This window comes from Myotis nattereri, assembly GCF_964212035.1.
Source record: "Myotis nattereri genome assembly, chromosome: 1".
Lineage (NCBI taxonomy): Eukaryota > Metazoa > Chordata > Mammalia > Chiroptera > Vespertilionidae > Myotis > Myotis nattereri.
In genome coordinates this window covers 192,420,662-193,574,094 of record NC_138075.1, presented here as the reverse complement: position 1 = coordinate 193,574,094, position 1,153,433 = coordinate 192,420,662, and the positions used below count along the sequence as shown (strand labels likewise).

General features: G+C 37.5%; 1 protein-coding gene across 2 annotated transcripts; it reads left to right on the top strand.

Moving 5' to 3' along the window:
- Positions 1-309,963: 309,963 nt before the first annotated feature.
- ADGRL3 (adhesion G protein-coupled receptor L3) lies at positions 309,964-1,081,358 on the top strand. Of its 2 annotated transcripts, XM_081093223.1 has the most exons (28): positions 309,964-310,446; positions 474,084-474,152; positions 582,973-583,198; positions 608,282-608,485; positions 680,541-680,754; positions 748,598-748,707; positions 796,241-796,255; positions 798,375-799,175; positions 857,179-857,259; positions 939,205-939,507; positions 941,710-941,813; positions 949,052-949,237; positions 951,334-951,372; positions 971,966-972,149; positions 973,331-973,453; positions 976,926-977,134; positions 977,820-977,996; positions 993,891-994,100; positions 997,206-997,426; positions 1,011,140-1,011,206; positions 1,012,815-1,012,906; positions 1,035,629-1,035,655; positions 1,038,244-1,038,412; positions 1,046,106-1,046,231; positions 1,056,208-1,056,304; positions 1,072,693-1,072,821; positions 1,077,709-1,077,726; positions 1,079,630-1,081,358. In XM_081093223.1, the coding sequence occupies exons 3-28, from the start codon at positions 583,144-583,146 to the stop codon at positions 1,080,430-1,080,432; spliced, it is 4,764 nt and encodes a 1,587-aa protein (XP_080949349.1). In that variant the 5' UTR covers positions 309,964-310,446; positions 474,084-474,152; positions 582,973-583,143; the 3' UTR covers positions 1,080,433-1,081,358. The 2 variants fall into 2 exon arrangements, with proteins under 2 accessions (XP_080949349.1, XP_080949348.1); XM_081093222.1 differs by lacking the exons at positions 309,964-310,446; positions 474,084-474,152; positions 582,973-583,198; ... (4 more) ...; positions 1,035,629-1,035,655; positions 1,072,693-1,072,821 and having other exon boundaries at positions 798,381-799,175.
- Positions 1,081,359-1,153,433: the final 72,075 nt, after the last annotated feature.

The window sequence follows — 1,153,433 nt, the reverse complement described above, 5'->3', positions numbered from 1 at the left end:
GTAAAGAGAATAAGAAATAATATAGGCTTGGAAAAAAGGAAGGAAGGGATCTCAAGAAGAAAGGGATAAACTGTGTTAAATGTGGCAAAGAGATTAAATAAGATAAATAGACTGGAAAGTGTGAACTAGATTGAACGATGATTCATTGTTGACTTAACAAGAGCATTTTTAGAAGTAGAATATGGTGGTGGGGGGGGGGAGAAGTCCATAAAATAAAAATAATAACTGGAAAAATGAAATGAGGCAAGAAAACTAAAATAACAAGTAGGCAAATATGTACGGAACAGGAATTTCCCAATCTTTTTCCCTCTTGTTCCATCAGGATTTCTTCTACCAGTAACTTGCAGACACTTTAAAAGGAAGAGAACAACCAGGCTGGGAAATCCCTAAATTTAAAAAAAAAGAAAGAAAGAAAAAGCTTTTAATGTTCTAGAGATTCATTATTGCTATCATTGGCTTTCCCCCGCCCCCCCCCCCCTTCTATTTTCCACAGACAAGATTCCTTGTTTTAATCCCTTTATGGAACGGGTAAAATCAGGAAGACTTGCCTATTATTTCACTTTAAAGGTACTAGTATATGCCATATTTCCACTGAGATATTAGTTCATGGTATTTATTTATCTATTTATCCATGGGCAATGTTTTTACAGAACACTGGGAAACTTTTAGCCCCAGAGTAGAGCTTTATTAAGACAGGCAGAGCCATTTCTCACAGCTACACTGGGATATATATTCAGGGTCTGCATGATACTCAGAGCAAACAAATCTCAGCCCCCACCTCCCCACTTCCCCCTCCCCCTCTTACACCTCTGAAAGGCCCAGCATATTTATCTTCTTCTCTTCTCCTTCTTTTTCAGGTCATCTTTTGCTTTTGCAGTTCTTATTCAAACAGTCCTGTCCCATTTGGGGATTGGGGGCTAGGATCTAAGCAAGTAATCAGAGTATAAAATAAACAGAAATATAGATTAACATCCTGGGGATAGGTATGTCCTTTACAGGCAAGGACATTTCTTATTGAAGCAAAGGGACTTCTGGTATTTTAACATGATTCAGAACAATTAAAAGTATCTTTATGGAAAGTGAATTTCATAAAATAAATGATTTTTATGATCCAAAATTACTGTTAAAGTATTATTAACTGACAGAGTTTTATTCTGTCAGTGGACACATCAGATTGATTTGGAACATTGCTGTGAGTAGTGTAAATAATGCAGAACATTCAAGAATTCTTATAAAGTTTCTTTTCCAAGGAAAAGCAAACCTGAACATATCAATATGTTAGAAATTATGGATAGGGCATGCAGGAGCAAGTGCAGTAATTTGTAATGAGTAAAATAATACTGTTAGCTTATTCCAGGAAAAATAAAATAAGATGGCCCTGAACTGTAAAAATATATTCAAACATGTTCTGAGCCTCTGGCAAAAATGAGAAAGAAAGCCCAAAGTAAACATAAAATAACAGGAGGAAGATATAGGAGAAGCACAATACAGATATTTGACCTGCTCAGAAATGAAAAAGAAAACTAAATCCCAACAGGTCTAAATCATACTAAACGCTAGAAGTCTGTCTGGTTCGATAAGAAATGTAGATCTTGCTTAATAAAGAAAAATGCATAGTTCAAATTTGTGACAGATATATATCTATACTAGTATATAGATAGATAGAGATAGAGATAGAGATAGAGATAGAGATAGAGAGATTGAGATAGAGATAATAGAGATCAAGACAGAGACAGATTAGATGATAGATAGATAGATGATAGATAGATAGATAGATAGATGATAGATAGAGATGATAGAGCCAGAGATAGAGATGATAGAGATAGAGATAGAGATAGAGATAGAGATAGAGATAGAGATAGAGATATAAACTAAGACTAAAAAAATAATTGAAGCATTCTTTAAAAAATGTCAGTGTTGAGGAGTTACTTCTATAAGGGTCAATTAAGGGTCTCCTAAAATATGCCTTGTGAATACAGCTGCAAAATATTCAATAAAAATACTAGGAAACCTTATTTCAGTAACATAAAAAGATTATACATCATAACCAAGTAGGATTTATGTCAGGAATGCAAGGTTTGCTAAACATACAAAATGAATCATTATAAAACACTATGTGACTAAACTAATATATATCAATGGATACAGAAAAAATTATTTGAAAAAAATTCAACATTTTTTCCCAATAAAAGCACTGAACCAACTAAGATTGATTGATAAAAGCGTATTAAGGAAAAATTCACAGCTAGCATCATAGTTCATACTGCAAATTTTCTAACTACAATCGGGAAAGAGAAGTGTTTCTATTCTCACAACTTTTATTAAACACTAGAGGCCCGGTGCACAAAAATTTGTGCACTCGGGGGGAAGGGGGGGGGCCCTCAGCATGGCCTGTGCCCTCTCGCAGTCTGGGACCCCTCAGGAGATAACGCCCTGCTGGCTTAGGCCTGCTCCCGGGTGGCAGAGGGCAGGCCCAATCTCTAGGTGCAGCCCCTGGTCGGGCTCAGAGCAGGGCCAATTGGGGAGTTAGGGCGCTGCCCCCTGTCATGCACAGAGCAGGGCGGATCGGGAGGTTGCGATGCCACCCCCAGTCATGCTCAGGGTAGGGCCGATTGGGGGGTTGGGGCACAGCCCCCGTCACACTCAAGGCAGGGTTGATGGGGAGGTTGCGGCACCACCCCCTGTCATGCACAGAGCAGGGCCAATCCGGGGGTTGGGGCGCTGCCCCCTGTCATGCACAGAGCAGGGCCCATCAGGGGGTTGAGGAGCTCCCCCCTGTCACTCAGAGAGTAGGACTGATAGGGGAGTTGGGGCACCACCCCCTGTCACACACAGAGCAGGGCGGGTCAGGGGGTTGGGGCGCCGCCCTCTATCACCCACAGAGCAGGGCCAATCAGGGGGTTGGGATGCCACCACTCTCACACTCAGGGCAGGGCCGATGGGGAGGTTATGGCTCTACTCCGTCACACACAGAGCAGGGCCCGTGGGGGGGGGGGTGCGTGTTGGGGTGCCGCACCCTGTCACACACAGAGCTGCAGGGCGATCAGGGGGTTGGGGAGCTCCCCCGTATCAGGCACAGAGTAGGGCTGATCAGGAGGTTGGGGCGCCTTCCCCTGTCACGAACAGAGCAGGGCAGATAGGGAGGTTGTGGCCCCACCCCCTGTCACACACACAGCCGCAGGGTGATCAGGGGGTTTGGGCGCTGCCCCCTGTCACGCTGATCCCAGTGCCAGGAGGCCTCTCGGCTCCACTGATCCCAGTGCTGGGAGGCATATTACCCTTTTACTATATAGGATAGAGGCCTGGTGCATGGGTGGGGCTGGCTGGTTTGCCCTGAAGGGTGTTCTGGATCAGGGTAGGGGTCCCCACTGGGGTGTCTGGCCAGCCTGGGTGAGGGGCTGAGGGCTGTTTGCAGCTGGTCACACACCCTTCAGGGTTGGGGTCCCCACTGGGGTGCCTGGCCAGTCTGGGTGAGGGGCTGAGGGCTGTTTTCAGGCTGGCGGGTGACGGAAGCTCCCACCGCTCCTTTTTTTCTTTTTCTTTTTTAATTGTGGGCCAGCTTTAGCTCTGAGGCTCCAGCTCTTAGGCCTCCACTGCTGAAAGTAGGTAATCGAAACAATGTATAACTCCAGCTCTGACTCCAGCTCTGAGATCCCAGCTCACTGAAAGCTGGTTTCTGGGTTTTTTTTTAGCTTCCATATTTGTTAAAATGTTTCAAACTGCAGGCTCAGAGGCCTGCAGCGGAGGCGGGGAACGTTGGAATCCTCCGTCACTGAAGCAAGCAAGCCTCATGTTAGTTTCAAGCTGCCTGGCTGCTGGCCTCCATCTTGGCTGACAGTTAATTTGCATATCTCCCTGATTAGCCAATGGGAAGGGTAGTGGTCGTATGCCAATTACCATGTTTCTCTTTTATTAGATTAGACTAGTTTGCCCTGTGCACGGATTCATACACATTGAAAGGAACTAATTAGAAGAAATATTTTAATATTACTATTTGCCCTTTCTCTATAATAGAAGTGTCAGAGATGAAATAAAATTAGTAAAATGTATATGAAAATAATATATAAATTGATTAATAAGTAAACAATAAAACATAATATAACAATAACAGACATAATATAAAAACAATAAAACATGATATAAAAACAACAAAAACATGATATAAAAACAACATTGATAAAAACAATGACTGGTAAATTGATTAAACTTATTCTAATGTCTCCCTGTATACCACATTAAGAGTAAAAACACTTTCAGAGTGTTTTTACTTGTGATGAAGTATTTACAACTAATTTCCCTTGTGATGAAGTATTTACAACTTTAACATCACACGCTCTTCGAAATCGAGAGAAAGCAACATATAACTGACCATGTCTGAAAATGGGTTCAGGTAGGAATATTACTACTCTGTCTAGAGTTTGTCCTTGTGATTTATTAATAGTCATTGCAAATGCTGGCATCACGGGAAACTGTCTTCGAATTAATTTAAATGGGAGGCCCGTGTCAGACGGGGATAAATCAATTCTTGGAATCAGAACAACCTCTCCTCTGTAGATCCTGTTACTACTTCAGCTTCAATTATGTTAGGTCACAATCTTTTGATGATAAATCTAGTTCCATTACAAAGACCCCATTTACTATTGAGATTTCTCAGTAGCATGATGATTTCACCTACTTTCAATTTTAATTTATGACACAGCATTCCCGAAGGAGTACTACTATCAAGAAATTCAATGGGAAAATTTTCCTTTTCGGTATCATCCGTTGAATTGATGGAATCATAACCCAAACAGGTGCAAAAATCTCCATTGATTATATCCAAAATTTCTTCATTTAATTTATGAACGTGCTCATTTTTAGGACAAAGAATCACATGTTTAGATATATTTTTAATATTATCTATAAATATGCTATTTCCAAAGGTAGCTTCAATAATAGATTCATTACAAATCATTTCACGGGAGATTTCAATAATATCCACTCCAAGAGCTTTGTATGTATCATACATGCGCGAGTCAATGTTTATTTTTAAATTGCCAGTGCATGTTATATGTACCAGCCGGTCAGTCAGTCAGATGGGTCGGACGGACTCACAGTCAGTCACTTAGCCTTTTATATACAGTTCGTATTAGAGGTTCTAGCCAGGGCAATTGAGAAAAAAACATCAATAAAAGACATCTACATTGGAAACAAAGAACTAAATTATCTCTATTCAGAGATGGCATGATCTTGTATTTAGAAAATCCTAAAGAATCTGTACAAAAACTGTTAGAACTAATAAACAAGTATGATAGTGTTGCAAGATGCTAGAACAATTGTATTTTCTTACACTAGCAATTAACAATCTGAAAATAAAATTAACAAAATAATTCAATTTGCAGTAACATCAAAAGAGTTAAAAAATAGGAATAAATTCAACAAAATAAATGTAGAACTTAATCACCCAAAACTACAAAACACCATTGAAAGATAATAAAAAACTAAATAAGTAGAAAAAATATTCTGTGTACATAGATCAGAAAACCAAATATTGTTAAGTTAGTGTTATGGCTTGAACTGTGTCTGCCTAAAATTTTCATGTTGAAGTCCTGACCCCCAGCACCTCAGAATATGACGCTATTTGGAAATGGGGATGTTGCAGATATAATCAGTTAAATTAAAATGAGGTTATATTGGATGGGGTCCTAATCTAATAAATCTGGTGTCCTTATGTTTGTTTGTTTGTTTGTTTGTTTGTTTTTTAAAAAAGCTATATACAGAGAAAGAGATGCACATAGAGAAAGACATTGTGAAGACACAGGGAGGATGTCATCTACAAGGAACCTCATTGATATGAAATGTCTAGAATAGGAAATCCATAGAGACAGAAATGTAGATTAACAGTGGTGAGGAGCAGGAAGAGGTGTGAATGGAGAATGACTGCTTATATATAAGGGTGTTGTTGTTTTACTTCAGGGTGATAAAAATATTCTGGAATTAAATTGTGATGGTTGTATAATTTTGTCAATATTCTACATTTGTACACTTAAATCATACAAGTGAATTATACACTTTAAAATTAATAAATAATAAAAATAAACTATTAAAAAATTATTACCACAATGAGCACTACCCCACACCCATGTAATCAGAATTTCAAAAGCTATGCCAATTGTTAACTTTTTGGCAGCACATAAATAATTTTTTTTAAGTACAAGTAGCTCATTTCCTCATATTCAAATGTATAGAATGTCTTACTGCATAATTACTTTGAGGTATCGCCTTCCTAAATCAAAGTTATTTTTTATCTTAAGGGAAAATAGTTATAAGTGTTCAAAAATATTTATTTACTCATCATCCCACTATCACAACACAATTATTTTTATTTTAGCATCCACTTTGATCCTTATCTTTTTCCAGATATGTGTAATTATGGTAGACACATATATTTTTTTTTATTTTCATGCAATTATAGTGTCCTGAAATTAACAAATAAATTTGCTACTACTAATCAAGTTAATATTTCCATATTAAGCTAATGCTACATATGGAAAAAAAAAAAACAGATTTTCTTTCAGTTCTAGAATTTTCCTTAAAATTATCTTCCAGAAGTGAGACTTTTGAGCCAAGGGTTTCACTATTTGTATGGCACAGGACTTTCCTTTCCAGAAAGAGTGGTATTAATATATATGTCATTGGTGTTTATGCTCAAATGTTGCTACGCTTCACAAGTATATTATATTATCATGACAAAATTTTTGTAGCTTAATGGTAATAGTGTTTACAGGTCAAAGCTCTCTTATTTGTTTTGTTGTTGTTTATTCATAAGTGACAGTAGGCCCTGCTACAGGGTTGCTTACCTACTGCCAAATGATAATAGTAACCATAATAGTAGGTTAATTAAACTAGCAGCATTCCAGAATAATTTTTAATACCATCTGTTTTGAGAATCATCATAGCCAAACCTTCCAACCTACATACTATGTTCACTGAGTCTTCAATAATGGGCCATGTTAAATTTATCTGATAGTCAACCTGTGGAATTCACAGAGTAGTTCTGTGTAAAATTATGAAAACTATAAGAATCGACTTCTCCCATAAAGGATCCTTTCCCATTTAGTGGCCCCCTTTTCTCACACTCTATCTTTCATTTTCATTATTTATTACATTTCATTACAACACATACATTTTTATTACAACAAGTAAAACAATGCAAAAATATATACATTTTATAAATTTTAAAAGTCACATTTCTCTCCTTCTCCACCATCATGCCAGTCGAATCCCAGCTCCATGTGACCACTGTTAATAGCCTCGTGTGTATCCTTTAATTCTTTCCCTGATGTTCATACAAGCATATACAGAAATATTTAGCATCTTGTTTTTCAAAGACTGCTAAGACTCCCATAATCATTGCATAAGCTCCCTACTTTATAAAGTCCTCATTTTTTTTTCATTTACATGAATGACTAACCACTTAAGGCATTAATCTTCCAATAATAATTTATTGTTCATAGGCCAAAAAGCTGTAAATTAGAAATTAAATTCTAACAGCAGAATTGCAAGCATTGATCAGTGGATAAAAAAGAATTGTGGCTAGTTGGAGTCAGGGAAGGAGCAGCATATGGCCTTCCAGAACCACAAAAATATATTTGACTTCTTATTCTTTCTTATATATAAGGCAGTCTTTGAGCAATTCTTGTTCATTAAGTGTGAGTGATCTGGAAGGTTTCAGTGTACTGAAAGATTTTGGCATAACCTCACACTCACACACATACATAAATACGTACTGGGTTGCTTTTTTATCCATTTATAGACTATACTAATCCCTGCACGTTACTGAAGAGCTATACATGTTCATCAATGAAAAGTGTCTTTGTTGTTCATTCCCTGACTTTTAATATGAGGACAAACCAAGTGGAAATAACATGTAATGTATTTAACAATAAAGGTCATTATGAAATAATAGAAAATAATGAGGAAAAATGAGGTAACACAACAGCAATGTTTAGGCAACTCCTCTCACCTCACCTCACCTGCCCCAGGTAATATGTGGGAGGAAGGAATGCAGGGGATATCTAAGCTTTGCTTTATCTGCATCTTCAATGTTCACACATGCTTATTATACCATTAAACCCTGTGCTATACAGCTTAGGTGAATCAATTACTTGGGATTAGAGAAAAAAATACACCCTCACAACACTATATACAAAACATTAGCAATTTTCTATGTAATAAAACCAAAATTCTGAAATACTGTGTTTCTGGAAAGAGTAATGGAGACAATTTGAGCACTGAAATGAAATCTCACCAAATGTCATTGTTCTTAAAGCCGAACAAGAAGGATAATATTAGAAAAAAGATGACTAACATTTCATACATTCCTCTAGGAATGTTTTTACTTACATTTCTCTAGAGAAGGCACTGAAACCATTTCATGAAATAATCAACTAATTTATTGTACTATCATAAAATCAATATAAATATTTGATATTACAGGGAGCTGAGTTCAATTTGCTCATATACGTTTACATTCTAAGTACCAAAGAACACTGGGAGACTGATTTAATTTTCTGTATTATTTTTCTAAAAATGTTGCTGGTTATTGTGATCTTGCATTTATTTTCTCATCTTTCTTGCTTAATACAAACTTACTTGGGTTCAAGTAAACTAGTCAAAATTATAGTCAAAGAGGGAAGCCAATGATGTAGACAAGAGAAATATTATAGACTAAAACCCAGGTGTAAGGGATGAAATAAGATCCATGACATTAACAGTGTTCATGATATTAGCAGCCAAAGATTTTGGAGACAGGTTGGGATACAGAGCAGAAGGCAGAATAAAGTAATAGTTAATATTGGTGACCGGGTTTATTATAAAAGAAGCAGAGGATGGATTTTAATGTCTGGCAGCCAACAGCCCTGGTGGGCCTTCAAGGTTAGCATGGCTATGAAACTGGATTTCTATGTTAAATTAGGGCACTGTTTGTGAATGCCCACTATTAAGCTTACTTGACCTAATATTTTACAGTCATTAGCATATTAAAAATTGATTTATTATGTAATCTTTGGAAATGGGGCACAAAATATGTGGTAGAGGTAAAGGTTAGGGCCAGAATATAAATCATACTTAAAGTGAGATATCTAAAATGTGGTGCCTGGGAAGTCCTGGGGCAGCATAAGGCAATTGGGATCTCAAAGGACAAAACGTCAGCATGGTTACAATCTCTTTTCCTGCACAAAAAAATAGATTTTATTCAACGTGTTCATAATAATAAATTTTCTTGAATATCTTTAGAACTGAAAATAGGCTTAATAACGATATTATTAGATTACAAAAAGAAAGAACATGGGAAAAATATTTTTAAAAAACTGACAAATTTTTAAATACAAGTTTTTAAAAAGATCAAGTTTCAGAATTACAGATATCCTCAAAATCTCAATAGAAAATATTGCAAAGATTTTAATGTTATTACAAATTGTTCTCCAAACAAAACAAACCAGAAATATGCACAATATCTAGTATAATTCTAACTGAAATTAGTGAGGTCATGACCGAAGGAAGCATATACTTTAACTAGAATCTAGCTGTCCACAGCTTTCATGCACAAAAATATGTTAGCATTATGTTTCGCAGGAAAGAATTTTTTAAAAACTATTATTTCCTGATGAAATAGATGTAATTATCTAAATTTTAATTTGCTCTGATCCATGGGAGGTAAATGAACACCCAGAGGCCAATGAAGAATTATAAGAATTAGAAATGTTTAAGCTTTGACATAGTTATTAGATTTTAGACATTAATGAATGGACCACTATGATAAAAAATATGACTTGTTTAATCTCTTAAGCAAAATAAATACTAATTATGTAGAGCAATTTTTTAACCTGAAATATTTCCAATTTTGACGAGCTAAAAAGGTTAGTATGAATGGGTAGAACAGCAACTCGATGTTTCTTTCTCTCTCTCAAATCAATGGAATAAAAAAATGTTATTGAAAATATTCAGTTGTATAACTTTTAATAAAAAATAACTTAAACTAAATTGGCAAGAATTCAGTTTATTACTTTTTTAAAAAATGTATTTATCATACCAAAGAAATGATCCTTTTACTCTTACGGCATGATTATAATGAACTTACCTAAAGTTCTTAAAAGTAGTGAGGGTTTTTTGCTTGTTTTTTTTTTAATGGTGAGTTTTTTAATGAGGGTATAAATATGCTCCCTGACACTGCCTTAGGCTATTTCCTTAAGGCTAGGCCAAGTACAGGAGGTCCCAAGCGCAGAAAGCCTGGGTACCTAGCAACAGGCAAACTAAACACAAGTATTGTAGGGTGGAACCTGGTGCCCTGGGTGATCTTCCCTCCCCTAGCATCTTGATGGTCATGGGGCTTAGACCCCAGACCTTTCATATAGCGGGTTCTGAGGTTCTGACACTCCCCTGACCTTTCCTTCCCTGGCATGCTGCTAGTCATGTGGCCGGGAAGGAGGCGGCAGAGAATAGCTCTACAGGACTTCCATTTGGGCCCTTGCAGGACCACTTTCTTAAGCATGAAGCCCTAGAGAAAACATCTAGGACTCAGTTGTGTTTGAGCTCCAGGTTCAGGAAAGCAGCAAAACCAGGAGGGGTGACACCATGGCTGACATCAGGACCTGCTACAAGAACTAATGACCCCCACGCTGCTACTCACCTACCAGTAGAGACCACGACCCTAAAAGAACACACACCTGGAAAGCTGATGAATATTCCATTGAGATCTTCCCCCAAGACCCAAGACCTCCCCTAAAATCCCTGCCTTTGGAAACCAGATAAAAGCTCTTAAGATGAAGGACTTGTTCTCTCTCTCTCTCTCTCTCTCTCTCTCTCTCTCTCTCTCTCTCTCCTGTGCCTTTCCCTTCTTCTACCTCTGTTACTTCGTAAATAAACTTTGTTTGCATTTGAAAAGGAAAAACAAGAAAACTCTTCACAGTTGGTGCTATAGCAAACCCTAATTTAATCCTTGTTTTATTATTATAAACAGAAAAACCTAATGGAACAGTTGGTGCTAAGTCAGTCATGATGTAGCCCTTGTTCCCATTACTACAATTAAGAAGCTAGATGTCATAAAAAAAGGCCACTGAAAGAAAATGTGGGAGGAGCAGTCGGGCCCAAGGCATTGCTTATTGCAGTTTGCTGTAATACTTTGGTCTCGTCACCTCATAGTTGACTCTAATTGTTTTCATATATGCAGTGAGTGAATTAGATAAGAAAATTTATTGGGATTCTTCCAGCTAAATTGATAAAGTACTAATTGATGAAAAAGTATTGTAATAGGCTACTATTTGATTTAATAGTTTATTGTACACTGATGACTTAATAAATCAACCAAGACAGGTGGTAATAAATACAATGTAATGTAAAACTTATGCTTAAACTTTGATAGTTGCTTGGTATATGTTTAACTACATATTAAATTGTCAGCTCTTGTTAGTACCATATAACTGTGAGATTCTTTAAAATATTTAAGATGGAGGTTAAAAGCCAGCCGCCTATAAATTAAACCTCTTCAAGAGTTGACTTTTAGTGCCCACTGTGTTTAAAAGAAAAAATATATAAACTTTCAAATTAAGAAACAGAATTTCAAAATTATGAATTGTAACTTCTTGGGGGGAAAAATGGAAGATTTGGAAACACTAGTCCACTCATTAGTACAGAGAAACAATTAGGCGCTGGTGAGTAGCTGAGACCCTTAAATAGAGCAGGAGTTCACACCTCAGCCCCCACCCAGTCTCACTTTCTCGTTTACTCTGTAGGCTTTTGGTTTGTAAATCTTACCTTTCTATTTCAGTGATTCATCAAGAAATTAATCTGAGTTGAGAGAATAAAATACCATAAGACTTGGTCCTAGCATTTATTTAAGGGGAGCTATGTCCTTCAGTAATTCCAGCAGCAGATTTGAAATCAGAACCTTGACTCTTACCTTTTTTCTATTTGCCAACAAGAAACATATCATGCTAGTAATATGTCACCAACATTTCTTCCCCCAAATCTGTGCAGACAAAAGGGCATTATCCCATTTTTTTAAATCTGTTGGCTAGAATATACAGTGGCTGAGCTGTATAGAGTTTTGAATTGTAGCAGTAAAAAAATTAGCTGTGCGAACAGGAACCAAGAGACAGACTGTGCACTATATTTCCTGCTCATATGTTGTCTCAGCTGTTTTGCACTTTATAGTTTCAGCTGAAGAATGTCCATTTATCACGTAATGCTAATCAGTTATCATTCTACTCTACATTTTGTACAAAACATTGCTGGGAAGTCTGTTCTGGATTTGATGGATAGCCAGAATGGGACAGCACATAACCAAAAAAGGCATAAATACTCACAGATGTCTGGTCATACAGATGAGTTAAAATCAAAGAAAATTAGAGCTGGGTAAGACAGACGTGATCATAGAGCACATCAGGGGAACGTAAACTTGCTTTTTCTTCACCTTTCTCATCCAAATGGGTTTTCTTCTCATTAAAATAAATATTCAAACCAGAAGGTCTTTCATTTGTTTCCTTAAACTAGTAGAGTTTTTTCCCCCCAAAAAATGTAAACCCCACATCATGAAGACAAAAAGCAGAAATCCTGTTTATTACCAAAGACATCCAAAAAGCTGTCCAAATCCAAATTAAAGCATATGGCGCAAATCCCCCCTCTTATATCCTCCAGCATTCCCTACCTCACCCCCTCATCCCTCATCATTCTGGTTTGAGAAATCTGTTTGTATTTCTTTACTCAAGAACCACTGAATAAGTCATTTTCGCTGTACCAAAAAATAATTATGTAGCTGAAAATAAAGCAGTAATTTTACTGTTTCATATTCCATTAGTGATTTTGTATTTTTTTCAAGTGATATTTGATTGTAGTAAATGTTTCTCATATGTTATTTTTTATTGTTGAATATTATTCTTTTCATATATTGTTATCTGCTTATCAGTCTTTTGTTCAATCTATTGGTATCCTTTTCACATTGCCAACCACCCATTACTCTCATGGCCACCTATTAAAATAGTCCATCTTAACTAGACTCAGCCTGAGCTTATTTCTGTAGTTTTAATATCTTTATCTATAAAAATAATAAATTATTGCTATTTACTCTTATAGCACTTTAATGAAAATTTAAAATAAATGGATAATAGGTGGTTGTTTTCTTCTTGGGACTTGTTCTTTTACATTGTGATACTTCAAAATGCAAAATAATATATTTTATTTGCATACTCCGTCACATGATTAATTTTCAATTCACCCATAAATATAAATTTAGCCTTCTCAAAATTGTATTAATTTTGAAATTTCTTGGTAGATTTATACCATAATAATATTTAACTGTATAAAAGATAACTTTAACGTATTGGACATTTGTATAACAAATACCAAAATGTCAAGATTTCAAATAAAATGGTAATGGCAATCCAAAATAGAGAGTTGGAGATTAGGATTTTAACTCCCAACATTAGATTTTGAAAGGGCAGTCTGGCCACTGGAGCGGACTTGTGAAGACCAAGGTAAGTGTTATGTCAGAGAAGACAAAGTACTCATACACTTCAAATTTTTGTTTTCTGAAATAATTTCCCAGCATAGATTCTGGGATATAAATTTCTTTCATTTTATTTTGAGTTGGAATTGCTAGCAGGACATTGACTTTAATTTATATATTATTATGTGTTTTTTTCCAGGAAAAAAAAACCTATTATTTTTTAAATCTAGCAGCCCCTTCCTCACATATGTGACCACTAATTCTACTTTCATGCTTTAACAGAATTATACAATTCTTGTCAATATTTTTAAATGATTTAACAACTAAGGACCATCTCTTCTTCTTCAAGTTCAAATATCTCCAAAAAGATAAAGGAAAATTGTGAATTAGAAAATGTTGATGGCATATTCTACCTTGTGGATAGCAAATGATAAACACAGAAAATAAAAAGAATCATATAAACATCTAAAATAAGCAAAAACTTTTGAATTTGACTCATCTTTTCAAATTTTAAAATTTATATATAAATCTAAGACAGAGCCCACTTAGTTCATTTATTCATTTTTAAATTTTATTCAATACACAATTACTGAGTAACTCCTAAGGCATTCCACTAACATGTGAAAACATGTTATTAGACCATCAGGCTTTTAAACTCAAGGAAAATTAACTTTAGCTTGATTTAAGGGCACAGAGAATATGCCTTCTTGCTCGTCATTCCACAAAGAGTAGGTTTGGGGCAACCAATAACATAAATTTAAGATCAATGTTAATTCACTGGTTTATCGGTGTTAATTAATGGCACTAATAAAGGCTATCAATGAGCAGAGCACTATTTATTACAATATTGAAGAAAAACTAGATAACCTCAATGTTCCATAATAATGCTTTTTACTACTTTGAAACATCTTAAATGTATTAATTCATGGTCAATTTATTTTGTAAAGGTTTGTGGAGCATCTATGATGTGTCATGTTTCTGTGCTGGCTGTGGTGAATAAGCATAAAGAGTCAACAAGCCAGAGAGGAAAACAGATGAGAAAACAGGCAATTTCAATATAAGATAATTAATCAAGGAAGAGATCCCAGGAAAGATGGAGAGGAGGCCATCCCTAGGGCTTTTAGATTTTATCCTAAAGACAATAGGAAGACACTGAGGGTACAGAAGCTGTGAAGTAGCTTGATATGTTTTGTTTATTTTATTTATTTATTTTTTTCGGGCACCAGGACCAATGATCACCAGCTGCCCAGATACCAAAAAATTATGCTTTTGAAATCTCTTGATGTCGATTCAGCATGTAGAGCAATCAAGCTGCCCTACGTGTGGCACTCACAACAAAACCCTTTTTTGATATGTTTTGTATTTTAATAAGATCACTCTGAAAATTTGAAAAAATGGAAAAATATACTAGAAAAATAAGACTAGAAACAGGAAGACAAGAGGAGAATTCTTTCAGAAAATAAGATGAAAAAGAATAGTGTCTTGAATTAAAACCATTATTCTAAAGATAAAGAGAAGTAAATTGATGCAAAGTAAATCAAAAGAGATAGAAAAGAGATGATATACTGATTAATTTGATGTTGGTGTAAAGAATATTAAAGTTGACATTGAGAAATCTGCATTGCAATTCAAATTCGCTATTGTAAGATTCCTTCATTAACATGAACTCATCATTTCTATACCTGAAATTATCCTACTAATTTGACATATATATTATTCCACTCCCCAAATTCAATTCTTCATTCATGCATTTATTTAGTTATCAATTTTCAAGTATTTATTGAGAATATCCTTAGTGTTTCATACTTATTGGGATACATAAGACATAACCAGTAGAAACTGACAGACGAAAAGAAGGGAAATTGGATGTAAATGTGATAAGAGGGACCCAGCATGTACAATGAACTAAAGGAAGGTAGAAAATTAGAACTGAAATGCAAAGGATATATGATGTAAGAAAGAGTTGCTGGAGAGGCCATGCTGAGTCTTATATTCACTACTAGAGGCCTAGTGCACGAAATTCATGCATGGGTAGGGTCTCTAGGCCTGGCCGATGATTAGGGCCTCCCTTCCCCAGCTGCTGGCTCCAGCCAGGGCCTTCCTTTGTTCTGTGCCTCCCCACAGTGGTCAGCACATATTATAGGGAGCAATCATTCCCTCTGTTGAATTCCTGAGGGACAATTTGCATATTAGGCATATATGTAGATATTTATCACCATTAACGCAAGAAAAACTGGCAACTTCAAAGAATTTTAAACAGAGGAGGAAAGGTAGTACCATTAATATATTTGTGTTTTCAAAAGGTTATTCTGATTGGATTGTGAAGAAATGGAGGTTGTTAAGGAGATTAATAGGAGAGTGCTTATAGAAGCCATATTTATTGGTAATTAGGAACAGGATAGTGAAGTGAAGAATATGGAGCAAAATCAGTAAAGATATTTAGAAGATAAAAGCAATAAAGCTTATGAGTGGAATAAAAAAGAGGAGAGGAGAAGGGGACTATCAATATTTTCTGGCTTATAATAGTATATGGCTAGAACTACCTTTCACTGAAATAGGTAACATTGGAAGGAGGGAGTTTCATTTTGAGAAAGATGGGGAAAGACCATAATTTTGAGACTCCATTGAAATCTACAAGAAGAGAGATCTCATACACAGTTGGATACAGTGTGTTCCACATAGATTGGTATGTTTGACCTGAAAGAGATGAGTGCTTCTATTTTCTTAGTGATGTGGAAGATAAGGTGAGAGATGGAGAAGGAAAGAAAGAGAGTTGAAGTCTGTGAAGAATTTTTAAAAGTTTTATATAGTTGAATGAATGAATGAATTGGCCAGAGAAATATAGAAAGGCTGACAAGCAATGCAGAGGTAAGTGTCATGCATTTATAGTGAAACTTGTACTCACTGGATTTGCTCTTTCAGTGCTGGGATACAAACAAGATATAACTGGGTTCATCCATGGTTAAGGAGTTACCATACAACTATAGTAAAAGAGAGAAAGAGAGAGAGAGAATTTAGTATATTTATAAAAGCACAACTGAAATTATTATGCATGAAATTTAATGTTGATAAGCGGAAAAATAAAGGAGAAAGAAACCTAAAATATTGGGGGAAATAAAGTTATAAATGTTTTCTAATGATGCTGAGGAAGCATTGAAATGGGAATTGTAGAATAAGCAACGTGGAAGAGAGAAGAGTGAGATTTAACTCAGAGATTTTGGATAGAACAGTTATGGGTGACTGGAAGAAAGGAGCTAAAGGATTTTTTTTAAAAAAAACTGTATAAAACAGTATTGGAAGGTGGGACATTGATATGACTCTGAAATTATTCAAAATGAAGGCAAGATTTGTAGAAGGTGCTTACCTTTTTGCCAAATAAAGGAGAATAATCAGGTCAAATATCAAGAACCAAGAGAGAAACATGTTGGCAGAAGCTTAGATTTCAAATGTGTGAGAATGAGTAGGAAGATGCTGTGGGCTGAAATGCCCCCCATGCCAAAATTTATATGTTAAAATTCCAACCCCCAGTAATTCAGAATATGGCTCTCTTTGGAGATTAAGGTTAAAATAGGTCATTAGGATGGGCCTAATCCAACTGACCGAAGCCCCTATGAGAAGAAGCTATTAGGTCACAGACGCCCACAGAGGGAAGATGATGTGAAGATCTACCAAGAAGACAGCCATCTATACATGAAGAATAGAGGCCTCAGAAGAAACAGCTCTGCCAACACCCTGATCTGGAACTTCTTGCCTCCAGAATTATGAGAAGATACAGTTCTGCTTAAGTCACTCCGACTGTGGTACTTTGTTATGGCAACAAACTAATACTAGGGAATTAGAGGAAGAATGGCCTGAAGCAGCAATAGAGAATTACCAACCTCTCTTCTCCACCTTGAGGTTCATGAAATATGGTAAAAAACAACAGCAATACCTATTTAAACATACTATATGGGAAATTGTCCTCAGGGTTTCAATTATGTCAAGGAGGCAGAATAGTACTCAGTAAAATGTTTGAGGATATAGAGCAGTTCCCAACGTGGGGCACATGCCCCATAGGGGGGCAATTTGATTTTTAAGGGGGCAATTTGAGAATGAGTTATTAACAGTGATGTTTTTGCATTTCTTATGGTTCTACATGCCTCATATACAGTATATAAATATATATTGTGTCATATTTATGCATTTCAGTTCTCTATTATATTTTGAAACTGTATTTGCTATTTTTTTCATATCACTTTATATTATTTTTTTAACAATTTCTTAGTGATTTCTTCCTCAGTACTTCAACTGTCCTTTTATTCCTTTATTTTTCTCTCTCAAGGATGCCATGTCCTTTGAAAACTTGTTTAGGCCTTAATGGCCTTTTAGGCTTCCTCCATGTGAATAGGAGTTCACTTTTTGAATAATAAGAATTATATGTCATGGGGGGGAGGAGATATCAGGATTTTAGAGCTGCTTAGGTGGGGCGTGGCCAAAAAAAGGTTAAGAACCACTGATATAGAGGGTAATATGGCTAAATTGATCTCGACTCTAAGGAAAAAAGCAATCAAAGGAGATCAAACCCTCCTAGCATCTTAGGTCAAGATATAAGACAGTGGACATTAAGACTTCCAATAGGCACTCCTAAATACAATCTAAATAGTTTAATTAAGTGCACCATTTAGATCAATCCAGTTCTAGATAAGCAACTCAGATAGCAGTTGGTCTGGCATAGAACAGGGAAACCATTTCATACAGGAGGTTGAATTGACTTCCTGAGAGGGAAACAAGGTGAAGAAACATTTGAGACTCTCTCTGAAAGCATAGGAAACCATTAATAATTGGAACAATTGGGGAACTTACCTTTCATAATGAGTCAACTTAGTTAGATGATAATGTACTTGATAAACAAAAGCTAGGAAGATAAGAGGAGAATTCTACTGAAATCACTTACTTCATAGTTTCAAAGGGATTGAGTGATTGTACATAGAGAAACAGTTCTGCCCTGTGTGAAGGTTAAGGAAAGGTGGGAAGAAGATATAGGAAAGACCAAATCCACTAAAAAGAAACCAGATGAAACAATTTGTCAAAGCCTATTATAAAAGTCCATTTCCTGTACAAACACGCCTCAATCAGGAAGAGGATAATGGGCAGGTGTTTTTGTTTGTTAAACACAACAGATGCTTTGGAGTGACCTGCTACTCCTCGGCTCTTGAAGAAACGGACAAAGCAGAATATAGAAGAGTGTGTACAGGGAATAAATATTTAAACAAAGCAAAAGGAAAATAATTTAAAATCTACCAGCAATATGGTATTTTTCTTGTCAAAAACAGAAAAGAAATATTTGCAAATTCAAAGGTAGATTGGATATTTTTAAACTTAAACTTTTGGGAGGATTAGGATAAATCACTAAAAAATGGAAGTTTTGAGAAATAGAAGTTTTGCTTTAGAAGTAAAGGAAGTAGAAAGTGTTGTGTTTTTTTTTTAATGCCTCAAAAATAACTAATAAAATATATTATGGCTTGGAAAATTAAAACCCTGAAGGGAATGTGGAGCAGCAATAATCTAATTTTTTTCATCCTTTGAGTTGCTGAACATATTATAAAATTAGAAATGTCAATAACAGCACCTTAATCTGTTGAGAATGTCCCTCTAGTTAACTCAGTGACGATACCAGAAAAAAATAAAAACCTTCTTAGAAGGTAGCAGAAGTAGGCAAGAGCCAGTCATGTGTGGAATCTGGGCAATTAATGTCACTCAAGGCGTTGAATGCTACAAAGGTGAAATACACTACTCACAAGTGAAGATAAAAGCTCTGATATCAGATCTCACAATAAATCCAGTGCTAGAGTGTGAAGCAGTTGCAGAACAGTTTCGATTTCTTGTTTACCCATGGGGATTTGGGAACAGTGAAAAACAGGGAAAGTTTGGAATTAGAATATTTCCCCTTAGGAGAGAAAGAAAGTTCACTTTCTTTCACTAAGTTACTAATGTTAGCATATAATTAAGACTTCTCTATTGCCAAAAGGGGTTATTAGTATGGATAAATTCAGGGTTTATGATCTTTGAAATTATATTTCTCCAATCAGGAAGGAAATTTCATTCTGTGTTATAATTTCTCTCTGGAAATGTAATAATGAGGTGTGATTCATGTTGTTAATGGCCTCCTTTTACATGTCATAATTGGATTCATTTCTGAGCTCTCAAATCTGGGTGGAGCAAGCTGGACAGAAAGCTCTTGCTTTTTTTTCAAAAAGTTTAAATATTTAATCAAACAAGAGTTAAAATTTCTGACTAATCTACACTATGTCTTTGAATTTGTTTTAATTAATATCACATTAAGATATATTTCAAAGACACCTGAGAACAATGGAAATACCCATTTTAGTATCCCCAACTGTGTGTGTGTGTGTGTGTGTGTGTGTGTGTGTGTATGCTTTTATCAATCAGAAGCCCCAGGTGGAACTAGGACTCCCTTTAAATACTACCAGCCTCAAATATAAATAAGTAGATAGATAGATAGACAGACAGACAGATAGATAACTATTGGCTCTTCTCCACCACAAAAAAAGTACCGAATTCTGGATAACCTTTTTGACTAATCTTAATGAGCTAAGCAAGTTCAGAATGGCAGGGAATAGTGGGAAAGAATACATTCATCCTCTCATAGCCTAGCAGAAAAGCCTGACATAGCAAACTGAAACATAGTTATGATTCCAGGTTTTACAACTTTCCAACTTTTCAGCCGCACACAGGTTACTTTACTCTCCCTCTGCTTAGATTTTTCATCTTCAAAGCAGGATCAATAAGTGTCTGCACCAAATAATTATCATGAGAATTAAATGAAGGTACCAAGTGTGTGATAAGAAATCAAACAATTTTAAATACCATTGAAATTACTTTCTCATGTCCAATTAGACACACCTTGTGTCCAGCAATACCAAATTCTTTTCATCTGTTCTACCCTCATATTCTCCACTGGAGAAAAAGTAGAGCAAAATGACCAAGAGCACTGGCTCTGAAACCAGACTATCTAGATTCAGACCCCAACTCATACTGTGATTTGGGGCTGATGTCGTTATTGGACCTCAGTTATCTTCTGGGCTCTTACCTAGCAGAGTTGTTATGAGGAGTAATGAGGGGCTATATGTGAGGTGCTTAGAAGGTTGCATACAGGCGTGGTTTAGATTGCATAGCATACACTATTTAAGCATTACTTTCCTCAGTGTGATTGATGAGAACCTGGACATCTAGCGGCTCTCATTTTACACTGTGCCTTAAAGACCAAGGTCCCTGCTCCACCTTTCCTCTCAGACTTTGTGCTCACTGTGGGGGCTGTGGGGGGAAATGTGCCTAAGTCCCTGACTCAGCCTCTCTCTGGCCTGTTGTGCACTCTGGGATTTCAATAGCAGTAGGAATATGGCAAAGTAGGAGATCCCACTTAGACCTCCAGGCCTATGCCAAAGTTCTGACTCAGACTTTTCCCTAGTGACTTGCATTAGAGGATTAGGAGATTACACAGCTATTGAAGAGTCGATTCCAAATAAGTAAATAAATTCATTAAACAGTTCCTGTAGGAACTTCATGGGGTTGAGGGAGAAGTATTTGGTAGGATTCATGGTTCAGGCATTTGTGAGTTCCCAGGAATAACAGTACAACACTAAAATCTCATCCTTAACTTTAACTAACAAAGAATCTCTGATGTTGAGCACATTTTTTAATATTTGTAAAATTACGTATGCCATAGAGGAAACATTGTACAAAATGGCACATAAAGTTTAAAACTGCTAATAAAACAAACTTCCAGCCTTCATTATCTATAAAAAAATAGAATAGAAGAACCCTCCGTAACAAGATTTTAGTTAGTTTTCCTGAAGGAAAGGATATCACTTTCTCATCATAAAAGTTTCTCTCCTTTTCTCTTTAAATGAAATTATAATATTCAGTAATAATATATTCCTAAGTAACAGAGTCCAGTTATACCATTGAAACATATTCTGGATTTCAGTTCTCGGTGTAAACATAATATACTCTGGGAACAAATTCCCCCAAATGATGCTATCCTTCACTGCACATATGTTACACTTGAATCCGTAAAACCCATGCAATAGTCAAAGAACCTAGTAAACACCTGCCATACTGACAAACCCCATGGACTTCTGAACAGTTAGCAACGTGTAAAACCAAAGGTCAGTTCACCTCTCAGAGCACTGCTCCCTTGAAGTTTCTTGTCTGGAGGACACTGCTTTCATGGTAACCCTCCCTGCGTATGTACCAAATAGACTCAAGAGGTTGAAAGGGCACAGTCTTTTGTGTTCACCTGTATAAACTGCTTTTACTAATTGGTCTCAAATATCCAAGAGTTCTCAAAAGGTCTTCTGCCAAAGACCACTGAGAAATATTTTGCACATAGAAGTGGAAACAGGGAGACGCTTTCTGGAGGGAAAATCGATCACAAGTAACAAAATTAGCATTATATATTTCCTTGATTCCGTAATTCAAATTACAGGTGTTATAACTAAGTTAGTATTCAGAGAAATATGTGAAGAGATATACGGTCATCTGTAGCAGTTTTGTTGGTTTCACTACTGTTGTTAGTTGACAAAGTAAAAAATAGACTCAATACCTATTAATAGAAATTTGGTTCATTAAATCATAATGCCTTTATACACCAAAATGCTACATACTAGTTAAAAAGAACTTAGAAGATTTATATGTATTAAAATGATTCAAGATATATTAATTGAAAAGAGATACAGAGAACATATATAGTATGATTTCATTTCCATTTTGCATATAGAAAAAATTATTGAAGGGTAGACATTAAATTGTTAATAGCTGCTAACACTCGGAAAAAGAACAATGTGAAGACTTCCACTTTTTACATTTTTATTGTTTAATATCTTTTAATTATGTGATTATATATTCCAACGGAGAAGAAAATGGGCCTCTGGAGATGAGCTCCTGCAGTCTGTTCATATTCACTGCCATTCCAACGTGGATTATGTAAAATTAACTGGTCAATATTTAAGCAACTTTATAATCTCAGAAAGATGGAGGAATGTATGTGGAACAAGTCAATGCACAAAAGGTCAGGAAAACTGAATATTGGATAGTCCTTGGTGAAGAAGAAAGGAGAGATGCGCGATGGTTAGAGAATAATTTGTTGACATCCAATTTTTCACTGGTAGCTAAGCTTATTATTTAAATGCTGGGGTGTCTTACAACATGTAAAGTAACCTCTGCAAGTCAGAATTCAGAGGATGGGCTCTTCACATCAAAAGTTTAAGCTAATATAGCTCTCACCTATTTATCTCACGCTAGTTTAAAACTGTATAAATTAATATATTGTTTTTGTACCTATTAATAGAATAAGAATTCAATTCCTTGCATTTTTTTCTGATATCCAGAATTAGCACATAGCATTTCTGCAGGCAGTTTCAACAATAAAATGACATCAAGCAATGTAATTGCGGCTTGGAAAAGCCAAAAGATACAAGAAAAGAATCCCACATGCGAAATAGGGAGAGAAAAATACGCTCCCATCCAACAACCAGCTTCTCACAGTTCACGTATGTGCCCCTTCCCTGTTGTTATCCTACCATCTGAAGTTCTATGTTTGAAACTCAACCTTAAACTATATACCGGCCACTAAATGCATGCCCTTAATTTACCATGACTTCCATAGGTTAGGAATTTTCCTTTTTAACAAACGACTTTTATTTGTACTATGAAAAATTGAGTTCTCATTATTAATCACTTCAGGGATGTGTGTGTGTGTGTGTGTGTGTGTGTGTGTGTGTGTGTGTTTAATTTATTGCATAGAGTAACACCAGGCATTTACAAAAATGTCCTGTTGGTCATTAAAAGCCACTGGCTTTAGAGTAAATGGTTAATACATTTGCCTGTATGGCAAATAAACTTTGACTAGCATTAATAGCTCTTTTCAAGATCTACTTATAAACTAGTCCTTAAATCTGCTTTCCCACTGCAAACCATACAGATACGCAAACGGTTTCATATTTGGAAAAACGGAGTGCATTACCAGGCAATATTGAGCTGCCTGTGATGTAGCCAAAAAATACAAATAGCTCCACTTACCGAGACCTCTCCAGAGGATTTTAAAGATCACAATTTGCTGCCTTCTAATTCTGGATTTCTGGCATAAAAATAAGACATCTCTGGAATGGGGGAGGTTTATAATCTACCCATAAGGCTATTGCCAGAAAATAAAGAATATTTAATTTCATTTAACATTCAGAGTGGCATTGCTTTATGAGAAATTCAGCCCTACTGAAATTACATGGCCATGTTTTGTTGAGTTTAAATCCTGTAGGAAGAGCTCATTCCACTGTGCATTCGTCTAATTGAATATTTTCCACTGACAGTCAAACCAAGATTGTATTATTTGGCCAACAGCCAGATGTAAACTTTTGAAGTATTGGAAGTGTCGTGTCAGAGCACTCCAAGACTGCAGTAAATTTATGAAGCCAAGTTTGCAAGACTAACATGGGTTCAGGAAATCTATTGTTGAACCTTAATGATCTACTGTAACTTATACTCTATCCTCAAGATATGAGCTACAGGATTCTAGACAAAGCTGTTTGCTATATCAGGTGATTGTCATTAGAGGTGCATTTCAATAATTAAAGGAAAGTATGAATATTTCTCTCAGATGCATATTCCTGAAGCACAAAACCACACTCATTAGACACACACATCATACATCAATACCCATATGCACATGATTGATGGAGCATTACATGGGATGATGTCAAAATATGTTTATACAGTGTGTGTGTGTGATTCATCACATGTTTTAAAATATACATTATATATATATATATATATATGCCTATATATGCATAGGTAATTTTGAAAAGACAAACTAGAAGTCATTACATAGAAAATATTCTGGGAAATATGAATAGGCAATAGGGTATTTATGAGAGAAATATTTATTTTTACCATATGCTTTTCTGTACTGTTAATTTTGCGTAGTATTTATAATTTCATAATTTTAAAAGCTAGTCATAAATACTTATATACAGATTAAAGAAAATATGCTATGAATATTTTCACAGGATGGGAATAAAGTAGGTTTACAGTTATGAATATGGAAAACACAGTTTATTTCTATATTATTATTTATCAAGTATTATATTATTTTTCTATGAACAACTGTAAACCTACCTTTGCCCCACCCTGTATAAATAAGCAATTGATTTTTTATAAATATAACAACAAAAAATAATTCCTAAGAACAATTTCTGTCATATTTACAGATCTAAATCCACTGAAAAAAAAAGTCAGGGTCTGATTTTCTTATGTTGTATATATTCCCTCAGTACAAATTTAACTTTTATATAAAACTTTTAACTTTTTTGTTGTTGTTGTTAATCCTCAATATTCACCTAAGGATATTTTTTTCATTGATTTTTTAAGAGTGGAAAGGAGGAAGTGGGGGAGAGAGTGAGAGAGAGAGAAACATCAAATGAATTGAGACATATTGATTGGTTGCCTCCCACACACACCCAGAATGGCTGGGGATTGAACCTGAAACCCAATTAGGTGCCCTTGACCTGGAATCGAACCACGACCCTTTGGTGGGCTGACACTCTAACCATTGAGCAACACCAGTCAGGGCTAAAACTTTTAAAGGGATATTTAACCTGGTGGCACAGGTTCACACAAATAAATATTTTGTCACATTTATGACAACCTTCTACTACTCTCAGTTCATTTAGCAATATTATGTAACAGTGGAGTTGATATTCTTGGTCAACCATGGAAACTTCATCTCCTTGCAGAAGACTCACAAATGAACTAATGAAAACCAGTAATATCCTCAAGATAAAATAATTTTAATAATCTGAGGATAGTTACCATAAGAAAGTGGCACAACAAGGGGGTAAATATGGTCAGAGTTGGGCTACAGCTGCAAATTCAGGGTCTTTCAAATATTTTAATAAAATAGCCTCAAGGGCAGAGTGTACAGAGTCAAGGGGATGTGCCTCAGTTTCATGGAATATGCTCTGTGCTTTAAGAGGTCATTGTGGGACATTAAAACGATTTCCCTTCAGATAATCTTTGAAGAGAGAACCCAAAGTACAGTAACAAAAAACTGAAGAAGAGTAATATTCCATAAAGACAAGAAATCAGGCTCTATTATGATTCTTTGCAGCAAGATTATATTCCACTGAAACTCACCCTAGAGACTAACTCTTTTATCAGAGTCCAGAATATCTGTGTCAGTCCAGTGGTTAACTCTGTGATTACGTTATTTCCAACTAGCAAGAAGCTACATCAATGCACTTTTTCTTTTCCAGAAAATTCCCTTATAACCCTTTTCTCTCCTCCCTCACAGTTTCCCCTACCATTAACAATGTGTATTATTGTGGTAGTTTTGTTACCATTGATTAACCAGCATTGATCCATTATTATTAGCTAAGTCCACAGTTTAGATTAGGGTTCACTGTGTTGTACCCTCCATGGGTTATGACAAAGGCATGATGTCATTTATCCACCATTACAGTATCAGACAGAAAGTTTCACTGCTCTAAAAACCCACCCATCCATTTCCTCTTTCTCCCTTCCTTTTCCAAATCTCTGGCAATCTCTGATCTTTTAACTGCCCCTAGAGCTTTGCCTTTTTTTTAGGATGTCAGATAGTTGGAATCCTATAGCATGTAGCTTTTTCAAATGATCATATGCATTTGAGCGTCTGTGTCTTTTCACAACGTGATAATTCAGTTATTTTTATCACTGAATAATTTTCTATTATGTGGATGTCCCACAGTTTGTTTATCCCTTCAGCTTGAGAAGGACATCATGGCTGCTTGCAGACAAATGCACTTTTAAGTAAAATTACCTTTCTGTCAGTCCTTTTTTGAGCTTAACTGCTGTTTCAAGTGGGTGACTGAGAGCTGCATTCCTCTTCTTGCTGCCTTTTGTTGGAAACCCGAGTTATGGATGAGGTAGCTTTAGCTTCTCACATGCAGTATTGGCCGTGCTTTCCTTATCCTTCCTGCTTTCTGGTACCTCCCGAGTGAAAAGACCTCCGCTGGACACACTTGGACCTCTGCCTGCCCCACAGATCATTCCCTGCATCCTGACACGTTTCAATCTGTGCTTGAGAACGGGGTAAATCTTCTCTTAAAATACTCATGGAAAGAAATGTGAGAACTCCTAATATTGCCTTTGGCTTTCTGGATTTAAGTGCATTCGTCTGTGCTCACTGAAAGCATAAAGGTGAGTCTTAACCTTGGATATCTTAAAATAAGACTGTAGAGTTTGGACAAAAAAAGTTCTAGAAAAGGAAGTAAAAAATAAGTAGCATAACTTCAAGCCTCTCATATAGATTTTAAATCAAAGGAGTTTGGGGCTTACAACCCTTGAGAGAAATTGGCCTGATGACAATATTTATTTGTCACTTAATAAAGACATATGAAATGATGATATATTTTAGCATAAGTCAAGTTCTATAGTAGGTGAGATTCTATAGACAATTTTTAGTCCTGTTCTTAATGATTACCATGTAAATTAATTTATTAAGGTGTTCTGTAATTGTTTTTAATAATTAGTATGTTATATATTAATAGTAATGTCTTGATTATTATGAACACATTATTGTAACATAAGTCTTTGTATATATCCTCTTCTTAAAATTTGCCACAGTTTGATGTAAGAAAGTTCAATCAATAATATCAATGGCTTAGTTATCCTTTAGTTCCTGCATTTAAAATATGCTAAACAAGTAATGGTGCCCTATATTTGGGAATCAAAAATTTCCAAATACCAAGAAATCAGAAAAAATAATAATCTGTTCATATATTATTTTCTTATTACATGACATCCTATCTAATAAAGCTGGAATATGCAAATTGACTGTCACGCTGTCACAAAGGTGGTGCCCTCAACAGAGGCGGGGTTTCCGTAACACAAGATGGCTGCACCCACAGCAGAGGCTGAGTTCCCGTAACAAGCCTTAACTAGCAATCAGCAGGGACCTGAGGCTGCGTGGTGCTGCGCTGGGGCAAGGGACTTGAGGCAGCACCCCCTGCCTGGTGGGGCTTGACAAGGGACCTGAGGCTCTGCTCCCCCACCTTGCAGGGCTTGATGGGGGACCTGAGGCTGCACTCCCAGCCTGGCAGGGCTTGACAAGGATGGGGCCTGCCGGGTCTGGATCTCACCCAATGGGGGTGGGGCCGGCTGGGTTTGCGTCTCACATGATTTTGAGGTGCCGTGGATGAGCGGGGACTTGACTCTGGGTCCCGCGGTGCATTCCAGACTCTGACAGGAGGAAGATTTTCATATACATTTTGCTAATTTTCTTTCATCTCTGACATTTCTATTATAGAGAAAGGGCAAATAGCAATATTAAAATATTTCTTCTAATTAATCCCCTTTTAATGTGCACAAATTTTGTGCACTGGGCCACCAGTAACTCAATAATAGGCAAATAAAAGAAAACTTACAGAATTTTGAAAAGGGATATGGTAGGCAGAATATGCACCACCACTACCCCTCCAACACCCCTGCCTCAAAGTGTCACAAATTTCTAATTTCTTGAACCTGTGAATCTATTACCTTACATGGCAGAGGGACATGACAGATGTGATGAGGTTAAGGTTCTTGAAATGGGGAGAGTATCCTAGATTGTCCACGTGGGCCCAACGTAATCACATGAGTCCTAATAAGAGGGAGTCAAGACAGTCAGTTGTAAAAAAGACACATGAAGATGAAATCAGAGGCCAGAGTGGTGCAGCCATGAGACAAGGAATGCAGATGGCTTCTAGGAGCAGGGAAAGGCAAGGAATATATTCTCCTCTAAAGCCTCCAGGAAAACTCAGCTCTGCAGTCACTTTCATTTTAGCCCTATAAGACCCATTTCTGACTCTGACATCCAGAACTGTAAGACAGTAAACATATGTGATTTTAAGTCACAAGTTTATTTGTTAGAGCAACAATAAGAAACTAATACAAGGAGTAACAACACCTGCCATTGATGTGCCTGATTGCTCTCAGAGCCATCCTAGGCCTTCCTGTATGCCCAGCTCATTTTCCTCCAGTTCTAGGAAATGCAGCCAACTCAAGGGAGGGTGTGTAGCTGGAGGGTAGAAGGAAGGGAGGATCCAAAGAACCGCCCTGTCTGGTTGAGGAGAGTTCCTTCTGGGCTGTGTCCCTCCATGTTGCCAGCTCCTGATGGGTATTCTTTCCTGTCTATTTAAAACTAGAAGTGAAAATTCACATATTCCAGAGATATTAATACTTTGAATGCAGACATTTTAAGACATTTGTACATTTTTTAAATCCTCACAGAGGATATGTTTTATTTATTTTTTAGAGAGGAGAAGGATAGGAGAGAGAGGAGAGAGGGAGAGAAAAACATTGGTGTGAGAGAGAAAATCGATTAGTTGCCACCACTAGGCACCTGATGGGGGACCAACCCTGCAACCTAGAGATGTACCCAAACCAGAACCTTTTGGTGTATGGGACTATGCTCCCACCTACTGAGCCACCCAGCCAGGGCTATACATTTTTTTTTTTACTACTAGTTTACCAGCTATCAATTGTATATTGAAACAAAAGCAAATTGTGAAAACCTGCATGCTTTGTTACTTTGTTCAAAATGTCCCCTCAAATTTATCCCAGGCTTCTGCAGCCTGCTACCACACCAGACCTTTCATTACTCCAAATTCAGGTTCTTGTGCTACCTAATGTTGAAATTTTTAGAACCTGTTACTATTTTTCAGCTTGTTTTAGTTTGAAATGTCCAACAACTGTCCTTCCTAGTTGGATCTGAGCCTTCCCAATCCAGCACATTCCATCTCCTTTTCTCTTTAATGCCACCTTTTAACGGTCTGGATGTACAACTCGAATTTGACTTGGCAACACTCTCAGGCTTCCAGTCCACTGAACATTATCTCCATCTTTCATCTTGGATGCTCCACCTAGGCACTTGGCCTTAAAAGCTATAACTCATGAAATTTTAAAAAAGATATAAAGATATTTTTCATATTGTACAAGCTGTTAATGAAAGTCTAGAGCAAAACACCCACTGATCTCATAAAATTATGATAAAGTGATAAAAATGTACCCTTAAGTATTTCTTGATATGTTCACAGATAGCTATTAAGTGGGTATCTGTACAGACATTTTAGTAAAAAATAAGAACAACAAAAATAAAAGGCAGTAAGTCTGCAGATGTCAATGAGTTGTCCAGGTCCTACATTTTGGGCAGTTTACTTGCCTGGTTTCTGTATTATAACTTTTAAAAAATCTTAAAGATATCAATGATTTTGAGTAAATTTTACAGAACTCTTTAGAAATGAAATATTTTTTCATTAAGTTAAATAAAACATTTTCTACCAGATTTTTTTACTATAGGAAAAAATGTATTTAAAAAATAGTCAATTATTTTATTTTTCTACTCACAAATGACTATTAACCTTCCCAGATATAGATTAAAATTCTATATCTTTCGCCCTGGCCAGTATTTCTCAGGGGTCAAAGAGTGACCTTGCTCATCGTAGGATCGTGGGTTCGATTCTATGTCAAAGGCACGTACCTGGGTTGCAGGTTTTATCCCTGAGGCCCTGGTTGGGGCACATGTGGATGGCAACCAATCAATGTGTCTCTCTCACCTCTCTCTCTCTCTCTCTCTCTCTCTCTCTCTCTCTCTCTCTTTCTCTCTCTCTCTCTCTCTCCATCAGCCCTTCCACTCTAAAAATAAATGGAAAAAATATCTTTGGGTGATGTCTATATCTTTTTTAAAAATATTGTTATTGATTTCAGAGAGGAAAGAAAAGGGAGAGATAGAAACATCAATGATGAGAGAGAATTATTAATTTCCTGCCTCTGGCACACCCCCACTGGGGATCAAGCCCTCAATCCCAGCATGTACCCTGACTGGGAATCAAACCATGACCTCCTGGTTCATAGGTCCATGCTCAACCACTTAACCACATCAGCTGGTCAAAGAATGTATTACGGACTAAATGCATCATCAACAACCTTCCACTTCCTCTCAAAGTGATCTGAGATTTCACAGTAATAAAATCTCAAAAATTATTTTTGCCTTCATAAACCTATATGACTATATTAATTGCAGAAAATATAAAAAGTAGCATTAAGCTGTATTCCAACTGAGTCCAATTTGAAAAAAAAAAAAACTGAACAAAAAGTATTACACCATTAACATAGTGCTTTAGGAAAAGCAGTTGGATGTCCAAGTATGATTGAGATTGGTCCCTAAATCACAAAATTACATCAACTTCTGGAGCTATGGTTACTTTCAGCAGAAAGGTGAAAGTTGCCTGCGCAGTCAGATTACTTTCAGCAATATGCCATTACTTGTTGGCCATATGTTTCCAGTTGTAAGATGTCCTGTTAGAGTTATGGATGCAGTTCTGCAGTTGGGAAAATGATAGATTTCTCTCCCTTGAAGACATTAACTTTATCCCACTTTGTTCTAACACTGTGTGCAGACAATGAGAATGATATAGGAGTCCCCTGTTTTCTCAATGAGCATAATTCAAGAAGAGCCTACTGTTACATTCTCACATGGCTTCTGTCTGACCTTATGAATTCCAACTTACTCTCAGCCTTGTCTTCTACCAGTGTTGTCTCACAACACTCTCCTACTCATTACTTATCTATGCAATAATAATGAATTACTCATTCAAGAATAAAGGATCATGTATTATTATTGCATGCCAGAGAAAAATACTCATCAGTTCACCTAATCATACTAGACTTAGTGCAAAAGCTAATATGAGGTATAAACTTAAACAGATGTCCAAAATCACAATTAGTGATCACTTCCATATAGAACATTTCACATTGATAATGAAGTTTCAAAATATATAGTTGTTTTGATACCATAATTTGCATTTACATATTAATTCATGAGAGTATCTAGTCTTTCCATTCTAAATGCTGGAATGAATTTTTAATCCAAATGTACCTAACCCTTTAGCTTACATTCTAGGTCTTCCTAATTATTCATTTTCAAGCAGACATGCACTTAAGCATTTCTTGATCTCAGTCCATGCCAGCTCCCTTGTCTTTGATTCTACCTTAACATTTTCTTTCACTCTACTGCACATTTTGCTTCTTCAGTGCATGTAAATTACCCTGGGAATTTTTGTTGATTTTTTTTTTACTATACCCTAATATAAAGATTTATCTCACATCCCCACTTTTATAGAGGTATAATTGACAAAAAATGTATATCTCAATTGTACAACTTGATGTTTTGATATGTATATACTATTTTTCATTTTCTTAAATAAGGTCTTTGTATTTGTCGGTATTTGTTTTATGCATTTAAAATCATAAACAGCTGAAGAGCACAACCACAAATCAATTTTCCCCTCAGAGTCCACGTTTTAGCGGCTACTACGTAAATGGAGCATGTTTACGGTAGAAAGCAGCTTTTGAAAAGAATACTGAGTCATTATGAAGTTTCATTTATTCAACAATTACTGATCGTCTGCTATGTGTCAGGTACTGTTACAAGCATGGCACACATGGCAGAGAATATGCCCTGCCCTCACAGAGCTTGCATTCTTACATTCTAGTTGTAGAAGACTGACAATGATCAATGAATCACAAAGAGTTGTCACACACACACACACACACACACACACACACACACACACTCACACACACACAAGTTCAGATAGAACACATCCTCCTTGGTGACGATTTTTTTGATTTAACACCGAAGCAAATTCCACAAAAGTGAAAATCAACAAATGGGACTACATCAAACTAAAAACTTCTGCACAAGAGCCCTGACTGGTTTGGCTCCGTGAATAGAGCATTGGGCCATGGACTGAAAGGTTCCAGGTTCAATTCCAGTCGAGGGCATGTACCTTGGTTGCAGGTTTGATCCCCAGTAGGGGGCATGCAGGAGGCAGCTGATGAATGTTCCTCTCTCATTGATGTTTCTAACTATCTCTCTCCCTTCCTCTCTGTAAAAAATCAATAAAAATGTATTTTTAAAAATAAATAAAATAAATGAATAAAAACTTCTGCACAGGAAAAAGAAAACCATCAACAAAATGAAAATGCAGCCTACTGAATGGGAGAAATATTTACAAATTATATATTAGATAAGGGGTCAATACTATATATATAATCATTTAACTCAGTAGCAAATAAAAATGTCCAATTAAAATATGGGCAGAAGCTCTGAATATATGTTTTCCCAAAGAAGATATACAGATGGACAACAGGTACATGAAAAGGTGCTCAACAATACTAATCATAAGGAAAATGCAAATCAAATTCACTCCTATTAGAATACCTATTGTAAAAAGGATAAGAAATTAGTGGCAAGGATATGAAGAAAAGGGAACCCTTGTGCACTCTTGGTGGGAATGGAAATTGGTGCAGCCACTACAACAGACAGTATAAGGTTCCTTAAAAAATTAAAAATAGGACTATCAAATGTTCTAGAATTCTACTTCTGGGAATTAAATCCAAAAAAGATGAAAACACTCACTTGAGAAGATATATGCAACATCCATCATCAGAGGATGAATAAATAAGTAAAAATCCTCCTATATAATAAAAACCTAATATGCTAAATGTCGGGTCGTCCAGTAGGCCATTTAACCAATCAAAGCATAATATGCTAATGATATGCTAAAGCCACTCAACCATTCACTATGACATGCATTGACCACCAGGGGGCAGACACTATGACCAGTAGGTTAGCTTGCTGCTGAGGTCCAGCCAAACAGGACTGAGCAAGATGGGCCGGGCACGCCCTGGAGCCCTCCTGAGGTCCTTCCCCAGATGACCAACCTCCCGTGTGTCTCTCTCCGGCCCCAATTGTGCACCAGTGGGGTCCCTCAGCCCGGCCTATGCCCTCTTGCAATCCAAGACCCCTTGGGGGATGTTGGAGAGCTGGTTTTGGCCCGATCTGGCAGGCCAGGCCAAGGGACCTCACCAGTGCACAAACTCATGCATCGGGCCTCTAGTTTTATATATACACTAGAGGCCCGATGCATGAAATTCATGCATGGGAGGGGAAGGGTCTCTCAGCCTAGCCTGCACCCTCTTCAGTCCAGGACCCCTCAGGGGATGTCCGACTGGCAGACAGGATCAAGCCTAAACTGGCAGTCGAACATCCCTCTCACAATCCAGGACCTCTGGCTCCTAACCGCTCACCTGCCTGCCTGCCTGCCTGCCTGATCACCCCTAACCACCTCTGCCTACCAGCCTGATTGGCCCCTAACTGCTCCCCTGCCAGCCTGATCACTCTCTAACTGCTCCCCTGCCAGCCTGATCGCCCCTAACTGCCCTCTCCTGGCAGCCTGGTTGCCCCTAATTGCCTTCCCCTGCCAGCCTGATTGCCCCTAACCACCTCTGCCTTGGCCCCCACCACTGTCGCTTTGTCCGGAAGGACGTCTGGAAAATGTCTGGTCTAATTAGCATATTACCCCTTTATTAGCTCCCAGCCTCTCCTTTTTTTCTTTTTATTTTTACTCTGGGATTTATTTACCTTCTATAATTGAAACTTTGTTGCCATCAGTGGAGCTGAGAGCCGGCTCCTACTCGCTCCAGCTCTGAGGCCATGGCCTGCTGAAAGCAGGTATCTGGGGTTTGTTTAGCTTCTATAATTGAAACTTTGTTGCTTTCGGAGCTCAGAGCCGGGCCGTGGCAGGCGGGGAACCTTGGCTTCCTCCATCACTGGAGCAAGCAAGCCTCCTGCTCGCTTCAGCTGCGTGGCTGCGGCCGCCATCTTGGTTGGGTTAATTTGCATATCGCACTGATTATCCAATGGGAGGCATAGTGAAGGTATGGTCAATTACCATGTTTGTCTATTACTACATAGGATATATATATATATATATATATATATATATATATACACACATATATATGAGAATGTTATTCAGCCATAAAAAAGAAGAAAATCTTGTCATTTGCAACAACAGAAATAAAACTTGAAGGCATAATGCTAAGTGAAATAAGTCAGCAGAGAGAGAAGAACAAATACCATATGATCTCACTTATATGAAAATAAGCAAAAAACAACTAGCTCATAGACTCACAAATACAGACAGCAAACCAGATTGATAATTGCCAGGATGGGAGAGAAATAATTGAAAGGTGTCAAAGGATACAAACTTCTAGTGATAAGATAAATAGTGATATATTATACAGCATGACTATAATTAATAATTCTGTATTGAATATTTGAAAGGTGCTAAGAAAATAGATCTAAAAGTTCTTATCACAAGGGAAAAAATGTTTAACTATGTATACTGAGGGATGTTATATGGGCTTATTGTGGTGAATATATATATATATCTTACCTAATAATAGACAAACATGTAAATTAACCATCCCTCCACTATGCTCACCAGCCAATCAGGAGAGTATTCAAATTAACCCAACAAAGATAGTGGTTAATTTGCATATGTAGGGGCAAAGTGGTGGAGAGAAGACTGAAGGCTTCGTCTGGAGCCGCGAAGACTGAAGGCTCCGCATGGAGTGGCGGCCTGGGTCCTGGGTGCTGGAGGAAAACCAGTGCCAGCAGCCAGGGGAAGGGAAGGCCTATTGCACAAATCTCTTTGTGCAACAGGCCTCTAGTCTATATATATAAAAGCCTAACATGTAAAGCATCCCCTCGGGTGTTCGACTGACCAGAAGTTCAATCGCTTACTATGATGTGTGCTGACCTCCAGGGGGGCGGCACAGAACGAAGGAAGGCTGCAGCTGGAAGCCAGGGAAGGGAGGCCCCAGGTGGCAACCGGAAGCCACTAGGGACCATACCAGTGCATGAATTTTGTGCACTGGGCCTCTAGTATATATATAAAAGCCCAGCTACCAAATGACAGAACGACCAGAACAACCAGTCGACCAGTCACTATGATGCACACTGACCACAGGGGCAGACGCTCAATGTAGGAGCTGTCCCCTGGTGGTCAGTGTGCTCCCACGGCGGGAACAGCCGCTCAGAGGTCAGGTCCATAGGCACTCAGTTGACTGGGATGAGCGGCGTTCCCACAGAGGGCCAATCCCCACAGGCCATGCCCCCCCCACCAGTGCACAAATCCATGCACCGGGCCTTTAGTTTTACAATAAATACAAATATCTAATCATTATGTAGTATACTTGAAACTAATGTAGTGCTGTATGTCAATTAATACCACAGTCAATCAACTGCAGTGTCTGAGGCAGGGGAAGAGAAATACAACATTAAGACTGGAAGGATAAGTAGGTACAGCCCATAGTAAAAGTATTAGAATAGTCTAAATGTTATAAGAAGCCTTTAATAAAGTGAGGTGAGATGATTTGATTGACTTTTTTAAAAGTTTCCTTTGGAGAATGAAAGATTTGCTGGAAAGATTGAAACAAGGTCAGTGAGGAGGTGATTATAACAACCAAAAAGTTCAGTTACAGTAAGGATTGAAATAGAGTGGGAGAATATAAAATATATTTCACTGCAACACTTTTCCAAAGTTCTTAAATCCTCCACACTGGACCAAAGTACTCTCTACTTTGGAATAGTTTCATTGGTTAACCTACTGCTAAATTTTCCAAATCACAAATGAAATCTTTTCCCTTGGTTCATATATTCATCACTATTGTCATTGCTGTTTTTATTTTGTTGTTGTTGATTAGTTAAGCAAACAGTAGAATATGCATGTCATATTGATTGTATTTTAAAACTCCAATCTCCTACTTTCCTCTGACACAGGTATTTTCCTTTGTGCAGCTGTATGGAATCAGTTAATGATTCCACACACACACACACATTGGCGCACATCATGGGCCAAGTCTGACTGAAAAGAGAACGTCCTACTCGGTCGCAGTCTTCAAGTGGAAAGTGTCCACCATATTTATCCACATTTTAGAGTCATGTTCAAGACCCAATTTTCTCTATTTTTATCTAAACATTTATATATTTTATAGACAAACTATCAGAATCCTGATTCTCTCTGTGAAGCTAATGTAGTTATAGTTAAATGTTTTTTATACAGAAAATATTTTCTTACAAATTTGTGTTCTTGGAAAGAAGTGGATCTGCAAGCAAGACAGGGGAAAACTGGTTTTGTTTTGTATTAAATCTAGAACTCAAGCTGAAGATAATCATATTGGCTTAATATAATGACATCACTGTGCCTTCAAAACTCAAGATTATTCATTTATGATTTTGAGGAAAAGGAAAGTGATTATTCATATATAAATGATGCTTATGAACCTGAATTTTTTCTCAACAATTTAACTTTCTTCTGAGGTTAGTTTATTTTCTTTTATTTTCTTACGGCAGTTTGATTAATCAAGGATGAGATCTTGACACTGATGTGAAGTTTCCAACTTTTGTTCAAATCTTCCAATTTCATCTGGCACCATGGGGAAATGAGGCAAGCTTTGTATAAGGCATAACGCCAAGACTCTCCCTGACATTTACAGTGATGACTAAAGCAGAGTCAATTTCACATTCCTGTCGGAAGAGTGGAACTGAGTAGAGTGGTATACTTGGGAACGAGGGCCAGACGAAGAGGAAGGGCCTCTGTAGTGAAGGAACATGTAACTGGATTTAGTTACAAAGCTCTAATGAGGGCCAGGAGTCCAGGTGGAGGTCAGTTCTAAGGAGCAGCCATAAGTTATATCACAAGATTGCCATTGCCTTCTCTGTGCTGCTGTAATAAAGAATTCCTTGCAGCTAAAATTCAAACAAGATTGAAGTTATTTGGCCTCTTCTGAGACCCATCATCACTCTCTTTTACCGGACAGATACTCAGAGCCCAAATTCTTCCATCCGGCCCACCTAGCGCGCTGACAGATGAGGAGAGGAGACATTCCCCATCCTTAAGTCCAACAGTTTCATGCAGATCTGGAGGAAGCTACACAGAACTGCTTTCCAACGAGGCAAGCACCTCAAGTGAAGAGCTGTCAGCCCTGAATTTTAATAAACAAACACAACTAGGGGGTTTGTTCATTCACCATGTTTGGCATTTTATGTTAACTCTTTTGAAAGAAACTGAGAAGAAGGAAGACAGCTTACAGGAACAGGTTAGTTTCATTAATATGCTTTATTTAGAAGGAATGAAGGACTAGGTTGGTGACTTGATTCTGTTTTTAATTCATTCCTGAAATAAGAGTAAGAGAAACAAATGCTTCAACTATTTTTTTTCTTTTTCTCTAATTGATGTTGGTGGGAAAGGAGCCTTATAAGCTCCTACTGCAAATTAGTTGCTGAAACAGTGGTGACTAAAGTCAGTCCTGTTTTATGGTAACAAAAAATAAGTTCATAAAATTATAAAACCAATCCTTGCTCATGGGGAGATATAGTACAAAGGTGTTTACAACTTTAAGTAAACATTCTCGTCCTTCCCTATCCCCTTCACATGACCTCTACTCACATATCTAATGGTAGCCATTAGTGTGTGTTCTTCCTAGTGTGTTTTCCCAGAAATTTTCTATGCAGGTTTGACATTTTAGAGTTATTCTTTTTTGGGGGAAATAATTAAATTTAAAACAATACTTTAAACTTGCTTTTTTTCATTAATAACACTTAGAAACATAAATACTCCTATGTTTCTATTAAACTAAATGTCCAAATAAAAAGCTACATTTATTTGTGGCTCGATCAGAAAGCAATGTTAGAAATTCACGAATGTAACTGAAATAAAGGTCTTTTCAATATTTAAGACTGCCTATGATTTTTTTAAGTTAGTAAATAAGCTGAAGGGAAAAGAAAAGAAAGAGATTTGAACTTTTGGCCCAGGAAATACCAAAGAAGAAAACATAAAACTAACCCCTTGCCGTATGGCAAATGTGGATGGAGATAAGTATCAATATGGAGTTTTAAAAAATACTATTTTTACTGGGGTTGAAAAATAGTTAGCTAGACATGTTGGCTAAATGAAGTAAGGAAAAGCTAGTGACTCCACTGGTTAGATCCGCTAAGTCCATAAGTTACTCTCCAGAAATTGAAGTGATTTGACAGAAGCATAAACTCAGCATCCTGCAGCTGGAACACAGTCCCCGGAGCAAAATTTACACGCAGGATTTCTGGCTCACCATCAAGAAAACTTTTATCCAAATAAATAAAAAAAAAATTTATAGCGCTGGAAGGGACAATAAAATTCCCCCAAAGAAATAGAGACATTCCATAACTTCCAAAGGCATTTGCCTTCTCTGCTTTCCAAAATCACCAGTGTTGCTAATTCTCCAATATCTTTGCGTGATGATGCAGCCCATAACCTCACGCCCTTGTGCTTAGAATCAGATGGCTTTCTGGAAGTCTAATTGCAAGTTATTGCAGCCATAATTCAGTCGATTCCTCCTCTGTTGTTAATGAAAGAGAACTGAACACAACCTCGCAGTTCATTTAGTCTAAGAAGATTATTAGCATGTGTCAGTCTGCAACATTCCCTAGAGAAATATTTTTCCCAGTTTGCCATAATGCACCTTACAGTTTTAGCAATAGCTTCATGCAAAAGCATCAGCATTATTTGCATGTGCTGTATGCCCCTGGGTGAAAACGCAGTTTGGAGCCCTGCTCTAGCACCCCTGACATGGCAGGAAGCAGGAGAGAGCAGATAAAGGGAGAGATCTCATTCCTGCCTGAGATCTGTTTACTCCGTGCAAAGGCAGAGGTAAAAGTCATTTTGAAATGTTTGCTGCTGCCACAGAAGAAATAAGTTTGAGATAAAATAAAAACAGCTGAAGAGCTTTCGTTCTGAATGGAATCTGATTCTGTTGGTCCCAAACAAAAATTGTGCACAAGGTCCTGAAAGAGTAACCAAACAAACTCCAGGAGGAAAAAGGCCCAGTGGGATAAATATGTGCTCTGCTAAAGGAAATACGTTGAAACACAGAGTTGTAAGTGGAATAGAACCGAGGAGCAAACATAAAGTATTCATGGGTTGATTTCAGGGAATTCAAAGAAATAAACTTTTATGTGAAGTTGTAAATGAGCCATATGAAAGACCAGGGAAATGGAGAAAATGATCAAAGACCAAGAAAAAAAAAATGGTACATGGGATATTAACCTTGCAGAAACAGCCTGTTTGATTTAAAGAACACACGAAAGCAATCCAGTAAGTAAAGGCAGAAAATGAAATGGGGAATACAAAGGGCAATGAGATAGAGGATAAAAGGCTTTTCAGATAAATAAAGTGACGATAAACTTATGAGAGCCACTGTTGTCTCTTGAGAAACCAAAAAGCAACTGGGTAATGGAAAAGGGAGAGAGGATGGGATGTGTTAACCCGCTTCACTCCATCAGAAAACATGTTGAAAGTAGACTCATTTCTTCCAAAGGAAATGAGACACTGAGAAAAAAAATAAAGAAAATTGAGAGTATCTCAAAAATATGTTTAAAAAAATCATAAGCCACCTAACACTAGAAATCTGAAAGGAATACTAGTGATAGAATAAATATTTGCATGCACCAATTAGAAGAGGAAAAGAAAATATGCACTTCAAGTATATTTTTTATATGGGCTAACAAGTTTTTTTTTTGCCATTAAACATAGTAATATATTTAGGTACAGTATGAGATGGTTTGTTAGTCAAAGAAAATGAAGTTTCCTTCTATTTGAAAGAAATGGAAGTGAAGAAAAGATTGATGAAACATGTTATTGATACATTATTTTTTGAAGTTTCCTCATGATATAATTTAACTTCCTACTTAGTACAGCTCTAATTTTAACAATCTGGAAAAAATATTATCAATATAAACCTTGCAGAGATGTCATGCAGACATGCTTAGCAAAATATCTTTGTTAACTGTGTGCTAGATATTATTTCTATTACTCTAAATTGTTTAGAAAAAATCTCTATAAAGTATGTGAATACTCTTCATTCCTTAATGTTCCACTTTAAATTCATTACAAATAAAAATAAAGGTAGTCAATACTGTATGTCAGTATGGCGAACTATATAAAAATATAGTTGCTTTTATTTATTGTGCTTCATTTCAGTCAAATCTATGTAGAGGACCAGAAAGCAATTATGTAGTTAAAGCTAAATTGCAAGTTAAAAGTCAGAATATGTTGTTTATATGCACGCTCTCTAGTCCACGTCTCCACACCTCATAATTTTCTGTATCTGATAGCATCACATTTTCCCCCTCGTTTCAGAGGAATTAATTGTCTACATTGAAACCAGTGCTATGCACAAGCCTAATTTGATCCAGGCCATTGAACGCAGACATGTAAGGTTGTCTTCATCACTCTTTTTCCGCAGAAGCAAGAAAGAGATAAAAGGTTAGAAGTTTTCAAATCCTCACCACTTTTTCATATTAAAAATAATTTATTACCTCATTGTTATATCCTATAAGACCAAGAAGAATGTATTACATGGCATTCTGATACTTTAAATGGGGAATATCCATAGCATTCTCTTCATGACAGCATGAGAATACTGCAGACATATACCAAGTTAGCCGGAAACGGAAAAATAGCTCTAACCTATTCTCCAGAGAGTCACTTCAAGTATCTGTAAACCATTATCTGAAGGATGGGCTCTTTTTTAAATGATAAATGGTACATGCTATACAGAAAATGCCTTCGATTACAGCATAATTATAACAGAACCACAGATAGCAGGACATCGGTCCTTTCATCTCTCAGCCATGAATAATTTCACTAACGCTTGGAAGTGTTGCACTCAAAGAGAGGACCGCTGTTGACCATTCAGTCTTAAATTATTTCCCACCAGTAAGTGCTCTATTAAGGTAACACGATTTATACCATCTACACTGAGGCACAGTGTTGATTCTAAATTGATTCAACTGTATAATGCATACATTACCATCAAAGCAAATATCCCCGAATGGATAGACTGATATAATGCAATACTCTGTTGATATAATTAACGATATAAACAATTTACCCTGCCATGTCTTGCCATCCAGCTGGTAGATTCTGAAGGTATAAACTGATCATCTTCTGTAATGAACAATGAGCATCTGATTTCCGCCAAATATAGCACTGGTTACTGTGCCCGAATGATACATAGTGCGGATTCTTTAGTCATCTTTGTTTATCAATGAGCTTACTCTCCAGAATATAAATTGTTGAGAAAGTTGTCTTTCTTGCAGTGGATGGTGTTGTTCAGATTTCTGATTTTACTTTTCTTTTTAATCAACAAGTTTCACTCGAGCTTGTAAATCACCTATTTCTAGCCTCTGTCAGCTTAATAAGATGTGATGTAAAGCTGGCCTTGGCAAATTACACAAGAGGGAATATTTAGAAGAATACCAAGCAATTAGGAGCAGAATATTTTATCGTTTATGAAAAGAGTTGCCACCCCCGCTCTGAGGAATCCAGGCACCTGGCTATAAGGACACTCAGAGAGCCCTGCGGAGAGGCCAATACGGAAAGGAACTGAGGCCTCCCACCCACAGCCAACGCGAACTTGCTGGCCACGAGTGAGCCACTTTGAAAGTCTCCACTCCCCCTTAGGTCTTCAGAGGCCTGCAGCCTCAGCCGACAGGAGCCTGTCTCTGCTGAAAGACACTGAGCCAGAACCATGGAGCCAAGCCACTGCCTAGTAACGACCCACAGAAATGATAAAAGATCATGACTGACCCACAGAAACCAAGTGATTATTGTTTTAATAATTCCTAAAAGTAGGCAGAATATAAGCATATAAAAATCTTCATCATCACATTGTACCTGCTGATTTCTAAGCTTTGCAGTAGTTCTCATAAGATTTGAGGCATCACATTCCCATAAATGTGTACTAATCAAATTTTTTAAAAATCACTCAAAACTTAGGGAAACAAAGAAAAACAGGGGTTTCTGGGGAAAAAAAGTAGATTTTGTTTGTTAAAGCAAAAATCTGTATATATAAAAGGCTAAGTGAGCACCATCTGTCCATCTACCCATCCGGTACATATGACGCGCACTGGCAATTTAAAAAAATAAACGCTGACTCACGCATGCGTGATACATATAAAGCTCTCACTGGTGCCAATCTAGACAGTGTAGGAATATTCCTACCTGAACCTGTTTTCGGACATGGTCAGTTATATGTTGCTTTCTCTTGAGTTCAAAAACCGTGTGACATTAAACTTAAAGTTGTAAATACTTCAGCACAAGGGAAATTAGTCAAGCACTCTGAAAGTGTTTTTACTCTTGATGTGGTATATAGGGAGATATTAGAATAAGATTAATCAATTTATCAGTCATTGTTTTTATCAATGTTGTTTTTATATCATGTTTTTGTTGTTTTTATAAGTTTTTGTTGGTTTTATATCATGTTTTTGTTATTGTTTATTTATTAATCAACTTATATATTATTTTCATATACATTTTACCAATTTTCTTTCATCTCTGACACTTCTATTATAGAGAAAGGGCGAACAGCGATAAAAAAATATTTCTTCTAATCAATTTCCTTTCAATGTTCAGGAATCCGTGCACTGGGCCACTAGTATTTAATATGATAATGTGGAATACACAATTATGTCTCTTACAATGCCATTGAAAATTAAGCATATCAGAAATAATGCTATTAGCTGCGGGGGAGACAATAGAAATTATCTTATTTTTGCATCAAATTTTATCCTCTTTCGCTAGTATCTAGAATACCCTTACTAATTTTATATCTCTACTATCTTTGGACTGATGTACCCCCAAGTAAGCAAAACAAAAGTGTTTAACCAAGCATCTTTACAGTGTGAAGCAAATCCAGGGTCTGAAATATTGCAGAATCTGTCTAACTGATGGGCTTCTTGTGGTATGAGTCATGTTACCAAACATTCTATAAAGAGGCCAAATAATTATGGGTTGAACAGAAGCATATATTTTAATTCATCAGACAAATTTTAAGAAACATTTCTGTGCTATTTCAAAAATTAAAATTGTTGTTGAATGGGAACACCCTGTATTGTCTTTGACATTTCAAAGGCTGAGTTCCACATTTTGCATACTATGCTCAGCATATAAAGTTGATGAGTAGAAAAGACCAGATTAGCTTTTTAATACCAGAGGAGCAGTTATCTGGGAAACCATGGCTAGATACATAGATAAGGATAAGATAAAGGTAGAGACACATCTAGGCAGTTCAAAAAGTACATATTGAATACATAAATAGCATACACAATTTCTTTTAAGCTAAATCCATAGAAGGTGCCTGGTGATGCTATTTTTTTCTTCCTAGAGATTTGTGGTTAAAAGTATTCATTTAACATAAGTTTAACTTCCAAATGCAAACACGGAGAGTGACATTGTTTCCAGATGTAGTATTAGTAGATCATGTCCTGAGTAATTAAGCGCAGTCAGATCTGAAAAGAACAGTAATTGAAGCAGCATAGAATACAATTTATTGCCAAACAATTCCAGACACTAGGAGGAAAGTAGAATCAAAGTACTTCAAACATCAGGCCCCATGTTCTTGGAAGCTGCTTTTATGCCTTGAAGTAACAACATTCATTCTGTTTTAATACACTGACACACACATACGTATACCATAAATAAATAACAAGGAGGTTAGTTGACTTGAAAAGATAGGGGAAGTTCGGAAAAATATATCCTCTCCTGGGTATCCACTGTTTTAGTGTTACTTTGTTTTGTTTTGTTGTACATGTATATACGATACTAGTTAGTGTTGTAATTGCACGTATAATGAAAACTCTTCAGATGTCCACTTCACCCCGCCCTACTTAGTCCAAAGGACAGACAGTTTGACTCCAAACTTGAACATCAGCTCTTAGCTCTCAGCTCTGATGTGCTCAAAATAGTTTACGTCCATGTATAAACTGAACCATCAGAAATAGGGCCTCAATCCATTAAAATGTCAGAAGATTAAGTTCACAGTGAGGCAATGGCTAAATTTCCAAGCCCAGAGACTACATCATTGTCAGAGTCTCAGGATTATTTAGGTGAGTTGATTTACTAACATGGCAGCTAACAAGATCTGTGTTCTTTGAGGTTGCTTTATAAATTGAATTCATTGTGTTCCACACACTGTAAATAATACCTACTTAGAAACAAATTTTGTTTAAAAAAAGTTTATTTTAAATATATTTTAAAAACCATACAGAAGTCTCCAAATGTATTCCTTTGTTAGGGGGTAGATGTAAAAGCCAGACAAGATCTGGTTTAACACATTCTCACTGGAAGGATCAAAATGATGAAAATAGGTTTTACTATTCTTTATAACTTTTATTCTCATCTTAAAATGAGAAGAGCCTGCAATTAAAAGTCATCACAAGGAAGATATCTTTAAAACAAAACTGACCACAATAGAAAAAAATCATAAGAAATGTATTTTTCTTCTACTTTTTTAATGCTCTTAATCATTCCTATGATTTTTAGAATTAAATACTGGTATCTATGAGTTTCTGGGAAATCTAGTTTATCAATTCAATGTATCATTGCTACTTATATAAATCTAGGGAAATCAGAGAATTTCTGTTCCATCATGGAAATCCAAGCATGTCCAATAGGTGTAGAGGAAAATGAAAACTTTATCATTTGTTTGAGCCCCTGGATCCAGGCATGCCCAAATCAAATCCCTAGCTTAACTCATTAGAGTAAACAATAAATTTCAATTTTTTGCTCAGTAGATTTTGTTTGATTCTTCTTGTAACTGAAGGGATTTTGACTTATGCTGTTATTAGAATATATGTGGCATTTAAGTGGACAGTACAAAATTCCTTTGTAGTTATAGCTCTGCTCTTTGGTCAATCTATTGGGAGCTTCTTTGGTGTGTTTTTGGGATAGCATACATCACAAGACAGAAAGAATCCAGGAATGTACTCTTTTCATAATAGTTATTGATTTCTATGAGCCAAGGGAATTCCATCAACATGATCTCTTGTCTCAAAGAGTTTACATTACAGAAAGAAAGAAAGACAAATTATTTTTTTTTAAAAAAAGTAAGAAAAAAAATAATTTTGTAAGTTTTATGAAGTAAACAAGCAAGGTGTATGTGTGTGCTTAACAACAGGGAGATCAGTAAAGATCTCTCTGATATATTAATATTTAAATGGGAGCCTAAGAATGAGATAGAAGTCACCACTTGAAGAGAGAGGAGAAAGAATATTTTAAGAAGAAGGAACAGTGTATGCCAATACACTAAGGCAAAATCAAAAGTAGCTCATTGAGGAATAGAGAGAAGTCTAGCATGATTGGACATGATCAGCAAGAGAGTGAATAATAGCAAGGGATGATTTGGGGGAAGAGAATGAAAGTTCACAAATCAAGCAGGATTTTGTAGAGCATCCATCATTCTTATTTAGGAATAACTTATTCTTAGTATAGCACAAAACTATTCAAGAATTTTAAGCATAGAAAACATGATTAGACTTATGTTGAATAAAATCACTCTTGATATTGTGCGGCTGAATTTTAGTAAGTATAAAGGTAAATGAAGCAAGTCAGAAAACTGTTTCATAATATAGGGGTGTGATAATTTTCTAGAGTAAGGAAATAGCAGGTCTCTACAGGAAATATCTTGAAGATGAAATTAATGGGACGTGTTAATGGACAGGGATATTAGAAGAGAGGAAACAATAAGGACCTAAACTTCTAATTAATATAATTTTGGGGTTTCAGGTACTCAAACAGAGAATACTCAGTGAGCAAAAGATTCGGGGGACAGAATGTGTGTATGAGAGAAATGCAACAGTGGACATGTTAACTTTTGAAGTGTCTATAATTATGAATTGCTTACTATGAACCACATAATCTCAATGTTTATATTACAGTGAAGAAAACAAAAACAAGTATACAAAATTTAACTGAATTTTATAAGTCTTATGAAGAAAATAAAAATGTATGAAGTGGAAAATAGAGATATCACCTAAAAATATAAATTTGAAGGTCAATTTATGAGATTTGGCCTGAAGCTATAAATCTGAGCATATTCAGCATGAAGATTATGTTTGAATTTGTGGCACTGGATGGGCTCACATTGGAATAATGTGAACATGGAGCAGAAAACAACCATAGAAAGAAATAGAGAGATATTGACGGAAAAACTGGCATATCACACCCCCACTAAGTCTATACAATCAAGTACTTTTCCTGCCTCTATTTCTGTTTTGATAATTCTGGAAACATCAAAGAGTGAACTCTTTTGATAGAAACTCAGTGTTATTCCATAACATTTTTATAGAGAATCTTTAATCCTTGCCCAATTAAAAGATATTTTAAGTATATTTTATTTATGTATATTTGACATGTCAGGTCCACATGAGTCAGAAAGGAGTCAGAACTAAGAGTTCCCAGTCCAGGTGTGAAGTATCAAGGACCAAAACAAGAACTCTGACAATTCACTGTAATGTATTCATTGCCTAGATCCTATCTGCTTTTGAGCACCTTGTCTTGCCTCCATTAAAGAGAACCAGATAATAGAATCTAATGAGTGGAATTAAGGTTCACTAAGCTCTTTATGAGATACAATTGGTTATTTGGTATATGTATAATAATAAAAGGGTAATATGCTAATTAGACTGGACATCTTCTGGACGTCATTCCAGACGTCCTACCTGACAAAGTTGGGGTTGGAGGGAAGCCTGCTGGGTCCCCGGTGCCTGTGGGCAGCCCAGGGGAAGCCAGTCCGGGTTCTGGGTGCCTGCCGGCGGCCAGAGGAAGAAAGTCTGGGTCCTGGATGCTGGAGAGAAGCTGGTGCTGGCAGCCAGGGGAAGGAAGGCCTACTCTTGCATGAATTTGCATGCATTGGGCCTCTAGTTTATTTATAAATTATTAGGGGCCCAGTGAATGAATTTGTGCACCTTGAAAGGAACTGTGGGCCGCGAGGCTGCAGTGGGCACAGGGGCAGATCTCAGCCCATCCTCTGTGCTTCCGCCCAGCCCCTCCCACTGCAGATCCTAGTCCCTTGTCTGCTGGCAGCCCCGCTCCTGCCGCCACCGCTCCCACACTCTGATGGCGCCAGCCCTGCTGATTGTGTGGAGCAATTGAGGCCGGTGCTAGCAGCAGGTGTGAGTGGGGCCAGCGCTATCAGTGGTGCAAGTGGTGGCTGCTGCCCCAATCACCCCTCAGGAGCAAGAGGAGGTGGAGAAGCCCTCAGGGGTGATCAGGGCCAGCAGCCGCCGCTCGTACCCACTGACAGCACCGAGTTATCAGACCAGTGCCGGGAGCCAGCAGCTGGTGTGAGCGGGGCTGGCACCAGCAGTGGGTGCAAGCGGAGCCAACACCAGCAGCAGGTGCGAGCGCCGGGCGTGACCATGGCTTACAGGGGCAAATAATTTTCAGTAACCAACAGAGGCTCGCCTCAATGACAGTGACCAGTGCCCTGCCTTGGTCTGGTGCCCTCGCTCACCTGGTCCACCATCCCACTGAGGCCGACGCCCGCCATGTTCTGCACATGCCCCCTGGTGGTCAGCGCACATGATAGCGACCGGTAGTTCGGTTGTTCAGTTGTCCCACTGTTTGGTCTATTTGCATATTAGCCTTTTATTATATAGAACTAGAGGCCGAGTGCATGAAATTCATGCATGGAGAGGGGTCCCCTCAGGCCAGCCTGCACCCTCTCCAATCGGGGAATGTCCGACTGCCAGTTTAGGCCCAATCCCCCACTGGCTCCTAACTGCTCACTGCCTGCCTGCCTGATTGCCCCTAACCCCTCTGCCTGCAAGCTTGATCGCCACTAACTGCCCTCCCCTGCCAACCCAATGGCCCCTAACAACCTTCCCCTGCCAACTTGATTGCCCTTAACCCCTCTGCCTGCAAGCCCAATCGCCCCTAATTGCCCTCCCCTGCTGGCCTGATTGCCCCTAACTGCCTCTGCCTGCCTGCCTGATCACCCTTAATCCCTCTGCTTGCCAGCTTGATCGCCCCTAACTGCCTTCCCCTGCCCACCTGATTGCCCCTAAACCCTGCCTGCAAGCCTGATCATCACTAACTGCCCTCCCCTGCCGGCCTGATCTCCCCTAACCGCCTCTGCCTTGGGTCCCCCTACCGTGGCTTTGTCTGGAAGGAGGACCAGACTACTGAAAGATGTCTGGTCAACCCTGTCTAATTAGCATATTACCCTTTTATCAGTATAGATTCTGATTTTTATATTTATAAATTGACAGGTCAATAGATTGGTTTCTGAACGTATAGTAATAATTAGGGCATATTTTTAAATATGCATTATTACTAAACCACCAACTATATGTATTGCCAGTATTGATACACACTTTAAAAAGCTGTGCCTTTCCCTTCTAGCTGAGAACGCTGAGGCACAGAAACTTTGCAGACAGGTTTGAGCATGAGGTCACCTGTGGTAAGAACTATATCTAACTTTACAGTGTGTTACTGTTTAAAATGTATTTCATTCTAATGCCAAGTTTTAACATGAGCTATTTTATATATAAAACATATATAATGTGTAAGAAGCTATTTAGGAGATATTAATATGACTAGGGCTTATAGCATGCACTTTTTAAAAGATACAATTTTTTCTTCCTTTATATTTCTATATTGAGAAAGCCATTACCAAAACATCTTTAGTGTAAATAAATAAATATTAATAAATGTGGGCTAAAATACTCTAATTTTTAGAATTATGCTATAAAAGCTTGATAGTAACTTTTAAATTGGATCACACATATTATAATTAATTTGTTGATTCTTATTATTGATAAATCTATAAATATGAAGCCAAATTAAATTATGTTTTCAGAGAATTCAAAGGAAGTTTTTAGGTTTACATGATGTTGGATAAGGCTTTATAAAGAGCTAGTTCCCATTTTGAAAAGTGCAACAAAAGATATTCAGCATAATATTTTTTTAAAAATTATCCATCTTCCACTAAAAATGAAACTAGCAAATGGTAGGTAGTGCTGGCTATTGTTAAGTATACCCCTCAAAAATTGATGAATAAATAATTTTTACTCTTATAAAAAGACTAATAGAGAGCTATGATTCACTTAGGAAAGTATTAGATGTCAGCACGAATTTACTTTCATTCTAGTCTACATTCTCAGAAAGTCAACTGAGATATTCCAATCAAGACTCTGGCAATGACTATTTCGCACCAACATGTCTATGTCTTGCTTTTTGATGAGTAAAGTTCATAATTCTTTAATTCTTATTACACATCACTCTAAAAACATCAATATAGTTTAGATCTGAGTAAAACATGACAATTGAGGACACTAAGATATAACATCTATTCATCTTTAAAAATATTTTGTATTGATTTCAGAGAGAAAGGGAGAGGGAGAGAGAGACAGAAATATCAACAATGAGAGAGAATCACTGATTAGCATGTGCCCTGACAGGGAATTGAACCGTGATCTCCTGATTCATAGATGGATGTTCAACCACTGAGCCATGCTGGCCATACATAGCATCTATTCTTGATCCTGATTCTGATAAACTTGAGGTATAAAGTTATTTTCACATGCATCCTAAGTACAAGACAATATCAAAATAAGTTTCTCTTGCAAATTAGAAGTTGCCATGAACACCAATATAAAATCCATAATGCTTTAAAACATTATGACAGCATACTGTATATTGCTTTTTTGTTTTATACTTCTTAAACACGGCTCATTTTCTGAGTCAATGTTCTTTACTCCTTTCTATGCCTTTGGCAGATATATTTTTGTCATGCTACTTACAAGGTGAATTGCTGAATTTCCTTGCTTGTCTTTGAGATTCTTAGTGGTTTTGTTGTTGTTGTGTTTGTTGTTTCTGTCAGCCTTTTTTTTATTAAGAAAAAGAAATGAATATGGGTATATTTGAGCTTATATAATGAAATGTCTTAATATCTTGGTTATAAATAGACACCTAAAATAATATAGAATATATTTAATCTATGAATACATCAATATGGTACATAGGCATTTATTCTATGTAGTATATAAGGACATACTTCTATACATTTTGCCGAATTCATCTTTCTCATCACCCTCATTGACAATGTTTACTTATAATCTCTTATGCAAAATCTATTTTCTCACTTTATTCTCATCAAACTAAGCATTAATTATTTATGCTACATTAGTAATTCTACATCTTATTTATGCCGTTCCATAGCAATATTACCCCCGAGAACTTTGGCTAATAGTGCTGTGTTCACAGGGAAATGCTGAATGCTACAACATAAGAGAGTGTGTGGCGAATGTCACTTCAAAATGAGACCTAGAGACTTACCCAGAGCAGATGTTCAATAATATATTGTTATTATTTGTTATTACATCACATCTTATGTTTTATAATACTGTAACATTTATAATCTATCTTTTCCAAAAAAAATCCTTGTTATTTCATATGTTTTTTGAAATTTTTCTGAAGCACAGAGACCTATATATTCTGTCTAGATTCCTCCCCCCCCCTCATTAATTCTCCTTGAGGGTCAATATTACAGGCAAGGACATATCTCTATCACCTAAATACGTAATCAGTTTCAAGGTAGTTGAAAAATCAAGTAAATTAACTTAATTGAGGGTACCAACACAGAAAAACGGGAGTTTTGTTCAAGGTCATGCTGTTAAAAACTGAGAAAGCCGGAAGTTGATTCCAGAATTGCAGACACCCAACTTTTCTCTCCACTAGAATATATTTCCAAGATAAAGTATTTATCTGTGGGCTGGGGACTGAGGAGGGTGCTTAACATCTGAAAAAAAAAAAATAACTATCTCTCATGTCAAAATCTAAGCAAAGCAAAAACTGTGTTGTCAACCTACAGAATCTAAAGTAGAATGATTTTTAACAGTTGTGTTATCTCCTGGTGAATTAAGGGTACCTTATCAAGAACACAACTATGGTTAAGATAGTTATTTTCAGCTGATCAATCCACCCCCAGGTTGGTTGACCAGGGATCTGTCTCTAATTCTAAAGCATCTCATCAGTCTAACTCTTCAGGAGGCTAAATGGCTGTGGCTGTATTTACATTATGGTCTGTGCTGCCTCCTCTTATTGCCCATACTGGGACTGTCAAATTGTTTAGAAACTTGAGACACTAAAGAATTGCTCTATCCATCACTTTTGAAGACACAGGTGTCACTGGGACATTAGAGAAAATACAAACTTAAAACGTGTTTACTTTCTCTTCATTTTCATTGTGACTTCTCATTTAGAGAAAATTACATTATTCACTTTTTTTTTTTTGGTCAAATTATACCTTTAACTGTTATTAATTAAAATATAAAAATTGATGTTTTTAAGGGTCAAAAATATAATTTAATCTAATATATTTACCTAATGCCTGCTGATTCAATACTAAGAGTCATTTTATATGTATCATATAGCAATAGATAAGAGTGTTGAATCTGAAATTAGACCACCTGGGTTTAAATACTGAGTCTTATACTTATCTAGTGTGAATTTCAGCATATTACTAACACATACTTTATGTTTCTTCAATTTTAAAATAAAAATAATAATAGTTCTTACTTTGTAGGGTTATTTTATATGTTAAACTAGAGGCCCGGTGCACAAAAATTTGTGCACTGGCAGTCGGGGGTGGGGGAGGTGGGGGGGTGGTGTCCCTCAGCCCAATCTGTGCCCTCTCACGGTCTGAGACCCCTCAGGAGATAACCACCTACTGGCTTAGGCCCACTCCCCGGGTAGCAGATGGCAGGCCCTCTGCCACGCTGCCCCACTCTGCTGCCTGCCACACACGGCAGGACCAGCGGGCGGCGGGGCTCGGGGCAGGCACATAGCAATCCGCCATGCCCCACCCCGCCGGCTGCCGGGCCGAGCACATGGACAGCAGGCCTGGCGGGTGGTGGGGCGGGCAGCGGCTGGCAGCGGGGCAGCACAGGCAGATCGCACTGTGCTGCCCCACCTGCAGTATGCAAATTTAACAGCCATCTTTGTTGGGTTAATTTGCATACTCTTCTGATTGGCTGATGGGCGTAGTGAAGTTACGGTCAATTAACATCTTTGTCTTTTATTAGTGTAGATGTGTTAAAACTTATAAAGCAATTAGAACAATGCCAGGACTAAAAGTATTTTATATATACTGTTCGAACACCTTTGCTGTCTGCAGTTACCAAGATAAAATGTCTCCAATTTGCACAGGAACACAAGGATTAGACAGTTGAGCACTGGAAAAAAGTCATGTGGTCCAATGAGTCACTTTTCCAGTTGCATCATGCAGATGGCAGAGTGAGAATTTGGTGGAAACAGCATGAAAGCATGCACCCCACATGCATGAGTGTAACCCTTCTAGCTGGTGGGGGCAGTGTTATGGTTTGGGGCATGTTTTCCTGGCATGATTTGGGCCCTTTAATTCGTGTGGAACAACATCTGAATAGCATAACATACCTAAGTATCATTGCTGATCAAGTTCATCCTATCATGTTGATGGCATATCCCAATGGAGATGGCTTCTTCCAACAAGACAATGCGCCATGCCACGGTGCTTGTATTGTGCAGGAGTGGTTTCAAGAACATGAGGGAGACTTTACCTTGCTTAGGTGGCCCCCACAATCACCAGATCTCAATCCAATTGAGTATTCGTGGGACGAAGTTAAAAGGGCCATCAGGAAGCTGGTTCCACAACCATCAATCTCACAAAACTGGATAGTGCTATTCATCAGGCATGGTGTCAGATTCCATGCATAACTTTTCAACATCTCGTGGAGTCAATGCCAAGAAGAATTGCCGCAGTATTGAAGGCAAAAGTACTGATGGGGTGGTCATAATAATCTGGCCACTCAGTGTGTGTGTGTGTGTGTGTGTGTGTGTGTGTGTGTATCCCACGTTCAAAGGTTGTTAAATTGCGTTGTTTACTCATATCTTCAGAAAAAAATCACTTCTACTGTCATGGTAAACAACCTGCTTCCCTATTTACAATGGATGGTCTGGCCCTCTAGCAACTTCAGCACCAAATTATGGGTGATTTGCCTACAAACATCAGGTGGTCATAATAATCTGGCCATTCAGTGTATACACACACACACTAGTGGCCTAGTGCATGAAATTCATGCACAGGGCGGGTGTCCCTCAGCCCGGCCTGCATCCTCTCCAATCGGGGACCCCTCAGGGGATATCTGGCAGCCAGACATCCCTCTCACAATCCAGGACTGCTGGCTCCTAACTCAGAGCACCAGGGGGTCTTTCTTTATCTTTATTTATTTAATTTTTTTTAGGGCAAAAGTCTATGATTTTTAATTAAAACTGAAAAACTGTCAGGGACAGGAATGACAGAGGACCCATTCTAGGTGGATGGGATCCTGGGGGTGGGAGTGGGGAACATTGTTGACACAGTTGTCAGAATTCAAACGGGGTCTGTGGATTGAACCTTAATACCATTTGAATGGAGATTTCCTCGTGTGCTTGGGTGGAGAATTGTTATGTAGGAGTGTCTGCTTCTGGGAAATACACAGGGGAGTGTCCCGGCATCCTGTCATGTGTAGATCATGCTCTCCAACAGCTCAGAAAAAGATGGGGGAAATGGGCATATCTACACTAATAAAAGAGAAAAATGGTAATTGGCGTACGGTGATACCGTTTTCATTGGCTAATCAGGGCTATATGCAAATTAACTGCCAACTAAGATTGGCAGTTAACTGCCAACTAAGATTGGCAGTTAACTGCCAACAAGATGGCGGCTAATTTGCATATGTAGGCACAATGCAGGGAGGCGAAAGGGAAAGCAGGAAGAAGCCCCCTGCCACTGACAGTGATCGGAAACCCAGGGGGGAGCTAAGAGCTGGGGGGCAGGGCAAAGGCGGTCCTGGGGCCGCCTTTGCCCTGCCCCCCAGCCATGATCGGAGAATCAGGCGCCTTTGCCGCCTTGGCCAGTGATAGCAGGAAGTAGGGGTGGAGCCAGCGATGGGAGCTGGACACGGTCGAAGCTGGCAGTCCCAGGAGCTAGGGGTCCCTTGCCTGGTCCTAAAGCGAAGCCCACGATCGCGGCGCCCCCTGCTGCCACTGCAGGTCCCCGCTGCCTGGGCCGGACGCCTAGGCCAGAGGCGTTAGGCCTGGGCAGGGGCGGAGCCTGCAACCGCGGGGAGCTGGGGGTCCCCTGCCCAGGCCTGACACCTCTGCCGGAGGCCTCAGGCCTGGTCAAGGGGCCGATCCGGTGATTGGTGATCGGAGGGTGATGAGGGTCAACTCCTCTGGCTGAGGCATCAGGCCTGGGTGGGGGGCGGAGCCGGGGATTGGGGGGATATGATGGTCCCCTTGCCCAGGCCTGAAGCCTGGATCAGAGGCGTCAGGCTTGGGCGGGGGGTGGAGCAAGCGATCAGAGGGAGATGGGGGTCCCCTGCCCAGGCATGATTCCTGGGCCAGAGGCCTCAGACCTGGGCGGGGGCCAGAGCCAGTGACTGGGGGGAGATGGGGGTCCCCTGTCCAAGCCTGACACCTCTGGTGGAGGCGTCAGGCCTGGGCAAGGGGCCGATCAGGCGATCGGAGGGTGATGGGGGTCAACGCCTGAGGGCTCCCAGTATGTGAGAGGGGCAGGCTGGGCTGAGGGACACTCCCCTCCATGCACACCCAGTGCACGAATTTCGTGCACCGGGCCCCTAGTATGTGTATAAATGCACACATTCGCACACAGTCTAACCTTGCTATTTTTGACTCCACCTTTGTGCACCTGCCTACTTGCTAAGATCTGTAACTCCAGAATCAGGGCTTTCAGAGCTTCCTTGGCCACTGGGCCACGGCCAGGGTGCAGGAACCCTGCAGACGGACCCGCAGGCACAGTTCCCAGTTGAGGTCCAACAGGTGCCACTGTTTTCTTGTTTCCGCTCCAGGAGGTGAACGGGGGTCTGTATCGCTACTGGTTCTGTTGGGCTTTGGCATTTCTGTGCTTGCTGGTGGCGTCTGGCAGCGTGGGAGGGCCAAGGTGGTGCTCCAGTGGCCGCGGGTCCCTGAGCCCGAGAAGACTGTGCGGTAAAATGCGGAGAAAAGATCGCGTCATAAGCAAGTTCAGGCTGCCCCCGTTCCAACCTTAAGGAATCAACAGCACCCATCACGTACCGTGTCCTTGCAACCCAAACACAGAGAGCGCTGCCCGGAGCAGGCACGGTGCCGCCTCTCCGGGCCCACAGACCAGCAGCGATGGGCACTTGCGGGTGTCGTGGTGAAGTTGTGACGTTGAGGCGATGCCGGGGGTGAGTCCGGCTGCCAAGGCCACGTCCTGGCCCACGTCCGGGTCCATGCCCCACAGCGAACCTGCGGCCAGCACCGACAGGCAGCTCGGGGAGCTCGCAGAGCCATGTCGGTACCGCAGCCGTTTCTCTATGCACGATTAACCCGTCCGCATTCTTCCGGAAAGGGGCTTTTCCTCCCACTCTGGATGGCCATGCTGCCCCGGGGGCGCCTGAGGACCTGGCACCCCAGCCTGGCTGACCCCGCGGGCCACTGCCCTAACAGCTCCGTACCTCTGCGGCCCTCCACGCAGCGCGCCGGCGCCGTCCAGCGCGGTCCGTCCATCCGCACGGCCCCCAGGGGGCCCCCCCGGCCACATGCGCTCGGGCCGCTCCCGCCTAGACTTTGCCTGGACTTTGCTTCCCCGCGCCTGGCGGGGGCCCTGGGCCCGGTGGGCCTGCGCGGAGCTGCGCCTCGGTGACCACACTTCCAGAAGCTGCCCTTTCCATTATTTTTAAAAGATTGCAACGCACATGCCCGGCCCCCAGCTCCGCCTCGCCGGGGCGAGGGGCCGCCAGCAGTTTGCAGACCAGCAGCGCCCTGGATTGTGGCGGGGATCCCCCTGGGGCGCTGGGCGGGCCTGGGCTAGAGGCCCCAGTGGTTTGAAGGCCGGCCACGCCCCTGATCCAGGCGAGGTCCCCTCATGGTGATCGGTCGTCCATCTGGTCGTGACGGTCCTAGTCTATTATTAGTATAGATTTCATTTCTAGAGATATTAACCCCACTTTATAGATATGGTCATTGATAACTTGACCATGAATTAATCCAGTCCTTTATCAAATCTATATTGAAACTTTACGTTCTGGATACTATGGTTAATGAAAGAATTTTACAGACTAGTGGAGCAGTTAAGACATGTGTTTAAAAACAACAACCACAAACTAATTTTATGAAAAACATGAGAAAAAAGCACAGAAAAAGAGGTAATCTGAATAGCAATTCAGAAAAAAAATGTATTAAATGTTATAATTCATGTCCTTCCTATTTTCACATATTTGCCAGAATATCTGCCTGTCTACATTTATCACAGTCTAAATCAGTGGTTCTCAACCTTCTGGCCCTTTAAATACAGTTCCTCATGTTGTGACCGAACCATAAAATTATTTTCGTTGCTACTTTATAACTGTAATGTTGCTACTGTTATGAATCATAATGTAAATATCTGATATGTAGGATGGTCTTAGGCAACCCCTGTGAAAGGGTCCTTCGACCGCCACAGGGGTCGCGACCCACAGGTTGAGAACTGCTGGTCTAAATGGTTATTAAACTATGCAAAAATGTTTAAAAAAAATGGGCCTCCTGTAAAAAGGCCATTTTTGTAAACTATCTCTGAACATGAGGGCAGGATAAATGATGAGGGAAAATAATATGGCGACATCGAGTTGTACTCCTCTAGTTGTATTTTTCTATTCATTTTGTTTTCTGAAGAGAAAATAATGAATTTGAGATCTGCTGGGGGGAAAAAGACAAGAAAGCTAAATCATTAGTAGCTGTATATACATTATTTAAAACCAATGGTTCTAAAGCTTGACTCTCTCGGTTCAAGACCTAGTTTTTCCACTCACATGCTGTGTGGCTTTGAGCAAGTTAACGTACTCTTCTGTGTAGTTGTTTTCCCAATTGTTAAAGATGATGATACTGATAATAAGTTTCTTTTTCTTTGTTTGCAGAATAGTAGAGTGCCAGATATACAAGAGGTATTCAACAAATGACAAACATCACAGCTTAGTCACTAAGAGCTTAGCCTCTGAAAAAAGATTGCTTAGATTTGAATCCTGGATCCAGCAATTGCACAATATGAAAGTTCACAAATATTAGCTAAAACCCTATAACCAGCGACCAAAATATTTTTTTTAATCTACACATTTGCAAACATTATTTTAAGGATAGAGTTGAGAATGTTTATGTTGAAAGAATCATTCAGCTCCAGTTCATTAAACTACAAAAATGATTTCATATTTAGTAGCTTAAACAATGATAGACAAGCTTCTGGAAGACCATGTAGGATTGGAAATGTTGCTGAGACCATTCTGACACTATAATCTACCACAGTCTACCTCTGTTCATAACAATTCATACCCCTCTCATATGCAAAATACAATCACTCTTTCCCAAGGGTCTCCCAAAGTCTTATCCCATTATGGCATTCGCTTTAGGATGGAGGTTTAGGATCTCATCATGTAAATCAGGTCCAGTTATAGGTGAAGCACCTCAAGTGCATTTGTGTAGTGCAACTTCTACATAATAGTTCCTAATGATATGAAGAGCTGTTAACTAAACAGAAAAGTTATATGCCCCTCCCTCAACCCCAACACACCATGGTTGCTGTAGATTTTTTCTGTGAAAAAGGGAGAAAAATCTAAAAAAAAAGGAATCACAGGTCCACAGAAATTTTAAATTTCAGGTGGGTGCACATTACCATAATTGATTCTCCAGAGATGATGTCTTTGTTTTCTGGGGTTTTGGTATCATCCTCTAAGTTATTCTCCATTTGCCACAAAAAGAAAAATTGTTGGTGTTTGCAGATGAATTTGTTTGTATGTTTGTTTGTTTGTTTGTTTGTTTGTTTCAGCTTATTTCCTACCTCAGAAATTTGAGAATCCAAAGGCTTCTTTTTTATTGGACACTACCTATGTCTTTTAGTCTAAGCTGGCAGTGTTTCCACCAATATTATTCTCTTAAAGAGTCTATGGATTTCTTATAAATCTTATTGTAGTTTACTCCATTAGATAAAATTCATACTCATTGATCTCCTTGAAATAAGACTTTCTGTATTGTGATTTTTCTATAAGGGTATTTTAGGGCAATGTCCTTAGAGTCTTAGAAGCCTCATTTTTCAACAGAAAGAATCTCTGAGATACTAAAAGGAGTTTTTGTCTGATTAGTACTACTTTAAATACTTCTGAACTCTTAACAAAGTGTTATATAGTTACATTCTTGTCTTCATCTATAGATCATGTTTTTTATGACAATACTAGAGGCCCGGTGCATGAAATTTGTGCACGGAGGGTTGAGGGGGAGGGTTGTCCCTCAGCCCTGCCTGCACCCTCTCCAATCTGGGATCCCTCTCACAATCTGGGACCGCTGGCTCCTAACCACTTGCCTGCCTGCCTGTCTGATTGCCCCTAATCGCTTCTGCCTGCCAGCATGATCACCCCCTAACTGCTCCCCTGCCAGCCTGATAGCCCACCGCTGCCCTCCCCTACTGCGACTCACCTCCTCCTCCGGGACCTGCCTCCTCCACACGAGGCAGCGGAGACGCAGGACCAGCCTTCTCCACGCCGCACAGAGCCGTGGGACCCCCAGGCCTCACAGCGCAGAGTGGTCACCAGGCCCCTCCGCTGTGTGTGCCGCCATCTTGTGACGACGTGAGGCATGACGCCACCTAGGCTATTATTAGTACAGATATTGACAGACTCTTTCTTAAATTTCTTAAACTTAATACTGTTTCCATCTGGAGAGGCTGGGGGAAAGGAACAAGTTTATTTTCAAACCACCAAATACTTGTTCATTTGTATTTCTTAGCTCATATTTTTCCTCTTGAATTTAACAATAGGCAGTAAGGAAAGAAAAAAGGAGGAGGAGGAGGTGGAGGAGGAGGAGGAGTCAAGAACCTTCATCACTCTGCCAGAAATTTCCTTACTTAGGTCATCAGTTCATTAGTTATATTTTGTTTCCATATCACTGCAGGCAACTGTTGTGAAACTTTCTACCACCATACAAGTTTACCTTAGCCTCTAGCTTCCAATAACATCGAAACTTCCTTTCCTTTAAGCTGTCATCAACAGCCAACTCAAATGCCATCAGGCTTTTTGCCTTTGTTCTACCAGTTTTTGCCTGCCCCACAACCCTAAATCTACATGACTAAGTGCGAGGTTTCATTACATCAACACTTCTGGGGGGGAAAAAGTATACATATATAAGTCATAACATAATTATTATTTATAAATTATAATTTATAAGTTATAAATTATAATTTATAAGTTATTATAAATTATATATAAAATTACATATGCTTTTTATAATTATAACATATATTTATTTCTGGTTAGCTCTTGGTCCTCTATTGACCATAAGTATTTATTTTCCTGCATTTTTATGCTCTGCCATCTGGGGTCTTGCTGTCTGTCCTTGGAGGGGTTGCTAGCCAATTCCTAGAGATTTTAATAACTCACCCTTGACTGTGCTTTTCAAATGCAAATTAAGCAATCCAATGTCTACACTCCCAAACAGAGAGAGAGCCACCATCTCTCTGATCTAATCACTCTAGGGCCAGGTAACAGACAACTAAGAATGACATCTTTGCTGCAGAGCCCAAGGAATTGTTCAGATTAGCCAATCTTAAACCTGCTTACCCTACCCACTGCGTGCTGGGGGGCCACAATCAAGTCTCTTTCCCACACTTTTCTCGTTCCTTCTACCTCCTGCAGACCCTGATGCTTCGCTGTGCGGCCTTCCGTGGCATGGACTGCCCGCCGCTTGGGACTGTGTGTATGACAGTCCTTTCAGCGGCAGTCCTCTCCTGATCTTTCAGCCTTGCCATACCTAAATAGTAATAAAACCTATATTTTAGAAGCTACTTAACAAACCATACTGAGGTACTAGCTTAAAACCACACATAAATTGGCCTGATAGTTTTGTAGGGCCCATTAATTTAGCTTATAAATTACTAGGAGCAGCACAGCTTGGAAGAGTCTGTGGTGCCAGAATAGTGAGGGCGGCACTTCTGAGAAGTAATATCACCAACGTGGGTCACAGTTTGATGAAAAAGCGAACCTAAAAGATAAGCTATATTGATCTCCCTCTCCTGGTAGCTCTACAAAATAAGTCAAGTAAATGCTTACTAGTCTTTGTCAAAATAATAAGATTCTTAAACATCTGATATGTAGAATAAATTTTGAGTGAGAGCAAATTATTATGGTTCATGAGACACCACACTCCTCTTGCAACGGCCTCATCTCATCTACTTAGTGTTTCAATTCTGGGTGTTTTAACCCACCACTTTCCCCCTGTACTAACGTATTCAATAACTTGTATACAGTGGGAAAACTGCCCCTTGTCACCTATATCCATCTTAAGAGCTAGAAATAACTTTTATATATGGGTGTCCCCCAAAAAATGTATACACACATTTTTTTGTTTTGTTTGTTTGTTTGTTTGTTTTGTTTTGTTTTTAGAGAAAGGGAATAGATGGTACAGGAACATTTTGATTCTTTTTTTAAAATTATTTTATTGATTTTTTACAGAGAGGAAGGGAGAGGGATAGAGAGAGAAATATCGATCAGCTGCCTCCTGCACACCCCCTACTGGGGATGTGCCCACAACCAAGGTACATGCCCTTGAGCGGAATCGAACCTGGGACCCTTCAGTCCACAGGCCAATGCTCTCGCCACTGGGCCCAACTGGTTAGGTCCACACTTTTAATAATAATAAAGTCAGTGTTCATTAACATACAGTTCATTTTCAAAATTTAAGAGAATCAACAGAAATGAATAATTTTTTGTCAAGGCCTGTTTTCAAACTGATGACCAGTCTGGTCCAGTCACTATTGATAACATGTAGCAATGGAACTGCAAACATCAAGAATCATTTCATTTAGCCCAACCAGTGTAGCTCAGTGGTTAAGCTTTGACTCATGAACCAGGAGGTCACAGTATGATTACAGTCAGGGCACATGCCCAGGTTGTGGACTGGATTCTCAGTAGGAGTGCAGGAGGCAACTGATTGATGATTCTCTCTCATCATTGATGTTTCTGTCTCTCCCTCTCCTTTCCTCTCTGAAATAAAATATATTTAAAAAATAAAATAAAGAATGATTATGTTCAGTATTTGTGTGCCCTCAATTTGTCAACTGTTGCCAGTTTTTTACCATAAACTTTATCTTTAATGTATCACCATATACAAGTCTAGTGGATAAATTGTCTTTGTTCAAAGCTTAGTCTGGCTTGCCCCATTATTTCAAATCTGTTAAGCCTGAAAAGGAGTGAAAATTAGGTGAGTTATCAGCTGTTAAAGTGTTGATACAAAATGTGTATATATTTGGGGGACCATTGAATAATTATAAAGGCAGTGTTTGTATTTCCATGTCTAGTAGCATTTTAAGATGAATTTCCTTTCATCAAAGCTTAGTCTAGCTGAAAAGAAGAAACATCAGTTGAGCAATTAGCTGTTAAAGTGTGTACACATGTTTTTGGGATACCCTATATTTTTTTACTTAATCCTTCTAACTACCAAATTATTTTTGTGCTTCATTTTTCTCATCATCCCTCTGGATTCACAAATGCTTACTACCCAACTTTGTCTAAAAATTCTATTCCATATAACAGAATCCTCCTGATAATTAAAGTTTCAACTCAAATGCCTTCTATTCACTTATTCAACGGGTGAAAGTAACTATGTGAACAATGTTTTTCCTTATAATTTGGTACCTAGGATTATACAGATTATCATCGTTGGTTTTATTTTAATTCTGAATTCACATTTATCTATTAAACATTTTGAGACTTACAGAGGTCTGATTTCAAAAATAGTCATTTGATGCTGTATATTTTAATTAAATTTAAGTTAACTTTTCCTGAAAAACTTGTGGAAATTTTATTCCAGCTCTTGAAATAATCAAACATCTCCTGGAGTGTGGCAATAGCAATCAATTAACCATTTCTGAAATTACTATTGTGATAAAAATTTAATTAGTTTCTGTCTCTTTCTATCACCAGTGGTTGCTAGTGTGATGATCACAATAACCAGTAGATTCTAAGATTTTTATTTTTTCATATTTTCAAGAAGTATCTGGGATAAAGCAGTGTTCTGATTAGGCAAAACATACATACCTTTTTCTTGAAGAATTCTACATTTGTAAATTTTTCACTTTTAATAATGAATGCTAGAAAGATTCATTCAATTCATAAGTTTATCTTATAAATTAGAAGTGAAATAAAATGGAAAAGAATGCTTTTTGACATTATTCCTCTACTCAAGCCTGAAAAAATAACAATGAAAACCATAAATGTCGAGTTCTTATTTGGGGTAAATAAAAACACCTAAAAAGACTTGAAATCATTATAAGAACTCTAATTTAAAGCTATCTACATACAATTTCTTTAAAATGATAAAAGTGGTTGATGATTTCTTTCTGGGATTTCCTAGTGGTATATATATAGGGTTGAATCGCTATTTTTGAAGTATCTACTGAAGGGGTAAAAATGGTTTTTTAAACAATAGAAATCATTTATTTAACTTGCAGGAGAAGAATAATATAAGCAGAAGACAAAATACTGAAACAGAATGAATGGTATACTACCAGTCACATTCAAGAATTTAGCACAATGTAAGCTCCATATAAGATAATGAGTGCAAATCATGATAGCTGAGCAAGAATGTTAACATACCATGTCAATAGAAAAACCTTTCTTCCTTTTATGTGGGATCAATTTGTTTTGGGAAATTCACAGCAGAGAAATTGATAAATCAGCTTGTATTCAGGCACTGCTCTGAGCCAAATAGTTATACTTTTATTTCAGATGTGGTCCAATGTACCTAATATATTTTAAAAGAAAGAAATCTCATTTATGGATACTGAGGGAATAATAGTTTCCTGATTATTTAGAATGTTCTAGAATGACATTACTCTATTTTGAAACAAATAAACATAGTTAATGATTAAAAAATTAATTTTCTCAAATTTTTTTTCTTGAAACCTTCCTTTTCCTGGGCTTTCTTGAAACTACACTTCCCCCCTGTTGGATCTGTGGTAGCAAAGGCCTGTTCTCATTCTGTTGCCTTGTGTTTCTACAAGGAATCTCTAAGTTCACTTATTTTCAAATGATCAAATGGAGGATATTCTTGTTTTCTGTTGACATGAATGAGGAGAGCATTCACAGAAGTACAAGATAAGCCTTGTATAATCAAATATTGCATTTGAAGCAACCTACAGAGAAAATCCAACAATGTTAAATTTAGCAAAAGAGTCACAAAATCCAACTACCTTATAAATCTCTTGATTATGCCAACCACTCTTTAGACCCAAAATTAACATCAATCTGGAACTTAAATCACGTGATATTATAGAGCCATAGCATAAACACTGTTCAGACTAAAGGAGAAAATATTTCTTTAATGATTTGTGAGGAGTCTACAAAAACACCCCCAAAATCATGGATATAAAACTGAAGATATTCAGCTCAAATGTAATCATGTTACTAACCTACAGCTGCAAGGACTGGAAAGAAACCAAAATCTTACACAAGAGACTGGATGGCTTTAAAAGCAAGTGCAATGGAAGGTATTTTACTGGAATAAAACCAATTCTCCCCAATAGATAATCTACAGGAATAATCATTGAGAAAAATATCCCTACCAGGACTAGCAACAAACACCAACTTATGTAAGCCAACTATTCCAGATGTCCACCTACGGGCACAGAGCCGCAAAATCAGATGGTATGACCTGAGTGCCAATGTAAAACCTTAAAAAGCACCAGAAAAAAAGGGCAGTTGATCTTAATGCCACACAACAGATGGCAATAGAATGTAGAAACAATTATTTTTTACACCTTGTGCCAAGGTTGGAGAAAAAAAAAGGAGTCAATAAACATTCCCATTTGTGGGAAGAGAATATATTGTAGTGTCAAACCTAGAATTTTCTGCAGACCTTTGCAAAATAGAGTCAAATACGTGAGAAGTAAATCTTTATTTTAAACCAATCATATATTTTAATTAAGCAAATTTATATACATTGAGGCCACATTTCTTTGCCTACAATCAAGGCAGATATGTACAGGTTTGATGCCGCTCAGAAAACCATCTCTTAAATGTAACAACATAATGAGAGTAAAAGTGTATGGAATTTACTCTGGCCATAGGACAGATGGAATCCCTGATTCAACATTTTACTTCTTTACTTCATAATTTTTATAATTTATTTAGCACCCATGTATGCAGATCTGAGTACCAAAGTTTCTGTGATGGGTTTTTTATTGTTCACTGCAGGTGGGCGAAGCCATACCACAGGCGCAGATGGTACAAGACTACAGTGGGCCAGTTTCACACCATCTTTGTGTCATTTGGTAATATGGATTGACAGGAACATATAATTTGCTCTTAATGACCCAGATATGATGTGTCCTTGGAATCATTTAATAATGCCCAGTAATAACTTCAGCACACAGGATACTACCTTCTCTCATCTGTTGGTATCTATTCAAAGAAAGAAAAGTAATGGTGCTATTTCTCAAAGCAAAATATCAATAGACAAATGTAGGTATACTCGAGGCCCGATGCATGAAATTCATGCAAGCGTAGGCCTTTGCAGCTGCAGCGGCTGACTGGATACTGAGGCTGCAGCGGGCTTCGTCCAGAAGGTCGTCCGGAAGGATGTCCAGTCTAATTAGCATATTATGCTTTTATTGTTATAGATAACAGCTAGACAAACACGTAATGCATACCAAAACGAAAGAGCACAGCCTTTTGATTTGTCTGTTACTTTGATTATGTGCCATTGTTTTCCAGTGTGTTTTCTAATTAGTGTGTAATACCAGCAGACACAGTACAGGAAATGCTTCCTAAGTGCCACAGACATCACATTTATGCTCATAACTATTTCTTTCTAGAAGAGTAAACTGATCCTTATTAAGATTACATAAAATGACCAAAGCAAGATAACCAATAAGTCACACGGCAAGATATCTAAAATTATCCATATATCTTATTAATCTAAGGAAAACTCAGGAACCCTCTATGTATCCAATTCTGAAATAATGACTGAGACCTGTTGTGTTTATTTTATCTGCAGCAGCATGTTGTTAGAAATTATTAGGACATCCAGTGGGGATCATTAAAATTTTCCCCAAATATTATACCAGGTATCAATATTAATGATCTGTTAGGATATATATGGTTTGGAAACTGAGTTTTGCCCTTGAAGACTTAAGTAGGCCAGATGGTTGATTCAAATGGACAAAGTATTACTGGACATTATTAAATGAAAAGCAACCCATATTCTTATTATCAAAAGTATCTCTTGGGCAAAATAAACTAATAGTGATGCCCCAGAAATGACAGACTATAGGAACACTATCTGTGTACACAAATAGCTTATGAGGAATTTTATGTTGTAATATATTGCTCTATACTAGTAAATGCTATTGCTTATTTCATATTTTAACATCTTAAGTAGCTTTGCAAATTAAAGTGCCTTTTATTTACAGGCAGGAAATATTAATATGTAAATGGGCTGATATAATAAGGAGTGGCAAATATATGCATCAAGCTTAAATAATACTACTCAAGGTATTTTTATCATTATTCTTAACTAATAATGCACAAATAATAATATACTGCATTTATATGCAACACATATTATATATCCCATAGCTATTAATCTCATTTTATAGATATAATAGTTAATAACTTGGCCATAAATTAATCTACTTATTCATAAAAATTTTTAATATTTACATTCTGAATACCATTGTTTTTGAAAGCCCATCCAGAAAGATAATTATGCCTTAAATGAAGACACCACAAAAAATTTAAGGATATGGATATTTTACAAAAACTTCATTTGATTATCATTTGAGGTTTATAATATTATGCTTTCACTATATACCCATATTCGGTATAATGCCTTGAACATAAGTTTGCAATCTGTCTAATAACTTATTTAAACATTTAATTGGTCAACTACTATGGTGCGATGCTGAGGATCAATATCAAGTTATGATTTACTAACAAAAAGGTGATATGCCAGTGCCATATATTCTCTAAAATATAATTTGTTCAAAGATTTCAGTGTCAATAATTTGGTTATTGCATTCACCAGAATATATTGGAAAATACTGAATAAAAAAATCTGAATGCTAAGGAAGAAGAGAATATGATAAATTGGTCTCATCCCAGTAGGTGCTGTTTTATTAAGTATCATAACTTGTAAATAATTCAGTTCAGAATAGGCAATACAAGGTTAGAAGACTATAATCTCCCTGTTGATAGCTCTCACCAGTAATTGAAGCCTGCTTCATTCCGTACCATCTGTAGACTCCATGTGGTCCTAGAACATAGAAAGCAGAATTGGACCCTTAAGCATGGATTAATCAATGCTCCTCCATGGTTTGTCATAATTTACTGCAGGCACAAATGTTATGGCGGAAAACTGGTATTAAAATTTCTTTTTCAAATAAAACACAAAGCCAGCATTATAAAGACCAGTACTTTAAAAGCATGCCTGCAATTTCCAGCACATCTTAAGCTCTAAATTCTTGGATTTTTCTGATATGTTGATTTTGTGTTTTCATACTTTTGTTCTAATCCCTGGTATCAAAATCAGCTTTATAACAAAGGAAAAGAGAAAGGGTGACCGGGAAGTTTGGTTTTTAACCCTCTTGGGGAATGCTCTCATCTATACTTTCATTGTTTCTTATAAGAATAATCAATTCTCTGCTAAAACCCAGTACTGGTAACTCCACATGCACACCCAGAATGGAGCAGCTCATAACTACAGAATTTTACTTGGGAATCTGTGAAAAACAACTGCTCCCACTTGAGCTATTCGGAGATGACTACAATTATTAGTCAGCTTATTGGACTCCACAAGTTGCAACAATAAAAGAACGTTCCACAACAGCTCCGAAAGTGAAAATGTCATGGACACTGATTTGCTCCCTCTGCGTTTGCGTCCCTTGGGAAATTTTGGTCAAACACCCATTCCTGCCTAAAACATTCCTCCCACAGAACAATCACCTGGATAATTGCATTTCCACTCTGAAACATGCAAAAGGAAAACAACAAAAAGTAACACACAGTAATTCAGTCATTGAAAGAAACATTTCTGATTTTCGGTTTCATATTTACCATCATACTTATAAAGACCTTGGATCTTGAGTTAAACTGCATTGAAGCATGTTTTTCCTTTATTGTTGGGGGAAGAGGAGAGGGGATAATGGCGGTGTTGCCAAGACATTGAATATGATAAATTCCAGTAGGTAGACTGAAAGGAAAAAATGAGACTTTTTTTAAAATTAAATCTTTATTGTTCAGATTATTATAGTTGTTCCTCTTTTTTCCCCCTATAGCTCCCCTCCACCCGGTTCCCACCCGACCCTCTGCCCTTACCCCCTGCCACTATCCTCATCCATAGGTGTACAATTTTTGTTCAGTCTCTTCCCGCACCCCCCACACCCCTTCCTCCCTGCCCCCCCCCCCCGAGAATAGTCAGTCCACTCCCATTGTATGCCTCTGATTCTATTATATTCACCAGTTTATTCTGTTCATCAGATTATTTATTCACTTGATTTTTAGATTAACTTGTTGATAGATGTATATTTGTTGTTCATAATTTGTATCTTTACCTTTTTCTTCTTCCTCCTCTTCTTAAAGGATACCTTTCAGCATTTCATATAATACTGGTTTGGTGGTGATGAACTCCTTTAGCCTTTTCTTATCTGTGAAGCTCTTTATCTGACCTTTAATTCTGAATGATAGCTTTGCTGGATAAAGTAATCTTGGATGTAGGTTCTTGGTATTCATCACTTTGAATATTTCTTGCCACTCCCTTCTGGCCTGCATAGTTTCTGTTGAGAAATCAGCTGACAGTCATATGGATAACTGTCAAACAGGTAACTGACTGTTTTTCTCTTGCTGCTTTTAAGATTCTCTCTTTGTCTTTTGCTCTTGGCATTTAAATTATGATGTGTCTTGGTGTGATCCTCTTTGGATTCCTTTTGTTTGGGTTCTCTGCACTTCCTGGACTTGTAAGTCTATTTCTTTCACCAGGTAGGGGAAGTTTTCTGTCATTATTTCTTCAAATAGGTTTTTAATATCTTGCTCTCTCTCTTCTTCTGGCACCCCCATAATTCGGATGTTGGTATGCTTGAAGTTGTCCCAGAGGCTCCTTACACTATCTTCATATTTTTGGATTCTTTTTTCTTTTTATTTTTCCAGTTGGGTGTTTTTTGCTTCTTTGTATTTCAAATCTTTGACTTGATTCTTGCGATCCTCGAGTCTGCTTTTGGAACTCTCTATAATATTCTTTATTTCAGTCAGTGTATGCTTAATTTCTAGTTGGTCCTTTTTATATCCTCGAGGGTCTCACTAGATTTCTTGAGGGTCTCACTAAATTTATCGGCAGTTTCTAGAAAATTCTTGAAAAACCTTATAAGTGGGTTTTGAACTCTATATCCAGTAGTTTGCTTTCCTCCATTTCTGTCATTTGTGACCTGTTTCTTTGTCTCCACATTTTTTATGCTTCCCTGTGTTGATAGAGTGGCTTTCTGTGCTAGGTGTCCTATAGGGCCTATGGCTCAGCCTCCCCAATTACCTGAGGTGGACACTCTTGGTGCACCCTTTTGTGGGCTTTGTGCACAGTCTTGTTGTAGTTAAGCCTTGATTGTTGTAGGTATCACTGGGAGGAATTGACCTCCAGGCTAATTGACTGTGAGAATCAGCTGTGTCTATAGTGGGAGAACTTCTGTGCTGGAGACACCCTTCTGGGGCAAGATTTGCTTCAGTAGGGCTTTGGTGCTCACTGAGTCTGCCCCCTGAGTGTGTCCCTTATGGGTCTGAGGAGTTGTAATCTGGATGGTCCCACTCTGACCACTGGGTACACTGGCTCTTGGATCTCTAAGGAGGTGCTAATTTAGCCTCTGACTGAGGCTACCCAGCAGGAGCTATGGAGAGATCTGTAGATTTCTCTTCTTTGTTTGCGGTTTGGAGGTGCCCAGATGAGGCCCAGCTGTGAAACAATGCAAGCTGCTGTGGGGCCGTGGGCCTTCTTTTGGAAGTTCTGGGTCTCTTTGACCCAGCTGCAGTTTGTGAGGTAATTCTCAGATTGCAAAGGGCCAGGCCTTTCATTTGCAAAAACCTCTGCACACAGCTTGAGTGGGGCAGGGTCTCAGGGAATCAACAGGGCGGAGCAAACAGCTATGGCTGATCCTCAGTACTACCCTAAGAGGCCCGGCATCTCAGTGTCCAGGTAATCACTGCAAGCACCTCTGAGAGAAAGCCACCCTCGAGTTCCCACCGATGCTAGACAGTCCAGTTTCTCCCCGTATGAGTCTGGGTCTCCAGAGACTGGCCTGGAACTGGAGTTCAGAGCAGTCAGGAGCTTGAGACAGACCCACTCCCTATTGAACAAGACAGCCGCGTCCTCAGTTGCCAGCCCTTTCCGCTTGCCTCTGTACCTCTGCACTTTACTTCCGCACCTCCTCTGAGTCTCAGTGTGCTTTTCTCTTTCCTTCTAGTTGTAGAAGTTCCACTCAGCCAGCCTTACTGTGGTTCTGGATGACGTCTGTTTTGTCTTTTAGTTGTATTTTTGAAGTGGTTGTGTGAGGCAGCAATTTCCAGTGTTTACCTATGCTGCCATCTTGGTTTCTCAATGAGACTTTTTTTTTACCATTTAAGTGTTGGGTGGATCATCATGAAGGGGGAATCTCTCCTGCTCCAAGGGACATAGTAACCACAGGCCTGGTGAGGAGACAGTAAACAAGCCTCCCCCTCATAGGCTGAATTCCTCCCCAGCAAGGTCTTAGTGAATTTTTTTTTTTTTTTTTTTAGTCCAGGTGCAAGCCATTACCCTGTTTTTGACAACAAAATGTGATTTTAGCCTGAATATTTACAAACGAGTACAGGTGGCATTACAAAATAGGCTTTGGAATAGATATTAGGAAGCAGAAAAACAGCAGTCTGTCAAAGAGATTCCCTTCCATTGTTTTACTTACAATTACAATCTTTTGTTATTCAAAGACCAAACTTTCTGCCTGAAACCATCATCATTATTGACAACATTATTATTACATATAATTATTTATCTTATCATTACAAATGTGTATACCAAAGCCATCATCAGTTATTTTCATTTTGTTTATACAGATCAAGAAAAAGTTGCAATGTAATAAAATCTGAAATTTAGGCCGGTTTGAATGACTATCAGTTTTTCAAGGTTATTAATCATGAATAGAGATTTGTTTCAACATAAATTATTTGAAGATATCAAAACAAAAATAGAGGAAATAAATATCAGAAAAAGGATTTTAAAATGGAGATTAGTCATTGACCTCAATCCCTATATACTGTTTTTTACCTCTTATTTTTCATCCATTGAACCACGTCATAAATGTCTCATAAAACTACCTATCACTGTCCCAGGTGAATAGTTGTTGCACTACAGATATTAGTTCTTTGAACTCATGTCCTTTTGCCCCCAAAGGGTATTACTCACATATATCCAACTTTAATTTTTCCAAAAAATCTAGTAAAATGTTCTTCTTTTAAAAATTTAGGAAAGCCCTAACCAGTTTGGCTCAGTGGATAGAGCGTCGGCCTGTGGACTCAAGGGTCCCAGGTTCGATTCCGGTCAAGGGCATGTACCTTGGTTGCAGGCACATCCCCAGTAGGGGGTGTGCAGGAGGCAGCTGATCAGTGTTTCTCTCTCATCAATGTTTCTAACTCTCTCTATCCCTCTCCCCTTCCTCTCTGTAAAAAAAAATCAATAAAATATATTTTAAAAAATAAAATAAAATAAAAATTTAGGAAAAATAACTGACAAAAAAGAGACAAAGAATATGTCTTTGTGTTTTAGAGAATTGACTAAAGATTGTCTGGAATTAAAGGTATATTGTCCAACTTTGACCTACAAATTTTTTGAGAATCTAAATCAATATATTACACTACTAAGAATATTCATATCTAATAGTTTATAAAACTATTTATAAAATAAACGACAGTGTAAATTAGTCCCAGACTTATAAATTTTGTTTTAAATTATGTTTAATGTCTGGCTAAGATATCATAGTATTCCAAGAGCAAAAAGAAAGTTGCATTTGAGCAACTTTTTGAAAAACTATGTTTTTCTTCAAACATAAAAAAAATGACAGCTTAAAACTCTGGGTTATAAAATCTTAAGTAAGAAGAGTGCTGCACAGTTGGTGTGGGTCAATGGTTGAGCATTGATCTATGAACCCACAGGTAATATTTCATTTGCTAGTCAGGGCATAAGTGTGGGGCCTTGGTTGTGGGCTCAATTCCCAGTGGAGGGTGATCAGGAGACAGCTGATCAAGGATTCTCTCTCATCACTGATGTTTCTCTCTCTCTCTCTCTTTCCCTCTCCCTTTTTCTCTGAAATCAATACAAATATATATATATATAAACATTTAAAAAAGAATAATGCTTAGAACCTTGTAGCAAGAGTCATAAAATATAAATTTCCAAATACTGTTGTATTAAGTAAACACTTAGGAGTTGACCTCCAAAATAATTTTTTTTTCAAAATATTTTTTTAAAAAGATTGACACTATCATTTAATTTTAAAACTGCTAGAAGGGGCTATTTACTTTCTCACAATTTCTAGTTTCTATTTTTTATGACAAAAACTTTTAGAAACTTAATATTTCTCCAAATGGCATGAAAAGAAACCTTTCAAAATGCAAAGGCACTACAAATTTTGAAAATCTCCTAAATAGCTTAAAATTATAATGTGTTCATATATCTTTCTTGTAATTTTACAATATAAATATATGACTCACAACATAAATTAAAATTGAATCTAAATCAGAAGGTAAAGAGTCTAAATAAACTCAGCTAATTAGAAAGATCTCTCTTGTCTTTTTTAATGATGCAACTTTTATTTAAATACATGGAACATGTCTTACATTATACATTATCCCAACTGACTCTGATAACAAAGACATTGTGTAAAAAGCTAAACTCAGAGACTATTTTAGATATTTTATATCTAATTATAATTAGTTAGTTCATCTATCAACAAATGAAATAAATATTATCTATATTTCTATAAGGAGAAGGACCATGCCTTCCACTTAGATTTGTTCTCTTTTTGATTACATAAATGCATGTGTACCTCTACATTTATAGACAAAACTGGAGGCCCGATGCATGAATTCATGCACCAGTGGGGTCCCTTAGCCTGGCCTGAGGGATCGGGTCAAAACTGGCTCTCCGACATCCCCCAAGGGGTCCCAGATTGTAAGAGGGCACAGGCCAGGCTGAGGGATCTCACTGGTGTACAATAGGGGCCAGAAAGGGACACGGGAGGTTGGCCAGATGGGGAGAGACTGCAGGATGACTCCAGGGCATGTCTGGCCTATCTTGGTCAGTTCCAATTGGCCGGCCCCAGCCGCAAGCTAACCTACCAGTCAGAGCATCTGCCCCCTGGTGGTCAGTGCATGTCATAGTGAGCATTTGAGTGGCCTTAGCATATCATTAGCATATTACACTTTGATTGATTGAACAGCCAACCGGACAACTGGACACTTAGCATATTAGGTTTTTATTATACAGGATACCACCAACTTCTTTCCACCATGATCATTTTAAAGGCATTTTAAGAATGTATAATCTTAATAAAATTTCAACAGAAAATACCATTAGTTGAAAATATCCATATTGTCTATCATTATTTAAGGATAATGCAACCAATAGCCAATAGTATATTTACACTAACGACAGCAACAATAACAAAGATGGCATACAACCCAGCAATTCCACTCCTAGGTACTTATCTAATGAAAATGAAAACACTAACTTGAAAACATATAAACACCCTTATGATCACTGCAGCATTATTTACAATAGCAAAGATATGGAAGCAAGGTAGGTATCCATCAATAGATGAATGCATAAAGAAGATAAGATACATACACAGAGAGAGACACACACACACACACAATGAATATTACTCTGCAATTAAAAGAATGGCATTTTGTCATTTGTAACAACATGAATAGACTTAGAGAGTATTATGCTAAGTGACATGAATGAGGCAGAGAATGACAAAATATAGTGTGATTTCACTTATATGTGGAATCTAAAAAATAAACAAACAAAATAAAACTGAAACAATCTCTTAAATACAAAAACCAAACAGATGGTTGCCAAACAAACAGTGTGGCTCTGTTGGTAGGAGCATCATCCCATATACCTACAAGATTGGGGTTGGATTCCTGGTCAGGACATATACCTAGGTTGTGGGTTCTGTCCCCTGTTGGGGTGTATACAGGAGGTAACCAATTGATGTTTATTTCTCTTTATCTCTCTCGGTCCCTAATATCAATAAACATATCCTTGGGTGAGGATTAAAAAACAATAACAAAAAATTGATGGCTGCCAGAAGGTGGGAAAGATAAGTGAAAAAGGTGAAGGGAAATAAGAGGTTCAAACTTTCAGTCATACAATAAATAAGCTAATGTACAGCACAGGGAATATTGTCAATATCATAATTACTTTGTATGGTGACAAATGTTTACTAGACTTATGTTGTGATCATATCATAAGGTATATCACTATGTTGTACACTTGAAACTAATATAATATTGTTTGCCAACTACACTTTTAATAAAAAATATTAATTATATTAACCGCAGTGCACCTCACAAGGAAATTAACATAACTAACTGAATAGTTATAACAATAATATAAAGACCAATGTATAAATACATAAGTTATGAGAAATACCAGTTAGAATAAAATAAAATCAACTATTCTCTTATAATTTTAATTTGATTGTCTACAAGATTTTTTAAATATCTAAAAATATTTTTATATGTTTTTATTGATTTTATTGAGAGAGGAAGAGAGAGATAGAAATATGGATGAAAGATAATCATTGATTGGCTCCCTCCTGTATGCCCCCTACTGAGGATGAGCCGGCAACCAGGGTATCTGCCCCCACTTGGAATCAGGAATCCAACCAACAACCTCTTGGTGCATGGAATGATGCTCACCAACTGAGCCACACTGTTGGGCTACAATAAGTTTTTTTATGAAACTTACCCTTCAAATATTTATGAAGTTCAAATTCTTCTCAGCTATAAATTTTATATCGTCTGCTGTACACTACTATTGTAATAATATTGATGAATTTAAACGTTTCCATTAAAACTACTAGCTGACTGAAAGAATTTATATGAAACTATTTAACATATTTCAATTTACCTTTCACTATTTTGCCTTACTATGTCAAATTTCATTTTCTCAGAAACATGAAGATTTTCCTCAATATACAGAATTTGGCCGAAACCGGTTTGGCTCAGTGGATAGAGCGTCGGCCTGCGGACTGAGGGGTCCCAGGTTCGATTCCGGTCAAGGGCATGTACCTGGGTTGCGGGCATATCCCCAGTGGGGGATGTGCAGGAGGCAGCTGATCGATGTTTCTCTCTCATCGATGTTTCTGACTATCTCTCTCTCCCTTCCTCTCTGTAAAAAAATCAATAAAATATATTAAAAATATATATATACAGAATTTGGAAATGGGTTTAAATAGATTTTAAAAGAACTACAGTAGACAATTTTCAATTTGTCATTGAATAAAGTAAAAATAAGCCACAGTAATAATTTGACATATGTTAGCATTATTTTTTTTAAAAAGTTGGCATGGAATTTTTAATTCTACATTTTAATTAATGAATACAAGTAGAAGGTTATATAAACAGATAAATATTCCCTGATCTCTTAAACTAGAAATACAAACCCATAGCTAAGCTTATCCCAGAATTGTTGACTAGCACATTCTGTGCTCTCAGTTACATATGTAAATAGTGCGTTTTGTCCCTGTTATAATAGGAAAACTCCTTCTTGAGGTGAGAAATTCTGGAAGGAAGCAATGCTTTGTCTATATTAAACTTAATCCAAAGGAGGGGATGGGGAAGAGCTCGAATATCTATTTGCTAAGTTTTAAAATTATAACCCTAGCTGCATAAAGTAAAAACATATCAAGGAGGGTGTGTAAAACCCAGCTACAAAAGTAAAATTATCTACATTGTCTGCTCCCTGGGTAGATTGAACTATCAGTTAGCTTTCAGTGCAAAATAAACATTCCAGGAATTTGGCGGCTTAAGAGGACAACCTGTAGCTTCCATGTCTGTGGGTCAGCTAGGGCTGAACACAGCTAGACAGGTGTTTAGATTGCTGTTGGGCTCATTCACATGTCTGCAGGCAATGAGGCAGCTGTGCTCAGGAGGGTTGGATGCTGCGTGTGCGTGGTGGGGGTGGGGGGTTAGAGACAGGGTAGGCTGGGCCATGTCATTCTCAATATCCAGCAGGATTTTGATCAGCCTTGTCCCTGTGGTAACTGGACAGGTTTCCCAGAGAGACTCTTGTGTGTAAGGTCTTCCGAATCCTGTGCTGAGAACAATATTGCTTATGTCACATTCTTTTATTCAAGGCAAGTTACATTGCCAAGTCAGATTCCAGGAATGGAGAATAGAGACTCCAAAAGAATGATAGGAAAAGCTACAATGTCATATTGCAATAGGTGTGACATAATAACAAAAAAATTTCAGGCCAATTCTTTTGCAAACTACTCTGGTAGAGTACGTATGTTAACTATCGCATAAAGACTTGTTGACTGACTAAATGAGTGCATAAGTGAATGTTCAGTGATGAAGAAAAGTAATACAATTCTCAGTAATTCACTGGGAATCTTATAGATGTCAAAGTTGTTTACAATATTTTGTAGTCACTCTTTATATGAATAAACTGTGTTGACTAAATTGAGTATTTGTTTGCTTTTTCTAATTACTTTATTTACATGCCATTTTCTGAGTTTTTGTTTTTGATACTGATAATTCAATTATTACTAAGGAATATTATTGTTCAAACTCCTTTCTGAATAAAATTTTCAAACTTTTGTTTTATAGTAATTGACCTCACTGAATTAATCCTAGCCTTTAAATATTTTTTTTCAAACTAAAAACTTATAAGGAAAATAGAACTATTATTTATGTTTTAAACAAGACTAACTGCTATCAAATGTAAGAGGTCTTCCATTATAAAAACTTACTTTCAGGCAAGTTTTCCCTATATTTTCAATATCTATTCTTCCTTCTTCCACAAAATAAGAATTATTTGAATAGGACTTTTTAATCCAAACCATATCTTCATTTCTACTGGTATAGTTTTGGGGTTTTTTTACAAAATGAAGAGTACTTTAAAAACAAAACAAAACTGGAAATCATCCCAAATTAAACATCTGCCCACATGCAACACATCTCAAAGGAAAGGCACAAATCTGTGAGGGCATAAGCAATGCAAATATACTTCAATATGTCAGTAATTCTCATATTAGCTCCTGAAATTTTGCTACATAAGATAATGTAGACCTCAAAAGTGTGAGGGTAGATACTTGTTCAAATGCAAATGTGAAATGCATTAGTTTAGAATACATGCAGACTGTGAACTTGATTTGGGCTGGCATTCTACTTTGGTAGGTCCACATGTTAAATTAGGTTCAATCTCATAATTGCACCTGCAGTTAGCATAGCAGCACAAAAAGATCAATGCTAGGTTACGGTTCAAGCACAGACAAGGTACAGGGTTTTATTGTCCCTTCGTTTGCTTCACTGTGTGACGCTATTAAAATTTCCACAGAGCACAGCATTATACAGAGCTCAATCAGACAACGGGTAATGCCCTTTTGAGGGAGTTAGCTCATTTTCTTTTTATTGGTTGTAATGTGTGTGGTGCCAAGCCACTGGTTTCATTTTAATTGCTTTTAAAAAAAAGAAGCTCATCTAAGTTGACAGATAAATTAAAAATGCAACTTCACCTACTATTTTTTCTGCTTTTCATCTATGAAAAAAATTAGTTTTGTGGTATAATAACCTTCTATTTGTTTTTATTTCATTGTAATGGTACCTCATGGCTGCCTCCTATGCCCTAGAGATGGTAGGAAAACAAAATTTGAGATTAGAAAGAATCTTAAAATTCTCTATCAATGAACCCATTTGAATTTAAAACTTATTAGGAGTAACAAACTTTTTACAGAAACCTTCTAGAGAAACTATATATGCAGTCTATTAATATAATTCAGAAGTCCTCTCTGCCTATACATAGGCAATTTGTGTGTGTGTGTGTGTGTGTGTGTGTGTACAGGCAGTACTACCTATATATATGAATTGGTGTTTATATACAGCAAATGCTCATTGCTTTATTCTTTTACTATGGTTACAGACCTATGACCTCATTATTAAAAATGGAATTCTTCCCTCTAATTAAAGCTATAATATATTTCATTTACAATATGTATGCAAATGAATATATTTCTACTTGATAACCCCACTGGGGAAATTAATAATTTTAAATAAGTGAAGAAAAAAATGGTTTTACTATTAAATGGAATTCTCTGACGTACCCACACAGGAATGCCAGCCTGTGAGAAATAAATGGATATATGATTATTTTTTCAAAGAACCTGAAAACTAGACCTTTATTCGTCTATACATATGATGATTCTCTGATATGTGATTTCTCAAACCACCCAAGAATAAGTAATTAGAATTTCCTCTCCTTGTCAACTAAACTTTTCATTCGGCCTCACTGCAACAATCTGAAATATTGCTTTCTCAATGTCATCTATGCTTTGCTTTTAGCCAAAGATCCAAATTACTTCACAGCCATATTTCTTAAAATACTACATAAAATATCAACTTAATAGCTTTTTAACAACAAAGAAGTATATTTTAGACACAGTATGCATTAGTTTATATAAATTATTAAAATCTATATTTTATTGTATTTATTTTCCCCAGATTTATTGATTTATAAGTGATAAATAAAATATAACCTATATTATAAATATTAATTTTCCCAAACAGAAAATGTGCAGTGAGGCTTCATATATTATCTGCTTGAATCTCCCATTCGATCTAGGATTCCCTTATACATGATCCCTAATTTTTGCTCTTAAAAATCCTCTGGGAATAGGAGTCCATTGTTTCCTTAGGAAGACCCTGATACTTTGATATTAAGGTCTTATATTGAGTTCATCTTAATCATGTTAAAGCTGAATGTACCATTGATAGTTCTGCCTCTGAAACTAGTTAGAGTTCTTGATTCATTTGCACATGAACCTCTTTCCAAATATTTAGTGGCAATTGTGTTAACAACAATAATAGTAACTAAAATTTATTGAGTCACACATCCGAGGAAAGGTTCACTGTGCTTTGCATATATCTTTTAATGCTAACAGCAATCCTACAAAGCAGGCCCAGTTATTAATGCTGTTTTGCAGATATGGGGAAACAGGGGAAAGATATTGAAGTAATTTGCAGATAGTTAAGCAACTTATCCAATGGCACTGGATCAAACACAAAGCCTGGTTCCACGGCTCTTAAAGCTAACTATTTTGCTGTAATAATACAACTCATATACTAGGTGTACCGGTTAATAATGCAGATTTTTTTCAAAAGATGGAGTTACACATATGTTGATATATGTGCGATTTGATTTGTATGCTATTTTATTGTATTGACAGCAAGCTTCAAAACTTCATCTGTCAAATTTTCTGAAGGTGTTAACATCATAGATATTTTTACGCTTAAAAATGTCGAATTTCATGCCAAAAAAAAGAGCATTTGTGGGAAGTTTTAATTCATTACTTTATTTTGAAGAAAAGTGCTGCTTAAAGTTATCGTATACTTCGGGAAGCTTATGGTGAACATGCTCCATCTCAAGATACTTGTGAACGCTGGTTTAAACGCTTTAAAAGTGATGATTTCGATGTGAAAGACAAAGAACGTCCAGGTCAACCGAAAAAGTTTGAAGTCCAACAATTACAAGCATTATTGGATGAAGATGTGTGTCAAACTCAAAAACAACTTGCAGAAAGATTAAACGTTGCTCAGCAAACAATTTCTGATCCTTTACAAGCAATGGGAAAGACAAATGGAAAACTGAAAAGTCATCAGTAAAATGTTGCTTCAATGGCACGAAAGAAAGTCTTTTTTGCATCGAATTGTACTGGTGATGAAAAGTGGATTTGTTTTGAGAATCCCAAACGCACAAAATCATGGGTTGATCCAGCTCAACCACCAACATCAACTGCAAGGCCAAATCGCTTCAGAAAGAAGACAATGCTCTGTGTTTGGTGGGATCAGGAAGGTGTGGTGTATTATGAGCTTCTAAAACCAGGTGAAACCTTAATACTGATCGCTACCAACAACAAATAATCAATTTGAACCACGCTTTGAACATGAAACAACCAGAATGGGCCAGATGAAACAGCAAAGTAATTTTGCCTCATGATAACGCACCATCACACACTTCACAACCAGTTAAAGACACGTTAAAAGATCTTGCCTGGGAAGTATTAACCCACCCGCTGTACTCACCAGACCTTGCTCCTTCAGATGACCACTTGTTCTGATTGATGGCACACACACTTCTGAGCAGCACTTCAAAACATACGAAGAAGTGGAAAATTGGGTCTCTGAATGGTTTGCCTCAAAACAAGAAAAGTTCTATTGGGACGGTATCCATGAATTACCTGAAAGATGAGGGAAATGTGTAGCTAGTGATGGACATTACTTTGAATAGAGCATTTTTGATGTTTATCTTGAAATTATTGTGTTTTCTTTGATTACAAAATCAGCATTACTAACCGGTACTCCTAGTATAATCTTTAAGTGGTTCCTTCTCAACCAAGTGCATTTTATTCAATCGCTTTTCATATATCAAGAATCAGAGTTTATCATAAGGAAAAAAACTAACTATGCATAGCCAGAGATGTTAACTAGACTTATTGTGGCGTTCACTTCACAATAAATACAAATATGGAATCATGTCGCACACTTCACTAACACTCTGTATTTTCCTAAATAAACTGCAACTTTTCAGAATTACAAACAAAAGGTCAGATGCTATGTCTCTGTGGTACAGATCCTTGAGAATTGTTTTTCCCATTTAATGTAAGGACTTATACTAGTACTAATGTCGTTTAGGCTGCCATGAGCTTAGGTTACCAAATCAGTAACATTGTTTCAGCAACAGGGTCCAAGAATAATGGAAAACCTCAGGACTCATACAAACTTGTGTCAATCAGGTCACTAAATCTTTACTTTATGGTTATATTATTGGATCTATAAACAATACTATATATACCAGATATGGTCAATTTTACCCCATTCAATTTAACCTGTCAAAGCCTTTGAACTTGGTCCTTTCATCTTGCAATATTAGCTATCTTTTTAGCATTGTATGGTTTACCTTATTATCATTATCATCTAACAATTTCTGCTCATAAATATTTCATTCTTGAACTAAATATTTTCAGTCTAATGGTCAGCCTAAGGTTGCCCACATATCTTATGTTTTATTCTCACAAAAGCAGTCAGGCAAAACTTGTTAAAGCTTAAAACAGTTTTGAGCACTAATTTGCCTCTCAAACATTCACTTTCCATTAAAGTTGCAAAGGAATAGCTTACTTGGTCAGGATTCATTTTCTGACTTATTTACCTATTCTCTTCCAATTCATTAGATTTCTAGATGAAGAACAAACTTCTCCTAGCAGGGAATAAATGTGGTTTCATCTAAAAGTAGGAAACCCTATTCTCACATGTGCTCTTATAGAAACCAACATTAAGGAGAATAGTCACCGTGACTGAAGAAATGTTGCTGGCTTTGTTGTTACAAACTCTCCGCAGAGCTCCCATTGGCATAGTCATTTTTCTTTAAATCACTTGGAACTTTGATTACTTCTGTGGCCCCTTTCTGAGATTATTTTAAAATACATATGAGAAACAAAAAAGTAACAAAACAAAACAAATTTAATCAGTATCTTGATCAGTGAGCATTCCATTTCCAAAGTCTTTCCACAACACTTTCAAAAAACATATTCATCTTGTTCCAATGCTAATTCTTGGTATTCACCAATTAGAGAAAGAAAGATGTAAAATGCACTTTCAGAAAATACAGGATGGTGCGGGAGGACCAGATTTTTATCTGATGGGAATCTGGCACATAGCAATTCCTCATCAGATAAAGAAGCCTAAAAAATAAGTGACAATCCAAGTTTTAAATTAATGTATACCAAGAGCAATCTATTTTTTTGGTAGAAACTAACCTTGTGTAAACCCTTTAATAATATAATTAAGAATTCCACAATGCCTCTGTATGTAATTCACAGTTCCAAATGTCTACAGCTCTGACTCTGACCTTTCAAAACCCCATTAAGCTATGTAAATACAGTACAAAGAAATGTGCACTGTGCACAAACAGTATTCTAATGTCAACTAGACAAGGACACATTTCCTCGCCCTGGTTCTCAATACTTATAAGGGCACTAGAGAAGCATTAATACATTTTTGCTATTGATTTGTATATGACAGATCTACCAGGGGACTCATGTTTTGGCCTTCCTGTTCAATATGTGGTTGAAGGGTGACCTCTACTTATATTATCCTGATATATTAGGACAGATTGTGATGGTTCATTTTATGTGTCAATTTGACTGGGCTCAGGGATGTCCAGATAGCTGGGAAAACAGTATTTCTGGATGTGTCTATAAGGGTATTTCTGGAAGAGGTTAGCATCTGATTCTAATAGATTGAATGAAGAGATAGGCTCTCACAAACATGGGTGGACATCATCCAATCTGTTGAGGACCAAATACAACAGAAAGACAAAGAGAGAGCAAATATAATTTTCTTTCTGTGTTCTTGCACTGGAATGCCCATATTTCCCTGCCCTAGAACGTGGGGCTCTTGGATATGGAGCCTACAGCAGCTGCCCCTGGTTCTCCTTGTGCCTTGGACTCGGACAAAATCACACCACTAGCTTTTTTGGTTCTTCAGCTTTCAGAGGGCAGAATGTGGGACTCCTGGCCTCCATAACTGTGTGCTCTGATTCTTATAATCAAGCTCGTCTTATATACAACTATACACATTCTCTGGGCTCTGTGTCTCTGGAGAACTCTGACTTATACACAAATATTACAAACATTTAGTAGTTCATTAAAAATAGTAACAGTGAAACATTTTGGAAAGGGAAAGAATAGTAAAGGTCCAGGACCTCACATTAAATTTCATAAAATTCTGGATAATATTTGGTATTTTTGATGATTAATGAAATGTAGGGGATTTATATTTTTAAATTTCTTACAGTAAATAGTAGTTGTGTAATTGTTACTAACATCTTGGTATTTACCTTGCAAAGTATCAAAGTCTCATATGTGTATATAGTGTGGGTATGCATATATGCCCACAATAATGTAAATACATGTGTAGAATAAAAATAAATCAGCTTTGCCCGGCCAACATGGCTCAGTGGTTGAGTGTAGAACTGTGAACCAGGATGTCACCGTTAGATTCCCCGTCAGAGCACATGCCAGGGTTGCAGACTCGATTCCCACTGTGGGGCATGCAGGAAGCAGCCAATCGATGATTCTCTCTCATCATTGATATTTTCTCTCTCTCTCCCTCTCCCTTCCTCTCTGAAATCAATAAAAATATTTTTATTAAAAAAATGTAAAAAGTAATAATAAATCAGCTTTTCATGAAGATGGCTCGGAAAGCAAAGAAGGAAGCCCCTGCCCCTCCCAAAACTGAAGCCAAAGCAAAAGTTTTGAAAGCAAAGAAAGCGGTGCTGACAGGCACCCACAGCCACACAAAAAAGAGAAGATCCACATGTCACTCCCCTTCTCATGGTGGAAGACACTGAGTCTCCGAAAGCAGGCTGAATGTCCTCAGAAGAGTGCCCCCAGGAGAAACAAGCTTGGCCACTATGCCATCATCAAAGTTCCCTTGACCACAGAGTCCGCCATGACAAAGATGGAAGACAACACACTTGTGTTTATTGTGGATGGCAAAGCCAACAGCACCAGATCACACTGGCTCTATGACATTGATGTGGCCAAGGTCAACACCCTGATCTGACCTGATGGAGAGAAGAAGGCATATGTTCGACTGGCTCTTGACTATGATGCTTTGGATGTTGCCAACAAAATTGGGATCATCTAAACTGAGTCCAGCTGGCAAATGCTAAATACAAAAATTTTACACTGAAAAAAAATTAAAAAATAATAAATCAACTACTAAATATATTTAGAACCTTTTTAAAAATATATATATGTTTATATTGATTTTTAGAAAAAGAAGAAGGGAGAGAGATAGAGAAATATAATTGATCAGCTGCCTCCCACAGCCCCCTACTGGGGATTGAGCCACATCCCCAGGTATGTACCCCAACTGGGAATCAAAGTGGGGACCTCTTGGTTCATGGTTGACCCTCAACCATGAGCCACACTGGCCAGGTTAGAACCTTTTTTCAAAAAATTAACAACATATTGGAACATATTTTTAAGTCAAGAAATAGACTTCTGAAATATCATTTTGATGAATAATCCATATTACATTTTGTGTGTATCCTAAGCAAGACTCCTTTTTGTCCTGCCTTAAGGTTTACCATATTATGTGATGGATTCAAAAGAAGAAAAAAGTAGAATTTGTTAAGGACTTGGCAAAAAAATGTAAAGAAGGTACCATTTTTGCAATTGTATTAGTTTTCTATCTGTATGTAATAAATTACTCTATACGTGACAACTTCAAACAACACTAACTTTTTATCTCCTTGTTTTGATAAGTCAGGACTGTGAATTAGTAGGGTCCTTTGCTCAGGGTCTCAAAAGCTGAAATCAAATTGTCAGCCAAGCTGCATTCTCATCTGGAAGCTAGACTCAGAAAGAACCTGCTTCCAAGCTCATTGGGGTTTAGGCAGAATCCACCTCCTGACACCTAAAGAACTGAGGCCATACACTGTTCCTTGACACATGGCCCTCTTATGCAGTTGGAAACCTGGTGGTTTGTGTTCTCAAGGCCAAGGAGGAATTTATCTCTCTGACTTCCTTGTCTGCCAAATGTCAAAGAAAACTCTCTGCTCAAAATAATAATAATAATAATGATAATAATGAAAAATAATTACTTGATTAGGTAAGGCCTAATCTAGATAATCTCATTTTGGCTGCACAAATGATATAATCATGAAAGTGATATCTCATTGTATTTGCAGATTTCACACACGTTCATAAGGAAGACATTTTATAAGGATGATGGTTATTGGGAATAATCTTAGAATTCTGCCTACTACAGTATTTATTCAACTTACAAATAAGATCATATCCTATATAATAAAAGTCTAATATTTTAAGTGTCCGGTCGTGCGGTCGGGCGTTCAACCAATCAAAGCATAATATCCTAATGATATGCTAAGTCTGCTCAACTGCTCGCTATGACATGCACTGACCACCAGGGGGAAGATGCTCCCACTGGTAGGTTAGCTTACTGCTGGGGTCCGCCGATCAGGACTGAGCGAGACAGGCTGGACACTCCTTGGAACCCTCCAGTGGTCCCTCTCTGGCTGGCCCTGATTGTGCACTGGTGGGATCCCTCAGCCTGGGCTGTGCCCTCTTGCAATCCAGGATTCCTCGGGGGATGTCGGAGAGCCAGTTTCAACCCAACAGTGGAAGAACCGGTCGCTATGACACGCACTGAGCACCAGGAGACAGACGCTCAACACAAGAGCTGCCCCCTGCTGGTCAGTGCGCTCCCACAGGGGGAGCACCACTCAGCCAGAAGCTGGGTTCACAGCTGGCGAGCGCAGTGGCAGTGGCAGGAGCCTCTCCCCATGGGGAGCAGGCCTAAGATGGCAGTCAGACATCCCTGAGGGCTCCCAGACTGCAAGAGGGTGCAGGCTGGTCTGAGGGACCCCCTGAGTGCACAGATTTCATGCACCAGGCCTCTAGTACATATATAATAAACTACAGGTCCGGTGCACAAAATTTGTGTACTGGGAGGGGGTCCCTCAGCCCAGCCTGCCCCCTCTCTTAGGCCTAAGCCACAGTCTGGCCTCCCTCTGCAGGAGGCAACCAGCTGATCAGGGGAAGGCACCACCCCCATCACCCCACTGCTGCTGCCACTGCTGGCTGCCGCACACAGCCACTAAGGTGTTTTCATCAACATGGACTCCAGTCCCTTCACCACAAAAAAAATGACAACTTTCTTTAGGCATTTTCAAGATGTCTCTTTCAGAGGATATGACATTTCTTTCTTTCTTTCTTTACCTCCTCTGAGGATATTTTTCCATTGATTTTTAGAAAACATGGGAGAGGGAACTATGGAGAGAAACATCAATGTGAGGACACTCCCATTGGTTGCCTCCTACATGAGCCCTAATCTGGGCCCCGGCCAGGGAGGAGCCTGAAAACTAGGTGCATGCCTTTGATCAGAATTGAATCCGGACCCTGCGGTCCACAGGCCCAGGCTCTATCCACTGAGCCAAACCAGCAAGGGCACGATATGACATTTCTTAGCCCCTCCAGCAGCAGACTTTCATTTTTTCCTTCAGGAGTGAGGTGGAAAAACCCTAGGTCACCTTCGTGGATTCTTATTATCCAAGTTACCAAGAACACTGCGAGTGGCGTACAAGGAGCTTAGCCAATGAGCGGTAAGAAAAGGTGTTTCCTCTGCAGCTCATGCGCAGAGGCGGGACTGCTGGCGTGCTGTCTCCCAGCAGGGGCGGGCCACCCTGTGTGTTGTATCTCTGCTCTGGGCCCTCCCACAACCCCAGCCATGCCACGGCTGCTGGGGCTGGTGGCGGGCTCCCCTGTGTGTTGTGTCTCTGCTCCAGGCCCGCCCCCAGCCCCAGCCGGCATGGGACTGGGGGCGGCACGCAGTCCCCTCCCACGCATCTGTGCATGCAGCCTCTTCCTGAGCTGGTCATGACTGTTACGGCATCCTGGCTAATTTGCATATTACCTCTCTCTCTCTCTCTCTCTCTCTCTATATATATATATATATATATATATATATATATATATATATGTATATATATACAACATATACGTGTGTGTGTATAATATAATTTTACCTAAAACAAAAAATTCATATATATTCATCAACATTTTAATGTGGGGTCACATTATCTTTCTCTTTTGCGGGGAGGGGGCTTGTTAAGGTATTCATCATTTTATTGAATTTATTGGGATGCATTGGTTAACAAAATTATATAGATTTCAGGTATGCAATTTTATAATACATCACCTGTATACTCTATTGTATGTTCACCACCCCAAGTTCCCCCCTATTCCCTCTTATAATTCCCACATGCCCCCTTTACCTCTGGTTATCACCATGGTTTTCTATGTCTATACAGCACATTATCTTTTAAAATAAATTATGCACATATCAAATTCTGAATGCTTTAAAATAAAGAAAAGCTTATCTTGCAATTAAAATTAGAATTTGTAATTCCTTTTAAACCAATTTTTTTTCTTTTTTTCAAAATTAACTCATAATATAACTGTATGATACAAAGCATGACTTATACAATCTTGAATTTTTATAATTTATTGGGACTTTCTTTGTGGCCTCAGTAGAAAAAGCTTCATAAATTTTGTGCAGATGTTTAGAAGGGAAATGAAATTTAGGTTTTACAATAAAAATTGAGTTAACCTATAAAAGAGTGCTTTCCAATTACATAACAAGTTTGTTGTACGTACTACAGTATTATGACCACTGTAGTAGATTAAAATAACTATCTCTTCTATCTGGCCAAGCATTTTCAACACCCTTCATTTCATTCACTTGTCCCTCGTTCTTTGTTCCCCATTGTCTCTCCTGCTCAAACCCCTGTCCTCTGTGATAGCAGTGGAATGATTTTTAGGTGTATAATCTCTATTTTATCTTTTTAGCATTTGATCATCTGCTAAAAAAAAAAAAAAAAAAAAAAAAAAAAAAAAACAAAAACAAAAAAATTAAAAAAACACCTCTTTCTCTTGTTTGGCTTATCCTAGCAGTATCTGGTCTTCCTAGGAAAACACCACTAAGTCTGACTTGGCTACAAATATTTGAGCTCAGTCAATATCAAATGACTAATTGCTTGCTTATTTTCTAAAGAACCATCTCCATAGCCATATACGATGTAAAAAATTCTCTAAAGGAAAAAACAATATTTATTTTTTGTAGCTTTTTTCAGAGACCCATCTAGCTATATTAATGCTAATAGGACTATCATTGTATTTCAAGAATACAAGAATTCTGAAAATGACAAAATGTCTGAAAGAATTTCACATTCTTACACAGAATTCAGTGAGAACGAGCAACTTCACACTCTGCAGTATACACTGGTACATCCTTGGTAATGTTTTATACTCAGGTCCTTTGTATTATAACTCTACTAGTGGCCTGGTGCATGAAATTCATGAACATTAAAAGGGAATTAATTAGAGGAAATTATTCAATAAATATTAAATAAATATAATAATTAGAGGAAATAAATTGCTATTTGCCCTTTCTCTATAATAGAAGTGTCAGAGAAGAAAGAAAATTAGTAAAATGTATATGAAAATCTCCCTCCTGTCAGAGTCTGGGCACGCCGTGGGACCCAGAGTCAAGTCCCTGCCCACCTGTGTGCACCTCAAAATCGCATGAGACCCAGACCTGACCAGCCCCACCAACTTCAAGCCCCACAGGGTGGGGAGTGCAACCTCAGGTCCCCCATCAAGCCCTTCCAGGCAGGGGAGGTGTGCAGCCTCAGGTTCCTCGTCAAGCCCCACTGGGTGTGGCGGGGGGGGGGCATGGCTTCAGGTCCCTCTGCTCAGCCAAAGATCCCCTGGCCTGGCATCTGGGTGGGGGGCATGGACTCAGGTCCCCCACCCCAGCCTCAGGTCCCCCATCTCCGGTGCAAGGGTGCAAGGGCATGACAACCAATGCATATTAGCTCTTTATTATATAGGATAGATGAAATGGGACTTTAAAATGCTATGGCTTTTGAATCATGTGCATATTAGGAATATTACTTAATACATTATGAATGAAATACAATGCATGAAATTGTGTTACTACTTGAATGGCAAATATGAAACCTCAAAACTGACTAGTACAGAGTACAATGTGTAAACTCAAATATATTTTCCATCAAATTAAAGATGAAGCAAGAGACATATTTTACTTGTGATTTTAAGGTTAACTGTCTTTCTGCCAAGTACGCAGAAACAGACTGACTTGAGAATCTATGTGCAAATAATTTATAAGGAGTTTTCTTGGGGAAACCATTAAGTAAGTAGGGGAAGCAGGAAGAGGAAGGGTAGGCAAGCTATTTTAGTCCATGTCCCAGATTAGAAGCTTCAGCCTGCCCCCCCAGAGATAGCCGGGAGTATAAGCTCTACTTTAGAGTTGTCCTGAGCCAAGAGAAGGGGCTTGGGGCTGACTACTCCAGCCCCCATCAGTCATTAGTTAAGGAGAATCATTCAGATAGGCAAAGAGGCCTCAACATGCAAAGGCAGTCCTCCTTAAACACCTCAAGCTATTTAAAGCAAAAGCAAACAAAAGGGTGCTTTCCACACACACAAACATGAGAAAAAGGAATTTGAGGAGATATGAGTGAAGCATGCAAAATTATTCTTATTTGTATTCTGAGATGTAAATTGGGCCAATTACAACATTTTATATGACTAAAATTAGGCAGATAGAATGTGAAAGATATTGCTGAAAACCAAATACTTTCCCAGTAGCTATTTGAAATATATACCGTATGTATATAGAGTTTTGTTCTCTCTCTCTTTTTTTTAAACAAGTAACAAAACTTATGTATCTACCAAAGACTCCAAAAAGGAAAGATATGATCAGATGTAATCAAGTTGTCTGAGAAACACAAGTCAGTAATGCTCTCATGAAAAAATAAATAAATAAACACTATTAAATCACAGAATTGTTCACTGTGGTCTAGTTTTAAAACATTTCAATGATAATTTTCATTTTGAAACTGAAGGTGCCAAGTGAGACATAGCAAGACAACAGCAGAAGCATTTGTCTCAATGTTGGCCAGAGCATCATGAGCTTGACTTGCTTGCTTATGTTTAAGCTTTAAAATGAGTATGATTCATGTTATTGGTAACAACAGGGTCTTTATATCAGGCTGCTCACAGGCACCTTCCTAGTAATTTATGTTATACTCTCAGCCCTAAATGAACCAAAAGAACACCAGTTGGTCTGGCTCATTTTGACTTCCAGAGCAAATATGAAAAGGATGTAAGTTTGTGAAGGCATATTTGCAATCAGAAGGAATATACTGAGCATCGAAATGGGCAACTAACTTTAGTTCCCTGGAAAGTTTTTTCTAATTAAGTAATTTTTAAAAATAATTTTAGGATCTATTTTTCCCTTTCTTTCCTCTTTCTCTTTGATTACTCCAACTCTCCATTCTGTCACCCTGGCCATTCTGTATTCTTTCCTTCCGAGAATAGCTATAATTGCAGGTAGCAGAGAATAAGTATGTCTCTTTCTTTCTTTTATATTTCCAAAGTGTATAACTTAAGAAACCAGAAAAAGCACTTGACTGAGAAAAAGAAAAATGATCATGCAAATGATAGCATATATAAAATGTTGAATAAATAGGGGATAGATACTCAAATGCTTTTCAATATTGATTTTGATTAATAAAAGTATAGTACAGCCTGGCCAGTGTTGCTCAGTGGTTGAGGGTCGACTTATGAACCAGGAGGTCATGGTTCAATTTTCAGTCAGGGCACATGCCCAGGTTGCAAGCTCCATGGCCAACAGAGGGTGTATAGGAGATAGCAGATCAATGATTTTTACCATTGACTAGTGGCCCGGTGCATGAAATTCATGCACAGGGTGGGGGGATTCTCTCAGCCCAGCCTGCACCCTCTCCAATTGGGGATCCCTTGGGGGATGTCCGGCTGGTGGCAATCAGACAACCCTCTCGTAATTTGGGACCGCTGGCTCCTAACCGCTCACCTGCCTGCCTGCATGATTGGCCCTAACTGCCTCTGCCAACCTGATCTTGCTCCCAACTGCCCTCTCTGCTGGCCTGATCTCACCCCCAACTACCCTCACCTCCCAGCCTGATCACCCCTACCTGCCTCTGCCTCAGCCCCCACCAACATGGTTTTGTCTGGAAGTTGGATGTCTGGAAGATAGCCAGTCGACCTCGTCTAATTAGCATATTACCCTTTTATTAGTATTGATAGATTATGTAGGATAGGATTTCTTAAATAGGGAAAAAAGCCTTTTTCAGCAGGAGGAGTTGCTCTTGGCAGACAAAAATACATAATCCCTATATCTGAACTGACAGCCGGCCATATGCACTATACCGCCAAACTGGTCATTAAAAAATTGAACTGCTTTCTTACACCTTACAACAAACAGCTGTTGCCCTTAAAACCCCTCCTCAGCTCCCACCTTAGGTTCTGCCTTAGCAGTTCACCCAGATTTGGTTCTGATTGGTCAGTTTCTATTTCAGTCAGCGTCAAAAGCTCCTCCTCCTAGGCAACCATTGGCTCCTCGCACTTCACCCAGATTTGGTTCTGATTGGTTGGTTTCTATGCAAGTCAGCATCAAAAGCTCCTCCGCCTAGGCAGCCATTGGCTCCTCATAGTTCACCCAGATTTGGTTCTGATTAGTCGGTTTCTATGCCAGTCATAGGCCTATCTCTGGGCCTGATCAGAGAGGTGGGGCTGATCAGCAGCCCCTACTGAGGCCCGGAGAGAAAGAGAGGTGTGGCTGCTGGCGATGCCTGGAGAGAAAGAGAGAGGCAAGGGCTGATCAACAGCTGCCATGGAGGCTACGGATCAGACCCTGCTTTTCTCTCCAGGCTTCTCTCTGGGCCTGATCTGCAGCCCCCTCAGCAGTCAGTGCTGGGTTGTCGTGCCAGCAGTGGCAGCAGTCAATGCTGGGTTGCCACGGTGACCCAGCACTGACTGCAGGACTGACTTTTGCTAGGTCGAGTCTTCAGTCATTTTGGATGTTATGGACCCTGGGTTTTTATATATTAGGATATTTCCATCTCTCTCTCTTCCTTTACCTTTCTCTCTGAAATCAATAAAAATATTTTAAAGTAAAATGCATAATTAAGAAGTCCAGAAATCTAATATTTTTTTTTTTACTTTTGACACTATTACAGATGTCCCCCATCCTCCCCTCCTCTGCCTCTGGACATATCATTTTGTTGGTTTGAATTCTGAAGTTCCTAGCCATAATGAATTTTAGATATGACTCAAAGATGTTAATTTGCTAAAATGACTACCCTGTTTTAAACTCATGTTTATATACATACACACACAAGCACACACAGGCATACACACAAGCATATTTGAACTTTGTACCCAACAGTTAGAGAATACAAATTATTTTCAAGCCCAAGTGAAATATGACCATAAATTAGCCATAAATATATTCTCAACAAATTTTAAAGACATCAAAAAGATCACATTGTATAACCGTTTTGAAATAAGGTTGGTGTGATGATTAATTTTAGGTGTCAATTTGATTGGGCCATAGGTACCCGGACATTTGGTCAAACATTATTCTAGGTGTGTCTGAAAGATTACTCTGGAAAAGATTAACACTTGAATGGGAAGACTCAGGAAAGCAGACTGCCTTCCTTAAGGTGGGTGGGATTCATCCAATACAACAAAAGGGCTGACCCTCCCCTTAGTAAAGGAGGATTCCTCCTTCCCGAAGGCCTCCAAGCTAGGATGAGACTTTTCCTGCCATCCAACTCCACTGAAACACAGGCTCTCCTGAGTCCCTTGCTTGCTGATTCATCCTACAGATCTTGAAACTTGTCAGCCTCCAAAGTCACGTGAACTATACATACATCTTTTTTTGTTCCCTTTATGTGGAGAACCCTAATACAATTAGATATTAATAACAATAAAATATAATTTTTAAAAATTCTCATACCTTTACAAAATAAGAAATACATGACAAAATAATTCTTGAGTCAAAGAAGAAATCATAGTGGAAACTAAAATACATAGAATTAATGATATAGATGACATCATACACTAAAATTTATGAAATAATTGTGAAAAATTCTCCATTTTTCTGGGCATCAAAATTCACCAAAGTTCAAAAAGCACCAATTTTGGTTTTTATTTTAATGACCATATTTGTTGCACTTCAAAATAGCTCCTCAATAATTGAATATTTGTTTGTTTCTAATTTCCATTGCTTGCTTTAGAAAGGACATGTGCTCCCATGCTACATTTTATTCCATGTTACCAGATTTTAAACTGTCTGCTTTATGTATTTCTTACTAAGATTATGAGCTTGGAGTTAAGATTACAAATTATTTAACTTCTTTATCACAGTACCTTGCACATAGCTGAAACTAAAGTTAACTCACTTAATTGGTTATAACTATTTTAAAATTCTTAAAATATTATTTGGTCTTCTTGGAAGAGTTGAGGGAGGAGCAGACTTGTAGGATGTGGTAAAGTAAGTACCAATGTACAGCCTTACATGGTTATATTCCAAAAGGAAAAGTTAGAAAAGAAATGAAATATGTCTAATAGGAGACACCCAAGACCAAGAATAATATCTTTCTGATTAGGATGAGAGAATCAATTTTAGGATATGACTCCCCCCCCCCCACACACCAAAAAAAAAGCTATAAAGTTTACTACATATATAAAATTCAGTTTGTCAACAATACACCAAAGAATGAAAAAATAACCTACAAAGTGGAAGAAGATTCTTGTGCAACACATACTTGACAAAGATTTTAGTATCCAGAATAAAGAACGCTTACGTATCATAAGAACAAGACACATAGATTTCATTTTGTATCTACTTGCTTGGCAAAATTTTAGAAGTCTATATTTGGAAAGGATGTGGATCAATGGAAACATTTATACATTACTCATGAAATGCAATGTGGCATTTTCTGGAAAAATTGAGCGTTCACATACCCTACTACCCAGCAATTTGATTTCAAGACACATTTCAAGAAACTCATGTACAATATGGATTACAAAAAATGTGTGAAATATGAATACAAAGTAAATGTCTGTAAACAAGAGAATAAATTAATAATTACAGTATATTCACATGTGCCATATTAGATAACAGTGAAAATAAACATACTACAGTCACATTCAACATATGAACAATTAAAGCGTAATTTGGGGTTTAAAAATAAGTTTTAGCAAGTTTTGTACATACCACATATTATATGAAAAGAAGCACATACTAGGGTAAAACATAAGAAGGAGATTAAGGAGAGAGAATGGGCTCTGGTGGAAAAGAAAGTGGGGAGGAACGCAAGGGATGCTGTCCCTGGAAGGAGAACTTATAATGAAATGTCTCTCTCTTGGCTATGAAATCTATGTTGATATTGGGGAATATAGAGTTTAACTCATGAATTTTAAAAGTACAATATTCCAACCAACCACTTAAACCAAATTACAGTGCACAAACTGCTTAAGCTCTCAGTGCCTTCTTTTCCCAGGCATAAAATGAGACTGATAACCGTATTTATCTACCAAGATTGTGTTCATAATTAAATAAGGTAATATATGGAAAGCCTGAAGAACAGTGCCTGGAATATAGCAAATGTAAGATAACATTATCATTGGTAAGGTAACTATTTATATTTGTACCCATATTCATTCAACCTTTATTCTTGTTTCTGTTGCTGCTGTTATTATTAAATAGGGGTAAACAAGGGTATACGTTCTACATAAATGCTAGTTTCAACCTGAAAATAAAAGGGAGGAGACAAAGTTACTTTTGACTTCCTTCTCAATCTGGCAGAGCCCCTTTCACACAGAAAGCATCTATATGTGCCCAGCAGGTGCTAAAGGGCAAGGGGAAAGCCAGGCCAGCATGTTTCATCCTTGTCTGCTGTGTGTAGTCATCTCACTTCTGTTCATTCTTATATTTTTGGCTAAATAAATCAAGAAGTGATAGCTGGGCCCAGTTGGCATGGCTCAGTGGTTGAGCATTGACCTATGAACCAGGATGTCATGGTTCGATTCCTGGTCAAGGTACATCCCGGTCGCAGGCTTGATCCTCTGTGGGGAGCATGCAGGAGGCAGCCAATCAATTATTCTCTCTCATCATTGATGTTTCTCTCCTCTCCCTTCCTCTCTGAAAGCAATGAAAATATATGGGTAATAAAATGAAGTTGTAGCTGGTGTCTGGATGGTACCTTTCTATCATTCCATACTCTATCAGATACATAGTACATATGTAAAATATTCTTCTTAAAATAATTGATGTAGTTCCAGACTCTGTAAAGAAGTACTTTTTAAGGTGATAGCAAAATAATCTAAGTAAATATCTCTGTATTACTTAAAATCCAGGATTTACTAGGTGGAGATAGTCTTTACAATTTTACTTGCAAATATACATTATATGAAACTTTGCAGCCAAAACCGGTTTGGCTCAGTGGATAGAGTGTCGGCCTGTGGACTGAAGGGTCCCAGGTTCGATTCCGGTCAAGGGCATGTACCTCGGTTGTGGGCACATCCCCAGTAGGAGATGTGCAAGAGGCAGCTGATCGATGTTTCTCTCTCATTGATGTTTCTAACTCTCTATCTCTCTCCCTTCCACTCTGTAAGAAATCAATAAAATATATTTTTAAAAAAACTTTGCAGCTCAAGAACTCATGTAATCTCCCTAGACCTTAAAAAGATCATTTCATCATTTACAGTAAAATAATCTCGAAGAGTATATTTTGCCAAATCACAATTTCTTGAGAGAAACCACCAGCCTCAGAAAGAGTAACTCTTCTCCATTATAAAAATGGTTTGCAAAACAGGACCCTCTTTCCCCAAGACCGATATAAAAATAGTAACTCGGCGGCATCATGAGTAATTCAGTCAAATCCCCTATGTTACTAAATGGTGCTGCCTCTAGCTTTCAGAATTTGCTCGGAACCCCCAATGTCCCCTCAGCGGCCTACTTGATATTTTCTCTCCTACAATAACACTGGGAATAATTACACTGTTAAGAAGTTTCATAATGAAGCAACAAAACACAAACCAAGGCAAATAGTTTATGCTCATTTTATTTGCCTTCATTAGTATTTAAAGGTCAGAAAAACATTTACAATTTGGAAAAAAAGAATAAAACATAAATGCTAATTTCCTCTTGGTTCCACTTGGAAAAATATTAACATTGTTCTGAAGTGTAAACACAAAAGCAATTAAAAAGAAGCAATAATCTTTAGGATTAATGTATGATGTATCATTCATTTGCAGTTTTCAAAATCTTAAACCAGAGTAGCCATGATGCTAAATTAAGAGAATGGTAGATTTTAACCCTTATTCTTAAATAATCAAAGAACTTCCCTTAAGTGTTATTTAGATTTGAGGAACACATTTTTTTACATGGCTGCTAGGATTTACATTTAATATGCTAACCTCTTATTACCTTATTCAGATAAAGGCCATGCAGTCTTGGATAAAGAGCTAAAAAGCTCCAGGCAAAGTGGAAGTTCTTGGTTAAGTCAGGAAACCAATAATTCCATCACTGATTTTGAAGTCTATTTCCTGAAATTTATTTCTCCATGGGTTTATTATCCCTCAGAAGCAATTCATTTCACTTGGGAGAAATTTATCAAAGACCTATTTCAATTAATACTGCTAGACAGAAAATGAGGTCAATTTAAAATGGCTTGGTCAAAATAGCAAGCACTTTCATTCCCAAGTTATAGTGTATTTTTATACATAAGAATAAAATTCTAAACAAATTTCCAAAAATCACATCAGATGCTGCTTTTTTTCTAATTTATTCTTAATCCTTCTTTTGAGTGCCAAAAATGTTCTTTCTACTATATCTAGTATAAAATTATTCTGTGAAAAACAAGGAACAGAATTCTACTTGGGGAAAAAAATACATCCCAAAGATTAACATAAGCATGATAAATTTTATTAACACTACATCCCTTTGAATTTTCAATAATTTAGAAGGAATTTAAACTGAGGTTTATCTTAGTTTATCTACCCAATTCTTTTCAGATTCTATAAATGTATGGCATAGACAAAATAACTAGGGATTTATTTTAAAAAGCAAATCAAAGACCTATTTTCAAGAGTTTCTCTAACAATTTATATGTAGAAATGTGTTAATTAAAATATTTTTCTAGTTATCTATTAAAATAGTCCTCCAGTGGTTTGCACTCAGAAAAGTATTTTAGGCTAGTCAATTTTTTTTTTAGTTATTCCTCTGGGTAATTGTATGCCTCTAAAATTAAAATACTGTGTTTCTTTTCATTTTTGCCTAATTTAATTTTTAATTTATTAAAATGACCTTTACTACAAATCATCCTCACTGAAGAGAATTTTTATCAAAGCACTAAATAATACTTAATCTTCCTACTAGAACAGTTAAGAGTAGAAAATGTTTTGGGCCATTAAGAACACTTGAGGGTCCTATTTGTTATTATTAGATCTGTACTACAATAACTAATGCCTTCTAATTCTTGGTCTTTTTCTTTTCTTTTTTTTAAAATATATTTTTTATTGATTTCAGAGAGGAAGGAAGAGGAAGAGAGAGATAGAAACATCAGTGATGAGAGAAAATCATTGATCAGCTGCTCCTGCATGCCCCACACTGGGGATGGAGCCCACAACCTGGGCATGTGCCCTGACCAGGAATCAAACCATGACCTCCTGGTTCATAGGTCAACCACTGAGCCTTGCCAGCTGGGCGTTCTTGAACTTTTTCTCATCTCACCTTATTATGTCTCTTAGAAAGCAAGTCTAAAGTCTATTCGATTCTGGAACACAGGAAACCCACAAACAAACCTCAAACAGCCAAATTTACTGCCAGTGGCTCCGCTCAGTCTTTGTGATGGCTAGTTTCATGTGTCAACTTGGCTAGGCCACAGTACCCACATTTTTCATTTAAATGTTTCAGTGAAGGTGTTTTTTGGGTTGGATTAACATTTAAATCAGTGGCCTTGAGTAAAACTCCCTTCCATAATATGGAGTAAGTCTCATCCAAACAGTTGAAGGTCTTAAAAAAAAGACTGACTTTCACCCCATCCCACCCCCAGCAACCCTCTTCCCCCATCCAAGAGAGGGAATAATTCGTCCAACAGAATACCTTCAGACTTGAACTCAGCTCAACTTGGGTTTCCAGCCTGCAGACTTACCCTGCACCGTTTGAACTTGCTGGCCTATACCACAACCACTTGAACCAATTCCATAAAACCTCAATATCTCTCTCTCTCTCTCTCTCTCTCTCTCTCTCTCTCTCTCTCTCACACACACACACACACACACACACAAAGATATATATGATGATTGTGTACACGTCCTATTGCTTCTGTTTTTCTGGAGAATCCTGACTAATACAATCTATAAAAGTGGGAAAAACAAACAATTTAGAAGAAAGTTATTTTACTATCCTCAGATATAATTGTTTAAAGAAATTATTTGATTATATTAAATTGCATATTAAATTATATAAAAACTCTAGGCCCAGTGCACAAAATTCATGCGGGGGTTGGGGGGGGCGGGGAGCAGGGTTGTCCCTCAGCCCAGCCTGCACCCTCTCCAATCTGGGACATTCCTCTCACAATCCAGGACTGCTGGCTCCCAACCACTCACCTGCCTGCCTGCCTGCCTGATTGCCCCTAACTTCCCTCCCTTACGAGCCTGATCACCCCTAACTGCCCTCCCCTGCAGGCCCCAGTCACCCCTAACTGCCTTCCCCTGCAGGCCTGATCACCCACAACTGCCCTCCCCTGACAGCCATCTTGTGGCGGCCATTGTGTGTCCACATGGGGGTGGCCATCTTGTGTGTTGGAGTGATGGTCAATTTCATATTACTCTTTTATTAGATAAGATGTAATTATACTGATCTTTTACCATTAGTCTATAATTATTTTAAACATATTTTAGCAAAGTTAGATTTTCCTTTCACCATATGACCATGATGTGGAAAAACAGTAGACTTAAGGCTTTTTATAATTATAAAATATCAGAAATAACTAAAAAATCCAACAATAAGTGGAATGGTTAATTAAAATTTGGTCCTTCCATATGATAAAACATTACTAAATAATTAAAAGTAATATTTATCAAAAAATGTTAATGTATTACATACAAAAGAGGCATTCTAAAGTGTATATAGCCAAAACCGGTTTGGCTCAGTGGATAGAGCATCGGCTTGCGGACTGAAAGGTCCCAGGTTCGATTCCAGTCAAGGGCATGTACTTGGGTTGCGGGCACATCCCCAGTGGGAGATGTGCAGGAGGCAGCTGATCGATGTTTCTCTCTCATCGATGTTTCTAACTCTCTATCTCTCTCCCTTCCTCTCTGTAAAAAATCAATAAAATATATTTTTTTAAAAAATAAAGTGTATATAAAGTACAACCTTAACTCTGTAAAATACTGTATATAGGATATATATATATATATATATATATATATATATATATATAATTAGACATAAAGAAGAGCATGTCAAAATTTAATTAAAGGTTATATCTAGCTAACATGTGATATTATATGTGATTATCCTTCTATTCCCTTTTATATTTTCCAGATTATTTTCTTAACAAATTCTCCAATGACTTCAGATGACACTGTCTTTCCATAGTATTTGTCATATGCCAATTTATGATCATTTTTACCTAGTATACTGTAATCATCTATCTAGATATCTGTCTTCCATTATAGTCTGTGAGTTTTGCCCGTGTATGAGTTCATAATGCTTTTCATGATAGACAATACATAATGCCCACAGGTCTTTAATACTACCAACTATTAAAAATTAGTAATTGAGTCATGGCTGTCATCAACAGTATTATTTATTTTCCTAGGCAATAGGACCTTTCTTATTACCATCTGCTGTTTTATGAAAAAGTACATAAGAAAATTAATAGTGGTTGAAGTTATCCTTAAATGATCCTCCTCTTCCCACCCCATACACCCTTGATTTCCCCCCCTAATTGCCAGGAGTGGGAATGGGAACTTGATGAGATATAACGCCTGTGATTATGTTTGGTTACATGACAAAAGCAATTTTGTAGATTTAATTAAGGTTACTAATCAATTGACTTTTAGTTAATTCAAAGGGAGATTATTCCTGTGAGTGGACCAAATCGAATCACATGAATCCTTTAAAAGCAGAGTCTCCTTTAACTGGTAGCAGAAGAAGAAATCAAAGAGATTCAAAGGATGGGAAAGACATGATTTGCCCTTGCCGCTGTGAAGATAAAGGAGGCCACGTGAGAGAATGCAGGTAGCTTCCAGGAATAGAGTCGTCTTTGGATGACAGCCAGTGAGAAAACAGGTACTTCAGACCTGCAATCCACAAGGAACTGATTCTACCGCCATTTGAATGAGCTTGAGGTAGATTTTTCCCTATAACAACTAGATAAGAGCCCAGGCTAGCTGATGATTTAATTTCATCCTTGGGAGATAAAGCAAAGAACCCAGTTGAGCTTGCCCCGGCTTCTGACCTACAGAACTATGAGCTAATAAATTTAGATTGTTTTAAGCTGCTAAACTTGTGATTTGTTCTAAAGCAATTGAACTCTAATACACTAATAAACTATCCTTATTTTAATGCAGAGATTTCCAATTATGAGAATGTTTTAACCTGTGAGTTATATTTTGCTGTGGTTATAAGACCCAAATGAGTACAGAACATCCCATAAACGTGATGCCTAGAGGTACATAGAAAAAGTCAGCTCCTGTATTCTCTAAACATGGTCTAATCTTCTACCAAAGTGCGTCCCACATTGAAAAAAAAAAAACTTACTCCTGCCAAATAACAGTATGTCAGTTTCCTGGTTGTATACTTTAAAGTCCAGATCCCCCAGAGAACTGTTTTAAAGAGTGTTTTGATTTTTTTTTTACTACTAAGAATTTCTAGGTCCATATTCCATCTTTTTTTAAAATATATTTTTATTGATTTTACCGAGAGGAAGGGAGAGGGATAGAGAGTTAGAAACATCCATGAGAAACATAGATCAGCTGCCTGCTGCATGCCCCCTACTGGGGATGGAGCCCACAACCAAGGTACATGCCCTTGACTAGAATTGAACCTGGGACCCTTTAGTCTGCAGGCCAACACCCTACCCGCTGAGCCAAACCGGTCAGGGATATATTCCATCTTTACATTCTGCCCCTTTACTCTTCCTTCCTCAAAGTGGGATGTGAGTATATTAGGAGGTTCTCATTGCTTTTAGGACAACAGAGTGAGGGAGTGCTGGAATGCTCTGGGTCCTTTGACTACTCTGGGTTCTGAGGAGGTTTCTTATGTGTCTGGCTGCTGCTCTCACTGCTGGAGTCCCCGGCTGTAATTCATAGCCCGGGCTCTGCAAGGCTTCCAAGACCTAGTGGCGAGGTCTGATTCCTAAGGTCTCACCTCAGCCCATGCTAGTTCTGTGAATCTCTTTGAATTTCTTCTACATCTGCCATCCAGAATCTTAATTAGGCCTACCATCTCTAACCTCTAACAAGTGCAATGGGGTCATATTGCCTTAAAACTCCCCACTGGGAGCAGGATCATGCAAGAATATTGCATTCTACTCACATTCATAGATAATACAAGCAACTCAGGAAAGCTAAACCATATCTCTTCTTCAGCCTAAGCATGCTGAGTTCCAAAGGTTAGTTTTTAATGGCCATCTGAGCAGCTATCTTCTTTCAGAGTTTCAGAAATGAATTTAGGCAAGTACCCTTAGTCTTGGCAATTGTTTCAAGGTGTCCTTATGTCCAAGACAAAGTCTGAAAAAGGAGATTGGGGACCAGGTTTTTCACTACTTCACTTATTTGCCTTTCTCTCCCTTTATTTCTCACAATTCCTCGGGATCAAAAAGGGTAGGCTCTGGGCTATCTATCTACTGATATTACATCACATCTTCTTACCATGGGTACCAAGACATAAAGACGATCCATGAAGGTGGAAGTCATGCCCTCTCTACATTTAGAGAAAATTTTTAAGAGTTTGTGCCCTTGATGTTTGAGCATTATCAGTATGTTAAGAAAATGTATGCCCTAACCGGTTTGGTTCAATGGATAGAGCATTGGCCTGCGGACTCAAGGGTCCCAGGTTCGATTCTGGTCAAGGGCATGTACCTTGGTTGCAGGCACATACCCAGTAGGAGGTGTGCAGGAGGCAGCTGATCTTTATTTCTCTCTCATCGATGTTTCTAACTCTCTATCCCTCTCCCTTTTTCTCTGTAAAAATTAATAAAATGTAAAAAAAAAAAGAAAAAAAATTTACAACATAACTACTCCAAAGTCTTCTTTCAAACCCATATTTTTTTTGGAAAATTCTTTTTTGGTTTTCTGAAATTAAACATTAATTCTGTCTTAATCTTTGCACGCCTGCTATAAAACTCCTAATCCCACTTACCCACCCTCTGAAACCAACAAAAGGTTCAGTTTAGCTAGATAGACATTCTTATAAACAGAAGCCAAAAGACTATATCATAATAATAAAATTAAAATATCACCCCAGATATATGGAACACCAAAGTTGAGAACATAAATGATTTTTAAATTTTTTCTCATATTTGATAGACATGAACCAGTTTACAAATTTGCAGAAATAAATTTTACCTGAATCTTACTGTGTCACTGGAGGAAAACAAATGTTAATTTACTTAATAGCTACACTAAATACTGCAATGAGACATCTACCTAGTCTTCCCACGGCATTAATGACTGCATCAATAGTAACATTTAAAGAAATTTTCCATAGGATGATTTATAACTGATTCACATTATATCATCATCTATACTAATAATAGCCTAGGTCTGTCATGACCTAAATGACCAGACGGACGACCAGTCACCAGGAAGTGCATGGAGCACCTCTCGGTCCCTCCCCCGTGGCCCACAGGCTGGCAGCAGGCCGGTGGGTGTGGGAGGGCATTAGCCTTCAGCCCGGGGCTGAGTCAGAGGCCTAACGACCTTGCCACTGCCACAGTGGCTGCGGATCAGGTCCAGAGAGAGGCCTGGAGAGAGAGGCAGGTCTTGATCAGCAGCCACTGTGGCTGCTGGCGGGGCTGGAGAAAGAGAGAGACAGGGCCTAATCAGTAGCCGCCTTGGCTGCTGGCGAGGCCCGAGAGAAAGAGAGAGGCAGGACCTGATCCACAGCTGCTGCAGAGGCTGTGGGTCAGGCCTGGAGATAGGCCTGGAGGGACAGATCCCAGCGGGGCTGTTCTGGATTTCCCAGAAGAGCCAATGGCTGCCTAGGAGGCGGAACTTTTGATGCTGACTGGCATAGAAACCGACCAATCAGAACCTAATTTGGGTGAACTGCGAAGGCAAAACCTAAGGTGGGGGCTGAAGAGGGGTTTTAAGGGCAACAGCTCTTTAGTGTAAGGTGTAAGAAAGCGGTTCAATTTTTTAATAACCGTATAGTGCATATGACTGGCTATCAGTCCAGATATAGGGATTATGTATTTTTGTCTGCCAAGAGCATCTCCTCCTGCTGAAAAAGGCTCCCCCTGCCCCATTTAAGCAATCCTATCTTATATAATCTATCTATACTAATAAAAGGGTAATATGCTAATTAGACCGGGTTGACCGGCCATCTTCCAGATGTCCTACTTTTCCAGACAAAGCCATGGTGGTGGGGGCTGAGGCAGAGGCAGTTAGGGGCAATCAGGCCAGCAGGGGAGGGTAGTTGAGGGCGAGATCAAGCCGGCAAGGGGATTAGGGACAACCAGGCCGGCAGGGGAGGGACATTGGGGCGACCAGGCCAGTAGGGGAGCAGTTAGGGGTGATCAGGCAGTTGGCAGAGAGGTTAGGTGTGATCAGGCAGAGTGGTGAGGGGCGATCAGGCAGGCAGGCAGGTGAGCAGTTAGGAGCTAGCAGTCCCAGATTGCAAGAGGGATGTCCAACTGCCGGACATCCTGTGGGATCAGGCCTAAACCGGCAGTAGGGCATCCCCCAAGAGGTCCCCGATTGGAGAGGGTGCAGGCTGGGCTGAGGGAACCGCCCCTCCCCCCCTGCTGTGCACAAGTTTCGTGCACCTGGCCTCTAGTAATATATAAATGGCCACCTTGGAAAAGGCTTCCTTCTCTAATTTAAAGCAATGATAATATTTCCATATACCTGGAAGCCATTAAAACATCCAAGACTACCATTGTGGACAGAAACAGCATCATGTGGGGCAGTTCCCTGCTGATACAACTTGGATTATAACTAAACCCTGGCTTTGTGTGACATTTAAATGCTTACAAACTAAACATGTTGCTTTTACAGATGTTTCTCATACAGGTAGTGTTCATCCAGCTTTTTAAATAGAAACTTGACTTAAAATATAATGTTAAGAAACAACCTTTTCTCTACACTGCAAGGCTCTTATTGTAAAAATACAATGAAGTAATGGGTTTCCCTAATTTATTTTTAATCCACTCATGTGATTTTTTTTTTTTGTAGGACACTGGACACACCCTAGAGAGCTAGAATTCTGCACCACAGCAGATTCAACCCTGCCATTTACTCATGTAATTCTGCAATTCTAAAGTTGCAGTATCTGGTACTGCCAGGAAGTTCTCACAGTCTTACAGAGTTTGCTAAATGGAAAATCCCATTTGGTTTTTCAGCTGCAGAGAATTCCACTTTCTGTGGAGAAATGTCAGTAACAACTTAATTTCCTCCTGTTGTGTGAATATCTTTCATCAACAAAAATGTTTATAATCACATCACATTTTAGAATGCTACCTTTGGTTTAAACAGATTGAGGAGTTTAGTGAGAGAAAGAGCAAAGGGAATTGGAAAAAATTAATTGTGTGATAAAGAGAGATCAGTGACTACTAGCTGTGTATGAAAATGAAAAGTGTTTAGATGAACTGATCTGATACCATTTCTATCAGTCTCATTTATTAAAGCTGTAGCAAACTGTTTATCCTGCTGGTTAGCTCTTGCAAGAGTGACTCTGATCTCATGGATGTCAGCACTTGCCTTCCAGGTTTACCTAGCTTTAAGCCTGGGTACATATCTTGTCCAGCTCTTCAAAGCAAAGAAAAGAAGAAAGGAGAAGGAAAAAAGCATCTAGTGAGAGATTACAGCATCCTCCACAGGGAACCCCTCCTGAGATCTGCTGATTGTAACAACATATTGAGAGGAAGCTCAGTGTGCCATAATCCATTCTCAATGTGCCTGGAAGCTTCTGTGCAAGGTGAACTGAAGGTCGCTCTGATGTCAATACGGAGTTGGAAGAGAATCCATATTTTGCACCTATAATTTCTTATTGTGAGAGGCAAAGTCATTCTTTTATAAGGTTTTTCTAATTTTGCCAAATGAATTACAGCAGGAAAAATATTCACCTACAAATATTTTGGCAATAATATGTATATATATATATTTAATTTCAATATTTGTAAAACATCATCCAGCTGTAAGAATGTGTAGCTAGACTTTGGAGTAATGTTCTAAGTAATCTCAGCTCTAGAGAAATCTCTAGAAAACTTGAGCAGTTTAATAGCTACCTTAAGGCAGAATTAATGGGACCATATCTTATGCCATTCAATCTAGTTATTATAAGTCTACTTTATCTGAGCCCATTTAGAGAGGCTATTTTATTACAGAAGGTTAGTCACTCTGCTAAGAACAAATCATTTTTAGGCAAATGTATATGTACGAGACAAATGTAATTGAATGGCAAATTCTAAGTAGGATATTTATCCAACAAATTGAAATATTAAATTTTTTTCTGTTACATGTCACTTCCATGTGTTAATTTCTCTTGTTCTTTTTATAGCATGCTCAAATGAAAGCTGTGTAATCTCTCACATTTTTTCAATGGCCCACTATTGAAACTAACTTCTTCCTCTCTTCATTTCCCACACCTCCACTCTGACACCACACAGCTTTCTAAAATGTAGTTGTGATATCACTTCCCTATTGAATCTCTTATGGATTTTTGTTTCATACTAAATAAAGTCCAAATAACTCACCATTCAAATATGTTTTCGCAATCTCTTTGAACTATCTTTTCAGACTCATCTATTCTTTCACTGCCACCCTCATTTATAAACTCCACTCACAATATGCTCACTCCTTACAATGTACCAAAGACTAGCTTCTTTCAGTTACTTCACAGTTTTGCCACCAGAAGACACTGTTCATCGCTATGCCTTTGCACATATCTAGCATACCCCAAATGCCAACTACCTTCTCATAGTCTTGTTACTTTTAGCACAAATGTTTTCACATCCCTCCCTGACCACTTCATACGGGATGTATTTCTCCACTCCTATGCCCACTCGGAAGGTTATTCTTAGTTAGAGACCACACTCCACATAGACTCTGACCTCCTTAAATCTAGGGGCTTGTGTTATTCAAGTTGTTAAAATAGGAATTGTAGAAATGTTCAAAATGTTCATTGAATAAAAACATTAAAAATGTAGTAAACTAATATCTGATATTAGTCCCTATGGATCTATCCATTTCAAAGTATCAATACTAACTCATTAGCTCTAAGACAGTGTTAACTTCCATTAATACCTCTGATATAATTGCTGTGTACAGCTATATTGTTATAATCCCATGGAAATAAGTAAATTGCTATCATACCATCTGTGGTAAACAAAGACACCAGAATTGCCCTCGCCAGTATTCTTAGTGGTTAGAGCATGGGCCCTCAGAGCAAAGGTGTGGGTGCAATTCCCAGCTGCAGGATCCCCAGCCCAGGTAGGGGCACGTGTGGGAGGCAACCAATCCATGTGTCTCCTTTCTCTCCTCTCTCCTCTCTCCTCTCTCCTCTTGTTTCTCTCTCTCTCTCTCTCTCTCTCTCTCTTTCTCTCTCTCTCTCTCTCTCTCCCTCCCTCCCTCCCTTCTACTCTCTAGAAATCAATGGAAAAAACATCCTCAGGTGAGGATTAAAAAAATTTAAAATACAGCAGAACTTTACTGAGATCTTATTATTTCATTATAAATTAATTAGGCTGAGATGAAACAATACAGGATTTCTAGTTAGCAGCATATTTCCCTATTTTTGGCAACATTATGTGGCTTTGCCTGAAGAGTTTTCACAAATCTTGAAGCATTATTAAGAACACCCACATGAAACAATGAACATATTTTATGATGTTTTCACATCCAATGCTTTGCAAATATAAACCTGACCCCCTTGAGAATAAGCTTTTACAATCTCTGGTAAATTGAAGAAAAACACTTTTTTTCCTTCTATAATTGTATAGGTAACTATCTTCAGTGTACTTTCCTTTCAAAACATGGAGTCCATCCTATTAATATACAACAAAGGCAAATTAGATAGTAATAATTATTTTGTTTATTAAATAATCATATTTTGTTTGAAAATTTTATTTTATTGAATTAACTTCTAAATTTTTCAAATCATTTCAGATTTATAACTAAGGATAAAGCATAAAATCTTTTTCTGCTACTTCCTTCTAGCAAAAAATTCAGTGTCATTTCATATATAACTTTAAATATATTTGAACATCCATCTGAGAGAAGTGTTTAAGAGACTTTTATAAACATGTTTTAAAAAGCAATGTTATTGATCTTTAAAAAATGGCAAATCCATGAAATGCTTACCAAATGATAAAGGATTCAAATTCTAGGAAAGACGGTCAATATTAAGACAATTAAACATGGATTTTTTTAAAGGCAATTTACAATCCTCCTGTTTCAAATTCAAATTAAAATCAGTGACAGTGAAAAGTAGCAAAGAGCATGTTTTCATATGTCTCTTGGCCTTCTGTATGTCCTCTTTTGAAAAGTATCTATTTAGGTCCATTGCCCAATTTTTGATTGGGTTGTTTATCTTCTTTTTGTTAAGTTGCATGAGTTCCCTATAAATTTTGGAGATTAAACCCTTATTGGTGATAACATTGGCAAATATGTTCTCCCATGCTGTGGGCTTTCTTGTTGTTTTGTTGATGGTTTCTTTTCTGTGCAGAAGCTTTTTATTTTGATGTAGTCCCATTTGTTTATTTTCTCTTTAGTTTCCATTGCCCTAGGAGCTGTATCACTGAAGATACTGCTTTGGCATATGTCTGAAATTTTGCTGCCTGTGGATTCCTCTAAGATTTTTATGGTTTCCCATCTTATGCTTAAGTCCTTTATCCATTCTGAGTTTATTTTTGTGTATTGTGTAAATTGGTGGTCTAATTTCATTTTTTGCATATATCTGACCAATTTTCCCAACACCATTTATTGAAAAGGCTGTCTTGACGCCATTGTATGTTCATGCCTCCTTTGTCAAATATTAATTGAGCATGGTGGTTTGGGTTGATTTCTGGGTTCTCTATTTTATTCCATTGATCTATATGTCTGTTCTTGTGACAGTACCAGGCAGTTTTGAGAACAGTGGCTTTGAAATACAGCTTGATATCTAGTATTGAAATCCCTCCTACTTTGTTCTTCTTCCTCAGGATTGCTGCAGCTATTCGGGGTCTTTTTGTATTCCAGATAAATTTTTGGAGAGTTCGTTCTAGGTCTGTGAACTATGCTGTTGGTATTTTAATGGGTTTTGCATTGAATATATAGATTGCTTTGAGTAGTATGGACATTTTAATCATGTTAATTCTACCAATCCATGAACACAATATGTTCTTCCATCTGCTTATGTCTTCTTCTCTCTTTTTTCAGTGTCCTTTAGTTTTCTGATTACAGGTCTTTTGCCTCCTTAGTTAAGTTTATTCCTAGGTAACTTAATTTTTTTTGGTGCAATGGTAAATGAGATTGTTTTTTAAAACTCTCTTTCAGCAAGTTCACCTTTGGTGTACAAAAATGCCAAAGATTTCTGGCCATTAATTTTGTATCCTGCAACATTGCTGAATTCATTTATTAAGTCTAATAATTTTTTTGATGGAGTCTATAGGGCAGTGGTTCTCAACCTGTGGGTCACCAACCTGTGGGTCGCGACCCCTTTGGGGGTTGAATGACTCTTTCACAGGGGTCGCCTAAGACCATCGGAAAACACATATATAATTACATATTGTTTTTGTGATTAATCACTATGCTTTAATTATGTTCAATTCATAACAATGAAAATACATCCTGCATATCAGATATTTACATTACGGTTCATAACAGTAACAAAATTATAGTTATGAAGTAGCAAAGAAAATAATTTTATGTTTGGGGGTTACCACAATATGAGAAACTGTATTAAAGGGTCGCGGCATTAGGAAAGTTGAGAACCACTGCTTTAGGATTTTCTATGTACAGTATCATGTCATCCGTAAATAATGACAGTTTTACATCTTCTTTTCCAACTTGGATACCTTTTATTTCTTCTTCTTTTCTAATTCCTGGCTAACACTTCTAGTACTATGTCGAACAGGAGTGGTGAAAGTGGGCATCTCTGTCTTGTTCCTGTTCTTAGGAAAAATGGTTTTAGGAATCCACAGGCAACAAAATCTCAGACATATGCAGAAGCAATATCTTCATGGATACAGCTCCTAGGGAAATGGAAACTAAAGAGAAAATAAACAAATGAGATATAAAAAGCTTTTGCACAGCAAAAGAAACCATCAACAAAACAACAAGAAAGCCCACAGCATGGGAGAACATATTTGCCAATGTTATCTCTGATAAGGGTTTAATCTTCAACATTTACAGGGAACTCATACAACTTAACAAAAGGAAGATAAACAACCCAATCAAAAAAAAAAATGGGCAACAGACCTAAATAGATACTTTCGAAAGAGGACATACAGAAGGCCGAGAAACATATGAAAATATGCTCAAAGTCACTAATCATCTGAGAGATGCAAATCAAAGCAACAGTGAGGTACCATCTCACACCTGTCAGAATGGCTATCATCAACAAATCAACAAATGACAAGTGCTGATGAGGATGCGGAGAAAAAGGAACACTCGTGCACTGCTGGTGGGAATGCAGACTGGTGCCACCACTATGGAAGACAGTATGGAGTTTCCTCAAAAACCTAAACATGGAACTGCCATTTGAACCAGTGATCCCACTTCTAGGAATATATTCCCAAAAACTAGAAACACCAAACAGAAAGGATATATGCACCCCTATGTTCATAGCAGCACAATTTACAATAGCTAAGTGCTGGAAACAGCCTAAGTGCCCATCAGCAGATGAGTGGATTAAAAAACTGTGGTACATGTACACAATGGAATACTATGCTGCTATATAAAGGAAGGAACTCCTACCATTTGCAACAGCATGGATGGAACTGGAGAGCATTATGCTAAGTGAAATAAGTCAGTTGGAGAAAGATAAATATCATGTGATCTAACTCATTTGTGGAATATAATTAACATAAACTGATAAACAAAAACAGATCAAACCATCAAACCTCAGAGGGAAGGCTGGGGAGGGTGGGGGCAAGGGGGAGAGATCAACAAAAGGATTTGTATGCATGTATATCAGCATAACCAATGGACACAGACACTAGAGGGGTGAGGGCATGAGCGGGGGATGGGGGACAATGGGGGAATAAGGACACATATGTAATACCTTAATAAATAAAATAAAATAAAGTAGCAAAGAAAATTATTATTTTTATTTGCTACTTGATGTCATTAGCATATCTCCACCAATTTTTCAAAACAAGCTTTGTGTTACCCGTCAGGTAAAACATATTTAAATGATTATTTATTTATAACCAATCCATGGCTTCTCGTAGGATCATTATAGAGGTTGTCCCAAAAAATGTATATGCACTTTGAATGATTATAAAATCAGTGCTTATTAACATACAGTTCATATTCAAAATTTCAAAGAATCTACAGAAATGAATACCTATTTTTGTCAATGCCTGTTTTCAAACTGATGACCTTTCTGGTCCAGGCACTGCTGACAATGCAAAGCAATGGAATCATAAACATCAAGAATAATTTTGGAGAGGAAACCAAGATGGCACCATAGGTAACCACCTATACTTGCTGCCTCTCACAACAACATCAAAATTATAACTAAATGGCAGAACAACTACCACCCAGAATCACGGGAAAGCTGGCTGAGTGGAAGTTCCACAAGAGAGGTGAAGAAAGCGCATTGAGACTAGTAAGAGTTGCGGAGGCGTAGAAAGTGCTGGCACCTGGATGTGCTGTTCTTTAAACCGGGAGGGAGATACCAGCTCCTGCTTACTCTGAACTCCAAGAGTTCCAGGCGAGACTCTGGGGGACCCAGACACGTACAGGGAGAAACTGGACTGTCTGGCATCGGGACAGGGATGCGAGGGCGGCTTACTCTTAGAGGTGCTCCCAGTGATCATTGTTCCTGCACGGGGGCATGGGACGCAAAGAACCAGGGACTTCTCTGGTTCAGGGAAGCCATTGCTGTTTGCTCTGCCCTAGTGATTCCCAGAGACCCCACTCCACCCAATTTACAACCCCACTCAAGCTGTGTGAATTGGCTTTTTCATATGAATGGCCTGTCCTTTCATCTAAAACAAACTGCAGCTGGGTCAGAGAGTCCCAGAGATTCCAAAAGAAGGCCCACTACCTGGCAGCAGCAGCCTGCCTTGCTTCACAGCTGGGCCTCATCTGGGTACTTCCAAATCCCATACAAAGAAGAGGAATCTACAGATGTCTCTGTAGCTCCTGCTGGGTGCCCCAGACAGTGGCTGACTTTGCACCTCCTTAGAAATGATAATGTATTACAACTCTTCACATCCATAAGAGACACACTCAAGGGGCAGAATCAGTGAGCAACAAAGCCCCACTGAAGCAAGTCCTGCCCCATAAGGGTGTCTCCTGCACAACAGGTCTTCCAGTGTAGACACAGCTGGTCATCACAACCAATTGGCCTGGAGCTCAATTCCTCCCAGTGATACCAACAGCAACCAAGGGTTAACTACAACAAGACTGTGCACACAGCCCACAAAGGGGTGCACCAAGAGCATCCACCTCAGGTGACTGGGGAGGCTGAGCCACTGGGCCCTCTAGGACACCAACCACACAAGGCCACTCTACCAACTCAAGGAGACTTAGCAGCTACCCAGTACATAGAAACAAACACAGGGAAGCAGCCAAAATACAGAGACAAAGAAACAAGTCACAAATGAAAGAAATGGGTGAAAGCAAAATACTGGATGTAGAATTCAAAATCATGGTTATAAGGTTACTCAAGAATCTTCCGCAAACCTCCAAGAAATTTAGTGAGACCCTCAAGGATATGAAAAAGGACTAATCAGAAATTAAGCATACAATGACTGAAATAAAGAATAAAATACAGAGTTCCAACAGAAGACGAGAGGATCCCAAGAATCAAGTCAAAGACTTGAAATACGAAGAAGCAAAAAACACCCAACCGGAAAAGCAAAAAGAAAAAGAAAATCCAAAAATATGAAGATAGCGTAAGGAGCCTCTGGGACAACTTCGAGTGTACCAACATCCGAATTATGGGGGTGCCAGAAGAAGAGAGAGAGCAAGATATTGAAAACCTATTTGAAGAAATAATGAAAGAAAACTATGGAGTTAAACTTTGTGGCTGAAACTTTTAATCTCAAATCCATTTAAATTTTAAAATGCTAATAATGAAAACAGTGTCAGATACAATAGCAAACGCTCAAATACAAATGTTCAGTAACTGAAAAATGAACTACATATACTTTGTTATCAAAATCTTCCTCTTTTATGTTAACATCTTAATATAAAGAATGTTACAACATTAATCTCAAACTGTAGAAATAGGAAATGATGAAAACTGTCATATCTTATTATATGAACTGAAGAATTATTTATTAAAACAGCAAAATGAAATTCAGCTTTTAAATATAACTATATGGAATCAAGACTTGCACATTTCAACTAGGCTCTTATAAGTCTACTAAAAGCAAATACATGCTGCAGTTGAAATAATATTAAATAGGAATTAATGTTACAAATGGATAAATACATAGATTCCAAATTTACCAAGAAAGAAAGAAAGAAAGAAAGAAAGAAAGAAAGAAAGAAAGAAAGAAAGAAAGAGGGAAATTATATTCACACATTTTGAAAGAGCCTGGAGCAAGAGTGAGCATACAGGCATATTGACAGAAATCTCAACCAATTCCTAGATATTTCTATGAAAGCCATTCATGAACTTCTTGACAAAAATGAGGGGAGGATGATAAATTATCTTCTGTATGCTTTTTAACATTAAAATCCTTTTGTTTCAATTACACCTTTCAAAAACCAAAAGAATTATGTAATATTGAACATATAATTGTATATGGATAGGGTGTTCTTCATCCATATTTTAGGTGAAATCTGCCTAATATCTGACTGACTTTATGATAATTTGGGGGGGGGGGCATTGCCTATTATCAGACACTTAGGGAGTACTCTAAAGTTTTAGAAGAAAAATTAGGCTCAAATTAGGTGATTTTTAATCGAAGCCAAGAAAAAACAGAAGTAATGTTAGGAAGAAATTGAACTTTCATGTACTTCCCACTACATGACATTGTTCAGGGTATTTTATAAATGCATCTACTTTATTTTTTCATTGAATTTATTGGGGTGTCATTGGTTAATAAAATTATGTAGGTTTCAAGTGTATAATTCTACCAATATATCTAATTTAAATCTTATCATAATCATGTGAAGTTTGTACTATATTTATTGTCCCCAATTTATAGATAAGGATTTGGGCACAGAGACGTTAAGTTGGCCAACAGTACACAACTAGTGAGTAACTGATAGGTCTGACCTAGCCAGTCTGTCCCTAGAGGTCATGAGCCTCGTCAGTACAGGGTTCTGTTTTCTTGTTATGAAAAATCACAGATATCTAAGGAAAAGGAAAACTGCAGTTTGCATCTGAGTATAAACATCAAGCCACATATATTTTATTATACATCATAAAATCCACAGAGCACTTTATCTCTCCCTCTCTTAAGGCATTTATTTTACTCTATCTAGTACTATAAATACTTTTTACATATCTCCTCTCTCATAAGTTTATATCAAGACCATAAGCTCCTTGACTGAGCCTAACTTTTTATATCCTCCAAAATCCCTAGTAAATTCTTATATATTTGTTATGCCTTTATATAGCATTTTAAATGATAAAACACAAATATGTCTCCTTCATTAAAAAACAGAAGAGAAAAATAGTTAACATAATGTGCTACAGATCTGGATTAAATTTTGACTCTCCATATAATTACTTCCTGCCTCCCCCCAAAAAATAGAAATAAATACCAACTCTCCCACCAAGACCGAATGCACTTCATGAAAACTGAGCAACATTTAAAAATATAAACTTTTAACCGAGAGTGCTCTTATTTTTGTAATTTTAAAAATTCACAACCTACTATGTTTAAGATTTAGTACACTATTATTTAGTCATTAACTTCCAGTTTTCTGAATTTAACTGGTAAAAAAGGTTTTAGAAATCATAGAACTTTGGCAACATTTCTATGATTTTCAGTATTTTGGCACGCAATGATAGGGAAATGGCTAAGGCCAAAGGCAGAGAATGACCCAGATAATAGAAGTGAGAAACACTAGACAGCGGTTCTCAACCTGTAGGTCGCTACCCCTTTGGGGGTCGAACGACCCTTTCACAGGGGTCGTCTAAGACCATCGGAAAACACATATATAATTACATATTGTTTTTGTGATTAATCCCTATGCTTTAATTATGTTCAATATGTAACAATGAAATCGGGGGTCACCACAACATGAGGAGCTGTATTAAAGGGTCGCAGCATTAGGGAGGTTGAGAACCACTGCACTAGGAAGCCATGTTAATAATACGGTAGCAAACTCATCATTTGGATGGTATGTAAGGAAACAGTAGGAAGTAATAATGAAGTGCTAGAGATTAGGGATAGAGAAAGAACTGGCATTTAACCTCTTTTAATATAAAGACAGACTTTGAGTATTAATTATGCTTCAAGGGCAAGGGATATATATGCAAAGGAAAGGAAGAAATGGAAAAAGAACTCATTGGCATACTAGCTTAGTTCATTTTTTAAGAAGCAAGTTAACATGATTTTCATGAAATAGGTAACAAGAAAGATAAAGTTTCAAGTACTATAGACAGAATAATGAAAGTGAAAAGAAGTGTTCAGTTTTAGTAAATAAACATTTTTAAAGACTGTAGAACAGCTTTATTTGAATTTGGGAAGCTATATCATGGCTGGTAAAGAATGAGTATTGTATGAGAACTGAGAGAGAAAAAATATATGTACAGATTGCTTTTTAAGAAAGATAGTGATTAAGTAGTCAACCTAGAAGTATGCAAAATCATGTTCTGAGCATTAATAATCATTGTTAGAACTCCTAGCAGACGGAAAATGATTTTAACTCAAAGACTTTTAAGTATAAACATTCTTGAGGTGGAAGTCATTACAGTTTTCCAAATACCCTGCCCTATGATATATTTGAGTCTGAAATACTTTAAAAAGGCAATACCTTTAGAAATAAATCTTATACTTATATAACACTTCATATTCCCCACATAACTTTCCTAGCTTTGAAAGTATTGTGACACTCACAATAGCCATATATGTAAGGAGGAGAACTGCCCCATCTTTTCAAATGAGGAAATATGTTTCCTGAGAAGTATCATTTGACTTTGCAGAAGTAGTGGCATTGCTTGGGCTAGAACTCAGTGCATTGACTTCTAGAACTAATGGTCTTTCTGCTAAAACCAACAGCATTCAGGAACAGCTGCCATCAAAGTTTATAACCAACACTTGACTTAAAATACCTTGATAACTCAGATATGTGTAAATGCAAACAGTTAGATACCCTTTCAATATTTCAAAGCAGTCACTGGCCACTCACTTCTTCTTTTTTTTTTTTACTTATCCTCCCTCACAATACCATTACTTGAGTTGATGTAGCAAGCACTAATTTAGAGCAGAAATTTATTTGAATGAGATATTTGTGTAAGTTCACACAATAGGTCAGTGGCAAAACTGGCATCAGAATTTTAAAATCTTCATTTCTTATCCAGCTGCTCTTACTGAACAACCCTGTCCTTCATAAAACAATTCTATTTATTATAACAGGTTTATTACCTTACAATAAATATGTAAATTATTATGTGCACTGGTATATGCATATACATTTATCAAATATTTGGTTGTGTATACTTGAATTATGCAAAATTGGATTTTCAAGCAATTGGGAGGATCAAAAATTCTTTCCCTCCTAACCATACAAAAACCAAGAACTGAAACAGTTCTTCATTTTGTCCTTCATTTTGTTACTTAATGCACCCTCTTCTGATCTTGACTTTGCTGTCAATGAAGCTACATAAGCTGTCAGAAGAGCTCGTGGTATACTTACTTCAATGTGAGTGGGGGAGAGAAGTATGTAAATATGATAGATATAAGGAAATAAAAGATAATTTAAGCTTAGACATTAAGAATGATTTCAAAATATAAACAATGTGGGTTCAGATTGTCTGGCTCCTCATCATTATCTGGGGAAATAATGGCTCCCTGTGAGAATCCAGGACCCATGAAACTGTAACAAAATATTGTTCAGAGACAGCTACTGATTGTAAAATTAACTTCATGGGGGAAAAACTGAATGTCTATTGCACCAAAGCATAAAATATATCATATCACATTTACAGGGTACATAAAATCTTATTGGATCAGTGATAAATATTTGTGCTTCAACAAGTTTACTATTTTACAGGCTAGCATCCTTGAGAATATTTACAAAGTACATGGACAACTTCTTCATCAGTATTAAAACACAATTTGAAATCCTACAGCATGAAATGTGTGCAAAGCAGCCACTCTGAAAAATATTTAATTAATGGGATAAAATTCCATTCAAAAATTATTTTCTTGGGATAAAATTCTCTTTACAGAGAGACAACATTTATGAGGCACATGGAGACTGGAAGGCTCTTGTTCAGAACAGAATGTTATACAAATAAAAAGTGTTTTGCTTTTGATACTAATAACATTTTAGAATACATTGACATACACATTAAATATTGAATAAGTTTTTATTATATATGACAGTCAGCTGCATTTATTTCTTCTGATTCCTGAAAATTTAAGTACAATGTTTTACTATTCTTAGTTCTTACAATTTCTGCCAATCAGATTCTATTTTAGTGGTACTGGTTCACAGAATGTCAAGGAGCTATTTAACTCTCCATTTAATACTCATGTGGTTAATTTGGAACGATGAGAGCATGCTTGTTATTTTATAAATAAATTATTCATTACTAAAGACAATACACCCATTAATAAGCAAGTAGTGTAATCAAGAAAGAATTAGGGTCATAAAGCTCTCATAAAAATAAAAAGACAAAAAGGAAGAAAATGCAAAACTTTTAAATGCAAGTAGCTGAAAAATGGGTAAAACCCTACATATCTTGAATTCTTCCTTAACAATCATGTATAAGTCATGACATCTCAAAAATCTCATATTTCTAAGGATTTTAATTATTCTTATGCCATTAAAACAATCACCTCAGCCCATCCCAACATTCAAAACTAAATTTAGCTTCTCATGTCTAGTTTGGATTTAATAGTATTGTGACCTATGTTCTCTCCAAAGCAAATTCTTTCTAACCAAGAAGGCAGAACAATAGCTTGAAATATATTGATACCTGGTTATCTGAATACTCTTCTTCAAATTGAATAACAATGTTAAATTTTTAAGTAGCTAAACAATTTTAAAACTAATCAAAGACACTTTAGGCCACACTGTTTTTATTTGTAGCCAGGATACAATGATGATGATGATGATGGTGGTGGTGGTGGTGGTGGTGGTAATGGTGATGGTTAAAAAAGCCATGAAAACTCTGCATATATCTTTTGTCATGTAAGACCTATGAGATAAATATTATTATGTTTATTTTCCCATTGAGAAGATAATAGTTCAAAGAAAATATGTAAGCTATTTATTATAACACTATCAGTGTGAAATTGATTCAATATTTGAACCAAGATCTGTTTAACTGAACATGCTGCTTTAGTTTCTTTTTATTTTGATGACCTATTTTTAAGGGGCTGTGGTATAAGATCAAACATGGTAGATTAAATAATTACATTTATCTTTGCTCCCTCCAAAAATCCCACTAAAATTACAATAAAGAAAAAAAAAGCATAAACTCATGTAGACAAAGAGCAAAGAGGAGGGAGATAATGAGAAGGAAATATTTGGGGAATAAAAAGCAGATGGAGGGGAACTAATATGGCAGCGAGGCAAAAGGAAATTCCTCTTGGAAAACCCAGAAAATATTAAAGCTGAAGTATGGGTTTAGGTTTTGAAAAAGATAATTGATTAAATTCTTTAAAAGTTTGATAACTTTAAAATCCTTGCCTCTCCCCCCTCCCCCCGCCACCCCTGCCCACAAGTCCCTTTACCTACATTTCCCATTTAGGAAATTACTCAGTCTCAGCCTAGCAGAGGACTCTAGTTTTAGAGAAATTAAACCTGAAGAAAATCTTGTCTTGAGAATGTGAGCACAATTTAGGGTGGAAGAAAGATCCAATCCTGGCAAAAAGGGAGAGAGAGAATTCACTTCTGAAATGATGAAGTTCCTCCCTGGTGCACCTACCTGCAAGCTCTCAGAATGTTTCCTAGGAAGCTTAGACCACACCAAACCTGGACCCACCCTGTCCCAGGCAGGACCTGGAGTATTCCTCTCTTTTGGACAACTGACCAGAACCAGAAAAAAGCCCTTCAGTTACTACAATTTGTTTCTTCAGCAAAACAGTAGTTTTAGTCACTCTGTGGCCTTTCGTCTATCAATTTATTTGTTCCAAGTCTTTTTCTCTGGTTGTAGTATAATCAGTTTGTCTCTCTTATGGTTACTACTTGCATGATACATTATATCCATCCTTTTGTTTCCAGCCTATTTGTATCATTAAATCTAAAGTGTGTAGAAAGCATATAGTTTGTCTTTTTTCATTTAATCTGATAATATCTAACTTTTGATTTGATTATTTAACCCATTCCTATTTAATTTTGTTATTACTATAGTTATATTTATACTTGCCATTTTATATTTTTTCTGTGTGCTTTATATCATTTTTGTTCCTTTACTGCCCTCTTTGTATTAAATGGATGTTTTTATGGTAACATTTTAATTCCTTTAATAATTTTCATTATATTTTACATTTATTTTCTTAGTAATTGCTCTAGGAATATATGGATAATCTTAATTTTCAAAATCAACTTCAGGTTTATATTAACTTGATTCCTGTAAAATATAAAATATTTACTATTATATAGCTGCATCATCCCCCTTTTTATACTGTTGTTGAGATATATATGTGTAATACACACACACACAGACACACACACACACATATATATTACATTGATATATGTTACAAGCACTATGATACATTGGTATAATCATTACATTTTATATTCTTTATTTTAAAGAAAAGAGAGCAAATATATATTTATAGAGTTTGTTATAGTAATATTTTTATTTATCATTTAGGATTCTCTTCATTTTTGGATTCAAGCTAACATCTAGTGCCATTTCCATACTGTATTCACACACACACACCCCTTTGTTCTATTTTTGTCAAATACATTACATTTCTATATGTTATATCCTCAACAATATAATTATATACATATTGTTTTATGCAATGCTTTTAAAATGAGCTTTAAAGAAGGAGAGTAAACATGCATTACACTGTCATGTATAATTACCTACATAGCTGCCTTTACTGACACATTTTACAAGTGTGTGTGGACTTGAGTTACTGTCTGAATGTCACTTGCTTTCAGCCTGACATACTGCTTTAGTTGTTTTGTGTTTTTTTTTTAAGTAGAATTGCTAGCAAGAAATTATCTCAGTTTTTGCCTACTTGAGAATGTTTTTATTTCACTTTCATTTTTGAAAGATAGTTTTGCTACATATAAAATTCTTGGATGAAAGCTTTGTTTTATTTTGTTTTTTTACTTCATCACTTTGAATATGCTGAATGTGCTGTGCCACTGCCTCTGACCTCAATTTTTTAAGAAGAGAAGTTAGCAATTCATTTTATTGGGGTTAGCTTGTATGTAATGAGTCATTTTTCTCTTTCCAATTTCCAGGTTCTCTGGTTCTCAATATTTTGACTTTGATGAATATGAGTTGATTATCTTTGTATTTATCTTACTTGGAGTTAATTAAGCTTCTTGTATGTGTTGATTATTTCTTTCAGCAAATTTATGAAATGTAAGGAGATAGATAGCATTAGGGGCACTATTTTTAAAGGTAGTAAAGAAAGGACAATCTTTGGATGTAAAGTTTGACCAGAGACATGAACTAAGTGACAGTAAGGTTAGCCTACTCATGTACTCAGAACTTCTAATCTGCTTTGTGATTTTTCTCTCTTAAATAGAAAAAGACAAAACATGGATACCAGATGTATTAGTGTCCTATTGTTATATGAAATATTATCACAAATTTAGCAGCTTAAAACAACATCCATTTATTAGTTCTGAGTTCTCTAGGTCAGAAGTCTAGAAATGGCTCAACTGGGTTCTCTACTCAGTGTCTCAAAAGATAGGCATCAGGATGTCAGCCAGGCTGTGTCTTCATCTGTAGCTTGAGTAAGGAAGTATTCATTACTAAAATCATTAAGGTGGTGGCCAGATTTTATTTCTTATGTTTGTAGAACTGACTTTTGGTTTAAAGTTTGTTTCAGCACCTAGCCGGTGTGCTCAGTGGTTGAGCATTGACCTATGAACCAGGAGGGGGACATGCAGGAGGCAGCCAATCAATGGTTCTCTCTCATCATTGATGTTTCTCTTTCTCACTCTCTCACCTTTCCTCTCTGAAATCAATAAAAATACATTTAAAAAGAAAAAGAAAAAAAAGCAAGTCTCAGCTACATGGACTAGCCTCTGATTCTAGTCTAGCCTATGGTCCTTTCCATACAGGGAAGTTTGCCTCTTCAGGGCCAACATAAGACTCTCTCTCTATTCTGCCAAGATGGAGTCTTCTATAACATAAGTTAATTTCATGATTGACTAGCCTACCACTTTTGGCATATTATTATACTAATCAAAATGACTATCCCGTCACATTGACAGGTTTGAACACAACCGAGGGAAAAGTTTATACAAGGCATATACACTAGGGGCAAGAATTGGGGGCCATCTTAGAATTCTGCCTACAACACCAAATATTTCCAGGTATTTGAAAACAAAACAAAACACCTTATAATAAATTTAGAGGAAACAGCAATGACTAAGAAAATTTTTAAAATCAAAAGAAATATTTTCAAAACAGGTATCAAAAAAAAACTTCAAAGGAAATACCTATGGTTAATATCCCGAGAGAGATAACAGAGAGCCTTGACCTCAAGAAATAAGAATAGGCAATTCTATATAATAAAAGCATAATATGCTAAGTGTCTGACTGATCAGTTGACTGCTCGACAGTTGCTATGACACACACTGACTACCAGGGGGCAGAAGCTCTGACCAATAGGTTAGCTTGCTGTTGGGGTCCAGCCGATTGGGACTGGGCAAGATGGGCCAGCCATGCCCTGGAGCACTCCCACAGTTCCTTCCCTGGCGGGCCGGCCCCCATCAGCCCCGATAGGGACTGGGTGAGACTCCCCAATTGGCCTGCTTATCAGCCAGGCCAAGGGACCCAACCCATGCATAAATTCATGCACTGGGCCTCTAGTTAATAAATAAGATATTAAAGATATCTTAAAAACTAAAATTACATTTGAAGCATTTTTTAATTTATAAAAAGTTTGAAAAGTATAGCTAAAGAAAACTTACAAAGAAAATGAGAAAAGGGACAAAAAAATAAATGAAAAAGAAAATTAAAGGTATAAACCAGAAGCTCCAACAACTACATATTACAATTGCTATGAAGAAAATAAAAAATAAGGAAAGAAATTTAGAAAAAAAATAGTATGAGAACATTTCCCAGAATGAAGAAAATATTTTCAGATTAAAAGTCCCATCTGAAGTCCAGCTAAATAACTGAAACTATATTCTCAACATATAATATCATTGTATAAATTCTGAGACTACATAGAGCATTCAAATAAAAATAAAAATAATGTCACATGAAATAGCTGGTATCAGAATGGCATAGAACATATCAACAGCTTAGAAGATTGATCAGTCCATTGACCAGTATCTCCAACCTTCTTGGGAAAAACATATTTGCAATATAAAATCCTATATTCACCTGAAACATTAGTCATGAGAGAATAGAATAAAAAATCAGTTTATACATTCAGTATATAGGGTGTCCCTAAAAATGTATACACACACTTTGAATAATTATAAAGGTAGTGTTTATTAAAATACATTTCATTTTCAAAATTGAGCTATCAGCTTTTAAAGTGTGTATACATTTTATGAGACACCCTCTATAAAAGTTGTAACTCTCAATCACCACTTATCAAGAACTTACTGTGTACTTCACTAAAATGTGGGAGTGAACCAAAAGAGGAAGAAGTGATATCTAGGAATAAGGAAATTCAACACTGGAGAAAAGGGATTTTTCAAAATTAAGGCAGAGGGAAATATCAAAACAGCTTCTGTATTTCAGCCTAAAGAGAAATCTGTATTTATAAGTAAAGGCTTCTAAGAGAGATGTCTCCAAGGGAAGTTGGAATACCTAATGTGAATAAATGTATTGCTAGGAGCATTGTAGATTTTCCAGAAATGCTGGAATATATTAGTGACAGGTACATAAAAGACTTGCCACCCAAAAAATTAACTCAGTGGAGGTGTGCTGGGTGGCCACAATAACTATCTGAAGTATGCAAAGCTGATATCAACAAAAGAAATGAAATAAAATCTTTATTTTGATTTATAATAGAGAATATTTTCAGTTAAAAAAATCAAAACACCTATAGAAATTGCAAATTTTTCATAACATTTCAAAGTTTTGCACTGTGGGAACACTGAACATACATTATATATCTCTTTTTATTGGTGAAGAAAATGGAAGAGAAGTTGGAGTTCAAAATCTCAACAATACAAAAATTGAAAACATGAGAAGTTATATTATCATTTATGACTTGACTACAACTCTCAACTCCATTTTATTTCCCTTTGTTTGAATAAAAAGTATTTTCTTAATAAATAAATACTTAAAAAGTAATATATTAGTAATCATAGTTAACTAGCTCAGCTTAAAAATGAATACTACCACAGGGTGCACTTAAAGGAAAGTTTCCCTGTGTCCTAATAATGGATTTACAGCAATTCCTCATCAGCTTTTAAGAAGCCAAATTCCATTTATCCTCCATGCTAAAACAAGACAATTAATAAAACCCTGTTACATAAAATGCATTGATGAAATGATGGTTTTCTTCCTCTTTTCCTAAATTCTATATTAGACTGTGTTACTCCTATGCTTAAATTCCTGAATGGCTTCCCTTAATTTTTAAAACAATTTGAAAGTCTTATTTTAACATTCAAAAACTTCTGAGATTTTTACCTATTCCTACTTTGCAAGGCTCACTTCATTCTCTGCTCCCTGTCCCAGACACTCCCATCACCAGTGATATAGTGAGCTACTCATGACATTTCATATCCCTGCACCTTTGCACTTGCCATTCATTCTGCTGAAAATGTCATCACCAACTCTGCTTCTCTAAGTTTCACCCTTTCTTCAAGTCTCCACCCAAAATTCACTCATCATATTTCTTGTATAATAAGTAGCAAACAGCACCTTTTGCGCCTTTCTAGCTCATAAGCAATATTAAGATCCAGTTTCCCAAATTCTAAGACTGGATATTATTTAAGATTTCTTCCTCTCCTGTATGCCACTCATGAAATCCAGGTTTAAATTCTATCACTTCTACTGACAACATCTGTCCATCTCGTCTCTCTTTTTCCTATCTCAATTGCCTATCTCAATCTCTATTTAGAACACTATCATTGATACTCCAGACTATTACAGCTCCTGTGTCTTTATTTCCTGTCTTACATCCTGTTCCAACCCATCATCCATCCTAGAGTGTTAAAGGGATTATATGTTTCCTGTGACCCCACTTCAGAGGGAAATTTCAAACTAACATCTAGTCCTATACTGGACATTAAGCAAGTCTTACCTTTCATTTCGCCACTCCCACCAAATTGTCCAAATCTCCACTTTCTGTCCTAATAGGGGGCATGATTAAAATTGTCAGGCAATCTGCTTTTGGGTTCTTCACAGGTAATAGTATGATGGAGCTGAGGAGAAGCAAAAGCTGTGAGGCAAATGTCACTTTGAATTGATGGCCAATAGGTGACCACTGCAGATTTTAATTCTCCCTGGATAGTTACAAAAATTGTCGGTCACTGGGTCAAGTTCCAAGTAGCTTCCTAGTATTTTATACCCTTTGCTAACTCAAAGTGGGGTCCATAGACTGCTAGCAATTTCATCTCTTGGTGTCTTGGAAGACATGCATATTCTCAGGCTTCATCCCAAGCCTACTCAATTAAAATATGTTTTTTAACAGTGTATCATGTGATGTATATGTACATTAAAGTTTAAGAAGCTCCTCTCTAAAAGAAAAATTCTCTACTAAAGGACCCTGCCCCATGCTGTCCCCCTTCTGGAATTATATGACATTCCTTCTTTTTCCATTGTCATGGCTTCTCCCTCCATTCTCAATCCAAATCCTATCTAGTATCTAGATGTAGAAAAACTTGCTCTGCTAGCATGCACCTCAATCTTTCTGTCTGGAACTTTGGACAGAATCTTTTTTTAAGTCTCTGTTTGTGCTTCCAGAACCCATGAGTCATACTCATCACTGTGATCTGGCAAGGGAAAAGGCCCTCAAGCTGCTGGTGAAAGAATTCTGATTTTTCTCAGAGTAACCATACTTCTAGACTCATATAGTCTAGTATTGATAAGTAAAAAACAACATAATATAAGTGAAGTATTAAAAATCAGTAAATAAATGATGCTGAGAAACAAAAACTGTTGGGCAAATTAGCTAGCAATGAGGAAAAATTCCCAAACAGATCTTCTCCTTACCTCTTACAACAAAATAAATCCTAAATAAAGTTGGTAAATTTAAAAATTCATATGAAACCAAATGTTTACCTTCAACATAGTTAAATACATATAAATTGGGGGAAAAAAAGGTCTTTTTTTAGTAAATATTTATACAAATTATACTTTTCACTGCTGGAATATTGTGGAAACAAACACAATGATATGCTCATTATAATATACTAGATGCCCGGTGCACAAAAATTTGTGCACTGGGATGGGGGTGGGGAGAAGGTCCCTCAGCCCGGCCTGTGCCCTCTCACAGTCTGGGACCCCTCGGGGGATGACCATCTGCTGGCTGAGGCCTGCTCCCCAGGGGACTGGGCCTAAGCTGGCAATCAGACATCCCTCTGGCAGCCTGGCAGCCATCGGGGGATGTCCACTTGCCAGCAGGGAGCAGACCTAAGCTGCAGTCGGACATCCTTAGCGCTGCTGAGAAGGCAGGAGAGGCTCCCACCACCACCGCTGTACTGGCAGCCATCAGCCTGACTTGTGGCTGAGGGAGCTCCTCCATGTGGGAGCACACTGACCACCAGAGGGCAGCTCCTGCATTGAACATCTGGTCCCTGCTGGTCAGTGTGTGTCATAGTGACCAGTCATTCCCAGTCTTTCTGCTGTTAGGGTCAGTTTGCACATTACCCTTTTACTATATAGGATAGAGGCCTGGTGCACGGGTTGGGGCTGGCTGGTTTGCCCTGAATGGTGTCCCAGATCAGGGTGGGGGTCCCACTTGGGTGCCTGGCCAGCCTGGGTGAGGGGCTGATGGCTGTTTTCAGGCTGCCTGCATCCCCTTATGGGTGGGGTCCCCACTGGGGTGCCTGGCCAGCCTGGATAAGGAACTGAGGGCTGTTTTCAGGTGGGCCAAGCCTGCAACTGAAGCTCCCAGTCTCTCCTTTGTGTGTGTGTGTGTGTGTTTTTTTTTATTCTGGTATTTATTTACCTTCTGTAATTGAAACTTTGTTGCGGCTCCAGCTCTGAGGCCAGCTGGCTGAAAGCAGGTATCTAGGGTTTGTTTAGCTTCTATAATTGAAACATTGTTGCATCTGGAGCTCAGAGCTGGGCCACAGCAGGCAGGGAACCTTGGCTACCTCCACCACTGGAACAAGCAAGCCTCCTGTTCGCTTCAGCTGCCTGGCTACTGGCCGTCATCTTGGTTGGCAGTTAATTTGCATATCGCCCTGATTAGCCAATGGGAAGCGTAGCGGAGGTATGGTTAATTACTATGTTTGTCTATTATTAGATAGGATTCTCCAATGATATACAGAAAATATAAATAGTTACAGACAATTTTTTCAGAAAAGGATTTTTCAGCATGAATAAAGAGGTTCAAAAAAGTTTATACCTTTTTATACAGAAATTCGCCTTAGAGAAAACCAGAAATATGTACAAATATGCACATGAAAAAATGTCTAATCCTCTATAATTTAAAATAGATTTTTAAGTCTAAACATCCAAATATTAAAAAATTAACTTTACAAGAAGAATATAATACTTTCATTAGGACAAAAGTTATTAAAATCATAGATTTATTTGAATATTTAAGTACGTCCTAAAATTTTGATATATTTAAGTCACGCACAACTAAAATACCACCTTTTTAAAGAATGGTAATTTTGGATAGTTTAGTATAAGAGATTAAGCTTTTTGCTACACCATTTACTAGTTTGAGGACATTATACATAGTGCTTCTGCTTTCTGGGTTCTATTTTCCAGTAAGTAATGGGGCAGAGGGGAGAGCTTAACACTATAGTAGTTTTGAAGATTATATAAAATGGCTATCGTAGACCTTCACTTCACTCCCCACACACTCCTCCTGAGGTTTTCTCTAGAGTTGTATCTAATAAAAATGCGAGCGTGTGTGTGTGTTTTCCAGTTGAGTTGTACTACGTTTACAAAGCATAATATAAACGTAGACACCCAGTTTTACCTAGGAGACAGTTGAGACCAAGAAAAATGATGATTTGTTCATGTTCACACAAACACAAAGCATCTGAGATGTAGATCCAGGTCTCCTGGATGACAGTTTATTGCTACAGAGCACCCATGAAATATCAATGCTGAAACTGAGGTAGCCTGTAAAAACCTGAATGCCTAAAGGATATCCTCCCACATTGTAACAATTACCTTCTTGTTTCTGGTATCTATGATGCATCCTGACTTGGATGTGCCCCAATTTATTGTCTTGGTTCTGTTTTATTTTTAATAGGGATTCAAATGCTGGCAATAATAAAGCTCTCTGAGATTTGAAATCCAAGAGTAGACTTTTATTGACCATCTAGATTAGGTACCTTTATAAGGAGGAGAATAATAGTAATGGAGAATGTATGCAAAAAAAGACCTAAAATTTATTTTAAAAGCAGTGGGTGAATTGATACCTATCAACTAAACTAAGTTAATTTTAGAAACTGAATAACCCTAGGAATGTATTTGCTGAACATTTTAAAGGATTTTTTTTTACCATAAGATTATTACAGCATCATCATCAACTTTGTATCTGCCTACTTATGTTTTAAAAACAGGGATATAAAACTAAAATAAATTGTACTTCCTTCTGCATGATCTGTATGATTGTTTTGAGATGTGTGGGAGAGCCATGTGTGTTCTTTCTTGCATATCTTTGTAAAAATATATTACAGTGATCCTGTCGGCTGGAGGAGCGGTGGTGTAGTGCCATGTGGAGTTAGGAGTGTGCTGTGGGAAGAAAAGCTGTAGGAGTCTGGTGTGATATGTCGGGAACATGAATCGGTTATGAGTTAATGATGAGTCAAGAGAGTACCTAACAGTCAGTAAAATCTTTTACTCAAGTGGGGCAAATTTTATTCTGGGTATACCGTGAATTAGATTTGAGCCCACCCATTGAAAAATCCAGGGAATTGCTTCCAATAGTATCTTCAGAGTGAAACATGAAGCGGAGGTCGCCATAGGAGCACAGGGGGAACCAACTTTCAAAGGCATGGAAACTCTGCACTTCCATCATGTGGGAACCACGCCAGGTCCCCGGATAGTCAAGGCCGGTGGGAGCACAAAGGCCTTATTATCAATACACCAGAATAACGAAAGGCCGCTCTGAGCATGTGCCTAAACAGAACGTTCAAGGACTCTGAGCCTGGGAATCCTAATCAGGCCAATATACCATGAGCAGGTGCTAGGACACATGGTATACTGTGCCCTTCAGTAGCCAACATGATTGATGTCACTGTTGGCATGAAGCCTTCTTTGTCTAAATGGTATAAAAGTAAGTTACTGACCATCTAGTTGGCTGGAGTCGGCTGAGGATGGAGTGAGAGAAGTCTGCGGGAGAGAGCAGCTGGGCAGGAGAGACAGGAGAAGCTGCTGAGCCAGAGAGCTCAGGTACTGCTATGACATGGGGCGGTGAGTCTAGCAGGCAGCGTGCGGCTGCTCAATAATACCTGTGGGTACAGAGACTGATGCTGCTTTATGGGAAAGATATATGTTTACCAGCCAGTGTCCGGCTGCCTGCCTGTATGGACTTTGCTGAGGACTGTTCTTGTCTGATGGCTCTTTGGCCACTGGCTTCTGCAATCAAGACTCATTCCTATAAACCCACAACCTCTCATGGCTTCTCCGTCTAAGACCCGGCGTCCTAGGAGGTCCAGCCCCAGGCAGAGGGGCTCGGACCCAACACCTGTTACCAGTGAGCAGAGGATAAAGGAGGAACCTGGACTAAGTTCCCAACAGTTAGGACAGCGGGCAGGATTCAAGCAGGAACCAGCCCTGGCGTAGTCGGACAGGAGAGTTTAGAAGAATACGTGGACTCACAGCCACGCAGAGCCAGTCAGACCAGCAGAGCTGAGTGGTGTTTTTGCTGCTGGCTCCGACACATCACTACCACAGAATGAAAGCAAACTTCCTCATTTACCTCTACTTTAGAAGCAGTGCTGGGTTTTAACATGCTGGCCACAAAAGAGCCTCAGTTTTAAAAAAAAAAATAGAATATATATACAGATGTCAAAATATAATGTTGTATACCTGAAACATATATAGAGAGAGTATATCAGATAAACGCAGAAGAATTTAGTATAGAAGTGTGTCCATCTTAAACATTTAAAATTGGCTCTTAAAATTATGTCACATGACAATTAGATCAATAGAAAATATACTTTTAATTGTTCATTACTACTAATAATATTGCTCAGAATGTATTCATCAATATATTACACATTAATTGAGAGCCTTTCAATTATTACTAGGTATAGGTATATACATTGAATAACATATTCTTCAACTGTAAATAAAATACATTTTTAGTTTATATTTTTTACCACAGCCAATGGTCATCTCTATGCAAATATTTCACCCAAAATATTAAAATTTTAGTTTGCCATCTCTTTTGACAACTAAATTGCAAATTTTTGAGAGGAGGGATGATATAGTTTTGTTGGTATAACGCTCAATAAACATTGATAAATTGAGTTCAAATAAAATGAATATGTAATAATTGAGATAGGAACTATAAAATATCATGAATGTAAAGAAAATGGAATAGGTAGACAAGAAATTGTTTATTTAAACCATAGAAACCTAAGTCCTGATGAGTGAATAACAGTTTGTAGAACAAATCTTTCAACTCATTAGTCTTCCTGATGCACTATTACATTAATTCGTATACCAATCTCTAAAACATGTACTCCTATCTATAGAAAGGAGGCGTCAGGTAGTAGACCTTACAGACTCCCCCATGAAGATATTTTCTGGAAGGAAAAGTGTAGCAATGAGTCAATATTGAAGAATAATGTGAATAACTATATGACTACAACAAAAGACTCAAGTGTACAGAGATTGATTTTCTCCCATTTGCAGATGGGAAGAAGAGGCAGTGCTGGTTTTCCTTGCACTGACTACTGAACGCAGGAATTTGATCCTGGAAAGTTGCCAAGGGGATGCCAACTGTGTATGACAGCATACGGGGGTAGACAGACACATATACAGACACAGTGATTTTGAAAGCATCCTTTATAAGATACCAAACTAAAAATAAAAGGTTTCATCAAGACTATATTTTATCACATTAAAATAGCCCAATTTGCCAAACTCTGGAGAAGAGATGCATACCATTTCCGGCTGTTTGAAAAGTTGATTTAAGTGTATTAGAAGATGAATTTCTTTTACCAGATGCACTTCAGAGTCTCCTCACTGAAAAAAATTGCAGGTAGCGTAAAGAACAGAATACGAATGTTTATCACACTCTTCATTCCTACATTACTTAATGGACACACACTTCCTCCTATCAGGCTGAAGGAGACTATAATGAGGAAATGATGAATAAATCATTTAAGTCAATTATCTTTCTATATATAGTTTAAGACATGACTTTAAAACTAAGTGCTCATAGTCCTAAAGTTCTCTGGGCTGCACTCAGGATGTCAATTCTACATTAAATTCAAATAGGAGACACGGAGCTGTTTTTATAAAAGACGGACTAAGATAGCACTAAACTTTTGATGTCTTTTTACTGAAATCAATGAAGAAGCCAAAAGGAAAGAGAATACTTTGTTTTTCATTTTGTATTTTAGTTTGCACATTTCTGTTAACAAAATGCCTTTTTCTTTTACCCCTATGACACTACTGAAACATGAACATTATATATAGAATAATTCATTAGGTTAACAAAGAGAATTAACAATAATGTATTCAGGAGAACTTAATGATAAAGAAAACCAGGGCTCAAAATAATATCAGCCAATATAAGTCATCAGCCTTTTCAAAACATAAAATTTCTCTGTATTAATGGCTCTGTGTGTTCTCCAAAGCTTTGTTCTAGCAACAAAAGCTCTGCATTTTCTTTCTTCAACTTGTTTAGAAGGACCAAAACAATCACCTTTTTATTTAAAGGCAAAGCCAGATATACTATAAATCTCTAATATGTTAAGGTAAAAATGAGTCATTACTAATAAATTGGAGAATGTATCCAGGGCAAATAAAAAAGCTTACCTTTAAGTTATTGCAAAATAATACCGAATGTTCTTATAGAATAATACTGTCATTATATGATATAGTGGCAATATAACCACCAAAGGCAGGGATATATGAACAAATGAAGTCCATTTCATGGCCATCAGATGGTTATGGATAATACTACCTTACCTAGTGCCACAAGGTGGGTGCTTGGAATATTAATCAATGTACTGTCATGATGCTTCCAAAGAAGGCAACTCTCTTTAGTTTGATCCCCAAATGGAAAGTGACATTGCTTCCTACAGTGCCTGAAATAGTAATGAATGGATGGATGAATAAATGAATGGATGGGTGGATGGATGGATGGATGGATGGGTGGATCAATCAATGAATATAATCCTGATTAGTCCAAGAGCACACTGATACAGAAAATAACAATACAAATGCTGAACAGTACACTCCCATCAGAAAGCAGCCATCCGCAAGTTAAATATTCATAGGCACTTTGCAGGAAATATCTTAGGGAATAAATATCCGTGGAAAACTTGTGATAAAAACTCCGTGCCTGAAATGAAATATTATCAGAGACAAAAAATATGCTACAAAACTGAAAATAATAATCCTAAAATAATAGCATGGACAATTCAGAAAGGACCCTCAGAATTGCTGATTAATGCCTTGCTTCTCATCCTCCAGTGTTCATCAAATGCCTGGAGATGATCTTTTAAAAAATAGATTTATTAATATTTTGAAATAGAAAATAGCAGCTGAATAGGCAGCAGTGTTGTGCACCTCCTCCTGGGCCAGGCCAGAAAAGCAACTGAATCAGAGAACATCCACCCTGAATTAACAAATTAGACACAGCTGATGAGACAATTTTCAATAAGGAAGGGCAGAGGACAACTAGAGAATGCCTCTTGCCAGCCATAACCTACATGGAACCACCACTGTGCCTTGGCAGTGAGTGGTGCAGTACCTCCCGGCAGGCTTCCAGACGTGTGCAAGGAGCGCACGTGCTGCCAGAGTGAGCTACAGTACCAGGCCTCCTCACCAGCCCGCTGGAATCCGGCTCCAAGACCCCACAGTGAGTGTAAGCCAGGGGGAACCCTGTGCCCCACCCTCGCCCCAGACCCCAGAACTGTGCTGCTAGCATAACTGGGAGCCACCCAATACCCGCCCCACCCCCAGACCCAGGACCTATTGTCAGGTCAACCCAGAGCAATCTAGAGCATGCCCCACTCCGGGCAACAAAAGAGCGTGGACTGTGTGACCCAGAGCAACCAGTGAATGCTTCACCAACGTCCCCAAACAGCCCTGCTGTTGTGACTGAGGAGGGGTGACCCAGAGCAACCCAATGCAGGCCTCACTCAGGGCCACAGGGGAGCTCTGATTGTGCAACCCAGAGCAACCTGTACCCGCTCCACCCCGGCTCCCAGGACAGTCCTGACAGGGGCATCCTGAGCAACCCATCGTGCACCTCACTCTGGGAGACAGGAGAGCACGAACTAAGCGACCCAGGGCAACCTGCTCCTACTCCACACTTGGGGGGAACAAACTGGAACAACCCAACATGCCTTTCACTCCAGGTGACAAGAAAATAAGGAATGAGCAACCTGCGCCCACTCCACCCGAGCCCAGGACCTTGCTGCTGGGGCAACCTGGAGTAACCCAGCATGTGCCCCACTCAAGCCACAGGAGAGCGCTGCCCAGGCAACCCAGAGCAAGCCGGTGTGTCTAGCCAGGTGCCACAAATGCACTGCCAGAGGAACCTAGGGTGTAACCCTGGCATGGGTGCTTGGGCCACACAGAGAACTGCATGCCAGAGAGCTCTGGGTCTTCACAGGAAGTCACACACCAGAGGAACTGTGCACATACTCCCACCACCCTGAGCATCTGAAGCAGACAACTGAGGGATCAAATCTGTGGGAGAAGGGGATACAACTCAGAGCAGAGACAATAAAGGCATGAGACTCAAGGCAGACCTGGCCTCTGGGCTAATGATTTCCAGACCATTGCCATGATCAGGTGTTCAAACTCTCAAACCCCAAGCAGGGTGTCCAGGGCCAGAAAGAAAAAGCAAAAATGGAGAGAAAAAGAAACAATCCCCCAAGGAAAGAAAAGGCAGAATTGCCAGAAAAGGAACTAAATAAAACAGAGGCATACATATGTCAGAAAAACAATCCAAAATAAACTGGATGGATGAGAAAAGCAACAACTTATGTAAGAATCAAGAGGAAATAAAAATGATATAGCTACAATAAAAAAAACACACACACACACAATAGAAGGTTTCAACAGTAGACTAGAAGAAGTGGAGGACCGAACTAGTGAGTTAGAAGAGAGGTGAGTCAAACACACCCAATCTGAACAACTATTACAGAAAAAATTAGAAAGCAGGAGGAGAGCCTAAGGGAGCTTTAGGACAACATGAAACGAAGTTACATATGTATAATAGGGGTGCCAGAAGGACAAAAAGAGGAGCAAGGATTAGAAAAACTATTTGAAGAAATAATGACAGAAAACTTTCCTAATGTGGGGGCAGAAAAAAGTCATACAAGCACAGAGAGTCCCAAACAAAATGAACCCCAAAATATCCACACCAAGACAGGCCGTACTTACAATGGCAAACATTAACAAAAAAAGAGAGAATCTTAAAGGCTGCAAGAGAAAAACAGAGAGTTACCTACAAAGAATCTCCCATTAAATTATCAAATGACTTCTCAACAGAAACACATCAGGCCAGAAGGGAATGGAAATATACAAAGTGATGCAAAGCAAGAGACAGAATCCAAGAATACTCTATCCAGCAAGGTGATCAATCAAAATTGAAGATGAAAGCAGCAGCTTCAGAGATTAAAAAAAAAAAAAAAAAGACTAAGGGAAGTTATCACTACCAAGCTAGCAATGCAAAAGATGCTAAAGGGACTGTTGAAAAAAGAAGAAATAGAAATGGCTACAAAAAAATATTTTTCCATCTTTCACTTTCATTCTGTGTGAGTCCCTTGTTCTGAGGTGGGTCTCTTGTGAAGAGAATATATATGGGTCATGTTTTCTTATTCATTCAGCCACCCTCTGTCTTATTTCTTTAAATGTATTTTTATTGATTTCAGAGAGGAAATGAGAAAGAGAGAGAGATAGAAACATCAATGATGAGAGAGAATCATTGATTGGCTGCCTCCTGCATGCCCCCTACTGGGGATCAAGCCTGCAACCCAGGCATGTGCCCTTGACTGGAATCAAACCTGGGACCCTTCAGTCTGCAGGCTGATGCTCTATCCACCGAACCAAACCAGCTAGGGCCATTCTCTGTCTTTTGATTGGAGCATTAAGTCCATTTATGTTTAAGGTTAATATTGATAGATACATGTTTGTAGCTATGGCAAATTGTGCTGCTATGAACATAGGGGTGCCTATGTCCTTTCTGATTGGTGTTTCTGGTTTCTTGGAATATATTCCTAGAAGTGGGATCACTGGGTCAAATAGAAGTTCCATTTTTATTTTTTGTGGAAACTCCATACTGTTCTTCACAGTGGCTGCACCAGTCTGCATTCCCACCAGCAGTGCACGAGGGTTTTTGGCTCCACATCCTCACCTGCAAACCACCCGCAGCCCCTCGCCCAGGCCAGCCCCACCTCCCTTCACCGCGGGGCTGTCTGCCAGGTGCCAGGATAGGTTGCCACCGATGGCCCTGGGGTCTCCATCTCTGATTCAGTCCCTTCTGGGGCCTCAGTTCCAATCTTTTCCACATCACTACACGACTCCAGCTGCATCCTTTCTGGGAAAGCTTGTAAGAGAGCAAGTCAAGCACCAGCTCCTGGGTGCTCTCAGACATGTTTGTAATAGGGACGGGCTCCACCGGTTCCTGGTCCAAAACACGTGCTCACTTACTGAGTCTGGACTCTGGTTAGGGGTGGCCTTCTTGGATCCAAAGCCAAGACAAGGTTCTGAAGGGAGAGAAAGAGCTGCAAGCCCAGCGAACCATGGGGGCCACACACACACCCCCACTTCATTGGCCAGGTCGTTTCCAGATGCGAAAGGTCTTCTTGGCCAAGTTCTGTGCCCACTGACCCAGGCCAGCCTACTCGATTGATGGCCCCCTCCATCTCTTTTGAACGAGCTGGCCTCAATTTCTCCTGAAGCGACCCGAGGAACTTACAAACTCAGTCACTTCTGGTGCCACGGCACTGCGCGCAAGCCCCTGTTATTTCATTACTGTAGACAATATAATAATCACAATATAATTTAGGGTGCTGTAACAGAGATATACCAAAATGAGGTAGCAGCTTGTTTCTCTTTTAAGTAATAGCCAAAAATACAAGCTTGTACACTGGTACAGAGTCCTCTGCCATGTCTGGTATCCAGGCTTCTGTTTCCCAAATATGCAGAGGTGGTAAGCTTTCTTCTGTATACTCAAGTGAAGGGAGAAAGGGGGGAAAATGACAGGATGTACCTACCATTTAAAGCACAACCAGGAAGGTGGAACCACAATTTCTGCTCATACTTTATTTAGCTAAGATTTGTTACATGATCATATATGGCTGCAAAGAGGGCAAAGAAATCTAGTGATTATTGTGAAAAGCCCTGGCCATCCAAATCATGATTTCTATCCTATGAGAGAGTAGATAGTAATAGATATTGTTTCTTTGTTTTGGTTTCCCCCAAAATAAATGCTGATACCGAAGGTGATTTTAGATAGTGATCCCAGGAAGCAAAAATAAGGACAAGGGTAAAAGTAAGAAGAAAACCTCAAAATAACAAAGCATCAGTAAGCAGTTCACTTCTATGGACCATGGGGTTCTAGTCCTTTGGGTACACTCAGAGAAACAAAATGAAGCATGCCTCAGAGTCATCCCATCCCATATAATAAAGAGGTAATATGCAAATTGACCTTCACACCCTTGCACAAGATGGCCTACCACATGTGGTCAAAAGATGGCTGGCAGGGGAGGGCAGTTGTGGGCAAACAGGCCACAAGGGAGGGCAGTTAGAGGCGACTAGGCCTGCAGGCAAGGGCAGTTGGGGGGAACCAGGCTGGCAGGGGAGGGAAGTTGGGGACAACCAGGCTGGCAGGGGAGGGCAGTTGGGGGCAACCAGACCTGCAGGAGAGGGCAGTTGGGGGGGACCAGGCCAACAGGGGAGGGTCGTTGGGGGGACCAGGCCTGAAGGGGAGGGCAGTTGGGGAATTTTGCCGGCAGGGGAGCAGTTAGGTGTCGATCAGGCTGGCAGGGGAGTGGTTAGGGGTTATCAGGCTGGCAGGCAGAAGCTGTTAGGGGCAATCAGGCAGTCAGGCAGATGAGCAGTTCAGAGCCAGCAGTCCTGGATTGTGAGTGGAATGTCCAATTGCCAGTTTAGGCCAGATCCCACAGACATCCCTCGAGAAGTCTCACATTGTAGAGGGTGCAGGCTGGGCTGAGGGACACCCCCTCCCCCCAGTACATGAATTTCATGCACTGGGCCTCTAGTCTGAGAATAAGAGGCTGAGGCATTTATTTCCCACACCCATCCCCTTTAGATGAGTGTTGCCTGTAAGAATATTCACGTTCTCACGTGCCATGTGCCACAGAGGAAGCTTGCACCATGCCACAGAACATCCTCAGGCAAAGAGAAAAAGAATCACATACAATTAAAGTAGGAAGCCAACAGCACACTGGAAATTTTACTGCTTTTGCTGGTAATCTCAGGTGAGTCAATGAGATATGGGACTCCAACAATGTTTACAACAGGCAAAAATGATCATTTTGGGGGTTTCATTTGTATGACATTTTTTAACTTAGAAAAGTTTGTCTCTTATTAATAACTAGCATAAAATTACAATATCAAATGAATGCTCCTGCAAGATATGCATTTCATATATGTTCATGTTTAAAAACAAATGTCAAAAAACCATCAAAATATTTTAACATTTATGAGATATTTGTATGATTGGCTCGAATATATTCTGCTTAGTCAAAACCAATTTTACCTGGCAGTCACTTTTTAAGGGCAGAAACTGCATATTCTAGTACTTTTGAAAATATGACAAGTATGGTTTCAGAGTTAATATTAACTATCATGCCTTTATTACAGTTTTCCCGCATTCTGATCTGTACATATTAATACTGCAATGTATCTCCTATTATTATAAAACATTTGAGGACAAGATAGTTGTATAACCTTTCTAATACTCATGGAGAAAAATCTACCCATTGTTCTCAGTGAGTATTCAATTAAGGCTTGCAACACTGACAATGATCTACCATTTTAAAATTCACTCACAATGAATAATGAATAAAGTCGTAAATCCTATCTCTGAAAATAGAAGTCGCTGACAGTGAATAATAAAGTAACAATAACATAATGATAAAAATACTATTACTCAAACTCATAATACAAACATAGAGAAGGATATTTTAAAAGAAAGCATCTCCTGCGGAGTTTTATCATTTAGATCCTGCCCTAAAATTAGTTCCTTAATGGGATTTTGTTTACATGTGGACACGATATTCCTGGCCACCTCTGCGAGTCATTATCATCATGCAAATACCAAATAAAAGGACTAGTATTTAGTTTGGAATAAATTAGCTCTGGGAGAAACTTAGATATCCTCTATAAAATATAATGATATAATAATATCAGAATAATCCAAAAAAGACTTTACATGAAAATTCAATCACAGGTAGATCCATTTTGAGCTCTCCTCAAATTTCATTAGCTAAAATTGGAAAATGATCTTTTAGTCATGGAAATAATAGGACATCGTGGATCTGGAACAATACCATTGGTACTGAAAACTACTGTACCAATAAATATCAATTTTTTCATTTCTTTCTATTCTTAAATTGACTCTTTCTAACACTATATGTTTTCAATTAAATTCACATCTGATTAAGAAATGTTTCATACTTTATTCACAATCTGACTCTGGGCTAGTAGGTAGTGAAATATATAAACAGGTCTCATGATAAGCAGGCAAATAATGATGACAGATTATAGAATCCTATATAATAACAGCCTCATAAAAACTAAAAGCTATATAATCTTTTTTACTTTTACAATATTTTTATTGTGTATCCATATAACTCAACTAAAATGCATGCCTTTTACATGTTTTTCAATTAACTATAACATATATATACATATATATACATATATATATATATATATACATATATATATATCTCTTAGGACTAAAGGGAACTTCAGGTTCACTCCTTATTTTTATTTATTTATTTTTATTTTTATTTTATTTTTTTTAATATATTTTATTGATTTTTTACAGAGAGGAAGGGAGAGAGAGAGAGTCAGAAACATCGATGAGAGAGAAACATCGATCAGCTGCCTCCTGCACATCTCCTACTGGGGATGTGCCCACAGCCCAGGTACATGCCCTTGACCGGAATCGAACCTGGGACCCTTCAGTCCACAGGCTGACGCTCTATCCACTGAGCCAAACTGGTTTTGGCACTCCTAATTTTTAGTTAAGGGAAAAGTTAAGGATGAAAATAATGTCCTCAAGGTTACAAAGAACAGGAGTTCTCAACAAGGAGTCTCAATACACTGTTGTCATTAGAAGTTTTGAACCATAGTACAAGAAATGTGCCATTAATAATAGGAAAACATTAAAATGTGTTAATGAGTTTCAGATGTATAGAGCAAAGAATTTTTAAATTTATATCTACACATATATTTCTCTTTCACCTGAAAGTCAATATGCTATTTTGAGTATGTACAAAATATTAACTTTATGACTAAGATGCTAAAAATTGCATGTGAGAATGTAATTTTTATTTACTGTGTACATTTTGACATAACAAACAAAAATGTTGAGAACCTTTAATATAAAGAATTTATTGTAGATTTAAGCTCAGAACGGGAAGTTTCTGGGTGTCTAATCAGTCATTTTTCTACTTGGATAGTAATAGTCTATATATTTCAGTGCAGCATCTTTAGTGTATCCCTCTAATAGAATGCTAAAATTGAAGCTTTTGTTAAGACTCTAAGATAAGAAGTGTCAAATATCAAAGTAAGATGTCAATCTATATTCAAATCTCAAAGTACTTGGTGAAGAACCAGTTGGATGACTCACTGACACTGAAAATATAAAAGGGCTTCAGATTAGTATGCAAAGGAAAAGGGTTTTATTAAACAGGGTGTTTTCTTTCAAATAACTTTTGGCATACTGTGAGGGAGGGAAAAATGTCCCTGAAGTTGTCCTTTAGCGTAGAGTTTGTATCGGAACTCATCATATGTTTACAATCTGCTAATCAAGTGTGATGGAAAATCTTCCATGAGAGCCCTAAGAAAACTTTGAACTTGGATATTGCATGTTAGATTGAGGTTCTAAAGGAAGGATCTTGCCCCTCACCAAGGTAATCTAAACTGAATCAATTCTCACTATGAGCAAAGACAGCAGTGCACACAACACCAGAGTAGACCCGTATTAAATTCTTCCTGTTTGATTGTGTTATTAGATAATAAAGACTATTTTACTGACTATTCTCTCCAGCTTCATATAATACTAGAGGCCCAGTGCACAAAATTCGTGCATGGGTGCAGTCCCTATGCCTGGCTGGTGATCGAAGCGTGAGCATCTGGCATGGAAGGGCAGGTCCCAGCTGACGTCTGGTCCCTGGGCAGCATCTGGGCCCCCGCTCATATCCTCCTTGGCCTAGTGCCACCTGCTCACCTGCTCCACCATCAAGCCATGGTCCCACTCTCATTAAAACCTATCAAGGCCAGCAGTGCCTCCACTGCCAGCGCAGCATCACCGACACCCACCATGTTCTGCACTACCCCCTGGTGGTCAGCGCACGTCATAGTGAGTGGTCGAACTCCGGGTCTCCTGGTCGAACTCCCAGTCGAACAACCGCCCAAGGGGACAATTTACATATTAGACTTTTATTATATAGGATGTAATTTTGATACTCACATAATCTAGGATATTAATGATTAAGGGCACAGTTGTGTGGCATAATATAATTACATTAACAATTCCTTCCAAGCTGGCCTTCATATATTAATCAGACCCTCTAGGGAAAGCATTTCAACTACCATATTTCATTAATTCTGAGACCTATATTTTTTCACATTTTAACATATCCAAAATCAGAATTGTGGCTCATAATTATTCTTGGCTGGGCAACGATCAATGGTGTAGTTTCATTGCCAACTCTTACTAGCATCAAAATGAGCAACATGGAAAGTTTCAGAATGGGCAGCAGCTGTTTGGTAGAAAGTTCTGGAGACAATAATGAAGGGCTATTTGGTAATTACTGCACCACCAATTCTCTTAAAGCCACAGAGTACAGTATTGTGTGGAAAACTTAGATCCCACTTTCTGGGCTAACTGTGATTCTGAGAGTCAGAATGTGAAGACATTTTAGAAATAACTAAAGAAATATGGGAATTTAAATATTTTCATTAATATAAACATAAAAGTAAAATATGAAAAAATCTGTCAAAAACTAAACTAAAACAGCTTTTTCATTAAATATAATGTAACACTTCTTTGCAATAAGAAAGTACTGTGTTATATTAATTGAAAATGCTTTTATTTTCTTTCTTTGTATTATAGGATTAGGAAATATACAACTAATGAAATCTTAAATTCATAACAGATTTATAATATAAAACTATAAATACTATTTTACTATTTATTTATATGTAATGTGTAACTACATATAGTGAAGGATAAAAACTATATGATAATCTAAATAGATGCAGAAAAAGTATTTAAGAATATTTAGACCCTTTTATGATAAAAATTCTTAGCAAACTAGGAATAGGAGACCACTTCAACATAATAAAGTTACTATCTGTCAAGCCTCAACTAATATCACACACAACAGTGAAAAGCTGAAAGCTCTTTCTCTAATATGTAATGTGTAATTACATATAAATAAAATATACTATAATAATTATATTAAAAATAAATTAATTGGTAAATCATATTGTTTACATCATATATAACAAAAGCCTAATATGCAAATTGACCAAATGGCAGAATGATCAGTGGAATGACCGGTCACTATGAGGCACACTGACCACCAGGGGGAAGATGCTCAATGCAGGAGCTTCCCCTAGCCCACAGGCCCCAGGCCAGCCCAGTTAGGAACCAGCATGGGCCCCCTGATCACCCCATTGGTCACCCCACAGATTGGCCCTGATCACCAGCCAGGTGCACAAATTTCGTGCACTGGGCCTCTAATATTAAATATTATAATAAAATATTTATAAACAAATATTTATTTTATAGCTCCACAAACTAGAAAAAGAGCAAACTAAATCCAAATTAATCAGAGGGTAGTAAATAGTAAAGATTAGAGCAGAAATAAACAAAAGAAAACATTAGAAAACCAATAAGACATATTAATCAACAAAATTAAAAAACCTTTAGCTAGACTAAAATGCATGATTCAAATAAATAAAATTAGAAATGAAAGAGGAAACATTACAACTGATAATTCAGAAATGAAAAGAATTATGAGATTACTATGGCAATTACATGCCAACAAGTTGGCTAACCTAGAAGAAATGAAAAATTTTTTAGAAACATACCACCTACCAAGACTGAATCATAAAGAAATAGAAAATCTAAAGAGGAATGACTGATTTGAAACAGTAACCAAAACCTCCTGACAAAGAAAAGCCCAGGACCTAATTGCTTCACTGAAAATTTCTACCAAATATTCAAAGAATGAATTGCAATCCTTTGCATTTCTTCCAAAAAATTTAAGAGGAAGGAAAAATTCTAAACTTATTTTACAAGGTTAACACTACACCTATCCAAATCCAGACAATGACACTACAAGAAAAGAAAATTATAGGCCACTAAGTCTGATTAACATAGATGCAAATATCTTCAACAAATTATTAGCAAGTTGAATTAAACAACACATTAAAAGCATTATACACCATGATAAAGTGGAATCTATCCCTTGGATGAATGGATGATTTAACATAAAAATCAATGTGTGATATATTACATTAACAAAGTGAAGGATAAAAACCATATGATAATCTAAAGAGATGCAAAAAAGTATTTGAGAAAATTTAACACCCTTATATGATAATAATTCTCAACAAACTAGAAATAGAAAACCACTTCAACATAATAAAGTTATTATCTGACAAGCCTCAACTAATATCATACACAACAGTGAAAAGCTGAAAGCTCTTCCTCTAAGATTATAAACAAGACAAGGATGCCCCCTCTAATCCTTTCCATTCAACATAGTACTGGGAATTGCTAGCTATAGCAATAAGGTAAGAAAAAGAAATGAAAGGCATCTAAATTTGAAAGAAGGAAGAGTTAAAATTTGCAGATGACATGATATTATATGTAGAAAACCCTAAAGATTCCCTCAGAAACTACTAGAACTAATAATCAGATTCAGCAAGATGTCATGTAACAAATGAACATACAAAAATCAGTTGCCAATTTACAATAGCTAAGACCTGAAAACAGCACAAGTGCCCATCAGTAGATGAGTGAATAAAAAAGTTGTGGTACATTTATACCATGGAATACCATGCAGCAGTAAAAAAGATGGATCTCTTACCCTTTGAGACAGCATGGAGGAATCTGGAGAGCACTATGCTAAGCGAAACAACAGTCAGGGAAAGTCAAGTATAATATGATCTCACTCATATGTGGAATCTAGTGAACAAAATAAACTGATGAACAAAATAGATCCAGAGACATGGAAGCATAAAACACACTGTGGAATCTCAGAGGGAAGGTGGGGGAGGGTGGGTGGGTAGAAAGTGATCAGCCAAAGAACTTGTATGCATATATGCATAGCCCATGGACACAGACAATAGGGTGGTGAAGGCATGGGGCAAGGGGTGGGGGTAGGCTAGAAGCGGTCAATAAGGGGAAAAGGGGCACATATGTAATACTTTCAACAATAAAGATTAAAAATAAAACAAAAGTTAGTTGCATGTCTGTATACTAACAGCTAACCATCAAAAAGGAAATTAAGAAAACAATACCTATATATAAACTTAAACAAAGACAAAAGATTTATACACTAAAAACTATAAAACATTGCTGAAAGAAATGAAAGAAAATACAAAATAAAGTGAAGACAACTGTGTCTTTGAACCAAAAGATTTAATATTGTTAAAATGTTCATACTATCCAAAATGATCTATAAATTCAATGGCATCTATGTCATTATCCCAAAGGCAATTTTCAAAAAAAAAATAGAAAAAAAATCCTAAATTCATAGGTAATCACAAAGGATCTAAATAGTCAAAGCTATCTTGAGAAAGAAGAACAAAGCTGGAGGCATCACACTTCCTGATTTCAAAACATATTGCAAAGCTACTGTAACTAAAACTTTGTGATCCTGGAATAAAGACAGACATGTAGACCAATCAAACAGAATAGAGAGCTCAGCAACAAACACATACATATACCAGTAAGGTCAAATAATCTTAGACAATAGTGACAAAGGCTACATGATGGAGAAATGCTAGTCTCTTTAACAAATGATGTTGAGAAAACTGAATATCCACAAGAGGAAAAAAAAGTTGGACACATCTCATTCTACATATAAAAATCAATTCAAATTGATTAAAAATTAAATGTAAGACCTGGAAATATAAACTTCTAGAAGAAAGCAGAGGAAAAGATTTATGACATTGGCTTTAGCAATGATTTATTAGATGTGACACCAAGAATACAGGTAACAAAAAATAAAAAGTTCTATACAGCCAAAGAAAAAAACAACAAATGAAAGGCAACCAACAGAATAGGAAAAAATATTTGCAAAACTTACATCTGATAAAGAGTTATATCCAAAATGTATAAGGAACTCCTACAACTCAATTACCAAAAAAACAAATATTCTGATTAAAAAGTGGGCAAAGGAATCAAATAGACATTTCTCCAAAGAAGACACACAAATAGTTAACAGATATATGAAAAGATGCTCAACATCACTAATCATCAAGGAAATGTAAATCAAAACTACCATCAGGTTTCACCTCACCCTTGTTAGGATAGCTATCATGGAAGGAAGGAAGGAAGGAAGGAAGGAAGGAAGGAAGGAAGGAAGGAAGGAAGGAAGGAAGGAAGGAAGGAAGGAAGGATGAAGGAAGGATGAAGGAAGAGAGGGTAGAAGGGAGGGAGGGAGGGAGGGAGGGAGGGAGGAGGGAGGGAGGGAGGGAGGAAGGAAGGAAGGAAGGAAGGAAGGAAGGAAGGAAGGAAGGAAGGATGAAGGAAGAGAGGGTAGAAGGGAGGGAGGGAGGGAGGGAGGGAGGGAGGGAGGGAAGGAGGGAAAGCAAATAGCAAGTGTTGGTGGAGATGTAGATAAATTAGAATTTTTGTGCACTGTTTGTGCGAATATAAAATGGTACAGCTGTTATGAAAAACTGTATGGAGGTTCCTCAAAAAATTAAAAATAGAACTGCCATGAGATCCAACAATTCCACTTCTGAGTATTTACTCAAAAGAATTGAAAATAGATTCTCCATGAGATATTTGCATTCATTTTTCATTGCAGCATTACTCACAATAGCCAAAAGGTAGAAAATACCTGAATGTCCATCAATAGATTATTGGATAAAGAAAATGTGGTATACATGGACAATAGAATATTATTCAGCCTTTAAAAAAAAAAAAAGGAGGAAATCTTTGTCCTGGCCAGGTAGCTCAGTCGATTAGAGTATCCTCCTGGTACGCTGAGGTTGCAGGTTCCATCCCTGGTCAAGAAACCTACAAGAAGCAACCAATGAATACATAAAAAAGTGGAACAACAAAGTGATGTTTCTCTCTCTCTCCAAAATCTATAAATTAAAAAAAAATTTAAGGAGGAAATTCTGTCATATGCTATGACATGGATGAACAAAATACGCTAGTCACAAATAGACAAATAATGCATGATTCCACTTATATAAAGTGTCTGCATAGTCAAACTCATAGAAACAGAAAGTAGAACGGAGCTTTTCAGGGCTGGGGGTTGGGGGAGCGCAAATAGTGAGTTTCTATTCAATAAGTGTACAATTTCAATCAAGCAAAATGAAAATGTCATATAAATAATTATACTATAAATGCTTAATAAATATCGATAATTGACAATTATCAAGTGTTGAAGATGTCAGTAAAGCAGGTAACTGATTGTTTCTATTAATTAAACCAACAGTAACATTCCCCAGTAGGATAGTATTTTGAAAGTTGCACAATGGTATCTTGGTAACCTACTAATCTGTTGTCATTGTTAATCTTTGCCTAAAGCGCCTGGCAAAAGTTCTATTACTGTTATTTATGATTTCCTCATATACCAACATTCAATTAAAACTGTTTCTCATACCTAATATCAATTTTCTTAATGACACAAATAGTAAACTGACTATATTAATACCATGCAACTGTGTAGCATTAACTGAGATTATACATAGCTACTAAAACATGATCAAGAACGTTTGGATTCTAGTATGGATTTTCTCTCTTAGCTGTGTGACCTTGGTCAAAATACTTAACAAAATACTTATCTTATTGAGAGGATTAGGATGAAAAACTGAAGTGCCTTCCAGGGCTAGTGTTTTTTCCTAAGTAACCTGAATACAACTGGGCCTTCTGGCTTCTGCCTTATAGCATTTTCCCATACACAGCCCCATTCAACTGATACTAGGCCCACATTACAAATGCATTGAAATGTATTTTTATTCAAGCTTCTTAAAATAGATGAGACATACATTGCAGGACACAGAGCAATATGCTCTGAAGTTCCTCTTTGCTACTTTTTGTCCCCAAATATCCACAATGGCTCGCTTAGAAAATCTCATATCTCTCTTCTGACCTTATATTAATTTCCCAAAATCTTTCCTTCCAAAACTCCCTTTGGTGCATCAGCATTGGCTTTTATTGTTATACGCTCTCTCCGCACCCCTCCAGACTCAGCTGTACGTTCTGTAGATCAGTTTAGCCTTTTCAGATTTCAATCAATTCTTTTTACCCATTATTTCCATCAGTTCCATAGAGCCAAGTAGGCAAACACTTATAACTTAATTCTCTTCCTTTTATCTGTATGAACTTTTCAAATGTTGCCAAAAATTCACTGTGTCCCAATTCTGATCCAATCATGCAAAACACTGAACATAATCCCTAGGAATATCCTTATAAAGAGACTCGCAGTTTTGGCAGTACCAACAGTAGCATTACTGCCAGACACAAGATGAGTAATTAAAATGGATGACACAATGCTTTTCCTCTTAGGCAAAAATGTTGGTTGTTGAAAGAGTACATTGCCGAGCCCAGATCTTGGCTAAGAAACAGAAAATAATAAGTGAGTTAGACTTATACTTTCTTCTGTTTGCGTGGAATTCTTCAGTTGTGTTTTGGGCTCAAGATAAGATACCATCTTCTTGACAAAATTGCTTTTAAAAATAAGTTGCAACATTTGTTACCAAATATCACATTAAGCAAATTACCAGTACTTTTAAAAACCATCTTTCTCGAAATAGTCATGGGGATGTCAAGCACAGCATAGGGAATACAGTAAATAATATTGTAAATAACTGTGTATGGTGCTGGCTGGATACTGAAATATGAGGGGGAACACTTTGTAAAGTATATGATCGTCTAATCACTATGCTGTACACCTGAAACTAATACAAAGTAATATAAAATATATAAATTATATATTTTTGATTAAATGAAAAAGTTTTGAGTATTAAAATTTTTTAAATGTAAGGATAAATAATCTATCATTTGGCTTCTTTTATTTTCAGATATTATGTATTTATCAGAAAACTGTTTAACTACTGTTACCTGTACTTAGAGATACAGTCTTTAAAATAGAAATCCCAATGATACGGAAAAACGTAACTGACTAGAATCATTAATCATGTTTCACAGAGACGAGCTATGTAAAGTGTATGTTGAATGGCTAGTACCTCACATTTCCCCCTCACTGGCTAATCTGGTTAAAAAACACTACGAGGTTTAATGCAAGTTTCAAAGATATTTTCAAGACCGTTAACATTTCTAAGCATTATTAACACTAGCTTTTTTTGAATTTGAAAATTTACCAAAGTTACTTCTCAACTATCATGAACATACCTTTAATCAATTCAGCTATTCAATAGTTTGTCCTTTAACAAATTGAGGAGGAATTTACAGACTTTTCTAAACTGAAAACTATTTTCTATCCTATGCCTAGAATTTCAGACTTCTGAAACAATACGTGCTTTTCTTCAATAGTACGGCTTAATAAGCAGAAACACACATACACACACACACACACACACACACACACACACACACATCCCCATTTCCTCTTATTCCCTGGAAGGATGCCTCTTTTATGCTCAAGTATTCTGATTTTTAAAGTTTCTTAGAAGTATGTACTAATCAACCAGAGGAAAAATGCTACAGAGCTGTGCCAGCATGCCAGTTCTGATGGCCAATACTCCCAAGGCTCCAAGATGGCCTTAAATTATACAATTTGCCTTAGCTCCTTCTTGGCCGAACCAGAAGCAGATATTTAATTCAAGTACAGCAATGATCAATAAGCTCTTAGTAACCCATGAGGTTGCTGCTATTCAAGGTAAGGTCAATTAATCTGTTTTCCTCTGGCATGTCAGCTTTGAGAGAACTGAACAATAGATGAATGGACTAATGCTGAACAATTGCCTACAGCTGATCAAGAATTTATGATCGGGGCTTAGAGGTAGGGAAGTTGAATCTGGAAATGAGCATCACAGAGAGCCAAGTTCATGAGAACAATGAAGCTATGAGGTACCCGAAAGAGGAGTGGAAGAACAGAAATGAAAACGGAGTCAAAGCAAAATAAAAAAAGAACAGAAATAAGGAGAATAAGTAGAAGCCAGCTAGTGAATAACGAGATAGACGATGCATGCCCTTTCCTATTCGGGTTACTGCAGTAGCACCCTTACTGTAGCCCCGTTGCTATGCTTGCCCACTGGGATCCGCCCATTCTCCATACAACAGGCAGCATAGTCTTTTACGTCGCACATCCTACCACTTGACACCCTTGCTAGAAATCCTCCAAGAACTTCCCAGTGTATCAAGAATAAAACCTAAGGTCCCACATGAGCTTCCCTGTTCCTACTGCTTCAACCCATCTTGCACCACACTTCCCTCTTGCTGGCTTAGCAATTGTACCTGAAATGTTTTATCTCTAGATCTTTTCCTCATTTAGAGATCTAATAAAATGTCAGCTCTTCTGAGAGGATTTTCCAGATCACCTACTCTGAGGCACCCTCCATACCCCCTCAACCCCTCTCATAGTCACTCACCTGTCACCTGGTTTTATTTTCTTTTGAGCACGTGTCCCAAGCTGCAGTTCTCTTATTTGCGTGCTGGTGAAGGTCTGTGGCTTTCCCCTCCACAAGATGTAGGCAGAAACCTTGCCTGTAGCCCCAGTGCTTAGAACATGGTAAGAACTCAATAAAATATTTAAGAAATATCAATTTCTTTAAATGAAATAAGTGGAGGGAAGGAGGAAGGGAGGGAGGGAGAAAGTGAGGGAAGGTGAGTATGAGGAAGAAGGAAAGAAGTTCCTCTTGAAGAAATCCCCAGTGCTGCTTTTATTTAAAGGGAGTCTCTTTTATTGTAGATTCTGCTTTTCCTCTAAGAGTCCTTGGATTCTTCTGTAGTTCCGCAATTCCTGCTTCGTCTGGGACCTGATCGTATTTTCCTGGTTATCTGATTAACATTAAGCTTTAGAATAAACAGGTATATGAATTATCTTGTATAAGTTTCAGTTCCTTCTTAATGAAAGAAGGAAAACCCTTATAAGCATAGCAGTAATGGCAGAGAAAAACTGATCACTTAGGGGATAAAATGGTTCTAGTTATTTCTTCACTAATTAACAAGAACAAAAAAGTTCAATAATTATATATGTTTTTAGTTTCTATTATCCTGTCACACAAATTATTTCATCTAGTTAAGTTCCTCTTTAATATAAAAATATGTTCATGTTGACACTTTTGGAAAGAATAAAAAAGCACAAAGAAAAAGTCAAAACCTACCATAATCTTACCATCAAGTGAAAACTGGTAATGTTTTGGCATGCCTTTTAAATAAAAGTGAAATCATACTAGCCAGAATTATTTGTAACCTATTAAGGTATTTATAATATTCTATGTCTTTAAATATTCTTCTATACCCGCCTTTTTCATGTCTGCAGTTTATTTCACAAAAAATGAATTACGTTATACTTACCATTGTTTTAAATTTAAATTAGTTATAATTTTCACACGTATAAAGAATGCTACGATGAACTTTTATAAAATTAAGTTTTTATATGTATGCATGATTTTTCCTTAGGATAAATTCAAAGATTTATTTTTACTATATGTTATTTTATCTTCTGAGTCACAATCATATGAGTATAAAATACAAAAATTCAACAATCAAATGAAAATGAATTACTTATTGTTTAAAAAATTTAAGGGAGAAGGTATATTTGTATACATCATAAAATAGCTGTTTTCTTTTTTCTTTTTTTTTTACAATATAGTAGAACAGTGCAGATATAATGACCAAGTTAGATAGTCTGGGAGAATGATACTGTGCTAAAATATGCACACAGGAGACATTAGCAGGACCTACATAAGTATTTTTAAATTACTTGGGTTTAAAAAAAAAAACACAGTAAAGAAAGAAATATAAAGTTAAGTTGCCAATCCAATAACATATTGCAAAATTCTTGTTTACAATCATACATGCATTTAGAGTTTGTTCATCAGCATATATTACCAAGAATTGAAAAACAAATCAAACAAACAAACAAAATGCTGAATCTTTCCACTGGCCTAAGATCAGTGCCTATGTTTCTTTAAGTAAGACAAACCAGAGGAAAGAAAAAAGAGAATAGATGGGGAAAGAAGCTGTCTTTTCCATACATTTTTCAAAGAAGCTCTAGGTTTGAAATCCACTGGATGAAGAACTGCCTTGCAGTCTGAGGAGCGAATAGGCTCTCCTTAATCAGAGATGACACAAAATCAAGACTTTTCAGGGCAATACCTGCAGCAAAGGGTGAGTATTCTGACAATGTCAGTGTCTGCAAACATCTCCTAATGCCACCAGGTAAAAAATAATCACCATCAGCAGTATCCAATGCTTATTCAGCTAGTCATGGGCCTAAACGACCCTTACTCAGATTTCTGCTGCAAGATTTACAGAGATCAAGAAGCTGAAATTCAGCTAAAAAAGAAAAGAATCGAAATAGGATATGTGATCACCAATAATCAATGGTTCCAAACTGTCAAATAGCAGGCAGTAGATGGTGATCTTCAATTTACCATTTCAGATCTTGTTATGTGTTATAAAAGCATTCTACACATACATAGGTACTATATCGTTAAACCTAGTAGAGTGCAGAAGTCAGTATGACAATTGATATTGACTATCACTTTCTAACTCTGCCTCTTTAGCAACATTATGTTGGCAGCTAGAACTTGTCCATGGCAAGAGTATTTAATTTATCAGTACAGGCCTTAAAACTTAATTATATTTTTGTGAACTATATATTCAGATATATAGATTCTTCTGATGGATAAAATATAGAACAAGAAAATAATTTGTGGCAGGCGATGCTAGTTAATGATGTTAATATTAGGCCCAGAAAGCAAACTTTTAATACAAACCATGAATGTGAGCAAAAAGGCACTTGATTTTTGCTTATCTACATTGTTTGCTAGAATAGTTTATAAATGCACTTTTTATACTAATATTATTTTACATATCTTTTGCATAGAGTAAAATGCACAGGTCCTAATACAGTTCATGACTTTTAACAGGTGTGTGACCCATACAACTAACAACAAAATTAACATTCCCTTCACCTCCCCTGCACACGCTTACCCAGGCAACCACAGTTCTGATTTATAACATCATAGATTGTCTTTATCTATTGAAGAACATCATCTAAGTAGATTCATACAGTAAGCACATCTTTGTGCTTAACTTCTCTCACTCAAGATAATATTTTGAGATTTATCCTTGTGTTTTATAGCTGTTATTTTAAAAAATTCTTTATTTGGAAATAATTTCAAATTTATAGAAAGTTTACAAGAATTATAGTAAGAACATAAAAACCTGTATACCTCTTAGCCAGATTCATTTGTTGATGGCATTTATCTATTTGTTTTAACATTTGTGTGGGCTCTCTCTCTTGTTTTTATACAAACACACACATACATATAAACACATGTGCATGCATGTATAGAAACACTGTATATACATTTCATATATTTTCTCAAACATTTGAGAAGTTACACAAATCATGGTTCTTTACCAGTGTATACTCAATAACCCACCTAAAAGAGATAGTCTCTTATAACATTATATTTAATAAATTTAACATCAATAAGGTTTTTTAAAATATATTTGTATTGATTTCAAAGAGGAAGGGAGAGGGATAGAGAGAGAAAAACATCAATGTTGAGAGAGAATCATTGATCTGCTGCCTCCTGCACAACCTCAGTTGGGGATTGAGACTACAACCGGGCATGTGCCCTGACCGGGAATCAAACCATGACCTCCTGGTTCATAGGTCAATGCTCAACCACTCTGCAACACCGGCCGGGCAATAATGTTCTTTAATGAGGTGCACCATATTCTGATTTTGTTAATAGATCCATTATGTGCTCTACACTATCTTTCTCTCCTATTCAGGGTCTAGTCTAGAATGAAACTTCTTTTCTGAGAGAAGTATTCCTTTGTATGACATTGAAATTGCTCATTCTTTTGTTGAAGGACACTTGGGTTATTTCATGTCTAAGGCTGTCATGAATAAAGCTGCCATAAACATTTTGTCTACATTTTTTTAGAACATATGCTATCGTTCTCATAGATAAATAACCACCAATGAAATTGTTGAGTCAAAAGGGTAGGAGGTGTTTGACTTCATAAGAAATTATCACACACTTTTCTAAAGCAGTTGTCCAATAGGCCCCAGAAATATGCGAGCGTTCCAGGTGTTCCATACCCTCACAAACATTTGTTTTTGTCAGTCTTTAAATTTTAACAATCTAGAAAAATATGAAGTGTTGTCTTCTGTGGTCTATTAAGCATTTTTCATGGTTTATTGGCCATTTTTTTATGCTTTATTTTGTAATAATCTGCTCAAACCATTTCCTATTCTTTTATTGATGTGGCTTTCTCTTTATTAATGATTTGTAGAGTTTTTTAAAAATAATTATAAAAGTTCATTGTCAGATATATAGGTTGTATTTGGGTTCTGATTTTATTTTTGTTTGTTGGGTGTTTGGGTTTTTTTGTTTGTTTTTGTAAAGGTGTCTTTTGATTATGAAGTTTTTAAGGTTAATTAAATACACTTATTTTTTATCTAATTTTCCTAAGAATTATTTGTTTAATCTAAGGCCTAAAACTTTTTTTAGCTTAAAATGGTTAGGCCTATAATCTGTCTTTAGTTAAATATTGAAACTGGTATTCAAGAGTCAAAACCGGTTTGGCTCAGTGGATAGAGCGTCGGCCTACGGACTGAAAGGTCCCAGGTTCGATTCCAGTCAAGGGCATGTACCTGGGTTGCGGGCATATCCCCAGTAGGAGATGTGCAGGAGGCAGCTGATCGATGTTTCTCTTTCATCGATGTTTCTAACTCTCTATCTCTCTCCCTTCCTCTCTGTAAAAAATCAATAAAATATATTTAAAAAAAAAGAAAGAAAAGAAACTGGTATTCAAGAGTCAACATTCTTTTGTTTTCTTTCTTTTTTTCATAGTTATCCAGTTGTTTCAGAAACATTTGTTTTAAAAGCTTCCCTTTCCCCTTTGGATTGTATAGGTACATTTGTTTAAAATAATTCGATCCTATATAGTGGATCTATTTCTGTACTTCTACTATATTCCATTGATCTACTTGTCTGTGCTAATGCCAGTATCACATATCACACTGTCCTAATTACTGAAGCTTTAAAGTAAACATAAAAATTAGGTAATATAAGTCTTCTTGCTTGTTTTTATTTGAGATTTTTTGTTTAACCTGGGGCTTTTGCATTCTCCTATACATACTAGTATTGGCTTATTCTCTAAAGAAAAAAAATCATTTACTAGGAGATTATAGGGTTTTCCTTGAAACTATAGCTAAATTTGAGATAAATTTATACCTTATATATTCAGTCTTCTTAAAACAAATATAGTACATCTCGTTATTTATTCAGTTATTCTTTAATTTTTCTCAGTAATGTACTATACAGTACTGGGCAATGCAGCAATGTACTGTTGCTGGTATATAGAAATGCAATTATTTTTTATAAATTGATTTTACATTATGGGAAGATGCTGCATCTAATCTTTATGTTCTTCATTTTTCTTTTTGAATTATTGGGCTAGTAGAACTTTCAGAATAATGTTGAATACAATAATAAAAGCAGATATTCTTGCCCTTTTTCCTGATCTTAGGAATATGCGTTGAAAACTTCATTAAGAATTATGCAAATTGTAAATTGTTATAGATGAGTTTTATCATATTGAGGACATTTCATTCTATTCTTAAATTGCTAAGGGTTTTTATTATTAAAATATAGTGAATTTTATCAAATCTCAAGGTTTTCTGGTATAGTTTAGTTTTTTGTTTTGGATGTGGGGTTTTTTTGGTTGTTTTCTGTGGTGTTTTTGCATCTATTACAATGTCTATATGATTTTACTTCTTTCTTCTGTAAATGTGGTGAATTACATTATATGAATATACTCTGAGATATAACTTACTTTTCAAAAATCCAAAATTTAATTAGTTTGATCAGATAAACTCAAAATGTCATACAGCAGCCATTACAATAATAATATAGAACCTTCCCATGATCCCAAAAGTTGTCTTGTGCCCCCTCCACTCCTATCATCAAACTCCACCCTCACGTCATGCTCTGTTCATCACTGACTGGTTTAGAATTTTATAAATGAAATCATACAGTTTAGAATTTCGTATGTTTGGAGTCTCTTATTAAAATAATAAGAGCATCAGTGATTGAGTGTCAACCTATGAACCAGGAGGTCACGGTTCGATTCCTGGTCAGGGTACATGCCCAGGTTGCAGGCTCTGACCTCAGTGTGAGTCATGCACGAGGATGATTTTCTCTTTTCATTGATGACTCTCTCTCTCTCTCCCTCTCCCTTCCTCTCTGAAATCAATAAAAATATATTTTAAAAAATAATAATGCTTTTCAGAGAATACTTCCTTATCAAATTGAGTTGGCACATTTATTAAAAAAAAAAAAACACTTAACTATACACGTGTGGGTCTGTCCTTTTCCATTTATCTATGGTATCCTTGCACCAATGCCAAACAGCCTAGAATACTATCATTTTATTTATTTTTATTCATTTTTATTTTAGAAATAATCTTAGAATTACAGAATTTTAGTCCTCTGACTTAGTTTCCAAAAATCATTTTGCGAAGTCTAGATCCTTTGCTTTTTCACATACGTTTTAACATGTACTTATAAATTTCTATTTTTAAACTTGCTTAAATTTTTAGTGGAATTTCTTTGAATCTATAGATCAATTTGCAGAGGAATGACATGCTAATAATAGTAAATCTTCCAATTTATGAACCTAGGATATATCTCGGTTTGGTTTAGGTTTTTAAAAATATCTCTCAACTATGCTTTGTATTTTTAGTGTACAGGTACTTCTCATAGTTCTTAAAATATTTCAAAGAAATCATATTTCTATGCATACTTATTTAGTATTGTTTTCTTGATGAATTGATTTATTATACTGAAACATTCCTCTTTATCCATGGTGATATGCCTTGTCCTCTTCACCCAATATTAGTCTGAACAACTCCAGATTCCTTTTGTATATCCTCTCCTGTCATTTATTTTCATTCAGTCTTTTCCTTTTCATTCAATCTATGTCTGTATATGTAAAGTGAATTTCTTATAGCAGCAGCTAGATTTTGCTTTCTGTATCCGATCTGACAATTTCTGCCTCTTAATTGGAATCATAGATCTTTTATATTATTGTAATTATTGATATGAGTGGATTTCAATTTACCATCCTAATATTTGTTTTCTATTCATACCATTTGAACTCTGGCCTTTTTATTCTTTATGTTCTGTCTTCCTTTGGATAAATTGAGGACTTGGGTCTTATTTTTCTCTCCACTTTTCTCTTATTAGTAATACACTATTTCTTGTCTTGTTTTGCTTTGTTTTTAGTGATTGTCCTTGCATTTGTAATATATATATAATATTTTCAATTGTATGTTACATTGATTATATTATTTTGTTATAATTTTACATTATATAAATTTTATGTATGTATTATAATATTTACATAATTTACTAGTATATATCACATCTACACTAATAAAAGAGAAACATGGTAATTGGCGTACAACCGCTACCCTTCCCATTGGCTAATCAGGGCAATATGCAAATTAACTGTCAGCCAAGATGGCGGCCGGCAGCCAAGCAGCTTGAAACTAACACGAGGATTGCTTGCCTCAGTGACGGAGGAAACCAACGTTCCCCGCCTGCGACTGCAAGCCTCTGAGCGGGCAGTTTAAGAAACATTGTAACAAATACCACCGGGCTTCAGCCAGCAGATTCGCAACATTGTAAGCAAAGGCCAGAAACCTACTTTCAGGAGCTGAGGCCTAAGAGCTGGAGCCAAGCCTCAAGCTAAAGCTGGCCCAGAATAAAAAAAAAAAAGGAAAAAAGGAGCGTTTGGGAGTTCAGTCACCCCCAGCCTGAAAACAGTCCTCAGCCCCTCACCCAGACTGGCCAGGCATGCCAGTGGGGACCCCCACCCTGAAGGGTGTGTGACCAGCTGAAAACACCCATCATCCCCTCACCCAGGCTGGCCAGGCACCCCAGTGGGGACCCCCACCCTGAAGGGTGTGTTACCAGCTGCAAACAGCCATCATCCCCTCACCCAGGCTGGCCAGGCACCCCAGTGGGGACCCCCACGCTGATCCAGGACACCCTTCAGGGCAAACCAGCCGGCACCCACCCGTGCACCAGGTCTCTACCCTATATAGTAAAAGGGTAATATGCCTCCCAGCACCGGGATCAGCGGAGCCGAGAGGCCTCCCGGCACTGGCATCAGCGTGACAGGGGGCAGCACCCAAACACCCTGATCGGCCCTGCTCTGTGTGTGACAGGGGGTGGGGCCACAACCTGCCTATCTGCCCTGCTCTGTGTGTGACAGGGGGGAACTCCTCAACCCCCTGATGGGCCCTGCTCTGTGCATGACAGGGTACGGAGCCCCAACCCCCCTGATGGGCCCTGCTCTGTGTGTGACAGGGGGCAGAGCCCCAACCCCCCTGATGGGCCCTGCTCTGTGTGTGACAGGGTACGGAGCCCCAACCCCCCTGCTGGGCCCTGCTCTGTGAGTGACAGGGGGCAGCGCCCCAACCCCCTGATTGGCCCTGCTCTGTGCGTGACAGGGGGTCCTGCCGCAACCTCCCCATCGGCCCTGCCTTGAGTGTGACAGGGGGCGGTGCCCCAACCCCCCAATCGGCCCTACCCTGAGCGTGACTGAGGGTGGCATCGCAACCTCCCAATCCACCCTGCTCTGTGCATGACAGGGGGCGGTGCCCCAACTCCCCAATCGGCCCTGCTCTGAGCCTGACCAGGGACTGCACCTAGGGATTGGGCCTGCCCTCTGCCACCCGGGAGCAGGCCTAAGCCAGCAGGTCGTTATCTCCCGAGGGGTCCCAGACTGCGAGAGGGCACAGGCCAGGCTGAGGGGCCCCCCCTTCCCCCCCGAGTGCACAAATTTTTGTGCACCGGGCCTCTAGTAATATATAAATATATTTATATATTTATATATTAATATAAATATATCTATAAATAATAATTTATATATCTATAAATTATAAATATATCTATAAATAATAATTTATATATCTATAAATTATAATTAATATAAATATATCTATAAATATATTTATTTATTACAATAAATACACTTATTATAGTCTCCCTTTAAATTATACTGTAGTTCTTGAGGTTCAGTGTCAGAACCTTACATTACATTTTCATTTTCTTTTCCCATCCTTTGGCTCATATTTTCATTTTACTTCTACATATGTTATAATTCCCACAATACTTTATTGTTATTTTTCTTTAAATAGTCAACTGTCTTTTAAAGAGTCTAAAATTATATGAAGATAATTTTTATATTTACTTAAATATTTACCTTTTCCAAAGTTATTTTTTCCTATAGATTGAATTTTCCTTTCTGACGTTTTTCTTTTCAGATTGATAAACATTCTTTGGAATGTATTTCTAATCTTTAAATCTCATTTATCTGAAAAGTCTTTATCTGTAGAAGACAAAAGTTCAGTATACGTAATTTAATTTTTTATTTAGCAGTGTAAAGATGTCATTCGATTGTCTTCTGGCTTTCATTTTCTTTTTGTATGGTAAGTCAAACACGATTCTTCTCATTGCTCCCTGGTAATATGTCCTTTATCCTTCTGGCTGCTTTCAAGTGTTTCTCTGTATCTTTGGTCTTCAGTTCTCGAATCTGGCATTTCTATATGTACCTTTCTTTGTACTTATTATGCTTGAGTTTGGCTGAGTTTCTTGAATCTGTGTGTTGTTATTCTTCAAATTTGTAAAATGTTTAAAAATAATTTTCTGCTTCATTTCTATTTCTTATCTTTTTGAAATTCTGACTACGTATATATTTGACCACTTGTTACCATCCCACTGGCTACACAGGCACAGTTCATTATTTTTTATATGTTTTTCTGTGCATTTGAATTTATATAACTTAATACAACTTATGTATATGTTTATTTATATATTTTACTACATACATGTATATATAATTTATATATAAATATTATATATAACATATATAAAGTGAATAATAAACTGCAATATAATTGCATTAGCCAGTGTTCAAGTTTATTGATTCTTCCTGATGCAGAGATGTTTCCTCTGTAAATATAATTGAAAATAATATGAGATCATTTAACAAGAGATAATACTTTCAATTTGTACCTTATGAAAAGTGGACCTTCTACTCAATTACTGACACCTTTTTAACCTATACACATGGGTTCAGATATTTTCTTCAAAGCCCATTACTACACGAACCTGTGTTTACCTCATGTTTCCTTTCCCCAAACAATTCACTTTTCTTTCCTTCTTCCTGTCACTCCTGCTTTGCTCAGTCTTGCCTGTAGCGGTATTTGTTTCTCATTGTCAAAGGGGGAGACTGGAAGCCTGGAAAACTGGTAAGTACTGGATTTTGTTTTACCCCCTAGGCATGTGAGGCAACTGATTCCTTTTCTGCTGCTGGGAGTCTCTGAAGTGGGAGGCTGGCTGTTGTGTGCACTTCTGGAAACTACTGAATGCCTGTGTCTCTGGGAACTCCCTGCTGCACCCAGGGAATTGTGCAGGTCCTACCAGGAAAGCGTTCCTTTCCTTAATGATGAGTGGTTCCCTCCAAAATACATTCAGAGATCATTACTACTGGCTAGTGCTCTTCTCAGGAAATGGAGCTTTTAACAGGATACTGACTGATTTAGATTAAAAAAAAGCTGGATTTTCATAAAAGGACTCCATAGAGCTTGCAAACTTTTCTTTACTCTGAGTGATGGAAATTGTCAAGTTGCCAAATGTTCTGATTGATGAGCATATAAAGTCACTCCATTCAACTCAGCTGGTATTCATGAAATATCTGATACATGTTTAGAATCGTGTTAAGAGGCAGAAGTATTCATAATTATAAAACTGTTAAGGCCCTCGAGCCAAACTTCCTATATTTGAAATTTAACACTTCTCTTTAATACATGTGTAAATAAGCAGCTTTCTAAGCCCCAAAATAATCATCTATAAATAGAAATTATGGTGTTACCTAATTCATAGGAGTAATACATATTTTACATAGAGTTATAATTATTATCACTTAAAATGTTTTTTAATATTGAAGAATTGTATGAAAATTTTCTGCCTTCAAGAAATTTTCTGCCTGAATGAAGCAAGAAATCACAATAAAAATATAGTTTATATATTTATGATATATTTATTAAAATTGCCAGGCCCCATAAAATATATCTTGTAAATTCTAGTACTACTAATATATGTAATAAAAATATAGATAAGCACATATTAAGTACAAAGTACATGAATAAAAGCAGGATATATAAGAAGAATTAAAATAGTTGAATATTTTTATATCCAAAAAATTCTGGGTTTCCATAAGAAGATATATGTATTTTAAAAAATAAATAGTCTATCATCAATGAACTCATGAGCCCTAAATATCATCATTTTAAAAAATATATAAGTAAAGAAGAAAATGACAACGTAAATAAGTCTTGGTTCCTCCTTCTTTAGTGAAGTGGTGTCACTACCTGATAGCAGAACAAAACTCCCTGTGTATGTGGGTAAAGGTGAAAGTACACCAAATTATATATAAGCTAAGTGCTTGCAAAATGCATTGTTTTCAGCACAAAGAGTTATTACTAGTATTTATGCTCTGGTGCTCTAGACAATGTGTTTTGCTTGATTTTGTTTTATTTTTATGAACCATACAGAAATCTCTTTACTCTGAACCAATTACACTAAAACTCTTTGTTGTACACTTCCCTAAATTTTGGAGGATAGAAAGTACCCTTTCTAATTGTGGACAATTGGTAAACCAAAGTGAAATTAGAAGAAGATATGATTCATTTTTCCCACTAGTGAAATTGCCCCTCTCCTGTTGCATTATTAGTGGCTGCTGCTGGTGTTAGGTGAGCTTGGAAATGAGATAACATATACATGGATGATGCCCATTCAGAAGCAGCTCTGTCACCTGATACCTTCCTGGGGTATAGCTTCCTTTTCTCTGAAACTGCCCACTTCTTTCATGCAATTTAGGTGAGACAGTCACTCCTTTGGACAAGCACTGGCATATGCTCTATACCAGGCCAATCAGAATTTCTTGCCTGAGTGTTTGTGTCTTGAGCAAAATGACATGCGTTAAAAACATAGTTGAAGTTGTTGCTTTTTTTCTGCCACTGAGGTGTGTGTGGTTGACTCCGTTCTTCACCATGTCTTCTCATGAGACTTTCAGGAACTAGAGATTGCTGGACAACAAATAAAAGCAGAATCATCCTATTCCCCAATGAATTCAGATGAAAACTAGTAATGAAATCGCATACAACAACAAGACAAGAGGTCGGAAAAGAAGTTGCCTCTATAGGGAATTATATATAAATGGCACATTATTTATGTTGTATTAAGGTCACTAGCATCTTACCATAACAAGTTGAAAAGAACGTGAGACTTTCCTGATACTTGAAACTGCCCTAGTTTCTATTCTTCCCACAGCTTGGTTGTTACAAATTTTCTGTCAATTTTGTGAGCTTCTCTATGTATTTTCAACAAATTAATCCTTTACTTAAATTAGATGAGTAAATTTCAATGTTTAGCAACCAAAGAGCCCTAACTACACGACTATACAAAGAGTGTTTCCAAGTGTCGACAGAGAGCAAAACAATAGCAGTCAGACCTTTTTATAAATAATGTCCAATAAAATGCAAAGCTTGGACAAACAAACAAAAATAAATAAATAAATCTTATTCATGTCTAACATATAATATTTCATTGTGTAGATACACCAAATGTTGTTTATCTATAAATTAGTTGATAAACATTTTATTTGTTTCCTACTTTTTGAGTGTTATGCACAATACTACTAGGAATACTCATATTCAAGTTCTTGGGTCGCCCTATTTTCAATGCTCCTGAGCACATATCTAGGAGTGAAATGGATGTGTCAGATGGTAACTCTATGTGTAATTATTTTGAGGAGCAACCAAACTGTCTTCCAACATGGGTCTCATGTTAAATTAGAGTGGACAAATCGGTCTCTGAAATGATACTTGCAAATGCTAGCATGTCAACTCTCTCTGATCCATCTGACCCTAAAGGATTCCCAGATGACAGCTGTAGTGTTGCTTGAGTAGCTTTTTTTCTGCACCTGTCAGGGGAGGCCTTACAAATGAGAAACTCTTAATCTCTGTGATTGATCAAGTTCTCAAAAACAATTTTCTCTTCTTCCTGTTATGGGCAGTTCTGAACATTAGATAGCTTTTTTCCCCCATGTAATCAAAAAGTACCTATGTATTTATGATTGCAAATGCATAAAGCAGGAGATAGAAATCAGGCATTGGCAGTGTACCCATTTTCATTTGTTTGTGGATGGTTAATATCAATGTATAGACATAGGCATTGATGCAAGTCAAAATATTTCTGTGAAAAAGGTTCAGCAGTTCAACTTTCTGATAATTATAAATAAACCTGTTAATTTTCCTGGACAATGCCAGCATTTGGATTATTTTTTTAAGTAAATTTCCTTTTGGTGGTAATCAAATGGTGTTTATCGCAATTTTATCATATAGTAAATTTCATTCCTTCACTGTACATTTTTTTAACTGAGCTGTTCTACATGTAAGTAGATATTTTCAATGTTGTCTTTCTTCTGTGCTATTCTTGTAAGTTTGCTATTAAAATATATTTAGCTATAAAAAAAATAAATCAGGTAGTATAATTATACGTTGTGATATTTTTATGTTTTAACATTATACATTTCATTTGAGTAAGCAGAAATTTAGATTATAAATTATATAGTCCATCTACATTTTTAAGATGGACAATTTTACTGAATGACATTTAATATTCTCCCTGACTTGAAGAGACAACAAACTTTTCCAACTTCCAGTATATCTTCAAGTGCAGGTAAGTAACTCTTCTAAACATCTCATTGCTAGAATTTTACATATATGTCATATCTAAATAAACTCTAAACTCCTTGGTTGTGGAGGATGCAAAGGTAAGATTTAACACAATAAAGGGAACACAGACCTGGGTAGATAGTTGCAGAATCTGAATCCAGAGTCTGTTTCTTGCCACCTCAATAAATGTGGTCATGCACTCAAACTCTCTGATCCTCAAATTGCTCAAGGATGCAAGGTATGCAATGACACTTTCCTCAAAGGATTAAACCTAAGGTCTTAGGGCAGTTCCTCGAATGTTAAGCACTGTATTCAGAACGATATAGTATTTCTTTGTAATTTTTTAAATGTATCTTTATTGTTGAAAATATTGCAGATGTCCCCCTTTTTCCTCATTGACCCCCTCCACCCACACCTACCCCTCCCAGGCCTTCACCACGCTACTGTCTGTGTCCATGGGCTATATGTATATGAATATAAGTTTCCAGCTAATCTCTCCCTACACCCCTACCCTAATTTTCCCTCTGAGATTTGTCAGTCTGTTCCATGCTTTTATGCCTCTGGGTCTGTTTTATTCATCAGTTTATTTTATTCATTAGATTACACATATGAATGAGATCATGTGATATTTATCTTTCTCTGACAGGCTTAAATTTTCTTAGCATAATACTCTCCAGGTCCCTCCATGCTGTCTCAAAGGGTTAGAGATCCATTTTTTTGGTGTTTTTTTTTTTTACAGCTGCATAGTATTCCATGGTATAAATGTACCATAGTTTTTTTATTCGCTCATCTCTGATGGGCACTTTGGATGCTTCCAGATCTTCGCTGTGGTAAATTGTGCTGCTATGAACATAGGGGTGCATATATCCTTTCTGATTGGTGCTTCAGGTTTCTTGGGATATATTCCTAGAAGTGGGATCACTGGGTCAAATGGCAGTTCCATTTTTAATTTTTTTAGGAAACTCCATATTGTTCTCCACAGTGGCTGCACCAGTCTGCATTCCCACCAGCAATGCACAGGGTTCCTTTTTCTCCACATCCTCACCAGAACTTGTCCTTCATTGATTTGTTGATGATAGCCATTCTGACAGATGTGAGGTGATACCTCATTGTCAATTTTCTTTTTTTTTTTCTTTTTTTTTGCATATCTCTGATGATCAGTGACTTTGAGCATTTTTTCATAAGTTTCTTGGCCACTTTGGAGAAGTGTCTATTTAGGTCATTTGCCCATTGTTTAATTGGGTTGTTTGTCTTCCTTTTGTTAAGTTGTATGAGTTCTTTATATATTTTAGAAATTAACCCCTTATCAGATGTATCATTGGCAAATATGTCCTCTGATGTCCTCTGATGCAGTGAGCTCCCTTTTCATTTTGTTGATGGTTTCTTTTGCTGTGCAGAAGTTTTATTTTGAGTCCCATTTGTTTATTTTCTCCTTAGTTTCCCTTGCCCTAGGGGCTGTGTAAATTTCATTCTCACAGGTGTATTATCACTAGTTCTTTAGTAATTATTTTCTAAAATTTCTTCAAAGATCTTCAAATAGTTGCTATATTTAATGTGTCTTTCTGAAACTATTGATGATTAAAGTCAGTGATCCATTGTCAAAAATATACTATTTTTTAAGAAAAAAATATTTATCTCCTCATCAAAATGTACAATATAATTTTAGTATTTACTAGTGGGGACTCTAATATTTCTTATTCTTCTCTAGAGAACATGGTACAATTATACTTCCCTGCCTCCTGGAGTTAAATTTGGCTATGTTTTGGCCAAACAAATATAAGCAGAGGTGGTGAGAATCACTTCCGGGTAGAGTTTGAAGGACAACATGAGGTTTTCCCTGTGCTCCTTCCCTCTGTCCTGACACCAGCAGCATTTGGAGAGCAGTGGTTCTCAAACCTGCCTGTGCCACCTCAGGGGACACGGACAATACCTGAAGACACTCTTTGGTTGGCATGACTCAGGGGGGTGGGGTGGCTGTTACCTATATCCAGTGAGTAGAAGCCAGGTCTGCACTAAATATTATACTACACAGAGGACAACCCTGACTCCTCCCACGCTGGGCAACCAAAACTTATCCACCCAAATATCAATAGTGTCACTGCTGAGAAGCCCTGGCGTGGAGACAGAAGACATGAGTAGTAGTTCCTAGCTGTCCATAAATAGACAGGAATCATAAGCAAGAAATAAACCTTGGCTGTTCTGGACCATTAAGAGTTTCAGATTGTGTGTTATCACAGCATCACCTAGCTTTTCCTAACTGACACGTTTATTTTGTAACTTAAGTAAAATTGGAACAAATAGTTAAAACATCATCTGTTGAATACTGGTGCTTAGGTTCTGTGCCTATGGAGGCCAGAAATTTCGGAAACTTGGTAGGAAATATCAAAGTATCAGAGCAGTTGGCGCTTCTAAATCCTCCATAAGGTGCTGCAAAAGCACCATGCTTTGTTCTAAGGCAGGAGTTCCCAAAGTGTGGTCTGGATCCAATAGTATCAGCATCACCTGGAAACGTGTTGGAAAAGGAAATTCTCCAGCCCCACCCAGACCTACTGAGTCAGAAATCCTGGAGGTGGGGCCAAGCGGTCGGTGTTTAATAAGCCCTCCGGGTGATACTGACACCTGCTCAAGGTAGAGAACCACTGGTCTAAGGCAACAGTTCTCCACCCTAGTTGCTCATTAGAATTACCAAGGGAACTATAAAAAGTAGGGTTGCCATGGCTCCATCCTCAGAGATTTTTAGTTAATTGTTATGTTGTAGGGGCAAGTATTTTTAAAAGCTCCCCAGGTGATTCAAATGCATAAACAGAATTGAGAACCAAAACTGAGGTAATCCAAACTGAAAGCAGAAATGGAAACAGAATGGAAATGCACTACAAAGGACTTTTTTTTTTTCCTGTCTGTGATCCACAACACAAAACTGCCGAAGGTCAATTATGACTTTGGATGATGATTGGAGCTCGATTCTCCGTATCATTTCAAACTCCATGTGAGCAAGAACAAGGAAGAAGGAATTCCAACAGAAGTGAGAACTGGATCCTTGATGGTGCCAAGAAAGTGAAGATGTCTGAAGCTCCTGGCCCAGACCACAGCTCAAGGCTCCGGACAAAGCCTCCCTGAGATTCACCCTGGGATACTGTTCCACTAGACTCCTCTCCCAACTTAGCATTGCTCACTGCTCTCTGCTCTGAGGAAGAAGCCAGGGCAAAGTGTCAGGAGAGTGTCATGTGCCCAGAATCAGGAGCCACAATTCCACTGCCTTTAATTAGCCCTAGAACTTGGTGAAAGTAAGTGAATTCTTTTATGCCTCACTTTTCTATTCTAAAATGAGTATAATACTATTTTACCTACCTCGTAGGGGTGCTGAGGAGGAAGAATGAATGAATGTAAAACACGTAAAACAGTACTTAACCCCCATTTTAATAAGAAATAAGATTAAAAATAGAGCCTGTGATAGCTTGTTGCTAGAAAACCAAAAATGTAGGTCAACATTAAATGATCATGAGTTAAGCATTGGTTACTAGCTATAAAAATAATTATTCACGCATTGTATAAAGTGTATAATTGCATGCACTATAATATGTGTTATAATTATATGTGTTACGGTAGATAAAATATTTCAGACACCTCTCTAGAAAACAACGCACAAAAGAGAGAAAGCCTTATTGTGAAAGAGATTACATTCTAGCATTAGTGGGGTTACAGAAATTAAGTAAAACAAAAATGTAATATCAGGTAAATATAAGCACTATGAAAAAAAAACACAACATAAGAAATAGAGGGTGACGTTCGAGGGGCAACTAGAAAGACATAAGGAGAGTCATGTTCACAGCCTGAAACACACAGAGCCAAGGAAACAGCAGCACAAAAGCCCTGAGGCACCATGACCTTGAAGTGTTCTTTGATGAGCAGTAGGAAAAGCAATGGGGGTGGGATGGGCAGAGCCAGGTGAAGCCCACCAGAGAGAATGACGTTTCAGAGAAGGTCTTGGCTCAGACATAGAGAGTCGTGCAGGATATGGTCAGGATTTCTAATTTTGCTTTAAATAACTAGAAGACAGGCTTGTGAGACCAGGATATTGTCCTTAATCCGACAGTAGATTTTAAACAAAATCTATGTTAGCTGCTATGTAATGAAATCACTAGGACAGTGCTACGTCAGGAGCAAAGGTGGGAGGGAGGCTAGTCTGAAACTTTTGCATATGAACCTTGGATTCCAGGCAAGAACCTATACTGGCTGGAACCTGGGTGATGGTAGTGTAAAGTGGTTGTAAGGAGTAAGCTTCGGAATAAAGTTGGATTTATGGATATGACTTATGTGAGTATTCAGCCTCAGTCACAGAGCCAGATACAAAGATGTGTAAAGACCCACCGTTTTGGCCTCATTAAATTTATACTTCCCATGTGGAGGTTCTAAAAAGTTTGAAATGCAAGTCTGTTGCCCAGAGAAAACGTGTGTGCTAAAAACATTAATCAGGCCTCATAACTGTATTTAAGTCCATGAAAATACATGATATCAACTAGCAAGTAAGTGTAGATGGAGGGAGAAAATCCAATTGATTGGCAACCAATCAGTTATCTTAGTGAAATATTTGCCCCCTGGGATAGCCTGACTATCAGAGCCTCTGAAGACTTAATCCCCAAAAGCAATTTCAAAATTTCCCAAATCCATACATAAGAAAAGAACTCCCAAAGTGGCATTGTGCACAGTGGGGAATCGTCCTCATTTCCCTTTGAAGAGTCCTCATGGAGGACTTTGGGTGAGAAGGCTCTGACCCTTTTCACTTTTAGATAATAACTATGGCTGCTTTCTTGTAGAGCTCACTCTTCAGCCAGGGGAAAAATCATTTAGCGACCATTATCTACTACAATAAAATCTGTATTCTGACGTTCCTATCATCACATATTGCTTTCCATTTTTCCTGTTTCTGAAATGAAGGTCTAATTGTGTTTGTCCTTGGCTTTTATTTTGAAATGGATAAGGTGGTTTTACTTATCATTTTCCCCATAAATGGCCAGATCACAAAGTGGCACATCCAGACCTGATTAAGGAAACTTAACATTATCCAGAGATTCTAAATTCAGTAACTGAACAAGATTGTACGTGGTGTTCCAAGGGAAGAGAGTAAATGTGTTTTCAGTTACATATGAATAAATTGTCTTATCTTAGCTATGGGCATTGTTGCAAGTTTATGTATGGGTGAAAAGGTATAAATATGTCTACTTTTATTTTTACCAGTTTAGGAACTTCTCCCCTCCCCTTTCTGTCCCATCTCCATTCCTTTTGGGAACTACTCCTTTACCTCAAAGGAATTTGATAGCCCACCTTCCAGATTTAAAAGGTTGGCATATGTCCTAACCGGTTTGGCTCAGTGGATAGAGTGTTGGCCTGTGGATTCAAGTGTCCCAAGTTCAATTCCGGTCAAGGGCATGTACCTTGGTTGCGGGCACATACATACCCAGTAGGGAGTGTGCAGGAGGCAGCTGATCGATTTTTCTCTCTCATCGATGTTTCTCTCTATCCCTCTCCCTTCCTCTCTGTAAAAGAATTAATAAAATATATTTTAAGAAATTAATTAATTAATTAAAAGGTGGGCATATGCCCAGCCGGCATTGATCAGTGGTTGAGCATTGACCTATGAACCAAGAGGTCACGGTTCAATTCCCGTCAGAGCACATGCCAGGGTTCTGGGCTCGATCCTGAGTAGTGAGCATGCAGGAGGCAGCTGACCCATGGTTTTTATCATCGATGTTTCTATCTTTCTCTCCCTCTCCCTTTCTCTGAAATCAATAAAAAAATATATTTAAAAAAATAAATAAATAAAAGGTGGGCATATGAGCCAGGTCTAGATTCATTTTGTCAATTGGCCTGTCAAGAGTGGTTGATTCAGGTTTGTTATATAATCTATACAGTCCAAACAGATTTCTTTCCTGGGGTTTTGTTAGTTTGTTTAACAAGAAGAAAGGGTCCTTCCTCTTGAGATCATGGAGTTTGAAGAATGTGAATTGTGGGCTACTAGCATTCACTGCCTTTCACTCCATACAGGAAAAAGCTGTCTGAAAGAAGGGAAAACGGAGCAAAGCAGAGGCAATCCCTGATGAGAGGAAGCTGGACAGAGCACTGACAGTGTCAGGCCTCTCGTTCTGATGTCTGACATGCCCAGATTTCATCAGCTGATAAATAGCCTTGGATAAGCAAGTTTGAGCTGCTTTCCCGGAACTTATAACTAAGAATTTTAACTAATACAGGTTAGTTACTCTTAATTCTATACCTCAATCTACACAACTATCCTTAATTCTATATTTCTAGTGCTGAATATATATGTATGTATTCATTTTAAAATTAGTATAGGAATCTGCAGTGGTCATATTCACATTCATGTTGGAAGTCCTTATATGAGGGCTGGACAGGTGAAACACATTACAGAGATAGAATGTGACCTTGATTTGGAATGTAAATACCCTGACTTTATACTAAACTAGTGTTTCCCAACTAGTAGCCCCAATATCAGTGGCTTTTATGAGATTATATGATGTGCTTCCAAAAATTATTTATTGATTATTTAAATCTGAGAAACAAAGTTAAACAAAGTTTGAACAAAGATACATTTTTTTCAAAGCTTCTAATTGCACTATAATTCTTTGCTGTGGTGTAGAATAACCACAGTACCATCTATTCAAAGAAAACCATATAATTTATTAACATCTCCACAGAACACAATTTGGGAAATACTGGACCAGTCTTATGTCGTAGGGAGGGAAAACTGTCCTTAGGAATCTTATTTGTTCTGATTTAAAGTCTTATAAAGAAAGAAGAATGGAGCCAGTAGGAAAATACCATTTTCCCCCTGTGCAAAATACTCCCAGATAAGGATGCAAGCAAATTCAGCCTCCAAGCCCAACATCCAGGTTGTTAAAATGAATCACAGAGAAGCAAAGCCCTAAGCCAAATAAACAAATCTCATAGCGACTTTGAGGGGCAAATCTGGAAGTATTTACAATAAGAGAAATTTCCTAGTCCTAAAAATGACTGATAGTCCTAGATTCAGCAGTCTATGGGCCCTAACTGATAAACATCAATGCTCTGATAAATAGAAATATATCCAAGCTGTTTTAGGTGTTAAGGATCTCCTGATTGCTATATAGTTATGAAATGATAGTGATTTTGAGAGAATTGTGGTATCTTTAGCTTCTAGACTAATCCTAAAATATAAAGTAATCATTTTTAGTTTAAAGATAAACTAAAAGGAGATTAAATCCTAGGCTCTCAACCATTAGATTTAGTACTGGCCTGAAAGCATGAAGATAGACTAAGAGCCTTAAAAATCCTTATGATCAGTTTTCTAAGATAAAATGCACTGGCATTTTGCTATTGATTGATATTTAGGTCATTTATTTATTTAAACTCTGCCCAGTTTTTTATAGGGGTAGGTGGTATTTGAAAAGGGGAAAAAATGAGCTGTACACTTAGAACTTGTGCTTGAAGGTATTAAATTTGCTGTAAGATTCCAACAATAAAATCCATACAAAATAAATGTCAGTAGCTTTGGTGGAAATAAACCCAGAGACTGTCTGTCTGTGTATGTGTGTATATGTAAATGATAAAAGGAAAAACATACACACACACAACCAAGTGATATCTCAGAGAAGTTGAATTGTAATTTTCAAGTTTAAAAAGTGGGATTCAAATAAAATAGAAAAAGATTTGATGGAGAGAAATGTAACAGCAGAATATAGGAAAATTATTCCAAAACAAGACTCAAGTTTGTAGTGTTTACAAAGTTATTGTGCAAGTAAATTCCAACATTGAGTAGCTATCACTCATCAGAGTTAGCCATGGCCCAGAAGAACTATCTTCCAAATCGTTTACTGTGCTTGTTGAATCTATGCATAATAAGCCAGGTTTGGATTACCAAAATGACTTCCCACATATAGCAAGAGGTGCTGTTACCTGAATAGAAGATGAAAAACAATCCAGTGCCAGGAAATGCCTATTTTATATGGTAACGTAATACATTTCCCAGGCCCTCAACTCCTGGGTATAAAATGGGGACATATTAGCAGTACATTTTATTAATTCTTGTTCTCACCCTCACTTTCTCTAATTCTTGACAGAAACTTTTCTAGTTACATTGGGAATGCTCCAGCTGTCTTCATGTGCTCACACACAATTTTCCTCAGGAACCATGTGACAACCCCATTTGTGTGTTATTTGTTTTGGTTTGCCTCCAATCATGACTGGAGTTAACACCTCCCTCCCTGCTGAAGGCACTTCACCGCTCTCCTAGGATGTGCTCCAAAGAAGCAAAACCCAAGTTAAAGATTCTTTTTAGTGGTGTTTTGGGAGAGTACTTTTATGAGAAGTAGAATAAGAAAAACAGGACAGAGCATGAGGAAAAACTAAGCAAGGAAGTGTCTCAGCTGGAGACTAGCTTCCTTCGGTGAAGTTCTAAAGTTTGAATTGTACTACTGAGGTAGCCCTACCGTCAGGCAAGAAGCTGCCCTCTGAGCACCCATGTCCCACAGTCACTGGCCAAGGTCTACTTGCAAGATGTTGCGGGAGGTGGCTTCTGTTTAGACAATAATGATTCCTGGGAGAAAGGGAGGGCTGCGGGTTATTCTTAGCCAACATTCAGAGCAGCAGGAAGATGGGTATATGTGATAGCAAAGGGGACCGGTGAGGCACCAGCAACACCCATTCCTTTCATGACTCAGATCCACTTGTTTGTCACATTAAATGTACTCCATGTGGTCATAGCTTCTCTAGGATTCTGGTTAGTTTAATTTTCTGAGAAAACTTATAAAAGAAGGGTTACTGGAATGAACTGCCTCTCCTGCTGCTGTAGCTGACCCTGAACCCATAACTGGAATCATAACTGAACCTCGAAAGGGTGTTAGATCCAACACCATTTCCAGGTCCTCCTGCTTGTCAGCATCTCTGCTTAGCCTTGTGATGACCCTGACTACCATTCCCGAAGGCTCCGAGACCCTTGGTTGTTACACCTTTTTCAGCCCATGTTCCCTTTACTTGCCCATTTTCAGTTACAGCGATAGAGATGCCCAGTGTCTAGTAGCAACTAGGCTTCCTCGTGATCAGGATCAATGATCCCTGCAAGTAGCTTACTTCATGTGTTTGTTTATTATTTACTGTCTTGAGTTGTGAAAAGAGACCTAGTAGTATTTGTATGGTTAAGTTTGGTGGAAATCTTACTGTATCCTCTAGTACAGTGGTTCTCAACCTTGGCTGCACGTTAGAATCACCTGTGAATCTGATTTCTGGGCCTCATCCTCTGGAAATTCTGTTTCTTTGTTACTAATGTTGTGGCCCCACCCCATAACAAAGAAACAGAATTTCCGGAGGATGAGGCCCAGAAATCAGGATTTTTAAAAGATTCCCAGGTGATTCTAACGTGCAGCCAAGGTTGAGAACCACTGCTCTAGTAGAAGGGAGCCCTTCTATAAATCAGAATCTCAAGATCCATGGAGTCTAAAGTTGCAGGGATAAAAATCTCAAATCCCTAAATAAGTCACCAGGGAAAAAGGTACGCACTCATGTTTCCTGGAACCATGTATTTTAACTATTGGATATACAGTCCACACATTAGTCTTTAGATTATACCTTAATCTAAAGGTATCATCTCAAGAACTCATCTCCAAACTGATTCTGTCAGGCCAGCACCTTTTGGGGGTGTGCTCCGTGGATGCCATGGTCAGGGTCCATTGCTACAAATTCTTTATATAACACTAGAGGCCTGGTGCACTGATGCAGGGAGAGGTCCCTCAGCCCGGCCTGCACCCTCTACAATCCAGGACCCCTGCAGGATTGGGTCTAACCTTCAGTCAGACATCCCTCTCCCAACCCAGGACCACTGGCTCCTAACAGCTCACCTGCCTGCCTGCCTGATTGCCCCTAACCATTCTGCATGCCTGCCTGATCGCCTTTAACCACCTCTGCCTGCCTGCCTGCCTGATTTCCCCTAACTGCCTCTGCCTTGCCCCCTGCCACCATATCTGGAAGGATGTCCAGAAGATGTCCGGTCTAATTAGCATATTACCCTTTTATCAGTATAGATAAGTCCCTTGGTCCAAGACAGTGTTCTACAAAATCCCACATTGTTAGATCAGACACCATAAGTCCTTAAACAGTATTGTGGACAGAGGCACTACAGGAAAGAAAAGCAAATCCATATCTGGATCATGTCAATCCTAGTCAGAAACATTTCCATAGTGTGGAAGGTCTGTTATAAACCACTTGACACCAATTCACTAGCTGGTCTCTTCAAGGAATGGTACCAGCCTAGCCTGTGTGGCTCAATGGTTGAGCATCGAACCTATGAACCAGGAGGTCATAGTTCAATTCCCAGTCAGGGCACATGCCCGGGATGCAGACTTGATCCTCAGTCAGGGGCTTGCAGGAACTAGCCGATCAATGATTCTCTCACATCATTGATGTTTCTGTCTCTCTTTCCCTCTCCCTTTCTTTCTGAAATCAATAAAAATATATTTTTTAAAAAAGGAATTGTGCCATAATGAAGGCTCAGTGTTAACTGTTTTTGTGGACAGGTTGAATATTCAGCCTTCATGAGAGGTAGCCCGTGCTGTTAGGCCTATGCATAATCCCCTTCACTTCACTGCCACTGTAGTGTACCAGCACTGGCCTGGCCAAGAACAGAGGCTGGCTGATGTCTACTAGCTGAGACATTTTGTCCACTGGGTTCTTAAATGGCTCTTCTGTAGTGGATCCTTTTTGGTGGGCATTAGCATCTGCTATAAAGATGCTCACCCTTTGTATAGACTCGTATGATTTTCATCCACATGCCTCTTCCCAGGATCCATTTGGACCTAATCTTCCAATCTTCCTATTCTAAGCCACCGATCACAAGCTAAGCAATTTGAGACTGCTCGGGCACCTATATACACATTTGCCTCAGACCATGTCACTTTTCACAAAGACTGGACAGGTGCTACTCCTCAGAATCTAGTATATACTTTCAACCAATGGCAATTATGTGGTGATGTGTCCCTAGGAATTAGAATACATGGGTCTGGGAACCAAGGGGTAGAAGTTGCAGTGACACAAATGAGGAATTTGCTTCCAGAAAGCAAAAGAAAGGAGTTACCATATGGGCAATAATTTCCTGTGATTATGAACTACTGTTCATCTGCACCTGCATATTAGGAATAATGAGGAATATGTTTGGCTGAGGGCAATTCTGCAAGTAAGGGAGCATCTGTGAGCTGAAATCAGATAAGTGGGAGATGTGTGTCCTAACCAGTAAACAGAAGCTGAGAAAGGTGCCAGCAGCATCTACTACCACTGCTTCCCAGAGTTAGAGAAAAGCTGCCTTCCACCTGTTCATCCTTTTATGCCTAATACACATTCTTCCACTTGGCATTGTTACCACTTTGAGTGCATACTTACCTCCACGCTTCTTCTAGGCAATGCTCCTGCCTCTGATATATCACGACCTCCACAGGCCACTACCCATTCTGAGACCACCTCCACCTCTTCTTCTGAATCCTATACAATCACCTCACCCAAATACTGCTGCCTCTTCGTTAAATGCCATCAATATTTAAGAAAAAACTGATTCTTCAAGCATGTGTTGATGTCCCCCTTCCCAAAACTGTTGTTACCTGAGAGTCCTTGAGAAGCCAAAGCTTTATCACAATCTTTGGCTGCAAGGAATAAATGTCTCTTCCCCTTTTGTTTCACATGTTTGAATATTTGGTTCCACTTTCCTCTGGCTTGTAGAGTTTCTGTTGAGAAGTCAGATGACATTCTGATGGGTTTTCCTTTGCAGATCACTTCCTTCTTTTCCCTGGCTGCTTTGAGAAATGTTTCTTTGTCGTTAATTTTTGACAAATTTAATACCAAGTGCCTTGGAGAAGGCCTCTTTGGATTGAGGTAACTAAGTGTTCTGTTTGCTTCTTGTATTTGAGAATCTAGCTCTTTTCATAGATTTTTGGAAATTCTCACCCACTATTTGTTTGAATAGACTTTCCATTCCCTGTTCCCTCTATTCTTCTTCCAGAAGTTTATTATTCTAAGATTGCTTTTTCTGATGGAATCAGATAGTTTTGTAGGGCTCTTTCATTTTTCTTTATGCTCAGCTCTCTCTCTTCTTCCTATCTTCAATATCACTAATTCTTTGTTCCAACTGGTTGACTGTTTTCTATGTTCAGTAGTTCACTCCTAATCTCCTTAATTTCATGCTTCATGTCCAGGTTTTATAATTGATTCTTTTTTAAATTTTCAATCTCTGTGGTAAAGTACTCATTTTATTTATTGATTTACTAGAGGCCCAATGCACGAAATTCATGCAAGAGTAGGCCTTCCTTTCCCCGGCTGCCAGCACCAGCTTCCCTCTGGCATCCGGGACCCAGGCTTCCCTCCAGCCTGTGGGCTTCCCTCACAGCCCCAGCTTTGTCTGGAAGGTCATCCGGAAGGACATCTGGTCTAATTAGCATATTACAATTGTATTATTATAGATTTTCTGAGTGCATTGAATTGCCTGTCTGTATTTTTTTAACCTCAATGAGTATTTTCAGAACTACAATCTTGAAATCTCTGTCATTTATATCACATACTAGGGGCCCGGTGCACGAAATTCATGCACTGGGTGTGTGTGTGTGGGGGGGGGTATCCCTCAGCCCAGCCTGCCCCCTCTCACATACTGGGAGCCCTCAGGCGTTGACCCCCATCACCCTCCAATCGCAGGATCGGCCTCATTTCCCCCCATCACTGGTTCTGCCCCCAGCCCAGGCCTGATGCCTCTGGCCCAGGCATCAGGCCTGGGCAGGGGACCCCCAGACCCCTCCGATTACTGGCTCTGCCTCTTGCCCAGGCCTGATGCCTCGGCCAGAGGCGTAGACCCCCATCACCCTCCGATCGCCTATTCGGCCCCTTGCCCAGGCCTAACGCCTCCACCAGAGGTGTCAGGCTTGGACAGGGGACCCCCATCTCCCCCCAATCACTGGCTCTGGCCCCCGCCCAGGCCTGAGGCCTCTGGCCCAGGAATCATGCCTGGGCAGGGGACCCCCATCTCCCTCTGATCGCTTGCTCCACCCCCCTCCCAAGCCTGATGCCTCTGACCCAGGCTTCAGGCCTGGGAAAGGGGACCATCATATCCCCCCAATCCCCGGATCCGCCCCCCACCTGATGCCTCGGCCAGAGGAGTTGACTCTCATCACCCTCCGATCACCAATCACCGGATCGGCCCCTTGACCAGGCCTGAGGCCTCCAGCAGAAGTGTCAGGCCTGGGCAGGGGACCCCCAGCTCCCCGCGGTTGCAGGCTCCGCCCCTGCCCAGGCCTAATGCCTCTGGCCTAGGCGTCCGGCCCGGGCAGCAGGGACCCGCAGCTGCAGCGGCCCCGCGATCGTGGGCTACGCTTTAGGCCCAGGCAAGGGACCCCTAGCTCCTGGGACTGCCAGCTTCGACCATGCCCAGCTCCCATCGCTGGCTCCACCCCTACTTCCTGCTATCACTGGCCAGGGCGGCAAAGGCGCCTGATTCTCCGATCATGGCTGGGGGGCAGGGCAAAGGCAGCCTTTGCCCTGCCCCCCAGCTCTTAGCTTCCCCCTGGTTTTCCGATCACTGTCAGTGGCAGGGGGCTTCTTCCTGCTTTCCCTTTTGCCTCCCTGCATTGTGCCTACATATGCAAATTAGCCGCCATCTTGTTGGCAGTTAATTTGCATATAGCCCTGATTAGCCAATGAAAACGGTATCGCCATACGCCAATTACCATTTTTCTCTTTTATTAGTGTAGATTTCCATGTGTTCCAGTTTGCTTTCTGGGGATTTGTCATTTTTTTTTTTCTGAGCATCTTCATTACCATGGTTATTCATGGTATTTGGTGTTCTCCTTTATCTAGGTATATAATTATGTCTATAGAAATGGACCTTCTATAGCAGCTTTCTCTGAAGAGGTCTTTCTACTATTTTCCAGTAGATGGTACTGAATTAGAAGATTTTTACCTCTGTGATCTCCCAGACCTGACCTCCATGGCTTCCTTAAGACAGTACAGTTGCGTTGTTTGGGGGTGGGGTTTGTTTTGCCCTCATCGTAATGGTGACCCTGGACCTCCATGGTGTCCTGCCCTAAGTGCTGGACCTGGGGATCTGTCACAGCGGAAACTGGTTCTACTGTAATAGCTCTTGGTTTACAGGTAATGTGCTCCTCAACTGGACACCAAGAGCTATCTGAGATGAGTTTTGGCAGCCCCAGGGCATTAGGGCTCTGTGGTTCTGTTTCTTTGTCTGAAACACCACCACCAAATAGTTCACAGCTATGTGGCAGAAGCCCCTGTGCTCTGTCATGTGTCTGCTGGCTTAGTCGCTATGTGCTCTGCTCACCGTGCTAGACTGCACCCCCCCTCCCTACACCACCCTGCAGCTACCTGTTCCTCCTGGCTGAAGTAAACACCTTCCGCCACTGGCATCCCCCCACCCCTCCAGGCCAAACATCTAGCTCCCTACTGCAGGGCTGTGTTTGTGGGTCACCTGAGCTTTCCTCCCTTCTTGTCTCCCTGTTTATTCCCAGTTGCCCACCTTTAGAAGTTTCAATGTGTGGGTCTTTCAGGCATTCCTCCATACTGAGTAGGGAATTCTTTATTGAATTACAGTTGGTTAACTTGTTGAAATTTCAAGAGGAGAGGCCAAGGGATCTATCATGCTGCCATTCCTCTGACATCACCTGCCGGGAGCCGGTCCATGCTTGCTGTTTCAAGGGACCTGGCATATATGGCATACTGTTCTTAATATGTTTGCTCACCTTCTTGGCACTATGTGTTTTAACCAAGGTCTCTGAGAAAGGTTGTTTCCCCAGGTAGGGCTTTTCCCCTGAAGTTAGGGAGGGAATAAAACCTCTTAACTAAGTGCCAGGTGGGTAATTAATCACTTTAACTATGAACAATCATGCTTAAGCTACATAATCTTTACTCCCTGGAATGGAGATAAGAAACGCCCTAACCTTTGTAATAGAGATTGATAGGATTGAATCAACTGGTATAAATACAGATGTAACAAGACACCAAGAGACAGAGAGAGAGACAGAAATTGGCACAGAACCTACACAGAACGTTCTCTAGAGACAGAAGAACTTCGCTGGAGAGAACATGGCAAAAGATCCTGAACAGAAACTGGCCTCAGAACCTAGAGACAGAACCTAGCGAGAGAACATGGCAAAAGATCCTGGACTGAACCTGACTACAGAAATTGGCAAGAGAACCTGACTAGAACCTGGTGACTGAACCTGGCTGGAGAACCTGGACAGAACCTGGCTGGAGAACCTAGCGAGGGAACATGGCTACAGAACCTGGTTGGAGAACCTGGAGAACCTAGCAAGAGGACATGGACACAGAACCTGGCTGGAGATCCTAAGCAGAACCCCTCTGGAGATCCAGACCAGAACTTGGCTGGAGATCCTGGCTAGGCTGCTGATCAACTGAACGTTGTCTCCGTGTCCTTCCTTCTTCACCGACTCCGTCTACGCCTTTGGGGACCCCTGGACCTGCTGGGGTTGGACCCCAGCAATCACCTCTGTTCATCAATGTTATTTTTCTACTTTCTTTTTATGCAGACAAATTTGGTCTTGAATGAGGGCTCCCACAGAAAGGACATAAGCTGGGTTGCCTCTTTCCTCTACCCAGTGAAATTGATAACCGGAACGGTGGGCCGAAGTGTTTTTGCCCAGGTTCACGTCTCCAGACACTGAAGAATGAGCTCCATAAACCAGAACATTTAAGCAAAAGTGTGGAAAATGTAGTATAAGCAGATTCCGCATGGAGAGAGGGGCCCAATAATGGGCTGCCCCCCGAAGCCTTATAGTCTAGGGGTATATATTTGCTGCAAGCCTGCACTATATCTACCTGTGTCCTCACCTGATTGACTCCCTCAGTTGTTCTTGATCAGCAAGGGACCTGAACTTTCCCTGTTTCTTTGCATCCGTTCACCTTATTGTTGCAGACCCTCCCTAGTTTCACATGCCTCCCGCATTGAGTCTAAGATCATTTTGCTCTTCCTGCATGGTTGGTTTCTGTGGTTAGGCTTGCTCAAACTGCTGTGTCTGCCTCTGCCTGTGTTCCACCTGCCTGTGTTTTCCACCAGACCCCTGCCCTGCCTGCACATCAAGCTAATTCCTCTCAAAATGTGGCAAGATCTGAGACCCATGTTATGTGGAGAGAATGGGGGCAGGAGGTGTAAAATAAAGCAGGCATTATCCCATTACTTCGGTCAGAAAATATCTACCTTAGTAAAAAGTAACGTTCCAGTGATCCAGTTCAAGTTATTACAGGACAGGGCTCTGACATTAGCAAATCTGGGGCTGGCTGGTAGTGACTCGGTGCAGGAAAGATTTCACAATACAAGGCCAGGTGATCTGTTTTTATATTTTACTTTTTTTTAATTTTTTCTTACTCGCCAAAGGATATGCTTATTGATTTTAGAAAGGGGGAGGGAGGGAAAAAGAGAGAGGAACACTGATGTAAGAGAGAACATCTATTGGTTGCCTTCCTCATGTGCTTTGACTGGGAATCGAACCCGCAACCTTTCGGTATACTGGACAACTGAAAGGTTGCCGATTCGAAGCCGAGTCCACAGTATTTTTAGAGGATGTCTGTTACAGCTGGGGATAGTGAAACAAGAAAGGGCTGGGGAAATGAGCCTCGGCTGGTCTGCTTTGGCTCAGTAAGAAGTCAGAAAAAAAGGAGGATTTGGAGATAGGTTCAGGGGTCTCACCAGTATGAACTGCCGCTGACTATTTCTTCCCTGGTGGCAAGCTTCATAAGATTCTTTAGAGACTAGGAGATGCAAGCCTGTGGGCGAAGGAGACGGGGAGAGAGAAGAGGAGGGTGCAAAAGGTGCAGGTGTGTTCCTGGGAGCGCTCACACTGGAAGCTTTGTTTTGAGGGATTTTAAAGGCTTGAAGTTTGGGGGAGGTCTTAGGGGAGGACCTCAACAGAATATTCATTAGTTTTATGCTGATGTGCCGAAATGAGATGTATTCTCTTTTCATCTGTCCTTGGGTGTGGTTGGCAAATGTCATTAATAGGATTTCTGTTGTCTCCCTGAGTAGGGTGATTTAAGCTATTTACCCTCTGGTTGGGGAGGAGAAGTGCAAACCATTTACTCATTAGTGCCCTTGGTTTAGGGAAGATAGGATTTACTAGATGGCTGCAAACTGCTGTTTAGCTATGTCTCAGTTTCCCTATTCCACTTGCCAAGGAATTTTCCTAGCTTCTTACTATCCTGACTCAAAGTTAACCAACTTTCCTGCATTGGAATTTAGGGGAAAGACAAATTAGAAAATTTGTTTTTGTTATATTTCTTCCTGGGGATGGGCAGCAGGATTTGATATTTCTGGTCTCCTTGTTCATAAGGTCATCTAATCACCTAGATGCCTCCTTTCCTCTCCATAGCCCCAGAGTCTCACCAGGACTCTTTCCCTGAAGCTAATTAGAGTTGCTGGCACCTAGTGAGCAGGGAGTGTTTCTGATAACATACACTGAAGACAAGGAAGTTCTCTTTAGTCATAATAATTGGTCAAAAATATTCCTTAAGGATGCCAATCAGTTATCAAAAATAAAAAGAAGGTATTTTTAAATATATCTAGAGAGTGAAGCTTTAAATAGTTCAGAATTAAGCAAGAAAGTTGAGGGCATTTATCCAGTTTGATTTCCGAATATGAAACATTAAAAGCCTGGTGCAAGAAATTCGTGCACTTGGGGGAAGGTGTGGGGCTTCCCTCAGCCTGGCCTATGCCCTCTCACAGTCGAACATCCCTCTCCCAGTCTGGGACCTTTTGCCCCTTATTGCCTGCCTGCTCGCTGCTCCTTAGCACTGCCTCAGAAGTGGGAGAGGCTCCCGCCACCACCGCTGAGCTTGCCAGCCATGAGCCTGGCTTCTGGCTGAGCAGTGCTTCCCCTATGGGAGCGCACTGACCACCAGGGGACAGCTCCTGCGTTGAGTGTCTGCCCCCTGGTGGTCAGTGTGCATCATAGTGACCAGTCGTTCTGCTGTTCGGTCGATTTGCCTTTTATTATATAGGATAATAATTTACCAGCAAATGGATAGATCTCAAAAAGCCAGTAATTATAGCAAGTAGTTGTTTCTTAAATAACCATAACTTTACTGATTTTCTCCACTGAACAAGATTCACTTTGGTTATGTGTTCCAGATAAATACTTTCCAAAACTTGCATGGGAAGTATAGGTCTAATCAAACTGAATAACAGTATTAGGTGAGAATATCTGGAATAGATATAGCTTGCCCATTCTCTAAAAACATTAATTTTAAACACTGCCAATATTGAGGACTTATTTGTAGTACAGTTGGTCTATTCCTTATCAGAAACGATATTTCTTATCATTTTCATTAGCAATAACTAACCTCGTGGGATTCAGAAAAATCCATCAATGTATGGATCTCTGTCACAGAGAAGACTGCTTTTATTTTTTCCCTAGAAAACAAAAGTGGTGGAAGCTGGAGAGATCACATTATTTGAAAGACATGAAAAAAGTCCTGCCTAATCGAGACTGCTATATTCATGAACAGAATGAGACTGAATTAATCACTCTATGATCAGAAGGTGGTTATATAAGTACCCACTGGGCTTAATGGTATGTCGGAGTAAACCATCCTGAGGAATAATCTATAAAAGGGTGGGTTACACAGTAGGAGAAACTCAAATTCTAATAAAAGTGACCAGGAGATATTCTCAAGGGAGGATAACTAAACCAATTTCCATGTCTAAAGCTGAGAGAAGAATGTGCTAACCCCAGGGAGATGGCCTGCGTAGTTTAGAAAGGCCAACCTAAAGAAAGAGAAGTTGACATATCTATGCAGTGTTTCCCAGGGAAAGTGGAAACTAGACCTGACTAGAGAAAGAATTCATTCTAGTCAATAAAACACATGTTCAAAGAAAAGTTTTCACCCTATTTTATGTAAAACCAGTACTCAAAGAGTTAGCAAGTTCATATTACTAAAATAAAGAGGAGGGTGAGAGAAATGCAGTCTTTAATTTTACCCAAAGGCCACACCACTGCTTTGAACTGCAAGAGTCATCATATTAAAAGAAACCAAGAGCAAGAAATGACTAGAAACCAAAAGTGCATTTGGCAGCAGGAGAGTGAGACGTGTCTAACTCCAAAAAGCAGGGACTGAGGTAGAAAGCAGTATATTTTCAATACAATTGTATCAGCACCTGTCTTTACATCCTATTTCTGTTACCTGGACAGAGAAGATGTAATTCAAAGGTTATGAATAGAGTGCTATATATATAAGGACATCCCCTCACGCTCACATACTGGGTCCATACCCATGTACAGTGAAACTTCGATATGACGGACTAATTTGGGTGAGGAGGTATCTGTTAAAGCAGAAAATCCATTATAAAATACAGTAGGTTTTCCAAATGCATATGTTAAAGTAATTGACAAATTAGTGAGTTTACTTGTTTTTACTTATGTAGACACATTTTGTATAATTAAAATGATGTATGTATGAGACATTTTCTATATGCATTACTGTAATCTTAAATACATACTGAATAGGTCTAGTAAACGGGTGCATTCACCAGTCACCCTGACTAAAGAAAGGCCCACGGGTGGGGCGTGGCTTGGTGCACAGGGAAACATCGGCCTGCACACATTAAAACTGCTGCAGTGCCCTCGCCAGTTTGACTCAGTGGATAGAGCGTCTGTCTGCCTGCGGACTAAAGGGTCCTGGGTTCGAGTCCAGTTAAGGGCATGTAACTTGGTTGCAGGTTCCTCCCTGCCCCAGTCGGGGCTTGTGCAGGAGACAACCAATCAATGTGTTTCTTTCACATTGATATTTCTCTGTCTTTCCCTCTCTCTTAAAATCAATGGAAAAATATCGTCCTGTGAGAATTAAAAAACAAACGCTGCTGCAGAAAGTCATGCCATGTGACAACAGACCAATCACCGAGAGAGGCAGGGTGGGTGCAGTGTGGTCATGTGCTAATCCTCCCCGAGCATTGTTTATGAGTGGTGACTCCTGGATTTGAATGTGTAGACTATAGGTGTAGTTATGCAATATTTATTTATGTCAGCAAAATTACTACAGTGTTGTTTTTCCCCCAACATATGGCCCATTCGCTAAAATTTGTTAAAAATAACAGTGAATTAATAACAGAAAATAACCTGTTAATTTAATTATAAGCAAATCTTGGTTAAAATCATTTTAAAATTAACAAGGTGTTAATTTTAATATATAGCATATAGACTGGAAATTTTGTCCATTAAACCTGAAGTCTATTAAATCAAGGTCTGCAATATTGAGGGTTTACTGTATTAGACTATCAGAATGAGAGAGAGGAGGAGGAAGGAGAAAGGGGAGAGAGAGAGGAGAGAGTGCAGGAAAGAGAGATAATTTAATCAGTTTCTCAAGTATTCTAATAGTGAGGAATTTTGTGAGTAATGTAGTATTTGGATCTCATGATAAATTTCTTAAATATAATATTAATTGATTGATTAATGTTTGCTTTATGAGATTAGGTAGCATGGCACCCCACTCACTGGAGGGCAGGATCTGAATCCCATTCAATATTGTTTCCAGCTGTGGTAGGCAGAATAATAGCTGGAATCTATTAATATGTTATTTTACATAGCAAAAGGGAGTTTACAGGTGTGATTATTGTGGGTTAAGTAGGTGAGTCCAATTTAATTACATGAGTCCTTAAAAGTGGAGAGCCTTTCCTGATTCAGAAAGCTGTGATAGAAATATTCCAACACAAAAGGCAGCTAAGGAATGTAGGAAGACTCAAGAAGCTGAGAACGGCCCTCAACTGATAGCCAGGAAGAAAATGGCAATCTCAGTCCTACAACTTCAAGGACTGAATTCTTCCAACAACTGAAGTGAACAAGGGACATTTTCCCCAAGAGCTTCCAGCAAGGAAGGAAATATTGTCAACACCTTGATTTTAGTGTAGGGAGACCCATGTCAGGCTCTGGGCTGCAGAACTGTATGATAACAAATTTGTATGGCTTTAAACCTCTAAGTTTGTTGTCATTTGTTACGACAGCAATAGAACACTAATGTACCAGCATTTAACATTTTGTCTAGCTTGTGAGAAGCATACAAAGCAACCTTTAATTAAATGAGTCATTCATTAAAAATATAAGAAAATCCACGCAAGTCCCTTTACTTCTTAAACTTAACAAATATTTCCTTAAGTGATGTTGTTCAGAACACGATTACCAACAAATATTTTGTGGTGATGGGCAGGATTATAAAATAAACTGAAAGAGAGACAATCCCCACTGGTGATTCACAGTTTACATGAGCATAGAAAAAACTCAAAGACATCCTGCAAAAATAAACTTTATAAACACAATTTGGTTTCATCTTTCTCAAAATTATTTGAACTCAGAAGCTTCTTTTTTCCCCATGAAAAGTGTGTGTGTGTGTGTGTGTGTGTGTGTGTGTGTGTGTTTAATAGGCTCTGGAATAAAATAAGGTATTGTCATCTTAAGCAAAACACTCTCATTTGTCTAGCTTGAGTCTCTTTTTTCCATGCTAAAGAAGAATCAATAAACCTTCTTAGTAGAAAGAATCATAAAATGATCAACATACGTAGCAATTATAAAGGCCATACGGTTAGTAATAATGCCAAAAGGATAATGTGCTAAAGGAGCAGACTATAACATGGCGTGTCCGTTTGTTCTTTCAAGAATATCAAACCACAAAACCATTTATCTTTAACCTTTCCTTGGTGACAATTTCTTGTTCCTTGATATATGTCCAGAAATATTATTATAATACCAATAAGTTAAGCACTTATAAAAATCCATGTCCAGATCTCATGATAACATTTGTCACTAAAGTGTCTAATTCTAAAGGTTGAGAATTTTATAACATCTCAAAAGGTGATAATACTGAACCAAAAGCAATAGACAATATTTTCCTATTTTTGTCTCTTCCAACACGCATGACAATTTCTATTAGGAAAGGAAAGTTAAATGATATAGATTCAAAATCTTACACTATTCTTTATAGTTAAAACTTCAGCTTGTTTTTACTCTAACATTCATTCAACAAGAGAAGTTTAATTTGAACTAAATAAAACAATACATCAATCTGGTCTATTCATTAGACTATTAAATGTTAATTTTAATTTATAAAATAACTTGAAGCCCAATGCATTGAACTGGGAATCATAAAAATGAAAATCTATTCCATGATGTGCTTTTTTACAGTAGCCTTGCCTTCTTCTAAAGGAGATTAATACAATTGGAAGACAAAACTTTCAACTACAATTTCTTTCTGCCATTGGACTCATTTTACAATTCTAGATTGTATAACAAAACATTTATTGGCTGTAGTGGGGGAGCACCAGGCCCTCTCTCAAAAGTTCACTTTGACAAGTATATTGTAATTGTAAATGTTATTAAATATTGAAATTGTATTGAACTCATTATTGACAAAAGCCCCAGAATTCAAGCATTTTAATGCTACAATAATAGCATTAAAAATAGTACCAGAAAACAAAACAAAAAAAGTACCAAAAAACAATTTCAAATTAAAGACATTATAGATAGATGGATAGGTATTACATTATATTATATTCCAACAGAAATGTGACAATAGAAGAGAAAAAGGCATTCATTTCTAAATTGAAAGTTTTTTATCATGATTGCTTCAATTTTACCTTAGCCTGGAATGTTAACCCCTCTTCTGTTTACATCACTTAAAGTCCTGTCTTTACGTATGAAATAAATGAATTGCGGCAATCAATCCATTATTTCAGTCAGGATAACAGCTGATATCAACCACTGTTAGGCTGATGTAACCTACAGCAATCATGACAATGGCTAAAATGGATGGTTTTACCAGGACCTGGTCCTAATCAGCAGCTGCTGAAAGCCATGGCTGACTGTGGAGACTTGAGTGATCTAAGTAATTCCACCTCCAGCCGTGTATAAACTAAAATTAATTAAACTGTGCCTAGGAGTAGATTTGGATGATTTGGAAGGGACAGTTATTTTAAACACCTCAAAACATATTTTCTGAGAAACTGTAATTAACTCATATGAAAAAAGAATCCTTTTTACAGATATGAGAATTATCAGTCTAAGAATCACCTTTAGTCCTTGTTCTGTACAATCTTGATAAAGGTAATTTAAGGATATCGAAAGGTTATCAGGATGACCTTTCAAAAAAGAAAATTCTCTCAGAAACTTTATATTCCGAACACACAAATAATCTGAATCACATATTTGCCTGTGTCATTACGAACACGCAAGTTGAGGATGGCCATTGGACTTGCCCTTTCATCTCCAAACTTTCTGCTCTACCTAAACAAGGTTGGACTGATGAGCCCTAGCTTGGTAACCTCAGACGCATTTTCTGTTCTTACTTGCATGAGGGGTCAGGATTAAACTGCCCATTCAGCTTCAGGCAGGGCTCCCAGAGCCCCACGGAACCTAGCTCCAGCTGAGTGCCTAAACCAATTAATCCTGGTAGAATGTGGATGTGGCCTACCCGGAACTTAGTGCATGCACTAGTGCCGAAAAGCTGTGACAGGAATGCTGGAACACAGCCTCCCTGATAACATCAAGAGAGGGTCTGGGTCTCCCCCACTGCAGTGATGGAATAGGGCTGAAGACCAGGGTTTGCCATTTGTTGAGATTGCATCCCAGCCCTTGATCATGCACGCAATGGAAGGGAGTGGTGATCTCTCCTAATCAGGACATTTAACAAGCCCACCTCAGACTTCTGGCAATGACAGGTCTGGTTTGCTGTCCTTGAAGGTGATTGTCAACAGTAGACAACAGTGGCTCCGGTCTCTGTGAGTTTCCTCAAGAAAACCAGTTTCAAAGGGTCTGTTCTCTGAATGCTATCTCACCACTCACCTTGTTTGCCCGACTGGCCCGACATCTGAAGTACCCTAAGCCTGTCTTGGTTTCTTGCAAGCTGAAAGCACCCAATTTATATACTATTTTACGTGGTTCAAAATGAATGAAATTTCCAGACATTTTGGATGAAAGCAGAGCTCCTGCCAACAAAACAAATATTGGCAACAAAAAAGAAAGAGCTTCAGATTTTACTGGCAAAGTTTAATTTTTAGGAACCTGACATTTCTCTGGAGAAATGTTTAATATTTTGGGTCTTTCACCAGAAAATAGTATATATTCTCTTTTACAAAGTAGGAGGCAAAAGGATGTAGTCAAAAAAGCCCTGGATTAGAAGTCAGTAGACACAGATTGCAGACGGGCTCTGAAAACAAATCAACTGTAGTACCTGGAGCAAGTCACTTAATCTTCCTAAAACTGTTGAAAAGAGACTTTGTAAAAGAAAGCAAGGATTGGAACGGCAAATGCGTAGTATCCAGGCATCTACATTCAATGGCTTAAAATTTTGAGCCAATAGAGAGTGTATATTACACAGTCCTCTATGGTCAAAGAGGGGCATCCAGATATTTGTATTTTGAAAGACTGATCAATTCATAAATATAATGAAAACATTTATTTTATCATCGCTAGTTTAATATCTATATATCTAGTGCTGGATGAGAAAGCAGATGTTAAAACCTTCCCCTGACATATAGAGTATATCCTAAACTTCACACAACAAAATTACCTTGGGATTAATAAAATTAGTACATTTTTAAAAGCATAAAGATAAACACAACAAATAGGCACTGCCTCTTCAATTATCACCTGACATACTTTGAGAAAATATTTAGATGCAAAGAACTTCTAAAATGTGTCCACTCAAAATGTAGTTACTTATTAAGTTCATGTGCCATTTTGTTTTTCTAAAGGACTCAAAAATACTTTGTAAGATTGCATTCATTCACTTCAAAGCTTTTATTTTCCAAAAAGGAAGAGAGATACCCAGATATAAAATAGCTATCTTCAGAAAAGATAGTAGTAAGTACCACCTAAAGTCGGGATTTCCATTTTATATTTTCCAAATCCATTATTTGGAGTCCTTAGAAGTTAATGATTTTTATATTTCTTAATAATAGCAAGTACTAATTTGTTTTTGTTTTAATTTTTAAAAAATATTTATTGTTCAAAGTATTACATATGTCACTTTTTTCCCCATTGACCCCACCCCTGCCCCCTGCCCCAGGCCTTCACCACACTATTGTCTGCATCCATGGGTTACGCATATATGCATACAAGTCCTTTGGTTGATCTCTTTCGATCCTATTTTTGTTTTGTTTTAAATTAGGAGATTTGTTTAGTTTTTGTTTTTGTTTTTTATTACTCATGGGACTAATATTCTCACTAAGAAGTATATTAAGACAGTTTGTTTTATTGACCTTCTGGATTTCCTCATACTCTTTGTCTTTTTTTTTTTTTTTTTTTTACCAAGAAGGTGGAGGGTGCAATGTAGACAATGGCAGTGGTGGTAACCACCATGCAGTGAGAAGGGAGGACCCAGCTGTCTCTGAATGTATGTGTATCTTCTCGCAGGCCTTTGTGCCTGCTGGTTGTCATCTCCTTTCTCAGTTCTCCTTTATCCAAATGCCATCTCTCTGCCAGTCCTGGCACGGTCGCAGACGTTTCACAGGCTGAGAAACACTGGGAAACAGCAGTACAGAGAAACACTGGTGTAAAGAAAAACAAAAACACACCCTGAGGAGGAGGACTACTGTCTTGTCTTGACAAGATGGTGGCAGCACAGATTGGTTTGTGGATCTTAGAGTTCAGTTCTATCAGTGTTCCCGAAGGGTGCTCTGTCTCCGCATGGCATTAGCATAATATTTTCTGACAGTGTCCATGTTGGTCTTCCCACTCTGTTATTGAGTCCACTACCTGGAGTCCTTAGAAGTTAATGTTTTAAAGTACAGATTTATTGTTTTGGTTTTGTTTTAAATTAGAAGTTCTTTATCAGCTTACCAAATTAAACAGTATTCCAAAAACTTACAAAACAGTGTGAAATATATTTTCATATGTATTAAACTGAGTAGCATCTCTCCAGTGTCTTGTTTTAGTTAGCTTTTTGTCTTAATTCGAGAGTAATCATTTTATAGTGTTTTATCTTTAACAGGAGAAATATTTTACCTCAGGAGGACAACTGAGAACTGAATCACAATCTTTTATTTTGGAAGATATAAAAATCATCTTAAATAACTAATTATGTATAAATAAGTAGTAGAGTTCTCAAACATATTTATTTTTTTAGAACCCTTAATTACTCGGTGATAGATAAGCAAATCCAATTTTTTTTAAAAATCAGAGTGGCTTCAGAACACAATAATTTATTTCATTTTTATTTCTTTTTAATTTTTTTTAGTCCTGACCTGAGGAGTGAGGATATTTTTTCCATTGATTTTTAGAGAGGGTGGAAGAGAGAGGGTGAGAGAGAGTGAGGAATGAGAGAGAAACATCTATGTGAGAGAGACACATTATTTGCTTCCTGTATGTACTCCAAAGGGAGGGTGGGGTGTTGGGGGCTGGGATGGAACTCCAACCCAGTTACAGTACATGGCCTTGACCAGGAATCCAATCCATGACCCTTTGGTACACAGGCCAATGCTCTAACCACTGAGAATGCCAGCCAGGGCCACAATAGTTTATTTAAATTGAGAGTTTCTTCTCCCTATTTCTGTATTGGTCAATTTATTGGTTCATTATGAAAAATACTGAGCACATTTGTCTGTACAAAGAACTATATAAGATATCAACAGTAAGAAATACACTTTAGCTTTCAAAGACTTAGTCTCCTAGGCAGAAAGACAATAATAGGAATAACTATACCATAAGATAGAAGGCAGATGCAGGCACTAAAACATGCTTTAGGTGATAAAGAAATGATTAGAGAAGACTAATCATTTTTCATGATTCACTCAAAATATATTCATTTGGGTAGAATCACAAAAAGCTAACTGAAATGGGTTTGGAAATATTGGTATAATTATGCTATCTACAGATAAATGATTAAAAGTATTCTAAACAGAGGACTGAATGAGCCAAAGCTTAGAAGCAGTAAAGAGTTAAGCACTCTTATTCTACTGTGGGCCAGACACTAGACTTTGCACTGGCAATAAAATGAAGAATATTAAGGAATTTCTACCTTATAGAGTTCACAGTCTGATAACAACCTGTGAAGAACAAGTAGAGAAGTTTTGCCAACAAGACCAGTAACACCCAATGGAAAGGAAATTATTAAGTAAAATGCTAGGGTGTGTGTGTGTGTGTGTGTGTGTGTGTGTGTGTGTGTGTGTGTGATGTAAGAGTAAGCACTTGCACATATGCACGCAGGAGCATTGTAAGCAAGCGAGAGACATATTCATAGTTGTAACTTAGAAAGATTAATTTGGTAGAAATAAATACTGTGAAGTTGGTAGAATGGAATTAATGAGGCCAGGAAGGAGTTTACTTTTGCATCTCAAGTTCACTCTTTTTTATTTTTTAAGTAAGGTCTTAGCTCTCTCCTCTTTAATCTTTTTTTTATTTGTTTGTTTTTTGGTTTGTGATTTTTAATGGATGACGGATGAAAGTGAACATGGTCTTCTGCCTTTTCTTCACTTGCCACCTGCTTGGGTTTCTCTTATCAGATACCTTACATGAGCTGTCTGCTGCTTCTCACTGTTCATCCCTGCACCATTGTTTCTACTGTCATCTGCTGTGGCCCTGATGCCAATCCCCAGCATTCAAAAACTGGTTGAATATATTACTGCCCACTTTCAAACTCTGATCTTTAAGTTCTTACATGGATGTTTCATTGTAGTTGGCAGTTCTGTTTATAATAAGCAGAAATTATACTGACAGACTCATCTATGAAGGTCTTTTCATTTTAAAAAATATATAAAAGAAAAAAACTCTGGTGCCTCAGATAAAAGGGCTCCCCAATTACAAGGTGAAATAGGACCAGATGTATGACTGTGGAGAAAAAGGATTAGGAGTCATAGTAGATAAGATGACAATGGGTCACCAGTGTGGGACTGTAGTTAAGAAGGGGAAGATGATAGCGGGATACATGAGTAGGATCATAAAATGTAAGAACCATAAGGTACTCAGCATTAATCAGATCTGGGCTTAGCATCAAAAGAACAGTGATGACAGGGCCTGCCTAAGGCACAATTGCAAGGTAGTGAATTTGGCCTCAGCAGCTGCTGACCAAACTTTTCCACACCCAGCTTATCCCCTGAAGGTAGTTAGCACTCAGTCCTGCCACATGTGGCCCACGGCCTGGCGCTGTCCCACATTGCAATAAATACCATTCGGCTCTCTAGCTCTCTGTTAACTTTCCTCAAAATTTAAGGTTGGGACCCCAGAACTCAGAAAACTACTTCAGAAGAGAAAGAAGTTGCATTTTCAATGGAGAGCTTAAAATAATAAAACAAGCCCAATATAATAACACTGCAATGGTGCAATTTCAGACAGTGTAGTACACAGTACGGAGATATATTGGGATGGGGCGATGTAGTAAGGAAGGCTTTATATTTTCTTATTCTGTAAAACATATTTAAACCCAAACTACATTATGCATGTAACTATCTACCATAATACATAAATCTGGCATAAAATATTTTAGAATGCTTTGGGCTACTAAATGGGTAAAAAGATAACACAACTCATATATTACTAAAACATACTGCTCTATACCTTTACTTGCTGAATTTTAATCTGTTTATGATCATTTCTTCAAGATAATAAGGAAAATATATACAGGTTGGCGTAAAAGTAGGTTTACAGTTGTAAGTCCACAACACACAGAGTTTATTTTTATATTATTATTTATTAATTACTGTGTTAATTTCCATACAAACAACTGTAAACCTACTTTTGCTATACCCTGTATATGAAAGTAAATATATATAATTTAAATATGTAAATACCTTAATATATATATAATCATTAATATATTCTTCAGCTTTAAATCTGGATCATTCACTAACGTATTTTAAAACAAACTAATTCAGAGAGCAGTTGGTCTCATTCCTTTTTTCTAGGCTGCAAAATAGGACTGTATACATGGAAACTCAAAGCCAAAACTCTCAAAACTTTTCTATATATCTCAGAATACATAAAAGTCTTCAGGAGTATATTTTGGAAGGTTTTTTGATATATATATATATATATATATATATATATATATATATATATATCACTTTTTTTAAAATTTTGGAGAGGAAGAGAGAGGGGAAGAGAGATAGAAACATCAATGATGAGGGAGAATCATTGATTGGCTGCCTCCATGCACACCCCCTACTGGGAATCAAGCCTGGAACCTGGGCATGTGCGCTTGACAGACCAGCACTCTATTCACTGAGCCAAACTGACTAGGGCTGGAAGTTTTAATCAATAGGATGATTCCCATCACATCTAAGGAAAACAACTGAGAATTCCTTCTAAATCCATGATCATTACAGCATGTTCCATTTAAAGGTAACTACCAAAAATAGTGTGCTTTTATTATATTTTCTTACTAGTCAAATCTGCTCTCCAAATATCCACATTTATTCATTTAGTAGTCAAATTTTTGTTTAATGTTTCTATATGCCAGTACAAACAAGATCAACAAAGTCTTCACTTACATGAAATTTAAATTCTAATTGAAGGGGGGAAAAAATGAACAAATCCTATATAATAAAGAGGTAATATGCAAAATGACCATCATGCCCTCACACAAGATGGCCGCCCCCATGTGGTCACAAGATGGCCGGCAGGGGAGGGCAGTTGTGGGCAATTAGGCCTGCAGGGGAGGGAGGGCAGTTGAGGGGGACCAGGTCTGAAGGAGAGGGCAGTTAGGGGTTACCAGGCCTGCAGGGGAGGGCAGTTAGGGGTGACCGAGCCAGCAGGGGAGGGAAGTTGGGGGCAACTGGGTTGGCTGGGGAGCAGTTAGGTGTCGATCAGGCTGGCAGGGGAGAGGTTAGGGAGTGATCAGGCTCACAGGCAGAAGTGATTAGGGGCAATCAGGCAGGCAAGCAGGTGAGTGGTTGGGAGCCAGCAGTCCCGGATTTTGAGAGGGATGTCTGACTGCCTACTCCAGGCCTAAACCAGCAGTCAGACATCCCCCGAGGGGTCCCAGATTGGAGAGGGTGCAGGCTGGGCTGAGGGACACCCCCCACCCCCGAACAAATTTCATGTACCGGGCCTCTAGTACAATAATAAATATCATATGGGGATGGGTGCTCTGAAGAAAAGGAAGCACAGTGACAGGGCAATGAGTGGATGATGGGATGGCCCATCTCAGAGAGCAGCAAGGCCACTCCGTGGAGGTGACCTGAGAGGAGACCTGAATTTCACCAAGGATCTAGCCATGCGAGATCTGAAGGAGGAGCACTCCAGGCTCAAGGAGGAGCAAATTCCAAGTCCTCCAAGTAGGAACAAGCTTAGAAGATTTGAAGAGTTAAATGAAAGCTAATGCATCCATGGCACAGTGACCAAGGAGGTGAGCAAAAAGGTGACCAAGGAGAAACAAGAATGTGCCAAATGATGTAGGGCTTTTGGGTCTTGCTACAGAACTCAGATATGATTCTGAGTTACAGCAGAAGCTAGTGGAGAATGCTAAGATGGAGAGTGAAATTCCCTGTTTTCTTTTAAGGTTATTCTACCTTCTGCGTAAGGCATAGATTGCAGGAGGTCAGGAGTGGTAAGATGGACCAGTGAGAAGGCTATTGCCATTCTCAGGGAGCGTGTCAAGGTGGCTCAGACCACGGTAGTAGGAATTGAACTGGGATAGAGAAAAATGGAAAAAATCAGTCTACATTTGGTGGTAGAGCAAACAGACCTTGTTTTGTATTAGATGGGGGAGGGCAAAAAATCAAGTTTAACTCTAAATCCCAGTCAATTAATGGAATTTATATATCTGTCAAAAAAGTAAAAAATTTTTAAAAAAAACCTAGATCATATTAAAGTCACTTATTCAACTAGACCTATTGGAAACAAAAACTCTTTTGATTTTAATACAATAAAATTCAATTCAAAAATATGTTATGAGCCTACTATGTGCAAAGCACTTTGATAAGCCTGACAGATGACACAAAAGGTGTCATCTGTGCTCTCAGTAACCACTGAAAATAGGAGATATATAATTAACTAGAGAACTATATTTTAGATAATGCTTTCAAATCAAATAAAACATTTATTGAATGCTTACTGGTAGTGCGGTGCTGCTAAGAATAAAAGGTCGTTACACACAAATGAACAAAATGTGCCACTGGTGGCAAGTAATTTAAAATCTAAATTAAAAACACAATTTCTCCCGGAATTAGCTATCAGAGATTATAAAGTATACATCTATCCATTCTATCTTTAATAAGCTGGGAATTATCATTGTATCACTTTCCAAATCCATCTCTCTACTTGCCCAATGATACCTAGTAGCCATATTCCTTTCCACTTTTATGTGATGGTTCAGCAAAACACACTGAAGGGACTACAGCAATCAGCACATTGTTTTCTTTATAGTCAGAGTTTGCTTGCTTCATGCTGTTTAGGTAGAGAAGCTGCAGTGCTAAATTAAAAGGCTATGCACTCACAGCAAGTGGATTCTGATGACCTAAATGATCGGAGAGAGAGTAATTTGCTACGCCACCTGAACTCTGAGTGTGCAGAGCGGAGTCATGCATGGAGCACCGCTCTGCTTTTCTGCGCATTCATGCACCAGGATTTCCCATTCCACATAATTAGTCACTTTATATTAAAATAATTAATAAGGGTTTTAGTATCTCACATGTTGCTCACGGTGCGTTGCCACTAGCATAGCAATGCGTCAAATGTATCTTTGGAATGCGAAAGTGTCTCAACTCAGCATGCAGCATTTTGGGGGCTGGGTGGGAGATTAGCGACAGAGGGTTTGGGTTTTCCATGACTGAAATGACCTCATCCACTACTTACAATTGTAGGTGTTAAATGCCAATAGTCTGTTTTCATTTTGAAGGGAAGTTTTGCATTATGTCAAAGCCAAAAGTATGTTTATATTTATGAGATGTATGGCAAAGGTTGGCAGAAGTGCTTAAGGAGGGTAATTTTTTGCATACGGAAGCAATTGAAGGGCAGAACAGAATCATATAGGACAAATCTACTTCCAGGGCTTCTGAGTACAGCTGACTTTTCTGAGTTCAGATGAGTATCAAGAGGCTGGAGCTGGCCCTCATAGTGATAAAAATAACATGCTCACACACTTATAATGATTGACACCTGTTATTTACACAATTTCTACCAACAGCAGGGAAAGAAAAAAAAAAGCAAAATTCTCATTGCCAGCACTTCCCTGTTCACAGCTGCTTCTTCTCCATACTAATCACAGCAAAGCAGACACGCATCTCAAGATTGACCAGAGAATGCAAATGGAAATAAAAATCTTCAGTTACACATCTGAATATGATAACTGTCTGGCAACAGTGTTTAGGAAAAAGGGAAACATTTAAAAGAAGAAAGAGAACTAAAATGGAATCAGAAAAAGATAAAGGTTAACACAGTAAAATTGGTAAGTCTGTATTCAGATTTAAATGTCCAATACATGTATAAAAGTGAAGTTAAAGATATCTGAGCAGATATGTCTGTTTATCTTTTTCAAGATGACATTAATTTACTCACTTAACATTTAGAGAGTGCCTACCTGTCGTGACAAAACAGAATTTGTTTCTTCTTGTTAGATTGGAATGTGGAAATAACAACATGTGTCCTGGGTCTTTCAAGAAGAATATACATATTTGTGTAGGAGAAAACCAGCAGCCCTTTCCATCCCATGGACAAGTAAAAATTGATCATATTTTGGTGACCGCCTCAATCATGATTGGGGAAGCTACCTTCTAGACTCAAGATTGGTCCTTTCTCCCAATAGATCTGATCCTGACTTGCATTGGCCGATTTTCCAGCAGCACTTGCTTTTGAGTTACCTAGAGCTGTGCCTTATGGCTTAGGATTGTGCAACTCAAATTTCCATTAACATTCTCTCCTGCCTCTTCTGAAATTGTCCAAATTGAACTTAGAACAAAGCAGGTGCTCAGAGAGTCTGCTGTGCTCCACTTTTCACACGTGCCTCACCCAGCGTATGAGAATTATGAACATGGTTTCAGTGATCGCAAATTGGCTGTTCTAGGACCAAGTTGTTGTTTTCATTGATCTTGTCTTACCACTTGGTATTCACCGACGTGTAAAGAATTTGGTGTCATGGAAACAAATGATGAGCGAAAATGACTGCTTTATAGATGTTTTCCTTAATATGGGACTTACTAAAAGTACCTTGCAAACTAAAAAATTTCATACGAATGTAAAGAGTAGGTGCAGTAACATCATTATGCTGTTGAACTTCCAAAGGACAAACCTACTTCGAGTCAATTTTCTCTCTGCTCTTCAGTGATAACACAGCAGCATTAGACAAGACATGTATCTCCACATGGTGTTCATATGATACACCTCAACCCTGCCGGCCATGGGCAGAGTTCGGCTGCTGCCACTTCAAAGCACATGTGACTCACTGAGGTCTAATTTAGTAAGGCTGTAGTTGATCATAGCAGCATAGATGCTATCTTAATTGGATCGCCCTCTAGCATCAGTGAAGGGAGAAAGGCCTATGTGTTGGTTTCAGTCACCAGCTCACAGAGTGTTGAAGGGACTTGCACAGCTACACAAAGTTTCTAAACATGCTGAGAGAAACTACACTTTTTCCATAAATTAATTCTACGCATGGACACAAACATAAGTTACTTTGGTTTGCATTTGAATTACATGAATATGTGAAAAAAGAAGGTAAAAAATGATTCTTGTGTGATTTGTGATCAATTATTAGTTTAATAATTGCTTTTGAAATAACTCAAGTTACTAAATTACTAATTTTTTTTTAAAATCTCCTACATATCTCTTATTTTGCCTTTTTCCTAATCCATTCCCTATGCTGCTAACACTATGACATTTCTAAAAAAAATAATAAAAACCTGGTCAAGCGCTTCTTTATTTATACTAGTATGTCCCATTAATGATTCTCACTTGCCTAAGGGACAAAGCCCAAACTCCTTATCAGAGCAGAGGAGACATTCAGTGTCCAAGTGCCAGCCTGCCTTTTCAGCTGCATTTCTCATCTAGCTTCTCATTTCCTTCCACCCCCTCACCCACCTACACTTCCCAATCTCAGACCCTATAAAACTGCAGGACTTGCAATTCCTCAAAAAAAAAATGCCAGGAAATTTCAGCTGCCTTGCCACTGCTTCTTCTGCCAGGCAAACAAACACCTACTCGTCTTTCAAAACTCAGCTCATACAGTATCTTTTCTATGAAGCGTCTCCAGACCCCGCCCTCCTGATTGTCTACCCCAGTGGACTCTCCCATCTATGGTGTACATATCATCATGTCACAGTTAGCACCTGGCGCCCATCCTCACTTACAAGCCTGCTCTTGCACTCTCTCTCCACTTTAACCCCTTTGCCACCACCGTCTCGATTGTGCTAAGGTCAGGAAATGGATCATAATCATCTTAGGATCCCCAGTAACAGTGCCCTGCTACTCAGTGCTTGTGGAAGGAAGCAAGAAGGCAGAGAGGGGAAGATAAGGAAGCAAAGACAGAAAATCCTATCAACTGTACTCAAAAATATATTTCACACTAACACCATCTCAGCTGCCGACACCCTCACCATTGCCATTCTTGTTCTGTAATAAGCCTCTTTCTCTGGTCTTTTTGCTTCCACTTTTGCCTTGTTTGGTCCATCCTACATACAATGACCAGAGTAATCTTTCTAAAAAGCAAATAAGATCATATTGTTTCTGTCATAAAATTTTATTTCAGTCACAAGCTTCATATTAAAAAAAAAAAAAAAAAAAGATCTTCACAGGCCATCTTGCCATTTCAGTCTTACCTTGCACAGTACTTCTCCTAACCTGGTACAATGCAGCCACACTTCATATTTCTTTCTCACCAAGACATCTAAGTTTCCCTGTTCAGGGCCTTTGCACTTCATGTGTTAAGAATATCCTCCCCCAGATCTTCCTTAACATGATTCAGAGTGAAGTTCAAATATATCTCTCTAAAAGAAGTCCTTCCTGATCACTCTGGTATAGCCTCCATTCCATGCCCAGTACCCTAATCATCTAAAGCAGCGGTTCTCAACCTATGGGTCGCGACCATCGGAAAACACATATAGCATATCAGATATTTACATTATGATTCATAACAGTAGCAAAATTACAGTTATGAAGTAGCAACAAAAATAATTTTATGGTTGGGGGTCACCACAACATGAGGAACTGTATTAAAGGGCCGCGGCATTAGGAAGGTTGAGAACCACTGAAAGGAAACTTACCACCATCTAAGGTTATCATTTATTATTCACTTGGTTATTGCCCATGTCCCCCCACTGGTAGAATAAAAAGAGCTTCATGTTGTTCAACACTCAATTCAAGTCTTAATAGCTATGCTTCCCAACACAATCAAGGGCTGAAGTTCCAGTTTAAGAAAAAAATAAATATTTCAGATTTATCCTACTTACGCTTAGATGTGTTTGAAAGTCACAGTGCCACTAGCGTGTGGTCTAAAGATGGTAGTGTTTTTAAGTCTAAGAAGATAAAAGATAGGTGCTCTATTGAGGTGCTGAACCTAACAATTATTCTAAAAGGTGACCAATTTGCAACTGCTGCTCTTCATGAAGCCTTAGGGATCTCACTACAAATAGAGTTAAAAACTGCCCTTGCTTTCTGCTACTAAATAAGTAAAATAGAAGAGTAGAATACTCCCACTGAAGAGCTGAGTCAGCATCTGGTTAAATATCCTCCATAACTATTCAGGAGTGGAGCTTGAACTCAGGTACATCTTCCAACCCAGGGCTAGTCCCATTATCCCCTACTGCCTCTTCTTAGGTGCATGTCCATCTTTACATGTACAAACAGGGATTATGAACGCGGCTGTTGTTAACTGATGAGAAGCTTGTGTTTGTGTGCAATGCAACTGTGAAGAAACTGCACATTTTCTCCTTGGAAAAATAATATTATGCCTCTAGGCAAGTAATCCAATGTAAGTGTATTTACCTAGAACTCAGTCGAAGTTCAACATTAACAGTATTACAGCAACTAATCACCACTCATAAAAGTACCCCTTATGAAACAGTTCACAAGATTTTAACTCATTGAACTGAAGACACCACAGCACCAGCTCTGTATACAAACACCAAAAGGTTTCTGCTGTTTCTACGCAGAGAAGGTACATCACATACAACATAGTCCCCAGAGTGGAAAATGCAGCGTTTCCTGATAGTTGGGAAACTATGCTTTAATAGGTTTGCTGACAAGGCATTATCACTGACAGAATAATAGTTAATTATTTTCATACTTTAAGGTTTTAACATATTTTAAAAATAAAGGCCACGGTTCTCCTTAATTAGTAATATTGAGTACATAATGTACTCATTCTCTACTATTTTAGCTTTTGTATATGTGGTAGGCAGAACATTGTCCCTAACCCCCATATGTCCCAGTCTTAATTCCAAAAACTGTGAATATGTTGCCTTACATGGGAAAAGAGACTTTTCAGAGGTAGCTAAGGTTAAGGACTTTGAGAAGAGCAATCATCCAGGATTATAATCATAAACTCATTATAATCACATGAGTTCTTAAAGCGGAGACCTAGTCCCAGTTTTAGTCAGAAACAAAAAAACAAGGCTATGGAAATAGGGTCAGAACATTGAGACAGAAAAAGGACTCTACCCATTAGCGCTGGTTTTGAAAATGTTGGAAAGGGCCACCAGCCAAGGCATGCAGTTGTCCTATAGATGCTGGAAAAGGCGAGGAAACAAACTGTTCCTTAGAGCCTCAGAAAGGAACCCAGCCTGCTGACCCCTTTGTTTTAGCCCAAGGAGACCCATGTCAGGATTCTGATCTACCTACAGAACAATAAATCTGTATTGCTTTTAAGCCACTAAATATGTGGTAATTTGTTATGGTAATGATAGAAAGCAAATACAGTATTCATTTAGAAATATTTTTCTCACTAACTATGCACCAGCTATCACCTGGGATCTTCCTGCCTCTTAAAATCAAGATTATAAGTGCAGATCCCCAGTCCACTGTCTATAGGAGCTGATCTTTCCCAAGGGCACTTCTCATGGTCATCGCCATCTGTGCCTATTAAAGCAATTCAGCATAGGAACCATTTCATCATTTCACTCATATATTCCCATTTTATACATCACAGACCCAAGTGGGATGTATTTTTTGTCCTATATTTCCACTAAATTATTTTGTATAAAATTTTACTGGAGACACAAATTTTATGCTACAGAAACACAAACCAAATAAAATCAGATGTTTTTCAAAAACATTCCTTTATCTTTTCTTCAACTGAAATTTCAGAATCAAGTCATGTTTCTCTTCCATCAAATCCTATCCAGAGTAGTGTGTGGCCCTTTATCCTACTGAACCTTACAAGTCTCAAGTTTGGGCTCTCTTTTCTCCACCTTATCAAGAGTTTTCTCTAAAAAGATTTTGCACAGCAAAAGAAATCATCAACAAAATGAAAAAACAACCCACTGAATGGGGAGAACATATTTGCTAATGATACATCTGATAAGGAGTTAACATGCAAATTTTATAAAGAAGTTATACAACTCAACACCAAAGAACAAGCAGTCCAATTAAAAAATGAGCAGAGGACCTGAATAGACACTTCTCCAGAGGATTATGAAAAGCTGCTTAACATCACTAATCATCGGTGAAATGCAAATTAAAACCACAATAAGACATCACACCTGTCAGGATGGCTATCATCAGCCAATCAACAAACAAGTTTTGGCGAGGATGTGGAGAAAAGGGAACTCTGCTGCACTGTTGGTGGGAATGCAGGTTGGTGCAGCCACTGTGGAAATCAGTATGGAGATTTCTAAAAAATAAAAATAAAAATGGAACTGCCTTATGACCCAGCAATTCCAATTCTGGGTATAGATCCAAAGAAACCCAAAACACTAATTCAAAAGGATATATCTACACCTATGTTCATTTCAGCATTATTTACAATAGCCAAGATATGAAGGCAACCCAAATGCCCATCAACAGATGAGTGAATAAAAAAGCTGTGGCACATATATACAATGGAATGTTATGTGGCCAGAAAAAAAATCTTACCATTTGCAACAGCTGGATGGACTTAGAGAATATAACGCTAAGTGCAACAAGTCAGTCAGAGAAAGACAAATACCACATGATTTCACTTATATGTAGAATCTAAATAAGAGAATAAATGAACAAATAAAATTAAAACAGACTCATAGATGTAGAGAACAGACTATGATAGTTAAAGGGAAGGGAGGTTGAGGAATTGGGTGAAAGAGGGGGAGGAATTAAGAAGTACAAACTGGTAGTTACAAAATTGTCACAGAGATGTAAAGTACAGCATAGGGAATATAGTCAATAATAATAATAATGTATGGTACCAGTTGGGTACTGGAAATATCAGGGGAAACACTTTGTAAAGTATATGGTTGTCTACTATGTTGTGCACCTGAAACTAATAAATAGTATTGAATATAAATTGTAATTGGAAAAACATTTTTCAAGAAAAATAATTATTTAAAAAAGGTTATATAATAGAAAAAGTAACAGTTTTCTCTAACAGAACATTTCTTCCCCTAAGAACTGCAACTAAGATAATTATTTGTTACCCTTCTACATAAACTTTGACTATTTAATACATCCTCTTCCATAATCTATCTAAGGAAATATTCTCTCTTCCTACTTTTCCCCACCTTATATAAAATAAGACAAATATTTTATGGCCACAGCTTAAGCTAGGGAACCATTACATTCTAATGATGTCATGATCACCTTTCTCATGAAACAATGAAGAAAAATAAAATGTTTAACTCTAAGCTTTTTATTACATTGATTTCCTGTTGTTTTAACTTCACATACAAAAAACTGTTAGCTATATTAATCCCCAATATAAAATTATGCCCCACTTGATCTATAATGCAACTCATTACTGATGTATAGAAAAAAGAGGCAATTTTATTGATTATTAACTATGTTCTAAGTACTTTTCAGGAATCATCTAATGTAATCAACACAATAAATAAAAATTATCAAACAGTGTTTGATACCACAAGCCAGCACAGTATTTTCTTTTTATTAATAAATCCATATGGTCAATACTAATATCCTCATAATATAAATAAAGAATGTAAAGCATAGAAAGATTAAGTCATCTTCCCAGTAGCAAAAAGTGATGAAACCAAAATGCATGTCCTGGGATGCTTGACCCAGAAATAATCCTTCTATCCTTTAGGTTATAACATTGTACAATGGAGTACAGAAAAGCAAACTGAAATTTCAAGAATTCAAACAAGTTTCCTAGAGCCCCACAACTAATGGGCCGAAGACTAGTTTTCCAAACTCAATCCATGCAGCATACCAAACTTCATGCACTCCTTATTACTTCTTTAATCTGCACAGGGTAAGTACTTGCAACCCCAAGCAGACAAAATCTTGACTGAAAGATAATCATATTTTTTTCTCCTCAGATTTTGATGCTATGATATCTAAAACAAATATGACATGTAAAATAATATTTTGGAGAGGCATAATTTTATAGAGACAATAAAAACTTTGCAGTGAAAAAGACAGTGTCATATTTAGCACTTACACAAAGTATTTTCAGAAGGTCCACAGAACCTAAAGAAGTTTTGAGTCTAAGAAAACAAAAGTGTGTCTGAGATTAGGATATAAAATGACATTTTCACTAGAGTAGTTTATAGTTTTAGAATTTTCTACAATAGATCAATATATTAGTTACTAAAAACATTAATTTTAAAAGATATATTTAATCTGAAATATCTAGCATTGTAAATGGCACAAAGGAAGCACTTAATAAATGGGCTATCCCTTTTCTCTTTCTTTTTTTAATTTTGTTATTGTTAATCCTCACCCGAGAATACTTTTTTCCCCCACTGATTTTTTAAGAGAGTGGCAGGGAGGGGGAGAGGCAGAGAGAGACACATCCACTGGTTGCCTCCCACACCAGCCCCAGCACGGGGCCAGGGATGGAGCCTGCAGCCCAGGCAGCTGCCCCTTGACCGGAATCAAAGCCAAGGCCCTTCAGGCTGCAGGCCAACGCTCTAACGTGTAACCACTGAGAAAACCAGGTAGGGCGGCCCTTCCCTTTTCTGTTTTTTTCTTTGAAACTGCTTGTTTTTTATTAACCTGGGGTCTATTTTGTGTTTAAGAGTTTGTGGAAGAACAGCGTCTGACCACCCCGTGGTCGCTCCTACCTGTTCAGTGGGCTGAGCAGTGGGGGCTGCAGAGCCGAGCTCAGGAGCAGGCTGAGCGCCCGGCCTCCGGGTGGGAACCGCTGGGCGGGCGGGAGGGCACCTGCGCTGCAGACCAGGCTGCGACCCCAGGGCGAGCAGCGGCACATTTGGGAACTGGAGCAATCACAGCTTCTTAGTAGCGGTCATCCCTGCGTGTACAATCTCTTCAGGATCTCTGCAGAAATAGAGATCAGGTGGGACCTCTCGCAGGTGCTCACAGGAGCCGGGCCGCACATGCGCAGAGCTTCCTGGCCCTGCTTTGGCCACATCAGCGCCACTGAGTGAGCGCCCTTGCACAGCGGGGCCTTGACTTACGAGTTTAATTCCTTCAGAGACCCAGCTCGTTAAGGAGCTCGTGAACTCAAATTACTCTATCAACTCCATGCAAAAAATCGGCCGAGAGATAGCTGGTATCTCAAAAACCTCGTTAGTCGGGACACTCGTAAGTCAAGGCCCCACTGTAGTTGAAAGTGAAGGCAAGCTCCACAGAGCCGGGAGAGTCCGTGTCACACAGAGCAATGGCAGACAGGACAGGTCGGCATTAGCCGCCTGGGGGAGAGGCTGGTGCCCAGCCCTGGGAGCGGTAACCACCAGGAGTCTCGGCTCCGGCTCCGGCTCTGGCGGGGGGGGGGGGGGGGGGGGGGGGGGGGGGGGGCTGCCTGGATCTGGTTAGTGAAAGTTCCAGGAGTGAAGCCTCCAGCAGGAGGGGTGGCCCCGTGGCAGCAGCGAACTTCAGCACAGCTCGCCAGTATTGCTGGACACTATGCCACTCCCGACACCAGCAGGTTTTATTTTTATTATTCCAGTCCAGTGGTCAGCAAACTACCGCTCGCGAGCCACATGCGGCTCTTTGGCCCCTTGAGTGTGGCTCTTCCACAAAATACCACAAGTGGGCGCGCATGTACAGTGCGATTGAAACTTCGTGGCCCATGCGCAGAAGTTGGTATTTTGTGGAAGAGCCACACTCAAGGGGCCAAAGAGCCGCATGTGGCTCGTGAGCCGCAGTTTGCCAACCACTGTTCTAGTCTATTTTTTTCTTTATTGATTAAGGTATTACATATGTGTCCTTATCCCTCCCTTCCCTCCCTGCCCCCTCTCATGCCCTCACCTGCCCTGGTGTCTGTGTCCATTGGTTAGGCCTATATGCTTGCATATAAGTCCTTTGGTTGATCTCTCCCCCTTACCCGCACCCTCCCCTACCTTCCCTCTGAGGATTGACGGTCTGATCGATGCTTCTCTGTCTCTGGATCTGTTTTTGTTCATCAGTTTATGTTGTTCATTATATTCCACAAATGAGTGAGATCATGTGATATTTATCTCTCTCTGACTGGCTTATTTCGCTTAGCATAATGCTCTCCAGCTCCATCCATGCTGTTGCAAATGGTAGGAGTTCCTTCCTTTTTACCGCAGCGTAGTATTCCATTGTGTAGAGGTACCACAGTTTTTTAATCCACTCATCTGCTGATGGGTACTTAGGCTGTTTCCAAATCTTAGCTATGGTGAATTGTACCAGCAGGGTTTTCAATGGCAATCGGCATGAGCTGCCAGCAGAGGCTTCTCCCAGCTTCTCCAGATTTACGATGCGGGTGCCACCACTTTTCCCTTTGCAGATGTACTGTTCCATTTGGGAGTCAAGGTTGGTGCCACCTAAATGGGTCCCTGCTGCAAGGAATTTCAGGACCTCCTGCTCCTTCATTCGCAGAACAGCGAGGTCTCTGGACATTGTGAAAGTTTCCCTTTAAGTGCCAAGGGGAACCCAGAACAGTGTCACACCCCCCTCTGGTTATCACAGAAAGCTCCTCTTTTTACTCAAAGATGGGAAATATCTCCAATAGGATACAGAATTCCGAGAAAGAATTGTTTTAGAGCCAAATAATGCTCTCACTCCACAGATATTCCTACTCAATAAAGGTTTGCTCTTTCGTTCCATACTTTTAAAAAGAGGCAACTTCTTAGGAATAGGGGTAAGAATGTAAGAGATGAACTGATCTTTATTTAAGAAGCCATACTAAACACCCTAAAAAAGGAAAAAAGAAGAAAAAGATGCAGTTTTACTATGTCCAATTATCACTGGATTTCCCATACACACATACTGAAAAAAGGTTTTTATTGTAAGGATATTTATGAGACATTTGCTGACTTGCTTAGTTCTTAGAACAGATTTTCTCCAATCTGGTAGAAAAGAATGGTGACGATAGAAAACCAGGTCAAAAAGGTATTATTTAGCTCATTAAAATGAAAAGTCACTGCTCTACTTAAACAAAGTTGAGTTAGAGGTACATTCAGAAAAAAAAAAAAAAAACAGAAAAGATAAAATATGCTTCTTTGAAAAACAGTTCCCAAGAGACTAAATGTTCATAAAGTCCTTGAAAAAATAGAAAGAACAGCAAAGAGTTTCATATAAGTTAGCAGTCATATGGCATGTGGCCAATCACCCTAATTATGAAATAGCGGATCCATGTTGGTTCCTAAAGTGAAAGTCCTTTCAAAGACTAGGTAGCATCTAGTGTTTTTGCTTATTCAACAAGTGTTTATTGAATATTCTCTGAGTCTACGGTACTAGGATAAGTGCTTTGAGTGATAGAATAACACACCATATCTAGTCCCTGACCACCACCAACAAAATCAGAAGAATACGACATTATTTCTGCTGAAATGCAACTTAAATCCTAGTAGGACAAATAAGAGAAGTAAAATAATTATAATAAAAGGCAGTATTTCAAAACTGTCTAATGACTACAACAAATAGTCTTCAATAGATGCTCAAAAGTAGGATGTAGCTAGATGAACAGAGAAAGTGTAATGAAGAACAAGATAGGAGGCAAAGTATCAGTCCTGCCATGGGCTTCAGCAGCAGCCCTTCTTGTGATATGATAGAAAATCTTGAATTTCAGAGTATGATCTTTATTTAAGAATGCTGATTTTGTTAGTACTTGTGCGAGTGGGTAACTTTCTTAAACTCTATGGACTCACTGTATAGTTAAACAATATTCACATGCCTTTTTTAAGTTTCTTGTAGGGATACAACCTTCTTCTCTTGATCATTTCCTAGTTCTTACCAGTCTGGTTTCATCCCACATTTATAATTTTTTTATTTTTATTTTAGAGAAGGAGAGAGAGAAAAACATCTATGTGAGAGAGATACATGCATCGGTTGCTTCCTGTATGTGTCTCAACTGGGGATCAAACCCGCAACCCAGGCATGTGCCATGACCAGTAATTGAACTCACAACTTTCTGGTGCAGGAAAGGGTGCTCCAACAAACCAAGCCACACCCACCAGGTCTGGTTTCATCCCACTTTTGATCACTGGAATTAGCAATGCAATAGGCATCCCTTAATTAGCGCTTTATGACTAAATGAATCTGAGGTCTTTTGACCATTATCTTTATCTCTCTGCTTCTTTGTTGTTTTTCTGGGGCGGGGGGGGGGGGGTGGTAATTAAATATTTATTGTTGAAAGTATTACATAGGTCCCCCTTTCCCCCCACCCCCCTTGACTCTGCCACCTCTTTGACTCCCTTAATCACTCATTGAAACTCATTCATCCCAGGTCTTAATGACACTACACTTGCAGCTATTTTCCTTTGTAGAAGTATTTCCCAAAATACAGGTCAAGACTTACTAGTGAACTCAATTAGTAGATCATCGACACAAATTTATTTTTTAAATAAAATAAAATAGAATTGACTTGAAATCAGATATATCATACTAATTATAATAAAAATTGTTTGGTGACATTTATTTCAGGTATGTGGGGGGAGTATGTGCATATATGTTTGTATAGATGGGTTACTGTGTGTTTGTATATTCCTGGCCAAAATATAAAATATATTTCTCATTCAAGTCTTGTTGACAATTCTGCAAGCCATGGTTGTACAGCTATCTTTTCTCAGTTTAATTTGCTAGTTCCTATTCTTACACCCTCCTCTTTAATATTGATTTTCTCTTCTCTTCTAACTATCTATACACCCTAATTATCTCTTTGGCAGCTCTCTCTCCTGAATTTCACAACCAACTTTTCAATACTGCCACCTGGTTTTTTATAGATACCTAAACTCATTATATATTATTGATCATTTTAATTGAGTGACATGAAGAAAGTGATATGTTAGCATGCTTAATCTGACAACAGTGTGAAAGATAGTTTTGAAGAAGGGAGACTGGAAGCAGTTAGGAAGTTATTGCTGTGATCCAGATTAAAGTGATTAGGGAATAATCTAATGAAAAATCTGATAGATACCAAGTCTAAAGAATAGAATGATTAGATTATTTTCAAAGTTTGAAATCTGAAATGAAAGCAATTTCAATAATAATCACTACCAGTGGTAATATCATGTTTATTTTATTAACTATGCCACTTATGTAGAATACCACACCTAAGCAGTTAAAAGGCTAAAATCTACTCAGAACTAAGTCCAGTCCACAACTTAGTTCCATAGAAATCTTAGTATAATAAGTACTATATATCTCTAGTTAGATTTAACTTTGCACATAATAATAAAAGCGTAATATGCTATTTACACTGGACATCCTTCCAGATGTCCTTCCGGATGACCTTCCGGACAAAGCCAAAGCTGAGGCTGCGAGGGAAGCCCGGGTCCCAGGTACCAGAAGGAAGCTGGTGCTGGCAGCCGGGGTGAAGGAAGGCCTACTCTTGCATGAATTTCGTGCATTGGGCCTCTAGTAGTTAATAAAAATAAATAAATACATATTCAGCAAAACTAACTCCTCTGAAATTCTAGTTCCAGCTGAACCCTTATATCTGTATTTGTGTCATAATCAAATATATAAATAGGTCATAAGTTTTACATTTTTCCAATAGTTCTTCACTCTATAAAAATTTGACTATAAAAATGGAAAATTTTAAATATTACTTGAATTTTTACACTCTACACTTATGTGTAATGATTTTCTCCCCAGTGTGATCCCCTTTAAATCACACTAAAATGTCTCTTGCTCTTTTCTAAAAATCGTTTAACTTTCAAATTATGTGTCAACAAAAAAATCTGTGTTGCTGTTATGTCAGATAATTAATCCCTAATTTTCTCCTCCTCTTCAACTAAACTTCATAAAATGCCCTCTAACAGTACTTTAACAGGGTGATGACAATTTAATTAGATCAAGACCTCAGCAAAGAAAAATCATGATGGAATTGAAGACAGTTATGGATTACAGTTTGAGGTTTTGTTGCCATCCTTCAATGAGTCCAGCAGCTACATAAAATGATTACCTAAAAAGTCAATGAGTGCTTATAAATTCATGTTTTTACTTTCCTACCAATAAAAGAGTAAAAGAGAAAATACCCATCTATTAATGCACAATATCGTTAAAAGAGAATTGGACTTTAAATTAGAGAGTTGGTGTGTTTTTTTAAATCTGAGTTCATCTTTTGTTAGTCATTTGGCCTTAGGGAAGTCACTTAAAGCTCTCTGAAGCTCACTTATTTTTCATTCTTTAAAAAATTAATCTTTTGCAATCTAAAAAGCACTGACATAAAAAGCAGATAAATAACAATATTTCTCAATGTTTTCTGCTGAAATTCTCTATAAAACAAGCCTCAGGAAAAGGAGACAGACCAGCAAGCTAGCCATCAGTTATAAGAAAGAAAGTAAGGGAAAGAAGGTAATGTTTAGAGAAGTTTATTTAAAAATGATTCCTTGTGAGAAAGGCCAGGGGAACATAGTTCACACAGTAGCTCAAGGTACCCAAGATCAATAAATAAGACAGGTTTTTAAAAAGGATGAAAAAAGAGGAATGGAGTTCACACAAATTCTTACATTGCAGCAGGAAGCTGCATGCGAAAGTGCATATCAAGCACATTACAGTATAATTGGTTTCACACATAAGAGATGTTACCAGTGGCATTGTTTCAATGTGAATATGTAAAACTATGTAGCTTATTTGGAATCATTTAGGATTGATATGTTTGTATCCAAGAAGAATGGCATTACAACAATGGAATATTATGGAAGACTCATATAAATTATATTTACAGCTTGCTTTCTTATATTCCAGGTATGTATTGTGAAATGCAGAGTAGAGAATGCACTGGAGCATAAAACATCCCATTCTTATATAGCCCTGGTCAGTGTAGCTCAGTTGGTGGGAGCATCATCCCTTACACCTAAAGTTATTACGCAGGTTTGATTCCCAGTCAGGGCACATACCCAGGTTTTATCACCAGTCAGGGTGCATGTAGGAGGCAACTAATCAATGTATGTCTCTCTCTCTCTCTCTCTCTCTCTCTCTCGCTCTCTCTCTCTCTCTCCCTCTCAAACTGCTCAGGAAGGGGGTAAATGCACATTTGCATCATGCTCTCAAAAATAGAAATAATCAACAGTGCCATTCTCCTGAAGCACTGGTCTAGAGGGAAAGATATTTTCTGGTGGTTAGACTCCTCAAGAAAATATTTCCCCCCAAAATTTTTAACGTTAAACATCTCATTCCATAAATGATGTTGTTATCCACATAATTGGCTAGTTATCCTATATAATAAAAGGCTAATATGCAAATCGACTAACGGCAGAACGACTGGTCACTATGACACGCACTGACCACCAGGGAGCAGACGCTCAACATAGAAGCTGCCTCCTGGTGGTCAGTGTGCTCCCACAGAGGGAGTGCTGCTCAGCCGGAAGCCAGGCTCACAGCTGGCGAGCGCAGCCTCTCCCACCTCTGTGGCAGTCGGACATCTCCCGAGGGCTCCTAGAGTACAAAACAGCGACGACTGGGCTGAAGGACCCCCCTGCCGAGTGCACAAGTTTTTGTGCACCAGGCCTCTAGTTAATAATAAAAGGAAAGAAGTGAAGGGAAGTCAGACATTGTAAGCATGGTCACCAAGGAAGCTTCATGAGGAAGCTACAGCTTCATATAGCATTATCCCTCCCAGGGGATTAACACCCCTCCCTTCCCCCATTTGGTACTGGATTGTGAAGAGACAGGGAGAGAAGGGGAGATAGACACATGCACAATAGAAGTTGGGGTGATGTAGGGAAGGTGCTTGTCTGCTAGCCTAGCTGGGGAGAACAATGGATTGGCTAAGGGGTGAACCCATCATAAGCAGGAGAAATCGTGAAAAGTTCATTGGTTAAGCTCCTGATTAAAACCCAGACAAAAGAGCTTTCACTCTCATGTTTGCTCTTGCTCCCTCTTGCTCCATGACCCGCACCTGTGTGCTCACCTGTTCTCTGTCCATAGCCAAGTGGCCTTAGCGACTGCAGGGTCCATGGCCATGCAGACCCCACAGGCAATGGACTACAGCTGAGAACAGAAGCTACGTAAGCTAGCCAGATGCTAGACTGGACTGTACTTTAATATGGAGCAGAAACTATGGTCAGTGCCTTTACTCTGGCCCTGCTGAAGACAAGATTACTTCTTCCATGGTGAGATGGTGGCCTCAGGAAATTCTTTTTCTGAAGTCACCCTAAGAACTCTACTTCCATCGATAACAATATGAGGTTGCTAAGCCCTGGGGGAACTTTACAGGGAATCCTTTTACCAGTCTGTCTATAATTCAAGAACATATATTCTTCCTATGAAACTAGATGCCTTGTATCATGCATTGCATTTCTTGGAAACATAACCCAAAAATTCTTTTAACTGCATGTTGAATGAGCTTGTCCTCAAGGTAAGAATGATGAACAAGAAGCATGGCCATGGAACAAGAGTAGGAAACAAACCTATAAAAGAGAAAGAGAGGGAACTAAAAAGGAAAAAAGAAAAACCCTGACATTTCCTTAGGGCAAGGCTCTGACAAAGGGCCCAGTGTACAAAGAATAGTGTCCAAAGAGGCCATGGTTTGTATCAATAACCACAAAAACTAATGGACTCCAACCAGAAGAATAGGAACACAGAAATGGTTTAAAGAAGCAGGCAAGACCTGAAATCATGTCTATAACAGGATTCTGGTAGCAGGCTATCTAGCCATTCAAAAGATAGCAAATGGATAATGGCTATACCAGGAACAAAATATAGCTTCTTATGCTATGGCAGTACCAAAAGCTAATCAACGTGTTAGAGTTCTTTTTAGGTAAGCAGTTCTTTTTAGGTACAAAACTTAACTCCTAGAGAAATGTAGTATTTACCAGTACATGAAGGCAGAATTGAGCCAACTGATAACACCCCTATGGAAGATATTGACTGAGTAGGCAGGTAGGCCCAAGAAATTCATTGTAGACATATAAAATCCTGAATGAATAATATGAAAATATTTCTAGATCCTACCACATTGGTGAAATCAAAATAACACATGTGTTCCTGGTATTCATCAACATGAGCTCGGAAGTTACATCTTCATAAAGAGCAGAAGAAAACATAGCTGAGTAGGAATAGGAAAGGCAGAAATTGCCACCAGCCCACATTATAACAAAACCTTTTCTTGTTTGAGGTCAGAAGACCCTTCTTATCACATAAACCTACATCCAGAGGAAGAGAGAAAGTGATAGAAGAAGAGGAAAGTAAGAAATTCAAGGTGTCCATCTTCTCTGTATTTTTTCTTTTTCATTATAGATTTTTTTCCTAGGTGAACTAAGTTTAGCCAGTTGGTTCATATCCCTGGATATATCCATATCATTCCAGACTTTTACTAGTGATATTTCTAAGTTATATTATATCTGTGTCTCTTGTTAACATACTGTTTTTTAGTCAAAAATGTTAATAATCAAAAACTTTTAATTCACAGCATTTATACTAAACTAAGCAGCACAGTTCTCTTTAAAATGCAAATGAATTAAATATTATCTTTATTTTGTAAAAAAGGTTAACACATTTGGGACATCTCTGACTCTTGAGGCCTTAGCAATAGAACTTTAAGTTAGCTGGACTCACTTGTCCTCTGAAGGGGAGTATTTGTCATCAGTTGTCATCATCTTTCTGGATACTTCTCATTTCAGTCCTACTCCTTGCAATTCTTTATCTCTGATCTATTTTACTTCTATTATTTCATTCCACCCCTTAAACTTTGTCATTTGTTTTCTACATTTTGACCCTTCAAGATTTTAACAAAGATTCTCACTCCATTACTCCCCTCCATGGTTCACTCAAATACATTAGTTCATCCAATGTTGAGCTCCTCATAATTAATATGTTGAAGCCCTAACCCCCATAATGGCTATATTTGAAGTAAAAATGTATTTGAGGTGAAATGAGATCATAATGATGGGGCCCTGATCCAACAGGATCAGTGTCCTTTAAAAAGAGACAGGAGTGAGCTCTTTCTCCCTGCATACACACACAAAAGAAAGGACATTTGAGAACAAAGGGGTTGTTTTCAAGCCAGAAAGGGAGTTCTCCTCAGAAACTGACCCTGCCAGAACTTGATCCAGGATGTCTATCCTAGAAAATCATGAGAAAACAAATTCCTGGTATTTATTTCACCCAGTCTGTGGTATTGTATTATGGCAGCCTGGGCCAACTAAGGCAGTCCTGGACTTGAAACACCACACCTAGATTTCTCTCTACCACCCCATAATTTTCCCAATATGGTTCTCTTAAGCAAAATATGGAAAAGGGAAGGGGGTTCACAGACAAAACACAACTCATAATATCAGAAACCATCAAATTACATGTATTTTCTTTTTTAAAAAAGTTGTTATTTATTTATTGGGTTGTATGTATTTTCTTTGTTACTAAAGGATGCAAGATCTTTGGGAGAAAGCAATGCAAAGATCTCTAGTTAAAAAGTGAGAGTTTTCCCTCCTCCTTGCAATCAGGTCTCTGACGGTGTGACTTTTATCTTTCTAGACATATTTTTGAAAGTCAAGAATTAAGAAATCAAGTGAATTTTAATAGTTTTCTAATTTGTACATTTATAGGAGTCATCAGGAATTCTGTTTTACAACATAGATTGTTGTGATTCATCTTTAGAAATTCTAATTCAGTAGATCTGGGTGTGATCTAAAAATCTGTATTTCAAGTATCCAGTAGTTCTGATGGTCATTCCAAGACCACATTTGGTCAGGCACTAATTAAAATATCCTAGCTGTGGGTTCTATGTTTTTATTAATATTACCACATGTTTTAATATTGTTCAGTTACTACATTTCCACCCTTTCTAAAAAATGTACTCATTTTATGAGTTTTAGAATATATTATTTATGTAACAATCTCTAAACATTTATGATTCCCTTCAGAAAAACAGAAAATCATATTCTAATTGAGCTGTGAACTTGGATGCAAGCCTACTAGAGCTCATAGGAAAAGGTGTTTCTCTGTTTTATTTTCCTTTTTATTAGTTTACAGTCACCAATTACCCATTTATTCCCACGTTTTATGGTTGAACTAATTTGATCCCATAATCTCAAGGCATTCATAAAGACAGAGAGATTAGGCAAACAAAAGACAACCAAATGTGTTTTCCCCCCCGGCCCCCACCTGATGAAATTTAAACTAGAGCAACTGAAGTTTATTGTAAACTGCCAGTGTTAAAGAAAAAAAATGCACTAGAAATTCATTTTATTAAGGAGGAATAGATAAATAGGAAGCACTCCGCTCCCTTGTAGTCACCATTGATACCTTTAAAGCAATTTAAAAATGGTCTATTAACAACTACAGGTGATTTGTAATGTGAGTTGAACATTGTTGTCATTGGGGTCAGTCAAGATAGATTTTCATTCAATTATCTATGCATCTTACCTCCCCAAGGATTCTTGAAGGAGTCATCTGTACCAAATTCTTCAGTGATTTTTTTTTACTTGAAGTTTATTAGCTCAATGGCAGACTGATGTATTGCACTTAAATTACACTCAAATGTCATCTCTTTAAAAATCTAGTAACACAGCCTTACACTATGGAGTTAAATTCAATCATTCAATTTAGCTTTTGATTCTTTAGAGAAATTACTTTCCTTTATCAAATTCAAGCTACAAGGCTGCCAGAAAAGGTGTTAATCATGTCATTTGCTACCATTAATGTAAGTTTGTTTTTATCCAGTTCTCTGCTCAACTTCCTTTTGCATCATTTATTTTTTAGTAAGAGTCTTCCACTGTATAAATACTTCTGAAGAGAAACATAGGTGCATTAGGAAACATACTAAACAATCAATCAATAAATATTTATTGAATATCTATCATGTTCCTGAAGAATACCTGTGCCCTTGATCATCTTATTGGCAAAATATGATTTACATACATGAAATGATTAGAGAGCCATAAATTAATGTGTTAAATTTTGTGATTTGAAGAATTATATGCTACACAAGGAGATCAGAGAATTTAAGCTGGGCTCTAAAAGAGAAGCAAGGTTTTGGAGGAACAAGAGAAAAATGGAAACCATTACAAAAAGACGGAAAATGGAATGAGTGCAGAAGGTGGGCTCAGAAGCAAGGCATGTGGTCAATGTGACACAGAGTGATAGGCCAGCCAGCCCAGACTAGAAGCTTTATGTCAGAAACAGCAGGAAAGATAGACTGGCTAAAACAGGAATAGCATTCATTAGACTGTCCTGCTGTAAAACAGACAGAAGAAGGACTATCTCTGATCTCTAAAAGGGTACATTCCTTAGAGAAAGATAATATTATAAGAAGAATATTCCATCCTTGCTTCTTTTAAGTCATTTGCCTACAGATTTTTTTTTCTGCACTTAAATTTGATTCATTTCCCTCCATCACTTGATTGGCAAAGTACCAGAGAAGAATTTAAACTCCACATCGTTTAAGCTTGTTTCCCCTTTTTCTTTTTAGGGTAGGAAGTGATGGATTCAACTCAATATAATCAGTCACTGACTAGGCATTATAATAGCCAGACATTTGTTATGCTCCAAATTCTGCATTGTTCTGAATACAGAATAACTCCCTGTGAGAATTATAAACTGGGAATTCTAACAGAGAGAAAATTAATTAAGAATATCTCAAGCATACTGTCAATGAATTTACAATGCAAAAAGTATACTATTTTAAAATTTGGGAGATGACCATCAATTTCTCCTTACTTAGGAAGTTGGAAAAATCTCTTCCTGCCAATTCTTTTTTCACTGTCCTCTTTTTGAAAGTAAGTTTTGGTTTATTGTTCTTCCTTTCTCTGTTCTATTTTCTGTCTTGGTGCCACGTAGGAGGTTTGCAGAGACCCTTGACAATGATGCATAGTCTAGTTAATCCTGACATTTGGGCTCTGTGGCCTCCCTAAGAATCCCAGTCACCCCATCACCCCCATTCTCACGCTCCTTCACACTCTCTCTTGTACTGTTCTCATTACGTGTATGTGTTAGGTAAAAGTGTTGGTTGCCAATTTAAAGTATTTATTGTCTTCACTGATTCAGCTGCTGCTGGATTTCTGAACGTAATCTGCCAATAACTTCCATGCAGCACATGCTCACTGCAGTTTTCACTCCGGTTGCCAGTTGCTGAACTCTTTGTACACATTCGCAATTCATTGTGTTACCCCCTTCATGCTGTTCCTGGCATCTGCCCTAACTGCTGGATTTTCCTGTATGGAGAGGTTCAGCAATTCTCTTTACAAACTCTCTGCCCAGTGGGAGGTGCTATTATTTTACTTTATTTGGGGAAATTGGCTATTCCCCCAGGAAATCAAACAAAGCCCTTGTCTTTTATACTTCCTCATTTTCTCACTCTGACTAGAGTCAAAAGGTATTTCACCCAGGGGCTATGAGCATAGCAGGAACATTTATTTGTTTATTTTATTTAAGCTCCAGTCTTTCCACTAAATGTGGGTATAAAATCCAACTTCACGGAGTTTAGAGCTAGCTAATAGCTAATGTTGCCTGAGCACCTAAGTGCCAAATAATATGCTAATGATTCACATGATTTCTTTCAATTAATTTCCACAGCAAACCTATGAAATAGGTGCTATGATCCTCCTTATTTAGTAAGTAAAATGAAGTTTTAAAAGCTAAATGAATTTTACCAAGTTAACAAAATCTGACTTTAAATATAGGTAGGTATAGGTAGTAAAGAAACTACCAGATGCCAATTTATTTACTTATATCTTACATTGCCTCTCAGACTATCAATGACATGAGGAAAGAATCAGTTTAGAATGATACCATGACCCCTTCTCCATCACCATTATTATTAAAAACAAACAAATAGGCAACATTATGAGTGCCTAGGGCAAGATTAAATAATTTACTTCATATTATGCATATGTATTAATTAAAATAGGTAAAACTAGAACCAAGTTATTGTTACAAATAGGACCAAGCTTAGTTCAAATATAGAAGTTCTTTATTCACTCACTTAACAGTCCAGAGGGAAGAGTTTCGGTCAGCTACGCAGATCTCCTCAATCTGTTACTCAGGGACCCAAACTGATAGGGCTTGGTCATTTATAACAATAGGGTTTTCAATGTACCTCTACTCACCTTTGAATACCAACATTCCATAACAACAACAACGAAGATGAGAAAGGACATGAGGGGCATGTCTGGAAGCTTTTATAGCCAACCTCAGAAATGGCACACATTACTTGTACTCATACAGAAGAACAGTGGAACCATTGCAAGAGCATAGTCTCCAAACCTAAATGTAAGGAAAGTTAGGAAACACTGTGTAGCTGTATGTCCAGACCTTCAGTTTCAAGGAAAGAAAGAAGGAGTAGATTCTCAGGGACAGATAGCCATCTTCACACAGCCTACCTCTCTGACAATCAAACGTCTGTATCTAGGTGAAGTAGACTCATTCCCTCCCCAAGGAGACAATTCAAAGTCTTATCCAGTTGCTGCATCCAGTTCAAAGTCCCATATCTCTGGAATGTGAACTTTATCTGCCAGGGCTGCATTCCCCCCCATAGCACAGAAACCGGAATGAAGGTGACTCTGCTTGAGTCCCAGTCATTATATGTTGATGGAGCCAGATAACCATAATAATAAAAATTCCTGTTAAAAAGGAGAAGAATGTGTAGAGAAACAGAAACTCTTTCATTACTAGTAGGAATGCAAAGTGGTAAGGCCATTTTGAAGACAGGTTTTTTTTCCCCAAAGTAAACATCTTCCTACCATATGATCTAGCAAATGAGTTGAAAACTTATGTCTACATTAAAACCTGCACATGAATAATTCATCCTTGCCTAAACCTGAAAGCGGACAAGATGTCCTTCAAAAGGTGAATGGATAACAAACTGCCACTCATCTATACAACTGGAACGTTATCCAGTGATTTTGAAAAAAGGAACTATATAGGCATGAAAAGACATGAAGAACCCTCAAGTGCAGATTGCTAAGTGAAAGAAGCCAGTCTGAAAAGGCTACACCCCGTATGACTAACTACAACTACATGACATTCCAGAAAAGACAACCTTATAAGAAAATCAGTGGTTACCAGGCGCTGGGGCAGGGCAGGAGGTTGGGTGGTGGCCTGAGGCGAAGGGAGAGATGAATAAGTGGAGTACGGGGAATTCTTATTGTAGTGAAACTATTCTGTATTATATCATAATGATGGATATATGTCATTACAGATTTGTCAAAACCCATAGAATATATAACACAAAGAGCAAGCCCTAAGGTAAAGTATTGAATCTAGTTAATAATGTATCTATCTTGGCTCATCAATTGTAAAAGATGTACTACGCTAATGGAAGATATTAATAATAAGGGAAACTGTGGGTTTGGGAGTTGAAGTGAGGGGGAATATGGGAACTATCTACATTTTCCACTCAATTTTTCTGTAAACCTCAAATTGATGGGGGGGAAAAAAGAAATCTTATTTTTAAGGGAAGACCAGCAAAAATACAGCACTGATAATATTTGAAATGATATATTATTCCTGCTGGGAGGACATTTTGTAAGACCCTGTCCTGGTATTGGAGGGCATCCCAGACACGCATGATTCTCATTTCTGGGTGAGGCTTCAGTGTCCGACATACTCAAGGCCCCTGGGTTTGCTCTCTGAGAGGTTGCTCCTTCGCCGCCATCCTCCATGGCACATCTGTAATGAACACTGGGTGTATGCCCTTCTTACAGGTCAAGGAGTCAGAAGCTTCCTCAGGTGAGGCTTATAGTATTTTTTGGCAGTACAATTCCTGCAAAAACTATGTACATTTGCCCTGACTGGTTTAGCTCAGTGGATAGAGCATCAGCCTGCAGACTGGGGGTTCCCGGGTTCGATTCTAGTCAGGGGTACATGTCCGGGTTGTGGGCTCCATACCCAGTAGGAGGCATGCAGGAAGCAGGTAATCGATGATTCTCTCTCATCATTGGTGTTTCTATCTCTCTCTCCCTCTCCCTTCCTCTCTGAAATCAATAAAAATATATTTTAAAAAAACTAAGTAAATTTTTGGACAATTTATTTCCTGTCCCTTCCAAGTACCGGTGGTTATATTCAAAATAATTTCTTAGAAATAATTCTTTATTCTGCTCCTTTTTTAACTACCCTGAGGAGTGTGGGTGTATGTGCACGTGTGCGTGTGTGTGTGCGTGTGTGTGTGTGTGTGTGTGTGTGTGTATGCACAAGCACACTCACATACCTATGTATATATATAACGGACAACAGCTACCTTGAGTTGGGTGGGAAGAGATCAGATTTTTGCTTGAAGGTTAAGTACCTGACTTGAACTTAGACATCTTATTGGGCCTTTGCATTTGAAGCCTTTTTAAGTCTCATTTCCTGTTTGGGTTTCAGAAGCAGTTGGTTTTCCAACCCTGTGAAGCCTGTGAATTCTCTCCCTCCCCTTCCATCTCTGTGCAAGCGAGCCAATTCTTGCAATACAGTGCTTTACTTGAAGCAATGAATAGCAGCCAAAACGTATAAACATTCCAGCTCTTTTCCAACCACTACACCTAAAACTATATGAGAATGTAGTCCGCATTCCAGGTCTTAGTTGGAGATAGTTTTAATAAATGTCAATGTTTTGCCATGATATCATGTATTTCTCCAACTTTTCAGCCGGTGACACCACTGCCCAAACATTACTTTCTGGATTGGTTACAACAGGCAAATTGGTTGAAACAAACACCAAAAATTCAGTTTAAAAATATGTCTTTCTCACATAAAAGGGGTTGCAGGCCAACTCTGGCTTTTCTCCATGCAGCCATTCGGGCATTAATCTGATGCTGACTCTGCCACTTAAATGACATGCAAGTTCCAAGATCTCTCTGGTTACCATCATGCCAGTTAGGCAGAAGGAGAAAAGAGCCTGGCAAATGCTCAGGGGGCTTATAGGCCAGGCCTGTGAGTGGGTCACATCACTTCTGCTCACTTTCCACCAGATTTAACTCAGTCATATGGCAATGTCTAACTGCAAAAGTGCTGGGGAATGTAGTTAGCTGGCCACCCATTTGCCCAACACTTCAATTCCAACGCAAAAGGGGAGAATGTATGTTAACAGGCAACAATATTGCCCACATCTAACTAGGCCTTAGCTCCACCCCAGCCTACTCACATGTGATAGTGACTGACTTACACCCCATCACCCCACAGGAGGGTGCCAATCCGCTTTTACCGCTAGGCACCCACAGTCCTTCTGGCAGGGCAAGAAAAAGCAATGCCCCTTCCAATTCACTTAAAGTGAAGCATACCTGCCCTAACCGGTTTGGCTCAGTGGATAGAGCGTCAGCCTGCAGACTGAAGGGTCCCGGGTTCGATTCCGATCAAGGGCATGTACATTGGTTGCGTGCACATCCCCCAGAGGGGGTGTGCAAGAGGCAGCTGATCGATGTTTCTCTCTCATCGATGTTTCTAACTCTCTATCCCTCTCCCTTCCTCTCTGTAAAAAATCAATAAAATATATTTTAAAAAATAAAGTGAAGCATACCCATTTCCTATCACTTCACACGTGAATGCTTATATTAACCTTTGCTTCTCATGATAGTTGTAGGTGGGAAGGTTCAGAAACAGGCAAACACATCAGAGCAGAGTAGTGGAAAAGTCTAGGTCCATCCTGTGGAGAATAATCATGGAGACTCAACAGCCAGCCCCACGTTGCCCTTGCAGCCCTGTCCGTTATACCTGGCCCTCCTGCAAGCAGCAAGGATCAAACTTGGACTTCATTTTGCCATCTTCCTTCTCCAGGACCCACATCTCTGGGGAAAACAAAAATGCATTTACTGGCACAGTGTCATCTCAATCAAGAAAAAGAAATAACATATTTATTTTTAAAAGCAGTGAGATTTCAGTATATCATCATCACTAATATTAAGTCCCCTTCTAGGTGTGAGACACAAGTCAAAGAGGTTTCCTTGTACTGTGTTACGTTAATCTTCCCAGATATTATTGTCCCCATTCTCCTGAAGAGGAAACTGGGCTTGAGAGAAGATCGCTCAGCACAAGCTGAGACAAAGCCATACATTGACAAAGAGTGCACAGTCCAAAATGTTTTTACTTGGATGAACAATTACATCACATTTTTTTCTCTAAGACCAATGTATAACTCATAAGTGGTTCTTGCTTTACTTTTGTGCAACGAAAGACCCATTCAGGAGGTTTACCCAGACGGAGGAACAGTCACCTTCAAAGCAGTATTCATGTTTTTACCCATAACAGAAGTTGCCTGTAGCCTTTACCTGACAGTTTTTATAGCTTCTACCTACCCAGATTGCAGAACACACTGTTCCAAGACCTTGCAAGTGCACAGCGTTGCTCAGAAGCAATCTGAGCCTCACCCTACTTAATATTTGAGTCATATAAAGTGACTTGTTCTAATTCCACACTCACCAAGCAACTTTCTGGTTATGAATTGGCTTCCCACGTGATTCTACAACAGGGGAAAATGTGGTGATCTAAAGGACTTAGAGTATTTATGGTTGCAGTAATTCCTTATGGCAAAATTAATAAGTGGCTTAAATTATAGAGTGAGTTCTCATGCCCATTGCTAAGGGAGAAAACTGCTATGATCATGCAAACTCAGGTGCTCTCACCAAGTAATAATTAAATTTATCATTGAAAATTAATAAGTTGATATTCTTGGATCTAGAAAAGAAGATTGAACACAGAAACCAGAAGCCTTCACTGGCCATATTGTTTGGTTCAAGGATATAAGGTTAAGAATAAAATATGGAGAAAAAAAAACAGGAAAGAAAAGCAATGAGAAGGTTGGAAATTAAATTGTGCAAAATTCAAGTTTGATTCAGATGTTGATAAGGAGGAACTATAGGATTTTAAGGAAGATGGGGACTTTGCCAATCCAAGAAAGTATTTTTTATAATTTTACAGCACAAAACAAAATTTTTAGAAGATAATCCACAACAAATTAATTTGACACTTCCTGCATGATGTTATTCAGACTCAGGCTCTAAGAAGTATGAAGAATTAAATTTGACTGAAAACAATGAAAAAGTAAAAGCTCAAGAAGCAAAGGCTAATATGAGTGTTCATGTTTGAAAGCTATGGGAAATGGGTATGCTTCTAACAGGGATGGAAAAGTCAAGTGAAAAGACACAAGTTTTTGTTTTCTGCAAAGCTGGATCTCCCTCTGTTCGGATATGGAGAAAACTGATTCTGACAGATGCCTGATGAACACCCATCTATGTCTGGTGCTGTACTAGGTGCTGGATAAAATATGAAAGAAACATGTAAATGGTTCCTGTCTATATGGCACTTTAAATATTGCTGAATAGATACATCAATCGTTTCTCAACAAGACCGTGTAAACGTGTGGTAACGATTGCAAGCTCGGCTGCGTCTGGCTGGCTTTCTCACAGCCATTGTGGTACATGGAGCGCCATAGAGGCAGCATCGGGGCAAGTGCAAGTCAGATGGGCCCCGGGCGACTCTGTGGCCGCTGAGGAAAGTAAGGAGACTCGGGTACAGGAGTTGCGGAGAAGCCCAGTGGCAAGCTGTCATCATATGCTCTCTTTGTGCAAACTTGCGGGGAGGAGCACAGGAAGAAGCTCCCAGATGCTTCAGGCAACGCCCCAGGGTTTCTAAGAAGTGCTGAGAGGGGGAAGGCCCCGCTGCAAAGAGAAAAGAAGACGTGAAGACATGGCAAAAGCGGACAAGGCCCGCTTGAAAGAGAAATCAAAACTTGTGTCCCTCCTAACGGGGAAACAACAACAACAAAAAAGATATGTCAGGATCCCAAAGCACCCCAGCAGTCTTCTTTGGCCTTGTTCTGTTCTGAGTATCGCCCAGAACAAAGGAGAGCATCACCGTCTGGCCCTTGGAGATGGTGCAAAGAAGCTGGGGAGATGCGGAGTCACGGCTGCAGGTGACAAGGTGCCTAATGGGAAGAAGGCGAAGCTGAAGGAGGAATACAGACAGGCGTTTGCTGGGTATTGAGTTAAAGGAGAGCCTGATATGGGGGGGGGGGGGGCGGGGGAGCGCCAGCAAGGCTGATAAAAGCAAAAAAGAAGGAAGAGGAGGAAGACGAGGAAGTTGAAGAGGAGGAGGAGGAGGAGGATAAAGAAGATGAAGAAGATGAAAATGATGATGATGATTCTAGAGCAGTTTTTTTCTTATGTATAAAGCATTTAACCCCCACCCCCCTATACACAACTCACTCCTTTTAAAGAAAAATCTTGAACTGTCAGGCTGTGTAAGATTTGCTTTTAAACTGTACAGTGTCTTTTCTTATATAGCTAACACACTACCGAATGTGTCTTTTGATAGCCCTGTCCTGGTGGTATTTTCCATAGTCACTAACCTTGCCTGCTGCAGTACGGGGGCTGTAAATTGGCTTGGAAATTTAATGCAGGTTTTTGTTGGTGCACAGCACAAATTAGATATATATGGGGATGGCAGGGTTTTTTTTTAATCTTCAGTTGTGTCTGATGCCGCTTATACAAAATAATTGTTTTTCTATTGATTGAATACCACACTGTAATTGCAAACAAACAAACAAAAACATTGTAGCTGTTTTGTTGACATTCTGAGTGCTTCTAAGTAAATACAATTTTTTATTTAAAAAAAAAAAAAGATTGTAAGCTCATTAGATACTCAGAAGAGTGACAACAAGCCACACTAGAGTTGGGAGAAAAATTCTTGAAGGCAAGAACATTAGATATAAGGACTTCAAGGAAGCTTTTAGGCATCCACATTACAAGACAAAAAAGCCAGATTTTATAGCAGCTGCAGGGGAAAGTTTTGGGACCACAGTCTGCCCCTCTACCCCAATATTAAGAATATATAATTCTATATAAAAGTCTTATCTATATATATAAAATCCTAATATGCAAATATACCAAACGGCAACACAACCAAACAACCGAACAACCAACCACTATGACGTGCGCTGACCACCAGGGGCGCACGCAGAACATGTCAGGCGTTGGCAGCAGGTGGCAGAGCACGGAACATGGCAGGCATCGGCCACAGTGGGATGGTGGAGCAGGTGAGTGGGGGCGCCAGACCAAGGTGGGGTGCTGGTCACTGTCTTTGGATGAGCCTCTGGTGGTTACTGAAAATTCTTTGCTCCCACATGCTGAGGTCCCACCAGATGCTCACACCTGATGGTGGCACTGGCCCCACTTGCACCTTCTGCCAGTGCAGGAGTTGCTGCTCACTCCTGCTGCCAGAACCCAGCGCCAGCCCCAATCACTTGGCACCATCAGTGAGTGTGAGTGGTGCCTGCTGGCCCCAATCACCCCTCAGGGCTTCTCCACCTCCCACTGCTCCTGAGGAGCAATCAGGGCAGCAGCTGCCATTCACACCCACTGACGGCTCTGGCCCCACTCGCACCAGCTGCTGGCACTGGCCCCAATTACTCTGTGCAGTCAGCGGGTGTGAGCGGGGCCAGCGCCATCAGCTTGTGGGAGTGGCATCAATGGGAGCCGGGCTGCCGACAGAGAGGGGACCAGGGGCCATGACGGGGGTTCAGAGGATGGGCCAAGACCCACCTCTGTACCCACTGCAGCCTCGCAGCCCACAATTCCTTTCAAAGTGCACGAATTCGTGCACTGGGCCCATAGTATTTATCTATACTACTAATAAAAGAACATGCAAATTGGCTGGAACATTGTCATGTAATGACCAATCAGGATGGGGGCGGGGCCACTTATGCTGGGGGTTTGAAGGGCACAGAGAGGGAGAGCAGATAGGCAGTTAGGGGGATCAGGCCAGGAGGGGAGAGCAGATAGTCAGGGGGATCAGGCAATAAGGGGAGAGCAGTTAGAGAAATCAGGCCGACAGGGGAGCAGTTAGGGACATCAGGCAGGCAGGCAGGTGAGCAGTTAGGAGCCAGTGGTTCTGGATTGTGAGAGGGATCCCAGATTGGAGCTTGGAGCGGGTGCAGGCCGGGCTGAGGGACGCCCCCCCCCACCATGCACTAATTTTGTGCACCGGGCCTCTAGTTATAACATAATAACATACAGGGTAGGGCAAAAACAGGTTTACATTTATATGTGAAACAGTTTATTCTTGTATTATTTATTAATTATTATATTATTTTCCATATGAACAACTGCAAACCTACGTTTGCCCCACCCTGTATATACCCTCTTATGTATGTAGAAACTCCTCAAAATCATTGTGAATCAAAAATTATATCTAAGAAGTATCGCAAAGATGGCTGTGCCCACAGCCAATAAGTTTGTCATCCCCCAAGGGGTCCCAGATTGGAGAGAGTGCAGGCTGGGCCGAGGGCCACCCACCCCAGTGCATGAATTTCGTACACCAGGCCTCTATCTAATAAAGGGGCAATATGCTAATTGACCCTCACGCCATCGCAAAGATGGTGGCGCCCACAGCCAATAAGGAGGGAATATGCTAATTGACTGCCCTGCCCTCAAAGATGGCGGCGCCCACAGCCACGAGATGGCCAGCAGGGGAGGGCAGTTGTAGGCGACCAGGCCAGCAGGGGAGGGCATTTAGGGGCGACTGGGTTGTCAGGGGAGGGTAGTCGGGGGATACCAAGCTGGGAGGGAATATGCTAATTGACTGCCCCACCCTCAAACATGGCGGTGCCCACAGCCAATAAGGTGGGACTATGCTAATTGACCACCATGTCCTCAATGATGGCAGCACCCACAGCCACAAGATGGCTGCGCCTAGTCCCCTCAGCCCCACCACGCACCTGCCTCCAGAGTCCCCCAGTCCTCTCAGCCCCCCAGCCACCCAGGACCAGCCTGAGGCACAGGCAAGCCTCGGACGGCAGCTGCCCAGCCACCCAGGACCACACGAGGCCCAGGTAACTAGGGTCGGCCAAGGCTTGCGCTGCCGGCAGTGGCAGCAGCAGAGGTGTGATGGCGGTGGTGCCTTTCCCTGATCGCCAGGTCGCCTCCCACCCCTGAGTGCTCCTGGACTGTAAGAGGGGGCAGGCTGGTCTGAGGGACCCCCCTTGCCCCCCAGTACATGAATTTTCATGCACCAGGCCTCTAGTAATGAATAAAATAAAATGCAGTTTACTTGCTCTGTAAACACTTTTAATGACAAATTAAAATGATAAGCAACAATTATATCTAGCAACCTTCTGAATTTCATTGTGTACATTAAAAAATACAATAAAAAATAATGGATAAGATTTGCTTGCCACTTCTAGAAAGATTACAGAGCCTCAGATCAGATAAACAGCAGTTACTTGGGGAAAAAAAAGTCATTGTGTGCCTGAATTAAACCACTTAATACAGTTTAAAGGTAAATTGGAAACTCCCAAAGTATAGCCTACCTATGAATTTCTCATATATTATGCTAACAACATGGGTACATTTTGAACGTTTGTCAAAACAAAATAATGTTAAAGACCAGTTTACCTTTTTGATGTAGAGCCTCCCAGACTTGTTCCTATAAGAAGTAAACAAGCCTAGACCGTTCCAGAAGCCACACCTCAGTGACTAATATGACCAGTAAACCAGCTACACAAGACAAAAGCTGGAGCTTTTGTGGAAGCAATCTTGAGCATCTCTTTCTTCCCTTACCAAATCCACCTCCATATTCTGTCAGTTTATTTCCTGAGGAATCTATTCACTTCTCTCCATATCCAGAGACATCATCAATGCCCAAATTATTGTCATCTCCTACCTGAAATAGTGCAATGGTTTCTAATTTCCTCAGCTACACTCCCACCCATTAATTGCATCTCTCTGCAACTCCAGAGCCACTTTTAAAAGATCAATCTGATCATTTTATCCTGAGTTAAAAATACGCCATGGCTTTGCAAGGCTATCATATGGAAGACAATATTTCTCAGTAGAGCCTCTAAGACTTTGTGAGATCTATCCCCCAACTCTGACCCTATAGCCACATCTGAAATCGCATTCTCTTTCACTCACAATTTGCAGGTACACTGGAGGTAACTTTCAGTTAGAAGAATATGCCATACAAACTCCAACCAGATTCTGACAGGATCCTTATTCTAAAGGATATCCTTTTTATTGCCATCTTAATTGTGATATCTCAGAGTGCAGAAAATCCTCAACTTTGAATAGTTCTGATCCATGTTCAATGATGCTTTTGGAATTAATTAGGTTCAAAGCATTTGATGAAGAAAGATTTACCTTACACATTAGAATTATTCCACTTTTATCTAAGGATAAAGAATCCTAAAAGGAGCAGTACTCAAAATCACAATATCTTAGAATTCACTCCTGTTTGTTGATAAATGTTTTGTATCTGTAATAAATAAATTTAAACATATAACTTACTTTAAGATGAAAAATAGCAAAAAGCCATAAAATTGAGTAACTTACAGTACATTTTATACCACATTAAGCTTCCATGTTCTTCAATTAAAAAGAAATATTATCAATAAAATTATATTAAGGTGAATAAAAACTTGCAAAGTCTAAACACGTTAAACTCATGTTTTAAAAATACAAATATTCTGACTACAAATGAAACCAAGGTTAAAACACAAAGCAAAACACAACCTGAATGTTCTTGGAGAAAAATAGAATGCCTTTTGAAATTTGAATTTGCACACTAAGGCTAGCAATCATATACAATATTGGAAAATCAAAGCTATCAAGCAAGGGGAAAAAAAGCTTTCCATTTGGAAATAATGTAACAGACTTTAAAAGAACACATTCAAGGTTAGTTAGGCGATTTTTGTGTCCTCTCTAAAGAGTTATGTTGTGAGACTTTTTCCCAAAGAAATACAGATATTTTATTCCCAATTTATCCTTTCTCTAGTAGGAGAAGAACAGGAATGGAAGAAAAGTAAGATTGTCCTGCAGTTTTTCCCCAGAAACATGCCATTATACCTGTCTTCTAGCTCGTCTTTATAAAAGAAAAATCTAGCTGGTAAGTTGCTATTCTTCTTAAATCTGCATGGTGGGTCCTTGCAACCAAACTGCATTATTTGGGGGAAGGAATTATCACTGTCCTTAAAAAACTTATATATATATATATATATATATATATATATATATATATATATATATCTCAATGTTTGGGGCAGTTCTTTTGTTCAATGTAAATGAGACCACACCTTACTATATGTTAATGATAGATTAGATACATGAAATAAGTGCAACATGTTAGGGAATAGGATGTGAATAATATAAGTTGAATAATTAATGTGCTACTAAATCATGGCACAACATTTTCAGGCTTGCTTAGCCTAAAAATTGTTTGTACAATAGGAATGAAGGAAAAATATTCCTAACAGAGGAGTGAAAACTCAGTTCAGTCAGAACCACTTTAGTGCTAGTCCTGGATCTGCTGCTCACTGTTTAAAATCCTTACACCCTGAATCTCAGATGTCCAATGCCAAAATGATAGACTCTGATAAAATTGTATGATAATATCATAATATAGTATTTTGACAAGACTATTTTTATATGCGGCAAGGGCTTTAAATGTCTTAAAAACTAATTTAGGAAACCTGGAAATTTTAAAATATTTGTAACTAAAAAGAAGACCAATTATATGTGAAACTTCATAAAGTAATGTTTGTAGTTGTGTTTTTGACTAATTTGGAATAAAACATATGTATTTGAGGAAGGAAAACTGCCCTCTTTAATATAATATTTAATAAGCACAACACATAGTTTTATTTGCTGTGTTTGTGTTTATTTTTATTTTACTATAAACTTTTTCAGCTATTGTGACAATGGACTAATTAGTTACTTCTTTCTGTTACAGCTTTGTTGCCCCTACCACACAGTTATTCTTGTTGCTTAAATTTTCTTGTTTATTAATACATATAAATCAGACAGTAATATGGGTTTTTTCCCCTTAAAATAATAAAGTTATACCAAACAGCAGACACTATGTCCTGTAGTTCCAGAAATTTTATATAAGATATTTCTCAATCAAATGAATGCTTGGCAATATTATGTGTTTTCCACAGAGAGATAAATAGTTATTTTACAATGTGAGGATATCATAGCTATATTTCATTCATTTAGACAGTGCAGCACAATCAATTCTTTGTGTAACATAGACTGGTTTAAGATTGATTATTCCTTTCACTTTTTTCAGCAAAACAATTTGGTTCACTAGTCCAGCGAAAAGCATCTTCAGACTAGACAAAATGGATAACCCACAGATGTGAAAGGATATCAAGCCCCTGTTAAAACCTAGCGGTTCTCAACCTGTGGGTCGCGACCCCTTTGGCAGTCGAACGACCCTTTCACAGGGGTCGCCTAAGACCATCCTGCATATCAGATATTTACATTACTATTCATAACAGTAGCAACATTACAGTTATGAAGTAGCAACGAAAATAATTTTATGGTTGTGTCACAACATGAGGAACTGTATTTAAAGGGCCAGAAGGTTGAGAACCACTTATACCTATGGTGACTGTCAGCCTGCAAGATGACCCCAAAGGATTCCCAGGTTCTGGTGTCCCTGGCCTTGTCTAGCTCCTGCCACCCTGGATAGAGCTGACACATGTGTGCAATAGGTATGAAGGATATGACAGTGTGAATGTCAAGACTAGCTGACAACAGGCCTAGTGGCTTCATGAAGTAACTTATTACCTATTGCTGCCTAAAAAATTACCCCTTAAATTAGCTAATGAAAACTATACACATTTATGACCTTAAATATAAGGAACGTCTTCAAGATGTTGCACTTTGGAGTTCTTTGTGGCAAGCAGGCAAACCAGCCGAAGCAGGAAAAACAACCCACTTTTATAAATTTGTTGGTGTACTATGGGAAAGGCCTTAGCCAAGAAGCGTAATGTGTTGACGGCAAACTTACCTACATGTTTAGTGTCGGGTGCAAAGTGTTGTGTGCACTAAACTTTGACCTTTTATTTATAAAAAATATCTTGTCATTACTACCTCACCACACACACACACACACACACACACACACACACATGCACACACACATTTGTACACATACAAATGGAAAGCATATTTGAAAAATTATTTTTCTACTCCAAATGCACTCAGAAAATATTCACATTCTCTAAATAATGTCCTCTCAATTACTTTCAATACACATTAAACATTGCTAAGATATCTTAAAGCTATTGCTTTTTAAAGACAGGCGTTTATTCTACTGTCTTACACTCTCTTAGACTGCTTACCCTGTGAGAAGCGAGCTGCCACCTTGTGAGGGTGCACATGCAGCCTATGAAAAGATCTACGTTGAAAAAGATGAAACAACCTGTCAAAGGCCAGTAAGGAACTAAGATTCCCAGACAAGGGCTGTATTGGATGAACCGCCTTGGAGGTGGGTAATCCGGCCTTCAGATGACGACAACCCCAGCTGACATCTTGACTGAAACCTCCTGGGAAACCAACCCATGCCAGAGCCACCCAACTAAACTTCCCCAGATTCCTGAACCTCAGGAATCTGTGAGGTCCTAAATGTGTATAGTTTTCATTAGCTAATTTAAGGGGTAATTTTTTAGGCAGCAATAGGTAATAAGTGACTTCATGAAGTTTTCCCATATAACAGGTCCTCTTTTTAGTTATAAATATTTTAAAATTTCCAGGTTTCCTAAATTAGTATTTAAGACATTTAAAATTTAGGCAGCAAGATTAATAACCTTTGACCTTTCATTTATAAAAAATATCTTGTCATTACTACCTCACCACACACACACACACACACACACACACACACACACACATGCACACCCACATTTGTACACATACAAATGGAAAGCATATTTGAAAAATTATTTTTCTACTCCAAATGCACTCAGAAAATATTCACATTCTCTAAATAATGTCCTCTTAATTACTTTCAATACACATTAAACATTGCTAAGATATCTTAAAACTATTGCTTTTTAAAGACAAGAGTTTATTCTACTGTTTAAATATTTTTATATTATACAAAACTGAATTTAATCTAATAGTTGGCAACTACTTACCAAGAATAATAAGCCTGAACTCTATTACATAAATGTATCAATAAAAAATAAACCATTTTCACTCTCTCAGACATTAGGTGTTCCCATGACTCAGACAGTTTATGCTTCCAACAGAGACTTTCTTATTTTGACACACATAAAGGTAGTCTCAGGAACCACACAACACTTTGCACCTGACACTAAACATGTAGGTAAGTTTGCCGTCAACACATTACGCTTCTTGGCTAAGGCCTTTCCCATAGTACATCAACAAATTTATAAAAGTGGGTTGTTTTTCCTGCTTCGGCTGGTTTGCCTGCTTGCCACAAAGAACTCCAAAGTGCAACATCTTGAAAACGTTCCTTATATTTAACACCACAGGAAACCACTTTTGCACCTCCAATTTGTTGTAATTTTTTTCAAGTGGGGGCACTACCGATTGGAAAAGCATGCAAGGGTTGTTTGTTTCCCACAAACTGTCCATCTTGCTGTGAATAAAGAGAAGCTCCCATCTCGAGCTTGTGCAGAAATGCACTGATTAGCACTCTGCTGACTTGAGCTTAAGCACAGCCAGCAGAAGCCTGATTGTAATTATTCTTGCTCCTGCGCTCTGTGTAGGCATCAGGTGCAGCAGGGCTCTCAGGGATGTGCTGTTTAGTATCAAAACCCAACAGAGTTGGAGAATTCCCCTCACTCATTCACCGGTAGGCAAGAAACACATTTAACATGGCTAAGTTGTTTGCAAGCCAAGTCAAACACAGCAGCGCTCATGATCGGAGCCTCGCCAAGTGCTCAGAGTGGGTGGTCAAGGCACCTTTGTCTGATTTAATTGAATGATCACAGAGAGTTTTAAAGTCAACTGGAGCTTTAAAAAAAGTTTCCATTATAAGCACCAGCTTTTAACACTAAAATGTGGTGGCAGATTGTGATCATATTCTCAGAATGTGATTACCAGGGTCTTTCTGGAAACTTCCAGTGGTGTAGGCTATAATTAGTATCTGTGACCAGTGTGGTAACAATGGAAGCTTCCCGCCAAGGTGTTTTAGTCCTCCTAGAATGAACTATCCAGTATCCTTTCAATAAATCCATTCTCTTTTTCAATTATCCAGAGCTATTGCTGTTTCTTAGCAGTGAGAATTTTGACTGATATACAGGGCCTCTTAAAAATACATTCCAGAATTTTAACCTTTCAAGCCACTGAAAAAGAGAAAATAAAATTGCATACAATCAATGTAGATCTGGCAAACACATCATGAGATTTGAATAGGACATTTCAATGTAATATTAATTTATATGACATTATAATACTAAAAAAGTAAGAAACAAAATTCTGAATTAGAAATATCTTTACATTTATGACATTTAGCTTCATGGCAAAGATAACAATTTTTATAGTGAAAATGGTGTTCCACAAGCATTTGGGGGAAAACTGCTCTAGAACATTCAGCCAAGAGTATATTCCTAACTACCCCTCACATGCCGCTTGTAAGCTACCATTTATTTCATATTATCCCCCCACAGCTTGTCTCCTTTCACTCCTATGTAATGAAATTGTAATACTCTTAAAAAGCATATCAGTCCATGAGATAGACTAGGTTAGAAAAAAATCATTTAAAAAAAATAGATCCCAAAATTTATCTATAGAGGCAATACAACTTCTATCAAAACTGCACTGACTTTTTTTTGTAGAAATTGACAAGTTGATCCTAAAATTCAAAAGGAAATGCCAGGAACTCAGAATAACAAAAAAAAAATCTTTTGAAAGAGCAAAGTTGCAGAATTTTCCCTTCTCAATTTAACAGTTTACTGCAAAGTTACAGTAAATAACACTGTATGCTACTAACATACGTATTATACATATAGATTAATGAAATAAAATTGACAGTCAAGAAGTAAGCTCATACATTTATGGTTAATTGATTTCTACAAGGCAATTCAATGAGAAAAGAATAGGTATTTTTTTTTTTTCAATAAATGATACTGGAACAACTTTCTAGCCACATTCAAAAGAATAAATTGGAACACATATCTCACATCATATGCAAAAATTAACTCAAAATGGAGCAAAGTCCAAAGACCTAAAAGTAAGAGCTAAAATTATAAATCTCTTAAAAGAAAACGTAAGTATAAATCTTTATGACCTTGGGTTAGATAATAATGTTCTTAGGTATGACACCCAAACTAAAGGAAAAAAATAAACTGGATTTAATCAAAACATTCATGCTTCAAAGATGCTATCAAGAAAGTGAAAAGACAACACATAGAATGGAAAAAACTTTGAAAATTATGTATATGACAATGGTCTATTATCCAGAACAAGCACTGGCCAACATTCCACTGGTTATGGTTGCATGATTGCTTCCATTTCGAAAGCCTTTACAATGCTATTTGGATCGGCCCTGTGTGAATACTACTTATTGGTCAGCCTGGGACTTGAGTGGGAGTCTCTTAGTCCAGTTTTCAAAGTCATTGGTATGCTATTTAAGATCAGACCCATGCATACACACCTCAGGGGTGATTCCAAACGCTCATAACACATTTTGTGGGTTGGTTTTTCAGGTTCCTTCCTCTTCAGGATCTCCCTCATACTTGCCAGCTCCTTAGAGCTCCCCGTTTCAGTTCTCCATCCAGAAAGCTGGGGTTATATTTACCTTCCTCTGCCACACACTTCCTGTGAATGGAGGAGAGTCAATGTAGGACGGAGAGATACCCAAAGCAACAAGGATGTCCCCTCTCTCTTGAGAGCACAATTCTTTTGATCAAAGAGAAAGTTTCCCGTCCCTCTCAGTTTTAGGCATCAGTGGGCTCCTGCTATCACTACCATTACTGCAAGATCTCTTTCTTGCTCATCAACTGTGAAATAGGGTGCTTCTACATGGGACAGAAAAGATTAATATTTTATGGTTTGTATCAATAAAGAATTATTTCATTCAAGACTTATTCATTTCATTATCCATATCAATGATGAGGGACTAAGACAAAATCCATATGAAAGTAGGAGAACATAGGAGGTAACTGGACAATCTTCTTTATGATTATTTTCTACCATTATTTAAATCTACTCCTATAACAATTGTCAAAAAGCATCCCCATTACTTTACTTTTCTTTTTTTTTTTTCAAGACTATTAACCTACATTTAAAAATCCCAAACATTTTACTTGGGACTGTGTGATTTGACCCAATATTATAGAAACACCTAAGTTTTTACTAATAGCTTCCTTTCCCTTCTATTCAAACTAAGTTGCTGGGGGAAATTACTTCTTGTAGGCTTAAAATTAATTGCAAATGTCAATGTTTGTCTCAGTAATTACTGGAATCTTTTTTTTTTTAATTTAAATCTAAACTTTTTAAAAAATATTTTTTTATTGATTTTAGAGAGGAAGAGAGAGGGAGAGAAACAGAAATATCAATGATGAGAGAGGGAATCATTGATCAGCTGCCTCCTGCACACCCCCTACTGGGAATCAAGCACACAACCTGAGCATGTACCCCAATCAGGAAGGACACCATGACCTCTTGGTTCATGGGTTGACGCTCAACCACTGAGCCACGCAGGCCGGACTTAAATCTAAACTTTTTAATTAGTTCTACATGAATCCAGGATAGTAATCTATACTAATAAAAGGGTAATATTCTAATTAGACCAGTTCAACTGGGCATCTTCCAGACATCCAACTTTCTTCCAGACAAAGCCATGGTGGTGGGGGCCGAGGCAGAGGCAGTTTGGGGCAATTAGGCTGGCAGGGGAGGACAGTTGGGGGTGAGATCAGGCTGGCAGGGGTGAGCAGTTGGGAGCAACCAGACCGGCAGGGGAAGGCAGTTGGGGGTGATCAGGAAGGCAGAGGCAGTTAAGGGTGAGATCAGGCTGGCAGGGGAGGGTAGTTGGGGTGATCAGGCAGGCAGGCAGAGGCTAGGGGCAATCATGCAGGCAGGGGGGCAAGGTCAGAGCGATCAGGCAGAGGGGTTAAGGGTGACCAGGCGGGCAGGCAGGCGAGCAGTTGGGAGCCAGCAGTCTCAGATTGTGAGAGGGATGTCTGACTGCCAGTTTAGGCCCCATCCCTGTGGCAGTCAGACATTCCCCAAGGGGTCCCAGATTGGAGAGGGTGCAGGCCGGGCTGAGGAAACCCCCTTCACGCATGAATTTTCATGCCTGGGCCTCTAGTAGTTTATAAAACTAGAACCTTTAAAAGATGACACTTCCACGCTCTCTTGGACTAAAACTATCCTGAAGAACCCCAAACAAAGGCATTGTTTCATCCTACAGCTGTGTGTCCCTTGCTATAAATGAAAAAGCGAATCTCCATAATATAAACAAAAGGGAAACATGTAATAAAACTTGAGTAATGTATTAAAAAGGAAACTGCCCTTTAGAGATAATGGATCTATTCTCTACTCCATGCATGAATGCAACTCTCATTAACACTAATGGAACTTACGCATAAGTATCAAGAAAATATACCTGGTATAACGATTTTCAAAATGGGTAATGGCTTCTAATCTGTTCCTGGCATAGTTATGTCTTCATACAGCCAAACAAAAGTACTCCTGAAATTTGGGGATAGAGATAAACATTTAAGCAAAGTATTTTAAAGTACCAAGAAACTCTGAGAACACAGCAGTATCTTTGCATTTTTCTTCCCTCTTAAAATACTCCTGCCAATCACCTTGATTACCTCTCTCCTGCCATGGTAGGGATTTTAAGAGACTGCTTTCAAAGCAATTAAATAAGATAACCTATTACCCCAATGCCTGACAGAAAGTTGGAAATTCTTTAAAGAAAATTGTTATGATATTAGCTATCAACAATCTAGAAATATTTTTTTCTCTGAATACAAAGGTTCCTGGTTAAAGATTACCACTGGTGTTTTAGTAGCTTAAGTTAGCTGCCTGAAGCTTTTTTACTGCAGAATTCTTAAAAATCAGATAGTCAAACATTCACACAAATGGAAAAAAATTAATTGGCAAATTAGGGATATAATTTATCTAATTTGTTGAAAATAGTCAGGTTACATATTAACATAAATTTCCAATAAAATATATGTTAAAAATCAGCAGTTTTGTTACCCCTTCACCTAAGTATCTTCCATGATTTCGTCCCAGATGTAATGTCAGAGATAAACATCAGTCCTTATGTTCAGAAACACACCAAACAGCCTTGCTATATAGCTGGTCTGTGTCCAACCATATGACAGAAAATAGCTAATTGTTTTGAAATAAGCAACTTCACAGCAAATGAGCCTGGGTTTTGTTCAAAGAATTAATTACTCAGTTTATCTAAATGAGTTTTTATCCATTTCATGTATTGTTATTCCTACTGCAATTAAGTCTCAGAAGCTTCCCACTCACATTTCTACATTTCTTGCATCTTTTTCAATGATGGGAGCTGCTCCTGGTCAACATGTAGGTCTCTCTCTCTCTCTCTCTCTCTCTCTCTCTCTCTCTCTTCTCTGTCTCTCTTCCTCTCTCCTCTCTCTCTCTCCTCTCTCTCTCCTCTTTCTCTCTCCTCTCTCTCTTCTCTCCTTCTCTTCCTCTCTCTCTCTCTCTCTCTCTCTCTCTCTCTCTCTCTCTCTCTCTCCCTCTCTCTCCCCCTCTCCATCATCTCCAGCTCCAGCTCCATCTCCATCTCTATTTCACTTTTGCCTTTTGCTCTCCTCCCTGTCAACTCTACATATGGAGTAAGCATTTCCCCTCCCCTTCTCCCATCTAACACGGTGGAAGAAGTTAATTCTATTGAATTTTTCAAGGATAGTGTATAAGATAGAAACCAAACTGGCTTAATGCATCATCAAGTTTTACATGAATATAAATATACCATTGAAATGTTTTGAGAAAGAATGAAGCCATGCCTTTTGAGATAATAAAAAAAAATGAGAAAAGATGAAAAAATATAGATTCTGACATGACTTCTAAAACAGCAGAGATCAAACAAGTAGTGAAGGAGCTGGCAAGAAGAGAGATAGCATGATTGAAAATTTTTAATATGCCTAATGTTTGAACTATTAAGCATTACTGCTATACACTTAGTATTATCCAAAGATACTGAAGCTCAGAGATTTCGTAAATTTCCCTGAAGACTCGCATGTTGCAATTCTTGGTGGCAGAAATCCTTATATACAAGTACAGACATACAATTTTTTTAAAGTCACTTTGGAGCAAAAAAAGTAGGCAATTGTTACTATTATTATTTTTTGTAAATCAATAAAAATTACGATTCTTTTTGTCAGATCAGCAAAAATATAACATTTTTTGGTGTGCTGCAGAATTTTAGTAATTAGTTTGTGTGCTATGAGATGAAAAAGGTTGAAAATCATTGCCTTAGCCAGATGTCCCCCCATCTTTGATTAGTGTAATGGAATTCTGAGTAAGCCTGACAGAATTGCCTGCTGGTCTATTCTGAACCCACCTTGTACTAAGCCATGTTTCCTTCCAGATCTTAATAGCTAAACGTTGAAGTTGATGGTTTGAAGCAATGCTTTTTTATTAAAAACACATACTGAGAAATATAAACTTAAGGAAGAATAAAGATTGCTCTGAAAATTGAACACATAAAGCTCATAACACAAAAGAGAATGGAGTTACATTAAAATGAGTATAATTTAAAAGTCAAATTTAAATATATGCAGAAAGCATATTGAAATTATGTGTATTTTAGCCATCAAGAACAGACAATATTATTTGCCTCAAAATTCTTTAAGTTTCGGTAATGAAATAATATACTGTTTAAAATATGGGGAAAACCACTGTAAAAACTGAGTAGTGTTACTATGGCAACAGAAAAGCATTTAACTAGTCTTAGGCTATGAAAAGTGAAAATGGATTCTTGCTCTATGAGAAATAATATTAAAGAGGGACATGCAACATAGTAGTTGCACTTTACTTCATAATTATTCTAGTAATATTTAAAAGCACATTTCTTATAGAAACATTACATTCTGAGTCTTTGGAATTTTTTTATGAAGAAATCATAGCTCTAAAACTAAAGACAAAATTGATGTTTCTTGGGATAAGAATGGCACACCAAATTTTTTTTTTTCAGTTTTTGCATCATTTAACATATATTTATTAGCCTTTTATTATGTTTCGGTACTATGACCGGTACTGTGAATAAAAAGTGAAAAACACACAATCCCTATTATCTTAGAAGGAAAAATGAAGTAAAAAAAGACACTAAGCATTTAATCACATATATAATTATATATTACCATATGATATTTACGTATGTTGCTCCTGCTGATGGAAAGAAGGATAGAAAAAAAATTCCTGACATAAAGAGAATGCATGGTAAATTCTAGAAACTGTTAAAAAAATCCAATAGGGGCCCAAACATACAGGATCTTCTAAACAAGTAAAAGCTTAGGCTTTAGAAGGCAACAGAAACAATTGAAGTGCTAATTAGAGAAATTAAGTGCTTCAGTTTTCATCTCAGAGAAGATTAAATTTCAGAATACATTGCTCAGTTTTGTTGTGAAAACAAACATTAAAAGCTTATAAAACAGCCAAGTGTTTGTATGTGAATGGCTGCTGGTCACTTGTGGCTCAGTTCTGGCTGTCAGGCTACAGGCTGCTTTCCAAGAGTTCTTCATTTTTAGATCAGGCTGGAGGAGCAACTCCTATTTGGGACATGCTCTTCTGGTGGCACATCACACATAGCTCCCGGCAGCCAGTGTTCTTCAGCATCTGCAGAAAGTGAAACAAGAGCTTCCGGCTCCAATTTCATTGGCTCCCACTAGTCACACAGCCAAGAGGGGTCAAGTTTCAGAAAGTGTATGTACCTAACCAGATGACAGGTATGGCATGGGGATAGGAGGGGCGATGTATAATCCTTCACTGAAGAAGGAAGAGCATAGTTAGGAACAATTAATCTGCACAGAGGATTTTGTGAGGTACCCATGTTAAAGCACACTGTTGCAACTCTAATAAATAAAAGCAAGATTATATAGCAAGGTTATATCATTCTTCAAATCACCTTGCTTGTTACTTAGTTATAAAGATACAGGTGGTAGATTTATCATGAATTAAGCATTTAGAAGAGGTATTCAAGGATGACTACTTCAAGCAATAATTTGAAGGCATATGACAACTTTACAAAGTATGCATGTTCCAATAAAAAAAGAAAACAAAAATTTTAAAAATCTCAGCAAACAGATTTCAAAGCCTGCATTCGTGACTCATATGTATTTATACTTGTATTTCATCTACAGCAAACAATTTAGTTTTAAATATTTCATCACCAGAATATTAGGGCTTTCCTCTAATTATTTTATCCCATACAGCACTATCTCATGTAAATCAGCATTAAAACTTAGCCAACCTCTTCTAATAAAATAAATGTAGCTGATTCAAGAACATAGTGAGTGTAATCATTTGGTACTTAAAATATGAATCATATTTTATTGGAGAATTTATAGTTTAACTTCATCAGAGATAGATAATAAAAATATGTGTACTGACTAAAGTAAATAATTTCTCCATGCTGTGTACTTTTTAATGATGAGGGAATTTCTAAACCCATATACAATGATTCCTTGCCATTGAAAAATGTGCCTAGTGATCTGTCCTCCTGAGAATTTTACCAGTCTGTCTAGAAATTTGAACACCTCTTTCATCAAAGTGTCCCAAGCACATGAATTTTAATCTTTCTAAAAAAAAAAATACCTTAACCATACTAATAAATTCTAATTTTTGTAAGTTTTATTCCATGAAAGTTTGTTTTCATTAAGTATGTCCCATTAAAAATAACCCATTTGTACTGTAATCGCTTTCTATTGCTATATATAGTACTAAAAATTTAGCTATTTGCAACAATATGTATTCATTGTCTTGCATTTTCCTTGGGTCGGAAAGCTATGTACAGGTTAGCTGGCACATACACTCGGAATCTCCCTAAGCCAAAATTAAGGTGGCAGCCAGGACTGCAATCTCATTTTAGGCATAAGGTCATTCCAAATGTTGTTGGCAGAGTTCAATCCTTTGAGGCTGTGGGGACATTTTCTTGCTAGCTGGAGGTCAGAACTCCCAAAGGCTACCCTCAGGACTTTGCCACATGCCCCACCTCTTAAGCAGTTCACAACATCCTGGTTTGCTTCTTCAAGGGCAGCAGGATAATCTACTGTTTGACTCTCTGACTTCATTTAAGAGCTCAACTGATTGTATCAGGCTCACTCAGAAAAATCTCTTTGATTAGTTCAAAGTCAACTGATTAGAAAACTTATTTATATCTGCAGAATCTCTTTTGCCATATAAGGCCACATAATCAGAACAACAATAGCCCATCGCATTCACAGGTCCTTCCCACATGCAAGGTCAGGCAATGATTCTTTGGGGCCATCTTAGACCTCTTCTGACCACAAATGGTTATAATTTTTTTAACTTCTTTTTTTTTATATATAACTTGCCCTGATGATTCACTTAACATTCTAAAAGCATAAAAATACAAATTAAACTCAACACAATTAATTATAAGTTCAATTTGACAAGTGATATGCCTGGGAGATCCTTGAGGGGGAAAAAAATCACAATATATACCATATTGAGAAACCATCTACAATGAAAACCTCACTTCATATAAACCTATATTTAAAAAAAAAATTACTATAAACAGTGAGTGAAACAAAGAGGTCCAAAAGGGAACTAATATTGGCTCTTTAATCATCCCACTCCCACGAATTCCTACAATTCAGTCCTGTCCTTTCACCTAGGAACTTTTTTCTAGAAATGATCCTGCAGGAACCCAAACATGACGAATCTCCACTAGCAACCTCTGAAGACGTGGAAATTAGTAAAAACTATCATCTCAGGACACTGTAGATTTTCAATAAGCAAACAAATCAATAAAAGAGGGAGAAAGAATATGAGTTTGGCCACCCTAATCATACTCCAACCAATGTAAAATCCTGGAATTTGTGTTTTAATCTGAATGCTCAGCAAATTCCAAAGTTATATTTATTTTCTTTTGTTTTAAATTCTTAGGATAACCTTTAATATTGAAAAATATGTATATCGCTGAAACAATTTTTTCTTTCATTAGTAGAAATACATGAGGGTGAACATTGATAAATGCTAAATGATGAAGAAAATCATTATTTTTGAATATGAGTAAAAAGGTTCTAAGGCTAATAAAAAATAAAAATCTTTAGACACAGTTAGAGTTGCAATTTTTGATGAAACAATCATCTAATTTCAGCATGGTATAAATTACAGTATAAATATTTAATTGTTTATCAAAACTATTCAAGGGAGAGATGGGCTTTTAGGTGCATTCTGCAGGCAGGCATAAAGAAGTGCTGAATTATCCAATTCAATTAGAACTTGAAAGCTGCTCACTGAGATTCATTGCCCAGGTGAGCAGATTGACATTTCCTTATTTTTCTGTGATAATTTTTAGTGTTTATAAGCTTCCTTCACTTTTATATAATTTATCGTAATATGAAATATATGAATTGGAATTTAAAGAATAGAGATCTGAGTTATAAACTATAGTTTTACGGAGCTGAATAAGATGAACCTAGATATACAAGAATAGAAAAAATTAATCAAAACATAACTTAAAAATATTGAACATGCTACCCTCCACAGTGGCAGAAATATGAAAAATGGATAGCAAAATACACTGAAATCTCACTATAACGCTTTAATCCTGAAAACTCACAGAAAAAGTTTATCCTGCATTTCCCCAGAGAAGTTTGAAAGGTAAAGACAGGAAAAGAATCTGAAACCTAAAGTTATCTTTTGCTCTGATCCCTCTAGGCCTATGTTATAGGAAAATTTCACAGTACCCTTTCAGTCATCAATAAAATGAACAGATATTTAAAGATTCCTGAATTTATTCATACTTCCAAAAATATTTTCTCAACTCTTTTTACAAATCATTTAAACATTATTTTACCACTTAAAATAAGAACAAAAATTAAGACTTGGAACTAAAAATCAAATCATATTTTTAACCTTTTCTTTTACTTTGCAAATTTACTTCAGGAAATTTTTGGTGTTTATTCCAAGGCATTGTAACACACATGCAGATTCTGGTAACTATCACAGCAATCAGGGTTCAGAATAGTTCCATCGCTCCTCAAAAAACTCCTTTGAGCTACCCTCTGTAGTCACAGCATGCCCCAACCCATGCAAACACTGACTTGTTCTCACTACAGCTTTGTCTTTTGCAGAATTTCATACAAGTGAAATATGTGGTATGTAACCTTTACACGTGAAATATTGTATATTGGTACAAACAAGAGTAACCAAAACACACAAACACACACACACACACACACACACACACACAACATAGCTATAATCATATAGAATTCATTAAAGTAACTTTGTGGAAATATAGTTTAAATGTCTGCTCACAGGTGTGGAATTAAAGATACGACTAGTTCTATAATACATGAGGGCAGAATGAAAGGATGGAATGAGGGCATCTGTCACCAGACTAAGACAGGAAAATGTAAAGCTGTCCCCCAGTTCACCTCTCAGTAGTATGTATCTTTTAGATATGTCTTACAACTTCAGAATTTATTTTGAACTGGCTATCCCCACCCCCTTTGGCAGATGGGGCGACACTACATCCACATGTTAGGGTCAATTAATTTGTGAAAGAGCTCCAACAGCTTTGACCAAAGCTCCTTCCATTTATTAAGGCGTCAGGGAGCTGCCATATGTTAATTGCTAATCCATTCCCCACTTAGAATAGCAAGACAACAAAAAGGCATAATTCACATAGCATATTAATTTATTGTTCTTTTTAAATATAAGTGGATATTTCTATAACAGTAAGGACAAGCTTTCCCCTAAGAATTTATCCCTTATTTGTGAACTTGTTTTCTCTAATCCAGTTTTTAAAGGGAAAAAAATATATATATATATACATATATATACATATATATATATATATATATATATATATATATATATATATATTTACTAGTATATATCCTATATAGTAAAAGGCTAATATGCAAATTGACCGAATGGCAGAACTACCAGTTACTATGATGCACACTGACTACCAAGGGGCAGACACTCAATTCAGGAGCTGTCCCCTGATGGTCAGTGTGCTTCCACAGGGAGAACGCTGCTCAGCCAGAAGCCCTGAGCCAGGCTCATAGCTGACAAGTGTAGTGGTGGTGGCGGGAACCTCTCCTGCCTCCACAGCAATGCTAAGGATGTCTGGCTGACGAACATCCCTCGAGGGCTCCCAGACTTCGAAAGGGTGCAGGCTGGGCTGAGGGAACCCCCCAAGTGCACAGAATTCATGCACAGGTGGGGTCTGGCCGGCCCGGCCCCAATCAGGGCAGATTGGGGCCAGGCCTGTCGGGAGGAGGAGACGGCAGAAGGTTGGTCAGCCGGCCTGCCCCAGTTGGGGCAATCAGGGCCGATCAGGGCCAGCCTAGCCAGGGGGAGGGGCTACAATCCAATTGGGATAGTGGGGGCCCATTGGGGTGGGGCTAGCTGGGGGACAGACCACAGGGAGTTGGCTGGCTAGCCCCACCCCCAGATCTGGCCATTAGCTGGCCTCAGTGGGTGTCATAGTGACCAGTCATTCTGGTCCTTACGGCATTCCAGTCACTAGCTACACACACACACACACACACACACACACACACAGGAAAAAAAGGACTTTCCAATGACTTTTTTTTGAGCTATCGTAGAAAGATTTATTTCTGTGGACTTATGCCCCTGAGTTTCCAAGATCCCATTTCCTTTTGTCCCACCAATAAAAAGTGTAGCTGGGGCTTCAATGGGGCTAGAATCAGAGGCAGCATCCAGAGTTTCCTTTGCATGTTGGAGCCAGTCCCATCCAGCATCAGGCTAGCTTAGCTTGGGTTCCCGCTGCAGTCTATCAGCCCATTACAGGTGAGATGGGCTGATAGACTGTCCGCAGGGCCACATGGCTCGAAGGAAACACAGGTGTATCCAAGGAAGCAGGAACAAGAGAGCCCCGCAAGCCAAGAGCCAAAGTCACAAGAAAGTGAACTCCTTTGTTTGGGGGATTAGGTATCCCAAAATTTTCAGGGGCTTATAGTGGCCCTGCTCATTCTGGCCGATGATCTCTGTTTCCAAGTTTGACTGGCAACCACCTTCCCTAGTCACCCCAACTTCATTGACTTTTGATTCATCTTTTAAAATGGATTGAAAATCATGGGTATAATAATTTATAATATAGGACAACTCCATAAAATTAGTTTATGATGGAAAATGAATAACTTTATGCTAATTAAGAGATTGTCTTATTAGCTAAGCTATCCAGATAGTAAAGTGATGGAGTAGACAAACTAAATGAAATTATTGCAACTTGCTGGGGCTGTCACATCTAGTAAGTGATAAAGAAGGTTTCACTGGTGGGAATGCAGACTGGTGCAGCCACTGTAGAAAACAGTATGGAGATTCCTCATAAAATAAAAAATGGAACTCCCATTTGACCCAGTAATCCCCCTTCTAGCAATATATCCCAAGAAATCAGAAACACCAATCAGAAAGGATATATGCACCCCTATGTTCATAGCAGCACAATTAATAATAGCTAAGATTTGGAAACAGCCTAAGTGCCCATCAGCAGATGAGTGGATTAAAAAACTGTGGTACATCTACACAATAGAATACTATACTGCTGTAAAAAAAAAAAAAAAAAAAAGAAGGAACTCTTTCCATTTGCAACAGCATGGATGGACCTGGAGAGCATTATGCTAAGCGAAATAAGCCAGTCGGAGAAAGATAAATATCACATGATCTCACTCATTTGTGGAATATAATGAGCAACATAAACTGATGAACAAAAACAGATCCAGAGACATAGAAGCATGGAACAGACTGTCTAACTTCAGAGGGAAGGTGGTGGTGGTGGGGGGAGGGGGAGGTTTAAGAGATCAACAAAGGACTTGTATGCATGCATATAAGCATAACCCATGGACACAGACAGTAGGAGGGTGAGGGTATGTGCTGGGGGTGGGAATGGCCAGGGAGAGATCAATGGGAGAAAAAGGAGACATATGTAATACTTTAAACAATAAAGATTTTAAATTTTTAAAAAGAAGATTTCACAGTCTTATTTGAATTTATGTGTTTTATTGGTTGGATGGTTTGAATGAACACTTTGAATCTCTAACCATAAGGAACATTAGTGAGAAAACCTCCAAAGTGTTTGATTGAGATAATGATGCTTATCAATCATAAATGTACTAGAGGCCCGGTGCACAAAATTCGTGCACTGGGGGTGGGGGTCCCTCAGCTCAGCCCGCCCCTCTCACAGACCAGGAGCCCTCAGTGGATGATGTCCTACTGATAGTCACAGTCTGGAAGCAGAGGCTCGGAGCAGGTACCCCGTGTGTGTGTGTGTGTGTGTGTGTGTATGTGTGTGTGTGAGTGTGTGTGTCTGCTGGGGGCCTATCCCCAGCCGCACCACGGAGGCTTGGAGCAGGCACTCCTCTGTGTTGATCTCTCAGGCTCCTGGCCTTGCCTGCTGTTGTTCTCTCCCCTGAGCTGTGGCCAGGGCGGAGTGCTGCCTGTGGGCTGCACTTTCCTGCTCGCAGATCGCCACGGCAACCCGCAAGCAGGCCCTGCTGGGGGCTGCCTGCAGGCTGTGCTTGCCTGCTCCAGGGCCACGTGACCTGCTCACCAGTCCCTGAGGCAATGCCTGCAGGGCTCACGTTGTCAGGTGATGCCACCAGTGTCCTGCCCCGCCGCTATGGGCGCCGCCATCTTTTGTCGCAGAGTGATGGTTAATTTGCATATTACTCTTTTATTAGATAGGGTGTTTAAAAAATCAGTGATTGAAGAAAGGAATCAAAATTCAATTTATGCATCCTATTTTCTATCTGTTTCTCTTTCCTAATATAAAACTTTAAAAATCTATCAATTAGTCATCCTAGTATTTACACAGTGGTGAGACTATACTGATTCACATATACTCCACTACTCTGCAAGGTTGTAAAGTATTAACAATGAAAGTTGCTCTCATATATAATAGCAAAGCTGTGTCCTGAAACATTATGTTTTGATCCTTGCAGCTTAGAGAGCTGTCATACAAAATTTCAAAGGCTAAAATCTGGCCCACAATCTGCAAGGCCTTGGAAAATAGCTATTTCCCAAATAAATCTCAAAATAATATTTTTATTTTGTTCTTGTGTGCTACATACTCATGCTACAGCTGGTCCATTTCTCCACTAAGGACAATTAGACAATCGATGTATTTTCCTCTGTTGCGTCTTTTATTCCGTAAACTACTTGAGAAGTCATTGGCCTTGATTAACAACAATTAACATTTACTGGGCCTTAGCTATGTGTCAGGTGCTTTATTAATAACACTTTTCAAAGAAGAGAGTCCAAAGCAAACATACCCAGTTAGACATCCCTCTGAGGATTGTCATCTGTCCAACCGCTTGGAACATTCATTCACATGAAACAGAATCTGTACCTGCTCAGTTGATGAATTCTGTGCTCCTGAAAATACGATACAGAACAACCAGCATTGCATCTGCAGAGCAATCAATGTTTAGTAAACGGGGAAGGCAACAAAAAGGTCAGGAGTAAGCGCTCGTTAGGCGCTTACAAGTCAGAGGGTAACACGGGAGTGGAATGGGACTATTACAACGGAGGGCTGGGTTTGACCTGGTGAGGAGAAGAGACAAACCCATCCCATGCAAAAGCATGAAGTGGTGCATTTTTGGTGTCTGCCACTCCACGTTGCATTCTCTTTGGCTCCATGGAAACAATAATTCCTTTTCACTTACTTCACATAAGTAGCATTTCACTATCCACCCACTAAGAAAATTTGTTCTTCAAAAGAATAGAACTTCCTTCACTTTAAGGTGTAAAATATAAATCTCTTCACATTCTTCCCCATTTGTCAAGCAAATGCTGGAGCTGAATCGATGTATAATGTAAAGAACACCCTCTGATCCTACCACCTCAGGCCTGACTGCTTTTGCCTTCAAGATATAATGTTTAGCCCGGCCGTTGTGGCTCGGGGGCTATGAACCAGGAGTTCACAGTTCGATTCCTGGTCAGGGCAAATGCCCAGGTTGCAGGCTCAATCCCCAGGATGGGGCGTGCTGCAGGTAGCCGATCAATGATTCTCTCTCATCATTGATATTTCCATTTCTCTCTCCCTTTCCCTTCCTCTCCGAAATCAATGAAAATATATTTTTAAAAAATGTTTTTAAAAAAGAGGAAAAGTGTATAATCCAACTCGGAACATCTTGTTCTTTTTTGGGGAATCTGGAATCCTGGGAAGAGTAAATAAACAAGATCCAGGGAAAAAATAGCAGAGAGAAAAATATTAGACTTTTCATTATTCTTCTCTAGTGATTTCAATTTTATCCCTGACTTAATTTTGGCTCTTGGTCCTATGCAGCTAACTTTGCATCAAGTCACTGTAAGCTCATAAAAGCAAATCACAGATGACCACTAGGCAATGATGCAAGCCCTGCCTCCCTCTCCAAGAGCAGTTCCCAGCCTGCCTCATCTCACCATAGGCTCCTGGTTCCAATTCTTGATTCCTAATGGTAACTTGAATAGACGCCTCTGAACTTCACCCCTCTTGTTCTGGTTGGCTGATAAACTCTAGCATTTTGAACCCTAGTGATTCTCTACTGTTTTTGGAGTTATGTGTGGGCAGCAGGCCTACTGAGGGTTAACTCAGCAGGCCTAAGTTACTGATACCTAGGACATTCCAATGAAAGGCCTGTCTTCAGGACAGATCCTTGGCTGGTTCCTGTAAAATAATCTCTGAAACCACCTCCCCCCCACAAAAAAAAGAGGTGCTTTTGTTAAATAAAGAGAGTTTCAATGGGTAGAATGAAAATAAATACCCATAGTAGAGTGGCATTTAAAGCTTTACAGTCTAATCTATGCCCGGTTTTTGGTTGTCTCTCACAGAATTTTGCTACCAGCCCAACTTAGTATCTTTCTTTAGTAATAAAAGTTTACTGTGCACAAACATATGCTGCCCTGCCTCTAGGCCTCTGATCGTGCTATTGCCTGTGCTTGGGAAATCCTTCCTCCTCATCTTTATCTTTTGAAATTTTATTTACCTTCAACATTCAGTTCAATATAGTGTTCTTGCTGACACCCCTCATAAGGCACCAGTTAAAATCACTTCTTTGCTTTGTGCTGATTTAGGCAATCAGTTTACACTTTAATTACGAACTCACAATCTTAGAGTTAGTTGTGTGTATCTGCTGCCCACCAGCAGATTAAAGAACAGGAGAAAACCCCGGCCAGTGAGGATCCATGGATACAGCCTTCACCCACGCACTGGTTTGATCTCCTGTCAAGGGTGGGTACCTGGGTTGCAGGTTCCATTCTTGGCCCTGGTGGGAGCACATTGATGTTTCTCTCTCTCTCTTTCTCCCCACCCCCACCCCTTCCATTCTCTTCCCTTCCAATCTCTCACAAAAGAAAAAAAATCAATGGGAACAAAATATTTTTGGATGAGGATTAACAACAACAGCAAAAAGAATTGGGGGTGGGGGAAGTATTTTATTTATTTTTCTATTTACTAATTTATGGCAGTATCCACGAGTAGCTGGAATTGTAGCCCCTACAGTGATTTTTTTCACTGCTCCCCATTTGTACTCTCTCAATTTATAATCTAAGAAGAAAGCAAAATTTTTATGCAAAAACAGTATCAAGACAAAGCTTCTGGCCCTGCCTTCCCACCTGACTGCAACCAGTAAGCACAACCCATGTATATTCTAGAATCACTTCTAATTCTAGTGGTTTTTTTTATCATAATAAACAGTAAACATTTCAATTAAATTTTATTGAAGCAAAAAGCTACCAAGTTACCCTTCAAATATTCTCATTGGCCCACAACTAATCATCCTACTAGTCAGATGACAAGTTGTTTAAAATTAGGGTTTATGTAACAAGTGTTTATTTAAGATTGTAGGATGAGAGTATATGTAAGCATAGAGATAGTCTAATTTAGATACTTTATATAAAATACAGAATTAATTTATAGACAGATCAAAAGAGCAGAAAGAATTAATCATTTGTCATGAATAAATGGATTATATATTATACACAAAGCTATGACAAAGGTCGCTTTTTTTAAAACAGCATATTCATAATAAGCATAGTTAGTTCTGTGACCATACCTATTGCCGTCTTTTTCCAGAATTATGATGACTGAATCACAACCAAATTTGTCAGCTGAATTCCAGCTACAGAATTCATGTTTCTCATAACTATATGAGAGGAAAGGGAGCACAGCCTCACTGCTAAGCCATCAGCTGAGAACACAGTGTCAGTTGGAAAATGATAAGAGTTAACCTTTAAATGAGTTCCTTCTATATAAACCACTTAGAAAACATAAATAGAAAACGTTATTTTCTGATACAGTTGAAATTTCAGCCAAAGCTAGAAAGGGAACCTGTAACATAACAGAAAAATTTTTTTTGCCTACCAATGTGCATATAACTGTCGAAAATAATCTCACTAAACTGGTACATATTATGCAGTTACAGATTCTCATAATATAAATATTCAGTATACAGCAGAAAATTAGCACATCAAAATTTTAAATTTAATTATTTAAATCATTTATTTTTGCCTTTACTTTTATGCTTTTCCCCCAATGCTGAAATATATCCTATTACATAGGAAAAAAACATTTTTAATAAATATATGATGGATATTTTACTTTTATTTTTTAGGTTCAGTCCTAGATTTGAAGACTTTTTTGTGTGTGTTATAAATTTGTTTATCTTTTATAAATGTTGGCTTTTAAAAGTTAAACAATAGTAATGTTCAATTTTTAAGCATATGATGCAAAATATACCATTTATGGTCTTCAATGAGCATGCCTACTAAATCTTCCTACCTAAACTTTTCTCTACTGTTGTACAATAACAAGATGATTCCATTACATTGACCTCAGATTAATAGTCCAATGACAATGTCTTTTGTATATACTCTCATGAAAATCAGCATATTAGAATGGTTCAGACATGCAAATATCTGAGTTCAATACCAGACCCATCGCTTAGTAGTTATGTAACCATGGCAATCTACTCAAAGCTCGTTGTGCCTACTTTTCCTCCTGTATGATTTGGTGATAATAATAGTACTTAACTCACACAGTTTTTATGAGCATGAAATTAGTTAGTCTATGAAAAGTGCTAGACAACTTGCAAATGCTCAGTAACCGCTACTTGGTGTTTTTGTCCAGCTTGGTCACTAAATAATGTGGATCATCAGGCAAGTCATTGGCTCTCTCTTGTTGCCAGTATGGAGTTATAACCCCACCACTCTTTTGACATTGTTTTTGTAAATGCAGAAACTGACTAATATGTAGCTTGTAGATAAATAGCATGTTTGTATAAGAAGCCAAGGAACTAGGTTCAAAAGATACAGACTCTGACCTTCAGCCATCTCAGTTTTAGGAGAATGGCTCAACTTCAACAATAAAACCAGGATTATGAAAACCAGGGTGACGCACACCAGCCTGTCCCTTGACCAGTCTGAGATCGTTCTCCGAGTGGACTGTGCTGGCCTGCACTCAGAGAGCTTTCTACACCCCTCCCCTTGATCTCTTTGTTCTGCTTTCCCTCTCCCTCCTTACGAAAAGCTCTGCTCCTCAGAGATGCTGACATGGGCTTTGGGCAAGAGTCTCCCAGCCTCTCAGGCGGCTGACGCTTCCATAAGCCTCTTCCCAGCGTCTGTTTCACAAGTTTGGCTTTTGAAGCATCAGGCAGCTGAAACTTGGTTTCAGTTACACCATCAGAGCAAAGTTTTAAATTTTTATAATTTACATATTAAATTAAAAGTATCTTTTAAATATAAGTCATCAGTCTTAAAGGAAACAAAGGAAATAGAGTTTAAAATGTGTTAAAAGGCACTAGCTTGTTTTTCTCAGGGGTTAGAGCCTCGGCCCTTGGACCGGAGGGTCATGGGTTGGATTCCTGTTCTGGGCCACACAGGGCCTGTGTGGGAAGCAGTGGATCGATGAGAGACACATCGATGTTTCTCTCTCCCCCTCCTCCTTCCCTTCCACTCTCTGAAAGTCAATGGGAAAATATCCTCGGGTAAGGATTTTAAAAAATGGTGTTAAAAGTAGGTATAACGGCATATGAAAAATATGAGAAGAAGGAAATAAGGATGGGAGAGGATAAATAAAAACATCATCTATTCCTGAACCTGGAATTCTATAAACACTGAAACCAATGTGTGACCTATACAGACCAAAACCAATGTTAATAACTGAAACATGGAAAATATTATAAACTTGTGATAGAGCAATTGTTTTAGAAAATGCAACATGGTAAGTACTCGATAGTCGTTATTATGAAGGTATATCTTCAGATCTTACAAGGTGTTTATTTTTATCTCCAATTTACTAATTGGAAAACAGAAGTTCAGAAAATTTAAGTAAGTTACCCAAGTTTCACAGGAGAACTACAATAATGTTGGGTTGGGCTTCGAACTCAAGTCCTCTGCCAATAAATTTGTGGTTTTTTTCTAAGATAATAAACTGCCTCTCAGTTGTTACTAAAGGTAGTCGGAGTGCTGGGGAATCCTCTCCCCATTGGCCAAGATAGCGGCAGGGGCAGGTTCTTACACTGAGCGCACCAAAAGCTAAAATATGAATGGATAGGACCTGAGTGCTCCAAAAGCTATATATATGAAAGGACGGGATCAGAGCAACAGAAAGCTGGGAAGATGAATGCATACGGGCCTGAGGACCCAAAAGTTAGTAAGATAATTGGATAGAAAAAAAAAAGCCCTCCCCTCCTTAACCCTATCAGAGGGGACGGGCTTGAGCAGGATGAGGGAACTGGTCTTTGAGACTGGAGTCTACCATTCTCCCAGGTCTTGTGGCTCTTGAATAAAACCTTTTTCCTTTTGTACAAGCACCTGCAAGCAGGAGTTTGGCTTTCCTTGAGTCAGGCAGCCAAACAAAATCGGTTACATCAGTTGCATTAAATCACATCACGAAAGTTTGTCTGAGATAATGGTAATACCTAGACTGAGCTAGCCAAACACTTTAGAAAGACTATGTTTCTTTTCCATTAAAAACAAATGGGACAGCCCTGGCTGGTTTGGCTCAGTGGATAGAGCATCGGCCTGCGGACTCAGGGGTCCCAGGTTCGATTCTGGTCAAGGGCATGTGCCTTGGTTGCAGGCACATCCCCGGTGAAGAGTGTGCAGAAGGCAGCTGATCTGTGTTTCTCTCTCATCAATGTTTCTAACTCTCTGTCCCTCTCTTTTCCTCTCTATAGGGAACCAATGAAATATATTTAAAGAAAACAAAAAAAAAAAAAACAAGAAAAAAAACACAAATGGAACATATGGTTCAGGTAGCCAGACAAATTTAAGTGGTAACAGCATCATCAGGACCCTAAAGGAAGAGATTGAATAATAAATTGCCACTAGAAAAACATTAGCAATGCAGAAGTGAGGAGAATTGACATAATCTTCAATGGGTTTGTATAAGGTCAACTATGTATACTATATTTTTTATTGTATTGTGTTGTATATATCAAATTGTATAAGGAATTTTAAGAATAGTTTTGCCAGGCACAATTTCAACCTCTCATAGGGGCTTAGCACCTAACATTATACTTCCTATTCACTAGTGAGAAGCACATTCAATCTGTTCTCCCTAAGACACTCTGCTTCTTCTATTTCCCATATTTGTGAAAGTAGGCTAATTGCATAGTCCACAAATGTCAAAATTTCAGCAGCTTACCACAGTGAACATTTTTTTCTCATTCAAAATGCCTCAAATAGGTTTTCCTAATTAGTGGGTGGTTCTTTAAGCTGAGATCCAGGGACCTAGGCCTCTTACTTATTGTGAATGGGCTCTTTCATCTTCTTCACTTGGCTTCTTCGATCTAGGGACCATCTGCAACAAGGTGAACAGCATGAAAAAATATCATAAATGGGAGGCTTTATACACCTGACCTGGCAGCATTTCCACTACATATACATTCTACATTGTATACATGACAGTGTGTCTGCAATATACATCCCTTTGGCTACATGTTACACGTTCACCCCTATATACAAGAGAAGATGAGGAGAGCAATCTAACTCTGAGCACCAGAGGACCTGCGAACAGAGTCTCCAGCCTGAGACATAGATTCTCTACCTGAAGTGAATATCTCGTTCTAGAGTTCCACATATCCATGTTTTGAGGACCACTCCACATACAAGCTCCCTAAGAAGCTTTCTGGGCTTCCCCAACACAGATGTTGTTTCTGCCATATGTGAACCATTACACAAATCTCTGGGGTTTTATTTTGTTTTTACATTGCTCTTAAGGAATTTACCCTAAAGGCAAAATAGAGAGGTTAAAGATGTGATTCAGGAACCAACATCACAATTTCAAACTCCAGCAGGTTTACTTATAAACTTCATGACCTTGGAATTTTGCTTTAACTCTCTGCGACTTAGTTTCCTTATCCATAAAAAATACATATTCAAATCAAATTGGATAAAAGGTTCAGTTGGCGAGGTACACAGATATGTCTCAGTGGAGTGCCTGGCACATGATGAGTGTTCAATAAATGTTATCAATTATCTTAAGTCTGCCATTTATTACCCATTTATTTATCTCATTACCTTTACTAAACTATAAACCTCCTGAGGACCGTCATAATGCCTTACTCACTTTAGGTTTCTTTTATTATTCTTTCTATGATACCGGAGAAATATTAGGCAACGAAATATTTGTTGATGTAAGAAAATATTTTTTGTTGTTTTATAAAAAATTTATATGCATTGTCATTTTTACACGATGAAAAAGATAATACATTAAAAATATATAAGAATGCTTCATATTAAATTGAAAAATATTAAAATATACTTATGATTCTCCTTATTACTTCACACAGCTTAGTACATAAATGTCCACCTAAATATTAGGGTAGTATTTATGATTGTGTTTTACCCTATGTGCCCTTTATATTAATGTAAACTCTTGAACAGTGACCAAAAATCATTACAGCTTGATGTCTTTTCCGCAGCCAGGATGAAATGAATTGGTCTCAGTCCAATTCCTAGTGGACAAGTGTCTAAATCAAAAAACACCACCACAATTAGCATTACTTTAGTTAATAGTTTTAACCACTGAGGTCAAGGATAAAATGAATAATGAAATTTGAACTAACCTTGCAATGCAAGTTATAACTCCTTCCAATATATTGTTAGATAAGCTTAAAGGAATATCTGCTAACTAGCTAATTTGCAGAATAAAAAGAAGATAGGGACTCCAATTAATCTGACTAGGAACTTATGTAGGTTTATGAAAACTAATTTTCTATAATAATCATTTCTTTTTACAAATAGCCTTTAAATATTTCCTTCAAGAACAATTACAGTTCTGTTTGGGTACTGAAAATATTAGAGGGAATACTTTGTGAAGTATATGATTGTCTAACCACTATACTCTACACCTGAAACTAATATAAAAATAATGTTGGATGTAAACTGTAATTGAAAAAAATTAGAGAAATTTTTTAAATCTTTAATTTAAAAATCTATATGAAAAATAATTAAAGTTTTACTCAATCTAACAAGAATTTTCAACCTACTATAAAACTTGAATACAAGCAATTTTGTTTCACTTTGAAGTCACCATGTAGTAGACTCCCTGCCAAATTTCTAAAAGTTAGGAGATACACAAATATGCCCTAAGTTCCTTATAGAAAAAAAGAAGAAACTAAATGTCTGGATCCAAAGAAGTTTATCTAAGGTAGAAAAGCTAAAAGTTTTTCTGGTAGCAAAAAGGTAAAACCTGAATATTCACCCCTTCACAGAATGATGGGATTTTCTATATTTTAACAGAGTCCAGACATTTTATTTTTACATATAGGATAATTAAGATTCTTATAAATTGAGTTGATTTACCCAGTGATACATATTGGTTTCCACTCTTTATATGGTACTTAGTATCTACCCTAAAAGATTATGCATGAATAAAAATTCTTATTTATGTATACACTAGAGGCTGTTGCACAAAGAGATTCGTGCAATAGGCCTTCCCTTCCCCTGGCTGCATCACTGGTTTTCCTCCGGCACCTGGGACCCAGGCCTTCTCTGCTCTGGCCAGAGCCCTAGTCTTCACTACTCTGGCCAGAGTCTTCAGTCTTCGCATGCAAATTAACCACCATCTTTGTTGGGTTAATTTGCATACTCTCCTGATTGGCTGGTGAGCGTAGTGGAAGGATGGTCAGTTTACATGTTTGTCTATTATTAGGTAAGATGTGTGTATGTGTTTAACATTGTTCAAAGAACTGAGAAGAAACATTAATAAACAAAATAGGCAAAACTCCTTGCCTTCATGAAATTGACAATACAGTGATGGGACAAAAATAAATAAATAAGAAATATATTTAATAATTCAATAATACAAGGTCAGGGAAATCAGTTTTCAGGGGTGATTATTAGATTTCTAGGGTTGCCATAAAAAGTGCCACAAACTATGAAGCTTAAATAACAGAACTTTTTTTTTCTCATAGTTCTGCAGGCTGGAAGTCCAAAAGAAAGTGTTGGCAGAGTTGGTTTCTTCTGAGGGCCATGAGACAAGAATCTGTTCTAGGCCTCTCTCCTTGGCCTATAAATGGCCACCTACTCTTTGGGTCTTCACATTATTTCCCCCTATACATTCATTTATGTCGAAATATCCTCTTCTTTCAGGGATACCAGTCATACTGGATTAGGTCTCACCCTAATGAACTCATTTTAAATTAATTACCCCTTTGAGGATCCTATCTCTAAATACAGTCACATTCTGAGATACTAGGGTTCAGAAATTCAACATTTAAGTTTTGATGGGCTCACAATTCAGCCCATAAAGTGATATTGGAATTTGAAATGGAATGATCAAGTTGAGGTTCAATGAAAAGTAATATTTGGGTGAAGGGATGAAGGAGATAATTTACAAAACAAGCAACTTAAGTTGCAACTTTGTAATAAAAACCAAATTTGAAATTAATGAGAACCAATTATAGCTAACTAAGTAAGATAAGAACGAAGTGGAATCTCACAAAACCCAGGAAAGGGCCTTAACTCAGCGTCAGGAAGGCTAAAATCACAACCTGGAAAGCCTCCTAGAACAGGGGCAAGACTACGTCTATCCATCCTCCCCTCTGTTCCCTCCGCCCTCTGCTTTATTTCTGCCTGCAGACCTCTCTCCACATAGTTGACAAAGGCTCCCCATGGTTCGCAGTAATACATATTCTATTTTCAGATGTTTGTAGAGATTTACTAGCTATTCCTGAATGTTAATTTCAAATTCCCAGGAGAGGGAGTCCCATTGGCCCAGCTGACTGTGGACAAAGACCGAGGATCATGCAGAACAAAGATAGCTGCAGGAGCCTTCTCTGTGGAAGAAAGATGAGGGTGTGACTTGTGGGCTAAGTAAATGCTTCCAACATACTCCGTAACAGACAGTAAAGGTTTCTTTGTCTGTTAAATGGCACATTATTATTATTTTTTTAGAAACTTCATTGTTTCAATCCTTTATCCTTTTACAACTCTCACACTTTCTTCATCAAAATTTACCAATTCTCTGTCAAATTACTCTCAGCATTTCTTCTTTGGTGTGGAAAGGTAGAAAGGAGAGTCGTAAAATTAGGGGAAATCCTAAACGTCACATCACATAGCCTTATGATCTTGAACATGCTACTTTAAAACCTCTCATTTGGGAGAAACTAAGATGGCGGCATAGATAAACACCGGGAAATAGTCGCCTCCCACAACAATTGAGAAATATCCCAAAGGACGGAGCAAACACCGCCCAGAACAACCAGAAGGCTGGCTGAGTGTAATTTCTACAACTAGAAGGAAAGAAAAGCACGCTGAGAGCCAGAGGAGCTGCGGAGGCTGAGTGCAGAGGTACGGCAGCGGCTCGCGCGCGTGGAGAGGGGGTAGCACCTGAGGACGCGGCTGTCTTTTTGAATCACAAGCTCCCGACTGCTCTGAACTCCGGTTCTGGGAAGTCTCTGGGGACCCAGGACTCATACGGGGAGAGGCTGGTCTGTCAGGCGGCAGCGGGCAAACTTGAGGGCGGATTTCCCTCAGAGGTGCTTGCAGCGGTTACCGGGACACTGAGACGCGCGACTCCGGGCGCGGAGAATCAGCCATAGCGTCTTTCTCTGCTCTTTTGACTCCCTGAGACCCCGCCCCACCCAGGCTGCAGCAGAGGCTTTTGCATGTGAATGTACCTAACTATAGCCCAGCCAAGCAGACCCGGAACTTCCAAGAGAAGGCCCAAGGCCCCGCAGCGGCTTGCATTGCTTCACAGCTGAGCCTCTTCGTGGCGGCTCCGGCTGTGTGGCCTCAGGCAGGGGCTGAATTAGCACCTCCTTAGATCCAGGAGCCACTGTACCCAGTGGTCAGAGGGGGAGCATTCTCCCACTTCAGACACAGCTGCTTCCCACAGCCAATTGGCCTGGAGGTCAATTCCTCCCAGTGATCCTACAACAACCAAGGCACCTAGAGTGCACCAAGAGTGTCCACCCCAGGTAACTGGGGAGGCTGAGCCACTGGGCCCTACAGGACACCTGGCGCGCAGGGCCACTCTATCAACACAGGGAAGCAGCCAAAATGCGGAGACAAAGAAACAGGTCACAATTGGCAGAAACGGAGGAGGACAGACGACTGGATATAGAGTTCAAGGCCACATTTATAAGGTTTGTCAAGAATTTTATGGAAACCGCCGATAAATTTAATGAATCCCTCAAGGAGTATAGTGAGACCATGGAGGACATGAAAAAGGACCAACTAGAAATTAAGCATACACTGACTGAAATAAAGAATAATTTACAGAGATCCAACAGCAGACAAGAGGATCCCAAGAATCAAGTCAAAGATTTGAAATACAAAGAAACAAAAAATACCCAACTGAAAAGAAAAAAGAAAAGAGATTCAAAAAATATGAAGATAGTGTAAGGAACCTCTGGGACAACTTCAAGCGTACCAACATCAGAATTATAGGGGTACCAGAAGGAGAGAGAGGGCAAGATATTGAAAACCTTTTTGAAGAAATAATGACAGAAAACTTCCCCCACCTGGTGAAAGAAATGGATTTACAAGTCCAGGAAGCGCAGAGAACCCCAAACAAAAGGAATCCAAAGAGGACCACACCAAGACACATCATAATTAAAATGCCAAGAGCAAAAGATAAAGAGAGAATCTTAAAAGCAGCAAGAGAAAGACAGTCAGTTACCTACAAGGGAGTACCCATCCGACTGTCAGCTGATTTCTCAACAGAAACCATGCAGGCCAGAAGAGAGTGGCAAGAAATATTCAAAGAGATGAATAGCAAGAACCTGCAACCAAGATTATTTTATCCAGCAAAGCTATCATTCAGAATGGAAGGTCAGATAAAGAGCTTCACGGATAAGAAAAAGCTAAAGGAGTTCATCACCACCAAACCAGCATTATATGAAATGCTGAAAGGTATTCTTTAAGAAGAGGAAGAAGAAAAAGGAACTCTTACCATTTGCCACAGCATCGATGGAACTGGAGAGCGGATAAATACCACAAGATCTCACTTATTTGTGGAATATAATGAACAACATAAACTGATGAACAAGGACTGATCCAGAGACGGAGAGGCTTTGATTGGACTGTCGGGCCTTGGAGGGAAGGTAGGGGAGGGTGGGAGCAAGGGGGAAGGATCAACCAAAGGACTTATATGCAAGCATATAGGCCTAACCAATGGACACGGACAACGGGGGGGTGAGGGGATGAGCGGGGGGGGGGGGGGGTAGAGGGTACACATATGTAATATCTTAATCAATAAAAAAATATTAAAAAATAAATAAATAAATAAAACCTCTCATTTGGAAAAGGTATATCTTTTATCTCATTGCACTATAATTGCTTGTTTATTTGAACCCCCAACTACTTATTCAAAATTCATTAAAATATATTAACTTTTAAAAAATAATGTATTTCTTATATATAAAAATATATTTCTAATATTTATAAATTGCAGTGAAAACTATTTACTAATTTCTCACCATAGGCCAGACACTCTGATAAGACAGAGTATCCAAAAGTGGGGAGGAGGAGCTGACACATTATCAGCCCTTAGGAATTGCAATAGGCTGAATATTTGTGCCCCCCACCCCCCCAAAAAATTCATAACCCCCAAGTAATAGAACTAGTAGGTGGAGCCTTTGCAAGGTGATTAGGTCATGAGGGAAGAGTCCTCATAAATGGGATTAGTGACTTTGTAAAAGAGGCCAAGAAAGTTCACCCCCTTCCATCATGTTAGGTTACAGGGAGAATAGGGCTATGAATGAGAAAGGAGGCCCTCATCAGGCAGTGAATCTGCCAGCACCCTGATCTTGGACTCCCCGGCCTCCAGAACTGTCAGAAATAAATGTTGTTTGTAAGCCATCCGATCGTGGTATTTTCATGACATCAGCTTGAATTGACTAAGTCAGGAATAATTATTAATTGCAACTTAAAATTCCAATCTGCTTTATGATAATCCTTACTTATTTCTGTAAAGTTTGCAGCAAGACCTGCCCATTAAAGTGGAACAAAGGAAGTGGGTGGGGGGGGGTTGAAACTGTACGTTTCTAGAGTACTGGGACTGAATCTTGCCACCTTAAATACTCAGGATTTCACAGTTTGTAAAAAGACTAAATAGTGATATTTTATACACCGTGTATCCCATTCTCATATCTTGCATTTATAAGCAACCTAAGGAGGGAAATTTCTGCTAGACGGATAACAGTGAATCCATGACAGACTAGTGAGGGATAAATCAACATGAAAATAGGACTGTGAGAGAACTGTGAATAAAAGCATTTTGCTTATCATATACTATTCATTTCATAACCTCTTTTAAACCTCAAAACATGTTCAGTCTCTTTTACCTCTAGATGGATTACCAAAAATTTCACATATGGTGATGGTTTTGTTTTATTTTGACCATTTATTTTAGCCTCTAACTTCAACATTCATATCTCCCAAATGTAAGCAATCCGTGCATAGCTACATAATTTAGGGTTATTAATTAGAATAAAGTTGGTGGTTTGACTGCAGAGTTCAGCCTGTTTTCTTGTGATTCTTTAATGCAGTTGACTGCCTGCAAACATTTAAATGATTCCCCTGCCACTTATCTATGTATTTAAGCAGATAGACTATTACAAGAACAAAGACCTACTTGGTTTTCTAATTTGACGGAGGATAAAAGGCTTTTGCAGCTTTGTTTTATTTCTAAAGTCATTTAGCACCAAGTGCATATCCACTTAGACTTTTGTGAAACAGGTTCATTAGGAAAATAGTCTAATAACAAGTAGCTGGACCTCAGATTTTATCCATCCCTAAATGAGCCCAACCTTGTTTCTCATCATTTCTTTGTTTTGTAATTATGTTCTCTTTCAGCCTATTCTGTGATCTCCTTCTAAACATGCTCTCTTTTGGACTGTTTTCTTTGATTGTGAATTTCTCATTAGATGTAGTCATTTCTGTTGCAGTTCTGACTATAAATTCATCAACTTATCTCTACCTAGAGATCTCTACTTTTCTTAGATAACCCATTGACAATTTATAATACCCTAGAGGCCCATTGCAGGAAGATTCCTGCAAGAATAGGGCTTCCTCGGGCCTATTCCTGCAACAATAGGGCTTCCTGAGACTGGAGCGAAGCAGAGAAGGGAGCAAAGCCCACCGAGGCAGGCTTCGCTCCCTTCCCCACCGCCTCGGCTCCCTCCCTTCTCTGCCACTTCTCTCCCTCCCATGTCCGCTGCCTCAGCTCCGCTCCCATCCCTGCTACCTCCGATCCGTTCCTTTCTCCGCTGCTTTGCTCCCTTCTGCAGTGCTTGGCTTCCTTCTACATTGTCTTCAGTCTTCGCTGGGTCCCTGTGTATGCAAATTAACTGCTATCTTTATTGGGTTAATTTGCGTACTCTTCTGATTGGCTGGTGGGCGTAGCGAAGGCACGGTCAATTAGCATCTTTGTCTTTTATTAGTGTAGAAGTACTCACTCAAAACCTATTACTCATATTATGGAAATATAAGTAAACTAGAGGCCCAGTGCATGAAATTCGTGCAGGGGTAGGGTCCCTAGGCCTGGCTGGCCATCAGGGCCAATCAAGGCCTTCCGGCTGTAGGCCGGGGCCTTCCTTCTGGCTGCTGGCCAGGGCCTTCCATCGTTCCATGCCACCCCTGGTGGTCAGCGCAAGTCATAGCAAGCAGTAGAACTCCCAGTCAGTTGAACTCCCAAGGGAACAATTTGCATTTTTTAGCCTTTTATTATATAGGATAAGCCATTAAATGAAAAAAAAAAAAGGGATATAAAATATAAATGTTTACAAACATGAGGCTGAGCTTTGTTCAAGCCAAAGGCTTGCTTGCAGATAGTTTGTTGGGAATGTGACTCCAGGAAGCAGATCTGAGGGGCAGGGACAAGGAAACATGGAAGGAGGAAAAGTAATATAAGATTGCAGACATTTAAAAACACATCCTCCTCTACTTCTGCATAAGTAGGACCTTTTTTGTGGTGTCCTACAATTACCTTGCATGGGCTCTCAAGTGATGATTGTTAATTTAAAGGAGTTTGGGAAGTTGGTTTTCAAATCATTGGTGGTTTGAAATTGGTCATGGTAATCAGCAAACACTTCCCATTAGGGAATTAATTTTTTTTCCCTTAGGAATACCACCCTCATATTTTTATCTGCTCTCTCTGGATCCACAGTGTACAGTCACATTTTTGTCAAAAACGTTTCATTGGTACACAGCCACACCCATTCATTTATGCATTACCTGTTACTGCTTTCACACCACAAAGTTAGATTTGAGAAGTTGGGACACAAATTTTATGACCTCCAAACCTTAAAATATTTACACTATGACTTTTTACAGAACAAGTTTGTCAATCCCTGCGTTAAATTAAGCTGAGTGAATTTTCTGCCTTAATAATACAAAACTCTACCAATTGCATTTACATCATTGCTTTGTTTATCTGTGATAAGAGAAGCTACTCTTACTCTTCCCTGAATAAGGTTCATGTACATTTATCCCAATCCTTGTGCTTGGCTCCCCACTTCTTGGTTTCCTAAATTTATCTGGCAGTTTTAGAAATATTTTAATTAGTAACAGATAGTAAGCTCACAGACCCTGGTATAATGTCCCAGAAAAATAAAAAACAGTGTAACACAATTCTCCATTCTGTGGATTTCACCCCTTCTACTTCCTCCTCCCCTTCTCCCCCCCCCCCCCCCCCCCAGCACTGTATATATTTATTTTGGTGTAGCTGCTAACCTAACCTATGTCTTCATCTTAGCCTTCAGTTTTACTGGTACATGATCCAAGGTCCCCACTACTCCATCCATTGCCTCCAGTATGTCTCTGGTCCCAGAAAGCCAGGGCGAAACTTTGATCTTCGTAGCAGTGATCTTAAGCCTCTGCTCCTTTACTTTTTTTTCTAGGTCTTTGTTGAACTCAGTGCCACTTCTCCTGCTCCTTACGTCCATTATTCCGCCATGAAAACAAAATAGGCATGGCTCATACAGACCTAAACAACATATGAAGCTTTCCTTATATTCTTAGGCTTTTTCTACATTTCTTAATCCTCAAGAATTTTTTTTTTGAAATGTCATTTAGTTCCATATTTGCATACCTATATTTATTATTAAAGTATCACCATTCTTTTCCATATTTAACTTTTTCACCTCGTTACTGCCAATCCCAATACTAATCATAACAGCTGGTCAGAATTTAATAAAATTCAAAAACATGGGGAAACCCTTAAAGAATCAGATGCCAATGTAACTCATACTGTGATTAAAATCTATTATAGTTTTTCAAATATATTGAGAAATTACACTGATCGAAAATGCAGCCCTAGAAACCAAAACTAAAAACACACATTAAAAATATCCCTCCTCCTCCACCCGCTCCCCCACCGCCGCTAAGGTTCTGAATAGAAGAGTGCTTCTTCCTTACAATTACTATGAAAAGAAAAAGAGGTGGGTTAGTTCTGTTTTCATCATCAAAGCGGATTTTAGGTATTGCAGTTGTCAATAATCTTGCAAAGAATAAAATACAGCTTAAACTAAGGTTTTTTTTTTTAAAAAAAAAAAAGTGGGAATAGGTCCAGCAGTGAAATCTAAATATATTTACCTAGATCCAGGAGTTCTCTCTCTCTCTCTCTCTCTCTCTCTCTCTCTCTCTCTCTCTCTCTCCTATCTATCTCTATTTCTATCTCTGTCTCTATCTCTATCTCTTATCTCTGTTTCTTCCTCTGTTGGCTTTAGTCTCAGGCAGATTCTCTACATGAAACAAAAATGATATCCTATAACAGCTTTAAGCTTACATTTTATCTGTTAGACACCAAAGAGCAAAACAGCCCCTTGACCAATAGCTTAAGAAAATGTGTCCCAGAGGGATTTGGACTGTCCCAGCCAAAAGACATACTTGTCTTTTCCTGACCCAATCAATGTGACCGTGGAAAATGGCACATTGTGATTGGCAAGGGTTGGATCACATGTTCTTCCCTGTGGTATTTGAAATAACACCACATATAACCCTCAAATAATAGTGGATCCTGTTAAAAGGACATAAACAACAGGGGAAGGGAAATAAAGGATGTTGTACCTACCAATGTCTTCTATGGACTAAAAAAGCTGCTTGTTTCTAATGTGAAAATTCCCACTATGATGAAGGTGTGTACTGACATGAAATATAACTGAAATGTGAGCTTTGTTGCTCCTCTCTAACAGGGCTTGCTGCAGCTCAGATGAAAGAATAATAAATAAGTGCATGAATGATTGAGTGAGTGATTAAGCATGACTCATCTTCTCTGTCAAGGGTAATTCCTACATTCAAGAACTTCAAGGTCAAACTGACCATTTGTAAATTCTTAAAAGAGGTGTGGTCCACTGGGGGTTAAAGTCATACGTCCAGTCCTGTATCCACACCCTGGGACAGAGTCAGAGAAGCCAATAGAGGTAGCTTGGGCCTGGGGAAGTGGCCAGGTTTGAACTCAACAGCAAAGTTCTCAAGAACATGAACTTTAAAGTCTTACTTCAAATATCCCTTTACAGAACAAAAGAGCTATCATCTGACTCATCCTGGATTTTTTAAATTATCTCACTTTTCGATGACTTAAAAATCTCAATCACAATAAACTTTCAACAATAAAATTCCTTATTTAATTTAATCAGCACAGAACATTCAATCACTAATTCATTCATCCATTTTTTTTTTGCCATGTTACTTTAAGCAAGTTATGAGTCACCTCTTTTTATTGGTATTTTTAAGGGCCCAAGATATTGTTTGCTATGATTTCAAATTCAGAATAGCCCTGACCAGTTTGGCTCAGTGGATAGAGCGTCGGCCTGTGGACTGAGGGTCCCAGGTTCGATTCCAGTCAAGGGCATGTACCTTGGCTGCAGACATATCCCCAGTGGGGGCTGTGCAGGAGGCAGCTGATCGATGTTCCTCTCTCATCGATGTTTCTAACTTTCTATCCCTCTCCCTTCCTCCCTTAAAAAAATCAATAAAATATACGTTTTTTAAAAAAACAAATAAACAGAATAGTAAGACTTCTCTTTCTTGACATGGGTAAGAAACCATTTTCTCTTTCTTTTTCACTAAGACATAAAAGGAACTAGTATATTCTGTGGATAAAGGGAAGAATAGAAAATGAGGCAGAAATATTTTACATTTGATGAATATTTACATATTATTTTGTAGTCAATTTGATTCCATATGAAGCAAGAAGAAAATATAGTGTTTACTTAGGAATCAGAAACTAGAAAATTAGAAAGTTAAGGAATTTAGGGCAAGTTCATGAATCAAGTTCAAACATGAGTCCAGCCTGTCAGATGAAGCAGGATTATAATTACAGAAAAGTTTTCCAGTCTCCTTCACTTATTATTACATTGCATTTAGCCAGAAACATCACTCTTTTAAGCATCTTTTTTTTTCATTTTGAAGTAAAGATTAAATGGCACCTACCTATTAAAGTAATAGCAAGAAAAAGGAAATCATTCATGGAAAGCCTGCTCAATACAAAAGTATTTGTTGTGTAGCCAGGATTCTCTGACCTCACCATGCCATCCAGCCTCATGTAAGAAAAACGTTTGCCTAACATAGTAAGTGCTCAGTGAACTATAATGGTTAATTTTCATCTGAGCCAAATTCACATTGTACCCCTCTCTTTATGCAGATTTATGATAGTGCTTTAGTTTGACCTGAAGGTCAATTCTACTTTGCCATAGAGTTTTAGAAGTGTTGACTTAAAATAAGAATTTAACTTGGTGTACTTTAATGTATAGCTGGTGGCTTGGTTTGAAAATAAAATGCTACATTGGTTTTCTATTCCTAAATTATTTTATATTTCTAGCAGATTGACATAAATTAGTTGGGTGTTATATTTGTAGGCTATCTACTAACAAATCAATTTCAGACAACAATGAAGAGTTTCTACCCTATTTAAATATAAAATCAAAACCAAGAGATGTGTAAACATCCCCATATTGATTTTTGTTATCAGAAGTGAATTTTGAAAGGGGCCAAAAAAGGTCTTTTCCAACCTCTGCTGGACCAGAGGCTTCTTTTGGGAAACCATTCATTCTGTCTTCTGATAAATAATACTTGCTCTATTACTAGTAAAATACCCATCTGAATCAGTGCTCTCTAAAAACCAATGAAGCCTGGGCTTCTAGGAGCCTTAATCTCATCTATTATTATTATTATACAGTATGGTTGGTGTTTTTCTTCCTTTATATATAGACTGAGTTTTCGATAATGTTTTTTGAACTCAATCTAACTCAATACTATAGAAGGCACTAATAAAGTACACTTCCTTATGTGCAAATAAAGACAGACATTCCCCTGTCTTTCACCTGTCCACCCATTTACTGGATTTAGTATAGGAGCTGAGCTTGTGGCCATCTGGAACCACAATGATAGAATCCATTTTTGTGTGGGATGGCTCTGGGGGTGCAGATTTCAAACAGTTATGGGAGGTGTGCAAAAACGTGTTCACACAGCAGGCCTAAGACTGCCACCCTTACAAAGGCCTGTGGGCAAGGCCATCGGCTGTCATCTAGGAGCTCGGTATTTCCACCACTCGTTAATTGATTCGAGTGGCTCGCTGTTCGAAAGGATTTGTGCTGAGTTCTTTCTTTCTTCCTGGGAATCTGGAAATTTGTTTTTTGGTACATGCTAGGCAAAGGGTGCCGTTGTGACTAACCCTCAATAAAAATCAGAGGCTGGGTTGCTAATGAGCTTCTCTTGTGGACAGCACTTTCTATGTTTTGTCACAATCAGATGCTGGAGAAATTAAGTGCATCCTGTGTGACTGCTTGGAGAGAGGACTCTTGGAAGTATGCTCTTCATTTCTTGTGGACTTTGCCCTGTGCTCCTTTTCCCTTTGCTGATATTGTTTTGTGACCTTCAGGGTAATAAATCTGAACTGTGGGTATGATTTAAAAAAAGAAAGTTTCCCCAGAAAAAGGTCCAGGAAAAGTGAAAAATAACATATGTTGGCATTGCTGAGATAGAAGAAGAAACACTAGAAAAATCTGCCTGACAATTCAGTCTGCAGACCAACAAGAAGCGTTACTGGCTGAGACTGGCTTGGTTGCCATAGGAGAAAGGGACTTGTGGCTGAAGATGCTGAAGTAACCTCAGGGTAAGTTGATCAGGAACAGAATGCATGAATACTGAAGGCCACTTAACCCTGAGACACTTGCAAAGAGGATGATTGAAAAAGTAGCTAGGTCCCATGCTGGCCAATGCAAGGACATTTTTGCAACCTCAAAAATTTGAATATAAAAATTAGCATTTTTATATTCAAATGCTAATTTTAAGGACTAAAACATTAAAGCACAGATTCTACAAAATAAGGTTCTGGTACTATTGGTGCCCTTTTAACGTTCAAGTTGCTTGATATTTACAAACCTTTAACATTTGAAACCAAAAAGTTGCTGCAGACGCTTGTATGAGTGTGAGGAGAAAGTGTAAACTAAGTATCTTAAGGTCTGGGTTTGCAATTTGGACAATTTTTCAGAGTCCTCCAAGCTTATAAGTAGTACAACTATCTATTTCATTTAATATTCAATGAATATTAACTTTAGATTCATCTTAGCTCTCATGAATTAACATTTCTTCCATTTTAGAAAGAGAATATAGGCATTTTAATTGTTTCTCAGAGTTTGTTCACATGATATTCTTGCTGTAACTAGAAAAAAATTAATATAATAAATGAAACATCATCTTAACATTTGTATTTTGATAACAAGTAAACAAACTATTTACCTAAACATAAGTACCTATCTCTGAACTAAAAAGTTAGACTTAGAACATCTCAAAATGTTCTCTAAAATCAAAGATAGTCTTCTGGAAGAAAATATTATCGAAGAACAGAAACATTTATAATCTGATATAATCCTATAAAATAAAAGCCTAATATGCAGACCGACCAAACGGTGGAATGACAGGTGAAACAACCAGTCGCTATGACGCACACTGATCACAAGGGGACAGACACTTAACACAGGAGCTGCCCCCAGCCTGCAGGCCCCAGGCCAGCCAAGATGGGTGCCAGCAGTGCCCCCCCATCACCTCGCTGGTGGCCCCACAGAGGGAGGCAACTGGCAGTGATAGTGAGGGGCGGGTGCCGGCGGGGGCCCCCCCGATTGCCCCACTGGTCACCCCACAGATAGGCCCTGATCGCCAGCCAGGCCTAGGGACCCTACCCATGCACAAATTTTGTGCATCGGGCCTCTAGTTACTAATAGAAACTGTTGGTTTTCTCTTCATGTAATTCTTGATTTTATAATAAATTCCAAAATTAATAATATATAAATGGTCCAGCATCTTATACACATCAAGTCCCATCCACCACAAATAATGTTGCATAATCCATCACTTTTGAGCTGTAGAATCTCACACTGTGCTGATGGGACAAGAAAAACTTGCCACAAAAAACCAAGTAGATGCATACAGGATGTGGCTAAAGTAGGTTTACAGTAGTAGGTACATGTAACACAGAGTTTATTCTTGTATAATTGTTTATTAATTACTAGAGGCCCGGTGCACAAAAATTTGTGCACTCGGGGGGGAGAGGGGGTCCCTCAGCCCAGCCTGTGCCCTCTAGAAGTCTGGGATCCCTCGGGAGATAACGACCTGCTGGCTTAGGCCTGCTCCCAGGTGGCAGAGGGCAGGCCCAATCCCTAGGTGCAGCCCCTGGTCGGGCTCAGAGCAGGGCCAATTGGGGAGTTGGGGCGCCACCCCATCATGCACAGAGCAGGGCGGTCAGGAGGTTGTGATGCCACCCTCAGTCACGCTCAGGGTAGGGCCGATTGGGGGGTTGGGGCACCGCCCCCTGTCACACTCAAGGCAGGGTCGATGGGGAGGTTGCAGCGCCACCCCCTGTCACGCACAGAGAGTAGGTAGACTATGGCCTAGGAGCCAAATCTGGCTCCTACATGTTCTCTTACCACTCATAGAATGGTTCTCATTTTTTCAGTAGTTGGAAAAAATACCAGAAAACGGAATTACATTTTGTGACATGTGAAAATTATGCAAAATTCAAATTACAATGTCTGTAGTAAACTTTAGTTGTGACATCATACTCATTCATTTATGTATTGTCTATGGCTACTCTCACACTACAGGCCAGAGATTATATATAGCCTGTACGGCCTACAATTTTTACTCTCTAGCCCTTTACAGAAAAAGTTTGCCAACCACAGCACTAGAGCAAAAATATAACAGAACAGAAGACCCCTCTGCCTCCGTGAGTTCCATGGGTGAACATTAAAACCAGGGGAAATGTGTTCAGTCTCATGGACAGGCTGTATAACTTTGGTGGGCAGTTCCACAAGAGACAGCAGAGAATGGCATGGAAGCGCAGATTAAGTTAAAATGGAAGTGATTTGGAGTAACGAATTCCTAAATTCAACTAGAATTCATGACTCTTTCAAAATCTCTCAAATTCTCATTGTCGGTAAAAGCAGAGCAGAAGAGGATCATGGGAACAAATTCAAAGCTATCAGGAAATTGAGTCAACTAAAAAAATTCAAACTGAGATACAGCGTCAAATTTGATAAACCAAGAGAGATATAAGTTTGTCTTTCGCTTTAAAGGATGAAATATCCCAGAGGGCTGAAACAAACAGGTTCGGCAGCCTTAATCAGTGGACTCCACCAGTTACAGGTTAGGATTAGACTTAAAAAGAATCACCAGGCTCCCTTTGCTGTCTATTCGGAACTCAGCGAGGGCAGAATTAGTTACATATTTTCTCTTCCTTTTGCAAAGACAAGTGTCTTTCAGTGGCAAATAACTATTAATATCATTACAGAGTAAATTAAAATTTCTTTGTCAAACTGCTGTTCAGTGATACCTGGAAATGAGGGAAACAAATGGTTAGTCCCCCTTCCCAGCCTAAAGTTAGAAGAGTGGGACTGTGGGGAACCCAATAAGGTTCTGCTTGACAGTGTTTCTGGAGATTTTCCAGATGAATCACACAGCCCTCGCCAAGCCCTCCTCCTCTCCAGCCCCCAGTAAAAGCATGAAAATAAGGCTAGTCAGTGTGTGATAGTTTGTCAATATAAGGGCCATCTGAAAGTCCCATTTACATATTGGATTTGCCTGTAAGACTGACCAGGGTCAAAAGGGTGAAAATTTTAACTCATTAATTTCCCAGTCTTTTTAACCTCATTAAATAAAGAGAATGTTCTCTTTCCCTGTTTAGTTTTCTCCCTGCCACTTACTCTCTCACAAAGTATGTCTTTGTCAGAGTATCATGATGCAGAATCACATAATAGGGAAAAAGAAGAAAGAAGCAGATAAAGTAGGGGGAAATCTTTTATGAAACACTAATTACCTTCAAAAGTAATTAGAGATTGGAAAATTTTAAAAAAAGCTGCATTGATTGTGAGATATTGAAAAAAGGGTTTATTGTTTATTTACAATCAGATGTGTTGTGAAGCATTAATCTGAGAGGAAGACAGACTTCTAAGCAATAAAGAGTGCAAGAGAATTGAAAAGAAGAAAAAAGTGCAATTTATTTACACTCAGATATATTTTAGATATATTTTGAGGCATTAATTTGAGCAGAAGATAGACTTCTGAGCCATGTAAAGTTGAAGAGAATTGTAGGGAAGAGAAAATGAGAAGAGTTCCAGAACTTAAAAAACAGAAATAATCATTCCTTTTAAGAACCCAGATACCTATTTGAATATGACCATGAATAAGAAGAGATCTGGAGGTCTAGGATCAAAAAGTTGATCCTGTACTTGGGATAGCACTTCATTCACAGGAGTGAGTCTGATTCACGGCCTAGGTGACTGTTCATAGGGTTTTACTGCACACTAAATATTTGTGGTTGAGCTGATTTAGCATGCCTTCTCGAGCATTCCATTGCTTTCTATATTAGTGTTGACAAATCAAACTATTTCTCTATAACTTTCCCTCTAATGTGTAGACATGTAGCAATAAATCCTCATTTTTCAGGTGGCACAATGACTATTCACTTCTCTGGAAAGACAGTAGAGTGAATTTTCTCTACTCTTGAGCTTATCTTGACAGCATATTTGCCTCTTAGGCTCCAGAAGGATGGCAAATCTAATCAATACACAGTGAAATATTTATGTGTGCAATTCCCTTTCTAATGCATTATCAAAATATCTGTGAGCTCCACTTAAATAAAAGTTTAAAACATTGTGTTTCCCTAACCAGACAAAGAGTATGTCACAAAATCTTTAAAATGCCAAGGACTAGCCCGTTTGGGGTGGCGTTTTCAGATGCTGGTGCTGCAGGCAGACGAATCACCCCTTGGTAGACCTCCCACTATTGAGAAGATAATTTACGCTCAAAGATAAACATTTTTTTTTTCTCCACCCTGAAAAAATACTGTTTTAAAAATTTTCTTTCTGAGGTATCCTGCTACTAAAATGTAAGGGTTAATATAAGTGAAGAGCAATATAAAATGGAATAACTTTTGATGACTAGCAATCACTCCTTCACTGAAGAGAACTATTATATCAAAGAATCAGCAAATCGGGATCCACATGCACACATTCAATTCAACAATCATGTATTGAGTGTCTTCTTTATGAAAGGCAATGTACTAGGTGTTGGGGTGCAAAGATGAGAAAATCACAAGCTAATGTGAAATTAACATGTCAGTTTCTCCATGTTAATGACAAATGTACTAGAGTGCCACAGTGTGCTACTGAAGAGGGAGAAAATGTATGCTGACTGTGGAATTGAGGACAACTTCATGCCACACGTGGGTTTAAGCTGGGTCTTTTAAGAACGGTAACTAACTGTGACATGGAGGGGAAGTAGAAAAAATGGAGCATAAGAAGAAAAGTTCAAAGGATAAGAGGTAGGGAGTATAGGTGTGAATGGACTAGAGGAACTAATTTCAAACACACTTCAGAGATTGAATTAATAGAGCATGCAGCATAGTGGCATAAGATCTGGGTAAAAGAATCACTATAGCTTTCTGCAAAGTAATGTCATTAAGTGATACTGAAAATTCAGAATAAAAGGCAAGTTTTCAGGATAAGGAAATCAATTCTGTTTTGAACATATTTGGGGTGACTAGTACCTCCAACTGGAAACAGCTAGCAAGCAGTTAAAATCCTAGTCTCTGGAACATTTCACTTAATTATTCATTCCTGAATAGATATTGAGTACCCATAACGTATCAGGGACTACAGTGGAAACAGAAAGTATAAAAATTAATCAACCTGACCCCACTCTTTGGAGGATGTCAAGTTAATGGTAGAGTTAGAGCTGCAAACACACAACTACAAATCAATGTGAAACGTGGTCTCCTAAAAAAAAAGTTATGTACAAAAGGCAATGGGAAGGGAGTGGGTAATTCCATCTGAGAAGAAAAGGCTGATTTCAGGATGAAGGCAGGGCTAACTCTTTAAAAAGATGATCCAGTCATCTCATTCTTTTTTGTCAGCCATCCTCTTTATGGACCTAGTCACATCCTGCTAAGAACTAGCATCAGGGTACCACTCCAAGGTAATGCTCCTGCATTGACTGTATTTCTAAACCCATCCTTATCTGAACAGCCGCACCTACCACTTGCAATGAAAATCTTTCTCATCAGACTAAGGTAGGTAACAGTATAGTAAAGACTATATATTATTTCAATATACGGTTCCCACCCCACCCCACGCCCTTGAACTCCAAACTTGTATATAAAATTGTCTATTTATTATATTTACTTGTTTTCAAACTCATGATATTCAAAACAATTTTTTAAAATATATTTCATTGATTTCAGAGAGGAAGGGAGAGGGAGAGAGAGATAGAAACATCAAAGATGAGAGAGAATCATTGATCACCTGCCTCCTGCACTGCACACCCCTCACTGGGGATTGAGCCTGCAACCCGGGATTATGCCCTTGAGCAGAATCAAACCCGGGAGCCTTCAGTCCACAGGCAATGCTCTATCCACTGAGCCAAACCAACTGGGGCTTCAAAACAATTTTGCTGATAGACTTCCCTCCCTCTCTCTTAGCATAACCATGTTGTGTGTGTTTTTTATCCTCACCCTAGGATATTTTTCTATTGACTTTTAGAAAGTGGAAGAGAGAGGGAAAGACCAAGAGAAACATCAATGTGAGAGAAACACATTAATTGGTTGCCTCCTGCACACGCAGGACGCGAAGGTACATGCCCTTGTCTGGAATCAAACCCAGGACCCTTTAGTCTGCAGTCCGATGCTCTATCCACTGAGCAAAACCAGGTAGGGTGCATAACCACTTTTTTCTCAAGATCCTTCATAGTTCTGGTTGCTCAGCCAAAAAAAAAAAGGTTAAAATCTGATTTTCTCACATCCCCACATCCTAAATGGTCTCTCTGATCCTTCTCTGGCTCCCAGGGCAACAGGTAGACCGATTTTTTATAAAAAATCCAGTCTAGTTATTCTTTAGTTTTAGCTTTCCAACCCGATCACAGTGAACACCTTACGTCTTCCCAGCAATCTAGGGCCCTAAAGTCCTCTCTGACCTTTCTGTCTTGAATCACTCCAGGAAGACACTCACGCGTACTGATATATGTCAAATGCAATAAGCATATCCCTACCTCACAGCCTTTGCACTGATGTCTCCTTTGCATTAAATGACCTTTCCCCAGGTGTCCCTCTACTTACTCTCTCACTTCATTCAAGCTTTCACTCAAGGTTCTTGTTTTCAGTGAGCATACCAAAGTCTTGTTGTCTAAAATTTAATCTCCTTCCTCACACATGAAATGCACTTTTTCTGCTTTTCTTTGTTCCATTTTACATTTTAATGTTCTCCACTACAATGCAATTTCATCAGGTTAAGGTTTCTGTCTGTTATTGTTTCTTCTACAGTTATATCTTCTGTGCCTAAAACAGTGCCAGAGACATCGGAGGTGAAGAATAAATGTCAAATTAATACATTAAAACTGAACAAATTATAACCCTTGAATAATTGCTAAATATATTCCTTTAATAGGAAGGAAGGGAGGGAAAGAAGAAGAGGAAAAAAGGGAAGAAAACAAGAGAGGAAAACAGGCATTGCATTTTCTTTTCTAAAAATATTTTTATTGATTTCAGAGAGGAAGAGAGAGGGAGAGAGAAATAAAAATATCAATGACAAAAGAGAATTATTGACCAACTGCTTCCTGCACGCTCCCTACTGGAGATCCAGACAGAAACCTGGGCATGTGCCCTGACCAGGAATCGAACAGTGACCTCCTGGTTTATAGGTGGATGCTCAAGCACTGAGCTACACCAGCCGGGTGGGCATTGCATTTTCCAAGGTAGTTTACAGAGGTATCCATGCTGACATTCAGAGAGTCTTACTCTCAGATCTTCCTGTCAGAGCTTAAACTAAATGTAGGACTGAAATATGAGAAATGTTGAAATTAGAAAGGAAATGCATATATTATTTAATGAAGAAATCCAAGATGCAAATTTTGCTTAAGATCAATTACCTCCTTTGTTACACTGGACTTTTCTCAATTATCAAATTAGAAGTAATCACTCCCTTTTCTGTGTTCCTAACATTATTTTTTACTAGAGGCCCAGTGCCCTGATTCATGCACCGGTGGGGGTCCCCTGGCCTGGCCTGCACCCTCTCGCAATCCAGGACCCCTCGGGGAATATCAGATAGCCAGTTTCAGCCTGATCCCTGCAGGACTGATCCAGACAGGAGGGAGCTTTTATATATGTAGATAAGCACCTTATAGTAGTTCTAGAAGCCAGAATAACTAGTTACATATTTTCAATTGTTTCTATCTGGCTGTTAAATAAAGAGGGCAATAATAGTGTATCAATTCTCTTTTCTTCCCAATCTAGCATACTACCTATCACATAGTAAGTCCTCAAGAAATATTTACTGAACTTAATTGCATGGAGAATAGAAAAAGGTAGAAATCAACCTTAGAATTATAAACATACTCAAACTTAACTTTAGTAGGAGCTTCTATCCCTCCTTCCCTGTCCTGTCATTTTGGTACAGTCAGATTTAAGTGAGTGATACAATCCTATATAATAAATGCCTAATATGCTAAATGTCCGGTTGTCCATTCAACCAATCAAAGCATAATACGCTAACAATATGCTAAGGCCGCTCAACCACTCACTATGACATGCACTGACAACCAGGAGGCAGACAGTTGACTGTCAACCAGTCGCTATGATGTGCACTGACCACCAGTGGGTAGATGCTCTGACCGGTAGGTTAGCTTGCTGCTGGGGTCCAGCTATTTAGGACTGAGTGAGATAGGCCAAATGAACATGCCCTGGAGCCCTCCCATGGTCCCTCCCCAGCTAGCCAACCTCCTGCATCCCTCTCCAGACCCAATCATGCACGGTGGAGTCCCTTGGCCTGGCCTGCACCCTCTCACAATCCGGGACCCTTCAGAGGATGTCGGAGAGCCTGTTTCAGCCCGATCCCGTAGATCAGGCCAAGGCACCCCACTGGTGCACAAATTCATGCACTGGGTCTCTAATAAAAATATAAAAATATACATAGTCTTTGTAACCATGCCCTCAATTTCTCAGTCTTCCAGAAATAAAGGAGAAAATTGGCCACAAAAAATGTATAGCTTTATTCTTAGAGGAACTGAGAGTTCAGAAACATCAATTTTCAGTCTTAAAACAACGTATTAAATAAGTTAATGAAAACAAGTCAATTAAAATTCTGGTTATGCTAAGTACAATGAGACTATTTATAAGCATCGTTATGTATTCAGAAACTAATTCTGGTTCCTGGAATTATTGCAGTGAGATACCTAAAACAATTTATAAAAATAAATAAAATTTTTGAATACTTATGTTATAAGGATATATATCTAATTGTCCAATGAATGAACAGTGGTCATTTTAAATTTGAACCAAAATTATTTTCCCAAAATGTCCATTTACCAAAACTTTCAATTAAGTAATAATCTGTTTGGATTATCTTTTGCAAATACATGTGTAGAGCTTTGGCCAAGCTGCTTTACTTAAATATATTTGAATGTTCACAGCCCTTCAAGTGGGCCTTACTTTCCTATTTTTATGAAGGAGCAAAGATGAAAAACTGATTCCATGGTCTGTAGCTCTGGCTCTCAGTCCACTGTAATATTACACTGCTCCAAAGACAGCAAATATAAGAAACTGTTTACCTCTCAGATCTTTTCAATAATGAACAATCTCCTGAAGTTAAGAATAACACAAAGGATAAGCTGAAAATTAGTGTGATCATATGAGATATTTGTATTATTATTACATATTATTGTGACTATGAGACATTTGTATTGCTCATCAATATATTCCTTGTCTTTGGCATTATGCATATATATATATATATATATATATATATATATATATATATATATTAGGCAAATAAAAGCTAAGATTTCTCTTAACTATAGTTTATCTGCATGATTTCATGCCCATTCTTTCAAAACACATTTACAAGTATGTTTTTACATTTACAAACAGAATATCTATACTTTCTTCTCAAATAAATTTAAAATAAAATCTGTGTACATGAGGATAGTTCTTCCCCCCGCCCCCTAATTTTTTTTCTTTAATTTCTTTATTGGTTAAGGTATTACAAGTGTGTCCTCATCCCCCCCCCCCAATTAACCCCCAACCTCCCCCGCCCCCACTCATGCTTTCATCCCCCTGTTGTCCATGTCCATTGGTTTGGCTTATATGCACACATACAAGTCCTTTGGTTGATCTCTTCCCCTTACCCCCTCCCTCCCCCACTTTCCCTCAGGAGATTGATAGTCTGATCGCTGTTTCTCTGTCTTTGGATCTGTCCCTGTTCTTATTGCAGTCTTACTAAAAGCAAAACCTCTCCTTAATTCCGCAAATATTTTGTGGATGGGGGGAGGGGAAGAGATGGGATAAATTGAATATTTTAGCATTATGATGGTTATCCATGAGAGAAGATTAAGAAATTTTGTAAATGGAAATTCCAAATGAAATCTTTCTTAGGATCCGAAGTTAAAAAAAATATATCATTTGTCTTAAGAAGACAATGTCTAAAATACTTTCTAGATTAGTATTTGCAGGTAGCACTTAATAAATACTATTTTAATACCATGATTTGCAATGAATTTAAATGAGGCTTGCTATAAATAATGGGAAATTTTATATCTGCTTATGTCATTGTCACCTAAATGCCTCACTTTAAGATTTATAAAACATCTTCATAATTTTTTTATTCTGCTTAAGTATTGTTTCTATGGTGTGCTCCAGTGCAACTAGGATTGAATGATATATATTTTTTAATTGCCTTCATGCACATAAGGCATTTGGCATATATTCTTATGAATAGTTAAACACAGTACAAAAGTCAGATGTTCATATATAATGCACTGAATTCAACTGAGCTATAAGGATCTACATAGCTGGAAAAGAAATTTAATTTTTTTTAGTTATTCTTTTTTTTCAATTCCCTCTCTAATTAATTGTATGTGTATGGGATGAAATATTGTGGCAACTTCCTTAAGACTAACTACTTTAGAACTTTAAAATAAGGTCAAAAAACCCTAAATTTCTGGCTAATAAATGTTACAGGCTGTAGTAGAGGTATAGAAGCTTCCACCCACACAACCTGGGGAAATGCAAGAAAAAATTAATATTTTCTAACTGTATTATAACTGTAGGATTTTGCACATTTCCTAAAAGCATATTAAGGAATTCTGAGTTTGTTGAGAGAATTCATTTATCCCAGTTAGTACTCATCTTTTTTAAATATTTGTCTGCTTTCTAAATACAATTAGAGATATTTTTATTATTAATTGAGGCTTCAATTTAATTTGTTGAAACTGAAATTTATTTTAAATCCCAAAGTCTCAAAATCCCAACATCATTTTATACATATGTGTTTGTGATGATCAACATTCATTTTTAAAGCATTACACAACTATATAAAAATAAATGCCCTAAAGCCCAACACAATCATATCTGACAAAACCAGCATCCCGATATGAGTTAAACAGAGCCAGTTACCAAGCCAAGTAATCATGAGATGTGTTTGCAAAATCAGTTTTTGTTTAGTGAACTGTGAGGTTATGCACATATAGAATTAAATCACTGGTCACTGATATCATTGTAATTAGATATTTGTAGCTCAAGGATTTTAAAAACTTGATAGGAATGTGTGCTTTGAAGTGGAATAGAGCAGCTTGCCACAGATCAGTGCTCTCTGTAGAACAATCAAAAACCCTGGACAATATGAAAAACTCAGACAGCTCGTTTAGGCAATGAGAGTCAGAGTGGCTAAAACTCCAGAGAGAGAAGCTGGAAAGGGTAAGTTTACTTCAACAGCCATTTTCACTCTGGAGCACATGTCCGTCCTAAATGTAGGAAGGACCTTGAATATGACAGATATCACTCATGTGATTAGGTTATTTATATGGGATAGCCAACTTTAAGAAGAGGAGGATATTCTTGATGGACCCCATCTAACCATGTGAACCTTAAAAAGAATGAGCTGCCCTGGCTGGTTTGGCTCAGTGGATAGAGTGTCCGCCTGCGGACTGAAAGGTCCTGGGTTCAATTCTGGTGAAGGGCACATACGTGGGTTGAGGGCTCAATCCCCAGTTGGGGGAGTGCAGGAAGCAGCCAATCAGTAATTCTCTCTCATTATTGATGTTTCTATCTTTCTCTCCCTCTGCTTTTCTCTCTGAAATCAATAAAAATATATTAAAAACTAGAGGCCCAATGCACGAAGATTCGTGCAAGAATGGGCCTTCCTTTCCCTGGCTGCTGGTACCGCCTTTGCACCCTTCCACCTACCCACACTGCCCAGAGGCCCTGAGTGGCTAGGGTGTTGTGGGACACCTGTGTCCGGCACCACCTCCGGCCACTCGGCACCTGTGTATACAAATTAACCCACCATCTTTGTTGGCTTAATTTGCATACTCACTCCTGATTGGCTGGTGGGCGTTGTGAAGGTATGGTCAATTTGCATCTTTCTCTTTTTTTAGTGTAGATAATAAAAATACAAAATAAAAAGGATGATCTGTTCCTGGTTAGAGAATCCAGATGTGAGAGATAATGAGGAAGATTCTCCTATGCTGTGTGTTTTTCACTTATTTTTTATGTTTTTATTGATTTCAGAGTGAAAGGGAGTGGGAGAGAGAGATAGAAACATCAGTGATGAGAGGGAATCATCAATTGGCTGCCTCCTGCACACCCCCTACTTGGGATCCAGCCTGAAACCCAGGCATGTGACCTGACTGGGAATCAAACTGTGACCTCATGGGTCAATGCTCAACCACTGAAAATACCGGCTAGGCTTCTTTGCTGTGTTTAAAAATGGAGGGGCCACCAGGCAGTCTCAAAGAACTAAGAGCAACCCCTGGGCAAATACTAGTACCTGGGGCAAAATTGTTAGAGACCTCTGCCCTTCAACTGCAAGCAACTAGATTCTTCTAACAGCCTGAATGAGCATGAAAGCTGATCCTTCCTTTCAGCCCTCCAGAGGAGCACACAGCCCAGCGGACTCCTTGATGGCAGCCTGGGGAAACAGCAGAGAACTGTCATGCTGTGTCCACACATCTGACTACAGAAATATAACCTCATTAAGGGGGTGCTGTTTTAAGCTGCTGAATTTGTTTTGCAAAAATTTTAAGCAATGACAGACGGCTGAGAATCTGGTTATTTATACTGATGAAGAGCCATTGCACAGAGAAACCAAAAAAGTGTTTGGTGGGGACTTTATAGCTCTTTGAATGTGTAGCTACTTTCTGTGGGGGATAGGGTACTAATTAAGTGGTAAGCCTTACGGTGAACCAAAGGCAGATGGAACCTTATCAGGGTAACAACCCGCCTCTACTCAGTAAAATCCCTGATGAATTAAGGAACCACTTTCTTCAACTAATGGAAAGGTTACACCCTTTTTCAGAGAAAGATAGTATCACTTGGAATCTGCACAATATCCAGCAATCAATCAAACATAACTAGTGATCCCAAAAATCAGGACTACTTGGTTAAAAAAAACAACAGAAAAACAATAGACATTTTATTTTATTTTATTTTATTTTTTTAAATATATTTTATTGATTTTTTTACAGAGAGGAAGGGAGAGAGATAGAGAGTTAGAAACATCGATGAGAGAGAAACATCGATCAGCTGCCTCCTGCACATCCCCCACTGGGGATGTGCCCGCAACCAAGGTACATGCCCTTGACCGGAATCGAACCTGGGACCTTTCAGTCCGCAGGCCAACGCTCTATCCACCGAGCCAAACCGGTTTCGGCAACAATAGACATTTTAAAAAGATCCAACAGTGATACAGATGTTGGTTAGTTAACAAAAATATTTAAAGTAACCATTATTAGTATGTTCTAGGAAATTAATGAAAAAGATAAAGTGAAGAATTTTACCAGATAATTGAACTATGAAAAAATATAATCATGCAGAAGTTTTTAACTTAAAAACATACAATAACCAAAATAAAGCATTATAGATGGTCTTCTATTATCTATGAGAAAATTCATGTCAGAGCTCTCTAAAATGGTTAAAAATATCCAAATAGCCATTTCTCAACTTGACTGTGTCATTTAAAAAAAATCTCTATTGTTGAAAGTATTACAGATTTCCTCCTTTCCCGCCCCCCCATTAACCTCTTCCAGCCCTCCCTCCGCCCCCACCCCCTTCCTGGGCCCTCATCACCCCATTGTCTATGTCTATAGGTTATGTATGCATATATGCATACAAGTTCATTGGTTGATCTCTTCTCACCCACCCTCCCCTGCCTTACCTCTGAGGTTCAATAACCTGTTCATGCTTTGTATAATGTGATTTTACCAAATGCCCCTTAAGAAACAATTTCTCATGGCAAGAGGATCAACAGTGTTGTTAGTTAAATGATTTCTGTCCAACTATACACTTGGGAAAAGTTTACTTTTTTGTTCTTCAAATCTGAAAAATAAAATATCAATTAACCAAGAGAGTATCCAATCCTTACCACTAAAGTTACTGGAATACAGGAGGCACAAGAATTCATATATTGGTAAGGTTTAGGAAGTCTTATAAGTCTAAAGCTAAGCTTTTCTGGGATCTTCAGATTAAAAAAAATCAATCAATCAATTAATTAATTAAAGATTCAAAGGCTACCTTGAAAGATACTCCTAATAATTGTTTTTCAAATTCATAAAGCCTGTCACAAGGGTCCTATTATGAAATATCTCTTATTTCATTTCCCTCAGGAATGTGAGAAACTGGTCCAAAGATTAATGCCCAGTCATAAAAGAATTCAGAAAATGCTTAAAAATAAATAAGCAGCTCCATGAAATTATATTCTACTTGATCCAAGAAAACATAGATATTCATTTACCTATGAGGTACTGAATCCACTTATATACTAATTGTTTTTGTTTTATTTTTAAATATAACATTGACATTTTTCTCAAGCATGTTAACTAGGTAAACATTTCACATAGGCTTACAAGAACATATGTACACTAAACTTTTTCTTTCATTTCTAATTCAGACATTTTTATATAGCCAAAATGATTTCAACTTCCTTTTGAAGGGTTGGTTTTTATGAGTAAAAAACTACTTGTTGCAGGATTCTTGAGATAGTGTGCTAATAATGGATATTAACTACTATTATTATTATTACAGATTAGACAGTATTAATATCCAAATAAAAATAAATCTGGGCAGCAATTTATTGACATTTAGTAATCAATCAATCAACCAATAAAATATTTGCAGGCTTTTGGTCAACTTTATCCCACAGGGTTTCAAAATATATTTTATATAAAATAAAGTTGTAAAAGATATTACAATAATCAAGTTGAAATCAAACAAAATAATTTTAGGAATCATAAAAAATGTAGGTTTATAGTAAATTGTTATGAAATAATTAGATGACAGATGTGTTCACATATATGAATTATAAGCCTTTACCCTTAAAACCAGCCAATATTTTCTCTTTAAAGCTATTATTGAATACACAGATAAGTCTCTGAAATGGGGTAAAATGAACTCTTTCTGCCAATGCTTCCTTTTTCAGTAGCAGTCATTAAAATGAAAGAAACCTGTGAAACATTTAAGATCTGAGCTTTCGACATCACTATGAATTACCTTTTCTGAATTTTGGACCCTTTCTATAATTCAACACTTTGTATTTATTTCAAGGTTGGCCAGTGTAAAATTTCACATTGGTATGTGAATGGTTTTCATTTCTGAACTAGATCTTAAACTGTGTACCACAGGTGTATGCTAAAAATGACTTGGCAAAACAAATAACACTGAGGTTTTCAGCTTCCCAGATTCTAATTGCCAGGTTGAAGAATGACTAATAAACACTAAATAAATGAGAGAATATCCAAGAAACATATTACCCATATTTATCATGATTAAATATGGTGTATGGTTTATGTAACTTTCATGTCTGAGATGCCTGGGGCTTGCACTCTATTTTACAGTAGGCGAGATGAAGAAAAAAAAATGACATTTTGGTTAGCCTGAGCCTCTTTCAACACTTAGGGAAAAAAGTATTTCCTTGGATTCAGCTTAATACAGATGAAAGAGAATGAGCTGTGGAAGAGATAGATCTTTGTTCCACTCTTGATCCTGCCCCTTGTTATTTCTGGAAACTAAACAAGTTAATTTGTTTTAACCTGAGTTTCTTTATTGGTAAAATTATATACATGTATGTATTCCCACCTATCCTAGATAATAAAAGGCTAATATGCAAATCAACCAAACATCAGAATGACCAGTCGCTATGATGTGCACTGACCACCAGGGGGCAGATGCTTAATGCAGGAGCTGCCCCCCTGGTGGTCAGTGCGCTCCCACAGGGGAAGCGCCGCTCAGCCAGAAGCCAGGCTCATGGCTGGCGAGCGCAGCAGTGGTGGCGGGAGCCTCTCTCGCCTCCACAGCACCATTAAGAATGTCCAAGGGCTCCCGGACTGCGAGAGGGTGCAGGCCGGGCTGAGGGACCCCTACGTCCCCTGAGTGCAGGAATTTTGTGCACCAGATCTCTAGTATATAAATAGATACTAGTGTAATATGTTTAAAGCTCTTGGCCCTTAATAGGCATTCAATAGATGATAGAGATTCCTGGACACCATGACCTTTCACTGACAAGGATTCTATTCAGTGGTTCAAAAAAGTTAATTAGCTAAAAACATTAACCAATGGTAATTTGAGGTATGTGTAAGATGACTAAACCTAAAATTTGCCGCATGCTCTGCCTCCTAGGACCAGTCCCACAATGAACATCTCTCATCTTACTTACGAATTTCTCCACAATGACTTTCATTGTGAGCCCTGCCAGGTCTTACCCTAGAAACGACTCGTGCTATTAGGCAACTCAAGACACTTTTACCTGGAGCACATCTCAGCCTTAGATGAGGGAAGCCTTTTTTTTTTTTTTTTTTTTTTTTTGTCTCATAACATTACTGGATACCTTTGTTTTCTATTCCTTGCTCATAAAAATTAGAAAATGGGAAGTATATCTAAGTGTATTTCTCCTTCCCAGCCTCTTCCATCACAAATACCAGTCTTTACCTTCCCTTTCAAGGAAAATCATTTTTCCTCAACACCTCTCTTGGCATACTTTAAAGTGTATGTTACTTTATTTCTGTCATGGTTTTTATCTCTGATTTGGAGTTCATTTTCCAGATTGAGGATCCATACAAAAGAAGTGCAAAATTTCTAGGGACCATCATGAATGACCTTATGAATAACACATATTGTGTTATTGCTAAATCTGACTCACCGAGTTTCAGTGAAAAGGTCAACTCAAACATATGTTTCCTTAATCAGTCCAGCCCTTCTCTGAATCTGATAGCCATTTATAGCACTTTCAGTTGACATCATACTTGTAGTTTTTTATATGCATGGCTTCGGGTTTGTTGTTGTCATCGCTGTTTCAAGTAAGTGGGAACAGAAGGAGGGGGAAGAAAGACACTGGACTTTGGATGTCACACAAACTCAGGTGAGAGTTCAGCCTCACAGTCACTATGTGGCCTTAAAATAGTTACCTTAATATTCATCTTGGCTTAGTTGCTCACTTACGTATGACAGCTAACCTCTCTGTTTCCTGGTCTCCTCATCAGTAAAATGGAGATAACAATAGTTTTCTTTTTAATATACAAGTGTTAGGATGAATACATCAGATATTTTCTATTGTGTTTACAATAGTTACTCATACATGGTAAGTGCATAAAATATTAGCTTTTATACTAATAATGACAATATTATATTATAACTAGAGGCTCAGTGCACTGATTCGTGCACCAGTGGGGTCCCTCAGCCTCGCCTGTGGGGATGGGGCCGAAACCAGTTCTTGGACATCCCCCAAGGGGTCCCAGATTGCAAGAGGGTGGGTCTTGGGTGATCCACCCCAGTAATCAAGCTCCCTCCTTGCTGGTTCCGGGTGCATCACCTGAGAATTGCAGCTACCAATTCACTGCAGCTTGGCAACTCCTGCAGTGACTTGGCAGCTGCAGTTATGCCCCCTAGTGGTCAGGTGATCAGTGCACATTATAGATACTGGCCAGTCAGCGATTGGTCGGTCAGCTGGTTGCTTAGGCATATACATACACATATATATATATATATATATATATATATATATATATATATGGTATCATTATGCTATCTAAATTTTAACTTTCATAATATGCATGATGGAACTTCTCTTTATGTTTATTGTAGGAGTTAAGTGTGATATTTTATTAAAAGAATATCTACACTAATTTCTGAAACTTAATGTGTATGCTGTAAATACTGGTCTATCTTCTATCCCAAACCCCAATTAAAATCTAGTTTTCTTCAGACCTACTTATTTCCCAAATTCCCAGTCTTCTTGTACATAACATTATGTCCTTTTTCCTCTATGCACCACATTTTAATTATATCTTTATTCTTTTTTTCATAATGGTATTTCAATGAATGTTTGTTTAATCATGTAAAATCAAGGTAGGGATGAGTGTGTGGGTGGAAGAGATCAACCAAAGAACTTGTGTGCATATATGTGACACAAAGAATAGTGTGGTAAAGGCCGGGGGCAGGGTGTGGGAGCAGGCTAGAAGGGGTCAATGGGGAAAAAATGGGACATATGTAATACTTTCAACAATAAATCTTTTTAAAAAAACAAATCAATCAAATAGAATTAAATTGAATAGCATTCTACAAAAAAATATACATATATATTGGCAAAGTTGGTTTTTCACAGCAATCTTCAGTGATTTACCTTTTCAGATATTGAGAATTTGAAGATCATAATAAAAAGTCCTAATATTCACTATCCACATTAAATAATTTGAACATTTTTCCCTCTTTCTCCAGGCATTTGTAGAAATTGATCTTATTCTTAAATTTCAATAGATAATTTATTGACATTAAAAGAGAATTTAAATGAAATTTATGTTATGTATTATACAACAAAATCCAGAAATACCTAAAGAAAAAATTAAAAGTTTCACTAGTAAGTGAAAAAACTTTAATCCATTCAACCAAATGTTCTTAAATTCCTATTATATTTACTTAGGTGCTAGACATTATAGGCCATAAAGACATATAAGAAATGATCATATTCACTTTGTAAGTTATATGAATGTCTAATCACTATGTTATACACCTGAAACTAATATAATAGTGTATGTCAAAAGTAATTCTAGAATAAATACATTTTTTAAAAAAGAAATAATTATTTTATATATTTAATAGGTAACAGTTGTATTTTAAGTGAAATACTTAAATGTAACTGAATGAATATTATATGAAGGAGCTGTTGACTTATAAGGTAGACAGAGAACAAAGTACTCCATGAGTTCTGAAAATAAGAGTATCTCTAGATGAAAGATGAGAAAAGATTAAAACAGGGTGGTACCTGAGTGAAGTCTTAAAGCAAGTATAAATGTTTGGCTAAGTTGAGATGAAGAGAAAAGTATCATCAAACCTCCAGAGTGAAGATAGTCTTAGTGCATTGAATTATGCCCCCCCAAAAGATATGTTCAAGTCTTAACTCGTGATACATGTCAGTTTGACCTTATTTGTAAATTAGAGGCCCAGTACATGAAATTCATGCACTCGGGGGCTCACGCAGTCAGGGAGCCCTCAGGGGATGTCCAACTGCTGGCTTAGGCCCACTCCCCATGGAAAGAAAGGAAAGGGGAAAAAAAGGAAGGGAAGAAGGGAAGGAAAGGGAAGGAGAGGAGGGGAGGGGAGGGGAGGGGCGGGGAGGGGAAGGGAGGGGAGGGGAGGGGAGGGGAGGGAAAAGAAAAGAAATGAAACAATATTTTTACCTCACTTTGTATACTTGAGAACTTGGATTTTACAATACCTCTCTGTTATTTTCTGAATGCTAGTCATCCTCATGTCATCCCAGTAGAAATTCATTGAGAATAGCAAGCAAAAGGCATTATATAGTCCCACTTAATTACAATTCAAAATATTTCCAGATATTAAGTCAAAACAATGTTTTAGCAATGATGTGTTACAAGCAAAATAATAACTCAGAAGAAAACAGTGAAATAACAAAAATGGACAAAGTTATTTTCTCTTTTATGTAACTGTTGTCATCCTGGAAATTTAAAATCCAATTTTTATAAAATCACTGCGAGCTATTCCTCAATGTAATATAGAAAATCCCTGTTTAAAATAGATTCATTTTAATTATTGTTGAAGTAAGCTAAAAAATAGTCAAGTGACAAAAGTAGGAAATCGGACTGAAAACATGGAAGCAAAAGTAGTAAATTATATAGATCAGCAGAAAAGTATGGCAAATTAACATGAAGAAGTAAAAAGAATAGTGTATGAATCAATTTTAACATTTTACTGGGTCTTTCATCAGTTAATGAGTTAGATAAAATATTTGACACATGTTCATTTTATAGTTCCCTGACAGTCTTAAATTTATACTCTTAAAAACTCTCCACCAAGATACCCAATGGTTTCAAGTGAAAGAGACAGGCAAAAAAGTGCTGCTAGACAATTGCACACCGAATACATAGCTTAAACCCAGACATAGCTTTTCTTAAATCCCAGATATAAATCACGAGCATCAGTATAATTTTTCTATTCTCTAGCTCTTCTTCTCTGCTAAATTTATGTTTTGTTTCGTTTTCAGTTTGCTCACAGAGGATAAATTATTACCCATTGAGGGCAGCAATGATTGAAAATTTGGTTTTATAGTTTGATCATTTCTAAAAGTGGATTAATAGATTATAGAGATTTATTCTCTGTTGGGTGAGAGTTGACCGAGAATTAGGTTTCATATCTCTTCCCTTATTTGTTTGTTTATTCTGAATTCAAATAAGTATTTCATGTCCACCAGAAGGGATAACAACATCTTGTATATGGATATCTGAGTTGTATTTTGTGTTTCTTGTGTCTCTTTACCTGAAGTTAAAACTGTAAGTTTTGTGCTATAAAATGTCTCTGCCTGTTTATGTGTCTGCAATTCTGAAAGAACTTACTTTCTTGTGTGAAATATTTTTCTATTTCCAGGGAGTATAAATAATTAGATTATAAATTATTTAAAGGAGCTCTGCCTGCTCTGGTTTATAGAGATAAAAAAGGGAACATACAAATTAAATATTACTAAAATTGCTAAAAGAGTAAGAAAATTTAACTTCATTATCTTAAATGTGCTAGACTTTCAGGTCTTCTTACAGAAACTAACTGGTAATATTTTAAGAATCCAAGTTCATATACTAAGGTTTACTTAAAGTATATGAACTTGGTAAACTTAAGGTAAATCTCTGGCAAACAAGACTAGTTTAATAATTTTGATTTAATAAAAATAACTATCTTTTTTTCTTTGACACAGCTTTCAAGTATTCTCTGTTTTAAGTATAATGCAAGGATACATTTTATTCTACTTGGGTTTGCTTTTCCTAATAAAATTTTACTTTTTAAAAGCTGGTCAAAAAAGCTAACTTTACTCCTACAAAATGTTTAAGATTATTAAAATGTAAATTTGTTTTAAACTAAAATAAATTGTTATTCTGACACTTTTAATTTCAACAGTAGTTATGTTTTATAGTATGTTAACTTAAAGGTAGTTTCCAAAATTGTTTACGGTAACTTAAAACCTTAGATTGATATTAAATTGAGTTTAATTTTGGTCACCTAATTAAATTGTAAGGTAGAATACTGAAACATCTAAAACATTGATTCGTACTCATAATTTAAAGTTTATATGTTTTATTCAATCATGCATCCATACCTCTCCTGATTTTTTTTTACCTTTGAAAATCTAATTCTGCATATAAAAACATAAGATAAAAATTTCTGAATCCTTTTACACCTAAAACTACCATATCAGGCTTTAATCAGTGGTGCCCTGGGAAATTACAAAGATTTGTTCTTTCACTTCTTAAAAATAGAAGCTAGAAGTATCTAATTAGGTTTATTTGATGAGTTGTATGGGAACTATAGGCAAATCAGAAGAGACACTACACTAGGTCTTCTTCTTTTTAATGTATATATATATGCTTATTGATAAAGTTTTGTGGGGGTTTTTTTTATACTAGGTCTTCTTAAAGTTAAACTGATATTGGAAAATGTTATTAATGTAAATATTTTGGAATATCATGCTCTATGGGAAGTGTTTGGGTATTTGTTAATGCCTTTGCTTTCAATAATGTTTTAACTTCAGGGAAAACATTGATCAAAACTTTCAAGAAACAGCTTTTACAAGTTTTCCTATATTTGTCAGAGATAGTGCTTTATTTAAATACTTAGAGGCCCAGTGCACAAATTTGTGCACAGATGGGGTCCCTTGGGAGGGAGGTTGGCCAGCTGCGGAAGGTTGGCTGTGGGAGTGCACTGACCACCGAGGGCAGCTCCTGCATTGAGTGTCTGCCCCCTGGTGGTCAGTGATCATCATAGCGACTGGTCGACCTTGTGTAATGATCTCTTAGGCTTTGATATATATAGATTAGTCAACAACAATATGATTTTAGCAGTCAGAGTTTAACTTATTATTTAAAGGTCCATAGGCCGTCATCATTCTTCCTTAATTTGAACCTAGCATCTTTTGGGCTAGTGGTTCTCAAGAGTGATACACATCAGATGAATCTATGTTTTATATAAATAGAGCTGTATAGGTCCTACTCCACAGTTTACTTGATATTTTTGGTAAACTCTTGATATGTATGCTATGTTTGAAGATTATTATATGATACATCTCAAGATTTCTTTCTTCTATAAAAAACACCCATCCATTTTTTAAAAATCAGATAAGACAGTCACTGACTTCTTTAAAAACAAACAAGCAAACAAAAAATCAGTCTCTTTCAACAAAGGATAGTCTCAAATGCTTTTGAAAAGGACTGTGCCAGGTACTTCAAACTATTGTTACTTTAAAGAACAGAATGGCCGAAGCCGGTTTGGCTCAGTGGATAGAGCGTCGGCCTGCGGACTGAAAGGTCCCAGGTTCGATTCCGGTCAAGGGCATGTACCTGGGTTGCGGGCACATCCCCAGTGGGAGATGTGCAGGAGGCAGCTGATCGATGTTTCTCTCTCATCGATGTTTCTAACTATCTCTCTCCCTTCCTCTCGGTGAAAAATCAATAAAATATATAAAGAAAGAAAGAAAGAAAGAAAGAAAGAAAGAAAGAAAGAAAGAAAGAAAGAAAGAAAGAAAGAAAGAAAGAAAGAACAGAATGTTGGGAACACTTCTGACCTGACATTATTTAGATCACTTTCAGACTTTACCAGTGGACTTTTAGGATTCCCAGAACTCTTTTTAATTAAGAAACAAATAGCTTCATGGAAATGTTGACACAACATTCAAAAGAATAAGAATTAATGACATAGGACTGACTGAACTAATGAGGGAAATTTTAATGTAATTCTTTTTTTTTTGGGGGGGGGAGTGAATATTATTAATATTACTTTAATGTTCTTTTTCCTAAATATATCAGAAAGTCTTTTTTTCTTTGTTAAGATATCTGAAACCAGAACAACTGAGTAAACTCTGCTTCTGTAAATTGAAATAAAATATTTTAAATCATACTTATTCTCATTGATCACCCAATTCGGAAACTCTTCCTACTTCTCCTTAGTTTTTATGGCAATATTTATTGGCATAGGTTTGCTCAGAAAAAAGCTTACTTCTTACCAGAATATCCTATATAATAAAGATGTAATATGCAAATCGTCATTATATAAAAACCGACAGCATAGACTGGATCACAGATCAGCCAGAGGGTGGGGCAGAGAGCTACAAGCATGTGGCTGAGAGCTACAGGAGGGGGCAGGGCAGCAAGCTACGGTGGGGAGATGGGGAGGGGAGGGTGGGGGGTAGGGGGAGCTACAGGAGGGCTGCAGCAAGCTACTGGCACACGGATTCGTGTGCAGGGCTACTAGTAATAGAATAAAGTGATTGTGAAACCATGGCTTTATGGCAAGAGCAATGCTCATTGAGTCAGAGATGACAAGCTGCTTTTGAGAAACAAAGGCCTGATACCTTGTTGCAGGGTCCACCCTTACAGATTGTAAGGAAGTTTTCTTCATGCTAGGTCAAGAATCTTAGAAAATTTGGAGCACCATTAGAGAAAAAAATCACCCAGAGTTAGACCTACTACAGGTGAGATACTGTAGAGAGAATATCTTGGGATAGTATAAGAGTCAAATCTGCGATTACTGATGAAAATTTCCAGACAAAAGTTAACCTTGGGTGCTTGTAATTGTTAAATATTATATGGATAATGATTAGCAAAAAGTTTAAGAAGGCCTGTGTGGTAAGTTAATACTCTTACAGCACCTATGTAAATAATCTGAACAAATCTAGTGAGACCAGTTTTATTTTGAAATCAAGAAAATCTTGATTTTCTTGGTAAGGGGAAACTTGTGAGAGAATTTAAAAGGTACCGCAGTGCCCAGCCAGCATGGCTTAATGGTTGAGCATTGACCTATGAACCAGGAGGTCACGGTTCAATTCCCAAGGGCACATACCTGGGTTGCAGGCTCAATTCCTGCAGGAGGCAGCCAATCAATGATTCTCTCTCAGCATTGATGTTTCTATCTCTCCCTCTCCCCTTCTCTCTGAAATCAATAAAAATATGTTTAAAAGAAAAATAAAAGGTACCACAAAAATTACTAGGTATATTCAATGAAAACCTATGTACTGTCTATAGCACAGCCTTCTGGGTATCTGATTCTATGAGGTTTACACTTTTCATAGTCTTTGGCCTGCAGTATTTCTCCCTTACCAGCAGGGAATATTGTCATCCTTGGTCCAAGACCCCCAATGGCTGCTTGAAACCTCATACAGTATCAAACCCTATACATACTCTGCTTTTTCTATACATACACACACACCTATGATAAAGTTTCATTTAAAAATTAGGCACAGTAAGAGTTTCACAATAATAACTAGTAACAAACTAGAGCAATTATAACAGTGTACTATGATAAAAGTTATGTGAACGCGGTCTCTCTCTCTCAAAATACCCTATTGTATTGTACTCACCTTTTCACCGAAAAGAAGCACTTTACATCACTTTGCCATACTTAAATTGCGACCATCACTGCTCTTGAGACCATTCTTAAGTAAATAAGGGTTCCTTGAATATAAACACTGTGATGCCCAGACAGCAGATCTGAAAGCCCTCTGCTACTTAGGGGGCCAGAAGCGTGTACTGGGTGGACACGTTGGACAAAGCGAGGAGTCCTGTAGCTGGCCAGTCAAGACAGCCTGAGGTTTCATCGCACTACTTAGAATGGCCGGCAATTTAAAACTTATGAATTGTTTAGCTCTGAAATTGTCCACTTAATCCTTTTGGACTGTGATTGACCACGGGTAACAAACTGAGGAAAGTGAAACTGGATAAGGAAGGGCAACTGTATTTTATAATTTTATAAATTTTAGAAAATCAAAATAATAAAAATGATTTAAGTATGATTAAAAAAAATTTTGAATTGATAACACCTCCCCTGGAAACTGGCCTTTAGACCACTTCACAAGGAACATTCTTTTTTTGCTTAGATCACATTCCACTTGCTAAAACCATTATCACTCCCCCTTTGAACCTTCCCAGATTCTGGACCTGCCCAGAGAATTCTCCACCCAGAAAAAAACCCACCTAGAGTCCTTTAAAATCTCTGACTCCCAGTTCCTGGGTGCTGGCACCATTTGGGGGCTCAGCCCATGTGGTATCCAGATGACCTAATAAATTTATCATCCCTTCCACTTTTGGCCTTCTGCATTCCTTTTTCGGTGACCCTAACTTTTGGTGCTGAAACCTGGGAGGGTTCCATGAGGAAGGGGAGCCATTGCCCTGAGTTTTGGTCGCCCTGAGTTTGCTACTCAGAGAACAGGAGGCAGCAGCAGCTTGCCCTGGGCTTACCTCCGAATCCTACTCCAGTGACATGATCGCAGGCCTCAGGCAGGCCTCCCTCCCTTACGTAGCTCCCCTCCCCCAGTCAGCCAAGGAGGACGCTGGGTGGGGAACCTCTCCTTCTCCATTGCTGACCCTCCATCCCACGCTGGCCAGTCGTCTCTAGGTGAGCGCCGTTCCACAATTTCCCTCGCCTCTAGTCTTCTGCCCACTCATTCTCACTGACTTCTCAAAAGTCCTCTCATCTTGAAAGTCCTTGTGCTCGGTGCATTCCTCCTTCAGTGACCTTAACAATACTTGACCATGGAAGTACAAATTAATTAAGTTTAGTGGAATGTAAGTAATTATTGCTCTGTGGATAGTGACCAATTTTACATTGAATAAGCAAATTTATTGAACATTCATTATGGGTTCTCTTGCAAACTGGTTACAAAATCCTATCAGATCACTCATTACTAAATAATTTATATAGCATTTTTAAAATGCGTTCCTTTAAAATATAAGTAGGTTATGAAAAGTACAATACTTGAAGAATAAATATGCTTCAGTAAGCAGGAAGAGAGTGAATATACCACCACAGTTTCAAGATAAAGCATCTTAAATACATTTCAAGATCAAATGTATAATTAAGTCTTCATTTTGATCTCACAAATGCTATGAAGAGAGAAGCCATTAAAAAAAAAGAGCTTAAATTTTAAAGTTTTGTGCCAGCCAGCACAGTTTTTATATTTTTATTTTCTATACATTGGTTAGCCTATCTCTCAGAAACTACTTTTATGTCCCCTGTTCAGTCGCATAGTTTTATTGATTTAAATTGGGTAAAGGCACAAGGGTGGCATTTCTGAAGCAGTGCAAAAGTTCTGTCACCTGAAAAAATGATATCTCTGAAATGAGAAAAAGCAAACTCCAAATATTGGGTAGTGTATTCTTGAATAGATTTCTAAAAAACAACCGTTTTTTTCAGCCCATGAAATTTCATATTTCTGCTCTTGCTTATCAGTGCCATGACAATAAGCATCCAGAATGTAGAGATTGCCTATGGTCTTAAGGAAACTTATGCTAAGACATCATCTATCAAAGTATGATAAGAAGCACCCATTTTAAAGAATGCTGATAACTACTTCATGCCAAAAGAATTCTGCATCAATTAAAATTGGGAAAAAAGATTCTCAATGAAAATCAGAATATTAGAAGTCCCGTGTATTCCATGTATGATTAAAATTCATACTTGTGAAATTTTAAGACAAAGTTTTCAAACCTTTGTGAGCATTTTCCTCCACAGATACCTATTACCAGTATGAAATAATAATCCTCAGAACAATGGTTTAGGATATGGAAATACTATGTCATGAATTATAGTTTAGACTATCAGTAAACTCTCAATAAATCCTCAAAAAATAAGGTGTTTTTAAAGAAGGAAATTATAAATGTTTATTTTAAAAGTATAAATAGTCCTAGCCAGTTTGGCTCAGTGGATAGAGCGTTGGCCTGCGGACTGAAGTGTCTGTCCCAGGTTTGATTCCGATCAAGGACACATGCCCAGGTTTCGGGCTTGATCCCCAGTACGGGGTGTGCAGGAGGCAGCTGTTCAATGATTCTCTCTCATCATTGATGTTTCCATCTCTCTTTCCCTCTCCTTTCCTCTCTGAAGTCAATAATAAAAAAAAGTATAAATATAGGCAAGAACAAATAGAAATTTAAATCAGATGTAATCCCATTTTTAACACTGTGTCATTTTTGTACACATTACTTTAATTTTTATAAAAGAAGAATCACACTGCATGTTCTTTTCTATAACCTCCATTTTTTATTATATACAGTGCAAACATATTTCTAGGCTGTTAAATATTCTAAAAAAATTTTTTAATGGCTTCATGATATTCTATTTATGAATGTACCATAATTTTTTAGACTAACATTATTAATGGGCATTTAAGTTGGTTTCAGTTTTTCACTATCATAAATTGTGCCATGGATATCCTCATGGCTTTATCTTGGGTACATCTATAATTACTTCTTTAGGATAAATTTCTACTCCAAACAGAGTGGATCAAATAGTATGCAAAATTCTGGTGCTTTTGACTCCTATAAGTGTTTGACTTCCAACCTAACTTCTGTCCTCCAAGCTGCATACCTGTATTATGTTTGTATTTTACTATGAGCTCCCCTTCCAGTGTTTTAAGATGATTAAATCATGACCACTCTATTTAAATCTTCAATTCTATTTCATCTCAGTCAGCTGACTCTACATTCTTCTTTGGAGAAAAATATTATCTTAACTTGCTTACCTAGAATAATTCTACATCTTATTTGTATAACCATCATTCCTTTTCACTTTTCCTCAGATTAAAATGTAAATTTTTGTCCTGCATATTTGATTTTATTCTTTTGGGCTTCTCAGGAGTCCTTCATGTTCACTCGTTTATCTGTTTTCTATTCTGCATTATCAGACATTTCTTCTCTACTGATTTTGTCACAATGTTTTCTCCCAAATAAAAAATACTCAGCACCACAGTCTACTCCAATAACTGCCTTACACTTCCCCCCAAGTCAAATTACTTCAAAATGTTGTCTCTTCTCACTGTCCTCATTGTCTCACTTCAACTTACAGCTCATTGCACTACAAGAATTACCCACCTCCCACCTCCATGACTCCTGAGAAAGTCATGTTTTTACTGATAATTCCAATAGAAATTTCTCATTTTATCCTATTTCATTTGCCCTCTCTGCAATATTTAACACTCTTGATTGCTCTCCCTTTGAAACATTCACTTTTCTTGCTTTCACAAAAACATACTGTTCTGTTTTTCCTCCTACCTTTCTGAGTCATGGGATTCTGAATTCTGAATTTCTGATTCTCTCTCTCTTTCTCTCTCTCTCCCCTCTCTGGGGGAAGTAAGGCACCATGCTATAAAAGCCACATGTAGGCACACAAATGGGAAGGAACTGATATCTCCACTCAACAGTCAGCAAGAACAGAGTTCTGCCAACAGCCCATGAGTTGGAGGTATGTCCTACTCCACCCAAGCCTCAAGATGACCTCAGAACCAGTTAACAACATTATAGCATCCACATGACATAGCCTGAGTCAGAGGACCTGGGTTAACAACTCAGATTCCTGACTCACAGGAACTGGGAGATAATAAATATGTGTTGTTTTAAGACTCTGTTGTTTGGAGTAATTTGTTATGCAGCAATCTACACTAATAAAAGAGAAAAATGGTAATTGGCGTACGGCGCTACCCTTTTCATTGGCTAATCAGGGCTATATGCAAATTAACTGCCAACTAAGATGGCGGCTAATTTGCATATGTAGGCACAATGCAGGGAGGCGAAAGGGAAAGCAGGAAGAAGCCCCCTGCCACTGACAGTGATCGGAAACCCAGGGGGGAGCTAAGAGCTGGGGGGCATGCCCCCCAGCCATGATCAGAGAATCAGGCGCCTTTGCCGACCTGGCCAGTGATAGCAGGAAGTAGGGGTGGAGCCAGAGATGGGAGCTGGGCACGGTCAAAGCTGGCAGTCCCAGGAGCTAGGGGTCCCTTGCCTGGGCCTAAAGCGGAGCCCATGATTGCGGGGCCGCTGCCAGAGGCGTCCTGCAGGGGCAGGGGCAGAGCCCGCGCAATCGCGGCACCCCCCGCTGCCACTGCGGGTCCCCGCTGCCCGGGCCGGATGCCTAGGCCAGAGGCGTTAGGCCTGGGCAGGGGCGGAGCCTGCAACCGCGGGGAGCTGGGGGTCCCCTGCCCAGGCCTAATGCTTCGGCCAGAGGCGTTAGGCCTGGGCAGGGGCAGAGGGGAAGATCGCGGGGAGCTGGGAGTCCCCTGCCCAGGCCTGACACCTCTGCCGGAGGCCTGGTCAAGGGGCCAATCCGGTGATTGGTGACTGGAGGGTGATGAGGGTCAACTCCTCTGGCCGAGGCATCAGGCCTGGGCTGGGGGCGGAGCCGGGGATTGGGGGGATATGATGGTCCCCTTGCCCAGGCCTAAAGCCTGGGTCAGAGGCGTCAGGCTTGGGCAGGGGTTGGAGCAAGCGATCAGAGGGAGATGGGGGTCCCCTGCCCAGGCATGATTCCTGGGCCAGAGGCCTCAGGCCTGGGCGGGGGTCAGAGCCAGTGATCGGGGGGAGATGGGGGTCCCCTGTCCAAGCCTGACACCTCTGGCGGAGGCGTCAGGCCTGGGCAAGGGGCAGAGCCAGCAATCGGAGGGGTCTGGGGGTCCCCTGCCCAGGCCTGATGCCTGGACCAGAGGCATCAGGCCTGGGCTGGGGGCAGAACCAGTGATGGGGGGAAATGAGGGTCCCCTGCCCAGGCCTGACGCCTCTGTCAGAGGGGCGATCCTGCGATTGGAGGGTGATGGGGGTCAATGCCTGAGGGCTCCCAGTATGTGAGAGGGGTCAGGCTGGGCTGAGGGACACTCCCCCCCCACACACACACACACAGTGCATGAATTTCGTGCACCGGGTCCCTAGTCTATATATATAAAAGTCTAAGCAACCGACCGACCATTCTACCATCTGACTGGAAGCTATGATGCACACTGACCATCAGGGGCAGATGCTCAACGCAGGAGTGGAAACCACAGGCGTGGAACAGACTGATGAATCTCAGAGGGAATGGGGGAGGGAGGAGGATGGGAAAAAATTAACCAAAGATCTTATATGCATACTAGAGTCCCGGTGCACAAATTCGTACACCGGTGGGGTCCCTTGGCCTGGCCTGCACCCTTTCACAATCTGGGACCCCTGAGAGGGATGTCAAAGAGCTGGTTCCGGCCCAATCTCCGCAGACCAGGCCAGGGGATGTTCATGGCTTCTAGTAGAAAAATAATACAATATCTGATTGGCAAACAGCAAAGATATTACTCTTTCCAAAACTGGTATTCTGATGGAAGATAACTCCCTTCTGGAAAAAGAAGCAGCAAAAAAGCTTTACTTGGATTTCTACTTGTATTTTCCCTTTGGCAAAGCTCACTCCCTGCCCTTCAAAAAGCACTGGGCTGCTAAATCAGGAATTCTCCTGTCTTTTATCTTGCCCCTTTAAGTTCTTAAACTATCTAAATTGTGCCTGACCCTCCATGATAATATATTTAATATTTCTTAATACATTATCTTTGCCATTAATGTTTAAAAGTACATTCAATAATATTATTATCATATAAGTAAACTTCATATTGATCATAGTTAATTTAGAAAATGCAAGTAAGTAAGAAAGGAAAATAAAAACCACATGTGATTGCATAACCCAGAGATCTATCATTAACATTTTGATGTATATCCTTCAAGCAGCTATTTTATAATTACTTAGGTATTCCAGTTTTCAACAACTTAGAAAAAATATAGTGTCAAGTATTTTTCTAAACACTTCATATATATTAGCTAATTTAATCATCACAAGGGCCCTCTCTTATTGCTCCTGTGTTACAGATAAGTAAACTGAGGCTTAATATATGTACCTTCACAAACATTGCTTTTCTCACTGAGCAAACCAATTTAAAGGTTACTAGTTTGAAACTCCTTAACACATCATTAAGCATATCTCACTTGTTTACATTTTAACAAAAGCCTTCTAGTGACACACATGTCACACTCATAGGTTTGGGTAAATGATGAAAGAATAGTAGAAAGCCTGACAAATCCTTAATTATTGCTTTTAAAACACACACACATTTCTTTCATCTCTGTATAAAGCCAGTCCGGAGGTCAGCATTTCTCCGAATTTACCCTGGGGTCTGGCTGCTGGAGAAGAGCATAGATCAATGTTAACATCCCACTCGGTGTGATCAGTAAAAGGGGCCATTCTGAGGCACTTACTGACTCCAACACCTTCGGTTATATTTCCGTACGCTTTATGAGATCTGGAAAACACATAGTCACAATGTCCTTATTAAGTTCAGAGAATAACAGAGGAGCCAGAAAGTGATTTAAAACCTAGGACACAACATATGAGGAACTGGTGCTTGTTTTAACTGCCAGACTGGAGAAATAGTGCAATGCCAAATCAAACACCTTGTCTCTTGGATGATGCAAGAAAATGTGCACTCTTTATTACAAATAAGCATAAATGAATATATTGAATTAAATAACCTCTCAAATATGCTATTATCTATATACTAGAGGTTCAGTGCACAAAATTCACGCATGGAGGGAGGTTCCCTCAGCCCAGCCTGCACCCACTCCAATCGGGAACACCTCGGGGGATGTCTGACTACTGGTTTAGGCCAGATACCTGTGGGATCGGGCCTAAACTGGCGGTCGGACATCCCTCTCGCAATCTGGGACTGCTGGCTCCTAACTGCTCACCTGCCTGCCTGCCTGCCTGATTGCCCCTAACCTCTCTGCCTGCCTGCCTGATTGCCCCTAACTGCCTCTGCCTGCCTGATCGCCCCTAACTGCCCTCCCCTGCTGGTTTGATCTCACCCCCAACTGCCCTTCCCTGCCTGCCTGATCTTGCCCCCAACTGCCCTCCTCTACCAGCCAATTTGGTTCTGATTGCTCAGTTTCTATGTCAGTCAGCATCAAAAGCTTCACCTCCTAGGCAGCCATTGGTTCCTTATATTCACCCAGATTTGGTTCTGAATGCGCCCCTAGCAAACATTTTTAGCCATATTATAGATATTTTTGTCCCCAGCATAGATGTGACTCCATAAAGAATAGACCACGTGGAATTCATACCAAGTGCCGTCTACTCAGTGGCATCTACTAGTGACCCAGTAAAGGCCTGATGACTTGGATCAGGGAAGGATATGTTAGTGGCACAGCTAATTTCAGTAAAGGCCCGATGAGTTGAATCAGAGAAGGATGATACATCCATACAGGCTCATTTAATCTGCTGTAAATTTATCATCAAACTCTAAACCAAAGGGCTATAAAGTAATAACATAATTTAAAACCAAACCAGATTATGTAAAAACATGAAGACTACCTGCCATGGGTTAAAGCTGGCAGTGATGGGCATGTAAACAGTACCTCACAAAGAAAATAATAAGTAAAAGTCTGTCAACTAAAATAGGGGACAAACCACAGAAACGGAGCAGATAAGTGGTTAGCATTAATGTAAATGCATACCAGCACTTCCTAATGGACTTTCTTAATTCTATTAATACTCACGTTTGTGGAAAATGTGTGTACATACAGGTGTGTATTCCTACATATAGCAATAGACAGATGAGCAGAGAGGCTATACATTTAGATTTGGTGGCATCAGCTCAATGGTAACAAGATCCCAGATGTAGATATGGCATTCAGAAGGACTGCTCCAATCTGGGAGGAACAGAAACTGTAGAAAAAGTTTGTCAAACAGAAAAGTAATCACCAGAGAGGAAGGGGGTGGGGAAAGGATGAAGTAGGTAAAATGGGTCAAATATATGGTAACCAAAGGAAACAAGACTTTGGGAGGTGAGCATACAATAGTTTTTCCTGATTTATTACTTAGAAGAAATTTCAATATTATGATTACCTTAAATTACCAGCAAAATTTTTTTCTTATAATTGTTTAAGGCAGTTTTTTAAAAATTAAAAATGCTCCTCATAATATTTATACAGATATCTAGTTATACACTGGAAATTTATATAATTTTATTATTTAGTGTTTCCTCAATAAATATAAATCTTTTAAGAAGTTTGTCAAAATAACGGAATGTTCCATCCCAGAGGAAATGAGTTATAGAGGCCTGCAGCTATCCCAGCTTCTCCAAGTTGGATACAGAGCAAGGACTTGTTCAATGAATCAAGACAGAAATCATTAAGGTAAACTGAAGTAAACAGGGCAGAGCCAGTCTTGAAGCAAAACTGATGAAATGTTTAATGTTCTCACTTCTTTCTCTTTCAGCCTCTTTCTCATCTTTCTCTCTTTTTCATTCTTACCTTCAATGAGAAAGGGAGGCATCTCATAAATTAAGGTCACACATGACAAAACTGTAACATCATTTAAACAATGACAATGGACAAGTAATGATGAGAATAAGAATCACCCAGACAATGGAGTCTAGAAAAACTATTTCTACTGTGCGCAAAACCAAATGCTTATCTTTCAGGCATTCACAGTAAAAGGGGAACATAGTAGGACAAGTTGATCTCGATAGCCAATAAGGTAGAAAACTAAGTTATCAGGAAAGAGATATTTCCCTAGCTCTGAAGTCGGAGAAGAAACAGTGGGTCTACAGTAGGATGCTTTGACTCACACAGATAATATTGTGATAAGGTCTTTGAGGAGACCCAAAAAAGAAAAAGATATAAAGAAACTTTGGGGAAATAAAGAATTCAAAGAAATAAGATAGAAAAAATCATCAATGCAAGTGAAGATGAGACTTACAACACTAAAGGAGACAGGTGAACATAATCACAAAAGGTAAAGAAACACAGAGAAGATAAAAGTGGTAGAATTATTTTCACAGTCGACCTGGACATGGCCAAATACAGGTGTAAAAATGATGTAAAATCCATGGAACACTATCTGTCACTGTACATTTCTACATTTTCTGTAAAAATGTATTCATCATTTTCATATAGGTCTCTCTGGCAGGAATCATTATGGTTCAGAATTCTTGTTTTAATGTAGTGGTTTCTGAATTAAAAATTTAAGCTACTTTATAAAAATTCATTATGTTATCTTTCAATGTCTTGCTTTCATACCTAAATGTCATATTACTTTGCAGAGTTGATCTTGGGCCCATGTGAAGAGGTAGGAGAGAGAAGGTAAGGTTTGGAATTAGATCTAGGAATGAACTTAGGTCTTCAGCTTATTGGCTGTTTGACTTTGAGTGAGTGAGTCAGCCTGTTGTTGTTGTTTTACTTATAATTTGGAATAAATAACTCACATCTCTGAATTGTTAATAAATGAGATCATCTATTTAATGTCCCCATCAAATTTTTAGGCAAGTAGTGAATAATGGGTTTATCCTCTATTCTGAGGGGTTAGGCTCCACATCTTAAATAGGTAAAGGACACGTACATATCAGTAGTAACAAAGAGACCTTCAAAAAAAAATTCCTAAGTATGTATACAATGAAAAAAAAAACCTAAGAAAATAACCTATGTCTATAGTTTTTTTATTGTTTCTCATTCAACAGTTTAGTCATTGAATATCTACTCAATATGAAAACATCATGCTGGGTAATATATGTACAAAATACATTGTACATGCTTCCCCAACAGTCTAATGAAGGACAGACATATGTAACAAAATATTGAGTATTGGTCAAGTTCAGAGGAAAACATGATACTGTTGAAGGTAGAACAGATGACAAATTTCACAGCATTTCCAGAAAGGGGCAGAAAATAACCATGATGTTTCCTGATCAGCTGTACATTTAAATAGTCTGCATATTAGTAAATGTACACAACGTTGTAATGATGTTTTGCCTCCCATAAAATTATATTTCCTCTCCAAAGGGCTTCAATGGTCACATTTTATCCAAAGAAATTCCTGAGTACCATGATTCTTTAATACAAAATAAGTAATATTTATACCCCTGCAAATTTCATTTCTGTTTTCCCAAATCAAATAGAAGGTATGATCTTTCCTTTCCTCATAAATACAAATCAAATTCAGTCATTCTCTGATCCTCACTCTCCCACCTGAGACCCACCAGCTTTCAGAGAGTTTAACAATTTTTTTTTTCATTAAAATAACCTCTGTAATGTGGCAACTGCACTCTGTAACAGTATTTTAAGGTTTTTTCCTAATGTATTTTCTTATGTGGAAGATATTTCAACATTATGGTTGATCTCAAAGTACCAGCAATTTTTTTTTCTTATAATTGTTTAAGGAAATTCTTTTAAAATTATAAAACAAATTTTCTCACAATATTTGTAATACCTTCCTGCCAGATCATAGAACTCTTCAGTGGACCAAAGTGGGCTACAGAGAACTAATTTCTCCAGATCACTTACCACAAGCTTATTATAAGCTTGGGAAGCATGGTTCCCAAGAGTTGTGCGTGGCTAGAGGCCTGTGGTTCGTTCACATGTTGGTTAACCTCCTACAGAATCATTCTTGAAGTTTTAAGTGTTGAAGTAGAAATAGAGCATTCTAGATTAGGCCACACAAACCTGATTTACTAAGAGATGAGAAATGAATTCTAATGGAAAATTAAAATGATTTTTATCTATCCAGATGTTCAGCAAATATTTATTGAGCATTATGATATACCAGGACCTGTTTTACTTGCTGGAGAAATATCAATGAGCCAAAAAGGACAAAGGCTTCATCCTCCAAGAGCCCCCATTCTGAGGGGGAGTCAGTTATGAACCAGGGCCAACTTATCCATTATACGCAGAGCCTAAGGCCCGAGATACTTCCCAGGGCCCACAAAAATGTTTTAATTTTTTAAAACCAGAGCAAAAAAAAAAATGATTATTTTAATAATGAATCCATCCTGGATATTTTTCTTTATGTCAATGCAACCATAAAAATATAATTTTAGATATTATTTTTTTATGGAGGAAGAGGCCCATTAAGGCAAAAATGCACTGAGACCACAGAAGTCATATTGTAGATCTGTATAAACACAATGAATATGGGAGTTATGTGGTATGTTAGAAGGTGAGAAGTTCTGTGAAGGAAAAATAAAAAGGAAGTGTGCTCGAGTGCGGGGTAAGGTTGATAGTTTAAGCAGTGTTAGAGACAGCATCACTGAGAAGCAAAATTTGAGCACAAAATGGAAGGAGGTTAGGCAAAGAGCTGTGTGCAGGTCTCTAGGTAAAGAGCATTCTAATGTTGTAATGTACCCCATGTATCACACAAGGACGCCTCAAGAAGTCGAATTAAGGAGCCACATTTATTTCAAAGCCGGGACTATGAGGGGGCAAATGCTCTCCAAATCTCGTAGTGTCCCCTTGGCCGAAACATCAGACTTATATAGGCAAATATCACAAAGGTATTGATTACATCTCGAGGTTTGGAACGAGGAAGCCGGTTTGCAAAAAGCAGTTTGTTATAGAAGCTTAGATTGAACACGTTAGTTATCTACAAAGATTAATTATAGTTTCAGGTCTTGGGACCACTGAGTCAACGGATACACATTATCTGGAGGCATTGAGAGTAATTGTGCTGTCCTGGTCTCCAGGTGCAGAGGAATGTGTTTCAAAAGACCAGTAAGATCACAATCAATGGGGTATTCAAACCACAATCAATGGAGTATTCAATCGAATGGGATAACTTATATAAGTTCAGAAAATCAAAATAACTTTTATTATTTTAGCAAGCAAATAATTACAGAAGCCAAATCAGCAGGGTTAAAATATTAAACAGCAATTTTTACCCAAGCATGGTTGCTTACCATGCTTCACCAGGAGCAAAGATAAGCAGATGTAAAGCCCTGGGACTGGCAGTTACCTGGCATGTGGAAGGAGGAACAATGATGATATTATGGCTGCGGCACAGTGATCTGGGGGAGCAGAGCTGAAGCTCAGGCCATGGAGGTGCCAAGCTCAGACTGTAGGGTGCTTTGCAGGCCACTTTTGGTTTATTCTGAGTGACATAGGAGCACGTGGAGGATTGGGGGCGGAGTCACTGTTATGAGTGGAACTGTGTACCCCAAAAGTTATGTTGCTGTCCTGACCCCAGGTATCTATAAATATGACCTTATTTCTCAATAGGGTCTTTGTAAATACAATCAAGTTAAGATAGGGCCCTAATTCAGTATGACTGGGGTCCTTATAAGGAAAGGCAAACACCATGTGAAGACAGAGACTCATAGGGAGAATGCCACGTGATGACAGAGGCTGTGTTTGGAGTGATGGAGCTGCAAACGGAGGACTGACAGCCACCATCAGAAACGAGGAAGAGGCGAGGAAGGATTTTATTCATTCGCAGGGGCAGCATGACTCTGTTGATATCCTGGTTTCCAACTTCTAGCAGAACTGCGAGAAAATAGCTCTCTGTTGCTTTAAGCCACCCAGTTGGTGGTACTTTGTTACAGCAGCTCTAGAAAAGGAGTACAGCCACTCTGTTCTAACAACATCATTTGGGCTGAGAACGCACTATAGCAGGGGTGGGGAACCTTTTTTTCTGCCAAGGGCCATTTGGATATTTATAACATCATTTGCTTAATAGAATTCACTTAATATAAATTTATGTTGCTATGAAAAAAGCTCCTGGATTTATTAAATGTTTGGTCCCACCGGCAGTTGCCTTGGCAGGGCCAGACCAAATGATTTCTCGGGCCATATACGGCCCATGGGCTGGGTGTTCCGCACCCCTGATCTATAGCAAAGCATGGGTAGGAAGTAGGAGGCTACTTTAGGTGACGTATCCTGGGAAGCAGATTCAAAGACAGAGAGTTGCAAACAGGTTTATCGCAGAGTGCTCTCAGGAACAAGACATGTGGGCAAGGGGAGGTGGGGAAATGAGGGACTCAGTCTTGGGCAGATGGAAAACTGAAGTAGAGCCCTCAGGCAATCCAGCAGGGGCTCACTGAGCTGGGAAGGCCCTTCAGGGTCATCTAGAAGTAGGAAATGGACCTACTACTGCAGTCACCTGTGGGGGGCAGGTATCCAATGTGGGCTGACTGCCAGGAGCAGGAACATAATCTGAGTACATCCTCTCCCTTCAGCAGAGGGGGGGAAGTACTTGAGGAACTCACCTGTGAGCACCCTACATTCCTCAAGTGGTGGAAATGAATACTTTGGGCCTGGGGAGAAGGAATATGCACGATGCTTTGTAGCATCTCTGAAAGAAGATATTGCATTTATAGATATTTCATTTATAGGCAGTAGTGTGGGAAAATATGGAAAATAGGGTATAGCACATGGAATTCTGTGTGTGTATATGGCAGTGGTCGGCAAACTGCGGCCCCTTCCACAAAATAGAGTGTGGCTCTTCCACAAAATACCACGTACAGTGCAATTGAAACTTCGTGGCCACACTCAAGGGGGGAAAGAGCCGCATGTGGCTCGCAAGCCGCAGTTTGCCAACCACTGGTATATGGCGTAGGTGTGTGTGTGTGTGTGTGTGTGTGCGCGCGTGTCTGTGTGTATGTACATCCTAATAAGGATCTTTCATTTGAATAACACTCTAAATTTATAATATACTTAATTTGGTGGCCACAATAAACTTGTCACATAGATAAGACAGATATTTTAACATGCCAATTTTACTGATAGGGGAAATAAAGATTAGAAATATCAAGTGGCTTGCCCCAAACACAATGATTTAGTAATAATGATAAGACTGAAGAACAGTCTTCTGAATCCATGTCCTGAGCTCTTTGTACCATGTCACAGAGCCTAAACATTATGTCAATTATGTGCCAGTTATTGGTCTAATCCTGCATATTCTTGTATACTTCATTATTTCCAAACCACCAAGAAAGCATGTGGCAAGAACTGTATATAGTAGTTGTTTGTCAAACTCACATCAATTTCTTCCTGGATCCAAAGCTATACTGTATTTGCTGGCCTCTTTTACAGTTTGGTGTGGCCATATGTCTGAGTTCTTATGAATGGAACCTGAGTGGAAGTGAGAAGAATCATGCAGGTCCCAAAATAAAATGCTAAGAAATCATCCCTGTTCCCCATGATCTGCCCAGTACAACCTCAAAAGCCATGTGTTTTATAAAGACAGAGGAATCTTTATTAGCCCTCCCAATTCCAGTTTAAAGTCCTGATCCCAGATTATTTTAATCACGAGAGAATCAGAAACACAGTATGAATGCCTTAGTGTAAGATGTGCAGTATAAAGTTAGAATTTTATTTCATGACATGTATAACTAATATATTTTATTTAAATCTAAAATCAAATAACTTAAGGTAAAAATATACCAAGCTGTTGGCATGTATATATTTAATCTTTTCACCATTTTGTGAGATGAAGTGGGAGAAAATTTTTATTCTTTTTTTCTACTTGTTAAATCCCTAAGAGACAGTTTGTAAATTATATATATCGGTACATACATACTTCAGATTTACTAGTACACCACTCCCACTTGGAAACACACTAGAAAAAGAGAAAATACCTATATTTCAGTGTTGATATTAAAGCATGGATAGGCTGGCAGAAGTTATCTGGCATCAATAACACATCACGCTGTAAAGCTGATTACTATATTTAATTTGGCCTCATCATTCCCTTTCCCTATGTGGGTTGGATACCACAACGGATAGACCATCACCAATATATAAAATGAAGAGAGAAAGGTCACCCAACGAAGAGGCATGCCTTTTCCAGAAGTAGGAAGAGAGGAATGACCATACAAACCCTACTGATAACTACCTTGCCGAGCCAGCTCAGCCAAGGGTTCAATGAGCCTGAGGGGGGCGGGGAAGGATGGAGAAATGACAGATGAGAATAAGCTGGGTCTAGGTCAGGGGTGGGCAAACTTTTGACTCGAGGGCCACAATGGGTTCTTAAACTGGACTCAGAAGAAGGAGCTGCGGCCATGTTTCCCGACGTTGCCATGTTAACACTGCTGCTGGTGAAGGAGCGGAGGGGAGAGCAAGAGAACCCTCCGCTCTTTTGGCTCCATGGGCAGGATTGAACAGCCGAATGGGCCAGATCCGGCCCTCGGGCCGTAGTTTGCCCACAGCTGGTCTAGGTGGATCTTCCTGTGCCTGGCAGAGGCCACGGAGAGAGATCCAGAGGCAAGCTGAGCCTTTATTTTATAGCCAGAGATAAACAAGGTAGAGGTCACCATAGTTACAATATTCTTATGAGTTTCACTTGTTTTGGCAGCACTTGCTGCATCTCCCTCATCCCATTAGCTACCCAGATTAGATCTAGGGAGGTCATAAGGTCAAGCCTAATTATGCTAAGAGGGCTGTGCCCTCTAAGCTGGGACTTGTTTGTGGCTTTGCCAACAGGTCAGTCCCAGGCTTAACCCTATAGCCATGCCCTACAAACTACTACAAAGTTGTGCTGGCTTCCTCAGAAAGGAGAGTGTCCTGCTGCACCAGGCTGTTTTTCAGAAAAAAGTACAGAAGTGTAGTTGGATCTCGGGAAGGAAATGGAAGTAGGGTCCAGAAAGCCAGCCAGAATCTCTGTCTGCATTTCATCTAAGCTCTTGCCAGTGCATGTGTTTTATGCTTCTTTCTTCAGATTAGCATTTTGTTCACTTCTGCTGGGTATCTAAAAGCAAGTTCTACTGATCATAGAATAGTCCTTGTCCCCCACTGAGGGTGAAATACCTCTGATTCTTGAATTAATAGAGCAGGGAGAAGAAGGCCACACCACAGCTTATGTTGGAACTCAGATATGGATTCCAAAGAAGAGAATTTTCTGATTAAGGTTAGCAGGGTTATTAAAATCTGATTGCGTTTTTCAGGAAAATATTGTACCAAGTCATGTTTAGATAGCTGGTTATAGCAGAAAATGTGGCCATGAATAGCTACTGTGCCTCTTCCACCATCAGGGATGTATGAAGACCCTTTGCATGGTATAGTCTGAAAAATCCTGGGGAAGGATTTTGATTAGCCAAGCTTGGGTCAGCTGCCTTTGCCTGGACCAATCAACCACGGGCAAGGGCAAGGCAAAATAATATGGACAGTCATCTCATACATGTATGCGTAGGGACCACTCTCAGAGAAGGGAAGTTAATTATGAGTCAGGTATATATCTACTATTGGTATCTGGTATAGTCTTAAAAGACCAGGGCTGAGGAACAGAGCCCAGTAAAATGACAATAATTTACAGAGGAACAAGTAAGTCTATTTCCTTCCTTTCTAAGCCATGACAGCCATTATTGATTATCTCTGATTGCTCATGACATTTCATTTGCTTTTATAAAGTGTTGGGTTTTTAAATATTTTCATATTTTTAGAGACTAGAATCTAGACACTGTGATGTGATGCTTTTAAGTCCACAATGTTTGTGAGTGCTACTTCTGCAAAAGCCAGTGTTCTATCACTAACATTTACAGTAAGTGGCTGAAAGCGTTCAGTGTTAAACCTAACTTGGAGTTATAAAAGGTAATTTAATTGTGGATCTTAGACAAAGCTGGAAAAGTTGCAGAAAAAAAAAAAAGATGAAGCTCATTGTTCCTTTCACAGTCATCCAGAACTGGCATGCATGTGTGCAAATGTTAGAGAAATTAGGATAAAGAGTTTAATGGAGATGCTCCCATTGGGAAGAAAAATGTCAGGATGTGAAAGAAGTTAACCATTTAGTTAGGAGAAGCTGTTTTAAAAAACTAGAATCTAGATCTAGATTCACCTTACCTAGGTCTATAGAGAGATAAACTTCCAGGTATTTAAGAATATAGAATACAGCTCAGCAGGTGTTGCTCAGTGGTTGAGCTTTGACCCAGGAACCAGGAGGTCAGGGTTCGATTCCTGGTCAGGGCACATGCCTGGGTTGCAGTCCCAATTCCTGGTGTGGGGCTTGCAGAAGAAAGCAGATCAATGATTTTCTCTCATTATTAATGTTTTTTTTTTCTCTCTCTCTCTCTCTTTCTCTCTTCATCTTCCTTCCTCTCTCTGAAGTCAATAAAAACATTTAAATTATATATATCAAAAAGAACATAGAATACACAGATCCTCTTTTGGATTGAAAAAGAATAAGGGTAAATTGCTTGAAGCAAGGAGCCAATAGGTGATACCAAATTAGCTAGAGCAATATCTGGATAAAATTTTACGATCTTTATAAATGGTTCTTTGATGTATATTCCGGGGTACAGAGTGCATCTCTGGGTAATTCTTAGAAGTAAGCTTTTCCATAGGGAAGTCAAATATGTTCTGATGGTCTATATAATCTATATTTGAGTCATTATTCCTAGTCTATTTAATCTATATTTGAGTTATTATTCTAGTGAACTCAAGACCCTTTATAATTCTCATTTTGCCATGGCATATTGGAATCTGAGTACCATGCTTTGCAGATGTGGTTTAACCCTTATTGCCTTGGTTTGTCAGTGTAGCTAGGCCCGGTAACGTTTAAAATAATAGCTGTCTGCTAATATTTGATCAGGTATTAGGGAGCATTTTTCTTGTTGGAAAAAGCTCAGTAATTATAAATCTTGTGAACATTTATATCTGGTTGAAGGTCATTTTGTGAGAAGATGGCATTGTCTATGTCTGCTCTAGCCATTCATTTGGTTTCTGAAAACCTAATGTATGCAAGCTCAGCCCAGGGTGGAACATGATGTTAAGTCATAGGCTGAAGAAGGGCTAAATCAGGAAAAAAGTCTTGATTTTCTTTTGGACACATGGCTTCCTGGAATAGTCAACTGTTCCCATTAACCTTGTAGCTAAGTGTCACCACCTCACCACTTCCCAGGATGAAATGAAAGGGGAAATGGGATGTACAAAAATGTCCTTGGATGTGAGTATGACTTTCTCTTCCTCTTTTGCTTCTCTGCTCCTGCCATGCAGACATGATTGCTAGAACTGGACTTTGGAATAAAGGCCATAGACGGCTGAGCAAGAAGATAAAGGAGGAGTCTGTTGCTCTTTGTGATGCTTTGGAGGACCATAACCACCCTGGATCACCAACTGCTAGACTTTCACTTGAGAAAAAGAAATAACTTCCACCTTTTTTTAGCTTGTTGTTATTTTGTGTTTTTGTTGTTTGCACCCAAAATAAATCCTAATTAATACCAAATGAAACATTTAAAAAATATTTTTTACCTTAAGAATAACCACCAATTTCAATCAGATAAGAAGGCTTTTACTGAGTAGGAAAAAATAAGATCACTTGGAATATCTATATACCTTACATATTCACTCCACTTACATAACAGTTATGACTGAGATGCAGAGCACTATACAAACTTTTTGTCCATACCTCTTTTTTTTTTTTTTTTTTTCTGTAGAAGTGATATCTGTAAATAGAAATACTGGGTTAATGACATATATTCTATAAGGCAGTTGATACATATTGTCAACTTTCTTTTCAGAAAAAAATGTGTCAGTATACATCAACAGCATGTTGATGTACAGCTGGTATACCTGTCTCAACATACTTTTTAGTCTAGTACTAGGGTGCTGTTCCTTTTCAGCTAACTTAATGGATGAAACATGAAACATGATGAATCTGGTGATTGTATATCTTTTTATGTATTGGATTTGTATAGGTAGAACATAATTCCTTAGTTTTATTGGCCATTTGAATTTATTTTGTAAACAGATATCCATGTTCTTTTTCTAACTTTCATACATTTGGAAAACTTAGTGCATTTCTTTTAATATGAAAAAAATTATTTGGTTAGGAAATTTTGATAGCTATTAAAATATTTTAATTTTGATAATCCTATTTGATTAAAATCACTTTTTTAAATTTTGGGAAGTTCTTTTCTATTTGGTAGGAATTAATTTTTTTTTCAATTTCAATGGAGTTAAAACCAACAGTGGCATCTTTTTCAAAAATCATTCTAGCACACAAAGCCACCATGGATAATAGCATCTTTACTCAAACACCTGTGATGCTTTCTTGTCCCTGAGAAGGTGTTAAATATAGTTGTGTAGCAAAGAAGGCATAGGATTTACTTCATTTTATTTTTGTGGAAGGTTTGCCTTAAAAAATATTGGCAAGAATAAAGGATTTACTGACAATAAAGTGAGATACTTTATATCTTAACGACTAAAGACTTTGCTCATCAGATTACAAATGATTTGAAAAAGTAGGAAGTTTGAGCCAAACATACATATAGCTACTATAAAAATTACTATCTTAATATATGATTAAACCATATAAACAATTAACTTATTTTCTTTCTTATTTTCCTGATGTTTTTTAACCATCCTTTATTTTTTACTCATTTTTGGTGCTTTCGCCTTCTTTATTCTGTTTGATCTTTTTTTTTTAATTGCTTATTTGTGGTTAATTCCTCTTTGGTGAATACTTTTAATTACTTATTTAACTTAAATGCTTACTTTTCAGTTAACATTTCATATTTAATTATTTAACTTAATATGATTAGCTTTCAGTTAATGTTACATATTTTGATACATATATTAATTCCATTTTGAACTTTCATTCCTTTTCCATATCTTTCCATACCTGTAAAGTTGTGATAAGGTTGATTCTAAAAATTGGCCTATAGGTATGGCTTATATTTCAGCTGCTACCTGTAATAACATTTAATATCTATACAGCACCTTTCATTCTACATTCTATTATTTTATACTTTTCTACACATATCCATTTGGGAAATGAATTGAGTAGTTTCCATGTTGCTTTCTTTACAAATAAGAGCCTCTTGTCACAATTGGCTAGAGTCTCCTCTTTCCAAAATAATTTAAGTAACAAGTGACTCCAACTGTCAGTTTGTATTTTCTTTAAGTACTCAGGAGAGTTCATGGATGCCCTATATTAGGCAGATTCAAATAGGCTAACTTGAGCCTGTGAAAATCTACTTGGTCAGAATTCAATAATATTATAACCCCCCCTCCCATATTTTAAAAAAAAGGAATGACAATGTGCAAAATACTGTGGATACCGAGTAATATGATGTTATCAAGATGATTCGATAATCTGAGGAGGCATATATACATGCAGCTATTTCAAGAAAAAGGTAGAATGAAATAGGTGGTTATGGTAGAGATACCACCAAAGTGCTATGGGAGGATAATGGAAGAGGTGATGATTTTAATTGGGGTGATGAGAAAGGCTTTTTGGAACACTTGGCACTGGGATTGAGCTCTGAAGAGCGGATGGGATTTTGATAGTCACTTGTATTGTGTATGGTCTGTGAATTCCAATGAGGTTTTAGGTTCTTCAGATAAGCTGCAGTTCCCTCCCTAAAAGCTCTGGAAGGGTATTAGATCATTCAGAACGTATATATTCCAATACAACTTGGATATAATATGCTTGTATGCATATAATAAATCTTAGTTTCTCTCATAATCATACCAGTAACTAGAATTTGCTGATATAGAAAGTCACACCTTAGCCATTTCAGACCGTGAAATTTTAGATCAGGAAAAGACCGTAGAAATTATCTTTCATTGACAAAGAAGGGACAAAGCCGTTCACTAAATGACTTTAGGCAGACGTCTTCTATCGGAAGGCATTACTTTGGAGTTGGCACCTTTCTATGTCCATTAGGATAATTTTTGGTGATATTGTGAAAGAAAAGCATGGAATCCCTACATTCGATTATCCGAGAAAAACACCTTAAAGTCTGCAAGGAACTTGCACGTTGGGATAAGTTTGAAGGAACATAAAATGGACCAAAGGCAGAAAACGCTTGGGGACTCGGTACTTGCATAATGAAAATATGGAATAACCTGCACCTGGAAAAGGAGACACCGGCAGTATTTTCCATCTGATGTCCTTTACTCACCTGGGGTGGCGTGGAGGCGGAGGAGGAGAGGGGGAAATGGTGACGGAGTGGGCGAGGGGGAGGAGAGGGACCTGGGGAGGTGGGGGGGAGATAGAGGGATGCCTCAAAACCGCCGGGAGAGGTACCCTTTGTTTGACAAACCCTGAAAGGGAAGCCTCTAGCAGCAGCCCTCCCGTTCCCACTTCCTAGCGTTTGCCGAGCTGCTAGGTGGAGCCCGCGCGGCGGAGCCCGAGCTGACTCCAGATCCGGGTTTTGCCTGCCACCCCCATTCCCCCAGCGCGAGCCCCCTCCCCGGCTCGGGGCGCTCTCCGAGCTCGGCCGCCCGCGGCTCATTCCGGCCTTGGCTCCGGCCCCGGCTGCACCCGCCGCGCGCAGGCTGGACGGTCCCGGCGAGTCCGCGCCCCGACCGGTTCTCGGAGCGTCGCCCGGCCGCCCGCTCGCTCGGCACCGGCCGTCCCTGTGCCCAGCAGCGGGGATGCAGATGCGGCCGCTGGCCCGGGTGGGCGCCGCCACCGCCGCCGGCTCTCCCCGGACTGCTCGTGGCCTCGGCTCCCGCAGCTGCCGCCGCCGCCTGTGACTCGCCCCCTCCCCTTCCTTTCTTCTCTCGCGCCTCCGTCCTCGCTCTCCGGCGGCGCGCGCGCGGGCGGCCGTGGCCGGAGCTCTCCCGTGTGTGCGCGGGGGTGAGCGTGCGTGTCTGGAGAGCGCCAGCGCCTCGCTCGTTCCCCCCGGAGTCGAAGAAGAGAAAGAAGCGAAGAGGCGGCGGCGGCGGCGCGGAGCACGGGACCGCGCCATGAAGCGCCCACATGCCCACAGCTGTCCGGCCCGCCCGGCGAGCTAAGCAGCCACCCCCCGGGCTCGGGGCTCCGCGGCCCCCGGGACGCAGCCCTCGGAGGCCGGGCGCCCGCTCCGCCCGCGCGCCCCCGCTGTGCACCCGCGAAGGAGTTTGCGTGGCCCTCGCTCCGGCTCGTGGCGCAGGTTGCGGGAGCGAAAGGAGACCCTCGGCGGGGAGAGAACTGCGAGTGGAGGAGGCGGAGGAGGGTTAGGCGGGGAAGCCACCCTTGGCCCTCTCGGCTCCCATTACCTCCTCCATCGCTCCCGCTCCCAGGCCGGAGGGGGAGGACGAGGAAGAAGAAGAAGAAAGAGAAGGGGGTGGGGTGGGGGAACTGGATGTAAGGATCCGCTGCGGGGAATGGTGGAAGATTGTTGGTCTCTTTTTGCGAAGCGGCGGCAGCAGGCGGAGAAGCGGCCCCAGATCTGACTGCCGCATGTTAATCGCGGCCGCTCGGGTCCCTCGGCTGCTGCGGGAGCCAGAGCTTGACTCCGAAGTTGTGCAACTGTGGACCGCGGGAGGCATTTGAACCCCCCTCTCTCCGGACTCGGGTCTGGAGCTCCTCGGTGTGTGCGGAGCCAGGACACGTAAAGGAAGACAAGCGTTTGGTTCTTCTTCTCCCCCCACCCCCTCTCCTTTTTTTTTTTTTTTTTCCTTCCATGGCTGTGTAGCAGAAGAAAGGGGTAAGGAGAGACTTTTTGTTGTTTCCTCGCCTGGGCTTCCCACCCTCCTGCTGCCTTCTCTGCGCTTGGGTTATATCCTTCTTTGCCGAGTGCGGTGGGGGCGACCTCGCTGGGGCCGGTCGGGCTGGTGCCCCGGGCTCCATGGCTGGATGGTGGAGACGGCACCCAGCTGCAGGTTGTTGAGCCGCTGATGGGACGATCTCAGGGACCCGCGGTTACGAAAGGTAATTTATTCTTCTTACTTCCTAATAGTGGTGACCGGCGTCCGCGGGGCGGGCTACCTGGGGCGGGGGGTGGGGGGGGGGGTCGTGGGGGATTCACGCACCCCCATCCTCCCACTCGCACACTTGCACCCCCCCCCCCCCCCGCACACACACTCATCCGATTGCGATGCGGGGCGGGAAGGGAGTCTCTTGGCTGGTGGGCGCTGGGGTTTGGCACCGGCCTGAGGTTTTTCCAGCTCTTGGGAGATTTGGCGGCCAAGCGGGATGAAGGGGAGAGCAGACCCGGCGCCTTCGCAGTCCAAAACGCGGGGGAATCGGCACGGTTTCCACGGTTCCCGGGGATTTTCCCTCGTCTCTCGCCCCAGTGTCATCCTCTGGAGGGGGCTGAAAGCTGACCAGGGGGCGCCTTCTCCCCGTCTGCCCGGAGCGGGTGCCGCTGGAGGCGGGAGCAGGCTAGCGGACCCACAGACACCGGGTGAGGAGCGCGGCTCTGGGGTTGTGGGGACCACGGGGTGGCCCGCCTGCCGCGACCCTCCCTAGACACCTGCCTCGGAGCATCCTCGGCGGCGGGTGCCCAGGTCGCGCCCCTGAGCCGTGGAGCCGAGCTGTCTCCCCGCACCCCGCCCGTTGGGTCCCCTTCACGGCAGTTGGGTTTAGACATGCCTGTCCAGGCTTTGTTAGGCGGCTTGGTTGGAGAAAGGTGCCACTTTCTTGGGTGGCCCGCGGCGGCGCGGTGTTGGGAGTGGGCACGGTTTGGCTGTTGAAGGAATCGGGGTGGCGGCGGCACCGGGGCGGGATGGGGAGAGTATTGGTGGCCGCGGTCGGCTGGGTTACAGGTAGGAGGGTAGGCGCCACGGAGCTTCTCTCGGGAGGAGGGGAGGCTCCAGTCTGCCTCGCAGCGAGGGTGCCGCTGCGCCCCCGCCGCTGGAGTCTGGAGCTAAGCGTGCTCCTCGCCCCCCCCTCCCCCAGCAGTATTGGTGGGTGGGCGTGTATGTGTGTTTCTGGGGGCGACCTCCCTGCAAAAGGGTTGGTTGGCGGTGGTGCGGCGTGTGCGGGTGTGTGTGCGTTTTCGTGCGCTCAGGGGATGGCCGGGAGGTATTTGCGGGGATGGCAGAGCTGATGCTACTTGAGCTTGCTTATCGAAATCTCCAGGGATCCGCTTAACTGGAAAATCTGGTTTGAGGAGGCCGCGGGGGCCCGTAGGGTTTGCGGGGAAGCCTCTCGGTGTCCCCCGGTCCCCTTTCCGCCGGCGAGGAGCACCTCCGCGGGATGCGCGCGGCGCGTGAGAGTCTCTGGTGCAGCGCTCATCGCGCCCCAGATCGGCCCTGATGAGGACCAGGGGAGCGTGTAGTCATCTCGCTGGCAGATTGAAGTAACCGAGCGAAGCCGGCACAAGCCCTGGTCCCTGGAATGTTCTGGCCACTTTCCTCGCTCAGATGGAAACATGTGCTGCTGTATTTATGGCCAGAGATAGCCTAGCCATTGGGCGAACTCCAGCGGGCGAGCCACCCCCGGGTGTCTCCTGCCTGTGCCCGTGTGTGATCCTGCCTGCAGCAGTTGGAGCACATTGTAAACAAGGGTGTCAGCAGCCCCGCCACAGCCTCCTTTCCGCCGAACCTAGTGGTGTGAGTTGTGTTTACTTTCCTGGGTGGATTACTCATTAGGAAGTCTAAGCCTTCTTGCACCTCTGATTTTACATCCTTCCAGCCAGCTGCTGGGGAAATGAGGAGACGCACAGACTCTGGCTGGAAGGAAAAACTGCCTCCTGGGTTGTGCTGTGGAGTAACTAGGCGGTCTGCTAATTTAGTGTCATGTTGGGCTAGCAAAACTAGTTAAGGAATGCCATTTTAGAATCTACAAAGACACGCTTCTTTAGTAATTTTTCATTTGGAGAATGTTCTTTATTTCCCTAAGAGGTTAAACAGAATTGGGCCAGTTTTCCCCGGTACATTTTTCAAGCGGTGATGATACTAAATTACCAGGAGTTCCTAGCGCCCAGTTTGTCTGTACGCGGATTACAGATAGACCTGTCAGTTCTTTTATAGTGTAACCCGAAGAGGTTTTCAGATAATTTGTGTGGAAGTTAAAAAGATATTTTCATTGAAATATCTCTCAGCTTTGTTTCACACTATCTTTTTTTTTTTTTTTTGTAACCAAAGCAAGGGTTAACAATATACAAAGATAATCAGTTTTTTTTTAAAACTTGAAACTGCTTTTTTAGTTTCAATAGTTAAAAGATTAAATGCCTTAGTTGTAGATTAGCTCTGACTGCTTGGGTGTTTGTTGCAAATGGCTATGTTCTATTTTGTTCTAAAAATGTAGCACTGCGAATGTAAAAGGATACTTTGTTTCTAGGTACTATAATGTCTACATTTCTTTCTTTTTTAAGATCTTCTTGAAAAGCTTAGGTTGCAAAAAATAAAACACAAACAAAAAGGGATACAGAATCCCTGATCCCCGATTTTGATTGTTATATTTTTATGAGTTATTGCTAGTGGTGGTCACCTTAAAAGAAAACTTAGAGAATTGTGATTTAATTCATGAGAATCTAGCATCCTATATTTGCTTCACTTCTGGAGGGTATATGTTTAAGTCTTTAAACTTGCAATCATTTCTGAAGATGAAAGGACACTTGTCCTCTCCTTTTAGAAGATCTAATTGCCATGATTCCAAGTCCATATATTAGAAGATTTGGTCAGATCTGTTCTTTGTTTCCTAGCAGTCATACATTCCACAGGTCCTGATGTCATTAGGACTGTGTTTGTCAGTGTATTGTGCTGTCTTTAGCTGAAGGTGAACGTGCCAGAGTGCTTGAATGCCATTCCATAGCACTTCTTTATCACTAAATATCCAATAGCCTGCTCTATTGGTGTACCTGGGTAACTGGACTATTTCTATGAACTCGGGATACAAGGAATGATTAGTATAAAGGTTTATGTGAACTCTTTAAATCCTTTTGATAGACATGTTAGGTTGCATCGGGCATCCCTGGCCTGAAGAGCGATAAGCCAACATGGGATTTGTATGATGGGTAAATGCTTTTTGATGTCTCATTTTAAGTTGCTTGATCTGATTATCCTTCAGGTTGAGAGCTCTCCTCAAAATATGAATGGAGGATATTTTAGAAATGGTTGTCTTTATAATGATCTTCTTACATTTTGGAGATTTAAATATTCCTTTTCACTGGGAATAATAGTACGAGATTCACTGGCTCCAGCTACTGTGCCTGGCATTGTTTCTGGTAATTAGGCAAAATTTTGATGAATTTGATTTGCCTTTGATTCCTTGGTTAACTATAGCAAAGGAAATTTAACTAGAAAATAAAAAGCTTATAAGGCCAAAAGGATTGAAGTTAGTCAAATAATATACAAAATGCTAAACTGAATTGGTTTTCAGATTTCATTTGGACCACTTTAACCACTTTTTAAACTGTTTTTGAAAAGGACTGTCAAGAAGAAGTGACAGTTACTATTAGAAGTGTGGCATTTTCGCCTAGAATTCAGGAAAACTGCTTGTGATTTTTGTATTTAAGAACAAAGAGTGATTTGAGAAATGCTATTCAGCCTTAATTTAGCATGGTATGAATGGCTAGAGCAGTTAGACTTAAAGGAAGATGCTCTTTCCTCCAATTTTGCAAATGGCTATTTTCCCTTTGATTCCTTAGATTTGCATTACATTCAAAATATGCATTTGCTCACATTGACAGAAGCTGTATTGTAATTTAGCATTTGTTTGCCTTCAAGGACATATTTATGCTTAGATTACTATTGCATCTTTTTCTTTTTCTTTTATGCAAATGCATTTCTTTATAGAATATCCAATTTTATAATAAAATGTAAAACATTCAAATTTGAGTAAGGTCCTTCTGACATTTATTTCCCCTTTGTTATCTGTTTGTGTGCATATGTGTTGTTAGAAAGTTGTTCATCAGTGGGGAGAAAAATCCAGATTTTTCCCTCATTGTGATTTTGATATTGTTGTTTATTCATCAGTTTGAGAAAAATATGTAAGTATGTCTCTTGATATCAATTATAAGTCCTAAGATGTGTATATTTCTCACAACCATTTAATGATATTACCCTGGTCTGAGTGTCTATGTGGATCAATTAAATGAACTCTACTACTGCATAGGTAGCAGGTGTACTTTTTTTTTTTTTCAGAATTGTGAAGCGTGTTTATGTATTCAAAAGTACAAAATATATTTAAAAATTAGCTGTCCTACTCTGAATTAATGAAGTTCTCCACTGTTTTAGGGAGTGGGTGAAAGGAGAGAGTTCTTCTTATATTTGATTATGACAGATTCTGTAGCTCTTAATAACTCATGTCTTATTCATGTCTTGCTGACACTGAAAATAAGAATTTAATGTTAAATGTCTTCATAAGAATGACTACATATATTAGAAGAAGTTAATATTTGGTCCATATTATTCAAGAATTTAAATAGAATATTGTTGGTGGTAATCTTATTTATTATGAAGATTATCTCTGGGATGGAAAAATAAATCACCAAACTGAATGTTTCTGGTAAACGTTTATGTCAGTTATTTTATAGAGCAGACTACTCTTCTTCTCAGTCTGTGTTCTGGGGAAACCTGTGGGTCCCCCTAAGACCCTTTCAGGCCTGTCAGGAGAAAACATTGTCATAACAATGCTAAGATGTGATTGGCCTTTCGCTCTCATACTTGAACAAGTGTGCAGGGCGGGGTGGGGTTTCCAGAAGGTACATGATACTAGTATGTGATGACATCATTGCTCTGATGGCATATGGCATGTGTTTAAAAGTTTCCACACTTTCACTATGAATGCGTAAGTATTGATAGTTGAAACCAACATACTCCAAAGTTGCTTTAGGTCATCAGTTTTTAAGCATGTAATAGGGTCTTGGGACCAGGGAGTCTGAGAAGCGTTCCAAGATCCGCCTCCTTGTACTCACAAGACTCACCCCATGTAACCATATAAGAAGCCATCTGGAATGAGAAAACAAGTGGATGGTTCAAGTTTTAAAAAGACACTAATAGGTTGGAGGTTTTTATAATTTTCTGACATTTTCATTATTTTCTTCCCATCCTAGAAAGCTTGTCTTTAACTGTTTTGATCCCCACTTAGTGAAACCGAAGCTTTAAAGCTGCCACATCTCCAGCCTGATGTCCTGACAGTAGCAAAGGAGCTACAGGGAGAATTTAACATCCGGGCCCCAGGTCTTGAAATCCTGATATCTGGAGAGGCAGAGTGGGGTGGTGGTGAAGAGAAGGGACTCTGGGGTGTGTTTGCTTAGGTTTGATAAGTTATTTGACTTTGGTGATAAGTTATTTGACTTTGGGCAAGATACCAGATCTCTCTGTGCCTCAATTTCCTGATATGCTTTCATGGGAACAGTTGTGCCTAATTCATAGGTTGTTGTGAAGATTTAATGGGAAGATATATGCAGAGTGCCCCAAATGGTTCTGGGCACATAATACATAGGCCCCTATTTGCTGCTGTCATTAGTTTTATTATTATCATTATTATTTACTAGGTCTCATGAGGGCTCCAAGAAACATTAATCAACTCCCCATGGGATTCAGATATGTGGTTATGTTTCACCTCATTGCTTTAGAGCAACATTTAAAACATTATTAAATTTGAAAATTTCAAATAAAAGATAATCTTGGCTTTATTTTTACCTTCCCACTTTAAAAATAATGAGGAGTTGGGATTTTTTAAAATACTATGAATTAATAAAATACCTTCCATAACTTGGGCTAAGTTTGCAGTTGGGTAGAGTATGAATGCCCAATTAAATCTAGATTTCAAAGACCCTAATTGAATATTTATGTATCATGGGAATTATTAGGGAGGAAATCACTTTTCTGAAGTGATATCAAGACAACTCACTACATTCTTAGTCTGTTAATCACTATCGATGCATCACAACAGGCCATTTTCAGGGAGAAGGACCCATGGGGTAATTATATACTGTGGTAATATGCCTAATGAATGACAGAAGCTCCCACATAGAGATTAATTTTACCAGAATCTTAAGTTTAAAAGTGAACTGTAATACTTCTGAATAGGACTTTGACATCTTTTTGAAAATTTCTATATATATTTATAAATTATATATTATATTTGAGTATATTCATGGCTACATATTTCCCTTATCCCTGCCACAGTAAGTACCATAGCACTTGTCTTTTCCAGCTCTTTGGTTAATCCTGTTACAGTTGTAAAAACAAAATTATATTCTTCAGGTGGGCATAGCTGGGTGTTGTCCCTAGTTATGAACTTGTCAGAAATGGCCTTTGGAATGAGGGACAATCCCAATTCCATAACTCTCTAGCTCAATTGTCTTTGTCTGCAAGTAAAGATAATGGCATCTTCTTTGCTGGTTTGGGGTGAGGAATAGGAAGTAAATAGAAATTTACCTGATAGATTGAGCATTTAGTGAAAGGAACCTGTCATTATTAGTCATAGTATTATTTGAAATGTCCTTAACTACCATTATTAAAAAATAGCTAAGTCAAATATTATTTTCTTAATTGAAGAGTTCTTGATGAGCCAAGAAAATTAATAGCATTTTCTTAAACAGCCGAGAAAGGTTTTATGTCTTTTTGTCTTTCCCAATTTCCTTTTTTAACCTTTTCTTGAGTACCTATTTCTGAGCTCCTAATCTTAATCTTAAAAAGTTATGCTCTGCTACTAATTCCCCACCAAAAATCATAATCCTGACAGAAAAATATTTTTGACAGCCACCAAGTATCGTGTCTGAAAATTGACTTAAATCACATATAAGATGAAAATAGCAATTTAACTTAAGACATTTTAAATTAAACTCCTGATCATCTTTTCTCATGGCATCAGTAGCTCTTTAAGTTTGAACTGCATCAGAATTTTATACAATATCGTCACCAAATCAAGTCATCATAAACTTTTAAGACTTAAGGATTCCAACACTTAAAAAATTTATAATTCCAAAATTCATGTCTTCATCAGAGTGTTCTAAATGCAGATGAACCCTTAAAATTCAGACCCCAAAGTTGCTTTAAAAGAGTATAAGTAGGGACATGGTGATAAATAAGTCTGAATTTTAGAATTAACATCTGTATTTCAGTGACAATTGCCATTCGAGAAGTTCCTGAAATGTTTGACTTTTACCTATTATTACCCAGCATTTCTGTTAAAATGGAAAGTGTACAACGTGGTAGGTGGTAAAAATGAATGAAAACATAAGCTGCACATTGGACAGCTGACTTGCTAAATTGTGCCAGACTTAAGTGTTTTAAAGTATAATTCAAGAAAATGAAAGTCAAGTAGAAATGATACCCCCTTCTGTTTGATCAGTTTGTGTTGGTGTTTATATGTCCCACAGAGGCAGAGCGTGTTACTATTCAGTACAGCCCCAGCAACTCCACAGTAGCCTGAGCCTGTGAGAATAGGGGAGAGACTCGAGCCCAGTTTTTGATGTTCTGCATGGGTGGGTAACCTGAATACTAAAATGCATTCCATTGACAGCTGACCCTGGAAGAGGTTTTTCAACAGTCTCTAGTTTTGTTTTGGTTTGGTTTCTTTCCTCTTTTCCTTTCCTCAGAACTCTTCCAAATTCTGTTGGGTAAGAGGAATTGGGCCTGATGGGCATCTTTTGTATGCGATTTTATGTCTGGCATGAATGGAAGGGCTCAAATGGTTTACATTGATATCTTTTAGTTTTTTCTAATTTTTAGTGTTTTTGATTTGTCAATGGCTGATGGTGGTTGTCTGAATCTTGACTCAGAATACTGATCGTGACTTCAGGAAGCGGACAAAGAGTCCATTGAGAAATAGTTTTGTGTTAACATGAGGCATGTGTATATCTAGACTTTCTTTTTTATATTGACTTTAACTGTTGGATCTGTCAAGTTTTAATCATATTATTAACAGAAGTTGACTTTGGAAGGAGGCCTTAGGCAACTGTTTTCTTTTAAAATAATACACATTTTTTAAAAAAATTTTCAGCACTTTCAATAGTTAAATTTTACTTTACTTTTCAAGTATTTTTATGCATGATAGTTAAATATTATTTTACTGTCATTCCAAAATGCTGCAACATCTTAGTTGTTGTTTGGACTTAAATTCAACTTAAGAGATTTGATAGATTGGGGATAATTCATGTTCCTCTTTTACTTGCAAAGACAATTCCAACTAGCGTTAGCCAAATGATCAATTTATTGGGAGGTTATTTTTTTTCTCACCTGAAGAATCTTGGTGAATAATGGAGGTTTTTTTAGGCATCAAAAATAAAAATAGGCCCTTGACTATCACTAGGATTTTGCTCCAGTTGCATGTCTCGACCCACTTTTCCTTTCCTCTGCCTACTGGATTCTTTCCCTTTCACGACAGCCTGGATTAGGTACCCAGTTTTAGATCCATCTATTATCACCAGCTTAGTGGAGTGGGTAAGGATATTGCAGTTCCTCTGTGGATGGACAAATAGGTTGGAGGAGGAAAGGCTCAATTAATAGAGGGATCTTGTACACAGGAAAAGGCAGAGGGGCTGATAAAACCTGAATGTCCACTACAATAATCCTTTGTTAACTGAGACAGATCAGGCACTAGAAGAATTGGTTAGGAAAACCATTACAAATGGGTTTACTCTTTTCCTGTAAGCAGCCAATGTGATCTTAGAAAATGTTTTCTTACTTACTTGTCCCAGAAAATCCAACAAAAACATGCAAATCAAGGGATTCAAATCTTCAGGTTCAAAAACACCTAAGGAACTGCCCAAGTTATCAAGGAGGCTGTGCATATCTGAAAAGCCATGAAATAGCTGAAAAGCCATGAAATAGCTGGAAGATATCATTTTATAACAACATATACACACACAACAGTGGAGTTGCCTTTGTGCAATACCAAGCGGGCACTGGACACAGGGTTGTTGGTGCACAGCGTGCTGAATTTTTGCTACTCATGCTAAAAAAGGCAGAGAGTAATGCTGGTCTTACAGGTTTAAATGTGGATTATTTAGGCATTGAGTACCTCCAGGTGAACAAAGCCCCTGAGAGATACCATTGGCTGTAGAGCTCATGTTTTAATTAAATCATGTATGAGTTCCACCAGCCAACTTATGATGATGCTTGATGGAAAGGAGCAACCAGAAGTGGAGGTTGCACAGAAGAAAAAGTTACCCCAGATGAAACTAGAGAAACAAAATCTTATTGAATAAGAATAAATGCAGCATAAAATAAATGCGGATAGAAGTAAAAGCAGTAAAAATGGATTTGTAGGTATGAATCTATCTGAGATATCTATTTTACTCCTGCTAGTGTACTTGTTATGTCATGCTTCTGACGGGCATATGTATTTGTTCAAGTTAATCTTATGTTTAGAGACAGAAGACTCAAAAGTACATCAAGTAGGATATTTTAAATAATTGAGTATGGATAACTTTATTAGTTGTCTAAAGAATCCAATGAAAACATACTTCAGTCTATCTAGTAATAGTGTTATTCAAATGGCAGACCTCTAATATGGACCCATTATTATAAAATCTAGAGTCTGGGTAGTGTTTCATGCTGACACTTGACTAGTCGAAGTGAAATGGTGTTTTAGAGATGTTACTTGTATAAGTTGGGAAACCTCCTGCACTTATTTATTTATTTTTATTTTTTATTACTCACAAAATTGTGTTGACTTTTCGTTTTTATTTGTAAGTGCTAACCCAATATACTAGTAAAAAGTAACACATAATATAATTTGGTGAATTTTCAAAGGTTAGTAGAACTCCCATGTACCTCCCTTGCAAATCCTTGAAAAAGAAGGAGCACTAAAATTTAGAAGACTGTCAACATTGTACTTTCATGATCTGGCATTATTAAGCAAACTTTGCGAGCATTTCTTTTTTTAGGTGCATTTGATTAAATGTGTGATCTTATCTTGGTGAAATAGCCTGCTGGGCTGCCGACAGTAGTGTTCAGAAATGAAATTTGCTGAGAGCCTCTGAGCAGACATTTATTCAAGGAGACCTTTCTTGAATAATGGATGATAGTGAGATTGCAGTGCTATGTGTTTGTGTTTTATTCCTTGAATATAGGGGTGTTGAGAGAGAGCAACAACAACAAAAAAGTAATGGGGTATGAAAGAAAACATTAGGTTTATAAATGAGAACTTAACCTACTTTATTACAAGTGAATGATCAATCTGTGTAGGGACTCATAGTATCAACGTCAGAGGATGGTATGCTAGTCCATCTGTTTTGTGTTAATCATCTTTCTGTGTTATTTCCTTTACTGCTACTCTCTCTTAGCTTGGTAGATATTACTCTGGAATTCTTGCTACTATCCCAGTGGTATATCATTTATGTAGCTCTTTTGATTCTACTTGGGGGCTGCTAGTAGTTGAGTGTTGATTCCCATTCATTCTTCTCCATGCAGCTTATTCTAGTTGAAGGATCATAACCGAGTATCTTTTATTTCTGATTGTCGTAGTGCTCGTGTTCAGTAATTGTGAAATAAAGAGATATAGTCGGCAAAACAAATCATCCAGTATATTCTAATGCAGTGGTACCTTGCATTGTTCACAAAGATGATTTCACACATATTTTTAACTTGGTTATCTCTGTATTTTATTCATGAAATGTCTGTATTTTATGTGTGTTTATTTTAGTGGAATTAAAGTTAAATTAGGTATATACCCAGTTCTTTTTTTTTTTAATATTTTATTGATTTTTTTACAGAGAGGAAGGGAGAGAGACAGAGAGTTAGAAACATCGATGAGAGAGAATCATCGATCAGCTGCCTCCTGCACACCTCCTACTGGGAATGTGCCCGCAACCCAGGCACATGCCCTTGACCAGAATCGAACCTGGGACCTTTCAGTCCGCAGGCTGATGCTCTATCCACTGAGCCAAACAGGTTTCGGCATATACCCAGTTCTTATAATTCTCTCCTATTTCCGCATGCCATTATTTTTGAAAGCATCCTTTTTAATATTGTAAAATATTTCATTATGTGGATATACTGGCATTTATTTAAGCTTTCTTTATTCGTGCAAATTGTTGTATTTTGCAAGGATAAGTTTGGCCTATTCTCTGGTGATTTCTGTAGCACAGATTCCTTGAAGTACAATTACTGGGACAGAGAGTAAATAATTAGTTTGACTGTAAGTACTTGGTTACAGTGATTCCCATGAATCAATGTCCTCTGTGTATATTTGGTCCTCCTAACTTTTTGGAAATTTTAAAGAATGCTAACTCTCAGTTATGTATAGGAAGTAAGGATTAGTAACTTAATAATGGTGTGGCAATTCTTAAGAATTACTAACTCATATGTATCAATATATAAAAGCTGAGATCAGTAAAATAGTAGTTTAAGTGGAATTTGCTGGCTGTTAACATTTAAATAGGATGGTGCCTACTGTCTTTGAATTTAACATAATGTTAAAACAAAACTATATACTGAAACTGATTTATGAAGAATTAAGAAGTCCACTATCCACTTTATGTCCCCATAAACTTTCACAGTTAAGTCCTCTGCTCTGAATGGACCTCTTATCTCTTAAGTTCATCTACTAAAACATGAACTTAAAGTTCTTTACCAAAGCGCTTATGGAATAAGGAAATTGGTGGGCTTTGTTTGGGCAGTTCTAAAATTTCAGTACAAAAAGTAGGAGTAAATTATCAGTAATAATTGAAGGTTGTCTATAGAGTGAGAGAGAGGTCATAAAGAAAATTAACTAAACAGAACATTATGGCTTATAATTAGTAAATATGACTCAACTTTTGCTAAGTGTAAGTTTAATTAGAGATCTACCCATAGGAATAAGAGTGAGGTACAACCTATGAGGTGTTTAGTAATTCATAAGTCAAATGGGAAAGAAAAACAGCAGGTGTATAATGTAACTTTTTATCATTTCTACAATAATGAAGTACCTACTGTATTTGATTTCATTAGTTCATTCTTTGGCCAAAGAGACTAACAGTTATATTTTAAACAGCATCTTTGTGACTTCTGCTTTCAATTATAAAGACATGTATTTAAGGTATATTTCCAGCATTCAGATTGGAAGGCTATTATTCTTCTCTTTCTATTTTTTCTTTAAATCTGCATCAGAACATATTTGTAGGGCAGTTTAATGCTTGATTAAGAAATGAGTATATAGCTGTGTGGATGTGCTTTATGGACCTAAAAGAAACAACTGAATGTGAAAGCAGTGTTTGAAGTTACTATTTCAAGATAAACTCAAGTGCCATTGAAAACTGCTCTGCACCTGCTTGTGAAATAATAAAGGCATGGAAGGCATCTTAAAAGGCCCACACTTGCACACTCATTTCCTAAACATTTTTAACAATATTTTTTAAAATTTAAAAATGTCTTCATTTGATAATCAAGAGATATAAAATTTCATTTATGCAAGATGAGTAATTTCTAGAAATCTGCTGTATAATTCTGTTCCTGTAGTTAACAGTATGGTGTTGTATGCTCATAAATCTGTTAAGAGGGTAGATCTCATGTTAACCCTTTGTGGTTGTATTAAATTTGGACATGGGTGTCGTACTGGTCGGAATTAATTTCCATTGAAAGAGCAGTGATACATAACATGCAAGATTATGAAGGATAAACAAGATTTATTAATTCTTTTTTGGAACTACGTCACTACTAGTAGAATCACTACAAACATTATCACTTTCTACGTCAGAGTCAGTATTCAAGGTGCCAAAATAAAACTCTTCATCGTTACTTTCAGATTCACAGTACACTTCTTTCGGTAACTTTCTTTTTGCCATTTTGGAGTATTATTTTGAAATATCTTGACAAGCGAGAATGCCTAATTACAGTTAAACATAATTTGTAAAGCTTTATTTGAAATTCTGCGAAGTGTCTCCGAAGCTTGTCGATTTCTTCACTCTCCAAAGGCGACTGACTCGCCATGGTGTTTTGCATGGTGAGTGTGGAACGACCGCGTTTGTCTATATTGAGTTTCGATATCTCCGATTTGTCGGGGCAATGTTTTGGTTCGTGACAAGGTCGCTTAGACACTTAAGAGCTTTCAGAGAAATTATGAACTGATACATGAATGAATAGAGTTAAGATTCGTACGGTTCCTTGCTGTGGTGGCTGAGAGCAGACATACGACCGGAACAGTAAAAAAGCTTTGGTGGCTGAGAGTAGACAAATGACTGCAAAGGGTTAAATGTTCTTATCACAATAAAAATAAAATTAATGTTTTAAGAAGAATTGTGGTAACTTGCCCAAAGGGACATGGTTGGTTTATAGCTTCTGCTGCCTTCTTTCAAGGAATTTGTCTTGCCCTTGAGGGTTCCGATTTCTGATTTCAGGCATGGCATTGTCACTAAATAGCTACATCACATTGATCATATAACTTCTTCAGTTTCTTTTGCAACTAGGGTATAGGCGTTGGGGTTCTTTCTCTCTAAAACAGCCATAAGATAAAATCCAATATAATAAAAGGGTAATATGCAAATAGACCAAACAGTGGAACGACCCGTCACTGTGATGCACACTGACCACCAGGGGGCAGACGCTCAATGCAGGAGCTGCCCCCTGGTGGTCAGTGAGTTCCCACAGGGTGAGCTGAGCAGTGCTAAGGATGTCTGACTGACGGCTTAGGCCCGCTCCACACAGGGGAGCCATCAGTCAGATATCCCCTGAGGGTTCCTGGACTGTGAGAAGGCACAGGCCAGGCTGAGGGACCCCCCCCCCCCCACCCCCCGAGTGCACTGATTTCGTAAAATAATAAAGCTCATTATAGTAGAATACCTCTGGTTGAAAGTTTACTTTATCAAAAATCTTAATGGGCAGAGCTAATACACAGTACTGCCCGTGGTGATAGCATATTTTAACAAGATAAAATAGGTTAGACATTTCTTTTGGTGGAAGTTTAAAAATAAATTGACACTAAGTTATTTTACATTCTTTTAAAAAATTAATAGTCTAGCCTGGCCAATGTGGCTCAGTGGTTGAGTATTGACCTGTGAACCAGGAGATCATGGTTCCATTCCTGGTCAGGGCATATGCTTGGGTTGTGGGCTTGTTCCCCAGTGGGGAGCATGCAGGAGGCAGCTGAGCAATGATTCTCTCTCATCATTGATGTTTCTGTCTCTCCCTCTCCCTTCCTCTCTGAAATCAATAAAAATACATTAAAAAATTAATATTCTAATAAAGTTTTCTCACATTCCTCTACATTATAGTATTCTACTATTACGATTTGAGAGAGAGAGAGAGAGAGAGAGAGAGAGAGAGAGAGAGAGAGAGAGATGGATAGATACACATTGATGTGAGATAGGAACATCTATTGGTTTCCTCCCTTCCTCATCCTGACCAAGGATCTTACCCTGGTACAGTGCCCTGATCAGGAATTGAACCCACAAACTTTAGTGTAAGGGATGATGCTCCAATTAACTGAGCCACCAGACTGGGGCTGCTTCTTTCCTTCTTTCCTTCCTTCCTTCCTTCCTTCCTTCCTTCCTTCCTTCCTTCCCTCCCTCCCTCCCCCCCTCCCCCCTTCCTTCCTTCCTTCCTTCCTTCCTTCCTTCCTTCCTTCCTTCCTTCCTTCCTTCCTTCCTTCTTCCTTTCTTCCTTCTCTTTCTTTCACAGTAAGTGATTACATGATTTTGTGTATTTTCTTATATAATCTTTTTTTTCTTTATGTTTACAGATAAAGTAAATTCTATGCCCTGAGTTTTGCATCCAGGGTACTGTTATTTTAGATCAAGACAATTACAACATTTGTTCATTTATAAAGCAGAAGTGTGTACATTGAGTATTGAATATTCAGTTTTCTTTTTTTTCACCACGATTGAATTTACTTACATAAAATTATTACATCTTATTTTAAGATTTAAGGACTAACTTGCATTTAGTTCTACATTAGATGATTTTTACTGACAGTAATAAGACAATGTAGAGAAATATAACATATAAAATAAAATGTATATTATTGAGAAGCAAAGGTAAAGTAGAAGGGAGCCTAAGCCCCCTCTCTGTATGACCCTGGAAAAGTGACTCAGCCTCTGCATGCCCCAGGTTCCTCATGTGTAAACTGGGAATACAAATTATGCTTCCCTTTCAGAGTTATGGTGAGGATTATTTGAGATAATGCACATAAATCATATAGCACACTGGTAGCTTTTATTGTTTGCGTTAATTTTTTAATCTGTTGTTGAAACAGATATCCTCTCCCAAATGGGCCTCTGATTGTTCTGCTTTTTTCCTGCAGTTCTCTAAAGATCAGCTTCATAAAATCATTGTGTATTTTTTTATTTTTCATTCACTGTGTACTTGTTATCATCAAATGCCTGCAGGATGCTGGGGATATGGAACATAGCATGGCGAAAAGAGCCTCTGATTTTATTCCTATAAAATCATGGAAATGAAGAGATATCAAGCAGTGTATCTACCATTAATTATTTAGTTAAAATCGTGGCAAGTGCTACAAAGGTCAAGTCCAGGATGCTATGAGAGTTATAGCAGCAGGATCAGACCTTGTCTGAGCTGGGGGGTGAGAGGGATATGGAAATACATCCCAGATCAAATAACATTTGAACTGAGATCAGAAGGTTGAGTAGGCAGCCCTTGAGAATGTGCTGGTTCACTGCTCCCTTCAAATTCTGTCATCGGAAGAGCTGATCCCAGTTCCAAGCATGTTCTAGTCAGGGAGGTTAATAGAGCTGAGTAAAGGGAAGAAACTTGAGCATAGTTGCCTTGATTTGTCAATCAAGACAACGCACCTTCAGTTGTCCTTTTGCAGAGAAAGTGAATTAACATGGTATGTTTTAATATCAGTTTCCTGCCTGCAATATTAAATTTCAGAATTATCATACAAATCATAAAATAAACTATTAGCTGACCATAAAGAATGATCAGACCCTGTACATTTGAGATGAGAAAAATTCTTAATATCTATAAAGAGTGCTCCCCCAAAATGTATACACACTTTGAGTGATTATATAGTCAGTGTTTATTAACATACAGTTCATTTTCAAAATGTAAAAGAATCTACAGAAATGAATTTTTTCCAAAGCCTGTTTTCAGACTGATAACTGTTCTGGTCCTGGCACTGCTGATAATGGGAAGCAATGGAATTGCAAACATCGGGAATCATTTCACTCAGTATTTGTGTGCCATCAATTCATCGACTGTTGCTGGTTTTGTACCATAAACTTTATCTTTTATGTAACACCATAAAAAGAAGTCTAGTGGCACTTTAGGATAAATTTTCTTTGTTCTAAGCTTGGTCTGGCTTCGCCTATTATTTCAAATCAGTTAAACCTGAAAAGGAGTGAAAATAGTGAGTTATCAGCAGTTAAAGTGTGTATACATTTTTGGGGGACACTCTATCGATAAAGAAACCAAGATTTCTTAGTTTAGTCTTGGAGATATGTATCTGTGTGTTTGTGAATGAGAGGGAGTTTTACTCTAGATTTTAGAGTCTAGAAGATTGGTTTCTGTTCATTCTTATTCTGACATCTCCCCATCCACATTCACTTATTATGCACCTGTCTTTCAGTCCTGAGGAACTCTGCAGACATGGAGGAACTCTTTAGGAATACCGTTGCTAAAGTTTGGCAGTGCTATAGTTGTGACTTTCTACTTGTCAAATGACAGTAGTAAAATATCAATCTGGGCCCTGGCCCAGTCGCTCATTTGGTTAGAGCGTCGTCCTGATATGCCAAGCTTGCAGGTTTGATCTCAGATCAGGGCATATACAAGAATTAACCAATGAGTGCATAAATAAATGGAACAACAAATTGGTGTTTTTCTCTCTCTCTTTTGTTAAGAGAAATGTGGTATTTCCATTTAGTAGAGACAGTAGACTTTGTCATCTCTCCACTGCTAGTATTGAAATTATTATTTAAATTTTCAGGAGGCTTTCCACAGAATGTCATGAAACAGCTGATTCCATTATTATTTAGAATAAATCATTTAATATTAATAAAATAATGGTAATTTATGGTCTAGAAAAGGGATGATATTTAAGAGTTTGAGGGAAATGATGAGTAAGTGTGGTTTAAGAACATTGTCTTACTGGAATAACATTTTTAATATAGGAAAAATGCTATAGTGAGAAGATAGTACATTTGGAATCAGTCTTTTTCATCCATTTATCAACAAATATTCATTGCATGCTTCCTATGTTAAAAATATTAAAACAAGTGTGATAGATATTAGAAAAGGGAAATTCTGAGTTTTATGAGAACATTTGACTCAGAGATCTCAGACCTTCCAGATAAGAGGTTTTCTCATCCTGCTAAGTCCCAGAGGATATGTAGGAATTCGCCAAGGCCTCAGGTAAGAATGAACTTGGTTCATGTGAGAAACTTAGAGAAGGTCCTAGTAGTTAGAATGAAAGGATCGACGGAGGCAGTGGCGTGAACTTCGACTGGGAAAGCCAATGGGAGTCCAGGATTGGTAGTGCTTTTTTAAGGTAAATTATTTTGGACTTTATCTTAGGAGGAGTGGGAAGTCATTAGAGGTTTTAAGCAGGGCAATAATAAGATCAGATTTTCATTTTGCAAAGATCAAGTTAGCTGTTCTGTGTACATGTAATTGGAGGAGGCATTGATTGGGGATGAGGGGAGACCAGTTAGATGAGTGCCCAAGATCCTGCCATGCCCCTTCTCAGCTGCAAAGTGGAGGAGAGAGCTTGCTTTTTTTCTGGCCTCGGTGGATTCATGTATAAAGAGGTTTGTATTCAATAATATCCTTTTCAACTCTGATATACTGGACCCTAATTTCATTAGAAAGACATGGAGGAGCTAAGTGATAGTGATCATTGTTCAAATGACCTTATCTGAACTTGTTGTTTTTACTGATCTTCCTATTGATATACAGTTGTAATGCTGTATCCAGTTGTTTAATCAGGCTTATTTTTATCTGAAAGTTAAAATTAATTCTTTGGAGACCTATAATATATGTTTATTATATGTTTGTATTTTACTTTATTTTTCATTTTTGTAAGCCTCACCTGAGGAAATGTTTTTATTGACTTTAGAAAGAAAGGGAGAGGGAGAGAGAAGGAGAGACATCAATGTGAGAGAGAAACATCGATTGATAGCATATGTTTGTATTTTAAATGCTGCATACAAATCCAGCAGTCAGATGTTGGTTAATTTGGTTAAGAGGTTTCAAACTACAGTTAATTTGGTTAAGAGGTTTCAAACTACAGTTCTTTCCTTTTGGCCCAAGTGACTTACTTAAAAAATCCTCATTATTGAAGTCATTTAAAGCAATTTCTATTTTAACAATATCTGAAAAGAGAGTAACACACTTCTTAAAACGCTACAGTGGTCTTATAGTCTGAGTGACAGATGCAAAAATGTTGACTGTATATTTTTAAGAAATTCTAAGACATTTTACTTTTATGTCTTTCATTAATAATTTAAATATTTTATTTTCCCCTTGTGTTCTGTCCTCTAATTCCTCGTAGCCCTTTGTTATATGTCTTTTATGGAATTATGACAGACTACCATGGCTCTTGATTATTTCTCTTATTTTATACCTCTCTGGAAATGTAAATTCATTGAAGGCTGATACTGCTTTTACTCTTTTCATAACCTGGAGTACCAGGTTATGTAAATGAGGTTTGTGTTTTTGTTGATCGGTTGTTTTTTTAAGATGGGGTGTATAATATGTTAGATAAAGCATTTACATGAAATGCATCTTGTACAATTATTTATTTTTAAAATATATTTCTTTATTGATTTAAGAGAGGAAGGGGGAGAGAGAGAGAGAGAGAGAGAGAGAGAGAGAGAGAGAGAGAGAGAGAAAGAAAGAAAGAAACATCAATGATGAGAGAGAATCATTGATCTGCCTCCTGCACGGCTCCTACTGGGGATCGAGCCCACAACCCAGGCATGTGCCCTTTGCCAGAATCGAACCTGGGACTAGTCAGTCCGCAGGCCAACGCTCTATCCACTGAGCCAAACCGGCTAGGGCGCATCTTGTGCGAGTTAAAAAAGTAATAGCACAGACACTAATAACTTGTCTTTGCTCATGAGACAGTAATTTAGAACATGAGCGTTAGGGTCAAATTAACTGGAGCCTAAATCTTGGAATTATTATGTAACACGTGTGACTTTTGGTAATTTTCAGAGTCTCAGTTTATTCTCTGTATCATTGGGCTAGTGCTAATCTATTTCATAGTGGGGTTGTGAGAATTAAGTTAGTTCCTGTAATATAATGCACTGCCATAGTTTTCGTTTTTATTTATGAGAATCAAATGAGAAAAACAAGGAGTGGAAAACAATAACTCATTTCCTTTTTTCCTTTGCTCCCCAACTTTTTGTGATTGACGCCACATTTTATATCTGTTGCCTTCAATCTTCATGGTCTTCCATTTGGAAACATTTTGTCATGTTACTTCATGTAAACCATGCTATCTTTTCTACCTCTGACATATTCTGAAAGGAACGATTATCTAGCAACTTATGAGATACAAATGGAAGCCTGAACACTTACAGGCACTGTCAAATAAGGATGCAGAAATGCCTTTATTACTTACTAGAGGCCTGGTGCATGAACTGGTGCATGGGTGGGGTCCGGCCAGCCAGCCCCAATGGGGGCCCATCTGACTGGGCTGGTGGTGGGGAGGGGCTGCCGGCAGTTGGCCGGCTGGCCCTGCCTCCGATCAGGATGTTGGGGGCTGATCAGGGGCCGGGTCGGCCCCGGGGCGGGGGGGCGGGGGTGTAATCGGGGCCCAGATTAGGCTGGTTGGCTGCCGGAGTGCATGTCATAGCCACCTGTTGCTCCAGTCATTCTGGTTGTTCCGCCATTCTGGTTGCTGGGCTTTTATATATATATATATACACACACACACACACACACACACACACACACACACACATACATACACATGTATATGCATATACATACACATATACAAGCAGTCCTCAGGTTATGCTGGACTCAACGTACGTCGTTTCATGGTTACGTCGCCATCTCCCATTTATAATATTTATATAAAAAAAGTTCTGTCATTTCGACATATGTACATATGTGCTTTATGTTTTTTATTATTTATTTACCACAAGTAAAGGTCAGGAATTGTTATATTTTAAATTTTTTTTTACTGTTTCACTTCATTACTGCTGTGTGTGTGCTCTATGTGAGTGACGTAGGTGCTTATGTAGGTGGGTTGCGACATATGATGAAAATCGCGTTACATTGTACTGTAGGAACGGATCTCTGATGTAACCCAAGGACCTGCTCTGTGTGTGTGTGTAGTGTGTGTGTGTGTATAAAATAAAGTATAATTTGTATACTTAGTGTTTCAGGTGAGACATAATCTTTCCTTTACCCCAATTTGCATTACCCCTTAATCAACTATATTTAGGATTTGAAGAAAATTGCTTATTTAAAAAAAGACGATTTAAGAAAAACACTGTTACCTTTACAAAAAGTATGTTACAGAGGATAGATTATGAGCTCAGAGTCCTATATCTTGAATAAATTTCTCTCATGTTGAATGGAGTTCAAACACATATGACACAAGGAGGAATACTAAGTAATATTTAGCAAATTTATTGGCAATTTTAGAAAAAATATACCGTTTACATGCATAATAAAAGTGGTATAGTTTTAAAAACTATTTGAAAGCAATTTCAGATGTGTGTGAACTAGGACTTGGTGCCCTTTGTGCTTGGCCTGTGAGAACTTGCTCTTCATTTGTTTAGATGTACTCATGTAATATGATGTCAATATTTGTGTCCTCTTGAAGAACTGCTACTTCAGTATAAGATATTCTCTGTTCTCTAATTATAGTATGTAGAAGAGATACAGTTTTAAACCTCTCTGACAGCTGAAAGGACTTTTTGAAAGAACATAAACACCCTTAAGTTATTGTTTTGGCTAACCAAACTTTACTTATAATCCTAACTTCTCTAACAGTGAATTAGTAATATTTCCATGAGTTTTTGAGCCTCTTATTGGAATTAACACTTCCATAATTAAATTGTCTTATTTTTTTTCCTGAATGTTGGTTTAAAAATTATTGTTAAACACAGCATGATATAGTTAAACATATTTAAAAAAAACTTATTTTGAATGATTTTGGGTAATTGTAGCAAACCAGATGTTGCTAAATTCTTATTTAATTAGAGATAAAACATATTCTCAATATAGTTTTGTCTAGCTGTCAGATTGGATAAATGAATCCATTCAATCAGCATGTTCCTAGTGCAAAAAAGGGGGGGGGGAGAATAGAATAACATTTTTTCTAGCTACATTTGTTGAAAATAACTATTCATCTTGTATGTGGTTAAAATCATGCTGTGCCAATTCTATCATAACCAGAATTGCAGAGAAGTCTTTTAGATTTTTTATTTTTATGAATTTCACTTCTTTTTATCCTTCTGGAGGCATTGAATTAGATTCTACTTTTCATTTAGATTATAGGCCCATGTAGGTTTGCGCTAATCTTAAAGTATCCTGAAGCTACTTGTTGAGACACTGTTGCATAGTTTATTCTCCAAATGTAATACTGTACGTAGTCAAGATTCTTTTTCCTCCCAACCCTAAACCTCCATCTTTACCTTTCTTTTAAATGTGTTGTCGTTCATGGGGGAAATTTAAATGTGAATACTTTATGTATCCCCTGTTCTGTTTTTGTCCTACAGCATTAGCTAAGACAAACTGTTTCCAGAGCTGTGCTTACTTGTCAGAAAATTGTGCATAACATAAAACACTAAAGGAAAACAAGGCCCAGATTAGCAGAACAAAGTAAAACAAGGTATAAGGCCCAAATAATGTTAATTTCAGGCCCCATTAGAAATGCCCATGAGAAGAATGGCAGGGAATGGTGATAGGTACAGGCACCTAGTTGGTAAGGAATGAGTTTGCATATTCTAGTCTGCTTATTGTGCAGTCAAGAAAGGCGGAAAGGAAAACACCATAAAGTGAGTATTTCCTTTAATATAGTATCAACAACCTTACCTCTTTTATCTTAATAAGATTTGAATTTAAATTGTCTCAGGGGCCTCCAATATTGTTATATATAAGGGGTGTTATCAGGTGTTTGATATTATGAGTGTAATTGTTGTTTTTTTGGAAAGCTTGTAGGGAAAATTGTTAGCATAGCAGAAAACCACAATGAGCTGTGATAATTACCAGAGCTAATTGATTGTTCCAGCTTATGTGGATGTTTGTCTAGGATATTTACTGAGGTAATATAAGATGTAAAGATTGAAGTTGAAATTTTATTTTCACCTTTAAGAATAAATCTTAAGAATGAGTCTCAGATTTTTTTTAAAAAAGTCAGATTCTCTGTCATCTCAAGGTTTTTTCATGTCCTGTTCAGAAAGCACGTTTTGAAAAGGTTCTTCTTAACTGGTGGACAGAACATTGGTTGGTTGGGTGCATTTCACAAAATTCTTTTTGGAGAGACATTAGACTGAGAAGGAAAAGGGGGAAAATAATAGATGCAGTTTTGTTTCTTCTTGCTTTTACTGAGGCATTTGGAGGAAAGAGTAGAACACAGAGATTGGCTCTCTGCGCTGTTACAGATGGATACTACTTACAGTTTGAGCAATGAGAAAAGAGTGATGCAGAATTGTCCTTTTATGGATTTCTCATTGGCCTTCTTGCTCCAGTGACTTGATGAGTTAAAAATAAAACAATTCTCTTAGGTTCTTCTGGAACACAGTGGTTTTGAATGTAGGTGTAAAACCAGCCTGGTGAGCAGTGATGTCACTCAAATGCACACTTGTGTTTAAGATTTCTGTGTCAGCATCGTGGGTGTTTTGCCCACACACTATGGGGTAATACGTGTATTTGAGTTTTATTTATTTTTTCTTAGTGTTGAGGATGTGTGCCTCAGTGTTGGTGATTTCGTGTTTATCGGTGCGGAAGTGGTAGGTTGTTTTGAGTTACCTTGCCGTTCTCGCCTTGTTTAGTTTCTATCTGCCTCCCTATGCCTTGCGAAGAAATGACAGCTTAGGAAGAAAGCTGTCAGCTTCTAAGGGCAAAATGCTAACAGGTCCCAGACTTTAAATGAATGATTTGTGGTCATGGCCAACTATTACATTCAGAAATGTGAGTTCATAAAGTAATAGGTAAGTGTCTTTTAATTTGTTAACCTTTGCATTACTCGGTCTATACTTTTCTACTCATGAAAATCTCTATCTTGGTAAGTGAGAATTTGTTTTTGGAATAATTTTTAAAATTATACTTTAATTTTTATTTCCAAAGTTAATCTTTGTGTAATACTTGAGTAGGTCTCAAATTCAGATTTAATGAACTTTTCATATCTAATGAACTATCTTCATTATTATTTTTCCAGCTTTCAAAAATCTTTAAATGCATTTATTTTCAATAGCTATAATTTTTTTAGGTAGGCATAAATATCTAAGCTGTGTTTATAAGCCTTTATTTGGGTCTTTATTGACATCAAAATGTATGTTTCACAAATGTGGGAACCACTCCTTTATTTTTTAACACTTATTGCAATATTGATACGGTTGTGACCAGCTACTTTCAGTGTGCAGGTTTATTTTGGTGCACAAATTAAAAGTTTCCAAATTACACATTTATTGCTTCTTACAAAAGCATCTTGTATGGAGGAAAAAAGAATGGACTGAGTCTTTCAGAGTCTCTCTGGAGGACACAAAGTTGTGTTATAAACCATACATTTTTTACGGCCAGAAAAAAGTGTGTACCTCGGGAATGGTTGTGTTTAAAATGCATGAGTAGAGGGTAAAATTCACAGTGGTCACTTTGAGATGCAAAAATGAACACACAACTGCTCACTTGAGGCCACCTACTTGACCTCTGCAGACCTGGTCCGTGATCAGTGGCCTGGCTAACTTCTGTGCCACCCTAGGCTCACAGCCATTTAGGAACCCTTGTCGGGGCACCTGACCGGGGAAGGGTGGACTCCAGGGGTCTGCAAGCACTCCGACCAGATACTGACACTTAACCTTTTGATGCTTTCTGTAAGGCCAGTGGAGCTAGAAATAGTCTGTATACGAAAAGGGAATGGCCCTCCTACTCATTAAACTCCACCTTCCAGCCCGGGCAGCTGTGGCTCAGTTGGTTGGAGTGTCATCCCATACCCCAAAAGGTCAGGGCACATACCTCGGTTGCAAGTCATTCCCCCATCCAGGAGCATGAAGAAGGCTACCTTCTAAGTTTTTCTCACACATCAATGTCTGTCTGTCTGTCCCTCCCTCCCTCCCTCCCTCCCTCCCTCCCTCCCTCCCTCTCTCCCTCTCTCCTTTTCTATCTCTACAATAAACAAACAAATAAACTCCACCTTCTACATGTAACCAGACACCCCATTCTGCAGGAACTCCCAGACACTGTGGAGACTGGAGGTGGGCAAAGTGGCTGTTTTTCATGCCACTTTCAATCTCTTCTCCAGACCTCTCACTTATAGCCCTGAATCTGCTTTGTATTTTATACCTCAGCAAACGGAGGGAAAAAACAGTATCAGGTTTATCATTTCATCCCCAGGTTATAACTCATCCCTGGAATTTAGCAATTTGCACTGGTACTTGCATTCTAGTTGAGTGGAAGTCCAACCCAGTGACCCCGGGAGTGGGAACTGCCACTTTCTTTGGGTACCAGATTGTGATCTGACGTTCTCTGAATGGTACTGTGGGCTGGTTTCGACCAAACACACTTTCCTGGAGTATGTGATCGCTACGGGGGCCAGTGTGTGGCCTTTCCGTTTCTCTCCTCCTTGTCTCCATACGGATGAAGACATTGTTTTTCCTCCCTTCTTCTTTTCCTCCGTGCTGACCTTAGGGGCATAAACACCATATTCTATAACTATCAACTAATATGATTCATTTTACAAGATGTGTGAAAACCAGCCTAAAAATACCACAGTCAGGATTTATCTGTCCAGGTAATACGAAGTCCACATTGTTGTTCAAATTAGCAAAGTATAGATTACTATATTTTAACAGGCATTTGTTTAATAAGCTTCTCTATTTTTACTTCCTTCTGCAGTTTAATTCCAGAGCTAAGCATGCCTGTTTCATTCCTGGAGAGGCCAGGCCACCAGTCAAATTGTCCTTTCAGTGATAAATACCCTAGCGCACCACATTCTTTGGATTTGGTTTTCTTTTCTTTCCTGGCTCATGGTCAGAATGAAAATCCAGTGACTGTTTCCCTAGTCTCCCTTGATATCTTTTCCATCACTGCTTTTTACAATTCTTATTCTCTGAATTTTTTTCCTAAAAGCTCTCAGGTTTTCATTTTGCTGTAACAGCCTCTCAGAAGCATCCCCCCCCCCCCCTTGTCTTTCCAAGAATTACCATCTAGAATTAATGAAGACTCTTCTTGGGTGATGGGTGTGTCACCTTTGCCAAGCTTCGATTTCATTTTTTATTGTTCTTTTCAGTTTAAATATTAGCATAAACATTAACATTTCTAAGCCCAATTACAATGATCAGGGTTCCCATCAGGCATTAGCATAGCCATTCCTCCTAGCTTGGTGAGGACTGTCTCAGAATCTGTAGTTACCCACATGGCTGAGATTGATGACTACTTCTTTACAAGAAAATACCAGTTTATTTTAGCATTAACTAGATAACCTTTCAAATTTGTAAGAGCAAATAATTTCATTTTGAAATGTTGGAGACAATAATATTTTTTTTCCTAGTTGTTGCATTGCTTCCCACAATGTCAGAAATCTCCTTTTTCTCTGTGCAGTGTGATTATTTCCACTTTAGGGCCATTAATAGCAGCATTGAGATTTGATGAGTGGATAGCAGAACATTCATTTTATGAGACTCTTTTCAGATTCTTGGCCTTAGATGAAATACATGTAGCACTACTGAGGTGAATAATCTCTTAACTATAAAACAGAATATATTTGACCTTTGTTTATTGGCCGTACTTTATGGGAAGATGGAGGAAGTGAAAATCCTGAGAGGTTTTCTACTTCCATTTCAAATTACCTAGCAGACTACTTGAGGGACAATTTAGGTAGGACTGTGTCATGAAGTTGTAATTTTACCCCACTCTGGAGATAGTTAGGTGTTAGTTGGAGATTAAAAAGAAAAGAAAAACCTAACGGAAAAAGAAAAACTATAAAATCCAAGTCTTTCCTACTATTCCCAGAGTAAATAATAGTATATGAAATTTTATTCTCATCATAAATTGAACTATATACTCTCAGTGAAGAATTGGAAAAGATATCCTACTGAGAAATCCTATTTGATTTCTTTTAGCTATTTCTTTTAGAACTAGATTATTTTACTAATATGTTTTATGGGTAAGTTATATATCTTAATGACCATAAAATGTTTCTATTTAATTTTTTTTTTGGAGCTTAACATTAATTCCAGTGCCTAGCAAGCACATAGTATGTGCTTCACAAATGCATGTAGCATGAACAAAGTTTTGCCTTCACAAAGACGTCTGCCTAAGATGACTTGGAGAATTTTTGCTTTTTCTTCTGGCAACACATTTCCCCGTAAAGTGATTCTTATCTCTCTGAATTATATTACAGTACAGTCATAATGGAAAAGAATGATCCATTTTTAATTCTTCCCTTGACTGAGCTGTGCTTTGGAATTTTATAACTAATGAAATACAATGTTTCTCTTTTCAAGTTTAAATGTAGATTTTAATTTTTTATTCATGGATCTATCTTTGTAAAACCACTCTTTTGTCAAAAATCACAGGTTAATAAGCCCTAATTGTTAAACACAGTGAGTAGAAGCTGTGATATGCTGATATTCTAAAGCTCTGAATATTTGAAATGGTCATCATTTGATGTCCCGTGACATCTGGACTGCTCAGCACTCTCAAATTTTATGTTAAAAGATCTGAGATTTAAAAAAAGAAAACACACACATGCGTTTCAAATCAAATTTTCAACTTAGAAAAAAGTAAAAATAGTAAATAAATTCCTTCATCAGCTTTGCCTCATGTGTCTCCCCAAAATAATATACTAAAATCCTAAGGCCCCCTGTGATGGTACTAGTATTAGGAGGCAGGCCCTTGGGGCTATTTAGGTCTTGAGGGTAGAGCTCTCATGAATGGGATCCTTGATCTTCCCCTTGCCTGGCAAGGGCACTGGAAAGACAGGCAGCCGACGAACCAGGAAGCCCTATCAACCACTGTATCTCTGTCATGATGATCTTGGACTTGCAGCCTCCCCAGCTGTGAGAAAGATGTTTCTGTTGTTTATAAGCTACCATTTCTGGTATTTTGTTATAGCAGCCTGAACAGACTAATAATAACTGTAATATGGTGATACAATCTTGAAAATTAACACTGATACAACACCATTGAATAAATTCTGAATTGCATAGTGTGTTCAAAATTTGCTTGTTTTTTTTTTTTTTTTTTTCACTGATGTACTAGGGATATTTTTAAATGTAGAGAGACAGTCTTTCTATGGAGCTATATAAGATTGATAATTTTGGGGCATTATTTACATTGTTAGAATAGTAATGACCGAACTTCAGCAAGCTTCTTTTAATGCATGATGCTATGAGAATGGTATTCCTTTTTGCTTATTCTGAAGTACACATTTGTATGCTAGCATATGAGAAAAGGAATATCATTACTATTTTAGGAAATGTTTAAATATTGCTGATATTAACATTTTACTTATAATCCCATGAAATGATTTTATTTTAGTATGATATTTCCAAGTGGTTGCGGATAGAGTCAAGTTAAATATTCAAGTTTGTCATTTAGATCTGTAAGTCTATAAAAGTTACATACTTCATTAATTTTATCAATTATAACAACCATTATTCTTACAGTAGAAGACAGTAAGTGATAAAATGTAAATTTTCCAGAAATAAACAGGACTGAAAGGAACTTTATGCATCGTAAACCCTGATTGATGAAAATTTGGATTATTTTTAAAAGGCCTTCCTTAGTCCTTAATATGTTTAGCAACCTATTTTGTGGAGAAATTTGTCTCTATGCCTAAATGTATGCTGCAGCATAAATTAAATCCCTCTTATTTTGTCAACAGCAGTTAATAGATTGTCAGTTCATTGAGGGAAGGTTCATTTGCTATTTATCTTTATGTGCTGTAGCTGAGTGTGGTATCTGGCACAGGGACAGACACAATAAATGTCTGTTTACTTGAGGGAGATGGTGATGTAGAGACCTGCTCTGTTATCTTCTAGCCTGTAGACCCAGTTCCTGACCATTTTTAAAGGTGATTTCTAGTACATTTCTCACTTCTACCCAGTGATATTATACTACCAGCTGCCTGCCCAGTATGCTAAGCATTTCACGTGCTTGTGTCTTTCCTTACGTGCTCCGCAGAACCTAGTTTATCTGTTAACGAATAATGAGCAATTATAAAATGGCCTATCCTGAGTGAGTTGTATAGATAGCAGATTTTTTGTTGTCGATCTTGCAAATACTTATTAATAAGACAATGGGAAGAATTACTCTGGTAGCCCTATCTAGTCATTAGCTTTGTAATATTATCTTGAGAAATTTTGAATTCTTTCTTAGCAAGGATTATATAGATTTGAATTTTAAATAAAATACTTGTTGATCTTCAGGTTAACACTGGAAGTATTGCTTTTTTTTCACTTAAATTTTTTCTTTCAACCATATGGGTAATTTTAATTTTGTAAATGTGTGAAGTAAAGTCAGGCTAACATCAAATGACTTTGTGAATAGAATTCTAGAATATACTTTAAAAAACTTATTTCAGTGTCTGATCTCTAAGTGTTTATAACCATGAGGGGCTGGGTAGGAGAGGGCAAAGAGGGAGAAAATGGAGACATCTGTAATCTTGTCAACAGGAAAATAAAGAATTTTTAGAAATGAAAAAACAAATACAAAATAAGAATGGGTAGATAATCAAACAGTCACTCCATTGTTTGCAGCAATAGGATAAGTAGATTGATGGGAATAAATTAGGAGTGATATGACAATAAGAAAAGACAAAGTGATGAAATAAGGGTGACTTTGATAAAATTTCCCCTTATTATCATAGTAGTAAAAATGCTACCATAGAGGCATTTTTATTTTATACTAGAGGCCCGGTGCACAAAATTCATGCACTGGTGGGATGTCCCTCAGCCCAGCCTGCACCCTCTCCAATCTGGGACTCCTCAGGGGATGTCCAACTGCCAGTTTAGGCCCTGTGGGATCAGGCGTAAACCGGCAGTCGGACATCCCTCTCACAATCCGGAACTGCTGACTCCTAACCACTCGCCTGCCTGCCAGCCTGATCACCCCCAACCTCTCTCCTGCCAGCCTGATCGGTGCCTAACTGTTCCCCTCCTGGCCCGATCACGCCCAACTGCCTTCCCCTGCAGGCCTGGTCCCCCCCAACTGCCCTCTCCTGCCTGCCAGGTTGCCCCCAACTGCCCTCCCCTGCTGGCCTGGTTGCCCCTAATGACTCTGCCTGCCAGCTTGCTCACCCCCAACTGCCCTCCCACCAGCCTTCTTGCCCCTAATTGCCCCCCCCTTGCCAGCCTGATTGCCCCCAACTTCCTGCCCCCCGCTGGCTGGATTGCCCCCAACTGCCCCCCCCGCCATCCTGTTTGCCCCCAATTGCCCCCTCCTGCCAGCCTGCCCACCCCCAACTGCCCCCTGCCGGCCTGATCACCCCCAACTGCCCTCCCCTCCTGGCCTGATTGCCCCTAACCGCCTCTGCCTCGGCCCCACCACCACGGCTTTGTCTGGAAGGACATCCGGAAGGTCTCCTGGTCAACTTAGCATATTACCCTTTTATTAGTATTGATAGTGTTATAGAAAAAGTAGCAAAGCAGGATAGGGAATTGGAGTGATAGGTTGGGGGAATGGAAGGCAGGTCATATTTAATAGGAGGCTGGAGTGGGCTTGATTGGGAAGGTCACAGTTGAACAAAGACTTGAAGGATTTCAGTAGATATACGGAAATTTAATTCAGCTTTCTGTACAGCTTTCAATTGGATAGAAATTAGAAAATGAATAAGGAAATGAAAATTTATTACTCATTGTCTCTACCTTTTGGGCATTGTGACATATAATCCATAGTTATAGATATGAACCCTGCCTTGTAGGTAACTAGTAGAATTTCAGGGAAAACTTTACTTGGCTAATAAGGAGCGAGGTAACTTTTACTGACAGAATGAGGATGATAGATATGAGTGACCTGTTTAGGTTAAGAATTTTAGCATCATCTTTAGTTACACAGTAAGAACAGTTCCTTTGGGAAGAAAACATTTTTCATTTTGAAAAATTAAATTTCCATTAGTTTTATAATAAGTTTATTATATTGTAAATGTGTTTGGTATAATAGTTACTGAATATATTTTTAATTATATTTGCATCAATTTTGGTATCCAGTTTTATACGAAAGTGTTATCTGAGTGAATGCAAGGGTTCAGCAGCCCATTCAAATTGTTTCTTGACACTGGAAGCTATAAAATATCAAAACTGTTTTCTGTTACCTCTGAGCGATGCAGCCACATATTCTGAATTCCCAACTTAAGTAACATTACTGCCATGTTGTAGGTATAGGCGTGTATCATTGTGGTGAGCTAAAACTGCTCAGTATTTCAGAAGTCCTGGTATGGTAAAGAGTGACCTCTGTTAATAGTGGTGGATGTTGACAGAAAAGCTCAATTGTGACAGAGAAGAATATTGTCGTACTACACTTTGTTCAAGATTCTTGTTATGGTAGGTGTTGTGGTTTGGGAGTTGTAAGGCCCATCTTTAACTGGCAAAGTGAGAATTATCTTTTGACACTTACCTGGGAAGAGAACTTGGCAATTTTAATAATTATACTCTGGTTTTAAAACACATTGTGGGTCATGTCAGTCAACAAGGAAGACTGCATTAAGTGTTGGCTCACTGTGACACTGATCTGAATATTGTCCTATATGGTGTGGCAGAAAGAGTATGAACTTGTGAATAAATTTGGTGTGTGTGTGTGTGTGTGTGTGTGTGTGTGTGTATTGTGGTGTTTTTTAGGAGGAGTCAGGAGGAATTCTGAGTATTACAGCTAGAGAGGTAGGTCTGAGCATGCTCCTGGGCCTCGACACTCTGAAAACGAGTTTGCACTTCTTGCAGTTGGCAGCTGTAGGGTCTGGATGGAAAGCTTTTGTCCCAGAAGGGAGGCTGGACAGATGTCTCTTAGAAAGATGCTGAGGACTGAGTCAGGAGTATCCATGGGGATGGTGAAAAGGGCACTGATGTATGAGATTCTAAGGAAGTAACATATTCAGGAGTTGATGATTAAATTACAGGTGGATAGTAAGGGAGAAGTCAAGGTTGATTTGCATATTGCTTAATTGGGGGATAGAAAAGATGGTGATGTCATTTTATGGTCTTAAAAAACCATGAAGAAATTGGTGGGAAAGATACAGCATTCAGTAAAGGACTTCCTTCCCTTTACACGAAGGTATGGGCTGGATACAGTGTTCTGGAGCTAATGGGAGGATTGGGGCTGGAGAAATAGATTTTGGCATCTTTGAGTGGAGGTTGAGGCCAAGATTATGGATTAAATTACTAGGAGAAGACATAAAGTGTGTGCATAGAATATGGCCAAGGACAAATCCATGGGGAATTCTCACACTGCTGGATGGAAACTATTAAAGGGAAACACAAAGAAATGGTCAAAGAGCTTGGAAGAGAAATACTTCATTTTTTCAGTTTGGTAATGGCGGCAAAGAGAGAGTTTCAGAAGTTCTCCCTGAAATGTAGTGGCCTTTTCCAGAGCAGTTTTAGTGAAAAGTGGTGCTGCCTGAAAGATGACTGCACTGGTTTGGTGATTGAATGAGGGGAAGAACAGACAGCAAGTATAAATTATTTCTCCATTTGTTGGGAAGGAAAAGAGAAAATTTGGCTCTATTCAGAGGAGAATTATAGACCCCTGTGAGGGTGGGTTTTTATGTTTATTGCCTTGCTCACTTGTGTTTTCAGGATGTGAAAGGCTGGGACATGATTCAGTTGTAGAAGTCAGAAGTGAAAATATAAGCAGAAGAAGGTCTCTCAACAGAGTAAGGTCTCAGAAGAGATGGAAGGAAGCCTTAGCTTGGTCTTCTGCATGCGGAGATGTCAGTAACTTCTTACGGCTGTAAGGAATTAGAGAGGAAATATGTTCTTGTGTATCTAGTGAAATGCCTAGTAGTCCAAGGCAGTAACAGGTTCTTTCAGCCTCCAGATCTTCACTCTATAAAATGAGCCTTGCTGATCTCTAATTTGCACTTAGTATTGAAAGTATTCACCTGCATTTATGATAGTTTTAAAAGGGTTGAACTATGTAATTTTTAATTTGCAGCCCAAACCTTTTTATAAAAAATATTTTTATTGATTTTAGAAAGGAAGGGAGAAATAAAGAGATAGAAACATCGGTGATGAGAGAAAATCATTGATTGGCTGCCTCCTTCAAGTCCCACTCTGGGGATCAAGCCCACAACCTGGGCATGTGCTCTGACTGGGAATTGAACTGTGTGTGACCTTTTGGTTCATAGGTTGATAAAACCACTGAGCCACGCTGGCTGTGCCCAAACCTTTGATTAGGCTAATTTTCTCAAACCGCATGTTTTTCTGGCTACGTTACTGATTGTATAAAGCTTTACTAATATAATAATGCTTATAGTTCAGAATGTTAGAGCTTGTGGACCAACATGTTGCTTAGAGAAGTCACACTGAAAGGAAATAAAAATTCTTCAAACAGTGAGGTGAGCAGAGAATGAAAGAAACCTAGGTGTGTAAAGCCATCTCAAAGTGACTGAGCTGCTCCCTGGCTTGAAGGTTTTTAGGACTGGGTTGAATTATTACTAGATCGGACGAAATAATGTGTCACTCCAGAAGAGCTGGTTGACTGGAGACATATAGAAAATCAATTATGCTCTCGTTACTAAGACCATCACTTTTGTGAGATAGATCATCTGACTATTAAATATTGACTATCAAATACTTTAAATACCAATTGAAGGCCATTGATTGCTCTTGTTCTGATTCCTTGTTTATTTGACTTCCCCTGTCTTTGGGGAGAGAATAGACTGATGGACGACATCTCTATATTGTCACTGTGAAGGTTATATCTCCTTGTACATTGATAAGTTGGCATTCTGTTCATGTGTATCTGTCTCTGTGGGCTTGGAAATAGTGAGTCTGCTCTTGAGAGATCATTGATTTTCTATGTATGTAGCTTTCACCAATGTATTAAGCATGTGGAAATCCTTTTCTGGGGAATGTGGTCAATGAGGAGACACCTTACAGTTTCTACTTTGGTGAACACATCAACCATTTTTCTACTCTATACATCATGGAGATGAGAATTTATACCATTCAAAGCTCTTCTTGTTTATTCTTTTGTATTATAGAAAAATGTTTAGTACATATGAATGTTATTGTAATAAAGCTTTTTAGGGGTTATATATGAAGTAATTTTTATGAACATGCATCAGTATGCTATTGAATAGCAAACTACTTTTAGCCTTTATAACTGAGGTCAGTGAAGGATATATAGGTTCAGGTTGTCTGTCATAAGTTTAAGAAAAACATGGTAAGTGCTAGTAATAATTCCTTTGACTTGAAATTGTCACATGAAGTTGTTTTGGAAGAAGTAATATTTATTTCATAACTCAGTAAAGTGAATTAGAGCTAAATTTCCTCAGTGTGGTATATATCAAAACTCTTTGTCTGCCCAATGAAATCATTATTGTAAATCTCTTCAAGCCTGCATTCTTCCCATCTATTTAGATAACCAGGACTATGGCGTTGGCTTCCTATTTCAGTTATTGCTACATTAATGTCTTTTGTACTGCATATGAATTTACATGTAATTCTTTACTCATTTTTTCAAGATGAGGAGAAATGTTATTTACTTATTTGTAGTTGTAGTCCATCTGAGTTTGTAGTTTAGTATTTTACTTTATTGTTTTTGCTGACTAGTAAAAAGTCACCATAGATTATTTTTCCCTAAAGTGTTTTCTTTTAATTCTTGAGCAATAAGATTCTGAAAATGTTAGGAACCCTTACATTTTCCAAGTGTGTATATTCATTTGGGTTGCCAGAAGTTTTATATATATTAAATTTTTCAAATTTAAGAAATTGAAAGCATTACATAAGATGTTTCCTGTATCTTGCCATCTCTTATCTATACATATGTCACAGTTTTTAATTTTGCAGGGTGATTTTTCTATTGGCCATTTAAATATCTTTTAGCTAACAGAGCTAGGGTACCTGTGTGTCCTTCATCGGAGAGAGAGAAGGTTCTTGTTAATTTCTATTCTTTGACATGGGGAGGAGTAACAAATGAGACGGAAGAGATCACTGCTAACAAATCCCAAGTCTTTTGTCTGTGACAACTTTATGAGTAACACTGGAAACATGCTATTTTTTTTTCTTTTACCTGAATTATAACACCAGTCTGCATTTTAGGTGTTCTGTATGTTGATAAAGATCACAAAAAAAGACCTATCTGTTAGCTTTAAAAAAAGTAAAAACAAACAAACAAAGGTGTGAAATAATTTATGCAGCTGAGCTTCTCAGCAAGTATTACTATTCTGGAAATATCTCACTAAATTGTATTCGTTTTTTGAAAACTCTGTAACATCTATTTCGAAAATCTGGTCAGTAATCACATCTGTAGTGCATTGACTGTAAAACTCGGTCTCTTTAAGAGCCAGATGATGTGGTGGTACTGCATCTAAAGACATTGTGTAGTGTGTGAGTGGTTAGGGTGACATAGGGGATACAGTTTGGGAGTAACATGTACCAATGTAAACCTTTTGCTGAAGCATGCGTGCTGACTGGCTCTCTTGCACTCCTCTGCGCTTGCTCTCAAGGCCAACAACTTTCTCCTTTCAGCCGATTGATTTTGGATTTTTCAAACTGATTAATGTTTTCATTTGAATGGTAATGCTGACTTTGCAGAAGATGTGATCTTTTAATTAGCAGATGCTGAGATTAGCATTAGGGCTGAACAGTAATTAGCATTTGTTCTGAGAGTACAAGAGCACAGCACATAGAGCTACAGGGTCTCCTTTACATTACTCTTTAAGCTTCTTTATAAGAGTGGTTAAAAATTATCGAGATACTTCATCCTTGTGGCACTAAAAGCATTTCAACAAATGGAGGATTCACATGATCGAAAAATATTTTCAATCCCTTTATATTATCTCTGTATACACAGGTTCTGTTTTCAAAGCTGACTAAATATTTCATCATGGAATTTAAACACTTTTGTGAAAGTGATTTGTTATTCACATGTGTATTTATATACACACATATGTAGTTATCTGAAAAAAATGCAAAGTGTTGGTTTCCATATTGTACTTATTTCAGTAGCACTAATGCTCTTTCCAAAGCTATTATGAGAATCAGCTTAAAATCTATGAGCCCCAACTAGAGACAGTAGAATGAAGGGTTTGGGTTCAGGCAAATTTAAATTCAGGTCCTTACTCTGCCACTTCAGTTCTCAGTGTCCTTCTCTGTAACATTAAAATTGTAATATAATTATTGTTATGATTGAAACTGGTATCTATAATAAAAAAAAGTATGATATGCTAATTAGACCGAACAGCCAAATGACCTTCTGGACGACCTTCCGACAAAGCATGGGCTGCAAGGGCCAAGCCCCTTGCACGAATTTTGTGCGTTGGGCCTCTAGTTTTACATAAAGCACATAGAGTACATTAAATAACTAGTGACTAATTACTGCTATGTATATTAAGTAATACCCGTTATGACCTACATTTTTAAAAATATAGAGTAATGGCTTATTTTAGCTTAGTTAAGTTTAGCAGGGAAAAAATTTTAAATATCTGTAGAGTAACTAAACCCATTTAACATCAGATTTCCTTATCTGCCCATCTCTAAGCAGGACCTTCTGTTTCACAGTTCATTATAAAGAAAAGTCCAGTTTTCTTTAAAAGAAGTAGAGCTTGCTTGACCATATATAAAATATGTAAAGGTCTTTGTAATTTTGAAGTTAGTGAATATATAGAAGTATGTACAATATATTTTTATATGATGTTAATGAGCTACCAGGAGTTTCTTTATAGATGCTCATTTCTTAATATTCACCGAAAGAAGTGACTTTTTCTTCATGACTTTACCTGTTTAATGTAAGTTTTATGAGATAAATTTAATTTATCTTGTTCATTACAATGTTATACATAGTACATGCTTGATAAATATTTGTTTGATTAATTAGTGAAAGGACTCTTAAAACAAATGATAGTTATGGTTTCTGAATATTATATTTATGCATTTAGTAATACTTACTGAGCATTTACTATTACTTGTTATTTAATTTAAATCACATTAATTATGTTCTGTAATTCTTATTTTTAGATAAAATCTGTGTCTGTACATAGGCAGAGAAAACATATGTGGTGAGATTTGTAGTGTATAAGTATTTGATAATTTCTAGGAGTAACATGATAAGTCACCTAATTGAGAACATATAGCTCATAGTGGGCCTTAAAGGATAGAAATAATTTAGAGATGAAATGCATAATGAGATAAGATGATTTATGATATCTATGGTAGCTTTTATCAATGTTTAGTATAAAAGTTTGGAAGAGACTCTGTAGGTCAAGATATATTGAAAGACAGTATAGGATTTTCACTTTATCAGGAAATTGGATGCCATGTAGATTCTTGAATTAGGCATCAATATATTGAAACTACTTTCATCAATACTACCCATTTTAGCAAAATAATCCATAAGTGGCTTGGAAATACTTTTGAAGGAGGTTACCTTTCTTATTTTTTGGGTAAATATTATAACATTTTTAAAATGTGATTTGTGTATTTGATTTTTTAGAACATTTGTAAGTTATTTACAAATAGAATCTGTAGATTGAATTGGGAGTGACCTTTCTTCAACCTGAACTTTTCTGAAATTTTAGTAAAATATATTTTATATTTCCTAACATATAAATGTTGAAAATTATTAACTTTTCTAGTGTATGTAGCATATTTGGATTGTCAGAATGTATTTGATGATGTAATGCCTTGCTTCTCTCACCTAACCCCCCTTTTCCTGGGTAACAGTTATGATTTTATTTGCTTGATTATTTGTAATATCGAACTCTTTGCAGCAGTTGTAACCTGAGGATGGGGATGGTGTATGTTATGTTGCACAGCTGTAAATCCAAGTCCTGCAGAGGACCAGGAATGTAGTTGGTGTTCAGTAAATATTTGTCAAATGAGGTGAATGAATGTCTTCCAGACCTATGAAGTTGTGCTTCAGTGTTTGCTGTTTTTTTTTTTTTAATATATTTTTATTGGTTTCAGAGAGTAAGGGAAAGGGAGAATGAGATAGAAACATCAGTGATGATAGAGTATCATAGATCAGCTGCCTCCTGTACTCCCTCTACTGGGGATCAAGGCAGCAACCCCGGCATATGCCCTGACTGGGAATCGAACCATGACCTCCTGGCTCATAGGTAATGCTCAAATCAATGAGCCACATCAGCCAGGTACTTCAGTGTTTTTTAAACGCACAGGATTGTTAATTGCCACAAGGAAGCCTGTGAATAGCTATTAGAGTGCTTCTGTAATTTTCCTTTCTTTTTTTTTGATTATTTCATAATTTGACTTACATTTGAATCAAAGGGCATTTGCATTATTTTAAACATTAGTCTCTCATCTATATATAAGCTTAAAAGTAGGATTAATGTCTGAAATCCCAAGAAAATCTAGGGCCTCAGTTTATCAGTGAAGATGTTTCCAGTGAAACATTGCTTGCATTTTTCATGAACATTAGAACTCGCAGAGAAGCAAATACATAGAAACTCCCAGTGTACAAGTTATCATTGCCTGAAGGCGGTTGGCTAACAGTTTCTCCAGAACTGTTTAGAAATATGCTCTTCTTTGTTGGGTAAATAGAATTTATGCAATGAATTTATTTTTGCACACTGTCATTCTCTCCCTACTTCATGAACATGTTCTTTAATTTTAATATTTTTAACATTAAGGAATATATGAATTTTAGAGTTTAACAAATTATAACTGAACAGTCCTGTGCAAAACCCTGTTTAAAGAGCATACAAATCATTTATTGCCTCTGGCTTGAAGGAGTTTATTTGTAAGCTAGTAAGGCACTGGGTAAAGTGCTATAAGCAAACTAGGAAGTGCCATGGGAACATTGAGGAGAGACAGTTTCAACAACTGCTTGAGTATTCATTGCAATAGGTAATATTAGGCACGAACATTTAAAGATGAGTAGAATTTCAGGAGGTGAATTTGTAAGAACATCTTGACCCCATTGTATGTTTGTTGTAGGGAGTTGAATTTCAAATTGAATGGGAATTACACACAAGCATCAGGTAGATATCAAACTATGTATGTCCTTTTTTATTGGTAGATCTCAATTAAAAACCACTGCCTAGACCTGCAGCCACATGGTTTTTTTGTTTGTTTGTTTGTTTTTTTTTTTAAATACATTTTATTGACTTTTCACAGAGAGGAAGGGAGAGAGATAGAGAGAGTTAGAAACATCGATCAGCCGCCTCCCGCACATCCTGTGCCCTCAACCCAGGTACATGCCCTTGACCGGAATCGAACCCGGGACCTCTCAGTCCGCAGGCCGACGCTCTATCCACTGAGCCAAACCGGTTTCGGCAACCACATGGTTTTTAAAACCTTTTCCCCAGGAGTTAAACTTAACCTAGACCAAGAGAGAAAAGAGACCAATTCATGGGCAAACTGTGACTTTTCACACTTTTCTCTGGCTAAGTTGAGTGTAGATGTCAATGCCAGAATCTCAAGGTCTTACCCACCATATGATCTCTGCTTCTCCTTTGAGTAGCAGTGACTTAAGGGATGAAGAGATGCTCAAATTATGTTTTTTTCTTTTGGGAGCACAGCTTTAACATGAGAAAGGAGATTAGGGTTTCCCCTAACAGTATATATTTTAATAGAGACTGGCTCAAGTTTTAAGTGATATGTACTTGTAATATTTAAATAAGGCTTTTTTAGTTCTAATATTGGATTTTCTTTAAAGCTCTATCATTTTGTTTTGAAGGAAAACTATTTAATATCCATTCTGGTTCCTCTTCCTTTAAAGACCTTTAAAGGGAAATCAGGTTTGTATTAGTGGAAATCTTTGGCAAATACTATTAAAAGGCAATCATGTCTGATTTCTGAATGAAGCCCAAGGTTGATTTTAATATTGTCAGCATAAAATAAGTTAAAGGACATTATTTCACAGTGCTGTCTTATAAAGCTAACCACATTGTTAATATTGATTTAAATTCAATTTTACTTTACTAAAATATTTTAATGAATTACTATCCTTGGACTTACGGATTTTGTTTTTCTATAGTGAAGGTGTTTGGACATTTGCAATACAAGTCATCAATGGAATGATTAGATTAGGATCATTTGCTGCTATCTGAGATCTACCTAACTTTCCCAACCTGTCATATTTTATAGAGCAAATATTTGTGGGTTGTGGATTTCAGTGTAAGACCTTTGGCTATGAAAGTTTATTAGCTGACTCCAGTTACAATGATTTATGCAGTAGTAAATATGATGAAAGGGGAGGGATTGATTGTGTTTTACTTATCAGAAAACAGATTGGGAAATAAACTTGAATTTCAGGTCATTTAATCTCTGGGGAATAGTCTCCTTATAAAAATGTCTTAATGCTGTAAATGCCCATATGATAGAATAGAAATAAAAGTCACTGCAATGGTGACTTTTATAGAAGAGTTGCTGAACTTGTTTTTTTTTTTTTTCCTTCTTTGTAAGGCCTAAAAACTACACAAGTAATAAACATAAAACTGATGTTTCTCTCTCTCTGAGATGCACGCATGTGTTAAATATATCACAACGGTATGTTCTGTTATGTGAGTTTCAATCCATAGTGCTGAGAAACGAAGCCTAGCATTTACTCTTTTGTGCAATAACAAAATAAACTCATAAAATATAGCCAAATAAAACCCATTCTTGGATTTCTTGCTATGGAGCAGATGTACCCTGAGTCAGTAATTGTGAACACACAGATGGAATCAGCCCCATAAAAGCCAGGCTCAAAGTTATGGACTCTCAGAGATAGAAGGGTATTAGGGATGTTTTACAGTGGCTGGAGAAGGAGGCAGCCGGACAACCTTCACCTAAATATTTGCACTTAACATTGTAACGTGACTTCCCCGGAAGGCCTGTTCTATCTGTCTGCTTTTTTGCTCTGATTTTCCCACTCACTTTGCTTATTGTGCCACACAGTTTTTTAAAAAATAAAATGTTTAGAGAAGTGAAAGGTTTACTGAAAAAGGGTCCTCTCCACGCAGTCCTCTCCTTGCTGCTGCTGTGAAGAACTGGCTATAGTCAGGTGAGTAGCTTAGGCAGTGGGAAATGGAGAAACAGCATCCTGGGCATTTTTCCTCCTTCCTTCTCGCCCTCGTCTCTCTGAAGCACATTCAATTTTGCTGTCCTTACTTCTGCTTTCTGTGGCAGACTGTCAAGAACAGCTGAAGAAAACGCAAATAGACTTGTGGATCAGCGTTATTACATAGGTAAGGTTTTTAGCTCCAGCCAAACCTTGAGTACAGCTCAGCACATCCCTTTCGCTGGCTCCCAGGCAGCGCCCTTTCCCATCTGTCATGGTCTTTATATTTGCATGTCCTATTCTTTCCTGAAATACCTTTTTAAGAAGATCCTCTTCAGATAAACCCTAGTCATCCTTGAAGACCAGCTGGAATGTGACATTAATTTAGGAAGCTCTCAGTCTGCCCTTTCCTCCTGCCCCATTTTCTCCAGGTCTTGTCCCCAGCAGAATTACTACCTAACTTTTGGGTGCTTTTGGCATATCACAAGTCGCATTGTCAGAAGTGTGCATGCCTTCCTACCCCACATGTAATCACTGGAGGCCATGTCCATGCCTCATTAATTTTTGTCTAGCTCAGTGCATGGCGCATGGTTGACATCTGTATAGATCTGCTAAGTAACATCAATGCCTGTGATATGTTGTTGTCAGTCTCAAAATGCAGCCCATTGGAGAAGCCAGAATCATCATCATATCATCACCAAAATCATCACAAACATCTTCCTGTTTATGATGATAATATTTTATTTTAAACCTATCACTATATAGTAATACCATGAAGTGATAAACATATGGATAAGGAAATTGTTGAAAATATAATCCAGTTTTCTAATTTCAGGTAGGGCAATAGCATACCTTCAGGGAGATACCTTTCTCTTTCTGTTCTTTTTTTTTTTTTTTTTTTAAACAAAGTTTCCCAGGTTGTAGGCTCCCTTAACTTCTGTGAGTAGTTCCTGCTACACTTTGTTAGTATTCATGTGCTACCACATATATTAGCTTTCTCAATGTTTCTTTTTTACCCTGACCACCTCTTCTTTTAAAAAAAAAAATTTATTGTTTTTTAGGGGGAGGGATAGAGAGAAACATTGATGAGAGAGAAGCATTGATCAGCTGCCTTTTGCACACCCCCTGCAGCTCTGGCATGTGCCCTGACCAGGAATCCAACTAGCAACCTCTTGGTTCACGGGTTGACACTCAACAACTGAGCCACACTGGCCGGGCTCCAACACCTCTTCTTTATTCTGCGCTCTGTTGCCATCTAACTATAACGCTCTTCTGCATAAATTCTACAGCTATTTTCAGATCTCCTTTTCATCAGCCACCTGCCAGCTGTTGAGGGAACAGCTGATTTTTGTTATCAAGTGAAAGGGTGGGGCCACTGATTCACAGCTGCCAAGCTTCTGGTCCTTTTCCCTCACCACCTTGAAAACCCAAGTTCCTGATTACATAAACACGCCCAGCTGCTATCTGTCTTGTAACAGGTGACCAGAGAAGAGTTTCCTTAGCATGGTTACTAGGGGAACTCGTTCTGGGGAAGGTGGGTGGGATCCAACAGAACTTGCATCGAGCATCAGTCTGAGGAATAAGCTGAGTAACTACTATACTGCTGCAATTTGGGACTCTTAAAGAGTATGATTTTATGAAAAAGTTCACCAATCTTTAAGAACTAATTTTTTTCATGTGCCGGAACTTGTTGAGTCTCTCCATAGTTAAATATATAATTTAGGTTGGAACTTAGGAATATTGTCTTTGAAGATGTCCCAGTTAGATGCAAATTTTACTTGTTTTTATTTGTGTTTGTCTTATCTTTGGCATGTTACTTATTTGAATTTTGTGTTGTACAAGAACAAATGAAGATTCACTGTGCCCTAAATAATAGATTGATGAAATCCAAATGAGGTTTCATTTTTTTTGGTAATCAGAATTTGGATGAATGCCTTTTTATTAGGATTTTTACCCATTGTGTGGCATCAAATTTTATCATGTGATTACAGGAAAGATACTCAATTTACAATATGTAACACGACAAATTGAATGCTACTTCTAATAGATTATCTTTTAAGCACGTACTGTATGTAATAGTATAGCAATGTGAGATTGAAATGTTTTTTAAAGAAAAATAAATACTTATGGTCATGAACATATTGGCTTTCAAAAAATTATGAAAAGCAATCACTTTTAGTTTTAGCTGTATTCATTTAGCCATTAATTTAACATATATTTATTGAGTTCCTACAATGTTCCAGACACTGAGCTGTATATCCTGGGATAGAGAGTTGAGTACAATACACAAAAAAGCCTTCTTAATATTCTATTGCAATTCAAGGGTGTTTTATAAATAGAAATCTTGCCTGTATACCTTCTCCTATAGCCAGACTAAGTTGTATATGGCAATTTGTGTTTTCTGAATTCCATAAAATGTTTAGCTCTTTTCTAACAGTTTACAGGACATTCACTTTTACATAGTACAAATTATAAAACTTAGGTAAGTTTCTAAATTTTGTGATGAGAGTTATAACATTTCAAAAGGTTTATTTTACCATACTTCCTACTTATTAATATAATTCACAGTTGTTTATTTCCTTCCACAGGATGTTTAAGCACTGACTTTTCTGTCATATTTCAGTCAGTTGCAGGGGTTTCCAGTTGAATAATAAAAGAATAATTTGTCTATCATTTATATTCTCTAGAGTTTTAGATTTTAAATGTTTTTTCACATTTAAAAACATCTGATTGCATCCTTTCAACTACCCTGTAATTTAGGTATAGCAGAATTATTATCCCCCTTCCTTAGATAATAAAATTATGCTCAAAGATGCCAATAATAATAATGATAATAACAATAGCTTTCATTTATGGATCAGGAACAAATGTTTGTCAGGAACAATATTGGGAACTGTACATTATAGTAGCCATGGAATAACTTATTGACTTCTTTTTACAGTTGAGAACATTGAAGTTCTGGAATGGTAAATATCTTCCCTGTTGCTTGGCTATGTTAGATTTGAACCAAGATCTGCTGCTAATACTTCCTTGGAATGTCTTTCTGCAATGCATACTATTATGTCCCTCTTGTGTGAATTAACCCAAATCATTCAGCCAGTTATTATCAGAGTGGGGATATACAGATCTTGTGGAGCACAATCTGGTACATCATTCCCTGACTCACTAATTTTTTTTTAATAATTCTGATTTTTTTTTTTAAAAAGTATGTTTATTGATTTCAGAAAGGAAGGGAGAGGGAGAGAGAAATAGAAACATCAATGATGAGAGATATCATTGATTGGCTGCCTCCTGCATGTGCCACACTAGGGATCAAGCCTGCAGCCTAGGCCCCAGGCATGTGTCCTGACCAGGAATTAAACTGTGACTTCCTGATTCACAGGTCAACACTCAACCACTGAGCCACGCCGACCGAGCCCCTGACTCACGATTCATTTTAAAATTATACAGTAGTGCATGATGACTCTCTTCCCATGATTGTTCCCTTGCTGATAGCGTTAATAGCAAGGAAGCCAATTTAAATTTTTAGTTTATTAGTAATGCTTTAAAAACATAAAACCATTAAAATAAATTAGTTTGCTTTATGTTTTATATTTATTCTATTCACTCTAGGCTTCCCCCACAAGGAGATGTAGCAGTAACTTCGGTTGAGCACCATTTGAAAGTTTGAGGGGCAAACTGCTATACGTTTGAAATGCAGTGTTGACTCACTGGGTTGAAGCATTCTCATTTACTTGCCTTTGCTTCCTGAGCAGTTAGATCAAGTGCTGCTGTAAAAAATTTTTTGTCATTCTTATAGATTTTCACATTATCTTCTAAAGCAGACCCATGGTGAGTTGTTGAAATGCTTCATTTCAGAAGGTTACATATGACTAGGCATGCTCTAAATTGAAAAGTTAAATTAAATTACTGCTTATGTAACGTTTCTTTCCAAGTATTGAGTGTGATTTCCATTATTTACCAAGCAACTCATCAGTGATTTTACTTCTACTGCCTTAGTCCATTTATTGTTTGTTTAAAGTACTTTAAAATTTTCACTGCTATTTTATAATCACTTGACTCAATAGTAAACACTGAGTTAATATAAAAATATTGATTGTTTTACCTTTTGGTAAACAATTTGATCTGCAATAAAACTGACTCTGACATGATTTGTTTGTGGGTTGGACACATGGGCAGACATGATTAATGCTAAAGCATCTGAAATGATCTATCTTATATTTGTCTAAAATACTCTTCTTTGAGACACTAACCAATTTTTCTTTTAACAGCACATCTAATCAATTTCAAAGTGAAGAAAAATAAAGCCTGAGCCAGTTTTGAAAATTATTCCTCCTTCAAATGATCGGAGCGCTGGAATTTATTTTACAGTTCCAGCTAAGCAGGCTTCTAGACTGAAAAGAAGGGATGAATAGTGTCTAAATCTGCTTTAGGAGCGAGTTTGTTTATCGAGCTACACCTCATTTTCCTTTATCTGTCACTGTGTAAATAATAGGTAGAATTTCTTGGTTGGTTGTGTTCTACGTGCACAGCATACAGCTTAGAGTCAACTAGCTGTAGCATTTCTGATTCTTTCTTAAGCTGTCTTTTTCTTGCCAAGTTCCCTTCCCCATCTAACCTTCCTGCCTGCAATATGATCCAAACAGAATTATGCCATTTCGGCAATTACAATCTTCGGTGTCTATCTTTAAATGTGTACATCCAGTCTTGAAATGAAGTATAGGTCCTTTGCAGGATGAAATAGAAATTACAGCAAAGTAGACTATTAGGTATAAATTGATTTTTTTAAGGTGCTTTCAACATTTTGTTTGGCAACATTTTTTTCTGTAAAGGTAATACATTAGGAAGGATTAGCTGTGTCTACCAGCATTTATCAGAAAATCCAACATGTTAGGGGCTTAGACAGTATAGAAATTTCTCACTCTTGGAAAAGAAGTTTATCAGTAGGCAGCACATGCCTCTATGTTGTCTCCATGATCAGAGGCCAGGGATCCTGCCGCCTCCTTCAGTATTTAACTCTCGGTTTTCGTTCTCAGGGTCACCTCAGGTTACAAGATGGCTTCTGGAGCTGTCGCTATCTCATCTGCATTCCATATTGCAGAAAGGAATGAAGCAAAGCAAGGGGACAAAAGCAATGCATTTTTATTTTCAGCTGAATAAACAAGCCTTCCAAGAAATTCCACCTAGCACTTTAATATGTCATTAGAGTGAACATAATAACATGGCCACACCTAGCTGAGAGGGTAGTTGGGAAACCTAGTCTTTAACTGGGTGCCTTGCCCCCTTAAAGAAAGAAAAGAGGGGAGAAAGATTTTTATGTGCAACTAGTAGTTGCTATCATTATATATGCCATTGGTTACTTCTCCAGTTTTCAGTTTATCTGTAAAATGGGCCAAAGAGTATCATTAATGATACTTAATCCTGGAACACAGTGAACACGACTGTGGTTACTTTGCTAATTTCAACTTCCCTTGTAATTATTGTAACATTAGAGCAGCAGGAAGTCTCAAAGCTTTATGGGGTCTTGTGATATGATGACCCACGTTACCTTGTAAATTATTTCACTTTTAGGGCTGATATGTGCTTTGTTTGCAATTGGTGTCTCCTTCTATTGCCTCTCTTCGGTAATGCCTTACAAAGCATGGGTGCCTTCCATCTTTGTGCCCTATATATCACTGAGAACTGGGGATTAGTCACTCTTTGATGTGGAAAAAGATTAGCCACAGCAGCAATTAATCTATTCGGAAATTTGGGGGACTGCAGAGTTCACTGAAACAGAAGTAGCCTGCTGGTTAGTAAAGGGCAGAGTGGGAGTCAGAAAAGAAGGGCTGCTTTGGGCAAATTACAGGGCTGTTCTCCTTGTCAAAGGAGGGATTGGATTGACTGATCTCGGAGGTCCTTCTTACTTATTAAATAATGCATTTGTAGGAATCCCATTCTCTTCAGATACATGTAAGTTCTTGCTGTGTTTGCTACCACTTATATGAAGATGGACATGGGCTAATCCGCTGGGCTTTAAGGAGTCCTTACAATCTCACACATGTGAGTTTTACTGCCTGATACAGACTTTTTCCCTCTCTTAAGATCTAAAAATTGCAGATTATTCAGATTTGAACTACTCTAAATAAATATTTCTGAAAATGAAATAGCTTAGTGATACAGCAGTACCTTTTTTGTAAACTGGCTATAGGATTATGCATTATTTTTCTTTACATTCAAAATTTCAACATGCACTTTTATGAAAGGAACTAGACTATTTCTCGTCCCCAATGAGTAGTGCATTACAAGTTATTCTGGAGTTCTCCAGTAACTCCAGATTAATACCAGCTCTGTCATTTGTTAGTTCTCTGTCTTTGGGAGAGTGCTTATACTCTCAAAGACAAATTTCCTCTGCTGTAAAGATGGGAACGTTTATTATACTTGTTTTATAGATCTAGGAGAGAGAGTTAAATAAAATCATGAATGTGAAGCATTAACAATATATCTGAAGCAAGAAAGTATGAAAATTGCTATCTTATTACAGGTACTCCTATTATGGAAATGGACTTAGATAACTAGCTAATTTAACTAGGGTAATGGTCCATTTGTCTATCAGTCCATACAAACTATCCCAAATCTGATGGCATAAAACAGCGACCATTTTATTCTGGTGACAGACTTTGTGGACAGAATTCTGAGCAGAACACAGAGGTGACAGCTTGACTGCCCCACAGGCGTCTGGGCCTCAGTGGGGGAGATTCCGAAGACTGGGCGCCGCAGGCCCAGGCTTAGGTCGCCGGGAGGCCCCTTCACTCCTCTGCCTGGTGTCTAGGCTGCAGTGACTTGAAGGCTGTGTCCTGCTGGACTGTTGACTAGAGAACCTACACGTGTCGTCTCCTTGTGGCCTGGACTTCTCCCAGCATGACAGCTGTGTTTGGAGGGGGACACTCAGAGATTCCCCTTCGTTACTGCTATATGGCATTTCGTGACCACTTCAGAAGGCACATGGCATCCCTTCTGCCGCATTCCACTAGTTGAAGCATTCATACGCCTTCCCAGATTCAAGGGAAAGACCTTGTATGTCATTGGAAGACCTTGTATGTCAAAGAACTTGGGGCCATCTCTGGCGCCCCACTGCTCCCTCTAGAAAGATGAAAGGTGACAAAGAATAAACATAATCTGGGTTGGAAATAGTTTTTCAATTAACTATTCTCAAAAATAATGTATTAACTCTAACCTGTCATCATCTAATATGGGCAGGCAGTTAAAGGTTTTCCTGAAAGGTCTAAAATCTCTGTAAATGGAATCCTGGGATTTAATCCTGCTAATCTAGGACACTTAACTCCAGGATAAATCTTTCTTTAAAAATGTTTAAAAGCAATTGCGGTTCTCAGGCAGGCATACTTTCTTTTTCTCATATATAAAGTTTTTTCTTCCCAAGGTTTTTATGAAGATTAAGTTGCCTGTTTTTAAAATGCTTAGAACAACAGTATAGGTTTCCATAAACTCAATGTAAATATTTATATATGTGTGTGTGTGTGTAATCTCACTTATAAAATAGCATAAGGAATAATAGGACATAAATTATTCTTAAGTTAATATAATATTTATCAATATTGTACCATTAAGATTATCACTAAAATAGTTTGTCCAAAGATTTGAAAAACAAAAGTGATTTTGAAAAATGCTTTTAAAGGTCAAAATAAATTCATTGTCAACTAATTAGTGATTCTTTTTTATTCAATGACAGTGAACAGATATTCCTGCTAAGGACTGTGGGTACAATTATATTTCGGGTGTTTGTGTCTCATTAATTTCCCACTTGATCTCTGTTATTGGAAGCAAGAGCTTATCATCAAACGTAATTAACAGCTTGATGGTTCGGATTGTTGTATTTTGGATCATTTCTCATTTGTGTTTCACTTGTCTAAAATGAAATGAGCAGTTTTATGAAGGGCCCTGATAGCTGGTTTCATAACCGGAGATTATAGCACCCAGTGGGTAATGATCCTATTCTAAACTTACTAAAAGCAAAAAGGAAATATATATGTACATCTAAATGACCATATTCTCTTCTGCTCAGCATCCAGCCCGCTAGTTCCTTTTTATTTTTAGTGACCTCAAACTAGGCGCCCCTTGCACAAGGAAGTCTAAAAATGATTTGCCTAGCCAGGGTGCAGAGGCTGCTCCGGATGCTCTTCCTCTGAGTGAGGTGAGGACACTGAGGTTCAAGTGTGTCAGGCTTCTCCTTTAGTTACCCATGCTCAGCCTCAGCCAGTTATGTGAGCAGCTCTGACAGTTCACCTTGTAAAACATTCAGGAATGTGACTGCTTTCTCAAAACATACCTGGGCCTTTCGGCAGGACTCCACAGGTGATTGCCCCTGGATGTTTGCCTAAAGATGATTTAGAAAATTGGTTGGAAGCTTTGCTCTTCCCCAGCTATCAAAAATTAACCTGCCAGAAATTTGCAGACACAGCAACATTATGTTAATGTTTCTGACTCATGCATAAGACGTTTTTTCTCTTTCTTTTCTTTTTTTTTTTTTTTTTTAATGGTGGCTATTCCAAATTCCAAGGATTCAGCACTTATTATTTGGTAATTTACTTTTGTTTTTACTCTATGAATAGGACATTCATTAGCAGCCTCCTTGACTGATTCAAACCTCTAGGGCGTTGAGTGGGTGCAATATTTATTGGAAGCAGGTAACCACCCCCTCTTACTCTAGGGGTGAACGACTTTTCATTTGCTGGGGGAAAACAGAGGAAAATCTTTGAGCCAAAGATTTAACTCCAAGAAGGACTGTTGTCTGATTCCCAAACAGGCCGGGGAATACAGTGTGCTGCAGGGTCCCCTTGGGTATTCATTAAAACATCCCACTGGGTCAAGGGGGTGAGATCCCCAGAGCCGAGAGGAGCCTACTACTGTGAGACCTGTATACCGCTTTGCTTATATATTCAGTTTCACCCGTGTTTGCGATTTAGCATGTAGTCAGTATTTTGATACGTTTATAAATTAGGAGCTTATTTATAGAATTATTATGTACCTCATAATCAAAGCTGCAAATGCTTTGCCATTTTGCATGCAAGTTATTTACGTCTAACACTGGCAGGATGGAACCCAAGGATCTCCAAAGGCTTTTGCAGCTCTAAATCCTGATGAGCCTGTGATCCTGGCTATTTTTCCAAAGTTCAACCTCTAATTTTATTTGTTACCTTTGCTTAATTCTAAATATCCTCAGGATCAAAGTGCTGTGCGATCAAGCAGCATCGCCCACGTTAACGGCTGAGAAAAGGAAAGCTTTCTACCTTAAGGCTTTTCTACTCCAACCACTTCTCCACCTTATTGTGCATGTTTCCTTTCCAGTTTCAGGGGTTCATTTACATGCAGAACCTTTGTGCTTGGTCCAATGGCCTAAGAAAGTTCCCTCCCTGTTCAGTCCCTGTTCACGCCCATCATGTTGAAGCGAGGTTCAGTCCTTCCGAAGTTTGTAAACTGGGATCCTAACCTTAGAATAGTGGTTCTCAACCTTCCTAATGCCGTGACCCTTTAATATAGTTCCTCATGTTGTGGTGACCCCCAACCATAAAATTATTTTCATTGCTACTTCATAACTGTACTTTTGCTACTGTTATGAATCGTAATGTAAATATCTGATATGCAGGATATATTTTCATTGTTACAAATTGGACATAATTAAAGCATAGTGATTAATCACAAAAACAATATGTAATTATATATGTGTTTTCCGAAGGTCTTTGGCGACCCCTGTGAAAGGGTCATTCGACCCCCAAAGGGGTCGCGACCCATAGGTTGAGAACCGCTGCCTTAGAAGCTTGCAGGGAGGGTCATGTGGGTGTCAGCCATGAGTTCGGCATGTAGTGTGCATGTGTCGCCAAGTCCCAGACTTTTTCAAGAAACCAGAAACTCAGATTTTTATTGTTAAATTTTCCACCTCCTTGGTGCTATTTGAAATTATATTATAACCTTGAATTTAAAAAAGGGAATAAAAGCAATATGGCTCCCCAAGACCAGGTTCTTTCACCGTACTTTACAGCCAGCCGTGCTCTTCAGTTTCTTGTTGATCATCTATTGTGAGTCATTCCCTCAAATAGACCCTCCCCTGGGGATCTCCACTCCTCACTGCTCTGCTGTGCAAGTGGGAACTTGCCTGGAAACTGCAATCATCCCTTGGTTTCTACGGAAGTCCACATTAATGGCTCCCATGCTTATTAAGTTCCTGGGCAGAGTTCTACCTCTTGAACATCAGGTCCACAGGCACCCCGGATCCATGCTGATCCTTTGGTTATCCTCGCACTCAAAACTTCTTCCTTCGGCCAGTCACTTTTCCAGCTTGTGGGTCAGCCCAGAACTTTCCACATGCTCTCCAATGTATTCTTCGCTCAGTGCACATCTCAGCGCCAGTGATTTTCTTGGTTCTCAATCGGCCCCTCATTTCTGTCATCAGATGCTCTTTCTTTGCTTTTAACACTCTTGTCCATTTCTTTCTGCATTAACGGAAAGAAAGGGATGTATAATGCCACCAAAGTACTCAAACCTGCTGCATCGATATAGTGACCACACATAAGATTAAGGAACAATGCTATGGGCTGCTGTCAGAATGACATTACCTGATTGCTAAGTCCATTTGTGTTGATATCTGTTGTTCATAAACACAGACTTGCTCATTTCTGCAAAATTTTGCAGTGGAAACTTGCACGTTGGCCCAATCGGCTCGGTTGGTTGGAGTGTCATCCCATGCACCAAAGGGTCACAGGTTTGATCCCCAGTCGGGGCGTGTAAGGGAGGCAACGTAGTCATGCTTCTCTCTCACATCAATGTGTCTTCCTCTCTCACTCTTTCTCTCTCTCTCCCTCCCTCCCTCTCCCTTTCTCTCCTTTTCCTCCAAAATCAATGAAAACCATGTCCATGATAAGTATTAGAGAAAAACCCAGAGTGGAATGTTCTCAAGATAGGAGCTTCTGCTCTGAAGTAGCTCTCCTCCCCGAAGTTACAGTGTACACAGTCTGAGCACTGGGACTCCGGTGTGAAATGCTTCTCTCACTAAACATCGAGGAGATTTTATTTCTGTATTTGCCGTCATATGGACAAGACTGTCATGAGTGATCTTTCCAGTTGCCTGTTGAAAACAGTTAAATCAGTGGTTCTCAACCTTCCTAATGCCGCGACCCTTTAATACAGTTCCTCATGTTGTGGTGACCCCCAACCATAAAATTATTTTCATTGCTACTTCGTAACTGTAATTTTGCTACTGTTATGAATTATAATGTAAATATCTGATATGCAGGATGTATTTTTTTTAAAATATATTTTATTGATTTTTTACAGAGAGGAAGGGAGAGGGATAGAGAGTTAGAAACATTGATGAGTGAGAAACATCGATCAGCTGCCTCCTGCACACCCCCGACTGGGGATGTGCCCGCAACCAAGGTACATGCCCTTGTCCGGAATCGAACCTGGGACCCCCCAGTCCGCAGGCCGACGACTCTCTATCCACTGAGCCAAACCAGTCAGGGCGAGGATGTATTTTCATTGTTACAAATTGAACATAATTAAAGCATAGTGATTAATCACAAAAACAATATGTAATTATATATGTGTTTTCCAGTGGTTAGGTGACCCCTGTGAAAGGGTTGTTCGATCCCCAAAGGGGTCGTGACCCACAGGTTGAGAACTGCTGAGTTAAATACTTCCTTCTGCATGTCCCTGCTGTTTATGTCCCATATGATCAGAAAAGATGATATTATAGTTAGAGATGCCATTTGGATTATTTTCTCTACGAGAGACTTGCACTTATATTTTCCCAAGGACCTATGAAATGCATATATTTTTTATAAGAATGTTATGAAGAGGTGCTATGATTCCTTTTCTACCGAGGGGAACCAAGATATAAGGAGTGCAAATAACCTGCTCATGTGACATAGGTGGTAAGCTAGTCTTGGGAGGTTGAACACGAGCTCTCACTGTGTGTGAGAGCTGTCCCGTGTGTCTCTCATTTCTTCAGTTCAGATAATGCATGGTTAGTGTAGCCAGCGTACCCCCTGGTAAACAATAAATCCCTCTCTAGCACCATACAAATCAATTCCTAATAAGTTGCTATGGAAGGTTTTTAAAGAATAATGTAGAACTCTTCTGTCGATATTTTGAAAAATTTACTGCTCTCTTTTCTAAACTGAAAATGCACTTGTCTGTCTGCCTGCAGTATTCTGGCCCACCTCCAATCTTAAGTTCCTTCAAAGATTTCTGCCATTGTCGGATCTATTTAGCAAATCCTCTCAAAAAAACCAGGTCCTTAATCAAATGGTCCAGGAGATGGAATATTTTTCCGCCAACCGAGGGATTTCTCAAAACACATTTTCTTATCTGGAGCTTCACTTTCCTTCTGACCAGCCTCGAATCTGCTCTGTTCAGTCAAGTGGTCATTTTCTTTGACAGAAAATTCCAAGACCAAATGAACATCAGTTCTTTGGCTACATATTATCCTTTAAATTTTATATCACTACTCTCAAAATATATGTCTTATTTCCTTCCTTGTTTGTGGATATTTGTGTATTGTCTTAAATTATTGCAGAATTTTATTTTATCTTTTTTTATTTTTCTTTGTATGATGCTGGTAAAGACCTTAAAAGTAAATCACAAGGAATCTTTTCTGCAAATCTGAGTAGATTTTACAAAAATTTCAAGAGCTGGTACCAATAATTACTGACATTTTTTTTCTCCTCTCAACATGAGCCAGTAAAAGGACTTGACATTTTCAGAAACATCATTATTATCTTTCAAGATAAGTCCACAAAGGTTAGCTTCTTTTGTTTATTTCTGTGTTTTAAGAAGTATTGAGAGTTAATGAACACCAAATAGAAAACAGAAAGCACATTTTAGCTTTGTCAATGATTCACTTGATGTTAATTTTTACCTCCGATCAAGTATAATCTAGGAATAAACTGAGTTTCTAAGTCTAAGGATGACTGAGAACAGTCAGGATGGAATCACATGGTTAACGTTCAAACCCAGTTAAATTTTTAGCGCATCTAGCACTCTGTAGTCTCATATTCTGTAATTTGTATTTTTGGAAAAGCTGAATTTAATGTTTATCTTATTGAAAATTCTAACATTTTTGATTTCCTTTTTTTTTTTAATGTTTGAGACCTTTTATACATACACACTCACACAGACATACACAAAATTAAATTTTAGCATGCATGAAAATTATAAAGCAGCATTTCCCAGCTGAACACAAAAGCATACGGAAAAAGTTTTAATATACATTACACTAAGCTAATGACAAATCTTGGCCATAGTTCTTAGAATCAGTTTCATTGTAAAATGTATTCCATACTTTCACTTCACCTTCTAATATCTTGAATTCCTCAGGATTGAAATAAGGTATTTCTATTAGATCTGTATTCCCAAGTCTATCCTTTGACACATTTGCCCTCCTATGAATAATATCATTATAGTCTGTGATAGATCGCAATGTCAAGAAACTGATCCTGGTCCAATTTTTTACTCTGTTGGATGAAATAAAAATTTCATTTGCTTCCAAATTTTGGAGTGAAGACTAAAGGCAGTTATTTAAAAAAAAAGTTTAAATAATTTTTCATGCTTTCTAATTAGTGCTATTTGTTATTGTTATTTTTAAAATCACTATACAGGGTGTCCCAAAAATATAAGCACACTTTGAATAATTATTAATTCCAATGAATTAAATCTGAAAAGAAAGAAACATCAAATAAGCTATCAGCTTTAAAGTGTGTATACATTTTTGGGGGACACCTTATATTCCTTTGGTAGCATGTTTATATTTTGTAGGCGAGTGAACCATCTTGTTTAACTTCATAGACCAGATGTGTATTTAAAAAGATTCGTGTTTTTGAATTTGGTATTAGACATGCTAACAAGGATAGCTCAGCAATACTCGAAAGTAATACTCTTTGAATAAGGAGAGGTGAGTATGTACAAGTTAGGGTTCCCCAAGGTCTTCATTTTAGCTACCACCGGCCTGCTTTCCCTGGACTAATGTTTTTTAAACTAGAGGCCCGATGCACGAAAATTCATGCAAGAGTAGGCCTTCCTTCCCCTGGCTGCCGGCACCAGCTGCCCTCTGGCACCTGGGACCTGGGCTGCGGCACTGGCTTCCATCCAGCACCTGGGACCCTGGCTTCTCTATTCCAGTTGCCGGCAGGCACCCGGACCCTGGCTGGCTTCCCCCGAGCCTCTCGAAGGCACCTGGGACCCAGGCTGGCTTCATCAGGAAGGACATCCAGAAGGATGTCTGGTCTAATTAGCATATTACCCTTTTATTATGATAGAAACTTTAGGTGTTAGCTTTTCTATCCTACCAAGACTAAATACTAGAAATCCAAAGGGATCTTGCTTGTTAGCACTGAATGGACTCACAGACCAGGTCCCTTGATAAATTGTAGTGTGGGCTCCGGTGAAAAAGGCCTCCTTCTTCCAATAGCAGGGAATCCCCTAATGAGGACATACTTTACTAGACTCCTCTCTACATATTACTCTTGAAATATTTAGGACCCACTGTGACCTCCTGTGCTGTGTAAGCATGTGATGTCTATTACATAATCAGGGTGGTTCATGGTGCCGGAAGGCAAAGAGTTTGATCGACTCCTCTGGGATATGTGATGCTAGTTTACTTCCCTGATCTCTTTCCTTCCGGGTTGAAGGGCCATACAAATAGTACCTGCCTCCTGATTATTCTGTTCTGTTCAATAACACAATGCACACAAAGTGCTTCGTTCTGTAAGTGCCCAATCAGTGTTATTGAAATCAGTTAATTGTCGTCGACACTTCTGAGATGTTGTCTAACCTAGTGAACCAATACACAGAGAGTACTATTCATACTCATCCCTGGTAGCTTTTAAAACAATCACATTAAAGTTTCATTGTAACTTTAACTACCTCAGCAATATATCATCAAAATGAAGTAACTCGGTTTTGGAAGTATAATTAGATACTATTGAATATTGCAAGTGCAATATAAATAGTCTTCCTCAACTTTACTTTCTTAAATCCCATATGTAAGATAGGAAGATACTGATTTGGCCTTTCCCCTCTCTCCACGATTTTAAAGTATTCCCATATATGCCTCATTAGCTCTTAATATCACTTCATAAAAGCTTCTCCAGCAGTTGATCTTATCTCAAAACTAATTGATGCTGTATTCCAATAAAATTTTTCACCAGCATCTTCTTATTGTCACCATATTTAATTATTTTTTTTAAACAAGGCAAATGGCATAATAATTTAATAGAAGACCATCACGTACTTGGTTAGGCCTCTTCCTAAATCTAGGACCTAAGCGAAGCACTTTTCCCACAGCTGAGAGTCTTTGCAGTTCTGTCCTCGCGGTGTTTATATTGCTCAAAATCGCATTGCCATGGCGAGAGAAGGGAGGAAAACCCCAGTGTTGTCTTCTGCATCTTTCTCTTGTGCTTTTTCTTCTTTTTGCTTTGACTATGTTTATATTCTAAAATACTCACTTTCATTGGAAATCTATGAGATTCTATTATAAAGTGATGTAAATCAATGCAGACTCAAATAGGTTACCAAGATATATGCCAGTGACATATTAGATTTCCTTTTTTTCTACAATTTCAAAAAATCATTATTTTATGATTCGATTTAGAAAACTTTGAATAAGTTCTTGGTATCTAACACTGTGCCAGAGGCTTCAGGGATTCCTAAAGAAGTATAAAACTCTTTCTTACAATCAAGGAACTTCAGATTTTATTGGTGTTTATGAGATGTGTATGATTAAATGTCAAAATATATGACAAACATATGAGATACTAATACCATACGAAGTTGGAGTCAGGTGGGATCAGAATGACTCAGATATTTGAAGCTGGTTTCATAAAATATTAACCTATAAAGACAAGAAACATTTGAAGGCTATTTGATACCTAATAATGGTTTGGTTGCTTAATACTATACGGTTGAGGGATATAATAAAGACTCAAATGAACTTTATAAATTTCAATATCTCCTACCAAAGCATTTATTCAACAGCTGTTCTTAAGAAGAGTCATTTCTGTTATTCTTTTCCTTGGGCGTTGCTTCATTTACATTTGAGCAATGACATTACTAAGGACAGGGTAGTAATATAGCTTATGTCACGAGTAGAGTGTAAAGGTAAGAACAAAGGCGTGGGTATAGACAAGGTGGTTTTGAATTTTATTTTTAATATCTACTACCTTTCTGATTTTGGAAAAGTAATGTCACGGAATCTCATTTTTTTTGCATTCACAAATATGGATTTCAGAGTGGTTGTGAGAAATAGGTAAGGAAAAAGTGCTTAGCAGAGTGTCTGGCATAGAATGCACCTCAGCACGTAAATATTTAACTGTGACTTGAATTAAAACACTGGTTTAGGTCCTTTGTATTCTTATGCAACTGAATCTAGTTTCTTCTTCTGTATTAAGAGAAAAATAGCAATGTACTGAGATTGTTTTAAATATTTAAATGATTGGTATTTTGAAATTGGCCATGGTATGTATGTGGCAGTGGTGGGGAATATCTGCCATAAAAATGGACACATGTGTCCTGTCCGGGTTTGCTCAGTGGGTAGTGCATTGGCCAGAGTCAACTGAATGGCCAAGGGTTCTATCCAGTCAAGGGCATGTACCTCAGTTGCAGGCTCGATCCCCAGCCCCAGGCAAGGCACATGTGAGAGGTAACCAATTGATGTGTCTCTCTCACATTGATGTTTCTCTCTGTCTCTTCTCTTTCCTTCCACTCTCTCTAAAAATCAAAGGGAAAAATATCCTCGGGTGAGGATTAACAACAACAAAAAGAACAAACATTACAGCCAAAACCGGTTTGGCTCAGTGGATAGAGCATCGGCCTGCGGACTGAAAGGTCCCAGGTTCGATTCCGGTCAAGGGCATGTACCTGGGTTGCGGGCATATCCCCAGTAGGAGATGTGCAGGAGGCAGCTGATCGATGTTTCTCTCTCATCGATGTTTCTAACTCTCTATCTCTCTCCCTTCCTCTCTGTAAAAAATCAATAAAAACAAACAAACAAACAAACAAACAAAAAAAGAACAAACATTACAAATCAGGGATCTTTATTCTTTCAAGAGCTGGTTTTTTAAGCTTAGTGCTAAATAACAGAATAAAGAATAAAGAATATCAGTAAAGTGTGATACAAAGCATAACACAGTGTTTCAATGTAGTGTTTACAAGGATACTGGAACCAGCCAGGGAGGTCAAGGAGAGCATCTCCTTTGAAAAGAAGTAACATATAAATTGAGTTCTAAAGACTAGGATTTAACAAGCAGGGTGAGAGGACAAAAGTATTTGTGGCAGAAAGAAGCATGTGTAGGGAATTGTTCTTCCAAACAACCCCATTAGTTCAATGGGGCTAGATCTTAGACTTCTATGGCAGGTAGAGATGCGAGGAGAAGATGAAGTTGAAGGGGTAAAACAGATCAGGGAAAGGCTTTGCAAGCTGTGATTAGAAGCTCTGACTTCCAGCAATCCACATTGAAGGAATCAAGACTTATCTATGATAATCATTTTAATATGCAACGGTCATAAATTATTTTTATTTTTTAGCAGTGCCGTAGATTCTAGGAAATCTATGGCCATTCATATGTTTGTGGTGTGGTCAGTCTGCTCTCTATAACTATGTAATTAATGATAATACTTTTTTAATGCATTGTGTGTATTATTTTTAAATAAAATCCTTTGTGAAATTCAGTATGCTGAGTATCTGAATTCTGCCTGATAATAATAACTCTTAAAATTAGAAAAGGAAGTTAGTTTGGCATGACTTTCCTAGGAATTACGTTTTTTCTTCTGTAAGGGCTAATTCTGTTTTGTAGTTATTTCAGTTTTATTACCAGGAAGAACCATTAATCTCACAGTTATTTCTAATCTCCCTTGAAAACATTTTTTGCAATGTGTATTTTCACATTCTCTGAATAATACATTAGTGATCACCACTGTCAGATCTCTGACTAATCTGGGCTGCTTCTTGCTGGAGCCAACATCCTGAACTTGTTTAACATACCTCCCTCGGTTTCTTCCCATCATTTTTATTTTCGACCCTGGGTTCCTATCATGTTTGTAGTCAATAGTAAGAACATTTGCCGTGATTGAGAAAAGAGAAGGAAAATGGGAGTTGAGGACTCTGTCTCCTCTCTCTAATTTTGTTCCAATTTATGCAATGTCACCTCCTCACCAAGAACCATAGACTCTTTTTTTTTTTTTAAATATATTTTATTGATTTTTTACAGAGTGGAAGGGAGAGAGAGATAGAGAGTTAGAAACATCGATATGAGAGAAAAATCGATCAGCTGCCTCCTGCACATCTCCCACTGGTGATATGCCCGCAACCCAGGTACATGCCCCCGACCGGAATCGAACCCGGGACCCTTCAGTCCGCAGGCCGACGCTCTATCCACTGAGCCAAACCGGTTTCGGCAAGAACCATAGACTCTTACCTTCTTTATTTTGAATAAAGAGAAATCAGTTCATTATTTTTTTTGTCCTGTGATGTACTACCACAACTCATCAAAACTGCTATAACTCAACCACAAAAGGTTATGTATTTTAAAATATTTCTGACAAACTAGCAGCACCTCAGGCCTCATGTAGTGAAAGGGAAGATTTATAAATAGTGCACAGATATGTACATATGTATTTATAGATGAGTTTAGACTCCAGTGCAAAGGTGAAAAGTTTCATATGTGATAATTCTGAAAATTGTTGAATGCAGTCTTGATAGACTCTGTCAGGAGGATAATATATAGCTACATTAAAAAAATTAGATAAATGTATAATCATTGCAGAAACATTTAATCATTAATTTGCTCTATGATATATTAGTTTCTAAATGCAGTGTATACAGTTTCATTAACATTATTAAATAAAAATAATTGGGATGAGATTTACAATATGTAAAATATTATTTAATAGGAATTGAGGTTTGTAGTAAAGGTAGCCTTGATGTTCCCAGAAAGAAGGCATCTAAAATAAATAATGTGTTAATTCACTGGCATTTTTTTAAAAATGGGCTCTTCCTTATGATGATTGGGGTTTAATATTTTTAATATTATCTGTAGTTGAATATAAATTAGTAAGCAGCTTTCTTTATATTCTTTATATATAGTACATTAAAAAACCCCTGGAAATGTCTGATGTGTATTAATTTTTATGTATAATTTTAGCCCTTAATTTTGTAGGAAGAATAAATACTTCTAAATGTTTCCCATTTGGATGGAATGTCTGTCTCCTATGAGGTGCTAGAAAAAGACTTAAATGATATGTGATGTACCAGTCATCTAATGAGGCATTCAGGGTGACGTGATTATGACTATGATTGTGACATTTCAAGTCCTGTCTGTCAAAACTGTGGGCACTTGTTTCTCAAATAATTTAAAAAAATTTCCAGATCCAGGAAGACGTAAGTACTGAAGTAGAAGTAACTAGTCAATAGCAGATGTAATGTAGATGTAGAGAGCTTCATGGTTGTGGGTAAAATAGGTGTTGTTGATTTATACATTTAGGGCAGATTTTAAAATTCGTTCCAGATTAATTTTAAATTTCTTTGAAATAAATGGAAATCATTTTGAGATAAGCTTGTTGGTATCCTTGATTATCTTGTGTGGTGTCTGCATAAAAGAAGAAACAAGTAGATTTCAGGAAGTTTCCATAATAGTCTCAGATGCAAACTGTCCAATATTGTGAATTACTGCTCCATAAATAATTGTGGTTGGTTTCTAACTTTGATTTTATTCAATCCAATAACAAGTATTGCTCTGTAGATAATTGTTGATGGTTGCAGACACTGATTTCATTCAATTAAGCTGGTAACCTTTTTAAAAAACTGCCTGGGAGAAAGCCAAGAATTCCAGTCAACTGATTTCTAGGGGAACTAAATTGAATTTGTCTTAGCCTAGAAAATGTTCCATGTAGGCCACAGCTGTGTTAATTAACCTTTTCTTTAAACTACCCTCTCTACACAGAACTCCAAGTGGGCAAACATTGCAAAAGACCATGTTATCTGGATTCAGATTTTACTCAGAAAAATTATGAAGTTGGAAAGACATTATAAAATACTAGAGGCCTGGTGCATGAAATTCGAGCAAGGGACTGGGCCCTTGCAGCCCTGGCTGCCCCCCAACCCCACGGCCCTGGTTGCCTCATGGCCCTGCCCACTCGTCATTCCGGAAGGTCGTTCCGGAAGGTTGTTCTGCTGTCTGGTCTAATTAGCATATTAGCTCTTTATTGTATAAGATGTTTGAGACATATAGTAAGAGTATGAAGGATATTGTCTTTCTAAATCACATTAAAATTCAGATCCTCTCTCCCTTTCCTAAAATCACTATTGAGTGTATTCAACAAAGATAAAACCAGAGTGTTTTATACAAAGGTTTGCTTTCTTTATGTCACATTATAAATCCATACTGCTATATATTGTGCTTGCAGGATTATTCAGGAACTTGATCAAACATAGTTTTTTCTAATGAAATGATTTTTCCTAATTAAATGAAGATTATCAGACTAGAATGATTGACATATGACCAGTACTTTTAGCACTGAAATTGGGTTGTTTACCTTTTGTGCTCTCCAGAATGGGAGAGGGAAAAACACTGTGTGTTCAAAGTATACATTATGTCTGGGGGAAAAATGTTTCCTTCAGTAAACAAAACTTTCTGAGCAAGTAACCAATACAAGCTAAGAATGCTGATGTCGCGGGTCTCCCTAACCAGGTGTGTCAATAAAAGGCATCTATGTGTCATGGCTACAGCCAGTCATCTGCAAAGTTGTTTCTTTGATCAGGCTAGTAAGAGGCAAGAAAGTGTTAGTGGACTTTCACAACCATCCTTCTCAACCTGGGAAAGGTAGAAAGACAAAATGATAAGCTCTTCAAAATATGCTCATTTAATGAGCAGTAGTAGATACCATCTTCATATACAGAATATTTGAGCTACTTTTGTTAATTGCATCAACTTGATTAATATTTGTATATTTCTGGGAAATTAAAATCTACCTAAGAAAAACTTGCTAAAAACCATCTGTGTGACATTGCTACAGATAACTGGGTTTTAATATGTGGAACTTCATTATCTGTTGATGACCTTAACTCATCATGTTCACAATTCAAAAAATTATTTCCGAGGTGGTTTTGAGGGACTGACTTTTCCCCAGCTCAAGGGCGGGGTTGGCATATGCCTTAAGATTCTAGGCTGTACCTTCCGGTTTTATGTTCACTCCATGCTAGCAGCGGTTACTCCCTATTCCCTTGGGCTAAACCAAAGGAGAGTAGTTAATAAGGTGGCTTTGAACAGTGGCACAAGAATGGAACAGGCATACCTTGTGTTGTAAATAACCCCAGTTCTGTGGGCAAAAGCTCTAACTAATGTAAGATGAAAAAGTGTGTAACATCAGGGTTTTGTTAGGAAGGAAAAAGTGAGATAATTGGCTAAAATGGAAAAGTCTTGAAATGTACTAGCCTTGAACAATGATGAAAAGTGCTGAATCAAACTGGCTTTTGAATCAAAGCAATATAGCATACTGCGGAGGTCAGTCCAGTAAGTGAAAGGTCCTGGCACACATAGTAGGATAATAGAAAAAAATAACTTCAAGCTAAGATTTTTGATCTTCAATGCAATTTCATTCAAAGTTAAGAAAGATTAACCTAAAAATGATCTTCAAAATATGCATTTTGAAATTTATCTTTTTTCAAGTCCTTGCAGAAACGTACATATCCATGCACACAGATGTTTTGGAAAAATTATCCACAGTAGTGTCAACTTAATCAGGAATTCTGACCTATTAACTTTTGAAATTTATATATTTTATATATATATATATATATATATAATATATTTATTTATTAATTTTAGAGAGAGGAAGGGAGAGGGAGAGGGAGAAGGAGAGGGAGGGAGGGAGGGAGGAGAGAGAGAGAGAGAGAGAGAGAGAGAGAGAGAGAGAGAGAGAGAGAGAGAAGAGAGAAGAGAGAGAGAGAGAGAGAGAGAGAGAAACACCAGTGATGAGAATCATTGATCTGCTGCCTCCTGCATACCGCACATTAGGGATTGAGTCTGCAACCTGGACATGTGCCCCAACTGGGAATTGAACCGTAACCTCCTGGTTCATAGGTCAAAGCTCAGCCACTGAGCCACACAGGCAGGGCTGAAATTCACATGTTTTTAGTTTTGCTACAGTTCCAGAATTTTATGAAGGCAGTTACAAGTTGATACAAACTCACTGGTAATTTGGACCATTTCGGGTTAGATGCCTATTTTTTTTAGTGAGTCTAAAATGGTTCCATTTCCAGAGAGGTTCCCAGGGCTCCCCCTTTCTGCAGACATTGCACAACTATATCTGTCCCTGGACTCGGTTCTTCGTTATATGGTCTTCTTGGCTTGGGACTACTGTTTTCTAGACTTTTTCTGTGCTTCACTACTATATTACCTTTTGAATGCATTTAGTTATACTTTAGAAAGATTAAATTGTGCTCATACTCTTCATAAGGCAGAATATAGTGCTGATTCTTTTATTGGGGGAATGCTTTTTTTTTGAGAATAGGGATTCTAGACTCTTGAGAGCATGCCATTGAATTTTAACATTATGTCTATTGGCAAAAGACATTTGTCACATATTGTTTTGATTCTCTAAATCTTATTGGATATTTTGGGCAATTTGTGGACAGGGGATTTTCTGCAGTGTCTTCCACATTGAGTTTTGTGGTACATACATTTTTATAGATTGTTATTAAAAATAGGAATAAGAATTTTGAGGAAGTAATTTTTACGAATAGTCATTTAGGATTCAATGCTTATTTTTAAGAATGAAAATGGTTTTATATGTAAGAAAAACTCATCATTCCAAAAAAAAATTTACAACTGACTCAAACATCATTTTGGTCAAAATTAGAGTAGTCCAGTAATTAAAGTAAACCATGGACTAAGGTTCTTTAGAAATAAATTCATAGGAACATTACTGAAGTAAGATAGTGGAGAGTTAGTGTTCACAATTATATTTTCAGTAAAGAAAATGTGCTGGACTATTGCTAATGAATTTTAATTTAGTTTTGAATAGTATTTTTGCAAATATTTTGTAATTTTTCGGTATTATATTTTATAAGTATTACTAGAGGCCCAGTGCACGAATTTGTGCACGGGTAGGGTCTGGGTGTGGGGAGGGGCCACTGGCAGTTGGCGGGCCAGCCCTGCCCTCTGGTCAAACTCCTGGTCCAGGGGACAATTTGCATATATTAGGCTTTTATTATATAGGATAATACTGAGCTTAATAATTTTGATGTATTTTATACCATATTTTAAAATGTATTTAAGAGATTTAAGCAAACTTTAACAAGTTGTATAAATGAATGCAGTTAAATTTACAGTTTTAAAATGACTCCTTTAACTCCGGAATATATTTATAACTTTTGGAATATATTTATAACTTTCTCTTAAAATAAGTATCTCATCTAATAAATGACTGGCATGTGATATTTACGAAGCATCAATTAGAATTTTAAAAGTATTTGCCATGTGACTTATTCACGCAGCTGCAGCGTAGCCTGAGTAAAATTCTCTGTCCCCGTGCTCTCTCCCCACCCCCGCGAGATTAATACGTTTTAAGTAAGAGTCACACACAGAGAGTACATAGGACGCCAGTGTGTCATCACTGATCTTGGAGACTGGCCAACCTGCAGACACCTTCCCACTTCTCACTGCTACGCCAGCCCTGGAGACTGGAGAAGGCCCAGGTTGATGGATTTGTACCTGGTGTCAGTTTTCTTATCCTTATTCTGATTTTAGCTTACCCAAACAGCTACCTTCACTGTTCCAGCACAGACTTGACAGATCACTTAGCGAGGCTTGGTATGATAAGTTTGGCCAGTAAGGATGCTATTCCACTTCTGATGTCACGGTTCAGTCACAGTTAAAACAGAGATGCCTTCTTTTCCCCTTCCCTCTCTCTCAGGTACTGCCTCACAAAACCTTTATGCCACTCGATTAAAGTGCAAGCTGAATCTCTATTTCAGAGAAAGCAACATCTGCCTCAACTTGGAATAGGGTATGGAGCATTTCAGTTGTCTTCCGTTTCCTATGTCAATATTTTGATTAAAGTTTTGTAATTACACAGTGAGTAGTACTAATGTACCTACAAGGAGGTATTGAAGTGCTTTTAAAAGCACAACATCCTAATCCAGTGACTTTTGTGGAAGAATGTGAACATCCTCTTAGTCCAAAATCTTGGTGAGGAAAATGGATTACTGACCTTTAAATTCATGAATGCATATAATTATGAGATTGGCCTTCATGCAATTTTTTGTGATCTCATGTAAATGTATGATTGATTTTCTAAAACATATGGATTCGCTTTTTAGAGAGTCCCTAAGATGTGTTTTGCTTTTCTTAGGAGTTCAGTTTATTAACTGATCAAATAGAGGTAGTTAAGGGAAAGAAATTATGTCTCCCTAAGTTAATATTGCTTCAGTTCTTTTGAAAGTTATTTGTACTTGGAGTGGGCAGGTTCTTAGTGTAAAAATCACAGGCTTAATATTCCAATTTTGAAACAATTGGCATTTTTCTCTACTGAATTTTATTTTTTTTCTCTATGTACATGTAGAATATGAGTATAAACTTCATCTCCAGAATAATTTTTCTTTTTACTAGTTGATTAATCTGACCAAATCTACATCTCTGTACTATTAGTTGTGTTTTGGCCAAAGATCTAATAAAATGTATATGTCTTTATTGTACTCAGCCTTTTTTTAAAGGTAAATTCTATAGTGTAAGGAAGATACTAATGTATCTTAATTTCCTATAAAAATGCTCTATGAAATATTTAACATCAAGTTTCTTGCATGCCTTTTCAGTGCTAATAACCTCCTCTAAAGAGAAAGAAATTTCCTTCCTTTTCATTTTATTCCAGTTGTGTGTGTCATATGAAAATGTGACATGCATTTGGAAAAAGAGATTCTGTAAAATTAAATGTTAATGCTGTAATACATAATTTATTAATTGGGCAAGATAATTTCTTGAGAAACATTGATACTATGCTATAGTAAGTATATGATCGAGTTTCTCACATGGCGAAACTATATTAATTCTTTAAAACTAAGGACGTTTATTTGGAGAGCAATCTTGGGAAAATGAATACTTTCAACTTATTCTTTACATGCCCTTTCTACTAAGAACTTTAGGAAGTGAATGGTAAGTGATAGTCTATCCACTGTTTCTTAGGCATTCAGATAGTAACTTGTTCAATTAAAAATTCTTGTTAGGTCAGACATAATGGATTCTTGTTGTTACTTTAGTATTTATTCAATGAAAGGGATCAATATTTTTGGCCCTAAGGGAGCCACACTGATAAGAGACTGTAGTAAGTCTCTCTGTTCATTATAAACTTCTGGCTGGCAGGTGCAGTGTCTGCTGTATGACTAATTTTAATTATAACATCAATGGGGAATGAGCGTTCAGACATTTTTTTCTCCCTTTTTAATAGCACATATGCTTTGTCAGTGCATTTTACATTTTCTTCCCTCTTCTCTTGTGTGTGCTCCTTCCAGAAAGAGAAATTTGAGAACTATAGGCCTGATTTTGAGAAATTTAACTGTCATGAATTTGAACTCTGTACAGAGCCCATTTGTTTCCAATTTGAACAGATTAAATCTTACCATAGTGCTCTACAGACTGGTTGTACCAAATAGGTAGAGAAATAATCTTTCTTCCTTATTATAGGCAGATTTGCCAACTTTGAATGTATCTTGTGTTTAAATATAATGAAACTGATTTGTAATTTTTCAGAAACATGGCATTAAATAAAGCCATCATAAAATCTATTTTGCTTTTCTGCTTCAAGCACTTTCCAAATCTGGCCTAATGCTGTATTCAAGTAATAATGTCATTTGCAGAATAAGCTGTCAGATTTGACTAGCTCTAAATTTGGCTAGAACCATTATTTAAAAAATTAAACCAACAATGCAAGTAAGTTCCTGTCATTCCCCAGCAAAACTTGCTCAGACCATCACATTTAATCTAATAGATGATTTATTAACTTGCCATTTAATTCATCTAAGTAAAAGATTTAAGTGAGATCATCAATTTGAGAGCTGGCAGGAGCCTTTACAAATCATTTAGTTCTGCTCCCATGTTTTACAGATGGAGAAACTGAGACAAAGAGAAATTGAGTGGCAAGGATAAATTTATAAAAATCAAAATGTTGCCAGAAAATTTAGTTCCCCTGACTTTCGGTTTTCTTTTCAAAAATATCATGTCAAAGAGATTTGTTACTGTTTATAAGAAACAGTAATTGTTTAAAATTTATGTAAACCAATTTGTTTTCAGACCAAAATTTACTTGGAATTATCACAGTACAAATAATGAAAACCTGTGGAGTTTGCAAGAACAATCACATTTAAAGGTCAGAATATATAAAGGTTAAATATTAGGAGCCCAGAAATAATAGATATAGCCTCTAAGCCTACATGTAAAATGTAGGCTTCTGATTGCACGGATACTATTTACTTCTATAGTTTTTTAAAACAAAGCCGTAAAGATTAAAGTACTTACAGAATGTTGTTGCATGACTGATTAAATTCCATGGGGGTGGGGGGTGGGGGGGGGACTTTAAGAGCATTTTACATGTGATTAGCACCAATATTTTCACACTGGAATCATATTGTTAGTACTAGAGGCCCAGTGCAAGAAATTGGTGCATGGGGGCAGGGGATTTCTCAGCCAGGCCTGTGCCCTCAGGGGATGTCTGACTGCTGATTTAAGCCTGATCCCCGGCAGCTGGACATCCCTCTCATAATCCGGGATGCTGCATGCACCAGTGACCATACTTTTCATACAGGTGAAAGGCATCTTACTGTTGTATGGGCAGCTACATTTTTTTGCCCTGATTATAAAAAGTACTACAGAACATGATCCTTCTGAGGCAGAAGTACCATTTCCCCCATCTTATGGGTGGAAAAACTGAAGCAGAGAGAAGTTAAGTAATTGGCTTTGTCACACAGTTATAAGTGTCAGAATCAGGGCTGACCACAAAATGTGCAAGCCAGAGTCCATGCATGTCATCACTGCATCATCCTGTTTTTCAGTGTTAGAGTAGCCTTGCCAGGTTTTAATTTTTAAATCTAAGAGTCTGTTCCCAATATATAGGGTAGGGTCTCTAGGCATGACTGGTGATCAGGGCTGATCTGTGGGGCGACTGGTGGGTGAGGCGATCAGAGGGCCCCACTGGCACCTGCCTTGGCTGGTGGCCTGGTGCTGCCCTCTGGCTATTCCTACCCCTCGATCACTGCTGCTGGTCGCCTCCCTCTCAGGGGGCAGGTGCTCAACTCCTGCATTGAATGTCTGTCCCCTGGTGGTCGTGCACATCATAGCGACCGGTTGTTCCACCGTTTGGTTGATTTGCATATTAGGGTTTTATTATATAGGATGACTTTTCAGGCAGTATTGCTAATGAGAAAAACAATCTGTTTACCTGAGATTAGACATTCCTGGCCACATCTATCTGCCTAATCAGGGTGGTCCTGAGCATCACAGGAAAGTAGGTTAGACTTGGTAACACTGGATCAGAGGAAAGAAGATTCAATGCAAAGGCAGTTGGAGTGGTTGTCAGGAAATTAATGTTAATAAGAAGCATATTTTTACTATTGCTTCAAGTTGACAGATCAAATGTAAGAATGGCCAAGACATGCAGGATATCCAAAACACCTGCTACTTATAATAGCTAATACATACATTAAGAAAACACAGCATTTCCTTAAATATGGAGTCTGATGCTTGCTATGCCAGAAACACCTGATTTTATTTTTATGACTTTTCTCATCAATGCCTTCACTGACCATAGTTAGATCAAGACTTAACTTGGGCTGAAAGCGGTTTGTCTCAGTGGATAGAGCTTCGGCCTGCGGACTGAAAGGTCCCAGGTTCGATTCCAGTCAAGGGCATCTACCTGGGTTGCAGGCACATCCCCAGTAGGAGGTGTGCAGGAGGCAGCTGATCGATGTTTCTCTCTCATCGATGTTTCTAACTATCTCCCTTCCTCTCTGTAAAAAATCAATAAAATATATTTAAAAAAAAAGACTTGGAAGATCTGATGCTGGTGGCTTCTAAATTCTTTTTATATCATGCATGGCAATATTTCTTTGGTACATTTCTTCCTAGAAAACTAACTCATAATAAACTGAGGAAACCTGTGGGTATAGGAAACAGCAGAAAAGCCATGACAGTAATTGAGTATCTCTTATATGAGAGGAATATCAGAGAATACTCCATTAGGAATATTAGAGTATCTTTTATATGAGAGGAATATTCTTTTTCTAAGAAACTGCTGAAGGTATCTGTTAGTGTCCCTTTTCTATAAAATTAACACTCAGGGAATACAGTGAAGAAGTAGTAGAACCAAAATTCAAATCCAGGGTCTTAGGATCCAAGTCAGGACTGTAAACTCGTGTCTTTAGGCAACAAGAATAGACAGTAAAATTGTGAAATTGCAGTGGGCTGTAAATATTTGCTTTTCACTGTTGCATTGCATTGGATATCTAAGGCCGTGCTCTTCAGTATTTGACAGCATCAAATATTACCCAATTTTTCAGACATATCTCACAGGAGGGTACGCGGTGGCATTAAGAAATACAGAATGTGGGCAGAAGTGGGTTTCCAGTTGTGATTACGCAAAAACAGTTTATTCTCATGGGATCATTTAATAATTATTGTATTATTTCCCATATGACAGACTGTCAACCTACTTTTGACCCACCCTGTACAATTACCCTAGAGCTTTTGGTGGCTCAAAGTAATAATTTTGTTCAAGACTTCAGTATTTCAGATCTTAAATGGGAAAAACTTACTAAACAAAATCTGCCTTATGTGCATAGTACTTTTATGTACACATCAGTGTGAAGTGGGTGTTTTATAAAATTGAATTTTGCGGCATTTAAGGAAAAGAAATACAGGGCGGAAGGCAGAACTGGGTAAGGAAGCTAGAGAGCCCACTCCTCTCCTGGTCTCTTTGCTAAAGGCAGCCTGCCAGCTCGCTGATCTACGGAACAGTTTTCACTGCTTCGGAGCTTCGGATTGTTCAGAAGCGGCATTCGTGGCCAGCCCAGGATTAATGTGTAAGTGACCTTTCTCAGAACTGGGACAGAAGATAACATCACTTACCATGGAAGAGGAGGTAGGTTTTTAGATGTCACCAATGTCTCTTGCTTCTGAGTCAAATGGTAGCACAGTTTCCTTCCCATAGATATTTATTCCCATTAGAGGATGGATGGGAGATACGTAGTTCCACCTCATTCTAGATTCTTGCTGTTCATTTGTGTAATGCTTATTAATACAAAGTCAGAGGAAAGAAAGGGATGTGTCCAATTCACAAAGTACCCTTTAGTGTATATTACATTTACCATGAGTGGTGAAAATATATTGTTTGTTTAATGCTTGATCTATCTGAGGTCTTTAGAGAAGGGAATGAATTCATAGTCAACTCCATGTAATTTGGATATTTGAGAATTATTTAGAACATCTGATTTCTCTAAGTAATGGTTCTTATGGAACACTAAGACTACTTTTGCATATAAATAAGACATTATGCTGAAACAGAGCTACAAACTTTTTAAAAAAAAGATGTGACCTATGATACTGAGTTTCTAAGATTTGTATGTCCATTTATTTTTTTGTATTTGAGTGACATTTAAAATATTAATGAAAAAATATATCATCTGAAATATAGTTTGTTCAGAAAAAATAAGCCAAAAAAGTGAACCTCAAGAATAGGATACTATCTTATGTTTTTCAAATGAAATGCAAATTAATTTATTGGTAAGAATAATGTTGCATTCACTTATGTAAATCAAGTATCTGTGTAAACCCTGTCTTCTACATCAAGGAGGAGTATAGGGCGGATTTTGCTTTTTGAGTATCCTCTTTAAATGGGAAATGCAGTCATGATTTGTATTAGGTGGAAATGCCCCAGGTTAACCTTTCCTCAGACAGTGTGGGATAGAATGCTAGCGAGGATCCTGCCGTGGCTGCTGCAGAGGCACCATGGCATTGCTAACTAAAACCAACACGAATTTCTGCTGTCTTTAGTGGCATGAGTAATATTTAGAATGAAAAGCATGTTTTGAATGGCCATAATTGTCAACAATATTTAATTTATTTTGATAATTTGTGAGGAGAGAATCTTCATTGAAAGTAAAATTTTGGGAGATTCTGTATTATCAAATGCCCATTGAAGAGCATTCAGATTGCAGTAAAGGACTGTATACTCCACATAGTAGCAATTGAAGGTAATGAAGTTGTGTTAAGCTCTTCTGTGGCATTCTCGAGTTGTGTAGTTTACAATACCATGGATTCTAATGTCAGCTGGCCGGGATTTGCTTCCTTTCTCTGCTTGTAGCTATAGGATTGGGCTAAGTTAGTTATAGTGTCTAAGTCTCAATATCCTCATCAGTAAACAGGGGATGATAAAAAGCTACTTATTTTTGTTTTTTGTTATTTTGTTCATTTGTTTGTATTGGGTATGGAATGAGAAAGTGCATGTAAATGCTTAAGACAATTTCTGGCATAAGTGTTTCCTCAATTAAAAAAAAATTATCTTTATTGTTGAAAGTATTACAGATGTCACCCTTGTCCCCATTGATCCCCTTCACCTCGCCCCGCCTCCCCGCCTACTGCACTATTATCTGTGTCCATGGGTTATGCATATAGTCATATACGTTCTTTGGTTAATCTCTTTCCACCTCTCCCCATTCCCTTTCCCTCTGAGATTCATCAGTCTGTTCCATGCTTCCATGTCTCTGAGAACCCTAGTACCCTGCTCATTGGAATGCAGACTGTGGCAGCCACTGGCAGCCAGTAATATATCCTAAGAATCCCAAAACACCAATCAGAAAGATGGTATGCAGCCCTATGTCCATAACAGCACAATTTACCATAGCCAAGATCTGGAAACGGCCTTCAGTGCCCATCAGTAGATAAGTAGTTAAAAAAAAAGCTGTGGTATATTTACACAGTGAAATACTACGCAGCATTAAAATAGAAGGATCTCTCACCCTTTGTGACAGCGTGGAGGGACCTGGAGAGTATTATGCTCAGTGAGATAAGCCATTCAGAGAAAGACAAGTATCACATGATCTCACATGTGGAATCTAATGAACAGAGTAAACTGCTGGACAAAATAGATCCTCACTTAGTTTTGAAGCTGCTGTTGTTTCTAACAAAGAGAAGGAACACATATTGGCTCACTCAGGACCAGATTTTAGTTTACTGGGTTGAATTTATTTGATGTGGAAAAGAAAGTAAATATTTAAATAGGACCGCTGTTACTAGTCCGAAGCTCTCTTTTCCTAAATAGGTCATTTGAAGGAGACTGTGCAGTACATTGGCCTCTGCAGCTGGCAGAGATGAGTTGCTGTCCTCTCCTGGGTGTGGAGAGAGCTCGCCCAGTGCCCTCGACTCCCTGTGAGTGGCAGTCGCCACCCGTTCCCCACATGTGCCCATCCACCCAGCCGTTTCTGCAGAGTCGTGTAGAGGTGCCCTGTGCTCGATGAAAAATAGGCTCATGTGGAAAGGCCTGTGGCATGGGCTGTGGCATTGAATTGCTACCATCTGTTTCTTAGCAGATGTTAAAAGACAAAGAAAAAAAAAAGAGTGGCATTAGAAAATGGAGCCTCGTTTTATAGAAGCTGTGGTAAAAGTCTTGTTTATAACCTCTACCCCCGCCTTCCAACATGTGGCATATGAGAGGGAAATGGCTTCCACACTCACTCCTTCAAATTTACCAACTCCCAGCTGCCTATTATACAAACATTTAGAGGTTTTAATGAATACTTTCTCTGTTCACTAATGTCTGTCCCCCCAAAAGGGAATTTGTGGTACAAGTCTTAATGGCGCTTTGATATTTACCTAATCTATATTTTAACAAGTATTTTAAAAATATTTCTTCCCACAGTTATATTTATTCCTAAGCCTAAAGAATGCCGTTTGAGGAGAAATCAACATAATAAATATTAATCATTTGAAAAGTTTTGGAAAATCGGACTTGTTTTCAGAATAATAGGAAAATCTATTGTTTTCAGCCATCTTTTTATCATAAAGGATGCTAAAATGACCTTCTTTTTATTAAAAGGTGAATCTGGCTGCAACACAATGAACGAGCACAGAATTAAGAAACCTTAAAGTGCGCACGTAGCAGTATTGGGGGAAGAAGCTGCGGCAATTTGCATAGCTTTGGCAAGAAAAAGTTAGCTAAAGTGTGGAAGTCTGACAGATAGTTGATGACAGAGTCCTGGCATACGTAGATTTTTCCTACCTTTCATCATGAAGAAGCCCTAAGAGTTTAAGTAACAAATATAAAAATGATAAATGTTAACATTATTATAGAAGCCACAGGAGTGATTGCCGTCTCCAGTATGAAATTGAGGAGTTCCAAATTGTATCCCATTAGTTGAAGACAAGAAGAGAAGAAACTTGTTATGAGCTTTAAACTAAGTGGGCCCAGAATTACAAATATCTAAGTCTCCATGACACTGAATTTCCATGAGGGCATAACTATCTGTGCTTTATTTAGCAACTTAAACCCTTATATCTAGAACTCCTCAGTAAATGTCTTGAACGAAAACTGTATTTACTAGAATGCAATGGTGGATTTACAAGTGACATGGGTAGGGTTCATACTATGTCCTCTCTGCCGGGTTCTTTGGCTGTCCAAGGCAGAGTGCGAGTCAGTAACTGGGCGTGTAGAAACCTGCTCTGGGCTTTTCTAGTAACCGGTTTTGTGGCCTTGGGCAAGTCACGTTCCTTTTTCTGGGCTTCATTCTCCTTTTTGGAAAACAGTGGCCTGGAGTTACAACTGAGGGTGCACTTTTAGCCTTAAACTTTATAAAGAGGATAGAGTGAACCTGCCGTACTGTTCCCAGGTGCTACATATTGTCAGTATAGCTGGGACAAAGTGATTCCTCTGTTGCCTGCTGCACTATTTAGCCCTGCACTTCACTTCCTTGTATGATCAGATAACTATCAGATAACTACCCTCAGAAAATTGTAAGTTTATCTGAGGGTAGGATCTTGCCTTATCAGCTTGGAATGGCATCTGTCATGCTTTCTATACTGGAGGAAACACTTTCTTTAGTAACAGCAAAAAAGTAGCTTTTATTAATAACCACGTTTCTAAGGACACCTGCCTGCTGTGGCCGCTGAAGGGTTCTTGCTTCTGTTCGGATAGGATGTGCATGCAAGAGTTCATGTTGACTAGGGGTTGACTGTCCTGACACTTATCCCAAGGGAAGCACTGGGCCTCTGGTTCTTCTCTTTCTCCAGGAACTCAGCATGTCCTGCACGATCTCTCTAGTCTGCAAAGCTCCTCTGTCAGGGTTCTATACAGATCTGAACTGGATCACAATAGAGGAGCGTGTGAGTCTTCAGGCACCATAGCCCTCACCGTGGCTTCTCCCCAGCCTCTTGACTCATCTGCATAACCTGCCTTGCTCCTGCAGGCCCTTGAGTGTGAACTGCGTCCAGACAGATCAGACTGCATTTGGTTGCTTACCTATCTAAAATAAAAGTGATGTCTGCTGGCCTCGGGGGAGACCCTGTTGAACCTACTTACGTTCTTAAAAATAGAAGTAGAAAACAAAATAAAGGTGAAAGAAGTAGACATTTGGAAGTCTACATTTTTCTTTTAAGCATTACAGCTGAGACTGTAACACAGGTCAGAGGCAGGTGTTAGGGAAAAGGCAATAAGCTGGCATTGGAGTTCATGATATGAGTGGGGGCCAAAAGCGGAAAGATGGAGATTTATTCTGCAAAATGAGGTGTAGGTGCCTGAGTGCAAAGACTGTTTGACAAAAGAAGTTGATTTTCCTATTCAGCAAACCAGTGCATTTAAATAAAGGTCGTGCTGCTAGGCAGAAAAGAATATATATTTATGGCATCTTCAAAATGTTGCTTTCTACACAAAGAGGGCTCTTACCTCATTGTAACTCCAGAGCTTTCCTGACTAACCCCACTACAGCCATGTCATCCATATGTAGAGCCAGTTATGGTTTTTGATCTTTACAACTTCTTAGGTTCATATATGTAATGATTGTAGTAAATGGTTGCTATTGCTTTATCTTGATGAATGCACATTCCGTCTAAAGTGCCCAGCATAGGGCATGGTTCATGTGGACACACATCAATGTTAGTTCCATTTCCCCTTCTCATTAACTTATATATATTTACTTTAAATACTGTTTTGTTTTGTTTTTTGTAACAGTTTCAGTTGCTTACATAGAGTCAATATATTGGCATAGAACTGCCTAGAAGCCCAAATCTAAAATAACAGGCATATAGTGGAAATAATGTTTAAAAAAGAGTCTAAAAAATCTTAATTACCGCCCAAACTGGTTGCTCAGTGGTTAGAGCACCGGCCCTATGACTGAAGGGTTGTAGGTTCGATTCCAGTCAAGAGTATGTACCTTGGTTGCAGGCTAGATCCCCATTCATGTTTCTCTCCATGTGTCTCTCCCTCTCTCTTCCTCTCTCTCTGAAAAAAATCAATGGAAAAAATATCCCCAGGTGAAGATTAAACACAAAAACAAAACAAAACCCTAAAACAAAAAACTTAATTCCAGTCCTAGAGCCACATCTGCCAGCTGTGTGGTTCAGAACAATTTATTTAACCTTCCTGAAATCCACCTCTCTCATTTATAAAAATGGGATAAAGATAGTTAGCCTATGTACCAGCAAAGAGTGTTGTGAGGATCAAATAAATTAATACGTGTCAAAATGTATCATAAGTGCGATTGCACTATAAAAATAAACAATGCTATTGTTCATCTTAGGCCAAGCACTGTAAATATTAGGAGAGAAGCCTAAGGGAGAAGATAGATAGAGCTTCAAATCTGTAGAAGAAGCAGTAATGGCCTAATCCCCAGAGGGAAGACAGCCAAGAATTTATACCTGCTGGGTAAATTCTCACTTGTAAGGCTTTGTGACTGTGAGCAGTCAACAATTTCCAAAGGGCTGGTCAGGAAATTAAGAGAACAGATTAAAGTAAAATGGGGTAATGTTTCCCCTGGATCTTTATACTTGAAGTTTTTCCACTGAGACACAGCTGATCCTTTCATTTTTTTAAAACTATTGCAGCTGAGTTTGGCTGCCTGTAGTTATGGCATGAATCATGTTTATATTCTGAAAAGATGGTCTCTTTCATCTGCCCTTTCTCTTGCCTTCCGACATGCAGCTAAGATCTAAAAGTATTTTTTTTTCTCTCTCAGAGGTATTTTCTCAGATCAAAAGTCTGGAGTCCTGAGGAAACATATTAATGAGCAAGTAACAAGTTTAATTTTAGCTTTTCTAAGACTGTTAAGATATCTCTTATGATATCTCTGGTAGTCTTTGGGTTGAAAATCAGAATCATGACATCAACTTGCAACCTAGTTTATGAAACAGTGCAGTGATGTTTCAAAGGGACAAGAAACATGGTAGAGACTGTTCTGAGCACATACATGGAGAGGAGCAGATATGAGCACAGTACAGTATCAACAGCCAGTTTATGCTGCTGGTTTTGTATGTTTTGCACAGAGACAAGCCAACTGTAGTTCATTGAACCAAACTTCTTTAATAATAAAGTCCTTATGTGGCTACAATTTAGTGCCTTAAAGGTTGTTGCTTCATGTCTGTTCATGATCATAAAAGAAAAATACTGTCAGACTCCAGCAGATCGTGTCTGTCTAGACTAGTCTCAGAAAGGATATTGCATTATTTGATAATGGAAGTTGTAATATTTCAGCTTAGAGGCAGCTCCTTTTAAAATATAGATCTATTTGTCCTGGATCTTGAAGCCAAAAAGGTATCACTTCTGAAACATAGTCTACTGGCATGTAACAGAACTGCTGTATCTGAAGCTGGGTATTCATTAAGATGTTTGAGTGGTGTTTTGTGATTATTAGATTAAAATGTTTGGTTCCCTGAACAAGATTGGTTTTCTCCTTTCAGCTGGGTGACTGTCTTCCCGTTCGTCCACTCTGAGCACATTCATGGAGCTCCTTGTACAGGATCTAACAGGAGACTGTTGAGAGTGTGATGGAGGGAAACATCTTTAAATAGACGACATTTAAACTCACACCTAAAACATTACAGCTAGTCTTTCCTCTGTGTAAGGACGGACGTTAGGATCTCTAAGGTCACATCTGTGCCGGCATGTGTGTGTGTGAGTGCCATAATGATCTCCCGCCTCTGGCTTCACCATGTTTGTTCACGGCTTTCTCTTCCAGTTTGAGGGCTTTCCAGGTTTCTGCTGCTGTTTTTATCCCTTCCTATTCCATCTATTATTTATTTCATTTTCTTCCCCCAACACCTCCATTCTTGCCTCATGACAAAAACACTTGGATTTGGAGATCAATGTGTTATTCTTATATTGGTTCCATTAATAAATGTGTGATTATGACCAAGTCACTTAACCTCTTTTTGGCCAAAGTTTCCTCATCTGTAAAATGAGGATAATTATGTGCTGTAACAACTTCATGGGTATTAGAAAGCAAATACTATTTCCATTTTAAATGTACTAATACATACTAAGGGACTCTGAGAAGTAGAAATTATGTTGAGAATATAATGTGTTGGGGTACCTTTACCCTAGAAAAGGCTGACACTATTAGAGGCTATATAATTCCAGAACCCAGTTGATTTATTGCTCTTTACAATTAGTTTACATTTATTTTATTTTATTTTTTTTAAGAAAAAGAAGTAAAAGAGTTTTCTGTATAAGGTGTTATTTTCCATCCATGATACATCTAATACTGTGTTGCTCTTAAATACACTATGTCACTTTGGGACACAGTAATAAGGGTTAAATATTGGATAATAAATTAAATTCCCCCGCCAAATTATAGCTTTTTATCTGAGACTATTTTTCTTGAGAAAATTACTTCAGAGTAGTTGGCTTTCTAAATTACAAAGTGTTTTTTATTGTTTAATGATTAAAACCTATTCTATACCTATTAAAAAGGAAATAGACAGGTAGCCATGTAAATTCAGTGTATCACTTAATAGGAAGGTTTCAGATTCAATTTATGTAGCTAACAAAAAGAGATTAATTAAATATATTATGATAGTTCCACTCAGTGAAATGCTTTGTAACAATTGAAAGTGTTGTTGTAAAATTGACACATATTGACCTGGAAAATAGGTGCAATATTTTACTGAATAAGAAAAATGGGTCACATAATATGACCAACTTTTTAATAAAACATATTGATAGACATGATCATTTAAAGTTTTGGAACACTGCACATCAAGATGCTACTTTTAGTTAAAAATATGAGAAATTATATTTTTATATTTGTCTTTAGATATGTCTAGACTCTTGAAAGTTAGCAAATACTATTTATTGTCAGACAAAGCAATAAAGCTATTTTCAGCTTTTTTATTTTAAAGATAGGATTATTCAAACTACATTGTCTAAATAAGGTGATTACCTGAAGACAGGTAAGATCATAATAGTGAAAACTAGATTTTAGTTACATGAATTGCTTCCCCCCCCCCCCCCCCCATAAGCCATAAGCTTCCATTTGTTATGAATCTGGCGATATTTTTCTGACTTAAACTTTTGCCACCTGGAGAGTCAAATCTCTTGCACACCAAGTGGTGTTCTAATGAGGACCTAAGTATTTTAAGATAATTCATGCACTCATAGATTTTTCAGTAGAAGTTGTTAATCATCATTAAGAATAACTATGGCCCTAACTGGTTTGGCTCAGTGGATAGAGCGTCAGCCTGCGGACTGAAGGGTCCCAGGTTCGATTCCGGTCAAGGGCATGTACCTTGGTTGCAGGCACATCCCCAGTAGGGAGGGTGCAGGAGGCAGCTGATCGATGTTTCTCTTTCATCGATGTTTCTGGCTCTCTATCCTTCTCCCTTCCTCTCTGTAAAACATCAATAAAATATATTTTTAAAAAAAGAATAACTATGTGCGCCCAGCTGGCGTGGTTCAGTGGTTGAGCATTGACCTATGGACCAGGAGGTCATGGTTTGATTCCCCATCAGGGCACATGCCTGGGTTGCAGGCTCAATCCCCAGTAGGGGGCATGCAGGAGGCAGCCCATCAATGATTCTCTCTCATCATTCATGTTTCTTTCTCTCCCTCTCCTTCCTCTCTGAAATCAATAAAAATATATTTTTTAAAAAAGAATAACTGTGTGGATGTGATTCCTGGATGAAGCATTAAGTTATGAACAGGTATGGAAAAGAAAGCAAGATTTAGACTTCAGAAACTTCTGACTGAAGTACCCCTTGCCGTTGATTACTTCTAAATGCCTTAAGGCCAAGGAAGCTAGGGCAGGAGAGAATGGGGCAAAGTAATAGTGTAGAATTTCACTTTCAGATCAGATGTTGGCTGACCTTGACTGAGCTTCAGTTGTTTGTCAAGTTACAGTCTTGTACAGAATTCCATTTCTTATATTGATTTGTGACAAAAAGGTTTTAATAGGAAATATTCGATTAGGAAAGTAGGTGTTTTTCAAAGTTAGAAAATCTTTTCGGTTTATTACAGTCACTATCACCTTTCCACAGTCACCAAAGTGAATATACCATTGAAACTGCCCATTTTATTTTTCTGTGCTTTGTCTTAGCCCGCAGGTCTTCTAACTCTGGGAAGTATACCAGCCTATTTTTCATTTTTCTATCTAGATTCTAAATAGGGTAGTTGCTGTTTTTGCTTGTCTTCCTAAAAGGAACATTAAAATAAAATAAAAAGTGGTAACTTCAGTCTCCTGTAATCATTCATTGAGATGAGATTTGGGTTTAATTTGCATACCTTGAAGTACTAAGTAGAAGGCTTCAGAAGTAGTCTGTAAAGAATGTCATTCATGTGCCTTCATTCTTTTTCTGAAATACTGACAGCTGGTAATAGTTTTTAGTTAAAGAGGATTAAAATAGATAAGTCTCATAATTTTAAAGATTGTGTTTTCACGAGTTCAGGTAGTTGTGTTTGGTTTCTGGCAATGGAAAAGAACCTGCTTAACCTATAGAGAAAGAAAGAAATGTGACCCATGCCTTATTTAGTATAATGCTTTAACCACATGTAACACACACACACACACACACACACACACACACACACACACACATCTCTAGTTGTTAATTGCAACAAAAGGTTTACCATCTGCACCAATTAAAACAACTTTCCAAAATAAATTAGAAATTTATCTTAAGTAAAAATACAGAATATTTATCAACAAATGGGAGAGCAGACACTTAGGGTTTTATTTCTCATCGCTGGGAGATTGCTGAATTTCAAATCATTTGTTTATATAAGAAAGAGGGAGGTAGAATGAGGGGTAGATGTGTATATAGCCTATAATTTGATGGTGGTTAGAAGTAGTTTAGTAATTTTATTGATCTTAAGCTTAAATATATTTTCTAAAGTATCAAATGCTTATCAATACTTTCTTTCAGTGTCCTTGACTTTGTATGCACCTAGGTTGCTGACGAGCCCATTGACTTGACCCTTATAATGTATTTAGTTTTCGTTGAGCAACATTGAGCAACATTGTCCAAAAGTCATCCTTTGCAAATCCAGTGTCAGTATCTTCCTCAGCACCTGGTACAAGGTGTTCCAGGGATGGTAAAGAAGGAGAGTCATTCATTGTTGTGCCAGAGGTAGAAGACCTTTTTTTTTTTTTTTGCCAAGGGCCATTTGGATATTTATACTATCATTCTTGGGCCATACAAAATTATCAAGTTAAAGATTAGCCTACTAATATCTGGTCAATATTTAATTAACTCACCCCTCATGCCTTGGCAGGTCTAGACTAAATGATTTTGTGTGCCTTATACGGCCCTTGGGCTGGTCATTCCCCACCACTGTAAATGTAAGCAAAGACAAACTATGTGTTGTCTAACCTTATTTTTAATCTATTCTTGCTTTTCTTGGGAACTTAAAAGAACCCACTTTTGAGCCTGATACTGTACTGGAAAGTGTTATAGATTTTGTGGAATGCTTGTTTTGGGATTCTCCTTACATTCAGGTGAACTTGAACTCATAATACAGTACCAAAAAAGCATAGAGAGGAGACTAGTTCCTATTAGGAAATTTAAAAAAAGTCACTTGCTTTTACTTGATAGCTTTGACTTCGGCTTCTACTTTACCTTTCTTGTTTTTTTCCTTTTTCTTTTTTCTCCAAGTCATTTATAGGAGATCTGCAGAAGAATGTTTAATTCTCTCAGAATCCTTTAAAAAAATGAAACTATATCTTAAATATATTAAAATACTTTGATTTATTCTGCTGTAAAATTAATCCTCTTTGTGGTCAACTATTTCACAATACCTTGGCATAGGGATATATAATGTATTTTTTAAAATATACTTATTTGAAATTTGATTTATTTTTTGGCTCAAATATTTGAGCCCATAGAATACCTCATATGGATTCCAATGCCAAATTCATGTCATCCTCAAAAAAACAATAAAGTTCATTTTTTTTATTAGAGTATGGAGTCACTTGTTTAGTATTTTTCCAACAATTAAGATTTTCACTTAGTTATGAAAGCTAGCTGGCACTGACAATGAAATTTTAAAAGAATGTTTGATTTTTGACAGTCATTTATTTTGTTTTTGGAAGTAAAATTTAATTACTTTTTAGAATACTTTAGAACATTTAAGATATGTGGCTGAAGTTATTAAATAAGAGAAGATAAATTCAGTGTGACACTCTAAGATGGCACAGTATTTATGTAACTAAAGCATATTGGTGGATTATACATAATTATCTAGTAAATTAGGAAACTGTGCAAGTAGTTAAATATAATAATTGTCTGACATTAATTTTTTTCCCTTTTTTTGTATATGTATAGGAAAATAAAACCTAGTAGATGATTGTAAATTCATTATATTTCTTGAATTTTTAAAAAAATACTTTTATTGATTTCAGAGAGTAAGGGAGAGAGGGAGAGAAATAGAGAGAGAGAGAGAGAGAGAGAGAGAGAGAGAGAGAGAGATAATGAAAGAGAATCATTGATCAGCTGCCTCCTGCACGCCCCCCACTGGGGATCAAGCCACAACCCAGGCATGTGTCCTGACCAAGAATGGGACCATGACCTCCTGGTTTATAGGTCCACACTCAGTCACCGAGCCACACCAGCCAGGATCTTATTCAGTGGTTCTCAACCTTCCTAATGCCGTGACCCTTTAATGCAGTTCCTCATGTTGTGGTGACCCCCAACCGTAAAATTATTTTCATTGCTACTTCATAACTGTAATTTTGCTACTGTTATGAATCGTAATGTAAATATCTGCTACGCAGGATGTATTTTCATTGTGACAAATTGAACATAATTAAAGCATAGTGATTAATCACAAAAACAATATGTAATTATATATGTGTTTTCCGATGGTCTTAGGTGACCCCTGTGAAAGGGTCGTTCGACCCCCAAAGGGCGACCCACAGGTTGAGAACCGCTGCTCTTATTTTTAATTTTTTGAGGACCCTCCATACTGTTTTCCACAATGGCCGCACCAATCTTCATTCTCACCAACAGTGCACTAGGGTTCCCTTTTCTCCACATCCTCTCCAACACTTGTTGTTTGTGGATTTATTGATGATAGCCATTCTGACAGGTGTGAGATGATCTCATTATGGTTTTAATTGGCATTTCTTAAATTTTGGGTATTCACCCTTTATTGTATGTGTCATTGGTGAATATGTTCTCCAATTAGTAGGTTGTCTTTTTGCTTGTTTGATTTTTTATTTATTTTTTCTGTACAACACTTTTTAGTTTCGCGTAGTCTCATCTTTTTATTTTTCTGTTTGTTTCTCTTGCCTGAGAAGATACATCAGAAAAATATTTCTTTAAAAATGATAAAATCCATCATTTTTCTTTTTAACTAGAGGTCACTAGTTTTTTTGTACATTTCCTTTTTGAAGTTTTTTCTTTTTGGGTAAACAGGATGTCTATATTTTTAGTAATTATGAAAGTCAAAGGCCTCTCTCAGTTTATTAGAAGAAAAGCAATGTCCAGCTTTACTTTCACTAATTCATGTTTAATGATTCACCATCACCAACAAACATGAGGTTCTCTCTACTAGGGATTTATGGCCAGTGTCTTCCACAACAGAAAGTAAATCAGAGACAGCTCCTTCTGATTTGTGTAGAGGCACTGAAGGAGGGGGCCAGGCCAGGCCCATGTTGAACACTTTGTATTGAGTTTCACTTTCTCTGTTTTAGTTGTTATACTTTCTTCAATGGTTTTTAATGTTTAGGGCAGTGTCATTTTAATAGAATATTTCATATAACAGCAGCTAGCGATGCCACAGTTGTTACCCTCACATGCTTTTTCACCTAGGGCACTAGTACTAAAAACAGGATGGGTCAAAATAAATAAATAGTGCAAAATTAAAATTGTACCTATATATGCACATAAACACAATAGTGCACACATTTAGATATATGTATGTGCTATCACGCAGTGTGGAAGTATACTTTTTCATGATGTAGCACTGCTGAGGAATTCTAATAATTTAAAATAGCCTCATTGTGTTTTCATTTCCTGATTCCCAAGCTTTTCTTCTGCAAGTCGGTACCACTATCTTTCCATTTGAATTATGTGAACAGTATAGGCTATTAACAAGGAATGCTTTAAACTATTTTCATCCATAGAAAATATTAGCGTCCTCTCAGAGAAGTGTTTGCTTATTATATTTCGTACTATCTTTCTCCTTTTCAGACTTTATCTCTGACTAATGAGATACTTATCATTGTACCAGAATTAAATAATGATGACATAAATAATTTGTTTCACTGGTCATTTCCAACATTAGAAGACTATTAGCATGCTGCATAGTAAATTATAGGGATATATATTATAGCAATAATTATCTTTATAGCATGGTTGTAATTTGTATTATATTAAGACACCCATTTACAAATTCTAACATAATAGTGTTGTTTTTTTCTCATGTCATGATAATTAAAACTTTTAAATCAACTTTTTCAAATGTTTGAACTGGGAAAATATTTGAATACTGATATACCAAAGATTCTCTCATGATTATTATCTTTGTTCAGGTTAGGTAGTTAAAACAAATTTTAGCCCTAGCTGGTTTGGCTCAGTGGATAGAGCGCCAGCCTGCAGACTGAAGAGTCCCAGGTTTGATTCCAGTCAAGGGCATGTACCTTGGTTGCGGGCACATCCCTGGTGGGGGGTGTGAGGGAGGCGGCTGATCGATGTTTCTCTCTCATCGATGTTTCTAACACTCTATCCCTCTCCCTTCCTCTCTGCAAAAAATCAATAAAATAAATTAATTTTTTTTTATTGGTTTGAGAGAGAGAAGGGATGAGAAAGAAAAGAACATCCATTTATTGTTCCACATACTTACATCATTTGTTCATTCTTGTATGTGTTCCCTGGGTTGGGAATCGAATCCACAACCTTGGCATATCGGGATGACACTCCAACCAATTGAACTACCCGGCCAGGGCCAGATTGGATACATTTTTAAAAAGGAATAAAGGCAAATTTAGTGACTTCAATACAATGTAAGGATATAGTAATAGGAAACTGAAGACAGAATGTCTAAGGGGCAAATCCAGCGCACCACTTGGAGGATTTGTGACCTCGGGTCACTTAAGTTGAGTTCTTTCTTCCTTGGTCTTTTCTGTAAAATGACTGTTGTGAAGGTTAAATGAAATTATCTATGTAAGTAATTAGCATAATGTTTAAAATATGGTAAACATTTAGTAACTGTTAGAGCTTGTCATCGTTTAATTTTTGCTAGTTGACAACACACTGCTTTTCTTTGTGGGAAGCATTGATTTTTAAGCTCTGATGTAAAAAAATGGCAGTTTTAATCATTAATTTTTAAATCATGCAGCTAATAAGGGAGGAGCAAATATTGCTCCCATTGGAGTAAATGTGATGTAAATGTTTTTTTCTACAGTGTCAGTTGACCTGTATACTTTATAGTCAGAAGTATAAAACCACAATTGATACTGAAGTCATCATGAACCTCAGTAAGTAAACAGGTACACGTATAAAGAGGCCCAAATCTATAATAATAAAAGCATAATATGCTAATTAGATGTCCAGATGTCCTTTCCGAACAAAGCTGCAGCAGGCAGGGGCCGCAGCAGAGGTGGCAGAGGTGGCAGAGGCCCCCGGCCGCAGCGGTGGGCAGGGGCTAGAGCCAAGGCCCTTGGAGAATTTCATACATCGGGCCTCTAGTTTCTTTATAACTAAAATAACCTTAATACTTTTGACATATACTCATTTTTCATTATGGCTGAAGTATCCTATATAATAAAGAGCTAATATGCAAATGGTCATCACACCCTCATGCTGTCACACCTTAATGGTTCAGATGCTTAACACTGGGGAGAGAGGAATGGAGACCAGCCAGGCACAAATGAGCTCGCGAGAGAGGAATGGGGAGCAGCCAGGCACAAATGAGCACGCGAGAGAGGAATGGAGACCAGTCAGGCTGTGGCCCAGGAGAGGAACAAGCCGCCTGCTCCGCAGTCCTGGGCGCCAGCAGCTTTGTCTACACCTGCAACCAGGGAGAGGAACAAGCCGCCTGCCCCGCAGTTCTGGGCAACAGCAGCTGTGGCCAGGTGAAGCCGGCACGGGCGAAGCTGACCCGGGTCCTGGGTGCCTGCGGCTGGCCGGGGTGAGGGAAGCTCAGGTCCCGGGTGCCTGTGACTGGCCAGAGGAGGGAATCCTGGGTTCTGGGTGTGGGGTGAGGCAGAGGCGGTTAGGGATGATCAGGTCAGCAGGGGAGCAGTTAGGGGCAATCAGGCTGATAGGGGAACAGTTAGGGCTGATCAGGCAGGCAGGCAGAGGTGGTTAGGGGCAATCAGGCAGGCAGAGGTGGTTAGGGGCGATCAGGCAGGCAGGTGAGCAGTTAGGAGCCAGCGGTCCTGGATTGAGAGAGGCAGTCGGACATCCCCTGAGGGGTCCCGGATTCAAGAGGGCCCCGCACCTGCATGAATTTCGTGCACTGGGCCTCTAGTAACATTTTCTCATAGGAAAGAAAGTAAATTTAACCTGGTTTGTTTATTTCAAAGATAAATTCTTCAAATTTGATGACAAAATGTAATATAACAACAAAACAATCCTGGGAAGTTTCTTGGCTATAGTTATAAGAATAATAACATTTACTACAGCTTATCTGGAAGGCCCTGATAGTGGTATGGAAATGAGATTATTGTTTAACTACTAAATAGTGAGCTTGTACATTTTTATAATTATCTTTTGTCTACATAGAAATGTGTGTGTATTTATAACTGTGTATGTATAACTTGAACATTTTTTTAAAAAAAAACTATGGATTTTAAAATTGTCTACGACAGTCCATTCATGACTATGCTCTGCCTCCAATGCATGATGGTATTGGGGTGACTGATACAAATGGCAGAAGGTCTGCCTGGAGGCCTTTCTTTGTTCATACCAAAGTCAGAGACCTGAGTTAAACAGAGAAAATCCTGATAGCTGGGAGGTAGCCAGCAGTAAGGCAAGAAACACCCTACCCAGGTTGAAAGTTTTAGATGCTTTTCTGTGCATAGAAAAGCCTGTCTCAAAATGTTCTCCTTTCTTCAGCTTACTCCACTGGAAAGGCAAATAGAATCTCCTTGACCAACAAACTTAGGATCATTTTAACGAAATGTGTGCGTGAGTGGCTTGACTGTATCTCTGACCTGTAATTTGTTTAGATCACCTGTTCAGTGTGAGGCCCCAGAGCACAGTAAGGATGGATTTCACCAACGACTCAGGTGCACCCTCTTCTCTGCTTCCTCTGTTCAGTCCCGTCTACGTTTAGTTGTTAGGCACAGAACACTCGCCTCGGGAGAGCAGGAACTAGCTGCAAACAGTTGTCAAATTGCTGAGACACATTGTGCAGCAGCTGGAGGTTTTCTGAAGTTGAAGACACTGAAGTCAAGTTCAAGTGTTAGATGTGTTGAGGGGGAAAGAGCCACCGAGCTGACTCACCAGAAGAAAGAGTGCAGATACCTGGAGCATTTTGAAAGGGATCGGCATAAAACACAATTTCTGCTGTGTTTCTATTGAATAAAGTCTTCTTGATTTTACCTGCAAACCATATAATTTAAAGCAGTTGCTCAGACATTCCTAAATGGATTTATTTTCATTTCCTCACAATGATATTAAAAGTGTACCTTTTCCTGTAAATGGAAGTATATAAATAGCTGAGGTACTCAGAATTCAGACTTATGACTTATTTTGCTTGTTATGATACATACATTTGTGCTGAATATAATCTGAACAAATGCCTTACCTATGTGTTCCACATCACAACCTCATTCATTGATCAGAAATTAATAGACTCAGATAAGAATGTTCTGATTAATGCTGTATTGGTTTGATAACACCTAGAAGACAGTGACCAAATAGAGAAGCATATTCTATTGGTTCCAAATGTTCGTTTAAAGTGACCAAATAGTGAAGCATATTCTATTGGTTCCAAATGTTCGTTTACTCACTTTTTAATAAGCAAATCTAATTTCAAGTGTGTTAATAAGAATTCAGATCTAGCAAGCAGTAAGCATTGAGAAGGGGTTAACCAATGTAGGATTACTTTTAAATCCTATCTATGGTCTTCCTAGTTGTGTTACTAGACCAAGTAACTAAATCTCTTTCCACCAGTTTCTCCATTGCATAGATATGAAAAGCTCTCTTGTGGTTTTTAAGGATGAAATAGGTTAATGAACTTCAAAGTTTCTCACAGTGTCTGCAACCTACTATGATAATCCTTTCCAAGTTCTACATTATATACATACCTTAACATATCTGAAATTGGATGCATCATAATAATCTATAGTCTATCAGTTTAAATGGCAACATACTTGTTTCCTCAATGGTACATAAAATTGTGTTCTATCTTATAATAAGAGGCATTTTATATTTGTTGAAATATGATTAATGAGATGCCATATAAAATAATATTCTGCCCTTTAATGTGAGGTGTTTTAATATCATATGAGTATGGGAATAGGTGCTCCCTGTTGGTTCCCTTTCCTTTTCTGTGGAGCTATTTTTCAGTGTTGTTAGCCATTGTTTAATACTAGTGGCTATCTAAGTATCAATCTAGACTCCTTTTGTTTTCTAATTAAATAAACTTATATGTACATAGTTATAAATTATTTTTGTTTTTTAAAATTTCTTTATTGATTAAGGTATTACATATGTGCCCTTATCCCCCATTGATAGATTAGTTTTGATAAATAAAATATAGACCTCACAAATATAAAACAAATAATAAAAGTACAGGAATTTCTGTAACTGAACATCACGTTAATAATTGCTGTGATTTTGCTAAATCTATTTTCACACCTCACCAAGTTTTCTATAAAATAGTTGATCTTGTTATAATACATAGAGTTTTAAAAAATAAGACTCCAGTATGGCATTGGTAGTATATGTTTTGTGTTTTTAAAGGGATATTCCTATAGTTTCTCATCTATGGTAAACCAGTTTTTGTGGCTAAATAGTATGGATGTGTATAATTTACATATGTAGTACCTAAAGAATGTTGTGAAATAGGGGCTATTTAATTTTTCTGAGAAGACACCAAAACAAAACTGGCCCAAAAGCAATGTTTTTTCCTGTTGCTTCGGCAACTCGTGATGAGGGAGACCAGTGTGGGAGTGGAGCTATGAAAATCAGAACCAGAACATGACATATTGGAAGTCACAGGAAATGAAACACAAGGTAAAGAGACTCTTTACGCAGAACAAATCTCTCCGGTTAACTGAAAGTCTGGGGCTGGGAACAAAGACAAACTCATAACCCTTTCCTGGTAAATGTCTGCAAACCTAGTTCGGAGGGAGCTTTTGATGCCCTAGTGTGCCTGTCAGCAGATTTGCAAATTCAGTAGATCTGTGAAATCAAAATCAGCAGTTGGGAGTCAGTTTCTTGCTATAAATATTGATAGATAAATTGCTTAAGGATTTAAAATCCATCTGCAGTAAGGATGATACATACTGAATTAGAATTAAGGGATTTATTTGGTCTTCTTTTCCCAGAAAACTAAGATTAGTTCGTGTCAAAACAGTGTCTTGAGAAAGTGTAAATAACAAAGGCTTTACTTGAAACTTCATTTGGAAATGAAGACTCTCATATTTCCAAAATATATTATCATTATAAGATATGATCTTGTGTACCTTTGTTTCTGAAAGTAAGTAGCTTGCTTGTTCACAAGGCAAATCTTGTTGAATTATGTTTATAAAATATTACTTTGTGAAAGTAGCAGTGCTCAAAGATATAATTTATATGTCTATCTGACTTATTAAGTCAAATCAATGAGCCTGTTTTAAAATCTGATACTGTCTGTAGAACTTTTTGACTATAGAGGTAACAGTCTAGTTTAAAACTGTTCTCTTTTATTTTCTGGATAAAATGGAAGATTCTGATCTCTGAGTGGCAACACTGAAGACCATTACTGAGGAGATCCTACAGATAGTTTTGGAAAAGGGAGTCCTTTTTTTGGTGTTCCTTCAGTTGTATTGAATAGACTGCCACTCAGTCAGTGTATGATTTTACACTGCCTTATAGATGCTACATTTCTTTTGGACAAGCTCCTGTCAGTGGAATGTGGGTGTTCTAGGTACTTTGAAAAACTGGAAAAATCAAAAACACTGAAGGTTAATTTCTAACTTATTAATAGTAATGTTAAAATATTGCTGTATTTTTAGTTTCTACCGTAAGCTTTTGCAAAGCTTTAGGATATAGTTCTTTTTCCTAAGAAAAGTTGCTTTCCCCACCTCCTTCTGTTTTCACTCAAGTCATGTCACTTTAATTGAAAGCATAGGATATCCTGGGGAAAAAGAGGCCTTTTGAGAGAAGTCACTAAATTTTTAACTTAGTTAGATTACCCTATTCTGTTGTTATTGATGTGGAGTGTAAGGATGGAAAATAATTTTTCTTCTACCTTTCTAAGTTCTTTAGCTGAGACCCCTGTAATAAAAGACAGATTAACTAGAGAAAACAAACAGAAGTTTAAGATGCACATATAGTGTACACATGGGAGATACCCAGGAAAAAATGAGTAACTCCTCCAGGTGGCTAAGAATTTAGTCTTAAGTACCATGTTAATAGTGAAAGAGTAGGAGGATGTAGGCCTCTTAGGGGAGAGTGAATGAATTTTAGGAAAGATGAGCCAGCCTCTGGAAGAACAGAGGAGAGGTATGTATGATAGTTTGTGATAGTGCGTCTGGGTGTGGTGTCAGCTCTAGTCTCCTCTCTTGTGATAAGAGTCAGTCTTCCCTGGCTGATGCAACTCCCAAGGAGGGATTTAGGACAGCTGAGTTCCCCATGGAAGCTCTGTCTTTAGGTAGATAGCGGACATTTGGAGAAAGCCATTCCCTGCATTTGCTGTTTTTTCTGTGCTTGCAGCTCAAAATAATCAGTATTCCAAAGCAGCATATTTTGGAGTGGGATGTCCTGAACCCCTACAGTGATATTTTGGGGTGGCATATTCTGCTACCCTTGGGTGGTTTGTTTTAATTACTTTAGGAGATTTTGTTAGAATTAAATAAGATATACTCTGAAATTGTACTTAGTACTGGTCACCACTATTACCCCAACCACTGCCTCCACTGTCCAATATTAGAACACTTACCATTTGCCAAATTTTCTATTATGTGTTTTACTTGCAGAATCTTGTGTAATCCGCCAAATAGGCATTTTATATTCTTGGAAACTGAGTTATGAAGAATCAGCTCCTCAAGTGTACCTAGGCATTATATATATAAGCCAAGGATTCTAGCTAGTTTTTAAATATTTTTAATGATTTATGCCACTTTTATTACAAACTGAGTATATTGAATATTCTTGAATTAATTATTAACCTGCCCATGCAAAAGACATTTGAATGCCTTCTATTTCTGTGTGCTCTCCTTTTTATTTCAAAAAGCATGAATGAATCAAGAAAGCTGTCATGGGAATATCATAATAACATTAAGGGGGACATTATCAAGTTAGTTCCATTTATTCCATGTTAAACAGCACAGGTTTGTGATCCATCTTCTTGGGCACACAGGCTGCTGGCTGGATGGTGCAGGTAGAGATAACTGTTAATTCCTCTGTACCCTGTTTTCGAATAATTTCATTAAACAAACGCCTTTGAGTCTTCTTTTGTTGCTTAGAACAAACGGTTAGATTTTAGGACGTGTAGCTACTTTTGTTATTCACAAATTCCAGAGCCTTTCAAAATTTATCATTCACATTCTCTGCTCTATACACAATCAGTCATTATGTCAGCAGCTGCCCAGGGAGTCTCACTTCAATTCATTCAGCCAAATAATAACCATCAGGACAACCACTGCTACATTAAAAATAATAGTAAAATGAAATCCTTAAATAACAGAGTTCTTTATTTCTGTAGTTAAATATTAATTACTTCCATTCAATAGAAATCCCAATTGTACATTTTGACAGGGAAAAGCAATATCTGTGTTGAAAATAAAATTGATTAGATTGATATGTTTTAATAATAGGAAAGGTTACAGAGGGTTTCATTTCCAAATAAATGACTTCAAATGATTTATTACAGGCTATCATAACTTAATCAAGGGTCGGCTTTTGTTTTTGTAGTTCAGTGACTGAGCAATCAAAAATCTCCAACCATTTGAATAATTACAAATTTTGAAATAACTTTAATGCTCACAAATATCCCAAGTCCACTTTCCTACATTAGAGAGAATAAGTATAATACAGGTTGACTCTTTAGCTTGCTTTTGAATATGTGATATAATATATGTGTGATGAAATTAGAAAGTAATTACTTTAAAATACAGGTTCAGCGTCAGTTCCCCTCTGTCCTCCTCCTGCCCCGTCCACTCTCCCCATCTCTCCTCCCTCTTTTCTGTGATATGTCAGTCCTGGTATTCCATGGCAATGTTCAGAACATTGAATTCGCATTTCAGATACTATAATAAAATATAAATATTAATTTATACATCATCATTGTGAGGCTACATCAGGGACCCTTTCCTGGAACTCAGTTGTGTCATGTCAGGTTCTTGTTATTTTAAACATCCTTGGTCATGTTATAATCTACTAGGTGTCTAAAATGTAAGCCCACGTTTCTGTCAGCATTCTCGCTTAATTTCCTCCTTATTCTAAGGATAAAGGAAATGAGATGTAAATGCCGACTCAGATGATCAGTTTGCTGGCAATGTGCTTTAAAGTCACATAAGGAATTAGAGGCATCAATCTATGCACAATATTGCCACCTTCTGCTGAACACTTTACATCTTAGAAAAGATGTGATTTACTTTTGGAGTCATTGTCAACTTGAACAAATGAGGGACTGTATATGAATTCAAATTCAGTTTGAGTTACATGGAAAAAATGATGTGTGTGAGGCTTATTGGTAAGAATCTGTATAACTTTCTTTAAGCATTTATGTTGTATATTTTCTCAAGTATTGACACAAGCTTAATAATTAGCAGTTAGCTGATTAGCAAATCCAAAGTAATAGAAATAATTTCCTAAAAGGTTACCTCAAATTTTTGTTGTTTATAGTAAAAAAAATGCGTATGGCATCTATTATTATTATTTTTTCCTTTCAAGTTTTCACTTATTGTCTTAATTATCATCAAATATTGGGAGGGATCCATTTTCCTTTTTTTTAAGACAAAAAATAGCAGCATTCTGAAGAGTGTATTTATTTTAGGTTTAAATGATATTTCTTTTATTAAAATATAGTTTTATTTATTTCAGAGAGGAAGGGAAAGGGAGAGAGAGAAACATCAGTGATGAGAGAGAATCACTGATTTGCTGCCTCCTGCACACCCCACAATGGGGATCGAGCCCACAACCCAGGCATGTGCCCTGACTGGAAATCGAACCCTGACTTCCTGGTTCATAGGTCATTGCTCAACCACTGAGCCAGGCAAGAATATATTTCTTTCACTTCTTAATAAGGGATCATTCTTACAATTCTCCTATTTTAATGAAAGAAATAATTAGTTGAAAATTAACAACTTTTTAGACGTCATCCTCGAAGTACCTCATCCTCATGTATAATGCCAAGATTTTATTTTCATGTAATCCCTGTTTATTGGTGTCATGGCTTTCACTTATTGTTTCACTGCAAATGTTTCTAAAGGGTTACTATGATTTTTGCAAATACTTTAAAATCTGCCAAACAACTACACATGCTCTAAAGGCATAAATCTTCCAAACAAACCTGATATAGGATTAATATGAAACTGGCCACTCTAATGAATGCCAAGCTTAATGTACAATCTACTTTTTGAATAAATCATACAAGAAAATTGCAGAGTATGTAAATTACAAAGCCATCATAAATCAATATCCTTTAGGTTGCTCTGCCTTGGATAAAGGGTAGCGCTGCAGAGGCCACGGCATACTTAAAAGTAAATTAGAGAAAGCAGTTAAAGAGAGGGAGGAACACCCATTAAGGGAAGGAAATGCTCAGAAAATTATTATAAAAGTTGAGGACACAAATTACACATCCCTGGGCCAGGGTCATTGGATGCAGAGCCCATGGATGAATGAAATGGCTCATTCTGGTTTTCACAATGTGACTGTTACAGAATTGAGTTAAGATATTGGACTTGTTCCTGCGAGTTTGCCCAAATGCTTAAGAAAGAGTTCTCTAGCCCTAGCCCGTTTGGCTCAGTGGATAGAGCATTGGCCCGCAGACAGAAAGGTCCCCGGTTCGATTCCTGTCAAGGCCACATACCTTGTTTGCAGGTTCCCCGGCCATGGTCTGGGTGCATACGGGAGGCAACCAATAGATGGGACTCTCTCACATCAATATTTCTCTCTGTCCTTCCCTCTCTCTTCCACTCTCTCCAAAAATCAATGGAAAAATATCCTCCGGTGAGGTTCTCTAAATCACAATGTTAAAGCGGTTTCTTAGAAAAGATTTTGAAGCCATTGGTAGAGCTGCAGACCATGGTCTGTATTCTGATCTCAGGTTGGTGTAAGAAAATCAACGTTGATGCTGGTTGCTGGTAATCTCTTAAATATGTTTTACTATGGACCATGTACTCATTTTATTTTATAAAAATGGACCTCGCCATCCACTTTACACTTACATTTGGCTAAATGAAGAAAAATATTAGACAGCAATAAAAAGATCATGAGGTTTTTTTTGTTGTTGTTGTGTGTTTTTTTTAAATATGGTCTATTCTGGAAAAACAAATTTTGTGAAGAAATGTGAACACTTAAAAAAAAAAAGAAGAAGCCTTTTCTCAAGATCATATTAAATGCCAGGAAGTTTTGCCAAGCAGATTTTCAGGGGGAAATCGGGCTCTCCTAACTGTCCAAATGTTTTCTCACGTTTCAAACAAGCAGCTGCTGGGAGTTCCTGCCAGGACTGAACCTTTCAGGCAGAATGTGAGCAGCTGCCAATCTTGTGTCAATATTTTAAATTCACTTGCAACCATCTCAACTGGTGTAAAACGTTCTCTTTCCCCCAAAAGGCCAACAGACAACTCTTTTTGAAGCTTTGCCTCCCTTTTACTCCCCTAGTGGTGAAATTGCCTTAATAAGCCCTTTTAGTAGAGAAAAAACTTTCTTTGGATATTAGAAATATGGACTAATCTCAATCTGTTGGTAAGGACAAATTTGAAATAGCAGAAACATTGACGACCATAAGAAAAATGTAAAATAATGTGTAACGGATGACTATTTTAGCAAATATGTGTATAATGAATTTACTTATTTAGGGTTTGTTGCTAAAGCTTTTCTTTTCTTTTTTTTTTTTTTTTTAAGAAGGAAAGTTCAGATTTTGACCTTCAAAAACTTGCAAATCAAGATTGGTAAGGGCAAACAATACATGCCTAGAAATTAGTTTTAAGGTATCTATTACATTTAAACTGGAGAATAATTAACTGCTTGACCCTTAGGTTACAGCCTATAGATTATATCATAATCTGTGGTCTGAAGGAGTTTTTTTTTTTTTTTTTAAGGCAGATAAGAATCAAAAGTGCATGATATTATCACAGATATAAATAGAGAGGGAAAAATTGGCAAATGATTGTGCTTGAGATGAGATTGGATATAACATTGTTTTCTAAACTAGGAGGATTTTACTCTAACAGTGATGATGGGTAATAGGGTGAGGATGATGAGGGGAAGAGATGAAGGAACAGTAAGATGAACGTCATGTATAAGATGAGGCTTACTTGTTGGCTTGGAGAATGAGTTTTGCTCTGAGCTAAATAAAGGCTACTCTTGGACATGGAAGCAAATGGTTGAAAAATCCATCCTGTCCTTGTGTATTTTTACCTAACAAATGGGTAATTGGGAAATTTTTATTAAAAGTTGAACAATTTATGGAACTCTGCATTGTTTACTTGAACAATTTTCTTTTTATTTTTTTATTTTTTGTATAGCACTGAAGAGAATTCCTTTAGTCATGGAGAGGTTTTTTTTTTTTTTAAACATTTGAGATCACCTCTAAAGTTTTGTGAACTTTTACTATTCAGGTTCGAAAATGGCTAACATTTCATTATGCCTATTATTAGTGTTTAAATAATATTCACAAAATAAAATCCTAACTTATTCATATTAGATTATGATATATAACTACAAGGTAATGTGATTTTAAAAAAATCCAGAATTAGTGAGATTAATGCAAGTTAGGTACTCTTTTAAACTATGTCACACTTACACTAGTGATAAGGATGAGATCTTGCTGAATCATTTTTTAAAACTTCTCATTGGAATTGTCTTTATAACCAGTAATGGATAAGAAAGTTCCAATGTTTTGCAAAAAAAAAAAAAAAAAAAAAGCTAAAATATGTTTTTTGTTTGTTTGTTTTTTATGTGCTTTATGTCTTTTATTATTTATTTATCACAAGTAAAGGTCAGAAATTGTTATCTTTCTTTTCTTTTCTTTTATTGTTTTATGTTATTTTTAAATATCGACTCAGGTGAGTATCCAAACTTATAATTTTTCCTTTCCATGCAAGTCTTTAGTAAAAGACAAAAGATTTATAGACTCTGAAGAGAAACCAGAATACATATATCATTTCCTTATGGAGTTAACACAGCAAACATTTGCTTCTTGGGAGAGTAGCTTGGATACTAATTGGTAGTTTGACGGAGAGCCTGGGAGACAGAATGCCTGTTTTGAAGGCCCAACTTTAGCCTTTAGTAGCCACATGGCCTTAGTGGGAAAATCACTTCATCTTTCTGTGCCTCGGTTTCTTCATCTGTAAATTAGGAATATTAATGGTGTCTCCCTTATAGGTTGTTTTAAAGATTAATAAATTAGTGCATGTGAAGTGCTTAAAGTGGGGCTGTGCACACAGGACATGTTATCTAAATGTTGACAGTTATTAAGGAGTTCCCAGTCTTGTTTTTCCTCACTAGCACATTTAATATTAAATGGTCCTATTTGTGATTTTCACCTGAAAGTAGTTGTGACAGAAACTTTCTTGAAAAGTACTGTTATGTGACTAAATCTGTCATTTTCTTTGATTAATTGTTTGGAGTCTTACAGTTTCATAATAAAAACTAATCAAATGTTTATACCTTTACTATACCAGGGGGCAGCATAAAGTGTCTGAAATGTGGAATTTTTAAGGTTAGCACAGCTTTCTTCCTCAGGGTTTTAAAGTTAATTTTGTACATTATTTTCACTTTATTGAATTTATTGGGGTCACTCTGGTTAACAATATTACATAGGATTCAGGTGCACAATTCCATAACACATGATCTGTACACCGAATTTTGCGTTCTTAAACTTAAGTATAAAATATACTTTGATTCTCTCATTTAATAAATACTAAAGATTGCACACCAGTTTGCATGGTTACAGGAAGCCTGGATTGACAGAAAAAGGAGGATATATTAACCCTTGAGGAAACCCACAATTTAATTGTATTAACTGACACAGAATCTCTGCTCTATTCACTAGGAGTCATGTTCGGTATTAGCAGATGATAATGGATAGCTTGTTTTTTTAAGGGTGTGAACACCTCGTTCTCTGCCTTGGGTAGCAGCTGTGGCTGCTGTGCACAGATGTGGCAGACTCCAGGTAAATGAGACCTGCAGTGCTGTTTGTGTAGCCTCTGCTGATAATGGTGGAATATTTGTGCAGTCGCCCTCCTACCTTGCTCTTCGCCTGCATTCAAGATGGCAAAGACTTCATTGTGTGATTGGTTTTGCCTTCAGGTAATTGATTCAGATCTTGTTTCTCGTTTTAGTGAAACACATTTGATATTCATCCAATAGTTGTACAACTCTCAAGGGAATGCCCACTGCACTGTGGTAGATGAAATTCTCTGTGTGCTTCAGGTCATGAGGCTCCCAGCCTGTTTGTTTATAATATTGGATAAAGTGATTACATACCCCACTCCACTGTTAGTTATGTTACCAAAAAATAAACTGCTGAATGGCAGCAGGCACTGAAGGGGCATTTAATTTTTTTTAAAAAAACTTTATACTTGGAAGATTTTTACTTTGTAAATTCTCACACTTAATACTGTATGAATATTTGGGGGATTTTTGCATACTTATTTATTTTCTATTCTTGTGTTGGTTGCTATGATTTTCAGATTTTTTTTTAATTTTAGAAGTGAGTGTGCGTGTGTGTGTGTGTGTGTGTGTGTGTTTATGTTTATAACATGTTTCCTTGGTTCTGAGTGTGTCTGTCTTAACAAGCTCCAAAGGCTTTGGAGTAACTTCTCCTGGGTGTCCTTTCATTGACTTAAAACCGCATAAAGGAGTATCACTACTATAGTGAGTGCTTACTGAAATCCTAGCACATTACAAACCTTTGATAGGAAGGTTCTTTCATCTTAAGATGAGAATCACCATGAAGTGAATTTAGCCAGTGTTCGGAACGGTGGGGTCTGCATGTGAACCTTGTGCCTTGGATACCACTTCTCACGTTGTAGTCAAAGAAAGCAGAGTTCTGGGGAATAGCTCTAGCTCATTAAATTGTGAGACAAGATTGAATAGATTATGAAGATTGTATTATTCAAAACTAAACAACTAGTGTTTACCAGCGGTCATAAACCTTGTGCCTTGCATGATTTTACTTTAAGTCTACAATCAACTAGATATACAACACTAAAACTGTGAATATTTTCCTTGGAAAAATGAATTTTAGTTCACATTTGGGCTTTCAGCAGTAGAATTCTTGTGTTAGAATGTCTTTGTATTATAGTATATCCTTACAAAACTTGCATCTTAATTGTGTTCCCCTTTTGAGGAGAGTTCAAGGTTAAAAGTATCAAAAACACTGTATTACATATGGTGCTGTAGAATGGATTGTAATATCATTGAGGCTTCTGTTTGCATAAGTATGTGTGGTTGGTGTAGGAAACACTAGAGTTGGTAATGTCTGGGCAAACTCTGAAAGCTTTAGTGATTTCTTCCTTGAGGGTGGGTAGGTTCATTCTTCCAAGATGTTCTGATTTTTAAAAAGTAGTAGGGTATCTAGATTTCCATGTGAACTTTCCTACTAAGTGAAACTTTTTTCTATATTTAATAATGAACGGTTCATAGAAATAAACGATATGCCATACCTTTCCCTAAAGCCTTTTGGTTTTATTTCTCTCAGATCAGTCTAGGTTTTAAAAGAGACATAATTAACATAAAGTGATATTCACACTTCTTAAATATCCCAGGATTTTTTGCTCTTATATACAACTGTGTAACCACCACCTAAAACAAGATTTGGAACATTCTCATCACCCCAAAAAGTTCCCCACTGACTCTTCCCAATCAGTTCTCCATCTTCAAACTTTTGTAGCTATTTTCTAGACGTTTATTTTAAGTCCACTAGACTTCCTTAGGGGACAGTTAACTATGCTTGTTCATCCACTTGAGTCTGCTGCTAATGTGTTAATTCATCCAGGTATCTTAACTGCATTTGAAATTCACAATAAAATAAAAACCATTAGTGAAAGCATCAGTCCTTAATAAAAACAACCTCTGCAAATCTTATATTTTAATTAAAAATTGGGGGCTATTGAAAATGAAAGATTAATGGAGTCATAAAGTAAAAAAAATGCATATGTAAAACTGAATGGAATAATAGTTCTGAAGATTTACCTTGCCTGTAAAGGGTCTCTTAAACTTTCCTTTCAACAATAGAGTGCATTCTGAAGGTCAGGAGACCAATGAAGGAGGAAATTGCACAATCATCATTACTGAGTAGATGAAAGGATATTACAGCTTACGTCTTATTTAAAAAGATAATACAGTGGAAAAAATAAGATTCTATTTTTCCGTTTTCTTTTTCTTTTCTTTATAATAAAGGAAAAATGTATTTGATATTGAATTTTTGGATTGGAACCCGGATTTTTTGTCCACCAGAATCGAAGAATGAATCCATGGACAGAAAGTGGTATAGCAAAGGTGGAGATAGAAGAACAAGTACAAACTCCCACATAGGGAGGGGGAAGAGTCCCACAGAATAAACTCCCATGTAGGGAGGGGGAAAGAGTCCCACTGGGTTCCTTTCCCTATGCTTTATAAAAGCTGCAGTTCCCGTGTCCTGATATCCCCTCTTATTGGTCAATATTCCCCTTCAAATTGATTACTATAGTGATTACTAAGGCCCATAGTCCTTCCATTCCTCTGGGCTTATTTTTTTTCCATCTGAATGGAGGGCTTCCTTCTCTTTATTTTGTAAATATAGACCTTTCTTGGCTACTTCCAGTTTCCTTGTCTTTTGGAAATATACCCCTTGCTGCTTCCTTGTCTTATGGAAATATAAATGCACTGGGCTTCCTTGTGTTATGGAAATGTACCTTCTCCCAGTCTGCAGCCCCACGCTTTTCCATGGACCCCAATTCTAAAAAATCCCTAAGCCTGCCTATGTTCCCCCCAAATTCCTGCTTCATATTTATTTTTGCTGCCCCTGTAGACAAGAATATTCCTTCAAATTGGGTGGCTTTGGAGTAAATTTCAAGAGCTCAAAATTTATTTTGAGTCATGAAAATGTATAGCTTTAAATGTTCCTCATTTCTCCAGAGGGGAGAAATACGTGAAGGAAGAAAGGAAATCATATTTGTCAGTTACTTTCCTGGAAATCTATTTGAATTCAGTAAATTAAGAGGTGGCTTGGTTTACTATGTGATCTACTATGTCTTGACGTCAATATCTGAAGTCAAGACATCCGTTGCCCTTTATTTTTGGGTCTGCCACAGTTGTACAGTGGGGATATGGGGATTTGGGTCAAATTGAACATCTTTCTCTTCCTCCTCCTCCTTCTCCTTCTTCTTTCTCCCCCCCCCCTTTTATTTTGTATCTGCCAAGCATCTACGAATTAAAATAGAGGCGAGTAACCACTGGGGTTTGTTACTTGCACCTGCTCTACTCATTATCTATGTGGGAAAATTAGCAAGACAATACTTCTGCCATAATACTTCCATATTGCTATGTAGCAGTGATCATTTATCTATTTTAAATAAATCTCATCCTTTTGTACACAGCTCTCCAAATAAATCATGTATAGCATAGCAATATCTCCAGATAAGAATAGCAACTCATGCTTTAAAGAGGTTAGAAAGAAAAAGAAGGTACAGTAGATTGCTAATAATTCATTGGTCCAGAGTATTGGTTTTTAGTTGTTTTCACCAGTGGACCTACCATCGATGGACATTCTCCACAAAAAACCTCACTCCCACAATATTCCACCCAAATACAATGGAAGATAGGATTTGGTTGTCCCATAAATCATCTTTCCAAGAAAGAGAGCTGTTCTAGCAAGAGGATGGCAGATGGAGCAGCTTTTTTACCAGTGGGGGGTTTTGGTCTGTGCTGCCAAGGATATTGAGGAAAGAGGGAATTATGCTAATTTATCTGTTTTTCTTCTTTTCTAAGCAGTTTTACATATAAAGAACTCACTCATTTGGGGACCTAAGTTATTATTTTTTTGGCACTTGGTGCATAGCACAAATTGTGTACTGAGTGTATGTGCACTGCTTAATCTTTAAACATTAGACATAAATGCAGTATCTTTTAAAGGGTCTTCTTGCTGAATTGCAAAAAGTCATGGGATGGTTAAAGTCTAGAAACTATTTCAGGGAATATCGGCCCAGTTTCTAAGATTGTGCGCTGAATAGGAGAGCTCTTAGGAAAGTAGAGATTTCCTCTTCCCTGGCTTAAAACCTCATAAATAAAAAAAAAAAAAATAGAATTGGCTGACTCTTATTCTGATTACCAACCCAGTGATTACTTATTAAATGACCAGCGTTATAGAGGAATAGAGTGCGTATACTCTTGATAAAATACACTCACTGCTCTGGCTTATGATATATATATATATATATACAAACAGTTTTGCTCTCTCCCCTGACTTTATACAGTAACTGCTTAAATGTAGAGCCTATTTTTTTCTTTTCTTTTCTTTTTTCATGCGAAGAACACCACTGCTTTTTCATTCTTTGCCAAGGGCATGGGTTATTCCAGGATGTAGTCAAGTGATCTGACCATAGGGACACACAATTATATCTTGCTCTTTGGTGCCTTCAAAGAGAATATTTTGCAAGAATAATTTGTTTTCTCAAGCAGTCACACGTGTATTGAAATTGCAAGATTAAATCCAAAATCCTTTGAGCTTTTTGGGAATAAAGATAGCATATGAAAATGCTGAGCATCCTTATTATAATTACTGCTTTCTAAGAAAGCCTTTTCCATGCCCTCTAAAATCAGCTCTTTTTTTTTTTTTTTTTTTTTTTTTTTTAAGAATCCCTTTGTTCCCTTTTCTTTTATCTGCTGCTTTTTACTTGTCCCACTTCAGGGGAAGAGGATTGAATCACCTCAGGCTGAGTGCTTGTGGACCTTACAAATTTAATGCCTCTAAATAAATTATGCATGTTATATAGTAGTCAGAAAGAGTGGAATGGGTGTACTCAGTGTAGGTTATGATTGAGGATGAGTAGTTAATATCTTTGGCATCTTGTATTTTTTTTAATATGAAAGGACTAAAATAGGATATTTAGATCCTAGGCAAGGACATTCTACTTTGTTCCAAATGTCAACATTAGGTAAAATGTCTCATCTTGACTGCTGGATGATGCTGACAAAAACCAAACAAACCCCACCCTACTAATTTTAGTGTATTATTCAGGATAGTATAGGCCATACTGCAGTAACAAATAGAAGGTTTTAACAGTAAAGATTGGCTTATTGATGGTATACAGTGCAAATCGGGTGATTTTCTTGGGCACTCCTCTAAGTCGTGATGTGTAGGCCCAGGTTGCTTCTGTGTTGTTGTTATTCCTTCTGGGATAGAGCATATGGCTTCTTCTAACATTGCTGTAATAGTTTACTCAAGCCCAGAGGTTCCCAACTGGGGGCAGTTTTTCTCTTCAAGAAATATTCAGCAATGTCTGGAAACATTTTTTGGTCATCACAATTGAGGTATGGGATTATGAATGAAGGTCATAAATGCTGCTAACATTTTATGTGCAGGACAGACTCCTACAACAAAGAGATGCTTACTTCCAAATGCCAGTAGTACTATGGTTAAGAAATCCTTCTTAGCCTTACTGTATTACATGCTTGGTTGGAAATAGCATCTAATTAGCCCGGCCGGTGTGGGTCAGTGATTGCACATCGACCCATGAACCAGGAGGTCATGGTCAAGCACATGCATGGGTTGCGGGCTTGATCCCTGGATGGGGCATGCAGGAGGCAGCTCCACCCATGATTCTCTGTCATCATTGGTGTTTCTATCTCACTCCCTCTCCTCTCTCTGAAATAAATAAAAAAAAAAAATTAAAAAGAAAAGTGAATGGAATCTATTATCCAATTATCTACCTACTCATTAATTCAGTCACTGGATACTCATTGGATAACTACTGTTATAAAAATTGTAATTAATATTTTTAACCAGAAATACACATATGGGGACTTGATATAACTAGGGATATCATGGAAGTCTACCTAAGGCAGGAATATTTTGTTAGGTCGGAGAGAGCCCAGGATCAGATACATGCAGACAATGGACTCCCCCCCCCCCCCCCCCCGAATTTCAAACAGATCAGTGTGCCAGACATAGATACCAGCTTCTCCCTGGAATCCACATGACCCCCACACAGATACTGACTCCTTCCTGAATACCCTGCTGACCCCCTGTGGCGGGGACTTCCTCAGTTCATGCCCCCGCCCCTCACCCAACCGAAGTATAAAGCAAAGTGCCCCCCCTCCCTGTGGGCGCCAATCCATTGGCCCTGTCTTTGGGGTTCCTGGGTCGCCCGGGGAACGCAGATTAAAACCTTTTCCTTTTCTCCTCTTTAACCGTTTGGCTCTCTTTATTTCCTATGCCGCCTCCTTGTTGGGTTCCAACCCCAGCAGGTCCAGGGGTTCCCAAAGGTGTGGACCGAGTCTGTGAAGGAATGACACAGAGGCAGCGTTCAGTTGATCAGCATAGCCAGGTTCTCCAGCCAGGTTCTATATTTATTGTCCTGTTACATCTGTATTTATACCAGTTGATTTTAATCCTATCCATTCTATTCCAAAGGTTAGGGCATTTGTTAATCTAGTTCTGTTGAGTTTAATCCTGTCTAGGTTCCATTATAAGGGCTCTTCCAAGGTCATTGCTCTACTGATAAGCTACAGGAAGTGACTGAAGGAGTTTATCCTACCCAGTAAAGGTTATGTCCTCCCAGCCTCGCTGCTTGCCTTCCCTGGGACTGCCCTGTGTCGGTGGGTCTCCAGGGGTATAGGCTTTGGTGCTTTCCCTGGTGGTCAGACCCCTGGGGATGTGGGCCCAACAAGTCCCAAATTTATTGCCAACAGTCTTAGTCCAAGCTCTTCGTAAGTAGTACATGGTATTTATGTAACACTAGGGGGTTTCACTGATTTATTCTCTTCCTTAGTCCTGTTAATCCCTAACTCCAGGGAAAAAATCCCCACCTGGGCAAACAACCTTTCTCAGAGAGGTGACCTTGGTTAAAACACATAGCGCTAAGGGGGGAGCAAACATATTAAGAACAGTATGCCATATACCCCAGTTCCCTTGAAACGTATGCTGTGCAGATGTTTCTTCCCTGCAGTGACTGTGTCAAGTAGCAAGGATGGACCGGCTTCCGGTACCTCCTGAGCCACCTAACCTAACATATTTAAGCTGAGTTTTGAAGGATAAGAGAGAGTGAAAGTTGTAGGAGTGGCTTGGGAGGGTCTGGAGAGGGCACAGTTTTCAAAGCAAGCTAACACTACCTGAGACTGATGAGAATCAGGTCTGACTTCTCAGGAAGAGAACCTGCTCATTCTTGACCAAAACCTTAACTCACAGGCGCCCTTGTTCCTGAATCCCAACCCTTCTGATCTGATATCTAGTCCCATGGTTGGCCATGGACAGTAAGTGTTTGATTCTCTATCTAATTCTAGGACACAATTAAGGACTGTGCTTCATAGGTTCCCCTAGGAGTTGAGAGGACGTTCTGACATCCAACCTACATCAGCCACAGGTACTTTGGCAATAAGCCTCAGGATGTTAGGAAAGGCCTCTGTATGAGGTCAGGAACTCAGCCTCCAAGGACAGTGTTAAAAAGTGTAGTTCAGGCGAAACTGGTTTGGCTCAGTGGATAGAGCATCGGCTTGTGGACTGAAAGGTCCTGGGTTCGATTCCGGTCCAGGGCATGTACCTTGGTTGCGGGCATATCCCCAGTAGGAGATGCGCAGGAGGCAGCTGATCGATGTTCCTCTCTCATCGATGTTTCTAACTCTCTATCTCTCTCCCTTCCTCTCTGTAAAAAATCAATAAAATATAAAAAAAAGAAAAAGTGTAGTTCACGTGATCTTAAAGGAGGGGCTGCAGAGGCAAGGAACCAGGTTGGGCTTGATTTTAGGTCTTGGTACAGATTTCGCAGGGCTCTTCCTCTTACCAGCAACTGCTGGAAACCATGAGAGGAGGTTGGAACCATCCTAGAGACCTAACAGGAGCCAGACTTGTTTGGGGTTTGTGGAGCTTTGACTACTGTTTCCAAAACAGCCATAAAACCATTTTTACTTCTCTCTCAGTGTTAGTAAAGACTCCTCAAGATGACAGTACTCCTGCGTAGCAAGTTAAATGCCAAGGAAATGTACAGTACAACTTTGTCTCATTTTCTCTGCATTTTCCATATATATATCAGGTACGATATAAACACAGTTCCAGAGGATCATAATTTAACCTTACATGCATAGATATCTATTGAGCATCTGTGATGTGGCAAATGTGTTTGAGACACTGGGCCGTCACAGTAAAATGAAAGTTTATGACTGCTTTCAGGAAATGTAATTCTACTTGAGGGAGACAGACTATGAAAAAAATTATAAGTGACTTACTGAATAAAATAATTCTAGATAGTGTTAAATCTAATTAAAATAGTGCAAGGTAAAGGCGTATAGATTGATAAGGGAATGAGGCTCACCTAAGCTCCATTAAGGAGTAAGGTTTGGGGTAAGACCCAAATGATAAGAAAGAGGAAGCCTCTTGAGGATGTGGAGGAATAGCAAATGCAAGAGTCCAGAAACACAAACACATTTGTCTCATTTCAGGGCCAGACAGAACCAGTATAGCTGGCATTTAGTGTGGTAGACCAAGTGGGGGAAAATAAAATGTTAGAAAGATAGGCAGAGTCTAAATTAGGTAAGGGCCCAATACGCCACAGTAAGAAATTTGCATTGTCTTCTACTCTCTTGCAAATCATTTTGGTGAGTTATAAAAAGGCAGAGTGACATCTGATTTACAATATAAAAAGTCATTCTGGTTACTGGATGGATAATGAACTGGGTGAGTTGGGGTAAGAGTAGAGGGCAGAGGATCAGTTTTCTAGGTGAGAGATAATGATAAGTTGCTGGAATTGAACGGTGAAAAGAGCTAGTGTGATTAAGGAAGTGATTTGGTATTGCTCCATTCAGTTCTGTGTCATTTTCATGTCTTTAGGATTGTTTACCTTGGGCTTGTTTTGAATATTTGAGTAAAATCTTTGCCAACATATGAAGTGTCTGAAAATAATGTGAACTCTCCTCTCTTTCTCACTCTCTTTTCTTCATATTTCTGGGAACTATGTAAAGGGAAGTAGAGGATGTTAAGCCATTTTTCTAATGTCTCTTTTAAAAGATGCATTTTTTAAAAAAGATAGTAGCAGAATTTCTGATGATACAGAAATTGAACAGTGTAAACTGATTCCTTTTGAAGTTTCTCCTTAAGGCTTTGAAACTTTTAAGCTTCCACCCAGGACTTAACCTTTTGTGGGTATATATATATATTTTTTTATCTAGAAAGGTATAAGAGAGCAGTAAACCCTAAAACTTACAAATGACAGCACTATTGATTTCTAAATTTTCTTAAAAACTTTGGTCACTACTTCTGATTGTGTGATTGTTTTGTTATAAACCACAAGGCTGAATTACATGCAGTTCTAGCACATTAGATTGCTTGTCAGAGCCACATCTGGGAGAGGATCTGGCTGACTACTGTCCTAGCTTCTGGTCCTTGCTCCAGTAGCTGCAATTATTTTAACTTTTTTTAAAACATAAAGCCGATTTTTTTTTAGTGAAATCATATGCAAGTGCCTTAGTATATTATAAGGCACTTTTGACCCAAGGATTAATAGAATCCTTACAACGGCTCTGCACCATCTCATAATTCAAGGAGTGGTTAGAGTACATTCATTATGTGCTGGCAGGGTCCTTCAGGGGTTTACAGAAAGGCTGGAAATGGATCTCCCTACATCAAAAGCTATTAACTTGTGTGGGTTTTCTTCTTCTTGCATTCACAGGCTTTTCTTTATGTGTTGGGTTTGGTGCTTTTTGAAGGGCAGAGTAAGGATACATTGTGAAATGTGAATGCAGATTAGTGGAGAATGAAGTAGCTTGTTTCCCAATCATATTTTGTGATAGGACAAGGAAAAGCATTAAGTGAAGACTAGCTTCTATCTTTATGGAGTAACGGGGGACTATATTAGCCTTCCAATCAGCTACAGTCACAGTGTTAATAGAATAATATTGTGTCTTAAAATCATTTTAATCTTCTCCATCCTGGTGTAAAAACTCAGAGAGCTATTATTTCTGTGCACTATAAAAGAAAATAAATAGGATATTATTGTAAATAAATGTTTTTTTCCCCCCCAAATTTAATTTACTTAACTTGGGAAGAAGATTATTGGAGGTAGCGCTGCACAAGGAGTCTCAAGAAAGGGATTTTAGCTCTGGTTTTGCTAACAGGCCCACATTTTACCTTCTCGAACTCCAGCTCCCCCGGCAGCAAAAGGTGCCCTCATATTTGCTTTTGCCTTTATATCAAGTTTGTTTTGAGGATCAAATCAGGTAATGATTGGAAAAGTTTATGCATTGTGAAGGAGCGTAGTGTCATAATAGTTCTCATTATTCCAGACGTCACTCCTTTTCAGAGGAATTAACTACATACAATGTCTGCTGAAGTCTTCTCACTCCATTTGATGGAGTTAGCCCACACCAGTCCACAAAATCACAAAGTCACTATGAATACAGTCTTTAGATAAGCATCATTAGGGTCCCTCATCACTCAATAAACTACAACTACAAGTATAGTGTACTCTACAATTTTGCCCAATTACAAACTCTGTAGGATTTTGAAAATATGAAAACTCCAGCAGTTAAATTTTTCTGAGCATTTTTGGGCAAATTTAATAATTCAGAGGATTTAAAATATCACAAGTAGAGTTATGTGGATAGTCACATTACTAATTAAATGTAATATTTATTTAGCAATTATTAGTTGTCAGATATTTGGCAAGTTGTATAAATTAATTCTCTAATTCAGTCCTTATAACAGTCTTGCATTATTATGTCCATTTTAGTTTAAAAATAAAAAGCCTCAAAACTGTGAGACTTAGAGATATTAAATAACTTGCCCAGGTGACAACAGATTGGTAAATAGTGTAACTAAGAACCTGGTTTTAAAATGTGCACTGAAATACTACCTTATACTACCTTCCAGGGTCATTTTTCGGTGGAAAAAAATAAGAAAAATCTAAGGTAGAAATGTAGCATTTTCAGAAACTCAAAAACAAAAGAACACACACACACACACACACACACACACACACACACACTAAAGGGAAATACATGGCAATCTTTCACTTTCATTGCATTCTGGGGAAACTACAACCAGTTGGAATAAATCACTAAGGAATTTGATAGAAATCTTCATATCAGTATTACTTTCTGTTCCATATGCCCCAAATATTTAAAGTACTTTATCTTTTATTCTGTTAAAAACCCTGGGCATATTTTACATGTTTATACTGAGAGCTAAGCCCTGGGGACGGGGGGAGGGCAGGGGAAGAGCAACTCAGTTGGTTAGAGTGTCGTCCCCATATGCCAGTCTCTCTCTCTTCCTCTCTCTAAAATCAATAAGAAAGAAAAAAAAAAAAGAATATACTGAGAGCTAAGAAAAGGATGGGAATGTAATGTCTGACTAATTGCTGAAAATTGACTTTACCATACTGTGTTAATCCAGAAGTTCTCCCCTGTTATCCCGTGTGTTGCTGTTGTGCAGATCTGAATATACAAAGCTTATAACATTCAGAATGAATGGGCATAGTTTCAATCTCAGCACATTGTGAGACTAATGTACTGAGATTCAGGGCATCCCACTGAGCTCAAATTTGATCATACGTAAACATAAGAATGACTATTAATAAACTTTTTGGAATCTATGTATGGGTGCTTTGTAAAATATCAAATGCTATATAAATCATTATAATAATTAATTATATATTTACATAATAAACTGTAGACCTTCCCCACCAATTGAGTAGTAAGGTAAGGAGCTCATGTCTTCTTAAATTGTAAATATTAAAACTACAAAAATATGTGTATATCTTTTGAAGGATTGTTTCTTCTCTGTTATGCACGGAATGTACTCCTCCCTTCAACCCCAATTCATATATTGAAGCCCTAACTCCAGTGTCACTGTCTTTGGAGATAGGCCCTGGGGAGGACTGATGAAAGTTAAATGAGGTCGTAAGTTTGGGGCCCTAATCCAACAGGACTAATGCCCTTATAAGAAGAGGGAGAGACACCAGAGCTCTCTCCTCCCAGGGAGGGCATGGAGAAGACAGCTGATGGCAAGCCAGAAAGAGAAGCTCACCAGGAACCAAATCCAAAAGAACCTTTATGTTGGACTTGCCAGCGTCCAGAACTCTGAAAAATATTTCTGTTGTTTAAGCCACCCTGTCTGTGGTATCTTCTCTATATATCTATATATATAAAAGCCTAAGCGACTGAAGGACCAAACAAGCGAACAACCGATCGACCAGCCGGTCGCTATGACGTGCACTGACCACCAGGGAGCAGACACTCAACACAGGAGCGGCCCCTGTGGTCAGTACTCTCCCACAGCAGGAGCACAGCTCAGCTGACGGGTGCCGGACACCTGGCTCATGGGTGGCGAGCACAACTGTGGTGGCACAAGCCTCTCCTGCGTCCACAGCAGTGCTGCTGAGCAGGGCCGGGATGAGCAGGAGCATCATGATGCCCGGCCCAGGCTTGGGCTCCTCCCGGGCTCGGGCTCCTCCCCGGCTGCCTGCCACTTCATGCACTACTCCATCCCTCGGGGGAGGTCGGACGGTGGGATTTGGCCCGATCCCTGCGGGCCCGACCTGAGGGGATTGAGCCCAAACTGGCAGTCCGACCTCCCTGAGGGGTTCTGGATTTTGAGAGGGCACAGGCCAGGCTGAGGGACCCCACTGGTTCATGAATCCGTTCACCGGGCGTCTAGTTTTGTTTTAGCAGCCCAAGCTCCCTAATATACCCACTTTGATATATTAATTTTCCTAAAAACAGTTGTAACAAATAGAACTAGTAGTATGTTGCTAATAATAAGACACACACACACACACACACACACACACACACAAAGACAGAGAGACAGAAAGATTGAATTTAAGGAGTTGGCTCAGAATAGAGAATCAGGTAAGAGTTGATGTTACAATCTGAGAGGTTACTCAGAATTTCTGTTCTGCAGCCTGGAATTCTTTAGTCTTTGCTCTAAGGGCCTTCAACTTGTTGGCTGAGGCCCACCCATATTATGAAGGGATATCTGCTTTATTTAGAGGTAGCTGATTGTAAATGTTAATCCCACCTAAAAAATGCCTTTACAACAACATCTAGACTAGTATTTGGTCAAACAGTTGCTCATCAGTTAAGATGAGATTAACCATTACACTGCTGTCCCAAATTACTACTAATTCAGTGGCTTAAATCAATACAAAAGTATTACCTTACAACCTAGAGGTCAGAAGCCTGGGATGGTTCTCACTGGTCTAAAGCGAAGATGTTGATTTTTATGGAAGTTTTAGGAGAAAATAAATTATCTTGTTATTTCCAGCTTTTAGAGGTTGTCCACCGCCCTTGCTTGGCTCATGGCCTCAACCCTCCATGTTCAAAGCCAAGTCTTTGTTTTGCCATCTCTGTAAATTCTGTCTGATTCATCTCCTTATTTCCCTTATAAAGGCCCTTGTGATTATGTCAGCCCTACCTAGATAATCTCCTCATGTAAAGGTCAGTAGGTTTTCATCCTTAATTCCAATTACAACCTTAATTCCCTTTTGCCATATAAATAAAATATTCGCAACTTCTGGCATTTAGGAATTGGACATCTCCTAGGAGGAGGGGGCATTCTTCTGCCTACCTCACTTTGTGGTCAAAGAAGTTCATTGTAATTCTTGAGATCACACCTTCTTTGTTGAAACCATCTGAGCTGGCAGCCTCAGCTCTTCCTCCCACTAACTGAGCTCATCTGTCAGGTGACTTCATTTTGCCCCAGTTTTCTCATCTATACATTGAACTAATTGTTTTTGAGAGGTTGAGTTGATAACTTGTAAGAGTAATTGATTAGCACATACAAAGATATTGACTAATTTTTCTGATATCATTTTGATTACAGATTTCAATTGTGATTGTTTTAAAGGATTAAAAGTAATACAATTATTTAGGGGAAAGGAGATCAATATAATAATAATCAGTTTCTTCCTTTTCTTTTTTTTTAGATTTTGCACAATCCAGGATACCTCACTTTTTCAGTTTGAAGTTATTTTTGCAATCTAGAGACATAGTGACATTTTCTATCTATACATATGTAGCTACTAAATAAAAGATACTTCATACTTGGAAATGGAAACAGAAGGTTATATAGCATGTTAAAATAAGAGTGTTTGAAGGAGGAGATGATTGTGTCCTGACTTTCTCTTGATTTAAAGAAGGAGCTGGGAGTTTTAGATAAAGATATGGTAAGGTAGGATGGATTATTATTTAGATTATATATCACTATCAATAAATATTAAGTCTCATAAAAAATTAAAAGCAAAGCCAGATTCGAATACAACATTGACTTCAGGCATAGATTTGAGTTTGTAATTTTATTGTTGGAAATGAGAAGTAATCTGCCAAATATTTTATCTAGTAAGTCATGATAGCTCAACAGGAAGATATTGAAGCAGCAGAGATGATATATCTTTTTTATATTGAATTTCAGAATATTTACAAAACATTAGGTATGCATTTTTAATTTTGAGATTTTTGAGAGCGATGCCCATGTATTAAACATTTTTTTGCATTTTCTGTCCTGGCTCTTAACAATTACTGTTTACGAAAAATATTGTGAATAGAATTTTTACATTGGTATAGGTAGGGGAAAGCTAAATTTTTACCCAGCACATGGGTAATATAATCTATTAAGACATAAATGAAATAGAATGCTCAATTCTAAATGCCTCAAAAATAACCTTATTAACATAGTGTTAATTGAGTTCTTATTGTGTAGACTTCTGACTTTACAGATCAGTTTACTGAATGCATTGCTTATAAGTCGCATATAGAAACTTTATGATGTATTTTCGATTATCTTTATGCTGTACTGCAATATTTGGATATTAACATGCTCATATACTAGGGCAGAAGTACTACTGAAATATCGGTAGAAATAACTTTTCCAGTGGCCCAATAAAAACTGTCATTTTGAAAGTTGCACGTGAATTCTCATTTAAAAGGCTTTTTGTTTTTCTGTATTTTTTTTTCCATTTAACAAATAATTTTTGAGCATATTTCAATACTAATTCTAAGTGCTGAGGACAGGTTAACAAAATATAAAAGGTTCTGCCCAATACATCTTATTCTGGGGCCCATTTTTTTTTCCTAACATGGCAAAATTTTTCTCTTCCCTGGCAATTTTAAGGTAGTATTCTTGTATTACTGGATATATGAAATAAATTAGAGGAGTAAAAGTACGTTCAATATAATACATTATTATGTAAAAAACCCCTAAATTTTAAGCTAATAGGATTAAATAGCTTACCGTGAACTAGGAAGAGAAAGGGGTTCATTGAGTGGATTAAATGTTATTGATTACTTTCATATTGCAGAGCATTATGTCCCTTTAGGAATATGAGAACCTATTACATTGAAAAGTATAGCTCCTATGTCGGAAATTATGAAATAGGGCTAGAAGGAAACTGCGACCTAGAGAGTTCAGTTGTTTGCCTGTGTTTATACAGGTGAGGAAGCAGGGCCCCCCACTGAGGCTCAAAACCTGCTTCATTCCAACATTAGTAAGAACTCTTAACCCAAATGAGACCTGACAGATCGGTTTGTAAGTTACTTGTTTGCTTGAGTGAGATGGTTTTAGTGTCTGCTTGCTGTAAGTATGGACTGTGTTCTGAGGCATTTGAAGTCTCCTTGGCCACACTGTTTGCTTGTTTTAACACACAGAAAGAGTCCTTTGACCTCATAACCATTATAACCTATTGGAATCCACAAGCAGGTAAGAAATCAGACTCATTGTGCGTGTCTCAATGGGAATTCTAGGAACTATGCACTTAAATATTTGAGAATAGTATAGGAAAACTTACTTATTGTTTTTAATGGCGAAATTTAATTTTGAATCTTTGTAAGCATAAAATCATTTTCTGCTTACAGAAATTTACTTGTAACTTTTTATCCTTAATTTCCACATATGTGGAAAAATGTTGTCAATGTAAAAAAAGTTTATTATGTTAATCTAAAAAAGTTCTATGTATTAAACAAGATTTTACAATCCGCACTTCTTGTGTAGTTATATTACTGGTAGAGAGAGGTCCTTGTCCAAACCTGTTGCTAGTGGGGGTGGATTTCTTGTGATATCCCGAGAAAAGGCATTTTTTTGAGACTTGTTTGGGAGGATGCAATATTGTAGAGAGCTTTATTTCTGTAGAATCAAATCCCGAGTTTACTAAGTCCATTTCCCTATGTCTTGCCATAGAAGAAGTGTAGCTGGGGCTTCAGTAGAGCTAAAATCACAGCCAGTGTCCAGAGTTCCCATTCCATATCTGCACAGTCCAATACAGCATCCCTTCGTCCATTGCATGTGGGGTAAGCACGGCCGTGGGCCATACAGGTGAATGGGATGGGATCAAGAGAGCCTCACAAGCCCACAGGAACCAAGAACCAAGAGTGAGAACTCCTTTGTTTAGGACATTATGTATTCCCAAATTTTCAAGTGCTCGCAGTGGCCACACCCATTCTGGCCAATGATCCCTGTTCCTGGAGTGACTGACAGGAAAACCGCCCCTGTGTGACCTGATCTTTCCTGGGCATGCATTTTTCTTCTCTTTGTTGGACCCCTTCCCCCAGTGTTTTGCAGGGAATAAGCTGGTGGTCTCTGGGGAGTGCTGAGTTGCAGCTTCCTGGTGAAGCTGCCCAAATGACATGCCCATCATGTTTGGCTTCCCCGTTGTTCCTTTCCTATTATTCATAACTAGCTAATTACAATGGTATCAGTACTGATATCCAGCTAACTACTTATCCAGTTTCAAAATGTATTTTGTATTAGAATATATCTAGTTTTAGAATATATCAAAGCTTTGTATTAGAATATATCTAGCCAAGAATAGTCTAAGAATTGGTATTATCTGAGAATGGTATGTTTTGCTAACCTATTTTCATATATTATATAATAAGCTCTAACTTCAAATATGAATTTATATTTACGTGACCTAAAACTTTGGAAAATATATAAGACAGATATGAAGATAAAAGGCACGAAAACATGTTTAGTACTCTTTTTGTCCTGAAGGTGTCAAGAGTCAACAGAGAGCCACATGGTTAAAGCATATTGTGGTAAGTACAAGACTCTTAAGGCATCTCACAGCACATTATTTTCAGTGAAATCTCTAAAATATTTGGAAGATTTTCACTATGAGGTTAATATTAATGGGCAACAGAGCCATCATAATTAAAAATTAACTCTAAACTATTTTGCTTTTACTTTGAAGAGAAAACAACTAGTGTTAGGGGGAAGAATACCATTTTATCTTCTAACTTTAAGAATGGTGAATGGGTAATTATACCAAAAGGGAAGAATTTCTGTTGCCAAATTTAAAATTTGCTTCCTTTTGGGGAGCTTTCCCTCAGCTGCTTTGGGGTAAATTTTCAACGCAGTGTGTGGTAAGATTGAACCATGAAACTCCCATTGAAGTTAATGGGAATCTCTGGGCTAAATCCTCACATGCTGTGCTGAAAATGTACCCCCTAATGTTTGAGTAGTTTTTTGGCTATCATGGATGCTAAACTAGAGTTCTTATGGTCCACAGTATAAATGTATATTTAGATAGTTTTAAAATATTTGATATAGGGTTACATGAATTGTTACATAGAGCTCAATCTAATACACTACCTCTTAATATTGAAAATAGTGGTGTTCAGTGAACTAAACTATACATTTTACTTCAAATAAGACAGAGATGCTATGCTTCATTTTGACTTATTTTACTCCTTGCTATGATTCTGAAAAGAAGCCACTACTCTACAAAGTGAGAGCACCCAATGGGTTTGTTAATGTAATGCCATATGTTAGGAGTATTCTTAGAGCTTCTCTCTTTTCCCCTATTACCCTTATTTATAATCTATGTACATCTAAGGCTTCAAAAATATTCTATGTACTGTAAGGTAGACATTGAATTTCACTCATTATTTTTCCCTTCATTTTGCTGGATGAGGCAAAATTCTTATAAATATATCATGTGAAGGGTGCTCCTGGCTTGTTTTTCTTTTTTTTTTCTTTGTATAAGTAGATGTTTTATCATTAAAATGCTTTTCCATTGCTTCTTTTTTAAATACTTGATTTAGAGAAAGTCAAACCTATTGTAAACCTAATTTATAGTTTTTACATATTATATGTTGTTTTGTATGGTATTATTTAGTTATGGAACCTTGTGTCTTTATAGTCAACAAAAATAGTATTTTGATCATTGATGGATCAATGATGATAGAACATTTATTATTTAGTACTTTACAGTTAACAGGATTCAAGAAAGAATATTGTAAGTTTTGCTTTGATTGTTAATGTTTTGTATGTTTGAAGAAACTTTGATATATAAAGTTTCAGAAGAAATTCAAAAAGAAAATGTAATTTGAAAATATATTAAATGTGAATAACATAATGATATAGCATTTTTAAAATAAGAAAAAGGAAATTGATAGTTTTGAATCTATTATGTTGACTTTGGTAGAAGGATTATAGAATTATTCCACAATAGGTTTATTTTACAAAAATTAGCTTTCTCCATGTCAAGAACACTTTCATTCACAAATGATGTTATTGAATATTACTATTTAGGGCTAACTCACCATTAGATACTTTTTAAGGAAAGATTAGTAAAGTACTTAGAATTAAAGAGAGATTATACATTCAAGATTGATATAAACTAGTTTGGACTTCTTGAGTTCCAAATGCCTCTATATGCTCTAAAGAAGTATCCTCTATTCAGACTAAATCGGAAGTCTGTTGTTTTGGGAGAAGTCAGTTTAAGGGACTGATTTTTGTAGTCACAAGCATAGAAGTGGTAGTTGAAACTCTAGAGTAGATCAACGAAGAAAAGCAAGTGAAATAAGAGGTGAAAAGTCTGAAGAAATAATACAAATAAGAGAAAGAATACAAAGAAAATTTGAAGATTTAGGAAGAGATTGTGAAAATTATATACAAGGAAGAAATATTATTTTAACATTAATGAAGTGATCAAATTACTAGTGTTCTAGTGTATTGACATATCTGCTGAAAGTCAATTCATTTATTAATTCACGGATATGTTCAATAGTTTGAAAGAGATAGAACTGAGACTCTAAAAATTTTGAGGTGTAAATGGAAAAGTAAAGAAATGGAAGTTGTCATTAAGACTCAAACATTATGTCAGTTGGCCATGAGAATGGTCAAAATTAAGCAACTGGCCATGAGAATAAGAATCAATTACATTGGTACTATGGTTTATATCAGGAATTAAGGGAGAATATTTTTTGTTGACTTTTCTTGGTTTGAGCAAGGTTTGCATACTGAAAGATCAGACAGAGGCCTAAAACCAGGACTACAGGCTTTATTAGAGGAGAAGCACCTGCCGGGCTGCCTCACAAGGGGAGGACAGCAGCACGTGCAGGGTGGGCACGCCTTTTGAGGGGCAGAATGGGAAGGGGTGAGGGGCTTAGTGTACTCGGCGGACACTGATTGGTGGTTTACTACATTGTCCATATAGGACAAGGGCTTAGGGTATTTGGCAGGTGTGGATTGGTGGTCCAATGTATAGTCCATATAAGGTACCTGGTTAGTCACCCAGGTATTTCTGGGCTGCAGGTTACGTCATACCCCGCCCACCAGTTGGGGGAAGGGAGGATCTATCACATACCTTTTTAATTAGAAAAATGTGTTAATTTATAGTGCAAACTGGTTCACCTCTGACAGTGAAAAGGGCTATTCGTATTTAGTCCAGGACAATAGGCATACACTGGAAATGTGCCCAGTAAACTAAGATATAATAGATACCTGATTTATAGGTAGAGAGAATTAAGCCTAGTGATTTTTAACTGTGATGTGTTGGGTGGCTAGGCTGGGGTATCATAGAAAGCTGGATGATGTACAGACCCGAAATATTGTGACATTTATTCCTGAGGTAACTGGATCCAGCGACACTTTCCCAATGTTTAGTAATAATGTAGAGGCAAAACTTGTAAGGCCTATGCCAATTGTTTTATTAAATATTAAAGAGTATTTTCCTTGCAATGAAAGGGAAAGACCGAAACACAGTATATAACATTGTAAACAACTTTTACATAGGCAAGTATTTACAACATATAAAGGGATATGACAAAAAGAAGGAAAAATAGCCAGGATTAAAGGTAGTTTTTGTTGTTGTCGTTTGTTTTTTTATTTACAGCTAATTTTTTTCAGATATAATTTGGCCACCCAAGGTTTAGATAAAACCTCATTTGCATATTTGAAGTCCCCTTTTTTTCTAAAGTAGAATATTTCCCTGGCAAATATGGTCAGAATGTTAGGTAATATGATTGGCCTTCCTTTATACCAAAGGTCTCATTTGGTTCAGTTTGTTACACTATTGAATTCACCTAGTCCTCCTCCTGCCTTATTGTGTACTGTTCTCCATAGCCCCTGAAAATTGATCTCCAGTCAATAGTGTGCAGTTATTTGACTTGCTCCGTAATCAGGTCTGTTCTGTGAATGAAATTCACTGTGGGAGAGTTGATTACTATCTCTGTTACCACTGACCTGGTTGAAAGGGCTGTCAAGCTGCCTGAAATTTGGATGCTTTGGACGTTTGCCATAAGGAATTCTTTGCTCACCAAAAGAACTAAATTGAGCGGAGATGAAGGACTGGTGTTTATTGATTTCTTTTCCCCCTTGCTTCTGAACAGCTAGAGGATGGGATACAAATTTAAAAGCTTTCCCTTAAGTATTTAAGTACAATACTCCTCTACTCTTACAAGTGTTTCTGATTATATTTCATCTCACTTTATCAAATAAATCAAGTTTTATAATAGAAAAAGACGTATTTACCTAGCTAATTGAAACCCAAAGAAGTTTTCCATTGTATTTGTCATTGTTTGTACCTGCTCTTGAAAGCTGATAGTAATGTCAGTGTTTCCTTCTTATAGGAATCAGATGGATACTGTAGGTAGCTAGTTATTGGTAAACTAGAGGCCCAGTGCACGAAATTTGTGCACACGTGCAGTCCCTAGGCCTGGCAGGCGATTGAAGCACAAGCGTCTGGTGTGGAAGGGCAGTCCCCAGCTGAGCTCTGGGCCCTGGGCAGCACCTGGGCCCCGTACCCCTGCATGCCCCCCTCTACCTGGATCATCCGGCACCCGCCCAGTTCCCTCAGTGCCTGGGAGCTGGGCAACAGCCCTGACCCCTGCTGCCACTGCTGCTCGTCGTCGCAGGACGATCAGTGGGGCCATCGAGCCCCGCTCACACCCGCCTTGACCTGGTGCCTCCTGCTTACCTGCTCCACCATCTTGCCGCAGTCCTGCTTTCGCCGGGGCTCATCAGTGCTAGCAGAGCCTCCACTGCTGCCTGCTGCCACGCCACATCGCCGACATCTGCCATGTTCCGCGACGCCCCCTGGTGGTCAGCGCATGTCATAGCGAGAGGTCGAACTCCTGGTCGAGGGGACAATTTGCATATTAGCCTTTTATTATATAGGATAGGAAGAGAACAATGGAGATCAGACATTGTTCTGCATAGTCAGCTGGGAACACTGTGCCCATTGGGTGCTATTTTCTGTTGCTGGTTGATGCGGGGTCTTGCGGTGTCACAAGAAAAAGCATTTTTGGGGATCCACAGTGGAACATGAGGTCTGGTGGTAATATTTATTTGTGATGCAAAATCAAAAGAATGCCCCTCTGATGTCCCTTCTCTGTCTGTCCAGTCATGGAACATTGAGGCCAGAAATAGAGTCAAAGTCCAGACACCCTGTGCCATATTAAACTTAGTCCCAGGCGGCTGCTAAGTGGTCTCAGTTCCCATCCAGGTAGCTTATCGCTGTTCCCAGCTGTAATACATTGCTGTGCTGCAGTGTCCAGGCCTGCCAGAAGCCTGCTTTGGAGTTCCCAGGGCCAGTGGCCATGCAGCTGCTAGGGCCATGTGGCTATAGAGAGAAGAGAGAGAACAGGTGAGTGCATGGGTAAGTGTAGGGCGGGGGAGGGGGAGAGAGAGAGAGAGAGAAAGAGAGAGAGGACTTTTGTTCGCCTGGGGGTTTAACCAGGAGCTTTTTCAACAAAATCAACTTCCAAAACTTTTGGGGCTTCTGGTAGGGTTCACCCACTAGCCACTGATCTTTCCCCAGGTTAGACTGACAGACCTCTGCGGTAAACACCTCACCCTGCACCACTGTGACTTTATTGTGCATGTGCTTACCCTCCCCCCGCCCCCTCCCCCTTCGTTCTGTCTCTTCCCCCAGTGATCTGCTGGGGGTGGACCTGTGGTTCCCTGGGTGGAGCATGAAGCTGTAGCTTCCTGGTGAAGCAAACAGGCTCAGTGTCTCCAGCTGACCATGCTCCACAAGGTCTGACCTCCCTTGCTCTCTTCCTGTTTATCAATAACTAGCCACCTAGGCAGTGGTCCTCAACCTTCTGGCCCTTTAAATACAGTTCCTCATGTTGTGACCCAACCATAAAATTATTTTTGTTGCTACTTCATAACTGTAATATGCAGGATGGTCTTAGGTGACCCCTGTGAAAGGGTCGTTCGATTGCCAAAGGGGTCGCGACCCACAGGTTGAGAACTGCCCCTTGTTTGGAATGAAAAGTCAGTTCTTTGATGTTTCACTGAGGATTTTCTTCCATTTGCTCTTTTCTTTGTGTGTGTGTGTGTGTGTGTGTGTGTGTGTGTGTGTGTGTGTGTCTTAAGTGTTTTTAAGTGTAGAAATTGGGTTTTCTGCTGATTTATATTAAAAATAAAAAGATAGATGCCCAATGCAAAGTCTGCAATATAGAAAATTATAGAGGAGAATAAAATCACCTGATATCTCTAAAAATACATTTATGTTAAATTTAGGTCACTGACCTTTTAGATATCTCTTTTGCTTATATATTGAATTGATGGTGTTCTGGAAGCTGCTTTTCTTTAGTCAATTTCTAAGACAGTAATTTTAGGTCTGTGCTCTCATTTTTGTGACTGCAGAGGATTCATTATTTAACTGATTTTCCAATGGTGGGCAGAAGGGGATGTTTCCAGTATTCTAATGTCATAAACTAGGCAGAAGAATAGGGTTGTCTTACTCATTTTTTAGTGTTAGGAGAGCTATTCCCCTTGTCTTAGCACATTGGCATGTGTTAGCAGAGGACAGGCCCCTTTCTGGCAAATTAAGGATATTCAGTAGAGTAGGGCATTTTTTAGCACTTGGAATCAAGAAATAAATTGGGGTCACTTTAATTTTTTTTTTTTTTTAGAGAGAGAGGAAGGTGTAGGTGGGGGGAGAGAGAAACATCCATGTGAAAGAGTAACGTTAATTGGTTGCCTCCTGCATGCACTCCCACTGTCCATTGAATGTATGGCCTGGTGTGTGCCCTGACTGGGAATTGAACCAGCAACCTCTTGGTGCACAGGAGGACACTCCAACCAACTGAGTCACAATGGCCAGGACATGTTGCCTGCTTTTTATGTGTGGAGAATCTGAGGTTTAGAGAAACGAACTAAATTTTCTTATCATTATACAGTTAATATGTGATTGAACTGTAATGTTAATTTAGTTCTGTCAGAATTTAAAACTCCTTATTCCACTGAGTATAACATACATAAGTGATACAGACCCTGTGCTCTAGAAACTTAGTTTCTAATTGGGAAGATCCTATATTTAATGGATATTTGCTATGCAGACCAATGGTTCATAACTAGAATGGTACCACCCTGGAGCACTTGAAAATGTGCAGGAACATTCTGCATTTGTCACATTGACTGGGAGCTTCCACTGGCTTTTAGTGATTGGGGTACAAGAATGTTAAGCATTTTGCAATGCCTACGTCAGGCCCCTAAAGCAAAGAGTTTTTCTCCACATTTTTCCATTGGCACCCCCACTGAGAAACACCTTTTCCTTGTGATATCTATGAGGGACATTCTTCTTCTTGTAGTACTACTGCTAGTAGAATGTGCAATGCCTTTTAGCTTTAGTTTCTTCATAAATGTACTGAGAACTTCCTAGAGACATAGCCACTCATAGGAGCAGCCATACTAATGAGAAAATAGCCATTCCCACCATTAAATATCTAACCCAGAGTTTCAATAGTAGCCATGTTTTGTTTACTAAGAGAATATCTAAAGCCTTCATGGTGTTATAAATTGTACAGCATAATCTGCTCATCTGATCTGATATTCTCCCTGTCAGAATATTTCACCCCCACACTTATATTCTGTTAATAGTTCACTGCCAAAGGAACCCTGCCCTCATGCTCTTTCATGTTACTCCCTCTTGGACCATGTTCTGTTCTCTTCTGGCAATGCCCGTCACTTTCCTTTACCTCAGTAGGTCTAACACACTTTTTATTATTGAGTTCAGTCCATTCTCCCCCTGAAAGTTTCCCCTGAGCCCTGAGGTGTGGGGGTGAGTGCTCCTCCCCTGCCATTCCACAGCGCCCTGTTCCTATTGCTTTTAAGGCACTGCCCACTGCCATTGTATGTCAGTGTTCAAGCCTCATTTTCCCTCACCTGTAAGCTCCTTGAAGATAGGGAACAATGTTTATTTCAGTAGATAAAAGATTGCAGAATACTTTCCCTATAATTGGATTGAAATGAATGTTTGAACTATTCTTGATGATAAGGCCACCAAGGTAAAATTGATTTTGCAGCAACCTGTCCCTAGCACCAATTCAAAACATCTGACCAGTGGATTATGTCTTGTCATTCTTTTCACTGGAATGAATCTTGTAAAATCTTAGTGTATGTTCTTTTCACAAAAGAGATATTTATATGACTTTAAGTCCATTATGGATTTTTAAATGTATCTTTAAGTTTGGCAGTAGACACCTTTTATAGGTTAATAAAGCTAATTTTTGTTGTTGTAATTTGCACGGTGCAAAGGCTTTGTTCCAAAAACAGTCAGTTAATTTGCTCTAAATAAGCAATTTAATCAGAGTAGAATATAATCACATATACTTTTTAAGTAAAATAGAAATAGGAATAAACTCCCCTATATAGGAGAGAACAGTTGGAAATGTTTTAGTTAATTCTATTTCTATCTTGCACTGCAATCATAAATTGACTTAAAAGTAAACTATATCTTGATTAAAACCCAAAAGAAAAACTTTCGTGGACCTGTGCCACTATTATAAAGAATGCAAATATTTAAAATGCAAAAGTATAAAAAGTCACTCACAAATCGAATTCGTGAATGATCAAGAAATCTGAGGTTCAAATTGATATGCGAACTAGTTACCTCAGTTTTTCAGTTGTATTACAAATATTTCTAAAATGCTCAGGCACATCAGTTTAGAACTAGGACATTATAAAATCATATAACTTTTTAAAATTTGTTATTAGTGAATCTGTTGGTGTCTTACTATACTTTATTATTTTTTTAAATTTATTGGGGTGTAATCAGGAAAGGAACTCTGAAGAGAATACTGTGTGGTGGAGAGATGTTAATTACTTGTAGGGAAGTTTAAAGTTATATGTTTGGCCTGAAATAAAATTAAAAGGAAGCATTTTCAAATTTAGTTTAGATACCTAATGCTTTCAAAGGAAAAGGCCACTATCAAGAGTGCCATCATGAAATGTCTGGGCAGTCTTCCTTTCCTCATGCAGACATCCATTTCCACAGGTCTAGGAAGTGTGCCTTAGGAGCAGGTTTCCCTGGCAGTATTTTAGGACCCTGGGAAGCCTTCTGCAGTGTTCCAATTGGATTTTACTATGTCAGTCTCAGTTTTTGGTTAGGAACAACAAACATGGAAACATGAATAGATTATTTTATTATATATCTATATATACCTATATATAGATATATATCTATATATATCTATTTTATGTCTATATATATATATTTTATTATATATCTATATCTATATATATATAGAGAGATATATATAGATATAGATATATATATACTAGAGACCTGATGCATGAAATTCATGCAAGAGTATGCCTTCCTTCCCCTGGCTGTCGGCACTGGCTTCCCTCCGGCACCTGGGACCTGGGACTGGGCTTCCCTCACAGAGGGCGGCCCCGCCCACCTGCTGCAGCCTGCCGGTTGGTGGCCTGGGCCTCCTTCTTTGGGGCAATTGTGGAGCCCCCCAATGGATTGCCCTGCTGGCCGGTGACCTGGGCCTCCCTCTGTGGGGCTATCATGTGGCGCTGGCCAGGCCCCCACCAACCGCATCGCACCCACCTTGGCTGGCCTGATGCTAGTGGGTGTCATAGCGTGGTCACGGATGGTCATCCGGATAGTTGTTCCGCTGTTTGGCCGTTCAGTTGATTTGCATATTACACTTTTATTATATAGGATATATACTATATATATAGTATGTGTGTGTGTGTATGTATATGTGTGTGTGTGTGTGTGTGTGTGTGTGTATTCCTATACAAGACTATAAAATGTCAGTTGCGTTAGGTTTGTGAGACAACTTTGGTAGGATTTTTTTATTCATCTAATTCTAAGAGAGCTGTCATCCTAATAGGTTAAATGGGGAAAATAATCTAGTCTTAAGTTGTATCCTACTGTAATATTGAATAAAATTTTCCAAATGTGTATAGTTGATAAAATATTTGATAAACACAAAAGAATGACTATTATAATTTATTTGACTTGAATTCATAACTTTCCTTTCAAAAACACATTAATAAACTCTTTATGGAAAAAAATTAGTGATTTCTGCTTTTTTTGGAAGAGCTTACTTAGAATAATAAACTAGTTTATTAAAAACTAATAAAATGTTGGGTTCATTTCCAGTGCTTTATTTTTTGTTTTGAGAAAAGTCATATATATGAAACATGTCCTAATGGAGAATGTGTGTTGGGCTATGCGGATAGGCTTGTCCCGACCTAGAAAATCAGTACTGGATGCATAGATTCCTTTTCATCTGTTTTACTCTTTAAATTATTCAGCTTTTAAAGAAATACCATTACTGTTTAAGATTATCTCTGTAATGGGAAATCACAGCATGCATCTTGAAGAATGGTTCCACTTCATCCTTTCTCCTTCATCTCCCAGTGTAATTATAAATGCATGAGTGCAGTGTATGGCTATTCAGGTCAAATTCTCTTTCAGGACTGATGTTCCACTAATACAGTTTATCCATCTATTAACGCCCCAAAATGTCAAAAGTTTTGTTTTTTTAAGAATAGAATGCCATTTCTTTTTTCTTTCTTTTTTTTTTACTCAGAGCAATTTACCCAGCAAAGAAGCAAGAGGTTTGCCAGTTGCCACCATCAGAGCAGAGACTGCCTGGTGATTGGAGGAAACAGCAGTAAATGTTCAAATGTATCAGGGTGCCCACAGTTTATATTTTTATGACAACAAATGTAGTAAAATGGAAGCACAGATCAGAATGATCATGTGTGTATGTGTGTGTGTGTGTAAAAAGCTGCATCTGATTCCTAAATTTCAGGTTTGAGAAATATTTCTTCATTCCAGTTAACTGTTTATATTAAACTCTCAAGGGACTTTTTTACTGAAAACCAGTGTATAATTGTGATTGCATGGACGTTTTTATTTATTTATTTATTTTTAAAAATATTTTTTATTGCTTTCTTTACAGAGAGGAAGGGAGAGGGACAGAGAGCTAGAAACATCGATGAGAGAGAAACATCGATCAGCTGCCTCCTGCACACCCCCCACTGGGGATATGCCTGCAACCAAGGCACATGCCCCCGACCAGAATCGAACCTGGGACCCTTCAGTCCCCAGGCCAATGCTCTATCCACTGAGCCAAACCGGTCAGGGCTGCATGGACGTTTTTAGATGTGTTATTTACATCTAAATATTTACTACTGTGATTAAATGTTTTTCATTGATAATTAGAATTTTATTCATTTTAAGCATATTAACAGTGAGAGAAACAAGGATGTCATTTATATGTGGAAGAGATGTTGGCTAGAGAACAAAGATTACATATATTAATAATACAGATATATATTCTCTAAGTACTTAATTAAAATATGTAAAATGCATACTACATCTACACCATTGAAATGGCTTTAAAATACTGTAGCTATGAATGTGCTAACATATTTGTGGTAATCATTCCACATTGTGTACATATATTAAGTCATCACATTGTACACCTTTAAATTAAAAAAAATACTGTGCATGTTATTCAGATCAGTGAAAGACTACACAAGCTGCAGAGTTCTCAAGTTGGCAGTCAAATCCAAGTAAGCTTCCTGTCAAATCTCTTGGAAAATTTTCCTCTTGTGAGAGAATGAATTAGGGTAGCTTCTCCCCGCCCCCCACACCCAATTTCAAAAATCAGTTGGAATGATTCAGTTGTTAGTCACGCTGCATATGGATTGAAAATACCTTCCCACGTGCCATGTTGTGGGATTATGAGGCGTCTGTGCTGACCTGTAGGGTAGGTGAAGCCGAGCCTCTGCTCCTTTCTTTGAATTTTATTCTGTGGTCGAACTGTGGTATCCCCAGAAAGCATATCTGGTCAGAGTTGGGCCGGCAGATTATTTCAGTGCCTTGTTTTCCTCAGGGTGTAAAGTGTGTGGGGAGGTGTGAGGGTGGAAATCAGGCTCATTATGCCTTTCAGTTTATTCGTTTGTTGGTCCCCTGTCAACCTGCCAGCCCTCTCGGTGGGATAACTGCTCTTTGGATAATAATCTGCCAACATTCGTGGTGGCTGCATTCACTGTACCCATGCTACTGTGGAACTCTATTACAACGGGGGTTTGAATGCACAGCTTCATGATATCTGGGTATAAACAGTGTGCCGGGCACAGAGCCCTCCTTTGTGTTTCTTAGTCTTCTTATAATCCCCCTTAGAAAAAACAACCTAAAGAAACTAGCTCTGAAGAGGGGATTTTTCTGGAAATCGGGAGGAAAATGCAGGCAGTCACTCTGTGCAGTCGCACTTTCATATTGCCGTGATGGGGAAGGGGGGAGGTTTCTAATTCTTCCCCCTGATTTGTTCTTAGGCTGAAGTGGGCTACAGAGAGGCTCATTTTCTACCTGTAGAGGTGTCGGGGGATTGCCCTTCGTTTGCCTGCAGTTACCTTGCCTGGCAGGCGGCCACATTGGTTATTCTTGGCATGTGCTTCCCAAGTGCCTCTCTGATCCTCCTAAGCGCCTGCTTTGTCCGCAGCCCTGCTGTAGGAGCCATAACCCTGAGCCCTCCTCGCAGAGAGAGGCCCTCTGACCTCTTTACGGCTGCCGCTGCCTTTGTTCCTTCTCTCTCCTGTGGGTGTGTGAGGTGGTTTTCAGAATAAAAAATGGCAGAATCCTCACTCAGCCAACAAGTGACCATTGCAGATTCAACAGAGAAGGTTTGCTTTCCTTCCCTCCACACGCCCACCCATGACTTCAGGGACAGAATTGAAGCCCTGAGTTTTGAAGAAGAGCAACTTCTTCACTGGGACCCTACAGCCAACCCAGGGCAAGGCCAGTGCCTCTGCTTTTTGTCCCTCCCGGCCCCTCCCAGGGAACTTGCGGAGGTTTTGTGAGGAAGGTTTATCTATGGATTCTTCTTCCCCTTTTCCATTTTGTTTTGTTGGAATATTTGACCGAGAGGGAAATGTAATCCCGTTATATACTATTGAACATTTGCGAACTTTTCTGCTTCACAGGTTTTCATTTAACTGAACTTATATGACCATGAAAGTTGGTGTATCCTTTGGAGATTCTTTGGCTTTTAAGACATATACTTCTATATATTATTGAACCTTGGTTGTTTGGGCAGAGCATTGACCTGCATAAATTTTTATATTCTCATTCTCTCTCTCTCTCTCTCTCTCTCTCTCTCTCTCTCTCTCTCTCTCTCTCTCTCTCTCATCTCATCTCTCGATAGCCATGTCTGCTAATGTCTTATTAAGTGCAGATGGATACAAGGCAGGTCCTAGGTCTTTAACTAGTAATTAAAAGAAAAAAAAATGCTGTTATATCAGTTCTTTTTAACATTGAACTTTTATATATCTTCAGAGTATTACTCTAAGGATTTCCATGACAATCTAGAATGGAAGAATACTGTGTTTTTCTTTGTTTGTAGGTGGTGCTCAAAATTTAGTTTTACTGTGTTTCATTGGTGTGTATCTATGTATCTGTGCGTGTGCGTGTGTGTGTGTGTGTGTGTGTGAGAGAGAGAGAGAGAGAGAGAGAGAGAGAGAGAGAGAGAGAGAGAGTTTGATTTGACTTAGCAGGTATTGTGGCAGAGATTTGCATGTTAAATAAACATTTTGATTCTCATGCAAGAAGCTACTCAGAAACCATAGTTAGAGGGTCTCTGAGAAAAGTCACCATGTGTGACATCTAACCTTCTAAGTATCGTTCTGCATTGAGGCTGTATTCCTCAGCTGTGCTGATTTCACTGTGCATTCTAAATGTGATCACCAAATGAACACTTTCATCTGTATATGTTCTTATTTTTGTATCTATGTATTTAAATACTCTAGATAACATCGTCTATTGGTTTCCATTCTCATTCAAAAACTATTGAATGACCAAGTGAAAGTCAGTGTGTAAATCACAATGAACATTTTATATGAATGAACATTGCCGTAGTCTTCTAACAAATTTTAGGTAAACTAAAAGGAAATAAAAGTAACAGTTTGGTAGTTGCCAAATAGTCACAGGGATATAAAGTACAGCAGAGGGAATATAGTCAATAATAATTGTAATGACTATGTAGGGTGCCAGGTGGGTATTAGAAATATCAGGGGGAACGCTTTGTAACGTATATGATTGTCTAACCACTATGCTGTTCACCTGAAACTAATACAAACTAATATTGAATGTAAACTATAATTGAAAAATAAAATTAAAAAAAGAAATCTCCTAAAAAGGAATGTAACAGTTTTATGGAAGTATATTTTACATTAGATAGAGCTTATCAGATTAACACCATTTCTGGGTGTCACCAAGCTTGCCTCAGAATTATTCCATTTCATGCATGTGCAGGGGTTCCTAACCTGTACCCCTGCACTCACTAATTAGTACTAAGAGTAGTGCTGGGAAGACTTAAAAATTTTCCTCATAGGCCCACCAGGATAGTTATTTAAGTGCTGTCCAGGCAGACTGACTCTAAGCACTGAGTGATCCAAGCTCACTGTTTTCTAGTGTTTGCTCAGGATATTACCTTCTCAGTACTTCCTGTGGAACAATTATCAGTATATCCCTAAGTCGTAGGTCTATTTTGAGGCTTGATGAACACATTATATGAACAGTCCTTTAGCACAGCGCTTCGCACATATTCTGCCTTCCATGAATGATTCATTAGGTGGTCAGGGAACACATAAATCTACAGATGTGTTGATTGAGGGTACCAGCACAGTTTTGTTTTATTTAGATGTTTGTTAACCTCAACTGTGTAGTTAAATTTAGTTTATTTTATACTAAAAGAGATCTGAGAGATATATATGTAAACATCCATGCCACTGTCTTTCATTTCTATCTTTCATTTCAGACACCAAAGAAAAATGTGTACAGAATCATGAAGGAGTTGGCATTGGATTTGGTTTATTTGATCCAGCTACGGGGTACACATCTTCAAGCCTCACTATAATTTTGAATGCTAAATTATGACGCCATAATGCATGGAATTTGAGGTCATTGTCATCAAATCACACCCGTTTGATAATAATTTACACTGTGCAAGAGACTTTGTGTGCATTTTAAATATTGGGAGGAATATGAAATTTCCTTTTTTGAACTTTTCAAAATATGTCTTGAACTTGTTCTGATAACATTTAGCTACACAGACATTTAAACAGCCTTGTTACTCAAACTGCCTTGCCCTTTGTATAGTAATATAAATTGGCAAAGAAGGTCCTATAGTTTGGCAGTGGTTCTGCATGATGACGGAGCCCGAGGGACAGTCTTAGATCTCCTGGTCTTTGGGTTTGGGAAGCTCGGGTGTTTTGGAGCTAGTCTGCTGCCAGCTGGCTTATTCTCAGAGGAGGTCCTCTGGCAGTAACTCTTCAGGCAGATAGAAGGAGTCAGTTTGGTCAAAATAACTGAAAAGCAACATTATTGGAAATCCTGTTCAGGATGATTCCTCTTCAGCTGGCCCAGGTGGGGCGGGTCTCTAACTGTGCTTGTCTGCTCTTCATAAAGTACTCCGTCTGAGGACACAGTGCTTTACTTTGGCAGCTGGGATGTGGCTTGTATTCTAGATGGGACATGCATCAGAGTCATCATCCCTCAGATTCAAACTTAATTGGACATTCTGCTCTAGGGAATAATTCTGTTCTACTCACATCTGACTGCTTGCTGTTTACTAGCGGGTGGCCTGATTAGCCCTATTAATCTTTGTTTTTAAAGTCCAGCCGAAAATGCCACCCTCTCAGCAAATCCTTTCTCACCTTTCTCTCCCCCAACATATCTCCCGTACTTCTCTTTATTATAGCAACTAGAGGCCCGATGCATGAAATTTGTGCAAGAGTAGGCCTTCATTCCCCCAGCTGCTGGCACCGGCTTCCCTCTGGCACCCGGAACCCGGGCTTCCCTTGCAGCCCTGGCTTCATCTGCAAGGTTGTCCAGAAGGACATCCAGTCTAATTAGCATGTTATACTTTTATTATTATAGTTGAGTGATTTCTAATTTTTTGTCTCACTGTTTGGAGGGCAAGGAGGGTGAGGATGGGCTCTTTCTGTATGGCTTTATTTTTTTTTCCAAATCCCCCATATAATGTCAGTGGTACATACTAAGTGCTTAATCAAAGTGGAATGGATGAATGAATGATTTGTATCCCACTTTGTAAGGCAGACATTAATGTGGTATCACTGGCGTTGCGTGAACAATGCTGCTGTTGTCTGTATTTGCTATATTAAGTAAGTCTAATTTACATTAGACTCTCTCTTCAGCTATTTTTCTTGTTCTGAAATAGTGCTACTCATCTGGAGAATTCAGCTCAGTTTTCTCCTTTAAAGATCCTTTTATAAAGCTGTGTTTACCAGGGCAACAAGAGTAGTAATAAATAACAGTTGGCCAGAGCTAAAAATCTTTAGGTTTGTTGGTTAGTTTTCATATATTTTTTCCTCCCTTTTGAATTATGTCTGTGTACATGGAGGCGTGGATGGCCTTTGCATTGATGGAAGTTATATTAGTTTGAGAAACCATGGTAACTTTGAAGTGAAAGATGGATTTAATAATAATTCTTTTAAAATAGTTGGCTTTATATGTACTCTCTTAGATGCAAAATAACATCGAGGTTTTAAATATATGTATGTTATGTCTTGTGTTCAATTTAATGAGTTGTGTGTGGGTTTTCTTGTTCTTTTTTTATTATAAAACTATTATATTGAAGGTATAATCTATTGAAATAAATATAATTTTGAGAAATAACTATTTCCAAATATTTTCAAAGCTATTAATCTATTGAGCTGTTTATTAACATGGGAACAATAGTTTCTATTTTTCTTTGGGTAAATTTTATTTTAATATATTATTACAAAAATAATTTATGAATGCTTAGGGAATAATTAAAGAATATAGAGGCATGTCAAGTTAAAAGTATAATCCTCCAACACCTCCCACTGCCAATAAGTAAATGGTAAATGATTTAATAAGTACTTTCCTAGCCTTTTCTCTGTATATACTGAGTCATATATAGGATAGTGTTTTTATATATGCAATACGTGTATATGCATATCTATGGTGTATATATATTAATTCATTAAAAAGAAAATATAGCAATTACATAGACTTTTTTATAGATGTTTTGTGACTTCAAAACTTAAAATTTTCTGGTAGTATGTATAGATTTCTTTCTTTCTTATCAGTTCTATAGTTCTTTATATATAAGGTCCATAATTTACTTATTCAATCACTTGTACATGGACTTTTGCATTGTTTTCAGTTTTTTCCTACTTAATATATACCTGCGGTATAAATCATGGGCATACTTATTGGTGCACATATTTTGGGAGACTATATTTTTAAAATAGGAATTACAGGGGGAATTTTGAAATCCTATATAATAAAGAGCTAATATGCTAATTAGACTGGATAGCGAAACGACCTTCCAGAATGACCAGTTGGCGACCCAGGGTCGCGAGTCAGCCAGGGCTGTGAGGGCTGAGCCCCTTGCCAGAATTTCGTGCATTGGGCGTCAAGTGTATAATAAATAAAACACTCTAAGTGTGGAAGCTCTTTCTTTACATAGTTATTTTAAAACCAGGGAATTGATATTTCAGGGCAGGTACATTTTTCAGATTATAAAATATATTTATTGTAGAAATTTAGAGTTATAAAACTGCTACAGACCTTTTTTTGTTTTGTTTTTTAAGAAAAAACTTATGATTCTACCATCTAGAAGCAAGCACTATTGCTATTTTGATACATTTACTTCCAGGCCACATTTTCCTGTGCATTATTTTTACTATGTTGATATCTCACAATTTTATATCCTGATTTGCTTATTTGGCATTATAATGTAGGCATTTATGTAGGTATATGGCATTTTTATGTAGGTATCGTTAGAGATATGGAAGTACCAACATACTGATTACCTAATAGATTGTTTTATATCAATAGCATGATGCTTTAAATACATGTCTATATTTTATTTTGATATTTAATATCTTCAGTTTTTGGTACTCATGAACAATAGGTATGAAATATCTTCCATGTAAAGCTTTCTCTATATTATGTATTATCTCTTAGGGCATATTAAAAGTTATAGAACTGTTAGGTTAAATAGTACTTTTATTTTCATAGATTTTGATGCTCTTTGTGAAATTATTTCCCACAAAGATGGTACCAGTTACGGTTCCTCCTGTAGGATACCAGGATGCCTATTTCAGCATTCCCATGCTGCTGCTGAAGGGTATTTATGATGCCTGAAGAGCTACAATTCATTTCACCTCTTTGAGTCCCAGGGTTTATTTCTTATTTGCTACAGGCACTTCTTTATAGTTTTGGCCTAAAGTTACACGTTGGGTTAAATCTCTAGAGCAGGGGTGGGCAAACTTTTTGACTTGAGGGCCACAATGGGTTCTTAAACTGGACCGGAGGGCCGGAACAAAAGCATGGATGGAGTGTTTGTGTGAACTAATATAAATTCAAAGTAAACATCATTACATAAAAGGGTACAGTCTTTTTTTATTTTTTTTTTTTAGTTTTATTCATTTCAAACGGGCCGGATCCGGCCCGCGGGCCGTAGTTTGCCCACGGCTGCTCTAGAGCCTGCTAGTTGGTGAAAATTATTAGACATCTAATGTCTATTTACCTATTGTGTTGTTTTACATGCATTGTGGGGGAAACCAATGATAAACTATTGAATTACATAATTTAATAGTGATAATGAAAAAATTCCATATTCACAAAATTTCTTTCTAATATGTGTATTTCTGGGTGATTCCTGAGGAGACCATGTCACTTGCATCCATTCCTCATGCACCCCATGTATGTCTGGTGGGAAAAGGGGGTCATTGTCTCCTTAGGTTGGCATTTTCTCTTTCATACTTATCTTTTTTGTGTGTGGGTATGACAGGCTGTATTCTTTTGAGACATTTGCCACTGGTCATCACCACCTTCTTTTCTTATTGCTGACATGCATGATCTTGTCATTTTCTCATTCAGGGAACATTTGAGGGTTAGTCCCATGGCTTTCCACTCACCAAAACCTTATATTTGCTTCTAGTCACTTCAAACAGCCATGGTTTTAACACATCTTAGTGTTAAGCTCTAACCACTTCATTACTTGTCTGTCATGATTATCCTAAATCTTATGATCACCATATATTTCAGCTTTCAAAACCACAAAAATCAGACCTATCTCTCTGACTGTAGTCTCCTGTTGTCCCAGCTTAGTTTTGCAGATAGCTTCATGGAATCCATGCCACTGTGCATTGATTTTCTTCCTATCCATGTTAGACTCGTGGGTCATCATTTCTCATACAGCCTTGAAAATACTCTCAAAGCCTTGCTCCTGCCCCCATCCCATCACACCAGCCTGACAAAGATGCCTAGCCTGTGTCAAAAGTGATGTGTTGGAAGGACCCTGTCCAGATATGGCTGTGGTCCTTGCTCTTGCGCTGGCTGGCAATATGACCTTGACAAGTTATTTCACTAATCTAGGCTCTATAAACTGTAGTATTTGAACCAGATCAGTGTTTTCTAAAATATAATAGACCCCAGACCCAGATGTTACACAATAAAAGAGTTCCACAATCAAATGAGTTTGGCAAGTACAACGTATTATTCCCTCTTAAAAATTCACAGTCATAATAACAACTTAAAGGCTCTAAGAATTCTTGTATAGAGAGGAAAAAAACAACAACCCACAGTTTAACATTATTAAACCTACCTTTTCTCAACCTATTTGGTTAGGGAGGGAGACTCCCACACTTAGTTCATATCCGTAGAACTTGGGTCCTATTGAACACACATTGGGACATGCTGGGCCAGATTGTCCTTGCATTATTTATTTTTGATCTTTAATTTCATGATTCTGTAATTCATTCTGTGTGCTTGTTCAGTCACTAAGAATATCCAGGCTAGATATACTTTAGGATCTTCATAATTCAGTGAGGCAGATTTATGCTACATATCACCCAGAAATAAAATAGTGCATTGACGGTTGTCCTTCTTTAAGAAGCATTCTTTTGAGATCAGCAGTATTTTATGTGCTCTATCAGAGAGAGAGAAAGAAACTATTTGTATGATTTATTAACTACAGTGTGGCAAGTAATCTCTTATTCCACAGTCATCACTCAGTGAAAATGAAGTTTTTTTTAAAAAAAAAACTTACTTCAAAGTCACTTAAATGAAAAAGTAGATACTTTTTTGTAGGGGCGTGGGAAATGTGTATATATAAGAATTGCCAGATACTTGCTTTGCATAATTTAGTGATTCTGATAGGTTGCTTGAGTATGTATAAGTTAAACAGACACATGCAAGTACAGGATTGTAGAGTTCAAAGGAAAAGCAAACTTGATTAACAAAAGTCACTGTCAGAGACTAATTGTAATTCTGCACCATATGAATCCTTGAATAATGTCCCCTAAAAGGTCAGCCAAAGTCCTACTTCTGTCTACTGTTCCTTTAAAGAGAATTTTCAAATTTAGGCATTTTCTGGCATCATAGAAGTCAAGAGAACTATAGGCTTTTTTCCCCTCTTTCTTTCACAAGTTAAAGCACCAAGAGAATGGTGAGAATAATAGTTGAGCCTTTCTGGTCCAGTAATTAAGAGATTTAGCTTTTAATTAAGTTAACTAAGTGTACTACATGTGAATCGGAGCTCTATAAATTATATACATCCCCCATTTACTTTCTTTGCTTGTTTCATTGACTTAAATTTATTTTTTGATAAAATAAAATATTTCTAAATTTGAAATTAGTTATACATTAAGTTAGCATATTAAAGATTCATGCCAATGTCATTAGTCATGCATTTTAAAATAATTATGTTGGTTTTATTATAAATATGGGATATAATTTCCCAAGAGCATAGCAGCAATAATGAATTAGTACTTAGACATTTTTTCCAGCTTTAATGATTAAATGATTGCTTCAATAGTGTAATTTTTCAACTCTACATAATTAATGACTCTGAATAAGCAATTAAATTATGTTTAATTTTGATAACTGTTATGATTAAATAATTACATATTTTGTTATTTCTAAAAATTAGTCACTTTATTGGCTGTGATGTTGATTGAGTTGTCACTCACTTAATTTATTGATTTTTGTTTTATAGGAAACATTTTCTAAGCCAGGCAAAATGCCCATGGCAAATTTCTGTGTTTATTGTCCAGACAAGAATAAAATTTGTGGTCCAACTGCAAAGCCAGTTACATTTATAAGTAACTGATTCAAGAACTTTCTCTAGAGAGTAGTCATTATTGGTATGTTCTAAAAAGAAGTTTTCTGTGGCATCCTAGACTTGTCTATTTTTGTCCTCTTATAAAATGTTTAATATTCCATGAGTGACTAGTAACAAATTTCTCCATTTTTACAGAGTACACTTATTTGGTAGCAAAATATTAAATTTCAGAAATAAATTCCAAAATTCATCTACGTAGGTTATAAAATACACATGGTATCTTATTTACTTTCATTTGAGAAACCATCTGAGGAATAACTGTGTTGGGATGAAGTAGGTTAGGAGCTACCTGCTCGATGTGAGTAAGACTGAGGGGCTTTTATTTATTTGTCAAAACTGATGGAGGGCTTCTTAACATGTTAGGCTTAGCTGTTCCTGTACCCTCAAGGAAATCAGAATAACAGCAAAGATATACACAAATTATTGAAGTTCAATATTGCAGGTGCTCTGTCAGAAACAGGCTGTTTTTATTTATTTATTTTATTGCTTTTAAAGTATTACAAGAGTATTACATATGTCTCCCCCCCGCCCCCCCGCCCCCACCCCTTTGACATTCCCCCGGCCTCCTCTACCCCCTAATGGCTTGTGTCCATTGGTTATGCTTATATGCATGCGTACAAGTCCTTCGGTTGATCTCTTACCCACCCCCCCTCCTGCCCTCCAACCCTCCCCAGCCTTCCCGCTGTAGTTTGACAGCCTGTTCGATGGTGCTCTGCCTCTGTATTTTTGTTCATCAGTTTATAATAGTCTTTATTATCCATAAATGACTGAGATCATGTGGTATTTTTCCTTCATTGACTGGCTTATTTCACTTAGCATAATGCTCTCCAGATCCATCCATGCTGTTGCAAATGGTAAGAATTCCTTCTTTTTTTACAGCAGCATAGTATTCCATTGTGTAGATGTACCACAGTTTTCTAATCCATTCATCTGCTGATGGGCACTTAGGCTGTTTCCAGTTCTTCACTGTGGTAAATTGTGCTGCTATGAACATAGGGATGCATATATCCTTCCTGATTGGTGTTTCTTGTTTCTTGGGATATATTCCTAGAAGTGGGATCACTGGGTAAAATGGGAGTTCCATTTTTAACTTTTTGAGGAAACTCCATACTGTCTTCCATAGTGGCTGCACCAGTCTGCATTCCCACCAGCAGTGCACGAGCGTTCCTTTTCCTCCACATCCTCTCCAGCACTTGTCGTTTGTTGGTTTGTTGATGATAGCCATTCTGACAGATGTGAGATGATACTTCATTGTTGTTTTGATTTGCATCTCTCATGATTAGTGACTTTGAGCATGTTTTCATATGTCTCTTGGCTTTCTGAATGTCCTCTTTTGAAAAGTGTCTATTTAGGTCCTTTGCCCATTTTTTGATTGGATTGTTTATCTTCCTTTTGTTAAGTTGTATGAGTTCCCTATAAATGTTGGAGATTAGACCCTTATTGGTGATAACATTGGCAAATATGTTCTCCCATGCAGTGGGCTTTCTTGTTGTTTTGTTGATGGTTTCTTTTGCTGTGCAGAAGCTTTTTATTTTGATGTAGTCCCATTTGTTTATTTTCTCTTTAGTTTCCAATGCCCTAGGAGCAGTATCAGTAAAAAAATTGCTTCGGCATATTTCTGAGATTTTGTTGCCTTTGGATTCCTCTAGTATTTTTATGGTTTCCTGTCGTACATTTAAGTCCTTTATCCATTTTGAGTTTATTTTTGTGTATGGTGTAAGTTGGTGGTCTAGTTTCATTTTTTTTGCGTGTATCTGTCCAATTTTCCCAACACCATTTATTGAAGGGACTGTCTTGACTCCATTGTATGTTCTTGTCTCCTTTGTCAAATATTAATTGAGCATATTGGTTCGGGTCGACAGGCTGTTTTTATAGGAACAAAATTAGTCACTTTAACCATGGGCATCAGTTTGGAAGTTTGAGGTTTCATTTACCTTCCCACAATTTGACACTGTGGTGTTGTCATTAATGACATTAATACTATCCAGAATCAGGCAGTTATAGTTATATCAAACCGAAAGAAACAAAAAAAGGAACTGATTATGAAAAACTATGATAGTGAAGAAGTTCTAGACCTGATTATATAAAGAAATATTGAAAGAATGTTTAACCTAAGGAAGGGAATACTTGGCGGTATGACAGCTCTGGATAGATGTCTACAGATGCCTTAAACACCAGCTCTTACTATTCTTTGCCCACCTATAAATTTCTCGAGGGTGAGAGTCAGTGCGATTTTTAGAACATCCTAAGTTACATGAAGTGAGTACCTTAGGAACCTTAAGCATCTCCATTGGTATGTAAAACTCTTTTAGATTGGTAGAGAATTGTTTTAAACCCTCTGTGTGCTTTTCATTGCACCAAATGAAAATTTCCCGCTTCAGGAAGGGGAGAGGGGAGGAGATAGTGTTTTTATTTATTTTATTTATTTTTTTTTCTACAAGTAGGAAGTATGTTAAATGTGATTCTTACTGGTGACCAAGTCACTTTCTACAGCTATAGGAAGGTTCATTAGCTCTTTAAGGCTTTGTTCAAATAATAGAGCTCACTGTGTTATTAACATTCTGGTTTTCAGTATACAACTCACAGTTACTTAAAATGTTGTTTTGAAGTACAGTATAATGTGTAAATTCAACGAAGCGAAGAAAGCCTATACAATGCCTATGTTAAACCCCCTGCTTCACAATTTAAAGCCCCAGGGAAAGTAATAACTTGATTCAAATGAAAGGACTTATCATGTCCATTTGCTTTTTGTTAAGTGAGGTGTTAGAAAATCTTACATATTCTGTGATGAGAAATGTTGAAGTTTTGTTCTATGTCCAAAAACAGAATCAAAAGAGGATTCACCAGTATGATCCATTGTATCTTTTTCATTAATCTATATTTTGTACATCTTATACATGGAGAATTTGCATTTATTTTATGGAAAACATAAGCTCCATATACTCATTAAAATGTTACTAAATTTTTATATCTTTATTCTTTCTGTATCTTTCTAACAGGCTATCTTAGGATCTTTTTTCTCATTTTTTAAAACAGACTCTGTTAGTGAATTATTCTACCCCTAATGAATAATTTCTTGTCTATCATTCAGTAAAAACAGACAAGTTGATTGGTTAATGTTTCCTCATTATCTAAAACTGCATGAGAGCACTCTTAGATGATTTTGTTACTTTTTATAAACTTGTAATAAAAGCAAATATTATTGAAAATATAGAAAACATGGATTACCAACAAGAAGAAACGAAATCAAAGGAAACCCTCAAACTCAGAGACCCTTTTTATTTCCATATGCACAAATGAATGTTTCTAATCAAAACGATCATATTATGATTATTCTCCTTGTAAGTGATTCTTTATTTTAAATATATTTAAACCATAATTTGAAATTGCTGGGAGGGTAATTTTAAAATGTGTATTGAGACATTTGTTAATCTTTTTCTTTTTTGTTTAAAATTGTCACAGCTTGCTTTTTTAACATTCTGGAATTATTCTTCCCTGGGTACTTCAATGAGATCATGTAATACATAAATCATCTTTATTATTACAGAGCAGAGTTTTGAGGAAAGAACCATGGCATGTTCAAATGATATCCTAGTAGTTTTGCCAGAATAAATGTATGTTCTTAAAATACATTAACAAAACTTATGTTCGTTGGAATATGGAAGCGTAATTTTCAAATTAAGCTTTTACCATTAAGAGTTAAGGTTTTTTAATGGGCGAAAATAAATTTCAACAATACAGAAAGCTTAAATGTGAGAAGAGGACTCCTCAATGGTGTAAAATATGTTAGATGTAAAAATGAATTTAAAAACCTTAGTAAATCATGACTGTGTCATTTTTACTAGACATTGTTTCATAAACTCGAAGATCTGGCAAACTGATAAATCTGCCTTTAAATATTCAGTGTTTAATTTTTAAAATAAATTATCCCTTTGACTTCTACTGTAGTAGTTAGCTAAATCTGTCTTAAGAAATGTGGAAATCTTCAGTCTTGGCAAATTAATAATTCAAATGTAAGTAAAAAATTCTGGACTTAAAAAGGCAAACCTATTATTTTAGCCAAATTTTTGTTGTAATTTGAGAAGAAATAATTGAAATGAAGGTGAAGGCATTGAGGGGTAGTTATTTAAGATATATACATTTAAGTTAACTGCCTTAAAATAATTATTTTATTTCCATAAGAACTGATCATGGTTGAGTGAGAATTGAAGTTTTTATGCTGTTACTAGTTGCCATGTATAAAATGGCAGCACCATTTAAAAAAATCACAAAACATTTATATCTTATGAAATGGTGAACCTTGATAATAAACAGGCTTTTATTTTGATGCTTAGAGATGTGTTCCACCAATGTGTGGATTTCTTTCCTCCACGGTTTTTAACATTTAAAAAGTATTCTTTGAACAGCAGAACATAATAGCAATTTAAAAAAAATTTTCATTCCACTGAGAACCATTTATATGCTTTTATTTTAAAAGTAATTAACTATTTGGTTATTGTTTCTCTGTGAGTGGTTATCAAAAATGTAACAGCAATAATAACCCATGGTTATTTTAACCATAAATTTCTGCTTCTTCAATGTTGTGCCATATGTAAGACTCTCCATACTGTTTAACAGTGTCCCTTTGATTATTTCCAAACTCTTAACTGCATCATACACAAGGCGATAACTGCTAACCCATTTTTTTTTAATCCTCACTACAACATATATGTTGAAATGAAATAGAAATTAACAAATACCAGTATCTTTATAAAGAAATCACTGGAAAAAATGTTAGTCATTATTTTTCATTAGACTGTGGGCTTAACAGGGCTTTGTTCTCAGTGATGTTTATCCAAGGCTCTTAAAAATGTGCCTTGCCCATAGTTAATATCTGTTAAATGAATCAGTAAATGAATGAATGAATGTAACATCATGGGTGGCATTTTCACACTAAACCTTGCTCCTATTCATTTTTGAATTTGACATTGAAAACATAGACATGCATTACTTCTTATATTTATTCTACAAATATTTATTTGAGTAATCACTCAGAACCAAGACATCCTTTGATGTCATCAGTAGGTTAGAATATTTTTAGTTATTTCTAAAGTTTATTAGTTTCAGAGATATGTATTGAATACATAATATGTATGGGCCAGGTGTTGTAGAAAATCTATATATATAAAAGCCTAAGTGACCGTTCAGCCATTCAACTGTCCAACTGGTAGCTATGATGCACCCTGTCCACCCTGGGGCAGATGCTCAATGCAGGGCCTGCTGAGCTGTGGTGATTTAGCAGCTGAAGTTCCCAGGTGATGCACCCGTAATCAGAGAAGAGGGAGCCCGATTCCAGGGTGTGTCACCCTAGAGCAGGGGTGGGCAAACTTTTTGACTCAAGGGCCACAATGGGTTCTCAAACTGGACTGGAGGGCCGGAACAAAAGCATGGATGGAGTGTTTGTGTGAACTAATATAAATTCAAAGTAAACATCATTACATAAAAGGGTACGGTCTTTTATTTCAATAGTTTTATTCATTTCAAACGGGCCGGATTCGGCCCGCGTGCCGTAGTTTGCCCATGGCTGCCCTCGAGCCACCCTCTCGCAATCTGGGACCCCTCGGGGAATGTCAGAGAGCCAGTTTTGGCCCGATCCCTACATGCTAGGCCAAGGGACCCCACGAGTGCACGAATCCGTGCACCAGGCCTCTAGTGTTATATAATGGAATTAGATTGGAAGAAGGGGAAAAAAGTTCAAACACAATGCGGATATCAATTAGAGAAAATAATTGTTAGTTCTGACATCTGTGGAGCATGACCCATATGTGTAATATTATCAGTTACATTAATACAGCCCATCCTGGTCCTTTATGGATTTTTAATTTTGCAATGAAGAGTAAATATCAAGTAGAGAGTATCATTTTTATGAAAAAGTATGCCTCTTCTAAAATATTCTGATTGGGTATATTCATTTTGCTTAGGCAAATCCAGACCTTTGTCAGAAGTGTAAAATTAAGAGCAGTGATGCAGTACTCTTTCTGTTCTTCCTAATTACTACTTTAGAATTACTACTAATTACTACTTTCAGGCACCTGATGACGTAAATAAGTTATGAATTAAAAACATTCAATGCCCATTAGTTCTCAGACCAGCGCTTAATATTACTAGAAATAAACTGAGTCTGCCCCATCTATTTGACCCTGGTTCAAAAATCCCATGCTTGTATTTATCTCTCTTGTTTGTTTTTTTCTTCAGAAACATGTAGTATATAAATAATAACTAAAATATCAAATTGTTACTGGCTGTTTACTATGAGGTATGTGTGGTCTAAGTGATGGACTTTTATTAACTCTTGATCTTCATAACAACCCTATGATACAGGTAATGATATATTCTTTTTCATAGGGGAACAAACTGAGGTATAGACAATTCAGTGGCTTGTCTACATATGTGAGGGTCAGGAACGGGATGCCTGGCAGTGTAGCTCCATTGCTTATTCTTTACTCACTAAACTGTGCTGCTTCTATAAAATAGTTTGTTCCTAAAAGCTGGAAGTTCTCAGTAAACTACATGACATATAAAATGGACTTTCAAAAACAAAATTGTTTGAGAAAACTTTATGTTAAGGGCAATACAAATAATTATAGGAATAAAGGAAGGGTTAACTTGAGAAGAAATTTTAATACCATGTTGTTTATGTGGCAGATGAACATGCAGACTTATATACTTCGTGTAAAGTCCTCTATTACCTAAGAGGATTTTTTTTTTTTTCGGTGCTCTAGTAACCTAAATAGAATACAGACTTTGAACTCTGACTCAGTGAGATATTGTAAGATATATAAGATTTTTCAAAATTATCAATCGTGAATGGGAACGAGCTGACAATTACCTCTGGGTTCAGAGAGGCCAGGACAGTGGGTTCTGAAGAAATTAGCATGATTTATTAGTAGTTCCAAGTCCTATTCATTTCAATTTATCAGCACGACCTTGCTAAGACTCTTTAAAAAGCTACTGGTATTCACCTTGAGTTTCTGTTCTGCCTTGGTTTGAACAGTGGTATAGTTTTATGGCCTCTTTTCTCTTCTCAGCTTGTATTTGCTGGAGCGGGTCAGTCTCTGGTTTCAACTTTTGCTACAGTCACTGTCTGAATTGATCAGAATATTTAAGGTCAGTGGACCAGAATAATTTGTCCTTGGCCCGTTATTGAGGTCCTTAAAAGTCAAAATATAAAGACTAGATTCATTTTATGAAAATAGGAGTATAAAGACCTTTTCTAATATCAATGCTTTAACTGAATGATGGGTAATATTAAATGAGACAAAACTAAGGTTCATTGTTCTCATCTTAAAATTCGGTAAAATGAAACCTAATCTGTTTACTGTTCAGAAATGTAGTAAGGGTCAAGTAGGATAAAATATATTCATCAGCTATAAATAGGTCCTGTGTCTATGTGCATTGTATTATTATAATTTATTTTTGTTAATATTCTTGCGTTAACTTTCAGCCTCTTCTCAAAAGGCTTCCTCTCAGAGAAATGTATTTTACTTTCAGAATAATCCATAACCCTTTTAATAATTTCTCAACCCTTAAATAATAATGTATTATTCACTCCACAAAAATTGAGTTGGCTCTTACTATGTGTAAGCACAACTATTGAACTTGGTTTAGAAGCATTTTTTAAGTTCTCAGGTGAAGGTATATATATATCAAAATATGAAACCTCCATTTAAGCTATCTTTCTACAATTGGCAATTTGAAAATTAAATTGGGTATTTTTAATCTGTGGAGGAAACGTTAATTTGTGTCCTTGTCTATTTAGACAAATATGCCTTGGCAGTCATGGAGGATATTGATCTGCTCTCTCTTAAAATATGTATGCTTAAATGTAGTATTTAGTTGCTGACCATTTCTCCTCTCAGCACAGCCATGTTAGCATTCCTATGGGAGTTGACATGTACCTACCAGCAAAGAAAGAAATGGCAGATTCCATTAAATGTTGGTTGAATGAATGAAGACTATATTTATGTTTCAAGAGTAGTGTTTTGGCTTCAGAGATAATGTGCATCATAACTGTCAAGTTTTGAAGTTTAATCCTTGAATATATTAGTTAATGTGATATGAACCTGGTTCCTCTTGTTAAAATTTAGTAATAATGATAATTTAATAATTTATAATTTGACCCACACAAATATATATGTGAATGCTATTTCCATATGAAAACTTTGACATTAGATTCTTATATGTAGAATGTGATAGAAGGGATTATACAAATTTACCTACAATTTTTTTTTTAAAAAAATCTGTGATGAAGTCCTTCCCCCACCTCAAAAAGAACATAAAAGGTTTTGGCACTGCTTACACAGATTGCTAACCTATAAGTATTCTCATTGGTGTCTAGGTAAGGTTATGATTTTTCTGCATTCCAAACAATGTTTTTGAAAAGAATGCATTTAAGCTCCAAGGGAAAAAAAAGTGGGTGAAATTCTGCAGAATGCTTAGGGCTATATCAAATGCACTGTTTTTGGTACTTCATTAGTGAAATGGAATATTGTTTCTCTTAATGCGGTAAAAATGATTCCACATATTAAGACTAAGAATTCAATATTATTTTTTCGTAAAGAGAAAAAATTCCGTTATGTAACTAATGACCATGTACAATAGCTTTTGTTCATTTCCATAATGCTAATCACAGTTTTTATTTCATTTTTATAAGCATTTGTAATACTCTAGTGAAGCAAACACAATTCATTCCATGGAATATTTGACAAGGTCGTTGCATTAAATAGCTTCTTCAGTTTTTGCTTAATTTTCTTTACTTGGTCTCATTTTAAATTAAAAACAAACATTAAAATTTTCCTTGCAGTTTCTTTTCATAGAGCCATAGCTTACAAATACATTTTATCATTTATCAATAGGCAGAAAAAGATAAGTGTAAAAAAAATAACCAATTAAAATACCATTACTGCAAAGTCCTGCCTTGAATTGGTGTTTTTTTTTCTGTTTCATACATCGGGCACTTTTCCTCATTGAACACTTTCAGGTTGTATTTCATCTTAAGCATTGGTATCTGGCCATTTGCTGATACAATTCACTTACAAAATATGGTACTCTGTGAGTGTGTTTTTTATTAAAATGTTGGTCAGATTATTTGTGCAAAGAGGATTGAATTAGTCAATTAAAGTGGCATTTATTTTATAGCCTGTTATTAGAAAGTCTGTTCTTTATACATTGGAATTAGGATAGTTTAAAGTTTATTTTATTGTTTTGATTTGGGGAAAGTTATAACCCTACCCTTCTTTTATCAAATAGTTATATGTTCTGATTTTAAAATTTGAATGTACTAAATTAATTGCTTATTAAAGTTTATATATATTTTAGTTTGTGTGTGATGTTAATTAAAATAGTGTGGAATAAAAAATTTTGAAGAAACTGGATTTCAGTATATGTAATTGGAATTAAATAATACAGTAGAATTTTTTAGTTATATTGAATGATAATAGTAGAGCATGTTGATATTTTTTATTATAGTAATGCATGTCCATTAAGGAACAGATAAAAAAAAAACACAAGAAATTAAAAACTTTTTACTTAAAAATCACCAAATTTTAACAATAATTAATATATTTTTATTTTACTCTTTTTTTGTAGTTATATTAAAAACAGTCATAACATTACGTGTATCTACCTTGGTTTCCTGCTTTCTTTAGTTCACATTGTATTATAAGTATTTCTAAGACTGTTTATCATTTTTTATATGGGAGATGGTTTTATTTAGGCTTCAAAAGCTACATTTTCTGCAGCCATTTGGCATTAATAACTGGCGAGCCTCTTGATTAAAATATGAAGATATGACAATTTTAAGACATATATGAATGTTACTTAGCTTCTGTATTCTTATAGAGAATTATGTGTAGTTAGGTGGGTGAAAGGTACAGATATAATTTTTCTTCTTTTATCCTCTTTTAAAACCATAACTATCAGGCTTAAATTTGACCATTCTACCCAAATTCTTCTTTTCAGTCATGTTATGAAATCGAGACGAATTCTCAGTTTTGTTAGCATGCACATGGTAAAACATACTATATATTTTATATAGCATCTGTTACCTAAGTTCTTGAAGTTTAGGAATATTTTGTTCATTGCTTTATTTCCAATACCTAGAAAAAAAGTCTTATTAGCATATAGGAGAAAATAAATTTGTTGAATTAATTAAATATTTATCGAATGAATTTTAAATTATTTAGTACATATTCAGTTCATAATTTGTACTGTCATGCTACTGTTTTAACTGATATACATAGTTTTTATAAAGTACTGACTAGACTTTATCTGCAGTATGTTCTACATGTTGGTTGCATTTTTATTGGAGAAGTTATCTCCTAAATTCCCTCCCTGGCATTCTCCTGTCAGTGGAGAGAGACATAGAAGTGAGGGTATTTTTTTTAATTTCATTCAGCAAAATGTATGGGGTGTAGGGCCCCACAGAGATCCCTGAGAGGGTTGTCATAAGGAAATAGTCTAGCCCTAACCGGTTTGGCTCAGTGGATAGAGCGTCAGCCTGTGGACTGAAGGGTTCCAGGTTCGATTCTGGTCAAGGGCATGTACCTTGGTTGTGGTCACATCCCCAGTAGGGAGTGTGCAGGAGGCAGCTGATCGATGTTTCTCTCTCATAGATGTTTCTAACTCTCTATCTCTCTCTCTTCCTTTCTGTAAAAAATCAATAAAATATGTTTTAAAAAATAAGAAAATAGTCTAGGCTTCAGGTAGACTTGGGAGCTAGATGGTTCCATGTTGTGATTTTATAGATTATAACTATTTCTGAGATAACTAAATACATTTATAATAATCAATCCAATGTATAAGGAGCTATTTATTAGAGCTAGGCATCTAAAAGTAACCAAAATATCATTAGAAAGTATGATATATATGAAATTCCTAAAGAAATTGATATTAGTCAGGCTGAACAAAAGAAGAAAAATGAGAAATTTAAGTATATGTCAGAGGGCATTGATCAAATAATTTCGGTATTTACCAAACACAGAACAAAAGAAATTAAGAAATAGTCTTTGGTCTAAACTGTAAAAATTTCCTATTAAGTTAGAATTGTAAATGTGAAATTATGTTGTTTAAAAATTATATTTGCATGGTAGTTTTTTTGTTTGTTTTTAAACCAAAAGTTTTTTCCTAGAATGAATCTATAAAGTCAACTGTAAGAGGAATTTGGATTTTAAATGCGTAAAAATGTCTACTAGACACCACATATTTCAATGGAACTTTTCTATTTTACAGTAACAAATAGCTAAGGCTAAAATTCTTCAGACATTAAATGTGCATTTTTTTGTTTCACAATAAATATTAGCGATACAATCTTTTTGAGTATATGATCACTTTCAAACAGCTCTCCTGCGAGAGGATGAAAATGTTATATGATAGTGCTAATAATAATAGTGGCTGAATCTTATTTATTATTTTTTGTTTGTTTTTGTGAGCATGTGCCTTTATTATCACATTTAGTTCTTCAAACAATACTCCAAGGTAGACACTGTTTTTATTTTTGTACTAGAGGCCTGGTGCACGAATTTGTGCACCAGTGGGGTCCCTGGGCCTGGCTTGTGGGATCAGGCCAAAACTGGCTCTCCAACATCCCCTGAGGGGTCCCAGATTTTGAGAGGTTGCAGGCCAGGGAGGGACATGGGAGCGGTTAGGGAGGGACTTGGGAGGTTGGCCAGCCAGGGAGGGACCACGGGAGGGCTCCAGGGGGTGTCCGACCATTCTTGCTCTGTCCCGATCAGCTGGACCCCAGCAGCAAGCTAACCTACTGGTCAGAGTGCTTGCCCCCTGGTGGTCAGTGCACATCATAGCAACTGGTCAACCGGTTGACTGGCCCCTGTCATCAGTTCATGTCATAACGAGTGGTTGAGCTGCCTTATCATATCATTAGCATATTACAGTTTGATGGCTGAATGGATGACCGAACGCCCGGACACTTAGCATATTAGGCTTTTATTACATAGGATTACCTGTGAGGAAACTGAGGCGAGGACAGAGATGGCGAACCTATGACACGCGTGTCAGAGGTGACACGCGGACTCATTTTATTGGCTGATTTTTCTTTGTTAAATGGCATTTAAATATGTAAATTAAATATCAAAAATATAAGTCTTTGTTTTACTATGGTTGCAAATATCAAAAAATTTCTATACGTGACACAGCACCAGAGTTAGGTTAAGGTTTTTCAAAATGCTGACACGCCGAGCTCAAAAGGTTCACCATCACTGGGCTAGGAGGTACTGCAACTCACCAAAGGCTGTGAATCTAATGAGTAGGAAACCCAGGTACGAGCCTAGCGCTGTTCTTTCTGCTAGGGGGTAGAGTGCTGTGTGACAAGGATGATATGGGAGCACAGCTGCTCGTTAGATTTCTTTATCAGTCCCGTGACTTCCTAAGACTTTAAAAATGTCTTTGGCCTTCATTTTGTATATTCATAAAGTGGGGTAATTATATTAGTTGTATCATTTGTGAGGTGATCACATATGGAAATAGTGGCTAGCACATAGGGAATATTCAGTAAGAATCAGAGAAGAATAGCTACATGTTATGAGAAGGGAGAGGAAAGCTTCGTTTTGACAGGTTGCGTGATTGCCAAAAGCTTTATTGAAATATCTGCCTTTGATTTTAGCTCTGAAGTACAAATATCATTAAACCAGACGAGGAAAGTAGAGAGCAAAATGAAGTGGCTAAGAACATGGGCTGTGGGGTTAAGCGGGCTTGATTTCTTGTCTCAGCCCTGCCAATTACTAATACATTTCTAGGTCTCCATCTCTATGTCTTAAAACCAGGAGAGTACTGAGAGCTGCTCTCATAATGTTGTAAAGAGTGGATGAGTCACTGTATGCAAAAGGGCTTAGGACAAGGCTTAGCACATGGTAATGTTAGCTATTTTATCATGAATTTACCTGAATTTTAGGACAGATATTCTGGAAGCAGTAAACCATATGAATTGGCAGAAAGAGAATAGGAAATATAGAAAAATATGATAGACTTTTGTAAATTAAAATTAGCAAAAAAAAGATATAATGTTTCTAAGAATACCAGAGAGTTCAGTGTTATTTTTACAAATAGGTATACATTTTAAACGTATATATTCAATCATAATGAAATTAGAGAAAAATATCCAAAACGATGAGAGGAATTATGAGATTAACTGGGTGTAAACTGAAGTAGAGAGGGAGGATAGTTTCTTTTATGGTACAAGTGTATATTTGAAAATGCTATTTTTATTATAAATAGAAAATATATGGAAGAAAAAAGGATTACTTCCTGGACACTTTTGCTGTAATATATCCTGATATCTATTGTTAACATTTACTTTTCAAAGTTTTGCATAACCATTTGCCAATGTAAATCTCATCCTCCTATATTTTAATTCTGAGCATAACAGTTGGTATCATTGTCCCATGAGTAGCCCTTAACTGCTTTTGCCCTGAGTTTAAATTGTGTATTGTTGATACAACTGTCTAGCTTGGTGAATTGGAATTATCTCTTTTAGCACTATATTGAATTCCTGTGACACTAGAATGACAGCTTCTCTGTTTGCATAGTTTGTTGGTTTCAGCAGCATTTGTCCTAAATAACATTAGTTTTAAAGGAAATACTATGATAATCATCGTGTAAGCCTAGTTGTGCTCTTAAAGAGGCCCTAGCTTCCTACTCCAAGGACAATTATAGTTTCATTTGTTGAAACAATTGTTGTAGTTCTGAAATTATTGCATTGTATTGTTGAAAAATCTTGTAATTATTTTTTCTAAGGCTATAGAAGGCTATCAGCATAAATCTAACTAATGAACTATTGAAATTAATTAAATGATTATTATGAACTGGGTAAGAAACAAATCAAGTACTTAATTTCATCTGAGTGACCATGTTTTCTTCTAAATTTTATATGATGATAGTCTTATGCCAAAAGACTGGAAGTTGTAAATTTCAGTAAGTATTTTCTCGTGGGCATAATAAAAAATACCAGAAGTGATTATGCAATATTCTTTTTTGTTTATTAATGAAGAATATACGATATCTATGCTTCATTTTGTTAGAAGTCCTGAGAGCAAGGTCCCAATTTAAAAAAATCAATTGTGTAAAGCTAGTTATATTGAGCTATTTAGGACTTTTTTTCACATTTGAAAAAATTTTGCTCTTTCTTTACTCTGCCAGGTTTTTTTCTGGTAGGATACTCACTTATCCCTTGAAATGACTGTAAGCATATCGATTATGAGGCCTGAAATAATAGCTTTTATTTCTGTCATTTTTGAATATTGTAGGTATATATATATATATATATATATATATATATATATATATATATATTGTCTTGTGACCCTGCCATTGAGTAACACTCTCATGTTGAGAATGTTTTATGTTCTCTGTGCTGCAGAATCACCATCTTTTGAATGGTGATTATGTTATTTACTTTATTAGTTATTATTTCTAAAAACATGAATATAAAACACCAAGTATAACATTTATAGTTTTATTTTATTATTATTATTTTTAATCCTCACCTGAGGATATTTTTTTTTCATGATATTTTAGAGACAGTGGAGGAAAGGAAGGGGGGGTGGTGAGGGGAGAGTGTGTGTGTGTGTGTGTGTGTGTGAGAGAGAGAGAGAGAGAGAGAGAGAGAGAGAGAGAGAGAGACAGACAGACAGACAGACAGACAGACATGGATGTGAGAGAAAGTTATCCATTGGTTGCGTCCCACACTCGCCCTGACTGAACCTGGGCATGGAGCCTTTGATCGAGGTGCCTTTAACCAGGAATAGAACCCTCAACCCTGCATCTGCAGGCTGATGTTCTAACCACTTAGCAAACCAGCCAGGGCCATTCATAGCTTTAATAGCTAAAAACAATTCTGTGTCTGTTATGTGCTAGAGACAGTTCTAGGGCTTTCACTTGGACTATTTTTTCTCCCCCTTTTTTAAAAATTTCCAACTCTTTGTTTTATTTTTGTAGTCTGAAGCAGCACAGAAAAAGTCAACAATCTTTGCTGTGAGCCAACTCTTCAAATAGTTCCGTGAATTACCTCCCCTTCACAGCTGCTTCTAAGCTTGGTCTTTGTTTTTTCCAGCCCCCAAATTCTGATACATCTTCTCCCACAAAACAAGCTCTTTTGCCTTTCTATGCTCTCACCAGAACATTGTCCCTGTGTCACTTCTGGTTTTCAAATGTAGATCTAGCAGATCCCAGCTGAGCCCCATTCATTTCCCCAGGATATTACATCTCTACCAGGGCTTTATTCATATCTAGATTAGAAATTCCACTGATTAATTCCATCTAACAATGGGAAGGAAGGAAAGAAGGAAGGAAGGGAGGGAGGGAGGGAAGGAGGGAGGGAGGTAGGGAGGTAGGGAGGGGGAGAGATAGAGAGACAGAGGCGGAAGAGGAAGGAAAAAGGGAGGTGGGGAGGAAAGAAAACAGGAAAAAATATTTTAAAAATTTGCACTTGGACTACTTCTAATCTTTTCAAGGATACTTTAAGCTAACTCATAGTTCCAGTTTTGTAGATAAGCAAGTTGAGGCACAGTTTAAGTTGTTTAAATTCATGCAGCTAGTGTCAGAGTTAGAATTTGTAATTAAGTAGTCTGGCTCCAGGCACAGCCTTTATGGATTAGTTACTGTCAATATATATATATATTGAAAAACAAGTATGTAAAATTTGTAATACATACCTGGGGGAGTGGTCAAAACAATAAATGGTAGATCTTGCCTTCGAGAGGTTTATCATGAGGTGGATGACTACATGACGTGTGAAATATTGACTGTACAAGGCAACGTTTTGTTATGTTTGTCTCACATAAAAACCTATGGTCCCTCTCCAGGGCTTTCAGTCCTTTTTTGTTTTTAAACCCACTATGTACCTCATATTTTAAAGTATTTATTTACACAACTGTTCCTCCACAGGATATTAAGCTTCTTAGAAAGCAGTGTTCTTGTGTTAATTTTGTATCACACATGTAATAGTGTAGAGGCTAGAGCCCAACTGGTTTTGAATGAATGTTGTGGAATGAATGAACAAAAAATGAAGCCATCAACATAAATGAAGCAACAGAGGAGTACATTCTAAATTTGGGACACCTTAAGGTTGGAGTTAGAGATTTGGATTTGAGAGATCACCAAAATTCAGTAATAGTAATGGTTACTGTAATGTGTGGTTTGCAATGGTCTTTTCTCTTCAGCGGTAACCATTCCAAAACATCCTCGTCAAGTTTTGAACAGCTGTGTGGTACATGATGTTGTAATAGATGTAATAAAGAAAATTTCTGCTCTGATGTTCTTAAAACTGTGTATCAATTATGACAAACCTAGCTTTAGCCTTCGATTGAATTTCTAGAGGGAACATTAAACAGTAGGATATTCTCTCAATGCTTATCTGGTAAAGGGACTGGAAGATGAGATGGGTATTGCAGACTAATGCCATTATGCCCAAGCCATGAAACAGTGGTAATGATATTATGATTATCATGCAGATGCTACTGCCTAGGCATCCCACTAACTGAATTTGTTTGCTCTAACCAGAAAAAAAATGAAATAAAAAAGGAAACTTTTACTATTGAATTGTTTCAATAAAATTTACTTGACTTTGGAGATCACGGCATCAAAACAAAACAAAAAACCTTAATATAATCTACCATTCAGAAGTTTAACGGATTACTAAAAAATGTAAAAATCTAATTTTTTTTAGCTCCACTTAGACTGCTGAAGGGATTAATATTTTGGAAAATGGAGAAGGCATACAGGAGACTCTCTGCAAACACAGGCTGCTTGATGTTTACGATCAGGAGAGCTAAAGGATTTTAACAAGAGTGACATCATCCATACATTGGAGGCAGGGGGAGTGCACCTCCCTGCTTGCACTGTCAGGTGGCGCCTGCGGAGTTTGCAGCAGGGCTGTCACATGTCAGGACCTCTGAGCTTTAGCGTCGGCAGAAGTTTTGAGGGGATGTATCACGGCAGCCAATCTGGAGTTGCTTCCACTTTAAAATGAAAAGCAATTCATGGAACTCCCCTAGCTGTACAGCAGCAAGTTTTCCTGCCTAACGTGTATGGATCTTGCAGAACTCCAGTTACTGTCCTTAGAAGCTGCACATATTAATCAAAAAGACAATTTTCCTTATCTCCTCTTTCTTTCTCTCAAATAGCAGAATAAAATAATGAGTAGTTCTATTTTGTATAGTTGGAATTCGATGTAATGCCTGCACCATTTTCAACATACGATGAATGCAGATTAATGAGAATAATGATGAAAGCTCGAAAGATGATATTTATAGGGCTTAGAAAAGCTATTATTTTAATTCTGTTGTGAAGCTCATTCGCTTTCTCAACAAATGAGATGACTTATTAGATAACTGATTTGAATTCAGGCTTACAATTTGCAGTTTGATTGTATGCTAGCGTCTTTTTCTGAAAATAGGGCAGTACTTTTAGGGGGGAAAAGGAAGACGTTTTATTTTTTTAAATAAATAATGGTGCTTAGTTGCTTTATTTTAAAGCAACTCGTCTCCCAGTATGTCATTAAAGATGCCGAAAAGGTTCTAGATTTCTGGAAAGCCACAATTTTATGGGACACATAAGAGGCAATAGTTTGGCTAGCTTTACCACCAGCCCCAGAAACATCAGTGTCTACTGATACATTGTACATGCACAGGTGGAATGCAGCCGGCAGGCCGATGTGTATGCTGGGTTTTCCTAGTGCATCCGTATCGTTTCTCCCAGTGGAAAACAACGGGATGTCGCCTTGCAATTTTTACTACTATATAATAAAATATAGCCATAATAAATAGCATCTAAGCACATGAAGCAGGTTTGGACTGAATCCATTTAGCCTTCATCACTTGGTATAGCCCAGGCTTTTAAGTACTTGTGTATCCTAAATTGGCTTAATTTGATCAAGTTGCATTCGACTTGGACTGCAGTGGCGTAGAGACAGATTTTTATTTTTACTTGCTATTTAATGTTTAGGTCATATTTTAGTGTATTTACCTTTGTACTCCATTGTGCGATTAACACACTTTGTCCGGATTATAATCTAAAATATGCCTGGATTAAGTTAGTGGATCGTGGACGCTATTATTGCTGTAGTTTAGTTGTTGTTACTACTGTTATTATTATCCCTCGTGCTGTTAATTAGTTTCAGACCAAAAATGTTGCACATTGTCAAGAATTTTCACAATTGTCTGCGTGTCCTGGGGGCAGGGGTAATGTTTAATTCACTTTTTGTAGCTCCGTTAGCTAGCGCAGCTCAGTTTTACTGTGGCTTTTTTTTTTTTTTAAATTGGATTGATTATTGATGTTCTTGCTTGAAATCTAAATATATAGATAGATTTGCTTTGAAAATGTATTTTACAATTTCATTCACTTTAATAGAAGGGAGGTTAAAGTTACAAGTTAAAATACAGAGTTTAAAAGCTTTTGCCTATCAGTAGTAAGAAAAAATGACTTGGCGGGTGGGGTAAAAAATGATTTCTGTCAAGATTTTCAAACGTCTGCTCTGCTGCTCTCCTAGAAATACTTCATTCCTTTTTGATCTTCAGTTTTTACTATAATAACATAGCATGCTATTCTTATAGTTATAAGGTACATATTAACTCTTTAAGAAAAGATAAGTTTATGGCTGTGTTTTCTAAAAACATGGTCTCTTGGTTTTAAATACTGCCTCAAAGGAATAAGGACATGTTAAACTTTATTGTCAGTTATAGTTATAGGTAAAGTTATATTTACATATTTTATCCCTATGAATTTCAGTATTTAACTTTATTGTTAATGGAAAAGTGGAAAAAAAATAGAAACAATATTTTTGTATTTTAACTATAGGTCCTGAATGCATACTTTAAAATAAATTGGTTATATTCAACTAGAGGCCCAGTGCATGAACTAGTGCATGGGTGGGGTCCAGCCACTGCCCTGATGGGGGCCAATTGGGGCCGGGCCAGCAGGGGGGTGTGCAGGATATTGGCCAGCCAGCCCGAAGCCTGATTGGGGTGGGGGGGGCAATCAGGAGCTAGGCCAGCCAAGGGGAGGGCCTGCAGGAGGTTGGAAGGGGCTGATCAGGGCCCCGATCGGGCTGGTTGGCCTCTGCAGTGTGCGTCATAGCAACCCATCGTTCTGGTCATTCCTGTAGTTCTGGTCATTCCATCATTCTAGTTGCTTGACTTTTATATATATAGATAACAATGTGAATTAATTCTATACCAAGTAAATTTTAAAAACTCAATATTTTAATAAAGTAAGTAATTAAAGTAACTAAAAATAATTCCTAGGGGACATTGTTTCAAAGGAGTTATAAGCATTCCCCCCTCACGGTTATGTGTTATGAAAATAACTTAAAGTGACATAACCATGATATATAGAAATAAAATAAATGTACTAAGAATAATGTCCACAAAAAGGATGGCAAAATACACACACATATACATATTCTCTAAACTTCATCAAGGTGTGAATTTTTAATTGTCTGTAATACCAGTATAATTTGAGCTTATTGCTACATAATTAGTTTGTTTTCTATTTTATTTTTTAAAAATATATTTTATTGATTTTTTACAGAGAGGAAGGGAGAGAGATAGTTAGAAACATCGATGAGAGAGAAACATCGATCAGCTGCCTCCTGCACACTCCCTACTGGGGATGTGCCCGCAACCCAGGTACATGCCCTTAACTAGAATCGAACCTGGGACCCTTCAGTCCGCAGGCCGACGCTCTATCCACTGAGCCAAACTGGTCAGGGCTATAATTAGTTTGAATTGTACCTGATCAAAACTTCAGATATAAGGAATCTTATTTGGGTGGGAGTTTCCTAGGGTCAGTAAACTTTTCTAGAAACTTGAGGCAAACATCCAAACTGTTAAAGTGGCAACATTGCAGGTGTTTGGCAGTTAATTCTACTGTTCCCAGAGTTCTGTCTAGGTAGGCTCAGTTTTCCTCAGAACTGTAGGTATTTGGGGTGGTTGTTATGTCAGTTTGCTTTCTCTGCTGCTTCTGAACTCTCAGGGTTAGAACTCTGTAGGAAATACTAGGTCTTGATCGAGGGCCGCTCCATGAGTCAAGTTCATCGAGTTTTAGTACACAATTTTAAAAACAAACGTACTTCCCGATTTAGGACTATGTTAGATTGATTTGATTTCCAGATGTTGGAATCTCAGATAAAGGACTTATTACTGTGGAATATAAAGCACACTATTCTAAAGATCTTGGTACTGAAGGCTTCCTGCCTAAAGCCTTATACAAAATGAGAAATGAGGCTTCATGCAATGAACTACAGGCAATGTAAGAATGGAACAGGAACAAGAGGAGAAAGCAGAGTAGCAGTGTTGTGGTCATCTGATAGTTGATACGTAAACTAATCTTTTTCAGTTGTCCAGCCAGATTTCTCTTTCTCGGTGCAGAAGCATTTATTTTCTTCTTTCTGCCTTTTGTTCCCACTGCCCCCTGCACAGTTGGAACATCCCCAAAAGACTTTGGCAGAGGTCACTTCTCAGAAGCTTTTTAAACTTTAGTTAGAATACATTTATTGATTTTTTTTAAATGACCAAAGGAATGAGGATTTGGGGATAAAGCTCATCTGAGAGCCAGTGTCTGCTTTGGCAATCTGAACTCTTTTCTACCTTTGAGAACACTTCATTAGATACACGGTTCTCCTCATCAGTAAAACTCAGGATTCTGGCATATTGGATTTTCCAGGATGGATATCAGCTGACAGTTCGGCCTCCTAGTCATAGAAGATAAAGATAATTTGTCTAGGACAGAAAGTCAGAAACTACCTAACTATATAAAAAATCAGTAGCTTCTTTTTTAAAAATTCTGGGTCTGTAGAAAATATTTGGTAGTATATGTTGGCACAATAACTTAATGTTAGGCTATTTTCTTTATATTTAATAGATTGAGTTTACATTGTTTTATTTCTCTAAATTAGCCGTGACTGGAAAGTACATTTTTGTGAATAAAAAACCCTGCTAAGTAAGGATAGGGTAATGTTTAAAGAAAAATTCCTTTTTATACTTTGACATTTCTGCTTCAATGCATTTTAAAAGTTTCTTGCTTAAATGTGAACATTAAATAAAACATGGCAAGATTTCCTACATTTATAATTCTCAAGTAATTATCATATGAATCAGAAAGTGTACTATCTAAGTAATTCTGGTTGAGACAGTCTTGGGTCCCAGGTTCCACATTATGCTCTGGAGTCAAAGGGAAGGAGATACGGAGCAATGTTTAATAATACACAGTGTTAAACTACAGCGGGAAGGCAGGGGAGTGTTGGGGGAGGTAGGAGATCAACCGAAGGACTTGGATGCATGCATATAAGCATAACCAATGGACACAAGACACTGGGCCAGGGGGGTGAGGGCATGTCCTGGGGAGTAGTGGAGGCCAGGGGGAGGTCAATGGGGAAAAAAGGAGACATATGTACTACTATTTGTAATACTTTAAACAATAACATAAAATTAAAAAATAAAATATAAGGTTTACAAAAAAATAAAAAATAAAAGACAAAAAATAATGCACAGAAAATGGTGGTTATTATGCATTGGATTTCAAAATTATTTAGAAATCATTTAAGTAGCAAATATCTCCAATACATTCAAAGTGAATTTGTTCTTATACAACCTTTCAAAAACATACATATTATAAAGAACAAGGAAGGTGTATTTTTTCTTTTTGTTTGTCCACCTTAAAAAATAAAAACATGTATGTGCTTTACAATGCATATTCAAAGAGGCAATAACAACCAGTTTCACTTGGTTGAGGTATAATTGGAAAATTCTATGTAATTTATGAATTGTAGTTCTTTATTTAACAGGAATTTTGAAACCACTCTTTTTTCTTAACTCCTTCGTATTTTGAAAAATATTTATTAAAAATTCACTATATTGCTACTGAAATTGAAACAGATGAACACTGATCTATGTAATCCTCTTCTTAACATCTTAAATACTAAAATATTATGTTATATTTTCATTACTTTTAAAGCAAATGTTCAAATTATTTTGGACTCTCCTGTCATAGAAAATATAAATGTACTTTTTAAACAATTATTATTTTATGATATGAGAAATAGGGTAGATTTCAGTGTATCCTATCAGAACATGATTATTTAAAAGTATAGAGAGTAAGAGTATTTTATTATAAATGAAAGAAACTCAATATTTTCTATTATTATATTTGGAAACCATGACTAGGAAGCAAATATATTATGTGTAATTGTGGTGATAACATAGCCATTTATGAGGAGGGAAAAGTAGTAAATTGAATGATTGCTTTTTACATCGACAACTTGAAAGCTATTTTCCATGCAGAGGCAAATACAACTTCCATCAAAAGTAGGTTTACAGTTGTGAGGACGTGAAACACAGAGTTTATACTTGTATTATTATTTATTACTTATTATATTATTTTCCATACAAACAACCATAAACCTACTTTTGTACCACTCTGTACATGGCTGAGGAAATAACTTTTCTGGAAGCCAATGAGTCTCTTAGGGTTAGAGCATTGGCTGCTTAAATCCTCTGGCCTCAGCCATTGATCCATCTTGCCCACACAGAATCTCCTCTATGCAGTGAGTCCTTTTCTAGGTATCAGTTCTAGCCTTCAATAGTCACAACTGTTGTATATTTTACCATCTTGTCTCCCATCAGAGGTAGCATCTCATTGTTCTGTGTATGGTAGAATGGTAGAACTCCTGCTGATAGCACATGGTTCACAGCAGGTCACATTTTCTCCCTTATTATGTCCTAGGGCAATAGCTGTATAGATCTTTACATAGGAACAAGCTACTGCATCTGGGAATCAGTCCTAGCCCAGGCTAAAAAAAATAGGTGCTTGTGGGCATGAGAGATTTAGGTAGTTTTGAATACTTGGAAGATAATAATGGCCTTGCTCTTTATTATCTTGGTTAAGATGGAAGAGCATAGCAGAAGCAGACCCCTGGAAAAATTAACCACTCCAGTACAATGTCTTAGCTGAACACCTGCTGGGATGAGAGTTCTGACATTATATATGCCATGGGCTTCTGATTAATCCAGGCATTACTACTCTGTGGGCAGTGCAACAACATTTCTGTGTAATTGAATTGTAAACGAAAGGAGATAAGTAAAAGGCCTAGTCCTTGGTTATAATTTTAATAAATAGATGCTTTTCTCTATGAGGGCAAGAACTTTATATATGCTGCTCCAATCCTTGATATTACACAATGGCTGGGTATATAGTGGACACTAATTAAGGGCTCTTCCCTTCACCATCCCATCCCATCCCATCCCATCCCATCCCATCCCATCCCATCCCTGACCATCCCTTCCTTCTACCTTACCTCTCCTTCCCTTTCCCCGCTCCCACCTCCTTTCCTTTCCCTCCCCTTCCCTTTTCATCCCATCCCATCCCATCCCATCCCATCCCATCCCATCCCATCCCATCCCATCCCATCCCATCCTCTCTATGTTGAACAGCAAACTGATTGTCACCAAAATAGATTTCTTCTCTTATCCTAACTATAAAATTTCGACGTTCATTTTTACCACATGTAAAAAGTTCAGCCTTTTATAAGTAAAAAGTTGGGTAACACAGTGATTAAGGTTTGATGATTATTATGTGCGTTCTTTTCCCCTAATAATAAACTATTGCCTGACTGGTGTTGCTCAGTGGTTGAGTGTCAACCCATGAACCAGGAGGTCTTGGTTTGATTCCTAGTCAGGGCTTGATCCCCAGTAGGAGGTGTGCAGGAGGCAGCTGGTTGATGATTCTCTCTCATTATTGATGTTTCTCTCTCTCTCTCCCTTCCTTTCTCTCTAAAATCAATTTAAAAATGAATATAATTCTATTTGTTTAGACAGCTCACTTTGTATAATTTCAATTATTTTAAATTTATCAAGCTTTGTTATTATATCTTAATAAAAAAAGATTTGTTGTATGACCTAAAGGAATTTCCAGGACGAAATTCCACAGGATCTCTACTGTTATAACTGGAAGTAGAGTAGCTTTTCTGGAATAAACTCTTCTTAATTTATGGTGTGACTGGTCATTTTCCATAGTCCTGAAACTGTTGGTTTTGGAAATTTTATCCAGCTTTGTCTTTGATTTAAAAGTTTTGCCCCAAAGCACTCTCCTTTTTACAATGGCTTACTTTTGGGGGCCCATAAAACATCACACAAGAAAAATGTGGTACATTTAGGTTGCATTCCTGATTCAAAATGCAACAGGAGTTTAGAGATGTGATTGTGTTGAGGCAAATTTCATGGGAGAATGAGACCTCAGTGTTGCATTATTATTATGGTATTCAGTGTGTAAGTCTAGTCAAGTGAAGAGAGCATTCTTGGTACAGCCATTGTATTAACAAGCCACTAGTCCATTATAATCGGTTTGAGGAGACTGTCAGCACCAGAGGCTGGCTGATGTAGAAATGCTTTTTGGTCCAGTTGTTTCCAAAAAATGTTTGCAGCAGAAGAGAACATTCTTCTTCTAGAGCAGTGGTTCTCAACCTGTGGGTCGCGACCCCTTTGAGGGTCGAACGACCCTTTCACAGGGGTCGCCTAAGACCATCAGAAAACACATATATAAATACATATTAGTTTCGTGATTAATAACTTTGCTTTAATTATGTGCAATTTGTAACAATGAAATTGGGGGTCAACACAACATGAAGAGCTGTATTAAAGGGTCGAGGCATTAGGAAGGTTGAGAACCACTTCTCTAGAGGGTCTTGAAAACTAGACTCTGAATAGCAATAGGGTGCTTTTGTGGATTGCTGAGCAGAAGACCTACATGAGGAAAACAAGGTCTCAGATTACCCTGTACATTTGCCAGAATAGATTTGAGAGAGCACAGAACGATGCAATAAGAATACCATTGCAATATGCCAGGTAAAGGGCCTATGGTGAAAACATATAGTGGCAGGAGACCAAATGAAGAGGAAAATACCGTGGAATCTTATCTTGCACTACCAGTTGATCATCATGGTAATCTTTATAAATTGCCACTTTGTAATCTATAAAACAGAAAATATTTCTTCTCTGCCTATGTCACATGGCTATAAGGATTATGGTATTGAAAATTCGATGAAACAGATCTGAACACTCCATAGAGATAATATGGTAGTGCATGATGATGATTATCAATAAGGAATGAAAGTAGATGGTATTTGAAGATAACCCATAGACTAAGTAGATAGACTAAAAAAAAAAATTGGAAAAATAATTTGAATGGAATGAGTAAAAATGTTTATTTTATTTTTAAAAAATCTCAGTCTTTAGATATCTTTTAAAAAATCTCATTATAATTTTACGCTAAAAACATCTAGTATTTAACTCACATCAGAATGATCTCTTAAAAATATATTTGTACATGTCACTTCCTGATTTCTTATAAACCTTTATTGGGTAGTTCAGTAGAATAAGTCACCTAATTTTGTAATTAATGTCTTACAAAGACAGTACAATATCTTTTTGTCTCAATTCCAGACTGATTTTTACTGGATTTTTTGCAATCTCATTTATATACCACACTGGGAAGGTGTGTTTTAACTGTATTAAGTGTTATGAAATTCTGATGATTACTTTTTGAAAAAAAATTTAGGAAGTTTATTTTTTGCTTTACTTATAAATATTCTCTTCTCTAACATAGCAATAACCAGTATGGCGCTCTTTGAGAAGCTTGAGAATATAGACTCTGAGTTTGGGTCATTTGTGTTCAAATTCTGGCTTTACCCTCAGTGTCCTGGCGTACTTATTTGTAAAATAAACATCATCTTTATATTAATTTTTTTCTTGTAAAAGTTAAGTGAGGATATCAAAAGTGTGTTTCAATCTTTAAAACAAAACACAAAACTTTTTATGGTTAACTGAGAATATAAAGTATTCAAAAATAAAAGTGTTTAAAATTTAGAAAATTGTTTAAATGAAAATGTGTCTCTCTGTTTCTGTTACTATCTGTCTTTCTCTTTCTCCCATATTCTGTTCTTACTCCCTATCTAGAAAGTAAGTATAAACTCTTGGAGTGTTACTTTTGTCTGTTCATTTCACGGCCGGATCCATAGCACCTAGAACTGTGCCTGGGCAATCAGCACATATTTGATGAATGGATGACTGAATGAATGAATGAATGAATGAATAATGAATGAAGTTGCTCTACTTTGTAAATTTGCTGTCTCAGTATTAGGAAACTTACCTTGATCATTCATTTTTACTGGTGTTTATATTTTAATCAGTGAATCAAATTTATTTTATTTTCCATTTTGATGTGTTTGCTTTTAAGGTTTTTTTTTTTATCTAAAGCTTGGGCCAATTTAAGTTTAATTTTTAATCAAAACAGTATAATATTCATAACCAAAGTATTTTCATGTAATTCAAAAGACCTAGAGTGGGTCACAATACTGATTGCTAGGGAATTGCTTTTTATGTCATTTGAACAGTAATGAAAATATACTTGTATGGATTAATTTTATCAGAAACACACCAAATTTTTATATCCTCAGTCAGCCCTTTTGACCACATTGCTCAAAAAATAATAATAGTTGCTACTTTCTACAATCCCTGGTAGGTAATTTTATTAATTAGAAATTTACTTTATTACTTCCTACTGATAGTACTATTTGATATGATACCTTCTTCTGACTGTTAGGTTTTCTATTTCTCTTACTATTTGTCTCCTCCCTTTTTCTTTTCCTGTGTTTTCAATCAGACTTGGCCTGCTAACTCTTAGGAGGCTAAGGTACCCTCTGTGAGCTTGTTTTTTTCCTTTGAGTTGTCTACTAACTCTTAAGTGCTTTAAGTGGATGGAGTTCAGAGAATGAATCACTTAGATGTTGACTAGTCAAACTGTAAATTGAAGATACTCTGTTCTCCTATTCAAAAAGGAAAGCAAAAGGTTAAAGACAGCTATCCAAACAAATTTAAAGACACATATAATGGGCATTTTTGTTCTTGATTTCAATTTATGGGAAGCCAATATAGACAGTTTGCAATGATATTTTTAACCAAAAAATGTAAATGTTTTGTTTACCCAGTCAGCATTTTAAGGCCCTTTAAAAAATGTTTATCTTTATTGTTGAAAGTATTACAGATGTCCCTTTAATTCTCCCTACCCCATTGACCCCTTCTATCCCTCCTATACCCCTCCTCCCCCTAGGCCTTCACCACATTATTTTCTGTGTCCATGAGCTATACATACATGCATACAAGTTCTTTGGTTGATCTCTCCTACCACCCACCTCACTCCTGGCTTCCCCCTGAGATTCAACAGTCTGGTCCATTTCTCTATGTCTCTGGATCTCTTTTGATCATTGCTTTATTTGTTCATTAGATTTCATATTAAGTGAGATCATGTGATACTTGTCTTTCTCTAACTGGCTTATTTCACTTAGTTCTTAGTTCTGTAAGGAGTAGCAGTTCAAATTGAAAAAGTAGTTATAGTCTGTGTTCTCAAACAATTCATGTTATGGTAGAGGGTTCAGCATGAGCATTAGGGAAGATCTGATTGGTTCTGTCTGTGGTGGGTCTGGTGATATATGAAAAACCATGTGTAAATACTAATGTTTGAATTTCAGAATGTATTTCCTAAAAGGAAGTAAAAAGGTTTAAAGGGTGAGGGTAACTGTAGGAGAATTTGCACTGTCATTACCCATGATTATCAATTATGAAGAGATATGCTTGCTCTTAAAAAACCAGAGAAAATTACCTTAGGTAAATAGCCGGTATTTATTGAATACTAGAGGCCCGGTGCACAAAATTTGTGCACTTGGTGGGGAGGAAATCCCTCAGCCCAGCCTGTGCCTTCTCACAGTCTGGGACCCCTCAGCGGATGACCACCTGCTGGCTTAGGCCTGCTCCCCAGGGGATTGGGCCTAAGTTGGCAGTCAGACATCCCTCTGGCAGCCCAGGAGCCCTTGGAGGATGTCCACTTGCCAGCGGGGAGCAGGCCTAAGCTGCAGTTGGACATTCTTAGAGCTGCTGAGGAGGCTGAAGAGGCTCCCACCACTACCGCTGTATTGGCAGCCATCAGTCTGGCTTGTGGCTGAGCAGAGCTCCCCCTGTGGGAGTGCACTGACCACCAGGGGCCAGCTCCTACATTGAGCATCTGCCCCCTGGTGGTCAGTGTGTGTCATAGTGACCAGTCATTCCTAGTAGTTCTGCTGTTAGGGTCAATTTGCATATTACCCTTTTATTATATAGGATGCTCCATTTGTTGAAATAATGGTTGTGCAGGGAAATACAAGAAGGTGACTAAAGAATTGCTTTCAATTGCCTGTTTAGTAGCAAGCCTGCCTTTAAATATGGACTTAGAGCCTTAACTGGTTTGGCTCAGTAGATAGAGCGTCAGCCTGTGGACTGAAGGGTCCCAGGTGTGATTCCGGTCAAGGACATGTACCATGGTTGCGGGCACATCCCCAGTGGGAGGTGTGCAGGAGGCAGCTGATAGATGTTTCTCTCTCATCGATGTTTCTAACTCTCTATCCCTCTCTTCCTCCCTTCTTCTCTGTAAAAATTAATAAAATATATTTAAAAAATAAATAAATATGGACTTAGATTGCTCTTGTGGTAAAAATAAAAAAATCTCACAAATTGGCCGTATATGGTGGATACTAACTAGAAAAAATGCAGTGAGTTTCACTGCTTTAATATTTTCAAATCCTTAAACAAAATATATATTTATTAGTGAATATGTTCCTCTATTTGTGTGTATGTGTAATTTTAATCAGTAGTGATTCTGCAAAAAGAACTTAATTTTTCGTTTATGCTAATCACTATCTGACAAAATATAATTCCTTATCCATAGATAATGAACTGTCATTGTTTGGCATGTATATAGTTAATTAACCTCCTGCTAATAGCATAATATTCCTAATAGCATAATAAATACTAAGTACCACAGTTAACTAATGCATCCGATGCTTGCACGAAGCACTATGACTCACCAGAAAGTTTAAAAATTGATATGACTGGTTGATAGAACCATTAGAAAACATTGAAATTCCAAAGAAACACTTGAATGACATCATGCCATTTTTGTGTGAAATGTCTGACATGTTTATTATTAGTTCAATAAGAAAGCAATAATAAAAGAAATACAAAAACATTGTGGAAATTTAAAGAAAATGAAGACAATCCCTCTTGTAAATCTACCATTTAAGTAAACTTACATTTTTTACTTCTTTCTTTCTAATATGATTAAAATCTGAATTTGTTTAGCTTATTATTATAATTACAGCCTCAGTGTATGTACACATTAGTTTGTGTGCATATATGGTTAGATAGCAAAATGTACTAAGGAGTTTCCCAGTGTTATGTCGGGGGGTTTTTTTTGGTGTGTGTTTTTGTTGGTTTGTTTTCCACAGCAGTTCTCTCTAGGTAAAAGTGATTAGATGCATCCTAGGTTTTTAGCTTGAAGAGCCTGTTGCAACATACCAGAATAGTTATTGGAAATCTCGGAATATGTTTGAAAAAATTCATGTGTTCTTTTCATTAGGAGAATATTTTAAATTTCTTATGTACCACATTCATTACCTTTTCTGAATAAACATTATAGTGAAGTAGATCATGGAGGAAAATGTGTCACATATAAATTGAATTTTGTTTTTATGCCATGGTTTTTCTGCTATACTAGTACCTTACACATTGTGGGGTTAAACTACATTGGCAAACAATGAAAAATATAAAAACCTACTCAAATAGTACTACAACTAGAGCCATAAAATAAAGTATTTTTCATCATTAATTTAATGTATTTTTGTTTGTTTTTACAGAAGTGTTTAAATGTTCAGTAAATTGGAGGAAAAAAACATGGATGTTTAACAACTGAAAACCACATTAAGGTAATTAGTAGATTATTGTTGCCAATCCATTTGTTAGTAACTTACAAGTGTATTTAACATCCTTATATTCAAGTTTGTATGTTCTGTTATGAGTGTCACATTGAAAATTTATGTTGTATAATGAGTTATTAGAGTTAAATTTTACATGTTTTGGAACATCAATTGATATTTCTTGTGGAAAAATATGTAAATAATATAGTTCAAAGTATTTGCTGTGGTGAGGAATTATATTCCAGCTATATTAAATATAAATGAGCGACTAAAAATAAATAATTTCATTGGCTCTCTACCTCTTTGGAAAGGCAAATAGCTCTACTATCTTAAATGTCTGATAACTATTCAGAATTTTGTTTTTAATTGCTGCATGTATACCAATGCAATAAAAGTTATTTTTGTTTAATTTATCTAGTTCTCAATTACATATCCCTGACAATAAATGTGAACATTAGGAAGTATGACTATTAGCAAGTAAATTATTTGGAGAAAAAAATGTTTTTATTTATTACAGATATATTTATAAAGTTCAACATAAAAGATTTTGAAGACCATAACCTTAGGCCAGCATGCATATGTGCATGTTCTTCAGAAAATCATTTTGAAACCAAAAAATGTGTGTGTTTTGAGCCTGGTTCTTGTCATGAATGAAGTTGTGGACAAAAACGATTAATGGAACCAAAGTTTATTGGGCGAAGCCTGTTCTGGAAAAGGTGTAGCTGGGGTTCCAGGAGCAGAACAGTGTCCAGAGTTTCTTTCCATGTTACAGTGGAGAGTAATTTCCATCCAAGCTAAGTACAGTCTCTTAGGCCATGTGTGGAGGCCCACATGGCCATAAGCCACATGGGTGCAGGGATGTGCTCTCCTCCCACAGGAATGAACCCATTGCACACTTAGGGTAAGAGAGAGGGTAAGAGGAAATAGCACCTTTTAATTTAGGGAGTGGAAACAGCCTTGCCAGGTCCTGATTGGTCTTTTCAAGGAATTTTGCCTTAGCAACATACGTGGGATTGGTTTACACACCATACTGCTTTGTGATTGGTTATCTGCAGCTTCCTGTCTTAGCAATAACCCTACATCTTAAAGTTCATGCCTCTGGCCCTCCCTGCCCAGTTGGGGTGCCTTAGAAATTCCACCTAGTTTTATTTCCTACACCCCCTGGTCCATGTCCCTGTCCACATATCTGACCTCTGTCTCCTCAATTTGAAGACAAATTAGGCCTTTATAATAATTATTCAACAGTGAAGTTGGAATTTCCTGTCTTTTTGAAGTTACTGAAATTAATTTCTGGAGAGCAACTTTGTATTGTCTACAATGTCAGTTATTTTAAACTAGAGGCCTGATGCACAAAGTTCGTGCAAGAGGCTTGGCCCCTACAGCCCGGCTGGCCCTTGCATTTTCTTGCAGCCCCTTACAGTCCAGGCTTCGTCCAGAAGGTCGTTCAGCTCTTTGGTCTAATTAGCCTATTAGTTTTATATGTGTGTGTGTGTGTGTGTGTGTATATATATATATATATATATATATATATATATATATATATATATATATATGATACTAGAGGCCCAGAGCACAACATTCGTTGCACTAGGGGCATGGGGGGATCCCTTCAGCCTGGCCTGCGCCCTCTCGCAGTCCAGGACCCCTCGGGGGATGGCCTAAGCTGGCAGTCGGGCATCCCCCAAGGGGTCCTTAGTGTTGCTGTGGAGTTGGGAGAGGCTCCTCTCGCCACTGCTGCTTTGCTCACCAGCTGTGAGCCGGCTTCTGGCTGAGTGGCACAACCCCTGTGGTAGCCCTGCTCAGCTAGAAGCCAAGCTTGCTACTCCTTAGCACTGTCTCAAAGGCAGGAGAAGCTCCTGTCACCGCTGCTGCGCTCGCCAATTGTGAGCCTGGCTTCTGGCTGAGCAGCGCAACCCCTGTGGTAGAGCACTGACCACCAGGGGGAAGCTCCTGCATTGAGCGTCTTCCCCCTGGTGGTCAGTGTGCATCATAATGACCAGTTGTTCTGCTGTTCAGTCGATTTGAAAATTAGGGTTTTATTTTATAGGACTAGAGGCCCAGTGCACTAATTCATGCACAGGTGAGGTTCAGCCAGCCCGCCCTAAATTGGGGCTGATCGGGCCAGGCCAGTTTGGGGGAGGGGACAAGGCAGGTTGGCCGGCCAGCCCTGCCCCTGATTGGGATTGCGGGGGCCGATTGGAGGTGGGGCCGGCTGAGGGTAGGGGCTGCTGGTGGTTGGCCTCTGGCCCTATCCCTGTTCTACCCAGGGCCAGCCGTGGGGAGGGACCGCCCCCCGATTGAGCCGGTTGGCCGGCTTCAGTGTTCATCATAGCGACTGGTTGTTCCAAACGTTCTGGTCATTCTGGCTTTCTGGTTGCTTGGCTTTTATATATATAGATAGCCTTAAATTAGAAGTATTAACTTTATTATTCTTCATATTAAACTAAATCATGTTCATTTTGAATTACTGATCTAATATATTTTATAAATTATTACCAATCTGTTTCAAAGGTTTTCTATTTTTCTTTTTAGGGTAAGGGAATGAGTAGCTTAGACTATAAAAATACTGCACTTGCCTTTGTAGGCACTAACTTGTACAATTGTTATTCCTTCTTGTGATATTTTTATCTTAGTTTTATTGTCACTGCTTTCTTTCCACATTTATTCACAATGAAAATTAGTATTATTCCTATATTCCAGAATAGATTTGATTGAATTGATTTTATTTATATTTACTAGCTTATTTATACATTAACATACATTTTCAGACATTCTGTTACTGACTTGCATATGAAATGGATTTTGGTACTTAGGTAAAGAAATAAATTAAACAAAAATAGGTTATTTTAATCATTTTTTTTAAAAAAAATAAAGCCAAGCAATATCTGATCTGCTTGCTCTGGAGAAAATAAATGCTGGTGGGAAATTGAAACTCTATGGAAATTATTATATACATTTTTTAAAAGTCAAGGACAAACTAAGACAAAAAGGTGGGGGTGCAGGTCACTTTTGGTGGAGGCTCTTAAAACCTCATGGAAGCTGTGAAATTCACTGAGGTGTTGTTAAGGCAGGGAAGGTGAGGTCGTGCATTCCAGGCCAATAGAATAGCTTGTGAAAAGGGACATGAAGGAACAAGGGATGGCAAATGAAGGATTGATATGTCTGCTGTGGCTAAAGGATTAGGCACATGTGGTTGGACAATGTTAAGAGATGAGTCTGGAAAAATAGTTTTGGAACAGTCCATGGAATATCAGGTTTGCCATAATAAAGCTTAATTTTCCATCCTAATCCCTAGAATGGATTATTAATTTAATGGTACCCATAGAGTTTTGAGTAGAACATTTTAGAACCTCTCCTGGAGGAAAATAAAAAAGAATTAAGGTCTTATACCATTTAATATAATGACTGTTATAGTCCCCTAAATATAAAGTTTCTGTAGGAATCATAGGAACTTTTACAGTGTTGCATGGTGTTGAATGATTGGCAGTATTTGCTTCCTTGTTTTTTAACTGAAATATTCATGTATCATAAATTCACCTTTTTAATGTATATAATTCAGTGGGTTATGTATATTCACAAAGTTTGTATGAGCATTCCCACTGTCTAATCCAAACCATTTCTTTCATTCCTAAAATAAACCTTGTACTCATGAAAAGTTACTTCCCTCCCCTTTCCCCTCCTCTGGCAAACTAATATATTTTCTGCCTCTGTGGATTTACCACAGAAATGGAATTATATAATACGTAGCCCTTTGTATGGTTCTTTCACTGAACATAATGTTTTTAAGTTTCATACTTGTGTGAATTAGTACTTAATTTCTTTTTATGTCTGAATAACATTCTATTACAGGATATGTATATATCACATTTTTCATCCGTTTATTAGTTGATGGACTTTGGGTTTTTTACACGTTTTGGCTATTGGGAATGATGCTGCTATAAGTATTTATGCATAAGTTTTTGTGTAGTTATATGTATTCATTTCTTTTAGATCTATACCTGGGGTAAAATTGCTGGGTGATCTGGTAACTATATTTTACCTTTTGAGGAATGTCAAGACTATTTTACAAAGTGACTACACCATTTTACATTTGCACCAGAAATACATGAGTGTTCCAATTTCGCCATATCCTTGCCAAAAGTTATTTCTGTCTGTCATTTGGATTATAGCCATCCAAATGGATGTCAAGTAGAATCTCATTGGATTTTGATGGCAATGTTTATTTTTAAGAGTATTTTAGTGTATTGATGTTGCATGTGTTTGGATAAGTGCATTAATGGAATTATTATCAATTTTAAATAAACTAGTCCTCATATTTAGACAGTTGATTTTATGAAGTGTTAAATAAAAATTACAAAATGTAGATTGTTTGATTACTACTTGCCCAAGTCTACAATTAAAAAAAAAAAGGACATTCTTCCTACTCCTACTATAGGATATTTTTCAGATTCATTGTTTTATATAATAAAAGCCCAATATGCAAATTGTCCCCTCGGGTGGTTGTTCAACCAGGAGACCAGGAGTTCAGCTGCTCACTATGACATGTGCTGACCACCAGGGAGCGGCACGGAGCATGGTGGGTGTTGGCGACACGCTGTGACCTCTTGCCGGCTACCTGGGGGCATGGATGACGGGGACGGAGGTGCGGTCAGAATGTGCGGTGTCCGCCAAGCTCACTCTCACTCCACCTGCTACCCTCCCCCAGGATGCCAGGGCCAGAAGCCCATGAGTCGCCTTCCCGCACCCACGTGGCTTCTCCTGGGTGAGCCAGGCTGCAGCTGCTGGGACTGCAGGGGCCACTCGGGCTCCCTGTGGGTTCACGCGGGAGCCGGTCTGCCAGGCTGGCCAGGAGAGCGTGCGCCGCCCGCCCAGCTTCTGTGTGGCGCTGCTGGGTGGCCTAGAGGCCCCACTGCGCCCCGGTCATGGAGTCCGGCTGCACTAACTGCATCTCCACATGGGGACTCAACTCGGGTGCCATGACTCAGGTGGAGGGGGGCACACGTGGGCCCTGGGGACCAGGTGCTGCCCAGGGCCCAGAGGTGAGCTGGGACCTGCCCTTCCATGCCAGACACTCACGCTTCGATTGCCGGCCAGGCCTAGGGACCACACCCATGTACGAATTTCGTGCACTGGGCCTCTAGTATGATATAAACATTAATAACCTCAGATTTATTAATGAGCTAGCTAAACACTTAAAATTAACAAGGAGATTGTAAAATAGGGCTTTGTCTCGTGTATCATAAGTGATTAAACTTGTCCTAAGTACATATTTGGTCTTGAGGTGTAAGTGAATGATAGTATACAGCAATAAGAATAGCCAAGATTATTCTTAATTAATATCTGAAACACAGATGCAAACTTCTCTGGCATTTTCAGTAATGTTTAAAGTAATGTTCAATTGAGTCATCTACAAGTTTCTATCAAACTTTATGATAAATGTTTAGAAGCCTTATTTCAGATTTCCTGCAGGGAAGGCATAAAGTCATCGGGGAAACCCTAGCTCTTTCTGCTGTGGTGAACATGGCTGAAATCATGCAAGAGAAATCGCATGGCAACAAAGAAAGAGGTATTCTTGTGTCAGCAAATGCTATTGGAAGATGGCCTGAGGAACATTGCTTTAATCAGAGGAGATAAGTGTTAGAACACATTATGTAACATGAGACACTCACTTCACATTTGGACAACATATATGCTTTTCCAACATGTGCCAATTTATAATACTTGCTGGATTTTTAAAAAAAATCAGGTTGGCCTAACTGGTTTGGCTCAGTGGATAGAGCGTCAGCCTGCGGACTCAAAGGTCCCAGGTTCGATTCCGGTCAAGGGCATGTACCTTGGTTGCAGGCATATCCCCAGTAGGGAGTGTGCAGGAGGCAGCCGATTGATGTTTCTGTCGCATTGATGTTTCTAACTCTCTATCCCTCTCCCTTCCTCTCTGTAAAAATTCAATAAAATAAATAAAAAAAAAATCAGGTTCATTGATGTAAAATTTATGCATAATAAACTCATTATTTTTAATTCATAATTTTGTTTTCATAAACACATCACATTGTGTAAGATGCCACCAAAGTCTAGATAAAAAAACATATCCATGACTCCCAGAACTTCTCTCATGCGCCTTTGTAGACTGGTCAACCCCGCCTACCACTATTAACCGTAAGAACCTCAAATTCTATTTTAATAAGATACAAAAGAAAATCTGAGAGGAAAGTGGAGTTTTGAAGCTAGACCTTGTCCTCTGCTTCAACATAGCGTTTAGAATAGAGTTAGTTTGACATTTCTAAGAATTACATGTTTCTATAATAATTTCTTAAACCTCAAAGGAAAGATGTACTGGAGAAATACTGTCCACAGTAAATGACCTCTTGGAATGTATTTAACCTCAGTGTCAAACTAGTTTTCAAAATTACAAAGCCTATTCAGAAACGTCACTCCAAGAAAAGTTTTGGTTAATGGCTCATTCATCCAAATCCTTAGGCAAAAATCCTTGGAGTAATTGTTGGATTTTTCTTTAGCACATATTGCACATACATCTGCACTTTCTCTCTGACTTACGATCACCTCCTTGGCTACCAACGTGGTCCATATCACAATCCCTTCTCACCTGGGGAATTAGAACAGCCTTTTGGTGTTGTTGTCCACTGTCTTTATTTTACCTCACTCAGAGACTTGTTCATCTTCAACCTTCTATCTACTCCCGCTGCCCTGTTTACATTGTAGTTTGCTGAACACACAAAGCCTTAGCCCTTGTTCCCTGTGCAATTCTTTTTTCATGGCAGCCAACCCTGAACACCCTATTTGAAATTGAAACTGCCTGGAGACACCCTCTGCCCTCTTCCCCTGTTTTCTTCTCCAGACCACATATTACCACATTACATATAATTTTGTTGGTGATCTCTTCCCATTAATTAATTTATTCTAAATATTTTTCCTTGTAATATATTTTAGTTTCTGTTTTCGTGTTGTTGTTTTATGTGTGTGTATTTTGTTTTTGTTTTTCCTTTCCTCATGGTTTTGGATATTAGAGATTTAACTTTGGAGGTATGTCGGTGACTGTTTGGCTAAAAGCAGGCGGATTATCTGGGAATATTTACAACAACTCAGGTGAGGTATAATTAAGGTTGGGTTTAAGGCAACAACATTGGGGATTGAGAAGTAATAACAAATTTGAGACTCTTCAGAGGTCAAATTAAGAAGTCTTAGTGAGCCGAAACCGGTTTGGCTCAGTGGATAGAGCGTCGGCCTGCAGACTGAAAGGTCCCGGGTTTGATTCCAGTCAAGGGCATGTACCTGGGTTGTGGGCACTCCCCCAGTGGGGGATGTGCAGGAGGCAGCTGATTGATGTTTCTCTCTAACTCTCTCTCTTCTGCTCTGTAAAAACTCAATAAAATATATTTAAAAAAAAAAGAAGTCTTAGTGAAAGATTGCATTTCAATAGAGAAAGTTGAAGTCTCAGTGGAATGAGTCTAAGGTTTAAAACTGGCTACCCTGATTGTGGGTGGCATAGTTTACTGACCTTTAGGTAGCAGGATTCTTTGTGTGTGTTTACAAAATAATGATGTTTATGCAGAAATAATAGTGCTTGTTTTTTACAGAAATAATATCCAGAGCGAGATGTTAATTTTTATATTTAGGTTTGAGAGATCACTACAGATATAACACTTTGAACTGAAGGTATCTCACTTTTTTTTTACCCAGTGTTTATTGAATTCAAAAGGAGAGCTTTGGTTTGCTATGAGATAATATTTTCTAATTAATTTTAAAAAATACAGTCAGAAAGTGCAGAATGTAAAAACTGGCCATGGGCAGAGTAAAAGCACATTAATTATTCAGACAGTTATCCCTGCTTATTCCATTCTTGGAGAAATAGTGGCTGTCAGAATCTGTCAGCTGTAGAGTTAGTGCCCTTCAGAATTTACACGCATAAATGGTGACCTTTTGGAAAATTTGCATAAAGATAAGTCTGGCATTGGAATGATAGCTGCCAGTCAGCTGAGCAGAGCAAACGTTGTCAGCCACTGCTTACACCACAGAATTGACTATGAAACAATGAACAGTAAATGGAGCACATGCAAAACCACAGGAATACAAAAATAAAACCTACTTTTAATAATTTTACAACAGTTAAAGAAGTATAACCAATTACTGAATATCCTTATCTTAGTACTAGAGGCCTGATGCACGAAATTCGTACAAGAGTAGGCCTTCCTTCCCCTGGCTGCCAGCATCAGCTTCCCTCTGGCACTCGGGACCTGGGCTTCCCTCGCAGCCCCAGCTTCATCTGGAAGGTCATCTAGAAGGACATCCGGAAGGACATCTGGTCTAATTAGCATAGTATGCTTTTATTATTACATGTTTTTGGTGCATATAGCTTTTCTCACTAAAGATTTCTGCTAACATTTTTTTATGTTTTATTATAACTAAATTTTATAATCTAACCGTTTAACCATAAATATTTAATATTATATTTTATGTTATAAAATTCATGTATACTCATTATGGAAAATTTAGAAAATGTTGCAAAGAGAGAATATTAATGTTGTCCATTATCCCATCTCCAGAGAAATCCATGATTAACAGTTTGGTGTAAATTCTTAGTTATCTTTTAAATAAATAAACATAAACATATTTATTGCTTTATAACATGGCCAAGTACCTTTTTGCTAGCATCACACTACATTTTACTCATCATAAATGTTACTGAGGAAGGCATATATTCATATAAATCTTTTGGTACGTAAGTGATTATTTCCTGGAATAGCTGCTTATAGCAGTGGAGTTATTTTAAAGCTTTTGATACACATGTGAAAAAATCAGGATTCACTTTCAGAAGCTGTCACTTTACCTGTATCCTCACCTTTCTTTAATCATTTTAAATGTTATATTTTAAATGTCTGATGAAAGCTTGTCATTTAGGAAATGTCTTATTAAAATTAAGGCAGAAAATCATTTTAAATGTAAAAATACAATTTTCTTTGTATATTAATTACAAATTTCAATTTCTTTGTATAGTAAGCATGCTCACTTACCTCAGCCATCAACCTCAACTTAAAACGTTCGTATTTCATTCAGAAAAGTGCTGAACAGCGAGGTGTGCAGGACGTATAACCTCTAAGATAATCGCAATGCTCACCTTCCATCATTTCTGATTTTTATGGATAAGCCCTGAACCAGCAGTGGCCCAGAGAGAAGCTTATGTCCTCATCCTTGTACTTCACCAGATCTCCTTTATCTTAAACTGTCCTCTGTTGCCTCTAATCCATAGCATTGGAAACATTTTATCATGGTTCAGAAAAGGCTGCTTATTTTCTCCTGAATCAGGGATGCTATATTGAATAGAATGAGAGCTGCTCTATGCTGTAAATATTTATAGATTGGGGATTTTGTGCCACAGCTAGAAAGTAAAAAGAGTCTATTACTCTCAAATTTTTTATAGGACAGGGAATTGTTCATGATTTTTTAAATTGAGTGTTCATATTTAAAAATTTTTATTGAGTATGGTCCTTTAAAATTACCCATTGTAAATGTTTGAGCAATTTTAACATACTTATATACCCATGTAACTGTGACTGTCATCTGTCTGTCTGTCTAGATATCTGGCTGTCTATCAGTGCTTGTGTTTGTTTGTTTGTTTTCTATGTACAGTTCTGAGATGTAAGATTTGATAGAATTGTGTTTGCTCACAAGTAGGGTACAAAGTATTTTGATCACCTAAAAATTCCCTCATGCTGCCCCTTTGTAGTTCTCTGTCCCTAACCCCTAGCAACCATGTATCTGTCTTCATTCCTATATTTTTGTATTTTTCAGATGTCCTATAAATGAATCATATAGTAGGAAGTTTTTTTGAGACTGGCTTCTTTCATCATAATGCCTTTGAGATTCATCCTTGTTTTGCAGGATATAAATAATGTATTTGTTCTTTATTGCTGGGCAGCACTTTATCTTGTGGATGTCTCACATTTCTTTTATTTATCTACCTGTTGAAGAACATTTGGGTTGTTTCTAATTTTTAGGTTAAAGTTCCTATAAACATTTATATGCTGTATGTATGTGCATGTGTGTATACACATACATTTTTATTTCTCTAGGATAAATACCCAAGAGTTGGATTGGGTCATATGATAAATGTATATATTTATTTTTAAAATTATTTTTGTTTTATTTCTCTTACCATATTTTGTTCCCATTTATATTTCATTTCTATTTTAGGTGCCATTGCTATTATATAAATTGGAGTTGTGCAAAAATTTTACACTTCAAGTGCTGAGTAAAATAGTGATTTTTTTAAAAAACTAGCTTGACTATGGAAAGAACTGCTTTTATTGGTCTATGCATTTGGGTAGGAAAAATTACATCATCTAAGTGTAAAAAGAAGTTTTTATTAGTTTTCCTTTCTTGATATTCACTTTTTTAAGGAGTGTATCTTGATTCCTTTAATGAATAATCCCAAAACAACTAACCACAGAAACTACAGCTTAACTGTTTCTGTTCTAGATGTATTTTAGATCTTTTATTCTATCCAAAGCTCATTTACATAGAAAAGGCCCTCATTGAGAATATATTTACAATATGTTTTAACAGATGTGGTCACCCAGCATCTAAGACCCAGCAGATTAAGTTTACCAAATTATTTTAAAAAAAGAAATAGTGAAAACTAATATGAATCTAATATAGTATATTAAAGATAGGTAATAAATAAGCATTAAAAGTCAGAAAAATTTAGTAAATATAGCAGGCTGAATCTATTCTATATCAGAGCAAAGTTTCATTATGTATCTAAGAGGCTCTGAGCGATACCCATTTTGCAAATGTGTTTTTTATTAGGAAGAATGCTGGGTCAAATTTCCTTAACTCTAGGCCTGGTCTTGCCATTAACTTGCTGTGAGACCCAGGGCACACCATATAATCTCTCTGGATTGTAGAATTCTCATTTGTCCAATTAGTGAGAACAGCATTAGATTATCCATAAAGGACATTCTTGCTTTTTATAAAAAAATAGGATGCTGCAATTCTATGATGATCTTGGGTCATTCAGAAGAAAAAGTAAGTGTGTGTGTTTAATATAACTTGTTAGGAAATAAGGATATATATAATACATTTTCAGAAACCTAAAAAATATATATGACTTTGAAAATTAGTTTTTGTGCTTGGAAAAAATCCACTAAGTATTCCAGAAAGCTTGAAGGTATTATAATCATTGATTTCCCTAATTGTTTTTCAAAAATTTAATAATTAAAAAATTCTGGATGTTGTTTTATATTAATTAAATGCAAGGGTAAATGTAAACTCATATCCCCATTTGTTAGTATTATAGGATTTTGAAAATTATTATTCAAAAAATTATCAGAGTTTTCAATGTCAAAAAATGTTTTAAATTAATGTCCCTCATTAATTATGAAACAGGTGTTATACTAAACTCTCCATTTTTTCAGAGTAAATATCCATTATTCTAAACAATTTCAAGCTTATATACTAACAAGAAGAGGAATCTGATTAAAAACATCACCTTTGGTTATTAATAACTAATAACTCCATATTTGCTTAATACAGAATAACTACTACTTCATTACATTAACATATTTCAAAGACTGAGGAATGTCATCATAAATCTTGACGAGGATGAAGATTACAACCCAATTGTAATTTATGTCAACATGTAATTATTTAGTACATCTTATATCAGTGTGTAGTGTGCATAAGACCTCTGCTAAGTTCTGGAGTAGTGACTATGCTATCCTGACCTCGAGAAGATCAAGACTAGATGGGAGTACAGCAATATGTATAATTAGCTCTACTGTAATATTTTGAGTACTATAATAGAAGCATGAGGAAAAGGGAGCAATTAATTCAGAATAAAAGACCTTGGGAAAGTTTTGCAGAAGTGGTAGCATAGGAGAATGATTTTACTAGAGAAGAGAGAATGGACATTTTAAGAGAGAATAATGAATGACCTGTGCTGGGGAATATATTTTTTCCTGAATGATAGAGTATCAGGTAAAGATACTAAAGAAGAAATCTGAGGACATGTTAACAAACCATTTTTACATTATTACATATTATAATTATACAGATATTAATGTGATACTGTTATTTTAAAGAAAAACATCTCTTAGGTATATGAGAGATTCATTGCATTAAAGGTGGATAAGACAGTCTGATAAAAAATATGAAGAGAGGGCTAGAACGAATAGCTACAGCATTCTGTGAACTGTTCAAAACACCACTGCTCTCAGCAGTGCACTTTTACATAAATCTTTGAAATATATACTTTTAGAAATTATTTGTCCTGGGAGAACTGCATTTTTCTTCTTTAAAACATTATAAATTTTATACTTAAATAATAGTTTCTTTTATATCTGTCCAATCCATCTAGTATATAATATGTGCATTTTTTCCTTTGGTCTAAAATGTGTTAGTGAAAGAGAATTTAATTGCTTGAGAAAAAAAAAATAAAGAAATTGGATTTCTTGGTTTGGTTTAGTGCTGCCTTCAATGTTCTGAGAACAATAAGGCAATTAACTAAAATGTTTATACACAAAATTTAATTCCTAGGGAGTAGCTTCTCAAATTGCCTCTTACAAGTGTAATGGAAGCAAGTAATTGTTTGCTGGTTTTGTTGCCAAAAATTGTGAATGGCTAGATTTTTGTAAAACTTGGTTGTAATGCATGTGTAATCATGTAATCTCTCCATTATAAATTTCAGTGAAGAAATTGAATTTTGTAGACAAACACTTTTTGTTATATTGCATCTCAGTGTTCTCAGCCACAAGTAAAGAAATAATTTTTGTTATTAATTATTCCACAAGTGAAGTTTTTAATACATTTTTTCATTTCAATTTAATTTCATCACTGATTAAATATACTAGATTAACAATATTTTTGGATTGACAGTTTATGGATAATCTAGTGATAAGTAGTTGAAAGTTCAATGTTTATTCTCAGCATATATAAATATCCAAAGAAAGCTAATGTTACTGATCATTACACCTTTACCAGTAAATATTTTAGCAATAATTCCCTCTGATACCACCTTTGAAAAGCTTTGCTAGTAGGACAAGAGAGGTGGAAGTGTATTAAAAACCTTAGCTATATTGCCCTGACTGGTTTGGCCCAGTAGATAGAGCGTCTGCCTGCGGACTGAAGGGTCCCAGGTTTGATTCCAGTCAAGGGCATGTACCTTGGTTGCGGGCACATCCCCAGTATGGGGTGTGCAGGAGGCAGCTGATCGATGTTTCTCACTCATCGATGTTTCTAACTCTCTATCCCTCTCCCTTCCTCTCTGTAAAAAATCAATAAAATATATTAAAATAAACAAAACCTTAGCTATAGATACAGCTTCTGAAAAGTTATCCCTGGGCAAACAGTTGTATAGATAATTTCTAATAACTTAGCTTTACTGTACTACATTATTTCAGTTGTATTTTATCTCAATTGGTATATTTTCTCCTTGAAGTTTAAGCATATTATTAGGTTATTCCTATACAATAAATATAATACAAATAGGAGGGTTATTATATGTTATTATATCCATTCAGCAAAATATAAAAACAAAGTTTTCTTGTAATAAATATCCAGTTGTAACCCATTTGAAAAAGATAAAAAAATGAGCCCTAGCTGGTTTGGCTCAGTGGATAGAGTGTCGGCCTACAGACTAAAGGGTCCTAGGTTTGATTCAGGCCAGGGTACATGCCCAGGTTGCAGGCTCAGTTCTCCCCGCCCCACCCTTGACATGCAGGAGTCAGCCTATCAATGATTCTCTTTCATCATTGATGTTTCCATCTCTCTATCTCTCTCCCTTCCTCTCTGAAATCAATAAACAAATAAATAAAAGTTAAAGAAAGAGAAAATTATAAGGTAGCTGAAAAGCTTTTAACTGGCATGGACTATAGTGGAATGTCAACAGTGTTTAATGTAAAACAATTTTAAAACATTGATATGGAGGGGTATAGCTTAACTGTTAGTTTTGAAAGAGTGACACTAATAGGTTGTTTTTTTATCCCATCTTCTGAGAGAGCACATGGTGCTCACGTTAAGAGGCAAATGAGAAATAATGAGCTAATGGTGTCCACCAAACTGTATTCACCATAAATTGATGACCACATCTGAATTGAGATCATTTTTAAATTGCATTTACTATAGCCTATTTTTAGCTAAAGAGTGGAAGGATTTATTTGTGAAGTGCTACCTACAGTGTGCCTTTCACCCAAATGCTCTTCACAATTCCTGTGTATACTTGATTTCCAATGACAAGTATTTCTTTTTAGCTTTAGCTGTAGCAGAAAGGGAACTGTTAATAAAGTTTGTTATTAAAATCATTACATTTCCCCTTCATTATATATGTATTAATGTTTGAAAACTAGAACGCAGGCACTGGCCAGATAAGTTTAGTGTCTACCCAAATACCAGTACACTGAGGTTTTAGGTTGGACCCCTGGTCAGGGCACACAAAAAAATTAACCAATAAATGCATAAATAAGTAGAACAACAAATTGATGTCTTTCTTAAGAAATAAATAAGTAAAATAATAAAATAAAGAATGCAAACTCAATTATAATGCTGGTCCATTTCTGCCATTAAAGATAATAAGTTTTTAATTTAAAATAAGAAATTATTTCTATCTTTTATAACGTTCTTGATCAACCAAAGTTGGGTATTTTTTGCCTTGATGGGAGTAAACATATATCAAATTACATTAAAAGACATTTGTTATGTTAACATGGAAGAAGGGACTCTTATTTTGACTTACATTTGCAAATTTTGCCAACTTGATTCACTTGAATTGATTTTTTGAGCGTTTTATCATTTAAAGGTCTTTGTTCTGACAACATATTAGACAGGACAGGTAAAAATGAAGAATAACCAACACACCAGTCCTGTCTCTTCTGCCACATCCAACTTTAACTCATTAAGAGAGAAGCATATTTATTGTTGTTATTCGGATATATAATGTAGTTACTAAAAATTTACTGTAAATCTATTTGTTTTCTAGATAATATATCAGTTTATAAGTACACTAATGACATGCATTCATACTGGCCTTTTGATACCTCTCACATTCAAATTGACATCACTAAATGTCTGTTGTACCTATGAAACATGTTTTCATGTAATTACTTGATAACTCATTAATCTAGTTAGGGAAAGATTGTTACTTTCACCACTGAGAGGAATGGAACTTTGATATAGTAGAATAAAGTTTTACATTTAATTATTTGTTTTCAATATAATAAATGTATCTAAAACTATAATATGTAACACTAATACTGTAGTTTTTATCAGTTTGCTTTTATACAAAATATTAAGTCATATCATCATTCAGCAAGTATTATAGGATTATATATACTTAGGACATTTAAACAACAAACTTTTTCTTACTTGTGTATTAATACAGCTTCTTTTTTCTGTATCAATTTTGCCTTGTTGCTATTCTCTCAAAATTTTCTGAATTTCGAATACTTTTATGAAAAGAATTAAGGAATAAGACAGATGACTGAGGAGAGACTCTATTCCCTGGTCTGGTTAGCATTAAAAACAAATGCTTGAAAAGCTATCCAAAAGGGAAATGGGGCAAATGTGGCGATATGGAAATGTGAAAACGTAATTTTTGGAGATTTCATGGAATATTTTCATAAACCTCCAGAGAACTGTGAATTTCCCAGCATCTGCCTACCTCTCTAGTTCTTAGTTAGCTATGCTATTTCCTCACCTCTCTTGTAACAGAGCTAGAACACCAGTGTTTCTAAGATGCTGGCTGAGACTTGTGCTGTTTTGTTCATTGAATTTTCCAAGTGCTACATATGAGTACCTACCTCAGGAAAATGTGAAAAACGCAGGGCTTGTTAATCTCCTGGGGAAAAAATTTTGAAAACCTTAAAGGATCTATTATCTATTCAGGCTCCTGGGGGCCGGAGGCAGGGGGGTGGCCGGGGGTGGGGGGGGGTGGGGGGGGGAAGAGGTGGGGTTATGTTGAATCTCTTACCTTTAAGAATCATTTTTTTTTCAAATAAGAGATTTTAAAGTTTAAATTAAAGATTTTACTCTTCTGTATTTTACTCCAAAAAATGGATTGAGTGTATATAGTTCTAGAAATAGAATGGGTGAGTTATAAATTGGGAAGTGGAGAGCAATAATACTATGTAGATTGAACTAGTTCGTAAATCTGGATTTTGTAAATAGATGTTCTGTTGAAATTTCTGAAGTGATCCATTTTTCATGTTATTTTAGAAATATTTTTATTACACCCAGCAGGCTAACCTCTGAATGATGAAATAATAAAGTGATTTAGCTTTCATATATTTTACTTTGCCTTGAGAAAAAAGATCATTGAACAATGTTTCACTAAAACTTTAATCCTAAAAATTTGTCAGTGTCCTTTTTGATACACCCACAAATTTAAATGAAGGAACAATTGAATTTTGGATATTGATTGATTGAAAAAATACCCATTTTAAGTGACCCCTCCTCCTTAGATATCATGGAGTGAGAATTATTAGCCACTGTAAATGTATTGACAGTAAATGCCAGGACAGTCCCACTTGAAGGATATATTCTTTTTCACTGAAATAAGCTATCTTATATTTTTCCTAATCTAGTAACACTTAAAACATGGCAAATAATTTCATATTCAAAGTCTTCATCCAGACTTGGTTCTTGGTTAGCAAGATTAATTCATGATAGTTCTATCAACCTTATCTGATTTATTATTACTTTGTAAAGTAATAATAAAGCCTTTCCTGGCTTTTACCCACTAACTGTATTTATGGAGCCTCTGGCATAGAGCACTGTCTTTCTTGTTTTGTTTTACATTTTGACTTTATTGGTAGACTCCTGAAATATGAACTAACCTGGTTAAAGGATCTTTCAAAGTCTAATATTTATTTTAAAACTGAATCAGATGTAGAACACATGTAAATAAAGGAATCTCCTTTTCTCTTTCCTTTCTTCTTCTCTTTTACAAGTTCATCTCTTTTTCTCCTTCCACAAGTGTCTTCCTAACCTCTGGTTCCCCTCCACACACATACACCCTCCCACACACCAGTCCTTTCTTTGTCCTTTCATACTGTACAGGAAGAATAACTTGTACTGGGTTACTTGAATTTATTCACACATTCTAATTACAAATAAAATTCCTGAATGGAGTATTTATAGAACAAGACAATCCATTGTTTGTAAAGAAAACATGTACAGAAATAGAAATTGTTCATAGAGTCAAACATTACTTAATTAGTATTTATTCAAATGTCAAAAAAGTATTTGAAGTAAAATTGCTTACTTCATTTAATAGTCAGATCTTTACTAATAGATAAATAACATTAAATGAACTGTGTGACACTCTAGAGGTGATATTTATGTTATTCACTGTAGGAATTAATATTAATTAGTAAAGGGTACTTCAGAGTAGTTTAGAAATGATTTTAAAGTGTGTTTTATGGCTAAGGATCTAATCTTAAAAGCAGATTATACTCAGCATGAGCTCAAATTTTTTAAATAACATAAATTATAAATATTATTAGTTATCCCTATTTCATCTTTTGGGTTAATCCCATTAATTTTAAAGGTTAATTTTACAAATGCTCCAAGGTGTTTAGGTTGGTAAATAAAGGTAGAAAAAGGGATGAACTAATAATAAAGAAATGTGTCTCTTCTGTAGTGAATGAATAAAAATTCTAAATGAATACTTAAAACTACGAGTACTGGTTCTGGTAATTCTTGACCTATTCAGGGTATCATTTAAGCTCTGTGGGCCTCACTTCTCCCCTACAATTTGAGAGCATTGGGCTTAATGACGAAGGTGTCTTCCTGACTCTGAGTGTTTAACATTAAAATATTCCCTCTTGCTCTATAAACTTAATTTCCTTTGGGATTTTAGGAGTGGGGAGGAATGTCATTCATGTTTGCTCTTATATATAATAAGGTAGACAAGAAGCTCAATCAAAATGACAGAGTATAATTTCCAAATTTAAAATGTTGTTTTGACTAATGCAATGAATTTGACTTACATATAGGTAGAGGCAATGAGTAGCAGGGCCCATGATCAGCGCAAGTGTGCCCCTGAGACAATATAATTTTCTGCAACCTAAAATAAGCAGCAAGAGAGCATATATTTCCTTAATGGAGTACCAAGAGCTTATTAGCTCCTATTAGAATGTTCATTTTTTTAAAAAAAGGAAGAAAAGAAAAAAGATCCAGTTGAATTTTGAAACCTTGGTTAAGTAAAAAGGTTTTGCATACGTTATATCTTAATGATGCATCTAGAAGGGTTAATTCCATGTTGAAGAGAGAAGTGTTATCATTATAGGAATGAAAATATTTAATACAAGTTGATTTGAGAAACAAAGATATCATATAGTTTCATTTATTTCCTTTGTATATTATTAGTCTATTATAAAAGTTTTTGCTCCAGTCGAACAGGCAAATGAAATATAGAACACAAATAATCTATAGTATGTAAAAAGGAGAAAAACAATATACTTTATTTTGTAGAGGAGACTGGAAAGTCAACTAGAAATAATCCCTCTGTTTAAATCCGGCACTTTGTAAAAGAGAACCATCACTATATATTGTTCACGAGATTCCCTGTGAATAACTGGCAATGTGAGGTTACAGTAGTCAGAGCTCTTTATTCCTTCCAAACCCGCTATTGTGCTGCTAATTAGAATTGGATATTGGTGGTAGTGGAAATGAGGGAGACTATCAATGTTACTTTGTGCTAAATTTTAATCACACAAGTTAGGACATTCAGAATTATGGTTTCCATGGTATCCACAACACTGAGCCCTGTGTGAAGGCATTACAGTGGGGGTCTTTGATTAAAAGAAAGTAAACCAGAAGTGAAACAAAATGCTCCATATGTGCAGCTAAAGTTACCAAAAAAAAAAAGTCCAGCTCCCTTGTCCTTAATTATATTTGCTTAATAATATGTCACGTGTTTGTGCAGCACACTGAAAGGTCTGTTGTAATTCTCATGTGGATTCTGTGTTTTCATTAGGTTTTAAAAGATTACTCTATAGCACCTTTTGCATTTTAAAACTTTATTATTTTCATTTTTAAACTATCTACTGAATTTGACTTCAGGGAACTTAAGACAATTCATGTGAAAGAGGATTTTCTTTCTTTCTTTTCTTTTTCTTTTTCTTTCTTTTTTTTTTTTTTTTACTGATTTTGTTGTTTAAATGTTTGGATAGAATTATACTACTGGGTTTTTGCTTATATGCTTTCAGTTTGAATAATTGGGTTAAGAAAGCTATTAAAGGTTTAATTTTTATTAACTTAATTTTTAGAACCAACATGAAAAGAATCCCAAGCAAGAAATGAAATTAATTAATGTAGGGCATGTAGATCATTAGATCTATAAAAATATTGTAACAGTAAAACATAGTTGGAGACACTAGTTACTAAAGATAAAATGTATTTGTACAAGATTTATTTTTTAAAAATACATTTTAGTCAAGAATAGGTATAATAAATATTAAACCATTACATTATATTCCTTTAGCATTATTTATAGAAATGTAATATTTAGTATATCATGAAAAGCAAATGTGTGTCATACAGATACATATTTTTATTATACAAGCATGCTGAGAAATCTTGTTTATGGTGTAGAACAAGAAGGCCTGTTCAGATAAGAAATTTTCATGTAGTATAGTATTATTTATTGAGCATCTATTATGGGCTTAGTTGTGCTAAGTTTGTACTTACTTGAGTTTATATCCTCTCAGTTTTTCTGAGAATAAGTATAAAGGACAAATAATTTTATACAAATTCGTCTCTATATATAGAAAATTCTAATTAGACAGAAAATTCTCATGGAATAGTTCAAAACATGTAACATATATTCAGATGGTAACATGGATTAGGCACTTTTCTGTTCACACCTATTTTTATAAATTCAACACAATTTCCATTGGTAATTTGAATAATTGATGATCCATTCTCTTTTGAAGCAATGGTAACATTATCTACATGGATTGATAGGGTCAATAAATTACATGTTTTCTCCACATGTGAGTTTTAACCAAACTGAGAGCTAACAAGAATTTGGGTAGATGCAAATAAAAATGCCAATTAAGGGATTGGAAAATGTAGCACACATACGGCTACAACAGGCTGCCTAACATCGCATCCCAGAAATAAACAGTTTCAAGCTCAGAAGGATACACGTAGGGTGATGGCACTATAAATTGTTTAGATGGAATAACACACCAGAATCTGTGTTTCCTGTGTGTGCCTGGTTGCCCGCAAATGGGAGAGGGACAATAAACTAGCTGGGTATATCAGGTCCCTTCCTTACAGTTAGTGATATTGTTTTCTTCACTTCAGAGTGAGTACAGACTGGCAGATGCCAAGAACAATCATTAAATATGATTTCTCATGAAAAATTAATTTAGGGGAAGTTTTTTTTTTATCATGTTTTATTCATTCATTTATTAAATCAGTCATTCAACATGTCTTTTTAGTTACCTTATGTATTAGTATGCTCAACATACCAGAATAAATGCATGGTCTATAAAAATTATTCATTTGAATTTGAAACAACTTACCTGGAAAAAGTTTAGAATCACATCATTTGACACTTCTTTATCCTGGCTTTAGTATTTATTAATATTGAAGATTACTCGACTGGTTATTACTTCTAAGAAGTAGAGACATTCTTTCATTCCATCATTTTTTTTTTATCACCACCCTGAATGAAAAATAAAAATCTTGATACTGCATAAAAATAGTTTAGTCTAAATTGATACTTTTATTCTTTGTAAGAAAAAAAAGTTTGGTTAATGTCAGTCAAAAGGGAAAATCTATGTTTTCAATAATCAAGTGAAAAAATATCAGAATCATAATTAATGCCAGACATAACAAACTTTTGTCTTTTTAGAACTCTTGCAAATTTCAAGTTTTTGCAAATTGCAAACTGAAATCTAAAAATACTTGAAATATTAATAAGATTAACATAGTACCTGATTGGATATATATATATAGCTGACATATAAGCAAAGATGTGGTGAGTATGCTTATAATGAACTCCACTTGGCCAGAAGTTCTTTGCTAAACCCTTTCCCAGACTTGATCTTGAAAAGTCTTCATAGCAGCTACTTACATCTTTGCAAGGAAATGGCTTTCACTGAGGAGGGAATGTAGATGTCAAGAGTCTTTGGAACCATTGCTACTTGTATACTATGGATAATATAAAAATATTGGCAGGTTAAAAAACAATTATTATCTTACAGCGCATAAAGGATTCCTTTAGGAAAGGAAACAAAAAATGTTATATGCTTTGACATTTTTTTATGTGTCAGCAACTTGGTCTTAATTTTAATTGGTATTATAGTAATTACTTACATATCCCAATACTGTGTGTAAAGGGCACAATTCTGTAAGAAGTACTATTTGTAAACTTTTGGTACTGAATTATACTTACATTGGTTATGATCTACCTAGTCTAGATACATATCTGTAATAATATCCAAAGGGATTCTTTAATTTGAGATTTATGATGAAAATAAAACCTTTAGATAAGACGGACTGAAATATTCTTTGGCATGAGAACTGTCCATTAAGCTGAGTGGAGTTCCAAACTGTATTCTGGTTCATATCATTTATTGTAGCTGATTCAGATCTCCTGTAATCCCGAAGTAAAAAAAGATAAAATGTAAAATTATGGGTAAATTTTGTTGCTGACTATGAGATGGAGGTGTATATGTTTTAAATTTAGGGATGTGAAGTGGAATTGGATCACAGGTTTTGACCCTAACTTTGCCAAATTCTTATATTGAGGGGCTTCTTTGTGTTATATCAAAACAGTGTTTTTCACATTGCCAAATGCTAAGCTTTATAAACAGTGGTTCTCAACCTTCCTAGTGCCGCGACCCTTTAATACAGTTCCTCATGTTGTGGTGACCCCCGACCATAAAATTATTTTCATTGCTACTTCATAACTGTAATTTTGCTACTGTTATAAATCGTAATGTAAATATCTGATATGCAGGTTGTATTTTCATTGTTACAAATTGAACATAATTAAAGCAGTGATTAATCACAAAAACAATATGTAATTATATATTGTGAAATATTTATTTCTATTTACAAATAAATGAAATTTTGTCTTGAAGCATGGTGTAGCATGGGTAACATTCTTAATATAACAGCAGTAAACTACATTGCTTCATTTTGCGACAGTATGCGTAAAAAGCGAACCTCAGTGCGAAGGTTGAGATTACTTCTTTCTCAGCAAATCAGAAATTCTTGGGGCAGTCTTTGCAAGAGCACAATGAAGATCATCTTCCACAACAAGTCTACTTCTGTATTTAGACTTGATAACCAACAAGCTGGGAAAACCCTATTTCACAAAGACATGTTGTTGGAAATTTAAGAAGAAGGCGCAACACAGTCTCAGACAGAACAGGATGTGACTACAAACACTTGATCCAGAATTCTGTAACTGGCATTGTAGAGAAATCAGTTCTCGTTGCATCGTTGTTAGTAAGTTCAATGAACTCCTCTTATGCTGTCTCAGGAACATCTTCAACTTTGACTGTGAATGGGCTTCTGGCAAGTGCAAATGGGGGGTCAGGTAGATTTCGAAAGTACGATGAAATTTTGTCTGCAAGCATGTGCAAGTGTTCTTTCACAGAAATTATCATCATAATCCTTTTATCTGGTTCAATGCCATGTTCCTCAAAGAAGGCAGATTAAGGTAGGCAACATGTAAATTTTATTTTCATCCAATTTTCTTGCCAAAGCTGAAGTTTCATTTGGAATGATCAGATATTTTCAGACAAATTGAGGCATGTGGTATTTGGTCCTTGCAGTGATAAATTTAACTTGAATTTAACTCATTCAAGATGGCAAAGATGTCAACCAAGTAAGCTATTTTCTGCAGTTCACTTTTATCGCCGAAAAGTGCTTTGAACTGCGGTCTTGCTTTCTGATTAAAAAACGTTTTGAGTTCATCAGGAAGCTCAAAAACACGTTTTAAAAAGTTTCCTCTCGACAACCATCTTGCTTCAGTGTGAAATAGCAGAGCATTGTTCGGTGCATCCAACTCATTGCACAGTTGCGTAAACAGTCGACTGTTTAAAATGCTCACCTTTACACACCTGACACAACTTAAGATGCTTTTCATTACTTCTTGTAACTTTTGTGGCAGCGTCTTCGTTGCTAATATTTGCCGATGAGTCATACAGTGAGTTCCGAATGACTTTTGGTGACTCATTCAGTACCAAACATTGAAATCCAGATCGACATCCTAGCATAGCTGGAGCACCATCTGTGCAAACACCACAAACCTTTTCCGAAGAGATCTTATGCTCTTTCAGAAGTGAACCCACTGTGTCAAATACATCACGTGCAGTATTTGTCGTTTCAAGAGGTTTGCAAAAAAGAAACGTATCTTTAAAGTCGCCGTCATTAATATACCTCACATAAACCAGTAACTGTGAACAGTTTGCAACGTCTGCAGATTCGTCAAGCTGGATACTAAATATTGGAAGTGGAGCAGATTTAATTTCCTGGATTACCTAATCAAGAATATCAGCAGACATGTCATTCATTCTTCTGTGGACAGTATCCTTAGATAAGGAAATTGCACTCAATTTCGTAACAAATTTGTCTCCGATTGTAACTCTAACAATGTCTTTGGCTGCTGGCAATAGTAAATCCTCAGCAATGGTGTGAGGTTTCATAGCTCTGGCGATTCTCAGTGCCACCAAATATGAAGCTTCAATGGCTGCTACGTTTTGTTTGTGGTACTTGCCACCAGTGTCAAGTCTGGCTTTCTTGAGTCCATCAGCTTTACTTCTAAAATAGTTGGTATCCTTGCCGGCAAAGCTCGGATGCTTGCTATCAAAATGGTGTTTTAGTTTGTTCGGCTTCATAGATTCGGCTGATAGAATTACACAACAAATAACACATTGCGGTTTCTCAATTCCTGCCGTACTTATTGAGGTAAAACCATACCGTAAAAAATCCTCATCATATTTTCTTTTCTTGACGTTCTTCTCTACATGGTCCATTGTCATGGGATGGTTTGCTAATGAAAATAATATATAACAATAGCTTTAATAATACAAAAGATGATACATGGCATAGTTCAGTCATGTTTTTTTTACATACCTGTTACTATCAGAAGGGGGCAGTATTCACATCAACCACAGCTGAATATAAAAAGACCGATCAGCATCCAGATTAAGTTCCCATGGTTCAGATTTTTTTTATAATAGTTGATGATTTTACAGTACATAATTTTACATTTACCCAGTAATTATAATTCATGAAGTGTCGTTTTACCTCCAATACTGCTGCTTTCAACACAGTAGCTGCTTTTAACAGAGTAGCTGCTTTCAACACAGCAGCTGCTTTCTACACATAGCTGCTCTCTACACATGTGTGACTGGTCCGCATTAGTACATTATGGCACATACACCTGTATTTGTATGGGTTTTATGTGATGGGGTTGGCACGATGATGTCATCATGCCAGGTACTCGTATGTGGGCGTATCTGCATGTGGGCGGAACCACCTGGAGACGGATAGAGGAGCGGTGTCTCAGTTCCTAAGACCATCGAAAATATGTGTTTTCCGATGGTCTTAGGTGACCCCTGTGAAAGGGTCGTTCGACCCCCAAAGGGGTCATGATCCACAAGTTGAGAACCACTGTTTATAAGTATTTAAGTTACACAGTGGAGTGGTCTGCCACAGCAGAAAAAGAATGGATTTTGATCTGTATAATTCAACATCTGGTTGTTACTATAATGCCAAGCCTACCACAAATACACTTTGCCAGATATGATTTAGGATTACATTATATTTTATTTTGTTCAGGAAAATGTATTTAAAAAGAAGTAAAATATATTACTATGAATAAACAAACCTTAGTCTGCTTATATATTAATTTACTGAAATGGAAAAATCATTCATAATGAAAATATTAACATATATTGAGAAGGCCCTGGCCACCTGTATTTGCATCTATATTTCCTTGTTAATGTTCACATCCCCTCTATGAGAACATTGTATTTGTTATTTGTTGTAGAGATGAGGGAACTGAGGAAAATATATTTTGTATGGGCACACAGCTAGCATGTGGGAAAGCTAAGCTTTGAATTCAAGTTGAGACCAAAATGCTACATAACACACCCTCCATCTGCTTTGCTATAGTTTGTAGCGTATTTTCACCCTGAGTATAAGAATAACCTGAGTGGCTAAATTTGGCAGGTGAAATGACCTAATTTTTATAGGGATTATATGATACACACACACATGCAATTAAGGATGATAGATAACACATTTTATTAAAATGTCTTTCTCTGGAGAACATACAGAAATTATTTTACTGTGTTTAAAATTATTTTGAATAGCCCGGGCTAGTGTGCCTCAGTGGTTGAGCATCGACCCATGAACCAGGAGGTCACAGTTCGATTCCCAGTCAGGGCACATGCCCAGTTTGTGGGATCAACCTCTAGTAGTGGGTATGCATGAGGCAGCCGATCAATGATTCTCCATCATTGATATATACCCATCTCTGAAATTAATAAAGTGTAATTAAAAATTATTTTGAATGTATCTGTGTTGTCAGATAGTTTACTTTCATACAAAATTATGTGAATATGTCATTTCCAGATTTGTATAACTTTAAATTTGCATATTTTGTCTGTTCTTATTTGTTAAAACACATCAGGGTAGAAAATGCGGCTTATAAGTCATAGGAATTATCAAACTTTTTTAACATTACACATATTTGGAGAGGTAGGGTAAGTTCAAATATTTTAACTATAATGTATTTTTTAGAAGAAAATGTTCCATGCAACTTATTTGATATGTCAGCCAGTAAAAATATAAAACATTGTTATTATTGTTCCTTAATAGGTGAGTTTATCTCTTATAATGACTAAATGATGTCATTGGTATTTCCTTTAGCTAATAACAGTATGATGTATGCCACAATTTATTCAGTGGTATCAACTGTCATAAAATAGAGCTTAAGGTTTTATATTACAACTAAGGTTAAAAATAACTAAATCGAATATTATGGATACTATTATTTTAATCTGATTTGTATAGGATTAATTAAATTCCTATGAAAGTCTAAGTTGGGCAAATAATTGTTTAAGTAATTTGGCAGGTTTTATGTTCTTTGGTTTCAGTGGTAAAATTTATACTTAATGCCTAAATCTGATTCAATGAAACCATGTAATACTTTATGATATTTTTTCAGAATTAATAATAAGAATAATTTGAGTTTTTTTATCCAACAGGAAGCGAATATTAGAGCCACATGAAAAAACTGTATTAAAGAATTATATTAGAATAATACATTTGAAAAATAACTTGCTTTGATATTGCAGAAGTGGATATGCATTAATTTTTTACATATTAATTTGCTTTTTGGCTCAAATGTATAGTGAGAGAATAGTCTCAGACCTTTAAGATTTTGACAGACTATGAAAGTACAATACAATATATCAGTTAATCCTTTAATTTCCTTTCTTTGTGTTCTATGAAGCCTTCAAACTTCAAGGTTTGAGAGTCTTACAGTCTCACTTTACATCTTGATGGTGTCTTAGAGTGGTCCACAGAAACAATAGAAAACCACAGCTGTGTAAATGAACTTTAAATTTACATGGCCTTTCGTTTTACCTTCCAAAGAAAACTCTATAGCAACAGCTTCTCTGTTATTGTTATAGGACATCTTAAAGGTTGGAAAAAAGGCAATAGAGATTCAAATCCCAAGAGATGAAGAAGGTTAGATTAGCCTAATATATACCATTAATTTCACAAGTTCCTGTATTTAAGGCTATAAAATTTATTTTGGATTTTGACTTGAATTTTCAACTATAAATGTGTACATCCTATTATTGAATGGGTGAATTAAGTAGAAAATGAGTGAATAAATAAGTAAATGAAGGGATTCTTCTGTAAGTCATATACTCAAAATTATAAATTAGTTTTTCATAACAAACATGTTGAAGACTATATTTATGAAAAATGCATGTGGAAAAATAACCACTTGAATATGAAGGATGGTGATTCTACATTACATTCTTTTTTTGGAAAAGAAGGTAGTGCAGGGGAGGAGAAGAGGAATGGAAAATAAGAGAAAAATATGTTAACATGAAGGGTCCCAGTACTATTTGTAAGATGGATCCCTGGATCTCAGAGAAATGTCACAAAATTAAACATCCCAGCAAGGGTATTTTAAAGATTGCATTAAATAACCATCGTATGCTTTCTATTTCTGGAAATTTCCCCTTCTGTTCGCCTCCAATGAATTCCAAATGTGCCAAACTTATTAGCTTGGCCCACACTTCTCTTGCTAGGCCCCAGTTGGCCAATGACAATGCTATTTTAATCTACTGACCCTGCACCTGGGTATTTGCAGCCCATGGAGGTATGAGCTGCTGTCCATTTTTCTCCCTCTACTGCTTGTTAAAACTGCTTTGTTGCCGAATGTAGAGAGATTCATTTGATCTTTCCCTGCTTATGAGAATAGGTTACTAGAAGCCCCACAACTATTTTCTAGCTCTTCCTGATATGGCGGACTGACTTTGGATAGTAACCTGGTTTTCAATCTTAAAGCAAGCAAAAATGTCCCTTACCAGTATTTTAGTTGGAAATTGATTTTTAACTTAGACTGTTTAATGTATTTATATAAAATCAGTAATGATGCATTTTAAAATTCTCAAAACTACCTACCATGAATGGTTTTAGACTGAGGTTCAAATCTATATTAAGTGATAGGTCACAGGTTGGATTCCAGGTCAAAGGCACATACCTCAGGTTTGTTTGCAGGTTTGATCCCAGCCCTGGTCTGGGTGCTTTCTGGAGGCAACCAATATGAGTCTTTTCTCTCTCAAGTCCATGTTTCCTTCTCTCTCTCTCTCTTTCTCTCCCTCTTCCCCACCCTCCCTCCAACCTTCCCTTCCACCCTCTCTAAAAATTAATGGAAACAATATCTTCAGGTAAGGATCAACAGTGAAAACAACAACACAGTAATAATAATTGTACTCTTTCGTTTGATATTTATTAAAATGTAAATATTGACAATGATTGCCTCTATAAGGAGGTGTTAGCTTTAGAATTTAAATGTACTTTTTATAGAATTAAAAGCTAGTTTGGAGCTTAATTAAGGGACCCCTGAATGGGAACTTTAGGACAGAGATAGCATAGTAGAGTTTCATTTTGTCTATGAAGACAGACATACTAGTTTTTTTATAATAAGGAATCCATGTTTTTGTGTGTGCATGTATGTTTAATCTCTTTCATGAAAAGCAGAACAAAACAAAAAACTGCCTAAATCAGCATTTTGGCCAATGTAAGAGAAGGAAAAAATTTAAAACTCCTTACGTTGTTTCCAGTTACTACTTTAAAAGAATTGGTGTTAGACATTTTTAAATAACTTGTGTTTTCCATAAATTTAAATTTGCAACTCTATAACATGGGTTATAAAATGAATAATATTCAGAGGTGAGCTAGATAGGATTTTTGTTATTTGACATATTGCAAGAATTAAGAATTCTGTATATCTTTTAATCAAATTCCCCAAAATATTAAAATTTTACCTGTTACAGCATTTGCCAAAAAAAAAAATGACAACTTTTTTTTAAGCTCAGGGGCTATACATACTTTGTCATCCCATCAGAACTCACCAAACAAATGCAGAAATAAAGTTATTAATAATTCAAGATGATTAGTGAAGGACATTTAACCCCAAGTTTTGGTCCTTTTGTATGTGGGGCTCATATGACTGCACAGGTTTCAAGGCTATGAAGCCAGCCCTGTTTATAAACTTTATTCAGGTGTCAACTGTCCCCAAATTTCCCATTATAGCCAAAGGAAATCACTAATCATGTATTAACTATGCACCTTTATTTTATTTCTTTAGAACAGTCTCTCAGTCTTTTGTGTCTCATGACAGTGACACTTATAAATAACATAGGACAGTTATTTTATAGAATATCTCTCGATGTGAGTTTTTCTGATGTTTTCTCATAATTATAAAGTTTTGGGCAGGAATACCGCTTTCTTCTTAGTGCATCATTTCTGGAGGCCAGTGATATCAGGAATGGTAATTTGCCAGCCCTCCTTCCTCTGTAGAGTCTATGTAACAACAGAATAAGCAGGATTTTTTCTTAAACAGCTTGCCAACTTTTTATTTGCCTCTTATATGAAAAACTGACTATTTCAAATGGGATATGACCTTTGTTAATACTTAAGAACACTATTTGACTTCTAGCTTTGAATCATTAATGATATTTTTCTACTTTTGCATAAAATTTTGGCTAATAACTCTTTCCGTCTGTCTTTCGCTAGAAATATTATCAATTCTCTTTTATGCATCATTAAATGTTTTCTCCACATTCATGATCTGTCAAAAATTTCAAGCACATCTTAAGCTTAGCTGCAGTAAGGACTGCTTATATTTTACTTACTGAATTTCAGGAAAAATACTTGAGAGATTTGTTTATTTCCATCAAATATCAAGAAAAAAAATCACTTTAAAAATTCAGCTAATGAAGTGATAATTCTACTTGAACTCTCATTGGAAAAAGCCCTTCTTTGTTATGGCACATAGCATATACATATGTGAATTCTAATTGCTAATATATTTTGTTAAGTGTGTGTGTGTATATATATGTGTGTGTGTGTGCGTGTATATATATCTATATATCTATATATCTATATATACACGCACACACACACATGTGTGTGTGTGTGTGTATTCATGAGTGGCATTCAACTGTAGATGGTTTTCTTATCAAGGTAATGCTAGCTTTATAAAATGAATTAAGAAGTATTCCCTCTCCTATTGAAGAGATTGTGTAGAATTCTCAAATGAAACCATCTAGGACTGGAAATTCATTTTCTGGGAGCTTTTAACTTATAAATTCAAATTATTTAATAGTTAAGGAGCTATTTAAATTATTTTATATTGGGTTATTTGTCTTAATTTGTCTTTTTTGAGGGATCTGTCTACTTCATCTAAATTGTCAACTTTATATCTTTGAAGTTGTTCGTGTTTTCTTTTGTCCTACTCATGTATATAGAGTCTCCAGTGATTGATATGTGTCATTTCGTTATTAATAAAGGTAATTTGTGCCATTTTTTGGTCAGTCTGCTAAAGTTTGTCAATTGTAATGGTCATATCAAAGAACAAGCTTTTGTTTCACTGAATTTTCTGTGTCTTTTTTATTTCATTGATTTCTGCTCTCATCTATATTATGTCTTCCTTGTGCTTGTTTGGAATTTATTTTGCTCATGTTTTTCTAGGTTCCTGAGGTGGTAGCTTAGATGATCTTTGTGCCATTTTTTTCTAATATATGCATTTATTACCCTGTATTTTCCTCTAAGTACTGCTTTATCTGTATCCTACTAATTTTGATATGTTGTATTTTTTTATCTTGAATCTTCTTTGACTTTTTTATTATTTAGATGTGTATTGTTTAGCTTACAAGTGTTCAAAGATTTTCCTGATAGCTTTCTTTTATTGGTTTCTAGTTTGATTTCATTTCATCAGAGAATACATTCTGCATGATTTTAATGGTTTTAAATTTGTTAATGTTTATTATATATTCCAAGACCTACCAGTAGTCGTATCATTGTGTGTGTTCTACGGCTCTTTAAGAAGAATATGTATTCTACTATTTTGTGTTGAGTATTCTACAATGTCATTTAGAGTCTATTGATTGAGTTTTTCTGTGTCCTTGCTTATTTTTTTGCCTAGTTGTTTTATCGGTTTTTGAGAATGGAATTTTGAAGTCTTCAATTATATTTGTGGATTTTTTAACATCTCTTTTTAGTTCTGACTTTCACATACTTTGAAGCTTTGCTGTTTGGTATACCAGGACACATTTAGGATGGGTATATATATATATATATATATATATATATATATATATATATATCTTGTTGGGTTGGCTTTTTTTAATCATTATATAGTGTCCCTTTCTGCCTATGATAACTTTTGTTGCTCTGAAATCTTCCTTTTGTTATGTTGATATAGTCAGTATTGCTTTTTCATTATTTCACATACACCCCACCTGTATTGTTTTCAGTATTCAGAAGGCAAGGAAAAGGGAGAATGCTTTTTGGAAACCTTTATAGCAATTTGATATTTGTTGCAACATCCAAATGTAAGCTCAGTGTACTGGTTGAGAGAGGTATCTATATAATAAAGAGCCAGGGGCCATCACATCCAAAACAATCGAATGGACGACCAAACAGGCTGAGTGGAGTGACCAGGATGGCAGGGGGGTTAGTGAGGGATGACCAAATGACTGAACAGCAGGCTGTGTGGGGCGACCAGGTCAGCGGGGGAGGCAGTGAGGGGTGACCAGACCAGCAGGGGGGGAAGTTGGGGGCGACAATTTGGCGGGGGTTGGGGGGAGCAGTGAGCAGTGATCAGGCTGGCAGGCAGAGGCAGTTAGGAGTGATCAGACTGGCGGGGGGCCAGTTAGGGGCGATCAGGCAGGCAGGTAGGTGAACAGTTAGGAGCCATCAGTCCTGGATTATGAGAGGGATGTCCGACTGCCGGTTTAGGCCCGCTCCCCAGGTGCCTGGTCGCCTCACGCCAGGATTGGGCCTAAACCAGCAGTCGGACATCCCCCAAGGGGGCCCAGATTGGAGAGGGTACAGGCTGGGCTGAGGGGACTCCCCTCCCATCTCCCCAACCCCCCACTCCCGTGCACTAATTTTGTGCACCAGGCCTCTAGTATTTAATAAAAAAGTGGCCTATAACATTGTATTTAAAAATAATTCTTGCCAGCACCTGTTTGGCTCAGTGGATAGAGCATCGGCCTGCGGACTGAGGGGTCCCTTGTTTGATTCTGGTCAAGGGCATGTACCTTGATTGCGGGCACATCCCCAGTGGGGGGCGTGCAGGAGGCAGCTGATCGGTGTTTCTCTCTCATCGATGTTTCTAACTCTCTATCCCTGTCCCTTCCTCTCTGTAAAAAATCAACAAAATATATTTCAAAAAAATAATTCTTCATCACAGATTGTCTGTAAACCACTCACTGGTTTTGAAAATGAATACAATCCTCTAGTGATATGATTGTTTTATGTAAGGTTATTTTTGAGAAAATGTATAAAAGTATTTTATGTTCAATAAAATGACAGATGTTTTAAAATTCCTTTTATTTAAGAGCAGGTGTATGTCAATGTGATGGATTCTGTGCTTAAGTTCTGTCTATTCCATGAATGAGGGTTATGACTTATCAACATGTGCGAAGTAGAGAGTTTAGGGGGGAAAACTTTGCTAAAGTAGTAAGTCCAAAGCGTTCACATCGATTGGTGGTAGAGCAGTGAAGGCTTTTAATAAACCCTTGTTAAAAAAAAATTAATGATAAACAAATTTCAGGCAAGTGTATCAGTTATCAGTTGAGTTTGGTCAAAAATTTTAAAGATACATTTTTTTTTTTCCTAACATGACTCATCTAGACATGGGCTGGAAGCTGGTATGGTTTCAATATTACTCAGCTTTCCTGTTGTCCTTATGTATGACCTTCATTTTCATGTTTGCAAATGGTCACTGGAGTGCCAGTCACCATGTTCTGGCTGGAAAAGGAGAAGGACAAGAAACAAAAGGCACATTTTATTTAAGATTGCCATTCATTTTGAACATTTTATAGATGTTGCACTTAGCAACTTTTTCTATTATTGTATTCCACCAAAAGATGCCACATATTCTCCCATATCTGAAAGAGTGGAAGTGCAATTTCTTTTTAAGGTGAGCATAGGGCTTTTGCCAAGAGTAAAAAGAATCGAAAATGGATATTGAGTAATCCCTTAGTAGTCTGCCATGTCAGTTTTCTGATATTCCACAATTGAGCATATTTCAAGCTCTGAACATCTGACCTCCTTTTGTCTTCAAAATGGCAGCAAATTTAGATAAAATGTTGTCTGGGGTGATCTGTGTCATTATTTTTTTGTCTTAAGAATTGTCTGATCCTTTGTGTTCTTGTGGTACTTTAGTTTTCCTAGTGATACTTTTGGTGGGGTAGAGGTCTAAGAGCTGTATTCGTTGGTAAAATGGTACAGATTGATAAATTTTATAAAATAAAAGAGCACTTTGAATTAAAACAGACCATTTGACTAGAGAAATAGCATTCTGTTTAGAAAATTCTCAAAAAGGCCCAATATTTGTTTTGTTCATTTCATAGTCAAATGTTCTAGTCCTTCACATTAATGGGTGTTAATGAAACTATTATGGTTCAGTACTTAATTATATTAACTGTGTTGCATATTCATGCTTTTATGAGGAGAGTTTGATAAGAGATACACAATTGAATATACAGATATCACCAAGTAAATTTCAAAGGCATTATAATATATAGGAAAAAGTATTAATTCAATTCAGATATTATTTATATTTTTATAGGCTATAAATAGAAATCCTCTGTCATACCTTTCAATAGATTACTCTATTTAGAGTGTGGTTCTGTGGTTTTCATGGCTGTATAGTTCTCAAAATTCTTAGCTTAAGTGACAATTATTAGGTTAAGAATGTGGGTATAATTCATGTTTGATACATGCAAGTAGCATTATCACTATATTTTGATGTAAGAGAAGTAAAATATATTTAGATATTTTAAATAATTTTTAACAATCTAAAATCTGGTTGGAGCTAACTTAAATAATTAAAAGAATTAAAGTTATTCCTTTCTAGTCTCTTCATTTTTTTCTTCCATGATTATCATTTACATTAGGGAGCATCGCTATGTGAATATGCATGGGATTTCCTAATTAGCAATTGTAAAATACTTTGGTTTCTGTACATACACTTTTGTTAGTGGTTCTTTACACATTTTTATCATGATAAATCCTAGAGTGATAATAATGTATTTGTAATTGATGAAAGTTTAGAGATTTGTTCAAAGTGTCATTTTTACAGACGAAGAAACTAGAGCATGGAGAAATTTAGGCTTGAAAAAGCCACTTACTTGGTGAATGAATTAGAACTTCATTTTCTAAATCTTTTTTGTGGTGTCACCCATCTCAAAGAAGAAATTTGCTTACCAGATGAGAAATTCTACTCTAGCTATTTTGAAATGATATATGGAAGGACCTATATTCAAGTTTTAACACTGTCTCTTAAGAATTGTATTACCTTCGGCAAGATACTCGTCTGTTATCAGTTTTCTATAACACAGGGAAATGCCAGATTACTAACAAATTCACACAGTTGCTGTGAAGATCAAAAGAGAGGCATGTGAAAAGCACTAGCTATCTAATAATAGTATCAACAACAAGAATAATTTATATCTCTATGGCACTTTTAGAAAGTACTATTTATTATTGCTCTAGTTCCTTATTCATTTGACCTGCTTATTTTTCTTACATTTTATACAGATTAATCATGCAAAATATTTTGACATACTGTGATGCTAAATACAAGTGGGAAAATTTACTTCATGATCTTAGTGTGATTAAATTTAATTTACAAACATTAATTTTTTTTCTTTTTTTTAATATTTTTTATTGATTAAGATATTACATATGTGTACCCTCTACCCCCCCTCCCCCCGCTCATCCCCTCACCCCCCATTGTCCGTGTCCATTGGTTAGGCCTATATGCTTGCATATAAGTCCTTTGGTTGATCTTTCCCCCTTGCCCCCACCCTCCCCTACCTTCCCTCCAAGGCCCATCAAAGCCTCTCCGTCTCTGGATCAGTCCTTGTTCATCAGTTTATGTTGTTGATTATATTCCACAAATAAGTGAGATCTTGTGGTATTTATCCGCTCTCCAGTTCCATCCATGCTGTGGCAAATGGTAAGAGTTCCTTTTTCTTCTTCCTCTTCTTAAAGAATACCTTTCAGCATTTCATATAATGCTGGTTTGGTGGTGATGAACTCCTTTAGCTTTTTCTTATCCGTGAAGCTCTTTATCTGACCTTCCATTCTGAATGATAGCTTTGCTGGATAAAGTAATCTTGGTTGCAGGTTCTTGCTATTCATCTCTTTGAATATTTCTTGCCACTCTCTTCTGGCCTGCATGGTTTCTGTTGAGAAATCAGCTGACAGTCGGATGGGTACTCCCTTGTAGGTAACTGACTGTCTTTCTCTTGCTGCTTTTAAGATTCTCTCTTTATCTTTTGCTCTTGGCATTTTAATTATGATGTGTCTTGGTGTGGTCCTCTTTGGATTCCTTTTGTTTGGGGTTCTCTGCGCTTCCTGGACTTGTAAGTCCATTTCTTTCACCAGGTGGGGGAAGTTTTCTGTCATTATTTCTTCAAAAAGGTTTTCAATATCTTGCCCTCTCTCTCCTTCTGGTACCCCTATAATTCTGATGTTGGTACGCTTGAAGTTGTCCCAGAGGTTCCTTACACTATCTTCATATTTTTTGAATCTCTTTTCTTTTTTCTTTTTCGGTTGGGTATTTTTTGTTTCTTTGCATTTCAAATCTTTGACTTGATTCTTGGGATCCTCTTGTCTGCTGTTGGATCTCTGTAAATTATTCTTTATTTCAGTCAGTGTATGCTTAATTTCTAGTTGGTCCTTTTTCATGTCCTCCATGGTCTCACTATACTCCTTGAGGGATTCATTAAATTTATCGGCGGTTTCCATAAAATTCTTGACAAACCTTATAAACGTGGCCTTGAACTCTATATCCAGTCGTCTGGCCTCCTCCGTTTCTGCCAATTGTGACCTGTTTCTTTGTCTCTGCATTTTGGCTGCTTCCCTGTGTTGATAGAGTGGCCTGTGCGCCAGGTGTCCTGTAGGGCCCAGTGGCTCAGCCTCCCCAGTTACCTGGGGTGGACACTCTTGGTGCACTCTTGGTGCCTCGCTTGTTGTAGGATCACTGGGAGGAATTGACCTCCAGGCCAATTGGCTGTGGGAAGCAGCTGTGTCTGAAGTGGGAGAATGGACCCCCTCTGACCACTGGGTACAGTGGCTCCTGGATCTAAGGAGGTGCTAATTCAGCCCCTGCCTGAGGCCTCACAGCCGGGCCACGAAGAGGCTCAGCTGTGAAGCAATGCAAGCCGCTGCGGGGCCTTGGGCCTTCTCTTGGAAGTTCCGGGTCTGCTTGGCTGGGCTATAGTTAGGTACATTCACATGCTAAAGCCTCTGCCGCAACCTGGGTGGGGCGGGGTCTCAGGGAGTCAAAAGGGCGGAGAAAGAAGCTATGGCTGATTCTCCGTGCCCGGAGTCGCGCGTCTCAGTGTCCCGGTAACGGCTGAAAGCACCTCTGAGGAAAATCCACCCTCAAGTTCGCCCGCTGCCGCCTGACAGACCAGCCTCTGCCCGTATGAGTCCTGGGTCCCCGGAGACTTCCCGGAACCGGAGTTCAGAGCAGTCGGGAGCTTGTGATTCAAAAAGACAGCCGCGTCCTCAGGTGCCACCCCCTTTCCGCGCGCGCGAGCCGCCACCGTACCTCTGCACTCAGCCTCCGCAGCTCCTCTGGCTCTCAGTGTGCTTTTCTTTTCTTCTAGTTGTAGAAATTACACTCAGCCAGCCTTCCTGTTGTTTTGGACGATGTTTGCTCCGTCCTTTGGGATAATTTTCAATTGTTGTTTGGGGCGACTATTTCCCAGTGTTTATCTATGCCGCCATCTTAGTTTCTCCTACAAACATTAATTTTGAAAATTAAACTTAATTTATACAACTATTGTGATCTATCCTGTCAAATAACCAAATATTAAGTACTTTATGATGCCAGAGAATTCACAAAGGCGATTGGTACCTGTGAGCCTGAACACCTTGATTGTACTGATTTAAGTACAGTATCTCACCCTCATTCCTGTTTTGCTTTCTGAGGTTTCTGTTACCCATGGTCAGCTGCTGCCTGAAAATATTAAATGGAAAATTCCAGAACTAAACAATTCACAATGGTAAAATTATAGGTTGTTCTGAGTAACTATCCAAGAACACAAATTGACCCTTTGTCCAGCGTTTCCACACTGTGTACCTCCCTGAGCCTTAGTCACTTAGAAACCATGTGAGCTGTCTCAATACTGCAGTTATTGTGTTAAAGTCACCCTTATTTTACTTGGTAATGTTTCAAAAGCATAAGAGTAGTGATGCCCACAATCCAAGTATTCGCAATAGAAGCTATAAATTGCTTTATTTAAGTAAAAAGGTGATAGCTCCTGACTTAATTAGGAAAAAGTGTATCATGCTGAGGTAGCTAAGAGCATCTATTCATAAAATTCTGAAGAAGGAAAAATAATTTTTTGCTAGTTTTCCTGTCACACCTCAATTGCAAAAGTTAAGGCCACAGTGTGTGATGAGTTTTTTAGTTAAGTTGGAAAAGGCATTATAGTTGTGGCTAGAAGACGTGAACAGAAAATGTGTACCTATTGATGGCAAGGAACTGCATCAGAAAGCTGTGAGCTTATACAGAGACTTCAGCAACAGACCTTCTGAAACTAGTGACACCACGCCATTTACTGAAGAATAGGATGGTTGCACAGATTCAGGAATCTATATACTAGAGGCCCGGTGCACAAAAATTTGTGCACTTGTGGGGGGGGGGGCCCTCAGCCTGGCCTGTGCCCTCTCGCAGTCTGGGACCCCCCCTGGAGGATTGGGCCTAAGCTGGCAATCAGACATACCTCTGGCAGCCCGGGAGCCCTCGGCGGTTGTCCACTTGCCAGCGGGGAGCAGGCCTAAGCTGCAGTCTGACATCCTTAGCGCTGCTGAGGAGGCAGGAAAGGCTCCCATCACCACCGCTCTACTGGCAGCCATTAGCCTGGCTTGTGGCTAAACAGAGCTCCTCCCATGTGAGAGCCCCCTGACCACCTGGGGACAGCTCCTGCATTGAGCGTCTGCCCCCTGGTGGTCAGTGGGTGTCACAGTGACCAGTCATTCCCAGTCATTATGCTGTTAGGGTCAGTTTGCGTATTACCCTTTTATTATATAGGATAGAGGCCTGGTGCACAGGTGGGGGCTGGCTGGTTTGCCCTGAATGGTGTCCCGGATCAGGGTGGGAGTCCTGTGGGGGTGCCTGGCCAGCCTGGGTGTTTGCAGGCTGGTCACACCCCCTACAGGGTGGGGATCTCCACTGGGTTGCCTGGCCAGCCTGGGTGAGGGGCTGATGGCTGTTTTCAGGCTGGTCACATCCCCTTCAGGGTGGGGGTCCCCACTGGGGTGTCTGGTCAGTCTGGGTGAGGGGCTGAGGGCCGTTTTCAGGCTGGCCAAGCCCATTGGCGATGGAAGCCCCCAGCCTCTTCTTTTTTTCTTTTTATTCTGGGATTTATTTACCTTCTATAATTGAAACTTTGTTGCCTTCAGTGGAGCTGAGAGCAGGCTCCTGCTCGCTCCAGCTCTGTGGCCATGGCCGGCTGAAAGCAGGTATCTGGGGTTTATTTACCTTCTATAATTGAAACTTTGTTGCTTTGAGTGGAACTGACAGCCAGGCCACAGCAGGCTGGTTTCCTCTATCACTGGAGCAAGCAAGCTTCCTGCTGGCTTCAGCTCTGTGGCTGCTGGCCGCCATCTTGGTTGGGTTAATTTGCATACAGTCACTCTTATTGGCTGGTAGGTATGGCTTAAGGCATAGCAAAGGTACAGTCAATTCGCATGTTTGTCTTTTATTGGATTAGATAAAAGCCTAAGCGACCGTTACAACAGGTCGCTATGACTTGCAGACCACCAGTGGGCAGACACTCAACACAGCTTCCCCCGGTGGTCAGTGTGCTCCCACAGCCAACCTCCTGCGGCCAGCCAACCTCCCACGGTCCATCCCCCTTGGCTACCTGGGTGGTCAGTGCGCTCCCACAGCCAACCTCCACAGCTGAACAACCTCCCGTGGTCCCTCCCCGCAGCTGGCCCCACCACCCAACCTCCCACGGTCCCTTGGACCAGCCCCGGGCCCTGATTGAGACTGGGCTAGATGGCCCCGATCGACCACAATTGCCAGCCAGGCCAAGGGACCCCACAGTGCACGAATTCGTGAACCGGGCCTCTAGTAGGTTTATAAAGAATACTGGAAGCAGCACCTGTCACTGAAGAAGCTGCTGCAACATTTCTAGTAGAGCAGAGGAAATTGATTAAGGAGAAGGTATAAGAAAAAACCATAGTATGTATTGGGTTTGGTATTATTGCTACCCTCTGGGGTTTTGGAACATATGTATTCTCCACAGATAAGAGGATAAGGGCTATTACTCTATTTTCAATAAGAAAATATATAATGTGGTGCTGGGATAAGTATCTCTCATATGTTTATAGCTAAATACAATTCACAATGTTTATAATTAGACATGGTTTTTCTTTAGTTATAATTTATTCCATCATCTTTTCTTGGCCTTGAAAACATCTAATCATTCTTGAAGGTCAGTAAGATATTATCATCTTTGAGAATCTTTTCCTAACTTATCTTTTAACGTACATAACTTTTAACTTGTACAATGACATACTAAGAAAATTGTCCCAACAAAGGCATAGTGAGTATTTTCGTGTCTTTATATGTTTGAAAGAAAACCATCATCAGATTTCAGTGTATGTGTGTGGAGGGTATGGAGTCTTGCAGGTCTTTCCTTTAAAGTAACCAGTAGTGCCTCAAAGAGTTCAAATTAATGTATAACCCTTTATGTAAGCATTAACTTTAGTATCTGTTGAAAAGTAACCAATTTATAATATATTCTTTAAACTATCTTCCTTAATAAACAGTGGGGTGATTGCATGGGAGGACAGAAGTGGCGAGGGGGTGAAGGATGCTATTGAGCAATAAATGGTGATGAATGGAGACTTGACTGGGGGTTGTAAACACACAATACAGTATCCAGATAATGTGTTGTAGAATTGTGCACCTGAAACCAGTATAATTTTGTTAACAGATGTCACCCCAATAAATTCAATAAATAAAATAAATAAATAAATAAATAATATTCTTAAATATTTTTAAATATTTGGCCTTTTATCAATAAGAAATATTTCTTTGATTTCTTATTTTCACTTAAAATTGTGGCAAATGTTATTCCTATGCTTCTCAGAACTGTAAATACTAACATATTCACAAACTGTTTTTATGCATACGGATAAGACAAAACAGAAGTATTATGGAGTATCTTATTGTATACTTGTTTATATCATATATTAGGGTTTACAAGATATTTTCTCTAAATATGAAAAAACTAAAATTGGTCCAATTTACTCTTCTGTAGTATATGCAAATAAATATTTGTACTAGTATATATGCTTTATAATATCTAATTCGTTGGTATTATAAAGGTTCATAAATTCTGGTGGGTGTATCACACTGTCTTATTAATTAATATTAATACCTGCCAGGACAGTTTTCAGTTACATGCATTTTTATTTTATTATTTCATTTTCATGAACACTTAAGAATTTATGTATTTTTAATATATGAAGTATATATGAGATTATGTATGCATACATATATTTGGGAATAAATCAATAGAAAGAAATTTTGAGTTGCTGTCTTGGTTTGGTGATAACATGTTCATTAAGCAGGTAACAAAAAAAATGTATTTTCACAATGAAGTTTTAATAAACATAAAGGTGAAGGAAATATTAATTCCTAGCTTTAATATAAAAAGGTATTGCCAAGGGGGTCTAATGGGACTTTGTTTAATGAGTTTTGATATCAAATTTGGTGGGGATAGGCATGGCTAAAACTATTTAAAATTGACATAACTAGACAGAGTTTTGAGGTAAAACTATATAGTTTTTTTGAGTTGAAAACCTCTTGATTACTCCCCAAATTTAATAATTTTACTTACCAAGCTTATATAGAATATGTTCATCAGGAGTTGAGGATTGTAAGGAGAGGTATCTTGAAGTGCATTGTCAGCCACAGCAGTAAAGCAACTTGATCATTTTAGTAAAGAAGCAGATACAGAATTATTCAGATTCTGATAGAGAAGGCATAAGTAAGAGCAAGACTCAGGGAGCAGCATAAACAAAGTAAGAGGCCGTGAACTTTCCTGATATCCCATAGGGTGTGAATCCAATATGGAGGTGATGAGCCTGAGGTGAACTGAAAGATCTATTCAGGTGGAGTTTCGGGAGTCATTGAATACCTCTGTGAGGAGTTTGGACTTAACGCTACAGCAACACAAAGTCCCCTGAGGCTTGATGAAAACATAGGGAGAGAGCATTTCAAATGGCCTGCGTGGCAGCAGCGTGGAAGATCAACTAGGAGGCCAAGCAAGAGTTCACAGAACCCTGAGCTTGTGGAATGCTAGAAATAGAAGGAAGGAGATGGTTTTAAGAGGTATTTTGAAGTGGGTTTAAAGGAATTTCCATGCTTAGATGTGAATGTGATTAGAAGAATTTGGAAGAGGGCGGTCTCCTACATTGTAGCAGGATTTGTAATGTGGCTGACTAGAAGGCCAGTGATGATATTTTATTATATTGAAATAACAGGGAATTTAACAGCTGGTATTGCTTGCAGAGCAGTCATGATTGTGGGATGTTTCAGATTTGTAAAACCTGCTGAAAATTTGATTGTGTCTGTTGGTTATTAAACAGTTGAAAATGCATTGTTTTGGAAGCAGGGCCAATGTTAACTTGAGATAAGAGTTGGGCATGCTGTGTACACAGTAGCCATAAGCCAAAGAAGAATTGCAGAGTATGAACATTTTCTAAATGGAACTTTGATAAACACCTCCATTTAAAGAAGTAGTAGAGGATGAGGAATTACAGAAGCTGAGAAGGGTCAATATTAATTAGAGCTTTAGAAGGAATCCCAGAATGGAAGGACAAGGTCACAATAGATACTATTGAAGAATATTTTGAGGAAAGCAATCAATTTCAAAGGGTACAAAAGTTAGGTCTGAAAAAGACTGTGCTGTCTGAAACTACAGATCATATTTAGCTACTAAGAGGCAGTATATATGACATCCTGCCAAGAGTTGACTTGAAAGCATAGGAAATAAAGATAATTAAGTCTTGACAATTTTAAACTGATAATCAAAGGAAATGGTGTTGCCCTAATGAGTACTTCTAGTAAATGGCAAAGACTCCTATCTGTATATAAAGAAATATAATCTTTAAGTTCTCTCCACAGCACCATGTTGTCTCTCTAGGACAGAAAGTCTGGGTAAAAGTAAGCTGGAAAGTTAAAGGTGAAGAAGAATCAAGCATACATTAAGTAATTAGTTAGAGAGAGAAGACTCTTTGGACCATATTCTTCATAAATATGTGGGTTGATGTATCATATTTTTTTTCAGAATATTTCCAGGTACTGCACATGATAGTTTTACAATAAATTTAATTGAAATGGGTTTTACCCTCACTGCTGTTGATTAGAGTTGGGGAAAATGATTATGGAGTTTTATCTGCTATTTCTTTTGTCTTTGAACATGTGAGGTAGCTCTATAAATTCTCATGTACACATTTTTGAAAAGCCAATAAATGGTTTTTAAAAGTTTCTGTTTTGCAGGCAGTGTGATTTAAGAAATTAGGGCATTAGCTTGCCCAAGTATTGGATAGTCAGAGACTCTCAAGCTGTTGTAAATGTTTCCCTCCATGTCCCCCGTGGTTCAGGATCTGGAAGAGGAGCCGCACACAAATGAAAGAGAAAAGTCACGAGATAATTTGGGAATATTGGGGGCCAGGAGGGTAAGTCCAACTCAAGAGGAAGGACTTCCACTGGTGCTCAGGCCCATCAACCTGTTATAGTCAGAGGTAAACAAGGTAGTGGTTACCATAGTTACACAGTTCTTGTGAGTTTCACTTGTTTTGACCATAGTTACACTTCCTGCACTTCCCTCAGCCTATTAGCTTCCCAGATAAGATCTGGGGAGTGTTATGAGGTCAAGCCTAATTATGCTAAGAGGGCTGTGCCCTCTGAGCTGGGACTTGTTTGTGACTTTGCCAACAGGTCAGTCCGAGGCTTAACCCTATACCGTTTCCACACATCAAGCTATTATAAATTACAGTTCAGAGGTATGAATGGGAAACAGTCATTTTAATTAGAAAGATACACTTGGAAATAGAGTAATTTTTAAGGTAATTTCCTTAGTGAGTGTTTTACTGATTGCTTGAATTTATTTACCACACAAATATCACAGTATAATAGGTAATATTGGGGTAGTTTTTAATTAGAAGTAATGGCTTGTAGAGTTGAAGTCATGAATCATTTTATCTATATGTTGACTTAAGTGGCCCTAATAAAAGATGATCCCATTGACAGCTTTGGAGTATCCTAACTGTATACTTTGCCTTTTAAAACACAACAACATCTGTCTTATATTTCCGTTTATAGTCAAAAGCTCCACATCAACAATGAGGTAAAAGGATAATCAAAATATGAACCTGTGCTTTGGAAACAAACAGGTGATTTTGCCTTTCATCATAACTGAAGCACTTTATAAATTAATAGAAAAATAAGTTATATGGCTACATATTTCCAAATGTAAATGGGATTGGCAAGAAATCAACCAACCTTGTCAAATTTATGAGCATGAGTACAATAGTCTGGCTGATGAGATGGCTTTGCAGGTATGAAGGATATGCCATTCAGAAGGACACATTGATTTGAATTAGTTCTTTTCTGTTTGTTTGCATTTAATTATGTCCTAAAAGGATTGGTATGGAGGATAAAATATACATGAACTAGCACTTCTGATTTGCAAAGTATATCAATGACATTTCAATTTAGAGTACAACCTCTGTAGAGGAATGAGACTGTACATGCAACTTGCATTTATAATATTAAATTCAAATGAAAATTTATTCCTATTTTCATCCTTCACTTAGCCCATATATTTCATTCCTACTGCAATGTACATGTTAACATTGCTTGTACGTAAAACCCACAGTCAATAAAACAGATACAGAAATATATAAAACTTGAAAAAAGTAAGTACTTAATTTTATTCAGTGTTATTTCTTTATAAAAGTGATGCTACTTAATGCCCCTTACTTAGATAACTATGGTTTTAAGAAATTGAAAATACAGCTGACTATGTAGAACGAAATTTTTTCTTGTGCGTGAACCAACATATTTGATATGTTAACATCAGAATGTATTCCACTGAGTATTTTGATATTAAAGGTAGCAGAAGTTTAGTGACATTAAAATCTCGAGCTCAGGACAGCCTCATGTTGGTTATTAAAAGAGTAATGAGTCTTAAATAGTAGTTTCATACTCAGTGACTGATATTCAAATAGTCATTGATTATCACTAATATCTAGTCTCCTTCCATAAGTCTTGGCCTTTCCCCAAAAGTTTGAGCCACAGCCAGTGTAAGATAAACTACCTCTCTCTTAATTATAAATGGCTTCTCATTGTAATCATTATTATCATCACTTGCAACCAAGGACAAGAGGTGGATTGAGAGTGAAGTCTCTGTATAGTTTCTGTTATTTTAATTAAAACAGTCTGTCTTTGTGAGGACTCTGAGGTGAATTGCACAGACCATGAAATAAGATCTTAAAGGTGCTTTAAACAATCTCTCTATACAACAAGACCAATAGATGTGAGGGCCATCTGGCAGCAGCAGCTGCCCCGACCCTCACCCCTACCCCCACCCCTGGCCACCCCATTTGGCTTCTCTCATCGGATAGTAGACACCCCTTCTCTTTCAGGGGAAGTTGTCTCTTTAGAGGCCTACCACTCAATAGAAGATGGCCTACTGAGATAGAGGACAACTGTGTTTTGTAAGAGTGTTCACTCTCAGGTAACGACCTGTTTGCTGTCACCTCTAACAAATTCCATTGAAATTAAACTGTTCTAAATTATTTAGTGTTGCACAGAGAGCAAACCAAATATCACCAAAATTAATTGGAATAGAACACGGTTCTGTTGTAAAATCACCATATCAGTAATGATTGTGATGGAAAGCCAGGAAATTTGAAAAGGCAGGTTAGTATCAAATCTCCCTCATATAGGAAGGAATTTTAAGTCATATGTTATTGATGTTAATAATAGCTTATAATGTACTTGTTTAATCAAGTCTTATAACTAAAAATTTGTAAAATAAAAAGCTTTTAATAATGTATAATAATAACAATAATACTTCCCACATAAATAACCATATATAAGTAAACGCATTTATCCCGGATGTAATTTCTTCATAAGTAAAATGAGAATATCAGTAGTTACTTCATAGTTTTGTTACAGCAGTTGTGTCAATATATGTTGAGTTCAGAAGGATTCTAACACAAAGTAAGTTAAATATTTGCTATTTTTAAAAATTATTAATAATAGCAAACTGGACCTACTTGGCTTTCTTTTAGCCTTCTGCAAAATCATCTGCTTTGTTTGACAAACCAATCAAATTTTTCCCTGAAGAATTTGTGTAAGACCAAGTTCTTGATACTGGCTTATTTCAAGATATAATTGAAATTGCCCTGCCACTTTTATCATTCTGTGAATGTCCTAAATTTTTGTTTATATTAATTATTAAAATAAAAAAGCTGAGTCTTTAAATCAAGTTATTTGTATCATAGTAACCTAGTTATGACTGTTCTGCCATGGCATATTTATTCCATGCTCATCCATTTTTTCCCATTTCATATCTATAAATTACCCATCATGCAATATGATTATAATATAAGGCAAGCTTTAACTTTTAAAAGAGAAGTGAGTCAGATAAGTAATAAGGACACTGCCTTTTCTCCTAATCCTTTGTATTGCAAGTGTCTCATTAATTGGAATACTTTCTTATGTTTTTTTTTTTTTTTTGTATTTCTGGTACTTCATTTGGGAATAAAGTTATTAATTTCCTAAAGCTCAGGAACAGGGTCTACTACAATACCAATAGCCATAGAAGAGCTATTTTAACATTTAGAAGTGGCAGTACTAGAGCAAAAGGCATTGAATAGAGAAATTAAATGATTATTTTTTTCTGTGTTCCAATGACCCCTATACTTTCCAATATGCATTACTTATATCTGGTATTTTCAGTATTTCATATTTATACTTGTATCATGTTCTGGGTTCATGATACTGGTACATAAAGATCGCCGCTTGGGTATTTTTCCCATTTGAATGGCCCACAGTAGATTGTCACTTAGTAGGATCTTAATAAAAGTTTGTTAGGTATAATTTATTAATTTATACATAGTATATAAGATGCTCAGGTTTTGTAATAGATGGTGAAATGCTTACAAAGGCATGGCTTTTGATAATTTGTCATTTCAGGATTGTGAATAGAATTTCATTTAAATTAATCTATCAAGTCACCTCTCTCCATACTAATGCTGGAACTTCTCTGTTGCCAAATACGATGAATAATTTCTAGCCTCATCTTACTTAAGTCTCAGTAGTATTCAAAGTATTTAATGACTCACTTTTTTTTTCTGAAACCCTTTTTATTTTTTAATTGATGAACCAAGTCACGTCTCTTGCATTTCCATTTTAATTGTAGGCAATGTCATTTGATTTTCCTCCTTTACCTGTTTGCTGAGCTCAATGCTTTGCTTTTCTGTCCTACCTGACCTCTTATATTTCCCTTCTGTAAATACTGACTCTTATGTCACCGACTCAAATTTAGATCTTTATGGGCTTTTTTTTTTAGTTTCAGACTTATATTTCATCTTGACATATCAATTTGGATGTCTCAGAGGCTTCTCAAAGTTAACATTTTCAAGAAGATTAACAAAAACAAACAAACAAACAAAAAAACTCCACTGTTCACCATATCGACAAATAAGACTTCCATCATGCCCCAAACTACTGAATCATTCTTGAAAGCCCAGTCTTTCTCATTCCAGTAGCTATTCCTTCATCAGGCCTTATTAATCCGACTCTCCAAAATATGTCTCAAATGAATCCCGTTTTGTTTTTGTTTTTCTAAATATCATCTACTTAGTTTTCTGATTCAGTCTTCTTGACTAGAATGTAAGCTTCTTAATGGCTGGGATTAGATATATTTTGGTTTTTGTCATTTTTCAAGTGATTAGTCTAGTATCTGGCTCCCTGTAGGTATTTGTGGAATGAATAGATTGATTGGGGCTTCCTGGAGGAGTTTCTTCTGCAATCCCTGATAAATGATACCTTGATAATGAGGTCTCCAGCCATTGTAGGAGAAGTGCTGGTACTAATTGACTCTGATACTGTTTTAGCTAAATTCAAATGACCTTTTAACTGAAATCTCTCTCGAGGAAACACTGTGATAAGTTCTGACAGAATGACTCAGGGTTTAGATCAAAGCAAGTGTTGTAAATGCCTGTGTACGTGTATATTAAATTCAAAATATATAAAACATAACTATAGTATTCCCTGCATTCATATGGTAAAACTAAAGGCCCAGTGCACAGAATTCATGCACAGAGCCCCCAGGGGGTGTCCCTCAGCCCGGCCTGCACCCTCACCAATCTGGGACCCCTCAGGGGATGTCCAACTGCTGGTTTAAACAGTGGGACATCCCTCTCACAATCCGGGACTGCTGGCTCCTAACTGCTCGCCTCCCTGCCTGCCTGATTACCCCTAGCCACTTCTGCCTGCCAGCCTGATTGCCCCCTAACCACTCCCCTGCTGGCCTGATGGGTGCCTAACTGCTCCCTGCTGGCCTGGTCCCTCCCAACTGCCCTCCCCTGCAGGCCTGATTGCCCACAACTGCCCTCCCCTGCCACTCCTGCCTCCTCTGCCAAGACCCGCCTCCTCCATGCCACACAGAGCTCCGGGACCCCCAGGCCTCACAGATTCAAGTGGCCGCCGGGCCCCACCTCCACTGTGTGTGCGACCATTTTGTGGCGGCCATCTGTGACAACATCGACGAGAGCATGACGCCACGTAGGCTTTTATTATATGGGAAGCAATGTTTCTGTTTTTAATCTGTTTCTGTAATCAGAGTAGGTAATGGACACATAAATAATAGTTTCCTTTTTCACAGTTAGTAGACCTTAATGATTATTCTGAATCCTGCTGTTTTAGCTGTTCTAAAGTTTGAGAAGTAATAATTTTGAATCAATAAGAGTACTTTATATGTCTGTATTTAGTGAATATTTAAGTTTTTATTTATTGAATAATTTCAATATTAACCAAAGTTCTTTAGATACGCCAGGTTTTTGTTTGTTTGTTCATTTGTTTGTTGTTTTTAGTTTTTGATTAGAGCTGATTTTAAAACATACCACAGCTTGGTTTAACTAATAAAACTTGAAAAAAATAAGATTTTTAATCTAAAGATGTACATTATTATTATGCTCACTGTTGAAACTAAATGGACTTTGCAGATATTTTCAGTAGTAATTATGATTTACATTTAAAAAACAAAACTGATTTGTAGATTACATGGCCACTGAGACTTAAAAAAGATATTCAGTACTGTGAGGGAATAAAGTTTATGATTCTAAATGTCAGTAGTTATTGTATAATATTATATTTAGTACTGGTTAGTACATCATCTTTAGCATCTATACCAGTGGTTCTTAACCTTGGCTGCACCTTAGAATCACCTGGGAATCTTTTTAAAATCCTGATTTCTGGGCCACATCCAGGATTTTAAAAAGATTCCCAGGTGATTCTAAGGTGCAGCCAAGGTTGAGAACCACTGATCTATATCTTTTCTGCTTTAAGCTGTATTGTGCAATTTTTGGAAAACTTACAAATAACTCTAATTTTTTACTTTTTAAAATTTTAAAATATTTCTAAATTTGGATTTTATTAATGGAATGGGCGTTTTTGAATGCCACATCCTAAAAATGACCATGATCAGTAGATCGTTTCTTATGTGGATAGCTCATTCTCATTCTTAGGTGATTATTGTTCCCTTATTTTGTCCATCATCAGTTACTGAGTGTCACTGTGTTTTGTTGTAGTACTTGTGATACACATCAGGTTAGACAGTTTCTTCTCTCAGGTAGGTCATATTTTAATCGGTCACGATCAAATTGGGAAGACTGACTTGTAAATAAATAGTTACAGGAACCTGTGTTAAGAGATATATGTACATAAGCATTGCTGAAATAAAGGAAAACAATGAAACTTGTGAAAGTTCACAGAGGAAAGAAGCAAGTACAAGGGGATTATGAGCTGTTTATTCCAGTTTGAGTGAATAGGTTCAAAGGCACAGTGGTGTGAAACAATATTTTCATCCTCTGAGTTCAAGTATGGCAGTAGGGCAGTCTTCTTGTAACTGTTGAGGTCAATTTTCTGGAAACCCTAATGGTTAAATTTGTAGATGATAAACATAACATCTTGTATGAAATACAGGGTGGGGTTCATATACACAGACTGTTGGAATGATGTTTTTACATATGTAATACTTGATGTTGAAGAGAGAGGTCTAGGCTGGAGACAAACATTTGGGAATGATTAGCAAATAGGTAACAGAGAAAACTTGTGATTGACATTTTCGACAACCTTGAACTTGTTAGACCTTTAACAATTACCAACTTTGTTTCTTTGTAATGCATAGCCATCTAAAGATCACAAGTAATTTAGGATTAGATACTGTTGATAGGAACCTAAAAGCAGGAAAACAGAAGATGAGATTGTGAAAATATTGTTACCTATGAATATAGAAAAATCATGCTTGAGGTGAAGACAGTAAAGTCCAGTACACCATTGGTCCAAGACTAAAAATTGTATGTTATAATTAAATTTTATTCAAATATTTGAAAAATGTGAATATATTCTTATACTAGAGGCCTGGTGCATGAATTCATACACGGGTGGGGTCTGGCCAGCCAACCCCAATGGGGGCTCATCTAGCCAGGCCGGCCATGGGGAGGGGCTGTCGGCAGTTGGCCAGCTGGCCCTGCCCCCGATCAGGGTGTTGGGGGCCAATTGAGGGCTGGGCTGTCGGGGTGGGGGCGGGGTGCGGAGGCTGATCGGGCCCTGGATCAGCTTGGTTGGCTGCTGCAGTGTGCGTCATAGCCACCAGTCTTTCTGCCGTTCAGGTCACTGGGCTTATATATATATTACATATATAACATAATGAATGCTTTTAAAAACCTTTAGGATATATGTTAAAAATGTGGCCCTGGCCTATGTGGCTCAGTTTGTTGGAGTGTTGTGCTGTATACTGAAAGGTTGCAGGTTTGATTCAAGTCAGGGCACATATCTGTGTTCTGGGTTCGATCCCCAGTCTGGGGACCTATTGAAGGCAACCAGTGGATGTTCTCTCTCACATCAATGTTTCTCTCTCTCTCTGTCTCTGTGTCTCTCTCTAGTCCACCCCTCCCCCCATATCCATAGAATCAGTGGGCATATACTAGAGTGAAGATTAAAAAAATGTAAAGACATCCTAAAAAATAGACATTGCATTTTTGTGATTGCTATGTTTATTCAACAGTAATCTTTAATGTATTGCTGACTGCAAGGCAGGTACTTTGCATTGTTTTCCTGGCAATGCTAATAAACCTGACAACTCCCTTTTTTCACATTCTTAACTTACTCATCTTAGTCATGGTGTCTTGTCTGTTTGCTCTGTAACAGTTTTATATGTGTGCTTTCTTATTCACACTGCTATTTGAGTATACATTAAAGATATCACCTTCTAATTGCTTTCTCTCATCCTCCACATTTAAACCACACACTGGCCCAGCACTTGTAGAATATTACTTTCATTATGAATGAGGTTCTCCTCAAATGAACCCCCCTTTCAGTACAAACTTTTCAGGCCTCCGTAAATTGTTCTCCCTAGTTACCGGGAAAACTCCACAAGGGCTGACAGCATATTATGTACTTCCTTGAATTCCTTATACCCAACATTTTTTTTTCTTATACCCAACATTTTGATACTAATATATTTTTTCTGTAAGCACTTTTTGGTGGAGTGATAAGGCAAATGGGCCCTCAGTGACTTGAAGAATATGATGATGACTAAGTGGAAATTAGGTATGAATATTTTAATACCATTTTTAGGAATTTGCATGCAAAATGCATACCAAAATATAAAACTGTCTATAGGTAGTTGAATCACGCTATCACTTTTGCAATTACCTATTTCACTAAAGGAACTTTTTTACTTATGTCGCACTTTTGTTGTTGTATTGACTGGGCTCCATAGGTGACTTGTTTGTCTTCATTACTGTGTCCCAGCATCAGCTATAATATTTGGAACTTGATAAATAATAGTTGAATTATGTAATCAATTAAGCAACAACATGTAATGTTAATATCCTAAGATAGTACCAACAGATATGTTACTCTCATTCACTTGGTATTAAATTAAAGGAAAGAGGAACCCAGGAGAAATATATTGAGCTAAGTAAATTATACTATACTCGTGACCTGGTGCACGGATTTGTGCACATTGAAAGGAAATTAATTAGAAGGTGGTCTGTAGGGTGGGACTGGGCTAGACGGGCCAGACACGCCCTGGAGCTAACCTCCCATGGTTACTCCCCGGTGTCTGCAGAGTGAGCAGGGTTCTTCCGGCAGGTGGGGTCCCTTGGCCTGACCTGTGGGGATCAGGTTGAAACTGGCTCTCCGACATCCCCCAAGGGGTCCTTGAGTGTGAGAGGGCACTCTGCAAAGTTGTTGTCATACAGGATGTGGAACACAAATGCAAGTGTGTAGTAAACCAGATTCTGGCCCTACAGTGCCCCAGCAACAACATAACCCACAGCCGAAGGTGGAATCTTGCAGCCCTGCGAGGAACCAGGCTTTCGCTCTCTGGTTTTGGGGAGCATCACCTGAGAACCGCTGCTGCCAAGTCACTGCAGCAGGACAACTCCTGCATGCAGCGTCTACCCCCCTGTGATCAGTGCATGTCACAGCGACCAGTTGGACAGTCAGACATCTTAGCATGTTAGCCTTTTATGTATATAGACTAGAGGCCCGATGCACGAAATTCGTGCGCAGGAGGGGGGGTCCCCCTCAGCCCAGCCTGCACCCTCTCCAATCTGGGACCCTTCGGGAGATGTCTGGCAGTCGGACATCCCTCTCACTATCCGGAACCGCTCACTCCTAACCACTCACCTGCCTGCCTGCCTGATCGCCCCTAACGGCCTCTTCCTGCTGGCCTGATCACCCCTCACTGCCCTCCCGCTGGTCTGGTCGCCCCTCACTGCCCTCCCTGACGGCCTGGTCGCCCCACGCAGCCTGCTGTTCAGTTGTTGTGTGAGAGCGTCCTGACCAATTTGCATATTACCCATTTATTAGTATAGTAGCAAAATCAAGATACTTGGGAGAGCATTGTTATGTTGCAGTATTATGTTCAATTAAATCTTCCTGATTTGGCCTGCATTTGGTAGGGAAGCTTCTCTACAAATCTTTCTGTGATGTATTAACTCTGAGGTGGCTATACTTAGAAATTATTGAAAGAGTAAAATAGACTTTAGGAAGTTGAAAGATAGTATTTGATAAGAAGAACTTGTTCTTGGCTTACAATTTTGTCAAGATATGGTCTCAAGTACTGTTTGAGAGTGACCCCTGTATAAATCATGGTGACATTTTTCTGTTAAGGAAATAGATAGAAATAGCATACTTGCTGATTTTTTTTTTTTTTTTGTCTAAACAGCTTTCTTGTTTATCTTAAGACTAGAGGCCCAGTGCATGAAATTCATGCATGGGTAGGGTCGCTAGTGGCTGGCAGTGGCCGACTGGGTACTCCCTCCCTTCCCCCAGCTGCCAACTGCTGACCAGGGCTTTCCCACCTTTCCCCAGCCTCCTGCTGTCTGCCAGCCCCGCTCCCTGGTGAATTCCCTGAAGAACTCCTGGTCGAGGGGACAATTTGCATACTACTTTTTTATTATATAGGATGACCCTTATCGGTATACATTTCAGAAAAATCTACTTTTTCTTTCTTTTTTAACTCATCCTACATATTCATCTCTTTTTTTCATTACCTCTTTTACACATGTACACATACGTGAATATACACATTTATAGGTTTAATATGCATACATGTGTCAAATGCAATGAAATTATTGCAGTTTTATCTATAGCCACCAATGATGTATCTATTCTATATAGTATTTCTTTTTATATAGGTTTATGGTTCTTGCATTTAGAATTTTTTTTTTCACAATTCACTTGGAAACTGATAAAGTTTAGAAGAAAGACTTAGTAATTGGGCTGCTCAAGTCATGTAACAGGTGATTCAGAGACTATTTATAAAGCACCATCTGTTGTCTCAAGGGGCTTTTCAGATTTACCAGCCATGCGAGTAGATGCCTTATAGTTTGTGAGTGGCTTTTCTTAAGAGAGCATGATGAGCATGATTTTATGAGTCTAACATCTGCAGATGGTAGAAAATTTAGTTGCTATTTGAAAAGTTTAAGATTGAAATACATACAGTGTATTTCACAATATGTTGTCTTTAACACAGAATGTTCTACTCATTTCTCCTATCGTGATTTGTATTGTGCTGTATTATCCTGATTCTCATTATTCCTTGCCCTCTCCTTTTTTCTCTTCCTAATTAATAGTAGTGGAGGTGATGATGATGATGATGATGATGATGACAATGGTGATGACAAGAACAGCAACAATAATAGAATTGCAGTTCTATTATTGAGGTCCTAATATGTAACAAGTCATGTGCTATTAAATTTAAACACTATTCTATTTGATCCTCACAGCATTTCAAGACAGGTGTTAAATTATTTGTCCAACATTATGTAACTGATAAATAGTAAAATGAATATTTGAATTAAAGTCTGAGAGCCTATAGAATGACTACCTAAAGTTAATTTTTCCTGCTTTTTGTACTTTATATTTTTTGTCAAACTGATTCATTCTTGTTGCATCAATTTTCATCTCTTTGCAGCTAATTCTTAAACTAATACTTATAATCCCATATCTCTATATCTTCCGACTTCCAATCTGTATCTACAAACATCTGCTTAATGCCTCTGCCTGAAATATTCTAGAAATAAAACTGTCTTCTTATCAGTATTTACCCTATATCTTTCTTGGTTAATATTTTCATTATCCTTTTAAGTACCCACACTCATATCATTTTCTTTATTTCTATTCTCTCTCTCAATTGCTATCTACAAACGGGAGGTACATATGTTGGTTTTTATCTCATTTCCTAGTTTCCTCCATTGTGGTGTATCTATAGTATCCCACAGATGCATAAAAATCTATTAAATATCATTGCTATCAAAATGTTCTACAAATAGCCTTAAGTTTACTCCTACATTTCACTGCTGTATAATATTTTTTGAAATATAATTATATAGATTCTCTTCAGACTCTAACAGAATTTATTGATTACATATTGTACAGAAAGAAATATAGAATGCCTTCTTGGTATTCACTATATTTTTATAATTGCATGCCAGCAAATACTGGTTACATCCAGAAATCTTCACAAATTATAAACTTTAATAAGATTAAATAACATTTTTTATTATTTATTAAGGTGTCTAAGTCCTTGTTCATGGCTCTTTCATCTCCCTTGTATATTCTGTTCTCCCTCCACCATTATAAACTGTCTTCCTGAAATCTATCCTTCATTCTGTTTACACTACTTTTCCCAATGGAAGCAAGGAATCTTTTTCTTGACTGAATGGACCATGCCTAATACATCCTCTCTGTTTTTATTGTAGATATTCAATAAATGTTTATTGAATTTAACAAGCCTGATTCAAATTCTAAGCTTGGCTATTAAGATATAGATAATGCCGAAACCGGTTTGGCTCAGTGGATAGAGCGTCGGCCTGCAGACTGAAAGGTCCCAGGTTCAATTCCGGTCAAGGGCATGTACCTGGGTTGCGGGCACATCCCCAGTAGGGGGTGTGCAGGAGACGGCTGATTGATGTTTCTCTCTCATCGATGTTTCTAACTCTCTATCTCTCTCCCTTCCTCTCTGTAAAAAAATCAATAAAATATATTTTTTAAAAAAAGATATAGATAATGTCGTAGTTATCCATTCACTTGAAGCACAGTTTTTGCTTGAATCATATTGATTTTGGTATTGATTTTGATTATGACCTTGTTAGTTTAATATGCTTTCTTTTTAGTAACACCTCTTTTGAATACATAGTGTAGTTCAAGGTGATGTCCATAATATCCTTGTTTAAAAATTGAGATTTGTATGCTACCCAGTGAAAATTATGAATAATAGTTTCAACTAAAGAAATAACTTGAACTCCAGGGAGCAAATAGCTTGGGAAATAAATAAGACTCTCTGTCTATGCTTAAAATCAAACATCAATTAAGGTATTAGGGAACTAGATGAGAAAGCTGGTTATTTCACATGGCAGAGTTATAACTAAGTTGAACCTTGAAGCATACATCTGAATATGTCAAAGAAGTTATAAGTAAAGGGGAGAGTTTTAAACAGTTTTTGGAGGAATGACTACCTACCTGTAGGGGAAGAGTGAGTGGAACTGATGAGGTTAGAGTATCAGGTACATGGGAGAAAACTGACAAGAAGTTAGGCTTAAAACTAGATTGGAAGTGGTAAAGAGCCCTTAGATATTTGCATTAGATATTGACAGATATCACTGTGAATGCTAGATTGAAGGGAGAATAACTGGGAAGGGGGGTTATTTAGGAACCACTTCCAGTAATCTAGGAGAGAATATCATGCTTGGACTGGGATAGGGAATAAGAATGGAAGGTGGGTGGAGTGAGTAGTAAACAAAAATAGTATTTGACTAAGTGTGGGTTTAGGGGGTGACTTAGATGATCATCTTGAACATTGGGAAGCAGATTATGCTACCAATTTGATATAGAAAGCAGAAGAGTTGTGGGAGAGGGAGCAAGCATGATGAATTTGTCACAAGCTTATGAAATAGTTAGGCTGATATCTAGGTTCCTTGAAGTCAAAACATGATTATGCATTTTAATAATTTGTACTTTAAAAATAAAAACCAACCTGGCCATGTATTTCTTATTATAATTTTCTATTCCAAAGTTTTCATTGTTTTGTTTTGTTTTTGTTTGTTTGTTTGTTTAATAGCCAGAAAGAGAGGAAATGTAAAACATTATTGCTCAAGGTATTCACTGCTATGGGGCATTTTTCAATTTGAATCCATTTTTGTCCTAAATTATGTTTAATATAATTTAACTTGGAAACATAATATGGACTGTATAACATTTTAACAGAAGTAATAAAATCCAGATACAAAACCATTTTGTTCTAAATTTAGTGCACTCTTTCTGACCCATGGCCAAATTCAGGCAGTTTTATATCAGTGCACTCATATAGTTTTCTCAACTAAAGGCCATTTAATCTTTGTTTTATGCAACACAGTCTGTTTACCAGCAGCTGAAGTAATCTTCCAAATTCCATTGCAACATACACAGCTATGCTCTTTGCACATACTCTTTATTTTTAAATGTTAAGTGAAGTCTTACAGGAACTAATGCTAAAGAATATTTCAGTACTTGTTATTTAATCTTATGTTACAGTTGTCTTTTTTCCACAAGCAATTGGAGCCCTGTCATTTTGTCATTAACAAAAATATTAATTATCTGTTTTTATAGTTATCTAAGGAAACCACTAAAAAGGCCCAAATAAAGTCGCTATATATAACGGATAACACTTAACTCAGTTTTTTTCACATTTCTTTAAATTTGAGAATATTGCTTATTATATGTTATGTGTACACTTCATGTGATCATGCTTTTGTTTTGTTTGTTTTTACTCTAGACCTGTGGTGTAGGAGCAGGATACACATTCATAACACATTTTTTGCTCTCTGTACTCTCTCTATTCCTAATTGAAAAATCCCATATCAGTTTTCAAAGGAAAAACAGGATGAATATAAAACATAACTAAATTCAAATATCAAAACCTTTCCTTGTAATTCAATGAAAGTGTGGTAGGTATAGGGACAAATGCCACCATAAATTATATGAGATTTACATGAAAACCTCATTAATTCATGAATTTTGATTTAAATGGTTTCATTTTCAATGGGTGTCCTTTTAATCACATTGCAGATATATTTGATCCTGATGCCTGAATCAGGGCATGATATTAAATGAAGAACAGTGACTGGATTTATTTTATATTTTGTAACATAGACAAAAGGATTATATTTGCTGGAATACTAAAAAGCACTCTTTGTTCACAATATCAAGTCAGTTTTATGCATTTAATGTCATTGGTTTCAGGGATGTAATGCCATTCCATTTATGAAGACATATTTGCATTCTTCCTCACTTGGTGCATTTGTTGGCTATAATGTGATTAACTCCTGCAGATAAGCAGCTTTTAGGAATATTTGAGCTTTGAGTATTTTGGCTGTGGTCATAGGCCTTTGGTGCTGTTTTCCCAGCTTGTCAATTCGGGAATCCTTTGCCTTGATCTCCTTTTCAAACTCTTGGATTGGCTATGGGCCACCCCACCCCACCCCACCCAACTTTCACCAGATTTGATGAATGGCTTTTGTCTTGATATCTGGACTCAGCCTCTGACTTGAGTTCACTTTGTATCAACCTGCTTTTTGTTATTGAAATAGGCTTTTACTTTTCAGAATTAGACCTTGGCCCACCTTTCTTTTTTAAAAAAATATATTTTATTGATTTTTTTACAGAGAGGGATAGAGAGTTAGAAACATCGATGAGAGAGAAACATCGATCAGCTGCCTCCTGCACACCCCACCCCCGCCCCGCCCCGCCCCGCCCCGCCCCACCACTGGGGATGTGCCCACAACCAAGGTACATGCCTTTGACTGGAATCAAACCTGGGACCTTTCACTCTGCAGGCTGAGGCTCTATCCACTGAGCCAAACCGGTTTGGACTTGGCCCACCTTTCTTAGTACATCCTCAAAGCTGACAACTTTTGAAGAACTTAAACCACTTTATGGTCAAGTTAGGCATTTTCTTAACTACTTCTTTCCTTTTTCAATTCTCCATTTTCTCCCAAATCCTCTCAGACACCCTCACCCACTCATTTTAGTTTCTGTCTCTGGATTTGTTTTTTATTGGAATGGAGTGCTGGTGGGACTGTTTATTGCTATGAGGTGTTTTTGTCATCGAAAGCACTATTTCAAGTTAACATTAAAAATCTATCTAGTCATCGCTTCTCGGCCTTTTGGCTAAGATCAAATGTCAAAATCTATCTAGTTAATGTCATACATTAAGAATGCTTAGATAAGAAAACTCTACAGAAATAGAGAATTGTTAATTTGACTGTTTACTGTACCCCTACAATATTTCAAATACTGCTCCAGACATTCTACATACATTATATAATTCTAAGAGAAGTCACATGAGGTTGGCTTTCTTATCTTCATTTACAGATGAGGAAACTGAGGCTCTGAGGAGGATGATAGATCTGCAAAGAATTGTGCATGTTAGAAATGGAGCCAGGATTTAGTCACAGGCCTATCTGATAAAAAGAAAGCCCATCATTTTCTTGCTATATTAAACTGAGATTGGTGATAAAAGTCAAAGTAACATTCTGTTATGAATTAAGAACTGAGGTAATTCATGGAGTTAGACAAATTACATAAGAAATAAAAAGGAAGTATAAGAAAGATTATTCACTATTCAATATTTTCACTAATTTGGATCTAGTATACAGGAGAAAAATATGTAGCAAAGTTGGGGGTGGGTGGGGAGGGTGTCATAGACGATGAGAGAGAAAGTGTTGAATTAGCGATCAATGGGTACTAAGACTACCGTTTCAAGGATCATTTCCATAGCTTGAGATCAATGAGTACTGATAATGTAGTAATGAACATACTATGTTAAGGAGGCACTTGCCAGTGTAGTAAGTACTATAAATACAGTACATATTTGTCTACAACTCATCCTCACTACTTCATTATAGATCTTCTGGATCTCACTTCTGCATTACTTCCTTGGAGAGGCTTTCTTTTATCCCCCCAACTAGGTCAGATTGAGTTTCCATAAATGCCTTTAAACCAAGTATGTGTGTTAGATGTTTATGGATTTCTCTCTCTCCTCTCCTCTCCTCTCCTCTCCTCTCTCCTCTCCTCCCCTCCCCTCCCCTCCCCTCCCCTCCCCTCCCCTCTCCTCCCCTCTTTATTGTATATGTTGAAAGGTAACTAAACTGGTGTAGCTCTAGAGTGTATGATCAGTAGCAAAAATGTACAATCCACCTCAATCTCATATCTATCTGATCTACTTTTAGCTTTTCCCACTTTTTTTCTTCTACCAAATGTATTTATTGTTGGTTCTAGGCCAGTTGATCTGATGAATTACTTTCTTCTTATCTTTTGATGCTAATAAGTTAATGTCACATTGTGAAAAGTCTTGTGTTTTAAGAATTTACTATGTAAGAGAGAGAGGAAATTCTCCCTAAGCATCACAGCACACCTTCTACCACATCAACACTGAAGCTGAAATACCATGATCCTGGTTAGAGGTCCCTCTGATGTGAAGCTGTTTTAATTGTGTAAATTAAGAAACTGTATGGATTCAGCCTCTCCAGAGAAATGCTCTCACAGTTTATGAATATGGAGCTCCAAGTCCAATATATCACCCTGGGGATATATAGAGAGGTAGGCCTGCTAGATATTAATGGATATACAGAAATCAGCATCATGCTTGGTAGGTGTTCAAAAAATGGTCCTGTTTGAACCTTTCCCCATTTTAATTGTTGTTGGGTCCCCCCCCCCCCCACTTACAACAGAAGAGTAAGAATTGGATTACAATAGAAGGTGGGTTGCCCAAGTTTGCTTGGGCAGCTGCCAAGAGTCACCAATTATAGTAACTGTAACCCCTACTTAGGAGCATATCCCTATTCCAGGTAACAAAGAATCAGATAGTATTTGCTCAGATAGTATTTGCTTAGGAATGGGTCCTAAAGGAATTAATTCTCAATTTCCTTACTCCGGTTTGTGTAAGACTGGATCCCCTGATGTTTGCTGGTTTCCTAATCTTCCCATAAATTCCAGGAATATTATCTTGGCAATGGATCTTACTTTTTGGTGTTTTTTTGCATTCTGTATATTATTTACTTTTGTAATTTGATCTTTTATTACAAACATCCATTTGGGTCACTATTTCTTTGTTCAGTTACCCTGCTTTTTCTTTTTATGATTGGCTTTCAGCCAACCCAGTGTGACCTATGTTGCCTCAACATGGTTATAAGCTTATCATGAACCAGGTTTCATAATTTCCTTTTCCTCAGTAATCCGTGGATTCTTAGAACAGACATTTTAGATTAGGTTTCTTAAATCTGTGAGATAGGTTTGACAAATGACAAATTATTAAAACGTGACGCTTTTCTGTAAGATTTCCTTTAATGTTTTGTGTTCTGGATCTTGGAAGGAAACCTAGTCCTTTACACAGACTCAATGCTGGCAGCTCCACCTGTAGGAAAAGATGTCTTCTGTTTGTCCTGCCTGTGGTCGTTGGAGAAAATACAGATGAGCATACTGAAAGTCAGAAAAGATTTATATAATGACAAGGGCAATCTTGTTTTTGTTAAATCCACAGAATTTTGCTCAGTGGTGTCCATGGAGCAGTGATACGTATTGGTTGAAATTACTAATGGTGTGCTGATAAAATCTCCCCCTGATTCCTTCACAGTCATGAATAGCGAGATGTGTATTTATTTAACTTCTTGTAAGCCTAGGCCAGAACAAAAAATATGTTTGCTGTTATAAAGCTAAAAAATAACTAAGCAAGATAAGTGGAAATAGGGACAATAATCAGAGATAAAAGGCTTGGGAAATAATTCTAAGAACAGTTAAGAATGAGTCTGTATTGACTTGAATACAGTCCATTAGAGTATGGGGGACTTAGGGGCAAGTTACTTTAGTTCTCTATGCCTCTGTTTGAATGAAAATAATGAAAGTACTTATTTTATACATGCTTGTGAGGTTCAAATGACAAAATGTGTATATGAAGTGCTTAGGACACTTCTCAGCATTTTTAGTATTTGATGAGTGTTATTATACCTTATGTCCTGTGGACTTCAACTAATTAAGTTGAAATTTCATTTAAATGTAAACCATTAGCAGCCTTAAAGGGCAACAATGGTAGTGTCATTGTGTTTAGGGAAGCTGAAGTTGGCAAGACATCTATTTTGCAGACTGCTAAGGGTATTTGGGGGTTTATGAGTTAACAAATCACTTAAATTGAACTGTGCACTTCATTGTGTGTGTGTGTGTGTGTGTGTGTGTGTGTATGTTTAATTATAACTAGATTCTTAGCCTTCTTAAATATTTAGTAAGAAACCTTGATAAATCACTTTTAGAATTTGAAATGATATTGTTGAATGTGTCAAACCAGGTAAAAATATTCATGTAGGGAAAATAATATACTATTTTCTAGTCTTTGACAACCAGTAATAATACTCTGTAGAGTGCATAGTTTACTAAGAATAATGGAGTATGGAGTGATGAGTTGCCTCTACTTTCCCTAAAGTGAAACAAAAAGAAAGGATTTAAAAGTCTCTACAGAATAATTTTCTTTTTGAGTATTTCTCTCTTTCTCTCTGCTGCTGTTCTATTTGATTTTGCTCATCCTATCTAATAAAAGACAAAAGGGTAATTGACCGTACCTTTGCTACGCTTCCCATTGGCTAATAAGCACCATCTTTGATGGCGGCTAATGTGCATACTGCATGCAGGGCTGACCAGCACCAGATGCCATCCGGGCCCCGTGTGTGGGCCTGGGTGGTCAGGCTTAGGCGGTGCGATTGCTTCACCTAAGCCCCGCCCCTAGCCGGGACCCCCGTGTGCCACCTAAGCCCCGTGGGCCTAAGCCCTGCCCCCAGCTGGGACCCCTGTGTGCTGCCTAAGCTCCGCTGCCAGCTGGGACCCCATGGCGATCCCAGAGCGGGCAAGTGCAGAAGGTGGGCAGCCCCCAGGTGGGCCTGCTCCTGGGATCGCCTTGGCATTCCCAGAGAAGGCAAGTGCGGAGGGTGGGCGGCCCCCAGGTGGGCCTGCTCCGGGGATCGCCATGGTGATCCCAGAGCAGGCAAGTGCGGAGGGCGGCCTGCCCCCAGGTGGGCCAGTTCCTGGGATCACCATGTGGATCCCAGAGCAAGAAAGTTCCCCACAGGCAGCACCCAGCAGGGCCTGCCCCTGGTCTCTGCAGTAATCTGGTGATCCAGGAGCAGAAAAGTGCAGCCTGCAGGCAGCACCCCACCCTGGCCACAGCTCAAGTGAGAGAAAAACACGCAGTGAAGGCCAGAAGCCTGAGAGATCAACACAGAGGGGCGCCTGCTCCAAGCCTCCACGGTGTGGCTGGGGCCAGGCCCCCAGCAGACACACACACACACACACACACACACACACACACACACACACCCTGCTCTGAGCCTCCAATGCGGCTGGGGGCAGGCCCACAGTGGAGAGACACACATACACACACACACACACACACACACACACACACATACCCTGCTCTGAGCCTCCAATGCGGCTGGGGGCATGCCCACAGTGGACACACACACACACACACACACACACACAGGATGCCTGCTCAGAGCCTCTGCTGCCAGACTGTGGCCGTCAGTAGGACATCCACTTAGGGCTCCCGGACTGTGAGAGGGGCAGGCTGGTTTGAGGGAACTCCACTCTCCAGTGCATGAATTTCGTGCACCGGGCCTCTAGTAGCTGTATAAATGCAAAGCCTATGAAGCAAGTATTTAATTGTATGGTACTTTTGGACAACTTTTTCATGTGCATTGCTTTGTAGCACTTACAGGAATGGCATGTATAGATGTACAGTTTATTTACTGTACAAAACAAGGGGGCAAATAAAGCTGAAACCCAGACTCTGCTGTAACTTCTCAAGGCATGTGCTCTAGTATGTACTCTGTGTTAGCACAAAGGGGGGATCTTTTTCACATGAATTTGCATAAAGTTACCCTATTGGAAAGCAGCAGCCCTGAATTTTTTGGTCTGATAATTATCTAATAATACAGGAGATAATAGCATTAGATAATATAATTGAATTCTCTATCACAGCTATGTTGTATCTAAGTGTTATTCAATGGCAGTTATAATTATTCCATAGAGACCCTTTTATTAAAGACTATGGCTTGACTTTACACTCATCTTTTAGTTTTTTATATAAATAACGATTCTAAAACATTTCATTATTCTGTTTATAATTTATAATATGTACCACATATACACTGTACTGTGAATTATATAAATGCTGGATTTTTATTTGTAAATTTTTATTTTTAATCCTTCTTTCCTCTGTTCCCCTCCTGGAAGGCAGAACTCTTGGTAGACATAAGGAAAGAGCTTATGATTGGAATATTGTTATCAATGCTTTTTTCCCTTCTCTTAGTGAGTTTTGGAGTTTAAGGCTAGATGAAGACAGAGGCTTCTTTCTCTGAAAGCTATTTTGTAACAAAATAGCAAACATAGAAAATATAGATGACATGTATTTTATTTTTTTTAATTAAATCTTTATTGTTCAGATTATTACATTTGTTCCTCTTTTTTTCCCCCATAACTCCCCTCGTCCCAGTTCCCTCCCCTCCCTCCGCCCTCACTCCCCACCCACTGTCCTCATCCATAGGTGCACGATTTTTGTCCAGTCTCTTCCCGCATCTCCCACACCCCTTTTCCCCCCAAGAATAGTCAGTCCACTCCCTTTCTATGTCCCTGATTCTATTATAATCACCAGTTCATTCTGTTCATCAGATTATTTATTCACTTGATTCTTAGATTCACTTGTTGATAGATGCGTATTTGTTGTTCATAATTTGTATCTTTACCTTTTTCTTCTTCTTCCTCTTCTTAAAGGATATCTTTCAGCATTTCATATAATCCTGGTTTAGTGGTGATGAACTCCTTTAGCTTTTCCTTATCTGTGAAGCTCTTTATCTGACCTTCAATTCTGAATGATAGCTTTGCTGGATAAAGTAATCTTGGTTGTAGGTTCTTGGTATTCATCACTTTGAATATTTCTTGCCACTTCCTTCTGGCCTGCAAAGTTTCTGTTGAGAAATCAGCTGACAGTCGTATGGGTACTCCCTTGTAGGTAACTGTCTTTCTCTTGCTGCTTTTAAGAGTGTCTCTTTGTCTTTTGCACTTGACATTTTAATTATGCTGTGTCTTGGTGTGGTCCTCTTTGGATTCCTTTTATTTGGGGTTCTCTGCGCTTCCTGGACCTGTAAGTCTATTTCTTTCACCAGGTAGGGGAAGTTTTCTGTCATTATTTCTTCAAATAGGTTTTCAATATCTTGCTCTCTCTCATCTTCTGGCACCCCTATAATTCTGATGTTGGTACGCTTGAAGCTGTCCCAGAGGCTCCTTACACTGTCTTCGTATTTTCTGATTCTTTTTTCATTTTGCTTTTCCAGTTGGGTGTTTTTTGCTTCTTCGCATTTTAAATCTTTGACTTGATTCTTGCGCTCCTCTGGTCTGCTGTTGGGAGTCTGTATACTATTCTTTATTTCAGTCAGTGTATGCTTAATTTCTAGTTGGTTCTTTATCACAACATCGAGGGTCTCATTAGATTTCTTGAGGATCTCACTATATTTATCGGCCATCTCACCAGTCTTTTTGAAGGCCTTACTAAGTTTATCGGCGGCTTCTAGACAGTTCTTGAGAGACCTTAAAAGTGTGGTTTTGAACTCTATATCCTCCATTTCTGTCATTTTTGTCCTGTTTCTTTGTCTCCGCATTTTTTATGCTTTCTTGGTGCACCCCCTTGTGGTCTTTGTGCGCAGTCTTGTTGTACTTAAGCTTTGATTGTTGTAGGTTATACTGGGGGGTATTTGACCTCCAGGCCAACTGGCTGTGTCTGCAGTGGGAGAACTTCTGTCCTCTAGGGAGGTGCTAATCTAGCCTTTGCCTAAGGCTATCCCGCAAATGCCTCTGTGCAAGGCTTGGGCAGGGCGTGTCCCAGGGGATCAATAGGGCGGGCAGAGCGAGCAGTTATGGCTGCTCTCAGTCCCGGCCCCAGAGGCTCTGCCTCTCATAGTCCCAGCAACCGCTGCAAACCTCAGAGAGAAAGCTACACTCGAGTTCCGACCGATGCCAGACAGTCCTGCTTCTCCCGTTTGAGTCTGGGTCCTCAGAGACTCACCGGGAACTGGAGCTCAGAGCCTGAGACTCCCTCCCGATTGAAACAGACAACTGCGCCCTCAGCCGCCAGCCCACTCTGCACGCACCTCCGCACCTTTGTAATTTCCGCACTGCGCCTCATCTGAGTCTCAGTATGCTTTTCTCTTTCCTTCTAGTTGTAGAATTTCCCCTCAGCCAGCCTTCCTGTGGTTCTCGGTGATGTCCTTTCCATCTTTTAGTTGTATTTTTGAAGTGGTTGTGCGAGGCAGCAATCTCCGGTGTTTACCTATGCCGCCATCTTGGTTTCTCTGTATTTTAAAATTGGAAATCTAAAACATAAATGCACTGACCTGTTTTGAGGATGAGGTATAGGTGGTTCCATTCCACCCAAACCCTCAGGCACACCCAATTCCAGTTGTAAATTGTAGCCCCTTGAGCTACTGCAGTGGGCTTTTGGCTGGTTATAACTTTATAATGGCTTTCTGTTTTCCATAGGTTCACGTAAAAACAAAGAAACACATTTTATACTATATTTATTCTGAACTGCCAATTATTCTTATACATAGTATATCTCTGTGTATGTGTGTATAATCATGATAGCTAATATTTTTATTTAAATAATTTTTAAAATACATATTTTATTGATTTCAGAGAGGAAGGAAGAGAGAGATAGAAACACCATGGATGAGAGAGAGAATCATTGTCAGCTGCCTCATTCACACTCCCCATTGGGGATCAAGCCTACAACCCCGGTATATGCCCTGACTAAGAATCGAATAGTGACCTCCTGGTTCATAGGTTGATGCTCAACCACTGAGCTATACCAGCCAGGTTAGCTAATACTTTGATTAGGAATACAAAGTTATTAATGCTCACAGTTTTTAATAGAATACTTTAACCAACAATGATGTGATTTGACATTAATAAAGGCTTGATTGAATAATTACTTTCAGGATTTAAAATGGCGTTTAAAGATAGTAATAGCTTTCCTCTTGCAGCTTACAGATCATTTTAGAATAGCATCTGATATGTAGACCTTAAATGTTTTTGAAGCGTGTGGTATGAACAATCCAATATTGCTACATTTTTCTGGGAAGAAGTACTTGGTCATGAAAAGACCTGAAAACCCCTTTCTAGACATAACGATGTGAAATTTCAGTGTTCTGTGGAGAGATATTAAAATATAAGCTATTATTGAAGAGGAGCTGAATATGCAGGACAGTATGAGTTTACACTAATATATGATTTGTAAGAAAAACTTATAATAGAGAAGTAAAATGTAGTGGTAAAGAGAATGTATATGGAACACTCAGGTTTCCAATTCTGACATCGGCATCTACTTGCTGATTGGCCTTGGCCATGTCAGTATATTCCCTGTTCCTGAGCTTATTTTCATTCGGATTAGGGATACTAAGAGTTCTTACTTTGTAAGGTTGTTCTGAATATTAAATGATGTAACATATATAAAGTGTTCATCCCAGTGCCTGGCAGAAAAGAAGGTTTCAGCTCTCATGGTTTCCTATTCTTGAATTGGTCTTTCTGCCCCTCTGAATAGTCTGAGGTTTTAATTAAGCAACTCCCATGACTAAGGTGAACCTTAACTTAGTGGCCTTGGAAAAGAAGTTAAGAAAATTTGTACTTCTACTCTTTGAATTCAGATTTCCCTGAGAGAGGGAGAGGGAAAAAAAATAAAAGATATACTTAGGGCCCAGCCAGTGTGGCTCCGTGCTTGAGCGTTGACATATGAACCTGGAGGTCAAGGTCCAATTCCCTGTCAGGGCACATGCCTGAGTTGCTGGCTCCATCCCCAGTGGCGGTTGTGCAGGAGGCAGCGGATCAGTGATTCTCTCTCATCACTGATGTTTCTAATTCTTTCTCCTTCTCCCTTCCTCTCTGAAATCCATAAAAAATATTTAAAAAAATAGATATACTTGGGAAAAGTAAGTACTTTTCTTTTAATGCTGGAGTTGTTTTCTAGTTCTACATTTTTATGGTAATTTTAAGATATCTTTTGACAAGACACAAATATTTTGCATTTTAAATTTACTTCAAAATAAAGATTTATTTTTGTAACAAAACAATGAGACTCTATGCAAATATGATACGTTCTTTTATTTTGTGTGTGAAAAGTATGATGTATTATTACAGTGTACTGGAGTGTGAAGAGCTTGATTTATAACCCTGGATAGTTATATGAATAAATCATGCATTACAACAGTGAGCTGCTTCTGAGATTTAGACTACCTTATTTTGCATATAGTCAGAATGAATTTGGCTGAACAAGTGGGCTTTTTGAATATATACTCTTTAGTCTTTTTTTTTCAATGTAGACTCATATACAAATACTTTTAAAGTCACAAACTAGACACTCATACAAATATATGATTGGTCATAATAGAAGATATTTTCCTCTTACTCTGAAAGTGGGTGAACTCTCTATCTTTGAAATTTTTTATCTTTAGAGGTTACTTGAATAGGAGACACGAATTCCTTTCCCATTGGAAATCCTCAGTCACAATGGTATTATAGATTAAAGAAATATTATGTGATGAGTAGTACATTTTACATGTTATATAATGAAAAATAACTCTTAAAAAACACTTTAAAATCTTGAACTAAGTTTTTAGTTATTTTTCATTTTGTGTACCTAAAAGTAACTACTCAGACACGGTGGTGATGGTGTGGAGAAAAATTTTTCTTTAGATTTGGAACACTTCAAAGAGATTACTTTCTAACTAATGATAACTCTTGAAGCAAAAAGAAGATCAAATGAAGTCTGGAGGTGTGGACAGCATCGTGGGGAAAGCAAAGCAGTATTATTAAAATAAAAAAGGAGAATTAATCATAACTTTGGAATGTTTTCAAAGCTGAAAATGTACTCTTATGACAAGTGTTATAGATGAGGGCAGTCGTAACTAGAAAAAGTAAAAATTTGGTAAGAGCTTATCTGTATCTTAAAACTTGATGCTAAGGTCATAGTATTCTAAATATTTATGTATTCAACAAATTTACTGAGCACCAGCTATGTGCTAAGCCCTCAGGTTGTAGGTATGAACAAAACAATCTTTTGGCATATATATTTGATTGGGGAAGTAGATAATTATGTACAGAGCTGGGCAACAGTACATTTATAGTTGTTCGTATGGAAAAAGACATACAGGTTATGATTATTACAATGCCTTTATTAACTCTGTGTTTTGTGTACTCACAACCATAACCCTACTCTTACTCATGTCTTTATAATAAATAGCATTAGTATATTAATGGTCTTCAACTATTCAACAATGCTATTCTACTCTATTGTATTTACTCCTATTCTATGCTATGCTATTCTACCCTGCTAATGGTATATTCTACCCCATTTCATTCTATTCGATTCCATCAAGCCATTTCACTCCATTTTATTCTTTACTGGATTTTGAATTAAGAAAAACATATTTCAAGATAATAGCCTTATTTTACTGAAAGAAATGTATTATTCTACATCAAAATATTTAAAATTGAATAAACTTATTATTTCAGAATGAGACATAAAGCACATTTGATCAGTATGGTTAGTTGTTTGTCCAACAAAAGAAAAACAAAATTCACATAGGTATTAATAGTTTATTAGTTCTACATATATTTAATAATAAAATAAACCAGATATTGGAATGAAAAATTATAAAACAAATGCTAGCCATGGGTGGTATAGCTCCATGGTTAGAGTGTCATCCCGTGCACTGAGTTGTAGTGGGTTCAATTCCTAGTCAGGGAACATACCCAAATTTCAGGTTTGATCCCTGGTCTTTATGTTTCTATCTCACGCCAATGCTTTCCCCTCCATCTCTCCCTCCCTCATCCCTACTTCGCTTCCTCTCTCCCTCCTGTTTCCTCTCTGTTTAGAACCAATGAAAAATCACATCCTCAGGTGAGGATCAAAAATAAATACAATAAAACAAATGCTAAAGATGCCTCATGACTTAGTTATTTTACCAGCTTTCATTCCATCACTACTGCCTGTATTTGCTGTGTTAATTAGGCAAAACAAATGTAAAGTAAAATATAGCTTCTAGAGTTGTGGGAACAAGTAAGGACAAACAAAATGATAAGTGGCTCAGATAAAACTAGAGATGCTGTTGGGTTCAGAAGAGGTTATTAACAATTTTGAAATAAAGTGCATTGAAGTGGGTTTCAAAATATTCATAAGAGGTTATCAGAAGGCCCAGCCTGCATGGCTTAGTGGTTGAGTGTTAGCCTATGAACCTGGAGGTCATGGTTCAATTCCCTGTCAGGGCATATGCCTGGGTTTCAGACTCAATCCCCAGTGTGGGATGTGCAGGAAGCAGCTGATCAATCATACTCTCTCAACATTGATGTTTCTATCTCTCTCTCCCTCTCCCTTCTGAAATCAATAAAATTATATTTATCCCCTAAATATAATTTTGATGGTTTTCTACCAACGAATGTCATTTATTTTGATATATTTTTTAGGCTTTTAAACAATATGTACTATAATTTGGATATATTTTTTAGTCTTTTGAAAAAATATGTAATATAATTTTGATTTTTTTGTTAGTCTTTTGAAAAAATATGTACTATAATTTTTTTTCAATATATAGTTTTTATGGGCCAGAATACATAAACATTTTTTATCTTTTACTTAAATTTATATATCCTAAGGTATTCCCCTTGCCCTTAAATATTTTTCAGAATGCTATTCAATGGCTGTTTCCATTGTTTATAGACACACACACACACACACATATATACATACACACACACACACACACACACACACACACACACACACATTAGAGGCCCAGTGCATGAAATTCATGCATGAGTAGGGTTCCTAGGCCTGGCTGGCGATCAGGGCTGATCGTGGCCTTCAGGCTGCCAACTGGGGCCTTCTTTCCCCAGATGCTGGCTGCCGGCTGGGGCCTTCCTTTGTTTCGCGCCGCCCCCTGTTGGTCAGCTCACATCATAGCAAGCGATCAAATACCCAGTCTCCAGGTCAAACTCCTGGGGACACTTTACATATTAGCCTTTCATATATATATATATATATATATATATATATATATATATATATATATATATATATATGGAGAGAGAGAGAGAGAGAGAGAGAGAGAGAGAGAGAGATATTTTAGAGATAGAGGAAGAAAGAGGGACAGAGAGATAGAAACATCTATAAGAGCGAAACAACCATCAACTGCCTCCTGCACGCCCCTTACTGGGGATCAAGCCTGAAACCTGGGGCATGTGCCCTGGTCTGGAATCCATTAGGTGACCTCTTGGTTCATGGGTGAATGCTCAACCCTTGAGCCACACTGGCTGGGCTGTTTTCATTATATATATATTTTTTAACAGTCTTCCTTCATTAAAGAACAATAGGAAAATATATAATTGCCCAATTTAATTATTTTTTAAAACATAAATAGGATTATTTAGTAGTTAAAAAAGCTATTTTACGAAAGTGTATGTAGTCATTCTCAAATATTTAAGTCTGGCTCCTGGTAGTCATGGTTCTTAATTTGGAGCTTATGAGAAGTTTATGATTAAACATAAAGTAGTAAAATACATGTTTTTAATTAAATCACCATCTCATACATTAAGAAAATATTTGAGACAAATTTAAAATTAAAAAATTCTATTCATTAGCTCATTTTTTTCTGTGAATACACTTCTAATAGCAGAATTCTGAATTTATATCATGTAACAGTCTTGTTCTGCAGTAGCTTAGTTTGAAAACCTCTGTTTTAATGCAAATTACATAAAGTTGAATAATGGGAATTCAATCTAATTAATAGGGCTTTAATTTACATTTTTAATCCCTTCTGAGTTGTTTCTTGTCTTTATGACATATCAGATTCAGTATATTATTCTAAAATGAGAACTGAACTGGCAATTAAGATTCATGTGCTCCCTGTTAAGGTCTGCTACTATATGTGTGAATTTTAGGAAAGTCATTTAACATTTCTTATTTTACTGACTTATAAAATGACTAGAGGCCCAGTGTACAACATTCGTGCACTCGGTGGGAGGGAGGGCTCCCTCAGCCCGGCTTGCACCCTCTCGTAGACTGGGAGCTCTTAGGAATGCCCAACTGACATCCTTAGTGCTGTTGCATAGGTGGGAGAGGCTCCAGCCACTGCCCTTACACTCGCCAGCTGTGATCCTGACTTGGGGCTTCTGGCTGAGTGGCACTCCCCATGTGGGAACGCATTGACCACCAGGGGGTATCTCCTGCGTTGAGCGTCTTCCCCCTGGTGGTCAGTGTGCATCATAGCAACCAGTTGTTCCACTGTTTGATTGATTTGCATATTAGCCTTTTATTATATAGAATGAGATTTAATAATGTTGAAGTTTCTTAGTTATTCCTAAAGGCCTTTAGTTTCTGTATAGAATCATATATATATATATATATATATATATATATATATATATATATACATATATATATATATATATGTATATATATATATGCAGATTTTTGGCCTGGGTTTCCTAATCTCCAAACAGAAACAAACAGAAAACCAAACATTATTTTTAACACATTGTTTGCGGGTAGTTTTTATCGCATGCTAACAGGTGGCGTGGGCCATTTTTGCAGTTGACTAGATTGATTACCATTATACCTGGAAGTGCATACATAATTCACCATTGTATGTGTTAGAGACACAAATTTTGTCCTTTGGAATTCGTATATCTCCATGTTAGCATCCCTTTAGAGCAATAAAAAAGTATAAAAATAAACGTATTTATACGTTACCCGCATTCTACCACTAGTCTATGAAAAACGTATTAATATGTGTTCCGCGCTCTACTACCAGTCAGTGTAAAACGTATAAATACGTTTCCCACATACAATGTGTTAAAGGCCTCTTGCAAATAAAGAATTAAATTTCATTATTTTTGGAGTTCTTCAAATGCCATGAAATGCTTTTTTTGCCAGGATGCTTTGTCATTAAGTTAACATGTTGGTAGATAGTAACTATATAAAAATAGATTTCATCTGAGTTCATTCTTTTTGTCATCATAGATAAGATACTTCCCACTATGGTTTTGGACCACTGCTAATTGATTTGTATTTCTATCTTTGGAGGTAAAAATAAGTAATTGGATATGTCCATAAATACAAATAAGTATTAGTGTTTAATTACTAACAATATGATGAAACAATTGTTAAATATCATGTTTACCTATAATTATTCATTTTTTTCTTATATTCTTAATTTGACCTAAATGAATTACTTTGATATACAAGAAGATTTATAAAATAATAAATAAAATATTTATTAGGAATTGTTATGTCAAAAGGATGAATGATTATAAGACCAGAAATATCACCTCCATGATTATAAATCTTTTTAAGATATAAGCACAATTTAAAATATTCTTGTTAGCTTCCCAATAATAATTTGTCTTAGAAGATATGAATTTGGAAAAATGATGGGCATAGAAATTGATAAATTCCTGAAATTTAGTCTTAGATACCAATTTATTCTAACTTTTAAATTATATATATATAAAGTGCTTTCTTGTCAAGAAACTGAATTTACCTTATCAAATTATTCAACACAAACTTTTTAGATTACCTAATATTACTTATTAACACTAATTTTGTTTTACTTATTTTTTTCCTTTTTATTGAATTACTTGGGGTGACACTGGTTAACAAAATTAAACAGGTTTCAGGAACACAATTTCACAATATTTCATATATGTATTGTGTGTTCACCACCCCCAGTCAAGTCTCCTTCCATCACCATTTATCTCCCCTATACCCTCCTCCACTAAAATTAATTTTAATTTATGTAGGAAATATATTTTAAAATTTGATGCATGTATTTCCTTTCTTGAACCCTATTATCTCAAAATATTTACTTTGAAATAGTAAAATTGTAAAGTTATTGCATAACACTAGGGAATCAGAATTTCAATTCTATTTATTTTTCTTTCTTAAATTTATTACAGTTTCTTTTAAAGGAATTAATGCATGTAAATATAATCAATAAGGTATTTGTTCAAAAACGTGTTAATGGTTTTGACAACTGATGGTAATTTTTTTTTTTCTTGGAGTTCTGTTGAATATTAAACACAACACCAAGATTTAAAGAGTACATTCTTCTCTTTATATTTTATTAAGTATAAAGGGAAACAAGAAAAAAAAAATCCATACTCAAGTTTTCTAAATGTGCATTCAAAAGGGAAATATTTCTGTATAGATATTGCCTTTTAAATTACAGTTATTATTTAGTTAACAAATGTTTAATGATATCTGTTTAGGTACTTTTTTGTGCTTTCCTAGAATCTATATTCTAGTTGGTGAGACAGTAGTAAGCAATACTTAGAAATAATATAATATGACAGTTACTGAAAAATACTATGGAGGAAAATAAGATTCAGAGCCTCATATGTAGGTTATTAATAAATGTGCATTTACTAAACTGAATAGATGAATTTACATCATAAAAGTGAATTTTAGTTTATCTTATTTACTCACGTTCTATTGTGTATGAATTACCTTTATAAATTTGTCACATTAAGTGTTAAGGGCACAAATTTAATCTTAAATTTTGAGTACATTTTCATTCATTGACACTAAAATTTTAGGCACTTAAGAACCAACGATGAATTAAAACATCATTAGGAACTCAGTCGTTTCATTTTTCTAAGAAGAAATGAAATTGGGAAAATAATAGGAATAGAAATCGACAAATTCCTGAAATTTAACCTTAGATTCCAATTTATTTTAACACAATTCCTACATGAAAACAATGAAAGATTTTAGTAGCCAGCATATTGAATGGATCTGGATAAACACTGTAATGTAACAAAAATGGTCCAGGCTAGAGCAATAATTTACCTCAAGATTATAGCAGTTCAGTTTCCTGCTTCTTAGCTAGTATTTACTCAGCTCACAAGTGCATCCTTTATATTTTGTTATTAATCTACTCAGAAAGACTCCCTTTTCTAATTAAAAGATAAAGTTATTAAAATATCAAACAAATAAATACTTCATAAATGCCTAAGAATTATTATTAACTGTATGATATATAATACTTATATATGCAATTAGACAGCATCTTGCTAGTAAAATTTATTCATGAGCTTTCATTTTAATAGCCCTGGTTATCTCAGTAGAAAACAAGATTTCATCAAGTGTTTCCAGTTTGGACTTGAACTTAAAAGTATAATAAATTGTTGTCTATATATCATCATTTCAAGAGTGCCAGAAAGCCCCTGGATCTGCTAATCTCCTAATTTGCTGATGAGTGAAATCTCCAATAAGATCAATTCTTCGCTTTTATGAAAATGCAGATGTTCCTAGGAAGGATAACGAACTTGAACCCTGGCTTTAGGTAAAGGAGTTGATCACGCTGTTTCCTAAGTAAGGCAGATATGAAGGAGTAGGAGGTTGAGAAAAAGTGACCTCTGAAGGGAATAGGAAATATTAATGTGGAAACAGTAGCTTCACAGTACAGGAGTCTGGCCAACTTTGACCTTGGCTGGGTCCTGTTCACTAAGTTAGAGAAAAAACTTTTTGTGAACTGAAATATAATTAGCAAAGGATATGATGACTTGATAGCGTTACTGTCTCTTGACAAACTATTCCTTAAATGTCACTTAACAGAAGGAAGTAATAGAACTGAGTTTTGTAGAGAAATAAAAAGAGAAAAAAAGTAGATAGAAAGCTGAGAGTTCTGTTTTAGACTTGGCCGAGTATATTGAGCCAATCAGCCAAGCCAGGAGTTGCAGGGTTACCCAAGATAAATAGCCATTGTTCTGTGACTATAATGGCTGTATAGTACCTGCTTGTTGGCAAAAGACAGTGGGCCAGAGCTAAATAACACGATCCCTACACCAAAGAGATTAAAGATTAGTCACATTTGGGCCTATTCAGAGCTGTTTCAGTAGGCCACTGCTCAGATCTTTGCTTTTTCCCACTTTCAGGGTATTTGGTAGAAAAATAGAAGCCTCAGTTACAGAGCTAATAATCTTCCAAAGGTGAATTCGGTTAAAAGTAAAGTGAATGTAGAAATGAAATGACATAAAGGAGCAGACATAGTCCCTCTTAATTTTCCTTTTCATGGGTATGATTAAAAGGGAGATTGGGAAGGTGGGTATGATGAATGACCTGCAATATTCAGGACATACTTATACTAAAAATGTATATGCTGTTCATCTGAATTTTAAATATCACTTATCATCCTACTTTCTTTACTTTAGCAATCCTATTTTGGAGGCATGACATTCAAAAATTTTATCAGTGACATTAATATATGTGTGTGTGTGTGTGAGCAAAAAAATTCAGTAAATATGGTGCTTGAACTTGTAAAAGACAGCAATTGTGGAAGTGGTTATCAGCTTATGAGTTTTTTGTGAGAAAGTCGTGGGCTTAAGGGTTATCTGAAATTGGATGGAAAGTTCCCAAACTAGATTTAAATGGGCATGATTCATAACATGCACAGTAAACTGAAGTCACTGGTAGACGTTTGAGTGTGTGCATTTTGTGTAATGCTCTGCAACTTGGTTTAGTTGAGTGTAGCTTAGTCATGTTTCCAAAGGGCCAGAGATGGTCTGTTATGATTGCTCAGCTCTACCTTTGGAAGCATGAAAGCAGTCATAGACAGTCTAATTAAAAAAAAAAAAAAATGGGCGTGGCTATCTTCCAGTGAAGTTTTATTTGCAAATTCGGGCCACCTGTTGGTTTTGCATGGTTTTGCAGACCCATATCTTTGTATTTCTTGACTGCAAAAATCTCACATAAGCAAATGCAAAAATTGCATTATGTTCAAGTAGTTTTGCAAACACATCAATTTCTTTGCAGCAACCTGATGTTTTGAAAATAAGTCTTATTGTTCATTTTTAAGTTTGGCATGTTGGGATAAGGGGTGCAAAGACTTGTAGCATGAGGATGAAACTTAAATGAGGGGTAATTAATGCTTGTCCTGGAAATATAAATATGCAAAGTTGTTAGCTGGCATATGCTAAATCAGGTTCACTTTCTCTGTCAAATGGATTTTCATATTTTTTTAAATGTAATTTCTTAAATTTGCCATTGGTTTGCACTATTTATTCATATATTTAAAAAATACTCATGCACTCCAAAAATCTCGTTAATGTCTTTTGCATTTAATGTAGATTTTTGAATGAATGAAGAAACACATCAATGAGAAGTTCCATTGCATTGCATATGTGGACACATACGTATGTGATATAAATGATGATTGAGGTAGATGTCCTTGGAGAACATTTTTTAAAGTGTGCCAATGAAGGGCTCTCTTATTTAAATACTAGTGGTCCGGTGCACAAATTCGTGCACAGGTGGGATCCGGCTGGCCCGCCCCAATGGGAGCCAATCAGGGGCAGGGCCTGTGGGGGAGGGACCGAGGGAGGTTGCAGGGGGCCCGATATGGGCTCTGATCAGGCTGATTGGCCACTGCAGTTCGCGTCATAATGACCAGTCATTCCAGTGGTTCCATCATTCCAGTCGCTTGGCTTTTATATATATATATATATATATATATATATAGATGAAACACTTTGGAGTAGAAGTGATCTCTAGTTTCCTGTCACAGTTTTTGTGACTATAGCTAAATCATCTTCTAATTATTTGACTTCTCATTACTTTATTTGTAAATTTTGAAGATCTTGTTTTCCTTCAATTTCTCTTTTTCATTAAAATATTTGACTAAGGCCCTAACCGGTTTGGTTCAGTGGATAGAACGTCGGCCTGTGGACTCAAGGGTCCCAGGTTCGATTCCAGTCAAGGGCATGTACCTTGGTTGCGGGCACATCCCCAGCAGGGGGTGTGCAGGAGGCAGCTGATCGATGTTTCTCTCTCACTAATGTTTCTAGCTTTCTATCCCTCTCCCTTCCTCTCTGTAAAAAAATCAATAAAATATATTTAAAAAAAATAAAAAAGAAATATTTGACTAAGGCTTATTCTATCTATCTCTCAATTTTTATTTTTGAAAAATTGAAAACATATATCAATACCCACATATATTCTCTTCTCTATGATTATGGCTGCATGTCTATCTGTTTATCTCTGTCTGTTAATCACTGAGTTGATACATACACCATGGAAGAAAATTGTAATCATTGCAAAAAGTTATCTTCTTGTCACTTAAATGTGTTTTGTCACACCTTTATCCACTGTCAAAGAAAGGCTGGACTAGACCCTGGTTAAGGCAAGCGCATGATGCTATCTTAGGTAACTGATTGAAAGGGTCCTGGAGAAGAACACAGGCGTTCAGAGAAGAGGTGATTTATCAAGCATTACTCAGTAATCTTGTGTGACAAAAATGCTCATATTTGAAACTGGAATATTGTGGCTGGTCAAAATGCCACTTTTGTTGGAGGAAGATAGAGCTATAGAAACAAGGCATCATAAAATTTCTTAGGCTAATATGCAAAGCATACACAATGGATGTCATTTTGTCCTCTAAACTGTAACAATTAATCATCGCTTCAATATACTTACTAAAGGTTATGTAAAAACTAAAAGGACAATCTGATATCTTCGATAGAACAAACTGTGCAATTTTTGTAGTAATACAATAGGCAGTATAAACATCCCTTAAAATTAAAGAAGATTCTAATTCTACATTCTCTTTTTTACTCAAATATATGTACTGTTAGTATACTCGAGTTTTTGGGAAAATTATAATGAACACTTATATGAGTGAGTCAATCTCCGAATTAAAAATATAAACTTCATTTTAAAAACCAACTTTCTCCCATATTTCCAGAAATATGTCTTTAATTTGTTTCTATTTTTTATGGAAATTGGTTATTATATGTAAAGCAGAAATGTCCTGCAATTCTTATCAAAGAATTTTGGGTTGGGGATGATGGGGTAGACCTTCTCAAGGGACTGAAATTATTCAAAGTTTAGGGACCAAGTAACATACTTTAAAAACTTCAATAGCATTAGCTCATTTAAATCTAATTACCTATCCTTTTAATTTTGGGGGAATGTCTAAAATCAATCCATTTAATATCTCCATTTCAAGGTGACATGTATTTAGTTATATGAAAATTATGACTTGAAGAGGAATGTTTTATAGTATAAAAATATTCTCCAGTTATTTAAATGCTGTTATGTTGTCTTGTATGAGAATGTTTGCTAATATTAAGAGCTACAGTAATATTGCTGAGGCTATGAACTTTATTTTCCAACTTTTTGTAGTAATAAATGTTAGGGAAAACTTGGTCTAGACACCTTTGGACTGCTTTAAAACCCTTGATGGTATGATCTGGGATGAGTAAATTGGTCTTTACCAGAGATCTGAGGCCTTGTCACAATGTTCTTTGGATAGACTTATTCTGAGATATTTGATTTCCTATTTCAGATCTTTAGTATTTAAAAAATAAACAAAATAGAGAAGCATAAACCCCTATTGCTAAAGAATGCTAACAACACGAGTTTGATGCTTCTGTTAAATAAAAGTGTGATGGAAACGTTTCTAAGTAATTCCATAGTAGAGCAAATTGGCTTAGGGGATTCAGTAGAAATTAGTTTATTTCTTGGCAAACTAACTGAATGATAATCACATCAGTGTTTCTCCTCATTAATAATATTTTCATTAACATTGATTGGTATTTTGTCTTTTTAAAAATATTTTGACAGATTCATCATAATTCTGTATGAGCTTCAAAATATTTCCAGATTTTAATGATAATTTATTTATGGTCTGAAGAATGTCATTGAGTATTGGTGCAAAAGTCCTACTTATATCAAATTATTTGCCTTTTTAAAAATCTGTTGTCATCTTCACAAAATAATTCATTGTAAAATTCCACATATAACACTTCTATGGTATGTACAGTGTGCAATAATTTAGGGTTAAATCGTTTAACATGTATGAACTTATGTTCTGACACATTCATACACATATAGCTTTCTTTTTTCTTGTATGCTGGGGAAGCAATAAATAGCTCGGCTCTAACAGGCTTTTCTCTGTTGTCTTTATAGTTATAAAAATCACGTTAGGCTAACAGCTCTCTAAATCATTGCAGCATATTTTGTAACAGATGTTGCAAAGGAATTAAACATAAAAGGGAATTAAACAAAGTAAAAACCCCATTGTTGAAAAACGATTACCACTGGCATAATTTCTTCCATCCCTTCACTCACACCTTAACCCGTAGAGCTGCCACTACCTCTTTAGCAACAATTGGTAACTTTTTTTGTGAAACCAGGCCTGTGTTATACTGCCAGGCATATGAATACCAGGTACCTGGGCTCCAGCAGTTGTTTTCCTGACTTTGTGGCTTTGGTGAATCTTTATGAGTCCAGCTGGTTGGATAGAGGGAGATCTCTCTTTTTCCAAGGGGTCTGCTTTTTTAAATCACTCTGAAGGGGACCGTTTTTCTCTAAATTGTTTTTTATATAATGTCCTAAATATTCTGTAGTGTACAAAATGATTAGAGTATAGTTAGATTTCACTTTATCAAAACCTTAATCTCAACTAAGTTAAAAAGTATTCCCCTTTGGCAAATAATAGTGTCTTGTGAATCTGCATGCAAATAGTGGGGAGAAGGGAGATTCTTTTTTTTTTAAACATATCTTATTGATTTTTCACAGAGAGGAAGGAAGAGGAATAGAGAGTTAGAAACATCGATCAGCTGCCTCCTACACACCTTGTACTGGGGATGTGCCCTCAACCAAGGTACATGCCCTTGACCGGAATCGAACCTGGGACCCTTCAGTCTGCAGGCTGATGCTCTATCCACTGAGCCAAACTGGTTAGGGCAAGAAGGGAGATTCTTGCAATACCTACTGGAAATAGGATTAGGGTAATTTTTGACAGGTGTGAGAAGCCATTGTTTCTTTTTTAAAATTAAATTTATAGGGGTGACATTGGTTAATAGGATCATATAGTTTTTAACTGTACATTTCTATGATACAAGATCTGTATATTGCACCGTGTGCCGGCCACCCAAAGTCAAATCATCTTCTGTCACCATATATTGGGCCCCCTTCATAACCCCACCCTCCCGCAGCCCCTTCCCTCTGGCAACCACTACACTACTATTTGTGTCCAAGAGTTTCGGTTTTACTAGTATATCCTACATATGAGTAAAGCCATGTGGATCTTAGCTTTTTCTGCCTGACTTATTTCACGTAGCATAATATTTTCAAGGTCCATCCATGTTGTTGCAAATGTCAGTATTTCGTCTTTTCTTAAGGCCATTGTATATATGTACCACATCTTCTTTATCCAATCCTCTATTGCAGGACACTTCGGTTGTATCCAGAGAAGTCATTGTTTCTTGTTTAATGAACTTAATAATAAAGGCTCCATTAGTGTCTGGCATAAAGAGAGTGAAAGTTTTTTAGCAGTGTCTGCTAAAAATTAGGGTACCTGATTTCTCTACTTCAGTTATTAACTATTAACATAACTATTCCAATGTGCTGACAGGGCTCCTCATTTCTCAAGTAATAGTTGGAAGTAAATTAGTTTACTACAGTATATAAAAAAAGTTTTTAAAATTGATTAAGGTATTACATATTTGTCCTTATCCCCCATTGCCCCCCACCCTCCCCCCTTCTCATGCCCTCACCCCCCCTCCATGTCTGTGTCCATTGGTTACGCTTATATGCATGCATACAAGTCCTTTGGTTGATCTCTCCCCCTTACCCCCACCCTCCCCTACCTTCCCTCTGAGGTTTGATGGTCTGATTGATGCTTCTCTGTCTGTGTATGTTTTTGTTCATCAGTTTATGTTGTTCATTATATTCCACAAATGAGTGAGATCATGTGATATTTATCTTTCTCTGACTGGCTTATTTCGCTTAGCATAATGCTCTCCAGGTCCATCCATGCTGTTGCAAATGGTAAAAAAGTTTTAATTAAACTCTTCCTACTTTGTGTCCCTTGAGGCACACTCAGAGTTCTACATTGTACACTGTACTTGGCTGGGCTTGGTCATATAATTCTGTCTTAACTCCAGGGGGCATTGTAGTATTGGAATTTTTTCTGTTCTCAATGGGATGTCCAGCTACCATGACACTAACTGACTCCTGCTTAGTGCTCAGATCTTAGGGCAGTGTTGCCTTGTGTTTGGAGTCCTGACTCTGGAGTCACCCTGTCTGGTGTGAATATTTTATCCTCCCCCTCCCCCACCATGTGACTTTGTGAACATTGATGTCTTCTTGGGAATTTATTTGTTTTTTGCCTCAGTTCCAGAATCTGTAAAAACAGATTATTATAATAGTGGATAAACTTAAAGAATTCTTATAAGGTTTAAATGAATTAAACTTTTCCCAGTGTTTTGAACAAAGCTGAGCACATAATAGGTATTCAGTACAGGGAATGCTTCCTGACTAAGTGAAGACCTCTGTTTATAAACTCTCAGAGCCATAGATTTCTCTTTAGAAGCATTGGTCAGAGTTGTAGTGTTATCTGTGTGTGGGGTGTGTGTGTGTGTGTGTGTGTGTGTGTGTGTGTGTGTGATTCACGTTTGTCTTCATTTGAAGCCTATGCCCTTTTTTATATTTTGAAAATAAATCTTTATTGTTGAAAGCATTACATATGTCCCCTTTTTCCCCACATTGACCCCTTCCAGACCTCCCCTGCCTCCTCTCCCCTCCCCCCACCCCAGGCCTATGCTCTTAGATATCTCAAATTTTATTTTATATTAAAATGTGTTTTTTTGTGTTTTTATATCATCCTAACAATGTTTATCTAGTAAAATATTCTTATTCACTCTTTTGATGAGGATTCATATAGAAAAAGAAATAAGTACATTTGGCCACGTGAATATTTTGCATTCCAAATGTTATCCATTTTCAAGGCCATTTATAGTTTACATGAGAATATTGCACAAAATACAAGAGAAAATAAAATATGGAGACTCATTGAAGGTGTCAGTGCAGATGATTTGTTTGAGAAGTCAAATATAACTTCAGGGCCCCTAACTGTGTATGACTAGGAAGAAAAATAAGTCAGTATTTTTAATCGAAGTTTGTACCCAAATAAGAATTAATTTCATTGTGTCTTGTTTGTGTTTTTAAAGAATAATAGTGTAATTCAACTGATATGCTTTCTAAAAGCTGGATGCTTTATTTACTTCATTATTGATAATTCACACTGAATAGGTAAAGCTAATTTAAATTCAACTTTTTCTTTTTAATCACTTTGTTTATTTTCACACTTTAAGACAGTACATACTAGTAATAGACAGCTGAAAGGAAAGCCTTTTTTATTTAATCAGACGAACTGATTTTTAAATGGGCTGGGGAGGAAAACCTTGATCCCAAGTACTTTACAAGGCAGATTCATTTAAAAAAAAGTTCAATTTTAGGATCTGGAAGTTGATTATATATGAAAATTGTCTAGAATCCCATACATTTTATTTTTTATTTCTATTATTTTTTAATTATATTTTGTTTTTATTGTTGCCATTAATATCCTTTTAGAGGATCTTCCTATATTCTCAGAGTAGAAATACCTGAATTTAAAGAGCACTGTATTAAATACTTAAGTAATAACTGTAACTAATATTAGAACCAATAAAACAGGACAGTTTTTTTAATCCTCGTCTTAATTCTTTAATTGACTTGAGAGAGAGAGAAAGAGAGAGAGAGAGAGAGAGAGAGAGAGAGAGAGAGAGAAGAGAAGAGAGAGGAAGAAACATCAATCGGTTGCCTCCCATACTCACCCCTACTGGGATTACACATACAACCTAGATATGTGCCCTGACTGGGAACTGAACCTGCGAACTTTTGTTTTTTGGGATGATGCTTCAATCAACTGAGCCACCTGGCTAGGGTTAAAACATGGCAGTTCTTATCTGATTTGACAAAAGCATTTAGATAATAGTGATTTATTGGAATTGCAGAAATTGTCAATATAGTTATTATTGGCCCACACACCAAAGGGTTGTGGATTCAAATCCTGGTCAGGGCATGTGCCTGGGTTACAAATTCAATCCCCAGCTCAGATTGGGGCATGTGCATGAGGCAACCAATTGATGTAATTGATGTGTGTGTCTCTCACATCAATGTTTTTGTTTCTTTCTCTTACCCTCCCTCCTTCCATTCCACTCTCTCTCTAAAAACAGAAATTAATTTTTGTTGAAATTAATTTTATTGAAATTATTTTTTTCTCTTTATGAGCAATCTTATAAGATAACAATTCTAAGTTCTCTAATGTCACGATCATAAATACTCGATGGAAATTAGTAGGTATATTTGAGAAACAGTAAACCAGTTAGCACACAGTAGATGACTGTGGGTTTGAGTGCTCATGTAAATATTTTTAACATATCATTGATCTGTTATATTTAACTAGAGGCCTGTTGCACAAAATTTTGTGCACTTGGGGGGGGTCCCTCAGCCTGCCCTGTGCCCTCTCTCAGTCTGGGACCCCTCAGTGGATGTCCACCTGCTAGCTTAGGCCCGCTCCCTGGGGGGATTGAGCCTAAGCTGGCAGTCAGACATCCCTCTGGCAGCCCGGGAGCCCTCGGGGATGTCCACTTGCTAGCGGGGAGCAGGCCTAAGCTGCAGTCGGACATCCTTAGTGCTGAGGAGGCGGGAGAGGCTCCCACCACCGCTGTGCTGGCAGCCATCAGCCTGGCTTGTGGCTGAGCAGAACTCCCCCTGTGGGAGCGCACTGACCACCAGGGGGCAGCGCCTGCATTGAGCATCTGCCCCCTAGTGGTCAGTGTGTGACCAGTCATTCCCAGTAGTTCTGCTGTTAGGGTCAATTTGCATATTACCCTTTTATTATATAGGATGAGACACTGAAAACCATGGTGCCTATGATGGTGTTGGAAAGATGGAGTAGAACATACAAAATGCTTTGGGGTGGAGAGATATTTGAACTATTACAGTATTTTTTTTTTTTCCAATAAGATATTGTATTAGTTACCATTGCTGTGTGAGAAAAATTACTCCAGAACTAGCATCTGAAAACTGGCATTATCTCATAATGTTTGTGAGTAGTGGACCTGGAGTGCTAGTTAGGCGAGTGCTTCTGGCTCAGTGTCTCTCATGAGGTTGCAGTCAAGTTGTTGGCCAGAGCTGCAGTCTCTCTGAAGGCTCAACTGGGAAAGAATCCACTTCTAACTGACTCTGTGTGCCTGTCCTCAGGGCTGCCTCATGACATGGCAGCTGGCTTCCTCCAGAGTGTCAGACAAAATAGAGAGTGCTGAGGACAAAGCCACCATATTTTTATTATCTAATCTCAAAAATGACTTTCCACCACTTCTACCTTATTTTCTTTGTTAGAAGTGAGTAATAAGTCCAGTCTACACTCAAGGGGAATAGATTACACAGGAGTGTGGTACCTGCAGATATTAAAGGCCAAGATACAGATTTGATAGAAGTAGAAATAACTATATTGAGAAAAGTATTGATAAACTTTGGAGAGATAGTCCTCAATATTAACCATGGCTCTGTGTCTAATTCAATATATGCCCTTGACAGAATGTACCTTCGTTAGGACATAGGTTTTCCCTTTACAAAGTGAGGGGTTGGTTTCAATTATACCTAAGGTTTCTTTATTTGGGGTTATTTCCTTTTATCCTTTGTATCTGATTAAATTTTAGAACCCAAGGATTTAAATGGGTATCAGGGTCAGCAGTGGTACAAATAAATTTAGATAGAGAATTATGACGAGGCCATTGGATTTGACAATTATAATAAGGCCATTAGGGAATTTTCGAGATCATTTTCAGTGTGAAAGAGACAGACCCTGCACTAGAAATAATTAGAGATTGAAGTGGCTGTGAAGTAATGGAGCCCGCATTTCTTGGTTGTTAAGGTGAACATTTTGCTAAAAAAGTGAAAAAAGTCACCTATTTGTATGTGCTTGACTGTGTGTGTGTGTGTGTGTGTGTGTGTAAAACATTAAAGACTTTCATGTATTTCTGAGAAAGAGAGCAGGGATAAAATGAAACCTCAGTCTTATTCACTTTGTACTCCAGTTACTTTGTACAGTGCCTGGAGCAAAGCAAACGTAGGGTAAGAGTCTGTTAATGAATGAAAACAGCTTTTCTGTCTCTGATATTTGGAGGCGAATATATGATTAGGTATCCTCGAGATTGGTACTGCCTAGATTGAACATTGGCTTCAGCATTTACTCATTTGGTGACATATATTTGAAGAAGATTTTTAAAGTTATCGTGTCTTGGCTTTTCTGCATGCAAAATGGGTATAATTCCAGACTCCACAAGAAATAAATGAGAGTAAAAAAAAACACCCAAAAAACAAAGACAAACCCAATATATATAATGTAGTGTTTGTAACAGGACATTAAGAAATGCTAAGAATTTAATACATAGTTTTATTTAGGAGAAAATATTTTTTAAAATATATTTTATTGTTTTTTTTTTACAGAGAGGAAGGGAGAGGGATAGAGAGTTAGAAACATCGCTGAGAGAGAGAAACATTGATCAGCTGCCCTCTTGCACACCCCCTACTGGGGATGTGCCCGCAACCAAAGTACGTGCCCTTGACTGGAATTGAACCTGGGACCCTTCAGTCTGCAGGCTGACGCTCTATCCACTGAGCCAAAACGGTTAGGGCAGGAGAAAATATTTTTTAGGCATTTTCTCTCTGACCTAACCAACTTTAATTTCTCTGTTATGCGGAATCATAATCATTGGCTTATTTTATTATAACTTAGTGAAGCAGATATTTAATGACCTTAGGTACCAACCTTTATGCTAGTTGATGGCAACATAAAAATGAATAAAACAGGATCTTGCCCTTTTTGGTCTTATTGTGCAGGAGAAGACATACATGTATGAACAAATGAGTAATAAAGTCTTTATAGAATTGTGAACAGGCATTTTGAGGATTGTCAGGAAAACCTTTGCAGAGGGAAAAAATCCATGAATATTCTAGAAGTAAGGATTATTCTGAGATGGAAGAGATTAACAAATGGATTAGCAATATAGGTGATTAGGGAACCTCTACATTATTATATTCACATTACAGTAGGCAGACAGAACATTTTACAAGAGTAAGTTTTAGTGTACAATAAGAATTTCAGACAATTTGTAAAATCCATCAGAAATATTCAGATGTAGTCTTGGCATGTAGGTGTGAGTGTCTTACATGAACAACTTCTAAATAGGAAAAGGAAAATAATGTAAAGAAGACCCTATCACCTTTTGTGAATGACAGTGAAAAAATCAATTTACATCTTTTCTGTGAGAGGCTTTGTTCTGCCTCTCTACCCTATGAAGCTCTCAAAGTTAAGTCATCTAAGAAATAAGTAAGTGTTATGATGAATAGCTCTTTTAGGACACTGAGATTATTTCTCTTTATTTACATTATTTGTTGATACAACAGTTTATACAATATTAGCTGACAATTTATAAAACTAAAGTGGTATCATTATTACCTAAAGTGTTGATTTTTTTGGAGGGAGAACAAGTTAAAATATTTATTTGTATAACATGAAGGAACAGTGAGAACACTTCAATTAGCAAAATAAAGCAAAAGTGAGAAACGTCCTCCTGTGTTTCTTTTATAATATTTGAAATCTAAACAGGAATGAATATGTTAACTTAATCAGCACCTTGATAGATTTTAATAACAGTAAAAAACTTACATATCTCATTGCTTTAGGAATAGGAATTACCAGCTCTTTCATATCTAGAGCATAAGTAGAGTTCACTTGATTGTTATCTTGTTATACCTACTTATCCAAATGCAGTGTATCTTCCCCAGAGATAAATTATTTTCCCCCACACGATTTTGTTGCTGGTTAAATTAATATAAATTACTGTCCAACTCTCATTAAGTCACTGTTGTCCATCGCATAAAATTGCATTTTTAATTTACAGTGATTAATCTCTCACCAAAAAATGAGTGTGCACTCTGAAACAATCAAACTATTTTAGACTCATCTAACAAACTGCTTTAGAATGTGGAAGGGAATGTGAAATAAATATCTTCCGACTGTGCTCTAATTAAACATTCTGAACAGAGTTTTCACGAGCTTAAACATTTTTTACAGCTTCTTTTATCATTGTTGTGTTATAGCAGGATTTATTATATTTCACATATCATAGGTTCCCTTAAGTCTCTGTGCAAAACATTATGATATTTGGCTGTGGCCGGAGTGACTCAGTTAATTGCCCCATGCACCCAAAGGTTCCTGGTTCAATTCCTGGTCAGGGCACACGCCTGGTTGCAGGCTTCATCTCCCATAGGGCGAGTGCAGGAGGCAGCAATTAATGTTTTGCTTTTGTATCAGTGTTTCTCTTCCTCTCTTCCTCTCCCTTTCCCTCTCTCTATAAATCGATAAAAATATATATTTTAAAAATAATGGTATTTGTTAGAATCACAAAATCTTAGGCATATTTTATTAGAACCATGAGCAGATGAAATAAGTTGGGATGCCATTAACAAAATATCTATGCAACTTCGCCAAGAAAGAAAGGAAATACTTCATTCTAGGTGGATTCAGAGCTTATTTCTGAAAGTGACAAAGATTTATAGTTTCTTTTCTCTCATTCTCACTTAGTCCCCATGGTACTACATCTTTCTTGAAGTACACAAGAAACAGTTCATGCTAATGGCAAGACATTTTCTACAAAGGTGTATTTTAAAGGTGGATGTTGGAAATGTTAGCAAAGCTACTCACATTTTTTGAAACTGTGATGAATTACAACTACCAAGTATAAGTCTTGATTAGTATTCATAAAATATACCTTATATTTTCTTTGTTTTGTTAAAATACCTGCCAAGATCTCATGTTAACTGCTATGACTATAGAGATTCCTCAAGAGCCTTGATAATATTTCAAGGATTCAAACTTCAATTTGAGAATATTAAATCAGGAATAAATGAAACTTCGGAATTCTATTATATACTATGTGCATTTAATGCTAAAATCTATATGCATCGTCATAGTCATTATGAAACAAATTTATAAATATGTGCTGATGAAAAAATAATGACAGCCTTCAGTTTTAAAAAGTTCATGTTGTTACTACACAGCATTTTAGTTAAGAATTTATACTTCACTCTTAAAAGATAAAGTGACTTTTCAAAAAGTTAGAGTAGACTGGCCGCATTGCAATCTGTCTGGCCCTGGGACACCTCTGTGGGCTGTACTCAGTTTGGGTCATAAGACTCCTCATATTTATCATTGTGTTTATAAGTCAAATTTTCTGTTGCACAGCAGGTATGCTATTCTATCTTCTGGCTAATTCCTTTCTAAATTAAGTGTTCTTTCTACCCTTGTTCACCATAATAAGTTATTCAAGAAATATTCTTGCATACCAACATTTTTTAAATCCTCAGTCGAGGATATTTTTTCATTGATCTTAGAGAGCTGGTAGGGGGAGAGAAAGAAAAAAAATATCGATGTTAAAAAGAAACATTGATGGGCTCCTTCCCATACGGGCCAGGACCAGGGATCAAAAATACAACTTAGTGCCTTGAACAGGAATTGAACTGCACCCTATTGTTGCATGTGACAGTGCCCCAAACAATTGAGCCTCCCGTCCAGGGCAGATATCAATAGTTTTTAAAGGTAATTATTATCATTAGGATTATCTTTCTACCTCCTACTTCCTACTTTATTTATTTATTAAATAAAGGACTTGAGCTCAGTTCATTTGAAAACATTGAAGAAATATAGAGAAATAAATAAAAGCTATTGTACCAGATCTTATTCTTTGTGGCCTGAAAATCATTATGCAGAAATATGTCTGATATGTACATATATTTTTAAAAATCTGAAGTTTTTCAATATTTTTGAGGTTCAGTACATCTAAACTAATTTCAGCTACAGTTTGGGCTTTGCCAAAATTTTAAAAAAGTCAACTGCACTGGAGAAATTAATGAGATTCCACATTATTCTGTTAGAATAGTCATGGCCAGAATTTCCATCTTGTAATAGGTAAAGTTTGGTGTGGTGGTCATTTCTGTATTACTTTTTAAAGAGTGATATTTTATTTAAAATAACAATGATGAACATTAAAAATTATTGAAAAGAGTTAAATAAAAAATACTATTTTCATATGGTATTAATGTTCCTTGAATTAGTAAATTCTCTGGAAAAAAGTGCTTGGTTAAAAAAAAAGTGTGCAATCAAGAACTTGAACCATACAAGAAAGTTATTGTAAACAGAAAGCTATTCCCCAACTGTTTTTTCTAATTTTTTATTTTTCTCTTGGACACCTGGCAAATGTATCCCGGTAGTAAGAAGTAGAAGTATGTGTAGAGGAAGGATGTAGAGAGCTTAGGGAAGTATATAACATCTCCTCCTCACTTGACTTAAGGGATTTAAGAGGGTGTGTATAATTGAAAATGTATCTTGGAGTTTATTTTGGGATTGGAATCAGTACATTCTGCCGTAATACTATGATTTTTCCTTATCTTTATTATTTTTTTAAAAGTTTAATTTTAAAGTTTAATTATTTTGGCTCAAAATATATTTGTACTAGAGAATTTGTGGAAAAATTAATAGTGTTTGATGCATTACATTTCTCATTTTTTAAAAAAGACATGAAGTATATGATTTTAAGAGTTTTCCTTAGGCATGGCTGGTATTTGCTCAGTGGTTGAGCATTGTCCCAAGAGCCAGGAGGTCATGGTTTGATTCCAGGCACATGCCCAGGTTGAAGGCTCTATCCCCAGTAGTAGGGGGTGCGCATGAGGCAGCTGATCAATGATTCTGTCTCATCATTGATGTATCTCTATCTCTATCCCTCGCCCTTTCTCTCTGAAATCAATAAAAGCGTACTTTTTTAAAAAGAGTCATCCTTAGTTATGATATACCAAATATGGACTTTGTACTTTATATATATACTAGAGGCCCAGTGCATGAAATTGTACATGTGCGGCGGGGGGGGGGGGGTGTCCCTCAGCCTGGCCTGCACCCTCTTGCAGTCTGAGACCACTGGCTCCTAATGGCTCACCTGCCTGACTGCTTGATTTCCCCTAACCACTCGCCTGCCTGCCTGACCACCCCTAACCGCTCGCCTGCCTGTTTGATTGCCCCTAACCACTTGCCTGCCTGCCTGATTGCCCCTGACCACCTCTGCCTCGGCCCCCGCCTCCAAGGTTTCATCCGGAAGGACATCTGGAATGACGTTTGGCTGTCTAGTCTAATTAACATATTACGCTTTTATTTTTCATAGATATTAAACTATTGCAGTTAATTTCTCCATAAAATGTCTTAAGAGTCACATGTTTCATTTTTATGTTCTTATAAATTTGCTTGAAGAATAGAACATAAAATAATAATCACGTCATTTGGAACAAAATCTCCCAAAGCCAATAAAATGTTGATCTATGTCAGAGTAACTTTTATGGTTATCTGGGAAGAACTCTATGCTAGAAGGATTAATCTACATTCTAGGTAATTTTGTCTAATGTTTAATTTTAAGATACACAAGCTCATATTGAGATATGTATTTGTATAAAAGCATATGCATTGATATTGGTGTGATCCTGGTAATGTTAGTGAACCTTTGCTTTCTTGGCTTACACATTGAGTCATCAAAAGTGAAAGAAAAAGGAAAAGAAAAGAAAAAAAATAGAAAACAGTGGGGTCATGTCTGAGAGTAGTTAATGGATGATTTTGGTTTAATGATGTCTGAAATGTATTTTTAATGCTTCTTAGAATTCAAAGAAACTTTTCCATTACATTAACTGTTTAAATCACTGGGAACACTGCTCTTCTCCAGATTGCCAATTGCATTTCTTTTTGGCCTCTCCTATATGTTTTCATATCTGGATCTTTAAAAACTTTGGAGAATCATCAGGGGCTATTTGACTCTTTCTGTTAGAGAAAAAGAGGATTATTACTATATCTGTTTCTTGGATCTGGATAATGAACATGTTTTACAGTTTGATACTTACTGGCAGTATTCAGGAAATTTGTCCTTAACTATTGATTTGTAATATACATCTCCTTCTATCTAAAATTTTTATATGTACATCTGTGTGTACTTGTTTTATTTATGTTCATGTAAAATAAAAATGAACTAATTTTATTTTAGGTAATATGTTTTCATTGTGAAGAGAAAGATAGTTACACTATAAAAAAGCTTTTCTATCTATAGCATAGGTCATCTAGGAAAATAATTAACATATTTTTGTGGTTTGATTTGGAGAATACTTCTGCTGAATTGACAGCTGAACAGACCCACTGAACTGAAAAAGATTTTTCCTTTTTCTATTCCTTTTAAAAATATATTATTAGCAGACAGACTCTAGACAAAATTGTCAAGGAGATGCCTCTTTAACACCTTGACTCCCAACCTTCCTTCTTTTTTTTTGAACCAGACTCAAAAAGAGATCTAAATTGAGCTTTCTATTAGAAGAAAATTGACAGTCCTAAGTACTCCATGAATATAAATCAACTACCCTTGCTAGGAAATTTACAAAGCAAAAAAAGACCTATGAAAAGATATTTAAACATACATAAACTTTACATATGTGGAACACACAGGTGATGGGCAGATACTTAAAAAGTATTTGGTTATATTACCTGCATACCTATCTACCTACCTTCCTATGGTGTTTTTTTGCTGAAAATACCATTTGACCATGTGGCATTACTCAAGTCTATAACATTATACAATATAGAGTATCACCCTCTCTGGTGATTGATTGGAATGATTCTCAAAGGGAGCTGTTCTTTAGGAACCTTTCTAAAAATATGTATTACTAAAAGTTAATATGAGAAGTTTAGGGAATTGGAGAAAATATAAATCAGAAACTATTTATTGAGCTTACTATTATGCCAGGGTGCATAAGATGGGATTAAGATAATTAAGGAAATCTGAGGAGTAAAATATAGTGTAAAGTCTCTAGAAAATTGTATGTCAAAGATAATATGGCCATATAGTGTTTATATAATATTTGAAAATTTGTGATCTTTTCTATTGTCTTTTCAGTCTCTATTTCATTTGCTCTGACCCTTCTTATTTTTCTTCCTTTTACTAACTTTGGGCTTTGTTTTTCTTTTTCTAGACCTTAATGTGTAAAGAATTCTTAATGTTAAGTCAGAGTGAATTACTATGAAAGATATTGACTTACTTGGTGAACCATGTATTGTATTCAATTTGGTATTTTATATATAATAAATTGTATAATTTATATTATGTATATTCTTCTCATAATATACTGGCTGCGATAATGAAGTCATTTCAAACAACTAGAGTCAAATTATATAATTGTCAATGAGCTAATTAATATGTTATAATAAGCTCAGTAATGGGACTTAATCAAATTAAAGGATTTCAAGGTTTTTTATTCCATCCAAAATGACCTAGTGATCACAAAGTTTTATTTCTAAAATGAGCATATAAAAGAATAACAAGAAAAGGCAAAGAATTGAAAGAAAAGTAGTATCATGCTCTGTAAATAGCATGTGCTGATTAATGATGCTATTATGTAGGCCTTGGGTTTTTTTAGCCTCCTCAGGTGTAATCAGGGAGCTAGAGGAAGATGAACCTTCCGATTATTTAATTTTAAAAGACCAATAAGAGCCACTGCAAATGTGCATATCCTTCCTGTGGGCAACATTGATGCTGTGTGTTAGGATCAAAAACACTGATGGCAAGCTTTGAAAAACCATTAAATACAATTCATGAGGACCTTTTAATTAGGAATGTTTAGGATTTATATATTAAATAAGGTCCTTTATCCAGACCATCCAGAAATTTGAGGTGAGATGTTTTCCTGTGTTTTATTTTATTTTTAAACATATTTTTATTGATTTAAGAGAGGAAGTGAGAGGGAGAAAGGGAAACATCAATGATGATACAGAATCATTGATCAGCTGCCTTCTGCACACTACACACACGGGATCCAGCCCACAACCTGGGCATATCCCGTCCCCTGGAATCGAGCAATTACCTCCTGGTTCATATTTGACACTCAACCACTGAGCCATGCTGAGTCATATTATAGAGCAGTGGTTCTCAACCTTCCTAATGCCGCAACCCTTTAATACAGTTCCTCATGTTGTGGTGACCCCCATCCATAAAATTATTTTCGTTGCTACTTCATAACTGTAATTTTGCTACTGTTAAGAATCGTAATGTAAATATCTGATATGCAGGATGTATTTTCATTGTTACAAATTGAACATAATTAAAGCATAGTGATTAATCACAAAAACAATATGTAATTATATTTGTGTTTTCCAATGGTCTTAGGCAACCCCTGTGAAAGGTTCGTTCGACCCCCAAAGGGTCGTGACCCACAGGTTGAGATCCGCTGCTGTAGCACATCAGTATGTTGCTGATGTTGGATGTGAAGCAGCAGCTGAGTCTGCCCTTCTCTGTCTACCCCTGGATTCCTTCTTAGCTTCTCTGATTCCTACATCTCTTTCCACCCCCCCTCCCACTTCCCTCTGGGATTCATCAGTCTGTTTTATGTTTCCATGCCTGTGTGTTGAGCATCTGCCCCCCATGGTGGTGGGTGGGCATCATAGCTACCGGTCGAATGGTCGAATGGTTGAACTGTTGCTTAGAGTTTTATATATATAGACTAGAGGCCCAGTGCATGAAATTCGTGCACGGAGGGGGGGGGTTCCCACAGTCCAGACTGCACCCTCTCTAATTGGGGATCCCTTGGGGGATGTCCGACTGCAGGTTTAGGTCCGATCCCAGGGATCATGCCTAAACTGGCAGTCGGACATCCCTCTTGCAATCTGGGACTGCTGGCTCTTAACTGCTCACCTGCCTGCCTGCCTGATTGCCCCTAACTGCCTCTGCCTGCAAGCCTGATTGCCCCTTACTGCCCTCTCCTGCTGGCTTGATCTTGCCTCCAACTGCCCTCCCCTGCAGGCTTGATCTTGCCCCCAACTGCCCTCCTTTGCTGGCCAATTTAGTTCTGATTGGTCAGTTTTTATGCCAGTCAGCATCAAAAGCTCCACCTCCTAGGCAGCCATTGGTTCTTCACAGCACCCACATTTGTTTCTGATTGGTCGGTTCCTATGCCAGTCAGCATCTCCGGGCCTATCTCTGGGCCTGATCAGAGAGGCGGACTGAACAGCAGCCCTGCGGAAACTTGAGAGAAAAAAAGGCCCGGCTGCTGGTTAAGCCTGGAAAGAAAGAGGGAGAGAAAGAGAGAGGCAAGTACTGATCAACAGCTGCCACTGAAGCTGTGGATCAGAGCCTGCCTCTCTGGGTCTCAGCCCCCTGGGCAGTCAATGCTGGGTCACCAGGCTGCAGCAGGGCAGTCAGTGCTGGATCCCCACCGTAACCCAGCACTGACTGAAGGACTTCCGGGTTGGTCAGCCTTCGGTTGTGACCAGTTGTTACAACCCTGGGCTTTTACATATTAGGAAAGTTGGTAAATTCAAGTAATGCATGTAAAATGAGAATGTTTTCAGTGTGTTAGCACCAATTAAAAACCCCTGAGAAAATAGCTGTAATGATGATGATTAGTTTTAAATATTATATGCACTTTAATCTAAAGATTAAATTGACTTTAGGTTTTTCTTCTCTGAGAAGAATACACTTTGGATTCTAAATAGCTTTCTTTAAAGTTAATTTTTGCAAAATGACCATTTTCATAATTTGGTAGCTACCTATAAATGTTCATTTTCAAAGCATTAGTACAAAAATGTATTGATTCACTGATATTTTTAATTTGTTGCTGTGGTTATTCTAAACCTTATTGTTCTAGGTATTGATTTTAAAACCATAAATATGTATTTAAATAAACTCGCAGTCAGGCTAAAGTTACAGCAGACATATTGCATCATATGCTACCACCTTAGAAACTCTCCCTTGGCAGTAATAGTCTCTAACTCCCGGTGGGTATTTTAGGCACTGATACTCCATAATGGGCCATTAAGGAAGATGTTTAATTTGAGACCTATCCAGGTGCACCCTGCTGAGATGAGATAATTTCAAAACATGTGTATTTTCTTTCCTGCATGGTTGCTACTGATATACTAACTGCAAGGAATGAAATACAGGAAAGCTATATTGCAATACTTTTATCACAAAAGAGAACACATTTCTATTATAATGTGAAAAACATAATATTTAAAATATATAGATAGCCTCTTTCTATAAGGACATTCTAAAAGAATTATTTTTTGACTTTGTCTGCTATACATTTAAAAAAAATTCCACTATTTTATAATAATCTCTTAGTAATACTTGTTTAAACTGGGTTTGAAAAATATCTATTGGCATTGTTAAGAAATGTGAATACCGGGTTTTAAAGTCAAATTTTTGTATGAAAGAGATGAATGGGACTGACCAGTCTTGATAACTCACCATGGTGAAGCCCTGGGATAAGTCCTCTCGCTCATAATGGGCTTTAGCTTCCCCTGCGTTCCTCTTGATTTGGAAAGTCTTCAAAGAAAGTGTAAGTAGATGAGTATTTTCCCCTTATCTGCCTGAACCAATTGAAATAGAATGAGTTTGACATTATTACCTCTATTCTTGTAGTTTCTCCATTCTAGGGTTTATTTTTAAGTTAGTTATTTAGCATTTGTCATTGTTTTCAGAAGAATCAGGTTAGGAAATGAGGTGATTCTGAGTTCGGTGTCCTAAAACCATATTGTTGCTTGATAAGATTCTGGTCATCTAATTTAACATTTAAGGTTTATTGTCCCAGCTATGGAAATAACTTTTTCACCAATCTCAACTGTAGTGCTATTGGGAATGATAATTATAAATTATAGAATTTTACAGGAGAATATATGATTGTGTTGGTTTTAAGTCAAACCCTGGAACTTCACTTATCACACAATCTTATAGTAGATATAATATATTGTCATGGTTGTCAATTATGCAGTACTAAGGTAATTTCAGTTATAAAAATCTTAAAAAGAAAAATAAATAGACAGTACTAGTCTATCCCAATCACAAAGCCTCTGGAGATATTAAAAATCAAACAAGTATTAAAGAAAGTTTTGAGGCTAGGTTGATTGATCATTTGTCAGTTTGATTCTTGAAGTTAAAATAAGTATGATAAAGTCACAAATAATTCTACTTCAAAGATATATTTCCTTATTAATAACATTCAAATAATCTTAATTCCTTTTTGGAAAAAAAAATCTGTAACAAAAATATTCACACTGATTGGAATTAGGTAGATTTTGAATCCTTTAAAAATGTCATATGTGAGATATTTTTTTTTTATTTCTTGGTTGTTTCCAACTTTTTATATAATTTAAGAAGCACTTTCTTGGCTCCTAAGAACATCCAAATTCATCAGTCCTGTTAACTGTCCTAATGAAGTGTCAGGTCTTGCCCCTCACTTAGCCAAGACAAGCATGAATAAAATGGTTATTGGTATATATTCAGGTGTACAGAACACATATATGATGCTAGGTAGGCATTATTAAGAAGGGAAGGAAGATAATGAAGACCTGCTGTTTATGGCATGATTCTCTCAATCTGAAGTTTGTTTGAATATTTTAGAGTGTACCTATACCCTAGATCTTCATCTCCATTTAACCTACTAATCACACCTAGCTAAAAGCTCCTTACATTTACATACAGTCTGGTCCTCATGCAGATTGTTGTTACAAAAGTACATACTCTGGATCAATCAACAACAGAATATTTCTCACAGTTCTGGGGACTGAAAGTCCAAGATGTGATTGCCAGTGTGGCTGGGTTCTGGTGAGGCCACTTCCTGGATTGTAGACAGAAGTCTTCTAGATTTATCCTCACATGTGGGAAGGGGCTAGAAAGCTCCCTGGGGTCTCTTTTTTTAAGGCCACTAATCCCATTCATGAAGGCTCAGCTCTCCTAATCTAACCACCTCCCAAAGGCATCACCTGCAAATACCATCACATTGAGAGTTAATATTCAAAATATGAATTCTGGGAGGACACAAGTTTGAATTTATAGTAGGTGTGCTATGGAATAGAAGTGATGAAAAGCAGTACAATCAAATCAATGGAAGCCCAAACCAGGGCTCTACATTGTTAGGTGCAGATCTGGGCTCCTTTATTTGTAGCTATGTGACCTCACTAAGCTTTTTAAATCTCTTGGTCCTTCAGTTTCTTTATTTGTCAGTTATAAATAATAATAGCCCCCTTATTTGGAGTTGTTCTATGTTTAGTAATAATGTTTATATGTAGAATCAATTTAATGAGTTAATATGTGAGAACTTCTTATAACAGTGCCTAATACAGTAAAAGCTAAATAAATGTTAACTGTTGTAATAAGGAGCACTATTATTTGCCGAGTGCTCTGTAGATTTTGAATAGATTAATATATTCCTCTTATAAATGGAATTACTTACTTTGAAGTAGAAATCTGTTATATTCAGAATTTAACGGTAGCTTGCTTGCCCTTACTAATTTCTACTTCCCTAAGAACATAGAAATCAGTCCTTAATTATTGTCAGAAATTACATATTGTAAAGTAATTGTTAATTTTTAATATAGTTTTATGTAATACCTTTGTGCACTCATACTTATTTCATACAGTTAATAATGATGATAAAAAATTGATGTTTAATGAGTATTTTGATATTTGAAGACCAAAGTAAGGGATCTATTTTTCAAATCACATCTATTTTACAAATCATATACAGTGTATGCGATCCATGTTTCAGTTTTAATTATCTCATTTTAAGCAATCAAATTGTTTTTCAAACTAGGTGCATTATTGTAATTATTTATACTTAGATTAACTTCAAACTCAGAGGTTTATTTCATATTGAAAATATCAATGGCAGCAAAGATTACCTTATTCAAAACCTATGGAAACAAACTCCAACCAAATGCTTGGTGGGATCTCCTGAAAGAGGTTGACTCAAGGACACTTCATAAGAAAATGATCCTGTGTGAAACATCAATCTATTTTATGGCTAAATGATATGACGCCCTAAAGCCAAAAATAGCAATGTTCATTAAATCCAAATTTGTTCCTAAACATTAATAGACACTTATTAGAAAGACAATGAGATGATACTTTTACTCTAAATAATTTTCTTATTAAAATTACCTTCCTAGATTACTTGTTTTTTAATGTAGCATCAAATTATCTTTGAAGTATAAGGGAATATGTGATTTATTTAGCAATAAGAAATATTGTTTGTTAGTGTTTCTGACAGTGTGTAGAGATTTAACATTTTATTGCCTGAAAAGTATTGTAAATAACACTTTTAAAAAATTAGTTGGATACAGATAGGTTATTGCTCTCATCTCTCAGAAAGTTTTGGAGGAGATAGTAGGGGAAGAGTGAAGGAAAAATGTAGCTTGAGTGAAAGTTCTAGTATACATATAGTTTTCTTCCTCAACTACTCTCCCTAGTCCCAATTTGACTTAAAATTTTCCTGTATCTTTTGTACCTATCCTCTGTTTTTTTTCCATCTGTTTTTTTTTGTCCTGATTTTTCCTTCCACCTCAACAAAACCTAGAACTTATATTTCTACAACTTGAAAAATTGTTGTCTTGCCTTTCTTCGAATAATTTATATTTTAAATCACCATCTGAACTTATAGTGACTGTGCACTCTGGCAAATACTGTTACTAACACCATCAGCCTAAGGTATTTTTCTTTCCTTTCCATTTTCTCCTGTAGACCACAGTCAATTTAATCCTCTAAAAGCATGGTGTTTATGATGTACCTTCTGTATCTGTTCCCTTTTTCACCCAGCCGCTCACAAATGCTTCTCAAGCGTTCTTCTGTCCCATTTACTAACAAATGTAATACATACACTATTTATAACTCTACTGTTGAATATAAGACCCTTCATTAGCCCAGCCCATGTGGCTAAGTGGTTGAGTGTTGACCCAGGAACCAAGAGGTCACTGGTTTGATTCCTGGTCATGGCATATGCCTGGGTTGCACGTTTGATCCCCAGAGTGGGATGGGGGGAAGCAGCCAATCCATGATGTTCCTCTCTCATTGATGTTTCTGTCTCTCTGTCCCTCTTCCTTTCTCTCTCTCTCAAAATCAATAAAAACATATTTTAAAAAATAACCCTTTGTTAAATGAGAACAGGGATTGTTCTCACTTAATGAATGCCCAATCTCGCTTTATAGGTGATATGCATATAATATATGTATGTGTATCTTATAACCACCTTGTGGAATAAGTATTAATTTCAGATGTGACCATTATGGCATAGAAAATTTACGTAATGTACCTGTGGTCATATGGAAGACAGCTTGAAGAGAGATAAATTAAACACCTTTTTTCATTCAAAAGTTCATGTCACGCCTTATATACATGATGCTTCTGATAGATGTGACTTATCTGATGTTTAATACTTAATGACAAAGGTTTAGAATTTTTAAAAATCTGTGAAGAAATGAAGGACTTTAAAAAACATGGCCGCATCCAGTTCTAGGACAGGACAAAAGCATACTTAGTGTATAGGAAATATCTTCCAGGTTGTATTTTACTTGAGTGTATTATAAAATACGTATCTGTACAGATAAGTAGTCCAATTATAGTCTGTTATTTGGTAGTAATACACTGCCAAATGGATAACAATACCATTGTATCTATAAGTGTTATAATTCTCTGGAATCAATATTTGATCTCAAATAGCATAATAACTGTTAAACAGTGTTATGCAAGTTTGGAACCCTGACAAAACTATCATATTATGAAAATGCAAAGCCTGCATTATTTTTTTTTGTATAGTGTCACGTTAGGTACCAGCTAAATATCCTTAGTTTATTAATAAAATGATTCACTTAATACCTCTATTTTATGTAATACCTCTATTAACTCAGGCTCTTTATTTCAAGCCAAAGATAATTTACACAAATTAAATTAAGAATAATATGTTCAAGTATTTAGGGGAAATTTAGAGGGTTATAATTTTTTTGGAATATACTCACTATAAATATTTATCCTCAATCTTAAAAGGCATCACTTATATTGATTTTTGCATATCTATGCCTTTTTGTCTTAACTTCTATAAAATATTATTTAAATATTTCAAGTGGCAAGGTTTGAAACTAACCCACTTGAATTCAGATTTCTTTGTATAGCCTTCAAAATCCTTTCTGTTCTGCCCCAATGGATCATCTGCTGTTCCTCACTTACTCAGTAGATCTGATAAAGCTATTGCAGTTCTGTAATGGATTTTTTTTTTTTTTTACCAGTTCTTCACCTTTCTTATTAAAAAACCTTAACCCAAAATGTTCCTCCTTCAAGTACAGGTTAGCGAAATCATGTTTATTCTTCAAATTCTAGCACAGTTATCATTCTTTTCTTTAAGGTCTTCCAGATCTTCCAAGCTGTGTCATTTAACCTATTTCTTTAAACTCTATTCTTTATCATATTTGGATTTATATTATTTGTATTTCCTATATTATCTCTTCTCCTCCGCCTCCATTTCCTTCTCTTCCATTATGCTATAAGTATCTAATATACTTGTTAACACCAGTTTACATTGTTTGTGTTAAATAATGATGTCTTGGGACACTGTACCACAGAAACACATGTGGTTTTGAATTCAGTATTTCTTGAAAATATTAAACACGATGATTGAGAATATCCCCTCTATGATGAGTATTTAAAGGTATCTTCCACTATTTAAAAAAGGATTCATTGCTAAAACATTCAGCTACTTACTGCTAGTAGACTCAATAGGTAATATAATGTTTTAAATCCATAAATATTGAAAGGAAAGGACCTTGAATGTTATCATAATAAGAAACTTAAATAAGCCTATTTAAACAATAAACTTTATTTTTTAGAGTGAAAATGTTAAGAAAATATGTATTTATTTTTTTAATGGTATGATCAGTAGTAGGACCCAAAGTAATAGCATTCTTTTAATTTCATAGTATACTTACATAGTATATTTAAATGTACTCACATGTAAAATAATTAATACAAATTATTTTAGAAAACAATAAGAAAGCATTAAAGAAAAGGCATTTTTCTGGGTTTCAGACATTGTAAGTTATAGCTAACATTTAAAAAAATTATATATTTTACTCAATCTAAACTTGTCTAAAGCTCATTTTGCTTTTCTACCTGGTGATCATCACACCAAATATTTTGAAATATTATAGCATGGAGATGAGAGAAAGTTTCTATTATAGTTATCTAATTTTTCTTCTTTTTCCTGAGAGATAATATATCATATATCTCCCATTCAGATCAGAAGGAGTATTCCATATAGAACTGCTTTGGAAAGACATTTTTGTGACAAAATATTCCATCCTTCATTTCCCAGGGCATAGACAATGAAGCATTGCAGTGCATGTGCTTATTACTGTGCACATGTAAATCATGGAAATATAGCCATCTTAAATTTCAATAATGAACATTAAAATCCCCTGATTTAAGCATCCGTGCATAATTACTATACGTAAAATATATTTTCCATTCTTATTAAATATTTTTCAGAAATACTTGGCTCTTTTTGGTTACTCTAGATGGGTGTTATTTATATATGTAGTGAGCTGTGTTCGCATAAATCATAATTACCTAGATTCTCTGTTATGATAAGAGATATTTGCTTTACTTGTTGAGGTAGTGATGAATTATAAAGTGTAATCCTATCTAATAAAGTGGGAATATGCTAATTGACCCTCATGCCATCACAAAGATGGTGGCACCCACAGCTAATAAGGAGGGAATATGCTAATTTATGGCCCCACCCTCAAAAATGGTGGTGCTCACAGCCAATAAGGAAGAAATATGCTAATTAACTGACCCACCCTCAAATATGGCAGTGCCCACAGCCAATAAGGAGGGGGTATGCTAATTGACTGCCCCACCCTCAAAGATGGTGGTGCCCACAGCCACAAGATGGCCAGCAGGAGAGGGCAGTTAGGGGTGACCATGCCAGCAGGGAAGGGCAGTTGGGGGTGACTGGGCCGGCAGGGAAGGGCAGTTGGTGGTGATCGGGCCAGCAAGGGAGGGCAGTTGGGGGCGATTGGGCTGGCAAGGGAGCATTTAGGTGTTGATCAGGCAGCAGGGGACTAGTTAGGGGGTGATCAGGCTGGCAGGCAGGCAAGTGGTTGGGAGCCAGCAGTCCCGGATTTAGGCCCTATGGGATCGGGCCTAAACTGGCAGTCAGACATCCCATGAGAGGTCCCAGATTGGAGAGAGTGCAGGCTGGGCTGAGGGACACCCCTCACCACCACCATCACCAGTGCATGAATTTTATGCACCGGGCCTCTAGTAACTACATAAATTTATTTGACACTTTTATCGTACTTCATGAGTTCCTATGTGTAAATTTTATATCACTAAAAAAGTAATGTATGGGAAAGAATGTGATAAATACTTGATTTGTTAATGACTGCAATTTAAAATTGTTCTAATTTCAAAATACACAGAAATCACTGGTAGAATACAGATAATACCCATGTAATATTTATAATCACTTCTAATGTAAGTCTTTAGTGTGTTTCTTATTTGTTTAATTGTTTATTTTTTGGAAAAAAATTTAATTAGTCAATTTGACTCAAACCACAGAGCTTCATAATTATCTTAAATATCAATGATGTAAAATAGGATAGTTTAATTAACCTTTCTTTTTAATTTTGAATATTGTGAAGAATAGTGAAGTTAGGTAGTTTGGTTTGAGGATATAAACTCCAAGGTCCCAATCAAGGACTATACTAAAAATATTATCCTTCTAAGCTTTGCTCAGGGAAACAGCTAAAACCAATTGCCATATTGTGATGACCTTTGATAAGATTTAGAAATGCCATCTTTTGAGAATAGTTTTGAAAACATTAACCTGTTTATTAATGGAAATTATTAGCATAAGTAATGTAGTATATTTTAAACAAAAGTGACATACTAAAACTCCTTTCTAAAATCTCACATTTCATATGAATTGTTCATCTAGAGAATTCTCAGGGAGAGTGTACATACCTAGACACCTGTTTTAGTTCCCAAGTAAGTGAGAGGGGTGAGTGGGACCTACAGTCTATCCTTCATTTTGAAGCAATAAAGGAAACCAAGGTAGTTGGTGAAAGACAGACATGTACTGATAGACATGTGCATTCATGTGACAGTCTCTACACCAGGCAATGAAGTATGTTTTCTCTAATCCTCAAAATCCGCCTACAAGCTGCATATTGTTTTCTGTCTTATTGTTGAAGAAACTGAGATTTAGAGAGGCATGCCTGCCCCACACCATAGGTCAGCGTGATTTAAAATCCCTTGCTGTTATACACAAAAGAAAATCTGACAGTTTTTTTAGTTTGTATTTTAGAACACCTCAACATAACACATACCACATTTTTCACAGCAGTGTAATTTATTGGTGAATATACCTTTTGCTTTCATATTTCACTGAAAGTTGTTTTAAAATGGTGAACACATTTTAGAACCATAGCCACGCTCTCCCCATTTTGTCCCATAGTGTTAGCACAGAGCTTTGTACATAGAGAAGGCTAACACATATTTCTTGGAGATGGAAATTCTTTTTTTTTTTTTTTGAAAGTGACTTGTTAAATGCTTTATATCTTTAGTAAGTCTTTTTTTATGAGTATGGGACTGGACAACCAATGTGTCCAAGCTGCCTATCACTACTTGAACCAGTTAAACAGAGACAGAGTTGAATCATATATGAGCGTTTATTCCAATAATGCTGGCAGTATGGGAGGGCAGCAGGTCATCCATGAAAATCTGCTCTTGCCCTTCCTCCAAGCCAGCTGCTTAGGGAGTGGCAGGACAAAGATTACATGGGATAGTAGGAATTGCAGGCATGGAGAAGTAGGCATGATATAATGGTTACAGGTTACAGGCAATGTGGGCTGAGGTCCTAAAGGGCCACTGCCTCTGGGAACAGAATGTTTTAGCAACAAGGTTGTTCATCTTTCCATGATGATAGGCAGTTCTTGGAACAGGAGGATGGGCTGCATTCTGAGGTTAGTTCCCATGTCCCAGAGCATACAACTCTCAGCCAGGTTCGAATGTGCTTTCTCTAATCAGAACCTAACAATCACGGTTAACAGAGCATGATTAATATCTCACAGAACATGACTATTATTTCTTATAACTATAGCTGGTCCCCATTATTCTATTTCTGCCCCTAACAAGTAATTATCTTGTCATATGTAACTAAATGAGTCTCTAATGCCTTTTCTTGGTTGTTTTTCTCTATGTGTTTTTGAAGAGCTTATGTTTTAGAAGTGAGTTGAGTGAAAATCCCTTTTATATGAATACTGATTAGTTTGATAAAGTAAATGACAACACATAAATTGGGGGAAAAATCATTCCAGAAAATTTTCTTGTTTTTGATGTTAGTATTCAGGGAGGTATCTTTCTGTAGATTATGGGCAATCTTGTCTTTCATTTATCTATTAAAATTCATATAGTTTAATTGGTGGAATTTCATTATACATGCTCCCAAAGTAGCACATTATTTTGTGGCTGTGCATGGGAGGTAGGCAGGAGGTGAGGCTGGAGTGTGAGAATGTGTCACCCTTCTCAAATAATAGCTTCTGCTCCTCCAAATCCCTTTTCCACCTCTGTTTACACAGTAATCATGAAAACAAATTCCTATGCCTAAATCAAAAGTAGAATATCATAGTAGAAGTGCCTTTATGCCCTGCTGCAAAATTTTAAAATAACCATTATTATAAATAATAGATCTATATTTTTTTATTCTTTTTATAAAACAACTTTCTCCCATTGCTTCATCAATGTGAAAATATATAGCTTATAAAATGTACTATTTCAGTTTTCACTTAAGCCAGGCTTCACAATAGTAATAATCATATTTCACTATGGAAATAATTTTCCCTAAAGCTCCAAAGGGTACAATGTGTAATTAGGTTTTCTAAACCTATCTTTTTTTTCTTTCTCTCTTTGTTTTGTCCTCTACTCCTATGCTGGTCAAGGTTCTCCACTTTTCAGAATCAAATAACATCTTTAAGCAAAGCCTAAGTCTACTTCGGAAACTTGCCACATTGTCTCCTTCCCTTTGTACGACTAATAAGCCTATTACTGTGATGCAGTTTCTTGTGTATTTCTACTATAGAGAGAGGAAAGAACACTGATGTTGAAGTGAGATATTTGGTTTAAAATTCTTACTGAGTAACAGATCTGATTTTCTTCCTCAATAAGCATAAGGGCATTATCTGCTTTAAAGATTTCTATGGAGCCCATTGCAATGGGATGATGCTCAGTTGGTTGAGCATTATCCCATAAGAGATCAACCGAAGGACTTGTATGCATGCATATAAGCATAACCACTGGACACAAGACACTGGGGGGTAGGGGAGGCCGGGGGAATGTCAAGGGGGCGGAAAAAGGAGACATATGTAATACTCTTTGTAATACTTTAAGCAATAAAACAAAATTTTAAAAAAAGAAAAGTAGCAGGTTTGATTTCTGGTCATGGCACATATCCAGGATGTGGTTTCGATCCCTGGTCTGGGCATGTATGGAAGGGAACTGGTCAATATTTCTCTCACATCATGTTTCTCTCTCTCTTTTGGCCTTTTCTCTAAAATCAATTAAAAAACATATTCTTGGTGAGGATTAAAAATAAATACATAATAAAGATTTCTATTGAGAATTAAACCAGAAAATTGTTTAATTTCTAGAACATTGGTTGGCACAAGAAGCTAAAGAAATATTTTCTTCTTCATGTAACTAAAAAAATGTTAATTGTTCTCGTCTTTATGTAACTTCATTTCCTGTGTTGTGTTTTTTATACTACAGCGTGAGAAAACATCTTCTACTTTATTTGCATTTTCAAGAAATTTAGTATATACTTTTGAAATAAAGATAAATAATTTACCTGAATAGCTAACCATAGTTTTTTCCAGTAGCTAAATAGTTCTGTATGTATTTCTCTTATTTATGTATTTTTTTTTGTATCGGTACACACATTCACCGATACCAATTTTTGACACTCGTAAACCCAGTGGTCATAGGAAAAAAAACACAATAACTGAATGTTGAGGTTGGGGTTTATTGTTTGCTCGTTGATCTATCAATCAATTTATATATTCTTTTTAAAATATCCATTAATTATCTTGTGCAAGTTAAATAATATAATTTCATTTTTTTAGTTTTTATATATTGTTGACAGTATTACACATGTCCCTATATCGCCCACTTTGCGCCCCCTCCACCCAGCTCCTACCCTAACCCAGATTTTCGCCACACTATTGGCTGTGTCCATGGGCTATGCATATATGCATATATGTTCTTTGGCTAACCCCTCCCTGTTCCTGTTCCTACTTCCCTCCCCTCCCCTCCCCTCCCCTCTCAGGTCTATCAGTCTTTTCTGTGCATCCATGCCTCTGGACTCTTTTCAAAAATTAATTTTGAGCCCTAACGCATTTGTCTCAATGGATAAAGCACAGGCCTGTGAAATGAAAGGTCCCTGGGGACATGCCCTATCCCCAGTTGTTGGCTCTATCCCCAGTAGGCAGCCAGTCAATTATTCTCTCTCATCATTGATTTTTCTATCTCTCTCTCTCCCCTCTCCCTTCCTCTCTGAAATCAATAAAAAATATTTTTAAAAAATGATTTTGAAAAGAATAAATTAGCAATTTCTTTTAAAATTTATTTTAGAAAAGAATTATACACTTATGACAAGTTCTGAATGTTTTTTGGAACTGAAAGTATGAATAAATGAAAATGAAATGAAAACGTTGCACATGATCCCTTTCCACAGTTTCTGTTTTATCTGAACCACATTTTCCTCCCACCAATGCTTGTCCTATTTGTAAGAGGAAAATACTATGAGATTGTCTATTATAAGCTTCATTTTGTTTTATAATATTTGTGAGATTAAGCATAAAATTTTTATATGTTATGTCCAAATGTAGTATTTTTGGCACCCATCTATACACTAGTGACTCAGGAAATATTCTTTAGCTAAATGATCTTGCTTCTTACACAGTCATGTTAAAAGGATAAAATTGAAACTAATGAAAGACATATAGCACTTATTACATGCCAGACACTCTTCTGGGCAATACATATGTTAATGTATTTCATATAACTAAACGCTACAAGTTATAGTTCATTTAATGTTCATATAGCCATATGAATGAGGTAGTAATGCTTTCCCCTATTAACTGATAGGAAACCAAGGCCCTGAGGGCTTCAATGGCTAGCCCAAGGTTATAGTTATCATGCCATAAATAATAGTGCCAAAAATTCAGATAAATTTGTGCAATTTTGCCTTATAACCAAGGCAAGTACTTCAGAGTATTTTGGAATTTATTTTGGCAAAATGAGGATTATAATACAATCTTCAGTAAACTATCTCTATTTTGAATGTCCATTCCCAGAAAAAATTAAATTCACACTCAAATATGAAATTATATTACATATATATTAATCACCAGAATACAATGAGAGAGAGAGAAAGAGAGAGAGAGAGAAAGAGAGAGAGAGAGAGAGAGAGAGAGAGAGAGAGAGAGAGAGAGAGATGCAGTTTCTATTGATTGATCATTTTTTATTGTTTAAAGTATTACATATGTTTTCTTTTTCCCTGATTGATCCCCACCCCCCGTGACTCCCATGCCCCAGGAAGGACAAACCCCCAACACCCCAGTGTCTGTGTCCATTAGTTATGCTAATATGCATGCATACAAGTCCTTTGGTTGATCTCTACACCGCCCCCCCCCCCGCGCCCCCCCCCCCCCCCCCCCCGCGCGCCTTCTCTCTGAGGTTGGACAGTCTGTTCATTGTTACCTTGTCTCTGGATCTATTTTTGTTCATCAGTTTATATTGTTATTTATATTCCATAAATGAGTGAGATCATGTGATATTTATCTTTGACCGACTGGCTTATTTCACTTAGCATAATGCTCTCCAGGTCCATCCATGCTGTTTGCAAATGGTGAAAGTTCCTTCTTTTTATAGCAGCATAGTATTCCATTGTATAGATGAATCACAGTTTTTTAATCCACTCATCTGCTGATGGGCACTTAGGCTGTTTCAAAATCTTAGCTATGGTAAATTGTGCTGCTATGAACATAGGGGTGCATATATCTTTTCTGATTGGTGTTTCTGATTTCTTGGGATATATTTCTACAAGTGGGATTATTGGGTCAAATGGGAGTTCCATTTTTAACTTCTTGAGGAAACTCCTTAATGTTTTCCACAGTGGCTGCACCAGTCTGCATTCCCACCAGCAGTGTAGGAAGGTTTCCTTTTCTCCGCATCCTTGCCAGCACTTGTTTGTTGATTTGTTGATGATGGCCATTATGACAGGTGTGTGATGGTACCTCATTGTTGTTTTTATTTGCATCTCTCGGATGATTAGTGACTTTGAGCATGTTTTCATATGTCTCTCTGTTTCTGTAGGTCCTCTTTCGAGAAGTGTCTATTTAGGTCCTTTTCCCATTTTTTGATTGGCTTGTTTATCTTCCTTTTGTTAAGTTGTATGAGTTTCCAGTAAATTTTGGAGATTGATCAATTTTAAAGGTGCTGACCATGAAAGACAGAATTATCAAAATGTGGGTCATGTTCCCTTCATATTTTTGCTCTGTAAGATAAATCTGTGCATATATAAGCTGAAGCAGCTTTATCAGTTTGATTCACTACCATGATTTTTTCAATGTCCTCCATAAATGTATTTAACCCTTTTAAGCAAGATTGTTCATCTTAAGCTGTAAGATCCTGGAAAATAGGTGGCATGTTTTATTCAGTATTCATTTTCTGTTTTCCTAGTCCAGTGCTTTGCAGTTTAGTGTGTATTTTATAAAACTCTGTTGAATGAATTAAATATGTTTGAGCATAATTAATTAACAAAAATCTATGATCTTCACAAGTTTACTTACAAAGATGTTTAGAATAGCAATGCAGGTAACATGTAGAATAATTTCTGAATGAATATCAGGGGCTAAAATGAAGGTAAAACTCATACACTTAACTTTTTATTTCAATCTCACAGCAATGATAATGAATGAATTTTTATAGTAAAGTTAATAAAAGTTGTATTTGTGGGAAATATTTTATACACAGTAAGTGCTAAACTTAGTTAATTATTATAAAAATAACATAGTATATTTGTATTATTTTTTCCAGTAATACTGAATTAGTTATTTCAGTTTGTTTGAGGTCTAGGGATTAAATACTGATGATACATGCATAAATATTGTCCTTTAGGTTACTCATTTTTATATATGAATCCTGTACTCATTAAAATGAAATGATGAGGTAAAAGATATATTTTAGTCAGGAAATAAACTTTCAAAAGAGTTCAGAAAACCTGTATTTGATAACTTTTTTTTTTCTTGTTTGCAGGATTCGAATTTGGGATATTGGTATTTCTGTTTTGAGGAATATTTCTTTTTGGGTTTTTACTTTTTCTTTTTAATCATCGGTCTTGGAGTACAGAAGAGGAACCAGAAACACTTACTGTGATTCGCGTGTGAAACATTCACTCTCGAGGCACTCACGCCTGACTTCACAACCATGTGGCCATCACAGCTACTAGTCTTCATGATGCTTTTAGCACCCATAGCCCATGGTAAGACCTTTAATTAGTTTCTTTGTGTGATGCTTAATGTTGCCTCAGTTATTTATACTAGTCCCTTTCCTTTCCATCTTTGCTCTAAGATTTAGCAGCTTTTGCCCACATATATTAATAGAAGTAAGAGGAAAAGGTCATATGTGTGCCTTAAGCTGCAATAAATATGAGTTAGAATTTTATTTCTTAAGGTACCTTTTAGAATGTATGTATAACCGAAGTTTTTGTTTGCTTAAAAAACAACTTTGCATGTTTTAGTCTTTATTTTTTACCACACTTAGGGAAAATCAGCTGACTCCTTAACTCTATCACTTATTGTGAATTTTTTGGTTTACATATTTTTGTAATCAAAATGATTTTAATATAGTAAGTATTTGCATTTGAAAGAAAACTCCCTCCCCAAATCTGATTTCTCAAACTAAGCAATCATTTGTTTGTTAGTGTTTACTACTTTGTTTAATCTTTAATACACAGAACAAAAAACTAAACTTTTCATTAAAGGAAAATTGTTTTTGTCATATAACTTTCAAATCAAAATAGGGGAAAAAACAACAACATCAAAATAATGTGAACATATGCAGAAAAGTGATTTTATAGAAACATGTGAATATACTCATAAAAGAGTATGTACTTGTTCATTTAAACATCTTTGTATTGATAACACAAATATGTAAGAAATTACATACCTTTGGATATTTTATAAAACATATAAATATTCAGTAAGTAAGCAAGACAATTTCTATACAACTCAGTATATAATGTTCACTGAATCTCAATAAACCCTGGCAAGCTGAAGTCTATATGTATGTTCCTTTTTCATAATTTAAAGTTTCTTACTAATTACCCTTGTTTTGCACTAAGATAAAAATGGTGTCGTGCAGACACTATTTCATATGCCAATGGCAATTATAGCAAAGGAAAGGGGACACAGTTATATTTGCCAGTGCTTGGGAGGTCTCAGCGTACTACAATGTATCAAGCAACTGAAATGAATTTTCAGCCTCTTTCACTCACTTTTGGTTTTTAATTGATTATGAAATCTGCTGTAGTTCATGAATGATGCAATTCCAAATCTGGCCCATGTTCTAAGTTTCAAATTGGATTGCATTCTGCTGTCATTATGAGAATGGATAAAAGTTTTCTCCAAAGTTCCCCTGATTTAACAATTATATGTAACAAACCACTATAATATAAGGTAGTGCTCTTTTAACAAAAAGAAAGTAGAATTATAAAACCATACATAATATAAATAAATTTTGTCAAAAAATTTCAAAGTGTTTCTTTAATTCATATACTGATGCAGTACTTAAACATTCACATTCTTGGGCATATGTGACATTTGTGATATGGGACAAAGACTTGTCACTTTAAACAAGTGCTTTTCTCATTATTTATCTCAGGATGAGTTTGTTAGGTTTTTTAAGTTATAAAAATACCTCACTCATCCGGTTCTTTTGAGGATTGAATAAGTAGCATATGTGAATCTAGCATAGTGCATGATGAATATTAAGTGGTTGAACATGTTAATTGCCTTCATCACACTATCTGTCCCTCCAGTTTTGGTTCTAGTAAATTGTTAACAACCAGGCATTAGCTCAGAAATTATTTTAACATGAGAGCTATTTTATTTGTTGTTGATGCTCAGCGGAAACAAACACACGCACGCACACACAATCTCTAGGTAAGTCTGAGAAATATCTTAATACCCCTAGTTGGGCACATAAAAAATTGACCTGGTATATCAAATATTTTAGGCTGAAAAGTTAAGTAATCCTTTCCATTTTATGTGAACTCCTTTCTATTATCTTCTCTTTGAATCACATAAAGCTAAACAATATGGAAGCTTTCAAATTATAAACTTTATCCTTATTGCATGGTTAGGTATTCTAAAACTTGCACTAGAGAAAATTCAAGTCAGTGTTGTCTACCTTCTTTAGGAGGCGCCTGCACTGTGGTGCCACTTCTGACTTATAAATCCAGGTCTTCATATGAACAGCCATTTAAACCCACTTACTCATAAACAGAGGCATGCCGTAACCGTTCACCAGGGCCGAGGTCTACTCAGTAGACATTTTTACAGCCTCTACCAATCCTGGCTTAAAGGAATAGCACATAACTCAACACCATAGAGGAGTGGCTTAAAATGGATGTCACAGTTATAGAAGTACCTTTCCCCCCAGACATCCCCTGACATTTCCTTGCCTACTGTTGTGAGGCCCAGCTTCATTTGCCCTCATGTCCGCAGGGAATTAACTTTTCTGGGTATGACCTGAGTCTCAATTCTTTTATCTTGAGCAAATAACGATGATAACTATTGATTTTATAGCTATACACTTCAGATATATTTGGTACAATTAATCACAATATTCTTGTGGGTTTAACAATATTTATTATAATCTTTATCATTAAATATTTATGGTACAAACATTGAATTTTGAGTGGTAAAGGAACTTGACTAATGTTACACAAGCTATTATGAGACTCAGAGGGGACCTGGTTTTGTGAGCTCTGGTATTACTGCCAGTAAGATGATCAATTTCTACGAAGGCCGTTCTTCCGAATACAGGATCCCATCTCAGCTCTCCTGGCATTGGGAGAGAGGAGGCAGAATGCAGATCACCTGCCTCTACTATGGTCTGGAGTCTGGACACAGACTGACTGAGGTTTGAAATCTGACAAACCTGAGATAATATTCTAGCTCTACTGTCTACTAGCTCTGTAACTCTATTACTTGGTAAACTAGTTAGCACATATCATTTATTACCTACTTGGAATCATAAAACTGTGCTAGGAGCTAAAAATATGGCAGTGAGCAAAAAAGATTCTTAATACTTCCCTCAAGGAGCTTACAGAAACTTAAAAATGTATTAAGTCTACTTTTCATCCAAAAGAATAAACACTTATTCCATGCAGAGTTATTTTAAGAATGGATAGAATAATATAGTGCTTCTAACATAGTGCAGGTATTTGGTAAATCTTTCTTGTATTTGATTTTTCTACTCTTAAACTAACTTGAAATAGAGGGAATCCTTTGAAGGTTTGATAAGGAAAATGCATAATTATCCTTATTCTTGCCTTGAGAATAGAAATAAATCTTCTGCTTAAACCTCAGTATTCAGGTTTTGCCAGATATTTCTTAATACTACTCTCTGAACATCATTATTATTAAATTGATATATATCAAAGCTTAGTATGTAATGTCAGTATATAAAAATATAATTATAGTATATAATTGTCAGTGATTCTAGTATATAATTGTCAGTGGTAGTGATATATAAATAGTAGTGTATGATGCATTTTTGCATGATCTTTACATGTATAAAATTAGAAACCAAGCTAAAGAATTAATTCTGAATAATATTTACATTAGTTGAATGACCTGCCCATCATCCTAGAAAATTATGCCAATATTCTGTACAGGAAAACAAAATTAATCAGTGTAGCCACATTATGTATATACATACACAATACTTTGAAATTAGGAAATGTCTGTAGTTCTTTGTTTATCTGTCCATGCTCTATGTCTTTATGTGCCTCTGTATTTCCGTTTTCCATGACTGTATGCCCTTCCTGTGCAGCCATACAACCCTTATCTATTATGTAGTAAGCCCTGGCAGAAGTAAAGAGAAGCAGTGAATGCAGATGGCCAGTTCTTTGCTGTTAACTAATGTAGGGTTACATGAAGTTAAAGTATTTTTTCCTCCTATTCATGTGGTTGGAAATGAGAGAAATAGTGAGATTAGAGAACAATATCCAGTGATAAACATGGGCACCAGGGCCATGCTAACTGGCAGAAAGGGGAGTACCACAGTTCAGTGTGGGACCTGGGCTAGGAGATCTGGTCAGGGTGTGACTACCCAAGCCACATGGGTTGGCAGTTGAGAAGGTGATTTTGGTATATATATATATATATAATTTTAATTTAACTGTACTTACAGATTATGTCTTTATTGAAAAGATAACAAACAGGGTTGATTGAGATATTATAGATAGACTTAACAGGGTATTCTGCTTTTGAATATGTTTAAATAAGCTAATTATAATAAGAAGTTCTTAGTATGGACAAAAGAACGAATAGATGCCTATATATTTAGTACTGTACATTTTTATGTAACTTGCATTTCATAATTAATCTATTTTAACAGTTATACTACTATTTAATATGTCAGTAATTTAAAATAATGTCCATATATATTTTAACTTCTAATAAGATGTGAGAAAGGATATAATTACATTTTACTACATAACATCTCACCATATAATTCTTTTTATTAAGTTATGTTTTATAAGTGCAAAAAGTCAGGTTGACTTCTAAGCTCTGCTTAACTTTCTTATATTTAGAAATTAATCATCCTTGATGTGTTTATAATGCTTTCCAGCCTAGGTAATTTGTAATATTTTCAATAATATCACTATTTTTATGGTCAGTTATGTTAAACAGAAAAACCTTTGTTGTGGTCATGATATATGAGGTTTCTACCAACACACCCAACACCATCTTCCATAGCCATGTGGAACTGAATTTCAAAATATATCTGCTGTACATTAACTATGCCATTTCTGATATTACAAGGTTAAGTACAAATATGCATGGCTGGAAGCTTTCCTTTGTAAGAATAGGTTTAGAAACCTTTCTTACACACTCAGCATGCAGTTAGCAATTTGAAAAGACTTGTTTTCACATTTGCACTACAAATTATATGTGAATGGTTTTTTAGTGATACTCAGAAGTGACTTGTGTATACCTTAAGAGTGAAATGGTATTTTCTTATCTTCAGATTTTATATATTGTGCCTTAGGGGGTGGGGTGGGTAAAGTCCCTATCTTAGCTTTTTAAAAAAATTTTTTGGACATGGTATGGACTGTGGCTGCAAAGGGTAGTTGTATAGTTGAGGTTGAATTAATTTAAAAATCTTTAGGTATATAATATGTAAATACTTATCTGTTTTTCTCTTTTTTTACATTGCTTTTTATTCTCATTCTCAATGTAAGACTGCTCTTACATTTATAATTTCATATAGGTAGCCATGATACATTTTTTCATGCATTTATTTCCTCCTTTCTGATTGGGAAATTACGCCTTAATGACCAGTTAAAAATTGAAATGCAATAGGAAAGGATCTCATTGATTTAACATGTAAATAGAGACTGTGAATTGTATTATGACCTTTTTTTAAAAAAAAATTGGCAGTTTAGAAGAAGGCCCTGTTAATAAACATAATTAGCTCATCCTCTACTTTTTAATTGAAAAATTGAGTGGTTTGGTGAAGTTAAGGACAACACATGAACTGGGAAAAGATCATTTCAGAAAGTCTTTTTTCTCTTATATTAGTATTCAAAGATTAAGGGTTTATCTTTCTATAGATTGTGAATAATCTTGTCTTTAAATTTTGTTAATAATGACATCTTTATTTGATTTGAATCTCTATTTCCCCTATATTGCCATTATAGCAGAATTAGTTTCTTTAAATATAGAAAATTGTCTTTCTCTAAGAAAAATATCTATTTTATAGGAAAGATTGATCAAATAAGCTAGGTTAGTTAAGGTTTTGCAAGAAAAATCTGATAGTTGTACGTATAAGAGTAATAGATACATGTTTTTGTACAGAAATAGGCTTTCACAGTGGCATTTGATAAGCTTTCCATATTTATTTCATCTACACGTATTATAGTTTGTGGTCATTTGAATGTCCTGAAGTCGAGGTTGTAGCTCACTGGTAAGGTACAAGAACATAGTCTGATATATTTCTTTGTCATTATCAGGGTTACCTACTTTACTGTCACAGTAAGTCTCCTCATAGAAATTTAAATTAGAAAGCAAAAATGTAATAATCCCTTGACCCAGTGATATACTTAATGTTAATGTTTGTTAGATTTCCCTACTGTCGTGTTATGTATGCACATATTTCTTTTTTAAATTGGAATAATGTAAGAAAATTTACCTTTCACTTGACTTAACCTCTAAATGTAGACATTTCTATGCTCTCATTATTTTTTTAAAAAAATTATTACATTGGTTCATATGAAGGAACCATTGTTTATCTAACCATATGATAATGACTCAACAGTGAAGGTCATTGATATATTACCATTACAAATAGCATTTTAAAGGAACATACTTGCATATAAATTTGACAGTATCACTGTACCTGTGGAAGAAAATATCTTGAGAAGTGGAAAACAAAAGAACTGTTTCATCCTACATAAATTAACTATGTTAAATGAATGCTTATAAATAGTCAATACCATCATGGTTGTTATTACTAGAATCTTTTTTTAAAAAATTGCAAGTTTGGGCTACTATAATAAAGGACAAAACAAAATATGAAGAATAGATATTCAAATATAAGATAATTATTATTTTAAGCAGTATGATGATATAATCAAGACGTAAAAACTTTCTCAGGCCGAAACCGGTTTGGCTCAGTGGATAGAGCGTCAGCCTGCGGACTGAAGGGTCCCAGGTTCGATGCCGGTCAAGGGCATTTACCTGGGTTGCGGGCATATCCCCAGTAGGAGATGTGCAGGAGGCAGCTGATCGATGTTTCTCTCTCATCGATGTTTCTAACTCTCTATCTCTCTCCCTTCCTCTCTGTAAAAAGTCAATAAAATATATTTAAAAAAAAAAAAACTTTCTCAGAATTGAGATCAATTTGAGTTCAGCTTTATGATTCACACATACCTACTAGTACTTTGTGTAACTTAGTAACATGCATGTCATTGTTAATTTGATTCAAAATGGCACTGAAATGCATGACTTAGAAAGAAATAACAAGAAATATATGGGATGTATGAGAAGAAAACTCTGAAGTTTACAGGAGTTATCAAAGAAAACATGCAATATACAAAGTTCCTATATGAAAAGACTGAAAACAGCAAAATTGACACATATTTCCAAATTAATTTCTTTAGATTTTTATTCAAATGCATTCTTAGTACCAATGTGAGCTTTTCTAGGTAGAAATTCAACAAAAATATTCTAAAATATATATTGAATATTAAACAAGAGAAAAGCTAGAAGAAATGAAAAGAGTAATAGGAAGGCATTTATCCAATTGATCACAAAATACATATTGTAAAAATGCAATAATTAAAGAAAATCTTAAAGCAAATTGATCAATTATAGAAATTAGATATCTGAAGCAGCACTATAATTCATTTATTTGTGTTTCAGTGTGCTAGGAATTACTCCTAAGAAATTCAAGTGTCTAGAACAGGAAATAGTCAAGTTAGGATCAAACCAAGTGTGTGTGTGTGTATTTCAAAATATATGTTATGAAAAACACACTATGAGTTACCTATATTAATCTCCATTTTGAACAATGTATTATGATAAGCTAGGCTGCAGTCACGGTAAATTCCATAATTAATAATGGCTTCCAGAGAACATTAACTTGTTCACCAAACATTCCAAGAAAGGTTTCTGGTAAGTATGTGTGTCAGGGGTGGATGTACTCCTGTTGCTCTCATAGTTATTCGGAGATCTAGGCTAATGTCATCAGGCTTCCAAAGTCATTCTGAGTCCATTGCCATTCCAGTCAGCAGGAAGGAACAATGAGCAATGTGGAGATTCTATTGGAAAGTTTTTATAGATATGCTTGGAAGGAGTGTTCATTACTTCTGTTTCCATTTCTATTAAAAAAACCCCACAAAACACTAAGCTTCATAGTCACACCTATAAAAGAATCTGAAAAGTTTAGTCCTCTTGTGATAAAGGGAGAAGATATTTATTTAACATACCAGCTAGCTTTACAAAAAGGCATCTAATACACTAATATTTTAGTGAATAAGTAGAATTTTTACAGCTTTATTGGGATATATTTAATACTAGAGGCCCGGTGCACAAAAATTTGTGCACTCGTGGGAAGGGGGGGGTCCCCCTCACCCCAGCCTGTGCCTCTCGCAGTCTGGGACCCCTCGGGGGATGACCGCCTGCTGGCTTAGGACTGCTTCCCGGGGGGATTGGGCCTAAGATGGCAATCAGACATCCCTCTGGCAGCCCTCGGGGGATGTCCACTTGACAGTGGGGAGCAGACCTAAACTGCAGTCAGACATCCTTAGTGCTGCTGAGGAGGCAGGAGAGGCTCCCACCACCACTGCTGTACTGGCATCCATCAGCCTGGCTTGTGGCTGAGTAGAGCTCCCCCATGTTGGAGCGCACTGACCACCAGAGTGCAGCTCCTGCATTGAGCATCTGTCCCCTAGTGGTCAGTGTGTGTCATAGTGACCAGTCATTCCTAGTCTTTCTGCTGTTAGGGTCAGTTTGCATATTACCCTTTTACTATATAGGATAGAGGCCTGGTGCACGGGTGGGGACTGACTGGTTTGCCTCGAAGGGTGTCCCAGATCAGGGTGGGGGCCCCGCTTGGGTGCCTGGCCAGCCTGGATGAGGGGATGATGGCTGTTTGCAACTGGTCACATCCCCTTCAGGGTGGGTTTCCCCACTGGGGTGCCTGGCCAGTCTGGGTGAGGGGCTGAGGGCCATTTTCAGGCTGGTGGGTGACTGAAGCTCCCAGCCTCTCCTTTTTTTCTTTTTTCTTTTTTTATTCTGGGATTTATTTACCTTTTATAATTGAAACATTGTTGCTGTCACTGGCGCTCTCAGCTCTGAGGCCGCGGCCAGCTGAAAGCAGGTATCTGTGGTTTGTTTAGCTTCTATAATTGAAACATTGTTGCTTTTGGGCTCAGAGCCGGGCCGCGGCAGGCGGGGAACCGTGGCTTCCTCCATCACTGGAGCAAGCAAGCCTCCTGTTCGCTTCAGCTGCATGGCTGCCTGCCGCCATCTTGGTTGGCAGTTAATTTGCATATCTCACTGATTAGCCAATGGGAAGCATAGCGGAGGTACGGTTAATTACCCTTTTTGTCTTTTATTAGATAGGATTTCATTTCACAACTGGTGTGGCTCAGTGGTTGAGCATCAGCCTATGAACCAGGAGGTCACAGTTGATTCCTGGTCAGGGCACATGCCTGGGTTGTGGGCTCAGTCCCCAGTATGGGGCATGCAGGAGGCAGCCAATTAATGATTTTCTCATCATTGATGTTTCTATCTCTCCCTCTCCCTTCCTCTAATATATATATCTTTTATTTTATTGTTTAAAGTATTACAAATAGTAGTACATATGTCATCTTTTTTTCCCCATTGGCCTTCCCCCGGCCTCCCCTCCCCCCAGCACTTGCCCTTACTTGCCCCCTCCCCCCCCCAGTGTCCTGTGTCCATTGGTTATGCTTATATGCATGCATACAAGTCCTTCGGTTGATCTCTTACTGCCCCCACCACAACACTCCCCAGCCTTCCCACTGTAATTTGACAGTCTGTTTGATGCTTCTCTGCCTCTATATCTATCTTTTTGTTCACCAGGTTATAATGGTCTTTATTATCCATAAATAGTGAGATCAGGTGGTATTTTTCTTTCACTGCCTGGCTTATTTCACTTAGCATAATGCTCTGAAATCAATAAAAATATATTTTTAAAAATACCATAAAACTAATCATTTTAAAATGTACAGTTCAGTGGATTTCACTGTATAAACAGTTATACAACCATCACCACAATAAATTTTAAAACATTATTAATCCTCCAAAGGAAAGCTCATAACCATTATTATTCACTCCCAGTATCCCTCAGCCCCATCCCTGGCAATCACTAATCTACTTTATGTCTCTATGGGTTTGCCTATTCTGGACATTTTTCCTAAATTGAATCATAATTTTTTAAATTTTTTTGAGATTTGCTTCTTTCACTTAATATAAGTTAAGAATTTATGCATATATTACCATGTATCAACAAATTCTTTTTTATTTCCAAATAATATTCTGTTGTATGAATATGTCATATTATATTTATTAGTTTATGGGTATTTGAATTATTTATACACTTTCTCTATTCTGCATAATGCTGTTATGAAAATTCATTTACAAGCTTTTGTGTGAACATATTTTTACTTTTCCACACCTAGGAATAGAATTGCTCAATCACACGATAACTATGTTTAGCATTTTGAGATACTGCAAAACTGTTTTCCACAGTAGTTGTAGAGTAATACAGTCCCAACAATAATAAGAGGGTTTCTCATTTTTCCACATCCTCACCCACATTTACTGCCTGTTTTGTTTTAACCATCCTAGTCTAGATGAAGTAGAATTTCATGATTTTGATTTGCATTTCTCTAATACGTAATGATGTTGAGCTTCTTTTTGTGTGCTCATTGGTCCTTTGTATGTATATCTTACTTAGAGAAATATTATTCAACAATTTCCCGATTTTTAATTTTTTATTATTGAGTTCTACATGTTCTTTTTCGAAAAGATTAGATGATATTGTTAGAATACCTTTAGACGGAAGATTTTTTTATTTTTTAAGATTTTTAGAGAGATAGAGGAAGGGAGAGAGAAAGAGTGAATGTGGTGTACACACCCTAATTGGGATCTAGGCCAAAACCCAGGCATATGCCCTGACCAGAATCAAACTGGCAACCTTTTGATGTACACAATTTTGCCCTACCAAGTGAGCCACATTGGCCAGGGCTAGATATAATTCTTTAGACTACATATTTCTAAGAGAGGCTTTTTGCCTGGATTTACCCATTTAAATCTTATCTACTTCACATTCATTTTGAAATCATATACTATTTTCTTAGCTTCACTCAACCTCTTTTGCTTATATCTGAGGTTCCTAAGAATAATTCATTAATTCAGTTTTTTATTAAGATGATAAAATCTAGTAAGTGGCAACGTTGGAAACTTCACTCTTATATATGAACTATATAGCAGTGACATTAACTGGGTTCGTATAGTACAGCGATTCTCAACCTGTGGGTCGCGACCCCTTTGGCGGTCGAATGACCCTTTCACAGGGGTTGCCTAAGACCATCCTGCATATCAGATATTTACATTAGGATTCATAACAGTAGCAACATTACAGTTATGAAGTAGCAACAAAAATAATTTTATGGTTGGGTCACAACATGAGGAACTGTATTTAAAGGGCCAGAAGGTTGAGAACCATTGGTCCAGTTAGCTTACAATGACTCCTCCCTAAGAAAATGATAAAGAACATTAAGCTTTAATTATGGTGGCCATAAACAATTCTATTTTTGTTCTCATTTGAATTCTTGTTTTTCCAGATTTTGGAAGTCCTCTTATTTTCATTTTTTTGTATCTTTGCCCAAATTACATTATAAATATTGAGTCTTTAATTTTTATTTCCATAGACTTTCTCTAATATGTTCAGCAAACCATTGGATGCCTTTTATTCCATGTCAAGAAAGTTATTCATTTCCTTGTCTCTTTATAAAACCTACCTACTGTATATTACTGACCACTTACATTGTATCTACAATCAAAGATGATAATCAGAAGAAAAGAGGAGATTGTATATGGCAAGAATCCTAGCAAAATTGCTGCACTATTTCAGGCACATAGGTGTATTTGAAATATTACCATTTGGAGGGGAAAGTTTAACAGAAAGCTTGAATAAAAGTTATAAGTTACAAATGTTGATATTGAATAATTCCTGTGGTTAAATAAACTGGGAATGGAGGAGAATGTCAATATATGTAGAAAGTAATATATACATGAAGCCCTGAAATTTACAACATTGTCTAATATAAAATGTTTTAGGATCCTAATTTGCATGGTCCTGATGAATCAAAAGAAAGATCTCAAGCTTTTGAGTTTAATTCCAGTTCTGTTGCTTTCAAGATACATGACCTTAACCAGTTTCACAGTTTCCTTCATTGTAAAGGGGTAATTAGGCATACTTTATTATAGTATAAGGATTAAGTAAAATAATGTGTAGAATGGCCTTCACAGAAAGGTTCACACATAATCCTCGGAGAATGTAGTCATTAAAACATACCTTTTGGAATTAGAACTAAAAAAAACCCAAAAAACCTGAAACCACACAAATGACCTGGGTAGTAAGCAGTATTTAAAATATAACACCATCTTGGGGTCACTTACTCTCCATCGAGTTTTTCAAAGACTGCATTGTATAGTCTTAATCCCCAATTGTGACAGTTTCTCTAATTATGAGCCTATACATTTGTACACACATTCCATCATTATATTCCGGACTCACCCACTGGACTGTAACTAAGTCTTTAATGAGTTACTAATGAATATCTTAAGCTTGGATCAGCATTAAAAAAGTGTTAAAGAGTGTGGAAAAGCTGTTCAGAGTGCAAGCCTGTTGCTTTTAATTAGACTATAACCCCAATAAAATTTCTGTCTTCACTATTCACCCTAGGTTTGAAGAACTTGAATAATGAGTGAAACGTATCCCTCGCTTTGGTATTACTAGTTTAATGTGAAGTTCAATGGGGATAAATACACTGAGCAAAGTTGGAGAAATCATTGTTTTGATAAAATGAAAAGATAATGTGCAAAATCAAAAGAGCATCTTACAATGATTCATTTTTTGTTGGACTCAGATGATTTTAATACAGATTAATTTTATTGTATTAGAGAATAATAAATGGCATGGGAAAAAGATTCAGATATTATTAGATCATGTAAATAAAAAATAACCATCTATATTTATAAAAAGAATGAACAGTCAGCTTTCATGCATTCCTGCTTCTCTCTAAGCACTTAGTTACCATGAAAGTAGTAATTCTCCACACTACCTGCATGAGATCAGGTCTATTCTTTTCTGTAGCTCTTGTTACAAATCAACAATGGTGGTGACTATTGAGCCTTTGTTTGTTTTTTTCCCTTTTGATAGTGAAACCATGTAAACTGTATGGGCACATGATTTAATAATGAAGACAGATAATACATAAAATTCAAAGCAACAGGCTGGTATGATGCTGTCTCTCCAGGGAACACTACACATTTGCTTAAAAGGGAGCCTTAGACACAACAGCTCAGGGCAGGTGGAATAGCTATGATAGTCCAGATGTTTTGTAGGTTTCAGGCTGTCCTTAAGAGGCGGTATTGATACCCCACCTCTGCACACACATAAAAAACCATTATGCCTATTTTTTAAAGTATGTGTCCAATAATACCTGTACTCTGTGTATATACCAACAACATAAGTAATCATTCATTTTGACATGTGAGCTTGTTAACGTATCTGCTTCCTTGTTAACCAGCATATTGCTTTCATTTGTGTGTGTGTTGAGGAGGGGATAGGCGAGTTGAAAATCTCTGCTACCAAAAAAAATATAGATAAAAAGTTTTCAGTCTTCTCTACTATCTTCAGAGATGCCAGTTATGATCATTTTAGGATAGAGAAAAGGAACTCACTAAAAAGACAAATCTCTGTCAAAATGTGTATTTTTTTTTCACATATCAAGTATAATTGGCAGTGGGATTAAGGGAAAGTGCTCCCTTATGATAGTTATAAAGATTTTTAAAGAAATGGTTTACTTTACAGCATTCTGAAAGCACAGCTTTCAATACCATTAAGAATATTATATATATATATATGTATATATATATATATATTTAACTTTGCTTTATATTTATTTTATTTTATTGATTAAGGTATTATATATGTGTCCTTATCTCCACATTGCTCCCCCCCCCTCATACCCTCACCCCCCCGCCCCCCGGTGTCTGTGCCCATTGGTTAGGTCTATATGCATGCACACAAGTCCTTTGGTTGATCTCTCCCCCTTACCCCTACCTGCCCCTACCTTCCCTCTGAGGTTTGATGGCCTGATTGATGATTCGCTGTCTCAGGATCAGTTTTTGTTCATCAGTTTATGTGTTCATTATATTACACAAATGAGTGAGATCATGTGATATTTATCTTTCTATGACTGGCTTATTTCGCTTAGGATAATGCTCTCCAGTTCTATCCATGCTGTTGAAAATGGTAAGAATTCCTTCTTTTATACCGCAGCCTAGTATTCCATTGTGTAGATGTACCAACGTTTTTTAATCCACTCATCTGCTGATGGGCACTTAGATTGTTTCCAAATCTTAGCTATGGTAAATTGTGCTGCTATGAACATAGGGGTGCATATATCCTTTCTGATTGGTGTTTCTAGTTTCTTGGGATACATTCCTAGAAGTGGAATCACTGGGTCAAATGGGAGTTCCATTTTAAGTTTTTTGAGGAAACTCCATATTGTTTTCCACAGTGACTGCACCAGTCCTGCATTCCCACCAGCAGTGCACGAAGGTTTCTTTTTTTCTTTTTCTCCGCATCCTAGCCAGCACTTGTCGTTTGTTGATTTGTTGATGATAGCCATTCTGACAGGTGTGAGATGGTACCTCATTATCGTTTTGATTTGCATCTCTTGGATGATTGTGACTTTGAGCATGTTTTCATATGTCTCTTGGCCTTCCTTGTGTTCTCTTTCAAAAAGTATTTATTTAGATTGTTGCCCATTTTTTTGATTGGGTTGTTTATCTTTCTTTTGTTAAGTTGTATGATTTCCCTGTAAATGTTGGAGATTAAACCCTTATTGGTGATAACATTGGCAAGTATGTTCTCCCTTGCAGTAGGCTTTCTTGTTGTTTTGTTGATGGTTTCTTTTGCAGCACAGAAGCTTTTTATTTTGATGCAGTCCCATTTGTTTATTTTCTCTTTAGTTTCCATTGCCCTAGGACAGTTATGGCGAACCTATGACACGCGTGTCAGAAGTGACACGTGAACTCATTTTTTTGGTTGATTTTTCTTTGTTAAATGGCATTTAAGTATATAGAATAAATATCAAAAATATAAATTTTTGTTTTACTATGGTGGCAAATATCAAAAAAAAAATTCTATATGTGACACGGCACCAGAGTTAAGTTAGGGTTTTTCAAAATGCTGACACACCTAGCTCAAAAGGTTCGCCATCACTGTCCCTAGGAGCTGTATAGGTGAAGATATTACTTCAGCATATGTCTGAGATTTTGCTGCCTGTGGATTCCTCTAATATTTTTATGGTTTCCTATCTTATGTTTAAGTCCTTTATCCATTTTGAGTTTATTTTTGTGTATGGTGTAAGTTGGTGGTCTAGTTTCTTTGTTTTGCATGTATCTGTCCAATTTTCCCAGCACCATTTATTGAAGAGATTGTCTTGACTCCATTGTATGTTCTTGCCTCCTTTGTCAAATATTGATTGAGCATAGTGGTTTGGGTTGATTTCTGTGTTCTCTATTCTATTCCATTGGTCTGTATGTCTGTTCTTGTGCTAGTAGCAGACAGTTTTGAGAACAGTGGCTTTGTAATACAGCTTGATATCTGGTATTGAGATCCCTCCTACTTTGTTCTTCTTCCTCAGTATTCCTGCAGCTATTCAGGGTCTTTTTTTTATTCCAGATGAATTTTTGGAGAGTTCGTTCTAGGTCTGTGAAATATGCCATTGGCATTTTCATGGGGAGTGCATTGAATCTGTAGATTGCTTTGGGTAGAATGGACATTTTAATGATGTTGATTCTACCAATCCATGAACACGGGATGTTCTTCCATCTGTTTATGTCTTCCTCTATTTCTTTTCTCAGTGTCCTGTAGTTTTCCGAGGATAGGTCTTTTACCTCCTTAGTTAAGTTTATTCCTTGGTATTTTAATGTTTTTGGTGTGTTGGTAAATGGGATTGTTTTTTTAATCTCTCTTTCTGTAAGTTCACTATTGGTGTATAAAAATGCCATAGATTTATTGGCGTTAATTTTGTATCCTGCTACATTGCTGAATTCATTTATTAAGAATTTATATTCTTAAAAAAGGGAGTAGAGGAAAAGAAGAGAAAGTCAGTATTCTCCAAATAATAAATTTCAGAATTTTATTTTTGTTACCTAGAATTTAAATCTATTTGCAATATATTTACATTTAGGGAGGCATTTTTAGTTAGAAAAGAAAAACTATTATTTGCCTCTCTTTGATCAATAAGATATGTAAAATGCATTTTGTGTGATTTGAAGAAAATAATGTTTATGAGAAGCTGATTATAATTTTATAAATTTATATCACATAACAGAAAGTTTATTCTCCGCTTTCTCATTTTAACAAATGTTTGAGATATTTATATCACAATATTACAATCTAGGCAATTGTTAAGACTAGAAAGCCACAGTTTTTCCCTCTATTTTAGTACAAAGAAGATTCATACTTGAACCACAGTTAAAACTAATCTTTCAGTGTTGTTTCTTTTATTTTTAACACTAGGAATTAATATTCCCTATAACTTAACTCATAACTGTGTGTTGGAATCTTCACTATTCTCAGACTATCTTATACAACTTTTATTATTTAATTGTTCAGTCTTCTGATGACCGAAAGTTGAGCCAAAATATGTTTTATTTCACTATAAAAAGCTATGATGTATAGAAGAAGAGTGAGGAATCTACTTTGAAGGGAGAATTGATAATCCACATAGGGTATACCAACACTTTATAAAACAACTCTAGTGAATGAGTCTATTGAGTTAAATTGAATAATATAATACTTTCATGGGAATACTATGAAAGATGTGTCATCATACACAGGTGGACATTTAATCACTGCTGAGCCATTTTCTTATGAGGCCCAGAATTGAAACAAATTTTTCATGTTAGAACTTCCATGTTGTAATTTGTACCTGGTGGCATCCTTAAATCATGTACTTAAATTGGAACTTTTTTTGACTTTTGTTAGAGATTACTCCCCAGCCTATAAAGGAATTATGCAGCCCAGCCTATGTTGCTCAGTGGTTGAGCATCAATCCAGGAACCTAAAGGTGAACTGTTCCATTACCAGTCCAGGTTCAATGAATTGGATTATGGGCTCAATCCCCAGTAAGGGGCATGTAGGAGGCAGCCAATTGATGATGTTTCTCATTGATGTTTCTCTCGCTCTATCCTTTTCCCTTCTCTCTCTAAAATAAACATATATATATTTATTTCATATCATTTCAGCAGGTTATGAAATGTATATATGTACACTACGTGGCCAGATTATTATGACCACCCCATCAGTACTTCATTGACACTTCCAAAAATGTGGAATATTGAAAACTTCCTAAGCAAATACTCTCAAGGTTTTATTATTATTATTATTATTTGCATAACTAATTCACTTCATTGTACTGATGGAGTGGTCATAATAATCTGGCCAGTTATAATAATCTGGCCACTCAGTGTGTGTGTGTGTGTGTGTGTGTGTGTGTGTGTGTGTGTGTGTATATATATATATATATATATATATATATATATATATAGTAAAAAACAATTATGCCTTAGGGAGAAATCAGGAAAGATATAATATTTTTATATGGCCAAAAGGAAGGTGCTGGGGGAAAAGTAGAGCCTTTTAGGTATGCATAAGGAAGCTCAATTGGAAAAAGTACCTTTACTTACAAGAAAAGTTGAAAATAAGCAGAGAGGTTGGATTAGACGTTCCCTATCAATCAGCCATTTGTTATTTCAGTATAATTTCTAAATTTACTAGCACTCTGCTCTTAGCTGAACACTTTTGCACACAATAGCTCAATGAATATATATAATAATCCAGTGAGTCATAGATAGTAGTCCCTGTAGTACCTGTAATTTTAGGATGGAAATAGACTCAGAGCCATCAATCTAATGATGAAATGACATTTAAAATAGTTGTTAGAAAAGAATCTCAGACTCTCCTAACCATCTTATGAAAACTTTTTTTAAAGATGTTTTAATAACCTACTGAGAGTTTGCCTGATTTTGTGGACCTATGATTTAAATTAGAAATAAACCAACCAAAGCAATGTAGGAATGTACATTGTAATGTATGAATTAGCTAGAATATAACAAAATAAAACAAGCAAAATTTATAAATTTTTATTTCAGAAAGAAAGCAATTTTTGTTTGCTTAACCTTAAGAAATAAAAAAATAAGATTTTAAATTATTAGAATTTTGAACTGTAGTACAGAAATGAAGGGAAATAGTATGAAATTTGGAGCTGAATATAGTGAAATAGCTTTGGAAAATTATGGGAAAGCCTGAGCAGTAGGAAAAAGGGTTTCTTAGCAAGAACGATAACTTGAACAAAGGATTACCCAAGTATTTATAGGAGGATAGATATTGTATCTAGGAAGGTAATAATGAAATGCAAAATTGAATATGTAAGTTAAAGTCATAGTTGTAATTTTAGTACATTTTAAACTCCACAAGAGCCCTAGGTGGTTTGGCTCGCTGGAGTGTCAGTCTGTGGACTGAAGGGTCTCAACCAATCGATGTCTCCCTCACATCCATGTTTCTCTCTCTCTGTCTCTCCCCCTCCCTTCTACTCTCTCTGAAAACCAATGGAAACATGTCCTATGGTGAGGATTAACCCCCCAAAAAAACCAACACAAAAAAAACAAAATAACTCCACATGATATGGTTAAATATTACCCTAAAATACACTTGTGAAAAATATTACTAATATACGAAAGTGATATCATTTGTAATTCTGATAAATTAACTCAGTTGATATATTGTTTTTGCTATTCCTATCACCTTACAATGCAGAGCGTTGTTTTGCCTAGATTCCAAGCTCAATATAATGAGCAATAGATGTTTGGAGGAAGAAGCTAAATAGTTGACTGAATTACATAGTGCCTCAACTAAGGAACAATAAAACAGAAATGGTTGAAATTGGTTAGAAACAATACTCATTTACTATTTTAAAATTAATATTTATAAATAAATATTGAACTCTGAAGGTATATACATTGAAATCTGATATTTTTGATACTTATTTCAATTATTAGTTCCACAGATAAGATGAAAACTCTGGTGCTACCATCAGAAATACTTTGCCTTTTATATGCTTTTTAGTTTTCCTTTTCTTCCTGCCTCATATTTTCCCATAACCAATATCCAGGAACTTTGATTCTATGATACTCTTTGATGTTGGAGCCTATACATAAACATTGGGGGAAATAGTTTGATCATTTCAGCAGGTTATGAAATATTAATTACATATTGCATACTTGCCACTGAGTAAAGCAAAATCAAAGTGTTTAAATAGTAAAACTATCTGAAGTAATTATGTAGACAGTTTGATTATGACAATAACTCATATTACTTGTAATGAATATTAAATATTATATGATTAAAGCAATTCACATTTTTTTGTTGTTAAACCTCACTAGAGGATATTTTTCCCATTGATTTTAGATAGAGTGGAAGGGATGGTGAGAGACAGAGAGAGAGAGAGAACATAGATGTGAGAGAGACACATCAATTGGTTGCCTCCCATATTAACCCCCTCAAGGTATGTGCCCTTGACTGAAATCTAACAGGATCCGAAGCCGATGCTTCAACCACTGAGCTGAACTGGCTAGGGCACAATTGAAATTTAAAAAAAAAAATAGTGAATCCTTTTTTCAAATAAAAATGAAGTCTTAATTAGATATGTAATTTTTTTTACAGTTTTGTTGAGAAATAATTGACATATCATTGTATTTGTTTAAGGCATGCAGCATGATAGTTAGATTTACATATGTTATGAAATGATTACCACATAGGTTCAGCTAATAATAATTTTCTCATACAGATACAATAAAATGGAAAGAAAATAGAAAAAAACACTTTTTCTTTGTGATGAGAACTTTAGGATTTATTCTTTTAACAAATTTCCTGTACATCATACAGCAGTGTTACCAGGATTCACCATGTTATACATTACTCCCTGCTAGTTATTTATCTGATAATTGGATGTTTTTATTTTTTTATTGCCTTTCTTCAATTCCTCCTCTCCCCACCTCTGGTAATCACAAGTGTGCTCTCTTTATCTATGTGGTGTTTTGGTTTGGTTTGGTTTCCACAGGTGAGATCACACAGTATTTGTTTTTCTCAGTCTGACTTTATTCACTTAGTGTGGTGCCTTCAGGTTCAATCCATGTTAGTGCAAATGGTAGGGTTTCCTCATTTTTTTAATGGTTGAACAATATTGTATATACACAATACAAATTCTTTATCAATTTATCCAATTGTTGATACTTAGGTTTTATTTGTCTTGGCTATTATAAGTAATGCTGCTATGAACATGGGGTACATATGTCTTTAAAAGTTAATGGCTTCTTTTTTTCCTCTGGATATATTTCCAGAAGGGGAATAGCTGGATATATGATAGTTCTATTTTTATTTTTTTGAAAATCATCCATACTTGTTTCCACAGTGGCTACACCAGTTTGTGTTCCCACCAGCAGTGTACAAGGATTCCCTTTTCTTCACATCTACACTAGCATTTGTCATCTCTTGTCTTTTTATGATAGCCATTGTTACAAGCAGGAGGTGATTTCCAATTGTGGGTTTTCGTTTGTTTCTTTGGTTTTGCTATTGAGTCGTATAATTTCTTTAGACATTCTGGATACTAATCCCTTATCAGATATATGGTTTGGAAATAATGTGTTCCCATTCTGCAGGACGTCTTTTCACTTTCTTCATCATTTCTTATGCTGTGCAGAAGCTTTTTGGTTTTACGTAGTTCCACGTGTTTATTGTTGACTTTGTAGCTCACACTTTAGATGTCATATCCAAAAAAGTACTACAAAGACACATGTCAAGGAGCTTTATTCCCATGTTTTGTTCTAGGAGTTTCATGGATTCACATCTTACATTTAAGTCTTTAATGTATTTTGAATTAATTTTTGTGATTGGTGTTAAGTTTCATTCTTTTAGATGTGAATATCCAGTTATCCCAGCACGATTTATTAAAGAGACCATCTTTTCTCCATTTAGTATTCTTAGCTCCTTGTCAAATATTAGTCATATATTCCTGGCTCTTGATTCTGTTTCACTGGTATATTTGTCAGGATTTTTTTTTTTTTTTTTTTGCCAAAACCATACTATTTTTTTTTTTTTTGCCAAAACCATAGTATAGCTTTATTGTATAGCTGAAATCAGGAAGTGTGATTCCTCCTGCTTTGTTCTTTCTCAGTATTCCTTTAGTTATTCAATGAATAATAAAATTTTAGGAGTATTTTTTTCTATTTCTATAAAAACACCATTGGAATCTTTTGCATTGAATCTATAGATAGCTCTTGGTTGTAGTGACATATTAACAATATAAAATCTTCCAATCGATGAACACAATGTACTTGTATCTTCCTCAATTTCTCTTATCCGTGTCTTGTAATTGTCACAGTAGGCATCTTGATCCTCCTTTAATTTATTCCTATTTCATGTAAATGGGATCGATTTATTTCTTTTTCAGAAAATCTGTTGTTAGTGTTACAGTTTTTAAAGGAGATAACAATGTTTTTCTCTCTTTGCAAAAGATTAGAAAGAAGGACAAGATGCATTGGCCTTATTAGTACTTTCTATCCCAGCAGCAAACACTTGAGACACCTCAGAATTACACATGATGGAGTTTGAGATTGTGGTCTCAAATGGAGATAGAAGAATAGTATAAGGGGGAGGATGCCTTGAATTATAGTTAATGCTATAACATTCTGAGGTATGTTTTAACTTAAACAAACCTTTTCCCTTATGCATCTAGATAAAAAATGGGACATTGCCTTCTAGGAGTAGCTTGATCTGTTTTGCATAGCCCATTTGTGTAGCATTTAGATAAGTAAGTGGAGAATGCCAGGGGGTCGATATCCCTTTTCTTGACATGAGGAACTTGTTGCTCCAAATGGAATTGGTTGTTTCAAGGACAGAGAGTGATCATGGATTTTTCGTGTGAAATTTCAGAGATTTTTAGCAGGGATGATCTGAGGATTGCTATGTAGCATGTTAGCTGAATGATTCCTTCCAGACTTAAGATTCCATGGTCCTAATGGAATACCAGTCTCAAAATTGTGTTTATCTTGAAGACATATTTTTATAATAGCTTAAGGAAGAAAAATTACATTTATATTTATAACTCAAATATTTCCCCCAAAGTTATACAGTACCGTAAGTTTAACAGATACAATAATTTTTTATGCCAAATGTTAAGATTTTGGCTCTGTTCTAATAGCCCTTTTCCATATGGACAGTGTAACAACCCTCTATTGTTGCTCTCACTGACAGGTACTCTGGATTCCTTTCATAGAGATGTTGAATTTAAAGAAGTCTATAGACACCATATATTCCAGCTTCATAGAACACATCAGAGTCTAATTTCCTTTAACACAGGGGTCAAATTCTACTTCACTTCCTGGTATTTTGTATTCCTCAAACTTACTCCATAAAATAATTTTATTCTTTGATCCCTACCTACTGTTTCTAAGTCTGTAGGCCTTGCTTTCTTGTTCTAGTTTGAACATGTTCTTATTTCTTGATTAAGTTAAGATTCTTTTATTAAATACAAATACTGTTATTTTTTTTTCAGGTAATTCTACTCTACATGCATTTTAAATCACTTGCTATTCTCTGCGGACTCTAGAAATTAACGTTTCTTGAAACAATTGATCTATAATTCCGTAGAGATCATTATTCCCATCCCTCCGCCCCGCTATTGTACCTTATTCTTCCTTCCCAAACAGATGCTTGATTGCCCCAAAACTAAACTATTTGCCCTCTTTTACAAAATTCATGATCTACTTATTGCTAACCTCTCCGATCTCAAGTCTTACCATTCTTCTCCCAGTCTGCTACACATAACAGCTTCATTGGCCATTGTGCTATTTCTTATATATATATATAATTATTGGTAGTTATTACAGATATATCCCATTTTACCCCATTTTGGCCTCTCTTCCAGCCCCTTCCCACTCCACCAGGTCTTCACTACCCTATTGCCCATGACCATGAGCTATGCATATAAGTACATAAGCTGTTTGGTTTATCTCTTCTTGAACTCCCAACCCAGTCTGTTTCATGACTTCATGATTCTGGTCTTATTTTGTTGGTCAATTTCATTGTGTTTATTAGATTCCACATATAAGTGAGGTCATGTGATATTTGTGTTGTGCTATTTCTTGAACTCATCAAGGTGGCTCCAGCCTGAGGGCTTTGTAGCAGCCAGGAGTGCTCTTTACTCCTGCTTCTTATGACTAGCAACTTGAGATCTCAGTTTAAATTTTACTCCCATAGACAAATATTCCATAAAAACATAAACAGAGTAGCTTTTTAAAAACTATTTATTTATCTATTTATTTATTTATTTCCTTTATTGATTAAGGTATCATATATGTGCACTTATGGCCCCATTTCCCTTGTACCCCCCCCCCCCCCCACTCATGCCCTCACCCCCCTGGTGTCTGGGTCCATTGGTTAGGCTTATATGCATGCATACAAGTCCTTTGGTTGATCTCTCCCCCTTACCCCCCCTTACATGTTACCCTATTTAAACTTTCTATAAATTTCTCATCTCATATATGGTATTTTTAAAAATTATTTTTTAGAATGTATCTTTATTGTTGAACGTGTTACAAATGTCCCCTTTAAAAATTATCCATTTGCAGAATCTCTCTCAAAAGAATGGATGATTCATTAAAGTAGATATGTGGTCTGTTTTGTTTACCAAAATCTCCAGTACCCAGAAAAGGAGCTGGCATATCATGGGAACTCCGTAAATATTTGTTGAATGAATGAATGGAGCACAATACTTCCTCACTCCACATGTCCTTATTTGTTAACTTGGCTGTGGGTGAAATCTTTCAACGTTTTTATATCTGAAGCTTGTAGGCTAATACAGCATTATAATCTTTTGCTAAATTTCTTTCATAGAGTAGTTATAAAGATGTTAGGGAAAGCATGCCTATATGCATCTGTGTAAAAAATAATTAAAAAGGTCACATTGTCATTTGGGGCAACGAGGAGAGGGATATTTCATAAGTTAAAAGAGACATCACTGGATTTAAACTTTAAAGGAGGCACTTACTTAGATATTTTGATTTTTACAACTTTTTTTGGCCTTAAAATTTGTTTCCTTCTTTGACACTTTTTTTCATTCACACAAACTATTAAAATAGCATTTACACTATCTTTTGCCTGGTACTCATACATTGTAATGAGCTTAAGTAAACATGTTGTTTTCTTAGTTGTAATCTAAACTTTTTCATTTTCAAATGGATGGTTTGACAGATTTCTTTATATTATTTTTTGTTGTTGTTTTCAATAGGGTTGTAATATTTCTTGTGATTTGAAAGAAAGTGTGTTTTCATTCTTAACTTTCAAATATTTTATATATCAATAAATTACAGCCTCACTGTATAAACTTCGAGTGTTAGAAAGATTATAAAATTCTCTTGCATTATTGAATTTCTTAGTTTCTATCCTGACTATTAAATGATAGTCATGTAGCATTATTCATGTGTTTTAAATATGCATACTCTAGTATGTTAAAAATAGTTGTGTAAAGCAAAATCTTTATTCTTGTAAAGGCTTTTTCTTATTTTGGCAGGGACATTTTTATTATAATTCCTATTTATTACACTAGTTGCAATTAGTGTAGAGAAATGTATATTTTATGTGCCAATTCACCAGAAAAAAATTCTGTACTTAAAGTGCTCTTTTTCATAGTATATGATGTATGACTGTTTTGTGAATTATTAAAAAAATCATGTGTGTGAAATTTTATTTTTTTCATTATTGTCTTGGTCTTTCCTATTTACTCATCGATGTAATATGTACATTTGTCAGTGAAATCACTGTGTATGTAAATGGCAAAAATGTGTGTATATCCTTTTCGCCTTAATGTCCATCACAGATCTTAATACAGTATCTTTCAAAAAAATGTTTAATGACCCCAAAAATAAATATAAAACAATCCATGTAAGTATAACAATACAATAAACAAAACTAAACTAATATAAAACCACCTCTGAAGCTTTTTTCATTCGTTACCTTAAGAAGCTTTTTGTGTAAAAATATTTAGTTCAATAACCAATGTTTTTTTTTACACTTATAGATATTAATGCCCATAATTGGCATCAGAATGCTCTGAATCTATAAATATATAGACAATATTTACATTTTTCAAGTAGCTTTCTCAGTTTTCAATGATTATGTCTAATTTCCTAATCCTCATTAGGGATTAGGGTGAGGTGTTTGGCTTACTTAAGGTAGTGTTTAATTTGGACAGCACTACGTAGTCATCATCGCACTAGAGCCTAGGAGATAGGATCTCCTTAGGTCAGGGTTGTCTTAATGGGGCCTGGGGTGGCTGGTGTATGGGGCCTATGGCCTGCAGCTGACAGCAGCCTTGGGAATAGCCTGTAGCAGGCTCCTCTGAGGCGGCCCTGAGCTGAGTGGAGTCTGATGGTGCCCGCAGGTGGCAAGCACATTGAGAGACATCCAGCCCTCGCTGCTCCACTGCGACATGCTGAGCGCAACCCAGGAGGCGCTCTACCACCCAGACATCTCCTCCAGCAGCCAACTGCAGAGCGCGCCACAGCTCATCGCGGACAAGGGCCCCGTGGAGCTGCCAGAGGAGTTCGTGGTCCAGGTGCCCAAGGAGCTCAGATCCCAGCCCAAGGTGCGGCCAGCGGTGGGAGGTGGGGCAGAGGGCTGGGGGTGGCTGGGCAGGGGCTCCTGGAAGCTCAGCCCCAGGCAGGCTTACAGGTGTCTTTTCATATATCTGTGGCTGATATTTGCTCTTAGTTGTATCTGAGCCAGCTGTTTAACTGCATGCTTATTCTACATTAGAGCCTCATTATTATTTCAAAATGTTGACCTTAAATTTTGAATTGTCTTTGCGGAACACAGGACATTTGAAATTACTTTGAGTGAGAATTTCAACTCTTACAGAATTTGAGTGGTTGTAAAATACAAGTTTTAACACATCCAATCATTTTTGAAAAAAACATTCTCATCAATAGAAACTACCAAAATTTTGAGATTAGGATGAAAACATCTTGGTTAGGAATTGTGTATAGACATTTGAAAGCATGAAATGGAATAGAAAAGTGATGGCTACAGGAACAAGGTAATTTTCTTATGAAAGTGTGGGAAATTCCTTTGTTTATAATGTCTCTGCAGCTGAGAAGTAGAATGGGAGCCATACAGCCCATGAAGCTCCATGGAGAATGTTACATGATATTTGCACAAAACTCAATACTACTTTTTCCTAATACTTTATATTTTATTTTATCTTTATATAAAGGCAATGCAACTTTTCTTTTTTTCTCATTAAATTCCATACAGGCACTATTTTCCCTCTAAATTCCCCTAGGGAATATAATATAAATATATGGTGGGCAAAACTTGTTTAAAGTTGTTCATATGGAAAATGATAATTAACAAACAATAACACAAAATAAACTGTTTTGCTTACTCGCAATTATAAACCTATCAAGTATTATAAATACTTACAATTTTCTTTATGTTCCACAACATGAAAAAGATTAGGAATCATTTGGCTTGTTGAACCATAAATATCAAGTCTTGTCCCAAAACACAGTCACCTCTCCTAATTTCTATAAGGGGATATACATACAAGAAATATTGGCAAAGGAACATGAAATATTACTATAACAGTTGAGCTTCTAAACCCCATTAGATAATTATCTGGTAAAAAAAAAAAGTTGGAATACTTTATTTCAGTTCAGGGAATAAGGGGGATGCATCATGAATCCATTTGAGATTTAACAGACCTGTGAGAGTTAAACCTAACTCCTCAATTACTGCAGCCACATAGGAAGAGTAAGTATATGGGAAACATGGCACTCACAGTGACTGTCCACTCTCAGTCACATCACTCAGTTGATGTCGGAGAATCTTTCTATTCAGATTAGCATTTCTTCCTTGGTGGTGATGACTGGGGAAGGGGCAGTGGTGGGTGAGAACATGAACTTCCACAGAAGCATGTAAAATTGACTCTGTGCTCCAAAAATTCAAGGAAAATGCACAGTAAGCATTCTTTAAGAACATTTTTTTTTTCATTTTTGCTTTTTGTTTTGCAGAAATTGGGTGGTGGTATATTCCTCCCAGAAAGTTTTCACCATGATTTTGATTTCTGATTTATACTATAAAATAATATAAAAGTAATTAATTTACTCCAATGCAGATGCATTCGCACAATTTCTAATACTAATGAAACAGAAACCCAGAAATGAAGTTTAATTTTTGAGTAGATGATATGAATATTTAAATCAGCAATGAACATAAATACAAACACACATGCACATGCGTGTGTGCACACCCCCCCCCCCCACACACACACCCCTACCTACTGGGGATTATGTCTTATGAAAAAATTTAGAATATTAGTCATTTACAGTAGTTTTCCCCTATAGAAATTTTTGTAAAGAGTTGGCTGAATTTAAACATTACCCAACTTTTAAAGCTTAATGAGGTTTTTCTGTATTATGAGATTTTGCCTTTTTGCCAGTACGTGGGAGGTTGCAGTGTAGTAATGGGTTATGAATTATGTTTTTATATTAGTTTAAAAATAGAAACATTATATTCTGTTTTGGATAGAAATGGAAAGGATGGTCCGAGGCAGCCTTCATGTGATCTCATAAATGGATACTGTGGTAAATGTTATTTAAAAGAAGCCAACAGAATTGTGTTAATCTGTTATGATGAGACAATACTTTTGGGAAGTTGCTTTTCTGCAAAACTAATTTTATCAGTGAGACACAGGGCAACTGAAGGTCATCTCTGAGTGCTCCATAGAAAGAACAAAAAAATGTTTCAGGGCCATAATCTTTCCTAATACAGAAGATCCTGTTATCTATGGGGTGGCCTCCTGTTGTCCCCACCTGTTGCTGCTGGAAGTAGGCATCTTGGGGTGCCATGGGAACAATAATTTCTGGGCTCCAAGGGAGGATCAGGTATCATTAAAAGCTTTATTGATGTGAAATTAAGGGGGCTCCGTTCCAAGGTCCCCTCTCTCTCCATCTCACCATGGAAAGAGCCCCATTTCATCTTCAGCAAAGCTAGGATTAAAGCAACTGCTCAGGGTCTTCACTCCATATTAAAGCACAGTCTAGTCCAGCATCTGGCCAGCTTAGCTTGTGCTCCAAGCTCCAGTCCATTGAGTGTGGGGTCATGGCCATGCGGCTTCTAGGGGCACATGCAGGCTAGCACAGGCCACTGAAGAAGCAAGTGCAAGGAAGCAGGAGCAATGCAAGAGAAACAAGAGGCGCATGACAGAGAAATTTTCTTTTTTGAGGGGCAATTTTAATTAGGTGCTTAACAAATGAATCCTTCAGGATTTCATGTCCTTGCAGTGGTTCCACCCCTCTAGGCAATCCATGGTTCCACAGGCTAGACTGACAGGCAAGTGACTTCCCTATGGCACCCCAACTTCACTGTATATGCGCCCATTTACCCCTTTGCTTGATCCCTTTCCCAGTATCTGTGGGAAATGGACTGGTGGTTTCTTTATACTTGAGTATAAAGTTGCAGATTCCTACAGAAGCTGCCCAGATGACCATGCTTATAATGTCTGGCCTTCCCTTTTATTGTTTTCTATTAATATTAATAAACTAGCTAGTTTTGATGGTAACAATAGTACATAGAGCTAGAGTATTTGGACAGGTATTAAAAGTGAAATTGAAATAAAAGATAACATATTACCTTCAGCTCCTAAAATTGAAAGAAACATGGAAGAATGCAAACAAGAAAATGTCAGTAAACTCCACCCCTCCACACCTTTCTCAAAACAAAAGTCTGTTACAAAAACAAGTTACTTAAAGTTACAGAAAACTCATTAATAAATATAAGTAATAAAGACGGAGATTAATACAATCTGATTGAAAAAATGAAATTGATTTTACTTTAAAAATTGTTAACCCCCGTTTGTTCTACAGATAGCCAGACAAGCAAGTAACAAACCCAATTAAAACAGCCTTAACAACTCAACAAAAAATAAAACACATAAAGACCCTTTCATTGGCTTGAAATTAAACTTTACTCTTTTTTCCCCCCTTTTCATTCATTTGACTCCAGATAGCTAATAGTTCTTGAGAGTTAATGAGTGTTTAGATTCAGAGGAATTAGGACTTCACAGTAGAACAGCAAAGCATAAGGGATTTAAGAAAAGCATTGTTCACAGAAGACATGTTTCTCTTTAGCATATTAAAGCAGAAGGAAGTCTGAGGGCAGATTGCCCAGTTAATGACTAGATATCAAGATTTTTCCTTGAAGCTAAAAGAACGTTACTGTGGTTTTTTTTTTTGTCAGCACTTCCTGTGCTTTGTGATTTTCATAAGTTGCATATAAAGTTCATTGAGATGATCTACAAATAACCCTGCTGCTAGGCACATAGAGTGTGCAGCAAGCATGTCAAACTCGAAGGCTAACACTGGCCAGATAAACAAGGTTTAAGTTTATGTGGGCCGCAAAACAAACAAAAGCTTCAATTTTCATAGAAACGTAGGTTTATTTTGATAGAGACATGTTGAAATCAAAGGGCTGAAATAAATGAGTAAACATGAAATAATAGAGCATTGTAATAAAAATTAATATTTTTCTTGAACATTAACTTACCAGACACTGAATAACTGCACAAATTAATAAGAGTAACACAAACATATTGTTCTTGTTCTCCAAAAGCAAAATATTTCCTGTTGCGCACACGAAACAAGTCAGTCCAAGACTACTGAAGTGGCAATTAGCTGCTAAGATATTCGCTGCTAGTATTAGGGGAGAGAAATGGTGGGCCTGCGCGTAAGGCGCGAAAGGAAATGAATGCAACACGATTATAGTAATCATTTGTTAGCGAACCTTGTAGTTTGTTATTAATAATTATGTATAACAGGATATTGTAAAAATTAAGTTACAGAATTTTCATTAAAACATTCCTTATATACCGTTATATTGGCTGAGCCACAAAAAATATTTGTTGTGGGCTGCATGTGGCCCCTGGGCCGCGAGTTTGACATGCTTGATGTGCAGGGTCCATACAAGTGTTCTCTCAGAATACAGCTAAAGCATTTCAATCCTGACAAGTCATAGACTCTACCTTTTGCAAGAGCCAAAATGCTTTTCCAAGGGGCTCCTGTATTGTCAGTCTATTGAGAATCAAATAAAACTCTATAATTAATTTTCCCCTTTTTCCTCCATTTTGGGTTTTTTTGTAGATGGGAATGCTTTTATAATTATAAGCAAGGAGAAAACTCCATTTAATTTTTGCCCTCATTAATTATTATTATTTTTATTTTTAATAACGGGTTGAATGCAAATGTATGCCGGGAACTACACTATGTACCAGGAAAACAAAGATGGAGAATTCAAGTCATAATTTTGATCTCTCAGTGGGTATTGGGAAACAAGAAAAGAGCACCATGTGGCAAATGCTTGCTAAAGAATACCTCTCCCCTGTACCCAAAGAGGCAAGAGACTTGTTTTTAAAAGTAGTTAATAGAAGCCTGTGTGTGTGTGTCTGTGTGTGTGTGTGTGTGTGTGTGTATTTAGGGGGGAGTGCTAAGTGTGGGAACTGTGTTTTCAGAATACATATTTCTTATGGGAATCTAGACTCTTGAGGACTGGATCAGTAAATAATATCAGGAAAGCACGCTCCAATTGGGCCTAATTCTTCTTTGTTTCTCTAACTTTCCATCAGCTTTCTTTGCTTCTTAGCATTGTGACTGTCACACCAAATTGTACACACTCCTCTTAGTACCAACCACCAACTGGCACTGTCTTCTTACCCTTTAGTTTACATTTCCAAGATGGGAATGTAATCCCCCTTGGGTTAGGTCAGTATCCCTGACCTAATTATTCATGCCACTGGCCGTTTCATGACCTTCACCCACACAGTAGTGTTTGTGTAGCAAAGAGGCAATAGCAGAAACACCTATTTCAGGGGAAAGTATAGAATACCATGGGGGGAGTATGTACCAGTCTTAGAGAAAGCGCTCCTAAATATAAAGTGGTATCTAGGCTGTGGCCTGACAGACAAGTAGTAGTTACCAAACACACAGGTAGAAGAAACATACTATTATTATAGACAGAGGAAACAGTAGCAGAAATGCCTAGTTCAGTATGATTGGGGCATAGGAGTCCGAAGGATAATGTCTGGACATTAGCCCCGAATGGTCTGGGAAGTAATCAAGCACTTGATCAGCATGGCATGAAATAACATCTTGAGGAGTTTAGAATTTTTGTGATGGCAGCAAGGGAATAATTAAGTAAATCTTAGAGGAAGTGAACCACTGCCTGCATTTGAGGCTTAAAGACTGGAGATGGGGAAGTTATCCCGTTGATTTCGATTTTTAAAATGATGGTGGTCCTGACTCAAGTAGCGAGTGACATTAGTGCTAATGAGGACCAAATGTCAAGAATCTTATATTCATTGGATGTGTGAATTATGTAGAGGAAAAATCCAAAGAGGGCGACCAAGTTTCTGGCTTGAGAGATTGCCACTTACTCAGCTCTGGAAGGTAAGAGGAGACAGAAAATATTGCTAAGGAATGATGGTGCTGTTATAGAAAAATTTACAAATGAGTTCTCTAATGTATTCCTTTGAACAGAAGGTCAACTTTCTGGCCCAAATTTAAGAACCTATAATTTAAATACAATATACAAATCTGAAAAAAAGATAATTAAAAGTGTTATTTGTTAGGCATAAGTTATTCTCATCAAAGAGAAAAAAAAGTTAGTGCTATTCTTTGTTACCCATTTTATTTTGGCTTAGGTGTGATAAGCTATTCTGCAACAAAAGAGCATCTGCTAGGATTTTCATTCAATCCTTCTTTCTACTTCCCAGTAATACCTAACAGGGCTGTAGTGCTGCCAAGATTAGATCTGATTATGAGCTCTCCTGTGTTCCCATGAAACAGCTGAAAAGATTCTTATTATATAGTATTCGCATTTGCAATATATACATTTAGCAAGGAGAGAAATTGAACGAAGTTAAAGACAGTTGATCTGCTGGCCTCAATATATTTGATATTCATTTAGTTCTTAGTAGAATGTTCCATGTCAAAATTTGGAAGGCAGCTGGAGAGTAATCTGCCCATATTTGCACTCATTAACAACATAACATAGCATATAGTTTAATAAAATAATAACAAAAATAATCTTAATGTGTCTTTTGAGAGTGCCTCAAAAAATGAATCTTAACTTATATAACTCTTGCCTAATTAAAACTAATTATTAAAATAGCAATATCCCTTGAAGACAATGTAAAGCAATGCTATAAAAATGCTTTACCTTAAGGAAATGGTAATGTTCTCATTGGTTAAGAGACTAGGAAATGAAAGCTGCAGTAGCTGCAGAATGCTCACCTAATTGTACACATGACGGTGTTATAATAAACTGATAGAAGCAGGGAAGGGGTGATGAAAGCTCATTTGTCGGATTACTGGTAACACAATGATTTGGGAATGGAGCCAATTGTTTTTGTTGTTTTTTTTTACCCTGTGAACTCACCAATGTGATTAGATAATTTTGGACACTGGAATAAATGAAGAACAGGGAGAGAGAAATACAGGATGCTTTGAGGCCTATAAGCCACACATATACTTACAGTAAATAAGATTAGTAGGCAATACAGTTTTCTCTTACTTCAAATCACATCCCATACATGTTTTACCCTTCAGCCCCAAGGAAGTTCTGTTCATTTATTAGACAAGCCATGGCCCCTTCCTTCTAGATCATTGGCAAATGGCATTATCTTTGCTGGGTGGAATGTGGTATACCACCTGGGTCCCCTTCAGCTCAGCTAAAAATTCGATATAGGTTGAATTGGATTGATTTTCTTCCACTATCACCCATCCCTAGGCCTATGCCTGACAGAACAATTTTTAATCTCCCTCTGATTCTGAATGAGAGTGGCCTGAAATGTGTGTGTGCATGATGAGGTAAACAATTTATCTTTGCTTCCTCTGGCTTTCATAATTTCATTCAATGTAACATGATTATTAGAAAATTTGAGACTTATTACTCTTAATATGTTTTTAGTGCCACTTATATTGACTTTGATGAGTTGAACGTTTGGCATGTTCTCATGTTCTTACTCCCCTTACTCCCAAATTTTTGGAAAAGCTGGCTCTAATTTTGTTATTATATTACAGTCTGAAGTGTATAGGTGAAGTCTAGGAATTCATGGAGAGGTAAGGAGATGAAAGAACTTGTAACAGAAGAACAGAGATTAATGTTGCTATGGCAATTGAAAACCTTCCATTTTACAAGCTCAGCTTTTTTGATATAACTATTACTGCAAGAGAATAATATAACGTGGCCTTCAAAGTCCTTGTTAGCTTCTTGGTTTGTATGACAATATAATATTATTTCGGATAAAAGCCCCTGTTCACATTTATCTGTGTCTTTCAGAGATTTGCCAGTTCAGACAAAATGTCAGGTGTAATTGATATGCAAAATGCATTATTTGCACATCACTCTTAAAATTGTCATGCATACATAGGTCCTTATATTTTCATGTGAGAAGAAGGGCCATAGGTATCTAGGGAAGTAAAGTATTGAGGTTAAAAAAACACACACACAACTTTGCAGCCCTAAACATTATTTAAAAGCATTTCTTTAGGGTCTTGTTTCTTTCCTAAAAGTATTCAATACCAGAATGATGTATCCAATTGAAAAAAAATGTGTTAGTGAGTTTGGCCTTCAAGTATTTAAAGGAAAATGTGATAAAGTCTTTTATTTTTATTGGCATAAATTACAATTTATTTTCCCTTTCCATCTGAGAATTATGAAATAGCTTTTCAAAATACGTATGGAAATTAGTGTATTTCTCATCATTACATTTTTCTTTTCACAAAGGATATGAATAATGGAAAATAAATGCTAAACTTTGACATTTAATCCAAAAAAACATTTCATTTCCTGGATTTAATTAGGAGTGTATTGTAGGTTGTTTCATTAATATCTGCCACATGCTGATAATTGTATATATGCTCCAAAGGAGCAAATTTTACACTCCCAGTGACAGATACTTTTCAGAATAAGTTAGCTAATTATTAGAAAGTCTCTTTCTTTTTCTTCTGTTTCCCTTCAAATCAAAAGATATGTGGTAGTAAAAGAGATCTGAAGTTTATCTAGTACTGAGAGGAAACTTCCATTATATTTATAGAAGCCTTAACCCCAAATTAAGATGAAAGGGAGGGGGAAAGCAGGTATTGTGTATAGAACATCATGCTTTCATAGATAGGCTTATACCTGGGTTTTTGATTTTGCATTTTTCATTTAGGTCTACATACAGTACAGAAATTTTGTCAGACACTCTTTCTTTTGTATATATAGTTAATTAAATTGATGGTGTTTTTCCCCAATTATTACTTCTTAAGAAGCAATTTTTTTTGTTAATAGATATATCTATAAATCTTTACCATTTTGCTTTTACTGCTACTTAGAGGGTAGTAGTGTGGAATTGCAGTTACTATATGAACTTTGGGGTCAGAGGGGTTTGAGTTCATTCACAGCTTTACCACATATTAACTGTTATAACCAAGACCAAGGACTTACATTTTAGATATATTTCCTATCTCATCTGTATAGTGGTGTAATAGAAGCATATATATATAGTTTTATTATCACTTATAAATATATTAAATATAATTATGCATTTAGCTCTTAAGGCCTGGTAAGTGTTACCTACAACCATTTACACACTTTTTTTGACTTTCTGTTTTGTAATAATCATACCAGAGATATATAGTGGACAATTCATAAAATTTTTTCAGTGAATTGATTTACTCATTAATGTTTCTGATTAAATGTAGTTTGGGGAAGAGACAAAGAAATGTTCTAAAATCCTAGCTTTATATTTTAAGCACATTTATGAGTTCATAGCTTAAGTAAGTGAACATTTAGTATAAATGTTTAGGAAAGAAAATAACTCAATTTGATTCACATATTTGTTGTAGCTTTAATATACATGGAATGCTTTATAAGGCTGCCTTTCCTCCAGGAATTATAGCCTACTGCTGGTGACAGAAAGAATAGCCAAACCAGTGTTAACTTAACTCTGATTTGGTGAACTGTGGTGTCATGCAAGTGCTGTAGTACTTTAAAGAAGGAGGAAAGGCACTCTTGGTGTGGGATGGGGATAGGGAAGAGGGGAGGATAATGTGATACCTTAACTAACTCTTGAAGAAATCCCTAGGATCATTTGCAAGCACAGGTGGGAGGTGCTGGAAGAAAGAGGATGCTCCATAATTGAAATCATGTGTGAAAACCATTATAGCTGGAGAAAATTAAGACATTTTCATCAGACAACGAATAGTCTAGTTTACCCAACACTAAGAACATGAGGAAAGAAGTAGTGAGCCAGAAAGTTTGAAAGAGAGGTTGTAAGTATTTTGTAGATAGTCTTAAATGTCAGGGGGAGACTTTGTACATAATTTTGTCCGTGGTTGGGATTCTTTGGAAGCTCCCGATCAGAATTGCAGTTTAGAACCTGTGAGGATTTTGTGGGAAATTTTAGGGTAGAGAGGGACTTGAAAGTGGAGAGATCAGTTAGGTTCTTACTGTAGGGCAGAAGGTAATGAGTGCCTGAACCTGGGAGATAGCAATAGGGATGGAAAGAAGAGGGGTGATATGAGAAATGCACGGAGACTGAAATTGCAGTGCCTGGCTGCTAATTGGATGCAAGAGGTGAGGATGAGGGAAGAATCAAAGATGCCTAGGTGATGGGGTGGTTCCATTGACAGGATTAAACTTCAACAGGAAGCTTTGGCTTTTAATGGGTGGAAAATGGTGAGTTTGGTCCAGGAAATATTGAGTTAGTGGTGTAAATGTGAAGCAAACGCGAACATATGAATCTAAATATCAAGAGAAAAGTAATTGCTAGGAATAGAGTTTAGGAATTTTCAGCATAATGGTGATAGTTAAAACCATTGGCATTTATGAGATTGCTAAAGCAGAGAAGAGAATGGGCAAGGAGATACCCTGGGGATACACTTACATTTAGAGAAGGCAAAATTATAAACTACTGAAGGTGATCAAATCATACTGGTAGTTTGGTACAATTGGTAAATTGAAAGGAAATCCCAAACTTTTCTTATGCATTGCCTTCTTGCAGCTTCCTCTAATGCTAATCCACAGAAAATCCATCCATACATAATAAGATGATGACAGAGCATGAGAAAATGAAAGTGTTTTTGAGTCTCAATGATAAATTAGTGAAACATCTTTCTCAAATGCTAGATATATAAGTAGAGCAAATAATAGAGGATTGGGTTTATGAGTATATATGATTGTATTGAGAAAACATGACTAAATTTAAGTGAATTTCTTCTATTTTTGAAATTTTTGTTGACTTTCTTTTTTGGCCATTGGCTAATTGTAAATCATCAGGCTACAGTAGTGGTAGTGTGAACACTCATTAAAAGTATATAATAACATTTTAAAATGTTCATTTCTATAAGGTTGTAATACTTTTTGAGATTAATAGAAAAATACTGAGATAGTTTTTATTGATTTCAGAGAGGAAGGTAAAGGAAAAGAGAGATAGAAACATCAATGATGAGAGGGAACCATTGATTGGCTGCCTCCTGCAAGCTCCACACTGGGGATTGAGCCCACAACACAACCCGGGCATATGCCCTGACCAGGAATCGAACCATGACCTCCTGGTTCATAGGTCAGTGCTCAACCACTGAGCAACACCAGCTGGGCAAAACACTGGCATATTTTTTTATCAGACTTTGGAATTAACAAAGTAAATATTTTTACATTGTAATAAGCTTTAAGTGGATGACTCTAGATATCTTTATATAGACTATAGCAAAAAAATGAAGACTTGTTTAAATAATTAAATCATTTTAAAATACAAGAATTATACTCTTGCTTGGCCAGCATGGCTCAGTGGTTGAGTGTCGACCTATGAATCAGGAGGTCATGGTTTAATTCCTTGTTAGAGCATCTGACCAGGTTGCAGGCTTGATTCCCAGTGTGGGGTGTGGCAGGAGGCAGCAGATCAATGATTCTCATCATTGATCTTTCTATCTCTCTCCCTCTCCCTCTCCCTTCCTCTCTGAATCAATAAAAATATATTTTAAAAAAGTATTGTACTCTGGGAAAATATTTCTTATTGATGATATGTTTCTGAAACTAGCCTTAAAATATGAAAAAATAAACTAACATTATATGCAACACATTTTCTTAGCCACAAAAATAATTATATCCACCTTAATTTCTTTGTTAAAGAGTAAACCATTAAAACTTTTATTCTTTAAAAATCCTAGGGATTCAAAAACAGATTGAACTCTTATTTTTATTAGAAACTGTTTGTCTTGTAAAAGTAATTTATTCCCACAGTTTCACTACTATAAGGGAAATTATACCCTTGTTTATCTAATATTTATAAATTTGATCTCATCTATAGTAAATAATATGATTATTTATAGCAGTAGAAAATGTGATTATTTACAATTGGAAGATATTATTTGAATGGCCTATGAATATATCTGTTTTGTTGTTTTATTCCTTATCTAATAAAATAAAATATTTTATTTTTCCTGTTATAAAATTTGTTTACCATCTTAAAATAAACATCTATGACACCACAGTATTGTTTAAGAGATGTATGTATGGGATTTGGTTTTGCATTTACTTCATTTTTAGTTCACTTACATATGCATGGTGCATATCCATAGGTTTACATACAATTATATGTAATTGTATGTATGATATTTAAACAGTAGAAATAGGGGTAACCCAAGAATAGAACTCTATTTATTTTTTATTTTTATTATTTAAATTTGTTCTTGTTGAAAATATTACATATGTCTCCTTTTTCCCCATTGACCTCTTCCTGGCCTTTGCTACCCCTCAGCACATGCTCTCACCCCCTACTGTCTGTGTCCATGGGTTATGCTTATATACATGCATACAAGTCCTTTAGTTGATCTCTTACCCTCCCCCCTCCCCTGCCTTTCCTCTGAGGTTGGACTAGACCACCAACTTACACCATACATAAACACAAAATGGATAAAGGACTTAAACATAGTATGGGAAACCATAAAAATCTTAGAAGAATCCATAGGCAGCATAATATCAGACATGTGTCATAGCAATATCTTTACAGATACAGCTCCTAGGACTATGGAAGCTAGGGAGAAAATAAACAAATGGGTCTACATCAAAATAAAAAGCTTCTCACAGCAAAAAAAACTATCAACAGAACAACAAGAGAGCCCACTGCATGGGAGAACATATTTGCCAATGTTAATTCAGATAAGGGCTTTAATCTCCAAAATTTAAAGGGAACACATACAACTTAACAAAAGGAAGATAAACAATCCAATGAAAAAATGGGCAAAGGACCTAAATAGACACTTTTTGAAACTGGGCATACAGAAGGCCAAGAGCTATATGAAAACATGCTCAAAGACACTAATCATCCAAGAGATGCAAATCAAAACAACAATGAGGTACCACACCTGTCAGAATGGCTATCATCAACATACAAACAAATCAACAAGTGCTGGCAAGGATGCGGAGAAAAGGGAACCCCCTTGCACTGCTGGTGGGAATGCAGGCTGGTGCAGCCACTGTGGAGAACAGTATGGCGTTTCTTCAAAAAATTAAAAATGGAACTCCCATTTGACCCAGTGATCCCACTTCTAGGAATATATCCCAAGAAACCAGAAACACCCATCAGAAAGGACATATGCACCCCTCTGTCCATAGCAGCACATTTACAATAGCTAAGACTTGGAAGCAGCCTAAGTGCCCATCAGCAGATGAGTGGATTAGAACTCTACTTTAGATGTAAATTCTTAAAAATTTTATTTGTTTTGTGTCGTAGTTCAGAGAATGTGGAATTTGTATAAGATGCTGCTGTCAATTAAAAGAAAACTGTTATTAATTGAACATTTCAAGGCTTGGTTTTTTTTGGTTTTGGTTGTTCATGCTACATGATGATTATTTATTTATGTTTCCTTATAAGATTGTGATGCAGACTTTGACTTAGGGGCCATGTGGCATGTGTGTTTTGGTGAGAGCTTTAGTAATCTCATTTTCTGGCCCTGCTGAATTGAGCAGCTTCATCTTCTAAATTCCTGGCACCCATGCCGTGTTCTGTTAAACTGTGGCAGTTGTCTTAGTTTGGTTCTCATTACCATGTACTTCTCACCTTTTTTGCCTTTCTAACTCCCAGTCATATTTTAGTTCTTGGCACTTGGGGTATGTGAGGCAGTGTAGTTTAGTAATTAAGAGGATGGTTTCTTGGGCCAATGCCTGGCTTTCTGTCCTCACTCCTTCACTCGCTGGATGTGTGACCCTTCCATGCCTCCCTTCTCTTATTTTTCAAATAGGACTGACAACAATAATAACTCACAGGGTTGTATTACATGAGTTAATCCACATCAGTTAATTAGAAAATATTGTAGCATGCAGTTGGCAATAAGTGTTAATGAGTTGTTTTTTTTGTTGTTCTGTTCTGTTTTATCCTTTTCTATATTCTCTGCTGTCACTTCCTCAAGGAAGCCTTCCTTGATCTCTGGAGGTTGGGCTAGGTCTAGGACAACACTATGATACCTTGTCTGTTTCCTCATCTTGGGCTCTGTTTAAAACAAAGGCTGTGCCTTTCATCTTTAAATTCCAAGCACCTAGAATTGATCATGCTGTGTGGAAGATACTCATATTTCTTCAATGAGCATATTAATTAATGGGATTTTGGAGATAGGTGCTATTGTGGGGTGATTTTTATTAACACAATAATAACCTCTACATAAATGACCTGGCAAGCTGTAACAGAGGTCGTGAATTAAAAAGCCTACAGACCAAGATGCTAAGATTCTGGAAACTTATGGTTTATTTATTCTATAGTGGGCTTCAAAAAATGCTCTTGGCCCTAGCTGATTTGGCTCAGTGGATAGGGCATCAGCCTGTGGACTGGAAGGTCCTAGGTTTGATTCTAGTCCAGGGCACATGCCTGGGTTGCAGGCTTGATCCCCAATATGGGGTGTGCAGGAGGCAGTCAATCAATGATTCTCTCTCATCATTGATGTTTTTATCTCTCTCTCTCCCTATCTTTTCCTCTCTAAAATCAATAAAAATATGGTTTGTTTAAAAAAGAAAAGAAAATGCTCTTGGATAGGTGTACAAGGTTAGGATAGGGTCCATGGGATGGATGGAAGGATCACACTTTGTTAACTCTGTTTTACGCAGTATCTCCTGATTCATGTCTGTCTCATCAACTTATTTCTGCTGATGTTGTGGTTACAAAGCCCAGTTAAGGAAACTCAATAGTAAAATTGGCTTACTTTGTTGGAGAGCTACAGAAACTCGTACTCCTGACCACACTTGTAGCTCACTGTTTAACACGCTGAGCTGCTATGGCTTCTATCTGTGTCTCTCAAGCAGAGAACATATGGGGCCAAAAAGGAGCCATAATGGATGTCACTGAAGGGGGCAGACTTAGGGATGAATAACTGTCAATCTAGAACAGGGGTGGGCAAACTTTTTGACTCAAGGGCCACAATGGGTTCTTAAACTAGACCGGAGGGCCGGAACAAAAGCATGGATGGAGTGTTTGTGTGAACTAATATAAATTCAAAGTAAACATCATTACATAAAAGGGTACGGTCTTTTTTTTTTTTTTTTAGTTTTATTCATTTCAAACGCCGGCCGGCCGTAGTTTGCCCACGGCTGATCTAGAAGCTTTATGAATATTTAAGGTTTATGGTCATTACATCCATTTCTAAGTAACATTCTAATTTGTTATTGATACTAAAGAAATCTACATTCCATTTTTTGTTATTGATACTAAAGCGATCTACATTTCATTTTGTCTATCATATGTCTGTGGGTTACTAACTTACTCTCTATTCTTAATACATCTTATGAATTCTGCCTATGTCTCCTGGGTTACTTGCCAATACATTATGTATGTTGAATACACAGAGATTATCTATCTGATTTGTTTCTTGTCCCTGTAGCAGGTTGAAGATTCCCAATTAAAACAGCAAATACGCATTGCATGTGTTACTGTTAGGCTAACCAGATGTCCTGGTTTCCCCAGAGAGACCTGGTGTACACCTGTTGTCCTGCAGCCATCCCTAAGCGTATCCTCTTTCATTCTCAAAAGTGTCCTGATTTGGTTGATAATGTATATAGTCACCTTAGTATTAATCCACCATCTGCTACTTGTGGAACTATGTAAATTGAGGTAAATTATTATAATAGCCCATCTATAACATGAGTGGATTGGCTGTTATTTGTAAAGCCCTTGCCAAATCTAAGATTCTTTGACATTTATGGGAAATATTTAAAGCTTTTTACTTTCTTGAGTCTATTCACATGACTACTACCCTAAAGACAAGTGCATTTTCCCATTAAAAATAGATCTAAATAGAAGTTGAATATAAATGTAGGCATTAACTGCTTTGGAATGTGTGAAATTACAGTTTTAATTTATACTTGGGGCGACATATCTGAGACATTGTGACTGTCGGCTTTAAAGTTGAAAAACTAAAAGCACTTTTATTAATTTCTTTTTGAATGGAGTATATTAAATAAAAGGCTTTGCAACCATTATATGTGTTTTTAAAAATATTTTACAGCTGTGTGTTCAACCTGTGCATATGTTCCTTATCTGTACATTGAATTAAATAGTTGGCAAGGAATACTGGTTTCTGAGGAGGTAATGATTTTAGTTTTCATGATGATATATTTTCAGGTGTTCCTGAGCCAGTTCTGTAGGGATTTTGAGAAAAATGGGAATGAAAGTAAATCAGATCTCTAGCAACAGATTTGGTTATCACCTATAGAGAGAAAAATGCATCAGTGTGTGAATTGTTCTAGAAAGGTTAGTGTGGATATGGAGGGAAGGGAATAAAATCTGGATAGTGTTTCTGTTTCTGCTGGTCAGTTTTTCCTTGGGTCTTTCAAGATTGATCACTAAAAATTTTACCACAGAGTAACTGGGTGTACTCCCCCCTCAACAACAATAAAATCTGCCCAGAATATATGGGTGTCTGAATTGTTTTTAGTGCAGCATTGCTTATTTCAGAGTGTGTGTTTTTTATGGCTAGAAAATTCCATAGCTAGGTGTTGAGTTTGGTGAACAGACTGTGGGAAGACAGATTTTGTCTTTTGGAATTTTGCACTTATTATGTGATCCAGTTTTGAAGGGGTGGGATTAATACATTTATTCATTATTCGGTCTCCCTGCATCCTGCCTAGATGATCCAGTACTACTGGGGGTAGGGAGTGGGGGTGGGGATGGTCCTGCCAGCCTGCTTGGTACCACAATAATTTAAAAAATATCAAGAGATTTGATAGGGGATTAAATAACTTGGCTTCATGGAAACTTCCTCATTTTTGTAGGTTTATGAAGAGATGAGTCGTGAACATGTTTTGATCTGTGTATTATTGGCAGTTTCTAGGAAGTGTTATAAGTATAGATGGCAATACTTGGCACTTAATTGTATTAGGGAACTTATCACACTATCATGTTATAGTTATGCATATATATGTCTTTTCCTCCTTATTTCGTTATAAAATTCTTGAGATAAGGAAATGTATTTGCCAAGATTCTTAACATTATGGCTCCTGCTACTTACTCAAAAAATATTTATTTAATTGTGTGTTCATTATAATGCAAACAGCAAAGTATTTATGATCTGTAGACTACCATCTATGAAAGCAGGAAGTAGCTAAGTATTGCCATGCTTGTGTGGCATATCATGATGAGGCTATTAAGGAAATAAAAGCAAATAAAATGATTGTGCGTCTTTTTGTTGGTGGCTTTTTTTGTTTTTTGTTAATCCTCACCTGAGGATATTTTTTCCATTGATTTATTTTTTTTATTTATTTTTTTGTTTTTTAGAGAGAGAGAGTGGAAGGGAGGGGGAGAGATAGAGAAACATCAATGTAAAAGAGACACACCCATTGGTTGTCTCCTGCTGGCACCACAATGACTGCCAGGAATTGAGCCTGCAACTGAGGTATGTGCCCTTCACTGGGAATTTACCCTGAGGCCCTTCAGTCTGTAGACTGACGCTCTAACCACTGAGCAAACATGGCTAGGGCAAGTGTGCATGTTTGCACACATGTTCTTTCACAGACCTGAATCTCAGTAAAATAATTATATGCTTGCTCCCACCTCTACCCTGCAGGAGACAGGTTTTCCCCTAGTCTAACTTTCACTGCATTAACAGCTGCCATTGGCTTGTTTGCTTCTGGGCCTTTTGGACGCTGCTCACTGATTCCATTGGGGATGTTGAAGGGAGGAAGACAGGAGAAAGGTGAGTGTTTGCATCATTCTGTGGCAGCCTCAGGGGTTCTCTCAAGAGCCTTAGTGGCTTGCAGTGGTGAGAGCAGTGAACAGCCCTCCACTTGGAAAGACATCCTAATTAAAGCATTTCATTTCCTCCATTCAGCAGACTTTTATTATAAACCCACTGTGTGTAAATAAATGGCTCTGTTTGGATAAAGCAGTGATGGCGGACCTTTTGAGCTCGGCGTGTCAGCATTTTGAAAAACCCTAACTTAATTCTGGTGCCGTGTCACATATAGAATTTTTTTGATATTTGCAATCATAGTAAAACAAAGACTTATATTTTTTGATATTTATTTTATATATTTAAATGCCATTTAACAAAGAAAAATAAACCAAAAAAATGAGTTTGCGTGTCACCTCTGACACGCGTGTCATAGGTTCGCCATCACTGTAATACAGTGTCTGTGTTTTAAATGAAGGTGATATGTTTTCTACCACAAGCCTGTAAAGTAAGGAAAGGATCATTTTGACTCTCTGAGTATATTACTGATTTCATTTCTTTCAGTCTGTTTTATAATACTGAGTAGTTAACAAGCTAAAACAAAGTATTTGGCCGAGTTGATGAACTTTTCCCTTAGGAGAGATCTTGGAGTTAGAAGGTGTACCTTGATTTATGTGAAGGTCACCGGTTTACACTGAGTGTGTGGAGAAGGGAGACAGTCAGACATGCTTGGCTGCATGGAGACAGGAAAAGTCTTGGGTTTATGGCCAGAGCAGCTCTTGGTATCTCTGAAGTTAGAATGAAAGCTTGTATGACTTGGAGTGAGAAAAAAGTTTATCAGCAAGATCATTAATAACTTGGGACTCGGCTTTTCAAGTTACAATTAGCTGCTCAACAGCTGTGACCTTCAAGAGCTACTCGTTATTGTTGTGCCTGATTGTTCACTCCCACTCTGAGCTCTTTTCAGAAATAGTTTCTCTGACATCATTGACCCCGGGTCAGCATGAGAAATGGCTTGTCAAGCACTCATGTGTAAGTCTCCTTTCTGCAGGATGCTGTGTGTGTGTGTGTGTGTGTGTGTGTGTGTGTGTGTAAGGAAATCAGTGCACGTTTAATGCTTCACTATAAATCCAGCTGTTTGGTCAGATCCCAGTTAGGATGTGATGCCTGTTCAATGAAGGGGCATTCCTGGGACCTCAACAACAGAGTAAAACTGATGGTAACACAGGTTCGATTTTATTTAGATGTTTCAAAAAAACGCTCTTAGTACACATGCTTGCCAAACTCTGTCATGCACTGTGTAGCATCTCAGCGGATCAGCAGGGATTTTCAACATGCTGTGTGTTTGGCATACACTGCAACCCAAGGAGAAAGTGGGGATTAGAGCAACTGTAGTGAAGTATGAAATGAAAGCTCAGCTGGAGAAGGAGGACTGGATTATGTTCAGCTTCTTTGCCTCGGTTCCTTAAGAACATGGGGCTCTCAGGAAAAAGGGATTTGCTTTCTCAAGGTGTAGTTCATCATCTCTATATTCTGCAAGGAGGCTTAATTAGGAAAAAGCTATGTGTCATAAAACAAAGAATGAACAAATCGACAAGAAGGTTGATAGAATGTGATATCGATAAGGACTTTTCTGGCCAATTAGGTATCAGAATTAAATCTTGTAGTTTTTGGGAAGTCTTGAAAGTGCAATGCTTATATGATGAAGCTTTCAACATGCAGTCTTGGCAGTTTCAACCTAAGATTTCAAACATGTGAAGTCATCCTGATGTGGTAAATGGAATCTCTGGGTATAGGACAAGGCGTTCTGGCATCTACTTCTGACTCATTTCCTTCCCAGCCGTGTGACCCAGGACAGGACCTCTGCCCTGTGTGCTTCTGAGTTCTGTTTGTGAAAATGATGGGATTAAGTTAGAGTTGGATGATATATCAGATTCTTGGGAAACTACAGTTCTTGGAATTGTAATTTCTCTTACTCCCTTGGCACATTTGTACTTCCCTGTCACGTTCATTTTAACTCTCCTCACTAGAGCCACTATTACTAGCCTCTGTGAACTTAGCCTCTCTACCAACACTATTATTTGTTTGCCATTTCTTATATCACATGGTTAGGTTATCTATTTTGTGTGTGTGTGTGTGTGTGTGTGTGTTTATGTCCCTGTTCATGAATTTTCTAAGATTAAGGTTTCTAAAGTATAGCTTTGTATTCAAATGCCCAATAAGGTTCTCTTAAAAAAAAAATAACTTCATAATGATGAATTGAAACCATCATTGATACTTTTAGCAAAAAGTAGTTCCAGATAGCAATAGCTTACTAATTTAAAATGTACTATGTACCAGGTATAGTTTTTAAAGCACTTTACATATATTAACTTATCTATTCTACATAACCAACCTATGAGGTCAGCAGCATTATGTTCCAAGAGGAACTTGAGGTGCAACAAAACTAAATGACTTGTATAAAGTCATTGAGGAATTAGGATTTGAACCCAGGCAATCTGAAGTCATTACCTTCATACCAAATTTTAAAACAGTCATACTGAGTGAAATACAGTGGACTTTCCTCAAGGCATCTCAGATTCCTATATAGTTTAGACATTCGAATTATTAAACACATTCCTAAAACTGGATTAAATATAGCAAAATATTGAGGAAGGAGATTTGAGTAAACAGCACAATTGTCCCATTGCATTCATTGAAGATCAACCTGAATTTAATGCCTGTTACTATTTTAAAGGATATTTTAAAAAAGATTTGTTCTGTGTATACTGGACGTCTTCCACTGACATCTACCAATGATTAGTGACAGAAAGCAGCATCTTTGGGTGTAGAGAAGAAGGCGAAATATACAGCATTTTATTCCTAGACTTTTATCAAAGGTTAAATTTGGTATAAGGCATATTCCCCAAAAGGAAAAAAAAAATAGCCACAGACCTTTATTCACCTCGTAATTAGGATCAGCTGGACTGGATGGGGAGGTAATGACCCAGAGGCCTGGTAAGCAGAACCCAGGAGGACATTGTTATCACAGGCAGAGTGAGAGAGGCAGCTCCAAAGTTCACAGAAACTGCCAGCAGCCCTGAGAGTCCTAGGAAATGAAAGGGCCAGGGCAAGATGGGCAGAAGGAGTTCATGGCCCCAGCAGCCAACAGAAAAGCACCGCAGCAGCTTGTCTGCTCATTTGGGCGCTCTTTATTTGCTTCACCCCCGGTGAGAGTTCATCCTGAGAGCACCTGGCCAGCAGGTGAGAATAACTGGAAACAGCTGGCTGTTAGTGAGGGCAGGGGGAGAGCAGATGCTATTTTTCTGGTAGAGTTTTTATTTTTTCCAGCCGGATAGGTCACGTGTAGTTTACTCTTTCAGCCACACATTGCAAGAGTCCTTCTCATCTAATGCCCATCAGCTGTGATTCTTGTCCTTCAGGCCTGATGCATCTAAGGAAATATAAATAAAGGATTGGAAATGAAGGACTCATATTCTTCAGTCAGGTTCATTTGCTCCCATCTCAGAGCTAAACTCCAAAGTCATCTTGACAGGAAGCTGTCATTGGAGAGAAGACTGCTTGCAAGAAAGCTGGAAGGAGTGTGAGCTCTGTTCGGCTGCCTACCTGGGGAGCAGTCCCTCTGAGCATTTCCAGAGGAAGCTCTTTGCCCAAAGAACCACAGTAGGTGATGACCAGTTACCCTGAGCCTGTAAGTGTGGCCTTCCTTTTAAACAGTCGGTAGATAAAGCTAACCAACCAGGCAAATGGATGTATTGAGCCTTAGATATATGTACAGTAGTATTTCAGTAGCTGAGCTGGTTGAGTTTCTGAAACCACTTTGGATTGTTTTAGTTTATTTGTGTCTGTGAACTATTGGTGAGACTGTGCTGTGAGGTTGTGGCAAATTCATCCAAATTATATAAAACCCTTAGGACTAGAAGTAATCCAAGGGAGTTTGCTTTCTTCTCATATTTTTTTTATTTAAGTGAATTATACAGATTTTAAGTGAATTATATAGAGTAAATAAAGATATCTCTATGAAATTAAGAATATGATTTGAATCTGGATATTCTCATGAGACCTTTAAGCTAGAAGAAACATTTGAGATCACATCTACCATCCAATTATTTACTAATGAGGAAACTCGCCCAGTGGATTCAAATAACTTCACCACAGTCAATGTGCTGACCACACTTACGGAGCTCAGTTCCATTGCCAATCAGGTTTTACAGTTTCTTTATTGTGAACACATCACAATAAAAAAAAGTGTTTGAAAGTGTTTTACAATAGTTACAGTTGTATGATATCCACTTAGAATAATTTACTTTATGTGCTCTATATTTTGTGGCATTTCGTTGGTCGTATATTAAGAAATTTTTGCATACTATATACTATGCAAATATATACTATAGAAGTGGCATTATGCTTTCTCACCAATTCCTCACCTCATGTTCTCTCTTCAATCAACTTTAATCCTGCACTCTTTGCTACAACTACACTAACACTGCTTTCATTAACTTGTCCGAATATTTCCATTTTGCCAAATCTACTGTTTGTTTCTTCTATCATTATCTTAATTGACTTCTCAAAATCAGTTGACACCCCGATCCCATACACCTCCTGCTTTTTCCTGTTTCTTCTATTTTAGGACCTCAGGCACACAAAATTTAGTTTACTCCATTTCTCATATTATCATTCTTCCCAATTTGTTCAATCTTTCTTTTTATTTTATTTATTTATTTATTTTTCTCTGTGGTAGGCAGAATAATGCCCCTCTCCCCAATGATGTCCATATTCTAATCCCTGGAACCTGTGAATATGTTACCTTAGAATAGATGGCAAAGGGGACTTTGCAGTTGCAATTAAGTTAAGGACCTTGCCAGGTGGTAATCCCAAGGAGCCTTAAAAGTGGAAGGTGGGGGACAAAAGGGATAGTCACAGGGAGATGGAAGAAAAGCACAAAGAGATGCAACATTTGTTGGCTTTGAAGATGAAGGAACAGGGCCTCTGGAGGCTAGAATTCTCATACAGAGTCTCCAGAAAGAATCACAGCCCTACTGACTCCTTTATTTTGAGCTACAGAGCTGTAAGGTAATATTTGTCTTCCTGTAAACCTTTGTTTCTCATAATTTGTTACTGCAGTGATAGAGAACTAATATCCTCCTTTCTCATACTCCTTCCACATGCTAATGTATCTAAGGTATATTATTTCAGTCATAATTTCAAAGTTTACTTAAATCTGTATTGTTAAAAAGTAGAAAATGTTTTTTGTGTTTTTTATATATACATAAATGCATATATTGTATTGTGCTATTCATCTTATCTGTTTATTGATTTTTCACTTAGTGCTGTTATTGAACTCTATTCATATCATTATAATGTTTGCTCAGTGATTCTAACTGCAGTCATGTGATTCTAACTGCAATCACACGCTTCATAACGGCATTTCAGTCAGTGACGGAACACACATAGCATGGTGGTATACCATTCAGCCTAGGTGTGTACTAGGTATATATAGTACACATCTAGGTTTGTATACACTCTGATGTTCCCACAAGCATGAGAACTCAATACACATTTCTCAGAAATGTGTTAAGCAGCACATGACTATACATCACATTCTATTATTTGAGTAATCCATAGCTGCATTGTATTTCATTATATGCATATACTACATTTACTAATCTAGTATTCTAGTGAGTCTGTCTGCTTATCTTAGTCCATCACATGTATGTTTCATTCCTCGTTTATCAAGTGGTGGCTATTTAGAGTGCTTCAAATTCTTTTTTTAAAACCCTCATCCTAGGATAGTTTTCCGAGAGAGAGAGAGAGAGAGAGAGAGAGAGAGAGAGAGAGAGAGAAAGAAAAAGAAAAAAAAGAAAGAAAGAGAGGGAGAGAAACATCGATGTGAGTGAGACATATCAACCGGTTGCTTCCTGCATCATCCCAACTGGGACCAGGGATCAAACCTGCAGCTGAGGTATGTTCCCTTAACCAGGAATCACACATGAGACCCTTCTGTTCCCAGGCTGAGGCTCTAGTCACCAAGCCAAAATATCCAGAGCATTCAGATTCTTTATGATCAAATACAATGTGCCATACATTGTCCAAGACGCCTCTTTGTGGATCAGTTTGAGACTTGCCTTGGGAATATATTTTGGAGCCGATGACATGCATTGGTAACTTCACTAAACACTGACAAATTGCTTCTTAGAATGGCTGCCACAGTTTTCACCTGAAGACACAGGTGAGAAGAGCCTCCCTTTATTCTTAGCTTCCCCAAAGCCAGATGGTGAAAGCCAGCTTTCTTATTGTGTCTGCCTGAGAGATACTAACTGACATCTCATTGTTTTAATGAGCATTTCTCTATTAGTGGGATTGAGCACCCTCCTTCAATACTAATTAGCTGTTTGGATAGTTTCTGTAAATGAACTCTCTACCTATTTTTCTCTTAGGTTGTTTTCCCCCTAGGTTGTAAGAACTCTTTATAGTAATCCTTTGCCATTTAGAATTGTGGAAATAGCTTCTTCCTGTCTGTTACCCTAGAATACTCTGGGCAGAGATCTTTCAATGAGGTAGAATATTCCACTTTCTCTCTTTTGTTTTTTGACCTGCAGTTGTTAGAAACCATTCCTCACCCAGTCATTAATATTTAACCTTTTGCATTTAGAATTACAAGTCAAATGCAAGTAGATTAAGCTGAAGTTTTCATATAAAATGAAGTAGAAAAACAACATTTTTAGATGTATTGAGTCATTATTTAAAATACACATTATATTTCCTAGTGCAAGTTCTACCTAGTGGCTTGTGATGTTAACATCTCTATGTCAAATATAGCTTCTTTATTCTATTTCACTGGTTCATTAGCCTATATCTAATCCAGTATGCTACAGTGGATTTGTAATATTGCTTAATACCTACAGGAACAAGTTCCTTTTTTAAAACTCTTTTTCAAAATTGGTTTAGAAATTTTTAAACCAGATTGTCAAATTCCTACCAAAACTTATGGTTGAATTTTGATTGAAAATTTATTGAATTTAGTTTGATTTATGTGAAAGTGATCAAGGAAGCCATACTGATATCCATTGAAAAATCTAGAAATCACCTTGGATTTTAATTTTTCCTTTTCCTCTCTCTCCCACATTGCTCTTCATGTTTATGGTGTCTAGAACAGATGTGTAAATGGAAACCTGCATCTTACATGCCCTAGTTATAAGTTGTAAATTGAGTTATCCCCGGTACTTTTCATTTTATCCTGAAACATGGAGGCTAAATGAGTTCCCCTTCTTGTAAGGACAACACTAATAAATCTGAAGAGAGAAATGTTCTGCGTGGTGTGAAAAGGTAGGAAGATGGTTTCAGCTCAGAATCCACCCAGAGAGAACTGACATAAACTCCCAAGGGAGACAATGGTGGGCAGTGCTTCCCCTCCATGTCTCCCTTTTCCACTCCAGGATTTCTAAGCAGTTCTAGGCTGTTCTAAGAAGAGAGGAGAGAGGAAACTCTGTCTGCTTAGACATTGACTCTAGGTAATTTGAGAAAGACAGTTCTTGAGACAGAAGTGGCCATCTTTGCCCTTATTTTCTGCTGCATAGTCTATGAATTTTTTACCCAGTCTTTCTATTCCACTCCCCATTTCCATCCCACTATCTAGTTCTCAGACTTGCTTCCCCTGCTCTGCAGAGCACAGGTAGTTCTTATGCCTCTCCCTGTAATGATCGTTCGTTATTGAGCTTTCAAGAAATTTATTTATGACCTATGAGAGAATATAAAAGATAGGTGGGCCTTTATAGTCTGTTCTCAAGGCTGTGCTCTCTGTCCATCAATAGGTCTTGTCTCTGCCTCCTAAACATCATTACAACAAGTACATTCTTTCCTAAACCCTCATTATCTTTCACCTAGACTTTCACAGTAGCTTCTGTCTGGTGTCCCTACATCTGTTCTTACCTTCTTAAGTCAATTCTCCAGAGTACTGAGAGGGAACATTTTAAAATACAAATTGAGTCATATCTTTCTTCTGATTTCAACCCTCCAATGGTTTTTCTCTATTCCTTCAACTAAATAAAAACTCCTGCATTGGTTTACAAAGCCCTTGCCAGCTATGTCCCTCTTTACATCTGCTGCCTTATTGATATCATTGTGTGTGTGTGTGTGTATGTATTGAGCCAGTGTGCTGGAGTCAGCTTGCATTGACCTGTGAGAACCAATTGATGAATTTTCAGGAATTGTTCAAACTGATACTAAACCAGTTATTAAAAATATTATGTAACCTTATAATTAAGTAAATTGCATTATAAGCAAATGGAATAAATGCTCAAAGTTAATCATTCCTAATTATTTTATTGCATTTTACTACTCTCTATGGTCTTGGGTTATTTTATTTTAATGTATATTGTGTGGTGGAAATACTACTTAATGTTTTGCTTTTTGCACATCGCTTTCCACTTCATATACAGTGAAGTCATGTTGACAGCTTGAAATCAACCCTGAAGGGAGTATTCACACCATAGAAGTTGGCAAACACCACAAATCAGTGTTTATTTAGTGTTTTTTTGATTGTGTAGACATAAAGAGTGTGTTGGAGAAATTTTTATTAATCCAAAGTAAAGTTAACAGTGTATTGTGTGTATCTAACTGTTACATTATGAATAGCACAGAAAAGTTGAGTGCATATTTCAGTATTTGGAAACTATTGTGCAATATAGCAAAGTTACATCACTGACAAATGAGTAAAGTTCCAACATATGTCTTTGTTGTTTCACTTTAATCTTATTCGTTAAACCAAACAGAAATCAATCAACATTTACTCTGTAACTATGCTCATTCATCAGTTACAACCATAGTTTGTCTATAGATACAACAGTTCAGCAAATGTCAGTAACAGCATTCTGTGAGAGTAATTGGCCATACAGATTTTACATCGTAGGTTATTGTCTATTTTATTATTTGCAAATGGAATGCTAGACATCTTTTATATCAGTAAAGTGTATAATAAACTTAATGTATGTTTCTATATACATAAATGTGTTTTTCTAGAAAGATCGTTAAACATTTATCAGCACACCATTGCTTGTCAATCCACTTCCCACTCATTCATTAAGATCTAGCATACTTGTTTTCCTTCTGTTTTTAACCTTCTTCTCACTTTACGATCTTGCATTAGTTATGCTCACTGCCTACATTGTTCTCTCTTTTTTTCCGTGGGTAGTTCTTCTGCAGTCCTCAGCTTGTCACCTTTGTAGAGCCCTTCTCTGACAAAAAAAGTAAACTAGTCAGTCTTTTTAGAAAATATATATATTTTTATTGATTTCAGATAGGAAGGGAGGAGAGCGAGATAGAAACATTAATGATGAGAGAGAATCATTGATTGGCTGCCTCCTGCGCACCTCTTACTGGGGATCAAGCCCACAACCCAGGCATGTACTCTTGACCAGAATTGAACCCAGGACCCTTCAGTCTGCAGGCTGAGGCTCTATCCACTGAGCCAAACTGACTAGGGCAAACTAGTCACTCTTTATCACAGAGTCCTATTTATTCTCTGCCAAAGCTTAGATATAATTTTTCATGTTTCATCCCCGAAAATATAAGATAGCACGAGACTTGGGATTCTGTTTTTGGTTTAATTATTGGGCTTTGAACAATATCTAGCATTTATTAAGCACTAAGAAGTAGTTTTAACTAAAATAATATAATTAAAACTAGTTAGATCATGAATCTCATGAATACTAAATGTGATTACTTAAGAAGGTGATAAAATTATTTCTTCAAGCAATATATTGACTTAATAGACAACAAAAGTGACATCACAAATCAATGGAGGAATGACAGATTGCTTAATACATGATGTTGGAGAAAAATATAAAAAATAAGTGTGCTTGTTGTTGCGTCTTCACCAACAGCAAACACATTATAGGAGCATTCCATATGTATGAAAACTTAAATGTAAAATGTATTTACATAATTAACAGAAGAAAATGGAGACTATTTTTCTGATTAATTAGCAAGGACGGTTTTCTTAAAAAGCAAACAAAAAACTGTAATATATTGATATAAATTTAAGTCTTGCAATAAGTTCTTTGACTTTCTATTTTTTCTGTCTTGGAAGTTGTACATTTAAATATTAAATTTGATTTTTAAATTATCTGTAAACCATTCAAATATGGCAACATCATGTGCCAAGACTAATATCGACTTGAGAATATTGTTCATTGAGTACATCTCATAATGCTGTGGGAAGATGTACAATTACCTACTTTTTGGCAACATACAGAAGTGTCTTGAAATAAGTCATGTGAGTTTATTGTGTCTTGATCTTCAGGAGCTATCTAGTATATTTGTTATGGAGTAAACCTATTACATTAGGGACTGATTCTGGGCTTTAAGTACATCAAATATGTTTGCTTTATTAAATTATTTTTAAAATTTATACATTATCTTCATCTTTGGAAAAATATTTTTTGATGAGAATAGTTTTACTTTGGGATTCAGTTGAGATTGAGTTGAGGTTGAGAAGATGAGCAGATTCATGGAACTAGATTGTTGTTATTTTTTCTCTATGGCTTCTAGAATGAGAAGACAACTGGAAGTTGCTAAAAAAGACAGTATTGTTAAAAATGACAGTGTCCTCAAGGTATTTGAAAAAGCTCACTTCTATTTGAAAAGAGAAGTTAGAATTTGTGTACTTTCTCAGAAAGAGGCTTGCTCATATAGTAATTCAGATATGCATGCATGCATGCATGTGTCCATGTTTTAAATGGATATGACAATAAAATATGGGAGTACAGATTACTTCAGTGTTCTATAATCTTTGTTGATTCATTTTATGGAGCAACAGACAAGGTTGTTTATATACTTTGCTGTAGTGAGTGGTAAATCAGCAATATTGGCAGTAGACAAGAGATAACAAGGAAAGGAATATAAATAAGATTCCAGAAGTATTCTTGCATGTGAGCCAAATTGATTTTGAGAGGATGGCTAAGGCATAGTTTTAAAGCCATAATATATTTATTAATTTATGGATCATTACTCTAGGGAGCTGGCCAACTAAGTGGTTACTTTGTTAATAATGGCCCCATAAATCTAGGTAATTCCTAAATATCTCAGTACTTGTAAGTTAAGCTAGTCACTCGACCTTTTCGTTCTCCACTGTGTGCTTGTGTGTGTACGTGTGACTGGACCAGGGGTGGGCAAACTTTTTGACTCGAGGGCCACAATGGGTTCTTAAACTGGACCGGAGGGCCGGAACAAAAGCATGGATGGAGTGTTTGTGTGAACTAATATAAATTCAAAGTAAACATCATTACATAAAAGGGTAGGGTCTTTTTTTTTCAATAGTTTTATCCATTTCAAACGGGCCGGATCCGGTTCGCGGGCCATAGTTTGCCCATGGCTGGACTAGACACTTTTAAGTTTTTTTTGTTTTTAAATATGTTTTAATTGATTTTTAGAGAGAGAGGAAGGGAGCGGGATCATCAATGAAAGAGAAATTCATTGATCAGCTGCCTCCCACATGCCCCCTACTGGGAATCGAGCCCACCACCTGGGCATGTACCCTGGCAGGGAATCGAATTAGTTTTTGTTTGTTCATTTGTTTGTTTGTTAATCCTCACTCAATATTTTCCCATTGATTTTTAGAGGGAATGAAAGGGAGGAGAGGAAGACGGAGAGAAACATTGATGTGAGAGCAATGCCTATACTATTTGGTCTTCCTTTTGCTTCTTTCCTGTTATTTAATAATTGGGTTTAATAACAACAGTATCAGTACTACTAAACTGAGTTATATTTTTCTTTTTTAATCTATGGAAATACTTATATCACAAGTCTTTGTTATATGAAGGCCAAAACTATTAGGATTTATATGCTTAAAATATCAAAAATTACTTCTTTGTCTATCATCTGCTTTTCTTGTTTGTTCTTTATATTTTGTCCTACATTCAAGCACTTACCTATTGCCATAAATAATTATGAAGAGCCTGACAAATTCTGGGAAACAAAGATATATACTATCAATCTTTGCCTAATAGGAGGAAGCAACACATGGGAACATTTAATGGTAACCTGTGCCATTTAACATGTAAACATCAGTCTCTTAGAAATGGGCATAGATCATAGATGCATATTTCACATTTGGATATGTTACTAAGTTTTCTGGCCAGATTTCTCTTAATCCAATCGTATACAAATGGGCTATAACAAAGATGTAATGACTGCTCTTTCTCTATTTTCACTCTCCTTTAGTTTGAAATTCCAAAGCCAAATAAAACATGTTATGAATGTACGCATCTCTGTATCTAAAACATGTAACTCAGATGAGAAATAACAATAAAAATATGTATAAGTAAGATCCAATGTAGTAGACCAAATAGAAAAATAGATTTTTAGGCAGAGGAGAAAGGGAGAGGAATTTTCTTTTCCTTTTTTTTTTTTTTTAACTAGATAAAATAGCACAACTATTAATTATGCTTCCACAAGCAGACAGTATTTCCCAGAATGCTAAATAAAGAAAGCTAAACAATTTAAAGGGTTTAGCATTAAGTAGATTCAGACTTTCCAATTGATTACGTAACTGGCAGGCTGTGTGATTTTGAACCATTATTTAACTTTTCCCCCCATATGAACTTATTTGATTATTGGTTGACCTCATTATATAATAAAATGGATGATTATTTAGTTATTAAGATGCAAAAGGAAAATGTAGACATAAAAGGAAATCACAGTCATTCTAAGTCACTGGGCATTTTTCTTTCAAGTGCGTTTTTCTTTCAAGTGCTTACTTACTCTGTTGTTCTAAACAGCTCACCAGGGGAAATATTTGTTTAATCAGTGACTAGGAAACAGGATGTTTTCTAGACTTGGGAATGTTCTAAACTTCTCAATTACCTCCTATAACTGACATCTTTAGGTTTTCAGATTCTCAAACTCAATGTGGAGTTAATAGCCCATTTTTAAATTAGTTTATGCAAGTGAGTATTTGAGGTGAAGGAATCAGAATTTACATTATCAATGTTTAATGGAATTTTCTTTAAATTAATACTTCCTCAAAGCCTTTACATACTAGAGGACCAAGAAAAAAGTTTTTGTGCCTGGCCAGTGGTTGAGCATTGACCTATGAACCAAGAGGTCACTGGTTTGATTCCTGGTCAGGGCACATGCCTGGGTTGTGGGCCAGATCCCCAGTAGGGGGTGTGCAGGAGGCAGGCAGTAGATATTCTGCTCTTATCAATGTTTCCATCTCTCTATCCCTCCCCCTTTCACTCTCTCTAAAATCAATTAAAAAAAATAAGAAAAATATTTTTAAGGCTGTTAAAAGAGAAAAAAATTCTTTCCCATGTTATCAATCATTGTTTTAGGAATTCATTGTTATTTCTCATTAATTCATAAGATTATTAAGAAATACATTTAGCCTTTCTCAATTTGGAATGATAGATCTTTAATAAGAATAGTAGGTCAGCCAGCGTAGCTCAGTGGATGAGCATCAACTTATGAACCAGGAGGTACCGGTTCGGTTAATTCCTGGTCAGGGCACATACCCAGATTGCAGGCTCGATCCCCAGTGTGGGGTGTGCAGGAAGCCACTGATCAGTGATTATCTCTCATCATTGATGTTTCTATTTCTCTCTCCCTCTCCTTTCCTCTTTGAAATCAATAAAAATATATTACAAAATAAGAACCTCAAAGTCATATTGTTATGGGAGAAAAGTATGGATGGTCTTTCTCTGTTGCTAGTGGGAGTGGGGTTCTTGGAGTTCCACTGAAATAAGCATTTCCGGAGGCCCCACAGGAGGATGAGATGTGGTGGAAACCTTTATTTTCGTGGAGTTACATACTTGGGTTTCTGAAGTCCCATTTCCTTAATCCAGTCCTGGAAGATGTGCAGCTGGTGAGTCAGTAGAGCTAAAAGCAAATCCAGCGTGCACAGTTTCCTTTCCATGGTGCAGTTGGGTCTAGTTTAGCATTAGGCTAGTTGTAGCCCATTAATCCATTGCGTGGGGTAGACATGGTTATAGGTCATGTGGGTGAATGCAGGAGACTGAGAGCAGGAGGAGAGCCCTGCAGGCCAGAAGTCAAGTGCAACACCCCAAGAGACAAGAGAATTAATGCCTTTGTTTAGAGGATTAAATATCTCAAATCAGCCCAGGTCAGTGTGCTGTGGCAGTGGTTCTCAACCTTCCTAATGCCGCGGCCCTTTAATACAGTTCCTCATGTTGTGGTGATCCCCATCCATAAAATTATCTTCGTTGCTACCTCATAACTGTAATTTTGCTACTGTTATGAATCGTAATGTAAATATTTGATATGCTATATGTGTTTTCTGATGGTCGCGACCCACAGGTTGAGAACCGCTGGCTTAGAGCATTGGCTTGCTCACTAAATGGTTGTAGGTTCACTCCCTGCCCCTGGTTGTGGAGTATGCAGAAGGCTACCCTCAATGTGTCTCTTTCACATTGATGTTCCTCTCCTTCTCTCTCCCACCCTCCCTCCCTACCTCCCTCCCTCCCTCCCTCCATTTCACTCTCTTGCTGAAAAGCAATAGAAAACAAATATCCTCAGCTGAGGATTAATAAATATCTCACATCTTCTCTGCTTACAGTAGTCACACCTACTCTGGCCAATGACCTGTTCCCAGATGTGACTGATAGGTACATCCCTGCCCTATTTCACCCAGACTTTACTAGGCAATATTCTCCCCTTGTCCAGTCTGTTCCACCAGGATCCATGGGGAACAACCTGGGGAGTGTTAAACTGCAGTTTCCTGGCAAAGCTGAACAATGGCATGCCTGTACTATTTGGCCTTTCCTTTGTTCCTTTCCTGTTACTAATAACTAGGTTTATTACAAAAGCATCCTTATTAGCGACAAACTTTTATAGTAGATTAGAAATGGCCTGTTTTTATATTTGAAATGTTTGATCTTATTTACTGTTTTCTCCTAATTTTGGTAGGTGCTTCATCCTCTCATATTTATATTTTCTGCCACCTATTTTGTAATCACCATCTGTGTTCCTTTGTGTGTGTCTGAGTGTGTGTGTGTGTGTGTGTGTGTGTGTGTGTGTGTGAGAGAGAGAGAGAGAGAGAGAGAGAGAGAGAGAGAGAGAGAGAAGCAACATCTAAATCTATAGAGATTTTTATGAGTTTAGTTTAGCCAAACTGATGACATATTCCAGGGAGCAAGATCTCAAATGCTCTGGTGAATAACAGTTTTTCAGATTCTTTGATGTTTTTGAAATTAAGGAGGGGACTTAAGGAAGATTGGAAGGTTGGAGAACCCAAGGTGGGGATTGGATTACAGGACAGTAAACAAGTTGATTGTGCTCCCTGTGGGTTAATACCCACTTCATGGGGGTATTATAGTATTTCAAAATTTCAAAGGTGTTTTATCCTGGATGCACGTGAATAATAGACAAGGCTGGCTTAAAGTGTTTCACTAAAGAAGTTATATGCCTGAGGCACAACTACCCACTATGACCTGCCCAGTTAGGAGTTTATGGACAGATCATCTTGTGAGTTACTTTCCATAGATTCCCTCCTCCCTTTTTATCCACAGGGAACCTGAAAGGAAGGAGAAAGAGGTTACTTTCCATAGAATCTCACCCTACTTTTTTTATCCACAGAGAATCTGAAGGAAGAAGGGGGGAGGGAGACAGAGAACAAACGAAGGGAGAAAGACAAAGAAAGGGATAGAGAAGAAAACTGATTTTGTAATGTAAGTGTTTAAAGAAACAGTAACAAAACAAAACATGAGTGACACGTTTTTTTATACTTATGGCACTCATGCACTTTAATTTTAGTGGTGGGGGTAAATGAAATTGTATGTTAGTGTAGAAGAGGAAAAACTTTTCCATGTTTTCCAGATTCAGTGATTGGAGTCCCCAGTAAACTGACAAAAGATAAATTAACAGGTTGTGTGCACATTGCAGGCATCACACAGCCAGGTTGTGACCTCAGTCCCCAGTTGGGGGTGTGCGGGAGGCAGCAGATTCTCTCTCTCATCATTGATGTTTTTGTCTCTCTCTCCCTCTCCCTTCCTCTCTCTAAAATTAATACAAACTTAAAAAAGGAAAGAAAAAAGAAGTGAACACCCTCAAAGGAGGAGTTAGACCTGGAGACTTAATATACCATTTTAACAAAAGGTGAAAAGTGTGGAGAACAGACTAGGTAAAGGTCAAGGGTGCTTGAGCTTTGGTTGGGGTAACTGTGGAAGGTGAGTAGGAAGTGTGTGGTAATAAGGCTCCTTTAGGTGATAGGAGTTGCTCCAGGGAAGTTCTCTAATGTCTGGAAAAGGAGAGGGGGACAGTTCCCAGATGTAACATTACCTTTACCAAAGGAACATGTGTATCCTGTTTTTACATAGAGAGGTAAGGCAGAGAGCTCTTCCTAAGCTTGCTATTGCTTAATTGCCATCAGCTTAAAAGGATCCTGTTAGGTTAGGTGGCTCAGGAGGCGGCGCAAGAAATAGAGTCCAGTGAATCAGAAAAGAAAGGAAAGGAAAAGGTTTATTCTGCGTCCCCGGGAGACCCACGTACCCCAAGGACAGGGCAAGTGGATTCATGCCAACAGGGAGGGGGGCGCTTTTTTTATACTGCGGTTGGGTGAGGGGCGGGGACATGAGCTGAGGAATTCTCTGCTGCAGGGAATGGGCAGAATATTCAGGAGGAAGTTCTTATCTGTGTGGGGGTATGTGAATTCAGGGAGAAGAAGCTGGTATCTGTGTCTGGCTCCTTGATCTGTGAGAAATTCCAGGGGAAGTCCATTATCTTGTCATGTCTGCATGCATCCGAACCTGGGCTCTCTCCGACCTAACAGATCCATAGCCAAGGTGTCATATTTTGGGCTGGAATATTCTGATCCCCCTCATTTGCTTTAAATTACCATTCAATGTCCCTTAAGAGAATTTTCTCCCAATTTGTTTAGCCTGTTTTAATTTTAACATATTAATACCTTAGCTCTTTATTTCCCACATACATTATCAGCAATCTCTCTTAGTAAATGTAAATGAAAAAATAAAGCCATTGCTACAAACATTCTACATTTCTTTTCAGTAACTATTGAGTACCACTGTGCTCCGTAAGCTGTTCTAGATGCTGAGAGCACAGCAACAGGATAGGAATGAGCAACGGAAAATATTCTGCCCTCGTGGGAAGGAAGTTTAGGGCCAACTGATAGAGGAAAAAGAATAAATATATAGTTTAAAAATATGGTATGTCATATATTCAACAGTGCTATGGTAATAATAAGTCAGGAAATGGTGAGGAGGATGTTGCAAATATAAAGAATATAAAAATCTCAGTGAAAAGGTGATTTCTGATCATTGACATATTTTGGAAAAAGCTTTCTAGGTAGAAGGAACAAGTAATAAAAAATAATACAGGGGTATATTTGAGGAATAGCAAAGGGATAGCTATGACTAAAGCAGAATTAGCAAGGGGGTGTGTGATTGGGAAATGGGGGAGTTGTGGAAGCTGGAGTTATCATGTGTTGGGGGATTAGTTTGGGAAGAGTAAGGACTTTGGATAAGAGAAAAATGAGAGAGATTTGAGCAGAGCAGTAATGTGGTTTGAATTCTGTGTTTCCAAGATTCGTCCTGCCTGATGCAGAGAGAATAGATTGCAGTTGGGAAAGGTCTTCCTTGTTTTGAAATGAAAGTTTTTCTATACCTAAAACTCACAGATGTCTATTGGGCCAGTGTTCCTGAACCTCAGTGTTGAAGTTCATCTGTGTCTATGCATCAGCCACAAGACAAGCAGGAGCGGGAATTTGCAGCGGAGAAAGGGAGGAATTTATTATATGACTGACCAATTTGGAGAACACATTGTTAGAGTAGGCCTTTAGTTAGGTATTAACAAAAGAGGAGGGACCAAATGGGCAGTCACCCCTGGGAAATAACTGTCATTGTTCCGCCAAATGGAGCAAAAATGTCCTATCTAGTTCACTAGGCAGGAAGATAGCTTTACAGCCACCCTGGGGGTTCACCTGCATTGTTTCTCTGGATTGAGGGAGGGAGGAAGAAAATGGTGAGAGGGAATTCCTTTTACTAAGTGCATGCACAGAAAAAGCCAAGTGAGGAAGCAGAACTATGAGGCATTTACAAGTAGGTGCCAAGATAGCCACTATAAGAGATGAAGGGCACTAGCCTGGAAAAATTTGAGAAAAAGATTTTCTAGGAGAGGGCCCAAGTACAAGCCCAGGAAAGAGATTGGATAGTATAGAGAAAGCCTCTCTTTCCTGAAACCGAGGAAATATATAGAAGCTAGACAAAGAACCCCATGCCAGTGTGTGCACCCCTTGGAGCATGCCCATGCCCTTTCTTCTCTTGGGCACATACTTTTTGCCTTTTTTCCCCTCTAAACTCTTAAGTGTCCCCATGAGGCTGGCAACCAGGGGAGCAACGAGCAGTGGCAGACAACTCCCCTTTTGCCTCTGTAACTTCCTTTCCTGAGTTGATGCAGCTGCTGCCCTATACCGAGTCGCTCTCTGCCTCTCTGAGAGTATACTGTCACTTTTTGCTCTAATAAATATAGCCACCATCAATTAAAACTCCTCGTAAGTTAGGGTCCCTGACATTATTTTCCTGCAACACCACTGAAGGACCTATTTCCTCCAGTAACATCATGGGCTTGTTCCTTGAAGGACCAACCTCCTCAATGGCTTTTAGGTTATAGATTTCATAGGGTGAAATTACAGAACAACATGGGTTAGGGGTTGGGGGTCGTGTTAGGAGGTGAAGTAGGGGTTGTATTTCATTTCTTCAGGTCTGGAGGACAGCTCAGAGGTCAGCTCCAGAGGCCCTTACTCTGGTTTCATGGGAAAGTAGCCAGGGGGTCATTCCACCTTAGGGCTCCAGTGCTAAGATAAAACTTAGGTCAAGATGTTATCATTAGTAAGCCAGGGACTCAGCCTTGTGATCTTCAGTCAGGACCAGCCTATTACCCTCTGTTTCCTGAAGGGTTAATGATTATCAAGGGGAAAGACTAGGTCTGTGATGCCTGTAGAAGGAGAGGAAGGGAAACAATGATTTCTAAAGCTATAGTCACAAATCAAAATTCTGAAGGCCTTTGGTTTCATCAGCTTATGATGTAAAAGAGGAAAATGTGGTGAACACAGCTGGATGTTCAGATGATGAAAGTCAAGAAGGTGCTCAGTGATGAGGATTCGAGGGAGTCACTCAATTTGCTGCAGCACCCATCACTCCCTCGAATGGGTGCTGTGAGTGAGGGTACCCATTTTCCATTGCAGTCATTGCTCACCTCTAGTTATTACTGTTAGGTTAGGTGTATCAGGAGGCAGCGTAAGAAATGAAGAGTCGAGTGAATCAGAAAAGAAAAGAAAAGGAAAGGAAAGGAAAGGAAAGGTTTATTACGTCCCCGGGAGACCCATGGACCCCAAAGACAGGGCACATGGATTCACGCCAACAGGGAGGGGGGCACTTTTTTTTTATACTGTGGTTGGGTGAGGGGAGGGGACATGAGCTGAGGTATTCAGCTGAGGAAGTTTCTGCTGCAGGGGGTCAGCAGGGGTATTCAGGAAGGAGTCAGTATCTGTGTGGGGGCCGTGTTGATTCAGGGAGAAGCCAGTATCTATGTCTGGCACGCTGATCTGTTAGAAATGCCAGGGAGGGTCCATTATCTCATCACACGTCTGCATGTGCCTGATCTTGGGCTCGCTCCGACCTAACAGTTACAATGTGGCAACATGAGCCTAAGTGTTGCTAGGTCTGCAATTTTCTAAAGGAAAGCCTAAAATATTAAATTTTATGTTAATTTTTTAGAAGTACAGCTATGCATGGCATAACAATGTTTCAGTCAAAGATAAACTATGTATGACAGCGGTCCCATCCTATCTAATAAAAGAGAAACATGGTAATTAGCCGTAACTTCACTACCCCCCCCATCGGCTAATCAGGGTGATATGCACATTAACTGCCAACCAAGATGGCGGCCGGCAGCCAGGCAACTGACGTGAACAGGAGGCTTGCTTGCTCCAGTGACTGAGGAAGCCAAGATTCCCCGCCTGCCACTGCTGGGCTCTGAGCTGCTCTCTAAGAAACATGGTTGCAATTATAGAAGGTAAACAAAACCCAGAAACCTGCTTTCAGCCAGCCGGGATCTCAGAGCTGGAGTTGCAACAAAGTTTCAAATACAAAAGGTAAACAAAGCCCAGGAACCTGCTTTCAGCAGCTGAGGTCTCACAACTAAAGCGGGCTCTCAGCTCCAGTGACAGCTATAGAAGGTAAATAAATCCCAGAAAAAAAAAAAAAAAGGTGAAAAAGGAGAGGTTGGGAGCTTCAGTCACCTGCCAGCCTGAAAACGTCCCTCAGCCCCTCACCCAGAACTGGCCAGGCACCCCAGTGGGGACCCCCACCCTGAAGGAGGTGTGACCAGATGCAAATAGCCATCATCCCCTCACGCAGGCTGGCCAGGCACCCAAGCGGGACCCCCCACCCTGATCCAGGACACCCTTCAGGGCAAACCAGCTGGCCCCCACCCATGCACCAGGCCTCTATCCTATATAGTAAAAGGGTAATATGCCTCCCAGCACCGAAATCAGCGGAGCCGCGAGGCCTCCTGGCCTGGGATCAGTGGAGCCACAAGGCCTCCCGAACACGGGATCAGCGGAGCCAAGAGGCCTCCTGGCACCGGGATCAGCAGGGCGGCGAGGCCTCTCTGCCCCTGTGTCAAGCGGAGCCGCGAGGCCTTCCAGCACTGGGATCAGCGGAGCAGCGTGGCCTCCCGAATCCGGGATCAGCAGAGCCGCGAGGCCTCACTGCCCCTGTGTCTTGCAGAGCCGCGAGGCCTCCCAGCACTGGGATCAGCGGAGCAGCAAGGCCTCCTAGCACTGGGATCAGCAGAGCCACGAGGCCTCCTGGCCCCTGGAGCACCGTGATGGGGGGCAGTGCCCAAAACCCCTGATCACCCTGCGGCTCTGTGTGTGACAGGGGGCGGGGCCACAACCTCCCTATCCGCCCTGCTCTGTTCATGACAGGGGAAGGCGCCCCAACCCCCTGATCGGCTGGCTCTGTATGTGACAGGGGGTGGCACCACAACCCCCTGATCGTCCCTGCTCTGTGCGTGACACGGGGGAGCTCCCCAACCCCCTGATCGGCCCTGCTCCGTGTGTGACATGGGGGAGCTCCCCAACCCCCTGATCGGCCCTGCTCCGTGTGTGACAGGGTACGGAGCCCTAACCCTCCTGATGGGCCCTGCTCTGTGCGTGACCGGGGGCAGCACCCAACCCCCTGATCGGCCGGCTCTGTATGTGACAGGGGGTGGCACCACAACCCCCTGATCTGCCCTGCTCTGTGCGTGACGGGGTGGCGCCGCAACCTCCCCATCGACCCTGCCTTGAGTGTGACAGGGGGTGGCGCCTCAACCCCCCAATCGGCCCTACCCTGAGCGTGATTGAGGATGGCATTGCAACCTCCTGATCCATCCTGCTCTGTGCATGACGGGGTGGCGCCCCAACTCCCCAATCGGCCCTGCTCTGAGCCGGACCAGGGGCTGCACCTAGGGATTGGGCCTGCCCTCTGCCACCCGGGAGTGGGCCTAAGCCAGCAGATTGTTATCTCCCGAGGGTTCCCAGACTGTGAGAGGGCACAAGTGGGGCTGAGGTACACCCCCCCCCCCACCCACCAGTGCACAAATTTTTGTGCACCGGGCCTCTAGTAGATTATAATGGAGATGAAAGATTCCTATTGCCTGTTGATAGTATAACACAATGCACTTCAAAAATACTTACCATTGTGATACAATTTACTACTGAATTTAGTAAAGTCAATTTTAGAGCATACCAGCCTGTTGAGAATTTTTATGAGTTTACTTAAGCAACACTGAGGACATGCAGGAAGCAAGATCTCAGATGGTTCAGAGGAGGAGAGTTGTAGCAGTTCCTTTTATACATTGGAAATTGGCTGGGCAGGAATTAGGAAAATTACATGAAGGTGGGAGAAGGCAAGGTGGTGACATGTCTGTGATTGGATTAAAGTTTCCTTATCAAGATTATATGCCCCCTTGTGGGTGGTTATGCCTCTCAGGGGTCTGAAAAAGAGTATTGCTTCTGACATTTCTAAGGTATGTTAACCTAGATCAGTGATGGCGAACCTTTTGAGCTCGGCGTGTCAGCATTTTGTAAAACCTTAACTTAACTCTGGTGCCGTGTCACATATAGAAATTTTTTGATATTTGCAACCATAGTTAAACAAAGACTTAAATTTTTGATATTTATTTCATATATTTAAATGCCATTTAACAAAGAAAAATCAACCAAAAAAATGAGTTCGCGTGTCACCTCTGACACGCGTGTCATAGGTTTGCCATCACTGACCTAGATGCACAAGAGCAATGGACAGAGCTTGCTTCAGGCAAAGGAAAACCTTTTATAGGCTTGAGGCATGACTACTTACCATGATCCCCCCAGTTAGGAATTTATGATCAGAGCACCAGTTGAGGTTACTTTTGGTCACTGAACTTGTCCATAGCCTCTTTTTTTTTTTTTTGTTCACAATAACATGCCATGCTGATTTATAGCTAGAAGCTGTAGGGAACAGAATTTGTCACCCAAAAATATGTCTCTTTGGCATAAGGATTGTTTTAGGCTGGTTAGTTTGAAGAAACTGCATCCACAGGAGAAGCTCTGAAAACCAAGTAAAAGGTACCCTTTGTAAAAGACATTTACATTTGTAAGGGAAATCTCCATTTGTAGGTTGTCTTCCAGCTGTGCCCTGCCAGTGGGGGTGATCCCTTGTCTAGAAAACCTTATCCCTGCAGAAGACAATAACTTAAATCTGCATAGCAACCTTATTCTTTACTGTGCTTTTCCAGGTAACCTCCCATAACTGAATGATCCTACACACACACACTCACTCCCCAACATCTTCTGTTGTTTTTTGCTGAAGGTAGTATTTAAGGTAATGGCTTCTGCCATTTTAGCTTGTTACTCAGTTTTTTTGGGTTTCCTGCATGTCTACAGGAGGTCTCCATGTTATTAAACATTTGTGTTTTCTTTTCTGCTGTTAATCTGTCTTTTATTACAGAGATATCTCAGCAGAGAACCCATTAGCATAGAGAGAAAATAATTTTTCTTCCCCTGCAGAACAAATGGCTATAGGTGTGCAGTAGGTTATACCATCTAGGTTTGTATCAGTCTACTCTATGATGTTTTCAAAATGAGGAAGTTGCCTAAGGGTGCATTTTTCAGAACATATCCTTGTCATAAGGAGGCACATGACTGTGTAGATATTAACTCATATTTAAAACACTCTGCAGTCCAATACTGCTTTCTTTTGGATGATTAAGCACTTCTGAGGGTAGAAGTCAATAGAAAGCCTATAGTTTGTATTCTCTAATCTGTGGAAAGATAAAGCAGATAGTTTTAACACTGGTAATTAAGAGGTGAGATAAAGATGGAGAAAAGTCAGTGCCTAAATTCAGATCCTTTCAGGAAAAAGTCTTATCAAAATTTTTTAAAAAAATATTTAGACATAATCCAAAAGTGAGTATGATCTAAATTGAAGCATTTTTGTCTTAATGATTTTGAATTGGTTCTCGCGTTAAATTTTTTTTCTTAACATGGACACACACTAGAATACTTCATTCTTAATAGCAGGACCACTCATACACAAATTTAATCTAAAACAAATTCCATTATGGATCCCTAATGGATGCATGGTACAGGCATTTGCATTACAAATACATTATTGATTCACAGAAATTAGGCACCAGGAATTGGAGTCTGTAGACTCACTGTGTGGTTTGAGTAAAAAGTAAAGCAGTAAACATCAATATCCCATTTGCTATCAATGAGCACCCCCAATAGAACTGGGCATCTTAATGATGACATCGCCAGCTTCAATGTGTAGAGCTGCCTTACAGTGGCATTAATGCCATTACTAGTATAAATTAGCTAGCAGGCTGCCTGCCTGCCTTTTACTGTAGTGCTAAAGTGCGTTAGGTCCCTAGTGTTGCAAATTAATAAGAACATTCAAAAAATAACCTTAGGAATCTCTTACAGAGTGTGGTTTCTTTAGTATGAAGGTATATACTTCAGCAATTTTCCCATAAAGCATTGATCAGATTTTCAACATGCATACACGTTTGTGTGTGTGTGTGTGTGTGTGTGTGTGTGTATTATCAGGAATATTAAAGAACTATGATTGATTCCAGCAATTTTTCATGAGAAGGGGGTAATAGGCTGCCTGAATAAGAATATGTACAGTCCTAGCTGGTTTGGCTCAGTGGATAGAGCGTCGGCCTGTGGACTGAAGGGTTCCGGGTTCAATTCCAGTCAAGGGCCCATGCTTGGGTTGTGGGCTGGATCCCCAGTAGGGGGCGTGCAGAGGCAGCCAATCAATGATTCTCTCTCGTTAATGTTTCTAGCTCTCTCTCTCTCTCTCACTGTTCCTTCATCTCTGAAATCAGTAAAAATATTTTTTTAAAGAATATGTACAAAACAGCTGATGTAATATGGGTCTTTACCTTAAAACCCTATGTAGAACTTATGGGTTAAAAACAATTTGATATAATGCCTTGTAAAATTTGATTTAAAAAGTGTCCCAAGACTTTGAAATGTCAGAATATATACCTTGCATTTCAGTGCCCCTGTTGCGTTAGTTCAAAACATGAGGTTATTGATATGTATTATTTCCCTTTCAAGTATCCTGAATTTTCTGACTATGAAAATCTAATGATAGTCCAGTTGAATGGATGTTTTGATAGAATTATAGTATATTAAATCATTTTTCTTATTTGTTCCTGGCTTCTTTCAACATGGACTTTTCTACTCCGCCTTAGATGCTGCTAATTTTAGCAGCTGATTTGAAAATGATATTTAGCCCTTTGGTAAACCTCTAATCCATACAATTCCTTTTGGTCCCACTGCCTTTTACCAGTGCCAGAGATAAGATAGATCACTCATTCTCTTTCTAGATATCTACCTGTCTACATATCTATCTACCTAGGTTCACTGCCTAATGAACATAATCATTATTATTCAGTTGTTTTTTAAAAAAATCTGAAGATTGCTACAATGGGACTATTTTATTTTTTAAAGAAATTGTATTGATTAATGTATTATATATGTGTCCTTATCCTCCCATTGGGACTATTTTATTTTAAAGAGGGCTCCTATTAAGCTTCTGGCAGAAATAAGGACCATTTTCTAGGTTATAAAGGACACCTTGACATATCCAAACCTCTTTAAAAATTTCAAAATACAGCTGAACAGTGAGCTCATGGATTGAATTTTCAGAGTCTTCTATTTCCATTGGTAAATCCATATGACAATACCCATTGGGTTATCATAAGTGTTAAAGAACAATCAATAATGTGTAAATAATAATTGTATTGAGGGTTACATAAGAATGGAGCTTAACACAGGTATTGGTGCAGAATAAATGCTTAGTCGTGCTTATGGGTTGTTATTATCTTCACGTTTTCTGTATGTAAGATATAGATGAGGCAAGGTTACGTGATACATTCAGTGCTGTGTTACACAGTGATGCTCTCTGCAAAGGTGGTTTCTTAATTATCATCCTCGCCCTCACTATCCATTATGTTGGCACTTTCCTACTATGTAATGGATTGGCACCTTCCTACTATTTATTCTTTGAATAATAAATAAAATAACCTATAGAAAAATGAGTCACTGTTTATGGACTGTTTTTCAGTTCCCTTTAATTTTTGTGTGGCAACTAGCACATTTTCTGTCACTGCCCTCCCTTTACCGGTATAAGTTGCTTTTGTTATTGCCTGTCTGGATAGTTAAGTAAAAATTAGAAAATTAAAAAGTTTAAAAATAAAAGCTTGGGTCAGACCCAACACAGAGTTTAGCATGATTAGTCTGAATTTGGCTCTTGCTTGTACACTAATAGTCAGTGCATCTGACACATTGGCAGTAGGTTTTTCCAGCACGAATGTTCATGCTTTGTAATATTTTGTACTTAGTGTGTGGACATATTTGTTATGTGTTACTTTTATTTCTGGCAGTTCTATAAGGGCCTGAAAGTGTGACTAAAAATTGAAGGAAACAAGAAAAGCATGAGTAAAATATTTGCGTCTTTCTTCACTGTTTGCTTGTGCCCATATTAGTGTGTAATGTTATTGATTTAAAGAGAAAATGATAAGGTATTTATGCATGGTCATAATCATGTTTTTATAGTCCAGTGTTATATATGTTGTATAGAACAGAACTAGCTCTGAAGGCATAGAATGTGATACTTGGTGCTCCCTGAACAGGCCACATTCATTCATGCTTATTCCCTCCACATGGAATTCTCTTCTTTCCCTTTGCTACTTAACCATTTCCCTGTGATTCACTTGACAAACTCCTAATTATCTTTGAAGACTCAGTTTCAAGCCCCTGCCCTCTATATTCCCTTCCCTAGGCTACACAATCCTACTGTGGCACTTAACTTATTGTTATTGAACATTTGCTTCGAAGCAAAATAGAAATACAAACTGGGAAGAATTGTTGAATGCATTCTGTTGTTTTAAAGCTCTGGTAATTAGTTTTTAATATGTAATAATCATTTGTTTTATGAGACAATACATGTTGACTATAATGGTTAAATAAGGTATATTTTATGTATTCATCTATCACTTGGAATATACTATGCTTTTCCTACATTTCAAAAGAGTAATTGTAAAACCAGTTACAATCTGATGGTATTTGACCTTTAAGTGACTAGGATAATCTAAATTTCTAAGAGTAAAGTAATGATGTCCTTAAATTGCTGTGATGATTGGTTTGTCTTTGGGAAATGGTAGAATAGATTGAGTACCTAAAGTAACTATGGTGAATCCCTGCCTTTGGAGGTCACTACGTGTGTAGGATGGAGAAAACTTTGCCCACCCAATCTGCCTAATATTCCAATATCTATTGAATTTTTCTTAAAGTTTTATAATACTTTTTTAAAATGGAGGGTAATATACTCCTTTATAACAACCTACAGAACTCTTTTGTCTCCATCTGGCTGATTCCATATGGCCTCCCACACTGCTGTAGACATTTTGTTCAAGACAGTGGGAAAGAGATAAGCCTGTTCTTCAGTTATATGTTTGTTATCATTATCACTAAAATAGAGATTCTCTGATTTATTTAAGATTGTAGAAATTTTTTTTCAGGTGAAATTTCATGGTAGCTTTGGTTGCAAACAACTTGAAAAGGGTATATTTGAAGAGAAAGGGCATTATGTTGATAAATAAACATGGTCTTTTAATTTTCTCTCAGAGTACTTAAGGAATATGAGTGTTCTTTCTTAATAATATTGGTAAGTATTTATACCAAAAGCTCTTCTACAAATTTTTTTGCCACCCAGGCAAAATTATTTCTGCCATTCAAGACTTATTTCTGTTAGGATGCATTGCTTCATGTTGAATACCTTATTAGGTAGTAGATAAAAAAGGCAATAATTCTGCTTGTCTTCCATTATTTAACAATGCTATTTCAAATATATTTTTATTGATTTCAGAGAGGAAGGCAGAGGGAGGGAGGGAGGGAGGGAGGGAGGGAGGGAGGGAGAGAGAGAGAGAGAGAGAGAGAGAGAGAGAGAGAGAGAGAGAGAGACATCAATGATGAGAGAGAATCACTGATTCACTGATTGGCTGCCTCCTGCACACCACCCACTAGGGATCTAGCCAGCAACACAGGCTTGTGCCCTGACTGGGAATCGACCTTGACCTCTTGATTCTTAGGTCAATGCTCAACCACTGAGCCACACCAGTCAGGCTAACAATGCTATTTTAAAATAATTCTCAGTGAATATGTTTTTTTTCCCCCTGCCCTTTGGTTTAGGAAAATTGTGGAGAAAGCAGTGCTTGTCTTGGAAGATGATAGACCTTTTATTTATTGAGGTGTAATTATTTCAACCCATATCTTATTTATGATCTCATATTACTCTAGATGCATAGAAGGTTTCCTGACATATCTTTTCTTCTTCAGGAAGAAAAATAAGTAATTTACTGCTTTTTTTTAAAAACAGATGATTCAGGGGACTTAGGAAGAAGTAAAAACGAAAGTCTCTTCAGAATATTTGACGTATTTTAAGATGAATTTTAGATTACCTGAAATTTCCATAGCCTTATGCTATTGGTCAAATCCTTATAGAGAAAGGAAAACGGCTCTGCACATGTTTCTCTCCATTTTGAAACACACAGTTGTTCCATTTCTATTGCATAGAAATTTAGAAATTACAGGCTATCTACACTAATAAAAGAGAAACATGCAAATTAACCATCACTCCACCACTCCACTACACCCTCAAGCCACACCCACCAGACAATCAGGAGTGAGTATGCAAATTAACCCAACTAAGATGGCAGCGGCCACAGAGCTGGAGTGAGCAGGAGGCTTGGGTTGCCTCCGGTGATGGAGGAAGCCAATCTTCCCACCTGCCCTGGCCAGCCCTGGGCTCCATTCAAGGCTACAAAGTTTCAATTATAGAAGATAAGTAAATCCCAGATACCTGCTTCCAGACCAAAAGGAGAGGCTGGAAGCTTGGGTCGCCAGGGGGCATGGCCAGCCTCAAAACGGCCATCAGCCCCTCACCCAGGCTGGCCACACCCCCATGGGGTGAGGGTCCCCACTGGGGGGCTTGGTCAGCCTGCAAACAGCCATCAGCCCCTCATCCAGGCTGGCCAGGCACCCCAGTGGGGACCCTCACCCTGAAGGGGGTGTGGCCAGCCTGAAAACGGCCATCAGCCCCTCACCCAGGCTAACCACACCCCCATTGGGTGAGGGTCCCCACTGGGGGGCTTGACCAGCCTGCAAATAGCCATCAGCCCCTCACCCAGGCTGGCCAGGCACTCAGTTGGACCCGCACCCTGAACCTGGACACCATTCAGGGCAAACCATCCGGCCCCCACCTGTGCACCAGGCCTCTATCCTACATAGTAAAAGGGTAATATACAAATTTACCGTAACAGCAGAACTACTGGGAATGACTGGTTACTATGACACACACTGACCACCAGGGGGCAGATGCTCAATGCAGGAGCTGCCCCCTGGTGGTCAGTGTGCTCCCACAGGGGCAGCTCTGCTCAGCCGCAAGCTAGGCTGAGGGCTGCCAGCACAGCAGTGGTTGCGGGAGCCTCTCCTGCCTCCTCAGCAGCGCTTAGGATGTCTGACTACAGCTTAGGCCTGCTCCCCGCTGGCAAGTGGACATCCCCCGAGGGCTGCCGGGCTGCCAGAGGGATGTCTGACTGCCAGCTTAGGCCCGATCCCCCAGGGAGTCCCAGGTGGTCATCCCCTGAGGGGTCCCAGACTGCAAGAGGGCACCGGGCAGGCTGAGGGACCCCCCTGAGTGCACAAATTTTTGTGCACCGGGCCTCTAGTAAATCTCATAAACATCTATATAAATAAGAATTGATATTTTTTATTCTTAGTGACGACTTTAGAAATTAATTTTAGCTGAGGGATCCCATTTCACAATACACACACATACACACACATATGCACACTTGCACACACAGTTTATATTCCCATGTTTGTTTTTTCTTGTCATATCACTTCTCCTAGTTTTAAAATCCTCAGTCTTGCTACCATCCAAATTTATTTTCCATAAGATGGCCCTAACTCTATCAGTGTTTTATGTAAACTTAAAATTTATATTTAATCACATACTATTTTAACACTTTTAATGATGATATAGGATAATGAATCTTGTCCATCCCACAGTAAATTGGAACTTAAATAGAAGGCCAAACAAATGGAACTCAGATATATCAGTTTGTGCCTGTGTTCCCTTCTGTTTACTTAAACTTAGGGAATCTATTAATATCTGTTGCTTTACTGCAAAAATAGTCATTTTCCCCCCTTTTGCCTTGATTTTGTATGGATTCCTAAACTGTTTTCTTGGCATTTATGATTTCCAGTTTATGGATTTGCATAGAAAAGCGTAAAAGTACATATGCTGACTCTAGGAAAGGGGGAAGAGAGGATTTGGCTCAAAACAGGTTTTTTAATAGTTTGCTAGGGCTTCAGTACCAAAGTACTCCATTTTCAGGAGTTTAAACAACAGGTTTATTGTCTCACAGTTTTGGAGGCCATGGGTCCAAGATCAAGGTATCCATAGGTTATGTTCCTCATAAGGAATGTGAGGAAAGGTCTCTCTCCTTAGCTTATAGATAATTATTGTCTTCTCCCTGTATCTCTTAATGTAATCTTCACTCTATGTGTGTCTCTATGTCCAAATTTTCTTTTATAGGGACACCAGTCATATTAGATTAGGCCCTATCCTAATAACCTCATTTTAAGTTAATTATCTTGTAAAGATTCCATCTCCAAATAAGGTCACATTCTGAAGTACTGGGGTTAGGACTTTAACATAGGAATTTTGGCAGTGGACACAATTCAACAAATAATAGGGAGGAAAAGTTGAATTTCCACTAGCAGGGCTGTACCTGCTATTTGAAGTTACTTTTTAAAATATAAACCCTTTCTCTTGGTATCTGTTGTATATTAGAGGAGATTAACAAAATATGTTTTGGCATAGACTCAATACTTGTAATGTGTCTGGTGAAGCTGAAACATGTATGATTCATAAATAAAATTGAGTTAAACATAATATATAATTTTGAAAGTTTATGTAAGGAAGTTTGGCCTTACTGAAAAAATATTTTGAATAATAGACTAAGTATAAAATGTGTACTATTTATAGTATCATTAGCAATATATTTGTGTCAATTTTTTTCTCTCTGTTATTATTTTAAAAAATAAAAAGTTTCTTTCTTATTTTTTTTTTGGGGGGGGGCGAGAGGAGGCTGATCTATTTGCTCAACAAAAAATTATAACAGCCTAACTTATGTAACATGGAATTGCCCATACTGTGTCATCAATCACCCATTCAACTTGGACTCTAAGCTTGAAGAACATTATTAATCATTTACTTCACTTCCCATTTTTTATGATAAGGAAATAGATTTCTCAGGCATAGAAGGGACTTGCCAAATGCTATGCAATTGGTAAGACTAGGGCCAGAACCCAAAACTTATAAAGTAAAAATTCAACAAATTTTTTTATTATTTTTTTATCCTCACCCATGAATGTGTTTTCATTGATTTTTTCCAAAACATATTTTTTATTTATTTCAGAGGAGAGGGAGAGAGAGAGAGAGAGAAACATCAGTGATGAGAGAGAATCATTGATCAGCTGCTTCCTGCATGACCCACACTGGGGATCAAACCCACAACCTGGGAATGTGCCCTGCTCCAGAATTAAACTGTGACCTCCTGGTCCCTAGGTCATTGCTCAACCACTGAGCCACACAGTGCTTCATTGATTTTTGAGAGAGAGAGAGAGAGAGAGAGAGAGAGAGAGAGAGAGAGAGACACCAATTGGTTGCTTCCTTCATAAGTTTGACCAGAAATCAAACTGGCAACCTTTTGATATACTGGACGATGCCCAATCAACTGAGCCTCCTAGCTAGGGCCAAATTTCACAATTTTCCTTTAAGTTCATCAACTTTGTAATTTTCCTGATGAGGGAAGTGGACCTCAGAGAAGTTACATAATGTGTCAAAGGCCATACATCAGGTTCAGTTGTAAAGTAAATATCGAAGTGTAAGCTTAACTAGTGCACTGATTTTTAAATCAGTTCAAGGAAGGTCAGTGCCAAGGGATGGTTTAGGGGCCTTTAGATAACCTTCATGAACTTCATCACCTTCAAATGACCTTAGATAAAACAAGCAAAATATTTAAGCAAATACACACAGGAGTGGGAAAAGTAGAGAGAATATCTTCAGTCGTCAGGCTATTGAAGTCACAGATTAATTTGTACTAGTATTGGAGTAAGTGGCCAGTCATTAAGATGAAAAAGATATATTAATGTTTGAGGACAAGACTCTTTGTCTTCCCAACATCTACTCCAGCTATATTGGTATTTCTTAGCCACTTTGGAACCTTCACTGAATATATTAATGTCTTCTGTACACTATTCTTCTTGGGGCAAAAAGTAGATTAAGTCTAATTATTAATTCCGTGTGTGTGTGTGTGTGTGTGTGTGTGTGTGTGTGTGTTTTCACTAATTATGGTGCTTTATATTTTTTTCATTCAATTTTCATTTATCCTTTAATATATCCAATTATATTATTACTTTACTAGAGGCCCGATGCACGAAATTTGTGCACATGGGGGGAGTCCCCTCAGACCAGCTTGCACCCTCTCCAATTTGGGGCTCCTCGGGAGATGTCTGAATGCCGGTCTAGCCTGGAGGTCAAACATCCCTCTCATAATCCTGGACCACTGGCTCCTAATTACTCACCTGACTGCCTGCCTGGTCGCCCCTAACTGCCCCCACTGCCAATCGATCACCCCTCACTGCCTCTGCATGCCGGCCTGATCACCCCCGCACTGGCCCCCTGCCAACCTGGTTGCCCCCAATTGCACCTCCCCCTGCCGTCCTGGTCGCCTCCAACTGCCTCCCCTGCTGGCCTGGTTACCTCTTACTGTCCCTCCTGCCGACCTGGTCACCCCCAACTGCCCCCCATGCCAATCTGGTCACCCCCAACAGCCCCCACTGCTGGCCTGGTTGCCCACGCAGCCTGCTGTTCAGTCATTTGGTTGTCCCTCACTATCCCCCCTGCCAGCCTGGTCGCTCCATGCAGCCTGCTTGTTCAGTTGTTTGATCATCCCTCGGCTGGTCCTGGGTGGTTGGGCAGCTGACACCCAAGGCTTGCCTGCGCCTCGGACTGGCCCTGGGCGGCTGGGGGCCTGAAGGTACTGGGGGACTCTGGAGGCAGGCTCGCGGAGCAGCCGGACCTGCCTTGGGGCTGGCCCAGCCATACCATGCACCTGCCAAACTGGCAGGGCTGAGGGGACTGGACGCTGCTATCTTGTGGCTGTGGGCACTGCCATCTTTGAGGGCGTGGCAGTCAATTAGCATATTCCCTCTTTATTGATAGAATTATTGATAGGATTATCTCTCCCCATCTGCAATATTTCTCCTTTATAAGAATCTTACCTCCTTTCATTTTTAATCTTTTTGCATGACCCCTCAGCAAATCAACTACAAATATTTTTAAGGTTTCTCCGCAAGACATGCTCAAACAAGCAAATAAACTAAAATAATTAGTGATAATAATTTCTAAAAGTCTATTCACCATACTATTTTCTTTTGTTACTTTTTCTTCAAGTCATGCTAATCATTTGTAACTAAATTTATTTTTTATCATTAGTGGATCCAAATGCAGGTTTTTCTTTCTTTCCCACTATCCTATAGAACCAATCTTTCATAAATGGAAACAGTAGAAGAAAAATGTTCTGAAATGATTGTTTACATTCATAGATGAGGTGCTGAGGAATTGAGAAGTATGTATAGTGTGGTTATACACACTTAGAAGTGATGGAGTCAGAATTCTCTATCAAAGAATCTCTCTATACTTTCAAGACTGATTTATATATGTGCTTGAGATTTAAGGGCTAAATCTTTATTGAGTCTTTTTATATGTACAGACTTACCTATAAGTGTCCTTTTTTATGTCTACTTCCCTACGAATTTGAATAACCCTGACACTCCTTTTTTTTCTGTGGCTAGTACAGCCATCTCTATCAACTTTGGTACCATCCTATCCCTCCCTCCCACATCCTGAGAACTAACAAAATTTGGACTGATTTCCACAAGTCTCTTAGGGCTGAATTCTCTAGAATCTTTACTAACATTGCCATTTCCTCTTATCAGGGTAATTAAAATGATCACTTTTGATCATTTGTTATTCTTTCTACCACTTACCCCCACACCCCATAAATCCTCTCAAATCCATCTCATTCATCTCAGGCTGATTATTCTTCCTAATGTTCAGTTACAACCAAATCAAGAGTCCACTCAAAGATATGGATGTCTCATAACTGGAACACCTCCCTATCCCTTGCAGTCTGTGTTCCTTGGATCCTTGCCTGTGAGAGTAGTACTCTCAGCCAGGAACAACTGAGGCACTCACCTGAGCCTGCATTACTTGGAGTGGAATGTTCTTCTTTTATGCTCTCAGGACACACTTCAGCAACAGCAATCAGGAAACTTTGAGGAAAAAGATTTATTTTTCACAGGTCCTGGAGGGTAAACAGCACAGCCATGAGCCAGACAAGCAGGTTGTGGGTGGAAAGAGAGAAAGAGTTCAGAATAGGACTCTGCCCTTACTAAGCAGAGGGTGGATGTCTAGGGTTTCTTGAGTTCATTCTTTATTGGATAATTTAAAGCATAAGACTGGGAATTAGGGCTCAGGAAAGGAGAAGCAAGGTTATGAGTTATGTAGGTTGTCCTGGGCTTTTTGAAAGAGGGTCTTTCATGGGTAGGCGTGGTCTAGTTCCTTATTTGGTTGTTTTGCTAGTAGCTGTGTCATATAGCTGTGGCAATATGCTTCTTCAAGATGATGTCGTGAAATGAATGCCTTGGCATTCAAAAGTTTAATATGTCAAGAAATTACACTACAATAAAAAAATTAATGTCAGGAACTTACACTGTAGTCTATTATATTTTTCACCATAACACTTACCACTAATGGATACACCATGAATTTATGGTTCATTTTCTATATCTTCTCAATCTGGAATTAAGCTTCATGAGGACTAACATGAGGGTATTTTCTTTTTCTGTTAGTTTACAGCTATGCACTAGTTCTCTGGAGTATGTGTAGGAACTTGATAAGTATTAGTTGAAGAAAAAAACAAACTCAGTGATCTCTTTAACATAAGCTAACATAATATATATATATATATATGTGTGTGTATGTGTGTGTGTGTGTGTGTGTGTATCCTATCTAATAACAGACAAAAAGGGTAATTGACCGTACTTTCGCTACACTTAACGTTGGCTAATCAGCAAGATATGCAAATTAACAACCAACAAAGATGGCGGCTGGCAGCCACACAGCTGAAGCGAGCAGGAGGCTTGCTTGCTCCAGTGATGGAGGAAGCCAAGGTTCCCCGCCAGCCGCGGCCCAGCTCTAAGCCCAGCTCTAAGCTCCAAAAGCAACAACGTTTCAATTATAGAAGCTAAACAAACCCCAGATACCTGCTTTCAGCAGGCCATGGCCTCAGAGCTGCAGTGAACAGGAGCCAACTCCTAGCTCCAGTGACAGCAACAACGTTTCAATTATAGAAGGTAAATAAATGCCAAAAGAAAAAAAAAAGAAAAAAGGAGAGGCTGGGAGCTTCAGTCGCCGGCAAGCTGGAAAACGGCCCTCAGCCCCTCACCCAGACTGGCCAGGCACCCCAGTAGGGACCCCCACCCTGAAGGGGGTATGACCAGTTGCAAACAGCCATCAGCCCCTCACCCAGGCTGGCCAGGAACCCAAGCGGGACCCCCACCCTGATCTGGGACACCCTTCAGGGCAAACCAGCTGGCCCCCAACCGTGTACCAGGCCTCTATCCTATATAGTAAAAGGGTAATATGCAAACTGACCCTAACAGCAGAAGGACTGGGAATAACTGGTCACTATGACACACATTGACCACCAGGGGCAGATGCTCAATGCAGAAGCTGCCCTCTGGTGGTCAGTGTGCTCCCACATGGGGGAGCTCTGCTCAGCCACAAGCCAGGCTGATGGATGCCAGTACAGGGGTGGTGGTGGGAGCCTCTCCTGCCTCTTCAGCAGTGCTAAGGATGTCTGACTGCAGTTTAGGTCTGCTCCCCGCTGGCAAGTGGACATCCCCTGAGGGCTGCTGGGCTGCCAGAGGGATGTCTGATTGCCAGCTTAGGCCCAATCCCTCAGGGAGCAGACCTAAGCGAGCAGGTGGTCATCCCCCGAGGGGTCCCAGACTGTGAGAGGGCACAGGCCGGGCTGAGCCCCCCCCCCCCCCGAGTGCACAAATTTTTGTACACCGGGCCTATAATATATGTATGTTTGTTTTTTTAAAAATATGTTTTTATTGCTTTTAAAGAGGAAGGAAGAAGGAGAAAGATAGAAACATCAATGATAAGAGAGAACCATTGATCAGCTATCGCCTGCATGCCCCACACAGGGGATCGAGCCCACACCCTGGGCATGTACCTTGACTGGGAACCCACCTGTGACCTCCTGGCTGGCTCTTTGTGTTCAAAGCCATGCTGGTTGGCTGTGTGTGTGTGTGTGTGTGTGTGTATTTTGCCTCTGTGTTTATTGAAACCAAATGGAGAAATGGATGAGCATGGAAAGACTGGGACTGAAGTGCTAAGGTAGAGGATTATGAGAGACATTTGGTCAAAGTTGTCTTGAAATCAAGGGTATCTCAAAAGACATCTTTATCTTTGGCCAGTTTTGCTTATTGGTTAGAGCACAGTCTGAAGGGTCTGGGGTTTGATTAAGGTCAAGGGCATGTACCTCGATTGCAAGCTTGATCCCCGGCCCTGGTCCAGTCACATGGGGAGTCAACCAATCAATAATGTCTCTCTCACATTGATGTTTCTCTCTCTGTCTCTCATCCTTTCCACTATCTCTAGAATGGCAATGGGAAAAATATCCTTGCTTGAGGATTAACAATAACAACTACAAAAAGACATCTTTAAGCAGTGAAGACAGGAAAGGACACAAGATAGGATCTAAGGAAAGCATAAAATCTAAATATATTTATTAGAGAAGAGACTACAAACATATGATAGTATAGTACATTTGCCAAGAACAAGATGAATCAAGGGCTTAGATCAGAAAAATATGGAGGTTTGGGGCAGCATGGGGGTTGATAATAATTTTATTGGAATTCTATGTATTTTCATTGCCCCCCTAGATGGCTCTTTATCCCTGTATTTGTGTACTTCACACTATCAGGAATTATGTTGTATATATTTATTACATAATAAATATATACTTACAAGCCTTGCAGTATCAAAACAGACCAGATGTGTAACTTTGATTGACAAATATTATATACTTAATGAGTGATTTAATTTCTCTGAAGGAGATTCAAATTATCCTCATTTAATAAAGAATAAACTCAGCCTGTATTGCTCAGTGGTTGAGCATTGACCCATGAACCAGGAGGTCATGGTTTGATTCCAGATCAGGGTACATGCCCTGGTTGCAGGCTTGATCCCCAATAGGGGGCATGCAGGAGGCAGCCGATCAATAATTCTCTCTCATCATGGATGTTTCTGTCTCTTTCCTTTTCCCTTCCTCTGAAATCAATAAAAACATTTAAAAAAAATAAAACTTCAAAAATTTGAGAAAGTTGCTCATGAATAAATAGCTTTTGGATAGGAACCATAATATTTATATTCAATACTTTCATGTTCATCTCCCAGAGAATAAAGCTTATTCCTTGATATATAAAAAAACTCAGCAGCTATTTGTTGAATGAATGGTTGAGTAGATAAGTAAATAAATTGTATTAACTTACAAATAATAATAGATTCACATGATATGATTTTTCCCAAAATAACTATAGGAGTATTTTTGAAAATTTTAATATTTGATAGGGAGTTTAAAAAAAAATTTGGCTTTTTATAAATCAATTTCCTTGGCAAACCTTGCTTTAATAGATTTAATGTTATAATAAACAAGCCTATAAACTATATAAAACACTATAATCATATAATTTATCACTTTTTTTAATATGCAACTATTATTCCAGTGGGCTGACAGCTTCTCTACAGAAACTTATCAGGGAACCATAGTGCAAAAGAAACCTTAACTCTTAGTAAAGCCTATCTCTGCAGTTACTCTTGTTTCAGTGAAAACCATAATTCATTCTGCTTTTCGTGGTCTTTTTTTTTTATTTGTCCTGTGAACCAATTTATAGCTCAGTCTCTTCTTAGACTTAGAAGTGAAAATTCTTCATTTACTTGGATGTTGTAATGTGAGAAAAGAAACAGCATTTTAAATGAATGTATTTTTAAAAAGCAATTTATGAGATATTATGAATTATATAAGAGACACAGATGATCCTATTTTTAATATGTATGTTGAAAAACACATTTCTGAATCCTTAGAAAATTTGAACCATGTGACTGGTGATATATATATATATATATATATATATATATATATATATATACACACACACACACACACACACACACACATATATGTATATACACATATACATATATATGTATATATATACACACACACACATATATATACATATACATATATATGTATATATATACATATGTATGTGTGTGTGTGTGTGTGTGTGTATATATATATATATATATATATATATATATATATATATAGCAATGTGGTATCTTAAAATACTATGAATTAAATACTGTACCAGCAACACATGATTAATAAAAATCTCACTTATTTCACAATTTGTCCCATAAATACTGCTGCATTAATTTGTGTCTTGTTACAGACATTTATAATTATTACAGATGTGAATGTTCCATGTATTTTTAAGGCCCATTCTATGATCTGACCTCATCTTTGAGACCACCCAAATAAAGAAATGCTTTTGGCACTTTGAATCCCCAAGCATCTTTTGCCAAGACTTCAAAATTTTTATTTGCCAAATTCCTGGACCATTTCTGAAATAAGATTTATGAGTCATCTGAATAAAATCCCTTATATTCATGATAGAATATTCTTTTTTCTAAATTGATGATTTTCATGTAATATACTGTGTTTCTGTGAAATAGAAATTTCATTGAATGATTCATATTTTCCAATCAATTTATAAACTAGAATCTCTTTATTTTTGTAGAGATTTTGGACAAAGAAGCCTTTCAACTAAAATTAATAAATATAATAAAACTTTAGAAAATACTTCCAACTTAACATTCAACAAATATCTCCCTACAAAATTCCATTCTGCTTTATAGGCTTGGGCAAATGTAAAATATAACCAGAGAAAGCATATGAACTGTGAAAAAGGAGATATTATTTATTTCATTGCAGAATGGTAGTTGAGTTTTAAAAGTAACCATTGCTCTCTCTTTTTTGAAAGTGTATGTGAAGGGAAAAAACAGACACTAAATATTGGTCAAATAAGTTTTTAAAAAAGAAGAAAATAAAGAACATTAAAAACCACATATGAATATTTTTACACTGTTTGGTTAAAATTAAATGCTTTCATTCTCAAACCAAATGGCCTCTGTCATTCAACTTAACTCTGTGTTATGAATGGGCATTTACTCATAAGCAGTCTCCTTGAAAGCATCCTTTACATCAAACTATAAGAAAGTGTATGGACTCATCAGACTTAAACATCAGCAGTCCTAGGAAAATAACTTAATATTTCACATTTTTATAAAGTAACCGTGTGTGTGTGTGTGTGTGTGTGTGTGTGTGTGTGTGAGATTTGTGACACCTTGTATATATTGAAAAGGCAAGTATAAATAGGGAGAGTAATTGCTGTAAAGTATATGTATATAATCATCAATCATAAGTATTTATTAGTGTATCATTTTAGTACTTTAATAATTAAGTTCATATTTTAGTTTTTAAATAAAGATGGCAAAATGCCTCTGAACTCACTTTAATACATTTAGTGAACAAGATCTTTACAAAAAACAAATAAACAAGCAAACAAAAAAATTCCTCAGATATTAAGCGTAGATCCTATTTGGAGAATAGGGAAATATAGCAATAGTAGTCAAGATTAAAAGCAAGGATCTTGTGCCCAGCTAGTGTCGCTCAGGGTTGAGCGTCAACCCAGGCACCAAGAGGTTGCAGGTTTGATCCAGGTCAGGGCACATTCCTGAGTTGCAGTCTCCAGCCCTGGCAAGGGGGTGTGCAGGAGGCAGTGGATCAATCAATCTCTCTTTTCTCTCTCTCCCTCTCCCTTTCTCTCTCTCTAAAATCAATAAAGACATATTCAAAAGGATATAAAAATAAATAAATAAGAGCAAGGACCTTGGAAATACTAGCAGATATCCAAGTGAGAATAAATATGAAACTAGATGAGCAGCAGGATATTAGTTAAAGTTCAATTCAATGAATCCAATATGGTTGACAGGAAGAGGTGTCCAATTAGGAAATAATTTTGCACTTATGTATTTCTAATAATGGGGTTGTTTCTTGGAGCTGGGCAACTTTCTAGGCATTACAAGGATTCTTTCATTAAAAACAACTTTCATTTTACTTTGTAATCCTGAGATGGTAATTTGAAGACTTGTTAAAATTTGCAAGATATTTTTACTCATATAAACTCTTTAGAAATAGATGGGCAAATTCATATTAAAATGCATTAGTATTTTTTTAATTATTAATATGAAGATTCCCCTATGTTACTTATTAAAAGTAGTATACTATATTTATGGTTGCTTTCTCAATAAAATTTATCATATTCTTTGCCCTGATTGGGATCAAACCCACAACCCTTTGTTGCATGGGACAACGCTTTAACCAACTGAGTGACACTGGCCAGGGTTCAACATGTATCATATATATATGTGTGTATATATATATTTATATATATATATATGTCATATATATATGATATTTATATATGATATAAATGATATATATGATATATATGATATCATATATATGACATATATGATATTTATATATATATCATATATATATATGATATATGTTGAACTATATACATATATACATACACACACACATATATATACATACACACACACATACTAGAGGCCCGGTGCACAAAAATTTATGCAGGGGGGCGGGAGGTCCCTCAGCCCGCCCTGTGCCCTCTTGCAGTCTGGGACCCCTTGGGAGATAACGACCTGCTGGCTTAGGCCTGCTCCCGGGCGGCAGAGGGCAGGCCCAATCCCTAGGTGCAGCCCCTGTTTGGGCTCAAAGCAGGGCCGATTGGGGAGTTGGGGCACCGCAGCCTGTCACACACAGAGCCGCAGGGCGATCAGGGGTTTGGGGAGCTCCCCTGTATCAGGCACAGAGCAGGGCTGATCAGGAGGTTGGGGCGCCTTCCCCTGTCACGAGCCGGGTGGATAGGGTGGTTGTGGACCCGCCCCCTGTCACACACAGAGCCGCAGGGCGATCAGGAGGTTTGGGCGCTGCCCCCTGTCTCGCTGATCCCGGTGCCGGGAGGCCTCTCGGCTCCGCTGATCCCAGTGCTGGGAGGCATATTACCCTTTTACTATATAGGATAGAGGCCTGGTGCATGGTTGGGGCTGGCTGGTTTGCCCTGAAGGGTGTCCTGGATCAGGGTGGGGGTCCCCACTGGGGTGCCTAGCCAGCCTGGGTGAGGGGATGATGGCTGTTTGTAGCTGGTCACACACTCTTCAGGGTGGGGGTCCCCACTGGGGTGCCTGGCCAGTCTGGATGAGGGGCTGAGGGCTGTTTTCAGGCGGGCGGGTGACTGAAGCTCCCAACTTCTCCTTTTTTTCTTCTCTTTTTTTATTCTGGGCCAGCTTTAGCTCTGGCTCCAGCTCTGAGGCCTCTGCTGCTGAAAGCAGGTATCTGGTTTGTTTGGGTTCTACAATCAAAACAATGTATAACTCCAGCTCTGAGATCCCGGCTGGCTGAAAGGAGGTTTCTGGGGTTTTGTTTAGCTTCTATATTTGTAACAATGTTTCAGACTGCAAGCTCAGAGGCTGGCAAGGCAGGCGGGGAATGTTGGAGTCCTCCGTCACTGAAGCAAGCAAACCTCATGTTCGCTTCCAGCTGCCTGGCTGCCGGCCGCCATCTTGGCTGGCAGTTAATTGGCATATCGCCCTGATTAGCCAATGGGAGGGGTAGCAGATGTACGGCTAATTACTATGTTTCTCTTTTATTAGATAGGGTGGCATCTCATTAATCATATTTCAACAAATATAAGATGCCTCTTATTATAAGATATAACACAATTTTATGTACCATTGAGGAAAAAAGCATGTTACCATTTAAATTGATAGACTATAGATTATTATGATGCATCCAATTTCAGATATGTTAAGATATGTATATAATGTAGAACTTGGAAAGGATAATCATAGTAGGTTGCAGACACTGTGAGAAACTTTGAAGTTCATTAACCTATTTCATCCTTAAAAACCACAAGAGAGCTTTTCATATCTAGTGTGTGTGTGTGTGTGTATATATATACATATACATATATATATATATATATATATATATATATATATATATATATATAGTTTATTTATTTTAAACTTTCATTTATTTCAGAGAGGAAGGAGAGGGGGAGAGAGAGAGTGATAGAAACATCAATGATGAGAGAGAATCAGTGTTTGGCTGCCTTCAGCACTCCCCACACTGGGGATCGAGCCCGCAACCTGGGCATGTGCCCTTGACCAGAATCAAACCTGGGGCCCTTCAGTCCACAGGCCGATGGTCTATCCACTAAGCCAAACCAGCTAGAGCTCAATTTGTATTTTTATTAAATGAGTAAATGAACTTAATCACTGATGTGAATGATCGATATTGATCGTTCAGGCATGTCAGAGTTTGTATTTCTCGACCAGCACTTTTAAAATTAGTTTTTATTTCACAATTTATTTTTGTAACGATTGGAGGAGAGATTCAGTTGGATATTTGGAACTTTTATTTCAATCTATCTCAAAAAGCTTACAGTGAGGCCATGAATTTTTATTATATAGATACTTTCTATTAATTTTTATTTTAGTAAGACAATGTTTTACTAACCTCAGTAGTGTATTTTGTGGTTGAATGTAACAAGTATGATTGAGGGCTGTATGTGTTCTATGTCATGATTATTTTTCTACATATATAAATAATCTTTGGGATAGACTTTATCACCTTTCTCCTTTGATTTAAAAAATATATATTATTTTGGAAGTTAGTTCATAAGACTTTAGAAACTTAAAGTTTGTGACCTGCTTTTCTGCCTTCGGAATATTTCTGTTGTTTCAACTGCTGTTAGAGAGAAGATAAAAATCTATTCATTTTAGCCCTGGTCTGGTAGCTCAGTTGGTTAGAGTAACTCCGCTAATCAAGGCACATAGAAGAAACAACCAAATGAATGCATAAATAAATGGAACATCAAATCCATGTTTCTTCCATGTTTCACTCTCTCTCTCTCCTCTCTCTTCCCCCCTCTCTCCAATCAATAAATTTTAAAAACGTTTAGAATTTTTAGAGGCTTCTACTCAAAGGTGTGGAGAGGAGAGTTCAGTTCTGTCTAGCCCAACAGATTTCACTTTCAGTCAAAACATATTCAGTGTCCAGAATTATCCAATGTGTACTGTTTTCCCCACCAGGATTTATAGTTTCATTTTGGCTAGATTTTTGTCATTCTGATTTTTTTTTGCTTTGGAGAATGTCATTAGTGTTTATTTAAAAACCACACAACTAGCTGTCCATTCTTTTTTGTTCCACATTTTGAGTATTTGGCAAATATCTGGATTTTATAGCCTGAGATATTTGCTTGGCTAATACGTCCCTCATTTACCAAAATTAGTGAATAGAGATTCACTGTTATTTATTTATTTATTTATTTATTTATTTATTTATTTAGTATGTATGTATGCATTTGTTTATTATTTACTTTTTGTTAATTCTCACCTGAAGCTATTTTTTTCCATTGACTTTTAGAGATAGTGGAAGAGAGAGAGGGGTGGAGGGAGAGGGATGGAAGGAGGGAGTGAAGGAGGGAGGGAGGGAGGGAGAGAGAGGGAGAGAGAGAGAGAGAGAGAGAGAGAGAGAGAGAGAGAGAGAGAGGAGAGAGAAACATTTAAGTGAGATAGACATATTGATTGATTTCCTCCCTCATGCACCCCTACCTGACCAGGATACAACCTGTAAGCCAGGTATGTGCCCTTGACTGAGAATCAATCCTACAACCCTTCAGGGCTGAGGCCAATACTCTAACAACTGAGCCATGCTTGGCAGGGTGAGATTCACTGTCTCTAAAGCTAGGATTTGCATTTAGTATTTTGTGTTAGTAAAATTCTGTGTTTTTTAATTTATATTTTTATTGTTTAAAGTATTACATATATCTCCTTTTTTCCCTTATAGACTTCTTTTCCTCAGCCATTCCCCCAACACATGCCCTCACCCCCCTACTGTTTGTGTCCATGGGTTATGCTTTTGTGCATGCATACAAGTCCTTTGATTGATCTCTTACCACCCCACCCCCAGCCTTTCCTCTGAGTTTGGGTGGTCTGTTTGATGCTTCTCTGTCTCTATATCTACTTTTGTTTATCAGTTTATGTTGTTCATTATATTCCACAGATAAGTGAGGTCATGTGATATTTATCTTTCTCCAACTGGCTTATTTTGCTTAGCATAATGCTCTCCAGGTCCATCCATGCTGTTGCAAATGGTATGAGTTCCTTCTTTTTTATAGCAACGTATTATTCAATTATGTAGATGTACCACAGTTTTTTAATCCACTCATCTGCTGATGGCTCTTAGTCTGTTTCCAAATCTTAGCTATAGTAAATTGTGCTGCTATGAACATAGGGGTGCATATATCCTTTCTGACTGGTGTTTCTGATTTATTGGATCCTAGAAGTGAGATCACTGGGTCAAATGGGAGTTCCATTTTTAATTTTTGAGGAAACTCCATACTGTTCTCCACAGTGGCTGCACCAGTCTGCATTCCCACCACCAGTGCAAGAGGGTTCCTTTATCTCCACATCCTCGCCAGCATTTGTCATTTTTTGATTTGTTGATTATAGCAATTCTGACAGGTGTGAGATGGTACCTCATTGTTGTTTTGATGTATATCTCTCTGATGATTAGTGACTTTGAGCATGTTTTCATATATCTCTTGGCCTTTCTTATGTCCTCTTTTGAAAAGTGTCTATTTAGGTCCTTTGCCCAGTTTTTGATTGGATTGTTTATCTTCCTTTTGTTAACTTGTATGAGTTTCCTATGAAATTTGGAGTCTAAATAAACCTTTATGGGATATAACACCGGTAAATATGTTCTCCCATGCATGCAGTGGGCTCTCTTGTTTTGTTGGTGGTTTCTTTTGCTGTGCAAAAGCTATTTATTTTGATGTAGTCCCAATTGTTTATTTTCTCCTTAGTTTCCATTGCCTTAGGAGCTGTATCTGTACAGATATTACTATGACATATGTCTGCTATTTTGCTGCCTATGGATTCTTCTAGTCAACTTCTTAATGAAAATTTATTTGTTTGAATTTATTGCTATTGAATATTTTCACTGGGAATAAAGTAAAGACTAAGCATTTCATTTTTTAAGCAGCATATTCAACTTACAACCTTATTTCTAACAGATACTTTTTAGTGGGATGAATGCTAACTTCTAGCTGCTATAAACAGGCCAGAGAAAACTGGGGTTAGAAACCGAACAATGTGGAAATACAGACTTGGTCAGCCTCCTTATGCTTAGGCTTATCATTCTAATCACGGGTGGATCATATAGACACAATTCAACACTCATTGGATATATGAACTGTTTTAAATCTTGTGGGTAAAGGGTTCAGTGTTGTGTATGTTTTTCAGTGTTGAAGGTGTAACCCAAGATATTATTTTTACAAGGTTTCTCTCTTCTATAGAAAATGTATGCTGCTGAATTAGAAAAGAATTGTCATAGCATTACTTTGCTTATGGATAAAACAAAACAAAAATACTGTTATATAGGCTGCTGAAAGCTCTTTATTCTTTCTAATTAATTGTGTGTGTGTGTGTGTGCGTGCATGTGCGTGTATGAGAGAGAGAAAGAATATGAACATAGCTTTTTATTCAAAACTTATATTTATTCTTCATTAAATTTCCAGTATGTCTCTTCTGTTAAAATCTGCATGACTACTGATTTTCTTGGTTTCACAATAAGAAAAAATTTTAAATTTGATTTGCAATAAAGAAAAAAATATATTTATATAATGTAAGAAAAGTAGATGACTACAGTTGACAATTAATGTCACATTTTAAAATTAATGCCATGATTTTACACCTTAATGCAGTAGATTTTCACACAAAGACAATCTTCATATCAATTTTTCTGGTATAATATCAATGTGTTTAAAAATATCCTTAAAATTCTAAAAATAGTAATAGTATGTGATGTTTTGTGCTCTTAAAAATATCGCTTGTTACACACAATAAGTTTCCGTTAACATTTCATATTCAGGAATTAGACTCCATTTCACTGAACTTTAAGATCATTGATACTTTGTGTGATTTTTCTGGTAATTTCTCATGCATTTCCTGAATTAAGTCCCCTCTTTGTTTTTTTTTGTGTGATGCACAAGGAGCATCTTTGCCTCTTACCTCTCACCTGTATGACTTTCTTGTTCAAGCCTCCCATTCTTACCATATTTGGCTATGCTGCAGCTTCCTGGTATATTGAAATGGGGATGAAAATACTGCCAAGCTGTTATTGTTCAGAGTTGAAAACAAAATAATACTTTTCAAGCACCAGCACCATGGGAAGCGCTTGATAAATGTTAGCAATTATCATGGTCATATCACCCTAAATAGCTTATCGCAATGTCTTCCTGAATAATTCCCAGACTCTGTTATCTTTCACTCTAATCTGATTGAATAATCTACTGGCTAATGCTTTTAAAAATTAATGTTATAAATATTTTATTATGGTAGGTTATAATGTCACCTTCCACTGTCCTATAAAGTTGGGGCTATATTCTTAATTTGATTTTGAGGATTCCTCTCCATCTGACTACTGTTTAGTTCTGCCTCCTCTGCTCCTGATATATGTGTGTGTATGTATGTATGTGTGTGTGTGTGTGTGTGTGTATGTATCCTATCTAATAATAGACAAACATGGTAATTGACTGTACCTTCCCTACGTTTTCCATAGGCTAATCAGTGTGATATGCAAATTAACCGCCAACAAAGATGGCGGCTAATTTACATACTGCATGCGGGGCCGGCAGCGCACGACGCTGCCTGCTGGACCCGGGCGCTGGATCTCTGATACGGCGAGGCGGGGCCGGTAGCGCCTGATGCTGCCTGGGGGATCTGGGCCTTGGATCCGTGGCTTGGTGAGGGAGCAAAGTGGCGGAGCAGGGAGAGAGCCCAGGTGGCAGAGAAGGGAGGGAGCCGAGGGTGAAGCGGCGAAGGGAGGGAGTGAGGCAGTGGAGAAGGGAGCGAAGCCAGCCTTGGCGGGCTTCGCTCTCTTCTCTGCTTCGATCTGGTCTCAGGAAGCCCTATTCTTGCAGGAATCTTCCTGCAAGAATGTATATATATATATATATATACACACACACTAAGGTCTGGTGCATGAAATTAATGCATGGGAGGGGGGGTCCCTCAGCTCAGCCTGCAACGACACAAATATTTCACGTCCTGCCTGGCCAGAGGCCCTCCGCGGCCGGGCACGGAACACTTGCCTTGTCACCAGGGCGACAACACAAGCGTCTCCCTCACACCCCCCCGCGGCTGCTTCATACCCGCTGCCCAAAGGCCTGCCGCGACTGGGGTGGAATGCTTGCCTCCTCACAACAGCGATGAAGCAAGCATTCCGTCAGGCCGCTCACGCTGCCTGCTCTCAGCAGCCACCCCCCTGGGACTGGGGAACTATGGCGGGTCTGGGAGGACTGGGTGCCACAATCTTCTGGCTATGGGTTCCGCCATCTTTGTGACGGAATGATGGTTAATTTGCATATTACCCTTTTATTAGATAGGATATATATATATATATATCTCCAGCTGTATTGAGATTTAATTATTTTGTATAAAGGTGTACAGCATGTTGATTTGAAAAACATATTGTGAAATGATATCCATAGAAGGGTTAGTTAATACCTTCATCACTTCACATGGTTGCCTTTTTTTTTGTATGCTGAGAACATTTAAGATCTCTCCTAGCTACTTTCAACTATATAATACCATATTCTTTTAAAAATATATCTTTTTTATTGATTTCAGAGAGAGGAAGGGAAAGGGAGAACCATCAATGATGAGAGAGAAAATCATTGATCAGCTGCCTCCTGAACCCATTGGGTATTGAGCCTGAAACCCTGGCAAGTGCCCTGACCACAAATTGAACCTTGACCTCCTGGTTCATGCACCTGTGCAAAACCACTGAGCCACATCAGATGGGCCAGTATTCTTAACTATAATCACCATGATGTACATAAAATCCCCAGAATTTTGTTGTCTTTTAATTGAATGTTTGTATCCTTTGACCAATATCTCCACATTTCCCTCAAAGTCCTTCCCCTAGTGGCTACTATTCTACTCTCTGTTTCTGTGAGTTTGGCTTTTTAAAATTCCATATATAAGTGATATCATGCAGTATTTGTCTTTCTCTATCTGACTTATTTCACTTATAATGCTTTTAAGATTCATCCATGTTGTCACAAATGCCATATTCTCCCCACCTCTCCACATGACTAAATAACATCCCATTGTATATGCAGGATTGGACAAAAGTAGGTTTATAGTTGTTAGTATAGAAAATTATATAATAATCTTATCTAATAATAGAGAAACATGGTAATTAGCCGTACCTCTGCTACCCTTCCCATTGGCTAATCAGGGTGATATGCAAATTAACTGCCAACCAAATGGCGGCCGGCAGCCAGGTAGCTTAAGCAAATTTACACTTTCTCTGCTCTTTTGTCCTGTTTTGTCACTCAACAGTTTGGATGATGCCCACCCAAATTTACTAGTCTCCTGAAGCAAATGCTAACCATTTCAGAGATGCCCCACAGACATAGCGAGAAATAATGTGTTACCAGCTGTGGGGCAACTCTTAGTCCCATCAAGTTGACAAGCAATATTAGCCATCACGCATTAGTTTTTATTACTTTCTTGATTCTATGTGATGACTCTGAAGATCCTTCTGACAATTCTGGAACCCCATTCTGTTCCTAGGCCTGAGATAATGCCCAATGTGGAGCAAGAATGTAAACAATGTCCACGTCTTATGTTTAATATCTCCCAGCAGCCATATTGTAGGTGATTAGTATGCATTAAATTGGCATATCTTTTCAATTTCCTTTGAATTGTGTAATTGTTTTTACTGGATTCTTATTTATCTTGAAATTATAATTTTTATTCTTAAGAACATTTTAAACAGCAAGTTTGGAGTTTTTGACATTTAGAAAAACATGGGGATAATTGTGATATGTTAAATTTGAAAGCAGTTTAGAAATTGTATTCCTCGTGAGTATAATTGGAATACAGTGTGGAGTATAATTTTATTAAATGTTGAGAAGTTGTAACAAGTAGGTATGAATTCATTTATTCAGACACTTGCAACGTTTTTTAAGCAAAATTGTCTGTGTGAACAATTTCACTTGAAGGCCACCACTTTGTGTGTGTACCTTCAAAAAGAATAATTAATGTTACTCTCATGCTGAAGCTTCATAAGTCAAAAGGATAGCTGAGCAATAATTATTCTTATGCCATTCTATTCAATAGAACTTTTAAATCCTCTGTACTTCCATAATTTCTAAATTTCTTGTTTTTTAACCTCAGAACATAATTGCTTTTCAGTTTTAATTGTCACTGTGTTATACTTTATTAAATCCTAAAATATAATTTAACTAATATGTATTTTTTGTTGAATTAGACTTGTTGAAATTCAGTGTATTAGAAGATTACTGGTAGCAGATGTACTTTTAAAGAAAGTAGATGATAGGTTGATATTTCATTGGGGCAATGTTATTTTTACTGCCAAATATTTTGGACTAGATTTTCAGAGCACATTTTAAAAGACTTATATAAATGTGTTGGCATGTAAAATGGCACAGAGAAATACACATTTTTAAGAAAATTATGTTATAGGCTCTGCTCAGTCTTAAAACTGGGCATATTTACTTTTTTGGCAGCATTTAAGTAATGAAGTATTTTTAGAAGGCATTGACAATAAGTACAAAGTAGTCAACTTCTAGATATGTAAGTGTCCCTCTCCATAATTAAGAAACTCCTTTAAAATAATTAGTCTTGACTTACAAGTAGTTTAAATGCTTTTCTCTCATGGGGAACCAGATCGGTTTCCTTTTCATTCTAAAGTTTTCAAAAGTACCTTTGTTTTCTCCTTATGGTCACTGTAGGAAAATGTTTTTAACACCTATTAGTAATCAGTGAGCAAGAACAGGGAGCTGTTTCTCTTGTTTCATCCATGCTAAGAAGCACTGTGTTTAGGCATGTGCTTGACATGGAACTTGGGTACTTGCTGAGGTCTGGTCAACTTTAGCAGAGCAGCTCCATTTTCTTCATGATGCTTTTGGCCATGGACATAGGTAGTAAGTGCAGCATTCTACCAGAAGGTTAGCACATTTCACATCCAAACCTCCTTCAATTTATTCAGCTAATATTTATTACACACTTAATAGGTGACACTCTGCATTGTTATGCCAGATTCACTCATGGGATGAAAATGGGAAGAAACTCAATAATATGCCTTCTTCGCCCCAAATTACTTGTTCATTGCCATTTCTCAATGCCCAATGCAGCATTACCCCACTACAACAGACAGTGGACTATTTCATTGACTATCCTGCATTTGAATAATTGACATTTTCCATTTTAGTCTTTTTGTTTAGAAACAAGTTTCCCCACTGTTAGCAATGATAACTGAATGGTAAAACAAAACAAAACTTTAGCATAATGTTTTCATTGAAATTTTCTTGCTGAATAAAGCATTTGGTAATATAATTTAAAGTAATTTAAATAATTAGATAATTTTATAGTTTCCAGTAATACATTCCTTTAAACAAAGCATCCATCATGTCATGTAGCAGTGCAATTTATCACTGGGTCACTGATACAAATACAATTATATGTTAAATGATAGAAAGCATAGAGAAATCAACTCCAATTCTTTGTAAAAGTTTGCCATATCCATAACTTTCGAACACTTCTCCTAGGGCCAAAGTTAATATATGGAAAATTTGGGTTTCAACAGTCTGGTTGACTTTGTAACTGTCTAGTGTCTAATTCTAAATTGTACTTTTGTTAGTTAAGACCCAAATTAAATCTATGTTTATGTATACATGTTTTGAAAAAATTGACAAGGTTTAATCTACCAAATTGCCCACTTATAGCCAAATAAATGCTTTGACTATATGATTTGCTTTGTACCATTGTTAAATTATTTTAACTTGATAGTTTCAGCAAACAAAATATAGCCAGATCAGTTCAATGCTTGGTAGCAGTTTCAATATGATTTTTAAAATGTTTTATACCGAGTTAAGAAGAAAATTGTCGTTTAGCAAATACTCAAATATATACTGTAAACATTCTAGAAAATTTGATTTCAAATACTTTTTATACAAAACAGACAAACAAATCTCTGATTCTATTTAAACTGTCCAATATAATGAAACTGGATTCTCAAATTGGAACATTGTTATTATTCAGTGATTCCATTAGTTAAAATACTAAAGACATTAATGAAAATGTTCTTACTCTTGAAAATAGATGCTTAATATTTAAAAGAATTGTATGGTTAAACAATCATCTAATTTCTGATTGATAGGCAAAGAAACCAAGGATATTTTATTTCATTTAGGAGATTCAGTGTGTCTTTATTGTGAGAATACCCTGTCAAAGTGTTGACTCTAAATCAGTTTAAAAATAATGTTACAGCCACTTCTAATTGTGTTGACTCTCTTTGATCAATGGTATGAATGTGCTAGAAGAGAGAGACCCAGAAAGAAGGAGCAAGAGGTGAATGGCAACCTGAATGGAAGTGACTGCAGTACAGTTTAAGAACTTTGAGTGACCTGCTCACAAGTTATACTTAGGGTCTATGGTGCAGTTATAGTTTTTACAAAATGTTATAGAAATACAGTAAAAAATTATGTAATTCTCAATGTTGAAATAATAGATATGGTTTTCCAAACCAAATCAATAGATTCTAAGTTTCAAGTGAAAATATTTATTGTAATAAAATTTCTCAATTTCTCTTTCCCTGCCCCAGCTCTTTTTTACTACCTTGTTTCACTTCTCCCTTCTTTTCCTTTCGCATTTCATGCTGAATAAATAAAGCAACAAAAAGAATTGCATGTATTTATTTAAATACATATTTTAATGTTTGTGTACATTAGTGAGTTAAACTATCAGTGTAGATTTATAGCTATCACATAAGTATCTCAAAAATTAATTCTCTTATGTGGAAATCAACTCATTAGATGATTGGTAAACAACTTAGAACTTGACTTACATGCATTTTAAAAGACTTGTTTCATTTTTACAATTACACATGTTACTTTCTTCCAGTAATGTACTGATTATGTTTACAGTCTTAGAATACAAAACTGTAAAACTTGACATGAAAAGATAGTTGGCTGTATAAAAACGAAATATACATATTCCGCAAACATCTAAATTCAAACATGAAACCAAAAATATATTTGCCATAGATATGAAGAACAGATTTTTTCAATTTTTTAGCTATACAAAAACCTTTTACAATGCTAACTATGGATGAATGCAAACAGGAAATTCAGACATAAAATAAATATGAAGGGTCAATAAACATGTGAAAATATATTGTATTTTACAAATAAAATAATGAAAATAAAAATATGGATATTGTATCATTCTTCATCTATCACAGTGGCAACATTTAAAGAAATTGGTACTATGTAGTTTCAAAGAGAATAGTACTGCCATTGGAAGTATGCATTTTTATTAAATATTTTGGACATCTAGTTGTTGATATTTTCTAAACTTGAAATATATTTCCCATTTGATCCAGCAATTTTATGTGTAGAAAGATATTATTAATTATATTTGGATAATTATATTTTTTCAAAAATATTATAGCCGTGGTACACAATATATTACTTTGCACCTTTATGATACAAAAACTGGGATATTCCTATATGTCCATCAACATAAGATAATGAAGTAATGTTTTGTATTTATATATAATGCAGCCATTAAACAGGAGGAATGCAATATAGACATGAAAACATTCCCATCATATATTGTTAAATAATAGTATGAAGTGATATATGTAGTGTGATACAATCATAGTAAAATTTCCTTGAGTAAAATAAAAAGAGGAATGGGAGGAAACATCTAATATCTATTTGTTTTTCTGTGGGACAGAATAATAGGAAATTTACCACATTGTTAACTGGTTGCCTTTTGACATTTGGGAAAAGGTGTGGGGAGGGAGCTAAAGAAATTTTTAATTTTTCATATACATCTCATTTTCTTAAAAAGTATTCACTATTTCTGTAACATACAAAGTATACAGATTATGTTATTACTTAAAACTATATAATTGTTTTGAAATTGAAACACTACTTTTAATATATATACATATATGGGTATATATACATATGTGTGTATATATATATACATATATATATATATATACATATATATATATACACACACAAGAACAATACACATTTTTGGTAATGGTTTTTATAAAAGATCAAAATGCACACACAATACCCCTCTGAGGTTGATCTGAGTTTCTTACTCAGCAAATTGAATATGTCTTTTTATTTTTGTATTTTTATTAATTTCAGAGAGGAAGGGAGAGGGAGAGAGAGAGAAACATCTATACTAATAAAAGGGTAATACGCTAATTAGACCAAGAGACCTTCTGTTCATCCTTCTGGACAAAGCCATGGTGGTGGGGCCGAGGCAGAGGTGATTAGGGGAGATCAGGCCAGGAAGCGAGGGCAGTTGGGGGTGATCAGGCCAGCAGGGGGGCCAGTTGGGGGTGAGCAGGCCGGCAGAGGGGGCAGTTGGGGGTGAGCAGGCCGGCAGAGGGGGCAGTTGCGGGGGTCAGCAGGCTGGCCGGGGGGGCCAGTTGGGGGCAATAAGGCCGGCAAAGGGGAGCAGTTGGAGGCGAGAAGGCTGGCAGGTGGGCAGTTGGGGGTTAGCATGCTGCAGGCAGAGTGGTTAGGGGCAATCAGGCAGGCAGGCAGGCAGGTGAGCGGTTAGGAGATAGTGGTCCGGGATTGCGAGAGGGATGTCTGACTGCCGGTTTAGGCCTTATCCCTAAACCGGCAGTCAGACATTGCCCAAAGGGTCCCAGATTGGAGAGGGTGCAGGCTGGGCTGACAACCCCCCTCCCCCATGCACGAATTTTGTGAACTGGGCCACTAGTCCATGATGAAAGAGAATCATTGATAGGCCACCTCCTGCCCACAACCTGGAATCGAATCCAGGATCTTTTATTCCACAGGCCGATGCTCTATCCATGTAGCTAAACCAGCTAGGGCCAGATTGGATATTTCTTTTTTTTTTTTTTAATATATTTTATTGGTTTTTTACAGAGAGGAAGGGAGAGAGATAGAGAGTCAGAAACATCGATGGGAGAGATGAGAAACATCGATCAGCTACCTCCTGCACATCTCCTACTGGGGATATGCCCGCAACCCAGGTACATGCCCTTGACCGGAATCGAACCTGGGACCTTTCAGTCTGCAGACCGACGCTCTATCCACTGAGCCAAACCGGTTTCGGCTGGATATTTCTATATAGTCTTTACTTCATATACCAGCCAAAGTTTTAGAAAATCCAGAGTGCTGTTTTATGATAAAAGAAATGTTAGGTTTTTAAGAAAAAAGATATTGTTAGAATAAAATATACCTGTGAAGTTACTAAAGTTGGAGATACTCTATTTGAATTAAAAGTATGAATTGTAACTCTTTCATTCCTTGGTATTAGTTTACCCCAAACACTGGAAAAGCAAACACATATACTTTTCTCTCATATGTAATGAAGAGGACTTAACCTTTTTTCCTCCTCCTTTCCATAGCTTTCAGCCGCGCCCCAATCCCGATGGCTGTGGTCCGCAGAGAGCTTTCCTGTGAAAGCTACCCCATAGAGCTCCGCTGTCCGGGAACAGATGTCATCATGATTGAAAGTGCCAACTATGGGAGGACTGATGACAAAATCTGTGACTCTGACCCTGCTCAGATGGAGAATATACGATGCTATCTGCCAGATGCCTATAAGATTATGTCTCAAAGGTAGGATACTTCTAATATTCTTTTCTTTGTTATAGGCTAATATAAACTCTCAACATGCATCTGTGTGACATATTCAGCACAAGTAAGAACATAGAACTATTGTGTTATTTTAGGATAATTGGAGCTACTATTTCAATATCAAACTATCCCCCATATCACTGAAATGATGATAATAGGATTGCAGGTCGCATTTGGAAATTATTAAAAAAAATTAGATTATTAATTATGTTTCATGGTCTACTGTGTATTCTCTAGAACTGATGAATCAAAATGCAGTATAATAAAAGAATATTGATTAAAGATTATTTGGCATTGGAAATAATGAAAAAAGTATTCTCTTAATAATTAGTATACAGGTTAATTCATTTAATACATTTAAACTTTCTAAAATGTTACCATATTAAAATAATATAAATGAAGGTACCATGTAACATCACTGGATAAGAAAAAGATGATCTTCACCTCAAAAGGGATTGGTCAATAGAGATCCATACTATAGAAGGCTTACATTATATTAATTTCTTGATAAATGAGCTAAGTATTAAGTAATCAATTTTTAAATAATCAATTATTTTTATTTAGTGAATATGTTTTTTTATTATGACTTCCTTTTTTGGGCATTTCTTTTCTTCTGTAATTTAAGGGTTTCTTAATATATGGGAAAAATCATGGCATATGTAAAAATAAACAAATTGGAATATCAAAGCAAAAAACAATAGGTTTCATGAGTTGCTTCATTGTGCTGAAGAAAGCCTGTTTTATTTTAACCTTTTGTCTTTTGGATATACTTAAAATTCTGTATGTGTTTGTATGTGATTAATAAACTAATAGAGTCAATACCTTATATTTATAAATTTCTGATGTGTCAATTAATAAGAGAAATTATCACATGCCGGGATTTTGATAGTCAAAGTATGTGAGATATACTTGAAATATAGTAGTGAGTGTTTATAAGAAATAAGATTTTAAAATTGGGGATACTGTTTGATATTAGTTTGGTTGCATTTGGTTCTTCTTGTGTATCTCGCTCATTGTTATGTATTTGACAGATACCAACTATGGTTAAAGTCTCTAATGTTATGCCTAAAAGAAGCCTAGTCATTCCATTGCGGACAGATGGTACGTTGTTGTGGTCTTTTAGGAGTAGTTTTCCGTGAGTAGTTAGAAATGGATGCTGTATTTGTTTCTGTCAGACGACCAAATTCTAGAATCCATTTGGGGTGTGGGTTGAGGAGGAGATTGTGCTTTTCTGAGATTAGGTTTTCATGTAAAATGTAGCAGAAACATTAACTTCATAACTCTTTGATCTTTATATGATTTTCATTGAAATTAGTTTAATCCTTTCGTTGATATTATTAATGGCTCCCCAAGTAAGCCCTTAATCTTATAATTATCACACACAAAAATCCTCTGGAATTACTGAATTTTATGGGATGCATCTATAAAGTGACAATCCTGCAGAGTAAAACTGTTTTAAGCACCTTCAGTAAATCATTTGTGAAAGCCCTCCTGGTGGATTCTCAAGTGTGTCACTTAGCCAAAATAACTGTGGTTAATTCTCCATGGAGGCAAGTTCCAAACTTGCATTTGGACAATTAAATATGCTATATTTACGCTTGTTCAAAATAAATGCTTTTGACTCTTGGAGAGAAGAAATCAGGTTCCATCTTGTAAGCTCCCAAGAGATAGAATCACCATGTCTACTTAAGCTGCTTTATAATGAACTTTCACAGCCACACCAATGACAGAATGCTAAATAATGCTAATAATTACTAATTATGATATAGGTAGTTTAATGCATTTGAACTAATCATAATGGAAAACATTTTCTAAGAGATTAATTATTGTTTTCTTTCATTTCAACTGCTAGAAATATACTGTATCAGAGTGTAAACATTTTCTAAGCATGTCTCTAGGTAGGAGGATTATTAATAAAAGATTATTTGTGTATCCTTGCATAACCTTGTTAAAATGGCTTCATAACTTCTTTCTGCTTCATAAATTAGACAGATGTGGCAGGCAAGGACAGACATGAAACATTTTTACACCATGCAGATGTTTGCATACACATTGAACAAATGCATAAATACAACTGTATTCGAACATGTTAGTAAATGTGAAAAAAATTGAGGACTTGAATTGAAAAGTATGTGATAATTTATCGGCACATTTCTCCCCGGTAGAAAAATGCAATCTGATATCTGCTCCAGAAAAGTCAGTTTTCTCCCTGCCTTTCAGAATGCACCTCCAGTTCTCAATCCAAGTGTATTCTCCTGCTATTCTGTCTGCACCTCCTGCAAACTTCCTGTGCTGTGCCTTTCACCATTATTCTACTAGAAGACTTGTTAAACTGTCAGAACACATTTATTTATTCTTCACAGAACTTCTGACCTCACTCATGATCATCTGCATCCATCTTTATTGCATTTAAACATTTATAAATCTATTTTGTCACATTTTAGATGGTGGCCTTGTCTAAAGTAAATTGTAGGCTTCTAGAGGCCAGACTTTCTGTTCATCTTACCTAAAACGAACTTTTTATGTGTAAATGAAAAGAAATGCTGTCCAATTTTGTCATGTTACTTAAAAACCTTCTTTTTTTAAAAATGTCTTTATTGATTTTGGAGAGAGAGGAAGGGACAGGGATAGAGAGTTAGCAACAGCGATAAGAAAGAAACGTCAATCAGCTGCCTCTTGCACACCCCCTCTGAGGATGCAGCAAACAACCTGGGCATGTGCCCTGACCCGAAGTCCACGCGGTAACCTCTTGCTTCATGGTCGACGCTCAGCCTCTGAGCAACACTGGCTGGGCTTAAAAGCTTTTTTAACTTTACTGATTTTTATTTTATGTTTACACACCTCAACGTGTTTAAAAAATAGTACATATAACTTTAGAATCTGAAAATGACCGTTGGTAATGGTAACTACAGAAATTTTGCATTTTCAACTCAGCTGAGGTTTCACGTTATCTTGGGTATTAATGGGAACATTTCCATTTTTGACTCCAACAACACTTGAAAGTCCATGATATACAGTTCATCATGACAGTTACTCTAGAGTTCTCTGAATAAGTAAGTCAGACATGGTTCCTGCCTCAAAGACTATAGGTTTTTTTGGCCGATAAAATGCAAACAGCTATATCACCTTCTCAATATTTTATTTTTATCTCATTTACATTTATTGAAGAGTTAAAAAATAAAAAGCAGGAACATTCTTTCAGCTAGATATTTGTGGAGATATAGGTGTTTGTGGAAAGGAAGTGTTAAGCTGGTCCTTAAAGGGTGAAGGCATTATTGGAACCTGAAGAGACCAAAGTGATAGTAGATTCATAAGTGGATTAACCCCAGAAACAGAATACAAGGAAACAGCCTCCCTTCAGTTACCCTTCACCATTCTTTTCCATCATGGCTTCACAAGCTTATTGGTGTTCCGCCTAATCTGTATAGTCTCTCTAAGGAGTCTTCCAAATGTGCTACAGCTTGAGGCCACCCCCCCACCCCTACCTATAGCCCCAAGTCCTCCCCAAAAAAACCCTAATAATTCAATGATAAACTAGCTTGATGCAATCATTCCCTTCTTTGGAGTCCTTCTTATAAGTTGGACAAAGGTGTGGAATGTTTGAATATCATATATGATGCCATCCTTATGCCATCTTCGATGACTCATATTTTAAATATGTTATATAACAGCTTTACACAGAATGAAATATAGCTTTCAAATATAAAAGGCTTTTGTGAATGCATATGTAAATATGTTTATGAGTAGATCAGGAAAATTGTGAATTTGTGCATATTGTAACTGTACAACTCAATGACTTTTAACCATGATCATCCAACTAAAAACCAGATGAAGATGCCCCACCTTGTGCCCTGATATATCCCCCAAGAATTGTTCCTATTCTGACTTTTAACACTACATTAGTTTGCCCATTTTATAATTTAAATAAATGGATTCAAATAATATCTGCTTTTGTGTTTCTGGCATTTCTCATTCAATGCATTCACTTTTTTATATAACTTCATTGAGCCATTTTTATATACCACGAATTCACCCATTGCAAGTGTATAAAGATAATTTTAGTAAATTTACCAAGTGGTGCAGTCATCACCATAAATCAGTTTTACAGTGTTTCCATCACCACTATAATTTCTGCATGTCCAAAACTGTTATACTCCATCTCCTTTCCCACCTCATGCAATGATTAATCTGTCTTCTGTTTATATGTCTATCCTCAGTGCCTTATTTTTAGTCTAAAAAGTGAATATTTGAAGTTAAGTTTAGTGGGCTTTTCAAGAGGAACAATATCAAAGAAATATTAGTATTTATTTCTGGAGACATGGAGGTAAATACAAGATGGGGCAAAAGTAGAATAGTTGTTTATACAATAATACAATACAATAATTAATAAATAATAAAGTAATACAATAATTAATAAATAATAATATAAGAATAAACTCCGTTTTTTGCAGGATCACAACTGTAAACCTACTCTTCTCCCACCCTGTATGTTGCCTGCATTTTAAATTCTCTTAGAACCTAAAATCATGAATCTAGACCAGGGATGGGCAAACTTTTTGACTCGAGGGCCACAATGGGTTCTTAAACTGGACCGGAGGGCCGGAACTAAAGCATGGATGGAGTGTTTCTGTGAACTAATATAAATTCAAAGTAAACATCATTACATAAAAGGGTACGGTCTTTTTTTTTTTATAGTTTTATTCATTTCAAACGGGCCGGATCCAGCCCATGGGCCGTAGTTTGCCCACGGATCATCTAGACATTTAAAAAATACCATCTTTAAAGTTTTCTATCAAGTAGAGATGTTAAATGTATAAAATTAGAGTCTTTTTTCTATTTAAATGAGTGATTTAATTTCTTGTAGCAATACTACATTTTCATGTGTCACAGTCACATTAGGAACATGCACAAAAGAAAAGAGAGAGAATTGTTTCTCACATTTCTGAAAAAGTTATATTGCAGTAATTTCAGTATCACTGCAGGGGATTTTACAGCTTACAAAGATCTTGGCTTCTGTTGGATTCATTCCTGGTGAAGTTAAGACGTTTTCGGTAGTAGTAGAAGAAGACATATGGGTGGAGATTTTTTTTTATGTATGTAGCTGAGTAAATGTTCTGCAAAAACTGTGTATATACATGAGTTTTTTCAATGGGATTACCCTTTGCTTTTTTGACAGATTACACTATGTCTTGTATTTCTCTTATGAATCATAACAGATCAAAAACAACTCCTCAAATCAGGAACTTTTCCATTGAATCCATATTCTTTGTAGTGGAAAGAACAAATAGGCATAGGAACTATAGTCTGTAACTCAGTTCCTTAAGATTACTGTTGGATGCTTATTTATTTAAAAGGGGAGGGGGGTAGGAAATGAAGGAAGGTAGATAACTCTCATTCCCAAAGCCTGGATGTAGAGAATATGGAAGAACAGGAGAGTTCCTATCTAGTAGGCATTTGTTTCTTTTTTTCTAATATTTTGGCTCATTGCAACTCTGAGAATATATTTCTATAATATCCTGCTAAAATGCTTCCTAGACCTCCTAGCTATTAATTTAATTTTGAATGAAATTGTTACATGTGTGTAATTCTAAATTTATAAATGTAGTAAATGATTCAAATATTTCAGAATAGCTTTGGGTGAATGCTAAGGGGCATTGTGTTGGCTGTTTCTTATGGTCCACCGGAAGTTTGTGCCACTCTTGTTGAATCGTAGTTCATGGAAACTTAGAATCCCGGAGCGCTCTCTGGGAATAGCAGAAGGTTAAAACTATTTTCATAACAACATTGACCTATTCTTTGCCTTTTTCATTGTTAGTTGTAGGCACTGGTGGTGTAAAAGCAATAGTGGGTAAAACTGCTGGTATTTTAGCTGGGATTAAGGTGGTAGTAACAATGTACTTTATTTTTCTGTTTTAATTTTTGATATGGTAAAAATCAATAGATATAACTCACATAAATGGATATTCTCTGGGAATCTTAATGTTTTTAATCCTCTCTGGAGGCTATGTTTTTATTGATTTGAGGGAGAGAAATAGAGGAAGGAGGGGAGGGCAGAGAGAGAACGAGAGAGAAACATTGATGTGACATCTGTCGGTTGTATCCTGACGGGATCAAATCTGCAACCTAGGTATGTGCCCTGACCGAGAATTGAACTCACATCATTTTGGTATATGGATGATGTGCCAACCACCTGAACTACCCAGAAGCCAAGGCAAGGGAGTCTTAATTTTAGAGTTAAAGAGGTCAAGAGACCGAGTAGGAGAATTGATGTTTTCACAAGTATAATTATTTCTTCATTTGTACTTGTTGGCTGAAAATTAGTCATTTATAATTTGTTCTTATTATTTTTGCATTGCATAATTATCATTCTATTTGTCATAAATTCATCTAGTCTTTTTCTATGAGTGAATTATTTTTAAGAGCAGACTATCTGTAGGTTGTATAGTAAGGAGTCTCTGTTAATACAGTGCCTATGGAGAATTAGACCATTGAAATCTGAAAATTAGTAATTTTCTGTTCAGACATTCATGTGGTTAATCTTTCATAATATTATAAAAGCCTAATTAACCTAAAAAAATAAAATGACTAAAACAACAGAAATTTAGATGAGCTTATTTTTCAGTGATATGTACTGTATAGATTAATGGTATTAGGGACAGGGGAGCCCTACCATAATATTATTCTAAATGCAAAAATGTTGGAGGAACTAAATTTATAAGTATGTATAGTGGATTTTTTTGATTTTAAAGGATCATTGATTTTTATTTGTTTAAGTCAGTATTGTAAAGACTGAGCTTGAGAAGTTTGGGGCATCTTTTTATTGGTATTCTTTTAAAGCTTCTGAGTTCTTATTAATTTATCAGTGTTGGTGGTTAAGTCTTACCCATTAGTTAAATGCATTGCCAAATCAACTGAGCAAAACTGACCTAAAAGGAGTTTAAATACCAGTAGTATTAGTCCGATAGATTTACCTGGAATGTGTGTTCATTCACATTTGATAAAACATTAGGATTTTTGTTTTCATTTACAGCAAATGATTGCCTTAGTTGTTTCCTCACATCCAGTAATTTTATACTCCATGGTCAGACTGTAGAACTTGATATCTTGTGGAAAATATTTATAAGATATTACTGAGAAAGGAAAGATAAGCAGTTTCTGGAAATTAGAGGAGATTGGATGAAAATAGTTGAGATAATTATCTTGAGTATAGCTTAAATCCATATGGAAAAGAGCTAAGTATATTATGAACATAAATTATGTCACTGGTTAGTTGGATATCATTGGACTCTGGAGGGAAATACGGTATAATGTTTAGCTGACTGAATAAATGCCTCAGTTTCTCTATCAATACAATGATTTTAAATATTTCTGGGACTATTAGGTGAGTAGGTCTCAAAGTATTTCGATTGCCTTTCATTTTTCATTTTACTGATGAGGAGCTTGAGTTGCATGAAGTTTAAGGTGTTTACCTGAAATTATTCAATTATGATATGATAGCACAAACATGCCTGCTAGATTTAGGTACAAAGTCTATGATTTTGTTTTCTATCATTTCTTCTTTTAAGACACTTACAATAATTTTGGACAGAGGAAAGGTCTTTATTTACTTTTATTAGAACATCAGGAAAAGCGAGTAAAAGATTCAAGTACTAGTACATCCACATTTTATATAAATCAACATGTTGGTTAAACAAGAGTAAGGTGTTTTTTTTTTTCCTTTTTAATTTACTGACACCACCTTGTACAAAAAGGCTTGAGGTTTGGAAGTTAGGACACATTGAAATGGGCATCTAGAGGTAGAAAAAAGCAAGTGTTGCAAACTCTTCCACCAGCAGGCTAGAAAGGTGACAAAAGGCATTGAGCCAGGTGGGCCTGGAGAGGCCACACCCTCCCAAAGGGACAGGGGTTCCTGCCTCAGCAGGCTGCTGCTTGGTGGGAACAGATGCCAAGGGTTGCCAGATCTTATTTGTCAAATGATGGCAGAAGTGAAGATTTCCTGTTTTATACCCCTAGTAAATATTAAAAACTCAGGTTTGAATCTCTGACACTAGAAGTCAGGTGGCGGTTTTCCTTGGAGGATTGAGGAGAACCAGGGCTGGGTAGGGGAAGAGAGGACTTGTCAGACGTTTTGTGCCTTGATCTGGGGCTGGTTACATGAGTGTGTGCAGTTGGTGAACATTTCATGGAGCCATGAAACCAAGCTTACCAAACTGATCAATATAACCCCTTAGCTCAGCGGTTCTCAACCTGTGGGTCTCGACCCCTTGGGGGGTCGAACGACACTTTCACAGGGGTTGCCTAAGACCATCGGAAAACACATATATAATTACATATTGTTTTGTGATTAATCACTATGCTTTAATTATGTTCAATTTGTAACAATGAAATTGGGGGTAACCACAACATGAGGAACTGTATTAAAGGGTCGCGGCATTAGGAAGGTTGAGAACCACTACCTTAGTTTCATTGTCAGGAAACTGTCCTTTCCTTCCCTTCAGACCATTTAGGCAGTTTTCCATTAGCTGGGGTTTTAATATCCAGTATATGATGTGCTTGAATAAATACGGAACATATTCAATTGTTATTGTTAATAATACTTGTTAAACATCATTTCGATCAGCTGCCTCCTGCATGCACCACACTGAGAATCCAGCCTGCAATCCAGGCATGTGCCTTAACCTGGAATCGAACTGTGACCTCCTGGTCCGTTGGTCAGTGCTCACCTACTGAGCCACACTGGCTGGGCTGCTATGTGTTTTTCATTGGTCATATACTCTGGTAAAGAATATACCTTTCACTGTTTTATTTAATCCTCCCCACAACACTAAGAAAATATATTTTATTATTACTTTCATTGTGCCAATGAGATCATTAAAGCACTTAGGAATTTACTTCCTGATTATTTTAACCCAACATATGATTTATTTGAGAGATTTGGGCCTCTGTTTAGTATAATGAGAGTGATTAAATGATAAAGTTTTAAGAATAGTTAAAAACTGCTTCTGGTCATGATCATGATCGTGCAAAAAGAAACATTTCCTCTCATGCATACACTCAACCAAATATTGGATTGATTTGGCTCAGGTTTTATCAATATTCAATTACAGCCATACACAAATTTTATTATTGAATTTTTTGATAGAAATAATTTAATATTATTGTGAATTTGAAACTCTCTAGCCTCTAAACCCCTTTTTTATTTGAATCAATTATGTTTATAAAGTGTTTTGAATACTGTAATGATTCTTGGGAAAACAAACATTGGTACAATAGAGCTGATTTGTATTACTAAATATTTCCAGTTATAATCATAAATTAGCAATATTTATCAAGAACAATAAGCCAGACAATGTTCTAAGCACTTTACATAAATTAATTCAGCTAATTCTTCTTTAACTCCTGTGAAGTAGATACTGCTGTCATCCTTACTTCACTGATGGGAAACTAAAGAATGGTTAAGTAACACAGTGATTTGCAAAGCTGGGATTTTAACCTCCGGTAGATAGTCCAGCTCCAAAATCCATCATAACTACTCCGATCCATTGCCTTGTGAGTTGTGTTTAAAATGTGTACTATTTTTAATAAATGGGACTGACCTAGAAAACAAATATGAGCCAGTCACTAATACTGAAAGAAAAATACACGTGTGTGTTTCTGTGTCTGTGTGTGCCTGTGTGTTCATCCTCATACATATGTATTAGTGGTTGGTTATCATTTTGACATACAGATATGAGAATATGGCATGAAGCTTATTAAATTATCTGGCATTTATTTTCTGCCTTGGAATACATTTTCTGACAATAATACTCAAAATTCTGTGATATAAAATTTTTTTGAGACAAAAAAAAATCAATGAAATCAGGTTTTATTTTTCTATTTTAGCATTTTGAAGTTCACAGGGCTACAATTATCTATACAAATACTTCAGTAAAGGTGAACTTCACCAGGAATAATGGGGAATGAGTTGAAATTTGCATGTGAAAATAAAGGAAAATTGATGTCACAATGTGCAAACATTGGAACAGAGCACTCATGAGTTAGAAACTAAATACATCAATGATAACTTTTAAGTACTTGTAAATGAAAAATATGTATCATTCCAGCCTTTCTTAATCAAGCTTGAATATAAGTAATCAAATGCTTAAAAATTACTCATGTTTTATTTTATATAATGAGATTAAGAGCATAAATCTTCACAATCAAAGCTTTTACCGTAAGTTATAAAAATGAAAATGGATCTTTATTTGTACCACTCTCTCTCTAGTAACTTTATTTTACTATACAGATCAGCTTATACATGTTTGTATTCTGATTTTATCTTTTTGTTTTCTGCAATAATTCAATTATGTTAAAAACATATCACTAAATTTACCTCCATAAATACTCTACTTGACACAATTTTTATTAATTCATTGTTTCATTAATATTATCAAATAAAGTATAGTTAATAAATCATACTGTGTAATACATTTTGAACCTCACTATGATATGTTGATATGAATAGTTTAACTCTAAGAGAAATGCTACTCCTAAAATTCTTAGGGAATAGCTATTACTCTAATGCTTGTTAATAGGAAAAACAATTCATTACTTGTCACTGGTTTCTGTAAAATTAGGTAATTACTTTAGCACATGTTTAGCATGACTATATGTAAATCTTATTTATTTGTAACCAACTTTACCAAGTGATAAAAGCATAGTATGTTGTTTTTTTTTCATGTGTATTGGCTGATTTGAATATATATGTATGAGTATTTTGGCTTGAAAGACTTGAGGTTTTTCCCCAAAATGCTAGCATCCATAGCTATTAGTGCTATCTACCATATAAAAGTAAACATTTGGAGCTATTTCTTGGACTTGTTAGTGTATTGGGGAAATAATACTTGGAAGAGAATGTAAATCCACGGGAATATTCAATATAAAAGAATAAAACATTAAAAGTAATAAAAAGGACCAGGAGAAGAGATGGTTGTTACAGAAAGAGACTAGATGATTATGGGTTTGAAGGGGAATAGATGATAATTGAACTGAGCAGAACCTTTTCACTTAAAATTCTTGTTATCATTGAATTATTTAGAGTCACTGATGTTTCCACACCTTCACCACTGATCATCTAAACAACTCTGTATATTTTACATTTAACTAATGTACTCTCCTGGATATTCAAATTTATTTATCAAATATAGTTTTATTAACTTTATGTGAAAGATTTATGGTAGTCCTCTACCCATGTGAACATCTTATTAAAGATGAACATCTAGTATCATTCCTGACTTAGTAATATTGACTTTGTTTCATGATAATAGTAGTTTTTGTTTTAGTTTCAGAGTTATACCCCTGAAGCCCACCAAACCCTGGCTACATGCTATAGTGCTTGAGTGTTTCTGTTATATATGTCATATATGTGTTGCTGGTATACATTATACCTGCACATTTCTAACTTTATCTAGATACTAATTTTTATTAGCTTATTTCTCTCTCCAAACCACAAATGTTTGTCTTTTCATTATAATATCGTATAAAAATACCTATGATCAGTTTCACTATAACCGTGAGATTATTTCTCTATAGGTATTTTAGAAATTAGTGTCACAAAAATATACTTCTCAGTAAATTAGCCTCTGCAAAATTTGTTCTAATAAAAAAGCCCTTCATGTTTCCAAGGAATTCAAGTAGATCATCCTTGCCTGAAGAGATAGAAGGATTCTGAATTACTTTCCAAGTTTGGTTCTATAAAAAGAACAGAGTCCTTCAAATGACCTTACATTCAGTTATTTCCTCCAACAGCAGGTTTCTGCTGTAACATTAAAAAATACTATCACTGTAACAGCAAACATCATGTGCAGTGTAATCTTTCACTGAGAGTCATAGAAGTGGAAAGCATAGATTAAGAAAAGCAGCATAAGCCCATATGGGTAATAGGATGGAATATGAGCCGCCTGCGAAATCATAGAATAATGTGTCTCAGTTAAGGTACATAATATGTACCTAACATGTTGTACATCAGTGCATATGAAAAGAAAAAATAATAATTCCATGTGTTATTGGGAGAAAAGTATATCTTTTATTGGTAGATTTTTAGAAACTTAGTTTAAATAAAATTTCCTAATTATAAGAGGAAACAAATTGAAAATTGCATAGTCAACAGTTATGTAAAGACTTCTTAAAGAAAAAGATGTCCTATGGATCTCCAAAATTGAATTAGTTCTAGGAAGATGCTTAGAAACCACCCCCTACTCCTCAAATACTTATGCCTTATCTTGTAGGTTCAGAGAATGTGCTTTGAAATTTTTGCAACACATTGGTGTGAAATGCAAGCCTTGTGCCCTAGACATACTGGCACTTGAAAGGTTCTGATGAAGATGGAAACATGTTTTCCACATGCATGGCACCACAGTGCTAAAGTGGTTATTATTATGACTAGAGATATATATTTTATAGTATCCCCTATTGTTAAACAAGAGGAATGTTTATGGATTTTTATATTGTTTGTTTTTCTATTAAATCAAAGGAGAAGTGTTAAAGAATTCCTGTCTTAGAAAGAATCTCTCTCCATTATATCTTTAGCAATACATCAGCTTCATATTCTAAAGAAATACGTTTTGATGTTTTCAGATTAGCAATTTTTTTCTCTATACTTATTTTTTATTTTAATGAACTTTGGATTAAGAGTTTGGGTCCTGGGAAAATCCTTATATGCAGTTTCTCTTTAAAAACAGGAAGTAATTTTTGTTTCTGTTGTTGTTTGTTTTTGTTTACTGATTTGGGGAATTTCACTTCTTTGTGTTCCAGGACTCCATCCCTTATTTAATAAGTTTTTCAGACAATACTCTTTGTAGGTTTTTGGAGAAGGAAGGTTTAGAGATTTTTCCAGAGGTAGGTTACCAGTGTCATTTAATTCTGCCAATGTCAGTGAAAACATCTTGATAGATGACATAAGAAACAATTACCCACACACTGTTTACATTAGTAATTAACAGAGCGAATTTCAGGAGAGATTATAAGCAATGTTATCACTTCAACATTTTCCTCTTAATGAAACAACCAACACAGTGGGGAGCCAGCTGCATTTTTAAGCCCAGCAGGCTAACTTGTGGAAGAGAAACTATTAAGCATCCAGGGAAAGGGTTTGTATGCAAAGTTTGCTACTGTTGAAAATAATAGGAAGTAGTCTCATAAGGAAATGCCTCTTGGACAATCCAGTCTACTAGTTTAAAGAACTTAAGAAGTCTTTTCAAATAAATATCGCTATGCATTTTCCAGTGTAGATCAACACCTTGTGGGCGTAGAGACCATGAAGCCTCATGAGATCAGGGTTTCCCTTTGCTGGTGGAGACCCTCCTCATAAGACTAGAACCAGAATTATTTAAGTTGGCTCTCTTACAGTTACCCACCGATTTGGGAACAAAGCACTCATCTCCCAGCGCTCAAAATATTTCCAGAAAGAAACACTGAACAAGGAACAACAATAGCCCTTTGGAAAACTAATCTTACTAACTCCCCCTTTTTTCTGGCATCTGGCATTCAATTTAATGTCACCAATGGCTAAGGATGGTTCCAATACCAAGAAAAGCACATACTTAAAAATGAGGCAAGAATGTTCACCGAAGGTAAATCTGTGCTTTCTTGGCAGGAAACAAGATAAATGGATAATGGGAAAATAAGCAAAGCTATCCATCCCCTACTCCAAAGGCAATTCAGTATTTTATGTGGAATTCATAAAATGGTTTGCCCTTTACTAGGAATGACAAATCCAATTACAAAGAATCTGAGAATCTCACACAAGTTCCCGCAGCACCACCTCCCTCCACAAAAACCAAACATAACCAGTGGATGACCAATGTTTGTCCCCCATGCTGGTGTTTTGATTTTGAAATAAAGAAAACCAGTGTGTTTCTCTGTTTCAGTGTCGTAGCCCTATGATCTGATTGGAGATCCTGTACAAAAGAAGAGATATTTGGTAGTGACTAAATCTGAATTCAAATTTTAGTTTTGTTACAAGCTTCGTAGCTATGGCCTTTGTGAATTCTTCCTCTTTTCATTGCTGGTCTGTGGAGACGAACCATGAGGCCCTGGGCTGCTGCTCTGCCCTGAGTGTGTGCTGCTGCTTCTGACCTGAGACCCGGATGCCTCCTTAATGTTACATCTGCCCTGCACTCCGGTTGTTGAGGTCAAGCTAATGAAAGAAGCTGGATGTGGGAGCATAGGCCAAGCTTCATACTAACCCTGGCTTTTAGAATTAGCTTTAAACATTTTAATCTACAATATGTTTGCTCTGAAGTAAAATGTGCATAAAAGGCAAAGAGAGAAATTGGCATCACATTTTGTTCTTGGATTGAAATAACTTGCAATCCCATCCCAAGATTTTTTAAATGTTTAAAATTTTGTATTATGAGTTAGCAGAAAAAAGGCTTAAAACTATCTAACATCTCAAACGATCCTTTCTTCCCTTTCCTCTGGTTGAAATTGCACTTTTAAGACTCATTAAAACAATTCCATATGTTCCACTATAAAAGTAATTGCTGCCGCTTTTACAGAGTCCCAACATCTCTAGTTTGTTAACACATATACTAAATGAACCATTGTTAGCTATTGCATAGTAAATGCAATGATTCATTTTAACTATATGTGTGTGTGTGTGTGTATATATATATATATATATATATATATATATATATATATATTACTTTTAGCAGTAACCAAACACTTCAAAATTATTTTCCACTTCATTATGAGTAAAAATAATAAATAAAAAGTATATTATAAATACATGAAGCCTATTAAATCTGCAAAAAATGAGAACACTTTCATTTTAGGAAGAAACTGCCTTACATAAAAATGGAAATCAGAAGTTAACTATTCTGGTTTTTGCAGCCTTTAATGTTTCTGGTTTTTGCAACTTTTAATGTTATCCTAAGATGACTTTCACTTCCACAGAAAATAAGGAAGTAGTTTTCACAGAATTTGCATCCTCAAAAAGTAAATACTCTTTTCCACTTTTTGAGTAAGGATTGTTATTTCTATGAAAGCTTGACGTTTTGTAAGAAATGTCAATAGCAAATGTGTGTCTGCAACAAACTGTAATAGCTAATGTGATGCTGTTTCCTAGAAGCATCTGGCAACTCTACTTGAGTCGATCATAATAAATACAAGAATATGCACGCTCAAGCATTCCTGCTCTATATACATACGATGAAATGCAAGTAATTCTGCTTATAGGCTAGGGATAACATTAAACGATGGGCAGTTCAAGATTCTTGATTTCAAACAATCTATGAGAAAAGCCAAAGGCTCTTTGTTTTGTTATGGCAATAAAATTACATTGATACAGAACATGCAAGTTTTACTTTTCAAATATCCAACAAATGTCCAGGGTTTCTCTATTTCAGTAGGCCATTCTTAAAAGCTTGTGTATGTGAATTGAGTATTGAAAGCTGATACTGAGCAAGTCCAGGCTTGATAGAATGAGCTGACCTCAGATTAAACACAGAGATAATCTCTTGTAAAGATGCTTCCGCATATACTGCTGTGCCAGGAATCATAAATCCCAAGCTTCTGGCTTAGGAAAATAGATGATGTTACTGCCCTAGAAGAACAGCCTCGTGATAAGGGAATGATATCTGTAAGGTCTACAAAGCTGGACCAATCTCCCTGCATTGCTCCCTGCAGCCAGCCGCCCACATAAGCACACATTGCTTTGCCTGTTTGATCTTGTCTCTTTGTACTTCCAATTTTGCTTCTTCTTATCCAGACATCATGGTGTCCTTGAACATGACAGACACAAACCACCAAACATGCTACTAATTCCTCCGTTGATCAAGTTAACAGCATAAGCGTGGTTCCCATTAACTTATAGTGAAATACTGTAGATGATTTAAAATATATACTCACAAAAAAACTTCTGAGTACACTCAGTATTATAAATAATAGGAGGAAAAATTTGCAAAGCTAGTAAACAATAGCAGGCATATTTTAGAAATGCAAAAGGAAAGAGCATTTTGCAAATGCATGAAATCTATGTTTGCTTGTTTATATAATTATTGAGATTCAAAGATAAGCTCTGGTAGCCTAAGGATGATAGATAGATAGAACTCTGTTAAATCAAAGGTACCTATGCCATTTAGAGGATTTTCCCTGTTGGAGTGCTAGCCATTCTCAGTGAGATCTTTTTATTATTAAAGAGAAGTCAGAAATTTGGTTTTTATGAAAAGCTCCTAATTTCTTAGGCTTGAATCACTTGAGGAATATTCTATGTGGGTCATACAAATTATACCTGAAGAGGTTATCTAGCTTGGTAACTTTTATTGGTGTCTACTAGAATCCCAAGGGATTCAAATATAAATTATCATGGATGGTGATTACTTCAAGTCAATGAGTGGGGCTCCATTTCATCTTTTGCTAAAAATTATTATAATCATTCAGGGACCTTAATTAGACTAAATGATCTCAAATTCACAGAATAGGCAATTTCAAAGGTTGTTTCAGTTTACTCTCAAAATCACAGCATTCACTGTGTTCCACGGCCGTTTGGGTTGTGGTCTCAAAAGGAGAAGTTAAAGACTATCACAGCACTTTGTAACACATCCTGAAATTATATTTTTTATAATTAAACATAATTAGGTTTTTATAATTAAATTTTGTCAGAGCCACATAGTAAAATAATAAATTATTTTGGGCTTATTAGAAATTGTTTTTCCTCAGACACGATGTCATTAGAAATGGCATACCTTCACTTATTAGGAATTTGAGATGTTGCCTAATTAAATCAAATGAGGCAGAAGACACATTATCACTGATTTTCATAGCTGAAGAATATAGAAATAATAACTGTAAATTTTCAAATATAACTTAGTTATTTGGTGCCAAACACCTCAGATTTGTTACTTACCTATTTTTTTTTTGTATATTTGGCTGTTTTGTTGCCCTTTTTTCATATTTAACCAAGCGTGCACAAGATATAATAAGATTGAGGAGGAGGTGAAATTTCCACCCATTACTTTTATCCTTAAATGTGCGTCTGTTTTCTGTTTATGGGGTTATGTCTTTTATGAGAAAACTAGAGGCCCGGTGCAAGAATTCGTGCATGGGTGGGGTCCCTCAGCCTGGAGGGTGATCAGGGCCAATGGGGGGTGGGGGTGAGGCGGCCTGCCAAGGGGTGCGACCATGGAAGGTTGACTGAACGGCCCCCTCCCCCAGTTGGGGCTGATGAGGGGGCTGGCCAGCGAGAGGAAGGGACTGTGGGAGGTTGGCCCCAGCAGCAAGCTAACCAACTGCTGATTCTGCGAGGAATCGGGCTCCCACCTCCCTTCAGTCAGGGTCCAGGATGCAAGTATCGGGCTCCCTCTCCCTTCTGCCATGATCCGGGGTGTAGGTGAACGGGATTCTGAGCTGTCAGGACACGGGAGCAAGCTAAACAATGTCCAATTCCACGAAGAATCGGGCTCCCTCCTCCCTCCTGTCAGGGTCCAAGTTGCAGGTGAACCAGATTCTGAGCTGTCAGTGTGCAGGCAGCAAGGTCGGGTCAGTGCGTTTCATAGCTACCAGCGGGTTGACTGGTCATTCTGGTTGTTCCGCCGTTCGGTCCTTGGGCTTTTATTATATAGGATATTTTACTTTATAAATTTTTTAGGGGTGGGAAATTATTATTTCACTGACTGTGAACTTACTTGAAATTTGTTGCTTAGGATTAGGTGAAAACACTAATAGTTCTCTGTGGGTATGTGTTAAAATTGTCCCTTTGTTTTCTACAGTTAGCATTTTGTTAGACTGTGTGCTAATGCTTATTTGTTTGTGTTGATATAGATAAGCTTTATCAACTGTGAAGCTATTAACTATACAGAGGAAGTCACAGCAGGAATGAGGCAGGAAAATATTTGCCAACAATTTTCTTATTGGTTAGTCTGTTTGCCAGTTTTCCATGGAAAAATATATGAGTTCCAATTTGTTTAATGTTGAGATTAATTAAAATTTACTCATCAGTATTCCCAGAGAAACCTACATTTGTGTGTTATTTCTTATCTTCTGAAATAATAAATTCTAACTTTGCAGACATGTGCAACTACATAATTAATAAGCAAGGTATAATATGCTGTATATACTAGTTTGGACTGCACTCTGAAGAGTATTTTAAGGTTTCATAAAGTCACTTATGAGTAAGAATGTGCCTGATTAATTTTCGTGGCTATTAATATTTAATAGCCTAGCTCTGAAAATTAAAGAAGTAAACAGGATTATTTTTAAAGTTACAGATGAAAGCAACCCAAATACTTGGGATTCGTTTTTAAAAAATTGTTTCATATTTTAATTGACATTATTTAGTTCAGTTTCTCTGTACTTAGTATCTTAGAATTCTCTCTCCTGAATTTCCTTTTCTGTATTTATGTATCCAATCCTGATTATACAACCTAGCTTCACCTAATATTGTTATGTCTTAATCCTTCTTTCCCTTGAGCATGCCCCATGTTATTTTCAAATGTGTAATACCGTGATAACAAACATATTGAATTAGGATCCTCCAGCTTATCTGAATTCTAAAAATGGTCTATGAGTAGTTAGTTCTACTATACAGAATAAAATGGATATAAATTATCCATGGATACTTCTAAAAACTTCATTCATATATAATTATAAACTATATAATATTATAAAGTCTTTTATAAAGTTTCTCCCCAAAAGAAATGGAAATGATACAAATATACAGATAGGGCAAAAGTAGGTTTACAGTTGTGAGTACATGAAACACAGAGTTTATTCTTGTATTATTAATTATTATATTACTAGAGGCCCGGTGCATGAAAATTCATGCACTGGAGGGGGGTCCCTCAGCCTGGCCTTCCCCGTCTCACAGTCTGGGAGCCCTCGGGGGTGGGAGGCGACCCGGTCGATCAGGAGAAGGCAGCACCCCCATCACACCTCTGCTGCTGCCATTGCTGGCAGGGCAAGCCTCAGCCGGCCCTGGTTACCTGAGCCTCGGGCAGCCCTGGGTGGCTGGGGGGCTGAGGGGACTGGAGGACTCCCCAGGCAGGCCCATGTCTGCCACCCGGGCTGGGCTGAGGGGACTGGCCGCTGCCATCTTGTGGCTGTGGACGCCGCCATCTTTGAGGGTGTGGTAGTCAATTAGCATATTCCCTCCTTATTGGCTGTGGGCACTGCCATCTTTGCAATGGTGTGAGGGTCAATTAGCATATTCCCTCTTTATTAGATAAGATTTTCCATACAAACAACTATAAACCTATATTTGTCCCTCCCTGTATAATAAGTACCAAAGATATGTCATACATAGGGTGGTACACATTTTTGTCTAAACAACAACACTTTTGAAAATGAAAGTAGGTGGTGTTAGGAATTATGTCAAGATCCTAAAGGGTATACCAAGAGAGTACTGGACTAAGCAGGGCATGTGGATGAAAGCTAGCTACCAGAATTAATTATATTTTTATGAGCATTTCATGTTAAAGTAAGAGAAGTAATAATACATGTGCCTCTTATAAAAGAACCCAATTTTACTTTTAAGGCTAGGGAATCTATGATGCAAAAATTTAATATGTAGTTTTATTGACTCCCTAACCTAGTTATTTTCTTTGAGACGAGTATCACGTTTCTAAAATCCATTCTTAAATTTTAAGCTTATGTGAGTAATGCATTATTTCTTCATCTCTAATGGGTCCTATTACTAGCAATCGCCCAGGGGTCAGCAACCTACAGCTTAGAAGACATGTAATTTCAAATTTTGACATAATAAGTCACCTTCTTATATCTGGACTGATCTTTAAAGGATGTGGTGAAGAGGAAAACATTATTTCAACCTTTGGGAAATACAACTTAATGTTTCAGTGGTGTAAATGATCTGGCAGATCAAAGGCATAACCTTACTCTACGTATTTGTTAAAGAGATGTCCTCTAAAAAGAATATCATAGAGATTATAGTGCAATGGCCAAGTGGCTAGAGCATATCATGTTTTTCCTTCATTTTTAGCAAGAATATAGGCAAACATTCAGATGTTCAGTTTATTTTCAGCTTCACCTGTGAAGAGTCTCCAGGTGATGTAGTCTGCTGAAAGACTCGTTAACGTGTTAACTGCTTTTCACTGGAAAGAAAAAATGTTTTACTGTGGGAAACAGAACATTGTATTATTACATTGAAAGAAAAAAGTATTTTATATCAGAAATTCGTTTCCTAGAGCCGTGGTCGGCAAACCGCGGCTCGCGAGCCACATGCGGCTCTTTGGCCCCTTCAGTGTGGCTCTTCCACAAAATACCACGTGTGGGCGCGCATGTACAGTGCAGTTGAAACTTTGTGGCCCAGGCGCAGAAGTCGGTATTTTGTGGAAGAGCCGGTATTTTGTGGAAGAGCCACACTCAAGGGGCCAAAGAGCCGCCTGTGGCTCGCGAGCCGCGGTTTGCCGAGCTGCAGTTTGCCGATCACTGTCCTAGAGGTCAAAAAATAAATACTGAAGAGATAGTGAAATGAAGGATGTTTGCATATCAGCATTAGCAATTTGACTAAAACGCAACAAAATTTAACTTATTAAAATCTTTTAATATTTTTAGTTATAGGGTAAGTATTCTTTTTTCTAGCTTTTTCTTTCTTTTTTTTTTTTTGTTTTGTTTGGTTATCCTTTAGTCCATTATGTTACAACGTCTATAGATGCAGGACTATTCTGAATTAGGAGAATGCTAGATGCTCTCATAAATAAAGCCCAACATTTCAGTGGTTTCAAGAGAGATGTGTACTTCTTGTCTGTATAAGATTTTAGAGTTGATGCTTTAGCAGGTGGTTTTCTTTCATATTGGTTATTAAAAACAAACAAACATAGGATCCCTTCAACTTGTGACTATTATTTTCCCTAGGGCCCAGGAGTTCCCTGTATCCAGCTGTCAGGACAGACAGGGGTCATGAATTAGATGCAGAGGGACCCTAACAGCTGCTAAAGACCCTAGCCTGGAATGGTCATCCTTTGCCTCCAGTCATGATCTGTTGGCAAGAACTAATCACATAGCCTGATAAGGGTTTCTGTTGGTCTGTAGTTTCTATAGGTGGATACTTCCCACATTCTGGAATAAACAACACGATTTTTGTTGAATAACTAGCTGCCTATACTATAGCAACCATTGTAAATTTAATTTGGTAGTGAAAAGCCGTTCAAAGATACTTATTAACAGGCCATCAGTGAGGTAGATACTACCAGGGAGGTGAGCTGGGTCCCTGAAGAGAAAAATGTCTTCAGTGAAAATCTTTTTAACATTTTGAATTAATGCCATGTACATGAATTAGTTGATTAAATATCAATCATATTTTTTAAATTTCTATGCATAAATTTAATGGGAAGGAATTTAGTAATCAATAACTCATCCACCCTGGTGTTTTAGTGTAAGCCATGTGCCCATTTCCTATTTACTTAATACATCACAAAATGGAAATTTGATCACTTAAAGAAAATACAAATTGAAAATATGGACTACCATTTGCTTAATTTTCCTGTTGGAAAATTTCCCCACTAATTCACATACAGGAAGAAGAAGAGTCCCTTTATTCTAGTCCAATTAAAATATGGCCACCTTAAGCATACAATGAGTATTTTAGAAATGAAAGCAGATATAGTTAAAAACTTGGCAGGATTTTTATATCATTCTATCTTTCAGCCTCAAGGATATTGTGAATTTTATCAAATGAAGCATTTACTGCTGGAAAGCCTGCTCCCTTCACCTCTGAAAAGTCTCCAGGTGATATAGTCTGCTAAAAGACTCATTAAAAACCAGAAACAATTGTCAAAGACTCACTGGAGGCTAGATGTGAAAGGAATGGTGGGTATTTCTGTCTTTTGTCCTGAAAATATACACCTTTACTAATTTGTTGGATCAACCAAAAATATGAAGATATATTTAACCAGTTTTTAAAGAGTTCACCTTCAGATAATGGTCTATTCCTTACTTTTAGAGGATGGTTACTGCCATTGGTAGATACAGTAACACAGCTTGAGAGAGAATTTTTTAAAAAAAGTATTTTTTTTAAAAGCACCGTAAATACAAAAGTCATTTGTGTGGTGTGTTTGTTTTTTTTTTATTGTCAGAAAAGTGGATTATGTTGCTATCTATAAAAAGGTGATGGGTTTAGGCTTTTGCAACCTAGTATGCAGAATAAAGGGCCATGCATAGATTTCACTATTCTGAGCACTGCTTAATTGTTTACAGTTGTTTCTGCGATGTCTGAAATGGTGTGCCCACCAGTTTGGTCTCGCCAACTTGAACACAGGATTGGCAGCCCCAGGTTAGGTTTTAGCAGGTGTAACCCTCAGGGCATGACTGGGAGCTGCTGCTTACTTTGGGAAGAAGAAATCCTAAAGCTTCTTTAAATTTCAGTAGAGGAATGTATTTGCTTTGTCTTCATCTTCCTAACTAGCTATGTAGGATATCTACATGCAATTGCGATAAAGTCCCTGTCCTCATAGAGCTGAATTAATTTAGCAGAAGCGTTAAAGGAACAGTTAGGTCTTAAAATTAAATCATATCTTGTGCCTTACCATGGCCTTCAAGATTCAATGAGATGTGAGCTACCGGTTGCCATCTGGTCTCATCTCATGCCATGTTCCCCCAACTCACTAAATTCCACCTGCCTGGTGCTTATGGTTCTGAATATGTTCTCTTGTTATTGTTCTTTATATTGGCATGGGGAGGCTTTCAAGCAGACTTAAATGAGAACATGATTTTTATTTCTCTTCTCTATTTTTTCTGTGTTGAATATTTACTACAAAAAATGATCTACTATAAAACTGTGTTCTTTTGAGTATGCTCACAGTTGCTTTCTAAAGTTGTATGTTTAAAAAATTGGTCCAGGATGGGTCCTACTTCCATGTTGCAGTAGATTCCACTGTAATAATGTTAGTACATTGTTAAATGAAACATAAACTGAGAGGCAAATTGGTAGAAATGAATGGTGTGATAGCAACACTGCAACGAGATACTATTGAGTACAAGGTTTCAACTGCGAAGAAAGAGGCATGTGTTAAATTCCTAAATGGTCTACATCCAAATCATCAGTGTAAGCTTGTTCAGAACTGATTGGCAAGGATAATTTATGGATAATGAATTCGTTCTCCACAGGTGTACTTTTTAACAAAGTTGGAAAAATAGTTTTTACAAAGGAAATAAAATATCTAGAGCTCAAGAAAATATGACAAAGGAAAAAAGGTACTACTGCTCCCTAGATTTGCAATATCCCAGCCTCCAGCCAGCACAGAAGTGAACGTTGTCCCTGGAAGTCTCAAAGGCTGCCCGCATACCACTCCATAAAGTACGCTCACTAACAGCATCATGCATGCTTACATTGAGAATAATCTCAAAAAGGAAATTGCACTTATCCCAAGTGGCAAACTTCAGAAGGCTCTCTTTCCAAACTTTGTAGCATGCAGTTTAGAGAGTGATTGATCTCATTAAGCACCTGCCTTTGTCTGCCACAAGGCAGCGGCTGCTTAAGGTCGATACTTATTCTGTGTCCCATTCATTTCTACTGCAAATACTTTCCCTGCAGGATATGAGTAATCCATTGGGATCCTGATGACTAAAATAGAAAGGTGAGTTTCTGATGGTCTCAACAAGCTACACTAGAGTTAAAGCACCCTTTAGCATAGTAATCACCCTATTGCTAAGAGAATCAAGGTACATTTGTCAAGTCTAATAGAGAAAGAAAATGCAGGGTGCCAAGAAAAGTCATGTTGCGCCTGGAATGATGCTCACTTTGTTTTAGTCTCTGCTCAACACTTACCTTGTGAAAGAATTCTTTCTTGACCTCCCTGTCACCCCCACCCACCGCCCCATCCATCAGACACATTTATTCTCTCTCCATCTGACTTATTTTTTCAGAAATGACCAGTCATTATAATGTATTAAATTGTTATTTATTTTAGTCTAACTCAACTAGAATGTCAGCTCTGTGAGAGTAGGGGCTTTGTCTTTGTAGCTTATGGTGATATGTCAGTGTTTAAAACAGTGCCAACCACCAAAAAGACATGAAAACGTGTGGAAAATTGGACTGAGAAGAAATGTACTGTCCTCTTTTCTCATTGGAAACAAAGTAAGGCAATTTCTAGAGGCAATCTCAGAATATATAAAGAGTTTTATTAATAATCGCTTCTAATGAAAGGAAGCTATCCATTTGTAAGAGAATGATAAGTACAGTTTGAAACAAAAATTAATATTAATTTGAGGTGTGACTGAAGATGAAGATTTTAGGAAATCTATGGTTATTTTGAATTATGAGTGCTATATTTGTTTATAATAATTACTGAATTATCTTTAATGTGTCTTACATTGTGCTAAACTATAGGCATAAAAAAGATTAATAGAGTATATGCCCTTCCTTGCAGGGGTTTACAGTATTGAGAGAGTGGAGAGTAACTAAAAAATATTTAATCAATGATGCATGTGCTCCACTATCAGCTAGTACAAGCTCTGTGGGAACAAGGAGGGAAGAGGCGATTTTAAGGTAAAGCTTTGAGAAAGTTGTACTATTTATGTTGAATTTTGAAATGTGGTAGGGCTTTTTCAGTTGGTTATACAAAAAAGCTAAAATGTGAGAAAAATCTGTATATGAAAGAGGGAACAAATTATGGTTTTGAATACCAGATTAGAGAATACATTTTTATTTTATTCTCTAGGTCTTAGGAAACTGCCAGTGAATTTTAAGCAAGAAAATATAATTTGAATGGGCTTGTGTTTAAAAACGATTTCATGTGGCCAGAATGTGGCTAACAGATTAGAGGGAGACAGTGTGACAAGGCAGGAGATTGATACTTCAGATGTTCAGTGTTTTCCAAAGTTTGTTCAGTGAACATTGGTGTTAGGGGCTGTCCATTGAGTGTGTATGAGAAAGGATTGCATGATCAGATATGTTGAGGAGATAATAAGTTAAAGCTAAAGAGGTTTATTATTTGTCTTATTATTATTATCATTATTATTGTAATCATTATTACAGGACTTCTTAGCAAATTCAGTGTGTTTGTATGAATGGTGAATCTCTCAGATGGGGGCATGTCTTATAGAATTTTCTAAACATGATGGTCCATGGAACCATTTTTCTGTCACCTGCCACCCACCCAATCTTACATGACACTCTTGAATTTTCACTAGGTCCCGTGCTTTGTCAGAATTTCTCAGCTCGTCTTCTATAGAAAATTGAGTGAGTCTTTTAGCAATTTTCCCAACCATGATTCATAGGTCGTACCATTCTATATGTGTTAGAGAGAAGCTAACTTTGTACACACAGTGGATGCTTTTGGGCGTTAGAGACCGGTGCTTTTATGGGACCCTGGTTGAGAGGGACACGCTTGGGAACACACTTTAGTGGTAGAGATAATTACTTCTGAGGGCTTCAGCTAAGACTATGGCAATGTTAATGAAAAGAGACGTTTATACGCTTGAGTTCGTTTTTGTGTATGTTTGTGTAAATGTGTGGCTCGTACTGAAAAATGTTATCATAGGTTTTCTTTTTTCTCATTTTTTTTTTATTTTCAGTTTTTATAACAATAAAAAAACAAAATATATTTCCTGGATTAAAAAAAAAAAAGGAGACACAGCACACTCCTTGTTGCTGTGACAACATCAGTAGGGGAGAGGCTGGGTGGTTGCTGCTCAAAGTGGATACCTTAAGGAGGTTACCGTTGCTCAAGGAATTCTCTTAGTTTGACCTTCAGCTTTGGTCTGGAAATCAATTTTGTGTCACCCTGAAACTGAAGGATTAAAGTTTGGAGGTAGGGTGGAGGAGAATCCACTCCAGTGAAACAGTTTCTACAAGTCTAAATAATAAATTATTATACACAGAGAAACCTAATTTTGAAGCTGACCACAGCACTTGCATTAACTCATCATAGGTTTCCTTAATTGAAGACATATATTAGAGTTTATCAGTGTGACTGTTTTTTCCCCTCATAATTAAATGCAATCAAGGTGGAGTTATGTTCAAAACCTTTTAGAAACATCCTATCTAATAAAGAGGTAATATGCAAATTAACCCTCATACCCTCACAAGATGGCTGCCTACAACCAGGCTGGCAGGGGGGTTAGTGAGGGACGACCAAACGACTGAACAAGCAGGCTATATGGGGCAATCAGGCCAGCAGAGGGGCGTTAGTGAGAGATGACCAAACGACTGAACAACAGGCTGTGTGGGGCAACCAGGCCAGTGGGGGGGGGGGGGGATGAGGAGTGACCAGGCCACCAGGGGGGGCAGTTTCGGGCAACCAGGCTGGCAGGGGGGTTGGTGCCAATAGGGACGATCAGGCTGCATGGGGGGGCAGTTAGGGGCAACCAGGCAGGCATGCAGGTGAGCGATTAGGAGCCAGTGGTCCAGGATTGTGAGAGGGATGTCCAACTGCCGGTTTAAACCGGCAGTCAGATATCCCCTAAGGGGTCCCAGAATGGAGAGGGTGTAGGCTTGGCTGAAGGGAACCCCCCAACGCCCCCTTGCATGAATTTCGTGCACCTGGTCTCTAGTCTTGATATAATGAACAAACTTTTTCTATGAGAAATGAAGGGTAAGAGACATTTGTAACTCACAGAATCTGGGAACATACATTTCAATAATACTGGCTGCTGTCTTTAATCAAATGAAAGACATTAGAAATACAATAAAGATCACATTGAAAATTATGAGGAAACTAAACATTGAGAAAAAATGGTCCAAAAATATTTATTTTTAAATGTTGACAATATAAGTGGTAGGAAAAGAAAACATGGACTTAAATTATTTAAACAGAATAATTAGTAGTTATCTAATAACTGTGACTTGGGCATATGTTGAAAACTCAAACCTCATTAGAAATGTTTTTTTAATGAAGTGTTTTTACTGAAAATATGAAAATATTCATAGTGGATGCCTAAAACTCATACGATTAACATTTTAAAGTATAATTTAAGGTCATTCATATTTTCAAGAGTGAAAGCTACTGAATAGTTTAGTAAGCAAAACAATTTCATAAAAACTAGAGATTGATTTTTCACTCCAGGAAACAAGAGAAAGAAATTTAAATTTTGCTGTCCTTACGAGATGCGTAGAATTTTAAGCAACGCGAAGACTGCAAGAGAAGGCTTGCTTTTCACAGCTTGGTTGGTGGAAGATTCTCTTTTCTTTGAAACCATCTCTCTCCAGCTATTGAGTACAGCTTACTAGGTTGACAGGGATTCTCTTTATAATTTTAATCAATACCTGGAATAGGAAAGCCTGAGTTTCTAAAATAATTTGGATCTTTCAATTCTGTTCTTAACATTAATTAACAAAAAATCTTTGCATATTAACTCTTCCCAGGAAACCAACATCACATTTTTTTGCTCAGTAGTGCTTAGTTAATTCTTCCGAACAGCTCATTTTCCTTTTAATTGCTGTCACCAGGACATCAGAACTAATTAATTTGAGTGCAACAAGGCAGTTTCCGAATGTGTACACGCGTGTGTGTGTGTGTGCGTGTGTGTGTGTGTGTGTGTGTGTGTGTGTGTGTGTGTGTGTGTTTGATGTAGTTTTATTTTTTGCAGTGAAATTTGAAATTAAAGGGAAAAGAACAGTTGTACCTCTCCTTTGCTGCTTTAAAAGGGGGGAAAGCCATTTAATTTTTACCTACAGAATTTATTCAAATGAAAACCAAGGGTGGAAGAAATGGCTGTTTTCATCTGTGCCTGTACTTGTAAGCAAATTTTAGTCAGATAATTAGACCACAGTAATTATTCATCAAGAGGATGCCTTTATGTCTGTGGCTGCTGTGGAGATATTTATATCAAAACAGTGTTACCTTCAGCATTTTCTGAGACTTAACAGAACCAAGTTTGAGGCAAGTATACAAAACACAGAAAATTTGGGGACTGTATCTCTTTAAAATATTGCCAAAAAAGTACTTCTTAAAGGAAAAGAATGTTCTAATTAAGTGTTAATAGATCTCATATCTTAGCATTCTTATCATTGCCTCCCATTTCCCTTCAGCCTTACTTTAGAAATTAAGTCTGATCATTAAAATGTATGTGGCAGGATGATAATAATGCAGTAACACTAATAATAATACAATGAGGATGATGGAAAATAAAAAGAATGGTTAACATTTATTAAACATTTGCTCTGTGCCAGGTATTCTGGTGTTTTTACTTAGATATAAACATTTTGCTTCCATTTAAAAAACTGGACCAGATAGAATTTTTAAATGTTTTCCAAAAATCATATAACTCATAAGCAAAGGAGCTCCAATTGAAATCAAAACAGTCCTTTTCAAGAATTCTCCCTGTGACATTCAATTATCATATCATAAAGTAGCTGGGATCAGGCCATTCTTCTCAGGAAGAATTGAGCAAAAATTGAGAAAACTGGCTGTTCAGTCTCCAGTCTTTTCATCACAGAATGAAAAAATATAAAAAAAAATGTTTAGTATCGTATCAAGGTCATGTTAATAGTCTACCAAATAGGTAAAGGTTTTAAAAACTAACTTCAGATGATCTGCCTTTTTAACCAAGTACTATATTACTCTCTCCCACTGTGGCTTAGAGAAGCGGTTTTCCCACAAGAATTTTTATAATATGCAATACCTTACTATTTAGTCAGGGGCACTGACCTCTTTTTCCTTAGATTATCAAATAAAAAAAAATTAAAAATGACAGCAGCTTAATACAATAGCTATCTGATGTGAATGAATAAAAATTATACCTATTATTTTGGTCAGGTGGGTAAAAAATATTATTTTTGGTGTACCGCAGAATTTTAGTAATTAGTTTGTGTGTGCCATGAAAAAGGTTAAAGAGCACTGGTTTAGAGTAACATTTGTGCAGTTTGAGGAAATGCTCCAGTCTGATCTTCTTCAAACCTTATTCTGCTGTTCCATTTTGCCTTTGTCACATGATTTCTTTTTCCAACTTAAGGCCCTAAATTGTTTTTCCCTGACTCAGTCTATCCCATTCAAACCTTCCTGATAAAACCCATACTTATTCCCCAATATCTTGATTTTCAAAAAGGCCATCCCAGTCAGCATGCTTTGGACCTTTCAAAAGTGGGCAAAACAAAAGGTAACTAAAAAAAATAATTATAAAAGGAGGGATTATGTTCAAACAGTGCTGTGTGGTAACACCATATATAGTTTTTAAATATATTTGTATTGATTTGAGAGAGAGAGAGGGAGGGAGAAGGAGAGAGAAAAGCATTGATGTTAAAGAGAAACATAGATCAGCTGCCTCCACTACGCACTCTGACCTGCTGAAACAACTGAACCACACAGGTCAGGCACAAGCATATAATTTAAAATGATTTTTATGTGAATGCATATTTTAAATTCTTTGATAAAGTATTTGTTTTAAAACAAATTGTATTTATAATATGGTTTACTCATGGCTGAGTCCATTCAGTAATTTCATTTAACAGTATGCATCTCACTGATGGTAGCTTTATTATAAATGAAGGATAAAAGTTTAAATCATAGTGTTCGCTTATCAATGTGATAGCTGTAAATAGGTTGGGAACTGCTTTGCCAAAACTCAGTCCTTCCTACTTCTAAATATGGCTTATGGACAGTCCTCTTTGCGAATCTAAGTATTAAAAAAAAAATAGAATCGGACATTGCTCTTTTTGATTGTGTATAAAACCCCTGGGAATAAATGCTGCCAAGGCATGTTAGCGGTACTTTCTGTGTCCATGCACCTGTTTCTACAAAGCAAATACAAACTTGCCTGCATGAGGGCCTCTGAGTCTGGAATGTGAGACCTTGCTACCTTACTTGACTAACAAATTGATTCTGAAAAGAGGAGTGAGACTTTAGTGAGAATGATATGATTTGCAGATTAACAAGGTGAGAATCAGTGGAACGTACCATAGACAGATGGAGACTCTTTAGAAAACTCTTTGCCTTGAACTTGTTTAGAGATAGAACAAATTCATTTTCATTTTCCAAAAGGGAAACTTGTAACATTCATACAAAATTGATGTGGATACTGTTAGAAATTAGCGGAGCTAATGTTTGTCTTCATGGCGATGTAGTGAGATTAGTTATTTCTACCCCCTTTATTACATAGTGGACTTGTAGTTTAACAACATACATCATTCATCTTTATTCAAGGCCATCCATTATTAATGTCTCAAAACTACTTGTTTATCCTCCATTTTGATAAAAGTCTAAGTAATTGGATTCATCCAAAAATCATATTGCAGACTGCCAGAATCAGAGTCATTTGCATTGAACATGTGTCCTAATTGTATCCATGTGTTGGCATGGTATTCTGTAGAGACGAATTCTAATCAATTCTGTCTAAACATTCTGGATTTCCCATCAATTACTAGGCTAAGTCGTTGACAGAATTCATGCCAGTCTTTGGGCGAATGCCTCCCAGTGCTGCCATTTTAACACCCCAGAGTGAGAGCAAAGTGACAGATCTCTTCATCTATGTGTTTTGCATACCCACCTTTTTTAAATATGAAAGATTACTCTTGTGAAATAGGTACTTATAATTTCTATGGATCTTAGTATGCTATACACTAGAGATTGGAATAGTATTTTATCTCAGTTTTCTGAACTGAATTGGGCATTAAATTATTATAGTATATTTATACACATAATATTTCTGGCATACTTTAACCTTTCAAGCTAATATGTTACTTAAAAGGTGAAGTAATGTATTTACTATTGACAGTATTAGAGCTGCATATATGTTATAATAGCTATGACATTTCTATATTAGTCATGTCTTTTTACTGCAAGTAATAGGATCTTAGTAAATAATAATACCTTATTGAAAGTTCTTTTAATTAAAACAAACAAACAAAAAACAACAACAACAACAACAAAACACACATTGTGTTGTCAACTGACTTCATATTGTCCGGGAATAAAGAACAATATAGGCATCAGGGACCCAGAAAGTTACACATTTTTCCCTTCCTCTCACTCCCTCTGTTCCCCTTAATCTCTTTATAACCCTCTCTTTTTATTACTCTAATTTTCTCAGTGTTAAATATTTTGTACAGCTAATGTGTGCAAGTGGCCAAAAAAGTCACAGAGAAATCATGTTTGCATATCTATAGTTTAAAAAACCTGCCAAGGCTGGCTAGCCAAACACTCCGGAAACAATGCTTGGGCGAGGTTGTAAATCTTGGTCATGAAGTAGATGTATGAATGTGTGCAAAGTGCATATAGAATTATGGTGCTTTTTATGGATAGGCATGTAGATCATAGTTCTCAAAGAAGAGGTGGACAGGTATCCTGAAAGATGTCTGCTTACATGATAGTTTAGAGCATATTGTCATTCAATCATTAAGTTATAATGGTTGAACCAGGATACTGGTTTTTCCTTCACTAGCCACCTTCATAGCCTAAATAATTCGCAATGCTAAGTAAATATTTATTGCATGATTAAGTGATACGGTATTGGATGACAGGCATGCCTATCTGTATCTTAAGCTATATTGATAATTCCATTATTATCCCACATCCCAAGCTAAAAAACATAAAATAAAATAAAAGTGGCAATTACCTTAGACTAGTACTTTTGTGCTCTTTTCTACCACTCTTGGAGGTTTTTCTTTGCCATGCTTAATGAATTTGCATCTCTTAATATTTTCAATCAGTGGCTGCTCCCTAAACCTGACACTTCACCTAGATCAGCACTTTCTAAATTTGGTTTTGTGAAATAGTCATATATAGTGAGATGTTAATGAGTGTTCTGGGGGAAAATAATAAAAATGTTTCTAAGGTCAAATAAATTTGGGAAAGCTGCATACTGTATCACCCCTTGGAGACTTACAGTGTAGATTCGTAGTTTGAGAAGTTACAAAGAAACATGTTTAATGTTGATTATGGCAGTATCTTTAAAAAGCATTAAACCATGAATCTGTTTTCATGGATGTATGTTAGCATCTCATGAGACTGGCATTCTATAAATCGGGAGTTGTGGAGGGAGACATTTAGAAGGGATTCTTAATTGCTTTCTCCCGTTAACTGTCTTTCTTAGTCTCTATACATTGCTGAAATAGAAATTATGAAATAGCATCATGTAATTGGCATATAGAAAGTGGTTATTAAACCTATGTAGAATAACTACTAGAAGAAGAAGAACATGAGTTTAATTAAAATCAGAAATTAATTGCTAAACTGTAATATTGGTTACCTGAAAAAAAGCTTGATTTCAAAAAGTAATTTAGAAAGGTATTATTTTACTTAAAAACTATGGCTTATATAGCTGTATCAGTGAGATGCCCATAATGGAACTATGAAACAATATATCTAGACAGCTTCTTATAAAACACAGATAAACGCAATAATTGCTAATAGGACAAATCAAACTATAGATTTTGATCATTGCTTCTGTCATTTTTATTTCCTATATCTGTATACATTGTTTTATTTAAAATAATGAAACTAATAAGTGTTTCCCATTTTTAAATTCTTATCCAGAAAAAAAATATTTTTGTTGTCTCGAAATTTTAAGGCTGTAATTATTTTTCCCACGTTAAATAAAATGTCTGTCTATATGGGGAAAGTCACATTAAGAATGAAAACATGTTACTGAGTCTTTAAATCCCCCTCAGTATTAGTTGTTCTTTTAAGTTAATAAAAGGAAGCAATAGTCATCATCAAAGCATATATTGTTGAAAAATCAATGAGAGCACTGCCTTCTGTGTTGCTCTTTCACTTTAATTTTTTTCTTCCCCTGCCTGGAAGCTCAGGAAGAGTCCCTGTGTAGCCTTTAGATGTACAGTCTGGTGTCATGCTGGTTAAGTCCATGATAAAAATGAACTTGTGCCCTAGTCTAACCTAGATACCGGTCCTTGATGTTTTATACCAGGAAGCTAATTATGGCCTCTCATTTCAGAGCTTCATTACCCCCAAACAACTTTTTGTTCTTGTATTTATTTTATTTCTCTTGCTAAGGATAATTGCACATAGTTCTTACTGCCTTTCTTGACGGTGCAAATATGAATTATCAATACACTGTAATTATTGGCTGAGGCAAATGACCTTCCTGGTTTTCCAGAATGAGTTTCACCTTAGTTGATCTCCCATACATAGTTGGTATTGATGTACTAAATACGAGGCCATGCTATTGACAGTTTAATAGGCTCATTGCTTTTCTTAAGGATATAACTTTGATAGCTTTTGAAGTTCGGAGCTTCCCAGTAATAACATTGATGTCCATATCTTACATTTTTAAAGTCATTTACAGGTTTTTATATGGTTCTTCACATATATTATCCTATTTGTTCCTTGCAGCAGCCCTGTGGAGTTATAGATATTGTTCTATATAACAAAAGGATGAACTGCATTTTGGAGGGGCAAATGCATTGTGTGCTCATGCACATAGTACGTTTTGGAGCTGGGACTCCAAATGCTAGTTTTCCTTATTCCTTTATTCCTGAAGTGACAACTTGATAAAACTGGACCCATGCTCTGATTTTGGGTTTTAAGGGAGGGCATTGTTAGGGCACTCATACTCAGGCTTCACCGTTATTTCAGGTACAGTCCCAAGTTTATTCTCTCTAAGCAGGGGTGGGGGAACATTTGGCCCATGGGCACTGTAGGGCCCACAAAATCATTCAGTCTGGCCCTGCCAAGGCAACCACAGATGGGACTCAAAATTCAATAAATCTAGGAGCTTTTGTCATTACAGCATGAATTTATATTAAATGAATTATATTAAGTGAATGATGTTATAAATATCCAAATGGCCCTTGGTAGAAAAAAGGTTCCCACCTTTGAAAGTGCCCCTTTTCATAATGCAAAACTAAAATGGGCAGGATCCCAATATTAATGCCGACTGCAAATCACTTCTAAGTTACAGTGCTCTCTGTAAGCATATGACTTCACATATTATTTTTTAATATGTTTTTATTGATTTCACAGAGAAGAAGGGAAAGGGAGAGAGAGATAGAAGCATTAATGATCAGAATCATTCATTGGCTGCCACCTGCAAGCTTCCTACTGGGTATTGAGCCCAAAACCCAGGCATGTGCCCTGACCAGGAAACGAACTGTGACCTCCTGGTTCATGAGTTGACACCCAACCAACTGAGCCACAATGGCATGTGTTGATTTCACATATTCTAATGCATAGGAAAGAAACAGGTATTAGTATACTGGAATGTTAAAATAGTATAAAAATCAAGAGCTCCTTATAAAGTTTTAAATTTATCCCTCCGCTGTTCTTTGCCCTTGCCCAAGTTACTTCAGACCCATTTTTCTTACCTGGAAAGGAGGCACCATTAAAATATTTTCCTGTTAGAGTTGTTCTGAGTTTTTAATGGTATGATATGTGTAATGCCCTTAATACAGTGTCCATTTAATAAACAGTTGATAATTTTTAGCTATGAATAAATAATGAAATGGAAACTTCAATCTATATAGAGGCTACTGGAACATCAAAACACACAGTCATGAAGGAAGGAGGGAAACAAAAAATTAAAGAAACAGGAACATGAGAATGGGCGATTAAAAAGAAAAGTGATAGGTCTGCTGTTTCCATTTAGGATGTGGAATGTTGCAGGAGAGTGTCCTCCCTAGCTAATCATAAAGCAAGCTGAATACTCTACAAAATCAGTTATTTTAGCTCATCAAAGATCAGGCCCAAAGCAATGGAATACATTAAAATTCAAACTTTGGCACACCTCTCCTAGGATATACAGAACCTACAGCTGCTTTCATTTTTTGAAATGTGGGAGGAGGAAGTCACTATAGATACAGTAAAAATAAAACAGCTGAACTTTTAAATTTTTTAATGCTGAATGTAGGCTGGTGTAGGTGTTTAGAATTCTCAGGCTTCCTAGAGGCAAGAGGAATCTATACTTAGTTCCCATCTTTTTTCACTGAGAGCTTATGAGAAAGAATGGGGTGAGGGCGAGAACTGGGAAGTGTATCCAAGAAGAGCATGCACACTAGTTCTACTGTAGTCAGTGTCAAGAATGGGAACTAAGAGAAATGCGTTCGCATTTTGGGCCTTACCTTGAACAAGTGTCAGGGCCAGTCTGTCACAGTATAAGGGACAGAAGGGATTCACCCATGCACCCCCAACCTCATCTAAGGTGCATTGGCACTGAGTTGAGGGTGTGATGCGGGGAGGACCAAGAGAGCTTACCCTTGAGGGCAATGGGAGAACTGGGAGAAGCTCTGCAAATACTCTCCGCAGAGGAAGTCAACATCTGTTTTCCATTGAGGAGGGAGAATAGACTTGAGAGAGAAGTCCCCTAACACAGAGATGCAGAGACCCTGCTGATTGAAGTCTGAAGAGGGAGCCGGAGGAGGTGCAGCAGTGCATTGATGGTTGAGGTCAGAACTGTGAGAAATCCCGAACCCTGGGCCCCTTCATGAGCCCAGTGTGACTGAACTCAAGGGGTTCACCACTTGGGATGCTCTATTCAAGAACCAGACATGGTTTTTGCAAAGCAGTTTTGTTTACTTGCATCAAGTAAAGGAGACAGTAGATTCATATCCAAAGCTCTTCCTCCAAGTAGGGTGGCTTAGCCATTGCTTATATATGCTAGTTGGTCAATTACACATTGATTTCTTCTTTGTAGTTGGCTATATAGTAAGTATGTACAGATTATATATAATTAACCTTGTTAAAGACATTTCTCTAAGGAAAAACAATAGCAATGTACTGTATTTGCAGCATATACAGAAGTAAAACATGATGAGAGTACAAAAGATCTGAGAGCGATCATTGTTCTTATCTTTCTTATGAACTTATACAATATTTTTTGAAAGAAGACTGTCATAAGTTAAAGACACATATAGTAATGTTTTAAGCACTAACTGAAGTCAACACCGGGAGGCATTTTTATGAATGAATTCCGTCTTCTCCAACCAAATTCCTATGTTTCAGTCCTAACCCTCTGACCTTCAGAATGTGATCTTGTTGGAAATAGCATCATTGCAGGTGTAATGAGTTAATATGAAGTTATACTGGTGTGGATTGGAGCCCTAACCCAATATGATTGGCGTCAGAAAAAGAGGAAATTTGGACATAGGCATGCCATGTCAAGATGAAGGCAGAGATCAGGGTGATGCTTCACCAAACCAAAGGACAGCAAATATTGTCAGCAAAACATTAGAAGCCTGAAGAAAGGCTTTGAACAGGTTCTTTCTGAACCTGTCAGAAAGAACCAACATCTCGATCTTGCCACTTCTAGCATCTAAAACTGTGAGACACTTTCTGCTGTTAAGCCACCTAGTTTGTGGAACTTTGTTACAGTAGCCCTAGCAAACTATGCAGGCACAGATAAAAAGTCAGCAGAGGAGATAAAATGGAATAGTAAAAATACTATATTAACCCATATCCAAAACAAGGCCAAAAGAAGGAAGAGAGAAACAGAATACTGACCGGATGAAACAAAATTAATCACCTGAAACACCTGGATAGTAGAATTAAATTCAAACATTGCAGTAATTGCATTGAATATAAATGTACCAAACACTCCAATTTAATTGAAGAAATTGTCAGGCTGGATAACTGTCATTCTCATAAAATTAATATACATCAACTTTATGAACCAATAATTCTAAACCTAAATATTTGTCTATGAGAAAAGAAAACACATTGCCACAAAAATACCTGTACAAGGATGTTTAGACAAGCTTTACTGATAATTGCCAAATACAGGAAATAGCCTAGATGTTCATCCATAGGAGAATGGGTAAGCCAACTGTAGTAAGCCAGTGAGGTTACTCACCAATAAAAAAGAATAAACTACTGATATATGCCACACAATGGACAACTCCTGAGCGAAAGAAACCAGACACCACAAAGGATATAGTGTACGACTTCTTGGCAATAGAAATCAGATGAGTTGTATTTTGTGCTAGCCAAGTGGGGATTGAGTAGGAATTCCTACGAGGGAACCGGGGTAATGAGAATATCCCATGCTTCACAGTGGAGTGGCATACAAACTTTTTTTTAATTGAGTTTATCTAAAGTGACCAATGTGCGCCATGTTTTAATCTACTGGTACTACTACTATAAATATTTAATATTAATGTTTATGCTCTCTGAGTTTCAGTTTACAAAGTATTCTATATACATAGTGTTTTATTCGGGCTTATAAATTACTCTAAGTTAAACAGGAAAGGCTCAATGTGGTTATCCCTACTTAATAGAGGGCTGCTTGTGCTCATGTGTTTATTTATGCAGAATCAGTGAGATGATCAGTGGCCAAGACAAATCTTAAATGATAATATTTAGGCTTTGACTCACTTCAGGGAATTTATTCTAAAAAGCTCTAGTATGTAAATTAAGTTCCTCCCCACCCCTCCTCACTTAACCTGCTTTTATGTCTCATTACTTATGTCTCCTATGTAAAGTAGGTCTCTTTTAGCATCAGGTGGCTTAAGCTTAGTGCCCTGTTGAATTGACCATATGTTGTAAGCCAGTCATACTGGAATTTCATGTCCCAGAATGAAACCTGGTTATTGGAAGCAGACCAATAGATTAATGACAAGCTTGAGACTCTTTTCTATGTGTATGCAATAGTTTCAGAAGTGGATGAATGCCAACCAAAAGTGTCTTTGCATTCTTACATTGCAAATCCTTTCTTTTCAACCATATTTTTCTGCCTTCCCCCTCCTCCGACCTCCTCAAGGCTGATAGATGTTTTATGATGATTATGAAAAGAGCTTAGTTTGTTGAGGCTTTAGGTCTCCCCAACTTTCTTAAGAAGAAAATAAGACTTTGGAATGATGTCCAATGTTTTATGTGAATAACTTAATGTCTTAATTAAATGATCATACACAATTTTTTGAAATTAGAAAAACTTTCTCCAAAAATAGGATTAAACATTACTGCTGTGTTCTGAAATTGGTTGTAAAAACTTATATCTTGTGAGATCTCAGAAAGGACGTTTCAAATGTTATATTTGCAACTCAAGGTAGGAAAGGGTGAATATAAATTAAAATCTCTGGAAAGTAGGTTTATTATCCAAAAGAGGACTGATTCATTAGGGAAATTTATTTTACCCAATTAATACAATATATTATATTTTGCTTAAGGCTCCACTGAAGCAAGCCAAGTAGCTGAGAGGTCATAAAATCTCATTTGAAATGATTTTTAAATTTTAGTCACAATAGTGGGTTAAATTAAGAGAATGTGCCTACATATTTCTCATTCAGAATTATGTGTTCACCACCATAATTTCTAAACTTCAGTCATATAGTCTATATTAAGTTCTAATTAATTTTGACCTTCTTTTTGAATATTTTTGTACCCATCTAAATTGTTACTTAGTCCTCATGTTACAGATTACATGAAAAACAATTGAGACCATCTGTATTTCACAGAGGCTAATGATACACTCATTAAAGGAGAGTGGAATTGTCTGAATAAATTACTTCTGACTTTCCTGCTGACAGCTCAAATCCAAAGAGCAGTTCAGAGTATAATATCCTTACCTCCCTAAGCCAGGAGTGGTCAGAATAGTTAACACCTTTTCACTTTCACTGACTACTTGAATCATTTAAACTATTATGACCAAATAATCAGATTAGATCATGGTACTGCCACCAACTAAGGCTGTTCAACAAGCAGAAGATTAGGAAATAATTGGATATGTCTTGATTTCGAATAGTAAAAAAAGCAAAAGTAATTAAACATAAATTCCATGTTTTTAATAGAAGTTGTCTTTCAACAGTAAATTACATAACACACCACTCTGCCATTGACAATATCTGTGGAGGCTACCGTTGTCCTCTGTGCGCTGAAACAAAGAAGGTTAATGGTACCCCACGGAAGGTTCCTGTATACGTAGTTACCATAATTGCCTTTTAAGGGCAGACAGTCTCATGCTGTGGGATGTTGAGGCCAAACAAAGCCTTGTTCACTCTATTCTCCATGTGACCTTATGGTTGTGATACATCTCCATCATCCTTTTTGATTTATTTGTTCACACCTCTTTTCCATGTAACATCTCTAAGAGTGTGAAAACTGCTTTTTATTAGTTTATCTGTCAGTGATAGTAATCCCTGGCTCAGACCTTGACATATATTAGACACTCAATAGGTATTTTTTTTAATTTGCATGAAGCACTTTCTATTATTTTTTTATTTTTTATTTTTTACTTCTAGCAGTTAGTACTTAGAAAAAGAGAACATTTTAAATGATTTTTTTACACAATTTGGCTAATAGGTCTCATTGTCATTTTGAGTTCTACTTGGATGGGTTCTTTTTTATTCTTTTAAACAAAAATGTTTTGTTTTTCTAGGATATGTTTAATTTATTGTGAATTAACTCAAGTTTAAGAGAACATGTTTCCATTTAATTTTTTAGATACTCAGTGTTTTGGATTAATTGATGCATCTTGTAAGAAATTTTTAAGACTTTATTTTTAAGGCAGTTTTAAGTTTGCAATGAAATTCAGAGGAACAAATATTCCCTTTATACCCCATGCCCCACCCATATAACCTTTCCCATTATCAACATCGTTTACCAGAATGATACATTTTGGGACCTGCATTGACACATCATAAAACCCAACATCCATAGTATACTTTAAGGTTTCACTTTTGGTGTTTACATTACATGGGTGTGGACAAAAATATAATTTTTATCAGAAAGAGCATTTCACTGCCTTAAAATCCTCTGAGCACAGTCTGTTCACTGAAAGGCGCACCGCCCGCCTCTCCGGGCGGTGCGGGAGGAGGAGTCTGGACGCTGGGCTCTGGAATCCCTCCACGCCTGCTGCCGTAGGGCCTGGCCTCCCCGGAGCGGGTCCGAGTGTCCAGACCCGCTGCGTGGCCGGCGGCAGGCCGAGGGGTGGGGCCGGGCGGTGACCGACCACGGGGGAGGTCGTGGGAGCTGAAGGCCTCACCGCCTGGCTCTTTCCTCCCTTCCCGCGTGGTCGGCTCCCCACCCGCACTGGGGCCGGGGGTCCATCTGGCCCTCGGGCCCAGTCAGGGGGGCCGGGGCCTGCGTGGGCCGGCTGCCAGGCCCCATGAGGCACGGCCCAGCCGTGCTGCTGGTGGCCTCGGGCATCAGCTCCCCGGCCCACAGCGGGAGCCCAGCGCAGGCTGCCACCTGCACGCTGCCCCCCGGGCCGGGCCCACGAGGCAGCGGCGGCAGTGGAGTGAGGCACCTGCCCTGGCCCGGGGAGGCCGCCATGCTGCAGTGCGCCAGCCTCGTGGGCCGGGCCTGCTCCGAGCGGATGCTGCTCTTCCGGAGCTGGGCCGCTCCGCCGGCCGCACCCCATGTGCTGGGCCTGTGCCTCCCAGACGCACCGCTGTGGGAGTCCCGGTGCGCCCGCAGGCCGGCTGCAGGTGCTGTGCGGGAGGGCCATCCTGCCTTGCGGCGTGTTCGAGCGACAGCATCGGGAGCCGGGCGAGGACTGCGCCCTCTAACTTGCCTTGGGTCCTCCATTTTGGGACGGAGCCATGTGCTTCTTCCCGGAAGACACCGCTGCTAGCCACACCCAGGATTTCTCTGGACTAACCAATAATAATCAAGGGAAGTGCTCGCCATCACTATGACCACATCCTGTACCGACTCGCGCCTGGTCAATTGGCGGGGCCCACAGTCCCCTCTCCTGCCCTCACTCCACCCCCCTATAAAACCCCCTGTCCCATCAGGCCTCGCTCTCTCGGCCACTGGACTTTCCGTTGTGTCGGTGGGTCTGGTGAACGGGGAGCGCAAACTGGCTTGCATTAAAAGGACTCTGCTTTTGCATCGGACTGACTGGCTCCCTGGGGGTCTTGGGAACCTTGAGATCTGGGCACAACATTCACCCCTTCCCCTCAGCAGCCACTGATCTTTTTATTGTCTCCATAGTTTTAGCTTTTTCAAAATGTCATGTAGTAGGAATCATGCAGTATGTAGTCTGTACAGATTGTCTCCTTTCACTTAGTAATATGCATTTAAGGTTCCTCCTTGTCTACTTATGGCTTGATAACTCATTTTTTATCGTTAAATAATACTCTATTGTCTGGGTGAATACAGTTTCTCTCTTTACTTACTAAAGGCCATCTTGGTTGCTTCTAAGTGTCCTTAATTCTGAATAAAGCTGCTATAAGCATCTTTGTTCAGGTTTTGATGTAGATATAAGTCTTTAGCTCTTTGGTAAAATACCAAGGAGTGTTCTTGCTGGATTCTATGGTAAGGTTATGTGTAGTTTGTAAGAAAGCACCAAATTGTATTCCAAAGTGGCTGTACCATTTTATATGTTCAGTAGTAATATATGAAGGGTTCCTGTTGCTCCCCACCCTTGTCAGCATCTAATGTTGTCATTAGTCCAGATTTTGGCCATTCACATAGGTGTGTGCTGGTATCTTTTTATGTTAATTTACATTTCACTGATAATATATGATGTGGAGCATCTTTTCATGTGCTAATTTGCATTGTATATCTTATTCAGTGAGGTGTCTATTAAGGTCTGTGGCTCATCTTTTAATTCTGTTGTTTGTTTGCTTATTGTTGAGTTCTTTGTATATAGGGAAGGGCAAAAGTAGGTTAATAGTTGTGAGTACTAAAAACTGAGTTTATTCTTGTATTATTATTATATTATTGTATTATTTTTCATACACATAACTATAAACCTCCTTATGCCCCACTTGTATTTTGGATAAATCTTTATCAGATATGTCTTTTGCAAAATTGTCTTTCAGTCTGAACTGTCTTTTTATTTCTTGGCATTGTCTTTTGCAGAGCAGGAGTTTTAAACCTTTTAGACTTAACCTAATATTCTATTGAGTAGTTTTTAAGAGTTGTGGAATGAAATTTGCATCTATGTTTTCAGTAGAAGAGAATCCTCAATGAGTGATTTTTCCATGCAACTATGTTGGAATGAAACACATTCCTTTAAAGATCACTAAGTTAATCAAGTTCAGTATTTGTCTCATTGTCATTCTTTTTTTTATTATATTTTAAATTGTTTCAGAGTGGAAAGGAGAGGGAGAGAGAGATAGAAATATTAATGATGAGAATCATTGATGGGTTGCCTCCTGCACGCCCCCTAATGGGGATTGAGCTTGAAACCCAAGCATGCGCCTGGGAATCAAACCGTGACCTCCTGGTTCATATATCCACCCTCAACTACTGAGCCACACTGGTCTGGCTAGTTGTCATCCTTATCCCTCACAGATGTCATTGGTATTAGACTTTCTGTTTTGTTGTTGTTGTTATTTTTTAAAAGTCTTTTCCTGTGCTGAATATTCTTCTTTCAAGTCTGTAAGGCCAAATGTCTAAAATGTTATATTTCTATTTTTCTAATTAGAGGAGAACAAACAGTATAGAATATGAAACATTATTACTTTTCACTAATGACAAGCCGTGAGGATAATGAGCAAACTGGCATTTGGTTAGTAGCTGCTATGTGCCCGACACTGTTAAGCACCTTACATATATCATTTCAACCACTTATCATTTATTGTAGTCATTTAGATATTGTTCCAATTTTAGTGATGATGGAATTGAGGTCTAATGGATGGTGATTTTTTTATAGTTTTTACCTTAAAGTACTAGGGACACAATAAGGGTACAGTTTCCTATGACTACAGTTATCCCTTTCCAGTCTTCTATATACTATCTCTCTTTTATGTTCTTTAATTTTAATGTTCTCAAACATCAAATCTGACTGCTTAGAAGTAACCACTTTTAACAGTAATATTTTAATGCTACATGGATTTACTACATATAAGAAAATGGGATATTACTATGTATATTGCTCTGCAACCAGATATTTGCAGTTAAAATACATTTTAGAAATGCATGCTAGAAATATAGTGCTATTTCATTATTTTTAATAGGCATAAGTGGATTTGCCATCACTTATTTATTCATGAAAAGATCAAGTTCGGGAGCATTTATCTCAGTCAGTTGAGATCTTGCTTCCAGGTGTATTCTCTGTTTGGCTCAAATAAATTTGTATAAAAATCCTCAAAAAAAAATCAAGCTCATAAATTTTTATGATGTAACAAGCTATGTATCCCTCTAGTATTCAGTATTTTACTAATAAAATGTAGGTCTATAATTAATTCATCCTTAAAACAGCAACAACTAAATTTGTCAAATAAAAATTTAAGACTTTAGATCTCCCTTTATTCTCAGAATGTGTTTATCTTTTACTTGCATTCAGTCCTCAGTAAATTTATAGGTGGATCTTTGTCTTGCCTTTTTAAATTGTTCTTTATGTTCTAGAGGTCCTTTGTTTATTTATTTTTGCTAGATTTATAGTTTGTGTATTTCGTAGAAGGGGTTAGCCTTTTGTGACATCTGTTTATTTTAATGATCTACCCTTTATTTTAGCAATTAGAAAAACACAAAGACCTGATGGGTTAATCCTAAAAAATTGGTTATCTTATTATTTTATAGCCTTTGTTGTTTAAGATGAGAGTTTTAGAGAGAGTTCAATCCCTTGTTTATAGATAATTATTGCATCAATCCCAAGATTCATCAACCTCTCAGGAGCAAATTCAGGAAGAGAACAAGCACCCTTGGTACAGATCCTGTGTCTGTTATCACCTCTACAAAATGTTGATCTACGTGTGTGTGTGTGTGTGTGTGTGTGTGTGTGTGTGTGTGTTTCTGTTATGGTGAGCCCTTATTCCAGTATAGGTGACAAAGATTTACTGAACCAATAGACTTCACTGCGACCTTTTTTGGGATGGGCGGTAGAGCTGCATGCATCCTATTGTCTGATTAGAAAAGTGTTATACTCAGGTAACAATAATACATACTGTAAACAGCTAACAATGTGAACGTAGAGAAGCAATTTTTGGCAACTAAATCTAGCAAGAGAAGTAAAGATTTTTAATTTTTGTCTTGAACAACAATAAGTGTTTTCATATATCTTTTATCAGGATGTACAATATAAATTTATTAAGATAATTAATAAAATAAATTTTAGAAATTATAATCAAAATTGGACTTTGATTCTCTCTCAAAAGTTAATTGTAATTACTATTAATACATACTCAGTATCAGTAGAAAAAAATGTATTGAATGGAAGCATATTATTAGGCTTCCAAAGATTTTATGAGGTTGATTATGCAGTCATATTATTAGCACCCTTACCTTGTCTGATGATTTTCAATTGCATATGTTTTATAATGACATATTGCTAAAATTTAAATAGTAAATTCCAATTATAACAGTTTTTACTACAGTGTTTATTTAAATAGACTATTAATATTAGCCTTCATGTTTTTGTAATTTTTAAAAATGTTTTTCTTGCCTTAGCTGTTTTGGCTCAGTGGATAGAGCGCCAGCCTGCTGACTGAAGGGTCCTGGGTTCGATTTTGGCCAAGGGCACATGCCCGGGTTGCAGGCTTGATCCCTTTTAGGGAGTGAGCAGGAGGCAGCCAATCAATGATTCCCTCTCATCATTGATGTTTCTATCTCTCTCTCCCTCTCCCTTCTTCTCTGAAATCAACAAAAATACATTACAAAAAAAAAATTTTAAAAATAAAAATGTTTATCTTTTAATATGTTTTCCACATTTTTGTTGTTATTGTTACTTTGGATTTATTTTTTTATTTTTATTTTTTATTTTTTGGCCACAAGTAAGGAGTAATAATTTGACTTGAGTCATTATGAATTGAAGAGGATAACTTGGCTTTTTGACCATAGGGGCATAACGGAGATCTTCCTTCACCTTAACCATAGTCTATAAAATAATCAAAATAAAATACAAAATTACGAAAGTTAATATGTCTCCTATATTTATATATGAAATGTGAATGAGCTGGCAAATCCGTGCTTATTTTGGATAATGAGTGATAAATAATTTAGGAAGGGTATAGCTTGAGTATCTTTTTGATTGCCTGCTTAAGAAAAAAAAAGGAGTGATAGAAAATACAGCCTGTGATCAATGAAGGGACAAATAAATTTAAATAAAATAATTAACCTCAATCATTGTGATTCTTGGACAAAATTAATTATTTTTCCTACTAATTTGATAGTTTAAAAATATTAGAAGGAAAGGTTTCAGCTTATGGTGGCACTTTTCTTATACGAAAGAGTTTAGAAGTCTTAGCAAATCATCATTCATTAGAAAGCAGAAATGACTCCTTTTTTGGATCAGATTGAAAGGATAATTGCAATCGCCAAACAACACAAGTAGGGTGATGAAAACTGATAAATATGCACAATGAATACAAATCCCTTGTATTTATACAGTTTCCTAAATCACTAAAATTATAACCAAGTATATTATAAAATAATATCACTACATATATAATTATAAGTGCAATATAATTGTCATTTAAATACCACTACGTGCATTATAAATACATACTACTATTTCTTAAATGAGTAAAAAGCAAAACAAAAAACTAAATTACCTAACATTTCTGTGTCATTAATTGACATATGGGAACACTTCTAATTAGAGTTGCCTTATTCACAACTGCAAGTTTGAAAATACATTTCACCTGGTAGTGCTTTGAGATTGGAAATGAAACTCTTCATAGAGAGACTAGTATTTCTTTTAGGTAGGGCTTAAAATGTTTGTTGAGTAATGGTTTTAAAATAAATTATTTTTTACTTTTTAAAGATAATTTCAATGTTTTTAAAAACACAAATTTTAAAATAAATATTAAAATATTTATCGAGTTAAAGAAAATGTGGCAATTGGATTATTTATTTTTAACCAATTTTTCTGACAAAGTTTGCATAAGCAAATTTTAAAAAATTTCTTTAATGCCCTCTAATAGAACGCAAACATGTATAAAAGAAAACAATTTATATTCTATGTTTTAGCAAACATGCAAGGGATGGCCCATAGATAGTACAGACAACTTTATCAGAATATTACAAAATATAGAAAAGTATTTTTGTTTGTTTTTAGATACCAGTGTATTTATAGATGTAAAGCTATATGATTAGATTAGGGAATTTTTTTGTATTACTTAATGATATAATTCATTGGCTTTTAATAATTATTTTTCATCTTATTTTTTTTTTTACCTAGTCTGAACATTAAAGATAGCTGTTATTGTTGCAATAAAAGTAGAGGATTCTTTGGATTAATTAAGTAAAGCAGAGGACAGAAAGCAATGGCCCTCATTTCAAATTAGGCCTGTTTCAGCACAACTTATTTGTTTGTTTACTGTCTGTGAAGCATTCTTGCTAAGATGACATAGTTGCATAGGTATCATCAACACAGGCCTCTGTTGTTGACAGAGGCCATCAGTCCCATAAAATCTAAAATGTTTATTATCTGATCTTTTATGTTGTTGTTGTTAATCCTCACCTGAGGATATGTTTCCATTGATTTTTAGAGAGATAGGAAGGGAGAGGGGGGAGAGAAAGAGAGAGAGGAGAGAGAGAGAGAGAGAGAGAGAGAGAGAGAGAGAGAGAGAGAGAGGAGAGAGAGAGAGAAAGGGAAAGAGGAAGAGAAAGAGAAAGAGAAAGAGAAAGAGAAAGAGAAAGAGAAAGAGAAAGAAACATCCATGTGAGAGAGACACATCCATTGGTTGCCTCCTGTATGCATCCCTACCCGGGCCTGCAACCCAGGTAAGTCCCCTTGGCAGGGAATGAACCCAGGAACCTTGGGCTAATGCTCCATCCATTGAGCTAAACCCATTAGTGCTTTACTATCTGACTTTTTAAAATGAAAACATATACTGACCTCTCAAAGAAATACTTACATACATACGTACATATAAACCTTACATACGTCATGACCATATTATGGTGTATTTTTAACATGATTTTGCAGAAAAATGTTTGAATACAGAATATACAAGTTCTTCTCAGATTGCCTCCCTTTATGCTTCCCTGACCCTATTATATTTATATTTCCGTCATAATTATAATTCCCCCTCATTGTTATGTAAGATAATTTTTCATATATTGCCTGAAAATAGAATGATTAATATATTAATCAATTACCGAACATTTGCTATAAGAATAAAAAATAAGTATTAATGATATAAAACTAAATAATATTTTCGAAATTCAGGGGTAGAATCACAGATAATATAGATCAGCACATGAGTTGTATGCATAAGACATGATGTAGTCGGGCCTGAAGGAAACTCAAATGTTTTGAGGACTCTCAATGGCAAGGAGCTCAAGCTTAATTTAAAAGACTTACTGAAAAATAAATTACTCTTTTAACTAAAACAAAACAAAGCAAAGCAGCTTTAATCATTGTTAGGTCTCTCTTCATTCAGGTTCTCAAGTGACTCAATCCGAAATTGGTCTCCAAATCTCTTGTCCTTTGTTTTGGGCTGCATTGTAAGGTGTTAGCATGGTGCTCCTGCAGCACAAGGCTTACATGCTTACCTTTCACTCTCAGTTTTAGGTTACCAACAAAAGTTTTTTTCTTTTCAGCAAAAATTTTAGGTTTGGATATTATTGACTTGCATTGCATGCCTATCCCTGAACCAGTCACTGATCATGTGCTAGATGGGCAAAGAGATGTGAACTGTCTTCAATTATCCTGTCTTCAAAGTTCTAGAGAAACTTTTAAATATGCACTAATTTCATATACTTAGGATATCCTCCAGGAATCTTTCTTTGTATTACTTAAGATATCTTTGAGATCTCTTGAGCTAAAGAAGAACGTAACTTTTGTCTTTGGTAATATACATTGTCAAAGTATTCTATGGGAAAAGACTTTTTGGTAAAATTTTGATTTCTCATATTATTTTGATTCCAGTAATTAGTCATTTTAAGAAATTTGAAACTTCCAGCAAATCTTCTTGTTTTTTATATCCCTGGTAGTGAAAATTTTTGTAATGAATCTGACTTTATTGCTAAGCAAATAATTATATTTGAAATTTGTTTTAGTACCAACGATTGTCCCAAAATTGAGGTCATGGTTAGTAGCAACTGAGGCCTTCATTTTTCTGTAGATTGATGGATTCATTCAGAAAAGTTTTTAGTCAGTGATTTCTATATACTGGCCACTATGTTATGCTATAAAATGGCAAATTAGGCCTCTATATGCATTAAGTTCCTAAATAATTTTTACTTTAGTTTCCTTCTTATTGAACTCTTAAGTATATAGCTGAATTTAATTTAATTTAATTTAAACAAATATAATGTCATTATAGCTTTAGATTTTCTAGTTAAAACATGTATTTTCTTTGGGTTGCTGAGATTCTAGATACATTTGAAATATACTTTACTCACTGGTAGAAAATAAAAATACCTGCTAGTGTGTGAATGTTGAAATCAAGATTGGCAGTTTACGTAGTCCCATCTGCTTGGTTTTCTCCAGTGGCTTTTGATGCATTTTCTTAATCACATGTTTTTTGATGTTAAAATAAAGAATTAAATATTCACTTTATTGCCAAAGGGGCCTTCATTGTTTTGGGGAGGCATACTTTTCATTATTCCACAGACAGTGATAGGACGTTTACAAATGTTCTTCAACGTTCTCTTTTTGTTGTCTTTAAAGGATTAATATGAAAGACAAATGCCATATGATTTCACTTCTATGTGTAATCTAAAAAAAAAAAAAATAAAGAACAGAAAAAGGCTCACGGATATAGAGACCATGTTGACGGTTGCTGGATGAGAGGAGGCTTGAGGGATGGATGAAAATGATGAAGGGGCTAAGAAGTACAAATTGGTAGTTACAAAATAGTCATGGGGATGTAAAGTACAGTATAGGGAATATAGTCAATAATATAACAACTATGTATAGTATCAGATGAATACCAGATTTACTGTAGTGATCAATTTGTAAGCTATATAAATGTTTAATCATGGGGTTGTACACCTGAAACTAGTATAATATGGTAGGTCAACTATAATTTAAAAATTATTTTTAAAAAGTTTAATATGAATCATTAGCTGTTTTTCTACATGAGATTAAACTTACATGTGACCATTGATGAGTGAAAATAAAAACACAGCAAACTTACAATAAAGATAGTATATAAATTGGTTGAAACCTGCAAAAAATGTATTCTGTTAAGCACTTTTCATTGCTGCATGCACTGAACTCAGGCAGTCCTTGAAGTTTAGGATAAATATGTATTGGAACTCACACTCCTTAATTTTGGAATCTAAACTTAAAAACCAATGTTATGAATGACTATATAAACGAGTTCTTTGGTTCCTAGGTAAAATGCAAGTCAACAAAACATTTTAAAGTATATATTTTTATTTTTAAAATATTGTTATTGATTTCAGAGAGGAAAGGAGAAGGAGAGATAGAAACATCAATGATGAGAGAGAATCATTAATCAGCTGCCTCTTGCACTCCCCCTACTAGTGATCAAGCCTGCAGCCTGGGCATGTGCCCTGACTGGGAATTGAACTTTGACTTCCTGGTTCGTAGGTCGATGCTCAACCCCTGAGTCAGGCTGGCTGGGATAAAATATATATTGAATTAATTAGGTTTACATTGATTAAAAAATTATATAGGCTTCAGGTGTACAATTCTATTTTTGCCTCACCATTTGTAAATTTTGTCAAGTTGAGATGCAGTAGTTGTATGCTGCATTCCTAGTGTGGGTCTCCACTGATGAAAAGAAAGCCCATGTGAGATTTAGCGATCTGAAACAATGAATTTCCTAGCTTTATCTACTTCCTCCCTCAGCATATACCATCATTCTCGCCAGTTAACTACTTCTTCATGTCTGTTTAAGCATTTTAGATTCAGCTAGCCATTGCAAAAACTTAATTTCTATCCCCTGCTGTTTTCCTTCTTTGTAATCGTCCATTGCCTTTCTAAGTAGGCGTGTTATATTCATAGCAGTCTCTCAGTATCCTTTGCCCCTTGTAAAAGCAGCAAACACATCCTTCAGTTTGTATTCACTTGCCAAATGTCTACTGTTATGATACTTTTTATTTCTAAAATGTGTTCACTTATCAAATGCATTGAAGTGCTTGGAATATGGTAACCAGTGAAAGGCATATGTGCTTTTCCCCCTTTGCTCTCGTCCATTCTGGACTTTCCTTTTCTTTCAGTCATTTTAATGTAACTTGCTTCCAGCTGAAAAGCCATGTGAGCAGCTTTCTTGCAAGCTGACGTAAGTATCACTCTATAATTAGACCTCAGGGAGTGCTGTGGAAGGAAGCAGCCACCTCCGTCCCCTCCTGTAGGGACTATCATTTCAACACATTCAAACTTAGATGTACACCTTAGGTAAATAATGGCATATCTTTTAAAATGTAGCTACCATCAGTTGAGCTCCAAATGATGGTAGCTCAAATCAATATCTGAAAGTATGACAATTTTATTCATATAAGTATTTTTTTTCTCTCTGGAGACTCAAATCTTTAAAATATGGTGCAACATAACCATATAACAGTAAGAGCCCAGAAACAAGGTTGTCTTTTTAATTCTGTAGCTAACCGATTGACTAAACCACTCTATTTGCTCTTCTGTGTAATTTGAGTTTTCTAATTGTGAAAATGTCTCCTTCTTTGGAAAAAAACAAACAATAACAACAAAAATCAGATTATATAAATCTGTATTATATAGGAAATGGCTAAATGTTTCAGACTATGTAGGGTGTCCCAAAAAATGTATGCACACTTTGAATGATTAATTCTAATGGGTTAAATTTGAAAAGAAAGAAACAGTAATTTAACCATCAGATGTTATAGTGTGTATACATTTTTTGGAACACCCTGAATATTAAAATCAAAGAAAGAATCAAAATTATTTATTTTGACATCTGAGATTTAGGTTTATATCTTAATCTTTTGGGGGGAAATAGTAAACATTGGAGAGCAGAAGACAGGAGTGTGTTTACCAGAATGCTGTCATCTGCTACTAAGCCACCTGGTAGCACAGCGCAGCACAGGATAGCGGAGGAGCTGTGCTTGTTGAAGGCTGCTGGACAATTACCAGCAGCCACTAAAAGCCCCTACTGTGTGCACATGGACACATAACCAGTTCTTTCTTTGCCATTTTCCAGTTAGGCCCACTGTAACTTCTGCCCCCTCTTGTATTCTCTGTCTTTGTGGATTGCACCCCCAGCTGCTTAATTTCCAAACTAGAGTCTGCCCTCCTTTTAATTCCTGACATTCTAGCTTATTATCAAGAACCTGCCAATTTTATCATCTTAATTACTTCTTGAGTTCACCCATTTTCTCCATCACTGTTATGAGAGTTGGATCCTTATGCCTGGAGGCCTGTACTCCACAGAGTGATTTTCTATAGAAATGACGCATTAACCTATATCACAAGCAATGAGAGCTTATTGCTTCCTTGCTTATAACACATTCCATGGGTTCACTTAGCCTGATTGATCAAGACCAGACCTATTTAATAACTAGTGGGATAACCTTTACATAAATTGCATAACTGCTCAAAGCCTTGGTTTTCTCACTTGTACATGTACACAGCTCCACTAGGGTCACCGTGATGATTAGACAAGATAATGTACATAAAGCACTTTGCACAATGCGGGGCACAGAGGACGCTATCAATATGTGTTAGCTGCCCACTATCGTTTATCACCATGCTATGCAAAATCTATGCATTAGAGCCTCTCTTCTCCTACCTCCTCTCTTGTTAGCCTGTGCCTTCTACTACAAAAGCATCCAATAGCTTATAGATCTGTTGTAATTCCCTCTTTCTTTCTTCCTTCCTTTCTCTCTCTCTCTCTCTCTCTCTCTCTCTCTCTCTCTCTCTCTCTCTCTCTCTCTCTACTCTTTTTTACTAATATGCCTGTTCTATTCTCTCATTAATTCCATCAAGGTGACTATTACTCATCTATCTCTTACACTCAATCCCAGCGTCACCTAGTCCAGGAAACCTGTCCTGGCATCCCTATTTTGTCCAGGCTAGGTTTCTGTGTTTGTTTACTAGGACTACCTTAACGAAATTCCACACACTAGATAGTTTAAAACAACAAATGTATTCTTTCAAAGTCCTGAAAGCCAGAAATGCTAAGATCTCAGCTGGGATATATTGCCTCTGAGACTCTGAATGAACCCTTCATTGCCTCTTCCTGCCTCCTGGTGGTGGCCCTCTCTCCTTGGTCCTCCTTGGCTTGCAGCTGCATCACTCTAATCTCTGCCTCTGTCAGACTATGGTGTTCTTCCGGTGTGTCTCTGTATCTGTGTTCAAATTTCCCTCTTATAAGGACACCCATCATGTTGGACTAAGGGCCCAGCCTATTGCAGTCTGACCTCATTTTATCTAATTACATTTGCAACAAGTGTAATTCCATATAAGGTCACATTCTGAGGTACTGCGTTTAGCACTTAGACATACCTTTGGAGAGACACAATTCAGCTTATAGCATTGACCCTTACATGTACTTTCATATTACTTCTGCATACATACATATATCATTTGCACTTGATTCATTGTATGTTAGTAATCTGTTCATGTGTCTGTCTCCTCTAATGGATTTCAAGTTCTTTAGAGCAAATGCCTTGTCTATCTAATTTCTCTTTGCCTTTAGCACAGGGCACATGGTAGACTTTTAATACATGTCAATTAAATGAACAAATCATTGTTCACTCTTTAAAAAAAAATAGGTCTTGTGGTACAAAGGATTACAAGGATTAATAATGTCCCATAATATTGAATAATCTCATTTTTATTTTTCAATTACTACAAAGAGAACAGAGGAAGAAATACCGTTAGTCAGGAACAGCGAGAATTTAAGTCTTTTCCCAGGGTCCTCATTGTTATTGCAACCTTGGGGAAATCACTTAATTTCTTTATGCTTTTCTATAAAATAGAAGGGAAAGAAGTTATAGCTTACAGAGTCACTTTCAGATATTTATATTTTGTTATTCCCGTTCTAGACCCACCAGAGACTTAATTTAATCAGAAAGTAGAGGCTACTTATGAAGAGCTTGGTATGTCATGTTTAACTTTTACCCTGGAGGAAATGAAAGGTCATGAAAATCAAGTGAGGATTATGAGAAAAGCTGAAGTGAAGCAGCCGTAATGACATTGGTGGGGAAAACTAGAAATGGAGGGGGCTTGGCAGTGAGCACACACGGGTCATGGGGCTGATTGGATTTTGGGAGGGAGGGAGGAGAGATTCAGGGGGCATTGTTGAATGACCATTGAACACCTCATCACATGCCAGACATGATGCCATAGATGCTGATACCTAAAATTTCACATCTTGATGGCACGATGTATTTTATAAATGTTGGAGGCTTTGCATGCCTGTGTACGTTTACTTCAATGAGACCTCTACTGAAGTTATTAAACCTTGTAATTATAAAATATTTGCAATTCCCTCAGTGTCCCCCGCTTCAGGTTACCTTTGATGTAGGGAGGTGAAGCCTGTTAGAGTTGTTTTACACATGAGTAGAGTAAAGTTAGAAGCATAAATGGTTGGCTTGCATAGTTATAGTTTTGAAAATAGTCTTTTGATTCAGAATCTTTTTCTTAAGGAACATGTATAATTTTAATCTTACTTTCTATTATTATAACCATATATATTACATTCCTTTAGCTACAAAAACATCAAGAGATGTTTCTTCATCATTATCTATCTTCAGGGAGGTTTTCTATAAAGACAGAAATATTATTTGTTTTTGGAGATGGACATGGTGCAGCACAATTCTTCCCAAAGAAATGGTTTTCTATGTTTGTCCCTGTTAATCAAGTGTACATTAGTTTAGCTGTTCATGAGTAAAATCAAACAGCATAGCGATATAAAGATCACCATCTATACTCATAATAGAGGAATATGCAAAATGTCCGGGACGCCATCACAGTAACAGTAATGACCAAACAGCAGGCTGCTTGAGGCGGCAAGGCTGGCAGGGGGATTAGTGAGGGACGACCAAATGACTGAACCAGCAGGCTGTGTGGGGCAACCAGGCCAGCAGGAGGGCAGTTGGGGGCGATCAGGCTGGCAAGGGAGGGCAGTTGGGGGCAATCAGGCTGTCAGGGGAGGGCAATTGGGGGCGATCGGGCCAGCAGGGGAGGGCAGTTGGGAGAAATTGGCCAGCAGGGGAGCAGGTAGGCATCAGTCGGGCCAGCAGGGGAGTGGTTAGGGGGTGATCAGGCTCTCAGGCAGAAGCAGTTAGGGGCAGATAGGCAGGCAGGCAGGTGAGCGGTTAGGAGCCAGCAGTCCCGGATTGTGAGAGAGATGTCCGACTGCCGGTTTAGGCTCAATCCCTGTGGTATCGGACCTAACCCGGAAATCAAACATCCCCCAAGAGGTCCCAGATTGGAGAGGGTGCAGACCAGGCTGAATTTTGTGCACCTAGCCTCTAGTATATTAATAATTGTAGTTGATGGCAGCACAGTGTGAAGGAAGAGATGTGAGATGTAGAGTGCTAAGTGGCTTCATTCTGCTCAGCTACATTCCTACCTTGAACATGATTGATTAAAAGTGAAACAGTGCAGTTTAGAGGTAGAACATTTTACTTGATTATTTAAACTTGTTTTATTTTTTAAAATATTTGTTAGTAATTTCAGAGAGGAAGGGAAAGGGAGAGAGAGATGGAAGCATCAATCATGAGAGAAAATCATTGATCGGCTGCCTCCTGCAATCCCCTTACTGGGGATCAAGCCCGAAACTGGGCATATGCTCTGCCCGAGAATCAAACCCTCGCCTGGTTCATCGGTCAACGCTCAACCACTCAGCCACTTCAGCCAGGCTAAACTTGTTCTACTTTATTTGGAATTCGAAATTAAAGACTTTAAAAAGACCAGTTTTTTTAAAGAAAACATTTTATTTTTAACTTATTAATAATTTACTTCACACTATTGTTAGTAGTAATTATGATATCTATAATTCATTAGCAACATTTTTTGAGTACTTACACCCTCCTGGCTTATATGTGGTGCTGTCTTATATGTTATTGCTTTAAAGCCACAAAATAATCACAGAATATAATTACAGATAATCAGAAATTGAGATCCTGAGAACTTACATGTCCTTTCTTGTTTCTCACAATTTTTAATGGGTTCAAAAGCAGGTTTCTCAGTTTGATACTAAAACTCTTTATATCTCTCATGGTCTCTAACCTCTTGTCTGTGGATTGCTTCAGTATCTTTAATTATTTCACATTTCAAGCATTGTCAGTAACCTAAAAAATGTCTTTGAAGGTTTTGCATGTTTTCCTAATACATGTAAAATCCATTGTGAATAATATAACCTAACTCCATTTAAAATAAGGGTAAAATGATCACTTTTCATCATATATTTTTTCAATAAAAATTACAACTACTACTCTAAAGTACAATTAACTTTATCTTAAAAAATTGAGATTCTAGTCTTGAAAAGATTGGAAACCATTGCCTTACATCAGACCATTCTCCTAATGAAGTATTATACTACTACTAGGGGCCCAGTGCACGAAATTCGTTCAGGGGGTGGGGAGGAAGTCCCCTCAGCCCGACATGCACCCTCTGTCACGTTTCAGGACCCCAGCCACTCCAGGCCTAGGCGCAGGTCTACAGGCTCAGGGTGGCCTGGCTCCAGCGGACGCTTGTCCTGGTGACACAGGCCTTTTGGTGCTGGTGCATGCGCAAGCAACCATGGACCGAGAACCTCTGCCGGCGCCCGTGCACACACTCCAGTGGGGCGGGAGCTTCCCCCGCATAGCCATGGCTATGCGGGGAAAGCTCCAGCCCCGCCCCCCGGCTTCTTCACGCGCCACCCCAACCCTGCCTCCCTGTGGCCTGTGTGCGCGCACCAGCCAGGCTGGAGCTTCCCCTACATCACCATGGCGACACAGGGGAAGCTCCTGCCCTGACCCCAGCTCCCCAGTGTCCATGCACGCCGCCCCAGGCTCCCCGGCACCCGTGTGCACCATGGCGATGCGGGGGAAGTACCTGCCCCGCCCCAGGCTGCCCAGTGCCTGTGTATGCAAGTTAACTCACAATCTTTGTTGGGTTAATTTGCATATCATGCCTCATTAGTTGGTGGGCGTGGCTTGTGGGCATCACCGAGGGATGGTTAATTTGCATGTTTCTCTTTTATATAGAGATACTAGAGGCCCTGTGCACAAATTTGTGCATGGGTGGGATCCGGCCGGCCTGCCCTGATTGGGCTGATGGGGGTGGGGCCAGCTGGGGGAAGGGGACGTGGGCATTTGACTGGCGGCTCTGCCCCCTGGTTGACCTCCCAGTCAAACTTCCATTTGAGGGGATACTTTCATATTAGCCTTTTATTATGTAGGATATGTGAATAGTGAAGATTCTAATGCATAGTAGGTACATAGTAGGTATTTGGCTTTTATTGTTATCAGAACTATTTATGAAATTTTGTTTTTCTAAAGGAAACAGACTTTTTAAAAAGAACTATGTAATAACTGTTGAATAATATTGATATTGATTGATTTATTATTTCTCAAGTTTGAGATGTAAAGTAATGATTAAATGTATGTCATTACAGATTTTTCTAAAATGGTGCATTAGGCACCATTTTACTATCCTATATAATAAGAGACTAATATGCCAATCAACTGAACGATGGAATGACCAGTCACTATGACGTGCACTGACCACCAGGGGGGCAGACGCGCAATGCAGGAGCTGCCCCCTGGTGGTCAGTGCGCTCCCATAGGAGGGGTGCTGCTCAGCCAGAGCCTATGGTGGCAGGCACCTCTCCCACTTCCACAGCAGTTGGACATCCCCCGAGGACTCCAGGACTGTAAGAGGGTGCAGGCTGAGCAAAGGGACACCCCTTTCCTGGGTGCATGAATTTTGTGCACCAGGCCTCTAGTATATATTATATTGTTTCATATGTGTGACTTCATAGTCATAAAGAAAACTAATAAAACAATTTTTCCTATTGTGTGGGTTCTTTCCTCAAAAGATTATACTGTATTTTCTGCACATCTCTCTGCTGCTACAACATTAGATTATTTTCAGTATTGGCATGGGTTTAGTAATAAAAATTATTTCACTCAAACATCAATTTATATAGAATATTTATTAAATATTTATACTTATTTATCTTATCTATCTATCTATCTCTCTATCTATGTATCATCTATCCATCCATCCTAAATGCAGGAAGGAACACCAAATGCCATCCATTGAAAATGGCAAAGAATAAAATAATTACATTGTATTTAACAGTTTCTTAGTATTTTTAGAAAGCAGGAGGTGATACCAGAATTTTTTACCCCTTTTCTTTTTCTTAACTTGTAGGTGGGTTTCTCAATTGTGCATAAATTATGCCCTAGTTAATTCATTGTGTTGGGTTAACTGTTATAGTTCCACTTCAATATACTTCTGTAAGATAGGGAATAAGGACCACAACTTTGAAAAAACAAATGTGAAACACTTCCTCATCTTATAATGAGGAAGACAATGTCTGTCCTCATTATAAGATGGCATAAGTTGTTATAAGAGTCATTTTAAGATGGATCAACTAACACATCATCTTAATGCCCGTTGCAACTGAAGCAGAAGTCATGTAGTTGTGAATTATATGTACCAGCTTTATGGATATGTGGCAAGGTAGGTTCCCATTGTGCCAGACTTCCTAGGTTAACCTGTGCATTATCTCTAGAAAGAGGCTATGTCTCATGCTAATACTGAAAATAATGTAATGTTGTAGAGCCAGAGAGATGTGCAGTACATATAGTATAATCTTTTGGGGAAATTTACAGAAAAATAATTTATATGAAAACTGCATTGTACAGAAGTTACTATGTAAAAGTTAAAAGGGTATGAGAATATGAAGTAATTAATGTGGATAGTCCTGAAAAAATACTCATTCTATTTAAATTTTAAATGTGCTTTGGAAAGATCGTGACATAATAAATGTTCACTTTGTTTTAAAAGAGAGAAAAAGTATTAAGGAACTGAAAAATTATAATTACCTCACATTTCACTGATAATTGCTATTTCTACAGATCTTTCATGGGTAGTCTCTATATGCATGCATACATATAGCCAAATAACTATTTCTTAATGTTTTTATCTTAAATTTTTATGGGTTTTTTTTCAGGTTGATAAAGAAAGAGTTACTCTATCCTTTTAATGGTTGTCTAGCATCACATAGAAGGAATGCATTTTAATGTATTTAACCAGATTCTATACATTAAAATGCTTATGCCATAAACTTTCAAAGTAAAATATTGTATTTTACATTTAAAAAAAGATGTACTAATATGTCATCTTTGGTAACCATGCAACAAACTTCCTAATATATTAAATATGAGGTGCTTTTAGCTAAAGAAGCAAACCTGAGGGACTGGTATGTCTCAGGTATTGTTGTTTGCCTGCCATAGACCCATCCCCTAGCTGCTCCCCTTCCTCCTCATCCCCTCTTGCAGACCCTCATTTGTTCACGCTGAGGGAAGTGGCCAGGCGCTTCAGAGGAGCCTGAGTGCCTCTCTGGCCCTGTGATGGTGAACTTTCGCTGGTAAAACCAGTTGTGTGGAGGTTATTCCCTTTGTATGATTGCTTTAGGCAGAAGCATAGCCGTTGGCTCATTTTGGCCAATGTTGTGTAAGTGTCTTATGTTCTGCTGAGTGTGTAATGTGTAGAATATCCCTACTCTGAAAATGAGACACAAGATAGGGACTTTACATTTTCTGGGCTTTATATTCTTTGTGTAACACCTGCGAATGCAGTGGCCATCTTAGGACCATCTTAGGACAGAGTTCAAGAGGATTTCATAGACTCAACATCATCGCCATAACCTCGTTAACTAACTGAATTTACCAACATGAATCAACCCGTCTTCCAAATTTTAATATGTGATATAATAGAACCTTTATTTTCAGCCACTTTAATTGCATTTGCTGGTTTTGGCAGCGAAATCAGTCTGAAACAAATAGAAATCCTTGCAGTTTCTCCTGTATTTATTGCTTTCTGGTGATGCCATAAATCAAGGCAGACAGGATGCATGCTTGAGATGAGTCTCTGTCTGAAGTCATGAATGGACTTAATTCAGCAGAGCCAGCCCCAAAAGCACCTGTGTCAGAAGTGAGAGGAGCATCTAAGAGGAGAGGGACTAGGAGGGTGGTTGGTCTCAGTCAGTGGCTCCTGTGGGCTTTCTTTCAGTTTCTATGAGCACCTTGTCAGTTCCACATACTTACAAAGCATGAAGACAACTAAAATTATTTTTATGTAATATGTGCTTCTTCCAAAATCTATGTATAAGGACAGAGGCACAAACGTATTTCTCTTAGCTGTATATTCCTGCTCTTGAAGTCTGTGTATATAAAGTCTGTGTGTGCATGTGTGTACATGTACGTGCACACACACAGATTTATCAGTTTTCTTTCATTTAGAATTTTATTAAAAGCAAATATGAGGAAACTAGAGGCGTTTTTCCCCATTTCCTATGCTGTTTCCTTTATGGACTTTGATGTTAACTTACTTCAGTAGCCAACATTACTCAAATTCCTTTCTCTTTCCAATTCTCTTTCTCATGGTTTGATTCTATTTTTTCTCATACATAAATAACTTGATTTGTAAATGCCACATATTTACAAGCAAAAAAATACACCACTAATTGACTCAATATGACATTCTTCATCTCCGCCCTGTCATGCAGCTAGGATATTTTGGTAGCTCAGACAAGAAAAGATTCCCTTGCAGCATTCTCAGGAGGTATAGTGAATTAAGTCTGTCTCTGATTTAAATAAATAAACAAGTCGTCCTGGAAAATAGATGCATATATTAATATCCTGGCTAACTCCCAGCGAAGTGGATGTTACCTTCAATTAAGAAGAGTAAGTACATATAGAATATATGCATACGAAATATTGCTCCTTTTTACTTCGAAGAAAACAAGCAATACCTCTGTTTGCTACACTTTCTGATCATGGATACACACAGTCGGATTTATTTGGTTAACCATACATGCAAGTAAGGAATATTTAGCCCTGAAATGCTGCCACAAGTAGGTGGTAATAAGCTAATAGAGTTGCAATTCCAGTTATTTTTAAAGGAAAGGTTTTTCATAGTTCTAAAAAGCCTTTGTTATGGCATGCAACTATGACTAGAAGAATACAGCTTAGAAATTACTGACACAAAAATGCTTTATCAAGCAGTGTTTGTGAGCATGTTAATTTTAAAAGCATATTTCCATTTATTTTGGATGCCTGATTCTCTGAGTTGTATTTATGTGTCTGCCTTAGCTAATCATTTTATTTTTGGAATGGGCTCCATGATTATTCTTTGTATGTTGACTGATGATTATGATAATTTGTTTTATAAAATATTACCCAGAGATTATGTGGAATATTTGGAAATTGGACTTTTTTGAAATAATACATTTTCATACATCTATCTATATTTTTCAGAATACTATCAAGTTAATTTGAGAAATTTCAGGAATAAGACCTTAAGTTCATAAAATTGTAAATTAAGAACTATGGAACTAAAAATTATATTGTGATCAAACAAGACAAATATGTAATGCCTTTTAACCAAATTATATTTGAAATATTTATTTTTAATAAAAGATAAATATGTAAGCGGTCATCCATACGTCTTTTTAATAAATAAAACCCTTGTGTTATGAAGGCATGAAACCCCTTAGCCATATTTCAATGCAATGCCATGCATTTTACTTTGTAAGATTTTTTTTAAGGTGACCAATTCAGGAGACACAGTTTCGATATGTCTTTTTGCTCAAGTAGTTGTAGTAGTTGGAATGATGCCCCCCACCCGATAATATCGGCACCCTAATCCCTATAAGGTGGGAATGTTATGGAATATGGTAAAGGAACTTCGCACATGTGATGAAGTTAAGGCTCTGGAGATGGGAAAATTATCTTGGCTTATGGAAGTGGGCCTTCAATATAATCATGAGGGTCCTTTTAAGAGGCAGACAAGAAGGTCAAAGGAGAAAGGAGGTGATGTCACGTCAAATCAGGGTTAGAAGAGGTGATGTGATGTGGGGCCACAAGCCAAGGAATGAGGAGACAGCCTCTAGAACAGGGGTGGGCAAACTTTTTGACTCGAGGGCCACAATGGGTTCTCAAACTAGCCCGGAGGGCCGGAACAAAAGCATGGATGGAGTGTTTGTGTGAACTAATATAAATTCAAAGTAAACATCATTACATAAAAGGGTACGGTCTTTTTTTTCAATAGTTTTATTCATTTCAAACGGGCCATAGTTTGCCCACGGGTGCTCTAGAAGCTGGAAATGAACAAGGAGACATTCTCCCCAGATCCTCCGTATGGAACCAAACCTGCCCACACCTTGCTCTTAGCAATATAAGATTCATTTTGGACTTCTGCTTCCAGTTCACTAAGACAGTATATTTGCATTGTTTTAAGTCACAAAGTTTGTGGTGCTTTGTTTCAGAAGAAAAAAGAAAACTAGTACCCTTCTCGAGTCCTCCTCACTCACCACTTTGGTTGTGTTCTTGGAAATAACATACAAAAGAAAATAGAAAATGTAAGACTTGCGGTCATTCTAGATCAGCCATGGGCAAACTATGGCCCGCGGGCCAGATCTGTCCCGTTTGAAATGAATAAAACTAAAAAAAAAAAAAGACCGTACCCTTTTATGTAATGATGTTTACTTTGAATTTATATTAGTTCACACAAACACTCCATCATGCTTTTGTTCCAGTTTAAGAACCCATTGTGGCCCTTGAGTCAAAAAGTTTGCCCATCCCTGTAACCTAGATAATCACCTTGTGCATTATAGAACTTAGTGACATGCACGGTCACAATGTAAGATCCTGCAATAATTTTATAGTTAATGATTTAGGATAAAAATTATGAGTTCTTATCATTTTTGTTGCTCTTCTTAAATTGCCACTTAAATGTTAAGAACATTGGCAATCTTTCTAGGTATATAGCTCTGATATAAAAATGAGAGAATATTTTCTTATATTTAGTGATGATATTTGTTGTTTTTTTCTCTGATCACTTAGTTTTCTTACCATTTGGGATCTAGATTTCTTTATGGCGAATATATTCATATTCTACCATGATAGAGTTGCCTTATCCTTTCCAGGCTTCTCAGTCCGTAATGAATGCAGCTGGCCTCAGAGTGGTGGGCAGTGTAAAATAAGAAAAGTACTATATTGTCTTGAGGAGGAAAAGAGAATTATTTTGATTGGCATTGAGCAAAATGCTATTGTTATTCACAAATACATGTATCTGTGTGTGTGTTTTTATTGCTACGTGCCTTCCTGAGAATTAAAATCGCCTCGTTACCCTATTTAGTTACCTTAAACTATTTTCAGATTTTAAACATTAATGTACTGTGATGGTGGTGTCTTTTTTTATTCTTTCGGTTTTTTTTATCATTAAATATCTTTAAAACTTTTTCTTGTTAGATCATAATGACTTATTATATGTTCAAACACTGCTTTATCATTCTAGATGCTTTGAATTACTTGGGATACTAAATGAATGTGGGTTTTTTTTTTTCATCATACATGCCTTTATATAAATGTCATTTGATAAGTGCTAATGTAAATTCATATAACTAATTGTGCTACCAAAAAAACACATAGCACCCTTGTTTTTTTGCACTATTTTATCTTGTCATTGCCATGATTTTCAATGAATTTTTATATATTTATATTGCTGAAGCATCAACTGAGAAGTTCGTAAACATTCATAGGAATGGCTTGTTGCACACACTGTTTTTATAATTTAATAAAAGTATGTGATTGAAAGGGTTTTATTATCAGAGAACCTCTTTGAATTACATTCTCATTTAAACTTATCTGAATAGTTTATAAACCCAGCAATATCATTTTGATGTATGCTGCAGTATGTTTGGGCAAACAGAGGAACTTTTTCGCCCAGAGATGACTTTTTCATTATTGTACTTAATTAAGTTTGTTCTCATGCTGTTATGAGCCATATTGGAAGGAATAAGTTAACAGCACATGATTCTGAATCCTATTACTAATCCTGAGCTTCTGTGTATCTTCCCTGGCAGTCATCATAAGACATCTATTTAAGTTAAACAGTATTGCTTTAATTACTGTTAACAATAGCATTCAACACATTAAATAATATTTATTAAATAAACTTGATAAATAGGTGGTAACTATACTTGCATGGCTTGAATTAAAACAATGTTTTTTATCTTAGTTTTTCTTTTGGAACAGTCTTTGTATAAATAAATATTCATTCATCCTATTACTCTTTCTACCTTATGTTCAGAGATTAATCTTTCTGATTTGGATAGGGAGAGGGTGGCTATGTCACGTTAATTTAAATTCAGAATCTTCTTGGAATGTCTGATCCACATCATGACTGATGAATCCTGGGCCACTTAAATATTTCACAGCTGGTCTTTACCTCATCAGATCATCCCAGGACTCCTGAGAATCAGCCGGAGTGAATTAAATCAGTTTCCCAGGGCGACCCTAAAATGTCTGACTCATGCTGTCACTAGATATAGGATTGTGCTTTCTAGTTCACTCTTCTGGACAGTGACTATCATTTGATTACCGAGGCTCTGAGAGGTTATTTAATATCTCCATGTCTCTTCCCTTCTCTGAAATTGGGAGTAGTAATATCCACATCAAAAAAGAAGTAACAGCTCTGGCCAGTATGGTACCCACTCACCAAGATGTCACAGGTTCTAATCATTCAGGGCACACGCCTGGGCTGTGGGCTCCATCCCCAGTAGAGTATGTGCAAGAGGCAGCTGATATGTTTCTCTCTCACATTAATGTTTCTCTCTCTCCTTCTCCTTTTACCTCTCTCTCAAATCAATAAAAACATTTAAAAAAGAGAGAAATAAAAAGTAGTATACTACTCGTGAACGTGCTTTCTGCGTTTAAGGGGTTACACAGATATAGGCACTATTACTATAAAGTTTGGACTTGCCATAGGGTATCCCAGGCAAAGTAGCTTGCAGACAGCTAAGTACTTAGATTATGGTTTGTTTGTTTTCCATGTGCATCTGTTTCCCCTGTTTCTCAAAAGAATGTATGAGCTCTTCTTGTCTGGTAAGTTTCTCCCAACAGACTCAGTCTGTCTGGCATGAAGTGTTCTTAGCCCATCATGAAACAGACGGCTGATGTTAATAATGATAAAATGCCTATAAATGCTGCAACAAAATGTAGATCTTGGACATTTATTGATACTTTCCAATTTTTCTAATGCATTTTATAAGCATATCAACTTGGAAAGGTAGTAAAGTAACTGGCCCGCATGTAATGTATGGAAAACTGTAGGTCCAGACTTCTTTGAGAATTCTATCTGGTAGTTGTCAGTGTAACCTGCTTATACTTTATTCTTAATTTGTCAGTTGGTGGGGTAGAAAAATTTTATTGTGTAAAGTTTCTGATTTAAAAATATTGAAACGGTTATCAATGTAAATAAGTGTTAATATTTCTATACGATTATGAGATTTTCTCTGGCCATGTGGCTCAATTGGTTACAGTGTCACACCATATACCAAAAGGGTTGTGAGTTTGATTCTTGTTGAGAGCACAATCCCCAGTTAGGACACATAACGAAGGCAACCAAAAGATATTTCTCACACACACTGATCTCTAGTCTCTCTCTCCTCTCTCTCTCTCTCTCTCTCTCTCTCTCTCTCTCTCTCTCTCTCTCTCTCTCTCTCCCTTCCTCTCTCTCAAAATTAATAAACATACTCTAGGATAAAGATAAAATAAAGAAGATTATGAGATTTTTTTTCTGTTGCTATTGTTAGATTATCATGCATTTGACCTTATTGTTGCAGTCTTTTCTCATCCTATATTGTGGGTTGATAAAATATTTTTATATCAGGGACATTGATAATCACCTTTAATTTATATTTATATGAAAAGTAAGCCATGATTTGCATCTCTCGGATGATTAGTTACTTTGAGCATTTTTTCATGTCTCTTGGCCTTCTGCATGTCCACTTTTGAGAAGTGTCTATTTAGATCCTTTGCCCATTTTTTGATTGGATTGTTTATCTTCCTTTTGTTAAGTTGTATGAGTTCCTTATAAATTTTGGAGATTAAATATTAGCAAATATGTTCTCCCATGCAGTGGGCTTTCTTGTTGTTTTGTTAGATGGTTTCTTTTGTGGCGCAGAAGTTTTTTACCTGTCAGAATGGCTATCATCAACAAAACAACAAATGAAAAGTGCTGGCAAGGATGTGGAGAGAAAGGAACTCTCTTGCACTGCTGGTGGGAATGCAGACTGGTGCAGTCCTTGTGCACCAGTATGCAGTATGCAGTTTCATCAAAAATATAAAAGTGGAACTCCCATTTGACCCAGTAATCCCAATTCTGGGAATATATCACCCAAGAAATCAGAAACACCAATCAGACAGAATATATGCACCCCTATGTTCATAGCAGCACAATTTACAATAGTTAAGATTTGGAAACAGCCTAAGTGCCCTTCCACAGTGGATTAAAAAACGATGGTACAACTACACAATGGAATACTACACTGTTGTAAAAAAAAAAACAAAACAAAACAAAAAAAAAAAGAACTCTTACCATTTTCAACAGTATGGATGGACCTGGAGAGCATTATGCTAAGTGAAATAAGCCAGTTAGAGAAAGATAAATATCACATGATCTCACTTACTTGTGAAATATAATGAACAACATAAATTGATGAACACAAATAGATACAGAGACATAGAAGTATCCAACAAACTGACAAACCTCAGAAGGAAGGCAGGGGAGGTTGGGAGGGGGTAAGAGATCAACCAAAGGACTTGTATGCATGCATATTAACAACCAAGGGACACAGACAAGTAGGGGGTGAGAGCATGTGTTGGGGGGTGGGAGAGAGCAGGGAGAGATCAATGAGGGAAAAAGGAGACATGTAACACTTTTAACCATAAAGAATTTAAATTTTTAAAAAAGCAATTTGTGAAAAATGAGTTTAACGGATATGAGAACATTATTTTTTTTTATTGTCTATATTATGTTTTAATGAATTCACTTTTGACAATTTTATTCTCACTGTAAAAGTAATCTTACTGGTGTAAATTGTTCAATAATATTTATGTAATATTAAAAATAATTTTATTTTTACTCACAATAACTGAAACCATAAAAAAGAGACAGACCTTTAAACTCCTGTTTTAAAAATGTAGCTGGTCTTTAAATAATAAATAATGTATCATACAGAAATGATATTTCAGAGATTGTCTACCTTTTTTCTTTGATTTCTCAGAATCTTAATTTATCAAAAAGCATTTGATATAGAAATAGTTTTAAGTTTTTGTGGAAAATGAAGGTTGTAAAGCATTTTTTTTTCTTTAAAACAGTGATGACAATAAGTGCTATATGTTACTAGAGGCCTGATGCACGAAAATTCGTGCAAGAGTAGGCCTTCCTTCCCCCGGCTACTGGCACTGGCTTCCCTCCGGTACCCAGGACCCTGGCTGCTCCCCGCTCCGGCTGCCCACAGGCACTTGGGACCTGGGCTGGCTTCCCTCAGGCTGCCCACAGATACATGAGACCTGGGCTGGCTTCCCTCTGGCCTGGCTTGGTCAGGAAGGACGTCTGGAATGACGTCAGGAAGACGTCCGGTCTAATTAGTATATTACCCTTTTATTATTATAGATTGGTATAGCATGTTTTGGCTTATAAAGCTCTTCCCAAACACCATCTCATCAATTAGAAGTCTTTTGGTTAACATTGAGATATTTGAGACTCACAACAGTGTATTACTTATAACAAATAGTTGCTTGTTTCATTTTTCTTACATATACATAAATCATTAGTATTTTAAAAACTTTAACAATATGTAAATTAGTCAATGCACATGTTTAGATAATTGGGTGGATGTGTATAATGTATAGTGGATTTTTTAGTGTATAAAAAAAGTATAAGCACTTGAAATTCTTGATTCAAGACAGCTTTCTGTGAAATAAACACTTCCATAATTATACATGTTAACTTTTATGCCCTGCTCATAAATGAATAGTAATCTTATCTATTGATATTAAATATTGATTCTTTAAATAATAAAAGATTTCTAATTAAATATTTATATCTGAAAATTATAAGAATGGGCACAACTTCTAAATGAGTTTTATTATTATATCTGTAGTACTTAGAAAATAAAAAGGTTGATAAGAGTAAGTGAAACAATAATGGGCCAAAAACTGGAGATCAGCAATGAAAATATTATATTTACAGAATATTTACATATCATCAAATTTTATTGTGTACAGTTTTTCATTTTTGGTTATTTCTACTTCTATTCCTGATAATAGCTAATTTTCTATAACAATTATAGAAATAACTGAGTTTACATAGCTACTAATTGTAGAAAATCATCAGATTTATGAGCTTATTTTTTAAGGTGGGGTATGAAATTATATTGCTTTAACTGCAAAAATCATGTCTTTCAACTTGACACAACTTCTTCAAATGTGTTTTCTATGTAGTAGGATGTGCTGCTATTTTTTCAAAAGTTTGAATACACCAAAATGGCAAGCTATCTCTTTACAGTGCATGTGTGCAGCCACCCACCTGTACATTCATGTTATTAGATGATTGTCTGATAATCATTCTCAGACATTAAATCTACACAAGAGAACTGAGAACATGTTGACTCTCAGATTAACATTATGCAAAATTGCCTGGTAAGAATGGAACATTGACTTTTATTAATCTTTCACTGATATCACAAAATATATTTTTAAGCTTAAGACATTCTCTAAAGAATCAATTTTAATTTAGAGACTAAATAAAATCCTCATTAAACCTGATAAATAGTAGACTCAATAAATACAAAGCTTTTTACTCTAAATCAAAATGAATTCTGCCTTAAATGCTCCCTACAGTGTGTTAGCAAGGAATCAGAGTATAGGTTCTTTCAGAGATGAAATATCTCTTTAAGAAAGTAACACAAAAATATAGCCCTGAGGCATAATATTTCTGAGATGAATAAACAAGAATGTAGAGGATAACTATAGTGTCACATCCTGTACTCTCAGTGCCAATATTTTGGGTGGGAAGAATCATTATTTTTCCACAGAAATGTCTACTAATTAATAAATTATTGAATCTAGAAAGTTTACTAGTATTTTAATAAGGATTTAACTTTGCATAAGCATTTATGTCTTCTTTTCTTTTCTTTTGACTTCAGGTGCAATAACAGGACCCAGTGTGCAGTCGTGGCAGGTCCTGATGTTTTTCCAGACCCCTGTCCGGGAACCTATAAGTACCTTGAAGTGCAGTATGAATGTGTCCCTTACAGTATGTATATTCCTATCATTTTTTATAAAGAGAAAATAAAGTAAGTTTTGTTTTGCATACATTGACAAAATATTCTCTATGAAAACATAAAAACAATTACATAAATTATATGGAAAACATGGGTAATTTTAATTTTTTAGGACCATAAACCCTTTCCACTATTGGAAGAATTAGATGTTGTTTACATGATCCTGCAGCTTTTAATTTTGACTATACACTTCTGTACATTGATATCTATTCTAAAACTCTTTTCTTAATGTAAGAATATGAAACAGTTAGATGAAAGTTGAAAAGTGATATGCCAGTACTTCATTCCTTCATGTCCAAGTAAAAGGTAGTAAAACTAAATAATATTATCATCATATATATAGTGCTATAGAAATTGATAAATTTGAATTGGATGGAAGCAGTTATAGCTGTGCTTCCCATGTTGTCAGTATTTCAGGAATAAAAATATACTTATCAAGTGGGAGCATACTAAAAAGAAAATACTCGGATTACTTGAACTAAAGCACTCTTCAGAATGCATCTTTACAAGCACAAGAAGTAGGTCTTTGCAACCTTTATGTCAGATATGGTGTATACCAACAACTTGTTTTTTATTCGGGAATAATGAAGAATCAAACAATCAAAAATGATACATTATCTGACTTTTTTACTCAAGGGAATCATCCCCATCTCAAATAAACATATTGTTGAGCTATCTAGTTCATTATTCATGAGGTTCAATAGTGAAGCTCACTCCGGAAATCCTGTATTCTCCGATTAGATATTCAGCTTATCCCAGAGGTATAAAACACCTGAGATCATAAACAAAACCAAAGTTTCAACTTCCTTTGACATCTAAGAAGAAGCAAAGTGTCTGGGGATCAGCAAGATGCCTGTGCCAAGAGATAGCTGTAGGCTTGCCTCGTTTCTGCTCATTTAAGAAGCAGCACATTGCTCATGAGCTGTAAGGGAGCAGTTTGACCAGCAAGAAATAGACTGAAATTTTAAAATAATAATGAAAGCAAGCAAGAGAAAGCTTTATTTTTGCTTATTTGTAGTACATTTGATTAGAGAAAGTGTAGTGATGTTTTATAAAGCTAATTTCCTTGTTTTAATAGTGCATAAATGTGTAGGTTTGATTGAAATCTCAGTTGAGGTTATGCTTCTTACATTGTTCTCAGGGATCCTTCTATGAAAATATGAGGCTCATACTGACCATTTGTTCTTCATTAGTAATCATTTACAGAAATAATATTTGAAGTCCGTTTTGAACTGTGGCAATTATATTTGGAGTGCATGATGCGATCTTTGTGAAAAATGTAGAATAGCTGTTTCCAAGGCATTTTATAAAAATATACACTAAGGTATAGGTGCACCTCATTTTAAAAGACAGTCTTTGGAAACTTATATTTGGCATCAAGCTGAAGTAGGAATGTCAAATTGTAGATCTTTTTCATAATTTTTAAAAGTTAAAGAATCTTGCAGCTGTCTCCTCAATTATCTGTGTTTCTTCTGAGTTTCTTTGTAGATAACTACTCCAAAATCTCCTTCCAAGCTTATTCTGAGAAAGTATCTTCTTAAGTTATTTCAATAGAATTAAGAACTTGCTCATACTTGCATAAAAAGATTACTATTTATCACATATCTCTGTTTTCTCTTGTAAACTACCAGATATGGACAATTTGAAAGCTGAATATCTTATTTTTGTAGGTTTCTGGTAGATTGAATATTTACTGATTGCTTTCAAAATGTATTCCTATTATATTAAAGTATTTATCTGATTTTTTTATTAAGAATTTTAAACTTAAGGGCAACCACTTGGCTAGTTTATACACCAGTTTAACTTATATGGTGTAGCATGATTGTGTTTATTTAAATTATATTTTGTATGTGTTTTAGTTAAAAGTATAATTGGTAATTTCTTTAGTAAATTTAACTTGTTTAAAAAATAATCCAAAATAAAGTATAAACCATTCAAAAACCTACAGGGACTCATTTAAAGGTAGGTTGATTTAGTAGAAAGATTACCAGAAATCAGGAAGCCTGGGTTTAGAATATGGTCCTATTATAGAACAAATGGCCCGGGTCCATTAGTCTAGGTAAGCTATTAAAATTTTCCCCTTATAGACCCAACCTGATCTGTAGTAAATTATGATTTTGATCAACACTATGCTCTTTTTCTTGCCTCTAGTGTAAAATGGATTTTTCCAGTGCTGAATTGATTCACTTATTCATAATAGCTATCATTTGGCACCTACTACATGTGATTTACAACATGGGTTAAATGTTTACATACATTATATTATTTTATTCTCACAATATCCTCACTCTGTTAGGTAGGCGTATCCCCATTTTACTAGAGAGGAAACTGAGGCTCCATTGGATAAGTGAATATCTCTTGGAAAATGCAGAATAGCTAGAAAATGGCAGAGCCAAGATTTGAGTTGTCATTAGTAGTCGTTCTTAAGGACCCAGCTATAGTTCTCCTCATAGATATTTTTCTTTATATATTCATGAGTTATTAAATCTCATCCAATATTTAATTCATAAACTCCATCAGTAAAGTAATGGCACATGGTGAAAGCAAATGATTCAAAGACCCAGGCCCAGTTCTTTTGCTATTTACTTTTAAGAGGTTTCTGTGTTCTTCTTAAAGCAGATAAATCACTGCAAACTTCTATTTTACATAAACACCTAATGAAGCTTTATGATTTAAACTAGTTTGTGCCATAAATATGCTACCCACTGTTTAGAATAAGGCTCTTACCAAAGTAGCAAATTAAGAAGTTGTTTAAATTAACTGTATTATAAGAAAAAACCCTTGTACTTAATATACTTGTTAAAATACCCCTATTGTAGCCCTAGCCAGTGTTTCTCAGTTGGTTGAACATAGTCCTGTGTACTGAAAGATTGCTGGTTTGATTCCCGCTCAGGGCACATGCCCAGATTTCAGGCTCAATCCCCTGTAGAGGGCTTGCCATAGGTAGTTGATTGCTGTTTTGCTCTCATGTCAATGTTTCTCTCTTTGTCTTCCCCGTCCTCTCTCTAAAAATCAATAAAAATATTTTTAAATCCCTATTGTATTATTAGAATAAAAACTTCAGACTTAAGATTTATGAATGTTTGAACATGTTCTATTAAAACAACTGAATAAACACATAAATAATGTTAAGTTCTATTTCTTAAACAATTCACTAATTCCAAGTTTCATTTTGAATTGTAGACAATAAAATTCATGTATTTAGTGATCTACTTAGTATTTATGAATGTTTTCTTAATATTGGAATGTGGAAATATATTGATATTTTCTTCCTCTATACATACTCTTTGTGTGCATTTCCATGGAAATACTAATTTTTAAGGGAATAGTTTTTCATGGAAAAATATAGAAAACTTTGAAATATAGAAATGCAGAAAAAAACTAAAATATGTAGAAAAACATATTAATATTCATGGTGCGGAAGCATATTGCAGGTAAAAATTCAACAACTTCTTTGTATTACACAAGAAAATAAAGTTAAAAATGCTGAAGGTAAGCCTGCAATCATTTTTGCACAGATTTTTGTCAGTAAGTAGGTACATAATTTAACAATGGCAGTTTTAGAAGCTTAGACTGAATCAAACAAACAGTATAACTTTTGTTTTTATTGAAATCATTTTTTATTTTTCAATTACAGTTGACAGTACAATATTATATTAGTTCCAGGTGTACACCTCAGTGATTTGACTTTATAGAACTTCCTAAGTTACGGTATGACTGTTATGCCCAGAATTCAAGATCCCCAAGAAACCACGCCAGGGAGCCAGTCCGATGCAAAAGCAGAAGGTCCTTTATTGAGTTAGCTAACCCGACCCGGGCCTCCAGTCGATGCAGCGACCGGAAACCGAGTGCTACTCAGGAGAAAATCAGGGCTTTAATAGTGAGGGGAGGGGAGCTGACTGTAGGCCCTCCAATTGGCCAGGCGCCAAGTTGGGTCTTGTTCCCGGGCGTGGCCAGCAGGGGCCTGGACCTCCGGGAAGAAGGCACTCCTCTGCCTCTGCCCCAACATGAAGGATCCAGGGCAAGATAGAGGGCATAGCCCTCGCCCTTTCATTCCCCCCTTGTCTTGGAACTTCCGGCTCAATCATGAGACGGACTGCATTTCTATTCCACCGTTGCTAGAGGCCCGTACTGGGCATACAGAACTATCAATTGAACTATTTTATACACTTAACAAATGGTCCGGTGGAAGGGAAAGAAATCATTTTAGCTTTAACAACTTCTATTGAAATAGGACTTTTCTTCTTAAAATTCCTCCATGGCTATTAAAAAGCCAAATCAAGATTAATTTATTTACTGTCCTGATGTTTGCATAAACACAACAAGAATGGTAACTGACTACCTTTGCTGGAATTTCATGGTTGAACCTTAATGTGCCCCGTAGGGCCAGGAAGCCAAGCCATCCAGCTGCCATCAGGCCTGCCTGCAGTATCTGCTGAGTTAGGTGAATCCCTCACCTGTAGCAACTCCACCTGAGCCCACGCTCCAGGCTTTAAGGCCCATCTCAGTAGCCCTCCTACTCGTTGCGGCCCAGAGTGTGTGGGGGTTCTGCAGGGATGCAGAGGCATCTTTACTGCTCCCCTTCTACTCTTACCAACCGCCAGTGATGGTAGGGCATGGGCCTGACGCTCCAGCGCCAGCCATTTTCAGGGCTCCCAGGCAGGATACCAGGCTTTCTTCGTGGCATTCTTAGTGGCTTCAAGTCTTTAGAGCTCAGACAGGGCTCTTTAAAACATGATACTCCAGTCAAAGTTTTCCGTTAATAAAACCACTATTAGGAACCAGTCTTACTGAATCTATGCAAAGAAACGTACTTATTTAGCATTGCCAGATTTCGGAGGAATTACATAAGGAGAAAAACATACTGATTTGCTCTAAGATTTTCTGACTTTCCTTGCTAATTTCTTTTCATGGATTTAAAACAAAACAGTAATTGTTGGTCCATGCCTCAGACTTTCTAGTCTAAACAGGCTTTTTCCAGCTTTACTACCCCTGACATGGGCATGGTGACTCAGGCCTGCAAGACAGTATTACAGGCTGTCAACTGTTAGCTGTCTCTCAACAGAGACCAAAACCTGATGGGCACCCTTCCCTGCCCAGTTGGGCACTTGTACTTTTGGGGGTCACCCCACACAGCTCCCTTCCAGGACAGCCAACATACATTCAAACCTGCAAAAGAATCAAAGGTTAATATAACATATCAATACAATGAAACATAATATTGGCATCATGGCCGCTTCAGGTAGCCAAATCTACCACTAAACATGTGATCCTATAAATGGTCCTTGTCTCTTTGGAGCCATGTCCATGAAGATGCAGGCATTATCTAAGTGTATTGGGGCTCCTGGTGACAGGAGCGATCGCGAGGCATGTTACCGGCATCAGGCAGGTCAAGCACTCTGCAGCTTGAGCTTGAGCGGGTTGCGTTGATCTTGATCAATCGATGCTCCATTTGGTGATGAAGTCTTTCCGGATGGACCCAGGTCGTGACGCCGTCTACCTTGAGAGCGGTGGGGGTCTTCAGCACCACGGTGTAGGGACCCTTCCAATGTGGCTCTAGGGTCGCCCAGCGGTGCCTTCTGACGTAGACCCAATCCCCTGGTCTGTGCTGATGAGGAGTTGGGGTTGGGCTGGTCTCATAGATGGCGCGGAGGCGCGGCCAAATGTCCTCGTGTGCCCTCTGGAGCCCTCTCAAGGAAAGAGATAGTTAAAGAAAAACCGCCCAAGTCCCCTGATGGGGGGCTGACAGGAACAGATGTGGGGGCCTCCCTTTCCCACGTCCCAGGACGGGATTTTTGACCTATGTCTCATCCAGATAGAAACGGTACTCATATTGAACAAGGAAATCAAGACTAAATAGACACGATAACTAGATACATTTCCCATTAAGAACTTTGAGGTGCATGCCACATTTATATCACAAAATACCAACAAATCAGTTTCAGTTGTGTCAAGATACAGAACAAGTCCCTGAACAGAGGCGGTAGAAAACTGCCTAGGAATACTTTTTTTTTCTTTTTATCTTTCTAAAAGATAGGCTAGATTCGAACCCTTAGCTAGTCAGAGTTTCGACTTCCCTCCGGAAGTCCCAGAGATGGTGAATACCATCTAGAAGCCATTCCTCCAGATACAGGACAAGTCCCTTAGAGATTCTTGATAATCTACATCAGTAATCCATTTATACAATCCCCTAAAAGTTAAAGAGGAAGGAAAGAACCATTCAATGTCCTTCAAGAGGATTAAACACATTGGATCTTCTGACCTACCATGGAATCAATTACTCTTAATTTGTGTATGACTGAGAATTTTAGATATCTTTTAAAAACGTCTCTATCTACAAGCCTTTTAAGAAATACGAGCTCTATTGTCGGCCCTTATAAAGCCAACTGCTTAAAACATTGGTCTATCATACCACTGAAATTATATTAAGACCATGATTGCTAATTTATTAAGTATTAAAAATATCCACGAGGCTAGCACACTTTTTGCCCCATCCGCATTTCCGAGGTAAAACTCCACCTCTGAAATTCTATCCTCCCTTAGTAAGCAGACACTCCTTCTGTGATTGGCTAAGTCAGAGGGCGGGGCTGTTCCAAGATGGCGGCCCCCAGGGGCAAGGCATGCCATGCGGCCAACATGGCTGCTGCCAAGTAAGGCAGCTCAAAGTGGCGGCTGTCTAAACTGTTCTCTTGAAAGAGACAAACAGAAATCTCATTAGCTGTTTATACTCTTTATAATTATCTTAAAGAATATTAAGTTTAAACTGGTTTTTGTATTAAAAATCTTCAGTTGAGGTCACAAAATCAATCCTCTCTTCTCAATCAGGTTAATAAGCAAAGGCATTTTCAATTAACAGATTAATTTCTATCATTTAGACCTCATATTAGGCATATTTAGATCAACATTTCAGTATTATAAATTTCAATGCTTTTAGATGATTTGAACTTAAAAGCTTTAAGTTTCCAGCCAATAAGCCTGGCATAGCTGCTAAAATGGTCACAATTTTCCTGTTGGGGAAGTCAAGAAACAAAACCATATTCACATGCAAACTTAACCATCAACTTCCTGGTGGTACTTGCCTCAGGGCGGGAAATTTCAAAAGCTACTTTAAATGGCCTTGAGAATTTCTTTCTTAGGTTCAACTTCGCCATTTTTAAGACCAAAACAGTCCCCAGTTTTTATTCTGTACGCAGCAAAAAGTCAAGTCCAGCTCAAAACTATGCGCACTCGTTTTTAAACTGGCCTTTTCCCTTTACATGTGCACAGAAATCCCGGATGCATTTATAAATTTGTAAACGTTTTTCAATTACAAGAAGGATTTTAATTTTAGAATACTTGGGGAGGGGGTGACCTGTTTCCACAGACCCTCACTCAGGCGGCCGCCCGACCGCCACACAAAGAAGGGGTGAGAGCAGTCCCCCTCCCTCCACATTCATACACTTTCACCAGACATTCATTCAGAGTTTAAACAATCCATTCAATTCCTAACAACTTCCCCATGCCTGAGGGAGCTCTAAAGCCTCCCCCAATCTCCCCGAAATTATTAATCCAGCAAGTCCACAAAACAAAACGGAAACACAAACAACCAAAGGGCCCAAAAAAGTACAGCCTTCCAACTCCATGGAAGCAAAAAAAACAAACAAACAAAACAAAACGAAATCCAGACGTTGGCTGCGCGCCAACCAGCAGGAGCGACCTGCCTTTTCTCAGATTGAGGGGTTCCTTACAGACCTTCCGACTCCGCGGAAGCAAAATTTCCCCTCTTCAGATGGAGGATTGGGGCGCCCCCGACTCCTCCTTGCCTGTCTCAGATTAAGGGGGTTCGTACAGACCTTCCGACTCCGCGGAAGCAAAGCTATACCCCTTCAGATGGAGGAGCGAGGCGTCCCCCGTCTCTTCCCTCCTGTTGATCCCGTGCATCCACTCAGATCATTATTACAGGCATTTACAGGCATTTACAGATTTCAGAAGTGAGCTCACACCGGATAGATACACAAAACACACGACATAAACAAAACAAGAGACCCACCGCGGTCAGTCAGGCCCTCCGGACTGGGAGTCCCATCGCTGGTGTTGGGGATCCCGGCGAGCCCCCAAAATGTTATGCCCAGAATTCAAGATCCCCAAGAAACCACGCCAGGGAGCCAGTCCGATGCAAAAGCAGAAGGTCCTTTATTGAGTTAGCTAACCCGACCCGGGCCTCCAGTCGATGCAGCGACCGGAAACCGAGTGCTACTCAGGAGAAAATCAGGGCTTTAATAGTGAGGGGAGGGGAGCTGATTGTAGGCCCTCCAATTGGCCAGGCGCCAAGTTGGGTCTTGTTCCCGGGCGTGGCCAGCAGGGGCCTGGACCTCCGGGAAGAAGGCACTCCTCTGCCTCTGCCCCAACATGAAGGATCCAGGGCAAGATAGAGGGCATACCCCTTGCCCTTTCAATGACTTTTTAAAATAGATACTGATCGGAAAGAAACTAAGAAAAATTAGTGATTGTAAACAATTTTGTGAGGCTCCCTGCTGGGAGTGTTTTGTACTCAATTTTTTGAAATCACTGTAGTTATTCTCTTCTGTCCTTAGTTTTTCCGTCTTGTCTGTACTGTCTTGTTTGTGTTCACAGATACCCTGTTTGTGACCAAATTTGTGACAGACAAATCAATACTTTTCTCTGTTCCTGTTACACCTTAGTTCCAGTGTGACTTTTATAGCCTTTGCGTTTTCTTTGAGGTTTGACTTTTCTCCTTAGCGGTATTTTCTCCCCAGGAAATGACCCAGATATTCCAGAGGTTAAACCTCAGCATTTACCAATGTCACATTTTTGCTCTATCTTCCTTCTCACCCCACCCCCATCCCTTCTGGGGTGATTTGGGATTGAAATTGTGTCATCTTCAAGTAAAGCTTCCTTCATTTAGCCAGTTTACTGGGATGAATTGTGTTAGGGAGAAAACAATAAAACAACTAACCACCTACTTAGGGTATTTCTGAGCAAGGAATCTTCACTTTGTATCCTGCTGACAATTTGTCTTTCTTCCTAGGCATACAATTTCACGCACATTAAACTCAAAAAGGGCTTGTCTCTTCTCACCATCTAGCCTTTCTCTTCAGTTCTTTGTTTCTTCCTTTCAGAAATACAAAGCACATATTACTTATTCTAATAATCTTCTGTCATGGTGGATTTTCTGCAGAAATGGAGGGAGGAAGCATACAATTTTGAGCGCATATGAAAAATGAATCTTTGATTAAACCGATATTATGTTGTAGCACTTAGAGACTTTTTGAAGACATTACATTAGCCATCTGAAGACATGTACGATAAGTATTATTAGAAAATTAATATTTACAAATAATTATATAATATTTTAGTTTAGTTTTTAACTATAAGAAAAATGCATTACACTTTTAGCATTTAAAACAAATGTCTTTAACTATTTAATTATAAATAACTACATTTTGCAAATAATATTCTAATAAGTGCATATTTTAATGTATGCATACTTTGGTTCCTATTCTATAAATAAGTAATTACATATTTTAAAACTCATTGTGCTTAAATGAACCCATGTTTAATTTTTAAAAGATCACAGAAATGTCAAGATGTATTCTGATTCCCAATATACCGCAATACCTTTTTCAGTTTCTGATATATAGAAAACATTAAATACGCATATATTGAATGATTGAAAGAATGAGGAAATTTAGTTAAATTGCTCCAGAAGTAATATATGCGTTGCTAAAATGATAATATAAGAAATTATTTTGTACAAACAAGACCTTATTAATTCAAAAGGGAGATCTGTGATAAAAATATAGACCATATGAATTTTATTTTCTCCAAATTGCTTGTGATTGTGATTATATCCCTCCCTACTAGTAACCAATTTGTTTTTCATCGTCTTCTACATACCTCCATATAATATAGCACATTTTTGCTTTAAGTATTACTCCTTCTATAAAAAGAGTGCCAGCTACCTGAATTCTCTTTTTTAGAATATTTTTAACAAGAGGAACAATATTTTTTGTTCCTTTTCTCTCCCATTAGTTTTGCTCTTTCTCTGTCAAATAGTTTCTCTCTACTTCACAGTGTCTTATACCTAACAGATAATCCATTTAGCTTTTACAAATGTACCAGTGATTACCTAGTATTAATTTAAGCATTGTCTGTATGCCCAAAATATGATATTTTCATAAAAATTGAAATCATCACTTTAGAAATCAGGAAGGATAGTACTTAAATGTGATCTCTCTTAAGGGGTTGCGCTTTTTAAAGCTCAGTGATACATCAAATTTTCTGAATCCATACTCATCCCACTGTGTTTTTGTAGGTTCTGTTATCACTTACACTTCCTGATCTGCATCCCCTTTGGACTTTACCTGCTGGTACTGATAATTACATGAATCACATCTAAGCTTGCCATGGAGTTTGGCCATTTTGTTTCTTCCTTTCTTACTAGAATTAGCTTTTAGTATTAGTTTATTTACCTCCAGCCCCATTTCTCCCCATAGATAGCAATAGATAAGGAGGTGCTAATCTCCTCAAATGTCTCCTCAAGTGGTGGACCCTGGCCCTGTCATGTATCTCACTCAACAAATAATAGTTGAGCCCCTGCTTCATTAATATTCACAAACTGCCTTTAGACAGTAACAATGTAATTAATTATGAAGCGATTGAAACCCATCTTTTAAAAATTTTAGAGGTAGAGAACATGAGACTTAGAATAAATGAAATAGTCAGTGATTATATAGTTAAAACTTATTGGCTCTTAATTGCTGGTTGAGTTTTCTTTCCATCTTGCTACTTTGTTTCTTTGAATCTCAAAATATTTTTTTTCTGTCTAGAGATATAAAGAGTGATTAAAACCTACTCTCAAACATATAAAAGATTATTATATATTCTCTTTAATTGAAATTTGGCATTCAAACATTACTTTTCATTTTAATTCAAATTCTTACAGAAAAAATTCTGGATTCAAAATGATGCTTGTGTGAGGTCTTTGTTTGCCTTCAATCCTATAATTATTGCAATCAATGACTGTATATCGAGATATCAAAAAATCCACAACTTTCTCAATATTTTGAAAGAGCAATCTTTTTGTGTATGTGTTTAGATTTTAATCCTCCTGGCCTTTCTCATAAATTGAATTCAAAATTGTCAGTAAGTGAACCATTTTAGAGAACATAGGATATGCAGTTTGCTTTTATGTTCTCTACATGCTAACCATTTGTTTTTGGAAGCCTTCATATATGCATTCAGATTTCTGTGGCAAAGTTTTTCTGATGTCAGTTTTTGGAACAGCTTGAAATAAGTACAGTACTCAGTAACATTGATTTTTCAGGTTCCAAAACTGTTTGCAGTTAAAAATCAAAGAAAAAAACAACTTGTGGAATTATGGGAAGAAAAATGAATCTCTCCAAAAAAGCAGAACATACCATTTACTTTACTGTGATTTTCCTAGACTTGATCTCTCCCCTGTCCCCCTAACCGTTAGAGAACCCATCCAAGTTAAGTTTCTCAAGATAACAGGGAAAACTTAGAAGGAAGACAGCATTCTCATTTGTTGGAAACAGAATACATTAATTTTTCCAAGAAGGCTTTCTTTTTTTCTCCTCCTGGATTCATTATGACTACGTATTGATTGCGTATAGGGCTCTTAGCCAGTTTTTTATGTATATCAGAGTCTAACAAAACTTGCTTTTTATGACAGAGCTTTGTTCTTGTCTTTCTCTGTTACTCGCCCAGAACTATTCATCCAGATTCATCAAGATTAACTTAAAAAGATGCCTACCTAGTGAACAATATTATTGTGGATATTATTGAGGCAAAGCTCTAAGAATTCCTCATTTCACTCTATCATGCATTTGATAATGCTCATAAGAAATAGGCTCAAATACAAGCTCAGGCCTCATAAATGATGAATGACTGCTCTGCAAAAGATGGCAGGTGTTCCTCTTTTTAAGAATGAGTGGTAAGTGTAAAGCAAGAAACATAATGCTATTCTGTGTCTTTAGGACCTGGCAATCCTTGCCATTTCTCAATATTGGCCTACATTTGTGATTAGCACTGATTCCAATACAAAATTCAAGATTTTATGATGAGTTTATATTACCTGATTGAAATTTATCAGCTGCTGCTTCTTGGAGGTATCAGATGATATTTTCTAAGATGTTGAAATACATTATTTATCCTCAGGCAGTAGGTTGAGCACAGTAGGAGCTGTTCCTTAAAAATCCTGTTACCACTGGTTCTAAAACCAACCTATAACAGCCATTTTATTTTGCCTAAGAAGTGTAAAGCTAGGACCACCTTTTCCTCTTTCATAGGCAATAGGATGAAGATTCTCGTTATTTACTAGAAAAATCCAAATGAATCTAATTCTTTAAAAATATGATTAGTTTATTTCTTCAATGCAAGCACTAACTTCAAAATGTTTTACCTATTCAACTAAGTAATACACACAACAGAATTAAAATAGTTTCTAGCTCACATTAGTGCTTCATAAAATTTTCTATTATTATTTAGATGTTTTCCACATGTGATGGGTATTTATTTAGTTTATTGTTGAAAACACTAAATCATAAAATTCTGAAAACCAAGTTATACATAGTATTGTACACTCCTTATTTAAGCTCCTGATATATTCCAGATGTGTTTTCAAGAGTTAAAATTCTGACATTGGTCAGTATTGTTTTAGTAGATTATAGACTTTTTACAGAAACTGAGATCTAATTTTATATTAGTGATAGTTGCTAGGTAATGATTTGATGGAAATTAATCATTAAACATTTAGAAACTCATTCTCTGATTGGAGCGGAAACTGGAGTGACTTAGAAGCTGATGCCCCAGGAGATAACTGATTGAGAAATAACATCGTGGGATGTTTAATAGAAACAGACCATAAGTCCTATACTTGATGTTCTTCCTCTTTGTCAAAATGAAAAATGAAAGAGAAATTGCTAGAGAAAAATGGGAGCTTTTTTCCTAATAATAGATACTGTTCTCTGAACAAGTTCTGAGTGCTAAGACTGTGCTTAATACTTTGTATACGCCATTTTGTTCCCTCAGAAAACTAAGGAAGTAAAAAAATAAATTAAGTCTTCAGCTTATCCAAGTTTCTATTTTTTTAAAAAATATATTTTTATTGAGTACAGAGAGGAAGGGAGAGGGAAAGAGAGATTGAAACGTCAATTATGAGAGAGAATCATTGATCAGCTGCCTCTGGGATTGAACTCACAACCCGGGCTGCCGGGAGCCGGTCCATCCTTGCTGTTTCAAGGGACCTGGCATATATGCCATACTATTCTTAATATGTTTGCTCACCTTCTTGGCACTATGTGTTTTAACCAAGGTCACCTCTCTGAGAAAGGTTGTTTCCCCAGGTAGGGATTTTCCCCTGAAGTTAGGGAGGGAATAAAACCCCTTAACTAAGTGCCAGGCGGGTAATTAATCACTTTAACTATGAACAATCATGCTTAAGCTACATAATCTTTACTCCCTGGAATGGAGATAAGAAACGCCCTAACCTTTGGAATAGAGATTGATAGGATTGGAATCAACTGGTATAAATACAGATGTAACAAGACAACAGGACTCAGAACCTAGACACAGAACCTACACAGAACCTAGAGACAGAAGAACTTCGCTGGAGAGAACATGGCAAAAGATCCTGGAAAGAAACTGGCCACAGAACCTAGACACAGAACCTACACAGAACCTAGAGACAGAAGAACTTCGCTGGAGAGAACATGACAAAAGATCCTGGACAGAAACTGGCCACAGAACCTAGAGACAGAACCTAGCGAGAGAACCTGGCTGAAGAACCTAGAGACAGAACCTGGCTACAGAACCTGGATAGAACATGGCAAGAGAACCTGACTAGAACCTGGTGACTGAACCTGGCTGGAGAACCTGAACAGAACCTGGCTGGAGAACCTAGCGAGGGAACATGGCTACAGAACCTGGCTGGAGAACCTGGAGAACCTGGCTGGAGAACCTAGCAAGAGAACATGGACACAGAACCTGGCTGGAGATCCTAACCAGAACTTCGCTGGAGATCCTGACCAGAACTTGGCTAGAGATCCTGGCTAGGCTGCTGATCAACTGAACTCTGTCTCCTTGTCATTCCTTCTTCGCTGACTCCGTCCACACCTTTGGGGAACCCCTGGACCTGCGGGGGCTGGACCCCAGCACCGGGCACATGCCCTTAACTGGAATCAAACCTGGGACCCTTCAGTCTGCAGACTGACACTCTATCCACTGAGCAAAACTGACTAGGGCCAAGTTTCCATTCTTGGTTAGATAAGTGGAAAGGGAGAATAGGGAACTGGAATACAAGTCCCTTTGATTCATGTGATTTTGCTTTTTTTTTTTCATTCTGCTAAAGAAAGCAGGTAAAAATATCATCTTGTCTGAGGTTTTACAAGGCTGACACCTATCTTTTGTGACATATTTTGCTGCCCTCTAGTTTGGTACCTAAAGAGTGAAGTTGTGTGTGCTGTATTTAGCTTGACTTTGGAAGAATTTTTAGCAAGAGGTAGGGATCAGCCCTGACCGGTGGTCTCAGTTGGGTAGGTGTCACCCAGTGCCCCAAAAAGGTTGCTGGTTCCATTCCAGGTCAGGGCACATGCTCAGGTTTCATACTCAATTCCCAGTTAGGGGGAGTGAAGTAGGCAGCCAATTGATGTTTGGCTCTCACATCAATGCCTTCTTCTTCCTCTCATTTTTATCTCCCTCTCCCTGTCCTTTCCTCTGTCTCTCAAAATCAATAAAAAAATCTTTTAAAAACAAAAAGCTGTAGGGATCCTTATTAGGAACCTAGTGTTGGAACAAGGAGGGAGAAAAACTACAGTTGATAAGTGGGGTGACCACTATCACTTATTCTGTAACACTTGTCCTAAACTCAATCTCATTTTACTGATATGTTGCTGTTAATAATGGTGAAGCTTTTGCATTAGTTTTCTTCTGCTACTATATCAAACTACGCAAACACAGTAGCTTAACACAATACAAGTTTATACTATTACAGGTGTAGAGGTTCAAAGTCCAACATTAGGATGTTTGTGGGGTGCCTTCCTTTTGGATGCTTCAGGAAAGAATCTGTGTCCTCGTCTTTTCGTCTTCCAAAAGCCATATGCATCCTATGGCTTGTGGCCCCTTCCTCCATTTTCAAATCACATCACTCTACTAACCTCTACTTCTGTCTCTACATAGCCTCTCTGAAATTGACCCTCTTGCTTCTGGACATTAGGTCATGAACAATCTGGGAGGGCATTATTCAGCCTCTGCCAGGGTTGCTTTAATTAACTAAAATATATATCTTAAAAAGTACAATTCAGTGTAGAACACATGAAAGATCTTTTTTAATGAGAAAGTATACCACCTGCTAACGAAGTGTCAGTGATCCCATAATACTCATATCAACCTCTAGAAGAAAATGTACAGTCCGTGGCTGATTTCAAACTGACGGATTAAATTAAAACCAAGCCACTTACCTTCTTCTTGTATGATAAAATATCTTGTTCTTTCTGGTTACATAAATAAAGAATAAATGACAAATAAAAATACTACAAACTGTGTATAAATATGAAGTTAAAGTTTATTTGACTTTTTACCACTAGAGATAAATTCAACTAACTTTGCAATGACCATTCTTTTGATACTTGCTTTATGCATATATACACAAAGTTTGATTTTTTACAGGGATAGGAGTTACACACACGCACACACACACACACACAATTTAGTGCATATTCTTCACAATTCTGTCTATATTCAGGTGTTCTTTGGAGACCTTTACATGAATATAGATTTTGTGTGTGTTTACCAAAACAGAATTGATCATATTATACACACATCTTGCTTTTCTCACTATATAATATCTTGTGAATTTCCCACAAGTCAGCCAATATAACTTTGTTTGATTCCTTTCAAGGGCTTTATAATAGCTTGTGGGTTGATGTAGACATGGATAGTGTATTAAGTAAGTCTTCAATTAATGGAAATTAATTTTTTATTTTACTTTGTATGTGATAAGGTGAATGATGTTTCAATCTTTTGGGGCAAGGTTATCTCTGTTGATCTACTAAGAAGTATTTGCTTCATCTTTTCCAACAGCAGTGAGGCACTTGCCACTTGACACAGGAGAACCTGTTCGCTGAGGAGTTAATGGTTTAAGCTATAGAGCAAAGCTGAATGGGATTGAACCTGTGACCTTCCATTCTTCATCAGAATGACTAACCCACACCATTGGCAATTCTTGGCCTTTTCCAACATTTGAGGCATGAGTTTTAATATCTTTCCAGTCACTTGATTTGGAGAGTTTTTATTTAATAAATATTGGAAGTGTCATGATATCTGTCACAGGTAGTACAGCTCACTTAATCAAGGTAACTTTGAACTAAGCAGTAAAGAAGGGACTGTTACACATATGAATTAATTTACATAGTGGCAGCTGGGCAGGAAGTTTCTTTACTTTTTATCTGAATTATATATTTTAAGCATGTAGTAGCTTCGTTCCTTACAGTATGTCTTTTTGTACTTGAATTTGCTGATAATTTTTTTTGTCAAAAATCATCTGAAACTTTGTTTTGAGTCAAACTTTATTTTCACAGAACCCATTCTTCAATATCTCTGCAGTAGGTGTGACCACTTACCCTCTTGGCCTTTTCTAACGACTTCCTCTGCATTTTATGAACATGTTATCTTCTACATTATATCTCTCTAATTGCACCTCTCAGTTTTCTTTTTATTTAATTTCAACAATCCTTTCCTACCCTCTTTCTTGCACTTTCATTTGCCCCCCCCCTTTTTTTTCTCAAACCCCATATAAAGAAGTATACAATCACAGTACTGGTTGTTGAGTTTTATTTGCCTTCTAACTGACCATTAGTCATTTAGTTGTTTGCTTTCTCTCTCTATCTCATATTGATAGTGTCAACACTTTTTTGAAAAAATTTTGAAGAACCCCTTTCCAATTGAATATCATATTGCAATCATTATTTTACTTTGTTTAATTTCTTACACTTTGAAAAATTCAGTGATCATAATTTTTTAACAACATGTAATGGGTAGCTTCCGTGTGTTTCTGACTAATCATGTTCTTGACTAGTCACATGGAAAAATGTGAATTCTTGAAAATTATCATGCTCCAATTCTTTTCATCCTTAACATCCCTGCATATCCCCAAACTGTTGTATACCTTTATCTTTTATTATGCTTCTCTGTGTGAAAGTAATTTAGAACTCAAGGGAAAATGTCAGAATCCATGAATAAGAGTACTTCAAGTTAAGACAGTTTTTTTGTTTGTTGTTTGTTTTTAATTTTTTCATTCTAGGTTTTGTAAGACTTAGTGATCTCCACTTTTGTGAAAAGAAAAACAATAATTGGAATAATAACAGAAAAAGTATCCTTTTCTTCTATGCTGTTCTGTTATCATGCTTTAACTCACTATTATCCACTGTTTGTTTACTTTCCTACATTAAGTAACCAGATTAACATATATTTTTACTTATTTATTTTTGTTATTCCTCACCAGAAGATATTTTTCCCATTGATTTTTCAAAGAGTGCAATGGAGGGAGGATAGAGAAAGAGAGAGGAAGAAAATCAACCAATCCATCGGTTGCCTCCCACACATGCCCTGACCTGGGCCAGGGATAGAACCTAAAACCTAGGTACGTGTCCTTGACCAGGAATCAAACCTGCAACCCATCAGTGCTTGGGCCAGCACTCTAACTACTAAGCAACACTGACCAGGTCAACCAGATTAATCTTTAAACTATCACATTCACTTTTCTAAAGCTTCAGAGGAAATGACTCACTTTAGCTCCAACCAAAATTTATTCTAATTTTTTATGTGTGTTTTAGGCAAACCTAAGATATAACATGTTAGAATTCTAACTGGCCTCGAAAGCTAATAGTTAGACCATTAAGATCAGTATTATTAAATCACCAAGAACTTTCAAAGTGGTAAAATAATGATCATGTTAAGTCTGAGATTAAGCTGTCACATCAGAGTAATTTGATTTTAAGTCTGGCTCCACCACCTCCATTAGTAATCATATCCTTGACAGAGACAAAGTTCATCCAATATGATTTCTCAATGTGAACAAGGTATTGATGTTTCTGTGTTACCTTGGTCAGTCAATAAGGTTAAAAGGATAAAGTTTATTTAGTTTTAAGCATTACCTTCTTGAAGTCAAATGTCTATTTAATTAGATTTTCCAGTATTTGGCAAGGAATGACCAGTAGTGTCAGCTTTCCTCAGGTTGATATTAAATAGCATCTTGTGAAATTTGGTAAAGATATCTACAGTAATATGAAACAGATATACTGCAAGCCTGCCTAGGAGAGCACTAGAGTTTTTGTTGAGATGATTAATAATTTCTAATAGTCTCCTAATGCTAAAAGATTGAATCATGTCTCCAGGTCTGAAGTATGATATTTATTTTCTAACTGGCTTGTGATAATCTGTAGTATTCTTCAAATATTGAGTAAAAAAAATGTATACTTTATATAATTCTCTAAATTATTTCTGAACCAAGCAGGTGATTATGACTTCAAATCAGTATGTATTCTTTGTACATTTTACTTGTTATCCAGGCATCCATTATATAATCACCCCATGTTTCTGCCTTGACCATGTTTTCTTTCTAATTTAGCAACAAGTCATTAAATATAAACAGGCATTGATTATGTTTAAGATAAATAGGTTACAAAGGAAACCTCTAACAAAACATATGTGTTGGGTGGTAAAAATTTTAGGGTAGACCTATTTTTTTCCTCTCTTTTTTTCTTCCCTTTTTTTTTAAATTTATTGTATTGCTTAAAGTATTACAAAGGGTATTACTAGGGTAGACTTTTTTTATAATTTTTTTTCAATTACAGATGCCATACAATATTATATTAGTTTCAGGTGTATAGCCCAGTGATGAGACATTTATATAACTTATTACCCTGATAAAGGTACTACCCATCTGATACCATACATAGTTATTACAATATTATTGACTATGTTCCCTATGCCATATTTTATGTCCTCATGATCTTCTGTAGCTACTGATTTGCACTTCTTAATCCCTTCACCTTTTTTACTCATTTCTCCAACTCCCCTCCCATTTGGCAGTTATCAAAATGCCCTCTGTATCTATTAGTCTGTTTCTTTTCTGCTTGTTTGTTTATTTTGTTTTTTAGATTCTACATATAATTGAAATCATATGGCATTTGTCTTTCTCTGTCTGACTTATATCACTCAGCACAATACCTCTAGGTCCATCCATGTTGTTGCAGAAGACAAAATTTCTTTCTTTTGTATGGTTGAGTCATATTTCATTATATATATGCAAAGGATAGAATTTCTTGATTTTTTATCATTTCAGGATATATATCTGATTTCAATCCACAAAATCACTTTCTGTTTCAGAAAGTATGATGCTTTCTACGATAGGTTTTGGCTGCCTAAAAGTTGACAGTTACTTGCAAATGATACTTAATCTTAAAGTTAATTTTCCTTTCTTAAAAGAATGGTAGATTAAATATAATTTTAATTATCTACTTTATTTCTTTTATACCACTATTATTATGGATTTGAGTGATATTTTAGTAATTTAATTATTTAGTAGACTTGAACTCCAACTAGCTTATATATCAATTATAATTGCAACAGATGCTATATCTTAAAATCTCAACTACCATAGGAAAAAAAATTTCTCATGTATATTCTACAAATATTCATTAAATGCCTTCCATATGAACAATAACATATATTTCTCAAGTTCTAAGTGGTCAGGAATGATATGTTTCTTGTCTTTGTTCATATCCAATTACATGTTACATTGTCTAACATATACACTGAGTGGCCAGATTATTACGACCACCTGACGTTTGTAGGCAAATTAGCTATAATTTCACGCTGAAGTTGCTGGAGGGCCAGACCATTATAAACGTTTGAATAGCACAACATACCTAAGTATCATTGCTAATCAGGTTCATCCTATCATGTTGATGGCATATCCCAATTGAGATGGCTTCTTCCAACAAGACAATGCGCCAAGCCACGATGCTCGTATTGTGCAGGAGTGCTTTCAAGAACATGAGGGAGACTTTACCTTGCTTAGGTGGCCCCCACAATCACCAGATCTCAATCCAATTGATCATCTGTGGGACGAAGTTAAAAAAGCCATCAGACAGCTGGTTCCACAACCATCAAATCTCACGGAACTGGACAGTGCTATTCATCAGGCATGGTGTCAGATTCCTCGCATTACCTTTCAACATCTCGTGGAGTCAATGCCAAGAGAATTGCCACAGTACTGAAGTGGTGGTCATAATAATCTGGCTGATCATAATAATCTGGCCACTCAGTGTATATTAGTAGATACTTAGTAGTATTAAGTGATTAATTGAAGACTAAATACAAAGCCACTATAAAAAAGAAGGAACTTTTACCATTTGCAACAGCATGATGGAACTGGAGAGCATTATGCTAAGCGAAATAAGCCAGTTGGAGAAAGATAAATATCACATGATCTCACTCATATGTGGGATATAATGATCAACATAATTTGATGAACAAGAATAAACCCAGAGACAAATGGCAGGGGAGGGGGAGTTAGAGAGCAACCAAAGGATTTGTATGCATGCATATTAGCATAACCAATGGACACAGACGCTGGGGCGGTGGGGGCTTGCCCGGGGTGGGAATGCCAGTGGGGGGGGGGGGCAGAGGACATCAAGCGGGGGGGGGGGGAGGGGACATATGTAAAACTTTAGACAATAAATAAATTTAAAAAGATAACCTCAATATTTTTAAAAAGCGTATCACCAAATAGGTGAGATAATACAAATGCAAAATAGCTATTAGAGTGCTCGATGTGTAACATAAAAAAATCATGCACCATGGTATATAGTGGAGAAAAATATTTTAAAATGAATATAAATGAAGATTTTAAAGTACAAATAATGGTGGTGATGTGGATTAAAAAATAGACCTCAATAACATTTTTAAATCAAACATAAATAATATTATTTGAAAACTAATAAAAGTGGGGACATCAGAAAATTAAATGAAATGTCAGAGAGATCACTATAAGAAGTATAAGTGGTGGCGGTTTTTGCAAGAAAACACTGGATTTCTGTGCATTTTTTAATTCTCCAGGAGCGAGCCTTTGGTTAAGCTTAGGGGACTTTGCTGTGTCTTTGAACTTCAACCAGTGCCCTCTTTTGGAAACCCATAAGATAGAAAACTCCTGAACCAGATCTTCCTCAGAGATCCTATGCTATTAGCATGGAATCTCACTAATAATTGTATTTTACTGTTTTATTTACCACTGAAATACAAAGATATTTCTACCACATAAAGCCCAGGAGAGATCATAAGACTACTGATGATTATTTTTATCTATACCATTATTTCTCAGGTACGGAGTAATATTTAGAGTGAGTAGATACTTTTCAGGAGGCCTCCCACAATTAGGAGTTAGAAACCATAGAAGAGAATGTTGCTCATCTTAGTTTTCTCTGTTGGATTTCTGACTTTTCCTTTGAGACATTAATACCAAAACTTGCTTGACTATATGAAGTTATACAGTAATAATGCTCATAAACTTTATGATTCATTTAAAACAGTTTTATGAATCTCCAGTGCTGTATGCCAGACACAATGGGTGAAAAGCTGAGATTAAAGTGAAAAAATAGTTGGCTACTGATCCTACAGAGTGGAAAAGAGTTCTAGTGAGATTCTCATTTAAGTTCTTTTGACAGTCATTCAAGTTCTGTGATATTCTCAAAGTCTGCCAATTATACATTAAATGAATTATTTACAGAATTATTAGTAGTATGTGAGTTTGTCTTAAGAAACATGTATGATTAAGTAATATAGAGAATCATTTTTTGTGTATGATTCTCCACTAAGTCACTGGTATCACAGTCTTTGATTCCAGCCTTTGCTTATAAACTGAGATAATTGCCAATTACATAGACTTCCAGAAAATCCACTTTTAAATTTTATCTTATGTAAATGGCAGACAGTTCTTACGCAATATGTGGCATTGTTTCATCCAGTTAAACTTACTTTCTTTTAAACTCTAGAGCTTTGACTTAAATTAGGTTATCTTGATGCTTCAGTGTCTCACCTAAACCATTACTGCACTTCTCTTGGGACTCCCATTTATACTTCCCATTCACAGTGTAATCCTACCTATCAGAAATGGTAATAGTACTTTTATGTTGGTAACATCTTCCATTTAACGGAAGTCTTGAGCACTTTCAAATATGACCTTATTAATGTTTGTAACATCTCTGAGATGTAGCCACAAGCTGAGAAGGATTCCTTCAGTTTTACAAATGAAAAGATTTGGTAGAGAAAGGCTGAGTTCTCCAAAAGCGATTTTAAGAGGGTACTCTGGTATGATGTAATGAGCGTTTGAAAAATGATGGGAAAATCAAGGAGAGGAATAAACTGGATACTAAATATACCCCAAAGGGATGAAAGAAGTTTTTTGAAAGACTTAAAGCAGGTTTTGCATTTTTTTTAAATTACTCTTTGTAGAATGTGAAATGGGGGATTTAAGAGAGTCAACAGAAAACATACCAGGATTTTTATTTCTAACATTGTATACTGGTTGTTTTTTGTTCTTATCTCTTACAGGTTCAGTGGTTCCTAAGTATATAACTATCACTTATGAAAATACATACAGTTATATAGCTATAAGTAATGTTGATTGTATTGAATTTTAGAATAAAATATGCTCTTTTATTCAGTCATGAACTACTTGAAAATTGCTTAACTGAAAGAATTGTGGAAAAATCGTGCTTGCAAGAAGTTATTCTCTGATAGGAAAGTTCAGATCTGTGCTCAGATAATAAGATCATATATATATATCATGTGGGCAAGATAAGGTATTATGGGAATTCTGAATAAACCATCACTTGGTGAGAAAATTACCAAAAACAGAGAAAGAGGCTAATATGAGATACTCCATGAAAATGTATACAAATAAATTCACCAGTATTGTATCTTTTATTTAACAAACATTATGGAAAGTGATAAGGAGGATATAGATATAAGGCATTGTTTCTGTATTCAGGGTTTTCTTGATCTATTGGAAGAAATAATTACGTTACAACTCTAGTACTAAGCATAGTCCCATAAGTACCACAAAATGGGAATATGAAAGAAGAATTTTAATTCAACTACAGAGCCTAAGTAAATTTTACATTAGAGAATAGTAGAAAATAAAACAGCACATTTTGGTTAAAGAGAGAACAGATCTTCCTTTAAATGTCAATTTAAAGATATTACCAGAGCAGTTTTAGAGAATGCTGTGGCTGGTGCATTTAGATGCCTTCGATTCTGCAAAGAATAGGTAGGTCAATGAATTAGCAGATGAATGCTGCAGTCTAGATGCCAAGCAGTTCTAACTGAATTAAGTTGCTGATGGTGGTAATGGGAAGAAATGAGAGTGAAGTCAGAGGTTGAAGAAAATTTGACAGAACTAACAAACACTTGACTGTAATAAAACATCTATAACAGAGTTTTAGCCATGGTGATTGCATAAGTGCTGATACTGTTATTTAAAATAGAAACACCCAGAAATGTTGTTTTATAAAGTTCAGTGATGTGGTGTTAGAAGTAAGTCTTAAACTTATTGAGGTGCTGGTGAAATATGCAGTGGTCAACAGTGATGATAGCATGAGGGTCAGAAGAGAGGTTGGGTTAGGAAAGAAGAAGAATGGCTATGAAGTATTTGAGCCATTTTATCTGAAACCTAATTTAATTCTCAAAACTTATTGAGCAAATACTATAGAGCCCCATAATCATATAGCTAGGAAGTAGAGACTTGAGGTTTGATCGTCTTCAGAGTTATTATACCACAGGGTATGCTGCCACTGAGGAGGAACTACACATTTGAGAAGTATTTGTATAGAGGTGCAATTAAAATTTTGAGAATGGTCGCAATATTTATATATAAAAAAGCCTAAGTGACCTTTATGACCGAACAACCAGAACCACAGGACTGACCAGTCGACCAATCGCTATAATGTGCACTGACCCCCAGGGTACAGACGCTCAACACAGGAGCTTCCACCTGGTGATCAGTGCACTCCACAGCCAACCTCCTGCAGCTGGTCAACTACCCGTGGTCCCTCCCCTGGCCACCAGTGGTGTGGCAGTGAGGGAAGGAGGAGGGTGGGGAGTGGAGAACCATGCAGTGGTGGGGCGCCGACATCAGCATCCTGCGTCCTTTCCTTCCACGCCCTGCGACTGTCAGCCAGGCCTAGGGACTCCACCCATGCATGAATTCATGCACCGGCCCTCTTGTCTGAAAATAACTAAACAAGAATTATAGAACAAAAATGTGAATAAGATAGAGGGCTGGAGAAAGAAAACAGGCTGAAGATTTATATAGAGAAGGTGTGGCAAAGTTGAAAGTAGCTAATCCGAAATCTAGGAAAGAATCAAATGTCACAAAAACTAGAAGGAAAAATAACTTTAAAGAAAACGAAGCAGGCTTTTGCTTATGGAATTTTGTAGACCAGCATTTCTCAAAGTCTGTTCTCTGGACTATCAGACACACAGTATCTTTGATGGAGGTGGGGAGGGGGGGAAAGATTCCATCTATTGTCAAGTGAACTTGAAAGACACCAAATAATACACTGTCACTGTCGCCTTCCCCTCATCTTCTAGGACCACAACATACATTTGCAAATTAATCAAAGAAGGGTATTAATATCATTGTAGCTTAGGCATCATCTTTTATTTTTTAATGTAGAAAGTGGAGATTTGAATGTATTTTTAGCAAAATAATCATACTTAGGAAAAGGATGAAGAATCTGAAAGGGGGCCACTCAAGTTACTAGGATCTGAGGAAGATTGAAGGGAATGATATGGAGATAAAATAAAAGTTTAAACCTGGGCATAAAAATTGTGTTGGAGAATAAAAAAACAGCTATGAAACAGACTGAAAATTGTGATTTTATAGAATTAGAGTAAGAGGGTAAGGCCACTAGTTTAGTGATTTTGAGTTGCAGTTACCCTAACGTCAGGTTGGGTACAGCGCTTAACACAGACTCACTACAGGGGCAAATAGGGGCACCAGGCCCTGAATTATTTCTTCTTGCAAATGATTCTAGTTTCCATGTATTGTTTTTCATGGTTTCTAGGTCCCACTCCTGTCTGGTTTCAGTCCTTGGGACTGGCCCACCTTGATGATGTTGCACTCAGAATATGCTGCTCAGAACTGAAACAGTACTTGAGTTTTCTTTTCCAAGGTGCTGTTTGTATTATCTCTTTGTACAGCATGATCAGGGCTTTTTGCCTTTGAATTTTGGTCAATTTATCCAATGCAGGTGAATTTACAAAATTCTAGTAACTTTACAATTTTTGTATATGAATAAAACATTATTTCAAGGTTATTGTATAACTTTACTTTAGAATGTGCATTTATGATTCATTACTTCTCGCCTTTTATTCCTGCCAGACCTTCAAAGACTTTGTCAGATGTTCATCCACACTTCTTTTTTACTAGAGCCCCTCACTCTGTGTGAATTGTAGCTCTTACTTTCATGCCTTTCATAAAGACAGAGGTTGGTGAGAGACACTGGGAATCATTGTCCAACTTTAACTTGCTTGTGAACATCTTTGGGTACAGTGAATAGTTGCGCCCAGCTCGCAGGTACAGTTGTGAGTTTTTATTCTACAATCTGTCCACTTACCTATCAGCATAAACTTTGTCAAAACCATTTGGAGTCCAGTAAAATATTTATTCCTACATTTCTGGATTTTTCATCTATAAATAAATTGATATTAATTTGATACAGTTCATACGTGATCCCATTTTCTTTTGGGAGTACTTAGGAGCCATCTCGTCATTCATTCTAGAATCTCGCTGGTGCCCTAATTTAGTATAGCCAATATGTTTCTCTAAGCATACATTTCCTCCCTTTTTACAAAAGGCCTTCTTTACAACATTCCTTTGTGTTTTAATATTTTATTTGTGAAGTAGCTTTATCATAATGGCTTTGCATTCATGAGTCATTTTCTTATATTATTTGCCTCTCAGTCTCTTCACCAGTAACATGGGAATCACTGAAGTATATATCTTATAAAATTGTTGTGAAAATTAAATGCCTTTAAATCTGAGAATATACCTTACACGGAGTAAATGCTCAACAAATCTTGGTGGTTATTGTTTCATTATCTAGTCTTGACTAAGAAGCATGATCTATTTACAACCTTAGTTTGAAAATGCTTTTGGGACTAGAAATTGTTAAATAAATACAAAAGCGTCTTTCAGTTACTAAGTTTGAGAACTGAAAGGGTTATGCTGGGAACTTAGTATTTAATTATTTCTACATAAACAGCTTGTGAGAGACATCTATCCAGTTAAAAATATGCATAAATAGAGAGTTCTGTTTATCCATCCAACAACTGAAAATAACTTTCTGAATCTGAAGTTAAAATGGCCAGTATCGGAAAAATAGAGTATGGTTTTAGGAAAAGTGGACCAATATATAAAAGAGATAGACATCCACACGGTTCTATCTATTGTCAGTGAGAGTGAATTAGGACGGTCTTGCTGGGCAGTGACTCAGAGAGGCAGATGACAGAGAAAATGGGTGCTAAAAAAAGACCAAACCCTGTCACCACCGCATCCCCTTCCTCCACCGGGCTAAATCATGCCGCCCTATGATATATTTCTTCAGTTGCTTGCTTTGATGTTTATTTTAACTACTTTCCTTTTTACATAAAAAGGTTTGTATAGAGGCCAGAATGGAGAAAATATAAAGAATAGTATCTGTGCTCTAGGAGGTGTCAGTTGTCATTGTGGGCTCACAATCCCTGGCTTCAAAAGTGAACAGGATACTCATTCTTTGGGGTGGTTAGTACTTAGGCTCTCGGAGAGGCCTAATGTATAACAGTCTTTAAAATCTAATGATCAGTGCTTTATGGGGCAACACGTCTCAGGCTGAAGGATTTTAATGGGAACATGAAAAATTGTAATTGCTAAAGAAAGTCAAGTTTGTCCAGCCTCTGTTATTTGATATTACAGCAAATCTAACATTGATTAAAAAATGTATCAGAGTTTCTTCACTTACCAATAAGTAAACATTTCCATCAAATATGCCCTTTTATGAGCATTAATACTTGCAAAGAAAGGTAAAAAAAACAACAGAGAGTTTAGCTTTTAAAAGAGTAATAACAGTTGGTTGATATCTCTTTAATGTATTAATATTGCTACCTATTCACCTAATTGTAAAGGTGTTTGCTTAATCTTGATTTCCTTAAGGCTGTGTTAGTTTAACCTTTTCAAGCATATGTGAGTGTTTTTAGTTGTCTAATCAGATCTTAGTAATACTTTTCAGCATGGGTAAGTGTACTGAGATTTTTTTAAAAACAAATGAAGAAAAATGATGGGAAAGAAATGAAAACCACAGAGTTTCATGTACTTATCTCTGTTCCCATGTATCCCAGCATGTACCCCGTGGAATGTAAGATCATCCACTGCTCAGAGACCCCCCGATGACAGGCCCATATGTGCTAGCTTACCTGCCTAACAGGACCCCACTGCAAGCATTGTCCAGGGCTTAACTCACCATGTCCCTGCTTGTATTAATGTATTTCAAACTCAGTGGGGGTCATCCTGTCTCACTTTTTGATTCTTTCACTTCTTTTGTGGCCGTAATGTGTAATTTAGCTAAATTTCCTTCAGAACGCTGCCTTGAACTTACCCAAATTTTAGATGTTCCCTTCTGAAATTCACGTTTTGTGGGTCACTGGCACAGCGTTATTTTGGCTTATTTCCCAACTTGCCATCTCCCTTTTGTTTAGCATTGCTGACATTTTCATGTTTATTCATGAAAAATATCATGTGAATTTACACTGGCACTGGGGGAAAGTGGTCGCTGTGCCAACAATAAGTGTCATTTAAGATGTAGAGGGATTTAGAGCCATAATAAATTGTCTCATTCTAAGAAAAATAATGTATCAAAGTCATAAATCTTACCTTTCAAATTCCTTTCCTTAATTGCAGTTGCTGGGCGCTTTTGTTAATTTTCTTTCTGTATCATTAGCAATAAAACTTTGATTATTCTTACTGTTTCTAAAGGTGCTATGTTTTACTAGGTCACTGGTTGTTTAAACTCTTAAGGTCTTAAATGTTTTTTAATGAAAAATTTGCAAGTTGAAAATTCAGAATTTCTTAGATGTATTTTTTTAAAAGTAGGAATAGGAAAACTCTATATAAATTTAAAGAATCACATGATTTTCTTAACTTATATTTTCATCAGTTTTTAAAAATGACCTATTCCATTCTTAACAATTCTTAAACTTTCAGTTGAAGCCCTACATTTCCTATAGGACATTTCATAAGTGTCATTGATCTTGATATTATATTCTTCTGCGTCTGCTTCTTAAGCTTAGCCCATTATTTTTGCCAATATATATTTAATATGGTACTTTATTCTACATTCAAACATCACCTAATTGGCCCATGGATTTAATTTTCAATGAGTACAAGTCATGTCTTTAGGAAAATTGTAAAAACTGTGAAAGCAAGGAAACTCTGTGTTTCCTTGTTTTGTATTTACAGTGGATCCTTCTTTAATGCTAGTCATTTTGTATAGAATAACAACAACCATATCTAAGAGGTACCAAGCATTTACTCTGTGCCAGACTCTGTTTAAGATTCACACTTTTAAAAAGAAAAGAAAAAAAGAAAAGAAAAGAATTCGCAACAAAACCAGAGAGGTAAGGGCTTTTATTTATGCTTATTTTTAACAACAAAGAAACCGAAGCACAGAAAAATTATGTAACTCACCCAATGTAAAATACTACAATAATAGAGCCAGAAGTTGAACCCCTCTGAAACTATGTGACTTAAAACCCTATTTCAAGCACTACAATACTCTGCCCAATTAAAAAAATACCATCCAATGAAATATTTGGTGAGGAAATTATTTTTAAATGGATAAATCTGAATTCTGACAATAAGTTTAGCTTAAACTTGATTAAGGGTTGCAAACAAATTTCGGGTGTTTTCAAGGGCATTAATACTCAGGCATAGAGGATTAAACAATATGATAGTACGGAGTTTAAGTAGGCAAAGGCATCTAACTCCCTGGGTGACTGGGAGTCCCAGTGATTTTATCAGGGGGTGAGCATGCTATCACCTAAATAACAATTATTTAAAGAAGCATGTGTTTTCATTATAGCCAACTTGGCTTTGCTAGGGCTAAAGCTTTTAAATGATTATCATTGAAAACATGCATATTATTTTTTCAACTGGAATTGTTTAATGGGAGCTACTCTTATGGGCGTTTTAAAATGCGGTGGGTTCTTTGTCTTATCCAAATATAGACTCTGTCCTTCAAAGCAATTCTGAAGGCAGTGCCGGGTAGATTTGCCCCAGGCTTTGGAGTCAACACTTTTATGAACTTCACATTTCTATATTTGTAAAAGAAAGTTTATTGATGACTTTGTTGTTGAGAAACAATAAGTGATATTTACAGAAAAGAAAAGCCAATGAGTCATTCTTGGGGCAGGGGCATTGATCTAATCTTGAACTTTAAACTATTCATAAATTTACATATGGGGAATGCTGGCTTTCTGGGGCCTATCTTCATGATGCCTCCACTCTCCTGGAGATCCTTACCTGCGGGGTTCCAGGTACCTCTCCACTAGAGTCATTGCCTTTGTTGTGGATGGTGGACCAACGGATTTTTTCTGTTCAGGTATCAGGGCCACAGTATGTTGAATTTCTGAATTCCTAAGTAGGATTTTGAAAGAATGACGGTTGATCCTTGAACAATATGGGTGTTAGGGGCACCAATCCCTGCATAGCTGAAAATCCCCATGTAATTTTTCACCCCCCAAAAACTTAACTGTCAATAGCCTACTGTTGAGCAGAAACCTTACCAATAACACAAATAAGTCTATTAGCATGTGCTTTGTGTATTTTACATACTATATACTATATTCTTATAATAAAGTAAGCTAGAGAAAAGAAAATGTTATAAAAATTATAAGGAGAAAATATATTTATAGTATTTACTGGAAAGAAAGTGCCTATCAGTGGACCTGAGCAGTTCAAATATATGTACTGTATACTGAATAAGGGTAATTTAGGTAATGCTTAGAGCAGGGGTAGGCAAACTTTTTGACTCGAGGGCCACAATGGGTTCTTAAACTGGACCGGAGGGCCAGAACAAAAGCATGGATGGAGTGTTTGTGTGAACTAATATAAATTCAAAGTAAACATCATTACATAAAAGGGTACGGTCTTTTTTTTTTTCTTCAGTTTTATTCATTTCAAACGGGCCGGATCTGGCCTGCGGGCCGTAGTTTGCCCACGGCTGGCTTAGAGTATATATCAGTGGTCCTGAATTTATATCTTTATATGTGTATGTTGAATACATGTCGGAATACCAGATTCTTGGTGGTTCTGTTGAATGAATTAAATTTTATTTACAAATATAGCACTATATATTCATTTAATTTGTTGGCCTCTCAACATAACTAGTTGCTGACCTACTATACTTACATGCTTGTCAAGCAAAGTTCATACATTTCAAATAAATATAACTGATTTAGGTTTTTGTTTGTATGTTTGGAATTTTTTGGCATCAACAATACATCTATATAATAAAGAAGCAATATGCAAATTGGTCCTAACGGCATCACAGTAATGACCAATTTGCATATTGACAGACCAGCAGGAGGTTGCGCGCACAGCAGGGGGACTTTCTGTGCCTGGCCCCGACCCCGACTCCCCGGGAGTGTTGGGACCCCTTGCTTTAGAGCCAGAGGCAGGTGTGGAAACCTGGGGCTTCACCAGGGCCCTGCCTGTCCCTGCACCCCTGCACCCCTGCACCCCTGTACCCCCCTCAGTGGAAGTCAGGCCCCCGTGGGGGAGGGGAGTGGTCAGTCTGGTGCTCTGGGGGTCAGAACCCACAGCAGGAGAGGGCGCTGGGTTGAGCTGTGGCCTGCTCCAGGGTAACGGCTTCTCGCTCATTGAGAGAAACCTGGGCAGACAGCAAGCACCAGCATGGGATGGGAGCAATCACCCCCCACCCCGCTTGGCCTCAGGTGGCTCGGCACCTTCTGAACAGCGTCTCAGGTGGCGCTGGGCGGGGGAAGTGAGGCTGTGTCCCCTGTCCCGCGCTGGAGTCCTCTTTTTCTCCCGGGTGCATGCGCCGGACAAACACCCCCGCGCATTGCGCCCAGTTCAAAAGCTCCAAAAGCACTCTGCCTGGGGACACCACCAACCCCCCCCCCCCCATAGATAGATAGATATTAAAACAATGGAAGTAAGTAGAGAAGAATGTGTGGGAAAGGTAGGATGAGAGAGAAAGAGGGAGGGAAGAAAAGTTTTAAAGGGAAGCTGGTAGAGCTTAAAAGGAAAATGGGAAGAAGGAAGAAATGGGGGAGGGAGCAAAGCAGGGGTCCGAGGGAGGAAGTGGAGAAAAAAATTAAGGTGAGAAGGAAGGAAAAGGAGAGGGAGGTCAGGCGTAAAGATAAAGGAAAGAAGGAATGTGGGGAGGGAGGGAGGGTAGGAGAAAGATGGGAAGAAGGATGATGGAACAGAAGTAGAAAATAAGGAGGAAAGAAAAAGTTTATAAATGATGAATCAGTAGGAAAAAGTATTACATAAAGGAAAGAGAAAAATTGTGTGAGAGGGAGAAGCTAATAAGGAAGTCAAATGCAATTGTGTGTGAAGGGGATAAAATTTAAAAAAAAAGTTAATAGGGCAACCAGGCCATCAGGGGATGGCAGTTAGGGGTGACCAGGCTGGTAGGGGAGGGCAGTTAGGGGGATCAGGCCAGCAGGGCAGGGCAGTTAGGGGGATCAGGTCAGCAGGGGAGGGCAGCTAGGGGGATTAGGCCAGCAGGAGAAGGCAGTTAGGTAGATCAGGCTGGCAGGCAGGGTGTTTAGGGCAGGCAGGCAAGTGAATGGTTAGGAGCCAGAGGTCCCAAATTGTGAGAGGGGTGTCCAACTGGCAGTTGGACATCCCCCAAGGGCTCCCGGATTGGAGAGGGTGCAGGTCGGGCTGAGGAACCTGCCCCCATATACAAATTTCGTGCACCGGGCCTCTAGTTGAGAAATAATACTTCACATGTTACCTCTTGACTCCATACAACTTACCATTCCTTTCAGCGAATGCTTCTAAGTTGTATTAATAATAAATTTTGCACTGATCAAAATTTGACAGCACATCTGTGAAGAATTTGTGGTGTATCATGAATTATATGGACTTTTGTGGACTGTCCAGGAAAATTACCAATAGGTGGACATTATGTTTAAGGGAAGATCAATCTCCAATTTTAATGACCTACTAGACACAGAGTTTCTTGAATACAGAATCTTCTTACATCAGGGGTTGCTTTTCTCACAAAACACATATTGTAGCACCACTGTCAGCATTTACAGAAAATGTGACCAAATATTATTTGCCTGTGCCAGTTTTAGAAGGAGAATACATTGTATTGCACTCTATATAGATGGTATTTAGTTTGCAGTGTTAACTTCTCCTATGTAAAGACTATGCAATGCTTATTGGTGCTCCTTTCTGTCCATTACTAAAACTAAGATCCATCCCACAACAGGAGATGTTCTGACTCTCACATTGAAACATATGTTTTAGAACTCTGCTATAATTGTACAATTGCAGAACTAATAGATGTCACTCTTTCAGTAAGTACAATACTACTGACTGAACAGTATCAATAAAAATTACATTTGAGATTTTTAGGAATCATTGAAAAGTAACATATTTTATTTTTGCATTTCATTCTATACCCTGTTATATCCACAAACAGCGGTATAGCATTTTTTTAGCCTACAGGTTTTGGAATCCTACAAATCTGGATTGAAATCCCAAGCTTGTTGATGGAGAGCTATGTGTCCTTAGACCATTGACTTTGCTGAGCCTCTGGTCCCCCATCTGCAATATGAAAATAACTACAGATAAATAAATTAGTAGTATGTAAAGTACTAAACACAATGCCAAGTACAAAGAAATCACTTCGCTAAATGGAATTTAAAGATCAATGTAATTCACTATCATATATCCCAATTCCCACAAGTTTTTAATTATGGTTATAGAAGAGGGGGAAAAAATATTTTCCCTGCTACCTTCTGTGTTCTCTAGAAGGCTCTGTCCAATGGAATGACAAAAGACATTACGAAGTGGAAATTGAAAATTTAACATAAATGCTATGTGACACAGGAGAGGAAATGAAAACGCAAAGGAATGGTTAAACCTGAGTGTTTTTATTCTAGGTTTGATATGGAGCAGAAACACATGATAGAACCAAACGGTATGAATTAAGGGTAGTAAACTGAGGAAAATTTAGGTCTGTTCTTGGATCCCTGTCAGCATCCCTCCAACTTTAGAGATAAGGATGCTCTTTTCTTCAGAGTATAGAGAGGACACCTCTCACAAGCGGGTCTTATAACCTGCTCAGGAGAGAAGAGGGAGGTCAAAGAGTCCTTCCTGTACTTGTTGCTTTTCACAGCCCTTTTGATGGGAATATTTATGATGCCAAGGCTCTACATTTTAGGATGGTATATTCAGATATTTAAAAAATTCCATAACAGCTCTCGCTCTGCAAACATACTTGTTACTATTTAAATTCAAGAGATGGCAACCATCTGCACGGAGGCAAGGGATGCCTGATTCTTCACTGTGTTTTGTGTCCTTTTGTCTCTTGTGTAGCTTGCTCCATATGCACTTTATGTTCTGTGTTTCTGCACTGAAATGTGTCATTTTAAAATTAAAATTGCCCTTTTGGACAAAAATCACTATTATATGCTTTCAAGATTATCTGTCTATTAAACCTTGGTATGTATCTTGAGTTGCACAATACTCAGGTTTGTGAAAAAATGATGAGGACTGATGTTGCAGCTACTGCCAACCCGCTCATTAATAGTAATTACATATACATGTAATGATGAGACTTAATCAATAGTTAAGTATGTAAATATGAGTATATATTATTGTATCACTGGCATGATTATGAAGCCTACTTTTACATTAATAAACATACTGTGGTTTTATATTAATTAGGCCAATTGTTAGTGTTCATTTCCTTCAATGAGAAAATATTTTGCAGCCAATTATGCTTGTATGATAAGCCTGCAACCAAGGTACATGCCTTTGACTGGAATTGAACCCGGGACCCTTTGGTCCACAGGCCAAGACTTTATCCACTGAGTCAAACCAGCTAGGACTCTATGAAGTATTTAAAAGACCAAGAAATAAGAACATAGAAAATAAGCAATGGTTTTTATGTAGAAAGTATTTTAAGTTTCTTATGCATATATATCTAATTGCATTTTCTTACCAAAATAGGAAGGATTATCAAGATAGGGCTAAATTTTAATGACTGTTGTTATAGCATAAAATAAAGTAGTAGAAAAGAATTATTACTTCTTATGAAGCTTGACTCTTCAGCTGAGTCTTAGCTGCTTTGACTCAGGGTACATGTTGTAAGAGATTTATCTTTCTCTTGACATGAGAATAGACAGGTCAGCTAAAACAAGGTCTAGTTTCCCCTTTCTCTGTCTTTAGCGGAAGTTCTGTGGATGTGTTAAATTTTAGACTCCTATCTCCAATGTAGCTGGAAAGGATGTAAGAAAAATAAGGTAATGATATTGCAGTAATAAAAAAATAATTATTGGAGTGAAGAAAACAGCCATGTAAAAAACTGAGATTAACAATATATTTGACAGTATCTCAAATTAAAGTTACTACTAAATAAACATAAAAGTCTGTTTTATTAGAAAATAGAAAAAGATTAACATCTAGACACTGTTTTGTTTACACACACACGCACACACACACACACACACCCCTCTTAGCAGTTGCCTCTGGCCCACATATAGTAGCCTCAACTCTGATTTTGCCCAGACCCAAAGTAAACTATTTCCTGGGCAACCAGGCCTCCCTCCTCATTTACCCACTTTTCACCTCAAAGTGCTTCTATTTGTCTCTTAGTGTTTGGCCTGAGGCCTTTTCCAAGACCAGTAGCTGGCTTACTGGCTCCCAGCCATCTGCTTGTGTTGTGGGGAGTTTGTGCCAGTGATGATGGCCTGAACCTCTATGGAGGAAGGGTCTGCACACCATTCCCTCAGCTTTATGTTGCTCAGAGGTCTGGGCAGAATTCCTCCTTGCCAACAGGCAACTTCAGTAATACCATATATGGCAGCGGTTCTTCCTTTTCTGTCCCCCTCTCCCTGTTCCTTCATACTTCTTCTCTGGGATCACCTCCCAAATAAACCACCCACATTAAAGTTCTTATCTCGACCTCTACTTTCTGGAGATCCCAAATTAGGACACTATGCCCATAGGAACATTTAGGTTATGTTTGAGTAACTGAAAACATTTGTAGGCATCATCAATCCGTAAGTATTTAACAACTATTATTTAATTAAGGGGCGCAGGAATTGAGAGGAGGGGCTCAGTGGGGGAGAAAAGAGGGACATCTGTAACACTTTCCACAATAAAGATAAATTTTAAAGAATAATCAGTGTTGGGAAAATATTACATAGCCTTTTGTAAATCTGGTTCGACAAAACGTTAATCATCTAACCACCCCTTTTAACATTTAATATATTATCTACCTTCTTTTGGAGAGCGGCTCTAATCTTGTTGAGGAAGTGAGATTCACATGTTTGAAACAGTTGGCTGATATTGTAGAGAACCTGCTCCTTTCTGGCACTGTACTGAGTACTGCATTTCTTGTTAGCATGCTAATTGGAGTGATGTCTTACTCCAGATCTTCCAAGGCAATCTCCCAGTTGCAGCAGAACTTTCTTCCAAAGGCTTATCTCTCAAAAGCAGGCTTTCCAGAAAGCTGTGGGTCACACAGGAAGTTGTTGAAAACTTCATGGAAGTGCAGGATTTTATCCAGTCTTAGATAAATGTGTTGGAGATTGCAAAAGGCAGTATTAAATGACAAGTGGTGTGCACAGGGGCACAAATATAGGAGAATCATTATGTTCCATTCCAGAAGAGATGTCTAGGGAGAGAGTGTCCATGAACCAACTTTTGTGTGCGCATGTGCAAAAAGGGAATTTTATGTGTAAGAAAATAATATATTAAAATGAAAGCAATGTATTCATTTATACATAGCTTTGCACAAGTAAAATCAAATGTGTCCTAATAAAAACTCTGGCATATATCTACTAAGTTATGTTGTATTTGTGGTAGGTACATAAAAGATACAGTAGGGCATTTTACAGCTGTGGGCATGATCTGGTTTACTAAACATCAACACCTTGCTCCCATTGTATTGTATTGTCATAAGCAAGGATAAAATGACTGTCACATGGACTGGGAGAGAGCAGGTCATATTCTCTGTGAGCATCTATTCTAAATATCACATGCTTGGCCATTTGGTCAGAATGGCTCTAGGGCATTTATTACATAAGCCTAACCCACAATCATTTCCTGTGGGACATAAGGGACTGGAAAAAGGAAGAGTTTGTCTGTCTTCAGAATATAAAATTATTTTTCTCCACAGTACTGTCAAGAGAAGTGCTGACCATTTTCAAACATTTTGTTTATTTCTCAATTATCAGCTTAAAAATGTATAGGGCTAAATTTGCTTCTGTTTTTATTTGTCTAACTGGAAGTAAATTACGTTTGCGAATGACCTATTTTTCTGGTGGTAAATTTTAAAAAGGCATCAAATTGACATCATAAAATCCAAATAATTAACTTAAGCTACCTTCCTTTTCTATAGAGAAGTGTGTAGCTCAAGAAACAATAGAATCTTTCAAAGCCTTAACCAACTCCTCATTGACCCTTTTCTAAATATATCCATGTACATTTCAGAAGTATAGATCTGGTCCTATTACACTGCCACTGACTAAGGTTAACAACATAGCATTGCTGCCTTGAAAAATAACCTCTCTCTCTGCCTTCTTGAAGTTTGCAAGATAAACATGCACCAATTTTAAATGAAAGTGAGCATCAGTGAACTAGACAGATTTATTGAGTTAGCTTGTAGCAAAATGAGCTTGTTTGGTTCGCACATACTTTCTCTGGTAGTAAATGTTTTAATCTATTGATGCCATGGAGAGATGCTACATTAGCTATAAAACAGAAAGAGGGCACTGTTCAGTGACAGGAGCAATAATATGTGTGGTGCAGTAAACACTCTGCAAGAATTTAATGGCCCTGAATTCAAATAGACAATGTATAGTCTCCTAACCTGAAGATTCATAAAGACTGCTGATTCCTCCAAATGCTTAAACTTAACTTAGACATGATATTAAGTCATCCATTTTATGGTTGTAGAAGAGAATGTGTTTGGCTTCAAAAAGAAGGAAAACCCATTCTCATCGTACTGCCACACATCGGATTTTTTTTATTCTGTTCTTCCTTTCATGGTATAAGCATTTGTTTTCTATTTTTGTTGCTAAGGAGTTATAGTTTTCCATCACAACCCCCACTTCTCTAAAATTTGTAGGTGCAGTATAGCCTGGCACCTCACAATGATCTAAGAAATACATGCTACGCATGTCACAAGAGAAATGATGTTAAGATATTTGTGAGTTACGATGTCATTCAGAAATCTAAGAACTCTAAAACTTCCCTTCACACTGTACAGTCAAAATTTACAACTTGAGATTTCATTCCAAATATTGTACTTTGGATCTGCTTTTCATATTAGTTGACATTTGAAGTAAGGCATCAAACTATTGTGTTACTTCATTTCCCAGGTGAGAAAAATTCTAAGTTGTAAGCACCTCACTAATATTAGTTATTCTCATTACTTTTGTCATCATCCTCTTTCATGTTTGCTAGAGAGCATTACAGACTTTAAAAGTGTAGGCTCAGCCCTTACCAGTTTGGCTCAGTGGATAGAGTGTCGGCCTGCGGACTGAAGGGTCGCGGGTTCGATTCCGGTCAAGGGCACATACCTTGGTTGCGGGCACATCCCCAGTGGGAGGTGTGCAGGAGGCAGCTGATCGATGTTTCTCTCTCATCGATGGTCCCAACTCTCTATCCCTCTCCCTCTCTGTAAAAAATCAATAAAATATATTTTTTAAAAAAAGTGTAGGCTCAGAAGTTCAAACACCCACTCTACTGAGTGCTAGTTATAGGTCCTCCTTAGTCAGTCTCCTCACCTGTGTAATAATGACAATAATCTCAACAGGGATTTTGTGAGGATTAAATAAAATAATATGGATAAAGTATTCAGCAAATAGACTGAGTTAGTATAAATGCTAAGTAAGCAAGACCAAAAATAACTTGTTTCAATGTCAGTAGGGAGAAATGCCACAGAGAGTGCAAAATCTTTCTTTGCAGTTGATTGTAGAATAAATATTTTGCCGTGTAGATTTATAAGTAGGTAGTGAGAGAAATAATGGACTCCATAGAGAGATAAAAAGTAGTGCCTCAGCACGATTTTATGTGCCTACTTAGCAGAAGTAAAAGCCATCCTTTGCCATTGGTAAGATTTGTCTCCTCCTTTGTTCACATCATTGAACAAACCAAGTTCATATTTGGAGCCATTTGTCTGTGATTTTAAAAGCATGTCAGTGCCAGCATTTACAATAAGATGGTTACAATAACACATTGAGTTATATTAGAATCTGGGGAAGCCTCGGTGAATGATACAGGTGCTCTGCCTTCAAGAACCTCTAGGTAATTCCAGAAGGAGGACAGAGAGAAGGTAAAAACAACAAGTGCCTAGAGCAGTGATGGCGAACCTTTTGAGCTCGGCGTGTCAGCATTTTGTAAAACCCTAACTTAACTCTGGTGCCGTGTCACATATAGAAATTTTTTGATATTTGCAGCCAGAGTAAAACAAAGATTTATATTTTTGATATTTATTTTACATATTTAAATGCCATTTAACAAAGAAAAATCAACCAGAAAAATGAGTTCGTGTGTCACCTCTGACACGCGTGTCATAGGTTCGCCATCACTGGCCTAGAGAATAGCAAACGAGACAGTGCGAGGGAAGTAAAAACCAGCCACTGGTTTGTTTTTGTACTGGCTCATGAGCTATCTTTTACATTTTTAAGAGCTTTTAAAAACAAGCAAAAGAAATCACCATCGTGCCACACAGCCTGTATGTGCCTCCTGAAGCCTAAATGTTTCACAACCCAGCCCTTTGCAGAAAACATTTGCAAATCCCTGAACTAGAACACCCCCCCCCCAAATTATGTTGAAATCCGTTATTCAGTATGGTTACTGAATAAAGTAGTGTTCGTGAGAGAATAATTTATAATCAAAGACAGAGTTTGGGTTAACTAGGAAATAAGAGGCCTGAGCGGTTCTGAACTAGGGCAATCATGAGAGCAAGAGTTGAGGAATCGCTATAGGTGTGCCATAAAAATGGATAAGCTGTTGTGAAACATATGATTAGCATATAGGATTAGTAAGGCATACACTTACAAAGATACTGTAAGAAACACACTTTTGGAAAGTTATAATAATGAATCTAAAGATCTGGAATGTATCCAGATGAATTGCTATTAGCATCTTAGTTTTATCAAAGACCAAAAAAATAAAGGAGTAAGGATCTTAAATCGACTTTTCAAGAGATTATATTGTGTATTTTCTACTAGTGGATTGTGAAATTAATTTTGTTTGTTTTTGTTTACAGTTGTGGAAATTGTATTTGTATCAGTAACCTTGTTATCATTAACCAGATTACTGTGAAATATAAAATATAGCCTGCTCTTTGACTAGTGTGAATCTAGTCCTGAGTGGGTTGGAGTTTTTGAAAGACTTATACCGAGTAGCTCCTCAGATTCCTAGTCCATCCTCAGAATGTTGGCCAGCAGTAATGGAACTTGAAATCTTTCAGCTTCTAGTTTATTTCATCAGTAAAATTAGGATAGTCATTCCTACCCTCAGAGTATATAAAACTAAGTGAATCAAAAAAAGCACATACTTAATAATTTTTTACATTCTGTTGAGTTAAAAAAAAATGTGTTCTAGGGGTTAATCTTAAATCTCTGAATTGATTTTTCCTATTTGTAAAATATCAGGTGGGACTAAATGACACCCAAAAAGTATTTCAGCACCCAAACCCTGGATCTATCAATTATGAAGTATTTACTAAACATCTGGGATTAGATCTAGGTTCATTTCGAATATCTACTTTGTTGCCTATCCAGAGCTGGATGCGTAGAACATAGTTATAAGAACAGTCAAATAATGTATATTGCTCAGGAACGAATGGACAACAATTTCCATAGGAAGTTTTATTTTACTCACACTGTTCTGTTATTTTAGCTTCAGCTTCTCTTAACAATTCCCCCTCTCTCGATTGTGGTTTGTGTTAATCTCTTTACACAGGTTCCTTTGAAAGCATTTAAAAATAGCTTATCATTGGTAAATAAATATATTGAAAAATCTCAGTTATTAAGCTACAAGCATCCCTAAGGCAGTAGCTCAGTTTCTTCCTCTGTAACATATTCATATTCATACAAGAACCACCAAATCCACCCAATGTCCTGGAGGACTAAATAACAGAATCCACAGATGGAGTATTCGCACAGTATGTGTTCGGTAATTGTTAGGTACTCTGATTTATTATTGTCTCTATACCCTCAGCTCTGAGAGCCTTGCACGTAACAAATGTATTCAATAGATCTAATATGTCAGTATACATATATAGTCTTAGCCATACTGAGGGGACTTTCTCTATGTCTTTTGTTTAGCAATTCTAAATGCCCTGTGGTTGTTGCTCAGTGGTAATCAGTATAAAAAGGTACATCTTTGAACGAAATGTAATGTTGACTTTAATTCTTACCAATAATAACTTTGCAAATTATTATTTTTACTGGAGCTGTTATCAGATTCTCAAAAGTCTCTCCTAATTAGCACCATTTTATTTTAAAAGGCTGAATTAACACTTTGAAAGATTTTACAGACCCATCTGGGATGGAAAGTTTGAGTATAAAATAAAAGGCAATCTCAGTTTCTGCAGCATCTATAGATACTGTATTTAAGTGTTTAAGTTAGAATGTGTCTGGTGAAAGCATTTTATAAATTATTGACATTTTCAATCTACACTCTGCAGGAGGGAATTCATTAGGAGCTGTTAATTCTGGAGACACATATAAAGTCATTATAATGCAAGGTGCTTGAGCGGCACTTTTATTCACTGATGCACAGGTAATATTTGGAAAACATAATTTAGAAGCTGAGCTGCAGCGATTACCTGTCTTTCATTAAATAAAGGATTAGTATTTTGTTTACTGAAAGAGACAGATGTCTGTCAGTTTTTGATATGCAGTATACAAAAAATTAATGAACTTCACGGGTTTTTTATTTCTATTTACTGAAGTGCTTCTGTATTTTTTTTTTTTTTGGCAGATGTGAAATGGAATAAGGGAAAATTTTCTCTGTTTCAGAACAATAAGAATTAATAAGACATGTGGTTTTCAGCACAAGTTTTTTTCAAGTGATAAGAAAATCCTGTTTCCTTGGCAAAGAAATGAGTAACCCATTTTCCCCCAATTATTTTATCTTCTCCGGAGGGATGCATTGCATCACTGGTCTCAGGGTTAATAACACTGAAAAGTATGACATTCAGGCTCCTTTCTTTGGAAATACCACAGTGCAATCCATCATTGCATGGAGGAATGAGAAATATCAATTAAACTATTTATATATGCTGGGCACTGGCAATGCAATAACAAATAAGACCAAAACATGAATTTGAACTCTAGCTGGTTTCTGCTCAGTGGTTAGAACATTGGACCTCACACCAAAGGGTCGAGGATTTAATTCTTGTCAAGGGCACATACCTCAGTTGCAGGCTCTATCCCTGGCCCCAGTCAGGGTATGTATGGGAGGCAATCAATTGATGTGTCTCTCTGTCTCTATTCCTGTCTTCCACTCTCTAAAAAACCAATGGAAAAAATGTCGTCAGCTGAGGATTAACAAAAAACAAAACAGAAATAAAAACAAACATTGATTTGAATTCCAATTCTATGCATCCGTTTTTCCAACTTTATTTTTATTGTTGATCTTATTCCAGATCTCTCCATGCATCCTCCCCTCCCATTTGCCAGTTCTACTCAGACCCGACCCTGCCCTCCTTCTGGCCATCACCACACTGTCAGTGTCTATGCATCATGCATATATGTTCTTTGGCTAATCTCTTCACCTTTTTTCATGCAGTTCCCTGCTCGCTCCCTTCTTCCAATGGCAGCTGTCCATCTGTTCCATGTATCCATGCCTCTTTTTCTATTTTGTTTATAACTTTATTTTGTTCACTAGATTCCACATATAAATGAGATCATATGGTATTTGTCTTTCTCTGACTGGCTTATTTCACTTAGCATAATAATCTCCAGGTCCATCCATGCTGTTGCAAAAGGGAAGATTTTGTTGTTTTTGACAACCACATAGTTTGTATAAATTACCATAGCTTTTTTATCCACCCATCTGCTGATAGGCACTTTGGCTATTTCCAGATCATTGCTATTATAAGTAGCACTGCTATGCATATATTCTTTTGAATTGATGTTTTGGCATTCTTAGGATATATTCCCAGAAATGGGCTCGCTGGGTCAAAATTTTTAATTTTTTGGAAACTCTATACTGTTTTCCACAGAGGCTGCACCAATCTGTTTTGCCACCAACAGGAGGTACAGAAGGGTTCCCTTTTCTCCAAATCCTTGCCAGCACTTGTTGTTTGTTGATTTATTGATGGCATCCATTCTGTCAGGTGTGAGGTGATATCTCATTGTGGTTTTAATTTGCATCTCTCTGGTGATTAGTGACATTGAACATTTTTGTTTGTGGAAGATGCACTATCAGCAAATTTGCATCCAAGACAGATTTTTTTTTTTTACTACTTAATTAGTTTGCCTTCCTGTCATTTTTTTTTAACTACCCAGCTTCCCTGTGATAAGGGTACCCAACTAAGCACCCAACACGCATGTCATAGGTTCGCCATCACTAGTCTAAGCCAATGTAACCAAGAAAATAATTCTGTTTAAAATATGCTATATTTCAGTGAAAAAAATACATATTCATAAATTATTTAATACCTTATAGCCATCTTATGTTTCCTGTAAGTAGCTATTTATTTCAGAAACATAGAGGTATCATTGGATTATAACTCTCTCCTCATTTCAAACATTTAAATTGTAGTTAGAAAATGTGTTGTATAACTTCATTTTAAAAGAAAATTTAGGCTACATTAGAATTAGATACAATCTCATACTTCTTAGTTATGGCACTAACAATTTTTGGCACACACATTTTATTTGACTCTAATTCTCAATGCAGTTTGAAAAGGCTTGGCAATAGATGCATATGCTCTCTCATCCATACCTTTTTAATTTAAAGAATGCAATTCACAAGTATTATAGATGGTGCAGATATGGATAGAACTCATAACATCTTATTTTCTAAACAGTGACATGATTATATATTATATCTATTTTATGAACTGTTGGGAAATGAAAGGAGCTTATGCTAATCTTTTTTCCCATTTCTTCCTTTTATACAGACTAAAATTACCCTTAGTTTGAATTTGTCATTTGCTCTAACCCCAGGATATAGCTTATGACGTTAAGTTTGACAAAGGACAACAATGAAATAATTTTAAGGAAATGTATAACTATATTTACAGAGGCCTGGTGGACAATGAAAATAGTTTGGGGATTAAAGGTGAAGAGTGAAAAGAAGAGAAACTAGTTCCAAAGAGGTTTGGAAACGAATACTGACAGCTCTAATGTCAGAATGCAGGATATCGGATGAGACAACATGACAGCAGGTCCTGAAGAAGGCCTGACACAATTGTCATCTTGCAATTCATTTATTTATGATTTTATTAGAGAGAGGAGAGGAGTATTTTCAGCCTAAATATTTAGATCATTACAGGCTACTTTGTAGCAGCAAGTTTTTCTTGTCAAACTAACTCTCAAGATCATTCATGCATTTTTGTCTTCATTTTCTTTTTATTCTTTCCAGTTTTTATTTTAATGAGTTATAGATACAAACTTCTTGTACAGTTTACTTCCCTCCTTGTCCATTGAAGTATTTAAAAATATTATGCAGATTTATGTTTTCCACATATGATTTGACATAGTAAATCCAGACTCTTTTACCACATTTTTCTTTTTATTTGGCTTGAAATCTCAAGAAGCAGAATTAACCATTTTTATTTGAATTATATGTTAATTCAGTAGCTATTTACTGAGAATTTACTATGTGCCAGGCCCTGTGAGGTTGTAAAGGATACAGTAGTAAGCATGTCTTTAGTACCCATACAATTTGTTTGTTTGTGTTTTTCAAGGGAGGGAAACTTCTAGAATCCGAATAAGATGATGGAAAAATGACTGGCTAATCCTAAATGTTACTAAGCTTTTCAATGACAAATTGTGTTTGCCTTGCTAGTTTTTATTATGGGAATATGATTTGTGTGTGCTTGTTTCAACTTAAATTATGGGATTGTTTTACTTCCGTCTTGAAAATAGCAAATAAATGATAAATGAGCTACAACCAGTCATGACATAGGCAAGACCATAATAATTTTCTCCAAAGTAGAACTGCCTAATAAATCTTAATTTTAAGTAACCCGCAAGTAACAGAAGCAAGCTTTGCTTATGCTACAGCTTATGCCAATATTTCTGAAATGAGACTAGGGCCAGAGAATTAAACGCAACATTTTACCTAATGACAACTGAGAAAATATAGGTGAAAGTTCTTTGCGGGGAGAAACAGTGCATTCGTGCATTTAAGTGTAACAGTATTTAAGAATATAAAACCTTATCAATACCTTCTATCACATATTCCATTTCCTCATTAACCACCAAGAAATTAGCATATTTGCCTTTAACTATAATACCACCTAAGAATTTTATGTGAAATAAGACTAAAGTTGTGTGAATATACGTTGTATATTTTAGAATACCTTCCTTTATAATTCTCAAAAGGATATCTATTTAGAGCTGTTTCAAGGAATGAAATTAGTTCTAGAAATTCTTTGCAGGGTAGTCTTTGAAACCGTCAACATTGGTATGACTTTTCACTACCAGCCTCCACCTTGTTGTAATGGGCCTCAAGTCCGAGCTTTTGAGACTGTCTGTACTAATAAAAGAGTAATATGCTCATTAGACCAGAAGACCTTCCAGATGTCCTTCCAGACAATGCTGGGGGCTTGGCTGGCCTGCAAACCACCCCAGCCCCTGGCCCAGGCCAGTCCCACCCTCCAAGGGGATCCCACCCTGATTCAGAACCCCCTGCGGGGCAGACCAGCCAGCTCCCACAATGCACCAGGCCTCTATCTATACCAGTGTTTCTCAATCTTCTGGACCTTTAAATACAGTTCTTCATGTTGTAACCCAACCCTAAAATTATTTTCATTGCCACTTCATAACTGTAATGTTGCTACTGTTATGAATCATAATGTAAATATCTGATATGCAGGATGGTCTTAGGTGACCCCTGTGAAAGGGTCGTTCGACCGCCAAAGGGCTTGCAACCCACAGGTTGAAAACCACTGATCTATAATAATAAAAGGATAACAAGCTAATTAGACTGGGAGACTTTCCGGCCATCCTTCCAGACAAAGCCATGGTGGCGGGGCAGAGGCGGTGGTTAGGGGCAATCAGGCCAGGAGTGGAGGGCAGTTGTGGGTGAGCAGGCCGGCAGAGGAGGGCAGTTGGGGACAAGCAGGCTGGCAATGGAGGGCAGTTGGGGGTGATCAGGCCAGCAGAGGGGGGGCAGTTGGGTGCGAGAAGGCCGGCAGGCAGTGTGGTTAGGGGTGATCCGGCAGGCAGGCGGGTGAGCAGTTAGAAGCCAGCGGTCCCAGATTGTGAGATGGATGTCCCAGATTGGAGAAGGTGCAGGTCGGGCTCAGGGACAACTTCCTTCCCCCTGTGCACAAATTTCATGCACTGGGCCACTAGTTGATTAAATAATTGCTTAAGATGCTTAGTTATTCTTCTCCTAGTTGTCAGCCCTAACTCAGGTTTAGCAGGAAGTGCATCTCTTGGGTAAAGCTTTATACTTACAGTCCAAAGAACATTGCAGTTTCTCAGCAAAGATTAATTGAGAATTATGATAAATTATAACAATTTAATAGTTTTTATGAGTCCTAGAAGTACTGTTAAAGTAAGATCTGTATATTAGTGAGATCAGGAATCTAAAAAAGAAAATCCCATTTTTTAACTTCGTAAATATAATTATATACACACACATATATATATATATATATATATATATATATATACATATATATGAATGATATTAAAGTTTCAAAAAGTCAATGAAGATAAATTAAGTGTAATTTTGAAAATAATTGAAGAAATGAGCTTAGCTAAGTCAAAGCATAAAAATCTCAGCCAAATATAATTACCCAAAATAATATTTCTCCCTTGTTTTGAAACTTTCCTAGTTTTAAATTTATTTATTGTGCATAATATCCCAGTTTATCCCTTTCTCTGAAATTCTCTTTGATTTACATCACTTGAAACTTGTGTTTTTTAAGTTTGTGATATGAGCCCATTCTTCCCTTGCTCTTTTCCTCTATTTTCCATTGGGCTCTTTTTTTTTCTTGTTGTGATCTAAGCAAATTGTTTCTGATGAGACACATATTTATAGGATAATGAAGATGCTACTTGATGTGCTTCATGAACATGTTATAGCTTCCCAGAATGCTCCCTGATTTGTATGGATTAGTACCTGAAAACTAATAATAGAATCTAATTTGAGAGATATGTAACCATAACATATTTGAGAATCAACTTATTCTTATAAGAGTGTGTTTAAAACTCAGTTCAGAATTTCAGAAAAGGCCAGAGCAGGTGACTTATTATTTATATCAACCTTCTAATACAGATTTTTTTCCAAAAGGCATTATTTTTCCACAATAATATAAAATATTGAAGAGTGGGAGGAAGAGAGTATCTTCAAAAAGGATTCTAAATCCATTTTTCAGGGTGAGAGCATTCCCTGTTAATGGGTAGCCTCATGGGGTTCATTTCTCATCAGACTGACAGGCTATGGAAAAAATCTTAGGCCTCAGGAAATGAGTCACAGAGTCCTTTCTTCTGAAGAGATTCATTCTGGAGATGGATACAAAGCAAGACTATTATGGTAAAGAGTGGTATAAACTTCAGTATTTCAAAAATGAATCTAGCCAAACAATTTGAAAGTTTTCTGTGTATTTTACCAACCTGCCTTTCAAATGGAAATTTTGGTGTTCTTACTGTGAATATTGTATTTCCTATACCTATAGTTACAAAGGATGTTTATTCAATCTTAGCTTGATGAACTTTTGTCTTAGTTTTTCTGTTTGTACTGTAACTTTAAGATGATAATATGATTTTTGTTATATTTTAGAAAATAATTTTGCTAGAGGAATGGGTTTGTAAAAATAAGCCATATAATGTTCAATAAAGCAAGTATGAGTGAAATTAATTATATACTTTCAGTTTGGAAGAGGTGAATAAAAAGTGCTTGGCCAATACCGTACCATTAATCTGTTCTCTTTTCTTCTTTCTCTCTCTTTACTTCTCTCTCTCCAATAGAAGTGGAACAAAAAGGTAATTAAATACCTTTCATAAATTATATATTATTTATAGGCTAAGTTATTTAACAGTTTAACATTTAGTTAACATAATTTTGTTATTAATTCTTATCTATTTTATGAAAAATTATTTACTACTTCTGCTGCTCAACTTCACTTTAATTTGTTGGCTTGACCAGTGCTGGTTTGATTCTTATATCCTAAGACAGTTTAATAGTGTAAACATTTTAATTGTGTGTTTTATTCCTCTTTATTTTTAAATAAGTAGTTAGAAATCCAGTAGATGGTGATGGATAGTGATTGCTTTAGAGTTGTTTTTATTTCTATACTAATTTTTCATAACTTTGATATTGTTTCCCCTGTTTCTTTATTTTTAACTATTGGGGGAAAAGAGAGATGGATTTCTTGAAATATCTTAAAATAAATTACTTTTGAAACCAGGGGCTGATTATTAATTAACATAAAGTTTATATGTAATTTTTACAACAATGCCTACCCATCCTTTATAATTATATCCATCATATTAGAATCCTGGGAAATTCTTCTAACATCAGTTTTATAAATTGAATTGGCCCTCTATCCCTGTTATGGAAGAGTTTGATAGCTTTTCCCTGAATTTTTTTATTTCTCCAAAAGTAAAACTTTGGGCACTTTAATAATGTACTTTTCTTTTTAATAACCTCCAAATCCCAGCTCAGTTTCACTTTAGGCTGCTTCTGGTGGATCTAGGCTTATAGTTTCTATTAAACATCTAATTACTAACATCAAGAAAATAATACTTTTTTCATTAATCATTAAAATATTGGGTAAACATCCAAGTTCCTTGTGAATTTCTAATTCCACAACCCAATACACGTGTAATCATTTGAAACATAACAGTAGACTGCATGATTATTTTTCAGTGTGTTTGCTTTGCAAAAATAGTACAGCAGTGTTTCCCATAGCAGGTTCAGAAGAATATTCCACTGCAAAGAGGCTCTGTAGAAAGGATTCCCTGATCAAACCAGTTGGCAAAACTTGCTCACTTTCCCACTTCTGCTTCGGAGATTCACTAATGTACCTGAGCTATTGGAATCTCTGCCACAACTCTTTCTAGCATGATACGGGTTTATACGTGATTCTAAGGACCCTTTTTTCTTCCTGTGTAACTTCTAGCTATACTACTAGAAAGGTGTTCCGAGGACCACCCTTTGGGAAACATTGCTTTATAACCCCTTTGTTACAGATCAATCAGCCAAGCTTTCTTACCACCACTGACACAATGTGCTACTGAATCATATAAAAATCAACTTAATCAGATACCTCTTACCCATGTTCAGTCTGAAGTATGAGCAGCAAAATATTATAGCAAGTATTTTAATGCTCTTCTCATGTAACAGTAAAAGGTACATGTTTTTAAGTTCCAATACTACTGTATTTAACAGGACATTTTTAACTGATTAAAATCTAGACCTTGGGTTCTGCTCTGTAACCTTTCACCTTTTCTTCTCTCGTTATTCCTTCTTTCCTTTCTTTCTCTTCCTTTCTCCTTTCCCTTCCAGTATTCATCCATCACTCATTTTTAATTGTGTGGGTTGCATGCTCTGTGTACACTATCGCAGCTTTAAGAGCTTTGTTTACTAGAACATTCAGTGGCCTGTATTGCAGGGCTTTACTTTCCCTTTGCTATTATATTTAATTACTATTGGATTTCTACATATTTCTTAATGACCAGTATTGAATAGCTGATATCATTGGAGTAAAAACAATATTTTTTGGACATTTTAAATAAGATACACAAAAACATTATGTATTAACACTTGCATTTGTAATGTCTATAGGATACATAGACATACAGCTCATTTGTATATGTATAACCTAAAATATGATAATACATGTGTACAAAGGTGGAAATCAAAGGAAAGCACAGCTACTCATAAAAGGCCAATTTTTTTCAGCAAACGAAATCGAAATGATTTTACGTAAAAGTCGAATGTGTATGACTACATTGTGTTCTCAGAAGAATGCAGCAAAAATAATTAAGTGGTGGTGGGTATCTCTTGTTAGAGTTGCATTCCACTTTGTGGAAAATAAGAACGAGTTGCAAAATATAAAAATTAATATATTTATTATTTTAACTCTTTTCCTTCCAACAGTTTTTCTTTGTCCTGGACTACTAAAGGGAGTGTACCAGAGTGAACATTTGTTTGAGTCTGACCACCAATCTGGGGCATGGTGCAAAGACCCTCTGCAGGCTTCTGACAAGATTTATTATATGCCCTGGACCCCTTACAGAACTGACACCCTGACCGAGTACTCATCCAAGGATGACTTCATTGCTGGAAGGCCAACTACAACCTACAAGCTTCCTCACAGGGTGGATGGCACAGGGTTTGTAGTGTATGATGGAGCTTTGTTCTTCAACAAAGAGCGTACCAGGAACATAGTAAAGTTTGATTTGCGGACTAGGATAAAGAGTGGAGAGGCTATCATCGCAAATGCCAACTACCACGATACCTCCCCTTACCGATGGGGAGGTAAATCGGACATAGACCTAGCAGTGGATGAGAATGGGCTATGGGTCATCTATGCAACAGAACAAAACAATGGTAAAATTGTCATTAGTCAATTGAACCCTTACACCTTACGGATCGAAGGGACATGGGACACTGCCTATGATAAAAGGTCAGCTTCCAACGCGTTTATGATTTGTGGGATTCTGTATGTGGTCAAATCTGTATATGAGGATGATGACAACGAGGCCACAGGGAATAAGATTGATTACATTTACAACACCGACCAAAGTAAGGATAGTGTGGTGGATGTGCCCTTTCCCAACTCGTACCAGTACATAGCAGCTGTGGATTACAACCCCAGGGACAACCTTCTTTACGTATGGAATAACTATCACGTCGTGAAATATTCTTTGGATTTCGGACCTCTGGATAGTAGATCAGGTAAGTTTGACTTTTGATGGTTCTCAAAAGGGAAAAGGTTTACAATTTATTCTCAATAAGTTTATTGTACATTTGATTAGACTGCTTTGGTGGTCTTTTTCTGGCTACTGTACCTGAAGTAGTTCATTGTTTTTTCACCTAAACAATGCTGCTATTGAACACATTCAGCTATAAAACCTGACTCTTTCTCCTCTGGGCAGCTTGTCTCTAGTCGTTAGCCCTTCTTTGAAGGGCATTTTGGTTATAAGCTGATTAATTCTTCAGGTAGTGTAGTACCCAGAATCTCTACTGAATAGAATGCTACTCCATCTAGTTCATTGTGACTTGCCTTCAGAAGTGTTCTCCAGTTGGAAAACATCAAAGGGTTGGCTCTTATGAATGCTCCCACAGTCTTACACCAATATATTCACCTCGTAGAAAACTTCATATATGACCACCTCTAATTTTGTCAGTTTGACTATAAATATGTATGAGTGTCCCTAACTGGTACATATAAAAAAAATGGTCATAACTGATAAATATTTAAAAATCTTAATTTTATTTAAAAAAAATGCAAAACACAGCTCTGAGTAAACTTTAGATAATATTTAATTCCCTTTATGTACAAGTGTCTTTTAAATACTAGGACATACTGTTTCATTTTCATAAGTTGCATTTTTTTTTTAATTTTACTGACACAACTGAGCAGAATTATCTTAGCTTAGAAGCTAAAATATTTCAGACTAGCAATAATATTTTTCTTATGGTAAAGCATAATGGAAAATTAAGATAAAGGCATCTGAATTTTGATAGAAATATAGCAATTCAAAGTGTATTTTTTTTATTTCAGTGTGTACATCTTAACACCGAAATAACTGAAAACATTTACAGTTTATTCTCAATAGGTTTATTGTACATTTTTATTAGACTGTCTTTTTTATTTTCTCTATTGCTTTTACCATTATTTCACTATCAAAATATTCTGCTTTCTAGCTTAGGTCATTTTATACATCTCTTCTTATACAACTAGATTCTAAGTTCCATATAACCTTGTCTTACCCATCCTTTCATTAGATTTTAAGTTGGCCATTATTTCTATCTTCTCAGACACTAGTGTAATAGGTGGCATATGCAAATAAAGATTCAATAACTCTTTGATGAATGACTGAAGGAATGAATGGCTTTTCACTTCTTACTGTGATATAATGCCAAATTAGGTGGCATTTTCTCTAATGCCTGAGAGACTGCAGTCAGAGTGATAGCAATTCTATCCATGACCAGAAATGCAGATATTATGTTGAATTTGTGTGTGTGTGTGTGTATGTGGAAGGAGAAGCCTAACTATTCAGGAGCATCAAAACAACTTCTCATTACTCATTCCTCAAAAATCTCCTAACAACTGCAGTATCTGACTTACCTCTATACAGGTTAGGTTTCTCAATCCAATGTGCCTTTCCATTGAAAACCTAAGCAAGAATCATCTGGAGAATTATGGGAAGGTACTTTCTTCAGGGCTGTGATATTTTTAACCACAATTTATATTTTGACAGTGGAAACTCTGTTGATGAGTAGTTCTTAGCATTTTTTTTTTTTACTTTGAATTGAAAGAGGAAGTAATTTCTTCTCACCTCCAGAGAAATCCTATCTAATAAAAGAGGAATATGCAAATTAACCATCACTCCATCACTCTGTCACAAAGATGGCAGCTGCCATGGAGCAGGAGCGAGCAGGAGGCTTGGGTTGCCCCAATGATGGAGGAAGCCAAGCTTCCCGCCTGCCCTGGCCAGACCTGGGTTCCGCTCAAGGCTACAAAGTTTCAATTATAGAAGATAAATAAATCCCAGATACCTGCTGAAAAAAAGAAAAAGAAAAAAAGGACAGGCTGGGAGCTTGGGTCGCCGGGGGGCATGGCCAACCTGAAAACAGCCATCAGCCCCTCACCCAGGCTGGCCAGGCAACCCAGCAGGACCCCTCTCCCCACCCTAAAGGGAGTGTGGCCAGCCTGAAAACAGCCCTCAGCCCCTCACCCAGGCTGGCCACACCCCCAAGGGGTGAGGGACCCCACTGGGAGGCTTGACCAGCCTGCAAACAGCCATCAGCCCCTCACCCAGGCTGGCCAGGCACCCAAGCGGGACCCCCCACGCTGAAGGGGGTGTGGCCAACCTGAAAACGGCCCTCAGCCCCTCACCCAGGCTGGCCAGGAACCCAAGTAGGACCCCCACCCTGATCCGGAACACTCTTCAGGGCAAACCAGCTGGCCCCCACCCATGCACCAGGCCTCTGTCCTATATAATAAAAGGTTAATATGCAAATTGACCCTAACAGCAGAACAACTAGGAATGACTGGTCACTATGACACACACTGACCACCAGGGGGCAGACGCTCAATGCAGGAGCTGCCCCCTGGCGGTCAGTGTGCTCCCACAGGGGGAACTCTGCTCAGCCACAAGCCAGGCTGACAGCTGCCAGTACAGCGGTGGTGGTGGGAGCCTCTCCTACCTCCTCAACAGTGCTAAGGGTGTCCAACTACAGCTTAGGCCTGTTCCCCGTTGGCAAGTGGACATCCCCCAAGGGCTCCTGGGCTGCCAGAGGGATGTCTGATTGCCAGCTTAGGCCCAATCCCCCGGGGAGCAGGCCTAAGCCAGCAGGTGGACATCTCCCGACCGGTCCCAGACTGTGAGAGGGCACAGGCTGGGCTGAGGACCCCCCGAGTGCACAAATTTTTGTGCATTGGGCCTCTAGTAATAAATAATAAGTCATAATTTTTAGATTAGTCAGTTAATAAGGGGCAGTAACATATTTTAAGTTTTATTTATTGGAAAGACCATGCATTATTTTTATTTAGAACAATATGTAGTTTAAAATTAATTAACATTCCAAGGTTTTTGTTGGATGGATTGAGGCAAATTCCTAATTTAGTTTTTATAAATTATCTTTAAAGGGTACCTAGAGACTAGCCAAAAAAAAAAAATCCAACTCATATGAATAAATTTATATGTGTATGTATTCATATACAGGGTGTCCCCAAAAATGTATATAGCTGATAGCTCTATTTTGAATATGAAATATATTTTAATAAACACTGCCTTTATAATTATTCAAAGTGTGTGTATACATTTTTTTGCAACACCCTTTACATAACAAGTCACTGTAATTGTGGATATAAGGAAAATTACACACTCGTTTAATTTTCTTCATTTGTTTACATCTGGGAGTTAAAATATTAACCATCTTGCCCACATGTACTAGGCTCATATTTGTTAAAAGGATGTTATTTAAGTGGAAAACATTGAGGAATGATAAAGTTCAGCTTTTGAAACAAATTCCTAACTTAAGCCAGGAATTTTACACTTTTTAAACAATGAAGACCTCTGTTTTGCAAAGCTTGAGTTTTCACTCTTCTTAAATATATAAATATAATCATAAGATAATGTCATTTGTCATGCACAAATGCTCAAATTAAAAAGCTAGTACTTTGCTGTGAATTTATACTGCAATTTTGAGGTGGAAAGAATAAGTGTGGGAAGTACATTCTATGCATGATGTGTGGATATGAGAATTTCAATTAGCATTAATAGAGAGCGTTAATCTTTTTTCACACAAACAGTTCCAGATGCATGTTTTTCTTTGGTAAATTACATTGACCTTTTTTAAAGAAATTGCCTTTACTGAATTCTTATTATGGATCTTCTTATGTGTCTATGTGTAGAAACCAACTTATTATAAATATGTTAAGGTCATAAAAACTAATTCTAAGTATGTAGATCTAAAATGTATTTGCTGATGCCATGTGTTAGAAGCAGGGTGAGTGTTTTTGCGCTGATTTTAAGTAAGTTCTAATCAATGAACATTTACATTTTTGGAGGTTTTTTTGTAATTGAGTATTTGTGTTTTACTTCTACTGAATATAACTATTGTGTACATTAAGTTATTTGGATGTTGGAGGTTAAGAGACAAATCTGCGACTCTATGATGTGTAAAAATCTGTGGTGAAGAGTGCGTAAGTAGTGAGCATGGCTTGTGAGTCTGAAAGACTTGGCTTTGAATTCTACCTCTAGTTTTTGTGAGCTGGTTGCTCAGCCTCTTACTCTTGGTTTCCTCAGCTCTAAAGTGGGAAAAACAATACCTAGTTCAGAAGATTATTAGATTTTAATGAGATTATGCATGTAATAACACAACTTAATCTCATAACTACACATCAACCCTACAAAAACCATTATTATTCATATTTTATTTTATTTTAATTTTTACTGATTGATTTTTAGAGATAGAGGAAGAGAGAGAGAGAGATAAACATTGATTTGTTCCACATCTTTATGTATTCATTGGTTGATTCTTGTATGTACCATGATCAGGTGTTGAACCTGCAACCTGGTTGTATCAGGAAAACACTCTAACCAGGACATCCTTGTCTGGACATCCATATTTTTTAAATGAGGGATTAAGGTACTACGGTTCATATAACTTACTCAGAAATCTCCCAGCTATTCAAGTGCAGCCGGACTTTAATTTCCTGCTCCCTTCTGTGTCACTAGTGGTGCAAAAGTATGCTTACCGATGCTTTGTGTCTAGTTTCATTCATTGGATGGAAGTGATCCCAGTATCTCCATGTTCTGGACATCTAGATGCAAATCTAATTTGTAGGTTTTTCAATTAAGATGATTTCTATGGAATTGCATTCTAAAATATCATATCTACCCTTTAACCATGAAATCAGATGTATATTTATAACAAGAGTCAATTTTAAATTATGAAATTGTAAACTTTAAGGGAATACAAAGAAATACTTAGCTTCTCAGGAATATTCTACAGAGTAGTTTCAGAAGTGATTCACTTCCAGTTCTTTTTTTCCCAACACCCATTCTCAAAGTGCTCATTGTCCTGTCTTTTGTTATGTTGGATCAGTTACATGACATTTATGTTTTTGTATTCTTTTCAAGGTGAAACATCAGGGGAGTGGTAAATCTGTGAAAATGGTTATTTTCAAGATAGCTCTATAAGGAAATTGATTTTAATTTGATTTTTTTAAACTTGTATTTCAGATGTTCATCGTTGAATATAAGTTAAGTTTCTTCTGAAAAGTTTTTTTAATTGGCCTGCTCTTCTGAACAAAGTTTTAAAAAGTCTAAAATTTCTTCTCACTTTTCTCTAAAAACATTTTTCAGAACATTATGCTTTCTTTACTTATTCTGCATTATCTTAAATGCATGCTTGCCAGCTTTTTTTTTTCAAGTTTTCCAGATTGAAATTAGTGGGGAAATGAATCAGAGCTTGTTTGATATTGCTATTCAAATAGCTTATATTTGCAGAAACAATTTTTTTATCTTTAATTTCTTTATTGGTTAAAGTATTACAAGTGTGTCCTCATCCCCCCCAATTAACCCCCAACCCCACCCCCACTCTTGCTTTCATGCCCTGGTTGTCCATGTCCATTGGTTTGGCTGATATGCATGCATACAAGTCCTTTGGTTGATCTCTTCCCCTTACCCCCCCCTCCCCTACTTTCCCTCAGGAGATTGATAGTATGATTGCTGTTTGCAGAAACAATTTTTAATAACATACTTAGATCTCATGTGTTCAAGAATATACAAATGCAAATAATTTTCAGTTTACAAAAATCTTTATTCTGGAATTAAGGAGACTTTGATTCATATTGAACTAATCATATTAATATTGTTTTAGTTGTTATTACTTACAATTCCTTAGTGAGTACCTAATAAATAGGTGTCAGGATTTGTTGACTATTTTAAGAAATAAATAAATGAATTATATGTATATATGTTTAAAACCCTTCTTAATCAGAAGATTATGGAGTGGGAGTATTAGTTCTAAATTTTGTTTTATTAAGAGTAGATGAATCTTTACTCTTTGCCACAATTAAATATAATCCAGAGGATTTAAAATCACCCAGTTTTCTCTGACCACCCACACATAATTTCTTCCCTTCTTCACTCAGATTGTAGTGAGCCTTTGTAACCTGAAGGAAGTTTAGCGGATGATAAGGAGAAGTGCCAAAGCACAGTAAAACCTAATGTACTTCTTCCAGGCTGGTGTGGCTCAGTGGTTGAGTGCCAACCTATGAATCAGGAGGTCATGGTTTGATTCCTGGTTAGGGCACATGCCTGGGTTGTAGGCTCGATCCCAGTGGGGTGTATGCTGGAGGCAACTGATCAATGATTCTCTCTCATCATTGATGTTTCTTTCCCTCTCCCCCTCTCCCTTACTCTCTGAAATATATATTAAAACCTAATGTACTTTTTTTTTCAAAAAGTAATTAAAAGAAATTAAAGTCAGTAGTCTTACAATAGGAAAGAAGGTGAGCAGCTGTTCAATGAATTTTATGTTACAGAACGTGGTCTTAGATTTTTCAGTTGACAAATTGCGAGAATTTCTTCATATTGGAGAAAATGGAAAGTGTATTGTATTCAGAAATGAGTAGGAGTTTGTGTTCTGTTGAAAATAACATCTTGTGTGCATAGCAGGTGATTCAGTTTTGGAAACTTGTATCACACATGCTTGTAAGCATTAGCACCTGAGTGGGAAGCAAATGCAAAGGTGTTTCCTCTATTTTTTCTAAGCAGAGCTCCAAATCTAGAACTATCAGATCTAGCGTTTTATTCAAAAGTAAAAAAAAAAAAAAAAATCAAAAGTACTTTTAAATGAGCCTTTTCCCCATCACAAAAAATATGATATGAACTACACATTCATTATTGCCTTTAATTGGCTATCTTTTGTAAGAAACATATTACAAACCAAGTGATGCTTGACTATTTCACAGGTTGCTTGAGTGATTCTCCTGTTGTTATCATGACTCTAAAATAATATCTTGTTTTGATCTCTACAGTGTGAGAGAATCAAGGAATTCCATCACTTGCCTTCAGCTATTATCAGTGGCTGGTATTGACTGAATGACTTTCACTATTTAGTTCTTGCTCCCAAACCACCTCATGCCAAGATCATTATTCATTATCAGATAGGAGTGAGACTTGAGGTGTTTTCTTTGACTTTTCCAGTTTGTTTCTAAACTCTCCATAGAACAATCTAAACTTTTCCTGTCAAACATGCAAATGTTTTCCAGTGTTTCCTACTTAAGAGGGCTGGGGTAGGCTCTAGTTGATAACAAGAATAGGCAGAGAAGTCCAGCTCCAAAATTTTCCTAAAATTAGTGTCTGTAAGAAATCAAAAAATCTATTAGCTAAGATTTAGTGAAATATATCAAGCAATAAGGACAAATGAACCAATGAGAAAGACATGTAGCTACTCTCTTATACCTACTCTTTTGCTTCCCAAACATAATCCACATTTTCAGGAAAGCCCTTTGAAATTATTGTAAATGTAACCACTCTTGTATCTGCTGATAATAGTAGACTCTAAAACAACAAAAAGCCTACACAACACAGTTTAGCAATGCAGATAAGGTGAACCCTCTGTCCTTATAATATGTTAATAAGTGAATTTGTCTCCCCAGTAAAAGCTGTGGCTCTGTAGTGATGAATAAGAACTTTAAACACACATGACACCTCGTTAAAATGTAATTTTCACATCATATATCTGAGCCCTTTACTTTGACAGCTGAGTAATGTGAGTGCGAGGCAGAGAATCTTGAACATTTTGAAACTGTCACGTGTTTAATAGGTATCTGAATTTGCTTCCTGAGCGGTTTAGTTGAATACGGGGCACCCTAGACACAAAATAGAGCCAGAAGGCAGCGGGATCTTAAATCAAACTTGTCCTTAGCCTCTGGGTTGTGATTGCTTCACAGTTCCACTTGAGGTGCCTAACGGTCTCCAAAGTTTAATTTATATCTCTCTGGGTGAACTTTACAAAAAGCAAAAAAGAAAAGAAAGAAAAAAGCAGTCAGCTACTTGTTGCTAATTTCATCCTGGTCTGTATTTTTATTCATCTGCTGCTTCCTTGTCTGCAGAGGAGCCCTCTGTCTTTCCCTCCAATTCGTGCTTCTTTGTAGCCTATAGTGACAGCTGCTGCCTGAAGGGCATTGCTGCCGGGTGCCTTTTCAGGGACCAGAACCAAACTTGCCAATTTTGCAACAGCTATTTCATCGCCACGTACCATCAGCTACATTTTCTTATGTTTCTTGCACCTTTCTTCTATCCTCCTCTCTTTATAATTGAAGGGTAAGCCTATCCAGAATGGCTCCTTCTACTTCTCAGGCTCTGAATATCGAAATCCCGGTCCTGTATGTACAAGCAAAGCTGGACCTGGCTTTTGACAGCTGAGCCCAGCGTTAGCCATCAATCTAGCATCTAGGTGACCTTCCCAATAAATGAGACAAGATGGAAGGGATAAAAAGGTTCACAAATGTTACTAACGTATCCATGTTTTCCCTACAGAGCGATGTCCCTGATAAATGTATAATTATCGGGAAAGTAACCAAAATTATTTTTTGCATGTAAGGCACAATCATAAAAAGATGACTTGCTGTGAATATAAGCTTCCCATTCACACCAGCTGTTCTTCCTGTAGCCTTGTCATTGCTCATTAGCACATCCACCAGAGGGCAGGCAGGTGGAACCAGAATAGTTCTGCTGCTCTTTATTAGCAACATCTTGTAAGGGGCTAAAATGAGATTTCTGATTATCCAGGTTAAATCAGATGAAGACATGAAGACTCAAACATTTAAAGTTACCTGCCCAGAAAAACCCAGTTTATAAATGTAGATGTGGATTTCAAAGAAGCCCAGGTTTATTTGACTATATATCATGAAGCAGAAACACTTTATATTTACAATGGAAAAAATAGTAACTTACACAGCCATACAATAGAATATGATATAATGGCACATGGATTTGGTACAGTGTGTCTGTGTGTGTGTGTGTGTGTTCTTGGAAATGCTTGAAGAAACAGATTGAATTATATATTAGAGGATTAGAAGACAGAAATTTTTCAGAAATTCAGAGCAATTTGAAAGACTTTAGAGATTTGGGAGCTGGCTCTTTATTAAGCTGAATTATAATTGATAAGTGTTATTTCTATTTTCTTAAATCGGATATATTGCTAGCAATACTTTCATCTTTCCTTTCTATGAGCAAGATTGGCAAAATGGTGAAAAAGTAAAACGAAGAAAGTAGTAAGGGAAGAGAGGACTAAAAGGGAAACAAATATATTTTTCCTAGACGTCAATGAATAAGAAGTGAAAGAGTTCCCCTTTTTTCAAAGGAAAATTTATGAAAGAACATGCATTTTAAACTCTTAAAAAGTTATTTTCCAAGATTTATTTAATTACTTCACGTGGATAAAGGTAAAATTAAGGACAATGTATTGAATGCTTATACCTTGCCGGTTGGAATATAAATTGTTATAACCACTTTGGAAAGCAACTTGACTATCATCTAGTACAACCTACGTCTAGATAATTAACATACATTACATACTAGCCGATCCACTTCTGTGTTTCTGCCCTCGAGAAACAGTCATATTTGCATTCAGAGAGACTTGGACAAGGGTGCTCATTACAGCAATGCTTAAAATAAGGTAGGAGTGGCTCAGTGGTTGAGCGTCGACCTACGAACCAGGTTCCTGGTCCGGGCACATGCGTGGGTTGAGGCTCAATCCCCAGTGCAGGAGGCTGCCGATCAATGATTCTCTCTCGTCATTGATGTTTCGATCTCTCTCTCTCCCTCTCCCTTCCTTTCTCTGAAATCAATAAAAATACATTTTAATAAAATAATATAAAAGAGAGTATACCAGACTGTCCCTCAGTATGTTAAAGAACACAGGGTGTGGTAGGGAAGGAAGACAGCACAGTTTGTGGACAATAAGCAGCCAAAATAGAAGATGAACAGACAGCTATCTGTGCTGGCTCCAGAGATTTTAAAATTCTGGTCAATGTGGAGGCTGGAGGGAAGTAGTATATGATCAGTTATCCCATAGAAAGAAATATACCAAGTATTGGTATCTATCAAATGATAAGAAAAAATCTTACACTGGAATTTCCCTTTTCTAGTAATATACATATTATAGGCTCATTTGGCCTCAAGCTGACTTAAGTAACTCACAGAAGCCAGAATTGCAGCTTCCCAAAGCACCAGCAACCTTTAACTCCCATAACTCTGTCTATGAAATCATGAAATTGTGAATAAAAGAAGCCCTTTCTTGTCAGAAAAGGAAAATTTTGCTCTGAAATTTTAATTGATTGTGGCATATAATAGTAACTAGCATGTGTTTCAGCTGCTGTGCATACATAACAATTCTTAAGATGTGATTGCTTAAAAAGTGTTTCTTATATATCATCTTCACAGAATTTTCCCTTGAATATGAATATATTGACTTGTCATACATTTGAGTCTATGACTGTTTTTAGTGGAACTGTAATTTTGAAGTTTTCAGGAACATGGCAAAGTACTTCAGTAGAGGAACAAGACTAATGACTTGGCTGATTACATTCCAGAGCTAAGAATTTGAAATACCATGACACGGGTGCAAGCTTGGAAAAGCTAAAATTTTAAACCCTAACAGTGAACAGGAAGACTTACATGTAAATGAAGGTGGGGGTTATGGTTCTCTGATTTGCTACTGCAAAAGATAAGCCAATCAGAATAGATATGTGTCAGAAAATATTGAATTTCAGGACAGAATTCACATAAGGAATGTCAAAAATAATCATCTACTGGAGTTGAATTGTATATTGGAGTTAAAGTCTAAAGTCATGTATTAAAATAAAAATTAAGCCCTAACTGGTTTGGCTCAGTGGATAGAGCATCAGCCTGTGGACTGAAGGGTCCCAGGTTCAATTCTGGTCAAGGGCATGTACCTTGGTTGCAGTCACATCCCTGGTAGGAGGTGTGCAGGAGGCAGCTGATAGATGATTCTCTCTCATCGATGTTTCTAACTCTCTATCCCTCTCCCTTCCTCTCTGTAAAAAATCAATAAAATATAAAAAAATAATAAAAATTAAACAATCAAATTATGTTTCAAACTCCTGGAATAGTTTATAAAACATAGTGAGTTTTTTAAAAAATGTATTGCTATAGAGTACATAGGTAATATTATTTATTACTAGAGGCCCGTTGCATGAAGATATTCATGCAATAGGCCTTCCCTTCCCTTGGCAGCCCGCACCAGTTTTCCTCTGGCACCTGGGACCCAGGCCTCGCTCCAGCCAGAGCCTTCAGTCTTTGCTTCACTCCTACGTATGCAAATTAATCGCCATCTTTGTTGGATTAATTTGCATATTCTCCTGATTGGCTGGTGAGTGTAGTGGAGGGATGGTTAATTTACATGTTTGTCTATTATTAGGTAAGAATAGTGTGATGTATATCATATATAGTAAAAAGTACCTTTGTAATGTATAATTTTACAGTGTTTTACTTATATAACAGAACTATTTGAATGCATGTAAATTAAATAAAAACTGTGATGCAACTTCTGTGTATTAACAAAATGAGTTCCATAGGTATTCTTTGTTGATAAATCCTTGCTGTGAGAACTTTCCTCCCCAAACACTGCATATATTCTTCTTGAATATATTGATCTATACTTTCCATTAAACTCATACACAATTATTAGATCACTTATAAAATGTCTCAACAGTGTAACTAAAACAGTTATGTGGTATAAAAATATTTAATGATTTGTGAATGTTCTTTATATATTACTGATTTTTTTAAAAAGCAGGTTTAAATGATTTGGGATTTAGGTCATTATCCATTTTCTCTACTTTTGCTTATGTTTTAAAATTTTTATGAAATGTTTTTTAAAAACTATTTATGTAGGATAGGCATATTTTTATTACATTGAGAACACATTTTAAAGAGCCTATAATCCAAAGTTTTAATGGTAGTTAATTTCTGAATGGTTCAAATTTGAATTTTCGGGTTTTATTAAATTTTTATAGTGAATAGGTTCAGTCTTTGAAATAGCAAAACAAAGTTCTGATAATTAACCTAATATTCCTCATGAATAGAGTACTGGTAATCTATTTAGAATTCTGTTCTGGAATGTAAAAAGGCCTTCTAATTGTGTTCAAGAGAATTACCCAACTAATTAGTTACCCAACTAACTAATTAGAACACCCTTGTGACTAGGACAAACAAATAAGAAAGTGCCAAAGTCTTATTGAGAGAATTAAACTGTAAGAGAGGAGCCTGACTCTTTTTCTAGTGTAGTTTTCTTTGTTAAGAAAGAAATATTTGTACTTCTTAAAAGTATTGGGTATTCCTAGAGACTTTGCTTCTACCCCTTGATTACAGAGCCCTCCAGTGTGTATGTAACATGAAGTCTAATCTACTCTGATATGGGAATATAGAATTACAGAGTAGGCTCATCTCTTACGTCTGAGACTTAATAGATAGTTCTAATGTCCTATTACATTATTTGGTTTAATGTTTTTTTCTATCGATTTTCACTTTTCACTGAACCATCAATTTTCACCAGTTGTTTGTAAGGAGAAAAATTGAAAAGGGAGAAACATAACAATGCTTCAATATACCAAGATTGAATTTGAATGGAAGGAGAGTCAACTATTCTAATCAGAGATGAAACTTAATTTCTTTTTACTTTGACAGTCAAATAGGTAAATTTGCCAATTTGAAATATTCAATATTATTTTTATACAACTATACCCTTTTTATTTTCATGCTAATATTTTCTAGGAAGAGTAGGTAAGTATGTTTATTAAACATTGACTGCTTGCCATTATTAAAACAAGATACCCAATGAGTATTTTTGATGAGAGAGAAGGGTCATTTTCATGGTGTAATGATATTGAGAAACATTTGTAGAGAAAATATTAGAATGTTCTACCACAATTTTTTGTAATTATTTCCAGAAGCAAATAATGTTGCTCTAGTGATAAGTGGCTTTAAATACTTTGGTGAATTCGAAGCCCCAGTATGTGCAAAAAATCATAGGTAACTGATTCCTAAGTTATATAGGATAATGGATCTCAAAGTGTGGTCCAACAGGAACTTGTTATGAATGTGCATTCTCATGTCTGATCCCAGATTGAATCAGAAACTCAGAATAGATCCCAGTTATCTATTTTTAAAAAGCTGCTAAATTTGAGAATTACTGTATAGGCCATGATTCCTAATTCCTACTATGTTAGTATACACTACAGAATGTAATAAACACATTAAACTGATTTTTCTTTTTTAAATTTCTGTGATTCGTTTTGTTGATTGCCTTTAAGTAAGTGTTTCCCAATCCCCCATCTAGTGACTGCTGCAAAGAGGATGCATGAATCACTCAGGGAGCCTGTTCAATGCAGATTTTCTGTCTCTTCCTCCACCCTATCAAATCAAAGCCCTAAACTACTGATTCTGAATGTGAAGTGAGGCCCCCGGGAGAGTATGTTTTAGAGGTGATTCCAGGTTTGGAAAATAATCATGACTCCAGATTCCTTCATGTTTAAATAGGATTTGTATCTTAGCGTGAATATTGTCATAATGCATTGAGAATCTGTGAGGCGATATATACTCACTAGCCACTCTCTGGGCTCAGGCTGCTCTGGCAGTGAAATGCATCACTTTGTTTTATTAAATGACTCTGTTGTGTCCTCGCAGAATTACTGCCTGTGTGGCTGACAGAAGCGAACAGCAGTCTGATGCAGGATGGACATGTCCCCTCTCAGGCTTGTGCTGGCAAGGCAAGGTGCCATTCATCTTCACCTTGAATAGCTGGAATAAATTAACACAGTGAGCGGAGCAGTGAGGCTAGGCAACCATGCAGGGCTTTCCAGCCGCTCCTGATCTCTTCTTGTGTTGGGAAACAGCAACAAAAAAGGTGAAAAATGGACAAGAAGATAAATTGGACCTGTCGATGTAGCTCAAGGAATGCAGTAACCAGTAGACTCTGATCCCCACAATGAGCAGTACCTCAGACTTCCATCTTTTAATTGAAGGGAAATGTATGTTTCATAGCCCACAGCAGGAGTAGGTAGAATTCTGGATTTTTCATTTATTCATAATTTTCCAAGTATCCTAGGACATTGGCCATAACCCATTCGTGATTCCTTCTGTCCATTCCCACTGACTTTCCTAAGCATGGGCAGATGCAGAACTGTTTTTGAAATACTATGTTGCTGCCTGGGTGCAGTCGCTCTTTCTGCTGTGTTCATTTATTCTGGTTATTCAAGGCAGCACGAATGGCACTCAGCTCTGCCAGCTGAGATCTGAGTGAATGCAGAGAATGTGCCCATCCTGACTGAGGCTGATGTGTAACCTTTATTTGGCCAGCCCCCTGCTGCTCTTACTTTTCTCTCCTAAGACAGAAACATCTGGTGGCTCTGACCAAATAAGACTGTAAAATTTAAAAGCACGTTTTCAAATATGAATTTGTTAACTTAAACACCATGGTATGCTTTAAAAAGACTCATTTTTTTCTATCTTTTTAATTTTTAAATTAAAATTGTGCATGGAACTGCTAACACACTTAATGAAATAACCATTTTATGAGAAACTTTATGTTCAATTTTCCCTTCACTTCTTTTTTTTAATATGTATTATTAGAGTTATCCCTAGAAATATCTGTGTCCTTGACTAGGGTGATTAGTAGTTTTATTCCAAAGAACTTTTGTTCAATTTCCTTTAATTTTTAAAAATTGTATACCCACTCTTTCTCCAATTTAAAGATGAAAATACAGGCATTCATTCAGGTTACATGAAATTTGATTTATTTATTTAGCTTGTCCTCTGTTGCAATTAGGGTGTAAAGCAATTCTGCTCTTCTTACTATTTAATATGAAATAGTCAAAGCAATAAAATGTTGTAAAGCCCCACATACCTTGGATGTTTTTGCATTTCTGAACTATAAGAAAAAGAAAAATCTGAAAGATGGATCCATTTCTTATTTCACTAATAGCCATAATCATTATCTATTTTATTCTCTAAGTATATTTTCTATGAGATAATTCAGAGGCCTTTTAGATTTTCTAAATGATTTTATGTATAAGGCTAAATATCTATACTAATAAATGGATAATATGCCAATTAGACTGGACGTCTTCCGGACAACCTTCCGGATGTTCTTCCAGACAAAGCCATGGTGGCAGGGCCAAGGCAGAGGCAGTTAGGGGGATCAGGCCAGCAGGGGAGAGAAGATAGGGGGATAAGACTGGCAGGGGAGAGCAGTTAGGGGGATCAGGCTGGTAGTGGAGAGCAATTAAGGGGATTAGGCTGGCATGGGAGAGCAGTTAGGGGGATTAGGCTGGCAGGCAGGTGAGCAGTTAGGAGCCAGTGGTCCCGGATTGCAAGAGGAATGTCCAAGGGGTCCCAGATTAGAGAGGGTGCAGGCCGGGCTGAGTCTCCCCGCCCCCCCCACACACACACACACAAATTTTGCACACTGGGACTCTAGTCTATATAAATAAAAACCTAAGCAATCATTACGGTGGAACAACCGAACCACCAGAATGACCAGTCGCTATGACCCACACTGGCCACCTGATTGCCTGATCGGGGCCTGCAGGCCAACCTCCCAGGCCCTCCCCCTGGCTGGCAGGCACCAATTGCCCGATGGGGAATGGGGAACCGGTGGTGGGTGGCAACAGATGTGGGCGGTGCCAGGCCAAGGCAGGTGCAGGTGGTGGGCGGGGCCCGCTGCCAGCAGCCCCAGGAAGGAAGGCCCCAGCTGGCCAAACTCCTGGTCCCTGAAGGCTTTTGAAAAACCTCTTTCTGGGGAGGCTTTTCTTTTCCCTGCAGCAGCATGCAATTCAAAGGCGCTAGCCACAGAGCCGCCCGCCACGGAGCAGCCCAATCTCTCCCCACACGCGGTCGGATTGAGTCTGGCGCGCAGTGGGGTGGAAGACCCCGAGCTGCTGCCCGCAGGCAGGAAGCTGGCGGGGATGGGGCATGGGCGCAGGGGCTCGGAGCTGGACCACCCGCCTCCAGTGCGCTCTCTGCCTGTAGATGTCCAGCTGCAGACGTCCAACCCCATTAACTGGATCAGTGGTGGGATGCAAAGCGACCCAGGAGGATGAGGAAATGAAACTTGGGTGCAGTCCCTGTGACCTTCCCCTCCCAGGGTAATGCTGGGCGCCCTAACCTCCCACACGCCAGGAGATAAATGTGGATTTGCAAAGAGCCAGGCCCCCGAGGAGCTTCAGCTGGTGGGATGTAAAGAGTTACTCACTTCTGCCACCCCCACCCTTTGCTTTAAGGCTGCATTCTCCTTCCCTAATACATGTTGCTTGAAATACACGATTGTTTGTGTTTCTACATGCAATAAACATGGGGAAAGCAAAGTTTTGTGCTTTAGAACAAGAGTCTGGACTCTCTCTCTCTCTCTCTCTCTCTCCCTCTCTCTCCCTCTCTCATTCTCTCTCTCTCTCTCTCCCTCCCTCCCTCTCATTCTCTCTCTCTTAGACACACACACACACACACACACGCACACGCACACACACACGCGCACACACACATATTCACTCCTTTCTTCCCTCTTCCCTGGCCTGCCGAATCTTCGAGGAGAACGTTAACCCTAGCTCCTCAGAACCCATCCTCACTGGAGTGGCCTCTTTTTTGTTTTGGTTTATTCTCTCACAAGGTTTTTTTCTAACCTCTAAACTGGTAGTCAGACATCCCCCCAGGGGTCCTGGAGTGCAAGAGGGCGCAGGCTGGGTTGAGAGACCGACCCCCCCACCCCCACCCCTGCACGATTTTCTTGTACTGGGCCTCTAGTTTTACATAATCTACTATGTTAACAAATACTTCTTGAATTCTTAATTTTGTGTTCATCTCTGTACTCAAGATCTAAAGTGAATTAGAATGAATAGGTGATGGAATTGATTTTTTTAATTCAGAAAAACCATTTTTTTATTTTAAATATATTTTTATTGATTTCAGATAGGGAGGGAGAGAGAGATAGAAACATCAATAATGAGAGGGAATCATTGATTGGCTTCCTCCTGCATGCCCCCTACTGGGGATCAAGCCCGAAACCTAAGCATGTGCCTTTGACCGGAATCGAACCTGGGACCCTTCAGTCCGCAGGCCTACGCTCTATCCACTGAGCCAAACCAGCTAGGGCTCAGAAGCCATTTTTAATATTAATGTGGAATGATTAAATTGCTTGAAAAGGGATGAGTAGGACATAGTTATCATTTGGCGGAGTAGTGATGGGTATTATAGATAGAGGTACAATGCTGTCTGCATCCTAAATACATGAGTTCTCTGTTATTTTGACATGTACAGCTTATGCTAGATTTCTTTCTTTTTCAATTAATTAGAAGGAATAATATTCACTTGTTCAGTCTGTAGCACTTGGCCATTATTTGTTGAGCTATATAAACAATGAGCAGCTGTATCATTGTTTGTATTACACTATTTTGTTTATTCATTTAAAAAAATTATGACAGTTGTATGTCTTAGCAGCATGCTTATGGTAATGAAGAAGTAAATTAGCAATATTGAGCAAGACTTCAAGTGACGGGTTTTAATAAGTAGTGCTAACAATATTACAGTACTCAGCTACAGATAAACATAACACACCTCAGACAAATGGGGAAAATGGTCAGATTATAAGAAAATTCACGTTAGAATCCTCTGACTTTTGATTTTAAAAGATTGGTACAAATACTATGTAATTTCCACGTTTTGTTTTGTTTTTCCTCCTTACAAACTACTACAAGGGTAGAAAATGGAATATTTCTTTAATAAAACGTATGCAATCATCTTTTAATAATAAATTCACTCTGATAGAAAAAGAACACTGCCAGTAAAGGAGTCAGACAGCTTACCAAGAATCCTGGAATTACATGAGCTTCCCAGCCCAGAAATATTGACAGACATAGTCTGAGTGTGTTAGTCTGCTTCATTTTAGAGCCAAAGAAGTCTTAATTCAAGCACTAGGAAATCCATAATTGGAAAGAATCCCATAATCACTGCTGATATTTTCCTCTAATTGTAAGTGACTTTGCTGTTTCATAAGCCCACTTAAGAACTCTGTATTTTGCTTTAAAAAATGTTGTCCGTGTATTAGAGTGCCATATAGTATTTGATACAGTGATATAAAAACGCTAACATCAGAGTATTCTAATATGGCATCGATTCTGCCTGAGGTTCAAACAGGTTAAACTTAACATTTCTTGAAATTAGTAACCTAGGGCATACTGTTGTAACTCATTTTTGGATTTCATTTTGATTGTGGCAGGCAATATTGCTTTATTCTTTTGTCATACGCCATCAGCAGTGTCTTCCTATCTGGGCCAAGCCAACTAGGTGATTCAGTAAATATTCAGTTCCCATAGGCCCGAAAGGTTACTTTTAATGAGGAAAGGGGATTTTTTTCTTGTTTATAAATGTCAAATATGAATCTCATTTGAGTGGGAAATGCCAAAAGTTATTAAAGCCAAGAGAATATAGATTAGTTGTAGGAGATATTTTGAAAAGAGATAGTTCCAGGAAATCATATATAAAGCCTCTCAATAGAGATTCTTTGTTGGATGAGTTGTGACCACACTCAAAAAATTTGATTTTATTTATTTGACAAGAGTGTCTATCATATGCAAAATACTTTACTGAATGTTATGGGAGATAAAATAAGGACCTTGTCCCATAAGTAATAAACTTATAATTTAGTTAGAGAGGCAACACACTTGAATAAAGTCATGCTCTTGGCAGTAATAGGGAACCAGGTGTTAGACCTCAGTTCAGCAACCTCCGTACTTGAGTTCTGGCTAAGAGAGAATTCAGAGTCAAACTCAAGCTATAAGAGAAAGTTTATTTAGAAAGTCACAAAGGTAGAAGAAGTGAGTCATGCATAGAAGAAATTGGCTCAGGAAACAAGTTACAGAAACAAAAGAAGGGCCCTTGGGGCTTAGGAGAAAGAGGGAGGCAAGGAAAATACCTGGGGGAAAGAGGTGAGGAAAGGCAGGAATGTGCTCCACAGAGAGAGTCTTGCTGGGTCCCCATCCTAAGGGCTTTTAAGGATGGGGATTTTAAGGGAGGTCCCAGGGGAGGATCGCACTAGAATATTTATTAGTTTTCCAGGTGTATTCTTTCAGGGTCATTGTCTCCACTGATAGGTCATTGCCAGGGCTGGAGGTCACGAGTCAGTGCAGCGGGTGCTGATGTCAGCCACTAGTTCCTTAGTCAGGTTTCCCTGCTTTTCTGGACCTGGAGCTGAAAGGCAGCTGAGGCCTAGATGTTATTTCTAGGACTTAATGCTTAAGGGAGCAGCCGTCCAAGAGCTTGTGTGGGGATCCATGAGGCTATTCTCTGGCCCCCTTGTTCCTCCACTAAGAGGGTCTACACATGACTAGCAACATGCCAGGGCGGAGAGGTCAGGAGAGGGTCCAAACTGCATGGCCATCGATATGCTAGGTCAGAGGAACACAGGACATCCTGGGAGCAAGGTCCTCGTTTTCCTCCTTCTGCCCATTGCTAGGCGCCCAGAGCTTTCCAGCCTGGTAACCTTTTGTGCCTGGCCCATCATCCTTTCTCTGCTCATGTTTGACTAACTGCCCCCACAATGCCAAGTAAGTTTTTTTTATAAAACTTACCAAATAAATAATAAACATTAATAAATAAATAAAATAATAAATCTTGCAAAAGTCATTCTTGACATGGGTTTCCTTCCATTTAAATGGGATATTTTGCAAATTCTTATAGGACACTGTTAAGATGAAGTGATGGGGATTGGATTAACATAGGTTAATTATATAAAATTGCCAGTATTTGGCAGTTTTGATGTATAAAATTATGTTTCATATGGGTTGACCTAATATAATGTAATGTCTTCATAAGTGGCTTGAATTACCCAGTGAAATTAACAAAATGTTGATTAATCAGAGTCAGCTTAGAAGGTGAATTTCTGGGCATGAAATCAGCTTTGTCATTGGCCCTTTCATACTTGATATATCCTTATTGATTTCATAGAGGAAGGAAAAGGGAGAGAGAAACAGAAACATCAATGATGAGAGAGAGCCATCGATCAGCTGCCTCCTGTATGCCCCCTCCTGGGGATCAAGCCCATAGTCCGGGCCTGTGCCCTCACCTGGAATCTAACTGTGACCTCCTGGTTCATAGGTCCATGCTCAAACACTGAGCAACACCACCAGTCCTACTTAATATTTTTAATCGATAACGTTGATGAAAATATAGAATATGTGACAATTTGCATTGCTGGATGACTGATTCCTGAGAATGAATTTACTAATAGACCAGATGATAAAACCAGAAATCAAATTGCTCTGGGCAGTCTGCATTGATGATCTAAAACGGAAAAGATGAAATCTAACACAGATAAATGTATTAGTAAAGTCCTCTGTTTCAGTTTGTTTGTTTATTATATAATTTCAAAATGAGAAGATTGCTAGACAGTTGTTCATGTGGAAACGAACAAACAAACCTTTAGTTCATTTTCAGCCAGCAAATACCTATTAGTTGACACATCCTTTATCAGTCGCTGCAAAATAGACTGGCGAGGCAATGACCCAAACACAGTCAGTCCCTATCTTCACAAGCTTTCAGAATTGAGGCAGGGCAGGGGGGAGGGGGCACAGGTTAAATTTGTGTCAATAGTTTGGGATATGGGATGGGATGGGAAAGATGAATGAAGTCTTCAACTGTGTTGATGACAAGGAGGCGGAGGAGGAAGATGATGATAAGGCTCCTTGAATAAAGGAGAACATTTCATGCTATTTCCATTTGGTCAACCCATTTCCTAAGAATTTGGTTCAGAACTTCTTGGCACCAACTTTTCTGAGGAATGTGACTATGTGAAAGTTTGTCCAGTGAAGGGTGCCTAGGTTGGTTTGCATATTCAGGGAACTATTTATGATTCATTTGGTGAAGGGTTGGAGGATCAGGATATTTAGCTAAAAACTGTGAAATGTAATTAATTTGGTTTGAAAATGGCTCCTTCGCTTCCTAGTTTTGGGACTTTGGGCAAATTACTTGGATTCTTTTTGCATCAGTATCCTCATCTGTAAAACGGGAATTGTAATAGTACCTACATCTCAGGTTTGTCAAGAAAAGTAAGTGTGTTAATATTTATAGACTGGTACCTCACCCTGGCCTGTGCCCTCTCACAATCTGGGACCCCTCGGGGGATGTTGGACTGCCCATGGGGATCAGGCCGAAACCAGCAGTCCAATATCCTCCAGGGGATATAGTAGTATGCAAAGCAGCAGGCGCCCGGGTAGAGCCCCAGCCCAGGCCTGGCGCCATGCCACACCGCTCCCCTCATCCCAGCCCCACTGCGCCTGCCATCACAGCTGCTCATAGCACGCTGCCTAGGAGGCGGGAGAGGCTCGCACCACCACAGCAGTGCTCGCCAGCCATGAGCCCAGCATCTGGAGCCCCTCAGTCACCTGAGCAGTGCTCTCACTGTGGGAGCGCCCTGACCATCAGGGGGCAGCTCCTGCCTGTCATAGCAACCTGTCACATGGTCTTTCGGTCATTAAGTTACTTAAGCTTTTATATGTATAGATTACTTAAAACAATGAATGGAACATGATTAAGTGACATACATGTGCTAAAAGTGCATAAGTGGCTACATAGGAAGGTAAATGATGATAGATATTTAGATAGATAGATAGATAGATAGATAGATAGATAGATAGGTGTTATTGATAAATAAATAAGAGGGTTTAGGAGCTAAATCAAGTGGTGTCTTCAGCCTAGCTAGTATGGCTAAATGGTTGAACTGACCTATGAACCAAGAGGTCACAGTTTGATTCCTGGTCAGGGCACATGCCCAGGTTAGGGGCTTGATCCCCAGTGGGGGTCGTGCAGGAGTCAGCTGATCAATGATTCTCTCTCATCATTGATTTTTTTCTCTCTCCCTCTCCTTCTCCCTCTCCCTCCAAGTCAATTTAAGAAAATAAAAGAGAAGTGTCTTTATAATCTGTGTATGAGTATTCATATTTCATTTTCCCTATAGGGAGCATAAACATGTGGTCAGGAAACACAGAATGAAGACAAATAATATTTTTTTTATAAAATATAAATTTAAAACATGTTTTTCAAATATGTTTTTATTGATTTCAGCAAGGCAGGGAGAGAGAGACAGAAACATCAATGGTAAGAGAATCATTGATCAACTGCCTCTTGTATGCCCCATACTGGGGATTGAGCCCAAAACCTGAACATATGCCCTGACTGGGAATTGAACCAGGACTTTCTGGTTCATAGGTAGATGCTCAACCACTGAGCCATGCCAGTGGAGCTAATTTTAAAACATTTAATTCGGTCAGTTTTATTTCAGCAATGCTTTCCTTCCTTAATTTTGGTCAGTTCAAAAATGATGCAGGATTTTTCAGGATTTGCATCAAGAACTCAGTGACTTGACACCTTTCATATGAAGTCAGTGGCAATGTTATTAAAATATAAACATCATTTCAGAATTATTACCAACTCCTAACATGAAAACAAAATAATGGTTTGGAACCTATCTCCGTCCCTGACGAGTTAAGGCTTGACTGCCTATTGAGTGATAGTATAGCTAGCTGACTTGTAATGGAAACCAGAAGTCAAGTCTGTTCCAGGAATTATCCGAATAAACTCAAGTAATTCCCTTCATCTCTCCTTTTCTTTAACCAAATAAAATCTCATCAAGGCGTGTTATTACTAGCATTATCAGAGATTTCTTATAGTAACTGATTATACTGCAGTGGCTTTATCCTTCTCTTCGTGCTTGATTATTCTTAATGGTTTTAGTGAAACTTCTTTTGCTAACATTAATTTAGTGTAATGTTGTCAGAGTAAAACCATTGGTTATAAGGAAAGATTGGAACTTTTAGAATACCATTTTTAAGAATTACTTCCTTAAAAGGAAATTGTTTTTTTTCCTGGCACTAGCACTATTTTGTGGCTATCCATAATAATCCATAATAGTAAGAGTGTTAGCACATCTCCTGACACTGTGACTCAGTGATACTGGGTGTGTAATCTATAATAAAAGCGAAATATGCAAATTGACTGAACAGTCAAACAGCGGGACAACTCCCTGGAAGACCTTCTGGATGAAGCCGGGGCTGCGAGGGCCAAGGCAGCTGCAGCTGCGAAGGCCTACTTTGCATGAATTTCGTGCATCAAAACTCTAGCCTATATATATAAGAGCCTAAGTGACCAAACGACCAGTTGCTATGATGCGCACTAACCATCAGAGGGCAGACACTCAACACAGGAGCTGCCTCCTGGTGGTCAGTGTGCTCCCACAGTGGGAGCGCTGCTCAGCTGACCAACTGGCACCAGAGGCAGGGCTCACCGCTGTGGCGGTGCGAGCCTCTCTTGATCGGAAGTGACTGGGTATGAGCCCACAGCAGGCACAGCAGGGCCAGGATCAGCAGGAGCAGCAGGTGGCATTGGACTGCTGGTTTCTGCCTGATCCCTGCAGGCCACACCAAGGGACCCCACTGGTACAGGAATCCATGCACTGGGCCTGTAGTGTTCCATGGTTGGACAACAGAGTTTGTTTTTTTTTCCTTATAAGTTGGAAGGCTATATACCTATGATAGTTTTATTACTAGCTGAATAATATTTACAGCTTTATCTGTAGAATGTTAGTTTGTGTCTCCACTGATACATATCCGCATTCTTGCTAATACAGTTTCCCCAAAAATGCATACACATACTTCGAGTAATATAAAGGCAGTGTTTATTAAAATGCTTTTCATTTTCAAAATTGAGCTATCAGCTGTTACAGTGTGTATATATTTTTGGGGGAAAACCCTGTAAAAAGCTACTCAATGTTGTTTTGGCTGTTTTTCCGGAAAGGCCAATTTCTACTTATCCGAAATGTGTAAGGTTTGGGCTGTGATTGGTAAGCAGTCATTATTTAGCATTTGGTAAATAGTTATTTTACTCTTCTTCCTAAAGTTTAAACATTAATGCATTGATTCTTTTGTTTTGAGTGAGGCTATTTGGTGGGATCTGTGTGTGGATTTAACATACATAAAATATAACTCTTGCCCAAAATAAATTAAGTCCAGTGGAGGACACAGACTTTAAGTGAATTAACCAAATAGAGAAAGGATGGAGAAAACGTTCATAAAATGATGAAATAATACTTAAAATATTTTAAAGACATGAGGGACCGTGGGAAAGGAGATGTAAAATATTTGACCAACAAATATTACATTTCCCATAGCTTTTGTTTGCTTTTGTTTTTTTAAACAAATCACCTGTTCAGAAAGGATTTGATATTGGAAAATATAAACATTGAATTCAAAAATTGTAGTTCTTTCCAACAGATGGACTTATGAACAAATAGGAGTTTTTGCCCTAAATTAGTTTTCAGTCTGAAAAATATTCTAATGTTTGCTCATTATGCTTTCACACATTTATTGTAGCATAATTTCTCAGTTCATAGTTAGATTTGACTTTAAGACCCATTTAGCTTTTTGAAAAAAACGGAATTTATCATGTGTTATCCAAAGTAATCATAACAATTGTAATAATCCATACATTTAGAACAAGCTTATTAATTTATTGATGAAAGCAAATATTTCATATTTAAAGACTCTCATTTTACAGTAACAAAAACAAAAATTAGATCTTTGTGAAGTATTAATCTGATTGCATGAGTTTCTTCAGCATTAAAAAGAGAAAAGAAAACTCATAAAAAGTGGTGTGCTAATACTGATGGCATTTATCAGCTTACAAAAGATGAAGGGAAATCTGGCACAGAAATTAATTAATTAAAATAAATGTATTAACATTTCAAATTTCCTGTACTAGGTATGCCCTGGAGGTGGTTAGAGGCAAGGAAAGAGGCAAGGGTTGCTGTTTTATCCTGTAAATGACAAAATTTGTGAATAACTCATTAATATCACAATGGAAGGTGTCATTTATCTTTAATTGAATGTCACCTAAGATGAATTATTGTTTTCCACTAATTGCATATGCTATTCACTATTCAGGTATTTTAGACATTCTACAATTCTGTAAAACTATCCAATTATTCTCACAGTATTTTTCAAACATTCCAACATTTAGTAAATATAAAAGTCATGGGTAAAAAAAAACACCTAGGCGCATATGATAGTAAATTTGGATTAATATTTTGCCTGATCATATCCAGCACCATGTTCTTTGAAATTTTATTGTATATTCTTTACAATATAATGGAGTAACAACATAAAGAATGTTTGGGGGGATTTCAATATTAGTTTATATCTGTGAAGATAGAAAACCATGCTAGTGGATTTTAATATACAAAGCAGAACCCATTCAAAACAATTCTATTTTTCTTTCAGTTTACCATTAATTAAAAGCTTTCCAGAACTCCTTAAGACATATTTTCTTTATTTTTTATTGAGATCTTACCTTACTCCTAAAATAAGTTTTTTCATATTTTTAAAACAAACTATAAATTTTATGCAGTAAAATTCACCCATTTTAGTGTAGGTTTCTATAAATTTTGACAAACCCAGCCATAAATTAACCACTACAATCAAGATACACAATAGTTCCCAAAAAATCCAGAAAAGGGATAAGGCTTACATTGGTACATAAAACAGATTAACAGCACATGAATTAAAACTATGAAAAACAAACAATGAAATAAATTGATGAAAGTAATGAAGCTAAAATGCACACTACTTGACTTTGTATCTGGCCACAATTTTGACAGGACCTGTTTCTATAAATAAGAATATTATAAAAATTATTTATCTGAGTTATCAAATATTAGAGTTGAGAAAATGATAAATGTTATTCTCTTCAGCTCTTCTCCCTATACAGACATTCCTGTTGTAATTTCTGTGCAGATGGCTACCCTCTTTCTGCATTGTATGATATGGGTTCCGTATTTGGAGAATGGATTGTATTGTTGAGAATTGATTCTATTGTTCCAGTGTAAGAAGTTCTTCCTTAGACTAAATCAATATTTTTCTCTGTCCATTTTACCCAGTTATTTGTTTCCACTTCCCTTTAGAGCGGGATGCAATAAATCAGCTTCCCTTTAAATATAATAGCCCATCACAAATTTAATAATTTCCCCTTTTCAGTTTCCTATAGTCGGTGCATCCTTAGTTTCAACCACATATATTTTATGACATGGTTTTTAGACTCCTTATCTCCTTGTCTCCTTCCATTTTCAACACTAGGCACAACATAAAGTTATAATGTGATCAGTGAAGAAGCAGTTGGACTGTCATCAACAGTAACCACTAAAATTCATTGAGCTTTTCCAAGGAACTTTATGATTTTATTTTTCCCATTTTACAGATAAGGAAACCGGGAGTTACAAAGCTTAAACTACTCGTAAGCTTAAGAGCCTGGATTTCCATCTACATCTGACTTTGTTCAGATTACTAAGCCATTTTAATGTAGACTCTCAGTCTAGTTAAAGTTTAAACATCCACATCCTTCTATTGACTCGTGATGAGTTTACGGTTAAGAAAACCAAGTAGAGCTTTCCAAAGGATGACTTATTTAGGTGAAATATCTAACTATGCCTCCACGGCCCTATATGCCTATACAAATCTATGTTTTAAAACTTAAATTTAGTAAAATTCTGGGATTTTAAATGAAGTCAGTTCCTCACTTTTTAAATTGAAGTAGAGAATAGGAAACATTTGAATAAATTTTGATATTTGTATTTACTAATTTGAGAGAGAGAGAGAGAGAGAGAGAGAGAGAGAGAGAGAGAGAGAGAGGGAGAGAGAGAGAGAGAGAGAGAGAGAGAGAGAGAGAGAGAGAGAGAGAGATCAATTTGTTGTTCCACTTATTTATGCATTCATTGGTGGATGCTTTTATGTGCCCTACCCAGAGATCGAACCCACAACCTTGGCATATGGGGATGATGCTGTAACCAACTGAGCTACCTGGCCAGGGCTTTAATAAATTAAACAGGAGCCATGATATTAGAAATTCATACATTTATGACATAAATGCATGCATTAAAGTTTGCTACTTATTTAGACTTTAGTTTTTCACTTATTTTCAAAATGTTTTTGTTAAGATAATTATGCATTAGATTTTAGATTATACCTACTATTGTAATGCAAAATATGTATTTATTTATTTGAATTTGTGTTTTTTTCGAACAGTTTTAACTGGATGATACAAGGAAAAATATGGATATCCCTTGGTCTTTATTCACAAAAGGAGAAACTCCCAGAGAGAATTAATATACTATAAGGGTTTTAATGACACATTTAAAAACAGATCAATTATTGTCAAATATGCTGAGTAAAGGAATTGCTTTGTGACTACCAAAGGAAGGTCTCAGATTCCACAATCTCTTTTTCTAGGGATTATCAAGTATATGGAAAATTATATATGATAATCTTATTCATCTTAAGCCTTACTTTTTTCTTTAGAAGTTAAAATGTACTACTCTTTGTTTAGATTTTCTAATTATGCTTAGGATCTTATTGCCAAGTAATAGTATAGTAAGATTTCTTTTAACTGACAAGTTTGAACTTTAAATGTTTAATTGGTACTTCATAATAAAAATGACTGATTATCTGCTTTCAAAGAATTCTCTAAGGAATGAAATGTTTTCATTACCAGTCAGGTGCATTTACAGTGATTTTTAATTATTTTCACTTTTGCCAAAATATGTTTACACACTAGATCATACGTTATGTAACTCCAATTCTAAAGGTCCCAAAAAGACACTGAAAAAGTGTTGCATAATTAGAATTGGCATAGACAACGTAAAGTGCAAATGCATAAATGAACCATGCCCTTTTCTCAGCAACTGTTATTAAAAATAGAATGAAAGTTTTCCTATTTGAATTCCTCAGAAAATGAGTCATTCAGAAGAACTAAATTTTCTATCTAAATGGGAATGCTTAAGCACTAAAACATTTAAGACACATTTTAATCATTTTGGAAGATCATTTCTGTAATTTTTTCACAGCAAAGCTAAGTTAGTTTAACTTTTTACGTTTCCTTGGTCAATCCAGTTATCCTATGCTTGTGAGTTTTGACCTGCCCTACATACTTAAATTTAAATTTCTGGTTTTGTCTGACCAGTGTGGCTCAGTTGTTTGAGCATAGCACCAAAAGATCACAGATTCCATTTCTAGTTAGGGCATATCCCTAGGTTGCAGGCTCGATGCCCCAGTAGAAGCAGCCAATTGATGTTTCTCATCAATGTTTCTAACCATCTCCCTTCCTCTCTCTCTCTGAAATCAATAATTTAAAAAAGAACACATTAAATTCCTGGTTTCAAAATAAATGAGCTATTTATACTATGCCATTATGGGAAATTAGTTGCCCATAATTTAACACATACATTTGTTATAAACACTTTTAGTTCTAAGGATTCCTATGACAGGTTGGCTGTATGCAATCATAAATTACTTGGACAGCACTGAATTAATGAATTGGTCATATTATTTAAAATAAGCAAAAACAAAAGCTAGACAGTGTTGACACAGTAAAATACCCAGCTTGCATCCACTCTTTTAACTATCTGGCATATTAGATTTTTTTATATCACAGATCCTGGAATCCCCCTTGCACCTCGCTGTCATTGTTCAGTTCAAGCCTTTTATTCTCTACTAGAGGCCCAAAGCACAAAATTCATGCAAGAGTAGGCCCTTGCAGTCCCAGCTTTGTCCGGAAGGTCGTCTGGACAGCAGTTGTCCTGCTGTTAGGCCATTAGGTCGATTAGCATATACACTTTTATTATTATAGATTGGAGTGTGTGTGTGTGTGTGTGTGTGTGGTGGGGGTGTGGCATTATGGTAATCACGTGAACACATGCACATCAATCATCTGAAACCTTGTCATCCTCCAGAATTTCACCTGTTGAGAATGACTGCTGTGTGAGTTTTTCCTTTAAGTGTTTGGAGTCTGGGAAGCAGGAGAACTATTGGACCAGGTTCCCCAAATCACTTGCCTATTCTCTTGCAAGAACTAAGTGAACTCCCAGCCTTGTGTCAGCACACTCCAGCATCCCCACCCGGGCTGTTCTTCACACAGCTACTAGCTATTTCCAAAACTTAAAAACAGTAATTAAATCCTGTAGTCTGTTTTCTGAACTCTGTATTGCTTTTATGAAGAACCCTATGAAGCTTATGAGAAATATGACCTCAACATATAGTCTGCGGCATACATAATGTATAGTAATAATTTCACCTAAATTTATGCTATCAATGGGAATATATTTTCTATACAAGGTGGGGGGGGTGTCAAAATTAGGTTTGTAGTTGTACATATGGAAAAGAATACATTAATTAATAAATAATAAGACAAGAATAAACTCTAACATACAATTGTAAACCTACTGTTGCCCCACCCTGTAATTTCTAAAAAGAAAATTATTAATTTAAACTTAAGTAAAAAATATTTAAAATACACTGGAGAGCTGGAGAAGCTAGAATAAATCCTTAATATATAATGATCCGCACAATTGAAGTATGGCGAGTCTATTTTACAAAAAAAAAAAAAAAAAAAAATAGGATATGCTAGGTGCCATCTCCACGATGCTATAACCTATTTTGCAGACACAGTATAGTTAATACGATTATATTACCTTGAAAGAGCCAGGTCAATCATATTTATTTTCGTAGTTACAAGAGTCTTAAACATGTGACCTAGGTTTCTTGAGAGTACACAAGATGTCAAGTAGCGATTTCATCTACTTATAAACTTATTAACCAGTGGTGGTGGAAGGGTCATGGTGACCTGAACATTTGCCACTGGGTCATTTCATCCTTACAAGTTAAAGCATAAAGGGATGAATTATTACAGCATGCTATCTTTAGTATTTTTTTCCACCGTAAGAGTTTATACCTCTGTGTGTCCTTTACTAATATATTCAGAACAGCAAAGAAATTTCTTCTTGTAGTGCTTTTGGAAAAGACCAAATTGGTTGGTTTTTAAACCGATTAATCTGTAAAGAGAGCACCTGTCTCTTCCTAAATAATGAGTGTGATGTTTCCCATGAATTCCATTTGAGATAATGCTAATTGGATAGCCGTGATTCATTCCTAGTTGTCTGCTTCTTTCTATTTGAAACAAATAAAAGCTTCCTGTTATTGAAGTTCCTGGAAAGGAAAGGAAAGTGATTGTTCACTTGCCTGTGGAGATATTCTTAGTGAAGAGGAACTCAGATGTACTTGGGATGATTGATTGACTTAAAGAATAGGGTAGCAGAGCTCCCAGAGGCACTTGCTCATTTGTAAGTCCTAGAGGTAAATGAGGTAAACTGGTAGGTGATGGCTCCTTCAGTTTTCTGTCATGTTTGCTTGTGAACTAATGACCATTTTGAGCATAGATCTTAAGTGCAAATTTTCTAGTGAAAGTCACTTATTGCCATTAAAATTACTTCCACATGAATAACTTCTTATTTCCTAACCTCTTTTCATGCCTAAGCAGCTCAAAAAATTCCTATGCGATAAATGCATTTTACATGAATAGTTTTATGTCAGGCCACTGAGGAGAAATTGAAGAGCTATTCATTGGATCTTTCTGAATGCCTTATAGAAACAATAATAGCTATTTTCTAAAATAAAATGAAATAAAAAAAAACCCTCTTTTTGAGCTTAGATTTAAAAAGGAACATATCAAGGATGATGAAGAGCAAGTGCTGATTAGAATTCTTTTAAGGTCCATTCCTTTCAGTTCATATGTGACCTTGATGAAATCATTTGGACTCCTCTCCATTTAACTATGGCTACAGTACATATATTATTCATATTTGGAAAATAATATATATATATGCATAAAGAAAATACTCACTTTTTCAGCTTATCAACTACCATCTGTAAATGAATACTTTTCAGCTATTCAAGTTAAATATACCTATACATAAAGAAAAAAGACTCACTTTTCCAGCTTGTCAGCTACCCTTTTCAAAGGAGTAATTTTCAGATGTATATGGGGTTTCTACTGTTTCTAAGAAGCGTGCCAATTTCAGAGAGAAACCCAGACGGACTACGACTTTTTCTAAAGGATTTTTTTATATTATCATTATTTCACTCCCTAAACAAATTGTTCTGCAACCATGTTGGAAAATACAGCCTTAATCTGATCTTGCTTACTATTATATTCATGGATATTTTTTTGAGAGAGAGAGGAAGGGAGAGGGAGAGAGAGGGAAACATGGATGTAACAGCAAAACATCAATTTACTGCCCTCTGCCTAGGATCGAGCCGGCAACCCTGGCATATGCCCTGACCAGGAATCAAACTGGCAACTCTTTGGTTCCCAGGATGATGCCCAACCAACTGAGCCACACCAGCCAGGGTATATACTGTTTACTTTCTTATCTCATATTCCACTTCTTACTCCTTGCAGTTTGTATTCCAACAAAATGAACTGCTGTGTTCCCTGTGTTCTTTCATGCAAAGAAAATGAAAGTAGCACCCACTCTCTCCTCACCCAGGAGGCAAACTCCAATGTACCTTTAAAGATTTGGACGAGCCCTAACCGGTTTGGCTCAATGGATAGAGCGGACTCAAGGATCCCAGGTTCGATTCCGGTCAAGGGCATGAACCTTGGTTGTGGGCACATACCCAGTAGGGAGTGTGCAGGAGGCAGCTGATCGATGTTTCTCTCTCATCGATGTTTCTAACTCTCTATCCCTCTCCCTTCCTCTCTGTAAAAATCAATAAAATATATTTTTAAAAAAGATTTGGATGATGATGTAGTTTATCGTTCAAATTGAGACACTTGAGGATAGATGAGCTAACCAAACAGGAAGTCTGAAAATAGGGCCACATGGTCACATTACTTAAGACCCAGCTGGAGTTCATCTCTTTTGTGATGGTTTACTCCCCCCCACCTCAGGAAAAAAAGAGATGCCTGTTTCCTGTTTTTGTTGCTTTGTACCTCTGATATGACACTGAACACACTATAAAATTATATGTTGGATGCGTGCCTCCTTCTCCTATTAGAATGGAATCTTATAGAGGGGTTCTATGCCACCATAATCATATTTGAATTCTTATCACACATTTTTAATAGGGAAACTCAATTTTTTTCCACCTCAACATATCTGAGGACTTCCTCCTCTCATCAGTATCTGTGCCTCATTACTACAGTTATTATTGGTGGAGATGGAAATGTTGTCTCTCTGGATTTAAAACAAAGAGATCAGAGTAGAAACCGAAGTCAGCGATCTTAAGATATTTGCAAATGCCTGGAAGGTGATTCCGAGGGAGACGGGGCTAGAGAATCACTGGCTTAACACATTATTCAGGGTTAATAAATATTTGTTGATGAATTAATAAGCGATGTCTAGTCTAGTAATACTTGATTAAATTTCTTATGACTTTGAAAGCAGCTTTACTGATTTCTCTTTTGCCTCAATTTTTTTCATGCTAAGTCTAAATTCCGCTCCTTTTTTTGGTATTTGTTGTAGTGTTAGTTTTTACACAGTATTGTTAGTTATTTACCAGGCATAACAAAATTTTTCTTTAGAATAGTTTAAACATTAGTGAATCTCATTCTAACAAAGTAGAAACCAATTTCAAAAGCAGAAAAGCAGTTTGCACCCTTTCTATAGTTTGGGTTTTGTAATTGAAAAATATGTTTTTGCAGTGGCGTTGTTTTCCCCTTTTCTTTAGAATTTTTAAAGCTCATCATTTACAGCCTTCACTTTCTCTCAAGAGGGCTCTACCTTTGCGTCACAAACACAACAGGTCTTTGCTTCTCCAAAGAATTAACGAGATCTCTTAGTAGACCTTGTCTTTTTTCCTTTACCTGACAATTTAAAAGAAATTTGGTACCACTTGCTTCTTTCAGTGTTTTGGTAGCTTTATCTTCACAGAGAAGTTAAGCAAGGTAACTTTATAAGAAGAAAATCATAGTTTTGGTTAGAACGCTGGTGTCTCAGAAGAATATTTAGACTTTATGGTACATGATGACTAATGTTTCCAAATATCAACTGTTCAGTTTTAGACCAATATGGAAATTAAGTTCCCTATAAAAGTAGGAGACTAAATCAAAGTCCTCAGTATTAATTTGGAGTCATATTTTCTCTGAAAAGACTACCACAGATTTGAGGCAGAGTATGTAAGGTGAAAAACATAATTTAAACTGAGAGTTAGTTTCCTCATTGGATAAATAGTAATCACTGATTTGTTGTGAGGACAAAAACAGAATTTAGCTCAGAGTTCACTATGTAGTCAACAACTATTAACATTATCATTATCATATTATTTTATAACGTTTATTTTTACACAAACCAACTGATAAATCAAAACAAAAAAGGCTACATATTTAACCAAATAATCATGTAACTACGGAAAAGAACCCAAAACACATATTCCTATTTAGGTTAAATTTAACTATGGACTTGTTTGGATTTTAGAAAAGTCAAAAGAACACCCATCTATTAATATTGGAAGGCATAGGCTCCTATTATATTTGGCAATTGGGAGGGTGAAGATTAACAATTGATACTTAGAAAAGCTATCTCAATCTTTATTATTCAAACTCTTTCATTCTTAACTTTGTACCTTATGGACAGAATTAGGAGTATGCATTTTCTGAAGCAACTAATTCCCACTCTCTTGTCTTGTGTTGTATGTACCAATTACTAATAAACAGTAAGAGGGACAATCAACAATGACTAGGTCAGTGGTTCTCAACCTTCCTAATGCCGCGACCCTGTAATACAATTACTCATGTTGTGGTGACCCCCATCCATAAAATTATTTTCATTGCTACTTCATAACTGTAATTTTGCTACTGTTGTGAATCATAATGTAAATATCTGATATGCAGGATGTATTTTCATTGTTACAAATTGAACATAATTAAAGCATAGTGATTAATCACAAAAACAATATATTATTATATATGTGTTTTCCGATGGTTTTAGGCGACCCCTGTGAAAGGGTCGTTCCACCCCCAAAGGGGTCGCGACCCACAGATTGAGAACCGCTGGACTAGGTTCAAACATTTCTCAGGGCTGAAATTATACTAAATCACTTTTATTATTTTTGAGTCCTGTGGTATGTGACTGTCCCTTATGATAAAATTAAGCAAACAGTAAGTACACACAAAACAGTGCCCACAATATTTTCTGTGTGTGTTTATGTGAATATATGTGCCTGAATGGTGAACTTTGATATAGGGCTAATTCCCCATAAATGCGGCTAAACTCTTTTTGCCAAAAAATTCCTGGCAACGATAATATTATACATCCACCCCTGCCTTATTTAGCATATTTCTTTAACCAGAAAAAGTAGAAGCCTGTTGGAAGTTTCTTTCTAATGAGTTTAGAACACCATATATTTCCACATCAGCAGTTAAATTTGGCACAAGAAGAATTACTGCTTCCTTTACTGTGACATTTAGATGAAGGCTTAGAAGGTTAGTAGCAAGAATAATAACTATAATTATGCCAAGTCCTCTGCTTAGCATATTTCAAATATTGGCTCCTGTAATATTCACAGTACTTCAAAGAGAGGGATCAGCAAACTTTCTCTGTAAAGGACCAGATAGTAAATATTTTAGGTTTTGCCAGCTACATATGGTGCTGCTGGTGCCGCTGGGGCTGGTGCTGGTGCTGGTGCTCCTTGTCCTCTTCCTCCTTCTTTTCTCCTTCTACTTCTCCTTCTTTTTCTTCTTCTAGCCTTTTAATAATAGAGTAACAATTCTTAGATTACAGGCCACACACAGTCAGCCTGGTGCAGATTGGGTCTGCAGGCCATCATTGGCTGATCCCTGTTCTATGGAATATCTGTCGCTATCCCTGTGCTACAGATGGGGAAGCGGGGCCTCCAGGAGGCCAGCCAGCTTGCCCAGTGTTCCTGTTAAAGGCAGAGCTTTGATCCTCAGCTGCAATTATCATCTGTAAATACTGTCTCCTAATCACCAGGCTAACATACCTTATGGCCAGAAGGGATTTGATGAACTGTGCTAGCATTATCTCATGGGCATCAGAAGACACCAGTGTGAGGTAGTGATGCTACAAACAATGTTGATGACGATAGTTCTGCATCAAGGTGCTTATTATGTGGCAGGCACTTTGCTACTTGTATATGTATATGCTTTTAAACGAATATGTGTATTTTTCACAATGAAGAAACTGACACTAAGAGCCATCAGGCCCTAGCTGGTTTGGCTCATTGGATAGAGTGTCAGCCTGTGGACCAAAGGGTCCCAGGTTCGATTCCAGTCAAGAGTACATGCCTGGGTTGTGGGCTCGATCCCCAATAGGGGGCACACAGGAGGCAGCCAATCACTGATTCTCATAATTGATGTTTCTATCTCTCTCTTCCTCTTCCTTGTTCTCTGAAATTAATAAAAATATATTAAAAAAGAGTCAGTCAAGGCCACAGTGATATAACTGCAATTGGTACACACAGATCTTGTGTCTCTACCAGTGTTCTTATCCATAGCTTTGCATTGTCTCACCACTGAGCTCATATGTTCTGGGATTATGTAATTTTGATTAAAGTTAGTGAAACCTATCTCAACTCAGCATTGAAAAGTCTAGCAGAGACTAGCCTTAATCCTATATAATAAAGAGGTAATATGCAAATTGAACATCACTCCAACACACAAGATGGCTGCCCCCATGTGTTCAAAGATGGCCAGCAGGGGAGGGCAGTTGTTGGCAATCAGGCCAGCAGGGGAGGGGAGGTAGGAGTGACCGGGTTGTGGGCTCGATCCCCAGTAGAGGGTGTTCAGGAGGCAGCTGATTAATGATTCTCTCTTGTCATTAATGTCTCTCTCTCTCTCTCTCTCTCTCTCTCTCTCTCTCTCTCTCTGTCTCTCTCCCCCCTCCCCTCCTCTCTGAAATCAATAAAAATATATTTTTTAATAAAGAAAAATGGTGTTCCTATTCTGTTATCAAGTCTCTATCTCACTTAGTCCCTGAATCCTTTTTCTTCTGACCAGCCACCTTTTCAGATACACTTTTTCCACATGGCAGCAGATGACCACTGCCATCTTTAAGCCTATATGTTTTCATGGGCCCAGGTTATCATAAAAGGAGTGGCTCTTCTCCCTATTAACATTAGCAAGTTCTGAGAAGAATCTGATTGTGTCTTCTGATATATTTAGTAGAACCTCTGAGTGGGCAAATATGGATGAACTCACATCTCAGATATCAGAGAATGCTGTAGAGGATCAGCCCTGCCCCATGTACTAGTATTTAAACTGAGCAAGATGAATAGTGAATGCGGTATGTATCCTGAAACAGGGATGCTGGAAAAGAAAATGGACATATTATTCTACACAACAGAAAACATCTAAATTTACACTAGAGTTTGTTTTTTTAAAATATGAAGTCATGTTTCTTTTAAGATAAAAGTGTTAAAATAAAATTCTTTATGAGTAATAATTAATACTTTAATCTCACTTGAGACAAGCGGAAATATCTATTAGATGATGCTTTCTTGAAGTCTAAAGGAAAAAAAATAAGACTTCAATATGCAAAATTTTAACCAAAATTGAGACATAGGATCCAAGAGTTTGATTTAATCACCCATTAAGTTGCAATAATTAAGTAGGATGGCTTTTATAAAAAATATGAAAATAATATTTCTGTCTTTTAAAAAGGAAAACATAAAACTGTCACATAACTTGGCAAATCACTTTTCAAAACTCTGAAAAGTATATTTTTCCTAAAATCTAATACACCATATCTTAAAATCAGTCAAACTCTATAGTGTTACTTTATAAATATTTTCACTTCTATGACAATTTTCACTCTTCATAGATAACTACACTTTATAGATAGCTACTACCTCCAAATTACGCTAATAGCGCTTCCTATTCTTTGAGTGTAAAGCTGAGTTCTAACTTTTTCAAATTCCTTTGATTAAGACTGCAAACAGAAAAATTGGATAAGTCTTTCAAAAATGAACAATTTGCGCACAGAGTTCAGATTTTTCAGCTGACAGCCTTTTAGCACACAGAGGGGAAACGTCAGGATTTCACTATAAGGAATTTCATTCAATACAGTGATATATTTTAGAGTTTGTTGAAAAGAATTGAGTGGTAATATTCACTGTCATCGTCTGGGTGAATAGCCATATCCTTTCATTTCTCGATGTGCAGTCTGGTCTGATCATGCTTGGGTCATTCGTAAGCCTAGGCATGCTGTGCCCTTGCATGGACATTTCTCATTTCAGGTCTTGGGGGCATATGCTGATCTCTGTGAACTAAGGGAACATGCTGCAGCCCCTGCTGTGCTGGCTTCTTGAGAGGTCCTCACAGATCACAGGGATTGATGAAAAGGAAGGAGAAATCTGACCGCATTGTGGGGGAAATAAGTGTCTCCCTGCCTTTCTTAAAAATAATAGTTAGCTGAAACCGGTTTGGCTCAGTGGATAGAGCATCGGTCTGCGGACTGGAAGGTCCCAGGTTCGATTCCGGTCAAGGGCATGTACCTGGGTTGCGGGCACATCCCCAGTGGGGGATGTGCAGGAGGCAGCTGATCGATGTTTCTGACTCTCTATCTCTCTCCTTTCCTCTCTGTAAAAAATCAATAAAATATATTTAAAAAAAAATAACAGTTAATATCACAAATAAGCCTGGCCAGTGTGGCTCAGTGGTTGAGTATACTCCCATGCTGGTTTGATTCTAGATCAGGGGACATGCCCTGGTGGGGGCAGGCAGGAAGCAGCTGGTGGATGTTTCTCTCTCTCTCCCTGTCCCTTCCTCTCTCTGTAAAAAAAATCAATAAAAACATTTTAAATACATATAATCACAAGCAACATATATGCAGATGTATTATTATCAAAACATCCTTTGATTTTTTATCTTGCCTAACTATCCTATATAATAAAAGCCTAATATGCAAATTGTCCCCTCGGGCGGGAGTTTGACAAATGGGAGTTTGACCACTCGCTATGACGTGCACTGACCACCAGGTTCCAGTGTGGAACATGGCAGGCGGTGGTGATGCAGTGCTGGCAGCTGGTGGCAGTGGAGGCGCTGCCAGCCCTAAAGGACCCTGACAAGAGCGGGACCACAGCTGCTGGTGACGGTGACCAGGGGTGGTGGCGGAGGCGCAGGGCTGGCGAGTGAGCAGCACCAGGCTAAGGCAGGTGTGAGCAGGGGCCCCAATCAACCCAATAAGTCGCCCCACAGAAGGCGACCAGCAGTGGCAGTGGGGGACGGGGCCAGCAGGTAGCACCAGGCCAAGGCAGGGTGCCAGGTGGGGCTGCAGGGCCGCAAGGCTGGGGGTGCGAACTGGGGCTGCGAGGCTGGGGCTGTGATCTAGGGCCCAGTATCCTCTGGCCACCCCAAGGGACCTCACCCGTGCATGAATTTCGTACACCAGGCCTCTAGTATCATTATACACATAAAAAAACTAATTTTCACATCGCACCTAAAAGGGATATATTTGAATTTTTGTGTTGTTCTCTGAAGTAAGTTGAGATACATTTAGTTGACTATGATTCTTCTCTAAGATTTACTGATGCAGGGGCTGAGAGGGAAAATACCTGGAAAGCACCATTTGAGAATATTGTACAATGAGTAGCTTTTATTTTGATACCTATATTGTCAGCCTGCTCCATTGATGGTGTTTTTTTCGGTCAAGTTCAGGCTGCTACTTTCCACATCCTGGACCCTTCCTGGGGAGTGGAGGCTTAGGGAGAAGTGTTAGCATTTTCTTCTATCCACCTATTTCGGGTGCCTTTAACATGTTTTCCCATTCCTATTTTGAGTTAGTGTTACTGGATGTTTTCTGGCCTACCAGCAGGAGGAAGAAGAAAATTTAACATGTTTTCTTAGCATGCTAGCACAGTCTTTGAAATCCAACTTTAAAAACATAAGCACAGCAGGTCAGCTTCCTGGCTCTGAACTCTGGGGAACAACCCTCTTTGTTGTGAATACCCTGGTCTATACTTTTCCTCTTGCTGCTTGCCCTGTGGTTCAAGGCAAATTTTCACCTGCTAGTTCTCCTTTGAAGTAATTCTAATATCACTTTTCAGGCACCATAAGCTGTTCTAAACACATAATTTCAATTTTTCTTACATGGCATCAAGTATTTTCAGTTCCTTTAAATACAGATAAATAATGGAAATACAGTGCCAATTTATCCAGGTTTTTTCCACAATTTATCATAATGATGTAATTCTCACATACTTAATAATTATATTATTAGGGGGAAAATAAAATTGATAAAAGTACTTTAGAAGAGTTTTTTTAAGAGGATCTACTTTATATAAATGTAATTGGTGAAAGTATATTTGATGGAATTGGTATGTATCTCATTTGGCAGAGACATCAAGAACCCCATGAATGTTTTCTGCCAGAAATGAACAGGCCGAGAATTAACATAGTTATCAAATTTGTAATATTTCTCAATTAAACAAAATTAGTTACACTATGGATTTGTTCCTGTTTTGAAAGAAAGTTTCCCAGAGTTTAGTATTTGCCTTGTTTATGATTTGAAGTATATCACTTTTAACATTTGCCTTAATTTATTTTATATCATTCATGTGAAGTTTCATAAAAAATTCATTGAGTTCTTACAGTGTCTAAGAAATCTCACTGAGTCCTAAAATGACAGAAAAGACATAGAAAGTATCATCATTATGCTTCCAATCCTAATGGAGTCTTATATCTAAACTGTCCTATGCAGTCTTCAGATTACTATTCCAGTAAAGGCAGGTTAGGGAAGAGAAAGGACATTCTTTATAAAACTAGAGGCCCGGTGCACAAAAATTCATGCACGGGGTTGGGGGGGGGGGACCTCATCCTGTCTTGCCCCCTCTCACAGTCCAGGAGCCCTCAGGGGCATGAGGTGACCCAGCAATCAGGGGAAGGTGCCGGCCCCATCACACCTCTGCTGCTGCCACTGCTGGCAGCACAAGCCTCTCATCCTGGCTTGCCCCCTCTCACAGTCCAGGAGCCCTCAGGGGCATGAGGTGACCCAGCAATCAGGGGAAGGTGACGGCCCCATCACACCTCTGCTGCTGCCACTGCCGGCAGCACAAGCCTCGGGACGCCCTGGTTACCTGAGCCTTGGGCGGCCCTGGGCGGGTGGGCAGCTGCTATCCGAGGCTTGCCTGCACCTTGGGCCAGCCCTGGGTGGCTGGGGGGCTGAAGGGACTGGGGGACTCTGGAGGCAGGCACACGGTGGGACTGAGGGGACTGGACGCCACCATCTTGTGGCTGTAGGCACTGCCATCATTGAGGGCGGGGCAGTCAATTAGCAAAGTCCCTCCTTATTGGCTGTGAGCACCACCATCTTTGAGGGTGGAGCAGACAATTAGCATATTCCCTCCTTATTGGTTGTGTGCTCCCCCATATTTGCGACAGTGTGAGGGTCAATTAGCATATTCCCTCTTTATTAGATAAGATTGTCCTAATGAATAAGAGAGTAATAGAATTAATGGAAGCTTATTCACAGTTCTTTTCTTATTCTTTGTCATTATTTGGTTTTAAGAGTAATAGTACTCTGACTCTGCAAGCTCCATTATCAATAATGGTATATTTGGAATGACTCATTCTTTTTAATTTTTTTTTCTATTGCCCTAACCAGTTTGGCTCAGTGGATAGAGCGCTGGCCTATGGACTGAAGGGTCCCAGGTTCGATTCAGGTCAAGGGCATGTACCTTGGTTGCAGGCACATCCCCAGTAGGGGGTGTGCAGGATGCAGCTGATCAATGTGTCTCTCTCATTGATGTTTCTAGCTCTCTATCCCTCTCCCTTCCTCTCTGTAAAAAATCAGTAAAATATATTAACAAGAAAAGAATAACCTATTAAAAAATTTTTTTCTATTGATTTCAGAGAGAGAGAAGGAGAGGGAGAGACATAGACATATCAATGATGAGAAGCATCGGTTTGTACCCCCTTTACGCCCCCTACTGGGGATTGAGCCCACAACCCTGGCATGTGTCCTAACTAGGAATCCAACCTCTTGATTCCTGGATTGACGCTCAACCACTGAGGCACACCAGCTGGGCTAGAATGACTCATTCTTGAACAAGCTATAGCATCAAGACGATAACTACTTCATCATCATAGTCCTTCACAGAATATAATTATGCTGAAGTATCTGAATATGAACAAGAATGCAGCTTATATAAAACAAAGTTGAATCATTAGCCAAGCTTCTTTGTATTTCAATATACCACTACACAGTCAGATACTGTCAGAAATCATGACAAAGATTGATTCCAAAATCAACCCAATATTTTCAACTTAATTTTCTCTCTCTGAAAATTAGGTAATAAAAAACTTTCAGAAAATTATTATTATTACTTGTTTGTCATTTTTGTTTACTGATGAATAAGATGCCAGAAATGCATACCATGCCAATAAAGTAAACCAAAAGGAAATGTTTATCAAAGGGGTAGAAAGGGTAAAGAAACTCAAATGTAATGAAACTTGATTCTCTACTAGACACTAATAATCATTATTTCACTATTAATTTCATTCTTACAGTAAATCTGATATATATAATTTCAAAAAAGTGAATTGATTCTTTTTTTTCAGCCTGCTCCATTGATTCACTTTTTATTTTTATTTATTTATTTATTTATTTTTATTGCTTAAAGTATTACAAAGGGTATTACATATGTCTCCTTTTTACCCCCACCCTTGACAATCCCCTGGCCTCCCCTACCCCCCAGTATCTTATGTCCATTGGTTATGCTTATATACATGCATATAAGTCCTTCGGTTGATCTCTTACTCCCCCCTTCTGCCCCCCTACCCTCCCCGGCCTTCCCACTGCAGTTTGACAGTCTGTTTGAGGCAGCTCTGCCTCTGTATCTATTTTTGTTCATAAGTTTATAATGGTCTTTATTATCCATGAATGAGTGAGATCATGTGGTATTTTTCCTTCGTTGACTGGCTTATTTCTTAGCATAATGCTCTCCAGTTCCATCTATGCCGTTGCAAATGGTAAGAGTTCCTTTTTTCACAGCAGCATAGTATTCCATTGTGTAGATGTACCACAGTTTTCTATTCCATTCATCTACTGATGGGCACTTAAGCTGTTTCCAGATCTTAGCCATGGTGAATTGTGCTGCTATGAACATATGGGTGCATATATCCTTTCTGATTGGTGTTTCTGGTTCCTTGGGATATATTCCTAGAAGTGGGATCACAGGGTCAAATGGGAGTTCCATTTTCAGTTTTTTGAGGAAACTCCATACTGTCTTCCATAGTTGCTGCATCAGTCTGCATTCCCACCAGCAGTGCACAAGTGTTCCTTTTTCTCCACATCCTCTCCAGCACTTGTCGTTTGTTGATTTGTTGATGATAGCCAGTCTGACAGGTGTAAGATGGTACCTCATTGTTGTTTTGATTTGCATCTCTCGGATGATTAGTGACTTTGAGCATGTTTTCATATGTCTCTTGGCTTTCTGAATGTCCTCTTTTGAAAGGTGTCTATTTAGATTTTTTGCCCATTTTTTGATTGGATTGTTTATCTTCCTTTTGTTAAGTTTTATGAGTTCCCTATAAATTTTGGAGATTAGGACCTTATCAGATATAACATTGGCAAATATGTTTTCCCACGCAGTGGGCTTTCTTGTTGTTTTGTTGATGGTTTCTTTTGCTGTGCAGAAGTTTTTTTATTTTGATGTAGTCCAATTTGTTCATTTTCTCTTTAGTTTCAAGTGCCCTAGGAGCTGTATCAGTGAAGAAATTGCTTCAGCATATGTCTGAGATTTTGTTGCCTTTGGATTCTTCTAGAATTTTTATGGTTTCTCGTCGTACGTTTATGTCCTTTCTCCATTTTGAGTTTATTTTTGTGTATGGTGTAAGTTGGTGGTCTAGTTTCATTTTCTTGCATGTATCTGTTCAATTTTCCTATCACCATTTATTGAAGAGACTATCTTGACTCCATTGTATGTTCTTGCCTCCTTTGTCAAATATTAATTGAGCATATTGGTTCTGGCCGATTTCTGGGCTCTCTATTCTATTCCATTGATCTATATGCCTATTCTTGTGCCAGTACCAGGCAGTTTTGAGAACAGTGGCTTTGTAATACAGCTTGATATCTGGTATTGAGATCCCACCTACTTTGTTCTTTCTCAGGATCGCTGCAGCTATTCTGGGTCTTTTTTTATTCCAGATGAATTTTTGGAGAGTTCGTTCTAGATCTTTGAAATATGCCGTTGGTATTTTAATGGAAAGTGCGTTGAATTTATAGATTGCTTTGGGTAGTATGGACATTTTAATGATGTTGCTTCTAACAATCCATGAACATGGTATGTTCTTCCATCTGCTTATGTCTTCCTCTATCTCTTTTTTCAATGTCCTGTAGTTTTCTGAGTAGAGGTCTTTTACCTCCTTAGTTAAGTTTATTCCTAGGTAGCTTAATTTTTTTGGTGTGATGGTAAATGGGATTGTTTTTTTAGTCTCTCTTTCTGAAAGTTCACTATTGGTGTATAGAAATGCCTCAGATTTCCTGGGGTTAATTTGTATCCTGCTACATTGCCAAATTCATGTATTAAGTCTAGTAGTTTTTTGATGGAGTCTTTAGGGTTTTGTATGTATAATATCATGTCATCTGCAAATAAGGACAGTACTTTTATACAGCATTCCTATCCTTATTTTATTAGCCAACCTAGTTTCTACAATTTCTACATTTTCTATCGTAAAAAGAAAGATAAAGAAAGGAGGAGGGATGATGTGGAAGCACAGAGGCATTTTTAGAACAGTGAAAATGCTCTATATCATACCATACTCATAGATGCATATCATTATACATGTGTCCAAACCCATGAAATCTACAAAACCAAGAGGGAGCCTAATAATGTGGTGAGTATGATGTATCGATGTAAGTTCAATTGTAACACATATACCATGGTGGTGGGGGATGTTAATGGCTGAAGCTGTTCCAGGGACAGGGAATATATAGGAAATCTCTGTACCTTTCCTCTTAGTTTTGCTGTGAATTTTAAATTGTTCTAAGAAAACAAAGTCTTAATAATAATGCTTTAAAAGATAAAGAGACAGAGTAATATGAGGGAAGAATACATTATTAGGATTTGCATCATTATTATCCTATGTCTGCCTCTGCCCTGAACTAGAGAGTGACCTTAGGCCTGTCCTCTATCTTGTCTGAGCCTATTTATTCCTCCTAAATTATAAATTATAGAAGTTGAGCTAGATGATTTCTAAAGGAACCATTCCATCTCTGATATTTTGTTTTGTCTAACTAATCATCTCACTCTATGTAGTTGTATATTATGTTTATCAGTTAGGTGTAATCATCAAATTATTGCATGGCCTTGCGAAATGTCCTATTTCTGATTAAAAGAATGTTGTGTTATTTGTGCTATTGGTGACATGGTACATTTTTAATATTGTGATATGCGGATCTAAATATATTAGAAAGGTATGGTTAAGCAGTTGAAAGTCTAAGTTACCTTATGAGCAGGCTTGAAAAAAATGCAGAATATCCATATGTTTACATATGGCAACAATTCAAATAAATATATGTATGTTTGAAAAAGAGAGAGAGAGAGAATTATAAGAGCATAGAATACCTCTAGAAAGATATATGCCGGGTACTGGAGAGATTTCCTGTGGGAGGTCATCACGTTGGATAGATGATATAATTTTGTCCCAGTTGAATATGTCTCATATACATGCATTAGCTCTTCAGATAATTAGTACAGTTAATAAGAACAGGGTTTTTTTAGAATTAAAATGAATACCAATTATTAAGATTTGTATTAGTTTTCTATCCCTGCTGGAACAAATTACCACATATTTAAAGACTTAATGCAAAGTTATTATTTTGCATTTCTCTAGAACAGAACTTCAACATGGGTCTCCTCAGACTAAAATCAGCTCTTCCTCAACACCCTGGGAAGGATCCTTGTCTTTTGCAGCTTCTGGAAGTAGCCCCATTCCTGGGTTTTCCCCTCATCCATCTTCAAAGCCAACAGTGGCTTATCTCTTTTTCCCCCCTTGCATTGTTCTGAAAGACTCTTCTGCTTGCCATTTTGACTTTTAAGAACTCCCGTGATTAGATAGCGTCTTGTCCCCATCTCAACCTTGTTCACATCTGCAAAATACGTTCTGCCAGGTGGGATGACACATTCAAAGAGCCTGGGGACTAGGAGGTGGGCATCTTTGGGGGATCATTAATCTACCTACCATAACTTGTAAGCGAAATAGTTGTGGTAATTTTTATTTCTAAATCAGACTTATTCTTGCAGAGAAAGGAGGCTTAGGAATATCCTGTGGTAATTGACCAACTGAAATTATTGAACACCTGGGTTCATACTAACATCATAGTTCTGCTAATTAAGTTTGCCTCTGTTACCCAAATTTTTACATTTCTAATCTAGTTTTTCACAGCTCCCAACCCCGAATACTTACACCCTCAGTGGAATAGGCCTTAATATTAACTGATTCAACATTAAAGTATTTTCTTCTTACTTTGTGGTATGCCAAACTTGGGCTTCGTACAGTGGTGGTAAAGAATAGGAAAGATGTCTGTTGATTAGTGTTGGTGAGGATGTGGAGAAAATGGAACCCTCCTGCACTTTTGGTGGGAATGCAGGTTGGTGCAGCCACTGTGGAAAGCAGTTGGAGATACCTCAACATATTTAAAATGGATCCAGTAATTCCCTTCTGGGAATATAGCTAAAGAATCCTGAAACACTAATTCAAAAGAATATATGCACCCCTATGCTCATTGCACCATTACTTACAGTAGCCAAATTGGAAGGAGTCCAAGTGCCCATTTCTAGATGAGTGGCTAAAAAAGGTATGGTACATTTACACAATGGAATACTACCATGCCATTAAGAAGTAGGAAATCTTACCTTTTGCCACAGCATCGGTGTACCTTGAGAGTATTATGCGAAAGTAACCTAAGGCAGTCCCAGAAAGACAAGTACCATATGATTTCATTACATGTAGATTCTAATAAACAAAAGAAACAAATGAATAGAAGCAGACGCATAGATACAGAGAACGGACTGACAGCTTCCAGACTAGAGAGGGGTTGGAGGACTGGGTGAAAAAGATGAAGGAATTAAGCAATGAAAAAAAGTCTCATAGACACTGATAACAGTATGGTGATTACCAGAGGGAAAGAAGGTGGGAAGAGGTAAAAGAGGGCAAAGGGAGGATAAATGTTGTTGGATTGAGACTTGGCCTGGGGTGATGAACACACAATACAATGTACACATGATGTATTATAGAATTGTACACCTGAAACCTATATAATTTTATTAACCAATGGCCCCAATAAATTCAATAAAAAAATGTGTCTCCCATCTCTCAGAGCACTTCTTAGAAAAGTCTTCAAAATTGACAGGAACCTCTGGTTTTTCTTCTGAGGTTCCTTTCTGCATGTCTGCACAAAGGAGGCATTAGCAGATACCTTGTCTTTTGGCTTCCTGGGATCCCTGTAGCCGTCCTGACTGTACAGTTCGCCAGTCTGGGCAGCGCAGGGCACCACACAAGTCTCAGCATTCGCCAGCCTCATTCCAGCTGCCTTCACAAAAGCCACCTCTATTTTTTTCTAGTTTCTTAATTTTTTTTAAAGAGAACAAATTTTAAAAAATACATATATATTGTTGATTTCAGAGATGAAGGGAGAGAGAGAGAGAAAGAGAGAGAGAGAGAGAGAGAGAGAGAGAGAGAGAGAGAGAGGAGAGAAACATCAGTGATGACAGAGAATCATTGATCAGCTGCCTCCTGCACAGCCCCTACCTACTGGGGATCGAACCTGCAACCCTGCCATGTGCCCTGACCAGGAATTGAACTATAACCTCCTGGTTCATAGGTTAATGCTCAACCACTGAGCCACACACTCCAGTTTTCTAAAGTGTAGACTTAGAATATCAATTTAAACCCTTTGTATTCTATAATATTAGCATTTAAATGATACATTTCCCTGTAAGCTGTGCTTTAGCAGTATCCTACACAATTAGACATGCATTTTCATTATCTTTCAATTTGAAATATTTTCTAGTTTCCCTGGCACTTTCTTTTTGACCACAGGTTATTTATAAGTGAATAAAATTCTAAATATCGGGGGTTTTTAGATATTTTAATTAATCTCAGATTTATTGCATTGTTGTTAAAGAATATACTTAAGATTTCAATAATTTTGAAATGTATTAAGTCTGATTTTGTGAAAATCAAGTATCTTGGTGAATGTTATTGTGCTCCTAAAAAGAACATACATTTGAAAGTTTAAAACAATAGGAAAGATGTGAGTGTATGTGAGGGGGTTCACTTCAAAGGTATTTTTTTCCGACTTTCAGAAATCAAAATGACTCTAGGAGATACGTATTTCTAAACCCTTTTTAAGACCTTATTTTTTTTTTTAAAGCTAGGAGAAGACTCATGTACTTAACCTCTTATAGAATGTAACATTTTACACATTGTCTAAGAAAAGTAATTTTAGAACCCTGATTGTTCTGTGATTTAGTCTCTTAGTAATTTTATGTGGTCTGGAAATAGAGAACTAAAATTTTCCTAAGTTTCAGAAATTATAGTCTATTTGTCTTCTCTTCCCACCCCCGTGGATGTATTTGTAGGATGTGGGGGCAGTGAGCTATATAGTGAGAACATTTTATCTGGATTTAAAACTTGATTCCCACACACCCTATTGTGTAACCTTGAAAATACACTTAACCTTATGGAGCTTTCATTGCTTAATTTTTTAAATGAAAAACAATATTTACCTCACATGGTATTTCCTATTATTCAACTAGCAAATAACCTTTTATTAATGTGATCTTCAGTTTTCTAATGTGTTCATTCCTATTTATTTTTGATGGATTATGCAAAAACTAGAAATTTAGGGAAGATAAGTGCTCTGATTTATTTTTCTGTACATTTTCTCTAGTTTATTGTTGTTATGCTTTTGCTACAATAGGTTTTTAGATGTCATGGAATAATTTTTGTCATTTAATCAACAAGTCTATTTTTCATGCTTGTGAAAGAAAGAGAAGCATTTGTATGATTTTATTAAATACTTGAGGCCCGGTGCATGAAATCTGTGCATGGGTGGGAGGCCCCCTCAGCCCAGCCTGCACCCTCTCTAATCTGGGACCCCCTGGGGGATGTCCGACTGCCAATTTAGGCCCAATCCTGGGTATCAGCCTAAACTGGCAGTCGGACATCCCTCTCACAATCCAGGACTGCTGGCTCCTAACTGCTCAGCTGCCTGCCTGCCTGATCGCCCTTAACTACCCCCGCTTCCAGCCTGATCATCCCTAACTGCCTCTGCCTGCCGACCTAATCACCTCGCCCATAACTGCCGCCTCTGCCGGCCTGGTCACCCCCAACTGCCCCCCCCACTGGCCTGGTCACCCCTAACTGCCCCACCCTGCCAGCATGGTCGCCCCCAACTGCCACCCTCCTGCTGGCCTGGTCACCCCCAACTTCCCCCCTGCTGTCCTGTTCGCCCCTCACTGCCCCCCTGCCAGCCTGGTTGCCCCTCACTACCCCCCCCCACCGGCCTGGTTGCCGCCAACTGTGCCCCCTGCCAGCCTGGTCGCCCCTCACTGCCCCCTTCTGGCCTGGTCGCCCCACACAGCCTGCTGTTTGGTCATTTGGTCATCTCTCACTAACCCCCCTGCCGGCTTGGTCACCCATGCAGCCTGCTGCTCAGTTGTTTGATTGTCCCTCACTATCCTCCCTGCTGGCCTTGTCGCCCCATTCAGCCTGTTTGGTCTTCCGTTTGGTTGTTTTGGATGTGACGGCCCCTGGCTATTTATATATATAGATACTAGGAGCCCAGTGTTCAATTCAAAATCATGCAGCGCTTCCTACCCTCAAGTCACCGGTCTGGCCCTACCTCGCTCTCTGGGACCCGCAGCAACCATGGCCGCTGCTAGTCCAGCCCTACCTCCCTCTCTGGCTCTTGAAGCAGCTGCGACTGCTGCTGATCAAGCCCTTCCCCAGCGCAGGCAGGAGGAGGCCCCTGCCGCCCCGCCCCCGACTCTGCGCATGCAACTTCCTCCTGTTCAGTCGACCCATTATGGCGTCCCAGTTAATTAGCATATTTCTCTGTTATACAGATAGATAGATAGATAGATAGATAGATAGATAGATAGATAGATATAGATTTCCCTCTATATTTGTATGCTCCTGAAATTCACCATAAATATAAAGAATTCCTTAGTCCAGCAAAATTTCAACACCAGGACCAATGTGATTATTTTGCAGGCAAAGAGAGTTCATTTCTTGTTTATTTTCTTCCTGACAATTGCTTTATGGAATTTTACATTAAATTCATTTTTCATACTGTATCTTCTTAATTTTTAAGTATCAAAATGGTATTATGTTTTTTTTAAAAGAGCTATTTTATTTCATAGGATACTTACTCAAATAACTTAAACTTGAAATGATATGATGTCTGGGATTTGCTTCAAAATATTCTTAAGGGGAAGGAGGTGAGGCGAAGGGAGGTGAAACAGTATACCATTGTTTATACCAGTATACCTCAATTGACCACTGATGAAGCTGATGATAGGCTTGTGTAGGGTGGAAAACTTTCCCGTCTCCTTTTCGAAGTTCTTTGGCTGGTCTAATAATTAAGTTGACATTAGACAGATTAACAGGAGAAATAGGAGAAAAACATATTTGATTTCTGATGTACAGGAGCTGCATAAAAATGTGAAATTCAAAAGAAGTGACCATGGAAACTTTTATACTTTTAGACAAAGAAACCTTAAATTTAGGAAGAACTGACAAGACAAAGGAGTTTGGGCTTGGGAAGTAAATTAGTGAAGAAGTAACAAGGTTTATTTATATGGCTTTCTTGACCCCGAATTCCCTATCCTTGTTGATAAGGATGCCTTCTACCCTCCTGGTCCAGGAATGGTATCTTTCACATGGGAGATTTATTTCCTGCTTTCAGAGGGGCAAAGGGTGGTCAGAGGGTCCTCCTTGCACTTGCTTTTTCTCAAGTACCTCGAATTCAAAATAATCAATAGGCCAACATAGAATATTTTCAAGTGGCATATTCTGCTCCCCATCACATGTATTCGTTATTCTTTCCTTTTTTGTACATTTTGAAAATTTTTATTTTTCTAATATTTTTTTTTTCCTCACATTGAACCTTTGGTTCCATGAACCCTGTTCCTCTTTCTCATCTGATCTGTAGGCATCCACTTGTAATGTTCCTTCTCCTGCCCACGCTGGCCATACTCCTTGACCAGACTGCCGACCACTTGCCATTCCCTCACTTGCCTCAGTTAGATGCTGTTGTTGTGCTCTTCTCATTCATCTCTACCAAGGCACATACCATAATTCACAGTAATCGCTTCCCTGCGGTGGTATGGGATGATGGAAGCAGGCTAGAAGCTGCTTCTAGCATGCTCAATCACTAGACCAACGGTTCTCAACCTGTGGGTCGCGACCCCTTTGGGGGTAGAACGGCCCTTTCACAGGGGTCGCCTAAGACCATCAGAAAACATATATAATTACATATTGTTTTGTGATTAATCACTATGCTTTAATTATGTTCAATTTGTAACAATGAAAATACATCCTGCATATCAGATATTTACATTATGATTCATAACAGTAGCAAAATTACAGTTATGAAGTAGCAACGAAAATAATTTTATGGTTGGGGGTCACCACAACATGAGGAACTGTATTAAAGGGTCGCGGCATTAGGAAGGTTGAGAACCACTGGTCTAGACTGAAATTTCTCAGTGGAGGGATTTTATTTTCTTGTTCAGATGGTATTGTTAATACAGACCACAGAGTGGAAGTGGGTACTAAGAAGGATTTGCTCATTGAAATGCGCGCGCGCACACACACACACACACACACACACACACACGCACACTCTACAAGAAAGTTACTTTAGTTTCACATTGCTCTGTTTTCTGTGTGGCAAATAATATCCACTGGGTAGCAGCCCATCAGTGACCTGTGCTCCTCCATCAATGACTTCATATCCTCAATAAGTTAAGCATATAGTTGTTTCTGTTACCTCAAATTTTACTAAATTCACTAAAAATAAGTAATAAGATTAGTAATAAGATGGAGGGGTGATATGAGAGTGAAAAGATAGGTATCAAATTAGCCACTTTACAAATCTTTTCTTGGATGATTACTTTTGATTGGTGTTCACAGCTGACTTTATAAATGTCACATGGTTATCATCCGGCTGGGATTTGAAGGCAAAAAAGGCAAAATGTTATAATGCTAGGCACGCCCAATATTCCATCAGCACAAACAAAACATTGACCTCTGGTATTTTTTTTATAAGTAGTTGAGATTATTTTAAACAAGGAGAAAAATTTTCTCTCTCTCTCTCTCTCTCTCTCTCTCTCTCTCTCTCTCTCTCTCCCCCTCTCCCTCTCTCTCCCTTTCCGTCTCTTCTCTCTCTCTCTCTCTCTCTCTCTCTCTCTCTCTCTCTCTCCCTTTCCGTCTCTCTTGGTGGCTTAGCTGCTTTAAGAGTATTAGAAAAACTTTGAAAAATTCCATATGCCATTCTTAAATGTAGTTTAGTATAGGTACCACATTCTACATGGAATTATGTTGGTGGTAGTGCAGAGAAATGCAGAGATGTAACTTGCTATCACAAACAAATAAAACAAAGGCATAAATTCTGCCAGGAGGGACATAAACTTGTTTACAACACTACGTAGAAAATAAGGAAAATTTGAGTTGAAAAATGGTATAACTGGAGGAACCCATGGGGACTTTGTGGTAGTAAAATTTGTGTTTACTTTATAAAAAATGTGTTCTTTTCCCCAATTACACACCTTTCTATTTTATTTATATCTTATCTATTGCTCACATGAACGCCTATGAATATGTGTAAAATTTGAAATAATTGTGTTAGGGAAAAGCATTTGGTACCAGAAATTTTTTTTTCTTTTATTCTTAGTTATTAAATTTAGGCTTGTGCCCTCATGTATAGCTTTATCTTTTTAGTTTCCTATGAAAGTCACATATTATCTCTTGTCTTCTCTTGAACTCTTTAAATGCTGCGATCACCCTATTTAAAATTGCAACCTGCCCTCCCCAATCCAGATCCCCTTTAGCCTGTTCTAATTTGTTTCCATTGCCCTTGGCATCCTGTACACACAATCTTATTGAGTTACTTGCTTATTCACTGTCTCTTCCTACATGAGGATGTGGATCGTCATTCATTTTGTTGTGTGATGTATGCCAACCAACTAAAAAGGCACTTGTCATGTATCAGGCATTCAAGTAATATTGATCAATGAATTTAATGAATTAATGAATGAAATGAATTAATAATAACAATAATAGTTAAAAATTCTACGTACTTTACTATGTACCAAGCACTGTTCTAATGACTACATAATGCATAAGTTCGTGTAGTCTTCAAAACATCCCTATGAGGTCAGTGGTGTTATAATCCCCATTATACAGATGAGGAAACTGAGGCACATAGAAGTTAAATAGCTTGATAGTTTCTGGAATTATGGCTAAAAAGTGGTGGAGTCCAGATACCAACACAAGTAATTATGTTCCCTGGGCATGAAGTCACCTGTTATGCTAACCTGCCTTTAGTGTGTAGACAAAGCCTAAGGGGGGAAAGAAAGCCCATATTTTCCAAAGGAAATAGCTCTAAACCTGTCTCAGCACAACTGGAAGATCATGCCGCACACACCTTGAAAACTATGGCGGACCAAGGGAGGTGTCAGAGGTAAAAGGGATGAGTGTGGTGGGCAGTTTTCCGCAAGCAACTCTAAAACACTCCCTCTTCCTATTCTCTCACGTCACTGTGACAGCCACCACCTGATTGCCCTTTTGAATGTCACCAATTTCTCAAGATAGTTTCCTCATTCTAAAGTGTGGGGTTGGGACTATAAGCTACCAAATGTCTTTCTCCCTCCAAATGCTGTGGTTCTAAAAGTGCATTTCTGTGTTCTGATGGGCAACTAAATTGTCGACAGTAGAAAAAGAGGGGGCGGGGAATGTTTTTTTCTTATTCTTAGTACTGGTCAAGTCTTTTCCATATTTGAATGTTAGTAGAAATTGCATGCGGTTCCTCAATGAAGTAGAAATTAAATGAAAGTTGAAAAAGAGATTGAAGATAGAAAAATAATGGTTTTTCCAAAATCCATAATGGCCTTTGGGTTTTTGCTATAGTGCTGATTGTATTAGCAGCACCCTTACGGTTTCTACATCTTTGCATACCTGACTCCGTATAGTTCATGCATTTTCATTTTAGGATGTGAGCTGTCCATATTTTGGGGAGGGCTAGCTCATTTAATTTTTCTCCTTCTCTCTCACTGTGGATGAACTAGAGCTCTTCTGACTCAAACCCTCTGTTTTACCTTTCTTGGGGAGATAGTTACTTGGGGAGATTGTTCCCTTCACAGTTTGCACAATTCTCTTAATATTGTGTCAAAATCTAATCAATCCTGGTTTAACTACACTTGGTTTAACTACACTACCATCTTAAAAAACAAAAAAACAAACAAAAAAAAACATCTTTGTGATATTGGAACACTCACTCACTCTTCATGAAAAGTAAAATGATATAGCGTCTTTGGAAATCAGACTAACAGTCCCTTAAAAGTTTCACATAAAACCTGGCCAGAGTGGCTCAGTGGTTGAGCATCAACTTATAGACCAGGAGGTCAACGTTCAATTCCCGGTCAGGGCACATGCCTGGGTTGCAGACTCTACCCCATGTTGGGCGTGCAGAGGCAGACAGCCAACCAATTATTTTCTCTCATTATTGATGTTTCTATCTCTCTCTCACACTCTCCCTTTCTTCTGAAATTAATAAAAACATACTTTTTAAAGAACGTTTATACATAGTTACTATATGACTCAGCAGTTTCACTCCTAGGTATATTCAAGAAAAATGCGAACATACTGGTATGTCCACAGAAAACATGAAGGTTCAGAGAACCATTAAAATATATGACTATTTAATATAGTAAAAAAATGGGAATGATCCAAAAATATCCATCAACTGATGAATAGATACATAAAATGTGATATTCTGTACAACCTACATTTGTGGTTGTTTGACAACAAACATTTGGCAAACAAGGGAAGGAAGTACTGATCTGTGCTACCAAATGGATGAGCTTTGAAATATTATATTGAGTGAAGGAAGCAGGTCAAAAATGACTATATTTGTATAATTCCACTTATATAAAATGTCTAGAACAGACAAATCTATATAGAGACAGAAAGTAGATGAGTGGTTGCCAAGAACTGGGGTGGATGGGGGAGGAAGTGGTGAATGACTGCTAATGGACTTTGGGGTTTTATGTTTGTTCATTTGTTTGTTCTCTGTGTGGTGATGAAAGTGGTCTCAGATTGATTGTGGCAGTGGTTGCACAAATCTGTAAATATACTAAAAATGATTAAATTGTATGCTTGCAAAGGGTGAATTGTATGATATGTAAAATGACATATCAATGTAGATATGTGACATCTATATGCAAATATATCACTTACTTACACTAAAAATTGAGTAAAAACTTATCCATAAGCTGCCCAACCATTTCTCTATTGCCATGTTCTTCTGTACCCCTTAGCAATAAGCAAGAAACTTTTATTTCATTGTAATTATTTTATAAATAGATCATTAAACATTGTTTATTATTTTGTAGAACTGCGGAGGAACTTAACAAAATGATAGGTGAATAGCAGCACCAAGAAACTCTGTCCCCTAAATTACACCTATAAAATCAATATTTAAAATTTAAATTATGCATCACAAAAGAGGGAAATATAAAAGTAGTATATAGATGAATCTTAAACTTGGGAGTATATTTAGTATAAGAAAAAGACAGATCTCCAAAAATAACTAAGATATTATTATCAATGTATCTAGCTCTCAGTAGTTAGGAAGGTAAAAGTTGATAACTAATAATTCTCACAATAACCATCAAAGAAGTTCAATGGAAGTTATCAAGAAATTTTTAAAAATTTTGTTTGAATTTGGGAAAAATTTTGTTTGAATTTGAATTAGAATACTTAAATCATGAAATAATATTCTTGTAACAAATATAGAAAACTTCCAAAATAATTTATTTCTATATATTAAAAAGGCAATTTAAACCAATACAGATTTATTTTAAAAAATGAAGACAAAATATTTTAAATGTTTATTTTCCAAATCAATGTATAGATAATTTAAGTCTAATCAAAATATCAATCTGATTATTTTTGCTTAAAAATTCATGGGAAAAGTGAAGTAAGTTTCAGGAGGAAAAAGAAGAAAATATATATCTCTTTAATTTGGAAAAATGAGGGCAAAGAGAGAAGCAGTATATCACAGATTTGGATATAAAAGCTGCTGTAAGACAGTAGATTATGGGGGAATATGTGATGAATGAGAGAATGGGTATGTTCCCTAAGAGAATTCTAGTCAGATCTTTAAAAACAATATGTGTCTGCCATGCTTTTTCCCTCCCTAAGCTCTTTTGGAACTGATCACATTTTTTTGTTGAATATTATTCACCATCAAGTCTAAGAGAAATGTTTACGGAGGTTGTTTTTTGTTTTAACTGCACTTTAGTTTATTGCTGTTATTTTGCAGTAATTCTTAGTGAGGGGGTGGGATTCTCAGTCACTGGGGCTGTTTACGCACAGCCGTTCCCCGTGTTCGGTTATCCTCGCCTTGGAGGAGAGGCTTATCCCTGAGAACCAGTGCCTTCGCCAATCATGGGTAAGAGTGGGTTTTATTCTCTCTATGTGTTTTTCTGGAGATAAATGTGGGGTACCACGGATCTAAAGTGAAATGGAAATGTTTTTAAGATTTTGATTAATGCACTCGATCAACAACAGCTCCAAAAATTTGGGGTTTTATTTTGTATGTCAGAAATTTCAATCACCAGATTGAAATCCAGTGCTGCACTTCCGACCGTCCTCTATGTCTAACGGTTCCAGTCGCCGCCCCCCCCCCGCCCCCCCCACCACTGTGGCTTTCCCTGCCACACCTCAAATCCTGCAGGTTGCTAGCTTTCTCCTTGGAGAGAGAATGAAAATCATGGCAGTCGAAGTTCAAGACCTAGTTGTCAAGAACCCCCATCGCATTCTCCTGGCTCTTTGATGTCCCTGTTACCTTTATGAGCATGCACACTGTGGTCTCTGAAGTATGCATGCCGAGCATTTTTGAAGTTACATGTTTATCCCAAGACCAGAGACTAATGTGGCCTTTAAAGGGATTCTTTACTTAAACCTGAATGTAGGGCTAACAGTTTCAAGAGCTGTACTTGTCAGAATTTAATGATTAAAATCTATGCACATCTCTTCTAGGTTTAGCATAGTGAGATGTTCTTTGAGAAAAATATGATATAGATGAAAACACTTTCGCCGAGACCGGTTTGGCTCAGTGGATAGAGCGTCGGCCTGCGGACTGAGGGGTCCCGGGTTCGATTCCGGTCAAGGGCATGTACCTGGGTTGCGGGCATATCCCCAGTGGGGGATGTGCAGGAGGCAGCTGGTCGATGGTTCTCTCTCATCGATGTTTCTAACTCTCTATCTCTCTCCCTTCCTCTCTGTAAAAAATCAATAAAATATATTTAAAAAAAAAAAAACACTTTAGATTTATAGTCAAAATGCCACTGGTCTTGCTCTTTGCCCCCTGCATGTGCTTGAGCAAGATGCTTAATCTTCTCCACTTGTTTTTATATATAAGAATATCACCTCAGTGCCTACTTTTAAGTCCTTATAAAAGATGATGTATGTGTGTATGAGTGCCTGGCAGTTATTATTACTCATGGTCAGAGCCATGTTCCTGGATTAGACAGGAAATCAGTATTATTTTATCTGATGAGGTTATGTGAACCCATATGAAGTGGAAGAATCTTATTTTCATTTACATGATTAAAACTTCAGACCAATTCGCCTGTAATGACACAGGAACTTAAAAACAAAAATGTTTTTGCAACTAAATATGCAGCATCAGAAAACATCCGATGCTTTTATAATTAAGATCATCTGAAGTTTTTAATAAGCTACATCACACGTGGACTGCTAACAGTGCACAATCGCTGTCTATATCCTTTATAACAGTGCCTTTAGTGTTCCACTGAAACATGGTCAGTGAATGCACAATATTCTTACTTACAATTATGAGGGGCTCTGTATATTACAGCCGCTCCACTGCGTCTGCTGTTAGCTGGAAAAATGCTGGGAGCAACAGCAGCTACTATCAACAGGGAGCCATATTAATTATTTGAAATGCGCCTCATAAGAGGAATCAGCAGAGTTTATTACAAGTCGAATATTACTTGAAACGGGAAGGTTACTCTCACTGTTATCATAGTCTATGTGTCATTAACTTCCCTTGTTTGGAAAAGAGATTAACAACCCTGTAAATTGCTATAGTAAATGTGTAAAATAGGACTGCATATTCCCATTGTAGAAAGAAAGTGGTGGGTCCCCACTTCGACCCAAACCTTTCTATAAAGTAGCTTTAGAAGTGGAACTGACTCTGTAATTATGCTTTCCTGCTTTAAAATTCAAATTGCTTACCAGATCGTATAGATTATACAAACTATAGCCGCTTTGAGCATTAGAAATTCTTTTGTTTTTAAGCTGGCAATTTTTTCAATCATCATCTCAGCATTCAAATCAACTTTATTACTTTAACTCACAAGACAGAAAGTATATTGCAAATACTGTATATGAGCTAGCAGAATGCTTTGTAAGGAAGAAAGAATGAATTCATCTACCTGCTTTTTATATTGTGGTTATATATTGTTTTTCCATCAAAAACAGTAAGCATGTGGGAGTAGTATTCCATTAAATAATCCAAGTAACTCATGAAAAGAAAAATTACTCAGGGTTGTAAAGTTAGCTAAGTAGGTACTACTCAAAGTGTTACTGGACATTGATGCCAGTCTGCACCCTGTTTTTTACTGATCTGCAACGAATAAGTGAAGAAATTGAGAGTGTTTAGAGGCATTTGTAACAGATTGATAGAGTTCTTAATGTCTGTTTAATCTAGCAATTAAAAATTGGGTCTTGTATTTTGTATGTCTTTGTTTTGAGTTTTTCCATTTCATTTTTTTCTTAAATCACTTTAACTGTGTTTTTAAGTGTCACTCCACAATAAAATTGTAATTTAACAACAGCAACAACAACGAAAAACCTGAATTGTATAAGAAAGACTGCTTTAATCAGTTGATGTTTGGATGGCACATAATGTTCCTGTGTTTGGATAGATCTGTCTACACTCTATAATGGCTATTAATTCAGTATGGAGAGAGATCATGTGACATCATAAAACAGAAAAGTAAAAAGACATAACTACGTCTCTCTAACATTTATTTTTGGGTTCACAGGTCAGGCACATCATGGCCAGGTATCTTACATCTCTCCCCCAATTCACCTGGACTCTGAGCTAGAAAGACCCCCTGTTAGAGGTAAGTGTTTGTTTTTTCTTTTTTTATTATTTTTAAATGTTTATTGTTGAAAGTATTACATATGTTACCCTTTTCCCCCACTGACCTCTTCTAGCCTGCTTCCACCCTTCACCCAGGCCTTCACCATCCTATTGTCTGGGTCCATGGTTGTGCATATATGCATACAAGTTCTTTGGTTGGTCTCTTCCCACCCACCCACCATACTCTACCTTCCCTCTGAGATTCCACAGGAGACTATTTATTCTTTGATGAAGGCAGTTAATTAAATTAAAGGTGGTAGTAAATATATATTTTACAATGCAGTATCTGTTTAAAAAGCAAGGGGAGATGGTGTGGAAGAAATCTGATGACAGAATGAGAAAGTCTTATTTATTAACTGAAAATGTGAACTATAGTTCTGATAAATGTTTGTAAAGCAAAATAAGAAATAGGGCTGCATAGTGATTGAACTAGTGGAAGTCTAGTTGAAAACCAACCTAGATTTAGAGATTAACAGCTAACCATTACTTTTTTAATTGGAACTTTCTTCTTTCATTATCCTATTTTTTTTAATAAATTAAGATGGCTTAATCTAAGTCATTGATATATTTATTTTCTTACAATTTGACATTTTATATTATTTTTTAAAAAGTTATTTTAGTATGAATAGTTCATTTTGTAATCTATAAAGTAAAATGTCTCTTTTAAATGGATACCACTTATTTAAAGATTTTTTAAGAAACTAGTCATACAAAATAAAAGTTAAAATAGCATTTATAATTACATAATCTAAATACAGAATGTGGTTTTCTCTTTTTAAGAAATATTTATTACTGATTTCCAAACGTTGTATATGTATCCTAAGGTTAATTTTCCAGTTCAAAGTATTGCAGTATATTTTCTTATACCTTCAGAAGTATTAATTACTTGATATAATAAAAGTCTTTAGGTCTGACTTTTTGGAGCATGTTTTCTCGAATGCTATATCTCCTGCCAGAACTCTCTTACCTTCTCTTTTCTGTTCACTGAGTTTCTACCAGTGTTCCAAGGTGCTTCTTTATCTTCAGTTCCTCTGTATGCTTCCCTGGACTCTGTACTAGGGAGGAGCTAAGTGTATGTCTCAGTTCTCCATGTGCTCCCTGGCGCCCCCCACCCCCCACCCCCCTGCACTTGCCTCCACTTTTACACCTAAGACACTGTCTTTTATTTTTCAGTGTGCATGTTTCCCTTTCTCTTCTGTAAGGTGTTTGAGGGGAGAGAGTGTCAGAATTTCTCTACTCCTCCAGCCACCGGTCTGTGCGTGGCACATACTGGGCAGTCACAGGACACTTTCTGCGTGGCTGAAATTTAAAGAGACAGCCTAGATGCTGAAGGATGCATCCCCGGTGTTCAAGCAGAAAAGGGAGTAGGGACCATAGGAGAATCCCACAGGGAGGGAAACAGAATGAATTGAAACGTGGATATGTCAAAGTGGTGATCTTTTTAAGGAAATATGCTGGGCACACAGTAAAATGGGAACCGTTTGCGAGGAAGAGACTGGAAAGATGCAACAGGGCAGATCGTGAAGGACTGTATCACACATGCAAAGGAGTTTGTATTTTATGCTGGAAAAGAATGATGGAATACTTTTAATTTTAAAAAAAACTGTTCCCTAAGTCAGTGGGATACTACATTGTAACATGATCAGTGCTTGATATGAGAAAAGTATCTGTGAAGTCAGTGTGGGTAAAAGATGACTGGAGAATTAGTTAGGAACGTGTCAGCGGCAATGGCTGGGCCTGAGAAATATGTTGAAGAGACGTGTCAGTCAGCTGAACAGAACAGGGGGAGGAACAGAATTGCCTCCAAGGTTTCTATATTGATTAACAGCTTGGATGCTTATGACATAATCCCCCACCATGAGGAATAGGTACGTTTTACATTGACGCAATGTTTTAGATATGTTAATTCTTAGCAAAATGCTATTGCTCTGAAAGATGGAAACCTGTTTATGCAAGTTGGTGACCTCAGTATAATTCAGTTTTTCAGACATGCTCTCAGTATGATTTGGGAAGAATACTGTAAGCTCTTGCATAGGATGTGTAATAACCCACTCTAAAAGTTAGTGGCTTTAAACAAGAAACATTTGTTACAGTTCTCAGAGTCGGTTGAGTCACGTGAGTGCTGACCTGGATGCTTAGCAGTTGGCAGATGGCTGGTTTTGTGGGGGAGGGAGCTCGCATGTGTGGTAGTCAACTTGATGTCATTGGGGGTGATGGCCATATGGCTCTCATTACCCAGCAGCCTAGCACAGGTGCATTCCCATGGTGATAGGATTTCCAGCAATATGTAAACAAGTCCCAGAGTTCACATGTTTTTCAGGACTCTGCCTGTGTCATGTTTGCTATGTCCCATTGGCCAAAGCAAGTTAGCCGCCGGCCCCAGGCTGAGAGAGCGGAAATGGACTCCATCTTACAATCCAGAGGACCATGAATACAGATACAGAGAGGACTTTCGGGCAGATAAAGAGTAAAATAAATTTAGAAGGAAATACGACAAAAACTAGCTGGTAAAAATGAAAGGACTTAGAGCTGTTAAAGTTAAACTTGGGAGTTCTAGAACTTCCTTGTTTTAGTTTCTTCAGCTACTACACAGATGAGAGATGAGAACTTCACAGTATCTCTGTGAAGATTAGGAGTAACGCAGAATAAAGTCTGGCATCTGGTAGGCCCTAGGTAAAATGTGGCTGTTACTATGTACTCTTGGGTTCATCGCTGTGGCAAATGGGAAGAAATTGAGCTCTGAAGCCAAGGCAGACTTGTATGACCTTAGAATGATTGTCTTGATAACTTCCAGTTCTCATATCATTTATCTACTTACATTGACTTAGAGACTCTCCAAAACTGCTTGGTGATGAATGCAATTGCAGCTGTAGTCACTAGCTCATGTGCCATAGTTCTACAGTTTTAAAAAAAAATTCTTAATTAGATAAAGAGGCTGATATAAATCACCAAAATAACATGGCAGACAATCATGTGCTTTTTTCTTAAACCTAATATTTTATTTCTAAAAATATTTTGAAAATGGGATAGAGTTGGCATAATAGCATTACTTTGGAACAATAAAATATTTCCTTTCAACTATCACTCCTCACCTTTATTTACTATTTTTAATTATACTGTAAGCTGATGTCAATATTTATATGCAGTCAAATATATGAAGATACAGATATAGATAGAGATAGATATTTATGTATAAATATAGGAACAGAGAGAGGGCCTCTCATGTATATTATAGTTTTTTATTTGAATTAATACAATAAGATAAATTATTTTTTAAAAATAATTGGGAGTTTTATCTCCAATGATTTTTTTGTAATATTATATAGCAATATCCTGGATTCTAACATTAGCTATCAATTTTAGCTTTTATTTTTCTATTTTTTTGCTAGAGTTTTATATATATTGTAGATATGAACAGTATATCTAGATAGTCCCCTTCCCTCATTGACCTGTAGCTCTCTGTATTTTCTTTCTTGTCTACAGGCATGTTAAAGTTTTAGGAATTATTGCTTTATAGATAAATTCCTTGTGTACTTTATAAACTTGATTGCATTTTAATAGGAAAACCATACTTAATTATTTTATATTCATCAAGCTAACCATACAAAACAATAACATATAAGAATATAGTAATATAATTATCAATATTAGCACACAGAATTTTTCAATACAAAATATGAACTATCTAACATACAATAACACATCATATTGCTTCCGATGTTTTATCACTTCTTTCTGTTTTCATCTGAAATATTTTGGATTACTTGCTAATTTTTAAAACAGTAATGATTGTACTTTGAGTATTTGAGACAGTGGTCTAATTATTGATAACATGAATTGTGTTTTAAAACCATATTCTTAAAAATAATTATTCAAAATATAAATATAGATATAGACATAGATATAAATATGACAATTTCATTCCTTTTTTTTTTTTGCCCTCTCAAGTTCTATATCATATATGAAACATTTTCGTTTTAAATACCATGTCAATTCTCCTTTCAATTCTGTTGATTTCTTTCAGTTTTGTTCATTTTTTAGGGAAAAATATTTTGTAAAATTATTGCATTTGTTTGTCAAATGTATTTTTTTCTTTGGTATTGTGCATCTTAATTGTGGCCAACATGCTTTTAATAACCATATGGGAAATGTAGAAGCAAGTTACCAAATAGCCTTGAATAAAAAGTTGTGATCTGAATTTAAAAGTAGCCAAAATTCAGTAGCACTGTTGAGTAAATTTGAGAGGTTCTATTCTTTAAGTCTAATGTGATCATACATGGCATTTGGTCATATAATTTATGCCTGTGGTGACTTTATATGCATTCTTCAATTTACAGATTCTATTACTGAATAGAGGTGTAAATTCTGATAGTTTACTAGTGCATTAATGTCACAATACATTACAAGGTAATTAACCAGAGCTGCCACTATAAATAGAAAATAGTCACAGCCCTCACTATAAACTACTTCATAAAAGTAAGATCCTGAATCAGCATTCAACATCATAGTGATTTTTCTTGCCATATGTCTCATTAATCAGGAAAACAGCTTCATCTGGAAGCACTATTATTATCAAACCTCCTTTATGAAAATAACGTCATTATAATTTTGTAGTTAACTTAATGGGATTGATTATGTATTTCCATACGCAAATAAGTCCTATATACTTTTCAGACGTATTTCCCAACTTATATATTATGACTGGAAATGAAAGACTACTTTGGTACTTTTGTAGCAGAGTTGTCAGTAAGCACAGGGAGTTCTTGGAAGGGTGCATTAAGAGTTGCAGTTCTGAAGGTCATGTTTCCTCACCAGCTATCCTTTTCTCCCTGGCCTTTATTTTGCCTCCTCACTACCCACATGAAGACTATTCAACCTCAGAATTGTGTCTGAATTACGGTCAGGATTACTCATTGAAGTGAGATTTTGGATGAGATTTTGTGTTGGAAGCTGAATCACAATCCTAAACAAAGACTTATATTATTTGACAATCAAATATAAAAGTTGAGGAATGCCCTTCCGTTGTAACTTTGTTATTTTATTTTTGGCTTTGTCTTGTTTCATTGTTTTCCTGTACAATTTGGTGATAACCTTAGCAGTCAATTATAGAACCCAACCTAGTAATTCTTTACAACCTCACTAGCAACTCAAGTTAGATAAATTTCTGTTACTTAGCAACAGAAGATCAACTTCTGAAAAATTTTTCCATTTGTATTACTAAAGATGATATTTTTATGTTCTGATACATAAAAAAAAAAATCAAAAGTAACCAGCTATACTTCACCTTCCAATATGGTAAACCACTAGTAATAAAGCTGGTGAATACAGCACTGTATTTAATTTGAATATTTTGTATAATCTTTCTTAAGTAGAGTCTTATATTTAATCATAAGTCTAATATTAAATATAATTTGTGCATTTGCTAATTGTTAACAGTTGCAATTTATAGTCAGAGAAAAACCTAAAATATTTGGGGACATTTGAAAAACTGCATCTATTTATTTTATTTTATTTTTTTCTATAATAAACTGAGTAATATAAGCATAGTTTCATTGGCACATAATCAGTGAACTAGAATCATGCCAGGCATGAAGTTTCATGTGCAAATTGCGTTACACTCAGCAAATCTACACGCTGAAAATATTTTTTAAAGTTTGAAATAAACAGATGGTCCTGCTTGGTGCATCTATATTAAAATTAGGCTCTAGCCAAAGATTTAGCATCACAAATTAGAGACATTAACACACAATATTATCTAGAAAAATGTAAAAACATTGGAAATAGATTAAAATAAAAAAGGAACAAGACATCTGGCATTCTTATTGAGACGTTTCCAGGCTTGTTCTTTAATATTTGTGTGGTGTTTTGATAACTTATCCGGTTAGCAGACATTATATATTAGAACATAATTCCCTAGCTTCAGCCACTCTTAACCCAAAGAAATAAAAAGGAAACTTGCACATAACAGAATAACAGAGTGCTTTGATCATGTTAAATAAACACCCCTTTCCTACACTTGTAAATGCCTAACATTTTTGCTGTGTTTAAAGTACACTGCCAACAACTACGAGATAGAAAGGGTATAGCTCGTTAATGTAAATTGTAAGCACCACTCCTGTTTATTAAGTATATATCTTGTATCTGACATACGAAAAAATATTTTATACATATTGTCTCATTAAATCTTACCAAGGATGCTATTACTTTTTCATTCAGACTTATTGTTTATCATTATATTTCTAGCATCGAGCATACTATTGTTATATTATATGGTAATCACTGAATTTGGTTTGAATTTAATGGAAGTTAAATGATAAACTTAATGGTAAAGTGTACATTTTTTCAATATTCTCATGAATAAGTGTAAGGGTTTTGTAAGTTATAACATACTTTCCAAATATGTATGTTATTGTTTGCATTTAATTGTGATAACCCCAATTTGCTAACCATATGATCATGGACAAACCCGTAGCCATGGCAACAGCCTCTTTCCCAGGATTGTTTAAGTATCAAATATCAATACAATCCTATATGTAAAATTACTACCTACCCTATAGAATGCTCAGCAAATATAATTTAGCAGCAACACTTAATAGATCTAGTCTAAAACTGGTTATAGCTCATAAATGGCCAGATCAAGAAAATAAGTCCTCAAGAGAGTTTGCCATGTCCTTATCATCTTTAAATCCTGTTGGTTTAATTATGTTACAGTTTAATATGAAAAAATAACCATATTCTATACATTTAAAATCTCAAACATATATCAAACAATAAAACTATACCTCAACCCTGGGCAGCGTGGCTCAGTTGGTTGAGCATCCTCCCATGAACCAAGATGTCACCAGTAGGATTCCCATTCAGGGCACTTGCCAGGGTTGCTGCTGGATCCTCAACAGGGGTGTGCAGGAGGCAGCCGATTGATGTTTCTCTCTCTCCCTTTCCCTTCCTCTCTCTCTAGAATCAATAAAAATGTACATATTTTAAAAACTATACATCAGCTTTTCTCTGTGACCTCCTAGAAGAGTAACTTTCATTTTATATTTAACTAATATTTTCTGTGTAGTTGCATCTTAGGCATGGTTTAGGTTCCGAAGTTAATGGGAGGGGATAAAAACTAAAAAATTAAAATCCCACCTAGAAAAAATCCTCTGAATTATCCATAAAATATGGTATTTCCAATAATTAGTTATTTCTTAATATCAGAAAATGTGCACACAAAAATACCCCATGTCTCTTTTGGACATAGAGATACTTATGTGATGAGTGGTATGAGGAGACATACAACTGAGAGAACATTATCCCTACTCTTCCAGCCATGAGCTCTTTGAGTAAAATGGGAAGTGGAATCTTCCCCCCAAATACTTTTGAATGTATATATTTGAATGTAAGGCAAATTAATTTTCATGTGACTATACTGTAGTGAGTTACTACTGTGTGCCATGCACTCTACAGGGGACTGGCAGTGCAGTGAGGTACAAGAGAGAAAAGATGTTTGTCTTTGTGGACTTTACCTTGTCATGGGGGAGGTAAACCATATATCACTAATGGGTTAGACAATCAAGATTATGAACAGGTTATGATTAAAGGTATAAAAAAGATATGTAAGGCAGATGATCAAGGAAAACTACTCCAGGGAGGTAACTATTGAGCTGAACTGAGAGGAATAAAAATAAGTTGGCCTTCACTGAATTTGAAGGATAGTGTAACCAAAGGTCCTAAACTAGAAAAGTACTGGTTTGTCAGTTCTTTTGTTCACTAATGAGGGCCTCTTAGAAATCAGTCCTTGATGGAATTGTGAGGTTTGCAAGTCTGTCAAGAAGCAAGACTCTAGAAAGGGGAAAGAAACTATAAATTAATAAAAAAATATAACAGAGAAACCAAGATGGTGGCATAGGTAAACACCGGAAATTGCTGCCTCGCACAACCACTTCAAAAATACAACTAAAAGACAAAACGGACATCATCCAGAACCACAGGAAGGCTGGCTGAGTGGAAATTCTACAACTAGAAGGAAAGAGAAAAGCATACTGAGACTCAGAGGAGGTGTGAAAGTCAAGTGCAGAGTTACAGAGGCACACACGGAAATGGCGATCAACTGAGGACGCAGTTGTCTTTTTCAATCTGGAGGGAGACACAAGCTCCCAACTGCTCTGAACTCCAGTTCCGGGTGAGTCTCTGGGGACTCAGGACTCATACGGGGAGAAACTAGACTGTCTGGCATCGGTCGGAACTCAAGGGTGGCTTTCTCTCAGAGGTGCTTGCAGGACACTGAGACCCAGGACCTCTTAGGGCTGGACTGAGGATCAGCCATAGCTGTTTGCTCCATCCTGTTGATTCCCTGAGACCCCGCCCCACCCAAGCTGTGCGCAGAGGCTTTTGCATATGAATGGCCTGGCCCTTTGCAATCTGAAATTATCTAACAAACTGCAGCTGGGTCAGAGAGACCCAGAACATCCAAAAGAAGGCCCAAGGCCCCACAGCAGCTTGCATTGCTTCACATCTGGGCCTCATCTAGGCACCTCCAAACCCCAAACAAAGAAGAGGAATCTGCAGATCTCTGCATAGCTCCTGCTGGGTAGCCTCAGGCAGAGGCTAAATTAGCGCCTCCTTAGAGATCCAAGAGCCAGTGTACCCAGTGGTCAGAGTGGGACCATACAGATTACAACTCCTCAGATCCATAAAGGACACACTCAGGGGGCATACTCAGTGAGCACCATAGCCCTACTGAAGCTAGTCTTGCCCCATAAGGGTGTCTCCAGCACAGAAGTTCTCCCACTGTAGACACAGCTGATTCTCACAGCCAATGGCCTGGAGTTCAATTCCTCCCAGTGATACCTACAACAATCAAGGCTTAACTACAACAAGACTGTACACAAAGCCCACAAAGGGGTGCACCAAGAGTGTCCACCTCAGGTAATTGGGGAGGCTGAGCCACTGGGCCCTATAAGACACCTAGCATAGAAAGCCACTCTATCAACACAGGGAAGCAGCCAAAATGCGGAGACAAAGAAACAGGTCACAAATGACAGAAATGGAGGAAAGCAAACTACTGGATATAGAGTTCAAAACCACGGTTATAAGGTTTTTCAAGAATTTTCTAGAAACCGCCGATAAACTTAGTGAGACCCTCAAGAAATCTAGTGAGACCCTCAAGGATATGAAAAAGGACCAACTAGAAATTAAGCATACACTGACTGAAATAAAGAATATTATACAGAGTTCCAACAGCAGACGAGAGGATCACAAGAATAAAGTCAAAGATTTGAAATACAAAGAAGGAAAAAACACCCAACTGGAAAAATAAAAATAAAAAAGAATCCAAAAATATGAAGATAGTGTAAGGAGCCTCTGGGACAACTTCAAGCATACCAACATCCAAATTATGGGGGTGCCAGAAGAAGAGAGAGAGCAAGATATTGAAAACCTATTTGAAGAAATAATGACAGAAAACTTCCCCTACCTGGTGAAAGAAATAGACTTACAAGTCCAGGAAACACAGAGAACCCCAAACAAAAGGAATCCAAAGAGGACAACACCAAGACACATAATTAAAATGCCAAGAGCAAAAGACAAAGAGAGAATCTTAAAAGCAGCAAGAGAAAGACAAGTCAGTTACCTACAAGGGAGTACCCATATGACTGTCAGCTGATTTCTCAACAGAAACTTTGCAGGCCAGAAGGGAGTGGCAAGAAATATTCAAAGTGATGAATAGCAAGAACCTACAACCAAGATTACTTTATCCAGCAAAGCTATCATTCAGAATTGAAGGTAAGATAAAGAGCTTCACAGATAAGAAAAAGCTAAAGGAGTTCATCACCACCAAACCAGTATTATATGAAATGCTGAAAGGTATCCTTTAAGAAGAGGAAGAAGAAGAAAACGGTAAAGATACAAATTATGAACAGCAAATACACAAGTGAATAAATAATCTGATGAACAGAATAAACTGGTGAATATAATAGAATCAGGGGCATAGAAAGAGAGTAAACTGACTGTTCTTCGGGGGGAAAGGGGTGTGGGGGGTGCGGGAAGAGACTGGAAAAAAATTGTACATCTATGGATGAGGACAGTGGGGGGGGGAGGGGAGAGGGCAGAGGGTGGGGTGAGAGCTGGGTGGAGGGGAGCTATGGGGGGAAAAAAGGGGAACAACTGTAATAATCTGAACAATAAGATTTAATTAAAAATATAAAAATATAACAAAAAATGGGCATGATAATTTGTGGTCACAGTGTGGGTGGATGGGTTCTGGGGATATAGTGAGAGTATTTAGACAGGACTCAGATTATGCAGGACCTTTTCAAAGAAAAAACATAGCTGGAGAGTAGGCAAAGTGTTAAGAACAGATTTTTTTTCAAGGAGACAATAGTACAGAATGGACATAGATTCCAAATACAGCATAAATAAGTGGGAATTTATAGCCAAGGAACAGAGTTGGGATGGGGGGCAGGGTGGGTCACTGTATAGAAAATTATTAAATCGGGAGTGAAGGGGATTCTGAAACCACTTGATGGGCTTCTTGCTGAAGACAGGATAGGGTGATCAGATACCACCAGAAGGGGTGGAAGATGAGGAACCAGACCAGGTAGCCAGGGCTATCAGGTACCCAGGGTGGGGGGTTCTGGTTAAACTGCCTTAGCAGGATTCTTGCTAAAACTGGATTTTACAGGGAACTGCACAGATGGGCCTAGGACAAGGTTCAGGAACCTAATCAAAGTTTGGTCAAGCAGAGAATATTTGTGAGCTTTGTGGGCCATGAAAACAGTTGGGGTTTTAAGAGCTATGAGAATCCCTGAAGGTTTTTTACACAGAGTAATACATAATCTGATTTCAATTTTCAAAAGATGACTGTTGCTATAGGGAGAGTGGAGAATGGCTTAGAGAGAAGTAAATTCCATCATATTGGTGTGGCCTTTCTTGAAAATTTCATTTACAAGAGGGAATTCTTTCCCCCTTACCGCTTAAATTCTCTGAAGATTCTCTTTCCTTCTTTTCCCTCTATTTTCCACATTACTGGCTTCTTGGTAACGTGTGACTTCCTGTCTCTGATCCAGAAGTAGTAGAAGAATATGGAAACAGGTGAATTCTGATTGCTGCAGGACTAAGTGCTAAACCCCTTAGAAACAAGACCTGAGGGAGCATATGCCTGGATTCCACTTAATGGCCTGGAACTACCTTCCCTGCAGGGAGTAAGAGCATTGACTGCTCACAGATAACCAAAGAAAAGATTTTACAGGCTGAGTCCCTAAGGATAAAATTCTCAATCTAGGCACACAGAATATTGATCCCGTTAAAATGAGGATAGATATTGGAAGGTCTTCAAGCACAGAAGGCATTCCTACAACTCCTGCATAGAAATGTTTGAATGACTCCGGTGTTTAGGACGGAGTGAGAGCTGAGAGAATTAGTAGGTTATTTCAAGAAAGGGTTCTTGAGAATGTAAACCAGACGACACTGGCAATGGAAATAAAGTGGGCTTGGTGTCGTAGACACTCCAGGTAAAGGCGTAAAAAGTCTTGCTGATCAGTGTGATATGTTGAGAGGGAGTTAAAAGATAATTCCTTGATTTCTAATTTGCATCATTTGGGTAGATATTGATACTGTTCTGGAAGACAATAGTAATTCATATTCAAGTTAAAAGTTATCCATTATTAATTCTTGGAAAATAATGTAACTTGAAATGTGCCTGGAAATAGTTTCCTTTCAGTCTGTAGTTGATACAAAATATAATTTCAGAGGTATCTGAGACCCTTAGCCTTTTACAGGTCATCGGATCGACCCTTTTGTTACCAGGTGGTTAGTTATTTCAATAGGTAATTTGTTTAGAAAAGCCTGACGAGTAGATTTATGTGACATTGAGTTTGATGAAGTTCTTTTCTCCAACCTAAAAAAGTCATGCCTGCCAGACTTTATTTAGGTAGAAATGAATGAATAAATGAAGCCGTGGCTGTAGAGTGAAAACCACCTCAGGTTCCCCAATGGTCCATGCCTTTCCTTTGCTTCACTGTTTTGAACAGTTGTACTTCACTGCAGATGTGTGTGTGCATTCGAGAGGGGCACCTCAGGGCATACTTGTTTGTTAGACAAAACCATTCTTGAAGACAGAACGCAGAGCGTCCTGGCTGCCCTGCAAGCACATTAAACCCGGATTACCAGCTGGAAAGTGTGTTAGCCTTGTGTTTCTGATTTCTTCTAGTAAAAAATAAAAAAGCAGGCATTTAAGTTATGCTTCTATTGTTATCCCCTGTTATATAAAAATGTGATGTTGACATAGGAAATGGCTTTGCAGAAGCAAATGCTCAGTTTTAAATCTCCCCTCTAAAAAAGTCTGTGGTATCATTTTTCTTTCTAAAATCTCCCCTGCTAAAATGTTTTCTGATGTGTTTGAATGCATAGGAACTATTCCTCTGGAGAATGGCTTAGTGGAGTACTTCATTTTGCACTTTATTGAAATGTGTACTTTGAAAACATTGGTGCAATTTGCCATTTTCCACCTGGCACCGGCAACAGCTGGAGCCTGGACCACTTCCGAAGGCCTCCACTCTGAGGGCGCTAATCTAAAGCTAATGCCACATTAAGAGCTACCTCCCTGCCCCGTGCTCTGTTAAACATATCCAAGGTAAAAGAAAGAGCTTAATATTTTCATGTAGGTGCTAGTTATTTTCCTTTGTCTTCCCTTCCCATTTCTGTTACTCTAAAACTATTACTAGCGGTCATGCTCTTAACTTTAAAATATTTATAGGGAAAAGATTTGTTTTAAATGAGCAGATGGGCCAGTTCGAAGACAAGCTGCTATATTAATAAGCATGCATGGTGCTTTATCAGCAAAGGAGTCTATTGTGACATTTCTTCTGGATGATTTGTATAGCCTATCACTATCGCACCTGGTGCAGGGACAATAAATGGGCACTTTATAGTCAAGCAGTGTGTGAGCGCCGTCCATTATAACTTCATTATGTCAGATATAATCATCTATTACTGAATGGCAGGCGCTTAATTTATAATCAGTTGCCCTCTGGAATTAGTGGCCATACAAATGAATGGTCCATTCCTGTCACTTTGACTGTAAACTCCCTTCTCCTAATCCTGGCCCCTTTTGTAAACACGTGGAATTAACTTGCTATCCATCCCCCTTTGGGATTTTAGAATACAAGATGTTTTGTGTATCGTTATGAAATTTGAAAAGAGGGCAAGTGTGAATTACATACGATATAAAATTCCATATATTAAGAGACAGATCTGTTTAAAATAATAATGCAATTCTTTAGTTCCCTTTACTATAAGACTTAAGTTTGATTTTGGTAAAGTGACAGTGCTCTTAGGGGAAAAACACAAAATTCCCTAGAGATCTGCCGCACAACAATGTGCATGTCGTTAACAAGACTGGAGGCTACATATCAAAACTTATGAAAAAAAAATTTACCTGATGCGTTTTTTTGCCACAACAAAAAAATAACTTCTCCACTGGACAATATAAACAAGTATATATTCCACCGTGGCCCCAATAACAAGATATGGACAAGAGACAGTGAACAGAAAAAGAAGCTGAGGTTTGGGAGAGAAGGAGCTGAGGGGAATCTAAAAGGAGCCCGGGGATTCGTACTTTGTAGGCTTTCAGAATTAATGTTCCCAACCAGCATCTTCAGAACCTTCGGGCTTTTTTCTTCGGACTTGAGAACACTCAGTCAGAACTTTACCGTGTCCTTTTTCAAGGTGACAGTTAGAGAAAGCTTCAGTCATTGTGAAGATACCCGGTTGAAATTACTATCTGAAAAAGTTCCTTTCAGAGACGTCTCAGCTGCTATCTAATGAGGACCCTGGGACTGGGGCAGTGGTAGACCCACTCTTTGGGAAAAGAAATATTTTGGGAAAAGAAATCTCAAAGATAGTTTGCAGTCAATAAGACTATTTGGCCTTCCGGATTATGGAGGGGGGAGAGGATGGGACTGAATGTTGCAAACGGGAAAATATTAACAAATGGATAAGACAGTTGGATGGTATGAAAATGGATCTACGTTATTACCAACGCCATATTATGGTTGTCTTACTATTTGAAAGGCTGAATCTGCCAAAAAGAAGGTGGTGCCTATATCATAATGTTATGATCCGGCAGGCTTTCAGCAGTTTTAGCTTTCAGTGTGATGGATGGTATCACTCACACTGGAAACAGGTGGCAGATTATTCACTTCTTCGTTGGAGTTGTAAACTTACAGAAACTATGCATTTTGGAAGGGATGTCCTACCGAAAAATGCCATCAAGGAGAAATAAGGGGACAACAGAGCGTTTATTCCTAATATCCTAAAGACTTAAAAAGTCCTGGTGCTGTGACAGAATGCAGTTGCAGTCTTGCTACATGGATACATTTGTAATCGACACAGACAGGGCTGCCTCTAAGTTTTCTCTCTCTAGACACCAGGCATCAATAGACACATCCACTGACTTGAATGAATGAAAAGCTCATTAGGGAACTTGTGTTGTAGACGATGATCTTTTAATGATGAATCCAAATAAAATTAAGGTTTTTTTGGTGAAGACTCATGCTAAGGGTGACTTAGAGTGACTCTGGCTGAGAAGTTTCAGGGATGCAGGCTTCCGGATAAACAGATCAAGACTGCTGCCTTTTACAGACCTGAACCCCTAGGCAAGTGTAACCAGAATCCAAGGGGAGCTGGCAGCAAGGCTCAGCTGGCTGGCAACAAATCCAAAGCCTGCAGGGTAAGCTTCACATAGGAGAGCCCTGAGCCAGTACAAGCACGAGCTGGCTGACTAGACTTCAGTGCCTGTTCTAAGCCACCGGACTGGTTCTTGGCAGTGGCCTCTGGTAATTTACTCTCCCGCCCCTATTGTCTTACATGTATTTTTCTCACATCTCCATTGGATTTGCCATATGGAAGATCTAGCTTGCTCATTTGGAACCTTATTAGAAAATCTGGTTTTATAATCACTTGACTAGTCCAGAGTCATTGTTTTTCCCACCTCTCTGACCATCACGTGTATGTAGAGCCACATATTTCTCTGTGGTATAAAGATCTGCTGGCAAGATCTTGAGTGCTTTTATGGGCAAAATAAAAGCTGTTAAGGACTGTCACCATCTGAAAATAAAAAGAAGAAAGATGTTTTTATTTGTATCCTTATCCTCACATTCATTTTATTTTTGCTGATTGTGACAAGACTGAATAGGGAATAGAAGCATACATCATGTTGTATATGTGGTAGGAAAAAGTTGGGCTACACTGAATTTTTATGCAAAATAACTCACATAATTCTTGCAAGGTTACTTGGTTCATACTACATTCAACATGTGCAAAGGTGAACCCTTTGCCTTTTTGTTTCCTGCTATATTTATGGTCTTTAAAGACCATGTTAATAAGTAGTTGCACTTATTATACACACTGAAATTGGGCTTGACCAAAGCAAGTTCAAGAAAATATACTTTAAAAATATTTTAAATGTTTAAAAAGAAAAGTAAACATGTTCATAAAGTAAAAATCTTTAAAAAGTTAATGAACTAGCACATGGTAGAAAATAGTTCAACAGTAATTTATAAATTTATAATAGCAACATGGAGCAAGCCCATGGACTAATTAAAATTTATTCAGTGTATCTGCTATCACAATGAAAAGACTATAAAGAATTATATTTAAATCTTACTTTGAACCCTAATCATTTAATAAATGTTTGTTGAATTTAATAGAAAATTTTGAGATGTAGCGCCTATTTTAAGCCATAGGGCAACAAAATGTAAATTGCATTCAGTTCAGTAAAAATAGAGTAATTTCAAAACGTAAGAAGTTCTTTTCCCTCTTGGGTATAATTAGAATCATTATTAAATCAGATCCATTAAACAGTGGGAATTTGGGAACAATAATTAGATTCATTTGCAGAAATTGATTAAAGAATATCTTATCTAAAGAAAAATGGCATACAGTAGTCCCTCCCCCCAGTGAACATCTGAAACTGCAGGCAGTACTGAATTCTGTATGTACTATGGTTTTTCTTATGCATACATACCTATGATAAAGTTTAATTTAGAAATTAGGCAGTTTCACAGATAGGAGATTCGTTCTTACCATAGAGCTCAGCATAAACTTTGTATTTAGTTCCTTATTCAGTTGAGAACTTTCACCTTTTCACTTAAACGAAGCACCCTATAGCTTCTCTTTGGCATATCTACCACTACTCTTGTGCTTTGGAGCCATTATTAAGTAAAGTAAGGGTTACTTGAGCACAAGCACTGTGATACTAGGACGGTTGATCTGATAACCTAGAGGGCCATTAAGTGACTAAGATGTGGGTAGTACATGCCTCATGGATACACTGAACAAAGGGATGATTTACTTCCTGGGTGGGACTTGGTGGGATGGCACAAGATTTCAGAATGGTACACAGCTTAAAACTTACGAGTAGCTTATATCTGGAATTTTCCATTTAATATTTTGGCATTGTGGTTGATTGCAGGTAACTGAAACCATGGAAAGGAAAACCATGAAATGGGGGTGGGGGAACAACTATCGATTTTTCAGAATTCACACTGTCACTGAGTTTATTCCTTTTATATGTTTCACATAAGTTAATCTCTTCATATTCTAAACTAGAAAAACTATTCATTACAATAAAGATCCAAAATTCTATGATAACTAAGAAAAATGGTCTATAACTAGGTTCCTAACAAACTGGGTGAACTCCTTATTGTGTGTCCTGCTGAGTAGCATTTGTTATGCAAACAATTGAAACCTTGGGAGAAAAGCCAAGTGGAAACAATTGAAATGCATTATTTCCATTATAAAACCGACTAGAGTTTTGGAGTTCTTTCTTTGATTTAGAGTAGATAGTGTTAAATGATTGATGTGAAACTCCATAGTGTCTTGTTCATTTTACCAATCAAACTTGAATGTGTGATATTGAAGACAATGTACATTTCTAAAACAATGTAAATTTGAAGTACCCATAATTTCAAATCAAGACCCAAATGTCTTCCTTATGCTAATATTTTCCCTTGAATAACAATATTATTCATGAATGCTTATTATAGCACTTATTAACATTTTATTTTTAAATAACTGTATTTATCATGAAACAAATTTACGTCTGTTGAACTTTTTAATATGTTCTTGATTAGGAAAGAAATTGGCAGGTGATTTCTGCTTATTCTGTCATGTGAAATCTTTGCCTTTATAAACACGTAATTTGAAATATGACTTTTATTCAGCTTCAGTATAACTGTAATACTGAATAATGGAAGAAAATTTGAAATGCAAGATTTAGGACACATGGTTATAAATGTTATCCTATTTAATAAAAGACAAAAGGGTAATTAACCATACCTCCACTACGCTGCCCATTCGCTAATCAGGGCGATATGCAAATTAACTTCCAACAAAGATGGTGGCCGGCAGCCACACAGCTGAAGCGAACAGGAGTTTTGCTTGCTTCAGTGATGGAGGAAGCCAAGGTTCCCGGCCTGCTGTGGCCCGGCTCTGAGCTCCACTGAAAGCAACAATGTTGCAATTACAGAAGCTAAACAAACCTCAGATACCTGCTTTCAGCTGGCTGTGGCCTCAGAGCTGGGAGCACCAGTGATGGCAACAATGTTTCAATTATAGAAGGTAAATAAATCCCAGAATAAAAAAAAAAGAAAAAAAGAAGAGGCTGGGAGCTTCCGTCGCTGGCCAGCCTGAAAACGGCCCTCAGCCCCTCACCCAGACTGGCCAGGCACCCCATTGGGGACCCCCACACTAAAGGGGGTGTGGCCAGCCTGAAAACAGCCATCAGCCCCTTATCCAGGCTGGCCAGGCACCCCCGAGGGGACCCCCACACTAAAGGGGGTGTGGCCAGCCTGATAACAGCCATCAGCCCCTTATCCAGGCTGGCCAGGCACCCCAGAGGGGACCCCCACCCTGATCCGGGACACCCTTCAGGGCAAACCAGCTAGCCCCCACCCATGCACCAGGCCTCTATCCTATATAATAAAAGGGTAATATGCCAACTGACCCTAACAGCAGAACGACTGGGAATTACTGGTCACTATGACACACACTGACCACCAGGGGGCAGACGCTCAATGCAGGAGCTGCCCTCTGGTGGTCAGGGCACTCCCACATGGGGGAGCTCTGCTCAGCCACAAGCCAGGCTGATGGCTGCCAGTACAGCAGTGGTGGTGGGAACCTCTCCTGCCTCCTCAGCAGCGCTAAGGATGTCTGACTGCAGCTTAGGCCTGCTCCCCACTGGCAAGTGGACATCCCCTGAGGGCTGCCGGGCTGCCAGAGGGATGTCCGATTGCCATCTTAGGCCCAATCCCCTGGGGAGCAGGCCTAAGCCAGCAGGCGGTCATCCCCCAAGGGGTCCCAGACTGTGAGAGGGCACAGGTCGGGCTGAGGGGCCCCCCACCCCCGAGTGCACAAATTTTTGTGCACAGGGCCTCTAGTTAGCAAATAAAATAAGAACAAGAAAGGTCATCACTGACTGAATGGCAATTTTAACACTGATACACTATTTGGTTCTTCATATAGGGTATTTCTAATTCTTATGAATACTTGGGAAGGTAGGGGTCTTTATCCTCATTATACTTGTAAGAAGCTGAGGTGGTTCACCGAGTAATGCAGCTATTAAGTGGTAGAGCGAGTACTCTGGAAAAGAGTCTAAACAGTAACCATGTCCTTATAATCAGTGAATGATATGATAGCAATAGAGAAATACTAGTATCTCTTAGAAAACAACTTAAAAAATGACAATATCACACATTGTTATCAGTAAATAAGCCTGGTTTCCCAGAGGTGAAGCTTGAAGGAAGGCATTGCATTATTATTTTAAAGTTAAATGAAATTAATTGAATTTCATTTTTCATGATGTCTATATGCAGTTAGCAGTAAGGTTTAGAACACTGTTGTTTATTATTGACAAACTTTTTTGGTTTCTCATCAAACTCTCATTATTATGGGTCACATTACCCAGACCCCAATCTGTGGCTAAGTGTAAACCACATTGTGATAATATCTATATAAAAAAATCATAATATGCAAATAGACTGAATGGCAGAACAACCAAACAACCAGTCTCTATGACGTGCGCTGACCACCAGTGGGAGTGCATGGAACATGGTGGGCGTTGGCCATGGCAGGGTGTGGAGCAGGTGAGTGGGGGTGCCAGACCAAGGCGGGGCACCAGTCACTATCATCAGGGTGAGCCTCTGGTAGTTACTGAAAATTCTTTGCTCCTGCATGCAGTGGTCCTGCTGAATGCTCGCACCTGCTTCCAGCACCAGCCACGATTGCCCCTCAGGGCTTCTCCACCTCCCCCTGCTCCTGAGGGGTGATTGGGGCAGCAGTTGCTGCTCACACCCACTGATGACACTGGCCCAAATTGCTCTGCACTATCAGCAGGTGTGAGCGGGACCAGCGCTGTCAGCACATGGGAGCAGCAGCAGTGGGAGTGGGGCTGCTAGCAGACAGGGGACCTGGGGACATGGCAGGAGGGGCAGGGCAGGGTCATGGAGGATGGGCCAAGACCTACCTCTGTGCCCATCTCAGCCTTGAGGCCCACAGTTCCTTTCAAGGTGCACAAATTCATGCACTGGGCCCCTAGCTTAGTAATAATCACACTTGCTGGATTCTATCACAGTGGGAAAGAGGAAGAAATGTTCATGAACCACTTTGACCATCTCATAATACAGAAAGCCAAATATCAAATTTAAAATCAAGAAACCTCATGTTTTAGTTTCTGAAAAATGCAGGGATATTTTAAGGCTGTTTTTACAGTGATTTAAAATCATTAACCAGGAGCAGTATGAACCTAGCTTTATAAAAAGGAAACAGAAATAAACAGGAAATTTTTATAGACTTTCTCATGGCAGTTAATCTTTTGTCTTATTTAGGATTCTATTTAATGTAGATTGTCAAGGAGATAAATTCAAGTTCATTCTTCTATTTGTTGAAACTTCAAATTTGTTTATATGAAGTAAACGAGAACTATATATGAACATTACAATTGAGTTAATTTTCTGGGGGAAGAAAGCTCTTTTTCTATTTTTCCAGGTTCTTTCAGCTGGTTTGACAGTTGAATTGACATGAAACATGTCAACAAGAGAAAATAACCAAATTTTATTACATGCACACATACTGGAATCCCACATACAACAGAGAGTAAGAGACTCAATACAGGAGATGTTCGGCGATAGGTAAAACGAGGTATACATGCCATTCTGAGCCAAGGAATGAGGTGAGAGCCCTGAGGCTTCAGAGAGGAAGAGAGTAATTTGTAGGATGATAAGAAGAGCAGATGTTCAGTAATTAGATGTTTACTCTGCCATATAGATAGGTCATAAAAGGTTATTTCTGGTAATAACTCTTATTGTGGGCAAGGCCTCCAATTTAGAGACTTCTAGATAGTTAGGGGAGGGGTGGAAATTTCTCCTGTGTCCACAGGGTCTTGATTGCCTTCAGTTAAAAATAAACCACATGCCAGAATGGAACACTAGGGCAAGCATGTCAAACTCAAAGGCTAACACAGGCCAAATAAACAAGGTTTAAGTTTATGTGGGCTGCAAAAAAACAAAAGCTTCAATTTTCATAGAAACGTAGGTTTATTTCAATAGAGACATGCTGAATACAAAGGGTAATCACTATAAAATAACGGTAAATGAGTAATTAACATAAAATAATAGAACATTTTAATAAAAATTAATATTTTTTGGACATTAACTTACCAGACACTGAATAACTGCACAAATTATTAAGCATAACACAAATAAACCTATTTTTCTTGTTTTCCAAAAGCAAAGTATTTCCTGTTGTGCACACCAAACAAGTCAGTTGAAGACTAATGATGTGGCAATTGGCTGCTAAAATATCCGCTGCTAGTGTTAAGGAAGAGAAATGGTGTGCCGTATGTAAGGCGCATAAGGGAAATGAATGCAACACGATTATAGTAATCAGTCATTAGCGAATGTTGTAGGTCGTTATTAATAATTATGTATAACAGGATATTGTAAAAATTAAGTCACAAAATGTTTATTAAAACGTTTCTTACATACCGTTATATTGGCTGGGCCGCAAAAATATTCATTGTGGGCCGCAAGTTTGACATGCTTGCACTAGGGGGAAGCCGGTTCTGAACCCATCCACTTTGGCTAAATGTAGACATCGATGTCTAATACATAACTATGTGCCTAACATCTTGCAGTAGAAAAATTGAAGAATCGCCAACTTGGTTGTACTAAGGAATGAGATTTTATCACATGAAAACTAACTTCTCTAGTTGAAAGTTAAAACAAAAAAGGACTGTGTCTTTTCTCCTTTAAGAAAAGATCTGCAGATGCTGATTAATTTTTTCCTCTGTTGTATTGTGCAGGAAATAAGGGGATTAGTTCAACTTGACAAAAAAGAAAAGGCTCATTGTATAATTCCACTCTCATTTGTGTGTCTAAATGCCCAGAGCAGATCCAATTGATCTTTTAAGAAATCTGAGTTGAATGCTAGTGAAGCTAACACAAAAGTGACCTGCAGAATCATATAAAGAGTTGTGTTGATAGAAGGATGTTCTGTTAAAGAAATTTGGTAGGTAGGGTAGAGTAGTGGAATGGGAAAAAAAGGAAGAGGATGGGTTAGAATATTTAAAACTATCATACTTTAGTAGTTTCAAAATATGTGTTGCTACCCATGTCATTCTTTGTTTTTATATAAACACACAGTTTATAGTTATATTGCAATTATTGAATTAACAAGAAAATAATGAATTAACCTGGTAATATTTTTCTTTTTAATTGTCATAATGTGTGAGTTCCTTTACTTCTTTTTTTTTTTTTTTTAAATCCTCACCCAAGGATATTTTTCCATTGATTTTAGAGAGAGTGGAAAAGAGAGGGAAAGACAGAAATATTTATGTGAGAGAAACACTTCGATTGGTTGCCTCCTGCATGCACCCTGACCAGGGCCCTGGTCTGGGAGGAGCCTGCAACCGAGGTACATGCCCTTGATAGAACCTGGGACCCTTCAGTCCACAGGCCAACGCTCTATCCAGTGAGCAACACTGGCTAGGGCCTTTACTTCTTTTTAATTGGCGGGTTGCTTGTTATTTAGTTTTATGGATTTAAAGATAAGACATGTGAAAAATTAGTCTGAAAATAAAAAGGCAAATACAGGGTTTCATGTAATGGCATACCATGATGTTATCTTGATGTTGCCTTGTTTATTTAAGGAATTAACCATTAACAAGTTTGTGTATTAACTTTCCCAAATACACATTAAGTGATATAAAATCGCATTTGCATATAACAAAAGGGAAGCTCTAACCATTTACAATGGCAATAACACATTTTGAGTTTACACTTTTGTGAATCTACCTCTGGGCTCACTCTCCTGAATCCATTAGCATCGGTACTGTCTTTAGTCCGGCACTACTGAACTTCTCTATTTTTGCTTTTCTCTTGTTCATTATTTATTTTACTAGTTCCTGGGGCTTTGGGGGATTATAGTAAATGTGTTCCTTGTTTGTTTGTTTGTTTGTTTGTTTGTTTAGTTTTCTTGCTGCTCCCTCTTAAAGTGATATTTTTTCCCCCTTAATAGAATAGCCAGATAACTTTAGAAACAACCAGTGTTCATGAGTTTGTATCTGGATTTGGAAGGAAAGAGTTAAAAGAGTGCTACTTTTTCTGGATGATCTACCCAAACATGCTACTTAGAGGAAAGTTTCCCTCTTTAGTGAAAGGAGAGGAGATTGTTTTTTTGTTTTTGTTTTAAATTTTATCTTTCAGACTTGCTTCCTCTTCTCCTCCCTTCTCCTTTTCTATTTAAAGTCTAATAAAAATTTCCTCCCTGAACTTCCTCTAATCCCAAGGGAGTGTAGTAACTTCACTCCAGGTGTACTTTATCAGTGTACACTCAACATTTACATTGGGTAGGTTTATAAAGTCCCATACCCCACATTCCCATAGAGGCAAACCATTGGCTAGCCTCCTCTCACTCTTCTTTCTTCAGCTCTTGCCTTCCCTACACTAGGTCCTCTCCTTTTTTTCTCTTATTTTGCCTAAACAAAAACCACCATGGCAGCAATGAAAATCTTAGTTCACACTGTAGACACTGGAAAGCTCACATTATCATAATCCTCAGGCACAGCTGAAAATTGTTGATCTCCACACCACCTTTCCAACAATCTGGGGCGCTCACTTATGTATTTGCATATAAATTATTTCATTTCCTAAATTTCCATATACAGCCTTAGGCCTTACAGATATTCTCAGGTGATTTTCAAGTCAAAATCACAATAGTCTGTATTTTTTTTTAATATATTTAATTGATTTTTTACAGAGAGGAAGGGAGAGGGATAGAAAGTTAGAAACATCGATCAGCTGCCTCCTGCACACCCCCCACTGGGGATATGCCTGCAACCAAGGTACATGCCCTTGACCAGAATCGAACCTGGGACCTTTCAGTCCTCAGGCTGACGCTCTACCCACTGAGCCAAACCGGCTACGGCAATAGTCTGTATTTTTAAAGAAGTGCTTTTCGAGTTTTCTATTCTGCATAGCGTTTCATCCACCCACTCATTGTAATTGACTCCAAATTGCATGTCCACCCCACATGGTTGATAGAGATTTGGGGAATGAAAGACGAGTAAAAAGAGGTTAAAGGAGACCAAACAGATTTGTTTCGAAGAATATTTCACACACGAAGGACAAATTCTCTCTGAGGAAAAAAAGAACAAGCACAACCATGAGATAACCTCAAATGTGCAGAATAGAATTTTTTTTTTTTATTGGACAGAGTGGCATAAATTATTTATTATGCCGAAAAGTAATTTCCATTGCTGAATACCTGTATGAATAGTGTAATAATTTGTACGTGCCTGGTATTTTTTTTTAAGTTTTGGTCTCCTTGCTCTCTAAACTTTACTCTTATCCTTGCACACACTGTTATTATAGGACATGCTTGTAGTGGGGAAGCGAGAGGGTAAGAGAAGAGGCCAGCATGCGTGGAGATAGATGACTGAAATTTGGCTTTAGTTGTCCATGGTAAGAGCCAGCAACATTGACACTGTGGGTATTTTACAATCATTTGTTTAATTAGCTGAAACTCCTAAGGGGAATTTTTCTGAAATGGCACACTCCCAAAGTCTAACTTAAATCCGTTTGTCTGTGTGTGACAGAATTTCATAATACAGAGACATTAAAAAGGCACCAGTGAATAAAACTTTGCACAGTCTAAACCTTTTAATACCAGAAGCAATATGTTAGAGAGCCATGTGAAAATAAATTATATAGGTGAAAATATCATTCACATGAGGGAATGAGGTAAATGTTTGCAGATGACTAAGAAAATCAGATTTGTGCTATGTAGATTTTTTTTACACCCTCTGTTTTGCCCCCTTTCTGGTTTCCTGTGGGTTTTCTAACATAGCTAAGTGCATAATCAAGTTTATATTCTGTTCTCATTTAATGTATTTTTTTCAATCTAAGATATTTGCTTTTGGAGCAACTGAAGGGATATCTCTAAAGGCTATGAGATCTTCATCATGCTGCTTTGGCGCTTTCAGAGTTTAGATTTAGGTAACTTGGATTGAAAAGGCCAGTGAGCTAGGTTTTCTTTTGCATTTAGTTACACAGGCACAAAAACAGCTGCGGACTGTGAGTCATCTTCCCATGGGAGAAAAAGAAAAAGAGAGAGAGACAAAAAGCATCTGGCCAAAGAACCATCTTCTCAGGTGTTCCTGGTTGTTGTTGATTTTAAAAAGCAATAATTCATGTATCATTCAGAAAATAAAAATGTTATTAATGAATCGATTCCAGATTAATGAAATCCATCAGCTTTGTCCTAATCTTTAAACTAGAGGGTGAATCTATATAAACTCCACTTGAAAGCAGTTTGTGTTTTGTATGAAGCTGTATCATCTGCTGTTTTCAATAGCTGATGACTTCAGTATAATTTTCTTGAAAAAACCAGCTGAATGGAGGCTTCTCGTCATGAGTGCTGCAGGCTGCACTGCGGATAGAGTTTGTGCATTGGAGAGTGGAAGCAGGTGTCCCAACATTGGTTCTAGAAGGGCTGTTACAAATCGCTTTTGGTAGTAGGTTATGAGAAAACACAGGTAAGAAAAGAAAAGCAGCAGCTTAGAATCCTTCTGTTACTTCGTCTGTTACAAGCATTGAGTGACTCAAATGGAAAAGGGAATCAAGACCACAAGGGGGTTAAATATTTCAAAATGTGGGCCTGGGTGAGAAGGGTGTGACAGACAGAGAAATGGAGACAGATGAATTTTTCATGCTATAAAATTTTTTAATTTCCTTGATTCTTAGAAAGTGGGTCAAGTTGATGTCATTTCTAAATTTATAAATATAAACTTATAGATATGCAAAATCCACTCAGCAGAGACAACCAGATGTTACAGTATCTGTTAGCCCTTTCTTCTACAGTAATGGAGCCCTCGTATTTAGCTGGACTCTTGGTTACAGGTAATCCTATGTAATAAAACCCTAATGTGCAAATCGACCAAATGGTGGAATGGCCAGTCACTGTGATGTGCATTGACCACCAGGGGGCAGATGCTCAATGCAGGAGCTGCCCCTGGTGGTCAGTGCACTCCCATAGGGGGAGCACCACTCAGCCAGAAGCCGGCTCATGGCTGGTGAGCCCAGCAGCAGTGGAGGGAGCCTCTCCTGTCTCTGCAGCAGCGCTAAGGACCCCTTGGGGAATGTCCGCCAGTTGTCTTAGGCCCACTCCATGGGGGGAGCAGGCCTAAGCCAACAGGCGGACATCCCCCGAGGGGTCCCGGACTGTAAGACAGTGCACAAATATTATGCACTGGGCCTCTAGTAAAGAGATATTTCTCTTACAGCTAAAGTATGTCTAAGCCAATAATATATAAAGAGAGATGGTGTGTGCAACTTCCAGGAACTGTTCTTGAGTGAAGGTGGCATTCTCCTTGCTGTTTTTTATCCTTTTGACTGGCTGATTGCTATATGCACCATGATATAAGATCACAAAGTAGACAGGTACTAAAGGAAAGAATATGATAGAAGATACCTGCTTCCATACTAGGTTTCAGAAAAAAATTGATTTAAGTCTATATATTTACTTTTCCCCCCTCTACAAATTGGGAAAAGCCTGCCTAAAAGTGAATAATGGCAATAAATGCAGTTTCAGAGTTTGAACACTGTGCCATTGATGAAGGCTTTATGTGCATTCCAATTGTTCTTGCTTTTTTGCAAACCCTCTTAATCACTTGTTTGTGTGAGTCCAACAAACTCAAACTACATTCACTGCTTTTGGACTGTTTTCTCTCCCTTCTTTCACCAAATCCCTCATTCTCTTGTGCTGGCACATGTTTATATTACTTTAACACTTAACCACACCCTGTGTAGTTTTTCTTTACATGTCAGTCAAAACAACTGAACTGTGTATCTAGATACACAGGGTATCTGTGTGACGGGCATATTGTAGCTACTCATTAAATATTAGGAAAGAAAAAAAACAAGGGAGGGTAGGAAAGAAGGAAGGGTTTTTCTTAAAGCAGGGCAGCTGCCCTGGAATTCCAGTTAGTTCATATTACAGATAGCACTGCAGTGAATATATTTTTATTGACTTTTAAAAAGATAGAGGGAGAGGGAGAGAAAGAAAGAAACATTGATGTGAGGGGAACACCAATCAGGCTGCTTCCTGCATCGCCCCTTCCAGGGATCGAACCCACAACCCGGGCATGTGCCCTGACTGAGAATAGAACCAGCAACCTTTTGGTACAAGGGATGATGCCCAACTAACTGAGACACACTGGCCAGGGCATGGTTATATTTATCTTAAAAATTTTATATGGATAGGTATAGTCCTTAAATACATATCTAGTATGTACAATAAACTTATTACTATTGTTTGTTTTGATAATTTATTTCTTTGCATTTTAATTTTCTGTGAGCCATAAAATATCTTTGAATGCCCCCTTACCTAGTCTTTTCTGGACTATCATGTATATTGAAAAATAGAAACTACTCATGGTGGGTAGTCAAGTCTCCCACTTTATTTTTTCTCTTCTCTTTTATTAACAACTAGAAGCCTGGTGCACAAATTTGTGCACCGGTGCGGTCCCTCAGCCTAGTAGGCGATTGGGGCTGATCAGGGCCCCTCTTGCCCAGTCCTGATCGGGCTGGCTGGTGGTTGGCTGTGGGAGCGCACTGACCACCAGGGAGCATCTCCTGCATTGAGCATCTGCCCCCTGGTGGTCATTGCACGTCACAACGACTGGCCGACCAGTTGTTCAGTTGTAACTGTCACTTAGGCATATATATATATATATATATATATATATATATATATATATATATATGTATATAGATTACCACTTTTTCCTGTGTTATGTAAAATAGTTCATGAAAAAAACTTTCCACACCAATGAATATTTTTCTACAATATTATTAATGTTGATGTAGTATTTCATTTGTATTGGTGTAAGGTAATGTATTAAACCAACCTCATTATGGGATACTTAGGATAATTCCAATTAGTTCATATTACAAATAGCACTGCAGTGAATATTGCTGCAAATTGGGTGATTATATCTTTGTGCATATTTACAATTGTGTTCTTAGACTAAATTCATAGATAATAGAATTTCTTAAATTAAAGAGTAAGCAGAATGCTCTAACATTGTTATAGATGTTAGACAGACGTGTGCATAGCAAGGACAATAGGGCAGGAAGCCCCAGAAGCCTACAAGCGGCAAAACTGGGAAGACAAGAACCTCACCCCCAGCTTAACCTGTCCTCCCCTGGCACATTGCTGGGCATGTGGTTTGGACCCCTGACTTTTCATATCTATAGTCATGTAGTTTAGACCCTCTGACCTTTTCCTCCCTAAAGATCCCATCTAGGCCTCAGTTGTATTTCAGCTCCAGGCCCAGAAAAGCAGCAAAACCAAACAAGTGGCTGCCTCAGCACCCACTGCATTAATTAATAAATCCTTCCCTCGCACCAACCAATCAGAGGAGACCAGGACTCTGAAAGAGCACACTGGAAAAGCTGATGAATATTCTACTGAGACCCCCTAAGATTTCTACCTGCAAGAGAGAAATAAACTCATGCAGGATGAAGAATGCAGAGCATACGCTCCCCAAGGGGAGCATGCACGCGCCATTCCCTCCCCCTTCTTCCTTCTGAGGGACCCCAGGAGACTTGCAACCAGGAGACCAGTGGGCGGCAGCAGCGCATCCCAGGCTCACCCCCTGAACCGGTCTCCAAGGCCCCCTTTTCTCTGACTTCTCCATGAGCCAAAGCAGCCCAGCCTAGGCTCTCCTGTTATTTCCTCTATGTCCTTCCGTGTTTCACTGTCCTAAGTATATTTTTGCTGCGGACAATACATCTTACTTACTTTGCTACACTTTGTCTCTTGATTCAAATCTTTCCTTCAAGAAGACAAGAACCAAACCAAGGTCTCATTACCTCCCTGGTAGCAACATCTTTTAAAATACTCATTGACAGTTGTCCTATAGATGTATTATACCAGTTACAATCTAAGCAGCAGTATATGGGGGAGTAGACTTTCCCAAAATCTCACCAACTCAGCAGAACCATTTAAAAAAATGTTTGCCAAATTAAAGGGAAATAGAGAGAGAGAGAGAGAGAGAGAGAGAGAGAGAGAGAGAGAGAGAGAAACATAAAAGTACATATACTTTTTCTGTGAAGAATCAGAACATATTTCTCATAGAGTTTTGTTGCTTTAAAAAAGTCCCAAGTGAGAATGTATGCTACATGAAAATAAGATAATACTTAAATAGTGATAGAGGGCAGAATGTTTCTAAAACATGTATCTAAAATGTTATAACCATCGTCTTATGTTTAGTAATGAGATGCAGTAGTTCTTACTTCTAATTCTGAAACCATGTATCCTGGTTTCCTGGGGCCACTGTAGCAAATCACTGCATATTTTAATGGCTGCAAACAACAGAAACTTACTCTGTCCAGAGTTCTGGATGCTAAAATCAAAAACCAAGATGTTAGCCGAACAGTGATGTCTCCAGAGCCTGGAGAAGATCCGTCTTTGCCTCTTGAGGCTTCTGGTAGCCCCAGCAGTTCCTTGGCTTGAAGCAGCATCATTTCAGCCTCTGCCCCCATCCTTCCCTGTGCCCTCTGTGTGTTTCCATCTCTGGACACCAGTCATATTGGATTTAGTGTCCACCCTACTCAGGCATGATCCCGTGTTGTCTTGATTAGATCTGCAGGGATCCTATTCTTAAGGGAGGCCACATTCACAGAGACCAGGATTAGAACTTCACCCAAGCTCTTTGAAGAGGACACATTTCAACCCATAACCCCACGTATCTTAAGTTTTATCCAACAAATTATAATGTACTTTGAGTAATGAGAGAATAGTAGTCCTTACTTGTCGAGTAAGACTCCCTCCACGTTCTGCGTGGAGTAGGGTTCGGTATCTGAAAGAGGAGCTGCACAACAAATGAGAGAAAAAGACACGAGATAATTTTGCAATATTGGGGGACCAGGTGGGCAAGTCCCGAAGGACTTCCTCTACTGCTCAGGCTGCTCCAATCTTTTATTGATCTGGAGTAGCCCTTAGGGTAAGGAGGTTTCAATGACACACAGATCAGCAAACAATTTCCAGGAATAGACAAAGTATCTGATTAGCTCATCAATAGATTTCCGGGAGTAGGCAGAGTGTCTGATTAACAATAATCAAGGAGGATCTACATAAGTATCTAAGGAACTAAGGGAACTAAGGTGGGGATGCTTCGACTATTATTACCTAAATTCACTGGGTGGTGCGCAGTCCTGACCTTTGCTAGAACTTCAAAGGTTACTAGCTTTTGGGGGGTCTCTGTCTAAACTCAGCTAGTGAAGACAATGAATGGACTCCGGCATTACTTGTAGGTTAATCATTTTAATACTATTTCCTTATCCAAGGAGAAATTAATTGAAGGACCAAACTTTCTAAATGCCTTAACTTAGCATCCTCTGACTACTGTCTGTTTAAGAAATCCTCTTATATACAAACTAGAGGCCTGGTGCATGAAATTTGTGCAAGAGTAGGCCTTCCTTCCCCTGGCTGCCAGCACCAGCTTCCCTCTGGGACCCACTGCAGCCTGCTGGCCGGCCGATGGCCTGGGCCTCCCTCTGCAGCATGATCATGGGGTAATGGCCTGGCCCCCGGCCAATCACATTGCACCTGCCTTGGCTGGCCTGGCACCAATGGGTGTCATAGCATAGTCCCGGAAGTTCATCCGGACAGTCATTCCACTATTTGGCTGTCCAGTCTAATTAGCATATTACACTTTTATTATTATAAATAATGTTATTTTCATATAACAGCAACATGAAAATAAACAGGATTTTCTGAGACATGCTACTGATTGACAGGGGTCTAGTTCATGACAGAAAGCAGCGGAGAAACTTCCAGCTCCTTCAATCTTGGTCCATAGCAATATTTAGAGAAATGCTGTATGAAGCTGTCTAAATGCTTCATAATAACTAAATCAACTCACATAAATAGGAAGTATTTCAATTTAGCAAGTTCAGCTTTTAGCGATACACAGTGAAGATACGATAAGAATAATCAGTTTTATTCTAGTAAAATATCTTAGCTACTATTGTAAAGAAGTATCTATTTTAAATTGGTCTGATGGTTTCTTTTTCCTCTGCTTCAAGTTCTATTGATCCTTTTCTATTTGTGAATTTTTTTCTCTCAGAGTAGCATACTATAAAATGTCACTTTCTTTTATTTAAGACTCTTACTATTATTTGTAAAAGTTCCAGTCTGCTTATAGCGATGCTCAAATTTCGCTTTAAATCTAATGATTTTATTTTTTAGCATTGTATTACCAATGAAGTATTTGCTTCCCTAGGGCACAAATTTCTAAATGTGTTTGCTGTCTTCATTACCCAGCCTAACTTAGTACTGACTTTCTCTATCTTTAGGATGGATCCCACTTTTTTCTGCTTTTCTGTGAAAATAGGAATATTTTATATACTTTTTGAGGGATGTGGTTCAAAACCTGGATTCTCCCTTCTTTCATTGGGCACAGGCTGGCCTATCTTAACTCTTCCTGTGAAACCCCATTAAACATTCTCTGCAGCACTTTGGCAGGGGGTCTTTTTATCCATTTTACATAGAACTTACATGTGGGCTTTGCAAACAGTTCCGTATCTGCTGTTCCTTGTCTCTGATTTTAATTGTCTTTAGGTTAAATTTCCAATTCTTTCTTACAAATATTATACTCATTTAATATCTAAATGCCAGCTGCAACTTCAGTTCTTACAAACAAAAAGAAAATGCAATCAACATAACCAAACACATTTAGTTTGTTCCTAATTTGAGGACTGCTTAAAATATTTTCATATTTCGGTAAACATTGCCATGGGTATTTTAGGTATAAACACATTACATGTAAACAGAAGGCTTTTGCAAAAAACAGATTGACTTGAAAAATATTCTGTTGAATTATATGGGATAATGTCTAGCATATTCAGGCAGGTTTTCAACCTCATTTTCTTTTCCTCATTTCTCCTCTTGTGGACATCAGAATCTTCACTCCACATAAGTATATAGTGCCCTATGTTCTAGCTCTTTACAAAGACAATAACTAGAGGAATTCTTTAACTCAGAACACATGGTGGTCAGTCCACATTCTCAGTATTCATTGTGCTCATGCCGTGGGCTACATGTACTCTGCTAAGCACCTTAGGCTTACCTCCTTTTTTCCTCACAACAGTTTTGAGCTGTCATCATTAATGTGTTTTTTTAATCCTCGCTTGAAGACATGCTTTTATTGATTTTTTCAGAGAAAGAGGAAGGAGGAAGGGAGAAAGAGAGAGATAGAGGTGTAGGGGTAGAGATAGAGAGATAGAGATACAGATACAGATACAGATACAGATACAGATACAGATAGACATCAATGTAAGAGAAACATTGATGTGTTGCCTCCTGTACACACTCTGACTAGAGATGGAACCCGCAATACAGAAACAGAGCCCATAACCTTTTGGTGTATGGGATGATGGTCCCAACAAATTGACCAACCCGGCCAAGGCATTATTTTTTTTTTAAAGTCTAGACACTGAATCTTAGAGAAATTAAATAATCAAGTTTCTTGTACTACTTTTAAATGCTATTATCCAATTTACTGAATACCTACCATCAGTGAAATATAGAGAATAAAATGAATTCTGATATCAGACTTCAGTTGCTATTACCATCCTTAGCAAGATGCTAAAGTTAACTTTAGTGACTAAGAGAATAGTACTGATCCATTTTAGATCCCTTTGCCTAATTTTGTTTTAGGCCAGAGTTTCAGACTGTGCAGGTGACAGATAAAATGTAAACTTAAATATACTAGTTCTCAGGGATCTCTCTAGACAACATTTTCTTTGCAGCATTTTACTTAAAATAGATACTCTATTTGGACTTGGCTATTACTTCTTGATATTACAGCATTACATATCTTCCATGTTATATAGGATTGCATTTTAGTGGAAATTTGAATATAGAAGGAAATTCTTAAAATTTTGTCAAAATACTATTTAGATAGTATCACCTATGAAACAAAAGAGAAAAGTCAAAAAATAACTTTAGATAGAGCACATTTCCTGATAATAAAAGTAAATTTAAAAGTGAACCAAATAACATTTTGAATCATTCAATAATAGAAATTTGAATCTAATGCTTCATGTCTGTTCTTCTAAAATAGATGGAATTTTATCTTTTTATCTACTATTTTTATCTATTTATTACTTTAATATCCAAGTTTTGTTTTATGTTTCCTTTTAAGTACAGTGATTTAGCCAAAAATCCTACTTATGCAGAGAAATTGTGAAAGTCTTTAGTAGTAACTTGAATGAGCAAAGATGTAAAGTTCAGAAAGGGATATATATTTATTTCAGGAGTATTTATTAGGTACCTATAATGTGAATAAAAAATTGAGGTTTTTGCTCTGACCTGTAAGGGTCACTGATTAGAGTATCAGCCTGCAGACCAAAGGATCTCAGGTTTGATTCTGGTCAAGGGCACCAGGGCGCATGCGGAAGGCAACCAATCCATGTTTCTCCCTCAAGTTGATGTTTTGCTTGTTCTCTCTGTCTCTCTCCACCTCCCCTCCTCCTTCCCTTCCACCCTTTCTAGAAATCAATGGAAAGAATATCCTTGGGTGAGGACTAAAAAACGAAAAAAAATATGAGGTTCTTGATTCAATGCATTTGAGTATCATTTTTAGAGGACAGTTACTACAGAGTAACTTTGGTAGAGATTTTTTTTAAAGAATTTTACTCTAGACTAGTATTTCCAGAAATTAGTATTAAAGTTCTTTCTTCTTTTTGAGTTATTATGCAGAATAAACCTTTCCAATGACATGTGAAACTGTTTATGTGCTATTGGCATACAAAATGGATGCAATGGGTTTGCTTTTTAAATCTGGAAATACATTGTCAACATACAATAGTAAAAACTTGTTTTGCCGTGCAAGTCGAAAAAAGAATAGCATAGCTTTTAGTTTGCCCGGAACTGATTATGTCGTTATGCATATGTTTATGGAAGAAAGAGTCAAAGCTAAAATATATATTGTTAGTGTCTAACTTTTTCCAAAGCAATTTAAAATTTAACGTTTACATGTTGGGAGGCCTCCAGGATGGAAAATAACAAAGTTGAGGGTGGCCATTTTTACTGTGTTTATCTTGGTTTCTCTAAACTCCAGTGAGCTAACATTGATGTTACATTGATGCATTATATAGTGTAATGAAAAAAATAAAAAACCTGTTTCGAGTGCAGATGCCATAGTTAGTTTATTTAGTCTGTTTATTGCATTCAGTTAGAATGTATAAAATTAAATATGCTAAAATCTTTATGAGTCAAGTCTCCAGATATGTGGAATTACCAGGTAGAGAGTTTTGCTCAAAGAAGAATCCTATTTAGAACTCAGCTTCTTAATTTTTAAAAACACATCTAACTCCCCTCTTTTGACATCATGATCTTCTGACTGTAAAAAAAAAACAACACACAAAAAAACTTGTTTTGCATGCTACAGGAGTGTCCCTATTAGCTGCTTATCCTTCCGTGATCTCTCCTCTCGTATTGTTATTTAGCACCAAGTCTACAGTCTGAACTGTTAAGGGCAAAATTTAATCATCTAGTAGTCACTGATTTCCTTAAGCAATTAGTATTCCTTAAAGAAATGTAACCACATAGAATAAATGTAAACCAATATCTATTTAAGGACCTGGTGGTCTTCATATTTTCATATGCATAAGAATTACCTGGGTTGCATTTCCTGGGGCCCATCTCTGAGATCCTGATTATTGAGGCTAATGGTGGTAAGACAGAATTTACACTGTTAGGCAAATAGAGGAAATTTTTATCATTGTAGCCCTTTTAGCCCTCTGTTCTTGATTCCAATGTTACTTCTATTGACAGTTTGTGTTCCTGCTGTTTAGTAAACATGTCATGTGCTAGGCAGCACTGTGTGCACTTTGTCAAGTACTGTTTTTATATCCTTACAACCACTTCATGCAATAGGCACTCTTTCTTCCTATTTTACAACCAAGGTAACTGAAACCCAGAAATTGTGGTAACTTGCCCAAAGTTATAAAACTAATAGGTGAATTTATGGAATTCCCTTGCCCTAAAATAAAACTCTTAACATTTATTTAACAATTAATTGTGATCCCAAGGGGTTTTCACAAGGTGGATGAAGCAAACAAAATAATCAAACATGTTAATCCAACATACACATTTTACACATGAAGTATAACATCTACTAAACGGTGAATTTATTTTTCTCATTAGAATGACACTGATTCTTAATGCGAAAATCAAACAGAGATACTCTCCATCACCCTCACAGCTTTTCTGTTAGGTCCCCATACTCTTTGGTCTAAATTGTGATGGATCCTTTTCCTGGCAGTTACCACTTCTTCACACTCCAAGATGAGCACAGCCATCTCTAGTCCTCACTGAGCTTACCTGTTATTAAATAACTTCAAGAACTGGGGTAATTGCATTGCTTCTCAGTGATAAGTAATGCCTGATGTTTTTTATCCAGCTCCATGTTCCACCCTTGTTACATAATTTATTATCCTTGCTTGGCACAGCTAACCCACACTACCTTAACAATCCCAATGACATGCCCTACAGGGACTTCTTGTACTAGTCAACCTTAACCAGATAAATACATATATACATACATAAGAGATGAGAAACACAGTGTTGACAATTTTTTTATACTTCTGTTGAGTAAGGACATTAATCACCTGTATATATTGCTTTACCCAAACTATTACTGGCTTCATTTAATAAGAGGAAATCATATTTCAAATCCTTCTGAGGAGAGGAAAGTAAAGGTCATAATCTCAGAATAAAAGATACTGTTTTGAGTTCTGGTAGAAAGTGCAATGGATTGTGTGTTCCTGGGCTGGCATGTGGGAACCACTGTTTTAGGCAATTACCTATGCTGTCTTGCCCAGAGCTTCCTAATTACTTATTCCCGGCTTTTATACTTATAAAAGTGCTTTCATTCAAGTTTTCAACAATTTTGAAGTAATGCAATGTTTTAATATTCCATTTAGAGTTCAGAATTTTGTAGCATCATAGCGGCTCCATTTCCTCTCTAAGTAGCTAGCAATGTGTATCCCCACAACAGTGTTTTGTTTTGTTTTTAATTTCTGTAAAAATGTATTCCTAGTGTTTCTTTCTCAGTTTGCTCCTTTCTTTTCTTACTAAAAACATACTTAGAATGCTATCGGTGCCTAATATAATCATTAAAGAAAGAGGAAGCTCTCAGTTGCAATTAAAGGTTTGTTTCCATATTGTTTGTGTTTTCTGACATTTAAATGTCCAGTAATTCAATTCAGTTCTAACACTAACTCCCGGAATAAGAGCAGATCCACAGGTTAAAAGTCCAGTCCAAGAAGCCTGTCCCCACTTCACACACCAGACACTAAGAAATGCCTGGGCAGCCACACTTCTGCCCAGCTGCCTACAAACTCAGGAGGTTCCCTGACTCCCTGCCCCACCCCCGGTTCAGTAATTAGTAGAACAATGTATAGAACTCTGAGCACAGGAAAGTACCCCAGTTAGGATTACAGCTTTATGATTAAGGGTACAAGTCAGGACCGGTCAAATGGCAGTGATTTATAAGGCATTATGTGGAGCGAGGGCGGTTCAGCAGAACTTCCCAGTGCTCTCTGGCTGGGTGGGCCCCTCTCCCAGCACATCAATATCAGAAGCTCCTGGAATATCCTTGTTCACAAGTTTTATAACCTACCCCTGGCTCAGTAGATAGAGCATCAGCCCACGGACTGAAGGGTCACGGGCTTGATTGCATGGACTTCTGTTAGAGGCTCCATCCTAGGGTCTGGTCAGGGGGTGTGTGTGGGAGGCAACCAATCGATGTGCTCATCACACATAGCTGTTTCTCTGTCTCTCTCCCTCCCTCCCTCCCTTCCACTCTCTCTAAAAATCAATGGAAAAATATTCTCAGATGAGGACTTTCAAAACCAAAAAATTTTAGAACCTAATCCCTGGTCACCCACTCCCCTCCCAGGAGGTTGAAGGGTGAAGTTGGAAGTCCTCACTCTATAACCATGCGTTTGATCTGTCTTACCTAGCTCTATCTAGGGGCCCCAACCTGAGTCACCTCTTTAGTGCAAACTCCTCTGTGGTAGAAAGAGACTTGTTATGAATAACAAAAGACACCCCTATCCCAGGGTTTTGGGAATTCTACAACTGGAATTGAGACAAAGACCAAATGTATTTTTCATGATACCACGGTTTCATTTCTGAGGAGAGTAGAATATTATTACCAGATTTTTCTCAACCAAACCATCAGTAAGGGTTCACAGTGTGTTTACTGTTCCATCGTCAGCTAATTTTCTTGTGTTCTGCTACATAATTTCTTTTGGCTACAGCATAATGGCTATGAAAATCCTTGGAAAATTAAAAAGTGCTTTCTGTCTATAAAGGAGTAGTATTACATCAGTTTCTCTCCTTGAGCATTAGGAGAGCATCTCTTTCAGAGATAAGCTCTGGTGTCCTCTGCCTCCTGCTCACCGAATGTCAAAGCCAGCCGCTGGAGCAGTTTCTCTTTACGCAATTGGCATTTCTTACATTGATGTTTACATATAGTTCCTAATATTTGAGATTTATTCAGACTTTCTAGGATCCCCAGTCACTGTCCCATGGGACAGGTTTGTTTGTAAAATTCAATAAGGGAGAGCCAGGTATGGGAAGTATGAGCTCTAATGGTTCCTGAACACAATTGTTTTTCTTTATGGCCTCTATTCTAGAGCCTATATTTAAGAGATCTATTACTTGACATTGAGAGCATATTTATCTTTTAGATAGTAATGGATATTCTTACTTTACAGTTATCATTTGCAGATGTGGTTTGTTTTACATCCTAAGAAATCTTCTTGCTTTGCATACTTACAAGCCAGAGTATCTGGGAATGGTAGAAATACATATGTATGTGAATATGCCGGTATTCATACTCATTAGGAGTGATGGAATCTTAATGGAGTTCATCCAGAAAGTTGACTGGTCAATACCTTTCTCACAAATTTGAAGCTAAAATAAAAATTTAAAAAAACATCCAGCACTCAAGTCCTGGTTTGTACTGCAATTCTCCAATAAAATGAACCAGGCTCCTTGGAGATATGTCTGATTCTGGGGATGGGGCAGAAAATATACATAATTCTGGATGATCTTATAAGGCCAGAAAGTAAGAAAATGTTTAAAAAATAAAATGATGGAGACTGGCCAGTGTTTCTCAGTGATTATGGACCTATGAACCAGGTCAGGGTTCAATTCCCAGTCAGGGCACATGCCCATGCTGAGGTATTGATCCCCAGTAGGGGGCATACAGGAGGCAGATTATCAATGATTCTCTCTCATAATTGGTGTTTCTATTTTTCTCTTCCTCCCCTTTCCTCTCTCTCTGAAATCAATAAAATTATCTTATATAATAAAAGCCTAATATGCTAAGTGTCTGTTGTCCGGTCGGCCATTCAACCAATCAAAGTGTAATATGCTAATGATATGCTAAGGCCGCTCAACCGCTCACTATGATGTGCACTGACCACCAGGACGCAGACACTCCAACCGGTAGGTTAGCTTGCTGCTGGGGGCCTCTGACAGGCACTGAGCAAGATGAGCTGGACATGCCCTGGAGCCCTACCATTGCCTCTCCCTGGCTGGCCAACCTTCCATGTCCCTCCCGGCCCCAATTGTGAACCGGGGACCCTCAGCCTGGCCTCCACCTTCTCACAATCTGGGATCCCTTGGGGGATGTCGGAGAGCCAGTTTCCACCCGATCCCACAGGCCAGGCCGAGGGACCCCACTGGTGCATGAATTCGTGTACCAGGCCTCTAGTAGTAAATAAATAAATAGCATAAAATAAATAAAATGATGGGGAATGTCAAAGAAAACCAGAGCAACCAACCACAAAGAGTTCTCATGGCCAAAGCTAAAATAATTTGTGCAACAGATGAAATAATGTAACACTGAATTACAACCTATAGTTTGAAACAATTATCAATGAGTCCATATGGATATAAATAAATGATTGAATAAACAAATAAATCATGGAGGAAAACAAATCTCCTGTATAAAAAAATTCCAAATAATTTGTGAAGATACTCCCTCCTCAAAGAGATGGAGCGCAATTAACACACCTGCAGTGTGGGTTACATTAGTAACTTGCTACCAAAGAATATAGCATGGAAGAAGGGGGGAAATGTAAATTTGCAGTGGAGAAACACGGAAAAAACTACTTCCATCAGATGACCAATACAAACATCATCATCAATGAAACATCTTAACAGCACATACAATGATATGAGGTGATCAAAATGGCTCTTTACCACTGTGGTTATCCTTCCAAACAAGCACATTCCCAGACTATCCATGAGAAATGAACATTAGACGAGCACAAATTGAGGAATAGTCCACACAATATTTGACCAGCATTCATCAAAATTGTCAAGATCTTCAAAAATAAGGAATGTGTTAGGAAGCATCACAGTCCAGAGAAGGCTGAGGAGACTGACAACTAAATATCATGTCATCCTGGAACAGAAGAAAGAGTGTGAAAAGCAAATATCCAAATAAACTGTGGGGTTTAGTTAATAATAAGTTATTAATATTGGTTTATTAATTTTGACAAGTATACCATAGTGATGTAAGATGTTACAAATATGGGAACCTGAGTGCTGGGTTTATGGGAGTTGCAGTGTTATCTCTGCAACATTTATATAACAAGCTAGAAAACACTTTTTTATTGTAAAGTAAAAAGTTAATGAAAAATAAAAATTAAATTACAAAAGTTTCACATTCATAAGAGTTAAATACTAAGTTTTGTTTTGAAGAATATTTTCTAGAAACAATCAAATCCAGTAACTTTGAAAAGTACTTTGTATTTGCTTGCTTTTCAGTAGTTAAGAGTTCTTCTATAAAAGACATTATTTAGTGAGTGAATTGATTATTGTTAAAGAATATTGAGATCCATAGAGAGTATCAATAAAGATTATTATTCACTTTTAAATTTTGAGGGGAGGTGGCTTTTGAAAAATGAGAGACTGAATTACGTTCCTTTAGATATCAGCAACTTGTTCCCAATAAAATGCACAACTGGTCTACCTTGGAACTTTAATAACCCACCTTAAATCATTTAAAGTAGTTCTATGAGTGTTGTGAGCTATCAATGAAGAAAATACTTACCTAATAGTCACTGAAAGGTCTAGATGTAATTCCCTTAGGTTTTTGTTTTTGTTTTTGTTTTTGTTTTGTTTTTTTTAGGCAACATTTATTAAAGCCTGCCAAATGCTGGGCTCTGGAGATACAAACTTAGTCCCTAATTTTGAGGAGGTTTCAGTCTAGTAAAGAACAATGAACATATAATCAATGAGTAGTTAAGTGAACTGTTTGTCTGGATCCATTGAGAGCATTGAAGAAGGAGTCATCAATTGCAGAGGATAGGGACAGTTGGAAAAAGCTTTGTAGAACAGGTGATGCCAGAGCTTCAACATATTTCACCACACCAAAAGAGTTGGGAAACTACAGGCATGGCCCGAGGCCTGAAGCAGTATATTAAATGTAGTTAATTACGGGTGTTTAAGAATTTCTTGGTCATGCTGGGTGTAGAGATTCTATAATAGAAACCGTCCTATAAAAGAAATTCCTGGACATGCAGGCATACTCCAGGGTGTAGGGGGGGGGGAGTGGTTATAAACCTGGCTAGAGTTTTAAATAAGGAAATCAGGTGATCAAGTCTTTCTGGTTGCTTTTTCTCAAGGACAGTGAGGGTGGCTTGCCAATCTGAATGTCTTGGGGTGTATTTTAACTTTCTATCACCCTAGCACTGTTAATGTCATCCACTCTGATGAAATAATATTCCCAAAAGTGCTGTCACAAGACCTCTTAAGTGTAATAGCACAGAAAGTTGAGGGAGGCTTTGGAGGAGCATAACATTGTAGACCGCTGAGAAGGGTGTTAAGTAACTGTTTTAATAGTCTTTGTGACAGAGAAAAAGACAAAAAATGAGAAACATTGATGAGTCAGGATCATTTGCAACTTGATTATTGGTAAATGGAAAAAGATGCCACAAATGACTTTTCATTATTGAACCGAAAAGCTGTTTTTTGAAGAAAGATAAAACATTAAGTTTCAGCATATTGCTTTTGAGATACCTATCGGATGCACAGGTGACATTCCCAAGTGGTAATCTATGAAATGATCTAGAGCAGGAGTTGGCAGACTTTTACTGTAAAGGACTAGATAGTAAATTTTTTAGTCTTTGAAGGTCACGTGAGGTCTCTATAATAGCTACTCAGTTTTGTTTTGGGGTCTGGGAAGCAGCTGTAGACAGTATGTAAATGAGTGAGTGTGGCTGCATTCTAATGAAATTTTATGCACACTGTATTTGGAACTTAATATTATTTTCACATCATGAAGTATTCTTCCTTTCCCCCAACTATTAAAAACTAGAAAAATTATCTGCACTAATGGACTGTAGAAAACTAGTTTGCAGGGCACATTTGGCCCAAGACCTTTAATTTCTCACCCTGGATCTAGAAAGAAGTCGGGCTTAGAACTAGGAATGCTTTTGTTATCATTATTTATAGAGAAGTCAGAATGATGGTTGTAAGCACTGTCATGTCTGTGGATTAATGAAAAAAAGAGTTGGCTACGATATGGTTAGGGAAATGCCAGAATTTACAAGATAGGATTCAGTAAATGAGATTTTGGAACAAATCCTGTATTATGTTGAATAATGTCATGATTGTTATTCTGTACATATATTAATTGTATTAAATATATGTGTGAAATTATATGAAATGTGCTGTTAGCACCTCTGGGCTCATTCTTTTGCATACTTTTCAGTGCTTAGTGGACCGCCTGCGATAAAGCTGACATTTGAAAACGTGTAAGGGATGAGTGATTAATAAAGGTTTTAAATATTCTATTTTGAACTGTTTCACACTGGAAGTTGTGGGCTCAATTGTGTGTTTTCTACCTGTTTAGATAAGCAGAAAGGTAACTAAATGAAATGCTTAGAGCTTTGAAATAATTTGCAGATCAAGTACTAATAAAAATATTAGAAATGGTAATATGGCAAATTAGTGGCTACATTTAATTTTTCCTACTCTAGTTATGATGGTGTGACATGTTGTTTGTTTGTTTTTCTTAATTCCTTGCTATTGATAGTGATTAACTAAAAACATTTATTAATAAAGACCCTAACCATTGAGTAGATTTTAGTGAACCTCATTCCACATTCCCTCAAAACATTTTTTTTTTCTTCTTTCCAGTCTGTAAGGTGTTGAAAGCATGACCTAGAAACAACAATAACCTCACACAGCTCTGTAAGAAGTAGAAATTCAAATGTCAAAAACATTAAAAACACTCGGTGAAGTTATTCATCCTTTAGTTCTGGTTAAACACTGGGCCATAACTGCGAAAATGGAGGTACGATAATGACCTGCGCGGCCCCTGGTAGTATTGAAGGGGCATTATTCTCACTACGGAGGCAACCACCGCACAGGGTCAGTTACATCATCAGAGAAACCAGTTTGAAGGAAAGCAAGTTAGTGCCTGATGATTCATGTGAAAGAAATATAATGACATTATCTTTTTCTGATGCTTATCTGAGTTAGAGAAATATGGTCACATTGCTCTTAGATAAGGAACACGGAACTAAAAGCTAATAGATGATTTTTCAAGGTAGAAATCCTTAAAGATGCATCTCTATGTTCATTATTTTGGAACAAAGCTTCTAACTACAGGGCATACTTCAGAATCATGTGTGGAGAGTTTGGTTCAGTAGAATCAGGGTGGCCTGGCACTTGATTTTTAGAAGCTCGCAGGTGCTTTCTGACGTGAAGCTCCAAGTTGAGAAGCAGAGACGGGTGCTTGTCTGTGCGTGCATGTGCGTGTGCTCACGTGCCCATGTGGATTGTTTTGTTCCCTTTCTGCATCCAGCTTAAGACAGCCAGCCTGAAGGACAGGCCACTTTTCTACTCTTTTTTTTTTTTGTCTTTTTCTTTAACAATATGGAAATAAACACATTTCCTTTTATTCATTGGCATTGTCCAAAATCACATTATCGGAGCTGGAGTGAAATGCGGGGTTATTTGTGCTGCTGATCGGAAAATGAAGCAATTTGCCCACCAGCAGAGATAGGATAATAGCAGCTGCCAACCAATCCTTTTATCTCCCTGAGTCTGGGTGGAGTAGCAAACCTTTACAATGCTGGCAATCAGTACGGCGTGCTGATGCCAGTATCGGGCCTCCTGGGTTCATGTCAGCATCATACAAATCTTGTCGACCACTCCACTCCGCCTGTGGGACTTACCCGGCCATCACTGAAATGCCCCAATCCAGCACAGACTTCTCCAAGTTCATCAAGCTGCCATGAGAGTGCATGTCACGTGGCAGCTACTCTTGCGGGTACTTTTTATTTGCTCATATAATGATCCCACTGTTAAGAGATCCTTGTTGTTGCTATCATTTTCATCATCATCCTTTCATTAAAGTTAGAAAACTGAGTCTTGGCAAGTGTAAAGTAACATACTCAGCCATAGAAAGTGGTAGAGCCTGGATAAGACCCATGTTCAGTCTGATCCTTAAGTCTTTGTTTTTTTCCCTAAGCGACGCTGCCAAATATCACTATGTTAAATTGCTCACACTTTTATGGCAAATTAGCAACTATTTCCACATATAAACTATTGAAATCTGTTTTCTAGTATACCAGGGATATAGGGAGCTTCTCTGTATAGGAGACACAATTTTGAAATAGGATAGGTCAGTGGTCGGCAAACTACGGCTCGCGAGCCACATGCGGCTCTTTGGCCCCTTGAGTGTGGCTCTTTCATAAAATACCGACTTCTGTGCATGGGCCACGAAGTTTCAGTCGCACTGTACATGCGCACCCGCATGTGGTGTTCTGTGGAAGAGCCACACTCAGGGGCCAAAGAGCCGCATGCGGCTCGCGAGCCGCAGTTTGCCAACCACTGGTACAGGCGCAATATGTCCTCTTGTTTTTGTTTATTTGTTGTTTTTTAAAACATACTTTCAATTAAGAAAACCAGCTTCAGGATTACCAGGGGAGGACCAGGGCAATTTGGGAGCAGAAGAATATAACATGATTATAAAAAGCGAGGATTTGGAATGAAGCATGTATTTGAAGCAGAATCCGTTGCTTATAAAAATATCATCTTGGGCATCTGTGAAATGGGAATAATAGCACCACTGGGTTTTGTGAAGATTACAGACAATAATATAGGTTATTGATTTAAGGTAATGCCTGATGAATAGTTAGTGTATATAAGGATTTGTTGTGAAAAATGTTTTTTCTTAATTTTTATTGATTGATTTTTTAGAGATAGAGAAAAACGTCGATTTGTTGTTCCATTTTTTATGCATTCATCGGTTGGTGCTTGTATGTGCCCTGACTGGGGAGGTCTGAAAGACTAGATTAGTGGGTTGGATTAACTCAGAGAGCCAAAGGGATGAAAGATTAAATTTAACTGAGAAGCAGCAGGCTTGAGCAGCAGTCTCCACAGAGCCATGTCTAAATCTGCACACGGATGACAGCGTTCCCATTAGATGGGGTTATGACTGCCTATTGGTGCATAATAAACCACCCCAAGTTTAGTAACATAAACTGTCACTTTGTCCTGCTCATGAATTCTGGGGTCAGCCATTCATCCAAGGCTTAGAGGAATTGGTTTATTTTTGCTTCACGATGGCTATGGCCCTTGCTGGGGAGACTCGAACACTGGAGGTGATTTGAATGACTTTGAATGGAATCATCTGGAAGCGTCATTCCATGTCAACTGCTGGGGCTTGATAACTTGGAGTACAAACGTTCCTGGAACTGACAACCACAACACCTACATACGGCTTCTCCATGTGGGACTGACTTCTCTGGGCACGGCACCTGCTTTCTGACAGAGTGTCCCACATCTCTCAGAACAGTAGATGTTCCAGGACAGTAGTAGCCACACAGCCTTTCCAATATAGTTCTGCAGATGGTGTAGCATCACTTTGGGAACATCCTATTGGTACAAGGCGTTCACAATGGACAGCCAAGAGTCAAGAGAGATGAATTAGACTCTCCCTTTTGATGAAGAAATGACAAGGAGGAGTGTCCCAGTAGAACCAGGACACATTGGTTTCTTTTTTATAAATTTTTATTCATATTTTCTCTAAATATATTTTTATTGTTTTCAGAGAGAGGCAGGGGGAGAGAAACATCAATGATGAGAGAGAATCATTGATCATCTGCCTCCTGCACACCCGCTATTGGGGATCGAGCCCACAATCCAGGCATACGCCCTGACCAGGAATTGAGTCCTGACCTCTTGGTTTATGAGTCCATGCTCAACCATTGAGCCACACCAGCGAGGTGACATATTGGTTTCTTTTTTAACACTTCTTTTTTTTTTTTTTTTAAAAAAAGAAGTATATATTTTTATTGATTTCAGAGAGGAAAGGAGAGGAAAAGAGGCATAGAAGCATCAATGATGAGAGAGAATCATTGATGGGCTGCCTCCTGCAAGCCCCATACTGGGGATGGAGCCCACAACCCAGGCATGTGCCCTGACTGGGAATCAAACCGTGACCTCCTGGGTTGTAGGTCAATGCTCAACCACTGAGCCACCGCAGCCAGGCACATATTGCTTTCTTTATGTCGAGGTCACATTAAAAAAAAATACAGTCTGCACCAAAGATGGAAACTAGGGGGCAGGGCTGTAACTGTGACAGAGTTAGATCCGCCAAAGCACAAGCATTTGCATGTTTCAGCTGGCCTGACACACTTTTAACGAGAGTTGTTTGTTGACATTATCAAGGGTGGGTGAGGAGAGAAGGAGCCTGGCCAGTGATAGGATACAGAGCGATCAGGCCCTGAGTGAAGCAAAGCCTTCTGTTGTCCCCTCACACACGGTCCCCGGTGGTATGTGTAGCATCTCTGCCAACACTACCCGTAGGGAAACTTCTGCTCCATATCTCTGCAGACGCTAGTGGCCTCGGTCTCCACAGCAGCTCAGCTCACAGTGTGATCCCTGGACTGTATTAATAGCCTCCCTTAGGGGCTCCTTAGCACTACGATTGCATGGGCTCCATCCCAGACTGGCTGATTCAGAATCACTGGGAGGCGACCCAAGAATCTGTTTCAACAGCTCTGCGGGTGATTCTGCTGTTTGCTAACGTCTGAGAAACACGGCTACAGCACAGCACGACACGATCCACCTAGGGGAGTGGTTCTCATCCTGGGAGTGTGAGTGCATCCGAAGGCCTTCTTTTCGGGGGAAAGGAAGCATGCATTGTACATCAGAATGAATCCAGCCTCCTTGGTTCCAGCAACAGAATGATTCTGATTGAGCAGATTGGGGGGGCAGAGGGGTGGGCCAAGGAAGACGGGACTTGGATTTCACAGACTAAATCCAAGCTCCCAGTCAGCACCAGAAGGCACATTAACCAGTTTTCTCCTCAATGCAAAAGTATTTGCAGCCCAGCTTTGCCTCTTAGACATTGCAGGGCTCTGCTCGGAGAAGGGCAAGGTGAGCCAGATGAACACAGTGACCCTTTCTGTTCTGACATTTGTAATATGCATGATATCCTGAACCCACGGCAACGTCCAATGCATTATTGACGAGGAAACATTCTCCTGCAGAGAGTGCCTGGATGTCATTCACTCTCAGGAATCCCTGTCCCTCGTCTTCAGAGGAGTGTGATAAAGTGGGCTGTTATGATAGTAGCAGTAAACACACAGTCACATACATAGGTACACATGGCATTATTTTCAAACTTTGTTTAACACAAGTCTTATAATTATGTCACATTAGCAGTGGGAGGAATTTAGATATTTTGTAACTACAGGGAAGTAAGTTATTATTGGTGAGAAGAGAAAAAAAAAAGATACAAAACCTCCCTGCCAGCAAGAGGGCACAGTTTGAAGCAGTTGAAATCATATAAGCATCACTTCGTAGCCATCGATTTTTGTGTGATTTTTAAAGGATATTGTAATTGTGCTCTAATAGGTGTTTGGATTGAAATGCTGTACTGAAGTCATCCGTGTGAAGGCTTGGTCAGCATTGATTATTCTGTCTAGCCTTGCAAGAGAGCAAAAGGGAAGTGGTTTTAAATAGACAAACCTTTATAGAGTATATTTTATATAGCTAGCAGTTAGGTTATCATCAAAACCTTGAAATTAGTCTCAATATATTTAAGTGAGAGCTGGTGTGCACTGAGTGGTTACAGAAACAAACTGTACCTGTGTAGATTTTCCTTGGAAATTCTATTCCTGAGTTAAAGTCCTTAGTTTTACAAACTTGTAATAATCCACTTAGATCTTCTTTTCAAATCAGTTAACTCACGAATGATACTAATGTATTAATTCTAATTAATGTATTAATTCTAATGTATTAGTAAGTTGGCAGGAAATATTGGAAACTGATCTATAAAGGTAACTTCTCTAAGCCAATAATAATTTTCCCGCTGAATCCAATCTCCCGGTCAGCACAAGAAGGCGCATGAACAAGTTTTCTCCTCAATGCAAAAGGCCTGCCATGGGACTCAGTAAATATTGGCATGTCTAGCATAGAATCCTGGGTCTTTTCTTTCTGACTTTTGATTGGAACATTTCAAAGCCCCAGAGAATCCAATGCTATGTTAAACTGAGCTCACCAGAAAGCCAAGCTTTTAGATGTTATTGTGACAGTCACTTACTACCTAAAACACATGCAGAAACCAGAGTAATGCCGGCTGCAGAAGGTCAGGTTTTTGATCTAGTATTCCCTTTTATTCGTGGTTAGAATAACTTTATACTACAGAGGCAACAAACACAGCGAAGGTCATCAGCAGAACCTGAAGCAAATAATGGAATTTCCAAGCAAGATTCTTTTGAATCTGCTGTTGAACTGACTGAGAAAAAATGTATCATACATTTATTTGAACTTAGAGAGTTCTGTGAATGGTGCCCTGAAGACAAATAAAAGGAACAGGTTGGAAAAACTGGTAAAATGGTGAAACTGTTGGAATAAATTGTAATAATCAGAAGCATAGTTTGTAATGTTTGCTTTAATTGGATTTTGTTGTGGCTTTCTTTGGGGGATGTACACTGTCACATTTTTGAGCCAGCTTGTTACTTTGAGCCAGAATGTCCCAAATATCTAATGATGCAGAGCTGAGTGACTTTTAGGATAAACTATAGAAGCAATTATTTATGTATGAATATTTGTAATATGCTAAGTATTTTACTTAGATCTCACCGAATGAGGTTGCTATAAACTAAGCATAAACTATGAAATAAAATGTTGGCCATGAAACTAAAGTGAATATTTTAGATGAGAAACTTGAATCTACCCAAGAAACAAACAAACAAAAAAACAAACAATTGAAGTCAAGCATCATTTTCTTCAGGGCCTAGTGTAACTCTCTGATATCCTGGTATCACTTCACCCAAGATACAGATTGCCAGAAAGTCTGGTTGGCCTGGCCTGGCCTGGCTACCTCTGGACCAGGGAGGAGCAAGGCATCTTGAGTGGCATTTCACAAGTTTGTGTGCAAGGAGGCTGGATAGTTTCTCAAAGCAAAATTGAGATGCTTCTGCAAGAAGAGGGGAGAAATACAAGGAAGCAAAAAACAACAAATATTCAACCCAGAAAGCAGAGAGGAAATTAGTTTTTACTAGTCCTACTACGGTAGAAAAATTTTTACGAACCTCACATTTTCTCACCCCAGTTAACAGGTAGTTACCACGTGTCCCTGAAACCACACATGCCACACACACACACACATGCATGCATACACACACACACACATGCGCACACACACACACTGTATTTGATAGCAAAAAATTAATTCTAGAAAGCTTATGACTTTTTCTTCTCTTCCTTGCCCACTATAGGGTTTCTCAACCTCAACACTTAGGGCAGGTGCCCATTTGGCATTTTGACATTTGGGGCAGGATGATTCTCTGCTATGGAAAGCTGTCTGGTGCATACTGGGATGTCGATCAGTTTCTCTGGCCTCTATCCACTGGATATCAGTAGCATCCTTCCAAGTTGTTAAAACCAAAAATATCCCTAGACATTGCCAATTGTTCCCTAGGCGACACTTTCCCCCATTGAGATCCACTGAACTCCTAGACTAATGGAAAAATTCCTTTTTTCCCCTAGTGAAAATAAATAATTAGTTTGATAATACACTTTCATTATTTAAAAGTAATTTCACATAGAGGAATATTGGTCAGTGTACTCATATTAACATTTCTTTTTGCAATAGTTGTTTCTGGGCATGATGTTTTTAGACATCATCAGTATTATAGACCATTCATTTCATAGTCAGTTTTCGCTGGACCAAAGCAGTATCTGAGATGTGTTTGGTTCACTAATAATTGTAAGTGTTAGCAGTTAGCAATTCCCCACCCAGACTTCCACCCCCATCCTCTCAACATACCTACTTAAAACAAATCAAACAAACAAAAAGACATCCTCAACCTCAGATCTCAATAGCTTCAAAAATGTATTAGGCTTTTTCTTCCACAGACTTGGATCCTGTAGGTCTGTCCTCAAGACATTATTTTTAAAACAGCATGTGTGTCTGGAAGGCTGTGGTTCAGCATTTCAGTCTACCAATATAACCACCTAGACCAGGGGTGGGCAAACTTTTTGACTTGAGGGCCACAATGGGTTCTTAAACTGGACCGGAGGGCCAGAACAAAAACATGGATGGAGTGTTTGTGTGAACTAATATAAATTCAAAGTAAACATCATTACATAAAAGGGTACGGTCTTTTTTTTTTTAGATTTATTCATTTCAAACGGGCCGGATCCGGCCCGCGGGCCATAGTTTGCCCACGGCTGACCTAGACTGTAATCAGCACGTGAAATAAAGATTCAGAATCCAATCATGAAACAACTTTATTTTAATAATACCACAGGCCTTCTTGCCCATATAGCCCCCATTGTCCCATAATAGTTCCATATTTAAAATACAATGTCTATTTCCATATGATAGCAAAATGTACTGAGAATAAAATTTCTTCAAAACTTTGCCTTAGTGCAGCAGGTGGGAAGCTTGCAATGCAAAATGGGTGCTTAGTGGCTTCCTCTCCATTTCCCCACGTGCTGCTCACATGGGGCTATACCACCTTGGCCTCTCAATGGTTAAGTGTGGGAGGATAGGAGGAGAGGACAGGTACGGCACACAGGAAAGTTTTTATGTAATGGGTTTTGATGGTGTACAAAAAGAGTTTCTTTTTAGGAAGCCTAAAGATGATTCTCCAGCTTGGGCAGATTTTTGAAAGCTGAAAGGTCCCACTGAGAAATATTTGACTGTGCTTTTTGTATTTAGTATTGTATTCAGAGAGGAAGGGAGAGGGAGAGAGAGAAACATTAATGATGAGAGAGAATCCTTGATCAGCTGCCTCCTGCATGCCCCACCACTGTGGATCAAGCCCACAACCTGGGCATGTGACCAGACCAGGAATGGAGCCATGATTCCTTGGTTTATAGGTCAACACTCAACCGCTGAGCCACACCAGCCAAGTTTGACTGTGCTTTGTGTGAAAATGAATGATGCATGTTCATCCAGCTAGATGGCCACTTACATTTCCTCCTTCTGCCCCTGGGAATCCCATTGGACAAGTCTTCTGTTGATACTACCTTTTCCCTTCCACGCCAGGCCCTCCCCCGGCCCCAGAGAAACTCATGCAGCCTTGCTTTCAGCTTTAGAGGAGAATTAGAGCTAATTCCTAATGTGTCTTGGTCTTTCCATCTCTGCTCTGTCCCCAAACTTGGGAATACACATTAAGCTCCCATGAAGTCTTTCTTATCAGGCTTAAGTGAGGGAAAAGTAAATATCATGGCCCTTAAATAACTTCAGTAGATTTGGTGGTGGGGTATCTCCCCATCTCACTGAGGTAGGTGCTTTGTGGTTGCAGCAATTGTCCCAGTACAGGGAGCTTCCACGGGCCGACTGCATCTTCAGTGACATCACGGGGTCTGCTCTGGAGCGGATCAGCTTGTCCTCAGCATATATGTCTTCTGTGTCAGGAGGAATTTAGATACTATTGGTACTGGCCCAGGACTACTTCATTCTCTTCCTGCCTGTCAATGGTGAGGCTGGGAAACACTCATATTTCAATGCCTCCAAGCTTTCCAATGTGCTTTCTGCAACCTCATAATTAAGGAACTCCCTGTACAGTCTGTCTTTTGACCGAAGAGTCCTTTCACTTTTTGGCATGAACGAAACTGCGTCTCTCCCCTGAGCACACCCCTTTCTGAGGGAATATTATATTATTTTCTCATGGCTGGCATAGTTCTTGTTAGGGATTAAAGGTAGTGTCACCCTGATCAATCGTGCACATGCTGGTTGAATAACAATTAAACAAGACCAAAGAAGAACTCCTCTCTTCTTTTTTAAAAATTTTTTGCAAAATACATTTTAATTTTTCCATCCTCTGCTCTTTTGAAGCTCATGACATTCAGCTGTATTCCCTGAGAGTCAACTGTGCCTACAGTGGAGATTATGTACAGATTCTATGAGGATCTTACTGGCTTTGTCGCAAGCTTCTTTTGATTACAACATGGAAAATTCTTGGGTACTTGGCCTTCAGATTCTGTTCCCTAGGTTAAAAATAACAGAAAGGGGATTATGATATCCACTCATATCTTTTTTTTAACAGATATACTGATGAATATTTGCATTATTATGGTTAGATTAAACCAACAGAAACTTATAGCTAAATGTAAATGACGTTTTGAGATAAGCATATCAACACCCACTATTTAGTTAAATAAACTTAAAAGTTACTGAGGAGGGAGACCATTGTGAGAGAAAGAGAGGCAGGAGCCCCAGAGGTACACCTCAGAGGGGGTACCTGCAGATGACTTAGGACCAAAGTTCACCCAGTTAAGTAGAGAAGATTCACCTTCAGAGTCAGACAGAGCTTATTTTGATTCCCTGAAATACATTTAGGTGGTTGTTTTTGATAGTTACTAGAATTGCCCTTCAAAAATGGGACAGTAAGTATATTTTTCCAAAACATCACCAAACAAATAAATTTAAGTGAAGTTGGTTTTAAGGAGGGTCTAGTGGAGTCTAAGATCAGATAGTGTGTGTCCTTTAAAGTAGGAGCTGTAAAGTGCGATTTGATTAGTGCACTAATGCTACAGAATCTTTTAAGCAGCACATTAAACTAGGTGATTTACCCAGTGTTTATGGTAAAATGTGAGCAAAGAGCTTTGTTTGCTGTCTGAAGCTATTCCAGTAAGGAAGAACATTATTATTCATTGTTGTTTTTTAAGTCCTTTGAATAACCCTAATCTTAGAGTTTTACCAAATGCATTTGAAGTACCTGTAAGAAGTAATGGATATTTGCTTTTTTGATAAAGGTGTATTTATATCTTTTCTTCTTAATGGGAAATGTCACTTAAAATGGTGTTCTTGTGTGGTTTTAATGGTAGTATATTTGTACGGACATGGGCCATATTCCAAAAAAGGAATATAATTGAATTTATTTTTTTAAAAGGGTGTATCAGAGAACCTTTTGAAATGACTTTTACATCTTAACTATAATCTATAAATGTGTTCTTTATTTAGATTAGCGTAATATGTAAGAGTAAGGTTGATTTTTTTAAGGATCTTCTGATTCAATATATAGGGTAATTAGTGGTAATATACATGATAAACGGAAGTGAAGTTACTGTATTGGTATGGCAAATGTAATATTATTCTTGATACATTAGTATATAAAGTTTTACCTATAAATATACTCAAAAATTAGATCCCAGAAATGGAAAATATAACTTTATATTCCTAATTCCTTAATGTGTCTTGGTCTTTCTGTGTACTAAATGCATTAGTATTTCTGCTCTATTCCAGTTCTATGCCAGTTATTCCATTTTTACATAGCAATAGCAATTAGGCACATGTTGGGTCTTGTACTTTCTAAATTTTTTGTAAACTCTTGAATATCTATCTGTGTAGCTCATATATATTTATCACTTTCAGTGGCAACAATCTATAGGCCACTTCAGTTATTCTCAAACTGTGCGTACTTTTAGTATTTACATCTCCTCCTTAATATATACCACAAGTATACATTACTTTATATAAATACATGAATTTCTTTTGTAAAATTTTCTTATGATATGTTCCTTAAGTGGAAATGTAACGAGAAAGGATTTTAGCCTCTTATGATTTTATTTATTTTATAGCCTATATTTTTGTTTACTGGAAACTTTGTAAATGCTGCTTTCGTTGTAGTTACAGAAAATCCAGCTTAGCTAATGACTTAGATCTGCACAAGTAACAAAAGTAAGAATTGAAAGTATATGCTCTCAGGGATATGTGGATGTCTATTTTCCTTTGTTTGCAAATAAATAAAAACATATATGTCCGTGATGTCTAAATGTCCTAGAACTATGAAAGTAATTCAGCAATTAAGTCTTTCAACAAAATTCTCTAACTTCTCTCATTTTTTAAATTTTTTCTTTCCCTCTGGGTTTCAGGAAATCTTAAATTTCAGTTATGATTATTTTAAATACCAAGAAATCTCTCTCTCTTTCTTTTCTTCTTTCCAGACTAGCTTCATCTGTGCCCCAATCTACCTGAGCACATTTGAATAGATAATTACCAGATTTACATACCTAACCCAAACTTTTTCTGAGCTCCAGTAATGAATTTCTGATTCCCTGTTTGATATCTCTGGATAAGAAACTAAAAATAAGAATATATTTTAAAATGCATACTACCTTTTTCATTACCAGTGTCATTATGTCTTTTTATCCTACTGTTTATTATAATAACCTCCCAACTGTTTTTTTGCTTCTTTTTTCTTTCTTTTTCTCTTATATTCTATATTCTGTAGCCAAATTAATTTTCCTAAAACAGAATTTCATTCCCTGTTTAAAAACCTCAATAGAAGCTTTTATTTCTAACTAATTTAGTAGGTAATTAAAGCCCTTATCAAGGCATTCAAAATACTGAATTGTATCACTCCAGCTTACTTTGTAGCTTTGCAACCCAAATCGAAATGTAGTATTAGTCATTAGAGTACTGCCAGTCATCCAAGAGCAATCTGAAAAGTCCTTCTTTAATTTACCAAACATTTACCAAGTGCCTATTATGTAGCAGGCTCTGGGAATTTCAAAAATGAAAGAAAAACAAGACATAATTTCTGTTCTTAGTATACTCATTGTACTGAATTAAAATTTAAAACAACACAGTTCTATAGTTATTTGAATGAGTAGAATTTGTGTTTCTTTTGATGATTAAGTGTGTATCACACATGAGAAGTTAAGGTAAAGACAATTCAATAGGAAAAGAATAATAGTCTTTTCCCCAAATGTTGCTAGGCTGCTTGGATATTCTCATGACAGAGAATGGAGTTGGACTCATATAATGACATATGCAAAATTAACTCAGAACCCTAAATATAAGAGCTAAAACTGTGAAACTATTAGGAGAAAACATAGGAATAAATCTTCACGGGCTTGGGTTAAGCATTGATTCCTTCAATATGACACCAAAAGCGCAAGCAAAAAAAATAAAAATAGATGTATTGGGTTTCATCAAAATCGAAAACAATTCCATTTCAAAGCACACTTCCAAGAAAGTGAAAAGATACATACAGAATTGGAGAGATTATTTACAAGTCAAATATCTGAAAAGAGACATGTATTTTGAATATATAAAGTATTCTTACAACTATATAATGAAAAATCAAATAACCCAAATAAAAATTGGTCAAAGGATCGGAATAGACATTTCTCCAAGGGAGATTTTAAAATATCCAATAGCACATGCAAAGATCATCAACATTATTAGTCATCATGGACTTGCAAATCAAAATTACAATGAGCTACCACTTCATAATGACTAGACAGGCTACAATAGAAGAGACAGATAACTTTAAGTGTTGTTAAGGATATGGAGAAATGGAAACACTCATACGCCACTGGGGGATTACAGAACAGTGTGAGTACTTTGGAAAACAGTCTGACAGTCCCTCACATGGTTAAACAAAGAGCTACCATATGATCCAGAAATTACACCTTCTGGTGTATATCCAAGAACTATTAAAGCATATGTCCACATAAAAAGTGTACATAAACGTTCGGTAGCAGATAAAAAGTAGAAACAACCAACATGCCCACCAACAGATGAATAGATAAATACAATGTGGTACATTCATAAATAGAATATTGTCCAGTAGTTCAAAAGAATGAAGTACTGATTCATGCTGTGTGGACACTATGAAACACTGAGTCAGAGGATAGCTCATGAGTGTGACGATAAATAAGGCTATTGAGGAAAGGAGAATCCCCATTATTAAGGATGTATTATAGGCACACTAAGGAGTTTAATGGGATATTCTATAGGGAGGAGAGAACCACAGAAGGGAGGTGAGCAGGGCTAGGTAATGATCATTGTTAGTTGTGTTTCCTTCTTGGAGGCAGGCGATTCCCCCCCTCTCTCGCTCTCTTTCTCTCTCTCTCTGTCTCTTAGAATGGGGTCTCTGAAACTTTTTAGTTTTCCCACCCTTTCCATACTAATATATGTTATCATATACTTAGAGGTACTGGTGATATTTAGGATATATGAAACTTTTTAGTTTTCCCACCCTTTCCATGCTAATATATGTTATCATATACTTAGAGGTACTGGTGATATTTAGGATATATAATGTATTAGATGATTTACATATATTTATTTATTATTTCTTTTTTATTTTTCCCATGATTTGGATCAAATTTTTATGTAATCGTATCTCAAGTCAGTTTCTAGTCTCAGCGTTTATCTTATTTTTAAAAAATGAATAGAATTCCAATTCAAGGTAAAATATTTTTATCTTCAGAAAGAAACAAACATTTAAAAAAGCACTTTTTTTTCAGTTTACCTTGGTTTACAGCAGTATTTATATTTTCACACTAAAATTGGGGTAACTTAAACAGTGTCCATGGGCAAGGTAAGAAAAGTACTAATTTCCTTTGTTCAGTTTTAAAATTATAGTTTAGTCCAAATATATATATATATATATATATATATATATATATATATATATATATATACACACACACACACACACACAGATTAGGCCAGGGTGCTGTAACAGTCACGACCAGCTCAGGAGGAGGGGCCCGATAAAGCCCCGAGCCTGAGAGAACAACACGCAGGTGCTGCCTGGAGCCTGAGAGAACTACATGCAGGGGGCAGCCCAGCCCTGCAGCCCTGGAGTGGAGGCAGGGGATTGTGTCCAAGCTGCACCCACCGCCCAGCCCCAGCAGCCCCAGATCAGTCCACAGAGGGAGGCCAGACTGCAGCTTAGGCCCATAGGGAGCAGGCCTAAGCTATCAGTAGGACATCCCCTAAGGGCTCCCAGACTGTGAGAGGGGGCAGGGTGGGCTGAGGGACCACCCCCTTCATGAATTTTGTGCACCGGGCCTCTAGTACTATATAATAAAAGCCTAATATTCTAAGTGTCCAACCATTCGTTTGACCATTTGGCTGGTTGTTGTGACGTGCACTGACCACCAGAGGGCAGAGGTTCTGACTGTTAGGTTACCTTGCTGCTAGGGTCCAGCCGATTGGGACTGGGTAAGACCAGCTGGATACACCCTGTAGCCCTCCTGCAGACCCTCCCCAGCCCCAATCAGCCAATCGGGACTGAGCAAGATGGGCCAGACACACTCTGGAGCCCTCCCAGGGTCCCTCCCTGGCCCAATCGTGCATCACTGGGGTCCCTCGGCCTGGCCTGTGCCCTCTCGCAATCTGGGACCCCCTCGGGGGATATCCGCAGGTCAGGCCAACGGATCCCACTGGTGCACAAATTTGTGCACCGGGCCTCTAGTGTAAACATAAAGTCATCAGAAGTTTTACATTCTTAAGGCAACATCTTTGTGTCAGTCCATATAGAAACCACAAGCCCTGCTTTCATTCAGTCCTTTGTTTAAAGTGCACTTCGGTGCAGTATGATTTGCATGTTAATGATGTGAATCCAACTATATAACAAAGGGGAAGGGGAAGATACAAACTAGTTTCAAAGATCAGATTTGTTTGTTTTTCATAATTCCTTCCTTAAGCATTTAACGTGAGCACACATCTGTGTGGTATGCTCATGTGAAAGCTGTAAATTTGTGATCACTGAATGGAGTGGCAATGAAGCAAGAAGTTTCATCTTCAGCGTTCTCACTCAGAAAGCAACTGGACGCTAGAGGCATTTGAACATCTTTGGAAGGCAGATATAATGTAGTAAAGAAGAGGCTGGCAGCATTCATTCCATGCAGTGTAATCTCTGAAATCAGAAAGCATGAAGCCATTACAATTTCTCTCACCATCTCACCCTCCCTCACCCCACCCTTGACCCAATTCAAGCATACAATTGGGATGCATGTTCTTCTTAAGTAAAACAACAAAAGAAAACCAATTTTTAAATATTAATGTGTGATTTGTAGAAGTATGTCTTAGAAGTATTTGAATCACGAAAACCAAAAGGCATGATCTACGGTCTTTTTTTTAAAGCCATTCAGTTTCCTTTTATTTACAGGCTCTGAGACATTCACAAATTGAAAAACAGCCATCCAGCCATTTCATGTTTAGATTAATATATATTGAAGAGATCCTAAGACTTTTAACAGCATGCAGTAGCCCTGTCATGAACAAATACATATTAGAGTAAATAAAGAGAATCCTGTACATCTGATTCTCAAACAGGTGATTTGCCCCTAAAAGGCACTAGGCAATTTCTAGAGGTGTTTTTGATTGTCACAACTGGAGGTAGTACCACTGGCATCTAGTGTATAAAGTACAAAGATATTGGTAGACATCCTGCAATGCCCAGGACAACTGCCTGCTACACACACGCACATGACAAGGAATTGTGTGTCCTAAAATGTCAATAGTACCAAGGTTGGGAATTAATTTTCTAAATAAAAAGATAGGAAGATAAATTATATCCTGAGTTTTATATTCTAATTCACAAAATGGGGAGAAAAGAGTTAGGCTTGGATTATTTACTGGTATATGTATAACAATGCACCGCAAACTTAGTGGCACATTTGTTATCTCAGATAGTTGGGTCAGGAGTCCAGGCCCAGCCTAGGTGGATCTTCTATATTGCTGCATCATAGAGCGATGAGTTCACATTTGAATGCTCAACTGGGGAAGAATCTGTTTCCACGCTCTTGTGGTCCTTGGAGCATTCAGTACTTTGTGGACTGTCAAACAGGGGGCCTCCATTTCTTGCTGACTGCTGTCCCCAGCCCCTTGGACCCACTGGCCGACTCTACAGGCAGCTCACACACGGCAGCTTGCTTCTTCAAAGCCAGAAGGAAACATCTTCTCATAAGACAAGCATTATAGGTAATAGTTATAGGTAACGTCAGTTGTGTACAGGGTCACATATATCCCACCACCTTTGCCATGTTCTGTAAGGTAGAAGCAAGGACAGATCTCACCCACACTCAAGGGTAAAGAGTTACTTAAAGTGTCACTACCAGTAGGTAGGAATCATGGAGGACACTTAGAAATCTGTCTGCCAGAGGGGAGTCCTTGTCTATTTGCTTTTGCATTTTAAAAATGTTGCTATTCATTAAAATTTATTAGTCTACGTGTTAAAAACTTGCTGGTAAGATATACATATTATCATTCAGGAAACTGGAGGGGAGACTACAGATGACTGTCACATAATCACTATCACCATACTTTTTATTTGTGTAGAATTTGCATTAACATCCAAGTGCCCTTCTTTCTGTAGACTTGTACTTTACCACTGTTTGTTTGCCTTCTCCTCTGTCTGTTTCATTTTCTAGTTCTGTTTTAAGAACTTTCACATCATTTGGGGGTTAGAGATGGGAGATTTTGAGAGCAGAAAAGCTATCCTGGGTTCTTCTTTTTTCCTACTGATAGGTAAAGCTGCTTCTGCATTAAAACAATATTACAAATAGGTTAAGTGGAATAACAATAACTGAAAGTAATGTAAGTTACATAACAGAAAAATAGGTATTGAATCTCTACCATAAATTAAGTTTAGCTTGTTATAATAAATTGTGTTTACTAAATCCTTGCTGGGAAACTTTCTCTGTTTACTTTTCTTTGAGTGTTTGCTGGACCTTTCCTTTGCCTTTAATACAAACCAGATTAATTTCTACCCAGTGTTGGGAATTAGTTTCAGTGGTGAGGTTGTAATATTAAAGAGATTCATTGTTAGGCAAGGTGGCAGAAATATTAATGGACAAAAATTGTATGATTACATTAAATCTTTTATCCATTTGTGTTTTTTTTAGTGTACAAATAACTAGTTTCTTTCAGATACTATTTGAGCTATTAGATATACTACATATTCTGTGGTATTTAACACATGTGATGACTGATAAAATTGCACTAGGATAGATACAAGTGTACTTTTAACTTTCATAGAAGAATTCAGAATTCCTATTTTTTATAAGTTGTACTCATTATGTGTAATTCTTAGGGACATGGAAATTATATAGTTAAACAGATTTTTTATTTCCTTCAAATAACTTCCTTATACGTTTGCACCATTTGTGTATCTTATATACTCACAAGTGTACACAATATTTATTAAGCACCCATTATGTGCCAGAAACTGTATTGGATGTGCAATATTACATTATTATTCATACATTTACTTTACCCAGTTTTTTTATAAGGAACTAACATTCATCGTGGCTTAGAGATACGCCGGAGTTTCACACTAGAAAGTGGAGGAGCTGGTACTCATGTGCAGATGTCCCTTCCTATGGCTCTGCCTAGCTAGTGATGTAAAAAATTATCACTCCCAGGAGTAATTAAATCTTGGATTTTTATCCTAAGTTACACTCTTAAAATAATACACATTTTTTATGCAAATATGAGTATTCCAGAATAACGGTTTTATTTCTTTCCCATTGTCTGATTGTAATTACTATAAATCACATATATTGAAAGGATTAGGGAATTAACCATGTAAAGGGGAGTGAGATGTGGAAGGAAAAATAGTTAAGATTGAGAAGAGAGTGGTTCCGAAAGAAACATTTGCATCACTGAAGATGAGAAAGGGCCTTTTTGAGACAGTGGGTAGAAGGGAGAGAGCAGAGGCCTCAAGGCTTAAGTGGAGCCTTGAGAGGTAGCAGGGTGAGGATTAGAGGGCTTTTTAAGCCATCTTTAAGGATTTCAAATTTATAATAAGATCAGGTGGGAGCTTTTAAAGAGCCACAAGATCAGATTTGCATTTTTCAAAGATCACTCCAGGTACAAGGTGAAAGACAGATTATAGGCATTCATGGGATGGTGCAGGGAGATGACTTAACTGTTGGCAGCTGCAGCTATCTGGGTAGACTTCAAGAGCATTAGTGAAAAGAAGTCAAACTCTAAAGGTTTCATGCTTATGATTGTATTTATATAACCATATTAAAAAGGAGGAAACTATAGAAATGGAGAATAGATAAGCAGTTGCCAGGAGATAGGGAGCTAAATACTGAATTATTTTTGGAAACAGACGTGTTATATCCTATATGCCTCCAAATCCTATCTCAAATTTTGAAATACCACATAGCAGGCCAGTGATTTGGAAGAAATATTTTTCTCTTTATTTACCTCATTCTTTCTTTTCTTAAAAATTGCCTCCCATTGAAGTGCAAGTAACAGTTTGATATATCTTCCTAAAGCTGGTTTGGATAAAGTGGGTGGTAGATTACCGGGTTTTTAATTGTCCCTCAGAGATTGAGGTAAAGATAAACTTTATTATTTTTACTTCTGGTTGGCTGTCTTCCATTTTTATTATATAAATGCATTACATAGTTCACTTTCCTAAGTTAAATGGCTGTTTATAGCTCTCCTGAAATAGAGTTGATGGCATCTTGGGATAATTACATTTGATTATAATAATGTTATTACTAAATATCTATTGTATGTCAAAGTAAATATCGAAATCCACATTTTTAAAAATAAGGAATATATATATATATATTTTTTTACTTTCTAGAAGGTTAATTTGCCTAAATCTACACTTTGGCTAGTACAGTGGTTCTCAACCTTCCTAATGCCGTGACCTTTTAATACAGTTCCTCATGTTGTGGTGACCCCCAACCATAAAATTATTTTTGTTGCTACTTCATAACTGTAATTTTGCTACTGTTATGAATCATAATGTAAATATCTGATCTGCAGGATGTATTTTCATTGTTACGAATTGAACATAATTAAAGCATAGTGATTAATCACAAAAGCAATATGTAATTATATATGTGTTTTCCGATGGTCTTAGGCGACCCTGTGAAAGGGTCGTTCGACCCCCAAAGGGGTCGCGACCCACAGGTTGAGAACCACTGGGCTAGTAGCTAATTAACTAATATTTGAACTTAAAGTCAATGCTCTTCCTAGGACACCTCACTGCCTTTTTTATTATCAATACAATAGATGCAGTTTTATAAAGCTTTCAAGGTCTCTTCACAGGTATCTGGAAAATGAACAAAGTTCTTTTGGAGTAGAAGAGTCCAGTATAAACAATAGCTATTTTATTTACTTGTTTCCCTAGAGATTTGAAATACATGTGTGACCTGCATGTTTATAATTATTGTCGGGGGGGTGGGGGGGTGGGTGGTTTGTTTGTTTGTTTTGTGGAATTTTTTATAGAGAAACCTGAAAATCATTATCCCGTGGGCAGATTTTCCCACAGAAGCAATTGGCTTCATAGACTCATTTTTCATTGTTTATGGAATATACAACTCCATTCCTTAAAAACAAACAAACAAACAAAACAGGAGAAAGTAAAATGGGGCGGTTTTTATTACTCTATTAATTTGGAAGGTGATGAGTAGGCATGATTGGCATGAATGTTAAAAGAAAATAAATTATTTGGTGCATATGTGAGTGAGTAGATGTTGCTAAATTCTCAACTTGAGGATTAGTTGAGATAACATTTAGAGGTAAACATTGGCTTAGAGATAAATGTCATCAGTTCTCTTTCTGAATCTCAAACAGAAAATACCTTGGCCAGATCACTCAACCACTTAATCCTCAGGTCAACATAGATAATTCATACCCTCTCCTTTATTTTAGGTAAAAGTAATTATGAAGAAGTAGTATCTACATAAATATTTAAGTTTCTTGAGGGCCCCTAGGTCTATAATTTCTGATATTACTATTATGGCTATTAATATTGTGTAAGTAAAAATTTGAAACCTAGTATATTAAATCTACTTAATCTGAGGTGGGTGACCAAATTCTTTAATCCAACTTTAATCAAATTTCAGTGTGATTGAGATACAGTAGTATGCATAGTTATCCTGAAACTACTCATCAAAATACAGCATAGATATTTATTCTGTCTCTTACCCATCATGCATTCTTGAGTGCTTAATGTATGTCAGGTAGCATATGTGCATAAAAAACAGAGTGGAATGTCAGTTTTTTCTGCAGTCAGGAACAGTAGAGGAGCAGTGATTTTCAACTGGTATGCCACAAGAATTTTTAAAACATACAGTACCTAACTATTTAGTCAGGGGCACTGACCTCCTTTCCCTTAGGTTGTCAAATTAAAAAATGACAATATCCAACACAGTAATAGCCATCTGGTATGAATACCCTGTCTTGAGCCATAAATATGTAGATCATATAATAGAGTTGCATTTTATTGGTCAAGTTGCATAATAAGGTTGTGTCTGATTGGTTAACTCTTGGTACCAGAAATCCTTGAATAAAAGTATAGGCACCTGATTTTTTTTTTAATCACTTAGGCGTAAAAAGGGTAGTTAATTACTATTAAGATTTTTATGTAGATCAAAATTATACCTATTTTTTCATATCTGCAAAAAATATATATTTTGGTGTGTCATAGAATTTTAGTAACTAGTTTGTGTGTGCTATAAGATGAAAAAATTTGCAAATTTCTGTTGTAGAGTATAAATGTGTTTTGGCAGAATGATTTATCTATCAAGTTTATAATCTGTATGCTGATAAATTAGTGATCTTGAAGGAATTACAATGTTTTTGTGGTTTTACTTGAAATTAAGAATCATTTATAAGCCAATTATGCAGCTCTTTTTTAAAAAAAATATTTTTATTGTTTTTAGAGAGGAAGGGAAAGGGAGAGAGATAGAAACATCAATGATGAGAAAGAATCATTGATCAGCTGCCCCCTGCATGCCCCCTACTGGGGATCAAGCCTGCAACCCTGACATGTGCCCTTGACCGGAATCGAACTCAGGACCCTTCAGTCTGCAGGCCAAGGCTCTATTTACTGAGCCAACCCAGCTAGGGCTCAGCTCTTTTTCTTTTGTATTACTTACTGATAAATCACCTGGAAAAATAAATTGTTTAGTGGCCTCACCAGTGTTAGATGGTGGGGAGAGTGAAAAGCCAAGCTTTGGCTTTCAACAACCCATAATCAATGAACCTGCCCACCCTATAAGCTCTTTGTGGAGAGGGACCATGTTTTATGCCACCTTCTCTTCCCATTCTAGCAGCTGGGATCTCCTGCTCATGTCACTCTTCAGTTTATTTGTTGAAAAATCACTGCTTTGAGTTTTGTTTTTTAAGAACTATTTGAGTTACTTTAAAAGAAATATAATATTCTCCTTTTTTTCTAGACTCTAACTATAAACAACAAAACAAATAATAATAAAACTATCCTCGCCAAAGCCGGTTTGGCTCAGCGGATAGAGCGTTGGCCTGCGGACTGAAGGGTCCCGGGTTTGATTCCGGTCAAGGGCATGTTCCTGGGTTGCAGGCACTTCCCCAGTGGGGGGTGTGCAGGAGGCAGCTGATCGATGTTTCTCTCTCATCGATGTTTCTAACTCTCTATCTCTCTCCCTTCCTCTCTGTAAAAAATCAATAAAATATATTTCAAAAAAAAAAAAAAACTATCCTCAAATAGGGCTTTAGATTTTATGCTTAGAAACATATGCATTTGTAAAAAGGATGGGCAAATAAATATATGTATTTTAAGCATCCACCATGGATCAAAGTTACTAAAATTGCATTCTTAAAAACACAGACACTGAAAAACAGGAGCTTAAATTATGAGCTCTTCTTTACTGTTCACTTTAAGTATTTCATTTCCAAACAGAGGATATTTTTTTAAAAATGTAACTTCATACTTGTAAACAAATCACGCATAACCCCTACATTTTGGTATTACTTTATCTTCATAGGTAAACTGCATTTCACAAATTAATAATAAAACATATGTCACTGCAAATATCAGGCAATAACTCCAGTAACTAGATAACATTAATGTCAAAGCCGGGGGAATGAATTACAATATCAAAGCTAGAAGTAAGGAATTATTCTAAATTCTAACACCGATTCAACTATTTACTCTCCTTGAGTGTTTTACTGGTTGTCAAGAAGTCAGTAAGCTCAAATTCAGTTGAATTTATTCCCCACTTTGTTTATATGGTTTTCACCACCAAGGTTTACTTGATATTCCCATGAACGAACACTTAATAGAAATTTTACAGTAATGAGAACACCAGTGTAACTTTGCTGGTTATAACTCAGGAATCCAGGAGTATTCTCATAGAAAAAATATAAAACTTCCTGTTTGAAGGAAACATATGTATGTGGTTGTTTCCATTTTAAATAAATAATAGTAATTGAGAGGGAGCTGAAGAAGAGTTTATATGAGAAGGTCTAACTCTTCTTTTATTAAAATGAAAAGGAAAAGAAAATTATCAGTTCAACCAACAATTATTGAGCACCCAAGATATGCCAATGAGGGTCATAGTATTCATATTCAAGAGCATGTCCCCCTCTCTCCAGTATTTCATATACTAGAGTCTCCAATTTTTACTTACACTCTTATCACCTCCATGCTCTTTTATATATGTACTGGAGACCTGGTGCATGAATTTTGTGCATGGGTAGGGTCCCTAGGCCTGGCCTGCGATCAGGGCCCATCTGTGGGGCGACTAGGGGGCCTCCACTGGCACCTGCCTTGACTGGCCTGGGGCCTGCGGGCTGGGGGCAGCTCCTGTGTTGCACGTCTGCCCCCTGGTGGTCAGTGCATGTCATAGTGACCAGTCATTCTGCTGGTGGTTCCACCAATTGGTCGATTTGCATATTAGGCTTTTATTATATAAGATGTGTCCCATAACATCATCATCATCATCATCATCATCATCATCATCATCATCATCATCACAGCCACTACAACCTCAGCTCTACAGCCAAGTAGATGACTATTCTCCCTACCTCTCTTCTCCCATTCAGTCCCTCTTAAACATAAAAAGCCAAGTGATCCTATTAAACCTAAGTCAGATCATGTCACTCCTCTACTCAGAACTTTTCATGACTTCCCACACCAGATAGAGTAAATGGCAAAGTTCTCACCATTCCTGTAAAGTCCTAAGTGCTGCTGATCCCATCATCTCTCTGACCTCATTCATACTGCTTTTGCCTCACACACTTTGCTCCAGACACTTCACCATCTGAGCCTTTGCAGATGCTGTTCCCTCTGCCTGGAAAGCTCCCGTTACTTGCACCTCTCACTTCCCACTTCCAGCAGGTCTTCCTTGTCACCTTAACAGCTAGACCATGCCTGACACCCTATAAACATGGTAGTTCCCCTGCCCAACACTTCCTATTACTTCCCCCTGCATTATTGTTCCCTCTTCTTACCCTTAGCACTTTTTAAAATCTAACATACTGTATTTTAATTTCATCATATATATTGTTCATCTCTCCCACCAAAATGTAGGCTTTATGAGGACAGGAATTGGTTGTTGTTGTTGCCATCGTTTAGTTCATTTCTGTATCCCCACCATTTACAATAGCAGTTGGCAATCAGTAAGCAATCAATTCTTGGTTGGATTAAGGAATAAGTAGCAATATTATTACTTATAGTAAATATTTATTAATCTGTTATTCTCTGTCATTTACTTTGCCAAGTACTTTAAACTCATACTGCCGTTTTGTTCTCAAGTAATTATGTGTATTATTGTAGGCATACCTCATTTTATTACACTTCCCTTTATTATGTTATGCAGATACCAAATTATTATAAATTGAAGGTTTCTGGCAACCCTATTCTGAGCAAGTCTATTGATTTTTGATGTCACTATTGTAATTGTCTTGTGGCACCATGAACCTCACACTTATAAGGCAGCAAACTTAGTCTACAGATGCTGTGTTCTCACTGCTTCACCAACCAGTCATTCCCGTGTCTCTCACCCTCTCCTTGGGCCTCCCTATTACTTAAGACACAACAATATTGAAATCAGGCCATTTAATAACCCTGATTTAATAATCAGGCCCATTTAATAATGGCCTGGAAGTGTTCAAGTGAAAGAGTCACATGTATCACTTTAAATCAAAAGCTATAAATGATTAAGCTTAGTGAAGAGGGCATGTCAGAAATCAAAATGCCACCCTAGCTGTTTGGCTCAGTGGATAGAGCATCGGCCTGTGGACTAAAGTGTCCTGGGTTCAATTCTGGTCAAGGGCACATGCCCGGGTTGTGGGCGCAATCCCCAGTGTGGGGCATGAAGGAGACTGCCTATCAATGATGATTCTCTGTCATCATTGATGTTTCTATCTCTCTCTCCTTCTCCCTTCCTCTCTAAAAATCAATAAAAAATATATTTTGAAAAAAGAAAGAAACCGAAATGCCAAAAACTGGGCCTCTTGTCCCAGTTAGCCAAGTTGTGAATGTAAAGGAAAAGATCTTAAAAGAAATTCAAAATGCTCTTCTAGTGAAGGCACCAAATGATAAGAAAATGAAACAGCCTTATTGCTGATATGGAGAGAATTTTGGCTGTTTGTATAGCTCAAACCAGCCACACCATTCCCTTAGCCAAAACCAATTCCAGAGCAAGGCTCTGGCTCTCTTCAATTTTATGAAGCCTGCTGGAGGTGAAAAGCTGCAGAAGGAAAGTTTGAAGCCAGCAGAGGTGGGTTCATGAGGTTTAAGGAAAGAAGTTGTCTTCATAACATAAAAGTACAAGGGGAAGCAGCAAGCCCTGATGTAGAGGCTGCAGCAAGTTACCCAGAAGATCTAGTTAAAGTAATTCATGAAGATGGCTACATACACAACAGATTTTAATGTAGATGAGACAGCCTCCCATTGGGTGCAAATGCCATCCAGGACTTGCATAACTAGAGAGGAGAAATCCATGTCTGGCTTCAAAGCTTCAAAAGGCAGGCTGACTTGACTCTCTTGTTAGGTGCTAAAGCAGCGGATGACTTTAAGTTGAACCCAATTCTAATTTACCATTCTAAAAATACGAGGGCCCTTAAAATTATGCAAAATCTACTCTGCCTGTGCTCTATAAATGGAACAACAAAGCCTACATGACAGCACATCTGTTGACAACGTGGTTTACTGAATATTTTAAACCCATTGTTGAGACCTTTGCTCAGAAAACAGATTCCTTTCAAAATGCTCCTTCTCATTGACAATGCACTTGGTCACTCAAGAACACGGATGGAGATGTACAACAAGATTAATGTCTTCATGCCTGCTAACACAGCATCCATTTCCAAGCCCAGGGATCAAGGAGTAATTTTGAATTTCAAGTCTTTTTATTTAAGAAATACATTTTTTGAAAGCGATAGCCGCCATAGATAGTGGTTCCTCTGATGTATCTGAGCAAAGTAAATTGAAAACTTTTGGAAATGATTCACCAATCAGATGCCATTAAGAACATTTGTTATTCATGGGAAGAGGTCAGAATATCAACAATGACAGAAGTTTGGATGAAGTTGATTCAAGCCCTCGTGGACGACTTTGAGGGGTTCAAGAATTCGGGGAGGAAGTAACTGCAGATGTGGTGGAAACAGCAGGAGAACTAGAATTAGAAGTAAAGCCTTAAGCTGTCACTTAATTGCTCATAATAAATTTTTTTTAAAATGAAGTATTGCTTCTTATAGATGAGCAAAGAAAGTGGTTTCTTTAAATAGCATCTACTTTTGGTGAAGATGCTGTGAAGATTGTTGAAATGACAACAAAAGATTTAGAATATCATGTAAACTTAGTTGATAAAGTAGTTGCAGGGTTAAAGAGAATTGACTCCAATTTTGAAAGATCTTCTGTGGGTAAAATGCTATCAAACAACAATACATGCTACAGATAAATCATTCTTAAAAGGAAGTCAATTGATGCAGCAAGCTTCATTATTGTCTTTTTTGTTGTTAATCCCCACCTTAGGATATTTTTCCCATTCATTTTTAGAAAGAGTGGAAGGGAGTGGGAGAAAAGAGAGAGAGAGAGAGAAACATCAATGTGAGAGAGACATCAATTGGTTGCCTCCCACATCTGCCTGCAACCAAGGTGTTTGCCCTTGACTGGAATCGAACCTGGGACCTTCAATCCATTGGCCAAAGCTCTAACCACAGAGTTAAACCAGCTAGGGCTCTTATCTTATTTTGAGACATTGCCACAATCACCCCAATCTTCAGCAACCATCACCCTGCTCAGTCAGCAGCTATCAAATGAAAGCAAGGTCCTCCACCAACAAAAAGATTACAACTTGACGAAAGCTCAGATGACGGTGAGCATTATTTAGCAATAAAGTATTTTTTAATACTGGCATGTACATTGATTGTTCTTTTAGACTTAATGCTGTTGCACACTTAATAGACTACAGTATAATATAAACGAAATTTTGCATGCACTGGAAAACCAGAAAGTTATATGACTCTCTTTATTGCAAAACTAGCTTTATTCTGGTGGTCTGGAACCCAACCCACAGTATCTCTGAGGTATGCCTGTTTGTCCATTTAGTGAAAACACAAAAATAGAAATCTAAGACACAGAGAAGTATTACTTGTCCAAAGTTATCATATCTCTTTTAAATGATTATTTATCTCATTGTGATTATAAGGAGACATTTTTGTAATTACAGTATTTTATCAACTCTAAGATTCTCATGATTTCACTCACCATTTAACATTTCATAAGCTAGAATGTGCCTAACCATTGAAGGCATGTCAGAGTTTATTTTGGCCAAGGTTATTTTTTGCTTTCCAAGTGGTACATAGAATAATTGATGCTGTACCTTTCATAAAATACAGTATATTAAAATCTCCTTCAGGCGGTAATCTTTGCTTCATTTCTGAATCCTTGATTCCCAGCACAAAGTGTAATATAATAACACCAGTAAATATATATTGAGCTAGATGCCCAGTTCACAAAATTCATGCATGGGTAGGGTCCCTAGGCCTGGCTAGTGATCAGGGCCTATCTGCGGGGCCACCGGCGTGGCAATTAGGACCCCCTCCCCTCACCCCCCCACACCCACCTTGGCTGGCCTGGAGCCTGCAGGCTGGGGACAGCTCCTGCGTTGTGAATCTGCCCCCTGGTGGTCAGTAGGCTTTTATTATATAGGATGAGTAAATATAGTTAGCATGTTTCTCCTCTTTGATGTCTTTGTTATAAACTTTTAATCTTTGAAAAATTACTGAATCTCTTGGTGCTTCAGTTTCACCATCTCTAAACTGAGGAGAATTAAGAGTTTTGTTGCCAGAATTAAATGGGCAAGTTACTGTAAAGTGCTCAGAATAGTCCCCAGTCAGTAATAAGTGGTCGGTAGATACCCAACAGGTCTGGGCCCTTGTAATACCAGTAAAAGTATATGTGAGCAGTGATTGGGACAAATTAATTTCCAAATTCATCAAGAGTTTTAACAGGTGTTTCTGTCATTAAGTGTTGCATTAATGTTTAAGTATAGCACACAGACCTAATGGAAAGGGAATTTTATCATTTGCCAGTTATGCAAGCTTGGGAAAATACTCAATTTGATTTCTTTCCTCTCCAAAATGAAGAAGACTACCTACCCAAAGGTTATTAGAAATACTAAATTAGGGCACTTATATGCCATATACAACACAGTTCCTAGCATGATAGGGGCCAAATATGTTGCAGATATTTTAATAAGATGCCCCAAATTCTATATTTTAGTTTATGAATTTACATGATGAGGCCATTGCAATTTCATGTTTATTAGAACAGATAGTTTCCTCTGTTTATAAGAAGGATGCTATCCTGTGAGAGAATCTGAAAATAAAAATGGCTCAAATTACAGAAATAAAGATACTTTGACATGGCTGATAACATGTGGAATTTTCACTGTCTCAAGAGACCACAGAGCCAAGTACTATAAATGTTTTCTGAAAAGAATTATATAATTTCATAGATGATAATATTAATGCTTCTTTTTAAAAACTAAGTGTGATTAAATCTGTTGTTACCAACTCATATCCATGGGGTCAGGCAGAATTTGTTTCTTCTACCCCGAGCCCTGGTACAAGTACCCATCAGCCACTTGCAGTGTTGTTATGGTTTTAGTTTTCTTACTTCCTCTATCAGGCCTTTGGAAAGATTTCTTTAAAATTGATTTTGAATTTAAATAAATACTTGGAGGATGGGGAGAAGGAAATGCTTCTGTAATCAGCCAAAGTTCATATGCCCAATAAAGTTAACACAAAAGAAAGGTTTCTAAAGGGAAAACCATGAGGGTAGTACATATTTTAGAGAGGAAAGAAAAAAATTGACAGATCATCCAAAAGAAAGTCCATGCACTTTATGAGTAGAAGGTAGACATTCATTGTGACCTTTATGCTATTTTTAAACCCAAAATACTATATTCTGTTTTAAATATTACATTTATAGTCGATGCCTGTATTAGTCTGCTAGGGCTGCCATAACAAAACACCAGAGACTAGGCAGCTTAAACAACAGAAATTCATTTCTCATAGTCCAGCAGCTGGAAGTCTAAGGTCAGGTGCTGGCAGGGTTGGTGCCTCCTAAGGCCCTCTCCTTGACTTGCAGATAGTCACCTTCTCACTGCCTCCCATAGCCATTTCTCTGTGTTCTTGGACCCCTCCAACTCTTCCTCTTCTTCTAAGGACACAAGTCCTATTGTATTAGGTCCCCACCCTTGAAATCTTAATTACCTCTTCAAAGGTCCTTTCTCCTATTATAGTCAGATGTGTGTCAGGACCTCAACATAGGTATTTTGGGTGAAAACAATTAAATGCATAACAAGGTCCATCCCAAATAATATGCTTTGTGCTCAAGGATAGCAGTGTTTCATTAGAATTGCTTTCTTACCTTCATTCTCCTTTTAAAGCATTATGGAGGACTCGTGGAGTGCATGAAATAATTCAGAATATCATTCTTTTTCCTAAGTTGTAGTATCATTTCTTTAACTATAAAGCGATAAAGTTTACTTTGTAATAACAGCTTTGTCTATCCCAGTTTAAAACTTTCTCTGAAAATTAGGCAGGCGGCTCTGTGAGGCCCTAGGAGCTGGTTCCAATGCACCATTGAAGCCTCTGTTACCATTTTCAAAGAATTCAAACGTGAAACAGACAAAGGATCCAAAGACATCACAACTGTAGATCCAAGTTTCAAAAGGGATTAAGGGCACCTTCAGGAATTGCAGTTTAAAATTCCAAGGTGTAGGCAAATCCTTTTTGAAATGATAATGCCTCATACTCTCTCAATGGCTCTGTGACCTTGGGTGAAATTACTTAATCTCTCATGAGTCACTTCCTCACCTTCCCATCTTCTCACTGTGAGGGCCTGGGCCTGGCCTTTAGGTCTTTCAATGCTCTCTAGAGTCTAGTCCAGTGTCCTCTGGCTTGGCCTTAAGGAGCTCCCCGTCCAGATGAGATGAAGCACAGAAATGAAACTTGGAGAAACTGCAGGATCACTGCAGCATGTTCCCAGATACATTGCCTGAGCCTTCCGTCTCCCAACACTGGAAGCAAGCAGAGGAAGCAAGCCAAAGACCAGGGCACCACCAAACCCACTTAGGCCAGTGCCCCCCTTCCCCCCCTCCCCCCGTGAATATCATTTTTGATGGCATATTGTGAAAAACACCGAATATGGAATCCAGGGACACTGTGTATGTACTACATGTGTGATTATGATCCATTGGACACTGCTTTTCTCATTTGTTTTTTGTTTGTTTGTTTGTATTTTTTTAAGGGAGGCCTGGGCAGAGCCCTGACAAATACCAACAATTTTTTTAAAAAATACGTTTTTATTGATTTTAGAGAGAGAGGAAGGGAGAGGGAGAAAGAGAGAGAAACATCTATGTGGAGCATCAACATCAATTGGCAGCCTTCTGCAGGCCCCCTGCTGGGGATTGAGCCTGCAACCCTGGCATGAGCCCTGCCCAGGAATTGAACCAGTTACCTCTTGGTGCTTGGGTCGAAGCTCAACCACTGAGCAACACCAGCTGAGCTGTTTTCTCATTTATAAAATTAGGAAATCATAGTTACATTTACTCTGAATATTTTTTAGATTCAATCTATAATAATAAAAGCATAATATGCTAATTAGACCAGACATCTTTCCGGACATCCTTCTGTCCTTCTGGAGGAAGCCAGGGCTGTGAGGGAAGCCCAGGTCCCGGGTGCCGGCTACTGCCAGCAGCCAGGGGAAGGAAGGCCTACTCTTACACAAATTTCGTGCATTGGGCCTCTAGTGAGATAATAAAGGTAAAAAGAAACATTGCAAGATGTAAAGCACTATAGAAATGTTGGGTATTTTTACTGTTTTTCATTAGTGTATTCCACAAACTATAACCTATAGTAGTATTGAAAATTATATCAGTTCTTTTTCAGGAAGACTGAAGGAAAAAAAATAAAAATAAAATAAAGAGTGAAATAAGCCATGGGCAATACAATTCAGGGAACTGGATAATTAAAATTTTCTCTTGCAAGCAGGTTAATTATGAAGGGGGAACATGTTAATTGAAGTTTTGTTTAGTTGCTTTTATAAAAGTGCTAATCTGTAAAAGCACAATGACAGAATGATGAGGAAAATTGCATCATTTTGATAAGGTTTTTTATGTGAGCAGTCTCTCACATAGAAAACTTTCTTTTACACAGTAAACTTTGTTTGATATACAAGCACATGAGGAACTTCATACCATGTAATTTCATTTCTAGCGACATCATCAGGTAAGCTTCCATAACAGGGTCACAGAAAAAGTGTCGTTTTACTTCTCCCTTCCTGGAAATAGAGGACAGACTCTTCTGGCACAGGATATGGGCTGGAACCTGGCCAGAGTGTTTTTGCTGCGCCTCTTCAGTGAATCGAGATCCTTTCTCACAGTATCTAGCAGTAAGACAGGTTCTTTCTGGGGCACTGGTGACAACCTGTATATCACCAGTACTTACTCTGCCAAAAGCTGGCATTGAGCAGAGCCCTGGGGAGTCTTACACAGCAGTAAATGGGAAGGAAGAGATGAGGATCAGGGACAACTTTTAAAATTGACTTTTATTCTGCTTCAGCTCAAAAGGAATGCTCTGACTCTGCTTGTAGACATCTCTCTATGGCACAGTTCCAAGGAAATGAGTTCTATACCGAGCCTTACTGTGAGGATGTCTATTAAGGGAAGTCCTTCCAATAGATTTCAAATTGAACTTTTTAAAAAAATATATATTTTATTGATTTTTTACAGAGAGGAAGGGAGAGGGATAGAGAGTTAGAAACACCGATGAGAGAGAAACACCGATCAGCTGCCTCCTGCACATCTCCTACTGGGGATGTGCCCGCAACCCAGGTACATGCCCTTGACCGGAATCGAACTGGGACCCTTGAGTCTGCAGGCCGACACTCTATCCACTGAGCCAAACCGGCTAGGGCTCAAATTGAACTTTTTAAAAATCTTTTTTGTCAGTATTATTGATTCAGAAGAGTACAGACAGTTTAAATGAGGCCGTGCTCAGATGGAGACATTCCGGGAAAGAGGGGGCTTGGTGTCCTCCCTGCTTGTTTCTGACTGAGTTGTCTGGTGGTTTTCTCAACGTAGAGTAAATGCATTTATATCATCTGTAGGGACGCTTAGCTACCCCATTGGCTATTTCCCTCTATTTATCCTTTCCTTTCTTTTGTGAAATTTGGCAACCAAACCCTTCTTTCCTTCCTTCCTTCCTTCCTTCCTTCCTTCCTTCCTTCCTTCCTTCCTTCCTTCCTTCCTTCTTTCCTTCCCTATCCCTGATGTTCACTTATCTTGACTAAGAGCATATTTACTCTTGATCAGATACAAGGCTCTTAGGAAAGAGTCTTGAGCAAAATACATGTGACTATAACCTCACCTTGGTAAATTTGAAAGGGTCCCTGGATGGACATTTGAAAAGTCTAACCAGGAATTAACCTGGTGGAAATGTGCCCAGGAACACTGTAGCTAAAGCAAAGGCCCTGAGATAGAAAGAACAGGGTGCAGTTGGGAAATGACTGGTCATTTTGTATTTTTTAAGAGTGGAGTTAAAAGATGAAAAAGCAAGCCCTAACCGGTTTGGCTCAGTGGATAGAGCGTCGGCCTGCGGACTCAAGTGTCCCGGGTTCGATTCCGGTCAAGGGCATGTACCTTGGTTGTGGACACATCCCCAGTAGGGAGTGTGCAGGAGGCAGCTGATTGATGTTTCTCTCTCATCGATGTTTCTAACTCTCTATCCCTCTCCCTTCCTCTCTGTAAAAAATCAATAAAATATATATATTTTTTAAAAAGATGAAAAAGCATTATAAATGAACTGGAGAAACTCATCAAGGACTTTAGGCACAAAGAAATGGAGCCTAGCCTTTTTTTGGAGGGCGGGCAGAAACCAGTTAAGGATTTTAATCTGGGGAGTCACATACTAGTATTCCAATTTATACCCCATGAGGTGCCTCTAGCAAAAGATAGAGAATGGTTTTGAGACCAAAATGTGGTGTTTGAGTCCGAGTTCGTTGTCTCAAAAAACCAAAGAACGGATTCATGGACAAAAATGGCTGGTGGGAGCAAAGTTTACTGAGAGAAGCCAGTCCTGGAAAAGGTGCAGCTGGGGTTCCAGGAGCAGGACAGTGTCCAGAGCTCCCGTTCCATGTTGCAGCCGGGTGTAGTTTAGTATCCAAGTTGTCATTAAATTGTCTTCATTGTATGTTTTCTTTTAGAAACATTGCAATACTTTTATAAGCATACTATATATTAGAATCATATTTTAGCTGTATGGAATTTTAAGAACTCAATTACACATATTTCACAATATGTTGCTAAATTTTATATTTGAATTATGTTAAATGTTTAATGTCAGTAATTTTATTTTATGAATCCTGAATTTTTATTTTGCAAAAATAGATATTGAATTACCAGTATTGGCATTTCGCCCTACAGTTACTTTCATTAGCAAAAAGGTTAACTGCTATTTTCATCCAGTGATGATGGTGGGCTGAATAGGTAATTGTGACTGGGGAGAGAGAAGTATAAAGGAGTGAGGCAGAATCAATAACACTTGGAAAAATGGGGGATATGGATGATGTATATGGAAGAAGCGGGGAAAGGGTACTCTGCTTTCATGTGTGAACTTTGAATAAATGCACTTATGAACATTACTATTCACCTAGAGGGAACACAAGAGAAAGAGCAGTAACAAAGTGCATCACTTCAGAAAATGCTGCAGTTTCAATGACTTAATGTTCCGAAAATTCATACCTACTCCCCCCAGCCATCTTCATACTGTTTTTGGAAGCTCCATATACACCAAATACACGGTGATGGATTTGGTATCTCTTCTGGGATAGCAGAGTCAAGTTCATGACATGGTAGAGAAAGCAGACATGAATACCAAGCATCCAGGATTCTTTCTGATCCATAAACATGAGCTATTTTGAATCTGGCTGGCGTTAATGTCTCTAAGACTTATAGCCAGTAAGTGAGGACAAGAGTAGTAGTTTCTAATTTACAGTTAGGAATGCAGTGTATGTACGTATATTCTTGCTTTCCTATGATGGGAATATGTGCCGGGCCTGACCAGCAGCCCATGAACGACGGATGAACAGATTACTCAGATACAGTTTGACTGTGAAAGAGAGAGCTAAGGGGCTCCTGGCTCTAGCGGCCAGAGCAGCCTCGATTGCCTGCCTCGTTAGCCTTTTATTGCAGTTTTCATCTTTAGATACAATCAGTAGGGTGAGTAATCTTGGGAGGACACATGTGTTTACATTGTCCTCTAGGCAAGGGCATCCAGGGATCAAGCATAAGGATTACAGTAAACACCCGGGGGTCTGCATAAGCACAGACTTCTTTGGAAAGGTCAAGGAATAATTAGGGGTGCTGCTTTCGACACCCCTCTATGTCTCCCCTAAGTCGGAATTCTGATGAACAGGGCAGGCTGCCTTCCACACACTTCCCTCGTATCAAAATGTCCTCCTTACAAACTTTCCAAACAAGTCTCATGCTTCCCAACAAATCTATATATCCATACATATAAAGAGGAAATACGCTAATTTGTCCAGTACAGTGTCTGAGTCATGACCAGGCAGCAGCTGGTGGGCAGGGATGGGGGCGGGGACTGCCACCCCCAGCACAGGCACACACAAGCCTGCCCAGCACTAACTACACCCTGCCTCGGAGGCGGAGGCCGCTCCGGACTAGTGGGCCGGGACAGGGGGCAGCAGCCAAGCCTGTGTCCAGCTTTGGCGGGGCCAGCGGGAGCCTGAGGCCACCCCAGCCCCCGCAGGTCCCAGGCTAGACGGTGGCTCAGCGTCAGGCAGAGTCTCCATGCACGGTGCCCAGGGATGGCTGCGAGGGGTGTGGGGCCTCGCCACAGGCTGCTGTGCCGCTGCTGCTGCTCAGGAGGAGCCCGGTGGCCTGGAGCCAGAGTGGGTGTGCACAGACTGCCGCACCCCGCTTTGCCCCAGCCCCACGCCTGCCTCCATGGCTGGCCGCGACCCCGCCCCTCGCTTCAGGCAGGGGGAGGAGGCTCACAGCCAGGGCTGTGCAGGTGAGCTGCTCCCGCCCCTGGTGGTGGAAAGGGGAAGAGGGGACCTCAGTTGAGGGTCCTCCTGGTTTAGGGAAGGGGCCCGGCCTGGGCCCGGTGGGGAGCTTAGGAAGTCTGGCTGAGCAGGCCTGATTCATACCAACTGTTACTCTGCCATCTTCCTCCAGCTCTCCAAGCCAAGGCCCCTGCCCCACCTGGTTGGGGTAATGGGCTCTGGGCAACCTCCCGAGCGCAGACTATGGGCCAGGAGACTCGAGGAAGAGTGCCCGGCAGCGCCCGGTTGGGGGGCCAGTGCAGAACTACCAGGGCAGAGCTGCTTCGGTGTCTTGGTGAACTTTGCAACCAACCCAAGGAGGAAACCGAGAGGGGAGAGGCTGGGAGCTGTGGATTCCCAGCACTTTAGTCACTTGAAAACAACCCCGCTTGGAATTCGAGGCGGCTGTACATTCAGCTGAGAAGTGAGGGGGCTGAACCACACTGTGGCTGGGTTCTCGTTGGTTCGAGGCCCAAGCATCCACCACAAGAAGGAAAAAATGGAGAGAGGGGCCGAGAGGAAGGGAGGACAATCGAAGGAAACATGTCTAGACTTTCCCCAGCCCTCTCCCTCTTTCTGCTGCCCACAAAAGCCCCAGGCCCAGCCACAGTTCTGTCTCCACCTTTTAGTCGCCTGGTCTCCAACCACAGAGGAAAGAAATAAGGAAGGAGTCGGTGCTGCCTCCAGAAAGTATCTATATACCTGAGCTGCCGGTCGCCTTCTGCAGAGGACATCAGTAGGACATCCTGTGAGGGCTCCCAGACTGTGAGGGGGCAGGCCGGGCTGAGGGATCCGCAACCCCTGTGCACAAATTTTTGTGCACTGGGCCTCTAGTATGAATATATTTCCCCAGAAAGATGACTTGTCCATGGTGATTACTTCCACAATATGGGTGGGACATTCCTTTGAATACATTACTGGCTTAATAACCTGTAATATCTGATCAAGAAATCTAACCACTTTTTTTTTTTAATGAAAAGATTATGGATCTTGAACTGAGAAAAATTGAATTTATTTAATTTTAAATTTATTTTTATTGTTGAAAGTATTACTTATGTCCCCATTTTCTTTCCCACTGACCCCCTCCATCCTGACCCCCCCATCCCCAGGCCTTCACCACACTATTGTCTATGTCCATGGACTATGCATATATACATAGAAATTCTTTAGTTAACCTCTTTCTGTCTCCCCCACTCCCCCTTCTCCCATCCTTCTGAGAGTCATCAGTCTGTTCCATGCTTCTGTGTCTCTGGATCTATTTTGTTTGTCAATTTAATTTGTTCATGATATCCCACATATAAGTAATATCATGTGATACTTTTCCTTCTCTAACTGGTTTATTTTGCTTAGCATAATACTCTCCAGGTCCATCCATGCTGTCTCAAAGGGTAAAAGATCTTTCTCTTTTACAGCTGCATAGTATTCATGGTATAAATGTACCACAGCTTTTTTATCCACTCATCCACTGATGGGCACTTAGGCTGTTTCCAGGTCTTAGCTATTGTGAATTGTGCTGTTATGAACATAAGGGTGCATACATTCTTTCTGATTGGTGTTTTGGGTTTCTTAGAATATGTGCATAGAATTGGGATCACTGGGTCAAATGGGAGTTCCATTTTTACTTTTTTGAGGAAACTCCATACTGTTTTCCACAGTGGCTGCACCAGTCTGCATTCCCACCAGCAGTGCACCAGGGTTCCCTTTTCTTCACATCCTCACCAGCACTTGTCATTTGTTGATTTGTTGATGATAGCCATTCTGGCAGGTGTGAGGTGGTATCTCATTGTCGTTTTGATTTGTATCTCTCAGATGATTAGTCACTTTGAGCATGTTTTCATATGTCTCTTGGCCTTCCTTATGTCCTCTTTGGAGAAGTGTCTATTTAGGTCCTTTGTCCATTTTTTACTGGATTGTTTGTCTTTTGTTAAGTTGTATGAGTTTTTATATAATTTGGATATTAAACATTTATTATATGTATCATTGGCAAATATGATCTCCCGTACACTGGGCTCCCTTTTCATTTTCTTGATGGTTTCTTTTGCTGCGCAGAGCTTTTTATTTTGATGTAATCCCATTTGTTTATTTTTCCTTAGTTTCCCTTGCCCTAGGAGAGGTATCCACAAACATATTGCTAAGAGAGATGTCTGAGATTTTGCTGCCTATTGTTTCGTCTAGGAATTTTTTTTTTTGGTTTCATGACTTACATTTAAGTCTTTTATCAATTTTGAGTTTATTCTTTTGTATGGTGTAAGTTGGTGGTGTAGTTTCATTTTTTTGCATGTATCAGTCCAATTTTCCCAACACCTTTATTGAAGAGACTGTCTTGACTCCATTGTATGCTCTTGCCTCATTTGTCAAATATTAATTGAGTTTAATGCCTTGGGTCAATTTCTGGGGTCTCTGTTCTGTCCCATTGGTCTATATGCCTCTTCTTATGCCAGTATTGGGCTGTTTTGATTACAGTGGCTATGTAGTATAGTTTGATATCTGGTAATGTGATCCCTCCAACTTTGTTCTTTCTCGGGATTGCTATGGCTATTCAAGGTCTTTTTTGGTTCCATATTAATTCTTGGAGTATTTGTTCTATATCTTTAAATGTGCCATTGGCATTTTAATAGGGATTATATTGAATCTATAGATATTGCTTTGGATAGTATCTTAATTATGCTGATTCTACCAACCCATGTATACGGTATATTCTTCCACTTCTTTATACCTTTTTTCTATCTCTTTTTTTCAACATCTTATTGTTTTCTGAGTATAGGCCTTTTACCTCCTTGGTTAAGTTTATTCCTAAGTATTTTAAATTTTTTGTTGCAATGGTAAATGGGATTGCTTTGTTATTTACCCTTTCTAAGAGTACATTGTTGGTGTATAAAATTGGCATCAATTTCAGGTTGTTAATTTTGTATCCTGCTAAATTGCAAAATTCATTTATTGAATGAATTTTGTAGTAGTTTTTTGGTGGAGTCTTTAGGGTTTTCTATGTATCTTGTCATCTGAGAATAATGAGAGTTTTTCTTCCTCCTTTCCAATTTGGGTGCCTTTTATTTCTTCTTCTTTTCTGATCACTGTGGCTAAAATTTCCAGTACTATGTTGAATAAGAGTGGTGAAAGCAGAACCCCTGTCTTCCCCTGATCTTAAGGAAAATGTTTTTAATTTTTGCCCAGTGAGTATAAGGTTGGCTGTAGGTTTGTCATATATGGCCTTTATTATATTGAGATATGATCCTTCTATTCCCACACTATTGAAACTTTTTAATAAAAATGTCTTGTTGAATTTTGTTGAATGCCTTTTCTGTGTCTATTGATATAATCGTGTGATTTTTGTCTTTCAGTTTGTTTATGTGATATATCATGTTTATTGATTTGTGAATATTGTACCAGCTTTGCATCCCTGATATAACTCCCACTTGGTCATGGTGTGTAATCTTTTTGATATATTGCTGGGTCTGATTTGCTAATATTTTGTTGAGAATTTTAGTATCTATGTTCATCAGGGATATTGGCCTATACTTTCCTTACTTTGTAGTGAGTTTATTTTATTTTGGAATTGGGATAATTCTGGTCTGGTAAAAGGAGCTTGGAAATGTTACTTCCTCTTGGATTTCTTGGAATAGTTTGAGGAGAATAGGTGTTAGTTCTTCTTTGAATGTTTTGTAAAGCTCCCCTGTGAAGCCATCAGGACCAGGGCTTTTGTTTGCTAGGAGTGGTTTTATTATTGCTTCAATTTCATCAGTTGTTTTCAGCCTATTCAGGTTTTCTGCTTCTTTCTGATTCGGTTTTGGAAGAATGTATTCATATTTTCTATGAATTTGACCATTTTGTCCACTTTGTGCAGCTTGTTGGCAAATACTTGTTCATAACATTTTCTTAAAATTTTTTGTATTTCTTTGGTATCAGTTGTTACTTCACCTCTATGGGAGCACCTTTGTAGGTAAAAAATTGCTTTTCTCTTGCTGCCTTTAAGATTCTCTCTTTGTCGCCGAAACCGGTTTGGCTCAGTGGATAGAGCGTCGGCCTGCGGACTGAGGGGTTCCAGGTTCGATTCCGGTCAAGGGATGTACCTTGGTTGCGGGCACATCCCCAGTGGGAGATGTGCAGGAGGCGGCTGATCGATGATTCTCTCCCATTGATGTTTCTGACTCTCTATCTCTCTCCCTTCCTCTCTGTAAAAAATCAATAATATATATATATATAAAAGATTCTCTCTTTGTCTTTAATTTTTGGCATTTAATTATGATGAGTCTGGGTGTGGGCCCATACGGGTTCTTCTTGCTTGGGACTCTCTGTGCCTCCTGAACTTGTGTGACTTTTTCCTACACCAGGTTAGGGAGGTTTTCTGCCATTATTTCTTCAAACAGGTTCTCTATTCCTTGCTCACTTTCTTCACCTTCTGGCCCACCTATGATGCAGATATTGTTATGTTTCATGTTGTTCCACAGCTCCCTTAAGCTGTCCTGTTTTTTAATTGATTTCCTTTTTGGTTCTCTGACTGATGATGTTTTACTACCCTGTCTTCTAATTTGCTGATCTGATCCTCAGTTTCCTCTAATCTGATGTTTATTCCTTCCACTCTATTCTTTGTGTCTGCTGTGTCATTCTTCATTTCCAACTAGTCATTTTTCATACTTTCTATATCTTTTCTCATGCTACTAGTATTGGGCATCTTTATAACCATTGCTCTGAACTCTGTATCTGATCATTTGCTTATCTTAATTTTATTTATCTTTTCTTCTGGAGATTTCTCTTGTCATTTCATTTGGAACTTGTGTTTTGTCTCCCCATTTTGGCTACCTGTTTAGGTTTGTTTCTGTGTACTAGGTAGATCTACAAGGACTCCCAGGTTTGTTTGTTTGTGTGTGTGTGTGTGTGTGTGTGTGTGTGTGTAGGGGGTCTCTGGTGTAAGCCAATGTCAGGTGCTGTTTGTGACTGTCCCTGGGTACCCTTTTTGGAGCTCTCGGTGATCCACAGCTGTGGCTCCCTCTGGTGGGCCTGGGTGCATTTGGAAAGGCAAAAAACCTAATCACTTTTATGTAAATCTGAAATACATGTTCCCACTTTTTATATAATCTACCTAGAAAATAATTTATGGACACAACTAATTGGAAACTACTTAGACTTTACATTAGTAAATGTCAAGTTTGATAGTTCTGAAAGGATGGGTCATTTTTAAGTGCATCAGAGTAGATCATAGAGGTACTCTAATTTGTGTTAAGAAGACTATAATTGCATTTCCCTTTTTAGTTCAGGAGCACTTTAACTTCCTTTTTTTTTCTTCCTTTCTCCTCTTTGCTGCATCTTTAGAAATGCAGGTTATACTTAATGTGGAGATTGTTTCTGCTCTCTCCCTGTCTATAGCAAGTTTGAAAATTCTAAGGAAAGGGCTTTAAGTTTTAATCCTCTAATTATATAAAAGGCAGGAAGCATTAAGAAGCTTACTGAAGAGTTGAATTGTGCTATAATTTGTTTTCTGTGGTTTGAGTTGAGAAGAGCCATAAACAGGTCTATGTTTGGCTTTGGTCACATGGCAGTCTTGGTACTTAAGCACCACTCTGATCCCTTCGTATTGGCTTATTTTTCCCACATGTAAGACTCCGAACTGTCAAATAAGAATGGTGTCTACATTCTAAGGACATTTTGAGATCCTACTATGAACACGCGATGTAGGAATTTTCTTTTGAATTTTATTCCAGAAATTTCTACTACAGGACCTTTTGGCATGGGAAGCACCACCACCAGTACCACCCTTCGGACCACAACTTTGAGTGCCGGGAGGAGCACCACCCCGTCAATATCAGGGAGAAGAAACCGGAGTACCAGCACCCCGTCTCCAGCTGTTGAGGTGCTTGATGACACTACCACGCACCTGCCATCAGCATCATCCCAAATCCCAGCTCAGGAGGAGAGCTGTGAGGCTGTGGAAGCCCGAGAAATCATGTGGTTTAAGACCCGTCAAGGACAGATGGCAAAGCAGCCATGCCCCACAGGAACTATAGGTAAGTCTGCCCTATAGAACTAAGCTAAAGATGTGTCACTACTTTGGCTTGCTTTTTTAGCATTCTTTTTTACGTCTCTTTTTTTGGTACTGCACATTTAATTAAAGTCTGAACTCAGCTAAATGACAATTTAATGCAATGTATTTTCAGAGTTTCAAAATGCATTCTGAAGAAGGAACAGGTGAGAATTTGATGGGACTACGTTGAGATCAGTACTTTTCATCCATAGTGTGCAGTTTCTGGGTGGAGTTACACTTAGTACACTAAGGCCATGAATGTCCCTGCTACTCTAGAGAGGCAGTTCTTCTTCTGTGTGTGTGTGCACGCGTGTGTGTGCGTTGTGTGTGTGTTTTCTCTGTGTGTGTGTGTGTGTGAGAGAGAGAGAGAGAGAGAGAGAGAGAGAGAGAGAGAGAGAGAGAGAGAGATTTGTTGTTCCACTTATTTGTGCATTCATTGGTTGATTCTTGTTATGTGTCTGACCAGGGAATCAAACCCACAACCTTGGCCTATCAGAACCAATGCTCTAACCAACTGAGCTAACCAGCCATGGCCACAGCAGCTCTTCTATGCAGCGACCAGAGAGATATCACTGGAATGCTGGGGGCTAGTGCTCACTTTTGTCACCAGCCTCAAATGTTCATTGCAGAAAGAGAGATTAAGCACTTCTATGTTAGAAGACAGTCATTGAAACTGCCTAAATTTTAACGAAAGAGAAGTTTGACTATTTTTTTACCAATCATTGTAGCTGTCTTTTAATAGTCAAAGGCTCATAGCATTGTCAGGGATCCTGCAGGCAGGAGCCAAAGTCGCACTCCCTCAACATGCACTAGAGAGAGCAATGAGGCGTTTTCTCTAAGGGACAGTTAAGAACTAAGCAGCTCTTTTCTCCTTCTTTTTTACTGATATGATTCATAACATCCTCAAGTGGTAACCATATTATTCGTACAATTTTTAAACCAGAAATAGCTTGATTTTCTTATTGTTACATACATTGATCTTCAAGAAATTTTGCATTATTCCATAAGATATGTAAATGAAGCAAATACACAATAGATGTCACTATAGTAGCATTTTTCATTATTGTATCTTTGAGTGTTACTGATTTGATTACATTAAGGAATCACGTTTCTCTGAGAAAAGTTCCACGGTATATAAACTAATGGGAAGGCCAGAGGTATCTTGGTTTTTACAAAAGTTCCGTTTAATTTTATTTCTCCAGTAAAGTGTTTAAAACTATTCAGAAATCTACCTTGCCTTTATGAAGGGGGGTGATGTTTAGTTCTAAAGTCTTCTGTGGCAATGTAATCAGACACTGATATTAGTACAAGCCCCTACTTCTGACGTTTGTTGTAAAAGTTAGTGAAGTACTTTATTTCAAAGCACTTTGAAAACCAGAACTATGTCCTAATGGTTCTGTGAAAACTGGGAAAGAGATTTAAAGGAAGCCTTCTGAAGCTCTCCCACGTGACTGTGCCTAAACCGGGGTCTTATTTTTACCTTTCCTCTGACCCTGCTGCTGTGCTCCTGTTGGGGCCCACACAGTCTCCCACTAGAATTATTGCAGTAGCCCCCTCACAGCCTTTGCGTCTCTCCCTCAAACTCATCCCCCATGCAGCAGCAACAGTGGCAGTTCTAAAACCTTAATCAGCTCATTTCTCTCATCTGTTTAATGATCTTCATTGATTTTTCCAGCACCCACACAAGACAGACAAGGAGTTGATGATCTGGCTTTGCCATTAAACAACTCCCCTATCCAGTAGACCTCAGTTCAAAACACTTAAAGTCACCCAAACACAGCATATTTTTCCTCCACTTTCAGTGAATGCCCTTTCCCACATTGTTTTCCTAAAAAATCTGCAAACTGATTGCTGTAAGACTCGATTATTCCATTACCTCTGAAAATCAAGCAGTAGGCTCCCTGGAGACAGGTACCACCTCTATCTAATTCATGAAGTTTTTCCCGCACCTGGCATAGTTGCCAGCAAGTGCTTTAAAAATATTGAATAGTTTTGTTTGTTGTATTACATTTCTCCCTAACCAGTTGCTTACCAAGTACTGGGCATGGTGTTATGATAGATATTATCTCAGTGTAATGATCTCATTTTTACTTTTGCTTATATTACAGCATAGCATGGATATACAGTCCTGGTAGAGAACATGGTTTGAATTTCTAAAACAGACCTATTTCTCTCATTATTTTAGGAGTATCAACGTATTTATGCCTGGCTCCTGATGGAATCTGGGATCCCCAAGGACCAGATCTTAGCAACTGCTCTTCCCCTTGGATCAACCATATCACACAGAAGGTAAATTACATGACCTACAAGGAAGGTCTGCCAAACCTGGACCCTGTGTTGTTGATCATCCCTACCTTAAACAGGAGTCAAGATTAAAAAAAAAAAAGTGGAAATATTCTCCCATTTTTATTTAATTTAAGATTGAATGACAACCTCTGATATTCCACAAACTAATTCTGGAATTTTGTGTTCTTAAAGGGCAACTTTGAGAACTTCTTCTAAGCCAAGCAGTACTACTCCTAATAATTTTATTATTAACTAGAGGCCCAGTGAACAAAATTCATGCACTGGGGGAAGGGGGATTCCTCAGCCTGGCCTGTGCCCTCTCGCAGTCCGGGACCCCTCACTCCTTACCGCACACCTGCTCACTGCTCCTCAGTGCTGCCGTCGAGGTGGGAGAGGCTCCCGCCATTGCTGCTGCGCTAGCCAGCCGTGAGCCTGGCTTCTGGCTGAGCGGCGCTCCCCCTATGGGAGTACACTGACCACCAGGGTGCAGCTCCTGCATTGAGTGTCTGTCCCCTGGTGGTCAGTGTGGTTATAAGCAACCGGTTGTTCCATTGTTCAGTTGATTTGCATATTAGACTTGTATTATATAGGATACATTTCTGTGGTATTATGAACTACAGATAAAAAAGTCCAAGAGATATTATAAATCAAGCAAGCAAAAGCTCTGGCATACATACACAAACTTTCCTGTGGAAATCAAAATTACAATAAAAAAGTCTACCTTTGGAATCTTAAGCTGTTTGATAAATGTTCTGTAACCTAATCATTTATCAGTGTTAAAAGTATACACACGTGTGACAGCCTTTTGCAGACTCAAGTTTGCAGAGCTTATTTGGTTGCAATATGTTGAACATTTTTATTATTAATGCACTGTGGGGCTTTGAATTGATTTCATTACAAACAGAGACCAGATGTGCATTTATGCCAAAAGGGCTATGGGATGAATCCTTATTATAGCAATTTGTGTGGATTTATGCACTCCCAAAATGGAGAGACCTTCCATGGCACATTAGCTATGCCAGGGACTTTCTGAAAGAGATTTTTCCTGAGAAATATTACAAATGATGGCCTTACTAAAGGCCTGTCTGTACCATTTGCTCTTTTCTCTATTTGTTTTTAACTAGGCTGATCCTCAATAATATACTGTATAATAATCCATAAATATCTTACGCAGCAGATCATTTGCAGATCAGCCGTAACTATCTATTTACCCTAAATCATGGAAGAACAGTGGTTACATTGACTCTAGTTACCCTCTTACATATGCATCTCCGTCCTTGTTGCTATTCATAATGCTGCTCCTCCAATTTCAGCACTGTTCCTGCCACAGTTTTTATGTCCTGTGATTTTATTACAGTGTAGCTCAGACCCCAGGGTGAATAACTCTGGCTGGATGTGATCAGATTAAGAGTTCAGTAGCCTATCTCCTTACATTAGCGTCTTTCAAAAAATACTCCCTACGTACTTAGCCCAGGGGTTAATATTAATTCAGTAATAATTCACCTAGAAAGCTGAGTGGTTTTTCAAGACAATTCCTGAATATGGTTGGACTATTTCATTGCAGAAATTACTGGGTGACTTTAATGATGCTTAATTCTTTTCTTTCCTCCGCAGACCTGCTAATCTTAGGACAAAAGAGATAATTCCTTACAAAGACCAGACAGCTGTTGTTGCCCATTTGATTTATGGATGGGGTGCTTTTGTTTTATAACAAATATGTTCCGTTCTGCCAGAGCATGTCTGTTGAATCCTATGGAGCTTCAACATTATGCTATGTTATAAATTTATTAGGATTATAGAATGTAGGCAACTGGAATTTATAATGTTACCTTAGCTTGATTAGAAATTTATAAAATCTTCAAAAGTGTAACAGGAGGCTTTGGCGCACAACAAATCGGCTTATGTAACTAACCCAAGGCCTGTGTTAGCTGGTATATGAGCTGGCTCTGCCTTTACCCAGACATCATGCTCAGCCACCACAGCTGTGAATAAATTATAATTGCCTTTCTGTCACATACTCACTGACCTAGTCTCTCTTCACTTTCTACCCTTTTGCCTGGTGTGTCCCTCGCACCTCCAAATGTTTATGCTACTCATTGAATATAAATGGTATTTGCACAGGTTTCTTTGCCACAAAGCTCCAACACTTCTAGATATTAACATTGGAAACTTCCAATGAATAATGAGTATGCAGTGTTCAAGGAGTTTTCTGTCTGTATTTTCTCTCCCTTTTCTCCAAAGCATCTTCCTCCAAATTCATACCTTTGCTCATTTCCTCCCTCAGGGCCAGAGTCCAGACAATAAACAGATGGAAGGGGGTTTGCAGTGGTATTGGGGGAGCGAAGGTGAACTGCAAGAGACTGATTGGGAGCCCGGAGCTAATAATAGGAGTAGAGCTATTCCTAACCCAGGCCTGTGGTTGCTGGGTCCAAGGAATGACTAAGAAATGGCAGTAGGAGGAATGTCCTTGAGAGGAAAGATGACCTATAGACATGAGACACAGCCTAGTCTCAAGCACTGTTTCAAAAAGAGATGTAGGGGAGTAAGTCTCTGACCTCACTCTCCCTCCTTGTTTCGTCTCCTTCCCAGCCTCCCCATTCTGTCTGTGTTAGCTCCTTCTCCTACCCCAGCTCTCTTTGCCATCACCCACTCTTCCTTTCTCCCTTCACTCTCACCTCCTCCCTTCTTCCTTTTCCTTGTCCCGGCCCTGTCCTCTGCTCTGGCCTCCCTACTTTTCTCTAATGGATTTTCTAAATGTCATATCGAAAAAATAAAGTGAAACAGGCATCTTTAATGATTCATGCCTCTTCCTTCCTCTGTTGCAGTTCTGTGAACTGGAGGCTTTTAAAGTGAAGAAACAGCCTGGCCTGTGTGGCTCAGTGGCTGAGCATCAACCTATGAACTAGGAAATCACAGTTTGATTCCTGATCAAGGCGCATGCCAGGGTTGTAGGTTTGATGCCCAGTAAAGGGCGTACAGGAGGCAGCCCATCGATGATTCTCTCTCAACATTGGTGTTTCTCTCTTTCTCTCCCTCTCCCTTCCTCTCTCTAAAATCAATAAATTCATAATTTTAAAAATAAATAATAAAGCAAAGGAACACTTTTCATCCCCAATGAAAGCATAAATGAAAAAAGAAAGGAGAGGGTCATTCTCTTTAAACAGTGTATTCAGGTTCTCCTGCCCAAGTATTGTGGGATAATGTAACCTGGAGTGTGAGGCACCTCTCCTTTATGGCTTCATGGTACTCTGAGGAGTCCTGAGGACATGAAAGGAAAGAACAGCTCTGGGTCATCTATACCATGGGAGGATCATACTGTTGACTCGCATATTCAGGCATTATAGACAGCAAGTATACAAATAAATGGACCTGGATGCTTACTGTACTTGGGAAGAGCACACTGTATATTTTCATTTCTGTAAGAATTGAGCCATGCTTTTTCCCTTGCAGTCAGGCCAGGAGGGAGAAAACAGGCAAAGAATCTTGATGGTTTATAACTCAAAAAAGAATTTGGGCCACTTACATACTGGTGACATTATAGATTAAACTCTGTGTGGTAATAGAGAGTAGATTACATTTCACTAGAGAAAAATGTAAGCCTTGAAAAGTCAGAATTATCGTGAAGAAATTTATTACAAACAAACTAGCCAGAATACTTTTGTGATGATGAGATGAAATAAAAAGCATAATTTATACAGAAAGGAAAAGGCAAAAATTGTACAGCACTCTTTACCCCAGCAATAATAGAGGCGGGGGAGAGGGAGGGAGGAAGACTGGTAGGTGGGGGGATACATGGATGGTAGGATGGATAGAAGGAAGGCAGGTAAAAATAAATGGATGGATGGAAACATAGATAGATACATCTTTATATTAATGTCTTAAAGATATTTTCCTGTTTTTATTGAAAACCAACCAATTAATTCAGAGCTCTGTCTTCTCAAACCTAAGTAGCAAAATATCCTATTTCTCCCCTTTCTTAATGACTGCTTACGAAAAGCACAGCCTCTGGCTTCAGCTACATCTCTTGCTTAGACTCAGATTTTCAAAAAAGGAGTTTATATTTTCTGGTTTGGGTACCTTCAAGGAGTTTATTGCATTGCATAATCTCTCCATTCTTTTTCAGTGTAAAATTCTATGGGATTATGGTTTTGAATAGCTTCCATATTTACACATAAAATGAGGCATGCTTCCTACTTCATTACTTGGTCCAACTATTATACAGAAAAGAAATGCCTGAATTGGCACTGGGAAATAGTCTTTCTGTTTCTAGCAAATTGGAGCATCTCTTTTGTTTGTACACAAGCAACTGGCAGATTTTGGGAGAAATAGGGTTCTTCCTGTAATTTTAAAAGAAGGATGTGCAGATCTAAAAAATACTGCTGCGATTTTACAATGTAAAGTAAGCCAGTTATTTGCCCTGGAAGGCTAGGTTGAATCCTATCACCTAGGTTGTAATTTTCCCATTCTTTTCACTCTGTAGATCTAATATGAAAGGGAAATAAATTGCTTCTTAATTTTATCAGAGCTTGGTGGGATTTTCAAGACTTTAAACTTATCTAACCTTCTTTCAATTGTAAGATAGAAGCATTTGTTTACACACCTACTTGACTTAAATTTATAGCAAACTAGTAAAATAGCAGCCATACACTTAAACGCTTAGGCATAATGCTTTTCTGAATTGTTTTGGCACTCAATTAATGTTTGATGTAATAAATCTCATAACGTGTCAAGCTTATTTAAAAGAAAATTATTTTCACTTGTGTAAATATTTGAAATGTAAATACTATCCATCTCTGTTATAATTATTATACTTTATGAAAACTGCAGGGTTTCCTCTCACCTAATTTAATCCTAGCTATAATCCCACCATTTCAATACCTATAAGCATTAGTTTACTAATCCTCTGAAAACTCATAAGATTTCTCAGTGTGCATGTGCTTATTTCTGAGAAATAATTTTAGAAGAGTTTAGTGAAAGAAATGTTAGAGCCAAACATTTTCACAATGTCTGTAAGCTAGGATATGTAGAATAACTTTATTTCAATCTCGCCCTCGTGCATAGACTTGAGGGGAAATGAAAGAGATGTGGATAGCCCTGCTGGTGTTGCTCAGTTGAATTGTTGACCTATGAACCAGGCGATCAAGGTTCAAATCCCTGTCAGGGCACAGGCCTGGGCTCATAGCCCATCAATGATTCTTTTATCAGTTATGTTTATATCTCTCTCCCTCTTCCTCCCTCTCTGAAATCAATAAAAACATACATTTTTACAAAGATAGGTGTGTATTTGGGGCTGGAAATAAGGTCATTGTAGTCCATAACAACAGTGGTGAGAGAAGGAAATAGGAATATCAGAAAGGCAGTAGAATAGCGTCCGGTTGCCAGTGGAGAGAATATGGTCAGTGAAGGCCTGGTGTGGAAAGGCAACCTGTAACTGAGCCATGAATGTCCAGGTGACAGAGGCTATGGGAGAATCTAGTTAGGGCACCACCATTGAGTCGGGGGGTGGACAGTTGAAGCCTGGGCATAGCTCTTGGTGCCTTGCCTTCCTTCCCATTCCCTCTCCAGTCCCACAGCAGGCCTTTCCAGGTACTTGTAAATCTCTGCTGCTGCCCTCATCACAACAGCTGCTACCCAGTGGCAGCAGAGCAGGACTCCTTTCATTCACCCTGAACCCTCTAACTCCTGAGTTTGGTTTTTCAGGACGAATCTGATTAGGCCACTCCTTAGTTGTTTAGAGTCTCTAGGACCTTAACTTGCTCTTAGCACAGTTCTCTGAGTCCTGCTGGGGATTTGCTCACCTCCCCAGCTGCTTACACCCACCCCAGTGCCCTTGTGCCCTTGGCCTCTTCCCTAAGCCTCCGTGTCCCTCCCTTCTAAACGCTGTGCTCTCTGCCTGGAGGCCCCACCCTCATCTCAACCCAGTTTCTTCTTTCCCCTCCCACCTCAAATGAAACCTTCTTCCTTAGAGAAGCATTTCCTAAATGACTCCCTAACTTCATACACCAGATTAAAATGCCCTTAAACTGGGATTCTGTATTGCACTCCATAAAACAGAAATTAAATACTTCTGCAGTTAATTTATTAATGGCCCTTTCCCTCCCTGGTATGTAAGCTCCTTATGTTATTGGGAACCATGTTGTTCCCCATTGTTTTTATTGATTTTTTTTTTTTTTTTTTTTTTTTTTGAGAGAGAGGACAGGAGAGAGAGAGACAAAGAGAGAAACATCAATCATTTTCAGGGCATCAAGCCCGCAACCTGGGCATGTGCTGGTTTTCAGTGCACAGTTCCAACCAGCCAGGGCACGACTGGGAGTTTTAGTTGTGCTCTTTTGTAGGTTTCTGAATATCCATTAGAGAGATTGCCCTAAATAGAGAGGACCTTTTCGTGTGTGATCCTAAGTTCTGTATTGGACTCTACTTAAAAAAAGGGGAACACACACACACACACACACACACACACACTTTTTCTAAATACTGACAATAATAATATATTTAAGTTATAATAGAGCAAGATATTTCTATCTCCTTATTACCTAGAGCCATCTGATTTGTTCACATGATTACGGGATTGGCCTTTATCTCTTTGAATATCTTTGGCTTTTGGGCAATTTGATACATTCTTGTAGAATAGACTTTAAAAGTTAGCATACAATTTCAGAAAAGGAAAATTTTAGAAACAGCAATAATTTACTACCTAGTGCATTGGGAGCAAAATCTCTTATTAAGTAGGAAAGAAGATGGAGCCCACTTTGAAAAGCAGAGATTTTATTTAGAATAAAATTTTCACAGTGTAGCAGCCTGTGAGTATTCATTGTATACTAAGTTCCAAATTAGGCACAATGGAAAATTTCCTTGCCTCTGAGAACTTAGAATATGGTTGGGGATTCATAATGCAAACTCATCAACATCCAATTTAGAAGCTCACAGAGAAAAATCATACAGCAAATAGACTTAGCCACCCAAATGGCTAATTAAGGTGAGAACACGTTTTTGAAGTAAGATTCCTCAGGAGGAGCTTCATAAAGACATGAATTTGAAGTCAGGTACTGTAAAAAAAAAAAACAAAACAAAAAAAACGGATTAGCAGGAAAACTCAGGGAATGTTCCAGATGAAGATGGAGCTGAATAACTATTTCTTGGCTCAATGATTATAACTTCTATGCAAAAGAGTTATCCGCAGAGACCAATAAAATTACTTATTTAAGATGGTTTTCCTTCTTACTCTGCTTTCAAAATTGCAGTTGAAATCTGGAGAGACAGCTGCCAACATTGCTAGAGAGCTGGCTGAACAAACCAGGAATCATTTGAATGCTGGAGACATCACCTACTCCGTCCGTGCCATGGACCAGCTGGTGGGCCTCCTGGATGTCCAACTCCGGAACTTGACTCCAGGTGGAAAAGATAGTGCTGCTCGCAGCTTGAACAAGGTAAGGACCTCAGTTATGTCCGTCTTTAAAGGTGCAGCGAAGGCAGTGAGACTTCCTTGGTTCATTTCTCTTTCGAATAAAATCAGATCATTCTAAAGTGCACTGCTTGTTGCAGAGACAGTTCAGGTCACTATTTCATTATAATTATGGCCCTGTTTAGCTTTTAATTTCCCCCAAAGTAAATAACCTCTCCATATATATTTTGAATTTATAATTCTATTTTACAGTAGTGATGGTATGGTATAGGAAAGCCTAAAGACTTTTGTGCAATTTCAGCATCAGAAAACATACTCAGTTGTATCTATTAGATGCAAATTATTATTAGAATTTTTATTTTTCATGCTGATCATAAAGGAATTATTTTTGTCACTTAAATCCATGATAAAATCAAGCCAAGCCCCTGGTAGAATATGCTCCACAGTTGCCTGTGTAATCTGGGCATGCTGTGATTTTAATGTGTTATTACCCAGGCTGACTGGATGCTATTAATGAATATTGCTGCCAGCTATTGTTATCATAATGTACTGCAAGTAGTAGTTTCTATTAATGTTACATATCCATAACATTACTTGTTATAGCGATACTTTGTATCTTTATTTAAAAATGGTGCTGCTGTCTGACAGTATCAGGTAAAGCTGGCAATTAATGTCATTTTCTAACTGGCTACAGCTAATCAGCTTGCCTCCTCTGAATATCAAATAACGACATAATGGGCAAATTTCCATCTGGGAAGCTTTTTAATGTGCTCCTTTTTCCCCCCATTTGGCTCTTTTCAGTTGTTTATATAATGTGGTCTGTCATATGTTAATTTGCATGGTGGGGTAAGGAGATGGGAGGGCAAAGGTTATTCACATGCTTGCTGGCTTATTCTCATTTCCTATGACTCCCACTGTTCCCTGAAGCAGTTATAACCCATCATATTTGCAAAGCCAACTCCTTACAAATTAATTGTGCTCCACCATTGAAATTCTGGAGGGTTTTAGAGTCCTGCAAAACCGAGATGCGAGTCAATGATCCAAATGACAGCACTGGCAATTACCTTGCTCGCACTCATTCCTCACTTAATTCTTTAGAGGAGTAACTGCTTTGTGCTCATGAAGAATGCATGCATTAAAAAGTTCAGTGTTAGCCACACAAAAGGCATCACAGTAACTGCTTCTTAAAACTGAGTAATTTTCTCCATCAACAATCAAGGCTACTGAAGGGAAAAAATAGGAAAGAGTAGGGAAACCACAATCTAATTTGTAAAATATTGGGTCATTTATTGAAACAGGTCAACTAAGCTTATTAATTATTCTTTTTCTTAGGAAGGGTAGGGATGTTTGGGAATGAACATGACTTGCTGTTAACCTTTTGGTCAGTAAAACCTCCTTGTTTATGCAAATAAATAAATAAATAAATAAATACAGGCTTCTTATCCCACACAAGTTTCTAAAATGTATAAATTTTTATTTGGTCAAAACTCTCAAAAGAAATTATTTGGGAATTATAAAAGCAGTGATAAATCAGGATATTGTTCATATTCTTTTAATCAGAAGTTACTTACCTCTTGGTATTTGTCCCTTAGAATCAAATAGTCATAATGAATGGGCATTTCTATTTTTCAGGTAAACAGAAATTTTGTATGTTTGAACACGAAGTTTGTGGTTGCATATTAACCAACTACATAGTCTGTAAACCACAAACGACATCCTATCTTTGAAAAACGGGTTCCAAATTTTTGTCACTTAACTTCATATGTCTTTATTTGTGGCCCATGAATTAGTAACTAACCTGATGTGAAATTAATCATTTACAATGAATGAAGTATGTTGATTTTTACTAATTTCTACTAAATTTATTCCAAGATTTCCTTCCATCATTAACAGCTGTACACCATCCAGTTTTCACTTGGGCTGTTCTGAAAGTGTGTTGGCCACTATTTTACAAGCCATGGCTTACATTTTGCTGCTGCTTAGCTTTCATTCTCTTCTAGAAAGTGGTGCTCAACAAAATAAGGTGTTTTGTGTAGATGTGTTCTTTTATTTTTCTTGTTCCTTCTGTCACTAACTTGTTTTTTCTATTCCGTGTTTAATCTGCTGTCTTATTGGATTCAGCTTCAGAAAAGGGAGCGCTCTTGCAGAGCCTATGTCCAGGTACTTTCTGCGTTTTTATAAATGTGTTAAGTTGTTGAATTGTCTCTGTTGGTGGTAGCATGCGTGGGCATCTGAGAGAAAAAATGATAATAAATACTGTTGCATTAAAGGGATTTCAGGGTGGGCATGAAGGGTGGGAAAAGAAAAATCACGTGAAAGGATATGTGCTGAAAAGATACGGCCATGCCAATGCTCCTTCTTACAAGACACACAGACTAAGAAGGAGGTGCCACTTGGGTTGTGAGGATGTCGATCATCACTGCAAGGTGAGTTGGGTGTGATAGAGGACTCTCTAATTTCTTCATGGAGGTGTACGTGAAAACACTTCATTGATGGGCCAGCTAATATTTAAGTAGCAAGTAATTCAGAAATGACCATCAAGCTCTAGCTGGTTTGGCTCAGTGGATAGAGCGTCCACCTAGCCACTGAAGGGTCCTGTGTTTGATTCCGGCCAGACACATGCCCAGGTTGCGGGCTCCATCCCCAGTAGGGAGCATGCAGGAGGCAGCCAATCAATGATTCTCTCTCATCACTGATGTTTCTATCTCTCTCTCCCTCTCCCTTCCTCTCGGAAATCAATAAAGATATATATATTTTAAAATGGCCATCAAAATCATGTAAGGCAATAGAAAGCTCAGGGTACTTGGGATATCATGCTTCTAAAGCAGAATATTCAACTGTGCTGCCATTATCTTACTTTCCCACTCATTGTCAGTGTTAATCCCAAAGTATATGTAAATTTTCATCACTTATCATGTTATAGTTTGTTTTTAAGAAAGGTAAAATCCATTCACATATTTATGAGTTCTGTATGAAAAAATAAAAGCCCTAAAATAATAATAATAATAATAAAATCCCAGAAACAAGCTTTATAGATCCTTTTACAAGAAAGGAAAGAAGGCAGGAAGGCAGTGTATGGGGCAGAAAAACATTTCCCTTCTTCCTTTCTAGGTTCTTTGGCTGCCTCATAATTAAATTGACACAAGACAGATTAACAGGAGAAAAAGAATGTTAGTTATGTATGCATGGGAGCCCCATGAAGACATGCCACTCAAAGGTAGCCCTGCAGTTGAGGTTTATATGCCATCCTGGGCTCAGCAAAGAGATGGGCCCTGGGGCTTCCACGGGGAGGAGTGGAATCCACAGGAGAATAAGGAGCACAGATGCTTGGTAAACAGATGTTTGCCCTGCTGTGTAGACAAGTCTTTCAGATATAAAAAGTTATTTCTGTTAATAGCTCTCTTCCTGGTACAGGCTTCCTATCTACATTCTCTAGGTAGTTAAGGGAGAGGTCAAATTTTTCCTGAGTGCTGGGTCTTGATTGCTCTGAGCTCAAAATAATCCACATGCCAATGTGAACAACTTGGGGTGGTGTATTCTGTTCCCCTTCGGCAGGAAAGAAGAAAATATATGAAACTATGCACCAGTAAACGTTTTTCTTTATGTGTAAGTATCATAGTATTTTTATTTTTTTAATATATTTTTTTTTACTGATTTCAGAGAGGAAAGAGAGAGAGAGAGAGAGAGAGAGAGAGAGAAACATCAATGATGAGACAGAGTCATTGATCAGCCGCCTTCTGCGCACCCCTTAGTGTGGATGGAGCCTGCAATCCAGGCATGTGCCCGAAGCAGGAACCATGACCTTCTGGCTCATACATCGACGCTCAACCACTGAGCCATGCTGGTCAGGCTGTATCACAGCATTTTAAAGGGGAAGGCCAGTTGCATTTATAAAGAGAGATGCCTCAAGATACATATTTCTGGTTCTTATATTGGCACTCTAGAAACTAAACCGTATCAGTTTAGTCACAGTGAGGATATTTTGTGAAAGAGACATTTAAAAGGAAAAAAATAATAATAATTTGAATATCAAACAGATATTAGGAAGATAAGCTTTAATTTATATTTTGTAAAATAGTGAATTTCTGTATATAAGAAACTGTTAAAAAGCTTATTTTTCCAAGGTTTTGGGAAAGAAAATTGCTTTTGGAGGTTAATACTCTGTGTATAAGTGACCTATCCTCTTAGTGTGTGTAACAGAGAAATGAAAGCATTCTTCAGCACTGAAAGCTAAAGATCATTTTGAGCAATTTTTGGATGGGTTTTATTGCAATCTATGCCATCTCCTCAATGGGACCTTGGAGATAATTAGCCTTTCAGTATTTACATCTATGAAATGCATGGTCATTCAAACACAAATCTCTGATGGAAAATTAATAGCACAGTTTATTCAGTGGCTGATTTCCTGGGGTTATAATTGACTGGCTATGAGTAAATGTTTCAGCTATTGACTAAACATCTTGATAACACCAAATACAGAATATTGGTGAAGCAGAGCTGTGCTTATTGTATTAATACATGGCATTACTTCTGTTTGTTTTAATGTAGATCATTATTGTATGAATTATAGAGTGAACAATACTGTAAACTTTAGTCTATTTGAATGTTAAAGACTTGTTTATGTGCCCTATTGTTTCTATGTTCAGAGCATATTTTGAGCTCTCTATGAAATAGATATGAAATACACTTGAAGCACTTTATGTATTAGATTTACAAATATGTGATTGTTTAGTCATTGAGATTCTTAAAAACATGACCTTTCCACTTGTACAAATAATACTCGTCTAGGGTTGATTTTGACCATCTAAATCCATTTGGTTTTCAATGTTTTAGAGGTACAGTGTCTATTTTATGAATTAGCTAGATCTCTTATCAGTGGGGAGAGGTTCTCGTCCGTCGTCCCCCACCCTCCACCACCCCGGTTGCTGATCGGAGTGGGGTTCTTGTGATATCCCAAGGAATTTTTTTGAAACTTGCATGGGAGGATGAGGTATTGTAGAGAGCTTTAGTTCTGTGGACTCAACCCCCTTACTTTCCAAGGACCCATTTCCTTTCATTCCCCCAAGGAAGAAGTATAGCAGAGCTGGAATCAGAGCCACTGTCCAGAGTTTCCATTCCATGTTGGAGCCGGGCCCAATCCAGCATGAGGCTGGCTTAGCTTGTGTTCCCAGCTGCAGTCCACCAGTCCGTTGCATGTGGGGTCTGCAGGGCACATCACTCTGGAGGAAACTTGAGGGCAAATGTGAGGAAGCAGGAACAAGAGAGCCCCACAAGCCAAGAGAATGAATTCCTGTGTTTAGAGCAGCGGTTCTCAACCTGTGGGTCGCGATCCCTTTGGCGGTCGAACGACCCTTTCACAGGGGTCGCCTAAGACCATCCTGCATATCAGATATTTACATTACGATTCATCACAGTAGCAACATTACAGTTATGAAGTAGCAACGAAAATAATTTTATGGTTGGGTCACAATATGGGGAACTATATTTAAAGGGCCAGAAGGCTGAGAACCACTGGTTTAGAGGCTTATATATTCCAAAATGTTTGCTGTCTTGCAGTGGCCCTGCCTACTCCAGCCAATCCATGGTCCCAGGCTTGACTGACAGGCAGTTTCCCTGTGTCAGCCTGACTCACTGAGCATGTGTCCATCTTCCCCTTTGTCCACACACACATGTGCCCGTGTGCACACACCTGGTTTCCTTCCTTTCTAACTTCCTTTCTTCTTACTTTCATTCCTATTTTTTTAAAGGAAGATGGCCTGTGTGTTCTTTAAAGCTTACAAGGTATTTGAAGCAAGCCCTTTAAATTTCAATTTGGAACTATAATTTGCTCTTTTTATTTTTATTCATTTTGTTTGTTTTACCTTAATTATACACTAGAAATCTTTCTCCTAGGTACCAGCAGGGCCAAAACAATCTCTATCTTCAACTGGAAAAATATCACACACTAGTAACAACAAAAATATTCAAGAATTAATAGTTGAGCACATGTGCCCAGTAAACTTATCAGTAATGGGAATACAGTGCACATAACAGGCAAAACTCCTGCTCTCTTTCCTACGGTAAAATTTCTAGTGGCAGAATATAAACAATACACTAAGTATAAGAAATATATGGTATGTGACATGATGATAAATGCTAAGGAGAAAAAACCAAGAGTGGGGATGGGAATTTTTTTCTTCTACCCTTCTAGGTTCTTCGCTGGTCTAATAATCAAGTCAAAAAGATCAGCAATAGAAAAACAAAAGTTTAATAACATGTATACGTCCTGTATCTATGGGAGAACCGAGTAACTCACCAAAATGGCTGAAACCATCACCTTAAATACCATTCTCAGCTAAAAGCAATAGGAGAGTCGGTCATGGGAAGTATCCAAGAAAAGCACGGTAGACAAAGATATGGTTTCTATGTAGATTTAAGTAATTGTTTTCTTCATGGGTAAGAGTTTCTAGAGATTGAGTCATCCTTGTCTTCCTGGTACCGAGAGGGAGACACCCTTACAATAGAGAGTTCCTTTATAAATGTAAATGTCTCTTCTCAGTTTTCAGAGCTTCTCCTATGTCTGCTGTTTCTTAAAAATAACCAGCTTAAAAAAATTATTATGTTAGAGAAATATATTTTGGAGCAACAAATTCTTCTCTCCTACAAAAGTAGGAAATACAACACTGAGGTGATATTTGAGCAAACCTCTAAAGGAGGTGAAGGAATGAACTATGCAGATATGCAGAAAAAAAAAATTCTAGCGGAAAGAAAGTTTCTGAGGGGGAAGTATGCCTGTGGTGTTCCATGAGGCCAGTGCAGCCAGAGCAGAGTGAAGAAGTGGGTAATGGGGGCATGACTTTCTGGGGTGACAAGGCCCCAGGTCTGATGGATCATTGTGAGGACTTGGTTTTTATTCAGAAAAACAATGTAAACCACTGTAGGTTTCTGACCAGAGGGATGACATGACCTGATAAGTTTAAAAAGTGGAGAGTAGATTATAGCAGGAAAATTAAGGGCTGAAACAGGTTGACCACTTGGAGTGGAATATGAGTGTGGGATGCTGAGATAATTATTCACATTCTGGGTTTTTTTTGTTCTTTTTTAAATGGGACAAACAGGATTTGCTAAGGGATTATATATGAAGTGTCAGAAAGAGAGAACTTAAAATGATAAAAAGTGTTTTGTCTGAACAACGTGAAGGATGAAGCACCATATATTGAGATGCTCTAATTTGTTATCTATTGAGCAGGGCACAAACATAATTTTATTTGGGGCATGATAACTTTGAGATTCCTCTTAGATATGCATGCAATCTAGATGTTAAATATGCAGTTAGATATACAAGCTTGATGTTCAGCTGAAATGTCAGGCCTGAAATAAGCATTTGGCACTGTTCACCTTATGTGGCCTTTACAACCAACGTTCTAGATGAATTCATCAAGGGAGTGAGTGTAGGGAGAGAAGAGGAAAGAATCTAGGATTGAGCCCCAGGACACTGTCACAGTAAGAAGTCAGGGAGAAGAGGAGAAACCCAAGAGCAGCCTTAAGGAAGGAGGAAGACCTGGAGAGGGTGGCTTCCAGGAGTCTACTCAAGGTCAGGTTTCACAGAGAAGGACATGATGGCAAGTGCTGCTGGATCTGCTCAGAAATGCTGATACAGCTTTCCAAGGATAAAAGACATGTCAACTGTTGATTAAATTAAAAATTCCAAGGCCTGGATATCTATTATTGTATGTACTCTCTAAACATTTTTACCTATTCGTCCCCTTTTTTATGCCTTTAATCCAGACTTACTGTGAACCAAAGTTGCTCCTTGCTCTTTTGACAATGTGCAAATTGAATTATGCCAGTTTTACTCATGTGCCTTCGGTGTATAAGACAAGAAGGATTCTAACCTCCATTTATACTGCTACGAAGAAATTAATGAGTATTTTCGAGTTCCTTGTTTGGTCACTTAATTGGCTGTGTGACAAAGAGCTCCGTGGTGCATGTCAAACAACTTTCGGAGTGCTCTAATGATTTGTGCTTTGCTTGACTCGTGATACTCTTCAGTGTGGCCTGTCAGGCTGGCTATCCTTGTTAAAGTGGCTAGAATAAATTGGCTAGCAGTGTGCATACAATGTAGTATATTAACTACAGCAACAGGGAGTGCTCTTAGCAGCTCTTTCAAGAGATTTTAATGTTTGCCCATAAGCATCAAAGCCAACCCAAACTTTCATTTAATATAATTAAAAGGACATCTGAAAGTAGTTTGAATCACAGCAGGTTCTAGAGGTTTGGTAACCCTTTGTTAAAACCATGTGAACTTAATATATTTCACAGCTTGAGAAATCTGCACTTGATTTGTGTCAGAAAGAGAGAAAATATAAATCTGCACCCTGCATGTTTCTTCAGCCCTGAACCTACTGCCAAAAGACATTGAGATCAAAGAAAGTGACTTCTGTCTACAAATCCAAACCAGTTTTCTTTAGATCAAGAAGTTATCATTTTCTTCTATACGTTATAGTCGTTAAATGCTGTTATCAGGCATTCGTTGACTCAAAAGTCTATAAAACCATATGTACTGCAAGCATAGTAAATTATACAGGTATTATTTAGGAGTTCGGACAGGTCAGTTTATAAATGTAATGATTCAAATAAATCCAGAGGACAATGACAGATGTTGGTGATGGAAATCCTGCTTTGACGTGCAAGGAAAATCATTCTGGGAATTTCTCAAAATTTCCGTAGTTAATGTGTCAGGCCAGGCAAAGATGGCTGCTTTACAAAGTCATTTATGACTGTCTCTTCTTTTTTGCACATTTCCTATAAATAAACAAATCCTGGCTTCTGTTTGTATATACATAGTTGTTCAAAAGCTTCAGGAAGTAATTTAATGAGGATAAAATAAAAAAGAAAGCTCTTCTGTTTTTTAAATAAAACATTTCATCTAAAACAAACGTATTTTCTCACTTCTTTTTACCAGGTGGTATACTCTTCTCTCTTATAAATTCCCGATCAAAGGCTGGATCATTACTTAATTGTAAAACTTTAAAATCTATTCAAATGGTCCTTACTTTCTGAACATGAGTTTACCTTCAGAAAAGTTTTAAATACATAGAATATAAATAGATATTATTTCTATGCAAACATGAGAATATACATCAATTTATTTTGCTATTACTTTAACAGCTTTATGATCACATAGCTAACCAGAATACAAAAAAAAAAGATATTAAAAATACTATTACAGATTTAAGATCTTGCTTTCTGGAAGTATCATTAACTTTTCTGATACAGGTCAGAAAAGAAATGGAAATTTTAAGGGGTAATTTGCAGCAAAGTAGTTGCCTGATGGCTTGGAAACCAACAAATGATATTTTAGTACTGCTCCCAACAGAGTTATAATTTTGCTATTTTCCCTCACCAAATGTATGAATTTTGTACAGCTGGTAGTAACAAAACATAACTGTGGGCATTTGAACAAACCAGGGCTTTATCCTCACACATAAAAAAGAAATGCAGTCCTAGCTGTTTTGGCTCAATGGATAGAGTGTCGGCCTGTGGACTGAAGGGTCCCGGGTTCGATTCCAGTCAAGAGCACATGCCTGGGTTGCACAGGCTCGGTTCCCAGTGCGGGGCATGCAGGAGGCAGCCAACTAATGAGTCTCTCTCATTTTTGATGTTTCTATCTCTCTCTCCCTCTTTCTTCCTCTCTGAAATCAATAAAAATATCTTATATAATAAAAGGCTAATATGCAAATCAACCGAACAGAGGAATGACCCGTCGCTATGACGTGCACTGACCATCAGGGGGCAGATGCTCAATGCAGGAGCTGCCTCTTGGTGGTCAGTGTACTCCCAAAGGGGGAGCGCCGCTCAACCAGAAGCCAGGCTCACGGTGGTGGCGGGAGGCTCTCCTGCCTCTGCAGGGAGTGGGCCTAAGCCATCAGTCAGACATCCCCCAAGGGCTCCTGGACTGTGAGAGGGTGCAAGCCAGGTTGAGGGACACCCCCACCACCACCACCACCACCACCACCACCGGACTGCATGAATTTCCTGCACTGGGCCTCTAGTATTTTAAAAAAATGCAGACATGACAGTTCAGGATTAGCATGAAAACACATTTAAAAAAAGTTTTGTATGTTTTTCTGCTCTATTATCTTTAGCACATGGGTCTTCTATCCTCAGTGACAAGATAGCTACTTAGGTTACAATCATCACTTCATTCTAATCTCTGAGCAGGAAGAAGGAGAATGACAAGTAACCAAAGATGCATCTCTTTTAGAACTTCACAGAAGTCTTACCCAACTACTTCTGACCATATCCCATGGACTTATCATTCTGCACAGCTAAACCCTACATTAATAAGTATAGCTTTGCAGCTGGGCATTGTGTCCAGTGATTCTGTGTGTATGGTAAGAGTATGGGACAACTAGCATTCGTACATGCAACCAGAAATACTTTTTTCTTATTTAATGATACTGATAGATATCTTCATCCAGGTTTGATGTACTAACATACCATAGATAGATTTATGCCATAGGGTTACATTTGGACCCTATGTACAGATTAATATTGTTTGTAATTATACAGTTAGTTATAGTCTGAGGGCAATCATTTTGCTTAAAGAATTAAAAAATATGTATTTCAAATCATTCTCAGAAAGCATTTTTACACCATTTAAAATCCAGAAAGTAGGGAAACTGCATTACTAACTCTGGGGCATGTCACTGACATTGTGCTGTCTGTGTGGCGTTCCCTTGGAGATCCATAGTGCAACTTTACATTGTACTTCTCTCCTGGTCATTCAGCTTCCTCCTTCAAAGCAATCATTATCAGCCTCTTAGATATCCTACCAGGGAAAACTGTTTAAGTCAATCCCATGTTTTTGTAATGTTTCTTTTTATAAGTTTTCCCATACAATAACAAGGTAGTGTTCTTCTTGCCTAGAAAAAAACACACAAAACTTTGGGATTAGCTAGTGGCAAATAAGGTATCATTGCACTACTGAAAAGAAGCAACATGTAGAGCTGATCACAAGGTAGACTGTATCATGGCTTATATCAACAAAACATCAGTAGGAAACCCATTGAGTAAACTGCTGCACCAAAAAGTAGAATACTCTTGAGCCACAGGGAGAATGAGGTAGATCTTGTATTGACTTAGAAAGATGGGTGTGATATATTATGAAGTAAAAACAAACAAGCAAGCAAAAAATCAACATTGAACAGCATGATTATAGTGATGGCATTTGTTTGTGTGTATGTGTAAATATTTACCAATCTGGAGGGAATACAACAAACTGTCAAAGTGATTCTTTTTGGGTGAGGTGGGAGTTATTGTTCCATATATAGATTTTTAGGTTTTAATTTATATACTTCTGTATTTTTTAACTCTTTATAAGCATTTACTTTTTATTTTTTACTAAAGAATATGTTTGGAACAGTTTTAGAGTTACAGAAAAATTGACTGAAAAGTAAAGAAAATTCTCATATATTCCCCTTATACATACAATTCTGTCAATTATTAATATCTTACATTCATATTTACATTTATTACAATTTTATTTATTATAATTAACATTATGGTGTGCATTTATTGCAATTAATCAATATTGATATATTATTATTAGCTAAAAGTGCATAGTTTAATTCGGGTTTCCTTGTTTTTACCCAAGTCCTTTTTCTGTTTTAGGATCCTAACCAGGATATCACATTGCATTAGATACATACATAATATTACAATCGTCATGTCTCCTTAGGCTTCTCTAGGTGTGATAGTTTTTCTGACTTCCCTATAAGCTTATCCTTTTTCATGTCAGGAAAATATTCTTTCCGTTAAAAAAATAATTAACCTCTATACTTTAAGAAGAACATAGAAATGTTCTTTGATTCGCTGACATACTTCATGCACTGTTCAAGGTGCACCAATTCAGGGGTGAAGACAGAAAGGCTTTCTACTCTTGCAGAACTCACATCCTAGTTCAGCAAACTGGAAATAGACAGTAAATCAATCAAACTAATAAAATAAAATAATGGCAGAAATGAAGATAGAGTCATGTGAGTTCAAGCGACTAGTTGGTTACTTTAGATTGTGTTTATCAGGGAAGATGTGCTAAGCTGAGTCTGGGCATTACGGGATCAGCCATGTGCCTATCTGCAGAAAAGCATTCTGGGATCAGAGGTCGCCCAGACCATAGGCGGTCAGCTGAGGAGGAGTGGTTGGAGAGCTCTGAAAATAGAAAGAAAGCCAGTGTCCTGAAGCAATCGGTTAAAAGGGGATACAAGGATAGGAAAACTATGGAAAGGAGTCAAGATTCTGAATGCCATTAAAGAACGTTAACTAGGGAAATGACATATTCTTGCGAGATTATTTTGGTTGCAAGCTTAGTTTTCCTCTGATATCCGTTCTTACAGCGTCAGCTATCACCTTCATCTAGGTGATGCTCAAAAAAACATTAACCAGCTTCTTTACATATTTAGAAATTCTCCTGTTAATCAATTCTCCCTACTGCTGAATAATGTTTTAAAAATGCAAGTTTGATCATGACGTAACCCCACTCAAAGACTCTCCATTACTCTCTTTTTCCCTTAAGAAAACATTTCCTTTTTTGGACTATAGTGTTTGAGAGTTTGACTCTTTTTTGTTGATTCCCCACACTTTTAACCATTGCCTCCCACATCCTTGGATTCTATACTCCCAAACCACGTAAGTACTGGCAGTTCAGAGTAAGTAATATATTTTGCTTAAATTACTTCTAGATTTTTTTTTCCTTTCTGATCCTTTAATCTCAGTAATTTTGACTTAATCTGTCATCACCCACTTTATATGTCAGTTACTCTAAGGAAGCACTCTTAGTCCCAGTTAGTCTGGATAAATGCCCTCTTATGTGAACTTACAACACCCTCAGTTCTCCTCTTATTACAGCAGTTATCAAACTATTTTAATATTTCTTCACTTTTCTATCTCTGAGCTCCTTGGGCAGGGACAGTGCTACTTTTATTTCTATATCCTCAAGGCCTTTTAAATTGTACTTAGCAATGCAAAGTGTCTTCTAAACATTCAGCATTTAGCAGGCTTGCATTCTCATTGCCTACTGGCATGTCCGTTGCAGTAGAAATCTTCAAAACACGTCTATGCTCACTATTGCCAATCCCTCTCCATTTTCCCTTAAATTCACCTCACCAGTATTTTGCCCCCACCACTTTACTGCAACTGCGCTTGTTGAGGCCATTAATGACATCATGCTGCTAAACTCAGGAGTCGGTTGTCAATCCATTTTATTGACCAGTCAGAAGCATCTGACAGTTGTTTACCCCCTCTTCCTTGATACAACTCATTCTCTTGATTTTCCTTCTATTTTGTAGCTTTTTTCCAGCCTCCTCTGCTGGTTCCTTCTCTGCTCCCAAACCCTTAAGGTTGGAGTGCCCTCTAGCTCAATGGTTAACCCTCTTGTTTTCTCTTTGTACAGTCACTCCCTTGGTGATCTCACCACCTGTTTGCCTGTGACCCACACATTTTATCTCTAGAACAGACCACTCTCCTGAACTCCTAAATTAATTTTCAAGCTAACTTCTCAACATCCTTGTTTTATTGTCTAATAGGCACCCCAAACATTCCATGGCCATAACTGAATTTCTAATCTCCACCCACAAAGTAGTTTTACATGCAGTCTTCACCTACTCGGTTAATGTGGGTCATCCCACCCTCGTTTATTTTTGTTTGAGCCAAAGGTGGCCTCCTTTGGATTTGGAGCATGCAGAGCATGTGTTCACTTGGCAACTTTTATTCAATTGTTCAATCTGATTGGAATGGCTGCTCCACATATCTGCATGGCTAACTCCATCAACAACTTTGTCTTTTCTGAACTGTTATCTTTTCATTGAGGCTCACCTGGATTATCTTACATGAAATCATGGGCCACCTTCTCCCCAACCCTTCCCCTGACTCTAGATCTCTCTATCACGCCTTCTTAAATTTTATTTTACATGGTACTTAGCTTCTATCTATCATCTATCTCTCTATCATCTAGTTGTCTATCTAGCTAGCTAGCTATCATCTGTCGATTTTTTAATTTCCTTGCCAGAATGTGTAGTTTTAGGATTTATTTTTCTCAGCTTTGTTTAAATTGTATCCTAAGTGTTTAAAACAATATTGGCACATATTCAAAAAAAAAAATAAAAACACCAAAAAGACATACTAAATGAAAAAATGTCCTACTTCATAGTAAAGATACATAACACTGAAATGATTATCCTTCAAAAGAAACTTTTCTGTGGTTTTTCTCTTTATTTTACAATCATTCTACCAGTTACCCAGAAAAAAATCTGGTGTTATTATTATTTAAAGAAGAAGGGCTTTTGGGATGCTTTTATGTTTGAATTCATTTGGAAACTGATGGAAACCCTTTTCCTGTGACTTCTGTAATACTATGCTGTTGTTCCAGCTACTTTTTCTTCATCTCAGCTGTCAACCATTCTTTCTGCATTTTCTCTCCTATTAGCATTTCTGGGTCATCACTTATTCTCCCTGTACTCAGTTTATCTGGAAAATGTCAGATATATCAATGGCTTTAATAAGCTTACATAAATTTATGATGCCTAACGCTCAGTGTCAGATATTTGAGTAACCTGAAGGCAGAAGGGGTTAAGAACATTACCCCCAAATATGCAACTTTGGCACATTGATTATTTTGAGATGAAGTCCATTGAGAAACAGTAGATATTCTCCCTCTTTCTGTCTAAAAGCAGATCATAAAATTTCCCACGTACCAGCAAGAAAAGAACATTCTTATCACCAGAGACAGGCAGTCAAAGCCAAAATGGATCTTTGAAAACAAAGATACTAAAATAACTCTTATCTTCCATTTGATTCCCCTATGTATTTTCTAGTCACTTTGCCACAATTTACTGCTGCTAGAAGCTTAAACCTTTTTTATTTATCTTGCCACTTCACAATCTGTCATTCTTTGTTTTAAAAAGTATATAAGCTATCAGTCCAACCCGATTCTTCAGGTCTTCATTTTTCCTGTGAAGGTTTCTGTGTGTACATAAAAATACTAAATAAAATGTTTGTGCTTTTCTCCTGTTAATGTATCATGTCAGCTTAATTCTCAGGCCCAGTCACAGAACATAACAAGGAAAAGATCAGGATTTTCCTCCCCGACAAGGCTTATCTAGGCCTTTGTAATCAGCACCCTTCAAGTCCTTTGCATTCAAAATAGGCACTCTGAATTCATCATGTTCAGCACCCTCTTCCCCCACATGCACTTATACTGTCTACCTTTTAATGAATGGAAATTTGCTCCTCTTCCTTTATTCCCATTTTAAGTGTCACCTTATTGCCTATTTCCAAATTCTGTGCACCATACTTTTTTATTGCTCTCTCCAACTGACTTTAATTAATCAACAAATCATTTTAAATATCTTTGGAATATCAAATTTCTCCATCTGCAGAGCCAGAATGCATGGGTTTTAACCCTGGCTCTGCCTTATGTTAGCTAATTACCCTTTAGCAAATTTCTTCTCCGTGTCTCAATTTTCTCACTGCAAGATGAGGATAATAATCATATCTACCTCATTGAGTAATTGTCAAAATTAAAGGAATTGATGCATAGAAAACATTCAGATGAGAGTCTGGAACACACTCAATAAAAATTAGCCATTATAACATATCACTTCCCTACTTTTAATTTTCAGTGACTTGTTACCTTTAAGAATTGCAAGTATCTTACTTAACATGGCTTGAAAGCCTCTTTGAAAGCGAGCTTTCACTCACTAATCTAGCCATTGAACCCTTTGCACTCTTTGCTCTTCCATAAGGAATTGTTTTCAATTCCTCTGAGGTGCCTATTGTCTCTCACCGCTGTACCTATACGCACATGATCTACCCCTTGCTTGTCTAGGTAATGTGGAATTTAAGTTTGGAATTATACTTCATGAGCTTTCCAAGACAGAGCTTGAACCCTGTGTTTCCACTGTTATAATGCCTGGCATGCTGTATCTTAATTATTTGTGTAATTGTCTGGCCTCTCTATATTGTCATCATTTTGAGGGAGAAAGAATGTATCTGTCTATCTTTCAGCATTCCAGTTGAAAACACTTTGTTAATATTTGTTGAATGAATGTTGAGTTAGCAAGAGGTTTGAATCAAGTTTATAGCTCCATTCAATTCCTGTAACACAATATAGATTTATTTGGCAGCATTCAATCAATTTAAATCTACATGAGATTTATAAAATAAATCAATTACGGCTTGCTGAAAATAATACATTTTTAAACAACAAGAGGTCTCTTGAAGAGACAGAGCGTTTTCTGTGAAATTTTAGTTTTATCTTGTTCCACTGTTAAAGGTTCTTCTTATCATGTTAAGGTCAGTTGTATCTAATTTTAATTAAGACTTGAAAATGCCATTGCTTCACTGTAATATAAAGGGAGCTCAGAGATTAGTAGTTTTTAGATGCTTAATAATGTTAAATGACAATGATTATAAAAGGAACTTTAGGTTTATTGATCAAATGTGTAAAGATCAGTCACTCAACTTGACTTCTAATAAAAAACCTGCAAGTTCAAAACTGTTTTAAAGACTCTTCCAACACTTGACCTTTAAAATTTTTATTTGAATCAATATCTAAACATAAGCACACTGTGCCTATTCAGTAATGATTTTAAACCTGTGCTCTATTTTATTTTATCCTCAACAGATAAACTTCATATCAAGAATTAAAAAAATGAAGAATAAAATAAAAGTTGTTCTTACTTTTTCAAATTATAACTAAATATAAACTATATATAAATATAGTCAGAAAATAGGAGATGAGTGCAGACACCTGAAAACTTATTTTTCTTTTTCTACATATGCTGAGATTTTATCATGAAGAAAAATATTTAATAGCACTGTATATAAAATATATAGTAAAACTAAAAACAATGTTCAGCAAAATGATTTCAGTATATATTGTTAAAGAAATATTGCGTTCTGGAGAATACATCAAAAAACAAAGATATGGAAATAAAGATTAAAATAAAATTTCTAGGCAGTGTTCAAAAGAATGTTAGCAATGTATTATTTAAATTTACCTACTCATACGAAATCATTGCTCTTTACTTTCTAGTAGGCTGCCTAATAATACTTTGCATATTTATAAAATTTTGTTTTGTTTTAACACATAAGAATGTTAAAAAATGAACTTATATAGAATTTATTTCCCAATTTGTTATTTTTCTTGGCTTCATAAATCAGCTCTCCAATCATTCTTTGATATGTTTTTAGAGGAAATTTTGCTTTAAAAGAGATGTAAACATATCACTACTTTGCATAAAAATTTTGAATGACAGTACATTTTCTATAGTAACGCCCCAAATTCTATCATACTGAAGTTCTTCAAAGATCTGACTTCTACCTACCATTTTTCTACCATATTCACACTCTTTCTGTGAACCATACATTTTCCTTATCCGAAACCCTACTTAGGTTCTATCCTCTTTTTAAATCATCAACTTGCTTTTTATGTCCTTTAGCCTCAAATTTCCTCATCATAATCAAGTCAAGTTTATTCATCTCTTAGGGTCTAACTCAAAATCGAACACCTCTGGGATCTTTTCTTCATCCTCTTCAGCAAGAATTTCTCTTTTGTTCCATTTGCTGTAAGTTTTTAGCTCTATTTTGTGCTGACCTGTGGCCCTTAGGCAACCTGAGAGTACACTGTATGTTTTCCATCTCTTTTCATCAAAGGGTGAATTCCCTAGTTCTTTGCATAGCATACATATCTTACATATTTAATAAAACCTCATTGAATTATATTGAAAGTGAGCTTTGATACACTTAACATTTTGGAATATATTGTTGTGCAGAGTGGTCCACATTAACTACAGTAATGCATGGTTCTGCTTTTCTCCTTGAACTCTGGCTGTCTCCTTAATTCCCTCTAATTCAGCGTGCTATCTTCCCATACCATGGAGGTGTATCTGAGCACTTCAGTCTTTCAGAAGACTTCTTAGGAGACCTGGCAAAAAGTTCCAGATCTAGAAGAGAATGCTTTCAATTTTCCCATTGTATATAAGGCCATTAATGATTTGATAGTAAATGTAGGTTATCTGTTTAGTGGGCATTTATTGAATATCCAAAATATCTCCAGGCACTAAAATTTCCCCAGGGAAAACACAAATGAACAAGATCTCTTCCCTGTGAACATCATGGTCTAGTCCCGAGGTTGGCAAACTGCGGCTCGTGAGCCACATGCCGCTCTTTGGCTCCTTGAGTGTGGCTCTTCCTAAGCCTTAGGAGTACCAGTTAAGTTAATAACAATGTACCTACCTATATAGTTTAAGTGTAAAACATTTGGCTCTCAAAAGAAATTTTAATCGTTGTACTATTGATATTTGGCTCTGTTGACTAATGAGTTTGCTGACCACTGGTAGTCAAAAGCCAGACTTTTCTTGAAGGACAGTTCTAAAATAGTCATTTGATAAATAAATATATGGCACTTGCCCTAACCGGTTTGGCTCAGTGGATAGAGCATCGGTCTGCGGACTCAAGGGTCCCAGGTTCAGTTCTGGTCAAGGGCATGTAACTTGGTTGCAGGCCCATCCTCAGTAGGGAGTGTGCAGGAGGCAGCTGATCGATGTTTCTCTCTCATCGATGTTTCTAACTCTCTATCCCTCTCCCCTCCTCTCTGTAAAAAAATCAATAAACTATCTTTAAAAAAATAAATATATGATACTTCAGGTAATAATACATGGTACAGAGAAAACAAACCAAGTGATAAATTTAATAGTGGGGGGATTCTTTTTAGATATACTAATAGTATAATGGAAGGCCTTATTGAGCAGTTGGTAACTTGAGCTAAAACCTGGATGAGCTTATGATTAAAAAGCTCGTCTTTAGAAAAATTCAACAGTGGTAAAGTTATGTATCTTTTCACAAGGCATTCATTTGATTTGAATCTTAAGTTTGTTGGTTTTCAAGGGAAGGGCCAGGGATAGGTGAGTCCCCAGGTGATCCTGCATGCCTTGTGTGAGATGTACTGCTCTCCGGGGTAGGAAGTGACATTGGTGTTTCTCACCATAGATCCTTGTATGTATTTTTGCAAAGGCCTCCCAGCCTATTTCACAAGCACATGCTCTTTAAATAATGACAACAGATGTTTGGGGGAAGATATATAGCTAGTTTTCTCCCCAAATGTTTCACAATAGTTATAACAACTAAATCCTCCCCCTTTTGAAATATGTACAGTACAGTGTGGTTATATAGATTACAATGAGTTAACAAGCATACAATTATATGAGCAAAACTAGTCAAATGATTTGCTTAAGATCTGAATAATTATAAGAGGTCCAATAATGTTGTGTAAAGCAAAAATATGCCCAGAAGAATATATTATGTCCATGATTTTGGTTTGAATTGAAGTGATTTTTGACACTTTCTAATTTATATTTGATTTTTAGAAACAGTCAAAAGTCACTTTAGAGTCTAGACAATGAACCATATCATGAGAATAGTATAACCTAATAGTGGATGTCCCTATCTAGCCTCATATTGAAACATAATGAAACTAATTTTCTTGTGTAGTTGACACTTTGTTGATTTGTAAAAAAACATAAATTTGTCTGAAGGCACACTGACTTTGGTGGCAGAAGTAGAATGCAAATTTCCAGCACCCATTTCCTGTTTACTTGCTGGTAATTTTTAAAAGATAATGAGCCCTGGCCCAGTAATTCAGTTGTTTAGAGCATCGTCCTAGTATGTCAAGGTTGCGGGTTTGATTCCCCATAAGGGCACATACAAGAATCATCAATGAATGCATAAGTAAGTGGAACAACAAATTGATGTTTCTCTCCCCCTCTCTCTCTCTCTCTCTCCCCCGACTCTCTCTCTCTCTCTCTCTCTCCTTTCTCTCTCTCTCTCTCTCTCTCTCTCTCTCTCTCTCTCTCTCTCCCTCTCTCTCTCCCCCCCCCCCTTCCTCTGTTTGTCTCTAAAAGCAATAAGTAAAAAAAAATATTTGAAGAGATAATAAAGTGAGTTAGTATTTAGTTTCCGGCAAGGACATTGTTAATTAAATTTATTTCTCAAAACTTTAGGTAATTTCAATCTGTAAGTGTCCAAACCATTAGGTGATTTTTTTCCCTCATATCAACACATTGAGAATATACATTTACTTAAGATAAATTTTGGACTGATCTTATTTTCTTCCAAATTTAGAATGTAAATTTTAGGTCAGAAAAATATTTATAACAGCAAAGAGAAATCAGTGAGAGTTGTTAAACATTAAAATGATGCCCCAGTACCTCACTTTAAATTTCTTGAACATTTCCCATTCAATTTGGTTCTACATATAGTTAGACCAGCAGTTCTCAACCTGTGGGTCCCGACCCCTTTGGCGGTCAAACGACCCTTTCACAGAGGTCGCCTAAGACCATCCTGCATATCAGATATTTACATTACAATTCATAACAATAGCAACATTACGGTTATGAAGTAGCAATGAAAATAATTCTATGGTTGGGTCACAACATGAGGAACTGTATTTAAAGGTCCAGAAGGTTGAGAACTACTGAGTTAGACTCATTTCTTCGTAACCAAATAAAATTAAAATTAACCTGTTTTTAAAGAGATGGTGTTGACCTTATAAAAGCTATGTAAATGACTAGTTTGACAAAATGTTTTTTGATCAGAGATCATCATTTGTGGGTAAAAATTTATAAATGTATAAATGTATAGGAAAACAAAATATAGATATCCTTTTGCCATTGGTGAGTTGTGACTATTTAATTGGCCTTCATGAAATTGGTAACCGGGAAATGTCAGCAATCATTGGAAAGCTTAAACAAGTTGTGTTAATTATAATGTTATCATTAAGATTTACTTACTTGAGGGGTATCATTAGCAGAAAACAGGTTAGTTTGTTCAAGCCTTTTGAACACACATTACAAACTATTTAATACGTATGTTGCTATACCCTCCCATTCTCTGAGTTGATCAGAGTTGTTTCCTTTTCTTTAGTTTTTTAATTTAAAAAATGAAAAGTAATAAAGACCAGAATAGAAATATTATTATCTTCAGAGAAATATTCCCTAGGGTGAGGTTAAAATGAATCAGTGTAGGATTATTGACTAATGTTAAAATGGCTGCTCCTGAAAGAACAGGCATAACTCCTGTTGCATGTGGGATTTTCAGAGCATTTCTAATTAATTCAGAGGATCATCCAATCCCAGAGAGAATACTTCCTTGCACTACAGAGTGGTGTTCTCTATTTGGCTTTAGAAAATACTGAACTTATTTTTGTTTGTTTCTGTTCTATCTGGCACCACCTACCTGGCATATCCTGTTGGCGTTGGCGTTAGAGAACTTCCTGGAAAGCAGGTCATTTTGTTGTGATCAGGAGATGCTTTTGTCTGGCTTCCAGGTCGTGTTTTAAACTCAGAACAAATGACAGAGCTAAGCACACTAGGTGAAAATTCCCCTTCCTTAGACTCATGAGAAAATTTTTTTTTTTTTTTAATGATGCGTAGTACTCATGTAGGACTGTTACATAAAAGTCTAGTGAAATAGATTTTTGGCCAGAACTTGGAATAGCTGGGAAGAATATCAAGAAAAGCAACTTTTATCAAAAGGCAAATGAGTTTTTGAAGCTGGTGTTAATTGGCAGCCAAGGTGTTTCATTATGAAGCTGAATGTTTAACAGTTGTTCCTTGGTTACTATGAAAACCCCAGCCAGCAGAACACACTGCAGTGTATGCAGGGTCTGTTTCTCCAATCTCTCCCAGCCCCTCTACGAACTTGTCAATAATGGGAGGCCTGTTTTAAAGCTCCTGTGTGCTGCCTAGAAAGTGCTTGTGTTGGCTGTTTATTCAACTTTTATTTCTGGAAAAGATGGGTATTTCATAATCAAAGGGTTCAGGGAGGATCACTTTCAAACTTCAGATGTTGTATTTTTCTATTTTGCAATCCTCTATGTTTGAATGAAACCTTAAGCAGATCTTACTGGGAGGACTGTTTTTTCTTTGTAAGCTAGAGCATAAAGCTAACCACAGGAAATATACAAGTTATAACTACAGAGGTGATTCTTTTGGATAAAGCCATGTGAAATGTGGTGCTTTATCTCTATGTGTGAGTGTACCTACCGCTGCTTTTTTTAAGGAAAAACACCTGAGGGCCCTACGTAGCAAGTTCCCACTGTTTATTCCCCTGCCCAACAGTAAACAGTGTGAAGGTTTCTCTCCACACATAACAGAGCCAAAGCCCCTGGGAGCATGTATACTTTGATATTTTCTCCATTCTGACATTTTACCAGCTGGCGAAGAAAAAAATTGATTTGCTCAGTGAGGCCTCGACCTATAGGCAACACATTCTTTTACTGGCCTATCTATAGGCATCCTCTTAATTTCTATTGTGTTCAGCATCTAGTTTTATGGTGATGTATAGAAAAAAAATTATTTTCTGTGGCAGATGTGATACAGGTGTTGGTTTAAATTACTTGCCAACAGTTCACCAGCCAAATAATTTAAAGTCTTCTTGAAGCCTTGCTGTTGATTCTAAGAAATAAGCATGGCTGTATCTGTTGTCCTTTCAAAGCAAAAGCAGGTTTTCCTCTTGCCTTGCAAAGTCTCAGCTCGGGTTTTTACAGAACAAAATAATGAACACTTCTGCTGCAGCATGTCACAGGGGAGGCTGGGACAACACTGCGCTCGCGCACACCTCTGATCCTTGCTTGCCGGGCACCATGTACGCCTGGATTTCTGACAGCTCCGCGGGTTCCCTGGAGACCTCTGTCATTGTGTTCATCCTCTTGTAGGCAATGGTCGAGACAGTTAACAACCTCCTTCAGCCACAAGCCTTGAACGCGTGGAGAGACCTGACGACAAGCGATCAACTCCGTGCAGCCACCATGTTGCTTGACACCGTGGAGGAAAGTGCTTTTGTGCTGGCTGATAACCTTTTGAAGACTGACATCGTCCGGGAGAACACAGACAATATTCGTAAGCGGCCTCTGTTGTACAGAAGGGCCAGAGACCCTTGGACAGCAGAAGAGGGAAAAGAAAAAAGTGTCGGTGGTGGCCTAGATATTATGAATAGCACTCTGTTCTTTTTCTGTCATTAAAAGGATATCACCTGTCATTGGCTGAAAGGGCCCTCATAATCATGTGTGTTACCCTCCTTTGGACATTCCAGTATTGGGTATATTAGCCTCAGATCACTTACAGTGAGGTTCATTTAATTTTTTTTTAATGTATATTTCTTTGTGTGTGTGTGTGTGTGTGTGTGTATACACACACACACACACACATACATACAGTGGGGCCTTGACTTACGAGTGTCCCGACTAATGAGTTTTTTGAGATACCAGCTGCCTCTTGGCTGATTTTTTTGCATTGAGTTGATAGAGTAATTTGAGTTAATGAGCTCTTAATGAGCTCCTTAACGAGCTCACTCTCAGAACGAATTAAATTCGTAAGTCAAGGCCCCACTGTATATGTATATATATATATATATATATATATATGTATATATATATAATACTATTTAAAAATTTATCCTCCTAAGACAGGGCTTATGGGTTACTTCAGTCATAATAGGAGTGTCTCTGAATTACATACTGTAAAGAAATCACTCATTAAGTTAGGGGTTAAAACAATTTCTGATAACTGCATTATTGGCTCATAGGAGTATAAATCTATTTTTATTGTATATAGGGATGTAGCTGATAGTTTTATTTCAGAAGAATTGATAAAGCTGTTTCAAACTTATTAGATTTAAATATAGATCAATATTGATATAATACTGCAGCTCTAGATTATAAAGGTATTTATATCTAATTCATAAAATAAAGATAATATTTTAAAAATAAACTTTAAGTCAATGACAAAGTATAAGGATTTGAGCTGGAATTTTAATTCTTTTTTACTTTATAACTGATACATCTGAATTCTTACTTACCTGACATTCATTCCTGACATTCATTGTTTATTTGCTTTATTTTGAAGAAACCATATGATTATAAAATCATACTTTCTAAATAAAAGGTTGAACTACTATAAAGCAAGACAAATAGAACATTAATTCCAGTGTTTTGACTTCAGCACTATTTCAGTGATCTAGAAAACCACCTTAGCTTTGCAATATTTCTCAGTAAGCGCTGTTATCTCTTTGCCATTGACAGAGTTGGAAGTTGCAAGGCTGAGCACAGAAGGAAACTTGGAAGACTTAAAATTTCCAGAATCCACGGGTCATGGAAGCACCATCCAGCTTTCTGCAAACACTTTAAAGCAAAATGGACGAAATGGTAGGTTACAGTCTGTTTGTTAAGCTTGATAGAATTAAACTTATCGATGCATTGCTTCTTGGCTTGGAATTTTAAATGTGCTGTTCAAAACCGGATCTCCTCCTCATCTGCTGTCTGTCTCCTCTCATCCACTGTACTCATTCTCCTACTCTTCCTCCTCTTTCTGTCACCTGCACCAACAATAGAGAAATTATATTTGTTCTACAAAATTCTCAGGTTTGGAAAGTGTTTTGTTACTTTTCAGTATCAGTAAAATGTCAGAAAGTTGACTATGAGGGAAATTAATGAACAACAAATCCAGATAATTTTTTTTTTCCTTGAAAGGACTAACTTACTAACTTGTCAGATTGGCTTTCTAAAACTTGTAATGAAAATTTTACTTGTAATTTTAAAATTACATGTTTTTTCCTTAGTCACTTATTTTGAGGGTGTGTCTATGTTTTTCTTTCACAAAAATTTCCTGTGAGGAGGTGCTTTGGGGGAATGGAACTGGTAAAAGAGGTCAGTGTAGTGAACAGGGATAAGTTCACTGAATAATTTTAATTTGATGAAAATTAAATAAATAATCTCATAAAGAAAGTATATATCAAGCCTCCCTAATATTAATGTAAAAATTTATTTTTGTCCAAGGAAGTGAGAACCTTTAACCCAGTGGCTCTCAACCTTCCTAATGCCGCGATCCTTTAATACAGTTCCTCATGTTGTGGTGACCCCCAACCATAAAATTATTTTCGTTGCTACTTCATAACTGTAATTTTACTACTGTTATGAATCGTAATGTAAATATCTGATATGCAGGATGTATTTTCATTGTTACAAATTGAACATAATTAAAGCATAGTGATTAATCACAAAAACAATATGTAATTATATATGTGTTTTCCAATGTGAAAGGGTCGTTCGACCCCCAAAGGGGTCGTGACCCACAGGTTGAAAACCGCTGCTTTAACCTGTTAGTGATCGTAAGATAACTTCAAGTCGTAGTGATTAACTCAAAGCTAAGGTTTCAGATTGAAGGGTGAATAGATTTTTGTTTTGTTTTTTAAATAGCATATTAAATAATTTCAAGAAAAACAAATTATGTTTGTCAGCTGAACAAAATTTTTTTGTAAGTGTTGGAAATCTTATAAGACTGAAGTTATAAATCTTTATTATGTTGCTAATTTGACAATGTGAAATTTGAGGCAGCAATAAGATCTCATATAAAACAAAATCAGATTCCTGTATTAGCTTCCTAACTGGTTTCCCTCTTTTACTCTTGCTCCCAAACATAAATTCTGTTGACAGAGGTTCTTCCCCAAACATAAATCTTGCCAGTTGTATTTAGAATGACATCAAATGACTTAACCAATGCTATCACATGTAATTACCTGGTCCACTTCCTCCTGCCTCGTGTGCACCACTTCACACCTGTCTTTAGCATGCACTCTGTGATCCAGACAGTCTAGTCTCAATTCTTTATTTTTATTGAGATATAATTGACATATAACATTATACTAGTTTCAGGTGTACAACATAATGATTTGATATTTGTATATATTGCAAAATGAACAGTACAGTAAATCTTGTTAACATCTATCAACACACAGTTACAATTAGTTTTTTTTTTTTGAGAACTTTTAAAATTTACTCTTAGCAACTTCCAAAATAGGCAAGACAGTGTTATTAACCACAGTCACGTACTGTACCTTTTGCTCCCTTTTACCCACCCTTCTAATCTCTTCCCCACCACCCGCCTCTGGGAACCACCCTTCAGTTCTATGAGTTGTTTTTATCCTAAGATTTTGCATGTAAGTGAGGTCATACAGTATTCCTTCTCTGTTTGACTTATTTCACTTAGCATAGTGCTCTCAAGATTCAGCCAAGTTGTCATAAATTACAATATTTCCTTTTCTTAAAAACATTAGTAGTCAGGGCAATATCTGACTCTTGTTGGACCAATATGAGTTTATAATAGAAGACTTTACTTATTTTAAGAAATGAAATATGGAAAAAAAATTAAAAGATGGTTACTTTTACAGAGGATTGTCATAGGGACAACGTAAGGTGGAAGGATGTATGGAAACAGTCACCTTAATAAAACATAATTGAGTTTTAAAACAGATAAAAATTTTGAATCTTTGTATTTATGTTTTACTGCAATTGAAATATAATTTACATGTAATATAATTCACATAACCTTAAGTGTTTAGCTAGATGAATTTGACAGTTGTACTTATCCTCTGAAATATAAGATACGAATCTCTTCCTTTACCCAGAAAATTCCCTGGTGCCTCTTTCCGTTCTGTTCACCCCTTGCCCCACCTGATGAAACTACTTTCTTTTCATTACTATTTGTATAGACAACTGTTGCCTGTCCCGAGCTTTTCTATAACTGGGTCACACACTGTGGACTCTTTCATGTCGGTATTCTCTCACTCAGTATTTTTGGGATTCAGTCATGATGCTCCACGTGTCAGTAGTTTGTTCTTTATTGATGCATAGTATATTCCATTGTGTTAATATACTATAATTTATTCTCATTGTGATAGGTTTTTAGTTGTTTCCAGTTTGGTGCTATTATGAATAAAGATGCTATCAACATTCTTACACATGTTTGTTTGTTTGTTTTATGAATTTATGTTTTCACTTATCTAGGAAGGGTAGATATGTATTTATAAAAAATCCTACCAAATGTTTGTCTAAATAGTTGAATGACTTTATACTTCTTCCAGCCGTGTGCAGCACACAAGAGTTCCAAGTGTTCCCCATCCTTATCCGCATTAGTGTGGGCAGTCTTTTTTCATTTTAGAGATGCTAGTAGGTATGAAAGGGTATCTTGATGTGGTTTTAGTTACTTTCCTCATTGATAGTGATGTTGATAATTTTTCATGTTGCTTAGCCTATCATATATTATTTTTTCTAAAGTTTCTGTTTATATTTTGCCATTTTAGTGTGGCATTTATTCTTTTGCTGTTGATTAGCAGACATGCTTTATGTATTCATGAGTCATACTTTTTTTTCTAGTCTGTGGCTTGGCTATTCATTTTCTTAATGCTATATTTTGATAGACATAAAATTTCAATTTTGACAAAAATCAATTTACCATTTTCCCCTTATGATTAGTGTTTTTGGGTTCCTAACCAAGTCATGTCTGCACTCCCCAAGATTACAAAGATATTCTATATTTTGTTCTGAAAGTTTTATGTTCTACTTTTTATGTGTATGTATGTGATCCATCTTGAATTAAGGAGTGAGATAGGGATTGAGGTTCATTTCTTTTAATACTTATATGCAGTTCTTTCAGCATCTTTTGATTTTCCTCTCCCAATGAATGACTTGGCACTTTGGTTAAAATGAATTCTTAAGTTGTTGTGAGTATATATTATACAGATTTGATTACAATCTAATTAGAACTATCTAATTTAAGTAGAACATACAGAAAGTAATCAGTTTCTCCTCAATTTATAATTCACATTTGCATTTATTTTAGGAGAGATCAGAGTGGCCTTTGTTTTATATAACAACTTGGGTCCTTATTTGTCCACGGAGAATGCCAGCATGAAGTTGGGAACAGAAGCTATGTCCACCAATCATTCGGTTATCGTCAATTCGCCCGTCATTACAGCAGCAATAAACAAAGAATTCAGTAATAAGGTTTATTTGGCTGATCCTGTCGTATTCACTGTCAAACATATTAAGGTAAGAAAATGGCTTCTTAAGTTTAGTTGTCCACAAATATAGAACACAAAGTGTATTAATTTTTTAAAATTTTATTATTACTTGATATGTAGCAATTCAAAGCCTATTATATGGTAGTGGTAATTTTTTCTGAAATAAGAAAGGAGAATATTTCTTGAATATGTAGATTGCTTATGATAAAATATTCACAGATAGATATATAAATGCTTCCCCATATTACAAAGAGCTAGCAATATGTTCAGTTGAACTGGACATGGTTTCACATAGGATACTATAAGTAATTATATTTTTGTGTGTAGATATAATTTTGTTATACTAAGATTGCATTGTAAATTTAACAAAGATTTCTAAAAACCATCTGCTTTTTGGAAGTTGTTTAGAGCAGTTATTTTTACTCTGCAATGTACTTTACTTTGAAATGAATTGATGTGATTCTGAAATACTGGTATTAGTATTCCTTAAATATTAATATTTGGAAAAGTAAACTCGCCCCTAGTCAGGGGGAATAGATACCAGCAAATTTGCTTAGACTTGGTGAGTTCCGCTTCATAGGAAAACACTGGCAGACATCTCCACAAGAATTGTAATAGAGTATGAAGTTGTGTTGATGTAAAGAAAATGTCTACCTAATTTATGTGATCATAAAGTAGTTATTGGCTTTATTGATTTTATTTTTACCCTGTAGCAGTCCGAGGAAAATTTCAACCCCAACTGTTCATTTTGGAGCTATTCCAAGCGCACCATGACGGGTTATTGGTCAACTCAAGGCTGCCGGCTCCTGACAACAAATAAGACACATACGACATGCTCTTGTAACCACCTAACCAATTTTGCAGTACTGATGGCACATGTGGAAGTTAAGGTAAGAGACATACCATAAAATAAAAATGCTTACAATCAGGACACTAACTGTAAAATGTCTTAACTCTACGGATCAGTCTCACTGCTCACTTTAGAGTTTCTCCACTTCCATAATGATTCTATTCAGGAACTCTCTGGTGTTCAATCCATATCCTCCCAGATGATTTGAATAACTCTCCTCCTTCTCCTCCTCCTCCTCCTCCTCCTCCTCCACTCCTCCTCCTCCCCCTCCCCTCCTCCTCCTCCTCCTCCTCCTCCTCCTCCACTCCTCCTCCTCCTCCTCCACTCCTCCTCCTCCTCCTCCACTCCTCCTCCTCTCCTCCTCCTTCTCTTCTTCCTCATCCTCCTCCTCCTCATCCTCCTCCTCCTCCTCCTCCTCCTCCTCCTCCTCCTCCTCCACTCCTCCTCCTCTCCTCCTCCTTCTCTTCTTCCTCCTCCTCCTCCTCCTCCTCCTCCTCCTCCACTCCTCCTCCTCCTCCTCCTCCTCCTCCACTCCTCCTCCTCTCCTCCTCCTTCTCTTCTTCCTCATCCTCCTCCTCCCCTCCTCCTCCTCCTCCTTCTTCTTCTTCTTTTTTTTCCCATTAATGTAGTTCCTAAAATCAAAAATCAAAGTTTGCTCATAAAATTTCCCTTAGTCTCCCCTGCTTTTATATTGTATGAATAAATGTCAGACCTCATGAACAGGGCAAGAGAGGACCCCAGGACCAAAAGCCAGTGTGGTGAGATTAGAAACTGGGATACGATATGGTAAAGGCTAAGGAGCTATGTGTGGGTTTAAATTCTATTAGAATGACTCTTGGGAAGCAGCCATTAAGCACAATGCACAGTAATGCAAAGAGCTTAGCAATTCTAACACATGTGATGGGTTCTGTCCATTCAAGAAGACACCAACCTAAAGAAAAATCCATGTGATTGGTAGTTTCCAAAGTTGGGAACATCACTAACTTGCCTGCATTGATCTATGCCCAGCACAGCTCTGGCTGTCATGGTGGGTGTGAAGAGGATTTAGATTTCAGGTATACATAGGACATAAAAATACAAAGTGCTGATTAATGTGGTTACAGAGATTTATAGATGAGTTGCTAACAAGAAATTATATACTTGTGAATTCTCTTCTCATCTCCCTGGTGTCAATAAATATAGAGGAAGCATTGCTGTCTACCATATTTTAAAAAGGGAAAACTAGCAAAGGTTTATCTACCTGTTGTCATTGATCCAAATAGTTTCATCCAAAATTTTCTTTGACACTGTTGAATTTAAAGATGGTACAAGTATCCCAGAGGGAGACCAAATGCAAGCCCAGTTACACCTTAAGAGTAAATTGCCTTAGCTGTGTCAGCACAGTTCAAATTTTGGTCTTTAAACTACTGCAAGCACATTTTCTCAGGGCATCACAAATTGATCTAGCTTAGCAATTTGGCTGCACTACCAAATGTTAGATTTAAACGTGGAATGTGTTAGTATGGCTCTGGGATTCTGTTTCTCAGCTTAGGGAATAAATTGAAACTCAGAAAAAAATGGATCACATTTGAAACAACAAAATATCATTTTGTTCAGTTCATTGCATGACAACATCTACCCAATCAACTATTATACAAGAATCCCTACTGTGACCGTTATTGTGTCAACAAGAGATATAATAAATGGAAATCAATATTTTCCTTTAGCAGTCAGTCACACAGTATGTATGTCCTGGATTTCTTTTATCACATACTCTAAGTCAGTCCCATTTTGATTTCACAACTTGATTTTGACATTTGAAAAGCAGAATGCAAGCAGACCGGTTATACGCAGAAGTCCAAAAAGTTACACACTTGCCAAACCTTCATTAGACTAATGTCTAAAACAAACCACTAATTTACTCCTCAGAGTGACAAATACAGTAGCCAAATTGAACAGTTATTTATGTTGGCAGTTTCACTCTCTAATTCTTCAAGTTGATCTGTAACAGAAACAAAATCATATTGGAGAATTTGGTTGACAATCTTGGAAAAGGAGCAAGAAGAGTTAGCTGAGTAATCTTGATAGTTATTCTAACTGTGGTTCCCCAGTCACAGGTCTTCACTCCAGGGCTCTGCCTGTGTACTGATTTGTCCTTATCTGTTATCTATGTGACCTCTACTGTTCATTCAGTACTTCCTACATTTTTTAAATACCCGAGTAAAGGTATGGACAAGTTGCCTATTACACAGTAGGTTCTCAATAAACATAAATCCTCCCCTCACCCCTACCCCGTCTCCCAGAGAGATATTTCTAGATTCCACATTACAGGGAAGCTTCTGGCCCTTAAGGAACTCATGCAGAGAAGTGAAGCTGCAGTCTTAACTGTGATAAATATTATAATTGAAGTCAACACTGTGGTATGGGGACCCAGAGGAGGATCAGCTATCTAAGGCAGGCCTGCTCAGAGACAGCTCTTCAAAAAAGTACGCTGCTCCAAAGGATGAGTCGGATGCATTTAGTGAAGCAACTTATGGACAATTTGCATTTACCACATTCTTGCCACATTTTCTTCCCTTTGCCTTGAGTACACCATTCTCTCCTGTTTCTTACCTTCTTCAGCAACTGGTCTTTCTTAGCTTCCTTTGCTGTTCCTTTTCATCTCCATGACCTCTCATAGTTGCTCTGGTCTGAGGTGTAATTCTACATGTAGTCTAGTCATATGGCTCTAAACATCATCTCATGATTCCCAGATTTCTATCTCCATTTCTTAACCCCAGACTCATAGATTCAATTGCTGACTTGATATGTCCACCTAGACTTCTAGTAAGGTTCACAATTCTAGAACTACACTTTCGGTGTTCTCTCACCTGATTCCTTTCCTTCTTAGTGATGTCCTTCCAGGTGTCTTCACCCCAAACCAAATATTTTATTTTTCCCCCCCACTCATACTCACACCCAGTCCTAGGAGTGTTCCTGCGAGATCCTGCATCTGACCACTTCTCAGTATTTTCATCACTACCACCTAGATTTAAGCCACTATCCCTTCTCTGTTTTTCAGTTCAGCCCCTTAGTTGTCCTCCTTTTTTTCCTCCTTGTCCCCTTAAGTTTATTCTCAGCATCATGGCCAGAAGGATACTCTTAAAATGTGAGTCAGACTGTGTCACTCCTCTGATTCATTCTCAAAAGCAATTTTATCACCCTTTAAAAATGCAAACCAGGTAGCTCGTATCTTTGATCCAATCTGAAGGACTTCTTATCTCAATAAAAGCAGAATCCAAAACCCAGCTGTATTATCATCTCTTGACTTCCTTTCCTATGTTCCTCCCTTTGCTCACTTGGCTTCAGCCACACCAGCCTCATCATCATGCCATAAACATATCAGGGTGTTGCAGTGAGAACTGAAAGTCTCCCTCCTCCTACCCCACCACACAGAGTCACAGGGCCAGCTTTCTCATCTCCTTCAAGTCTTTGCTCCAGTATCACTTTCTCAAAGATGCTTTCCCTTTCCATCCTTTATAAAATTTCTGATTACAACACGTCACACACCAGGCCCCAGGGATTCAGCAAGTTTATAGTTTATCAAGGCAGGAAAGTGTTTAGACTGATTTTTTAATGTGGTACTAAGAGAGAGATTATAGCGAGGTCAGTTTAGGGATAAAAGAAGGAAGGGGATGCTTCTACTCCAAGGTGGCAATGCAGCTGGTTAATAACTTCTTAGCTCTCTCTACTTCTGTTGTCTAAGGAAACACCTAATTGTCTTCTTTTTTAGACAGAAAAATAATCATTACAGATATTTAGGTAATGTGATTTTATACTAAACTGAAATAGTATTTATGGTATTTAAAAACCTTTTCAAAGGGTCCCGGGTTCAATTCCAGTCAAGGACACGTACCTCGGTTGCAGGCTTCTCCCCTGGTCAGGGTGTGTGCAGGAGGCAACCAATCAATGTGTTTCTTTCACATCAATATTTCTGTCTTTCCCTCTCTCTTCCACTCTCTCTAGAAATCAATGGAAAAATATCCTCAAGTGAAAATAAAAAACACCTTTCCATTATTGGGCATCATCTACAGGTTTATTTCTCTGTTGTTCAGCAAATTGTTAAATATACCTACCATGGCATCAGAAGGTCCCTTATGGGAATTACTAAGTTTGATAACTTGGTTAAAGTTACATTATATAGGAACACTGAAAGTTTTGTATTTAAGAAGCACCTGTGGAAACATATCTGAAAACTTTGTTTTAGTAATCTCAATTTAAAAACATAAAAAGCACTGTGCTTCATTATCCATCCTTTATTTGTTCCTTAAGTAGTTGAGTACCATCTTTGTGACAGGCAAAGCTCAAGTACATAATTAGTAATATAGATAAGTAATCAGCAAAATCAGTATCTTGTGAGAAATGTCTTATTGTTGTAGCAGAGGATAATGTGGAAACACGTGGGAAATAGCCTTGACCTTGAGTGTCAGGGAAGGTTCTCTAGATGAATTGATAGCACTGCTTAAGCAAATGAGAGTGTCAGGGTTGAAGTACATGAAATAAGGCTGGATTTTTATGTTTTCATCATATATTTTTCAGCATATTTTATATTTTATTTTAAAAAAAGAGGTAATCCAGTTTATGGAGATTCTAAAAAATGGAGATTAGATGAGGACTTCAACCCTCAGAAGGGCCCAGCATGTCCAGTAATAATAGGAATGAATATTTTATTTTTTAAATCCTCACCTGAGGATATGTTTTTATTGATTTTTAGAGAGAGAGGAACAGAAAGAGAGAGCAATTGATATGAGGGAGAATCTATCGAGCCACCCGGTCAGGACTGAATATAATTCTTTTAATGTCTACTTACACTATTGCATTTAATTCACATCACAGTAGATATTGTCATCATGATTTATTTGCCCAGTTTATAATCTGAATGGTAGTCAGACTAAGAATAACAAATCAGAAAAAAAAAAGAATAACAAATCAGGACATTGAGGATTAGGATTCCTCTTATTCTTAGGCAAATTATCTGAACTCCTTCTTCCCATTAATTGGTGAGATGACACTATTAAATTTTTTCTAACATTATCTCCGGATTATTTTAGGAATTAACAAAATTATATTAAGAATTATAGACTTTTTAAAAATATGATTTTTTAAATTCACATATTTGCTTCCTCAAAGCCCTTGAGCTCCTGATCCTAGTAGGACTTGAGGAGGAGAAGTTAACTGTCAAGGTCAAAATATTTAATTGAGTTTTTACTAGTAAATAATCATTTATCAGCCTCTATCAAGGTAAGAGTTTTCTGAAAGAGAGAAGTTTAGGCTAGTGTTTTGCCTCATTTTTCAAAGCAAGACTTTTTTCTTACAATGAAATTGTCAAATAATGGATTTACAGCAAAATCTATATAGATAAAGAGCCAGGGTCGTAACATCCACAAGGACTGAAGGCTTGACCTAACACCGGAAGTCAGTGCTGGGTTGCCGTTGACTGCTGAGGGGGCTGTGGATCAGGCCCAGAGAGAGACCCAAAGAGAGAGGCAGGGTCTGATCCGCAGCCTCTGTGGAAGATGTTGATCAGCCGTTGCCTCGCTTTTTCTCCGGGCTCCACCAGCAGCTGGGCCTCTGTTTCTCTCTGGGCCTCCATGGGGGCTGCTGATCAGCCCCGCCTCTTTGATCAGGCCCAGAGATAGGCCTGGAGATGCTGAATGGCATAGAAACCGACCAATCAGAACCAAATCTGAGTGAAGTGTGAGGAGCCAATGGCTTCCTAGGAGGCAGAGCTTTTGACACTGACTGGCATAGGGATGGGGTCTAAACTGGCAGTAGGACATCCCCCAAGAGGTTCCCGATTGAAAAGGGTGCAGGCTGGGCTGAGGGAATCCCCCTCTCAGCCCTGGTGTGTGAATTTCATGCACCAGGTCACTAGTATCATAACGACATATAACTTCGCAACTCTACAAAATGTTGGTTACATAGATATTGTGAATTCCCACAATGTCAGCACCACCAAATTTGATTTTAAGTACAATCATTAGTCAATATGAAGTAATCTTTTTCATTAGTCGGGTTGCTTCTTAATTAGTGACGTGATTTAACTAACAACTAAAATACATTTTTCATTATTTTAACTATAATGGCTCTACTCATCCAGTTTACCCAGGCTTAAGAAAATATAATCAACCAATCAATCAAATGAAACCTTTCCATTCTAATGTTCTAAAAATACTTTCAAATGCTTATACTGTTTTTAGTAAGCACTAAATTGTTACTAAGTTGATGTGTTTACTAACTTTATTTGTTCCAGGTCACAAAATTTTGCCTTTTATTTTTAAACATGGATAGTATTCAGTGATTTTTTTTTTCCCTAGCCTGTCTCATTCCACTGTGTTTAGTAAATAAAGTGATAAAATTGGAAAACTACTGAACTCTAGAGGAATTAGGCTAGATTTCCCAAAAGTTATTTATATAACATTCTAAGCAGATAATAAGTTCAACCTATATAAATAATATTTTTAAAACATTTGAACAAAAATATGGCTGAACTAAACCACTTTCCTTATGTTGTTATAAACAATTCAGGGGACTGCCCGTTTACTTTGTGTATCCTTACAGTGTAAGCATTGTTATTTAAAGACCTTCTGTGGTTGGTTACTTGATAATTTAAAAGTCCAATTCATGGAACTGTGGAAATTTTAAGGTGTTAGTTTTGTAAAATTTAATCTTGGCTCCTACCTATTGTTTTTAAGCCTGTGAGATAAAGTTCCCATGGTTTTTATCTGGAAAATTCCCACTCTGTTTAAAATGTAATAAGTTTATTCAAGAGAATGGAAAAATGAAAACCAAGCAACTATTCCCATTCCTAGGCCCCATTCCTTTTTCTTATGCCTGAAATTGCTTTAGCGAGGAAAATGGAATGAAAATGGAATATGGAGTAAAAATGGGATGGGTGTGTGTACATGATTGTATACGTGTGTGTATATATTTATATCTACATTATATTTTATTCAGTACCTCACACATATTAAGCATCAGATGAATATTATTAAAATCAATCTACCAAACTGGTATCAGGAGACATTACCCATTTTGTCTGAGAACCATCAAGTTTTCTGAATGATCCCTAGTAAACTTTGTTTTAATAAAACCACTGGGTCTAATTTCTGTATTCAAAAGGATAGTGAAGAAAATTTTTACCCATGAAAGCCTAGCTCTGTCCAATTCTAAGAAACTTAGTATAATTGGGTCAAAACAGGTAATATAGGAGAGGATCTATGGTCCTCTTCACCATTAGTGAAGTTATTTAGAGCATGGAGTATTTGGCCTCCAGTTGGGGTGATCAACTTTTTATAGAGCCAACTGGGAAATAGCACTACCAGATCAAAAGTATATTTAATATGCATAAAGTTATTACTACTTAATCGTGACAATTCATAGTATCAGGCTTATAGGAATGAGTTTCCAGCTCTCCAAAAATGGCCATCCACTTTGTATCTATAGGCTTGCTCTGGTAAACCAGCTGTTTGTCAATTAGTTCTTTTGCATTTAGGAATCATCATATAGTCTGTCAATATCCAAAATGTTCATCATTTTTAAATACTTCCAAGTATATTGGATGTCAACATAAAGTAAAATACTGCCAGGGAAAATGGTTTTAAAAGCACTGAAGTAATTTTGCATTATGAAGTCTATATTAAATTTCAAATAAATTACAGTTTTAATAAAGAAATGAAAGTCTTATTTAACTTGACTGTTTTTTTTTCTGGTGCTATATTCTAGAAACAGTCTTAAATCCCAAAAATAAGTCATGCTTTTCTGTTTATGAGTTTTTGTCCTGAACCTACACAGAACTTCATGCATCTCAAGTAGAATCAATTCACATTTTTCCAGGTTCCTTATAGTCTATTCAGAGCTCATCACACGGTTTTGGAGAAACATCATATAAATTTATTCTACTGTAATCTGTTTCTTCATTTTCACCTGTCATATATTTTAAGATTAGAGAAATAAATTCTTCTCGTCTCATACTTTGAAACTATGATTTTATAGAAGGCCAATATTTTAACATTTTTCTATGGCTAGACAATGATAGCAATTTTGGAGGCGCATGTCTCAGGAGACTGTCTTCTTCCATTTCTAGAAAGTTAGGAAGCCTGTTAAATACTTCTTCACATTTTGTAGAAACTGAAAAGTAACCCCAAAATTTCATTATTAAACCTCATTATCACAAGTAAGAAAATCACACCCATTTTTAGGAGCCTTGTCTATAAGATAAAAGGACCTGCGTAGGTATGAACTGTTCATTTTCTTATGTAAAGGGATTATAGGCCCAATAGAACTTTCCAAAATTTACATTTGCATTATCTGTTAAGTATGCAGATAGATGGGCAAAATCTACTTTATAGCTGACCAAGGTATTAACAACATTTTGCTTTGAAATTCTATTTTTCACATTAAAGTACATAAGAGCTAAGGAAAACATTATTTCGTTGCTATGATTCAACATATCACTTGATATACTTTAGAAAGCATTATCTTTCATAAGATCTGAGAGAAATCAGCTCACATTATAAGGAGCCAAAATATTGGTTATCAAATCTTCCCCTTTTGTTTACCCACAGGGCATTTTAGATGCATCCTCTGGATCAGAAAAAAGTAACTTTACTCAGATACATAGAAAAATTAAGGGAGCAAGACAATAGTGCATGTTTATTCTTGTGGTCTACTCAAGGTTTTCCCACACCATTAATCCATTAATTTGAACTAAGCATTGGTGGTTTTTTTTGGGGGGGGGGAGATTAAACACACACACACACACACACACACACACACACACGCACACGCACAACAACAACAAAAAGAAAACTTTTGATTTCACAAAAACTTGCCTGTCTCATCCTAGACTTGTGAGATTCAGCCTCTGTGTGCACAATCACACAACCTTCTCTGTCATGCCAGGTCCCGAAGTCATTCCTGCATGTGGTGCAGTATGCTCTGTTTTGGCTATCTTGCTAACCCAGTTTTATATGTCCTTCCATGAATCTTTAAAATAAAATATGTTTCAACTTCTTTTTCAGTATTATCATGTTATTGTATTATAGTCACTCTCAGTTATATCGAGCTATTAGAAAAGATGATTACAATATCACAGTGTTAGAAATTAAAGCAGTGCAGTCTTGATACAAAACCCAACAGTTAATCCAAAATCCAAAATCCAAAATGGCAATGACGCAGGCGTTCCCCACCACCCCAGCCGCCCTGGGCCTCTGGCCAGCATGGGAAGGTGGAACAGTGGCTCTAGCGCCTGAACGAAGACAGAAAGGTGGCTCCGGGCTGGAGGGAAGGCGGAAAGGAGGCTCCAGCCAGAGCGAAGGTGGTGCCGGCAGCCAGGGGAAGAAGGAAGGCCCATTCTTGCGCGAATCTTCGTGCATCGGGCCTCTAGTAGTATCATATAATAGTGTTTTATAGGATTAAGTGAGTACCCTAATAAAATAAATCAGCACTCCTAATAGAATATGACATTTTGAAAATCATCATCCTCATCATCCATCACTGTATTCACCTTAGAAATGCTAGGAATTTTCTATCTGCATAGTTTCATTTCTTTCCTTCACCCCAGATACTTAAAAGTAAGACTTGAGATACCCCTATAATCCTTTTCTTACTTACTGCTTGATCCGCTCATTTCCTTTGGAAATTTCTGAGTGATCATTTTTTTGTTTTACCAACTTTAATCTATCTTTTTCTTCCATCTGTATCTGCATTTAATTCTCAGCTGTTGTAAGATAGTAAATTCCCACATTTTCTACTATTTCCTTTTCTGTTTCCTTCGTTATGGATATTGCAAGATCTGGTTCACTAAATTTTGTGAGAGTTTAATTTTTAAAAAATTCAAACCAAAAATAAACGGATGAACAAAATAGAACCATAAGCATGAAGCACTGGAGCGGGCCGAGGGACATCAGAATGGAGCGGTGTGGGAGGGCTGGATAGAAGAAGGTGAGGAGATTAGCAAAGAGCGTATATGCATAGTCCATGGTCACAGACAGCAGTGTGGCGAAGGCCAGGGGAGATGGGCGGGGGATGGGAGGAAGTAGGCAAAGAGGGTGGAAAATGGGGGACATCTGTAATAGTGTCAACAATAAAAATAAATTTTAAAAAATTCAAAGCAAGAAAAATCTCAGTAATTTAGGTCAGGCTATGCTATGCTTCTGATGTCAAAGGGATTTGCTGAATGCCTTTTATTAAATCCAGAGGACAAATATATATATTTTTTTATGTGATCTTACTTTGCCAGTATTTCTCTCTTAGCAATTAAAGCCTGAATATATTTAGATTGCTCCCCCCCCCCCACCCCCGTCAATTTGACACAAATTTGAAAATTGTTGCTGAATTCTTTTGGTTAATTTACTATAAAAATTGTAAGAAATGCAGCCATATTGTTCTTACTGTTACCCAACTTTGACCTTTGTCCTGTTCTGACAAGTAAATCCAAATTTCCTCTGACCATTGAGCCCTTTATTTTTCCAAGCATTTGGAGGGTGACCTGTGTGTCTGATGACATGGTTCCCAAGATGCAGAGCAATGCTAGGAACTTATTTCACAGAATTCATGTCACATTTTTCAGAAAATAGGCCTTTCCTAACCTTACTGGCTTCAGTGAAATTCACAAATCAAACCAATGAAGTAATGCTTATTTGATACATTAGTAGCAAAGCAAGTGTTCATAGGTTTGCAAAAAAGGAAAAAACAAACAAACCACACCTCATTTTAGCTATATTACAAATATTTCAGAACAAGATATATTTAAGAGGCAAATTAAAATTCATATTACTGTGCTTTAACAAATTTGACTCAACATTAAAATAATATATTATTATGCAGAAAGTAAAACAGGTTCTTAATCATTACTGGCCCAGAGTTAATAATTATTATAGGGTGATAGTTCTACCAGTGTCTGGAAAGTGCAACTTTCTAAAAGTATTTTAAAAAAAGAATAAACCATCCTGAGGGGTCCAAAATTAATGCATATAGTTTGTGTTCCATGTGGAAACACGCAATTAAAATGAAAACCATTTCAAATATCATTCTCCATACTGTTTACTGACTTGATTTTTGGACAATAAAGTTAGAAGCATTCAGATTTCCACAGAAAGTCTTGGTGAACTCTCATTAAATTATTTGTAAATCATGAGGCAAAAACCACATTTTCCTATTCCATGAATTTGGTCTTATTTTCATTAAATGTGCTTAAAGGTATATTTATCACAGTAGCATGAAACCTCGGTTATTTTATCTCTGTGTGTTTGAGGCTTCTCATAGTCAAAGCAATAAGCAGTTTGTTCAAGGTAGCAATTGCAAAATTGGAGTGACAAAGTTAAATTCATGTCTCTAGATGCTAAGATTTACTCTACAGTCCTCTTGCTTCCATAAATAGTTTTACCTTTATTGTCATAATTGTTTGATACCTTGACATTTCAACATATATGAAGATAGTATTGTAACAACTTATTCTTTAGCTCTAATTTTCTTTAACTTTTAGTCAAATTTTTAGAGCAAGTGCTTGAAGAACCAAGTGTCCCCAAAACTGTACAATGGGCAGCATGATGCAACTTTTAGTGTATAATCTAAATCCATTATAGCCGAAACCGGTTTGGCTCAGTGGATAGAGCGTCGGCCTGCGGACTGAGAGGTCCCAGGTTCGATTCCGGTCAAGGGCATGTACCTGGGTTGCGGGCATATCCCCAGTAGGAAATGTGCAGGAGGCAGCTGATCGATGATTCTCTCTCATCGATGTTTCTAGCTCTCTATCTCTCTCCCTTCCTCTCTGTAAAAAATCAATAAAAAATATATTAAAAAAATAAAAAAAATAAAGTCATTATAGAAGAAAAGTATAGTTAAAGAGATACTCATTTTTTGAGCCAGCACATTATTTATCCACTTTGTGGTGGACATTTTTTTTTTTGGTAGGGACTGGGGATACATTGGTAATCACAGGCAATAAGACAACTTGTTTTCTTAGAGTATATTTCTAGTGGAGGGCACAGACAATAAACAAGAAATATCTATAAGTATATATACTTTAGGCTTGTGCTAAGGAGAAAAAAAAATAGTTCTAGAAAACTATTGGAGAGAATCAGAATGGGGAGCAATTGTTTGCAATTTTCGATAGGATGAACCAGGAAACCCTCTGTGAGAAGGTGACCTTTGAATGAAGGACTGGAGGAAGGTAGCAAGTAAACCATGCAGATATCTTTTGGGAGAACATTCTAGGCCCAGGGCACACCAAGTGCAAAAAACTCTGTGGCTAGAATGTGTTTGATATAATCAAAGAACAGTGCAGACCAACTGGGGTAGGATGAACTGAATAAAGGGGAACATGGGAAATTAGGTATAGGGGTACAGATGTTATAGTATGTTGCAGACCTTTGTAAAGATTTGGGGTTTTATTTTTTTGAGATGGATGGAGACATTGGTGATTTCAGCAATGAGTCATATTCTTTGACTTACATATTTCTTAAAAAATCTCTCTGTTCTGGTGAATGTAGAAGGGGGACATGAAGTTAATAAAGTAGGGAGATCAATTAAGAGGCTATTTGGCGCAGTTGGGATGATGAGAAGCTGTCAGAATCAGATCTTCTGATGGACTGAACATAGTATGTGAAAGAGAGGAATCGATGTGACTCCTAAATTTTTGGCCAGCACACTGTAAAGAATGAAGTTGGTCTTTATTGAAATGCGGAAAACAGAGGGAAGAGCAGATTTGGAAAGTGGAGAGTGGTGAAACAGGATAAGATTAGGGGCTCAGTTTGGACATATAATCTTCCATACCTTTTTAAACATTTGAGATTAAATGATTGCTAAAGCTATACTGACCTAGAGGATTTAGCTCCAAGGCAACTTGGTCTGAGTGGTATTATGGTAATCATTCAAACCCAAATATTTTTAAAGCATTTTTTATGTGTTCAGCCCAGCACTGAGTGGTGAGGTATATTAATAATATCAGTTAGTAAGGTATAAGATTAAAATATCTCAAGGCACATAATGGATACAGTTTATGTAATGGGGAATTGAGTTGCATAGTGCTCACAAACATGGAACCTTGGAAATAGGAAAACAGTACTTGATCCATGATCACATTGTTAAAACTATACCCACGAGTTTTATTCAAATGGCCATCCTCTTGAAGGGGGTGTGGTTTTTTTTCATAGCTTGGCCCCCTGGAAGTTCTATTATGCCAGACTATTATAAAGAAGGCAATATTAACAGCTCTCATTGGCATTTCATCTCCATTGTTCTTGTCCCTCTGTGTTACTAATAACATTCTAGTTGTGGGTTGCATTCAGAATGCTGCTATCCCAGTATAGTATACACAAGGTGTTGGTAGTGATGTTTTCTGAGCTAGACAATCATATCTGAAAGTTGAATTAATCACTAGACTTTTTTGTTTTCTTTGAGTCCTATGTACTTTTTGTACAATGTTTTGGCAACTGGCATTCTTTTATTAATAACTTCATGGGGGTTTTGAAGGACCTATGAAGGCACCGAGTAAAGTAAATACGTTTCTAATAATGCAGCTACCCAGAGAAAAGAGGAGTTTTGGGTTCCTTTTTTTGTTTTTTCTTCATTCTTTTTTCCCCGCCTTTAAGTATTTTTGGTCTTTAGGACACATTTGAGAATGTATTATATCTGCCATTTTCCCCATTATGGAAGACTGCTGTGCTGAAGGTTGGTGCTTGATACTCAGTCACAGCATCTTTCCTTTGAGTCAAAGTAGAGAGCAAATAGGCCTCTGTTCAGGGAACCAGGTAGCATGGACCACTCTCAACTCTCAAACAGTAAAAGTAATTTAAGCGATCAGAGACCCAACACTACTTTAGTGGTATCCCCTGGAGAACAATTCAGCTAAAGCAGAATGTCATGTGGTTTTCTTTCATGATTTGAGCTCCTTCCCAGAAATGTATCTAGAGTTATGCAGGAATATTTCAAAACTGTTTCATTGACAGTGTTCTAGCAGAGTTTTTTTTGTTTTTTTTTTTAAATCAAATAACAACTGTGAAGTCATATCTGGCAGTATGAGAAGTGCTATGATTCAGGTTACAGCACAGTACCTTGGTTGTAAAAAGAATTTTCACATTCAGAATAACTTTATATGAAGTTTGTATAAAACATAAAAGTGTGAAGTTTGAATAAAAACAAGTAAAAATGAAAAACCTGGATATTTATCTTTATTTAGAGGAAAAATGACATTGTGGAAGACAACAAAATGAAGCAATTCCCATTCTAAATCAAAATCTATTTTTTATGATTACACAGTTTAAAAAGGTGTCAATGAGAAACACATCTTTTTGCTTTCTACTAAAATAGGTATCTCCCATGCATGTGTTCTAATGTTAGTATTGAGGCATATATCCATAAAAATAAATGACATTGATTTATGTATTTTGATATTTTACATAGATAGTATCATGCTGCACAGATCATTTTACATTTAAAAATATGTAATATTAGATTTTTGAGAAGTATACATGTGTGTGACTATATATATATCCAGAACACTGATTTCCTACTACTCTTTAGACCAGCGGTTCTCAACCTGTGGGTCGCGACCCCTTTGGGGGTCGAACGACCTTTTCACAGGGGTCGCCTAAGACCATCAGAAAACACATATATAATTACATATTGTTTTTGTGATTAATCACTATGCTTTAATTATGTTCAATTTGTAACAATGAAATTGGGGGTCACCACAACATGAGGAACTATATTAAAGGGTCACGGCATTAGGAAGGTTGAGAACCACTGCTTTAGACTATCATTCTATAAATCAACTATTATTTGTTAATTCATTGCCCTGCTGATGAAAGTTAGGTCTTTTAAGGTTTTTCAATAAACCTATAAAGAAAAGAGGATTTGACAGTCATAGATCATTTCTCACCTATACTCCACCATCTCGTGTACTGATGTGTTGGCCCACTAAAATTCTAAAGCTTCACAGAAGTGGTTTTTACTGGAGGCAAATTACCATAGGATAGAAATATTACCATAGGGTACAAATAGAGTTTGAACCTTAGAACAAGTACAGAAATGAGATAGTGGATAGACTAAGGAACATGACAGGTATGGAGTTTATAGACTATGTTAATAGAGAAAGAAAATGCAGTTTCATATAGAAGTGTTCATGAGCTTTTACTTTTTCTTAGCACTACTATCTATCTTATGCTGTTATTGGGCATAGTAACTCTGAATACTTCTATTCCATCTGTATATAATAGGCTCTATTCATGCAAAACCCTTCAAGGATCCAACTTCCTGATCTCCTTAAGCCATTCAATATGGATTTAAATCCAGGAATATCCTCATTCTTTTAGATCTTCCACTAAATAAATGGTACACATATGTTGGTCATTCACCAGAATTAACTGGGGATCTTTATAAAAATGCATACTTTTATAAACTCAATCTTGGAAACTCTGGTCAAGTATTTATAGGACAAAGGTAGGACAGAGGAACTATATTTTTTTTAGTAAAAATCCCCCAATGATTAAAAAAGCATTTCAGTTGAGATACCACTGTGTTAAGTGTATAGCTTAATTTGAAGTAGAGTATTTCCATAGTAGGAGTTGTCAAAAAATTAGCCTAAAAAGTGATATGGGTTAAAAAAAACCAAAAAGCTTTTTTTCTTTTGAAATCTTTGGCCAGCTTTAAGTTGATGCGTTTCAACTAGTGTTTATATTCTGAAAATGTATGTAGTAAACATTATTGACATCCTTGAGTACCAAACTGATGTATACCTCAGAGAGAATATATAATATTTTACCTATGGACAAGAAAACCCAAACACTTGTCTTATTCGTTGTCTAAGTGGAGAACATTTAGTGAATTATTAAAATTATACCTCAGGCCCCTATAACTCTTTATAATCAGTTATGCATAAATGCAACTTACGGCTTTTCTGTTGTGTTTCCAGCACAGTGATGCGGTCCATGACCTTCTTCTGGATGTGATCACGTGGGTTGGAATTTTGCTGTCCCTTGTTTGTCTCCTGATTTGCATCTTCACATTTTGCTTTTTCCGCGGGCTCCAGAGTGACCGTAACACCATCCACAAGAACCTCTGCATCAGCCTCTTTGTAGCAGAACTGCTCTTCCTGATTGGGATCAACCGAACTGACCAACCAGTAAGCAGCTTCCATTGACATGAGTAAAGAATGTTGCACTTCCTGCTGTCCAAGATTGGAAACACTCGTGTTTGAAAACACCCCCCTTCCAATTATCTCAGATTGATACTAACTTTCAGATCTTACTCACTTTTTTCCCCCTTTTCATATCCCAATGTTATAAAGAAGCAGCAAATGTTATGCATGTATGCATGTACATTTCTTCAGAAATTCTGTTTATAAACTTACCTTTCTCAAGAATTATCTCTCTTTAATAGCCCCCCCCCCTGCCTTTTTAAAAACTAAAGAGCTGAATATTAAGAACGTTAAGTAAAATGTTTTGGGGAATGGAAGGGGGTATCATTTCTATCAGATATAATTATTATTTTTTGAAGTTTATAATATACTTTTATTTAAAAGCGGTGGATATTATATTAAAAATGGCATGCCAAAATACTTTAAGCAATAAAAAAATAAAATAAAATGGCATGCCTAAATGAGTTTTTCTAATTGACATATTTTGGAAAATAGTTCAAACTGTAGGTCATTTTTAGAATATCTAACTCTTTTATAAAAAAAAAAATTATTGATTTTTTACAGAGAGGAAGGGAGAGGGATAGAGAGTTAGAAACATCAATGAGAGAGAAACATTGATCAGCTGCCTCCTGCACACCCCCCAGGGGGGATGTACCCGCAACGAAGGTACATGCCCTTGACTGGAATCGAACCTGGGACTCTTCAGTCCGCAGGCCGACGCTCTATCCACTGAGCCAAACCGGTTAGGGCAGAATATCTAACTCTTCCCAAATTTTGTTTGACACTTCATATTTGCTCAAGTTCTGTTCACATCTCTAAGTGCCAACTTCATACTTTACTACTCCCTACATTTAATCATATTAAGACAGAAAGGTAGTGAGGAAGGGAAGGAGGGTGGAAAAAAAAGAACTGTACTAGCCAATTGTTCTTGGTAAAACCAAAAAGAAAATATGAATAACAGATAATAGCTAATATATTAAACGGACTTCATGCCCAGTTACAATTTTTTGTGAGGCCCTGGCACATAAGGAAAGTTTGTTCTCAGGACTAAAACTGCAAATGAGAAGAAAACTCTTTTTTAGAAAACTCGGACTAAGCATAATCAATAATTCATTCACTTGATGCTGTTTTCTGGTATGTATGGAGTACTTTACAATAAAAATGCACTTGTATTTGTGATTACACATTCATGATTAATGGCTGTAAAGGGGACAATTATGCTGATTATACTTTTTATTGGTTATCATATACAAATGTGACAGCTTTTCCCATAAACCATACATGTGAATAAGCAATTAAGCTACACATTTCTTTCACCCTGAAAGTAAAGCAGCCTGTTAACAAAAATTAATAGTTGAAGTTCTAACTCTAAAAAGCAAGAAATGGAAAACTTTTATTTTCCATAAAGAAATCATTTTATTTCTTCTTAACCTGCACTTCAAACACCATTATTTCTTTTCATTTAGAAGCCTTATTCTTGTTAAATTTCACTAAATGTTGCATACTGAATAAAACTAATTTCTGACAAAGAGCATAAATAACAATGATTAAAATGAAACCCTGAGTAGGGTCCAGCTCAGCCCAACTTGCCTGTGTTCCTGTTGCTGGACTGCTGTCCTCTCCTGCATCCCGCACAGTGGGTAGGCTCTGCTTTCTCTCTAGCCCTCTGACATTTGACTGCCTCATCTCCCTCTCACTGTCACCTCTCTTATCCAAAGAAATTGACTTACCTTGTCTCATTCTCAAGGACCATACTCATCATTGAATCCATGCTAATTTGATAATTTCTATAAATTTGTTGCCCCTTTCTAGTAGGAGCTATAGGTTTTAGTTAGGGCTTTTATAAGAAATGAAGATCCCCAAAGTAGTGAAAACTTCTGGAACTGACATAAAATTAATATGTGGTCAGCTGAAACTTGTAGTGCCTTACATCATATGCCAAAGAGCCCTGGTTGGGTGGCACAGTTGGTTGGAGCCTCATCCCATACACTAAAAGGTGGCAGTTCGATTTCCCACTGGGGTACATACCTAGGTTGCCAGTTCGATCCCTGGTTGCAGCCCATATGTGAGGCAACATATCAGTGTTTCTCCCTCCCTCTCTCTAAAAATCAATAAACATATCCTTGGATGAGGATTAAAAATAGATAAAGTAAACATGTATTTTTAAAAATAAATAAATAAAAGTAAAACATGCCAAAGAAAGTAGTTCAAGCAGTTTTGAACTATTGGCTGCCTTTTTTGACCAAGCTTACCTAAACTAACATTTAGTACAATAACAGAAACCTGAGAGAAAAAGCACTTTCGGAATATTATTTTGAGCTGATCCAATTTTACACCTATGTAGCATGATTTCCCAATGCTACCATAGGTCCTTTCTGAAACAAGACAGGGAAGAAATAAATTAGAAGTAATAGTGCCCTAACCGGTTTGGCTCAGTGGATAGAGTATTGGCCTGCGGACTGAAGTGTCCCAGGTTCGATTCCGGTCAAGGGTATGTACCTTGGTTGCGGGCACATCCCCAGTGGGGAGTGTGCAGGAGGCAGCTGAATCGATGTTTCTAACTCTCTATGCCTCTCTCTCTCCCTTCCTCTCTGTAAAATATCAATAAAATATAAAAAAATAGAAGTAACAGTAATGAATAATCAATTATAAAATGCTGTAATTAATTATACTATTAAATTTTAAGAACTTTTCTCCTTGTTTTTAGAATTTTTCTAGCAATTAAAACATTAGTGCATACATAATTATAGCCAAGAGAAGAAATTTCTGAGGTTTATTTTGAAATCTTTAGATTAACCTCAACAATAATTATCAGTAGGCTCTTAGAACTTTTCCCTAAATATTATAATCTTTATTATAATGCTAGGCTGTCATCCCTCAGCCATTTGTAAAATGTTAACTATAGTTTTCAAAGATAGGTTATATTTCATTAGGTTTTAATATCGGAGTTTTAAGAATCTTACCCAAGTTATTCTTTTGCAGACCTATATTTTCACTGCAGTATTGATAAATATTTATTTTAATTTTACGGCAGTTTCTAATATTTTATTTAGTAGTAATTTGACTCAACCATTTGGTTCCTCTTCCTAGATTGCCTGTGCGGTGTTTGCTGCCCTCTTACACTTCTTCTTTTTGGCCGCCTTCACCTGGATGTTCCTGGAGGGCGTGCAGCTCTACATCATGCTGGTGGAGGTGTTTGAGAGTGAACACTCACGCAGGAAGTACTTCTACCTGGTGGGCTACGGTATGCCCGCGCTCATTGTGGCTGTGTCGGCTGCGGTAGACTACAGGAGTTATGGAACAGATAAAGTGTGAGTTGCTGTTTTCTTTCTTTTTTTCTTTCCTTGTAAATCTACTTGAAATAACAGAATTTTCTTGGAAGCTAAGGTCTTTTTATCAGCTCACAAGAATACATGAAGGAACTGGAGGATCAAATGGGGATAATTCAATTCATGGTTTGAATTTTTGTAAAAAGAAAAAAAAATAGCCCTGAGAATCAGTATGATGCGGTTTTCAAACAGCAGAACTTTTTCAAATGTAAATCATAACCTTGAGTAATTATAAGAAGAGCATTACTTTAATATTTTTCAGAGCATCGAGACATTTGTCATGAAGAACTAGCTCTATTAAACTGTGTTTTCAGAGGACAGTGCCGTCCCTGATATTGATGGCTTCTCTTCTTCCAGGCATGTCAGTTCTAGTCACTGGAGAGATAATTATGTCATTAACAGGAAGAAAGACTATGGGAGCATAGGGAGTCTACATTTTTCCCTAGGTGGGTATTGGGATATAGTGATGAATTGCATATTCAGTGTAACTTCAAATTGGCGAGAGATACGTGTAGAGATGTCCAGCATACTGGCAAGGAGCTCAGTGAAAAATAGTTTTGTAATCCACATCAGTTTAACAGTTGGCATCCTGAGCATGAATGAAAATTTCAATAGGAAAAACTTAGAAGTGTGACCAAGATAGATCTCTGATGAACACCCACATTTAGTACCTGGGTTGAAGATTGAAAATTGAAAATAAAAAGAGAAAAGAGAACAGGTGACCGGAGCCTTAGAAAGAAAACCACAAGATAGGGGTCAGGGAAAATGAGAAGTTTCAAGATGGTGTTTCAAAACCATAGTGTTTTATGTCAAAGATAACTCAAATAGGATAAGCAGTGAGGAAAAATCATTTGACCTTTGCAGCAACTATTTTGATAAAGTGCTAAAAGCAGAGGCCAAATTGGAAGGTGTGAAAAGAGATAAGTCAGTAAAAAGTAGTCTTCATAGTATTATCTGCACCCTGAAGAAGTTTGATTGAGAAATAGTGAAAATATTAACTCAGGTGATAATAGTAATAAAAGCTTTTTAAAAATGAAGTCCTAACCTTGTCTAAGGGTGAGAAGCATCATGCTGATAAGAGGAGATTCCTAGACAAAATATCTCATGCCTCATTTATAATATACTAGAGGCCCGGCGCACAAAAATTTGTGCACTCGGGGGGGAGGAGGGTCGCTCAGCCCAGCCTGTGCCCTCTCACAGTCTGGGACCCCTCGGGAGATAACGACCTGCTTGCTTAGGCCTGCTCCCGGGTGGCAGAGGGCAGGCCCAATCCCTAGGTGCAGCCCCTGGTTGGCCTCAGAGCAGGGCCGATTGGGGAGATGGGACGCTGCCCCCTGTCATGCACAGAGCGGGGTGATCTGGAGGTTGTGATGCCACTCTCAGTCACACTCAGGGTAGGGCCGATTGGGGGGTTAGGGCACCGTCCCCTGTCACATTCAAGGCAGGGTCGATGGGGAGGTTGCAGCGCAACCCCCTGTCACGCACAGAGCAGGGCCCATCAGAGGGTTGGGGCGCCGCCACTCTCACACTCAGGGCAGGGCCGATGGGGAGGTTATGGCTCTACCCCATCACACACAGAGCAGGGCCCGTGGGGAAGGGGGTTGGGGCGCCGCACCCTGTCACACACAGAGCTGCAGGGCGATCAGGGGGTTGGAGCGCCTTCCCCTGTCACGAACAGAGCAGGGTGGATAGGGAGGTTGTGGCCCCGCCCCCTGTCAGACACAGAGCCGCAGGGTGATCAGGGGGTTTGGGCGCTGACCCCTGTCACGCTGATCCTGGTGCCGGGAGGCCTCGCGGCTTTGCTGATCCCGGTGCTGGGAGGCATATTACCCTTTTACTATATAGGGTAGAGGCCTGGTGCATGGGTGGGTGCTTGCTGGTTTGCCCTGAAGGGTGTCCTGGATCAGGGTGGGGGTCCCCACTGGGGTGCCTGGCCAGCCTGGGTGAGGGGATGATGGCTGTTTGCAGCTGGTCACACACCCTTCAGGGTGGGGGTCCCCACGGGGGTGCCTGGCCAGTCTGGGTGAGGGGCTGAGGGCTGTTTTCAGGCTGGGGGTGACTGAAGCTCCCAACCACTCCTTTTTTTCTTTTTCTTTTTTTTTTTTATTCTGGGCCAGCTTTAGCTTTGAGGCTTGGCTCCAGCTCTTAGGCCTCCGCTGCTGAAAGTAGGTTTCTGGCCTTTGCTTAAAATGTTGTGATCCTGCTGGCTGAAGCCCGGTGGACTAAAGCAGGTTTCTGGGGTTTTGTTTTGCTTCTATATTTGTTACATAGTTGCTTAGAGTTGCAGCTCTCTATCTAATAAAAGAGAAACATGGTAATTGGTGTAAGACCGCTACCCTTCCCATTGGCTAATCAGCGAGATATGCAAATTAACTGCCAGCCAAGATGGCGGCTGGCAGCCAGGCAGCTTGAAGCTAACATGAGGCTTGCTTGCTTCAGTGACGGAGGACTGCAAAGTTCCCCGCCTGCCTTGCCAGCCTCTGAGCCTGCAGTTTCAAACATTGTAACAAATATAGATGCTAAACAAAACCCCAGAAACCAGCTTTCAGCCGGCTGGGACCTCAGAGCTGGAGTTGATACAGAGTTTCGATTATAGAACCGAAACAAACCAGATACCTGCTTTCAGGAGCGGAGGCCTAAGAGCTGGAGCCTCAGAGCTAAAGCTGGCCCAGAATAAATTTAAAAAAAAGAAAAAAAGAAGCAGTTGGGAGCTTCAGTCCCAGCCTGAAAACAGCCCTCAGCCCCTCACCCAGACTGGCCAGGCACCCCAGTGGGGACCCCCACCCTGAAGGGTGTGTGACCAGCTGCAAACAGCCATCATCCCCTCATCCAGGCTGGCCAGGCACCCCAGTGGGGACCCCCACCCTGATCCAGGACACCCTTCAGGGCAAACCAGCCAGCCCCCACCCATGCACCAGGCCTCTATTCTATATAGTAAAAGGGTAATATGCCTCCCAGCACTGGGATCAGCGGAGCTGAGAGGCCTCCCGGCACCAGAATCAGTGTGACAGGGGTCAGCGCCCAAACCCCCTGATCGTCCTGCGGCTCTGTGTCAGACAGGGGGCGGGGCCACAACCTCCCTATCGGCCCTGCTCTGTTCTTGACAGGTGAAGGTGCCCCAACCCCCTGATGGGCCCTGCTCTGTGCGTGACAGGGGGGAGCTCCCCAACCCCCTGATTGGCCCTGCTCTGTGCATGACAGGGGTGGCACCACAACCTCCCCATCGACTCTGCCTTGAGTGTGACATGGGGCGGTGCCTCAATCCCCCAATCGGCCCTACCCTGAGCGAGACTGAGGGCGGCATCACAACCTCCCAATCCGTCCTGCTCTGTGCATGACAGTGGGCGGCGCCCCAACTCCCCAATTGGCCCTGCTCTGAGCCCGACCAGGGGCTGCACCTAGGGATTGGGCCTGCCCTCTGCCACCCAGGAGTAGGCCTAAGCCAGCAGGTCGTTATCTCCCGAGGGGTCCCAGACTGCGAGAGGGCACAAGCTGGGCTGAGGAAACCGCCCCCCCCCCCCGAGTGCACAAATTTTTGTGCACCGGGCCTCTAGTATATAAATATGGGCTGAGTGAAAGGGAAGGTTGTAGAGGGGTAGAAAAGTCTAAGATTGGATATAAGATGAGGAAAAGCTTGATTTAGTACTGAAAGTGTCTTTTCTATTCCCCAAGTCCAAGATAATAATTTTACAGATGAAAACAATTAAGGACCAGATAAGTTCATTGCCTTGCCCATATAGAGCTTGATAGTTGCAGACGTGTGACAAAACAAGTCAAGTTTATTTCCACTAAACTAGGATGTTTTTGAAATAAGATGAACCCTATCTTCTGAGGTGAATGAGAAGTAAAGAACACACACGGGGTGGGGCAAACGTAGGTTTACAGTTCTGATTCAGCGAAACAGTTTATTCTTGTATTATTACTTAATCTTTATTGTATTATTTTTCATATGAACAACTGTAAACCTACAGTTGCCTCCCACCCTATAAGGTCAATTTTGAAGTGGAAGAACTTTTCTTTTTACCAAGTAGGCAATGCTGATTTTTGCTGAGTGATCAGGTGAGGTCATGTTGACAGGACAGGAGATCTGAAAGCTTTGAAGTGAACACTACAAAAAATGTGATAAGGAGCCAGTTAGACATTAAGAAAAAGATTTTTATTTTTATTTATTTATTTATTTATTTAAATATATTTTATTGATTTTTCACAGAGAGGAAGGGAAAGAGATAGAAAGTTAGAAACATCGATGAGAGAGAAACATCGATCAACTGCCTCCTGCACATCTCCCACTGGGGATGTGCCCGCAACCCAGGTACATGCCCTTGACCGGAATCGAACCTGGGATCTTTCAGTCCGCATGCCGACGCTCTATCGACTGAGCCAAACCAGTTTTGGCAAGAAAAAAGATTTTTAAGCAATAGTGAAGGACCGGGTGAAGTTAGATGACATCAGTTTTTCGGAAGTTAATAAGCTAAATATTATGCCTTTTCACCATCAATCAGCAGCCTGAATATGCTGGTGATAAAGCAGGTCGCTTCTCAGAAGAAAGGATTCTTAAGGAGGGAATAATGAGAAGAGGACTACAGAGTTATTGGGAGTGTAGTTAAAACAGAATATATATTGGTGCAGAGACACCAACAATTCCATTAAAAGAAGATCATTTCACGTCTGTTGAATTTTCTTCTTGGTACAGTGACAGGCTGTGGAAAGCTATTTGTCTAAATGTAACTAATAGCAATTCTTTTTATACATATTTTTATTGATTTCAGAGAGGAAGGGAGAGGGAGAGAGAAAAAAAATCCCACACATCAATGATGAGGGAGAATCATCGATTGGCTGCCTCCTGCACACCTCCTACTGGGGATCGAGCCTGCAACACGGGCATGTGCCCTTGACCGGAATCAAACCCAGAATGCTTCAGTCTGCAGGCCGAGGCTCTATCCACTGAGCCAAACCAGCTAGGGCAGCAATTCTTTTTTAATTTAACTTTAGATCACAGGATTTTTTTTAAATCACCTTTGTTGATATAATTTACATACTATAAAATTCACTCTTCAATTTTTTTTAGTACATTCACTGTATTATGTATTCAACATTGCTACCTAATTTTAGAATATTTTCATCACCCCTAAAATAAACCCATTAGCAGTAACTCCTTTTAGGTCATAGAATTTTACCTTTTAATTAACATATTTTCTCTCTAAGATATTAAATTTAATGATATACTTATTTGTCACCGTATACTACTCCAAATATTGTGTTTAAGTCATTCAGTTTTGTTCTTTTGTAGTTACTGATTTGCTCTTATTTATATTTTATGTTGATTTTTTTCTCTTTGGATATTTTCAGATTTTCCTGTTAGGGAACTGACTCAACTTGTTTGCTTTGTGTTTTAGTCATTTATTTTGAGATAGATGTCATTTTCTGGAGAGTAGGAATCTATCTTTTCTTAGAATCAATAATGTGCAGTCCCTTGTGACTTTGTTAAAGCTTTGGCCATCACTGCTTTAATTTCCTGCACCATAACTGGAAGCCTTCATTTACTGACATTATTACTGTGTGGGAATAGAGGCTAATTTATTTCCCAGGCACTGATTTAAAACAAGCTTTAATAATAGTTCGGGCTCGTAATTATGATTTTTCCCAAACCAAAGAAAAGCAAAACAGTTAAAGATAAAAGGGAGGGTCGAGGAAAGAAAAGGGTAGGGAAAATTGCATTAACATTCTATCACACGCAGGCATAGAACACTTAATGTGCCCATTACACCTTTTAAATAAACTGTCCACAGAAGAACCTTTAGAACACATGGAGACGCTGTTTAACTTCCACCCTGTGGGAATTCATGCAGCCCAGTGTCTGGGCACTGCTGCTTTGCCCGTTGAGGAAGCAGGTATTGAAAACAGAAACATCATTCAGTCATTTTCATTTACGTGAGGATCTGAAATGAGCAGATCATGTTCCATCAGGAGTTTAATCAAGAATCTTCCCAAAGAAAGATGTAAGCAAGGAATTTTTACACAACTTGAAGGCCGTCTGCATATATATCTTGTTCCTTATTATTAAATCTGTCTTTGTTATTTTAGCTTCTGTTCATTTCAAATGGCATTTTTCACTCCCTGCTTATTCATCTTCACATGATTTTGTTTTTTATGTAACTCTACTCTCTCGAGGTTTTTGGGGTTTTTTTTTGCCAGTGTTCCTATGTGCCACATTGAATTTTTATCTCAAATGTGTATACTTCACAGTCTTAAATAAGCTGGAATTAGCAAGAATTCAGACACATATTATCAGTCATTTTCTGTATATTTTTCTTAAGGTTAATGATTTTTATGCCTTGAAAGTCTATTTCATTTATTTTTAGAATTTCATTATTATTAATATTTTACTCCTTAGTCTCAACTGCTTAGAATGCATAGAGAAGAAAACTATTCAATATATTACAGTAATCTAAATAATAGATATGTCTTCCCTTTTTCTACTCTTAATGTACATAATTGTATTTTGTTATACTGACAGTGAGGTTTTTTTCTCTGAGATCTTTAATAATGATAACAGCTTACATTTCTAAAAAGTAGAAAATCATATCAATGGTAGGAGATAAAATTGTTTTTGTAGGTTAAGTTAATATTTTTTGATACGGATAGTGGTAACTATCTTATTCCATTTGGCTGATTGGTTAGGATATGTTTCACTCTGAAATGTTACTAGGGCTGTTGAATTGATTATTATGTACAAAACACGTATTGAGATACAAATAATACATAATGTGATTTTGAGAAGTTGCATAGTTTGCCATCAATTCGCATTGCTTGTAAGAGATTCTTACTATTATTTTCTGTTGCTTAATGAAATATTTTTAGCTGTACTGATATTATTATTGAGAATGTACTCAGAATAACATTTAATCACAATAATCAGACACTTACAAAATATTTTTTTTAAATCCCATAAAGTGGACCACAGGTCTAAATCACACTATTAATAATTGGCATTCCATTTTATTTGTTTGTGTATCTTTCTTTTACTGAGTGAATCCACCTAATATGGTACTGTGAGAAGACATAGGCCCGCACTGACTTTGCAATAATTCAAACAGGACAGATTTTGAAATTCAGTGCTAAATACTTTCATTTTATGACCTGAAAACTATCAGTTCATTTAGTTACCTCAGTATTGCCACAAAATGAAAACAGTTTGAATAGCTAATTTTTTTAAAGAAAAAAAAATCAAATTTATAGTTTATAGCACTTACCTTGTAATCTAAATATATAACTGAAAGAGCAATGGTTAATGTGATGGGTAGATTGGAAAAGGACTGGACATAGATTCCATGGAAGGGGCATGCTAGAAAGAACTAAAGCCCGAATAATAGCCAAAGAGTTAAAATACGGGCTTGAACATTGGTTAGGGGTTTCTGAAAGATGTCGATTAGGTCATGAACATTTATAACGGATCAGAACATCCTTGAGGACTAAAAGCATAGCCGAGCTCTTAAAAACAATTGAAATCAAATTTTATGATGTGAAAAGTGTTATAAATCATCTATTAAGTCAGATTTGTCTCCCCAGCTCACTAACTTAAGAACGGCTCTAAAAAAAAGTAGCTCTCAATGTTTATTTTCACTTCATTATCTAAGTAGCATAGTCATTTGGTAGAAAAGTAATTATTGATTTTTAAAAATACTAGATTATAGTAGTATTCAAGAAAGATCCTAGCCAAGGAACATTGAACTTATCTACAAGCTGTATGCACAGCTTTATTTAATACATTTCACAATTTTTAAGCACTGCAAGCCACTCATAGAAAAGTATATATTCATTTGGAATATTTCTCTAAGCATATTATTATATAATGTAAACTAATCTTATAACATTTCATTGATGTGAAACATCTACCTTGTTGATATATTATCACCAGATATCTTCGAATCTAGCTTGGCCAGTGGGAAACAGTACAGATGACGGAGAAGTATTTTTTATTGAAATATATCAAGAAAATCATTCAGTATATATGTGAGGAGTGCAGCTGCCTGTTTCTATGTTGTTTTATTAAAAGCCAACAGCATGTTTTATGTATATGTGTAATAGAGATTGAGGTCTTATTGTAACACCATTTTAGCATCTAGGAACCCTATGGATGGACATAAAAATACCATCATATATAAGAATTGTTGGTTAGGCATAATTTTCTGTATTAAGAAGTTTCCCATATGAGAACTGTGTCAGAGAATATCAGGACTGCTGTCTTGTTATTTACATTTAGGTATTGGCCATAAAGTTGAACGTTAATTTAAACCACATGGGACTATCGGAATAATTCCAACATTTACTGTTAACAAATTTTAAGAGAGTCCTATTCTTACCTTTGTAGTCCACCATAAAAATGTAGGATTATTTTGCTGGAGAAATAATGAAATCCTTGTGTGTGTTTTTTAAAATAACATGTTGGGACATGAAGATAGCATAATCTATATTTGATGTATAGGAGCTAGTTTTGAATTCTAGGACCCAAAACTGTAGCTGGACCACAAATGCTGGTCTTGACCTACTGCTGATCACACTCTGTTCCTTCATCTCTCTGCCAACCTTTGTTCCAGTTCATGCACTTGTTCACAAAGTATTTCAAGGTGATGCCTGCGTGTGCTGTGAAGAAAATGACATTTAAAAAATTCTTCTAACAGCCCTAGCCAATTTGGTTCAGTGAATAGAACGTTGGCTTATGGACCAAGGGCTCCCAAATTCTATTTAGCTCAAGGGCACATACCTTAGTTGCAGGCTCCTCCCAGGCCCAGGCTCATGCTGAAGGCAACCAGTCGATGTGTTTCTCTCACATCAATGTTTCTCTCTGTCTTTCCCTCTCTCTTCCACTCTCCCTAAAAAAAAAAAAAAAGAAAGAAAGAAAGAAAAAAAAAATCAATGGAAAAATATCCTTGGGTGAGGATTAACAAAACTCAAGTAATTTTGCTTCAAGTATGTATCTGTCACTTTTACGCTTCTCTTCCTTCTTTCTGACCCCAATTAGCTTGATTCCCTCTTTTTCTCTCTAAATCTTGCCCTATATATGAGGTACAAATATAGAGATCTGCATCTACTATAGACAAAAAGATAATTTACTTTACACATCTTATGAACAACCTAATATAATTAAGCCTTATAAATTCATTGTCTAATACTAACCAAAAATTGGTTAGTGGGTACATTTGATACTCACCAAGGATAGTGTGGTCTGTGATTTAGGGTCCTATAGAAGATGAAACAAGTACCATTGCTAATTTACATTACATCAGAAAAACTGGCCATAGTCAGATGTTTACTTTGATGAGCGTTTTAAACAGGCAAGACAATACAATGTTTCAAAGCATCTTAATGATACCATATTAAACATGCTAACTTTGAAGAAGGAATGACATTCTGTAACTAGTACCTAAAAGCATTGTAAAACAGATGTTTTGGGTGACATTTATATATATGTAAATGGGGTAATTGACCTAACCATTTTTCTAATCACAGAATCATAAATGATTTATGATAATAAAATGGTGAGATGTAGTTAACTAGAAGAAGAGAATAAACTTTAGAAATCTGACTTTCTTTTTGTTTTGTTTTGAGAACTTAATTTGATTCATTATTTAATTTTTCTCCATTTTGAGTAAATATGAAGGTGGTATTTGCAGGATTAGTAATTGATATTTTTATAGATTAATCCAGATATCAACGTCTTTACCATTTAATTTGTAATGAAGTTTATTTATTTTGGAAGGAGAATAATTCTGGAAAAAATAATAATTAATCCTTGTGAATTAGCTCCATTTCTTTAGAGTGCTAAAATAATACACTTGTGTTAATGCAGTAAGAATTCATCATATATAATAATATATGCTGCTTTCATAATTTGAAAAATGCTACAAAAATAATTTTAATGACATCTTTGTATTAGACCACATTTTTTGAAAACTTAAGGTTTATGTATATGACAAGTGCTCCGTTGAATTCTGGAATATATCTGGTATCATAAAAAATTTTCTTCTATGAGTTGCTTCAAATAAACATGTTATTTCAACTTCAAGTCATCTCACTTGACATGTACTACTGTGTAAACATAAATTATAGATTATACACATGGCTGAATTTGTTTTTAAAAAGAAATAGACATCTTAAAAATTAAACAAGAATGGCCTATTAAAGTGAATTATTTAACAAATTAAATGCAACTTAGTGGATAAAGGCAAATTTCAGATAAATCCTATTCTTCAACAGCAGGTCTATCTGGCCATTTGCAAGCTGGTCTTTATTGTGCTTATTTCAGTAAGTAATTCCTCTAGTTTTCATTTTACTAAGCTGGCCTTGTTTTGCCTTAACCGGTGGTTTTGCCTTGCATCCAAGTGACATTGAATGGCCTGTGCTTATAGAATTCTATGAAGTGAGATATATGTGCCCAGGCATGTAACATACACCTCAGTGTTACATGTTATGCAGGTAATGTACACTTCCTTCGCACAGGGAATCATACAAACTGTTAAGGTAGTTAATAGGAAAGAGAGGAAATGCAGAAAGCTTTGAGAAAGCCAGCATGTGGCCACAAACAACAGCAGGTGTGGCCATATGGCAGTCAAATTAGAAAAGGGATCCTTGCCACACGGCCTTTCAGAAGATAGGGAAGCCCGGCCAGCACTCAGGGAAGGACGATTCTCTCAGCGCATTCAAAGTGTTTCCTACTGCCTCGTCCACGGCTCGATTCCAAAGGGAATTTAAACCTATCGTAGCAAATCGATGTTGAAGAATATTCTTAAAGGATAAAAATAATAACTTCTAAAGTGATTTCACTTCCACATTTAGAGATCACTATACCAAAAGCATATACATTTCCAGATAAAGCATTTGCTAAGCTGAGACTGTTTTTTTAAAAAGTAAAGCATTATAATGATAACATTTAATTATTTGATTAAAATTTACAATATTTCATATTAAGAAAACATTTAGTGAGATTATTTATAATTTGAAATTCCCTACTTAGGCCAAGATACTCTGTAATAATGTAACTTAATTTTTTTTTCCTAAAAAGTTATTAAATTTCAGAATAACTTTTTCAGAAGTTCTTGAAACATTTTCCTTTAGAAAGAATTGGCTAAAAATGTGTTTTAGTTCTCAAATTAGGTGTCAAAAACTTGTTCTACCTACAAAAGACAGGGTCTGTACCATGTACAATTGACATTCATTCTTAAATGTAACATTAGCATTGTATCATGTTATAATTTCAGCAACATTCCTGGTGTGTATATGTGTGTGTTTTATAATCTGGGAGAAGGTCCATGCCTTATGCCTTGTCCTCTATTGTTCTTATCTTGAGGGGGAAAAAATGGTCTTTGTTGAGAACTTAGGGACCCATAAATATTCCCCCTCCTGCCTCCCCGCTGACTGTACCCACCTTTATTAGGGTGGTGACAAACCAGCCTCTATCAGAATGAAGACAGTGTTCATATTTCAACCTTACATTCTCTGGTTAGTTTCTGCTCATTGGCAGCACCACACTCTTATTTTCTGTGGCCCAATTTGTTGAGCAACAGCACAACAAAAGATTACCAATTACTCAAAGAAAATAATGGCTGATAATTTAAGTATTGATTGTTTCCCTAATAGTATTTTTTTCAAATAGGATTATTATGTCTATTTTAAATAGAGAAATTATCTGTCTGTGTAAAAACATGAACTTGTAGTCAGTTTCTTATTGGAGTATAAATATTATACTTCTATTAAAATTAGATTACATGTATTTAACTTAATAGAAGGTGGCTATATTTTATTGTTTTGAAATGGATTTTTTCAGGGAATATGGGTATTATTTATTTATTTATTTTGCTTAAAAATGTAGCTTTGAACCTTTTATAAATTAAAAGTCCAGAAAAAAATGTTTTTAAAATATATTTTAATTGATTTCAGAGAGGAAGGGAGAGGGGGAGAGAGAAAGAAACATCAGTGATGAGAGAGAATCATTGATTGAATGCTTCCTGCACAACCCCCATGGGGGATCGAGCCAGCAACCTGGGCATGTGCCCTGACCAGGAATCAAACTGTGACCTCCTGGGTTCCTAGGTTGACACTCAACCACTTAGCCACACTGTCTGGGCCCCTATCACTCAGGTGTTAAAACTATTAGAATTTTGGCACATTGCTTTCAGGAATTATTAAAATAAAACATATGGCTAAAGTCCCTTTGGTCCACTTCTATCTAATCCTCTCTACTCTCATGTGAGAGGCAACTACTAAATGAGTTTGGTTATTTTTTCTCCCTTCAATTAAAAGAATATTACATACATATATGTATCTGTCAAAAATGTATTCCTTTAGGCATGTATATATACATTTCAAAGGTATGTGGTATAAATTATTCATGTTACTTTTTCACTTAAATTTAAGGACTTGAATGCATGCATATGAGCATAACCAGTGGACACAGATAGGGGTTGGGCATGAGGGCATGTGCTGGGAGTTGGGGGCGGCCGGGGAGAGGTCAGTGGGGGACAAAGGAGACGTATGTAATACATTAAACAATAAAGAACTTAAATTAAAAAAAAATTATTATTGTGACCTATCCTATTGATATAAAGAGCTCTGTCTTCCCTTTTAACTGTTTTGTAACATTGCACCATATGAATTAAAAATATTTTATTTACCTATTCCTCTACTGATGGACATTTACAAATTCCTTTCTTCATAGCTTTTCTTAGTATTCCATTATTCCTGAGATTTAAATAACATTTTTATTTAAAAAAAAAACCAAAAACTCAAACCCACACTATATTTACATACTTAAGACTTGCAGTTTTAGACCACTTAGCAAATCACTCTTTAATAGTTTCAACTGGAGCTATTTTATTTTTAAATCATGGCTCAAATATAGAAAAATGGCAAATAATTCACGATATGATTTTTAACATCAAATGTAATTTGTTCAAAATTTACATTAATCTTTCTCATAGCTAGTCACTTCCATTTTGTCTTCCTGTCATCCTGGAGAATGAAAATGTAATTTCCCAGAGGCTTTACGAATTGGGGGAGTATTAAATGTAGCTGAAATTAAGTGATTAATAATTTACTTTTGGGTCATGAATCAACTTCATGGGATGCTAAGGATCATTTGCAACCCCAGAAGCACTAGCAGTAACAATGCACTTTTGAAGATTCAAGAACTCTCAAAGGTTGGCTGCCCAACCTAATTAAACTTCAATCTTCTGATACCAATTTTATTTCTCCTTTGTACCGAATTTCCTGAGATCTTCTTGACAGGAAAATGTCACTTTGCCTGACAGCTGATAGACAGGTTATGTAGCACCATAATTGAAGAGAAAAGGATAGCTTAAGGCTACTCGATTTAAAGACTATGTGTATGGCTCTTTCTTTTTCTTTTTCCTTTCTTTTTTCTTTTTTTTTAAGGTTTCTATGACAGACAAAAGGCCTTAGCAAATAGGCCCAGTGCCATTTTTTCTGCTTCCTCCAGGGGTAATTATCTTACTCCATCAATAGTGCTGTCAGAAATTGGGCACGTAATTCAGCATTTAAATGAACAAGCAATGTAATATTTCCTCTCTCCCAGTGGAGTGCTGTGCAGCTCACATTCTTCTCTGTCACTCGCTCACTCTTGATGTATGTCCCATACCCAGTCCTTGAATGCCTTCTCTCCCTTGTGTTTCATTGCAGATGTTGGCTCCGACTTGACACCTACTTTATTTGGAGTTTTATAGGACCAGCGACCTTGATAATTATGGTAAGAACTCCTAATTAACTATGTGTTTTCCAGTTCAAGAAATGAAACTGTTACTATCCCTATACTGACTATCTTTAATTTACATAGATTAATTTGGGAAAAGCCTGTACTTATTTGACCCCATAAATTCAAGCAATTAGACACTCATTATAGTCTACTTTTCTACTTGTAAAATGTGTAATCAAAACCATTGCGAGAAGAAAATATGCATTTTCAAGTTTATGTACTGCTACGGTTTCTGAGGAGCCTGATCTAACATAATCCATTTGGTTTTGTAGATTTTGAATAGTGATGACTTTAAGTTTGACCAACGTTACATCTCCATTCATTTTCATTTGGATAATTTGAATTATGAATGGAACCAGAAATTAGAAAGTGGCAAAATATCTTACTATTCCTTATAGTTTTTTTTAAATATATAACTCTTAAAAACTTTAGAATTTAAAATGATTTTATATAAAAATGCCACAAAGAAGCATTCCACGGTCATACCTTCTCTTTTTTATTTTAGATGCATAATATCTTTATTTCAAATAGAAATTATTTCTCCTCAGTTAGATATAATTGTTAGAATCATTTACAAACTTAACAATTTAAAATAAAAAGTTGCAATCTGTTTCTTGAAAAAAATAGCCTTTTGACTTTTAATAAAGTCTCAGTCTACAACTCATTTTCTGAAATCCTTTGGGCCAGGTATATTTTGAAATTCAGACATTTTTCAAACGTTATCAAGGTTATATGGTACCTGTATTGCATATTATATATTATCCCTAGTGGGAAATAAGCAGTTGCTCCAAATCAAACATAGCATCCAGTACTCACAGTAGGGAGTAGGCAAGACTCTGAAACCAAACAGTAGTATTTCAGCAGAAAAAAATTTATAGGAAAACTAATATCAAATAGAATAAAGACATGAAGATCCTTATGTCCATGCACATCAGGTTCTGCCACCAAATGGGTTCTGTTGGGGCTAGGCTTTTTGGTTACCCAATGAATTTTTTAAACTTTTACTTTCCAGACTTTTTGAATTCAATAAAAGATCATAACCCCATATTATTCAGAAAAGAACTTCTTAGAGGTGGGGCTTAGAATTGGATTTCCCTAGTCCCACCAATCCCAAGTTCTGAAATATATAAACAAATCAGGTGATCAAGGACAATTTGACATGTGGTTTTCTATACAGTTTATGTATATATGATATATAGAATTTACACTGGAGCTTTTTGTTTTCTATTGTTTTAAATCATATGCTCTCTCTGGCTCCAGTAATATAACACCCTCATTGGAGGTTCCCACTACCTTAAGCCTAGTTGGTTATAATATCAGAATTTAACCAGAATTTTCTATTTTTTTTATCTGGTGGTTCAAAAACAGATCAATTTTAGTATTTGTGTGTACTTGGCATAACAGTGCTTTGTACCTCCTTGGTATTCCAATCCCCAAACTGGCTTCTTGCCTTTATTAAAAGACTAAGCAATCATCTACGATCCAATTCCTTTAAAAGTGTAGTGAGAGCTAATTTCCCAGAGCAACTCATCTGTTATTTTGAATAGACGTACTTCTTTTCTAGTCCAGTTGTGCTACATAATAGTACCTTTTACATTCCAGCTTAATGTAATCTTCCTTGGGATTGCTTTATATAAAATGTTTCATCATACTGCCATTCTGAAACCTGAATCGGGCTGTCTTGATAATATCAAGTAAGTGGTTTTTCTCTTTGTTTCTTTAGGCTGCCTTACTTTGGTACACTAAACTCCCCTTGCTTTTAATTGCACTGAAATCTTACGACAAAATGATGAAAATCAGTGTGTTGTTTTTGCTGAATAAGATCATTTATTGACTATTAAGGTAACTTGATCTGCCTGAAAATGAGTATAATGAAGCTCAGTCTTCAAAGAAACTATCCCCCCCACCACCACCACCCCCAAGCTCTGATTTACAGCATAAGATTTCAATATGTACATTTATTTATTTTTTTCTGAAGGCAACTATGAGGTTTCTGGATCCAGGAAGACTATTATTTCACTTAGAGCAATAAGCACATCCCTTCTTAGCATTCCATGCCCCCTTCAGAGCAACGCGAAGAGAGGCAGATGGTGGCCTCTGCCAGTAGCAGAAGGGAGATCCTACCCCATGGAGAAGAGCCCCTGGTTAGCAACCTGGGCATTTACATAGGAGCTGTTAGACAGATGCTCTCTTCCTCTCCTGAGAGAGGAAGAGAAACCTCAGCTTCCTAATGTAAAACCCTTTGGAATATAAATCTATGGCCTTGGGCTTAAACACCCCCCCACACACACCCCATCTTTTGAAATGTTAACGTCTTTACCTCCTGGGAGGTAGATCCTTCCAGATGCCTCTCACTATCTGTTCAGTCACTCAGTCATCTTTTAACTTCCCTGGTTTGACTTTTAACCCAAATTCCACTTGTCTATGTTCAGAAAACCCTAGCCGTGCAGAGATAGGAAAATATTCATGGTACTTTCCACACTAGTAGTACTTCCTTTATATGAAGAAGCAGATTTACATTTTCTGAAAAGAAATGTGGTTTCTCTGTATAACCAAAGAAGGTATCTTGTTCCTTTAGAGTCTATGACGTTTGAGAAAGACAGGAATGTTGGGTGTACTTTAGTCATTAATATATATGACATATTAAATTGCGTTTGTATATAATTTGCCTATATGCTCACTTGGTTAAATGTTTATATTTAAATGAATCTACTTTCAGAGGTTTCCTGAGGTTACTAGTAATGTTCATGTGCTACCGACAATCTCCTGGAACTACCTCAGCTAGCAACTGTGTCACCCATTCTCCATCTTCCTACATTGAGTGCCTGACCATAGTGCCTTGCCCATAGTAGATCCTCACTGAATGTTTACAGAATAAATGAGCACTTGAAGGACTTTAGTGACAAAGGTGTACTGACATTAAATGGTTACTTTTGTTGGAGCAATAATCTGTCTAAATTAGTTGAAAAGGATAGCTAAATAATCAGAAAATCATAATATATACCAGAGCAAACTAGCAATTATCTACTGTAAGCAGTAGTCTTATGTAAGTCTTAATACTACTTAGTTGAGATAATAGTCATTATGTTGTTGATTTATGTACAATTAGACTACCCTTCTAAAATGTAGTGTTAATTCCTTGAACTATTTGATCCTGATAAAATTGAATTTGGGTAAATTAAATAAAATATGTTTTCTTTATCATGTCATGCTTTTACTCACCTTAGTATAAATTACAACATCTTTAAGCTATTATTCTGTAGAATAAAACAATATACTAGTAATACTTTATCTTTTATTATTTTTTAAAAGTATTACCATAAAAAAACAAAAAATGCATTGATATTTATGTAATAGCTTTTAACAGGTTAAAAATCAGTAAAAGGTCATGTACTTAGAATAATCACATATTAATTTGTACTCTCATTATTCACATATGTTCCTTTAGGTAAAATATGGATCGAATCTTTAAAAAATGAAAGTAAAGGGAAGAATTACATTTAATGGCACTGATGGCATCAAGATTTATATTGCTAAGTAAAGCCTTAAATAAGAATACCTCGATTAGAATTCTATCCAAACTGTGTCATACTTTGGAAAGTTTATTTAACCTTCCTGAGCTTTCCTGTCCTATTTAAAATGGGCATCATAATGAAGCATACCCAAACATCACATGAGCAGAGGAATATAAACAGCCTTTGATGATGCCTTTTAAAAAGTCAATAAAGCAAAGAGGAATTGGGTATCTTGTTAGAAAGGCTATGGCAGGTGGTTTTAAGATGGAAGAAACATCAACATGGATATGCTAATGGGAAAGACCAAAGAACTGAGTGGTCTGAAATATAAGAAAGCGGATTGTTGTCCGAGTTGTGACTTGAGGAATTGTAGGGAATGAGAACTGGAACAGTGGTCCCACAGTGCCACTGCATTAGATTTCATGAGGACATGGTGCCAGAGTTACCTGAAGCCAGGGAGGGAGGACCCTTTCCACGGAGACTGGAAGAAATAGGTAATAAGTGTGATGTCGACCTGTGATGGGACCAGAGAAGGGCAGTAAATTGAGGGATTTCTGGCTATTCTCCTCTATGAAGTAGGAAAGATGGTCATCTGCAGGATATAAGGGACTATGGAAGAGAGACAAGAAGAAAATATTTCTTAGAACTTTCCAGAAGCTAAAGGATGTTTCATTTTTATTTAAAATATATTAACTATTTAAGAATTGCTTATAAAGAAATCAGCAGGGCATAATTAAATACAGAAAAGATAGAAGAGTTTAAGAAAAGCAATAATGATTTTGAACATTAAGCAAAACGCAAAATCTGGAAAGTGATTTTTTTTAAAAAAGTAAGGATTTATATTTGTAAATGGTATGTTTGATGTGAGACTATTTATTTTAAAGGTATAAATAAACACTGTTCATCTGAAAAGTATTTTTTTTGTACGTGGGTGATAGCATAAAAGTTAATAATGTTTACTTGCTTTTGATTTTTGTAATTTTATTAAGTGATGAATAAGATCATTTTGTTTAGTTTATTAAGAGCAAAGAATGCCTATTAGGCCTTGTCAAAGTTGTTATCTTTCTAAAACAGTTCCTTCATTTATCAACTCTTTATTGCTTTTACTATACATGTTATTTCACACCTAGTTATTATCTCCTTTACCTAATTCACTGCCAACATTTCCTTTTAGGACACCATCAACTTCTACAGAGCCACTGCTCTAGTCGCCTAACTTCTTCCCCATATTGTTTCTTGCCCTTGCCTTGATCATCTAGAGTGATTTCTTGAAAAGTTTAAATCTGACCATGCAACTTTCTTGGGTAAAACTCTTCAATGGCTTTCTGTTATTCTTACGTGAAAGTCCAGACCCTCTACCATGGCCCACTAAGCGTTCCCTATCTGGTTGCCCCTTTCTTTCTTCAGCTGCTTTTTAAGCCGTGTGCCCCTCTGGCCATTCTAGATGCGTTCTTCTTGGCTTCAGGTTTTATCCCTGATGTGTTTCTCCAAATGTTCTCTTCCCACACACTGTGCCTGGCTGACTTCAATTTACCTTAATTTAATTATCATTTTAAAAACTAATTTAATTACTTTTTAATTCTAAATTTACTTCACTGTCATCATAATAAACGCATTTTGATGTTAAGTATACAACATTTATTTGGCATGCTCATTACTATACTAAAACTATACTCTGGAAAAAATTAATAAACAAATAGAGTGAATTATGTAATGTGATTAAAAAGGAAATGAGGTATGCCAATTTTCTAATTTCACTAAAAAAGTAATTAAAATTAAACAATACATTTCTACTTGATGTTTGTTTCTTTGTCCTTTGTCTCTTTTTTTAATCAAACTAGGTAATTATATTTGGAAGAATAAAATAATTCCAATCATTTGAATTTTTGGTTGAATTTCTGACTAGTTGAAATTGGAGCTTAGAGTAATCATAGCAAAAATCTAACTTAATTTTGAAAATCTATATGTAAATATAAATAAAACAATGACTGACTTGTTATCAAAATGAACTGATAGTATCACTGAAGTGTTACAATATATAAACTTTAATTCTTGAGGAGCATTTAGGGCATTCTTGAAATTTACCTTCAAAATAAAAAATTGACGTTTCTGTAGTTATCAACTACATCGACTCTTGGAAAATATATCTAATAATATCACAAGTGTTTTTGAAGAATAAAAATTAATAATAAAGGTTTTTAGAGCTAAGAAAGAAAATTGGTGCCTGTATGGAGGGACAAGGAATCTTCTAGACTTGCCTTCTCTGTACCTCTCCCTTAGCTTTTTCCCATGGACTGACTTCTGTATCCAGACATCTGCTTTTGGCCTGGTCATGTTTTCCTTTGATTTCAGGTCTCCCCTCCTAACTTAGGTTTTACCTGAGCGATGGGTCAGCAAACACATTGTCACATGATGGAAAGAAACAACTTTCACTTTTCTTCTTTCTTCCCTGGGCTCTTATTTGCTAAAGGAAGTCATTAGAGAGGAGGAATAACTTTAGTGTCAGACACGCTTGGGTTTGAATTTCTGTTCAGTTTTGTAATGATTATATGACCTTGCAAGTTACATCATGGCTTGCGGTCTCAGTATCTCTTCTGAATTGGGAATAATTGTATCTACTTAATTAGAGTTGTGCAATAATTAAATATGATCATATGTGTAAAGCATACAGCATGCAATCTAGTGCCTGGATAGGATGGTTTCATTATTTTTAACCACTCTATGTGGAAATATATTGCTTGCTGCCTTTGCTCTTTGTGCTTTGCATCATGAAATTTGTTCAACTCCTTATCAAAATCCCATTAAAATTTGACTGGCTCTGCTTACCATATGGCATCATTAAGAATATGCATGACATGAATCTTTTTTTTATTAAAGCCAAATTTATGGTATTATGAAAAATTGGCTCCAGGCGTGAAATACTCACTTGATTAATAAATAGCAAGTTCTGTAGTTAGTTATGAAGAAAAAAAAAAAAAGAAGTGTCCTTGATGAACTTGGATACATACAGGATGAAAAGAGTTCTAAGATGGCTTCTGAATACCTTCAGGAATGAATAGGAAATGTTTCAGCTTACCAATGTCCATAATAACTTGTTCTGTTCCTCTGGAAGCTAAGTTTTATTTTGAGGACTGTGTCTAAATATTGGTAGAAATAGTTAAGTCAGAATTCCATTCAGCTTGACTAGTATTACATTAGTCCCTTACAAAGTTAAGGGTGGTAGGGTTTTAAATATGAAGGCAGAAAAGCGAATTGATATAATCTTGAAAACTGCAACAATCTCCCAAGAATATTTTAATATTTCTACTTTATATGAATATGATTATAATTGTTGTACATTATATATCATATATAAGTACTTATTATAATATCTTAATATATAGCCTGCTTTTCACAATGTATCATCTTTATACTGCAGTCAGAGTAATCCTATATAATAAAGATATAATATGCAAATGGTCGTTATGCCATGAAGCCTAACAACTGACCACATCACGACCAGATCAGTAGGAGGGTGGAGCAGCGAGCTACAAGTGGGCAGAGGAGAGCTACAGGAGGGGGCAGGGCAGCAAGCTTGATAATCAGAACTTTTTATGAAACCAACATTTCTTAAGTATTTGTACACACAATAGCAGAATTAACCTAAATTAACTGTTCATAAGACTCTAGTTTTTTCCCCCCAAAATGGTTATGTGCCAATTTTTATGAGTGGAAGAAATATGAAGATAATTTTAAATAAATAAGATTTATGTTTCTTATAGTTTACATATTTTATTTTATTTTAATACTTATTTTTATTGATTTCAGAGAGGAAGGGAGTGAGCAATAGAAAGATCAGTGATAAGAGAAAGTCATTGCTCAGCTGTCTCCTTCATGTCCCCCACTGGGGACCAAGCCTGCAACCTGGCTGGGCATGTGCCCTGGACCGGAATTGAACTCAGGACCCTTCAGTCTGCAGGCCATTGCTCTTTCCATTGAGCCAAACCAGCTAGGGGTTAATTTTTAATTAATAAGTTTTGATATTATTTTTATCCTTTAATTATTCAATAGTTTATTTAATAAATGAGAAGTGCTAAAATTTTGTATATATTTTGAAAGTAGAACATACAGAATTAGCTAATTTATTTTACATAGACTATGAGAGAAAGGGGTGGAGTTCAATTCCAAGATTTTGGGCTTGAGTACTGGAAGAGTGAGATGTTATTACTGAAATGTGAAAACTGTAGGGAAATACACATTAGGGTTTGATCAGAAAAGATTTTTTTTTTTTTGCAACATAGCTCTGAAAGACTTACTAAACATTGCATTGCACATGTTGAGTAGGTGGTTGGAATAGTGAAAGCTGGAGATTTAAATTTGGAGTTATCAGTATAGAAATTGTATTTGTTCTATTTTTTTTAAAATATATTTTATTGATTTTTTTACAGAGAGGAAGGGAGAGAGATAGAAAGTTAGAAACATCGATGAGAGAGAAACATCGATCAGCTGCCTCCTGCACATCTCCCACTGGGGATGTGCCCGCAACCCAGGTACATGCCCTTGACCGGAATCGAACCCGGTACCCCTTAGTCCGCAGGCCAATGCTCTATCCACTGAGCCAAACCGGTTTTGGCTGTTCTATTTTGTTTTAGTCATAATTTTTATGTTTAGTGTTTTTTATATTTTATTTTCAGCATTGATTTATTTTTATCTATCTTTATTCTATACTAGAGGCCCGGTGCATGAAATTTGTGCACTGGGGGGCTGGGGGGTTGGGTCCCTCAGCCCAGCCTGCACCCTCTCCAATCTGGGGCTCCTCGGCAGATGTCCAACTGCTGGTTTAGGTGTGGGATCGAGCCTAAACCAGCAGTCAGACATCCCTCTCACAATCCAGGAATTCTGGCCTCCAACCACTCGCCTGCCTGCCTGCCTGCCTGATCACCCCCTAACCGCTTCTGCCTGCCAGCCTGATCAAAGCCTAACTGCTCCCCGCCAGCCTGATTGCCCCCAACTGCCCTCCCCTGCCAGCCCAATTGCCCCTAACTGCACTCCCCTGCAGGACTGGTTCCCCCACAACTCCCCTCCCCCGCCGGCCTGGTCACCCCTGTAGGCCTGGTTGCCCCCAACTGCCCTCCCCTGCTGGCCCACTAACCCCTAACTGCCCTCCCCTACAGGCCTAGTCCCCCCCAACTGCCTTCCCCTGCCAGCCCGGTCTCCCACAACTGCCCTCACCTGCTGGCCTGATCGCCCACAGCTGCCCTCTCCTGTCAGCCATCTTGTGGTGGCCATCTTTGGTCACATGGGGATGGCCATCTTGTGTGAGGGCATGATTGCCAATTTGCATATTTTCTCTTTATTATATAGGATAATAAAACCCTAATATGCAAATCAACTGAACAGTGGATCAACTGAACGGCAGAACAACTGGTTGTTATGATGCACACTGACCACCAGGGGGCAGACGCTCAATGCAGGAGCTGCCCCTGGTGGTCAGTGCACTCCCACAGGGGGAGCATCGCTCAACCAGAAGCCAGGCTCACAGCTGGTGAGCGCAGAGGCGGTGGCAGGAGCCTCTCCTGCCTCTGCAGCAGCGCTAAGGTGCAGCGAGCCAAGTAGTAAGGAGCAAGCAAGTGGGAAGTTAGGAGCGAGGGGTCCTGGATTGCAAGAGGGATGTCCGACTGCCCAATCGGGCCTAAACTGGCTGTTGGACAATCCCCCGAGGGGTCCCAGATTATGAGAGGGTGGAGGCTGGGCTCAGGGATCCCCTCCCCACCATGAATTTCATGCATTGGGCCTCTAGTTTTCTATAGTGGCACATTTTCACATTCTGGTTTATTTTTTAAATTTGGCATTGTGATATATATTTTTTTAAAACATAAAACAGAGTACGATGATTGAAGAAGTACTAATAGTAAAAGTGGTATACAGGGACACAGACCAAATGTGGATGCTAAGTATTGAGACAGTGATTTTTCAGCCAGACTGTTTCTCTCACTAGTCAATAGAATGTATGTTTCTGTTAAGATGAACCCCTATATTCATAGCAGCACAATTTACAATAGCTATGATTTGGAAACAGCCTAAATGCCCATCAGCAGATGAGTGGATTAGAAAACTGTGGTACATTTACACAATGGAATACTATGCTGATATAAAAAAGAAGGAATTCTTACCATTTGCAACAGCATGAATGGAACTGGAGAATATTATGCTAAGTGAAATAAGCCAGTCAGTGAAAGATAAATCCCAGATGTCTCACTCATTTGTGGAATATAAAGAACATTTAAACTGTTGAACAAAAATAGATAGAGGCAAAGAAGCATTGAACAGACTGTCAAACTACAGCGGGAAGGTAGGGGAGGGTTGTGGGGGGTAAGAGAGCAACTGAAGGACTTGTATACATGCATATAAGCACAACCAACAGACACGGGGGTCGGGGGGGAGGTCAATGGGGAAAATAAGAGGAGACATATGTACTACTATTTGTAATACCTTAAACAAGAAAATAAAATAAATAAAAAATAAAATAAGATAATTAAATAAATAAATAAATAAATAAATAAATAAAATAATGAACCCAGTTGTATCATCATGGCTATGAAAGAATTCAGAGCCAAGACCCAAACTGTAAGAGAACATTTATTTGGTAAATCATAGAGGAAGAAAAAGTAATTCCTAGAATAAATGGGTATAGGAAACAAGTTATAGAGATAAAGAAAGGGCCCTTGGAGCTTGGGAATGAGGAAGCTAATGGTAATGTGCCTGGGGCATGGAGGGGGAAGGGTAAGTGAAAGGTATGGGCATGCTCCTGGGAGGGAGAGCACACTGGGCCCTCCACCCTAAGGGTTTTTAGGGTGGAGATTTTAGGGGAGGTCCCAGGGGAAGATCTCAGTAGAATATTCAGTAGCTTTCCAGGTGTGTCCTTTCAGGGCCTAGGTCTCCACTGATTGATTGGCAGGCACCAGGGCAGGGGGTCATTATTCTTTTTTTTTTTTTAATATATTTTTTGATTTCAGAGAGGAAGGGTGAAGGAGAAAGATAATCAATGATTTGAGAAAATCATTGATTGGCTGCCTCCTGCATGCCCTCTACTAAGGATCAAGCCTGTAACCTGGGCATATGCCCTGATTAGGAATCAACCATGACCTTCTGGTTCATGGGTAGACTCTTAACTAGGGAGCACACCAGTGGGGTCTCCCTCCCCATTTTTCATTAGCATACAAAAGACTCTGTAATTACTCAGAAGATTCCAGGCATTTTAGGAGCCCAGTGCCAGGAAACAGGGACACCGACCAAATATTTATTTTTCATTATACCATAGCAATTTTGAATTTTTTGACATTGGTATAATGAATGTAAGGTGGGGTTTTGGGTTTTTTTTTTTTGGTTTTTTTTTTTAATGGCTTAGGTAGATACTATGTTCATAAACATATTAGAGAGAAAAATATAAGTATATCATTTTTCTGAAAGAGTTATCCTATATTTCTAACTCCTGAAAAAGTGTTACAAAATCAAGTCAAATTTTCTATTGTGAATGTGCTACTATGGGTAGCTACATAACGAAAATTTAATGAAGTCTTATGAAAATGAGGACATTTAATTACTATAATTCATTTGTCTCCAAATCCTTTGTGAGGTATAACTTATTTGAGTGTTTTGTATTGCTTATATAATTTTTAAAAATTAATGGAGGAGCCATAATAGCTATGATTTTGAGATAAAAAATTTTTAAAACTAAGTTATCTTTTTTCTTTATTTTTAAAAGTAATTGCTATTTATTTTCCTTGGATTTTAAACATTTCAATAAAGTTCAAACTTCTGTTTTATTAAGTATAAATAAATATATTTAATAAAACCTCATTTAATTTTATTTTGTAAAATTAAATCTGACACACTATGGGCAAAACAAATATTATCCTAAAATGATTTCATTCACTTTAACATATTGAATTTAATATAGTTTCAGCTCATAAATAATTACACAAGGAATGAGTAATTTGGAACTATAGATTCCAAATATAAATAAAGGAATTTGAATCACTTTTGAATTATTTTCAGGTATATCATTTATTCAATACATAAGCCAATTTTTATCCAGCTCCTCTGAGGTTCCTGCCATCAAGGTATTTGCTACCACCTTTTATTCCTTCTTATTTTGGGTATCTGCTAACATCTCTAGACCTTCTGTAAATGCTCTTCTGTCTCTCCATTTTTCACTATACATGGCCCCCTTCGTGTTAATACTTTCCTCATTGGCCAGTGTAGATCCTACGGCCTCTTGAGAAAGAGTAAATTGAGTTTTGGTAGTGGCACTTCTACTCCCTGAAAGTTGTGACAGAACTAATACTAGAGTTTGTGTAATCTTCAGGGAAAACACTATCAGCAGGGGAAATTTTTCACTTAGAGCTTGAAGGTGAAAAAAAACAGTCATGGATGAAATTTAGAATGTAGATGGATTTGTTGATATTGGACTGTGAATTCAAAGGACAAGATGGAATTTTTAGGGAAGGGATATGGTGGAAAGTTGGATTAGATTAAGAGATATACAAAGAAATATGAGAATAAATGGAAGGAATAGCCTGTAATCAATTATTTTCTTAGTATTGTCTCACTGTTAATTGCCATCTTTGTCAATAACATTCTAGAAACCCAGGTCCCCTAGTTGGGTGACAACACTATTTATACTCTGCTTTAGATACTTATTAACTCCAAAAAATTCTAAAAAATAGCAAGATACTATAGCTCAGGCTCTATGATTAAAGGTCATAAATAGATCATCCCCGATTGGTAAATTAAGGTCATAAGCTACTCAAATGGGCTAAAAACTTAACTTACTCTGGATGCCCTAATACCAAGGGAATACCACATTTAAGTAAAAACAACAAAAAGGTAACACGTTTCAGACTTTAACTTTTCTCATTCCTATTTTCTAGAAGTGCTTTCTAACAGAAGTGTTACTTTGTTATGAAATACTAGAGGCCCAGTGTATAAAAATCCATGCACTGGAGGAGGGGTCCCTCAGCCTGGCCTGCCCCCTCTCACAGTCCAGGAGCCCTCAGGGGTGGGAGGCAACACGGCGATCAGGGGAAGGTGACCTGCCATCACACCTCTGCTGCTGGCAGCACAAGCCTCGGACAGTCCTGGCTACCTGAGTCTCAGGTGGCCCTGGGCAACTGGGAAACTGCCATCCAAGGCTTGCCTGCGCCTTGGGCCGGCCCTAGGCGGCTGGGCAGTCACCATCCGAGGCTTGCCTGCACCTCAGGTGTCGGCTGGGCAGCCGCCATCCAAGCCTTGCCTGCGCCGCGAGCCAGCCCTGGGCGGCTGGGTGGCTGAGGGGACTGGGGTCTACAGCCTTGCCACACGCCGCCTGTCACCCAGTGGGGCTGAGGGGACTGGGCACTGCCATCTTTGAGAGCGTGGCAGTCAATTAACATATTCCCTCCTTATTGGCTGTGGGTGCTGCCATCTTTGAGAGTGGGGCAGTCAATTAGCATATTCCATCCTTATTGGCCCTGGGCACTGACATCTTTGAGGGTGGGGCATCAATTAGCATATTCCATCCTTATTGGCCCTGGGCACTGACATCTTTGAGAGTGGGGCAGTCAATTAGCATATTCCATCCTTATTGGCCCTGGGCACTGCCATCTTTGAGGGTGGGGCATCAATTAGCATATTCCCTCTTTATTAGATAGGATTATTTTCTTTACCTCATATTAAAATTGGTGAAAGCATGTAAGTCATAGTTACTTTGCCTAAAAGACTATGTATTAAATCATTGAACTTGTAATTAAAAAGTGCAGACAGTAGAGTGGAATGTTAGGTGTCTTGAGCTGCTCAATCCAAACTTGAAAATTTCCCTAATCTAATTTTCTCTTTGCTGAGTACCAATTGTTGGTTTTTCCCATTACATATAATTATGTATTTTTAAAAGGTCTGTCATCAAAGGCCCTGTTATTTTATAAATGTGCTATTTCAGTATATGTTCTAGAATAATGTGGAAAGTTGAGATTTTAAATGACACTTCAATGTGCTAACACAAAACTCCTCTGAATTCTGGAACTTAGATTGATAGTCTAAGGTTATAATTTAAAACTTTTTAATTATGTGATTAAGTAAACAAGCCATGAGCATAAAAAGTAAAAATTTATCAGCACTAGAATTGACATTAATGGATATTAATATATTATATATACCAAAATGTAATAGTTAAAAAATGGCATATTTCTCTGTCCTAGTCATTGTCAATGCAGTTCTCTGATTTTTCTGCCCTCTTTGAATTTATCACATCTTGTTCCATTAGCTATAGAAAGTTTCTAAAATTGCCAGATATGTCATAATGCAATATAATGAAATAGCAAACATGCAACATCTCAGTTGATACTCACAAGAGCTCTTCTAGTAAAATTATTATGCCCATTTGTTTCTACTAGATTTTCTATCTTTTCTGAATGTTTCCATTTTTTTCTGTTAGCTTTCCTGTACTTTTTTTCCCTTTTACTTGTTGATAAACAATTTGAATGCTTTTGCAATTGCATACATCATCTCTCAGAGTGTCATATTTCTGTTATTTTTTTCTTTGTTAAAGGGAAATATATGAATTTAAATCATCAACATTTCCCTTTATGGTATATGCTTTTGAGGTCTTTTAACAATCCTTTTAAACTAGGAATGGAAAAAATTTTTTTCCTTTATTTCATTTTATTTCTAACTAGAGGCCTGGTGCATGAAATTCGTGCACTGGGGAGGTGGGGGCGGGTGGCAGTCCCTCAGCCCGGCCTGCACCCTCTCCAATCCAGGACCCCTCGGGGGATGTCTGACTGCCAGTTGAGACCCGATCCGGCAGTCACACATCCCTCTTACAATTCAGGACCTCTGGCTCCTACTGCTCACCTGCCTGCCTGCCTGATCGCCCCTAACCACCTCTGCCTGCCAGCCTGATTACCCCCTAACTGCTCCCCCCTACTGGCATGATCACCCCTAACTACCTCTGCCTCGGCCCCTGCCACCATGGCTTTGTCCAGAAGGACGTCCGGAAGATGTCCAGTCTAATTAGCATATTACCCTTTTATTAGTATAGATAGTTTCTTTTATTTGTCTTAGAGTTTTACAATTCAAGAACTTTAATCTCTTTGGAAGACATTTTGTTTTCTTTATATAATGAGACAAATTTCCAACATCATTTCCTAAATAATTTTTTTTCTCCAGAACTGTGCTGCCATGCTATCCTCTATGGAATTTGTTTATGCACACTCTCTTCTGTTCCATGGACATAGACTTTATTCCTCTACTATTACCACATTATCATCAGAATATGTTTAATATTAGAATAAGTCCTTCCATTTAGATTGTCTTTCAAAATTGCTTTATACTCATGGACTTTTACTATTCTTTCACATAAATTTCAGAATCAGTTGTTAAAGTTCTTCTGATATATTTCTTACCATTATGGGATAAATCTTAATCCTGATATTTATGTACCATTTTATGATGCTATTTAGCAGCTTATATAGGATTTTTATTAAGTTCTTAAGTAAAATATTCTTATATTTTATTTTTATTCCTTAAACTATACTTATCTAGTAATCTCTTAAATTGGTTTTTTTTTTCTTTTCTATTTAGTTTTAACCTATATGAGGAAAGGATTATTTGTTACTTGAATATTAAAAAGCATATTGTAAAATGTATTGAGGCTGGGGACTTTGGTAGAATGTAGCAGCAGACAGATACGTATGCATATTTTATTATTGATTTCTAATTTAATTTCACTCATCAGAGTATACATTCTGATTGATGCTGATTCTTAGTACTTTATTGAGGTTGCCCTTTGGCCTAAAATGTGACTAATTTAAGATTTGTTATTTTGCTATTTAAAGCTTTGTTTGTTTGTTTTCTATTAACCCTCACTTGAGGATATTTTTCCCATTGCTTTTCGCACCATCTATGCTTTTGTGCACCATCTATGCCAGCGGTTCTCAACCTGTGGGTCGCAATCCCTTTGGGGGTCGAATGACCCTTTCACAGGGGTCGCCAAAGACCATCGGAAAACACATATATAATTACATATTGTTTTTGTAATTAATCACTATGCTTTAATTATGTTCAATTTGTAACAATGAAAATACATCCTGCATATCAGATATTTACATTACGATTCATATCAGTAGCAAAATTACAGTTATGAAATAACAACAAAAATAATTTTATGGTTGGGGGTCACCACAACATGAGGAACTGTATTAAAGGGTCGTGGCATTAGGAAGGATAAGAACCATTGATCTATGCAGAAGACTTCTTTACAGTGGACTTTCGCTGTTCATCTGAATGATAGATTCAAGAATTCAGAGTTCTCTTCAATAGCTCTTACTAATTAATGATAACCTAAGGGTTATAGACTAACCTTTTCTTAGTTCCATTCAACCCTAAAAAGATGCTAGTGAGATTACTTTATTCATTGTGGAGGCGAGTAAACTAAGGCTGAGTTATTTATCCAAAATCAAATGAAATGTGTCTACTTCCAATTGTGCTTCAGGGCCTTTCTTGGTTCCATCTATTGGAATCTTTAGTAAGTAATGACATGTTTTAAATACTCAGTCATGTTCTTTTATGTTATAGTTATTCTTATAAGTAGTTTATAATAAGGTGTTTATTCACAGATGGGATATGATGAATGGTTTTGTTACAAGTTGTGGAAACGAGAGGTGATGATACCATATGGTATGAGAAAGATTTTAACAGCAGTTCAACCTGTCAAAGCACATTCAGCAAAAATACAAAAAAAAGTTATTAACTTCCTGACTTATTTTTCTTAATGTAAAAGTTTTTGCATCTTCTAAGTTGAAAAAATAAATCATGAAAGAATGTAATATATTTGTTAAAGTACATCAACTCTCTGCATTCCAATGACCCCATTTTATCAGCTCTGTAGTCATGTGTTCCAAAGTGTCAGTGAATTCTGAGACTTGATATAAGTCTATAAAATACTGGCCTGTTAATAATGAGCTAGGGATTATTGTGACTCTGATTATAAGTATTAATAAGTAAATATGTCAACATGTTGATAATATTTTATAGATTTTGAAATGTTGACTAAAGTCACAGTTTTTTTTATCATAAGACAACAATTTTTGAAAAGAAATACAACTTTTTCTTCATATAGATATATTGCCAATTATTTCATATTTTTATTCAAGGTTTCAAATGTTCAAAAACTCATTTAATGAAGTTCAACATTAGAACACTTACCTCTTAATGAATTTTAATGAACTGTTACTATATGATTTGATGTCTTCTTTCCCCCCTTACTTTATGGTCAAATGATTACATTTAGAAAAACATTGCAGTAACTTAGTGGGCTTTTTGACACTCAGGATACACTGTGTTCATGAATTAAATTTAGATTTTTCATGTAATCCAGAAAAACCTGGGTTTCTAATTTAATGTTCATTGGGAATCTGGGTATACCTCATTTCATTTGAGAATGTAAAAATTCATAGCATTTACTAAACTTAAAGAAATCTTACAATGAAACATTATATAATGTGAGACTTTTTAAATGTAAATATTAAAGATCATTTGAGAAAGAGGCAGTGACACATTCTTCCTCTTTGGACTTCTACTTGATATATGGATTTCCAACACACTTAAAAGGAAACCTAATTATAGGGTGTTTGTATTTTTCCCCATAGTCCCTTTTTAAGGTCAGAAGACCAATATACAACATAAATTATAATAGCAAATATTTCCATAGTACTTTTGCATATTAAATTTGTGTGTATTTGCTTATTTTTGTGTATATTCAATAAAGGTGCAAGCCGTTTTACTGAATATACACAACAGCTCTATGAAGAAAGTTCTGTATTTATCCTCATTTCACAAAGGAGGAATCAGAGGCTCAGAGCAGTTAAATAATTATCGCAAGGTTGCAGAGTTAGTAAAACACTCAGCTGGCATTAAAGCTCAGACAAGCTGATTCAGAAGTCCATGAATCCAGTCACTATGATAAACTATTTTTCAGATATTAACATTAATCATCATAAAGTGATATTATTTGCTTGCAACATCAGATTCTAAAATTGTATATCTTATTTTCATGAAACCTACCAATTCATTTTATAATGTATGGAGGTACTAAATTATAATAAGTTTGTAGCTGTCTACATACAGTATAATAACTGATTATTCATTCTTATAATTGATACCTCTTTATATATAAATTAGTTCTTTATCCATATTTTTGAGTCATAAAAACTTGCATAACTTTGAGTTGTGGATATAATATAATTAAAGTTTTATCAGTCATTGATTTAGTATTTATTGATTCTGATTTATTATACTCAATTCTGCCCAATTTCAGATATCCAGTTCATCAGTAGTGTGAAATCTGTGATTAAAAATTTAATATTGGTGTGTACTCTCAAATCTGTAATATTATTATCAGGACATTGAGGCATTGGAATGAGAATGTTTGTAATATATTTTGTCATTTTTATTTATTTGCTTCATTTTATTATCTTAATAAATTTCATATGAACAAAATGTATCAATATATAGCTTTTAGTAGTAATATTTAATATCAATAAAATCCACAGTTGAAATATAATCATCTTCTCTGTTTATAACTTTTACATTAATGTTACAACTTTCATATTTTTCTAAGAATTTTAATATATTTAATATTTAGTGATTTAAGCATATGACCATAGTGAAACATAATTCACATTTTCTTCAGCAATGCTGAATTATATTCCAAATGAATTTTTCTTTTAATCTTCTTATAGTGGCTAAAAAGGAGAGAGGGTGGAAATTAATAATGTAATTTTAGGGTGGTATAGTCCCAGTAATATAAAATGCATTTGAAAGAAATATAAAGCAGTCAGGATTTCTATCATGTTGCTAATTGAACATTTTCCTCACAGTGAGGTGCAAACATAAAATGTTTAGATTTTTTTCTTTGATCACTACTCCTATAGCTGTATTATCTTAAATATCTCTTAACCACTGGGCAGCAAATTTCTTAATACTACCTTAGATGTTGCTACTTTGCCAGTCTATTCTGATTAGTAAATGCCTGACCAATTTGAAACTTGAATAACATCCATTAAAACACCCTTTCTCCATTGCCTGCTGAAATTTGTGGCTGGAGGATTAGTGTAAGTAAGGTGTTTCTTTCCTTCCTCTTTCCTCTGTTTCAGATATTCTGTGACCTTTGCAGTACGAAAGGACCTTGTCTTTACTCTCCCAGGCCCCTGGGTGGTATGGCAAAGCAAGGTCTCAGAGATAACTTCTAAGTGAAGTCTATTAACTTGAGTTGCTTCTGGCTCCTTTTAGGATATGGTTAACTGAACCCTTTTAGTCCTCAGGTTGGGAGGCTCATTATTGATTGAGGGGCAACAGGGAAATTCCCCTCAACATACAGATACATAAGTATTTATTGCCTGTCTTCCTTCTTTGAAGAATAAAGAATAATTTTATCTTGAGAAGTTCACCCATATTACCTTTATCATTCTTTTTTTTCTTTATTGATTAAGGTATTACATACCAGTTTGTGTCCTTATCCCCCCCCAATTCCTCCCACCCCCCCACTCATGCCCTCACCTACCTGTTGTCTGTGTCCATTGGTTAGGCTTCTTTGCATCCATACAAGTCCTTTGGTTGATCTCTCCCCCTCACCCCCACCCTTCCTTACCTTCCCTCTAAGGTTTGACGGTCTGATTGATGCTTCTCTGTCTGTGGATCTGTTTTTGTTCGTCAGTTTATGTCGTTCATTATATTCCACAAATAAGTGAGATCATGTGTTATTTATCTTTCTCTGACTGGCTTATTTCGCTTAGCATAATGCTTTCTAGTTCCATCCATGCTGTTGCAAATGGTAAGAAATCCTTCCTTTTTTTTTTGTTTACTTCAGTGTAGTATTCCATTGTGTAGATGTACCACAGTTTTTTAATCCACTCATCTGCTGATGGCGTTATATCATTCTTACCCATACCAAATTCAAGTGAAATGTCTTTATCCCTTTGATATAATTCGTTTTATACCGGGAAAAGTAAATTCAGCTGCATCGTGAACCTGGAAATATTTGTACACTAATTGATATATATCATGATATCTCTCTTTCTTGCTCCTCAACAAACCAGTTAGCTAATTCCCCAGCAATTCCAGAGGACCCAAGAGTGTATTAATCTTGAATTGATGGGATCAACAAATCTTCTTGAGCCAAAAGCCATTCATTTTCCTTCACCTGTTGTGACTCATCAGTGACCAGATCTTTTGGCTTTAGGATTAAATATGCAAATATGCCTCTCATCACCTCATCTTTCTTCACACCAAACCTTACCCATCTCACTTTTCTTTTTACCCATCTTATTATTTTTACCCATTTAGCTATTCTATCTAGATATAATAGAAGGGAATATAATAAAAAAAGTGTTAAGCCACTTAAAATAACATATTTCCTTTATAATAAATGTTAGATTCAGAAAAATAATATTTTAACTCTTAAAATTAGAGAAAGTGTATTATATAACGAACTCGATCCTGTCCCTTTATCATCTGTCAATATTGATATGCTATACTATGAGTCTTTACATCATAGTATCAATTTATGAATTAATATTTTAATAAAAAAATCTATTCTCTTAAAGATGTATTTTGAGCTATGCTTCCCTGGGGATAGATAATAACCCCTTTTTGTGCTTTTGAATTGTTATAAAATATATAAATACTAGAGGCCTGGTGCACAAAATTCATGCACTGGATGGGGGTCCCTCAGCCCAGCCTGTCCCCTCTCACAGTCTGGGAGCCCTCAGGGGATGTCCTACTGATGGCTTAGGCCCACTCCCCGTCTGGCCACCGAGTCTTAGAGCAGGTGCCCCGTGTGTGTGTATGTGTGTGTGTGTGTTTGCTGGGGGCCTGCCCCAGCCATGCTGCCGAGGCTTGGAGCAGGTGCCCCGTGTGTGTGTGTGTGTGTGTGTGTGTGTGTGTGTGTGTGTGTTTGCCGGGGGCCTGCCCCAGCCACGCTGCCGAGGCTTGGAGCAGGTGGTGTGTGTGTGTGTGTGTGTGTGTGTGTGTGTTTGCCGGGGGCCTGCCCCCAGCCACGCTGCCGAGGCTTGGAGCAGGTGGTGTGTGTGTGTGTGTGTGTGTGTGTGTGTGTGTGTGTGTGTTTGCCGGGGGCCTGCCCCCAGCCACGCCGCCGAGGCTTGGAGCAGGTGGTGTGTGTGTGTGTGTGTGTGTGTGTGTGTGTGTGTGTGTGTGTGTTTGCCGGGGGCCTGCCCCAGCCACGCCGCCGAGGCTTGGAGCAGGTGGTGTGTGTGTGTGTGTGTGTGTGTGTGTGTGTGTGTGTGTTTGCCGGGGGCCTGCCCCAGCCACGCCGCCGAGGCTTGGAGCAGGTGCCCCGTGTGTGTGTGTGTGTGTTTGCCGGGGGCCTGCCCCAGCCACGCCGCAGAGGCTTGGAGCAGGCGCCCCTCTGTGTTGATCCTCAGGCTCCGGGCCATGCCTGTGTGTTGTTCTCTCAGGCTTGGGCCGCGCCCAGCCCCTCCTCCTGAGCTGGTCATGACCGTTATGGAGTCCAACCTCATTTGCATATTACTTCTTTATATATATATATATAGATATGCATAATTATTATCTATGCAGAGACCCATAGAATTTTTAATTTTCATTCTAATTGTCACTTTTAAAGAAATTATGTGAAATTAATATTTAAATAAAGTTATTAATTTTAGATGTTAATAATAATAAAATAAAATGTTTCACAGAAGAAAAATGTATTTGCCAAAGAAGGCACTGTTTTATTTGTTTCTTCAAAATTGTATATACAGGTTATTTTATTTTCAGCAAATTACCTATTATAAATTATAACATGTAAGTTTCTGTTATTATCTGCTAAGAGCATCTTAGGCCTTTGTGTCAATATTTTTATAAAATCTTTGAAAAGCTGAAGTAAAAATGATTTAGTCATATATCCTGAAATGAGATTTTTGTTTCAATCGACCTGCATTGGTAAATCAGAATGGAAACTACTTAGCTTGATAAACTAGTTTTAAGATAGATACCTCTTTTTTAGAATTAAAATAATGAATCAAGAGTGTATAGCTTTGCCAGCATAACTGGTGGCAAAATTACAATCAATTTAATTTGGATTTGGTGGAGAGACATAAAGGTAGATTCTCTAAGCCAATAAAATATCTGACAAAATGATGGAAGGCTCTGACATATTATGGATAATCTTTAGTGATCTTCAGAATATAAAGCATTGTATATGATTTATGTCACTCTGGAAGTAATATTAATGAATGGATCTTTTCCATTAGCATGAATATTTATATGGAATATTAATTTGGAATTTTATATAGCTAAAAGATAAAATTAAATGCTTTATTAATTATTACAGGCTAAGCCACTGTAAAAATACTCTAAAATATAACACCTTAACCTTATTTATTTTTAATATATTTTATTGATATTTTACAAAGAGGAAGGGAGAGGAATAGAGAGTTAGAAACCTCGATGAGAGAGAAACATCGATCAGCTGCCTCCTGCATACCCCCTACTGGGAATGTGCCTGCAACCATCAAGGTACATGCCCTTGACCGGAATCGAACCTGGGACCTTTCAGTCGACAGGCCGACGCTCTATCCACTGAGCCAAACCGGTTTCGGCAACCTTATTTTATAAGACTTTAGAAGGAGGTGGTCTAAATCTAACATGGTGGCTCCACATCAATGGACAGTTTCAATTGATAGGTCTGAGGCTCGACTATCACTTTCTTCTAGTAAAGGGGGAAGGAAAAAGTGGCAAGGGAAGCCCAATTCCAGTCCTTTAATTAGCAAGACCCAAAAATGTCACAATTCACTTCTCTTCACATCCCAGTGGACACTACTTATATACATGGCTATAGCCAATTGTAGTTGGAGGTAGATTTACAATATTTGTTATTGACTGGTACAACAGGATGATCCCCACAAATGCCAACAAAAATTACTGAATTTCACCCAGATGTCTCTCTTTTTGATATTTTACATTAAAGGTGAAACATTTCACTGTGCAAGTTTTGTATTCTATTTTTTGAAATATTTACATAGCTTAATACAGATTTGTAGAGCATTTTGGTATGTATTTCTATATGCTAACTTCTGTAAATTTCTTTGCATGCCATTGTACTATACAAATTAAGGTAGAAAGAGCCATTCCAATCATGAACTTGGCATCACAGATGGGATATACTGATGCGATGAGAATGCATGCAATGGATTAAATAGCACGTTATTTTCTATAAATTTTCCATGTTGCTATAGGCACAGTTCACAACTGTTCAATATGATCAATTCTTAGAAACTCCTCTCTCTTTATCTTTTACACATCCATGGCATTATTTAAATATCTCTTGGAATTTCATTTTCTTGCCTAAATTTTTTGTTTAGTGTCCTAGTCCAGTCACTGCCCATTAGAAGTTTCTGTGAGGACAGTATGGCAGCTATGGAAGCTTTTGAATAATTGTAATGTGATCAGTGTGACTCAGGATCAGAACCTTAAACTTTATTTCATTTTAATGAATTTAGCTCTAAATAAACCCATGTGGCCAGTACTTGCCATATTAGACAGCACAGCCACTGCCTGTGCCATCCACAAACTCATTTCCACCACATCTCTTTTACTGCATGATAATACTCCTAAAATGTCCTCAAATCGATTTAGATACTCAACATTTATTATTTGGTGCTTTATTCTTTGGGGGAGAAATTCTATATTTTCAGTGCGACTGTAGCTTTAAAAATGTAACCACTATTTAATATTTACTGAACACAGCACATATGTGTCAGGCACTGTTCTAGCACTTTATGTATAATATATCATTTCATTATCACAAGAAAGTTAGATTATAATTATCACCATTTCGTAGATGCATCAACTGACAAAACTACTGGTTAAAATGTTGCCTAGATGGTACATGGCTGAGCTAGGATGTAAATCCCAGGCAAACTGGCTTCAAATCTCTAGCTCTCACTCCATTCTTTACTGTTTTATTTTTCTGGAGAGGAAGGTTTTCATCAGTAGTCCTCTTTATTCAGAATGCATCACAGTTGAGGCCTTTCCAAAAGCTTATTTGTATATGCATAATATCAGAAACTATTGCCTCTGGCAAGAGGTATGATAAAAAAGCAGACAGTTTTTCTTCCTTTTCTCTTGCAATTCACTGAGCAGCATCTGTGTTTGTAAAATGATGATCCACAATGTTCCTTATCTTTGCTAATCTAGCACTGGGGTCTTATTTTATCAGAATGATAATAAATTAGTAAATATAAGTAATAATGAACAGGTGCTGTATGTTTGCTCCTATTACCACACAAGATTATTCAAAAATTTTCTTGGTAAACTAACAAAAAGAATTCTAAAATAGTCAGGATCAATTATTTTCAAAGCTGTAATGTTCAGATTTAAGACAGGTCAGTTATCTGCAAGTTAAAATTACTTAGGTTCATACTGTCCATAATTAAGTAATCTCACCTACTAATATTACAGAATAAGGATATCTTTAGGTGGCATGGAATCTCTCTTTTTAAGTATGCCCTTAAGCCTTTTTCAGATTGCTCATAAGATCTCTCATTCTTTAGAGAAATGCGATCTCTAAGAAATAAATGTCTCTGTCAAGTCACGAGTAATATGAGCACAGGATGAAAAAAAATGGAATTTCTCAGTCTCATAAGGGATATTACAGTTTTGTAAAATTGACTTTATTCCTTGTTATTTAAGTTCTCATGGTCATTTTAGGATTTACCTTTTGGATATAAAGGGAAGGTTATGATGCCTCTTAGGGAGGTGGGGGACAGAGGCCTTTGGGGACCAGGAGGATATTTTTCATATGAAATTCTTTGTCATAAAATGCTAATGTTGGTGTTCTTGTCTTTATGTCTATGCATTCTTTAGCTATGAGGATAACAGACCCTTCATCAAGTAAGAATGACCTGAATGGCTGATAAATCCCATTTATCAGTGTGGTCCCATGAACCAGCTGTCAGATCCGTACTGAAAATTCATTAGAGCTTCTGTCATTCACATAGAGGCAGAAGCACAAACTGTGCAGGAAAAACTCAGGCGTACAACTTCTTTGCAGAATTCATATGCTGCAGGTGTACTGCCAAAAAAAAAAAAATCTGCTTCACCTCTTTAATTGGATGTCATCGGAATTCAGTGCCACAGTATTAGTAACTCATGTGGTACAGACTCTTGATAGCTCTCTCCCTTCATTGTGATGTGTTCCTCTGTACTGTTTGTCCTCATTTCTGTTGTTTGGTTGGACATCATTCATCTAAAATCACTTTGCGATTTAGTAGTGTATCTTTAAAATGATCTATGGGTATGAAACTACCCAATTGCAATTGATATTAATGACTTTCTAGTTTAACTGTCCAAAAAGGGAAACAATGCCTCCTTGAAAAATTAAATTTTACATTTGCGATATTATCTCTTTCAGTTTGACACATGTCACTGGATTAATGATCTCGTTTTTATAAATATAGTTTTTAAATTTCTGAAGCAAAGCTACAAGTCTGTACTAATCAAATAAAAGTAAACATAAATGTTCATATTCGGGCTTTTCTCACGTGAACATTTTGAAATTACATGTCCTGTAACACCAGCCATAGAATGGGCTACCTCTTGGTGACCTTGTTCCGGACTTTCAGTTTGTTCTTCTGGTGAAGAGTCCTTTGCTTTCATTTTCTCCAATGCCATTTCACTTATTTCTTCATGCTCTTGCTTATTTTTTTTTCTTTAGAAATTGGGCTCATTGCAGTTTTATATTATTAACTGTTGGGCCCATAATGTGTTTTCTAGTGAATAATAGCTGACTTGAGTATTTTATTCTATCATTTTATTTCTAAATCAAAGTAGCATTTTGCCTGATTTAATGGCAATTCGTCCCATTTTTCCTTTTTCCAATGTCTGTAAGAGGCTGAGAGTTTACCTTGAAAGTTCCCATATCTGGATCTAAATTGTAGATTAAAATATAAATGTCAAAAAAAAGAATAAAATATAAATGTCTAAGATGTTTTCTAAACCATATAAGCATGACACATACAATCGCAAGCTTCCTTTATTCTTTATTTAAGAATGTTAATGCTAAATAGCTCCTTAATGATAAAGGCATCATTACATATTTTATAATAAGGCAATTTAGTGAAAAAAAAAGAATGTTAATGTTTTAAATAACACATGTTAAATTTAGTGGATCTTTAAATCTGAAATAAAGTGGCTCATGTTGTAAACAAAAAGGTAAATGTTTGAGATTAATTTGAATAAGACTTCAATCATATTTGACTACTTGGGACCATATCTTTCTTAAGATGCAGTTCTCTGAAAAGTTCATTAGACCCAGCTTCAGCTTATGGCAAACATATGTGAGTTTTTACCCCTTCATTTTGCAAAGTTTTAATCCCAGTAAAAAGTTCTTTCTTAGTGTAAGTGGAGGATAGCAGCCTGGTGGAAAGAACTATTAATGTGCCCTATTCGAGGAAGGTGCTGCTGGGAAAGGGAAGGGAGGGCTAGCTCATGAGTGTACAGCGATATAGACTGTGTTGGTCCTAGTGTCCTATGTTCTTAGAGGGGAGTTGAGAAGGATTACATTTTCAGTTATTGGATTCCTATCTATTGGAAGTACTCATTCTATGCTGATAGTAAATACATAACACATAAGCACAAATATGTGGACTTTTGCTACCCGTTGATTACTATTGCGGATGGCAGCTTGGAGGAAACTAGGGAATGGAGTGAGACTGGGAATTTGTCTTTCATTCTAGACTACTTTGTTCATACCACTCCATCCCCATTCTCAGCTTCACTTTCTCCCCTGAGTTCACAGACACTTCAAAGAGATGAAGGTGCCTGAGCCTTTAAGCTTCTGTTCAACAAAGCTGCCAGTTGCCTGATTTCTGAAATCTAGCCCAAAGTTTATATATATATATATATATATATATATATATATATATATATATATATAATATATGCTAATAGATCTTTTAAAATTCATACATGTATTCCATATACTGGTTCCTTCTAATAATAGTTCTGCTTTTATCAGTAAACACTAAAAATTTTATGGAAAAAGAGGAAATATGGAAAAATGGGGTAAAAGTATATCAGATGAAGCACGAATGGAAAGAGTCCAATCAAACAGATGTTTTTATACCAATGAGACCAGTGGATACTATCATAGCTTTATAGGCTTTTTTCTCCCTTGCCATTCATAATTACATCCCCATATCATTTACCTATGTGCTGCAAATACATGAAAAATCTAATAGTGCCAGTCTGCTTTTGCTTAAATGAATTTCTGTGTTCATAACATTTTCATGTATAACTCCTCAAACTTGAAAACTCGTATCTCCATAAAAATCTTAAAGTACTTATACCACCTGTCTTGCATTTTCTGTCAATAGAACTTTCTGTAACATTTTTTCAGTGTCAGTTTTCTTGATATGATATGATTATGTTCATTAAAAACCAATGATTTGATAACCCTTAATGTTTTCTTCTCTCTACAGGTCATGGGTTATAGGCGCAATAGCTCTTCTCTGCCTGTTAGGATTGACCTGGGCCTTTGGACTCATGTATATTAATGAAAGCACAGTCATCATGGCATATCTCTTCACTATTTTCAATTCTCTACAAGGAATGTTTATATTCATTTTCCATTGTGTTTTACAAAAGAAGGTAAGCTAGAATTCTCTATTTCAGAATAAATGGCCTATATCTTATGATAGCAAAGCAACCATAACAAATCATTCTTGATATGTTTTCCTCTAAGAAGTATGTTACTTCATTGATTTAATTTTTTACATAGTAAAGACAAAACAGGCACAAAATATAAGCACAATAGTTGGTGAATGTGTTTAACTGAAAAAAAATCAAAATGTAGTTTGATTTGGACACTGAACAAAAATTGTATTCTTGTAGACTGGAACTTATAGTTCTGTTTTGTTTTGTTTTCAATAAATACTAATATTTTTATTGGCAGATACATGGAATTTGTATCATAGGAAGTAGCTTTTCTAAGATGTTATGGAGGTATGGTATGTGTATACATACACACATTTCATATATATATATATATATATATATATATATATATACACATATATGTGGCATGGCATAGAAAATATATATTTTTTAGTTTCTTTAAAAACTAGTTTTTATATACTAGAAAATATAAAAATTTCATGATAAAATAATATTTATATATTTTTAAATATATTTTTATTATTTCAGCAAGGGAAAGGGAAAAAGAGATAGAAACATCAATGATGAGAGAGAATCATTGATAGCTTGCCTCCTGCACGCCCCCTCCTGGGGATGGAGCCCACAACCTGGTCATGTGCCCTTGGCTGGAATCAAATCCAGGACCCTTCAGTCCTCAGGCCAATGCTCTACCCACTGAGCCAAACTAGCTAGGGCAATATTTATATTTTTTAAAAATAATGTAGTACTTAGTAATGGTCTCTCTACTTCTTTTCTTTAAAAACATGTTTTATAAAATCTAGGAGTAGGATCATTAGGATGCAATATTTAATTTTAGACTGGTCTACTTTGTGATTTTATTTTCACATCTACAAGGACCTAAAATATTCATTTCCAAAGTTAATTTTAGCAACTAAATACTTTCGTTGAATTTTTTAAATCTCAATATTGATTATCTCATCTTATACTCTTTAACTCTATTAAAAATGTGATATTTGACCTGGCCAGTGTAGATTGATCAGTCGATAGAGCATCAGCCTGCACATTGAAGGGTCACAGGTTCAATTCCGGTCAAGGGCAAGTACCTGGGTTGCAGGTTCAATCTCTGACCCTGGTTCATGCTCATGAAGGAGGCAACCAATCAATGTGCTTCTCTCACATCAATGTTTCTTTATTTCTCCCTTCCTTCCTTCCTTCCTTCCTTCCTTCCTTCCTTCCTTCCTTCCTTCCTTCCTTCCTTCCTTCCTTCCTTTCTCTCTCTCTCTCTCTCTCTCTCTCTCTCTCTCTCTCTCTCTCTCTCTCTCTCCTCTTCTCTCTCTCTTCCTCTCTCTCTCTCTCTCTCTCTCTCTCTCTCTCTCTCTCTCTCTCTCTCTCTCCCTCCCTCCCTCCCTCCCTCCCTTCCTCCTCTCCCTCCTTCTACTCCTCCCTTCCACTCTCTCTAAAAACCAATGGAAAAAATATCCTCAGGTGAAAATTTAAAAAAGAAGTGGTATTTATAGTTTTGAGCACAAAGCTAAGACTGTCTGGGTCTGAATCCTAGTTACTCCTCTCAAAGCTTCTGTGACTTTGGGCAAGGTAATTAACCTTTCATGCCCCAGTTTCCTCATGTGTAACATGAGGTAATAATTATGAGATATTGAGAGGTGGGTCTGAAAATGAAATGACAAAATGTGAATATTTTTTTCTAAGAAAGAGATAATACCTAAAATTTTTCTTTGGAAAATAGAGTAAAGATATCTCTCTCTTTAAATTTTTCAGTTGAGGGACTGATAGCATGTAAAGCAAAAATTGAGAAGGGTATTTGCAAATACACATCACTGATATAACTAGAAATTGAGTTTGATATCCAGGTAGATATATTAAACCTCACAATCCAAATCTAAGTCTAGAGTTTTTAATATATTTAACTTACTTAACATTGAAATTTCCAAAAAATATGTCAAGTTCAATTTCATGATTCATTAGAACAGAGTTTAGTGAACTACGGCTCTTTGGCCAAATGTATTCAGCTGCCTTTAATATTTTACAGCCCTTCAACCAAAAATGACTTTTACATTTTAAATGGTTATATTTAAAATTTTAAATAAGAATGTGACAACATTCTTAGTTTTGCCTCTTGGGTTACAAAGCTTAAAATATGGATTGCCTGGCCCTTCATGAATAAAATAGTCAAATCCTTATATATAAACATACTTTCATGATTTATAATAATGTATAATAGCATATTGTTTTTTCATCCATTCTGTGTTTGAAATTTTTAAATTTTTGTGGCATTTTTATTGGCATCAAGAACATGGCCTAAATCAGAGAACATAAAGAACACAGGATTATTGTCCTCCCTAAGGGAAAAAAAAAAAGTAAAAACACAAACCAGGTACTTCTCTGTGAATTGCAGAAGTGGTCTTAGGAGATTTTTCTTTGATTCTTTTTTTAAATTGAGATGTAACATTCTATAAATTTAAGGTTTACAGTGTGTTCATTTGATACACATATGTGTTGTGAAATGCGTTAGCTAATACCTCCATCACCTCACATAATTTCTATTTCTTTTTTGTGGTGAGAACATTTAAGATGTCCTCCCTTTGCAACTCTCAAGTATACAGTGGAGTATCATTACTATAATCATCTTGTCTATTAGATCCCCAAAACTTATTCATCTTCCAGCTAGACGTTTATAGCCTTCGACCCACATTGTCACATTTCTTCAACCCCAGACCTCTAGCTACCACCATTCTACTATGTTTCTATGCGGTCAGCTTTTTTAGATTCCACATTTGAGATCATACAGTATTTATCTCTTTCAGTATTTATCTCTGTCTTAGTTCACTTACCATAATGCCCTCTAGGTTCATCCATGATGTTGCAAATGGCAGGATTTCCTTCTTTCTCATGGCTGAAAAATATTCCGGTGTATATATGCACGGCATTGCAGTATCCATTCATTCATTTATGGACACTTTGGTTGTTCCCATATCTTGGCTATTGTGAATAGTGTTGCAGGAAACGGGGGAGTGCAAATATCTCTTCAAGACTGTGACTTCATTTCCTTTGGATAAATACCTAGAAGTGGGATTGCTAGATCATATGGTAGTTCTATTTTTAATTGGTGAGAAACATCCATATTGTTTTTCATGGCTCTGCCAATTTACATTCCGACCAACAGTGCACAAAGGCTCCCTTTTCTCCATATCCTCACCAACACTTATCCCCTATCTTTGAGAAGCTTAGTATTCTAACAAGTGTGAGGTGACGTCTCATTGTGGTTTTAATTTGCATTTCCCTAACTAGGGATGTTGAGCATCTTTCATACTGGCTATTTGTATGTCTTCTTAGGATCAATAACTATCCGTGACCTCTGTCCATTTTTTAATTGCTAATGATTTATATGAGTTCTTTATATACTTTGGATGTTAACCCCTTATCAGATATATGATTTGAAAATATTTTCTTTCATTCTGTAGATTGCCTTTTTATTTTGTTGATTGTTTCTTTTTTTTACGGAGAGAGAGGGAGTCAGGGAGAGAGAGAAAGAGAGAAACATCAATTTGTTGTTCTATTTATTTATGCCTTCATTGGTTGAGTCTTGTGTGTGCCCTTACCAGGGATCTAACCCACAACTTGGATGTATTGGGACAATGCTCTAACCAACTCAGCTACCCAGCCGGGGCTATTGATTGTTTCTTTTGCTGGATAGAAGCATTTTAGTTTGATGTAGTTCTACTTATTAATTTTTGCTTTTGCTGTCTTATCCATAAAATATTTACTAAGACCAATATCCAGGGCTATTCCCATGTGTTGTTTTTTTTTTCCTATGAGTTTTATGGTTTCAGGCCTTACATTTGTCTTTAATCCATTGTTAGTTAAATTTGGTGAGTTGTGTAAGATAGGGATTCAATTTCATTTGTCTGCATGTGGTTATCCGGTTTTCCCAACATCATTTAAGTGAAGAGATTGTCCTTTTCCTATTGAGAATTCTTGGGTTCCTTGTCAATTACTATTTGACTGTATATGCAAAGCTTTATTTCTGGGCTCTCTATTCTGTTGGTCTATGTGTCTATTTTTATGATAATACCATACTGTATTAATATAGCTTTATATTATAGTTTCAAATCAGGAAGTGTGATGCCTCTTTCTTTGTTCTTTCTCAAATTTGTTTTGGCTACTAAGGGTCTTTTGTGGATCTGTACAAATTTGAGGATATTTTTTCTGTCTCTGTTAAAAATACCATTGGAATTTTGAGAGAGATTGCATTTAATTTATAGATGGTTTTGGGTAGTATGGATATTTTAAAAATAATAATTCTTTTTGGAGGTTTTTCTTAAGCCATCTGATTGAATTTCAAAAATATTCCCTTGCTAATGTAGTTACTCATACATTTTCATTAGAGAAATGTGGACTATTTCATTTTTGAGCTATTTTTAATAGGGTTCAACTCATTAACAAAAATCAAATGCTGAGTTGTCATTTTTTTCTGTGTATGGATTGCATGATTGTGTCACTAGTGTTTCCACTGATGACATTAAAGTTATCACCTTTTCTTTTGTTATGCATTAAATTATGTCTTACATCTCAGAGTTTCAGAATTATTTTATTTCTGATTTAAGTGTACCAAAGAAATGCTCCATTGGTAAGGCATATTCTCTTTCCCATCTTCTTATTCTAAAACAACCCCACATTAAAAGAATAACGTATTTTCTTGGGGCAAGGTGGAATATCATGTGAAATAATAGATTAAAAAATGCAAATGATTGAACTATCAAATAACTTTTATTGTAATTTAAAGAAAAATATTTCACAGACATGGTCCAGTAAGTAATATAGCGAAATGTGGGGCTTGGCATCACTAGGTATCCTGATATGCTGATTATCTCTATAATCAGTTCAGAACATTTAACCTTTGTTGGAAAATGTAAATAGTCCATGATGAATTCCTGTGGCTTATACAATACTGCTGCTTTTGTAATAAGAAGGGAAGTGTTTCTCTTTCTTCTCTCTCTTCTCTCTTTTCTCTTCTCTCTTCTCTCCTCTCCTCTCCTCTCCTCTCCTCTCCTCTCCTCTCCTCTCCTCTCCTCTTCTCTTCTCTTCTCTTCTCTTCTCTTCTCTTCTCTTCTCTTCTCTTCTCTCTCTCTCTCTCTCTCTCTCTCTCTCTCTCTCTCTCTCTCCAAAAATATTTGTTTAGATTTAAATCACTTCATTAAAAAAATACTTTCTCTTCTAAAAAGAAAAATTAGGAACTGAGTATATTAGGAAAAAAGAAACAGTAGGATGTAGGTTATTATCAAACTTTAGGTTCATGGAGATGCTTCATAAATTCAGTTCACATTAATAAACTGTAATTGATAGTGCTTGCCTTTGTGTAGAGATTATTTCAAGGTCTCTCAAATCTAATTAAAACAGTTGTCTTTATTTTTTTTCCAGGTACAGAGAAGGAATAACCCTATTAGATTTCTTTAATAATAATATTAATAATATATAATGCCTTCTTTGGTTATATATTAATGTTAGAAATATGGTCTCCTGAAACTTTCTGATCACAGAACACCCATGAAATTTTGACTCTTTTCACATAAGGCACATTTCTTAACCTTTTTATTCTTTCAGTTTACTTTTATTACTTAACATTTTCAGTGTATTTATCTGTAAAATGTAGGTAATAATTATTTTCCTGAGTCATTATTAGGGAGGGGCCTAGTACAGTTCCTGTCAATTAGTGATTAAAAATTAGAAGCATTTTTATTCCACCCTCCCCAAAACTCACACATATCCAGGATACACATGTATGTGGGCAAAAGCTTATTCCTTTAATAAATCAACAAAATATGAATTGGCTGGTAAAAACTGAAGCAAAATAAGTATTTTTTTATTAATAATAAATGTAGCATGGAAGAGATTGATTAGAAAACAGACCAATACAATCTTAAGTATATTAAAGATATGTAATTTGGCATTTCATATCAGAGAAAGGCCTCAAAGATCAGTATATCATGCCTCTCTGTTTGGCTCACATGCTCCTCAACACTTAGAATGCCTTTGTCTCTTTTATCTATCCTTTCTTTCAACCTAATCCTCTAAACTGGCTAATCCCAACCTATCTTTTGAAGAGTTTCTCAGAAGTACTCTGTTCTGAGAAGTCTTTCTTGGTCTGCTGCCTGGTTACAGCAGGCACTCCATGTTTTGACTCACCTGACTCCATATTCTTGTTCCTATCTCAAAATAGTCATTCCATACATGTAAGTTCTTCAACCAAAGCTGAGTTCATTCTTTCCCTAATTTGCTAAATCTGTACTAGAATAAAACTTTAGAATATTAAGGTATCATGTTTTAGTTTTTATGACTAATTTTAATATATCATTCACTTTCTTTTTTGTTTTTTTTATTATAAATAACAGTCTTCAAAAAGTATATATTTATAATTACTTTGAAATAAAATTAGATTGAAATATTACATTGTCACAAGTTGTGGAAAGATGAACTCATGTGAAGTCAGTATATAAAGAGCTAAGAAGAACGTATGTACCGTGTTACTTCGTAATGAATATAAATTTGTGGATGTATAGCCAACCAATAACATGTCCCAGAATGTGTTTTAGTTAATGGACACATGGTTGGGATTATTTTTGTTGATGTTGGTAGTGGAGGTATGATTTAGGGCAATTATTGTTAATTTGTGTGTGTTATGTTTGATTAAATAGGCAATAATAAAAATGTTTAACATGATAAAATTTTCCCTCCAAATAATTGATATAATAGTTTACTGTTTGAAAACATCCATTTAAAAATATTTTCTCCTTTTTTCCTGTGTTTTATACTATAACTGGATTAAGAATTTAATCATCAGTGCTATAAAGAAAAGCAACCATATTTCTCTGTGATTATTGAATAGAACTATTTCAAGAAAATGCATTTTAAATATTTTGAATCTTATATTCTGAAGTTGCAAATTTGATCTTTTAGGAGAAATAAACTCCAAAGAAATATAGTACATGTAAAAGAAATGCTTGCCCGGCCAGTAGGGCTCAATGGTTGAACGTGGGCCCATGAGGGTTCCATTCCTGGTCAGGACACATGCCTGGAATTCAGGCTTGATCCCTAGTAGGGGATGTGCAGGAAGAAGCCAATCAATGATTCTCTCTCATCATTGATGTTTCTACCCCTCTCTCCCTCTCTCTGCCTCTCTTTGAACTTATTTTTTAAAAATTTTAAAAATGCTTAAGCCTAATGCATTCCTTTTTGCTTTCTTTAAACACTTTCTCTCTCTGCTCTCTTTCTCTCACTCTCTTCCTCCCTTTCTCCATCCCCACTTCTCTCTATATAAGTTCCTTGCTAGACTTTTGGGTAAAGCCAGTTGCACCAATAGGGTACTTCATATCAAATTTATGAGCCTAAAATAGCATCTAGAGGAGTCTTACATTTTGGTTCTTTGATCTAAGAGGTATATTGTTATGGTGTGTTTGGAAGTGTGTGTTTTAAAAGTCTCTAAGCAAAATTTCAAGTTAAATGGTATGAATATCATTATTTTATATTGTAAAAATATGCTGAACAGACTTTCTTGTGTCTATATGGCAAAGAAATAATTATGTTATCTAAAAATAATACTCATGTATTTTATACCATAGTTCCTAGCTGAAATGAATGACTTACTAATAGAGGTTACTGTTTAATTGGCTAGGTACGAAAAGAGTACGGGAAATGCCTGCGGACACATTGCTGTAGTGGCAAAAGTACAGAGAGTTCCATTGGCTCAGGGAAAACATCTGGTTCTCGAACTCCTGGACGCTACTCCACAGGCTCACAGGTAAACCATATTTATTAATTAAAATGAAATACCTTTCACCTATATTTTGTTATGGAATGCCGCCCTTTCTTGATCAGCTCTATTTTCTATCCCAAGTGTTTAACACATCACCTTTTAGTGTATCTCAAACAGGCATGATTATGACAAAAATTTAAGAAACCAAAATTGCAATAAAATCATGAAATGTAGGGTCTAAGTTTGTGTAACAATTAATGGTTTCAAATTGGTTCAGTGGAGTGAGTACAGAGGTGGGAAAGGATTTGGGCATTTCAACCAAAATTCTAAAAACATTCATATTTTACATATGTGATTCTTGAGTTAATTGCTTCTTTAAGCCAATGTAATAATTCTCTATCACATACTAAAAGTATTTACTTATTAAATGGTATGCTTAGTAAAAACAGTTATAACTCAAAATGTGTTGTTGGCAGATTACTTGAAGAACTTGTCAGGGGAGGGAAGGATGCTGTAACAGCTTTGTTGTTTAAACTAGTCTAAATGCTACTGCCATCAGCCCAACACTAGATAGAGTAGCTGCACTGTCCCTCACCAGGGAAACTGCAGACTTTTAGGTAACCTGTCAACCATTTGTCCCAGGCCACAGTGTTAGTCTAATGGTTATTATGTAGAAATTTCAGCAACTTCAAGAGACTAGAATGGCCAGTTAGATAAAAGACCTAGCATTATCTGGGTCATGCTTGGGTTTGGGTTCAGACTAGCAGGCTAATATTTTTAAGATTGCATTATTCAGTGGGAGAAACTATCATGTTTTCAGTGTTGTTGATTAAAAGTTTCTGAAGACTTGAATTTAAATAAAGTTATAGATAAAGACAGTATTTTCTTAACTCTTTCGCCCAACCTATAAATCTAATTATTATTTGTAAATTTGGTAATTTTACATAATGTTAAGAAAGATCACTTCATTTTTTCTTTGATTATTACTTAATTGGTTTATAAAGTTAGCAGATTAAATTTCCCTAAACAATTTAATTCATACACTTAGGAAAAATATCCTTATAACCTACAAATATATTTTTATTGATTTCAAAGAGGAAGGGAAAGGAGAGAGAGAGAGAAACATCAATGATGAGAGAGAATCATTGATCAGCTGCCTCCTGCATGTCCCACAGTGGGGATTAAGCCCACAACCTGGGTATGTGTTCTGAAAGGGAATTGAACCTCAGCCTCCTGGTTCATAGGTTGATGCTCAACCACCGAGCCATGCAGCTGGGCTACCCTTGTAACCATTAAATATCATTTACAAATTTAATATATCTGATTCTCTCATACACATCCACTGTACAGTTGTACACACCTAACTAGCACTTGAACTTTCTCATAAGTACTTTCTTCAAACTAATGAAATCCTCTTTTAACTTACAAATAAAACCACACATCTAATATCAATCTAAAATTTCAAACTAAAAATTTTAGAACTAACATAACTCTCTAACCTATGAGACTATCTTATCACTTAAATTAAACATATATTATGATCATGAAATATTCCTACACTGGAGGCCCATTGCACGAAATTTGTGCATTTGGGGGATCCCTCAGCCTGGCCTGCGCCCTCTCGTAGTCCAAGACCCCTTGCTCCTTCCGCCCACCTGCAGTGGAGGCGGGAGAGGCTCCTGCCACCTCTGCTGTGCTCGCCAGCTATGAGCCTGGCTTCTGTCTGAGCGGCGCTCCCCCTGTGGAAGCACACTGAATACCAGGGGGCAGCTCCTGCATTGAGCGTCTGCCCCCTGGTGGTCATTGCACATCATAGCAACTGGTCATTCTGGCCGTTCCACTGTAATGGTCACTTAGGCTTTTATTATATAGATATAATACACAATTATTAGTCATTTGAATTTGATTTGTCATATTATTTCTATGCCTTATTAGGGTTGCAAGTTAGGGGACCAGATGTTGCAACTAGGTAGGCTGAGATATCTTAGTTTAGAACTAGAAACTTTCCAGCTAGAAATCTGAAGTCTCACGTAAGAGTTGGGGCACACCTAATGATGCTTCCAGCACAAGTCCCTTGTAATAATATGCTTTTATTGTCAACCTGATAGTCCCTGCCTCCTCTTTTTGTAGTAATCTTTTCCACAACTTTTAAATTGAAATTGCTGAGTTTCTGTATATCATCCAGCTTGGTTAGGTCCTGCAGGCTTTTCATATAATTGAGCTCACCAACCATCATCCTGTAGTCGTTTTATTGAAATTTGCCATTAAGAAAACATGCTATTGGGGACTTTCATTTATGATATTACAACAATGTTGTGCAGTGTTTAGGAATACTTCTAAGCTATAAGATGGAGCAATGCAGCTCAATAGAATAATCGTTAACTCGGTAGCTGGGTAGATCATGGTGTCAGTATATCCTTGCCATATATCTGCTCTGACACAAGTTACTTAATATCATTGAACTCGCAGTTTTTTCATCTGTAAAGCAGTGGTAATAATACTGATTTCTTATGTTGTTAGGAATACTGAGCTAATGAATACAAAATATTTAAAACAAATTTGTGTGCTCAATAAACTGGAGCAGCTACCATTTATTAGTGTCATTATTACAGATATGTATTTTAAAGTTGTATCATATTCTTTCACTTTTATAATTTTAACATCACAATTCTAATCTTGACTAAAAACCGTGCATTATATTCCTATGCTTAATGTAATACTAATTCTAATTAACAATGACACTCCGACCCAACATAAAATGAAAGTTACTTAAATCCAGTATGTTTAAGTAAAAGTAATAAACATATTTTATATTAACTGACCTTTCATAAGCAAAATCTAAAATACTGATGTTAAGGTAAGTTTTAGGAGTATGGATGCCTTTTCACATCATAGAACTTCTAAAATAGTAATATATATATAATATATATATTATATATTATATAGTAATATATAATATATATATATATATTATATATATATATATTATTGAGAAATATTGAGTGTCTCCTGTAGAATGCCAAGCAATCTTCTAAGCTTTGGAGATACATCCACATGTAATAAAAAATGGTTAAATGACAAATAACTTCCCCTGTGATTGGGAAGCTTCAATTCTAGTAGTGGAGGAGAGAAAATTTATTAACAAGCCTAAAAACCAACAGATGCCTAATGTCCAGGTGGCTCCTTGGATTCAGTGCTGAAGAAGACTATTTTGGAAAATGATGTGTATGCCAAGATTCTGAATGACAGGAAGGGAGCTCAGGGGGAAAGAATTCCAGATGTTGGAACATCTAATACAAAGCCCATAAGGTAGGGGAGAACTTGGAAATTCCAGAATAGAAAGAATGCCATTGGTTAAAGTGAATGACAAAGTGATTGGGAGATGAATTCAAAGGAGAAGGGTAAAGACAGACTCATGGGTATTTGTAAGCACATGTGAGTTTAGATCTTATTCAGATTACTTTAGAAAGCCAATGGGATGATTTAGAAAAGTAAGTGACAGGATATCATCCACATGTAATAAAAATAATGTGGATACTAGGTAGATAATGGAGGGAAATCCATTGAAAAGACTAAAATGTGAAAATACTACACACCAGTTGCTCCCCTATATCTACACCCTGGCTAATCACTTTTAAAAGTTTGGCAATACTGCCCTGTCAGTGTGGCTCAGTGGTTGAGTATTGAACTATGAACCAGAATGTCATGATTTGATTCCCCGTCAGGGCACATGCCTGGGTTGCAGGCTCAATCCCCAGTGTGGAGCATGCAGGAGGCAACCAGTCAATGATTATCTCTCATCATTGATGTATCTATTTCTCTTTCCTTCTTACATTTAAAAATAAATAAATAAAAGTTTGGCAGTACCCATAATCACATAAACATGTATTCACTGAGATGTATTTAGGTTTGGTGTGAGAGAGTGTGTGTGTGTGCGCGCGCGCGTGTGTGTGCACGTGTGTGTAAAAACTATGGGTTGAGCTGTTGTCCTTCCCACTTTGACCTTCTTTTAATTGTTGTCATTTATATTTTATTTATTTTATTGACTTTTTAGGTGAATTAATAACTTATTATATGATTTGACACATAAAAATGTATATAACATTTATTAAATTGTGAAGCATAGTAATAAAATGAACATTTGTGAACTCAACATCCAAGTTAGGAAATAGAACATGTCCCATATATTTGCCCCTTCTTGAGACCTCTTCTTAATCAATCCTTATGCCATTTCACCAGAGAAAAACTTCTAACTTTTGCTTTTCATTTCCTTGACTTATTCTAATAGTTTTTCCTCTCCCCAAAATAGATATTGTTTAGTATACCTTTTTTAAATCTTTCTTTTGCCCTAGCCGGTTTGGCTCAGTGAATAGAGTGTTGGCTTGTGGACTGAAGGGTCCCAGGTTCGATTCCGGTCAAGAGCACATGCCTGGGATCCCCAGTATGGAGTGTGCTGAAGGCAACCAATCAATGATTCCCTCTCATCATTGATGTTTCTATATCTCTCTCCCTCTCCCTTCCTCTCTGAAATCAATAAAAATATATTTTAAAAGAATAAAATAAAATTTTTCTTTTAATCCCTGGCCAATGTGGCCCACTTGGTTGAGAGTCGCCCCATCCATTAAAAGGTTACTGATTTGCACACATACCCAGGTTGTGGGTTGGGTCTCCCCAGCCAAGTGTGTATGGGAGGCAACTGATCAATGTTTCTCTCTCTCCCCCTCCTTCTATCTCTCTCTCTAAATTCAATAAAAACATATCTACACTAATAAAAGACAAACATGCAAATTGACCATACCTTTGCTACACCTTAAGCCACACCCACCAGCCAATCAGAACGACCTTATGCAAATTAACCCAACCAAGATGGCGGCCAGCAGCCACAGAGCTGGAAAAAGCAGGAGGCTTGGTTGCTCCAGTGATGGAGGAAGCCAAGCTACCCGCCTGCCGCGGTCAGCTCTGAGCTCCACTCAAGGCAACAAAGTTTCAATTATAGAAGATAAATAAGTCTAAGAACAAAAAAAAAGAAAGAAAAAAAGGAGAAGCTGGGAGCTTCCATCGCTGGGGGGCTTGGCCAGCCTGCAAACAGCCATCAGCCCCTCACCCAGGCTTGCCAGGCACCCCAGCGGGACCACCACCCTGATCTGGGACACCCTTCAGGGCAAACCAGCTGGCCCCCACCCGTGCACCAGTCCTCTATCCTATATAATAAAAGGATAATATGCAAATTGACCCTAATAATATGCAAATTGACGACTGGGAATGACTGGTCACTATGACACACACTGACCACCAGGGGGCAGATGCTCAATTCAGGAGCTGTCCCCTGGTGGTCAGTGCACTCCCACAGGGGGAGCTCTGCTCAGCCACAAGCCAGGCTGATTGCTGCAAGCACAGCGGTGGTGGCAGGAGCCTCTCTCGCCTCCTCAGCAGCACTAAGGATGTCCAACTGCAGCTTAGGTCTGCTCCCTGCTGGTAAGTGGACATCCCCCGAGGGCTGCCGGTCTGCCAGAGGGATGTCTGACTGCCTACCTGGGCCCTATCCCCCAGGGAATGGGCCTAAGCCAGTAAATGGACATCCTCCGAGGAGTCCCAGACTGCAAGAGGGCATAGGCCAAGCTGAGGGACCCTCCCTGAGTGCACAAATTTTTGTGCACTGGGCCTCTAGTTTTAAAATATGTGTGTAAAATCTTTCTTTTAAGCAATACCTTACTATATGTAGTCTTCTGTGAGTTGCTTTTTTTACCTCCATATTCTAAGGCTTCATAAGTTCCATGAACTTTAAGTGTTGGATTTATGTCATATACCATATACTTTTTCCTCTGCCATGCAATGCTTTTCCCTTTTCTTCTGTTCCTATTCAACTCTTATTTTATATAGTAGAGTGAATTGTTAATTTCCTAGAACAGGAGCCAAATAACTGAGTTCAAATACAGGTTATTCCACTTATTAGGTCTGTGACATTGGACATGCTAATTAACCTCTGAACCTTAGATTTCCAATGAATAAAAGACTACCTACCTCAAGGAATTCTGAGGTCTCAAGGAGTGAATACATGAAAAATTCATAGCATAGCCTAGAACACAGAGAGAATTTATATAAACTATACATTCTGTATATCCACATATAATATTTATCATGTACCAGGCATTATTTCAATTGTGTGATACATCAGTTAACAAAAAAACCAAAATTCTGTTTTGGTAGTCCCTCCAATACAATGGTAGGCAAATGTAGATTAATTTGTATGGAAAATAATGCAATAAATTAATAGTAACATAAGAAAAACTGTTTTGCACACTCACAACTGTAAACATACTTTTGCCCACCCTTGTATAATGTAGATATTAGACATTAGATGTTGAACATATATATATAAAAGCCTAATATGCAAAGTTTCCCTTGGGAGTTCAACCAACTGGGAGTTCGATTGCTCGCTATGATGTTCGCTGATGATCAGAGGTGGTGAGGAGGGAAGGAAGGCCCCAGCCGGCAGCTGGCAGCCACTAGGGACCCTACCCATGCACAAATTTCATGCACGGGGTCTCTAGTTAAATATAAGAAACAAGTACATTATTATAATGTGTAGTATTATAGTAAATGGTAAAGTCTATGGGAGGTGATAGTAGAGTTGAGTACCTGGAATACAATCCTATATAATAAAACCCTAACATACAAACTGACTGAACGGTGGAATGACCAGAGGAATGACCAGTTGCTTTGACACACACTGACCACCAGGGGGCAGATGTTCAATGCATGAGATGCCCCCACCTGCATTGAGCATCTGACCCCCAAGAGAGAGGCGACTGGCAGTGGTGATCAGGGGGCGGAACTGGCCAGCAGGTGGCACCAGACCACCAGCCAAGGTGGGTGCCAACAGGGGGGGGGGGGCGATTGCCCCACCCAACAGTCACCCAACAAAGGGAGGAAACCAGGAGTGATGGTGGGGGTGGGGCCAGCGAGCATGTGGTGCCAAGCTGCCAGCCAAGGCAGGTGCCAGCAGGGGCCTCCTGATAACCCTGCCCGTCGGTCACTCCACAGATTGGCCCTGGTCACTGGCCAGGCCTAGGGTTCCTACCCTATATATTGGGAACAAACTCTTAGATTTAAAAATTAAAACCTGGCAACGCTACTCTAACACTGAAAAAACAGGATGATGCAGCGATGACATGCATGGACTCTGGCTTGCACATTTTGTGGTCAGCCCTGATTCTGACATTTATAACTGTGTGACAATGCCAATTACTTAACTTCTCTCTGCTTTAGTTTTTCTGAAACTGGTACTGCTGCCTCAGAAGGATCATGTTATGTACTAATTTTTATAATCAAGGCAAAAAAATGTAGCTGCCCATACAACAGCAAGATGCTTTCTCCTGTATGAAAAGTATGGTCACTGGTGCATGCAGTGTCCTGGATTGGGAGAGGGATGTCCAACTGCTGGTTTAGGCATGATCCCCGCAGAGGGAGGTGACTGGTGGCAGCAGGTGTGGGCCAGGCCAGCCAATGCGGGTGCCAGCAGGGGCCTCCCGATTGCCCTGCCAGTTGCCCCAGAGATTAGCCTTGATCTCCGGCCAGGCCTAGGGACCCTACCCATGCATGAATTTCGTGCATCGGGCCTCTAGTTCTAAATAAGGTAGTCATGAGTTAGGTCTCTTGAAGGAGAAAATTTTTGAGCAAAGCCTTAAAATTGATGGAGCTACCCATACCTGTATATGGCAGAAGAAACAGGTTTACCAAGTCCTAAAGCAGAGGCTTGTTTGGCATGGTAAGGAATGATGAAGAATAGGTGTGGCTAGCCCAGGTAGAAGAGACTAAGAGAAGATGAGATAATGGGGACAGCTCATTTAGAAGTCACCTAACAAATCACAATTTTGTCAATTCTCAGTTAAGATGTCACTTCAGTGTCGTATCCTCAGTGTTTCTAGACAAGGACATATGCCCTTATTATGTGCACATTCTAATTTTTTTAAAGTTATGGAGTATAACAGATAGTCACAAAAGTCTACAAAACTTATGCCTTCCCAGTCGAATAATATCATCTTAGGAGTACCTTAGAAACCCTTTGAACCCTTCTCAATCATTCACTTCCAAATATAACAATTATCCTAACATTTAACATTACATTTTGTTTTGCATATGTTTGATTCTGATTCACATGAAATCTCTTTTCTCAGATATCTACATTGCTGCAGTAGGCTATATTTCTTTTTTTTTACTTCACTGCTGTGTATTATTCTATAATTTATTCATTTATCCTACCACTGATAGTCATTGGGTTGTTTATAGTTTTGAGCTGTAGTAATTAATGCTTCTATGGAGATTTGTGGATACATGATTAGACATTTTGGGTTTGCTTTTCCCCTTTGTACTTACTAGGTTAGTATTTTGCATATAGTAGAGAGTACTTAATATTTATTTAATTAATTAATTAAACCAATGTTCTTAATATTCCTTCTCAATATTTCAATTTGAAGCCTTGAAATATTTTCCAATAAAAATATTCTCAAGTCATCAAGGTCTCAAATCCTGCACCAGTTTTCTTATTATGCTTTTTATTAAAATTAGCTTTGCTGTATATGTGTGTGTGTGTGTGTGTGTGTGTGTTTGCTGACCTTTATAACATTATAGATAATACTCCTGAAGAATAAACATGTCCCAAGATTCACAAAACCAATTTTTAAGATTAGGTACTCCCATTATTCAAGGAGTAAAATATATTTGGGACATAACCCATTTGTGAGCTTGGTTTCACCACTGGCAGTAGTAATAAATAGTGCTTATAGCTATTTCATCCCTGGAAATTCTTCTGAAAGATTTTGTTTTCTCCTCCCAAGATTGTTAATACTCTTTTGATCTCTAACTCAATAAAATAACAAAATAAATAAACCAGAAAAATAATATCCCCAAAATGGGAAAATACCACATTGCTTTATTGAATTATCCAACACTTAGAATTTTGCATTTCAGAACATAAATAATGATGTAAGAATTTTTAGTTCTCTATAAAACTTCCTACTGTGAAACACTGAATAAGGGTAAATCAACTTCCTTTATCTCTTTCTTAAAAAAGAAACGTCAGGATAGTATGTAACCTTTAAAATTACATTGGTCCTCTTACAAATAAATGGAAATGTTAATTAAGTTCAGTAGAATCTTAATAATATTCTATGTTTCTTACCAAACTCTTTCTTACAAGATTTTTAATTCATGAACTAAATATTTTGTTAATAAAACTGACAATGTAGTAGATATTTAAATATCCTATTCCCATTAAAATTACAATAAAAATAATTTGTTTTGCCTTGGAAACTAAAATTATTAAATTCTAACTGTGTCAAGAACATTTCTATATATTTTTAACATGTTTAAATTGGTATAGTATGTTAAATTTATTCCTTTTCACAGTTATAATTGTTTTGTGTATAGGCACTTAGAATTATAGTTAACTAGAGGCCTGGTGCATGAAATTTGTGCACGGGGGGGGGGGGGTTGTCCCTCAGCCCAGCCTGCACCCTCTCCAATCTGGGACTTTCGAGGGATGTTTGACTGCCCATTTAGGCTGTCTCCCAACCGCTCACCTGCCTGCCTGCCTGATGGCCCCCTAACCACTCCCCTGCCAGCCTAATCAATGCCTAATTGCTCCCCTGCCGGCCTGGTTGCCCCTAACTGCCCTCAGCTGCAGGCCTGGTTGCCCCTAACTGCCCTCCCCTAAGGCCTGGTTGCCCACAACTGCCCTCCCCTGCTGGCCATCTTGTGTCCACATGGGGGTGGCCATCTTGTGTGTTGGAGTGAAGGTCAATTTGCACATTACTCTTTTATTAGATAGGATAAGAACAAATTATTATCATTGATTTATTTTCGGATGTTCTCATGCCACTGTACTGCCAGCATATAGATGTTGTATATTTGCCAGATGCCAAAAATAAAGGTCTCGTATAATTAAGAAAGAAAGAAAAATGATTTTTGTGAGAATTCACTACTTGGAGAGTTCATTTCCTTTTCCTTTTCTCCCATCAAGAGCCGAATTCGTAGAATGTGGAATGACACAGTCCGAAAGCAGTCAGAGTCTTCCTTCATTACTGGAGATATAAACAGTTCAGCGTCACTCAACAGAGGTAATTAGAAATGATTTTTCATATTTATTATAGTTGTGGTTACTGTAAGAAGTTATTAAATGCATTGCCTTTTTTTTTTTTTTTTGGTAACTTCTGGACCTTTCTCCATGTGATAGGAATATTGCAAAGATATAAAACCTGGTTGAGTGTAGTAGCAGTGTGTTCCATTATTCATAAGCCTTTTTTTCCATCCTGAATTTTCAGGAAATCTTTTTTGAAAGGAAGTTAGAAAACAAGAACTTTCTTTTTCTAGTCATCCGCCACTGCTATAAACTGGTGAGCTGTCAGGCCTCGTTGGAAGCAGTGAAAATGAGCAATTATGTGGCTATATAGTCTGCTAAGCATCATAGAGTTCCACATTGTCCCAGGTATAGAGCACTTTCATAGTCTTTGTGGAAGTAAAAATATACTGTCTAATACATACTTAAGGCAACCTGTGTATTTGGAGGGGAAAAAAATCACATCTTAATATCTAAAAACCTTATTCAGATAATATTGGATATTTAAAGATCTATATATATATATATATATATATATATATATATATATATATATATATATATATATGTATATATATATGTATGTATGTATGTATATATATATATGTATATGTTATGATTATTTTATGTGTGTGCTTCAGTAAAAATGTTTCTAGGTCATAATTTAGGTGTTTTTTTAAATGAACTTCACTTAATCTACCGTTTTGTTTATGGTTGATTTATTTTATATTCTCTTTCTTACTCTCTCATATAGTGCATGTGTGCAAGTGATTAGAATTAAATTGACTACAATAAAAATGCATAGATGCATTATTTGTGGAGAGCTAGAATACACTAGTCAGTGCAAGAAAATATTTAGAATACAATATAGTTTTATCTGGGAAGGTGGTGATTGTATAAGTTTATTCCAAAAATGTCTCCATCCTAAAAAAGACATTTCTGATGCATATATTCAGAACTTATTTTTATGATCCACATTATTATTTTTTCTTACCAAACTAGGATTATTAGTTTGGGCTAACATGTTTCTGTCAGCTTTTTGTCACATTAAATGCTACTTAGAAACAAATAATTTAACACAGTTATGGCTTATGATTAAGAAAGATTCAGATGCTCCTGCTCTGAAATTACTTTTTCTCAAGTAAATTGCATCCTATTAATATAAAATAATTTAGGATATGTTGTGTCCAAGTTGAATTTGTTACAGGGATCCATGTTATATATAACCTTAACTGATTTTCATACGTTACTTGGCAGTGATATAGTAACTATCATCGAGTGATAATATTGAGTATTCTATATCTCTTTTGCTTAAATAAGAACAGCGAGTGCAAATATACCTTCAAATATGAAGAAAATAAATTAAAATAAAACAAATCCCTTCTTGTATTTTGTTTCATTATTAGTTTATTTTTATTTGTTGTAGTATATTGATTTACATAATGTTGCTCAAATATTCTTCTTTTAACATTTAATTTTTAATTTTAATGGTTAGTTTGTAAAAATGTGTTTAGATATGAATACTCAAACTTTTTGACAAGCTTTGAAATTACAGAACACAAATGACTTAAAAATGCCTCCAAAGTTTAGGAACTAATTTGCTTCCATAGTGAAATATTTTCTTTAATTTTACAATAATCTCATGTATAGAAAATTTATAGGTATGCTCCTAGAAAAAAAGCTATCCTTATTAATAAGATTTATTATTAGAAGTATCTTACATGTAATGATTATAGAAACCATAGAATAATTGTTGTTTAAATAAAACATGAGATAATATGATTTTAATGGTGCACTGTTTGTTTGCCTGCTGTGAAGATGGATAAAATATGTAAAACTATTTTGACTATCATCATGATCTAAATTTATATAAAAAATAGTAAGGTATGTAACTTTTAGCAAAAACTTTCTAAATGCATATTTTATGACCTTGATTTTTAAGGTCAGTTGCATTAACCAATATAATATTGCTGTGCCATTTTAGTTCCTTCTCAAGAATTTTATCAAGTTGGAATATATAAAATACAGATGACTGGATCAATTTGAACTATATTTAAAGAAAATAATACTTTATATTGACTGATCATCTGTTTAAATCTATGTTTACAATATTTAGTTTTTAAAGATATTTCTTAAAGTTATTGAGGAAAGTATAAAATTTCTTGTGACAGCCGATAAGTTACTTTAATGATGACTTTGGGAGAGAGTGACATTGAATTTATGATTTGAAGTGTGTGCAGGCAGTGATCTTTTCCTTCAGGATATATATTCTTTCTTCCACTCAGTGGCTTTCACGGTGGAGACATCACAGTGATCTTCTTGATTTCCTATATTAATTTTCTAGTCCCCAAGTCAGAAACTCCTCGTTTTATTCTCCTCTCACTATTTTTTACCTTAGATGAGGGGAGTACTTTAAAATTTTATTTCTTCATATTATATCTCTGAAGATAGTCTTTAACCTCCTTCTTTAATCTTGTCTTATTTCCCAGGGTCCTATCTTCCCTGCATTCAGGCGTGTGTATCATATTTAGGTAGGTGGCATCCAAGATTCACTTTCCAGATAAACACTTCAGTCACCTCAGCAACATAATTATTCACCTCTGTTTATTCAAAAGATTACATTCTCTATTATTTAAAAAAATTAGGTCCTGCATCTTTACATCTTCATATATTCTAACTTCCCATTCATTCTTAGTTTCTTATAACTAGCAATTTTTAAATTTCCCTTTCTAAGTTAGGTAGTTTAAATCTCTTATTTTTGCCTTTAGAACAGATCTGGCCCTTGAAAACCACAAAACACTGTCTAAAATTAATCCTATTTTCACTGTAGGTTTTCTTTCCTATTCATACCACTGCCTAATTCATCAAAAGAATAATTGTTTGAAAAGTATTATTCTAAACAAGAAACCATCATTATCATCTCTGTGATCCATTAAAGATAAAGTATTTACCATGCCGTGCAGGATCCCTTCTCAATAGTTTTTATTTTTAAAAACCATTTCTAATATTCTATTCTTGAACCAACATGTTACATCTGACATATCTGATTTAAATTTCCCAATGAGATAGATGTGATTACTAATAGGATTTTACTCCTTGAAATCATAGGAAACCTTGGAAGATTTATTAATCATTTTCAATTTGTGTACTCATTCTTATATATTCTCTTTGGGATTTTGTTATTTGGACACCGCATCTCTTTAAAACTGTCTACTACGCTTGTCTTTAGAATAGCTATATTTATGAAGATGTTTTCTGAATATTCCCTATATATTTTCAAATATTTTCCCCCTGCCAACTTGATTGCTACAATGCTGTACACTCACACAGATCCAGAACTTCTTGAGGTCATACCACTGTTATACACAGATAGCAAGAGCTTTGCAAGAGCCCCAAGATGATTGTAAATTACAAAGTTTCAAGTAAGGTTACCTCTGATCCAAACCAAGTTTTCACAAACCCCACATTAGGGTTTATTCATTTGTTCATTTGAACATTTACTATTTCATGCACCTTAAAGTTAGTCCTTTATCCCCAAGCTCCTGTCAGGTCTATTGGAAACCTAATCCAAATTTCTAGCAACTCCAAATTCCTGGTAATCATAGAAACAATTTGTAGGCAGAGTAATCTTGTACACCTGTATCCCCTACCCTCAGTGTCTGCTGGCCAAATCTCGTCTTGAACAATTTAGATTAACATTGCCCCTGAAACATAAGTTAGACCCACAAATGAAGTATCTCCTGAGAAAGTTCTCTGGTACTTCAAGTAATTGTTAAACATTTCCACTCTTTTTGTAGATCTGTGTAGAAATTGGAATATTTTCTAAAATTAAACTTTAGTAGGCTTTATTTCATCATGAATAACATAATAGTAATACCCATTTTTTATTTAATTAGTTGAATCAACATCAGAAATGTCAGTTTAAAATCCAGTTTTGCTATGTAACTACTTATCAGTATGTTATAATTGAGTGAATTATAAAAAGGTACCTTCACCCCAACCCAGCTGTAGATTTTTTGCAAAAATATGCCCCATCTGAGTGGCAGATTTAGCAAAAAGGCATTTCTTATTTTAGAACAATGGCTTGGTTAGCATTATGGGTTTTTATTTTCCCCCACTTCCCATCCTCCATCTCATCACCTTCCCACACAACGCAATTCAGATTTTTATACATGGTGAACTGACCACTAATGCTGAATTTATTTAAGCCAAATTTGCTATATGGCAAAAGACTGATCTATTGATGGGTAGCACTTCTTTATTAAAGCTAATACATTTCCTCTAGTAGTGGTTCTCAACCTTCCTAATGCTGGGACCCTTTAATACAGTTCCTCATGTTGTGTTGACCCCCAACCATAAAATTATTTTTGTTGCTACTTCATAACTGTAATTTTGTTACTGTTATGAATCGTAATGTAAATATCTGATATGCAGGATGTATTTTCATTGTATGCGACCCACAGGTTGAGAACCACTGCTCTCGAGGTTCAGAGCCATATTCACCTGTACATGCATTCTCAGTAAGCTTATGTAATCAGTAAAACTATAATGGCCTGTGACAATCTTTTCATAAATTTTTAAGGTTCATTTTGACTCTCAGTGGCACACTACCTACTCAAAGGGGACCTCACTTGTTAGAAACATTATCAATACAACGGGGAAAGTTGCCATCAAAGAGACATTTGCAAGTAGTTGCCTTACTCACTGCAGTTATGTACAATAGTTTTGAGAATGGAGCCTGAACCCAGTGATTTTGCTAAATTGCTTAACTTCTCAATGTCTATACAATAGGGATCTAAGTAATACCCCCTCAGCAGGGCCCTGAGACTACTAAGTTACTTAATATATGTTTTTTGGTTACAACAGTGCCTGGAACATAAGTATTATTGTTATTATTCTTTTATTCAGAAATTTACTTCTGTTTCTACACCTAATAACTGGTTCTTGCCAGTACTCTCAAGTAATCAGATGTTAAAATTTATCATTTGCTCCCAAAGGTTTCTTTTCTTTTTTTAATCTTTATTTTCTAGTAATAGGTGGGAGGAATGAGGTTGTTATCTGAATGCCAAGTAAAAGAAATAATAATTTACCTAAGATGGTGCTACCCTTGAGGCTAACAAAAAGAAATAAGCTAAAACTGAATCGTCTCTTCTAAATCAGAAATTAAATGCAAATTACATATGCTTTAGTTGTACTTTTCACTTTTGATTTGTAACCATGTTTTAGCATTTAGGAAAAAAAGGTAAAATATTTCTCCTCCCTACCTTAGATAATGATATAAGCAAACACTGTCTTCTCTTCCTTCAAACCCTCTCCTACCCTCCAAGAACACTAGGTTAATTCAGACAGCTCTGCTAAATACCCAGTTCTGTAGCAGAGCAGGGCTGCGACTCATTCCTGTTTTAAACTCATGTCTTCTCAGAGCCTGTATTTCCCGGGAGGTTGGTCAATGAGACAGAAGAAACTCCACAATAAATCACCTGCCACCTCATTAATATTCAAGCTACTAAGCATATTTTGTTTTTATGGTTTTAAAGAAAATACAAATGAAAAGTATAAGTGGTGTTTCACGGTGATTAATGATTTCTGTAAATTAAAGCTACTAGGGTGACACACTCATATTCATTCACTGCACTTTATTAATGTCAGTAATATAGTTCGGTTTATATGAGTGATATATGCCATATCGCTCCAAAGCCTTGCTCTTTTGAAGGATTATAAAATCCTTGTTTGTAAATATTAACTAGATCCTAATATAATCTGACACCTATTTGTGAATTTTTTAACAGCAATTAATGATGTGCCTAAGAGTACTTTGCATAGTTAACATATCAGATTGGCCTATATAATAAATTTTTGTTATGAGCAAGTATTAAGATGATGAATGCAAATATAGTAAGTATCCTATGGCATGTATACATTTTTTATTTGAAATTTGCCATTATATTTAGTATTCTTTTACCTTTATTTTCTTGATTTACAAATGAAGCAACCGTGCTCCCTATTAATTTCTTTCCTTTGTACATGTCATCAATAAAGACAATCAGAAAATGTACAATAAGGAAATCTGTGTTAGAAAAAGCAGTTTAATAGCACAAAAGCAAAATAAGTACAGATCTTAAGTAAGATGCTGTGTCAACAAGATAATTAAGCAATGCTATAACTATCCTGATTTCTAACTGAAGGAGATGAAATAATTTTCAGAATGAACTCTCCATTGAGAAATGAAATATACAAAATATTGATTTCTAGTCAGAGGCAAATGTTCTTGCTATAATTTATTAGCAGAAACTGAAAAAGAAAAAACTTTTAAATGCTTGCCCAGTGTGTCCTTCGAGTGCTTTGCTTTTAATTTTCTCTTTGATACATATTTTTCAAATCATCCAGCCTCTCACAGCCAATTAAACAATAAAAATTATTATTATTTTTATTATTTCCTTCACAAAGAGAATTCTTTATGTAGCATAGATTTCTCATTTTAGGGTTTATTACCTTATTGTCATATGTATAATTGGCAGTTATCTCTTACCTCTTCGTCATCAAACAAGCTACATGAGATATCCTGTTAACCTCTAAATATAGTGCTATGGGACATTTCTACTTAATTTTGAAATATTACTGTTGTTTCATATAAGTTATGAAGCATATAATTTTTCAAAAATATCATATTTTTTAGAACTTAATGTGAATACTCCAACTTTATCATCAGAAATTACTAGTATTATTTTCTCTAATAGAATACAATATGTCCTTTTATAGTACTTGGTAAATTAGGGATTTCTTCTTTGGCCTGCACAGCTATCATTTATATATTGCACACTGTCCATTATTCATTATCCATTTTCTTTGTATCCATGAAGAAGTTGGGGTTTTTGGTAACTTGTCCAAGATCACATGGCTAGTAAAGGGCAAAGTCTAGATTCCAAACAAGGTTTTCTAACCACAAAGCCCTACTCATGATAACAAAACATTTTATTCTTTTTTTATGATAACAGTTTCTCGTGAAGGTTGCTGAAGCTAGAATAAAGAAATTTTCCAAGAATTATTTCAAAATTATTTTTATCATCTCACATGGATATAAGATATTATTAGCAGCACAATTATTCATATCTTAACTTCTTATTTTCCTTTCACTAATTTTGTTTGCTAAGTACAGTCCTTTAGTGTGGTTTTATTGTATTCATTTTTTTGAGGGGGGCGGGAGCTTTAGAATATTGTGGCGAGCCCGGCCAGTGTTTCTCAGTGGTCGAGTATCAACCTATAAACAGTTCAATTCTGGGTCAGGGCATGCCCTGGTTGCAAGCTCAATCCCCAGTAGGGGCTGGCATGAGGCAGCTGATCAGTGATTCTCATCATTGGCTTCTCTTTTTCTCCCTCTCCCGTCCTCTCTGAAATCAATAGAAATATATTTATAAAATAAAATACTATGCATATATGGGGAGATAGATTGGCCAATACATATTACTTTTATAAAACTATTTGATGTGGAGGATGCTGAATTATTATACATTATTGTTCAATTGCAAGACTTAGGTTGCAAGAAGAATTTTATAATTATTCTTTCCTGGATGCTATCAAGGTGTTGGTAGAATCCTTTTATCTTAATTCTTAATTCATTATACTTCAGTAAAAGGATGAACATTTTAATTAGGAAAGAGATTCTGTTAATAAATCAGGTAAATAACTTCTGCCTATAATCACTTAGTAATAGAGCCAAAGATACAGCTTTTCCCAGATCATTGTGCTCATGAACTGTATATTTCTTAAAACTATGTTCTCTGTCAGGACAACATAGCAATGCCTAGAACAAGTAGAAAATCTATTTGAGCTTATTTCAAATAGATAGTGATAATGTTAAATATTAAACTTCTTATTGCTTTTATGTGCTAATTTGGTTTTAATAAAATGGACATGTATTATAACTCAAAATTTAAAAACAAAACCTAATCATCTGAAAAAAATGTTCTTACTGTAGTATAAACATAAAGGTTATGATGATATAAATGGTATATAATTTCGAAAGTTAAGAGAGCGATTACTTTTCAAATTATTTTTCCTAAGAAATATATTAACTTATATCTGATATTTTTAAAAGTGCATAGAAATTAATTCAATTACATAAAAAATAAAATGTGAAAGGAGGATCTACATTTAAGAAAATTGGAAGAATCTACATTTAGAAAAAAGATAAGTTGCTATTATCAATAATTATGTAGTATCCAATTAAAACAGTACCTTAGGAATTGCATACAAAGGCTTGCACTTTGTATAGCTCACCTTTATGTACTGCATGCTATTGAAAGTAAATGCTTATGTGATAAGTTCTCCTACGATTCTCATAATAGGCTTCATCATAGTGTATCATCACGGAATGTGGGTGCTTTAAAAACTAAGACAAGTTACCCATCACATTCATAGAAAGTAATTTACAGCCTCAGAACCCCACTACTTAATTAAGATTTGAGAGGATTGAAGGAAGATAGTTAATCTCAATATAGAAAAAATAGAAACAATTTAAGTTTCCCAAAACATCCTCAGTCTAAATAGAATAGATTTGATTATGATTATATAAGTCTTCTCTGAACAAGATTGTCAAGAATATCTTTATTCACAGACACCTTATTTTAATTCATATCTACTTCGCTCAGACATACTTTTTCAAATTTAAAATTCAAACTTTAGCCAGGCTAGACCTTCTGCATGTAACCTTATATAATTGGCACAGTATAAGACAGTATGCCAATACAGGGCAGAGAATTATATGAAAAGTTATATTTTCTTCATGTTGTTTTATATTGTTAAATAGTATACTTTTCTTTGTTCTGAGTTTTATTTTATTCAGCAAAAATGCATAAGCAATATGTGACTTACAAATAAATACAGCTGTGGGATTGACCACATACACATACTATATACTATATTCTTACTTAAAATAATTGTGATTTACTGCTATATTTCCTGTGGTTAAAGAAACTTGGCCCGTTATCTTTAGGTTCAGTATTCTTTATGGTCAGTATTATGACAAAGAAATATTGGGAGAAAGTATAAACAACCCAGATTAACGAACAAAATATCAGCGGATAGAGTATCAGCCTGTGGACTGAAGGGTCCCGAGTTCGATTCTGGTCAAGGGCATATGTCTGGGTTGCGGGCTCGATCCCCGTGAGGGGCATGCAGGAGGCAACCATCAATGATTCTCTCTCATCATTGATGTTTCTATCTCTCTCTCCCTCTCCCTTCCTCTCTGAAATCAATAAAAAGATATTTTAAAAAAAGAATGTTTAAAAATTGATAAATGAAATTCAACAACTATATTTATGTGTGTGTGTGTATATATATACATATATGTATATATATATATGTATGTATGTATATGTATGTATCAGCAAAAGATAAGAACAAGCAATTCACAGAATAGGAAATCCTTATGGCCAATAAACATGTGAAACATTATCTCATCTCTTTGGTAAACGGTAATGCAATGTATAACACTATATAATTGACAAAAATGTCAGTCTGACAATATCAAGTCCTACCTAGAATCTGAGAAATATATACTGTTCATGGAAGTGTGAATTGGTACAAACACATTTAGTAGCATTTTGAAAATATGTTAACATAGGACCCAGTAATTTCACTTTTAAGTATTTATTGTAGAAAAATGTATGTGTCTGGACAAGAAGACAAGTATAAAGACAGTTAGTTCAAAACAAAGAATAGAGTAGATAATCTCTAGGGTTCACAACTCCAAAGCTCTGAATTTATATATTAAAATAGAGGCAACACCTCTGGATTCAGCATATTTCATTTTTTATTGAACTAACAATAACCCAATCTGTACTCTGGAGAAAACATGTCATTGAAATCCATATTAATAGATCCCCAGTGAATGAATTATCTATTAAAAGAATCTAAAGTATTTCAGAATCATTTGGAAAAAATTTAATAGGCTGGTTGATTAAATTTTAATAGCAGACTTGTTGGTTATTGAAAGTACACAGTGTGATAAATCAAGGTGTCATCTCTTCAATTTATGACTTCAGAAAAAATGATGAAAGAGTTCTTGGCTTTCAAGAAAATATTTCTTCCTTGACACTGTAATTGAATTAATTGTTTGAATACAAAGAATAAAAAATAGAAAACTATGGTTTCTCTGGTTTTTAAAGTTACTTTAACTTTTTAAAAAATATATTTTTTTATTGATTTCAGAGAGGAAGGGAGAGGGAGAGAGAGAAATATCAATAATGAGAGAGAATCACTGATGGGCTGCCTCCTGCACGCCCCACACAGGAATCTAGCCCGCAACCCAGGCATGTGCCCTGACCGGGAATTGACCTGTGACCTCCTGGTTCATAGGTCAATGTTCAACCACTGAGCCACACTGGCAGGGCACTTTATTTAACTTTTAAGTACAGCGTGAAGATTCTGTTAGTTTTATTATAAACAACTCAGTCTTGATTTAATGGCTGTTTCTATTTTATAAAAAGACCTTTATAATTTAACTAATCATTGCTTGCACTGTCTTTCAGTAGATTTTTTGTTACATAGAAAAACAAAAAATGTTTGTATGGAAAATAATACAAGAATAAGCTCTGTGTTTCGTGTACCCACAGCTATAAACCCACTTTTGCCCCACCTGTATTTACTTGCACAAAATAAAGTCTCCACTATGGGCCAAAATTAAGGTGTGAAGTCAAAAGCAGAGGCATTATTTAATCATAACTCCGCTTTATCTATAACTGTGATTTAAGTATATCAGCCAATGTATATATAATGAAAACGACTCCATAAAAGAAAAGCATCAAATCAAGGGAGAGGGAACCAAGAGAGAATGGAATGAAGGATAATGTATCTTAAGGAAGAAATAATTGGCCGATTAAAAGTGTTTTATTGAGGAAAAACAGAACATTTATCATCCTATATATTTATAAATTATAAGAATTTGAATATTGAGGCATATTCAATGTGACTGCTAAAAAAATGGCTGTATGGATTTGGTTCATTAGATCACTGCAGTCTTAAAATACAAAATTTGGCCCATTCAGTATGATCAAATAAGAATGTAAGTATGTTTGTTTGTTGTTGTTTCTTTAATGAAGTGTGAGGAGCAGAGCAGAATGATAATTCAAGTTATTTTAAGAGATTTTCAGTACACCTTTGTTAGCCTGCTGTCAGGAAGAAATGTTGCTGGAATTATGTTTCTGAATGATATAATACAGATTCAGGTGAGATCCAACTGTCATCTTTCTTCAGATCTGCTCTTTACTTCATCATTTTAAAGCACAGCCATCTGCCTTAGATACTTTTCTCAGTCCTCAATTATATGTGTCACACTGAACTGGCCAAGAAGGTGCTGTCATTCAGAGCCTCCCAATGTCAAAACACCTATTTTCATGCGGAAAGACATATAACAGTTTTGTGGTAAAACTATACATTTGAAAAGAGTGTAATCATTATTTCATTCAGATTTCAGTCATTCAAAAATGTTTTCATCAGCCTCTATCTTCATGTACAAAGAAATAAAAGAAAAAAGAAAAAGACACCCTGGCCGGGCAGCTCGGTTGGTTGAAGTGTTGTCCTGTAGACCAAAAGGTTTCGGGTTCATTTCCCCATGAGGGCATGTACCTAGGTTGCTGCAGGTCCCATCCTCATTCCAGTGTGTATGGAAGGCAACAGATGGGTCTCTCTCTCTCTCTCTCTCTCTAAAAAAAAAAAAAAAACAAAACTAAATAAATAAAGATAAACATATCCTGGGGTAAGGATTTAAAAAACAAATAAAAAAAAACAAACACTCTTCTTAAAAATGACTATGGCTTTAACCGGTTTGGCTCAATGGATAGAGCATCGGCCCGTGGACTGAAGAAGGGTTTCTGGTTCCATTCCGGTAAAGGGCATGTACTTTGGTTGTGGACTCAATCCCCAATAGGGGGCATGCAGGAGGCAGCTGATCAATGTTTCTCTCTCATCGACGTTTCTAACTCTATCCCTCTTCCTTTCTCTCTGTAAAAATCAATAAAATATATATTTTTAAAAATGGCTATGATTTTACACGTAATCTTTACCAGTAGCTTTAGGGTTTGACTTTCAAGTAATTGTCAGAAAAAAACAGTCGTAAGTTTTTCATATGGATTATAAAAGTCCCATTTGCATTGTATTACACTGGCATCAGAAATAAAAGATTTTGTTGTAGGCCTTCTGTTGGCAGCTTTGTTGGTGATTTGTGTATAATGAAATTCAATGTGAATTCCTTTTCCATAATTTTATTAAAGAACTAACCCTTGTTTCTTACAGCAAATAAGCAGGTATGAGTAGACTATAGCCAAGATTTAGTGAGTCAGATAATTAAGGAACAACTATTTTTACATAGCCACTTTGAGCTTTCAGCTTTTTTTGCCCAATTTGAGCTTTATGTTTTAAGTCATGGGTTTTTCCCCACCCTACTTATTATCTACAATTAGTATTGAGTGTTTATTTCTGCTTTAAATGTTTCAATATTATAGTACCTGGTATATATAATGTTAGAAGGAAATAAATGACATTAGGAACTGCATAATTGACGCTGCTAAAAAAAGTACTCAAATTATAAGACTACTCATAGTTCATAAAATGACTTTTGTTTTAGATTCCCTCCATGCCATAGAGTTCACATAAGTGTTTTCCTTATTAAAGCAAATTTTCATAGAGATCTAGGGACTATTCTGGACAATTGAACAATGAAAAAATACCTAGTCCTCCCCGTTTTCCTGGGGCTTACATTCCAGTGAAATTAGCACATAAACATTCTCTCACATAAGCAGGGTTGTAACTTTCTTCCTCCCCACCCCAGCAGTAACTTACTTACATCTTCAAATTGACTTAACCAATAAGCTTAACTTTGCAGCTGAAAAACAGTGACAGATAGTCTGTAAACACTGATCTTCTTGGAAGTCTTCAGCGATTTCACAGCTATTAGAAGGGAAGTTTACAAATCAGAAGTTAGTTGGAGGGAAGAGCAATAGACAGTGTGGACAGAACCTTGGAAAACTGCAGTCGGAATTCAAAGAGACCTGAGTAAATTGGGGAAACAACTAGAAACAAACAGAATACAGTTCAACAGGCAAGCGAAATGCAGCGCAGCTCTAGAGAAAAGACCAAAGTAACTGCACATAAAAGGCAGAGCAAGACAGGTTCTGTGCAAGTTTGGGGGTAAGAGATCGGGGCATTGGCAACAAGATGTTTTTATTATTATTATTGTTGTTGTTGTTGTTGTTGTTGTTGTTGTTGTTGTTGTTGTTTTAAGCACATGAGTGCCACCTTTCAAGGTGTCATGGACATGCTTAAATGTGAGTGGGGAGTGCAGGGACCCTGTGGTAATAACTCCAAATTGCACTTGTTTTGGCTGGGGACAGAAAGTGCAATTTTCCCAGAAAGCCCTGAGTGTCCGTAAAGCATGAAAAAGGATTGAATTCTTTCACCAGGTGAATCAAATGAGGAACAATTGGTTGCTTACTCCAACATATCTCTCCTTTGAACTAGCAAACCCATAGAGGTTATTGGTAACTAACTATACTTCTTGCGAAACATGAATTATCAAACTTCATATTCTACTTGGATTTCCTGTGACTGAGCCCTCACTTGAATTATAACTCTCCATTTACAGGACTAAAGTTAGTTTCAGTGACATTAATTACTTTGGTTTCAAATGATGGGTGAAGTATAAAAGTGAACAATAGTAAAAAAGCAACTTAAAGTATGCTTCTGTTTCTATCAGAAAAGGGTCCTTAATAGCAACAATAAAAACAAACATGTTTAAGTTTTAAGTTATTTTTCTAAGTTCTTATGTGGTTTTGAATTTAACAGAACACAGATGGATCTCCAGTTATGACTGCATGTCACCCATTATGGCTGTGTAAGATGCAAACACATGGCTTATTTCCTGAAATTTTCCAGCTCTAGAGATCTGATAAGTTATATTGTCCTTTAAATCAAAAGGTGTTCACTATCCAATTTTGAGGTTAAAATATTTGCTTTATGACTAAGAATTTACTATGTGGGAAAGAGCTATAATTTCAAAAAAGTTAAAACTCCCAGGCCAAATTTTCCCTTCTCCTTTTTTACCATTTTCTACAAATGACTAAATGTTTTTGTTTATTCATTCAATATTGATTGCTTCTTATTTTGAGACTAGAGACCCAGTACACAAAAATTCGTGCACTGATAGGGTCCCTCCCTTCTCCCTGCTGGCCCTGCCCCCTGGTCAAACTCCCGGACGAATTCCAGGTTGAGGGGACAATTTGCATACTATGCTTTTATTATATAGGATCATTGTGGATTCACTTGCTGTTATATGAAATAATACGGAGATCATCTACTTTCAATTAGGTTTCCTTCAATAAATATCTTGTAAAACTATGCTACAATATCACATCTAGGATATTGACATTAATACAATCTACCCATCTGATTCAGATTTCTTCAATATTTCTTGTATTTAATTGTATTTGTGTGTGTGTGTGTGTGTGTGTGTGTGTGTGTTTAGTTCTATGCAATTCTACCACAAGAGTTTTTGTATACACCACCAAATCAAGATCCAGAGTAGTTCTATTACCACAGGATGCCTCATGTTGCCCTTGTATGACCATACCCCCTTCCATTTCTAACCCCTTGCAATCACTAATCTGTTCTCCATTTTGTAATTTTGTCATTTCAAGAATGTTATGTGTATAACTGAATCATACAGTATATAACTTTTAAGATTATCTTTTTTACTCAGTATTATTCCCTACGGATTCATGCACTTTAATATGGTATCAATAATTTGTTCTTTTTTATTGCTGAGTAGTGTTCCATGGTATGAATGCATCACAGACTGTTTAACCTGTTCACAGTTGAAGGACATCTTGACTGTTTCCCATTATGGGCTATAACAAATAAGTCTGCCATGAACGTCCATATACAGGTTTTTCTATAAATATCAGTTTCATTTCTCTGGGATATAAGTCCAAGGGTACAACTGGGGAGATAGTATGGTAATTGTACTTTTAGTTTTATAAGAAACTGCCAAACTATTTTCCAGAGTAGCTATACTGTTTTACAATCCCACCAGCAAAATATGAGCAATTCAATTTCTCTTCATACTTGCCATCATTTGATATTGTCACCATTTTTATTTTAAGTATTTTATTTTAAGCATGCCATCTTTATATCCTCTTCCAAGAAATGTCTCTTTATCCTTTTGGCCCATTTCTAATTAAAGTGTTGTCTCTGTGTGTGTGTGTGTGTGTGTGTGTATGTGTGTGTTATTGGTTGTTTTTTTTTTATTATTGTTGACTTTTGAGAGTTCTTTCTATATTCTATATACTAGCTCTTTGTTGGATTGTAAATATTTGTAAGTTTGTTTGCAAATATTTTCTCCTCATCTATAGATTATATTTTCATTCTCTAATATATATGTATATTTAAATTAGCATATACTAGCGTGTTGAACCTATTCCTATACAACTTGTGTCATTTTTTTCTTTCTTCATCATCTACCATAAATACACATTCTGTCTATCATTTCCATACATGCCCTAATTATATTTAATAAAACCGATCCTGTGATTTTTTGCTTCATTGTTAAATGGCTTGGAGGGTGGGAGGTTGCAACTCATACTGATGTTATGTTAGAAACTAAGAGTTGGAAGGATCTAGTTTTGTTACTTTGCTTTGCCAATGTCCAAACAACCAGTTGGAAAATGGAAAATATAATTATACTTGATACCATGAAGTTAATATTTTTAAAATATTTTAAAATAATACCTATATTATCATATTTGTCAATTAGTATGCTATGGTGTACTAATAAGAGTGATTATTTTATTTTATTTCAATTTAAATAATGGCTCTTTTTAAAAATTTAAAAAATGTCAAATTCTTCTGTTGTGTCAACAACTGCTCTCCAAATGAGTGTTTTAAATGTTGCCTTTATTCTTTTTTACTTTCATTGAAAACAGCCCAGTGGCTTCTGTGACTGAGGGGATGTTTGTTTAATTTTAGCTTTTCTTTCTTTGTTTTTAACTTTTTTTCAACTTTATTTTATGATTTGTTTGTATGGAAGATTGTATTTTGCTTTATTTTAATTTATTTAGCAAGCATGGGAATATATACTTGCTTATTCTTTGGAAAAGAGAGCACCCTAAATGTGGCTTAATCAACATTGTTAGTCATTTTATTTCTTCCCCATTGACTTGGATATGTGCATTGTTGGAAACGTGCTTTAGCGGCATATATTTTTCAGTCTAATTAGCTGCCTGCCTGTAATCAGGACTATATCAACTGTTGTCATTCTAAATGTTTCCTTTCTTTTTTTCAAACACATTTGCCTGATTGACCTGTTTTTTTCTCTGTCTTTTTATGGGGCTGCTCCAGGAGCCATGGCTAATCATCTTATAAGCAATGCTCTGCTTCGTCCGCATGGTACTAACAATCCCTATAATACATTGCTTGGGGAACCGGCGGTCTGTAACAACCCTTCTGTCAGCATGTACAACGCACAAGGTGTGCTGGAGTTTATCTTAATTTTTTTCAAGTCAGAGTCCCATTTTATGTAGCTTTTATGGCCACATTCTATTTTTCTTTCCTTCCTCCTGCCTTTCCTTTCTTTTGGAAGCAGACACACAGATTCCTTTCACCTTCTACCTCTCTTGGTGCTTTTATTTTCCATTTTCCTTAGGTTTTTTTCATAGTAAGAAATGGATTCCTTTCTTCTGATAAACAAATGCTTGATTCATCAATATGTGTTTGTTTCTTTGTAAAGTCATAAAATGTATTGTGGCTTGTCAGTACTTTTCTTGTTGTTGATTGATTTTGAGAAATGCGATATTTACCTAAGGTAAGTAAGATAAAGGAACACTTGAACCACTAGTCTTAATGTTATAAGATTAATAATAATCATATTCTGTTATACAATGAAGCACACTTTAGGCACAAAGCTTCAGTACTGATGAAAGCATTCATGTGGGCTCCAGGGAAAATTACATTAAACATGGAGGAAAGAACAGTGAACTGAACAGTAGCAATTCAGGATCTACCCTAGCTTTATATGGTCCCTATGAGCTGGTTCATGAAGGTCCCCAAATCCTTTTTCTATTGTTAAAAACAAGCCTTTTGAATATGGTTCCTCTACATTCTCTGGTTTTAAATGACAAAATTTAATTGCACCCTGGCCAGTATGGCTCAGTTGGTTGGGCATCATCCTGTGCAATGAAAGGTTGCTGGTTCGATTCCTGGGACTGGAGGTAGCCGTTTGATGCTCTGCTCTCACATGTTTCCTTATCTCTCTCCCTCTTCCTTCCTCCCTCTCTAAAAATTAATTTAAAATCTTTTTAAAAATTATTGTTTAGCAAACAAAAAGCATAAATCTCTTAAAACAATTTATAATATTAAAGACAAGACATTGAAAATATCCATATATCATATGTAAAGAGACCACAAGAAAATAATATTCAAATAAAAGCTTTATAATCCTACTCAGATGTACTTATTTAAAATTATATTTCAAAGAAAATTCACTATAGACAGAGACGTCCGAGATTCCTTCAAGTTAGATGTGATAGATTAGGAGTATTTAACATTTCCAGGCGATTTTGAATAAAATGTATATTAATCCTCCGTGAGAATCTTTGTGGGAGGCTTTGGTTTATTTTACCTTTTCAGTCAGAGGTAAATGATTAGGGGCATGAGTGGCTAAAACTTGGTGTGAATGCCCATTCCAGAAAAGTATCTTTGCTTCAGCATGGCCATTGGGTATCTAAAACCATCTGACCTTTCCAGGTGACCTTGCCAAATAAAAAATGATGCTTTTAAATTATTTCTGAATACCAAAGTCAGTAATCCAGAAGTGACTTCAGGAATACAGTCAAATTGTTTGTCAATAGGATAAAATAATTAAGCAAACTTTACATTTTATTGCTCCTTTAAGGCCCATGTATCCAAGAAGCATAGAATTTTAGAATCAAAAGAAGGAATAGGTTCATTAGGTCCTCCTCATGACATTGCTGAAGTGATTTCTCTAATATGACCCTTCCAGCTCAGGATCTCATACACAGTGACACTTGAACAAGAGGAGTTAGGAGTGCCCATCCCCCTATGCAGTCAAAATCTGCATATAACTTTTGATACCCCTAAAACTTAACTGCTAATAGCCTCCTGTTTTCTACAAGCATTAGCAATTGCATAAACAAGCTATTAACTCTTAGTGTGTATGTTGTATCAAATATTGTAGTCTTACAATAAAGCTAGAGAAAAGAAAATGTTATTATGAAAATCATATTTACAGTATTTATTTTAAAAATTCATTTATATGTGGACCCACACAGTTCAAACCCATGGCGTTCAGTGGTCAACTGCATTTAACTGTTGAATTGCTCCATTTGTTGTATGTATTCTTTTCCTTCCACCTAGCTGAAATTTGCCTCTGGTCATGATGCTTAGATTTGCCCTCTAGAGCAAAGAGCAAAGCATTCTGCTCTCTGTTGCAGTCCTTTCGATACTTGAAAGCAGCTAACCTGTCTTCTTTTAGTCCTCTATTTCCCTAGGAAAATAACTCAATGCCATCAACGTGAGATAGTTTCTAGGTCCTTCTTCATAGTCACCCTCCCTCCCCCCGTAAATCTTCTCTCATTTGTCAATGTTCCTATTTCATTGTAGCATTCAATAAAGTATATTTTGCCAAAGGCACCAGATGTGGTTTAGCAGAACAGTTTACCAGACCTCATAACGGCCTTTTTAAAAATTTGGGCTATGTGACAGATAACTGTGTCATCATAAACATTTTAAAGTGTGCTGACAGTAAGTTTTGAGTGATGTTAAATGAAGATTTACAGCATATCTGCAAATTAAATCTATTCCACATTATTCACACAGAGAAATGTTGGAAATTGTTTTAAAACTAGCAACAAATGTAGATAGCATTTTGTTTCAATTTTTATTATTCTAATATAGTCTCTGGTGTCTTATATAATGAAAAATTTAATAATTATCATTCTATATTTTTTTCCTGATTTAATATCTGCTTTCTTGACTTATTTTCTTTTTATTGCTATCCCAAATTAGGAGATTTTTCTAAGGATGAAACACTTCCGTAAACACTATCAAAATGAAATTCCCATGATGCAAAAGTTAAAATAATAATATATATATACTTAAAGTTTATTTCTGTGGAATTTATTACTGGATATTGTTATTAAGATCATCAATAAATACACAAAGGATTCTTCTGAATGGATTTGTGGTTTATGCCAGTAAACTAAATCAATTCTACTGAATTTCCTTAATGATAAGATAGCAAATAATTTTATTCATGTTTTTCAGAGTCAGAAGTGGAATTGTTCAGCTATTTGATGTTTAAATATTTTTAAGATGTTAATAAACTATGGTAGTGCTTAAAATAATTCTTTTTACAATTGACGCAAAATAAATCTTGGTGATTGTCATTTGCTACTAATCTTATGCTTTCAGATGAATGCACTTATTTTCTTACTGGCAAGGTGAAATCTTACATGAAATATAGGTGGCTCGGTATGTACTGGAGTGGTTTATGTTGAAGTACCACTTAATTCTGTTCTATGGGTCCTCTGATTCAGTTGCACCAATTCCATCCAAACAAAGAAGCATTCATATTTAAAGTACCCATTTTTGTTTGTAATGCCTTTATTTAAAATATGTAAAGATGTGTTTATAGTGGTACTGAAGCTTATTGTTATTAATAAAGATGAATTGGATTTAGATTGTCTTTGGAAATATTTAAAACTTCATGCATAGTATTTCTGGACCATTATCTTTTTGTCAATATTGGACAATTCAATTTTTGTTAGACCAATTTCATTATACATAAACCTGTCAACAAAACATAATATAGAGAGGAATTCATGATTTTCTAAAATAATGTACATTTTAAAGTAATTTAATTCAGTTCTAAAACTTTAAAGACAGTTACATCCTTAGGTTGGGATATAGCGAAGAATACATTATAGTTGGTAAGGATACAAGGTCATATTATAAAATATATAAATAAATATTCAAAGCCCAAGGCAGATGTGAAGAGAACGAGATGGCAGTATCCAGAGCAAATCCAGATTTCCTTTCTGGTCCCAGTTCTGCCACTCCGTGCAGGGTAGTTAGGTAAGGCTCAGCCTCTCGTGGCTGCAGTTTCCTCATCTCTGAGAAGCAGGGATTGAACTTATTATCTTTCATGTGCTTCCTAGTTCTAAAATTCTGTCATTTAAGGAGGGAGCTATAATGAACCTACAAACAATTACCCTTTGCTTTACTGGTCTGGCTTTCTATTTCCAGTTCCCCTTTTAAAGCTATTTTGAAAATTTAAAAGAAATTCCTCTGCATTTTGAAATATTGTTGGTCTTTTGCTGAGAACCAAATAAACTTTTAAAGTACACACACCTTATTTCTAAAGCAGTGGTTAAATTCTAACAAGCCAGAATCTCTTGAAATGATCTAGCCCAGTGAATTTGCAGGAGTATTTGTGTGTGTGATGATGATTTAACCTTCCTGTAAACAGAATCACAAAGAGCAGTTCTTTTGACCTGATTAAAATATGGGGTTTTTTAGAAACATGATTTCACTAGGATTGTTTTTAATGGACCAGTTCAAAAATGTTTGATTGCATATGATTGTGCAGCAACCCAGAAGAAAATTATATTGATGGTGGTATTCCCCCGCTCCCTCACATTTTCTTGATACAGAATAATGATTGGATTTAACCTTTTTTCTTTCTCCATAGTTATACAACTTTTGAATATGAGCTCCAGAAATGACAGTATTGATCAGTATTATTTACAAATGATAATAATCATTTATATAGTACAGTAGGGGAAAGATAATCTTTGTACATGCAAAGAGAAAATAAATATGGGAAAAATTATGAAAACCTTCAACTATAGCTTCTCTGTATATAAGCAAAAAGCTTTATAATTTTGCTGAAAAATTTTAAAGTTAAATAACATTTCTTAGAAGCAGGTATTTTCTAAAATACATAAATACACACACATATATATATAATATTAAAATGTAATTATGGAAATATTCATGGCTTGCCCTCAAATATTTATTTTCCTTGGTTGGTGTGATAATCTTAACTTTAAAAAAAAGTGTATTTGTTTGAAATTTACAAACTGTAGAAACGCTTATTAAAGACTCATTTTACTAGCATGTGTTAAGGTGGGGTTTTTATTTTCTGACTAACATTTCAGTATTTTTAATTATGATAAACCATGTAACACAGACTCATGAATTTGGGGGCAGTGAAAATTATTTCCTTTGACTCTTTTTTCTGCATATCATCAATTTGCTTTTTACTCATGTTTCTTCTACTGTCGCTGTAAGCTTACTTGTTGTTTTTTCTTTCCTTTTCTTCATGCTGTCGTTTAGAGCCCTACAGAGAGACAAGTATGGGAGTAAAGCTAAACATTGCATATCAAATGTAATTTTTTTTAGTTCACTTTTATTGCATCACATATAGATGATGTAGTGATTAAAAACAGTTCATCTCACAATTTAAAAACTAAAGAACCTATGAATTGACTTATATAAATATATGTTAATAGAGATTAGACGCTTTTGTTGTCTGATTCTTTTACTGTGTCACATAATCAACATAGTTGTTAAGTCTCATGTAATGTTTGTGTGAGTTAAATTGTTTTTAAATTAAGCATTTATTTTTGCTAATTCATAAACTTTTAATTTTTATTAGTACATTTCATCATACCAATATATGTCATATGCAACATGCCCACTTTAATTTTACTATGGCTGTTTTCAACTCGTACCTAATGCATTGACAACAGAAATAATAAACATGTTTCAATGCATCAGTCACACGACCATAACCATCAAGCCTACCATAGCAGCCTCTGCAGCAGCCATCACCCATCACATACGGCCCTTTAAAAAGCATTTACTTTTTTTTCCTTAACATTGTGGATTTGTCTACAAGATAGCGTATAACATGAAAATAAATTGCTTCACCCTATGTCTGTGATGGCTGCTTTTTAATGTATTTTATGCACTGCTGTTTTAGAAAACCATGTTACTTGAACACAGAGTATCCATCAGATGTCTATCTAAAAATTGACCAATTTGGGACACTTTATTGAAACCAGCAGTGAAATAGTTCAGTTTTGGTAAACAATTGCGTCACAGATATAGAATGAATGCTATATTTTCACAAGTTAGCAGTACATTGAGAAGTTAATGAATTATTCAATTAATTGTTCTGTAAAGCAATACCCTTTCTTATTTACCACTATTGGTCGAATGTTTGTGTTTGATTTTCTTTTGTGGTTGCATTTGAAGAGATTTATGGAATTATAGATCTTGGATTTCTGTTCATTCAAGAGAATGCAAAAACCTTGAATAAGCATGTGGTCAAATTTATTTCACTATAGCTGTTTCTTCCCAGAATACAATGTTTAATCAATCTCTTCTTAAGCCTAAAGTTTAATATATAACACAAAGTAATCACTCATTATGAAATGGAAACTTTAATTTTCACACTATGTTTTTAGGAACCAGATCAAATTCTTTTGTATTATTATCTTAATGACCCTAAATAATTACTAATGGGTTAATCTATAATAGCAACCAAAGTGCTTACAGCAGAAAAAAAAAAGTAGAAAGTAAAGACAAATATTTTTCTTTTGAAAGTTCCTATGTGCAAATTATTTTGATGTGCCACTCATTTGACTAAACATTATTTTATGACTACATCATTCTGACAAATTTAACATAATCCTTTTGTGGTTTTGTATGTAGGAATTACTTTTAATATTACAGAATTATATATCAAATTATTAGAAAGCGCTTGATTCATTTATTTGGACCAGTATATTCAAAGTACCACACAGGAATTATGTTACTACTATACCTATTCCAATGTTAAGACAACATGTAAAATTAAAGGTAACTAATTATTGAATTGACTTTGATGTGTATAAATTGAAAGTTATGACTGATTATACCAAAGTTTTGCTCCCTTGCCCCCCAAAATTGTAATTAAATAGGCTTCAAATAAGTTTAGGCAATGTTTGTGTGTAAATTGCAAATTCATAGATTTTTTTTTCGTTTTAAGATTAATTTTAAATAGTTCTTTTCCATTTATAAGATTTCTATCAATTGTCCAAGTATATATAGATGTGTACATTAGTGTATTTTACTTCCAAACATTTTATACTTAATTAAAAATGCTAGCAATTTATACATACTTCACAGCGCTATGTTTCTGCTTTTGTGTGTGTGTGTGTTCTATGGCCCACTGGATAGCAATGTCATAGTGTCTTGTAATTTCTTTCAGAGGGGCTTCTGAACAATGCCAGGGATACAAGTGTCATGGATACTCTACCACTGAATGGTAACCATGCCAACAGTTACAGCATCGCCAGCGGCGAATACCTGAGCAACTGTGTGCAAATCATAGACCGAGGCTACAACCACAACGAGACCGCCCTGGAGAAAAAGATCCTGAAGGAACTCACTTCCAACTACATCCCTTCCTACCTGAACAGCCACGAGCGCTCCTGCGAGCAGAACCGGAATCTGATGAACAAGCTGGTGAACAACCTGGGCGGCGGGGGGAGCGAAGCGGACGCCATCGTCCTGGATGACGCCGCCTCCTTCAGCCACGAGGAGAGTCTGGGCCTGGAACTCATTCACGAGGAATCGGACGCCCCCTTGCTGCCCCCACGACTCTACTCCGCGGAGAACCACCAGCCACACCACTACCCGCGAAGGCGGATCCCCCAAGACCACAGCGAGAGCTTCTTCCCTTTGCTAACCAACGAGCACACAGAAGAGCTGCCCTCGCCCCACAGGGACTCGCGCTACACCAGCATGCCCGCCCTGGCCGGGGTGCCCGCCGCCGAGAGTGTGACCACCAGCACCCAGACCGAACCCCCGCCGGCCAAGGGGGGCGATGCCGAAGATGTTTACTACAAAAGCATGCCAAACCTGGGCTCCCGAAACCACATCCACCAGCTGCACACCTACTACCAGCTGGGTCGCGGGAGCAGCGATGGCTTTATCGTCCCTCCCAACAAAGACGGGACGCCGCCCGAGGGCAGCTCCAAAGGACCTGCCCACCTGGTCACTAGCCTATAGAGGGGACCGAGAATGGACGCCAGCCGAGCCGCGCGCACCTGCTGGGCCGCCCCGCGCTGCTGCCAGCGGTGGGCAGGATGTGTACTCCTCAGTCTCTATGCTGTTCTGGAATGACAACCGCGGACTGTCAGACCTTTTTTTTTTTCTTCTTTTTTTTTTAAACTGGGATTTTTAGGTCAGCCCAGGGGAGAAAAAGGTCACTGCTGAACCCACCCTGTGCCCTGTCCTTTCCTGCCCTTTCCCCCCTCAGATGGAGACTTCATTATGTTAATGAACGAGATATGAAGAAAATGGCGCTCCTTGTGGCCTTGTTGATCATGTTGTGTTTGTTCTAACATCTCTGATGCTCTGTTACTATAATGACAAGGACCTGATTTTTTTTCTGAAAGGCCGGAAGAGTTGTTTGAAATTAGTAACAGTGCTGCGTCTAGATTGGAGTGCTGCACAAACAAACATAAAAGCAAAGCAAAACTGAATCACATAGTGGTTTTTAGTCACTCACCACCTGAGTTCACCGCAGCAGGAATAGCTGTGGTGCACAAAAATCAAACAACACAAGTAATAACGAAACGGAGGGGGATTCTAGAATTATATGCTAGATGCATATTTTATGATTTGCTGTATTAACGGATGATAAAACTAATGGCAGAAAAAAATTGAACAATTTCTATGTAATGTACAGATACTAGCATTGCACATATAGTCTGCTTTCTGTTCCTCCAGAATTTGAGTCCTGTTAATGTAGTGCAAAAAAAAGAAAAGAAAAAAAAAGAGATACATTTTCTTTTTCTTTCGTGCTGGTCTTGAAAGTTTGTCTACCAGTAAGAGAGCAAAGTTTCCTTCCTTATGCTTTTGTTTTCTTTCTTCATTTTTTTTTCCTTTCCTTTTTTCTTCTTTCTTTTTTGCCTATTTTCTTTAAAATGTCACCTGGCAAAAAAAAATAAATAAATAAATAAATAATAAAATAAATAATAAATGAACTATCACTTTATAAGAATCATTTTCTAGTAATGCAAACAAATTATTTTTTACAAAAAAAATAAAATAAATAAAATTAGACTTCCTTCCGCACTATATATCTTTATTCAGTCAGAATATTTCCAAGAGCATTTTTGCAAATTAGAGCAGGACAAACTTTTATGTTTACGGTGCACATCTGTTGTAATGCAAGCATATTTGGCAAGCGATTCATCACCATGACAGTAGCTATGGTTCTAGAAGTCAAGAGATGTCAATAGAACTAGTGGGGCTTCTGCATGTGAAAACAAAAAAACAAAAACATGGTATCCCATAGGCATTAAAGTGCTGAATGCTCAGTCTGATCCACAAGTGGGCACCTGCACTACCAATTTTAAAGGAAATTCACCCCCTTGTAGTAAGAATCAAAAGGTCAAGTTATTTTTAAGTGAGTAAAAAAAAAATCTTCTGTTTGCTAACAGGAACATTTATTTATTTGACAGGATTTTAAGTAATATAGGAATACAAGAGGTAAATTAGCAGCACATATAATTTTCTTTTTAAATTTATGATCCATTTTGTATGGTCTCAAAGTTGGATGACCTCATTACTAATATTTGTTGTAAAAGTGAAACTTGTTTGCCAACCAATAAACAACTGATTGAGATTTAGTAGATATTGTATTGATGTATGTACTATATGATTGATTAATTATTCTTTTTATTTTTCTCACCTTTCTTTCCTTCTGTTTTCAGTATACAAACTTTTCCTAATCCTCTATGGCCCAAATGAGCCAGGCAAAAGAAATTAATCTGCCGGAATGAATAACTTAAGCACAAAATTACACAGTTTTTGCAGACAGAGTAAACCAGAAAAATGGGATGGGCATGTTTATGTTGGCCGAAATAAGATGCATAACTTACTTTTGAGCACGTTAATATATAGGTTACTATGTGCTTATTTTTAAAGCAGCTACAGTCTCTTGAGCTTATTATAAAAGCCAATTCAATCAGAGATTTAAGTATTAAATTGGGGGGAGTGGAGGTGGATCATATAATTTCCTTCCTTGTAAACTCCATTTTGATGTTAGAAATTTAAATTCACTCAACTGGCAAAATAACAGAGTAACAGCAAAGAGAATATCCATTTTGTAATGGTAGTATAAGACATTTTAATGCTAATTTTAAAGCTAGAATGAATTTGCCAAATTATTATTTCTCTTGCAGTATGTAATATCTTGGTGATTTCTTTTTCCTTTTCATTTCTCCCAAACCTAAACACCTACCACCTATAAATTGATTTCTTAAATGAAGATGTGAAGGAATAGTTTAGAGAATAGCCAGTAATCTATAGTTTTAAAATATATGACAAAAGGAAACGTTTTATGCTGGGTCAGAGTACATCCTAACCTTATATCACCTCAAGATATCTTATGCATCCTTCCTTTTTAGTCACTTGACCAGAGTATTTTTTAAGTCTACATATTTTCTTTAAATTGTAGGAGAACCACAAGCTTTAACAGAAGTTAACCACAAGCTTTAACAGAATTTAAAAGATGCCTTGTTTTTTTACCACCTTTGGTTGACTCTATATTTTACCAATTATTATTTTCTAGTGAAATAATGTTGTAATAACATTTTTAGACTTGAATTTGTTTTTCTCTCTGAGGTCTATTTCACATGATGAAGTTTTCTCATGCCACACTATGGCGACATTAGCACCTGAAAGGTGGCTAATCTATTTGGGACATAGAATACATTTGGTAATGAAAGAACCCTTGTTAGATATGTTTAAGGTAACTTCATGTGGTCTGTAGGTTATGGATACTTATGCTTGTTTTGCCAACCCAACAGTAATCTATATGAGAGCAACTCTGTCATTAAGAAGCTAGTTTCAAGATCAATGGGGAAACTACCTCAAATCCAGCTTGCTGATGCTGCCAATTCTGATTGTCTAATGTTGCTACCTCCCTGCCCACTATCTTTTGTGTTTCATTATATGGAAATTTGAAGCAGGTAGCCCCCGCCGCTCTACTCCGCCCCCCCCCCCCCCCCCAGCTCTCCATAGACCAAGTTGAAGAAAATCACTTGAATACATAAAGGGGAGCAGAAAGCCATTCTGTACTGTCAGTTACTACCAAGTTCCTAAGATGAAAGGGTAAGATTTTTGAACTCTCATACATCATAACTGGCTTTTAGAGTAAACCGGAAAAGACTTAAGATCCTGAGACTGTCACAGAAGAGATTGTTCCCCCAAGTTTTATGTGACTATAATAAAAACAAACAGTGAGTGGATAAAGGAGTTAACTATCCATTTCTATAGACATCTGTGTATATCTAACATACTCATTTAGTCCTCTTTACACTAGCAAGAATTGCATTCCTGAACTTGAATCTTTTTTATGTACATTTTCATATGTAACTATTGATAAATTAATAATTTTAAAAGTTGCCTTTTTTTTTTTTTACCACCTTTGGTTGATATTTTTAATACCCTGTAACATTCATGACATTATCTGCATATTTTTGATGTGTTTATCTGATTTTCCATTAAGAAGTAGATTTGCATCAAACAGATATACACATTATCTGATAGCTGTAAAAGTTATGCCAATAAAAACAAACCAATTATTATTTCCTAGTGAAATAATGTTCTAATAACATTTCAGACTTGAATTTGTTTTTCTCTCTAAGGTCTATTTCACATGATAACTTATCAGGGCATTAACTGACTGCATGTTTAGTTGATTCAGAAACTGTGGGAATATTGCATAGTTCATGTTCCTAAATAATAATATTTATGGAGAAATCTAAGTTTTGTGAAGGAGAAGTAGGTTGAAGTTCCAATTAAATTTTTTATCATCCCTCTTTGTTTCCACATTATTAAAATTAAAAACATGATAATTGAATACTAAATTGCTATGCTAAAATTATTTTAATGACAAAAAAAGAACTGGCATGAGAACAAATATATTGAAGTAAAAATAACCAGGAAAATTAATCAAATGCAGGTAATAGAAATACCCTTAACTTCCTATAAAAAAATTTCACAATGACTCTAAATTAAAATGTAGTTTATGATCTGTATTTTTTAAATTCCCATTAATCTAAAAATGTTGACATATCGATGAAAATTTTTCAGATTTAGCGTTTTTAACTTTTTTAATATTAACTTATTCAGTGTGATGAGACTTTTCATGATAATGGAGGTAAGCATATGAGTAAATTATTAATATTTACAAAGGACCCATAGACTTAATTTTGGGCAATAATTTTAGACTTTTTCCCCCTACACATGTTTGAACCACTGACCAGTTTCCTCACTTTAAAAAATGGCATTAAAAACTTTAAAGACTGACTTTCTTATTATTGTAGAGTCCAAAAGGAAGAGGAAAAATATTTTTTGGATTGTCTAAAGACCAACTCCAAATTAATCATCATCTCCTATTAGTGAAAGGATAATTAGTTTTTAGAAGTTGCCCCTCAGTACTGTACCAAAGTGCCATTGCTTAGGATGTTTGAGGCAGGGAAAAAAACAAAACAGTACAGAGCTACTATGCATGTCAATTCAAATTTAGAGAGGGAGAAAAAGAAGTCAACCCCTAATTTAATTTTGAGCAATTCTGAAAATATTGACAAGAATGTCCTTTCTTCTCTAACAAAAATACTTGAGATAAAGTAATATGTATGCTCTTCCCAGAATATTGTAGTAGTGCCAAGGTATTAAGGTTTAATTAGTTCATGTTTAGTAATTTATAACTATAACTTACCATATAAATAATTACTATGCATTCCTAATACTTTACATATAGGTTAGACTTCTACACAGCCATAAATTAGGAACATGGGAGCACGAGAGTGAAGCAGCAACATTGCAAAATAGCTTCTGAAAGCATTTTTGTGCAAATGAATTCTAAGTGAGTTTAAGTGAGAAACTCGTTGAGCTCATAAAATAAATGTCATGGATCCCAACTATAAATTTAATTTTGTAATTAGCAATTATGTCCTTTTTAAACCATCTGAAAAATATTGTTAAATATTTAAATTATTATTTAGGCTAGTAGAAATTAAAAAGTGTTCGTAGCTGCTTATTTCCTGCTTAGGCCATAAAAGGAATCTTCTGTTTACTAATTAACCCGATTACTTCCTCTTTGCTTTAAAAGGGATATCATTTTTTAACTTTCAACTGTATACATACCTACCTACTCTGATTCCTTTTATTTACAGCTTGCAGAGGAAATAGCTGATTTACAACATCACAAACTTTATGATTTTTGCAATAAAGCAAGTAGTTTTTATGGTTTTGCATATTGTCATTTGAAATAAAGTTATTGCTATTTCCTCTTTTTGAAAAAAAATTAAAAGTCTGCACTTTAATATCTAAGACCTGTAAGTTATTATTCAAGTGTCTTTATAGCAACTATGTTTTAATGTTTCTTTCTCTCTGTTAATATTACGTCACCCAAATTTTTCTCATTTAATTCATGTCCCATTGGAGTATTTCAAAGTTAAATGCAAACTATGATTTTTAAGAAGTCATGTGAAAGGAGAACTTTGATTTATTTATGAGGTCCAAGAAGACAATATGAGAAAAAGCTCTATAGTGGTAACCAAATCTTTTCCATCACAATACGAACAGAAGAGGAGCAGAATCAAGTTGGCATATTTATGGTAAGGTAGCAGGTCCTAAATTAGAGTTCCAGATAAAACATTTCCAGGAAAAAATAATGAAATAATTTAGAGTGATAAAAATCTTAAACACTGTACCAAATGCTATTGATGTTTTGAAAAGATAAAATTGGAGTTCATCATATTATAATCTTACCTTGCTGATTCCACTGGAAACCCTAAACACTTTTAACATCCTAGATATTTCTTGTCTAGCGACACCCTCTCTGAAGGAAATATGAATATTTTATCAATGTTCCTTATATATAAGTATTTTTGCCTCAATTCACTTTCACCCTCTAATCTGCTTACTCTATTGTACACCAACACAGTTAATGCGACTTGTAGCTTTGTACCTTTTAGAGCTTTATTATGAGTCTTTCTAATAAACCTTAAATTAATATTAACTTGGAATTATGTACATTGTGCAAAATAATTCACAACCAAGCAATATTCATAGTATCAGATAATTCATTATATATAAAAATATTACTTTGAAGCTGAACAGATAGTTACACTGCTGAAAATATTACTCTCAATTCTTTCTATTCAATTATTATAGTCACTTTATTAAATTCTACAGGCAGTTGTACACATGATGTGCTATCAGAGTACTCCATAATCCAAATGTGTCTAAAAGTATTCCCAGTGCTTCTTCACTCTAGAATGCTAAAGGAAAGAGCCTGAACGAAGAGGAAAGTAAAGCCGACTTCTAAGGACCTAATTTGGATAAACGGTCATTCAGAATGAGTAATTTTAAAATGAGAATGTTTTACTCGGTAATCTAAGGGAGAGGTTAATAAAGATTTAGGGTTAGTCCAATATCAGAGGATTTAAAATTTTAAAGATGTTTAAGGTTGTCTCAAAGGCACAAGACGGCAGAATTTTACACTGTATTTGCAAGGAAAGATGTTTAAAATTCATACCTAAAGTAGCTTTTAAAGTTAAGAATTCCTCTTTTCAAGGTAAAGCTGGTGATAAGATCCTGGCTTCAAAATAAAATGTATGGTTGACCTCTAAAAATGTTTGGCAAAATTCATGAATATCATCAACTCTATAATAGTAGGTAGAGGTCTTTGGGGATGGAATTCGGAATACAGAGACTGGAACAGAGTGTCCTCATGCTGACCACTGCCTAGGCCTCCAGAGCATATTTGTAATGCCTTGACTTTCAAGTTGTCACAATGCTTAAGTTTTGGATGACATTATAAATTAAGAAAGATGAGGAAAACACATTTGAAGTTGGTTTTCTTGCTGCATTTGAGAATAAAGGTTTCCTTTACCATCCTAAGGAATACAAGATGCTATGTCTTGAAACAGCTCTGGACAATCAGAAAGTGCTCATTTGTAAACAAGTCCTTTTTGTATATTGTAACAGTATCTTTGCCTCTGAACTATAAAATTGAGGACAATTGTAGAAAGAGCTTGATTTCCTTTCATTTGGCTTCTATGAATGCATTGGAAAGTAGGATAATTTGCAAAGGTTTTTCATACTGTTTTCCCACTCAAGCATTAAATCTAATTCAAGATATATCTCTTTTTTTTAATGGTACTTTATTTTTAAAACTAACAACTAATTAAACTATTTCTCCTTGATAAGAAAAATCACTTTTTAGGAACAAGAATATAGCTATTGCAGGCTTTGGTCTTTTAACCATTCTCATATATTTACACATAGCATTAATCTTATACACCTACAGATTTCAATCTACTGCATTTTTTTTCCCTTGTACAACCTTTCCAACCATTTTTTTCTTAAATGCTCTGTACAATCACATGTAAAATCATGAGCTAAAAAAACTCAATAAAAAATGTCAGTAAACAATAAGTGATGTAGTCACTGTTATTATATGGTAGTACCAAAATTTTGCTTTTGGGACAGTGTTTCAAACTTCCAGATGCTAATTGAAACTTGGACTTCTAATATATTTCCTCACTCTTCACACCCTACCACCCTCCTCTCCATATATTGAAAATAAAATGTGAGGCCTCTTTTTTCTTTATGTTTTTAGGAACTACTGTGATCCAGGGTGTCTCTAAGGCTAATTCATTTCAGGAAGATAGGAAGTTAAACTGAGAATTTACTGTTTGCCCCTAATGAGGTATAGTCAAATGTAATCTTATATCTGCTGCCTGATCTTATTTCTCCTCATCTCAAACTGGGGAGGACAGTCCGTCACCAATGAACTTCTGTTCCAAAAGAGAGTTCAGAGATCCCTGCTCTGAAATGCCATTCTTCTTTCCATAAGGTCACAGTAAGTATCAGTATATCACCAAGGTAGGCGTTATATACTCAATATTCTGAAGTCTTCCAGCTCAGCAGTGCCTCGCTAGGATGTGCCTGGCATGTTGCATTGCTTCATGTAACCTTCCCAATAACATGGTGAAATTGATTTCCTCATGTTCACTTTACAGAAGAAATTTAAATTCAGATTCAGTCATGGAGCTAGTGAGTTTTGAACCCAAAATCTCTTGGTCTAAAGTCCATTTTATTCTTTTTAACCATGTTTTATTGCATCAACTAAATGATTAGTTGAGAAGAAATTAACCCATCCCTTTTCATTTAAATACGGGGAGAAAACTGGCATTCAAGGAAATATTGCAAAAACATGGAGCCTGCTTCGAAGGAGCTCAAAGTTTAACGTTCATTTTACTAGGTATTTGAAAAAGAAAGAGATAGAGGGGTGCTTGAACAAATTATTTTTCTAAGAATAAGGTTTCTCAAATCTAAACTAAATACCATATCTATTTTGTACATGATATATACTGTATTTGACATACATGGAATTCTCATCCAGAAAATTCTTAAACAAATTCTGTATTAGTACTGAATAGACTCTGTGTATATGTATCGCCTTGTTTATATTAAAGCCCCCCTACCCCACCACTGTACACATAATGGTTAGAGAATAATAATATACCTCTAAATCAAATTCTAATTTGCCTACAAACGTCAGGTGGTCATAATAATCCGGCCACTCAGTGTGTGTGTGTGTGTGTGTGTGTGTGTGTGTGTGTGTGTGTGTATGGAAGCATTTGAGATCTTATTTCCCCACATATGTCAGTTTGGCTCAAATAAACTCATAAAAATTCTCTATAGGTTTGGACATTTTTACATGGACACTTACTTGGCGTGGTCAGCAGGGTCCTGAAGAAGCCCAACCAGGACCGCCTTGCAGACCAGACCGGTGCTAGGTACAAGTCAGGGCACACTATGTCCCACCGGCTCCACGCTTTGCATCAGGTGAAGTTGGGTGAGTTTTTCTCAGAATTCTGGGCCTCCTTGCTTTAAATAGCAGGCCTTTCCTTTGAGCTGTTCTTAGAAAATTGTCAAAGTGGTTAAGAGTAGAGATAACCCAGAGGGCAAAAGTAAAAAAAAAAAAAAAAAAAAAAAAAAAAAAAGGTTGCTGTTTTTAATTTAAACTTTTAATTGGATTGCTTACTGAGAGTCTGAGCAAAATTTTTGCTGGTTAAATGAGAGACTGAACTCTCTTTAGCTCTGTCAGAGAAAAGAACACTGGCTTTCCCATCCTGAATAGCCAATGGGGTGATGACAGCTGATTCAGACCCCAAATAGGGAGTGACGAAGATGGGTAACACAGCTGATCCTGTGCACAGTTAGAACACGCTGGCTATAAAATCAGGCAGAATTAATGGGGGGAAACACCATTAGCAACTGTCTCACATTTACTAGTATAATATTTATGATTTAAAAAAGAGAAAGTATTTAGTTAAATGAATCTACCTATGATGTTGGTTAGGTGTTAACCCCATTCCTTGAGGTGTTAAAAATGGCTGTCCTTATTTTAAAACTGGGAAGGTCATTTGGAACTTGACTTGTTAAGGACGGATATAAATTGTAAAATGCCTCCAAAACAGAACTTGGCTACAACTGTTCCCTGTTTGTGTCTCTCTGTGCATGTCTATATGTTCTCAGAGAATTGCACAGGTGAAATTTCTCCATTGCTAGTGGGAGTGAGGTTCTAACGATATCTTGAGAAAAAGAATTTTCTAAGACACGTGGGAGAATGAGTGATTTTTATTTGCACAGAGTTATAGCCCTCGGTTTGCAAAGTCCCATTTCCCTTAAACCAGTCCTGAAAACGGTGTAGCTGGGCGTTCAGCAAAACTGAAAGTAAAGCCAAAAGGTTGCATTCCAGGGTGGAGTTGAGTCTGGCACCGCATCAGGCTAATTTTAGTCCCTTAATACATTGTATTCAGGGTCCACATGGCTGTGGGCCCTGTGGGTGAGTGCAGAGTGTAAGAGCACATCCCAGCAACAAGAGTCCCAAGGGAGCAAAAGGTCCAAAAATGAGAGAAATCCTTTTGTACAGGAGCTATCCCACATTCCCTGCTCTTGCAATGGCCATACCTATTCTGGCCAATGCCCTGTTCCCAGGTAGTCACTTTTCCTCATTGGGCATGAGGCTACTCTTTCTTTGTCTGGTCCTTTTCCCCAGGATCTGCGGGAAACAGACCTGCAGCTTTCTGGCAAAGCTGTATAAATGGCATGCCTAGATTGTCTGGCCTTCCCTTTGCCTTTTTCCTGTTAAACTTTACTAATAAAAGGGTAACATGCTAATTAGACTGGCTCAACCAGACATCCGACTTCCTTCTGGACAAAGCCACGGTGGCAGGGGCTGAGGCAGAGGTGGCTAGGGGTAATCGGGCCATCGGAGGAGCAAGCAGTTAGGCGTGAGATCAGGCCAGTGCAGGGGAGCAAGCAGTTAGGGGACGATAGGCCAGCAGGCAGAGGTGGTTAGGGACAATCAGGCAGGCAGGCTGGCGAGCAGTTAGGAGCCAGCTGTCCCAGATTGTGAGAGGGACTGCTGTCAGACATCCCCCAAAGGGTCCCTGATTGGAGAGGGTGCAGGCTGGGCTGAGGGACAACCCCCCCCCTCCGTGCACGAATTTCATGCACTGGGCCTCTAGTTAACTAATAACTTGGTTAATTACAATGGTATCATATATGTGTGTGTTGTAAGTGTGAGATAATTTTCTACCTCCAGATGGTATTGTTAAAATTAATTTAAGGGCAGTATCTTGTAAGGAGTGGGTATTTTTAAATTCTCAGAAATATAGAAACTAATTTAGCCCTGACCTGGAAGCTCAGTTAGTTAGAGCATCATCCCAATATGCCATAGTTGTGGGTTCAATCTCTGGTCAGGGCTCATACAAGAGCAACCAATGAATACATAAATAAGTAGAACAACAAGTCAGTGTCTATCTCTATCTTTCTCTCTTTTCCTCTACCTTCTTTTCTCTCTATAAAAATCAATGGAAAAAAATGGCATTAGAAACTAATTCAAATACTTTTCAATTTCATGTGGTCTAGGATGAATCTTCAGTAAATAAAAGCTAGCTTAAGTTTATTTGTTTAAGTAAAACATACATGCCTTTATTTTATTTGGGTTTTACAAAAATCATCCCATGTTAATAATTGACTTTGATGTCTATAAAATATGTTTCTAGAGGTTATAAGATTTCTTCATATATCTTCCAAAAAGGCTAATTGATTACTTCTTAGTTTTTATTAGACATTGAGGTTTTAAAGGTTAAAATTTCATATTTAGGAATATTTTTGTGGTCTTTAAAAAGTAGCCCTGGAACACCCTCAAAAGACTTTAAATTACATGGGAAACATTATAAAATAAGTGATGAAAATTTCTAGTGTATATTGTATAGGTAAAAAAAAAAAAAAAATCAATCTATCTGAAATCCAAGTCTGCCACTTGGTTCTTCCCTGCTCCCTGACAACCCTCGTCTTTTGTTGCTTTTGCATTCTTTTATACATCACAGTACATTTAAGCTGAAATTTGGTGAAGGAATTTATGAGCTGACATGATTGAAAGGAAACATCTTACACTATTGCCAAGGTGTGTTTGATAGAGTCACTTCAAGAAAATGCCAAGTTGGTAACTGCTTCCTTTTACAGTGAGATCCCAGAAGACAAAGACCTTAAATGTCACCTGGAGATTTTGTTTATTGGAAATGACATCAAATAAAAGACACTTTTCAACTTCATTGGAAAGGTCCTTATCAGGCGTCTAACTACAGATGGACATCTACCCCTGTCTGTGGACATCAGAGACTCATTGAGGATGAGAAGTCACTGATATCAGAGGCAGACAGCTATCCCAAGACATCCCAAGGCCTGCACACCTACAGAACAATGTTGAACTCAGAAACCAATTGTTGGATGATCTTTACCTGCTAATGATATTAGTCATAATAATCATTATATTTGTTCTTTGGGTTCTTCTATATTAGCCAACTGTATGATTACTGAAGATAACTGTTAATACTTTTTTTGTGGTTTATGTAAATGTTATACTAAATGCCAAATACAGAAAAGTGAGACAGAAGGCAAAACTCAGATTATGGTAGTTCAAAAGATAGAAATGATCCAGAGTGTTTTTCACAATGAAGGCCATTAAGACCCAATTGTCTTGCATTTACCTTCCCTTCCTTTTATTATTTATTTATTTATTTATTTATTTATTTATTTATTTATTTATTATCTTGTAATTCTCACCCAAGGATATTTTTTATTGATTTTAGAGAGAAAAGAAGGAATAGAGCGACAGAGAGAGAAATCAATATGCAAGAGAAACACTGATCGGTTCCTCCTACCCCCATACACACCCTGCCTGGGGATCAAACCCATAACCAGGAACTGAATTCACAACCTTTTGGTGTATAGCAAGCATGTCAAACTCTTGGTCGGCAGGCCACATGCCTTGTTTAAATTGAGCTCATAACCTTTTGGTGTACAGGGTGACGCTCAACTAACTGAGCCACCCAGGCGGACAATACTTCCTTTTTTTTTTTAATCCTTCCTTTTTTTGAAAAATTCAGCCTTAACTCAGATCTCAGGGTTATGGTATTGCCCTATCCCTACTGAGACTTCCTAGGAATGAGCCTTACTAGCGCTGTGAGACCACACTATCCGACCAAATGATTGGTCCTTGTTGCCTGATTGGAGTTGATTTATGAACAAAAAAAAGAACTGTGGATGAAAAAAAGGGGTTCTATGGAAATAACCTCACTGGGTAATCTGATCATAAATTCTTAACTGTGCAGATCATAAAAGCCTGTTCTTTGCCTTAAGCCAGCCCTGGCCACTGTTTCTGTGTATCTAGGTTAACACGCCTTTGAAATAAGCAAAAACCTCAAGAGAGCACATAATCTTAACTAACCTGTAATCCAACAGCTACCTTGCTTCCTCCTAACTCCATGTAATCTTCTTTACATTCTGTACTTAATTTCAAATTCATAAAAGAAGCTGCAAAACAATCATTCTCAGGAGCATTTGAAATCTAGCTCCCCAGCATGTGTCATCACTTTGGCTCAAATAAACTCTCATAAAAATACCAAAAAAAAAAAAAAATAGCCCATGCCTCACTTCATACCAGTTGAAACAGAATCTCTGGGCATGACACCCAAGTATAAGTAATTTTGAAAGCTACAGGTAATTTAATGTGCAGTTTGGGCTGAGAATCACAGAGGTAGCTATTTAATAACTATTGGGTAAACATTTGCAATAATCATGTTTAAATATTCCTAAAATATTATAAAACTTTTTTTAAAGTATGAAAGATATATAGGAACGCCTGATATAGAAAATTTCTTATCCTCTGATGAGTCTAGTCTAGCTAATCACCTAAATGCAGTTTTTATTATTTAATTCATAGAACAAAAATTCTTGTTCAAATCATCTGAGTTTCTATCACCATTTTCAAGATCCATGAATATTATCATAGTAATAAGTCAGTGATTCATTTTACATGAGACAGAATTCACAAACAGATATCAGGAATTATTTACGTGGAACAAAAACCTCTTCAAGTTTTCCTTGGATATTTGACTGTTATCAGACCATATACCTAATTGGTATGTAACACAGGGTCACAGCTATCCCAAATTCTGCTGTTTTTAAAATTAATTGCCTGTAAATCCATAGAGTGAAGCTGTAAATTGATGAAGGGCAATCTTTTTATTTATTATCCAAAATGCATAATAAATAATAAATGGAGTTTCTTCAGTATGACTCCCAGTTTAGCTTTGTATGCCATTTAATTCACATTCTTTAAGTTTTAGTAAATGACTAATGACGATTCTTAAAAGTTGCTCTAAATAGAGATAGTATGGAGGAGCCCATGGAAGGGAAGAGAGAAACAGTAACAATTCATTAGCTACAAAAACCACTTCTCCTGGATTCTCACACCTACTAGTCTTTTTCAGTGGTCAGCAGTAACACATAGAAATAATACATCTATGTTATCCAATCACTTAACACAACTTTCATGGATAGACTGATGGAATGACAAATCGTTTTTACTCTAGTGACAGCTGGTCCAGTGGTAATGTCTGTTTGGAGCACTGTCTTCAGTAGGTTTCACCCAAGATAAATAAGAAAGAGTTCCATGATGGATTGTTTTTGTATGCTGTGGTCAGGGTAAAGGTCCACAAGGGGAAATGATCAACTGTTGTGTCATTTATGTATCATCTCTGCTATATAAGTTATAAATGCTAATATCTGACACTCAGGTTTTATTTTATATTTTTAAATATATTTTATTGATTTTTTTACAGAGAGGAGGGGAGAGGGATAGAGAGTTAGAAACATCAATGAGAGAGAAACATCGATCAGCTGCCTCCTGCACGCTCCCTACTGGGGATGTGCCCGCAACCAAGGTACATGCCCTTGACCGGAATTGAACCTGGGACCCTTGAGTCCGCAGGTTGACGCTCTATCCACTGAGCCAGGGATGACACTCATATTTTAGCTGAATCCAGAGCTTTACTTTTTTTATGATAACTACTTCAGTTATGTCATGGTAAAAAATATTTTCCAAGGGAACAGAAAAAATGTTTATATCATTCATCCCACTTTGTATACATAATTGCTGTATATTACTTACTGAGCTAAGCATGAATAATATTCTTTCCTATTATTTTTTCACAGAGTTACACTTCATCTTTCTTCTCCTCTAGCCAATGTTCACCTCCATCTAACCACATCCGGGACCAGTCTCTCTCAAATCCAGGCTAACCTCATTCCAAACTCATAGAACTAAGATAACTCTTAACACTTTTTAAATCTTTCCTACCTATCAGTTTCATTTTCAGTCTTTCTCTTACATTTAATCTTAGCATTACACTTTCCCTCTTTGTTTCTGTGTGCCACAGGGTCAACTATATCTTATTTGATCTTTCTTTGCTCCATAGATCAGCAGGATCTTCTCATTCTTTTTCTTTTCTAATTGAATTTAATAGGGATAACATTGGTTAATAAAATTATATACGTTTCATGTGTACAATTCTATAATGCATCATCCGTATATTGTAGTTTGTGTTCACCACCCAAAGTTCTCACTCAATCTTGAGATTTACTCATCAGACAACCCTTTTCCTGGTTTACCGTCTTTCTCTTAATATTCCCAGGTCCACCTTTGCCTCACTCAGCGCTTAACCAGGTTTTTATTTTTTTTCTAGGTCATATTCATCCATATCTCTGAACTTTTCCACCCCTAAGTCATTTGTGTTTTCTCTGCACAGTGTAAATTCACAGAAGTGCAGACCTCAAACAACCCTTGAAATAATTTAGTCCAATCCCTTTACTTCACAGACAATAAACTAAGGACTCCAGAGGGCATGTGCTTGTTCAGTGTCATACCTTATTCTTGCTGAGGCTAATTCTTGGATCAGTGTTTCCTGATCAGCACATTCTCTACTATGTTGTTGTTGATATACATATCTGTCAGATATATATGTCTGTCTCATGTATGATCCAATTTCCCCTCTCTTATTAGAGTATTTTCCCAGATTCTTAGGTTTTAAATAGTAGAACTGATAACTGGAAGTGTGAGCCAAGGGATTTTTCCCCCGGGGTTGTGTCTCGCAACACAGAAGAATGAGCTCCGAGGACCAGAAGATTTAAGCAAAAGTGTGGGACATTTATTAGAAGCATGTTCAGATTCCCCTCAAAGGAAGGAGGGCCCAATAGTGGGCTGCCTGCCCCGTAAGCCTTGTATTCCAGGGGTATATATGTGCTACAAGCCTGCTCTATGCCTACCTGTGTCGTCACCTGATCGATTCCCTCATTGTTCTGGCCAGTAACAAACCCGAACTTTCTATGTTTCTGTGCGTTCGTACACCTCGTTGCTGCAGGCACTCCCTTGTATTCCCACGCCTCCTGCTCTGTGCCCAACAATATTTTATTGTTTCTGCTTGTTGGTCCCTGTGGATAGGCTGCTCAAACTGCTGTGCCCGCCCGCCCCTGCCTGTGTTTCACCTGTGTTTGTTTTCCACTGGACCCCTGTCCTATCTGCCTGTGTTTCAAATTAACCCTCTCGGAACCATAACTCAAACAAGCTAAACAAATGAAAAACATCAAATATTTTAATGGGATTTATCAACGCAATCATGGAGGAAAAAGATGAGGCCAAGACTAAGGAAATCTGGACAATAACACAGTAAAGACTTTGTAACTTATTTCTTTTTCCCTGTGTGCTAGCTGAATTTTTCTTCTCCTGAGAGGCAGTACTTCATGGCAGGTAAGTGGCCAGACTGTGAATCTACTAGACTGTGCGAGTTAAAAGCTTGCTCCCCAACCCACCTCACCCCCATCCTCTATCCTTGTGATTTTGAGCAAGTTCCTCTCTGTATCTCAGTTTCTCCTTTAGCGTGAGAATAATAAGATGTACCAAGTAGAGTTATTGGGATAATAGAGTTAAAATCATGAGTTACTAACGTGTTTAGAACAGTGCCTGACACATAATAACTGCACAATAACTGTTCCCTGTTCTTGCTACAGGAAAGTCTTTTTGTAGACAGAGTCATGTTTGGCAGCAGCTTTGAACTTGCAACCAAATAGCTCCATGAGAATAGGAAAGAGCTCTCTGGTTAGAAAGACCACAAGAAAGGATTCGGGTCACCTTGCTTGGTTCTGATACCTTACCCTAGACCAGTTTTGAGGGGATTGAGTACCAGGATTGACATACCTTAGTTCACTTGTCATATCTCCAACTAGGGCAGCGAAATCTCAACAGACACTGGCTTGAGGGGAAGGCTGGATGGACACACAGTTGTTAGTATCCGTTCTTTCAGTTCTTACAATACGTCAGTTTGCTCAGTCTATCTGAAACATGAGCCTTTTAAAATTCACTCTTTATATCTAAACCAGGCTTCACATCCAAATGACCTTCACTTTTTGTTTATCTTTACTCGGTTCCATTTCTATCTCACCAGTGTAATGCTAATCAAAAGCCAAGTATTAACCTCACAATTCAATCTATATTACAGAGCTGCCCATTTCCATTGGTTACAATTACATTCTATCATCTCCTTACTAAGCCTTAGTTGTTAATATTAGAAACCTAAAATTGAATGTTTAGTTCTACACATTTTTCTCTCCTACCAAGGTCCTGAATTTCACTCTGTAAGTTTGAAAATTCCAAGTAAAGACAGGCCTTTTTTTTTCTCTAAACACTTATGTGTCCTTGGAAAGATAATTAAATTGGTTTTGATGAAAAGTCTTTCTGATAAAAGGGTAGAAATGCTATTAGGTTTAAGCCAGGATTAGCAAGTGATAGCTAGAAAAGCTGTTATTCTCACCAAGCCTGAAGGCTCTGAACTAACGGACACACCGCAATACAATACATACATCTACATAAAAGAAAACATTTCAAAGAAAGATGCTGCCACCAGTTAGAGACAGTCTTCAGATAAAATTGTGGGGACTTTTTTCAAGGCATACCGTTGCACTCAAGCATTTTATTTGAATATGGATGGCTCATCTTATCTTCCAACACAGACACATGCATGCACATGCCTACACCAGCACATAATTATTGGGAGGAAAAAAAGTGAACAAAATATATACAATTCTGCTCTGACTGGTTTGGCTCAGTGGATAAAGCGTTGGCCTATGGACTGAAGGGTCCCAGGTTCGATTCCGGTCAAGGGCATGTACCTTGGTTACCGGCACATCCCCAGTAGCGGGTGTGCAGGAGGCAGCTGATCCATGTTTCTCTCTCATCAATGTTTCTAACTCTCTATCCCTCTCCCTTCCTCTCTGTAAAAAATCAAATATATATATATATATATATATATATATATATATATATATATACACAATTCTAACAACAAAACAAAAAATGAACCTTAGCATTTCCCCCCAAGTTCATGAAGAGTTGAGGAGGTATTTTTAAGCAACATACTCCGGGGGCCTGCCACATCCTTTTATTCTGCCACATTCTTTGAGACAAGAAGATGACCCAGCCCTGCCCTGGTGGGTTTTGCCCAGTGATTAGAGTATTGACCTCCAGACTAAAGGGTCCCAGGTTCCCAGATTCGATTCTGGTCAAGGGCACGTACCTCAGATGCAAGTTCCCCCACCCTGGTGGGGGGAGGGGGGCAACTAATCAATGTATCTCTCTTTGGGTGAGGATTAAAAAAAAATGAATATACAGAAGAATGGCCAGCCCTTTACATAGTAATACCATAAGATTTCCAACTCTTCCAAAATAACATTAGAAGCAAAAAATAATTACATTTCTGCCTCTTCGACTCCATGATCCTTATGTTTGTAGAGTTTTGCTATATTTATTGGTATCTTCAGGTTTATTCTAAGTGGAAGTGATTACTGAGATTTCTGTCAAAAAAACAAACTAGAAGTGCCACTAATTTTTTATTTTTTACTTTGAAGCATTTCCAGAAAAAAAAAATAAAAAAGCCAGACAAAAATAAAAATTATTTGAGTGCTCTCATTTAAAACAAACAAAAAAAAAAGTAGCTTGGAGTGTTCCAAATCTGAGATGCAGAGATTTGGACATACATCAGAAGGAATTACTTATTCTTTCCAGTAGATTTAATTTAAAACAAGTTACAGGTGAGACCCTCATAAGGAAATGATACAAATCTTTCATTAAGATAATTAAAGCTTAATTGTGATCTAACTACAGCTAAGATTAACTTTTGCCAAGTTTAAATTTTAATTGAATAATAATACTTTATTGAAAGTTTGCTAGATGCAAAGCCTAGATTTCAGACATGTGCAACTTGTTCATTAAAAAATATTCCAATTCTTTGGTTAATATAGATAGGCTTTATATTAAAGCATGATTTCAGAACCTGAATGTTTTTAAGGTGATAGAATGATCAACCATTTCTCATCATCCTACATAAATGCTAACAACATACAAAATCAACATACGCAGTACTTTCACTTTTCTCAGAGGAATAACAACTTGAAGAACAAACCAGAATATTGAGGATTAAGTTACACTTGGGACTTATATAGTCTGCATGCCCAAAGTGTTTGGAAATGGTTTCAAGAGACGGGAGTGCTTAAAAGGATTATAACTCTCAAGACTATTGTAACTAAGCACATTGTACTACAAATAAATCCTGATGTGACTAGTACAGAAAATAGGTACTGTAAAGACCATCCTTTACAGGGAAAATACAAGCTGCTGCCTATGCAAATAATAAAACCTTTTTGATTAAATGAGCTGAAGCTCTGATGTCTCCAGAGTTTTAGAATGCCATCCAGCAATTATGTCCCTATTGAGATTTAATTATCCCATTAGACATTTATTTACTACCACATATTAAGTATACAGCACACCATTACAGCTGGTGGACTAATAAGTACATAACTACTGCTAGATAGAAACAGCTTAGCCAGATAATTATTTCCAGATTTTTCACAATCACTTAACACCATGCCCAGAACAGTGCATTGCCCATCCTAGGGATTCTATAAATATTTTTTTGAAATGAGAAGATGGAGGACCTGCCCTGCATTTTATTAGACTGCTCTTATCTGATCGCCTTTGTAATAAACCTTAGAGGGATCCACTGAGAACTTTAACTTGATCCCCAAACTACATTAAGCCGGCTTGGGGAAGGAAAGTAACAGGGAAATGGAAGAATGTAGAGGGTGGCTTATAAGTAATGGTCTTTTTTTTTTTCTCCCCACACATCCTGCCAAGGTTATTTTTTCTGCCAAAATCTAGGCCAGAGAATGTTGACTGTGTTAAAAACTGAGACACACAGTACTAGACGCAGCGGTTCTCAACCTGTGGGTCGCTCGAACGACCCTTTCACAGGGGTCACCTAAGACCATCCTGCATATCGGATATTTACATTATGATTCATAACAGTAGCAACATTACAGTTATGAAGTAGCAAGGAAAATAATTTTATGGTTGGGTCACAACATGAGGAACTGTATTTAAAGGGCCAGAAGGTTGAGAACCACTGGACTAGAGGCAAAGCCTTTGATAACTTTCCACATTGTAGTTCCTCAAAAGAAATTAAAAGAAAGAAAGAAAGAAAGAAAGACCTGATCTCAAAGTAAGCTTAGAGGTTCCCAGTAAGGTGATGTTTATGTTACACTTTTTGTTTGAAAAGTTTAGAAAAAGTTATCAAGGTTTCAAAATAATCTCTAGCATGATGACATTTCCACAGCACTGAAGAAGTTACCTGGAGACTTAAGTCAGTGTTTCCCAAACTATTCTGATAAACTTATGTTCCTTGAGATATTGTATATATGGGGGAGGGGAAAGAGACCTGTGTATCAAGTTAACTCAGGAGACTAGATTAAACAAATTCAAATTCATTTCTATAAAGATTTCTCTAAGATTCGCAGAAGCTTAGGTATAATAACCGCCAATGTGAGCCTCCTCAGATATAGCATAAACTGCTACATTAAGAGGATAAATGATGGGATTTAAAAGAAGGAAATCAAATTAGCAAGAACATTAGAGCTTCATTACCATGCCCATGATCCATCGATTTCTAATCCTAGTTCCTGATCAGCAGGATCTTAATCAGGCCCAATTATAAAAGTGAGATGGTGGAAAGGATTGACTGTCATTAGTGAATAAACAAGTGCATATTACCTACCCAGCCACTGTTGTCCCTCTTTGAGGCAGGATCCACATTTGCTGGGGATAAGTAACACATGGCCTGTAGCTGTTATCCGAGCACAGCCACGCCCATACATTTAGTGTCGCCTATGGCTGCTTCTGAGTTACAAGGATAGAGTTGGATAGTTGGATAGAGAATTTTTGTCTAGCAAGTCTAAAATATTGAGTAACTGTCCTTTTTTAAGAAAAGGTTGACAACCTGTGTTTAGCAGTTAGGGATACACACTCCAGAAATAGAAATTCATGTTTCAAATCTTGCCTAATTTCTGATTGTAGGTAAGTTATTTAACCCTCAGTGCCTCAGTTGCTTCATCTGCAAAACATGAATTACAATTTTATCTACCTCATATGAAAACAAATTAATCTATGAAAGTCACTTAGAACTTGTGGTACCCATATGTGCCTGACATACATAAAATGTGTATAAATAAAGTTATCCTATATAATAAAAGCCCAATGACTGAAACAGTAGAACAACCAGAATGACCAGAAACCAGAACACCATGGCCTCTCCCCCAGGCTGGCCCCGCCCCCCAGGGAGTGGTTAGGAGCAATCAGGCAGGCAAGCAGAGTGGTTAGGGGTGATCAGGCAGGCAGGCAAGCAGTTAAGAGCCAGTGGTCCCGGATTGCTAGAGGGATGTCCAACTGCCAGTTTAGGCCCGATTCGCAGTGGGATTCCACTGCGGATTGGGCCTAAACCGGCAGTCAGAAATCCCCTGAAAGTTCCTGGATTGTGAGAGGGTGCAAGCCGGGTTGAGGGACCCTAACCCCCCCCCCACCCCCGTGCATGACTTTCATACACTGGGTCTCTAGTTACTAATAAAACTCTGATATTGCGTTAAGGTTTCAATTTGCCCAACTAAAAGTCTATATGACTAATTCTTTATTATAGCTAGAGGTGATCAATGAGCTATAGGTAGAAACTATTGGTAATATTGTTTCTGGAAAGTTGTGTTTTGTTTTTATTAATGGATTCTTTTTATTGCAAACAAATGTCTAAATTAATTTTTCCACCCACTTTCTTTAGAAAAAAAAAAAAGAAATCAGCAGGCTAGGGAGATACTCATTCAAGAACTGACATGATTAAAAATTAAGATATAAATGGGTGACTCACAATTGCATTAGCTTACAAAGAGGGTAGAGTTAACTACTACATGCACACTGTATTTATACAGTTCTCTTATACAGTATTTTGTGGGAATAGGGCATTCAGACATAGCTAACTTCATATAGATCCCATTAGTCAACTGGATTTACAAAAGGTTGTTTTTTTATTGTCTAAAGTTTTACATATGTCTCCTTTTTCCCCTATTGATCTCCCCCACCATTCCCACCCTGGGCAAGACCCCACTGTCTCAGTGTCTGTGTCCATTGGTTATGCTAATACCATGCATACAAGTCCTTTGGTTACTGTCTAACCTCCCCCCACACACACACCTCCTCTGCCATTTGTCTCTGGATCTATTTCTGTTCATCAAATTTTGTTGATCATTATATTCCACATATGAGTGAGACCATGTGATATTTATCTTTCTCCAACTGGCTTAATTTGCTTAGCATAATGCTCTCCAATTCCATCCATGCTGTTGCAAATGGTAAAAGTTTCTTCTTTTTTATAGCAGCTTAGTATTCCATTGTGTATATATACCATAGTTTTTTAATCCACTCATCTGCTGATGGGCACTTAAGTTGTTTCCAAATCTTAGCTATTGTAAATTGTGATGTTATGAACATAGGGGTGCATATAGTATATCCTTTCTGATTGGTGTTTCTGGTTTCTTGGGATATAGTCCTAGAAGTGGGATTACTGGGTCAAATGGGAGTTCCATTTTTAACTTCTTAAGGAAACTCCATACTGTCTTCCACAGTGGCTGCAGCAGTCTGCATTCCCACCAGCAGTGCATGAGGGTTCCTTTTTCTCCACATCCTCACCAGCACTTGTCGTTTGTTGATTTGTTGACGATAGCCATTCTAACAGGTTTGAGATGGTACCTCACTGTTGTTTTAATTTGCATCTCTCAGATGACTAGTGACTTTGGACATGTTTTCATATGTCTCTGGGCCTTCTGTATGTCCTCTTTCAAACAGTATCTACTTAGGTTCTTTGCCCATTTTTTGATTGGATCATTTATCTTTATTTTGTTAAGTTGTATGAGTTCTCTGTAAATTTTGGAGATTAAACCCTTATCTGAAATAGCATTGGCAAATATGTTCTCCCATGCAGTGGACTTTCTTGTTGTTTTATTGATGGTTTCTTTTGCTGTGCAGGAGCTTTTTATTTTGGTGTAGTCCCATTTGTTTATTTTCTCCTTAGTTTCCATTGCCCTAGGAGCTGTGTCAGTAAAGATATTGCTACGACACATGTCTTCTATTTTGCTGCCTATGGAGTCTTGTAGGATTTGTATGGTTTCCCCTCTTACATTTGAGTCCTTTAGCCATTTGAGTTTGTTTTTGTGTATGGTATAAGTTGGTGATCTAGTTTCATTTTTTTCTTGTATCTGACCAAATTTTCCAGCACCATTTTTTGAAGAGACTGTCTTGACTCAATTGTATGCTCTTGCCTCCTTTGTCAAATATTAATTGGATTTCTGCATTCTCTGTTCTGTTCCATCGGTCCAAATGTCTGTTCTTATGTCAGGAGCAGGCAGTTTTGAGAACAGTGGCTTGGTAATATAGCTTGATATCTGGTATTGTGATCCCTCCAACTTTGTTCTTCTTTCTCAGGATTGCTGTGGCTATTTGGGGTCTTTTTTTTTTAATTCCAGATGAATTTTTGGAGAGTTTGTTCTAGATCTTTGAAATATGCCATTGGTATTTTAATGGGGATTGCATTGAATCTATAGATTGCTTTGGGTAGTATGGGCATTTTAATGATGTTGATTCTACCAATCTATGAACATGGTATGTTCGTCCATTTGTTTATGTCTTCCTCTATCTCTTTTTTCAATGTCCTATAGTTTTCTGAGTACAGGTCTTTTACCTTTTTAGTCAAGTTTATTCCTAGGTATCTTAATTTTTTTGGTGCAATGGTGAATGTGATTTTTTTTTACTTTCTCTTTCTGTGAGTTCATTATTGGTTATAAGTTTTTAAAATAAGAAATGGGGGGAAAAAAAGAAATGGGCAAAGTAAGCTTTCCTTTCAGAATAAAAATGCAGAACAAATGGAAATTCATAGTATTTAACCTTCACAAGTTTGAGCCTCCACAAATAATACAAACAAGTTTTACATTTTTTTTTAAATATATTTTATTGATTTTTTACAGAGAGGAAGAGAGAGAGATAGAGAGTTAGAAACATCGATGAGAGAGAATCATCGATCAGCTGCCTCCTGCACATCTCCTACTGGGGATATGCCCGCAACCCAGGTACATGCCCTTGACCGGAATCGAACCCGGGACCTCTCAGTCCGCAGGCCGACGCTCTATCCACTGAGCCAAACCGGTTTCGGCACAAGTTTTACATTTTTAACAGCCCTTCTACATACACTCCATCTTCTCTATCTTGGTTTCAAGTTTTATCTTCATTCAATTCTGCCAATTTCAATATTATTTCAAAAGAAAAAGCCTTCCCAGTTATTGTCAGAAATTACTATTTGGCATACCCTCCCCCCACTACTCAGCAAACTACAGAGAGAATGGAGTTTACTATGAGCAGTACAGAGTATTATGAAATTCATGAGAACCACTTAGTCCTTACATGAATCTGGTTGCTAACATTTCTGGGAAGTTTTCTTAAATGGGGGTGTCTCAGCGGGGTGGCGTCTTTTACCTTCTTCCCCATCCTCTTTATTCTTGTTGGAATATAACTATGATGGTTAGAAATCCAACATCCATCTTGGACCATCAAGCAACCTTGAAACGGAAATCTATATATTAAAGATGGCAAGGTCAAGCCAAGAGACAGAGGGAGCAGAGGTTTCTGCTGAGTGTGCAATTTCTGGGTGACCCAGAATTGTCCACGTTAAGACTTTATTTACCTGAGCAAAAATAAATTGCAATCTTGTTTTAGTCATAGTTGTTTGGCCATTTCTGTCACATGAAGCTAAACAGAATTCCCAATTGATAGAGCAGTGTATCAACTAAAATTATAATTTTTATTTTTTGACCAAAGTGGGAAGAGGTAATCATAATGCTGTTTTTGTGTGTGTGTGTTTTTGTTGTTTGTTTTATAAAAAACACAACGTAAGAGTGACACGGCTTTACATTTCAACATTAAACTGCAGCAAGGACCCATTTTTACAAATTCTAGTCTCTTCATGGATTATATATTATTGTGGGGGAAATATAGGCTATCATTTAGTTCCAACACTGCATGATTCCTCATTACTAGCCTGCAGTTTCAGAAGAGCTTCCTCTCAAGGTTGTAATCATTATGAAAATGGCAATGAAGTACTTAGTCAAAAGATAGTAAAGTGTACTTCAATTAGAACCTGATAGCAACACAAATCTTTCTTTTCTTTCTTGACTCATGCAGCATAAAAACTGCCTATACCAACACTTAACTACTCAATTAGAAACCAGCACTAGATAAGGCTTAGCAAGGGCCAAACAGTGGCAGCTATTTAACAAACGTTGTGGGATCCATCCTATAAAGGAGGCAATGTCCACATAGATGATTTAACTTTTCTCTTGATAAAGCCATGTCATTTTGTTGTAAGACCTGAGTTCGAGTAACACATGACACACTGACTAGAGTTATATACCACTTATCTATCTCTATATAAAAGTCTAATATGCTAAATGCCTGTTCGACCGGTCGCTATGACATGCACTGACTGCCGGAGGTAGACGCTCAATGCAGGAGCTTCCATGATGTGCACTGGCCATTTACAGAGAAAGCACACCACAGACCTGATGCCCACAAAGCAACACTCGGCTTCCCCCAAGTGGGACACAGGCCCTGCCACCACCCAAGAGTGACACCCCACCAAATTGCTGCTGACGCTGCTGAGACCCCATGGCGCAAAATGTGGCCCACAGCCCAGCCCAGCCTGGAAATGGTGGCTGTGGGTGCCAGGTAATGACATAATGTAGCAATGCCAGGCTTCCTCTCCCTAGTGACTTGCTTCCTTGGAGTTTCTTCAGCCTAGGAACATGACTTGCTTTATAGCCAGGTGCAAACATTTTATACTTTAACCAAATGTCTGTGAAACATTTTCCCATGCCTCATCTCATTTGATCCTCACAGAAGTCCTGGAGTAGGTAGATAAGAGACCTGGTGGAATCCTATTTTCTTTTCATTAGCCGGAAAATGGAGGTTTAGAAAGCTTAGAAACTTGACCCAACTGAAAAGAAAGAAACGGTGGGTCTTGAAAATGACTTCAGATTTTCTCACTGCACAGAATATAGATAAACACTGTCGCAGTTAAATATTTTACCCTTTGTTCTCCCTGCATGATCTACAATAACAATCTGCTTTGTGTTGATATTTACTGCTGTGTTGCTGACAATTACCTGAAAGAGAAGTTGGGGTGCTTCACTGGGCTGGAGAAAGTTTAGCTAAATCATAAGGCAGGTCTAATTAAGCAGGTTTATTCTATATCTATAAAAGGCTAAATTGACTCGTGTATGCGCAATACATATAAGCTCTCACTGGTGCCAATCACATGTTTGTGTTTTCCATCTGTCATTGTTGATCATGAATTTGGTTGACCCTTCTATTATAGAGAAAGGTTGAATAGCGATATTCAAATATTTATTCTAATTAATTTCCTTTCAATGTGCACAAATTTGTGCACCATGCCACTAGTAGATGATGAGTAATTATCTTATTGGTAAAATCACATGATAGACATTTCTGTATGTATCTATACTCTCCATCTTTTGCCCACATACAGGCACCTCCATTTCTTGGAATTAAGAAGAGCAAGCAAGAAGAGTATAATTAGATGTAATGGAGAGTGAAGAAACTAGATTTAGCAAGTGGTTACAAGAAAAAAACAATGAAGATTAACAGAGATAAACACATAAGTACTTAAAGATGACTCAAGGTTTGATTTGATAGCTTCTTAAGCAGATGACTGTCAATTGCAGCCAAGCTAGTGTTTTCCTTTTCTGGAAATGGTCAGACTTCCAAATTAAATGAAGTCAACTGCAGATGTCTTTTTATAAGTATTTTCATATGAAAGCAATACTTACTTATAAATCACAACAAGATAACTACATAAGAACAATTCCCAAAGCTAGCATTGCAAAACAAAACAAAACAAAAAAAACAAACAAACAGAAAACATCTGATGGCCTCTTCAGTGTAAAAAATAAGTCCTTACTAAGACTTGATCAGGCACCCAATTCCCTCTGAACTCATTTCTTACACTCTTCCCTTCATTCTCTCCTCTCAGCCACACTGTTCTCCTTGCTAGTCCTCGAAAACAGAAGTGTGCTGCTGCTAGAGGACTTTGCAATTGCTGGGCCCTCTGTGGCAGAGTTCCTTCCCAAGGAAATACTTGGTTGCTTCCCACACATTCTTGGTGAGACTTCTGCTGGCCAACCTATCTAAAAATCCAGGAATCTCTTCCATTTTTCTTTGTTTAATTTTTTTCATGACATACTATATTTTTTATTTATTTATTTGACATATTATTTGTCTCTCCAGGTTATATATCCACAAGAGGTCAGTGCACAAAATTCATGCACTCAGGGTGAGGGGTGTGTCCCCTGGCCTGTGCCCACTTGCAGTCTGGGACCACTCACTCCTTACTGCCCCTAATGCTTGGCTGGCTCACTGTTCCTTAGTGCTGCCAAGGAGGTGAGAGAAGCTCCCATCACCGCCGCTGTGCTTACCAGCCATGAGCCTGGATTCTGGCTGAGCAACGCTCCACCTGTGGGAATACGCTGACCACCAGGGGGCAGCTCTTGCATTGAGTGTCTGACCCATGGTGGTCAGTGTGTATCACAGTGACCTGTCATGCTGATGGTTCCACCATAATGGTCGCTTAGGCTTTTATTATATAGACTAGGGGCCCGGTGCACGAAATTTGTGCACTGGGTGTGTGTGTGGGGGGGGGAGTGTCCCTCAGCCCAGCCTGCCCCCTCTCACATACTGGGAGCCCTCAGGCGTTGACCCCCATCACCCTCCAATCACAGGATAGGCCCCTTGCCCAGGCCTGATGCCTCTGACAGAGGCGTCAGGCCCGGGCAGGGGACCCTCATTTCCCCCATCACTGGTTCTGCCCCCAGCCCAGGCCTGATGCCTCTGGCCCAGGCGTCAGGCCTGGGCAGAGGACCCCCAAACCCCTCCGATTGCTGGCTCTGCCCCTTTCCCAGGCCTGATGCCTTGGCCAGAGGCGTAGACTCCCATCACCCTCCGATCGCCTGATCAGCCCCTTGCCCAGGGTTGGCGGCATGAGTGGGGCGGACACCGCAGCCGCCCCACTGGCTCGCGTCCAGGTCTGCCGGCCAGATCGGGTCCGGGTAACCGCTGGCACTCACGCCCCCAACCCGCTCTGGTTGGGGGCGTGAGTAGGGCGGACACCGCAGCCGCCCCGCCGGCCTGTGTCCTGGTCAGCCAGCGGGATCTGGTCCCCGGGGACTGCCAGCACTCACGCCCCAAACGCGGGTTGGCGGCGTGAGTGCGGGAGGACGCCGCAGCTGCCCCGCCGGCCCGCATCCGGATCTGCCGGCCGGATCGGGTCCGGGCAACCGCTGGCACTCACGCCCCCTACCCGCTCTCTGATGGCGCTGTACCATCCTGCCTGCAATATGCAAATTAGCCGCCATCTTTTTTGGTGGTTAACTGCCAATCTTATTGGCAGTTAATTTGCATATCTCACTGATTAGCCAATGAAAAAGGTATCGTTCGTACGCCAATTACCATTTTTCTCTTTTATTAGTATAGGATGAGGGTAGCGATTTATGCCTATGTTATTCATTCATGTATTCCCAGTACCTGGAATAATACAAAATATATAGTAGGTGCTAAATAAATATTTGTTGAATGAATGAGCAAATGAATGGATAAGCAATAATGAAAATATTTTAAATAGTATTTTATGAAATTTGCCAGTGATATCAATTTGGTGCACATTCTTCTAAACATTTTCTAGGGGTAGGCCAATATATATTTCTGCTTGTATATATATTATCACATACACATATATCTATGTTTACATACATTTATATACACACTTTATATAATTATATTTTTGATCTTTATATATACATATTTAATATGTTACTAATGAAAAATAATTTTAGGTTATACAACCATTATTTTACATTATAGCTAGTCCACAGACAGCTTCCTGCAAAACATAGATGTTAATATAATTTTTATAACAGTACATTTTCAAACAGGTTCAATTTCCAGTTTAAGTTAACTGCATTTTACATAAATTTTTTATACTTAAGTGTATCTGTAGGTAAATTCCTGGAAGTATAATTGCCAAGTCAAAGTGAGTGCATGTTAACTCGTTATGAAATGGTTTAAATATATACTAAAATAGACAGATAAATATGAAATCCCATCCATCTTCAAACATTAGCAACAATGGGCCAGAGTTGTCTCCTCTATATCCTCATCCATCTCCTACCCATTTTCTGTTGAGGAAAATTCTTTTTATTATTCACATTTTTTGTGTGAAGTAAATCATGTCATTTTGTCCACATATATTTTAATGTCTAAGAGATATCTACTGTTTTAGCTTAAATATAACTGTGAAAGCATTTTAAAATTAAAGAATAAGTCTTTTAAAATCCTCACACCTTAAAATTAAAGAATAATTCTTTTAAAATACTCAAATATCCAGTCAGAGTTCGTATTTTCAATTGCCAGTTCTTTTGTAGTTTGTTAGAATCAGTAACCAGATATAGTTCAAACATCAAGAATGATTAGGTTTGTTTAAGTCTTTTTCTTCTTTCTTTTTTTCCTTTTATATTTATAAAAAAATGTTGTTTGCTCTGTGAAATTTAGAACAATGTGGATTTTGCTTGATGAATCACTGTGATGTTTATTGTCAGCTTCTTCCATTCCTTGAATTTTCTCTATAATAATAGTTGGATCCAGTTACAATGTTTTGGCAAGACTTCTTCATAGGTGATATTTACTTCACCTATGGAATCAAATAATGTCTGGCTGTCTCTCATTTTGTGGTCTTAGTAGCAAATGATAATCACATTGATAATCACATCAATATGTACATTGGTATATTTCCAGCATTTTCTTTTTTTTAAAAAAAATATATTTTTATTGATTTCAGAGATTAGAAGGGAGAAGGAGAGATAGAAACACCATGAGAGAGAATCATTGATAGGCTGCCTCCTGCATGCCTCCTACTGGGGATTGAGCCTGACACCCAGGCATGTGCTTGACCAGGAATCAAACCATGACTTCCCAGTTCATAGGTTGACGCTGAACCATGGAGCCACACCGGCTCGGCTTTCCAGTCATTTTCATTACCTGAAGCTTATTTTGTAATAGATTTTCAAGAAGGATTCACAGGAACAGTGTATGCTGAGTTCATAGATGTTCAAAAAAAGTTGAAAGGCAGTTTGGGTATAAGAAATTATTAACTCACATTTGCTTTCTTGGGTATGTAACATATGGTAAATATGTTACCCCTTTTTCTTTTGGCATAAAGTACTGCTTTGGAAATCTGATGACAATCTGATTTTCTTTTCCTCATGAGTAACTGGGCCTTAACCTTTATAGATTTTTTTCTTCAAATTTCTATTTCATTTTATTGTTATATTTCCTTGGGAATTACTATTATAAATATATTGAAACTTTTATATATTTTTATGTCCTTCCCCTCAAAATTTCTTACTGCTTTTTTCCCATTTAAAAATTTTAACTTTTTCTTTGTATTTCTTTGAAGAAATCATCTCTTTAGTAGCTCACATACACTTTATAATTGTTTTACATTACTGAATTTCTTTTTAAATTTTTTTTCTAAGTTCATTCACTTTATTTGAACTTTCAAAATTCTGATCTATATTGTTCTTTCATAATTTCTATCAAATGTTTATGTCTTCATTTAAAATGTTGAGGTTGTAATTTTCACCTTTCTAAAGGCCTCCTTTCATGTCTACAGAAGGTTTCTTGCTTTACATTCTTTTGTTACTTCCAAGAACTGTATGGGTTTCAAACCAGGCATTTCCTGTAGCCCATTTCTATGTGAAATTCATTTTTCTGAACTTTTAGAAGGGAGAGGTGGGTCAGAATATTTTTTCTAGCTTCATAATTCTAGGGCTCCTTTTTGTTATGATTTCATCCTTTCTGAACTCTCCTGATCTGGTCCTCCTCTTCTATTTTTACTTGGACCTTCTCTTTTCTTTGCCCCTGTCCCACTCAACTTGGATTCTGTTCCCAACAATTCCTTCCAGTTGTGGGACTTTGTCCTAGGTGGAAGGTTTGACTAGTAGTTCTAAATGTTTACATGTTGAGGAGCACATGAAACTTGGTTGGAAAGTTTGTAAGGAGGACATTCTGAGAAAAGGGAAGTGTGTGGAAGGATGCCTGCCCTGTTTATTGGAATTCTGACTAAGGGGAGACTTAGGGGAGTGTCGAGGTGGCACCCCTAATTATTCCTTGATCTTTCCAAACAAGTCTGTGCATGTAAAGACCCCTGGTGTTTACTAGAATCCTTCTGCTTGATCCCTGGATGGCCTTGCCTAGAGGATAATGTAAACACATGAGTCCTCCCAAGAATACTCACCCTACTGATTGTATCTAAAGATAAAAATCCCAATAAAAGCCTAACACGGCAGACAATTGAGGCTGCCTGGCTTCTTCAGCCAGGTGGTAAGAGCCCCTTACCCTCTCCCCCACAGTGAAACTGTGTCAGAGTCATCTGTTCATCTGTCGCTCAGGGACTGCTGGTCAGCCCTGGCATTTACAGAAATTAGACTACTTTATCCTGTCAAAACTTACCATGGAATTCGTGCACTCAGGATTTGTAATGTAAGAAAAACTCTTTCACTTTCAGCTGCTGTGCTTTCGGATGAAAATCTGTGGAATTCCGGGATTCTCCTTTCATCCAGATGCCCATTTGCTTAATTCCTAACCATCCAATAGAAGCTGTACACAGCACTTTTATAGCTATTGGTGGTTTATTCCCATCTGCTTGTATTTTGCAGTGCATGGAGATTCCCTGTCATTTTTATTGTAGTTGCTAGATGTGATGTTTTGGTTTTGCTACGCTAGTTTCTGTGTCTGTTGTTATGATGGGGTTTTGGAAGGTCCAACATTATGCCACTGAAAGCATCTTTTCAGAATTTTTTAACAGAGTGAGTGTGTGAATGTTTAATTTTGACAGAGAGTGGTAAATTTCCCTCATGAAAACCTTAGTCATTGTACTGTCACCTAGAGTTTATGACATTTGTTTTCCTACACTAAGGCTAATGTTAGATATAATCATTACTTTTAATCTTTGGTGGTCGAACAAGTGAACAGTTGTAGGTCACTATTTCATATTGTCTTTTGTGGTTGCAACTTAAGAGAGAAGCTTTTATTATGGATGTGTTGGGCAATTATATGTGTTTCTTTTCCTATGAATTAATACTTTATATACTTTCAAAACATTTATAACAGGGTGGTGGTCTTATTAGTGTTGGTTTATTATTTTAATATATTAATAAATTAGATTATTTAGAACATTTTAATATAGCAGTTCATGTTTCATAATTATTCAATATATTTTGTGTTTTATAAATAACCTGTTATTTAAGCATTCTATTACCCAAAAGTTCTCTGTTTTCTTCAATGATTTGAAATCCCATGTTTATCACTCAAATTATGAAAATGCTCTTGGATTGTCTAATGGGCATTTAATTCTGATTCATTGTCTGCTTACTCTTTTACCAACATCTATTTTAAATTACTATCTTTAAAATATGTTTTAATTTATATAAACTATGCCCCTCTCAACACATTTATTTTATTTTTTCTATAAGAAATTTAGCTATAATTTTGACTTTCTTAGGAAATAAGTGGCATGCCTGAGGTCACATAGCTGGGGTGGGCAGAGGCAGCATTTGAAATAAAATCTGCTTAGCTCCAAAATTTGTCCACTATTGACATAGTTCTTCTTTCATAAAAACCCAATTGTTTTCATTCAGCAGGAAAATAATCTGTGATGTGTTCTATGTGCTGGGTTTTGTGCTAACTGCTAAAGCTACAAAGATAAATTACTTTGTTTCTGGACTTAAGAGCTTATTGCTTAATATCCTATTGTTATCCTTTTGTATTGCCAATTTCCCTTCAGAAAATCATATATAAATCTTGATAAAGCTTTTTAAATCCACAAAAGTAGTGATTTTTAATATAATAAGTATATCAGCTGGGCACAGAAACAATATCTAAAATAATTTTTAGTTGCATCTATTTTATGGGAGATGAATGCTTAAAAAGAAATAGAAGCAATATTTATATTTTAAAAATAGCTGTAAGTTTTGTATCTCCTACAAAACAGTTGCATTTGAAGTTTTTATAGAAAAGTCCTAACTCAGTGATGGCAAACCTATCACACGTGTGTCAGAGGTGACACGGGAACTCATTTTTTTGGTTGATTTTTCTTTGTTAAATGGCATTTAAATATATAAAATAAATATCAAAAATATAAATCTTTGTTTTACTATGGTTTCAAATATCAAAAAATTTCTATAGGTGATACGGCACCAGAGTTCAGTTAGCGTTTTTCAAAATGCTGACACGCCGAGCTCAAAAGGTTCACCATCACTGTCCTAACTCCTAACTCATATTCCCTACTTCCCCTCTAAAGATTATTTGGTATATTAGAAAACATATCTTAGGTTTCACATTCTTTCTCTTTATAATAGTTATTTATAGCTGCATCAAATGTTACTCTGAAACTCAGCCGCTTAAACCAAGAATATTTATTATCTCACAGTATCAGTAGGTCGGGAATCCATGTGAAGCTAGGCTGGGTGTTCTGCTTCAAGTTGCAATCAAGGTGTCAGCCAGGACCACGGTTATTGTAAGGTTCAACTGAGTAAGGATCTGCTTCCAAGCCTGCTCACCAGGTTGTTAGCAGGATTTAGGGCCTTGGTCGTTCAACCTCTGCTGGTCAGAAGCTGCCCTCAATTCACTTCTCTACAGCAGCCTGCTTCAACAGAGCAAACAAGCAAGCAAGAAGACAAGAAAAGGTGTGCTAGCAAATGGTCAGATCTTAATTTAGTTTTGGCAGTACCATCCCATCACCACTGCTGGATTTGATTCACTAGAAATGGTTCACCCTGCAGCAAGTCGGGGTATCGTAAACAGGACATGAGTAACAGGGGGCAGGAGTCATTAGAGTTCATCTTAGTAGTCTGTCTACCACTCTCCTCTCTGCACTGATTCTGCCATTCTGGCTTAGCTGCATGATAGAGAGTCATAGAAGAAGAGACACATATTTATAACTTATTATCAATAAAATTACATCTATATGCATGAAATAAAATTTGGTCAATATTTTCTCAGTTTTTACTATGACTAACTATAGCTTACATTTATTAAACACTGTATGACCAATCCTGAACTAAATGCTGTACAAGTTTTATCTCATTTAATATTCACATAGGTTACAGGCACAACCTAATACTCTTTTCCCCTGGTTATATTTGAGGAAGCCAGGACACAGAGAATCTAAGTAAACTGCTCCAGGTCATACATTTAGGAAAAAACCGACAGCCTATCTCCAATTCCATGATTGCCCTGCCGCAAAACATAGTTAATGTTTTTTAAGTCTCTCTGAATATTGCAGATTGGCCACTGTCTACTTCATTGCTAGTAAGTCATTTTCAGACCCAAATCATCTTTGCGGTAGCACTTTTGGGGTTCTGTTTGGGAAAAAATGCCAGCTGTGAGTTAAAGTCCACACAGACACCATGCAACGGCTGCACAGAAATTTTATTAGCCTGTAGCAGTTAGTCCCTGACCTGGGGAAAAGCCTGGGCAGACACAAACTGTTTGCAGATAATTGTACTGACATTCCTACTTCATTACTTTCAATGGAATTGAATTTGTGGTGCTCATGCCAGGGCACGCGAGTACTACCTTTAGGAAGAAGACACGCCACATGTCCTTATTCTGAGTTGAATGGCAAGTTTTTGACAGGAGGTGACTTTGAAGTATGGAGGACACATTCTTCATTAAGAAGACCAGTCTTAATTAAAATAAAATATTTTTAAATTGTCTTGGATGAGCCTGTGTATCTAGCCTAACTCTGGATAAAAGAGATTAGATGACAGAAAGTCATTATGTAACACAGGTTTCTATGCAAATGTGGTATTCATTCCAATATATATCCAGCATCTACTAGGTAACCCACTTTTATACTCTGAGAAGGAATAAAACCTGAGACAACATAGATATGTTATGAAATATTACTTTCATTGCATTCAAAGAGTGGCAAGATGAAGAACTCTGTAATATTTTATGGGAAACAAATGTAATTAATAAAACTAAACAATTAGACATAATACTCATGTTCCTTCGCCTACCAAATAAGCTTCATGGTGCTGAAACCAGTCCATTTTCTAATTAGTCATTCAAGTCACTTAATTAAATGAGTATCTGGTGAAAATCGGTTGTATGTCACTGCTATTTCCTCACTTGGTCAACCAGTGATTGCACATGCCCTCCCTTTTAAGAGGCTTTTCCTGACAATGCAATCCTACACATTATTACTTATACACATTTAAAAATATATCACAGTTACAGAAGTATTCTTAAAATGTATAGTTTAAGGAATAATTATAAAGCAAATACACATTTAACCAACACTCAAGTTAAGAATTAGAAGCATGACAGTAACTCATATACCTATTCTATGTTCTTTCTTGCTTTATCTCTTTCTTTCAACTCTTGTCTCTTCTTTACAGCTTCATCACTTGTTTGTGCATCCCTAAAAAGCATAATGTTGTTTAGCCTATTTTTGAATGGTATTTAAGTGGAATCACATTTAAAATATTTGAAATTAGATAGTGGCTATGTTTGCACAGTTCTATGAACATTAAAAACCACTAGATTGTATAGTTTAGACAGGTGATCTTTATGTTATACTAGAGACTCGGTGCACAAAATTCATGCAAGGGGGGTGGTCCCTCAGCCCGGCCTGCACCCTCTCCAATCTGGGACCCCTCAGGGAATGTCCAACTGCCAGTTTCAGGCCTAAACCAAAAGTGGGACATCCCTCTTGCAATCTGGGACCACTGGCTCCTAACCGCTCACCTGCCTGCCTCCCTGATCGCCCCTAATCACTCTGCCTGCCTGCCTGATGTCCCTAACTGCTCCCCTGCCTGCCTGATCACCTCTAACTGCTTTCCCCTGCCAGCCTGATCCCCCAAACTGCTCTCCCCTGCTGGCCTGATCACCCCTAACTGCCTCTGCCTCAGCCCCGCACTGTGGCTTTGTCCGGAAGACATCTGGTCTAATTAGCATATTACCCTTTTATTAGTATAGATGAAAATTATATCTCAGAAGTTTATTTTTTCCTATCACATTTTAAGATTTTATTACCTAAATATAAAAATTCATTAAAATTAAAATGGTTATAACTTTCTGGGGAGTTTTACCTTTTATCATGAATAACTACCTTTCCCTGTACTTTTTTTATTTGAAGTCTATTTGTCTTACAGTATGTATACAGCTATGCCAGCTTTGTTTGATTAAAAAGTTGGCTGGTTGTCCTAGCCGGCTTGGCTCAGTGGATAGAGCGTCAGCCTACAGACTGAGGGGTCCCAGGTTCGATCCTGGGCAAGGGCACATGCCTGGGTTGCGGGCTCAATCCCTGGGGGGGCGGGGGGGGGGGGGTGCAGGAGGCAGCCAATCAATGATTCTCTATCATCATTGATGTTTCTATCTCTCTCTCTCTCCTCTCCCTTCTCTCTAAAATCAATAAAGAAATACATTTTTTTAAAAAAGTTGGCTGGTTTTAACTTTTTAAGAATTGTTTTACTTTCACCTGCTCTATTTTCCAATTCTAGATGTTTATTTTACAAGTAGTAAGGCCCTTGGAAAGGTCCTAGTGATGCATTCATTGGTTATACGTTTGGTTAAATTTGCAGTCTAAGATATCTTGACTGTAATTGTTTATGATTGCTACTTTTTCAACTCAGCTTTTCCTCTGCCATACATCCCCTTCTGATGAATGGCAATGCAGTGGCCATGGGAATTTCAGGACTCAGCTAATGTGATAAGTATTTTAGGTGTTGAAGGATATGTTAATGTGACTTATAGACTCCATTTTCTGGATACTTAATTCTTGTTTGCCATGTAGGAATGCCTTCCAGGAATCCTGGGACTGTGCATCGTGCTGACTCACCTTGCGTCACGACAGAGAATTTATGGCCCTGAAGCTGAACTGCCATATGAACTTGTCGCACAGTACCTGGCACCAAAAGTGTGTGTGAAATGGAGGAGAACAAAGTCTTGAAAATTATGAGTGCAGCAATTTATCTGGGGGAACTTCTTCCAATCAAAGAGATTTAAAATTACAAACAGAGGATTTGGTTCTTCTTGATGCATAGTAAAAACAGAAGCCCTCTCCTGTCAGGTAATTCACTGAATCAGTAATTCACATGTTACTCAGTAATTCACATGATACTCAGTAATTCACATGTACAATTATAAATATACACTTTTTTTAAGTATCTTACACAATAAAATCTGTTAGACTACCTGTGTTTTCTAACCTATAAACATGATATAAATAAGTACTTCAGTGTGTTCAGTTTCATATTCTTTGCATCACAACATATGGGAGAATATCCTATCTAATAAAGAGGGAATATGCAAATTGACCATCACTCAGTCATAAAGATGGCAACGCCCATAGCCACAAGGTGGCAGTGCCCAGTTCCCTCAGCCCCGCCAGGGGGCGGCAGGCAGGTGGTACAGCCAGACCCACCCCCAGGAGTCCTCAAGTACTTTCAGTCCCACCAGTGGTGAGCCCGCAAGCAGGCCCCGCAGAGAGCAGACAGCAGGGCCTGCTTGCCCGTGGCCACAGCGTTGAGCAGGTAGGCCCTGCAGAGAGTAGAGAACCACAGGGAGTGGGCCTAAGCTGTCAGTAGGATATCCCCTGAGGGCTCCCGGATTGGACAGGGTGCAGGTTGGACTGAGGGAACCCCTACCCCTGTGCATGAATTTCGTGCACTGGGCCTCTAGTATTAGTATATTTGATTCATCTTGTCCTTTAAGTTCCAGATGAAGTAGCTCAGATAAAAATTTGTTTCTGCTAATATGACCCAAAATATGAACATTGATGAAGATATCATAAAATATACCACATAATAAGGCTATCAACAATCATTTGGTAAATAAGTACATAATTTTTTAATATTATTTTCTTGTACAATAATATTTTAAATGCTGTGAAATCTCACAGCTCAAATATGAAACAAGTTCTGAGAGGTGTTTTTAATGTTGATAAAAATAATTTTAAAATGTGCATATTAGAATAATAAGGCATAAAGCTGAAACTTTCTATATTTACAATTTTAAAATTTCAGTCATGTTTAAAAAATAGGAATTGTATTTCTATTCTGTTTACTAAAAAATTTCAAAAATTGCTATTGTATGAAGAGCAATAAAAAAGTATGCAGCCAACAATTATAGGAAGTACTGTGATATAGATTTGTCCAAAAAAAAAATCTAAAAAGTTTTGTATGTTTACTTATCTTGGTTTATGATGTTTATCAGTTCTTTTAAAACTTAGAATTTATTATAATTTCTTTTCTCATTCTAATGTTAAATTTTATACCTAATTTTTCATTCTTTATTCTTTATTTTTTTAGAGCAAGGACCCCAATTTAAATAAACTACTGGCCCTTACAAAGCCTGGATTTGTGTCTCCCTTCCTCTTAGAATAGTCATTTATTTCTATTTTTTCATTAAGTGCATATGAACAGTGTTATTGTTATGGTTAGGATTAACAACCATACTTTGAGTTGGCATTGAAGTTAGTCTAAATACTTGAGGAGTAGGAAGCCTGATATTTTCTTCAGATCCTAGTTTCTGTGATAGTTTTATAACACCTGTGTTAATGAAATGACCTGATTGCTACAAATGTGTGGATTCAGTTGAAGATTTAAGGTTAAATTCTATTCAGTTATAGAATTTTATCACTGAATGTTTACAGGAAGTTTATTTGGCTAGAGCCCAAAAACTGGAGATGTTTTTATGGCATTGCTTATTTGCAAACATTTTGCTTCATCAGGCTAAACCTTTAAGCACTAAATATGAATAGATCCTGTGCATAATAATGTAAGCATCAGAGTAATTTAAAATACCTTTATCTAAAGGAAAATGCCATTCTGGTGCTTTTGTTAACAATCAACATATGTCTTTAATATAAGATTTTTCATCATTGTAATTAACTACCGAGTAGCTGAAAGGGAAATGAATAAATTTTTAGAGGCAGTTTGCTCATATTATGGAAATATAATATTCACTCATATGTTACTTAATAGATTTTTCTATCATTGCACATCTGTAAGTCTAATGATAGCTATCTTTATTTATTTAGAACCAAATTCTAAAGTAACAGATGTACTGAAATAATATATTGGATACGAAATTTCATTAGAATAATGTGCATGTGTGTGATATATGTTATTATATATACACTTGTGCCTGCTTAGCACAGATTTTTAGCACTTCTCATAAATGAGGCTGTGATTATGATTCCCAAACTCATGCGCTTTTAAATGTACAAAGATAAAGTACATTATACTTTAAAGTATAAAGTTAGCACTCCTTAGGTTGTATGAAATAGAAATCCCCTCAGCTTGAGCAGAAAGGTAATTTATTAGAGCAGCAATACACCTGGGCCATGGGAATAGAAACTGAAGGGGAACATGCTAAAGAATCCATTAAGCTACTCTCTTGGTGCCTCTCATGTCTATTTCTCTCCGAATATGGTGTTTTATTTTTCTCCTTTATTTGCAGAATAGTTTTTTCTTCCCTGTCTCTAGGTAGAAAAAGACCACCAACACTTGCTCTGGAATATATGTAAAGTGATGAGGTAATTGAGAAATGCTAAATTGACTTTCTCTGCGCCTCAGTTCTCAATATTTGAGAAGGAACTGATTGGTTGAGTTAAGGGCTCACCTGCAGGAGTGTGAATGATGATCCAGTGTGAGATCATGATGGCTGCCATTGTTGATGGAGAGACAGAGAGAGGAATGTTTCCAGAAAAGAGATCCTGGAAGACAATTTAGTAAGTGTCTCTTGTGTATGTTCAGAGGCTGCATTTTCTAACTCTTTGTTATTCAATGTTTGGTCATTGGGACAACATCATTGGTACTATCAGGGTGCTTGTTAGCAATTTAGACTCTCAGCCCCACCTGATCCCTTAAAAATGAGTATTGACATTTAAGAAGATCCTCAGGTGATGTGTGTACACGCTAAAAATTAAAACGTGGTTCCAGTCTGTCAAAAAATCAGGACCAGGGGCATAAAATATAGGTTTGATTTCAAGGTACATTTTATTCATAACTAGGTACAATGCTTTAATTTCCTGTGTCAACCCTTGGCAGAATCCCTAATACCTGCCATATATATATGACATATATTTCATTATATATATACACTAGAGGCCCAGTGCACAAAAATTTGTGCACTCGGGGGGGGGGGAGGGGGGAAGGGAGAGTCCCTCAGCCCGGCCTGTGCCCTCTCGCAGTCTGGGACACCTCGGGAGATAACGACCTGATGGCTTAGGCCTGCTCCCAGGTGGAAGAGGGCAGGCCTAATCCCTAGGTGCAGCCCCTGGTTGGGCTCAGAGCAGGGCCGATTGGGGAGTTGGGGCGCTGCCCCCTGTCATGCACAGAGCAGGGCGGATCGGGAGGTTGCGATGCCACCCTCAGTCACGCTCAGGGTAGGGCCAATTGGGGGGTTGGGGCACCGCCCATTGTCACACTCAAGGCAGGGTTGATGGGGAGGTTGCGGCGCCACCCCCTGTCACGCACAGAGCAGGACCCATTAGGGGGTTGGGGAGCTCCCCCCGTCACCCACAGAGCAGGGCGGATCAGGGGGTTGGGGGGCCGCCACTCTCACACTCAGGGCAGGGCCGATGGGGAGGTTATGGCTCTACCCCATCACACACAGAGCAGGGCCCATGGGGTGGGCGGTTGGGGCGCCACACCCTGTCACACACAGAGTCACAGGGCGATCAGGGGGTTGCGGAGCTCCCCCCTCTCAGGCACAGAGCAGGGCCGATCAGGGGGTTGGGGCGCTTTCCCCTGTCAGGAACAGAGCAGGGCAGATAGGGAGGTTGTGGCCCCGCCCCCTGTCACACACAGAGCCACAGGGCGATCAGGGGGTTTGGGCGCTGCTCCCTGTCATGCTGATCCCAGTGCCAGGAGGCCTCACGGCTCCGCTGATCCTGGTGCTGGGAGGCATATTACCCTTTTACTATATAGAATAGAGGCCTGGTGCATGGGTGGGGGCTGGCTGGTTTGCCCTGAAGGGTGTCCTGGATCAGGGTGGGGGTCCCCACTGGGTTGCCTGGCCAGCCTGGATGAGGGGATGATGGCTGTTTGCAGCTGGTCACACCCCCTTCAGGGTGGGGGTCCCCACTGGGGTGCCTGGCCAGACTGGGTGAGGGGCTGAGGGCTGTTTTCAGGCTGGGACTGAAGCTCCCAACTGCTCCTTTTTTTTTTTTTTCATTTTTTTTTTTATTCTGAGCCAGCTTTAGCTCTGAGGCTTGGCTCTGAGGCCTCAGCTGCTGAAAGTAGGTATCTGGTTTGTTTCGGTTCTATAATCGAAACTCTGTATCAACTCCAGCTCTGAGATCCCGGCTCGCTGGAAGCATGTTTCTGGGGTTTTGTTTAGCTTCTACATTTGTTACAATGTTCAAACTGCATGCTCAGAGGCTGGCAAGGCAGGCGGGGAACGTTGGAGTCCTCCATCACTGAAGCAAGCAAGCCTCATGTTCAGTTTAAGCTGCCTGGCTGCCGGCCGCCATCTTGGCTGGCAGTTAATTTGCATATCTCCCTGATTAGCCAATGGGAAGGGTAGCAGTTGTATGCCAATTACCATGTTTCTTTTTTATTAGATAGGATATATATGTAATGTAAGTGAAGGGAATCTGAGAGTGTGTAGACACGACAAATTTATTCCCACATATGAAAAAAATCAAACAATTTAAGTTTCAGATCCTAAGAATTCTAGCCAATAGTTTCAATTTTACATATGAAACATAGACTAAGATAGCCACTGACAATGTGTTTGTGATATTTCTAATTTTACTGCTATGGCATATTATAGTAATTACAAAAAAAAAAGTTCACTGGACAATTCAGATGGAAATAAGTAATCCAGGTAACCTTGGTGAAGATGTTTAAGGTAACAAAAATACCGAATGCTCAGGTATCACATACTTTAATTTTCATGTAAGTATACCTTATGGAGTAAAATATTAGTTAATTGTTATTAATGTTTATTACATGCCAAAAACTTTGCTAAATAATTTACATAAATGTTTCTGGTTTACACTTAGTTGTATTCAGATTGTGATCTACCATAACTAAATTTTTACAAATATCATTGTTTTTAGCTAGGTTTTCTTTTTTTGCTTTTATCACTGTAGTATACATATTAACTTGAGCTTGCGATACGGAGTTGGACTGACTTGGTTTTGAATTCAGGTTCAACCTCTTCTACTTTTATATACTTGAGTTGCTTACATCAGCTTCCTAAGCCTCATTTCCCTGTCTGAAAAGTAGAAACAATAATTGCAATTATTTTAGGGTCGGGAGTATTAAAAGAGAAAATTAATGTCTTGCTGTATAGTTGACATAGTAAGTATTAATTATTATCATTATTTACCTGATTTTATGTTCATCCTTATTTAATTTCATTAGGTTCATGAAGCAAGTTTTCCCATATTGCTTTTGGAAACAATTTTATTCTATCTAACGTCTTAGGGGCAGGGAATTGGGGGGTGAAGCTTTCTTTTTTGGTCAGCCTGTGGCTAGTTTGGGTTAGGTAGTTATTGCTATTCAGTGTCCTTCTTGAAAATAATATGCATTGCTTATATTTGATTATAAACTCCATTTGCAGTTTTCACCTTGATCCTTTGTTTGGGTTGACTTCATGTAATCTGACACCACTGAATATATGCTGTGTCAGAAACAGGTAAGCAGAGAAAAGTCAACATGGAAGACATTTTTTGATGATGTTTATATATATTTTTGCAGAGCTTCCTTCCAGAAATAGAGTTTAGCTTCCTGATTTCCTAATTCAATATTACATTTTCACAGATAATCCATGCAGCATTTTAGAGGTCAGAACTTCCAGGTTAGAAGTATTTTGGTTAATTTATGCCTTTCTATAAACATAAAGGCAATCCTGGATTTCATAAAAATTAATTTTAAACAACTTTGCAAATATCCTTTAATGTCTCTGTCAAGTTTTATTCTTTTCTCAAGTTTGGAAGCAACTGAGAGATATACTTAGAGGAAATGAAGAGCAAAAAGTCACAGTCATTTATCTCATGACTAAACGGGAACCGCAAATCAGATATAAGTGTAAATTGGCGTATTAATAACCCACCTCTGGCCCAGAAGGCATGGCTCAGTGGTTGAGTGTCGATCTAATGAACCAGGAGGTTATGGTTTGATTCCTGGTCTGGAGTACATGCCTGGGTTGTGAGTTCAAGCCCCAGTGTAGAGTGTGCAGGAGGCAGCCAATCAATGACTTTCTCTCATCATTGATATTTATATCTCTCCCTCTCCCTTCCTCTTAAAAAAAAATAATCCATCTCTCTATTAGACTATCTCACCCCAATAATGGGGGATTGCACAGTCTCAGAGTGGACAGACCAGATCTCTTTCCTTATCCCTTATGAATGAGAAAGCAAATAGACTGGAATACATGCCTCCCTCCAGTGCAGATGAAATGGAAGCAAAAAAAGTTGCCAAAAACCTGATGTTGTTCAGTACCTTCTTCCAGAATTATCATCAGGAAAGTTATTCCTCCTTCAATAATGAAGATAATTTGAGCTTTATTCTATTTTTTCCCCACAAAACTTTAATATTACTATGGGATTAAAGACATCTGATACACTGGTAAATAATAGCATTCTAACATTCTGGGTAGTTTTCAGAGTCTGAAGATAGATTGTTCACTCAAAATGTTTTAATTATTACTTTGTATTTTATGTGAGATTAACTAGGAATTGGCAATACCCTCAGAAAAGTAAAATTTAGCTCATTGTTTGGACTATGAATTCAAACTTATTTTGACTTTGTGTAATTAAAATACTGTTAATTCCCTTTTACATTCAACAAATAAAGCATGCACTTCCTTTTCTAAATCTCTTCTGAATTCATATATTTTCTTCTGCTTAACTTTCTAATGTTTCAATAGTTTCAGGGTGGGAGGACACTCACTGGGTAGGATCTAAAACAAATCATTAATTATGATTTGCTTTTGATCCAAATGGCATTGATAGAAATCTCAGGTATCAAATTTAGCATTTATTTTTACTTTTCTTCTTTATTGTATCAATTCAATTTACTTTGATCCCTCCATCTCCAACCTCAATTAGACTTATTACATCATCATAAGAAGCTAATGTCTTCCCCTGACACTGTGTATATAAAATGCATAAGAAAGCCACAGAGACAAGATTTATTTTTCAGAGTCTGTAGTGCTAACTATTGCATCATAGAAACTACTGGAGTTCTGCTTCTCCTTTTCTCTTTTCCCCTGTTTTCTCTCTTTCTGTTTGTTTCACCTATAAACCTTTTTAGCCTTTCTTTTCTTTTTCTTTTTAGACATACAAATATAACTATTTACAATATTTGTAGGGTGGTATAAATTTTAATGCTATTGATTTTGTAGTATGGCAAAAAAATCACTAGCTAATATGTAACATGTCATATCTTAACTAGAGGCCCGGTGCACAAAATTTGTGCATGGGGTTGGGGGGGGGTTCCCTCAGCCCGGCCTGCACCCTCTCCAATCAGGGACCCCTAGGGGGATGTCCGATTTCTGTGGGATCGGGTCTAAACCAGCAGTGGTACATCCCTCTCTCAATCTGGGATGGTTGGCTCCTAATCTCTCACCTGCTTGCCTGCCTGATTGCTCCTAACCACTGTGCCTGCTGGCCTGGTCACCCCTAACTCTTCTCCCCTGCCAGCCTAGTCACCCCTAATCACCTCTGCCTTGGCCCCCGCCACTGTGGCTTTGTCTGGAATGATGTCTGGAAGGATGTCCAGTCTAATTAGCATTTTGCCCTTTTATTAGTATAGATTGTACTTTTCAAGACTTTTATTTTTAACTGCAACTTCTATCATTTAGTTTAATTGAGAATTATCTGAAACAGATTTTGAGACATCAGTTTTTTCAATATAAATATCCATTAAAAAATACACATGCTGGGTATTAGTGACATTCTTAAAGATGATTAAACTATTCTCTCTAGGACAGTTTAACAGTATTCTTACTGCATACACGTTCAACCATCTGGTTTACCTAAAGTGAATTTAAAGAATGATGTCACCAGAATACCTCATCTCATTGAAAACACTGCACTGCATACACAAGAGTGTTATTAGAAACATATGTTTGGATTAAAATCTCCTGCCATTTCATTCATTATTAGCCAGATTCTATCAATGACAAAATTTCTGAGGAAGTTAGCTGGCACTTGAATTCATTAAATTACTACTAAAAGGCACAACATCTTCAAACAAGTTTCGAATATCTGTTGCACCAATCAAAACACTTGATTTACTCTAAGGCAAATGCCTTCCTCTTTTTAAAGAAAAAGGCCTATGCATTATAATTGATATGGCATAACAAAGATTTAGAGAGTCTCTATACCATCATTTATATTTGTTCACATTTAAAGCCAGGAAGATCAACATTTAATCTCACAGTAAAATTATTGACCTATTTCCAAAGAGGTTTAAATTTTTTTTTTTAATAGCCAGGCTTCAATGAGGAAATGCAAAAGACATATTATGAGGAACTATTTAAAATAAATAACCAGAACAAAATATTATTTTGGGGTTGGCTTAGTGTTTTAGTGACTTCATTTTTAAAAGAAAGAGCTGTTTATAATAAACTACCCGTAAAGTACAAGAAAAATGAAAACAATATTGCAATTTAAACAAAAGATTAAGAACTTTTTAAAAAAGATATTTTATTGATTTCAGAGAGGAAGGGAGAGGGAGAAAGAGATAGAAACCACGGGGATCGGGGCTAAGTCAGCAGTCAGACATCCCTCTTGCAGGCTGAGGCTCTCGCAGTCTGGGACCCCTCTCTCTTTACCACCCACCTGCAGCAGAGGTGGGAGAGGCTCCCGCCACCTCTCCTGCGCTCACCAGCTGTGAGCCCGGCTTCTGGCTGAGTGGCACTAGCCCTGTGGGAGCGCACTGACCACTAAGGGGCAGTTTCTGCAGCGAGCGTCTGCCCCTGGTGGTCAGTGCGCATCATAGCGACCGTTTGTTCCACTGATTGGTCGATTTGCATATTAGGGTTTTATTATATAGGACTAGAGGCCCGATGCACAAAATTCATGCAAGAATAAGCCTTTCTTTCCCCGGTTGCCGGCACTGGCTTCCCTCTGGCTACCAGCACCTGGGCTTCCCTCTGGCTGCTGGGATCCAGACTTCCCCTGGCTGCCGGCAGCCGGCCCCACCCCCCGACCACACTCGCCTTGGCCTGGCACTGCCCGCAACTGCTGCCACCCCCCCCCCCAATTGATTGCCCTTCTGGCTGGTGGCCTGGGCCTCCCTCTGTGGGGCGATCATGGGGTGATGGCGGGGCCCCCCTGACCAATTGCATCATAACTGCCTTGGCTGGCCTGGCGCCAGTATGTGTCATACCGTGGTTGTCCGGATGGTTTTGCTGTTCGGCCGTTCGGTTGATTTGCATATTACACTTTTACTATTATAGATTGATTGCTACATTAAATTATTAATTGCTTTATTTCTTGTGAAAGCTAAAACCCTCAAAAGTTTATAAAAACCAATATTTCAATGTAAAATAACAAAATAAAAATATACCTTAAAGTCAATGAAACTGATAAAATATGTACAAGATATAAATGTGCTGGAAATAATGTGGTCTCCTAAAAGCATATTATGTGCTTCGGTTTGTTGATATACCAGATTGCATATATAGAATGGTTTTGCACTTATCAAATATCATAAAGTAATATCATATTAAAATGTGGTTTATTTTGTAGACTGGTGAGTATATCCATAAAGTCTAACAACTTCCAATTGCGATATTTTTAGGAGATAGATGGTATAGTGAATGGAGTGTGGGTTTTGAAAAATGAAACAAAACAAAAACAGCCTGAGTTTTAATCTCAATATCTGTACTAATTGTGTCACTCAGGGCGAATCCTATGATCTCTCTGAGCCTGTTTTCACTTCTGTAAAATGGGAAAGTTTTAAGGTACTATGTATATGATACACACTTATTTGTTATTAGGCCTTCCTAACAAATCTCCCAAAACTTAAAAATGTAAAACACATTCATGGGCGCTGTAGGCTCAAAATTTAGACAAAGTACAGTGGAGATGATTTGTTTGTATCTGCTCTGCAATGTCCTTGGTTTGAGCTGGGAAACTTGAAGCTGGAGGCTGGAATTACCTAAAGAAATCAACTCATACATCTAGAATTGATGCCAGCTGCCACCTGGAGGCCTCAGTACCTCTCCACATGAGCCTCTGCAAATGAGGCTAGTTTAGGCTTCATCCCAGCATGGTGGGTTTTAAGCATGTGTCCTGAGAGTGCCAAATGGAAGCTGCATCCGTTAGGGAGTCTACTCTCAGAAGGCATAAAATCATGCTCTTTTGGTTAGAGTACCCATAAGTTCCTGCCCAGATACAATGAACCTCACCTTTTGATGGGAAGGTTTTCCATTATGTTATAAGGACATGTAGAATGGGGTATATATTTTGTGTGACTATATAGTGAAGAAAATATAGTTTTCTATAGTTCTCAATATATAGAAGCCATTACTACTTTTATATATGACTAGAGGCCCGGTGCACAAAAATTTGTGCACTCGGCGGGGAGGGGGGTCCCTCAGCCCGGCCTGTGCCATCTCGCAGTCTGGGACCCATCGGGAGATAACGACCTGCTGGCTTAGGCCTACTCCCGGGTGGCAGAGGGCAGGCCCAATCCCTAGGTGCAGCCCCGGTCGGGCTCAGAGCAGGGCTGATTGGGGAGTTGGGGCGCCACCCCCTGTCATGCACAGAGCAGGGCGATCTGGAGGTTGTGATGCTACCCTCAGTCATGCTCAGGGTAGGGCCAATTGGGGTGTTGGGGCACCGTCCCCTGTCACACTCAAGGCAGGGTCGATGGGGAGGTTGCGGCACCACCCCCTGTCACACACAGAGCAGGGCCAATCAGGGGGTTGGGGCACTTCCCCCGGTCACTCACAGAGCAGGGCCCATCAGGGGGGTTGGGGCTCTGTACCCTGTCACGCACAGAGCAGGGCCAATCAGGGGGTTGGGGCGCGCCCCCTGTCACGCACAGAGCAGGGCCCATCAGGGGGCTTGGGGCTCTGTACCCTGTCACCCACAGAGCAGGGCCGTTCAGGGTGTTGGGGTGCCGCCACTCTCACACTCAGGGCAGGGCCAATGGGGAGGTTATGGCTCTACCCCGTCACATACAGATCAGGACCTGTAGTGAGGTGAGGGGGTTGGGGCGCTGCACCCTGTCACACACAGAGCTGCAGCGTGATCAAGGGGTTGGGGAGCTCCCCCTACCAGGCACAGAGCAGGGCTGATCAGGGGGTTGGGGCGCCTTCCCCTGTCACACACAGAGCCACAGGGTGATCAGGGGGTTTGGGCACTGCCCCCTGTCATGCTGATCCCGGTGCCGGAAGGCCTCGTGGCTCCGCTGATCCTGGTGCTGGGAGGCATATTACCCTTTTACTATATAGGGTAGACGCCTGGTGCACGGATGGGTGCCGACTGGTTTGCCCTGAAGGGTGTCCTGGATCAGGGTGTGGGTCCCCACTGGGGTGCCTAGCCAGCCTGGGTGAGCAGATGATGGCTGTTTGCAGCTGGTCACACACCCTTCAAGGTGGGGGTCCCCACTGGGGTGCCTGGCCAGTCTGGGTGAGGGGCTGAGGGCTGTTTTCAGGCTGGGGGTGACTGAAGCTCCCAACCGCTCCTTTTTTTCTTTTTTTCTTTTTTTATTCTGAGCCAGCTTTAGCTTTGAGGCTTGGCTCCAGCTCTTAGGCCTCCGCTGCTGAAAGTAGGTTTCTGGCCTTTGCTTACAATGTTGCGATCCTGCTGGCTGAAGCCCGGCTGACTAAAGCAGGTTTCTGGGGTTTTGTTTAGCTTCTATATTTGTTACATAGTTGCTTAGAGTTGCAGTTTAGAGGCTGGCAGTGGCAGGCGGGGAACGTTGGAGTCCTCTGTCACTGAAGCAAGCAAGCCTCATGTTAGTTTCAAGCTGCCTGGCTGCTGGCCGCTACCTTGGCTGGCAGTTAATTTGCATATCTCCCTGATTAGCCAATGGGAAGGGTATTGGGATTACGCCAATTACCATGTTTCTCTTTTATTAGATAGGATACTAGAGGTCTGGTGCACAAAATCATGCACAGGTGGGGTCCCTCGGCCTGGTAAGCAATCAGGATTGATTGGGGCCTTCTTGCCCAGTCTGGGGGGAGGGACCATGGGAGGTTGGCTGTCCATGGGAAGTTGGCTGTAGGAGCGCACTGACCACCAGCGGGCAGCTCCTGCATTGAGCGTCAGTGGCGCGTCATAGTGACAGGTCAACCAGTTGTTTGGTCAACTGGTCATAATGGTTGCTTAGGCTATATATATATATATATATATATATATATATATATATATATATATAATGAATTATGGAAAAAGCAAAGATTTGGGATCAAGACATTTTATCACTTAAAAAATCTTTGTTAAATCACTGAGTATCTCTGACAACTTGTTTTGTTTTAAGTTTGAAAGTTTAGATTTTATCCTCTTTATTCTTTTCCTTTTTATTTTTTTCTTTATTGATTAAGGTATTACATGTGTGTCCTTACCATCCCATTGCCCCCGCCCCCCCCAACTCTCCCCCACTCATGCCCTCACACCCTTGATGTCTGTGTCCATTGGTTTGGCTTATATGCATGCATATAAATCCATTGGTTGATCTCTCCCCCCTACCCCCACCTTCCCCTACCTTCCCTCTGAGGATTGACGGTCTGATTGATGATACTTTGCCTCTGGATCTGTTTTTGTTCATCAGTTTATGTTGTTCATTATTTTCCACAAATGAGCGAGATCGTGTGATACTTATCTTTCTCTGACTGGCTTATTTCGCTTAGCATAATGCTCTCCAGTTCCATTCATGCTGTTGCAAATGGTAAGAATTCCCTTTTTTTCATAGCAGCATAGTATTCCATTGTGTAGATGTACCACAGTTTTTTAATCCATGCATCTCCTAATGGGCACTTAGGTTATTTCCAAATCTTAGCTAAATACCTCAACATAATAAAAGCCTTATATGACAAACCTACAGCCAACATCATACTCAATGGGCAAAAACAAAAACCATTTTACCTAGAAACAGGAGCGAGACAGGGATGCCCACTTTCACCACTCCTGTTTGACATAGTACTGGAAGTGCTAGCCATAGCAATTAGACAAGAAGAAGAAATAAAAGGTATCCAAATGGGCCGAAACCGGTTTGGCTCAGTGGATAGAGCGTCGGCCTGCGGACTGAAAGGTCCCAGGTTCGATTCCGGTCAAGGGCATGTACCTGGGTTGCGGGCATATCCCCAGTGGGAGATGTGCAGGAGGCAGCTGATCGATGTTTCTCTCTCATCGATGTTTCTAACTCTCTATCTCTCTCCCTTCCTCTCTGTAAAAAATCAATAAAATATATTTAAAAAAAAAAAATTTAAAAAAAAAAAAAAGGTATCCAAATTGGAAAAGAAGACATAAAACTGTCATTATTCACAAATGACAAATTTTTCATCTATTAAATTAGTAGGATATACTTGTTTTGAAGGGTATTTTAAGAATTAAAAAGATAATATGCAAAAGTATTGAGCAGATATTACATAATCAATAAATGCTCCCTGACTGCCTCTACTAAATTTTGGCTCTATATATAATGGCCCTAAAATGCCTCAGTTGCTGCTAAATCACAGCTCCCAAAAGGCAGAGCAGTTATAAATGGGTCACCGGGATGAGTTTCTGTTTAGAAACATACTTTAAGCAGCATGTTATGGACAGGGCAGAATATAACACCTTATATGGAAAAATCCAGTGTCACTAACAGGCTTGAGTAACAAATTGAATCACAGACTCATAGAATCTGTGATAGGGCATGTGTTATCTCATGTTACAGATAAGTGAATCAAAAGAGGTTATGTTGCTTGTTTAAGGTTATACTCGAAGAAACAAACCTGCCGCTAAAGTTCGTGTCTGCTAACTTGTACGTTCAAGTCTCTAAGACTCAACTATGCACATTTGGAGCTTTCTTTATACTCCCCACCGCCCCCCCCCCCCCCAACAAGGAACGGAATCATGTGTTAATGACAATAGAGCATATTATTTGTGTGACTATGATGATGTGATTACAAGAACTAATGATTGACTATGTCTTATGACGGTTCTCCAAAATCTTTAATACAATAGAAGTATTTATTTCATTATAGGAAACAAGCTGGAAACTTGTGAGGGCCCTGTCTAGAGTGTGCTGGATGTTCAAGGCCACTTTGCACGTGGGAGTCCTAGTCAGGGTGTTCAAGGTTACTTTGCTATACCCAGGTGCAAGAAGCAAGGACACAGCTATCTTATTGCATGTACACTGTGCAAGCGTGCCTTTCTATAACCCAAAAGGCTGAGGTCACTACTTGGCAAGAAGCCTCTTTTGTCTAAGTTAGTATTAAAGAATGTTACTGACCAGCCGGTAGCCAGGTCGGAGGCAGCTGCTTAGGGAGGCTGATCTCTAAGGATGGCTCCTGTACAGCTCCTGTGTTGGAGGCTACTGCTACTTTGTAGGGAAGATGTATTGTTACCTAGCTGGTGTAAGGCTACTGTATGGGACTTTGCTTTGAAGAACTGCTTTGTCTAATAGCTCCTGTCATGACAATGGCTACATGGCCACTGTCTCCTAAAACAAAGATTCTCTTATACTAGTAGGTCCACAACTTCTCATGGCATCTCCGTCTAACACCCGGTATTGAAGGAGGTCCAGTCCCTGGCAGAGGGGCTCGGACCCAACAAAACTGAAGCTTAAAAATAGCTGATACCATTTCCAAACAAAGTTTTCCAAAAGTTTCTGTTTTTGAATTCTTATGACATTGTTTAATCAAAAACCCACGTTTGGTTAGATCAAGCATAGGTATATACTGGGCAAGTCCGTCTTCCCACTATGGGATACAGTGTAGTAGCAAAGGGCAAGAGATTGGAATCAAACTGTCTGGATTGGATAATGCTGTCAGCTTACATCACTTTCCTGTGCTTCTGATAATAGTTTGTGATCATGAGAACTAAGTGGTGGATCAGTTTCCTGTTGCTGCAATAACTAATTACCACCAACTTAGTGACATAAAACTACACATAGGTATCCTTTTATGGTTCTACTCACAAGTCCCAAATCAGTTTCACTAGGATAAAACCAAGGTGTCAACAGGATTGATTCTTTCTGGAGGCTCTGAGGGGAAAATGTGTGTGTGTGTGTGTGTGTTTTGTGGTTATTTTTTTGGTTGTTGTTGTTGTTTTTACCTCAGCTTCTAGTGGCCAGCTGCATCTTTCATCTCAAGATACTTGATTGAATTGAATTGAATTGAAAATTCTACGCCCTCTTTTCCCCGCCCTTTTTTTGCCAGGCTAGGAAATAGTCACAGGTTCTGAAGATTAGGATATAGATAAATTTAGCAGCCATTATTCAGCCTAATGTAAATGAGTTGATGCATACAAAGTACTTTTTATCTTGCCTGGTTCTAAGTAAATGCTAACTAACAGTTATATTATTGTGAAATATAGCCAAGTTATAGTTATGCACATAGATATCATTTCCTCCCCTCAAAGCCATACTATTGTGTGGTATGTTATTCAAAGAATGTGGATGACAAAGGCAGAAATGGTTTTTGTCTCTGAGCTTCACCTAGTGGCATCACTGGGATTTCAGGTTCATCCCAAATTTCTTTTCCTCACATGATCCTAAGAAGACACCTCTGTATTCCATGACAGTTTTAAATCTTCTTTCATCCCTTTCCTGATTTTCACACTTGGCATTTTCCTATATCATTGACATGTTGGTACTATGCATCTCAGCTCTGTCCCTGGCAACTGGGTTCATGCCACTCACCATGAGTCCTCAGCCACAGATGAGATGCCCAACTCCTTTCTCTCATCATCACTCTAATGATTTGATCCCAGTTCTGAGCCCTTCTCCACCCACAGATATTCTATTTTTTCTTTGTTGTCTTTTTTTAACTAATATTGTACACACTGATTAATTGACATCTAAATGTCTCTTACAACCTTCCTTCACAAGGCACTTCAAGCAAATTTCCTTTGGCTAAATTGAAGGACATTACCATCAGCCGCCTCATTGACAGAGATTTAAGATGAAACCTTTCTATTTGCCAAACACATGGTGAGTTCTCTGTTCAGCCAGGACATGTGTAATTATTAACAACCTAATATACATCAGACCTGTGTTGGTGAACATGAAAGCCACAATCTCTGGCCAAAATGTTTTTAATTAAGTGTGACAGGTTAAAAGAAAATAAGTCATTATAATTCACTAGGGTATGCCTGAAAATATGACATTCAATGTACTATAGATGTGAACATAGGGGAGAGGCACCTAACCCTAATTTGGAGAGTCTGAGGAGGAATCTTAGAGAAAATTTTCTGTAGGGCAAGACTTAAAATATCAGTTCTCTTTAGACTAATGAAGTGCAAGAGAGGACAGGATTGGTGGCTGCAGGGAGAGTCCAGTGTTTAAAGTGGAAAGAAGAGCCTCTAGTAAAGACTTGGAGAATTAGAGAGAGTATGGCATTTGTGAAGATCTGAGTGAATTCATGAATGGCTGAAGCATTGGGTAAGACAGGAGAATGGGAAGAGAGGAGACTGGGGAGCTCAGCCAGATCCTGAGAACCTTGAGAGTCATTTAAGAAGTTTGGATTTTATATTAAGAGTAAAGAGCACCCTTAAAGTAGAGTGCTATTTTAAGATTGGTGTTTAGCAAAATTATCCTTCCACACATTTTGCAATGAATAAAGGGCAAATGGCAAAATTGAAGATGGACTGAGCGAGGCAGTGTGGAACCTATTATAGAAATACAATTGAGTCATGATGGTGGCTTCATCCTAAAATGGCAATTTTGAAAGAGTAACGTTTAAGAATTATTTAAGAGTTAGATGCCACAGTATGTGATGCTTGAATGTGGATGTTGGCATGAATCAGAGAAATAGAGGCGTTCCTGGTGCCTCTCATATAGATTATTTTTTTTTATTTTTAATATATTTTTTATTGATTTTTGACAGAGAGGAGGGAGAAGGATAGAGAGTTAGAAACATCGATGAGAGAGAAACATCAATTAGCTGCCTTCTGCACACTCCCCACTGGGGATGTGCCTGCAACCAAGGTACATGCCCTTGACGGGAATTGAATCTGGGACCCTTCAGTCTGCAGGCCGATGCTCTATCCACTGAGCCAAACCAGTTAGGGCTCATATAGATTCTTGATAGTTTCTAAGTTTAACTGTCAAACTTTTGGGTCCATTTACAGTTATCTAAGAAGATTCTTAATTCTTGTATTGAAAGAGTTTATAAACTAAAGTTTATTGTGTACTCAGATATGGCCCTTCAATCAGGCCCTTGTTGCATGTTTACACTTTTAATTAAATCATTATTTTTAACAGTTTATTGGATTTGTTTCTCAAACCCTCCCATAGAATTAGATGGTGCTGATTCTCACAGGTCCCACAAGTTGAGAAAAAGAAACATATGACTAAAAATTGGTCAGAAAGTCTAGATATTTAGGAGAGTACGGCATTTTGGTGAAGCCCCTTGGAATCTTTTAGCTGAGAGATTCCTGGCAGTTTCCTTCTGTTATTTAAGAGGTGATGGTCTTGTTAGAGACAATGAGGCAACATTTTCCTACTCCGCTTCTTTCTTCATCTCTTTCCACGGTTGTTTTCAGGTGTGATTGCAGAATATTGTCATGTGTTAAATTATGAGTAAATCCAAATAAGAAAAATGCAGAGTAAAAGCTTTCATAACTAGGAGATGAGAGAAAATTTATCCAAAGGATTATTTTCTCTCCCTTCTGAGGAATGACCTTATACTGTCAAATTGTATCAGACATGACCACAACGCAGTCATTAGGAATTCATCCCCTTGCAATGGAAATTGGTAAACTCTGTATGCTCACTGCTAGTCTTTGCAAATAATGTGGGGGGAAGTATGATTCTTGGGTTTCTAGAGTGTGACAGAATTCTTTAATTTTTCTTAAAGGATATAAACAGTTTACACAGTTGTCTGCATTTTGAAACAGAGAAAACTAGGCAGGTCAATTTCAGAAAGATATGAAGTACTCTTTCCGCATGCCAATGCGTGTTTCTTTGTATGCTATACAGAGGATCATGAAATTACTATTCAAAAATACTACAAAGCAAATCAAAATGAAAAAACAAAAAACAAAATAATAAGCAACACATGAAACAATGAATAATCTTTTATTGTATTACAGGGAGGACTTTTAAAAGCACAAAACAGTTGAAAGGAATTATAAAAACTGGACATTTATGTCTCTTAGAAAAATTATATACACAAAAATAGTCAAATTGAATGTATGTGGAAAATGAAATAATTTATATTTTTAAGAATTATGGCAAATAGTTTACAATTTTAAAATCTTAAAAAACAGAACACACACACACACACACACACAGAAATCCTAAGGCAAAGTTTGGAAATAGCTCACTGAGAAATAGCAGTAGCCTATAATTATATTCTGATAAACATCTGATAAACATATTTTTTTTGCTTGAATTCTACAGCAGTGATTTCCCCTCTTCTATAACAATAGGCCTTGACATTTATTTGTGTACTGCACCCTAATGGTGAAGAATGTGACCTGGGCTCAAGCCAATCTGTAGTTCAAGGCTGGGCATGTGACCTAAGAGGATCTATTCAGATGTTAGGGTCTTTCTGGGGGCTTTTCAACTGAACTTAAAACTGAGAATATGGAAATTGGAGTGACTTCAGCCATCTTGCCACAGTGTGGAAAATAGAGAATACATACGGTGAAATAAGAGCAGAGCAAGTAAGCAAAGAAAGAGACTCGGACATGATGATATTGTCAAAGCCAGAAAAGTAGCTGTGCCTGGAAAGTAGTTCAACCATTCTGCTGAACAGTGTGATCATAATAATATTATCTCAGGTGACCAAGAGTATATAAGTTAATACACTAATATGTTAACATACTCATGTTTCATATATCTGGGTGATGTGATTATGGATGATTTTTAATTTCTTAATTATATTCTGTTCTATAACCTAAAATTTCCTAAAATGACATGTATTAATTTGTTTTTAAATTTGGGTCTATATGTATTACTTTTACAAATCATAAATATATACCTTTTAATGTGTTAAACAATTAGATAAATTGTATGGACAACATGACTTAATTTATATGAATTCAATTAAACTTAACAAACATTAATTCTCAGGTGCTACCAGAGTTAACCAAACTGTGAGGTCTGAGGACATAGTCCCCCAGCCTGCTAAGTCTGCCCAAGACTATCAACTGAAAGTTTGGGGGGTAATCAAAACCACCTCAATGTCAGTAATATGCTAGAAAAGCTCACAGAACTCGGTGAAAGCTTGCATATTCATAGTTACAGATTATTACAGGGAAAGAATACAGATAAAAATTAGCCAGGGGAAGATGTGCACGGTGCGGAGCCTATGAGGGTCCCAAACATGAAGCTTCTGTTGTCTCCCAATCGAGTTCTCTCTTGGCAGTGTCCACGATTTTCACTGAGGCTTCCCTGACTGGATTCCCATGTAGTTTAGGTCAGCTATTAGGTGTATTATCTGCCTGGACTGCCATAACAAACTACCATAGATGGGGTATTACCCAAATCACCTCCCCAAAAACCTCATCTCCAAATGCCGTCACATTAAGAGCTAAGGCTTCAACAAATGTATTTTGTGGGGCTGCCCTAACTGGTTTGGCTCAGTGGATAGAGCGCCGGCCTGAGGACTGAAGGGTCCCAAGTTTGATTCCGGTCAAGGGCATGTGCCTTGGTTGCGGGCACATCCCCAGTAGGGTGTGTGCAAGAGGCAGCTGATCAATGTTTCTCTCTAATCGATGTTTCTAAGTCTTTATCCCTCTCCCTTCCTCTCTGTAAAAAAATCAATAAAATATATTAAAAAATGTATTTTGTGGGGGACACAGACATTTAATCCATAAAACCTGCTCAACTGATAGCATGTGACAAAAAAATCTCGATTCCAGTCCCCAGGATTGGTCTTTCTAGCATGTTCAGCTCTACACTGAGATCCAGTGTGACCAGTCCTCCATTGTAAACACAACAGATTATTGCGTAGAAGCTGAAGGCAAAGGCCAGACTATTTGGGGGAAAGGCCAAATTATTTATCATACAGGTGATATTAATTCATACACACATGTAGGCATGCATACATACATATATACAGCTACCTTTTTAAATGGTTTAACTTAATGAAGGGCAGTAAATGAACAGCTTTATTCATTATTCTTTGCCCTTTGCTTTCTTCTGATATAGACTCCCCTTTCTCCCTGATGACAGTATCTCTGGCAGGTCTTGTAGCTGTATACAGTTCCTGTCAACTATAAAAAGTCTATCTGATCTTAAATAAATTTCAAAGTTTTCCTCAACTCTTCACATCAAATCTGTGGTCTGGTAACTGCAGTAGAGATGAAGCCTTGTCTCCCCCACCTCCCTCCACCCAGCTCTTTCTCAATCCTTTTGATGTATTTCCAAAATAGGATTTGAATGTAATAAAGAATTAGAGCAAATGTTTTAATGGTTGGATGCTGCTGTAATCTGGTTGTCAGTGTACTGTCACGTCAGGCGTCCATGAGTTTATGTCGGCTCACACACAACAGGTCCTGCTTTTTGATCGGTCTCTTTCCACTCTTGTCTTAATTTTGTTCCTCTGTCCACAGTGCAGATCAAGCCTGCTGACCCACAATGGCATCCTCATAGCCCAAGGTAACTCATGCCTCCTGGCTCCTCAAAATGCTGTAGGGCTGCCTGCTTCCTGTACTGTCTTCTCCCTTCACCTTGTCATGAAGTTTACCAAGGCTGGCATCCTATTCTCTGACTTTCCCAAAAGAAGTGTATACCAGTCTTTCTCTTCACAAAACCCCCCAAATCCTGGGGACTTGTGTCAGTTTTTCCTAAGAATTCTCTCATGCCCTATGTCATTAGGAGATTTGCTGGTCAGCAAGCATAAGATCCAGATAGTGAGAAAGATATTAGCCTTCTCCCTTATAGATAACTCATTTCTATGAACAATTCTTTTGGGCACTTCTCCTCACTTGATGGAGACACAGAACAAGGAAAGAGAGAGGACATACCATTCTCTACTCTTATATTTTCTTTAAGCAATTTTCTCAAGGAGTCTTCCAGTCATTTTTCACAGAGATTAAAAGTGGTAATGGTAGTTGATAGTTAAAGGAGCATTTAGATCATGTCTGTAAATTCTGTTTCCTGTGTTTGTAGCTTTCTTTGAATGTGGGAGTAAAATATCACATACTGTCTGCAGCTTTGGAGATTTAGCCAAGAAGTTCAAGTTGATAGGAAATGTCCCATCTAACACCCTATAACATATGCATACGTTACTAAACTCATGGCTGCCCACAAAAATTAAGGAGTATTGAACTTAGAGAAATGTAGGGAAAATGTAATATATCTGATTGATAGATCTTATTCTAATTTGGCATTTCCCAATCCTGGTTTAAAGAAGCAGTCCTCCAAAGGAGGGATCCTCAGAATCCCAGCGTATTAAAGATTCTGAGAAATGGTGTTAATGCTCGGTACAAAACCACAACAAAATTCAGTGAATTAAAAGAACACTAATTTATTCCTCAGCGTCAGTTTGTCACCTGGGGCTTGGCTGGTCTCAGTGGGACCTGACTGGATGGCAGTGATGACTGGCATCCTTCTTCTAAGTGAAGGACTGAGGCACTGGGTGGCCCCGCTGCGGTGTCTTTCATTCTCCTTGTGTCAGAGAGGTAACCAGAGGTGTGTGTCTCTTCCTCTGACCGCACTGGCAAACGTGCAAGTTAATAAGCACAAAAATGTGTGACCCCCTAAGGTCCAGGCTTGGCATTGCTACATTGTTAGTTCTGCTCATTCGCCCTTGGTCAAAGGAATTTATTTGACCAAGCCTAAAATCAAGGGGTGCTGAAACACACCCACGAAGATGTATATGGCAAGTGTGTTGGTATAATGAGGAGAGAAGAATCATGACAATAATTCAATCTCCAAAAATGGACTACTTATTGGGTCAAAAAAATTCTAATGGTTTACCTCAACAACCAGCAAAATTATTTCACATATGTAATACCTTAATCAATAAAGAAATCTAAAAAACCCATAAACTATAAATAGAAGGGAACTGTCTCAAACTGACAAAGGGAATTTATAAAAACTCTACAGACAACATCAGAATGTTGTAATACTGAAAATTTGCTGCTAAGATCAGTAGCAAGCAAGGATGTCATGTTTGTTGTATCTATTCACAATGATATTGGCCTTTCTAAGCAAGTTTGAAAATGTAAAATAAAGATAATAGTAAATAAAACTAAGCAACCAATTGATCAAAAAAAGTTATTTCAAACAAGTTATTAAACAGGCCTCAAACTTAGAGTCAGAATCTCTCTGTGCTACTCTTTATCTGGGTAACCATGGGTCAGACACTTTACTTTTCTCAAGTTGAACTTCCTCATATGTGAATCTGAAATAAAGAGCAAGACATTCTACTCCATGGAAAAGTGGTGATGAGTAAAAGAGATAATAGGAATGGTGAAATAATTCTCACTTTTATTTATTGTATCGTTTATTTTTTATCAGCATCATCTGTATATTAAATTTCACAACTGTCATGTCTTTTATTTTTTTAATATGTATTTTTATTGATTTTAGAGGGAGAGGAAGGGAAGAAGAGAGAGATGAAAACATTGATGAGAGAGAAACATCAACATTGATCAGCTGCCTCCTGCACACTCCTCACTGGGGATCCAGCCCACAACTCCGGCATGTGTACTGACCGTAAATCAAACCGGTGACCTCCTGGTGTATGTGTCAATGCTCAACTACTGAGCCACACTGGCCAGGCTGCCATGTCTTTTCTTTTTTTTTTAACTTAAATTCTTTATTGTTTAAAGTATTACATATGTCTCCTTTTTCACCCATTGACCTTTCCCCAGCTGCTCCCACTCCCCACCCCCCAAGCACATGCCCTCACCCCCCTGCTGTCTGTGTCCATTGCTTAGGCTTATATGCATGCATACAAGTCCTTTGGTTGATCTCTTACCCTCCTCCCACCCTCCCCTGCCTTTCCTCTGAAGTTTAATGGTCCGTTCCATGCTTGTCTGTCTCTGGATCTATTTTTGTTCATCAGTTTATGTTGTTCATTATATTCCACAAATGAGTGAGATATGTGATACTTATCTTTCTCAGACTGGCTTATTTCGCTTAGCATAATGCTCTCCAGTTCCATCCATGCTGTTGCCAATGGTAAAAGTTCTTTCTTTTTTTTTTTTTAAATATATTTTATTGATTTTTTACAGAGAGAAAGGGAGAGAGATAGAGAGCCAGAAACATCGATGAGAGAGAAACATCGATCAGGTGCCTCCTGCACATCTGCTACTGGGGATGTGCCCGCAACCCAGGTACATGCCCTTGACCGGAATCGAACCTGGGACCTTTCAGTCCACAGGCCGACGCTCTATCCACTGAGCCAAACCGGTTTCGGCAAAAGTTCTTTCTTTTTTACAGCAGCATGGTATATTCCATTATGTAGATGTACCACCATTTTTCAATCCACTCATCTGCTGATGGGCACTTAGGCTGTTCCCAAATCTTAGCTATTGTAAATTGTGCTGCTATGAACATAGGGGTGCATATATCCTTTCTGATTAGTGTTTCTAATTTCTTGGGATATGACAGGTCTTTTCTAAATCTATTTAATTCCCTTTCAGTTTTAGACAGTAGTTGTGAACTTTTCAGTGCTTAATAACCTGTATCCCTAACTTCTTTCTTATCGGCTCCAGCTCCCTTACTAGGCACCTCTTAACTCCAGTTGCATTACTGCCTACCAACCCATTCTACCCAATAAAGTACTTTAAAGAGAAATCTAATTACACACACACACACACACACACACACACACACACACACACACACACATTTTGTTCTTCTTTAAAAGGCCAAAATAATTAAAAAGGGATATAAGATACCAAGCCTTGCATATTATTTTTTGGCCTTTTCCCCTCCATATCTTGCAACATCCTTCTCCTCAGTCTTTTACAACAGCATCAATCTGTCATTTCCTTGAACTACCAGGCTCTCTCCTGTCCTTGCCTTTTCAGAGACAGTTCCCTCTACTAGGAGTCTTCCCTCCCCTACACTAGTTAAATCTCCCTCTCCTTCCTTTCTCCGTCAGTCACCACTTCCTCGGCCACGCCATTGCCAGGACTCCCCACCTTGGTCATTACACATTATAAGTTCTCATAACCACTGTGTGCCTCCCTATGTTATTGGACAGGGGCCAGGCAGGAGCAGGTCTGCCTCAGGCCAGCCAGCGGTGTGTGTGCTTTTGACTTCATGCAGGCAAGGTTTCACAGCACGAGGCAGGTGATTCTGAGAGCACGTTCATTAAAGCTGGGGGCAGTGAGACAAGGATGGGTTTGGGATAGAAGAAGCAGCAGGAGGGAGCCTCGGCGGGGCTGCTCTGGCTCACTGATAAGTCAGAGAAAGGGGCCGTGGAGACAGGTTCAGGGACTTTGCTGCCTGCTGCTCCCCTGGTTGCAAGACCCATGGGGGCCCCCAGAGTTTTGTTGTTTTTTTAAATATATATATATATATATATATATATATAACTGATTTTTATAGAGAGGAAGGGAGAGGGATAGAGAGTTAGAAACATTGATGAGAGTGAAACATTGATCAGCTGCCTCCTGCACGCTCCCTATTGGGGATCAAGCTGCAACCAAGGTCCATGCCCTTGACTGGAATCACATTCCGGACCCCTTCTTCAGTCCTTGGCCGATGCTCTATTCACTGAGCCAAACCGGTAAGGGATTTTTTTAAAAGTATGTGCCCCAGAGAAAGGTAGGGGTACACTCCTAGGAGGGTGCATGACATCATTTGTTTTGAGGGCTTTTGTCCTGCTTCTTCAGGTGGGAATCCTGGGGAGGAGGACCTCAGCAGAATAGTCATCAGCTTTCCAGGTGCGCTCTTTAACATGGTGATGCACTGAAGTGAGAGCATAGAGTCAGTTTCACCTTCAAAGAATGTCACTGAAGTGGGACTGGACCCAGGGGAGGCTGCCCCAGGGTGTCTGGAATATGTAAACTATTTGCTCCTAAGTGTCCTTGTTGAGGAAAGATAAGACCTTGCATTTATTATCTGGCTATAAATTGCTCCAGCAGTTTGTTCCGCTATCTGTCTCAGTTTTCCCATTCCTCTTGCCAAGGTTTTTCCTAGCTTCTTACTAACCTGCCTCACTGACACATTTGTAGGGTAGGAAAATATTTTCCTCGATTTGAATTAGGTTCGCTAGCCGGGACTCTGTAAATGAGGCTATCCAAAGACAGAGTATTAAGAGAAAAACAGGGAGGTTTATTAACAAGGGCATGGTGCATATAAACTATACATGAGAGCACTCAGGGGCATGTAACCGAAAAGGTTTAGAACTTAGACTTCATTGCTTCTCGGCCTTTTGGCTAAGATCAAATGTAGAACTTGGACTTCTATACTAGCCTCGGCTGAAACAAAGGAAAAAGGGTCTTAGGCTTTTGGGAAGGTGGGTGACCAGGAAAAGTCACCCTCAAAGATATGTCTTTTTTTAAAATATATATATTTTATTGATTTTTTACAGAGAGGAAGGGAGAGGGATAGAGAGTTAGAAACATCGATGAGAGAGAAACATCTATTCAGCTGCCTCCTGCACACTCCCCACTGGGGATGTGCCTGCAACCAAGGTACAGGCCCTTGACCGGAATTGAACCCTGGACCCTTCAGTCTGCAGGCTGATGCTCTATCCACTGAGCCAAACCAGTTAGGGCAAGGATATGTCTTTTAAAAAAGTGATTTTAGAGAAAGGAAGAGGGAGAGAGAGGGAAACATTGATGTGATAGAGAAACATCAATAAATTGCCTCTTCTATGCACTGTGGCAGGAGATCAAATTCAAAACCTGGGCATGTGCCCTGACTGGGAATGGAACCCACTGCTTTTTGATGGACTGGACTGGAGAATCTTCCAACCAACTGAGCCACACCAGCCAGGGCAATGAGGTTTTTCTTAGTATAATTTATTATGCAGATTTGAGTCAGTGGGTGCAATACCTTCTTCATTCATAAAAGTTGTTCAGAGTCCTCCTTTTCCTGATTTAGGAGAGGGAGACACAGTTTACTGGTGGAATTTCTCTTATAAATGGAAATTTCCTTTACAAAAGGAAAACTCATGCCTTGATTTTAGAGCCTTTCCTCTCTCTGCTGGTCTTCCGTGGCCTTTAGTTGAAAGTATGCTAGATAGGCATCTTTTGGGGTGACATGTTCTGTTATCCTCCGTATTAGCTGTTATAGTGGCAATATCATATTTTTGTGTGATCATTTGGTTACTGTCTTTTTTATTAACTTGATTATAGGCTCCAAGAAGAGAGGAAATATGCTGTATTTAGTCACTGTGATATCACTACACCTTGCAAAGCACCTCCCCTAAATTCAAGAAATATGTTTATTGGAATATTTTGACTTATTTCCTATAGTGTAGGATAAAAATAGTTTATATCTGAGATTATATTATGCCAACACAAAAAATTAAAGGAAATGTCTTGTATAGATATACATTTGTCGTCCAAATGATTCTTTTTTCTTAGAATATGATTTCTTTTTAAAATAAAGTTTTAAATTATGCCTCCAATAAGGAGGGTATACCTTTGTCTATAACCTTCCTTTTATCATTCTTTCTCACAACTCTGTTCTTTCATCTTAGAAATATCTATTTTAATACTGAACGCTAAGCTAGCCTGATTCAAATGCTCAGAAAACCCAAAATTTGGTAAAACCCAAGGGCTAAACAAACTAAAAGAAACACTGACTTACATGAATGGATGAAGTCTTTACCATCTCAAATTCCTGTTATAATTAGTTTCAGAAGAACAATCCATGTTATGTCTATTTCCATTCCTTTTCTCATCTGTGACAGGGAAATGAGTCATTAGAATTTTAATGTCTGTGTTACATGCCAGCAGTGGGCTGTTAGGCTTTAGCTGCTTAAATATTCTGAATTCTGACTGGCTAAATCCATTCTACCTTTTATTGTAAGGGAACAGGAATAGCCTGCTAATCAAACAGGAAACCATGGAAAAGGTCAAATGAGTACACAATTATCTGTCTATCATTAAATGGTGACAGAATTAGAAGGTTTCCCTTTGTGACTAAGATTGAAATTGGGACATAGAGTGTCACCACATGAGTCCTCTAGGTTGACAGTGAATGTGGTTGGAGTAAGAATGGTAAAGAATTAAGTATTTTAAAATATTTTTTGTGTATTAAAATTCTAAGAGGATGTGGATTTTAGCCACAGGATACAATTCTAATAATGAAGCAGTGATTCAAATAATAATAGGGTGGTAATAGAATGCTGTTCTGAATCCATCTGAATGTAAGATTTTTTGACTAAATGTTTAAAAAGAGCCCACATTCGCTTCTTGGCATAATTCACGTTTTACTAAGATATTAAAACTTTCCATTTGATCTTATGCTTGTACTTTTAAATTAAAAAAAAAAATAATTGTTTTGAGTTTGAAAGTTTCTATTCTTAGAAAAGAACTTGTCTCTATTTTATAATATTCAGTTCTTTTTCTTTTCCCAGAAAGTCTGCCAAATAATACTCCTTCAGATTTCTAATTTTTCATGTATTTAAATAGAGTCAAATAAATCATCCTACAAAATGTGTTTCCTCTGCTATGCATTGGCTCAAATTTGCTTTTAACATCTTTCTCATTATTAAAAAAAAAAAAAATCACACCAATAGGTCTCTGCCACATTTCAGGGCTGAAATCTATGCATCAGCCACCAACTTATATTATTTTTATAAGACACTCATCTTATTTGTGGACTATTCAGGATGATTGCTTTTGCTGCCAATGCTTCCTGCAGATTCCCTTTGCCAGTGGTATGCACTACATGTCACAAGAATCGCTGTGGAAAACAGGAGAGGGGATAACTGCAGGAGTGAAGCTCATCTAATGACCACATGAAGTCTGCAGTGTTATGTCTATGGTTCAGTCTCCTCTGCCCCTTTATTTTCCAAAGTGTGGATTTGGCAATTAAATTTATTTATTCCTTTGCTGGTACTGAGTTTTCTACAAGGTCATCTGAAGAGTTCTTTGTTTTATATGGATAACAACTCTAAAACACTTGACCATTTATCATAAGTTGCATCATTTGGCCTACCAATTGCTTTGTTAGCGAGCAGGCTTAGAGAAAGGGTTTTTTGATCATTGGTATTATAGGCATGCAGTCTGTAAGAGAAAGAGAAAATTTTGCAAGTTCAGAAACAGCAGTGGATAGAAGTACAAGATAAATTATTGTTACTCTCATGACAAAAGTAAAGCGCTAAACTAGCTGATCCAGAAGAAAATCAGAACAAGGTGCTTAGGGATAGAATTTTATATTTCATGGAAGTGAGAGGTAGACAACAAAATCTTATGTGCAAACTAATAGAAAAATAGAGAAGGGCCAGAAAATAGAAGTCGCTATTAAAGTATGTGATTTATAGGTCTGCCAGAGGGAACTCTAAGAGTCCTCATTTCAGTAAAATTATTTGAAAAATCTATTCAAAGATGTGCAATGTAGAGGGCAAGGAAAAAGTAGAATAAAATTGATAGAATCCTTCACCTTCATCTGCTCAACAGATGACTTACAGACTCAGTAAAAGTGCAGTTGGCAGTATTTTAAGTCTATGATACATAAGGAAGCTGTGTCATTGTCATGAGTCCCCATTAAAGCTGACTAAATTTCACAGTCAGGTTAGACAAGTTCTGTTTGTCCAATATTTATGCATATTGATTATAATGCTCTTTTTGTCATTGCGGAAGGGAAAAACAATCAAAGTTGGAGAATGCCCTGGATCTGGGATTTTATGTTTACCTATTCAATTTTCTTTTTATTATGCCTCTTCTACATTGTTTTAGTTTTGAACTAGAAAGTGAAAAGGTCAAATAAAGGAATGCTTTGTGGGTATGTAGCCTACCAAAACATGTGAGAGGATGAAAAACATAAATGAACAAGGGCAATACGTGTGATGTGTGATGGAATGTGGCAACACATCACCAGATACCTGATAATTACAAATACCCATGTTTGTGTGCTCTATTTCAGCCCTTCTGTGTCTGAAACACACCTAAGAGCATCATACGTTGCTGCCCATAGTTGAAGGAGCCACATATTATGTCATTTTTGTCAACTGCATCTCTTAAATAATATTACATTTATGAGTTCAGTAAAAGTGATGTAAGAATAAGAAGTAATCACAAAAATATATAGTTTTTGCACTTTTAAAGGGCTCTTAGGGGCAGCTGAAGAAACAATGTATAAAAAGCATTGAGTACCTGCTATGCTCTAGGCACTGTGCCAGGTGAAGAAGTGGGCTACAAATCAATAATAAGAACCAGTTAAGACTCTTCAGCAATAGACTGTTTTGATTAAGAAAGACAATCTGAAATAATAAAAGGGAACAATTTAATACTGAGGGAATTCAGCCTAAGTGCTTAATAGAGGTTCTCAACCTGTGGGTCGCAACCCCTTTGGGGGTCGAATGACTCTTTCAGAGGGGTCGCCTAAGACCATCAGAAAACACATATATAATTACATATTGTTTTTGTGATTAATCACTATGCTTTAATTACGTTCAATTTGTAACAATGAAATTGAGGGTCACCACAACATGGGGAACTGTATTAAAGGGTCGCGGCATTAGGAAGGTTGAGAACCACTGGCTTAAAATATGTTGAACATCATTAAATGTTAAATGGAATTCCATTCATTTATTCATTCATTTATTTTAAGAATGAAGATACCCCTGAATGAAGACATAAGTGCATGCCTTCTTACTTCAGCCTCTCTTGACACTGCCATGCCCTCCTAAATATTGGAACATGGGAAGTAAAAATGGAAGGAGGGAGATGTTTCATAGGGGTTGGTAAGCATGACATTTGATAGTATTTTTGAATATATTATTGTAGAAAAATAAAGACTAGAGATGTAGGGAAAGAAAAATAATTTTCTTCTATCCTTCTGAGTCTCTGAGACTGCCTATAATAAAAAACAGACCAATAAGAGAAAAACAAACACAGTTATTAACATGCATACCTCATATATACATGGAAGATACCCATGAAAAAGGGAATAACTTTCTGAGATGGCTTTGAACTCAGGCTTAAATACTACCTTCAGCTAAAAATAGTAGAAACACAGGTGTATTTGGGAGCCTAGGAGTGTGGTGTGGAGGAAAGGCCAGTTATGGGGAGATTAACAGGAAAAGCTCAGTGAACAAGGATAAGGTTTGTTATGCAGACAAACCTTATCTAACAGGTTTGTTAGTGCCTTCTCTATTGATAAGATTCTCTTGTGATTTAAAAGCATCCTTCTCTTCCTGGAATGGAGATGGAGGCATTCTTACAAGTAAAGATTACATTTATAAATGTAAATTTCCCTTTCAAAAGAATAAGTTCTCCTTGCTTATTATAGAGCTTCTTTTGTGTCTGCTGTTTCTCAAAGCATTCAGCTCAAAATAATACTTATGCCAAAGAGGCATATTTGGGGGTGGCATATTCTGTTATCATTCAAACAATATAAGAATAACTTGATTACACAACTATATAGGTCAATATAACCTAGAAAAAATTTTTTTAAGTCTTAATAACATTAATTTTATATAATTTTCAAACTATGCAAGAAAGGTGTACAAAAGTATCAGACAGTTAACTAATAGAAGTACTTTTGCTGCTCAATTTTATGTTTATAATTAGCTTTTTGAAAAGTCTAAGTGTATTTTTTCTTAAATGAAGTCCCCCAAATCGTGAGTTTTTGGCTCCATAAAATGTTTATTTACCCCTGGTAAATATTTATCAATACTAGTTTTTAAAATATTTTTTGATTAAATAAACATGAACTCTTAGTCACTTAACCAGAAATAGGTTTCAATTGTAATTTTGGCATAGTTTCCTATAAAGCTCATAATAATGAGCCTGTAAGTATTAATTAGCTCTCAAATGACAAACAAGGCCACAGAAGGTGAAAGGGAAGTTTGTTGCTGGGATTAGTAGATAGATAGAGGAAGAAGAGCCATAAATCGTAGGAGTGTTATGAATACCACATGGGTAATAAGAATATATATTAAACTGGCCACATTTTGTCCCAGGCCAGTGGGCTCAGTTGATTTGGTGTCATCACATACACAGGTCCGGGCTGTGGGCTCAGTCTGTAGTAGGAGGTGTGCAGAAGGTAGCTGGTCAATGTTCTTCTCTCACACAATTTCTCCCTGTCTCTCTCCCTCTTCTCTCCTCTTTCTCTCAAAATCAATTTTTTTAAACCTAAAAAAAAACTTCAAAATTTTGTATAAAATCTCTTAGTTTAAGAAAAATAAATTAATATATATCCTAATATATAAAAACCCAGGGTCCATAACATCCAAAATGACAGAAGGCTCAACCGAACTCCAGGCTGTGTGTGCAGCAGGCTCCGGTGGGCGGGAACTGGCGAGTGGGCTGTACTGCTGACCTCTCAGGGAGAGATCAGCAGTTCAGCCCACTTGCCAGCAGCCTGGGTGCGGCTGCTGATGAGCCCCACCTCTCTGATCAGGCCAGGAGATAGGCCTAGAGATGCTGACTGGCCTAGAAACCTACCAATCAGAACCAAATCTGGATGAACTGCAAGGAGCCAATGGCTGCCTAGGAGGCGGAGCTTTTGATGCTGACTGGCATAAAAACTGACCAATCAGAACCAAATCTGGGTGAACTGTGAAGACAGAACCTAAGGTGGGGACTGAGGAGGGGTTTTAAGGGCAACAGCTGTTTGGTGTAAGGTGTAAGAAAGCGGTTCAATTTTTAATGACTGGTTTGGCAATATAGTGCATATGGCTGGCTATCAGTCCAGATATAGAGATTATGTGTTTTTGTCTGCCAAGAGCATCTCCTCCTGCTGAAAAAGGCTTCCCCCCACCATTTAAGCAATCCTATCCTATATAATCTATATATACTAATAAAGGGTAATATGCTAATTAGACTGGGTTGACCAGCCATTTTCCAGATGTTCAACTTCCTTCTGGACAAAGCCATGGTGGTGGGGGCCAAGGCAGAGGCAGTTAGGGGTGATCAGGAAGGCAGGCAGGTGAGTGGTTAGGAGCCAGTGGTCCCAGATTGTGAGAGGTATGTCTGACTGCTGGTTTAGGCCCAATCCTTGTGGAATCGGGCCTAAACCGGAGTCAGACATCCCCTAAGGGGTCCCCAATTAGGGAGGGTGCAGGCTGAGCTGAGGGAAGCCCTGCCCCCCATGCATGAATTTTGTGCACCAGGCCACTAGTATAATATAATTATTTGAAGTCTTTTACACATCTCAATTGATAATTTGACTTATATATATATATTTTTAATATGGGTTCATTGTTACTCAAAATTCAGTGCCTTTGAAATATCTCAGGAGATTTGTTAATGGAAGTTCTCCCATACTCCTAATACTTTTCCAATGCAATATTTTAAAAATAAAAATTCTGGAAGAATTGTTCAATAATTATTTTTCCCTAGATAGAGCATGGTGGCTTTGAGTACATCCTATATAATAAAAGCCTAATGTGCTAAGTGTCAGATCATCTGGTCATCCATTCAACCAATCAAAGCATAATATACTAATGATATGCTAAGGCTGCTCAACTGCTCACTATGACAATCACTGACCACCAGTGGGCAGACACTCTGACTAGTAGGTTAGCTTGCTGTTGAGGTTTGGCTGATTGGGACTGAGTGAGACAGGCTGGACATGCCCTGGAGACCTCCCACTGTCCCTCCCCGGCCCCTGATCGTGCACTGGTGGGGTCCCTCGGCCTGGCCTGCACCCTCTTACAATCCAGGACCCCTTGGGGGATGTCAGAGAGCTGGTTTTGGCCTGATCCCATAGACCAGGCTGAGGGACCCCACTGGTGCATGAATTTGGGCACTGGGCCAAGTTTTAATACATTGGTAAACATGCCAGACTCTAAAATGAGACTAATATAATTTCAAAGTGTTAATCTTTATTTGCATTTTCAAATACTCAATTCTTTTTTTAAAAAATATATTTTTTAAATTTATTTCAGAGAGGAAGGGAGAATGAGAGAATGATAGTAACATCAATGATGAGAGAGAACCATCTATCAGCTGCCTCCTGCTTGGCCTGCATTGGAGATCAAGCACACAACCCAGGCATGGCATGAGCCCTGACTGGGAATGGAACAGTGACCTCCTGGTTTATAGTTTGATGCTCAACCACTGAGCCACACAAGCTGGGCTGAATTCTTGATTAATGTGATATTTGGGGAAATGAATCTACATTTCCAATGTGATTCTATCACCTGGCAGTGCCTCCCTATAATCTTCTATCCTTCAATCCCACTTCTTCAAGGAAGACTTCCTGAATAACCCTCTTTAACCCTCTCTCATCTGAAATCCTATATTACTTTTTGTCTTACAAATATCCTTTATAAAATATTCCACACAGGTATCTAATTTCTTCATTTTTTTCAAATCTAATCTCCCCAATTAGCTTTTAATCTCTATGAAAACAGGATCTGTGTCTTTTGACATCTTGATACTGCTCACAGTAATATATAGGTAATTAAGACTTAATGTAATTGAGTTTAATTTAATTTGATTTAGATTCCAATGGATTTTTTCCAATTAGATGATGTGAGACTTTTATCCAGTAAAAAAAATATTCAATTATTACTAATTTCAGCCTTTTACACTTATTCAAAGATGAGCTTAAGTTATATTTTGAAATCTTGAGATACATTTCATGTGCTCTTTAATCACTTTCTAGTCATTTTTCACAAATTCTAGCCATAAAATGTAACATGCAAATGTTAGCTTAGACTACTACAAATCCTTATTCTAAGATACCATGTATTCATATAGTCATGCAAAACACATCAATAGACATAAGAGAAAGGACATATTGATAAATTTTAAAATACATCATTCAAGAAAGAGATGATAATGCATCAGGCCAAGTTCCAGTCCTGGACAAGAGGTTTAATTCATGCATAGAGAGCATCCGATTACTGGTGCCCTGCCTTATCCACCTCCAATTTGAGTACTCTTTTCAAACATTTAACATATATATATATATATATATATATATATATATATATATATATATATATATATACAGCTGACTCCTGAACAATGCTAGGTGTTAGGGGCGCTGACCCCCATACAATCAAAAACCCACATATAACTTTTGACTCTTCCCAAACTTGTCTTTGGGGATCTGAGTGGGATTGGTTCCAGGAACTCCTGCAGATACCAAAATCCACAGTTGCTCCAGTTCCCTATATACAATAACAACTGCAGATTCCTAAGCATGAATAGAAACATTACAGGTACTTATTGAAAAAATACACTGCACATAAGTGGACCTGCACAATTCAAAATTGTGTTGTCCAAAGATCAAATGTTTATTTAAACTATTCAAGGTTTATGTAACCAGTTTGTTGTGCTTTCTAAATTCAATTTCCTAAAAAAAACATAAAGCTAATTTTATTTTTCTTCAATCAAGGCTATAACAAATTTTCACTTCTTGTTCTTTACATAATATCTGAGAGAGTCCTAACTGGTTTGGCTCAGTGGATAGAGCCCTTGGACTGAAGGGTATTGGGTTTGATTCCCGTCAAGGACATGTACCTAGGTTGTAGACTCTATCCTTAGCCCCAATCAAGGCATGTGCAGGAGGCAACCAGTTGCTGTCTCTCTCTCACATGGAAGTTACTCTCTTTGTCACTCCCCCTTTCTTCCACTCTGTCTAAAAATCAATGGGGAAAAAATACCTCAGGTGAGGATTAACAACAACAAAAAATTATATATAACCATGAATAGAAACATTACAGGTATTTATTGAAAAAATACACTGCACATAAATGGACCAGTCTTACTTATGCAAACCAGTCCAGTTCAAAAATTGAACCTCAAACTCTATTTAAATTTCATCTCCTCACCTTTACTTAGAGTAGACCAGATTCAGGCTCTAGGACCTAGAGGGAGCACCAACTGGGATAGTCTGGTTCTGGGATACATCTTCCACCTCTCTCTTCCAGGTCCAAAATTTTCTCTGTCAGGAATTAGGGGTAAAGCTTAAGGGACAAAACCAGTCTTTATTTAAGTGGGAAGTAATGAGCTCAGCTGGTGTGGCTCAATGTTTGAGCATGGACCCATGAACCAAGAGCTCACTGGTTTAATTCCTGGTCAGTGCACATGCCCGAGTTGTGGGCTAGATTCCCAATAGGGAGCATGCAGAAGGGAGCTAATCGATGACGCTTCTTTCTCATCAGTGTTTCTATCTCTCTATCCCTCTCCCTTCCTCTCTTTAAAAAAAAAAAAATCAATAAAAACATATATTTAAGTGGGAAGTAATGAATTTCCTCTTATTGGCTAGAGCTTCTCTGAACAGATGTCAGTTGTTGATAGTGGCCCCCAAAAGATATCAAGTCCTAAGCTCCCGGTACCCTCAAATATAACCATCTTTGGAAGTAGTATTTTTAAAGATGTAATTAATTTAAAGATCTCAAGATGACATCATCCTGCATTTACAGTAGTCTCTCAATCCAATGACAATTGTCATCATAAAAGAAATAAAGTAGCCCACCGGTGTTGCTCAGTGGTTGAGTATCAACCTATGAACCAAGTCATGATTCAATTACCAGTCAGGGCACATGGGCTTGATCCCCAGTGTGGGGCTTGCAAGAGATAGCCAGTCAATGATTCTCTCTCATCATTGATGTTTCTATCTCTTTCTCTTCCTTCATCTCTGAAATCAATAAAAATATATTTAAAACAAAAATAAAGAAAAGGAGAAAACACAGAACCATACAGAGAAAAAGGCCATGTGAAGATGGAAAGAGAGATTGGAGTTTTGTATCTACACGTCAAGGAAAATCAAGAATTCTGTAAGCCACCAGAAAGTAGAAATAAATTCTTCCTCAGGTCCTGGAGAAGGAATACACACTT

What these genes read in the sequence shown, in the direction of transcription:
- ADGRL3 (XM_081093223.1), top strand. Translation starts at nt 583,144, where the DNA reads ATGTGGCCATCACAGCTACTAGTCTTCATGATGCTTTTAGCACCCATA. An exon ending in CAGCGACCTTGATAATTATG is followed by an intron (nt 1,011,207 to 1,012,814) that starts GTAAGAACTCCT and finishes TTTACATTCCAG; the next exon opens with CTTAATGTAATCTTCCTTGG. An exon ending in ATTGTGTTTTACAAAAGAAG is followed by an intron (nt 1,038,413 to 1,046,105) that starts GTAAGCTAGAAT and finishes TTAATTGGCTAG; the next exon opens with GTACGAAAAGAGTACGGGAA.